At 32.7% G+C, this 1117797-nt stretch overlaps 21 protein-coding genes and 5 long non-coding RNA genes across 50 annotated transcripts; 12 read left to right on the forward strand and 14 right to left on the reverse strand.

Annotated features, from left to right (window-relative positions):
* Positions 1 to 47750: 47750 nt before the first annotated feature.
* Positions 47751 to 49138, reverse strand: LOC135128461 (trypsin-1-like). The gene is made up of 4 exons (XM_064055369.1): positions 48859 to 49138; positions 48560 to 48740; positions 48027 to 48486; positions 47751 to 47972 (listed from the first exon to the last, which is right to left on the reverse strand). Exons 1-4 carry the CDS (start codon positions 48917 to 48919, stop codon positions 47808 to 47810), a joined length of 867 nt encoding a protein of 288 aa, XP_063911439.1. The 5' UTR covers positions 48920 to 49138; the 3' UTR covers positions 47751 to 47807.
* Positions 49139 to 68028: 18890 nt separating this feature from the next.
* LOC135128246 (pro-resilin) lies at positions 68029 to 70122 on the forward strand. The gene is made up of 7 exons (XM_064055145.1): positions 68029 to 68114; positions 68256 to 68337; positions 68461 to 68574; positions 68644 to 69009; positions 69067 to 69224; positions 69281 to 69470; positions 69794 to 70122. The coding sequence occupies exons 1-7, from the start codon at positions 68106 to 68108 to the stop codon at positions 70120 to 70122; spliced, it is 1248 nt and encodes a 415-aa protein (XP_063911215.1). The 5' UTR covers positions 68029 to 68105.
* Positions 70123 to 78058: 7936 nt separating this feature from the next.
* Positions 78059 to 81253, reverse strand: LOC135128247 (uncharacterized). The gene is made up of 3 exons (XM_064055146.1): positions 80808 to 81253; positions 80654 to 80763; positions 78059 to 78186 (listed from the first exon to the last, which is right to left on the reverse strand). Exons 1-3 carry the CDS (start codon positions 81251 to 81253, stop codon positions 78059 to 78061), a joined length of 684 nt encoding a protein of 227 aa, XP_063911216.1.
* Positions 81254 to 85812: 4559 nt separating this feature from the next.
* On the reverse strand, positions 85813 to 89516 carry LOC135128123 (odorant receptor 42a-like). Of its 2 annotated transcripts, XM_064054990.1 has the most exons (6): positions 89455 to 89516; positions 89081 to 89384; positions 88827 to 89031; positions 88613 to 88768; positions 88451 to 88555; positions 85813 to 85867 (listed from the first exon to the last, which is right to left on the reverse strand). In XM_064054990.1, the coding sequence occupies exons 2-5, from the start codon at positions 89269 to 89271 to the stop codon at positions 88490 to 88492; spliced, it is 618 nt and encodes a 205-aa protein (XP_063911060.1). In that variant the 5' UTR covers positions 89272 to 89384; positions 89455 to 89516; the 3' UTR covers positions 85813 to 85867; positions 88451 to 88489. The 2 variants fall into 2 exon arrangements, with proteins under 2 accessions (XP_063911060.1, XP_063911059.1); XM_064054989.1 differs by having other exon boundaries at positions 89081 to 89498.
* Positions 89517 to 127288: 37772 nt separating this feature from the next.
* Positions 127289 to 130490, forward strand: LOC135128124 (pro-resilin). Its single transcript, XM_064054991.1, has 3 exons — positions 127289 to 127367; positions 127503 to 127784; positions 129888 to 130490. The coding sequence occupies exons 1-3, from the start codon at positions 127362 to 127364 to the stop codon at positions 130206 to 130208; spliced, it is 609 nt and encodes a 202-aa protein (XP_063911061.1). The 5' UTR covers positions 127289 to 127361; the 3' UTR covers positions 130209 to 130490.
* Positions 130491 to 136686: 6196 nt separating this feature from the next.
* On the reverse strand, positions 136687 to 159042 carry LOC135128125 (EH domain-binding protein 1). 4 transcript variants are annotated; one of them, XM_064054993.1, is made up of 16 exons: positions 158898 to 159042; positions 158371 to 158487; positions 157751 to 157958; positions 144642 to 144823; positions 144379 to 144587; positions 144015 to 144323; positions 143833 to 143965; positions 143566 to 143684; positions 143309 to 143517; positions 142760 to 143257; positions 138648 to 138743; positions 138321 to 138516; positions 138127 to 138260; positions 137852 to 138075; positions 137604 to 137792; positions 136687 to 137552 (listed from the first exon to the last, which is right to left on the reverse strand). In XM_064054993.1, the coding sequence occupies exons 2-16, from the start codon at positions 158472 to 158474 to the stop codon at positions 137474 to 137476; spliced, it is 2889 nt and encodes a 962-aa protein (XP_063911063.1). In that variant the 5' UTR covers positions 158475 to 158487; positions 158898 to 159042; the 3' UTR covers positions 136687 to 137473. The 4 variants fall into 4 exon arrangements, with proteins under 4 accessions (XP_063911063.1, XP_063911064.1, XP_063911062.1 ...); XM_064054994.1 differs by lacking the exon at positions 158898 to 159042 and adding an exon at positions 158708 to 158818; XM_064054992.1 differs by lacking the exon at positions 158898 to 159042 and having other exon boundaries at positions 158371 to 158601.
* A 26771-nt stretch (positions 159043 to 185813) lies between these two features.
* LOC135128126 (uncharacterized protein) lies at positions 185814 to 699706 on the forward strand. 4 transcript variants are annotated; one of them, XM_064054998.1, is made up of 14 exons: positions 185814 to 185995; positions 186058 to 186132; positions 404629 to 404756; positions 479684 to 479870; positions 594567 to 594710; positions 602903 to 603097; positions 626719 to 626979; positions 651966 to 652253; positions 669659 to 669814; positions 675813 to 675974; positions 676727 to 676840; positions 682440 to 682473; positions 690593 to 690698; positions 697798 to 699706. In XM_064054998.1, the coding sequence occupies exons 2-14, from the start codon at positions 186075 to 186077 to the stop codon at positions 698248 to 698250; spliced, it is 2286 nt and encodes a 761-aa protein (XP_063911068.1). In that variant the 5' UTR covers positions 185814 to 185995; positions 186058 to 186074; the 3' UTR covers positions 698251 to 699706. The 4 variants fall into 4 exon arrangements, with proteins under 4 accessions (XP_063911068.1, XP_063911067.1, XP_063911070.1 ...); XM_064054997.1 differs by having other exon boundaries at positions 185814 to 186132; XM_064055000.1 differs by having other exon boundaries at positions 185814 to 186132; positions 697461 to 697890.
* LOC135128462 (uncharacterized) lies at positions 515753 to 518116 on the reverse strand. The gene is made up of 3 exons (XR_010280410.1): positions 517968 to 518116; positions 517708 to 517911; positions 515753 to 515801 (listed from the first exon to the last, which is right to left on the reverse strand). It is a non-coding gene; the product is annotated as an uncharacterized LOC135128462 (long non-coding RNA).
* Positions 518719 to 542140, reverse strand: LOC135127759 (uncharacterized). The gene is made up of 12 exons (XM_064054351.1): positions 542039 to 542140; positions 537436 to 537538; positions 536929 to 537164; positions 536298 to 536442; positions 531494 to 531624; positions 530705 to 531007; positions 522428 to 522695; positions 522209 to 522373; positions 522066 to 522149; positions 521940 to 522005; positions 521330 to 521398; positions 518719 to 521267 (listed from the first exon to the last, which is right to left on the reverse strand). The coding sequence occupies exons 1-12, from the start codon at positions 542138 to 542140 to the stop codon at positions 518992 to 518994; spliced, it is 3948 nt and encodes a 1315-aa protein (XP_063910421.1). The 3' UTR covers positions 518719 to 518991.
* Positions 699707 to 706775: 7069 nt separating the features above from the next.
* LOC135128138 (uncharacterized) lies at positions 706776 to 709114 on the reverse strand. 3 transcript variants are annotated; one of them, XR_010280342.1, is made up of 6 exons: positions 708814 to 709114; positions 708417 to 708704; positions 708159 to 708361; positions 707677 to 708103; positions 707178 to 707596; positions 706776 to 707119 (listed from the first exon to the last, which is right to left on the reverse strand). It is a non-coding gene; the product is annotated as an uncharacterized LOC135128138 (long non-coding RNA). The 3 variants fall into 3 exon arrangements; XR_010280341.1 differs by having other exon boundaries at positions 708417 to 709114; XR_010280343.1 differs by having other exon boundaries at positions 707677 to 708114; positions 708417 to 709114.
* Positions 709115 to 709535: 421 nt separating this feature from the next.
* LOC135128135 (mitochondrial import inner membrane translocase subunit Tim10) lies at positions 709536 to 709972 on the forward strand. Its single transcript, XM_064055020.1, has one exon. The coding sequence runs from the start codon at positions 709629 to 709631 to the stop codon at positions 709881 to 709883; it is 255 nt and encodes an 84-aa protein (XP_063911090.1). The 5' UTR covers positions 709536 to 709628; the 3' UTR covers positions 709884 to 709972.
* Positions 709957 to 713319, reverse strand: LOC135128134 (probable RNA-binding protein 19). The gene is made up of 14 exons (XM_064055019.1): positions 713203 to 713319; positions 712946 to 713150; positions 712719 to 712882; positions 712389 to 712664; positions 712172 to 712340; positions 711917 to 712123; positions 711671 to 711862; positions 711361 to 711623; positions 711168 to 711303; positions 710796 to 711100; positions 710543 to 710745; positions 710376 to 710492; positions 710218 to 710326; positions 709957 to 710162 (listed from the first exon to the last, which is right to left on the reverse strand). The coding sequence occupies exons 1-14, from the start codon at positions 713236 to 713238 to the stop codon at positions 709992 to 709994; spliced, it is 2553 nt and encodes an 850-aa protein (XP_063911089.1). The 5' UTR covers positions 713239 to 713319; the 3' UTR covers positions 709957 to 709991.
* A 556-nt stretch (positions 713320 to 713875) lies between these two features.
* Positions 713876 to 716149, reverse strand: LOC135128127 (uncharacterized). The gene is made up of 5 exons (XM_064055001.1): positions 715654 to 716149; positions 715254 to 715597; positions 714325 to 715199; positions 714176 to 714278; positions 713876 to 714095 (listed from the first exon to the last, which is right to left on the reverse strand). Exons 1-5 carry the CDS (start codon positions 715860 to 715862, stop codon positions 713965 to 713967), a joined length of 1662 nt encoding a protein of 553 aa, XP_063911071.1. The 5' UTR covers positions 715863 to 716149; the 3' UTR covers positions 713876 to 713964.
* Positions 716150 to 716584: 435 nt separating this feature from the next.
* LOC135128136 (uncharacterized) lies at positions 716585 to 718083 on the forward strand. Of its 3 annotated transcripts, none has more exons than XR_010280339.1 (3): positions 716961 to 717238; positions 717296 to 717416; positions 717465 to 718083. It is a non-coding gene; the product is annotated as an uncharacterized LOC135128136 (long non-coding RNA). The 3 variants fall into 3 exon arrangements; XR_010280338.1 differs by having other exon boundaries at positions 716972 to 717416; positions 717465 to 717854; positions 717901 to 718083; XR_010280337.1 differs by having other exon boundaries at positions 716585 to 717416.
* LOC135128137 (uncharacterized) lies at positions 717680 to 718717 on the reverse strand. Its single transcript, XR_010280340.1, has 2 exons — positions 718435 to 718717; positions 717680 to 718372 (listed from the first exon to the last, which is right to left on the reverse strand). It is a non-coding gene; the product is annotated as an uncharacterized LOC135128137 (long non-coding RNA).
* Positions 718718 to 725132: 6415 nt separating this feature from the next.
* On the forward strand, positions 725133 to 733565 carry LOC135128128 (cleavage and polyadenylation specificity factor subunit 1). The gene is made up of 19 exons (XM_064055002.1): positions 725133 to 725765; positions 725813 to 726027; positions 726078 to 726394; positions 726449 to 726699; positions 726749 to 726930; positions 726983 to 727267; positions 727324 to 727602; positions 727663 to 727801; positions 730612 to 730784; positions 730837 to 731536; positions 731588 to 731751; positions 731806 to 732020; positions 732078 to 732297; positions 732347 to 732499; positions 732547 to 732723; positions 732781 to 732913; positions 732964 to 733104; positions 733155 to 733390; positions 733439 to 733565. Exons 1-19 carry the CDS (start codon positions 725594 to 725596, stop codon positions 733517 to 733519), a joined length of 4233 nt encoding a protein of 1410 aa, XP_063911072.1. The 5' UTR covers positions 725133 to 725593; the 3' UTR covers positions 733520 to 733565.
* On the reverse strand, positions 733562 to 737276 carry LOC135128129 (serine/threonine-protein kinase VRK1-like). Its single transcript, XM_064055003.1, has 7 exons — positions 737190 to 737276; positions 736581 to 736927; positions 736066 to 736530; positions 735627 to 736012; positions 735031 to 735482; positions 734089 to 734303; positions 733562 to 734036 (listed from the first exon to the last, which is right to left on the reverse strand). The coding sequence occupies exons 2-7, from the start codon at positions 736885 to 736887 to the stop codon at positions 733960 to 733962; spliced, it is 1902 nt and encodes a 633-aa protein (XP_063911073.1). The 5' UTR covers positions 736888 to 736927; positions 737190 to 737276; the 3' UTR covers positions 733562 to 733959.
* Positions 737277 to 737620: 344 nt separating this feature from the next.
* LOC135128463 (B9 domain-containing protein 2) lies at positions 737621 to 743595 on the forward strand. Of its 2 annotated transcripts, none has more exons than XM_064055370.1 (4): positions 737621 to 737812; positions 741307 to 741432; positions 743178 to 743460; positions 743512 to 743595. In XM_064055370.1, the coding sequence occupies exons 1-4, from the start codon at positions 737725 to 737727 to the stop codon at positions 743543 to 743545; spliced, it is 531 nt and encodes a 176-aa protein (XP_063911440.1). In that variant the 5' UTR covers positions 737621 to 737724; the 3' UTR covers positions 743546 to 743595. The 2 variants fall into 2 exon arrangements, with proteins under 2 accessions (XP_063911440.1, XP_063911441.1); XM_064055371.1 differs by lacking the exon at positions 737621 to 737812 and adding an exon at positions 741129 to 741211.
* On the forward strand, positions 743543 to 746792 carry Tctn (tectonic). The gene is made up of 5 exons (XM_064055147.1): positions 743543 to 743915; positions 744026 to 744256; positions 744570 to 744732; positions 745222 to 745427; positions 745575 to 746792. Exons 1-5 carry the CDS (start codon positions 743547 to 743549, stop codon positions 746790 to 746792), a joined length of 2187 nt encoding a protein of 728 aa, XP_063911217.1. The 5' UTR covers positions 743543 to 743546.
* Positions 746793 to 747298: 506 nt separating this feature from the next.
* Positions 747299 to 756121, forward strand: LOC135128130 (uncharacterized). The gene is made up of 2 exons (XR_010280336.1): positions 747299 to 747500; positions 755896 to 756121. It is a non-coding gene; the product is annotated as an uncharacterized LOC135128130 (long non-coding RNA).
* Positions 756122 to 756776: 655 nt separating this feature from the next.
* Positions 756777 to 821411, forward strand: LOC135128132 (rho guanine nucleotide exchange factor 11). Of its 5 annotated transcripts, XM_064055005.1 has the most exons (30): positions 756778 to 757076; positions 762078 to 762111; positions 762704 to 762897; positions 763786 to 763835; positions 763892 to 763949; positions 764989 to 765113; positions 765171 to 765365; positions 767887 to 768366; positions 769141 to 769377; positions 769599 to 769757; positions 769806 to 770018; positions 770070 to 770356; positions 770409 to 770589; positions 770650 to 770761; positions 770817 to 770969; positions 771024 to 771083; positions 804312 to 804462; positions 804772 to 804859; positions 804916 to 804962; positions 808401 to 808478; positions 810377 to 810570; positions 810621 to 811282; positions 811340 to 811574; positions 811633 to 811720; positions 814901 to 815157; positions 818905 to 819021; positions 819185 to 819367; positions 820025 to 820215; positions 820273 to 820434; positions 820493 to 821411. In XM_064055005.1, the coding sequence occupies exons 2-30, from the start codon at positions 762080 to 762082 to the stop codon at positions 820517 to 820519; spliced, it is 5016 nt and encodes a 1671-aa protein (XP_063911075.1). In that variant the 5' UTR covers positions 756778 to 757076; positions 762078 to 762079; the 3' UTR covers positions 820520 to 821411. The 5 variants fall into 5 exon arrangements, with proteins under 5 accessions (XP_063911077.1, XP_063911076.1, XP_063911075.1 ...); XM_064055004.1 differs by lacking the exon at positions 762078 to 762111; XM_064055007.1 differs by lacking the exons at positions 762078 to 762111; positions 818905 to 819021 and having other exon boundaries at positions 756777 to 757076.
* Positions 821412 to 838641: 17230 nt separating this feature from the next.
* On the forward strand, positions 838642 to 997331 carry LOC135128133 (3',5'-cyclic-AMP phosphodiesterase 4A-like). Of its 8 annotated transcripts, none has more exons than XM_064055014.1 (17): positions 889772 to 890027; positions 904340 to 904432; positions 908373 to 908737; positions 941527 to 941587; positions 968537 to 968736; positions 980258 to 980417; positions 980477 to 980577; positions 980636 to 980767; positions 980826 to 980996; positions 981049 to 981289; positions 981349 to 981604; positions 981659 to 981936; positions 986948 to 987208; positions 987265 to 987548; positions 987600 to 987747; positions 987830 to 988198; positions 995864 to 995985. In XM_064055014.1, exons 4-17 carry the CDS (start codon positions 941581 to 941583, stop codon positions 995878 to 995880), a joined length of 2625 nt encoding a protein of 874 aa, XP_063911084.1. In that variant the 5' UTR covers positions 889772 to 890027; positions 904340 to 904432; positions 908373 to 908737; positions 941527 to 941580; the 3' UTR covers positions 995881 to 995985. The 8 variants fall into 8 exon arrangements, with proteins under 8 accessions (XP_063911086.1, XP_063911081.1, XP_063911080.1 ...); XM_064055015.1 differs by having other exon boundaries at positions 904340 to 904428; XM_064055016.1 differs by lacking the exons at positions 889772 to 890027; positions 904340 to 904432 and adding an exon at positions 838642 to 838826.
* LOC135127760 (cytochrome P450 4c3-like) lies at positions 951472 to 968606 on the reverse strand. Its single transcript, XM_064054352.1, has 14 exons — positions 968516 to 968606; positions 959863 to 960058; positions 959275 to 959472; positions 959012 to 959197; positions 958354 to 958956; positions 958122 to 958301; positions 957815 to 957973; positions 953387 to 953554; positions 952873 to 953070; positions 952624 to 952818; positions 952201 to 952571; positions 951911 to 952151; positions 951680 to 951859; positions 951472 to 951632 (listed from the first exon to the last, which is right to left on the reverse strand). The coding sequence occupies exons 2-14, from the start codon at positions 960011 to 960013 to the stop codon at positions 951472 to 951474; spliced, it is 2991 nt and encodes a 996-aa protein (XP_063910422.1). The 5' UTR covers positions 960014 to 960058; positions 968516 to 968606.
* Positions 997332 to 1056170: 58839 nt separating the features above from the next.
* On the reverse strand, positions 1056171 to 1057919 carry LOC135128139 (small ribosomal subunit protein uS7). Of its 2 annotated transcripts, none has more exons than XM_064055021.1 (5): positions 1057811 to 1057919; positions 1057360 to 1057496; positions 1056965 to 1057186; positions 1056535 to 1056750; positions 1056171 to 1056300 (listed from the first exon to the last, which is right to left on the reverse strand). In XM_064055021.1, the coding sequence occupies exons 2-5, from the start codon at positions 1057486 to 1057488 to the stop codon at positions 1056232 to 1056234; spliced, it is 636 nt and encodes a 211-aa protein (XP_063911091.1). In that variant the 5' UTR covers positions 1057489 to 1057496; positions 1057811 to 1057919; the 3' UTR covers positions 1056171 to 1056231. The 2 variants fall into 2 exon arrangements, with proteins under 2 accessions (XP_063911091.1, XP_063911093.1); XM_064055023.1 differs by having other exon boundaries at positions 1057801 to 1057906.
* Positions 1057920 to 1058293: 374 nt separating this feature from the next.
* LOC135128140 (syntaxin-6) lies at positions 1058294 to 1063108 on the forward strand. The gene is made up of 7 exons (XM_064055024.1): positions 1058294 to 1058503; positions 1058712 to 1058881; positions 1060061 to 1060155; positions 1061945 to 1062004; positions 1062060 to 1062292; positions 1062525 to 1062619; positions 1062670 to 1063108. The coding sequence occupies exons 1-7, from the start codon at positions 1058469 to 1058471 to the stop codon at positions 1062744 to 1062746; spliced, it is 765 nt and encodes a 254-aa protein (XP_063911094.1). The 5' UTR covers positions 1058294 to 1058468; the 3' UTR covers positions 1062747 to 1063108.
* A 6796-nt stretch (positions 1063109 to 1069904) lies between these two features.
* Positions 1069905 to 1070564, reverse strand: LOC135128249 (zinc finger BED domain-containing protein 5-like). The gene has a single exon (XM_064055148.1). The coding sequence runs from the start codon at positions 1070562 to 1070564 to the stop codon at positions 1069905 to 1069907; it is 660 nt and encodes a 219-aa protein (XP_063911218.1).
* Between the last annotated feature and the right edge of the window lie 47233 nt (positions 1070565 to 1117797).

A 1117797-nucleotide genomic window follows, 5' to 3' on the forward strand; every position in this document is an offset into this window, starting at 1 on the left:
AAAGGCACCCGCGAATTGGAAAACGAACAAACGCAAAATTCTATAATACATCTGTTTGGAATGAACGTAAATATTTGAATATCACAAATTTAATAAAACAAAGCAAAATCTGAATTAAAGTAACTGGATACATATACACAAGTTATTACGGGCGTGTGGCTTCAGATTTTAGAGTTACGGCAGTTAACAGGAGCACAACAAAAGTACCCCTGGGGCGTTCTAGCACAAGCGGAGTTTGGGGCCCCCGGTCCGGGCTGGTCTCCCCCGCGACGGTGATTCGATCTATCGGCAAGCCTACCGCCCAGCACCCCTTTATCTAACGAAGAGACGTACCGCGCTACCCAGGCCGTTTCGGTCGAAAACTGTTGGTTGGAATGTCAAAGGCTCTAAATAAGCTGACAGCTTCACGGCGTCCAGACCGTTCCCACTGACTTTATACAAAGTCTGCACCCCTTGTGCAGGTGGTACGACAAATCCCGCTAGGAGCCGCGCCCTAAGTTCTGCTAGCTAGTTTACATTTTGTCAAATTATATCATGATCTAAGTGATTGGTTGCTTCAAAAAAACACATAATAAACAATCACAAAAATATCCAATCATCGTTGCGAGGGAAAAAGCGTCTCGGTGATATAAATTTTTATCGTTGCAAGGAAATAGCCTCTGGGTGATGTAAATTTTTATCGTTGCAAGGAAATACCTCGGTGGTGTTATTAATCCCTAGCGTTGCTAGGAATAAGCCTCGTTGATGTTATCAATCTCTAGCGTCGCGAAGACCAGCCTCGATGAAGTAATCAATCTGCAGCGTTGTGAGGACAAGCCCCGATGAAGTAATCAATCTGTAGCGTTGTGAGGACAAGCCTCGATGAATTAATCATGATAACGACGATAATAACGATGATAACCGCCTAAAGGCAGAAATTATTTTAACCCTCCGCCAGTTCGCAGTATAATGAACTTGTTTAACTGCCGTAAATTAACTATTAGCAATCTTGTGTGAAGAATTAAGAAGTGTTATAATGTAACACATACGTATATGCATCCAGAAACTATATATTAAGGTAATTTCCTGACTAAGTGAATTTCATGGAATCTTCTAGCAAGTGGTTTATTTAAATAATCCTGATTGTTAAATTGTGTTAGCACTAGCTGACGATTAAGAAAAACTAATTTGATTGGTGATGTTGCAAACAATAAAACAAATTTACAGCACGTGTTCCGCGTTAAACAAAGGCTTCCTCCCTTTTATTAACTACCAAAACAACTAATTTAAACTAGCTGTTACCACGTGTTTACACTCACAAAAACACATTCAGACTGACGCTCCGCCATGCAGTGTTCTGTCTCTACCAACCCTCTAACTAAAATCGCCTAGCGCTACCAATTGTCCGATTATCCAGCAAGCGTTACCGTGCACGTGGTTGCCTATGTTTAACGATTTTTGATTGATTTTTTTTTGCTCTTTCAAATTCAAATTAATCAAATATGATTTCGCGCCACTGTTAATTAATTTAAGCGCGAAAATTTTGATTTAAATTCGGTCACCACAACCATACGAATAAAATAATACGGAAGTGGTGGGAACGGGAATTATTATTTGACCGTGAAGAGAATGCGCCGCTTATAATCGACATTAACGAAGAGTGAAGATGCTAATACTGCAGAGGGCATTCAGTCACTGTAATATGAAGGTTATTTTCCACCTATTCCTAAGCGTATTTCTCTAACTTGAAGCCTGTTACAACTATTCAATGCTGTTTGTTTGAGACGCATGTTGACATTCTCGTTGGTAGCTTTAAGTACAGTATGAAGCTTTGTACCACCCTCCAAGTATGTGTTTAACATACAATTGTCAATTTTTACCAGCAGTCGATGCAAAAATGAACGTTCTTCAGTGACTAGTAACACGTGAAAGGGGTTACAGTCGTGATCTTTCCTGTGCCTGAGTTTGTAATTCACAGCATCTATGCAGCCCACTGCATGCCCTTGTGTGCTCAAACTCAAACACTGCAAGTGTAGTAATCTCATGTAAATTTTGTTACCTTTGCAAATTTTCACCCCATACAATATTTCTCTATCTCACAATTTTAACTTCAGTAATTTTCTTTGTTGTATAATTTTGATTGAACGTAAATTTCATGCTCTACAGTTTTAACCTCACATAGGTACGATGGAAACCAAGAGCTACAGTTTCATGTTCATTTCATTCGGGTTTTATAGGAAGGAATTCTTGGGGTGAACAGATTTATGATTTTGGGGCAGACGATTTTGCAATATATACAAAAGTTATGCCCTTAGCTTGACATTGACGTCGCGTTTTTAGTATAAGACGAATTGCGTGTAATAGTTCTTGTTAAAATCCAGTTTAAATGAAAGAAACTTTATTATTTTTCTCTAAACTTTTCCAGTCTTACTGGTATGTTTTATAGGAAGGATTTCAAATTATGTTATTGCTACAGCACCTATACCTATTCAAGGACTGATTTCATTTACTTGATAATTACTATTCTATTATTAAAGTTACTGCAGTCTGTTTTTTAACAAAACTACAACTTTATTTACTTACAATATTGTAAACGTGCGCGTGGAAATTGAAAAAGGTCCAAAACTGTGTCGGTTTTCAACAGTGTATTGCTATTGATATGATATGGTATATTAATTGGTTCACTGCTGTTTGTAGACGAAATGGCTTTACATTTATTAGGATTCATGGAATTTTCACAACATTTCCGAAAGAAATAGATGTCACTTTTCATATATTTACTTAACAATTTTTACTGATCCACGAAAAGAAGATAGTTGCAGTGAGAGAAGCAACTTGTAATGGCGTTAATGACGATTAAGAATATCACAGGACCAAGCTACACAAGGTGACTGTCCAGTGGTACTCCGTTAATAATTTTCGATTAATGACAATTTATACTGACCACCTGTGTTCTGGTCATCCAGGATAGGACACTTCAGAACACGCCATGCATGGCTTTTTAATTCGTTTAAAATAAATTTTGTGTCAACTCGATCAAAAGCCTTATTAGAGAAGTCAGTATAAATGGCATCCAGTTGTTCCATTGAATTATTTATATAGTTGATATATTCAAGTAGGTTGCTGTACTGAGATTGGGTAGAAAGCTATAGTCATGGACGAAAATGCTATTTTTAAATATTGAGACAAAAAGGTTAGAACAGCTGGAATTAAGAATTTGTTTATTTCTTAAATAACGTCGGAATAAGATAAAAAAAAAATACTAATGAACACGTAACATTACATTATGAATCACTATCAGTTTAATTTTTTCAAATTAATTTGAACTTTCTTAGTTTATTACTTACCAGTAGGTACCCACCAAAGTTATTCATTTAAATAAGTATTCAATACAATGAAATTTAACTCTTACTTCAAACTAATTAGGGATATGTTTCAGTTCAGTATACTTAATGTCTGTCAAAGAGCAAATATACAAAAACTAACAACGAATAAGATGCTCAAATAGATCCGTTGATTGCCGAAAAAAATGTTTTCTTGTTCGAGTTAATGGTTGACAGAGATCTATGATTATAACCATTCTCAACTCTTCCAAATGTCTGTGTGTTCTACCCAAGTACAGAAGGTGATGTAAAAAAGAAAAAACCCCAGCAGGGAATATACCAAATCCGACGACCTTGCGGGCAATGAATTAATCACCACGACCTATCCAATGATTTGGGAATAGCGACTTCCACGGTAAAACGCGAAGGACGAACATTATGTAGGTATCAAATTTCATTTTCATTTCGGCGATTTGCTCTTCTGCTGGTCTAACTATTTCGACTAGTAAGTTTAAATATGTAGATGGCAGTTTAATATTCCAGGTCACAGGTTGAAGACAGTTCTTCACCGGATACATTCTTATAAGACCAAATGTTGATTTTTTCGGTATCCTATAGTATAGATAATTTTTTCTGTTGCTTTGAACACTTAGTGAAAATTTACATTCTGCGACTAAAATATGAAAAATAAAATTTGTATCCTTTACATGCTCCATCTTCATTTCTTTTTAACAGTTTGATTTCCCATTTGCCTTTGATTTTTTTGGTTTTTACTAGAGGATTTTCTTCTTTTTAGGGTCAAGTATTTGTTGCCGTATAGGGTAAATGCTAATAGTGATTTTTTTAAGCTTCATTTGTTCTTGCGCTATTTAAGGATAAAAAAATTACAAGCGTTAGATATTGTTAGACATTAAAACCTGTCATGTGAAGTTGACAAAGCTACTAAATGTGTGAAAACCCAATACAGAGAGGAATTACAGTTTACAATAAAAAAAGGCGCAAGTATAGTAAACTCAGCTCACTTGTAACAATTGTCCACTATTGTCCGTTAATGAGGCTGTAAAGTTTAACTGGGTACAAGTCAACTGAGTTTACTATAGTGAATATATTAACAACTCAGCAAGCAAAAGTAAACCCGCGTGTAGGTAACAACCCTGTTAAAAATGCCCAATCAAATCCAATCTAAATTATTTTGGGATCGCCCAATATAAATTAAATTGGGTACGCCCAATCAAATCCAATCTGCGAGTAGTCCGCACGCCAATCGCACAAAGAAGGTAACAAAAGGCCACCACAATGGTCACGTGGTACGCAAGCAAACATTATCACTATTATAGCGAACAATAAAACTTTTTTAAAAAACAACCCTTTTACGCGGGTTTAAGTGTTAATATTATCCGAGAGGAGTATATTTTTGGGAAAAAATTCTGTGTTCGACACGATAAGATTTATGACGATAAGCGTAATCAAAAAAATGGCATAAATATTTTCCTGCGTATTAGCAACCCCCATAAGGAGGTCGACGAAGAACGTAACCACCCACTTCGATCAGAAGTCGTAAAGAAACACATTACGCAACCATTATGCATCCTACGGCAACGATACGGACCGTAGGTGCCTCAATATTACGTTTAAACGACGGTCACAGTGTCGCCCAATCTGGCCCAATCAAATCCAATCCCAAATTGGGGGCGCCCAATCTCGCCCAATCTGCGAATAATTCGCACGCCAATCGCACAAAGAAGATAAAAAATGACCACCACAATGGTCACGTGGTGCGCAAGCAAACATATTATCACTATTATAGCGAACAATAAACCTTTTTTAAAAAACAACCCTTTTACGCGGGTGTAAGTGTTAATATTATCCGAGAGAAGTATATTTTTGGGAAAAAATTCTGTGTTCGACACGATAACGTTTACAGCGATAAGCATAATCAAAAAAATTGCATAAATATTTTCCTGCGTATTAGCAACCCCCATAAGGGAGTCGACGGAGAACGTAACCACCCACTTCGATGAGAAGTCGTAAAGAAACACATTACGCAACCATTTTGCATCCTACGGCAACGATACGGACCGTAGGTGCCTCAATTTCACGTTTAAACGACGGTCACAGTGTCGCCCAATCTGGCCCAATCAAATCCAATCCCAAATTGGGGGCGCCCAATCAAATCCAATCTGCGAATAATTCGCACGCCAATCGCACAAAGAAGGTAAAAAATGACCATCACAATGGTCACGTGGTACGCAAGCAAACATATTATCACCATTATAGCGAACAATAAACCTTTTTTAAAAAACAACCCTTTTACACGGGTTTAAGTGTTAATACTATCCGACCGGAGTACATTTTTGGGCAAAAATTCTGTGTTCGACACGATAACGTTTACATCGATAAGCATACCAAAAAATAGGCATAAATATTGTCTGCGTATTAGCAACCCCCATAAGGGTGTCGACGGAGAACGTAACCACCCACTTCGATGAGAAGTCGTAAAGAAACACATTACGCAACCATTTTGCATCCTACGGCAACGATACGGACCGCACGTGCCTCAATATTACGTTTGAACGACGTTCACAGTGTCGCCCAATCTCGCCCAATCTGCGAATAATTCGCTCGCCAATCGCACAAAGCAGGTAAAAAATGACCACCACAATGGTCACGTGGTACGCAAGCAAACATATTATCACTATTATAGCGAAAAATAATTTGTTTTTAATAAACAACCCTTTTACGCGGGTTTAAGTGTTAATATTATCCGACAGGAGTATATTTTTGGGAAAAAATTCTGTGTTCGACACGATAGGATTTATGACGATAACTATACTCAAAAAAATGGCATAAATATTTTCTGCGTATTAGCAACCCTCATAAGGAGGTCGACGGAGAACGTAACCACCCACTTCGATGAGAAGTCGTAAAGAAACACATTACGCAACCATTTTGCATCCTACGGCAACGATACGGACCGTGGGTGCCTCAATATTACGTTTAAACGACGGTCACAGTGTCGCCCAATCTGGCCCAATCAAATCCAATCCCAAATTGGGGGCGCCCAATCAAATCCAATCTGCGAATAATTCGCACGCCAATCGCACAAAGAAGGTAAAAAATGACCACCACAATGGTCACGTGGTACGCAAGCAAACATATTATCACTATTATAGCGAAAAATAAAACTTTTTTAAAAAACAACCCTTTTACGCGGGTTTAAGTGTTAATACTGTCCGACCAGAGTATATTTTTGGGAAAAAATTCTGTGTTCGACACGATAACGTTTACAGCGATAAGCATACCAAAAAAAATGCATAAATATTGTCTGCGTATTAGCAACCCCCATAAGGGGGTCGACGGAGAACGTCACCACCCACTTCGATGAGAAGTCGTAAAGAAACACATTTCGCAACCATTTTGCATCCTACGGCAACGATACGGACCGTAGGTGCCTCAATTTCACGTTTAAACGACGGTCACAGTGTCCCCCAATCTGGCCCAATCAAATCCAATCCCAAATTGGGGGCGCCCAATCAAATCCAATCTGCGAATAATTCGCACGCCAATCGCACAAAGAAGGTAAAAAATGACCACCACAATGGTCACGTGGTACGCAAGCAAACATATTATCACCATTATAGCGAACAATAAAACTTTTTTAAAAAACAACCCTTTTACGCGGGTTTAAGTGTTAATACTATCCGACCGGAGTACATTTTTGGGCAAAAATTCTGTGTTCGACACGATAACGTTTACATCGATAAGCATACCAAAAAAAATGCATAAATATTGTCTGCGTATTAGCAACCCCCATAAGGGTGTCGACGGAGAACGTAACCACCCACTTCGATGAGAAGTCGTAAAGAAACACATTACGCAACCATTTTGCATCGTACGGCAACGATAATGACCGTAGGTGCCTCAATATTACGTTTAAACGACGGTCACAGTGTCGCCCAATCTGGCCCAATCAAATCCAATCCCAAATTGGGGGCGCCCAATCAAATCCAATCTGCGAATAATTCGCACGCCAATCGTACAAAGAAGGTAAAAAATGACCACCACAATGGTCACGTGGTACGCAAGCAAACATATTATCACTATTATAGCGAACAATAAAACTTTTTTAAAAAACAACCCTTTTACGCGGGTTTAAGTGTTAATACTGTCCGACCGGAGTATATTTTTGGGAAAAAATTCTGTGTTCGACACGGTAAGATTTATGACGATAAGCATAATCAAAAAAATTGCATAAATATTTTCCTGCGTATTAGCAACCCCCATAAGGGAGTCGACGGAGAACGTAACCACCCACTTCGATGAGAAGTCGTAAAGAAACACATTACGCAACCATTTTGCATCCTACGGCAACGATACGGACCGTAGGTGCCTCAATTTCACGTTTAAACGACGGTCACAGTGTCGCCCAATCTGGCCCAATCAAATCCAATCCCAAATTGGGGGCGCCCAATCAAATCCAATCTGCGAATAATTCGCACGCCAATCGCACAAAGAAGGTAAAAAATGACCATCACAATGGTCACGTGGTACGCAAGCAAACATATTATCACCATTATAGCGAACAATAAACCTTTTTTAAAAAACAACCCTTTTACACGGGTTTAAGTGTTAATACTATCCGACCGGAGTACATTTTTGGGCAAAAATTCTGTGTTCGACACGATAACGTTTACATCGATAAGCATACCAAAAAATAGGCATAAATATTGTCTGCGTATTAGCAACCCCCATAAGGGTGTCGACGGAGAACGTAACCACCCACTTCGATGAGAAGTCGTAAAGAAACACATTACGCAACCATTTTGCATCCTACGGCAACGATACGGACCGCACGTGCCTCAATATTACGTTTGAACGACGTTCACAGTGTCGCCCAATCTCGCCCAATCTGCGAATAATTCGCTCGCCAATCGCACAAAGCAGGTAAAAAATGACCACCACAATGGTCACGTGGTACGCAAGCAAACATATTATCACTATTATAGCGAAAAATAATTTGTTTTTAATAAACAACCCTTTTACGCGGGTTTAAGTGTTAATATTATCCGACAGGAGTATATTTTTGGGAAAAAATTCTGTGTTCGACACGATAGGATTTATGACGATAACTATACTCAAAAAAATGGCATAAATATTTTCTGCGTATTAGCAACCCTCATAAGGAGGTCGACGGAGAACGTAACCACCCACTTCGATGAGAAGTCGTAAAGAAACACATTACGCAACCATTTTGCATCCTACGGCAACGATACGGACCGTGGGTGCCTCAATATTACGTTTAAACGACGGTCACAGTGTCGCCCAATCTGGCCCAATCAAATCCAATCCCAAATTGGGGGCGCCCAATCAAATCCAATCTGCGAATAATTCGCACGCCAATCGCACAAAGAAGGTAAAAAATGACCACCACAATGGTCACGTGGTACGCAAGCAAACATATTATCACTATTATAGCGAAAAATAAAACTTTTTTAAAAAACAACCCTTTTACGCGGGTTTAAGTGTTAATACTGTCCGACCAGAGTATATTTTTGGGAAAAAATTCTGTGTTCGACACGATAACGTTTACAGCGATAAGCATACCAAAAAAAATGCATAAATATTGTCTGCGTATTAGCAACCCCCATAAGGGGGTCGACGGAGAACGTCACCACCCACTTCGATGAGAAGTCGTAAAGAAACACATTTCGCAACCATTTTGCATCCTACGGCAACGATACGGACCGTAGGTGCCTCAATTTCACGTTTAAACGACGGTCACAGTGTCCCCCAATCTGGCCCAATCAAATCCAATCCCAAATTGGGGGCGCCCAATCAAATCCAATCTGCGAATAATTCGCACGCCAATCGCACAAAGAAGGTAAAAAATGACCACCACAATGGTCACGTGGTACGCAAGCAAACATATTATCACCATTATAGCGAACAATAAAACTTTTTTAAAAAACAACCCTTTTACGCGGGTTTAAGTGTTAATACTATCCGACCGGAGTACATTTTTGGGCAAAAATTCTGTGTTCGACACGATAACGTTTACATCGATAAGCATACCAAAAAAAATGCATAAATATTGTCTGCGTATTAGCAACCCCCATAAGGGTGTCGACGGAGAACGTAACCACCCACTTCGATGAGAAGTCGTAAAGAAACACATTACGCAACCATTTTGCATCGTACGGCAACGATAATGACCGTAGGTGCCTCAATATTACGTTTAAACGACGGTCACAGTGTCGCCCAATCTGGCCCAATCAAATCCAATCCCAAATTGGGGGCGCCCAATCAAATCCAATCTGCGAATAATTCGCACGCCAATCGTACAAAGAAGGTAAAAAATGACCACCACAATGGTCACGTGGTACGCAAGCAAACATATTATCACTATTATAGCGAACAATAAAACTTTTTTAAAAAACAACCCTTTTACGCGGGTTTAAGTGTTAATACTGTCCGACCGGAGTATATTTTTGGGAAAAAATTCTGTGTTCGACACGGTAAGATTTATGACGATAAGCATAATCAAAAAAATTGCATAAATATTTTCCTGCGTATTAGCAACCCCCATAAGGGAGTCGACGGAGAACGTAACCACCCACTTCGATGAGAAGTCGTAAAGAAACACATTACGCAACCATTTTGCATCCTACGGCAACGATACGGACCGTAGGTGCCTCAATTTCACGTTTAAACGACGGTCACAGTGTCGCCCAATCTGGCCCAATCAAATCCAATCCCAAATTGGGGGCGCCCAATCAAATCCAATCTGCGAATAATTCGCACGCCAATCGCACAAAGAAGGTAAAAAATGACCATCACAATGGTCACGTGGTACGCAAGCAAACATATTATCACCATTATAGCGAACAATAAACCTTTTTTAAAAAACAACCCTTTTACGCGGGTTTAAGTGTTAATACTATCCGACCGGAGTACATTTTTGGGCAAAAATTCTGTGTTCGACACGATAACGTTTACATCGATAAGCATACCAAAAAATATGCATAAATATTGTCTGCGTATTAGCAACCCCCATAAGGGTGTCGACGGAGAACGTAACCACCCACTTCGATGAGAAGTCGTAAAGAAACACATTACGCAACCATTTTGCATCCTACGGCAACGATACGGACCGCACGTGCCTCAATATTACGTTTGAACGACGTTCACAGTGTCGCCCAATCTCGCCCAATCTGCGAATAATTCGCTCGCCAATCGCACAAAGCAGGTAAAAAATGACCACCACAATGGTCACGTGGTACGCAAGCAAACATATTATCACTATTATAGCGAAAAATAATTTGTTTTTAATAAACAACCCTTTTACGCGGGTTTAAGTGTTAATATTATCCGACAGGAGTATATTTTTGGGAAAAAATTCTGTGTTCGACACGATAGGATTTATGACGATAACTATACTCAAAAAAATGGCATAAATATTTTCTGCGTATTAGCAACCCTCATAAGGAGGTCGACGGAGAACGTAACCACCCACTTCGATGAGAAGTCGTAAAGAAACACATTACGCAACCATTTTGCATCCTACGGCAACGATACGGACCGTGGGTGCCTCAATATTACGTTTAAACGACGGTCACAGTGTCGCCCAATCTGGCCCAATCAAATCCAATCCCAAATTGGGGGCGCCCAATCAAATCCAATCTGCGAATAATTCGCACGCCAATCGCACAAAGAAGGTAAAAAATGACCACCACAATGGTCACGTGGTGCGCAAGCAAACATATTATCACTATTATAGCGAACAATCAAACTTTTTTAAAAAACAACCCTTTTACGCGGGTTTAAGTGTTAATACTGTCCGACCAGAGTATATTTTTGGGAAAAAATTCTGTGTTCGACACGATAACGTTTACAGCGATAAGCATACCAAAAAAAATGCATAAATATTGTCTGCGTATTAGCAACCCCCATAAGGGTGTCGACGGAGAACGTCACCACCCACTTCGATGAGAAGTCGTAAAGAAACACATTTCGCAACCATTTTGGGCACCCACGGCAACGATACGGACCGTAGGTGCCTCAATTTCACGTTTAAACGACGGTCACAGTGTCGCCCAATCTGGCCCAATCAAATCCAATCCCAAATTGGGGGCGCCCAATCAAATCCAATCTGCGAATAATTCGCACGCCAATCGCACAAAGAAGGTAAAAAATGACCACCACAATGGTCACGTGGTACGCAAGCAAACATATTATCACTATTATAGCGAAAAATAAAACTTTTTTAAAAAACAACCCTTTTACGCGGGTTTAAGTGTTAATACTGTCCGACCAGAGTATATTTTTGGGAAAAAATTCTGTGTTCGACACGATAACGTTTACAGCGATAAGCATACCAAAAAAAATGCATAAATATTTTCCTGCGTATTAGCAACCCCCATAAGGGAGTCGACGGAGAACGTAACCACCCACTTCGATGAGAAGTCGTAAAGAAACACATTACGCAACCATTTTGCATCCTACGGCAACGATACGGACCGTAGGTGCCTCAATATTACGTTTAAACGACGGTCACAGTGTCGCCCAATCTGGCCCAATCAAATCCAATCCCAAATTGGGGGCGCCCAATCAAATCCAATCTGCGAATAATTCGCACGCCAATCGCACAAAGAAGGTAAAAAATGACCACCACAATGGTCACGTGGTACGCAAGCAAACATATTATCACCATTATAGCGAACAATAAAACTTTTTTAAAAAACAACCCTTTTACGCGGGTTTAAGTGTTAATACTATCCGACCGGAGTACATTTTTGGGCAAAAATTCTGTGTTCGACACGATAACGTTTACATCGATAAGCATACCAAAAAATATGCATAAATATTGTCTGCGTATTAGCAACCCCCATAAGGGTGTCGACGGAGAACGTAACCACCCACTTCGATGAGAAGTCGTAAAGAAACACATAACGTAACCATTTTGCCTCCTACGGCAATGCCACTGACATAATGTGCGAACGACGCTTTTCAATAAATGTGTGGGCCGATGTCGCTTGGATGAAACATATATTTTATGAAAATCAACCGTGTCCAGTAGAAACTATCAAAGAGCTTCCACGACGAGTGGAAGTGGCAGCCGCCAAAGTTGATGGAATTCCCGGTGTTTTTTTTAGGTCGTTTATGTTGCGACGTTCTGAAGCGTTTATTGCTAGTTATGGGCAACATTTTCGACATGTATTGTAAAGAGGTAGTAGCACTGTAAGTTGCTCTTATTTGTATTCTAATAAACAAAGTGGAATCGTTGTGACAAGGACCAAACTTCCGTCAGAATAAAAAGTCGATCACGATGAAGCATTATCAAAAATCGGTCCTTTTCAGGTCAACCATTTATTTCTATAACAAATAACCTTCCGCATTGACCTCTAACGATGAATGAATGAATGATAACCAGCAAAAAGTTGGTTTTACTTTTAATTGAAACTGAAAGTGTTTACATCGTTTTTATTGGAACGTTTTCCCACTTACTCTTTAAAAGGTGGATCAATGGCATCGCATCGAGGGTGGTTCATGGCGGTTTTGCCCATTCGATTTTTAATTTGTGTTTTAGTTCCCGAGCGTAAGCTAAGGAAGTGTAGTAATCGAGTCCATCAGACGATGGGTCACTTTCATGTTTTTTCGTATTTCCAACAAGGGTTGTATGTATGTACGTCTCCTAAGCGCAGTGGGTGGGTATCAGAGAGAACGGCGACCTGTGGGACTGTGATTGTGGGTTCGTTGCCGAACTTGGCCGCTTACTTTTTATTTACTTTCATTGGTATAACCAGAGTATAACGCTGTGACTACTTCTCTTTTGTGCTGCGATTAGAATTATGCATGTTGATGACGTCATCACAAATTCTGTTATTGAAAACATCATGAACGAGTCACCTCATTTTCTCGAAAATGTAAAGACCACGCACATCTTTTTATAATAATACCTAATAAAATAAGCATTATAATATAATAATAATTTTAGTCTTTTGTTTTGAGGAGACAACTTATTCAATTAAATTAAACAAATTTCTACGTAACATTTGTTCGATGTATAAACAGAAAAATGATTTTAATGTTATATAAAAATATACTCCTATACTTGTAGTGTACGAATTCGCTGTCAGTTTTTCCCTAAACGTTCACATTTTTGCAAAAAACATTACCCAACGCAATACGGTTATATTACTAACACCGGACAGGAGTCGCGGTGGCGCTGCGGCAAAGGCGGAACACCGAGACGTTCAACGCAGCCGTGCGACAGGCGGAAAGTGGTTCGATGCTGAATGTGGCCGTCTTTTGTCTTATATTGGTAATACGCTGTGACTATTTTTCTTTCGTGCTGTGACTAGTATTATCTACTAGTATATTGATGACGTCATAACAGATTTTGTATTGGTCAAATGAAGAACGAGTCACCCCATTTCCTCGAAAATGTGAAAAACACGTCTTTATAATAACGATGATAAAATAAGACTTATAATTTTCAGAGAATTTTGTTCAATTGTGGTTTAATTCAAATCAAACTAATTTCTACGTGACATTCGCCCGATGTTTAAACATAAATAAACACGCGAGAATCCCGGATATGTTTCATTGTTACTTCAGGAGCGAGGCAATTTCTGTCGACACAACGTTCGACCAATTTTTATTAAGGTGCTGAACCGATAAATCGACTTCAGATATAGTGTCAAATATTTTGAAAAAGAAACAAAAGGAGCATTTCAAAGTTTGGGAGATTTGTCGCCAAACGTGACAGATTCATATCACATTCACACAAGGTGGGGCATTGTGGGGCTCTTTGTATAAGTCACCGTAAACATACACAAGTATTTCCAACTTAAGAAAATGTACGACACTAAAAAATGTTTTATTCAATGTAAGGTACAAGTAATAACTACAATATAATTAATGTGTGAAAAAGTACTTACCTTGAAGGGTATTGAGGTACAATTTCAATAATATATATATATATATATATATGTTTAATACAAACCTGAAGACACGCTGTTAAAATAACATGATCACCAGTGTTGGGGACACATACTTTTAAAATTATCTAGATACAGATTTTTACGTTTTTCGAAATGTATCTCGATAATAATAGATACAAACAACGGATACTCTTTTAAACTTTGGTCAATACAACATCTGATAACAAGTTTTTACTTATTTTTTAAAGAAGCTTTTAAAATTAATAATATTTCAAATGTGGCATCGCCTAAAAAATTTTTTCTCGGTGTAAGAAGTTGTCTTCCGTAAACACCCGCTCTGACAAACTGGATAAGTCTTTCACTTAAGTGTTTCGTCAATACGTTTTTATAAAAAACACTAAGATTAATCTGCATTATATCGCATTGAATGAACTGCTACCGTAAACTTGACCTTTGTTTTTATATGTATTTCGGTTTTTGTATTAAAGTGTACGTAAATATGCGTGCTGTCAGCTTCCACATATAAATTAAGTTGTAGTACTTCAAGAGGCAAAATATCTGCATCGTATTTCCACCAGCAGCTCTTTACGTATGTGGTTCACAATACATAAATAATTCCAAATGTCATCGTCTATCTATTTGACATAGACCCAGTGGCGGCTCGTGGTGATTTTTGATGGGTGGCCAAAGCATTATAGGTAGATTATAACATGTATTAAAAAAAAATATATATATACATATGTATATAATCATCTTTGTGAGAAAGTGTTTTTATTTTGGTGTTGCATGTCAGTCAATATAACATAACAAATATGTTATGTATACTACATATATATTATTTTATAAATATTACTTACAATGTCGTTGCAAGAACCAACGAGAACGTCGAAGATTCTTGGCAAATGAGGAAAGGGGTGTAAAAAAAAGTTCAGCACATAAAGATGTGGAAATAACAACGAGAAAACGTTAAATTTTAAATCTTTGAGATAATCTACACTTAGAAAAAGTAATAATTTCAAAAACTATTATAAAAGCAAAATTCAAAATGTCAAATGAAACAAAGAATAAATGCTCAAAATACTAACAAAATTAACACTAACAAATAAAATAAAAATAATTCCAAAATAATCGCTCTGATTGGTTTTAGAAAGATCACTAAATATTAAAGACTTTTACAAAAACTTTAAAATTTATCATCGAATGTTGTTAACAAATGTGTTAATGCTTTGAAATTACTTTCATTTAGAGAAATTTGCGATTAATCTGTTCCTTGAAATATTTATTTGTGCGTAGCCAAGAAAATTAGTACATTGAATAAAAGTTTAATATTGAATCTATCTTTTTTTACCTGTTTCATTATGTTGTATATGTTTTCACAACAAATTCGGCTATTAAGAGAATTTTCTATAGTTTCACTTCGTTTTCCAAGTCATTTTCATTTTTTCAGATTGATCATGTTCGTAATTTTTCGTTAAATAACAGACAATTCCAACAGTATAGTTTGTTGTTTCACTACCGATCAGCCAATAATATTAATTGTTCTAATTTTGATTAAAGCCTTTATTACTGCCAAGAGAGTTTGTGATGCCTGATTGTTGCATTTCAGGACATGGTCTTAATGTATAAACAAATAGTTCATAAACATCAAGTTCCATGCTACTGAATTTATTTATAAAAACAAAAAACATTTCGACAACAAATAAAAGTAAATTAATTATCACTTAACTATACCTGAATAGTGAATATTACTAATATTTAAATATTGGTTATAATTAAATAGAAAAAAAACAATAAATTATAATTAAAAAATATTACAAAATAAAGAAATAAATCATTCTTCTAGCATCAAGACATTAATATGGCCTTCAGTTTGCTTTTGATTCTGCATTTGTTACTAAATAAATTTAAATTATAAGTGTCGACAAGAAAATTTGATAAAGCCATCATACGTAAAATAGGATGATTCTGTGCCAACAGCGTCGAAGAAGTTGAAACTCTAAACGTTGTCCCAACATTATGGGAAACCTTTGCTGTAAATGTTACATATTGGCTACTATAACAATATACTGATAGTATATATATATATATATATATATATATACCTTAGTACTTAATATTACGCACTTGGGTATGTAAATATAAATCTATAAGATTTATTGCGAAAAAAATACCCTAACATATGCACGAAACACATGTAAGTTACGAAAGTTAACAAAAATCTCATTATTCTTAATAATATCGAGAGTGTCGATGCACAAGTGCCGTTAAAAAAAGGCCAAAGGGCGTTCATTTACTTTTATCGCATAGTGTTTCTTTATCTACTATCACTAACGTTTTTGCAAAAAACAATCAGGTTGACCTATATACCATTACATTAAATGAGACACTATACCGTGAACTTGAATTCTGTTTTTATACTTCGGTTTTTCTTGTTGATGCGCTTGCTACGAGTATATTTGCCTGTTTTTACTTGCAAACTACAATTTAATTTATACAATGCTATACTACAAATTAAGGTGCAGTGTCTAGTCCTTTAGAAGATACGATATAAAAAGCCAAAAGTGGCGTTATGTGAACGGCACTTTTATTGAATATCGTTATAAAGCATTACGGTACCACTTGTTTTCTTAGTATGGTAGCAAAGTAACACTGTGGTTTTTATGGAATCTGCATGATTTGTTCTCCAACAACAAAAAAAGAGATTCCAACCTGTTCAGTCTATCTGAACAAGGGTTTGGGCGGATACAAATTGTCCACCTTAGTCCCACCCGTATTAGGGTACCTATAACCGTTTTAAAAATTATTCACGTTTAACCCGTCGACGAGGCCGCCTCGACACCGGTACGCCTCCGAAGCCGGCATTTTTATATTTGTGTGAAATCAAATAAATTACTGTGCAATCTCCGATCGCGATTTGATTTCGCGCTCCACAACCTCATAACCACTTACATAGATAACCAAGTATTATTTGTCTTTACTAAGTGGGTAGGTTTGGTAAATAAATACATTAATTGTTTAATGTTAACTTTATTTTACTATATATTTTATCACCTTCGGCAACCACCCTACTCTGTCTGAAAATAGAAATGGCATCGATCGTTAAAAAAAAAACATTACTGGGAAAGGTAATTGTCCAGAATTATATGAATTTTATGGACTCCCAAAGTTAACTTGTTTTACAGCCCTGTTGTCAATTTTATTGTACAGCTGAAGAGCGGGGTGAACTCAGGTACAGAAAACATCGGCTTTCCCCTGACAGGCTCTTTACCTGTACAATAGAATTGACGCCTGGGCTGTAAAATGAATTAACGTTGGGAGTCCATAAAATTCAGATAATTCTGGACAATCTTTACATTCTACATGATATGCATACAAATGCCCCGTACATACATAGTCAGACTCTCAATATAAGTAAAAATGCCATTCGTGTCTATTACTATAAGATAACCACGAACAATATAATAAATAACTACTAACAATTCTGAGAATATACAGTCAAAAGCAACTCAGTCCCTTAAACAGTCCCTTCTACCATAGAGTCATAACATTATTAATTTTTTTTAAATCTGGAAAGGCTCAACAGCGAACAGAAATATATTCTTCAAGCAGTTTATCTGCTTATCCAAAATGGCAAAACCATATATTATATTTACATGCAATAACCGGCTGCGATACTACATCAGCAATGTTCAGAAGGGGTAAAACTTCAGCACAGAAATTGTTTGAGAAAAAGGACTTAACTTATTGCGCTAAAGTATTTGAAGAAATTGACGCGTCTCCTCAAACGATAATCACAAAAAGAATTCGCTTCCTCCTTGCTGTTTATGGAGCTCCAAAAAAATTTGTTTCTACAAGTATAGATATGTATTTAACTTTTGGAAAAAAAAACGAAACAAGAAACAAGTACGACTATCTTGTCTTCCTCCAACATGGTTTCTGATCATCAACACTTGTACCGAGTATAGTATCAAGTTTAGACATGGCTAGTCTATCAACTGAACCCCGACGACTGGGGTTGGAAGCTAATACTTTGGAACCGATTCAAACTAGTTCCACCTGCTCCGAAAAAACTCCTAAACACAATAATTTGCAATTACACAAAAGGTTATTGTACATACTAAATGTGGCTGTATAAGGGTAGGGTGGTTATGTGTAGCGTGCACTAATTGCCAAGGCCATTCTTGCTGGAATGTTCAACTGAATCCAACAGAGTAAGATTCATGTGATATCGATAAAGAGACAGCTGATTCATCTTCAGTTGAACAATTTATGAACATCCGGCAAGAAAAACAGGAAAAAGAAAAAGAAATTGAAGAAGACATGACTGTTGAAGTACGGAAGCGTAGAATGGTCAGATGGAATTTTATTTTGAAAAAAACTCGACATGTCGGGATTAAAACTCAACATGTTGAGAAAAAACTCGACATGTAGAGTTTAATCTCGACATGTAGACTTTTTACTTCCCGAGCGTAAGTGAAGGAAGTATTGACCTTCAACAACCCTACAGAACGAAGAAATGGGTCTCCCGTTTCCGTCTGTCTATCTGTCCGTCCGTCTGTCTGACGTCCCGTATTTTTATTAGACAGATAAACTTCGAAAGTACTGGGCCAATTGTTGTCAAATTTTTTATTTATATTAGGAATATCATAGATGGTAAAACCTTAAGCAAAATTTATCTAATCATCCCCACCAATAATGTGATGACGTCACTTCAAAAATTGTAAGTAGTAAATGGGTTCTAAATTGTGAAAAATAACATAGTCCTACACATGTAGTTTATGGCTCCGAATTGAGTTTTTGCCCAAAACTTCCAGAGTTTTTGAAAAAAAAACAAAATTATGAAACAAGATATTACAATTTATTTTGGAATCTGCAAAACTGTGTGCTTTGAAATTTTGCAGATGGTTTACAGTTATGATAAGCATGATACATTTTTGATCAAAATATATTTACTTTTCCCGTCCAAAAAATTGATGACGTCAGCTCAAAAATTTGCCGAATAAATCTTATCTAAAATGTACAAAATATGATGAGTCTCTGCTTGTGATTTATCATCCCATTGATATGTTTTGGATTTGCATATACAGGGTACCTCAAAAAAATTAATGAATGCCTGAATTTATTTTATTGTTTAACTGAGGAACTACAAAACCGATTGCTTTCCAATCTTGGAGATGTTTTAAACTTATCATAGGCACGGTAAATTTTTTCTCAAAATGTATTTGCCAATCCCCCCTAAAAACTTGATGTCGTCACCCTAAAATTTTGCTGAATAAATCCTATCTAAAATGTACAAAATATGATGACTAATGAGGCTATACTTGTGATTTATCACTAGATTCATATTTTTTAGATTTGCTTATACATGGTGTTTGAAAACAATTAATGACTCAATCAACTAATTTTATTGATTAAATCAAGAATTACAAAACTGAATACTTTGAAGTCTTAACATTTTGTCACTAATGTCACTAATTTGGAACGTATCATCCGTAAATTTTTGAAGTATTTGTCTTATCGGGAAGACGGAGTGTATCCTCCAATTGGTATGCCTCAGCAGGATTTATTAAATAGATATAATTTTACCAGCTTTTTGAATACGTGTAAAAGATTTTACATGGTTTTTCTATTTAAACTTCTTAATAATGGTGTAGATTGCCCCATCATATTATCACAAATTACATTTAATGTGAGTTCGCGCAGTGTCCTGTCCCGTTATTATGATCTGTTTTATTTGCCAGTCCCAAGAACGGATATTGCTAAGTTTTCACCGATGTTTACCATGTGCAGAATCGGTAATGTGTTCCATCGTGAAGTAGATCTCTTTTCATCATCGCTTAGAGAAGTACGTGGTTTTGATTACAGTAAACTTTAGGATACTTTGGTTAGACTATAAAATATTCTATAATTGGGGTCTCACCCTGTAGAGTATTCACTTAATAATAATATTATTAATAATAATAATAATAATAATAATAATTTGGATTTGTGTTTGCTATTCAAGACCAAGTAATCAATACCAAGAATTATAGAAAATACATCATCAAAGATCCGAACATAAAAAACGACTGCTGTCGCCTCTGCAAAGCAAAACCTGAAACGATCCAGCACATAATCTCTTCTTGCAGCATCCTAGCACAAACTGATTACAAAGCTAGACACGACAACGCAGCCAAAATCATTCACAAAGAATTAGCAACACTTATGAACTTAATCGAAGATACGACACCCTATTACACTTACATTCCATCTCCATTCCTTGAAAATAACAAATACAAATTATACTGGGATCGCACAATACTTACAGACTTAAACATTACAGCTAACAGACCAGACATCATACTTATCAAAAAACACACGAACGAAGCCATTCTCATTGACATTGCTATTCCTAACACAAACAACATTATTCAAACATACGACACCAAGATTTCAAAATATCTACAATTATCGATAGAAATGAAATCCATGTTGAATCTTAAAAAAATTTCAATTCTACCCCTAGTTATCTCTAATGTAGGTGTAGTTCCAAATAGCTTAGTTGAGAATTTAAAGTCTTTGCATTTGAATGATTCAATAATTGTCAAAATTCAAAAAGCTGTTTTGTTAGGAACATGTCATATTGTTCGTAAGTTTCTTGAACAGTCTGATCATGTCAGTCAGATTAGATTAGCACCAGTAGGTCAGAATAGTGTAGGTCACTTTTCATGTGATGCGCGGATAAATGGTCGGTAGTTAGGCTAGACTTTTGGTGATGGGGTGAGATTAGAGAATAATAGCAGACTAATTTGTATGCTGTAATTCTAGAATCTCGAAAGTTGTTCTGTTAATCTAATCAATGCATATCATTACTTGGTCTTAGTACCCGTAATGATAGAAGTCTTGCCTGAATGCCGGTCATTTCCGGGTCAGTGGTGAGTCTTAATAATAATTTTGAAGTTATTGTAAGCATGGTAACTTTTTAATCAAAATGTATCTGCTTATCAACCCCAAAAAATTGATTACGTCATCTCAAAATTTCGCCAAATAAATTCTTTCGAAAACGTGCAAAATATGATGAGACTGTACTTGTAACTTATTATTGCATTCATATTGTTTTAAATTTGCTTATACAAGGTAGCTCAAAAAAATTAATGAATCAGTCAATTTATTATTGATCAGTTTAAGAACGTGCCACCCCATTTTCTCGAAAATGTGAGAATATGCTCGTCTTTATAACAATAACATAATGATAAGGTGAGAATTATACCTAATAAACATCCAGATTTTTTTTTCAATTGAGGCTTATGGATAATATTAGTCATGTGTTTTGAGGCGATAAACTCATTCAAATCAAATAAATGTTTACGTGACATCCTTCCGACGTATAAACATTAACATTTTTAATTCTACGCATATTGCGGAGATAGCTTTATTCCCGTTGATAATATGCTGTAAATATATTTTTTGCACTTATGACCTTTTTTGATGCCTTCGGGGCATTCAACAGCATGCGGGAGGTCCAACTTTCCGCACACGTGCTTTGTTCTTTCCGTCGCCATGGTAACCTTAAAATAGCCCGGAAACAGCAAACTGCTAAGTGTTGACGCCGCTGTCAACATCGTTGTTTATAAATAACTCACAGTTAATCTTTTTGGTTTAAAAGTTTATTCGTTGCAAAAAATATTGTACACAAACAATGTCATTAAAAAGTCTACTAGTTTTTTCTCAACATGTCGCGTTTTTTCTCGACATGTTGTGTTTTTTCTCAACATATCGAGTTTAATCTCGACATGTTGAGTTTTTTCCAAAAAAAAAAAATTCACCTGACCATTCTACGCTTCCGCAGTTGAAGTCGAATTTGAAGATTAAAATGTTAACAGAAATTAGAACTACAGGGTGTTATTGAAAGGTACGTACAACAAAATTGACAGTTCTTCGCGAAGTCTAAAAAGTCTGAAAAACTTAGTTTCTGTTATCAAAATTATAAGGGGAAAATTAACCCTTATCCAACCTTTTTAGACGCTACTGAAGGATAAATAGGTAAAATTAATTTATTTTAATAAATCCTAGCAACTGTAACAATAAAACTTTTGTCAAGACTAAATGTTGCTATAGAAACGAAAGATGTTCTTTTTATCAGAGGCGTAGAACGAATTTGGACATAAATTTTAATAATTTTTATCTCTAAAAGAAGAACACTTTTTCCTGAACTTTTTTTTTACTTTTAGCCCCCATATTCGAGACCAATTGCCGATTTTATTTTGTACGTACCTTTCAATAACACGCTGTATAGTTTAAATCAATCAACTATATCAATATCAAAATCAATAATCATCATGCAGTAAAAACAGTATTTTTCCGTAAAACTCCGTCATAACAGATCGTAGGCCTACTGGGACAACCACGTAAGCGCGTCAAGTACACTACCTCAGAGGTGGTGTGGAAATGTATGTATATCATATAGAATGTAACTCCTTCAACTTTTAGAACGGCAATGTCTTAGGAATGGTGATTCTTAAGAAACAAAGTATAAGGACCATTTTTGTAGATAATTTTATGCTCTATAACGTTTGTCTGAACTATATTTTTGATAACACTTACCTACCGTTCGAGAAAAATTCAAAAAACAAAAATTTTGACTTTTGACATTTTTGAAGCACACATGGGATCTTCTGGAACTTTTGGCACTTTATCTCTACGGGTGTACCCAAGGTGTCTCCCAAAATTCAGCTCTGTCCGAGTTTTTGTGATTTGAACACTATTTGTATATCTATTTTGACCGAATTTAGTGCATTGCAGTAGAAAAATGGATTCGACCCCCATCTAATTGAAACCATTGAAGGTCCGGTCAAAATAGGCATAAAAATAGTGATCCAATAACAAAAACTCCGACAGAGCTGAATTTTGGTAGAGACCTTGGATACCCTAGTAGAAATAAAGTCCCAAACGTCCTCATAGATCCCATGTGTGCTAAAAAAGTTATTCAAGGTCAAAGGTAAAATTTTTGGTTTTTTGGATTTTTCTCGAAAACGGTAAGCTTTATACAAAAATTATAGAGCATAAAATTATCTACAAAAATGGTCCTTATACTTTTTTCACAAAAAATCACCATTCCTAAGTTATCGCCGTTCTAAAAGTTGAAGGAGTTACATTCTACATGATATGCACACATTTCCACATCACCTGTGGGGTAGTGTACTGGCGTGGTTTTTTTTAACGTGGTTTCCCCAGTAGGCCTACGATCTGTTATGACGGAGTTTTATGGGAAAATACTGTATTTACTGCATAATGATTATTGATTTTGATATTGATATAGTTGATTTAAATCAATCAACTATAGTTCTAATTTCCGTTAACATTTTAATCTGATTCATGCTCTTCAAATTCGACCTCAACAGTCATGTCTTCTTCAGTTTCTTCTTCTTCTTCCTCTTTTTCTTGCTGGATGTCCATAAATTGTTCAACTGAAGATAAATCAGTTGTCTTCATCGATATCACATGAATCTTCGTCTGTTGAATTCTGTTGGACATTCGAGCAAGAGTGGCCTTGGCAATTAGTGCACGCTGGTGAACACAACAACCCTACTCTTCTACAGCCACATCTAGTACAACAACCTTTTTTGCAATTGCAAAAAATAGTGTTTAGGAGTTTTTTCGGAGTATAGTTTGAATCCAAAGTATTATCTGTTAGTTTCCAACCCCAGTCTTCGAGGTTCAGTTGTTAGCCTAGCCATGTCTAGACTTGATACTATACTCGGTACAAGTGTTGATGAGCAGAAGCCGATGTTGAAGGAAGACACAATAGTTGTACTTGTTTCTTATTTGTTTTTTTTTTACAAACGTTAAATATCTACGTGTCGATACAATTAATTTTTTTGGAGCTCCACAAACAGCAAGGAGAAAGCGAATTCCTTTTGTGATCATCGTTTGGGGAGACGAGTCAATTTCTTCAAATCCTTTAGCGCAATCACGTTCTTTTTTTCAAATAATTGCTGATGTTTAACCTCTTCTGAACACTATCGCAGCCGGTTATTGCATGTAACAATAAAACGTGGTTTTGGCATTTTGGATAAGCAGATAAACTTCTTCAAGAATATATTTCTGTTCGCTGTTGACCCTTTCCAGGTTTTTAACAGTAAATAATTTTATCAATTTATGGTAGAAGGGACTGTTTAAGGACTGAGTTTCTGTTGAGTGTATATTCTCAGAATTAGTTAGTAGTTATTTATTATATTGTTCGTAGTTACGTATTTTGTACATTTAAGAGACACGAATGGCATTTACATTTATTTAATACAACCCGTGTAACTTTTTTATTCTGAAATATAAACCTGTAGGTTTTTTTTGAGGAAATCTGTATCATTTTAAAAGATCTATGTGGTGGCAACCTCACATTTTTATTATCACTTCCGGTAGAACCAGAAATGTAGTAAAATATTTAAAAAAATTTCCATTTAATTCAAAATCTAGTTGTTTGAAAAACGATAGTAGTTTAATCTGTCAGTTCGGCGTTTCTAACAATAATTTGATCATAATTTTTGAAGTTTGATGAGTGTTATTTTAGTGGCTCATAACGATAACATTATAGAAATTGTAGAAAATTTTAATAACGAAGACTATTTTCGTATGATCGTACTCTATGGGAAATGCGAAGAAAGTTTAAACGGCACTTGCCGAAAGTTCAACGAATTATATCCCAACAGGAGAAAGTTGTATCGAACAAAACTGAAACAAATAATTGAAAATTTAAAAAACCAAGGTCAGTTTAATGTGAAAACGAAAAGACCTGCAAATATCACCGAAGATTATGAGACGGTACTCAATGTTTTGCTAGCCGTTATTGAAAGTAAAGACATTTCTATTCGAGAGATTAGATCAACGTTTGGAATTGCTCAGTCGGCGTCCTTTTAAATACGCAAAGCATCAACATCTTGAAGCAGGTGCTTTCTTAAGGCGACAAAAGTTTGCAGAGTGGCTGCTAATAAGAGACCAAGAAGAACCACTATTCCTTCAAAATATCATTTTCAGCGACGAAGCATCGTTTACTAATAAAGGCATTTTTAACAGACGGAATACCTATTATTGGTCTACTGAAAATTAGCATTTATTTAAACCAAGAGGCAATCAGAGGGCGGGGAAATTCATTGCATGGATTGGTATTATCAACAACACGATAATTGAACCATACTTTTTTGACAACAACTTAAATGCCGAGCAGTATCTACGTATTCTTCGGCAGATGGAAGACGATTATTTAGATAACTTACCTCTCAAGCAAGTTCAAAACTTGTATTTCCAGCAGGATGAGGCACCAACTCACAACGTGAGGAACGTGGATAATTTCTTAACAGAAACATTTCAAGACCGTTGGATGGAGAACACGGGTCCAATAAGATGGCCTGCAAGATCGCCAGATATGAAACCCCTAGATTATTTTCTTAGGGGTTTCGTAAAAGACAATGTTTACTTTGAAGAATGGAGAGATAAAGAGCCCTTGAAAGAACGCGTCAGAGAAATTTGCATATCATTAAACCCACAGTTTATAACAAATGCCACACAAGGCATTCGTAGACGTGCTGAAATGTACATCCAACAAAACGGAGATATTTTTGAAAATTTATTGTGATAAAAACGTATACAATTGTTATTAGTTAGTTATTCAAAAATTACATTCTTGGTTGTTGTTAAAATTTTCATTGAAATGCAGTGAACCTACGTAAATAAATGACATGAGTGTCAATTTTTCAAGCTACTAGATTGTCATCAATAAATATGAATTTTTCGTCAATTTTATTGAATGACTTTTAAAGTATTGATTTTAGACTATTAATTGCTTTTCATTTTTTGTAGTACACTACAAAAAATCAATCTTTCCATTTATGACAAAATATACCTAGTGTTCCATTAAAAAAAAATAAGTTGACGTCATTTCCGTTTCTACCGGAAATGATAATAAAAATGTGAGGTTGCCACCACATAGATCTTTTAACATGAGACAAATTTTCTCAAAGAACTACATGTTTATCTTTAAGAATAAAAAAATTACAGACGTTGTATCAAATAAAAGAGACACCTGTATACATGGCATTTGTGTGCATCATGTAGAATGAAACTCCTTCAGCTGTTATAACGGCGATATCTTGGGAATGGTGATTCTTAGGAAAAAAGTATAAGGATCATTTTTGTAGACAATTTTAGGATCTACAATTTTTGTCTGTGCTATGTTTTTGATAAAACTTACTGTTTCCGAGAAAAATCCAAACCAAAAATGTTGACCTTTGACCTTGAATAACTTTTTAGCACACATGGGATCTATGGGGACTTTTGTCCCTTTATTTCTACGGGTGAACCCAAGGTTTGTACCAAAATTCAGCTCTGTAGGAGTGTTTGTTATTTAAAATGTCTATTATGACCGGACTATATGTTAAATCTCGCTATTAAAACCATAGTTTAATCGAAAGGATGAATAAAATGTTCATAGCAACACTTTATTCACACGAATAAAGTAAAAAAAACTACAAATTTGCACTACCACTGAAATTTTCGTTGCTATGGATGTGTAAACATATTCAACTAAAATTTGCAACGCTTGATGGTCCACCTTCTGTAAAACAATCCTAATGAAAGGCCAGGAACATCCTTTGAATTTGACCGTGACGAAAGTATAGGCAACTTAGGCAATTTACCTTCTTTAAATGCTCATCATATTAGTAGGAGTACAATTAATATTTTTTTCACTAGCAGCCATGACGCATGCAAATGTCGACTCATTTAGAGGTAGCAAATTCAACTTTTGCGACCACCGGTTCAAAAAGAAAAATTGAGGTTATGTACGCAATGTTTGATGTGATTATTTCTTAAAAAATGAACAAATGTGTGCTACAAACATTACTTGAGTATACCCATGGTAGTTGGTAGACGGTAGAAGATAAAATGATTAATTCAGCGACAAGTATAAACGGTTTTCTTTGTGTTGAAGATTTAGATTAAGTTTGATTAGAAATCAAAACAAAATCATGTTGCGTCAAAAAATTGAACATTTATTTTTTCAGTTTGTTGTCTTATGGTTTCTACTAATGAAAAAAATAGTATATTAACCACGGTTGCAAAGCCACTTCTAGACCTCGCGCTTCAGAGCCCTCGACGCTGCGCGTCTCGGGTTCTAATTTGCGCTCGGTCTAGAATGCTTGGCTCTGCAACCTTGGCTAATAATATACTATATGTAAATACTGTACCTAAAGATTTTAATTTTTTAATTTTGCGAAATTGGAAACAATCTTCTATGAAACACGTGAATAAACGAATAATATCCACTATAAAACATTATCACACGCGGCTTCGCCTCGTGTGCTAAACTGTTTTTTCGTTAGACAAAGTTCGTTTTTAGTCATTTATACCATAAATAGCTATTTTACTATTTCCAAACTCACCAGTTGATTGTTAAGAGCGTAGCAGAGAGTTAATCTACCATTTTCCGACACCCGGTATAACGGTGCTTTTCGACACAATTAATTGCCCACATATCTGTATGTATTGCTTACAAGTAAGTTAAAGATGACAATAGAATACCCCAACATGCAGATAAGAAAAGAGAGATAGTTAAACAATATGATTAATTGATTATATTCATTAACAAACATCGGAACTATGCGACTGAATCCTAGAGCGCCAAAGCATTAGTCAACGTAAATAAGCGAGGTCATTCCCATGATTTACCTGGCAGACTGGATACGTCTTATCACTTAAGTTTTTCATCAATACGTTTTTATAAAAAAAACACTCAGATTAATCTTGCATAATGCCGCAATGAATGAGCTACTATCGTGAACTTGAACTTTGTTTTATAGTTCGGTTTTTGTATTAGTACACACACTTCTTAAATATGCGTAATTTGTAGTACCTGAAGAGACAAAATATCTGCATCGTATTTCCAGCAGCAGCTCTTCACAATAAATAACTAATTCATAATGTCATATCTATCTAGTTTACGTAGACCGTTGAAATAAAAAGAAAAGGTTAGCAGCAGTAGGTCAGAGTAGTGTAGGTCACTTTTCAAGTGATGCGTGGATAAATAACCGGTAGTTACGCTAGGCTCTTAGGGATGGGGGGGCGTGTCTAATTTGCAGACCACAGTTTATCTTGCAGACTGGGGGTTAAAAATGCTGCAATCAAGTCAAAACTCGACATTTGCTTATTGCTCAATACGAAAATTGTTGATACAAAATTTCAAACCGTTCGGAGAAACCCTTACAAACCACCCCCAAAACAACCTTGCAGACTGAGGCTTAAAAATACTCCAATCAAGTCAAAATTTGATATTTGCTAGTTTCTCGATACGAGCATTATCGATACAAAATTTCAGCCTATTCGAAGGAACCCTCAAAAATCACCCCCAAAACAACCTTGCAGACTGGGGGTTAAAAATATTCCAATCAAGTCAAAACTCGACAGACGCTTATTTCTCAATACGAAGATTGTTCATACAAAAGTTCAAGCCATTCGGAGAAACCTTTAAAAATCACCCCCAAAACAACCTTGCAGACTGGAGGTCAAAAATGCTCCAATCAAGTCAAAACTCGATATTTCTTAATTTTTTAATACGAAGATTCTTGATACAAAATTTCAACTCGTTCGGAGAAATCGTTAAAAACTACCCCCACAAAAAGCTTGCAGACTGGGGCTTAAAAATACTCTAATCAAGTTAAAATTTGACATTCGCTAGTTTTTCAATACGAGGATTATCGATACAAAATTTCAGCCTATTCGAAGAAACCCTCAAAAATCACCCCCAAAACAACCTTGCAGAGTGGGGGTTTAAAATGGTTCAATCAAGTCAAAACTTGATATTTCATAATTTTTCAATACGAAGATTCTTGATACAAAATTTCAACCCGTTCGGAGAAATCGTTAAAGACTACCCCCACAACAAGCTTGCAGACTGGGGCTTAAAAATACTCTAATCAAGTCAAAATTTGACATTTGCTAGTTTCTCAATACGGGGATTATCGTAAGTAACAAAATATCGAGTTTTGACTTGATAAGAGTATTGCAACAAAATATTTTTTCAAAACCAACAGAATATGAAACCCATTTTCTGTTAATTTTCTCTACCAAAATAAAACTCCTAAATATACTTTTTCTGGAGTCTAATGGTAATTTTTATTTCCAAAATTGGTGGGTAGATAATTTAGTATTCAAGGGTACATTAGGACTTAGCTTTATAAATAAGGTATGTAGTGCCATTGGATTGGAAAGATTAAAATCATGTATATTTTCAAATTCTACTTTTTTTTTTCTTGAATTTTCACATCTATATCGTTATTTCAATACAACTAAAATGTTCCTAAATACATGCACTCAACTAGATTAGCCGTCTTTACTTTTACTAAGATTTTCCAATTTTAAGTCACTTTCACCGCTAGTACGTAAAAAAAGAGAGAAAAACTACTAAATTTTTTTTTAAACCAAGCAACCTTTCTTGTTTCCCATTTTATACAATTTATGTCATATGTCAATTAACGCTTAAACAATGTCATACAAAATAGAATTGCAAAAAGCCATATATCAGTTAATTACCGAAGTACCTAAAAGTGAAATTGTGAATATATTTTGGACCAAATATGTTATAGGTACTCGCAACTAAGTATGCACACAACAATTAAAGACTGCGAGGTAGCAATACCACCTGGTATTAATTTGCCAAAAAGTGATAGGCCACGAATTTTCAGTGAAATAAGTTTAGAAAGATTAAGAAGAAATAGTAAAGACAAGAATCTGGAACATCAACAAGAAGATTGATTAGCTCGATTGTTTAGAGTTCCCATATAACAGTTTCTAAAGAAATAGACAAAAACAACTTAAAATACAGCAAAAAAGCTAAATGTTAAACATACAGCATCGCAGTTAGAGAGAATTTTCAGCTGTTCCCGGCTATTGAGAATTCATCATTTTCTGGATAATCGTGTGGTTATGCTATGCGATGAAAAATAGTTTACGTTTGCCTATTCCGAGATGGAAGGTAACGATGGATTTTATACAAACAATATAGAAGAAATTTCAAATAAAATTTAAGTCGAAAGCAAAATTTGAAGATAAAATTTTGGTTTGATGGGCTATATCTCCGGCTGGCGCTTCAGCACCATTCATTGGTCGTATTAGTGGTGACGCGGTCAATACATAACAATATATGACAACACGATAATAACAACGATGTAATATTTTGGCCAGATTTTGCAAGCTGCCATTATAATAGAATGTCCAGGGATTGGTTAGAAAGAAATAATATAAATTTTGTACCTAAGAAAAGATAATCCCCCCCATAATGCCCCCAGTGCGAACAATCGAAAACAACATTTGGGCAATACTAGGTAGAAAGGTTTACAACAACGGCTGGGAAGCCAATTTAGAAGAACAATTAATAAGCACAATCTACCAGAAAGTTAGAAAAATGGACGTGGACACTATCCAAAGGCTGTAAGATCTATGAAGACAATTTTGCGTCGTATTGAATATAATGGATTTTTATCTGTTTTCCTATTAATAATAATTAATTAAGAAATTAGCACTTTTCTGGGTTCTTTATGAAATTCAAATAAAATTAAGTTTGAGCTTCCTATTATTACTTTAAACTTTCTCTCAAAACGTTTTCTTTACGTTAGGTTTCTCAAAAATTAAAAATGTCTAATGTGCTTTAAAATAATGTCTTTAAGATTTTGTTTCCTCTGAATTTTAAATTTTCTCTTCTGGACACCACTTTGTATTTTTTGACTGATGATGAAAGTTTAATAATAGATACCCCAAAGAACTTAAAACCAGCATATAGTATGTACTGAATGAACCAAGTTAACAGCAAAAATGACGTGTAAAAACACACCCCAAATTGAGAGAATGAACGAAAAAATGCCGAACTTATGCATCCTTACATAGTAGCAACTGATTATTATCTAACAGCGATAAACATAAACTCAAATTATCGCAATTCACGTATCTATAACAAATACTCCTATATTCGTAATTTACATATTTTGTAAATTTAAATTTAAATATTAATAAATTAATTAATAATTAACAATAAAATAATAAAAAAATAAATTAAAAAAACTAAATTAAATTTAAATAATAAAATAATTTTTTGGAGTGATTCGTTTAGGGAGCTTTTAAGGCGATCGCTGGGTAGCCGGGCTGTTTTAATCCCTAGTCTGTTTCTTTTAAGGATTTCTACGAATGTACTGAAATTTTGTATCAACAATCTTCGTATTGAGAAATAAGCAAATATAGTTTTGATTGGAGCATTTTTCAACCCCCAGTCTGCAAGGTTGTTTTGGGGGTGGTTTTTGAGGGTTGCTCCAAATGGGCTGAAATTTTGCACCAAAAATCGTCGTATTGAAAAACTAGCGATTGTGAAATTTTGACTTGATTAAAATAGTTTTAACCCCCAGTATGCAAGGTTGTTTTAGGGGTAGTTTTTAACCGTTTCTCCGAACGGGTTGAATTTTTGTATTAACAATCTTCGTATTGAGAAATAAGCAAATATCGAGTTTTGACTTGATTGGAGCATTTTTAACCCCCAGTCTGCAAGGTTGTTTTGGGGGTGATTGTTGAGGGTTTCTCCGGAATAGGCTGAAATTTTGCATCAGTAATCCTCGTATTGAAAAAATAGCGAATGTCAAATTTTAACTTGATTAGAGTATTTTTAAGTCTCAGTCTGCAAAGTTGTTTTAGGGGTGGTTTTTAACTGTTTCTCCGAACGGATTGAAATCTTGTATTAACAATCTTCGTATTAGTAAATAAGCAAATGTCGAGTTTTGACTTGATTGGAGTATTTTTAACACCCAGTCTGCAAATCTGTTTTAAGGGTGGTTTTTAAAAGTTTTTCCGAACGGCTTGAAATTTTGTATCAAGAATCTTCGCATTGAGAAATAAGCAAATGTCGAGTTTTGACTTGATTGGAGGATTTTTAACCCCCAGTCTGCAAGATAAACTGCAAATTAGAAACGCCTGGGATGGGGTGAAATTAGAGAATAATAGCTGACGAATGTGTATTTTGTAAGTCTGGGATTGCCAAATTTTTTTATTCATCTAATCAATGCATAACATTAATAGGTTTTAGTATCCGTAAATGCCGGTCATATCCGGGTCAGTGATGAGTCCTACCATAATATTAATAAGATGTATTGTCAAATAGGAAATACATTTCCAAATTCGACAATATCCCAATGACTGAGGTTATGAAAGTAAGCAAAGCATTTAGCGACAATTACAATAGAGAGGAATGAGGAACATCAATATTGATGATATAATAGTAAAAGACTTAACTACATTAGGAATAACTGAACATTGAATATCGTAATTCGTTTTGCTTTAACGTACGTTACAAGCATACAAAAATACCTAATCGGTTAATTCTCGATGTTTTTATAATAAGCACCACGCCTGAATGTTGAAACTTCTAGCCGACACAATTAAACGATTGTACTTTTTGCGGCAAAGATTCCTGATAAATTTTTGTAACACCGACACTAATACATATTCGATCAATGAGAGTGAATCTGTTGTTAGTGCTATATTTCATTTAATACATTGACAACCTCATTCATGGACAAGGGAAGATAAATACTAATACAATATTCGCATTGATGTCCGTAATACCCGCTTAACATTATTATTATTTTTATTATTGTTACGAAATAAACTCATACGCCGCCTCGGTACGACGCCTTGGGTTTTCTCGAGAGCTTTCTAGTAAGTATGTACGTATGAAAGCCACCTTTTAAGCAAATAAATAAAATTATAATCATTTCAATGCCTTGTGATAACCCAAACATGTCGCCCTAAATTCACACATGGATGAAACGTTACACTTGGTTGCCAAGATTTAACGATTTTCTTAATTTCTTTTATTCAAATTATTCAAATGCGATTTCGTCCCGTTGTTTTTTTTTTTCGCCAAATTTGAATCCACATTTGGACACCACAGCGTTTTATATGTAGAAACGTGTTACAGCCCATAATAGAAGTTTGAACTTTAGACCTATAATAGGTGCCGATCGGAAGTGAAGAACCCAAACCAATAAATGACGACGGTTTTTCAAATTGGTTACCTAAACGAGCGTCCTCAATTGTTTCATCAATCATGCGAACACATGTTTATTCACACATGCTGTTTCACATGGAAAGGCCGACATTAAAATCGCACCTATCATCGTGAGCAAAAAATTCTAGTCGTCAATGTCATTTTTGTGCACCGAATTAAATGGCACACGCTGATACTGACGACCAGAATTTTTTGCTCGCGACGGTATCTCGTTTTTAAAAGTACCTACACAGGTAGTCAGTAATATCACTGATGAATACTGATGATATTTTGGTTAAGCTGACAACAAATTATACCATTTGTATCACTATCCTGTTAGTAATGATACGAAGGCTGACGGCAAGAATCGTCTATATAGTTAATGGTCCTTTTTCGCATTTCATATGGTACGTCGAAGACGATAGATTAAAAGACGTTTGATGGGCGACCAGCTCTAGCTTGTATCCTCGTCTTTTTCGCACACCAAGAGATAGGTAATATGATTCCACGTATAGAGACTGATTTCTGTTAATAGGACCTGCACTCTGATATTCAAATAAAGAATAAGCCTAGTGTTAGTTTGGTGTTTTCGGATTTGGTAGAAACACTGGATAGGAACTTTAAACACTGCTACGATGGGGAAGACCGGATCATAAATTTGAAAAGACAATGGTGTATGTAATACAAACATACGTTAATGAAACCATTCAACGTAGATTTCACGGAATTGTTTTTCTTCGTTAGTGCCATGCCAACGCCATTTACGATATTGTTTTATCATGATTCCTAAAAAACGTTTTTTTCGAACCATGCAACTTACTAGTTCAATAGCGACAACACTCATTTTTTGTCCGATGAGACTCCACATGCTCGTCAACAAGTACGAGTTCAAGAGACCGTTTTCGATAAACGTGTATCGGTTGGATGCAACAGTTAGTTTGTGGAAATCAACAGTGTCCAGACAATATCGTAGAGCTTCAAGAACAAGTGATATTTATCAACAAACATCTTGCGACGCTCTGACGCCTGTATTGCTACTCAGGGACAACATTTTCAACACTTCTTGTAGCATTCTAAGTTACTCTTATTTTTGTTCCAATAAACAATGTAAAATCGTTGTGGCAAGGACCAAACATCCGTTGAAATCAAAAGTCGATCGTCATGAAGCATTACCAAAAAAACTTTAGCACTGACCATTAACGATGAATGAATCCATGAATGAGTGATAAGCAGCAAAAAGTCGGTTTTACTTTTAATTGAAACTGAAAGTGTTTACGTCGTTTTTATTCGAACGTTTTTCCAACTCTGTTTACGAGGTGGCTGAGCGTCTTCGTATCGAAGGTGGTTCACGGAGGTTTTGCCCCATTCGATTTTCAATTTGTTTTTTCTATATTTCGATACTACCAGGGTGGGGAATACCGTGTTTAAAATTATTGCATATACAGGGTTATTCAGCTAAGATGATCCATTTATGTTTTTAAAATAGGCAACCCAAAATACCGATTCCACCTGAACCTGGATTACAAACAATGTTTCAAAATTGAATTGACTAATGACATTGTGAACGTCGTTTAAACGTAATTTTGACCCACGTCTGGTCAGGATCATTGCCGTAGAATACAAAACAGTTGTGTTATGCGTCTCTTCACGAGTTCTCATCTCATTTATGGGCATATATTAATCAAAAGAAAAATGTCTCGAGTATCCCAGGCCATGTGTTCAATAATGGTATTGAACTAACTGATCCACAAGAAATTGTCAATCATTTCGCGATTCATTTCAGTGACGTCTTTAGTAGTGATAATATCTGTGATAGTTTCCCAGTCTGTGATAGAGAAAGTGATATAGTGAGCGTCTTACACAATTTCGTAATAAATACCTGTGATATTTTGGATGCCGTCAAAAAAGTCAATTCTAATTTTACTATGGGTCCTGACAATGTGCCTGCTTTCCTTGTAAAAGACTGTATTTCTTGTTTATGTGAACCCCTTTGCTACTTGTTTAATTTAATTATTGCTGAGGCTGCATATCCTAATAAGTGGAAGTCTACTAAAGTTATCCCGGTCTTCAAATCTGGCGTACGTAATAACATCGAGAATTATAGGCCCATTGCAATAGTTTCAAATTTTAGTAAGATCTTTGAAAGAATTGTAGCTAATAATTTATATAGTCATGTATCTAATCAACTTAGCCCCAGTCAACATGGCTTTATAAAAGGAAAGTCAACTTCAACAAATCTGTGTGAATACATCCAATACATATCTGATTCTCTTGAAAGTAAAAAACAAGTTGATGTTATTTACACAGATTTATCTAAAGCTTTCGATGTGGTTAATCACTCGATTTTGCTTGATAAGTTGAGCAAATTTGGCCTGTGTAGTAATTTAATAAAGTTATTTCAATCCTTTTTGTGTAATCGCATTCAGTATGTTGAGTACCGTGGTTTTCGCTCTCAAACTTATGTAACTACGAGTGGTGTAACGCAAGGGTCAAACCTTGGACCTATTTTATTTATTATATACTTCAATGACGCACTTTTAGAATTTAAGTGTCCTATCTTTGTGTACGCTGATGACATGAAGGTGGCTAAAACTATTACCACGCTTGATGATTGTTACTCGCTTCAAAATGATCTTAATAATTTTATTATATGGTGTCACAATAATAAACAAAATATTAATGTAGCCAAATGTAAAGTAATAACCTTTTCTAGATCACCTGATACTACACAATTTAAGTATGAATTAAACGATACAGAAATAGATAGAATATTCCAAATTAAAGACCTTGGTGTTGTGGTTGATTCAAAATTGTCATTTATACCCCATTTTCAACATATTTGTGATCATGCTAATAGAATGTTAGGGTTTATTATAAGAAATACTGTCGGTTTTACCAATGTTGATTCTTTGCTTGTATTATATTATTCATTTATTCGTTCTAAACTGGAATATTCATCCGTCGTATGCGATCCATACTACAAAATTCATATATCTTCAATAGAGCGTATTCAAAGAAAATTTTGTAAACATTTATTTTATGTTAAATTCGGCAGATATCCCGTAAGAACTTGTTCGAGCGTAGTTCTTTTCAATGAATTTAATCTATACTCGTTGAAGGATAGAAGAACGGTGGCAAATATTATATTTTTACATCAGCTGATTCACGGGAAAATTTTTTCACAAAATCTGCTTGGTAATCTTAGTTTTCACATACCGCGCTTAAATTGTAGATATGCTGGAACATTTGCAATAGATTGGTGTAGAACTAATCAACATTTCTATTCGCCGTTATATAATATGTGCAGAAGTTACAATAATATTGCTCCTCTTGCTGACATCTTTTTACAGAATATCAAACATTTCACTTATCTGTGTAAAAATGCAGTTCTTACGCCACTGTAGTTGACATTCCTGCATGTTGAGTTATATAATTTTTTAGTGATTAGTGTTTAGTTATATAATTGTTTTGTATTGATTTCTTTCTTTTTTTGTTATATGTATTTGTGTATACTTATCCGGAGTTATGTACAAGTATCCACATAGATCTTTGTCTGTTGGATAATAAATTACGATTATTATTATTATTATTATTAAGTGAGTCAGTACGTTCTGCGTCAACCCTCATACAGGGGTTGCTAATTTATACAAAATATCTAACTTCTCATGTTTATAGTTATACATTTTATTGTGTCGAACACAGAATTTTTTTCCAATAGTATACTCCGGTGGTGCAGTATTAACCCTTAAAACCCCGTAACAGGGTTGTTTTCTAAAAAAGTTTTATTATTCGTTAAAATGGTGATAATATGCTTGCTTGCGTACCAGATTACCACCCTGGTGGTTATTCTGTACCTTCTGTGTGAGATGGGTGTGCGGATTATTCGCAGATTGTATTTGATTGGGCGACACTATGAATGTCGTTTAAACGCAATATTGAGCCAAGTCTGGTCAGGACCATTCCCGTAGAATAAAAAATAATTGTTATGTGTCCCTTTACGTTTTCTTATCAAAGTGGGTCGTTACGTTCAGCGTCAACCCCCTTACAGGGGTTGCTAATTTATACAAAATATTTATATAACTTTTTTAATCATGATTACAGTTATACATTTCATTGTGTCGAACACAGAATTTTTTCCCAAAAATATACTTCTCTCGGATAATATTAACACTTAAACCCGCGTAAAAGGGTTGTTTTTTAAAAAAGTTTTATTGTTCGCTATAATAGTGATAATATGTTTGCTCGCGTACCACGTGACCATTGTGGAGGTCATTTTTTACCTGCTTTGTGCGATTGGCGTGCGAATTATTCGCAGATTGGGCCAGATTGGGCGACACTGTGACCGTCGTTTAAACGTAATATTGAGGCACCTACGGTCATTATCGTTGCCGTACGATGCAAAATGGTTGCGTAATGTGTTTCTTTACGTCTTCTCATCGAAGTGGGTGGTTACGTTCTCCGTCGACTCCCTTATGGGGGTTGCTAATACGCAGGAAAATATTTATGCAATTTTTTTGATTATGCTTATCGTCATAAATCTTACCGTGTCGAACACAGAATTTTTTCCCAAAAATATACTCCGGTCGGACAGTATTAACACTTAAACCCGCGTAAAAGGGTTGTTTTTTAAAAAAGTTTTATTGTTCGCTATAATAGTGATAATATGTTTGCTTGCGTACCACGTGACCATTGTGGTGGTCATTTTTTACCTTCTTTGTGCGATTGGCGTGCGAATTATTCGCAGATTGGATTTGATTGGGCGCCCCCAATTTGGGATTGGATTTGATTGGGCCAGATTGGGCGACACTGTGACCGTCGTTTAAACGTGAAATTGAGGCACCTACGGTCCGTATCGTTGCCGTAGGTGCCCAAAATGGTTGCGAAATGTGTTTCTTTACGACTTCTCATCGAAGTGGGTGGTGACGTTCTCCGTCGACCCCCTTATGGGGGTTGCTAATACGCAGACAATATTTATGCATTTTTTTTGGTATGCTTATCGCTGTAAACGTTATCGTGTCGAACACAGAATTTTTTCCCAAAAATATACTCCGGTCGGACAGTATTAACACTTAAACCCGCGTAAAAGGGTTGTTTTTTAAAAAAGTTTTATTTTTCGCTATAATAGTGATAATATGTTTGCTTGCGTACCACGTGACCATTGTGGTGGTCATTTTTTACCTTCTTTGTGCGATTGGCGTGCGAATTATTCGCAGATTGGATTTGATTGGGCGCCCCCAATTTGGGATTGGATTTGATTGGGCCAGATTGGGCGACACTGTGACCGTCGTTTAAACGTAATATTGAGGCACCTACGGTCATTATCGTTGCCGTACGATGCAAAATGGTTGCGTAATGTGTTTCTTTACGACTTCTCATCGAAGTGGGTGGTTACGTTCTCCGTCGACTCCCTTATGGGGGTTGCTAATACGCAGGAAAATATTTATGCAATTTTTTTGATTATGCTTATCGTCATAAATCTTACCGTGTCGAACACAGAATTTTTTCCCAAAAATATACTCCGGTCGGACAGTATTAACACTTAAACCCGCGTAAAAGGGTTGTTTTTTAAAAAAGTTTTATTGTTCGCTATAATAGTGATAATATGTTTGCTTGCGTACCACGTGACCATTGTGGTGGTCATTTTTTACCTTCTTTGTGCGATTGGCGTGCGAATTATTCGCAGATTGGATTTGATTGGGCGCCCCCAATTTGGGATTGGATTTGATTGGGCCAGATTGGGCGACACTGTGACCGTCGTTTAAACGTGAAATTGAGGCACCTACGGTCCGTATCGTTGCCGTAGGTGCCCAAAATGGTTGCGAAATGTGTTTCTTTACGACTTCTCATCGAAGTGGGTGGTGACGTTCTCCGTCGACCCCCTTATGGGGGTTGCTAATACGCAGACAATATTTATGCATTTTTTTTGGTATGCTTATCGCTGTAAACGTTATCGTGTCGAACACAGAATTTTTTCCCAAAAATATACTCTGGTCGGACAGTATTAACACTTAAACCCGCGTAAAAGGGTTGTTTTTTAAAAAAGTTTTATTGTTCGCTATAATAGTGATAATATGTTTGCTCGCGTACCACGTGACCATTGTGGAGGTCATTTTTTACCTGCTTTGTGCGATTGGCGTGCGAATTATTCGCAGATTGGGCCAGATTGGGCGACACTGTGACCGTCGTTTAAACGTAATATTGAGGCACCTACGGTCATTATCGTTGCCGTACGATGCAAAATGGTTGCGTAATGTGTTTCTTTACGTCTTCTCATCGAAGTGGGTGGTTACGTTCTCCGTCGACTCCCTTATGGGGGTTGCTAATACGCAGGAAAATATTTATGCAATTTTTTTGATTATGCTTATCGTCATAAATCTTACCGTGTCGAACACAGAATTTTTTCCCAAAAATATACTCCGGTCGGACAGTATTAACACTTAAACCCGCGTAAAAGGGTTGTTTTTTAAAAAAGTTTTATTGTTCGCTATAATAGTGATAATATGTTTGCTTGCGTACCACGTGACCATTGTGGTGGTCATTTTTTACCTTCTTTGTGCGATTGGCGTGCGAATTATTCGCAGATTGGATTTGATTGGGCGCCCCCAATTTGGGATTGGATTTGATTGGGCCAGATTGGGCGACACTGTGACCGTCGTTTAAACGTGAAATTGAGGCACCTACGGTCCGTATCGTTGCCGTAGGTGCCCAAAATGGTTGCGAAATGTGTTTCTTTACGACTTCTCATCGAAGTGGGTGGTGACGTTCTCCGTCGACCCCCTTATGGGGGTTGCTAATACGCAGACAATATTTATGCATTTTTTTTGGTATGCTTATCGCTGTAAACGTTATCGTGTCGAACACAGAATTTTTTCCCAAAAATATACTCTGGTCGGACAGTATTAACACTTAAACCCGCGTAAAAGGGTTGTTTTTTAAAAAAGTTTGATTGTTCGCTATAATAGTGATAATATGTTTGCTTGCGCACCACGTGACCATTGTGGTGGTCATTTTTTATCTTCTTTGTGCGATTGGCGTGCGAATTATTCGCAGATTGGATTTGATTGGGCGCCCCCAATTTGGGATTGGATTTGATTGGGCCAGATTGGGCGACACTGTGAACGTCGTTTAAACGTAATATTGAGGCACGTGCGGTCCGTATCGTTGCCGTGGGATGCAAAATGGTTGCGTAATGTGTTTCTTTACGTCTTCTCATCGAAGTGGGTGGTTACGTTCTCCGTCGACCCCCTTATTGGGGTTGGTAATTTGTAGAAAATATTATGCAATTTTTTTTTGGTATGCTTATCGCTGTAAACGTTATCGTGTCGAACACAGAATTTTTTCCCAAAAATATACTTCTCTCGGATAATATTAACACTTAAACCCGCGTAAAAGGGTTGTTTTTTAAAAAAGGTTTATTGTTCGCTATAATAGTGATAATATGTTTGCTTGCGCACCACGTGACCATTGTGGTGGTCATTTTTTATCTTCTTTGTGCGATTGGCGTGCGAATTATTCGCAGATTGGATTTGATTGGGCGCCCCCAATTTGGGATTGGATTTGATTGGGCCAGATTGGGCGACACTGTGACCGTCGTTTAAACGTAATATTGAGGCACCTACGGTCCGTATCGTTGCCGTAGGATGCAAAATGGTTGCGTAATGTGTTTCTTTACGACTTCTCATCGAAGTGGGTGGTTACGTTCTCCGTCGACTCCCTTATGGGGGTTGCTAATACGCAGGAAAATATTTATGCAATTTTTTTGATTATGCTTATCGTCATAAATCTTACCGTGTCGAACACAGAATTTTTTCCCAAAAATATACTCCGGTCGGACAGTATTAACACTTAAACCCGCGTAAAAGGGTTGTTTTTTAAAAAAGTTTTATTGTTCGCTATAATAGTGATAATATGTTTGCTTGCGTACCACGTGACCATTGTGGTGGTCATTTTTTACCTTCTTTGTGCGATTGGCGTGCGAATTATTCGCAGATTGGATTTGATTGGGCGCCCCCAATTTGGGATTGGATTTGATTGGGTCAGATTGGGCGACACTGTGACCGTCGTTTAAACGTAATATTGAGGCACCTACGGTCCGTATCGTTGCCGTAGGATGCAAAATGGTTGCGAAATGTGTTTCTTTACGACTTCTCATCGAAGTGGGTGGTGACGTTCTCCGTCGACCCCCTTATGGGGGTTGCTAATACGCAGACAATATTTATGCATTTTTTTTGGTATGCTTATCGCTGTAAACGTTATCGTGTCGAACACAGAATTTTTTCCCAAAAATATACTCTGGTCGGACAGTATTAACACTTAAACCCGCGTAAAAGGGTTGTTTTTTAAAAACGTTTTATTTTTCGCTATAATAGTGATAATATGTTTGCTTGCGTACCACGTGACCATTGTGGTGGTAATTTTTTACCTTCTTTGTGCGATTGGCGTGCGAATTATTCGCAGATTGGATTTGATTGGGCGCCCCCAATTTGGGATTGGATTTGATTGGGCCAGATTGGGCGACACTGTGACCGTCGTTTAAACGTAATATTGAGGCACCTACGGTCATTATCGTTGCCGTACGATGCAAAATGGTTGCGTAATGTGTTTCTTTACGACTTCTCATCGAAGTGGGTGGTTACGTTCTCCGTCGACTCCCTTATGGGGGTTGCTAATACGCAGGAAAATATTTATGCAATTTTTTTGATTATGCTTATCGTCATAAATCTTACCGTGTCGAACACAGAATTTTTTCCCAAAAATATACTCCGGTCGGACAGTATTAACACTTAAACCCGCGTAAAAGGGTTGTTTTTTAAAAAAGTTTTATTGTTCGCTATAATAGTGATAATATGTTTGCTTGCGTACCACGTGACCATTGTGGTGGTCATTTTTTACCTTCTTTGTGCGATTGGCGTGCGAATTATTCGCAGATTGGATTTGATTGGGCGCCCCCAATTTGGGATTGGATTTGATTGGGCCAGATTGGGCGACACTGTGACCGTCGTTTAAACGTAATATTGAGGCACCTACGGTCCGTATCGTTGCCGTAGGATGCAAAATGGTTGCGAAATGTGTTTCTTTACGACTTCTCATCGAAGTGGGTGGTGACGTTCTCCGTCGACCCCCTTATGGGGGTTGCTAATACGCAGACAATATTTATGCATTTTTTTTGGTATGCTTATCGCTGTAAACGTTATCGTGTCGAACACAGAATTTTTTCCCAAAAATATACTCTGGTCGGACAGTATTAAACACTTAAACCCGCGTAAAAGGGTTGTTTTTTAAAAAAGTTTTATTTTTCGCTATAATAGTGATAATATGTTTGCTTGCGTACCACGTGACCATTGTGGTGGTCATTTTTTACCTTCTTTGTGCGATTGGCGTGCGAATTATTCGCAGATTGGATTTGATTGGGCGCCCCCAATTTGGGATTGGATTTGATTGGGCCAGATTGGGCGACACTGTGACCGTCGTTTAAACGTAATATTGAGGCACCTACGGTCCGTATCGTTGCCGTAGGATGCAAAATGGTTGCGAAATGTGTTTCTTTACGACTTCTCATCGAAGTGGGTGGTGACGTTCTCCGTCGACCCCCTTATGGGGGTTGCTAATACGCAGACAATATTTATGCATTTTTTTTGGTATGCTTATCGCTGTAAACGTTATCGTGTCGAACACAGAATTTTTTCCCAAAAATATACTCTGGTCGGACAGTATTAACACTTAAACCCGCGTAAAAGGGTTATTTTTTAAAAAAGTTTTATTGTTCGCTATAATAGTGATAATATGTTTGCTTGCGTACCATGTGACCATTGTGGTGGTCATTTTTTACCTTCTTTGTGCGATTGGCGTGCGAATTATTCGCAGATTGGATTTGATTGGGCGCCCCCAATTTGGGATTGGATTTGATTGGGCCAGATTGGGCGACACTGTGACCGTCGTTTAAACGTAATATTGAGGCACCCACGGTCCGTATCGTTGCCGTAGGATGCAAAATGGTTGCGTAATGTGTTTCTTTACGACTTCTCATCGAAGTGGGTGGTTACGTTCTCCGTCGACCTCCTTATGGGGGTTGCTAATACGCAGAAAATATTTATGCCATTTTTTTGAGTATAGTTATCGTCATAAATCCTATCGTGTCGAACACAGAATTTTTTCCCAAAAATATACTCCTGTCGGATAATATTAACACTTAAACCCGCGTAAAAGGGTTGTTTATTAAAAACAAATTATTTTTCGCTATAATAGTGATAATATGTTTGCTTGCGTACCACGTGACCCTTGTGGTGGTCATTTTTTACCTGCTTTGTGCGATTGGCGAGCGAATTATTCGCAGATTGGGCGAGATTGGGCGACACTGTGAACGTCGTTCAAACGTAATATTGAGGCACGTGCGGTCCGTATCGTTGCCGTAGGATGCAAAATGGTTGCGTAATGTGTTTCTTTACGACTTCTCATCGAAGTGGGTGGTTACGTTCTCCGTCGACACCCTTATGGGGGTTGCTAATACGCAGACAATATTTATGCATATTTTTTGGTATGCTTATCGATGTAAACGTTATCGTGTCGAACACAGAATTTTTGCCCAAAAATGTACTCCGGTCGGATAGTATTAACACTTAAACCCGCGTAAAAGGGTTGTTTTTTAAAAAAGGTTTATTGTTCGCTATAATGGTGATAATATGTTTGCTTGCGTACCACGTGACCATTGTGATGGTCATTTTTTACCTTCTTTGTGCGATTGGCGTGCGAATTATTCGCAGATTGGATTTGATTGGGCGCCCCCAATTTGGGATTGGATTTGATTGGGCCAGATTGGGCGACACTGTGACCGTCGTTTAAACGTGAAATTGAGGCACCTACGGTCCGTATCGTTGCCGTAGGATGCAAAATGGTTGCGTAATGTGTTTCTTTACGACTTCTCATCGAAGTGGGTGGTTACGTTCCCCGTCGACCCCCCTATGGGGGTTGCTAATACGCAGAACATATTTATGCAATTTTTTTGAATATGCATATAGATGTATATTCTTGTGATCGATTCAGAATTCTTTCGAGCCTTGTTCTCGGGTAATAAAATGTTAACAACTTATTCTATTCGTGAAGGGGGTGCTTTTTTCAAATAATTGTATTTTTCGTTATAATCGTTTCAATAAGCGTTTTATTTCCATAATAAATAATTATCTTTTACGGCATTTTATTGTAAATGATAACTCAAAGCCATTTTGGGAATCTAAACGAAAGCAACAAAATTATTTATATTAGGGACATCAATGTTAGTGATAAAATAAAATAAAACGTTCCATTTGCACGTTCTAGCACACTCCAAACCTAAATTGTATTTATTACATCACATTTTGCTTTTTAGATGTTTTTATTGGTAATACACAATTATTTCCAATTTTCACAATCAAATCCAATCAAATCCAATCAAAGCCCTTAATTGTGTTTGCCCAATCAAATCCAATATAAGTTCAAATTGAATCCCAATTAACCCAATCAAACACAATCTGGTCCAATCTAACTTAGATTGGGTTATATTGGATTTGATTGGGCATTTTTAACAGGGAATGTAAGACACTCAGTTCCTTATAATTTTTTAACTTCTGTAAGAGTGCATACTATAAATTTCTATAAAATCCATCTCATTATCATTAACCGCTGTAAAAGTTCTTCTTGTGTGAGTTTTGGTGTTGGGAATTTTGATTATTATTAAAGTCGACTTTTTCTTCAAAATTATTTTCTTTAGCTTATAAAGTTCATTCCGACGACAAGTCCCAGAAATGACGAACAAAAACAACCTAGAATTTCAACGTTTAAAGTAAACTATTTAAACTATAACTAACTGATTACCTTTATCACAGAAATTGATCAGCCGGTATAATATAACTTGATTTATTGACAAAGTTTTCGACTGTTTTTATTTATAGGTACTTATCAAATGGTTCCTTGCTTAAAAAATCCAGTTGATTTAGCATATGTGGAAATATCGGTGCTTTACTTTACGAAGTGTTGTTTGCAACATACTATAGACAGACGAAAGGCTTCTGGCCTTCATAATTTTTAATTTTTCATTGAAAAAGTTCATATCGAAAGTATCATTGATTTTGTAGTGATTTGCAAAAGATATGTGATCTTGCGAAATAATAATATTAATAATAATAATAATATATGCTTGTTTGTCAATTATAGGAATAATAAATTTACAACATATCCTGTTGGTAAAAACACCTTCGCTGATATGCTCAAGAAAATAGCCTCCTTTCTTACGCTCCGTGACCAAACAACCTACACTGGTCATTGTTTTCACCGATCAACTGCTTCATTGTTACTTGACATTGGTATGGATATTAGCGTTCTGAAAAGGCATGGGACTGGATATACATGTGCTACAATTTGGACCGGTAGTTTAATAATAATTACTTATTTCTTTAAATACTAGTGGTTCAAATGATTATTATAATATAAATATTAATGTAAATAAATAGTTCTCCTTGTTCATATGAGTATTTTTTGAAGGCGTTCAAAAAATATTGTGATATTTTATGGCATTTTACAAATGCAAAGGTAAATAAAAACATTCATGTTTTATTTAATCTGACATAGAACGCGTTATTGTAGGAGGAAATATTTTCATGTGGTAGCAACTAACCTAAGTTGGATATTCATTTACATATGAATGAATCAAATGTATCGCACAAACAAAGCCCGCACCAGAACAAAGACTATTAAAATGCTATCAAAATGTTACGCCAAACTTGAGCAGATCGCACTTACCGAATTCATTTTAAGAATATTATTTTTGTTAAGAAATCATGCTCAACTAGTCAAAATGATTAACATGAATGTTTATATTTATTTCATCACTTCTATATTGTGTCAACATTTTTAAATCGCGGTGACCAAATTAAAGACGTTTCGATGTGGAGGGTAATTTATAATTTCACTAATAAATTGAACGTCAGTGACGTTGTATCGCGAAAATTATGTATAAAATATACAAATTAATGTTTCCATTTTTTGTTGGCAGCTGTGAAAAATCAATAGATACATTCTATTATAAACTTAATTCCTTTCTACAGAAAATTATGATGATTAATTGTTATAGATTACATTTTAGGAAACATAACAACTACTTACATAGTTTTGCTCACACAAGTTGTTTTTTTAAGAGAGCGTGCGAAAACTATAAAAATTAATTTGTTGCTGAGTTGTTAATTGTTTGATTTTATAACGAATGATTTATTATATTAATATAATGCTGCAGGTGGGAAAAATAAGCGTGGATGTTGTAGGAGCGCATACCTACTTGGTTTCAGGCAGTTAATCTTCACGGTGAATTATAGAAACGCAATCTAGTCGTAACACTCTTACAAAAGATGCTCATGAAATTACTAGATCAAGGTCTACATTTGTTTTATCGCTTTAGGTTGTTGTACGAGCATTACTTTCCTTACGTGGGATCAGATATCTGCATAATTTCAGATGAGTAATAACACCACCTTTGTTGCCTAACTATAACTAAAACTGTCAGTTAACTATGATTTGTTGCATTTTAAAATCGTTAAATCTTTCATCTCTAGGTTTCGTTCTTCCCAAGACATTTAGAAAAAATTAATTGTTACTCTGCTACGATTTCCAAATATGTTTATGCCGGCAAGAACTAAAGAGAATACAATTTTTAGGATTTATCAAGATTTATCAAGATTTGAATCGGTTACTTTACCTATTAATAAAGTAAAACGGGATAAGTTTGCCATGTAAGCAACGTGCGAGTATGGAAAATTTTCCCATGAGTAATCAGCAGTCACTATCTAACCATAGTTCATAGTTTTTAAATTGTCATAAAGCAATAGGACGCTGATGGACAAATATTTATTAACAATTTACTATTAAGTAAAACATAACGCAACTCGTGAACAATAAATCGCATTATTAAAAAAGATTTAAAATTAACGAATTTTTCTTAGTCAGAGGGTGCGGCTGAATGTATTTATCGAGGAAGCTTTCTAATACTTTTAAAACCCATAACCCCATATTATCACCTATAAACTTCATTAAATAATGCCCGTTACGTTTATTATTAATAAAATCCTTTCAAATCTGGTAATAAACTAGACACATTTTTATACTTCAGTAATGGCGCATTGGGATGCATTACTTACACGTGTTAAGATGTTCTATTTGTAGTACTACAAGACTACTTTTTTGGAATTCATGACATCGTGTTTTCCATAATATTTGATAATTTGCGGTTTAAATGTATGTGGTTATGTGTAAGGAAAACAAAAGTGGCTGTCAAGTGAGCTATATTATTATTGTATATTTAAATGCAAGTATACACAGTATACAATAAATAAATAAATAAATAAACAAACATGCAACTTAACATAAGTTTGAAGTCAAAAGTAATTACCTATTATACAATTATATAAATAAATAATTTTTGGCAAGGGATATGGCAGCATAGTATATATAAGTTTACAGTACCTATTAAATTACTTTGAAAATAAATTATTTGTTCACAATTTCTCTAACCCAAGGAATGTATTCGGATATTCGAGTGTATAATCCTGGCAGAAACGGTCTAGCACAACCAATCCCAGTGGATACAATTCCCACAACCATCATTTGGTCAACTTTTCCAGTGGCAATCATAAGAGGGCCGCCACTATCAGCCTGCCAAAAACAGAAAATACTGCCACACAATCTGATCTGATGAGACTAACTTACCCAACAAGAGTCGACACCACCTTGCTCATGACCAGCACAAATTTGTGTGTCCTGAATTTTGGTTTTCTTTCCTTGGGACTTGTACCACTGTCTGCACTTTTCAGTACCGATGACATTTACGTGTGCTTTTTGAAGAACATTGGCACGTTTACCCTTCGAACTATCTTCATGTGTCCAACCCCAACCGGCGACAACAGCAGGAAGATCGTCTATTGGTGTGTAATCGTCTTCTGATGAAGAAGCTACTAGACAAGCAGGAGAGACAAATTCGGACCACACAAGTCTGTTGTCCATTTCCAAAATGGCAATATCATTTTTAACGTTCCCACAGGTGTACTCTGGATGTACAGTTACAGCTTTCAGGGTAACCTCATAAGCGTCGCTGGATTTATTTGTTAAGTCGTGCTGAGCAATCGTTACTTTTATGTGATTTGGTTTAAGAGTGTCGGTACCAATTCCGCTGAAACATACAGTACATTATATAATATATTAATTAATAATAATATGTAATTATAATTTTTCAGATTACTTACGTGCACAAACAGTGCCCCGCAGTAAGAATAAATCTATTACTAATAACGGTTCCTCCGCAGAAATGTCCACCTCTTCTTGTTATCGACACTAACCAAGGAAATTCTCCTCTATCTGCAGTATCACCACCAACAATTTTCCCTTCTCTTCCTTTAGATTTATGACCACAATTAATATCCGCAACTATAAATGACAACAAATGATGTTATGTTTTATTCTGCTTTGGAAAAGATTATGTATGGACCTTCACACAGTTTTAACTAGAAAACCAGGGCAAATATTATAAAATACTCATACTTACAGTTATTAAATGCGTTTATCCCACATATTAACATAATTATCAGCGAGCACTCAATTTGCATTTTGAATTGCGTCGAAAAGTCAAAATTACAAATTTTTTAATAAACACAACACAAATTTGTCACTACAGATTAGGGTCTTTGATTTATTAGTATTATTTTTATGATGATTTAAATGTTTTATTTGAATGTAGATACAAGTTGTTATTTAAGTACTTAATTGACTTATGATAAATGTTGGCTAAAACGTTTTTTATATATGAGGTGTGTGTATGTTATTAGCTAGTAGGGATTCTCCCCCTCCTGAGGTGGTGAACTTCAAGGGTAGCTCTCATTAAAATTCAATGGCAGTACTGATAACCTTGTCTAGCTTTGAAGGCTGCCATTGTTTTCAAACAGATAATAAAAGGTAAATAATGAAATGCAGTGTAGGTGTGTGTGTCAAAATGCAAGGTTTGTCGAATGTCGGCGGCGTCATTTTGTACCGTCTGTAGATAATTGCAGTGTAATTTAACAGGAAACAATTAGTTTGTCGGTTAGTTCAATGAATGAATTGCGCCATCATGTAATATACCACCTACCTTTATACGGTGCTACGAACTTGGCTCATATTACTTCATGGCTTTTATAAAGTAAGGTCTGTTGCTTATTGCCGATAATAATTTTTGATAAAGGACGTGACATATTTTCCTTTTTCCGTCCTATACGGAAAACTATTCTATTATTACATCCGCAAAACGATAAACCTTTGCTAAGGTTTTACATACAAAATCGAGAAGACGAAAGATTCAGTTGACTTTAAAGTGACTGAAGATTTTATACTCAAGAAGATATGAAGCTGTGGACTGGGCAGAGTAAAAGGATAGTAGGACGAAAGGAGGGATAGAAGAATGAAGTATTAACTGAGAGAATAATATCATACAATTATACAGTGGGAGCAGTATGTGGAGAGCAGAAGTGCATCACTTCTGGAGGGAAAAAACATATGAAGATATAACCTAGAACGCTAGAGATACACGAATATTTGTATGTTGTCTGTAGAACATAATTCTGAAAGGGAGGCAATACGGATTTTAGAACATTTGAACTTTCGTTAACTGTCGATAGTTTTAATAAGCGGTTAAAAACATTCCAGTTTTATACTAATTAAAATTCCATATGTGTGTGCAGGTTTTCTGGTTAAAATTTTAAGTCTATGGTTGGACAAGTCACCAAACCGAATAAGAAGGTACATATTTAATTAAATTCTGAACAACAGTAAATGTGAACATTCACACTGAAGTCTGATGTCGGATCTACGTGCCCCAAGACAAAATATTGCCTGAATAAAGCGTAAATGACGTTGTACACACCAGTAGCAGCCAAAATTTAGTTCCAGAGACGTACTTTTAAAATTTCATTAATAAACACTTAAAACAAAACATAATGCAAAGGGCGTAGGGACATATGTACATATTACAAAAAAAGAATGTGTTCATCAGTAGCTCCTCATAAACATGTTACAAAATTTTAGTAGTTATAAAAACGAGCTTCTGAAGAATGAGAAGTGCAAAATGAGGCTCAGACAAGTTCTGTTAACGGCAGAATGCAGAAGTATGCTAAAAAAGAGAATCAGAACTGAGGTAAAAAGAATACGATACAGCATAGGAGATTTAAATAACTTGGAAATAGCATGAAGGTATGTAGCGAAACTAGGAAAATCAGGACGTACATAGTGAGGATCAATGGAGTTGGATACTTACTGTAAAAAAAACGGAGAAACGTGCTTTAATGAAGACTATAAAACTTACAGAAAATAAGAGGAACATAAGGAAGCAACACTAACGAACCATAGCGAAAAAATAACCCATAAATATAGAGAAATAAGAAAATAACTGAAAAAATATTCCGGGCAAAGAAAAGACAATACAAGGAACACAAGACACACAGAACAAATTCCTAAAGAACTTGATCAAAACAGACCAAGGAGAATTGATACGTGAACCTATAAAAATCATTCAAAGATGGTTTGGAATACTTTAGAGAAATATTTTCGAGCAAAATTGAAGATAAATGGAAAACCAAGCTAATAAAAAAGATGGAGAGATGATAGTACCTCCAAGTAAAAATTAATAAAAATTGTAATTAAAAGAATGAAGAATGATTTTAGAACCAAAATATCAGATCTTTTCAATATTGGAAATACAGACCACTTGTTACGAATTCAAAGCTACAAGTCTACAATAGAATAGATAAAATTATTATCATTAAATAATTTAAAAAAGTCTTAAATCCGAAGAGTTTCAAGTAGACACAGGGAGATCCTCTCTTTACGGTGCTTTTTGATCTAATACTGGAAGTGGTAAGTTATAAGAAATATCAGTATAAAACATACAGTACTATTTTCAATAATGAACATCTGCTATCAGTATTTGCGGGCGACCTAGCAATACTTAATAGCAACATCAAAAACGGAACTACAAATTATTGCATCGAAAGTAGAAAAGAAAGCTGGAAAAGAAAGCCAACTACGAGTAATATATTAAACAGGAAATGAGTAGAAATTCGAAAGAGTTAAAAATTTATGTACGTACCTAAATTTTTAGGGTAATAATAGAGGACGATGGAAATGGATTCAAAAATCTGATCCCATTCTACTGAAGCCAACATATCTACTTATCAAGAAAAACAAAATGAGAATATACTAGACAATTATTAGACTTACAATAACTTACGTACGCGAGATTTGGAAGGTGGAAAATTTGTCTGAAGAAATCAGAGGAAGCAATTTTAGAGAGGTGGTAAACGAAAGTACTAAGAGGCATACATGGAGAACTAAAATCTGATGAGGGATATATGGATAAGAAGAATAAACAGCGGAAATAAAAACTTTATACAAGGAACTAAGCATAACCACGTTCTCTAAACTACAGAGACTGAGATGGTTAGGGCAGATAGAGAAGATGAGTAGAGAAAGAAATGTCTGGGACATGATGGATTTTAAGACTGCGTCGTTTGCCTCATCTTCTCTATACGTTAGGCAATGACGTGCACAATTGTAGAAAGCTTAGGGCACTTTGTCTCGAGATGCAATCGATTGTCTTATTTCCAGCATGCCTCGGAGGGTTGCCAAGTACATTAGAGTGTGCAGGGATGCAACATATATGATTAATTTTTTTGTAAATAATTACTGTTAGTTTTTGTTCCAAAACTTAATCAATTGTTTGATTTTATGCCTTACTTATTTCTATAAAATTTCAGCATTCTACTCCTTCAAAGTGTTACGTTTTTTTGAAACGCTGTGAACATTAACAGTTTTCATTAAGTATACAATTTACAAAAGGTTCTAAAAACATCAAAATTCACATTCAATGTCAGCAGTGTCTGAAGAATTTATAATACCTACTACAGCTATGGTTTCAATATATGTACTTAAGAATTAACACCAAAACAGAAATATTAGACCAAGTCACTTGCTATAAAATATAGATGAGATAGAAATAAATGCAAGTCCGAAAAATCAGGTGACAAATCTAATAATTCTAACAGAACAGTTTTCCGGTGGTAATGGAATGAGCTTTGGTATTGAGTAATGTAAGTCCCAAGCAATCAGAAGAGGCGTTGAAGTACCATATATAACCTGGAATAACGAAATAATAGCAGCCCAAGAACGAAGTAATACATACAAATGGAAAGAATTTAATGAAAGTAGAAAATACATTATGTGCTCCACTGCTATTCTCTTTTGGAATAATTAAATGGTCAAAAACTAATTGCCATACATATTCATTTCGAATACCGGTAACAGTTTTGACGAATTTTCAGTTACTTAGTTATTATGTAGGCATTTTTTGTTTAGCGTCCAGTGTTATTTTATAGTGTTACAATTAATATGGACAATTTTGAATAAAATCTGTTAAAATTTAAAGGTTATTGTTAAAAAATAAACAGCTAATTAGATTTACGAATTTAACTCGTTAGTAAAGAAATTTGCAATTTAATACCCTTAAATTTAGCAAGTGTTTACAGAATTGCCGCTACTATCTGTTTTAAAATTTCGACTTCTTATGATTATTTTCGTGTGAATTTTGCTCTTTCAGATTGTTTATTGTCATTGTTATCAAAACATGCATTATCATCGTAAAATACCAGATAATACCACCTTCTGATATGGAACTTTAAGTTCCAAAGAATATTTCTCTGAAAACAGGAAGGCAAAAAATGGATTAAAAAAAACATGAAAGCACAGCTTCCTAAAAATTTTATCTCTAAAATATGCAAGGTAGAAATACAGGGATGGAGATGTGAAAATTCTGTAAACACTGTTGTTTTTAGCTTGAATAGGAAAGATTAATTTATCCATTATAAAAATGACGTACATATGGCGTGAGCAGCGCATACCTATATTTTTGCAAATTGCAACATATATATTTTTCAACGGATTTTAATAGTCCGTCAAATTGATGATGAAAGTGATATATACAACACTTAGATATTTCACTTAGATATTTATTATATTATATTATTAAAATGAAAATTGAGTGAAACCAACAACCATCATTTTACGACAGTTTGAACATACTTTTTTATGTTAATGAATTATTTATTGTTTATCAACTGAAAATCAATTAAATATGTGAGTGTTGTATATCTTTGTAATCGCAATTTAAAAATACACTATTTTTTCTTCAAACGTCTCCAATTAAATTATAAAAGTAATTACAAAAATTGGAATTTTTAATTGTTGAAAATGTCTGGATCTATCACTACGGTTTCCCTGTCAAGAAGAAAATTTCAAAAAACAGTTTGCGCCTAAATATCGCTTAATTTTTTTATTATTTCCCGTTAAAAGAGACATATTTGCGACATAATTATTTAGTATGAGTGAGTAGGATTTACAATGCAAAAAGTCTGGAACAGTCTACGAAGTTGCTTATAAACGATTTTACTTCGAATTCTACGTATGTATCTTTTAAAGTTATCAAACTTCAGTGTGCTTTCGATACTTTGCTATAGTTCACTTTTTCTGACGGTTGTAACGGCAGAAAAAGGCTTTGTCTGCCGTCGTTAAGGAGCGGCTGAAATGTCAAAGTCATTTGTTGAGTTACAAAATGTCATGTTTTTTTGACGTTTGAACAATAAAAACATGTTCATTCAGAATGAACAGTTTTACTATATTTTAGCGAAATATCAGTGACCTATGCGTCTGATTGATTTTTCTTAATCGCTGATGTTTTGTTAGTTCAAAAGGTACAAGAATACCTGACGCGCTCCACAGTGATATTTATTGTTGTCGCAAGTCGAGATACTTTTATGAAAATTTAATTTTTTGGAGGTACCTAAAATTCAAACTTTACTTATCAATATAAATGCAAGTATTTGGTGTAACGCATCAAAATTAAAAAAATATATATTTATTTATTTCAATAGTTAACAGAACCGATAAATAGACAATGAAAAATTAGCACAATACTTTAGACCTTAGGTCGAAGTAATATTTTTCCAGCTTTTCCCACAACCCTGTAGGTATGAATACTTTAAGTCACATATTCTTCTTTATTTTTTTCCCACTGTATCTTCAATTTTCGAAAGTCTGTACTTGGCCCAGTTGAAAAGGTTTTAATAGTGTTTCTTTATTATTTTTTAACTAGTTTAAATAAGTCTAACTATTTTGACTTGTTCAGCGAATAGAGATCAGAATTTGAAAAATTTGTAGCGGTTTTTTTTTATGCTACGTATTTTTATTTAAGCAATTAACATTAATATAACTTATTTCTCAATTTTCTAAACAGTTTGGATATAGTATACTCGTAACACAGATAACTCATTTCTCAGTCTGCTCTATGTTGAAGTAAAAATACTTACAAGTTTATTTTTATTTCACAACTGCTCTCCAGGGGATATTAAAACGCGTGTAACAAATTTTTACTGATTTGATCGTTTTTGTAAGTTAAATTTAGGAAGAGAGTGTAAATATTAACAACATTTATTAAGTAATAATATTAATAATAACAACGCATAAACGTGGCTTCAGATCTCTTAATATGTTCTAAAACAAAAACTTCTTAACTTGCTGGATAATATTAATCACACATAAATTGAAACTGTTTTTTAAAGATTTCTTTAATAGAAAGCAAAATCTTTAAGTACATAAGTAGCTCAAACTTAGTACAGACAAAAGTTTGGTTTGTGTTATAATATACTGGTAATTTTATAAACAACAGAACACGAGCTTTTTCACATACTTCATAGTTATCATCTAGTTTCCGAACTTGAAAATGAAAAATGATTTTTAAGTATAGCATAACACATAATAAATGCATTTTTATAATAATAGGTCCTTTCTGGTAAAACTGTCTCAAATAGAAATGTATGAATATAAAATTACATGAAAGTGTACCATTCCTATCGCATTGTTCTAAATAATTCTAGTTCGTGGAATTGTTGATTCATAAATAATTATAATCTTTCCGGGCATTTTACCTTGTCACTGTCATGAAAGACCATCATTATTGTTGTTACTATGACCATTATCACAAACTTTCCGTTTATACTTACGTATAGAGTCATATCAAATTAACCTTTTATGCAACGAACTGTGGTTGAAGAAGCATGTCATTGTGCTGTTACATTATGATATTAGTAGATCTTTTTAAAGTAAACAGTAGCCGGCAGTTACAATAACAAAACAGAACCTTTCCTTTACTACGCAATTTAGTACGTTTAACTATAATTTAAATCTTTTAAGCTGCACGACTTCTTCAATTGCGGCGATCTTTGATGAGTGTTTATGGTAAAATGGCTCACGACTCCAAATCGTTTGTATTAATTCCAAAATTATAGGTTTAGACGAATAACAACTTATCGAAGCATAAAACTGTAATCAAGATAACATGATAAGAAACGAGAAGAGTAACGATTAACACAAATCACTACAGCGCACCCACTTGCTTATTACTCATATGGATCTAAGCCAAAGTCAAACACAAATATTTTGTTATTTTTATTGTTTGAACATATGCACTTAATCCAGAAACCTTTTATGGTGTTAGCATCCTGATTGCACATAAAGGCTTGTTTTAACTTATTACACATCAAGGGCAAGACTCAAGTAACAAATTACTTGACTCTGTTCGTATATAACAATGGATCATTTCCTACCTTTTCTGTTATAGTTTATAGATGTTTTTTCTTCGGAATGGCTAGCAGATGTTACATTAGGTACGTCAGAATTTACGACAAGAACTAACTTCAGCTTTAATAAAGAAGAAATAAAAATATTTACATTTTACAAATAGTGACTAAGGATTAAACTGATAGATGTAACCTTGCAAGTTACGTATTTTATACCTTTGGTTGGATATTACAATTTATTAGTTTATTTTAACTGCATTTCCAACATATCTGTATAAATATATTCTAGAAGTGTGGTACAAAAAAAAATTGCTAACGATAAACAAAAGTTTACCGAAAATTTTGAGTTATTTTAAAAGTATGTCACGTACGATTTATGCGATTTATTGATGATGATTTCACTGAATTTATTTCATATTCATATAGCAGAGAACACACTGTGTGCTTACGAAAGCTCATCATCAAATTATTTTATTGATTTAAATGAACAAAATGAAACACACGTGTTGAACTATTTTAAAGTAATCTTGGTATTATTTTTATTTGAATTTATTACTGTGGGTTTGTTAATTTTTGAAATCCGCTTCATGTGAACTGATAAAAACCAAGCGCCTAAATATTGAAGGTTATTTTTAAGCTTACTCATCTTTGTCTAAACACGAAAACAGTGATACGTAGGTGAGTCGAGTTATCAGTGACCATAACATTATCTTACGCAATTAACTAATTAACATTGTCACCTGCTGTAAAATTCCTACAACCTGAAAACACATTTTATTTTCGCCAGAAAATAGGTACACCATAATATTATAACACTAACATAGTAATAATTACTTCAATTTATTGGAAACGAATTACGCAAATTAAAAGTTCTGCACAACCGCTGCTTTAGAACGTACCAACCCATATATGCATGCGTATATTTATTATTCATTGCACGTTACTAAAGAGTCTTGTGTAAATTAAACAATTTTTAAATGTCGCATTCATAAACCTTTCTCATCTGGAAGACCAGCCACTGAGTTAATTAATAATTGTTGTAATTAACGGCGATTCAGTAACCGTATAAAGAAATTAATTAGGCGAATCATAATTGAACGTAATCAATGTTACAACATAGGTTGGAAGACAATCGGATATGGACAAAAGTAAAAACTGGTGAAATATAGATCTGTTATCAACAGGACTCTCGCTCTCAAGCACGACTGCTACACTAACCGAGAAGCTCAGTGATGAGAGAGATTCTATCTCGAAGTTTACGTAAATGATCTAAATGCATACTGTAATTCAGTAGCTTAAGCATTTCCTGATTTAAACTAAAACGGTGTTAGGTTGATGCGGAAAACTTTTTTACGAAATGCCAATTTTAAATTGAAGGGAGATTATTATTGTGTTTAAATCTAAACCAGAAGAAAGTTTTTTAAACAAATTTATTTACTAGGGAAATTGTATTCAGCGCTACTATACAGAGTGATTTTAATTGATAGACAAACGTTGTCTGTTTGAGAAGTAAATAAGCAAAAATATATTTTTCCCTACTTCATATTATGAATATAAACCGGGAATCCAGCATCTGAAAATGATTACGAATAAGGGAACAGAATTGAGGAATATTTTTCTTTCCGTAATAAATCATTTTAAAACAACTTAAAATATTATATGGTCTGTAAATGGTAAACGGGTATGTTGTGACATGCTCCTTTATCTTCAATGTTATGCATACAAATTATTGTAAGAAGAAATGCATTTTGTAGAATAAAATTTTACAATCAACTTAAAACCTGCATAACAAGGGTTTTTTGAAATTTTAGTGATTCAGTGATTTGTTGATTACAGAATATGGATTAAAATCTATTTATCCATTTTACTCTACAAGCTGAGGGCGTTATCTCCAAAATTTGTCAAATAAATAAATGTTTGTTGAAAAATCGGCCTCGCGATGCAATGTTGTATATACATACTTTAGCTATATAATCATTTTGTATCTTTTATTTATTAGAACTGTTTTTTTGACAATTAAATCAAAAAGGGCTTATTTCATTTTTCGAAAGTTCTGAGAAAATACTAGTGTTTTTATTAGTGTTACATTGTACTCATCAAAATTGACCTATTTTTTCTGCTAAAATCTGATGACGTCATGATAATACGTGATTATGGAAATCTTACTGAAAACATGCAGCACAACAAATTAGTTTACTCTACTTTTATTTTAAAATATAAGGGTTCTTATTTAAAATTTTTAATAAAACACTGGTCCGTATTCTTTTCCTTTCATTAATATTTAGAGACGTTCGTTACATTTTTTCTCTTTGTCTGATAGAAGCTTTTATTGCATTAGGTATGTCATTCATTCTAATCAAACTTTTAGATAATGAATGACTTAAAGAAAGGAAAAGGATACGGCCCATTAACATTAATCTAAGCATATCGTTATCTTAAAATTTCTAAAATTTCAAAATTGATTTGAAATGTGTAGAATGGCTCCTTTACTTGTAGTAATGCAACTTTATTTTTAAATGAAGCTGGTATTGTAAAAAAAATTGGTCCAAAATTATTGAGACAGAACTTCCCTCACCCCCGAAGAACATTCGAACAGCTTATTGAAAAATTAAAAAAATACATTTTGCGACTTTTTTCATTATAAATCCTATAAATTAAAATAAAGATATATGTGGGCTGTTAAAAAAGCTATGTACTGGCGTAAAGTAACACTCCGGAGCACCAACCTGCGGCGGAGGAAGCAGTCCGCACTGGATCGACTATATCAAATTTATTTTAAAGTAGATAACCAAAGGGAAAAATTATATTGTAAGTACATGCCTAATTTGGATTGTTTATCTTTATACATCGAGAGAATTCCACCATTAAGCACGCAGAAAGCTGCCCGAATTAAAATTAAGCTAAAATGGAGCAAAACGTTGAAAATTATTTTATACATAAATAGCCGTTATTAACAGATAATGCGACATTACTGCATTTCTGAAAAATGGGTTGAATCGTTCTTGATTTGATCAATAAAATAAATAGGCCTAAAAACGAATCTCGTTTAGTAATCAACACCTTAGCCGCACGACCACTTAGTTCTGGATGCGTCAGTGCCTTTATACTGGTATAAAATGTGCTGATGCCCTTTAAAGGATAAAAAATGAAGGCGAATTCATAAACCACAAATATAGGAGTATGTTATGTCATCTTACTACAAAAATTTTGAGAGGACGTTATCAAATTGTTGGTGGGAATAATAGCCAAATTTTGGTTAGTGGTTTAGCATCTACACGATATTTATAACATATATAAATAAAATTTGACAACAAAGACATTTATTACTTAATGAAAAAAAAAAGCGTCATAAATACACAAGATAGGTATGTTAAAAGTGTGGTACCAATCGAATATTTCAAAAACCATTTCTTGTATTTTAATTTCAGATTACATTAATAGACGTAAACTTATATTATTTCTACTCAATACACATTCGATTATAACCTCCCTTTATCAAATTACCTTAACATTTTGGAAAGAAGAAATGAAAATATTCACAATGTAAACTTTAAAAATAACAGAAGCTGTTTTCATTTAAAATGAAACAAAAAGTACTGTAATTAATAAATTTCTAAATACAAGTTGGTTAGTAGCCATTTGCATCGAACATTAGTCACGAAAGTCTTCATATTACTTTAATTAACTTCCGAAATGTTACTAGCAGATTCCTTGGTCAAAAAGGGTGCAAGAAGTATAACGAAAGAAACCCATACACCGGCCCGGTACGAAAGCTATGGGTTCTACTATGTACGATGATGCTGACTCATTGTCGCTGACGGCAACCGGACAAAAGCCTGGAAGCGGAAGTCGCGATTGGCAATCCAGAAAGACCTCGACTGCGGAACTTCTAGAAGAAAAATATGGCTGTAAATGCAGGCCACCTTCGGGAACTATGAGGATTCAGTCAATTCAGTCCACGAGAGTACAGTCAAGTTGCGCCGGAATTATTTTGTACATAATCGCTGTGTAATCAGACGTGTAAAATTGAGTTACTAAGAAATAAATTGCTGAGTTTAACCCACGCCGATTTTAAATACCCGTCCAACGTAACAATATTATCATTATTACATGGAAATAGACGATCAGGCAGAGACCAAGCCTGTAATCAGCGCGTCAGTTATCACATTATTATGTTATTAAAATCATGGGCCATATAACATAAAAACCGCAGTTCTTGGTTGGTTTTAAACCCTACAAATGTCCTACAAGAGACTATTTCATCGGGTAGATTATTCCGGTGGTTGACGCCACGTTTGGGAAGAAACTATTGTCGAACAACGGTGTGCAAGCTTTTTTTCTCAATTTGAAGATATGGCCCCTTGTTTTTGATTCCGAGTTTAAAGCAAATAAAGATCTAAGAGGAGAAACAGAATCGACTCCTGACAAAGCCATTTAAACGTTTTAATCAGGTCCACTCTCACACTCTTATGTATTTCAAGCTAGGAAGTTGCATTGTATGAGAATAAAAATTAACGTAGAAAAATATAGGGTAATAATTTTTTCGATATTAACTATCGATGTTATTTTTAAGTATGAACTAGATGACACTGAACACTTAACGGGTTAGTGAAATAAAAAATCTAGGTGTCATTGTGGATTCCCGGTTAAATTTCATTCCTAGGATATACATATATGTGTACACACCTCAAAGATCCTTGGTTTATTTTGAGAAACACAGTAGGATTTACGGGTGTTGACTTTGTTAGTTCTCTACCATACTTACTCTAGATCTAAATTGGAATATCGTTCTATAGTTTGGGACCTTATACGATTCATATTAATGTCATTCAACGTATTCAATGTAGATTCTGTAAATATTTACATTTCATAATATATGGTTATTATCCGTCACCAAGATCTTACCTAAATGAGAACCTGTTCAAGCAGTTTAAGTTGTATTCACTTCACGATAGAAGAACATTTGCCAACATTATGTTGCTGTTTAAATTGATATATTCAGTGTAGCAGCTTACTTAGCAAGATAGATATCCATGTACAACGACTGAACTGTCGTCACCTTAATACTTTTTTAATCATAGCCTTCAGAACCAATCAGCATTATTTTATTACTCGTCTCTAAATAATATGTACCGGTGTTATGATGGTATCATATCAAAGGTGGATATTTTTATGGGTAAGATAAACTACTTGCAATAATCCCATTTTCTAGATTTCTAGTTGTAGCCCTTCATATTAGTTATTAGATTAATAGGTCATCTTTAGTTGTTCTTGTATTATGGATGATTTTATAATGTTATACACGTAATCCTTAGTCTGCTGAGTTAATAAACATTTATTTATTTATTTATTTATTTATTTATTTATTTATTTATTTATTTATTTATTTATTTATTTATTTATTTATTTATTTATTTATTTATTTATTTATTTATTTATTTATTTATTTATTTATTTATTTATTTATTTATTTATTTATTTATTTACTTTTTGCCTCAAGACGTTGCTCATACTTCAGGTTTTAAATTCCGAACGGAATCCTAGTTGAACTGATTCTAAGAGGTTTTTATCATGAATAAGTACAGGCTACCAGAGTTGGAGTTCTCAAGTATGGGGCGAATGTAATCTTTATATATTTATAAACTATAACGGTTAACGATACTTGTTATTATAGGTAGACCAGGATAGGTCAACTAGTTATTCAAACTCCTAGATAGGAACGTGAGTGAAATGTTGTGAAAAAGTAAGATTTGCATTAAATATTACACTAAAATCTTGTATGTTACCAACAAGGGTTACATTCATATTCTAATATAATAACATTTACTAATAAATCTTTAAACTATTTTGTATATATATTCCAAATTCTTGATTTTATAATTGATATTTAGATCATCAGTAAGATGAAGTGCACTGCAAATAAGAAAAGAAACCAGAACATCTATGTATAAACAAACAGCAGAGGATCGCAGTTTAATCCCTGCGGAAGCCCGTACGTGGAAAGGTATTCACTAGATCTAAAACCACTGTAAAAGCATACTTTATTGTATTAGAAATATACGATTCCGAGACAGAAAACACTGAATTTGTTTAATAATAAACTGTAGTCCACCGCATCAAATGCATTACTAAAATCAGTGTAAATATTACAACTGTTTGTCGTCGCTTGTTCATTTTTTCAGTGATATTCAAATAATTTTGAAGAGTTAAAAAAAATGGCAATTGGTTGATTGTTTCTTTAATTGCGTCTTATCATCTTTCTTGTACACAGGAGTTATTCGAGCTCGTTTCCATATGGTGATGATATAGCTAATGTCTATAAAGAGTGGTCTTACAAGTGCAAACCTTACATCATGTACAATGATGTTAAAAAAAAATTGGTCTAAAGTCATTTAGACAGAACTTCCGTCGCACCTGAAGACAAATTCTTTAATAAATTCACACGTTCGTTATGCATGTAACCCAAATATCAGCTATGCCTCCAAAAATGTTTGTAAAGTAATTGTGATAAAAATCAAGGCAGACTCATAAACCACAAATATAGAAGTATGTTATGTTGTAAAGTGTAAATATGAGTTACTATGAAAAAAAAAAGACAAAAGGTCAGTTTTAAAGAATCAATATCTGACGAGATATTAACGTTTGAGTTCTTGTTGAAACAAACACATTTATTCAGTCGTTAAGTAACGATTTGTACAATACAACTACTTCTCCATTAACATCCGTATTTTTGTCTCAATTTAGAATAACAGAAATTATCTTTAAATCCTGATTTCCTTTTCTTCCGCATCGACCCTTGCAAACTCCTTCCTCGTGGGCACATCACAACATTCACTTTTCACGTTAATCCCAAAACCAAATTATTTTTAACAAAAATAAACCACTTAAACAAACTAATTTACACACCGCAGACGCTCCCCACGAAACTAAAACCGACCTACAGAACTCCTTTGTGTAACACGAGAAATGAACAGAAGTTTCTCGCCGATACCATATTAGCTATTTTTCGCAGTTTCAGTTTTTATTCATCGATGCATCTTAGTAAAATATTGCAACATTATTCGTTAGCAAAACATAATTTTCCCGCTATGTGGATGAATAAGAAATTACGAATTTTACATACAATTCCCCAAAAACAAATTAGAAAACTCGAATTAAATACGTCTTTCGAAAATATTTTATTTTTCGACATACACAACACAGAATTCAAATTTTTTCACAATTTCTGCTAAAATACTCATTAATTAAAGAATAGATTCATACGGGATGTTCCACCAGTCAAAGGGCGGAAAATGAAACCTTCGAAGGTAGAAACTGTCAAACCGATTGTACTGAAATTCCGCACTCGCTTTAGGCTTATTATGAGCGTTAATGAGAATTAATCTATCATCGCTTCCAAGAACTAGAAATTTTCTTAAGTAAATCTTTCATCAAGATAATGTATCCATATAATAATTTTATTATTTTATGGATTAAATACAAAATGAATTACCTAATTTTCCCGAAATTTTGAATACACAGTACCTGTTGATAGTATTAATTTCACATTATACGCATCAAAATTGATATATTTGTTCCCTGTATGTATCTATGAGGCGGTTACTTGTTTAAATTTCATATTAATCTTAATATTAAAGTAAAAAACTTTAAAGATATTTGTTCCCCCCTAAAAAGTAGATGACGTCACCCCAAAATATATAAAAAAAATCTTACTTGATGCATACAGCTTACCAGTAGATTTTTACCATGTAGAGAGATTATTGCAAAAAATAAAATTTGGAAAATCAAATTTTATCATTTGTCTACGAAACTGGATTCGTGTAATGGATTGTTCTTCTGGCGAGAGTAAGATTCTATGCAAATAATTTTGGACTAACGTCTTCAAATCTATATTAATAAATAAATTTAACTAATTTGTTATAGTTATTTAATAAAGATACTTTTCAGAATAGAATCATCAATATCAATAATCAATAGCAATCAATACATATGTTACGGTTAAAGTGAATACTCGGCTAGTTTCCAAACTATCTGGTTGTATGCAAACTAACCAAGTCGCTAGTTATTATAGACGAAAAACTATTTTCTCTTACATTAGCAGGGTTTCTTGGTTAATTTGTAAACTGCCCAGCTAGTTTATAAACTACCGTACAAGTTTGGATAATTTACATACTTTTTTTAAAGTACATAAATTAACCGAAATAATTGGTTAGTTTACAAACCAGCCACTTTGTTCTGGTTAAAATAAGAACTTTTTGTCTAGTACGATAAAATAACCAATGAATTGTATCATATTTTAGGTAGTTAGTATGCAAACAGACAGTTGTCTTAGTGTTCAATGCAGGCAATGATACAATTCATTGGTTATTTTATCGTACTAGAGAAAAAGTTCTTATTTTAACCGGAACAAAGTGGCTGGTTTGTAAACTAACCAATTATTTCGGTTAATTTATGTACTTTAAAAAAAGTATGTAAATCATCCAAACTTGTACGGTAGTTTATAAACTAGCTGGGCAGTTTACAAATTAACCAAGAAACCCTGCTAATGTAAGAGAAAATAGTTTTTCGTCTATAATAACTAGCGACTTGGTTAGTTTGCATAACAACCAGTTAGTTTGGAAACTAGCCGAGTATTCACTTTAACCGTAACACATACAGTGCATCTTTTTTAAAAATGGCCATAGGGATTCCCATGTTAAATTTTATACCCCATGTTAACTTATGTTTGAGTAAAGCTTCAGAGTTGAAATTTTTACTGAATGTAATTTGGGTCATCTTTTTTCGATTTTATTAAAAATTGTGCTTTAACTTAAAGCATATTTCTTTAAAAAAATTAAAATATTTGGATATTTTTGTCGGTAATATATTGTAGAGAGCCATGTAAAAACATACGTTTACTTGACGTTTCTAAAACTTGATTACTCGTTCGATTTCTGGTTTTCAATGACCAAAATTCGTCAAGATTCCACAGTGCACAATTAAAGAAAAGGTGGGAATGGTCACTGATGGATACTTTAAAGGCTTATCGACAACAGTGAAATTGGGCAAAATTTTGCTGCAACATTCCTACATCGTCCCATACCCGGCAAGAGCACAATTTAAACATTTTATGACAGATTTATAAACATGTTTTCTAGATCGTGGACATCAAAAACGCAATTTTAGTGAAATTATCTTTTATTTTCTTCATTTATGTTTGAATTCCAGCATTCTATTTCTCTTCTAAAACTGTAATAAAGGTATTTAATGATAAAATTTTAAATTATGCTGTCAAAAATGACAAGTTAACATGAAAAGTCAAAACCTTCTATGATGTACCAAACTTTTTTAATCAAAATGATTTAAATTTTTTAAAGCGCAAATTAACAAGTTACTGCAAAAAGTGGTAGTGAAAATTAAAGTAGAACCCTAAATCAATTTTCACCGCAAAAATCGTCTCCGGGTTTCCACCCTAACAAAAGTTAACATGGGGTCTAAAATTTAACATGGGAATCCCTATGGCCACTTTTAAAAAATATGCACTGTATATTAACAGCTCAGTTTGAAATCAGTGTATAGTTTATGTATTTTTGGTCAGTTAACCGGAAAAATAATATTTTGCGAATTTAATTTTGTATACAATCAATCTCTTATACGTCATATATTCCCAAATATACACATCGATAAAATTATTATTTATTCCAAAATTTTATTCAATTGTAGTTTGCATTAAATCATGTAGTTCCCAAAGATGAACCTTCACGCCGCGCAGGTCTTGCGAAGGTGTCTATTACACCATTGCGACAATAAATATAATAATATAGATATGTTTTGTTGTATGCTGTTAAAGTTCGAAGTTTCATAATTCGAAATTTTGGACAGTAATTTTAAAATACTCTCTAAAACTTGGTGTCTTCAAATTGATGTCACTAAGTTAAAATAACACTGTTACCTAAATAACTAATACTTATAGGTGGCATTATTAGTTGCTTAAAAGGATTGTTATAATGTGACTTGTTTAACGAGTCCCAGGCGAGCTCTGTATTTACACGACGACGGCCGCGGCCGACTGTTTTATAAATTATTAAAAATTGGAGACTTCCACAGAAACGAAGGTATCAATTTGAACAGATTTGGGATTAAATTCTAATGGACCGATTATGTTAAAATTCATTACAGGAAAAGAATCAAAATTCCATAGAATATACCGGCTGTCCCACGTAACCCTTTCGGGCGCAATAACTCAGGTATTTTTTAAGGGATTTTTATAAAATTTAAAACAGGTGTAATACATATAATAGGTAAAGATTAGGCTTCTAACAAAAAAAAACTATTTTATCGTACAAAAAACGAATTTTAACACAGCTTCCTGTTGTTAAAAATTATTGAAAATTGCGTTATAACTTTAAGCAACTAAAATAACGCCTGTGCGCGAAAAATTAATTAAAAATAAATTCAGTTCAATTTTGTACACCCCTGAGATTTTTGTCAAAATCTGACAAGTTATTGAAAATGGTTCTCTTTTCTTTAATTATTAAAACTAACCTACGGAGAATGCCGTACAGACCTAGATGAAACAATCAGGACCCTTATACAAGACCTAAAACGAGTGAAAAAAAACAAGATGTTAAATACACCTAGCAAAATTATTTCCAGTGAAGTTAGAACTAATTCCTGAACCTAAAGCAATTTTGCACCTTCGAAAAGGTTGTAGCCGAGCAACTGGAAATTAGTATTTTCTTAAAATTCATAAAATAATGCTTGGCAAACAGGCATCAAATTCCCGCAAGGGTGTCCAAAATGCGAGGATTGCAGTTTTTTGTTTCATAGCTACCTATCCTTTAATACTTTTTGGAATTATTTGCGCAATAATTTATCGTTTTTTGTCTAACCAAACGTATTTCGGAGATGAATTTTTGCATACAGTAGTTATTTTTCATGTTTAATCAAGTGATGCAAAACTTAATTAATTCAAAATTAAATTAAGGCATGGAAAATTTACTTTTTCAAGATAATGATTATTCTCACCGGTTCATATTAATCCTCATCTATCAAAATATCAAATTTCATAACAATCCGTTCAAAAATACCTGAGTTATTGCGCCCGAAAGTGTTACGTGGGACACCCGGTATATTGTTAAAAAATATGGCCGGTAGAAACTTTTCAAAACTTACCAATAAAGAAAGAATTGCTTTTTTCGATAAACCACATAATTTTGAACATTATTTTATGGATGTAGTCCCAAAGTGTCTTTTACATATTTGGAAAAATCAAAGTATCTGTAATTTATGTTCAACTAATATAATGTATCTCGATGTTTAAATTACCAGAAATATTATTGAGTACTTTAAAATAAACCATTTTGTTCTCGTTTCGACACTATTGTGAATCTCAAACACCGGTTTCGCAGTACTGCCCCAAAATTAAACTTTTTTTTCTGAATTTTTAAGCAAATAAATAATATATTTATTACATTGTTTCAAAGTTTTCAGAATTTAATAATGTTATTATTCCCTTTCCAATATTTTTATCTTTGTTATTAGGTAATATGTGGGCACATACTAAAGTATTTCATTAAAGTTCTTGTGACCAAAAATTCATAAAAAATACGAATTAAATTGTCAACCTTGCTCTGGATCCAAATTCCGACAATCGCATCATTTTCGCAAATGCATTTCTCAACGCAAATTACACGACTATAAAGCATACCACGACAACTTTATGGCCATCTTCACGGACGGGGACACACGCTTCTAATACGTATTCGCATGCCGTATATTGCAACTTGCAGCTGAAAGAAGATACACTTTTAAAAACAACTGAATAAATAGTGGATTTACACACGTGGATTCCAGTATTGAGCATTTCAGATTTCACCATTACCCGTAACGTGACACTTTCTCGGTGCTAAAGTTAATTCCGATGCAAAAATGCGACAAGAGACTAAAAATTGCAAAAATGGATCCGTTACGATGATGCACTAAATACATGTCTGTGAATCACGATCTAATAGGTATATAAACGCGAGAATCTTCAGTATTTTCATTCAATACTTCAGACACCTTTGTCTCTAGTCGAAGTTAGCTCCTTAGGTTGATGTTCGAATAACTTTTTCGAGTGTTACGGTTATATTCTAAAGAAGATACAACACTAAACATGCAAAAAGTAAGTTAATTTCTTAATTTTAAGTTTTCTTTAATTCTCATCTAATGAAATTTTAAATACGTAATATATATTTAAAACATTAAAATAAAACTGCATAAGATATATGTTTTAAATTGAAGATATTAAATAAACATATTTCAGTCCTTCGTTATACTTCTTTTGACGTGGAGCACCTTCACTAGAGCTGAACCACCAGTAAACTCTTATCTGCCTCCTTCACAAAGTAAGTTGTTTTTTAATTTACCAACTAGAAGATGGAGTAGTTTTTGCGAACTGTTAGTTTTTTTAATTAATTTCTACCCTCGTATGTAATTGTGGTTAATTTTTCACCTCATTGTTTCCCTAGATGGTGGTCCTGGAACTACCTACGGCCCACCAGGTTTTCAGCCTGGACCAACCTTAAACAATGGTGGTAATGGAGGTTACACTCCAGAATCATCTTACGGGCCACCCCCATCAGGTAATGGCAATCTTGCGGGAAGACATCCAGACAGTGATCAAAGACCTGGTACGAGCTATTTGCCCCCAGGTCAAAATGGAAATGGCGCTACCAATGGTGGAGCCAATGGTGGAACCAACGGAAGACCACCAAGCACAACCTATGGTGTTCCTGGCCAAGGTGTTAATGGATTTGGCAACGGAGTAAATGGAAATGGTGGAAACGGCGGCGTTCCAAGTACAACGTACGGAGTTCCTGGACAAGGATTAAATGGAAATGGAGGTAGAAATGGCGGCAGCAATGGTGGCAGAAATGGGGGTAGTAATGGTGGTAGAAATGGTGGCGGTAATGGTGGTAGAAATGGTGGCAGACCAAGTTCTACATATGGTGTCCCTGGACAAGGAGGTAATGGTGCCAAACCTGGTGTAACGTATGGTCCTCCAGGAGCTGGCAATGGTAAAATTGCTTCATTTCAATTTTCTTGTTGTAACGTCATGTTAATGATTTTTATAGGTGGTGCTAATGGTGGAAATGGAGGGCAGCCAGGACAGTCTTATCTTCCACCTAGTCAGGGAGTGAATGGTTATTCTAATGGCAACGGTGCAAATGGATATTCTAATGGTAGACCCAGCAATGGTAATGGAGGCTATGGTGGTGAAGAAGAAAGCACTGTAAATTTCCGGACGAGGTGAAAATTTGTCTGAAAATAATGCTCTTTTGATTTTAGGAACCAGCAAAGTATGAATTCCAGTACGAAGTAAACGACGACGAATTTGGCACACACTTTGGTCATCAGGAGTCAAGAGACGGAGATGTGGCAACAGGCGAGTACAACGTTCTGCTGCCAGATGGCAGGAAGCAAGTTGTGCAATATGAGGCGGACTCTGACGGCTATAAACCAGTAATCAGTTATGAAGGTACAAGCTTTAATGATTTCGCTATCACATTGCACATTAACATGAGCATTCAATAAACTAATTAATCCATTAACTTACTAAAATTACACATTTTAAAACAAAAGGAAATTATGGCAGTTTACTTATTGACGACAACAACTTACAAGTTCCAGAATTCGGTGGAAGCTACAACTATTGTTGGTAGTAGGTTTCTTATTAACCATTTCTAGTAACACACAGTTAAAGAGATATTCCTTAATTTTAATTACAAGTATTTTTTTCTGGGTGGTGCTTTTTGATATTTCACTCTATGATTCGGTGTTAAATCTGGTGTCTGTCAATAGAAGGAAATGGGGGAGGCTATCCATCTGGGCGACCAGGTGGAAATGGTAATGGAGGATATCCCTCTGGCCGTCCAGGAGGAAATGGAAATGGAGGTTATCACAATGGGGGCAATGGAGCAAATGGGGGCAATGGGGCGAATGGAGGTTATCACAATGGGGGCAATGGAGCAAATGGGGGCAATGGGGCGAATGGAGGTTATCACAATGGGGGCAATGGAGCAAATGGGGGCAATGGGGCGAATGGAGGTTATCACAATGGGGGCAATGGAGCAAATGGGGGCAATGGGGCGAATGGAGGCAATGGAGGCAATGGAGGCTATTCGTATTAGATGTTTAGATTTTGTGCTGTTTTCTAATTTGGTGTTAAGACTCATACATGCATCACATATTTGCAAGTAATGTAAGATTTATTAATTTATTTTTTTTGTCAACAACGTCATCTTTCAAAGCGTGTATGAATTGTCTTTAATAGCACGACGACTGCTGTGTATTAAGGAAAATGATTCATTATTTGTAAAATCAGTTATTTATAATTTATTACTCATTTTCATATCATATTAGGTATTAATAACATTTTATTATATTGTACATATTATAAAAGATATTAATAAATAATTTTTAAAACCAAAAAAGTTGTTTTTGATTAATGAAATACTATTTATATCTTGTATGAGGGATGAACGAAATGTAGGTCATTCTAGACGAAAAATTTTGTTTTTGAGAATATACTTTATTTCGAAAAAGTTGTAAATCTCTTGGAGGGGTCCTTTACATGGGGCTAATTATCCATAAGAAATTCTTAACTTTTCTAGTATAACAAATTGCAGCGACAGTGTATACTTGATCCTTGTTGAAGTTAATGTTGATTAACATTGCTAAGAGTATTTTACATATCTTCAAATAGTTATAAGTTATAAAATATGATAGTACTTCATCATGTTATTATGTTGTTAAATTTGTAACTATAAGGTCAAAATAGTGTTGTTTGATGATATTCAACATATATTTAAATTAACTTCGTATGCATTATGATACAGTGCTGCTGGAATATGTCGTTTTCTGTGATTGCACCACAGACATGTGATAATAAGTGTTTTTCCAAAGTGGAAAATCTCGACTAACTGTAATACCAGTTCTTAAATATTATAAATTAATATATTACACAAAATAATTTAGTGCTAAAAATCTTTTGCAATGTGTTGAATCAGTTACTAATAAACAATTTAAAGATCGTAGTGTATGCATAACTGTTTTGCAAACAACGTAGTGTGACTCTCTTATGGGACAACAATTACTTGTTATATCATATGTACTTTGTTAAATCCTTTTAGATATTTCAAAAACGGATAATTTCTAATATGTCATATTAACAGTTTAAACCTTACCAGTGTATAATGTTAGGGATGCTGTATTGAATGGTGCAGAGCATCGTCAACAGATGTATAGCGTAAACTTTTCAGTATGGTCAGTTTTGGAGTCTCATGTAAGTATTTGATATTACGCCTATCGGTTTTCTCGAGGGCTTTCTACAGTATCGGTGACGGCGGCCGGGCGGGGTTCGCATAGAGAAAAGCCTGGAGCGGGTTTTCGGAAGTTTCGATTGGGGGGTCCGGAAAGACCTCTAAGCGGCATTCACGAACCATCCAGAGGAACGTATGGGTTTAAATAAAGACCACCTTCTGATACAAGGATTTAGTCAAGCTAGTCAACGAATGGAGTCCAGTAAAGAAGTTGAGTCTAGTCAAATCCATTCCAGTCGGAATTATTGTGTACATATCGCTCTATAGTTAGTCGTGTAGTTTTGAATTACTGTGAAATAAATTATTGAGTTTTACCCACACCGATTTTAAATATCCGTAAAACGTAACAATATATTATTACGTTTTACGGGTAATTAATAGCTGATTATCAGGGGCGGCTGGTCAGGGGCGGCAGGGTCGGCCACGCCGTACCAGTCATTTTAAAATACTTATTAGTAAGCGTTGAAATTAGAAAATAAAAAAAGAAATAAAGTTTGAATGTACGTTAGGATAGATCATATATATTAAAAATATATTTTATTATATTGTAGGTACAAAATAAAGCATTTGTTGCTAATTTTAAATGCTGATAAACACGCTTTGCCGGCGAGATTTCGGCACGCCGTATCCAGGAATGCATTATGCTCGATGTTTCGACTTCGTAGCAGCTTACGGTTTCATCGTTCTCTTTGTCTAGTACACTGTAGTAGACAAAGACCTGGCGGAACGTATGTTGTGCCAGGTCCGGCGAAATCCTCCTTCGCCGTACCCAGCAACGCGAATTTAGTTTTTAAAACGCTTAATATTTAAGATGGCTAACCAAATTACAAAACAATAACGGCTTCGATGTTCTTCAGTGCATACTATTTTTTTTTAATAATAATTGTCGATTTAATACATTTTCCTGTGTATGAATAATAAACGAAAAAAATTACATTAAATTATCTAAAATTTTATTTTTCGTACATAACTTAGCTACAACATAAATGCGCTTTTTCTGTATTTTTAGCATCTAAGCGTTTTCAGATATTTCAGAAACGAATTTAAAGTTTTAAATCATTTTAATTTTTCAATTATTCAATTAATTTATTTGACAATTTGTCATATACATTAAAAAAAAAATGTAAATGAAGATAGTTAACAGTTGGTACTTTTATTATTACTTTTTTTTATATTTTTTAACTGCATGTCATTATTTAATTATTATTATTTAATTGTGGATGTACGGGGTCGGCAAGCCGTATAGCCGCCGGTCGACGCGGAACTCAGTAAAAATAACGTTTTCGGTGGTTCTCAATTAATGATAAAGCAGAACAAGTAGAATTAAGGATTAATAGTATTTGGAATCAAACTGACATTGTCAATTTCCTATAAAAAATTATTTTAACAGGTCGAAACATTTGAGATGTTTTGTACATCCTGGCACGTAAAATGTCAGTGGTTAATGAGTAGCAGCCATACATTACGAAAATATATAACACCAAGGTGTAGACTCAAAATATTTGGCCGACCCGAAATTTTGACCCACCAGCCGCCACTGCTGATTATTATCAAATCGTTACCAAGTTTTGTAACATTTCCTAGTAAGTAAATGACTTTCAGATCTAATTAAGTTCTACTCTATAGAGTAACAACCAATTATAAAGAAGAGGAAATAACCCCTGACAGCCACCAATTAAATTTAAATCTATAGGCTGTCCAAAGTATTGCGAGTACTTGTAAGGATAGATTGTCGAGGGATGTTGACAAATACGAAAACATTAGTCTAAAGTTGTTAGACAGAACTTCCCTCGCTCTTGACGTACAATGAAACATATCGAGCATTTTCGAGTGGAGTTTTTTTTTACACAATTTTGTGAAAACGTCATCAACATTTTTGCAAGGACACGTATATCAACTTGGATTTTTTTGGGATGGCGTCATTAATTTTTTAGGGGGGACGAGCAAATATATTTTGATCAAAAATTTACCATGCCTATGATAACTTTCAAACATCTCCAAAATTTCAAAGCATTCGATTTTGTAGTTCCTGATTAAATCAATAAAATAAATTCACGCATTCATTATTTTTTTTTGACATGGAAATTCAAAAAATATGACTGGAATCATAAATCACAAGTACAGACTCATCATATTTTGTACATTTTAGGTAGGATTTATTCGGCACACTTTTGAGCTGAGATCATCAATATTTTGGAGGGGATAAGTAAATATATTTTGATTAAAAATTTATTATGCTTATCATAACTGTAAACCATCTCCAAGATTTCAATGCAGTTGTTTTTGCAGATTCAAAATTAAAATGTTGTTTTATAATTTCGATTTTTTTTCAAAAAATTTGGACGTTTCGGGTAAAAACTCTATTCGGAGTCATAAACTACATGTTTAGGACTATGTTATTTTATACAATTTAAAACCCATTTGCTACGTACAATTTTGAAGTGACGTCATCACATCAGTGATGGGGATGATTAGACAAATTTTGGTTAGCGTCTTACCATCTACATGTTATTCCTAATATAAATACAAAATTTGACAACAGTCGGCCTAGTACTTTCGGAGATTACCTATCTAATAAAAATCCCGCACGGCAGACAGACAGACAGACGGACAGACAGACGGGCAGACAGATGGACAGATAGACGGAAACGGGAGACCTATTTCTTCGTAGTCTAGGGGTCATGAAATGTCGAGAAAACGTAAAAGTAGATAGTCGGCCGACGGACTCGATTACAATACTTCCTTTGCTTACGCTCAGGAAGTAAGAAATTATAAAAAATAGTTTTCATTATATACATATATTACAAGAAAATATAATATTTTTATAAAAGTAAATTTGGCAACGCTGAACACACCTAATGTTTGAAAATCTTTTACTTTTTAAGACGATAGCCATAGCAATTTAGCAACTCTTATGTTTTTAATTGAATTAGTTAAACCTTGTTGTCAAATTGAATTTTATTATTTTTTTATAAAAATAAGACATTTATAACTTGGTCTATTATATATAAGAAAAATAATTAATAGTTACGATAACCTATTGAGAAAAGAAATATAGATTCAACGTTTCATTATTTTATTGTGATAAGCGAAGTGTTATTTTGTTGTTAAACATCGCAAAAGCATCCAAACTTAAAATCATATATCTACGTCAAAATACGAGGAATTTTTTCAATATATTTCTCGTACTTCACGACATCCCCCCATACTACTAAGCTTGTGTTAACACATTTTGACATCTAAGTTTATTATAAAAGAGGACTTAAAACCCCAGATGGAAAGTCGTATATTTCAGATTAAATATTATTATTGAGTTTTCTTGTTGGGTTCTTTATCTCAGATAATCTCTGCACCAATTTAGTAAGAGATCTTGATCCCCATACCTTCTAATTTTTTCAGTAAAAAATTGTGATTTATTGTGTTGAGTTAGTGTAGACACCATAGATAATCGTGTCCTTACAATTCAGTCGAATTAACAAAACAGAACAAACTGGTTTCGGCAGAACGTTAACGAATCCATGTTTTTGACCAATTATAGTTTGTTTGCTTTTTTTAAATAACTAAAAGAGAGTGAACAATGTACTGATTCGGATCTAGAGCCCGAGCCCTGTTTGAATATAGTGCTTTGATAAGGATAAAAAAGTTCAGATCTTCTGAAACCTTATGTATAGAAAAGTTAAAATATCCCAGATCTACCGAATTGATGGATGTAAATGAAGAGTAGTTATCAGGGTGCAGATAATATACAGGCTTGAAGTAAATAATTGGCAAAATCTACATCGCTTGGAAATTCGTAGTTTGTAAATATATGTAGAGGCCCAATTGATGCTATTAAAATAAAAATTTACTAGATGATAAACAACAAATTTGACATCATAACTAATCATAGCCACTTTGTCACAGATTGAGATCACTTACACCCTGCTTGGCTTACATAAACTCTAATGGCACAATGTTTTCAGATGTTTTTAATAAAATGTTGTTAATTTTATTTGCAAAAGAGAAGACAAATTTTAGTTAACGTTTTATAATGTTTGTGATAATCTTGCAGTAGATCTCAATTTTTAAATAATAATGGGTTTGGTAGTTTCCAAAAGAGTTCTTGAAGTTGATTTCTGCTCTGGAAGTATCAGGTATCCCGAACAAGAATGTTGTTCTATGACATAATTTTTAAAGTTTAAAAGTTAGAAATATTAAATAAAATTGTAAGATGATGCGTTTATACCATCAGATACAAGTTTCGTGCTTTAAATAAAGCAGACTACAGAATATTATTTAATATTCGACAATGCGACATAGATTTCAATTTTATTTAAATTATGCTGGAATTAATCTTTAATGAAGCTTCAAGATTATTACCTAATTATTAAGTATATATTGTTATAAAAATAGACGAAGTATTATATCTGACCTTTAAAAAGAAAGAAGGTTACAGTTGCAATTAAAAACCTCTTATAAGGAGAATTTAATGATTTTTGGACAACAATAAAGTAAATTGCTTTACTTAATATGTATTTGAAATAGTAAAAAATAAAAGACCGGTAATTTATATTTTAATAAAATTGCGACTGCAGGTTTTGCTACTTTTACAGTTTCTATCTAATTTTAGGGTATTTTTGTCATTTTTTGAAATTTTTACTTTATCCACAACTGTTTTATTTGACAGCTCTTAATGGTTTTACTATAATTTGTGTTGCTTAACTACTCGTTAACTGTTATCAAACGTGCACTTTAGAATAATTGTTTAGAAGACTTAAAAACAAAATTATCGCGAATACACACTTTTTTTATGACAAAATTTAAAATATTACTTGTAGTACAGATAGATAAAGACAATAGTCATAAATAACATTTGCAGTTAATATCTATATTTTAACAATAAATTTAAAAGGAATACCACACCAGAAATGAAACAACTACATACTACAATTAATTTTAGAATAGCAGAAATAATTTGTTCTATTAAGTCATCTTCAGCATTATCCACAGATTGGCAAAATAAGAGGTAGACCCCCGAAAATTTCGACACAGAGTGTAGAACAGGGTCAGTCAAGAATTTTCATGTTTATGTGGGTCAGATCTAATTGAGTATAATTAATTGGAGATGTTATAAAAACTCTAGTTGAAATAAAACTTTCAATCACCGTCTGTCTACGGCGATAAAATTACACTGAGCCATTAAATTACCACTTTTAGTACCAATTAATGGCTTGAGTACCATTTAATTAACATTTTTTAGTCATGATCGATTAGTGGTTTAAATATCAGACAATCACATTATTGAATTACGCTTTAAATACTCAACTTGGAAGAAGGAACCTATCTGAACTATTTAACTCTACGTAACTAATGAAGGTGTGTTATCTAAAATGACGACTTTTTAAAATTTCTATAGCATATTTTTTAAATAAATAAAAGCATTTTTAAACATTTGTCGTGCGTATATACTTCATTAGTGAAAATGTATTTTTTGTAAAGGAACTTATGGACCACAGAGCGTCAATTCTTTACGGCACAACTGACTTACTCTTTATAAACGACCTTAAATAAATTTGTGTTATAAATAATGGTTATTCAGACAATATCATGTTGCAATAATGTGTTCTGTCAATTTAACCTTTATTCCACACTATCTTGCAGTAATAATTACAAACGATAGAGGAAGCCGCTATAAAAATTCTTAATAAATACACCCCATCAGCAGTTCCTCCTAATGATGAGATAATGCAACGAACGATTACATAAAATGAATGGATTCGTTGGACTATATGGTATTATCTTTATTATTATAGATTACCACTCGGTATGTGATAGTCTCTTCTTGGGTAACAGAGATCTGATGCAACAATTTTAGTTTAAAGTGTTTTACTCATGCATTAATAATAATAATGGTGTTGGACGGGTCTTAAACTAATAAAGTTAAATGAAGAAACTAAAGTTAATTAAAATGAATATATTAATACAACTTTACTTAGGCAGTAATTTCTTAATTAAAAAATACTTAAATGGAAAAGTAGATTGCGTTGAACTGATATCTTATTAGTCGATATGTCCATAACTCCATTATTATGTGGTAAATTTCTGTCACAACCTTTTAAATAAAACACGGTGGTAAACAGTAATTTTGTAGGAATTTTATTACACTTGTCGAATGAAATAAATAACATTAAAACTGAAGTAGGTATAACAATAATTTATATATGAGTTTTATCGTGTATTATCGTGTATTTAATAATAATAGGAGTAATAAATATTAATTATTCCTGTAGATTTACTCTACGCAGAACTGCATAAACTGAATAAGAATTTTTGATTATCTACAATTGTACAGCGTATATATAAAAGTGACTTATCATTTCAAATTTATTACTTACAAGAACAAAGCTGCTCAAAGATATCTTAAAAAAATCTACTGCGTATAAAGCCATGTCCTTTTGTGTGCGAAGAATAAAAAATGATAAATTTTTCCTAAAGATTGTGGATCCATTTACCCAATCGCATTCGAATGCTGCCTGAGGTAATACCTGACTCTAAAAAAGAGAATTGTTAATTACATTTTATCCTTTTGCTATACGTTCTGTGTTCATAATAATTAAAATTAAAATTTAAAGTGGGGACATTTATTTACACATATTTTTATGATTTCTAATGAGTTAACTAAACTCATCATTATTTTCACAAAATTTAAGATGAGTCTTCATATTTAACTTTAGTAAGGACCTAATTCATTTGTGATTCCTTAAGTCTACCAGGACTTCTTAACTGATTGTGCATTGTTCATCACTAACTTCGTAATCAGCTCTTCATTTTGATTTTCAACTTGACTTTTAGTCATCTGCGTCCTCTCTTTCTGATATTCTATCTTCTTCCTGTCTAAGATAAATCTTCTCAAAAGTCAGAACCAACGGAAGTATTTGCTGATTTTTATTTGTCATGCCACATATATTTGATCTTCATTTGATAAATGTTGAGAAAGGCATTTCTTTGCTGCTATCGATTCTTCCTATCGCTGAAAATATATCTTCTTCGTTTTCATTCTCGGATTTTTTTTACACTTGCACAATAACGTGATGACTTCAATGAATTTATTCTTTAGTATCTTCCTATTCTATTTGTCATAATTAATTTTATTGTCTGTTTTCAATTAGAAATCTAGTTGATTATTATCAATATTCAGAAACCATGCCTTAGAAATAATGGCGGCGAGGTTATCTGTAGGTTTTATTTGCTGTTTTTACTAATGCTTTAATAAAGTTTTCTTTAGATTTTATATCTTAGTAAAGTGTTATTCATCTTTCGTTAATTCACTACATAATAAAAAAATAATATAAACTTTTTATGCGTTTTTATATACTCTACTGCTTTAACAACTTTATTTTATAATTAAACAAATTATTTCCTTTTTAAACCATAAACTCTGCTAGACGCGTAAAGTTCCAAAAACTTTGGGTTAATCATGTATTTAGCATACTTTGTTCCTCGTCTTGTCACTATATACCAATAGAACATTTTAGATCTTTATGAAAGCTTCTTTTCACTTCTCTGGCAGAATATTCTAGCAACTTGTATACTTTCCTTATAATGCCTTCTAAATATTCTAGACTGTGACACCAAATTTACCAAATCTAGATCTATTCATATTTTTTCTAACGAGAGTGTTTAAAATTCTTCTTCTTCATGATTTGATCCTAGAATATGCTAGTACTATGTTAGCTTAAGAGATAGCGACCGACGTTGTATATTTCAGTAATCACGAAAATCAAGATGAAGTTTCCTATACCTACTGAATAAAAAACGCCCATTCTGCCAACTACTACCAACCGAAATACGCTACCCCTAATTCAGAATGGAGGTTAAAATACTTACCTAGTTATTATTTATACATATAAAGTAACAGCTCTGTTATTCGAAGATGAGTATTTCTTGTGAAAAAAGTGTACAGCCAACACATTTTCCCCTCCAAATCAATAACTGAATAATAAAAAGCTGAATATTTTTTTTTATATATTTTGCTGATAAATAAGTTTAAATGCCAGAACAAAATTCCACAACCAAACCCCGGCAGAAGTGCAATAAATCTTTGGTTGTGTGTAATTAGTTCTACCTTAAATTAGTTTCGTAATTATTTGCACAATCGAAAACAGGTTTGTCGTATAAACCCGGCCAAAGGTCAAGACATTTCCTCCATTCCTGCTATTAAAAGAGGTATCCCACAATGCTCTACTTTCGGTCCTTTTTTGTATTTATAATGTTTTATATCCGATATTCATTTTGTGCCTAAATACTGAAGTTTGCATCTATACACAGACGATACTCAAATGTCTTTACGTTTTTAGCCCCAAGATACAACAGCTCACATTAAAATAAAAAAAAAAGTCAAATGGACTACTTACAAATTTTTTTATTTGAATGGTATGTTTTAGAATCGTATCAGTAATAAACTGCATTCTGACTTTTTGTATTTACACTTTTATTACTTCTGCAAAGTTATTCTATTTTATTCCAAGTCTAAAACTGGGGGTTATTTTTCTTTTATTTACAAATGATCATATTTTTATGAAATTTTAATCTTACGTTTTCTTAGTGTTCCTAGAAGTGCTATGTTTGGCGTATCCAACAATTTCTGTATAAAACTTGCTGCTATTATTATTAGCGGTATTAATACTATGAGGGGTTTTAAAGGGAATAACTACAACTTTTGATACACTCAATAAAATTGTAGATTAAACTTTTTTCAAAAAAAATATCTTAGCGATATTAAGAAATAACAATGGAAACCCGAAGTATTTTAGTATTATTTTTTAAATTATAACGGTGCATTATTACGGGAAACCTGTACGTGACATAATACTGATATCCAATCGATGTAGGTTGTCAGACGCAGGAATGAATAAAATAGCCACGCTTACCATTTACGAGATACTTGAGTGGAAATTATTGTACTGAACACACTTCGTGCATATCAGAATATGTAAAAAAAACAACCAAAACTTTTTACGGAAGAACAATTCTTAAAATAAAGTCTTTAAATTTAAAAGACACACTTGGAAATTTTTAAAACTATAGGAACGTAAATATCATCATCCAAAAAATAAATATCTGAATTTATAACTGTACAAGCTTAATGCAGGGCAAATATTTTTTCAGAGAGTATCAAAACAAAGTGTAAAAATAAACTATTACTACTTAGTTACTACCACTACAATATAGTTTAAAAATTTATGATATAACTGACAATAACTTACTTTAACTATTAGTAGATTACCCCACCAGCAGAATAGTAAGAGTTCTGTCATGAGGGCTATTATATATATTGCAAGGGCAGCAAAATGTGTACTACCTGGACTAATTTCAGACAACGCAAGTAGGGACAAACACAGCGAAGTGGTAGTCATAATAAATTGTCCAAACATAATAAGATTTAAAATCTTATAAACGTCGTAAAAACAACTAAAAAAAAACATAAGCGAGGTACTTTACTATGCAATACTTACGTCAAAATCTCCGTATGATGTTTTATGCAATCAAACAAATGTGAATCCATACTTTTTTCTCTTTCATTCTCTTCATTTTTTGCAGAAATATTTCTTACATTGTCTGCTAAAATATCCACTTGAACGGTAAGCATTGCGATCATATAAATAGCTAAACAGTCTATATTGACCTGAGTCTGAGCGGCTATGAAAGAACCCACCAGCTGATGAAAATAGGTTAATTCAAAAAACGGCGATATTTTATAATCAAACGGGTACCAGCCGTTGAAGGGTAAAGTCTTGTTTTTAGTTTGTTTCATTTCTGCAAGAGGATACACGGCGAAAAATATTACACAAATCGTAGGTCCTATCATGTGAGTTAAATACATGATATCAAATATTTTAAATGTTGACATGGCTATTTTTTCCTGAGAAGAGTTCTTCGGTTGGAACAACTTGTCCTGCATTTTGTTATTAAGTTTTAAAATTTTATTTTTGTTTATCGCAATGCAATAGACTTTAAGATTGGTAAATATCTCAACAAGGGTAAGCAGTCCAGATGATGCCAATATACTCACGTCGTTGTAATGCTCAAATAAATGAATAGCTTGTGCTAAATTATGACAATTGTAAAACACAAAAATGAAAAGAGAATACACATGATATAAACTAAAGTCACCAAAGTCTTTTTTATACCAAACTCCTAATAATCTTAAACGGCCCAAAATTGTGCTAGTTCTTTTCTGAAAATCAAAACCCATTTTAAGTGACAGTTATTTCTTAAACTGGGCAAAACTGTGTTAACGAATCGTATAAGTATTATAGAGATTTAATATTAAGGGTAATGACGTAAAAACTCTGAATAAACTATGGGAACACAGAGAACGGATCTATTAAAGTAGTCTTTTACAATTTACGAAAATATAACTTCTTACATATTTTATGAAATGTATTACGTTTCAACGATTTATTTATTCGAACTAAAATTTGTCACAAAATTTTTAAAGTTATCGGTTGTTTATGGCTGAGTAAATTTGTGTATTATTATAGTAATTCAGAGACCTTCACAACCCATTATTGAATTAATTTTTAAAAGAGCAGCGTTCTGATTTTCTATGTTTCTGAATTATAAATTGTTTCTAAATAAAATAAAACCTTCCTGACGAATCCGTTAGAGATATTTTATTGACCAAAAAAAGGGGATCAAGGTTTGTGATTCGTCCTATAGACTGTATGTACAACATACTAGAAGGTTTGTTTACTAGTCAGTAATTAAATTACCAGAACTAACTTTTAAGGAGAAAATAGGACGCCATCATTATAAACTGTTTAAATAAAGCAATTTTTTCTGCATTTGCCCTCTGGCAATGTTTTGATTTGATTTAATTAATAAGGAAAGTTAGCTTTAATTGGACATGCCTCTTTTAAACTTTGAACACTAAAACCTCTGCAAGTCATTGTTAATTATTCCTGGTCAAAATAAAACGCCGTATAGGAGATCCAAAATTAGTTTAATAATATTAATTCAGCCCTAATTAAGGAGGTGAAACCAACATTGAAAACGTAGTAGGTGTTCTTTATAAACTACAAAATTTAGCAGTCATGATTTTATTTTAGTATGCGCATCTATTCAACCACATGGAGGTTCTCTCTCAATATTTTATTATTTATTACTGTTCTTTTTGCTGTTGTTACTCTGTTGTAAATTATTCAACATAAACTAGCAGCTAGAAATTACTAATTTTGCTGAGCTATGAATGTTTTAATTGCCAAGTTAGTTGCTGAATTAAAAGAAACTACCTATACCACTGATTTTTTATATTGACAATGGAATGGGTACTGAAGGTGAAGCATGCATTTGCCGGTACTGGTCAGATAAAATGCATTTTTTGCTCGGGAAGTATTGTAATAGGGTCCATTATACGAAAGGTTTCTTTCATGTTTTCTTTACATTTTATGATCTCTGAAGTATGAAAAAATAGATATGCCATTTCCGTCTACATCTATTGTCTGTCGTCTCTCTCTGTGTGTGGTTTGTTGGCGATTTGATTAGGCAGACAATCTTGGAAACTACTGGACGCAGTGTTGTGAAATCTTATATGTATTTTAATAATATTATTAGATGGTTAATTGCTAACAAAAATTTATTTGATTATTCTCACGAACAATTTTTATGCCTGTGGTTTATGAATCTGTCTTAATTTTTTGCTCTAAGGGTCCAAATTCACACATATCTTTGTTTTAACTTATAAGGGTTAATCAATAATACTTTGAGAAAATCCCAGTTTTGAATATCACTCTCATTAGAATCTTAAGTTACACCTAAAATTCGAAAGTAACCGTTTCATTTATTTCGGAGAAACTACTGCTGAAAAATAAAGTTTAACAACGTCAACTTAATTTCAAGCAGATTCAAGGTACGAGTGGATGGTCCAATTCGGACCATTAATCTTACAACTAGTACCCCACATATGACGGTTGTGGGGCGTGAAACAAGGAATGTCACTAAATTTTTTAAAATGTCTTAACTATGGCATCTCTTACATTTTGTCGTGCGTTTTTTTATCTACATTAAACAAAAAGTACAAAAACGTTTATATTTCACCAAAAATATCAATAGCTCGTACAGGATACAAGTTTCGTAGTTTTTTTTAATCAAGAATGAAAATTTGTACCAAAGATTTTTTACATTTTATGTTGATTACTATATTGAATAAGATATTTACTTACTACAAGAAACTGCTTATTTTTATACAGTGGTACTAAGCATAATAATGGAGCTAACTAAAGCTAATTCTAAAACGGATGGTAGCTTTTGAACGATTGATGTAAATTAATCGAAATCTAAACCAGAGATACTGAATAGATTCCGAAGTCAATTTAGGTAAACATTTCGATTGAATCTCGGCTCGGCCTGTAACTGAACTGGGTTCCATTATATGCAACTGATGTATTCGGGCTTGCCTGTTCGAGTGGAGCTTTTCTTATGACTAGAATAATGAACACGCGGGGACGTTTATTTAACGTAATAGGTGCGTATTTAGAAAGTCGCAAATTACTATACTGAAATTGGTAAACAGTTTAACAGTTTTAAATGTAATAATACAATGCGAAATATATGAGAAGTAGAATTCATTTAATTTTGGTGAGATGTTGTAAAACGGTATGTTTATGTTTTTGTTTTCGATCGACACACTGTATTTACGCAGATATCGTTTCTACCCCTAAAATGCTAAGAGACGTAGGCATTCTTCACCCGTGTAAATACAGTGTATCGGACGAAAATAGAAATCAAAGCATACCATCAGATGTTGTAATTAATAAAGTTTTATAACATCTTGCCAAAATTAAACGAATTCTACTGCAGGAAAGCAACGAAGTTCCGATTATGTGAAGTACAACATTTGGGGATAAAATTAAGATATTAATACTGTTACAAGTTAAACTCATGATTCATCAATGGGCAGCCTGCGGCGTTCCGGGATGTTCGAGACAAGAAAAGCCTAGAAGACAAGAAAATTATTCGCTGTACATTATCGCTGCATAACTTCGTATTACCAATAAATAGTTTCTTGAGTTTTGACCCACTTTGGTTTAATTCCCATAAATCGTAATAGTACAGTGTAATACGTGCAAACCACCGCATCGTCGGATAGACTCTTTTGGCGTTTATTAGAGACAACCGTCACATTTTCTGATGGGAATTTTTCCAGAAAACGGAGATGGCATATCTGATGAATAATGGTTTATTACGCCGTCCCATCTTATTACCCAGAAGTCCTAAATTACCCCGCAATATCTATCAGTACCATAAAAAGTTCCCTAAGACGCCCATGAACCGGGCACGTTTTCGGTTTGATGCACTTTTATACAATGAGCCCCAGCAATAACGTGGAATCCCGTCGTCTAGAGGTACAAAATTGAAACGTTCTTCATCGAAAGCTATTAAGCACCAGATATGTCAGTCTTTGACGCGTATTCGTAGAGATAGATGTTTTTCCTTGATTGTAGGTTTGATAATTATTGTACATAGCAGATAAGTTTTTGAGAAAAGAGCTTTAGTTTCGGCCGGATTTGTAGAGGTGTGTTTTGTATTGCCGCCTCGAGTCCGGACTAAAGAACTTGGTTAGCAAGTTCCGAAGTGGGATAATTGTTATTAGGGTTCAAGCATAGAAAATTCTCACCGTTGTCAATGGTCGTCGAGTACCCCTCTAAAATATGGATATTTTTGTCAGTCCCTGTGAGAAACCACCCCTGAAAGGAGGTGATTGACCAAGAAGTACGCCCTCTAATCAGGAAGGTACGACTTAGCTGCAAAATTTGTCACAAAGTTTAGTTACTGCTACTGCTTACTGCTTCGGGAAATTCTCCCGCGGATTGTTTTTTACTTTCAATAATCTGCTTGAACTTTTAGTGTAGAGTCTAGAGTTGTGTTAACTTCTCTCTTTTAATTTTATTCAAAATTCTTAGTTTTCATTTGGTTTAAGGTTGTCTTGTTTTTGTTTGTTAATGTAAGATTTCGTAACGTGTGTGAAAAATAAAGGAGGCTGGTCGACTACTCGGTAGTTTCCATCCTCTTTCTTGACAACTCCTCTTTGCGGTTCGCGGACTCAAAAGTAGTGAATTCTGTGACTTGGTGTCGCCAAAAATTAGATTTCTTCAAAAAAGGTAAGAGCAATCTGTTGTTTTGTTTATACACACATCAATATTGTTGGGACCCACACCGGTCTGGGTATACCGAGTGACAACAGTATTAATCAGCTAAAAGCGTAGTCTATAGTTTTATAAAAATTTTAATACTACAAAATTCAGAAATTCGTGATTATCACACTGAAAAAAATCAAAATAAAGGTATGGACATACATCATTACAAAACTTGATTCATATTTTTATTGTTCTTCTGCAGGATCCAGTTCGACCATGCCGCTTCTTCCTGTACAGTGAAGCAAGATCTAGTTCGGAACTAAGTTTGCAGAATTTATTACTAGGCCCTGTCAAGTTAACGAATCCTAAATTTGACACTACTTTGCAAAGACTCATGAAAAAGTACCAGTATCTTATCATATAAATATGTGAGGCATCTGCAAGAGAAAGAAAACTCTTCTCGTTACTGAGTTTACTCTCATTTTTATTTTTACCAGAAAAACATGAACTACAGTTGTAAACAAGGGAAGAGAGAAAACTAAGCAACCATGCTCGACTGCTATCAAGACCATGTTTGGTCTCTAAGTCTAGCTATTTAGCTAAACTCAGAGACCAAACATTTTCCACAAGTGTAGCACAGTGCCTAAAAGTTTGAGGTTACATAACTTTCCCAGATTATTGCGCAGGAACGGTATTAGTTACACTTCGTTCGAAATATCCCTCGTAATCTTTGTACACCAGTAGCATTATTCATTTCGTATGTTGCATTTGAAAATTATTATTACCTGGCGAACTATTTTTTTTCTTTATTAAATTAATGTGTCTGTTATTAAGTCATGCTACATTGTTTCATGGAAATTATGACAAAACTTATTGAAAAAAATCTTGAGATACAGTACTAGGAAAATTATTTGGGTTATCATAGACAAGATGAGAAAATCAGGTTCAAGCAATGAGAATAGGTTGTTCGTGTCACTGTCATTTGTCCAGTTTTTTTTTTAATAAAATAGTACCTTTTGAAATTATGGGCACGGTAATTAATTTCTTTTGTAAGTGTTACAGTATTACACTTTAGGCAGAAGCAAAGAGAGGAAGAAACAGAATAAAAGAGATTAGAACAGAGCAAGAAGCGTGGACCTACACTAATACAGAAAGAAAGAAGAAGACGCAATTGCAGGAGAAATCAAGACTGAATAATGGAGGAAATATTTTTAGGAATTTCTAGAATGAGAAAACGGTCAAAGATGGTAGCCCAAAATCCCCAACCCAGGGGAAAAGAAATCAGTAGACAAGAAGTAACAAGACAGATATAGCATGGATGTATAGAAAGGATGAGGTGTGAAGGAAAATGTCTGAAGGCAAAGAATTTCCCCGAAAATGGAGAGAGGGCATAATATTTTTCATATTTAAAAAATAAATGACGTTAAAACTATCAAGGAATTATCTTGATGAATACTGTAAATAAACTATAGGTATGCAATATTATTGGAAGAGGGGTTGAGGATTGAGATGAAGGAAAATACCATTTTACCAGATAGACAGGCGAGTTTTAGAAGAGGCAGGGGTAAAACAAACATTAATGTATTTCCATCATGTTAGAAAATAAGAAATAAAAAAAGTGGTAGGATCTATTCAATGTTCGTAGACCTTACGGCAGCGTTCAATGCGGTAGCTACAGAGAGAATACGGAGACAATTTAAGGGAAAGGAATAAATGAACAATTAGTATATGTAAGATAGAAGAAATCTATGCAAGAACGAAATGCAAGGTAAGAGTAAATGGAACTGAGAGTGAAGTTTTTTTATACATGTAAGGGAATAAGGCAAGGATGTCCACTAAGCACCAACCTGTTTGAAACTTTTATAGATTGCGGAAATGTTCAGAAAAATGTAGCCACGGGGTTGTCATGGGACGAGATTACAACCTGGTAATAATCGCAAAGGACGAAAAAGAAATGAAAGAAATGATGATTAGCTTGGGAAGATACATAGAAAGGAAAAATTTTGAAGCGAGTGTAGAGAAAAGGAAATTAATGATACTTATTTGGTACAAAGGTACGAATGAGGAAAACAAAATGGGCTTGGGAAGAAAAAGAGATAGTGGTGATAAAAGAATTGAAATATTTATGATATAGCAGTACATTCACCACTAATAACTCTAACAGAAGACATCCAGTATTGTTTGGAGTATAGGTGCGAGGAAGTTTGGATATGACACAAAGAGAAGGATGATCATGATGTTTGATAGCATGGTAAAGAGTACATTGATGTATAGATCAGAGGTGTGGGGATGGGGGAATATGATTAATTAAAGAATGCAAGAAAAGTATCTGAATAAGTATTAGAACTAAATAGAAAATAGAAAAAGGACAAACAGCAGTAAAATATTAAGAAAAAATGAGTTAGAAAACAAAGTGTAAGATGCTGAGAGAATATAGAAGAGAGGTAGAAAAGACTATAGAAAAAGGAATGTGCATGAAAAGGAAGACAAATACTATTACTATTAGATAAATCGATATGCATGTATGGAAATCGAAAGACTGTACCAGGAGACGAGAATTATGACAGACAAGAACGGAGAGGGAGGATAAAAGAATAAGGTACTACTCGGGGTACAAAGAACTTATAACCGATCAATGACCACAATAACTTGACAAGACGAATAGGAAAGCAATAATGATGATCGCGAGGATTAGACGCAGGAACGAAGAAAGAGAAAACAAGTTTTGGTTGGAAGCAGAATAGTGAGTATTCAGAATATGTTGTAGTATGAGAGAAACAATTGAGCATATGCTGTGTGAGTATATAAGGGATGAGAGAAATAGAGATGCCATAGGAGCAGGTTTTAAAAAGGAAAAAGTAGAGAAGATAACGAGAAATAAAAATAAATAAATACAAGGTTATATGTATATAGTTATAGACATATATTTTGTGTAAACAAGCATCCATTCAAACCCGAAGGGCAGAAAAAGGTACTTTATCTATCACCATGACACTTTAGTGGTAAAGGAAAATACATACCAAACAGCTTCTAAATAAACTTCAGCTTTTTAGTGAAAATCAGTTTGTAGCAGCATTGTTTGCTCGGCGCAGAACGGCGTAAAACGAATATGAATTTTTAAGAATCTGTAAATCGTCAAATATTAGTGCAAATGTGACCAAATACCTGCAATTATAAGTCACCAGAACAAAACTTCCTAGAGAAATTTTAAAGAAATCCACCGCATATAGTGCCATCTCTTTTTGTGCTCGAAAAATAAAGAAAGATAAATTTTTTCTAAAAGTTATAGACCCTGCTAGCCAATCACATTCAAATGCTGCTTGAGGTAATAGCTGACTCTGAAAAACGATGATCACGCATAAATCTACATAGTTAAAACAATTACAAAATTTGTACCTTTACTATAAGTAAATTGCCCCACCAACAGAATAACAGCAATTCCACCATAAGAGCTGACATATAAATAATTAGGGCAGCAAAATGCGTACTTGCGGGACTAAGTACAGATAGCTCCAACAGCGTTAAACAGAGCGATATGGTACTTATTAAAAACTGTGCAAACATAGTAATATTTAAGAACTGATAAACATCTCCAAAACATCTAAAAAGCAAAAAGTACACATAAAAAATATCATCTGAAAACTACTTACGACAAAATTTCCTTATGGTGTTGTATACAGTCAAGTAGTTCCGTCTCCATCATTTCGGAAGCTTTATCCGATTGCTGATACTTTGTTCTAGAAATATTCTTTACATTGTCAGCTAGAATATCAAGCTGCGCAATAAGAATTGCAATCAGGTTAATTGACAAACAATCTGTGTGAACTTGAATTTGAGCCATTGTAAAAGGAGCAGTCAATTGATGAAAATAAGTTAATTCATAAATCGGCGATATTTTATAATCATAGGGATACCAGGCGTTAAACGGTAGCTTTCTATTACCTCTTAACAGTTCTGCAATCGGATACAACCCAAAAAATAACACTGTTGCTGTGGGTCCACAGAAATGAGTTATGTACATTACGTCAAATATTTTAAGGGTAGATAATGCTTCCTTCTCTTGATAGGAATTCCTTGGCTGAAAAGATTTCTTTTGTACTGTTTCGTTGATTCGCAGTATCTTGTCCCTATTTCTTATAACACAATACGCCTTAACCCTTAACTTGGCAAAACCAAAAGAGGTCACAAAAAAATTATCTTTCTACATTTTTGTACATATATGGAAGTTACAAAGTAAAAAAATCGTTCAGAATAATTTTCAACACAATCGTTCTTTGTTTACAACTATGTATCTCAGAAGATACACCGCCCGGTTTAGGGGGTACTGGAATGTATCTGTGTAGATACATTGCCAGATTTTAGGAACACAGCATAAATTCATCGAAAAGCTGGCAGTGTGAACTGTGGGATACAACCATGATTTTAAGCAATATTGGCAATGTATCTCCTAAGATACAACCTGATTTTTATGTTGGTCTGATATAAATGTACTAAAATTGTATCAAAATCTCAGTAAATATAGATAATTATTAATCAAACTCGGTCCAGAACACCAGATTGAGACAACTCATGATTTTTTTACAAATATAATTATATTCATTATTTTACACAATTAAAACAGTATAAAATATAATATAATAAATTAATCCTTTTACATAATTATTGCGTACTATTGTGAAAATTAAAAACAACAACGTTAAGAATAAAATAAATCTTGCCGCCAGATTCGTTTGTGAACATTTGCTCAAAGAGAACGGTCCCATAATTTACAACACATTTTCCCGCGGAATTCAACTAACCAGATGGTCCGATTGTTAGTATAGGGACAGGGTCTTGTAAATTCTATTCTGACCATGGTAAAAAAACTTTAAAATGAAAGATGTAAAGAGCGAAACGAATATTTGAGTTTGCACTTGTATTTTAACGTACAAATTGCGACTCATCAGTGGCTTGACGTATTCATACCTACATATATTAATTGAAACATTGGCAAATTTTCTGTTAGCACTTGCATTAAATTAAACAGTCTAAATATCAAGAATATTATAAATTTAAATAGGTAACAGCAAAAAATAAACTTTTTCTGTTAAGAAAACAATCTACTGAAAATTAAAATATTAATTTACAGTTCATTCAAAATTCATACCACTATTATAGAAAACATAATTTAAAAAATATATACAAGTAACTCTATATGTGCTCTATATATACATGATTTTTTTTTTTTTAGAAATTTGTTTTAAACTTTCTGTTTATTATTTTTATTTTTTTTTAACATAAGAAGCCTAAATTTATGTTTAAGAATAAATTGCAAAAGGCAAATCAGTTTGCTAAATATTGCAACCTTACAAAAATCTAATGTGGGAGGTAAAATTAAATAACTTTAGTTGCTCTTAAGTAGAAATAATTTATTGTAGTTATGCTGTATGATTCATTACTTATTCAATAAATGTTTTAGTAAATTAATTAAAAAATGCTTGCACATGGGAATTTTGTTAGTATTACTAATGCTTTTGCATGAATATTTTGATAATAAATAATACAACCTATGTAACATTAGTGCACATTATAACACTAAACATATAAGAAAATTTATAATGTGCAAAGGTATGTTTTTTAATGGAAAATCTAAACATAGTTCACAAAAACATGCAGTTATAAAGAAGAATATAAATTTTGTCGACAGATTCGTTTATGAATAACATTTGCTCAAAGAAAACGGACCCATAATTTACAATACTCTTTCCCGCGTAAATCGTTCGACTACCTACCCAGATGGACGTTTAGATTGTTTGTATAGGGGTTTGTAAATCCCGTTCTGACCATGGTAATAAAAATTAAAGTGAAAGATGTAAACAGCGAAGGACACTTGAGTGTTGCAAGTGCATGTGCGAATTACGATGGGCACTCTGTGGCTTGGCCTGATCGAACGGAAATTAACGAAATTGTACTGTATTTATTCATTGAAATCTGATTAATTTTCCGCTGCCGTTTGCATTAAATTAAGTAGTGCAAAATAAAAGGAAATTCAAATGACAATAAAAAAAACTTTGTATTAAGGAAATTATCTAATGAAAATCAAAATACTAATTAACAGTTCATCCAAAATTTGTTCACTATTAGTACTAAAAATATAATTTACAAAAATACAAGTGTCGGTGTGTGTATAGTATTTAATTTATTCAAACAAATTTGCTTTGGATTTTCTGTTTTTTTTTTTTATTTTTTTAACACAATATGTCTAAATTTGTCTTATGAATTTAAAATGAGAACAATTTAAATGCGCACTAGTGTTAATGAAATGTGAAATAAGTAACAGCATTATTAAAAACATTTAACCACAGAAGAAACTATTTCAGCATTTGTAAAACTAAAAGGACAATAAATAAAATAATGGCAGATTATTTTTTCTATGTGCGCAATAAATAATGCAATTTATAATTATTTAATTAAATTTGTTCATTCGTTAAAATAACTGGTTCTTTAATAAATCAATTTGTATTTGAGAAAAATTAAACGAGCATTTCAAATGTTCCGTAAATTACTAAAATGTGCATTAGTTCACAGTAAAGTGGGCATTACATTTCCACTCTTTAAAAGACGTGTCATGTGCTTCATTTCGCGTCAGTTCGGCAGGGAAGAAATCCCCCCTTCCAAAGCCAAGAAAGCATTAATAATTATTATTATTCAATAAATTAATAATGCTTAGTAATTGAGTTTTTTGATGAAAGAATGTTTATTTTAAGTTTCTTTGTTAATTTTTTTTAAACTTTTAATCTGTTTAGCTACTTTTTTGCTATGAATATCTTTTTTTTTTTTGTTAATTTTGTATGTATTCATAAAATACATTAATACAGTAGGTCTATCTTTGTTTGTTATTTTCTATAGTTTCAATAATGCACGCAGTACAGAAAATCATTGCCCAAAACAATAATTTTATTATTCCAATTTGCACTTAATACATATAATGCACAAAATACAAAAACTTATTGCGCAACATAGTAAATTTAATGCACAAATGTTATTGCGCATAGTATAAAATTTAATGCACAAAGTATTAAAAATAATGCACACTTAATTACGACCCATTTAAAATTAGAACCAAAATTTCAAATTTGTTCAATATTTTCGTTCAACACAACTTTCTGAAATATCTATACCTAAATAAACTGCAAAATTTATAACAATTTGTTAAATTATATTCCAACTATCTAGAAATTTAATGTGGAACGGTAAATTAATTTCATTTGCTCTTAACTGGAAATAATAATCAGAGTGCAAGGACAGAGCTGGATACATCATAAACATTGCCGTAATTAGGTTATTTTGTATATGTTTCATCCAACAACAGAATAGAACCAAAATTTATGGTACGGTTTCCCGCTCAAATGTCAGGAAGTAAAGATACCTGACCAGATGTTGGGATTCTGAGAATTGCTTGGGTTACAACCTGTCCAGGGCTTTTAGTTAACGCAAAAACTAACAGTATTATCCTCGAAGTTTTTAAACTTAAAATTCAAGGAAGTAAGCAGACATTAATAAACAAGGTTTTGTGATCGACACGTTGATTACTTGCCTTCATTTTATTAATAAGCAGACTTGTGTACATATGCATATTATAAAATTGTTGTTATATAAATATAATTTTGATATAGTCTTCTCAAATGAACGTTACATTAACTGATAAATGTATATACACGTTGCTTGTAACCTTGACTATAATCAATAAATTATGTTATTCACGTTTGAATAACTAGAAATTTTATTTTTCTATATATGGATATCAATTGGCAATGTATCCTAGAAGATACAACAATGATTTATTTACATCTTGGCGGTGTATCTCTACAGATACACCTATCGATGCTTGGAAACGAGGCAGTGTGTACCACAGGATACAACCATGATTCTGCCTAAACTTGGCAGTGTATCCCGTGAGATACACACAGTTTAAATCTTAATTAAATGCTATGTATAAAGTATTTTCAACAATGAGTTAACTATATGTTATTTATGATGCTTTTAGAAGGTTCCAAAATAAAAAACAAGCTTTGTTGGCCCAAAATACCAGTATAATTAACAATTTTGTAAGAGCATGTACTGAAATTTTCGGAAAGTTGAATAAGAACCATGCGCGCTGCAACAAAAACGTTGTTAATTTGCTTTAAACATTAAGTAAAATTCATAAAAAAAATACATGTTTTAAATGAAACATACAGCACAACATTGGTATGATTTTGAAAACGAAATGGTACAAATTACGAGCAAAAAAAATTTTCGATTTTATGTATCTCACAAGATACATTGCCAAGTTAAGGGTTAAGGTTAGTAAATAATTTCACAAGCGTTAATAAACCAGATGATGCCACTTCTTCCAAATCGTCATAGTGTTGGATAAGATTAACTACTTGTGACATATTATGAAAGTTACAATAAATAAAAATTGTAATAAAATATAAAAAATATAAATCACAACGGAAAAGTCCATGTTTAGACCACACTCCCATGATTCTTAAACGTCGTAACATTTTATTAGTTCTTTCCTGAAAGTCGAAACCCATTTTTGCTTCAAACTATTATTCTGACGGCGTTGAAAATAGTGGCAGTAATTTTTATACTCTACATGGAGTTAAGTATTTAAAATTTATAAAGCATGAAGAGATTCAGTTTGTAAGTATAGTTTACTACTAAAGAGTGACTTGTTTAAGAAAAACAGCATTGAATTTAGTATTAAATATTTAAACTATCAGTGGTCTACATTTATATAATTTAGAGTTCTTACACAGAATTTTTTATGTAATCGTTTATTCTTCAGACTGGACTGTAATCAAATAAATCCATCATGCGTAAATAATGATTCAAACACTCCACTGGATTCCAGATGTAAGAATTTTCTTGATTATTATTTACAGGTATACATTTTTAATGACTTAGTGCTTAATGTCTTTAAATTATTGGTTTCCGTTTTTTTTTCAGTCGTTTCTTATTATTATTATTCTTCGGAAAGGGTTTCATAGAAAAATATTGATTTCTAAATACGCTTCTGGGTCAATATTCCTCGGTTAATGCTCGCGGCGTTAATATGGTTAAATTTCATAAAGAGAAGTAACCTTGTATGCAACGTTATTACTAAAATACCTACCTTATAGAATCGCCAATCATTATTGAAGCATTCATTAAATGAGACCTACTCGAACTATTGATCTCATTTCACGAAGATTTCAACGTTACGGCGGATATATCTCACATGAAAAAAATTAATAGATCACGATTTCTACGGCAACAAGTCATAAAAACACTGTTTCACTGCTTAGGAAACAATAATTTTATAATTACTTGATTACGGTTTTGATACATATGTCTTGTTTCTGTATTAGTCATGCTAAATTAATTTGAATGCCGTTAAGAAGAAATTCTACCAAAACGTGTTTACATAATGGATACGTTTTATGCAATAATTCTGATTGTAACTAATAAATTGTGTATATGTTAACTAAATCTTCTAAGAAACACATTAATTACAAAACCATTAATACACATTAACAAATTTTTGTACCGATTTGTAAACGAATATTGCATAACTGAAGTAAGTTATGCACCAAACAGAAGTCGGATTCTCACATTATTTTACTTTAAAATGTATTCAATAAGGAAGCATAACATTAACCTCGCATACGACCTAGCTACTTTCGTTGATATATTTTGTGAACACTAAAATAGTTTCACGTATATCCGAAAATCAATAAAATTCGAAATGAGATATTTATTTGTAATAGCTTGCGTAAAGTTACACGATTACCGTCGTTCTTGTCAAAATATTATTTTATTTTGTATTTATACACTAGTATTAATGCATACTAATAACAATAAATTATTTAATTTCTCTGTAGCAGATATCTCTTCCTTCCTTTACGGAAAATTCGAATTTCTTCAGAAAAAGTCCTTGCGTTTTCATTGTTCATAATCAAAAGGCTGCAACATAAACAAAAATGAGTACTGAAACATTTACGTCGTAACACTAATCATCACAAATCACAAATTACGGTAATACGAATATTTTTCAATAGTTCAAATGATTATTATTATGAGTACACTCATTTCAAATATACTTTTTGCATAATAAAAACGATTATTACCGCATTACGTTTTAAAAGGTTATAAAACAGATAAATTCAAAAGTGAGTTAACAGTTCTTAACACAACAGAGATGCTAAAAAACCACCTGCAGTTAGATTAATGCTTTCGGTGAAATAAAAAAAAGCGTTTAATCAAAATGAAGTTAATAATGTTGCATAGGATTTAGTGCTCGTTTACAACAATCAAGTACCGACTATTCGAAGCAGTTGGTGTTCATTGTTGGAAAGTCGGACTCAAAGTGAAATAATAAGTAACAGATGACCTCGTTGTTATATATTCCTTAACGTAATATGTAGCATCACTTGAGAATTACGAGTGAAAGTACTTTATCTTATTTTTTGCGAATCAATCGTGCTTCATACGGTTATTAAGTTTTTAAAAATATAAAGCAATAAATTAAATGAAATCTTTACTGCGCCAGTTACAGTTCAGAGCTCATTATTAACGTTATTATTAAAACTCGTAACATATTCAAAAGCTACAGATGCTGGCTTACATTGTAGGTACCTACTTATCTTATATAAAACTTAATATGGCAGAACATTTAATTGTTTGTTTTCTTAAAACAGTTGATGATATCGTATCCAAATTTTGTCAAGTATATCAACGTCACTTATATAATATATAATATACAGGGTTGCTAAAAGTAAGGGAGCAATGGAATATCTCGGGAACGGCTCTTGAAATTTAGAATATACTTAAAAATACTCAAGCTCTCTTTTCGCTACCTTTTTAAACTCTAAACTTTATTTGTTTTCAAAATGGAAGGCTAACTTGATTTTTTTTAATAGCACCACCAGTCAAATCGTCAATTTTTGAATGGAAGATTTTTTTTCTTAATTCAGAACTGTACCACATGCATACATTTTTTAAATAAAACGGCAAATAAACTGATAAATTATTTATTATGAATAAATTCAAAAATAGAAAATTGTAGTTGGCTTTGAAAATACTGTCATGGATTTGTCAGTGTGTACTGAAAAGCAAACTTCTAGATAGCACCTCTTTTTAATGAAACTCATCCCAATACAGGAAAAGTCTCTAGGTCGACGGTTTCAAACACATTGCCTAGATTTAACGAAAGTGACAATGTTAGAAATCGTCAAAGAACCGGAAGACCAAAAAATGTTACAAATGACGAGAACTCCTTTAATATCATGTTAGATGAAACTGAAAATCCAAAAACTTCAGTGCACCAATTGGCATAACTGAACTGAAAACATGTTTAACTTTCCTGTTGTTGAAAGAAAATTCTGTATATTAAAAAAAACAAAAATTAAGCCCCATCTACCCGCCCCCATCTCAATTGTGATGAGTTTTTCATTCCTAATCAGACCGAAGGGCGGAGTTTAATTGCAAAAACCTCATTTCTCTACAAGAAATTATCATATGACATATGTTTTTACATTAATATTTCTCTAAAAAATTCTACCCTTTTAAAGACATATTTCATATGGCAATTTCTTGTAGAGAAATGAGGATGTTGCAAATTAAGCTTTGCCCTTCAGCTCATGATGAATAAAACATTCATTACAATTGAGAACGGGTGGGCGGGCGGGGCTCATATTTTGTCCATTTTTTCTTAATATACGAAGTCTTTTTTCACAACAAGAAACTGAAAACATGTTTAACTTTTCTGTGGTTGAAAGAAAATCTATATATTAAAAAAAAAAACACAAATTAAGCCCCATCCACCAGCCCCGATCTCAATTGTGATGAGTTTTTCATTCCTAATCAGACCGAAGGGCGGAGTTTAACTGCAAAAACCTCATTTTTCTACAAGAAATTATCATATGAGTAGAGGCTCAGTTTAAAAAATACTCAAACAGGAAAAATATCATCAACACAAAATTAATTTACTACAAGATTCAGTGAGGATGACTTTAATGGCAGACAGACTAGCTCAGGATGGCAACTGTATAAATCAATTATTTCTTTCAGATAAGTCTACTTTTTGTTTGAATGGGCCTGAATGGAGGAGGTTCATATACCAAAAAATTAATATTTGGCTGCATTATTGGTCGCCACATTGTAGGATCCTTCTTCATTAACGGAAATTTAGTCCGACAAATACCTCCAACTTTTGCAACAAAGTATTATTCCTCGACTTAAACAATATTTTCCAACTATAAAAACTCAAATTTACCTGTAGAGTTCATCTGGTTCCAACAAGATGGAGCACTACCTTACTTCAGACGTCAAGTACGGGATTACATGAATGAAACTTTTCCTTGAAGGTGGATAGGACACTTGACCTTTTTCTGTGGGGTTATATAAAAAATGGAGTTTATGTTAATAGATCACAAAGCATATAATTGAAGAACTCGAAGAAAGATTATTGATTGTGATTACTTATATTCCCCCTAATATTCTAACAAATTCATTTGAAAACTTTGTGCAACGTATTTATTATTGCCAGAAAATAAATGGAAAATTGGAACATTTGTTGTAAAATTATTGCTTTTTAAGTGTTAATTTGACAACATTTATATCAATCTGTTACGTTGGTACGTTTATTTCAGTTTATGTACCTTCAGTTCTATCATTTTTACAATGATTGGGCGCTAGTATAATTTTTGAATAAAGTGTCATACGGCAGGACTATGGCAGGTGATAGTGTTGTCAAGACTAGCTCGTCACCTTAGAACTGGTTTGCCGCATATCCAGATCGCGTCCGAGGGATTTTCGCCTCTACTGTTTGGTGCAGATTTGCCGCATGTCGCACTTGGGCGAAGCGAAACATAGTTTAGATTCAGTGCTGATTTGCCGCATGTCCAAGCAGAAATCGATACAGTACCGTTATCCGTTTTTACGTACTTCCTTGCTGTTTTGCTTTTCAGCGTTAGGTTTGGGGTTGGGAAAGAAATCGTATTCAACTTCACGCGCAGAACAATAAGGATAATGTGAAATAAATAAAAAAGAGACTTAACAATTTTGATGAATCTGAAATTAAAAAAAAGCAACTGTAATTTGTGCAACTCTTTTTCTGTTGTTATAGATGTTACAAATATTTTCAAATTATTAGATTCGAAATTTTACAAATTTAAATTTCAAATAGATTTGTTGTTCGATAAACAAATAATTTAATTTTTTACTAAACAGTAACATTTTTCTTTAATTTTTTCTCGGGAATGATTGAACTTATTTTCTCTAAAGTTTTAGTGAACAAGATTTATAACGCTGCATACCAGTAAAAGAGTTCACAATTTTTTGTAGTATTCTTATTTGTAGAAACAATATTTCTACATCAATAATCACAAATAATAGATACATTTTTAATTTTTTAAATTAAATAATAATAAATATATTAAATTAATAAAAGTAATATGAAAATTAAAATTTCGAAACAAAATCTGTTTAGGTGGATTTTGCTTCGAAATTTATTACTGGAACGTTTACAAAAATCAGCTTTTGACATAAAATGCTTGCAAATTTGAAACAGAATTGGAATGTTTCTTGACAATCATGCCTAATACATTTTTGACTTGTATCTTTTAAAAAGAATTATTTCCGAATTTATAGCTATTTACAATTTACGACTTACTTCAAGAACAAATTCCGTATTAGAATTTTACCTATAATAACTAAATAGATGTATGTTGTTAACTTATATAAGGTACCTTACATCGAAACGAGTAATTTGTTTTTTAATATGACATTGCCTTTCTTTATCATTCTGTTTGTCTAACAATTATTGTTGTGCAATTATAAGCGTGTAAATAAAAATAGCTTTACAATAACTTATTTATGGGTAAATTTTTTTACCAATTAATTTAAGTGGATGGTTATATGTAATGGTAATAATAGCCCCATAAAATTCAATCACTGTTTAGGTATACCAGATATCAAAAGCTATTAAATCCAAATGTTATTGTTTATTTTTTTTATGTCTCGAGCGCAAGCTAAGGAAGTATTGTAATCAGGTTCATCGGGCGACTGACTACTTTTATGGCTTCTCAACGTTTCATGACTCCTATAATACGAAAACATAGGTCTCTCGTTTCCGGTTGATAAAACACTGACCAACATTTGTAATCATCCTCCCCATCATATAACGTCATCTCCAACTTTTACAGCAATAAATGTTATATAAATTTTAAAAAATAACATACTTTTTCATTTGTTGTTTATTGAGATTTTACCCTAAGCATCCAGATTGAATTGAATTACCATAACCCTAATTTCTTGAGATTTTGGAAACAGGATATACTACATACATAAAGAAAGTTAAAAGAATTTGAAGTAATGTAATGATACTCTTTTTACATCAACATACTATTATTTATCAATTAATTGGGCATCGTCCAAAATACTGTTCATAAATTATAAGTGCAGGAAGTTTATGCAAAAACATGCAAATACATTTTTTGCGTATAATAATATGTATTGCTTTATTACTAAATATCTACTCATTTATAAGAATTATTAAAATTAGTAAAAAAAAGTATTCAAGTCTCTGTCTAGTTTAATACCTTACCTTATTAAAATAATAAGTTTAATCAATTATGTAGTTAGCAAACAATGACGTTTAATTTATACTTAGTAGGGTTCACGGCATTAACTTTTCACATTGCATGTTTAATTCGGAGTTATAATTTGAGAATATAATTTACCCGTTTATTTATTTTTGTAGTTTAGTAGTACTTCAGCAAATTTAGAAAACTGTATGCTATTTAAAAATACGTGACAAATCACGAGGCCAGGCAATCTAAAGATCTGACTGTTGGTTTGCGCGGGAAATACTGTATACTTTTTAGATAAAAGGAGTCTATGATAAGCGCACGTAGAAGATGATAGACAGAGAGCTAATATTTAGAGCTAATGTATTGGAAAGAAATAGGACAAGTTTACGTGCGCACACCACAGCCTCCCTTTCTTCTCTAAACAGTTTGGGATCATACCATAGTATCATAAATAATAATTGACAAAGAGTTCGCAAAGGAATCCAACGGAAATATTTATACAATTGTTTACAACTACCAGTACAAATAATTCTTTCATTTTCAACTGAAAAGCGTATAACTATATTAAGTACTAGATATTATGGAGTTAGGGGTAATCAAATAGATTTGGGTTGCAGTCAACATAATTGTCACTGATACATAAGACATGGAAACGAATGATTTATTTCCAAATCCAAATATACTGCATTTACAGTTTTAAACAGTATCACTGCTAATTTTCTCTGGTTGCCCGACAATAGCTACTTGTAGTCAATATCCACGTAATGTAATAAAATACTGGAATCTAATTGTTTGAGACAACAACCTATTTTTACCCGAGTGTTCTTTATCAGTTTGAATATTTTATATAAAAAAATTACATATTAAGCTGCAATTTTAGTAGGACTGCAGCGAGTCAACGAGCCGCCTTTACTCCGCCAATGCAAAGAAAATATAATTTTATTATCCTTTGTAAAAATAATTCCTTTCTGTAAAACACATTTAAATTTGGTACTCCGTATTTCGTTCACAATTCACCATTTAACAATGGAAATTAACAATGCAATATTTGGATTCTACAGTTTTTAGGATAAATGAATGACTGCAATGAGTTTTATCAAATGTAGATTTTATATAAAAATAAAGAAAAATAAGTCTCTTTATTTTAAAAATATTTAGAAAAAATCGAATCAAAACATTAATAACTTAACAGTCATTGTTCGTTATACTCAGTTAACTACTTCACCACGAGATTTCTAATATCGTTTCAATTTTTCATTTATTTCACATTATGAGTCCTTGCCGTATTACTTGTTCTTAATCTTAATCTTAATTATCTCTGAAAAATGTATCTATTATTATCTGTAATTATTGATGTGGAAATATCATTTCCACAAATACGAATACAGGTATGCAGCATTATGAATTTTGTTGACTAAAATTTTAGAGAAAATAAGTTCAATCATTTCCGAGAAATCATTAAATAAAAATGTTACTGTTAAGTAAAAAATTAAATTATTTGTTTAACGAGCAACAAATCTATTTGAAATTTAAATTTGTAAAATTTCGAATCTAATAATTTGAAACTCAATCTTTCTTAAAAAAAAAATCGAAAATATTTGTAACATCTATAACAACAGAAAAAGAGTTGCACAAATTACAGTTGTTTTTTTTTAATTTCAGATTCATAAAAATTGTTAAGTCTCTTTTTTATTTATTTCACATTATTCTTATTGTTCTGCGCGTGAAGTTGAATACGATTTCTTTCCCAACCCCAAACCTAACGCTGAAAAGCAAAACAGCAAGGAAGTACGTAAAAACGGATAACGGTACTGTATCGATTTCTGCTTGGACATGCGGCAAATCAGCACTGAATCTAAACTATGTTTCGCTTCGCCCAAGTGCGACATGCGGCAAATCTGCACTAAACAGTAGAGGCGAAAATCCCTCGGACGCGATCTGGATATGCGGCAAACCAGTTCTAAGGTGACGACTGCTACGATTTTGTAATTCGCAGTATTTATATTTTGACAACCTATTTTACCATGCTGGAAAAAAATAAAATAATGCATGACTTACATTTTTAAATTCAGAAAAAAATGCACTATTTAAAAACGGAACATTTGACTACTAGTGTTATTTAAAAAAAATCAAAAACAAATTTCAAAAAAATTCAACAAACCGTTCTCCCGATATTCAATTGCTTCCATACTTTTTAGCGACACACAATCGAAAGGTAGAACTTTTTATACATTTAACAGTTCACTGAAGAAATGTATTCTCAGATGTACAAAACACTTTTCCGCTTCTACAGTCAAGATGTTTTGTCGATGATGTCAAGTCTTTGCAAAAACTTGGACGTAGTGGAAACATGAGTGCAATTTATTGACGATCTCAGATACTGCAAATGTATGTAATAGGAATCATAGTTTGGCTATCATGATGTTACGGTAAATTGCAAATCAGTTCTATTTGTCCCAAAATAGTTTATTAAAAGAGTGAGTACTACTGTGTGTTGCTCTCCAAAACATTACATTTCCATTAATTAGCCATTTCTGAACTCTTGTGTATACGAAGAAATTTGTGACACTGTTCCATAAAAATATTTCTTTATTGTATCGTGTTTCAGCTGTTGATATTAGCGAAGAAAGTGTTAATATCATGAATATTCATTCAGAGACGAAAACATTGAAACTGTAGCTGCTATAAGAATTTTGCATGAAGATTATAATGATTTAATCATTTTTTTTTATTTTCTGGCTGGCCTTAATTGTAAATAAGGGTACAACTTCATGATCTATGATTTCTATACAAGACCTTTGAACACCTTTGACACTTTGAATGAAAATGAAGTTTTTTGATGAGCTGGTGTGTAGAATATAAATAAACATTATAATGACGCACAAAAAATATGCCATGATTTGTAACCAACTTAGTGAGCACAGCAAAACACAATTTCCCGTCAGAAATAAAATTTTAGTGGAAGTTTCAAAGCATTCAGGCGAAATACATCTACATGTTTGGCTCATTTCTGAAAAAAATATCAAAATAGTAATTATAAATAAATTTTCACAATTTTTTGAAAAATTTTTAACATTTGAATAAACAAATTTTTGTTAGCACTTAACCATGAGCACGACACTCTTAAAGTACATCCGAAATTCCACCGCAATCTATTTAATAATTTTGGAGATTCGAGAAACAGACAAATAGACACACAAACGGTCGGAAACAGGGACCGATATTTTCGTAATGTCCAAGCCATTAATGTACTACATTGTATGTAGGTACTCTTAGTTTACACTTTTGAAGTAAAAAATAGCTACAATTGCTAAGATGTAGCTGAACATGTAATCAACATCTAACCTTGCCCAAAAACAAAAAAAATAAACAAGCTCAACTTCACGTCAAACGTTCTCTAATAAATATGACGAATAAAACAATATAAGTATTAATTAACTTTAGATGACATTTATGCCTTAACAGGATATACATTGTGTAATAAAGAAAGATTATAACTATTATAACTACAAACAGAACAGACCCCTGAATCCCTCGGTGAATGCCATCGGTTGAGAACAAAAGGATAAACCCTCACTCTAATCAATTAATATTCACCAATATTATTAACAATGGCTCTTGTTGTTAGCACAGACCAAATGTATAGAATAAACTAACCAAGCGAATCTTCAATAAACTCTTGTGAATAGTAATTTGATATGGACTGAAGAACACAGGGAATACGACAGATGTCTTGACGGCTAAGTGAATGAAACCGATCTGTATGGCAGCCAACTGGTGGTCAGTATTTGTTTTATTGTATACTCTGTACATTTAAATCACAAAACCCACATGAGGATCTGCAAGCGTTTTCTTAAACTTTTGTTTATTGCAACTTTCAATTCAACATAATAAATGCGCAAACATTTTTGTAGAATAATTCCGTTTATTTTGAATAGTGTCTCAGAAATTTTTCTGAATATAACGTTTAATACAACTTTTTGTGATTTTTCAGAGTCTATGGGGTAATAAACATTATAACGTTACCTGCGCCGAGTGATTAACAAAGATTAAAAAAATGTGTTTAGTTATTAAACAAAGTGAAATATATTGATATAGTTTTAGACATCTTGCTGACAGAACTCCATCGTGATTTTTTGGCATGTTTAGAAACATATAAAAATTAAAGATTTTATTTAGGATGTAATACACAATACTCGCACATGAATGCAGCAATACTCAAAAACTGTACTCTAAATAAATAATCAAATGGAAAATTTGTGTTGGATTTTTGTAACGCATATTTTCTTGTTAGCACATTCTTTTAGTTGTTACCGCTAATACAGTGGCGGCCAAAATAAAGTAGAAGACTTTTCGTTCCCCAGTGTAACTTTCAAATTTTTATTGACGTTTAAATCCACTTTCACTTTAACTAATAACTAATTAAATAGAAACGTCCTTGGTAAAACACAGTCAACAAAAATCGTGTTCTGGTTATAGCTTACAAAGTTGAAAACGTAGTTATAGTTAAAAAAATTGATCGAAGGTTCATTAAGTACGTACAGTTCAACAAAGCAAGCTTTTCTGAAAATTTAAAATATTTATTTTGCAAAATGGGTATTATTTGTGATAACCTCTACGAAAGGACCGGGCAAAATGAGATACCTAATGTTCTAGAGCTTCTACAGCGGAAACACTAAACTTTTTATCAAATAAGTTGTTTAATATTAGCTCAGAGTATATGTATTGTAAAAACATACATCGCTCATTAAACACACATTAACAAAAAAATACTCCCCTATATATTTACAAAAACTCAAAATACCCGGTTTTGCCCATCAGATAGGGCAAAATGGGGTACATTAGCAAAAGTAAGGAAAAAGCCTATTTACACAATTCGCACACGAACACCAGTTCATCTTCTTATTCTTCCACACTAGCGTATGATTATATGCCCATTGGTGGCAAATTAAGCAAGCAATCCATCTTTCACAAGATGTAGAATACAACTCATCACAGTACAGACAATCTGCTTCGCTGGCTGTCTTTGCTGTAACTTGAAGTGTTATGCTTTAGGGTTTTCGTTTTTTTACGGTCACTTTCTTAGATTTTTTGGAACACTTGAAAACTCTTTTTTTACAGCTTTCTCCTTAGATGTTTTATCCATAATGTATTCTTCGAGTTCTGCCTTCGAGTTGAAGTTAAATAGCAGAGTTTCCCTTCTTTAGTGAATTTCTTTTACAAGTTTTGTCGCATTGTGGACTGGGAATGTGAACCGTTGGACTTGTAACTGGAAGTGCAGACAGAAGTGCATGGTTGGGGACTAGTGGTGGAAGTGGATTGATTTGCTTCTGGACTGATGGAAGTGGACTGACGTTTTTCTGAACTTTTTCAGCAATAGGGTTCATTCAGCTGGTTGTCATTAGGACGGTTACCAACATTCCCTTCAGGTGTTCTTGCTCTTTCTGAAATTTCGCTAACTGCGGATGGTAAAAAATCATGCTTTCATCTACGGGCCACACTCCAGTTTTCCTGAAACCATTTATTGCAGTTAGCATTGTAGCTGCCCTTATGTATGCAGTACTAAATAACGATGAAAGTTGGTGGAAACTAACCACACGTCCAGGGTTGGTTCTAAACTATTTTCGCACTTCATCGTCGTAATGCTACGAATCTTTTGAACCATTTGAAAAATAGCTCCATGGTAATCCAACTTTTTTCATTTAATTCAATTCTAGGCGCTAACCCCTTTAAAAGTTTTTCTAGGGAAAATTAGCATAGGGAGCATGTAAGAACCGGTCGCGGAGAAACATATTTCTGCCGTAACTAACTCTCCACGTACTCCTGATTCTAGAGCCCCTATTTGTCGTTTACGTTTTGAACGAATTTCCTACTATAGGCTTTATTTACCGTTGTCACATTTTCATGTTGATTATCCTGTTTTTTAGAATTCTGTTTTTACGCTTTTTGTGCGTTACGAGAACATAATCATTGTCGTCTGGGTTGTTTTTAACAAACGTTGTCTTTTCGTTGCGTTCCGTTTCAAAATTAGTGAGATTTATCAATTTATTCATCATCATCACATTCTCTTGTTTATCGCGAATCAATTGATAATAATTATTTGCCTTGTTTGAATTTGGTTTGTTTCTTGTAGTATTTACGATGGATGTTTTTGTCGTATTAGTTTTTGCGTTTATAAACTGATGGATCCTCTCGTTTCAACGACCGGCAATACTCCTACAATATTCTTACTCAGATTTATTAGATTTAGAATCACTTGGGTAGCTACATTATCTGCAGCAGTTGAAAGACTTGTTTCTTTAGTTAAATAGAACAAATTTGTTTGCATAAAAACCTAACGGGGCCGAGTAAAATGAATTTCTTATTCGTATTCATAACGTTAAGACCCTTTAGAATGACCTTGGCTTGTCTCTTCAACCAAAGAAATATAGTGCTTGAAGGCAAAACTAGATATGATAGAAAGATTCTGCGAGCACCAACAATCTTGTAAAACAACAAATAATTCATATCACCTACAGGTATTGAGGGTACCAAAATCTTGTAACGCAGTAATCAGTCCGGAGATTATCAGTCTAATTCTAATGAAAACGACACAGATGCGGACAGACAGAAGATGTCAGATGGTAGACAGACAGACGAAAACCAAAGACCTATTTGTTTACAAGACCCGAAAAATTAAAAATATCATTATTTAATGGCATGAGCTTTAATTATAACGACAATACAAATAAATAAACATGCATCAATGAAGTGACGATCCAGCCGAGTGTAAACTTGAAATTTATGATGAACTTGACCCAAGTCGCTTTTGCATAACATGATTTAATCTAAAACAATAATGGGGAAGCAGCGCTGGTGTCTGGTTCTCATTTTATCTCGGTTATCTAACCTGAAGATGGTGATGATTTACACAAATGAAATGGAAAGTTTACGTAAGGTAGTTATAATGAAACAAGTCTAGTTAAACGACTACACAACTGGCTGAAAATACTCTCACTGTTCACGTTCCGTCCGCTACTTTAATCCCACCCCAGAATATTCCGAGTTCGATTATTATTTATTATTTATTAGTGTAACTGTGCTCAAGGTTATTGTAGATAAAGATGATCTAATATTGTTGGTTAATCGGTAATCTCGGGTAATCCATTTAATTTTATCGTATACTTCGGGTATAATTTTTGCCTGGTATCTGATTATACCTATAATTTGCATGCAATTTAGTTTTGAAATCCCGTAAATATTATTGAAATATCTCGGACACAATGAGAAATGTATAAAAGGCATCGTTCTTATCAAATTTTGCAATAGTAAGATCAAATTACAGCTTGTTGATATTCTTTTTGTTAAAATAATTGTTATAAAGATTTATAGCGAAGATACTGTCGAAGATTAATTTGTTATATCAGTGCAAAACACCGGTAGTAGTAATGAAAGTTCAAAACAGGTTACGCTTTGAATCTCCCGACAAAATTTCGTGACTTAATTTTTTGTAAGCCATTAAATTATATAATAATTTCACTAATTTAAGAGTAAGTAGAAGTTAATAAGATTTTTTTAATCAGATCTTTGTCTAGTTGTATACAGTAATTACACCTTTTGTTTTTAAAATTATATATAATGGTAATAACCAATTAAATTTAATTTGGTATTTTAGATTTTTCAAACAAAATTTTGATCAACATAGTTCTTTTTAAATTGGTGCAATTATTAAAAAATGTACATCTCCTGTCGTCGTTGCTATAATTACATGGAAAAAATACGCCAATAATAGGTGCATGTCGCAAAGTTAAAAAGAATGATTTTATCTGCGTTTTTGCTTCCAGAGCATAAGGTAGGTAAGGGTTTAAATAAGGTTCATTTGACGAATGGATAATTTCATGTTTTCTATTCTATTGTCTAAGAAACTGGACTTGCTTCAGGAGCTCTGAAGATTTTGTCTCGACGACTAGATTTTTTTCAACTTAAACCTTCGTTCGTAATAAAATCTGAAAGTTTTAATTTAAGTGTGAGCAAATAAACTAATCGATGAATAATAAAATGGGACACGCAGGAATTTAGGATACTTACTGGGTGGATCACCGATGATACCGTAATTATTATCATTACCGTCCATTGTTACACGCAGAAAAATTGAGGGCAAGCATAAATATGCACACACTTTTGTGTGACATTTGTCTGTGATACAAATAAAAGGTACAATTGTAAAGATCAAGGTAAAAAACGTGAACAAAGTATTTGTAGTAATTTGTGAATGATGAGTTAATAAAATCAAATAAACAGTTGCAACAATTGTATAAAACGTCAACCAAGATCGGGTCACGATTGTTGTACCTACCTACAATTGCGTACATCACTGATACAAAGAACCCACTTAGCTCTACCGAACTGCAAGTAATGACATATCTTGAAGCAAATTACAACAATGAAAGCGTCATATTATCGTCAAAAAATACGCATAACATCATTAGAGAAAATGGAGCAAAAGGTGTTCGGTTGATGATATTCTGACAAGGACATTCCAGTGAAATCAGTCCAACTCTCTTGCATCCCGGAGACATTCCAAGGAGAAACACGATTGGGAAAGATTTAACAGACGTTCAAGATGTCGTTGCTCACTTATTTCAAATGTATCGGGAAATTGCTCAATTCTAACTAATTATATTCATTTCATTAACTAAAAAAATACACCTCCTCACATTGACAGAAAATATGCAAACAAATACCCACTCTAAATGAATCCACGCATGAAACCTGGATTCTGACTGCTAAATAATGGTGGCATTATAATAATCCTTAATTAAACTGATTTATTTGCTTTTCGAATTCATGACTTAGCAGTAATAATAACCTCATTATTGTGGAAGCTTTAAAAATTACAAAGGCATAAAACCACAAGGTCTGAGTGGTTTAAGTAATTTCCATCTCCTAGAAGTAAATGACTAGAATTTAATCCTTCGCCCCTTTGTTTGTAAACTTCTTGATAAATTGCCGCAATTTCATAAGCAGATCAAGGTATGACTTGTACAAAGAAACATCGACAATTCCGGAAAACAACTAGGTCAGGCTATTCCCCATCTTTAAGCTTTATGGTCTATCCATGCACATGTCTGTGCAGATCCAGGAGAAATGAAACTAGTATTTTTACACTCCATATTTGTTATAATGAAAGTACCATCACGACTGTGCAAAGAAATTTACCACCCACTTCTCAAGGTTGGTATACATTAAGAATCTTTTGTAACAAATTTAAACGGTTTGCGATCAAGTGATTTCGAGAGAGCATCGTATTCACGTAATCTACTACATTTTTAATAATATGTGTTTAAATAACAGAAAAAAGTTCAAGCTTCTTGAAAAATAGTAACCAATAGTTTTATGAAAAATATTGCCAAATTTGCTAGCAATGGTTGTTTAAAATATAAAATGTCTACAATAATTTATTATATAACTGCTTTTTCACAAAAAAAAATAGTGCAGATCATTGTGGAATCAACTTCCGCAAAATTTAATTTCCTCAAATCTTATGTTCAGATACCTGCCTCCAGTGATTTAAAAGTGTGATTCATTTAAATCGACCGATATAGGCATCTCTGACGCAACAAATCATTATTTATATATATCTACTCCAAACTTGAAGACGACTTTCATTTGAAGCAATTTTACATTACTTATTATTATTAATCGTACCTGACTATTAATTTATTCCGACTTAGTTATCTTCAGTAAGGTTGCTTTAGTCATTATCGATTCCTGATGTATTATAACGAGAGGTTGAATAAGATTCTTAATAATTGCAAAAGCAATCTAAATCACCTTGTTTGTTAATTGATTCATTTTGATTAAATGAGAGACACAATCCATTTAGATATATTGTAATTTAATTTAATGTATTGGATATAATTCTATGTCTATTCTAATCTAAGAATTTAGATTTGATACATTCAAACAAGTGCACATACTGTTATAATTTTAAGTTAAGTTTTGAAAAGTTGAAAATTTAAAATTAAGGTCTTCAGAATCACAAAAACAATTTTACAGTGTAGCTCCTAGAACACATGAATCTTCATAACTGATAATAATCAAATTGGTAGAAGTTTTTGTGTAAGTAACCGATTCGGTAGTTTAGAGGACTAATTATTTATTTTCAATAAATTTCCAACGTACTAAAACAGACATACGAAACTCAGGAATCACACACAATATCGTGAAAATAAGAACGGTGCTTTACATTGAGGAAAACTTAACCAAACACTACCAAAGCTAACAAAATACACACCAGTTGCTATACGGAAATTAGTCATTGCGTGTAAGTTTTGTGATGACAGCGTCATCAAACATTTATAAAAAATATATTTATCTCCTGTTTATCTTAACTGCTTATTAGTTGTATGGTAAAATAAATTTAATATTTGTTTTACCACAGAACTAATAAGCAGTTACCAATTTTAGAAGTCAATAAAACGGATGTTAAGTTTATTAACACTGTGCTTTTAGAAGAGAACATAATTTTCACATGAGCAATGTTTCGTAGAATACAATTAAAGTAACTACGAACAGCTTGTAATATTATTACAATTATAAGAAGTAGTTCAAATTACGTGCAGGTATTTATTGAGTAACCGTAGGTTAGATAAAAAGAGACATTATTAAAAATGTAGTTACCATTTTTAGGACGAGATTAAATTAATTAATAAAAATGTTGCCACACGATCATGATCAGTGAAAATGTTTCATAACTTTTTTATCACGCTTTTATTAGCTTGGGTTGTATGTATGTATGTAACGGAATCTTTGAGCTTAATTTTCATCGGTTTCTAAAAGTCTGATCATCTTGAAACTTTGCACACGTCTCAAGGATCGATGACAATGCAATAATTTGATAACAGTTTCCCATTATCCTTATTAGGACCGCCAGGATTTATAAATTCTTTTATGGATCCTGTGTAGTGGAGTAAAAGAGATAAAGCTAGCGCGCGATCTGCGCATGCCTGTAGTATCTGGTTTACTCTTCGTTGTAATAATTATAGTCTTGATTAAAATACAAATAACGGATATTAAATGAAAAAAACAAGAACGGACTTTTAATTAACTAAACGTGTGCAAATAAAATGGCTGATCGCATCTTAATTGTGTCAGTATATACCACGGTTATCTCTCTCCGTGTCGATTATACCGATCTATACCGATTATTTCTGTTTCAAGGACAATTTCTGCATAGCTTTGGTTTTACAGTCGGTAAAGAAGGAATTAATTATAATTAAAACATATCTAATCATGAATTCTCACCAACTTAAATAAAGATAACAAATTTTGATTCAGAAATACAAACATGGAGGAAAATTAACTATTTGGGGGGTAAAACTAACCACGATGATGAATTGTGTCCCGTTGGTCCGTGAGGGCGATTGATTTCGAACTAATTCCCGTTGATCGATCATACGGAGACCACTGAGTGGTTCTTTCTAGAAAAATCTAAATAAGTAATTAATTCCCCAATTTATGAATTTGTCGCAGACTAAAAAATGAAAAATAAATAATAGTTTAAAAAACTAAAAAAACACGCTTTTATTGCTAATCGAACTAAAAACTAGAAAATAATTTTTAATGACAGAGTTTAATATTACAGTAGTAGAAGATCAAACAATCAATCATAATAAATCACCTCAAATTAAAATTATAATAAAATTTAAGTTATTAACAGAATAATTCAATTCAGAGTAAAAAGCGTGGGGTGCTTGATATTTTAAATATTACAATCATTCTATTGGCAACTATCTATGAGAGGATAGTTATGAACCGCAGTAAAATGCACCCCACGCTTTTTACTCTGAATTGAATTATTCTGTTAATAACTTAAATTTTATTATAATTTTAATTTGAGGTGATTTATTATGATTGATTGTTTGATCTTCTACTACTGTAATATTAAACTCTGTCATTAAAAATTATTTTCTAGTTTTTAGTTCGATTAGCAATAAAAGCGTGTTTTTTTAGTTTTTTAAACTATTATTTATTTTAACATGTACCTACTAATTACTAAATACATGCAGATATAAAGATTAATTGTTTTTCTAGACTGTTTAGTTAACAGTTAACAATTTTGATATATGCACATTTAATTTTAAACGTAATTACAGATTATCACTGCAATACATAAATCGAATTTATTGATGTCAAATCGCCGAAGCAAATAATGATTTGTAGTTCTCGAGACGATTATTTCACTCCCATTAATCACTTTTTCAAATTTTTTCGTTAATGTAAATCAATTATTACTTCACATCGTAATTATAAATAATAGGATCCTTACTAATAGAGGAACGTAATTTATTGCCATCAATGCTTGTTAATCTAACACAGTTTCATCAGTTACATTATTAAAAAAATATATTTGCAACCCAACATTATTTTCATGCCAATGACAACAAAATGTTCAAATATTAAATAACTTTAAAGTAATTGTTGCGGAATCGTTCATGAAGATTAGTTATGAAGACGTCACTAATTGATGAAGGATATGGTTACGAATTCCTTTCAGAGATGCAATGAATAAAATATGTTTTTAATTCGTTACTCAACTTAGATACGAATTATATGCTTCACAAATTATTGTACCTAAGCGCAGGTCTTTCACACATGTAATTAATTACTACTTTACAGCTTAACTCGAGTGGCGTATCATTTATGATAAGTTATGGCATATTAAAGCTCTACTATTAACAAAGTTGTTTGAGTCATAAGTTATGTTTGATATAAAGCATAACCTTGTAAGTTATTCGCGTGGTTAAATATTCACTGTAAGAATTTCCATACTTCAAGACACAATGACCGTTTAGACAAATTAAATCATATTTATAACACCGTAAAATGGAATTCGTAGATATATGATTTTATTTGCAAAATTAATGCCGACTTACTGTTTCCTTTGTTAATAAAAACATTAGCAGAATAAATCTGTTCTTTCACACTTTAATCAAACTGTCTCACTATCGTGTGATAATTTTATTCATCAGCAACTCACAGTTAATTGACAATTTTGTTATATGAGTGTTCACACCAGTAAGTATTAAGATTCACAGTGTAATACGGAAGACTATAGAGTATTTTCAGTCGCAACCCTTTGTGTACAACGATGTAACAATTTACACAAAATAAAACAATTATGCAACTTATTAGACACCTACAAAGATCTTTAATTAAAGTAACTTATTTCTAAACATTAATTGTAACGCAAGCATGAATTAATGAACAATTCACTATTCTGACTAAATTTGCATGTCACACTATTGTTATAGAATACGTATACAGTGTTTTATTGTTATTATGGGACACTGTTCTCTCTGATCAAGTCTACTAAAATCTAAAACCTACCAATTGTGTTTTGTTCTTATACAGTTATACAAATGTTAAATTAACTAAACCATAATAAAAATTCGAGATGAATATTCTAAGATAGAGAAATAAAATACAGATTTACAGATCATCAGCGAATAGAATTTCTTTTTGATTTTTTATTGACTTAAAACAAAATTAACCTTCGTCGGATGGATGAGGTACATTTTGTGCCCAAAAATGGAATTTTTATTACACCGTTTTTAAAAATTGCCTGATTCAATTTAAATTCATTTTATAACATCCTAGAAAAAGGCGGATTTTCATTTTGCAAAGTTTTCAAAATATTTGATAAAATGCAGCTGGGCTACAGTTTGTACCCCATTCCGTCAAAAGTCTAGTCAAGTTTATTAACCCGAACTTATAGGTAGATGCCCATTTAGGGTCTATATGAAATCGGAACCGGTTAAATACCTACGTAACAAACGCATGGGCGCTGGTGGATGTAAAAACTACTTAGGTATGCCAAGCATTTTTAAATATATACCAGGAAAGAGGGAAATAAATAAAAAAAATAAAAGAAAGCACAAAGTTTTTGACTTAGTTTCTTGCTTGAAACCGGGATATGCCATTACAATGAATAATTTCTCCACAGCGTCAATGAATTGTACCAATGTGGACTCAACTTATGCGGAAACCTTCGCCAAAATAAACAGGATTATTGGTCATTTTGTTTCATCCTCTGCAAGGAAAAAGACCACATCAACCAAATGCCCTAAAAAAAAAATGTTTATCCCAAACCGTTTGGTACAGAACTTTCGATTTTGTCGTCGGATGAAGGTTTCAAATGCAATAATTATTTGACACTGTCGTTAGTTATTTTTTCAGTTTAGATATTTATTTTATTAGGAGTTTACATGATACTTTAGGTGATGGAGTATGGACCATTAAACGCCGAGCAGTAGCAACAAGAATACTAACATTACCCTCAGTTTATATTCTCTTTTGGTCTACACATTTTAAAACTGTAATAAATTTATCTTAAATAAAAACATCCATGAACACAATACTAGAAATACCTACTAGAAGTTATTTAGCTAAACCTAATTTAGAATTATATAGACGCTCTCCCAACTATCTTGGCCCTAAGCTTTTTAATGCTTTACCGGATGATGTTAAATCTATCAATAATGTTAAGAAGTTTTGTAGGACTAAAAACTTTATTACTTGAAAAAGCATGTTACAGCGTAGAAGATTTTCTATTATAAATGTTATTGTAATTGCCATGATCATGTCAATATACATGTATGAATGTATTTTATATACTTGTTTATGGTTTATTAATTCTGACATGTCATATACAAAAATGTATTTTTTGTCTTTTGGCTAAATAAGCTTATACTTAATTAAGTCCATACGAGTCATATAAAGTTAGATAAACTCCGAATGGCATACAGTGTTTTATTTTAAAACTATCAGTATTCTTTTAAAACGGTTATATTTTATTTTCAAACGATCAGTATTCTTTTGAAACTATGGTTGCTGTGGTTGACAATCACGATGATTTTCACATAATAGTAAAAGGGAGGCAGTTTTTAAAAAATCTCATGGAACTATGGAAGTATCTTCTTTTACTAAGTTGGATTAAAGGTTAAAAATAATAATCTGTTTGAAGTAATGTGCGCCCTTTTTTCTATTAATTTACGATATAACCTGAAATAAAAAATTGCATTGACTCTATAATTAAACAAATTAATTAATACATACCTCACTGGCTGTAAGGCCTTCCCGAAGGGACAACCACCATCCAGAAGCTTTTCTCGACCTCTTGGAGTTCAACACCAATTCGGGTTAACACGAAAGGCCAGCACCACTCCGATGGGGGTTGAAAACCCCAAGGTTCTAGGGTTTGTTTGCTGAAGGGACACCTCTGATAAATAGGTACTGGTAAACCTTCGACACAGGTTCTTTGAACCAGCAGCTAAGAGGCTGCCCCTCGCCCTATACACTTTAAACTCTAGCAGACCACCCGGGCCTACGTAGTCCCGGGGTAACTTTACACTTGATACCCAGATTATACCATCGTAGGTGAAGTTGGTTAGCTTGTTAGATGCGAAATAATGCGAAAACAAGCGTTGAGACGTTTTCACATTTGAGTTCACATATCAGTGTACTCTTTAGAAATTCAACTGTCCCCTTGTTTCCCATACGAGTAAAGTTAACTCAAAACCTCCAAAGCATAAATCTATCCAGAGGGAAGGACCGGACCTTTCAGGACATCCATCGAGCTGATGATCAGTCGTGATGAACACACCTGGTTCGGGCTATTTAAGAAGGACTCCATGGCCCAGATACCGGCGGGGCTGGCTTGATAGTTGGCGGAGTACCCATACAGTAAACGTAAAAGTACCCGGTCCCAAATTCTTAACCATTTAACAAAGAACTACAGCTCACGTTTGTGAAAACAGCCTGTACCACGAGAAGGTGGGAGTTGACATAGAGCAAGAAAGGCATGTTTTCGCTTCCTTGTTCCATAAAGTGTGTTCTACTGATAGCTGTATCTGCAGGATCAGACTGATAATCTCACGCCCTCTATACAAAAGTAAAGCTTACCAGTTTCGGCTTCCCGCCGTCTCTCCACCCTAAGCAATATTATGGTAATAATTTCGGAGGCTTCCACGGTCGGAATGAATACATGATCGTTTTCCGGATTGGAACCGTGTAAATTGAGTTTTTGGGCTCAACGTTTCGCACACTTTCGTAAGTGGCATCTTCAGGAGCAGGATTAAGAACAAGGCAAAAGAGCACGGTAACTCAGTATGTCTACCATACCAACTCTTTTTGTTTCGCCTCTGGTATGGTTGACATACTGAGTTACCGTGCTCTTTTGCCTTATTCTTAACCCTGCTCATGAAGATGCCACTTACGAGAGTGTGCGAAACGTTGAGCCCAAAAACTCAATTTACACGGTTCCAACCCAGAAAACGATTATTATGGTAAAAATTTCTCTGCAAACTCCCAGGAAAATCTTCGCCCCACAAGTTGATAATTTTATCTAATTCTTCCATTCTTAAACTCCAAGAAGAAATTTTTCTTTTTCCAGTTTCAGCTGCAATTCTTGTCTTTAAGCGTCATGGGTTTTCTAGTACTCCCATAAATTGTATCTTGGAGCGAGTTAAACGTTTATACTTTTTTTCGTATTTTTCTTCCAAAATTTACGCCATTGTGTACTAAATAGTGTTTACAACACCTTCTTTGTAATCCTTTCCATTTTTCTTTTTCGTGTTAACACCAAAATCGTACATAATGGACGCCGGTTCAAGTACAGACGTATTTTACTCCAACACAAACACTTTTTCTTGTGAAAAATGCTGAAAGATACTTCCTTGAACCAACTCTAAACAATCTTGGCCGAAACGCTTATTTAGAACACATTTCTATAGTAATTTTAAGGTTATTTCAATAGAACGTTCCTCGCCCCTGAAATACTGTAGATTGAATTCAGTTTTTTTTGATTTTACGAATTTTATTTATTTATTTATTTATTTATTTATTTATTTATTTTTGATAACCCTTATAATATTATTATCTATTACAAAATTTTGTGATGACGTCATCAACATTTTTGCAAGAACACGTTTATCAGTTTGGATAGGTACAGTGTTATAATACTAATAATAACATTATTGTATTGCCAAATTTTCGGGAAAATGGAGTAAGTCGTTCTTGATTTTATCAGTACAATAAACTGCCTCTTCATTAATTTTTTGAGTCACCCTGTATAAGTAATTCTAAAAACTGTGAGTGCATTGATAAATCACAAGTTAGAGTCATAATATTTTGCAGATTTCAGGTAGCATTTATTCGGCAAAATTTTGAGATCACGTTATCAATTTTTTAGAAACGGATAAACGAATAAATTTTGATTTACCCGTTTGTAAGATTTCAGGGCATTCAATTTAGCAGTTTCGAACTTAAATGCAAAGTTTTATAATTTTTTTTTCCCCAAAAATCTGGATGTCTACGATAAAAACTCAACACATTCATAAACCCCATATACAGGAGTATCTTGTGTCATAAAGTTTAAATAAAATTTACGAATGTAAAAAAAAATTGTTGGTAGAGATGATTAGCCAAAATTTTGTTAGAGTTTTACCATCTACACAATATTCGTAACACGCACTTAAAATTTGGGAACAATCGATCCAGTAGTTTCGAAGATTATTATCTGTCTAATAAAAATCCAGATAGACGGCCGGTGGACGGACGGACAGACTTAGGTACAAACAGGCGGAAACGGGAAACCTATTTTTTCGTACTCTAGAGATCATGAAAACACAATAGTCGTCCAATGGACTCGATTACAATACCTACTTCCTTAGCTTACGCTTGGAAAGTAATAATATTGGAGAAAAAAGAAAATATTCATTCAGTGTATTTAAATATCAGTAACAATACAGTTAATTTTCATGTTCAATAAGGCGAAAGCAATTGTCATATTAATTATTGTATTTGAATATAATTATTGAGATAATTATTTAAAATAGAATTGTGTTTAGTAGAGAAAGATGGTTCTTTTTCACAGGAGCTCAAAGAAAGATTTTATCCACCCTCGTGGTTAAAGTGTTGCTTTATTAGCGAAATTTAAACAGGTAAGTACTGGAAAAATGTTATTTTACAACAGAATCTACACAACGTAAAGTTCCTTAATCAGACATGAATCAATATGTAGCAGGTGCTTAAGTTCCTCCCCTTCTTTTATTAATTCGAACATTAGAAATGGTATTTCAGTAGTTTTAGGGAAAAAAAACAAATTATTCACTTCAGTGACTCTTTAAAAACCCATAATTTGTAAAAACTTAAACATCTCGTTTTGCAAAAATTTTTACCGACCAATATCTACTTACTGCCATATTTCTCGACGTTTCAGGACGCCTGTAGTACGATAAAGTAGGAAATAGGTCTCGTGTTTCCGTCTGTCTGTCGTCTGTCTGTGTCGATTTTTATTAAACAAATAATATCCGAAACTACCAGACCAATAATTGTAAAATTTTATGTGTTAGGAATATCGTATAGATAGTAAATCGCTAACCAAAATTTATGTAACCTTCCCCACCAATAATGGGAAAGCGTCATCTCCAAAAATTTATATTAATAGCAAAGGTTATTTTATGAATCCGTATTGAGTTTTTACTGTAGGCATCCACATTTTTATGCTTCTATGTTTTGAAGAGACAAAATCAATCAAATTACACTAATTAACGTACTAATTGTCGAATTCCTTCGAAGTACAAACGTAAACAATCGAAGTTAACCGTGTTCTGACAATACATTTTTTTTTCCTTGGTCATTTGCTTAAATATATTTCATATAAAATAAAATATAATAATATTTCATACATTATCTTAACATTTTAGGTATTCTATACATTGCCTAGGTATTGTATTGAATACCTAATTATACAGATTGTCGGTAACATGTACAACTAATACTGTATGTTTGTCAATCCGTATTTTTCAAAAAAGAAAGTTTTTTGTAATGATTTTAACGTTCATGTACAGTTTCAAGAAATTAGGTATGCCATTGGCCAAATAGATGTGGTAGAAGCATCATGATAAGGCTAATAAAAAATTTTAAATGGTTACTTTTAATGAATTTAGATAACCTATTTTTCAGTTAACAGTTAATTAAATCCGTTCATACATTGAATATTTTTACACAGATACATTTTCACTAATGTTCTGTAATACCAGATTCATTACCAAATATGTAAGTCAAAACTTTAAAAAAGTCTTACGTAGTTTCTGAAAAGAACTGCAAAATTTATTAGGGCAAAATTTGCTTTTAGTAGTAAGAGTGAAATAAAAGCTTTGCTTTGCTTATTAAAACAGAGATTTCTGGATAATGCTTTAAAATTAGGTTATCAATTTTTTGTAGTGGATGAATAAAGAAATTTTGTTAGCGTTTTATAACTTTCAATTTTCACGTAAAATATAAATCGGAGATTAAATACTCATTCAATACAGGGTTATTCACGAGAAGTTCCGCGCCTAAAAAATTCAAAACGCAACCAGAAATACAATTTCAAAATCATTTTTAATATTTTACAATATTAAAAAAAAAATAAAACATAAATAGTTATCTGTTTTGTGTAACAACATTGACGTAGGATCAGATACTGTCATGCTAAAACTGATATTTCGTCAGAATTGATGCAGAGGGTATTCAAAAGACGAAAAAACTGATATGCTTTGACATATGGTGGTATATTGTGTAGAGGACATTGTCCGTATAGAAGATGCCTTGATGAGCTCTTTTTGGAATTTGTTTGTTTTTGGTTTTAACCAAAGAATTGATAATCTTGTACTTATAGTTAACAGACGACAAAATCATAGAAACAAAACGTACATTTTTGTATTTTGTGTGCTGTGAAATGCAACGAGTACATGCGTATAATTCATATGTTACGATACTTTTGTCTGTTACTGTATGGGATAGAAAATCTTACTTAAAATTATATTTAATAACGAACTGTAATTAATAAATCCTTCATCATCAATACGTTACCTTAAATTTTATTCGATTTGTCGTTATTTCAGTACTTTACGGATTCATGTTTCAGGTCATCGTTTTAGAGGTGTGGTGTAATGCCACTGTGTAAATCGCCATGATAAATTTTCTAATCTGTAGGTATTTGACAAATGGGTGCTTTAACATGTTACAACAAACGTAACATTTTTATTATAAATAAGTAAGCCACTGTAAGGCGACAATTTTTCAGTTTCAGAATCGATTACTGTAGAAAACACTTACGTAATATGCCGTTTATTCGCATAAATAATGAAAACGAATTTAGAAATTATAATTATGTTATCCTCGAGTAATTACCAAAGACGATTTAAAAGCTGCTTTAACAGTTTGTTTGCATTATTAATTTTTCGTTATAACCAGTTGTTTTAGATAACAATAACTGTTCCATTGAAATTAATTAAGTTAGACTTAAATGGAAAGTAAATACTTACTTAATGTTGAAAAGGAGATGGGTATGCAGTAACTTCTTAGGAAATCTTGACACACTGATCTATTAACAAGAATAAAATGTTTTGTCAGTTCTCTGAAACGCGAATAAAGATGCAACAGAGTGAAAAAACAAGAAATTAATCATGGTGGCATTTCTTACGTTAGAGTTACCTAAGCCAGTTTGTTATAGTTACTTATCCAGTTTGTTGGTTGAAATACCTGTACCTGCTTTAGCTTTACAGAAAAAGAAATTAAACGCACGAATGTCGTTTGTACGATTCTTAAAAATATATCTTAAGGAAGTGAAAATGGTGTAGCATTCCCAGTTTTTGTTTTCTAATTATACCACAAAGTAGAGTATGACTGATCTATTTTTAAACTTTTTTTTTAAGAATAATTAGAATAAGTATTAACGTGGCGACACCATTAGACAATTTGGGAATTTATTATTATTATTGAAAGTTATTATTCTACAAAATACCATTTTTTTGTTTGTAGACAATATCATATATACCAAGTGTCTCTTGTTTCATAGACAATCAATATAGGAAAAATAACAAAAAACACTTTATTATCGAAAGTGGTTAATGCTGTCTCCGATCTGTTTTTCTTTATATTCATCTGTTTTGTAGAGTGACTTCTTGGATAGCCAACACATTGGTGCGGAACTAAACAAGGTCATTCGGGTTATTTACCTGCCAAAAGCGTTATCACTTTAGTTTTTCCGGTATTAAAATACAAATAGTACAGGTTCGCTTTAGGTACTTCTTCTGTTATTTAGTAATTTGATGGTTTGCCGGCGAACGTTGGTTTTCCCATACTTGCAAAGATGGAGGTAAGCTTAAAGGCCGATAATCGTCAACGTAAATTCCCGACCTTGCTGTTTGCATGCTTACAGATTTCTCTGCGGTGTCTGCGTCCTGAATTAATGACTTTTCTACGTTTTAAATTTTGTTACATACTATTAAACCTCTACTGCCTGTCATTTCGTTTAGTCTTAGTAACATGCGATACTGTTTGATTAGCTTTGTGATAATATTAGAGTCAAACTTAATTTTGCGAAAAACGTACAACACAATTTTAACAATATTATGAATTTGACATTTGACATTACATACTGCAAGTACACAACATCTTTATAAAATCACTTCTTTTTACCGTGGCGGTAATTTGTAAAAAAATTACAAATTCTCGAATTTTAATAAGACCATATAGTGTGTTATCTTTTGAAAATTGTATCGTTGGTAAAAAAATGTTACACAGGGAGAGCATTGTATTAAGAAACAATTCTTAAATGAATACGTACTTTCCCAGTGTTATTTGTAATAATAATTAGTGAATGCAATCAGTGACTACACGATACCGATAACTAATATTCAGTTAATTAAATAAATGTGTAAACATTAGCTAAATCTAAAAATGAAAACGCAAACAAGGTGACATTAATATAATAGGAAATCGAATTGCAACGTAATTAATTTACTGTGTTTCTTAATACCTATGTAATCGATAAAGATATAAGTTACACTGTCTGCACTACTCGCTCATGCAATAAGTCTCTTCACCATATATGTAGGTCTGGTAGTCTGAGATCAGAATGCCAACAGTTTTAAGCAGTTGGTAAAATTTCAAGTGACATTTTTTCAACAATAGTGAAATAACATCATCAATTTTTGGAAAAGTGAAAGAGATAAATTTTGATTTGAGTTTTATTCTCTTCACTATAGTACCTGTCAAAAGCTCGTCTAAAAGTTTAAATCTACAAGTCACCAACAAATAGACGAAGCGCAGATGAATGAAAGACAATAGAAAAGCGGAAAAGCAAAGAGGAATACAACGTGAAACTAGATATTTATGAAATTAGATATTGTGAATACTGTGAAAGTAAAATATTCATAAAATTGAATGACAAATGAATAACATTTAAATTATTTATTCATACTTGGCGAGACGTCACCTTCATTTGCTACAATGCTTTATTTATAAACTGCGATGATTCAAAGGAGTGATCTATATGACGTAGTTTATGATTTTTGAAGTTTCTAATAATTTGATGCAAAAATAGTGATGAATTTTATGTGTGACGCAGTAATCACACTAATAAAGAAGCATAATCAAAACATAATGATGTTATCAATAAATTCAGGTCCGTTTAGATGTAGTAGACTATTTAAATCAAGTCTAAATTTAAGGTATTAACACAGCACTGCCCTCACTGGAGGTTTCTAAATTAGACCCTTTTCGTTTATCAGTTGACCTGTTACACTGTTATATCTCAGTTTAATGGTAAATTAACACAAAAAAAGGTATACAGTTTTAGCTTTAGTATTATATCTCCTTGGTATTTTCCGGAAATGACATCAATATCTTATTTGGAACCGAATGTGGGTGTATTTTCAATGCAACAGTTTTTTATCTTTTAATAATAATACCTATTAGAAAAAAAAATTTTGATAAAATGTTTTAAACATGTTTAAACTGTAGCATCCCAGTTTATTATTTCACTGTGATTTTCAATTATTTGAAAAAAAAGATTAACTTGATATTTACTGTCCGTCACCGCAAAAAATTCTACAAAGCGGGTGTACTACAAAATTACATCGAACCTGAATTTTCGAAAATGATGTCCATAATTTTTATTGTAAGTAATACCACAACTGGTCCTGTAATTGTTGACAATTTTTCGAGCTGTCAGAACGAATGGTTTTTGAATGAACAATAACGACAAGTGCTTGCACGAAAAACCTAAAAACCATGAGTGAAGAATAGGGAGGTATTTGGCATGAAAATTCAAACGAACGTGCAACGAAATCCAGTGCAAAACCAAAGTAGTTACTTTCATATTGCCACATTAACCGCGCATTAATTAAAATCACGGGACATCGTTCGGTTGTCTCCATTAAACCGTATTTGCAGATGGACAAAGAATATCATTCCAAAATAATATTGTTTACGAAATGAACTAGAAGGAGCATCAGTTCAGGTTCCTGCATCTAGTGGAAATAATAATACCTATTATAATTGCATTTTTTACAATGTTGAAGATTAATTTTCTTAATAAAAATGATTTTAACAGTTGACCTGTCAAAAAAAATTCCCGCTGTAATTTTCACTAGTGGATTTTACCACCAAAATAATGAGTTCATTGGTTGTTGTGAAGAAAATGATTCTTTTTGATTGGATTTAAAAAAAAATAGTGAGTGGAATTTTCACAATAATAAAATATTATTAACAATGCATGAAGCTGAAGACAATCCTAGGCTTCCCGAAATATAGGAAATTGCCCAAAATAGCACCCGATATGTTTGGGCCCAGCAGTGTCTAAATCTAAACTTGACCAGATGCTCCAGAGCTCCACAGGTGCTCCGCCGAGTATAAGAATGACGGCTATGGAAAAAAACTATTTTGAATTGACATTAATTTGTAATATCATATTAGACATTCGTAAAAATAAATTTGGGAGGTGCAGAAGAAGTTTTACAATGTACAACGCTAGAAATAAGGATTTTAGCTACAACTACAATGAACAGTATGCTTCCTGTAAAAGCACGCTAAATTTATGAAAAAAATATAAAAGTGGCCATTCGTCCGATGGACCCGATTACTATAATTCCTTAGCTTACGCTCGGGAAGTAAAAAGTATGGAGTTTGAACGTTAGCGTAAGGAAAAGAACATGTCTACAATCTCCGAAAACGTATGTAAGTATTATAATTTGTAATAATAATAATAACACTAGTTTACAAGGTTTTACCCTCAGGGAAACAACTATACTTTTCGAGGTAAAATTTTCATCCTAAATTTAAAACTGTTTTTAGAAAAAATCTGTCACGTCTAGAAAACAAAGAATTATAATTAAACTCCGTCAGATTTGGTATTATACTAGTGTCCCAGTTAAATTTTCGAGGCTTTATATCTTAAGAATGGATAGAGATGGAAACTCTGTAAACGTCATTGTTTTTAGCTTAAAGGAACAAGCACATTGAAAATATAAGTCGTATATGCCGTCGGCCGTCGGCCGTTAATTTGCAATTACAACCCTATATACAACACTTAGATATTTATTTCCTTTTCAGTTTACAAAAAAATGACATCTTTAAACAAAAAAATGAAAATTGAGTGAAATAAAGGAATAGCATATTTTACGACAGTTCGAACATATTGTTATAAAATAAACCGACACGCCGCACCTGATATGACGCCTATGGGTTTTCTAAGATGTACGGCGATGAGCGTTGTCGGAAGTCTGGATGGTGGACTCCAGAACAACCTCGAAGACGGCGTTCGTGAATCCTCTCGAAGAACGCATCGCGGTTTAAACAGGGACCAGCGTCGCGAACGGGCAGTGTAATTTTTTATTACAGTGAAATAAAGTGTTGAGTTTTACGCCCATTTTAAGCAGTCAAAAAACGGAACAATATGTTAAAATAACTGCTTCTGAAACATATCTTGTGGAATACTTATTATTTTATATAAGTGTGAGCACCTAGTTTATTTCACTCAACTTTAATTTTTTTATGTTTATAATTCCTTTTATCAACTGAAAATGAAATAATTAGCCCAGTGTTGTATATCGTTACAGTCGCAATTTAATTGTCTTTAAAAATTTTTTTATCAGCGTCTTAATCAAGATGCTAACTTTACTCTTTATTGATGGACTCTTAAATTAAAACAAATCTGTATAAATAGGCAAGTAGGTATGTTATTTTATAAAATCTAAAAAAATAATAAATAATACTTAGTATGACATGTTCTAAGGTGACGTCAGTATATGGTTAGTGGGGATGAATACACACACTTTGGCTAGTGTTTTACCTTCTACACTAACTTGAGAGGCGCTTAAGTTCAGCGAAATACAAATAAATCAACACGGCCATAGAGAGCTCGTTATGTGCGTAACCTAAATAGTGTCAAATATTGCCAAAAAAATTTTGTAAAATTATTATTTTAAAAAAGCATGTTATTTTATAACATTTAAAACGTGTTTACTATGAACATTTTTGAGGGGACGAGTAGACAAATTTTGGTTAGCGTTGTACCATCTACACAATATTTCTAATGTACTATATAAAATTTGACAACAATCGCTTCAGTAGTTTGGAACATTATCTGCGTAATAAAATTCCACACAGACAGCGATGTAAGGTGGGCGGATGAACCAACGAAAATAGGAAATCTATGTTTTTGTAGTCTATGAATCCCGAAACGCCGACAAAAATGAAAGTAACTCAAATGTTGTATTTAACGGGCTTAAAAAATATCTTATTATAAGTAGTTGAAAAAATAGTTTATGAAATTTTTATAGTTTCGAACAAATCAAAAATTAAAGTGAAGCAGCTAAACTGAGACACCCTGTACATTATTTTCTTCAAATATTTTCTGTAAACGATTTAATAAATAAAATCATATTGAATTACCGGCCACATCAGACTTAAAAACATGTTTGAAGACAGGACTACGAGTATTTAGCCAAATTTCGAAAACTTCTGTTATATACCTACTTATTATAATCTGAGAGAACTGAAAAAATTGCTAAGTAAATTTTTCAGGGAAACTATTACTCAATCACAGGAAAAGAAGTATTGAAGTATAAAGTATATCATTTTAATTTCGGTGATTTGACTAAATTTCCAACACAGGGGAGACCTACCAAAGTAAGGAACGAACAGATGATAGGCGACAAGCTTTATTAAGAGATGGCAAACAGGAAACTTGCATTTTTATTTTCTAGGAGCTGTGAAAATTTAAACAACTTATTACTTATTACATTGTCTTGCAAGTATTACATTCTTTTACATTTCAAAACATAAATTCCGAATATGTAAATGTGAAAATTCAAAGATATTTTTGTAGCGACAAGAAAAGAAAAATTTCCGAATAATAGCGATAAAAAAAATTCAGAACTAAAAACATGTTCGTGCATTATTCGAAAAGTTGCCACATTATGTTGAATTAATTAAATAAGTATGTTATATAAACGATAAACTTTAAAGCTTTTATAAAAATTAAGAATGGCACAGCTAAGATTAAAAATCTAAAGAAAGTTTGGTATGCTTAATTAAAAAAAAAATTAAAACAATTAATTCGTTAATAACATATATATAAAGAGTACACCAACATGATACGTACCTTAGTATACATGTACATTTTGTTAACATTTAAACAAATGTTGCAAAAAAATTTAAACTGAAATTTATTTCACCTGATTAACAATTTCAAATTTAAAAATATCAAAACTTCCATTAAGTTATTGTTATTAACATAAACTCATTCATTGTTTGAAAAAAAAGTAATTCAGACACACATACTCAGCAACTGTTGTATGGTTAGGGATATCAAAAATTATTTCGGCTGCCGCACAATTAAAAAATCACACAAATTCATAACTCAATTAACAATTTTTCAAAGAAGTTCGTTTCCTGCAATCCAAATTTCGGGCATCAAATCACAGCAATAAAAAAAAACAAAAGATTTAGAAACAAACCCCTTCGCAACTTAACCGGAATTGCATAAGAAGGCAATAAATAAATCGGTACAATATGATCAGATTAATTGCAAACAATTCGCTATTGATGAAGATCAAAGTGAATTTAAAACATTGCACTGAGAAGATTCAGTGAACCACTTCTTTTTTCCTACGCAACAGTCTGTGGTACGTAAGAGATGACTTATCGCACCGAATTGTAAAAGAATTGGCGCATCACGTGTCGTTCATCTCTGTTTGTTTTTACACCGAAAGGCGTCTAGAGGGGAAGAGAATTAGACCGATGGTAGGGTGTATTTTTGTGGTGATGGTACTGTAGCAAGGTTTTGGGATGAAAGTAAAATATTTTGTTAGAATACACCCACTATTTGCGGTTTAGAGTATATAAGCTAATCCGAAGATTCGCACAGCCAGATCATCCCAAATCATCTTCAGACAAGCATTAAAACACTTGCTCTGTTTTAAAACACCAGTGTCGTTATATTTATTAGTGCGAAATGAAGGTAGGCAAAATGTGCGCCAGTGCCGGCTTCAAGCTAAATTCATTCAACAAAAGTTACATCTAGTTATTTAAATACAAACTATTAGATTTATTTTGCATTATTTAATTTAAATAAATGCATTTTCGTTGTGTTTAGATTGCTCTTGCTGTTCTTGCCACTGTGGCTCTTGTGTTTGCTGAACCTCCAGTGCCCAGTAGTCAGTATCTGCCCAGCAACCAGTACGGACCTCCAAGACCATTTTCTCCCCCTTCGAACCAATATGGGGCTCCTGCACAAACTGCTGCATTTGTGAGACCTAGTAATCAGTACGGTGCCCCTCGTCCAGGTGGTAATTATCTACCACCTAACAATGGAGGAAATGGTGGCTTTGGAGGAAATGGTGGTTATGGAGGAAATGGTGGATACGATGATCAGTCCGTAAGAATTTTTTACTATTAATATTCTTTAGTAAAAATGGTAGAATATTTTAATTGCGCCCTAAAGATGTGTTCAAATACACTGTCACAAACAAATGAACAATCTTGAAGTATTTAGGTACTTTTTATATTTTTAAATTTTTGGAAATGGAAGTCAAAATTCTTGTTTTTCCTTTTGAAAACATTAATACAATAATCCTAACAAAATTTCAGGGTTTAAAAATTTTTATAATTCTTACTTTTTAGTTGTGCTATGTAGTAACAGTTGCACACAAAGTAACTATTAAAAATTCCTACGGATTTTACTCATCTAATAAAACTGGACAATGCTACATTGATTTGAAATTAAGTAATATAATAATACTACAAAATATTTGTGCATATATTTTATCACACTAGTTCAAAAAATACACCTCCCTTTAAATTTAAAATCATAGTTTTCATCTCTATAAAGGCAAAAAAAAGAACAGTTAGAATCAACAAAAACGTGGAAATGCAAAATACTACTACGAATCTCTAGAACATCTATTGCAGAAGTTGTCATTCCTAATAAATAATAGTTTAAAAAACTAAAAAAACACGCTTTTATTGCTAATCGAACTAAAAACTAGAAAATAATTTTTAATGACAGAGTTTAATATTACAGTAGTAGAAGATCAAATAATCAATCATAATAAATCACCTCAAATTAAAATTATAATAAAATTTAAGTTATTAACAGAATAATTCAATTCAGAGTAAAAAGCGTGGGGTGCTTGATATTTTAAATATTACAATCATTCTATTGGCAACTATCTATGAGAGGATAGTTATGAACCGCAGTAAAATGCACCCCACGCTTTTTACTCTGAATTGAATTATTCTGTTAATAACTTAAATTTTATTATAATTTTAATTTGAGGTGATTTATTATGATTGATTATTTGATCTTCTACTACTGTAATATTAAACTCTGTCATTAAAAATTATTTTCTAGTTTTTAGTTCGATTAGCAATAAAAGCGTGTTTTTTTAGTTTTTTAAACTATTATTTATTTTTCATTTTTTAGTCTGCGACAAATTCATAAATTGGGGAATTAATTACTTATTTAGATTTTTCTAGAAAGAACCACTCAGTGGTCTCCGTAGGATCGAGGATCCTGGCGGTCGTAATAAGGATAATGGGAAACTGTTATCAAATTATTGCATTGTCATCGATCCTTGAGACGTGTGCAAAGTTTCAAGATGATCAGACTTTTAGAAACCGATGAAAATTAAGCTCAAAGATTCCGTTACATACATACATACAACCCAAGCTAATAAAAGCGTGATAAAAACTAGACTCATTATTGTAAAAATTTATGTTGATAACTGACATTCTTTTAGAAATAATTACATTTTTTCTTGCGATGAATGATATATATTTTTTAATCAAATTTAAATAGAAATCGTTTGATATAATAAAAAGTGAACCTCTTCAAATTTTGTACAAAAAACTTAAAAATATGTACTGTTCTAAAGTCCAAGATAAATTTTGTCCACCCTTTATCACATTTTACGAGAATTTATATTATGTTAGTTTGTATCATTTTTATTTATTTATGCCGTAACTAATGTTAAGGCTTAAGAAAAATGCAATTAACATACGTGTGCGTTCCACCAAAATCGAAGTGAATGCGTGAACATTCAGCAAATCGATTACCATGCATAACATGTACCTCATTTATGCCTGTAATATAGTACCTTTCGAACATATTTTATAAACTGTTGAATTTCGCAATTCCACTTCTTTCCAGCAATTTACAATCAGGAAACTTATCCCATCGAATAAATAATTCCCTAGAACAATTTATGGCGAAAATGCGCATTCCAAATGTTGCGTAATTCTTCTTTTGGCAACAATTTAATCCACGTAATTATTAAAATTCAAATCTTTGAATTCTTATAACACCCGAAGCTACATTCTTGCGCCATAATGATATGATGAACGATCCGCATCATTTTACCTCGTTTATATAGCGGTAACGATTTAGTCATGGAAGTGCCGCCCTCTCACCGTATTACTCAACTTTCCTGTTCTCTTCTTTCTCTGGTTGTTGTAACAATTTTTTCGTCGTTCGTTTAAGGAACCCGCAAACTACAACTTCGAGTACCACGTTCAAGACGCTCCTTCTGGCAACGATTTCGGTCACCAGGAATCTCGTCAAGGCGATGTTGCTCAGGGAAAGTACTACGTCTTGCTTCCTGATGGCAGACGTCAAACTGTGGAATACGTAGCCGATAACGGAGGATACAAGCCTAAGATTTCTTACGAGCAGGTCAGCAACGGTTTCGGTGGAGGTTTCGGAAGCGGCGGTTATCCGGGTGGCGCCAACGGAGGTTACCCAAGCGGCGGAGGTAATGGAGGTTACCCAAGCGGCGGAGGTAATGGAGGATATCAATATTAAGAAACAGTAGATAGAATAGAAAATTACAATCATTCTTGATGCAGATGTTAACGTCATTATATCGTCTTTTCTTTTGTGATATCATGTTTTGACATTCATAATTTTTCAAATATCATTCTTTCATCTGTAATTTTGACATCTTATCAAGTATTACAAGTACCTTAATAGTCCCTGGTTTCGACCGGACTATATCAATGTAGTTAATGTATTAAATATTCATGACTTTATGTGGATAACCAAAACGCGAATATGGACAACGATTAACATAAAATGAATGAAATATTCTACTTGCATTATTTTTCACTCATTTTATTTTGGATATTTATTAAATGCCATATTTAAGTATGTAGATTAGTTTGAAAATATTGCGTAATTATTGTATACTTTTATAATAAAATAAAAAAAGTTTGCATATTTATAATGTTGTTGTTAATTTTAAAATAAGGATTTCCGCATGAAAGACTTACATAAATACCAGATATTAACTGAGATGTACGCGACAACGTAAAATCAAGTATTCTAAAAAAACAAAATAAGATTTAATAACAGTAATTTGTACGAGACAGCAGCTAAGTGAACATCTGTGCAATGTTCAGGCTGTTATAGAAAAAAAAACATTTTTTATTTACAAAATGAATACAAACGTGAAACTAAGCTAAAACTAATTGGTACCATGAGTGTAATAAAAGATAAATTTAAAGGAAAATAAAAAATGCAACTAGTCGTAAGACATTGCAAAAAAAAATGTATAAGAAATTAAACGATACAAATGATCAAACATTAAAATAGATCATTAAATTTAATACTCTATTCAGTTTATAATAGCTAGTGCAATGAACGGTCATATAAATTAGGAATTATATTATTATGATCATACTTATTTATTTTCATTAATAATTTAAAATTGTTACAGTTAATTATAATTCTGCAACTAGAAAAAAATATTCATTCAATTTAATTACCTCCAACGTGTAACGTGTAAAATTAGTTCAGCTATGAACTCTTAATTAATTTGTAATATTTTTTACAAGGAACAGAAAAAAAGCAATATCGTACCATCTACAAAAATTGTTGATGCAACCAAAAAATTGGTTTAAATTTTTAAGACAAATTTTTGATCTTTAATCAGTAAAATTTATTGACACCCGGTACACATTTGTATACAGATATTACTGAGACTATTTTTTAAAAATAATATTTTAATGCGTTTTTGCGTAGACACCATTCACTTTCTAGAAACGATAAATATGCAGGGACATTTTTTTAACTCTGAACATGTACTATAAAGTCCCTATGTTCAGTTTGAAGAAAAAAAAACACACCATGTATTGGAAGTACTATGTGACCAATGTTACGTAAAGAAATACAGATCTGATTTTACAGAACAAAAAATGCCAAAGTAGTTGGAATGAAGTTAATAAACTCGTGTTTTCTTCTGCGACAGTATACAGGGTGTTCATTTTATCTGTTTACGCGTGATAATTTTTGCATAGGCAACATATTATATACTCCAGAGACGACTTCGTCCAATTTAATGTTTTTTTTTAATAAGGAATCATAGCAATACAGAAAAAAAATGACAAAGATGTCAATGCCAAATAATGACAAAATTGAAAAAATGAATACTCAATTTATTAATGGATCTGCAGATTACAACGAAAACGAATTTGTAATAAATGTTCAAAATGCCTGTCTCCGCTATCTTCACAAAGTCCTATCTTACGGTCAAAATTTCTACGACCTCTATCTAACATGTCGGGAGTTATAGATCTGCATGACGCTATTATCCTTTCACGTAAGTGGTTTTCATTTTCGATTGGGACGCTATAAACGTCATTTTTCACTTTCCTCCAAAAAATCTAATGGGGTTAGATCAGGACTCCGTGCAGGTCTAGCGTACTCTTCTTCTCTAACAATAAGTCTTGGTTCAAACGTTCTGTGTAAACAGTTCCTAACGTCTCTATGATAATGAGCGGGAGCGCCATCATTTTGAAATAATAGTATATTAAGTATTAAGAACGGTAAGGGGTGTTTACTGGTCAAAGGCAAAAGTTTGGAGACGGAGCGAAGCGACGTCTCCCCCCCTTAACGTTCGTGATGCTTATACTATTTTTTGTACGACCATCAAAAGATTTGCGTCTTTTTATCAAATTCATAAATTGAAAGAATTTATATCAAACATCAACAAAGTCGTTTTTTAATTTAAAATTTGTTACTATGGTTTCGATTAATGTAAACAACAATTTTAAAAATCACTTTCCATTTTGACCGCTGTCGATTTAGATTTGATCTGGCTTGATTTCGAGTTAATTTTCTTTCCGCGACTATTAGTGAGTCATTTATTTGCTTAAAATATCAATCATGAGTGATTCTGAAAGCGAAAATGTCGAAGTCGAACACGCATGGATTTTAAAATAAAAAAAATCTTGAATGCATGATTACTTACCGTTCAGCTGAACAGTAAGTAATTTACTTACCGTTCGCCTCTTAGTTGTTAGTCGTAGCAACCCGTAAACTGAACTTACTGCTATGGAAACCTATACGGTAAATGATCGAAAAAGCAATGGTCGTACAAAAAATTATTTTTCGTATGTCTAGTTCTACGTTTTCCAACAGTTCAAGTAAAATATTCTTTAAAATTTAGATATATAGGTCCGTTTAAATTTCCTTCAAAAAAATGTGGACCAATGACGTGGTTACCAACAATTCCACACCAAGCATTAACTTTGAAAACTTCTTGGAAGTGCTTTTCCTGATACCAATGAATATTTTGCTGGGCATAGTAATTTTAGTTGTGTCTGTTTAGACACCCGTTATTGGTAAATGTGGCTTCATCCGTAAACAAAACGTTAAATAAAAAATCTTGATTGTCTCGTAATTGAGCCCTCACGAATTCGCAAAACAGTAACCGTCGGATAAAATCGCGTTCTGTAAAATGTTGGACAATTGTCACATGGTATGGATGAAATCCATTTGCCTTTAAGATGTTGAAAACCGAACCCAAACTAATCTCCATTTGTCTTGCAATCTGCCTTTCACTCACGTGGGGATTTTCTGCTACAATTTCAATTAGAGCACCTCCATTATCCGGCGTTGTTATAGTTCGATTTATAACATTTTTTTTTTTAATTGCCCAAATTCTCGTAATTTTTTTTCAAGTTTTCTAAACACTTGATTTGGAAAATCAAATTTGTCACACTTAGCCAATATTAATAGCATGCCTGTTTTTTCAAAATTCGAAAACATTTTAAAGCAAACGAAAATTGAAAATATTTGGCTGACAGAAATAATTTGTCCTAATATTGGTTCTGATCATTGTTATCTTTGCGTTCACTATTATTTAAAAACAAAAATTAATCAAAGCTGTTTATGAAATGTAAAATGGGTTGCCTGTGCAGAAATATTCAGGCATGAACAGATAAAATAAACATCCTGTATATCTGTCCTTGCAAAAATGTTGATGACATCATCACAAACTTTTGTAATGGAAAAATTCACTTAAAACATATACAGGGTGATTATTTTAACCTGAAACTTTCAAATATCTCAGAAAATAAGTAATCTACCAAAAATGTCTAGAATCGAAATTTAATCATATCGTGGGGGAAATACACTGGTGCTAAAATTAACCCTCTCCCCTTCACCTTGTAGGTGAGGCAGTGGTGAACTTCGAAACCTTAAATGGGAAATGCTATTTTTTATTGCAGATTGGGTGTCTAAGGCTAAAGGTACGTATGATTTGTCTGGAACATTTTTTTCGATTTGTGATAGATGGCGCTGAATGGACGAAATTCAAATTTTTCTGATTTGTTCTACTGTGAACGTATGCATACGATTGTGCGATTCGTTGGCAATAAAAAATACCACGTTTTATGTAAATACTCAATAACTTGAAAATTGTTACCTGTAGAAATGTATAAATGGCTGGCGAATAAACTACTTTTATTAGCGTAACCCAGGAACAACGCTGTGGACGAAATAGTTTTCTATTCCCTTCGGAATGCTTAATTACGTGATTCCCTTTGCCCCTCACGTACCAGAGTGTTTGATTTAGGTGAGTCCTCTCGACTCTCAAGGTGTTTTCTTTAGGTGAGAGACAAGGGACCAGGCTGCTTCATTTATGTGTGTCTCTTTGCCTCTCACTTATCCGGGTACTTAATTTACATTAGTCCCATCGCCTCATCAAAGTAAGAACTCTAAATGGATGGCCTCCGAATTCAATTTAGTTCTTGTAGTTGTAGTTAAGTATGTCCCAAATACAAAAGTGTTTTCAAAACAATTTTGAAATTAAAAAAAAAACACTAACGATAATAATAAAATTGCAATGAATAATATTATTAATTGCAGTTATGTCTAAAACGTGAAGGCGGTCCGTAATGAGCTAAAAATCAAAATTGGATTTAATTTTTAAATAATAATTAATACTGATAAAAACCTACCAGATATTCCAAATTATTTCAACCGAAAAGACCAGTTTTAAAGAATAACTATCTGACAAGATATTAACGTTTGAGTTCTTGTTACAACAAACATATTTCTCAAGTCACTAAGTAACGACGATTTGTGCAATACAGCTACTTCTCCCTTAACATCCGTATTTTGTATTTTTATACCAACTTAGAACAACAGAACTAGAAGAAATAAGGCCCAATACATTGGATAATACAAGGATACATAAAGCGTAATAGCAACACTCTTACCCTTTAAATCCTGATTTCCTTTCCTTCGGCTCGCATCGTTGCAGACTCCTTCCTCATGGGCACATCACAACACTCATCTTTCACTTTAAGTCCGAAACAAAATTATTTTTAACAAAAATAAACCACTTAAACAAACTAGTTTACACAGCGCATACGCCTTCAATAAAGTTAAAACCGACTGCGACTGAACTCCTTTGCGTAACACTAAAAATGAACAAAAAATTCTGGCCGATACCATATCAGACTTTTTTTGCAGAGTTTTTATTCATCGATGCATATCACTAAATGAATCTTAATTAAAATACTGCAACATTATTCATTAACAGAACATAATTTTGGCGCTATGTGGATGAACAAGAAATTACAAATGTTACTAAAAACAAATTATTACGGGGTGTTTCAACGGACAAAAGGTCGTAAAATTAAACATCGTCGCTGTATGACTGTGGAAAAATTCTTCAACGCAATCTAATTTAAAAGTATTTTCAAACATATAGAGTGTTCCGTTTAACTTACAGAGTAAAGCTGTATGTTTACTTTCTTAAGTTAGAAAAGTATTGAAATTTGGCTACTTTCACATTTTATCGACGTTTCATAATCATAACCCTCAGAATATAAAAACAATTGGTCGAAGATTATTTCGGCAGAACTTATTTCGCCCCTAAAACAAGTCCCGGCTCTTTTTTCATAGGACCATTGTTTACTGTTTAATTTTTTTTTGTAAAAAATTAAATGTACATATATTAGCGTTTTTTAATAACGTTGAATTTTACAACCATTTACAGCCATCATGAAAAAGAAATTAATGAAACGTAAAATCGAAATCAGAGAAGCGGGCCACATCTAAATTTCAACACGGCATCTCTGTTATAGGGCGCTTAATTAATTATTTATTATAATAGATTGTGTGGTTTCTAAGATCAACTAGTTACAAAATGTTATTGTTATAACACTATTTTTAAGTCTTTTCCAAAAATTCATTTGCACAAAATGTAGTAAATTGTGTACACGAATCAATTTTAAAGTGAAGCGCCATGTCGCCATCCTTTTTAAATTGGATGGCGACATCTAGAAATATTTTGGGCAACGACCACCGATGACGGCTTAAAATTCGGATCAGAAAGATCAAAGGCGCCGACACGAGTTGTCTCTACTGATTGATCTCTATACTGTGACATCACGTTGTTGGTGAGATGATTAGACAAATTATGCTCAGCGTTTAATCATTTACATGACATTTCTGATTTCCCCAAATTAATTTTTTTGTGCAACGCTAAAGACGGAGTTTGAATGACAAAAATACACACTTTAAAAAATATATTTGCACCAGAAAAAATGCTTTTTGTTATTTAAAGAATGTATTATTGTGCTAGAGACTCAAAGAAGTGAGTATGAGTTGAACTATCAGCCACAATACATATTGAAATGACGAGAACAAAGTGCAGACCAAAATAGGAATTAAAACTGAAAACACTATGAAAATAATGTATGAAACATTAAAAACTGAATGAAGAACTATAGCAAGGAAGTAATGATATGATAAAAATTCCTAGTTGTGATGATGATGAAAAACGTTGGAAAGATCAGAGATAATGGTAACGTTCCCCTTTATCTTTCCATCATCACCTCGTCACACATTTTGTTATTTATTTAATACTTCATTGCGGGAATGTTATATTTTTGATTTTTTATGTTCATTTAAAATATAATTTACAAAAGGTTCATTTCAGGTGAGAAGACATCTTGCTGCTTATTAGACCATGAAGGAAAGCAAAAAATAATTATCTTCGATTTATTTACATTAACTTAACTGGTTACCTTACAAACAAATATACAGACAATAAAAAAGTTATTTTACAACTGCTAAAGCTAATATTAAGCTAATGGTAGGACGATGGGTAAACACAAATCACGTAGTTACGTACAAATTCATGTCTAACAATTCTATTCATATACAACAATTGTTACAACCCAAATTGCGAATGGATTTTTTTTTCAGTTGACATAAATGAAATATGACCACCAAAAATATTTTTAAACTGAAGCCATTTCACTTACGGTATCTACCTAAAATTGCAAGTTTTTTGCAGAACTTGCCAACTACGTTTTGTCCTTCATATTGCACTAACAAGTGGATGGCTTAGTTTACAGCCAATTTTAGTCAATTAATTCGGATAATATAATAATGATGAATTATTACAAATGATTTAAAATGTAAATAAATAATATTTAAATAAATACAGAATTTGAGTCATCTCAAAATACAATATTGTCTTTTTATTAAAAAAAGATGATTCATTAAAATAATGAAATAAAAATTTACAATAAATAAAAGACTGAGTTACTTTGGCAAGTAAACAAATTATATTGTAAATTCGTGAAATTAGAAAGCTCGCGCGAATATTCTATTGCTTATTTATAAAATCTAACGAAAATATCACACAAAAGCACCATTGTATAATATCATAATGAATTTGAAGCGATTTTGACGAATTTCACAAGACAATTTGTTTACATACGGTAAAAGTTAATTCAAGTTAACTTATAACTGAAAGATGAAAGGCATTATTGTATTACACATTTTTCCTTCGGCTGTAAGTCTATTTGTGACAAATCTTGCTCGATTAAATCATCTTCCTCAATTCTAAAATATGAGTGTCAAAATTCAGCTTCAGTCGAGTTACTTTACACTTACGCTTTTTCTTGATTGTCCAAATGATGAACGAGTTCGTCACGTTTATTAACGATTTGAACGAGTTCATCTAACAACATCTGCTCTCTTTTTCTCTGCTCTTCCGTCTTTCTCCACTCTTCGATAGAGGCAATTTTTTGTAATTCTAAGTTAAGGAGTTTGTATTTGGTTTCTAAGTCGGCTTCTTTTTCTCTGCAAAAATAACGTAATCAGCAAATGGAGAACAATTATTAAGAATTAAGTGTACTTACAAAATATTAAGTTGCATTTGCCTCCTAAGTAAAGCATTTTTCTTATTGACAAACATGAACCATTTGGCCATAAGAGCTTCTTCCTCCTCGCCGTTACTATTTTGAGATTCCATCACCACCCTCAGCTGTTTTTCTAAAACAGCGGCTTGTTCATCTATGGCACTTTGCTCTCGTTCGAGATCTTCCATTTCCTTGTCAATATAATTATGTACATCGATACCCATCTGAAGATATTCTATGTATTACACAATCTATAGTCACGCTTCATAAATTACCTGTTTTAACCCTAACTCATCTGGTAACTTATCTGGTGTAATTCTTTCTCTATTACTAGGACTAGATTTGGTTGAATTTTCTTCTGAAATATCTACAGATTTTAGGGAAACGACATTACCGTTCTTTTCAGAACCTGAAATTTTAGGCACGGTTATAGTGATATCTGATTGAATGTTCTTATTCAATGTCTAACCTGTACTATTCTGTCGTTCTAAACTCGCTTTCTCCTCTTCCACTCTCTGCAGATTCTTTTCTTCGTTTTCTATAAACGTTTTAAGCGAATCAGGACTGACCCTAATAATCTCAGTCTGGGGAGCCGAACCTCTTCTAGCTTCTGCCAAAAGTTTTCTCGCCCTTTCCCGTAACAGAGCCTGTCTTTCGTCCTCGCACTGTTCAAAATTGAATGCACACAGAATTCAATGAGAAAGAATTCAACCTTCATTAAAGTGAGATTTATGCAAAACAAAATCAAAATACCATGAAAGAGCAAGATGAGAAGGGCAAAAAAAAAGCTACATACCCTGGTAGGGGAAGTGGTGATGGAAGCGTCTTTTCTGGTCTGTTCGATCAACTGCCTCGCACGTTCTCTTTGCTCTGAATGTCGCATAAGTATTTGCTGCACACGCGTCAAAAACATTTTAATGGCAAGCCAAACCTTCACACCAAAATGTTAATTTGTATACAAGTAGTTAGAAAAGTTAATGCTCCCACTGAATCTGTGGCTAAATATATTTTTTGCGAATTTTTGATGGTTATGAGTAATTTTTTGACCAAAAACGTTCCAATCTTGACATCAAATAATGGTGACAGGAACACTGTGCCATGTTACAGTCAAGGTATTTAACTAGGAGGAGCAATGACATACTGGTTCAAAAATTTGAGAAGCCTAATTTCAATCTATTGGGCAGATTTTAACATCTGCGTTTTCAAAAAAAATCTGGGTATTTGGACCAGATCGATTTAGAAAACGTTTTCTGTAAGGCACATGCGTTTTAGTGTTGCTAAGATTTAACGTGTGCGAAGAGAAAGTTGATGGATGATAGTGCGCTGATTGTACGATGCAAGCAATATTTTAAAAATTATTATAAAACAAAATTTATCAATTAACTAACGCCATGATAAATACTAAAATAACAAGACTTTTGTATTATATTCAATTCTAGCAATCCATAAACCCACTGTTATTTTTAAGATCTAAATATTTTTTTAATTTGATTCACGAAACTGAAAAAAATATACATATACAGTTATTCAGCTAAGATGACCCATTTGTTTTTAAAATAGGCAACCCAAAATACCGATTCCACCTGAACCTGGATTACAAAAAATGTTTCAAAATTGAATTGTATCAAAGTTTGCTTATAAGTGTATAGAAACGTCAGTGTCAAAAAAATGCCAATGCATTCTTACGATAATAACAAGAAAACTGACCATTCTTGTGGTTGGTTTGTAGGTCGAAGTGCATGCTCCAGGATGAAACTTATTTATTTGTCTAGCAATAGCAATTTGTCCCATAACTCCCGTATGAGGATTCTCATTAACTTGTGCAAGAAGTTATACTTCATTTGCCAAGCTAGTCGCAGTCTGGTTCCGTTTCCTCTTGTTAGCAGGCCACAGTGCTGCCGCGTCGATAGTTTGATTACAAATATATTTTTCTTTTAGACTATATCAACATAATAGAGACAGAATTCCGCGCACTGCTAATAACAGTAATGTGGTGAATTAAAATTTCACTTTGGCTTCACTCAGGCAACCAACTCGAAAAATGGGAGGACTATAATACTTTCTTAGGTTAAATTGTTTATTTCAGGTCTAATTATTTTCTTGCAGGTTTAATAATTTTCTTGCCGCTTGAATTTGAACATTTATTCTCGAAGTATCTCGAGCGATTCCCCGCGTTCTCGAGTGAGCCAAGCCTTTCCGAGACCAGTTTATTGTGATTTTGATCGTATTGAATGTGTTTGTTTTGTTTGTATGTGATCAGGGGAGTTCAATCCACGAGGTAATTTTGAATGTGATTTGATATATACTAAGCGACATGGAAATCAGAACACCCAGTAATAATAAAAATATTTTAATAATTTTTTGTATACATGTGCATTAGTGTAAGATAAGTAAACGATCAGTTTTTCTGCCATATCCGTAGTAGTACTTGCCAAGATAAGACTGACTTTGGCAAATGATATACTCGCTACAAAAATAACGGGTGGGTGGGCGGGGCTAGCAGCTATTTGCTAACATAAGACTGATTTTGGCTAATGACACATCCTCTAAGAAAAAAAGTGGTGAGCGGAGCTAGTACCTGCTACAATAATTAAGATCATCTCCGAAACTACCGAAAAAATAATTAAAAAACAACTGTTTTTTTGTCCTCCGAACGCTTTGAAAATTAGCCAAGGGCCTTTTTTATGAATTTAGATTTGTAAAAGTTATTTTCGGTTCCATTTCTTCGAAAATTCCAACAATTCTACCAGAATTGATCAAATGAAAAAAATGTCAATTTCCGAAACAAAAAAACTCAGTATTGAACAAAATTTTTTGAAAATTTTAGTCCGGGGGCATTAATACTTTCTATTTTTTAAATATTTTTGAGTATTTTCAACCAATTTTTCAAAAATCTCATATTTTCAATACCCACCTCCGCCGTATACATTTTTTCAGCGTTTTTCGACCATGCATCGCAAAAATTTTCTTGTAGATTTTAACTGGTTCTTGAAGATTACAACTTTGGGATTCATATCTTCAACAATTCCAATAATTTTTCCAAAACTGATAAAATAAAAAATGACAATTTTCAAGATGTTTTTTTTTTCACTGAATTTTTCGAACATTTTACTCCGGGACCACTAACACTTGAAATAACACATTATTTAACATCCTATAACTTCTGTATTGTTTCACATTGCTAATAGTGTGGTGTAATTAATTTAAATAAGTAATTTTAATACTCATTCAGTCATCGCTATATATTCGAGAGAGACAGAATTTGAACTTAATTGAAATAAAAGGGCATAAGTTCGCATGATGAAAGCGAAAAACACGGTTTCTAGTTAAAGTTAGCGGTTTTGTCACTGTATTGAAACTTGCAGCTTGCTAGTTTGGAAATACCGGGTAAAGAGTATAATATGCGGCAGGTTGTTTAGTATATAAATGTGGAGGGTGTGTTATACCTGTCTATCGAATAGAATCACCGAAGGTGGGTAACAGACTACAACGTGAAACTTAAATCCTCGTTGCATCGTCAGCTATAGTCTGTAGTTAACTTGATTTTTTGACTGCCATAATATTTAAATTTGCAGCTACGCTATCACAATAACTTGCGTATTTGCATCTAGTTACTTAAATTCTCTTTTTCTAAGTGTGTTTAAATCTCTGTATTCAAATATTTGCATACAATTTGATTTCATTTTGAAAGCTGGCTAAAAAATTTTCGCAGGTTTTTAAAGTGTGTTCACATGTCTAATTATGGCGGAATGTTTGGATACGGTATTTCCCGAATTTAGAGAAATAAGATAAGACATTTTTTATTTAATCAAGCGTAAGCAATTAAAAAAAAAAACAAGTGTATAAAAAAAGACTTGAATGTTCTTTTCATTTCAAATGTGCTTTACTTCGCAAAATTTTAATATGACGCCACAAAATTTTTCGAAATGACGTGAAGTATAGATAAACTCTGATTAACGAATTACAAGGTCCATGATAATCTTAAAGCGTGTGCGAAATTTCAGCGCAATGTGTTATAGGTAGAGCGTAATTTTTAATTTTGATTTTTTTTTCAAAAAATTAACAAGAATGCTGCGTTAACAAACGACAGATATGTGAGCGTATTACTTATCACAGTTTAAACCGGATTTAAATTGGGAAAATTCTGAGATAATGTCACCACATTTTCGGTGGAGATAAACAAATTTTGGCGAGGTTCTACCTTTTATACAATGTACGCAATATTCTTGAAACAAATCTAAAATATCACAACAATACCTTCCACAGTTTCGGAAATTACTGTTTAAGAGTGACGGAAAGGGAAGACCTACTTGTTCATATTTTATGTTTAGGAGCTATGAAACGTTAAGAAAACAAAATTAGTCATTACATTATTTTCCTATTTTTCACTCGTCAACTAAAAAATGTGCTACTTGTTCATGAAACGACATTAGCAGTTTCAAAAAAACTCGGAAAAGTCAAATTAAGAACTTACAACACATTGCTTTAAAATCTACTTTTTTAATCGCGCCGTAATTGTGGAGGAAAAAGAATACATTTTTCATTCCGACGATCATATATTGTTGCAGTCTACATTAAATACGGTACTTTTGTATTTCAATTACACACAGTATTTTAAGGTTAAAGCAAAAGCGTAAATCATACGAAAAGAAAACATTAAGTGCAAACTCTGTTGAATCTGAGTAAAGCTTGCGCAAGTATTATCATATTGCTAGTATTTTAATTTGTAGAGATTTTCCGGAAAAAAACTCTCTGATAAGAAAAATCTTCCTGTCGCTCAATCCGTACTTTGAAATTAGGCAACTCAAACTAATAAGAGTGCTTTGATGGTTTAAAGTCAATGAATAAACAAAAACAAACTTGCACAAAGTAACAAAAAAATAAATTGAAAAACATGTGCATACTCACCACATTTGGTTTAGGCAAATCTGAGAAGACATCACTTGACACTTCCTTGTCCTTTTCTTTGACAATTGCATGATCACCAGACCCATTCATTTCTACATTAGCTTCAGGTACCTTGTTATTGATAATTTTATTATCTGTAACTTCTTCCTCGTCGTCAGAGCCAAAAGGATCAGTCAGTTCTCTTCTAGTCATCAAAATTGGTTTCTTAACCTCCTGCTTTTTCTCTTCCTGCTTCTTAGTTTGAATTTTATCTTTAGAGGGTGAAGACATAACTTTACTCATTATACTCTTTGAGCCAAATAAAATGATATCTTTTACATCTTTAACAACCGTGGGTGATTTTTCTTTAGGTTCCTTAATAACTTCTGACGGTTCGTTAGTAATTTTCAACGGAAGCTGTAATTTTGAGGCGGCAATTTTCGCGTCTGTGTTCTGCGTAATTTCCTTATTTGTTTGATTTAATTCCTTCTCTTTTTTACCTTCCTGAGATTTATTTAACTACAACAACGTTTCCTAGAAATGAGGATTAAAACTTCAGATATAGAATACCTGTTGATTTTGTTTAGCTTTTCGTAAGTTAATTATCTCCTGTCCAAAAACTTGTTTTGTGATATCGGTATCCTTATCAGTATTAAACTTTCCGATGACGTAATTGCTCTCTTCCGACGTTTTTCCAATTTGCTGTACTTCTAACTGATGTCCAGTGAAGTGCGCTCTTAGCTGATGCAAATAAGTCATAACTGCTAACTTGTCAGGCACTAAAATCAATATTTTAAAAAGAATCCTTAATTCATTAACTAACTGACCAGCCAACATATGCATGTCTGTAGGCTCTATCACTCGAGGAATACCCAATTTGTCACCAGCGTCAAACGCTATCTTGCAATTTCCTTTCACATCATGTGGTGAAAGAGAATTGAAGTCTCTGGACAAACACAAAATGCAACAACTTAAAATTAATAACACTGAAAAACACCTCAAAAACACCAAATGCCAGTACTTTGGTGTTTTTGAAGGTTTTTTTGTTATTGAGTGGTCGAAAGTATATAACTATATTAAAAAAAAAGACTTACATTAAAGCTGGTTCGAAATGATGTATAAGCGCACAGAACGCCATACCGTTTCTCCAACTAGTTGTTAAATTTGTGACTTTAACCCCTGGATAGTTCTTTGTCATTTCTTTGCACCATTCCAACAAATCTTGACCTAGAATATAACGTGTCAAAATAAATCTAATTTATTACGAGATTAATACCCGGTGTTGTTAATTTTTGTTGTTGGTTTTTTGGTATGTCAATATGTTCTTTCAACTCTAGGGGTTTAAGTTTCAAATTTACGCTTTTGGGTTTCGGAATATTCTCGCTTTCGCCATCTTCCTCTAGCGCATCCAGCCTATCTAACAATTCAGTGCATTCTTCTGAGTACGGATCAACCTCGTTTTCGGCAAAATCGCTAAACCTAGGTGGAGGAATTGCTGCGGGAATTTTGGGCTTTTCAGAAATCGGAGAGAAAGTTTCGGCCGTTGGTGTTTTGTCATCCCGAGAGAACGACTGTATGCTCGTAACTAAATTATTAGAAAATGAGAAAAAAAAAACACAGTTATGTCAATGTCAACAAACCACTAATTGGAGTACTTGCGAAATCTGACCCAGATAGGCTGTTCGTCATTTGCTGCAAATGCTGTGTTACTTCGTTAATACTACTTTTAATCGAGTTATCATTTTGACTTAGAGAGAAATCGTCGTCTTCTACATCTTCTAACGCGGCTATATCATCACTATTATTATTTACGGACATTAGCGAAGCCATAGACTGCATGTCTTCATCTCTGCAAGTACGACAATGCGGGTAACGGTAAAGTGTCCCCTACACAAGAACTTACGTTGCTTTTCCTTCTCGTAAAAGGACGCACGACAAAGTACAGTCAAGCTTAGCGGAAGTAATTTTCTTTGTTGTAGTCTTAAAAGAGATTTGTAATTCTGAGTGGGTAGATTCGACACTGGCATACTTTCGCATATTGACATGTGCAATGGCAAGTTGTCTTCTTTTTCCAGTTGTTGGAACCTTAAAGTTCACAATATCTATTATATTCATATACCTACGTCCGTGCGCAATTTCAATTGTGATTCAAAACAACATTTCTATTTTTAGCCGTGATTTCAATAAGTGTTTATTAATGATAACTAGGTATTAATTAAAACTCAATAAAGTGTGAAGTTGCAGTTTTGTCTCAGACTTAAACTGTATGAGTAAGGAAGAACGTTAGTGTAACCAAGGTGTATTCTTCGCGTTTAAATCATCATAGACAAAACTTTGGGAATTATTATCTAATAAATCAACTTACTATCGCAAGGCATAATAAAAAACGAGTGTTTTATAACACACAAGAACACTAAATAAACACTGATATAAAACATTTCACGTTATTCGTCGTGTTTTAGTCTTTATAGAGGCCAACATACTAGTAATTTAAAAGTGCACTAAAAATTTGGTTGTAATTCTGAGGGTCACGTATCACATTAGCGTTGTTTTTGCTAAACTAAATTAGCATCACTAACTGCGGGTTTTACGTCGTAACCGCTAAATAATAATTACTAAGCAGGAAAAAATGGAAACTCAACAAACGAACATTTGTACAGTTAATATTACCTTAAAAAAATATTCTGTGCACAATGTACACTAAATAATGCATCGCACACAATGAAATCATGAAAAACCAAAACCAGCGCTACAGAATATGTTAGAAGCTTCATTTTCTAATGATGAAACTACTTATATCCATTGCTATAGAGACGATATGATGTCAAGCATTTTCATAGAAAGGTAAAATGACTGAATCATAATAATAATCATCATCAGTATACCGTGGGTTCTACAACGAAGAAAGATTTCTTAGCTATTTTGCTTTTAACTATAAAGATTTTTTTGTGTTCAGTTTGTTATCACCACACTCTATCATAAAGAACCCAACATTAACGCTTATTTCATCAAGGATAATTAAAAAAAAATGTCGAAAGTTATTTCGACAAAACAACTTCCCTCGCTTCTGAAGTACAGTACAATTCATCCAACTTTTTCGAAGATGTTCATTAATTTTTTGAGTAACTAATTAAGGTATCACTCTCAACAGCTATACACATCGAAACATTAAAGAAAACAGTGGATTGTTAGCGGTTTCTTTGTTATCGACGACTCAATTTTGCCTTGAGACAAACGCATTATTCTAAGAAACCGTAAACTCAAAACAGGAAGCGGCGACGGCCATGGATTGACTGGCATTATATATTTAAAAACCGGCTTTACTACGGGAAGTAAGTACAGGAGCATGGTATTTAATAAAATTTATATGGCAGTAAGCAAAATTTTGAGATAACGTTATCAAATCCAGTGATGATTATTAAAATTTCGCAACAAAAAGGAGATGGCAGACAGACGGAAGCGGGAATCCTACTTTTTCATATTTAAGGAACTATAAAACGTCTAGAAAATATTGAGTGTTTCGTCAAATGAGCCGTATTACGCCATTGCCTTTGATTACGCTCGGAAATAAAAATACATAAATTTTCCTATTTTCAAATCGATTACGTTCTGTTAAATATTTATTTCTTTGTGTAATCAAACGTATGGCCGAAAATAAGCTAGAAAAATCTAAATATATTGTAATAAATTTATGACCGTACGAAAGTATAGTGTCTAAATCGCATACAGTATTGATTTCTCTTTCATATAACAAACGGTAGTCATATATTCAAAATGTTCGACGTATTGCGCAAAAATTTTGTACCAAACAGTAAGTATGTCACAATTTTGTGAGATAATTTGGAAGCTGAAATTACGCTTATCAGCTTCATTACATCTTATCTGTAAATACACTTTTTTGATAATTTTATAAAAAAAAAAAAAAAAATACAAGTTACAAACTTCTGCAACAAATTGTTGATCAAACAATAAGTTTTAAATAGCCGCAAAAATTTTAATTAATCATATCAAAAGATTTGGAAACTATATCTTTCAAAACTTCAAAACAACTAAATTATTAAGTAACTAGCTGACCCCGTGAACTTCGTTTCACCTACAATTTAATTTTGAATCTGCAAAACCGAATGCTTTGAAATCTTGCAGATGTTTTAAACATATGATAAGCATAATAAATTTTTATTCAAAATATATTTACTTATCCCCTCCAAAAAATTGATGACGTCAGACCAAAATTTTGACAAATGAATCCTATCTAAAATGTCCAAAATAGGATAAGACTATACTTGTGATTTATCATTCCATTCATATTTTTTAGTTTTGCTTATAGGGGGTGTCTCAAAAAAATTAATCACTGAGTCAATTTATTTTATTGATTGAATCAAGAATTATAAAACTGAATTTTGAAATATTGTAGACGTTTTGAAGTTACTGTTTGACATGGTACGTTTTTAATCAAAATATATCTGTTTATCAAGCCCAAAAACTTGATGACGTCATCTCAAGATTTTGCCGAATAAATCCTATCTAAAATGTGCAAAATATCATCAGTATATTTTCGTAATTTATCATTGCATTCAGATTTTTTAGATTTGCTTTTACAGTGACTCAAAAAAATGTATGGATCAGTCAATTTATTTTATTGAATAACTCAAGAGTTGCAGAAATGAATAGTTTGAGATCTTGCAGACGTTTTAAAGTTATTGTAAGCATGGTAAATTGTTAAGAATATTTATTTATTCCCCCCAAAAAATTGATGGAACGGCTCACTCGATTTTCGCAGATAATTTTGGGAATACAATACAGTTATTTTTAGTATTACACTGCACCAATCCAAGGTAGTATACGTGTTGATCGTAAATGTTGATTCCGTCATTACAAAATTGTGTGAAGAAAAGGCTCAACTCGAAAGTGCTGATTTATGTTTCATTATACTTTTGGTGCGAAGCAAGTTCTGTCGAAACAACGTTCGATCAATTTTTTGACAATGGTTGATATAAATAAAACTTACTAGATGCTCATACTCGAAATACGAAGTATCTACTCTAATATCAAATCAAAATATTTCGAGTTTTTCTAGATGATGCTAATACTCCAGTAGGTAACAGTTGATGCTCAAGTAGCATCTCGATACAACAAAAAAGGAAAACAGTGACAGTGTTCAACCATCAAGGCAAAAATCGAGTCACCAAAATATAAGTTAAAATGGGGTAGAGACACCTTGAGATGGGAATCTCTATGGCTAGTCTTAGAAAAAACGCACTGCACAATTTATGCATAAATAAAAGTTAATTACCTGAAAAGTTTTCGATATTCCCAATCCTAATGTGTTTTTCAAACTGAATGGAACTTTTGACGACGTTCCACCTTCATGAAAGTCGCCATGTTTAGTCAAAATTCACTCTTACAACGATCCTACTCGTTTTCTAAGCTGCGTTACAGACAGCTCAGTCATTTGCCACGCCGATGCTCATTTTTAGATTAAATGGTCACAAAACGCGCAGATGTTCAATTTGTGTCCGGAGAGATGTTTCCAAGTAGGTAGTCAGTACATACAGTAGATGCTCAGGTATATAAGAGTAATAATGAAGTAGGTACTTCGTATTTCGAATATGAGTATCTACTCAGTTTTATTCATACTACCCAATGTCTCGCTTCAATGTTTGATTATGTTGATTATGAGCACAACGCTGATCAACTTCCGTATCCGAATTACCCATGAAATAAATCATTGCGGTTTGCACCAGAGGTAGTTCGTCGCACGTTTGATTGACTTCGTGGTCCTATGTCAGCTTGTCGTCTTCTCGGCATTGTAATGAACTTCATAAAACGACACTGAATCATTTTCACAGTCGGTCAACCCATTTCGGAGGAGTTCGGTTACAAACACTGACGCGAGAATTTTATACATAATGCATTATTATTTTAAACAAATTTCATTACCATAAAAAAGTTTATAGTGAGTCGACCTTAAAAGATAGACATATTCTGTCGCGAACTTTTCTTTAGAACTTTTAGAGGGCCACAATTTCGTTATACATGATTTTTACGTAACCGTTTAAGCAGCGTAAGCAACGGAAGCTGTCAAAGGAGGAATAATTTTCCCGTTTTTCCGAATTTTTCATTGCTACTTCACTCCTATTGATCGTAGCGTGATGTTATATAGCCTATATGTAGATACGATAAATAGACTATTCAACACAAAAAGATTTTTTGAATTCGAACCAGTAGTTTCTGAGATTAGCGCGTTCAATTAAACAAACACTTCAGCTTTATAATATAAGTATAGAAGTATAGATTAAAGTCCACTGAAAAAAATATCGATCCTCTTAAAAAACACAAACTATTTTAAATTTGCATGCATACAATTCAACTATCTACCAATTTGAACGGTCATTGTCAAAGATAAGTAATAAAATATTCGTTATAAACAGATACACAAGTGGTTGTACAACAACAACAAAAAATACATTTGGAATAGCAACAATTATTTCGTAATTCGTTACTTTTTATCCCTCTTTAAATTGGTAAATTTACTGTGAAAAATAATAATGCTGCTGAAACGAAACGAAAACGATCGATTAAATGACGGTGAAAAAATTAATCTGAATGATTTCATGTGTATAGAGGGTGGCGAATTTTTCATTGTTCACCCGGGGAAAAGTCGGTCATACGAAGTAGACTACAGCAGAATAACGACTATTGGTACAATAAATCTCAGTAAGAGCGGATGCTCTTTTGTAGCGTCTTTTGCGACAAAAACAGCATCAGTGGTGAACAATTTCAAAATCAATATAATGGCCTATCACTTTGTTTCATTTTTATTTCGATCCGTGAATAAATTGAAAATAATTTAAAATAGTTACTTTTTATTTGTAATAACGAGTCACGCAAAATAATACAATTTAATTATCAGTTTAAGCAAACGTAAGTACTAGATTGTTGACCTATACAATAAAACACCAATCACACGTTATTGTGCTGCCAGAAGTCCAGATAGCCGCACACAGGATTCGAAGCGCGCTCAAGGTTTAGCGCTCGCTCGAGCTTTTCCTCTCTAAAACGTGTTATTTTGGGGGTTAATAAGTCTTTCAATTTAGAACATGAACGATCCACGTCACAACTGGTTATGGGACCGTAATTAAAAAATTGGAGAAAATTTTCATATGTATTTTGTTCTAATGTTTGGCTCTGACATGCCGTCGCAAAACTGATGCAAAGTGTTTAAACCGGGAGTGCTACTAAAAACAGATTCTACTTTCATTTTTAACTTCTTCCCAAATTCACCTGGAAGCCTTTTAAATTGGGTCACAATACTTTTTTTTGATAAAGCATCATGCAACTTTAAAGTTTCAGAGTGCAAATAAATTATAGTTTTCGATGACTCTAGACAATTTTGTGCAATGTTAGATATTATAAAAAAATAATATAAAATGCTGCTTCTATTAAAAATGGAATAAAAAAATCAAAACAAGATTCGTAAAGATGAAAAGTATACTGAAAAATCTCCACACAGATATACAAGGTGATTGCGAAATACATGCAAAAAAAAATGAGGAATAGCTCACAATATGATTATGTCACTGGGTAAAATTCACGGTTGTAAGTGGTAGCAGTGTATAGAAAAAATTATTTTAAATTAAATGTAAATTGTTATACGCGCCGCTGGTAACGTTTCGTGACGTACATAATTACTACAATGAATGAGACCGGGCGACTCGGATTAAGAACCAAAAAAGTGACTTTATCAGGCACTTTTTTAATCGCAACGTGAAAAATACGAAAAGGGCCAGTCATCATCGAGTGGTCGGTGAAATCGGTTTATGATGCAGTTTTCCCATGCAGAGTGTGTCGATATGGTAATTGGTGTGCGCGAACATTTGCATCAGTGGAACAGCATCTCCGAGATCATGGTACCTTCAACCTAAAACTCACGATCGTGGCCGTGATAGGACAGAAAGAAGTTGGATTTTCACCGCTTGTAGTGCATCCTACATTAAAAGAACACGGCCACATCCATACCATGTTGACAAAGTGCAGGGTTTGGAGCCCACTGATTGTCCACGCTGGGTAACTCACTTTTTGTGAGCGAGTTTTTTTAAAGAAATCGTACTTGTTGACAAGCATATCAACCCTTAAAAGAGACGGTTTTCGATAAATGTGTATCGGTTGGATGAAACAGTTAGTTTGTGGAAATCAACAGTGTCCTGAAATTATCGAAGAGCTTCAACAAGTGAAAGTGGCAGCCGCTACTCCGGTGTTTTTTTACCTGTATGGCTAGTCAAGGACAACATTTTCAACATTTCTTGTAAAAAGGTAGTAGCATTCAAAGTTGCTCTTATTTCTGTTCCAATAAACAATGTAAAATCGTTGTGGCAAGGACCAAACATCCGTCAGAATCAAAAGCTGATCATCGTAAATCGTTACCAAATATATATTGCAATAAATATACACAAATTACAATTCACAAGACTAATATTATTAGACTTGTAAGTATTGTGCACCAGACAGACCCCTGGTAGGAGTAGCTAACTTGTCGAGAGAGGTATTGAGATCAGTTATTAGATCATTCTGATAGAAATAAACATAAGAATGATATCGCGAACGGCAGTCCGCTGATTTACGGCACAACATACGGACGATACGCGGGTTTTAGCCATTCTATTTGGCTATTTTGTACAAATCAATTGCGTTTCATTCGTTATTTCGAAGTGTTTGTGTCATAAATAGTGTTTCTTGATAAAGACGATCGATTTTTTAAAATTTTATTCTTCAATCGTGGATTTACCACGTTATTTTTCGTGGATTAGTGACTGATGAACAGTGTTGGACAGTGTTTTTTGTAGTTTGTAGTGTTACTACCCAGTAAACACAGTTGTGTCATTGACGTGACAGGTACGTACTCACAAAAGAATAATGAGTACATCGCATGATTATGTCTTAACGATATACGTGGAACGTAAGCTATATAACATCACAATGAAATACTCATGCTATGTAACCAACACGTTATATTGATTCCATTTACTAGATATCTCACTATTACGTCGCAGCGATATAGCTTGCATATAAGCGTTTAAACATTACACTGTGGCACTCCTGTTATGTAACTAACACCTAATGTTAACAGCATTTACTAGATATCTCATCTCGTAGCGATATAGTTGGCAGGTAAGCCTTGTAAACATCCAATGGAGTATTACGGTTATGTAACCAATAAGTAAAACTGTAAAACTGTGAGGCCTTTTACCCAGGTAGGGAAATTGAAACTTTTCCACTCCTTATATGGCTTCGACTGGAGCTTTATTGCTGACAACAGCCTAAACATTGACACTAAGTTTTATAAATTTATCGAAATAATAAAATATCACATTAACCATAGCCTACCAGAAAAAGTTATAAAGTGTAATAAAAAAAAAATAATCATGAATCAGTTAAGTGGTTCGACTCCGATTTAAGATTAATGCGGAATAAGTTACATACTCTTAATTTTATTTATAATACACTAGCTTTTGTCCGCGGCTTCGCACGCGTTAAATTCGGAGTAAGTGACAAAAAATTGTTATTGTGGGTTATCCATAAGAAATAGACATATACCATCCTGGAGTTTTCTGAAGACCTTTTCAAGGACAGACAGCGGAAAGCGACTTTGTTTTATACTATGTAGTGATTAAAAACGGAGGAATCAAAAAAAGTACGTAACGAATTCGGATCATGTTATGGCCAAAAAATTCAAGTTTCCAAATTGTCATACAATAAAAAACTTATTGATTCTTCCAACAATAAACCCAAAGCAATGTGGAAAATCGTAAATCCATACCGTAACAAATTCAGTACTCTTAATAAAGAAGCGCAATGTGATATCTCTTGTGATAGTTTTAATATATGTTATGTCCTACCCCGTTATCAAACGTGATAACAAGTGTTCAACCACCACTTGTATCCAGGGAGCAACGACTTACACCCCGCAATGACCTTCAGACTTATTACGTCATCAACCCAGCAGTGCTAGACTGATCCCCACTTCATCCCCGGAACTGGAATTTCATCAGCTTCCTTTCTTTTTACCATCTAAGGAAGCGGAACTACCGATTGGTCTACGTATCTTCACATTTCATTACCATATAAGGGCATACGGTACCACACAAGAAACACGGGTCTATTCTTGTCCAAAACGAAGTTATATAAGGGAGAATTTCCACCAGGAGCGTCATTCGAGTCGTGTACACCAGAAAAAAGTCTCAAGTCGTACCGTACGCTGTTCCCGTCATTATTTTATAAAAAAATTTATTTAGTGGACTTAGAAAACTTTTGGATTTTATTTTATATTTGTTCGGACTCAGAAAAGTTTCACTTTGTATCTTATACTCGTCCGGACTTAGAATAGTTTTATTCGATTCTTATGTAGACATCTTATAAGAGTTCGTGAAGTCTTGTTATCATATAGTAAATAAAATAGAATAAAAATATTAATTTTTTATTCCAATGGTCCATCCGGATCATTAAATATATATTTTACTCAGATAGCTGCTCAACTAGTTTCTAAAAATGTTAATATAACATGTAAAGATCCACTTAACGTTCTAAAAAAAATTGTGATAGTGTGTCTAGTCGTCTTAATGATAATTTTGTATTTAATGCAGTGTCAAGTACCAAAGTGAGAAATGTTATTCGAAATCTTACAAATAGTAACTCTTGTGATATTTATGGTATACACTCAAGACTATTCAAATATATAATAAATGTAATTATCTCTCCTGTCACTAAATTAATTAATTTATGTATCAGTAAGTGTACATTTCCTGATTGTCTAAAACAAGCTGTTGTGATCCCGCTATATAAAAAGGGCAACATGAATGACCCGTCTAATTTCAGGCCCATTGCACTTCTACCGATATTTTCTAGAGTATTAGAAAAAATACTTTTCGATCAACTGAACCAATACTTTGAGAATAATAATCTCTTCTCCAACTCACAATTTGGCTTCAGGAAAAATCGTGGTACTGTGGATGCAGTACTTGAATTCACCGATTTTATGCACACATGTTTTGAAGAAGACAAGATGGGAGTGGCATCATTTCTGGACCTCTCCAAGGGATTCGACTGTGTCAATCATGAAATACTGCTAAAAAAATTGCAGTTTTACAAACTACATTATAATAGTTGCAGTTTATTGGAAAATTACTTAAAAAATAGAACGCAATTGGTCAAATTTAAAAGACTTCCAGTAAATTTAGGAGTCCCCCAAGGATCAATACTAGGTCCGATTCTGTTTTTAATCTACGTGAATGATTGTCTTCTGCCTTAACAACGCATTCAATTTTATACGCAGATGATACCACCATGGTAAATAAAGCACCATCGGCACAAACTGCTTACACAGTCAATGCAACCGCACAGTCCACTGCCTTGAAATGGTTTACTGCCAACAATTTAACTCTAAACATCAATAAAACTGTCAACATGTTATTCTCACACAAAAATGATACTGCTCCTCCAATCTTTGACCAAACAGTCAAATTTTTGGGCATGCATCTAGACTCCAAATTAAGATGGAATATCCATGGCGAAAATGTAGCAAAAAAAATTAGCAAAATATATTTCTTTTAAGTAGCCTTAAGAATCAGTTATTAATACATGATCTCCGTACTTGTTATTTTTATTATTTTTATTGTTTAATTATGTAAAGTGCGTTTCAGTTCATTTTACAAAATGGCATGCCAAATCGAAAATTAACGTTTCTGACAGGGTAACACCAAAAAACATTTAAAAACATATACTCCTATTATATAAATAGTCAGTAGTTACTAGTGTTCTCTTCTTGTTTTACTAGTTCTTGATTAAGAAGACTTATACTTTAATAAAATGGTGATCTCTTGTTCAGCATATGGTTATATAAGTCGACAAAAGAAATGTGTCGACATATCCTTTCATAGGTACTTCAATATTTTTTTAACAAATATACATCCTTAAAAACGTTTTTTCCACATTTTAGGTAGGATGTATTTGGTAAAATTTTCAGATGCCGTCATCAATTTTTTGGGAGGGGATAAACTAATAAATTTGGATTAACAATTAATGAATTACCATGCTTACGATAATATTAAAACATTTGCAAGATTTCAGAGCATTCGGTTTCATAGTTTCAAAGTTCCGTTGCAAAATGTTGCTATACATATATGTATACATATAAAAATCTGCACGTTTCGGGTAAAAACTTAATACGGATTTATAAATTATCAACAATAGTTTCGGAAATTATCTGTCTAATAAAAATCTGGACAGACAACAGACAGACAGACGAACAGCAGACCTAGTTATTCGTAGTCTAGGGGTCATGAAATGTCAAAAAAACAAAAGTAAGGAGTCGTCCGGTGGACTCGATTACGACACTTCCTTAGCTTACGCTCGGGAAGTAAAAAAATATAAGATTTGTACCACTACTCGACCTGGTTACACTTCGGCTTCGAGCGCAGTGTCCATGTCTCGACAGTAATATCACTTTTACTCACTTGATACACAAATAATTCGTATTGTTTTCTTAATGAAGATAATGAAGATTTTTTTGTTGTTCTGATTTTTCATTTCAAAGAGTTGGTCACCTTATTTATAACGTAAATAAATTGTAATGTTCAATTATAAAAAATAAATATATTTATTTTACTCTGTTTACTTAACTGTTTTACTTAGAAAAAAATATTTAGAACTCAAATTTCCAATAACTTTCATAAGAAATCATTTAAAGCTTGGCGTAACCCACGAGGAAAAAAAGTCATTTAGCGGAAATTCACTCGACTAAAAAATGCATGAATTTCATGTGAATCGTAAAATTTTACTGGTACATATACAAAAATCATTTGCTTTTAATGTTTTATTATCTTAGCAGAACTCTGTTATGTGATTTCGACTATTGTAAAATTTAATGATAAAAATTTCATTTATTGTCACAATAGGGGTAAACCTCCAATATAATAACATTTTAACATTTTCGATAAATACAGAATTTTGGTTTGTGTTTTACAAATGTATAGTTATTTTATAGTACATATAACTTATTTAAATTTTAGCTTAGTTGGAACGGTAGTTTCAGAGAATCAATTCACCATTTTCATATTCTATGAGTTATGAAACGTTTAAAGACTAAAAATAATAATAATAATAATAATAACAGGGTTACTTATTTACAAAATCACTAAAAAGTCATGTTCAGTGTCTCAGACTTTATTTCTCAGGCAACTTTGTTAGCTCAAATATCGGTGTGCGATAAAAGATATGTTAATGACCAATTAAGTAATAAATGAAAATACAATCACAAATATTATGGCGGTTATCGCCCAGATTATGTCACTTTTCCTTTTTGTATATCAAACAGAATAATACGAACTTTTTATAACAAATAAAACTATTTTCACTTGTAAGTAATATGGTTAATGCCGCGAACCGTTAATTTCAGGTTTTACTAGCCAAAATTTGTCTGCTCATCTGTATCAAAATTTTGCCAAGCAAATTCTGTGTAAAATTGTACGATAAAATTTAACAGTTTAACTTTGAAATTACATATTCATTACGCTGAAATTTTTCAATATTTTTGGATCGTGATGAATATGGAAAATTGCCAATCAGAATTGCCATCCCTTACTAAAATATAACATCGTCACTTCCAAATTTTGCGATCTTAACTTTATTTAAAATGTGCAAAACATTATCTGCCTATACGTGTGATTTATTAATCCATTATTAAAAATCAACATTTTATACAAAATTTTACAATTTCATTTAGAAATCATAAAATCGACCAAGCTGAAATTTTGCAAGCTTTTTAAGCTTGTCGCGAACATAGTAAATCGCTAATCAAAATGCAACTGTTCATATCTTTCAAAATTTATTGCGTCAATGCTGCTTGAAATTTATAGGCCGATATGATCTTTTATATGTAATTTAATAATGTATAAATATTTTTAATCAGTTACATACTGTACTAAAAACTAATTTTAGTGTCTTTAAATCTACGAAAAGAACTATTTTACAAATTCGACAACTTATTAACATTGAGTTCATGATTATACTACAGCGATTAAAATTTATTTATTGATCCTCAGTAGAAAATTAGTTATGCCATCGCATCATAAAGATTTATTAAATAAATGTTTGTTGAAAAATGTGCTTCGAGATGCAACATTATTTGTATCAGTAATAATGATAACTTTTTGTTTTTTAGAACTGTTTGCACGGTATGTTTAAAAGGTAATAAACGGCTCGATTAACTTTATTGATGAAACACATTAGTATTTTTTATTTTAATATGTATATAAGCGTTGTTACAGAAAAAATAATATTTGTAGAATAACCTATGAAACTGAACTTGTTTGGTTGTGTTACAAGGGTGGGAAAAGTTTTTTAAATAATTTTGGACCAATTTTTACATATTTAAATACATATTTTCTTCTTAAAAAAAAATGTATACCACGTGATACAGCTGCTACAAATTAAAAGAAAAAACCATGCAAGTTCTAATTTTTTTGAAGTACAGCTTTACATACAAAAAACGAGTAGTAGTTAGAAAAAGACGTTTAATTGAGACAGTGTTAGGTTGGCCTCTACTTTGACATATTTCACGATCTTTACATATTGATATCTGAATTAATAAAGAAAATATTGCCTGGAATATTAATTCAGTATAAATAACGAAATACTTAAATTTTATAGAGAGAAATAAAAAAAAATCTTACAAATATTGAACAGAAAAAAACTGAAAATTTATATTTGTAATAAAAAAAAAACTGGTTTTACGCTAATAATTATTTTGTAAAGCGTTGACAACACTAAAAAAAAGTAAATTACACTTAACTAATAACAAGTACATAATTTCCCTCAATTATAAAATTATGAGTTATATAACAGAAAAGCAATATAAATTAACCGAGTAACGTGACCTATTTTTTCCCGTTTTGCGAAACAGCAATAATTATCTAATTTTTAATTAAAACAAGTAACATTAAAATAGAAAAAACTTACATCTTCTAGAATAAATGACCATTCTTTGTCTTCCAACTCAGTGGTTCTGGGATCTTTAAATAACGTTATAGCAACTTGATGATTTTCTGGGACCGGCCAAACAACTAAACCTTTATATGGGTTTTGTAACGTTGGCTCCCATGCCATAGGCGCGGAAGCCACCCTTCGAGATCTACGTGACCATACCAACGATAATTTGTGTGGTTCCCTGAAATATAAAATTAAATGAAAACAAAAGTGCAGTTATTTTACCAAATCATAAAATTTATATGCAGTGCTTGTCATCCACTAGATAATAAAACAGGAAATATGCGTGACTACACTAAAAAATTTTAAGTAGTGAAAGGAAGCATCATATACAGGCATAGCCTTTTAAATATAAATATAAACAACTAAAGAGCATTAGCCCTATAAGCAACTGCTCTGGAAAGCATTAATTATGTAAGCATGGAAACCTTTACGTATTATTGATTTTTTTCCCTCGATAATACTACTATTGAACTGAATGTGATATAAAAATTACGAATCTTGTTGTTATCTATTAGACGTAAATTACTCAAGCTGATAAGCTGAATAAAAATAAATATTGCAATCGAAAAAGCAAATAAGCATCAACTTACCATTTCGAGGTAAATTCGACTGCAAGCTGATGATATGATACAGTAAACTGAAACTTGGCTGCACGTTTATTCACCCTTTGAAGCCGTTTCCAGACAGATCCCATAGTGGAATCCACACTAACACAAGACATCATTGTGAATAAAATTAAAACACACAAACTGAACTTAAAACTTTGTCAGGGGAAAAAACAATGCACAGACATTATCAGAAAAGTGATAAGCACTAAGTGATAGTACGAGGAGCAAAATGAAACTGGGGATTTATCAAAAACTGTAGATAAAGAGTGCATGACATTCCTCAAACAAAGTTATAAACAGTGTAGGTAAATGTTTATACCTAGTGATAAATTAGATAGCAATAGAGCAATTTGCGTTAACGAAATTAATGATTTGCATCATTTCAGAGAACTTTGACATTAATAGTATTAACCTTGTATGAATCACTTGACACTTGGGTCACTATTTGGACATTGACAAATTTCCAACTCAATTTGCGCACCAATTTTTATCGAAGCTGTAAGCCATACCTTCAAATTTATTTGCACTAATAGTTCATTGTGATTTATTGTGTTCGGACCCCAAAACTAATAAAATTATCTCCTTATTGTCTTAACATACATGTAGAGCAGAATGATGTAAATTATCAATTATTTTCTTGTCATTTCACTATTGACAGTTTGTTTATCCACCGATAAAAAAGATTCCTGCATGAAGACGACACCCTTTTACTAAGAACGCCCACAGATGGCACCATGGGTGTTTAAGTTTTCATTCAGAACCGTACCCTGCAATTTATACCATAACAGCTTGACGTTGACTGCCGTGTGAGACCGATATGGCTTCACGATCGTACTAGCAGTACATGCCGTGTGAGTCCAATGTAGACTCACACCGCTGAACGACATATTTTGCTGTGTGAAGCAACACTGGTCTCTGCAACTGCATTAACTTATACATATGGCACTGTAAAGTGCTCGGCACGGTGAACCACATGCATTATTTCTATTTGGCTTGTGTGTACGTGAGACCAAGGTGGATTCATGCGGCTAGATACATCTTGGCATGTGCGTCAAAAAAAATGCATAATGTAGTGGTTGATGTAAGTTCTACATCTTGAAATGGAAAATAATACATGTCTACATTCGTGTAAATGCAAGTGGACACAGAAAACAGCGCATCTGTGTACGTTGGGACGGGAAAATCCGTGGTGACACATTGGTTTCACAAGGCAAAATTGGCTTTGACGGTTGCTAAGGTGCCGCGTGAGTCCAATGTGTCACCACATCAAAAAAATTATATTTTAGTAAAAACAAGCAAAGGTAAATTTCGCAATATAATGAAAATACGTTTATTCATTGATTTTTTATATTTGAAGTAAAAAAATTGAAGTGGCGTGTGGGACCTGATTTAATTTTGTATAAGGTGGCAGTCAAGGTGTTGGGTCCCCAGTCGTCGCCCGCAAAATCGGTTTCAGTCAGAAGAATTATTTTTTGTAACTATGCAACCCAAAGTACACATCCACCGCAGGTACCGACCCAAAAACACGAGAGATTATGGTCACTGCAGGGAGTCCGTCATAAAATGCAAATCGGTAAACAACACCAAATAAGGCTCCCCCACACAGTCATTAAAAGATGCCAAAATAAGGCAAAACGCCAACCCATTTTGCGCCTTCATTTTAACAGTTGAAGAGAAGGGCGATACATGTGCGTGCTCATGACATAAAAATCTTTAAGGAAGAGTCTTCTATTTTTTAAAAAACGTAGCAGTTTTTAAAATAAAAAATAAAGTGCGTAAAACCCGAGCGGATTTTTAGCAAAAACTATAACTCGGTATGCTTTTAAAAAATATCGAGGTGATAGAGAACTTTTTTCTACTATAGGCGCCATTTTTCGTTTTCTGTTAAAATTTTACTTCTTTTAGTTATTGTAAAAAAACTGCAAAGCATTTTGGGCAAATTTTGGTAAGTTAGGCAACCCAAAATATTAGCTGAGGCGGTAAACTGTAATTTATGGCCCACACAAGAGAGCACCTTTTAAATACCTTAAGCTTATTTCACCACCCTTTGAAGTACCTGACAGTAGCATTAAGAAGGATAAAGGCGAGTAAAATTTTTACAGACATATGATGCCATTTCTACGTTGTTGTTTTGATTTGGTTCCCCCTTTTAATTAAATGAATGATATTAATTAAATGGAATTTTATTATTGGAATACATTTATTCAAGCTATATTAGGGATGTAGGATATATCTATGACAATATGTGCAGTTAAGCAAATAAAATTGCAGCTATAAAGTACTACAATTCCTGAGAGGAGTACTTATACTGCACAAATGGAAACGGGTACATACAAACTGGCTGACGCGGTCGCTTTTTTAATCCGGCGCCGAATATTGAGTATAGGTACGTTGGCTCCGACAGTACGAAAGGGAGAGATAGATTTTATGATACCAAAGAATTTTCAAGCAGAAATTTACAGATAGCAAAAAGGTGTAATCGCTTGCGTTTTGTGAGTTTGGTAAACAGAGTGCTGACATCCTTGCCTCTATACACTGCATTTAAATATTAAACAATCACAGAAAAATATCATCATCAATAAAATCATATTAATAAAATAAAAATAATAACAAAAAAGCAAAGATCCCTTCAAAGCATAAAATTCAACATTTTACACTTATTGCCAAAAAAAACTTAACATTTGTCTATAAATCTTTTTTCAATATATGTATATATTTCGGAGTTGCTAATTTCGACTTCACCACGAGTCAACAATTTCTGGTAGCATGGCATTTAAATAAAAATTTTCTAATGCATTTACCATATGTTTATTCCAGAAGTCATCATCTCTTTAAATCAAAAAATATTCTAAATCTACGTTAGTGTAGATGATAAAATAACACCATTTTCTTTTAGTTATATGCAGTGGACCCTGTTATACCTGATACATATAGTTGTGGTTCGTCGGGTTCAAACTAATTGTATTATCTGCATTTATTGAACAATATAATTAATGATTTTATTTTTAATAGCTCTTTAATATTTTTACTGCAAGCCGCATATGAACATTTAATCTCTGCAATTGAATTAGAATTTATTAACCCATCTGGAGAAGCTCCTAAAATTTTTTTTCAAATTTGTTAGAGCTTCAAATTTTTCTTTGGCCTTTTCTTCATTGTCGATGCCAAACTGTATAGACTTGGGCAATTTTTTCATAAAGTTTTATCGGAATACACAATACTTTTAACGGTATTTGCGGTTTAATTCCGTCTCTCATTTTGTCCTTTCTTTACTCCATTCCCTACACATTCGCTGACCACAAGTACCTTTTTCAATAGCGTTTACGTTACTCTGTGCCACCTTTATTAATAAATCGGATTTTTTTTTTCACACACTTCAGGTAATATATCTGCAGTTTTCGTTTGTTCATCGTCGACGATATTATTTTTGCCGGAATCCGCACTTCGGATATGCAATTTTTTAATAGAAATTTTAGTTTTATTAATCGTTTTTATTTTTTTCAATTTTTTTCCGCAAACGCCTTCGTATACTAACATTGGCCTCCCCAAATTTTTTTTTTTTGAATAACGGAACTAATTCCGTTATTCAAAAAAAAATATAATAATAAGGGTACGTTCCTAAGAACGTACCCTTATTATTATAACTTATTGCCGCAGCAAAACATCGCCCTTGATACAATCCTCGTGCAGAAAAACTTAAAAACTCATTCTTTTTCTTCCCACAAATTTATTAACAACAGAATTGTAGCATTCCGCAGCATTGTTCTCAATATCAAAAAGTAAACTAGACGACAAAGTTGCAACTCTATTTAAAACTTGTTTGTAAGGTTCGTATAAAACACCATTTGCGAAAGTAGAAAATAAAATATCATTTGACTGTCCACTTTTATAACAAAAATAGCTTGCACATTGTTCGTGCTTGCCAAATATATGCTCAAAAAAAAGGAAGAGGCTCATTTTTGCTAAGTTTAATAGCACTTATAATAGCTGTTCTAAATTTTAGAATACTATTTTTACAAACATTTTTAATAGTGATATCTGCTTTCGTTGTTTTAACTATTTCTCTAATTTTGGAACAATAATTACGAAGTATGTGATTTCTACATTCAATTTTTTCTATAAAATAATATGCACCATTTGGTTTTGCAGCCCAAACTTTTTTTAATACGCTACTATCCTCGTCGCCTATAATTCTCCTATAAAGTATCTAAAGTAAATCCCTCTAAGATAATTGAAGTTTCCATGGACATAGATGTTAGCTCCCAGTTTTTAAAACAGTTATGTGTTGGAATTTCTTTTTTCTGTTTCATATAGATTTCACAGAAACTACAAAGTTTGTTTTTGACTCCAAGATAAAGTATTTTTTTAGTTCTGGCACCAATTATGCGTCCTACCCCAGACAGTGCATTGTAATTGGATTTGTTCCAAGCTCCATCGAAAATAACGGTAATATATGGGACGCAATCATTATCTACCTCCCTCGCCTTCACAGCTAATCGGTACTCTTCATTACCTGCGTTTTGGTTTGTTCTTCGAAAAGTGCTTCGATGCTCTTTAGAACTCTAACCTCGGCTTTACGATATGTCGCCTGGGGTATTTGAGGGATATCTAGAGCTGAACAAAATTCTGAAATTTGAGAATAACCCAGCCTCGTAGCTACGGGGGGGGGGGGAGATGGGGCTGAGCCCCCCTTTGCAGTTGTGGTTGCCCCCCCTGGAACACCTACACATTATAAATTTCAAATTAGTAATAAAATTTCAATATAATGCCGATTGCTGAAGCATATTTAGTAGCCCCACCCGCCCACCCTTTATTTTCTTACAGGGTATGCTATTTGGCAATAGGTATATACGAATTTTTAGATGCAGTACAGCTGTTTGTAAATCTACATTCTCTGAATAGATCGCAATGACGCATCAAAGATTGACAAACTTGGTTTTTCTGGCTTTTGAAAAGTACCGTACCAATTCTTTGGACTTGGACAGGTTTTTACGAAAATTTAATGAAGCCCCCTCTGTCGACAAACTTGCCCCCCCTGAATAAGTTTTCTAGCTACGGGGCTGGAATAATCTACGCCCGTTGATCTAACTCCACAAATAGCTGCATAATTGACTTTGTATATATGATTTTCAGGTTCTGTACAAAAATTACCGAATATTCCGTACATATTACATTTGTAGTACATAGAAAACACTTTTTAAACCATAACAATTTTCATGAGTTATTTCAATATTATCTAAAGTACAGCCCAACATATTATGACTGATTGATTTCAATGTTGTTAATAAGTGGTCTATGTCAACAATTCTACGTCCAGTACTAATTTCTCGACGTGTCATGACCTCTAGAGTACGAAAAAAGTGGTCCCCCGTTTTCCGTATGTCCGTCTGTCTGTCTGTCTATCTGTCTGTCTGGAGTCTGTATCCATTTTTTATTAGACAAGTGTTCTCCGAAACTACTGGATTTGCTATATTTTATATGTATATTAGAAATATCATGTAGATGGTTAAACGCTAACTAAAACTTAGCAAATCATCTCCACCATCAATGGGATGACAATACAAAGTTTTTTAAATTTTATAAAATTAGACACTCCTGCACTTGTGGTCTGTAAATCCGTGTAGAATTTTCACCCTAGACATCTAGAATTTTTGAAAAAATTTTTAACTTATCCGGGTTCTCATAAAAAAATTAAATTCGCATAATCAAATTTTATAATTTTTCGAAAAAGCTGGGTTTGTTTTATTGTATTTCAGAGACGAGAGAAGTTCTGTCGAAATACCCTTCGGCCAATTTGCTTCATTCAAAATACATTCCGAGAGGTAACTAGGTATGTACCTACCTAAATTTCTAAGATTTTGGGTTGAAAAATTCCAAGATTACTGACCTGACCTGACCTGACCTGACCTGACCTGACCTGAAAGGGTCGGTCGGCAAGGCTCCCTGCTGTGTAAAACTCAGCCATTTATTGAAACGGAAAACTTTGTAAATAGGGTTGCCTAGTTTCACTTTATTTTCATTATTTAGTATTTTTTTAAAAAGTAAATATTTTGATAAATATAAATTTTAAATAAAAATGACCGAGTCTTCCCCATTGAGCTCAATGTTGTATTTGCCCTGATATAAAAGTTGAAGCGAAAAATGCTCTTTCCTCGTCTAAAAATGCAATTTCCTTCGAAGAATGAACGATTAATTAAACACTAAACAATCACTTATTTTAAAAAATATTGTGTCTTCCCCAGAAATTTAGACATAATCTATCAATTGAAATGTCGATCTTTTTTTCAAAGTTGAAATTACGCCCGTAAAATGAAATTCTATTTAGCTCATTTTTCTGTCTGCTACTGAGCATCCTTAAATATTGCGACTTTTTAGCGAACTTTGCAATCTTAAAAATTATCAAGACCAATTGATGAACGTCACGTCGAATTTAAAAAACAAAATATATGTGTTTCACTTAAAAAAACTAAGTATTGTGTTGCTCTTTAAATACAAAATACTCTATTTATATTGGACCTATCTACTGAATAGTCGTAAAAGATACACCCTAACATAGCATGCGCAGTCACCATGTATAAAGTTACCGCGTAATTCAAAAGCCTGACAATGAACGAGACAGGCAGCGGTCTCGGATATAACATGGCAGATGGCGTAGGTGTGCTGTAGTTTTTTGTTTACGTTCATCATGTCAAAAAAGTGCAAGACAAACGGATATGACTCAGTTGCCTCTCGAGGATGCCGAGCACCACCGAGCGTTTTAAATTGCACGATGTAGATTCGCTGTTTTAAAAATTGCGGTAAAGATGTTGGCTGTATACCCAAGATGTTATGCGCAAACCTCTTACCTCTTACTAACATGCAGTATCCTCGGTCTGTTCGTGTTCACGACTATTCAGTAGATAGGTCCAATTAAGTTAATAAAATCTCCAGGAACGCGCTTATTGGCTCACTTTATACGCAAAAGTATCCAAGTTTGATTTTTTTGGCGTTTCTCAGCTTTTATAATACAAAATTTCAGGTTTATAATATCTGTTAGTTTGCAGTTTGTCAACATTAATAAAAAATAGTTATTGACGGTTTCCCATAATTCAGAAAGTTGATCACAAATTTAATTGAGAAATATTCCGATATACATATGTACATGTATATTAGGGGCGGCTCATGACTTGAAAAGTTGATGAGGCAAAGCACAATACGCTCCAAAATATAAATAAATCAAGATTACTTAAATATTTTCTACTTAGTCAAATAAACAAATTTGTAAACTCATTTAACTGTCCACCAAGAACCAACGTGAAGGTGTAAGGAACTCTTGTAAGGAAAGGATGGGAAGGACAAAAGGAAAGGGAAACGTGGTCAGAAAAAACTAATATAACTTAAAAAAAAAACAAAATTAAAATAAACTTTAAAGAAAACGTATCGAAAAAAATCAAATACAACATAAAATAAACCTATTTGATTTATAACAAAAAACAAAACGAAAAACATATAAAACATAAATACTCTGGATTTAATTTAATCTTTTTTATAGATCAATAATTAACGATTTACTCAAATAAGGAACCGGCCGTTTTAATTCCTTAACTACATACAATTTATCATCATACGTGAAAGTAGAAAAAACAGAACTGCTATTGTCATTTAACGTTAGTAGAGAAAAATTCCGATTTACTATAATCTTAAATAACGATTACCGAAATCAAATTATGACAAGCACAAAGCACTAACGCGACACACACAAACGTAGGCACTCTTAAGACAAAATTCTGTTACCGAAATTTTGAATCAATTTATACACACACAGATTTGTGGCAAAACAATCAACGGCCTAATTTTGAATACTTCTGCAAATGCAGACTGCATTGGAATCGCACGATCTCCGCGCGCAAATATTGTTGTCCATCTCTTTTGCAAGCACGGAAATGAGGCTAGCCTCAATTTTGTCTTTTTTCAACTCATACCGCTTATGAGTGTATTGCAGGTTGCTTGCCTATTAACGATATGATTTCTATATCCGCTGTAGAGGCAAGCTCCGAGTTTGCCTCATTCGCGTCACAAAATACATGTTGTGTCGAGTGTTTCAGCGCGCTGTTTAATTAAGGGAGCAACGAGTACCTACTGAGATAAAAATAAGAATATAATTTTCCATATTTATTTTTAAAATTTTAGAAAAAAGACACAAATTATTGGCCGAAATGTGTCGTTAAAAATAGTAAAAATCCTAATAAGGCGTAAAATTCATTGGTGAGGCACTGCCTCACCTGCCTCATAGGACAAGCCGCCCCTGATGTATATACGTATAGTTCTAGTCGTGCATAAAAAGCGGAAAAAGGTCTGTGTAAACAAGTTTACAGATAAGGAGTTTGTAGTGAATATTTTTTATATTTTGATATTTCTGCATCAGTCTTTTAAAAAATGTTGAAAGAAACAGTCAAATTTGATGTCTGAATTGTTTTTGTTTTAGACAACCCCTACAAGCGAAATTAAAAAAGTAAATGAAAAATGAATAATTAACCTTACAGTAATATTCATGTCTTTCTAAAATTTCTGTTATCCTTTAGTTATTGTTTAAGTGCCGAAGAAAAAAATTTAAAGATGCAGTTATTTTCTGGGGCAGATAGTATAAGTAAAGTTAAAAATAACAATAAATTATTAAATTACGGATAAAAAGTATACATATCAAGTAGGAATAACAATTTTTCCAAAAGACAATTAATTATTATTTAAGTTATTAGGTTATCACATATCTTAAAATCAAAACTTTAAACAAAATTCATGTCTTATAGAAAACGTATTCAACAAATAAACAGACTCAGACAACTCTTCCATTTAATTTTGAATTTATCAGGATACTCAACATGTTACGCTAACGGATTCTTGTTAAAAAAAACGTCTTTTAACAAACCATAATGATTCTGTATTTATTACAAATTTGTTGTCCAAACAGAATCGATCGTTTCAATTATTTACAGGACAACATTATGTATATACGATAAAATATTTTACATAGGTTATAAAAATAGCCTGATTGTGATTTTTTTTATGAGCCCTTGCAATGTTAAAGGAATTCAAGAAAAATGAAGTAACGTGAAAACTTTGCATCCGAATTTTAAAAATAAACTATGGCTATAAATGTAGCTAAAACTGTGATAAAGTTTAAGATTTTTTTGTTATGCATATTTCTTATTTGTAGAGTGAATCTGATAAGGGCTTAAAAACTCGAAAATAGTAACCCAGATTTATGTTTAATTAAAGTTGGAGAGAAAAAGTGCATTTTTATGCATATTTTGAAGTCCAGTACTTATACAGGGTGTCTCAGAAATAAGTACATTAATTTTAACCAGTAGCAGAACCCGTGAAACGGAACAACTTTTTTATCTAGCATTTTTTCGAAAACTCAAGTCGAATTTCGAATTTTCCCACCCATATATTCACGAGCCGTCTATGTTCACCTTAAATAATAACTTAAATAATAGCAACACTACAACAATGAAGAAGGTACCGTAGCAACCGTTTTGACACTGACAATCATTTTTATGTCAATGTTTTTATTAAACGTTGTCTCTTTAAAGTTTGTTTGGCACAGACTTCTAATTTATAGACGAAATGTGTTGAAATGGCTTTGTTTTCAAATCTGAAATGCACCGATATCGTTTTAACGTACGGTGAAGCTCGGGGAAACGGCACTCGCGCCCAGGGAATTTTTTCAGAAACCCTCCCAAATCGTCTGCCAAATGTGCGCAGTTTTAAGAACGTTGCAGCATTTTCGAGAGTACGGATCTTTTAAACCTGCACCTCAGGATCGGGGTAAGTTACGTAGTAATAGAATTGCTAATATTGAAGAGGCTGTTTTGAACAGTGTCGAAGCTCGACCGGGCACTAGCACGTATCACTGTCTAGTGTGATGTATCGGAGAGTAGTATTTGGAGGATACTCAGAGAACAAATGTACCCCTTTCAGGACCAGAAAGTTCAGTTATTGAAACTAACAGACTTACCACGTAGGCAAAACTTTTGTGAGTGGGTTAATAGAAAAATAAACGAACAAGCAAATTTTGTATCTCTTATACCATCAACTGATGAGGTCGGTTACCCGGGGGAAGGTGTTCAACACCCACATTTGGGCCGTTGAAATTCCGTACGCCATTAGGGAGCAGGATTTTCAATTTCTCTCTAAATGTTTGTCACATTGACAAGATTAGGAAAATACGTATCCTAGTAACTGTTTTTGACCATAAATTATTAATTATAATAATTATTAGTGTCCATGGGTAACTGAGGATGCATGGGCGGATAACCTTAATTGGGGTATAACTTTAACAATTTTTAACTTGATAATTAAAAGGTTCTTGACAAAACTCTACTAAGAAAAGTTGTTGAGTTCAATGAGCTCTATAACTGATTAAAATTAATGTACTTATTTCTGAGACACCCTGTATAATAATTCTATGAAAAAGTAATTTAAAACATTAAATCGGAGTATCAGTTTTTTTGTCTGTTTATTAAGAGTTGCAGATTACTTCACTACAAAGTGAATTCGCAACAATAGCCTAGACTTGATTTGTCAAAATTATTTAACCACAACATTTAAATGTCAAAACAAGGTCAAAACAGTATGACACAAGTGGCAGATATAGAGTGGATTTGAATATTTACTTGAGGTATAAGTGAAAACATGGTATCAACTTAATTTTTTTGCCCTAGCGTAAGCAAAGGAAGTATTGTACTTTCATAGTTTCTCGACGTTTCATGATCACTAGAGTACGAAAAAATAGGTCTTCTGTTTTTGTCTGTCTGTCTACCATCTGTTCGGATTTTTATTAGATAGATAATCACCGAAACTACTCAGTCGATCGTTGTCAAATTCTGTACACATTAAGAATATCATGTAGAAGGCAAGACGCTAACCAAAATTTACCTATTCATCCCTACCAAGGACGTGATGCCAACCGCCAAAATTTTTAAAAATAAATATTTTTTAAATTTTATAAAATAAAAAAATATATATAAAATAATACACTCCTACACCTGTAGTTTGCAAATCCGGATTAAGTTTTAATCACAATTATTTTACAAAAATGTTTCTGCAATACTGACTGTGTGCTCATGTGCTGTATGTAACCGATATCTCGCGCACTTGTAAACTAAACGTGTTGTGGCTGTTGGTGTTACGGTGTCAGATATATGAGTAGTTTCAGATTTCCGAGAGTTCGAGTAAGGTGTGCACGAATGAGTTCCAATCTCATCCTCGTTGATATTTTTTTTTTAATCAAATCAAGAACAGTTCATCCCATTTTCTCTAAAACCACACTAATGTCGCACCTACCTATATGTAATAATAATAAAATAATTATTATTACAATAACAACTCTTCACACAAAATAATACACTCCCCACAAAAATTATCACATCACCTCCACTTCTAGTGAACCAGACGACATGTAGGTACCATGTACACATTAGGGATAAATGTATGCAAGACAATGCCAAATAATGGCAATATCGAATGCGATTTCGACCGCTACCTATGTTCCTTCTACATATATTCAAATTGAAAATACACAAAATTTTAAGGGTGGTGCGATAATTTTTGTGGGGAGTATATTATTATGGCCGTTTTTCTGCATTGTAGCTTAATTAAATAATCTGCCGTCTTCTCTGTTTTGAGGAGACAAAAGGTCCAATTCTGTAAACACTCATTAAATAAATCTAAAGGATGTTAAATTGCAAATTTCCATAGTAATGAGTTAAATCTGTAAATCTGATTGGATGTTTATTTTTAATAACCTTTAGGTTGTTACAGAATTGAGCCTGAAATCAATCAAATTTAATACAAACGCATGTAGTCGCTGATGGCTGTAATGTGAACGTGCTTATAGTTTAATTCTTTCGAAGCATAAACATAAACACTCGAAGTTAAGCATTTAATTACTAAGAGTACATTTTCCCGTTGGTTATCTGCGATGAGTGGATTCTAGGACCAATGCCTTTTCATTTTAGTTGTAAGCAAATGCATGAAAGTTGTATATAAATGTGTATCTGAGAAAATATTTTCATTTGAGCCCAATTTGTTTTTGCCTATTTGCCTATTTTTGCATTTTTTTTGACATATTTTACTTTTTTCTGCCTATTTTAATTTTTCTGCCTACATTGTTCTAAAATCTGAGTTTTCCATACTCCTAAGCACATGTTTTTTGCGAAGGTCACATTTAATGTTTCCGGTACTATAAAGAAAAATAATCCAACAGGAGTAAAAGTGTCGGAGGAATTCCTTTAGTTAAATGCCGACAATTCAATAACCCAATTCAATTTTTCTACGTAAATCATCAAAGAAAGAAATTGTTTATCATCTAATGTATTTTATGCTATTTTTAAAAATGCCCGAAGTCAAATCGTCTTTAAAGGACAAGTCAAGGGATTAGACGAAAAACAAAGACGTTTTTCGAATAGAAAATGACGAATTGTTGTGTAAAATATGTGGAAAATTATAAGTATAAATTATGAGTATTAATGTTGTACAATTCAAATGGGAAAACTAATTGTGAAATGAATTCCATAATTTCGCATAATAATGTATGAATTTTTGAAAAATGAATAAATAAATAAAATGTTATTGCAAATTTCATGTCAAAAGAAGTGCCATGTTCTTCAACATGAACATACTCTTATACGAAATAAACACATACGCAGCCCCGGTACGACACCTATGGACCGTGGAGAGCTTTCTAGTATGTGCGGCGATGATGAGTGACTCAGCATCGGTGCCGGCGGTCTGGCGGCGTCCTTTTGAAGACAAGTCTGGAGCGGCTTACCGGAAGTCTCGATTGCGGGGTCTTGAAAAACCTCGAAGCCGCGTTCCCGATCAATCTAAAGAAACGTATAGGTTTAAATAGAGGCCACCGTCGGGAACGATTGTGGTTCAGTCAATTCAGTCCATCAGAGTACAGTCAAATTGCACTGGAATTATTTTGTACATAATCGCTCTGTAATAAGTCGTGTAAATTCGAGTTACTAAGAAATAAATTGTTGAGTTTAACCCATGCCGATTTTAAATACCTGTCCAACGTAACAATACTGATATGGACAAAACAAATCTTACTAAAGATACCAGGCAAACTTTAATTTTCGCATTTCATGGTGAAGACCATAAGAAAAATGTTTACTATGAATTATGCAGTGTATTTGTTGCGGCAAATATACCGTTGAAAAAACTTGACAACAAAACATTGCGCTTATTTTTGGAGAGAAACTGCAAAAATAATATTTCTGAGGAATCAACTTTAAGAAAGAATTATTTGTCCCAAGTTTAGGATGGCGTATGTATTGTGCGATGGCATAGAAACTTAAGATTCGGAACATCCTAATTTTTACTATTTTATTTATTTAGTTCTTTTACATTGTACTTTTGTACGTGATTAATAGAATTATAACAGATATTGGGGTTCACCATATTTGAATAGCAATAGATGAAACTACAAATTTTAATGGGCAATACGTTGCAAATATTGTATTGGGAAAAACTCATTTTACTATCTTAAAACCAAATATAACTAGATTAGAGACCATTGGGCAGACCTTAAATCAGTCTGTGGATATATTTAATAGAGCAATTGTATAAACGATTGGAGAGTAGGTGAAATGGTTTTTAAAAATCTGGAAGATACTGTAAAAAAAATACGGGGTACCACGAGCTTAAACTTGTCAGCAAAGTATGACAAGGCGAAAATGTAGAAAAAGATTTAAAAATGAAACCCATTAAAATTTCTAATTTTAAATATTCTCCTTTAACATCGTGTGATGTTGCGAGATCCTTCTCTAGGTGTAAAAAATCCTAATAGACAAAAGGAAAATTTTTTCTGCTGAAAATGTAGAAACATCTAATTTGTTACACAAATTTTAATGAAGATTTGGATTGGTGATTATGTAAAATATTAAAATAAACGTAGATCTTAAAAAAACTAGACGTTGCGTAAAATTTATTTTTTCTAAAATTTGCCTGAAGCGCCTATTTTGCAATTTTGGCTTTTTTTTTAAGTCTAAAATCCGCTTTTAAATCATCTGGTTGAACTGTCGTTTGTACGGACTACGCCTCCATGCAATTTGCGTCTCCGCAGAGCGGGGGCTGAGGGTGGTGTTATTTACGCCACTGGTTTGTATTTTATAGAGGTTATCACAAAACAAAAATCGCAAAATCAAATTTTCAATTTTTCAAAGAAGCGCAGGATTTGTTGGACTGTACTTCACAGGCGAGGGAGGTTCTGTTTGATTATTATTACCGTTAAAATTTAGATATCCATATTTTAGATGTTCATGGACAGTGTAGATCATTTGAATGCCATATTTTGATAGAACCTAAAATTTTAATTTTCTTACCCCTGATTAATCACACTAGGTATGTGTATATATATATAAATTTTAATTTTCTTACCCCTGATTAATCACACATAATAATTGTAGGTATGTGTATATCCAGTGAATAAATATAAGCTTTAAGATAAACTAAAAACGTACTAAAAAGCCATTGTGAATTTATTATTAAGTTTGCAGTAACACACAAAAGGCCAAATGAACTCTTTAATGGTGGTGATTGTGCCGCTAAACTAACAAGATGTTGTGTCGTTGTGTCTAATATTTGGTGAAATGTTAAAAGCCATTTCTGCAAATCAGCTTCATTAACGTCTACTGTTCCTTAGTATATATCGAGTAACATGGTCCTTAAAATAGTTCTAATAAACTGCGCTTCTCGTGAACTACTTACTAGGTCAGAGGTAAATTGCAAAGAAGGGTTTCAGTTTTCATGAAAGGCTTGAGGATGAACCACCAAAGTGAATTGTTGGTTTGCGGCGTAGATTCCACACAAATTTATCTTACTTAAATTGTGCTTTCGCTTTTACTTATTCAGCATTCTAATTTAGCAAATCGGCTGAAACTTTGAAACTTCTATTGAGCAACGTATGTTTTACACGTCCTAGGAGCGAGTGAAATGTTAATTCGCAAGTTAATTTTCTCAAATGTCTCAAATAAAAACAAAAATTGTTATAGCAGTTACGATGACTCTCGCAGATACAGTGCTAGCTGAGGTCCTCAGAGAGCTCTATCAGTTTCAGTTCTCGGATATCGCCCACCCGCTGCAGGATTAATTTTACCTCAGAATGAAATATCTGTGCGGGGCAACACGTTTCTTCCGGCTAGCGATTCCAGCAGCATTCCGAATATTAAGGATTCAGAGTGGCTCTGTAAAAGACCTTTTCATCTATCAAGATCAGACTTATGTCATTGCGTCTTTACTTGACGTTTAGGAGTTTTTGTCTATGTGATTATACATTATGTAACGTCTCAAAGAAACAGATCCTAGATAACAAATGATTGTGGGTTTCCGGATTTTATAGGAAACTTTAAATGTCTTGGAAAGAAGCGAACATCTTACATTTATAATAATAAGGTCGAGAAATCTGTTACAGAAACAGAAATTTATAGCCATGTGTGATTGATAGCCAATTCAAGTTAGTCTAACAAAAGTTGATAATTATTTTTAATATAAACAGCTAAAATAAGCGTACTACAACATTTTTAACTAGATTCTTACGATGTTAAGATCATTAGGATTTTATGGGGAATGTTGAAAACAAAAAATGGGTACAAAGTTATAAAAATTTTATACTTACTGAAATATAATGAATAATATAATAGTTCCTAGTTCATTCAGGGAAAATTCGAGCTTAATTTTCCTCTGCGACGTCTATAGTTATTTGCACAAACTTTCACACTCTTCTGAAGTATCGTATAACATAATTATACTTAAGCTTTTTCTAAATATTACAACATTTGATTTTGCCAATGTTATTTATTTTTATAAAACCCGTATAAATTAAAAGATTTCAGGACACTCGATTTTGCAGTTTCAAAGTTAAGTTGCAAAAAAACAAAACGCACTCATAAACCACAAGTATTAGAGGATGCTATTTTATAAAATTAAAATAACATTTACTATACAAAATTTTGAGGTGACGTCATCACATTGTTGATGGGGAGGAGTTGACAAATTTTGGTTAGCATTTACGATCTACATAATAGTCCTAAAATACATATACATTTTACAAAAATTGCTTTCATAGATTAACTGTCTAATAATAATTGTCTAGATAGACGACAGAAACAGACAGAGAGACGGAAATGGACCTATTTTTTCATACTTTAGGGGTCTTGAAACGTCCAGAAAACATATACGTACCTGTTCGACGAATGGACTCAGTTAACATACTTCCTTAGCTTATATTGAGGAGATGAAAATTGATTGTGCAAATTTGACTTTTACTTTCCGAGCGTATGCGAACTAAGTACATGTTGTAATCGAGTCCGTCGGCCGACCCTCTTCTTTTACGTTTTCTCGACCTTTCATGACCCCTAAAGTACGAAGAAATAGGTCGCCCATTTCCGTCTGTCTGTCCGTCTGTCTATCTGGCCGTCTGTTCGTCTGTCCACCGTCCCGACTTTTATTAGACAGATATAATTTCCGAAAGTACGAGGCCGATTGTTGTCAAATTTTGGATTTATATTAGGAATATCACGTAGATGGTAAAGCGCTAACTAAAATTTGTCTAATAATCCCCACTAATAATGCGAAGACGTCATTTCAAAATTGTAGATAGTAAATGGGTTTGAAATTGTATAAAATGGCATAGTCCTACACATGTAATTTATGACTCTGTTTTATTTTTACCCGAAACGTCCAAATGTTTGGAAAAAAAATCAAAATTATAAAATATTTTGCAATGTAATTTTGAATCTGCAAAATCAAATGCTTTGAAATCTTGCAGATGTTTAAAGTTATGATAAGCATAATCAATTTTTAATCATCCCATCAAGAACGGTCCAGCTCATTTTCCCGAAAATTTGAGTATACATTACTTTTATTGTTATCATCTTCGCTAAAATATTGATGACGTCTTCACAAAATTTTTTAGAGAAAAACTCACTTGAAGCAGAAGCATAACATACTTTTTTACCTGCGCTTCGACAGTCAACACATATCATTATTTTAATTTATAGAGGCTATCTTAAAAAAATATATAATTCGAAAAATTAAATTTTATAATTTTTCCGGTAATCTACGAGTATCTTTGTTAGATCAGTTTTTTAAAGAGTATTTATTTCGTTTTTGTAGACATTTTGTAAACAACTCATTGTTATGTTTAAACTTTTAACGTGTATTTAACGAGATCTAATTACAGTTCCCCTTTTGATCAAAATTTTTAAGCAACGGCACGCGGCAAATAATTATCGTAAAACGTAAACTCTTATTCGTTCGCACAGCAAGAGAGTATTCAGCTTTTTCGTTCAAGTTTATAAAAATTACCACCTATCTTCAAATGAATTTGTTATGACAGCCCCTTCCATTTAAAAATTGCGACCGCTCAAATTTCCCTTTGAATGAAATTATTATATTTAATATTTTTACTTTACTTTTCAAAACATAAAGGTAACAACAACCTTCACATATTAACTGTCAGCGTATGCTACAGTTGAAAGATAAATAAGTTAGTTAACGATATTGGATCCCTTTGTTTTTTAAAACCCTTTTTTGTCTCGTTTTAATTTAATTACCTTTGAAACTGCTCATTAATTTCACAGAACCACTTCGGGCTTTAATATTTTATTACATATCAGCCCTCAACCTGTTAAAAAAATATATACCTCAAAATAATTACGAAATAAATCAATTTACAGGATGTAGAGTACGTATGGAGAATTGCCGAGTTGCAGCTTGAACTATCAAGTTAACTACTGGAAGTACTATTTATTGTGAAAACTGCGGTACTAATTAATTAAATACGGTTGCAAAATAACAGTCTAGGCAGAGAGAACACAATTGCTTCAAACTTGTACAAAGATTGAAATCATTGTTTCTTACAGTTAATAATAGTAAACCTGCACCGAGTAGCTATCTGATAGGGTAGTCAACGAATTAATAATTGTAACTAGTGTGAAATTAATGTTAAAACACAGATATGACAAATTTAGAAACGACCTGTTTTCAAAAAAGTCATCAGTTTGTGAAGTTTGGATGTTTTATTATATTTTATACACCTATGTAATATAATAATCATATTTTATAAACAGTCTGACTTTTCAAACTGACGGTACTCTGATAAGACGAAATTTTGTCAAAGATAAATCTTAAAAAATTCTTTGATCATATTTTTTATTACAAAGTTTGTGTTGTGTGGCGTTGCTACTTTGGTATTTTAGAGAAACCCTTCATTTGTACAAGATTAAGCTTCGATTTAAAAAATAGTGTTATCACTTTTTCATTTTCATATAAAACTTAATGACATATTATACCACAGCACTTAGAAAAGTTCTCCAATAAAGTCACCTGTAACTCAAACTTTCGCACAGTGTATGCGCTATTTTCTGTAGTTGATGGCTTACATTAATTATTATTATTATTAGCCATCGGCTATTTGTTTATCTTTTGGTATTAATGTTGAGAAAATGTGTGAATTCAAAAGTAGCTTTCAGATTAGGCTAAATACGTCTGTTTTGTGAAAATCTGTTATATACTTAAATAATCCTAAAAAAATGGCATACAATCAAAATGGGCGCAATATGTAACGATTCAACCCACAAGCTAAGGATTATGTAAACAAATGACCATACAAAATGTGATGTTTATTTGTATTGTTTTGAGACCATCGTGGATTGTTTACACTAATTCGATGGTTTCTTGATCCAGCACGTTCGAACAAAAACAACATTATAATTAGTATCTTGTTTGGGTATTGTTTTAAAACATAGTGGGTTACAGGGTTCCTGATATTAATAGTATATTTATGTAGGTATGTACATTTCCACAACTAATTGTCTTTTCACCTTTCATTGTTCAAAACATTGAACATCTGAACGGCATGTACAAAGACAGATAAATAAAAACGTTGTCGGGCTGCTCGGATAATACACACTTCAGGGCGCTTCTGTCCTATTTCCTATATTTATATTAGAAATATTTTAATAATTATGTTAAGAACAAAACAACGTTCACATAATATACACACACCTACTGTCAGCATTTTCCGTCGAGTGAGCTCGGCAGCCGGAGGCGGCGGGTCGCCAACGGTCGAGACTGTCCGAGCAACACCGACGCGGTGACGGCAGGGACAGGAATGGACTTGTGTTCGGATGCTGATACACGATTGTTGCGTTTAAAAGAATAAACTGCTAGATTTTGCGTTTGGTTTCTTTTTCATAAAACTGTGCTGACATCAGGAGTGGGATTCTTTAAACCCTTGCGTGCACTTGTACGACAATGCCGAAAGAGCAGCGACGCCATAAAAAAAGACAAACGGCGACGTTCGCGTCGGAGTGAATCTAGTGATGGTGCAAGTGGGTCTCGTTCACGGCATGAGCAGCGGCGACAAAAGCACAAGAAGTTGCGGGAACCGACTCCAGAACAACAACTTGCGAGACGGCACCGCTTGCGATCTCACTCGAGGACGAGGAGTGGCGACAGTCCTGGTCGCAGCAGTCCTGGTCCTGCTTCTGTTTCGCAAATCAGTGAGGCTATAGCAGCTGGGTTTGGTAAGCTGGCAGAGCAGGTGGAGGTGCGTGAGACTCGCCAGCAGGTAAGTGGGATCCCCCTTTCTACGGCCGGCAGCATTATTGCCGAATTCGATCCTTTAGAAAACGATGTTGACGAATGGTTAGAGTCGATTGGTGAGTACGCTCAAATTTATAATTGGGACGATAGGACAACGTGTCATTTGGCGTTGAGCAAACTAAGAGGCCCAGCGCAAACGTGGTATCGGACACTGCCTAGTAGAGTGTTTACGTGGCCCGAATGGCATGACACACTGTTGCGAAATTTTCCACCAAAGCGCGATCTCCATAAGGCGATTCAAATGATGATGGCGTACACACCAGAGCAGTGTAAAACACTCTACGAATATACGTTTAATAAACTTGCGCTAATTAATAAGCTAAAATTAAATATTAACCCAGCTGATCGCGTAAATTTAATAACGGGTGGAATTTGTGACGAGAAAATTAAATTCTCGGTCCAAGCTGCAGGTATTACGGACCCAATTGTTTTGGCGGGACATTTAAAAACCATCGATGATCGAGTACTTGCAACGCAATCCGCAACCCGACACGTTTCTCACATTCCAGCGACGCGGGCTCCAGTTTCATCTATTTATAGAACTCCAAAACAAACGTCATCTCTTCCGCGAAATGATACGGGTAACAAGCCGGTCCTCGGCCCAACTTGTTTTAACTGCGGAAAATCCGGTCACTTCCGTCGATTTTGCCCTGGTAAAAACCAACAAACGTCCTCACAATGAAAGTTTTGATTTCTGTTTAGTTTTTGTGTTTCTCGATGTTGTTTATGTTGCTGTGTGTTGGCGTGCTTCTTATTTTCTTTTTTTTCGAGCCGGAAGAACCACCATCGTTGACGTCCCTGACATTCGAAACCAAATAACTGCGCGTACGACCAAGGACCAAGCTGCTCAAAAGGCTCGTTTCGACCGTGTTCGAACTGCTGGTCAACCATATCAGGAGGGAGACCTGGTGCTGATCCGTCTAACCAGCGGCCCTGCAACCGGAACTAGCCGAAAGTAACTGCCCAAATGGCGTGGCCCATTCCGAGTTACCAAGGTTCTCGGAAATGATCGGTATGAAGTCGCAGACATACCGGGAGCAACCAGGTCCAAGTTGCAGTACCGTGGAGCGGCCGGCATCGACAATATGAGGTCGTGGGTCGTGTATGGGTAAGGTAGTACGGTTCAAATAGGGAGTAGTCCATGGTGATTGGCGCTACTCGCATTTGGCCGGCTTGTGGATTGTTGATGCTCGCTGATTCAGGCTTGACCAGAGGTTTCTGTGTTTGATAGTCTGGTGGGTGGCAGAGCTGGGTGACGATCACACAAGGTGTAGTTTTAGTTTTGTTTTGCGTTATTATTAAGTATTATGTTCATTTAAAAATTAAGCTTACTTCTATGCGTTACATTTAATATTCGCCCTCATTTATTTTGTATTGTATTCTTGCATTATGTAAGTTTGGCCAAATTTACCCTGTTTTCTTCCAGTTACCGTCCCCGGCAGACAGGCAGCTTGCTCTCTGATTTATATCTTTAATGTAGGAGAAGTGACGATCAAAGTCTAAAGCCTGTATGTATGAGTTTCAGTCCGAGGACCTGGACTGAGGTGCCCATGTCCGTCGAGTGAGGACACTCTCCATGTCAGGAAAGGCCGTGTCAGCATTTTCCGTCGAGTGAGCTCGGCAGCCGGAGGCGGCGGGTCGCCAACGGTCGAGACTGTCCGAGCAACACCGACGCGGTGACGGCAGGGACAGGAATGGACTTGTGTTCGGATGCTGATACACGATTGTTGCGTTTAAAAGAATAAACTGCTAGATTTTGCGTTTGGTTTCTTTTTCATAAAACTGTGCTGACACTACAGTTAAAAATATTTAGTTACACAAGGTGGTACAAGTGCATTGGTAACTTTTTTTTACCACAAAACTATTGAAACCAAGATTGGTTTTTCTAAATAAAGATCATGATTTTGTCACAATAGCAATAATACGCCAGCAATTAGTTCAGTGGAATAATCAAATATTTTTGTCCAAATTTAGTTTCAGACATTAAAAAAAAAGAAGAACAAAGACAAAAAAAATTGTCACCATGACATAAAATACAAAAATTAACGAGTTATGTGATCTGTTCAAAATTAAGTAGAATTTATGTTCAAAATCTGAATAATGAATTAAATCTCAATAGCCAAAATGTCGAAGTAACGAATTTTATTTTACCGTACCGTAAGATGTTGCAATATAAATCAAAAAGGATTTAGATGCAGTTTTTTATTCTTTACAATTTTTATATTTTAACGTTTTACTCTAAAATAAATTAGGGGATATAATATTTTCAGGTTTCTGTTTTTACATGTAAAATTCTTATTTTCAGAAAACGATTATACACCCTGTGTATATTTCATGTATTAAATGATGTCACGATGTCAGTATGTTCTGCTTTTTAAAATTTTGACAAAACTATCCATATACATATCTTTGACTTAGTAGTTTTGGGGTTTTAAAGCCTGGAAGGGCAGTATTGGGTTCTTTCTTGCCTTTTTTGCTTCACGACGTCATCGAAAGGTGCAAAAACATTGACATTTTTTCTACGGCGGACAAGTCATCAAAACTAACTGAAAATTGGTGAATCTTTGCTTCAAATCGGAATTGTCAAAAATCTAGAGGAAAAAACAACAGTAGAGAAAACATGGGAAAGGGTACCCGGGTACCCTGCTAGGCGCATAAAGGTTAAATGGGAACCACCGTCGAGTCGCAAATATTCTGTACACAATCGCTGTATAGTTAGTCGTGTAAATTTGAGTTATTAAGAAATAAAATTGTTGAGTTTTACCCACGCCGATTTTAATACCCGTTCAACGTAACACTGGTGTCGGAAGTGAGATCTGAAATTAATAACTGGTTTTACGACGATTTCCTGGCAGTTTGGAAAATAATTCGGAATATTAATGCCTATTGAGACTAGGGCTAAAACTGCAGCAGCAATGGAGTATCAAGTAAAACACATGATGAAAGAAATGGATGCAAGAAACAAAGAAATGGGCGAAAAAATTGAAGCAAAATTGGAGAAAATGAACGAAAAGATGGACGCAAGAGACGAAAGAATGAACGAAAAAATGGAAATGTTGGATGTGAAAATAAATAAGCAAAACAGCCTAATCGAAAAATTCCAAAGGGAAGTGGAAGCAAACAGGAATGAAATAGAAGAAATTAGAGAACAAAATGCAGAAATTCGAAAAGATAATGAGAAATGCAGCAACAGCTCGCCCATGTAATGTGATGACGCCCCACAGAATAATTCAACCATCGACCTATGATGGTCAGACACCTTGGTCATCAGACAAGAAGCAGCAGCGACGGCAAATCTCTGGGAAGAAGAACAAAAAGATACAGCTTTGGTGATAGCTTTGCGAGGTGCAGCGCTGGAGATACTGCAAACTCTATCCGACGAAGTTATAAGCAAATATAATGCCTTAACCACTGCTCTGATTTGGGGATGAACATCTACGCAAGTTTTTGCAGCCCAATTAAAGACAAGAACACAGAAAGTTTGAGAATCTTTACAAGAATTTGCGGCAGATGTCACAAAAATGGTACGTCCACAATACTCCGAAGCGCCACCGACTATTCAAGAGAGGCTTGCGACAGAAACCTTTGTAAATGGCATTCGTTACAAGTATTTAGATGTCAGAACTCAGCTGATGCTTTCATACGCGCTCTGGAAGTAGAGACTGCTTTCAGTAGCACAAGAACATGCTACAAAGCCAGCGTAGCAGAACAAGAAAAAGAAGAAAACAACCACAGAGGAGCTGTTAGAAAAATTGTTCCAGCAAATAGATGGCCTTTTTCGAAAAAGATGGAAAAATGATGTATCTCCTAAGCAAAGCATGGAATGCTATAGGGATGGGCACCAGGGATATCTCAAATGTGATTGTCGTGCGAGGTAGTGGCTCCACTATACCGGGGAAAATTAATGAAACTCCAGCAGCAATTATCATCGATACTGGTGCTGAGGTATCAATTGTTGGTAGAGGACTCGTTAGAGCTGAAGATGTAGAAACTATACCCGAAATGGTCAGATTGAAAACTATAACTGGAGAGTCGACGCCGATTATGGGCGAAGCATGGGTAGAAATCTGTATTGGTCAGCTGAGAATAAGACATCGAGCTCTCGTGGCTAGCACGGAAGATGACTTCATTGTTGAAATGGATTTAATTAGCCGCCGTAAACTGACAATTGATCAAATGAGGGAAGTCCTACGTCTTGGAAATGAAGAGTTTAAGCTGAATCAACGTTGTAGGTATTGAAGCAAAGTCTTCAAGATTGATCGTTTAAGAAGTCGTAGAAGATGATAAATGGACTACAGCTCGATATAGAAAGCACCAGGAGGAAGACGAGTCACCTTCTCTCAAGGCATTATGGGCTCAATGGGACTCCTTGCATGTCGAGAACGGATTCCCTAAGCGAGCCTGGGAAAGTCCAAACGGAAGGCACGTTACTATAGAGTTGGTGGTTCCGGCCATTAGAACCAAGAAAGCACTTCAAGAAATGCACAACCGGAACGCCGGTGCTCATTTTGGAATTAACAAGACGCTTTCCAAAGTCATGGAGATATTCCACTGGGTCCGTGATCGGGAAGACGTCGAGAACTGGTGCAAGAAGTGTACGATCGGTGCAGTGGATGACCGAAGATTAGGGAGAGAGGGCCTATGCAACCCCACAACGTTGGCTCGCCTTTTGGAATAGCTGTAGGAGAACGGTGCGCCACAAGACCCGGGCGGCGAGTGACAAAATGAAAACACGCTACCACCTTAAGGGTTTCTCAGAAGGATTCCAGGCAGGAGATTTGGTACGGCTTCACAACCCCTAAAGAAGGAATGTTCCTTGCCCGAAGTTGTTACTAGACTGGGAAGGTCCATATACGGTCGTGACGAGGATCAACGATGCCATTTACATGAAAACGAAGATTATTCACTTTGGCCGCCTCATGGCGTACAACAGCAGCGCCGTTGACGATCGGAACTAAGGAGGGGGCAGTGTTACAAAATAAACCCCTACGCCGCCCCGGTACGACGCCTATGGGTTCTAGTATGTACGGCGATGATGACTAATTGTCGGTGACGCCGGCTGGAGAAGAGCCTGGAAGCGGATGTCGCGACGGGTGACAAGATGAAAACACGCTACCACCTTAAGGGTTTCTCAGAAGGATTTCAGGCAGGAGATTTGGTACGGCTTCATAACCCCTAAAGAAGGAATGTTTCTTGCCCGAAGTTGTTACTAGACTGGGAAGGTCCATATACGGTCGTGACGAGGATCAACGATGTCATTTACATGAAAACGAAGATTATTCACTTTGGCCGCCTCATGAAATACAACAGCAGCGCCGTTGACGATCAGAAATAAGGAGGGGGCAGTGTTACAAAATAAACCCCTACGCCGCCCCGGTACGACGCCTATGGGTTCTAGTATGTACGGCGATGATGACTAATTGTCGGTGACGCCGGCTGGAGAAGAGCCTGGAAGCGGATGTCACGACGGGTGTTCGAGAACAAGCCTAGAAGCGGTGACGGGGACCTTCGAGAAGATGAGAAATGTCTAGTCAAATCCATTCAAAAATCGATATTTTGATGGGTATCCCTTTTGTGTTATCATTTCACGACATCTTACTGGTCAAAGTCAATCAACTTTGTAATGTTTCTTGACCAATGCTATTCCAAATGTTTTCTACACCTTTAAATAATTTTTCTCATGTAGAAAATGTTTTAACTACAAGTTGTCTCTTTACCTCGTCCTACATTTTTGTTCCATAAAACAATATTAAGTCTTTTTATTTAGTTATAAACAATTTTTACCTTTTATTGAACAATAAAATAAAATAATAATAATAATAAAGAAATTTTCATTTGTTCCCTGCCTTGAGTAATTTAATATTTTTTAAAATGAATTTTATGTTCTCGTTAAAATTGTTTTAGAATTTGGGTTATTTTTTATATCTTATGTTTTTATTTAAAATACTTCAATCATTATTTTTTTCATTATTCGTACTATTATCATGATTTTTCCAAATATTACCACTAACAAGAGTAGGAACACAACGGATGACATTATAAAGAACACTGCAGTTATTAAACTTTATAAAATAAAATATGCAGCCCTAGTTTGTTAGGTTAGGTTAAAAACACGAATGTATCGTGATAAAACATGAAAAGGGTTACGATATGGTACAGCAGCACATTTGTATTGCCTTTACATAGTATAAAATAATGACTTTAAGTTCCTGAGAATTTTTACAAGTAATTAATTCTATCGTGTCATTAATATATTTTAGCAGTAAATGATTGTTAAGTATGTCACTAATATTTGGCCGTTATAAAGACAACTTATATCGATATAATGTTCCAATTACTTACAATTTAAGCGACTTTTTATTTCTTACAGTATTAGGAACATGGAAGCATATGGCTCAAGTTCAGGTATACCTACTTTATATTGCGTTACTGTCCTGATATTCTTGATGGTAGATTTTTCAGTTAAAAGCCACGCCGATACAAGAGAGATACCAAGATGGGTATTAAGATATACTGAATATGTATATCTAAATATTTTTGCAAAGTTATTTAATATGGCAATTAGTCGATTGTTAATTGAGACTTGTTTTTCTTCTTATAAACTGGAACGACTCTTGCACGGTCCTACAAAATGAGAAAACAATAGCAAGAAATAGCTGAAGTAATAATTCTAAATAAACGTTTAGCTAAAGCGTATCACGAATTAAAAGTTGGGTATATCATCACCTGGTTCTTTCCTGAAATGTGTAAATTTAACATATGTTATGCTTTTTTTGTATAACGATCATGTATTGGCTAGTAGAATTATTAACGCTTGGTGTCTGCGTCAGATTTTAAAATTTGGAGCGTGATTTTAGCAATTTGTCAATTGGTATATACAACGTATTTGTTCGACTATTTGAAAATTTACAAAACTTACTGCATTAAGATGAAATATGATTACCCTTTACAGTTATTTAAATGTACTAATTGAGCTTGGCCTTAAACATAAAAATTGGCAAAGTCCTTGGTCTGATAATGCATGTTGCGCATAATAATTCTTTTAAATACGTGAGTGATAAAAAAAATTAATTGCGCAAAGTGTCTTTTAAAATGAACAAAATTGACGACAATCACTTAACTAGGAGAATTTTCGCTGAATAAATTATTAGCTCTTTGTTTGCAATTTCACCATGTAGTTTATAAAATTTATAAGGGAAAACAACTGTAAAAATCTTTGTGGTTAAATTATTATAAGAAAAATCTGTGATTACTTCTCCAGTTGAAGACATCTATTAATACCCATCGTAATCTCGACCTTTTCTTGATAAATATTCGGAATATTCGTAGCAGCTCAAAAACCTATGACTTATTTCCACAGTCGGTGGACCGTCTGTTTGATCAAAGCATGTTTTACGTTTAGAAAATACGAAAATACGATATATCTTTATTGTATGCGGTTTTTCATAGATAACAAAAAGAAAATCTGCGTATGCAAGAAAATAACTAAGACATATGTGGGGTCAGGTACATCTTAGCTTCTGGATTACCCTCGTATAATAAAAACGTATATAGGACAATACAACCAGTATCGTTTCCAGTTATGAATCTACCGCTACATAGATACATAAATTTCATTTCATGCAAAATTGTTGAAAAAGAATATATAATATTCTCCTGCGCGATAGCGCACGAGATCCACCGAGCGCAACCTACTGGAACACGTTGAAAAGTATTATCACTGGAATGTTTGGAATACGCCGTGTTTCAGTAGCAGCGCGTCGGCGGCGTCGAAGACACAACCGAAGCAGCGTCGAGGTGAGCGTCGAAATATACGCGACTTCTCCAACTCTCAGAACTTTTAAAAACTGTTTAAAAGTGCGTCCGTAATTTTGATGGCCTTATCTTGACTATCTGCCGACTTACAAACTGCCATTAAAGAAACTTTTTATGTGTGTCGTGGATAATAACAGTTCAGTATAGTTATTTATAGTGGCAAATTAATTTTGTGAAATGTAATTTTCTGCCGAACAGACAGTGAGATTTAAGAAATGGAGGGCATATTTACCGCCAGCTTTGGAGTGTTCGTTTATTTTATGATCTTTCAAGGTAGGTTCTCGAAATTTTCGTTTCAGATTTATCACCGCAAACTTTTTTTTATTAATACAATCATTTTAAATTACGTCATAAAAACTCATTTTTCTCTGCGTCGAGTGAGGTAATAAAATATCAACGGGAATTACTACGAAATTACAGTAATTTTTATGGCCCACTTTTCTGATAAATAAATAATTCACTAGGAAGTTCACAAAGCACAAAAAACTCGTGGAAAAGATCTACATTTATCGGGTGCTTGAGAAAATTGGTTCTGCAATTTCTAAAAATAAATTTGCACAAAAATCTGACTTTGACCATCGGGCGACGCTCTCAGTTAAGTTCATGGTGAAGACACCTCCCCATATGGTTTCTATTTTAGGCACTCTAACTTTGTCCGCTGTCTATAAATAAAGTTATACGTGGAGACCGTAGATCTATATATAAATTACTTTTACACTAATATATTCGATTATCATTAATACCGACTATTTTTTATGTACACAGTTTTTGTATAAAATTCGAACATTCATCATATCTAGAAAATAGGTTGGATATATGCAAAATTTTTCGAATTATTACTTTTCTATGTGAAAAATACTTTGGTAAAAATTGTACAATGAGCATGAAAAAGGACTAATTTTTCACTCGTATGAAGTTTCATGAACAATTCAGAGATACCAGTAAGGAATTAAAACCATATAATATGTTTGTAATTATACTTATTTTTAATCAGTTTAATAGATTTTTGTATTCATTTTTCAATTTTTGCAGTTATTATCGAAACAAAATTATAGTTTGAAAACAGTTTTTCTTTTGAGTGTAAAAAGGCAATGTTAGTTCCATTTTGAACGGCATTTTCGCTTAAAGGAAGTAAGTATTTTTTTTTACTGCAAAATCTCCCACAATAGGGGACTAAAATAGCGCCCAATAAGCACTTAATTTTAATTTTCAGGTAACGACCTGTTATTTTTGTGAAAGCTAAACCACATATGAAATTAAGGAACAAAGGTACGGAATCACGTGAACAAATCCTTGATGACGCATTGTTGCCATAGCAAAGGGTACAGGCGGTCTAATTAGTGAAAAGTTAGGACATACGAGTATCTAATATCAACTCGTAAAGTTATTTTTGTTTTTACTATTATTTTTACAAACAAAAATTTATTGTCTATGGTGCAATACTTTCATCATAATTCTGTAAATGACAGTATATACGGCATATTGCATAAAACATTTTAATTTGATAAAATTAAAACTGAAAATGAATGGCGCTATATCTTTGCTGGAGCAACTCATAATCATAATGATATTAGTGTAATATGAAGCTTCTAATTTGTTAAATGTTGCTATTCTCATTATCACTAGACATTTTATTTTTTATATGTAACTAAACACTACTCAAACACTAAAGTCTTTCATGATCAAAATCGTCTGCAATGTATATTTTGAGATAATGTTGACGTGTCCGTGGTTATGTTGTAAAGTAAATATAAAAATTTTGTTTTTGATAATTTAGTGTTATTTTGTCGGCTATTCACTTATTTTTAAGATTTAATTAATCACAGATTTTAAGTAAAACATAATTTTTTTTAATTATATTTTTATATTTTTTGCATGAAAAGCATAAACGACGTCATTAATCTGTCACAACATTTAAGTAAAATATACATTATTTGTATTGTTACAATTATCACAGCTTTACGTACAAAAAATCGGTGTTTTCATTATGAATGCTTACTTCATCACATGGTCATAATATAGCGAATTTATTCTTAACAATGTGCAAAAATTTACCATTTTTAAACAGTAAATTATGATACTTATGTGACATTTCTTCCAATTGTATTGATTTATTAGCGTTAATAAGTTAAAAAAATATGATGTGTCAGTTAGACCCGTTAGAAAAATGACAGATAAAAAGTTACAAATATTTTTAGTTTAGCTAGAAAAACAGTACGTAACAATACTACTTAGTTGTTAATGTAACGTTTAATACATTTAGATATACTTATCCTCATTTCAGTTAATAAGGAAGTGGAACAAAATTTGGAACACCGGTTATTTTGTATTAAAAATTTGTTCATAAATATTTGCGGATACTCGGAAGTTGATATAGATACTAAAACTGTTCTATTTGATATAATAAATGAAAAAGAAATGTGTAAGGTTTGTTTATTTTACCAGATTTAGCCGGAGTTTAATAAACGTTGGATAAACATACGGTCCAAATTGGCGTAGAAAGAAAATATTACGTAGGTGAATTATCTAAAATTTTGAAATTTGTCTGCAAGTCAGTGAAAGTTTCCAGACAGGTGATGCACGGTTCTAACTTTGTTTATTAAATATTTTTTTGTAATAATGTGTTATTAAAGTATAAATGCGATCTTTTATAACGCCTGCCAAATAACGTAAGCATATGCGAATTTCGTATCGGCTTTCCTTATGCTTCGTGCGGAGGCCCAGAACCCTTGAGTAATATTTAAGGTGCATTTAAAATGAATTAAGCAAAATAAAAGTGATTTATATCCCTTTATATTATTATTTTATGATATTCTTACAAAAAGAAAACTTGCATCGTTTCTAAAAAGACTATAAAAGAATTCCAGCGTTTCGTAAATCGTTTGATATTTTAAATTTATGAATATCTTACATTCACATTGAAATGCATATTTCTTAATAAATCTCGAGTTTATCTCAGCTTCGTTCTCGTATGTTCGACTTCCCCTCTCACCTTCTGCAGTTACGAATTCCACCCATTTTTAAACGTACCAGAACGAATTAGGACAAGTTAATGGTTATTGACGTGGGATGGAGGATTTATAAAATGGCACATTTCCATTCCAAATAGGACTCTACCTTCCTTGGACTCTTCTAGAGAGGAAAAACAGACCGATCGTTCTGTGACGCACAATTAAATACCGAGAGCCCTCCAACTAAACATTTGTCTTATTAACTCTTTCGGTTAAAATGTTTTAGATGGTGTTTTGAATTGTAATACGCGTTGATGTTTGCATTCACTCCATTAGATGGTTGTGAAAAGCTAAGACCACAGAGCTGCGCTGCAGCGGGATGAGCAGGTTTTATTAATGACGATACCAGCTGAAGAGCCGACGTTACCCTGCCGAAAGTAAATGAATGATCGTGGTAAATCGATTAAATCTAAATGAGGGTAAATCTTCAAACATGTTCTTTGCTCTCAAAGAGATTAAATTTTCGGGAGTTATGATGAAACTCGTTCTAGCCTTGAAATTTAGGCTGAATTTTGTAGCACACAAAACTTTGAAAAAACATTCTCGTTATACATTGAGCAATCTCATTTCCAAAAGGGTTACCCTAATTGCGTGTATATTTATTCTTTGATGTTTGTGCGCAGAGCTGAGCTAAACGAAATTTTAAATACAAGCAAGTGTCTTAGAAAGTTTGCGGTAAGCCGAATGGGATACGTTATTTTGCGCAAACATAAATTATATTGAAAATATTAAAAGCATAAAAAATGAACGTAAATAATTTAAAATTAGCGCAGAAAATATATCGGATGGAAAATTTTCGTCGTAAATTAGACTTTCCTTTAGACACAACTTAATTTTCTCCAGATGTGGGAAGTATAGTGTGATTGAATAAACAATGCAATATGGATTTTTTCTTTGCGGTTTAAGGATTAGCAACACACAAATTCAATTGTGCACAAACTACCAGGGACCACAATCGGGGTGTCGATAACTCTTCTGGAAATTTAACTGTACATTTTTGATTTAATAAATAATTAAAACTACAAGATACTAGAAGAAATAATCGGTAAAATAAAAATAATAAAAAAATGAAATTTTGTCACTAACCTTTAATCAGTTTTTTAAATAAAGTAATAAATAAAAAAATGCAGATAATCTAAAAAATAGCTCTCAAATATTCACCGTCATTATCGTCCTATTAAAAAAAAAAAAACAAGGCGACTAGGATTAAGAACCAAAAAAGCGGTGCACTGATAAGCAACATGGAAAAACACGATAAGGGCCACTCATGTATCAGTTGGTTGCCGTCGTGTGTTCAATTAACGTCTTTGATCATGGTACCTTCAAGCCTCAAACTCATGATCGTGGACGTGATAGTGCCGAAAGAAGACTGTAAGCTGAAGAACAAATTTTGGAATGTGTCGAAGAAGAGCCCAACACTTGCCGACTTGCAGCTGAAGTTGGAGTTTCACAGTTTTAACGCCTATATCCATATCACGTTCAGAAAGTGCAAGCTTTGGAGCCCGCTGATTTTCTACGTAGCGTAATTAACTGCGAATGGTTATTACAGCAATGTCGTGAATGTTCTAACTTTTTAAATTGGATTCTGTTTACGGATGAAGCAGGATTCACTAGCAATGCTGTTTTCAACAGCCACAACACTCACGTTTGGTTCGATGAAAATCCGCACGCTCGTCAAGAAGTACAATTTCAACGACACTTTCCATAAATGTGTGGACCGGCACCACATTTTGCTAGGTTAAATAGCCATTTTCATTACCAGTGGATCGATAGAAACCGCCCTGTAGCTTAGCCTCCGCGTTCACCAGATCTCAATCCGTGTGATTTTTATCTGTGGGTTTGGATGAAACAGTTAGTTTATGGAAATCAACAGTGTCCATAAACTATCGAAGAGCTTCAACAACGAGCGGAAGTGGTAGCCGCTAAAGTTCGTGGAACTCCTGGAGTTTTTCTGTGTATCCGTGCAAACATGTTGCGACGTGCTGAATCCTGTATTACTAGCCAACGACAACATTTTCAACATTTATTTAAATAGGTAGCATCATTCTACATTGCTCTTATGTTTGTTCTAATAAACAATGTGGAATCCTTGTGGCAAGGACCAAACATGTGTCAGAATAAAAAGACGATCACTATGAAGCATTACCAAAAATTGTTCCTTCTCAGGACCACCATTTGTTTTTACAACTAATAATCATTTGAACTAACCTTTAACGATGAATGAATACATCAATGAACGAATGATGATAATCAGCAAAAAGTCGGCATACTTTTAATTGAAACTTGAAGTAATTACATCGTTTTTATTCGAACGTTTTTCCACCTACAGTTTTAAAAGATGGATCAGTGGCATGGCATCGAAATGGTTCATGGGGGTTTTGCCCCATTGGTCTTTTAATTTGTTTTTTCTATATTTCCACGTTACTACGGTGTGTGATGGCGTGGTTACATTTATTGCATATATTTCGAAATCACCCTGTAGATGGATCCTTTCGGCGGAATCTGGTCTAAAAAAAATTAAAATTAACTGAGATCGTCAACAAATTAGAGAGTTACGTTGTGCTAGAAAATATAAGGCAGAGAACCCCAAAAGTTTGCAACCTCACAGAAATAAAATAAATATTTTCTTGAAAGTGGGTGTTTCATTTATTTGTAAGAAATTAATACACTTTCCAAAAGCATTTTCTGTAAGCAACGCCTCGGCAAAATCTTTTTCATCGTTTTTTCCTAGTTAATGTTCTAATTACTTTACAGTACAACAGAGAGTACTGAGAGTAGTGTTTTTTCTTGGGAGGCGTTCCAGTCACATACTGTTTCGAGATTACATTAAAAAATGAAATTAAAAAAAAGGAAGTGAATTACAAAAGGTTTAAATTGTTGTAGATTCTATGTAATTTATTTGATTATTACTCATTTCGTACATTTGCATGAGTGACAATATTTTTTGCGGTATTGTGAAATAGTTAATAAAAATTAAAAGAAAATTGCTCTAAATTTGATATACAAAAACTGTGTCTAGCTTCTCCAACAACTAACTAAAAGGAACTGAAGATATACTTTTATTAAAGGACGCACCCTATAGATCCACCCTAATCCTAAAGATTTATTAGTGCATCTCAACTTCTCGTGCAAGGCGATTAGTCCCAAACATTCCGTAACAGAAAATAGTTAATGATACGAAATATTGTACGAGATTAACTACCGCACACGCAACGGAAATGTGCCTACCTAAACCTCCCGTGTACGAGCTAGTTATCTGACGATGGACGCCTCATATACCTGATTCCGTGAAAATATATACCTATATTCACGTTACAAATAAAAGAATTTAGTCATGCGTCGCATTAATTTAAAAATTCAACCACTTACTGTATAATATAACTGCTTAGCCTAGTTGATTTCAATTTTTTTTACATAAAAAGAGCTTCATGGCATTAGTTTGTGTATTCAGTTATTACTAATCATGAAAGGCAGGTAAAATATGCATTTGGTTGCTCTTAATAAAAATTTATATTTGAATTAGAACAAATTACTCCGCAACTGAAATTAATTTCTGCAATTAAATGAAATGGCTGCATTAAGTTTGCCAAGTTTATTTATAATGAAACCCTTGATATTTGAATTTATCTTGGGTGTTTAATATTGAATTTGATGGCATTTACATTAAAATTAAACGAATTGACGAATTTCACGATTACAGTTGGGTACCTAGATATTTACACCAATTGGGCACGTGTATAAATATACAAGAGTAATTTGTCAATAGCAAAAATTTTAACTTAGACGAATAGTGAAAAAATAATGTGCGTTAATTGACTGCTCACGCTCTGAATATTTCAATTGTATGTAAAACAAATTATAAAAAAGCGGATTTGTGAAAAATCTATTTAGGAAAGCCTTAAAATTAGCCGCAGCTCTTACTTTCCCGGAAATTAATGCGACTTTGTTTTTTATGCGATAATATTAATTTCTTTCATATTTTCTGGAAAGATTATCATTTTGGAAATACGTCATAAAAAAGCTGTCATATAATTGGTATTGCTAAGCCGAAGCAAAATAATTCAAAATAAGTTTTAAGGGGTGGAAGATAATAATTTTATAACATCAACTTTTTAATAAGGTTAATTATATCTAATAGAATTGTGTTTTCAAAACAATCAAGTGAGTAATGAACAGTTTCTTTCATATCAAAAGTCGGAAGTAGTTGCTACTTAGTGCTAATATAAGTAGTCACCGTTTTGTGCATAATTTATTGACGAACTTCCAATTCCTACGAGAGGAACGAACGACAAAGATCCAATACACTTGTTACTTGAATTCTTAAAAAAGTGTGAGGGAAATCGTAATTCTCACAATCACAGACGCGTCATCCATTCATAATACTTTTTATAACTATATGTGTGACGATTTAAATTTAATAGTGGTGACAGCAGCACATGCTGAACAACAACCGTTAGTGGTTATCAATTAATATCACTCTAAATCTAAATACCAGAACTACTAAGTCGCATTAATTAAAGCTTCACTACTAATATACTGAGTGACAAAAGCAAAAGAATACCACGAAGGAGTAATAATTTTGTAATGCAATTTTACATATATGTTAAGGGTAATTAAAATAAGAATTGATTAGAATTTGAATGGTATCGGTCCAGTAGTTTTAAGAAAAAAAATGGTTTTCTTGTACGCTGAAGAAAAACTTATCGTGGTATGAACGATAAGTTCATTTGATCATTGTCCGCACGTTCTTGTGTTTGACGTGCTTGTCACAAGGCCTAGAGTATTCAATACAAATTTACCATGCTGGCGATAACTTTAAAACGTCTACAAGATTTCAAAGTAGGTATTTGGTTTTGTGGATTCAAAATTAGATTGCAAAATGTTGTTATAAAATTTTGACTTTTTTCCAAAAATCTGGATGTCTTCGGTAAAAATTCAACACGGATTTATAAACTACACTGTTATTTTATACAATTTGAAACCCATTTGCTGTGTACAATTTCTAGGTGAGGTCATCACATTATTGGTTAGATAAAGTTTGGTAGCGTTTTACCATTTATATGATATTTATAAAATACATATAGAATTTGACAACAATCGGTTCCGTAGTTTAGGAGATTATCTGTTTAATAAAAATCGACAGAGATGGCGTACAGACGGGTGGAAACGGGATACCTATTTTTTAGTACTCTAGGGGTGATGACCCATCCAGAAAATATGAAATTATCCAGTCACCAGATGGACTCGATTACATAACTTCCTTTGCTTACGCTCGGGAGGTGAAAAGGTGAAAAATTAGTCTCTGTTCTGTTGTCAGATTTTTTCTGAACAATTTTTAAGTTTTTCATGATATTATGAAATGAAGAAAACTGTGGATAAAGACACGATTCTTCCGAATTATTTTGAATAATGAAAGTACGATCGATTTCATATCCCTAAATCTGAATTTGAATCTAAAAGAAAAATTAAACTTTACTATGTCTTCTATCTTTGGTCGCATGAATTTTTAAAATATTTTTTTTCTCAATAAACAGTCCTTAACAACGCTACATTTTTTAATCACACTGTATATTTTGATATGATACAAGGATTCTGTACTCTTTTAGTACATGTATGTAGGCATATAAAAAAAATCATTCAAGTCATTTTTGAATAGGCTGTATTTCTCTTAAGAATTAGTGGTACTAACTGAGTGTTTTATTATTTTCTTAGCTTACTCCTAAAATTATTAGATAGCGATGAGAATATTTAAATTTGTTCAACATAATGATCTTTGTTAAATGATGTCACAAGTAAATACATCATAATTTTTTAACGGATCAACTTTTGATGCAAACAGAAAAGTGCGATGTATTTGTTTTTTTCATTTTGATATGAAAAGTGACATTTTTTTAACTAGCAATGAAATACTAACAAAGAAATTAACGTTGGCAAGTTAGATCATATCTCTTTTTAGATTTTTAGGGTATTAATAAAGATAATGTTGCAGTAACTGCTTCCTCAATATCCGAAAAATGTTTAAAATCGGAGATGTCGTGTGGTACTTCTTGTTTATTCATATTGACAAAATTATTATAGAAGCCGATTTAAACTTGTACCTCGACTGATGACAGCAAACAGTAAGTGCTTATATTGATGGCTTTTTATGTGCAGTCTTCCTTGTCTGTTATTAATTTTACTGTTTCTTACGACTTCCTCTAATACTAGATTGAACAGTAATGTCCCTGTAATTATATGTAAACAACTTACATAATTTTTGACAATATACTATCTCCACAACAAGAGGTGATCGATTTTAAGAGTTCATAAAAAATGGAATCAATCTGTAACAAAAATTAGAAATAATCTTGCACGTAAACGTGTTATGAAACGTCCTTTTGTGTAATTCGCTTTGCTCCTTTCATAAAATTTGTATTCCTTACACAAAATGAAGCTGTTGATAACTGGTTACGTAAATAGCTAGTGTTATACAGTGCTGTTTTAAAGTTCAGTCCCCCCCTCCCCCCTTATTATTTTGGACTAAATGGAGGATGGAGTGACCTCTTTGTAGTGAGAGCTTATTTCATTCAATTGAAAAAAATGTTGGATATCTTGACAGGAGTAAAAACTGTTATCGGCATAGTATTTCCATTCTAACTCTAGACAGCTCATCTAGATTGTTTAAATTATTTACTAAAATAAAAGATCTATGGTAAATATTTTTTGATAAACGTCTTTAAGTCGGATAGTTCCTTAAAACAGACACTTTTTAATGAACTATTTTTGTTCGCTGCAAAGAAATTGAACTGTAATTATTTTCGAATAAAGATTTCGTCTGTCTTAAAAGCTCCACTAATCGCAACAAATCCTAGGAAAGTGGTTGTTAAAAAATTGAATTTACGATTTTCGTAAAAAAAAAATCTAATAATAAGTCGGTTATTTTCCTATGTATATAATTTAATAGGGGTGATTCTGATTTTCTGAAATCTCGACTAGACAGCCGCGTTTTGTTAGTTACGGAAATTGATGCCAATTTTAAGCTGACAAAGATATTCTAAAAATTTTAGTGGTCGTAAGTAGGATATAAGAAAAGTGAAATCATAGGTACAATACATTTATTTCAGTTATTGTATCATTTTAAATTTTTTTTCATCTTATTTTTTCGTTTTAGATTCTTTTCAATCTGCTCTTACATGTTTTAATGTAAATTATACGATTTTTCCATTGCTTCAGTTTTTGTGCGCTTTTTTAATATTACCAGTAGTTTATTATCAGGTTAATGTGCTTGTTTTAAAAGCAGTTATACTTAGTTATTTTGGAATCAAGCAAAATGTATGTGGATTGTAAATTGCTTTGCTTTTTGTGTCGTTTTATCTGCTATTAGAAAAGTTTTCCAATACCATTTCATTTGTTTCATTTAATTTAAATTTTAATAACATATAATAACAAACTTTGAATTGTACTATTTCCCTCTGTTGCCGTTTATTGCAATCTTTTGAAAAAAGTGATCTGTAAATGTTTCCATACACTAGCAACATATATATTAGAAGTAGGGGTTTGTTTATCACATGTACAACGAAATTCCAGGATGAATTCAAATGAAAGAGAACCAAATTTATGTCGACGCTTTGGCTTTTTAAATTTCACATGTAAACCTTTTCACGTGATATCTACTTAGAAATTTATAATGAGGCAGATTTAAAGAATGTTTACAACATTTTTGTGTAGGTCCTGTAGATAGGTACACTAAGCAGCAAAATTGTTTTTCGTGTTACAAGAAATGTTAATAATTTACAATTTTTCAAATTCATGGCACGCTTTGTTTTAAAAGAAATTTGATTGGATTGCAACAGTCAAAGGGATTTAAAGTTATTTCACGCAACATAAATATGTATGTAATCTCCTTTCAGCATAAACCTGGAGAGTGTTTGATGTTCATAAGTACTCATCATTTTATTTTATTTTGTTCCCTTTATCAAACAATTCGTTTTTGATTTGAAATCAATATCTCGACGCTTTCGAGATATTCCAATTAACAGTGACGCTTGATTCTTTTTCCCGGATCATACCTGCGAAATTGAACTGATGTTAATTTATCATTTCGACACCTTTTAATAAGCTGCACTTTTTATCGCAAAAAGTCAGTCTTTCAGCAGAACCTACTGCTAATTATTTGTAAATATCGGCTAACTGAACTTTGCACGTGAGTGCTTTCAACTGGAGTTGCAAATTTCGTTTCCGGTAATTTTTAATAGAGTTAGTTTTCTGGTGCTTGCGCTCTGCGTTTCTTGTGATTGGCGATGTTATTTCTGGTTGAAATTGTGAACATTGCCATAACTTTCGGTTAATTTAACAATAAACACCATCCAGATTATGCAGTTAGCAGTTATTAGAATAGTTGTTAGTTTGTTCTGAGATGTTTCCTGGTATTGTACTTCACCCATCTGGCGAAGACAACCGCCCCTCTGCCGCTGTCTAATTATAAACGCACATCCGCTCTCCGGCTTTCAAAAACAGACATCCTCGCACTGCACGCTGTGAAGTTTCAATTTTCAAGACGTTAGTTAGCTACAGACAACAGTCAACCAAACTTCACATGTTACTTTTCAGCGATGATACTGCATAGACCTCGCGAGTTTGAATTGATCCCTCGTTATGCTCATAGAGTGAAACAGAGTCTCAGATGCGAGATAACAATCCCCTCATCTTAGTTAATTCACTTTAGGCTTTAATTTATACTTAACAAAACACATACAAATGTGGTAATTAACCTCAAGAGCGAAAATTCTCAACACACAAATAAATAAAAAAATATATAAAATTGGTCTCTTTATGTTCTATATACTAGTTTTTACACTAGGTGGTGGCAGGTAAGTCTACAAATACTATTAAAGTTTTGACCTTTGTTTTTTTATGATTTTCTTAATGAATCTTTGTATTAGATATGGTATTTGTATTAAATTATTTGTTTATTTTGGGAAATTGAAACAGTGTCTACCTTCCTCATCCTTTTAGATTATTATAAAATAACGAGAAACGTTATGAATCGAGTAGGTACACATATCGTTGACTCAGTGCTTATTTGTTACATGTACATTTTACAACATTGGAGTTAAACACTTTTGCAATTTGAAACAAAAATTATAAAAAAATTATTTGTTAACAGTAATATTTTTTGACCCAACACTGCTTACCTTCTAAGCGCCATTTGATTCCGAACTATGTAGAAATTTTCGCCACTAAATAGCCTTAAAGTGTCGCTTTTGCTGCGTGTATATGGAACAAAGTTCTTAATTGGATATTCCAGTGGATAGTTTGTTCTATATACAAATCAAAATTCCAATTCCCTTAAATCAATAACAACGATGCTGCTAGTTAAAATCATTAGTTTTTCACTGTGTGTATAAAACTGTTTTATGTAAAAGCACCAGTCTTATTAAAAAATAAAAAAAAATTAACACTTGCTTGATATTTTTTAAATGTTGACAGAAAAAATTACCCTTTATTTGAAAATTTATTATTTTTCTCAAAATCAAAAATGACAGAATATTGTTAAATATTGTTAAATTAAAGAAATTTGCATACTTTTGTTAATATATCTTATCTGTGGATTGTCGTTAATTTGTTTTAGAGCTTCGTGGTGCAAAATTCCGACAGAGTCTGACACACACGAAAGGTTCGTCATCGTTGAAATTATGTTTTTATTCCAAATCAATTGGTTTGTCTCTTTGGTACTTTAAATATTTTACTTCGGTAGAATAACTTTAATTTTTCTTTTATAGCTTGAAAATTTTAAGAATATTCACTGGTTCATAATGTTGAATATCGTAAAACAGTTGCATAAACTGTCTCTAAACCTATACCTGTAAGAAGAGAAAAATTATAAAACGCACATATTTTTATTGAAATGATATTTATTCTTAATGTTTTTGTGTCAAAATTTAAGAAATCACTGTTGCCTTATGTAAATGGAACAAATAAAAACTATGAATGATATAAATGGTGTATATGGAACAATCTAAAAATACTATATTTTAAATATTATCAAAAAAATACTTAGTTGCATGTATTAAAACCAAAAAATCTTAAAATCCATTAAACTGTTATATGGAACAAATTACCACTGAGCCAACGATATACATGTACAGTACATAGTTATAAAAGAAAACAACAATATAATGTTCTATGTATATAAAATAGGAGTTCATTTTGTATTTCTATAGAAGTTGCAAATACACCCATAAATTAAAATACCACTACACTTAGAAACTTGTCATTTATATGTCAGGAAATTAGACTCATTTTTTTCCTTTTTCCTCCACTTCGATAAGTTAGGGACGTATTCTTGTTTGGTTCATTAGACGAATGGCTAATTTAATGTCCTTTTTACATTATACGATTTTTTCAACATGATATGTCAGATAATTCAATTTGTCTGATTTTTCTGACCAATAATAATAATTACATGACATGGTCTCAAGGTAGAAATGTATATCAGTTTAGATGAGTACAGTCAGGCATCCTGCTGTTTAGGGATACAGGATGCCTGACTGTAACCATCTAAACTGATATACATATCTATCCCGACGAAAAGTTGATGACGTCAACCCAAAATTTAGTTTAGAAAAAGTCACTTGGAATATAGGGGTATGCTTTTTTACCAACCCAATTTATATATTAATTGGTGAGTTATCAAAAAAAATAAAATTCCCAGAATCAAATTTTATAATTTATTTTTAAGAATTTGTTTGATTGCGTTTCGGAGGTCAGGGAAGTTCTGCCTAAAAAAATTTCACATAATTTTTACTTTTTATGCGAAAGATAGGGACAGGGTAATTTTAGGGAGTATCTAATTTATTAACTCATTTTTTTTGAGTCACCCTCTATAAGTGTTTCTAAAAAATATGAATGCATTAATTTTTCGATTTATCCCCGTAGAAATTTGATAACGTCTTGCCCAAAAAGTAGGAAATAAATGCTTCTAAATTTAATGATGCGACCTCAAAATGTGGCAAATAATTTTGTATTTATATAACGAGAGTCAAAAATGCCAACATGTCTCCAAAAACATTATTATTACCTGTTGCTTTGTTTGCCGCAGCTCATCAAACAATAATCCGAATTTTTCGATGTAACTTCAACACAATTTTTAATCTACTTATTTTGACTTGACTAATATCAGGTCGCTGAAGATAAAATAGTTATTTTCCAAAAATGTTCGACACTGATATCATATAATTCGACGAGAGGAAACGGAACTCAATTGGGATTCATAAATCACAAATGCAGGAATATGTTATTTCATAAAATTAAAAAAAAATTTATTCGGCTAATTTGTAAAATGGCGTCATTATTTGGGGACCCAGCATAAACGGATAAATATTTTGATTAACCATTACTAGTTTCTGATTACTTTAAAACGTTTCTAAAATTCTACAGCGCTCGGTTTTGCAATTTCAAAATTAAATTGTGAAATGTTGATATACAGTTTTTCATTTTTTTTCCAAAAATGTGGAGTTCTAGGGAAAAATTTAACACGGATTCATAAACTACCACTAAATTACTACTAAAACTAATGACTGTAAAAACTGTAAATTGTCCATGTCAAAATTTTAACCATTAAATTTTGTACTAATTCTCGTTATAAGTAATTAATTTTCGGACTAGGTGTAACGTGTAAAACGGTTATTACACATGGCTAAAAAAATTGTGAATAAAATAGTTTATTATTTCTTTATTGATTAAGTTCGAAAGGGCTTCGTTAATCAGATTACTAGTTGTCTATACAATAACCTCATAATATGTTCTCAACAATTTAAATAGATGTTGATAATTATCTCGTCTGTTATGCGGATGATACGGATATTTTAGACTGAAATATGCTTCATTAGCACTGGGCGGAAAAATATCTTACGGATGCAATTCCCCAGTTGAAGCAAGGTGTGTTTTACGGCGAGCAGCGGGGACGCTTTGATCTGGTCCACAAGGTCGTAGCCAGTGCGTCGCTTGGAGTGTTTACAGCTTGTTAAAAAACTACTTCTATATTACTATATTACTTCAAATAAATACTCGATGCCCTTTTTAATTTTTCAAACACATGACCACAGATTTGTGATCTTGAAATGTTATATTATGTTGATATAGTCCAAAAGAAAAATATATTTGTAATCAAACTATGGCCGCGACAGCACTGGATCGAGCGTATGAAACACAATTCCGCTAGTTGTTCATTAGAAACTAAAAGCCGTGCCAGAGAAATTTATAAAAGCCTGTGTGAATAGTCGACAAATAACAGGTTAATTATAAATGTTGAAAAAACAGTATGCTTCTTATTTAGAACCAACTAATCACATTTACTCTACAGAAAGATTAAATTGAAATATTCTGATAAAAGAAGATTACTAGGGTTTAGAAATGATAGAACTGATCAAAGATTAAAATGTATTCGTTAGATATTTAAATGAACGGGCTGGAAAACTTTGCTATGCTCTTTCGATTTTATCTAATCAGTGTAGCTTTCATAAAGTACGTAGCTATATTATGGATGCCTTGACTTGAGGATTAAATATGGCAGAGTGAATTGGGGAAGTTATTCGAAAGCAAATAGAATATCTGTGTTACTTAAACGTGACATTGGAAATATTTTACAATTAAAAAGATATGATAGTTGTTGTAGAGATGAGTGTAGGACTAAGTATTTTGACAGTACCTGCATTGTATATCCATGAATTGATTTGTTGTGCATAAAAAATATACTTTAAATAAACAGGGTAGATCACAATTATACCACTAGAAAGAGGGACTCATGAACAAAAAAACAGTTTTGCCAACTTTGCACAAGAATTGCTAGCTCAATTAAATCTTCGAAATCTTTTTTATGGATAACAACCTTAGATATTTGAAACGATCAACGTCCATTGTGTATGCATTTGATGCTTTATAAACTTTAGTGATCTAAATCTTCTCTCATTTATGACGACTGAAAAATAAAATCTGCAGCATTGAAATATAACTACCATAGTCATTATGTCTTTCAATCTTTCAATGACTTTCGTATGTAGGAGTTGTCATACAGTATTTCCAATTCTCACTGCAGTATGCCACCACCATCATATCTTTCTGTAGAGTTAGAATAAAGATTAAAAGAAAAGTTTAAAAATATTTTAAAAAGGGAAAACGTGGATTCTAGAGTTTGAAAGCACTGTAAAACCAGCGACAAACTGCATTCACAACAAAAATTGTCAAAATTTTGTGTACATTTAAGTGTTGAAACACAAGTGACGGTTTTGATACAATATTTCGCCTTAAGGAATTATTTTTAAAACTTCTGGGCTGTCTATCGAGTCGATCAGCTTTTCCAGTCAGTCGTTGACAGTAAAGCAGGTATTTTGTAATTCATAACATGAAAGTGTGTAATATACCTAGTTGAGACTAGAAAAGTTTCAGAAACTAAATATTGATGCTAAAGAAGAGGAAACGGATGACCAAACTGAAGCTGTTAAGAGATTTTGTATTAACTTAAACGTAAACGAACCTAAAACGTCTTAACTGTAAATATAAAACCTAAGTGAAGTTAAATTACGAGAGAGTGTTACAAATTTTAACATTTCTAATTGAATCAGTTATTTGGATAAGGTTACCTGTGCGCGAAGTAAAATTTTACAGTAGAAACAAGAAACTGTTTTAATTTTAAATGGAAATGCACATGTAATGTGGATTTTTTATATAATTTCTCACAGCTACAAAAATCTAATAATTGTATTTTCCAACCGGTAATGAATAATAAAAAAAGAGTTTTTTAATTATATATGTATCCTTTCCGAAACTTATCATAAAAATAACAGTTTTAAACCATATTTTTTATTATTAACATATCGCAACGCCTTGCTCTTAGCTTTCTTTATTAAAGTTAATTTATAAAAATCAAAATTTGAAATGTGTTTTTACGTTTAGTTTGTAACACATTTTTTTGTCGTCACTGCTATTTGTACCAATCATTGCTCAAAAAATTTATAACTAATATCTATGCACACGAATTAAAACGCGAGCGCTTATTCATAATTTTTTGGAAAACGTCACATTTGCATCCCATGTGCCCTTTTCGACCTAAATAAAATAGTCATCCTCCCATATAAATTATTTGTAACATCGTATTTTGTGCCCTTTTCTTACCAAACTTTGCGCATTTGATAGAATATACAAAAAATAAAATAAAACTATTTTTCTCAAAATTATCACACGCGACCTTTTCCAAATAACCGGTTCAATTGTTGTTCAGTTAACAACTTGATTTTATACTTTATACAACATGATCAAGAATTATTGTTTCAGTTGGTATCAACAAATTTTGCTTGAAATTGGTAGAACCCTGACACCACCTTACTTCCTGATGTCAAAGTTGATATGGTTGTTAGAGATACAAACTTGAATGAATTTGTTAGGGCTTAATTTTACAATTTGACACTACCGTACTTTCTTGAACATTTAAATTAAAAGAAACATAGCGCCCAGGGTTAGTTAATAGAGAATAGGTTACCACAGAAACGAGCATGTTGGCAAAATCGCTTACGGGGGGGAGAGGTGTCTGCCCCATCTGACGTCAAAATAAGGTTAGTGCCTATTACTTGGGAATTTTTGGTAACTTGTGGCTTTGGGTTGGTGTGATCGATCAGCTGGGACTGTGGCTGGGACCTTTAAATATGTCGTGTGTGATATTAGTCGTGTAGTGCTTTTTTAAAACAATATGAACTTAGAATAAAATATTTAAACAATAAATCTGAAAGCAAAAGAAATTATAACAAATTTAAAAACTTAAAACTGTTTGATGATTGTAAATAAAAATTATTATAAAATTTGGTGTATTTTTACTTACTACTTTTACTTACTAATGTTCTCGTAAGTTTAAGTGTTTAAATCAAAATGAAATATATGTTTGATATATTACCTACTAACTACACAGAGAAATGTAAACCTATAAATACAGATTATTTTTGTTTTAAAAATTTAAACTATTACTTAATGGTGTCGTATTTATTTTTTTCAAGTGCTAAACTAATAAAATTAAAATATCAGTTCCGTGTAAAGACAACTTTTTTAGATAAAAGAAATTTTTTTAAACGACATTGAAATTTGCGAATTAGAATGGTCACGATGATTAAAAGTTTCAGTCCCTGGTTTTCAGTGCGTTACTCGAGTATTTAAAACGGATAATTTTCGCGCCATTTGAAAGCCCCATATGACGTCGACAATATCGCCTCTCAATGTGGTAACCTTATCTATTAAATGACTTTAGTACTGACCATTTGAAGCAGGTTAGCCAATAGCAACGTAACAATTGGTTAATTCCTCTGTCAACTCAAAGAGTATTTATTGATCATGCTCTATATATGTATCTTGACAAAAAAATTTCACCATTACTGTTCTTTCCGTACAAGTAAATTTTTTAATGTATAAAATCGGATGATTTACTATTTATCATTTTGACAACTTTTGATAACTGTATTTTCTAACTGACAAATAAATACTGGTGCGAATTAATTTTATATAATTTTTGTCTTTTTCAGTGTTTTATTAAAATATATTAATTTGACGTATTAAACTATACTTGTTCAAAATCAAATTTCCAGTTGTTGCATTACTGCGTTGGTGTACTGTGTTAAATTCAGGCAACAAAGTTAACTTGAAATTGAGTCGTAAGTCGACAAATTTAGTTCAAATAACTAAAATCAAACAAAAGACGTTGAAGCAAAAACAACTTCTGTTTTACAGCAGGTGCTCAACGGATTCGCCGTTTACGTCGTGGCTGTAATTACTACTTTAAGTAAATAGGTTGTTAGGGAGCTCAGATTCTGGGACGCAGTAACGTTTTGATTAGTAAGTGTTATATTTATATTATAAACATCGAAAATAATTTAAGATTTCCGAAAAAGTCAATTAGTTGAATAACAAAAGACGTTATGACGAAATTGATCTTTAGCGCATCTTTATGAAAAAAATAGGCTTTAACGTGAACAGCGTACAGGTTACGCTTCATCAAGGAACGTAAAGTTCATCATGAATACCCCAAAATATTTAGAAAAAATATTGTTAGTCTTTTTTTACAAACGGTAGATGACGTTTTTCATTACGTAATGACCAGGTTTGCTGAATTTCAGTAGTTTGTATTTACAAAAAGATTAGCAGCAGGAACTACGTCTTAGACGAAGCACCTCGCTTAAGTGCTCGATTCTATTAGATAATAATAGCAATTCACGAGAACATTATACTTCTCTGTACTTCACGTAAAACCCTGTGAACAACAAAGCGCTTTAATTTCTGACAGGGCTGAGGAGAAACGAGAAACCTCATCGGAACAAAGCCAGTGGGCAGAGACTCGCATGTTGTGTGCGATTCGCGATTGCATTCGATGCCGACTCCGACGGGTTAAAAAACCCTATAACACTTACAACAACAGCGCCAACAGAGGCAGCAAACAGCAGTGCTTTGTTTATTTGGACGACTAGCGGGGTGTTTCAAACCGTGAAAGTTACTGTACCATAGATCCTACGCCAAGCAGGCCACGAGGACTAGATAGTATTAATGTTATGTGTAGTGATGTGGCGAAGCAAAGCAACTTGCCAATAATGAAATGAGTTCGGCACATGACTCTGAATAGATTGTTTCTGCTGTCCATTGTGTGGGAAGCGTCATTCAAACGAACTGTTATTAAAACGGTGGACCAACACTGAAAAATGGATTTCTGGGGTAAAAACCAGCATTGCGAATGTGTACAGTCGGACCTCCAACTCCCGTTTGCCGCAAAAAAGTGATTGCGAGTTATAGGTCTTAAAGATGTAAAGGTTTACGTCAAAACTGGATTAAGGTGTTGACAACATCTTTTTATTCACAGAAAAATGATACATGAAGTGGTTTATACAGTTTTAGAGTTTTAGAGCTTAGCTAAAATCTTCTCAGTCATGAGAGCTTTCAAGTTTTATTATACCTACGCATTTTAGGAATGTCGTCGAGATGGTAAAACGCTAAACAAAACTTGTCTGATCATCCCCACAAACAATTTGATCTCTACATTTTGGAGAATAAATACTATATAAATTTTATAAAATAATGTACTTCTGTACCTGTGGTTCATGAATATGCTTTGATTTTCTACCCTAGATTTATAAATTTCTGAAGAAAAATAACATTTTATATCAATATTTTTACCGTTTAATTTGGAAACTACAAACCCGAATGACCTGAAACTTTGCCAATGTTTTAAAGTTAACATAATCAAGCATGAAGGTAACTCACGAATCAAAAGTCATCTGTTTATCGACCAAAAAACTTGCTGACATCATCTCAAAATATGAGGATGATTAAAAAAAAAATGATGAATTAGCTAATGTATCTATTTTATTGTTCAAATCATGAACATTTCATCGTATTTTCCCAAAAATTTGGGAATACAGTACTGTTATGTAAGCACAGATATGTTTATTTTAGCTTGTAGCGGTTATCATAAAAAATAAAATTCACAAAAAGAATTCTTGCAGTTACTTATCTAAGAAACTGTATATAAAAACACTCCCACTAAGAGTTGAGCCAGAAAAGTTTTCAGGTATCAAATTTCACATTTCGAGGTTCGACTGTATTGCGACTGGTTTAAAAACACTATTTGAACAGTGCAGATTATTCTAAAAGTCAAATAATGACAATTTCACTAATATTTGTAACGCTATACCATATTTTGTGATTGGAGTAACTGATATTTTTATGAATAGGAGTATTATTTACTGTAATGAAATTGTTTGTTCTCATCTGAGATTTTATTTTGTCATTCTGGTATAAAATTCTTTCAGTGAAATAGAACCAAATTTAGGACTAAATAAAAATATTTAAATATTAAAACTTAGAGACCAATTATTTATTATAATTAGCATAATATGTATTCTGTGTAAGAAATGATAAAAATGAAAATTGAAGCTGGGTTGCGTTCAAAAGATCTTTTATTAATTTTTTTGTATTTTGAATCATATAGTCATGCTGTTACCGGTTTTTGATTAAAAATTAAAAATTAGAATTACTTGTGTGTTTGAATGTGCTCATTCTTTGTTGTTTTCCCCAGCAGATAGTAACTTGAAAATCAACAATTGTCGTTTATCAGCCACTAATAGATTATTGAAGTGTACATTTTGTTAGCAAATAATTTCTACCATCCCTGCCGCTGTAAACGTTGAGTATTTTGATATTCTATTTTTTATATTTCCGGATAGAAAACACACTAGTGGTGACACAATATTCCAACACAATTGCCTTCATTTTTTCCACTGTTTAAAGGGTATCGGTGCTGGCTGTCACTGAGGGCTTAACACGGTCGAATCGGTCAAACATCAGTACCATTTACGGCTTAACCACAACCACCTGGGGAATAGACTGTAAATTTAATATAAACGCCATCTACTCATGACAATTAATCTTAATCTAAAAGCATGATGCAATATTCAGAAATCAGAACTGTCATTACCACCACACCTTTAAAGTACAACTAAATCTAGCGCCATTTGTTTCTTATTTCTCAGTGTTGATAATTGTTGAAATAAGTAAATACTTTAATTCTGTTATTTTGGGATATGTATTTACCTGCAAAGGTTTCGAAGTTTGGTGAGCTTGTGCTTGTAAATTCACACCAGTGTGCGTCTCGTTCTTGGCATTAAAATTTTATAAAGTAGGTATACGTGAGTGGAAAGGACACTTTGGATGAAATAAAGACTTGTTTTAACCTGCCTCTATTGAAATGAAAGTTACATTCCGATTTACAGAAACTGCCGCAAGTACAGAAGGCTTTCACATTTTTTTTATTCAGGTAAGATAATATTGTGTATATGGTAAGACACCGACTAAAATTTAGCTAATTTACACCAACAATTTGATGATACTCGTATCAATTTCCATTTTTTCGAAACATTAAAACTGTATGGCGAAATACTAATCAAACATTTTTTATCTCTTCAAAAGCTTGATGACGTCATCTCAAAATTTGATTTTGTCATTTGTCATTATTGCACCTAAACTATGTTAGAGAGTTACTTCATAATTTATTTTATTGATTAAATCAAAGACAGCTTATGTTATCTTCTTGAAATCTTAGAAACATAGTACTATCGAAGGACCTGAATTTGTTTAATTGTGCTTCAGGAGTAAGGAGGGTTCCGTCTAAATAACTTTAGTGCTTTTAAAAGCACCCACAACGAAAAAACTGGTGAAGATGGAGCCGTTAAATATGGCTTTACTGGAAAATTGGACATACTCACTATTCATAAATGTAAAAGAGAATATTATTCCACCTATAAAGTTCTTATAACGTCATAAATCAAAGAGAACTGAGACTGATGCCATTACGCTGCATCTATACTCGTGTGTGATGTTTAGCTGTGGAGGTAAGTTAAGTCGCTTGGATCGTTCCCTCACGTCTACAAAGTCTGCGTTTTCAGAATTAAAAGAGAGAGTTTTCCGAATAGAAGTTTGTCATTTTGTGAACACAGGCTAAACAAATTTTTCTGGTAATAGAGAAGAATCTGAAAAATTTGTAGGATATAGTAACTTGCCACTAGTCTTGAAATCAGGAGATGAAAATAAATATATCCTTTTACACCTGGTTCCAAGTAGATGGGAAATTTCAAGACAACCCACTTCCGTATAATTGCTAATATTTTAACTCAGTTTGAACCGAGTAAATATATTGAGTGTGTTAATTTAACTATTGTTTTACATTGCTGTGTGTCTTACTCCAAATTAAATACGTATTTAAATGATCTCATTTTTAAAGAGGAACTGACTGTAAAAATTTTAAATGTGCGGAAACGAATGCATCTCTTTAATTTACTGCAATCATACGATAAGCTCTAAACAAATGAAATTCTTGTTGAAATACACATCACTTGCTTCATAATAACAAGCTATTACGAACTAATGAACAAGTAAAAGAAAAAAAAATTAAAAGTTATATTGCCTACGGGAATTGTTACGCCCAAGTCTTCGCTTGTAATCTAGGAAACATATGTTTCAAATTTTGAAATACTAGACATTTGGTACGAGAGTTGACTGTGAGTTAAACTGTTGTTGTTTGCAGCCGTTTTGTTATTTCAAATATGAGTTCTATGATTCCCAAATTTCTGTAATTTGTTGCCTTAAAATAAAGTTCATCGACAGTAAAACTTGCAAACTGATTTAAAATATGTAAAAGAGTTGTCAAAAATTCCAAACTTCCATCTTTGAAAATTGTAGTGCTGTCAAAAGTTTTTGTATCTGACACTTTTTTATAAGAGTTTTAGACCTGGCTTACAGCTCAGTTAAACATTTGATTGAGACTTGAGACTAAATTTTTAACACGGCATTAAAGTAGCACGTCACCGACTCTATGCCAATCAGACGTCGCTAACCGCCTCGTTAAGTGCGTGATTAACTTAATCTCAGTTAAAATATTGAAAAAACCTTTAAAAATATGTAGCATTTGCTATATAGGTTTAGTGCGTTTTCAAACGGAATTCCTTGCATATTTAAAAATAAATGAGTTCTATTAGAGTGTGTTTCCGCAATAAATGATTCATCTCGCACCACCAGGCTGTATCAATATCACGTGAGTATGCAGTTGGTCAATTGTTGTAATATTAACGATTTAAGAGAGCGTTTTTCGCAAATGTGTCAAATGTGATAACACATTTTATTAATTTTAGAATTATTAAGAACCAGGAATTTAACTTAATATTGTTTTAGAAAATTGTTGCCTGAATTACTCAAAATTTGCTAAGGCTACCAACATACATATCAAAGAAATAACAATCAAAAGTACTATTCAGTAAAATTTTTCGAAATATTTTCATGAAGAAAACGATTAGGTACTTATTACCACAACACATCGCAAACTAAATGGTGTGAAACACTGGTACTGCCAGTTGAACAATATTGTTGCTATAACTTACTGGGACTACAAAGTCATTGCTGATTGTAAAGATAACACGTATGGTATTATATAAGTAAAGAGTGAGAGGGTATTTTTATTAAATTTTTGGATTACTCGAATCATATTTATTACTCCCCTATTTATTAAAAAAGACTTGGTCCAAGATTACTTCGACAGAACTTCCCTCGCCTTTGAAGTATAGTCCAACAAATAACGCTGCTTTCAAAAATTATAAAAAAAAATTGTTTGTTTTTAGAGGATTAAAATTATTAATTAAACCACAATCGAACAAAACGTTCTGAATCTTATAATTGTTATTTTATCATTATTATATAAAGACGTGTGTATCCTTCACATTTTCGAGAAAAGGGGGTGACTCGTTCTTAATTTGACCAATAAAAAATTTGTGATGACATCATCAACATGGATAATACTAGTGACACCACAAAAGAAAAGTAGTCACACCACATTGCCAATGCAAAAAAATAGTAAAGGCTCAAGTTCGGCATCGAACCCTCGACCGCAGGTCGCTGTTTCCCGAGAAAGCCACTACGCCACAAAGACTTATATCCTGTGTTGGTAATATAACATTATTATACCTTGCAAATGTTGAATTGAAATAACGTCATCAAATTGTTGGTGGAGATAATTAGCCAAATTTTGGTTAGCATTTAACCGTCTACATGATATTTCTACTATATGTACATACAAAATTTGACAATAATCGGTTCAGCAGTTTCTGAGATTACGGTCTAACAAAAATGGATTCAGACAGACGGAAACGAGAGACTACTTTCTTCGTACCTTAGCTTACGCTCAGGAAGTAAAAAATAAATGTATTGACGGATAACAGAGCATTTCTTATGATTACATCATCACCCAAGCGCTATTTCTACTTCTAAGGCCATTCAAACATACAGTATGAAAAAAAAAATATATCGGGAGCAGTCTACTGTTGATAAATTTTGTTTTACACAGACTGTAGCTTGTGGTTATTTATAAGGCCTTCCAGAATCCTACTCGGAAATAATAAAGATGCTAAAGCTTTACCGAACAAATTGCATTTAAATTCAAGAAGACAGCCTTTTATTATCACGCCGGCATTTCTTAAACTTGCACTTCTAGTATACCTAGACACTCTTTGATTACTGACGAGAAATGGAGTATAAAGGAGACACTATGTGAGTCGTAATCACTAAAAGGTAAGTTTTTTTGTTTATTTGGAACCTGAATACTTAGTAATAGCAACTTACTGATCGTTACAAAAAATAAACTATAAATTATAACTAAAAAAAAAGTCATCGTTGCATGAAACTAGCAACTATTTATAATAAACTCTGATGAAAAATATAATCACTAGGTATAAAATCTAAAGGTTAATAAATTACTAAAAATTTTGCTTGACCGCCTTACATTTGATTCCCAACTACTTTGTGGTTCTTGCGTATGTGTTTATTATTTGTTGAAAATCTACAAACTAGAGAACTTATGCTTTTCTTTCCAAATATTGTAGTTACAGGCAACTTTTCTCTTAAATCGATAGAGAAATATTTAAAGGGCGAGCTACTTTTCGGATCAGCATATTTGTTTACTTCATCGCACAGTTCAATCTGTCTTCTACAAATCAAAGACGTGGTAAACACCGGTGTTCATTTGCATTTTATTGAAGAAATTACTCGGTGGGTTTCGTTGGCCTACTTTGTTGCTGAAGTCAAAAGACAACGCATGTGAGAGGAGTATGTACGACAAACAGCATTCCAACTTGATGTCAATACATATTTTCAAATACTTGAGATTTTTTTTTGTCTTGTAGAAGAAAGCTGTTTGTAATTATAAACAACTTCTAAATTATTTTGTAGTAAATTTGAACCTCATATAAACAAGACGAATAGTGTAATCACGAGGAACACCAGTGATGCGTATTCTTACTATTACAGCTAGACAATGGCGGAGAACTACATGCATATTTTATATGGGTACCATTAGCTCCCGAATCAGTTTAAAGTAAATATTTACCTCCTTACTTGGATCAATTGGTTTTGGAACAAAGCGAGATCAAACTATACCTGCGGCTATAGACTACTATTATATTAGTAATCTGTTAGATTATGTAGCTAGTAAAGTAAAGGGTAATTGTCGCTTACTATAATAGGTAGGAGTATATATTATGTATTAAATTGCAGTCAATCTAATAATTTGTTTCGTATTTTCACCATATTACCGAGACGCTTACCAAAGGAGAGGAGCAAAAATAACTCGGCGTTTCTTCGCAGCAAAATTTGTGCCATCTTTCGGGTATCATTTAGCAAATAAATCAGTATTCACTTTTTATAAAATCCTTTTGAACAAATAACCTCGTTTTTGTAAAAACTGACACTAACAGAAATTGGATTGTTTTAAAATATATTTGTTTCATATCAGACGGCCAACATATGAGGAATAAATAAAAGTATTTTTTCAACCACAATTCCGAGCTTTCTTGTTTGTCTTTTATATTATTTCGTTCTGCAACACAAGCTTGTTAAGTTTTCATCGATTCCTTGTATTCTGTTCCTTTGTATTAATTTTCCCAACAAAGGAATATTTTTTGTGATTTCCTTTTGTAATGACAAAATATTTTGTACTATTGTTAACTTTGTGTAATATGATACCTATTATATTGTGCAAATTTTCTCACAACTTTGAAGATTTATCTCTGAGCAACTTATTGAAGTCGGTTTCAGTTTGAATAAAACTCCGCTTTTTTTAACATCTTGTTTAACTGGTACTTTTGGTTTTCTGAAGTATTTTTTAATACACATTGTTGCATATAATTTAAATATAATTGCCAAGGCATTGTAAGGTATGTAGCAGCAGAAGTTACGAAAACTATGCACCTGTACTTTCGTGTCAGTTTTAAAATAACTGAATCACGCATTGTTACTTTTGTATTACTTAATAAAAATATAAACAAAATGTACAATCAAATAATAAAATATTGGCTTATGCGAAAATGGATTTTACCAACATCCTTGGGGAAATATATTTCTCTTGCGCTTCTCTTGCAAAGCGAACAGCTATTATTTACTTAACTCTGGAAGATTTTTTAAACTTGAAAACTGAAACACGATGCTTCTAAACTAAATTCAATAATTTCTAATCGAAAATCCAGTCAACACAAGCATACATTTCATAAGCATCGTATCTTTCCTGAATTCTTCTTGAAACCGCTGTGGAAACGATCAACCGTATTCTTTTCCTGTGGCGAAACATATTTATTTTACTTATACTAAATCAGAGGAGTAATAAATGAAACAAATAGTTTTGTTTCCAAAATTATTGAAAAGATAAACTGAAAACTTAATACGTTTGCAGTGTTCGACTTCCTAACATTAAAAATGATCTTGATTGTTCTTTTGCTTATGCTTTATATGAACTATATATTGGGATGTAAAAAAGCTTAAAAAATGTTGGGTTTTAAAATACGAAACATGAACGAATTCGTTAATATTGATCACTATTATTTTTGGAATATTGTACTGTGGAATTCCTATTATATGTAATATTTATTTATGCTTCAATGTTATTGGTACAAATATGTATTACACACAGAAATCTGAAAAATAGCTGTGTTTTAAACAAATAAAGCAAATTTTTCCACTCGTGTATGTCGAGTAGATTTCAGTTGTGGATTTGTCAAATTCACCACTGATCGAGTTGCAATTTTTTTTAATCTACTAAAACCATTAAAAAACAACTCCAATGATTTTACCTTTGGTAGATGTAAATTGATGATTGCCAGGACTAAAGCTAGAGCAGGTGAAGGTGGGCATTGCTCGTTACAAAAAATAAACGTAAGTCAAAAAAAAGTTTAATCGTTGCGAGAATCATAGTACAGCAGATGGAAAGAAAATTTTATGGATTTTATCTAGGATAAGAATATACAGTCGCAAATGAAATGTTCTTTTCAGTGTAAACTTTGTAGAAATTTATGAAACGGACCAATGATCTCTGACATTTAATTAAAAACATTGTCATACATTGTCATTTGTTGGTCGATTTGTGAAAACAAGTAATAAAGCAGAAAGCCGGATTTATGTGCTTTAATAACTCAAATAATGATAAACTGATTGCTTAAAAATCAACATCACAAACGCTGAAAATGTTCCTCATCATTTGTTTGGTAACAAGCTATTCTATTTATAAAATATCGTCGCACTCGTCCGAGAATTTCTGTTGTAGCAGTTCGACATACTACCGAAATCTTTTCTTTTAGATCTTCCACATCTAGAATAGGTTCCTTATACACTTTATCCTTTATTATTTTCCATAACAAAAAATCCAGTGGATAACATGTTTCATGTACTTAGATGGTAAAACCTAACCAAAATCTGGCTGATGATCCTCACCAATAATTTGATGACATCCACTCATTATATTGCATAATTAACATTACCAAAATTGTATATTGCTGTACATTTTGCCTTTCTTTTCTTAATATGTGTAGACTTATTTCGACAAGAAGAAACTTAAAACATGTCTAAAATGGTAAATTTATATAGGGAAATATCAATTTTGCAATTACTCTCCGCCTGTCGGCATTACAACGAATGAAAAATTCATCACGACTGAGATCAAGACGGATGGGTGGGGCTTCTCTTTTGGTTGTCTTTTTTAATTAATACATTTAGTTTTCTGCATATAACACGATTACTTAAAAACATATGTATTCATTTGCTAATTTCTCGTCTAATGATGAATAAAAAAATTATCTGAATTGAGATAGGGCGGGTGTCCGGGGCTTATATGTTCCTTTTTTGTTTTAATATACATAGCCATCTTTTTAGAACAAGAAACTTAAAACATGGTTAAAATTGTACATTTTTGCAAGGAAATATGGATTTTGCAATTATGGGACGGAGCCTAATTGCAAAATCGATATTTCTTTATACAAATTTTCCATTTTAAACATATCTTAGGTTTCATGTTGTGAAAAGAAGTCTGCAAATATTAAAACAAAAAGGCAAAATGTAAGCCCGCCCACCCACCCGATCTCCATTGTGATGATTTTTTTTTATTCGCTGTGTACAAAGGGGGCGTAGTTTAACTGCAAAATACTTAGTTTTTTACAATAATTTAAAAATATGTTTTTGACTATCGTGTTGTTCAAAGAATAGTATGTATATTACGAAAAAAGTATAAACCCCGCCCACCCACTCCATCTCAACTGTGATGTTTTTTTATTTTTAAAAACTTTAAACACATTTAAAATGGTACATTTTTGTAAGGAAATACGGATTTTGCAATTAGGCTCCGCCCTTAGATCTGTCAACGAATGAAATTTTTATTACTGTTGAGATCAGGGCAGGAATGGGTGGAGCTTAATCTTAAGCTTTAATTTTTTCTCGATACTAAAAACCATGTCTTACATAATAATTTCTTATAGAGAAATCATAAGGATTTTGCAATTAAATTCCGCTCTTTTGGCTTTCGACGATTAAAAAAAATTACCACAATTGAGATATGGCAGGTGGGCGGGACTAATATTTAGCCTTTTTTCTTAATATACGTAGTCGTCTTTTCAGAACAAGAAACTTAAAAGATGTTTAAAATGGTAAATTCTTGTAGACAAATATAGATTTTGCCCCGCCCTTCGATCTATCAACGAATGAAAAATTCCTCACAATTGAGAAATGAGATCGGGGCGGCTATGGGTGGAGCCTAATCTTTGGCCTTATTTTTTCTTAATATACATAGTATTCATTGAACGACACGATACTCAAAAACATGTTTTTAATTTCTGGTAGAGACATAAGGTTTTTGCCGGTAAGCTCCGCCCTCTTGGCGCACGACGAATGAAAAAAATCATCACAATTGCGATAGGCCGGGTGGGCAGGGCTACATTTTGCCCTTTTTTTCTTAATATGTGTAGACTTATTTCGATAACAAATTAAAACATGTCTAAAATGGTAAATTTCTGTAGTAATCAACTTAAATCTTCCACTTTTCTTTATGGAGTTTATAAATGACAATTTTCAGCTGTAAAAGCAACGTCAGAGGGAAATAATAAAAAAATATAACAATAATAAAGAAGTTAAAGGTAGATTTATAAACCACAAGTACAGGAGTATATTATTTCTTAGAATTTGGATTATATTAATTAACTAATATCATGAGCGACGCCATCAAATTGTTAAAAAACACACAGGTTTTTAGTTTTCGTTCTGAATTCTATACATTTTGAAGTCGAATCACTCGTGATAAATTTATAAATAACAATTGTTGGTTTACGAATCTATCTTAAATTTGTTTATTATTCTTATATTTGTTTATTGTTTAATCCGTCTTGTTTTTTTTACGCACGCAACCGAGTTACAGCAGCTGTGGTGCAATAGTCTTAGTCCTCTGTTTTGAGGTGACAAACTCATTACTACGTGACATTCTTCCGATAAATAAAATAAGCATTTGAAGTTAAGTGTGTTATTACTCCTGAGGGGAAATTTTTTCCCGCTAGCTCTCTACTATTTTACATTGCCTGTACTTGTATAATTTTTTGAGGAGTCGGAATTTGTTGGGTTTGTAACTCAGGCGCGAGGAACGTTCTGTCGACATAAATTTCGACAAACTTTTTTTTTTATTTTCGTCTTTATTAAACTGAGGTAACAGGTAAAAGTACAAAATTCTAATATTTCTGCAAAATTGGTTTCCCTTATTTTTTGCATTAACTTTATGTAGGGATGGAATTTGTTAGCAGAAGTAATCCTCGAAATTGAACACTGGCTAATTCCAATTTGACGGGCAAGAAAGTTTCGGTATCATGAGGATTATTCGTTATAACTTCAGGAATTGCAATCTGAATTTTCCATACATGTGTTTGTTCTAATTCTAACCTGTGTCTGACGCGGCCAATTTTTTCTTAAGTGCCTTTATAATTTTCTGAAATTTGTAGCAGTGAGATATCTAGCACTACAGCGTTTTTCCGGTATTCACCAGAAATTAATACATAACATAACGGTTTCCTCATATATTTTAGACAAGACAGCCATTTATTATTGAAAATAACGAATTGACAAATCGTTATGTCGAAAGTAACAAGTATTGCTGAATTAGTTGATTAGCCTTGTATTAATGAATTTAATCAAATGGGTAAAATTATATTCAATTTTATTTAAAATGTAACATTAGTGAGTTCCTGTAGTCGTCGAAGAGTTCGCGATCGATTTACTTTGTATATTTCAATAGTCATGAAAATCTGTGTACCATGACGTCTCGTAAAGCAGAGTCCGGGAAATAGTGAACAGTCACTTCCTGTTTTTAAAAGTGTTTATTGGAAGTCTTCAATAAACTACTCAGGATTATAATAGCGATAATTTATAACGCTAACCTACTTTTGGTTTACTTGTTCGAAAGTATCAAGGGTTTTGCGAATTGGACGTTTTTCATTAGTATATGATAATGACAATATTGGGACTAACAGTGTTTATGCACAAATATCTATAGAAAAATTCCAGCTACTGTTTCTAAATATCAAGTACATTTAGAAATCCTGGACAAACAGTTTCAAAGAATAAAAAAAACCCTAAACTATTTACAAGTTGCACGTTTCGGGTGAAACTTATTTGGTAAGATTTTATGAAAACATCATTAATTTCTAAAGTACTTGAATGGACAAATTTTTGCTAGTGTTTTTTGTTAGTTTTTCTGTTAGTTAAAATCTCTTCGATATCGCTAAAGAAATTAGTTAGAAATGCTTAAATTAAATGTGACCAAAAAAAGGTTTTCTTCATCAAGGCATCGAGTTGGTTATAGGCATCTTGACAGCAGTTATTACTATCTAGGAAATTAGAAAACAAATAAAAAATTAATATAGAGATTGGCAGCTAATACCGACGTCGATGGTGGCAAGAGGTATTGGACAGTTAAATGGGCAACCCCTTGCCGCAGCCAAGCCAGACGTAATTAGAAGTGATTGCGCTCTTGGGTTCAACAACTTCCGTGGTTTAAAGAGAGACACTCGCGTCCACCTTGAGCATTTACAACTACTCTTTACATCAGCACAAGTAATTTAAATTATCAGTTAGTTCTAAACATTAGTAAATAAGGTAAATATTTCCGATAAGACAAATCTGTATACCTAGTACAAAGACCAGGCGGAACTTGTTATTCCACTGAGAATTCTATAAAACCTGTTAAACTTGCAAATGTGTGCACATAAAGTTATTACCTGACGGTAGGAACAAATGCAGGAGAACATATAATAAGATAAATTCAATCGAACTTTCCGTGGAAAATGACTTATGGGCACACTTTCCCCAAGAAGCTTTAGGGAGTCTCAGGTAACTACCTAATAAAGTTGAATTTTAGCCCAACTTTACAGTTAGACAAAATGAGTCTCATTTCTATTTACACTCCTGAGAAATTGTATTGTAATAAAATTTTATATTCCACCTTATGCCTTGCAAAGAAAATGAGGAAATCTATTTAAAACCAAATTTGCAAAACTTTATGAGCCCTGAACTAAATTTGTGCCTTCGTGCAATTTACACAGCGTTTATATAGACCGCCGCTCTTTCCGAAACCGCTTCACCTAATTTTGTTTTGCTTCGGCGAAATTAACGACCATCAATCAAAACAGTAACATAACTAAATCACGCCGAATTTCAACTTTCCTGCCATTTTCTCTTCCTAGATAGCTGCGGTTTTCCTACCCTTTCATGTAAATCCAAGTTTTATTTAAGACCTAGCCGTGGGTATTAATAAGATAATAAGGTTGTAAATTCTCATTTTCCGTTACGGTCGATGCAGAAAGCTAAACCCTGACACTAAATTTATCACTTATTTGCATAAAATGGTCTTAATAATCGAATATCTAATGTTTACATCTTGATTGTTTGAAAGAGTGCTTAGCTGTCAACTTCCAACTTGAATAGTGAATCCTTGGTGATTTACATTGACTTTGACTGAGTTTTAGTAGTTGATATTTCCATTTTCTGTCTAATAAATAAGATCATTTTTACGGTTCTTTTGTTTTATATTCTTACCTCCTGGGGGTAAAACAAGGAAGTATTGTAATCGAGTCCATTGGACGACTGGATACTTTTGTGTTCTCGACGTTTTGTGACACCCCTACAGTTCGAAAAAATAGGTTTCCCGTTTCGGTCCGTCTGTCGGTCTGTCTGTCTGTCTGCTGTCTGTTCGAATTTTTGTTAGACAGATAATCGCCGAAACTACTGGACCGACTGTTGTCAAATTTTATATGTGAATTAGGAATATCCTGTAGATGTTAAACTGCCAATCAAAATTTGCATTAAACTGCCCACCAGCAATACGATGACATCAACTGCAAAATTTACATTAGTAAATGTTATTTCAAGTTTATAAAATAAAATAACCCTCCACATATGGTTTATGAATCTGTGTTCAGTTTTTACCCTAGACATCCAGATTTTTGAAAAAAAAAGTTAAAATTGTGTAGCAACATTTAGCAATTTAACTTTAAAACTACAAAACCGAATGCTCTGAAATTTTGCAAGCTTTTTAAGGTTATTGTAATCATGGTAAATCGTTAATCAAACTTTATTTGTTTATCCCCTTCTAAAAAATGTATGACGTCATCCCAATTTTTTTTTTCAATAAATCCTCTCTGAAATATGCAAAATATAACTATAATTGTGATTTATCAATGCACTCATGATTTCAGAAATACTTATACAGGGTGACTCAATAAAATCATGAATGGGGAAATTTATTGTATTGATTAAAATCAAGAACGATTCACCCCATTTTTCCGAAAATTTGGGAATACAATACTGATAGTATTAGTATTACACTGGATCTATCCAAATTGATATACGTGTCCTTGCAAAAATATTGATTACATCATCACAAAATTTTTAATAGAAAAACTCACTTGAAACCAACGCGTAGCACGGCTCTTTCACTACCTTTAACATTACTTACACATCTTAATTTTAACTTATAAGGGTTATAAAAAAAAATCGCAAAATCAAACCTTTTTATTTTTCGAAAAGTCTGTATTTTTTTATCTTCGAGAAATTTTGTTTTACCACAATTTTTCGTTTTTCTTTTTTCTTCGATTTTATAATTTTTCAATATCGCAATTTTTCACTTTTTCAGCTTTAATTTTTTCAATTTTTCAATTTCTCAACATCCAAATTTTTTAATTCTTTAAATTCTTGGTTTTTTTATTTTCCCGATTTTTTAATTTCTATTTTCTCGACTTTATATCACAGTTTTCCGTCTTTTTTTTATTTCCTTTATTTTGTCAATGTTTCTTTCGTTTTCATAATTTTTCGTTTTTTCAAGTTTTCAAATTTTTGAATTTAATTTTTTAATTCCAGAATTTTCCAATTTTTCAAGTTTTTATTTCGATTTCTTTAATTTTAAATATTTTGATTTCATAATACATATTTTGTTTTTTCAATTTTACAATTTTGCAATTTTTTTCTTTTTTGATTCGAAAAGTTGAAAAATCGAAATATTAAGAAATCGAAAAGAATCTAAAAAATCGGGAAAAATTTAAAAATCACAGCACTGAAAAGACTAAAACTGCAAAATCGAAAAAGTGAAAAACCGAAAAATTGCAAATCGAAGAACTGAAGAAACCAAAAATTGAAACATTGAAAAACTAAAAATAGAAAAATTTAAAAAAACTTAATGCATTGAGAAATTGGAACCAAAAAACCTGATTAAATTGAAAAATTGAAAACCCAAAAATTGAAAATCGAAAAATTATAGAATCAGGGGTTGGATTTTTTTTCTCGATCGAAAAAAAATCGATAGCGATAAAATCTCGTTTGCTGATTGGTTGAGAGGCTGAGTTGGTGAGACATTTCTGTCACATTTCTCGATTCTCTCACGAAATCAAGTCTTCATGGAGTGATATTTTCTCGATAGCTCTGAATGAAGGGATACATTTTGGAGACGTAACCTCGAAATTTATGTCAAAATAGAAGTTCAAAATCGTAATTCTGAGTTATAAGTTCTTAAAATTAAGGTAATTGTAAACTTTTGAGCATTTAATAAGCTTATATGCAAAAATTAAATGCAAACTTTGCATTTAAAAGCTACGCAATTACATTTATCGCAATTGATAATTTATCACTTCGATCAAGAAACAAAATCCCACTCCTGAATTGAGAAGTCAAAAAATTGCAAATAATCAAAAAATGGAATAATTATAAAATTGAAAAATTTAAAAACAATAATTATTATTACATACTTAAAATGTAAACCAGAAAAATTGCAAATCAAAAACTGAAAATCTAACATTGAGAAAACGAAAAATTAAAAAATGGAAAAGTTAAAAAACCGAAAAATTGCAAATCGAAAAACTGAAAAATATAAATATTGAGAAATCGCACATTGACAACAGAGAAAATTATGAAATAGGACCACTGAAAAACCGAAAAGTTGAAAAAAAAGAAAATAAAAAACGAAAAATCTGAAAGCTAAAATATCCAGAAGTCGAAATAACCAAAAACTGAAAAATTTTAATGTGAAAACTTGAAGAGTTACTTATCGTAAAATTGAAGAAACAGAAAAAATGAAAAACTGAAACATTGCAATTCGAGAAGTTGAGGAAATGAAAAATTGAAAAAATTGAAATTGACAAAATAAAAAATTACAAAATCGGTTTATAGAAAAATCGAAATACTGAAAATAAAAAACGAAACGAAAAAAATTAAATAATCGAAAAATTGAAAAATTAAAAACTGAAAACTCAAGAAATTTTAAATGGAAAAATTGTAAAATCTAAAAATTGAAAAATTCAGAAGTTGGATAATTGAAAAACTGAAAACTTTTAATTTGAAAACTCGAAAACTACAAATCGAAAAGCTTAAGAAACAAAAAAAAAATGGAAAATTGAAGAACTGAAAAATTCAAGTCAATAAAGCTGTGGGAGTGTTATTTACGCCACTGGTTTTAATTTTATAGAGGTTATCAGACAACAAAAGTCGCAAAAAAATAATTTTTAGAAGAAGTGGGATCGTTGGGCGAGGAAAGTTTTATTGGAACAACATTCGACCATTTTTTTAAGCATCAGATTAAATTGATTAGACTTATTGCAAACAGTACAGAAAACTTGTGAATCAAGTGGGTAACAGACATTAAGAACTCACATGTGATTTTAATATTTTTAAATAAACTACAAACATGTCATTTACAGTTGCATTAATCAAGTTGCCTAGTGTCTTTCAAAATAAAATGAATTAGAGTAAGTTATTAATTGTTGTTAGCAAGACATCACGCAATAATACGAGATCGAAGTGTTTTTCTTTGACATACCCTCCACCTGTCCTCTTCATATTGTTAAAAATGCATTCCATAGAAAGTGATGACCCAAGTTTTATTATATATTATTTAATGTTCATGATTGGTGTTCTTGTATTTTCGATTTCCTGATACATATATTAAATACAAACTGCTACTTTTAAACGTGAATTTACTATTTAATTACACTGTAGCTATCCAAACTAATATACAGCTTTGCTAAAATATTGTTGACGTCATAACAAAATTTTGTTGTAGAAAAGCGACTTGAAATCTTAACAGTTCACGAATGTCTTTATTTTAATTTATAGGGGTTATCAAAAAAAAAAAATCGCAAAATAAAATTTTATCATTTTTCGAAGATTCGGGATGACTGCACTTCAGGGCAGGAGAAGTTGTGTCTAAATAACTTTTTCATTACATTCTCAAACCTTTGACGACGTCCTAGAAGTTTATTTATTTAAAAATATCGATCACATTTTTCAACGGTTCAAATTATTACGCCCCGTAGATCAAAGAGATGACAGAATATATTACTGTGATAGTTAAAACATATATTCTACCTGTACATTTGATAGACCTGTTATGTTGAAAAAATAACCAATGTACATAGTTGCGATTAAAATGATGACAACATTTCTAGAGTTGTGAATTGCTTTGATTATTATTCGTATTATTAAAATTAACTGTCATAGGATAAAGAATTTGTACTGCTGTTTTAATAATTGAAAAACAGTGACTGGCAGAAGTTTTATTTCAAAGGATTAGACGATACTCGTAGTTTCTTGAGTAATACTAATAAGGTTGACGAAGTAGCAGAGCATAGGCCTGGCCATGCATCAAAATAGCAATTGTGGAGGTTTTAACACTGTTAAGCCATATATTTAATAACAATGGGGTGACATTTATAATTCCTAATGCATTAATTCTGGATTTACATAGCGCTAACAACATGAAGCATACGTCTCAAATAAGTACCTAAATTACAAGTAAATGTTGACAAATACTCATGTGTATTTTACATTAAAAAAACCTAATTAGTTTGACAGCTAGTTCGTTAGTTACAGTCACAACCTAAATGAATGACCTCACGTGATTTAGTTACACTTATTACTTTCTAATTATCAATTACTACATTTCAGCTGCCTCCAAACTGTTAAAAATTTATAGAATTAATTAAAGCGATCGATCTGATTACTGTTTTGTGAAACAAACAAAAGGACTTAATTTGAGTTTAATAACGCTCCTGTAGAACGGTCACCCTAAGATTAATTATTTTAAGTGCCTAAGTGGATATGTATTTCCTTTGTCGGCGAAACTATTAATGATTTTTTTCCAAGGTACTTAAAGAAATCAATGTAGCTATTATTCATGTGTGATTTATGGAGCACGAGCAAAAGCCCTAAAAAAGTGTTTCAAATTTGTGAAAACGAAGGAACACCTATTACACGACTTTAAAAAAGGTCATAAAATATTTTATAACAAGCGTGATATTGTACATATACAGAGCATACACATGTGGTCCTCACATCAAATTATCAATGAAATTTTAAATGTTGGAAAATTGGCCGCTTACCTTGACAACAGTTACTGTTATAAACTAGCTTTAACGTTAGTTTGACAACTTAGTAATTCATATTGTTTGGATAAGATGCCAAATAAAAGTCGACGTTTATTTTGATGTGGTAATTATTTGTAAACGCTTAGTGTTATAGCTGTATATTATATTTAGCTTATTATAGCTAATTACGTACTAACTGGCAAGGAAATTTACAATTCATGAAAGCAATTTATTCATAATTAAAAATACTCATTAGTCAAGTAGTCATTTTTTAATGAAATTAACTAACTTTTTTTGTGATAAATTAAAATAAGAATAGTGGTAGATTAAACTAGAGGTAAGAAACAAATCTTATCACATTGGATAGGTACACTATGTCATTAATAGCAATAGCAGTGAATTTTCGAAAGTTAAATAAATAGTTTCATTAATTCACAAAATTTTGAGATGCTGTCATCAAGTTTTTCGAAGGGATGAATAGAAAAATCCTAATTAGCGATTTATCATGTCCATGATAACATTAAAATACGGTTTTGTAATTTCTAAAAGAAATTGTAAAATTTCGTTGTTAACATTTGGTTTATACCACATCCATAAAGTTAAAAATAATAATCGAGTCCATCGGACGAATGGCCATTTTTATATTTTCTCGACGTTTCATGACCCCTACAATACGAAAAATGTTCAAATTTTCGCAAAAACAATTGCAAGGTATAATAACGTTACATTACCAATAGGAGATTTATTTTTAAAATAAATCAAAATTTCATCGACCAGTAGTTCTGACGATTAATTGTTCCATAAAATCTCCAACAAATATACACCAGATACTTAGACGGAAACCGGGACCTACTTTTCATATTTTAGAAGTTACGAAACATTGAAAATATGAAATTAGCCATTTGTTAAATGTATTTATTCACATTACTCTCTTGGCAAATAAAAACACTGACACTCAAACTTTTTATCGGTGATAGATAGTCATCAATCAAGTAAGTAAACAAGAGTATTTACTCGTTTAATGTTTTTATTAGCTGTATATTGAGTATTTAGTAGTGTCAATATTACAAATAAAAAAAGTGATTGTTTCGTTTCAATAATAATTTACAACGGTCAGACAATAACCCCCAAAACAATATTTATTCTGATCACTTCTACCACTTTATTTCTTCAATTTATGGAAAAATGCATGGAATAAATTAATCTGTGACATAATTTAAATGCTAAGTAAATGATGGGCACTTGTAAATATTTATAACGATTGTCATTTTATATCACTGCTTTCAATTGTTCTCACTGGTGAAGCCTGGAACTGAATGATTTGACCATACAGAGTCTGTCCGTAAAGTATCAAACAAATGTAAAAAACAAGATACAGCAGCGTACGGTTTTGGATGTTCAAATAAATCAGGTGTAAATAAATGTTAACCTTTGGAGACAATTTGACACAAATAAATTCACACATTTTACTACATTTTAAGTGTCAACGAATCTATTTTTTCATAACTGTTTTAAAAATGTTTATGATCTATTTTTTTTGTAATTTTTGCTATTTTAAAAATTATTCCTAAGCTACAATCCAGTAAAATGCAGTAGAATTTTAACTGGTGGTATCACATCTTTAGTATTTGGAGTCATAGTATTCTCTTGTTGATTTTCGCCAACATGGCGTACTTTGGCGAAACAACCCAAAACAACTTTCAGGTTATTGTTCAGCCAGTTTACCAACTACGTAATTTATTTTGTTGGTAACAATAATTAAATTATCGATTGTAATAACAGTTTAGACTTGCTTTTGTTATTTTTTAGATAACGAAATACCAGCATAAGAAATTGGGTATACGTCTGCAAAATGTGCTTAGTTTAAGTAAAATAGACTTTTAGCATCAACAGTTTTACCAATTAAAATAAGCGTAATTATAGTAATTAAAGTTAAGTCCGGTGTTAGTAACGACAATTAGCTGTGTGATGCGAAAATAATCGTTACAATTCGTATTGTAATAGATATTCATTTCTTCACTCATGTTAATGGTTGTTGATGAAATTGGTCATTTTCGCTTGGTTTGTATTACTGGTTAAATTCTTCCAGATACCGGCAAAGAATTGCACATTATTTCTAGCACATTTTGTACAAAATTTCTACGTATTGAGGAGCTTATTGGATTAAGAACGATTAGTTAATATATACTCAGTGCTCTTTATCGGGAAATTGTAATGTTGCAAACAAACAGACTATCAACAATTTCGAATGGAACGGAATTTATGCAGGATCTAAATGTTATCGCACATTGTTCTGTATAATAATAAAATAAAAAAGAGAACATTGCGATATGCACATTTGCCTTATAATTACAATTAACACATGAAGAAAAACAATATTATCTTTGGTGCTACGTTCCCAACTGTTATCAGTAATATCCAAATGAATTATTACCATGCTTTATTCCTTTTCGAATAATGAAGGAAGGGTTAGCAGCCGTTCTTTATCCCTCGGGATCGTCCCTTAAAGGCATATTCATTGTCCCTTTTGATTTGTACCTGGGGCGCTATTGATCCTTTATTTGAGGAATAAATTTAAATATTGCCATTTCTAGCTTTGCATTGTTTGTCATAACAATAAATTGGCGTTGTTCTTGTGTAAATAAAACTGAACTTTAGCTACGTGATAATTTACACGTACTTGGTGTAAAAACAAATTTTACCTGGTATACATGTGTTTTATTACACAAATTATAATTAATCAAGAGGAAGTTCATGTTACACTCGGTAATTTTTAGTCATGCTTCTTCTGTCCCTACCCCAAAGTTATAGCATGACTGGTACACCTAATGGAATTCATTACGTTACGACCGGAAGTATCGAAGGATTGTTTCTGACACCGCCTTGTCTTTAAAACACACTTTGTCGCGTTCAGTGACTGAGCATTCACAAAAAGAAGATGATTTTATTCTTAAACACTTTTTCTTTTGAGATTCCAACAATTAAAATAAGACTTAACTCAATGTTTTTTTAATTTTGTACACACATGGAGACTTTTTGTAGAGCTAAAATGTAAAAATGTAGCCACAATCTGTAGAGTTGCTTGTTTGTACTTGGTTAACGAAAACCATTAACTGCTTTCCTATTAAGTCGGCGCATAACTATAAAGTTACTTAAAAATGTATAAGAATGTACCACTTTACATAGTCTTTTTACGTACGGCTCTTTGTTTCGCCCAGTCTCGTGATGCGGTTTGTAAATTTCATTGTGTGTAAACGAAAATTCTCCATCCTCTATAACAAAAAGCAATTTAGAGAGCTCTACACCTTGTTATTTCGGAGTATAGCGTTACTTTTGTATTTTCGTTTTATATACAGCATTGCAGAATGGCATTTCGAGGCAATTTAACGTAAATGTTAAAATACCAAACAACCACCGTGGTGGTTGTTAGTAGCATTCAAGGAGATTTCATATAAACTTTACGAAAATTGATACGAATTTTCAATAATTGTTTGCTTAATTTTATTTTCAACGTGACTTTTACATTGCTGTAGTTGTTAGGAGTTAGGAAAAATGGATACTTGTGCGCATTTCAGTAATTACTTTATGAAGTAAAATGTGTGATCATATTAACCTGAAACAAACAAAGACAAAGTTTTCTATACATAATTAAATGACGTTACGTGCTACAGTAGTGACAATGGAAAGATTAACAAGTTTGTTTTTCAAACACGGAATAATTATTTGTTAGCGCTAATTTGAATCTTCCCTGTGGGAATTTTATAAATCTGTTTGAAAGACATTATAAAAGAGAATTTGGGACGCATATTTTTACGATATTTAATTAATCTCAGTAGATTAATAAATTCCTTGGATATTGATCGCTCCATTTAAATGGTGACACTGCCATTGTATAGGTTAATCAAAATATAATACATAATATTAATAAATTAATAAGGGTTATTGGTTTTTCCATAAAAAATTTGTGAAATTTCTCCATTATTACCTTACTTTTAAGGAACGTAATTACACAGAAATATTTTTTTTTATTAAGTCAACTTGTCTTTGTTAAAAAAAACTACAAAGTTTCTATTTTTTAAAACTTTTAGAATTTGTATAAATGTTTATACCTAAAACAAGACTAACTAAATTTAGTAAGATAAAACCATTTAAACAAGACACAACGTTACTATTGAGTAAAAATTTAGAAAGATTTAGAAAGATAAAATATAACGTTAGTTTAAAGTATGTAGTAACGGCTACGTATTTTGTGAACGTAAACGTATAACGAAGATGATAATTTACTAAAACTGATGCAACTTGATGATCATTGTTCAAATAATAATTTACGGTTTACTCATTGTCAGCTTCCACTTTCACTTGCCATAAAAATGGTGTATTTAATGTTCCATGACACAATTAAAGCAAGTGTTTGTAATTTCACGTGGCACATATTTGAGACACACACTGTAGACAATAAATAAGAAGAAGAGATAACACACACAATACAAATGAAACATTTATAAGTCTAACAAATCCAGGTAATTTGTCACTTGTTTTAAATGTTTCCGTAGGGTACAATAATTTATCCTTATTCCTGAAATTGGCCAGGAAAGTGAACAGGAAATTCGAAAATTTATGAATTACTGTTTACGACTATAACAAGCACAAAAATAAGGACGGTTTGAAATGTTCCAATAGTTCCTCTCAATCTCTCATCCCGTTATCGCCATTGTGCTTTATGCATCAAAGCCCTTTAATAACATTGATACACGCTTTTCTGACGTTAAGTAACGAATTTTGTGGCACAAACAACTGTTGTGTTGTAAATGTTATCAAATTTCAGAATGCACATGCCATCACTATTCCGCATCAGTGCTCTGCGTCAATTTTTTGTTATGTCCTGAAATTCTAGCGAGAGATTTCTAATGTCTAGTTGTACGTGCTCAGAAATCCGAAGCGGACGTTACAAATACTTTCAGCTTGTTCATTTTTAGCAAATATCCGCTAACTACAAAACGAGAGTCTTTACAAGAACATCAAATCTAAGTTTTCAAATTAGGATTTGTGTTTTTCATGTTTTCTTCGAAGGATCCTTTCAAGGAGGAATAGTCGAGGTAGTTGCTGTTTTGTGAGGTTAATTATCTGCGAAGCCGTAAACATTTACGAAGGTGGTGTTTCTCCGCCGAGAGAACTCTATGCCTGTGTGAACAGCACCAATTTCCCCAATTCCCAAATGTCCGGAGTGTTTCCGGTCCTCCCATTTCTATTAGCGCTTCAAGGCTTCGATAATACGCTTGGACTTCGTGTATCTTACTATTAAACGAGTATTGGAGAATTTCGCCGATTCAGGGTTCAAAGTTGACCTTTATGCCCATAATATTAATTAATTACTTATTATCTATAGCAGTTTTCGAACTTTCAGATCTGTGGTTAATAGCCATTTTATATTCGACAAAGTACCGACAAATATGACGTTTTTTCTACCTCAGAGGGAGCTAAAGAAAACAATAGCCCAGTATAGATGTATATACATACTATATCTATATTGCGGTAATAAAATATTAATGGAAGAATGCTCTAATATTTTAAGAGTACTTGAAGATTGTCATGACTCATGAAAGTGACTTAACTTAGGTAAATAACAATAATCGGCCATAATACGAACAACAAAAGTAACACAGTGAATATCAACATAATCTTGAAGATGTACAGGTAAATAGTTTCAACAACCCCCAACAACGAAACTTTCAGTATAAATACACTTCTGTTATCTAAATCTAGTACTAAATGTAAGCTGATGCTAAGTTACACTATACTAAAAAACTAAGTTAATTATTTATTAATTAATTAGATGAGTAATTAGGATACATTTTTCAGTAGTGGCTCCAGCGGCGACACATAAAAATTGAGTTATTCCCCAAAGCTATTACCAATTTTTGACAGTTTAATTGGAACATTATAAAGAAGATTTGAAAGGGCTCTGGAGTAACTAAAGGTACAGTCAAAGCGACTATGTGAGCGGCCTATAAAATGATTGTATTTCAGACATTTTGTGGCGACATTCTAAGGTATTTAGTGACCACAAGTTTAAGAATCCTTTATTGTCAAATTTTCTGGATGGGGGGGGGCTAGCTGTGTTATACCTCTAATAAATCTTTCGCCAATTTTCGCAGAACATTCTCAATATTTTGGTTTCCATAGTAGGAAAATCACATTAGAGAACAGTATCCTAATTTGGAATGTACTTATAAGTGCTATATATTACTTACTTATCCGCAGCCTCTTTTACCCTTTGTGTCGATGTGATAAATGTCCTCCAGCATTCTCTGTTCTTTGCCATATTCTTCGCTTCCTTCCAGTTGAGGCCTCGTTTTCCTAGATTATCGACGATTTGGTTATTCCATGTTATTTGGTCTTCCCCGTTTCTTCTTTGCATCTACTTGGGTTTCCCAAATCACTATCCTCACTCATTCTTACTACGTGACTGGACCATTGTAACTGCTGAGTTTCTATCCTATCCACTACACTCTTATCTTTCAGTCTATCACTATCCATTTTTGTCACCACCTCTATCTGTCTTAACACTCTTGTTTCACTATTTTCTGTTTTAAGGCTTCTGTAAGTACCCACGATTTACTTCCATATGTTGGCATTGGGACCAGTACCAATTTGTATATTTTAACGTTTCTTTTCCTGCTGATTTCTTTTTTGTTGAAAAAGATGTTGAATAATAATCTGAACGTCTTTGTGAGTCTGCTGACCCTGCTGTTCATTTCCGTTTCTAAATATTTTATTTCCTTCGTTTATGATTGTGGTTAAGTTTGTGTTATGGACAAAATTTCAGTTTTTGTTCTGTTTATCTTTGGATCGTGCTATTTAGTTTTTATTTCCCATTTTTCTATTCTTTGTTTTAGTTTTTCTTTACTACTCCCAAAAGGAGGAGGTCATCTGCGTATACTCATTAATGTAGACCGGTCTCAATTTTCTGTCTCCTAGATGAAGTGCTATATAAAAAATCTTAGAGGCTATTGCTCAAGCATCTACAAGTTCTGTCAATAAAGTACATATTCTGTCAAATATTCCATTTAAATTCCGAATTTTCATCTTTTAAACGATAGTCAAAATGAACTTTGTTATTTACGTGTAGATATTAAAACTCTATTGTTCTTCTTGTTCACTACAAAATGATTTATAGTGCACTATTCATATATAGCATCTACATCCGCCTACAGCGATAACACGTAACTCTATTGCGTATTACTAACTATAACTTGTTAATGTAAATTAGGAATATTAATGGTCTTAAAGTTGAGCCTTGAGGTACGCCCGAAATTTGAGAAAGGCAGTACGATTTAAATCCTTTGTGGACAACTGTCTGCATACAGTTAAAGAGATACGAATCAAAGAACTGATGAGTTTGCTAGTAAAATCAAAACTTTCCAACCGTCTAAGATCAATGGAATCAAACGCACTAGACATGTTGAAATATATACAGTCAACCTGATGCTTCTGTGTGATAGTACTTGCTAAGATAAGACTGATTTTGGCAAATCATATACTCACTAAGAAAATAGAGGGCGGGTGGGCGGGGCTTGTATTTACTAAGATGAGACTGATTTTGGCAAATGATATACCTTTTGAGAAAATAGAGGGCGGGTGGGTGGGGCTAGTATTTCCTAAGGTACGACTGATTTTGGCAAATGATATACCCTTTCAGAAAATAGCGGTGGGCAGAGCTTGTATTTGCTAAGACAAGACTGATTTTGGCAAATGACATACTTTCTAAGAAAATAGAGGGCGGGTGAGCGGGGCTAGTATTTACTAATATGAGACTGATTTTGGCAAATGATATACCCTCCAAGAAAATAAAGGGCGGGTGGGTGGGGCTAGTACTTGCTAAGATAAGTCTGATTGTGGCAAATCATATACCCTCTAATATAGGGCGGGTTAAGATAAGACTGATTTTGGCAAATGATATATCATTTAAGGAAATAGAGGGCGGCTAGGCGGGGCTTGTGTTTGTCACCTACCTTTCTTTTCTTATTTTCCTCTATTTATCTCGTTTATGCGTATTCCTCTTCTGTGACTCCTTCGTCAATCTATCTTCTCCTTTCTCTATGTGTTTTTCTGCTCTTTGCTTTTCCCCTGTGCATTTCTCTTCTCTGTCTTGCCCCCCTGTCTCTCTCTTACTTTTATCTTTCCTTTGTCTATCTTTTGTCTGTTTGCGTGTGTTTTCTGTCGGTATTTTTTCTTCTAGCTTTCTGTTCTCTGTCTCAATTGATCGATTCCTCTTTAACTCTTGTATTCCTCCTGTTTATTTCTCGTCCCCATATATTTCTTCGGTCAGTTCATCATCTTTTCGTCTATTCACTCTATCTTTATCTTCTCTGTGTCTCCTCCCTGTATGTCTCTCTTTTGTCTATCTCTTCTTTGTTAGTGTGTCGTCATTTCTGTCTGAATTTTTGTGTCTCTTTCCCGTCTTTCCTACGTCTAACTTTACTCTGTCAACTGTATTTCCTCTCTGTGTCTCCTCCCTGTATGTCTATCTTTTGTCTATCTCTTCTTTGTTAGTCTATCGTAATTTCTGTCTTCACTTCTGTATCTCTTTCTCGTCTTTCCCCTGTCTAACTTCACTCTCTCTCTCTTTCTAGTATTTGTAAGACAAGTCTGATTTTGGCAGATGATATACCTTTCCAGAAAATAGAGGGCGGATGGGCGGGGCTATTACTTGCTAAGATAAGACTGATTTTGGCAAATGATATACCCCTTAAGAAAATAGAAGGTGGGCGGGGCTTGTACTTGCCAAGATAAGACTGATTTTGGCAAATGATATACCCTCTAAGAAAATAGAGGGTGGGTGGGCGGATGGGCGGGTCTTGTATTTGCTAAAATTAGACTGATTTGGGCAGATGACATACCCTCTAAGAAAATAAAGGGCGGGTGGGTGGGGCTAGTGCTTGGTAAGATAAGACTGATTTTGGCAAATGATATAGCCACTTTTACACTTTTAAACTTTACGAAAACCCAACACGAACTAATTGCTACATGAAGAGAACTTGAAAAAAAAGTTGTAGGAGGGCTTATATGTTCTCTGTGTGCCCCTTATCTGCATTTCTCTTCCTATTTTCCTCTATTTATCTCTTGTATGCGTATTTATCTTGTGTGAGTGCTTCGTCAATCTATCTTTTTCTTTCTCTGCCTTTCATCTGTGCGTTTCTCATCTCTGTCTTGCCCCTCTGTCTCGCTCTTACATTTATCTTTCCTTTGTGTATCTCTTGTCTGTTTGCGAGTCTTTTCTGTCGGTATTTTCTATCTGTTTCTTCTTTTTGTGTGTATTTCATTTATCTCTCCTACCTATGTATATCTTCTATCTATCCCTCCCTTGTTTACTGCTTTGTTTATCTTTCTTCAGTCTCTCTCCCTCAACTTTTCTCTTTTCTTCTCGCTATTACTACCCATTTGTTGTTATTTTCAAAAAACTGTGTGATGCTTCTTATCAAGGTATATAAGATTTGATAGGTTCGAACGCCCACGGAAAAAAAAACATGTATAATGAGAAATCTTATAAATCATAACCGTTCCAAATATCTTAAAAAGACCTGGAAGCCTTAATTTTCGATATTGCTAGGAAAAGTTTGTTTCTTCAGTAATAGGGTACGTATATAAATTAAGGGTTCAGCTAAACCGGAATGAGAATTCTTGACTACGTGATATGGGATTGGATCTATATAGGTCAAAAGTGTGTTTCGGGTTTGGCATGTCCAGTTTCTTCAACGTCCAACTGGTCTATAGATATTGCCTCCGTGACAGAAGAGATAGGAGAATCCCTGGACGAAGTGTTATGTATCCTGTGGAAATATTTTGCAAAACCGCAGCCAATATGTATCTGAAGGTTTCGAATGAGAATATTGGGTGTTCCAGTTTTGCCACTTTTAGGACAAAATTACGTCAGACCCCTGACTTAATACTACTTAGATAATTATTTTAATTGTGATTAAAAGTTAGCAATTTTACTACATTTCATAATCTAATAAATTCAGTTTTATAATAGATAGCTTTATATTTTTTGTATTTTGGCCTAATATTATTCTTAAACTTAAGAGTGTCGTATATTTATCATAAAATGATAAATATTTATAATATTATTTATAATTTATCATTTTATGATAAATATACGACACTCTTAAGTTTAAGAATAACATAACATAAAATAGTCTTATACTGGTGGTTTATGAATCCGTTTTGATATTTTAGCGTTGGCATTAAAATTTTCACAAACAAATGCAAAATATATAACAAACTTTTATAAGCAACGGTGACTTGTAATTCGAAAACTGTCGCGGTTTCGATTCCACCTCATGGGCCTTTCTGTTATTGTTACTGCTATTATCCATGTGATAATAAGATATCGTAAAATCAAATTGTATAATTTTTCAAAGAAGCGGGATTTGTTGGATGCTACTTCAGGGGGAAGGAAGTTCTGTCGAAATAACCTTCGACTAATTTTTTTACACAGTTTGCAAAAAAATATAGTTACCATGGTTCAATGGATCAGTTCAAAAAAACCTATGCTAGTAGGGAGGGAAATAGATGGAATGAAGAAAAGGGAATACAAGAGTACATTGCAGAAGTTAGTTGTGAATCTGCTCAAAGTCCAAAACATTAAATATATTCCTATAGCCAGACGTAAAACAAGATTTTTAAAATACTTACTTTCAGTTCAGAGAACAATACAACATTAAGAATCAACTTATTTATCAAAAACACTGCAAATTTAACAAAAACTCTTTACAGATTAGTGTTGGGAATCATAAGTTTTAGAATTCGACTAAAAAAATCAGAAACGATGAAGGTGTTTAAAAAAAACAAAAAATATGAGCACGCTTACTTAGTGTGGACGATTATTATCTATGATTGTTTTAAAACAAACTGTAAATCTGTATTAAAAGAAATTCATTTAAAATAATAATTAAAATGACAGGAATTTTAAGTTTTCTGGGGAAACTTCGCGAAAATTTGTATTAATCACTGGGTTCAGCCAAAAAACACTGGGCTTTACTAGATAAAGAAGATTTTTAAAAGAGTCACGTAGATTGAGGGAGTGGCGCTATAATCTACGAGTATTTACGACACATTCAAAAATTTTGGGCTGTGCACAGACCAGTCATATGTGAAAATGTGTAAATGAAACATAATCGATACCCATGGTGTGGTTAAAAATGGTGGGTGGATAATACAAGAAACAACACTTTAAGTGACTAGATCCATTATTGCTTTTAAAAACTATGATAAATTACTTGTGTCCTGAACTAGCAAGAGAGGAACTCAACCTATATGATAGACAAAGATAGTACGAGAATAGTAATTTGTTTAACGTATGCTTAGTACCAGTGTCGTAACCGTCAACAAAATTTGTAGCCTGATGACGAGTACGTATACAGGATTACCATAATGACAACAAAAAATACTTCCTGTTAAAAACCCGGAAAGGACGAAAGACAGAGATATATTTCTGTTTCAAAAATTCATTAGTTGTTGAAAAAATATTGAAAGATGTGCTCAATTTGAAGACAATGATATCAGTTATAATGATCAGAGTTAGGCACAGCTGAAATGATGGAGAATCAATCATACAGACCGATTGTGCAGTCTCAACCTCAGTGGTTTTGATGCCATTCAGGGTTTATCTGATCAAGATCATCACGAAAATTGTGATGTTGAACAGTCATTTTTAAAGCATTTTAACACATAGGAGAACTCGTATAACTGAGGAAAACCTAGAAAAAGTAGTAATTGTTATTAAGAATTCCCGAAGTTGTAGGCCACGACTGCAATATCTCTGGCGATTGGACGGCAATGAGGATCACTTCTGCGATGCCGAGGTCTGATAATGATAGTTTTTGCTGCAAAAATTGTAATTATGGTTTTAATCGTGTAAATTTTCTATAGTCGTAAAATAACCAAGGCATATTGTTAATAGACACCCTGCCGTCAGTTGTATATAATTACAAAAAAGAAATTATTTAAATGTGCTTAAACAAGTTTACATAGTTTTCAAGTCCGGCACTGATTTCTTCGCAGGCAAAGAAGCTTGTCCGTATATAAACTTTTATAGGGGTTTGCGGTTGGTCGCGCTGTGAAGGGACTTAAAAGTTAATACAGAATATTGCAGTCATATTACTGTTGCTGAGATTGGTCTTTCAATTCACGTTTCAGTAGGCTTAAATAAATATAATAGTAATGAATGTTTGCAAAACAGTTGTACACAAAATTGCAATAAACTAGAAATTACACACAACGGTACATTTAATATTTTATTACCAAGAAGGAATGTATTTTAATATGGAATTTCGATCGCCAAGACCAAAACCTAAAAGTCAGTACTGCGTAGTATACGTAATACAGTTAGTGGAAAATGAAATTTCAAATTTTCTTTTTATGAATGACTTGTCGCGTACACTCTTTATAGATTTTCTATTTTACTTTAACACCATTTTGTTTGCACGTGTAGTCTTTTTATTGATTGGGGAAGTGGATGCCAATTCAATTTCCAACGAAAAGATTCTTCAAAATAGTATTTTATTATTTTTTATGAGTAAATATGATAAAGTGCATTCACTAAAGTTGTGGTGATGAAACTAACAACAGAGGTCTGAACTCTAAACAAACGAATGAGGTCATGAAACATTCGTGGCAGGACGATACATTTTTTTCGAAAACCGAAGGTATTTATTTACCTGGTAAACTGTAACTGTTCAAACATTGCTGACGTTTGACATCGAGAATTCGCACAGCCTTGGCAAATGAGGTTTATGTCGAGCGAGATGTACGAATTTGTTACTTTAGACGGATTTTAAATTTCTGATTCTAACTATTTAAGCGAGAAAAATAGTAGTTAAATTATATAATTATAAACGCATCCATTACTTAGTACATAGTTATTGCATCACTATTGTGTATTATATACATAGTATTACATAATAAATGACAGTTATTTTGTCAAAGAGATTTTTATTTTTTTTCACAGGAATTGGTTTTGGAGAGGTAAGTTTATTAAATATTATTAGTAAATTATGTACACTACCATACATAGTAAATGAGACAAATACATTTTCTTTAATACCTAACTTTTGAATAATTTTTATCCGGAATTAACAATTCTGTAACTAGTCGCTACATTTTATCGAACATTTCTTACACTGGCAACAGTACATCAGGTTTGTCAATTAGTGGACGTTATATTTAACCACAACATTCATTTTGAACGAAAATTGATTTCAATTTGCGATCGTGTTATACATGAATAAACCAAAATTCTCATTAAAGATAATTGGAAATCGCTTTTTTATCATTTTTGACTGCTGGTTTAAGCATTCGTTCATATTTATATAACTAATTGAATCGCTTCATATTCAGAGCCCTAGTTTAATTATATTCCATTTGTGCGTTAACGATCATCACAGCAAAGTCATTTATGCATACTGTAATTTAGTAAAGCCATAACGCGTCGTGTACCTAGATTAGAGTAAAATTTTATATGAATTGATAGTTTACTAAATAAATAAAACAATTACGGTTCAGCGTTAATTCGATAATTTTTATGAATTAAGAAGAATGTTATACATTTTACTTAATAAATTAATCGTGAATTTTGGACTCCCTCATATTTTGCTCATGTGAAACATTTCATTAAGTACCTGGCTTCTACTTTACACGACTTTAATATTATATGTCTTCATTTAACATTCATTAGAGCAAAGTGAACATTTAGGGAAAATAGGGAATGTTTGTTTGGTTGGGTTAATGAAATAGTTAACAAGAAACTGGGAACAGTGTGGTTCAGCGAATTGCAGAAAGAAGCGCTTTCCTACAAAAAGCAGCCGCTGTTTTAATTAAAAGTTTAGAATAGGTGCGACTGGTGTCTATGACTTGATTTATAGTCGATATTCTTGCTAACGTGTAATTAAAATTGGGAAAATCGTACATCTGGGACGTGCTGCAAAATCACAATTCAAGTGTCCACGTAACGGTATTAAATTCAATGGGGGATTCTAGACCGATTTTGCTGTTGTGTTACAGGATAATTAATTAACGAAAAATATAAGGCGTGAACATTTTTTGTTAGAGTGTATTATGGAAATGTTTTTCTGTTTGAGATTCATGTTGTTATTGTTTACTGAATTAACCCTTGTTGGTAGCACACGTGGGAAAAATTTTTAATCAATATCATGAACACCACTGCACTTCTGCTTACATAACATACATTTATAATCTTTCACCTCGCTAAAAAAAAATTACGGTCGTTGTAGGCGTCAAGGCCTCAAGCGTTTTGCCATTTCCGTGTCTGTGGATTAAAAAAATTATTAATATGTAGATTGTTCAATTGACAGTAGATTCAAAATTAGCACGCACTAATATGTCAAATAATGTAATTGAATTATTACTCTCTTCAAATTTAACATGCGATCTTTGCATGTAACGCACTCCAGGTCAACAGAGTTATAATAATGGGTTAAAATATAAGCAGGATCGCCAGCTAAAGTATTTAACTTTGGTTATTTTAATATATGAACCTGGCTTATATAAAATAATAATAATAATAATTAATTAAGTGTTTGGAATGATTAGATTCGCAAAAAAAAATAAACAACAGGATCGAACGAGAAATTCAAAATTTGATAAATCATACAAAGAATCGAAAGGAATATCTGCACAAAAGAAGTAACGAAAGCTCAAAAAAATGCTGTGTGCAGAATATTGAATGGTCCAAAAAAAAATTAAGATAACAAAGAAGGGTTCCTTTTGGTCAAGGATAAGAGTAGTAGTAGTACTTCAGTGATTTCCCGCATGGGTAGGAGAGGTTAAATGGGAACAGCAACATCAATTTATGCAGAGCAAACAGCAATCTAGAAGAACATCCTTTTTGGCAAGGACACGTATATGAACTTGGATTGGTGCAGTGTAGTACTTGCTAAGATAAGACTGATTGTGGCAAATTACATACCCCCTAAGAAAATATAGGACGGGTGGGCAACTATGACTAAACAATATTAAGAGTAACCACTAGAATGAAGAGGGGGTGGGTGGGTGGGGCTATTGCTTGCTTATAAAAGCTTCTCTAGGAAAAAGTTGAACTTAGCCCTGTCCACCCACCCGTTTTCTCATTTTTTTCTTCAGAAATAAGAAATAAATGTTATAGCAAATAAGTACTTAGTATAACAAAAAATTACGATTCCTAACGCTTTTTAACTTCTCGAGCGTAAGTGAAGGAAGGATTGTAATCGAGTCCGTCAGCCGACTCTCTACTTTTACGTTTTCTCGACCTTTCATGATCCCTACAGGACGAAGAAATACGTCTCCCGTTTCCGTCTGTCCGTCTGTCTGCCGGCACGGATTCTTATTAGACAGATAATCTCCGAAAGTACTGGGCCGATTGCTGTCAAATTTTGTATTTATATTAGAAATATCATGTAGATGGTAAAACGCTAACCAAAATTTCTCTAATCATCCCCACCACTAATGCGATGAGGTCACTTCACAATTGTACATAGTAAGTAAATGGGTTTTAAATTGTATAAACTAACATAGCCCTACACATGTAGTTTATGATTCCGTATTGAGTTCGTACCCAAAAAAAAAATCAAAATTATAAAACAACATTTTGCAATTTAATTTTGAATCTGCTAAACCGAATGCTTTGAAATCTTGCTAATGTTTTAAGGTTATAAAGAGTATAATAAAAGTTTAGTCTAAATAGGTATATTTGCTTATCCTCCCCCAAAAATTGATGACGTTAGCTCAAAAGTTTGCCGAATAAATTCCATCTAAAATTTACAAAATGTGATGAGTCTATACTTATAATTTATCATTCCATTCATATTTTTTGGATTTGCATATACAGGGTGACTCAAAAAAATTAATAAATGCGCAAATTTATTTTATTGATTATATCAGGAACTACAAAACCGAATGCTTTGAAATCTTGGAGATGTTTTAAAGTTATCATAGGTATGGTAAAGTTTTGATCAAAATGTATTTACTCATCCCCCCTAAAAAATTGATGACGTTACCCCAAAATTTTGCTGAATAGATCCTATCTAAAATGTACAAAATCTGATGAGTTTGTACATGTGACTTATCATTCCATTCATATTTTTTGGATTTGCGTATACCGGGTGACTCAAAAAAATTATCATTTTATTTCAGGAACGAGGGAAGTTCTATAGAAATAACTTTAGACCAATTTTTTTAATAGCCTACGTTCTATTAGTTCCCATTCTCATTTTACAAAAGAATATATAATTCACCACGCCCACCCACCCCGCCTCCATTTCAGTGATTCATTTTGTCCAGTCCGAATGAAAGGTGAATCTCAAATGAAGAGAGATAGAATCGTTAGAATGAGAACAGCGTGTGTGGGAGGGGGCTAGTATCTGCTAAGATAAGATTTATTTTGGTAAATGACATATCTTCTAAGAAAATATAAATAAATTGACGCATTCATTAATCTTTTTGAGCCACCTATTTGAGCAAAAACTCATCATATTTTGTACATTTTGGGTAGAATTTATTCGGAAAAATTTTGAGATAACGTAATAAATTTTCGGGGTAGATATATTTTGATTAAAAAGTGACCATGCTTACAATAACTTTAAAACGTGTGTCAGATTTCAAAGATTGCTGTTTTGCAATTTTTCATTTATTCAATAAAATAAACTGATTGATTCATGATTTTTTTTGAGTCAGATTTATCATATGTTGGACATTCTAGACAGGATTTTTCAGCAAAATTTTGAGCTGACGTCATCAATTTTTTTGAGAGGATAAGCAAATAAATTTTGATTACAAATTTATTATTCTTATCATAACCTTAAAACACCTGCAAGAGTACAAAGCATTCGGTTTTGCAAATTAAAAATTAATTTGTAATATGTTGTTTTATAATTTTGATTTTTTTCCAAAACACTGAACTTTTCGGGTAAAAACTCAACACGGAGTCTTAAATTATATGTATATCAGTAGAAAGTAAATATGTTGATAATTTCTGAAAGTAGTTTCTTATTATGCATTGGAAAATATAAAAAATCTGGGGGTAGGCGGCCTTGTCTGTCAAACCCTAAGCGATAAAAAAAGAACAAATATTGTAATCAAGTCGCCATGTCTAACTACATATCATAAAGTTATTCAACCGGACTTTATACTAACCCCATATATTTATAAAATCAAAATTTTCACTTCGTATCTCACAATAATTTAGTAATGACATTAACATATACTAACTAAAATTTATTCCTTTAAGTTCTCCAAAAGTTGATGACGTTAACTCAATAGTTTTCGATTTGGCTTTTAATTATTATTTTTTATTTTATGCTTTTTTTTATATGCATATTTACTTTGACTTGCAATGTCACTTTTAATTATATCATACTTGCTATGCTTACGCATCGTAAACCTCGGAAGCATGAATCACCCACTTTTGTAATAGTTGCTCTGTGTGCTAACTCGGAATATCTCACAAATTAATTTATAATCACTAATCAGGGTTAATTTATATCGGTTGTCTTAAAAACGGTTCGTGCAGTTTCGATGAAAATGCATACAAGAACGTTATGATTAGTGTTACATTGTAACCATGAGAATTAATATACTTATCCCCATACAAAGCAAAGTGTCAAAAAAATGGTCGAAGGTTATTTCGAGAGAAATCCCCTCACCCCTGAAGTACAATAAAACATCTCTATCTTTTTCGAAAAATCATAAAAAAATAAAGACGTGTGTGGATTATTAAAGTGCAAGCATAGAAGCGTGCTACGCGCATATTTAAAATGAGTTTTTCCATTTCGGTAAACACAAGTATATATCAGTTTGAATAGGTGCAGGTGATACTAATAATAATACTATTGTATTCCCAAAGTTTTGGGAAAATGGGGTTAGTCGTTCCTGATTTAAGCAATAAAATAAATTAACACATTCTCTAATTTTCTGGAGCAAGCTCTATAAGCAGTTCTAAAAAAATATGGAAGCAATGATAAATCACAAGTACATATTTGTACATTTTCGATAGGATGTACTAAGCAAAATTTTGTTTGACGTGTTTGGCGTCATCCATTTTTGTAGGGGGATAAACAGATCTATTTTGATTAAAAATTGACCGTGTTTATGATAATTAACTTTAAAATGACTGCAAAATTTCAAAACATTCGATTTTGCAGATTCAAAATTAAATTGAAAAATCTTTTGGATAAAAAACCAACAGGTATTCATAAACTACACGTGTAGGAGTATGTTATTTTATACAATTTAAAACTCATCTACTATTATGTTCATTTTTGAGATGACGTCATCACACTATTGGTGGAGATGATTAGATAAAGTTTAGTTAGCGTTTTGCCATCTACATGACACTCATAATACACAAAATTTGACAACAACCGGTCCTCTAGATCTACTTTTTGGTATTCTGGAGATCAGAAAATATGAAAGAAATAAGTCGCCCAATGGACTCTATTACAAGCTTACCTTAGTAAAAAGAAACTCAAGCCGTTGAAATTTCTTCAGGCACGAGTTGCAAATACTATTTTTGTATATTTTCTAAAATATTTTGAAATAGCTAACATAAAATTATTCTTTTTTTATTTTTTGCAAACATTAATTGTAATCGCACTAGTTCATCTAATATTGAGTCCAGAGTGTTGATGGGTTTTTTATTTTGCTAATTTCCAAAATCTGCCTCTAAGACCTCTTCTGAAAATTAGGAATTAAATTTGATTGATCATCCTCATTTTTTTTTGTGAAATGATACTTGTTTGACAATTCACAATTGTTGGATGTCGTCAAATTCAAATAGTAGTAAACCAAGGATTTTCACTCTAGTGATTGAAGTGAGATTTCAACCACGGCAGTTAATGCCAAAATGACACATTTACTACAAAAATACGAGGCTGCAGTGGTTGTGTTTGAGGGGCGAGGAAGGTTTAGTAAAGATAACACAGTAGCTTTGAAATTTTGCTTTTTATATTTCCAATTTTGCATAGATTTTATTTGTTAACGCTTTTTTTTCCTTTTATATTTGCATACTTTTGTTACATTTATAACTTAAAATATCACATAAACCACCTATAATATGAAAAATTAAATGTTCTGTTTGCTTGCGAAAAGTAACATCTTGAATTTAAAATTACAATTAAAATATGAAACACATGTGCGAAATGATTTTTAAAATAGAATGAATTTAATGCAGGCAACACATCGTGCAACTTTGTTTCCGTACTGCATAACATCTGAGTGCTTTTTATTTGCTTCGGAATTGTGGAGTGTAATATTCTTAGCACTAAGTTTGCGCCAACAAAAAACTCGTCCTTTTTCTACAAGATTTGCGTGAAGCTATCACTATATTTATTTAGAACTGGTTGACATTCTTGACATTACGAGAAACGAAATTATAACGAATTTCTACCATGAGTGAATGCGTCGTCGGTGAGCCGTAAGACTGACGTGCAATTCTTAAACAAAGAATCATTTTATTTAATTTTTATTTAAATAACCAATTTTTTATTTTCTCAATAAATGATCAATGTAAACGTTTTAACAGATTTTTTTATGTTCAATGTATTTATATAGTTTTATTAAATACTTACGTATTTATTTTAAACAACAAATAATAAATCTATCATCCAATCAGTGTGCCTGTTTTCGTACTTTAAATCTTTGTATTATTTATTATTATTTACGTTTTCCATAGCTTTTTGTTCTCCGGTATATTAGGATATGCACGGATTGTTTCCATAATTTATTACCCTTTGTTCCTTGCTAAAATTCAATTTTGTTTTAAATACAACAAATGCTGCCAGGTCGACGTCAAATATGTATAATCACTTAATAATCCTAATTTTGTATGTGAAATAAACACGACGAGAAGCAAATAAACGATTGAAATGACTACTTCGCAACAGATTTGATGCACACATTAAATAAACATGAAAACCATGCAGCTTATCCACGAACTTTTTTAATGAGTGAGTAGTGCATTTGAGCCGGATGCAACATGTGGCATTCTTAAAAAAAAAAAAAACAGTTGATGGAATAGTTGTTTTTCACGAAGTAGCTTTGTCATCATTATTAACATTATACCCAATTTGTTAATGCGTTCCCTCAAATTTTAATTCTAATTTTAATTTTGTTAAAACAAGAGCGTTTTTGTGAAAAATGGGTGCTCTACATTAACAAAACAAAAAAAAAATATATCAGCAGTTTGTAAGCTTTTTTTTATAAGATTAAAAAAGGTTTGTCATTTTGGCATTCTTAAGCAGTGACAACATGCCTTGATTATGTTGCAAATCTTCGGCAAAATGATGTGGAAGTAGTGTATGCGTAGCACCCAGTTGTAATAATCAAACAAAAACAAAATTAAGTAACTTTGTTCATTTTCCCAGTGAATTGTCTGCTTATTAGTAAAGACTAGACACGACACAGTATTCACTTCTAATGGCACGTTGTAAAATCTAATAAGATTTCCTGAAAATATTAGATTAGTCGGAAAGTTCGCTGCGACTCTTGGTAAAAGCAAACAAAAAGAAACTAACTCAAGTAGCAGATTACGTTGAAAATCTTTTTCACCACTCAAGACGAATATTATGCACATACTTTGGTGTGTAGAAACTAGAAATAAGCCGTTTAAGAGTCCTACAGACGAATTCATTTTATACCAAGATAGAACGCAGAATTTACTTTGAAAATACGTCTAAACTTGTAGCAAATAAATTCAGAGGGTGGTAAACAAAGACAAGATTGCGAAATCCCAGAGGAGTAGGCAAAGGCCCCACTGTATGTGTTAGCATTTTTATCCCCGGTTGCAAACTTCAAACTCCTAATTCCCTAAACTAAACTTTATTTATGTATCTATAGTATTTATGAAGTTATACATAAATCCCGCGAGAAATTTAAATTAACGTTTAGAAAAGCGTTAGGTTGCAGAGATTACTTTGTTATTTCAATAAAGAAATGAAATTTTGCAATCCTAAATTGACTGTCGAAGAACCCGAAACGGAAATTATATTTGAAGGACTACAAACGGATTTATTTGAAAAACGCGTTTTGGTTTAATGAAGTTTTTCTCGTTGAAGATATTCGAGAACTTCATATTGTGATTCATGCACTACAAAATATTTTGTTACTTGACGTATTAGTACACTGAAGCATACACATGTCGAATAGCAAATCGTTTCTGTTCAATTTACACAGGTAACCGTTATATTTGCCTAGTTTGAGGAACGTTTTAAAAGTACAAATCCTTGCATTTCTTTGTGTCAGATCAGTAAGGATTTCGTGGGACGTTGCTAGCCCGAATACAAAAACACGCTTTGCATTTACGAGTATTTGATAAAAGGATTATGAACAAAATTTTGCTCGGTTGCTGTAAACTTTTTCCGGAGCAAAAAAATGCATTCTGATAATCCTTATTCAATGATTCAAATGGTTATTAAATTTGTTCAGTAGGGGAGAAGCGAACATCTTTCAAAAGTGTGCATCCTTTATTTTCTTGTTTACTTAAGACGACGATAACGGAAAAGAGAGTTAAATTTTCGTGCTTTTTTATTATTCGTACTTTTAAAATAGGGGGATAGAACTACCTACCGTTTTACTTCCCGAGTGCAAGCTGCATAGATGAAAATGAATTTAAATTTGTTGTCGGGTTATGATTATGATAAACAGGTTCAGTACTTAATAAAACTAGTTAAATATACGTATATGAGTTTTTCATTTCAAGAGGTTTTTGCAAAAGTTTCACTTGTAATAATAATAAGAATAACTTTTGTTTTTGAAATGGAATTGCCGTTTTGTCTAACCTTTTGAAAACATTATTGTTATGTCAATACGTAACATACACTCGTAACTTGCAGTAAAAAGAACATAAAAATTATTTGATATACAGTATTTTTTTCAGATTAATAATAATAACAATAATAATTTTATTTTTCGAAAACCGTAATACAATATAGAATATCTTCAAACAAGCATGTTACTTACATATTACTTCTGATTTTAAAACAAAATCTTCATCAAATGTATAAGCTGGTGTTTTTAAGGGGAATTTGTTCGTTTCTTTGTAAAAAGTTCTTGCACCAAGTATTTTCATTTCAGGTGGTAGTTCATTATAAAATTTGATAGACCAGTATTGGAGACTTTGTTGTGTGCATTTTTCTGTGAGGTGTTATGGTGTAGTCTTCCCGCATTCTAGTTCTATAATCGTGACACCATCCATTCGTGTTTTATTTATGTTTATTTACATGGAAGTACTTCAAACAGTTCCATATGTACAGACTTGGAACCGCAAGTATCTGCAGTTCTTTAAAGCTTTTGTGACAGCTTTTATTATATCATAGGGAATATATTGACTTAATTGCATTTTTTTTTGCAATACGAAGATGGAGGGCATACCAGACGAGCTTCCCCATAGCAGTATTCCATACGAGACTGTATTTTGAAAGGTTGCAAAATACGTCATCCAGGCCGCCTCCAGTGAACAGTACATTTAGATTTTTCTAATGCAGAAAATGGTAGAAGACAATTTCTCGACCAAATGTACAGGATCAATATTCCACTTTAGCTCATTATCCAAGTGTACTCCCAGTAATTTTATGGATTTCTTTTTATGCAACTGTTGTACTAAATTGAATTTTTTCTGTTTCCTCCGGGTTAGTAATTAAATTGTTTTGCCTAAATCATTCTTCTGCTATTCATTGAGCATTTTGAAACCATATCTAGAACAGACGGAAGATCATTTATAAATATTGTGAAGCGAAGGGGCCCTAAGATAGAACCTTGCGGAACCCCCTTATGTAATTGCTTTCTTCTCGATGATGTGTTATTCCATCGCATTTATTGTAATTTGTTGCCAAGAACGATTGTAATATTTCTAGTTGCTTCCCACGAAAACCGTAAAGTTATAACTTTTCCAAGAGGATTTCAATGTTTACTAAATCGAAGGCTTTGAATAAATCTAGTGTAGTTGGCGCTGTGCATTCTTTTGTATCTATCATTGCTGTCATTGTAGATTTGCTTTCCATGTACCCACGTTGGCTAGCATTTCAAAGCTCTTTACTTCTTCCTTTCAAAAGGCCTTCGAATATTTTGGAAAAAACTGGGAGAATAGAAATATGTCTACAGCTCGACGGGTCCTCCAGTTCCCCTTTTTTATAGATCGGGACTATCTTAGATATTTTTAGTTGTTCCGGAAATAGTCCTTCCTCTAAACATTTGTTAACGACGTCAGTCAAAGGTGTGATAATGTACATCCTATTTATACTCATGATCAGGCGTTATTATTATCAATACTAAACCTTAACCTCATCGTAGTTGGAACTTTTTGGAACGACTTTTAACAAAGTAAAACCTGTTGCATGTGTTTTATTTTATTGTTATGTTATACATGCGCTAGGGTTTTTGTTTGCGCTTATTGCAGGTGACAGATATTTAAAATCTAATTATATTTGTTAACAAAAAAAAAAGAATTTACAAACGTTGTCCGTAGTAATTTGTGCAAAATAAACGGGGTATTTGGACATACATTTAAAAGCGCACGAGTATCCCTATAGTCACAGAATATTTGTTTTTATTTAATTTTCTAATGTAGATGCCAAGAGCGTACGTGCGAAAAACAAATAAAGGTAGTTTGAACACAGACCTGTTGAATATGTACAAGCTGGGGATCTTTTAGGAAAGCTTGGAGAATATATAGAATTGATGAGTACACTATTAGAAAAAAAAAACAGTATTTTGTCGAGTAAGTACAACGTATTTAACAAAGAAGAAGATTCACACGATGGAAAATATTTGACTAATGAGTAACCTAATTTTCGAATTCACTAGCACAGCATTTAGGATATTAGCTTTAGATTATGCAACAAAACAAAAGTGTGTAATTTTTCTGTGTCATAAAACCTAATTTATATTTGATTTATTATAATAATTAGGAATTTCGGAAAACATTTCACTTCCTTTAAACGTTTCGACGGTAATATCAATATCAAGTTTTCCATAAATTTTGTTAAAAAGCGGTTACTGCGTCTAAACTCGCGTAATTTACTTAAGTTGTTTGCAACAAATTTCTGGCTCCCAGAATATCTATGAACGAACTTACTTTGCAAAACATGAAAAACACTGTCAGTGTGTAAATTAATGCGAAAGTTTCTAGAAAAAAATTCAATTTGTCATTTTACTGATTTAAGCTGCAGTAGACAAAAACTCCAATTTGCGATAAATTACTCGTAGGTTTTTCTGATTACCGAAATCAAATTATGATGACCACCAAAGCACTAATTTGACACACCCAAATGCACACACAGATTTAGCACAAAAAAATCAAAGGCCTAATTTTGAATATTTTGCTTTTTAATACTAATGCAATAGTGCAAAACGCATCAAAATCGCCCGTGCTGAGCGTTGAAATATCATTGTTTGTCACTGTTGCAAGTACGGAAAATGATGCTAGCGTCAATTTTATCTATTTTCAACACGTACCGCTTATGGGTGTATTACGGACAGCCTGCATATTAAACGCCATCAGTTTTTTTGTGTACACTATAGAGACAAGATTCGAATCTGGGTGGTGTGTTGACGCGCACTGTTTAATTGTGGGAACAGCGGATACCCATTTACCAAGGTAAGAATATAATAATTTTTCACATTTATTTTTGAAATATGGAAATAAAAACATTTTATTGGCCAGAGGTGTATTGGTCAGAAATAATAAACATAATAATACAGCGCAAATTCATTGTCTCACCTGTCTCACAGGACAACTCGCCTCTGAAAACAGAGGTGATTGCATTAATAGAGTGTAAAGATACATATGCCTGCATTTCTAGCGAGTTTTCCCACTCGAAAAGATTTTGGTTAACATTATTTCAGCAAGGACAATTATGTCAATTCCAACTAGTGCACTGTTTTACTAATAATAACAGCATTGCATTCCCAAATTTTCGGGAACATAAAGTGAGTCGTCCCTGGTTTAATCAATGAAATAAATTGCCTCATTCATTAATTTTTTTGAGTCACACTGTTTATATTTGTATTTCGAAAGAATTCTCTAGTTGTGCGTTTCGATGACAAACATCTGCTTGAAAAGGAAATTTGATTGTTTTTATTTCCTCAAAGGAGAGGAGAGGACAAATTTCATTAATTAAGCTGCAATGGTGCAAAACGACCTCAAAAAGGAGTATGCCATGCGTATGTTTCAAATGAGTTTTTCCATAATAAAAATTTGTGATGACTTTTTTTTTTTTTTTATTAATTACGTCCCCCAACAGGCACTGAGGCCCAATTACAGGGGAACGGGACATACACGTTACACCCAGAGCCATGGCGGGAATCGAACCCACGACCCAAGGTGTAGCGGGCAAGCATGATGCTAACTAGCCCACCCCGGGTCCTCATCAACATAGATAATAATAGTTACAGTGCAAGAAAAAACAAAAAAAAAACGGCTAAGTTTGGCATCGAACGTGCAACTGCTAGGTCCGCGTGCTGCTACATACCCACAACTCCACACGGTAGTTTAGATCCTATGTTAGCGGTAAAATTTTATCATACTGTGTTACTTTTTTGAGAAAATTTGGAAGAATTCAAACACAGGGTATTTGTTCACCACAAGTGTAGGAGTGTAGTATGGTATAACATTAAAATCATTTTAATTTAAAATCCTCTGAGATGACGCCAGTGGTGGTGAAGACGATTACCAAATTTTGGTTAGTGTTTTATCGTCTACATGATATTCTTAATATACATACAATATGTTTGGCAACAATCGGTTTAATAGATTCGGAGATTATCTGTCTAACAAAAATTGATACAGACGACAGGCAGCCCGATCGACGAAAATGAGGGACCACTTTTTTCGTACTCTAGGGGTCATGAAACGTCGAAAAACTTGAAAAACATGAAAGTAGCAAGTCGCACGATGGACTCGCTTACGCTCGGGAAGTGAAAATGGTTCTAGAGGGTATGTCTATCTATCATTGCTCGTCTGCAATCTGGGGCAGTGAAAATCTATTTTATATACAACATTATCATTTCCTGCATTAACAAATTAACAAATTCCCTATTAGATATAACATATTTTGGTTCCTTAAAACGGGCTTTTAACAGAGAATGTAATCAATATTTAAAATATTTTCTTAAAACAATGTCGTATGAGTTAAAAAGAACCATACTTAAACGTGGCAACCATAGAAAATGCTGTCTTGAGTGAGCTCTGATGAAGAAGGTATTTTCCCTTTCCAGCAGAATACATTTAACGAAGATGATTTTCTTTCGGCTGATCATTTTGCTATACAGATTATAGAGGATCAAGGAGAAAATAGTGATATTGCTTCTCATTTATTATAAGTAATTGATACTGCTGAAGAAACAGGCGATTTAATGGTTTTTGACTCAGGTATCAGCTTAAGAGAGTCGCCAGAATTTTTGTAAGACATGTGATTTGAGTTACATCTTATATAACTGTAATTCCACCTGCCTGGGCTACCTGACTGTTGAAGACCTCGTCCCTTTACCTGATCGATTCTGAATTAATCAAGTAAAAGTTTGAAAAATACAAACATTCGGAGTTCTTTTACATTCAATTCTAGAAAGAAAAACTTGTTGCACCCGAAGTAAAAAGAAATCAAGAGTGAACAAAAAATAAAGGGAATCCAGAGAAGTGACTGCTGTACCAACGAAGGAAAGGGTTAGAAGAACTGAGAGGATACGTCAAATATGAATGCGAAAACAATTAGCTAGATCGATTATTGTCAAATTTTATATGATGTATGTTAGAAAATTGATTTAGGCATCCAAATTTTCCCAAAAGAATCCAAACTATAAACTTAAATTGTATAACAATATACGCGCAATTCGACCGTAACAGTCAAATGTCGAATTTGTGATCGTGTCGAATTAATAACGCGAACCATGCGAGGTCGCCGGTTCGATGTCCCCAGGGGCCACTTTTTTTCGTTACATTGTGACTGGTATTACATATATAGACTTTTTGTAACTTATAGGAGTTATAATAAAGTTAATACAATTTTGAAAAATTAAATTTTATAATTTTTCAAAGAAACTAGATTTGTTGGACTGTATTTCAAGGTCGAGGAAAGCAAAGCATACTATGAAAAGAAATTAGCTCTAAAATTTTGCACCTTTCACGCTTGAAGTTTAATGATCAGACTGAAGAAAATTTCAGATGTTCAACAAATTTACGCACGTGCGTGTCATCAGTTAACTCCCTCCCACACCTAATACATTCGTACTCTTTGATGATTTTCACACTTTGGGTAAGAATTTTTAAAGCGGAACCAAAAGTTTCTAAATTTGTCTTTGAAATACGAGTACAACCAGGACAAGTCGTTTGAAATATTTTTTAATGTACTATTTGATGTATATTGATTTATTTTGTTTCTAAACTCATAAAAGTGTACAAAAATATTGAGTTTTATTTGTAAAATCTAGTTTCTTCAAAAGGTAATAAAATATAAAATAGCTTTACAAAGTTTTGAATTATTCAATTACTTACACGCGCACAATGGTTTCAGAACTAGTTACTCCTATTTAGTGTTGATTTTTGATTGAATAATTATAAAGACCTACCCTTTGATTTGGTGTTGTCGCCATGGATTTTAGAATTGGTGATGGTAAATATAATGCTGCAGTCACTGTGCTGTGAGGTTAAAATTTATTGTCACGGTGAAATGTGTTGCACATCAGTTAGCATCATGTTAAAACATACTAAAATCATTAGCATTGTTCATGCTTAATTTTTTGTATAAAATGAAGGCAAATCATGAAAATTTCATAGCACTTTTTATTTATCGAGAAGCAATAGCGCGGTATACAATTTTTGCGATTACTTAGTTTCGGTTGCGTTCACTTTAATATTAGAATAGAGTTTGTTCGAGATCGTTACTGGTAATCCGAACGTGTTAAATTATAGGCATAGAGTCGCGGAGACTTTTATGTTTGCTTTCAATTTGCCATGTTGTTTCGGCGATGGAGAGTTGATGAATTCGGTGGCCGCTGAATAGGAAAACATCAGGGATCGCAACAGAAAGGAATTGGACGTCACCGTAAAAGTTCTCGATCAGTGACCATCGCTAGGACCTGAAATACGACGCCTTTAAAAGGAACCCGCGGCGAAATCGAGAACATCACGAACCTATTAAATTTTAAACAATGATTGAGTAACCTCTTGGGCTTCCGATACACCCGAACTCCATTTCCGCTACAATTTTGCCCACTGTTTGAGGACTCACGGTCCACGTACATGTCCAATTAAAGTAACACAGAGAGAGTCTTTTTGTTACCACGACCCTACAAAGCCTCAAATTTATAGGAAAACTGTGCTTTGTGTGCGTATGTGAGCGTTCGGACGGTCAGCTCGTCCTGGTAACTTCATTATCTATACACAAAAGAAATAGACGGACAACGTGGGTTAAAGTTGCGGTCTTTCTAGTTCTCAAAAGGACTAGAAAACGGAAAATTACTGCACATTAAGCGTATCAGAGATTTTTGCACGCCTTAAATCGAGGAACAGGGGTCTGAAAGTCACAGTATACTCTCGAAATCACTTTAAGCTAAACTTTTTCCTTCATCGTATTAGACTAACAAAAACGTAGAGAACGACACTTTTTAAAACAAAAGGAGGGCATTGCGCGTAATAATCATTTTAAGGATTTTTGTGAGTGGCAACAGAAAATCTAGAACTTTTTTGATAATCTGATGCCGCAGTTGTCTGTGTGATTGTAAATTACAATAAGCTTTTAAAATATTTTGCTTGAGATATTTTTCGGACGAATACACCCAGAAATTTAAATTACGAGAGGAAGTGGATAAAATGAAACAAGGATTAATGTTTTATGGAATAATTTTTAGAACAACGTAAATGCATTTTTCCACATGTGACAGACTGAACGTTTATGTATTAACTTTTCACAAGTTATAATCCATTCGTGCGACCTAAACGAAAGAAAACATTGGGCTGCAAATAGAATTTTTTTCAATTTAATATAATTTTATTCTTGTTTATCTTTCGGATGTAAACGCATTTCATTAGAGTAAATAACTTAGACTACATTAAAATGCATTTTATATCTGTTCATTCCACGCAATCCCCGTATTTCCTTGTTGTTTTATGCACCCTGTCCTCCGTGCTCATGCAGTATTTCGGCTGTTCTTTTCTACATTTCTTTCACGTTCAGTATTTGTAGCGATACTTACTTTCTGGTGCATTTTCCTTGCATTTCGTTCTATACACATGCCTACACGTATATTCACTTTTGTCATTATACTTATTTAATTTTTTTTTTGCTCACAAATACAAAACAGATTTTTAACATTATTTTTGACGAAGCCTGGTTTCAGTTCACGAGTTCTAAATTCTGAAAATTTTTGGATTCTGTACACCGTCTTCTACCATTTTTATTAAAAATGCCGAAGTAAATAAAATAGTTTCGGAAGGAGTTTCCTTTAACTTTCATTGGAAAATGTATAATTAAATTAACTTGGAGACGACTGTTTTTCCGTTATTTAATTTGTTTAAAAGGACAGGCACTGACGTCGCATTTAGCCTGAAGGAGATATAAAACCCTATTTTTGATTAATGTTATAAAAACTCCCACTCGTTACCTATTTGCAGTTTTTTCCTTTAATTTACAGTGCCAGAAAGTGCACAATGATTAAGAGAATCCTCGAACACACCTTCTAATTAAAATTGTCTTTAGATCTGGCCACAACCTTTCAGCTCATTTGGTCCGCAACAAAGGCAAAATTTCCCTTCTTGATAATTCTGGCTTTTACAAAGTGGTAGAAAAATACACGATTAATATTAACGTACTTTCTCCTTTCGCTAGACACATCATTGTCATTCTTTTCACAAACAGTAACATTTTGCAGAATACTAAAAACATAATTAAATTAGAGGAATTTTAAAACCCAAAACAGCAAAAATTGTTTCAAAAAGCAAAATTGTGAAGTGGCATCATAAAAATTTTGGTTAGCGACTTATAAGGCTGATAATAAGCTCAAGATATGTATCTAGTAAATTTGAGAGCAACAGGTTTAGTAGTAATCCTTAGAAGATTTAACAATACTGGCAACACTAATATTTTTTCAGTCAGGACAGTGAGGTATTATATGAAGGGGATATTTTGTACGAGTTTAAGAAAAAGCCGATTTCGCGAGGCGCCCAGTCAAGTATTACTTCATATTCCTGATCCATCATACTTTTTTTCTAACCCCGTAAATATTTGTAATTAATAATAGTATTAAAAATATATTTGTTTACATTTAGATCATATTATAATTACTAACATTTGCAATAATTATATTACGTAAAGCATTTTTTTTCATTCCGTTTTATGTATTAATTTTAGCTTAAGTGGTAACTGAGCAAGAGTACACAAAAAAGCTTTTGATGCTTAATCCACAATGAACATATGCTTTCATTATTTATGGTGGCCATCTTTAATTTAGATTAGGGTAACGTCCTATGTTCTACCATAACGCTTAAACAGGATTAAGGGTTCTAAATTAAATGTAAATTATAATGTATCGACTTTCTGGATCCGTAGTATCTTAGGTTCATTACCGTGCAGATACTTGAAAAGGCTGCAAAGCAAGCAAAAGTTTCGCTGGACTGTGAATATACATCGTATTCAAAGTACCAGTGCGAACTTCGAAGTGCATATTTCATAGTTTTAATTAGAGAAATTCTTTAAACACAGGGGTTTGAAAATAAGAAAAGACTATATACGATCTAAATATAGAATTTTGTATTCAACAAACTGACTTAACTTTCACTTAGTTATTCACATTTTGTTACGAGTTAAACTAAACGAAAATTAAAATTTTAATTAACTGGTGTACGCTTAAAGTTAGTAGTAAATATTAACAACTTCTACACCAGTAACAATGATAAATATTAATGCTCTGACCCGGTGGAGTTAATAGAACAGTGTAGAAACATGGGCTTTTTGTCTGTAATAACTGGACCTAGAATTCGATTATTTAATTTTGAATTTTTGTTGCCAGTTGTCAATGTTATTTTTTCAGTTTTCTATAATATCCAGTGGCGGTTCGTGACCTTTTGAAATGGGAGGACAGAATTTGATTGATGAGTTAAATATGAAGATATAAAACAGGTTGTTATTACCAGTTAATAGACGAAATTGTGTGACGGAAATAAATACAAAAATACATTCCACAAAAGTAAAAAAGGATTTCTCCACATACCTTTTTGCCTTCGGTTAAAATTTTACGTTCATGTCATCTAAAAGTTTATTTTGAACAGTTTTAGGCGTTTCTTTTAAAAATGTTGCTTTTTTCAAATGATTTGATAAAGCAGAGTCCAATTCAGCCGTAAAATCAATCAGACCTCGAAATATACCTGGATTTTGTGATTTCCTACTTTAGTCATGTCCACACGTAATAATAAGTTCAAACACTCCACAAAATTTTATGCACATTATCAATCGGCGTAATATATGGCGATTTTTGTCGACCCTTGCGTTATGTGTCCGAATATTATTAATATAGGCGGTGTGTAGTTGTTTCCGAATGTCTGTATTACCGAAAAGATTATGCAAGAATATTTATCATACGTGTTCGCGCAGAATGAAAATTAAAACTCGGATAGTAACTCAAACCTGCCGAGCACAGTCGGAGGAGAACCGCAGTCCAGTTGCATCAGGCGGTTACGACGTGTGGTTTCCATAGCAACGGTGTAAACAAAACATCTAAATCAGCCATGATTCTCGGTCTCTGTGCCTGGCTTTTATCAGCATTTTATCAGAAATAACATATTATATATCTAAGACACGTCTTTAGATGTATGTGGATGAAAGTTTTGATACATTTTATACAAAAATAGTTCTGATAATTATGACACAAATTTCCGGATAATTTTTTAAATACTGAAAATTACTATTTTACCATGTCCAGTGTGTTTGTAGACGTTCCAATTTTGGGGGTGCACGTGCCCTTGTGCCCCCCGGCACCGACCGCCCTTGATAATATCTATGTGTATGTAAAAATTACGTATGTATATGTCTGTGTACAGGGTGAATCAATAAGTGAGCGCTGTGTCCGTAGAGTAAATGGGATAATGATTAAATGTATTTTTTTATTGTGGTTTTATTATTTCCTGTAATCATGAAATCAATGTTAGTGTATTACCAAAATTACAAGTTGGTTGTGTAAGTTTTAGGACAAATTTTAAAGTTTTTTTTAAATATATATTTTTGATTGATAATCTGTATACATGGGGTTAAAAATGTCGACTTATTATTAAAACACATGTAAAGGAACCTGTTAAAATATAAATTTGAAATCAGATTTCGTTGGCACAATTTTGAGATGACGCCATCAAATTTTCGGTGGGGATGAATATAAAGTAATATCGTGCAACAGTAGTTGTAAGTACTTAGTTATAGTAATAATTAATAATTAAACAGTAATTTGTTTATTGTACAGTCAGCATTAAACAATGCGTAATTTTTATGAAAAAAGAAAGTTTTAGTGAAGTGTGAAAATAAGGAGTAAAGAAGTATGGAATGAGTTTGTTAAAAGAATACAATCACAAGTAGCTACAAAGCAACCACAGAAGTCTAAGAAATTATTAAATCGGATCAGCAAAAAGTGTCTTGAGTGAAATAAAATAGTCGATATCATTTCATTGCTTTTCACGGCCACGTGTTGCTAAGAAGTATTCGGAGTGAACTTGCCAGACCATAAAATTTCGAGACGTAGTTCAAGCGAAGTTAGATTCTGGCAAATTTACCACAAGTACTGCGTTTTAGCCACATCTTTGGGTGAAATACATGAAAATATTATCTGGTGTTTTGCCTATTTCGTAAATGAACTTCAAAACTTCCACACTATTAAAGGATTATGATTTAAAACCAAAAAGCTAATAATAAAAGCAGATGTTATTTTTTTATTTGACATTACTATGGTAACATTAGGTGTAAAATATGATAATGTTACGAGCTTGAGGACAAATAATAATCGTAATTAATTAAAATTTTTTGTTGTTGTTTGTCCCAATTTGAGAGCGTGAATAAATAAAAATAATAACAACAACGTATTTTCAAATTTTATTAAAGCATCAACATTTGAAAATAGTCATTTATACACCTAGGTCCGAAAATGGTCATTTTAGAATCTGTTTCCTTTTTTTAGCACGACATTGAGAGTTTGTTTGTTAATAGCAACTCCCAACTCATTTTTTTTTTAATAATAATATATATTCCATGTTTTCTTTGGGTAAGCGTTTTAATACAAATGTGTTTAATGTTATCATAATTTAAGTAACCTGTCATTTGTTCAGGTCTGATGAATGATGATGGTACTAGTGGTTACCGAAACATGTTAGCCCGATTTCCATAATAAAATTTCAGTTTTCTGTGGCATCTAGTTGACTTGTCTAGCATTTTTATACAATCAGATAACAGTGTTTTGGTACACCGACAATCTACACTTTGTAAAATGAAATTAATGTCCCTGGTCATGGTATGTTTGATCGCATTTTACGGACTTTAACCAAAAAGGAGTTTTATTTATAGAAATACTTTCATAAAGTGTGGTAACTATATCACGATTTGCGAAGTGGTGCGTGACAAGGTAGCTGTTATCGCAATACTTTACACTAAATTAGAGTATTTCGGTTTTGTTGTAGGCTGCTATGCTTGTGTCGATTATATATAAAAGTGAGAATAACAAAATTAATAAAAAAAACTTAATTCTATGTTGTTTTATGTTTTCGTTGTTCAAGAGTAAGGTAACGGAAGTTTGGGTGAACAGTCATTTTCATGAATGTCCAATTTCATATTTTCACCAAATTTCAAAGTTTGAAGTAACAACGATATCGCTTTCTCGTTTCCGTCAATTTATTATGGTAAAACAAAAAGTTTGTTAAGAACAGCTGAATTTATTTAGTCAATTTCTTCCAAAACATTCAGTAAATTTATGCCAAGATAACAACTTATAGTGTTTAGCATTAAATTATGTTAATATGTTTAGGGGCGGTTTATTTCAGATGAATTACATCAGATAAATGAAATAAAGTGCGTCTGTAAGTTGTGTCTTAATTCACTAAAATTGTGACTTAATATCCCTGTCCCGTTTTTAATAAACCATCTTTCAGAAAAATATACATACATATATAGAAAAAAAGTAGATTATCACAAAAAGTGGATACTAGATTCAACAGAGTGAGGAATTAAGTAGGTAAACATGAAATAGAATACCTATATCTTGGATCATGTGTATTCTGTCTTAAGCAGATATTTTTATAACACCTATTTGCTACAATGCGCCTAGAAAAGGAAAACGAATACACGTAGATTTATTGTGGACGCTCTTGAGTACGAGTCAATGTGGTGTTTTTAGTGCCATTGAGGCGAGGGAAGTTCGACGCAGATAACTTTGTATATTATTTTTGATTTATGTCTGGAGTGCTCTTACTGTAAATATCAAAAATTAATAAGTAGAGTTAGCTGTAAAGGTAGATAGTTCTTAGGTCATCGCTGGTGAATAACAGCAATAATGTAACATGTGGAAAAGTTATTTCTTTGTGTAATGGGAAATTTATGCTTAACTGAACTTAAATTAATGCAACAGGTATAAAATCAAATTTAATAGCTGAGAACGCTCATTGGATAAATATTGAAATTTCAGGTAATAAATACTTAATAAGATTGGTGGGATTTCGGGGTTTCAGTTATGTTACCGTTCGTTAGTAGAATTGTAGGTTACAGCACGCCAGTAAAGTGAAACAACAGTGAATTTTTGCATAAGAAATTAAAAATATGTCTATCATAGAACCGAAAATTAACCTAGAAATATTACGATTAGTAACTCCTCTCTTCTCTCCAATAGAAATATTTAACGCTGACTCGACACAGAGAACAGAAAATGGTGTTTTAACATCGCAAAAAACCAACACGAAATAAATTTATTTACAAAAAAAGTGTTGATAATAACACTGGTCAACAAAATTTAATTTTTTCTCTCTAACTTTGACATAATTGTAATGTTTTCGTTTAATTTGTCTCTGTGTTTGTAACAAAGAGCATAAATCTTATAACTTAGCTCAATTAAAAAAAATATGCATATTTGATGTTTGAAACACAAAATCAGGTAAAACAATTTAATTTTTGTATCTTTAACGGCAAAAAGTGTAGTATTAACAAAAGAACAACCTTAAATGAGAAAAAAACAACGAATGTAGTTTAAAAAACGAAAAAAACAAAAGAAACAGCGAAGATCGACGTTTTTTCGGTTGCCTCCTATAGATTTTATTGGAGATCTCTCGCTCTTGGTCCTGCAGTATTCTGCGAGCATTTAGGTGTCATTTAGGTGTTCCATCGATCTTGGTAACGTTTTTCTATCGACAAAATGCCCAGATGGATGCGTTCTCTATGATGGTCACTCACGTCGTCACAATTTTTGGGGAAAAAATCAAGGTGCGAGTGTATAAAATGCACTTTTAAGAATATGTTAATTTTAAATTTTTTATATGATGATAACATGTCTTCTACTTACTAAACGTAGTTTTCTTATTGTTTCCCAAGAAGTTTGTAGCAATTTGATTACAAAAAAATACACCTTATAGAAAGTTTCCTATTACTTAATAGTACGATTTTTGTATTTTTCAAAGGATAATATTTTAAGATTACTTTTAAATGAGAGCTAAGTTTTGGTTTAGCCCTTTATAATATCATTTAAAATTGCTAATTAAATAATAATTGACTGCTATAGTAAAAGTTAGAGCTTAGCTGTTGACCAGTGTAATCATTATCCTTTATCAGAGGTCAGTTATTTGCTCGCTTCAAGTGGATTACAATGTGTGGTGCGTGAATTCGGCGTCATAACTGCCAAAATCGTTACATTTGTTAAAAATGTTTCGTTTCATGGAACAGATGTAGAGCTGTGTGGGTGAGAAAAAGGATCGCGTTAGTTCTATACTTTATTATAGGATTGACACAATATTTTGAAGTAACTGCAGAGAGTGTAATGTGTAGGAGGGCATTTTATAGTGTTATAAATAAATTAGTGATGCACTCACTGACACTCGCCCAGAAGTTTCAGGACATCGGAGCTCTATAAATCATAAAGCGACAGGTAAAAATATTACTGTGATAAACATAAATCTTTGCTTTGATTTGAACTTAAAAAAAAATCGGGAAATATTTTTTTGCACTCATGATCTTTTTTGATGGCTTTCGTGCATTCACCAGGGTGCGGGAGTTCGAACTTCCCGCACACGTGCATTTTAACTTCCCGTTGCCATGGTAACCTTAAAATACTCGCGTAGTGTCAACATTGTGATGTGTTGACGGCGCCATTGTTTATAAATAACTCACAGTTAATTTCTTCAGTTTAAAGGTTTATTCGTTGCAAAAAATATTGTACACAACACGTTCGTGAGCCTGCTTCCCGCATTCACGCAAATGCGGCACTCCCTTCGGTCGTGCCGCAAACAAGCGTTCATGCGGGAAGCAGGCTATCCCGAACTAGTTGTGTAAATTACTATTGTCGTATTTTACAGTTCGTGAAATATGCAAATGTAAGTTGTCCATTTGTTATTTTTATTTAACTGTCACTCGTCTGTTTAACTCTCATCTATAGCAACACATTAACCGGGAAGATACTAAGACGAGGTATTAAAATATCATCCATTTTTAACTTTAGATGTACGAATTTGCTTAAAGAAATTGTTTGTTGAGTAAATTTTTCAATTTATCAAAGGATCTACTTAGATGAATGGTTGCAGGAAGTATGTTTCATTTTTTAAACTATGTCCAGAAAATATGGTAAAAAATGGGGTTAGAAACTGATTATTTTAGCGATTGTTGGTAATACGAAAGATACTGTTCTAATTATCACGCAAATTATCTTAACACTATCAACGATAACTATTTCTGGAAAGATTTAATGAGACATCTGTAATAATAATACAACAGAATATACGGAATAATCGAGCCTTACATTGTATAAATTAATAAAAAGAATAGAATAATTTAATAGAAAGGACTGTAAATTTACGTAGTACGCTAGGGAGTTAGAAGTGGAGTTGTTGAAGAAGAGAACAGCTTACCCTGGGAAGTGTTAGTTGAACTCAAGGCGTCATAGTTGAGTTTACGAACCTAGAGGGAAGTGAGGAACCACAGAAGTAGTATATGTTAGTGTTAACTGTAGAAACGTTAACGTAATTAGTGTTAAATTTGGATCTGGATCGCTATTGTAGATACGTACATAATATATTCGTTTTAAGTTTGTTGTAAGAGTTACATTCGGTAAAATATGAAACTATTTATATGTAATAACATAATTATCAATGAAATAGAGGAAGATTATCGCTTATCATTATGAAGAATTGATGCAAATAAATCCAATTAGCGAAAATTTAGACCGAAATCTGAACACTTAGGATTTGTCTTATAGGATTTAGCTAGGAGCTTGTCAAATTGAATGTAATCAATAGTATTTGCATAGCTCTCGTGGTCCACTCTAGTTAGCGTCGGTTTAGGTTTTGTCTGCAGATTCATCGGAACTGGAAGCTGCCCCGTGAATACATTCTCTCCAATTTCAGATTCTGTTATGCACATACATTTACATTATCACACTGAGTTAAGTTTCTACTGCCTACTTGATAAATATTTACCACAATGTAGAAGGGTTGCAGTTACCTTTATCCCAAGACAACTTGTATGGCTCTCGATTTTAATGTTGCATAACATCATTAATTTGCAATTTGCAAGAAACTTGTATAGGCATAATAAACTAGGGCGCCTTTCAAAATTTATCAATAATTAATGGATACGTGAAGGGTATAACAAAATGTTAGCCTTTGGTGCTGGAGCGGAAGTGACGTGAGATGAGTGATGGAGAATATTTAAGATTGGAGAACAGTAAATGTGCTTCTTAAGACATCAGCAACCTTATTGAATAAATAACAATAAAATAAAAGAAAATAGAAAAAGACGTTGGTACAGCCTGCTTATTTCACGCACTAGGTAAAAGCTTTCCTACTTTCACTTTTACCAATGACCCATTATTACTACAAAAGTGCTACACTTTAACATTAGTGTTATGTAATTTGACAAAGTTTAGCATCACATAGTTATTCATTTAAACGAAAATAACTACGTTCATCCTCCAAAACTCAAAGAATGTGTGTCTTCATGCAAATATTATATACTTCTCTTTCAATTCAAAATGTTTTTTCCACGAATATTTGGAAAAACTAAATATTGTGATAGTAAATTTGATTTATTTTTAATACATTTTTTTTTTAAATGAATTATTTATTCCTATTTTGATTTTAATATTAGCAGTAACTTTTTGGCAGTAATTAAATAAACACCAGGGCAGGATTTAGATATTGAATTTGCAGCTGAAGTTGATTTTGAACTACATATAATTAAACAGGTCAAACGATTTTATGATATTCCACCTTAAATGTGCAAATCTTCTCATCTGAACATTTCTTTATCTAACTAGGTAGTACTCCACCGGTACTACTTCCACGCACAAATGTTTAAACTAAACACGTCTCCTGAATAACCGCGATCTTGCCTCCTATTTATGACTCTAGTTGGCGCTCTGCTTCATTAAGTTTAAAGTGAGCGTGCAACAATATTTGGAAGGATTGTTCTTGCACGTTAGGGTGGGTGGAACCGAATGTTCAGATGAGAAGACTAGCACAATTAAGGTCAAACATCATAAAATCGTCTGACCTCTTTAATTGTGCAAACGTTGTCTCATCTGAACATTTGTTTATCTAACTAGGTAATCATTTAAAGAAATATTGTTGCGTAACTGAAAAATATGTATGTGTATACCTTAAGTAGCTCTCTAGTAGTACTTACGTGTAAACATTTCAATGCTATCTGCGAATCCTGCAGACAGTAAAACAGTGGCCTATGTAACTTGTAAGGATTTGGCAGATTCAAATATTCAACTATCTTTCGTGGTATGTTACCAATAGAATTCATGCAAACGCTTTGTCTAGTATATTTTCCACTTGTGTATCCACGAAAAACCATGGAGATTCAATTGGGAAAGGACTAAAAGATACATATTTTCGAAATAATTCAACAAGATTTACACCTTTGATATTTCCACTAGAAACTGTACACTCTCTTTGTATATTAGGTTTTGTATTTGGAATTTTAATCAGAATAAACGACCCCGTTTCTTTAATATTTGCGAATTGAAGGAAAACGACTTCTTCTCGCAACACGCACCACTAAGTCCAACAATGAATATGACTTAGAACAATAAAAATGTATAATATTTGTATAACCCAAATATACTTATTTACCTTAAATAGGAGACCTCATCGTTCGTCCTTTTTAGAAAACTTTCTAGGTCTGAATTTTAGGAAAACATTTGATTTATTACACTGTCCTCCTAACTTTCGCTTAATAGAAGCTATGAAGCTTGCAAATCGTTGTATATGAATACTTTTCTTCACTGGTACGGTTGTTCTTAACATAGTGTAGACCTAGACCTCTTAATTTTTATTTGAATTACGCTAGTAAAATTTCATCGTTAACCGTCTTCACCAATTAAGCTGACGATAAACGTTTTCATACTTTTCTTTTGATGTATTTGGCAGCAAACACTGAATAGTTAAATTAGCTGACGCTTCCACAGCCCAAGATTCACTTACATTGACATTTTTCTTTAGGACATTTTGATAACTCACTTAAGCGGCAAAAGTTATTGTATATAATTTACCGGAGTCATAGAACCATCGATTAATGAACGGAAGGATGGTGATCAAATGAGATGCCTTAATATACTAAAGAAAAAAAAAGTGCCTCGGGTAACAGGATGAATGTAACAGATTAGGTAGAGCTAGTGAACAAAGGGAAATCTCTTGAAAGACCTTCACTATCTGACGAAGTTGTTGATGATCTGAGACGACTCGAACAGAATCCGCAAACATCTTTGACAAGATTGTCTCGACAGTCAGGAGTTCCTGTTGCAAAAAGAATAATGGGCCCAAAGCATTGACCAAAGGATGTTACAAAAACATTTTTGAAAGTAAAAAGAGATGAACATATGCCTTGAACAAAATGGTGAACCTTTACTGTGATGTCTAACCACAATAAATTTGTTTTTATTGTAATGAATTAGTTATTTATTTATACAGATACGTGTAATATTTGTCGTGAGTCCTTGGTCATTTAGTAAAATTTGCATAAAGTGATCCTGAGTCCTATTTCGATTTTATAATCATTTATAGAAACCTTGTACAATGTATATAATAATAACTACCTACCAAAATATGTTTACCTCTATGAAGGTTAGAAGCTGCAATTGACATTTGGTAACTTGAGTTTACAGGTAGCTATAATTACTCGTTGATGGCCAATTTCTATGTCGTAGGAAAGCTTTTGATTATTATTAATTAGTCAAGAATCTTTATAGTCTGTGTCCTCAGACAGTCTTTAGTTTTTTTTTATATAAATTTATATATAAACAAAAGTAGCTCATCGTATCTTGAGCTACAGTGAAGGAAGTTTTTGAGCTGCAGTGAAGGAAGTTTCTGAGTGCAATTACATTCCCGTGTTTATTTGTCGTTTGATCTTTTACCAGTAACTTGTTAAGAAGAAATATACGACTATCAGTTTATTTGTATCGTTTTCAGTTTGTTTTTCGAACCATTAATTGATTATATAAATTAAAAAGATTAGTTAATATAAAAAAAGACATAGAAAATAACAAAATTAGCATAAGGTGGCGACACCTAGACAGGCGATTCGAATTTTAGGGTGTTTTCTCAGTGTTTTTGTAGTAATTACGAGTGTTTTAGTTGTAAATTAACGCATACTTAACGAAATGGGTGACGTTATTGGGGTATGTTCACAGCAAAAATTTTGCAAGTATTTATTAATAAATATACATCACTGGCAAAGAAACAGACTAAATTCAATTTTAAATGATTTTAGAAAATGCTATAATTGTGGCACCGCTATAGTTCAAACTTAATTGCAATATAGTGTGTGTAGATCAAAAGTCTTGTTATTGTGTAGAACTCTTGACTTCTGCAATTTATTCAGATTATGAAAAACCGCTCATACCTTCCCAAGCCATTCACATTACTTCTAGGATATAAGCATGTGGTTTAAGAATATTAATATCGGTACAATCTTGGCGTTAGTTTTGTTTAATACGTAATTCGTTATTAGTGAATAATTTGCTGCTATAAATTCGGAAGTCAATTTAATGTAGTAAAAAAATACAACTGTGTATCGTGGAAACATGCAACTAAATATATTATGTCAAGTAATGGCACTTATGGTTATTTTAATTTTAATATTCTTATTAAGTACTTAGATATTTTTATGCGAAAACTAAATGAATCACAATCACCTATAAATGTACTTCATGGATACAGGTTATAAATAATAAAACCAATTTTATTCACTTTGCTTATTTTACAGTAACATAACATCTGCGATCTAATAAATTCCAACGTTTATTACGTGAAAATTGTAAGGTCGGCACTTTAACGGATATGCTTTGAAAAGCGTCATCCAATTTATAAATGAACGGTCGAAGGGTTATTATAACCCACTTATCACTCGTAAAATTTACAACCTACTGCAATTTTAAATAAGAGATAGAACACGGATTGAACACTACTGCCACTTCTAGAAATCGGCGAGTTTCCATTTAAATGTTAATAAGTCACTAGAATTAAAAGCAAAATTATGTTCTGCCTTTGATTTTAATTTCAACTGTCCGGCTTCGGATGGGAATAATAATGTCAATCGTTTTATTTTATGAATGATAAATGAGAAAATCAAAAATTTTAACAAGATCACAACAAAAGATAAAGTTATTTTCAATTCGTTCTTTTAACAAAGGGTAAAATAATCTCATTAAAATGCATTGAATATATTTTGCAGTTATTTTAATGGGAGTAACGGGCGGAAAATAAAAAAGTATTGGGTTTTAATTAGCTTCATGACTGTCTAAAGATGGCGCATGATGGTGTAAAGTAACTGTGATTATTTGCATAATACAATTTTGTCTCGTGCATTTACTTAAGCGATAATTGCATTGCTGCACAACGCTCTAGGGTTTACTTAAGTAATTATTCTTGGAATAAACAATGTTGAAATAGTACCATCTAATTGCTGTGTTTGTATATTTATTAATATAGCTATAAAATTAAAGCTTTTCCATGAGATCCCGGCGCATCCACCAATTTTTACATTTTGTTGCGCTTCAATTCCACTATCAATATTTTATATGATTTAGGCAGATCATATATTTTAATATGTTACGTGGATGGTTTTTTTATTTTTCAGTCAGATAACATTATTCGCACATAGTTACCGTGTTTCATTTTTGTAAAAATAAAAAGCTATATTGCAAATTTCAAATTTTTATTTAATATGTTTCCGCCCCAAATCTACGTTTGTATGCTTACGTTATTGTTCTCAAAAAAGTGTTTCAAGAGCAAATACTTATTTAAATTTAAGTCTTTGTTATTGTTTGTTATGTGCGATCTGAATAATAATGTCTGCCTGAAGTCTTCTAAGCAGAGGTCTCCCTTCTTACACTTTCACACAAACAAGTTATTGCAAGTTGGTGAGGATTCTCGAAGCCATGTCATGTCGACGAGAAAAGCTGAAGTCTTTCGATTCATTTTTTACGTTGTTCTGACAGTAGTTTCTAACTTCCGTTAAGAATAAAGCTGACGTTGTGTATTCCTTCCGGAATACCGCACCCTGATGAAATTGCGCACAAATATTGGACAAAATAATGTTTTATCAAAACTTATTATCGAGCACAAAATTGAACTGCGTATTTGTATTGGCAATATTCCTTAAAATAATCGAGTAAAACTGACAAATAAATCGAAACTTTTCAAATATACTTCTTGTAATGGAAGATTGCACTTAATTTACTACTTGATAATAAACTGTGTATTGTTTTGATCGCTGCTTTTATATCAAGTTATTTTGCAATATGTGTTGTGTAAAGATTGATATCTGATGAACTGGAACTGGAACGTGCGATTATTATCGTCCTGTCTCCCTGATTTTCCTGAAGATATACTAGGGGAAATATAAAATACTTGAATTCTTTTACAGATGGGTGGTTCAAAGTATTATTTCATATTCAATGAGAATATTACTGTTAAACTACTTGTATGTGTAATTTTACGCTTATTACTTTTTTTGTAAAAAACCTGCTCAATTTTTACCACCTCTCAGGCACAAAAGATTCTTCACACAGATGCTAAACGAAGTTGACAATAAACTAATTTTATAAAAAAAAAACTGTTATTCCGTTATATAGAAAATATATTTAAAAGTTCAAAATACTTAATACGTCTGTTAATAATGGAGATATTATATTTTGAAGATGTATTGAAAATCGGATGCGCCAGAGGTAGACTCCTCTTAACTTCGAATACGAATAATATGGTGCCGAAGATATTTACTATATATTTAAATATAATGTAAATATATAATATCTATTTGAATATGATATTAATTTAAAATGTATAATATATATTGAAATAAATTTTGGAGCATAATATATACGTGTAGCAATGTTATACAAATAAAATGTTCTGGCAAAATAGAACACAACAACAGATCTCAGAATCTCAACAATCGTACGTCACCCAAGAGAGATTTTTTTTCCAGTTCACAAAAGTATATGACTGTAGAATGCTTTCATGAGTTTTCCACTTCCTTTTGTTGCTTGTTAGTTAGTTGTGTTTGTGTGTTCATTTTGTAGAGTTAAATATGTGCATACAGCAAAATTAACATCTTAGTTTATTGTTCGTGTCGCAGACTTTCATGCGATTAACAATGCTTTTAACTTCTGATTTGATTCAGTTATGCGTCTGACTGTCTCCACAAGTCAGTGCCTCTGGTTCATTCAAGTTTTAATATATTTTTATCACAGGGTATGTAGGATGTTGATCTATGACTGTGTCGCTTTGATTAATGTCTTCAAACTTATTTATTCCTCCAGATATCATCCTTGCGTTTTATTTAACTTGTACTTTTCGCAAATACAGCTTGCGTTAAATTTTTTATGTATTTAAACTTAAAAGAGTGGCAGCTACGAGCACGAAAAAGAGCTCTTTCTTTTATTAGTATTTGGTTTTCAACGAGTGGTTGTACCAAATAACAGCGTAAAAGTTTCAGTAATTTTTTACAATGTTTGTTCTCTTCAGCAAAAATTCTTTCCAAAGTGTATTGAAACGTTCGTTAGTATTACATTTTACTTAAACAATAGTCCGCAAAAGTTTGCCAACATTCTTGTTCGTCTACAAAGTTTTTCTCGTTCATTGTGTTCTATTGTCCACTGTTTGTATCAGTCTTTTTACAGGGTATTTAATTTCTAATCGATTAAAGAGAAGTTGTGGTCTGCAGATAGCAAATGAAGTGAGAGCTTCTGCAGGAATGTATATTGACCAAGAACAACAATCACTGAAAGCTTTACAAGAGAAAGGAATGCCGGAATCTATCACGTGATTATATGCTATAATCTGTTACACCACACAAAACCCAGTATGATGTTGGTAAACAGGATAATTATTTGGCGTGATTTAGATGAAACGTGCACACAATAAGTTGTCTCGTGTGTTGCGCTAACAGTGGTGGATTATTCGAATTTATCCTAATCTAGCCATTTTAGGAAGGAAATTAACTCGCAACAGAGCTAATTAAGGAGCAACGACAAGCCTCCCATAACCGAATGTGGGCTCCAATTAGATGTGTCAATGAAAGGACAAACATACGTGCACCTGTATCCATATATAGAAAGGGTGACTCGGTTTCCACCCTGGTTAACACAAACTGTCTGGAAATGACAATTTGATTATTGGTAATTACATGTAAGTGAAGAGCCGCCCATGTGCGTGTGACGGCGACATGGGAAATTAGGTCTCGCATAGCTGATTACTGATTAGTATTATGTAAAGATATTGTGCAAATTAGAAGTTAGACAGTTGGAATATGAATTGATGAGGGTCTAGGTAGAACATAATTTGAACATTTAACTTAAACACAGATGTGCGTTGATTATTGTTTATTTACGTATTCAACTTTAGGGGAGAGTTTGCTAAGTGTCTACAGGCAGGTACCCTCTTTGGGTCACTGTGGGCATGAATGACTTAATTAATAATTATTGTCCTGTACTACAGAATGTAGGTTTTAAAAAAAATATGTACGTATGTACAATGTATTAAAATAAAAAAATTGCACATAAACTTAAAAGAGAATAAATACAGATAACTGAGTAACAAAAAGAAACTATTTATCACGAAGCATTTTTCTACGTGAAATTTATGTATGCATCGATAGGTGTGAAGCCTAATAATAATTAAAAGCTCGTGATTTGAACATTATTAAAATACCCATACTTAACTTCATTAAAGGTCAGTTTTGAATAATTTATAAGTGTGTGTGTGTGTATTATTAATATTAAATAACTATTTATTCTTCCATGTTGTCTGGGAACTTCCAATGTCGATTTAATTTATATTTTTAAAACTTGATTCAAAATTGTTCTCTAAAAATTTGTAGTTCTTCAGTATTTAGAGAATAATCATACTACACTTTCCCTTAAACTGGAATTGTTGAATTATTTTAAACAGTCCATAACTAAAGTTTAACTGTTTGGTCACAAGTTGTAGATCCTTATTAGTATATTACTTTTGTTTGTCACTATTTTAACTAATTGCAGGCATGTAAGTAGCAGTACATAACCACAGAAGAGACGTAAATTATTTAAAATTAGTTAAGCAATAATTGTAAATTTCTAGACATTCATGAAAGTCTAGAAATATTCAACACAAGTACTGTAATAATATAATGAATTCAGATCGTGGTTTTTATTGTTTATGATATTGTTACGAAATACACCCTTACGCCGCCTCGGTGCGACACCTATGGCCGTCGAGAACTCTCTCGTTCTGGATAAATAAATAAAATGTTGTTGCAAATTTAATTTCAAAAGAAGTGCCATTATATTCAACATGAACATACTCTTATACGAAATAAACACATACGCAGCCCCGGTACGACACCTATGGACCGTGGACAGCTGTCTAGTACGTGCGGCGACGATGAGTGACTCAGCATCGGTGCTGGCGGCCTGGCGGCGTTCGCATGAAGACAAGTCTGGAGCGGGTTACCGGAAGTTTCGATTGAGGGGTCTTGAAAAACCTCGAAGCGACATTCCCGATCAATCTAAAAGAACGTATAGGTTTAAATAGAGGCCACCGTCGGGAACAGAGGCATTCAGTCGAACCACGAGTCTAGCGTATGTTACGAAGATTCAACTAGTGGAGTCAAGAGCGTCCAGTGAAATTGGCCGGAATAATTTCTGTACATAATCGTTGCAATAGTTAGTCGTGTAATTCGAGTTACTAAGAAATAAATTGTTGAGTTTTAACCTAGGTCGATTAATTATTCGCCCGTTACTCGTAACAATATTATGCGAGTTTTGTTCTTAGTAGAGGTGTGAAAGTCGAGCTGATACATTCCTGTTTTATTTCAGTTATTCCAGATTTTTTTAATTGTTTTATTCTAAATAAAGTTTACCTACGTATTCGCTAGAACCAAATACTTTTACCACTGCTGATAAACGTATGACGTTGCCAAAATTAGAAAAAATGGTCGAAGGTTGTTTCGACAGAACTTCCTTCGCCCCTGAAGTACAATGAAAGACATCCAGCATTTGCAAAAAATTATAAAATTTGGTTTTGCGAAAATGTTTTTTACGAAAACGGCTATAAGTTGAAATAAACATATGTATGTAATGTCAAAGTAAATGTAAAGAAGCATGCTATGCGTATGTTTGAAATAAGCTTTTTACTTTACAAAATTTTGTGACGACGTCATCAACATTTTTGCAGGGATGGGTGCAGTGTAACACTAATAATTACAGTATTGTGTTCCCAAATTTTCGGGAAAATGGAGTGAGCCGTTGCTGATTTAATTAATAAAATAAACTGACTCAACATTAATTTTTTTGAGTCACCCTGTATAACTAATTTTAAAAACTATCAGCGTATTGATAAACTATAAGTTAGAGTCATGATATTTTGCATATTTCGCACAAGATTTGTTCGGCAAATATATTTTGGTTAAAACTTTTCCATGCTTATAATAAGTTTAAAATATCTGCAAGTTTTCAAAGCATTCGGGAGTGCAAATTCAAAATTAAACTGCAAAATGTTGTTATATATATAATTTTGATTTTTTTTCCCAAAAATCTGGATGCCTGGTAGAAACTCAACACGTATTCGTAAACTACGTATGTAGGAGTACATTATTTTTTACAATTTAAAACCAATTTACTATGTATAATTTTGAGATTAACTCATCACATTGTTTTGATGGGGATGATTAGACAAAGTTTGGTTAGATTTTTACCATCTATATATATTCATAAAACACTTATAAATTTTGACAACAATTGATCCGATAATTTCGGAGATTAACGTCTGTCTAACGAAAATCAGCACAGATGGTGGACAGACACAGACGGAAACGAGAGGCCTATTTTTAATTAGGTAAATACTGTAGGCATGATGCATCGAAAAAATACGAAAGTAGCCAGTCGCCCGATGGACTCGATTACTTAGCTTACGCTCGAGAACTTAAAAATTTGCCTTGCAGTGTAGGGAAATTTTTTACTTTGTATTGTCAATTTTATCTGACTTGATGCATTCTTGTGTACTATGCGTTTTATATATTTTAACTTTACACATAAGGCTTATTAGGAAATATTTGCAACATTTCTTCCAGAAACTAAATAACGAACTTCTTTAAAACTGTATCTGAAAAAAAAGTGTGTCCTCAAGTTTCATATTAAGAAATTCATATACGGTGAACGTATGAATTATCCATCAAACTTCTACAAAATTTTGGCGAGAGTGTAAGATTATGTATAGTACTACAGCAACATTATTGAGGTTAATATATGAATATATGTATTATATTACTAACTTTTTTGGTAAATAAACATTGTCAGTTTTTGCTGAAATTTTAATTTGACATTGTGCCTTTTTATTTCCCGAGCGTAAGTTAAGGAAATATTATAATCGAGTTTGTCGACGTTTCATGACCCCTAGAATATGAAAACACAGGTCTCTCGTTTCCGTCTGTTTGTCTGCCGTCTGTCCGCGTCTGTGTCGATTTTTGTTATACAGATAATATGCTAAACTACCGGACCAATTGTTGTGAAATTTTGTAAGTATATTAGGCATATCGTGCTATAACGAAGTGAATTTTCGCGGTACGCGTACCGACTTTCGGGGAAAAATCCGCGATCGCCACGCCGCCGTGGCGGAAGATTTGGAGATTCTGTCTCGAAGCTTCGAAGAGGAATAGTGAACTGCGGTGCAGTGAAAGCAGTTTTAGCAGTGTTTGGGTTTTAAATGAGTTTTGGAGAAGCCCTGAAAGAACCGACCACCGTAAGTACTGTTTTGAATCGCCGCCCCCGAGCGAAAAAGCGTACCATCGTCACCGGATGTTTTTTTTTCGTTACCGGCCAAAGTCGAAACTGTCGAGCTTGCATCGTGTTCCACCACCGCGCTCCCCCCACCCACCCCCCTCGTCGCCGTACAGTACTCTCTGCAGGAGGAGCCCGTTTTGAAGGAAGTCGCCGTCCAGGACGGAATGACCGTGCCGTACGTGTTATATTTTTTCTTTTTTTTGTAAAATTTATTGCTGTAGACATTTAAGTTGATTTTAGCCGTAAGAGTTGTTATTTTAGCCGTATAGCTGATGGCAGGGAATAAACCCGATTTATTTTAAACATTTCTTTCCGTTTTATTTTACTGTCTTGTTTTCGCGGGCGCTCACCACCTGGAAATCCGTGTCTCCGTCTTGAGGGCAACCCCGGCGGTCCCTCCCCCGGAGAGGGAGTTGGCGCCTGAGCAACCGCCGCTCCTGACCGAAGGCGCCACCCCCGTAGGCATGAAGGTCGCCGCATAAGCCTAGGTCGGCCAGACGAGTTACTTTATCAGCGGCACCAGTCGGCCCAAGGCTTGGCACCCAGGTACGCTGCCACCATACGTTATCGGCGAAATTCCGGACCGTCCCACCAGAATTTCGTCGCAGTGTAGATGATAAAACGCTGACCAAAATTTTTCTGATCATCCCCACAACCAATGTGATGTCCTTCACAAAATTTACAATTGTAAATGTTGTTTAAATTTTATAAATGACATACTCCTTCCTCCACTTGTAGTTTATGAATCCGTATTGAGTTTCTACTCTAGGCATCCACATTTTTGTAAAAAATTCGAAATTATATAATAATCCTTTACAATTTAACTTTGAAGTTACAAAACCGAATGATCTGAAACCTTGCAAACGTTTTAAGGTTATCTGAAACACGGTAAATCATTACCCAAAATTTATTCGTTTACGACACTCCTTAAAAACTGATGACGTCATCTCAAAATTTTGCCAAATAAATCCTATCTAAAATATCTAAAATATGATGAGGCTATCTATTATTCCTCATTTATCTTTATAATCACATTTTTTAGAATTGCTTATACAGGGTGATTAAAAAAAATAATGAGTCAGTCAGTTTATTTTATTGATTAAATTAGGAACGGCTCACTCCATTGTTCCGAAAATTTGGAAAAAAATTGTTATTTTTAGTAATACACTGCACCTATCCAAATTGATACACGTGGCCAAAAATGTTAATGACGTCATGAAAAATTTTGTAATGGAAAACCTCATTTGAAACGTATGCGCAGGACGCTTTTTTAAATTTACTTTAACATATAGAGGTTCTCTTAAAAAAATTACAGGCACCAAATAAAATTTTGTAATTTTTTGAAAAAACAGAATATGTTTCTTTTACAGGTCCAAGATCTCCATTCTCCACTAATTTTGCGTAAATTACAACAGTACACCTCAACCATAAAGGCTTTTGCTCCAATATGTACATCAGTCTGAATTTTGAAAATAAAGTTATTCGAAATTCAATTTAACAAGGTTAAATTTTGACGTGTAAAGTTTAATTTAAAAAATAGCTTACGCTAATTTGAAAATTTTTGATTATTCATCTTGTCACCAACACTACTTAAAAGCCTAAGAGCTATGAGCTATCCAAAGTGTTAGTCAAAGTTAGTTTTTTAACTTATTAAACAGAGTGGACTATTTTTATATTTTTTACCATATTGGTGTTTCAGACAACTGAATTTGAGGTAATAGTTATCTGCTTGAATTTGTTTCGACCTAACACTTTACTTCTGCCAAGCAGACGTAATAACAGCACAGTCTTAAAAATTACTGATGTAATTTTTATCATTAGTGACAGTGTGTTTGCAACTTTCGAAAATCTACGGGAATTACTAAAATTAATTATTTCGGTCTTAAGTTATTCAAAATATTGATGGGATATAAAAATATAAATATTTAGATTATCAGTCAGCAGTCACTATAAACAAAGCGGAGAAAGTTGTTTCCTACTTTAACTGATATCCAATCTCTTTTTAGTTCTCATCCTATAAGAGTAAATAAGAAGAGTTGCCACATTGACTAAATACCTTTTTTGTTTGCAGTTGGGAAAACAGTTTAAACAAAGTTAAGAAAAGTTTCTATATGTATTTTCGTGCGACACGTTTTAGTAATCGGTTTACTGAAACAAGCACAAATTTGCTGCATATCGCGTTTAAAGTTCAGATGTACTGAAGAACTATTTATCTGTTACTATAACATAAGTACCTCGTTTCAAGAGATCAATACTTGAAAACTATGTTATTAGAAAACGTGTTATAAACTTGTATTGCAATATTCCTATATAAATATAAATTTTAGTCTTGAATGTGTATCTTACAGTTTCGGTGTTAAGAGGTGATTGTTAGAACTTTTTTTTGCGTTGATACGTTAACTCTATATATTTATTTGGTTTTATGTTAAAACCAGTAACCAAACTCGTGCGAGCAGTGTGGCAAACACCCAGTGGAATGATACAGCTGAACCTCACGTCGGAGCGCTTAAATTGAATGTGGCTAGTTGTAGGATACAATCCAGTGGCATTCATACTATTATTACCTATAGAACGCAAAGATCATTGTATTACAAACTTATTTATTTTTATAGACGATAATTTTGAGGGAACAATAATTCCTGTTAACGAACGAAACGTTAATCGGTGATGATCAAAATTAATTTATTATTTATTGGTCTCAAAAAACTGTTGAAAAATCGTAATTGAAAAAGACAGTCGCTTGCACTTTTATTTTTTCGAATTAACAGAGCAGTTATCCTTTATTATAATTATTGTGATTGGTGTTGAGGTAGATATCTTAAAATTTATATTTTCGAGCCTACAGAAAATATTTCACTTTAGTGTTTTACCCTAAAACCCGTGTTAAATTAGACATATTGTTTTAATTACCGGCGTGGTGTTGTTGTTCGTGAAGTACACGGTTAAAGTTCAAGTAGGGGAACCAGGGGCTTGTTGTAACAGGGGTAAGTTGTAACACTAAATTTTTTCCCAGAATTTAAACTCTTTAACGTCAGGTTTTTTACTGAATTTAATTTTTGCACCATAAGACATCATGTCATCACAACCACTGTTCCTTCAGCCAACGCAGTGAGTGGATGTGTGCACGTGCTTCGTTTTGGCCAAGTAATGTAAAATATTGCTTTAGTAAAATTTGGTTTTTCGTATCAGTTATTAATTAATTTAAAACGTTTAGTTTTGCATGTAGCTCAAAAATTACTCAGCTTTAATATTCCTTACACATTTTGACGCTAAGCCACATAATTTTGTCGAAATGTAATTAAATGTAGAAAATTGTACTACGGGGCATGTTGTAACAATACGCTTGGGGCAAGTTGTAGCATGTTACAACTTATCCCAAATTCACTTCGACAAATCTCTTACCTCGCATACGAAAAGCGAGCCAAAATTTTGACCTATGCCATATATTGCTTTCCAGATATATTAAGAAAAAGGAAGACAAAACTCAAATCTTTAATGTTGACTCTTCTTCTAAAAGTTTAGTTCAGTTTTACTGAAAAAAAATTGTATATAATGAAGTGTTGTGTTGATTTTTGAAAAATAAAGTCTAAATATGTATCAACATCAGCTTTATTTTTACTGGTACTACCTGTCTCATGGCTGTTACAACTAGCCCCAACCACGGGGCAAGTTGTAACACTGCACTTTTTTTAAGAAAATGCCTGGTGTGAAGTGAAGATGAAAAATTTTGACCTTTTGCTTGTTCAGTCCAATAGGGGAATAGTTAGACTACCGATAGATACTTTTATAATGGTCAAACAGCTAATAGATACCAAATTATATTCGTTTTCCTAAAAACTGTTACAACAAGCCCCTCGTTCCCCTATATATGCATAAGACTCTCGAGAAGACTATTTGTCTTTATAACGAGTACAAAGAAGTTCTCTCTAAACTCTTCTGTAGAAAGAGATATTGTTTTGTATAATTTGACACTTCGCTTCAAAAAAAGCACATTTGCTGGTGTTCGAAAATCTCCAAGAAAGCTTGTCATATTCAATTTCACGGAGAATGCGTCAAATACGTACACTTGACCGGTCATCTTGAGGGCACCTGCTGCTAGTCCGCATGTGTGAGTTCATGCTCATATCTTTCTGTGTGTTCATCAATCACAATTTTGAGTTATTATGTGACATTTCATAAATCATTTATTTAGTGGAACGGACATACACGATTGAAAAGTTAACCGTATTGATGATGGAGAGCGCAATTAAACGTATCGCTTTGTATTTAGCGGTGGAACTTTGAAAATGCTGCATCCATGCGATTCGTTGATATGTGCAAGATCGAATTACAGACTGTGCAACATGGTGTGAATATCCATTCTTCACTGGCCTGTCAACGCCGTCTGTTTGATGTGCGATCTACAGTGTTGGATCACCGGACTCGACCCGGAAAAATTTATATCCAAATGATATATTAGCAGAAATATTTTATCGGAATTTTATTATAAAGGTTTTCAAAATAAAAGAATGCTGAAAATTTAAACAGAACAGCATCCTACACTGAAAGACTTGTTTCTGTATAAGTTAAGTTTGTAAAAATCGATGAGTGATGCGGGAGATAAAACGTCAACCCTTTGTAACGACATTCATGCCTTGTCATGACCCATTTTCAGATTACAAATCGAAATATTTTTTGTAGTGAAAAGATTCTGACAAGGCAATTTATAAAACCGGACTTGACTAAAAGCTATTTCTAGGTCCTGAAGAAATAAAACGGCAATGTAGCAGAAAATTCGTTGATTTCTTATATTAAAATCTTTTTCAAGTCAATGGGAATTTACGGCTCGCATACAAACAAGCTGTGATTTTTTATTACAATTATCCATTTCACAAGTTATTGATCTTTGACAGTTCACGATCCAGTTCTCGCGATAATAGGCACTTTTCATACAACATACGTTAAAAATACCGTAACGCTAATTGTTTGTTGTCAGTTTTTACCGAAATTTTATAAAGTAAGTTGGCTACATATTTACCGTAACGCTATTTTCAACGCAGCGTTGCTAATGGTCTAACCTTATATTGTACTACCTATATATAAAACAACATAATATAAAAAATGAAGGAAAAAACTTTGGTTTAAATTTTCATCATCAAAAATGTTTGTTCGTGCAATTTACTTAGGAAAAAGCCGTCAAATTGACACAACACATAATACAAATATAACTGTCGTGTAAGACACATGCGAGTTGGATAAATCTAAACATTATGACAAATAGTGAGTGATGAGTTCCTTTATTTTATTACACTTAGCTTATGATGTTGCCTTCATCTACCACGTGATGTGTAGTTTAAGATCTAGTGTTTAAAATATGTATTATTATTATTATTATTATTACAACACGATAATTAGATTTTAAATGTTGTAAATAATTTTATTATTCAGTACAATGTAAAAAATTCTATACGATGATGTTATTAAATTGTCGATTTTGAAAAATATATTTTTTGTAATTGCTGGTGAGAATATCGCGCTCCTTAGCAGAATTTTGACGAAATTGTGTAAACCTTCCTTTGGATCTAATCGGTCGGTATTGGCACATTTTGATTACAGTTTTATACAAGGTTGTTAATAAATGATTTATGTCTAGTGGGCTATGAAATTCACTTATTAATCATTTAACTTTTAGCTAAATTAATTAATCTGTTAACTAGTTGTCAAATAATGAATCAAATTTTAACATTTATCTCTTTAAATTGCAAAAATGAGGATTCTCAAGCAGATAGGTTTATTGTCGAAGCCTATTTTCAGTCTGATTAAGAGATTGATGTAGAATGACAATACTCGATTTCTGCCGGCAAAAGTTGTATTTTTTGGAACGCGGCAAATTTTTTTGTCAACTCATCTTCACGGCTATCTAGGGGTAAATGATTTATTAAGATGGAATATATGTTAATGTTGTTCAATATTAAAAGTATTTATTTTAGTAGCTTCAAAAATATTTGTCTAAAAAATTTTGAAAAATCTACAAGTGTTTCTATTGAAAAGATTGGAGCAATATTGCGTACATATTTTTTTATAATAGAAGAATTAGTACTGATGGTAATGTTGTTTATGCTACAAATCGAAAGGGTAGTTAAAAGTGTTGTGACTGTACTAATAACTAGACACGGAAGGAATCAGTGCAATGAAACTAACACGACCTTCATGTTTCCTTTACAGAACGATCTCGAAAAGTAATTTTCTGTTTTCACATCCTTTCAGAGCTCTCAGAATATGAAGAAATACATCACCGTTTCAGTTTATCTGTTTCTTTGTTGACGAGTTTATTACATAAGTAATTTCGGAAAGTTAACCAAAACTTATGTGTTCCTCCCAACCAAAAATGTGATGACATCATTTAAAAATTTTGCAATAACTTCTATCTAAAATGTACATATTAATCTGCACCGATTTTACACTAATCACACTCGTTGAGGGGGACGGGGGCGTCGAAAGTAAATCATTTTGTTTAAAAAAATTCTATTTTATGAAGTTACAAACTAGATTAGGCGTAACTGTGATTTTAACACGTGTTTTCACGACACTAGCTAAATAAGAAGTGACCATTTTGAAGACGACCTGCGGTACCAACGTTCCTACTGCTATTGGGTAATTGGGTAAACAATTATTCTCAGTATAAATACTGAACGAATACAAAAATGTAACTTATCTGTCGAGGGTAAAATATAAAACATATAAAAGATTTCCAAAAATTTTAAATTTTTTAAAGGAAACAGTAATTACTTACTACGAGACAGTAGGACTTTATTCTGCAAAAACAGTTCTTTAAATGTTTGTTTCATGTTTAAGGCAAATAATAATAATAATAATAGCCTTTATTGCCCAACAGGTTGTTACGCTATTACAGGACAAAATCTAAATTAAATGTTACGCACAAATCTATAATTAACTTAAAATATTATGATAAATACAATAACCAAATGTAAAACCCTAATATAAAAACCAATAAAATAATAAGTACTAATCAATTAAAGAAACTAATAGAGAAGAAATTACATTTTATCATTAAAAATATCATAATAAAATACATCAGCATCATGGCACATAGTTGTCAGCGGTGCTCTCCTAAGTATATTTGTTTTTGGTGTAGGAAAATCAAAAGTTGATGCATATCGAGAGTTCAAGCGTGGCACATGAAATTTTATAAGCGATAATATGTTGCTACAGTCTAAGCGATTGTGAATAAGCTTCCAAATAAAATGAGCATCATATTCTTTTCGACGACTAAAAAGCGACTGAAAATTATGCCGTCGCAGTAAATTGTCATAATCAACATGCCTAGGTGGGTATACTCCATCGATCTTGAAAGATAAATATTTTAGGAATCTTCGTTGAATTTTTTCGATGGTTAACTGATGACACACGTAATATGGGGCCCAGACCACACATGCATATTCTAACTTGCTTAGAACAAACGAAAAATACAACGTCTTAAGGAGAGAGAAATCGTTAAAGAATTTCGATGTACGCATTATAAATCCAAGAGATTTTGATGCCGATGATACTGTGGATTCAATATGGTTAATAAAAGTAAGATTTGAGTCAAAAAGTACTCCGAGATCTTTTGCTGAATCTGCTTTGAGAAGTACATGACCATTAATATTATATGATGAAGAAACTGACTTTATTTTGCGAGTAAACGTAAGAAAATAGCACTTATCCACATTCAAAGTTAAGAAATTAGACACTGAATATTGAGCAATAATATTTATGTTATCCTGTAGAAGATTTACATCCATATCATTGAATACAGAGGAATACATTTTTAAATCGTCTGCATATGCAAATACAGGACATGTAAGAGATCTGAGCAAATCGTTAATAAAAACTATGAAAAACAGTGGTCCCAGATTGGAACCCTGCGGTACACCTGATGTCGAGACATATTCATACGATGTAAACCCGTTATAAAAAACATAGTTTATTCGATTTGAGAGGTATGACTTAATAAGAGCAATAAATGATGGTGCAAGACCAAAAGAACTAAGTTTATTTAGTAGCAAGCCATGATCAACCATATCGAAAGCACTAGAAAAATCAGTGTAGACAACATCCACTTGACCAGCATTATCTAATTGCTCACATATAAACTGAGTAATAAGTAGTTATTAAATTTGTTATTGTTATTTGGGGATATATAGGGCTGAATGTGATTGAATATGGATTTGTAAATTACTTGCTCAAAAACCTTGGCAAAATTAGACAGAATTGCAATCGGTCGATAGTTTTTCAATTGGGTGTAATCATTTTTCTTGTGCACCGGTACAATTCTCGCACGTTTCCAACGAGTCGGAAAAGAAGAACTGGAGATAGCTTTATTGATGATTATTGTCAATGGTGTCGCTAAAGCATATCTTGCGTCGGGAATCAAAAAACTGGAAATTTGATCATCTTCCGCAGTATGTTTAATAGGAAAAGATGCCATAATTTTCACGACTTCCTGGTCAGACACACACATAAGTTTAAAAGATGGAAGATTGCAATTGTCATTGGGAGTCACATTTGAGGCAGGGTAATACTAATGACACTTACCTTGCCTTAATTTTGTTAGAATTTGAAATTTTTTATTAAGGTTGAATAAGTTTTTAAAAGCACGTTAAGAATTAAATATTTTAGAACACTTTATAATTTTTATAGCGATATGAAAGGTGCGTTCAATATTAAAGAATGTTAAAAATGTTCCGGTCTCTACAATTAAAAAATACCTCACAAGCTTCCAATCTTGAATGTGATACAGTTTATAATAAAATGATAATTAAAAATAAATAAAATCGTCGGAAGCTTCGTATATTGGTTTCTCAGTAACATGTATTCCCTACGGCTGTCCCGCATGGTCCTCATCACTGAGACAAAGACTCTTTATCGTTTGCATTTATTTTTGGATCACATATGACGTACCGAAGTTGCGTCTGTCCAAATGTTATTTCGATATAATTATAGAAATTTTAGCGAATATGTTCAGCGTGCTTTGCAATGAACGAGAGACATGCATTTACCATAGCCTGTACTAATTTATGTCAATAAAGCACAGAATGCAAAATTATGAACTAAACTTAACGTGAATATGACTGTAATTAAATGATGACAACTAAATCGGCTTTATGGTACTTTATGGTACACACATGTTTAAACAACACGTGTATAAAAAAGGCCAGCGTGAATGCAATACATGCTTGCTTTGTGGTGTGATAAAAATGTGTGGCGCTTTTGAATTTATATTTTTATGTTATGTTTGACCATCATATCGCTGCTGGGACATCACGCCCGGCCCGCCGGGTATTTTACCACTGACTGTCTTAAAATTCACCTTCGGCAGCTGAGATATGTGTTGTAAGCGAGGGTTGATAAATTACAATTGATTGACTTTGTTGTCTTCAAGACCTGCGCAAAAAATTTGGCTTGGACGATTACTATATTTCTGTGTTAATTCGGATGGAATAAAATATTGTTACCAAAATTGTTCAGCGATTCTATTCTAATTTTACTCTGTCAATTTAAGGTTGAAAAACTCGTTCTGATTTTAGATATTGAGTAAATTAAATTTTATAGCTTCACTAATTTTCCCCTGAATGTAATAATAATAATAATGATAATAACTGTGGTAACATTTGGTATTGAGCTTTATAAAAGTTGAGGTACTTTAAGAAAGGAAACATCGTAACCACATTATTCAAAATACTTCGAAAAAGGGTATTGCTTGAAACCTGGCGTTTTTCAGATTTTTTGAAAGATACATGATGTCCACAACATGAATAATTACTGGCCTGTTTCGATAATACGTATCTTGTTTCTTAAAACTATGAGCACTTTTTGCTCCATCAATTAATTTTTTTTTTCCAAAAATATTGGTAGATGAATATTCAACGACTTAAGTGACGCATGCATTTGATCGAGAAATAGTGGTAAGATACTACTCTTTCCCATTTATCCAAGATCTCGAGTCATATAGGGCTCTGATTTAGGATCATTATTATTTTTTGTTTTTATAAATGATATAGTTGATGTGATATCTTTCGAAAAATTCTTATTTGCAGATAATTCCAGGTTGAATATGAAAATCAATTCAATAGAAGACTGTGAAATCCTTCATTTGAATCAAACCTGTTAAAATTTAAAGGTTAAAAATAAACAGCCAATCATATTTACCAATTTCATTCGTTACTATGGAAATTTGCAATTTAACACCCTTTAAATTTAACAAGCTTTTACAGAATTGCCCCTACAAATCGTATATCTAAGTGGCCTGTACTTAGAAGAATGATGGAGTCTGCAAATTTGTTTGCAAAAAATGAAAAATTTTGATATTTTTAATTCACATTCAGTCGCTTTTAATTAAATTTATTATTACATTAAACTTTCTTATATGATTTATTTAAATTATTTTTATTAGTTATTATTGTTAGTTAAATAGCTTTGTTTTTTTACTCCCATTAATGTACGTACTGGATTATATTTTTAATTTTGTAAGATGGAGATTTTCCGTAATGAATTATTATTATTAATATTATTATAACTACTTTCCTAACCAGTGGGTCGGTAGAAATGGCCCAGTGCCTTGGCCTCCGCGTTCACCCGACCTCATTCCGTGTGATTTCTGTGGGTTTGGGTGAAACAGTTAGTTTATGGAAATCAACAGTGTCCAGAAACCACCGAAGAGCTTCAACAACGAGTGAAAGTGGCACCCGCTATAGCTTCTGTTTGTGGAACTCCTAGAGTTTTTTTACGTATCTTTGCGAACATGTTGCGACATGTTGATGAAGCTTGTATTGTTAGTCAAGGACAACAATACAACGTTTATTGTAAAAAGGTGGTAGCATTCTAAGTTACTTTTATTATTTTTTTTTTAATAAACAATGTTGAATCGTTGTGGCAAGGACCAAATACCCGTCAGAATAAAAAGTCGATCACCATTTGTTTCTAAAACTAATAATCTTTCGTATTACTTTTAACGATGAATGAATACGTAAAATGAACGAATGATAACCAGCAAAAAGTCGATTTTAATTTTAATTGAAACTGAAGGTGTTTACATCGTTTTTATTCGAACTTTTTTAACCTACTGTTGCCTAATCGATCAGTGGTATCGCATCGAGCTGGTGCATGGGGGTTTTGCCCCATTAGACTTTAAATTTGTTTTTTTGTATATTTCCACATTTCTAAGGTACCCGATGCCTTGGTTACAATTATTGCATATATTTCGAAATCACTCTGTATAAGATTGACATAAACTGCATTGAGTCTCTGCATACACGATTTTTAACATTTGTTTATTATTGTAAATACCGTAATTTTGTAGAGACGCATCGTGATTCTAACAATCAAAGTTTTGCTTAGTTCGTTAAAAATTAGTTTTCTTGTGCTAACAATTAATTTCCGTCAGTCGTTTTACATTTCAGTTTGATACTAGTAGAACCAATAATGTATTGCGAAAGTTATCGGTTGCTAATATGTCACATTTGAAGAATAAATGCAAGCCAATGTGCAAAAAAACAGTCCCCTGCATTGTTATTATGTTATATTGAAATAGATTTCACTGTCTTTTTGTTATGAATGAGCAGGTACGTTGACATAAATCGAATGTCGACCGAACGGATGAGATTTAGGATTAAAATATATTTAAAGTTTTCGTAGAAGCTAATACGATCAACAGTCCCAGTAGACAGTTTATTCGAAGCGGAGCAACCCCTAGAGTTCACACTAACAACGTAATTTTTTATCCTGAACAATTTATTCCACACCGTTTGGAACCTTGTGTTTTCCGTAAAGTAAACAGTACATGCCCGTGATCTTTTATTCTTAATATTCTCGTCTAGTATTACTAATACTAGTTTAAGAAACTAATTCTTCTGAAAACATTCCTAAATAGGTTACATTCACACCGAACGGACGAATAACGAAATTTTCTCACTACCTTGCTGACTTCTGATAGAGAATACCAATAAGGAAATCTTGTTGGAGTCAAAGTAAAGTTTAAAATTAATTTGGGGAGCTTAATGATTCGTGAAAATTCTTTAGTTTGACATCTACGAAATGAACCCTGATTTCCACCGAAAATACTTTGCATAATCAATCTTTCCAATTAAATTGCTTGAGCAATTTCAAGGCATTAAACTGCTGCGTAATAATCCAACTAATATCAAATTAATATTACACGTTACACTGATTTTCTGAAGCCTTGTTACAAATGTTCTCGATAATAATTTGCCGCGATACTTTTGTTTATATCTACACATTGTATTTAGCACATTCATTGAAAAAACCTGCAAAATTTATTTAATATATTGGCATTTATTACTGATTTACGAAATCGGGGGAAAACCTATCCTGTAGTGACCGCAACCTAATGTGTATGCTTTTCTTTTTGACTATAAGTTAACTGAACTGCAATTCATGCTAACTAGCCTCAAAGAAAAGTAGGTTGTTTCTGTATGCGTGTATGTTTCACCGTAAATTTAAAGTGCTGACCCAATATATGAGAGCAATCGCTAAAAGCTTGTGTTCGAAATCCCTGCAGACTAGCTAATGCACGCTTCGAAGGGATTTACTCATTCTATCACTTGAGGGACTGATGCAATGTAACATTTCGTTCATTTTAGGGCGATAAAAATATTTTATATTGTGCTCAGTATTCAAGTAACATAGGGGTTTAAACTTGTAGTCAGGAACAGGTAAACTAGGTAGAAATAACTGCTCAACAGCCATGACGTCGTCAGTTAAAAACTTGGCAGTTATTGTCTTTTTGCTTTTTTTTTTTGTTAATTGGCAATTCATAAGTACGTATAATCTAACCTACAAAAGAATTGTTTACCATTATCTGATCTAAAAATTGCGACTAACAGTTTAATCTAACCAAATTACTGGCTGTAATTATTAGTGATACCGTTCTGACTTCTGTGTTAATAACACGAACTGTAATACTTATTACAACGTACCTAAAGAAATGAAGCAGAAATAAACAATCTACTTGTGAATATTTATTAGCAATTGAGGCTTGCAAAAAATACGCCAGACGCTTTTACGTATAACTTAAGGATTTCAGCTTAGAATTTTTTAGTGAGCCCTGTAAAGGGAATCCGCTATTGGTTTTTATTTGTCCGTCTGTCCGCTTCTCGAGAACATGAAGACGGTAAAAGATAGAAATAAACAGCTTTTACCAACACTTTCAACTTCAGTCTGTGGTACAACAATTTTAAAACTTTCAGCTAAGAAGCTAACGGTCAGCTTAGATTTTAGAAAACGTAATAGCAAAATATTTGGTTTCAATTCTTAAAAGTTTTTGAAATATTTATAACATAATAAATTAATTCTAATAACGATCACGTAATTATGGGCTCTTAGTTTTAAATTTAAATTAATTTTGATAAGTGACGAATTCAAAACATGACAGGACAATGCGGAACGCGTCGTTTGACAAAAAAACGTGGCGAGGTTTTAAATATAGTTTAGGCCTGTTAAATTCATATTTTATAGTGCATAATATCACAATTTATCATATTTATAATAATTTATAGTAAATAACAAAATGTAAATGTAAACCACTACGGCAGCAGTGTTATTGACAGGAGGTTTTTAGAATAATCTGTTTTGATTTATTTGTTCATGAATTAAAACTTAAAGATGCTACTATAAAAAGTTTATAGTACATAAAGTAGATGTTGACAATATAATTCTGTTAAATAGCACACGGCTAAACCTTATTAGCTCAATAAAACTAGAAGTAGAGATATATTAAAATTTATTTCTCTCGGTTGCAGTTAGTACTTGAATATAGAGGTAAACTATCTGCTAAACTAAATATTTAAAGTTGTGTCATGTAACTAATACTAATTTTTCTTCTTTCAGGTAAGAGAAATAAGAACATAACCCTAGAAATGGCGGTAAGTGTTTTTTACACAGATTTACAACGAATATACTTATATCTGCAATTGGAAATACTGCAAAGCTATTCCAGGTATGCCAGATTATTATTATATTGTACAGTCGCTTTTAAAAACAATATGTCTGTCTACAGTTGCGGCCTGAAAATCTTGGACGTCAATGTCATTTCACTGTCACAAAGTGTTAAACAGCTTTTTAAGAGGAGTTTCTACGTTTTCAAAAAGTAATATCTCCACTAATAACAAACTTTGTTATCAAATTTTAAATGTAACCCCTGTCCACAGCTTTCTCTACATAATTGAAGCGCCACTTTTTTTTTAATTAGTTTATTTTGTCATCATCTTCCTTTAGCATGTGGGTGAAGTCTTTTCTCATCTACTTTTAAAAATCAATATCCTAGTTATTTATGGAAATTTCGGTATGCGATTTTCACCGCTGTTTTCAGCTAACAAATGTCTATATTTTTTTTTTCTCAGAAATGAGATACAGTGAAATTAGTTTCTTCCACACAAGCTTCCTTTTACTGTATTTCATTTCTGACAAAAAGTGGGCAATTGATTTTTGAAAATACGGGATGAAAAACCTCAGTCCAATGCTCAAAAGAAGGTGGTAATCAACTGATTTTTAAAAAAGTCAGGTAACGTTAGCAAGTTTTTGGGGGTGGAATAAAAAGGAAATTTTATTTTCCATTTGTTATAATTTTTCCAGCATATCGTAAAACTCATTCTCACTTTTTTCCACCACCGATACTTTGCGTTATGCTGTGAGAAACAAGAACAACAAAACGCTATCTCATTTTGACTTAAGCGGATGTGCGAGAGAGAAAACACATAGCTCCGCCTGTCGGAGTGACACCCGAAATTTGATAGAGGTTCTCAAACAGTTATGTTTTACTGCAGGCAAAATGCAAAATCGAGTAAACCGTTTCCACCGTCCACTTGCGCAATCTTGATGCGTCTTCCCATTAGTAAGGAATTAACTTAAAATTTACATTTCATCTGTTTCATTAAACATTTCCTTTTCAAGTTCAACAAAACAGTATTTTTTGTTTGGAAACTTCTGCTTTGTACGCACCTTCCGGTAGATCTTTAGAAATTGTAAGATCTAGGAGAAGTTTTTAAGCCAAAAGTATCTTGAGTGCGAAATTTTTTTTTAGTGTTACGTAGAAGTCCTCTGTCGTATATTTTACTAGAGAAATAACTCCGAAACTGCTACATTGACTATTCTGAAATTTTGGGTATGTTTTAAGATTATCGTGTAGATATATTGTAACCTTACCGAAATTTATTTGCTTATCTTTGAGTGATGACCTAATCTCACAACTGTGTCAAGTTCTAGTAAATTTTGCTTTCAATTTATCAGTCTGTGGTTTCGTAATGTGTACAAATTTTCACTGTACTTATGTAAGACATCGTAAAAAAATGTTCGAAAGTTATTTAGACGGAACTTCCCTCGCCCCTGAAGTACAGTACAACAAATCCCGATTTTTTGAAAAACTGTAAAATTTGACTTTGCGAAATTTTTGTGTGTTTGTGATAAACCTTTATGCGGTAAAAACAACAAATCTAGGTTTTTCGAAAAATTAGATTTGATTTTGCGAATTTTCTTGTTTTTTGAAAACCCTTAAAGTTAAATAATTATTCAAGTACAGGTAAAGAGGCGTGACACATGTTTATTTTAAGTGAGTGTTTTCCCTTTTGTGATGACGTCATCAACATTTTTTGCAAGGACCCGTATATATCCGTTTGGATATATTCAGTGTAAAACTAATAGTAACAGTACTGTTTTCCAAATTCTCGGGAAAATGGAGTGAGTCATTCTTGATTTAATCAATAAAATAAATTGTCCCATTCATTAATTTTCTTGAATCACCCTGTATAAATAATTTTTAAAACTATCAGCGTATTGATATACTACAAGTTTAGAGTCATAATATTTTGCATATTTCACACAAGATTTGTTTTATAAAATTTTCAGATTTTTAGAGTCATAATACACTGACCGGCAAAAAAACCGGCCACCCTGAAAAATTTTGCAAAATCACCTTAAAAATTATTAATTTAACTAGTGATCGTTGTTTTATTAAAGAACGATTCACTATTGACACATAATGTACAAATTAGCAAAAAAAAGAAGACAAATAAACGCAGAATTAAATTCAATTTAACAAAGTAACAGAAACAGACCAAGTATACGATATTTTCTTAATTAAAACAATAAATGAGGCTGTTGTTGTAAACAGTGTTTATCATCATTTGATTAAAAGTTTGGCAGTTAATAAACGTTTTCACACGAAAACAATGCCTTACAGACGTCTCTCAAATTGTCGCTTTGTTTCTGTTATTTTGTTAAATTAAATTTAATTCTGCGTTTATTTGTCTTGTGTTTTTGTTAATTTGTACATCATGTGGCAATAGTGAATTGTTCTTTAATAAAATAACCATCAATAGTTAAATTAATAATTGTTATAGTTTGGTTTTGCGAAATTTTTCAGGGTGGCCGGTTTTTTGCCGGTCAGTGTATTTTGCATATTTCACACAAGATTTGTTGTTTAAAATTTTTAGTTGAAGTCATCATTTTTTTTTTTTTGGTAGGGGTGATGAACGAATAAATTTTGATTAACGATTTAACATGATTACGATAATATTAAAACGTTTGTAAAATTTCAAAGCATACGGTTTTGCAGTTAAATTGTAAAATATTATTAGATCTTTTTGACTTTTTTCCAAAAATCTGGATATCTGGGGTGATAACACAACACGGATTCATAGACCAGAAGTATTATTTTATAAAATAAAAAAAAATGTAAATTTTGTAAATGACGTTATCCCGTTGGTGGAAGGGATGATTAGCCAAATTTTCTTAATATACACATAAAAATTTGACAACAATCGCTCCAGTAATTTCGGGGATTCTCAGACAGACGGAAAAGACCACGTTTTTCTTACTATAGGGGTCATGAAACGTCGAGAAACACGAAACTAGCAAGTCGCCCGATGGACTCGATTACTATACTTTCTTAGCTTACAAAAAACTGACCATGTTGGGCCAAATGTTAGCCAGATTGTTGATATTCCTAATGTACATACCTAATCTGACAACAATGGGTCTAGTGGTTTCGGAGATTTTGTGTTTTAAAAAAATCGACACAGACGACAGAGAAGGAAACAGGCACACATAGCCTTTTTCATACGCTAGGAATCACGAAACGTGAAGAAAACATGAAAGTGGCTAGTCACCCTATGGATTCTATTACAAAGAATACAATATATAGGGTGATACAGGTTTTACATCTTTTTTTAATTTGTAGGTATAAGACACTTTTTTAAGAATGTGCTAATGTTCATTTCGTGTACAAAACTGTTGTCTTTCTAAAAACGTGTTAAATAAATAAATTTGTGAAAGTGTATGACCCAAAATGTATTTCTTAACACGTCTATAGTTATTTCGATTTTTGTCCGATAAAATCATGTGACCCAGCTAACAATTTGACTAATTTAATCTACAGAGTGTTGATAACTTTCCACACAAAATTCATAGTTCCGTAAGTGACGTTTTTTTTTGAAAAATGCTCGGGCAGGTCGATTTCATTTTTTAAAACGACAGTTTGTGATGCAATTTATTTTTTCTACCGCGCACGTTTTTTGGTTTTCTAATAGAGCATTAAAGCACGCAAATGACGTCACAGCATGACGAGAAATGTCAGGTGAATGTCAGTGGCAAATGTCAAATTAAAATTTCCCGTATATCCGGAGGCGTAAGGACTTCACTAACTTCTTCACAAGACATTTTATCCAATTTTAACTTACAAAAACTCCAATTGATTCGAATGTTGTTGAAATGTTGTGAAAATTCGAACCTCAAACATTTCGTGGTCAGTGTCAGACCAACACATCACCGACCACGACAAAATTCCCCAGATTTAAAAAAAATGCAAATTTCAATTAAATTTTGTGAAAAAAGGGGCGCGGTAGAAAAAATAGTATAAATAACTCGTTCATAAGGCCATTGTGGGACTCATACTTTATATAACTCGCGGCTTCGCCGCTTGTTCTATAAACTTGGATTCGTGCCTCAATATTTGCCTTATGAAACTCGTTCTTTAATATATTATTTTGTAACCCGCCGATTTGCACAGTGGCGTCATCAATGATTTGTTTAAATAGAAAGTTTTTCTTTCAGATTTTGATAGATCTTTTTATTACGTAAGTAGTCGAATAAAAAAGTTGGTACATAATACAAAAATTCGATTATCATAGTAAACTATTTCCCGATTTGACGCTCCTCGTTTTTTTGTGGAGTTTTTTTATAATCTAAGATCTACCTGAACAGATCAAACAACATGCACGATCTTAAGAAACGAATTCGAATAGAAATCGGGAATATCACCCCAAATACCATCAACCAGGCAGTATAGAGTGTTTAACACGTGCTGATATGTGCCAAATTGTTGCTAGATGGCAGTTTGAACATTTACTGTTGTTCTGCTGTTTACTGTAGAAATCTATTAGAATCCGAAAGGAAAAATGGGGTCACTCGATAAAAAAAATGTTGATAACGTTACTTTGCAAAAACAGCTGGTCGCAAAATATTTCCATATTAATTTTTACGTTAAACATTAAAACAAAGAAAACTTTTATGTTACAATAGGTGTTCAAAGGGCTCGTTATTTATTTCGTGGCAGCAATGAGGACATTAAATAGGCATTTTCTGAGGACTCCAACCTTTATAATGACGTGACGGTTAGAGTGGCGTTAGATTGTATACAGACAACAAAATTAATTTAAAGTTCATCAAAATGTTGATAAACTGTAAAAGATGATATGTTATGAAAAAATTGATGTTATTTTCTGTAGTAGAAAATCTTCAGGAAAAAAATTGCTCTGCGATGCACAAAATGTTGCTTACACCCCAAAAGAGTAACTATCTAACTTCTCTAGAATAATTTTTAGTAAAGCTTTCGAATTTACGTACCTACACGACAGACTCTCACTTTCTGAAAAATAAGTAAAGAACACCTTCGGCGAACATTTTTTCCTGTTCATATGTTTGTCTCGAGTATAAATTTTTCCCCTCAATTCGTTCGCCGATTCGCGCAAGTTCGATAGTAATATTACGAAGAATAGAACCGAAAGTGTACCTTTCGGTGCAGATGGCAAAACTTTGCCAGTTGATGTGAATATTTTAACCGTTTTTCGTTGTTGAAGTGGCGCATGGATTTGCATCCATATTGTCCGATATGTTTCCCACATCGTTGACAAATCCGGACCAATTTAGAAGTTGTAGTTTCCATTTGTTGCGCCATGTTGGAAGCGACAGAGCGCGGAGACGAGGGGTCTACAAGTAAAAATGATCCAATTCATCCTGGCGTGTAATCTCAACCGGAGATGTATGGCCCGCATTATTGTTCATCTGCCGCCTGATGTGGGCCAAATCCACACCTAAACACTTCACCCACCGGAGGGAAAATATTGCAGATTACAAGATTTGAGATTCGAATTGAATCAAAATGAGAGGAGCACGTCGGGTCCCATTCTATTTTTGGGTGTCCTCTTATTTCGATATTTATTTATGAGGAGATTAGAGTGAAACTGTACCGATAAATCGCATAAAGAAACCGTAAAGTTCCGAGCTTATGTAGACTTTATTCGCGATTCACTGATTTACCAGGTCAAATTTGCGGAAGAGCCATTTCAGAAGTTAATGCAAGAAGATTTCGAACGCTCCTGGAAAGCGAATGCTTTGCTTGTACATACGCATTTGCAAGGTAACAGCTTAGCTCGACAAAATGTCACTGTGCGTGATTTTGAATCTGTGATTTTCGTGTTTTCTTGTTTACGGCCAAGGCATGTTTGTTCAATTTCTGAAATCTATTTGTTTGAAACATAAAAAAAATATATAAAGGAAACTGGTCTAAACGACATCAGGTTCATGACCTTCTTTTCATTTCACCTTAATAAGTTAAAGTGAAACTTTATATCAGTAAACCATTCCAAAATTGCTACATTTACATCATAAGGCGCGTGTCCAGTGTTTTAGTTTCTCCGGAAGTGACATTAGCTTCGAAAATCTAAATCTCTATGATACGTATAATAAACAGACATCCCTTATCCAATTAAATAAATAGTAAATATAGTCGTTAACACAATAATGAGAAAATATGTGTTATTAAAAAAAATAATGGCATTATATTTTAGCAAGATATTATATTATTTATTCAGTTTATCGGAAGAACAAAATATTTTCTTTCGTAGCAATTTTTTCAGCTGAAATAGAAACATCTTAGAAGACAATTGTTTTACTCAATTATGGATAGTTTTAAATAATTTTCTAGTGTAATAAATGTAACAATGTAAGTTTTGGTAACTTAGATCTTCTGATCTAATGTCATATTTATGTGAAGCCTTTAACGTGTGATTCAAATTTTAATACCATAATCATATTCTAGGCATTTATAAATAAATATACAATACAGCAATGTAGTGTGCTAACACTGATAACTGATAACATAACCCAAACATCCCACCAAAATGAAACATGTGCACAAAGTTTTGAAACCCGCAAAAAAATTAAATTTGTTATTGAACTGTCACCGCTAATAAAATGGAACCGTACCTTGCGTTTTTTTAGGGCGGAATGTGTTCAAATACAAAGTGGTGAATCCCAAGTTTAGAAAAGTGACCGTAAATCAAAATGCAAAATATGGATAGCAAGTTGTTTATTCCTCCATTATTAAGAGGGAAAAATTGTGAAATAAGCGGACTTATTTCCCAGGTGCAAAAGCTCTCTTCAGCTTTCAAAAATGAAATGAAATGTTACAAACCAAAACAAATATTTGAATATCACAAATTAAAACACACAAAGAGAAAACAAATGTCATTAAAGTAACCGAATGTAAAATTCAGGTTATTAATGTGGCAAATTTACGAATATTTCATTACGCCACACTCTATCAAGAATTTGAAACAATAAAGAATGTGTTCACAGATTACATTGTCGTGGACCGCATTACATAAAGCAAAGCACATGCGGAAATGTCCACCATAGGCAAATACTTATTAAATACGATCAAAGTAATAAATCGAGAGTAATATATTGATACAAGACAGCATAAACATAAAATACCCCTTCCAATACGAGTCCATGGTGATATTAATTTAACTGTTGATAATTTTCAAGGTTCTTTTCCTCTAAAGGGATCGATGTTTAAGATTAGTAAGTTACTCTCGGGTGAGAAATAAAGTGCAGATAATGTAATGACTTGTTTCTTTTTTATAACATTTATATAATTATGGTAGTTAAGTTTTATAAGAACAATGAACCGTTATAAAATGAACTGTAGATTTACAAACAGTGTTGACGAATAATCAAAGTTTTACACATTTCATATTAGAAAATCATTAATAAACTGGTCTTACACTAATTACACTCGAGAGTGGAGACAGTAGCTCAGATGCAATTCATTTTATTTTCACAATTGCCCTTGTTAGAAACTGCATACTAAATTACACGCTCCTTAAATTAAACATGTGCTTTCACTGCATTCAGTGGACAAGAAGTGACGTTGATGCGCAAAAACAGGACGTGAGACCCTTTTTTAAATTCTACCTGCGCTGTCTTTACATTCCAATCCCCTAACCTAAGCCCGGTGTTTTAAAACCTAAAACACGCATGATTGCCTACGGTATGGAAAGAATTTTTCTTATTTTTAATTTTTAAAACGTGGTTTCGCCGCGTTCTTTTTTGTCTCTCGCCTCGAAATTTAAATTTTAAATTCAGGACACCACACTATGCTTTATGAAGCACTTCTGCCAATTACCCTGCTATTATAAAGTTGAAATGATCCTGGCTGTCCTCTGTAATGTTAATAAAGAATATCTTGAAGAATGACCCCCTAACAATACTTTAAATTTAATTCAATTAATACAAAGTCTTTTGTTTGTATACCCTGTGCGATAACTGTCATACGCAATAAGAAAATATTTTGTAGTTATTTTTTTATTCCCTATATTATAATCTGTAGATATTTCAAGTTGGTTTTGAGTCGACAAATTGTCATACAAATTTTATATGTCTGCTAATATGTACTATTTAAACCTTTTTTAGAGTATACAAGACTGTTTAATAGTTTTAGATGTATTCAGACCAACCATAAATCCAATTTTTTTACAAACTTACTTTTGTATTGTGTCTCTATATAGGGTAGTTTTCGCATTTGTTACATATGTAGTAAAGTAAGTCATTTATGTAAAGAAGAAAAAGCATCAGGCCAAATGCAGTTCCTTGTTGCACATCACATTAATCCCAACTCAACTGCACTTAATGCAATTTCATTTATACGAGTTCTGCGTCATAAATAAATGTGATATAATTATTGTAGTGGCTAAAGGATGAAAATTAAAAGAAAACAGTTTTGCTATTATTTTGGTATGCGATATATAATCAAAGGCCTTATTTCTTGCCCAAAAATTTGCAAGATATAATTCCTTATTTTTAAAACAATTATAAATTCGAGACATTAAAGTTAGAACGTTTTTATCTAACTCATTTTTTGTTAAAATGTAATTTTTTTACTTTGTATGTGGTTGTCCCTCTGTGCTACATCTCTGAATTTATTTTTATTATTTAACTTAATAAATGCATCTCGGATCAACACAAGAAATCTTTTCAAGGATATATACTCTGGCTGTCAATAATTTTTATTACTTACAGGATTAAATTTGGTAAAATTAATGCTTTTTATTGTATTCCGCATTAAGTTCCTTTAACAGATTGTTTAATTTTAGTTTTTGATTATTAATAATAGTACATTCCATAGTCCTTTAGAATTGCTTTTATTCTTTCATATGCATTTGTTATTAGCTTTGATTATAGAGTCTTTGACAAAATTCTAATATTATTTTTTGTAATTAATTAGCAAACTTTTTTGTTCTAAAGATTCGTGTAGATTATAAGCATCATAAATACGACCGCACTTTACTTAGATTGTGAATATTTTTAAAACAAATCTGCCTTAAAGAGAAACGGTTCAAGTATAGTTGAAAGACAAACTCAAGAACTTTATTTACTACATCCCGCAATCTTTATATTTTCGTAAACTAAGATAAAATTCTGAACTTAACTATATAAGTTGCATAAGCTTTTATTAACATTTCATGGCCATGTCCTATGGACTTTTCAAAATAATCCAGAATGCATATTAATTTCACCTATGAAATTCTATTTGAAGGTATTACTAAATAACAAAAGCATGTTATCATGCCTAAATATCTTGTATGTAAAAAAATTTATCTCGTTTGTCTTTTTTAATAAGAAAATCACATTTGAAAACAGCGAATCTGAAGTTGGTTTAATACACACAACTGTAAAAAATCTTGCTTTTTCCACATAATGGTACGAGCTGACACGCGGAGATTTAATCCTTTCCCCAGATAAAAAAAAATAAAAAAAGTATAATTCATCAACATTAAATTAATCTCGTGGAATATCCTCCGGACGAATTTAACTTATTGTGTGAATGTTTTAACACGGTATCTAATTTAACTCGTAACTAAAGAAAAAATGTGTTACAGTTCGGTGTTTGATGTTAACGTTGTGTGTAGTGTGTAGTGTACAATGTACTGATAATTGCAAACCCTATCGTTGTTTCCTCAAAATTTCAAATTTCAATTTTTTTTTAATAGATTCATGTTCTAAAGCTATAATTTACAATTTTGGCACTGTTGTAGGTACAGCTTTGACATTTGAAAGGTTTTTTGAATTTTATAAGTGTAGAATGAAATAAGGTTTCAAAAGAGAGGTCGCTCGACCCCAATGCCATTTAAATTTATTTACCTGTCTTAGTTTTCACATTTCAAGGTCAAAGATTATCGTTATGTTGAAAATAAGCATCATGTAAATACTCACTCATAAATTTTAAATTTCAATGCTATACCTGTAGCGGTTCCAAAGTACAACGAGGGACGCACCAACTAGAGTCTAAAAAGGCGAGATTGCGGTTATTCAGAGGACGTCATCAGTTTAAAAATTTGTGCGTTGAAGTAGTACCGGTGCAGTAGTACCTAGTTAGATAAAGAAATGTTCAGATGAGAAGACGTTTGCACAATTTATATTTTGTAATTTACAATAATTTTGAAATGTAATACTATCCCTACATTTATTTTAAAGATTTCTTTGTGTTAATTAACCATTTTATATTTCAACTTTCCAACTTTTCAAATAACTAAAACATTAATGTAGAAGTGGTAAACTCGTTCATCCGGCATTAAAACCTAAATACATGTGTTCAATGAACGGCGTAATAAATAAATTTACATCCTCAAGTTTTAAAATACTTTGCACCACTTTCATTCTTTAGAAAAATCCATTTTTATAATGTAAACCCTTCATAATCTGAAACCATTTGCTATCATAGAAAGAACAGGCTGCGTTTATTTTTTTAAGCGACGGTATATTAAGCTAAAGGATTACGCGATGAGGAAACCCCGGCGGACACTTGACGGCGTATTCCGCGAAAAAATTACTTAAAAATTTAGTCGGTAAAAACAGTAATCAGAATGTTGTGTTTATAATTATTTTGTCCCAATGCAAAAATTCCGTTTCGTGTAGTCCCGTGTGCGTTGTTGTTTGCAAGTCGTGCAGGCAAGCATTTAATTAAAAACAAAACTATAATTGAAACTGAGATGATTATTTCAGTGAGTGTTAAGCAAACTTTTTACTATAAAAGGCGTTCCAACATTTTCTTAAAAACTGTGACATTTTAATTATCATCAGCGAAATATCCTAAAAGCAACTACTTTGCTTAAATTTAGAAGCTGAGTAATAAAAATCGATAAAATCCCGTGAGCAAGTAACTTTAATATTCGTGTTGCTTTTTTTACCGAATCTGAAGTATTTTCAGTTGATGTAATTTTTTTTAATGTAGTTCACTTATCCGAAAGTTTAAAATTTTTTCTTGCCTGACATTTAAAGGATATAGCAATATAAGCTTCTTTTTACATCATTAATTATTATTAAATAAGTATATGATATGCAAAGAATTTAGAATAAAATCAACTTGTGTTTAAAACACGATATGGTAGTGACATTTTACTCCAAAGCAATTGCACAAACTTGATGTTAAGTATATTTCTAAATTTCTTTTGCAATTAGAATCGATGATTTTCAGTTTTATGTTTGGAATGCATACCTTTTCTGAATACTAGAGAGCGGAAAATATGCAGCAAAATTTTGAGAAATATGATCATATGATATGCATCAATTTATGCAAATATGCAGTAACTTTCTTAATATATGCAGAGATATGCAGTTGCATATGCTCCAAAAATAAAAAAAAATCGGAATAACCGAACTAAATTTATTTACAAATTACAAAAACAGGTTTCCCGGGCATAAGTTTTATTACAAACAATACATAAATCATATTGCAAAGTGTTTAATTAATTCTCACTAACACAAATCACATTTTTAAAGATAATATTGTTATACTAAAAAATAAATATAAACAGAACAAATTGAAAAATAGTAGTAATCGACCATTTAATTACCATTTTGGTAACAGTTTATTTTTAAATATTTTTCGAAATATTCTAACGAAAAGTTTTTCCGGTAATTCTAAAATATGCTTTTGTAAGTAGAAAAAGTGCGTACTACGTCCACAGATGTATAAAAATCCTTACCGGTTTAGAGCAGGCGCGACAAAACAGAATTCCTTCTTGAAGAATAAGTTCAGGAAAAGTAATAATAATAATAAATAATAATAAAGTAATTTATTTATCCAGCAGACTAATATATAGTCCATAGTGGATACAACCACAGGAACAATATTAAATTTACAATAAACACATAATGCTCAAAACATTGGTACACTTACACATAATTCAATTCCAACAATTGTTTCCTTACATTAGCTTTACTAAAATTATGAAAAAATATATCTAGACGACCATCACAAACAGAATTATATAAGCGAAAAGCATATATCAATGGACAGTTATAATGATGAAAAGTATTGGGTATAGCAAAATAAAAAAACTTTGGACATCGGCTAATTTGTCTTGGGATATTGAATTTGATTTCATGGAGAAGCTCCTGACAACATATCTGACCTAAAGTGAGTTTTTGTAGAAAAATTAAACTAGCTGCATTTCTTCTTCTTATTAAAGATTGTTCATTGACGATAGACAATAAGCTAGATTGATCACAATGTCTGCTTGGATACCTATTATACATTTTTAAAAATATATACTTTGCAAATTTGCGCAAGACATTCTCTGACAAGTCAATATATTTTTGGTAATACGGCTTCCATACAATGCAACAATATTCCATTCTTGACCTTACTAAAGCATAAAAAAGTATTTTGATACATTGTATGTTAACAAAATCCATGGTGTTACGACGAATAAATCCTAACTGTTGCATAGCAGTCTTGGTGACATGCAGGATGTGTGGGGCGAATGACAAACTACAGTCCATAACAACACCTAAATCAGATATCTGTTGACAATTCTCAAGTACATAACCATCTAAATTGTAATAATAGGAAATAGGTTCACGTGTACGAAAGAAGGTAATCTTTTTACATTTACTTTTGTTAATTTCTAACTTATTACTATTACACCAATGCAGTAACTTTTCTAAACTGGTTTGTAGCTCATAACAGTCCTCAGCCCTATTGACAACTTTTGCCAGTTTCAAGTCATCAGCGTATACAAATGCCCTACATCCCAAGTCTTTTACGACGTCGTTGTAAAATATAATAAAAAGAAGAGGACCTAAATTTGATCCTTGACCAACTCCACTGTTAACTTTGTATATCAACGATCTAAATCCTTTACACAAAACTCGTTGTTGCCTATCAGTTAACAAAGATTTAAGAACAGATATTAAATTATCGCATAAACCAAAACTTTCCAACTTTTTTAATAAAATACAGTGATTAACTTTGTCAAATGCTTTAGATAAGTCGGTATATATAGCATCAACTTGTGAACTTTTATCTAAAGCATTTGAGACAAACTGCGTGAATTCGCATAAGTTAGTTGTAGTGGAGCGGCCCTTGACAAAACCATGTTGTTCAGTTATAATATCAGATTTCACATGGGCATAGATAGCATCTGTTAATATGCACTCAAACAATTTAGCAAAATTTGGGATGAGAGATATGGGCCTATAGTTCTTAATGTTCGACTTGTCACCCGACTTAAAAATTGGCACAACATTTGACGTTTTCCATACTGTTGGATACTGTGAAGATATTAATATCCGATTAAATATATGACAAAGTGGAGATAGAAAACAACTTATGCAATCCACAATCAAAAATGCCGGTATGTTATCAGCACCACAGATATTATTCGCTTTTATACCCTTTACAGCCTTAAGAATGTCGTTGTCACTTATAGAGAACCTATTTAAAATAACATTTTTTACACAGTCTACTCTAACATCAAAAGATGGACAACAATATTTAAAACAGTTATCACAGATATTTTCACAATTATCACGGCATATTACATCACAGACATGATTCTCGTTATCGCAGTTGTACATACTTTTAAAGCGACTAGCAAATGTGTTGACTATATCTTGTTGAGATGTCAAGGTATGATTCTCAAAGGTCATGAGACCAGGAACATTCGTGGCTTTCTTTTTTTTCATTAACAAACGACCAAAATTTTTTCAGATGGCTTTGTAGAGAAGTTTCAGATTTTCTTATAAACTCATAATATGTGTACCTAATGTCTTTTCTGATTTCACAGCGTAACTTCTTCACTTTATCAAGAAAGGTTTAATCCATAAATTAATTTGAGTTGTCTTGGACATATTGACACATGTATCGCTTTAAATGCTTTCAATGCAAACTCACGATGAAAAATAATAGGACAACGTCCCTTCGTAACGAACAAAAATATTGGGAATGAACGGTATTTCCAAAAGTAATTAGAGCCCGAATTTACCTGGAAGAATGGCTTAACACCCGGTGGTTTCTCCAAACTACCATAAAACCCAAACCTTTACTAGTTATTTGAAGCTCAGGACAATATTTGCAATATGATTCATGAAATTTCGTTTTTCTAGATAAATGCCGATAGAATGACATTTTTTTTTTAAATTAGCCCAAAAATTGATAAAAATGCAAAATATGCACCCGTTACGTGAAATATGCAGCAGAAGGCAAATATATGCAAATATGCAATTTTTTTATAGCTGTATTCATTTTTAATTAGCATGATTCGTTCACATATTAAATATCAAGACTTATATGCAAAAAATAACGGATATGCAAATTTCATAAAATCCGCTCTCTACTGAATACATTGTCCATATCGTTAGAAACTAGATACGTAAGATGTAATTTAATCAATGAAATTAGTAACAATTAAAATTTAAGTTATCTAATAGTCAGTACGGAACAAAATTGTTCGTTGATGACTGATTTCAAAGAGCATGTGTTAAACCCCAAATTTTCATGCCTTGGAGGAGATATAATGCAGTTGTGGTGTCGTATTTGAAGTTTGCGGAAGATTTGCAGTTAAATTCATAATCGACTACTGGCTTATTAAGTTATTAAGTTAGCGTACTAACAGCTTATGTTTCATTGGTCGTTAAGCAAGAAGGTGGTTATTGGCACCTATAAAATGGCTGTATACACCGTAAATACTAGCATACATGCATGACGATTTGATTAATTCTAACAGCAAATGCAAAGCAGATTTTATCCTCGACGAAATATAGTTACAACCAAGCATTCTTTGTATAATGCATTTATTTTATGTTAATTAAAAGTCATTTTACATTTAATGAGTCGGTAAGCACCTTTTACAACATACATAAACGTAAAATTAAGTACTTAGAACAATGTGACGCACAAATTGAAATTCAACCGCCGAACTTATTTATGTTATCTTGAAGGTAACAAACTCCACTTAATAACAGAAGAGGGAACGTTTTGTGTCGTTCGATAATAATACGGTCGTCTACGAAGTTGGGAGTTTACAATCCTTAACGTTTGAGAAGATGCACACTTTAAAAGCTCAGTTTTATGTTGAAGGCACAAAATGGAATGTAAAACGTCTTTATACGTGTGTTTAGAAATCTGTATCTAACAAAAAGTTAACACTTAAAGTGCTGCTCACATCGTAACGAATTCTCGAAACAAACAGTTCGATTAAACGAGTTGAAAAAGCAAACCACCATATAAAACCTACAAAGACAAAATTCGTCAAGAATGTTCCTATCAAATCCAATCTTTTCAAAAATAGCTTTTTCTACGTCCGTAGTAGCAAAGTTATTGGATAAGAAGGACAAGGTGAAGTCGAGAGAAAATAAGGCTTTCAACTACCCTCTCACCTAACAACGGCAGGACGAATCTAGCTAAGTATAATATGCTTTGTGAAGAGAGTAAAATATTTTGAAATTTACTTAGTTGCTCGAACTGGAATTATGATTTTGTTGATTACCCTCCTTATTACCGACAAATTGTAGTTTTTACATGTAATTATCGCATAAGACGCAGCTGTTTTGTCATTTGTACATAGCGTAATAGTAGTTAATTATGTTGACAAAGTGTGGGAAAACGATGAAATTTATTGTTGGTGTAAAATTTCTTTTTATTTCTTGAGCGTAGGCTAAGGAGATATAGTAATCGAGTCCATCGGACGAATGCCGACTTTTATATTTTCTTGACGTTTCCGTCTGTCTGTCTGTCTATCGGTGTGGCGTACGTATCCATTTTCATTAGACACGCAATCTCCGAAACTACTGGACCGATTATTGTCAAATTTTGTATGTATGTTAGGAATATTATGCACATGGTGAATCGCTAACCAAAATTTGGCTAATCATCTTCACCAACAATTTCATAACGTCATTTCAAAAAATTATATTCTAAAATGATTTAAATGTTACACAATAAAATACGCTATACTTGTTACAACGTTAAAAAAAAAATTAACACAGTATGATAACATTTTACCCCTAAGATAGAATATGAACGAAATACTTGAAATTAAAGCTTGGTAGTGCTGAGAGGTCATTTTCCCCAATGGGTATCTGCTTTAAATATTATAATTTTTCAGCGTGATTTGTTGAACTTGTAATTTAGGCGCGAGAAATTAATGCAAATCTTTGCCCTTAATATCATTATTCTCAATCAGTTCTAAGGATTAGATAAAATATTTGCGATTAAAATTTACTAATGATCATCTTTCGTCTGTATTGCCAGGAACATGTTGAATATTGGCGTAGAGCAAAAAATTAAGCTGGTAACGGAGAAAATTTTGATTACATATTTTTCATGATAGTGGAAAATCAAAATATTTCGAGCACATGGGCTCAGTACCTACTCGTAGTTACGGACTATATTAAATACGAAAAAATGTGACTAACTTAGTAGTTTTTTTGAAGCAGAATTCGGAACAATACAGAGCCAATAAATATAATTTTCTAGCAAGTATCCAGTTATTGTGTAATGGTCATTCTTTCAAGAGGTATTCAGCTCCTTTGATATACGTCAATTATTATTCACTCTGGCGGGTACAACTTCAAATGTAACACCTACTTTTAGACAAAACGAATTTGTAGAATACGAGTTGTCGACAATTTCTTCGGTCATCCCTATTTCAAATTACTTTAACAAATTGCACTTTAAATATCAATAGTAAATAAAATTGTTTTCTTTTGCAAATATTATGTAATTGGCATTAATTATGACATTAATAATTACAAGTAAAAAGTTAATATTTTATCTGAAAATTGTAATTGTATTTTCATATATTAATATTTAATTTTTTTTCCTTCGCTTACATCATGTTAACAATGAGCAATATCGCTCATCACTTTTGCCAATTGATTAAATTCGGTTATTTGTAATGTATAAATACATAAAGCACACCCTTTTAGTTGTGTCTATTTGTATAGCACGGTTAATGAAATATTGATGATACACCAATTGGGAAGTTTGCGTGCACCGACCAACATAACTAATTATCTACAATTTCCAACTGATGGGTGTTAGTTATATGAGAGATGAATGAAAGAATAATTTATATTTACCTTAATCAATCCAAGGTATTATTTGTCTTGTGTTTTTTGGGTTTTTGTTCGTGAATCTACACATTATTTGATATTTAACTCAAATATTTTTTTTAATGCTGAATTATTGTGTTTTAGTAAGCCTTACTGAAACATACATGTAGAGATTTGTGTTTGCAATAATAGAAGCGAATTATTTATAATTAATGAACTGTAGATATACAAAAATAAAAAGCCATCATATCGGTGATGTAGCAAACACAACTTGGAAACTACTGTTCTCTACCAATTCTGACTCATTGTTAACTAACAATGAATCCTGCAATGTGTTTAATAAAACAACCATATGCTCTCAGCGTTATTCCATAATGAGTTAGTAAATATTAAAACTTAACTACCGACACCACCAAGCTTAAATTAAAATTATTTTATAATTTTATGTTTTCATTCCCGTCGTCGGAACTTTTGAGTCAGTTTGCTTCACATTTTCATACATACATACGTATAAGTAAAAATTTTTAGCAAGCAAAAATCAAATGAATTATTTAAATAAGTATGTTCGTCTTCAGATTATGTAGATACACGGTTAGGCTGGGTTAAGAATAATAAATATGCCCCTTTATCTGTGATTTAATGCACCCATTTTTAGACTATGACATAGACGTTATCGTAAGAAAAATGTAAAATAAAATTTGACCGATTTTGTTATTTTATTAGGGTCTTTACATAACAAATTCGACGGCTGATATCTTGCCACAAGGAGTAAACTTAATGGTGGGGGAGGAGTAGGGGGAGGAAGTTACTAAACCGTTCAAATATTTCAAAAATCATTTACTGGTTTGTTGCCTGAAATCTGACAGAGATTTTATACACTTTGAAGTTAATAATAATATTTTCATTTCTAACCTTAACTATGTAGTTTTGGGGTTTAACCACAATGTTTTCATTCATAATTTCAGTCATGAAAAAATTTAGCATCACTGAAAACTGTACTTTTCGTTAAATAATAGCGTATGAATTGAGAAAATGAAAACAACTTTTACTAATTACACAACAAGGGGTTTCCATTTTTATTTCGTGGCAATAACAAAAATGCTCAATAATAGTATATTAAGTATTATTATACTATTTTTGTACGACCATCAAAAGATTTGCGTCTTTTTACTTCCCGAGCGTAAGCAAAGGAAGTATTGTAATCGAGTCCGTCGGCCGACTCTCTACTTTTACGTTTTCTCGATCTTTCATGACCCCTAGAATACGAAGAAATAGGTCTCCCATTTCCGTCTGTCTGTCCGTCTGTCCGTCTGTCCGTCTGTCCGTCTGTCCGTCTGTCCGTCTGTCCGTGTGTCCGTCTGTCTGCCGTCCCGGATTTTTATTAGACAGATAATCTCCGAAAGTACTGGACCCATTGTTGTGAAATTTTGTACTTATATTAGCAATATCATGTAGACGGTAAAACGCTAACCAAAATTTGTCTAATCATCCCCACCACTAATGCGATGACGTCACTTCAAAATTGTACATAGTAAATGGGTCTTAAATTGTATAAAATAACATAGTCCTACACATGTAGTTTACGACTCCGAATTCAGTTTTTACCCGAAACGTCCAGATTTTTGGAAAAAAATCAAAATTATAAAATAACATTTTGCAATTTAATTTTAATCTGCTAACCCGAATGTTTTGAAATGTTGCAGATGTTTTAAGGCTATAAAGAGTATCATAAATCTTTAATCAAAATGTATTTGCTCTTCCCCCCTAAAAAATCGATGACGTCACTCCAAAATTTTGCTGAATAAATCCTATCTAAAATGTACAAAATATGATGAGTCTGTACTTGTGATTTATCATTCCAATCATATTTTTTGGATTTGCATATACAGGGTGACTCAAAAAAATTAATGAATGCGTCAATTTATTTTATTGATTTAATCAGGAATTACAGAACCGAATGCTGTAAAATCTCGGAGATATTTTAAAGTTATCATAAGCATGGTAAATTTTTTATCAAAATTTATTTGCTCATCCCCCTCCTAAAAAAATTGATGACGTCATCCTTAAATTTTGCTGAATAAATCCTATCTAAAATGCAAAAAATATGATGAGTTTGTACTTGTGATTTATCATTCCATTCATATTTTTTAGATTTTCTTAAGAGGTGGCTCAAAAAAATTAATGAAGTCAATTTATTTTATTGATTAAATTTAAGGCAACACTTATTATTAGTATTACATTGGACCAACCCAATTTGGTAGACACAACATTTTTTAAAACTCGGTTGAAACATAAAGGGTAGCACGCTTATTTACATCGATTTTAACATTACAGACGTGCATTTGTTTTATGCGCTGACCAGGTTCCGCGAATGTGGAATAGACATCTTTATAATCAACCAATTGTGAATTCCACCGTCAAAAATTAAAATAAAACCCAATGTTTTATATAATAAGCGGAAGTCGAAGCAATAAAACCGATGGTCGTTTTGTTTACAGTTACTCTGTTTGACTCTCACGTACGCTGTTACGCTTGTCATCTTAAATTAAGAATGTTTATACATAAACGATTTTCAGTTGCCTCTCATATTACACACCGGCGCCGTATACGTGAGTAAATTGTTTCGTTATTTTATTGATTATAACAAATCAATATTCAAAACGACCCAATTCATTTTCCCGAAAATTTGGGAATACAATAATTTTATTCTTAGTATTACACTACATCTATCCCAACTGATATACCTGTCCTTGCAAAAATGTTGATGACGTCATCGCATTTTTTTTTAAATTCCCAATACAAAAATGGAATGAGAAAAAAAAACACAATAGGCATGCAGTCGTCAAATTTCCGATAGCGAGGGAAGTACTGTCTAAACTCTTTAGACCAATTTTTATCAAATTCACAAATTGAAAGAATTTATATCAAACATCAACAAGGTCGTTTTTTAACTAATATAAAATTTGTTACTATGGTTTCGATTAATATAAACAACAATTTTAAAAATCAGTTTCCATTTTGACAGCTGTCGATTTAGATTTGATCTGGCTTGATTTCGAGTTAATTTTCTTCCCGCGACTATTAGTGAGTGATTTGTTTGCTTAAAATATCAATCATGAATGATTCTGAAAGCGAAAATGTCGAAGTCGAACACGCATGGAATTTAAAATAAAAAAAATCTTGAATGCATGTTTACTTACCGTTCAGCTGAACAGTAAGTAATTTACTTACCGTTCGCCTCTTAGTTGTTAGTCGTAGCAACTCGTAAACTGAACTTACTGCTATGGAAACCTATACGGTAAATGATCGAAAAAGCGATGGTCGTAAAAAAAAAACATTTTTCGTAATTTCTAATTGTTAAAAATTGCTTTGAGAGAGAACTGTTTGTTACTATGTAAAGAACTTCTTGACGGCGCCGTAAAATAAGAGTTGCCGTAAAGACTAAATCACTATAGCAACATAAATCTCATGACCAATAAAATCTGAAATAAACAACGTCTTTTATGAACAACCGTTAATAATGACTTGTACACTCTTAATCATTAGTTTTTTCAATAGTTTTAGAATAAAAAATTAATTTCAAAATCCACGAACATATTACACTAGTACCTATACTAAAAAACAAGTGTCACAAGACGCTATTTTAGAGTGCGAATCCCAAAATTAGAAACTAGTCGTCTGATAATGTTTACTTTCCGAGCGTAAACGAAGGACATATTGTAATCGAGTTCATCGGGTTACTTGTTACTGTCATGTTTTCTCGACGATTCATGACCCCTAGAGTATAAAAATTGTGGTTTCCTGTTTCCATTTGTCTGTCACATGTAGTATGTGTCGATTTTTATTAGACAGATAATCTCCGAAACTAGTGACCCATTGTTATCAAATTATCTATGTTTATTAGGAACATCATGTAAATAGTAAAACTTCGTTAACCAAAAATTGGCTAATCATCCCCACCAACAATGTGCTGACGACTGCTCATTATGTTGCGTAATTAATATTATCTAAATGAAATAATATGTAAAATAAATATAATCCTGTACTTGTGGTTTACAAACCTACCTTAATTAGATAGATAGATAGATAGATAGATAGATAGATAGTATATTTGTGTTAGAATACAAGTATTTACACACGTCAAAATAAAATTACATTCATCGTTAAAATAAAGAATTAATTTGTCATATATATATAATACATAAATACATAAAACATAAAATAAAATTATCTACTTAAATAGTAAATTAAATTAAATTACACAGCTTCTGCAACTAAATCACTAAAATTATTTCTTAAAAATTCATCACAATTGTAGAAAGTTTTTTCTACGAGATATTTTTTTATTTTATGTAAAAAGATTTTTGGTGGAAGTTTTTTAATTAATGTGGGAATAATATTATAATATTTAATAGCTAAATAATGCGTTCCATCTCTAGTTTTAGTCAACCTTAATGTATTATATGCAACCATCTCCGTTCTTGTATAATATTGATGACTTTCATTGAGTAACGGGAAGGATGTAAGATTAGTGACAATATATTCCAAACATTTATAAATAAATAAAGAGGGTAATGTGATAATATTCAGTTCCCTAAAATACTGCCTGCAGTCGTCTCTATATCCAATGTTAGCTATGACTCTGACAGCTCTTCGTTGTAGTTTAAACACACTTTGAAGTGAGGACGAGTGACCCCAAACCAAGATACCATACTGAAGATGAGAATGTATTAGAGCAAAATATACTGTTCTAAGAAAAGTTTGTGAGAGACTGTTAGACATGAATCTTAAAAAATATATACCTTTGGAAATTTTATTTGAGACTTGTTCTCCATGTTTGTGCCAGTTCAATTGACAATCGATGTGTAAACCAAGAAATTTTGTAAAGGCTGAATAGGTGTTGTCTAAAACAGTATGTTTTAAGGTGAATAACATCTGGACAGTTTTGTCTTTATTTAAGGACAATCTGTTGATTACAAACCATTCTTCAGCTAAGGTATTAAGTTGCTTCTTCTTGGTAGTAAGGTTATCTAAAGATAAATCTGATGTACTTATAGTTGTATCATCAGCATACAAAATTATGTCAGTCTGATTAAGAAGGTTTGGTAGATCATTTATATATAGTAAGAAAAGTACCGGTCCCAATATAGACCCTTGGGGCACACCATATTCAACATTCAATTTGCTTGAAAGTTTTCCATCTATTTTAACACATTGACTTCGGGTACTAAGATAAGACAATAGTAGCTTCGTAGCACTAGGATGAAAATTATAATAAAATAGTTTTCTTATTAGAATGTCATGGGAAACACAATCAAACGCTTTGCTGAGGTCCAGAAAAGATGTGGAGTAAAATTTTTTAGATTCAAAAGATTGAAAAACATTATTAATAAAATCTAAAATTGCTGATATGGTAGAGCGACCTTTGGAAAATCCATATTGGCACTGCGATAAGATATCATTTGCTTGTAAATAATCTAAAATTTGATTAAGCAGTAGTTTCTCTAATATCTTGGACAAAACAGGGAGAAGAGAAATAGGCCGGTAATTGTTTAATTCATCAGAGTCTCCTTTTTTATGTATAGGCACAACTAAGGCCACTTTCAAACAAGAAGGGAAGATATTTTCTTCTATACAATAATTACACAATTTCGTGATCTCAGAAATTAGTAAGTTTTTGACATATTTTATCAATGGGACAGAAAAACCATATACAGGGTTAGTCACGAGAGAATTACTTCTGAAAATTAATTTTACGCAACCCAAAATACGAATACCATGTACCATTTGATACTAACTGAATTTAAAATGAAATGCTTAATCCATGCTTGCTTTGAGTTTGGCAATGTCATTTTGACAATTGTGGAAAAGGAGGTTACGCGAGTGTCCATGGTGGTACCGCAGCCAGTCGGAAATCTCCTCCGGCGCCGCTAATAAATTTGTCAGTGTGCCTCTTGATCTTTTACAACCGATTAATCACGAGAAATTTATTTCTAAAAATTCCTTTTACAGCATTTTATTCAAAGGTTACAACAGAAACTCAAACAAGTAAGTAAATAATTTAACTACTAATCTGTTGAAAATGTTGGGCATTTTGGGGGGATGCTACGGTTTTTTTTGTAAATGGATGGCCGAAGAGGTCCAGAGGTTGCAGATTTGCACTTCGAAGACGCTCTAGGTGACGCAGAGATAGCGAAATAACACATGCACATTAGCGGCGAACAACATTGGTAGAGCACTTACGGCTTCAGTATAGCCCAGATTGATCTGACGGTATGTCGTCGATCCAATGGGGTTCTAGAGGCGAGTCAACGATGAAAAAAAATGTTAAAAATTAATTAACGTCAAAGTGACACTGCCAAAGTCAAAGCAATCATGGATTAGGCATTTCATTTTAAATTTAGATAATATCAAGTGGTACGGGGTATTAGTATTTTGGGTTGCGTAAAAATAATTTTCAGAAGTAATTCTCTCGTGACTAACCCTGTATATCTTTGGCGTTACTATTATGTAAACTATTTATAGCATCTCTTACCTGGACACAAGATACCTTTTTAAATAGAAAGATACAATTATGCATAGTACTGGTGTTTGTCATAATAGATATTGGATCACGACTTGCAGTAGGCAACTTATTGACAATACATTGTGCTATTGTCGAAAAATGTTGATTAAATTGTTCAGGAGTTATGTTACAATTAATTTGTTTTTTCTTAGCTTTGTGATTATTGACAATGGTCCACAATGCTCTTGGCTTATTTTTGTTATCAAAAACAAATTTTTCTGCTGCGTTGATTTTTGCTTTTTTAATAGATAATTTATACCGCTTTTTATACGAATCTAGGAGTGTTTTTAATTCTGTAGTACCGTGTAACTTATATGCATCTTTAATCAATTCTAAGGTTCCTCTCATTTTATATAAGTCACTAGTAAACCATTTACAATTATTAGAATTATGTCTACAAGAAACAACTGTCTTAGATGGAAAGGCTAAGTCAAAGTAATAGCACATTGTATTTAAAAACATGGTAAATTTATTTTCTATATCAATATCCGAATTTATGAAATCCCACCTGGCTTTACTAAGTATAGTGAAGAAGATAAATTTTCCATATTGTGTTATAGGTTTTACAATTTTAATTTCTTGTTTGCCTTCTTTGCATATTTTAAGATCTATTATATTTTGTAACGATATCACTACACCAGTGTGATCGGATACATCATCCTTAAACGGCATAACTTTACAACAATCTGGTGTAATGTTAGTGTAAACATTATCTAAGCGAGATAATCCTCTCATTGGGAAATTTACTAAATGTTTCATGCCGAAACTTGTCATTAAGTCAGTTAAAACTTTAACAGTTTTATCATCCTTTTTCTCAAAATGTAGATTAAAATCACCACCAAGTAATATATTCCTATTTTTAAAGTCTAAACAGTTAAACACTTGTGTTATTTTGTCAATGAAATTTTTAAAGTCTCCGGAAGGTGATCTATAAATGACAACAATATACAGATAAAATGCAGGGAAGTACGTACCTACCATTTCACAATCTTTTTCGACTGATAAATTCGTAACATTAGTTAAAGATCTGAAGTTTTTATTATAATCAACGAGTTGGATAACGCCTCCATGGGAATGTTGTATTCTGGCATAAGCTGCTGCTGTTATAAATTTTTCGAAGAAGACAAATTCTGTTTCAGTGGTGGTGAGCCAGTGTTCACTTAAGCACAAAACGTCAAAATTATAAGTTTGCAACAATGCGTCCATAATATTAACTTTGTTCCTCAAACATTGTACGTTTAGAAAAAGCACCTTAAAGTTTTCTTCTTTATCAGTTGGTTGCTATGCAATGTAGTTAATTTTATTTTTGTTAATTTCCATTTGTCTTTTGTATACCTCACAGTTACAATTAAAACGAGAGTGTTTAATATTTAACTGCAAATTTAATTTCTTGTTGACTTTCACGCAGTTTATACATATGGGTTCCTGTTCACACTCTTTTTCAGAATGATCATCGTTTCCACAATTCAGACATTTCGGATGATTTTCTTTACATTTCTCAGCCATATGGTTAAAGCCACCACATTTGAAACATCTAAGAGTGTTAACATGTTCATACAGGGCGCACTCACTCCATTGTATAAAAACTGTTTTTAAGGCCATAAATTTGGAGAAAGTGTTTGGATCAACTTCAATAATGGCGAAATATTTTTTGATCATTTTCTTGCAAGTTACGAGTTTGAAAATACCCGTTATATCTTTAAGTTCGGCGTTTTGCTTAATGAGACATTCTTTTAAGTCTTCCACATCAAGATTTTGAGCAAGTCCAACAATTTTAATTTTGGGGTTTCGCAATTCTATTTTTTTATGTGGAAATTATCACCCAGGTTAACTTTTGCTACCTCTTCCAGTTTTCTAGTTTCTTCTTGATTGTTGCATGTTACGGCGATTCCGCCGTCTTTTAAAGGTTTAATTTTCGTAATTCCAACTTCAATTTGTTCAGGTTTGATTTTCTGTTTCAGTGTTTCAATTGTAGCTGATGTCTCTTGCGTATTTTTTGGTCTTAATATAACAACATCTTTCTCACGTTTGACTGTTTCGCTGTATGATTTTTTGGGAGGAAGACTCTGCTCCTGGTTGACTTGAATTTCGGGTATTACCATCGAATTTTGAATTTCAATGAACTTCCTATTTATAGTATCATTGATTTCTTTTTTCATAGATAAGAAATAATCAGAGAATTCCGCTTTCACCTGGCTGATAATGTTTTGTGGGTCATTTTTCAATTGAAGTTGTGTTGATTCTAGTTTTTTTTTTAAGTCGTCATTTTCCTTCTTAAGGGTGTTATTTGCAACTTTAAGTGTTTGGATCGCATCTTGAAAAGTTGCTTCAATTGTACTGATGTCACGGCAATGATCTTCGCATAACATGACTTTATCCGTAATTGTTGTAAATTGTTTGCCTCTATTTATGAGTTGCTGCATACAACTTTTATGATAATATTTGTCACACTTTGCACATTTGGTAAACACAACTTGAACTTTTTCTTTGCACTTTCTACACACTTTTTCGACATTTCCACCTGGATCGATGTCTCGAGCATGTTGCGATTGCGACATGGCTACAATGGTTTTGTTTACTATTATTTTTTTTTTAATGTTTAATCCATCTTGTTCTTTACACAAATAATAGGAATTTCTACAATCGGATCGGTGGTTGAGTGCTAGCCTGCTTTGTTGGTAAATGAGAGGTTTGAAGCCGGTAGGTGGTTTCATTAGATGAAACAAATTTACTGAAATTAATTAAGCTCTAATTTTTTATTAATCAAAGTAAGATCAGTTATCATATTTTCTCGTCTAAATTTAATGACAAAAAATAAGAAATATAGTTATAATATTCAGGATAGTTTGCTCCGTTCTAGCTTAATTAATAATTTTAGTCTTCTGTTTTGAAGAGACAAACTCACAAACAGTCGAAGTTAAGCATGTGGACTGATGACAATACACCTTTTTCCGATAGTTATTTGCTTTAAATATGTTTTAAATCATCTGCACGTGTGCGTACTCTCTTGGAATTTGTGTCCTCTCGGCGCAGGAACTGCAATGTGTGTCATTTACGCCACTGGTTTTTATCTTATAGAGGTTATCACAAAACAATAACCGCAAAATCAAATTTTATACTTTTTCAAAGAAGTTCGCGAAATAACCTTGGACCAATTTTATCTATTTCGCATTTTTTCTTCGATTATGTAAAAATATGGCATTTTTAAATTTTGGGGAATTTTGTAGTGGGTCGTGCGACAAATGTGGGTTTGTAAGATTTGAAGTTTGAATTTTCACAACAACAAATTATTATTACTAACAATGTATGAAGCTGAAGACACTATTGCGCCTTACGGGACATTGCTGAAAGTAGCACACGATACGTTTGCTAGCAGTGTCTAAATCTAGACTGTCCGGATGCTCTAGAGCTCCACAGGTACAGTTAGATGAATCACGTGACAGTAAAACGATTGGCCGGGAAAGTATTTTTTAACAAAGTATTATTAAAATCATCTTACCATTTTAAAAAAGCCGTTACTTTCAAAAAGTTTTCAACGTTCACACCTTCATCCACTAATAGTGTTGCCATGAGCTTTGAATATTTCGATGGTGGTTTTAAACCTTTAATTTTTTTCTAGATACATGGTTAAAAAATGTTTAAATACAGTTTTTCAAAATCTGACTATTTTGGAGAATTTTTACAAAAATATTAAGTATATAAGTCGTACCTACGCAAACTGTATTAGGATACTCCACTTAATAAAGATTACTCATTGCCGCCTCCTTCTTAATCATTATTCGTCTCCTAAAACTCTAGTTTTCATATAAGTATTCGTATTTGTAAGTCTAAAGAGCGGATTCTAGGGCAAGTGCCTTTTCATTTTGGTTGTAGGCCAATGAATGAAAGTTGTATCTAAAATTTAAAAATGAAACCCACTGAAATTTCTAGTTTTAAATATTCTACTTTAACATCCTGTGATGTTGAGATATCCTTCTCTAGGTAAAGAAATGTCTTAACAGACAAAAGGAAACATTTTTCTGTCGAAAATTTTGAAAAGTATCTAATTTGTTGTGCAAATTTTAACAAATATTAGGATTGCTGATTATGTAAAGTAATAAATGTAGATCTCAAAGAAAACCAGACGTTGCGTAACATAGATTTTTCCAAAAATTTGCCTGAAGTGCCTATTTGCCATTTTTCAGGCCTAAATCCTCTGTTTTTATCTCTCATTTTAGGGCCTATTTTGGCTTTTTTTAACCTAAAATTCACTCTTTACCGGAGCTATAACATAATATCTATTCTGAGATAGTGTTATTTTATAGACAAAAAAAGCAATTTAAAGTTCACCAAAAACTTTATGCATTCCGTAGAGAAATTTGTTAAGAAAAAACTGGTTTGATTTGTTTGTTATAAAGATTTCTTTAATGTCTATTCTTTGATCTAAAAATACCTACATGAAAAAAAAATCGCCCTCACATGCACGGTGTATTGATTGCGTTTTAAAAGACGAGAACTGTTTAAAACTGTTTATAACTTTTTAGATCAACTTCTTTATAAGCATTGGAAATTTTTATTAATTGAAATAGAAGTGAGTGATCGTGACGAACTAGTGTTAATTTGAGTAAAAATTTGAACAGTTTGAAAGTACACTTGCGAATTTAATTTTAAATGCAACTTGTTTTGAATGAAAATAGGGATATTTAAAGTTTGTGTACTCTTCAATTAATATAGAAATTATGTTCGCTCCAAGGTTAAATAACAATCAAGTGTAATTGCTTCAGCCCTTGCTTTACAAGGAACACAGGTAGACACACATTTATTAAACTATTCACACAGAGCATTTGTGTAATTTGATTACAGTCATCCCGAGCTTATGAGGGATATGTGCCTTTCAAATGTTGACGTATTTCGTCCCCAAATTTGTTATAAGGATAATTTGGCAATACACAAGGACATTCAATCTCATTTAGCTGTGAAATTGGGACAGCGAAGGCGGAATAAAATTTATACAGCCGTCGTCAAAACTTGACATGGGGCTTACGTCCAATTAGGAAGGGAAAGTTAGGGAGCATAGTATGCTTGCGTGTAGCACCATAGAGATATTTCTGATTTAGAACTATCGTGCGTCCCATTTTCTACGCATATTTCTATATGGCCGTTTTAATTGCTGACGGAATGATGACAAGTCTGAAGCGACGTTCTAGGAGGTATTAATTAAGATAATTTGTATAAAACTAGTTGCTGACAAACGCCGTAAAGTTTAAGCGTCTTCCCCACCGTTAGAAACTCATTATCGCTAATGAGACTTGATGGTAATCGTGAAAAATGACATTAACCCTCTGCTTCATTAACTATTCTATTGTGTGTTTGGCTTTAAAATACTCCGCGAAGGATTTCGACATTCGACGTAATAATTTATTCCGGCGTTAATTTTGATTGTGCAGTGTGTTGGCGTTGACGCGGGCTTCTATAAATTATCATAATTAAAAAAGAACCAATTTAGCGGTTACAAGAAAATAAGGGGTTGGAAATACGGTGGGTTTTTCTGTTAGAAGTGGCCCTTATTTTATCAACGAGTCATGTTCAGGTATCACGCATTTCTTATCCAATGAACACGTTGCCCACGTCAAAATATCCTTAGAATTGTATATTACACCTAAACTCAGAACGCTTAGTTCATGTTAAAAAATAATATTTAAATTTTAACTGATTTTTAATATAACGTAAGTACTTTAAACAGGTGTATCATTTACAACACGAAAAAAAAATTTAACACTTATCCTGTATGTACTGACTGTCGACACAGTCATAATACAAATACAAAAATGAAAATACATCCATTAGCAGCAGAAAAAAGAAGGAATATATTTATTTAGTTAAATTTTTGCTGTTATTTTTTCTTGTTTCAGCATACTAGATTTAATCGAAATTTGTGCTGGCTATTTCATGGTCTTTTATCAATAATCACGAAAACACCACTTTATGGCTTATAATCATGACAAAAAAAAATCATTTGGCTACATTAAAGCTTTTTTCTTTCTCTTTTTTTAAACACGAGATATAAAAAATGCGCGTTATTAGTTTCAGATTACTATAAAAAGTTGTTTTACTCATTTAAAAGCAATAGTAGATAATATCAGTGCATAATTTCTCAAGTACATGTAAAGTAGTCGAACATGATAAACTGGAATTTATAAGGTTATTTCTAAAGTTAAAAGTTTTGTTTAGTGTGCTTCAAAACCTTCAAAAATATTCCTTGAAATAATTTAGTCAAATACTAAAAAAACTAAAAAAGAAGGTATGTAATTTAAACAGTTATTTACTGGCAATTTACTAGTATCAAAACCTTTTTACGATTTTTTATTTTAAAATTCACGGGGAAAAATATTGTTGCAAAATAAACCCATACGCCCAGTACGATATCTATGGGTTTTCTAGTATGGGCGGCGTCGGTGACGACGGTCGGACGGCGTTCGCTAAAGAAAAGCCCGGAAGTGGAAGTCGCGATAAATGTTCCAGAACAAGCCTAGAAGCGGTGACGGAGACCTTCGAGAAGGACCGCGTGGTTGTTTAAATGGGAACCACCGTCGGGAGGAGTCAATGAAGTCCAGACAATGGGAGAAGTAGAGTATAGTCAAATCCATTCCAGTCGGAATTATTGGGTACATAATCGTGTAAATTTGAATTACTAAGAAATAAATTGTTGAGTTTTACTCACGTCGATTTTAAAAACCCATAAAACGTAAAAATATCATTGTGCGAAAATCAAGTCAAATATATTTATTTTTGGCAATTACGCATTAAACAGTTCAGCGGTTTGATGATTTGGTTTAAATTTCAACAATAAGTCACAAAAACAACAAGTTTGCTCGGTTTCATTTATTTCGTAACATTATGATAATCCAATACGTTTAAAAACTACTTTATATATATTCATCATATTTAGTGACAAAGTACAAGTTTATCACAGTCACAATCTTACAAAAAGGTATATAATTAACTGCTTAGCCTACCAACTACATTGTTAAGACTTAAACGGACGTGGCATATTGTATAAATAATTTCTGAGGGGTAATCGATTTTTGCAAGTTACCAAAGAAATACGCAATAATGGCATCGCCAGGGCAACACAGCAAGCCATTCGAGTATTTTTTTTGTTAATAAAATTAACGAGGGTGGAAAGTAGTTTTAATAATGTAGCAAATTTAAAAATTCTGTACCTTCTCTATTTTTGAAAAATTGTCAGTGTTCCAAAAATTTTTGACTTATTTTTTGCCATATAATTCATCATTAAAATTCTGCAGTAGTGCACTGAATCACCATGTATATAAACAAAATATATATATGTAGACGTACCTACCCTGGAGAAATAAAATCTATATCATCAATCTATATAAAAAAAGGCTCCAAAAAATTATAAAGTAGACATTTTATGCAATAACTTTTTATTTATAAAATTAGTTATATCATTTGCTTTTATTACGGTCTGGCGAATGGATATTAACGTGTTTTGTCGACGTTCACGAAAAAGTAGGGCTTCCGTTTCCGTCTGTCTGTCACCGTCTGCAATTTATTAGACATAGACTGCACGACCGACTATTGTCAAAATACTCTAAATATATAGGTATGTATGTTAGGAACCAACAATGTGATGGCACTACCTACCTTTAGTGTAGGAGTGTGATATTTTGATTTTTTACTTTGGTGCTCAAGATTTTTGAAAAAAAAAAATCAAAATTGTTTAACAACATCTAAGAATTTAAATTTGGAACTACAAAACCGAATGCTCTGAAATCGTACGAATGTCTGTCTGTCTGTGTCGATTTTTATTTAAGAGATAATCTCCGAAACTACCGGATAGTTAAAGTACGTTGATTGTTTAGTTTGAATAAAAAAAAGGTGTGCACATATTTTTATGTTTCTTTCTCTGACTGACAGTACCATATTTTGAATGTAGTTTGGATGATTGCTAATGACTAATGAGATTTTCTTATCGTAGTATCTACCAACAAACCTACACAATAAATAAATATAAAATATATGCACCTGTGTCAAACCTTTAACGATTTTGGATGGTGAGTATCTATTCATGAAATTAGCATTTGACAGAGTGACCTCGTGAACTAATCAAAATCAGATTTAGGACAACACATTTATAATTAATCCTATTGATTTCCTAATTTATACAATCATTTGTGACAAAGTAGTGTAATATTGATATTTGTCTCCAAATACGGAATTTAAATTTCTAAAATTTATTTGGTTGTGTAATTATTACAGTATTTTTAAAATGACTTCGTGTTTTCGTAGATATTAAATTTCCTTAATTCACCTTTATTCATAATGTCGCTTGTTTCATGTGTCAAATGGCACTTATTTTTTAAAGTGATTGGTTTTTCTTGACTTTTTTTTTGAAGAACATTTTGTGATCACAACAATGCGTACAAATTGGTCGCTGTGAATGTTCCTTTCAGACTTGCCTTTTGTCCGTTTCTTTCACAAACAGGTGATACATTGAGAATTTTTTCAGGCGTTATAAGAAGCTTTTCGCTGCAAATTTAATTATGCAAATATGGCAATGAAACGCATTGAAATATTTGACAAGCGTGGCACACAGCAATCCAACAAACAAAGTGATCTATTCCGCAGGCGTATACTGAAACCACCTAAACATTATTCATGTTTTCTCAAAACCTCTCTTGCTTTTAATCCCCATGAGAGAAAGGGACCCGGATTCAGCTTTTAAATTAACGACGTCGATAAAATTGTTGTTTATGCAAGAAACGAAAGAGTGAATTTTGGTCGGGAAACTAAATGAATCCGGGCTTCATGCATCATAAACTGTCCCTATTTATAATTATTTTAATCCTTAAATCTAAAGGGTTGCGGAAATTGCAAAATTGCATTATTTGCCTCATTTATCTGCCTAATCCTCACTTTGCATAACGTTAAACCTACAAATTTGTCTCTATGATTAATCAGCAATTATCTGTTTATATACCTTCGGATATCCCGCCGTAAATTTTTTAAACGCTTCTATCTTGTAGAGAATTTAATTATTTTTAATTAAAACACATAGCAGTCTATTAAACATTTAGTCAAGCGAGTATTGTTATAATGTAATTTTGCAGATAAGGATCATGAATCGTGGGGTTGTATTAAGGCGTACTTTGAAAGTAAATCTAGAGAGGTGGTGTGCAAATGCGAGGGTATTGTGGTTGGCGGCTGTACCTGCCACATAAATACGTCGGGCAGGATTAGATTCGCGCACTTTTAGCGTACCCGGTATATTTACAGGAGCTTAGTATCCGTCAGGACACGTTAAGGATTACCAACCGGTGTTACCCATCTTCACTTGCTTCCTGTTTATACTGCAACTTTAAAAGTTAATGTACAGAAAAGTCTGAAGGCAATATATATAAAAACAGATTTGTTTCTACAGGGCGTGTTCAAAAGACAATAAAGGGAACACAACGTTTTCGAAATTTAAATAAGTGAATTGCAGGCTGCTGCATAATACATATTTTAGATTGTACTCTTAGGTTGAATAAACAACAAGATTTTTTTAAGGAGGCATCTATCAAAAATTATTAATATGTACTAGAAAGTAATTGATTACTGTTTTTAACTGTTTTTACACTTTTTGCTGGAAATTATTGACAAAATTTGTTGAAAAAGTTAAAAACAAACAAAATTCACTGCGCATTTTTTTAACAAATTCAAAATAAACAAATAAGTAAGTATTCGTTAAACAAATTTTCTTAGTTTATGGGTATCTACGTCATTATTATTATTAGTTATTTTGGAAAAGTAATAATATTTCAGATACTTTTTACTTCCCGAGCGTGAGCTAAGGAAGTACTCAAACCTCATTTGACATACACCTGTTAAAAGTTTTATGACTTAAGCGGCTTAAGCCAAAGCACCCTTATAAGTCAAACTGGCTATTGTAAGCTTTGTGGATTCGAACCGCAAGATTATTACTGTCCATTGTTGGCATAATGTAGCTGTGAACTGAGTTAAGTAATACAATAGCCAGTTTGACTTATAAGGATGGTTTGGCTTAAGCCGCTTCAGTCATTAAAGTTTTAACAGGTGTCTGTCAAATGAGGTTATTTTAAGCCATTTTAATATTTTCTCAACGTTTCATGACCCCTACAGTACGAAAGAAGTAGTCTCCCGTTTCCGTCTGTCTGTCTGTCTGTCTGTCGGTCTGTATCCATTCTTATCAGACACGTAATCTTCGAAACTGCTGGACCGATTGTTGTCAAATTTTGTATGTATATTAGGAATATCATGTAGATGGTTAACTGCTAACCAAAATTTGGCTAATCATCCCCACCAACAACTTGATAACGTCATTTCAATGAATGGTATTTTTAAATGAATTGAATGTTGCACAAAAATATACTTATATATTTGTAGTGTACGAATCCGCTTTCAGTTTTTTCGTTAAATGTTCAAATTTTCGCAAAAAACATGTGCAAGGGATAATAACGTTTTATACCCATCACTGTTTGTACGTCTGCGTGGCGCAGTGGGTTTATCGGAGAGGCGGCGACACTTTGGTAATGGGATTGTGAGTTCGATGCCGAACTTCCTCGTTTCCTTTTTTTTTCTTGCGTTGGTATAAGGCTGTGACTACTTTTCTTTTGTACTGTGACTAAAATTACCCATGTTGATGACAAATTTTTTATTGGTCAAATTAAGAACGAGTTACCCCATTTTCTCGAAAATGGGAAGAATACGCATGTCTTTATATAATAATGATAAAATAAGAATTAGAATATTCGATTGTGGTTTAATTAACAATTTTAGTCCTGTTTTTAGAAGACAAACTCATTCAAGTGAAGGTAATTTCTACGTGACATTCTTTCGATATATATATGTTACGGTTAAAGTGAATACTCGGCTAGTTTTCAAACTAACTGGTTGTTATGCAAACTAACCAAGTCGCTAGTTATTATAGAAGAAAAACTATTTTCTCTTACATTAGCAGGGTTTCTTGGTTAATTTGTTAACTGCCCAGCTAGTTTATAAACTACCGTACAAGTTTGGATAATTTACACACTTTTTTTAAAGTACATAAATTAACCGAAATAATTGGTTAGTTTACAAACCAGCCACTTTGTTCTGGTTAAAATAAGAACTTTTTCTCTAGTAACATAAAATAACCAATGAATTGTATCATTGCCTGCATTGAACACTAAAACAACTGTCTGTTTGCATACTAACTGCCTAAAATGTGATACAATTCATTGGTTATTTTATCGTACTAGAGAAAAAGTTCTTATTTTAACTAGAACAAAGTGGCTGGTTTGTAAACTAACCAATTATTTCGGTTAATTTATGTACTTTAAAAAAAGTATGTAAATGATCCAAACTTGTACGGTAGTTTATAAACTAGCTGGGCAGTTTACAAATGAACCAAGAAACCCTGCTAATGTAAGAGAAAATAGTTTTTCGTCTATAATAACTAGCGACTTGGTTAGTTTGCATAACAACCAGTTAGTTTGGAAACTAGCCGAGTATTCACTTTAACCGTAACATATACAACATAAATAAGCACTTGAGCTTCTGATTGCTATTACGTAGTGCTGAAGGACAAGGGGTGTTATTTATGGCTCTGGTTTTTACTTTACAGCGGTTATCACAAAACGGAGGTCTAAAAATCAAATTTTCTATATTTTTTAAATAGCTCGGTTTTTTTTTAAATAGCTCGGTTTGTTGGATTATACTTATAGCCTTTGACCAATTTTTTATTGATCAAATTAAGAACCTTATTTTTTAGCTTTGTTTATACAGGGTCACTCAAAAAACTTAATGAATCAGTCAAATTATTTTACTGAATAAATCAAGAATTGCAAAACTGAATACTTGGAAATCTTGCAGACGTTTTAAAGTTACCGTAAGTATGGTAAATAGTTAATCAAAATATGTCTGTTTATTCCCTCCAAAAATTGATGACGTCATCTCAAAATTTTTCCGAATAAATTCTACGCAATATGTGCAAAATATGATGAGTTTTTACTTGTGATTTTTCATTGCCTTCATATGTTTTTGATTTGCTTAAACAGGTGGGTCAAAAAATTTAATTTCACTCCATTTTCTCAGAAAATTTTGGGAATACAATACTGTTGATATACGTGTTCTTGGAAAAATGTTGATGACGTCATCGCAAAATTGTGTAAAGAAAAGTCTCAAGTCGAAAATGCTTCGTTTCATTGTACTTCAGGAGCGAGGGAAGTGCTGTCGAAACAACTTCGACCAATTTTTTTGGATTGTTGTATAAAACAATTTGTCGTGAATGTTATTAAAAAATCAAAATTGCCCATATACGAGTATATTTAATATCCAAGAAGTAAAAATATCTAGGACTGATAAACTGTAAAAACCTTGTGTTGTCTTTTAAACAAGAAGTGAAACAGTATAGAGCCAGCTAATAAGTTAAAATAATGTAACTCTACCACCTAACTTCAAATAATAATAGCCTAGAGTTGACATATTACGTACAAGGCGCCGTGTCAACAATTAGGTATTATTAGCGACTATCAAATTCATGCTGACAAGAGCTTTGTTATTTTACACCCACATTTATTTGTACAGCAACTCTAAACATAGTGCTACTGAAATATACAAAACAATTATGGTAAACAATTAGTGACTGAATTTAGACCCAGTATTTTAAAAAGCGACTTGTGTTTGGTATTTACGCAACAAGAGGAGAATAAAATCATTATTCGACTTTATACTTCGTCTTTTCTTCGGTACTCAAAAACATGTTTTTAATTTCGTGTAAAGAAATAAGTATTTTGCAATTAAGCTCCGCCCCTTAGTTCACGGCAAATAAAAAAAATCATCACATTTGAGATAGGGCGGGTAGGCGGGCTAACATTTTTGCTTTTTGTTTTAATATGTGTAGACTTCTTTTCACAACATGACACTTAAAACATGTGTAAAACGGAAAATTTGTATTAGGAAATATCGATTTTGCAATTAGGCTCCGCCCCATAATTGCAAAATTCATATTTCCTTGCAAAAAAATACTATTTTAACAATGTTCTAAGTTTCTTGTTGTCAAAAGATGGCTAAGTTTATTAAGAAAAAAATCGGCAAAATATAAGCCCCGCCCACCCGCCCTCTTTTAATTTTGATGACTTTTTATTATTCGTCGTAAGCCGAGGGGCGGAACTTAATGGTAAAATCCTCATTTTTCTACGAGAAATTACCTTGTAAAAGATGTTCCTGAATAATCGTATTGTACAAAGAAAACTAAATGTATTAATTAAAAAAGAAAACCAAAAGAGAATCTCCACCCATCCGTCTCTATCTCAATTGTGATGATTTTTTTATTCGTCGTGAGCCAAGGAGGTGGAGTTTAATTGCAAAATACTTATTTCTCTACAAGAAATAAAAAACGTGTTTTTGGGTATCGCGTTGTTCAAAGAATACTATGTTTATTAAGAAAGAAACAAGCCAAAAATTAAGCCCCAACTATATCCATTCCAAGCTCAATTGTGATGAATTTTTCATTCGTTGTCAGACTGAGGGGCGGAGCCTAATTGCAAAATCGATACTTTCCTACAAAAATTTACCATTTTCAACATGTTTTACCTTTCTTGTTATGAAAAGAAGGCTACACATATTAAGAAAAAAAGCGCAAAATGTAAGCCCTTGTAGTTATAATACCTTATCTGTTTTTGAGAGGAATAGCAATAAATCTTGTTGATTTAAACGCAAGATATAAAAAGTATTTAACGGAAATGTTCTTTAACTTATTTATGCTATTGTTTAATTTTATCATCAGCTTCGGTTTATAGTAGATTTTGATTTTCTAAATATGTTATAGTATCTGGTAAATTTTAGGAACTACTTTTGAAACACTGCAGTTTTTCTATTAAAAAAACTTTTTGGGGAACATTTTTAAAAACATTGTTCACTCTATAATCGTCTTTTAAAGTAAACACAACATTTTTTATTAGTTTAAAATTGTCCGCATAAAATAAACTGGCTTTTAACCATGTACCCCAACTCGTAATAACAAGTGAGGGAGGGAAGAGAAGATCTAGACATATTTCCTTGTTTGGGTAACTTTTTGTGGTACCTTAAAGAATATTTTTTACTTGTGCGTGCTAATGAATACATTCATATATTTACCCTAATTAAAATATTTTAGAACATTTTTTGACAGCAATGCCATTATTGTAAAAATTGAAGTAAAAAGTTTCTCAAGATTAACAATTAACAATTAAAATAAAAAAAAAAACTAAAAACTCATTGTTCCTCTTAAAAATCATATCCAGATAACAATAAAAACACGATCAAAGACAGCCATGGAGTTTTGAAAGTTTGCCTTTGATCGTTGCATTTTCAACTCCAACTTTCAAATTGACGGTAATCTGACAAAACGAAAATTCTATCAAAGACAAATCTTCAAAAATCCACAGCTATCTTTGATCGTGTTTTTTATTGCTCTCGTGGTATTAACGCAACAGAGACTGATTAAAACTGACCCACGGTCCACACCACTAGTGGCCATAACCCGCTTGGTAGTGGGGGGAAATAAATCCCGACCGCCCAACAGTAGTTTGAAATCGCGGAAAACCTCTACTCCCACATTAAGGTGAAACCGTTGGAGAATCTGAGACAAATTACCAGCAACTGGTAACTTTAAAAACGAATGAGAATAGTTTATACTAATTTTGGACTATTAATTCGCACTTGTTTGCATAAATCGACGTCGGTTATAAACTTTTATTTTTGTGATTCAACTCTAAAATGAGAAAAACTTTAAAAAGCTGAAGAAAGCAGGAAACGTTTCATTTCCTCCTTCACTTCCGTTATTAGTATTAACAATCCTGCTGGTTTATTATTTTTACTAAGCGGAACAGGCGTTTCATGCATGTATGATTGTCCGCTCAACATTTATTACTAGAGACGTACTGTTTGATTGCACCGTAAGCGCTGCAGGTAGATATGTGGAGCAGCTGTCATTAGCAAACTAAGGTCAATTTTTGGGTACCTTAGTGACCCGCAAAGTTGATGCCAGGTTTACCGAATTTGGAAATATTCCAGTTGCAATTACTACATATACTTTTAAATTAAATCGAGAAATGCAGGCAGAACCGTCAAAAGTTTACTTAATACAAATATGTAAAATTATAAAAAATTTAATATTTTAAGAACAATTTTTGATTGTTTTATAAAACGAAAAAAATATTGTATTAGGAAATACAACGAAATTCATTGCATGATGGGACACTAATATTTGATGTTTTAACTAATCTTGTTTGTAATATATTAATTTGTCCACATACTTCGTCAAATCTGGAGGGAATGCTCTAGGCAATAACCTTAATGAAAACAAAACAAAACAAACAAATTAATTAAGTATAAAAACACTTTTTGGATTATTATACGCAGGAAGATATATTGGGAACAACAACTTTTATGAGTTCCCTGTTGACAACTAACTTGTTAAAAGTATATATAAATTCTGAAGACATGCACCAGCCCCGTCACAGATCAGTCAGCCCAGACGCGAAAAATTCTTTATTTAACTTAAGTGAGAGAAATTTGTAAGATCATTCCAGAAACAGGAATGTTTTATTTCTGCCAAAGATTTTCCAACATCTTATGTTATCATAATTTAAACATGATTTAAAAGCATCTAATAAAAAATAAATAGCATAAATTTAATTGTAGTCTTTCTTAATGCAAATTACATTACATAATTTATTCTCTTTCTCCTGTTCAGATTTACAAAGAAAATCACTTATGAGCTTTTGCTTTATTTATATCGGTCAAGTACAACTGTTTTTCATTATACTTAAAAACGATGATATTAACTACGGGGAAAAAAGAAAAAGAAAACGATAACGATGTCTAATGTATTCGACTTAAAGACAATATTTTCACAAAAAAATAGAACATCACAGTAAATTTTTCTTTTAGGACAGCAGTGAATGTATCAAGTGATTTGATTTTCTAAGTAACATTAAATTAAGTACATTAAGTTTTAGTTTTGCAGAAGCTAAGCCCTGCGACACTACGTGTAAAAATAACTTTTGTGAAAAGAAATAAGAAATTAATATTAATTCCGTGTGATTTTTTTAAATTTGTACTCTAGTTGGCCATGACGCGTACGTCAGCAGTGCAGTTGAAACGTTTGACGTAAGCGCGATGGCCAACTAGAACAGAAATTAAAAAATTATTCGATATAATCAAACATCGAATGACCTTTTAGAATATTTCCACTACTAAAATTAATAAATCATAAAAATATTTATGAATATTTCCTAAACGTTTAAAGCTGTCCAAAATTCGTTGTCTAATTAAAAATGACATTATTGATATCTTTTTTGACGACTCACTACGAAAATTGTGGGACTGCAGATAATTCTTTTGACCTTATTATGATTGTTAAATATTACGTAGTATATGATTAACGGTTATCTCCTTGATAAAAAGGATTGTATGAAAGATCTTGGTGTTGTTTTTGATTCAACGTTAACATTTGTTGAGCACCTTAATTGTGTTTGCTCTTCTGCGTCTAAGTCCTTGGGCTTTGTCATGCGCACTTGTCGCAACTTTAGTGACTTAAACTTGATGGTGCTTATCCAGAAAGAGGAACTAGTTCAGTTGAACTGCTTGAACGTCATCATTTGCCATCATTAGGAGAAAGAAGAACTCAACGTGCTGCATTATTTTTGTCTAAACTAGTGCATTATGAAATTGACTACGAATTTCTTTTGAGCAAGGTACCTTTCAATGTTCCTCGTGTTACGTCAAGATCGGCATCCAATTTCCGCTTACCAACTCCACGTACAAATGTTCTGCGCAGAGCACCGATATTTATTATGTGTAAAGCTGCTGATGTTATATTTGATGACTTGTTTGTTTAAATAGATGTTATATTTTTGTTATATGTTTGTCCTATAATAGGTTACTGTTGGACAAATAAAGATTACTATTATTATTATTATTATCAATAATATTATTACGTATTTATTACGTACGGTTTGTAAAATGAAAGTATTTGTTATGAGTTCAAGACGGTTTATTTATGGCAATTAAATATCGAACTTTTTCAAGTAAACTTGCCATTTACGGATATTTTTGATTTTGAATTAGAAGCAATTATTCTAAATAATGTTTTGTCTCTATCTCATTGTAAGAGGCTAAGAGGTAAAGCAAAATATAAATACTTACGTTTGATATTTTGTTCAACTATGAGTACAAGGAGTAGAAGGACCTAAACTGATTTAAAACGTCGGAATGAAGCTCTCAGAGGAATTTATGTTCCATAAGAATTTCAAAACAGCCTTTTGATAAATAAAGAAAATCCGGAAGTAATTTACTAGAAATTGCGACATACTTCGAAACTCCAATAACATAAGTGAAAATCCCAAATTTGTTTCTGTAATATAAACAATTCGTAAATAGTTGTTAGTATTTTACGAAATTTACTGCATACAGTTTCGACAAGTTTACTGTCTTATAGTTTGATATGTGGTTATTAAGTTTAAACTTTTTTAGAATGTTAAACCTTTTGTTTGGGAGGACAAATCAATAAAATAATCGGAACAAATAAATGTTAAAATTAAAATGCACATATTCCATAGTTAAATATTGGGGGAGTTTTTGGGGAACAGAAAAGAGCAAACAAACAAAAATAGTAAACTGTTTGATTTAAATCTCCATCGGTCGTACAACTGTTTTAAATAAAAGTATTAAACGTAAAAAATTCAACAAATATAAAGTCACACGCTCTTGGAAATAAAATATCTGTGAATATGTGACAAACTGGTTGAAATATTTACACTCTGGGACGCGCTCACGTAACAGCAGTATCTACAAAATATTTCTTATGCATAAAAGTTGTTACAATGGGACTACTTTAGATAGTAAACTGAAGTGTTATCTGTCCGAGGGTTTTTCCGAAAATAAGTTTCGTTAGGTATTCGAATTCTCGGGCTAAGGTTAAGAGAATTGGTAATAACGATAATAATTAGTGCGGTAACGTTTAGTTTTATGTTACTTCGTGTTTTCCACCTTTTAGCGTGCGAAAATGCAAGTTTCCATTTGCCTTTTCTGTGACTATGGTCTACCTGTCTGTAGTAAATTAACAGACTTTAATATTATTGCTAAAACGGTAAAATGTTGATTAAATTTTGTTGATTCGTGTTCCACATGACTTTGACGACATCTCATTTTGATAAATACTTACTTAAATATATAATAACGCGACATGTCCTTACATATGATTACGTAGCTACTTTTAACTTGTGTAAAACTAATTTCTTAAAAAGAAAGTACATAAATGGTATGGATTGTCGATATTTCTCTGTGCCTCATTACTGTTTTCTTGAATAATTTAATAAGAATTTACTCTAGTCTTGCTCGATTTTAAAGCAGGTATCATATATATTTTTCATACCACTGTTAATATTATCTTTGTATTACTGGTTATCCTGATTTTTAAAGCGCAGTCTTCAGTTTACGTAAAATATTAGCGTGGAGCAGCAGTCGATGTGTTCTTATGTGTACGCGTAGTATTATTCTTACTTTGTATAAATTTTAGAGTTGCAAACTACTTAAATGTGATTTTCTTGCTATGTTGTTGTCTAGAGTGATTTGAAATTGAAATCCATAATTTGTTATCGCTGTTCATGATTTTACGTTGTAGATAAAAGATACACCTTTGTTATACTTCGTGCTATTTATCGACAAAAGAGTCGATAATAATAATATTATTATTCAACATTATACAACAAAGGTGTTTACAATACTTAAGAAACAACAGTAACGCTAAATAAAGTATATAACAAACATTGAGTTAATTTTAGTTCATCCAGATTAATGGAAGAATTGTTTAACGTCGTATCATCTGCAAAAACTATGGCGCTATGGTTCAGGTAAGGAAGATCCTTTATATCTAAATTAAAAAAAAAACACGGGTTTAAGTAATGCACTCTGCGAGACACCCTACTTTAATTCAGTTTTTGAAGAACTTCCTTTATAATATGATAGTTGGCATTCTCTTATTTAGGTAGTTAGACGTTTTTTCACACAGGTTCTAGTTCATTGTAATTGCTGCAATAGAATAAAGGACGTAACACAATCAAAAGCTTTAGTTAGATCACAGGACACTATGAAAAAGGGAAAAAATAGGTCTCTCGTTTCCGTTTGTTTGTCGTTTGATGACGTCATGTCAAAAGATTATATTTAAAAATATTTAAACGTTCTACAATAATATATTCTTACATTTGTGGAGTATGAATCTGTTTTGAATTTTTAGTATTAGTATTATCTATATTGTTTTTACTGTATAGAGGTTAACATTAAAAAAGAAAAATTTCGCAAAATGTAAAATCAAATTTTCTCATTTTTCAAAGAAGTAGGATTTGTTGGACTGTCCTTGGGGGACGAGGTAAGCTCTGTGAAAATAATCTTCTACCAATTTTTTATGTAGTGGAAAATTTTAGGCAAAATGAAAACTTACTTTCTCATCTCAGAGTAAATTTATTTAGTTAATGGAACGAACATTATGTTAGGAACGTATTTAAAAATATTTATATATTTATTTCATAGACGTCTTTAGTACTATTTACTGTTGAAAAAAGGTTCATCCGACGAATAAATAATCGCTTTCCTGTTAAATCGACGTTTCGTGACTACGTGATTACGAAACAATAAGGATTTCGTTTCCATGTGTCTGTCATTTATCTGTCTGCGTCGATTTTTACTAGAGAAATAATGTCCGAAACTGCTGATCAGTTGTTGTCAAATTTATTCACTCATTGTCACCAACAAATTGATGACGTCATCTAAAAATTTTGCTTGGTAAATGCTCTTTAAATTTTCTAAAATAACGTACTCCTATACTTGTGGTTTATGAATCCGTCCTATGAGCATGGTAAATCGTTAATCAAAATGTATCCGTTTATCTATTATGACACTACGCACATGTCTTTATTTTTATAGTTTAAGAGGTACCGCCCAATTTAGTTTATATATTTCAGTACTCATAAAAATCAGTGGATGTCTAGTGAATCTACTGAATAAGTAATGGCCTTTCTGACAACTGATACCGACTAGAACAATCAACCCCTCTAATTCCCAAAAAAGGTAAAACTATTTACATGACCTAACAGATCCCAGGTCTGGCATTTGAAGAAAAGTATTTGTAGCGAAGAAAAAATACTGTCAAAACATTTCCACCCTTTCAAATTCTTAATAATAAAACCCTGCATATACTTATTTTTTTATTCTTGAGTGTTGAAATTTAAATTGAAATTTAGTTGAGAAGATGACAGGAATTGATCTCATGAGTAGGGCTAAATGCTAGAACAAAATTACACTATCAAAGAAAATCAAAGAACCTTTTTAAATTTGGGGTTGCTTAATAGGGCTGGTAGGAGTTGCCAGAATGGGAATTCCTTATTTTGTAGAAATACACTACTGATTTTGATGAGTATTGAAATATATGTATAAAGTAAATTGGTCGCTAGCTCTTAGACTATTAATAATAATAATAATTTATTTACATGCTTCACTTGCAAACGTCAAAAATAGATACAGTTCTATACATAATGAAAATGACTATCACAATTTCACACATTAAAATAACAAACATTTTACATACCGAAAGAGCTAAAAAATTCCTCAAAAGAGTAGAAGGCTCCATTGCACAGCAAATATTTAGTAATGAATTTAAATTTATTTAAGTCCAGATTTTTATACTTAGTAGGTAACACATTGTAGAAGTGAACTGCATGGTATTTATGTGCCACCTGTGTCCTTGTTAATCGCGCGGCTTCCAAATAAATTTTATCTTTGTTCCTTGTATCATGGTGATGGATATCAGTGTGAGCATTGAACTCTTTGATGTGTTTTTTAATGTACAAAAGACATTGATAAATAAATAAACTAGGCAACGTCATGATTTTGAGTTTTTTAAATGCATCTCTGCAATCATCCCTGAATTTGAGACCAAATATTATTCGAACTACACGTCTCTGGAGCGCAAACACTTGATGACGAATACTCGCGTGCCCCCAAAGTAACAAGCCATACAGCAAGTGCGATTGAAATAATGCCATATAAGCTGAACGTAAAGTTCCCTCGTCCACTGAATTTACCAAATTGCGAATGATAAAAGTATTCTTACATAACTTATTACACAGTTGGGCACCATGTTGTCTCCATAACAGTTGACAGTCAAAGGTGACCCCAGGAAAATTGGTGAATTCGCATATTTTGATGTTCAGCAAGCTTGAATCAGGAACATGTTTGAGAGTAAACATAATTTACACACACTTGCTTTCATTTATAACCAGTCCATTGGTATGAAGCCAATCAAAGGCCAATCTTTCATTTGAAATATTGTTCTGTACCACATCTTTGATGTCATTTCCTCTGTTGGTAATGATCGTATCATCCGCCAATAGTACGTTCCCTTCGTTGTTCAAAGAAGCAGGTGAGTCATTCACAAAAATTACAAATAAGAATGGACCTAGGATAGACCCTTGAGGCACCCCACTATTTATTGGTAAAAAATCAGAATCAGAATTTTCAGTAGTGACTCGTTGGGAACCATTTTTGAGAAAAGATGTTATGCTATTAATGACTGAAGGATGGATATTATAAACATATAATTTACGAATTAGCGTACTGTGGTTAACACAATCTAACGTCTTTGATAAGTCTTGGAAGCTAGCTAGCAAGTATTCGTCATTGTTATAAGCTTCTATGATGTTGTCCAATAAAAATAGCATGGCATCTAACGTGCTTTTTTCTTTCCTAAACCCAGATTGTTGCTTACATAGCAAATTGTGACGCTTGAAATGTTCTATCAATTGAAGAGCTAGTACTTTTTCAAATATTTTTGAAAATATGGGAACCAATGAAATGGGTCTATAGTTATTCGGATCCGAAACGTCCCCTTTTTTAAAAAGAACAATGACCACTGTCTTTTTTAAACATTCAGAAAATGCATTTTGTACTATCCATCTATTGATTAGTTTCATTAGCGGATAAATTAAAATTTCTTTTACGCTCTTTATCAAATCAGCACTCATACCATAAACGTCCCTAGCTCGACTGGATTTCATGTTTCATGTTATTAATGATGTCCCTAACGTGGCACGTAGATACCTCAGCAAAGTGGAAATAGTCAACATTATTTACATAAACATTTAAACAGAAATTAAGTGGATCATGGGATGCAGGTGGCAGCTTATTGATGAGCGCAACTGGGATATTGACAAAAAAAGTCATTTAGATCATTGGCAGCTAGATTGGAATTTAGTCTAGCTTTAGATGTTTTAGATCTTTTTGAATTTATAACATCCCACATCGCCTTCATCTTATTGCTCGCCCCTTTAATATAATCACAGTTAGCTTTTTGCTTCGCTATAAGTAGTTCTTTGCGATATCTGTTCCTGTACATATTCCTATAAATCCTGCATTCATCACGCATGGTACATTTGTAAAAACTATCTAGAAATGTTAAAGTATCTCTCATCTTAATTAAGTCTTTATTGAACCATGTGATTCTAGATTGATTTGGATTCTCACTGTTGGGTTTAATTTTTGGAAAAGAGCTATTGATAAAATGATGGATGGTTTCAATAAAGATTTTAAAGTTATTCTCGATACCTATGTCATTACATTCGACAAAAGACCAGTCAACTGATTCTAATTCCTTAAAAAATATGAATTTACCTGTATTAGTGACCGGTTGTACAAGTCGAATGTTCTTATTATACAGCTGGTTGTTGGCACGTGTTATATTTTTTAAGGTAAAGACTATCCCAGTGTGGTCTGACATACAGAAAATGAATGGAGTTACATCGTATATATCCAAATCTAAGTTTGTGAATACATTATCGATACATCTTTTATGACGCGTGGGATAAGTAACAGTAGAATATAATCCAAAACTTAGCATTATATTACACAAATCAGACCCGTTTTATCTAAAGGGGAGAAAGCAACATTAAAGTCTCCTCCAATAACTACATTAACATCCTTTGATCTAATTTGATTAACTATATTACAGAAAGTGCACAGGAATAGTTGGAAATCACTAGATGGGCTTCTGTAGATTGATACAACAATCACATTCAGCGAAGGTACACTGATGGCTGACACTTCACATACTTTTTCTACAGAAAGCTTGTCAATGTCGGCTACCTTTTGGAAGTCAATATTGTTCCGCGTCAAAAGCATTGAAGCACCATATCCTTTGGCTCTAGAGAAATGAGCACTCACTCTGTAGTTAGCAATGGCTAACTCGTCACTTTCATACGGTAAGAGCCAGTGTTCACTTGGGCCAATAATCCCGTAACTCTCGTTTCCATCATTTAGCATCACTTCTAATTCGTCAATTTTATTCCTGATCGACTGTGCATTAAAGAGCAGTAGTCTTAAATTACTTTTTTATCGTATACTGTAATAAAACTTTACTTTATTTGTAGGAAGAAATTCCTAGAAAAGTTGGACAAAGACAAAAATGATAGCATATTTAAATAAAATTGGGGTTGATTATCCAATAAGGCCATGAAAAACCAAATCTGGGGAATATTGGCTAACAAACAACCCCAAAAACGTTATAATTTAGATTTAGACGTCCAACAGCATGGGAACTGGGTATTGTGGTTGCCACCTTACCACTGTCATCTCAACGCTATTGAAATGGCATGGTTGGAAGTTAAAAGAAATTATAATAAGATCATTCCCAGAACCAGCTCTTCCCCAAATGATGTTTGTGCAACTTGGCAAAATTTGATTGATCAAGTTCCGGCTGAGCATTGGAACAATTACGTTAAACATACTGATAATTGAGAAAATAATAAATTGTGCTTGGGAATATAAAAAAATTTTAGATATTTCAGAACAGGATGAAAGTATTATTAATAATACTAATAATTAATAATTCAGATGATGGTGAGAGTAGAAGTCAGGATGATAACAGTAGCCTTGAAGATTTAGATATCGATATAAAGTTTTTCTTATTAAAGCTTTCGTTTTTTCGTTTTTTAATGAAGTTCAATTAATTGGGTAATTAAATTGTCGAGTTTATAAAAAAGAAAAGTCAAAATTTACCATTTTTTTAGTTGATGGGTTTAACATAATAGCAGAATACAATAGTTTTTGATGGTGTACTGTGTTCATTCAAAATAAAGTTGTATATATACCATATAAGAAATTACCTACGAAAAGTTATTAAAAAAATGTCACATTCTAAGTGTTTTTAACTGTATTTCCACGATTATATTGCAGGTAATGGTATGAACATTGCTAATTTCAACTTGGGTGGAGTTGTATTTATTTTAACAGTTCCAGTTGAACGAATCAACAATTGGCACTGCTAATAAGACGATAGCTTTAGTACCTGAAACTTTAAATGAAGACTCTGTGAAAAGCTTGCTTGGTAGAAACATGTGATCACACATTCACCAACAAAGAATTAGAAATAGGTACTGTATTTGTTTTAAATATCATGGAATAATTTAATCAGGCCGGATTCCTAATAAATAGCAGTCCCTAAATTTATGGTAAAAACGACAAAAGTCATACTCCACCCTTCAAATAAAATCTAGTTGACGAAATATTCAATTAAGATAATGAACAGTGTTGCAACAGGCAATTGTAAAAAGCACAAGGGTCTTAAAAAAAGTATGTGGGTGTTCACTTAGTACTCCAGATTCTAAAGCTCTGCGAATTAATATAACCGCATAAATAGAATTAAGCTTCACCATTAAAGAATATTAAATCCAATATTCTCTCACCAGGTTATTTTGTAAGGAGTTACAGTGCTCAAGGCAACGAGAGATATCTGCAGCTAAAAGTTCATGCATAGTGGTAATCTGGTATGGATGTCTGTGTAACCTCCTCTCACAAATACCTATATTAATTACATTCCGAATGTGATTTGATAAAGAAGCCTCCTGAATTTCAATTTCTCGGAACCTTGCTACGTAGTCATCTCTACAAGCTTGCATTGAGTAGATTCATTCACAATTCTGGACTGTTCATTTACGATAATAAGACATTGCAATAAATGTGAATAGACCACTATTATTGCCAAAACGCAACTAAAATAAGTTGAAATGACTAATTCCAAACAGAAAAATTACTCTTTAAATTAACGTAATGTCACAAGTTTAGTTAAAAAAAGTGGACGTACAAAACATGTATCAAAGCTTTGTACAAAATTTAAATTGTTCTGCATAGTACTTAGAGTTTATGGTTCAAATTTGCTGGATATGAGTTGAAACTGGTTTTATTCATGTCACCACACCAACATTGTTTTGTAGAAATTAAGGCCCTATTTATTTAGTTGCATGTTGCATACTTGCATGTAATGTGTAAAATATATAATAGCGGTCATAGAGACGGTTATTGTCTACTGCGAGTTCGTCCTATTACTTGTCACTGACCACATTTTTACTGTACATCTGTCGCTTTGTTAATATACAGGGTTGCTAAAAAGTGTGGAAGCAGTTGAATATTTCGGGAACGGGTAGTTGAAATTTTATTTTTTTAAACTTTTTTAAACTAAATAGGACCACTAGTGAAATCGTCAATTTTTTGAAAAGAAGAATTTTTTCTGAATTCAGAACTGTGACACATGCATACACTTTTTTAACTAAAACGGCAAATAACATGATAAATTATTTATTATGAATAAATTGTAGCAAATACACCAGACCAGGATGACAATTTCATAAAACACTTATTATTTTTTAATGAGTCTACTTTTTGTTTGAATGGGCATGTTAATCGCCATAATTGTAAACACTGGTCGCATACATATCTACAATGGATGAATCAGGTTCATACACAGTACCCCCAAAAAATTAATGTTTGGTGCCGCGTTATTGGTCACCACATTGTAGATCCCTTCTTCCTTAATGGAAATTTAACATCTGACAACCTCCAACTTTTGCGACAAAATATTATTGTTCGACTTAGACAAATATTTGTCAACTATGAAAACTTAAATTTACCTGCAGAGTCCATCTGGTTCCAACAAGATGGAGCACCACCTCACTTCACGACATTACGTGAATGAAACTAGTATAATTTTTGGATAAAGTGTCTTACGCTAGGACAGGTGATAGAATTGTGAAGGCTAGTTACGATTTTCTGATTTTTAGTGTTTTTATTTTGACAATTAATTGTACCATGTTGGAAAAAAATAAAATAACGCATGCGTTACATTTCTGAATTCAGTAAAAAATGCACTCTTTAAAAACGGAGCATTTGACTACTAGTGCTATTAAAAAAAAAATCAATTTACCTCTGCATCTCAAAAATAAATGAAGCATAAAATTTGAAAAAATTGCAGAAAATAGAACTCGAGTATAACTAGAGACAGCCGAAATTTCAAAAAGATTGAACGAACCCTTCTCGCGATATTCAACTGCTTCCTTACTTTTCAGCGACCCTATTTAATCTTCCCTAATTTATGTGTTCTTGGTAATCGTATATGGACTTAATTCCACAATCGTCAACTCCGCTGATTATAGTAGTTTCACAGTCGCAACACAACCCAGTGTAACTGCTAACATGTATGTAACTCCTTCATGGATACAGCAAAAACCTACTCGAGTTGTAGATATGCGAAGACGATATGTTCAAACGAACTGGTATATTCCTAAGTATATTTTGTTAGGAGTAATCCAGAGGGTACTTATCGTAGAATCTCTCGAAAACATCTCATTTTAACACTCAATGACAGTAACTGTGAGCTTTATTTTACTCCGTGCTTTAAAAACGTGATGTCCCCTTCAATCTACAAACACAAGGAACAAAGTACTCAAGTGTCGAAAGTTAATAAATGACGGTGTACGTGTCACTACATGCCATAATAAGAATCAGATATGCCCTTTTATGCAGTGTTGGCATTTTTAGAAGTTCCACGGGGTTGAACTCCTCTCTTTATCGTAGGTTTTCTCCTCAATTCTGACCGTCTGCGCGTGGACTAAAGGAACACGAAAACGTGCTCAGAATTCGTGCTGCTCGCCTGCGGTGCATTTTTGAATAAACTTGTCATTTTTCTCAAGTGTCGTTTTAAAACTAACACTCACACAAATATTTTATAACCGTACGCATTATTTTTTCCGCGTTGTTTTTGTGCCTTCTACGAAAACAGTCACATTAGCGAAAATAAAACACACACTTTGTAGCTGGATGTAAATTTTATTTTCTGAGGATGCTCTCGGCCAAAGCTTTTATCTCTGATTACAATTTATGATTCTGCCGATAAAGCAATATACACTTAAACATATTAAGAAAAGTAGCGCGGATCGAATTCCGCCACTTTTGTTAATTTCAGATAATACGATGTTGCAAATTTACAAAATTGGATGAGTTTATTTACGACAGTTTTTAGGTATTTTCGAAACTTTTAAAAGCGTAATATACTGAAACTCGGATAATTGTGTTTATTGCCACATCACCGAACATCGATAATTTTCGTCCGATAATTTGTTCTCCCTTGCTGCTTCTAATTTAATAAACTCAATGTTCGGTTGGCAATAAATGTGTACTTTTCAGAGCGAGAACATGTTTTGAATTCTACTGGAACTTTACAATATGGAAAAATTGAGTTAATTGCTGCAATTCATAGGGTTTTTTTTTTTGGTACAAACAATAAGAGACAATCAATAAATCGTTCCAGGCCTCTTCTTCGTAACTGCCAATCATCAAACTTAGTTTAGTCTAACTGTAGGTTTAACTAAGTCGTAAATGTTCGTATTTTTTGCACATTCACACACTTACGCACATTATACCTTATGGCTTCAGGAAATGAAAGAAATTGTTCTGTGACGTTAATTAAAATAGCTGTGTAGTTTTCCTGATCTCTTTTAAATTCGATAATTTTTAAATTTTAACACATCTTTCGAATCGGGTTATTTGTTATCTTAAAAGTTATATAAATACGACCACTATAAACAGGTACTGTATGGCTTGATACATTGAAAAAAGAGGGAGACAAAACTTTCATAATGATGTAAGACTGTGACATACTTTTTACTTCAGTTTCTTGGTGCACTGAAAAATCCGTAAATTTCCACTAAATACTGTAGACACAATATAGCGCCTGTCTGTCATCTGTGTCAATTTTTATTAGGCAAGTTATCTCTGAAACTACTTGCCCAAACGTTGTTAAATTTTTTTTGTACGTAAGGAATATCATGTGGATGATAATCAAAATTTGTCTGATGTCGTCCCTAAAATTTACAACAGAAATGTTATTTAAATCTTATAAAATACCATATTGCTGTACGTTTAAGAATTCGTGCTGAGTTCTTACCTAGACATCCAAATTTTTGAAAAAAACAAAAAAACCAAGATTGAAATCTTGCAAACGTTTTAAGGTCATGGCAGGGGATAGAAATTTTTAATGAACATTTATCCGTTTATTCCCTCCAAAAAAAGTCGTGACGTCATTCCAAAATTTTGCCGAATACATCCTATTCCTCATATTCTTTAGAATTGCTGATACAGGGTGACTCAAAAAAATTAATGAATTAGGATTTCTACTTTATTGATAAAATCAAGGACAGCTCACCTCATTTTTCCGATAATTTGAGTATGCAGTACTATTATTAGTAATATTACACTTGACCTATTCAAGTTCACATACGTGTTCTTACTAAAATATTGATGACGTCATCCAAAATTTTGTTATGAAAAATCATTTGAAGTATACGCATAGCATGTTTCGTACTTGTGCACACCTGTGTGTTTTTAACTTACAGTACATCAGTATGCCTTTTTTTATATTTTTTTAAATTATCAGTATCACCCCTAAAAATTGTCCTTTTATTGTTTTATGTAGGAAGAAAAATTGCTGAAATTTTACCATATCTATGTGCCCTATTCCTTTAAGAAAAACGATGGCTGAAAAAAACGATCTAAGTATATATGTAGAGAACTTTCTTCGCCCTGAAGTTTAAATCAACAACGCCAGTTTTAATCTAATTTTTACTACTAATTTTGGCGCAAATGACATTTTCATTGTCTCCAAATTTTGAACGAAAACGAAATCACCACTGGATAATTTTTTCCATCATATAGGTAGGTACTTACTAACTTTAGTAACTCTCGTTCCTTATTTTCAAGTAATTTTGAACAAATTATACCATTTTTTTTCCATGTATATATAAAATTTGTCAACAGTTAGCTCAGTACTTTTCAACATTAGGTATCTGTCTAATAAAAAGCAACATAGGCAGCAGATGGAAAATGGAGCTCTTTGTTTCATAATCCTGGGGTCATGAAACGTAGAGAAAACATGAAAGAAGCTATTGATACTTTTACTTCCTTACGGAAAGTAAAACTAAGTTGCAACTTCTTGCCTTAAAAACATAATACTGTGTTTCAATTAAAAGTAATTTTAAAGTATTTATCTTGTTTAAGGACTTAGTTGTACAACTTTAGTCAATGGCTTTTTCTATTTTTAATGGTTGATGTGATATTGAAGAGCGCGCTGTAACAAGTAATCGTGAAACTGTCTTACTCTTCAAATTTCAGATAACATACAACTTTTCAAAACGCTTTTCCAAGAAAGTTTTGAACAAGATGTATTTATACTGCATTCAATGATTTGAGTCTGTGCAATCCCAAATAGTTATTTTAAGGAAGATATTATTTGAATCTTAACCATCGAGCATTAATCATTCGAATTTTTGAACACAATTCGTTTGATTTGTTGGAACTCCATTTGGAATTATTTAGATAAATGTAGTAATACAATTTAATTTCCAAAATATTTTGTTTGTAAAATGTGGTTCTACATGTTTCGACTCCCAGCACCGTCATCAGGCAGATTAATTTATAGCTAGTAGAAATATTACTTGTTACTTTCTGAGCCTAAGCTAAGGAAGCATTGTAATAGGATCCATTCAGTGAATGGTCACTTTCATATTCGTGATCCCTGGAATACGAAAAAATATGTCTCCCGTTTCCACCTGTTTAGCTGTCGTTTGTCGTCTGTCGTCTGTGTCAACTCTCATTGGACAGATATTCTCCAAACCTGCTGGACCAATTGTTGTCCATTTTATATGTATTTTAGTAATATCATTTAGATGGTAGACCGCTAACTAAAAATTCTCTAATTATCTCCACCAACCATCTGATGATTTTTTCTCAAAATTTTGCGTAGTAAATGTTATTTAAATTTTATAAAATAACGTACTCTTACAAATGTGGTTTATAAATCCCTACTGACATTCAAATTAAAATTATATGACAAAAAAATTTTCGTAAACATAGTAAATCGTTACCTAAAACTTATTTGTTAATCCTCCTCTCCAAAATTGATGACGTCATCACAAAATTTTGCCAAATAGCTCTAGATTTGTGGTTTATCATATTTTGGAATTGCTTATGCAAGGTAACTCAAAAGAATTAATGAATGAAGCTTTTTTTTATTGATTAAACCAAAGACAACTCACCCCATTTTGCCAAAATTTGGAAACACAGTACTGTTATTATTAGTATTACACTGCACTTCTCCAAACTGATATGGGCGTCCTGTTGAATTGTTGATAACGTCATCACAATCTTTTTGAAATTCACTTGAAACATATGCATGGCATGCTCCTTTACCTTTATTTTGAGGCTACACACATACCTTTATTTTAGCTTATAGAGGTTTCATACAAAAATTAAATCCACAAAATCAAATTTTATAATTCTTACAAAAACCTCGATTTATTGTATTATACTTCAGGGGTGAGGGAAAATCTGTCTAAATAACCTTAACCATTTTTTTTTTTATAAATGCACTGCAGAGTTTTTGTTAGATTTGTTCTATGTGTTATGGTTATGTTGTTATAATGTGGAAAATATAAGTAAAAATAAATAAATATACATAGAAAATAAAAAACAATTTAAGATTTAAACGAGACTGGTAAGTTTTCTTCTGTTCATAAATTTCTATTAAAAGTTATGGCACATTAAATAAAATTTCACAATTTTATTAGTGAAACATTACAGCAAAAAACATTAAAGCAATTATAAGACACCACTAACAGCAAGGTCCTTAAGTTGGCGTTGAATGTGAAAACTGTCTTTTTTATTTCCAGTTGTGGGCAGCTGGCGACGAGAAAAACGGCGTTCTCGTCCAACCTCAATCTGAGGACGTTTTTTGTTCATCGCGCCTTACATTCTCTGAAACCAAAATGTACTTAAAACATTTTTAACTTACATTCTATTAGACAAGGTAACCAAACAAAATTTGCAACACTTATTAAAGTAACAAAACCCAGGGTGCACTTTTTCTTTTTTTGTTGTTTCTATTTGTTTTTCTAACCACCAAAATTCGTTTGAGAATTTTTCCGTTGATAGCAAGATTTTTGTTAAACTTAAGTATAGTTAATAAGGTACACAGTTACCTGCACGAAACTCTTTAAAAAGTAAGCTTCTCCACAGGAACTATGTGTTATTTATTGTTCTTTAATTAAGAAACTAGGATTTATAAAGAAAAAAATACTGTACGTCATTCCCTGATGAAGCGTTTCTTTAGTCCCTAAGCCCTGCAGCTAGTCGTATAAGATTGATTGCCTTAGGAACCAGATGAAAATGCTTTAATTCATGAAATAGGTTTGTTGTAGGGTTACCATAAGCGTACATTGGCCCTCTTCAACAGAAATGTTTTAGGAGCAGACTTTGCATTCCAAATGCTCAGGTTTGAAGTTGACAGTGAGAACAATAATGGCTATTAGCCGTATAATGAAGCGATAATGGACGAAGATATCACACGCAGATATAAAAGATGTACTAAAGAGCTATAGAGAAAATAAATTGCGTTAGTTTATTATTGATCATACACATTTACCTACTTTATTATCGTACAGAAATGCATCTAATTATAATCAATTTAATGAAACTATGATACTTAATTCCTAGCTCTATTGGCTGTTTCATTTTATAGATTAGATGTAAGTATTTAAACATACACGGTGGGAAAGTTAGGAATTTAATTAAGGAAAACGCTGAGCATCAGAACAATCATTATAGTAAAATTTCAGCTTGCTTGAATAAGCAGTTCCTTTTTTATCGCCAAAGTTTCCTTTGAGATTAAGGAAGATATTTATTAAAAAAACTGAGGTATTAAAATCGCTTGAAAGTAAACGGAAGCTTTTCGAAACGTGTCCCTACATACAACAGAGTTCTGCCTTTTTATTTTTGTTGTTACAAATTTCATTACATATTTGGGAGCAAATTTTCATAAACTATCACCATATCTATCAAGGATCGACATATTGAAGAAGAAATTTAATTTTATGTGACCTAAGTGTGATTGTGAAATTTTAACGAGAGCGCTCGTAAGTTTTGAGATTGTCATAGAATTACTAAGTAATCCATTTTAAAAGTTTCTCATCTCATTAATTTATAGCACCGCTTTTTCATTGTATCTAAAATTAAAATGTCAGTAATTTAATATTCTTCCCGTCTCAGTTATTTGTGGAGCATGAATTCCCTGATTAAACACCTAATGTTCACTGTTATAAAAATATCTTGAGGCATGTGATGAAATGGAGACTTCTTGTTCTTTCTTAGCGTCCTGTTTATTTATCGTAGAGTTGAAAGACCACAACAAAAGATAGCTCTCCCTTTCAACTTCGAACTTTGAGCGAGTTCAAAAACCAAGCTCGGAAAGTTTTAATAAATGAAAAAGTCGGTTCTTTTGGTAATATTATTTGTATCTGCTTAGAAAATTCAATGATTAAAAATTTCTGATAAAACAATTCGCGCAAAAATATTTTTTGCTTGGACTTATCATTTTGTTTGAAGTAATATCCTCTTAATAAAAAGTTTGTGTAAAAGTTTAACAATTCTTTACTCAATAGAATTTGAATTTGTGTCATTCACAGAGGAGAATTAGTACTTCATCGGTATTGTTCTTTTATAAATCCCCATTCAACGTAAAAATTTAGAATTTTCCTGGAAAGTCTTTTCAGGTTTAATTTGTCATGCTTTGTTGCGTTCATGTCTCTGAGACGCACGTTATCGCCGCTTTTAAAACTGTCTTATATCTGATTTTTAATGCTTTGGTTAACATTTTATGTTTGAAAGTCAAGATTATCTCATGGAGATGTGAATGAAAATACATAGCAACGTTGACATTTTTACTGTTTTTAACCACGAACAATTATTCAAGAGATTTATGAACATCTCAAGTTGATGAGTCCCGTTGCAAAAACTTCATTATATCGATATAAAGATGTAAACATTATTTTTATGCAGGGTTTAAACGAGAAATGGGAAGTGTTGGAGCGAACGTAGAAAAAAGAACATTATTTAGAAATATCCTACACATACTGCGCCAAAACAAATTAATTTATATTTGAGCTTATAAAATACTGCTAATTGAGTATCTTAAAAGTAGATTAAATGTCTAATAAATTTAGGGGTTATGGTTCTTTAAGGATGTTCTAAAAGCATTAACTTGTTGAATCTCTACAGGCAAGCTTTTAAAAGTAATACGATTATTGATTAGGAACGTTATCAACGTTTTATTATAATTTTCTTCGACCTTTAAATTTACTCTTCTAAAAGTCGCAAGCCTTCTCGGTGTACTTACCTAATCAAATATTTGGAATTCCTCATTTCCTCATCTTCGAGAATTTAATTTTGTCGTCGTAATTTGTTTTATAATTATTATTTTGTGCAAGTGTTTTAGTTCGGCAATTAACATTCTTAAAGGGTTTTGCTGGAGTGTGGAAGACTCTTTTGAACAATATCACCTGCGGCAACGGAATGATCAAATTAGAAGGGTCCGGACATTTATTCCGTTACGACCCGTGCCATGTTTGACATAGCTACAGGCACTTCAGATTTGGGAAACACTACTTGAGAAAAATCTCTCGGCACCAACTTTAACTAAATGATGTGCTTTATTCTAATTTTCTTCATTAATGGGAAAGTATCTTTCCATACAACTTCATAAGGAAATGGCTCTTGTCACACAAATTAGTAGGTGCGAAAGTTTGCGAAAGCTACAGCAACGTTCACGTTAATATACGGTAAACGTAGGTCGCGTGATTGTACCGTATTTGAACTTGACAGTGATGCAGAGTTGAATTAACTACCGGAATAATTACGACGCTTCAGACGAGATATTACATAATTACTATAATTAGTTCATATATTGGCAGTGTGCTTCACAATTCTATCTGAAAATATAAAACCAGATGATCTATTCAACATTGTGGACACCTCAGATGCAATTAAAGAACAAGTTATAAATTAAGAAAATAAAATTGTTCTAACTTTGTCAATGATGTTTAGAAGTAGTTGCACAATTAACGGTAGGGTTTTTCTCGTAGTTTGTAAAAAAATTGTGTACGCAACTGACAGAAAAGTATGTTCGTGCACTCATGGAATTTCCACAACTTCGTACGAGAAATTCCTACTCCTACGAAATGTGTCACTTTCCTTGCTCATTATGTATGTGCTTAAGCACTCACGTTGAATTCGTTACCAGTAATGCTATCAGCACTTTTGGCAATCTGCCCCGGTTTGCCTAATAGTAACAGCATAAGATAACAAAACAGAGTACAAGGTAAAGTTAAGATTAAAACCGTTTCCTGGATTGGACGCCATCAAAATAAAAAATATTTAGATGTTTCGCTTTCTTTCGTGAGGACTTTTTTCAGGAAATAGGGTAAAAGTGATAAACGGAGAAGAATGGCTCTACGGTAACACCATTCTTCGTAATTCAGATTCTTCGTTCAGGCAGCTCTGAAAATGAATATTTCAATGTTTAGTGTAACACCTGAAATTACTTGTAGTTTTTGTCCCGTGGCAATACATTGGTATTTTGTACAGGTATGTCGAATGAAATTCTGTTATGACACACAGAACTCATAGAGATATTAGAAATTTCTCTGTGGAATAGCTTCGCTTCTGTAACAAATATTTTATTAAATTGTGGAGCTGTTAATCTGCTTTGGAAAGTTATGAACTAGCGACAAAAAAACGCCGGCAGTATCTATTGGATATTTCTCGCAATTTACGTTGCACCTTGCACCATATGTCAAACTGAAATTAATTTAGCGATGTGTTGCCTCGTACATAATTGTTCCCAAATCAAGATTTTGCCTAAAAAGCCCAAGTTGTGTATTGAACCTGAATTCATTGAATCTTATTTATGGCAATAATATAGAACATTTGGTCTGGAAAATTATTTTTAACAATTTTATGATAAATAAACGGCACTAGAAAATTCCCAATGCACAGAAAATGTAAATGTCTTAAATATCAAGATTGCGGGAATTATCAACAAGTCTGCAAATTAGCATTAAAGAACAATATTTAAAAATAGGTGGCCGAAGCGTGAACTTGCCTAGCCCCTGGAGTACAATCGAACAAACACAGCTTCTTCGAAAAATAATAAAATTTAGTTTTGCGAAATTTATTTTTTAACCCCCAGCTGAAAAATAAGGGTGATATAACTTTGACCCCTTTGTCTTTGAATGTGTCTGTCTGTGGCACCGTAGCTGCTAAACGGATGAACCGATTTGAATGCGGCTTTTTATGTTCTTAGATATGTTGAAGGTAACTATTTGAGCCGTTTTTAATTTTGAACCGTTTATTTGTCTGTGGAACCGTAGCTGTCAAACGGATGAACCGATTTCGATGCGGTGTTTTTCAATTGAAAGTCGATTCAATGGGTGGTTTGATCAATATCTCAGTTCGCATCGTCTTGGAAAATGGAAGAAGAAAAAGCAGTATGTAGACTTCAAGTAGGCTTCCCATAAATTCCGTTTCTATAATGTCAAGTCATTTTGTCAGTAATTCTTCGTTTAAGAGTCAAAAAATGTTTGTTTTCTGACAACCTTTATACAGGGCCTCTAGAATGTATGAAAATGGTTAAATATCTTGTGAACCAGTTGTACAAATCAAAATTGGGTATAGGGCTACAAGAACATGTTCTCTAATTCGTCGGAACACAAACACATCAAAGAAAATGGTAACAGCTCTGCAGGCAGCACAATTCCAAAGTATATACAATTTTTCGAATTCTTTAAGTGTTATTGTTAAGTACGTGACAAATTGTAAACAGCACATCTGGGGTTTCTTGAGGATCCAACTAGAGGAACAAAGTCATAAAAATTCCTCGATTCTTTTCGGTGAACGTATGAACCGGCGTCAATGGCATCCCCCAGTTCTAGCGCCACGGGAACGAAAATTTCAATTATTATTTTATCATTATTAAATATCGCCGGGAGCATTCTCTATTTTCAAGAAAATGGGGGGACCCATTCTTAATTTGACGTGATTAACATAGATAATAATAGTAACAGGCCTTTACCAATCCAAGACAAAAAATACAAAAGTGGCCATTCGTCCGATGGACTCAATTACTATATTTCCTTAGCTTATGTTCGGGAAGTAAAAATTGTTTTGATTTGAACGAGTTTGTGGCCTCAAAACAGGGTAGTAAAATTATTGATTTTTTAAAATGACGCCATCAAATTGTGACTGGGGATAGTTAGCAAAATTTTAGTTAGTATTTAACCATTTACATGATACTTCTTAAATCTGTACAAAATTTGACAATAATCGGTCAAGCAGTTTCGGAGATTACATGTCTAATAGAAATGGATACAGGTAGACAGACAGACAGACAGACGGAAACGGGAGACTATTTTTTCGTACTGTATGGGTCATGAAACGTCGAGAAAATATAAAGGTGGCCATTCGTCCGATGGACTCGATTACTATCATTCCTTAGCTTATGTTCGGGAAGTAGAAGGATAATATTTTTCCTACATTGCGCTATTCAGATTCATTTTACGAAACCATTCGCCTTTGATATAATGAGTTCCACCACGGGAGAACATATGCGTAAAGACTCACTAAGGTCTGAAGGACCAAAAACTGCCGTCATATCCGAAATCCTTAACAAAGTTCATAATAGTGTTTCATTTTAGTAACCCCCAACACAATGATGGAGGAATTAGTGCTTTTAACTAATTTTAGACTTTTTAAGGTTATTTTTTTTTGTCGGGGGTTTTTAAATATTACACTTGTTTACGGTAAGCTCTATAATAAGTTAAAATAAAGATATACGTGGACTGTTAAAATACTGGTAAGGAAGCATGCTATGCGTTGTATCAAGTGAGTTCTTCCATAACACAATTTCATGATGACGTCATCAACACTTTAGCAAGGACACGTATATCAATTTTAAATCGGTGTCGTGTATTACCAATAATAATAACAATACTGCATTCTCAAATTTTCGGGAGAATGGGGGAACCGTTCTTGATTTGATTAATAAAAAATGAAGGTCGATTAATAAACCACAAGTACAAGAGTATGTTATTTTATAAAATTTAAATAGCATTAACCATACTGAGGCAACTGCTTTGTGCTTTTCCAAGAAATTTTATAATATCTAGTGATTTGCCACTTAAAATTAAAATGATGTTTTCTAGGGCTTCTGGCCACTATTTTTACTAATTATCTCTTTTGATTTTTTATTTACATTTTTTCTGTTTGTAATGTAATGTTTTCTGTTATACAATTTAATGCTTTTCATTTTTTTGTATTTAATGTAGTTAATGTTATGTAACGTACGCGAATTTAATTAGTGGATATGAATTAGCTTTTAGACTTGCGCCAAGTAGAAATTATTAATAAATTTTATTGTCCTCTAATAATGCATTTACGGTGACCTGTAAGAAGTGCTGACTATAATAATAGCAGACCTAACTTCGGATTTTGCGAGTATTTTAGGAAAAGATGTAGTTTGTTTTTTTTTTCAACCCACAAAGTAATGCGTACACAAATATGCATACGTATGCTCAAACGGACAAAATATGCAATGGATCGTCAAACTATGCAACATATGCAATAATAATTAATCTACGTCGATCGATTGAAAAAAGGATATTTCAGGTATACCTATGTTAACGCGTTTATTTGTGATATCAAAAACACGTATAATCATCCCCTCTCTAATGTTGACCACCAATGTTCCCTAGAAGGGTTTACTGTTTAATATTTACTTAAAATCGTTTTCTGTTTTTGAAACAATTATTATTTTATTGCCAGTGGTAATATATTCACATATTAATTCGCAGAGGGCTACTTTCTACAACAAACACAAAATAATTGTAAATTAACACCGGTGGAAAGCGATACTCGAACAAGGTGAACAAAATTCGAGAAAGACAGACGAACTGCTCCCACTTCGACTTCCCCAGCCAGGTTAAAGGGACAAACCGACGCAGTGACCACGTCCTTTTGTACTTGATAAATTCCAGGGGCTTAAACTTCGCGCGCAACTACACACCAATCTGAAGGGTTTTGATCGGTCAAGGCCAGTAATACTATTAGATACACATCAAAGTATCTGGTGTCTAAATTAAAACCTGGTCGAGAGTATTATGTCACCGGTTTTGTTGTTTCCGTATGTCGTTTACGAAATGAATTTTGACAGCTGACAGCCACTTGTCACATTGGCTATTTAAACTGAGTCTGACATCGAAATGACAACACGATGACAAACACTACGATATACGGAAAAAAAAAAGTAAAATAGGAAGTGTCACTTCCTCCAGTGACACTTCAAATCTTAAATTGTACTTATGTTCTGTAATAGAACTTGTTAAAAATTAATAACCGTTTTGTTTCAAAGTTATACTCAATGAAATTTCTTATTTGCTTAAATTCAAAACTAATTATTACAGATTTCTTTATTTTTAGCTTTTAATTAACACCTTTACAAAAAATCGTTTTCAACAGGATGGCTACAATTAACATTTTCATTGTACAGACCTCCGAAAATTTCATCTCACCAAAGAATATTGTATATAAACATCAGCCGTAGATATAAAAATTTCTTAAATAATAATGAAAATTTGTCGAATTTTGATTTCATCGGGAAATAATCAGCAGCATTTGGCGTGTTTCTAACTTTTTTTCGGATTATGTATAATACTTTAGGAATAGATTATTCGTATTAACAACTATAACTCATTGTTAAAATTTTGTTTCTTACTTTTGCAAAACCGAAACAAATTAAAAACTTAATGTTACGGAAAAACTTGTCTTTTCGTTGTTACTTCAAGCGAACGTCATTACAGGTAGTTTAGTTTGTTTGAATATGCTAGTTGCTTATCTTATGATGCAGTTTAAATTAACAGCTATTTATGAGGAATTAGTATCGATTAGTTTAATTACGTGTATCTTAACTGGTGAGACTACGTGCTTATGCAGAGTTTACATTATTTAGCAACATTAGGTACTGACTTACGATGGTTACATGAAATTGCATGTAACATGACGCAGAAATTAATTATAATTGTGACTAATTAACTGTCTCTTGAACACAATAGTTTTTATTAAAACTTAACAGCAGGATAGGACCATAGCGTTTAGATTTTTATCTTCTTTTTCGTACACATCGCTACACATTTGCTGTTACAATTTAACAAAACTAATTCTCTTTAGGAAGTTTAATAAGGACATGAATTATCCTTTCAGAATGATGACTTGATATAGGTTATTAATTTTATTGCGTATGTACATGTAATGACTTTAGGAAAAACCAAACTTTAATTCAGTTCATTTCCAGGGGTACAATCAATTATTTAGCGTGCTGGCATCTTGGCGATTACATTGAGACCAAATTATGTTCGATACGTTGCACAAGAAATTGGATTAAAGTAATTGTTTTATTATTGTTTCTTTTTTCTTTACTATTACCTATTTTTTAATAAGTGCGTTGCGAAAGACGACTTACTAGGAATTTTACAGCACAGTAATCAATAATCATGTATAAAAATTGGCCCCATGTTATTAAACAAAATTTCCCTCGCTTCTGAAGTATAATCAAAGTAATTAATTTTTTGAAAAAAAAAAAGAGGAACTAACCCGCGACCTCTGTGTTAATACCACGCGCCATCCAGTGTTTTTTGAACGGTTTTCTATATTAGCTTAAAATGTTATACAATTTTGAATTTTTTTGCAAAAATCTGGATACCTTGGGTATTCAGATTTTGCAGATAAAAGCTGCATATACCACAAGTACAAGAGTATGTTATTTTATAAAATTTAAATAGCATTTAGTTGTAAAATTTTAAGAAGACGTCATCATATTGTTGGTGGGGATGATTAGACAAATTTTGGTTACCATTTTATCATCCTCACGATATTTATAACATACCTGGAGGTTTTGATAACAATTGGTCTAGTGGTTTCGAAGAATATATGTTTAATAAAAGACAGACTACAGAGAAAGACGACAGGAACAAACAATACAGACAGATAGAAATAGGATATCTATTTGTTATTATTCCAGAAGTTACGAAACGTGGAGAAAACATGAAAGTAGCCATTCGCCGAAAGCCTACTGCGAATATTACCTTACTTTCTTATTTTTCGCCCGTGAAATAAAAATTAATTGAATAACCCTTGCTTCCCTGGATACGCCATTTCTATTGAAATGGATAATGTTGTAATTCTGCATTTTTTCCCTTATTATTTACAATATTGTAAAGTATGCTTAGTTTAGCGAATAAAGGTACTGTAGTAAAAAAAATCACACAAAAATTTTCTACCAATAATTCAATCGTTGTTTGCAACGCATATTGTCGTATACGATATTATTAAAATGTAAAATCACTGGAAAGACTTGCGTGATTTAGCTGCAGGCCATAATGAGAGTCCACTTTAGTGATCTCTCGATTTGAATTAAGAACGCATTAACTAGGATAAATATGGGTGTGATTTGAACTCGGTTCGGCGAAAAATAAATGAGGTAAAATTAAATTAAAGCTCTCATTGGTCACTAATGGTAGTCCATTAGATAGCTGCAGCTAAGTAACGAGCTCGATTAAACCTCAGAGAAATTGCCCAGTTTCGTAACGCCCAATCGTTGTATAAAGGCGACTCAAAAAACCGTAATTTTAATATTTCACACTTCACAGGCACAGGTAAACTATCCGAAGATTCACTGACTGTAAAATACTCACAGGGCATGTGATTTTAATTTCGTTACAAATGAGTAAGTCGGCGCGGGTGTAAACACCCTTAATTGACGATCGTTAATCGGGACTACTCGTCGTCATGACCCTTCATCAAGGGCTCTTGGAAATGATAAAGTCTGCAGACTATTGCGATATGCCTACGCGATGTTGCGCTTAAGAACGTGATTATTGATTGCAGATGACGAATTAAAAGGAATGCGAGTAATCGACTGGTTTTTTCAATTACTGGAAATTAATGGCATTATAAAGAGAGTAATGTAATTATTTTTGCATTAAATGCTTTATGGGCCATGATTGATGTTTTACCAGACGACATGATTATGAACCATGGCACTGTTATTGCGTATAAAAAGAAAGTTTTTAATGCAAGCTTACAGTATTAAAGTTGACTTGAATTTAATTTCACTTCGCCAATTGGATTTTATATTTATGTTTTGAACGTTCCACGATTTTTCCAGTGAGAATATTTTGAATCTATATTTCTGTATAAAATTGCTAATTTAATGTAGGTGAAGCCATAATTAGAAAACTTGTAAGCATACAAAAGTAATTGATTATCTACTTTCACAAGCTATTGCTAATGCCGGAGTTTGCAAACTTCGTTAGTTATTCCAGTAAATTAATCGCTCTTCTTTTTGTTGCATAATTGTAATGTAAAATCTAGTACGGCGTAATTGAAATTTTAATAAACTACATAATTGAATATTAAAACAAACAGGACACAATCACGCTGCATATATTTGTGTCATGTGGAGAAAATTAATTAGACCTTACAATAAACTCTGGAAAACAAAAACTGTAGCGTGCCCGACGGGAAAAATTCAAGTTACTCAATGTTAGTCAGTTACTGCTAGTTGAATCAATATTATACAAGTGCGTGGGGAAAACTTTGATGGGAAAAGTTGAAAAATTAATGCTATAATACAAGGTTGCTTCGAAAACGATATTAAGAAAAAACACATGGAAAGGTGGAGAGGTAAGTAAACTGAAAAATTACACAAAAAGTAGAAATGAGTAGGTAGTAGAACTACTTTGGGGGAAATATAGTTTGTTTTTTTTTTTTCATTAAAGATATAATTAAATCTCACAAATGCAGTGGTTTTTAAATCTTGTTTAAGTATTAGTTAACTCAATATATTATAACGAATAATTTTTTCGTTTATTGTTTTTCCAAATGTTTTCATTCTTTTATTCAAATATAGCAGCTTATAGCGAAAGAAAAATACACAAAGCAAAAACACTGACGTCTGCTAATAATAATTTTTATGTTAATTTGCAAGTTTTCTTGTTGTTTTCAGTTAGTAGTTCAGTTATGAAGAACATTTATTTTGCAATTGTTTTCATAGAATGTGCTAATAAATTTTCGCTTTGCAACGTATGTATACTAATTTGCATGCTTTTTCAAACTTATCTCATCATTTTCGTTTTATTAACTTAAAACACGCATTGTGTTATGATCACAATGTACAACGACACAACAATACAACGACATTTAATCTTTGCTGTAAAAGTATAATAACGTTTATTTTATTGAACAAATTATCTCGATGGGGCAGAAATTGTAAATACCACAACATAATCTGACAACACATAAAATTTGTAATAAGTTAAATACTGCAAGCTTTTGTAAACAAGTAGGGAGACGAATGCTCTAACAAAGTTTAAGAGTACATCTTTGCGAGGCAAGGAATGTTACCATTAAAATTATTCAAATTGAATTCAGTTGTGGTAAAGTGTCTTAAAATAATTTGATCAGAAGTTTTAAGTGAAAATTAAGTTCTAATTTCCCGATAAATTTACATTGTGTTATCCTTTCACTAAATTTGTTAAACCATTTTGCGGGAGGAGACGATTCAGAAAATTTGAGTAATACCACTTAAAGTTCATTACCTATGGATATTAAATGTTTAAATTATCATTTTGTATATAAAGTATACAAACTTTCGAGAACTTCAAACATTTGCTGAGGGAATGTTGATTCCTCCTTGAAAAGCGTGCGTTCAAAAATTTTGCTAACGGGGCAAGAGTTTTCGCATGCAAAATTAACAACAAGTTCTGCTCAATCTGGTAGAAATCAGGACACAAGTTCATTACGGTAACATATTGGGGTGGTAATTTTTTTAGAGATTTTAGATAAAAATCGATATATTGAATACATCAAATTGTGTACCTGCACTTCAATCGTTTTAGCGCTTAATATATTAATTTTATTTTTCCCAAAAAGTTATTTCATGTTCGGCAGTTGTTATGCTTTCAACATAATTAAAAGCTCTTCAACCAGTTACTATTATATGTTAGTAGAAAATACGTTTGCTTTGTGAACGATGTAGTAACTAACGATAATTTAACAGAGATGCTTTGTGGGGTGCTCCAAGGAACCGTGGGTTGTTACGAAGAAATTAAGAAGGTTAAAATTTAAAATTAAAATGTGGTCATTAGGAGATAATGGTTCTGCAGAATCTAACGCAACTTGGTTGAAATTTTGTACACAATTAACTAATGTAGCTCTTATTGTATTCAGACCAAATTTATAATTACGATTTTTCTTGTCATCGACTATTTATTAACGTCGGACTTGCTATATAAATTTCGCCAGTAAGTAGACAGAAACAACTGTTTCTGTGTTACATTTACCAGTTCTATTACTTAGACAAGCTAAAGACTTGATTCGGCAAATTCCATATTTTGTATGTAGTAGCCTTTAGATACTAAAATAAAAATAGGAGTTGTTAGTAAACTGCAGGTAAAGGACTGTGATTTTACTTAAGTATTTATGTTTGAAGTGAGAATTTCTTGATTTTGATATAGGGTCTGCAACATTTTAGCGGGGACAAATATATCAGTTTTTATTCGTATAGTGTAGCAACAGCTTTTCGTTGCCAAAATAGGAACAATTTCTGATGAGCAACATCATAAACATTATTTAAAAATTTCAATGTAACTGGTTTTGCAATTTCTGCATAAAATTGTAAAAACTGCCGTGTGTTAATAAACCACATGTATGTGAATATAAAGAAGGCAACGAGCAAGCAGGCAGGCAGACGAAAACGGAAAACCTACTCTTCCATATTCGAAGAGCTTATGTAACGTATAGGCAGTAAAAATTAACTCATAAGAATATTGAAGAAATGTTTCCAATAGTGCTTCCTAAAAAGTTTTAATGAAACATATTATTTTCTATTATTCCAGATTTTCAAAAAAAAAAAAAAAAAATCGATGCTAGAGGCTCACTTTTCAGGGTTGTAGGTTGTAGGTCGTCATACTATAGATGTAGCAATCAGTTCCCACTTGATAAGACAAATTCAAAATTGGTCTCTGTTTGATAAAATCATAAGCATAATTGTTAATTATCTAGAAACTAATTTTCATATAAAAAACTTTCCAATTGGATTTAAAACTGTGCAAACAAACCTACTGTTATTGCTATATTGCAGGCATTAGATTTGCGTGGTGTTTTTAAAACTTTTATGATTTTATGCATCTCACATTGCCAAGGTTTTTTACATGTTAAGTTCTTAGTTAAACTAGTAACGGTAGCTACATAATAAGATTTATTTAGGGTCAATATTTAATTACTGATTGTACCACTTTTGGTGTTACCAGAAAATAATTGTTTTTTTTTTGCAAGATTATTGTCTCTTTGATAAAATAACTAATACAAGATTACAACAGGCTACACTTATAAGAAAATTTAGATTTAAGTGTAACTGAAAATTGTTCCTTTTTCAGTGGTCGAAAGGATTGACAGCAGTTTCGTTTGGAAACAAATTTACTTAAAAATTGTGTATCCTGTTAATAAGTTTTCGTAATCCTATACTGTTATTTCACTTTAACGGAACTCATCAATAAATAATTGACAAATGAAAAGTGATGTAGGACTTATAACACCCTCCGTCCGTTAAGGATTATAATGGCCGCCAGCCATTAAGGTCTAAACACTTTTAAAACAAGAAAAATGCATTATACCTACGATATAATGTACATACTTATCTATTTATTGTAATGACTCATGAATGTGATAATTGATTTTGCAGTTGCTACTATTGTGTCAAAGATTCCACACATCTTTATTGTTGGTTTGTAACCATCAGACTTTTTTCTCAAAAATGAAAATAATTTACCGAATCTGCAAGATACATAATGTCCATTGTTCGTTCCATTTTGACTTGGCAGCGTGAGTTATCAAAAATCTACCAATTTCTGAAGAAGTTGATACTGGAATCTTAGACAAATCACATAATATCATAAAGTCATAAAGTTTATGTCATTCCACCTCTAATTACAATTTCATTTTTATAAATTAAAATTTCATAGTAAATCAGATTATATCTTGAATTTTCATCTTATAAAATGCATCTTTTGATTCTTTTTTTTTCTTTTGCCGTAGTTTTTTAAATGTAATATAACGAAAAAAGTACAATTTTTCCAGTGAAGAATTATTGACGAGGATGTTTGTTATTGACGTAAAAATTTTTAAACTCGAGTAATGTCTTGGATACGGCACATTAACTGAGATATGTTGCAATTACACATTGTTTGAGACACGACATGGTTTCAAACATATTTACTTAATTCCAAGAAAAATTTGTTATTGATTATCTCCGTTATTCAAAAATAATTTCAGTGTATTAACTACTATTTTGTCGCAAATCAGTTTCAAAAGTTTTAATAAACCTCGTTTAATGAATATTTCGAAACGCGTTCCGTCTACTTTGGTTAATTTTTTTTTTTAAGTACTCTAAAGACACGAATACAATCACAGTTACATTGCTAGAATCAGCAGTGTTATTATAGTTAAAAATCCAAGAGAAAACTTCAAGTAGTTAGCAAATAGCAGAAAAGTGAAATCTAGAAGAATCGACTGACGACATTAAAAAAAATATATAGAAATCGCATTTTAACACTGATGGTTGCGGAATGATAAGAAAGTTTCCAACGTACCGATCCTTGAGTTATGTCGTTAAAATGCAATTTTATTTTTATTAGGATTTTGTTGTATGTCGATGATGTCTTGAAGATTAACATTTTTAAAATTTAATTTTCCTGTAATTTTCATTGCATCATATTTTAAAATCTACTTCAAATTCTGTCATAGTTTTTTTAATGGTATTGCCCATAAACAGTGTTAATTCTAAAAATGCAACTGTATACTAAAATCGCTTTAGATATATACTAATAATACATATTTTACAATTTTAGTCAAAGAACCCAACTCGCAAAACTCTAAAACCATAAATTATACAGGTATGACCGCCAAAGACCGTCTGCTTGGAGAAACACAGGAAATTCTATAGGCACGCGACATGGCTTACGAGTTTACAAGAACCCTAATGCGAAATCGATTGGGTATTGTCAACCAAATAATCCTAATTATGTTATAAAATTTTATTAGTATGCATTTAAAGTAATCTTAGAATAATGCATGCGTTTAAATTTTAAAGCAATCTTTCTTTGTTACTTGCACAAAATGTGTTCCAAAATCTTCAGTATGAGATTTCTTTACTGACAATCTTGAAATTGATCAGCGTCAAAGTAATAGTTAATACATTGAAATTATTTTTAAAAAATGAAGATACATCTTTCCTTCCAGTTAAGTATACATACTCCACAACAAGAAAAACCTCGCATGTTGAAAATTTCATTACAACTTTTGTGTAACTATAATAAAGAAACATTTTTTTTAAGAAATTTAAAGACACTAATTCAATAAGTGTGTATTATTAGAGTTAGTGTTATAAATTGTTTTTGAAAAACACGAAATCTTAAAATATGAACATTCAATAAATATATAATTTGATTTACGATGAAATTTTAATATATAAAAATCGAATTATAACACAAATAGGTGCGAAATGGTAAAAATTTTGTGGTAAATTGTATAAGATTCATGTACCAACTTCTTCAGAAATTGGTAAAAAAAAAATCAATCTTCCATATGTATAAAATACATTGCTTATGAATTATGATGATTAGAATACACTGATACAAGCTAAAATCTATAATATCAACTTTAAAATTTTATTGTTGTCATAAACATTCAAGACAAAATTCAACCGCGTAGGTTGTTTGGTACCTACATATCAGCAAATGTTAATGACTTCAATAGTACTGCTTTCAAAGATGGATAACTATTTATTAAAATTGATTTGAGGTTATTTAGACACAACTTTTCTCGTCTTTAAGGTGCACTAAATAAATCTAGTTTCTTCGAAAATTTATAAAATTTGATTTTACGTACTTATATAATAATAATATATATAATAGATCATAAGTTACAAACATTGGTCTAAAGTTATTTAGACCAAAACTTTGCTCATCCCTTAAATACAATCGAACAAATCCAGTTTTCTCGAAAAATTATTAAATTTGATCTTGTAAAATCTTGTAAAAAAACAATGCAAAAATGATTTCGATAAGGATGAGATTCGAACCCACACAGACACACCAATTTTTTCTTACTGTAGGGGTCAGAAAACGCTAAAGTAGCCATTCACCGAATGGACCGTATTATAGTCTTCCTTTGTTTGCACATATGAAGTAACAAGATAGTATACTTTGCTTCAAAAACCAAAAATTGTATTTTTTTGTAAGCAGAAAAAAATGTCTAAATCATATTTGAATCGATAGTTTTGATTTTATCCAAGCCTTGATTCTCAATTTCACATTTAAAATTCAATCAGGTCGTATGTAAATGCTTTTCTTAAATAACCTTAAATAGTAATAGTAATGATTACATTCACAGTTGCTTAATTTTTTTATTGTTTCAGGTACGTACGTTTTGTTAAGATCAAGGTTACCAGGCTAAAATACCAGGTGAGACTACTTGAACGACTAAAAAAGCTAATAAGACGTGTACATCTTTTTTATAAATCCACTAATTGTTTGTTAATGGTGTCTTCAGAAACGTCATCCTAATGATTATATTTTGTTACCAACACTTGATGAACGAACAATGTAATATGTCACCATAACGTACAAAGATATGCTGTTGGTAAACAACTTTAAAGTCAAGACATAATGTTAAATTCTTATTGTTACAAATTTCATACATATCTGAAAACAACGTTGGGAAATTTTATTCGTTATTACTTTATTAGTAAGCTTATTTTACGGCTCATAACAACATAATGTCTTTCAGTATCTGAAATACATTGCCCACTTGTTACTTGTAATGTGCATGTGTCTAATAAATTTGTCTACATGTTGGTACTATTACTGTGTTGAATACTTATTCTAAACATAGTTCTAGTGAAATATATTAATGTAGGTGGAAACAAATGGTTTGTATGACAGGTATGCACAATTAAATGTACCCTATATGCTAAAGAAATTCGAGGGGAGAACTAGTTTATAATGACTTATTTTTAGTTAATAGACTACTATACATTTATTTATGGCCCTGTTAACCCATGTTAATAACTGTGTCTACATTTATTACATATAACCTACATCAAATTTTGTTTTTCTAATAAAGTGTTGCAACCATTTTGTATGCCTTGTGTTTATAATAATTAATCAATTTTCTCAAAATGAATGTTTGAGTTTTGTTCCGCGAAGAGATTTTATAATTATCGAGTTGAAAATTAACAAGTTATAATTTGCTAAATCAATATTATGTATGTGGGCGTTAGGATTAATAAACAGTAAAGTTTCTAACTGCGGATTTTACATGACTGTTAGGAATCGTATATGTACAACAATGGAGCAATTTTAGTAAAATCCTATTTTTGAGGAATGTTTTCCAATAAAACTTCATTTAATGAAAAAGTACAAAAAGAATAATTACAAAAATCCCTAAACGTAATGACCTAAATAACTATCGACTATACGTTTTTTGTAATCTTTTAAAATTTTCGAACAAAAGAGGTAAATGATCTACTTTAAATATTAGCCTGAACACATAAAGTCCAGATCTAGTGCTACAACTATTTTTGAGTACTTACACTAAATTCTTCATGCTTTCGAAGTTAAAAATTATACTCTAGGATGGTTTGTTGAACTTTTCAAAGCAGTTGATTGTTTAATCATTAGCTTTTTTTCCAAAATTAGAACCATATGGAGTTAAAGGTACAGTGGAGTTTGAATGCCATTAATACAGTTAGACGGAAATACTATATTCAGAAACTAGACAGATGACAGATGACACAAGCTTATTGGTTTGTTAACTGTTAACAAACTTAAATCAGTGATTTCGAAGTAGTCCTTAATTTTAAATGAAAACATAACTAAATTTCTTCTATTTCCAAAAAAAACTTGTGGAATGTCAGCAAATCAAACCGTTATAGTTCAATAACACTTTTATCATCTATGTTGACAAAGATTTGTACTGGATATGCCATATTGAAAATATGTATAGAAGAACAAATCAATAAGAATTCATTTGTAATAAAGAGGTTAAAACATATCTTGAATTGATCCTTTAAAAACTCTTGACTTGGCCATTTTTCAATCAATTTTAAGATATGTAGTAACATTCTAGGGACAAGGAACTTATAAAAGAAATATTTTTAAAGTGCAAAAAATGTAATACGTAGCATGTTATATCAAGTATAGTGAATCGTGCAGAGATGTTTTTAAGTTACATAATAAGTATTGTGACTCCAACAGGAATTTTAGCATATGAAATTTTAATGTTTCTTACTTTGAAAATCATGAAAGTAATATAACTAATTATGTCAATGAAATGCAATATCTCAAACACAGGTTATCAAAACTCGAGAAAATAGGGTTTTAAGATAGTGTCGAAATCTGTTAAATGAATGCTATGTTAAATACGACAGTTCTTTTATGTAAAAATTTAGATACTTATCAGCGTTAAGAGTTTCTAATTTCCTATTCATTATCTTAGTAACAATCAGTGACAAATTAAAAAGCATCAAACGTTTCTATAACTGAAATTGATCAGTAATCAAGTCACAGAATGCATCCTGCTATATATATTAGCCAGTGACATGCAGCAAAATTTATTGACTCACAAAGTAAAATAATTTAAAAACGTTTCGTGAAAGAAGCTTTAAATTTTGGTCAAAAGTATATCTGCTTTCCGTAAAATGAATGCACTCCGAAGTCAGGGTTAACCATTTTTATTGCAAAATAGGGCGTCATTACTTGATTTATATCGAATCTGAACGTCTGGCAACCTCAAATATTTCAAAGCCGCATTTTCTCCACGATAATACAATTCTAAAGCAGGCGACCATAAATCCTCTTCAAGAAGTATTCACGACAGCGCCAGTGTTTTACGTATACTGTTGTAACTTAAATATAAATGGTCGCTGCCCTCTTTCACACCCCAGCGATCATTTCACAGTTTTTTGCCAGTTAACATGGTGCTGGAGGTTGGCAAACTGCAGTTCTTGTTGGGACGAATAACCAAGACTCGACAGGCTAAAGAATATAAACCCGAGGTTGACGGGCGGGCGCAAGGATGATCGTAAATAAGTCTGTAAAGACGGCTAGGGGCGTACCGGTTTGAAATTCATGATGTGCACTACTGGTAAGGATATAGCTTTCAATACTCGTTATTTTGGTGAATATGTGCCTAAAATCCTATCAACAACATTTCGACTGTTGTAAATTGAGGAACGTGTCTTAGGTTGGCGAGGAAGAAAACTTCATAAATCATGGTTTCGTTCGTAGAGAAGTTTTCGTCGCCACCGAAGGAGGGTTTTAAGTTTGTTCAGTCTTGTGTAGCAATTAGCAGATTGGTTCAAATGTTCTCACATGTTAAGATTACGTTAAATACACATATAAAATGGAATATCAAATACTTAAAAATATTTTTTAAGTAATTCCAGTTTTGTAACTAAATTTAACTCACATAGGTATTAAACAAGAGTGGCTTTATATTCGTTTTACAGTAGGGATTTTTGCTTTCGGTCAATTTTATAGAATAATTGTGAAATTAATAAATGCCTTTATGTTCTCTGAGGTATCATATGCTAAAGGGATAGAGACAATTATAAATTAAAAAAGCAGTAATTTATCCGACAGATGTAGATAATATAAATATGTATGTCCTAGAACCTATTGTCCGTGTCTCATCTCCAGCAATATTAATCAGCCTTTGTTTAAAATTTAGTACCTTTCCATATTGTGTAAAAATTACAATTAAAATTTCCATTAAGGTAACACTGGAGAGCCTCATTCTTTCGCCTTTTGGCTGTGTTTTGCATTCAGTTTTATCAAGAAAATTCTGTATGTATAACACCCAAACAGCTCTGGAATATTCTGTTCGTTTCTTACCAATAGGCAATTTGTGGTAAAAACTATTGGTTCGCATCTATTCGTTTTCTCTCGAACATGGGATCCCCCAAGACTCTGTTCTGAGACCCCTGTTCTTCTTAATTATTTTCCATTTTTTATTCTTATAAATTGTTATTGTTTGTTGACGATACCACTTTGTTTATTACTAGTAAAGACTGATCAAGTTAACCTAATTGATCAGGAAGGTCAGTCGAAGATAGTTTACATGTACGTAATATAAATTCAATTAACACTAAATACCGATACATCAAACAAACACTCTGAGTTTAAAAATTTGAAAAGGTTTAGTAAAAACAGAATATTACATAATGTTACGTATTTTTTCCTTTTTCTTTTGTATTTTCTTTGGAATTGTCTTTTACATGTAATCGATTTGCCCTAAAACTTACTGGTCCTAAGCATTTATAAAAATTATTATTATTATTTCTGACTCACCGCTGAACCGGAAATGACTGCCATTTAGGAAAGGTTCCTATCATTACGAGTACTAAGACCGAATAATGATATGCATTGATTAGAAACAACTTTCTAGATACTAAAATTACGGCATATAAATTCGTCTGCTATTTATTCTCTAATCTCACCCCATCCCCAAAAGCCTAGCGTGACTACTGATAATTTATCCACGCATCACTTGAAAAGTGACCCACACTACTTTGACCTATTGTTGCTGACCTACTCTGACTGACATGGTCAGACTGTTTGAGAAACATACGAACAATATTGACATATTTCTAACAAAGCTTTTTGTATTTTAACAATTAAATTGTGATGATTTCAAATTGTGAATTAAACTGTTCGGTACTACACCTGCTTTGGAGATAACTAATGGCACAACTGTAATTTTCTGAAGAGTTAGCATTGTCTTTATTTCCATAAATACTTATTGTAGATACCTATTCCTTGGCCTTCAATGGATCCTTATTTGCACAAAATATATGTTTACAACTTTACAGACATAGGATTATATCTAAATACAACGGTCCTCTATTTTTATTTGCAGTTATATATTTCATACATTTCATTCTTCTTTCATCTATTTTTAAAACCTACTATTGTGACATCTCCATTTCTCTCATCTCATGACACTCACACAGCATATTATGTTCAATCCTTTCTCTTATGCTACTACATATTTTGGATATCACTGTTCCGCTTTTTCTTCGTTCCCACCTCTGAACCTCGCAATCATCATTCTTTCTGTCCTGTTCTCTCTGCCACGGTTCTGTGACCACTGATCAATTATCACTTCTTGGTACGTCGAGTTGTAGCTTGTTTCTTTTATCGTCTCTCTGTATTCTTGTCTATTACAATGCTCGTCTCGTACACGTAACTCCTGAACTCCTGGCACATAGTCCTTCATTCTCTTTGCACTCTTTCGATCTTCATGCTCGCATACCTGTTTCTCTCATAGTACTTATCTCTTTTCCCTCCCATTCCTATTTTTTACATTATTTTCTACCTGTCTTCCACATTCTCGCAGCATCTTACAATCTATTTTCTCACTAATTTTCCAGTCATATTTTACCACTTTTTTTCCTGTTTCTATTCTAAGGTCATGCCTTTTACGTTTTTTCTTTCCTTATGGATCCTAGTGTTTGTCTATTTAACGCTAATTCCCACTTCAGGTACTTTTCTTGCACTCTCTCTAATCCATCATATTCTCTCCATCCCCACACTTTCGATCCATACATCAGTATACTCTTTACCAGGTTATTAAGCATCATCATCATTCTCCTTGTGTCATGTCCAAACTTCCTCGCAACTATAGCCCAAATAATACTGGAGGTCTTATTAGCCTTTTGGGCCAGTTGACTTAAGCGGGTTCTGTTAAGCTTATTAGTTATTACTACTGTAAGTGTATCCCAACTATTAGAATTTTTATCTACCTCTATCTTTTTTACTTGCCCAGCCATCTTGTCTTACTCATTCGTATCCTTTTACCAAATATCATTAATTTCGTTTTCTCTACATTCGCTTCTATTTTTTTCTTTTCATGTATCTTCCCAAAGTACTCATCATTTCTTCCATTCATTTTCTCACTCTCATTCCCGTTTATTCCTACCTTGTATTCCGCTTCGGCATAGATTTCTTCTACATATCTTGCATACTAATTGCTTATTTATCATTTTTGACTCTTAATTGTTTCCACATTCTCTCCATATCTACCGTATCGAACGCTGCCTTGAAGTTCACGAACACTGCACCACATTTTTCTTTATTTCTTGTTCTATAACACGATCAATAAGTATTTATTGTTTATAGTATCCCTCTTCTAAAATCCGCTTGTTCCTCTGATGAAATATTCCTTTCCTCCAACTCAATTCTCAACATCATTGCATATATTTTACACATAGTATTCAGCAAAGTGATACTCTGATATCTTGTAACATCATTTATGTCACCTTTTTTAAATATGTCACATATTATGCCCTCCCTCCACCTTCGGGGAAATCCTTTACCCCTTCATACATCGTTCATTATTTCACACATCTTTTTTCTCACGTCTTCCGTTCCATACATCCATGCTTCATTTGGTATCCCGTCCCCTCTTGGTGCTTTTCTTCTTTTCAGACTCTTTATCTGTCTTGCTACTTCTCCTCTACTGATTTCTTCTTTTCCCTTGGTTGGGCTTATTGAACTTTCATTTATAACCATTTTTGACATTCTATATAATGTTTCCTCCATTGTTCAATCTTAGTTCTTAGGTCCTATTCTACCTTCTTCCTCTTTTTGCTTTTGCCTTTTCCTTTCTTTACAATTTCTTCTGTACTGATTCCCTATTTTCAAATACTTTTCTTCGATTCTGTATTTTCCCTATTCTACTAGTTATTTCTTCTTCCTCCTCCTCTGTAATAACTGTATGTTTCTATTGATTCATTCACGCTTAGACTCAGTTCTTCCTTATATGTTTGTATCATGTTGTGTGTGTTAGGAATACCAAAGTCAATGAAAATGGCTTCATTGGCGTGTTTCTTTGTAACTTTGATATCTGGTCGATTATTCGATGTTTTTAACGAATGGAGATGGAACGAAAATGTAATAGAACGTCGTATCTTGGATTAGCTTCAGATTCGTTGCTAAGTCTTTGTGAATGATTTTGGCTGCGTCGTCATGTCTAACTTTGTAGTCACTTTGTGCCAGGATGCTACAAGATGAAGTATATGTTGAATCATTTCGGGTTTTTTTTTATCGAAACAATTGACAAAAACCGTTTCTTATATTCGGATTTTTGATTATATAAGCATTTTTTTTATTCTAGGCATTAATTACTTGGCCTTGAATAGCAAACAAAAACCCTTCTGTTTCGGAATACAAGCTTGATTTTTTGATTCCAATCAGTGACATTTTCTTGTTGAGTGTATACATAAATTTTGTAAGCTCTGTTTTGGTAATGAGAACCTCTCAATTGATGATGATGTCTTCTGTATTGTGTAAATACTTTTCGTGCTGTGATACTTAAATTTTCTAAATCTGTTTTTAACCGTTTCATTATTTCAAAAGAGTATGTTAGCAGTGGAGCACAGAATGTATTTACTGCTTTCATTTAATCTTCTATCCAAATAATTCAAATACATACAGTACAGTCAAAGCATTTTCTTTTACCAGTTATGATAATTTTTTCTAATTTTGAGCATTTCGTTGGCAAGCTACTCCAAAGAACTACTAAAATTTACTACGTTTCAATTTCGTTTTTTCAGAAGTTTATAAGTCATGGAAGGAAACGAATTAATCAACAAGACTAAGACGTTAACAACGATGGTTTTTTTCATGAGTGTAGCCAATCTGGGCAACATAATCGACAGAATTGATCCTTTTCCGTGCATTTTTAATTAAACGAGAGTAGATCTTTGTTAGTGAGAATGTCATTAAGATACTACTGGTCTGATTTTCACTAATTCTTTATTCTTCTTATTATAGTTGCGTTTTGCTTTCTGAGGATAATCCCTTCAATTCAGTCAACTGTTTCACAACATTAATTTGACTAATTAAAGTTGTGAACGAGAGGGAAATTAATAATCTGTTTGTGCAAATTAGACCATTGACTTTCTCCGTGTATCCGTTTTTGCCACGGAAACTTGAGTTGGGAGTGAAGTTCGATTATTTAAATTCCTGTTTCAAAAGTAATATCTCGTATTTCAACTATTTCTTTTTAAATTCAATTTCTTTTGTTAACCGCGATTATTTACAAGAAGTTATCAGTGGACATTACAAAGGACTTTTTTCTTTTGTCTGAGAATTCTCCATACCTTCTCTAAGAGATAGCTTAATTTCCTATTTTTTCAATACTTTTTTAATATTTGACCAAATAATAAATAAATAACCATCTTTGTTTACTTTCTTAAGTTTTTAAAAATTAAGACCACTCCAGACTTTTCGCAGAGTCATTTCGTTTCACTTTTTACGACAATACAGAATTAACGAATTATTAAGAGCGTTGTTTGTTGGAAAGTGTGTAAGCGACAACCGGAATTCGAAAACGAATTCTTATTTCAACACAAAATGCAATCATTCTTCTCGAATTTATTGTTCCACTGTTTACTTTTCAAGTAGGATCAGTCCACTTGTTTTTATAAATCGTACACAGAATCATAACATAAACTACGTTTTAGACATCTTTTCGTATATTTTCGAACTCAATTGCTATGTATTTAATAAATATAATCATATAATACTTAGTTAAAAATCCATCTAACGTTGTTTAGACAGAACGTTCCTGTCCTCTGAAGTATAATCAAACGCGTCCAGTTGGATAAGCTGTTATGCTTTTCTGAATATTTCAAACTAGTAATGGGTGTTTTAATAGATCTTTTCTATTAATTTAACCGGTGCAATCACATTATTTTAACAATTTATTTTAGGAACACTGTAGTTGATTAACATGTAATTTTATTTGAATTTTTTCGTTATGTTTTTGCCTAACCTAAATAAGAAAAAATAGCTTCAATACGTCTGTACAAAATCTTGGAATGTTTGTTTTGGAAATGTTTTTTTTTTTTACCTACAAATTATAATTCGAGTACTACCTGTCAAGTTATTCAAACCGAAAAGAAACATACAACTCGCACAACACCGTTAAAAAACAATCTTTATCATACTTGTCGTCTTTGGCAGAAATCTCTTAGACAGTTTTATCTGGAACGCCTCATTTATCATAACGACATTATTAATACCTACTCAGAAATAAAGAGAACCTATTTTTTTTTTTTTCACTTCTAATCATCAACTTTTTGTTTAAAACTGCGGTCTGTGAAGGAAGTTCGAGTGAGTAATTTTTATTGCCCTGCAATTTATGCTGAGAAGTGGTATATTTAAATGATGGAAAAGCTTTCAGATATAAAGCAAGAGTAGAAATCACTAGTGCTTAAACGTTTCCAGAGCGACCGTTCGTAAACAAAGTAATTTATACTTTCCGAATGACAAGGATTTCTTTACAGCCATTGCGCATTTTATAACAGAAAATCAGCATGTTTCTGAATGGACTTGCAAAAACTGAATCTTCTAGTAGATTTACATCGAACATTTCTGTCTGCAATTAATTTATTTCAAACATAATAGACATCATTGTCAATAATGAATGTTTTGTTCAGTTAAACTTCGAACAGAGCAGTTTCTTGTTAACAAATAAAACAATTACTAAAGGAAATAAGTATCAGTTTGAGTTCGCTCAGATTTAAAGTATCGAACAATCGATTTTATAACAACATAACATTGGGGAAACACATCGCTAAGTTTTAATGAAAAGAACTTTCGTCGATTCATATGTCTTTATAATGTTAAATTATGATCCGTCTAAAATAAGCATATAAATTAAAGTTTAATATTTGAGGAAAATATGTATGCACAGTGCACACAAAAAAAAAAATTATTATGTTATTGTCAAATATTTACGAATAAATATACTTTAAAATCGAAATATCATCAAAAAGAGAAATTCTCATTCATGACTTTTTACGTAAATGTTTGTTGATGGACATATTTCTATGCTAATTTCCTTGTTTCCAACATTTCATGAATCAAACAGTTCACAGTGCGGCTAACATTTTTGTATTACTAAAGCATTTGTAAAAACTGTTTTGAAAACCTTTCTGTCACAATGCTTGATCCGCTTGCTTTAATATTTATTTTTTTATGCTTGTGTCAAAGTAATAAAGTTTTGGTAATTAAAATTCTGAATGATCCCGGCGCCTCCACCAAAATGCTTACCCATCTGAGAAACAGCAACACAATAACGATGATAATAATGTTAGTAATAATATTTTCAGCCATTGCAATTACAGATGTGTCTGTCAAAAATATGTTATAATAGGCAAAACTCGAACTTGAATCCCAGTAATTACACATAATCTTCAACTGTGTAAAAACATTTTTTTTTAATTTCCATCAATGTTGGTGTAAATTTTTAAAATAACTCAGTAGAGCTAATTTTAGATGGCTATATACATAATTCTGCACCGGTTAGTTCCACCTTCGACACTCATCTTACTGACTGTGACAATAATTTAAAACATATTTGGTAAAAACATATAAACATTAAATATATACAAGTTGGATAACGCACAGTATGCAAACTTTTTACGTTAGAATCCTTAACATTCTTTGTTAAATCATTGCTGAAAACCAGAAGAATTTGCGGGTTTAAAACTGAACCCTTGAGAATTCCCAACGTGCATCATACTTTTCAGTCTTAATAATTAAAGCTTTTTTTAAGCATTAAACCTCACGCAATCACGTAATGTGCCTCTAAAGCCGAAAAAATATAATTCATCTAATACAATGATAAATTGATCGAGCAAAAATTTCTCGTTGTATTAAAAAACAACTTACGCTTTCCAGATTCATTATAAATATATTGCGTTTTCCACATTCGTCTGGATTTTTCAAATTAGCAGAGACAAATTTCTCAAATGTTTGTGATAGGGTAGTTAAACAGAAATTATCAATATCTACCATATTTGTGAAAATCATGTTTTTTGTAACGGTAAATAAAGACGGTTTTGAAAATTATAATTTTAGGAGACTTTATTGATAAGATCATTGAGATCACTGAATACGTCCATAATTTGTTCATAAATAATGTTTCGATGGGTATTAGAAAACCCACCAGTACCTGAAGAGTATTTTTTAGACTTTTTGTAACATCAGGCAGTTATTCTAACAATAATACTTCCTATAACTTAACTTAGCATAAACTGGGCCTTCAGAATTCTAGAATAATAAAATTTCCTTTTTATTGATTTATATACTCTGTTTTAGAGTCAACGAAAGTAACATATTTTGTTCATTAATTTTTGCACTATTTTAGGTGCCATACAGTGTCCACTGTCAGTTTTACGTCAAGCCTTGGCAAAATTCAAGTTTTTCCAGTATGAATTCTGAAGTTGACATGGATTCTAATACATTTCAGACGATTAAATTCTGTCCATTGTTGGACATCATTTTAAATACTCCTATATTTTAGGAATATAGTGAAGATGATAAAACCAAAACCAAAATTTCCAGCTAACAAATTTAATCATGTCATCTCAAGAACTTCCTAAGTATATCCTATTTAAATTTTATAAACTAATGTGTTGCTATATTTCAGTTTATTACTGTGCGTTTATTTTAAACCTTAGACCTCCAGATTTTTGAAAAAAACATCAAATTATATGACAACATTTTAACTTGGAAACAACAAAATCAACTGTTTTGAAATATTACAAATATGTTGAGGTTAAGGTTATCATAAACATGATAAATCGTTAATTAAATCAAAAAAGTAATATTGTACACTACCTATCCAAATTGAGACATTTGCTATACTAAGAACCGACGTTATCACAAAATTTTAGGTAACCAGAACAATAAATCCAGTGTGTGTTTTTTGATAATACTGAAATCCATTTTTCTGCGGAAGTTCAAAAGTGTGAAAAAAATGTATGTATTTTATGACCCGGTGAACTTCGTTTCACCTACAATTTATTTGATATAATTATATTTATATCAAATAAATTATGATTATATCTTTTGATCAGCAATTATCAATCCTAATCAACCTTCCTGGTATCCGATCCAACGCAAATTTGAACATTTTGATTAATTCGTTGCTCTGATGAAGAATGTTCTGTAATTTTTATTTTCCGAGCGTAAGCGAAGGAAGTATTGTAATCAAGTCTGTCGCCCAACTTTCGCCTTTTACGTTTTCTCGACCTTTCATGACCCCTACAGTATGAAGAATTAAGTCTCCCGTTTCCGTCTGTCTGTGCGTCTGTCGATCTGTCTGTGCGTCTGTCGATCTGTCTGTGCGTCTGTCGATCTGTCTGTGCGTCTGTCTGTCTGTCTGTGCGTCTGTCTGTCGATCTGTCTGTGCGTCTGTCTGTGCGTCTGTCTGTCGGTCTGTCTGTGCGTCTGTCTGTCTGTGCGTCTGTCGGTCAGTCTGTCTGTGCGTCTGTCTGTCGGTCTGTCTGTGCGTCTGTCTGTCTGTGCGTCTGTCTGTCTGTCTGTCGATCTGTCTGTCTGTCGATCTGTCTGTGCGTCTGTCTGTCGGTCTGTCTGTGTGTCTGTCTGTGCGTCTGTGCGTCTGTGCGTCTGTGCGTCTGTCTGTGCGTCTGTGCGTCTGTCTGTGCGTCTGTCTGTGCGTCTGTGCGTCTGTCTGTGCGTCTGTGCGTCTGTACGTGCGTCTGTGCGTCCGTCCGTGCGTCTGTCCGTCCGTCCGTGCGTCTGTCCGTCCGTCCGTGCGTCTGTCCGTCCGTCCGTGCGTCTGTCCGTCCGTCCGTGCGTCTGTCCGTCCGTCCGTCCGTCCGTCCGTCTGTCTGTCTGTCTGTCTGTCCCCATTTTTATTAGACATATAATCCTGGAAAGAACTGGGCCGACTGCTGTCAAATTTTGTATTTATATTAGGAATATCGTGTAGATGTAAATTTGTCTAATCATCCGCATCAAAAATAATATGACGTCATTTCAAAATTGTACATAGTAAATGGGTTTTAAATTGTATAAAATAACATAAGTCCTACATATGTAAGTATGACTCCATGTTGAATTTTTTTCCAAAACGTCCAGATTTTTAGAAAAAAAAATCAAACTTATAAAACAACATTTTGCAATTTAATTTTTAATCTGCAAATCCAATGCTTTGAAATCTTGTAGATGTTTTAAAATTGTGATAACCATTATAAATATTTAATCAAAATATATTTGCTTATCCCCTCCAAAAAATTGATGACGTCACCTTAAAATATTGATGAATAAATCCTACCTTAAATGTGCAAAATATGATGAGTCTATACTTGTGATTTGACACTTTATTAATATTTTTTAGATTTGCTTATACAGGGTGTCTCAAAAAATTAATGATTCAGTCACTTTATTCTATTGATTAAATTAAGATTTGCAAAACGGTATACTGTAATTGTTTTAAAGTTATTGTAAGCATGGTAAATTTGGTAAAGTGTTAATAATCTGTTTCTTCCCCCAAAAAATTTTGCCGAATAAATTTTGCCCAAAATGTGCAAAATATGATGAGTTTTTACTTGTGATTTATCGTTACATTTATATTTTTTAGATTTGCTTAAACAGGTGGCTCAAAAAAAATGATTGATTAAATCAGGAACGGCTCCTCTATTTTCCCAGAAAATTTTGGGAATTCAATACTGTTATTTTTAGTGTTACACTGCACCAATCCAAGCTGATATACGTGTCCTTTGCAGAAATGTTGATGACGTCATCACAAAATTGTGTAATGAAAAACTAGATAATGCTGGATTTTTATTATATTGCGTATTGCCTTTAAAATTTTAATTACTTGATTAAATAAAGGAAAGTACAATTTTTCTGGTGCCTGGAAGGTGGCAAACGAACATGCATGAAAGATAGACATCAGAGGTGATTTAAAAAAAATGACGTCAGTCAGTCATGGTAGCCAATAAAAAAAAACATGGTCTACTAACGTCTAAAAAGGTCGCGAATATAATGTACATGCATGCTTAACTTTCAGCTACAGCAATTATAATATAATAAATATAATAGTGGTGTATATTTTACTAACATGAAGTATGTTATCTTAGTGTAGAAAAAAAATTGTGATTTTTTTTCTCAGACGTCATAACAGTAATGGACGTTTAAAAACACAGCAAACTTTCTTTTTTGCATCGTTAATATGCTATCGATTAATGTTGTACCGCATTCGATTGCATGTCGATCTTATCTTAAAGATTGTTTATTTTATTTCTCGATAAAAAAATATAAAGCTTGTTTTATATTTTAGAAAAAAAAATGCATTACTTTATGGCATTTAGTGTGCATCCAACGACACCTTTTTGACGCGGAGCTATGTATTATGCATGTATGTATTATTCCACATAACATCATCTGTGGATGAAAACACATTCACGAAATGTGCTTATCTTTGTTAATCTAGTTAAACATAACATCGCAATAACAACATAGAAAATCGTCCCAGAGGCACCGCTAGCATATAATTAAACGTAATTATGTTAAAACTTACATGCGAATATATCGTTCGTGTCAGGTAAATTTTGGACGATGATGTTAGCAAAAAAGCAAACTAGTTGACATTTAGGTATTACGTTATCAGCTTTTATAATTGACGTCGGCTGTGATGTATTACCAACATTACGCGGTTAATGTATGCCGCGAAAAGCTCTTTATTGATTAGTGCACTGGCCGAAATCTGTATTCGGTTCGCTAGTGTTAAGAAGCTCCAGAGATGGCATCTACAACAGTGGGCTTGTGCGAATACAGCAGTCACTCAGACATAAGACAAATGTTCTTGAGGAGAGAAGCCGGAATAAAGGCACCTCTTCGCGTAAAGCAAAGATGGGGTACTACAGGTGTAACATACGTCACAATGATGGATTCCACGTCTCTCACCTCAACTCTCACACACGTACGAAGGAATCTCTGAGATACCGTCACTGTTACAGTTACGATACGGAATTACCTTACACACGCGGCTTGCAGAATGAATTACCCTCTGACTTTCGAGGAAGGGATTCGGGCCTGACAAAAACCAAAGGTCGGAAAATTTACATGTAGCTATCTCCTCGCATAGACAAGATGGCAACCCGTTGTTAGCTTTGTGCGTTTTGCAGCGTTACAGCCACCGAGTTCAAACTACTTTTGTGGGGAGTTTTTATTGAAGAACCCACATTTTATTTGCATGTTTCTAACTAATTAAGAACTGTGTCTTGTTTTCAAATAGTGAGGTATTTGTTACAGAGAACAAATGATTATTAAATTTAATACTGGATAAGGCTGAAAACCTATCATTATATATTTAGCAAATATAAAGTGTAAATATGTCTAGCATTATTTATATACGGTTTCTTACTTAAGATATAATAATTATAAAATTTGCTCCTGCAAAGTGTAAATATAAACAGCAGTTATAAAGATGTTCTAATATTAAGATCACTTCATTATTAAATATTTAATTAAATTGTTAGACATGTACATGTTTTATGTATAGGTAAGTTGTCGGTATAGGGACATTCCATCTATACATACATGCGTTATATTTGTGAAATTAATGTAATGCATATTTTTTATATCGAGAGGTGGACAAAATTAAATAAAATCTATTTCTGCTTATATTTCCAATTTATGAAATGTGATCGCTGATCGCCTAGTATCAAACAATCAGGTGAGTTGATGACATTTGAATATTCGTGATTCGTTCTTTCATTAATAAAATCATTCCGTTCTCATCTCTGAGATAAACATCATCCAAATCTATGTTGCAATATTTGAAACATTATTTTCATATAACGTTAAATGTTTAATAATATTAGTGGTAAGATAAACTCCAAGGTAAAAAATCTCGAAAGTGGGGAATGATCAACTGAAGAGACAAAGAGAAAAAGGTGAATGGACGAATCTGGAGAAGAAGTCAAACAAGACCCTTTGAAAAGAATCAGAAAAAGGAGTAGATTGCCAAATGATAAGGACAAGAATTATCAAAATATGAATGAGGTCAGAACAATAAGAAACAAAAAATTTTTCAACATGAGTGATGTAACTTAAAAAAAACAATTCGGAACTGAAAGCTAGACTAACTTACTTGGAAAATAGAGTCATGAAAATGGATAGACAAATAAGGAAACATAATATATTCGAAATAACCAAAGGAAAACGTATATGAACGGAGGAAGCTAGAGGTTTATTGCATATAAATTTAACGCACTTAAGTATAAAAATTAAGGAAATTTCGGAACATATTACTAACTCAAGAAAGTTCCCAATGGTTATAAAAGATGATGTGATTGAAGACAAAGAATTGATTATGAAGAATTAAAGGAAACTCAGTGTTTTATGGGACATGATCGTACGCAACCTAAAGCAGGATTACGAAAAGAGCAAAAAGTAGGATGTAAAAATTTTACATAAGTAATGATTCGTGAAAGTGGAACTATAACACAGGACGACTGAAAAAAAAAATAAAAAAAACCTGTATGGAAAAATCTAAAATTTAAAAAATCGAAAAATTGAACAATCAAAAACCTGAAAAATCGAAAAACCGAAGAATTGAAAAGCTGAAAAATCGAAGAAAAATTAAAGAACAGAAAAACTGAAAAATCCCAAAAATTCATAAATTTAAAAATCGAAAGAATGAAAAATCGAAAAATCCACAACTCGAAAGACCAAAAATTGGAAATTAAAAAAATCTATATAAATTGAAAAATAAAGACCGGAAAAATCCAAAAATGGGAAAATCGAGAACCAGAAAAAACGATTAATCGAAGAAAAACTGAAAAATCCCAAAATTGAAACATTCTTGAATTTAAAAATCTAAAAATTGAAAAATTTTAAAATCGGTAACTTGGAAGTTGAATAAGCGGAAATTTTAAAAATCGAAAAATTGAAAAATAAAAACCTGAAAAAATAAAAAATCCAAAAATCGAGGAATTGAAAAACTAAAAAATCGAAGAATCGAAGAGTAGGAAAAACCAAAAAGATAATTGAGAATTTGGAAATCGAAACCTTGAAAAATCGAAGATTTCGAAACGTGAAAAATTGAAAAAGTGAAAAGCTGAAAAACCGAAGAATTGAAAAACTGAAAAATCGAAGAAAAATTGAAGAATAGAAAAACTGAAAAATCCCGGAACCCAAACATTCATAAATTCAAAAATCCAAACAACGAAAAATCGAAAAATTCACAACTCCAAGGACCAAAAATTAGAAATTTAAAAAATCTATAAAAATTGAAAAATAAAGACCGGAAAAATCGAAACATTGAAAAATCGAAAAATTGGAAAATCGAGAAACCATAAAGAAAAACGATTAATCGAAGAAAAATTGAAGAATAGAAAAACTGAAAAATCCCAAAATTGAAACATTCTTGAATTTAAAAATCTAAAAATTGAAAAATTGAAAAATCGGTAACTCGGAAGTTGAATAAGCAGAAATTCAATAAATTGAAAAACTGAAAAATCGAAAAATCGAAGAGTAGGAAAAAGATAATTGAGAATATGGAAATAGAAACATTGAAAAATCGAAGATCTCGAAACGTGAAAAATTGAAAAAGTGAAAAATTGAAATGTCGAAAAATTGAGAAGTTGTAGAATTGAAAATCGGGAGATTGAAAAGTCGAAAAAGTAAAGAATTAAAAAACTGCAAAATCTTAAAGCCGAAATATCGAAAAATTGAGAAATCGAAAGTTGAAAAATCGAGATATTGAAAAATATGAAAAGTGAAAAGTCTAAAAATTGATCGAAATATGGAAAAATCCCAAAAATTAAATATTTAAGAAGCGAAAAATTGCAAAATTCGAAAACTGAAACATCGCTAAATTGAGAAATCGAAAAGTCGAAACTCGAAGCCGAAAAATCGTAAATATAAAAACTCGAAAAATTGAAAAATCCAAAACCTATAAAATCGAAGAATCGAAAAATCGATAAATTGAAAAACCAAAAAAAACGATTAATCAAGGAATTGCGAAATCGAAAAATCAAAAATTTAAAAACGTCAAAAATTGAAAAATTGAAAAATCTATAATTTAAAAATTTAAAATATCGAAAAATCATAAAAACGAAAAGTCGAAATATCGAAAAATTGAAAAATTTAAGAAATGTTGAAGAATAGAAAAATTGAAAATCCCAAAACTGACTAAATTTAAAAATCTAAAAATTGAAATGAAAAATCGAAAAATGGGGAATCGAAAATTTAGAAAAGTGAAAAATTGTTGAAATATCGAAAACTTGAAAAGTCGTAAAACTAAAAATCGGAAATTGAGAATTCTAAAATTTAAAGAATCTAAAAACTGAAAAATCGCGACACTGAAACATCGAAAAATTGGGTAGAAAAATATATCCTGGCATAAAAGAAGGAGGAATCTGGCGGCGAAAAATAAATAGTAAAATTATGAAAGTATATGGACAACCGAAAATAACTACTATAGCCAAAATATAATGACTAAGGTAGCTGGGCCATATGTTCAGAATGAGACACGGGGAAACTTCTTGAATACAAGACTACCATAAAACCCTTGGGTCTCTAAGGCTTGTCGCGATGTTTTATAGAAATATGGCGAAGCTTCACCTTTTTAATTTATATTTGTATAGATTAAATAAAGATAAACTATTATCACTACTATTATTAAACTAAAACAGAAGCCCAGTATTTAGTAAACAAAACACGGGCAAGAGAATTTATTAAAAAAAATCTATAAAATTACGTCGAACTAGAAAAAAATTACAAGGTAAAAAATGTAAAATTACTAACACCCCATAAAATGTATGCAAAATTCTGACCTTTGTGGCTTCTTCTTCTGCTACAGTTTTAGCGAGCCCCCTCCTCTTCACATAAGAACCCACTGTAACAAAAACATTATGAACCTTTAACCGACAAAAAGTTAATTAAAACAATATTTTAAAATATTAAATATGCTTCTCTAGATTTACAGAATTTTCAACAATCAAGTACAGGCGCAAAGTTATTCTTCATCCATCTAAAAGCAAATTCATCAATAAAAGTTTATTTATTGTTAAATCAGTGTTGCTACCATATGTGTAATTTTTGAAATATTTTTTTTGAACATAAAAAATTATATGTAATCATTCTAAGGAAACTGAAAACATGTACTCGATTTACACACTCATTTTTGGGCAATATCTCCAGAAGGGTTAATACCTTTCTGGAGCGAGGGAAGTTCTGTCCAAATAACCTTCGACCAATTTTTGTATTATTTATTATGGTGTTGTCATTAACCTTTTACTAAGGACAAAAACTTTTTATGCAGATAATATAACACTAATAATGGAGTACCGTTGTCCCAAAATTTTGAGAAAAATAACCGCATTATTTCTTATTTAATCAATAAAATTAATCTCTTCATCGACTATTTGTTTGAGATATCCTATAATTAGTATATAAATATGTATGTAATCATAAAAAAACTAAAATCATGTTACAACAGACCTACAAACATGAGATATATTTTATATGTGTGTTATATTTAATAAATAACTATTTATTAGACAAATTTTATGTAATAAAGTCACCAGCAAGGGATAAACATTTTCACATTTTATAAATGTATTTGTAAAAACGTGCGCAATATAGGTTAACATAAATATGTTTATATCCATTTCAATTAAGAAATGAATACCATAAGATAACTGATTAATTAACGAACAAATGATAAATAAGAGCTAATAGCAAAATTTACCCTTTATCCCGATTTCCTTTCCTTCTGCGCTGATCCTCGTAGAGTCCTGTTGTGCAAACACCACACAACACTCACGTTACTTTCAGACAAAAATAAATTATTTTTAAGAAAAATAACACATTTAAACTAGTCAATCTGCGGACCGAACGAACACCCACATATTAACGTCAAAAATGTACTGCACTAGAACCCGTCAAACGTCTGCGTAACTCGAACCAACAAAAAACTTTCAATGCACGTCTTATCAGAGAGTTTTTTTGAGGAACTATTCATCGACGTATCACAAGGTGAAGAAATTCTTTACCAAAATTTTAAAACGTTCTTCTCAAACAAATCAACAGTGAGCGATTTTACAAAGACGAGAATTGTAATTCCTGAGAATCTCAGATGGCGTTAAACGCCCGAATTTTACTTGTTTTAATTATTTTTGCTGTCTTTTCTAGCGCTTTTTGTATTTAAAATTATGCTTTACGCAAAATTCAAATTTTTCCTTGTCTTCTGCAAAATCAGCCATTCATATAAAAAAATATTCATGGACTCATGAAAAATAATTAATAATAATTCTAATAACATGAACAAACGTTCCAGTTTTTACTTTCTGAGGATGAACTAAGAGGTACTCCTTAAAAAGTGTCATGTCAAATTTTATTTTTGTTGACGTCCTCTCGTTATTGGAAAGACAGTTGTGAAATATTGGCTGCACTTTCAAAATAATCGTATTTACGGAAAACACAAGCCAACATTTGTCTGTTTCAAAATTCCATGCTCTTTATCCGTGGTTTATAATATACTAATTCATATTTTCATTTTAAAAAATTAATTTTGTAAATTGTTCTCTGATATTGATTTAGTAAGAATCATTTAAAATTTATTCAATCGTTCCTTGCAGAAAATTGGTCACGTTATTTCAAAAATTTATTTCGTGACGAAAGTGCAGTTTACCTTTAGAGTTAAGTGTTACCTCCACAGGAATTATTTTACCACTTTTGTTTCCATTCACTAATGTATTGATTTTAACATAGAAATTTAATTGAATAGAAAATAACAATTAGGGAGGACATACTTTTGATTTTAACCGGGAATGGTTTTTCTAATTATTTTGCATACTTTTCTAAATTTAATACGTGGAAATTAAATCAGTTGGCGCAACACCATTTTAAAAGTAGTTTTCGACAATGCTCGTAATTTTTTGCCATACAAATCGTTTCCGAATTACAATATGCCTGCGGTCGTATTGTAGTCACAATGGTTTTCACGTTGGTCGAAAAAAAAATCTACATTCGAATTTGTTCAAACATTTTGTAGCGTAAATTGAATAAATTTAATATTACATTGTTAACGAAATAATATTTTTACGGCGCAAACAATAGGCAGTGGAATATTCTAATTTAACCATGTTGCTAATAATTTCCTTTCATGGTTTCTCGACATTTGACAGTACTTTGAATAGGGAAATGCAATTTTCTCGTTTGTCTCCGAAACCACCGGTACTTAAAGTAAACCGGTAAGTAAACCAAAAGTACTTAAACTTTTGGTTTACTTTAAGATTAATCGTGATCCTTCCAGGAAAGTTCTGGCATTATATCAAAATAATATTGTGTCAATCTTACTGTAAATATGCAGAACATGTTCCGCTACCCGTGGTTTAAGAATCGACCCTTATTTTTGCCTTGACGTGTACGTGTTGTCCTAGCAAAGAAGCGAGTTTAAGCTATCAAATTTTATAGTTTATCTGGAATTTGATAATATATTACTGTTTAAGGATTACAGAACGTTTACAATTTAGATAATAAATACATCCTTATTGAAAAATACACTCTGAGATGTAGATTTGCGTCTGCCTCGAAAGTTTTGTAGGTTTTCTGTTGCATTATTTTTATTATTAATTTTCTATTTGATCATTGTGTTAGGACACAGTACAATCATACTTTATGGGTCATACCGGATGTTCAAGTTTTACAGATGCTTCAATAAAAACCCGGATTTATTTTTCACGTATTACATTAAAATCTGGATGAGATGCATAAGTGAAAAGTGCACTCCTAAACTAATATGAAACTTTGTAAACTCAGTCGGTAAATGGACTGTGAATTCGCTAGAAAATTCAACGTGTTTCGCAGAATGCGATTTATGGTGTAACAGATATCATAAACTCAGAACATGATCTTCACGTGTCGCTGGTGCAGTGTTAATTCTTATGGCAATTGTTCCACATTATCGGTTAATTCCACCAAAACTTCGCTCAATAAAAACATCACAAAGCAGTAATCAGGAACCACGTGTTTCTTAAGCACGTCCAACAACGCCGTTGATTATCTCTTTATAATTTAAACACTCAATTACTTTTTCCTTGCCGGTATTTGTTTTACATATTGCTTATTTCACCTCAGTCCAAAGTAGTTTCCCACTCTTTGTTAATCAGTTACTTTCTCGCTTTTATAACTACAGCATTTGATCCACCGTTGATTTTAGTTGGTAGTGCAAAGTTTTGTATTCGAAGTGAACCTACTTAACCTGTAAGAGTAGACTATTATGTTTTACTGTTTTCGACTAATTGCTAGGACAAGTATTGTAATTGGGTTATTTTGAATGAATGTGTTTCTAAAGATAGGCGGAAACAAGTTTTTGATTCCCACTACTAGTCCACATACCAATGTAGTGGGGATTAATTGACGAGTTCTCACTTATTTCGGCCCAACAGTTAGCAGCTAATTTCATATTACTTACTACATCTGTATGCGTTTGAGCTTAAAAAATGTCTAATACCACCAATTAGATACTTGATTTGGTGGAGAGTCAATAATTAAAATTAAGTCAAACATTAACGTGTGAATCTGAGAAGTTGATTAGTTGAATCTGAGTACGTGATCGACTAATTGCATGATTTAATTAAGGTGTGCTTCGATGCTTCTGTAAACCGGATCTTAGTGTTGCAATTCCCGATATGTGGCGATAATGTATATATTCGAACAGTAATTATAAATTAACTGTAGCGACAATGAAACCTTAACCTAAATAGGGATCGAACTGCGTTCGATTAACAAACGACCAACCTAGGAGAAAACAGAAAAACATGACCCCTTATTTCATGACCTCATTTTCTATGCGAGACATACTTGACAGTTGGCGTGCTAAAATTTTCACTTCACGAGCTAAATATTGCCATAGAGTTCATTTGACGAATGGTTCACGACTTTCTTAACTCCTAAAATATGAAAAAGTCAGTCTTCCGTTTCCCTGTGTCTGCCTGCCTTCTGTCATTTGTCTGTTGTCTGTTAACAATTTGCTTAAAAAAAAACTACCGAAAAGGTTGCTGTGAAATCGTTTGCATTAATTAGATGGTAAAGCGCGGAATCAAATTTGACCGTTCATCTTCACCGAACATTTTACTAAATAAATTTTGTTTCAAATATTGAAATCTTCACATACTTTTATAGCTGTAATTATTAATTTATTATGTTTAATATTGTGCATGCAGATTTTTAGATAAAAATTAAGTTGACAATAAATTGCTACAATTTAACGTAGAAACTAGAGCACCAATTACTCTGAATTTTCCATACGTTTCAGGGTGTCCAAAATTTCAAGCTCCAAACATTTTACGTCAGCTCGAAATGTTATTAAGAAAATCTCGTGTTAAATTTAGAGTAGATGACACTATTTGTGGTTTAAAAATGGATCCACATTTATCGTAATAAAAAACTTTTAAAAACAGATTTTACAATATACCATGGAACCTACGAAACGAACTTTTGAAAATTTTGGCAACTATTAAAATTTATTTATACGAGTATATTAGATAACGTCAACGCAAATTTTTTTTAAATACATTTTTGTCAAAAATACCCTTCGAGATATTGTTTCTAAGTGATGTTTAAAAAATTGGTCTAAGATTATTTAGACAGATTTTCCCTCTCTTCGGAAGCTTCCTCAAAAAATTTAATTTTGCATTTTTTAATAACCTCTAAAAGTTAAGCTAAAGCTATATGCGTGGACTATTAAACTACCGGTAAAGAAGTCTGTTACCCGTATGTTTGAAGTGAGTTTTTCACAACAGAATTTTGTTATGAGGGCATCAGCAAGAACACATATGTCAATTTGAAGAGGTGATGTGTAATACTAATAATAACAGTAATGTATTCTCAAATTTTCGGGAAAGTAGAATGAGCCGCTCTTAATTTAACCAAGAAAAAAAGTTGCTGCCCGTTCTGTGAAATAAACGCGACGGATTAAACGACAAAACAATATAATCATAATAAACAACAGTCAAGTAGATTCGTAAAACATATAAACAAAGGAGTATATTATTTTACAAAATTCAGGTAATCTTAATTGCACAATCTAATGATTAGAGGTCATCAAATTGTTGGTGAAGAAGGCAAAATACAGGGTCATTATAAAATATTGTAGTCGAAGAAGGCCATGATTTTGGTGACATTTTGTGCCGCCTTTTTCAGTTTTGTGGAAAGGATTACACTAATATTGGAATTTTTATTTTTAACGCCACATTAGTTGACATTAGCGGCTGCACTGTTTCAACGCTTCATCAAATTCTGTCAGATGTCAATAATTTTTTCGTTTGTACTGGTACGTTTTCCCTCACTTTGTGCGTTAATTGACTTGTCTTGTTTTCATTTTTGCTGTCTTCCCCTTTGTTAGAACTTCAATAAGTGTCTCAAAAAACAGTTTTTATCAAAACTACAGATCATTGTGGAATAATCTCAGGTAATGAACAGAGAGGAATAACTATGGTCAGTGTTACAAATGATTTTTTTAGTTCTTTGGCGCAATCATCATGCCTATTACCGTAATGGGGTGTTAAATGAGGATGGGGATGGAGTGTACTCTGTGGAGGCGTCTAAAAACGAGTATCTAGTGAAATGTTCTGTTGTCATTGATGAAGAATCTTTGAAGACGCTATACGGCGAATTATGGTCAGATTTAACGACACTGGTAGCATTTCTAAGTGAAAACCGACGGGGAGACCTCAAGTTAGTGAAGACGTTGTTGAAGATTTAAGGATGAGAATGGAACAAAGTCCGAATAAAGCTTTGTCAAAAATCTTTACTGTCTGGAGTACCATACAGCCCATGTCAGAAAATCGTAAAAGAGAAGTTACATATGCATCCATACAAGATTTTGTTGGTTCAGGAGCTGCAACCAGCTGATTTTCCTTGCCGCGTTGGGTATTGTAGTTGGTTTCAAGCTGATATGGACGATAACGGGATTCTCGATTTGTCGTTCTTTTCTGATGAAGCCTGGTTTCATCTGTTAGGCTATTATGTCAACTGACAGAACTTTAGAATTTGGTGTATAGAAAATACTCACGCTTTTGAAGAAACACCATCACACGCAATGAAGGTTGGTGTGTGGTTAGCTGTTTCCAGACGACGATTCATAGGCCTGATACTTTTTCAAGTAAATGAATGTGATCAATAAACAAAATTAGATGTAGAAAGTGTATGTAGGGACTGCAATAAAGTTTTTTATTTTCAGTAACTTTGATTTTTCTTTCGGTGTTAGTTGCATTCTCTTAATTTAAAACTTACTTCAACTTGCTGTTTAGTAATAATTGTAATTTTACTATTAGGAAAGTTAAAAATCTTTATTAAACATTCTGTTGTTTCAAGAGATCTCATAATCATCTACAGAACTCTTAACACTATGCTCCTGAAATTTTATTGGTTTTTTCATCTTTTTTGTTATAGAAATTTTGAAAAATCTTGATATTAGGATGGCCATGTGGGCGTGTTTTGGGTAGAACCTCTTTGACATTCCTGTTATGCAGATCTGGCATGTTTCAGATATCTAGAAACTGCAAAGCTGAAGGTAATGTTTGGACATAGCAGTTTTCACCTATTGTAGGGATGAAGATCAAGGCTTTCAGTTGTGTTTTTTCAAGAGAAAAGCACCGGTCACAAACCATGTCTGCACCAATATTTTGACGATTCCTTACAATTTACAAACAGAACTTTCGCGGGATCACAACTTTGGCAAAATTATTTACTGCAAAAACTCATTAGGTACTCATAGTGTTCGTTAACTGTGATAAGACTTGCTCTGCCATTGTCCATTACGTGATTTTTCACAATTTTTACCTTCAGGGTACCTATAAAAATGTAATTTTTTAAATAATTACCGTGTTCATTGGTTTCGACAAACTTAACCTCACTTTTTGGATTTCATTATTTGAAAAATTATTGCTTCTTTGCAAAACAGACCAGATGATTTATTCTGTTCAACTCCAATCGACTTTCCAAGGTGTAATTCATGACAAAGCCCTTAAACGTTTTTCTGACAATTTACAATTTTTGAAACTGAAATGTATTGCAGTGGCGTTCACAAATGCTCGATAACACTGCAACCCTTAATGCTCTGGTCTGGCGTCTTTTCGTGTCTATTTAAAATGAAATTAAATCGCAAACCTGGCATATCAATTTTTGACACATTTGATAGATTTGTTTCGACGTTCGTGACATTTCAAAAGAGTTGAAATCATTTTGGTGATTAGCGGCACGAGAAAAATTTCAATTGTTTTTCATAGGTGAGTTGACTACAGTATTTTATAATGACCCTGAAAAACAAGTATTTTCCAGCATTATATGTATAGTAAAAATCGACACAGGCGACAGACGACAGACGACAGATGACAGACACACAGTAACGGGAGATCAATTTTTTCGTACTTTAGGGATCATAAAATATCGAGAACACATAAAAGAAGTCAGCCACCCGTTGGATGGACTCGATTTATGCTGGGGAAGTAAAAATTCAAAATCGTCATTTCATATTATTGATTAATTATACTTTTATATACTTTCTAGTATTCAGTTTTAATTTATTTATAATAAGGTAAACTTGAATCTGTTACTTTTTGAGCGTAAATGCTAAGTCATCTAGATTTAAGGAAAAAAACCAAAATTGTATATCAACATTTTGCAATTTAACTTTGAAACTGCGAAACCGAATGCTCTAAAATCTTGTAAACGATTTAAGGTTATCGTAAGCATGGCAAGCATTAATATTATCAAAAACTTTAGTTTATGCTTCCCAAAAATTATGACGTTTTTATAATACATGTTCCTTAAATTTTATAGAATTACAAGCTCATGTATGTGTAATTTATGAATCCGCGTTGAGTAGATCCAGATTTTTGGGAAAAAATTCAAAATTCTGTAGAAATTTTTTATAGTTTAACTTTGAAATTGCAAAACTGAATGCTCTGAAATCAGCAAATGTGTTAAAATTATAGACAACATGATAAATCGTTACTCAAAAAGTATTCGTGTATGGCCTCCCTAAAAATAATAATGTCATCTTACAATTCTGCCGAATAAAAATTTATTATATTACATTTTACGTGTGGGGCTAAGTGATGTAATTATAAAGTAAATATTTTATTTGACAACAACATAAGTTGTTTGAACATCAATTTTTACGAAGAAAATATGTGACCGTAATGTTATAGTTGTTTTCAATGCTAAAAAGAAAGTATATGATTCCAATAAAAAGTGTAGGGCACAAGAATGTAGTTCTGTTTAATAATATAAGTAAAACGTTCATCAACGTTATATAATATTCATTTTGTAATTATCGCTTATTCATCTGTATTGTGTCTATTCAATATTTCAACAAGTAAGCGAACTGTTGTATTAATAAAAAAAATTAAGAGATCCGATCAATATGTCACACATTATTATTAACATAAATAAAAATAGTAACAGAATAGTAATGAGTAATGAAGTGTGCTGTTTACATTAACCCCTGTATTTTGGATACAGATATAAAAATAGGTTAGCATAAATGCCTTCATGAATTTTTCATTGCAACGCAGTTACAATCAGTTGCCATACAGTGTAAAACAAACTGCAGTAACTGTTTACCTACATATATTGTTAAATTTAATTAACAGTCTGATATGCCTGTGAAACCAAAATCGATTTAGATAAATATCAAATTCAATCAAGATATGAATACTATAAATTAATAACGATTTTGACGTTACATTATAATGTATATCTGAAGCATTGTCCAGCTAATATTAGTCTATTAAGCTTTCATATTCATGTATGTCATGCGAAAATGGTCACTAAAATGTGCACCTTAACTGACAGTAACAGAAAATTGCTAACAAAAAAAAAAAAAACACAAAAATATATTGTCATAAACTGGTGCTAATAGAACGGCAGCACCTATAATAAATTACACATTTAGTGACATTTATATATTGTTGACAAGGGAGTAAGTTTTTCTGTAATTACTAAAATAAAATTAAGTTTTTTAATAGTTTAACAGAAATTTTTCTTAAAGGACCATCATTTCCAAGTTTTCGAAAAAAAGTCAAATATTTCTCAAAAAAGCAAACATTTTTACACTGGTTTATTGTAAAAAGTAACTACGTTTGCACATAGGGCATTATTAAAAGAGCGTTTATTATTCTCCACTCCTCGTAAAAGTATTAACTTCAAATTAATTCAGAATCCGTTTATTTAGACATTTTATGCAATAACTGTTAAAAATTATTCGTCTCAGCCACATAAAGACGTTCAAAACATAAATTGAAGGATATTCTATAAATGGATTAGTCTAGAGAAGCATATTTGTCTACATATAAGACCTCAGGCTGTTAGATGGACTATGTTATTTTAGAAAATAATGTAACCGCAAATGTCAAAAGCTAGATGTGAATGTAAATAATATATTTAAGGTATCCGATTTCAACCGAACAGAGTAATGTTTCTGAAGAATGTAGATATCCGAGTAACTACCACTGGAACATTTCAAATTCCTAGCAAATCACACAAACTGGAATTTCAAACAAAAGTTGCGAGTAACATTTGTGACGCCTAGAGAATTTTATGACTATTTCAGTTTAATCATTTGTTAAAACCTCGTGTAAGCTTAGAGCGAACAAAGCAATTCCTGCTAGAAGACGGACACAAAGAAAATAATACACCAATTGCGCCAACAATTGTGACAGTATCTGTTATCAAAACATAATAAAAATTAGTCTTACATCAAATACTGATTTAATAACAATTAGTATTAAATGTATTGCTATTTTCAAAGAAACAAAATTTGATAAATTGTATTTAACCTTTCCACACTAATATAGTAATATACTTTATTAAGTTTTTGTTAAATGCAAGAAATCCTTTCTAAATTCCAACCTGTGTAAACGATTTTTGAATAATTCTCTTATCTAGAGAAAAGAAGTGAATTTTATTATTTATAGAACAATTTGCTACGAATCGTTTATGGCAGCGATATTCTTTTTTATGTTTCGCTAGAATGGAATTTACTATGTTCTCACACGTCTGTTTTAATATCACACCAGAATAAGTTATTGTTATTGGGTATTACAACACTTCCATCGTACCCTGTGAATTCTCTACGAAGGTACTGCAATAAATCCTTATATACTCATTTTAGAAGTTTTTCCTTTATCGTACATTTCTCAACTGAAAGCCTATATAAATAACATTATTATGATTGTTTACGAGTTGATGTATGAAAAAAATTAATTCAAAAAATGTGTTTTCTTAAGAACATAGCTATGTTCTCTAAAAATCTTAACCTGACGGATCGTCGGCGAGTTTAATTACTTGTCGGCAGCCACAGTAATGTATCACTGGCCGTCTAGGCCGTCTTGTGGTTGAGGAAGGGACACACTCTTCCTTCTTCCTGACATTTCACTAGTCATTCTACTCCGCAATAACCTTCCTCTTCTAAATTCCGACCATTCCTTACCAATTTCGCTTGAAATGATAGCAATCTAAAGTTGATTTTACAAAAATCGAAGACACTCAGTAACACGATTCCGTAGCAAGTTTAAACAAATTATCCAGACAACTAATTCTAAATCTTTAACGTAAAGGTGATGAGTGATGACAAAGAGCAAAGGGGCTTAATTTACCGTTCATTACATTATTAATACCTACATTCGTTACAATGGTGACATTATATTACGAAAACATTTTTAAATGAAACCAGATGATTTGTATTGTTAATTTTGGAATTTGTGTTCATAAAAAATAACACTTTACCTAGTGTGTTCGTAAACTTTCCGAGAAATTGAACAAAGTTTGATTAGATTGTTTCCAAAAGATGCAATATGTGTGTACAGGGGACTGAGATGAAATAGGTACATCTTAGTTTGATCATATTTTAATAATTTTCGAGTACATTTAACTCTTAAAACGTTAAAATCAAATGCACATTTTTACTCAGCCTTTTTCTTGACGATGTAATTACATAATGTTTATCTCAATCCATAGTGCTTAAACTTTGTCCATTATTGATGGACCAGTGTCTAACTACTTATATCACTTTCATATTAAATTTTTAGATAAATATGTTTTTGTACATGTCCTTTGTGAGCAAAAAATTGGCTGTAGATGTAACAGGTGTGGTATTAGACAGCCGAAATTATTGTATGCTCTGCTGCCTAAACAAAACTTAAATTAATTAATAAATTTTATTAGATAAGTTTTTAGTGGGAAACATTAATTAGAAAAGCCGGTTATTGTTAATTACACTTCAATACTTATACACACAAAGCACTTTATATCAAAAGCACAATTATAACCGGTGGACAAACTTCATAATTTGAAGTTAGTTCTGGGCGTGTTTCCTTGAAAGCAAACATGGCAAGTAACCATTTACTGTCAACTGAAATTTCTGCGTGAATTATAGGAGAGTAGATTAATTTTTGTTTACGAAATTACTAATAATAATAGTTTTGCTCTGTGGAACAATTGTTGTTTGGTTTGTGATACAGAGAAACGCAACTGTGAGGTCATAATTAAATTTTCCTTTTGATTTATTAAGAGTATTTTTCAATTACAAATCTTAAAACCACATTAATGGCATCTGCATTGCAGTACAGTTTTTATGGTACATATTTTTAATTTTGTCTGACTGTGTTATGTTTTATTTAGAAAGAATAGAAAATGCCTTCGTTAAAATTTTAAAGGTCTAAAACTTTATTCCGATTCAGTAATTGTGGAAAACTTTTAATACGTTATTTACAAAATAAATTACGAAACTTTACCACAACTTCTTTTAAGCTTTGCGTGTATTGTCATCCAAAAAACTCACAATATTAAACAAGAAGGCATAGGATCTGATTAGTTGATTGCTTTCAAAGCATGAACGTATTTTTCTAGCTTATTTTCATGGTAGAGATGCAACAACAAATTGTTTGAAGCTATTTACCTAAGCCCCATTCGAATTTACAATCGGGTCACTAAAATCAGTGAAACTTTTATTTTTTTAACACTAAGGAAAATATTGTAGTAGGATCATTCTATCATCCACTTGTGTTATAACTAGAGAGCGGAAAATATGCAGCAAAATTTTGAGAAATATGATCATATGATATGCATCAATTTATGCAAATATGCAGTAACTTTCTTAATATATGCAGAGATATGCAGTTGCATATGCTCCAAAAATAAAAAAAAATCGGAATAACCGAACTAAATTTATTTACAAATTACAAAAACAGGTTTCCCGGGCATAAGTTTTATTACAAACAATACATAAATCATATTGCAAAGTGTTTAATTAATTCTCACTAACACAAATCACATTTTTAAAGATAATATTGTTATACTAAAAAATAAATATAAACAGAACAAATTGAAAAATAGTAGTAATCGACCATTTAATTACCATTTTGGTAACAGTTTATTTTTAAATATTTTTCGAAATATTCTAACGAAAAGTTTTTCCGGTAATTCTAAAATATGCTTTTGTAAGTAGAAAAAGTGCGTACTACGTCCACAGATGTATAAAAATCCTTACCGGTTTAGAGCAGGCGCGACAAAACAGAATTCCTTCTTGAAGAATAAGTTCAGGAAAAGTAATAATAATAATAAATAATAATAAAGTAATTTATTTATCCAGCAGACTAATATATAGTCCATAGTGGATACAACCACAGGAACAATATTAAATTTACAATAAACACATAATGCTCAAAACATTGGTACACTTACACATAATTCAATTCCAACAATTGTTTCCTTACATTAGCTTTACTAAAATTATGAAAAAATATATATCTAGACGACCATCACAAACAGAATTATATAAGCGAAAAGCATATATCAATGGACAGTTATAATGATGAAAAGTATTGGGTATAGCAAAATAAAAAAACTTTGGACATCGGCTAATTTGTCTTGGGATATTGAATTTGATTTCATGGAGAAGCTCCTGACAACATATCTGACCTAAAGTGAGTTTTTGTAGAAAAATTAAACTAGCTGCATTTCTTCTTCTTATTAAAGATTGTTCATTGACGATAGACAATAAGCTAGATTGATCACAATGTCTGCTTGGATACCTATTATACATTTTTAAAAATATATACTTTGCAAATTTGCGCAAGACATTCTCTGACAAGTCAATATATTTTTGGTAATACGGCTTCCATACAATGCAACAATATTCCATTCTTGACCTTACTAAAGCATAAAAAAGTATTTTGATACATTGTATGTTAACAAAATCCATGGTGTTACGACGAATAAATCCTAACTGTTGCATAGCAGTCTTGGTGACATGCAGGATGTGTGGGGCGAATGACAAACTACAGTCCATAACAACACCTAAATCAGATATCTGTTGACAATTCTCAAGTACATAACCATCTAAATTGTAATAATAGGAAATAGGTTCACGTGTACGAAAGAAGGTAATCTTTTTACATTTACTTTTGTTAATTTCTAACTTATTACTATTACACCAATGCAGTAACTTTTCTAAACTGGTTTGTAGCTCATAACAGTTCTCAGCCCTATTGACAACTTTTGCCAGTTTCAAGTCATCAGCGTATACAAATGCCCTACATCCCAAGTCTTTTACGACGTCGTTGTAAAATATAATAAAAAGAAGAGGACCTAAATTTGATCCTTGACCAACTCCACTGTTAACTTTGTATATCAACGATCTAAATCCTTTACACAAAACTCGTTGTTGCCTATCAGTTAACAAAGATTTAAGAACAGATATTAAATTATCGCATAAACCAAAACTTTCCAACTTTTTTAATAAAATACAGTGATTAACTTTGTCAAATGCTTTAGATAAGTCGGTATATATAGCATCAACTTGTGAACTTTTATCTAAAGCATTTGAGACAAACTGCGTGAATTCGCATAAGTTAGTTGTAGTGGAGCGGCCCTTGACAAAACCATGTTGTTCAGTTATAATATCAGATTTCACATGGGCATAGATAGCATCTGTTAATATGCACTCAAACAATTTAGCAAAATTTGGGATGAGAGATATGGGCCTATAGTTCTTAATGTTCGACTTGTCACCCGACTTAAAAATTGGCACAACATTTGACGTTTTCCATACTGTTGGATACTGTGAAGATATTAATATCCGATTAAATATATGACAAAGTGGAGATAGAAAACAACTTATGCAATCCACAATCAAAAATGCCGGTATGTTATCAGCACCACAGATATTATTCGCTTTTATACCCTTTACAGCCTTAAGAATGTCGTTGTCACTTATAGAGAACCTATTTAAAATAACATTTTTTACACAGTCTACTCTAACATCAAAAGATGGACAACAATATTTAAAACAGTTATCACAGATATTTTCACAATTATCACGGCATATTACATCACAGACATGATTCTCGTTATCGCAGTTGTACATACTTTTAAAGCGACTAGCAAATGTGTTGACTATATCTTGTTGAGATGTCAAGGTATGATTCTCAAAGGTCATGAGACCAGGAACATTCGTGGCTTTCTTTTTTTTCATTAACAAACGACCAAAATTTTTTCAGATGGCTTTGTAGAGAAGTTTCAGATTTTCTTATAAATTCATAATATGTGTACCTAATGTCTTTTCTGATTTCACAGCGTAACTTCTTCACTTTATCAAGAAAGGTTTAATCCATAAATTAATTTGAGTTGTCTTGGACATATTGACACATGTATCGCTTTAAATGCTTTCAATGCAAACTCACGATGAAAAATAATAGGACAACGTCCCTTCGTAACGAACAAAAATATTGGGAATGAACGGTATTTCCAAAAGTAATTAGAGCCCGAATTTACCTGGAAGAATGGCTTAACACCCGGTGGTTTCTCCAAACTACCATAAAACCCAAACCTTTACTAGTTATTTGAAGCTCAGGACAATATTTGCAATATGATTCATGAAATTTCGTTTTTCTAGATAAATGCCGATAGAATGACATTTTTTTTTTAAATTAGCCCAAAAATTGATAAAAATGCAAAATATGCACCCGTTACGTGAAATATGCAGCAGAAGGCAAATATATGCAAATATGCAATTTTTTTATAGCTGTATTCATTTTTAATTAGCATGATTCGTTCACATATTAAATATCAAGACTTATATGCAAAAAATAACGGATATGCAAATTTCATAAAATCCGCTCTCTAGTTATAACTTTGAACCCCTTGTCTGTATGTCCCTGTCTATGGCACCGTAGCTCCTAAACGGACGAACCGATTTCAGTGTGTTGTTCTTTATTGAAAGCAGGTTTAATCGAGAGGATTCTCAAATATGTTGCCATTTCACCAGGTCATAATCTTAGACATTTTAAGGAGTAACTTTTTGTGTCGGAGTTTTTTAATTATTATTAACATTTTGTGGAATTCCAAAGTTTCATGGAAGTTAGACTACCTCTCTGAGATTAAATAAGTCGATTTATATACTAATAATGTTAGAACATTCTATGAAGAAATTCTAAAAAATCGAAGTAGATGCACAAGGAATACAGTGTTTCAGGAATGTGTGTTTCAGAAAGTGACTATAGGGGCAATTCTGAATCAAAGTTGTTAAATTTAAAGGGTGTTAAATTGCAAATTTCCATAGTAACGAGTTAAATTCGTAAATCTGATTGGCTGTTTATTTTTTAACAACCTTTAAATTTTAACAGGTTTGAGTCAGAATTGGGCCTAATGTGACTTAAAAATCGCACTATCGGGTAGCAGCAACAAAACCAAGCCTCAAAATTTTCACCTCTTTCTCCTATCAGTTTGTTCTTAATGTCGGATGAGGGCTACGTTTGGCCCACAGACGTTTAACCTTCTCTTTTTTCATGAAATCTATAGTTAACAGGCAACAATAGGACATCATGACAGTAAGCATTTGTTAGAATAACTCTACAAAAATAATCAATTGTATACAATATTTTTTGTATATCTTTTTACCAAACTGATATTATTACATAAGTATTTACCGTTTTCTTTGCAAAAACCAGCAATAGATGAATGTTGTAATACTTTTACCACCGAAACAGAACGGTTCCACAAAACGGATAAAGTGAGCTTAGTTTAGGACGTTTAATATTTGATATTTGTCATAAGCAATAAAAAGGAATTATTACTGTCTACCATTCTGACTTATTTGATAAAATAAAGCCAATATCGTGAAAACAACATCGTTAAATTATTATTTATACTACATTTTCACTTAATGCCTTTCGAAAGCGTCCATTACTGAAATAGTTTTTTACAAAGCCAATAAAATAAGCTATTTGAGAAGAAAAATGTCTTAATTTACACAGTTTTCGTTTTATGACACAATACTAACAACAGAGCTCTACCAATAAGTAAAAAATTTGAAAATAAAATGCAAACGTTTCAAACATTCATTATTTTAAAGCACTTTAAAATAGAAAATTGAATAATTTATAACAATAATGGCAATCTATAAATTGAAACAAAATTATTTATGTATGTTGTACGGGGCACGCAGGTTTGAATATTCAGCTATAATTCATTGTGTGCAAATACTTTCATGGTCTGTTATTTTGCAAATATCTAAAGCTCGTTTTAATTGGAAATTCACTTTATGTTAAAAAACCACAATTGCTATGCTGTTAATCAGCAGATGAAATTTTATTGTTGAAAAATTGTAAAATATTTATTCACAAAATTTTATTTTTGTCCTGAATAAGCCAGTATTCACCACTCGGATTAAATTCAAGCTGACACTGGAACTATGATTTAACTAATCCTTTTCTGAAAAGTGTTTCAATGTCGCTAAAACATTTTACGGCTCAGCCTTTTACAGATGTAAGAAGTCAGTAGACGTTTGCATTTTTGAATCTCATACATTACTCATGAAAATGTTAACCTATGCAACAGCTGTGCTTTCTCTTTCTCTTTGGGAGAAAATAAAACTCCTAGGAACTATGGACTTCACTGTAGGTTGATACAGAATAATAGGATAATAATGTTAATGATTCCTAAAATTTTAAGATTTTAATTTAAGATTAAAAAATTATACCAAGGCTGTATATACTTCCCTTTTTTAAAATAAATGATTAAAATTGAAATCAGGAAAAAGCGGTGGAGAAATGAATTTCAAATAGACATAGCTTATAGATCTAAAACAAAAACAAAAACAATTTCCTTTTCTACCTAATACAAAGTATAGTGTTTAATGTAACAGATTTTGGCGCACTGATTATTGAGATTTAATTTGAATACAACAAGTTACACGCAGCGTGTAATTAAAATTCAGAACTTAGTTTAACGATAATAATTGTATAATGCATTTAAATGAACAGAACTACACTAACAATTGATTGGTAAAGTAAGTCAAATAGAAAATGAGAGACTTCGATTTATTCAGACATGAATAAATTTATGTAGAGTACTTATTTTTATCGTAAAAACTACAAAAGAAATTAATGAAATTTACCTTTACTTTTGCATCTCTCAACAGAGTTCTTTAACATTCAACATTTAACAAATGTAACAAATTAATAGCAAAGGAGTAAGGTAACGATAACGAGAATTACATTTTTTGCTTCACTCTTGTGAGTATCTTCTTGTCCTCTCTGGGTGGCTTATTTTCTAACAAAAACTGGTGGGATATTACATATTTACGAAACTAACTGGATTTTAAACGTTTTACATTCAAAAGAAGATGCACGAGAATGTGTTTTAGGCAAAGGGACAAATAGAGAATTTAAAAATTGATTTAAGGTTATTGAGATTATTAGAACTTCCCTCGTTCATGAACTACACAATTTCGGAAAGTTATAAAATATAATCTTACAAATCGTTTTTTATAAAAACCCCTGTAAGTTAAAATAAGGATATGTGTGTGGAGTGTTAAAGGTAAAGAAGCATGAGTTTTTCCATTACAAAACTTTATGAAGATGTTATCAACATTTTTTTTAGCAAAAACACGTTCGACATCAATTTAGATAAATATAGGTAGTCCTAATTAAAGCAGTACTGTATTTCCACATTTTCTGGAAAATGAGGTAAACCATTTTTTATTTGACCAATAAAATAAATTGTCTCATTCATTAATTTTTTTAGTCACCTGTACAAGCAATTCTAAAAATATGAATGGATTGATACACAATAAATTTGGACTCATTATATTCTGTACATAAACAGATAAATTTTGATTAACGATATACTATGCTTGTAAAACATCTGAGTGTGCGGTTTTTCAGTTTTAAAGTGTTTACATTTTGGTTTCTAAATACGGCACTTAGGCTTTGTCTTTAGAGCTAGTGTGCTTTCTCCGGTCCAAATTAGGGTGTCCTTTCGCTCCTTGTCAAGCTACCCAACTTGTTCAGCTCTTTCCTCTTCCTTATAGCATCTACGACAGTTTGGGTCTGTTGCTACCTCTGCCGTATGTAGATTTTTGTTAATGTCGCATAAGGAACTCTACCAGTTTATTCAATTTGTGTCTTAAAAGTGAGAAATAAAATTTACCCTGGCATCGCTATGCAAGTTCTATTCTGCTGACAACAACTCATCATGTCGTCTATGGGTATATAATGTTACCATACGAGTTACTCCAAGAGGGCGATCGAAGGCATGATTGCTGGTTCGGGTCCACAGAACAGCATACCCGCAGCTCTTTTCGCCATCTCATCTGCCCTCGCGTTTCCCTCATTGACACTGTGCCTTTTGATCCAACCAAGTTCCACACTACTGCTCTGCATTACATACCTACTTCAACGTTTGTCCGCACTCCCATATCAATAGCTTCGACTTGCTGTCAGTAAGTATGTTTGCGTATTCATTTGCCGCCCATTGCACATTCTGCCACTGTCCTAGTTCCCTGAATTATTCCCATCAGTTCTGTTTGTAAGACAGAAATATGGGCCCTGAAAGGCACACCGATCCCGGCCCCTGAACCACTGTCTGTTATGGAGCGATCGACATAGATATCGATGTAAGTTGTTCCTTCTGAATTATCATTAATTGATATTCTATGTCTTCTTAAATACTAATTTTGTGCCCATTTGGTTACAACCTATCCTTAACAGAAGTATTCTATTGAACGATTCTGTCAAGATACGATTGTGCTTCGTAATGGGTAGCTGTTTGTCCCACACTCCCAAGGAATGAAGCCTTAGAGACGTCCTCATTATCGCTTCCTCTATATAAAAGTTAAGAGGTGCTAAGCAGAAAAGTGTCTCCAAAGCATCTATGAGAGTGGTTTTCATTGTTCCAGCGAGCCGAGCTTGCTTTTCCATTTTTTCATCTACATGCTTCTTCCAGTTCAATCGTTAGTCATTTTTGGCATATGTAATGTGCCAATTTTCCTTCTCCTTATAAACAGGACTAGTTTCGTCTTCTCACCGTTAATGGGGAGGGTGTGTTTGGCGCACCAATCTTCGTCTACCGTTATTGCAGCTTGCATTAATTCACATAATGTGTCTGCGTTTTTTCGTGTCAACAAAATCATCATTGAAGCGTCGAATCAGACTGTCGACTGTGTCCCCCGTATAGGAAAAACTGTTCCTCCCTGGAAACAACCCCTGTCCACAACAGCTACGATCTCGGTGCCACCTACATTAATCCGTACCTTCCTATTTCTCACCCACCTACTCAGGGTGAGATCTACGTCGTGCTTCTCCGAAAGCCACACACGCCTGAAACATTGGTACCAGAATAAGGCGTAATCTGCTCATTCTCATGTTCAGGAGGGCAAGAGAGCTACCGTCCACTCCCGGAAATTTATACGGGGAAAAACAGTCAACTATCCATTCCAGTTTTGCCACCGTGACTACCTTTGCAGCCAGTGCCCAGTCTGTCGGAGAAGGTTGAGTTCCGGCTACTTTTGGAATGTGAAGTAGTCCTTGTGCTACCTGGAAACATAGTCTGCAACAGAAGTTCTGCGGACTCTTTTAAGGTGGTTGCAAAAGTAGCATAATCTTTCTGTACGAAATCTGATTGATATGAATAGTCCTTGAAGACTACTTTCTTCAGCCTTGTGGCAGAAACAGTCGACGTTATGTTGTTGCAGAAGGATCTCCACATTTTCCATTTTCTCTGTCTTAATATTATTTCTTAAACTCTTTGTGGTAATTTTCTTAGTGTTTTTTGATCTGTTGAAAAATATTCTTACCTCCCATTGAAGTAAGCTGAGCCTTCGGTTCCATCACGGCGTACCTTTGCGCAGACCTACTTTTTTTAGACGGAAACTTTTCTTAAGCTAACATTAGAGTCATTGATAATGGTCAAGGTCTTCTCTATTTTTTCCGTCGATTTTATATTCTATTGGTATCGACGATCACTAACACAAAATAACCATCGACAGTGCTGCAGATTGTTCTGAATAAGATTTATCTGACCAAAATCCCACTCTTATCTTAGGAGACACGCGATTTATGTCTCATGGGGCCCCGTCCCCACTGGTAGAGGATTCATTCAATAGGGTTTCTGCCTCCTCAATAGGGGACTGTCTTCTTGAGCCGACACCTCGTTCTCCTTAAGTTTAAGACTGAAAGGGGACAGAATATAATTAATCCTGCTCTCTCTCCCTGGTAATTTTGGCCTCGTCCATGCCAAAACCAAATACGAAGAGGTTGATTGGAGAGGCAGTCTCAGGTGTTGTGGTAGAAGAGAAGCCATTTTTCGACACGGGCCCATTGGTTCTGACCTTCCCGTGGAGAAGTACGACCCCTGCGTCCACAGGTGGTCCCGGTATTCACAGGGTCAGCTCCACCAGCCTTGGTAGATTAGCCAAGAGGACCACGTTAAAAAGCGCACTATGTAGTTCAGTCATTCCAAAGACATCTAAATCTAAATAAATAGAAATCCTGAGAATAACCTCACAGGTTATTCTCAGGATTTCCCTGGGGTATTTGATGGCTCCCTTTAAAGGTGGTCTCCTGCCTCCCCATCCTCTTTTGTATTTGTACAACGGGAGGTGTGGAGGTTGAAGACCGCACTCTCTTTTTGATCCTGCGTTGCTCTAAGCCCCCTGTCAGATATATATGGTGAAAAATAAAGACAGATTTAAATTTATGTGGAATTAACTATGCAAGATTTTGAGGTCGCATTATAATATTGTTGGTAGGGAAGACTACACAAATTTTGTTTGGCGTTTTATCATCTAAAAGTGGTCCTAAAGTACATATAAAATTTGACCCCAATCCATCCGGATGGACCCTATTCCCGTATTTCCTTAGCTTACACTTGGGAAGTATTAAATGAGTTAATTTTGTCATGTTGACAGCTTGCTTAAGAAGGTTTACAATTAGGCTATTTAAAAACCGAAATTGAACTTTTCCAGAAACACGTCACATACCTACGTACCTAAACTACAGGGTTGGAAGTTGCCATATTTTCAGTAGTTGTTACAACTGTACCTCAAATATCCAACCATTTACACTTATGAGTACTTATGAAGTGCTATTAACAAACGGCTTCAAGTTGGTATTGGATGAGTAAACTATTTTTCTCATCATTTGTTACTCACAATTAGAAATGAGAAATAGAACTATAAAGGAACTTTTTCTTGTATGTTATTTGTGGACATGCTGAAACTGATAACACGACATTCGTTTATGATTTCACACGAACTATTTCATTGTACATCAGGCAAACTAATTAAACACTTACTGTAACTGGCATAGACAATTATAAATATACCCTAGAACAATTTGTCTTAAGGCTTTGACTAGGTTATATGCGATATAAACATTTGTACTTAACCAGCAGCACCCTGAAGCGTTAAGAAGAAGGAATGAGTTAACATGATTTTACATTACTTGATGCTAATCATTCACTGATAGACTGTCAGACACACCGATAATTTATCAGGTAACCTTTGATGCAGTGTGCACTCATATGTTTGGATTTAACCAGAAGTCGAAGGCGCACACCTCAGCAGAAGATTTAACCAGTGAATCCAAATCTTTCAGCGGGCGATTTTAAACCAGAAACAGTATGCAATCCAGAACACAGTAAAAACTTGCAAAAAATGAAGCTTTTGAAAAATTATTTAAGTGGCATTTATTTACACATAATTTTATTCTCAACTTTTTTTTTCTAACTCAACCCCATGCCACTCCGATTGGGTTATCGCCCGGGGTTGGTAGCCACTGCTTTAACGGAATCGAGTTACTGGATACGCCCATCGTTCAAACTAAATCTAAATGTAAAATCTAGTCTTAAATATTTCAAAAGGTCAACGAAAAGTCTCTACAGGGATACGTAACTACGTGTCTCGTATAAAACAAATTAATAGAGCAGCTAGAGTGATTAAAGGTGCGTTTTTTTTCATTTTGACCAGGTCACATACTACACGCTTTGAGGATACTAATACGTAATCATGTTTGTATGAATCTTTATCAATAGCTCGGACTGCTTCGGTTATGACTTAAATGAAACTAGTGACTACTTGCGGAGTAGTTAAAAAACAAAGTACTAGTCTTCACAGTTGCTAAGGTAATGTAAAAACTAGGTTCGTTGCAGCAAATTTTTCCCTTATATCAGTATATTTCTTCTTATGTACGTTTCCTTTGAGAATTCACATACACGAGCACATCATAACTGAATTTTATGGGTTTTATTCTGAGCTTTAAACTTGATTAAGTTCATCAGGTAGCCTACGAACTGCGAAATTATACAATACTTGCATATCGCTTTTTGAATTTGGAATATTGAACGAACTTCATGACCTAAGTAAAGTGTTAGGTCTGCGGTGAACATATTATAAATGACATCTAATAGTTGACAAATGGCTCCAGCTGTGTTAGGAAGAACGCGAAAACGTAGATATAATAAGTGGTCATCATTGACGTCCGACATTTTCATGTGTCAACCACAAATTCCAGTAGATACATTTTATTCAGAATTTACAAACTCTGCTTCGCGTTGCTCAGATAAATATGCTCTAGGTAACAAAGATATCGACTAAATCGAGGAGTTTATTATAGGGAAATCTCTCAAGTAATTTTTATAAATAAACTTGTCGCATTTTAAGAAAACTCCGTAGAAGTCCGTAGTTCAAAGGTGAATTAAGTTTCATTTTATGTTTTAAAAACATAATTTCTGAAGCACAAATATGTGTCTTTCTATTTTATAACTTTCCTCCACCTTGCCACTAGAGATTTAATTTATAGCAAAGCAGTTCAAACTAGTTCTCCGGTTTTTGCAGAAATGCCGTTGGTGGTTTGGGTACAAATTAAATTATGTAAAGAACTTTAAAACGTTCAGAGACTCTCTCGTATGCGTTGACGCGGTGATATAAAATAGATTATGGTGAATGTAAACAGTGGCATTAGTGAAATTCTCGGCTCACATACATCTTCAGATGATTTATATGTAGACTGTACCGTGAATTTATATTAATATTCAAACCACGGAGCACTTTGGATAAAATGCTATGCTAATGTTGAGAATACATCCAGCGGCCGCGTCTCTGATACAGAAATGGGACTCCTGAAAATATAGTTTAATCTGAACGCACAAGAGATTTAAGGCGGTGGCAAATTTACTGTAATAATATCTAACCGGATAAGAAATCTTCTCTTTCGGACCAAAACTATCACATAAGGGGAGGATCTGTTGCTGCACTTTCAGTTTTATGTTTATCCTAATAAGTGATTTAAATAATCAATGTAAGCAAAATTATGGTTTATGTTATTAAGGCACGCTATACGTATAAAATTAAGAAGATATAGACAATAAAACGTATTTTACTGCAGCTATATTTTTGGTGTAATAAATGCAGATCGCCTACTAGATAGTAAAATATAATGGCCCGTTACAAAGCTTTTCGTATTCTTCAAATATATTATACCGTTTAGCTCTAACAATAAGAAGTCTTGATGTTGGCCAAAAAATTGTCAAAAATTATTAAAATTATACCTGCTTTTTGTCATGTGTTTAACCTAAAAATATATATTTTGTCTGTAGAAATTAAATACGTAAGTTATAACCTTTAAACGAACTTTTTGCAAGCACGTTATTCTAGCCAATATAATGTGATGTTGAGAAAGAACGTTAGTTTCCCTGCATGCAAACAAGTTTAACTCTTTCTGAAATTCAATATTAATTTCATAGGCAAACTTCCATGGTTTCCGGCTATTACACCAGTTATCTAAATTATGCATTATATTTGGGGTGAATGTAAGATTGACTAATTTCCGCATTCAGAATTACCACTCGTATCAAAATATAGATTTTCGTTGCACGTAAAATCTCCTCATAGCCTAATTTCACCGCTATATTCCGGAAGCTTGAAAACTGCTTCGCCAACATTCAGATATGCAAAGAATGAAACGCATTTTTTAATTATGAATTTTTTGCATTCTGTAAGAAATTACATCTGACGTGATTTTTATAAAAGAAATTCCTACGTTGCTAACTACTGTTAACCAGGTATCACATTTTGTTTAATTTATTTTTAACATTTAGTAGTTACAATAAACCAGTACAAAGGAGACACCTTTTTTGTAAGATAAGTTAAAAATAAAACCTTGATCTTTGGAGAGTTGTTTTTTAATATTTTTTCAATCATTTTTATCCTTTTCCTATCTACAGTATTTTGTAGATTATTTGGAAAACTGAATTTCATGTTACATGTAAGTAGTGTTCTGAATAGGAGTAACGTGTGGTTGATGTAATAGGACAAAAAATCTACACTATGGTAATGCATCGACTAAAAAGGACCAAATACTGTGCATAACAGGATTTTGTTTTTGTGTCATGTTATGAAATTTAATTTGTTTTTACGAAGGAAACATGGAATAAACTCTTTATTTTGATAAAAAATAAATCATAATCATAAGGCAAAAATTACCCAATGTCGTTTTATCGAGGTATACTCATGAATCACAATTTCTTCTGGAATAAACTGGGCTCAGAATGCCACTTGAACTTTTCATTAATGTTTTATAAAATGTACATGCTTCAGGCGATAGTACTTTGTGCATTTTCTACGCTACGTATTTTATGCTCGCAGGAAATTTCGTCTCAGTCGTTTCACAAAAAGTTATGAATATCTAGCATTACTAACATTTTATAACAGAAATAGTCACAATTTTTGAATACTTACTTTTTCAGTCACTATACCGGCTGTCCCAATAATACCAGTAATACCTCAGTTATCTGAATAGATGGAACTCTGAAACTTAGAATGGTTAATTATCAGAAATAATTCTATAAAGTGAATATACGAGTAGCATTATGTGGTCTTTAGACGTAAATAAGTTATTAGAAATATTGTGTATATGGTAAAACGCTAACCAAAATTTGTCTGATTATCGTCACAGATTCAGATTTCTGGAAAGAAAAAATCAAAATTGAGTAACAACATTTTACAATTAATTTAACTTTGAAACTGTTAAACTGAATGCCCTGAAATGTTGCAAACGTTGTAAGGTCATCGTAAACATTATAAATAGTTAAACATTAAAAGTGAATCCGTTTATATCGCCCATAAAATTGAAGACGTCGCGTCGTCGCAAAATTTTAGCGAATTAATTCTATCTAAAATATGCAAATAGGCATTTTGTTTCCATCTTGTGGTTTATAAATACATTTATAGTTTTTGTAATTATTTATACCGGGTGTCTTAAAAAAATTAATGAATAAGCCAGTTTATTTTAGTGACCAAAATAAATCGACTCACCCCATTTTCCTAAAAATTGTATAACTTTACATAGATCAATTTTTTTTAATAGAACCTAAACCTGCTCGCTACGCTCGCACTCTAGACGTTCTTTTTTTTTTACGTTTAGTCGCAAAAGTATGCAAAAAACACACCCAACGAGCACTTTCGGGTTTCCAGCATCTCCCCAACAATTGTTTTAAAGATTTTCTAAAAAATAAATACATTTTTTTTTAATAATTTAGTTTCACAGGGACAGCAGTGAATTATTTTTAATAACATCTGCACATGCTCGCTGCTCTCACATTCTAAGTGTTCTTTTCGCAGTTTAGTCTTATAGGGTGATTAAGAAAGAATCTGGGTGAAGCTGTTTAGTTTGTTAATAATAATAATTAATAAACCTCTAGACTTATTACCTTAAAAAAAGAAACCTTTAAAATACGAGCGCAGCGAGTACGTTCAGTTTGCTGGGGTTTTTTCAACTTTAGTATTCATACAAACATTTTCAAGATTCCCTTTTTTTAGACACTAATAAATTCTCTCATTAATAATAATAATTTGGCTTCCCAGGGACACCGACGAATAATTTTAAATAACGAAAATATGCTCGCTGCACGCGTTTTCCGAATGGTCTTTTTAAATTAATTTAGTGTCCTAAAAAGACTTACGAATGGACGATCATCAGGGCTAGTTAGTTTTTATTACAATATTCCTAGAAATGTTTCTGTGAAGTTAAATTACTTTGAAAAAAATTGTATCCAAAATGCGAGCATAGCGAACACGTTTGGGATTTTTCAGTACCAGAGACACAGTGATCACGATCATTACACTCACATTTTTAAATAACAACAATTTTTTTCTTAAAAATTTAGTTTCTCAGGGACACCAACAAATAATTTTTTAAATTACACCTGAACATGCTCGCTGCGCTCGCATTTTAAAACTCTTTGTTTTCAGCTTTATTCTCAGAGAAGTGTGCAGGAAAGAATCTCAACGAAATTGTTTCGGTTATATCGCAAAAATAAATCTCTAGATTAAAAAAAAAACATATCTCCCAACATTTTTAGGATTCACCTTTTTTAGACAATAAAAAATTTTCTTATTAATAATTTAGCTTCTAAGGACACTGATGAGTGATTTTTGATAACACCTAAACGTGTTATATACATATATAAATTGTTTAAAAAAAATTAATGAATCAGTTAACTGGACTGATAAATTTATGAGAAAAACTATCACCAAAGAAATCTGACTTGACCGAATCTGACCTAATCCGCCATGACATGACAAGCCTCAGATCGCCGCTCAGAGTGTGAGGGAAGTAGTAAATAGAATGAGGTATGATTTTTATGTGGGTAAAAGAAAATGCTTTATATTTTTTCAGTAGCAGAAAAATACTTGATATACCAGTTTGTTTTATTGCCTGAGTTAAAAATCCGTGACCTTGCAAACGCTATTGTTTTTAGCTAGGGTAAAGCTAGCACACTGCAAATATGACCTATATTTTTTTAAATTTTGATTTGATTTTGATAGATATTTTAGTAGTCCTTTATTTTACTCAACTTAAGGCCACAAAGTTTTAACTGGGACACTTGTATATTTTTAAATGACGGCATTAGGGTTACTTGTTGCATTGTTATTTTATTTATTTTTTTTAATTTTGATAATACCCTAACATTAGTTTAAATAAAAATAAAACAAAATAAATACTATAATATCAAAGTGGTTACAATTTCCAGAGTTTACGTCAATGGTGGACCGTCTTTTTGCATATATGAAGGACCTCAACACAAATTTTTCTATTATTTTCGAAAAAGTCTGTTCAATTTCTGAGAAATTGTGAGTATAGAATAATAAGCAACATTATTCACATAAAAATTAATAATTTTCCTTTCCGAAATTAAAAAAAAATCTTTAGTAAAAATATACCCTACTTGTTGTAATTTAAGCTAATTTTAAACCAAAATTTAGAACGGTTTCAGATAATGTATTTTAAGGTTACTGGTAAATGGTGAAACGTTATACAGAATTTATCTTCTCATCCCTTTTAAAAAATTGATTACACCATCTTAAAATTTTGTACGGTAAAATTCGTTTAAAATGAGCAGAATCTCTTACCTCGGGTTTGGTAATCGAAAGTGGCCATTTAATTTTCATGTGCTTGGGGCGCGTCAAAGATGAGGGACGTTCTATTTGAAAATTTTAAATCATTATCGGTTAATCACAGAAAAGCAAGAAACACAATTAGCGTATTTTATTTGTTGCAAGACTAAAGATTAAATTTACTAGCACCAGATCTACCTAAAATTTATTAGTTGGTAGTGCTACATTTATACTCCGCAGCTCACACAACGAATGCTTTTTTTTGTTTAGCTGATATATAGCAGTTCATGCTAGTCTCCCTGTTATAAAAAATTCATGTTTTATTAGGCTGGGACAATTACCTGTTTTTGTTAAAAAGTCATGTTACTAATGTGCCACCAAATTACTAACATAGACCACGGAAATGTGGTGAAAATCATTATTATTTTACAGTTGACCTGATTCACAAATAGCATTCCAGGGATTCAATTATTTAAGGGTATATTCAATTCAAGCCATTAATTTCAATAAATATTTCACATTTCCTCATCGGGCATATAATTTCTAATTCCATCATTCCGAGATTAACACGCAAATATTTGTGGACGTCTTTCAGGTGGAAATCTTGATTTAGGGATATTAGTATGCACGATGCAGATAAATTTTAGATTACACTCGAACGTAAAGACAACACGCGATTTCAGTGATTGCGCGTTATTATTCAAGCTCTATGCGCATAGTTTTCCTGATTACGAATTTACTTATTAATGTTGTATTCTTATTTTTCATAACGCTGTAGTCTGCTGCGCTAATTAACTTCCTGAAATGATGCACGGGCATTCGTAAGTCAGGGCTGTTGCCTGTCGTAAATTAAATATGTGTTAATAAGGGTGGAACCGGGGCTCAAATGTGGCGTCAGCTAAATCTCCTGTCATTTGTATGCAGAAGCCTTCTGCAGCAGCATAGTGAGAGTGTAGTTGTTGTATGTTACTCCATTGTTGTTGTTTCGCATATTTTAACCGTCTTGGGTTTATTGCAGGAGCGGGTGGCGTACAAAGGTTCGAGCAACAACCCTCATACACCGAAGTCAATCCTGGTCAGGACGCTCTTCTTGTATGCAAAGTGTTCAACAAACGCGGATCGTGTTCCTGGCAGAAAGATAACAAGGTAAACAATTTCGATTTTAAATTAAACTTAATTAGAATCGACCAGCATGGAAGTTTGGACGAGTTTTTCTGCTAACGCGAACACCTCATCTTTTTGATTAAAAAAACTGATTAGAAGGAAAGCCGTCTTCACATTTTCATTAAAACTAAAATCTCTGTACTCGCTGCCACTTCAGTGCCTGAGATTAATTACGTAATTGCTCCGTAAAACTGTGTGTTTTTATTACAGAGTTAAATATCTTTGCTGAACTTAAATATGACTATTTTTAATTTAAAAATTAATCCACCGCGAACGCTGAGTTGATTCAGTGCGAATCAATATTTGAAGCTTTCATTTAATAAAAATAAAACCAATGTAACCAAAGTTGAAGATTAAGAAGGAAAGGGTAGAATTTTTATTTCAGTTTGTAAATAAAACGATAAAAGTTTCAGTAATGAAGAAGAGAAAGAAAATATTTTGTTGACATTGTCAAAATCAGTGGTGGTTCGTGAGTGCACTACATAGTCAAGTGAAAATTCTAAGCGTATCTGTATGTCAAATCACTTCCTCAATTAATCAAAAGCTTACTTAAACACCTAAAGTGGATATGTACATTTTATGTGCCATACGATCGAGGAAAAAGTTGTCTAGCAACCTTTGAAATTGAATGTGTGAATCAGTTTAACATTAACGGTCAAATAATAGCAAATAAAGTTTCAAATAATTGCTGAACCAACATCATTATTTTAAAAATAAATTTCAGGGCTTACTAGACGATTTTTTTGCGATAGTACAACAATATATGTAAAACCATAGTTGGTAATCAATATTATTAATCTAAAGTTTCTTGACAAAGACTAACGTTCTTTATTTCGAATTGGGTTGTCATTTATTTAACTAACCATTGTTATCAGCTTAACAATCATCAAGAAACATTATTATTACATTAATTAATTAAACATTCAGAACTTTATTGAACATGTGTATAATATATAACACTTAGAAATTAAGACACAAACGGAAACGCGAGACCTACGTTTTCATACTTTAGGGTCATGAAAAGTCATGAAAGTAACCATTCGTCGGATAGAGGGTAACCTTCAAATCGTTTCTAAATTTCTTTGATTTTTCAGGAAATTAATTAATTTTAATATTAAAAAAAATATGTTTTTAATTATTTAATTAGCAATCGTTATTTTATTAAAGAACCATTCACTATTGACACACATGTTGTACAAATGACCAAAAAGAGGAAGACATATAAACCCAAAATTAAATTTAATTTAACAAAATAACAGAAACAGACCAAGCATGATATTTTCTTAATTAAAACAATAAAGGAGGGCGTTGTTGTAAACAGCGTTTTCCATCATTTGATTAAAAGTTTTCACGCGAAAATAATGCCGTTAACTCTTACAGACGTCTCACAAATTGTCGCTCTATTTCTGTTATTTTGTTAAATTAAATTTAATTCTGCGTTTATATGTCTTCTTTTTTGCTAATTTATACATCATGTGTCAACAGTGAATAGTTCTTTAATAAAATAACGATCACAAGTTTGGTTTGGGAAATTTTTCAGGGTCGCCGATTTTTTTTGCCGGTCAGTGTATAATCTTTACATCTAATGTGTGTAGAATGAACGCCGCTGTATATATGTGAATTTAAAGGAAAAACGAGTCCCTTTTTATACCGTACAGTTAGCCACTTGAAAGTTAATCGCACCGACGCGAGGGTCATATGCATCACTGGCGGTTTGCCGCCTTACTCACAAGAGTCGGTTTTCTGATCGACACCATTGTTGCAATGGATATGAACAATGCAAAAAAATAAAACAAATCCAGATTTTTCGAAAAATTACAACTTTTGAAGTAAATATAATATCTCAACAAAATTTTGTGACGACATCATTAATATTTTGCAAGGACACGTACATCTATCAATTTGGATAGGTGGAGTGTAATACTAATGACATTGTATTCCCAAATTTTTAGAAAAATGGGATGAAATAATCTTACAATAATTTGACTCATTAATTAATTTTTGAGTTACCCTGTATACGTGATTCTAAAATTATGAGTGCGTTGATAAACCGCAAGTATAGAATCATCAAAATATTTTGCATATTTCAAAAAAATTTATTCCGCAAAATTTTGAAATGACGTCATCAATTTTTTCGGAGGAGATAAACTAATATATTTTGATTAACAATAATTTACCATGATGAATATAACCTTAAAACGTTTACAGTTTTCAGAGTATTCCGTTTTACAGTTTCAAAGTTAAATTGCAAAATATTGCTATACAGTTTTGAAATTTTTCCACAAATCTGGACGTCTAGCGTGCAAACGCTATACATAAAAAAAGATTGTAAATCATCCCATTGTGGTTGGGGATAATTAGTCAAATTTTAGTTAGCGTTTTACGATCTACATGATATTCGTAATATACTTACATACAAAATTTGACAACAATCAGTCCAGTAGTTTCGGAGATTATCGGTCTAATAAAAATCTGGACAGACGACAGACAGACAGACAAACAAACGGAAACAAGAGACCGATATCTTCGTATTCTAGGGTTCGCGATATGTCGAGAAAACATAAAAGTAAGGAGTCGACCGATCAACTCGATTACAATACTTCATTAGCTTACACTAGGGAAGTGAAAAATATAAACTGGTTAGATTGTCTTTAACGACAAACAAAAATCATCAAATCAATGGACAACAGTGCTGTTCATATATCTTATTAAAAGCTTCATTTTCCACTGATTAGACGCTAATATTGTTAATTATGACAAATATACATAATGTGAAATTACTTAGTAAGCGCTTATGTAATAGGTGGATCGAAATATTCTTAGCTAGTCTTCTAAATAAATTATATAGTGTGACACAAACATGTTTAAACAGCAGTACAAGCGTGGAGGCTTTTATTGAACTTAACAAACTGAGCATGATTTTAATAGGTCTTTGCAGCAGCTATCTGTAACACCTTACAAATGCTACCGCATTACGTGCCGTAAAAATTCAGAGCAAAGTGTTGTAAAGCTCTGCAATAGGGATTTTCAGAGCAGCTGCATTTGCAGAGTAATTAGTGTTATTACGTTTAGAAACAAAAGCGCAAAACATGCTAACAAATTTGAATAATTGAACGGTAAACTGTTTGAGATTCCAGTCACTATAGTTGTTGTTTAACATTTCTGTACGTCATAAAAACAGCATATTTTTCAAACCGGGAAGGGACGCAAGATACTTTTGACAAATACCCATTATTCTCTGGAGTCAGATTCTATTATTAATTAAGTGGTTATCACGTACTGGACTCGACTAAACTGCAACACAAAACAGTGGAAATAAAGAAGTTTTTATTTGCACTGTAACTATCGTGGTAATTACCACCTAGCGTTTCTACTAAACTTGTGTTCGCTCTAGCTTCTTTAATGTGCATCCTGAGAAATACAAATTTATATACACTTTACGAGATTTGTTACTAATGTAAAGTTAAAATAAAAATGCAGTGACTGGTATTTCTAAATTCAAATCAGTGATAAAATTAATTAATGAAAAAAACTTTAAATTATATCATTTTAGTTGCATCTTTTAAATATATTTAAAGCACTTAACTAACGGGATAAAATGTCCTTCAGCACTAGGTCATAGCGTAGCAATCTGAAGCTCAAGTGTTTATTTATGTTTATACATCGAAATAATGTCACGTAGAATTTAGTTTGATTTGGATGAGTTTGTCTTCTTAAAACAGAGAACTAAAATTATTAATTAAACCATAATCGAACAAAATGTTCTGAATATTATAATTTTTATTTTATCAGTATTATATAAAGACGTGCATATTCTCACATTTTCGAGACAATGGGGTGATTCGTTCTTAATTTGACCAATACAAAATTTGTTATCATGTCATAAACATAGATAATACACAATGCCAGAGAAAAAGAGAAAAAAAAAGGTTAAAAATGAAAGACTAAGCTTTCAATCGAACGCGCCGGTCCACATTCCTCAACCTTAACCACTAAACTACGACAGAGATGCCTTACGCTCATGGTAAACTACTATCATACCTTGCCTTATGTTTTTTAAAAAATTTTGGACGGTTAGGGACAAACTCAAAGCGGATTCGTACAACACACATATAGGAATATATTGTTCTATAACATTGAAATCAAATAAACCTACAATTCTTTGAAATGACATCATCAAATTGTTGGTGGAGATGATTAGCAAAATTTTGGTTAGCATTTAACCATCTGCATGATATTTCTAATATACATGCAAAATTTGATAACAATCGCTCCAGCAGTTTCGGAGGTTACGTGTCTAATACAAATGAAAACAGACACCAGACAGATAGACAGACGGAAACGGGGGACTACTCTTTTCGTTATAAAACGTCGAGAAAATATAAAAGTGGGCATTCGTCTAGATTACTATACTACCTTAGCTTACGCTCGGGAAGTAATAATTGCATTAAGTGGTTTGAAAATTTTATTGCTGATTTTCTACGAAGTTACACAATTATTATAACAATAAGTTGATAACATCTTAATTGTTTAGTTGAAACTGATATTTAATAAGTATTAAAATTTCCGTAATAGCTTGCAAAAATACAAAGGCCAGTCATGCACTTTTATTTTTCCAACAGCTTTGACGATCAATACCTGTAGTGCCACAAGAGAACTTAAATATTGTTTGGCTGTAAATAAATGGTTTGTTTAACGATGAAATGATGTTCTTAATTAGGTAAATATGTATTATACATTATTTAAAATAAATTAGAAAATTCCAAAATAATTAAATATATATAAAGTAACAAGTTCATAGTTCATCATCATTGTCGTCCCATTTTTCTTTCGGTTGTAGTATCGATTGCTTTTTCCGCTATTACATTTGTTTATTTGCTAAACGTTTGAAGTTGTCCATATATCTGTCTTTTTGACCCAAAGAAGGCAAAAATTTGGAATATTCGTTCAATATCAGCAATCAAAGCTTTTAATTTCATTCAACAATAGCGATAAGTTGGAACTGCCTGAAAAATACGAACAATGTAATGGTGAGAAACCTCATAGCATGTCATTGTGCACGCAATCCCTCGGCTTAATTTAATCGAAATTTTCACTTTCATCTTATCTATTGTAAATATAATTAATTTTTAATAATGTTTTGTTAGAAGTAGTAAAACGAAGTGTCAAGATTAGAGATCAGAGTCCATAATTGATACAAAATGAATGACCTGTCGATATGTCTACGGAAATACGACGATTTGAATGCGTTTGAAGAAAATAAATGTTATTCTGAAAGTCTAGGTAACTATATTATTTGAGGTTTACCGGTAAAGAAGCTACGTTTTTTTTTTTGTTAACATCGATAACATACCTAAAACACGGTCCTTGCGTAGAGAAAATGTTTAACTCATAAGAGTATTTTAAAGCCACAATAAATCTTCCAAAATAGCATCCATTATGTTTGATGACTATAATCCGCTTAAATTTTGTATGGTGAATTTTTGTGCGGCATCATAAAGTATCTACTACCTACTTTGTCGACAGGCCAAGAACTGATGCATGAATAATGTGGAACAATGCAATTCATATGCTGATTATGTTGACAAAGCGGAAAAGTTGCGTCGTAATATTTTATTACAGCATCGATTAGAAATAAGAAATAAACATGAAAACAAAATAAGAATATATTTCTGGCCTTGTCACTTTTGCATCCGACCACCTAACTTAATTTAAAACTTGGGTCATCGATTTATTCAAGTCACTTAGTTGTCGACAGGCTTTGGATACAGAAAACCAAACAAATGATCTACCCGCTTGATAAAATTTATTGCGTACACAATACACAATATTATACGGACCGTTGAACACAAATTAAGGAAAAGATCTTGACATGAGCTCACTTAGAAAATTATTCAAGTAAAGGAGAGTGGAAAAACAACAATAGCCCTTAATAGAGCACATCGCCTTAAACCCAAAGCCAACAACATATGATCATTGAAGCGGTCGGACAATATCTGATATGGGAAGGGAAGTTTCAGTCTCCGTGGGTCTTTTTTGACGAGTGTACATTTTTCCCGTCAATTTCGCTGATAGTCTCGTGAAACCTGATCGTAAAAATTGCGATCGGGGAATGGAAAAATTTTAGTTTGCAGTCAGCGCGGGTTTTGCGTCCGCACCGTTTTACTTTTTTGCTTTACTAACTAAATTTAAAAAATCCCGAGTTATTTACACAGAACATCTGCCGACGTTACAACATAATATAGTGCTAATATTTTTTTGAAACTTGGATAATTGGCAATATGGCTACACCAACAACCATGAAATAAATTAACAAGAAAGTGACATTTAAGAAAATGTATTTAAATAGAATTCAGTCTACAATCGTTTGAAATAACTATAAATTTTTGGTTCGTTTGGGTATTATGAAATTTACGCCGATATGATATTAAACATAAAATTGATGTTGTTCTCAGAATTTCAGAAAAATTATCTAAGCATTGTTTACAAAAAATATAAAATATACAAGTTATTATGCAAAAGTTTCTATATTATGTGTCATATACTTACAATAATTCTTAAAAAATTGGTCGAAGTTTTAATAGAACTTCCTTCGCGCCTAAAGTAAAAGTCCAACAAATCCCTCTATAAAATAAAAACCACTAGCATAAATCACACCCCCGCAGCCACTGCGCCATAAGGGCCGAATTCCAAGGGGATACAGCAGAAGTACGAATAATGCAAAATACAGGGTGAGTCACTAATAAGCGCGCGATCCTCGATATCTCATTAATTACTAGAAATAGACGAACAAGTCAAATTAATTATACAGAGTGTTGTTCTTAAGGCGTAACACACAATTAACTTAGGCTTTTTTTTTAACGAAACAGCCTATATACCTATGCGTATTATGATTTACCTCTTAGGTTTTGCAACCATAGCTTACTTTTGAAATTCCGACGCAACGTTGCCAGGTTATTCCAATTTTTTTGAATTTTTTCTGCATTGGAAGGGTTCACAAAACAATCGCAATAGGGTTATTTTAAAGTCTGCCGCATAATATTTTACAGGTTTGTTGTGGTATCAACTAAAAAAATTTTAATACACAGACTGTTTATAAAAAAAAAACTAGAATTTTACGATTTTCCAATATCGTTATTTCAGTTTTGTCGAATGGAACACCATGTATTTTATTATTACATCTTGTTCTATTTTTTTGTGCGCATTCTTCTAATATGTTAAGGTGTCTGTTAAAAAAAGTAAAAAAATCGCAGTAACTATGAACTTTAAATATAGAAAATTCTCAACAAAAAAATACAACAAAATGCAGTAATAATATATTTTTTCCAATTTCTACTAATAAAATGCTGATTTTGTATGTTAAATCTTGCTATTAAAACAATCGTTTAATCGTAAAATGAATAAAATGTTTATAGCAACACTTTATTCACACTGTCATTGACAACACGAATAAAGTAAAAAAACTAAAAATTCGCACTACCACTGAAATTTTCGTTGCTAAGAAAAGACTGATATTGGCAAATGACATATCCTCTAAGAAAATTATTCAAGGTATCATGTTATTTGGCAATATCAGCCTTATCTTGCCCAGCACTAACACCGCCCGCCCACCCTTTATTTTTTGTTTCTACCCTCTAAGAAAATGACGGGTAGAAGGTATGTCATTATTACTGAATATTGTTACTAGCCTTATGAATCAACGTGTTTGCTTTATTTTTAGTTCCCTTTTTAATTACTTCATTGGATCATTCGAGCAAAAAAATCATTGAGACACTTTTCCGGTCAAAATGACACTGTTAGTAGAGAAATGTCCAATAAAAAATTCTAACCATTAGAGTACTTTTGTGGACTAGTTTTTTTTTTCACAAAGTGTTTAGTATAACTATAATAAAAAATATGCATAAAATTTTGTTAAGAAAAGAGGACGCTCACCATAACCATTATATCGAATTTAATCTTAGAGTGATGTTATAATGACTTTTTTGTATGTACTGAGTCCTTTGTGGTACAATTTTAACGATTCCCTTCCCTTGCACTAACCGCACTTACAGAAATCTAAATGAACTTATCTACCTCAGAAATAGTAGTTGCTAAGATAAGACTGATTTTGACAAATGAGATACCCTCTAAGAAAAGAGAGGGTGGGTGGGCGGTAGTGGTAGCTGCCATGATAAGACTGATTTTGGCAAATGAGACACCTTCTAAGAGAAGCTACTAGCCCCGCCCACCCAGCCTCTCTTTTCTTAGATAGTATGACACTTGCCAGTATCACTTTTATCTTAGAAGATACTAGCCGCTCCCACCCACCCTCTCTTCTCTTAGAAGGTATGTGATTTGCCAAAGTCAGTTTTATCTTGCCAGATACTAGCCCCGCCCACCCACCCTCTCTTCTCTTCGAAGGTATGTGATTTGCCAAAATCAGAAAAGAGAGGGTGGGTGGGCGGGGGTAGTAGCTGTTAAGATAAAACTGATTTTGACAAATGAGATAGAACACCCAAGTCCCACAAAATTGTTTTAAATAATCTACAAAAAAATATCCCTCAAATGCTCCCAAAATAATACACCATGGATACACAAGAGTCTCCCGAATTAAAAAAAAACACAAGACTTTTTCAAATTCGCAAAAAATAAAAGACTAAAAGCTCAAAAGATTTTTTTCAAGTTCATCGAGCAACAAAACACGAGGCCGAAAATTAACTGCGAACATTTTAAACGTAGGGTTTTGAAAACTTTGAAAAAAACTGAAATATCGATATTTGAAGATTGTTATAATTAAAACATTTTTTAAACACTGTAAACGAAAATTTAATCTCACTTAAACCACAACAAAGCGCGTACCTTTCTTTATATCATCACAAAATATTATAATCCTACTGTGATTTTTTTACGAACCGTATCATTGCTACAAAATTTCAAGAAAACTGAAATTAAGTGACAACGTCGCATCGAAATTTCAAAATAAGAGATTGTAGAGCCTTAAGAAGAAGTTATTAATATGTGAAGGTAAAAGATATATAGGGTGTTTCATTAAAAAAAAACTAAGTTGTGTGCTAGGCCCGAAAACAGTTCTGCATAGTTACAGATAAATGTGGAAAATAGTCCTTAAAGAACTGTACAACTTTAATTTTTGACTTTTTTTACTTCCCGAGTGTAAGCTAAGAAATTATGTAATCGATAGTAAATATTTTAAGTTTATCCTACTCATGGCAAATCGTTAAGCAAAATTTATTCGTCTATCCCCTCCCAAAAAATTGATGACGTTATCTTAAAATTTTGCCGAATAAATCCCCTCTGAAATATGCCACATATCATGACTGTATACTTGTAGTTTATCAACGCACTCATAGTTTTTAGAATTCCTTGTGCAGGGTGACTAAAAAAATCAGTGAAAACGTCAATATATTTTATTGATTAAATCAGGAACTCCACGATCAATTCCTTTGAAATCTTACAGACGTTTTAAACTTATCTTAAGTATGATAAATTTTTAATCAAAATGTATCTCTTTATTCTCCTCAAAAAATGTATGACGTCATCTGAAAATTTTGCCGAATAGATTCTATCCAAAATGTGCAAAATATGATCTGTTCATACTTGTAATTTATCATTGCATTCATATTTTTTAGATTTGTTTATACACGGTGACTGAAAAAAATTAATGAATCAGTCAATTTATTTTGTTCTTGTACTATCTTGCTATTATCAAGGTATACTTTTTCGACAAAAAAACGAGTATGATGACTGATGAGTCTATACTTGTGATTTATCATTGCACTAAAAGTTTTTAAATTTCTTATACAGGCTGACTCATAAAAATTAATGAATGTGTCAATTTATTGTATTGATTAAATCGGGAACGGCTCACTCCATTTTTCCTAAAATTTGGGAATACAATACTGTTATCATTACCATTACGTTGCACTTATCCAAAGTGATATATATGTCTTTGCAAAAATATTGATGACGTCATCGCAAAATTTTGTTAAAGGAAAACTGATTTGTGATGTACGCGCAGCATCCTTCCTTACATTTACTTTAACGTAACAAAAATATCTTTATTTAAACTTATAAGAGTTGTCATAAAAAAATTAAATTCGCATTGTCAACTTTTATAATTTTTCAAAAAAGCTACATTTGTTTTATTGTACTTCAGGGGCGAAAGAAGTTCTGTCGAAATAATTTTCGACCAATTTGTTCCATTTTTTTTTTAATTAATGAGATATCGAGGAAAGCGCGCTTAATTATTCACCTGTATTTTGAAAGCACATAACCAACAGGAAAAATTGCCCCTCAGGAATAATAACCACTTCAAGTGTTTATATTTATACATCAGAAGAATGTCACAGAGGAGTAAAATTATTAATTACTAGATAAACACGTACGTATTCTCACATTCATCGAGAAAATGGAGCGACCTGTTCTTAATTTGAACAATCAAAATTAGAGAGTGATTCATTTTATTAAATTTATTTTATTTATTAATAATATAAATATTAATAATAAATATTTTATTGATTTCATCGGGAAAAATCCAGTTACAGAAACCAAATAAATTTAAAATATAATACAAAAAGAAATACAAAATTTAAGCCTAATACATAATCAAAATATATAAAGTACTCCTACATAAAAGAAATTAAGTATTATTTCCAACAGATATAATTATCCAATGTCTGTAGTTTGACTGTATTAGTATAAATATATGTGAAAAGCACTAAGGGTAATACACACTCTTAAGTGGTGTAATGTTTTAAAAGGATAATTTTTATAAAATTGAAGTTATTAAAGAAGACATCAGAGTTATTCCCTACAGCATTGTAATAATTAGCAATATTAGTAACCTTGATATTTCCGGATTTTAACTTGTTAAATATAGAGTACAAACAAAGGAACGATAATTATAATGTGTCTACACTAAAGAGAAGTGAGATTAAATCTATTTAGTAATAACTAATAATCTAATGAAAAACAAAAAATATGCAGATAGGTAGTTTCAACCGGTCGACCTTGCAACTGTAAAGCAGAAACTTTATCACTGAGCCACGCCAGCTACAACACGATTGCGTAGTATGTTCGTAAAGAACAAGACGGATTAAAGAATAAGCAAATATAGTAATAATAAACAAAATCAAGATAGATTCGTAAAGCACAAGTACAGGATGATATTATTTCATACAATTTCGGTAATGTTAATTATGCAATATAATGAACGAGTGTTATCAAATTTTTGGTGGAGATGATTATCCAAATTTAAGTTAGCGTTTTACCATCTACACGTTATTCCTTACACACATATAAAATTTTACCACAATCAGTTCGGTAGTTTCGGAGATTATCTGTCTAGCAAAGGTCCGAACAGACGGCAGACAGACAGACAGACAGGTGGACAAACAGATAGATAGACAGACTGACGGGCAGACTGTCAGACATACGAAAACGGGAGACCTATTTCTTCGTACTCTAGGAGTCATGAAAGCTCGAGGAAACATAAGAGTATGAAGTCGGCCTGTGAACTCGATTACCATACTCCCTCACCTTACGCTTGGGACGTAAAAATAAAACAAAAACAGAAATGAACGATCTGTTCAAGCTTATTACAGAATTTATTTATTACTACTAACAAAAACAAGTTCAGGAAAAAGTAAAATCTCATACCTTTATTTTATGATAATTATAAATTGGTTTCAAATGTGTTTATTTTTACGTTTATTTGTTTATTGCGGCTATTTAGAAGCGTCCCTAACTATTAATTTTTATTATTTATTCATTATATAAGTATCTAATAATTCATCCGGTTATCAGAAAGTTCACAGAAAGTTAGAAACTGGCGAAAAATTAGAGCGGGTTTCAGGTAACGGTGTAAATTATGGTCATTGTCGCAACACCTGCAGCACCTCTTCAGACTCGATCAAATTTTATCATTTCTTTTGGTATCGACTCCTCCTAATAATTTCCTAAGATGACTCATCATCTTCTAGGAAGGAGTGAGTAATATTCTGCAAACTCTAAATTAATTTTCATACATTAGTAATATCATAAATTACAGAAGCCCTAGTCTAAGCTTACGAGCAATCAGTTCGATGGTTCTGCAGATCCTTAGTTGAATAAATTTTCATATGAAAGAAAGAGACAAATAAACGAACAAGGAAAATCTACATAACGATCGCTTTCAAATTGATATGTCACTGAAATTAACTAAAAATACACACAGCACTTTTCGTTTGATGACATTTATAGTTTAACTTTCTAATAAAAATTGTATTGAATTTCTATTATGGATTACACTGCACCTCGATTAAAAATGCTGACGACTTAGATTAAATCAATAGATTACAATTGCGGAGTTTTTGTTTTTGTTTGTGATTGGCATGCCTTGAATTAGTAAAACACAAATGGTTGGCACATTGACCGGAGCTATTTTCGGACATAAAGCCAATTTTTTGTTACTCAATTAGAACTAAATTACCGGGTCCGTTTTTAAAAATTAACTACCAGGGTCACCTGTTTATATGACATTTGGTTTAAAAGATTCAGTTGCTTTTATGATAAAAAAATGTTCACAACGTGGCATATATTTTTATAATGAACAAGTAGTTTCTGAGATTAGCGCGTTCAATTAAACAAACACTTCAGCTTTATAATATAAGTATAGATGAATGAATTCGTTAATAATCCTCTGTTGATAGGTTTCGAATATAACCAATTTGTTTGGTAACCTGACACCAATTTGCACTACACTAGATACAACACAAATAAATTAATTCACTATGATGTTAACAAACCGAAGAACCTATCAGTAATTCGGTGGGTTTTATTACAGTGTCGCTGTGAGATCGATCAACTATTTTGAACTACAAGTATGGGTTATTCGGTCACGAAAAATATTTTCGCGGTTCAGAATATTCCTGTTCTTGTGTTACAGCGACCACCAATTTCCCGCATTGGTTGCTGGTATTAACCCTTAACTTGGCAATGTATCTTGTGAGATACATAAAATCGAAAATTTTTTTTGCTCGTAATTTGTACCATTTCGTTTTCAAAATCATACCAATGTTGTGCTGTATGTTTCATTTAAAACATGTATTTTTTTTATGAATTTTACTTAATGTTTAAAGCAAATTAACAACGTTTTTGTTGCAGCGCGCATGGTTCTTATTCAACTTTCCGAAAATTTCAGTACATGCTCTTACAAAATTGTTAATTATACTGGTATTTTGGGCCAACAAAGCTTGTTTTTTATTTTGGAACCTTCTAAAAGCATCATAAATAACATATAGTTAACTCATTGTTGAAAATACTTTATACATAGCATTTAATTAAGATTTAAACTGTGTGTATCTCACGGGATACACTGCCAAGTTTAGGCAGAATCATGGTTGTATCCTGTGGTACACACTGCCTCGTTTCCAAGCATCGATAGGTGTATCTGTAGAGATACACCGCCAAGATGTAAATAAATCATTGTTGTATCTTCTAGGATACATTGCCAATTGATATCCATATATAGAAAAATAAAATTTCTAGTTATTCAAACGTGAATAACATAATTTATTGATTATAGTCAAGGTTACAAGCAACGTGTATATACATTTATCAGTTAATGTAACGTTCATTTGAGAAGACTATATCAAAATTATATTTATATAACAACAATTTTATAATATGCATATGTACACAAGTCTGCTTATTAATAAAATGAAGGCAAGTAATCAACGTGTCGATCACAAAACCTTGTTTATTAATGTCTGCTTACTTCCTTGAATTTTAAGTTTAAAAACTTCGAGGATAATACTGTTAGTTTTTGCGTTAACTAAAAGCCCTGGACAGGTTGTAACCCAAGCAATTCTCAGAATCCCAACATCTGGTCAGGTATCTTTACTTCCTGACATTTGAGCGGGAAACCGTACCATAAATTTTGGTTCTATTCTGTTGTTGGATGAAACATATACAAAATAACCTAATTACGGCAATGTTTATGATGTATCCAGCTCTGTCCTTGCACTCTGATTATTATTTCCAGTTAAGAGCAAATGAAATTAATTTACCGTTCCACATTAAATTTCTAGATAGTTGGAATATAATTTAACAAATTGTTATAAATTTTGCAGTTTATTTAGGTATAGATATTTCAGAAAGTTGTGTTGAACGAAAATATTGAACAAATTTGAAATTTTGGTTCTAATTTTAAATGGGTCGTAATTAAGTGTGCATTATTTTTAATACTTTGTGCATTAAATTTTATACTATGCGCAATAACATTTGTGCATTAAATTTACTATGTTGCGCAATAAGTTTTTGTATTTTGTGCATTATATGTATTAAGTGCAAATTGGAATAATAAAATTATTGTTTTGGGCAATGATTTTCTGTACTGCGTGCATTATTGAAACTATAGAAAATAACAAACAAAGATAGACCTACTGTATTAATGTATTTTATGAATACATACAAAATTAACAAAAAAAAAAAAGATATTCATAGCAAAAAAGTAGCTAAACAGATTAAAAGTTTAAAAAAAATTAACAAAGAAACTTAAAATAAACATTCTTTCATCAAAAAACTCAATTACTAAGCATTATTAATTTATTGAATAATAATAATTATTAATGCTTTCTTGGCTTTGGAAGGGGGGATTTCTTCCCTGCCGAACTGACGCGAAATGAAGCACATGACACGTCTTTTAAAGAGTGGAAATGTAATGCCCACTTTACTGTGAACTAATGCACATTTTAGTAATTTACGGAACATTTGAAATGCTCGTTTAATTTTTCTCAAATACAAATTGATTTATTAAAGAACCAGTTATTTTAACGAATGAACAAATTTAATTAAATAATTATAAATTGCATTATTTATTGCGCACATAGAAAAAATAATCTGCCATTATTTTATTTATTGTCCTTTTAGTTTTACAAATGCTGAAATAGTTTCTTCTGTGGTTAAATGTTTTTAATAATGCTGTTACTTATTTCACATTTCATTAACACTAGTGCGCATTTAAATTGTTCTCATTTTAAATTCATAAGACAAATTTAGACATATTGTGTTAAAAAAATAAAAAAAAAAAACAGAAAATCCAAAGCAAATTTGTTTGAATAAATTAAATACTATACACACACCGACACTTGTATTTTTGTAAATTATATTTTTAGTACTAATAGTGAACAAATTTTGGATGAACTGTTAATTAGTATTTTGATTTTCATTAGATAATTTCCTTAATACAAAGTTTTTTTTATTGTCATTTGAATTTCCTTTTATTTTGCACTACTTAATTTAATGCAAACGGCAGCGGAAAATTAATCAGATTTCAATGAATAAATACAGTACAATTTCGTTAATTTCCGTTCGATCAGGCCAAGCCACAGAGTGCCCATCGTAATTCGCACATGCACTTGCAACACTCAAGTGTCCTTCGCTGTTTACATCTTTCACTTTAATTTTTATTACCATGGTCAGAACGGGATTTACAAACCCCTATACAAACAATCTAAACGTCCATCTGGGTAGGTAGTCGAACGATTTACGCGGGAAAGAGTATTGTAAATTATGGGTCCGTTTTCTTTGAGCAAATGTTATTCATAAACGAATCTGTCGACAAAATTTATATTCTTCTTTATAACTGCATGTTTTTGTGAACTATGTTTAGATTTTCCATTAAAAAACATACCTTTGCACATTATAAATTTTCTTATATGTTTAGTGTTATAATGTGCACTAATGTTACATAGGTTGTATTATTTATTATCAAAATATTCATGCAAAAGCATTAGTAATACTAACAAAATTCCCATGTGCAAGCATTTTTTAATTAATTTACTAAAACATTTATTGAATAAGTAATGAATCATACAGCATAACTACAATAAATTATTTCTACTTAAGAGCAACTAAAGTTATTTAATTTTACCTCCCACATTAGATTTTTGTAAGGTTGCAATATTTAGCAAACTGATTTGCCTTTTGCAATTTATTCTTAAACATAAATTTAGGCTTCTTATGTTAAAAAAAAATAAAAATAATAAACAGAAAGTTTAAAACAAATTTCTAAAAAAAAAAAAATCATGTATATATAGAGCACATATAGAGTTACTTGTATATATTTTTTAAATTATGTTTTCTATAATAGTGGTATGAATTTTGAATGAACTGTAAATTAATATTTTAATTTTCAGTAGATTGTTTTCTTAACAGAAAAAGTTTATTTTTTGCTGTTACCTATTTAAATTTATAATATTCTTGATATTTAGACTGTTTAATTTAATGCAAGTGCTAACAGAAAATTTGCCAATGTTTCAATTAATATATGTAGGTATGAATACGTCAAGCCACTGATGAGTCGCAATTTGTACGTTAAAATACAAGTGCAAACTCAAATATTCGTTTCGCTCTTTACATCTTTCATTTTAAAGTTTTTTTACCATGGTCAGAATAGAATTTACAAGACCCTGTCCCTATACTAACAATCGGACCATCTGGTTAGTTGAATTCCGCGGGAAAATGTGTTGTAAATTATGGGACCGTTCTCTTTGAGCAAATGTTCACAAACGAATCTGGCGGCAAGATTTATTTTATTCTTAACGTTGTTGTTTTTAATTTTCACAATAGTACGCAATAATTATGTAAAAGGATTAATTTATTATATTATATTTTATACTGTTTTAATTGTGTAAAATAATGAATATAATTATATTTGTAAAAAAATCATGAGTTGTCTCAATCTGGTGTTCTGGACCGAGTTTGATTAATAATTATCTATATTTACTGAGATTTTGATACAATTTTAGTACATTTATATCAGACCAACATAAAAATCAGGTTGTATCTTAGGAGATACATTGCCAATATTGCTTAAAATCATGGTTGTATCCCACAGTTCACACTGCCAGCTTTTCGATGAATTTATGCTGTGTTCCTAAAATCTGGCAATGTATCTACACAGATACATTCCAGTACCCCCTAAACCGGGCGGTGTATCTTCTGAGATACATAGTTGTAAACAAAGAACGATTGTGTTGAAAATTATTCTGAACGATTTTTTTACTTTGTAACTTCCATATATGTACAAAAATGTAGAAAGATAATTTTTTTGTGACCTCTTTTGGTTTTGCCAAGTTAAGGGTTAATAATGCTGCCCTTCCACTAAAACTAAATGTTCTGGATTATGGCTAGCCCTAAAATCTGCAGTAAAGTGGTTTCTTTCAAGTAACCCTCTTCTCGATCCAACATCAATTCTGCTCTCGGACACATATCGCCTTCACAAAAAAGAACCGAGTGTTACCGGCAGATTAAGCAATTATCCTTCTATTGTTTTGTGAACGGGCGATTAGGTTTTCGCTGTGAAGGAATCTCTTCATAACTCTCGTAATTAAGTCGGATTTTATTAACATTTAATTTGCTTGAGTACCACGTGACCCGAGTACGTGTCGTCGGCGTCATCTGAGGTGATAAATTTTACATCGTTCCTTGAATCACCTTGTCGTAAATTGATCTCTTCAAACAACTAAGCTTTTAATTTTTAATGCATAGACGGTCGCAGAATTGCAAGAATTTAGCTATAATGTAAAGCGAAATAAATGTCTATTTGAGTTATACGAAAGTAGATCGATTGAGCGGTATGACGTTTAATGTAGTGAAGTGATATCAACAATTGTTGATAAACGTAGTTACAGGTGAGTTTTTCTATTACAAAATTTTGTGTTGATGTCATCAATTTTTTAGGGGGGATGAGCAAATACATTTTGATCAAAATTTACCATGCTTATGACAACTTTAAAACATCTCCAAGATTTCAAAGCAGTCTATTTTGCAGATTTACAACTGAATTGCAAAATATTATTTATAATTTTGATTTTTTTTTTCAAAAATCTGGACTTTTCAAGTAAAAATTCAACACGGAATCATAAACTAACAATTTAAATCTTATTTAGTCTGTACATGTTTGAGGTGACGTCATCCATTGTTCGTTGGAAGACAAAGTTTAATTAGCGCTTTACCATGTACATAATATACATGGTACTCATATAAAATTTGACAGCAATGAGTCCAGTAGTTTCGAAGATTATCTGTCGTCACGGACGGCGGACAGATAGACAGACGGACAGACGGAAACGGTCGACCTATTTTTTTGTACTCTGAAAGTCGTAACACATCGAAAAATGTGAAATTAGCCAGTCGTCCTATGGACTCGATTACAATACTTCCTTAACTTACGCTCGGAAAGTAAAAACTAAATATGATATACCAACAACTTGAAACTATTAACTTATTAACACTTATTAAAGTAAAATTAAATAATTTACTTCTTACACAAATACTTATAAAAGATTTATAGATTAAAATTTCATATTCGTGTATAATGTTTTGGACTTGTTTTCGATTCAGGCTTTCAAACAATGCCCTTTTATTTAATAATTTCCATTTTATGTATCATCTACGTCCGAATATAACAAAACAGTATAACAAGAACGATACAACTTGAATTGTGTACACATGTGAATTGTACATGTATACACATGCAAAGAGTGAGACAAAGGAATGAGATTTCTCGGAAGTTGTTTAATTTATTTGCTAAAGAAATATTTAAACAGCTAAGGTGGGAAGCAGAAAGTATTAAAATCTAAAAAAATAGGCGAAGAGTTACGGGTAATCTTTGTTTTTTTAACCTCAGAAATACACAAGAAATATGTTGAAAATTTGTTTCATCTTCATTAAAATTTCAAGATTACTGTAAAGTCACTTTTTGTATAGTAAAAAATTCAGCCAAACAAAACCTGCTTCACAAACATCAAACAATTAATCCTAATAATAATAAATTTCGTTTTTTAGGTGGCTACACTACCAACACGAAGTTTAAAAGGGTTAGATAAGAAATTTTAAATCAGATTTCAAAGTGCTGGCTCAACGGATTATAACTACGGAAACTTGGTTGGAATCATTTTTTGTGCAAAAAAGGTTTTCAAATATATATGTAGTATCCCAGGGAGCACAAACTATGGTAGTTATATTTATGTTACATAACAACATTAAACAATGTTATGATGACGTTATGTTGCAGTTATATAGGTAAAAATGCTATGACAATATTTAAGTTGCATTACCTATACATGTCAAGATCTAGGATTTTTGTGAATTTTTGGGCAGCATTTTTAAAAGTTCCACTATTACGAAATTTTCGACAGCCAGCTTATAAAATTACCTAAACAGATTTTTTGTAGATTTCGGTGTTCAGAAGTTAATTTCGATTTCATTTCTTCGAAAACTCCTGTTATTTTTCTAGAATCGGTCAATGAAATATGGCAATTTTTTTAACTGAAAGAAAAACATTTAATTTCAAATCGAATATTTCTAAAATCTTGCGGTGGGATCATAAATACCCTTTATTTTTCGAATCAGTACGTCTGTACATTTGTTGATGATTTTTACAGTGGCGGCTCGTAACCTTTTGAAATAGGGCACAATTTGAGTTAAATATGAAGATATAAAACAGGTTCTTATTACCAATTAATAGACAAAATTGTGTGACGGAAATAAATACAAAAATACATTCAATAAAAGTAAAAGAAGTATTAATCCAGGGTGATGATTTTAATTCATTACTGAGAAGACGCACACAATAAAACAATTTATTATTTTTTTCACAATCGCATATCCACGAATTTTTATTATAGGTGTTCGTGTCTATTAAAATATGCTATGAAAACTTTTTTCATTATTTTTATTTAAAATCGAACAATTTCACTCGCGTAGAATGAAAATTAAAACCCGCAATTGAGTTAATGCTGGTGAGCACTGTCGGAACAGGATCTGGGGTGCGATTTTGTTTCTCGATCGAAGCGATAAATTAAATGTCATTACGTAGGTTTTAAATGCAAAAGTTTGCATTTATTCTTTGCATATAAGCTTATTAAATGCTCAAAAGTTTACAATTACCTTAATTTTAAGAACTTATAACTCAGAATTACGATTTTGAACTTCTATTTTGACATAAATTTCGAGGTTATGTCTCCAAAATTTATCACTTTACTCAGAGCTATGGAGAAAAGATCGCTCCATGAAGACTTGATTTCGTGACAGAATCGAGAAATGTGACAGAAATGTAGCATCTCAACCAATCAGCAAACGAGATTTTATCGCTAACGGGTTTTTTTCGATCGAGAAACAAAATCGCACCCCTGATTCCATTCAAATATCGCACATGCACGCACGGTTGCCATGACACCGGTGTAAACAAAACGTTTAAATCAGCCATGATTCGGTCTCCGGATTTTAACAGCACTTCATTAGCAGCATACCATATTTCCAAGACACAACATCTTTAGATGTAAGTTTTGATACATTTTATTCAAGTGGAGCGAAATAAAAAAATTAGTTTTGATAATTACGATATGATACAAATTTCCAGATAATTTCTTAAATATTGAAAATTACTATTTTGCTATGTCCAGTGTGTTTATAGAGATTCTAATTTTGGGCACCAGCCGCCCTTAGATTTTTAAGCAAATTTCTCAAAATTTCAATTGTGTAATAAGTCCAGTTATGGAACAGGCCCTGGAAAGATGTCGGAGATTACATAAAACTCTCATGGCAAAATATTATTAAAAGAATTGGAGGAAATTTATTATATTGATCATATATTCTTTTCTAATTTCCAAGAGTTTTCTGTGCAGCAGTTTTCTATTTTTATATAACAAAATAACTAGTTTAACAGTATTGCTGTGGGGCCAATGAAAATCTTTCAAATTAAACCAGTTGTAAATAATAATTAACAATGTAGCGAGAAACATCCTTCAGGGCTCTTCCATCCACCCCCGGATTACTCGCCTACAACCGCTACCTATTTTTATCATTGCCAGGTAGCGCCGCATTTTTACTTCTACCCACGGTATTCGCCCAGCATCCGGAATCTCGATCCACTTATCGACAAGTTCAGCTTGTGTATCAAGAAATATGTCTTGGCTCAGTAGCACCGATACATTTGATATAATTCATTTTGTATTATAAGAAATTTTACTAACTCTGTCATGCAACTATTATTGTATTAATAATAATAATTGTCATGGTGTTATATTATTTTTACAAGTTTATATTTGGCTATTTTATTATTAGATACAGCGAGAATATATCAAAAGTATAAAAGACTTATATTAAGGAATTGTAATACATACATCATGTTGATATCATTTTTGTTACATAACCTATACTATTACAGTATAATTACATTTTAAAAATGTAACAAATATATAACACGTTTATGCGGGAGTTATGTTGCAGCGGCATAGCATTTTCACAACGTCAGAGTATCATAATTAAATAACCGTTATATAAATAACATATACATAAACCTCTTACACCTATTGTAACAATATAATGTAGTCATTATATCACTGTTATTGTTTTGTGTTTGTTGGATATATTTTATGGTATTTTATTTAAAACATATTAAACTGTTTAAAGTATAATAAATAATATTTTGCAATTTTAACTTAAAAACTGTAAAACCAAATGCTGTAAAATTTTCTAAACGTTTTAAGGTTATCGTAAATGTGGTAAATTGTTAATCAAAATTTTTCTGTTTATTCCTTCAAAAGCTTAATGACGTCATTCCAAAATTTGGGTGAACGAATTCTACCAAAAACGTGCAATGTGTTAATCTTAGTTTGTTTTTACTTCCCGAGCGTAAGCAAAGGAAGTATTGTAATCGAGTCCGTCGGCCGACTCTCTACTTTTACGTTTTCTCGATCTTTCATGACCCCTAGAAGACGAAGAAATAGGTCTCCCATTTCCGTCTGTCTGTCCGTCTGTCCGTCTGTCCGTCTGTCCCTCTGTCTGCCGACTCGGATTTTTATTAGACAGATAATCTCCGAAAGTACTGGACCAATTGTTGTGAAATTTTGTAGTTATATTAGGAATATCATGTAGATGGTAAAACGCTAACCAAAATTTGTCTAATCATCCCCACCACTAATGTGATGACGTCACTTCAAAATTGTACATAGTAAATGGGTTTTAAATTGTATAAAATAATATAGTCCTAAACATGTAGTTTACGACTCCGAATTGAGTTTTTACCCGAAACGTCCAGATTTTTGGAAAAAAAATCAAAATTATAAAACAACATTTTGCAATTTAATTTTGAATCTGCTAATCCGAATGTTTTGAAATGTTGCAGATGTTTTAAGGCTATAAAGAGCATCATAAATCTTTACTCAAAATATATTTGGTTATCCCCTCCAAAAACTTGATGACGTCAGCTCAAAAGTTTGCCAAATAAATCCTATGTAAAATGTACAAAATATGATGAGTCTGTGCTTGTGATATATCACTCCATTCATATTTTTTGGATTTGCATATACAGGGTGACTCAAAAAAAATTAATGAATGCGTAAATTTATTTTACTGATTTACTCAGGAACTACAAAACCGAATTCTTTGAAATATTGAAGGTGTTTTAAAGTTATCATAAGCATGGTAAGTTTTTGATCAAAATGTATTTGTTCATCCCCCCTAAAAAATGTATGACGTCACCACAAAATTTTTCCGAGTAAATCCTATCTAAAATGTACAAAATATGGTGAGTCTCTTCTTGTCATTTATCATTCCATTCAAATTTCTTCGATTTCCATATACAGGGTGACCCAAAAAAATTAATAAATGCGTGAATTTATTTTATTGAGTTAATCAGGAACTACAAAACCGAATGCTTTGAAATCTTGCAGATGTATTAAGGTTATAAAGAGCATAATAAATGTTTAGTCAAAATATTTTTGCTTATCCCCTCCAAAAAATTGATGACGTCAGCTCGAAAGTTTGCCGAATAAATCCTATCTAAACTGTACAAAATATGATGAGTCTGTACTTGTAATTTATCACTCCATTCATATGTTTTGGATTTGCATATACTGGGTGACTCAAAAAAATTAATGAATGCGTAAATTTATTTTATTGATTTACTCAGGAACTACAAAACCGAATGCTTTGAAATCTTGAAGGTGTTTTAAAGTTATCATAAGCATGGTAAGTTTTTGATCAAAATGTATTTGCTCACCCCCCCTAAAAAATTTATGACGTCACCACAAAATTTTGCTAAATAAATCCTATCTAAGATGTACAAAATATGATGAGTCTTTTCTTGTGATTTATCATTACATTCATAATTTTTGGATTTGCATATACAGGGTGACCCAAAAAAATTAATGAATGGGTAAATGTATTTTATTGATTTAATCAGGAACTCCAGAACCGAATGTTTTGAAATCTTGCAAATGTTTTAAGGTTATAAAGAGCATAATAAATTTTTAGTCAAAGTATATTTGGTTATCTTCTACAAAAAACTGATGACGTCAGCTCAAAAGTTTGTCGAATAAATCCTATCTAGAATATACAAAATATGATGAGTCTGCACTTGTAATTTATCATTCCATTAATATTTTTTGAATTTGCATATACCGGGTGACTCAAAAAAAAATAATGTAATCTACTGCGAAAAAAAACACAATAGACGTGCAGTCGTCACGTTTCCGAAAGCGAGGGAAGTACTGTCTAAACTCTTAAGACCAATTTTTTATTGTTTAAATCAAAAACCGCTTATTTTAACCGTTTATTTTCCTAAAATTTTGGCAGTACAGCTCTTCTGTTACTAGCATAACGGCTTCTATGGAAATTGCTAAACGTGTCCTTGCCAAAAAGTTTATGACATTATCACCAAATTATGAAAAATTCACTTGAAGCATGCATATAGCCTGCTTCTTTACCTGTTGTTTAACAAAACACATATATCTTTATCTCAGCGTATGGGGTAATAGTAAACCAAATAGAAGCCTCAAAATGAACTTTTTTATAATTTGTAAAAAAAAATATACTAACTCGGTTTATTGTTGAATTATTTTTTTCTCATTGTGATGTTTTTATATTATTTTTAACACCCACTTGTTATTTTATAAATAAAATATTGAACTGGGTTTATATATAGGACACATCCACTTGGTTCCAATCGTGTTAGTAAATCTTTTCGGTATTTGTTTGGTAAACCAAGCTTGTTTATTTTATTTTGTTTGTTTTCCAGATGTAAGTAAAGCCCAATGTCGTAAACATTTCCTCTAGTTGTTTGAAATTTTCTTGAGATTTTACAAATAAGTGTTGTTTTGTTGCAGACTTGAAAGCCCGATTTTGTACAGAAATATTTTCCTGAAGAAGTTTGTTAATAAACGAAATGCAGGAACAATATCGTTTAAATATCCTAAAAGCGGCATTACATTTTGGCAATCTATACTTTTCAGATTTAACGTGTCCAACATATATTAGATCTCCATAACTTCTTATGGTATTTTCAGGATTTGAGGATTATAGTGTTTTGAAGATTTGAGGATTATGGCGTTTTGAGAATTTGAGGATCTTGATAATTTGAGGATTTGAGAATTATGATGTTGTGAGGATTTGAGGATTAGGGTGTTTTGAGCAGATCGTCGATCTTCTCGGGAGGGTAAGTCCCAGAGGACCACCAAATATGCACAGATTTATTGTCAACTCTCACATAAGTAGTATGTCGTTTGGATTTCCTTGTTTCTCTGTTTCAAGGGTGTATCATGTCAGTTTGTTATAACTTTTTTTTTTGACGTACCGTGTGGATGTAAATGCAGAATTTTAGTAAATCTGTTTTTGATCCACAGTAACTGAAATAAATATAAAATTAGCTGCATTTTGTATATTTGATATTTTGCTCAACATTTATTAGCCTTTTGTAATAAGCGTGTTTTGAAAACATTCTAAATTTTAATCGTTTAACCTAAATCCACTGCTCAGATCACTTTAAAACTACCTAGCTTTAAAATATGAATAATTTCATTATAAGTTTTCGCAAAAATTAATTTTCTGTTTATCTTTAAGCAGCTGCAATATGTCGACGACGAAGTTGCAGATCTGTAAGTTTGCGCCTCGCGATGCAGTTAATTTATTTCGCAGATTTTGCTCTAAATTTCAAAGCATCCTTATTTTCGATGCAACTACCTACTTTGCATGCAGATAAACGAAAAACGGCCGTACGTTGAACAACTAAGTAACTTTGATAGTTAAGGAAGCATAGTACGTAGCTTCGCCGCGAATGTTAACATTTATTAATTAAATCATACGGTAAATTTATCCCGATGAACATAAGATCCTACTGGATAGTATTCCACTCGCCGAATAATTACACCAAGTTAAGTGTCTCATTTGCATACGGGAGGAATTTAATTAATCTTTAATCTACAAGCGGAAGCAAGTTGCATGTCTCTTATTAACATATGTTTGAATGAAGGCGTCTTGCGATTATGAATTATATGAACTTTAAAATGTCGTAATTCGCCATTTATGTTCAAGAAGTATTAATAATTTACGAGCAGGTGCCTCCATTTAATTTTCTTCAGGTTATTTACTCGCGCCTGCTGCTTCACATTTCGGACTGATTGAATTAAATGATGTTTGAAGGTAAAACACAACACATTTTTCTTCTTTTTCGCTCTATTTCACGTAAGACACGCTGTCGTGATGATGGTAATTTACAATGAGATTGTCCGTGCTAAAACACTGTGGAAACTACTCTACTTGATCAATGTTGAACCGCCGGCAAAAGCACTAGAATTCGCGTTTTCATTAATGGCAATGCCGGAAACCACTTTTGTGCACACCGAAAAACTGTTTAATTTCAATTAATTTTACAACCGTGCCATAATTTTGTTAATAAATAATACAGCTGCATGTTCAGCTTTTTGTTATTCAATAATTAGTACGTTCATCAGCAACAAATGTACCGTAATTTGGCACATCCAATTAAAACTGTGAGTTAATATTTAAACATCTGAATTATAAGTGACTCGTGTTTTTAGTTTGTTTTAGTTTTGTTTGGTTGGTTATATGCAGCATAGCTCTTTGAAGCGAAGAGTTTCCGATTTAATTAAATTAAAACTTTACATGTTATTGTTGCTGACAGCTCGTTTGACTTTAATATGGATGGTGTATAAATAAATGAAAAAGCTTTTATGTTTATGCGCAATATATAGATAGAAAAATTTATTTTGTGAATGCTTCTTTACTGTATTTAGTAAGTACATATGTACTATATCCAAACTCACGGAATTCACTCAACGTTGATTGAATTTTTCAGACAGAACACCAATTTTGTCAGGTTTATTAATTCAGCAAAGGTTCTGATGCCTGAGAACAACACGCAAAGACGATATCTAATGTTCAACCTTCTAATAATAATAATTTATAATGCTATACTTAATGCTTACTGCAATATAATATTTGAAAATTAACTTACTATATCAGAGCCTAAGATATACTTACTCGTAATTCCGAAACTTCATCACAGTTCTCGAAATGTATGGCGCAAGCAAGAAGCTTCAAATTGATGACTGTTTTGCATAAATAATATGTCTACTATTATTATTGTTACCTTCAAGCAGAAATATTTTCCTTCTCGTATTAAAATAATAACACAATTTCCCCATTAGAAAATTTGAACAGGTCAGTCTAAAGCCTAATTTTTTTTTTTTCGTAGAAGACCAGAAGAAAAATTGTTTGTTAAATGATGGGTGGCAATGATCGGTAATCTTAGAAACCTTGTGTGTGGAGATGAAGCGAGATTAGAGATCAATAACCGACATACAGAATGCCGTAATTCTAGAATTTTCTCAAAATATTTATATGTTTTTTAATTTTATCTGCCTGAGGACGAGCAATCTTTACACTTTAAAAGTCAAAAACTTGCTATATCTCGTTAGTCGAAATCGATCTTCCGTTTTATAACACTTATTTGTATACCTACTTGATTTTTTAATTATTATTTTCCTTTTTGTTGTTTAATCCTTCTAATAGTAAAATTTGTTTTTAGATACATAATACGAAACAATGTGAAAAGTGGGCTGTGGCGCTTGCTTTGCATATGATAAACCCCGGATTCGATTTCCAGCATTTCCAAGTTTTTTATTGATCAACAACGGTTCACCTTACGTTCCCGAAAATTTGGCACTCTAATACTGTTATCACTAATGTTACACTCCAATTATCCAAATTAATATTACGTGCCTTTGCAAAAACGTTAATAATGTCATCACAAAATTTTGTTATGTAGAAACTCACTTAAATTACACCCATAGCATGCTTTTTTATCTCTACTTTAACAGTCCGTACATATCTTGAGTTTAACTTATAGGGATTATCATAAAAAATAAAATTTGCAAAATTAATATTTAAATTTTTTTTGAAGAAGCCGTATTTGTTTGATTGTACTTCAGGGGCGAGGAAATTTCTGTCTAAATAAACTTAGAGCATTTTTTTTTATTTTGGTGTACTGCAGAGTGGAACAGTATCAAAAATATTTGGCGGAAATTTAGGTAGAGCTTGAATTAATAACAAAAATAGTGTAGTAGTAAAATAGTTTGTTAAATTATTAGTGGTACAATAACGGGAATGCTGGAAATCGAGAACAAACCACGATTTTTTGCCAACAAAATCACGACGTGATTCCTAATGTTTTGTGAATGCAAAATTAACTAAAATCAGCTAACTCATTAGAATACACAATATAAAACTTTTAATATTGAAAAGTTGTTAATGTTCAATAATAATATTTACAGGAAACAATCAAAATTAGGAAATAATCAGCCTATTTGAAAGAAGTATATATACATAATTTATCAATTATCATACGGTAAATCTAATTATATAATAGTAGATTACCTAACAAGGTTAGAATGAAAATTCGCTAACGCTCGCATTCGGAATCACTCGTAGATCGAATTTTTATTTTAACCGAGTAACAAACTGTATTTTGTCCACGATCACAAAGTATGAATAAAAACAATTAAATCTGAACAAAACAAGTTATTTATTTAAACAATTTTATTTTTACACTGAATTAATATTAATATTTATAGTGTTTGAACAATTAGTAAAATTAAAAATTGGTGCATTGCAAATATTTTCCGTAATATTTTTCAAAACAGATTGGTTTGTAGACCTAACAGATTCAATAATAGTGAAGCAGGAAGAATTAAAAGTTGTGGGAAAATCTACTGACGAACTAGACCCAGTAATTGAAGAAACTAATTGCTTTGCTACCTTTAGTCGATTTTGCAAAGAATTTCCTATGCAGCCTTCTGCTACTTGAGAAGATTTCCAACCTGCATGCCTTTTTAATGTTGTAATATTCACATCTGAATTTACCAACGTAGTCGCTGACGTACGGCGAAAACAGTGACTTGTATATTCTTGTGGATTTTCTAAATTCAGAAATGTGGCAATTTGTTTAGGCATATTCCCCAATTTGTTAATTCCAATTACTTGTCGTGTACATTCCACATCTGATTCACTCAATTTTTCACTTATTTTTTAAAAATTAATTTAAAACTAGCTCTCGAAACAACTATGACGCCGCATTTAATCTGACAATGACAGTTTTGAAATTCATGGCAATCTATGGTTGAACATAGAATGAATATTCTGTCACTTGTTACAGAATGAAAATACATGCAAAATACATAAGAAGCAAGTGTTTTACAATAAATATTCTGCCTCAAGAATGAGAATTTTTACTTTCTATTATTAAACATAAATAATTTTGGAATTATTAAATTCACTAATAGTTGTGGGGAAAAGATAAATTCAAAACTCCTTCCATTACTTTCTTCATTGAATGAAACTGTCGACTCCGTTTTCTCGATTTCACTTTCTTCCATATAAATTTTCAAAAGTTAGTAAAGGGGTGGGAGCATTTTCTAAATTATTTTGTGTAGACGTTCCTTAAAGGTATTATCAAGGGATCAGATAACAGAAGAAGCTTATTCAAAAATCCTGGTTGCTCTCTTAAAATCTATGAATTAAAATTTCCCATATTCCAGTATTTTCTGCTGCAATTTTGGGATTATAGAACAATGTTGTGGCAGTGTTACCATAATTAAAGAATACAGGGGTTGTTGAACTTAAATATATCTGAAAAACACATTCATTAGTCTAAGCTAAAGCATATATATTTACATAAAATTTCTGTATATGCACTGCAAATATTTTTTTATACAATTGTTGTAAAAATTGATGAAAAACACACGACGAACTTACATATCAAATTTCTCATACAGTCTTGTCAAAGTTGACATTTGATATAAGTGATATAACCAAAATTGTTGACATTATTCATTTGATGAAATAAAAGATGAAATCATTAGTTTCGCTTCGATGCACTGCAGAGAATTGTGATAATAGCGCTTTCTCCAGAGTTATCAACTGAAATTTCTCCCACCTAAGAGGACAATCGCCAGCGCTTTATAAAATCAAAATTATTATATACCAGAATTTTTCTGTAACCAGGCAATGTTTTGTTTATATATTAAAAAATTGGTTAATTTAGAAAACTCTTCCAATTTAACAATAAATTATTAAAAGTGTAAAAAATTAATGAGTGTTTTAAAAGATTTCAATTAATTTATAGATTTCTAAAATATACTAACCGGCAAAAAAACTGATCATCCTGAATTGTTTCGTAAAATCATTTTAAAAATTATTAATTTAACTAGTGATTGTCATTTCCTTTAAAGAACTTTTCACTACTAACACAACATGTACAAATTAGATAAAAATTAAATTATTTTGCTTATAATTTAAGTGTAGAAAAAGTATAGTGTGCAACACGTTTCAAGTTGACTCTTTTCACACTTCTTTGACTTTCAACACCCGCGTAGCCACTCATGCTAATAAATGTCAAACTCGTATGAAAACAATCCTTTTAAAAACTTGTTCCACAGCGTACTATTTTAAGTGTACTTAACCGTTCAAGCAACCTTACTTATTTTGTTAAACATTTCGATCAGAAGCGGCATTTCAATCTTTACAAATATATTTCTTATGATTTCTTAGATGGGGCAACGAAAAAAATGCAGGTCTATAAAGAAATGTAACTACAATAAAATGAGTGTATAAAAAAATACTTCACTTGAGGTATATTTAGGTACAGTTTCAACAAGATCTGTTTAATGCGAAATTGAGGAGGCACTTTTGAAATGGTTCGTTAATTACCAGTCTGTGTTTGTCAAGTACATCTTCCAATAATTTGTCAGATTAACAAATTACTCATTGAGTTAAAAAAATGGGTGGTAAATAAACTAAAAATTTCTACAAAGTGAAAATCATTAGATTAGATCAGAAAAAACAGTAATTTCAGTAATGTACAACCTAGACGATAAAGATTTCAACCTAACGGCAGGGTCATCATCATTTATAAAGCGCATTTGAAACCATAAATTGGAGGTTCTAAAAACTCTTGCTGTGTTTGGATTAACATGAATAAAACGTCATATTCTTTGAAATCATTAACGTGATTTTCGAGATTACTACCCATCTGTGAATTCGAAACTAATCTCGAGTTAATAATGAAATAGTATACACAGGGTGCTTATTAAACTTGTAGCAAAAAGTCAGAGGGTTATTTTAATTTTTTTTTTGGCTTTGGATGGTTGTTTCGGAAATACAGGGTGATAAAAGCTTTTCGAAAAAAAAACAATACTTTATTAATTCATATTACATGTAAATACTCTTAATGTACAAAAACCGCTGAAAATGACCATCACTAGTTAGGATCTAACAATTCAATCTTCTCCTGATAAAGTAGCCTTAATTCACAATTAACTTTTTATTCGTCGGTCATTTACATCCTTTAGTACTACTACATGTCCTTCGATAACAGTGGTTTGCAAGTAAGCTTTTCTTAATTCGAAAAGTTGTAATTAAACGTTTATAGCAGTACTTTCTAATAATCAAACTACAAATAAAAAATTTTGTGAACTTTCTCCACACCATAATTTCATGCTTTTGTTAAAATCAGTGCGTACAATCAGTTTGTTGTAATACTGAAACGTACACCCACAATTTCTAATGTACATACCATTAAAAAACCAGGCAAGAAAGTTGTTATTTCTACTAAAATATTGTATTAATTGAAGTCAAATTTCTTTTATTAAAGCGTAAGAAGAAGATAGGCAGTTTTAATTAACAAATTCTAAAGGTACAACAGGAAAATAACATCTATGGTTTATTAAGAAAAAAAGTTGATAGCGTTGTATCTTCGCCATAACCACGAATACGTAGGCATTCTAATGGAAATGAAGCTCTTGATATGTCTCATAAATAACCTTCGGTTTTTATCACTCACTATCTTTATGCATTAATCTTTTACTATATTTAGTGCATTATTTTATCGCTGTTATGTATGTAAGGGAAGCATTTGTGGTGAAAGTTACGATACAGTGTGCCATCAACACTGTATTCTGTTTTGAAAATATGCGAAACTAAAAGATTATGGAGAAATAGAGAATCGACTATGGCTGTATATTAAAAATATATGGAAGATATGTAAATTATATAAATAAAAATATCAGTCGAGTGATATTTCAAGACAACTAGGTATATTAATGTAAAATTAAGTTTACCGATACCGAACTTCACTGTTTTTTTTTTAATAATTCAATTTTGAATTGTTAGCAAATAATATTTTTACTTCCCGAGCGTAAGTTAAAGAAGTATAGTAATCAAGTCCATCGGACGAATTACGACTTCTAAGTTTTCTTGACGTTTCATGACCTCTAGAGTAGGAAAAAAGTAGTCTCCCGTTTCCGTCTGTCTGTCTATCTATCTGTCTGTGTCAATTTTTATTAGATACGTAATCTGCGAAATTGTTGTCAAATTTTGTATGTATGTTAGAAGTATCATGTAGATTGTAGATGGTTAAATACTGACCAAGATTGGGCTAACCATCCCCACCAACAATTTGATGACATCATCTCAATGAACCGTATTTAAAAATGATTTTAATGCTATACAAAAATATACTCCTATACATGTAGTATATGAATCCGCCTTCAATTTTTTCGCTAATTTTTTTTTTGCACTGGTAATGCGCTGTGACTACTTCTCTTTTGTACTGTGACTAGTGTTATCCATGTTGATGACGTCATCACAAATTTTTTATTGGTCAAACTATGAACGAGTCAGTCACTCTATTTTCTTGAGAATACGAAATAACAAGTATAATATTCAAAACATTTTGTTTGATTGTCGTTTAATTAATAATTTTTTCATTGACCGCTTAGTAGTTATTAACGTCAATTATTAATGAATGATCTTGTCTAAAAATAGATGCATTAATAACAGCTATTTATGGTATAAGTGAATAAAAACGAATTTTATCCAGAGAAAAAACAGTTTAGCACACGAGGCGAAGCCGAGTGTGATAATGTTTTTGAGTGGATAAAATTCGTTTATTCACGTGTATCATACAAGATTTTTTCCAATTTCGCAAAATAAAAAAAATATTGTTTAAGTAATCCATTTACATAAATATTAATCGTACTATTACTATGATGAACATTTAACGAAGGTAAATTGCCTAAGTTGCCTGTACTTTTGTCACAGTCAAATTCAAAGGATGTTCCTGGCCTTTCATTAGGATTGTTTTACAGGAGGTGGACCATCAAGCGTTACAAATTTTAGTTGAATATGTTTATCGGTTTCTATCTGTTAAATGCCTGTTTACATTCGTAAAAGTTGGTTGGTAGAAAAGTCATAACTGTATCCTTACCAAAGTGATTTATACGTGAAAATCGAAATATTTAAAATTGGCCATTTTGTCACCAGAATAAAAAAGTTTGCGATCCTCGAAAGAATGTTGTAATCAACTCGTTTGTGAAAAAGCGATTAATAATCTCCTCTATTAAAGGCACTCACTCGCTTCGCTCGTTTGTGCTATAAACATTATCGATTATGTCGCCTTCGTTAGCAAACTAGTTTATTAAATTACTATTAGTCCTGTGTTTTGAGAAGACAAACTCATTCAAATCGAACTATTTTTTACGTGACATTCTTTCGATGTATAAACCGTTAGTTCTGTGCTTTAAATATATTTTACAATGCTCAGACACAGTTTTACATTCTAAATAACTGATATTAATAATAATTGTGTATAAACTAATCATTCTTGGCAATAAATCTAACTTATCGATTAGCCTAAAATTTTAGGCATAATTTAACATTATTATTAAGTTCGTAAAAGCTTTCAACAATTAAAGTTATTTATCTTCTCCAAAAAATATGACATCATTTAAAAATTGTGTTAGATGCAGCGTGACATGCTCCTTTATCTAAGTTGTAATAATCCACTCCCATTTTTAACTGTACAATGAACCTACCCATACCCGTTATCCGGAAAAAATTAAGGTCTACAAGTATCGATTTACACATCACTTAACGCGAATCAAATAAACTGTACGTATAAAAGTCGTATAAATATTAATATGACGTATTTAAAGATTAAATCACATTAATTTATTAATCTTGAACATGTGAAATATCACATGTGTTGTAAAAATTGTAATTTGTACCATGCGTACACAGTCTACAAAAATCAATAAATGTATGTCAAGTTTGCGAAACCTTAATAGGTTTTTCCACCTTTTTGAATTTAACATATGCAGCAAAGAGTCTTTAGCTCAATAATCTGAAATCTCATTACAAAGAATACAGCTTAAAACTGGATTTATTTGAAAAGAAGAGGAAGAAATAAATGTCAGATTTGACGCATCGGTTTTTCATACGTGAACTGAAATAGTGAAAACCTGCAAGGAAAAAATCTTAGAAACATAAATAACATATTTTAAACTTATTTTGGTTTTTAAAAATGAAAATAACTGTATCCTAAAAATTCTCCATTGAGAGTTTAAATTTAGATCAACATTAATTAATTTTTTCCAGAATTATTTGCTTGAACGTGTGAAATTGTAAATTACTACAACGCATAATTTGTTTACAAGTTAATCCAACAACGTTAGGTATTTGCTTTCCGGGGCACTAAACAGGAAATACTGCTTGAATCTGTCGCAAGAAAATTCCATTCTCGTACCATTTTATTAGAAAAACATTAACTCCGTCTCATGGCATCCTTTTTCCGGTAGTGAATTAAATCTAATTTTATAAAGTTACTTGAAAACTGGATAAACAATTTCGGTTCAACTCTTTTAAGTTTGTGAACGAGATGGAAGTAAAAAAACTAATAGTGGTTTCAAAAACATGTTATAGTTGTTTACAATGTTCTGCTGTACAAATTCTTGCGAATAATTTGAAGAAAAGTATTCTGATTGCTGCAGTTCATCAGTGAATAACCATTTTGTTTTAATTAGTCTCCTTTAATCACACAAAAAAAAGAAACTTGCATCTTAGTATTCTACGAGTTGTGAAACACTTATTAGGAAAAATCAAATGGAAATTAAATATTCCGTACAATGCTTAGTTATCGTTCCCTAAGTAGAAGCGATGCGGGAATTGAAACTTTTGTTCTATTATACATATACATTTTGTACTGTAGGTATGTGGAATGTTTTTTGAACAATGTAATGCCGAACGTAAAGATTTATATTGCAAATACGTCGGATGTAATAATCATTTAATATTGTGACATAGTATATTGGCGTAATAGATTGGATTATACGGTAATTTGGGAGAATGCAAAGTTTTAGCCATCCCAATATTTTGTAATATGATAAATGACCTTTCTCCCTAATTCCGTAATCGTTTGGCAAATAGATTTAACAACGTGTTATGAATGCTTTTATTGCCGTTTCATCAGTTTCGCTACGGTGCGGTGCGCCAGTGTACGTTTTTCTGTATCTGTGTCGAAGAGCAAACCAAAGAACCAAATAAGAAGGCTAGTAATGGCGGAGGCGCCGGGTCGTCGTAAAAGTGAAAACGTCGTCCGGAGGGAAAACGTGGGGAAACGGTGTCGTGGTGGGCGACAAAAGTCATTTATTAAACACTTTCTCCCCGATAATACTCGAGTTTGTCAAGTTTATTAAAAATCCAACAGTAAATGGGGCAATTTGAACTACCTAATTAGCTCGGCTTGATATCGTTTTAGTAAGTTTGTTTCGGATTGGATGGAGAGCGAACTCTGCGGAGAAACGGAATGACGTGATTGAGACAACTTGTGAAAACCATTAAAAAAATTGAAAAATGGATCACGCAAACAAACAAAACGAACATCTGGTATCGGTTCATTGATTTAAAGCAACCGGAACGGCAATAAATTAGGGATTCTTTGAAGTTCAAATATTAAAACGACAAGGATTCAAATATCAAATGGGATTAATCTCGCTTCAAATTCGAAATTTGTTGATCACACAGACGAATGTGCACGAACATTGCGTTCACTTTAAACAAAAGATTGGAACGTTACCGAAAGCGATTTGTAACGTAAAAATTTCTCATATATCAGACAGATGCGGCCATAAGGCCGACGTCCAGAACAAATTTGAAAAAAAGAATGAAGATCGACAACAAAAATATAGGTCCCTTACGTTTTCCTGACCGAGCATTCGATATCCCACGTAAGAAAAGTAATATTTATGCGGCAAGCTGACATACGCAAAGAAATGAAAAGACGGGGATGTATGAGCTTGTCGATGTGTCTGCTATATTTCAGAAGCATCATTCAAATACGTGAAAAATAACGGGCGCCTATTGCCAAAGCGGGATTTATTATGTTTCATGCCCTGCTGATTTATGAATTTCAAATGGTTTATACAACCTTACAGTGTAACTGGATCTATGATTGATGAAACTGTGTGGAGATATCAAGTTTCGGGAAAGAAACTCAATCTATGGTAAGCCGAGTACATGTTACGTAGGTACTCGTATTATATATTTGTGGAAAATACTGTCGTCTGCTAATAATGGCGGCTTTTTGTGAAATCGACGTAACTGCTGAGGCTGACGACACAAAGAAGAATAAATACAGCCGGTATAAAACCCATTCATGTGTTCATTCAGGCGCGGGAAATAACAAATTTGCAGCTTCTTGGTATGTATTCACTGCTTAAGTATCTTAAAGCTTTGTAACTTTATCTCACACTGTTTTTGGGTCAAAGTAAAAAAATATTTGTGACTATAAATTTGAAAATATGATAACAATCAATTTAATAAAACCATTTCATATACAGTTAGGTTAGTAGAATATTAATGTTTATTTAGCAATGTCAATTATTAAAATTTATTAACAAACATTTAGGTAGACAGACTTAAATTAACTTCTTTATTCAGATATCTATTGATGATTATTTCATTTATACAATTTAATATTTTATGCCCTAGTTCCCACAAAATTCCGCGACAGGTTTTTATTTAAAAAAAAAACATTCATAAGAACACTTACAATTTAACGTAGATATTGCGAATAAAATAATACGTAGTCCACATATATGTGGTCAGATTTTATTTGACACCAATTAAATAAAATTTAACTGTTCAACTCATTATAATGTTTTAGTGTAATTATTTGTAGGAAGATAACTGAAACATAATTTTGGATAATCGTATGTGGAAACACACTCGCAAGAGTTATTAGTGGAAGTATACTTAAGGAGTCCAGCAGCACTTGGATCTAGTATGTCGCCCCCACGATCTTCAGATCTTAAAGCTGCGACAATCATTTGTGTGATTACATGAAATCAATGGAGTATAAGATTCCATCAGAGGCAGCGGAAGATTCAAAGGAGAGAATAATAACTGCTGCAAAACGAATCCCTAACAATCCACATGAGTTTGTTAAAATAAACAGCTCTTTGTTAAGACGGGCAGGGACCTATATTTCAAATTTTGAGCATCCTAATTTTCTTGTTTTGTGTTTTTGTGGGCCTTTGCTTCGGTATTGTTCGTTTTTTTATGAAACACAAATCATTACCCCTGAGCAAATGTTTCGATTAACACTTTTTAGTCAGATACAAGAAATACGAAAAAACAAATGCTAATAATATAATTAGTTACTACAGAAAAATTTCTTGCATCGTACGCAAAGTATAGTACCTTAAAAATAATTGGCCTAGAGTTATTTAGAGAGAACTTTCTTCTCCTCTGGAGTACACTAAAACAATTACATTCTTAGAAAAATTAAGTATAAAATTTTTGATTCTGGATATTTTAATTTTTATGATAACTGTCATAATTTAAAAGTAAGGGTATTAAAGAAAGTATTATTAAACTACAGATAACGAAGAATGACATGCGCAAATGTTAATGTGAGTTTTTCAAAGTACAATTTTGTAATGACGTTCGCAACATTTTGGCAGGATAACGATTTCGACAGAATTCACTGTTTTGTGTCACCCTGTATAAGCAATTCTAAAAAATATGAACGCATTCATAAACTCAAGTATATTTTGCATATCATCCAGAAAATCTGGAGATGATGTCTTCAAATTTTTGAAGAGAACAAACAGATAATTTTTGATTAAGATTTACCACGCTTACGACAACTTTAAAACGTTTAGATTTTTCAAACGACAGATGAGATACCTATTTTTTGTTGCCCTAGGGATTTAGGAATTATGAAACATAAAATTAGCCATTCGTTCGATGGACCCTATTACAATAATACTTCCCTAGTATAGATTCGGGAAGTAAAAAGCATCTAAATATCTTTACAAAGGAATCTACTTCCCAATATGATATTTATTGATCTAAAATAATCTTTGTAATGAAGTTAGTATTTGACAACTAACTTTATCTGCAAGGAACACGACTTCATTTCAAAAATACTGAATTGGAAGAAAAGAGTTGTCATTCATTATCTCTATTGCTCAAAAAAATTTTCGGAGTACCTATTAACTACAATCTCGTCCATGAAGCACAAATGAACAAATACAGCTCCTTCGAAAAAGTATAAAATTTAATTTTGCTCATTTTATTTTAATAACCCCTATAAGTTAAAAAAATAAGCACCGTTTACGTTTTTGTGGAACTGTCTTTCGTCCTGAACAGTCATAAAAGCTAATGCAGTAATTTCAGATTTAATTTTTTTCTCGACCAACAGCTAGCATGAAATCAGGCAATTCATTCTGAATTATGTTCAAAGTCGCTTTAAAATCAGCATTTTTCTCTAAATATTTTTTAAAAATAATGTCAAGAAAACTTGGATGTCGAGGAGAAAAACTCGAAGCGGATTCGTACACCATAAGTGTAGAAGCATATTATTTCATAATATTAAAATGATTTTGCCGTCTATATGATATTCCTAATTCCTAGGTATACACACAAAATTGGACAACATTCGGTCCAGTAGTTTCGGAGAATACCTGTATAATAAACAGACGACAGAAAGACAGAAACGGGAGATCTATTTCACGATATGTCGAGAAAATATGAAATTTGAAATTCGCCTGATAGACTTAATGACTTCCCTCGCTTATGATCGAGGAGTAAAAATGACATTTCAAAAATACAACAATTAAAAAATTAATGTGATTTATAACAAAATTTCGTTATCGAAGGTTAACACGAACAGATGCGTAATGACAAAAGCTTTATGATCAAATGTATAAGATTCGTGTATCAACTTCTTCACATATCATATGTTATCATCAAAATATAGGTTGTACTGTCAATTCAAACAGAAATGCAGTAAACATACAATATGAACTCAGTTATTTTAATATTTATAAACCATTAAAACTTAGGAAAAATCGATGTAGGTATGTTGTTAGATAATTTCTCTCAGCAAGTGGACGTTTGACAAATGTTTGGTAGTTTATCGTGAAATACGTAGTACGATATTCAAGCAAGATATCTCACTTTTGTGACAAAAATATGTTTTAAAGAAAATTCTTTAGAGACATGACGTTTCTAAACAGGATATTTATTTCTCAACATTAAAGTATGTTTTCTGGTACTATTACTTGGTGTTACTCTTATTCAAATGTTGCGAGCTTTTATACGAAATATTAAATTGTAAATGTATTACAAAAAAAAACTTTTCAGTGACTATAAATTTTGTACACTTTTGAAAGTTTGCTTGATCTACACCGACACCTAGCTACAAGTATTTCCATTGATGTACCTTTCAATATTATGTATTTACGTGACATTGACTGATAAGCAAATTTTCTATCATGAATTTTGTTTATCATAAGGAATATGTGCCAAAAAAAATAGTCATAATAGTTCGCTTAGGTTTTATGAAATAAAAATTAATTTAACATCGAAGTAATTTAAACAAAATTGAATTCTCTAAAGAAACTGGTTTCCAAAATTCCACGGCCTTATATCTTCTGAACGGATAGAAATAAATCTTGGACTACAACAATATTTCAAGTTTTAAATTCTGAAAGACATTTATTATGAAAACTGAAACGGCAATAGAGAACCTACTACATGGCCAGCTCGCAGTCCTGGTCTAACACCCTTTAGATTTTTTTTTGTGATGATATAAACGATTTGGTTTATTTGTGACCCTAGCACCATTTAGAAAATAAAAAAAATAATCAAAACTCATAATGATACTCTATTAACCGCGACAATTTGTAAACTATTACGAAGTTTTGCAATATAAGCACGACCATTCGAATATATGTTTAAATGACTTGTTTTGGAACGAAGTTGCTTACCTGACGTCTCACAGTGCTTTTTGGCGGAGCAGAGCTAGCCTGAAAATAACGTCAGATGACCTAACAGCCTGTCATTGACATAGTTGCTCTAATATGTCGTACTGCTTCCGAATACTTTTTCTCTCTCTCTTCAGTTATTTTGTGTGTTTACAAGCCGCGCGCACCATAACTCGTTGAATATTTTCTTTTCCTTAGTAATTATTGTTATTAAATTATTACAAATGTTAATAAGCAATGGATTGTGAAAGTGATTCACTTGAAGTTGAGCATAGTAATGATAAACTCAGGTAAGTATCAGTGTTTAAGTAACAATATTGAAAAGTAACAATGATTTTTGAGGTTATTGCAGTTGTTATATTTTGGATAAAATTATAAATTTTTATAGCTTTAATTGAATATTTGGTTGGCATTGAGAAAAGACAATGTTTCGGGACAAAAATTAAAGAAAAAATATTATTCCACTTTTATTACAATCCTTCATTTATTGTATTGTACTATTTCATAAGTTATATACAAGCGTAAGGAACTTAGTTCCATACGGGTGTCCCCTCACACCGCACGTCTTTTTTCATTATTACAAGTACTCAACTTGAAATTTTTTTGTATTTGTAAATTTTGATTTTTTAGCAACTTGTGATTGTAATTTCATAATTTATCAAAATCCGTTAAAACGAATTTACGTTGCCATTTAAAAAAAAATATAAAAGCAATGTCGTTTACAGAATTTCAATATTTCTATCCATTCTCAAGATACAAGGCCACGGAATTTTATCTGGGACACCTGTATACATCCTATACCTATCCATTGGTATTGATGACTTAACAGGATCTGCCCACTACGAGTGCAGGTCATAATGGGAATAGTTTGGACAATTAGAAAAAAAAAAGATTCTATTAGACATTCATATACAAAAATTCAAATCTTTACAATTGAAGTAATGTGAGTCAAGGTACTTGGAGAGATGAGAGCATTAATAATAATTGGCTGTATATATTTTCCACCACGTTGTGAATCAATTAAATATTCTAGTCATGTAAATGCCACTCAAGTGATCTGTGATAATAATCCAAGCTGTCATATTGTAGTACTTGGTGATTTTAACTTAGGGAATATCAAATGGGATAGCACTGAAGATTCCATTGGTTTCATACCTGCGAAGTTATGTGGTAGTGAAATTTGTATATGTGGTAATTATTTAAATTTATGTTTTAACCAATTTAATAATATGATAAATATTTCTGAAAACGTTTTAGATTATTAGTGAGATGTTAGTGTGGCGACCTAAGTGTTCGGTTTGATTAAACACTTTGCAAATGTTTGAGATTTAAACTTTCCTTTACCAATGAAATATGATGATCGTTAATCGATATCGCTGATAATGTTCAAGGTGTATATAACATTTTTAATCTTTATTTTCTCGCTGCGCTTAGTAGTGAATGAAGGTTTGGTTTAAATATAGTTTCAAAACGGATGTATAGTGATGGAAATACCGCAGGTAAAACTTTATCTCTTTCTATCTTATGCACTTTGTGTGAGGCAAAAAAGTACCAAATTTTGAGTATGTCGTAGAAATTTTAAGTCAAATTTTGAAATTTGTCATCAGACTTATTTCTCAAACAGAATCTTTGGTTTATTTAACGTTTTACTACTCTACTTAATTCTGAATAATGAAACGATTTACTGATCAAACAAAACAAGTTACATTCAATGTGTTGGATTATCTGGAAAAAAAATCATGATATTGTGCAATTTAAGAAAAATAGAAAAACAGAACTCTGGACGAAATGTTAAAAATTTCTGAACAATCTTTATATTTTTTTATTATATCAAAAAATTCTGGGTATGATTTTTTCATGTATCCGACGCCAGAAAAAATAATTATTTTTATAATAATTGTCCTCCTATCAAAATTTGAAATTTTTAATTATTACTGTAATATGGTTCATTTCACATTTAATACTAGGCTTAAACGTTTGCTCCAAATGTTGTAACATATGTGACACACGTATGTATAATTATGTAATAAAGCTCTCTATAGCGTTCATAAACTTTATCATTGTATTCACAATTTTACATAGTTAGTATTGCTGTTTTAAGTACTGTAAATTGTGGTTTGATTTTCATAATTTGTTATATTAAACCACAACTTAAAACTGAACCTAAAATACAGACACTATAACATTGAAATCGTTGGAAGTACTGTAAGATAATTTCTCTAAATTTTCTAACAATATGTAAACAATGATAAACAGTTACAGGTAATGTTTTTTTTTCTCAAACATATTGTTAAGTTATATGAGTACACTATCGATCCGTCAGTGACCTTTTTACGTTTGAACAATCGGTCTTAGTTACAGTTATTTTTTGTGTGGTTATAAAATTTGTCCTCGCCGAGAAAGCAAGAAATTGTATCTGAGAAATAGAACGTATAGTAACGCCTTAAAACGGTCTCTTTTATTATTGTTTTTATGGGAGAAGATCGTGTGCACTGATGATTATGTATAGGATCTCGGGTCCTCCCGAACATCGAAAAAATATATGCACCAATTTCTGTAGAAAGCCCTTCATCCCCGAATAAAGCCGCTATCTAAACTAATATATGGCTACAATCGAAACAAAAATTATAGGCGCTCACAATCAGACAGAGTCTGACCCAATATCGAGATTGCTCTCTTGATTCTAAGCTCCAACTCAAACCTAATTTTGTGTTCATTAATAGTTTGATCTTGAGGCTAGCGAGAGTTATAAACAGTTCAGCAATGCCTGCAATATTCAGTTTGTACATTATTGTAACTCAATTATAACTATCGGTTAACGCCTTACATGCCCTTAGGTGGACCAACTCCATCACGGCTGAATGAAGAAAATAGAAATCCCTGCTGGTGTAATATACTGCGGGCGGTATATCATTTTACGTGCCCCTGCTTTTGTCAGCCGTATATTAATTAAAATACCTACCTTGTAAAAGAAAACATCCAAACTTTTTCCCTAAATTCATCTTTAACATTCAAGAGTGCCCATTATAAAGTAATAACGATTAAAGTCTGCAATTTTATAAACTTTTAATTAAAAATACAAATCGGATACTGGCCCAGAATTTAATATTATTTTAAATAAAACGCGGAGATGGGATTAGGCTTCAAGGTAGTACTAAATGATTATTTTTAAAAACGCTTAAAAAAATAACAGTCGTTTACTTTACCCTGGTAGCTGAAAAAAAAAATCGTAACATTTGACAAAATTAATTTCAAAAAGGGGGTAAGTTTTTACATTATACATATATGAACAATGTTATCTTATAACATTTTAATTTTTAGTTATGCTACAAAAGTATTTTATTTGTTGCGACTTAATTTAAGAATAAATTACTTTTACCTGTGAAATCAATATTGATCGAGGTAAATTTAGCTTACGCTCGGGAAGTAAAAACACGATTTTTTTAATAACAAAAACAACCAAAATGTTTTGCGCGAAATAAAATCACCTATTTTACGTTACACTGTTTATTTATAAGGCACAAAAATTATAATTGCCGGTCACTCGGGGCGGCACGTCTTTACCCTCTCGTACTTCTGGACGACTCCCCGAGAGAATGAAATAATAAAAATAGTTAAACTACCCTAAAACGGATGGGAGTAGGGTGGACAAATTGGCTACGCCCAAACCCCTGTTCAGGTAAACTGAACACAAAAAGAAGAAGCACATAAGAGTACACCTGAAGATCTTTTTGTTCCGAAGGATGTGTTAAAAATAAGTCGAAAGGACATGAAACAATTTAGTACCGGAAAAAATGGAATCAATATCAACAATTTGTAACTGGATAATAAGCAGAAGAAACGTTTGAGACATCAGAGAACCAGTTATTTTAACATACTGGTAGTAAAGAAAATTAGTGATTTTCGCAATTTTAATAATTTTGACAGTTGCGGGTTTAAATATTTTTAATCACTAGGAATTAAAAACAGTTGTTAATTTAAAAAAATGAGAGAATAAATTCAACAAAAACATGTTGATATTGGAAAAAAATTAAACAAAAATGCATTTAATTATTCTGTGTTATTACAGTTATGGAGAGCACGTACAATAACACAATGAAAAACACACAGTCATAATATATACAAAATCGGCAACTACAAAGGCACACAACTCTTTATTTCCGGAAAATGGAATTTACAAATTTGTTTAAACAAATAAGAATAATTAGATGTTTTAAAAAATACAATGATATTTTCATTGAAATAAAATACTAGTGGTTGCTATTACTGAATTTAGTTTTTCTATCTTCTCCAAAAAATTAATAAATTGGTCCAAAGTTATTTCGACAGAACTTCCCCAATCCCTGAAATACAATAAAAAAAAAATCCGGTTTTTTCGAAAAATTATAAAATTTGATTATGTGAATTTTATTTTTTTGACGATATTTGCACACATATCTTTATTTTAACGTATAAAATTAATTAATTAAGTAAAGAAGCATGCTAGACGTACGTTCCGAATGAGTTTTCCCTTAACCAAATTTTGTGATAACGTTATTAATATTTTGCAAGGACACATACATCTATCAATTTAGATACGTGGAGTGTAATACTAATGACATTGTATTCCCAAATTTTTAGAAAAATAGGGTGAAATAATCATTAAAATAAATTGACTCATTAATTAATTTTTGAGTTACCCTATATAAGTGATTCTAAAATTATGAGTACGTTGGTAAATCGCAAGTATAGAATCATAATATTTTGCATATTTCAAAAAGATTTGTTCCGCAAAATTTTGAAATGACATCATCAATTTTTTGGGAGGAGATAAACTAATATATTTTGATAAAAAATTTACCATGATTAATATAACCTTAAAACGTTTACAAGTTTTCAGAGTATTCTGTTTTACAGTTTCCAAGTTAAATTGCAAAATATTGCTATACAATTTTGAAATTTTTTCCACAAATCTGGCTGTCTAGCGTGCAAACGTCATCAATATTTTTGCAAAGACACGTATATCACTTTGGATAGGTGTAGTGTAATACTAATGAATGATAACAGTATTGTATTTCCAAATTTTCGGAAAACAGAGTGAGCCGTTCCCGATTTAATCAATAATGCAATGATAAATCACAAGTATAGACTCATCATATATATTTTGCACATTTTGAGTACGATTTATTCGGCAAAATTTTGAGGTGACGCATCAGTTTTTAGCTTAGCTAGTACCTGTTAAGATATAACTGATTTTCGTAATGACATACAGTCCAAGAAAAGAGAGGGTGCACGGGCCTAGTACTTGCCAAAATAAGACTGATTTTTCCAAATCATATACCCTCTACCCTTTATTATATGAGTTTTATCTTAGCAGGTACTAGCTCCGCTCACCCACCCTCTTTTGTCTTAGAGGGTATGTCATTTGCCAAAATCAGTCTTACCTTGACAGCGACTATCACCGCCCACAGACTCTTAGAAGGTATGTCATTGCCAAAATCAGTTTTATCTTAGCAGGCACTAGCCCCGCCCACCCACCCTCTCTTTTCTTAGAGGGTATATTATTTGCCCAAATCGGTCTTATCTTAGCAACTACTAGCTCCGCCCACTCGCACTTTATTTTCTTAGAGGGTATCTCATTTGCCAAAATTAGTCTTATCTTGGAAGCTACTAGCCTCGTCCACCCACCCCCTCTTTTTTTTTGAGAATATATCATTTGCCAAAATCAGTTTTATCTTAGCAACTACTATCCCCGCCTACCCGCTGTTTATTTTCTTAGAGAGTAGGTCATTTATCAAAATCAGTCGTACATTGGCAAGTACTAGCCCCACTCATCCGCCCTTAAATTTCTTAGAGGGCTAGTATCTGCTAAGATAAAACTGACTTTGGCAAATGATATATCCCCTAAGAAAAGAAAGGGCGGATGGGCGAGGCTAGTAGCTGCTAAAATAAATATGATTTTGGCTAATGAGATCTCTCTAACAAAATAGAGGGCGGGTGGGCGGAGCTAGTGCCTGTTAAGATAAGACTGATTTTAGTAAATGATGTATCCTCTAAGAAATTTAATTAAATTATTATAAGAAAAGACACTAGAGGCTCCAAAGCACTTTCAAATTCTTTCCAAACAGGAACACCTAGAACCTTAAAATTGTTTTAAATTAAAAAAAAAACGTGGTCCCAAAATTAACGAATAAATTTCGCTTAATGATTTACCATTATGACGATATGTAACCTTAAAATATTTATAAGATTTCAGAGCAATCGGTTATGCAGTTTCAAAGTTATATTGCAAAATATTGTTACTCAGTTTTAAATTTTTTCCAAAAATTCTGGATGTCTAAGGGGAAAATTCGACATCGATTCACACACCGCAAGTGCAGGAGTATCTTATTTTATAAAATAAAAAAAATATATTATAAATTTTGGAGAAGACGTCATCCTATTGGTGGTGGTGATGATTATCCAAACGTTTAACCATCTACATGATATTGTTAATATGCATACAAAATGTGACAACAATCGGTCCAGTAGGTTCTGAGATTACTTGTCTAATAAAAATGGATACAGACAGACAGACAGACAGACAGACAGACAGACAGACAGACAAACAGACAGATAAACAGACAGGCAGACAGACAGGCGGAAACCGGAGACCCCTTTTTTCGAACTATAGAGGTCGAGAAAATATGAAAGTGGCAATTCGGCTGATGGACCCGATTACTGTACTTCCTTAGCTTACGCTCGGGAAGTAAAAATATGCATCATATGTCATTTAACAAAGTGGTCTAAGGTTATCAAACAATATACATAATACCAGTCATACTGTAAAAAAAACGCCGCTTAAGGTTACCAGCCTACGACCTTCGCGTTGCTGCCGGGTAACGGTAAGCGCACTATTTATATTAGTAGATAAGATTGTTATTTAATTTGAACTTTTTTTGGAAAAATCTGGATGCCTAAGGAAAAACTCAAAACGGATTCGTAAACCACAAGGAGTTACATACTGCTTGTGGTTTACGAATCCGTCAAAAAAAAAATCTTATAAATTATAAAATTTAAATAGTACTTATTATGTAAAATTTTGAGGTGACGTTATCAAAGTATTAGTGGCACCTATTTTTTAGTACTCATGATATGAGAAAATAGAGAAAAACATGAAAGTAGCAATTCTTAGGATCTTATTACTACAACACTTCCTTCGCTTAGGCTCTGTAAGTAAAGGATACCAACTAGATTGTATGTATGTACAATATAAAAATCTATTTGAAAATGATCACAACACAATGAAAACCAAAACAAAAATAAAAATGTGAATATAAAATACGAAGGAAATAGATCAGAAAAAATGATGTAGTGGAGAACAGAATTATCTTTACTAACTCTCCAAAAAATTCATCGAACAAAGTTTAATGACTATAGGTAATAACAATGGTAACATTAATAAAATATTGATGGAATTATTAAAGTTAACGATGTTCGATATTTTCCATCACGAACATTAGTTGAAGATAAAGTTTAATTTAAAACACATAAGCACGACAGGTAGCGGTAATTTCAATTCTCTAGTTGCTTTTCAATATCTTTCAGACTGAAGTTACTGCTTTTGTTTTTTAATGTGTTTTTAAAGTCTTCTCCTGAGAATTCAATTTCTGCTAAGTATTCTCCGAAGAAACAGAGCTGATTTATGCACTCTAATTACAGAGACAATAATCATAATTCGATATTCCTTTCATAGTCATGGTGAGTTACTATTATTATTATTAATGTTAAAAAAAATCCTTTGTATGTTTTTTTTAACGTAGTTGATCTTAGAGTGTCAAAAGTAGATACAAAATTTTAATGATGTGACGGCTCAGTTGACCTCGATTTTGCAAGCTTAGTTTATTCTACACATATTACACTTATATAACAAAATAAAAAAAAAACAATAGATTTTGCTTTATTATTTATTTAGGCTATATTATTTTACAAACTTTATTATAAAAATAAAGTAAATTAAGTTTATATCTCAATCAGTTTGGACCACTTTTGTGTGCAATTATATCATAGAATAGAGTTTATTAAGTTAATTGTTTCCGTGGAGGTTCGATAAGGATAAGCAGCACTCGTAGAGGTCACCAAGAACGAACCATAAACTTCTTTATCTTTTAAAGGATGCATTAGGATAAAAGCCTTCCCCGAGAACAGATTAATCCGATACACCCTCTGACATGTCTCGTTTCGATAGTCCACTGAACTAACGGGAGTGTCCCGAATTGCAGTAACCTACTAATCAGTATCTGGAAAAATTTACTTTTCTCAATGTTACCCTTGGTAGATTGTATATTTCAAAGTTATTGTTCTTGTTAAAACTTTGAAACTGAGTTAAATTCACTTTCTTATCTCTCTTTTACTCTTGGAATTGTTGAAACTGTCCAAATTTCTATTAATTTAAATAAAAATGAGCCGTAACTGTTTTTCCAGCAGATGACCTTCTGTTCAGAGTTGAATAAGTACAGTCGTTTTTCTTTATAAATGTTATATTCAACTTTTAAATGCTTCATTGAATCTTTTCAGAACAATTATTGCAATTCTTCGTGTATCTTAATAAAGAGAATCACTTTCTTAGCTTAATAAAAAAAGTCATCAAAAGCGCTCTCCGTTGAGTATAGCTTTTTATTTTTTATTGCAATTTGCCTCGTTCTCTTTAAGCGCTTCTTCTATGTGTCGTTGTATCATTATTATTGTGAAGGGCTATTCTAAAAATATCGACACTGTTATTGCTTATATTAACTCGCACAAGTAAAATATTTTTATTGTAAGTGTAATAATTATATAAATTTTATAAATTACTACTAAGTACAATTCTTTTGCAACAACGTAAACAAGTTTGAGGCAGTGGAATGCAATTTTTTGTTACAAATATGGGAGGTGAAGCCAAAAAAATAACCACACGTAAAACTATTAAAAGAAACTGACGAGACATAAAAGATCTTCCTTTTTTTTTGAAAACAGCAGAATTTATAAAAGTATGGCTTCGTGGATTGTTAGGATAAATGTCATATTTATACTTGAATGAGGTGTTACATATTGGATTTGGTGTAGGTTACCATAGTAAAAAAAAATAGAGACGAAGGCATATCGTATAATAAAGTACTGTTTTAACACCAGTTTGACCTTGACTATACTGGGTGATACTTATATCTATTTACCTTATGTGACAAGTATTTAGCATTTCTGTGTCGTATATATTATGGATGTTTTTTTTTTTAAATTAATCTATCGAAAATACCGAACTTAAACCGACAAAGCTGACGTTGTGAAATTCTGAAGTTCCGGGAGATAGAATTAAGTGTTTCGGGGGAAGAAAATTAAAGCTAAATATTGTTCTTGTAACACTTTGTGTCAACAATACTGAATAATTTTACGAAACGTACGTATTACACTAAAACTCCTTCTAACAAAAACAGAATTGATTTTTAGGAGTAAGGAAACCTTGGATTCAATTCTCGGCATAAAGCAGCCACCGTTGTTGATACATCTTTGAATTTTAAACGGCGAAGAATGCGTTCCTCATCTGGGCGTGTATTTTAACAGACGCATTGTCAATTCAAGACGATTTAGTCAAAGCGACAATAGTCTGGAACTCGTAAAACTCTTGAAGATTTATGGTCTGTCGATAAATTTTACGTAAAATTGTTCCAAATAAAAGTTTCGGTAATTGAATTCACAACTTTTGTTTGTAGTTTGTTAGTGAAATGCCGAAGGCATCCATTTATATTACGACAAACTTCGGTTTTAACGGAGGTTTTCTTATGAAAAATTTATAGAAGTTTCTATTTCGGCCCATTTCAGACTGTCAAATTTAAAACGCATTTTTATTTTCGACACCTTAAATCTTCGGGAAGAACATAAATGCGTTCGTGGGCTGATAGATATTTCTCGTTCTTGCAGAAATTAAATTAATTGCGTCTGTTAACGTGACAGCTGTGCCAATTTACGGCTACGAATGTCTTTGAATTTGATTGGATTATTTACATTTATTGGATTGTACGAACGTCTGATATTTTTTTACAATAGTTTTTGCCAATAGAAATGAAGCGGTGATGTGTTATGTTAGGTATTAGTGTTTTCTACAAATACTGAAAATAGTACCTATATTTGATTTTTTAGCATTTGAATTTAAGGTTCCTGCAATACTCGTACTTGATCTCTACTAAAAATTACTTTAGTTTTGCGCTTCCATATAGTTTGCTCAAGCCCAACACTCGATGTTGAGAATACTGACATACACATAACACAATATTTCTTTCACAATAAGGAACTGAGAATTCATACTATGATTACATTATGTCAGATTCATGTTTTTATTTTACTTTATTTACTTAATAAAAATGGCATTATCTTGGGAGTTTCGAAATAAATTGAATACCAAACTGAAAAAGATTTGCTCTCATTGAAACATCTAGGTATTTGCTGTTTGTGATGATTGATGTGCGAAAACTGTGAGTGAAATAAATTTCTGTAAATGTTTTCAACAAAGGCAGAAATATCATGCAATAACGTGTAGAGTGAAAATCTAGCAACATTTTTTCAATTTCAATTTCAGTAACAACAAAACAGCAACACAATTGTGAGCCGCTGCTTCCGTAATACGCTTACCACACTGAATGAAACTGAACCAACCGTAACATTTTCAAATAAAACGGTCAGATCTTTCCTACAAGAAATATATACTTTCAGCTAATATTCTACATAGCTTTAATTTCACAGTAATTAAAAATAATTTTCTGTAGCGATTTTGTTTAATTATTTGTAGTAATTCACCTCAAATTACTTCGCTTAATAAAATTACGTATCCTGTAGTCATAGAAAACTGAGACATTTTTTGTATTCAAAATTGGACTGGAAAGATTCTTAAACATACATTTTTATACAGATTATTATTATAAGAGAAAATATTAAAATTGGTTTGAAATTATCTTTTGGCATCATCCAAGTCCAAGATTCTACTTTTTTAACGACGGGATCTGTATATTTTAATAAAAGTATGGGCAGGTTAATAAACCACATATATAGACTCATATTAATATTTTACATATTCTAAATATTACTTACCTAGTAACATATGGGATAACGTCGTCAAAATTTTGGTGGAGATATTTTGCGAAACTTTGAATCATCATTATAGAAACATATTTTACAAAATTTAAACATAACTTACTATCTACACATCTTAAACAAGATTCCACAACAATCGCTCCAGTAGTTATCAAAATTGTGTGTTTAGAAAAATCGCCAACAGACAAACAGATGAGAGACGGCAGACCAGAACCCGGAAACGAAGACAGACGTTTTTCTACTGAATAAGCGGTAAAATGTAGAGAAAACATGAAATAGCTATTAGCTTAAGCTCTGGAAGTTAAAATGGATATTCGCGTAATAAAAGGAATGTCTCTTAATGCAATGTCTTATATTTTCTATCTCGTAAAAAACAACGTCCTCGAGAATATAATTTATTTATTGTAGTGATCGTGACTTGAATATAAATTCAAGACATTCACTGTATTTGATGTTTAGCGACCCATCCCACAGGATTTATATGGATACGTTTTTTATATAGGCATTTGAACTTTTGTAAATATTTGATCCTAGAACTCCTTTTCAAAGTACTTTTTCATGATTTGGTTTTTTATTCACAGTTAACTTTTGCAGAATGACGTTTTTGGATCATAGTTTAAATTTCTCAAAAAAATTATGGAAGTACCTAATCCAAATATGGCGCATCAACTCTATGATGCGTTGTTAAAAACTGTGTATTGAGCAAAAAAAAATAATTTAAAAAATTCTTAAACCCAAGTGTAGAAGATATAGGCTTAATCACTTTTTAATGATTTTTCTCCTATTTAGACTTGTGAACGTAGCGTTGTTATTTAGTACACCATTTATTAATCACCCTGTATATAATTTTTCAAATAATGTATGTTTTACGTGCCTATAACTATATAAGTGTAACAAGTCAATCCCTATTCATTAAATTCTGAAATGGCCTCTAGATTTTCCTACTCTTCACTTTTTTTGTGTACATCCGAACATGAAAACTGACGTCTGACATCGGGGGAATAAAAAGGGAGCTGATCATCGAGCGCCGACTAGAGGACGATATTTGTTTATGGCACATCATAAAAGACTCAGACGTGCTTTTACCTACAAAACAATATGTTCAAATATTGAAAGCTCTATTGTCCTGACTGTACAAAATCTGTTTTCCAGTTCCCTTGAAACCTGACACCGGCTGAACTTAAAGTCGAGCTTGACCTGTGCCTGAAATGCGCTAAGTTTATAAGGGAAAGCAAAAAACTTCATTAAGGAGACTTTTTATTATGAAACTACGTTTTAGGCTATATTGGGCTCTTCTTCAAGTTTATAATAACATTAGTTTCAAAAATGAGATTTTTGGTACTATTCTATAATATTTTTCAGTCGATTTATAAAAGTAGCAAAATGAAAGTGGTGAAAAGTTGTTTTTTTTAAGAAAGTTGATACTAATTCTTTAAAGAAAAAATTATAGTTGTATTGTAAAATTTTACAGTATATTAATGACACTCATTTTGTAGCACATTGATATGTGATATGTAAACCTCATTCAATTTAAAGTTTTGATGCAATTTATCCAGACACAAGTAGTGTGATATTTGTCAACAGTAGATAGATACGAGTAGATAAATCAAGCTTATTACGTTAAATGAAAACCGATTGCCCAATTGCGCCGTAAGTTTTTTTAATCTGGGTTTGAAATTAACTTCTAATTATGATTAAATTCAATCTGGTTTAGTTAAACAGTGGTTAAGTGAGAAGTTGTCATCAAACTTATAAATTAAATTAGTGCCACTGATGACGTAGTGAGAAGTTTAGTAATATCTTGTCTTGTGGTAGGTGTAATTTGAATTTAATAAACTGTCAGTAGAGAAATAGACTAGGATGACAACTTCTTGAGAAAGTATGAATAAATTTTAAAATAAATAAGCAACATATCACAAACTAAAATATTGTTGAGGAGCATTATAATATGACCACGATACTTAGAATAATATAGAACGCAAACTATCTATATTTTTTTTTCTTTTCAAACGCTAGCACCATCAGTCGATTTATGAAGGGTGTAAAATACCATAGCTTGCTAGGTCTTACTGCGCATTCTTTTTAGTCCACTAAATTTGTAATATTGAACAAATCTGGAACATTACCTTCTTCACAGTTCGTACCTATTGATTTTAATCCAAAAAATTCTCGTAATTTTGTATATTATGTGTTTTTTAAGAACCAGCAACCCTGCACATTTTTCAAAAATACAAGTGGCAACATGACTAAGGATTTTCTATCATGACAACAAAATAATGGAGATTATGCTCATAACGTCATGTATCATGTTGGTTTTTCAAGTTTTCAGTGCTTGAAAAATAACTTCAATGGATGGTGTAAATAAAAGTATAGCAAACAATTTCAGTCTTGATTTTAAACTTTATCAATTTACCGAGAATAATACTGAGTGGTTGGCGAAATATATTTTAGGAGATAGGAACGAGATGAGATCTGGTGTACTAAGCTCTGAACAGATATTAAACTATTTTTACGTTTTCTACGTGATCCAGGATTTCAACAAAGAAGTGGAAATGAAGAAGAGATTCTTTGAACAGTGGCATCTGAAACATTAACAGAGGTTTTACCAAAAATAATGTGGATTACATTTACCAAAGCAAAATAACATCGAAACTATCCGTTTTCCTAATGCTATTGGAGCTTTAAGTGTTGACTGCACTCACGTAAAAATTTAAAAACCAGAGTGGAATACGTTAACCGAAAAGGTTTTTGTAGGTTAAGGGTGCAGGCTATTAGTACTTTAGAGAATTGCCGTGTTGCCACTTGTATTTCGGAACAATGGGCAAAGTTGCTGGTTCTCTAATAAAAACTGTAATATACTGTTATTATTGGTATAATCAAATGAATAGGAATATTGAGTTATAAGATAAGTATCACATGATTCGTCTCAAAATTTGATGTATTTACCTCTTTTAAAAACCTTTGCTACCTGAATAATACACACCTTTTTATTTTATCGAATCATAAAAGAAATAAAATTTATGTATCCGAATTTTAATCTAAGGAAATAGTTGAACTGCTTTAGAGCCGCGGAAGTTCTGTCTAAATAGCTTAAAGCCATTTTTACTTCCCGAGCTTAAGCAAAGGAAGTATTGTAATCGAGTCCGTCGGCCGACTCTCTACTTTTACGTTTTCTCGATCTTTCATTACCTCTAGAAGACGAAGAAATAGGTCTCCCATTTCCGTCTGTCCGTCTGTCCGTCTGTCTGCCGTCCGGCATTTTTATTAGACAGATAATCTCCGAAAGTACTGCACCGATTGTTGTGAAATTTTGTACTTATATCAGGAATATCATGTAGATGGTAAAACGCTAACCAAAATTTGTCTGACCATCCCCACTACTAATGCGATGACATCACTTCAAAATTATACATAGTAAATGGATTTTAAATTGTATAAAATAACATAGTCCTACACATGTTGTCTACGACTCCGAATTGAGTTTTTACCCGAAACGTCCAGATTTTTGTAAAAAACATCAAAATTATAAAACAACATTTTGCAATTTAATTTTGAATCTGCTAACTCGAATGTTTTGAAATGTTACAGATGTTTTAAGGCTATAAAGAGCATCATCAATCTTTAGTCAAAATATATTTGGTTATCCCCTCCAAAAACTTGATGACGTCAGCTCAAAAGTTTGCCGAATAAATTCTATCTAAAATGTACAAAATATGCTGAGTCGCTTCTTGTGATTTATCATTCCTTTCAAATTTTTTCGATTTGCATACCTATACAGGATGACTCAAAAAAATTAATGAATGCGTGAATTTATTTTATTGATTTAATCAGCAACTACAAAATCGAATGCTTTGAAATCTTGCAGATATTTTAAGGTTATGAAGAGCATAATAAATGCTTAGTCAAAATATATTTGCTTATCTCCTTCAAAAAAGTGATGACGTCAGCTCGAAAGTTTGCCGAATAAATCCTATCTAAACTGTACAAAATATGATAAGTCTCTACTTGTGATTAATCACTCCATTCATATTTTTTGGATTTGCATATACCGGGTGACTCAAAAAAATTAATGAATGCGTAAATTTATTTTATTGATTTACTCAGGAACTACAAAACCGAATGCTTTGAAATCTTGAAGATGTTTTAAAGTTATCATAAGCATGGTAAGTTTTTGATCAAAATGTATTTACTCATCCCCCCTAAAAAATTTATGACGTCACCACAAAATTTTGCTGAATAAATCCTATCTAAACTGTACAAAATATGATGAGTCTGTACCTGTAATTTATCATTCCATTCATATTTTTTGAATTTGCATATACCGGGTGACTCAAAAAAAATAAGGAATGCCTAAATTTATTTTATTGGTTTATTCAGGAACTACTAAAACGACTGCTTTGAAATAAATCTACTGCAAGAAAAAACACAATAGGCATGCCGTCGTCATGTCTCCGACAGCGAGGGAAGTACTGTCTAAACTCTTTAGACCAATTTTTTTGTTTTTTTTTTATATTTTTAATTTAATTTTCCGTTATTTAACAATGAATTTCGATTAAGGAGACAAGCGGTTCAGAGCCCAAACCAATAAATATTCATTGACCTATTGCGTGGAATTCGTTATCATGCTTTAACTGCATCATACGTGTAAGCTTGTTAAAGTAAATCCTCTATATATCGAGACACATATGCAGTTGTAATTCCACTGACAAAATGAAATACGTTATTAATTATTATTATTACGGAATTAGGTTACGAAATAACTTCTTGGTTAATTAATGCTAGTAATAACAGTAATTCGTCTAACGTTATTTAGACAGAATTTGTCTGAAGCACAAAGAGTTCAACAAATCTAATTTCTTAGGTAATTTTTAAGTCAATTCTGCAAATTATTATTATCGTACGCACCTACAGTATAACAAAAAGTAAGGAAGCTATTTTTTTATTTAATTAATAAGATATATTGTTTCACTGATTTTTTTGAGATACCCTTACGGAAATTCTAAATCTAGAAGTAGCTTATATTAAATTTTGTTTTAAAATTGAATTTTTTTTTGCAAAATTTAAGATATTTTTCCAAAATACGTGCATGAAGTTATTACGAATAAGGTAGACTATTATTTTTAGTAATAGATTTACTGGAAACACTTTGAGACAGCTTTAATTATGAACATACACATTTTTGGTCGGTACTTTAATGTATACACCATACAAAGTAATATTATGCGGGGTTTACATCAAAATACCAGCCGGTCTGAACTCGCCTCGCATTCGACACAAACTGTCTAGAACTCGCTTCCAGCTGTTCTAAACTTCTGTGTAGATACAGGGCTTTAAACTTATACCTACAGTTTCACAGTTTAGTAGTTTCGAGAATTAGTTCTACTCACTAATCGTCAACAGACAGACACGACAGACAGTTAGACGACAGGCAGACCTACTTTTTCAAGATCTATGTTAAGCTAAGGTCAAGAAAACGTCATTAGCTACCAGTCAAGTAGAATCTGTTATACTTGAAAAGTAAACATATTGTACATAACAATATTGCTACATAAATAAAGTTTTCATATAAAATACCGAAATTGATATACATAAAGTGATGTGAAGTTTTTTTCGCAGTTTGCAATCTATGAAAGGATTTTTTTAGGAAAATTAGTTTTCATTAGTACCTCCGAATTCACTGATAAAACCTTTTAGTCTTATTGTTGCAAAATAAGATATTTTAAATGAAACTTGTATTTTCACACAACTGTAAAATTTAGTTTTGCGTTTATAAATCATCTATAAATCTTGTACAAATATTTTTCAACATTAACTTAATTGGGGACACCACTGTTAATATATCTGTAGGACGAACAAGAAAAAAAAACGATGTATCAAAGGCACCAGATTAATTAGTTTAATACATGAATATGTATTAAAAACTAGAAAGACCTGCGCTTGGTTGGAAACAGTTCTGTTAATTTTGCATTTGTGAAAAGCTATTTAGTAAATTGTAGTTTGACAAGAGAAACCTAGGCATCGTACTTATCCCAAGTCAATTTGTTGAGCTATTTTGACGTTTCTTGTCTTAAGTTTCTATCAACTGAAGAAACATTTTATGTATATGGCCCTTTTTAGGAATCAAATACAGCAAAGAAGCATCCAGGGCCCACAAATTCAAGACATTATACTTAGAAAGATGTAAAGATGAAATACAACAATCAAAGAAGCCGCTAGATAACTGAGTATTTCGCTTTTATTGACCTATTAACCTTTGTACACTCCACTATTGGACATTTATATTTTGCATTTTATGTTGAAAGGTTGCTGAAGAAAATTGTAACACTTGTCTGTGTGAAAAATTTAAACTAACCTGACTTCCAGTTCGCTGAGTTTTATGCAAACTACAATTTGTTTCAAGTGGGCAGGTGTAAATGCGATTTATTTGTTTTTTTTACATTTCTTAACACTGAAAACATTTGTTTGAAAGAATAGTCTGACTTGAATATTAGAATAATTTTTACTTCCCGAGAGTAAACTAAGGAAATAGCATTTGGTCGAAAAAAAGTTCTCTGGTAGGCCATGAAATTTATTTTTAAAGTAATGACGTTAGCAACATAAGGGCGTTCTTTGTTTAGTTCGACTATTACGGTTAGATAACCGTCAAATAAAGTGTCAAATAGCATCAATGCCAATAATATGATTTTAAAAATTAATTTTATGGCCCACTAGAGGAGTTTCTTATTTTCTAGATCTTTAATGACTCCTAAAATGTGTATGAAAAAATGTATTTGTTTCCGTCTGTCTATCTGTCGTCTGTAATGATATTTATTAGACATAAACTACTGGACGATGATTTTATATGTATTTTAGTTATATCGTATAGGCGATAAAATGGTAACCTAAATTTTGGTTAGTACCCAAGCAGCAGACTGTCGTCTAATTCACATCAATTTTTGGTCATAACCAACGGCGTTCGTAATTCCGTTTTGTGATTCCTTCGTGATTTAACCTGAGTGGTTCCTTTCATCTTTTCATGGTTTATGAACGTTGCAATTAATGTATTTAATCATGCATATTAATTGTGTCTAATATATGAATATACGAAATTATATGAAAATATATTTTTTAGACCGCAGGTAATACGCCACTGGTCAAAGTGACAGACTGTGATTATTCAGCATATTCTCATAGTATTTCCAGTCGAATTATTCTCCGCATCAACGTAAGCGTATATTTTCAAATCATTAATTTGGTGTAGAGAGATCACATTTGTGTTGGTATTTCCAGAGATAAATGGGTACGAATACCAAACTAAATCACCCGATACTGTATCATTTTGTTTCTTTTGCTACAACGAATCTGATGCAGATATAGAACTTCATTAAAAAAAACAAACTTAAATTGTGTGTGTAACCAAATACAATCTAGTAAAAATAGTTATGGATCGTGCATCTAACGGAAACATCAAAATACGTTTTTAATATTTAAGCCACCAAAAACGGGTAACCTTTCTCCAGCAAACTGTTGGGATGATCATGACTTCCCGAATTTACGCTAACAATTTTACTTTTACAACGTAGTTAGGAACCTTTGTTGTGGTCGTTGTCGTAAGCGGATTTAGATTATAAGCTTAAGGTATACATATGTCTAATTTAGTAATTCAACAATATCTCGAACACGTTAAATATTTAATGTAGCTAATACTACGAAGGGAGTAATTGTGATCGAACACACACGTAATACATTTATAATCGGGATGAGGGAAGTGCACATCCTTTACTCGGCAGGTTTTTGTCAAACAAGTTGATTGGAAATGCTTTGATCCAAGTAATAACTATCCGTAAAGCCATTGTTGAAAGCCGTTTCCGTTGGTATTAAACAAGCAGCATCACATTCTGTCCGACAAATTCTCATTTTAAATCTAGCGGTCTTAAAAGCACAGGATGTAACGAAGACAGACACGCAAAAAATACGTGCAGAGAGAGAAAGGAAATTTTAATTAACATTAAAATGGGTAGGAATTAAAGTTATAAGACGCTATTGTTCAAACACAAAACTGTTACGGCCGATTTGGGAAGTTGCTAGGTACTTTGGTGCTTATGTTAATGTGCTTCCGATGGAGTTGTGTCTTATGTCGTCTTTCCAGCTTTTGCAGGACCCAATTTCTCCACTTAAGTGGTAACGTAAACATTGTTGGATCGGCGCGTTTTTATGCCTTAGAAACACTAAATTGCTTTAGATTTTCTAACAATATATTTATTTTACACTTGTTTTATACCGCCGGTTGGAACGATAAAGCACAAAATACAGCTAAGAGAATTTTATTTCGCATTTAAAATGGTACTTCAGAAGTAGATAATCTTTTATTTTTAATAAGATATCATAGCCTCTTTCAAGCAGACGACAGCCATCTACGCCTTATTTTCGTGCCACTATAAAACAAACCTCCATCATATGAAATCAGATTACAGTTTTTATTCGCAATTTAAAAGAGTGGCAGGGTCTACAAAAGCATTGCGTCGATTTATACAGGTTAATCGAGATAAGGTGAGACGATAGGTTACATTCAACATGTTACCGTTTGTCCTACCCTTCACAGTCCACATGAATAATTCAGCCCGTTGAATTTCAGCAATGTAATTTTTTAAACGCTATTATTTATTGGCAGTTTAAGTTATCCCGATTCCGTTCAGTAATTTATTTCCCCAATATTTTATACAGTGTAAACGCGGATGCCATGAAAAGCAATATTTCTCTGGTACATATTGAAATTTCCTTTAATGCTGCAATAATTCTTTTATATTTTAATCTACTTCCACTGTTTTCAAAGTAAATTCGCATTAACACATGAGCTTCAAAAAGCATATTAATTAACTTTTTTAGAGAACAACACCGCTTAAAAAATGTTTGATGAATATAATTGCACGTTGATTTATTTATAAACAAAATAAACATTGAATTGAAAGGTGCAACAGGCTACTTAATATAAAGACTAGTAACAATTTAAAAATATATTTAATATGTGGTAACGACAAACGCAAAGTGGAGAATAAAACTTTAGTCTGCTGGTTCTACAAAGTGAGACGTGTCAGTTTAATCAACGGGCGCCAGCAAGTTTTTAGGCGACCTCTCATGCTACACTCATTCAAAAGCTACACTATTAATATAATTCATCAGAAGTCGTTTATCGTTATCATTATTGTTGTTTTTACTGATATTATTCTATTAGACAGACAATCTCTGAACCGATTGTTGTAAAATTTTATAAATATGTTAGGAATATCGTGATCCTCCCCACTAGTATCATGATATCACTTCAAAATTTTCCATGGTAGATACTATTTAAATTTTACAAAATATGATCGTCGTGTGGTTTTTGAATCTGCCTTGATTCTTACCTAGCCATCTAAACTTACGTGAAAAAATGTAAATTGTTTAACAACCTTTACCGCCTCAATACCGTCGAGGTCGCAGTGTCGACCCCTTCATGGGCCATTTTTTTTCTTACACTGTTGTTATCTATATGTTTTTAATCTGTAAGAATTATCATAGAAAAAACATTTCGCAAAATCAAATTTTATAATTTTTCGAAAAAGCTGCATTGTTTGATTGTACTTCAGCGGAGAGGGAAATTCTGTTCAAATAACCTTAGGGGGTTATTTCAAGCTGGATTTGCGAAATCGCAAGTGCCGTTGCTATGGGAATTGCGATGAGAGTTGTTGCGATTCGCGATTTGATTCGTTATCGCGACTGCTGTCATCGCATCTTCCATGGCATCGGGGACTTGCGAAATTGTAAATCCAACTGGAAATTGGCCCATTAGACTGTTTTTTATTTATTTTTAAATGCAAGCGCCACCATTTTTACGAAGTCTGCTATTAAAGTAGAACAAAATTTTTTTACCCCCTCTTCAGATTAAGCTGAGCCTTGTGAAAAATTTCATGCAAGCTATGAATCGTGATAGTGAAAGTTTCCAGTATCTTCAAGAAACATTTCCCCGTATTTCGGAGTTAAACTGATAGAAGATTTATTTCTGGGGCTGCAAATGCGAGAACTAATGCGCGACAATGTTTTTAAAGATAAACTAAATTGTCATGAAAACGACCCTTGGATTTCTATGGTAAAAGTATTCATAAACATTCTAGGAAAAATTGGAAAACTATGAATACATACAACTTTCTAGGTGTAATATGTCACTCAAAGTGCACATCCTGCGTACATATTTGGTTTTTTTACCCGACATATGGACATTAAAAGCGATGAATATGGGTGAACGTTTCGACCAAGATATTCACAAGATGGAAATACGAAGTCTGGTCAAATCGAATCGAGCCCTGTTACCCGATTTTTGTTAGAATATCGTATAAAAGAAAAAAAAAGAGTGGGCCGACCCAGGGACGCACGAATTTAGTTTTAACTCTGCGTTGTCAATTTATATAAATTAAACACGTATACAAAGTCATTAATCTTAAAAAATAATAAAAACCAAAAATATGTTGCATTTGTATTTTTTGACAAAATGATGATTAATGACGATGATTGGGTTAATTAAAGTAAATATCCATGTATTGTTAATTGTTCTTTATTAGAATAGTATTGTACAAAAAAATAAAGTGCAAGGTGTAATTTACGAACTTAAGTAACAAGTAAATATTTACAAATGCTAGAGCAGTATTTATAACTTATTTGATATAAAATACAAATTACTGTTCAATCATAGAGTTCGCCTTCGGTATCTTTATCCCTAGCATTTAATACAGTTACTAGTGGCCTATGATGACTAAAATAAGTGATATAAATATCAGTTGTTAAATGAGTAATAAAGCGTGTGAAAACGGCATCGGTGACCTCGACACCAACACCAACACCAACACCGACACCGACACCGAGCGCGTAGCTGGAATTCGACATCCTATTCCGGCGCGTATACGTGTTCTATAATACGACAATAAACGAGTTAAAACTCCAAAAATGGAATGTTTTTATTGTATATAAATCCCTACAAAATAGCTGTGGTTCTTTTCCAAGAAATACTCGAACTTAACAGTTTGTTAGGTTAGTTTTGGAGGGTATATTTGACCTTTATTCCATATTCTATTTTAACACTAAAAAGTTGAAACCTTCTGACAAAAAAGTGGTATAAGGTTATTTAGACAAAACTTTCTTCGCTTCTGAAGTACAATTTAACAATCCAACTTGTGCGACAAATTATAAAATTAGATTTTGAGATTTTTTTTATGATAACTCCTATGAGTGCAATAATAGTATACTATTCAACGAGTGAGAAAATTGGTCATTCCACGAGGATGAGAGTTTCCGGAACGAGCCAAAGGCGAGTGGAGTGAAATGACCAATTTCTCATTAATTTAACACTATACTTTTTCTACTTATATAATCAAGAAAATAAATTTAATTTTTTCATTAATTTTCACAACATTCACAAATTTTTGAAAAAATGATGACGTGTAAACAAAACATAACCAGGGTAACGCATGGACGAGTTCAATTTTTATTAGGGGATAGTCGGGAATTGTGGAGAAAAGGAAATATCGCGTTCTGATTGGACAAAAGCTGTGGAGAAAAGTGCTCATTCTTCAATAGATTTAAAAATGGTCAATTTTCTTCTAATAAAAATTCAACATTTTTTCAATATGAGCAGAAAAACATTTGTCTGTGATAGAATTTTCTTCTTGTCAGAGTACCGTCAATTTGAAAATTTAAGTTGAAAATGCAAAGATCAAAGATACACATTCATAAATCCATCGCTTGTTTTTTATTACTCTCTCGGTACCAGTCACAATGTAAAAAAAGTGGCCCATGAGGATGAATCGACGACCTGCTCCACTCATCCATTACGGCTGCCTTGCTCTTACACTGTTATAAAATTCTAATACATAATTTAATTTTCTGGAGAGAAATCTGGATGCCTAAGATAAAAACTCAAGACGGATTCATAAACCACAAGTACAAAATATGTTGTTTTATAAAATTTAAATAACATTTACCAAGAAAGGTGACGTCGTCAAATTGTCGATGAGGATGAATAGACAAATTTTGGTTAGCGTTTTACCATCTAACATACATATAAAATTTGACAACAATCGGTCCAGTAGAAGAAAACGAAGAGCCATTTTTCCAAACTCTAGGGGTCATGAAACATCGAGAAAACATGAAAGTAGCCATTCGGCTTGATGGATCGTATCACATTATTTCCTTAGCTTACGCTGGGGATCAGATATGTTTCATACTTGCAACGGAGTTTGCTAATAAGTGAGAAAATCAAAAAAATATTTTTTACAGAGTTTCAAGTCCTGTGAACCTATATAAACAATAATTAGAATTTGTGACGTCCCATAAGAAAACCACATCAATAAACCGTATTCATAGGGACGATCACCTATTGTTTAATTCGCAGATGGCATTTAATTTTATGTCAAAAAAGCGTTAACTTTAAAACAAAACTAATTATTAAAGCTAAAAATTCCGAACAAAAAAATGTGTCCTTCCGCGATGATCATTTCACTCCAGAATCACAGTTATAATTGTTTATAAAGACGACATTTCAAGATAATGAGAGCTGCAAGAGCTGAACCTCCCAGCAATATTTAACTTAATGAAAGGCAACAAACTTATTCGTAACCAAAAACTCAAGACAAACAAACTCTTATTTAATATAAAGAACACTGTAGATGAAACAGGACTCTAATTATGTTATAATTAGCATATTCTAACCAAAAATGAAATAAATAATATAACGTAATATTTGTCACAACAGAAAATTTTATTTTTAAAACAGGATTTCCAATATTCATAATCGTACTAAATCTTTACTAAAAAATACCGCCCGAGAAGTAGGACAGTTTGTGGTTCAGTAACACCTTTTCATTTTTCAGAAAGGTCTATATGGGCTACAAATACATTCCAAATAAGTACAGAAAAAATTCACACAATGTCGACTGAATATTTTTCTGCCACAGATTACAAAATCTACGTAATAACTAATATAAAAAGCAAGAAATAAACGTAAATAAATAAATAGATGTTTTTTTATCGCTGACAGAGACTAACGATACAATTTATCTAATTTCTTTAGAATTCGCGCATAAGATTTCATTTTTTTTTTTCTTCAAACATCTCCAAATAAAAAGTGTCCATAGTACAACGACTCACTGATTGCGAAATATGTGTAATAAAAAATAATGCGGAATAGCGCACAATAAGATTATTGCTCTGTCATATTCACGTTCCTAAGTGGTAGCAATATCCAAAAAAAATTAGTTGAAATTATACAGAACGACTCCGATTAAGAACCAAAAAAGTGACTGGTATGCAACGTGCAAAAAAAACTCACAATCGTGGCCGTGGTAGGACCGAAAGAATACTGCAAGCTGAAGAACAAATTTTGGAGCGCGTCGAAGAAGAGCCCGATACCATTACAGTTCGTGGAATTCCCGGAGTTTTTTTTAGTTTCCGTGCAAACACCGCGTTGCGACGTTGTGATGCCTGTATTGCTAGCCAAGGACAACATTCTAAGTTGCTCTTATTTTTGTTCTAATAAAAAATGTGGAATCGTTGTGGCAAGCAGCAAACATCTGTCAGAATAAAAAGTCAAATACCATGAAGCATTACCAAAAATCCGTCCGTCTCAGGATCATCTTTTGTTTCTACAACGAATAATCTTTCGCATTGACCTTTAACGATGAATGAATGCATGAATGAACGAATGATAACCAACAAAAAGTCGGTTTTACTTTTAAATTGAAACTGAAAATGTTTACTTCGTTTTTATTCCTACTGTTTAGAAAGTGGATTAATGGCATCATATCGAGGGTGGTTCATGGAGGGTTTTGCCCCATTAGATTTTTAATTTGTTTTTTCTATATTTCAACTCAACTACGGTATGTGATCCTGTGGTTACAATTATTGCATATATTTCGAAATCACCCTGTATACAGAATGAATCTTATTAATCATTATAGACAGAAAAGCATTGACAACTAAAATTGTACAACTTTTTTAGCAACATAATGTTCTATTTTAAGGAACATCATCAACTGGATTTTTTGTAAATACGCACCCTATAGATTTGCATATGTCCTTAGTACGCGGTATTCAAATAATGCTAAAATGTTAATTGCACGCAGAATTTCAAGTAAATTCGAATAATTTGACAATCAACGGAACTTTAAAGGTAAAATGTGCCGGTAAAGCATCAGAAAAGGTCAGTGTGGTGCTTATAAAATTATATGGGCTTCGCCCTCGTTAATCACACTGGAAATTCGTGAAAAAAAGTATCACTTTCAAAACTAGTTGTATAATAAATAACTATTATACTATTCAAATAAAAATCGTAACTGTATTTTCCTGCAAAATTAAAAAAAAAGAAAAATATTGTGTGTAACTGTTTAGAAAAGCAACAGCATTCATAACGGATGGCACAATATTTTTATAAGATGTTATGAATAAATACAATCTTTTGCCAATATGATGTAATAACCGTATTTATTCTTTCCCTTTCTCGTGATTACAAGTTATTGGTTTTGGAATTTATTCCCGAATTGGGCGTGTTCCGAACGTGACAAACATACCAACGCCTTCTGTTGTATTTAAGTTTTAATTTCTTATTGTTTTACGAGAACCTCTTTGTCGTAAATTAGTGCCCTGCCTTGAAACAAGTAATGCTCCCAATTTCACACAGTAACTGAGAATATTATCACAGTTACCGTGTGGTTGTTGAAAGTTTATGGCATTCTAGTTTTTGCTGAAAAGCTTTTTATTAGACTTGTAAAATTTGTAAAACCATGTCGAGTAGCGAAGATTTAGTTTAACAGACAACAACTCACCGTGGGTATGCAGTAAAACTATGTTTAGTGTCAAGTAAAGCAACATGGAAACTTGGTATTATATCAAAAATATTATCCACTTACGTTTTTAAAAATTATGACCTATCTCTCACAATGTAGAAGATGTAAGTAAAAATGTACATTATGAAATTATAACGCTATATATGAAAACATGTATTAAGTTATTTACACAGTCATAGTTAAACTTGCCTTTGAAACAACACAACAATGACATATGTTTGAAGACTTATTTATTTATTTATTTATTTATTTATTTATTTATTTATTTATTTATTTATTTTTGGAATGACATTTTAAAGGAGTCACAATTTTACAGCTTCCCAGATTAGGCCAGTCTTTTCTGAGAGAAGCAATAAAATAAATAATATTTTGAGACATTTTTTATAAGGAAATCTAAAAAATAAAACATACTCCTACAGTTTAGTGAAACACAAATTCTACTGCATGTAGCAGCTCTATTTATAGTTAATAAAGATTTATTTACGAGACGCATCAGTTTCCTGGAAGAAGTGAATGAACAAAATAGTTAATATGTTATAACCACCAAATTAGTTTTGGTACTTTAAAAGAGATGTCGAATAAGTCCAATGTTTCTTTACGAAAACCCGGGTACATACCTACATATTATGTCTATGAGTAATAGTTAATAAGTAATCTATTTACATACTATATGACAAAAATATGATTCAGGTTGTTGTCTAAAAAATTACGTTCTTTACCCAACGATGAACATTATCTATTTTTCTTAATTAAGGAAGCAGCTTGCCGCATCCAGGAAACTGCATTTATATAACGTAGAAAGTTGCTATCTCTGATAGACACTATGCACACGAATGAGCACTCTAACATAATTTCGAAGCTTCCCCTAAATGAAACTGGAAAGAATTAAGAAAGTCTAAATCGTTTTGTTCATCATTTTTGATACCATAACTTATACAATACTGTACCTTAATAACACAGAAGATGAATGAAATCAAATACATGACGGGCAAAATAATTGTAAAATTTCGTTGTGATTTTTGTTTTGTTTTAATATTAAAAACAGATAAATGGGAGTATTACACTATAAATTTGAAAATTTTAGCACCTAAGCGGCAATTTTGAAGCACTTCTAAAATTTTAATGAAGCCGGTAATATTAAACGCCCTGAAATATGAAGCATTTGTTTTCACTAGCAAATTCGTTTTTAAGATTATCTCAAAAGTGGGCAATTATCGTCGTTTGTTTGAATTATCGTTAGAATGGAAAAATTTACTAATCATATTTTTAATTTTTTTAGATTTCTGATTTAGTTAATACAGTTATTATTCTTTTTTATGAAACACAGTGTATATTTTCTCATTTTTGGATGCAGAATATCGAGGGTTTCGTATCCACAAAAATCTAATAAGAGATATTGCCGAAATAAAGCGACTTACAATAATTAATTAGGCATCCGATAATATGTGGATATGGTGATAAGCTGCGGACCTATGAAGAAGTTCGTATTTTGTTCAGTATTGGATATTCAGGCCGCGACATTAGTAAGCCTGCGATATGTAAGTAAGGTATTTCATAAATATGAAGCAAGTCGTCATATTAAAGATTTTCTGAGAACAGGACGCCCTAAATCAAGTATCGACCAAGAAGTTCAATGTATTATTAGCCATTGACGAAAGGCCTCAAGTTTCCTCACGTCAACAAGCATTAGACGATCCATGAGTGTAGTTTTGTGACACTGTCTTAGAGGTAATTACAACCAATCATAACTTTTTAGCCAGAATAGTATCCAGAGGCACTAAATGGGCACAATAATTTCATTCCCAACACCCTCAAAAAAATAATGTATGGATTGGTATTGTTGGTAATCAAATAATCGGACCGTTTTTCATAAAAGGAAATTTAAATCATCAACGTTGTCGAAATTTATTAAGGTATGAAATTGTGTCAGCTAGGGAGGCACTGGTTCCAAACGCAACTGATTAACACCAGCTGGGTATATCTGGCTCTAACAAGATGGAGTTTCGCCACATTTTGCGCTAGATACCCGCAATTATTTGGATGAAAGGTTTCCAGAAACATGAGTTAGCCGAAAAGATTATTGTTGAATGCTGTCTAACATTTTAATGATCAGTTGTTGTCAACTTATAAATAGAGAGCATTTAGAAAATTTGGTGTAACCTTAATAAAATTATCTACAATTATCAGTACGTGATATTTCACAGGACTGCATTTTTTAACTTTTGAATTTTTTTTCAAATTGATAACCGATTCTTACGTAGGTATTTCGAGTGATGAATTTGAAGCTCATTTTTCTCCAACACCTAAAATTTTTGTACAAAAGGCTTGATTTTTTTTTTTTTTTTCAATCAATAAATACATTATTTATAGGTGAATGGAAAACTAAACTATTCTAAAATACGAATATGTTTAAATCTAATAAAAACGCACAGTAAAATACTAAATATAGTAAGAAGAGTAAATTAAACAAATAAAGTTGTCACAAAATTAATTGCAGAAATTCACGCCATAGTTATAAAGACGGTATACTGAACTAATAGGTTTGTTCAGCACAGATTGTATCAACTTCTTGCATAATTATCACTAAAAAAACAGTACAAGGCCCAATTCAAAACCCTGTGGCAGACCTTGTTTGAAAAGAAGATTTGTTGATTTAGCATCTTCCACAATCAAACGCCTTTTATAAACCTGAGAAAGTTAAAATTCCAAAATCTTTGTTATCGATATTAGTAAGATATTATTTTAAGCGCACCATTGCATCATTCATTGAACAATCACTTCTAGAACCCAACTGGTTGCATGCAAGCAGATTTTTTTCTCTAGTACTTTTTTGACCAAATGTGTAACAAAGATATTGTCTTGTAACTACTAGGATTTCTTTATTAAAAGTGTGATGACATTAGCTATATTCAGGCATCTAGAAAATACTGATTTTTTGATACATAAATTTATAAGTTTTGTCAATGGTGGTACGATCACTTCTTTGATAGATAGATAGATAGATTTATTTATAATATTAGAAGGTGCGTGGGAGTAAGGAATCACAATAAACCATAGAACTACATAGCGAGATAAGTTGTACACGTGGCACCAACTTGGTTTTTGACCGACGTTATTAAAGGAAATAACAGCCAGTCCGGGTTCTTGACATACTGACTCATACGTGGTGAAAAGTTCCTCATGACTCGCACTGTGCTGTGCATTTCCGACACTCTCCCTCAAGTCCCAGGTCACTAACAGCTATAGCTTTTTGTGATATCTCTTTTTAATTCAAAGTATTAAATTGAAATAACAGATAAACGTACACGTTTTATTTGACATACGTATGATTTTAAAATCTCGACCAAGTCATCAAGTGCTGTAACATGAACAAGCTAATTGTCAATAAAAAGAAATGTGTGGCATTGTCATTTGGACTGAAATCTTCGGAAATAGTGTGGAATTATAGAATAAATGAGTATTTACTGAGTAGACCACAGACTGTGACTGACTTGGGCGTTATATTTGATAAGAAATTATCCTTTTCGGAACATGTTGAGATGAAGGTGAACACAGCACTGAAAGTTTATGGATATATAGTTCGCAATGCAAGGGAATTTTCCAATTTATCGACTTTGTTAAATATATTTAATTCGTTTGTCAGGAGTAAACTTGAATATGAGTCCGTTGTTTGGTTTCCTCATTACAAAAATCGTGTTGACATACTGGAAAGAGTTCTCCGTAAATTTCTCAAATTTCTATCATTTAGAGCTGATGGAATATATCCTCCGATTGGATATTCTCAATTCAAACTTTTAGAAAGATTTTCGGTTCTGAGTCTTTCTGGAAGAAGTAAAATAGCTAAGGTAATATTCCTGTTTAAATTATTAAATTCAAATTTTGATTGTCCAAGCTTGCTTTCGCAGATAAAATTCCATATCAAATACAGATCATATGGTCCTAGATATAAATCTTTGCTATATCTGCAGACACCGCGTACGGAAATTTTAAAATACTCACCACTGCAGATGATGTGTAGGATAGGTAATTATGCAAGTCAACATGTAGATCTATTTGACACCACGATCAACGAGCTCAAGAGGCTTAGTTTTTCTGACATATTCTGAAGTTTTATGGAGAGTAGTTTTATATATGTTTTATCTTAATCTTAATTTTCTATATCCATTTGGATAACGGTTGTATGTTCTGTAAATGGAGGTAACTCTGTTGAACATACTGAATAATAATATTAATAATAATAATAATAATAATAATTATAGGGTCGAAGTAGGTCATCGAAGCGTGCCGCTTATCACTTTGTGTGGACTTTACTAAATGCCCAAGGACTCAGGACAAATACCGTACGCATCTGTATATCTGATTCATATCTTATTAAAAAATAAAACTAACTTTACAATAAAAAGAAACAAATTTATTACCGGTAAACATACCCCTTTTGTTCAAAGCACATGTTCCTCTCCTTTTAATTTCAAAAATGCTTTGTAACATCCTTTCGTCAATGGTTTGGACCCATTGATCAATTTCTTGTTAGAACAGGAACTCCTGACTTCTGACACTATATTGTCAAAAATGTTTGCGGAGTCGTCTCAACCCTTTAACAACTTCCTCAGATACTGAAAGTGTTCCAGGAGATTTTCTTTTGTTGACAATAGCAGTTCTAATAAATCTGTTGATTACATCTCTAATGTGAGCCTTTAACGATGTTTCTTCAATTTTCAAATCAGGGTATTGGTGACATATTCTTGCTTACAAGTGATTACAGAATACATCCATCCTCCGCAATAATACATACATAAAAATGAAAGTGTCTTGTTCAACAGAATAAACCATGTTTGCTTCCTAGCACAGAAACAAAATTTTCGTACACAAGCACCAAGAGTTTTGAAAACGACTGTTTCGTTGTTTTGAGCTTCAATCAACCAGGATTACTGTAATTCACCCTTGAAATAGTTAGACCAATCATGATACAACAAGACATGGTATGATATTGCGCATTTTGTGCGACGTCATGTGGATGTCGTGACCGCCAATTTTAAATTCTGGCTTGTTACATGTTCGTTTTATCACATCCATGAACGATACCAAATTTTGAACGCACGTTATTAGCATCTGATTTCAACTCAGAGCGTTTCAAGAACGATTTCAAGGCAATATTACCTCACATGGTTGGCGCACAAAGCAGACGAAAATTCAGCCACCGGAGTAGCATACAATGTCTTCTTGTACCATGAGATAAAATAAAATAAAAGCGATAACTTTAAATGACAGTTTACGAATGACATGAATGACAAGGGAGGCATAATTTCAGCGAAGTGGGATTTTTAAAATAGCCAACTACGCCCACAGAATCACTTGTATAAACCCTGTACAGTCGCAGAGTGTGAATTCCGTCCACACAATTCACGCGAATTCACAAAAATTCACTGTAGTCGGTGCTTTATTGTCAGATGAATTATCATGATGACTGACGTAAGTACTGTCAAATTTAATTTAGCTCCGAACCTACCATCGATTAGTTATTTTAATGAAGGTAAAATTATATCCCTTTTCCAAGACGAGATGTAGCTACACTTTTGGGCTTATCGCGGACTAGTGTTAGTTATCGTATGAAAAAATGGAGAAAAGGTGAGGAACTTAATCCCCCTCCAGGTATGTATCGGCACGTCGTATCACCACGGTTGGTAAAAATCATGTGGTCCTTGAAGCTGTGGAAGACAGTTTACAACCGCAGTTGAAGCTGCAGCGACTATTAATTTTCCCAGACCATCAGCAAGAACTGTCAGATGACGCATTAGGGAACGAGGACTTGGAAACCATAGAGCATAGAGATTGGGTTTGTTTTACAACGTCTCATGTAGGCTAATGGGTTTTGGAGTTATTTTCTCAGACGACAAAATCTTCCAATCTTGTCAAAATGGCAAGTTAAAAGTACCCAGGCCTCGAAACATACAATGTAATCTTCAAACATGTCAACAAAGCTAAACATCTGTCAATATTTGCCAGAAGAATAGAATATTTTGACTGTTGTATTCTGAACACCTAAATTTGCTGCATGTAATAATAATAAAGTTTGGTCTTGGATTGATTTCTAATCTGAGAAGCAGGTATGATAGCAGGCTTAATTATGCAGATAAGAATTAGCTTGGTTGGAGTGCATGTTTGTTAGAAGGAGTTATTTAAAGCGAAAATTTGCAGAGTTTTTATAGAAAATTCCGACATGGTACCTGTTTTAGCTTACTTTTCTACTTCTCAGAAGTGCTATGAAAGACAAATGTAAATTAGTTTGCCTCTTTATGTCAGAATGACAAAAAAAAGGTTGGAAAGATCTAAGAAGAAATTGGGTGGACGAAATTCACTATAGTCGGTACTTTATTGTCATATAGTACCTTCTAGAATAAGACTGATTTTGGCAAATGAGCCCCGCCCCCCACCCACCCTGTCTTTTCTTAGAGGGTATGGCATTTGCCAAAATTGATTTTATTTTAGCCGGTACTAACCCCGCCCATCAACCCTCTCTTTTCTTAGAGGATATGTCATTTGCCAAAATCAGTCTTATCCTAGAAGATACTAGCCCCGCCCACCCACCCTCTTATTTCTTAGTAGGTATCTCATCTGCCAAAATCAGTCTTATCTTAGCAGCCACTCGCTCCACCCACCAACCTACCCTCTCTTTTCTTAGAGGATATATCATTTGCCAAAATCAGTGTTATCTTAGCAGCTACAGTACGCTTTGAACGAAAATAGAGATATTAAATTGTGTTGCAACTTGCAAATAAAATTGTCATGTGATGGAAAAGAAAAAAAAATTAAAATTTAGACAAGAAAAGGTGAAAATAGTCAAGCCACACGTTCTAACTAATGACAATCGAAAGAGTAAAAGTTTAATATGTTAAATAATATTTTTGATATTTATTGATATTTTTTTGCGTAAAAAACCAAGATGAAAACGTAAAGCATTATTATAACTTCTAGGTTAGTTCATTATCAATTGATAGCAATATTACTGAAATAATCATTAAACATATGAAAAGTAATCTTACACATTACATAGTTTAAAGCAAATTGTAACTGTGAAATTGCTCCAAAACAATGTGATAGGTTGAATTATTATTTTTTTCTAACACTGACATTTTAAATCGTTTTCCTAACGGCGTGCGGAAAGTGACTAGTTTCCGCACGCTAACCCGTGCGGAAAGTGATACTTTTCCGCACTAGTGCGGGAAGTAAAATGTAAGTACGTTTCAAAGATTTATTGATTAATGATTACAACTATTTATATTAAATGTAAAAGAACAATTTATATAGTTATTTTTCTCATTGCTTTCATTTCGATCTGTCTCTTCAGTGGTTTTCATCTCAAATACCTTGCTAACATTTGCTGCCTCCTTTGTTCAGATCCAACTTCAGCTTCGTTTTATCGGTGATAGTACAACTGTTACGCCAATACAGCTACTTCTGAAACTTTCTTTACTTGCTTTTCATTGCACCATGCCCAAAATTCCTTATAAGCCTTCTCATATCGGTCCTTACATTTTGTCGGTATTAGGTCTTGAACTGCATTCTCTGCTTCAGCAACTATATCCGAAGGAATAGAATCGCTAGAGGAATCTTTGTTTTCCATCTTCAATTGGACACACAGAACACAACACGATTAGGTATTATTGACAAATATTTTGCGAAAAACTTCTTTGTGTTTAAACAATTGCATTCGCAATACCTTGACTACTCAACGATATGATTTTCGAATGTGCTGCGATTTAAAATTTGACGAAAAACTTAATTGCTGAAAGATTTAACAGACGCTGTTAGGAAAAACATTGTTCCTAACGCGCGTGGGAAGTGCGATTCCGAAACTCGTGCAGGTACCGAAACTCGCTACGCTCGTTTCAGTAACACCTGCACTCGTTTCGGAATCGCTGACTTCCCACACTTGTTAGGAAAATAACTATTCTAAGATTCATTTAAGCTCGACCACAAAGGTATCTATAAATCCACTGTTCTTTATAAAGTACGTCGTCAATGGTAACGTCCTTTATACTATTTAAAGTACGCTGCTTCATTTTTCGTAACATTTATTTATTGAATACAAAACTACAATTATTAAAATATAAATTTCCATTACTCTTGAAGGGTAAATTCTTGTTGTTGATGTTGGTTATCTCTGCTACTTTCGAAGGCGGAATCCAGCTTTGTACATCTAATCTGGTTGCTGACCTCTACATTGGAATCGTCGCTAAACTATTTAAAAAATTTAAAAATGCTAAATGTATAGGTGATATATGATAGAAGAGCATAAACCCAGCCTAAAACTGGTACTTACGCTTGCATCAAGGAAAGTCCGAATAACGTCTTCCGTCACTTCTTTTACACCTTTTTCTGACGTCCACTGATTAAAAGCCACGTACACCTTCTCATAAGCGTTTTTTGATTTTGCGGGTAATAATTTAGTGCGTAATTCATTGGCTTTTTCTAATATTCCGATTGAAATGCGTTCACACATTTTAACGAACAAAATTTTTTTCAAAATTTGTTGATACTATTACCATGACTACTACCCACGGCAGCCTCAAGAAACATTTTGCCTCACTAAAAATCTCCCGATAAAATATTAATAACAGACGATTTCGGATCAAATAAGCTTCAGTGTTAGAAAAAATATTGAAGATAACACGGTGTTTTATAGTTGAAAGGACTCGGTCCCATTAAAACCTCGCTCCCTTCGGTCGCTCGGATTTAAACTGGGACCGCGTCCTTTAAAGCACCTATAAAACACCTAGTTATCTTAATAGCTATAAAACGTTATTAACATTTTAAAATAAGATTTTAAATAAAAACAATTCAGACTTTATACTTAAATGATGTAAGATAGAAATGTCAATGGCATTAATATTATATTTTTATTTGTATTGGTAAAAACATTGTCAATACAATCTTATCGCTTGTTGGAAAATGCATTACTGGATATAAATCAAAACTGTTCATAACATCAAATAATTATTATTTATCTTCTATTGAAGTATTAAGTATTAGGAAACTTACATTAAAATCGGCTCTTATTGTGTTTTAGAGTATCGAGGCTATTTAGCAGTTTATCAATGGCTATTACAATATGTGGATGTCACTGGTCGCTAGTCTGTACACATAGTGAGAATAATTTTACACACTATCATTTAAGTAATACCTGATAGCTTTTAATGATTTGACAATCGATGACATCATTTGAACTGGATTTACGATATTACACTGTCTCAGCAGTTGTTTCATAGGTATGACGTCAAATATATTAATCAGTTAAGCACGTGGTCAGAACTTAAGCTTGTTTTCTACACGAATGAATAAAATCTGCAACATATAGTATATTTAATAACTCTTTACTACTTACGTTCTGAGGTATTCATAAATCATACCCTGTAGGAAACTAACGAGTTTTAAAGTTTCACCATGCTTGTTGTTTTTATTTACTTTAGTGAAATTTCATTCGAATAATAAAGTAGTGTATCAAAATAAGATAACATCGTAACTTCTTTTGCAGCCAATGGGAATGTACCCTCACAAATACGAATGGGCTTCTGGAAATCAAGAGAATGGTGACTGTTCCATATGGATACGCGCAGCTCAGTTAGAATTTGACGATGGCAACTGGGAATGTCAAGTAACTGCAAGCGATTTTCATACGCAAGATGCACTTACCAGTCAACCCGTACATCTCGTCGTTCGAGGTAAGTTTTTTATGTTCGTGAGGGTCTGAGTTTGCATAAACATTATTCGTAACGAATTTAAAGCAGTGTTTCTCGTCCGAAACTATGGTCTTTGTGAAGTTGACATAAAAGCTTTTAATGAGCGTTTCCTCAGCGGTAAAATAAAAAGTAACACTTTGAAAGAAAGGAAAAGAAAGCTCCGCGAACTCAGAACAGAAAGCTAATCAAGAGACGAGCTTTTCATTTTTATTTCTTCTACTAAAGTAGACGAATAAATGTCTAGGACGATAGAATGAATTTCGTCTCTATAACGTCCTATATGAAACATATTTGGAAATAGTAAATAGAAAACTTCTTGACTGAAAAAGTTTGTCGAATCTGAAGAAACAGTTCAAGTGGAAATTCCTAAATAACAAAGAACAGTGAATATGTGACCGGTGCTTTGCTTGAACATCTATTGAATTTATTGTTTTGTATACACGATTTAAGCCATTCTGAGGTCTGGCGTCTCCGCTTCAAAGTTGAAAGTTTTGAGAAAACCCTATTCTGAGCTTTCACTAGCGGTATTTAATGCTCTAAAGGGAAAACTTAACTTGTAGTTGCACGCTTCGCAGATCCATCATGTGACATTTAACTGTTTGGAAAGACAACTACAGCGCATTATCGATTTTAAGAAGCGGCGAATTTACATTAAATTAATTCGCAAATGAATTTTATGAAGTACGAAAGCAGTATTATTAGGCATAAAATAAATCCTTCCCTTTGGGTGCATTAACACTTTCGCGGCCTTAATAAAATAGGACTTTTCAAAGCATCGAAATAAAAGTTTGAAACGACTATGCAAATACACGCTCCATTTACATAATGTCACGCTTCACTGACGCAAGAAGTTAGAAAAATTGACGATGAGTTCCGAGCATATGTTTCCAGGTATGCACATTCCGTTCGAGAAATCGCTGTTATTTTGTTGTAACGATTGCATTCAAAGAGAAAAATTGCCCGCATACTTGCTCCGACTTCATAAGGTTTCCTCAAAAACGCAATTTTATAGTTATTAAAAAAAAACAGAAACAATATGATATAAGAATGCAATATCCATACCTCACTTTCTGGTATTGTATTGTCGTAGATAAGAAATACTATGAGGAGATAGAACGTCGAAATTGTATTGCAAGGCGCCTGGATTAGCACAAACGAAAGAAAAATCGCGAAAAGAAGCCCAAATCTTCCGAGACATTTATCTACTTCCCACACAATGTACTACATAAATTTATTCCCGAAGGGATTTTCAGACAATAAAAAATGAACTAACCAAAATTTGCTGTTCTAAGTACAAAAGAATGTAAACAGAACAAAGTACGTGTTATATCACAAGTAAAGAAGGTACATGAAATTTGCTGCTTTACAATGTCGTCTCAAGAAAAGCATTTTTAATAGGGACATTTTTGTCCGTTTATTATGCGGCATTCTGTAACAATGTTGAACACAAAGGAAAAATTATAGCATTGTTATGAGTCACTCATAAAATAAGATAATTGTGTAATAAAAGTTATAATTACTTGTTCCAGTTAACAGAGTTTTTAAAACAAGAATGCATACTTAATTACAGTAAATTTGGCGATAATTATATCGGTATACAAAAATAGTTGCAATAATAGTAATACATAATTAAACAGATGCACGAAAACGAAGCAAAACAATTTGCCTTAAATATTTATTTATCAATTAATACAGAGTTGCTGATACGAAGAAGGAAATAAATTAAATCCGCAAATGTCTCGTTGTAAAAAATATAAATATAAAAGTACAACAAAATATTTATATTTATTAAATTGAAATTTAATAAACAGTTGCCAGTGTTACTTTGGATCAATTTTTATTATTCATGTCACTGGAAACTAATTTTAGCATACCTTCACAATTGAGTGCTTGTGTTTAAATAAACAAGTTTAGAGCGTTGTCAGTATTTATTAATTAAAACATTAATTATTGGCTTCATACTCGAACAAAAAACAAATTATTTTTCGGTACATATACTCGTACTTGACTCCTCATATCAACATTAAATATTTAAATAAATTGTCACCGAAACTAATATTGAACTTTGTCGATTTATTTTATTGAGTTTGATAATTAAATATTTTTTCCGTCCCTCGGTAAAATCAATACACTCAGTCAAACCAAGTCGATCAGACTATTTGTCATTTGTTTAATAATAAATCTTTAAGACTAGTGAAAATACTACTATGTATTAATATTTTCGCCAATGAAAGCACGTTGTTTGCTAGTAAATAGTAATTTGCAATAGAAAATGTAAATATTTATCAGTACAATAAAAGTAGGATAACTATTAAGAAAGAATTACACGTAAGGGTTTTTAACAGATTAACAGTGCGAAACAGTTGCAACAAAACTTAAAACATTAAATTAAAATTTATTGCCACATTAAACATAGTGCATTTGTAAAATACCAATTGATTTGAAAATAAATTTTACAGCAAGTCATCCAATAAAGTTGCTATAAAGCTATTTAGGCCGAAGTTCCGTGCATGTTAGAGCCTAGGCTTTAATACAGAATTATTTATGAATTTTATGTAAGAATAAACATTTTCATTGTGATACATGAAATGTAAACATTATGATGATACTATCCTATAGTACAATATGTGAATGAAATTAAACTGATAATTTTCGAAATAATAGAAAAATTGAATTTATAGGTAATTATTAAACGACAAAAACAGAAGCATAATATGTAAATGTTTCAGAAGCGATTAATGAGTACTTAATAAAATTTTGTGACACATTCGACAACTTTTTAATAGGAATACATATAATATCAGATTTGATACACGTAATGTAACACTACTAACAGTATAAAGTAAATTGCTTCAGTCATTAATTTTTTGGGATAAATCACTGTGTGTAAACGACTTCCATCTCCAGTCATATTTTTTAACATGTACATATTTAATACATGATGTTTTGATTTCTAAAATCGATAAAGAAATAAATTTCAGCAGGTGATCATCATTTAAACGATACTATTTGAAAAAAGATTTATTTTAATTGAATTACATAAATTATTATTTAGATAAAACATTTATAGTTTTGACTAATTGTTTTCAAGATATTTGAACAAACATGTGAAAAACTGATTATATTCCGCAACTTATTGTTTCACTTTTTTATAAGTATGCAATTTTTAAAGAAGAAGCACATGTCGATGTTTCATTATTTTGCCTAAATATGTACAATATTATTTTCTTGCCGGACTATATCTAAATACGTAATAGACTTTGATAAATTTCTGATTTCTTGTTTTCTCGGTGGCTGTTCGCACATAGAATACGAAAATGAAAATTTCCTGTTTCTACCTATATCTTTAGATGTCCCTCATTAGGAATTTAGTGGACAGATAATTTCCAAGGTTACTAATTTGAGTGACATTTCCTTTAAGCCTATTACATAACTTTAAACACAAACCAAAGTTTGTCCCCCCCCCCCCCCTAAAAGTTATGACTATCACATCATTTAAAACTTTAATGAATCTCATCTTAAGTCTGCAATATCCTACTTTTATTTTCCTGTGATTGTGGTAGACAGTAATACTATTAAAAATTTGCTATTTTTCTCAGAGATTAAGTAAAAATTATTCGTTCCAAAAATCATATTATCTCAGTGTTTTTACTACTCACGGAACTAAAAACTAACTACATATATTAAAGAATTTTACATACTATCAAAAAAATGGTAAAATAGAACATTTACTTCAAACTACTACTTCTGTCTGCCTGTCTGTGTCGATTTTTAGTAGACAGATAATCTCCAAGACCACTGGATCGATTGTTGTCAAATTTTAGATGTATGTTATGAATATCGTATAGTGATAAAACGCTACACCAAAATTTGTGTAATCATAAATTTTATAAAAACTTCTACACTTATGGCTTATGAATCTGCCTTGAGTTTTAATCACTTTATAAAAGTGTATCAACTGTATCATATAGACCTTAATACAAGTCAGTGAATATATCCGCTGAAACTGCATTCGAGTTATTTAATAATAACAACCAATTGCTTCACGTTTTTTACAAAAATTGTCGATTAATTAACGCTATCAAACATGACAATAAAGAGGTTAAGAATACGCGGTTTTCGAACAATTTAGCCAAATTATAATTCACTCTTGAAACTGTTGTAAAAATTATCCAGCTAATACTGCATTTGACTATACCTTTAAAGAAAGAATATAAAAAGATTACTATGTAAAAAGGAGTATATGATTCCTATATATCTTCCAGCAATAATAAAATCCGTATGCAAAGTAATATAGAGCTAGTTAAGTACAAAACACAAAAGCAATCAAAAAAACTCACTCCCCATTTTAATAATTTCTTTGTGAATATTCGTTATAAGCAGAGTTAGGCACAGCCGAAGTGATAGGCAATCAACCAGACAAATATTAAAAACGATAGCGCGACGTCAGGGGATAAATTTGGCTGGCCGACTGTGCAGTCTCAACCTCAGTGGCGTTTGATGCAAATCAGGGTTTATGTAATCAAGATCACGAGAATTGTGATGTTTAACAGTCATTTTTAATTTTTAAAGCATTTTAACATCTAGGAAAACTCGTATAATTGAGAAAAACCGAGAAAAAGTAGTAATTATTATTAAGAATTCTCGAAGTTGTAGGCCACGACTGCAATAGCGCTGGCGATCGTACAGCAATGATCATCACTTTCGCAATGCCGAAGTCTGGTTATAAGTTATTAATGATCTCTTGTAACGGTGTTGATGTTAAAAGTAATACCAATTACTTACGAAAGTTAAAGATTTTTACATCAAACAAATTTCTTAGGCCACCATTACAAATCTAGTCGTTTTACGTCCACAATCACATCCATGAAGTGTCACTTTTGAAATAAAAATTACCAAAATTACTTTTTTCTTCAAATGTCAGAACAACGGATCTTTTTATACCACCATACACATAGTAAAAGATGCATTTCAAAGCCATGTCTATAAAAATACTTTTTCTGCCACCTTTGTTTCTGCTATCAATAATCGAGATTATCACGCGTAGCTGGTAAATACTGACAGTTATGTTAATTAGACGCGTGAAGAAATGTATTTGAATCGTTTATTAAGATATCTAACTATAAAGCCGATTATACTTTTTTAATAATAAGTGAAGTTATGCTGTCAAATTACTTTCCAAGGTTAGCAACGCGTTGAAATGAAATTGCAACGGGTTTCCTTGGATTACCTGAATCCAGATCACTATCATTATTTTCCGATAGAAGTGTGGGTATGTTCTAAGATGAATCCTTATTTCTTTATATTTTTATTATGGACATTGGGATTGGAAAAGTATACACCGGGGTATATAGTGAGAGAAGAAACAAACAGGGAGAAAATGAGAGTGGAAGCGGGTAAAAGGGCGACTGGATTTGAAGAAAAGTTTAGTGAGAGAGGTGATTGCAAACTATTGCAAGAATGTTGGAAAGAAATAAGAAAGGAAGGGGGAAAATATGTTTGAAATGAAAGAGACAAGTATTATGAAGGAAAGGGATATGCATGAGAAGAAATAGAGAGAATGAGAGCAATGGGAAGGAGTATGAAAGAAGGACTGAGTGTATGAGATAAAGATATAGATAAGCGAGAATATCGGAGTCTAGACATATGTAATGCAGAGTACAGAAAAATAGTAAAGGATGAAGTATCAAAGTACAGAGAGAGAGACAGTATAAAGGAGAAAAAAATGATGGCCAGATTTAGGTGTGGAAATGAAGAAAAAGACAATAATTTTTGGATTGATGAAACTGACAGAAGATGTAGGATATGTTGGAGAGAGGGAGAAACAATAGAGCATAAGCTGGAAGGATGTGAAGTATCGAGAGATTTGAGGAAAGTAGGGAAGAAGTGCTAAACGAAGGATGGAAGAGGACTGGACTGGATGAAAGAAGTACGGAAGATAAGGGAACTATGGCAAGGGGTGGGCAAGCAGAAAGAATAGAACAATTATTATATAAAACTCGAATTTTTATTTTATTTCATTTATTTTTATTGATTTATCTGTATTACGCAGATTAAGTTTGTGGGTATTGTTGGTGATTTAAAAGCGACGGTACGGTTTTCAGTTTTTATTTTGTTCTTTACTGTTCGAGAGTGCCAGGGAGAAGAAGGAAGGGTGTTTAAAATGGTACACAGGTAAGCTCGGTTTCGAAGAGGTGGAAGTAGGTAAAAAAAAGGAGTTTAGAAAATTCTAGAAGGGAAAAGAGAAAGTATGTAGGATCTTAGGGCAGGTAGACGAAAGATAGGAAGTATTTACATTTATACAATTACTATGAATGCCTTCAGGTAGAACACCTGATTTTGTGGGAACGGTTGTTCCTACAGTACCCCCCTGCTAGTGTTTTTTTTTTATGAAAAACCGCTTTGCAGGCGCTCAGGGAAGCGCACCCGTCTTCCTGACCTCGTGGTCCTCGTCGTTGTGGAAGCTGGCATCTCGTCGTCGTCGTGGGGTTGATCTGCGAAGGGCGCTGGTTCGTCTGTTGTGGGCGTCGTCCTCGTAGTGTCGCGGCCAAACTCTGACGTGGGCGTGTCGTCACTGAGTATGTACGCGGGTTTGAGCCGATCTATTGAAACGGTGACATCTCGACCTTTGATGTTGACGACGAACGTTTTCGCCGATCGCCTTACGACTCTGTACGGACCGTCGTATGGCTGTTGAAGCGGCTGCTTGGGACCGTCGTGACGTACAAAAACTTGTTCGGACGTGGCGAGATCTTTAAAAATGAAGGTCTTCTTTGCTCCATGTCGTGTTCCCTCACATGGCTTCAAGTTACGCACGTGTTGCCGTAACTCTTTGACGAAGCTTGCGGTGCTGTTGTCTGCGCTGTTTTCGTCGCGTGGGTTGCCTAGGAATTCACCGGGCAGGCGGAGAAGTTGGCCATATACGAGCTCCGCGGAGGAACCCTGGAAGTCTTCTTTCCATGCCGCTCGAATGCCGAGCATGACGGTGGATAGGGCTTCAGTCCAGCGATTATTCTGGTGGCACATGATTGCCGCTTTTAACTGTCGGTGTAGGCGTTCAACCATTCCGTTGGCTGAGGGGTGGTAGGCTGTAGTTCTCAAATGAGTGGTTCCTAATAAACAATTTAGTTGTTTAAATAGGTACGATTCGAATTGTCTACCTTGGTCGGTGGTTATTCGTAGCGGGGTGCCGAATCGTGCGATCCATGTGTCGTAAAAAGCTCGTGCCACGGTTGCTGCTTCCTGGTCGCTAATGGGTACGGCTTCTGGCCAGCGGGTGTACCGATCTACCATGGTAAGGCAGTAACGATAACCCTCTGAGTGTGGCATAATTACTATGTCCAAGTGCACGTGCTCAAACCTCGCTGATGGTGGCGAGAATGTACCGATGGGCGAAGAGACATGGCGTGAGATTTTCGAACGCTGACACTCTACGCAGTTGCGGGCCCATTCTCGACAATCTGATTTGACCGATGGCCAGACGTAACGTTGCGTCACCAGTTTTACGGTGGCTTTAACGCCTGGATGGGATAGACGATGAATCGACTCGAATGCAGCTCGGCGAAATGACTCGGTGACGTAAGGACGCGTTGTTCGCGTGGAGACGTCGCAGAGTACCGATACGTCGCAGCCTGGGATTCGTACCAGTTTGAGCTGCAGGCCTGTATTACCTGTTCGAAATCTCTCGAGTTCCTCATCCTGCTGTTGTGCTGCTGCCAGAGCCTGGAAATCAATCGAGGTTTCCACGGCCTCGATGCGAGAAAGAGTATCTGCGACAACATTTTCGTTCCCTGCTATGTGGCGAATGTCAGTCGTGAATTGACTGATGAAGTCCAGGTGTCGTATTTGGCGGGGCGAGGACTCGGTATTCTTCTTCTGAAAGGCGTACGTGATCGGCTTGTGGTCTGTATAAATGGTGAAAGACCGCGCCTCTACCATATGCCTAAAATGTTTGACTGCGAGATAAATGGCTAGTAGTTCTCGATCATAAGCCCCGTAGTTTGACTCGGTGGGACTCAGTTTTTTGGAAAAGAAGTCCAACGGTTGCCAGTGACCGTCAACCTTCTGCTGGAGGACTGCTCCGACGGCGAAATCTGACGCGTCCGAAAAAATAGCCAATGGTGCGTTTGGCTCGGGATGTGCCAATAATGTGGCTCCGGCGAGGCTCTCCTTGCACGCCTCGAATGCGGCCACCGTTGCTGGTGTCCAGTTGACCGGGGTTTTTCCTTTGACGTTGCCCTGGAGGAGGTCGTTCAAAGGTGCTTGAGCCTCTGCCGCCTTAGGTAAGAATCTTCTGAAAAAATTCAACATACCCAAGAACTGACGCAACTTTTTTACTGTATTTGGCTGCGGGAAGCTGCGGATTGCTTCGACCTTTTCTGGAAGTGGACGTGTACCAGCGCCGGAAACGAGATATCCTAAGAATTTGACCTCTGGCTGGCCGAAGACGCATTTCATGGGATTGATAACGACGCCGTACTCTCTCAAACGCTGAAACACAGTTTCCAAGTGCTGGAGGTGTTCTTGTGGTGATGCGGATGCGACGAGGATGTCGTCGATGTATGCATAGCAAAAATCGAGACCCTGCAACACCTCGTCCATGAATCGCTGGAACGTCTGCGCTGCGTTACGTAAGCCGAACGTCATGAATTGAAATTCAAACAAGCCGAATGGGGTGGTAATGGCAGTCTTCGGAACGTCTTCTTCTGCGACCGGGATCTGGTTGAATGCGCGTACCAGATCGATCGTTGAAAATATGATTTTGCCGTGTAAGGATTGCGCAAAATCTTGGATGTGCCTCACCGGGTACCTGTCGGGGCAGGTTCTCGCGTTGAGGGCACGATAATCTCCGCATGGCCTCCATTCGTCGCCCTTTTTGGGCACCATGTGAAGCGGTGAAGACCATGAACTTTGGGAAGGGCGGGCAATTCCTAGCTGGACCATGGCGTCGAATTCTTTTCTTGCTGCCTGGAGTCGGTCGGGCGCGAGTCTTCGGGGACGTTGCGCAATGGGAGGGCCCGGCGTGGTTACGATGTGGTGGCGGGTGGAATGTTTCACCGCCTTAGGGGTTCCGTCTGGACGTGTGACATCGGGAAACCGTTGGAGGAGTTCGTGGAACGGTGAACTTCCGGCGATGGTTTTTACGGACGGGATCTCACACTCAGTCACCTCTCCGATGGAAGTGAGTTGGGTAATTTGATCGTGTAGTCGCTGGTTTCTTATGTCCACCAGGAGTCCGTAGTGAGCCAGGAAGTCGGCTCCGATAATGGGTTTTACCACGTCCGCGACAACAAATCTCCACGTAAAATCGCGCCGTAAGCCTAAATTCAACGACAACGTGATTGTTCCGTACGTCGCGATGACGGTGCCGTTTGCCGCGGAAAGTTCATATGCGGACTTCGTACGCGGTTTTGGTAGCAGGGCGTGCGGGAACACACACAGATCGGCGCCGGTGTCGATGAGGAATTTTTTTCCTGTTGTCCTCTCGGTGACGAATAAACGGCTCGATGTTGTTGTAGGGGTGGTGGGGCAGGCGTCAATGGCCGTCTTTAACGACTGCCCTCGGCGTTTCCCGCCGGTAGGGAACTGTACCTACACGGCTTGTCGCATCTTCTTGATTTGTCGCCGAAACGCCAGTGGTACCAGCAAATACCGCTGTCGCCTTTTATTCGATCACGGGATCCCGATCGCGAACGCGAACGCGATGATGATGATGTGCCTGGCCGCGAGTCCGGTCGCGAACGGTCTTGAGGCTGCGATATTGGGGAGATCTCAATTGCAGCAAACTTTTGCAAGACGGCCGCCAAGGTGCGTTCCAGTCCGTCTATCCTCGATTGCTCCTGGGTCGATGAAGGGGTTGCGGGTGATACGGTTGTCTCGGCTATTTTACCCAGGTTACCATAAGCTTCCGCAACGGAGTCCGCGATCTCGGCTCTCTTATCCAGCGTGAGGTCCTTGTGCGCGGCCAGCAGCGCTTGCATGTGTGTGGGCAAGCGTCTCATCCACAGCGTCTGTAGGACCTCTTCTGGGAACTCCGTCCCGGCGAGAACTCGTAGGTGGCGGAGGAACTGCGTGGTTTTGCGGTCCCCAAGTGGACCGTCCTCCAGGAGGCGGCGCGTGTTTTCTTCCTTTGATGTCCCCATCCGTTTGATTAATTCGCGTTTTAGCAGTTCGTATGTCCGCTCACTTTTGGGCTTTAGGAGTACATCGCGTATCTCGACCGCGTATTTCGCATCCAGGGCGCCGACCGCGTAACTAAATTTAGTGCTTTCTTGCGTAATGCCCGACGCTTCAAAACCACTTTCAAGTAACAGGAACCATAATTCCGGATCCTGGGGCAAAAACGGTGGAACTTTTACGGCAACGCGATCGACTGACGGGCTATTTGTATCGTTTGGCGCCATTGTTTTTGATTTTTTCTCGAAATTCCGCACAATACTCGTCGCGATCACTGGTAATACTCACGTTTTTTTTCTTCGTTTTATCACGTCGGGGTCACCAGTTGTGGGTATTGTTGGTGATTTAAAAGCGACGGTACGGTTTTCAGTTTTTATTTTGTTCTTTACTGTTCGAGAGTGCCAGGGAGAAGAAGGAAGGGTGTTTAAAATGGTACACAGGTAAGCTCGGTTTCGAAGAGGTGGAAGTAGGTAAAAAAAAGGAGTTTAGAAAATTCTAGAAGGGAAAAGAGAAAGTATGTAGGATCTTAGGGCAGGTAGACGAAAGATAGGAAGTATTTACATTTATACAATTACTATGAATGCCTTCAGGTAGAACACCTGATTTTGTGGGAACGGTTGTTCCTACAAGTTAATTTGTACCCCTACTGGGAATATTATTAATACTACTACTTTATATTAAAAGCAAATACGCCGTATGGTGTGGTGCTAATGGTAGTGAGGTTATGTAAAAAGAAATATGTTACATTTTAACTTGATTGAGACGTTTGAAGAAAAATGACTTTTCGTGGCTCATCTGACGCGCTCGGCCGTAAAACTACAGATTCGCCACGAAAATTCTCATTTTTGCTCCTAATAAAACAATATACTATTTTGGACTCACTTATCACTTTTTTTTACTCAGATGTCAAAAACTTACTTTTGCGTCCTTAGTTTTGTGTTTTTGATCAATCTTTTGTGCAACTGAAAAACCCAAAAGCGCCGTTACTTGAACTCCACCTTTACTGAATATCGTTGCCAAATTTTTTCTTAGTAGAGACGCAGAGTAACACTTTGATTTTTATCAAATCTGCAAGGTTTTCCTCCAACAACGAAAAAAAGATTTTCTAACCTCAAAACCACTTACATAACCGATAATGTTTCTGCATGGTCGACTAAGAAACGTGTACTTATACCTCGGCCAAAGAGAACTTTTTTGACTACACCGCAGCCTCAAACTTCAGATCGGCCGAAAAAGTTCTTCTTCATGGCCTTGATACACAAATAACTATTTTGTTCATTCTACAAGTGAGAATAAAATTGTTCATCATTGGGTCACTAAAAAATTCAGTCAGCAGAGATATTTTTATCGCCTCAAACTTAAGGTAATTCCTAATTAAACATATTTGTCCACTACCAGTGAGACATCTAGCTTTTCTAATCAATAAATGTACAGGGTCATTATAAAATATTGTAGTCGAAGAAGGCCATGATTTTGGTGACATTTTGTGCCGCCTTTTTCAGTTTTGTGGAAAGGATTACACTAATATTGGAATTTTTATTTTTAGCGCCACATTAGTTGACATTAGCGGCTGCACTGTTTCAACGCTTCATCAAATTCTGTCAGATGTCAATAATTTTTTCGTTTGTACTGGTACGTTTTCCCTCACTTTGTGCGTTAATTGACTTGTCTTGTTTTCATTTTTGCTGTCTTCCCCTTTGTTAGAACTTTAATAAGTGTCTCAAAAAACAGTTTTTATCAAAACTACAGATCATTGTGGAATAATCTCAGGTAATGAACAGAGAGGAATAACTATGGTCAGTGTTACAAATGATTTTTTTAGTTCTTTAGCGCAATCATCATGCCTGTTACCGTAATGGGGTGTTAAATGAGGATGGGGATGGAGTGTACTCTGTGGAGGCGTCTAAAAACGAGTATCTAGTGAAATGTTCTGTTGTCATTGATGAAGAATCTTTGAAGACGCTATATGGCGAATTATGGCCAGATTTAACGACACTGGTAGCATTTCTAAGTGAAAACCGACGGGGAGACCTCAAATTAGTGAAGACGTTGTTGAAGATTTAAGGATGAGAATGGAACAAAGTCCGAATAAAGCTTTGTCAAAAATCTTTACTGTCCGGAGTACCATACAGCCCATGTCAGAAAATCGTAAAAGAGAAGTTACATATGCATCCATACAAGATTTTGTTGGTTCAGGAGCTGCAACCAGCTGATTTTCCTTGCCGCGTTGGGTAGTGTAGTTGGTTTCAAGCTGATATGGACGATAACGGGATTCTCGATTTGTCGTTCTTTTCTGATGAAGCCTGGTTTCATCTGTTAGGCTATTATGTCAACTGACAGAACTTCAGAATTTGGTGTATAGAAAATACTCACGCTTTTGAAGAAACACCATCACACGCAATGAAGGTTGGTGCGTGGTTAGCAGACGACGATTCATAGGCCTGATACTTTTTCAAGTAAATGAATGTGATCAATAAACAAAATTAGATGTAGAAAGTGTATGTAGGTACTGCAATAAAGTTTTTTATTTTCAGTAACTTTCATTTTTCTTTCGGTGTTAGTTGCATTCTCTTAATTTAAAACTTACTTCAACTTACTGTTTAGTAATAATTGTAATTTTACTATTAGGAAAGTTAAAAATCTTTATTAAACATTCTGTTGTTTCAAGAGATCTCATAATCAGCTACAGAACTCTTAACACTATGCTCCTGAAATTTTATTGGTTTTTTCATCTTTTTTCTTATAGAAATTTTGAAAAATCTTGATATTAGGATGGCCATGTGGGCGTGTTTTGGGTAGAACCTCTTTGGCATTCCTGTTATGCAGATCTGGCATGTTTCAGATATCTAGAAACTGCAAAGCTGAAGGTAATGTTTGGACATAGCAGTTTTCACCTATTGTAGGGATGAAGATCAAGGATTTCAGTTGTGTTTTTTCAAGAGAAAAGCACCGGTCACAAACCATGTCTGCACCAATATTTTGACGATTCCTTACAATTTACAAACAGAACTTTCGCGGGATCACAACTTTGGCAAGATTATTTACTGCAAAAACTCATTAGGTACTCATAGTGTTCGTTAACTGTGATAAGACTTGCTCTGCCATTGTCCATTACGTGATTTTTCACAATTTTTACCTTCAGGGTCTATAAAAATGTAATTTTTTAAATAATTACCGTGTTCATTGGTTTCGACAAACTTAACCTCACTTTTTGGATTTCATTATTTGAAAAATTATTGCTTCTTTGCAAAACAGACCAGATGATTTATTCTGTTCAACTCCAATCGACTTTCCAAGGTGTAATTCATGACAAAGGCCTTAAACGTTTTTCTGACAATTTACAATTTTTGAAACTGAAATGTATTGCAGTGGCGTTCACAAATGCCCGATAACACTGCAACCCTTAATGCTCTGGCCTGGCGTCTTTTCGTGTCTATTTAAAATGAAATTAAACCGCGAACCGGGCATTTCAATTTTTGACACATCTGACAGATTTGTTTGGACGTTCGTGACATTTCAAAACAGTTCAAATCATTTTGGTGATTAGCGGCACGAGAAAAATTTCATTTGTTTTTCATAGGTGAGTTGACTACAATATTTTATAATGACCCTGTATATGTAATGAACAAATTTCTAAAAATTTTTAAGACTTCAAGAACACAAAAAAGGTGACAACTGTAGCACCTATTAACAATTTCAGATAGATCGCAATCTTATCGACATTTTCAAAAATCCTATTGTGAACTTTTTTAAACAAAATCAACTTTTTCAAAGGAGCGGTTTGGTTTTAGGAAAGATAAATTTAATACTCATGCCGCTCTGACAATAGTGGACAACATTTTACACAATTTTGATCACGGTAAGTTAACCTATATTTTCCAAATTGATCTAACTAAGCCGTTTGATTGCGTAGACTATACATTACAACTAAACTGTAATTCTATGCAATTAGTTAGAAGAACATCTTATAAACTTATTAATTCTTATTTAAATGAAATGTATCAATAGGTTTTTGAAAAGAATTCTCTGCCTGAAATACAACCAGTTAAAACTGGTGTACCGCAGGGTTTAATCCTTGGGTCAATTCAGTTTTTGATAGACACAATTCAACTTAAAGTTTTACCTTTGCCATCTTTATGCATTTTCAATACTCATTACCTGGTGTATACAAATTTCAATTATTGTGGTAAAAACTCAAACTTTCATCTTTATTTACAACAGTAGAAATCATAACAATCTGATAATTCCACACCATCGTTTAAGTAGAACACAGCTATCAGTATATGGCAAAACGTAACAAAATTATTTCTTATATCTCTTCCCTCGCATGTAATATGACTAATATGACTGTCGTTGACAAAAAAAAATCTTTTCTAGAGCATCACTGCTTTTATCATCTAGATGACTATTTTAAACACTTAAGTAATGCTAACGTGATGTAACTTTCATGTCTAATTGATTTTTCTTTTGTTATTTATGGCAATAGATGCCTCTATTCTATTCTATGCCGTACAGAGGTAATAGGGCAGACTTTAATTGAAAGTTCTGCTAATTTAAAAATCAAGAGAGAAGGTAAAAATCAAATTCATTTCCCCGTGTTATGTACCCACAATTATTCTATACGAACACTGTAATTACCAATGTTTGTTCATTAAAGTGGGCTGTGTGTTTTCTGCTTCATTCTGATGATGAACTTGATTAGTTACAAATCGGTAAAATGTCAACCACAGAAATATGATATTTTAACCGTTAAATACACACCATTACTATAATTATTAACTTTATTAGCAGGAATTTAGACCACGCAGGTAAGTTTTGATTCTTTAATATAAAATTATAGGCAAAGTGATGAATAAACGTTTATCACTGCGTGCAAACGCATATTAATTATTATTATTTTCACCCTTCAGTTTATTTGCGGCTATTAGTTTTTTCTACGATCGTTTATAACATGCTTTGGTACTTTAAATACCCTTCTTGTTCGTTTTAAAATGGTTGCAATAAAACTGTTTATGGTGAATAAAGTTGTAATTACAAACAGGCTGTTGGTACGAGTGGTCACAAAATTCAGCACCGTAACAAAATAACATGAATACAAAATGAAGTTGTATTTGTATAGAAAGGACTAAACAAATTGAAGTAGACGATAAATGCAAACCGAAAGGACTGTTGGAAGAGAGCAAAGCCGAATACGGGATTCCGCCCCAACATTTTATGATTTGTTAAACACGCTCTAGCGTAATTACCTCGATGTGCCTGCAGTTCCGGCGCACCTCTCCCGATACCACTATAACGATAGAATTCAATTACCCTCTACAATTATGGCATGAACGTATGTTTTCCTGTTGCTTTATTTCATCGGGATTTCTAATTTGGGAATAACAAGGGAATAAAGCGCCAATTAAGTTAAATCGTTAGTTTCGATGCGGAAAAGAACTAAATATCCTGTACGTGTATGGCCGCAGAACCTTCGTGTGGAACGTTTAAATTTCAATAATTCTTTCTTAATTTAAATTCCCAACGCACCAGGTGGTGTGGAAATTGCCTCAGCACGGAAACCATGAACGTTTACTTCCAAAGCTCAAAAATACGTAGGGGAACGAGGGGCTTGTTGTAACAGTTTTTAGGAAAACGAATATAATTTGGTATCTATTAGCTGTTTGACCATTATAAAAGTATCTATTGGTAGTCTAACTATTCCCCTATTGGACTGAACAGGCAAAAGGTCAAAATTGTTCATCTTCACTTCACGCCAGGCATTTTCTTAAAAAAAGTGCATTGTTACAACTTGCCCCGTGGTTGGGGCTAGTTGTAACAACTATCAGACAGGTAGTAACAGTAAAAATAAAGCTGATGTTGACACATATTTAGACTTTATTTTTCAAAAATCAACACAACACTTCATTATATACAATTTTTTTCAGTAAAACTGAAATAAACTTTTAGAAAAAGAGTCAACACTAAAGATTTGAGTTTTGTCTTCCTTTTTCTTAATATATCTGGAAAGCGATATATGGCATAGGTCAAAATTTTGGCTCGCTTTGTGTATGCTAGGTGCGAGATTTGTAGAAGTGAATTTGGGATAAGTTGTAACATCTTACAACTTGCCCCAAAGATAATGTTACAACATGCCCCGTAGCACAATTTTCTACATTTAATTACATTTCGACAAAATTATGTGGCTTACCGTCAAAATGTGTAAGGAATATGAAAGCTGACTAATTTTTGAGCTACATGCAAAACTAGAAGTTTTAAATTAATTAATAACTGATACGAAAAACCAAATTTTACTAAAGCAATATTTTACATTACTTGGCCAAAACGAAACACGTGCACACATCCACTCACTGCGCTGGCTGAAGGAATAGTGGTTGTGATGACATGATGTCTTATGGTGCAAGAATTAAATTCAGTAAAAAACCTGACGTTAAAGAGTTTAAATTCCGGGTAAAAATTTAGTGTTACAACTTACCCCTGTTACAACAAGCCCCTAGTTCCCCTACTCATGTTATTTTAGAAAATAATGGAACGAAGGTCTTGAATTAATATTAACTGCCAGAATTAGACACATGTACAGATCTAGCTGTATTCTGTGGCAGATATACATGTACATATATTTTGCCATTAAATTTTACGGTTGTGGGTAAAATTGAAGTTCATCTGTGCGTTACATAAGGGCCGTAAAACATATCGCGAATTTACGGCAGTTAACAAATTGTCATAAACAGTTTGGTGAATGTCTGATTTATTTTTGTAGTTACGAGGGAATAAAAAGGGCATTAAATCAGAAAAAAACATAAAATAGTGGAGTAGTATATGAAGATAGTAGATTCAACGATGCATCTAATTTGAGAGGCGTAATTTTTCTGACAGAGACAGGTAGAATTTTAAATTTGCTTCAATAAATAAAAAGTTATACATTTTCAGCGTTCGATCTGTTTTAAGCTTTGGCAGTTCGTATTAGTTGCCATTTCAAAGTTAGTATGTAAGTAAATATATTCCACACGATATTATGCTATTGACTATGAAAAAATATCTAGTTCCCAATTGTAATCTGATTTGTTATAAATTGACTTTTCAAGCACATATTATTTTCAGTACTTCTAATTGTATTTGATATTTTAAAGTAAGTTTTAAAATTACATTCGGGAATTAGAAAGTTACTAAGATGACTGAAATACAAAAAGTGTCTTCACAAATAGTTAGTAAGTTGACACTATTCAAAAATTTTTTTTGTGTGATGCAATGCCTTATGAAGTCTAATTCTGAGATTGTCATAAAAGGTTAAGGAAACAGCAAGATGCGATTATTATATTTCCACAATACGGTAAACTTGATATTACGATAGCTTCCGCCAGTTTCATCAGAACATTGTTTTAACCATCCTATACTAACACCTTAACCTTTGAGTGGGGTATTTCATTCAAAACTAATTTGACACAACAGACATATTGAACAACGATCTGTGTAAAAGTTTTGCAATGTATGTAAACTTGGCAAAACTTTTGTGACACGCTCACAATAACTATTTTAAATACAGTTCAGAAAAAGTATTTCTGAAATTTTAATCTAGCACATGATTTTTAGGTAAGATTAAAGTATCCATTAAAGTAGTGTAACAGCCTAATCCGGTTAAAAAAAAATCGATCACACATTATATTAAAATACAGGTATCAACATCATAAAAATCTTTCTCCCTCTCTCTCACACACGTTGAATTAATAATACAACGTTTGTCTAATCAAATGCAAGCTTTATTTAATAACTGAAATAATTACTGGATAATGGTTTCCGTCTCTCTCCCTCTGTCCGCCGACTGAGACGATTTTTGTTACAAAAATCTCCAAAACTGGACCAATTGTAGTAAAATTTTATATATGTCTTATGAATATCATGTAGATGGTAAAACGTTAACCAAACTTTGTCTAATTATCCCCACCAATAACATGTATACACTGTAGTTTATGAATCCGTGTTGAGTTTTTACCCGAAACGCCCAGATTTTAGGAAAAAAATATCAAAATTGTATAACAATAAGTTGATTTGGAAGCTGCGAAACCGAATCGATGAATATGTCAATTTATTTTATTGATCAAATGAGTAACGGCTCATTCCATTTTCCCGAAAAGTTTGAAATACAAAACTGTTATTATTGGTATTGCACTGCACTAATCCAAGTTGATATACGTGCAAAAATGTTGATGACGTCATCACAAAATTTTGTTAAGAGAAAACTCATTTGGAACGTACGCCTAGCACGCTTCTTTACATTTACTTCAACGTTACATCCATATCTTTAATTTTCCATTAGGTTTCCACACTATATTATGTATCTCAAACACTTGTTTTGGGAGTACCCATTATATATTTATTATTTGACAATGTTGTATAACAAAATAATAATCTATCCAAAAAAGTACGGTCTAAAGCTATTTAGACCGAACTTTACTCGCCCTTGAAGTATAGGCGATACAGATTCTTCGAAAAATGACAAAATTAAATTTCACGAATTTTTTGTGGTAACCCCTACAAGTTAAAATAAAGATAATTGTGGACTATTGAAGTACAGGTAAAGAAGCATGTTGTGCGTCTGTTTCAAGTGAATTTTTCTATCAACATTTTAGCAAGGACACGTGTCAATTTGAATACATACAGTGCAACACTAATAACAACCGTACTCTATACTAATTTTCGTGAATATGGAATGAGCTGTTGTTGATTTGTCCAATAAAACGAATTTCCTCATTCGTCATCTTTTTTAGTTACCCTATATGAATAATTCTAAAAAGGGAGATAATTTGATTAACAATTTACCATGCTTACGATAACCTTAAAACGTTTGCAATATTTTAAAGCTATCGATTTTCCAATTTTAAAGTTAAATTGTAAAATGTTATACAATTTTGATTTTTCTTATAAAAATCTGGATTTCTAGGGTAAAATTCATTAACTGCAAGTGCAGAAATATCTTATTATATAAAATTAAAATAACATTTACTGTTGTAAATACTTTAGATGACGTCATCTCTTTGTTGGTGGGAATGACTACCCAAATTTTTGTTAGGGTTTTACCATCTGCACGATATTCCTAACATGTAAAAATGTAAAAATTTACAACAATCGGCCTGGTAAATTCAGAAATTATTTGTCAACGACACAGACGACAGACAGACGAAAACGGGAGAACTATTTTTGCGTACTCTGGGTGTCATAAAACGTCAAGAAAACATACAAGTGGCCAGTTGCCAGACTCTGGTTATCTTCTTTAAATATATTTCATATTGGATATACTTGGGATTTACGCCCCTACGGAAAAGAGACTGCATAGGTGTTATTTACGTTACTGGTTTTACTCTATACAAAGGTGATATGTATTATGTATCACAAAAAAAAACACAAATCGCAAAATCATATTTTATAATTTTTCAAAGAAACGGGATTTGGTGGAGTCTACTTTAGGGGCGAGGGAAGTTATATATTATACCTAAAATATTTTTACAAAAAATGTGCATGTGCTATAGACAAACGTGTGGTAAAAATTTGGGTTAAGTGTCAGTTATATATCAAGTGAATGTTCAAATCCAAATTATGTGTGTTACGTCTGTCCATCATTCTATTTTGACACTTAAATGAAGTCGCTAACGCTACAAACAAAGTGTCTACTATTGTTGCAAATCCACTTTGTCGCTAAGTTTAATATTATTCTAAAAACATTCTATTTTATCTGTTATAAGAGAAGTCGCTGTTTCTGTTCTAAATATTTTTTACTTCGTTTGAATTTTCGTACATGATGACTTTTGGTATTTTTTGGAAAATTATGTCAAAATACGGTTGTTAGGTAATGTTACCGCCATGCTATGCGATGCTGAAGACAACCGCCACAATTAATTTTTTGGAAGAGTTTTTGGATTTTCGTTAACTGCTTAAAAAGCCCGAAGACTTTGATCAACGTCAAACTGACAGTTATTATGTTATCTGTATATAATATCATTGCTGTAGATGATTAGCAGTTTTGCAAAAGTCGTTTTAAAACCAGCTATGGCAGCATTTATTAATAAAAAAATATACTAAAATGTTAGTCCAAATAGTCGGGTTGTGGCTCAGAGGAGAGGACTGTGTGTTTTGAGACATTTTGAACCCAATTATATTGGTATATAGGAAGGAATCCAGATACGAGGGCTGTCAAAACTGATATTGCACATAGTAAATGAAGAGCCATATTTAAACACTTGTGACAATTATAGTCGTAATGTTGGTACGTCAAGGTGGACTGTTTGGAACCTCTGACATCACGAAAACATTCATTCATATGATTACATTCAGGCTCAACCTTTACGACCAGAAAATTATGAGCACAGAATGAACTTCTCTATACCTATGGCTCTAGCACAGACACGACGAAGGCAGAAATGTCATTGAAAATATCGTTTTTACTGATAAATCAAAATTTTCTCGAAATGAAGTAATAAATCTTCAAAATTTTCACTATTGGGTTCGTAAACAATCTTTTTTTTGACACGACTTAAACATCTGTTTTCAGTAAATTATATGGTCTGAGATTTAAAAAAAATTAATCTGTGGCACCATTTCATTTACCAAATCGCTTACGTGGTAATAGTTAAATATCTTAACTTTATTCGGACGAACGTTGAAGACTTTTGAGACGCTTTATGTTTAACAAGCAAAAATTATTGTGGTTAACTATTTAAACAAAGAACATATTCAGTAATGAATTGGTTGACCAGGTCCCATAAATTGGCCACTCAAATCCCTGATCTGAACCCACTTGATTTTTACGTTTGGTGTCGTATAAATAAAAACTTTGTTATATTCAACACAACAAGAAAATGCAGCTCCATAGGCAACAATTATTATTATTGACGAAACAAATGAAATTAGGGACAGTGGAATATGTTGCGCAGAATAAAAGGATCGTTATAACGGCGTTTACATGTCTATATTGAACAAAATAGTGGTTATTTATTTGTAGATTTGTTTCCTTTTTTTAATAAAATTGCATTATTGTTCCTTCCTCTTACCTACGCCACTGATTTTAAACTTTAGATGTGACAACAAAGTTAAGTATTAATTTAGCCTAAAAACTATTTTGATATTTACAAAACGCAAAACTGAATTGAATAAACTTAATTAGATTTATTATTTTAATACCTTTAAAATAAAAAAAAAAAAATAGATTCTGCGATCTACTTTTCTGATAATCAAGTAGACTGTAGCTGTTATATTACCTACCACATTGTATGTAAAAACATATCAAATAACCACGTTAAAGCATTCTTTATAACCTTAACAAAAAATTGATTAAAAGTTATTTACATAGAACTTCCCTTGCCTCTGAAGTATACAAACGTACAAATACAGCTTTTTCGACAAATTATAAAATTTAATTTTGCGAATTTATTTTTTTTATGATAGCCCAAGATAAAGTAAAAATATGCGCTGAATTCAAACTTTATTCTTATTGTTTCCTACTGTCCTGCATATGTTAAGATGGTGGGCTAAACATTAAAATTTAGCAATTCTCTAAGTACTAAGTATTTATTTAATAATTCACAGACTATTGTCGTCATTACGTTTCATAACACATTTTTCAAGATTTTTTAAGCAAAAAGAGCTCAAAAAAAATTCTTTTATTCTTCATTAAATAATATATAAATGCTTTATATTTTTACGTTTTTTGGAGATTAATTTTCAAACGTGTTTTTACTACTTTCTTCTTTCATTCTTAACATATTCTTTACCTAAAAAATTAAAAAAAAATCTAAAAAAGTTTTCTGGAGTTAATTGTAATGTTTTACTCCATGGATTAATTCTCTGAGTAGATGATTATTTGTAAGGAGATGCAGTTTTAGGCCAGGCGCCTCCCACCACTTTCCGTCAGCAGCGTCCGCTGTTAACTACTGATATGTATGTTAAATCTTGCATTTCGCCGCGTGACACTGGCGTGGCAATGATAATGAGGAGTGGGAGTTATAACCCCGTCCTTGAACTATTTTTGCATCTCTCTAATTATTTGTATCATTTTCCTAAGAAAGAAAACAAAAAAAGTCTTGTGAAAGATATGTGCAGATCTAAGACTTCAAAAGTTTGTAGAAATAAAATAAGTAGTTTATTTTCTTTTCTTTTCCTAGAACACGTTCGCCCTTTCAGAAATGTAACAGTCGTATTTCTCGAATTAAACTTTATTATTTCAGATTTAAATAAATATGATTAAAATATTTACATAATTTAATATATCGTACAATATCGTCTGAAACAAAGGTAGATATAGAAAATCCAAATAATTTGCTTTACTATTCTTGCATCTTTTGTTCATATTTTAGATAACATTGTACCAATTGTGTGACATCCTATCAAAATCTTGAATACTGAATACCATTATCAAGTACTTAATTTAATTTGACAAATATAAATAAGAGATGTTCACATAATTGCATGTGGGTAGGTATGATTTACGTAATGTAAATGTATAGTCTTGCCGTAATAAATACTTTATATTTTAAGAAATTGAAGACATTTCCAAGATATTACGTATTTAGTAAAATGTAAAGAAGTAATAAACTTTTACATAGTTACGTTTACTTTTCATATTTATCTGTTATTTCAAAACCTATAGTGTGATTGTGGTGTTAAAGTGTTAATCCCTTTTTAATTCCGAAAACCAAAAGACGACTTAATTTTCCTTTCCACTCATATATCTTTCTAATTTGTCTCGAACTTCTTACATAACGACATAGTTAAACGATAGAAACCCATACACAGATGTATAATAAAAACACTGCCGTTCACGCAAGACGCAAATAAATTACCAATAATCGCGATTACAATAAATAACATGTCGGTGTTTTTATGTCTATTTACGTTATCGTTTAGAATCGGACTGCTTTCTGTATTTCAGGGAAAATAAATAAAACACTATCTGTATCTGACTGCTTCAAGTGGCGATAAGACCATATTAGAGAAAATGGCTTTGTTGAAAATTTTATAGCTCGGAAAATATCTCACAATGCCAAATACGGAAACTACTTTATCTCCTCCAACTTTTCATGAAGCATTGCAAAGAAATTAGGATTTTAAACAGTCCATATTGGCCACATTATGCGAAAATTTGAAAATGATACTCACCCAAAACTGCTGAAAGCCTTCTTTGTTGTGTTAGGAAAAATGAATCTAAGGCCATTTTTCTTTGGACAAACCGTCATAATTTATTGCATATTACGTTTAGCACTGATGTTAGTGAAATAAGAAAAGAAGTGGAGATAATAAATTTAAAAATTCCGCTGGAATATAAGTACATTTTAATTTATATACACGCTATGTTTAAAACGAACGCTAATAATGGTCGATAACGTTTTCCTTCTGGGTGGCTTGAAAACCTAGTGAATGAACCCTTCACATTCGTTAAACGATAGCAAGGTCTCTGGTTCAGCAATGAATCAGAACCCCAGGAGGGATCGACGCATCCATCTTCAACCACCGTGTCGTCTTTACAGACTTCTTTAGTTTACAAGCCAGTGGGACCATGAAGTTACTTGAATCATTGCTACAATAAGACAGAAAGTGTTTTATATTCTTTGTAATAGACATTTATCATTATCAAGTTACCATTTTATTACAATGCTTAATCACCACCTACAAAAAAAATAGGATCATATAAGTTAATGCACTCATTTCAAGAGTTTGAACAAAAGATGACTGTAATCATTTACCATAAATGGTGAACATTGGATTCGCCATTCATATAAAAAAAATACTTATTATTATTATTTACATGTGTATGCATGCGTGTGTGAGTGCCAGACATAAAAGAAATTTTGATCAAAAAATAAAAAAACAAAATGGGAATGAAAAATTCTTTATACGTTTACACGTTTTGCATTACTATTTCACCCAGAAACTTTTGATACCAAATTTTTTATTCTGTAAATGAATGAACTCGTTTGTTTCTCCAGAATTCTGTTTTATTTATTTTAACATTGTAGTCCAATAAATATTCCAATTTAAGTAGGATTAAATCAAACTACGTCCCTCCCATTTAAAGAAAAATATAGTTATTTTCAAAAGCGTCCTTCGAAATATTTAAATAACTAAGTATATTATTTAAGCAGCCTCCACTAATTTCATAGTTTACACATAATGATCTTGAACTCCTAAAGTAAAAACAACTCAAATTAGAGAGGTAATATACGACATTTATAAAAGTAAAGTTAAATATGTTGTATTTAAAAATTCAGAAAAATGCGATCCACCTCATGATACTGAAACAAATAAAGCTATCAATACAAATCCAATTTACTACTAAATCGATGAATGTGCACCTATACCTTTAATAAGTATCTGACCTAATAATTCATCATCCAATTATTCGAACTATCACTGCGATAATTACTACTTGATAGTTTGAATATAGCATTAACGCTTCACCAATCCCTCAAAATACCCAACAACCCCTTCTTCATCTAATGACAATTTGCCACAACTTTATGATTATATTATGACATACCCTGATTGATGAAGTACATCAGTATTTACAAACTAATTAACTAATTATGCATGTATTAAATGAATAAAAACAATAGGAAACATAGAAACATTTTTAACATTGTAAACTTAATTAGTATTTTAAAAGTCGCCATTCACTGTACTGCAATGTGGACACTTACACTCGAGCATTTTGTACAATATAAAAAAATATTAACTGTTAGTCGCTGTTTATTGAGTTATAATTTTTCTTTAACATGAATATTCGAGTGATTTTATGTGCATCAGAACACACAAACTTACAGCAATACTCTTCGGAGGAAAGCTGGCTAATCAGCATATTATACATTGGCAAACTTAACGAATCTTTCAGTAATGCCTGTACGAAGTTTCCAGTGCAGTTGAAGGATATTTTCCGACACTTAAGAAGATGAAACTAGAAATCTACTTATGATGAGCAAAGTTTAACTACTTTTCAAAAAGAAGGTCATCTATTACGTCAATTAAAGAATTAAAGCAAATAATTCATGAAAAGAAAAGCGGCGTAGTGGTTTATATTCGGTTATTTTAAACTTGTCTAGAGACGATTAAAAATTCTGAATCTGAAAATCCTCCATGATTGTTTATTGTAAATATTATTATGTCAACGTAGGACTATGTAAATCACGTTTTTTGTTAAATTTCTCCCAATAACAAAAGCAGCGCCATGGCTACGAATTTTTATTGGAATTGGACAAAATTAGGTAAAGTTAGTTGATTTGTAACATCTGTTTGCCAGTAGCATCCATCTTTCGAACGGCTAGCTTCTCGATATCTCGACGACTCGTGATTCCTAGATTATAACAAAATAGGTCGCTCGTTTCCGACTGTTCTCTGCATCGATATTTACTGAAATAGTTAATTTTTATCAAATTTTATAAGTATTTTATAAATATCAGATAGATGCGCTGACCGAAATTTTTCTGATCATCTCCATCCACAATATGATCACCTCAAAATTTTACGTGATAAATGCTATTTAAAATTTATAAAATGTTGGAAACTGCAAAACCGAATGCTCTGATATCTTCCAAACGTTATAAGTTTATTGTCAGCCTAGTAAATCGTTAATCAAAATTCATATTTTTATCTTATCCCCCCCCCTTCAACAAAAACTTGATGACGTCATATCAAAATTTGGATAAATTTGAAATACCTAAAATGTGGTGTATCAATAATTATGCATTCACATTTTTTAAAATTGCTTAAACTGGCTGACTCAAAACAATTAATAAATAAACAGTTTATTTCGATCAAATCAAATCAAGAACGACTCGCCCGATTTTTCCGGAATTTTGGGAATACATTACTATTATTATTAGTAAACATTACGCTGCATATATCCAGATTATATACGTGTGCTTGCTAAAAAGTTGATGACGTCATCACACAATGTTGCTATGAGAAACCCACTTGAAATAGACCCATAGCCTGCGTCTTTACCAGCAGTTCAACAATTCACGTCATTGTTTTCACTTAATAAGGGTTATCGTAAAAAATAACATTCGCAAAATTAAATCTTATAATTCATCCCAGAAAGTGGATTTGTTTATTTGTTTTACTTCAATGGTGGGAGAAGTTCTATCTAAATAGCTTTAGACTAATTTTTGTCCATTTCCAATTAAATAATTACTTTTGGTACTGGAAGTTTGTGCTACTTAAATGCATTCAGAAAACTAAAATGATGATGTTTTTTTCACTATGGTATATTTTATAGACTGTAATTTTCAAAATATGCTAATTTTGTACTACTAATCATACAATAGTTTGCAATAAAATTCTATAAAGGAAAGTTCCTAAGTTGCTTGTAATTGGGTGACAAACTCGTTATATTATATTATGTAAAGCGTCTCTAAAAAAACTAATTTACAAGAGCAAATGCCAAACTATTCAATTAAACCGCGTGAAATTTTATTTTAACTTAGTGGATATGGTGGCGTTTCGTAAATTTGCATTTTCTATAGCAAATGCTAAAATAAGCATAAAAAAAATTAGATATTTTTAAACTTTCTCCCCCTTTTCATTACGAAAACCAAAGAAAATGAGTCAAAATATGATAATAATAATTAAAGGTAAGAATCTGAGAAGTGGTCTGTATAGTGCGCAAGTCCTGTAGTAGGAGGGCCACCCCCAACCACTTTTAGAATTCATTTCTAAAAAAGCATTAAGCAGCAGTCTAAAGTATTTACGTTCTTCATATAGAAAATCGATTGGTTTTTTTCTTTTTTTGCAACATCTCTATGCGAATTTAGTCCATTTGAGCCGGATGAGAGAAGACAGTGAAACTCGAAGTGAAATCAATCACTAGTAGTATTAGTACGTTGAAGGGTAATGTGTCGCCAAAAAATCTGGACGAGACCTGGGATGCTAGTAGTTGCCATCGTGGTACAAAACCAGAATTTCATTCCGAACCAAATCCAGAAGTTTAATTTATTCACGTCGGCCAATCCAGAATTTTAGGTTCCATTATCACAGAACATCATCCTCTGTAATCCGAATGAACTGAATTGTGAGTGAGTAGATATAACTATTTCTTCAAGGGAGCATATTTATTTAAACTTATTCAAGAGAACATGTCCAAAAGAAAAAAACATTAATAGAAAAGCGCGAACAAATTCAAAGTTTTATAAAGACCTTCTTTAATGTAACTAAATTGGACGAATTAAGAAATCAAGCTTAGAAACGTGTCTTCAAAAGTTTCATGAAGTTAGCTCATAAAAAAGTTGGCACGGTTTCACCTGATCCGGAAAAAAATTAATCACAATACTTCAATAACTTAAATCAATAGCTTTCTCAATTAACAAGTTGTGATACCAGGACAATCACAAAATCGTAATGTAATGTTCAGTTATCACAATTTATGTAAATTATCGACCTCTGGTGGAATATACACTAAATGGCTTAATTTTTAAGATAGTTTCAATAAATTATTTCAGAAGGAATTTCTGGCGATCTGCAGTAATTCCACTAGTTTAAATCATGCAGTCATGCTTAAGTAATGAAGTTTTAAGAGCGGGGAAATCGTAGACTGCTTTTAGTTCCTGCTGTCAAGCAGCATACAAAATTCTCCAGCATAAGTTTAAAGACAAAGATTTAATTGCGCAAGATCAGATTTACTCCATATTAATTTTTTCGCTTATCATTAGGACATGATTACCATTAAGGCTCTAAAAATTAAATGTACCCGTAGAAAATTGGAAGGGTATTTTGACTGTCGTAATAACTATAAAACTAGACGATTATACCACAAAGGAGGATTGGGAACAAACTTTGTCAAAGAATATTTCAAAATTAGAAGATTTTAACTGAAAAGTGTTGTTAATTTTTAGAAGCAGCGTTAGCTACAAATAAATTTTATCAAAATATTCCATTAACTGGGACAATCATTTCCACAAAAAAAATCACTGTTAAAAATGTCGCATCAATCAGTCTGGATTTTTTTCGAAAGAATGAATGTAGTAAATATTCAAAAAGTGTCATTCATTTGTCATCATACCTTAGATAATTTTAACCCAATCAATGATAAATTGTACTACGTAACGTCCAATAAACAACATGTATGTTGGTCAGCTTCGCCTCGTGTGCTAAACTGTTTTTTCGTTGGATAAAATTCACTTTTATTCATTTGTACCATAAATAGCTATTTGACAAAATAGCCAACACTCCTTACGATTTTAAATGAAAAAAGTTATTAGTTTTATTAAGACTTTACACAAAATTTACACTGTAAGCTTGATCTGAATTATCTTTAATCCATGACAAAACTAGTGTAGTTTTTTCTTTCAGCATTTTTTTCTACACTCGCCCTGTTTATGACACGCTTACATACAGAAGAATGAATAATTTATCTCATCCCTTTTGCCAAATACGTACCTACATTTCAGCCGCTCCCCTTTTACGCAATTTGGAAAAACCATATCATAAAAATATTATAACCCATCTTAAGCGGATTAAACCAAGTTATTAACATGCAGCGGAAATGACCGCAATAAATGCAGATAGGTATAATCTACAGAAAGTATTCCTATATTGTGTTATTGTTTCGATGAAAAACTTGAAAATATGCATATTTTTAAAAGAAATATGCGAAATATTTATGTGCGAAATGTGCGCATTTTTTTCAAAATATGCGAAAAATAAAAAAAAATGGCAAAAACCCGGACTCTATAACTTTCTCCAGTTATATTCTAAATCAAAGTTTTTAAATGTAATAGAGATTTATTGTTTAACCGGCTTTCATTATTCTTGTGTGAATTTGTGAAAATATGTAGCCTTAACTGAAATACAAAGTTTCAAAATATATACAAAATCTAGTGAGTCTTTTTAGAACAGTGCCACGGGTAACATTATCCTTAATATGTTCAGAAAGAGCTTTTTAATGAAGCGGCGCATTTGTATTAATACTAAAAATCCCTACAGTGGAATAACTAAAGTGTTCTCAGATGTCCAATAAACCAAAAAACTAATTACAGTAACGATTCGAAAATCTAAACCGACGGTTGGAGTAAAGGCACGTCGAATCTTTGATACTTTTGCAACTAATTGAGTAACTATATCTTATACCACACAATAAAAGAATAAGTTCCTCCGAGGAGATAAAAACAAGAAATTTCGGTAAACTTTGACGGCAACCATTTGGATTTGTTGAATTCACTAGTCATAAAAAATAAATATCTGATCTAAATTCTGCGTTATTGTTAAATTAAATTAGGGTAGAATACTAAACCGTTTACCGTATTTATAGGCGTAGGTGGGTTGTTTTTACGACTCTTTGGTTTAGCTCTTTATTACGAGGCGATTAACGGAATGAAGAGTCCTCTAGGGATTTTAATCGCGACAGTAATTAATAATATTGTGTAAAATACGACCTAAGCGACCTAATCCCTTCACGGCTCATGCTGCTATGAAATCGACAATAAATCTATCGGAGATAGAGCGTCGATTCGAAACAAATTTGCAACAAGCAAGCAATAACAATGGAGTGAGTGATCCGGCAGACTGTGCACGGATCCGGAACTTGTGATTTATGCGACAATAGGATATATGACGTCACAGGAACTTCCTGTGACCGGCACTAACGTCATCTCCTGAAAATGCAAAAACATGCACGAATGCATCGACGGCACTTAGAGATTGTAGGATGTTCGATTCAGCGCTGATTTATTCTTTTGGCATCGATAACACTCCTATTTTTCTACTTTACCAGCGCATTGTAAAAGGAAAACCAAAATTTAGTGCAGATGGAGTTTATTTTATCGCTAAGCCGTATTTGAAAACAGCATTCTTCTGGAATGGATTAATTGTTATTGCTGTAACGAACAGTCGTGGATAAATTAATCTGATTTGTAAAATTGCCGCCTATCCATTTCCTGATAGTGGTCGGCGTAAACTATATTTCATGAAAATACTCCACTTTTGTAAATTGTAATAAGCTCAAATTTTACAAAGTACTTGAGGTTTTCAAGTTGTTATTAAACTAACGGGATGGTAATTCTCAAATTATTACTATGATGTAATGGCAAATTTGAATATGAACAAAAAACCAAAATCTGTATGGTGAGTCCAAGTCCATCACAGCGCAATCGAGCTCTCCTCAGTTTCAGCGTTACTTGTTATGAGATTCACCTCGCTGGTTAAGGTAGGTGAATATACTTGACCGCATCATCGACTTGCTCGAAAGAGGGAATAGGTACCCTAGAATTTAGAAAAATGGCTGGATGATTGGCGCTAATGGTGCAATTGACCGATGAACTTCAACTCGTTCATTTAATTATTGTTGATTAAAAAAGGTCTGGCACGTGTTAAATTAAGAACAGATCCGAAAACTGTCCACGTCGACATCCCTTTTATTCAGATGACCGCTTTAATCTGGAATTTGTGTTCCTGAAGTTCTGATGATTAAATGAATTACTGAAACTGCAAAGCAAACAAGTCTCCGTCACGCCACACTGTAGCAAGATCTTTAAGTAACAAAGAATATACATGAGGTTAAATTATGCATTCATTCAAGTGAATCGTTAAATAAATGAGTTCATCAAGATTACAAGACTCAGTGAAACCCCATATCACGTAAAACAAAGTACATATGAAATAAACATAACAGGCATAAATTAGGTACGGCTAAAATCAAAATAAGCGTTCAAACGCAAGCTGTAAGACATTATTAAATCTGTAGGAAAATATTAAAACCCTTCCGTTTATCGAGTCCACGATGATGTTCAACATATTGTAAACCGATAGTAGCATTCTCAATTGATCTTATTTTTGTTCCAATAAACAATGTGGAATCGTTGTGGCAAGGACCAAACATCCCTCAGAATAAAAGTCGATATCCATGAAGCATTGCCAAAAATTAGTCCTTCTCAGGACCAGTATTTGTCTAATAATCTTTCGTACTGACCTTTAACGATGAATACATTTTAATTGAAACTGAATGTGTTTACATCGTTTTTATTCGAACGTTTTTCCACCTACTGTTTAAAAGGTGGATCACTGGCATCACATCGAAGATAGTGCATGGGAGTTTTGCCCCATTCGACTTTTAATTTAATTTTTTTTTTCTATATTTCCACATTACTACGGTACGTGATGCCGTGGTTACAATTGTTACATATATTTCGAAATCACCCTGTATATAGATAGGTGCAAACACTGATATGTTTTCCCCACTAAAAAGTTGATCACGTCACAACTAAATTTATTAAGACAGTACTTTAGGTGTAATTTAATCTTCTTCTAGTTCTACATAGGTTTATTTTACCGTAGAGCTCAACAGTAAATATGGTCAAAACAAGTAGAACCACTTGTTTAAAAATGTTATAACGATTTAAAATGACGGGTGTATATGAGGTGCTCTATTTAATTTAGAGTAAATATTTTTAGATTGTTTATAATAACAAGTGAACAAAACTTTTACATAACGGAAACGAGTAATAATAAATAGTAGCTTAAAATATAGTCATTTTTTTTACAAACAGAAAAAAGTGTTGAACAGCTAATTCCATTAAACTTCCAACATTACACATTGTTGTTTAAATTATCTACGTGAACAACTTTTTAATGGCAATTGTAGGCGTACAGCTTGTTGCATGTAATTTTTTCTAAACCAGTAATTTTCATTTTAAACTTCTGGCTTAATTTCAAACTACATTATTCCAACCAAAAACAATAAAATAAAGCTTACAAATATGTCGTTTTCAACAGAGTTCAAAAAGTTCACCACACAGACATTCGTGCGTATTACTGGGATATTTATAACTTCTCTGCTGTGTTATTCAACCGCTATAGGGGTTATGCTCTTAACGACTTTTATGACTCTGTTGTCTAAACCCTTGTGAGTGGTTGATGTTGTCGAATTAACACGAGCTTTTATTAACCACAAAAAAATCCGTATAATCGCTATGCCCAAGCTCATTTTAAGAAATAAAATTAGATTTAAGGTTTTTTGTTGTTTCCAATTCTATAACATCGTGCAGTAGTGTGCTCAAATCCTATTTAAGCACTGTCCCTACAAAGTAACACAGTCTTGGAAACACAGTAGTGGTACATATAATTGCATTAGCAAAACTTTCACTATGTAATCTGCTTAAACTCAGTTTTTTATTAAAGCTGAGTAGTTTTGATTAAAATAAAGTGTTTCCTTAAGTGTCAACATTTATTATATAAATGAAATATCACTGATGTTTCCAAACAAGGATGTGAATATTTGTTACCTATTGAATTGACAATATTAGATAATAATTCGTTTGTTTAACATCTAAATCGAAAATCGTGCGAAAGAATTAATAACTACCGTTTTTTCTATATTTACATTTTTACATAAATCCTAGACCACTTTTCTTGACACCTACATATTTCTATACATTTTCCACATTTACATTCCATTTACGTAATAGCTTATAGCAACCTATCCATTGAGTATACAAACCGATAATGTGTTGTGTTATTATCTCATAAAATAACCGATACGGTACACCGAACTCACAAAACGGTTAACCTAAACTGATATCTAGTAAATCAAAGCAATCGTTAGTCGACCCAGCCATTAACTTTGAGTAAAGGGCCAAGTCCTACATGGGAGTCTTCCCCTAAAAGGTTTGCTTAATCAGCGTGTCGTTTAATTTTACATGATATAAAATTAGTGTAGTATAACACTTAAATTCATGCAAAGTACGTCCCAACTAGAACCAGTAATACTTTACATTTCGTCGTAACAACTTACACAGCTACTAACAGTGTCGCAAATAACGAAGAAGGTTGTGCGTAAAATGTCGTGTTTATTGTTACAAAAGCTCACAGTTGAAGTAGTCGACAATTTCCGCGTCCGTCTACACCGGAACAATTAAATTTGTCGCATGTCTTTGTGCCTCAAATGCCAGAACACTGAACAATTAGATTTGTTGAATTCCTTTGTCTTTCCATTGCGTGCCTTCTTTAACCGCACCTAAGAAAATTCGGGTGTCATCGAAACCGTCTTGTGAAGAAAAACACGCACACTGGGGACTCGAGGCGGAAAACGGTGACATTTGCAATTTTCCGACATTTGAGAAGCACTAGTTCTTCTAACAGAAGAGCACGAAAGTGTGATAAATAATAATGTTGGTATAGGGGAGCAAAAGTGGAATTTAAATTTTTCATAAATTGAAACTTGTGCACGACATAAGAGGATGACGACTATTATTAAGATGAGTAAAACATTTATTGTTCTAGTGCATGTGTAAAATTATCACACTTGTGTGATTTTCTACGAAACGAAATTAAAATCTATTACAGAAGTGATTATAAAACCTTGGGGTGCCTGTGACAAGTTAATCCACATTAAGTAAATAATGTTGTTTTGGATTTAAACCAATAATGTCTATCTGTTGTCCAATCATTGTTCCTGTAAGACATTCTAAATTTACTAATAAAGTGTTAAAAGAAAATATTTTCAGCGATTGTCTGAAAATCTACATCAATTTTTTTGCGATTTATCGCGAATTCGAGTTATTCAATATTTTTAAAATTGGAACAATATAAATAAGTGTTTATTTTGATAGTGTCTACTTGAAAAATACATACTTAAAACGAAAAACAAAATAATTAGTTTTTAGTGCTTGCAGTTTCTTATGGCTTTCCAGTGAAGTCTTTATTGTGTTTAATTCATCATAAAGTTCTTCTGCACTGTCGTTACAGCACATAAAATGCTTCAACGTTTCCAGCACACTTTGTGCCATTAATTTTATTGGAATATCTATAACAGAATTAGCTCAGAACTCTGAATCCGATACACTAAAGTATGTGAAGCAAAACTAATTTTTTCTGTTATATCTTCATGAGTCGGGAAATCCGAGGTACAAAGTTCAAAGCAGACAGTGTAGCCCATTTTTCAAAATTGTATGTTATAAACTCATCAGTCTCTTGAAAATTTATATTTCTAACCTTTAAAAAAATCAGTCAGTGGGAGATTGTCCTTTTCCTCCCACACACGCCTTCGCCAAATCGTGCATTTTTGAAACAATTTATAATTTCCCATGCTCTGGATCTTTAATTAATTTTTTTTGTCTTTGATTACTAAAGTGTATAAAATGGGTTTTGGCAGAAAAACAGGGAACAGCACATGCAACGACGATAAAATACATTTCAAGAAAAATTCGCTTTGTCGAAACGAGACGCCACAAAAATAGTGCGAGGTGTCAAGGAATTCGAGCTTTAGCAATAAACGCTACACAAGTATTCTTCAAGTTATCGAGGTCTATTTGTATGAATGATTTCATATTAAATGAATTCCTTGACTGTTTAACCAATTGCCACAAAATATGAAATTAAATGAATGATCTAGGTAACTAATAACTGATTGTTGTAAATAATTTTGCGTTGTTAACAAAAAAAAACTTCGACAAGTTCAACGTGGCGGTATTTCATTTTTACAGAACGGAAAAAACCGCTGCTGTATTTTAATTTAAAAATGTACTTTTAATAATGGTAAAACAATACAACAAGCTATAGAGTGGTGGGCCTTTGTATTGCTCATTGTTGCGATCTCAGAAACCTCAAGAGTTGAAAAGTGGAGCTAAAGTAGCGTTAAACGAAAGTGCTTCTAATTTCATTTAAATTTAATTACTTGCAGCATTCGACAGACTATTAGATCTAACCTATTACTAACATGTTAACTTCACACTTATACTGACAAATATTTTTGTTCCTACATCATTATAATATATTATAAGTATATGTTGTAAAAACTATGGGGCGAGCAACGTAATTTGTAATCGAATCATCCTCGGATTTGAATCCCTATATTACCCAGTAAACACAGTTACGTTGTAGCGATGTTAATGCCACTTAACTCTGTCTACGATCTTGTTAGCTGTTACATCCCAAACTGCGTACATTTGCTTTCCCTGTGCTATGTAATGTAATCAACAGTGACCCATGCTTGTAACATACTGGTGACATCCACATCGTTTCAGACTAGAGACGTGCTCGCGGTACATCATCATAACGTTGTGTTAGTATGTCGCTAGATTCTCTATATTTTTATGTATCTGTTACGTTTTATTTTAAACGCCAATATAACGTATTAAATGGACATAGACGTTACGTATATATCGCAACATCGTAAACAAATGACTCTCAGTATATTTTATTAACATGATCTATGCGATATGAATAGGCATTTCAGAAAGTCTAGTTACCATTTAGGGATATGGATATGGAGAGTAAAATTTAGAGCTTACAGTAAATTATTATTTTATTCAATGTTTGAAAAAATATAATATGTAATAAGTAATAAAATACAAAAATTAATATAAATTCATAATATAAATAAATATATATATATATATATGATTTCCTAATTCGAAAATAATACAATATAATTTACACTTAAAAAAAGACACAGAAACTATAAACTGTCGTTGTTTTTTCTTTCTTCAGGCGTTGACTAGAATGTCGTAGCCACTCTGAGCAGCGTTGTTCTACTTCTTTTTCTATTGCGGAATGGGTCTTCATTGTAATTTCTTCAAAAATAAAAATTGTAATAATTATATTTATTGCAAAAAAAATACCTTTCATAATATTCATTGTTTCTGTCCCAACTATTTTGGAATTTTCCTACCGAACAAACAAGCTACAGCAAATTCGCTGAATTTTTTTTTTTAATATACGCTCCACATTGTTCTTTTTCCCATTACCACCTATCTGGGACAATAGCAGTTCCTGAAATAAGAAAAGAAGAAAATATTTTTATGTGTATATATCGAGTAACTCTGAAATAAGTTCGGAAAATAAAACCACAAGATCACGAAGTAGAGAAAATTTTAAGTAATTTCTTTTATTTAGTCCTAATTCAGGGGCAAAATATCAAGATCCACACCTCATTCAGTGTCATTTGTTTTCATCTAAGCAACACACAGCAAAAATAAAGAAAAAATTTAGTCACAATGGAAACTGAATAAATCATTGCCGCATCATTTACATTTAACAAGTTGTTCCGTATTTGTTTCTTGAAACTGGAGCAGCAATTTAATTACGTTGAATCCGTGTGACAATTAAAGGATTTTTTTTCCGAATCTATTTGGAAGTCACCGCGTATGTATAACATACAGGGTGCTTCACTATAAGACTTTTCTGCAACCCACTATGTATGTAACGTGTTAAGCGAAATGTGTCATGTTTAGTAGGTTCCTAAAAAGTGTTATAGTATTACAGGCATCTACCTGTATATAATATCCAAAATTATGTTATATGTAAGTACATATAAATATATTTAGTCCAGTCATTTTAGCATAAAAAAGGGATCAACCTCGGAATGAGAGACAATAAGCTGAATTTTTGTATACGCCTTAATTTTGGCGTTCTAAAAGTTGTCTCAATTATTCAAGGTCAAAGGTCAAGAAAAACAGTTTTTTGCAATTATCTCAGTTTCTATTGCTCCAATGATGTTAACAATTATTATCATAATTGTAGAGCACAAAATTTGGGACAAATTTTATTTGAAATATTTTTTCATGCGCTCAATCATTTTGGAGATAGAGGACAGTGAGCGCGCAGCGCTCGTCCATACTTACTGTAATGCAATCAACCGTGAATATCTGTCAATACTACCTTGAATTTTGAATAATTTGTATTATTAATCAATTAATACATTGTATTTAATAACATTTTACATATTTTCAATATATTCATAGAATAATACTTAACTATTTTGTGTAATTAAAAACTCATTTAATGAAATATTTATTGTATATCTCAATTTATTTGTATCTTTAAAATGTGCAAGTTTTTAAATACTTATTTTCTTATCATGATTATAACGGGAAGGTCTGGAAACAACAATTCAGGGCACCGAAGATGACGACGATGAAACAGAAATTCCCGAACGTCCAGAAGATGACGGTGAAGAAGAAGAAAATTGATACTTTTGTTCTTTAAATTATTAAAAATTTATAGATTTTCACTGCAAGATGAATCGTAAGAAATGTCCAGCTGCTGAATAAAGATAAAATTAAAATATATGAACTCGTTTTACTTCCTTAAAATTTACTTTGAAAAAAAAATTAATATAACTTTAAGATATATAATAATCTAACCTAAGATATACCTACAATAAATATGTCATTTAAAGAGTTTTTAATTACACAAAGTAGGTAAGTATCATTAAATAAATGTATTGCAAATATGCAAAATGTTATTAAATGCAATGTATTAACTGATAAATAATACAAATTTTTCAAAATTCAAGGTAGTATTCACAGATATTTTCACGGTTGATTGCATTACAGTATGTATGGATGAACGCTGCGCGCCCACTGCCCGCTATCTCAAAAACGATTAAGTGTATCAAAAAATGTTTCAAATAAAATTTGTTCCAAATTTGTGCTCTACAATTATGATAATAGGTGTTAACATCATTAGAGCAATAGAAACCGAGATAATCGCAAAATAATGTTTTTCTTGACCTTTGACCTTGAATAACTTACGACGCAGACACGAGATTTTATGAGACTTTTGAGACAACTTTTAGAACGCTAAAATGAAGGTATATACGAAAATTCAGCTTATTATCTCTCATTTCGAGGTTGATCGCTAATTTGACTGGACTAATTGTATTTTTTTAACTTACAAAGAAGCCTGCTTGTTGTAGTAGGCAGAGATAATCTTCTAATTCCTCAAAATTTGTTTACCTGTGGTCTTGGCGGCATATCTTCTATTACTGTTTTCTTTTTGATTTGTCACATTTGATGACGTTTTCATATTGGAGATTTGTTCACTCGTTTCCTTTAGAATTTCTTTTGTTTCGCACATATTTTTTGTACTTGTTTCAAGTCTAGAGTAAAATTATGTTCATTAGCACCTAGTTCATAAAAAATTGCAGTAACATACCTTTGCAACATGTTATGGCAAAGCGCCTCACTTTCAAAAACAATCACCGTAAGTTCTTCAAAATCAGCGGGAGTATCTTCAGTGATTAATGGTGGTATTTCCAGCTTGTCTGAAAAAACTGTTGTTGTTATTTACGTACAGTTATCAAAAACAACAGAAGCATGTAAAAATTAAAATGATTACTTCATTAGAATTATATTAACTTACCTAGTGTAAATTTAATCCACACTGAATGGCACAATTTTCACAAAACTGCATTAAAAATGAAGTGATTTACGGATTCACGAGAAAGGTTCGGTGCATAGAATACCCTCCCTTAGAACACGGTCTCTAATACTTGCGTTTTGTTCACTAAGAGCGCCTCTAGCACCAGGCTTAGGAACTAAAAGCGGCGCAAAATTTGAAAGTGAATTTTGCTGGTGAATTTTTTTATAAAGTGAAGGGGAAAACATTGTTTGTGAATTTTTATATGCTAGTTTCAAAACGCCTTAATACGTTTTGAGACTAACATACAAAAACACACAAACAGTTTAAAAAAATGATACATGTAAGATAGAATACATAGTATATTGAAACGTAAAAGTGATTTATAAATGAAAATATTACTATATAACAATAACAGTTCTTACGAAAATATATAGTATAATATATAAATATATATTTATAATATAATATTAGAAAAATAGCAAAAGCCAACGAAAAGCGCATAATACAATAACATTTCAGGTATGAAATGTTTAAAATTGATTTATAAATGAAAATACTGCAATATAACAACAATTTGCTAAAAATGACAGTGTGAATAAAGTGTTCTCTAATAACTTACATTAGTTACAATATATTAAAATAAGAAAAGAAACAGAATATGGACAAGACATTTTTAAAATACAAACAACCAGTAGAAATGCAAACTGCCTTTGCACTTTTCATTCATACCGTCAGAAATATCACAATTAAACCCAGCACACTACTTTCTTCCGATATGAACAAAACTAAGCTGATGTATAGCCTGCGAAATGCAAAATTATACAAACGTTCTCTTTCTTTTTTTAAAACGTAAATATAATTGTTGCATTTGTCTTTCCAGTGAAGTTGATTTGTTAGGCTCTTCCTTACCAAATACGAAATTGCTGAGTTTTTTCATGTATCTAAAGATATACACTCTTATAAATAGATGAAAAAGTTGAGCTTTCAGTTCTTCGGTATGTAAGCACTCCCGAAAATCAAAATCAACTGTAATTCGCAGGTGGCTTATTAACCTTTGAGAAAGAGAAGGATGATAAATTGCAGACGGAACCAAAATGACGAGATGATTATAAATCTTAATTAGAGTTTTAATCATCTCGACATTCGCGTATTGCAACCGTCTTTTTTCACCATCATACTCCTTCTGCACCACCAGACCATGATATTGAATGTTTGGGACGCCATCATGTATCAAGTTAAATCGACAGATTTCACAGTCAAGTGGTTTTGGCATGTGTTTAACTAGAAATCCGCCAATATAACCTATAACATTTTGGTCATAAAAATTATCCTCAGACACAGTATCAGGAACTGGTGGCGGCTTCCACTGATCTTCGATACACTTACGATTTATATCAAGACTAAGAAACTCTCTAATTGAGACCACAAATGACTCGTCATCTTGCTCACAATTAGATCCACGAGAATGATAGGAGCAAAAATTCTTCATCATTAGTGATTTATAAAATGGTACGAATGCTTTGCAAGACGGATTTGTATATCGTACTCCATATTGTCTTAATTGACCAAAAAAATTTTCTAAAGGATCTTGATTAAAAGCTCTTGCTGGGAAAGAGTTATAACCAAGTTTCTTTAGAGTTTCCTTGATAAGCATAAAACCATTTAAAGTACGATACCACCCTTGCAAAACTGGAGGTTTTGCTCGATCTCCAGATTTACGTGGTTCAAATCTCATATTGCTGAACATGCGTTTCCCTTCCAGCCAAAAACTATGATGAAGAGTGTCATCTCCTACCATTTGACGTAATTTCTTACCACCACAGTCTCCAAATCCTCCATTAACGCTGTCAAAGACAGAATCCATGAACAAAAACAAATTGCAAGTGTATCGAGCATCAGGTGGTATGCTTCCCCCTAATGCCCCGGTGGAACAGAGATATATGAACTTAGCAACAGTTGAGCTAAAGACCTGTGAAGCATAACGAACTTTCATTTTTTTGCCTCTTAAGTTAGGCTTCACATGGTCTATGGTGATCTTTGTCATCACTCTCAGGGTGTCACCCTCCGTATGATCCAAATCATATGCCTTTTCAAAAAAACTCCAAGAAGCTCTTCTCTCTACACCTGATTTTTCTACATAAAGCAGATCTTTGGTGAGAAGATTGTTTCGCATACTTTTTAGAAGATGAGGAGGATCAAAGAGAGGGATAACTTCGTGATCACCAATTCTTATCACATTCTCTTCAACTTCCTCTTCATTTCCCAAAATAGCACGTCGTTTGGTTTCTTGTAAAAGCATATTGATTGCGGCACTGTTTGTAGTACCTTGATCACAAACTGAAGCAATGATGTTTAAGCCGACCGCTGTTGCTTCTTTCACAATCTCTTTATAAAAACGGACAATGTTTGCAGCAGACATAGAGTTTTTGCAAAAAGCAAAAGCAACAGGCTGCTTCCACCTTTTGAAAATTCCTCTTAGCATAAATACGCAAACATGGTCTGCAATTTTTTCCGACCTTGTTGTACCGTCATCTTCAAAACCCACAACTCTGTCCTCACAAGGCAAGTAGTCGAGGTGAGGCTGAATGGACATTTCATCAAAGATGAGAGTACATAAATTGTACTTACTGTCCATTCTGCGACATACTTGCTTTCTGAGAACTTCGAAAATGGGTTTGTTGATACCCGGTTCTATTGGAACTTTATTTAGGGTTGCCCTCAGAGTGTCAATAGACGGCAGCGTAAACATTCTTGACAGAAGTTTATACGTTTTTGGGCCATGTTTCCAAATGGCAATGGCATCTACCTTCTCCTCAAACGTAAAACTTCTGCCTTTCGGTTTACGATTTACATTTCTAATCTGGCTGTTAAAAAATCTCTGCTGTAGGGGAGACAACCCTTCCACGAGATGAACCAGTTGTCGATCTCGCAGAAGTTGTTTAACAGAATGAAGTGCGCTTTTGCGCTTTTGTGCCTGCCTCTGCAGTCTCCCCACTTGCCTTTGCAGGCGTTTCGCCTCCACGTACAGCAGGGTTTCATTGCTGCTAAAATTGACGGTGGTCCCTTTGATCCCCAGCCGATCTAATATTTTTCCTGTAATGTACACGAATATGAATTAATTTCATCATTTTTAGTCTGTATATCAAAATACATACGTGGAGTCTTGGTCATGGACTTGGAAGTATCCACCGACTGCCTGGCAGGTACAAAGTTTCCAGCAAAATCTAAAAATGGGCAATATAAATTAATTATAAGTTAACTTAATAGTATACGAGTTGTGAAAAGACTTTTCTATGGAGGCGCGTATAATATATTTTGTTTTAATGAATTTGAGGTTGCTATGCAGTAAAAGAATTATTACTGTACGGTTTGAAGGCGGATGCGAACTAATTTCATCATTTTTACTATAAAAATTAATAAAACACATACCTAAAATGTTTTATTTTATTTTTATTATATTTATTATTGGTAAATTTACCAATGTAAATATAATAAAATATTTTTTTGTCAATACAAAAACATTACAATCTCAAGTCGAAACAAAAAGGTGTTTCACCAGCCGAAGTTACGCCACTGCTTTTTTACCTGCTTTGACAGGTGTTGGCGATTAATGAACATATGACATATACGCACAGAAAAGCGAAGTGACGCCACGCTGCGGTACAAAAATGTTGTTTTATAAACAAATGATGAAGTTTTGCAATCCACCACAGTTTTATATTTTATCATTTGTAAAACATGGGGTCAAACATTACAGTTTCTTACCTATTTTTGGAATATTTTGTAACCCCGAAGGCCCAGCACCAGGGAGCTCATTGATCCCATCCTCTTCTGTAAGGTAAGTAATATTATTTTCTCTCGATTTATTTAATTTTTTTAGCACTACAATACCTGCTCCAAAATTCAGTTGTCGCACTGGAACGCCAGTACTCCATGCACTTCTACCCCCGAGAGTCTCCAGTTTAGTAGCTAAACCTATAAAGTGGAAAATAGTTAGTGCTATACATACTGAAATAGTTGCAATGGTTACTTACTTTGAGAACTTGGAGTTCGTCTCGTACGTGGAGTTAAATTTGCTATTGCATGAAAGTACGGGCATTCTTTTTCTGGAGTGAGGAAAGTGAGATCAATGGTTTGTGGCCCTACATTGGACACGTCGATCTGATCTGCTTCGAGTGATGAACGCAGTTCGTTATCATCTATAAGTAAAGATATCGTAATATTTGTTTTCTAGCAACTTTCAATTTGTTTACCTCGAGGAGGCAAAATGGTTGGTACTGCAGATCGACGCAGCCTTTGTGTTCCTGGTACATAATCCTCGGGTTGAAAATGCTGGAAACAAATGTACCCCCTTCGGTGAATTTGGTCGTGGGTCAAAACCACGAATTTTGGGTTATTCGCGGCTTTAACCCACGCGAGAAACCGATCAAGGCCCCGATTTGGGTGTGGAAACCTAAAGATGGGTTTCAATCTCGCAGCACATTCGTGTACAGAACATGTATGACTGCCTTGCATTTTTTTCTACAAAAATTGATAATAATAATAATATTGTAAAATCAAACTTATGTACTCACATTTGTAAATTAGACACTGAAATTCAATAAAATAAATTCACAAGTCGTTTCAAACACAAATCACGCAGAAAACCGAGAAAAACGTAAATGAACTGAGTGATTGAATGGTGATTCATTTGGGGTGAAAGTGATGACAAAGGGTAGAAGAGGAGGGGGTGTAAACAAATTTTAAAATTTTGAAAATCTGCGCGAATCAGCTTTTACAGATATCTTTTTATTCCGACCTCTGGCGGCGGGCTCTGAACCACGCAGTGAGAGGATAAGGTGAAGGCTATCTCATTTCAGGACCCCTGGTCTGAAGTGCAATAACCATAAATACGGAAAAAAGGGATCGTCCGACTCATAGACAAACCAAACCAACAAAGGTCCGACTGCACCCCCCAAAACATCTGGTGGATAGTAAATGCAGAAGTTGAGCGTTATTTTTTCACTAGATAAAATAAATTTAATAAAATCAAAATTAACCACTCTCTAGTTTTTTTGCTACCCATCATCGCTTTATAAACGTCGTTATAAAATCAAAATTCGACGAATGAACTCTTCAAAACCTTGTCCCGTTTCAGGGACAATGGGCAAAGAATTTTTATGGCTTTTTTTGTGTCGTTGGGTTTTCCCTATATTAACCCCGATTTGATCGGAACTGTACCGATTTCAAATTTCGTCCAATAAATGTTCCGATTAAAACATTCGTTCCGTGAATGTTCCGATTTCTATAAATCTGATAAGAATAAAGATAAATCCTCGGATAAATCACTAATTTTCATGAATAGTAATTTTATTTTGTGAAAAATTGGGAACAAAACTTGTATCGATACGGTTGTCAGCACTGTTTTAAATGTCACCAGATGTCAGTACTGTTAGTATATTACAACTAAAAATTTTCAAAGCAGTTATATATCAGATTACGATGGAAATGGAAACTAATGTTCCGGTTTCGGACTTTTGAAATCTGGTCACCTTACAGATGTTCTATTTATAATTTGCCAAGCAGGTACTTACAAAATAACATTTCAAGTGAACAAGTTTACAGAAATAATTCTTAGAAATTATTACAATGAAAAAACTTGTCTTTGGTATATTTCTAATAAAGCCGTTGTATTTTTCGCTCTGAATATAATTATTAATTAAGCATTACGAACTCACTGACGAAGGTCACTTTTTAAAGAATACGACGACCCACATCTAATTGACCATACAATCTTTAACAATAAATTTCAAATAATACCTTAGTGGTTTTTTTAAATTTTGATAAGGTGTTGTAAAACTATTTCTGTTTCTGTCTTCATTCCAGGTGCTGTATTTACTTGGGCAAAAGATGCCGTACGTCGGATTTTAGGGGCGGAAACGTATACCTGCTTAAATACTGTAAATACAGTGGTGTTGAACGAAGACAACAACAGAAACATACCCGATGTATTGGCAGGGCCTAAATTAAGGTGCACTTCTACACATTTTGTGCCGTTCAAAAATGCATTTGTGCAGCTGGAAATTGCAATTTGTGCAGTAACTTTTTCACATTATTAATATTTTTACTTCCCGAGCGTAAGTTACTATTACTGACGCCGGTTCATCCCTTCACCGAAAAGAATCGAGGAATTTTTATGATTTTATTTGTCAGTTGGAACCTCAAGAAACCCCAGATGTGCTATTTTCGCTCTGTCACGTACCTGCTTAACAATAACACTTGTCTCAGTGATTTCGAAAAATTGCACAACAAAAATTTTATCAGTCGTACTTGCGGAGTCGTACTGCCTTCACAGCTCTTATCACTTTGGTTTTTTCTTGCATTGGAATGCGCTGTTTCTAATTTTCTTTTGTGCTATGACAAGTATTATTTACATTATTATTGGCGTCATCACAAATTTTTTATTGATCCAATTAAGAACGTGTCACCCCATTTTCTTAAAAATATGAGAATACGCAAGTCTTTATTTAAAAATGACAAAATAAGAATTATAATAATAAAATTCAGAACATTTTTTTCGATTGTGGCTTAATTAATTATTTTAGTCTTCTGTTTTGGGAAGACAACACACAAACTTTTGTGATGTACCTTTAAATAGTGATATATGTATGTATTAATCGTGTCGGTATTATGCCTTTTTTAGATTTTTGTTTATATCTTTACAATATATTTATTTTGAATTTGCGTTTTTCTATTATTTATTTATTATTAATGTTGTAGGTATTCTCACAAAATCGACAAAATCATACTGCACTTTAATGGGGGGGAGGGGGGAGAGGTGTAAAAGTACTATTAAGAACACAAGGGGGATTATTGCGATTGTGCAGTTGGAAATTTTCCGTAATTTAGGCGCAGAGGTATTGGTTATTATTAGAGAGCGGATTTTATGAAATTTGCGTATCCGTTATTTTTTGCATATAAGTCTTGATATTTAATATGTGAACGAATCATGCTAATTAAAAATGAATGCAGCTATAAAAGATTGCATATTTGCATATATTTGCCTTCTGCTGCATATTTCACATACCGGGTGCATATTTTGCATTTTTATCAATTTTTGTGCTACTTTGAAAAAAAAAAAATGCCATTCGATCGGCATTTTTCTAGAAAAACGAAACTTCATGAATCGTATTGCAAATATTGTCCTGAGATTCAAATAACTGGGTTTGGGTTTTATGGTAGTTCGGAGGAACCACTGGGTGTTAAGCCATCCTTCCAGGTAAATTCGGGTCCTACTTACTTTTGGAAATACCGTTTTATGGTGGTCGAAGGGACGTTATCCTATTATTTTTCATTGTGAGTTTGCATTTAAGTATTTAAAGCGATAGAGATGTGTGTCAATATGTAGATAACTCAAATTAATTTATGAATTAAACCTTTTCCTGAATATTCTTCAAGAAGGAATTGTGTTTTGTTGTGCCTGCTCTAATCCGATAAGTATTTTTACATCTGTGGACGCAGTACGCAGTTTTTTTATTTACAAATACATACTTTAGAATCACCGGAAAAATTTTTGTTAGAATATTTCGAAAAATATTTAAAAATAAATTGTTACCAAAATAGTAATTAAATAGTCGATTACTACTATTTTTTAATTCGTTCTGTTTACCTATATTTATTTTTGAGTATAAAATGTCATTTATTTGTCAGTGAGATCTAATTAAACACTTTGCAATGTGATTTATGTATTTTTTGTAATAAAAGTTAAGGTGTTTTTGCAATTTGTAAATAAATTTAGTTCGGTTATTACGCTTTTTTTAATTTTTGAGCATGTGCAACTGCATATCTCTGCATATATTAAGAAAGTTATTGCATATTTGCATAAATTTGATGCATGTCATATGATCATATTTCCCAAAATTTTGCTGCATATTTTCCGCCCTCTAGTTATTATACATACACTCTATTACCGACATTAAAAAAAGTCTACACTATTTCGTCATATCTGCTGCTTTATTATCAGTTTTCAGTTAGTTACATATTGGATATCAAATTAAGTGAATTTTTTGAATAAATAATAATTTAAAGATCAACCACAAAAATACTCAATTATAATTATACATTACCAGTTTATTTTAGAGCCCAAGATTACATTGGAAAAATCTAAACTTTTGAAAATTTAATGTTAAACAGATATACCTATAACTGAGTGCGAAAGTCAATACACAAAACTCGATGATCAATTATTGTTTTGTATTCAAATTATTATTTATTTTCCTTACGATCAAAGTGAAGAAATTATTTAATTCATTTTTATTTAAGAACGATATCGCTGACCTTGAAATAGATTGGTTTTTAATTTCGATTTTTTTCTTTTTGTTGCTTTTGTTGCCGATCAACATATTTTGCATTAGAATTAATAAAATAATGAAATATATCATTTTATTTTTCGAGGTCATTTCAAAATTCTGTATATGTATAATTGTTCCTTTTTGGCAGTGACGCATAGGCAGAGGTTAAAAAATAATGTCTCATTACTAGTCTTAATTCGTATTACCTGTTAGATGGGACATTTTTTAATTCTGATCATAAACTATGTGCATTAAGTCTCTTGTTCTGTTTTATAAAGCGCAGGTCGTTATGCACATATAAAAATAAAATTATAAATAAATATAATTACAGGAAATATAATATGAAAAAAAAAATTAAGAGCAACTCACTATTGGCGTCATCTCGCTTGTGCAAGATTTAAGACAGGGAAGAAATTTCTTTTTTTAAGACTCAGCATCTTTTGTTATGAATATACTATTTACTTGCAACACAAACGTAAATAATAAATATAAAATAGAGCTATATAATACTCGATATGTATGTTTTTAAATGTTTTTTGCTGTTGCCCTGTCAGAAACGTTAATTTTCGATTTAACATGCCATTTTGTAAAATCAACTGAAAAACACTTTGCATAATTAACTAATAACATTCCGAAGCATGTATATATATATATTAATCAGATATCTAGTAACTACAGTTAACATTACTTATTGGTTACATAACCGTAGTACTCCATTGTGATGTTACAAGGCTTACCTGCCAACTATATCGCAGCGACACAATAATGAGATATCTAGTAAATGCAGTTAACATTAGGTATTAGTTACATAACAGGAGTACCACAGTGTGATGTTTAAATGCTTATATGCAAGCTATATCGCTGCGACATAATAATGAGATATCTAGTAAATGTAGTCAACATTACGTGTTTGTTACATAGCATGAGTACTCCATTGTGATGTTATATAGCTTACGTTCCAGGTATATCGTTAAGACATAATCATGCGATGTACTTATTGTTCTTTTGTGAGTACGTACCTGACACGTTAACATCACAACTGTGTTTACTGGGTATGTCTTCCCTGGAATCATACATTTAACGCTCTCATAGAAAATTTTTAAATACACAAATTTTAATTGCCGATAATTTTGATTGAAAAAGACAAAAACTAAAATCCTTACGAACTGATTTTTTACTCCAAATATATAATAATACTATGATCTAATTTACATTTAATTATAATATGTATAAAAACCCTCACATGTTACTGGAACTTTCACAATTGCTGCAGATGAAACTACCTTCGTAATGAATGAAGTTTCATCGTCCACAGCAACCGAAATATCAGTCGCAACTGAAAAGAAGCAAAAATTCTTCGTATGAATAGGTACACCAATTACGAAAATAACAAACAGCAACGGTTTGAGATTGTCCCCTTGTGAAGCGACAAAAAGTTCGATAAAGCTCGATAAATATTTACCATTTGCAAACTCACTTCAGTCTATATTGATATTACAAATTGCAAACACTTATCGAGTCGCATCGAACTTCATGAATTTAAGAAAATGACCAAGCTGGTTTCGTACAGTAGGCAGATAATGCAGGAAATTATTGTACTTACTACGGTCTTGATTTTTCATGGGTCACAGAATATAAAAATGCAGACCCCTTTCGATCTGTGTGTTTCTTTACTGGAAGTAAGTATTTTAAAAAGGTCAATTTATTCGAAACGAAATAAAATCTACATCAGAAAAGTTTACAAATTCTGTTAATTTTAAATATGCCGCTTATTTAAATGAGTGTCGCACAGCGTATAAACTAAATTTAACGAACTTAGCTTATCATTTAGTGGCATCTTTGAGTGAGTTGTCGAAAGTTAAGGTAATATATTCAAGGTTCATGAATTATCAATCAAGTATCATCCTAAATTCAAATTTATTTAGTGTACATGAAAACAATAGAGCATTCATAATTTTTGCATTTTATGTATTGTCTAGTTTAGAATTTATCACGTAGAACACCAAATATCAAAATTGTTTTAAGCGGAAACTTACATTTTATTTTTTATTGATATAATAAATAAATTATTTTACACGAGACGGTAGCCATAAATTGTTATAGTGATATATTACTAACATAAATTCAACAAATTTAAAAACTTATTTTTAATCCAGACTTTCTTTACACTTATATTAAAATCATTGAAAAAAAAACTAAATACGTTTTGCTTCATTAAACGCTATAGAAATAATTATTTTTATATGCAACTCTTTTTGAAAACAGAATCTGATCACTTGAAAAGTGTTGTAAGTACTTCAGAGTCCTTCTGTGCTGATAAATTAATAATGAAATTGGCAATCAAAGTATTATTAGATTTAAAGAAAACATGCATTCCTAGTTCTTGTGTGTTTTCACGATCGTTATTGTTTTTATCTATAAATAGACATCATTAAATTGTAAGTATATTTATCAAACCATTTTAGTATTGTGTTGTTTGACTGCTTACGTAGTGGAAAAAATAATGTAAAAAAAATCAATCGATAAATTGCAATGTACTTACGCACATAAGGTGTACACGCACCTGTCGTAGAACAAACATCATTAACTACTCCATAGCTTCGCTTCTTTATTTTCACTCACTGCTTTCTTTTATTGAACACTGTATTGATATTTATGACAACAGTCAGCTGCCATCACCTCAACCAATCAACACGTTTGTAAGGCGTGCTCATCCTAAAATTGACAACTGAGAACAGACATAAGCTACCAATAATTCAGAATTGCCAGCACAAGAATTTGCTTGATACTTGTAATAGTCACCCAGTATATATTTTTTATATTTATCGGAAAATCGTCGGAAAAATTAAGGTATGAAACTTTTTTTTTTTCTTGAAAAATTCATCCATTTTAGATAGTTGGGGTAGTTCATTAGGAAACATTTTAGATAAAATGTTATAGACTTTTTTATTCCACCTGAAATACCTATTTTGTTAGAGTATCACTGTAATAATACTAGGCACTTGTTCTGTTATCTTGAAGAAGAGCGAACATTAGTCACAAACTTTCTCTTGAAAGACACATTGTTTCTGTTGCAGTTTAGTTTCGCCGTTGGAAGATGGGATCAGTCCCACAGTTTGTTGTGAAAAATTAAAACCATCTTGCTTCAGAATTTATGACAGTTCTAGACTTGCTCTTGGTTGTCACACGGCAAAAATTGCGATGCTCGTCTCGCTCAAACTTTACACTTTCCAAGGTAGATTTGAATAATTTATTTAACTTTATCTACACTAATGCCACAAAGTATAAATTTTTTCTGAGTTACTGAGGTTCACTAAAAATAATTTTATAAATTGATTTATTGAAAAAGTCGCAGTTGACTGGTTCATCAAAAGTTTCCTCCAGTTGCTTAAGAACTTAACAATGTTTTCAAACAAACAAAACTACGTAGAATACGCCAATATGGCTTTTCGGGATGCTTAAACAAAGAAATTAATTAGAATTTAGCTCTTTTATCAAATTTTATAAACTGTAAACAAAATTCTTTCTTCTTATCTAATGAAATGTATAATTTTATAATGTTTCAGTTTTTGTAGTTTATCTCTTCTTGTTGGCATTTCGGTTTAATTTCTGCTGCCAAAAACTTATATAACCAATGTAGTCGTAGAAATACCCCTAGTCAAAAACACTTAGAATGTCAGATTTTTTAGTAACTTTGCGTAGGTGATTTCTTATATGTTACGAATATGTTGCTATGGATAAATCTAAATTTCAAATTCGCAATTATTGAAAGGTAGAGTAGGTACTGAATAAGGAAAATCAATAAGAAAAATTTTTTGTAAATTGAATTTTTAAGTTGGGAGACTCATTAATTAGTAGCGTACGTCCTCAACGTTATTTTGAGTGAATACAGTACACCATCAAAAACTATTATATGCTACTATTATGTTAAACCCATCAACTAAAAAAATGGTAAATTTCGACTTTTCTCAATTAATTGAACTTCATTAAAAACACGAAAAACGGAAGCTTTAATAAGAAAAAGTTTCAAGTTGTAACATATCGACATCTAAATCTTCAAGGCTACTGTTGTCATCCTCACTTCCACTCTCACTATCATCCGAATTATTAACATTAATTATAATTTCATTCTGTTCTGAAATATCTTAAAATTTTTTCATTTTCCAAAGCACAATTTATTATTTTATCAGTATGTTTAACGTAATTGTTCCAATGCACAGCCGGAACTTGATCAGTCACATTTTGCCAAGTTGCACAAACATCATTAGGGGAAGAGCTGGTTCTTGGAATGAACCTATCATAATTTCTTTTAACTTCCGACCATGCCACTTCAAGAGCGTTGAAATGACAGTAGTAAAGTGGCAGCCTCAATACCCAACGCCCATTGTTTGTTAGCCAATATTCCATTTGGTCTTTTATGGCCTTGGATGGATAATCAATCCCATTTTTATTTAAATATGCTATGATTTTTGTCTTTGTCCAACTTTTTTGAGGAATATCTTCCTACAAATAAAGTAAAGTTTTATTACAATAAATGAATACCTATGAAGACTAAATTGACACCTCAAGTCTACTATGATAACTTGCATTATCTATCACAATAAGACAAGGTTACTGCAAACTTGGTATCAACTGTTCTTCGAACCATTTTTCAAAATTTTCCTGGTTCATATGATCATGATAGTCTCCAGATTTGCTATTAGCTTTAAAAATTAAAAAAGCTCCTTCAATAAAACCGTTTTTATTTCCACGTGAACCACCCTTCTCCAGTTTTTGCAATAGCAGGATTTACTGAACCGTGCTGCCATGTCTTTTTGCATAATATTACCCTCACTAAATACCCATATTTCATCAAAAAAAAGAGGTTCATATAAATTGTTTCCTTTGTGTTGGTGGTATTCACGTAAAAATTTTGTTCTTTTTAATTTAACCCAAGGCCGTTCCGTCAAAAATAATCTGTTACTATTTTTTTTTTTATTTCCTTATCACGTTGGTTAACGATTTAGGACCAACGTTAATATCGGGAATGTCTTCCATTACATGATCGTGCAGCAACTTAATAGTAATGTATTCTTTAGAAACAACTATTTTATAGATAATCTCCCGTATTGACATTAAATCTGTGAACAGAGTTCACTTTTATCTTTATGTGACTAATTCTAGAAGACATATTTTCCTAGTATTCAAAGTCACTTAAACCTGGACTTTTTTGTAGCCTCTAGACAGATTTTTCCGAAATTTTCAACATTTCTGCGGCCAGTTCTGTCTTCCTTTTTTTCTTAAATTTCAAAACATCTTGGTTTATATCAAGATACTCTAACATATTTAAAATTAAAATTTAAAACAGAAAAAGTTTGACTTGGGGTAATTCCACGACTTCATAACACAAAAGATCAGTATATTCCAGATTTTATATAACAGACAATATCTATTGAAAAAGTGGTAGAAGGTTATTTCGATAGGACTTTCCTCGCCCCTTAAGTACAAATCAACAAATTCCACTTTTTTGAAAAATAAAAAAAAATTGATTTTGCGGACTTTTATTTGTGATAACCTCTGTACATTAAAATAAATATAGATAAGTAATACCAGTAACAGTGTAAGAAACTAAATGATATTCTATAAATAAATGTGTTTTGACTACCTATATTTTTTATTACCACCATATTTTTTAGAATTGTAGAACTTGTTTTCCTGGATTCTTAAAAGTATCATACTTTAATTATCCATACTCCGCCGCTGTCTATGATCCGAAAGTATTTTTTATTACGAAAATACGCTTGTTTATATTTAGTCTAGAGTGTACTTCTTTTTAGGAAACGGTGCCTCATTAGTTGAGAAATTGATGAGGTAAGGCATAAATGCTCCAATATCTAAATATAGAAAAAATTATAAATGAAGTTTGTAATTTTTCTATGGCGCAAAATCTAATTTGTAAGATAAATCCGGATTCGAATACAATTTCCGAAAATTTAGATGTCTAAAGGAAAAATTCCAAGCGGATTGGAACACCACAAATGTAGAAGTATGTTATGCATAACAATTTAATCATTTTAAACTAGAATATTTTGAGATGTCGTCACTAAGTTCTTGGTGAGGCTGATTAGCCAAATTTAGTTCGCGTTTTACCATCCACATTATATTTCTAAATACTTATTTACATACAAAATTCGGCTACAATCGGTTTAGTAGTTCGGAGATTAAATGTCTAATAAAAATTGACACGAGACACCACTTTTTTGATCCCAGGGGTCATGAAACATCGAGATAACGTGAAAGTAGCAAGTCACCCGATGGATTCAATTGCAATGTATTTCCTTCGTTTATTATTTTAAAGAATGCATCATATCTGGACACACAGGTTCGGTAAAAAAAATGTATCGTGTGTTATAATTCTGTCTAATATTTCCTCAGGTGCACTAATAATGGAACTTAAAAGAGAATATGAGTTAAATTGAATGAAGACACATGACATTAAGGACGTCTACGGCGCAGTTATCGTCACAATTCCAAATACTTAGAATTATTAAAATCGGGCAATTTTACAGTTAGTGATGATTTTTATAACATTTACAAAAAATATGCAAACTTTTACAGAATTTCTGTATGGTTCCTATAGTAATATAAAATTTTCCTGGAAATTTTTATTCCCGTACTAACCAATTGAGATTAATTAAGTGAAATCAAGAGCTGCATTTTTTATTGTCCATCATATTACAGAAATATTATTTGTTAAATATTTCTCATGCATTCCACTAATGTAATTAAGCCCTCGTGTTCCACTCGGACTAATTAATACATTATTGAAATGCATTCGAAAAAATTTTCGGAAACAACCATTCCACTTAGAAGATTATAAGTGATAATTTCGTAACTAATCTAAATATTTTGATTAAATTCTATCTAAACTGATATTAACATGAGATGGGTAACTGGCGTTTTGCAACATATGTATTCAATATGCACGCTGTTATTGTGTAACAGCAGCTTTGAAGCACCTACATAAATATTTGCGATGTTTACGTATTCTATATAACCGATGGTAGAAGCAAATATTTGTAAAATAAAGTTAATTACTTTAGATGCCGAAAATATTTACACAACACAATTAGGTATTCAGTGATCTGCATATATCCTACAAAAAAGTCTGCTTAAATTTTTTAAAGTTAAATAAAAATGTGAACAGAATTATCCTACATTTACTAATGGCAGATTTCAAGGCCTTACAAGAGTAAATCCGCAGTGCTTCAAAGCGTCTGTCATTTCGCAAAGGGAGCTTTCATCTCTAGAGTAGAAATACAAATAATGTTGAAAATATAAACTGTTTCATGTTAGTAAAGATTATGATTTTAATTTTATAGAGTACCGAGAAACAACTCTGCAGTGTGCTTTATACACATACTAGCCAAGTTTAAAATGTGCGATTTTATTTGTACACTGCTCCTTTCAAATACGTCGCAGTTAATCTATGCAAGTATCACGAATCATAAAATTTAATCTAAAAATTGTGGAAAATGTGAGTTCTAAATCTCCTAAAACCCCATTAATTACAATGTTTATCTACCATCACGTAACCTACAAAGTTTTTTTTACAGTGACAAGGTTTCCGTGAAATTAAACGGATTGTTATCGTTAAGAAAAAAGTTAATGGAAATTGGTGAGATTAGCCAAGATTACATGGAGCCCATCATGTTATTATTTTGAATGAACAGTCGAACCTTTTTTAATCAATCCATTTATGGAATGAAATTTAAAGAACATGAATTAATTTCCTCCAACTCTGACATTTAATCAATAATCAACAGTCCCTAGTCACAATAATAAATAACAAATTCAGGCATCAATCAAAAAGGTCTGAAGTTTAGAGCCAAAGATATTGATTGAAAGGCCGATTGATAGCCAAAAACCAGACATCAGAATGTTTTGCTTGAAAGTTCACGGTTTGTAAATTACGACAGCAGATGTGATGATTACAATGGGTAATGGAATAATGCAGATCTAAACGAACGCAAAATTCAAGAGCTTTGCTGTAGTAAAACTTGGATTGCATTCGTTGATTCGTGGAATCACCTTACTTAGACCGACCTACATTTCTCGATTCCTCTAAAGAAAATCATCTGGTTGATGTACTTGGTAACGCGGAAAATGTTGAAGAGTACTCAATTCCATTTCTTTGCAAGATACGCTCGTATCAAACCGAAAGCCACATTCTTAGATAGCAAGGTGAATAGCAAGTAACATTGCCTTTTTGTAAATAACAAAGCATACCAAACATTTTAAGGGAATTTAAATTTCCTGAAACCCTATTCCATTTTCTTTAAAATATTTATTTCCAGTGCAGTTTTAAGAAATTTCATTAGGTCAGCTTTTGACAAATTAATTAAATAAGTCACGATTAATTTAAGACTGAAATAAAGTTTCAGGTTTCTTCGCCATAATTTACATTCATGATAACAGCTGTTATCAGGTTGCGTATATTTACGATTTTGGCTGCTTAACGAGGTTAATCTACAAAATAAAAAGTTCGTGTTTCACAAATGTTCTGTATTTAGTTTACAAACCAAATATTGCTAATTAACAGTCGAAATTCTGAATTTTAAAAACAAAATAATTAACGATAGTTGATTTACATCATTATTTTACATTTATACAGAATATTAATATATTTAGAGTATAAACTCTATTAAACCTTATTTTTAATTTCCCTGTTCCACGCTGGACAATCTAGTATTTTCCCTGCTTCAGAAAAACAACGTAAAATTAAGCCCCAGATGCATGCGGAATTGAACATGAAAAATGAGGTGACAAATTAACAAACATTTTCGTCTCTCTGTATGTTGATATAAATTGAATAAACGAAAATCCCTCTTCATAGGTAATAATAACAATGACGCGTAAAACCCAACAATAGGGAGTTTTATTTGCCCAATTAAAAATATAGGTGTTTTCAAGCAAACTCTTCACAAATTCTGTCGAAATCTCAACTCATGCATACTCAAAGTACATGTACAATGCTCGGAGGTGATATTTTGCTACTGCAATAACCAAACATGTTTAAAAGGTATTCTCGTAAATTCCGAATCAATTTTTTTACTTGACTTGGACAATTTTTTTTGTTTTATTTAAAATAAAAATGTTCGCTATTTTTGGTCATAAATATATTTTATTAATTAATTTAATCATAAACTCCATATTATAAACATAAAGTTCACTTTAAGATTAAACGTTCAAAATGACTTTAAACATCTATACGTTTCGAACATACAGGGTTATGATAAAGTAATGCACAAAATTCATAAAAAGCGCAGCATTTATTTTTGAAATACATGCAAAAACATGTCAAGCTTTTTATTTTACTCTCCATCTTTTGACATATCTCAAAAAAAAATTACGTCAAATTTGTAAAAGTTATGACGTCATCAATTATTTTTTTTCAATAGGAACGTATAATTTTGATTGCATTATTTAATAAAACTATTTTTCTGCATATGAAAATGTAGTTCGATGTAGGGGTTGCATAACAAAAAATTGAGAAAATTAATAACAGAACAATACATTGGAGTAAAAATGTATGCTATAGGAATTGTTCAAACTGTTGCCCATTCACTATCTGACACAAACCCAGAAGATGGTAGACCTGATTGATGAAATTTTCAGTACTATGGGGACTTGTACGAGTCATTTCATGAAGAATTCGTGCTTTAAAGGCGTCTGAATTATTGGGTCTGTTCATGTAAACACGACTTCTTAAATATCCCCCTAAAAAAAATCAAGCGCTGTCAGATCCGGAGACCTAGGTGGCCATTATATTGGTCCACGCCTTCCAATCCACCTTCTATCAAATTAATTATCCAAAAAAACCCGTACATTAACGCCACAATGTGCTGGTGCCCCATCCTGTTGGAACCAAATCCTGCGATCAAAATTTTTTGGATTATCTGGATCACGAAACGTCGCAATTAAATCCGGAAGCACTGCGGTTACAAGATGATCTAAATATCGATCTACTAATTGTGCTTGTAGCGCTTGGAGTTCGAGTAAGAATATAAGCAGTTTTCATTATAGGTTCTAGCTAAATCTTTAATCAAGTATGTAGTTCCAAGAAAAGTCAATCCAAATTTCAGTTTTTATTAAACACTGTACAAACGTTTATGAATATTTATGATTATTTATAACAAAATTACTACGGTTAGAAACATGAACATACCATCACACGCAAACTATGGTACTGATATCATTTAAAACTAGTTTTCCATATTCTGAGCTTGAATACTTTTTTCTCCAAAAATTTCTGCGAAACAACATTTTATGTACCCTTCTGCAACACTATTGCTTTTCCAACCCCTGCGTTGTTTAAGTGCTAATAAAGAGATACAAGACCTCCAGTATATTCCTATGAATGAGAAAAGTCTCAAAAAAGTTACCATAGTCTTCGGCATATTTACAGACATATGAATCCTAACCAACTGTTTGGTGCATTTTTTACTATGGAATGAGACGAAAAACAGACCATGGTCAATACTGGTGGGACACAATGCAATATATTTTCGAACAAGTTGTACCATATTTGGTCCAGTAGTACGAGTATTTCCGGATGTGACTTTCGCTTTTGTACTCGGTAACAGTACTCGATAGACTTGGCCTTCGTTAATTACATTTTCTGTAAGTAAACCCTTTAATTTTTTTTTCCTACATACTCCACTTATTCCTATGAGCATCCCCACCTAAAGCCAAAATTGTTGATTTTAAAAAATTATTAAATTTAGCCTTTCTACCTTTATCAACAAAAATTTTTCATGTTCTGCTTCTGATAAAAATTTTGTGATATCTTGCTGATATTAATTGTTTGTTTGTTTTTCAAACGGTACTTTGCTATTTGCTTGCAAAACAATTCCGGAAATTAATTTTCTTCTTTTAAGAAGTCATTTTACTGCAGCAGATAATATTTTCTACGTGATTCGGATCGTAACGCATCATTATGGTACACGTCGTGTTATCAAATTCGGCTAATGCCTCGTCCGATAATAAGCACGACTAGTACCATAATCACTAATGTTACGATCCTTGTGACATGAATAACTATTAATCATTCTTCGATAATCATTAAATCAATATTAGCACCTTCCAGAATTAAAAAGATTGGTCTAAAGTCATTTAGACAGGACACAAATAAACAAATAAAAAATATCGACAAGGATTAGATCGAACTAACGCGAGCAGAGCTGAAGTTCTCTAAGAAATCCACGCTTCGACTGGCAGTCGTTATAGAAGTAACTCAATTACCAGCGCACAAAAATGTTTATATAGTAATTGTGTTCAAAATCAAGGCAGACTCATAAACCACAAATATAGATGTATATTATGTTATAAAATGTAAATATGAGTTACTACGAAAAAAAGAAGTTTACGTCAGTAAATTGTTGGTGGAGATGGTAAGATAAATTTTTGTTAGCTCTATTAAAAAAAATCATAAAATCAAATTTTTTAAGTTTTCGAAAAATCTAGATATTGTACTTCAGGGGCGAGGAACAATAATCAGAGAGAGGAAAAAATAGGTAATAAAATCCCTTCAGTTAACTTATTAACTATTAAAAAGAATTATGTTTTTTTAATAATAATAATAATGCACAAAAAGGTAGTACCACTTTAACCATCTTTAAGTTAATGTAATGTAATGAGTGGATGCTAGTACAATTCTAAGGCCTGTCGAACTGATCACTGTTGTTGAAGAATGTTAGCAAATCATTATTGTAATTGTTGTAATTTTAAAAAAGATAGTATATTATGTAACAAACTTTATAAACGCATCTTTAGTCACGAGTTTATTTAAGCACGAGCGGAACGAAGCGAAGCGTATATTTAAAAATAAGTTGCTAGAGAACTTTATAAATGTGCTGCATACTATGCTTTTTCTACGACTTCAAATTAAGACCACAAGTATCCAAATTTAGAAAGTGCGCAAACAAATCGTTTTCAGAAAATGAAGTAATTTGCCTTAGCTGTTGTTTCTGGTACCTTTTTGATTTCAGGTGGAGTGCTTATGAAAATGCCTTCTTTTTCAGAAATGTTTTTATCCTGCTTCGTTGACACATATTAAACAATGCAGTTTATTCCAGCAATGCCCGATACCGGTTTGAAATGGCAAATAGTGACAAGAATAAATGTTCCTATTCAAAAACCAACTCGATTTCAGACCGTTTTTAGCCAAGCCGTGTTAAATGAACACGAAAATTGCCGAAGACGTGACTAATGAGACCGAACGCATCTTCGGCCCATGCTTAATGACCCCGAAGCCACGGCTTATGAAGCTGTAATTAAAACAGCGCGCAACGCCGTGCCTTTATGTTCACTGAATAAGGTGTTAGGTTTGGGAGTAGAAAAAAAAATGCAGCTAATCGAAGGACAGTTTCATTAATTTTGAGGGTGGTGTTCGCTAAAATCGTTAAATAAGGTTCACAATTTGCCATGATTGTTTTTGGATATTTTTAATTTGAATTTTCTCTTGTTTAACAGTAAATTATTTCCTTTATTGTGTCGGTTATATCAGGTTTAGGTGGCTTCTTAGTACTGATAGTTTCAGTGGAGCATAAATGTCAAAAACACAACATTATAGAAAGACTTATCGTCTATTGTTCGTACACTGCTGATATATCTAATTCCAATTAATGGATTAATATGAAAATATTTAAAGTCTCTGTAACTAATAATATTGGTAGTAGTATAATTTTGAGCTTGTCCCAAAATAGGCATCAATTTAAAAATAAGAATGGATTAACAAATCACATACGCACATTATCTGGTATATTTAACACAGATTTTAGACACTTTAGGGAAATTTTAGGACGACGTCGTTCAAACAAATCTGGCCTGGTTCACTACAATATTTAATAACTGTTAGTAGTTTATTTAAAAAAATTAATCCGACGTTTATATAAATGATTATGATGGTATTAAGAGTGGCTCTGTAATGTTTTTGTTAATTATTTTGCCGCCTTATTATCAGAATGGGTCACACTTTTTGACATTTGAAAGCCGCTTCTTATACGAGAATCATTTATGAGCGCGCTTTATATTCAACAAGATGCATTTGAACTTAATACCAGACAGCTATTCCACATAGCATAACGAAGTTTTCCTTTTTGAACTTTACTCCTACTTCAAATTCAGCAAAAATAGTTTTGTCAACTCGTGTGTGTAATGGAAGACGCGGCACAGATCCTTTGTCTTGCAATCATTACGAGATGGATTCGAGATGATCTCATCTGCCATCTCTGCCATCAACGATCCAAGCTCATGATGCATTTTCCAAGTTAGGGAGGTGAAGGATTTATTGCCAGAACACTATAAATTCTAATTTACACCTAACTCTGCGCTGTTTCGCTGTGAAGGGGCAATTTGTAATTTGCTTTAGATCAGAAGATGGCGGTTTATTTAATTACACGCTGTAGATCATAACCTTTGAGTCACAGTGAATTTTTTAAAACAAGAATACACGCCTACACAATATTTCATTATTCTCTAATTAGGGTAACATATATTCTAAACTTCATGAAATATAAATAAAATCTCTGAAATGTGGAGTACGGTAAATAATTTTCTGTGCTTATATTCCCGAGAGTACACACAAACATGAAATAGTGACGGCTAGGTTAGGAAACTGTTATTTTATTAATCAAGTCAACCACATGGACCTTGTTCAGATTGTTGGAAACTAAATCCACAACACATTTGTGAAAGTTGAGAAGTGCTCAGTTTCATACAAAGTATGACAAGTTGGATGTAGATCAAGTTTTGTTATTTGAATTATTTACGTGCCCTACATTAATAGTGGGATGTCACTGCCAACATAGATAAACCTATTCAACTAATAAGCAGAGCCGCTAGCTTAAGAACTGACACTTTACATAAAAATCAGTTGGTAAAAAAAACAGATTTATAAATTAGACATCACATTAAGCATATTTTGAAGGAGCTGATAGTCTGAACTAAAAAAAATAGTTTAAAGTAGACATTATGTAATTGTTTTTCGAAACACCGACGACTGTCAGTCCAGATGTTGTATTTTGGTATATTTTTTTTTTAATTAATTTTGATTATTAAATTTAAATATGGACGTATATGAAAGGATTACAGTTACAAATCACATATGTTTAAAAAATTGTGGCGTCAAACTGGACTGAAATTTAATTTGCTCCGTTTTTCAGCAAATCTATTATTTTATATTTTTAGGCACCCATCCAACACTGAGTCAGAATAATTTCATTATTATTACGTTTGTATGTATCTATATATTTTTAATAAACCATTAAATTAAATTACTCCAAACGTTCAAAACTATTTTGTATTTTACATTTTGTATGCACGATAAACATAATAAAACTGGCACGTCATATGAACGTATTTATTAATAAACAATTTTTTATATAATTATTAACATGCTATTATGCAATTATAATCTCTGATGGCATCTAAATAATCTTTTATTTTTTATTTTTCTATAAATGTACCTAGAATTTTTCCCAAGTTTTTCATGTGTGGTCCACATTTCAAATGGTAAATAATAATTTGATGACTAAAATAACAAATATTCAAATTAATACTAAATATCAAGAAACAAACATATCAAACTCACTAAAAAGTAATGACAGTAAGTAATTGAGTTTTTCATAACAAAATTTTGTGATGACGGCATCAACATTTGACAATAACGCGTATATTGTTTGGATAGGTGCAATGTCGCCACAACGTTCTCCAAAAATTATAAGATTTAATTTGGCGAATTTTATTTTTTTTATGATAAATTAAAATTAAGTTATGTATGTAATCTTAAAGTAAAGGTAAAATATGACAATATACGGTCAACAGACGACAGATAGACAGACAGACAGACGCAAAGGAGGAAACCTAATTTTTTATACTCTAGGATTCATGAAACGTCGAGAAAACATGAAAATGTCTGCTGGCCGGATGAACCATATTACAATACTCCTTAGCTTACGCTCGGGAAGTAAAAAGTGGGGTTTATAAATAGCACTAAAACACTCAAACACTCAAAATACGTTGCAAATGCACTTTATATGAGGAAGATTATTTTTAAAATCATTTTAGTAACCAAATAACTATAGCGTGGATAACTTGAATTAGAATTCCGGAAAAATATACATTCACGGAATTATTGGAACCTATACAGAGAAAACTCTCTGAATTTCGGTTTTTAAATTTAAAAAATTCTATATTTTTAGATATATATATTTCAAGAATAATATTGGTTTACCTTTTATTTGTGAACCGTTTTTTTTTGTTGTGTGTTTTTTTTACTAATACAGATTTTTGATCACTGGAATTGTATTAATAAATGCTGAGCCTATGAAAATTCAACTACATTTTTTGATAACTTAGTGATGTAAAACCGACAGTTCGTGACACAAGCTGACAAGTGTGACAAGGTATTAGAATTGTGCGGACGTACTTTTAGACGCATTTTTTTCTAGTAGTTTTTTCCTGACAACCCACTATTAAGTTTTTTTAACACACGTTAATATTTCTGTTGAAACTATTTTCGCGTAAGAATAACAAGTAACTGACGTCGTGTATCCACGCGGCAACAATTCCTAATTGAATTTCTACCAACTTCATTATCCAATTACGTTAATTTTCATGAATAATCTGTGCCGTTGATTTGTTCATTAGTTCTCAACTCAATTAACAAACTTTAAAAAAACAACTAATGGAATGCAAATTCTTAGTATGGAACGAATGCCAAGTAGCGCTGTATTGTATGTATGTACCTACTTACTTCCTTCACAACGTGTTGCAGACATGTGTTTCTTGTTCAGATCAAATTGTTTTATTGTCACTTAAATGCTAATAGTTTTATAGCTGAAACCACCGCAAAGTGCTGCAATATAAACAACCTAATATAACCACAACGTGTTGCTGTTACTAACTACACGAAGATATTAAAGTGCAGCTGCATACAAAGGAGAATTTAGGAACTTACCTACAATTGAGTTCATAATACCCGTTTGCTTTGAACTGAAATTTTAAATGAGAGTTTGTATGGCAGAATGGTCGCCAATATCAATTGGTAACAGTGTAGAAAAACTTAATAAAAACTGTTGTAGTATTTCAGACATTGTTCTATAATTAAGTTTAAATTTAATAAGTAATAACGAATAAATAACATATTGAATAACTAACGCTGAAACATTGCTAAAAATTGAAAAAAACACGTATTTCTAGATATCAAAGCTTAGAAGCTTTTTATTTTTCTGAGACCCAAAAATAAGTGTTTCAGGCGAAACAATGATTTCATCGATTAGAAGTTTACTAATGTGTCGATGGTTCCGACATAGTTGGTAAAATGCGTCAATCGTTGTTAAATAAGTTTATTAATTCATATAAATATGTGAAAAAGAAAAAAGTTTTCGTCTGATATCATAGATTTAGAAGTGGCAGTGCGTAAACAAAGTCGGTATGCTGAATAGCGTGAGAATGAAATGAAACACCAGGTATATATTATCTAAAGAAACACGAAACAATGTATGTGAAACTGCACGACTTCCACAAAATCTTAGTCACACTCTACAATTCGGGTGGATTCCATTTATCACTCGTGAAAATCCTTCATACTCAGACGAAATGGATACCGTTCCATGTTTGTACACATTACTGTTCTCGTATTCGTGAAACGTTTTAAATGCTTTTCTGTACTCTATTCAATTTAGAATACACAATTATTGTCTACTAGTGATTTTTTATCGGAATATTTATGTTACAAATGCTTTAAAACTGGAATTCATAACTTTATTACTTCCCGAGCGTAAACTAAGGATGTATTGTATTGTGATCGAGTCCATCGGGCCACTAGCTCTTTTCACATTTTCTCGATGTGTTACGAGTGTTATGACCCCTAAAGTACAAAAGTATAGGTCTCCCGTTTCTGTCTGTCTACCCGCTTTCCGTATGAATTTTTGTTAGACAGATAATCTCCAAAACTACCGGACCGACTGTTGTCAAATTTTATATGCGTATTATGAATATCACGTAGATGGTAAAACGCTAACCAAACTTTGTTTAATCGTCCCTACCAGCAATGTGATGACATCACCTCAAAATTGTATATAGTAAATGGGAATTAATTAAATATCCACAAAAAAAATTTAAATAAATTATTGCATCATTGCATGTAAAATAAAAAGCACATATTTGTATGTGCAATAAATATGTTCAGAGAATTTGACAACGGAAAAATAATGGAAAACTTAGGGAAACGCCAAGAATGGCAAACACGTCACACTAATTCAGATCCTTGACGACTCACTCCCGAATCACTCTAGCACCTGTTGGCAGTATAGTAGCTAGTATTCAGTTCGATAAAAGATAATAAGTAGGCTTCATTTTCAACAATGTTTCTTGAGAACTTTGAACTTCTTTTTCATGTCGTTTTCAACCGAAAAAGCACGGTTCTATTCTGTAACACTTTTACGGTTACATAAAGGGAGTGTTAAACGATAAAATGTGGAATATCATTCATAAACTTGCACAATTTTCATATTTAAGGAAAGAGAAATTTGTGTAAATTTGCGAAGTGAACGAACGCTTTTAAATGAAGTTATACTGGTGGGAGACAAGATATATTTCTCCTATTATAGTGCAAATAAAACTATTTGTGTAAGTAAAGCGAAGCCGAGTTTTGAACGAGCGAGTTAGAGAGTTTTTGCTTGTATTAAATACAACATTTTTCCTACGACTGTGACTGCAATAAAAGAATAGTAATAATAGATACAAAACCGAACAGAGCATTTTATTGCAATATTTATTTATACATACCTATTTATAGTAAAATTGAACAGTTTGCAAAGGAGTATATAGGTAATACTTTACAAAAAATCAAATTCCAGACAAATGATGTACACTAACAAACAAATAACAAACGAAGTTGCAAGAGATTAGGTTGGAAAAAGTCGGTTACGCAACAACAAGCCAAGCATTTCTACTTTAAAAACTAAAAAGGTAGAATTTTAAAAATCATATTTTAGTTTTAGTTTCACTTCAAGCGTTTATTTTTTAATAATTTGTAAAAGCGCTTTGAAATCCCATCTATCTGATCTTAATACTCGTTTCGCTTTAAGTCTGAGAAAGCACAGCTGCTTCATTAGAAAACGAACTTTTATTTAAAGACTGAACATTGTCGATCTTCCACTGTCGCATGTGAATTGTTTGTCGCCTTTTCTTGTTAGATACTTTAGAACTAACCTCGTGCTGTGATTTCTAACTTTTCCAAGTGGAACAATATGCATAAGTTGAAGGGAAACTTCTCAATGACTGATTCCAGTCTACTTCGGTTTCAGTTGTTTTCACCTGTTGTATTTGTCTAATCTTACTCTAATGCGTAGAGGCTGACATAACATTAGTATTTAGCAACGTTGCTGACTTGCTTTAGACATGTTATAAAATAGGGTTGGAATTGAAAGATCTAGATCAAATCGTAATTTTGATACTATGAAAAAAACTGATTATAAAGTTAAACAAATTAAACAGTTTTTAAATAAAGTAAAAAAAAAATATAGACTTATTTTTAAGAACATCTATCCGATGAAATAAAAACTAGGAATAGATTATAAAACTGCCGATAAAGAGATACTTGAATTTGTTTACAACGTAATAGTAATAACGTAATAACATTGCTATGTGTCCAAAATTGCAGGAAAATGGAGCAAAACATTTTTTATTTATTTATAAGGCATTCTGTATAAAAAGTTCTAAAAAACAGGCATATAATATAAAGAACATATTATGTACAGAATCATGCTATTCCACACAATTTAAATGAAATTTACTTCACAAAATTTTGAGATGACGTCCTCAAATTTTTAAATTAAAAGTTCTTTCTGAGATTCTAGTTCTGAAATCTAATAAAATAATGAACAGTCAGGTGGACGATAGACAGGCAGAAACGAGAGACATGTCTTCATATTCTAAGAGCACCAAAACTGTAATATTACACATTTCATGGTTTTTGATATATATATATATATGTGGTAATTTTTTCTGTAACAAAAATAAAAATCTGTATATGAAATTGAAACATAATATTCCAAAAAGTTTGCCCATATTAGGATAAGGTTTTATACAAGGTGATTGCGAAATATATACAAAAAAATGGGGAATAGCTCACAATATGATTATGTCACTGGGTAAAATTCACGGTCCTAAGTGGTAGCAGTGTCTAGAAAAAATGATTTGAAATTAAATGTAAATTGTTATACGAGCCGCTGGTAATGTTTCGTGACCTACTACAATGAATGGGACCGAGCGACTCGGATTAAGAACCAAAAAAGTGACTTTATCATGCACTTTTTTAATCGCAACGTAAAAAACACGAAAAGGGCCAGTCATCATCGAGCGGTCGATGAAATCGGTTTATGGTGCAGTTTTCCCATGCAGAGTGTGTCGATATGGTAATTGGTGTGCGCGAACATTTGCATCAGCGGTACGGCATCTCCGAGATCATGGTACCTTCAACCTCAAACTCACGATCGTGGCCGTGATAGGACAGAAAGAAGAAGTTGGATTTTCACAGCTTGTAGTGCATTCTAGATTAAAAGAACACGGCCACATCCATACCATGTTGACAAAGTGCGGGGTTTGGAGCCCGATGATTGTCTACATGCTCGTCAACAAGTACGATTTCAAGAGACGGTTTTCGATAAATGTGTATCGGTTGGATGAAACAGTTAGTTTGTGGAAATCAACAGTGTACAGAAATTATCGAAGAGCTTCAACAACAAGTGAAAGTGGCAGCCGCTACTCCGTTGTTTTTTTTTTTTTTTTTACCTATAAAGAAACATCTTGCGACTCTCTGACGCCTGTATGGCTAGTCAAGGACAACATTTTCAACATTTCTTGTAAAAAGGTAGTAGCATTCTAAGTTACTCTTATTTTTGTTCCAATAAACAATGTAACATCGTTGTCGCAAAGACCAAACATCTGTCAGAATCAAAAGCTGATCATCATAAAGCATTACCAAAAAATTTTCGCACTGACCTTTAACGATGAATGAATAAATGAATGAACGAATGATAATCAGCAAAAACTCGGTTTTACTTTTAATTGAAACTGAAAGTGTTTACGTCGTTTTTATTCGAACGTTTTTCCAACTCTGTTTACAAGGTGGCTCAGTGCCTTCGTATTGAGGGTGGTTCATGGGGGTTTTGCACCATTCGATTTTTAATTTGTTTTTTCTATATTTCGACTCTACTAGGGTGGGGGATGCCGTGGTTAAAATTATTGCACATATTTTGCAGTCACCCTGTATATTATATATTCATCGTTCTCATCATCAGAAACATGAAAATCAAGGTCGCTCCGTGAATCTGAGTCCTCCAAAAAAATTACAAATGGCGGAATATTTTCTGGGTTTAAAATGCTCATTTCTTTACGTCAATCCGCTTATATAGTGGTGAATGCTATTTTGCCACATTTTTGGCGTAAGATGCTCTAAAACTTCGATGCACAAGTGGGTAACACGATCTCATGGACATGTTTGTTGTAGAATCATTTACAATGTGCCCATGCCAACTCAATTGGGTTGTACTGGTAATGGTAAGGTGGCAATCGCAACACATGAATGCCTTTATGTGCCAGTAATGTATCAATTTCATATTTGATAGGGGCTTTTACAATAGTTGGTTCAACTAAGGCCCATAAGTGTTTCTGCGTCAATTTAGGGTCAAAAACAATATCACATTTTGCCAGGTGATCTTGGAGGCTAGTTTTCTTTGAAGATTTAGTAGGTGGCTTTTCTAGTTTGGCCGAATGGTAACTAACATTATCTACTTGGTACTCGTATGACTACTCTTTTTGAATTATTATTAAATTGGGCAACAAACTTGGTACAATCTGTTCTACTACCCATTGCTTGATTAAAAATGCATTCATAGCCTTATGAAAGTCCCTGTCATTGTTCGCAACCGTTAATGAAGCCTTCTGAACAACCTGCGTTCAACACAGTGAACCGCGGGCCTTCAAATTTGGGAACTTTGTAATTTTTTGTGGGCTTATTGTCATTGGCCCATTTCTTAATTTGTGAACCGTGTTTGTGTATCCATGTTTCATTCAAGAATATGAATTTAACATTGGGGCAATCCTGCTTATAACTGAGATAACTTTTTAGAAACTTTATACGTTGAACAACTACTTTTTTTGTATCTTCAGATTATTTTCAAATTTATACTTAAAATCCATTGATTTTAGAATTTTGCATAAACAACTTCTAAATTATTTTTTGCAAAGGCCAGGATTTTGTCCAGGGTAAAGTATTCTCCGATTTCTTTATAGCGTTGTATTTATTATTATTAAGACCCACCACTGACCCGGAAATGACCGGCATTCAGGCAAGACTTCTATCATTACGGGTACTAAGACCAAGTAATGATATGAATTGATTAGATTAACAGAACAACTTTCGAGATTCTAGAATTACAGCATACAAATTAGTCTGCTATTATTCTCTAATCTCACCCCATCCCCAAAAGTCCAGCGTAACTACCGACCATTTATCCGCGCATCACATGAAAAGTGACCTACACTACTCTGACCTACTGGTGCTAAGCTAATCTGACTGACATGATCAGACTGTTCAAGAAACTTACGAACAATATGACATGTTCCTAACAAAACAGCTTTTTGAATTTTGACAATTATTGAATCATTCAAATGCAAAGACTTTAAATTCTCAACTAAGCTATTTGGAACTACACCTACATTAGAGATAACTAGGGGTAGAATTGAAATTTTTTTAAGATTCAACATGGATTTCATTTCTATCGATAATTGTAGATATTTTGAAATCTTGGTGTCGTATGTTTGAATAATATTGTTTGTGTTAGGAATAGCAATGTCAATAAGAATGGCTTCGTTCGTGTGTTTTTTGATAAGTATGATGTCTGGTCTGTTAGCTGTAATGTTTAAGTCTGTAAGTATTGTGCGATCCCAGTATAATTTGTATTTGTTATTTTCAAGGAATGGAGACGGAATATAAGTGTAATAGGGTGTCGTATCTTCGATTAAGTTCATAAGTGTTGCTAATTCTTTGTGAATGATTTTGGCTGCGTTGTCGTGTCTAGCTTTGTAATCAGTTTGTGCTAGGATGCTGCAAGAAGAGATTATGTGCTGGATCGTTTCAGGTTTTGCTTTGCATAGGCGACAGCAGTCGTTTTTTATTATTATTAATATTATTATTATTATTATTATTATTAATATCTTTCCCAACAGTAAAAAAAACAATTAACAGGGAAGATAGTTAAATTAGATATAAAGAAAATATATTAAATACCTCTTTTCACTAATATTAAATACCATATTCAGATATTATGCAATCAACAATGTTTGAAAATTTATCTGTCACATCACAACTCATCGATATATTATTGAAGAAACGACACATACCAACTATCGGAGACATCATGAGTAAATTACTTCTGCAAGTGGAACAGTAAAACATATTTTGCCGTCGAGTGTTATACCTGGGAACTGAAAAGTTTAATTTACTAAGTAGCCAGATGCCATCGATTTTGTTATTAATTAAGTTTATTAGAAATCGAACGTGTGAAATTGTTCGTCTCGTGTTGAGTGAGACACTATTAAATCTGCTCAATAGAAGTGATTGATAATAACCTCTTATGGGATACACCCTGCCCTCGCGAAATGCTAAATACTTTAGAAACCCCCTTTGGACACTCTTAGTCTTCTTTATGTGGACTTTATACATCGAATTCCAGATAACTGAACCATATTTCAATCTAGTTCTGACAAGTGAGAAAAACAGTATTTTTAAGGTTCTTATTTGCTGGAATTCTCTAGCATTTCTGTTAATAAAACCCAAAACTGTATAAGCCTTAGTTACCATATTATTAATATGCCGAGCCGTCACGTTTAAGATTCACATTGTTAATGACATAGTGAAATAAGTATAATAGGCGAGAGTTTACGGAAATAACTGACATCCAAACATTTATCGATAGTCAAAGATGATTACTCAGACTCCAGTTGTGGATAACATAAAGATCATACTGAAGCACTTTACAATCCTCGATGGAATTTACGATTTTAAAGACAATCGTCAGCATACAGCAAATTGCCACTTTTGATAACATCAGCAAGGTCATTGATATACAATAAAAAGAGCAGCGGCCCTAAATTCGTCCCTTGGGGCACACCCGATGCTGGAAAAAATTTTTTTGACCTATGACAACGATACTGTACGTACTTGGATCTGCTAACTAGATATGATTCAAATAATTTTATCAGAGAATTCGAAGAACCAAAACGATTCAATTTTTTTAGAAGCAAATAATAATCCATCTGGTCGAATGCTTTTTGGAAGTCAAGATAAATAATATCAACTTTACATTTGTCATCAACCGCCTCAAAAGTAAATTGACTAAAACAGGCCAAGTTCGTTACAGTCGAACGTTTCTCCATGAAGCCATGCTGTGAAGGACTGATATATCTTTTAACATCCATATAATGTATTTATACAGAATACTTTCAAACACTTTGGCAAAATTATTCAGCAAAGAAATAGGTCGATAGTTGGAAATATCTGCAATATCCCCTTTTTACTTCCCGAGCGTAAGCAAAGGAAGTATTGTAATCGAGTCCGTCGGTCGACTCTCTACTTTTACGTTTTCTCGATCTTTCATGACCCCTAGAAGACGAAGAAATAGGTCTCCCATTTCCGTCTGTCTGTCCGTCTGTCCGTCTGTCCGTCTGTCCGTCTGTCCGTCCGTCTGTCCGTCCGTCTGTCCGTCTGTTGTCCCGGATTTTTATTAGACAGATAATCTCCGAAAGTACTCGACCGATTGTTGTGAAATTTTGTACTTATATTAAGAATATCATGTAGATGGTAAAACGCTAACCAAAATTTGTCTAATCATCCCCACCACTAATGCGATGACGTCACTTCAAAATTGTACATAGTAAATGGGTTTTCAATTGTATAAAATAACATAGTCCTACACATGTAGTTTACAACTCTGAATCGACTTTTCACCCGAAACGTCCAGATTTTTGGAAAAAAAAATCAAAATTATAAAACAACATTTTGAAATTTAATTTTTAATCTGCTAACCAGAATGCTTTGAAATGTTGCAGATGTTTTAAGGCTATAAAGAGCATAATAAATTTTTAGTCAAAAAATATTTGCTTATCCCCTCCAAAAACTTGATGACGTCAGCTCAAAAGTTTGTGGAATAAATTATATCTAAAATGTACAAAATATGATGAGTCTGTACTTGTGATCTATCACTCCATTCATATTTTTTGGATTTGCATATACAGGGTGACTCAAAAAAATTAATGAATGCGTAAATATATTTTATTGATTTAATCAGGAACTACAAAACCGAATGCTCTGAAATCTTGCAGATGTTTTAAGGTCATAAAGAGCATAATAAATGTTTAGTCAAAATATATTTGCTTATCCCCTTCAAAAACTTGATGACGTCAGCTCGAAAGTTTGCCGAATAAATCATATCTAAAATGTACAAAATATGATGAACCTGTACTTGTCATTTATCACTCCATTCATATTTTTTGGATTTGCATATACAGAGTGACTCAAAAAAATTAATGAATGCGTAAATATATTTTATTGATTTAATCAGGAACTACAAAACGGAATGCTCTGACATCTTGCAGATGTTTTAAGGTTATAAAGAGCATAATAAATGTTTAGTCAAAATATATTTGCTTATCCCCTCCAAAAACTTGATGACGTCAGCTCGAAAATTTGCCGAATAAATCATATCTAAAATGTACAAAATATGATCAGTCTGTACTTGTGATCTATCACTCCATTCATATTTTCTGGATTTGCATATACAGGGTGATTCAAGAAAATAAATGAAAGCGTAAATTTATTTTACTGATTTACTCAGGAACTACAAAACCGAATGTTTCGAAATCTTGAAGATATTTTAAAATTATCATAAGCATGGTAAATTTTTGATCAAAATGTATTTGGTCGTCCCCCCTAAAAAATTTATGACGTCACCACAAAATTTTGCTGAATAAATCCTATCTAAAATGTACAAAATATGGTGAGTCGCTTCTTGTGATTTATCATTCCATTCAAATTTTTTCGATTTGCATATACAGGGTGACTCAAAAAAATTAATGAATGCGTAAATTTATTTTATTGATTTAATCAGGAACTACAAAACCGAATGCTTTGAAATCTTGCAGATGTTTTAAGGTTATAAAGAGCATAATAAATTTTTAGTCCAAATATATTTGGTTATCTTCTACAAAAAACTGATGACGTCAGCTCAAAAGTTTGCCGAATAAATCGTATCTAAAATGTACAAAATATGATGAGTCTGTACTTGTGATTTATCATTCCATTCATATTTTTGGATTTGCATATGCAGGGTGACTCAAAAAAATTAATGAAGGCGTGAATTTATTTTATTTTATCGATTTAATCAGGAATTACAAAACCGAATGCTTTGAAATCTTGGGAATATTTTAAAGTTATTATAAGCATGGTAAACTTTTGTTCAAAATGTATTTGTTCATCCTTCCTAAAAAAATTGATGACGTCACCCTTAAATTTTGCTGAATAAATCCTATCTAAAATGCAAAAAATATGATGAGTTTGTACTTGTGATTTATCATTCCATTCATATTTTTTAGATTTTCTTAAGAGGTGGTTCAAAAAAATTAATGAAGTCAATTTATTTTATTGATTAAATTAAAGGCAACACTTATTATTAGTATTACACCCCAACCCACCCAATTTGGTAGACACAAAATTTGTTAAAGGAAAAACTCGGTTGAAACATAAGGGTAGCACGCTTATTTACATCGACTTTAACATTACAGACCTGCATTTGTTTTATGCGCTCACTTGGTTCCGCGAATGTGAAATAGACATGTTTATAATCAACCAATTGTGAATTTCACCGTCAAGAATTAAAATAAAACCCAATGTTTTATATAATAAGCGGAAGTCGAAGCAATAAAACCGATGGTCGTTTTGTTTACAGTTTCTCTGTTTGACTCTCACGTATGCTGTTACCCCTATCATCTTAAATTAAGAATGTTTATACATACACGATTTTCAGTTGCCTCTGATACGTATACGTGAGTAAATTGTTTCGTTATTTTATTGATTATTACAAAACAATATTCAAAACGACCCAATTCATTTTCCCGAAAATTTGAGAATATAATAATTTTATTCTTAGTATTACACTACATCTATCCCAACTGATATACGTGTCCTTGCAAAAATGTTGATGACGTCATCGCAATTTTTTTTAAATTCCCACTAGAAAAATGTAATGAAAAAAAAACACAATAGGCATGCAGTCGTCAAGTTTCCGACAGCGAGGGAAGTACTGTCTAAACTCTTTAGACCAATTTTTTGAAAATAGGACGGATTATTGCTGTTTTCCAACTTAATGGAAAAGTGGAGGTTTTTATGATTAAATTCAATATAAAAACCAAGGGTTTGGGGAACACACAAGTGCAGTCTTTTAGTAGGAAACTTGGGATTCCATCAGGGCCCATTTTGAAACAATTCCTCGATTTTTTCAATGCTGAAAAAACTTCATCTTCAGTGACAAGTGGCAGAGTGATACATTCACTTGAGTTGGCATAGTGATGAAACTTACAGGTTGTTTAGAGGTACGATATACCGAGTTAAAGTAATCAGCAAATGCATTAACAATACGAACAGGACTATCAAGAATACAATCATTATATTTCATTATGCCTGGAATTCTCGATGAACATTTCCTTCTTTGAGCATACCCCCAGAGTTTCTTAGATTCACTTTGAAGACTACTTTCTATATTTATGTCTTTTTGGCGTCCTGACATGTAAACGTCAAATTAACATTCAAATGACATCTTCGGAAACATCAACTTTACAGTCATCCTGGATGTTTACCACCCGGCGTGCGTAAAAATTGCCCAAATTGTCCACTCTTCCTAGACGTTTATAAATAAAAATCTCTTTACACATCGAAAATATAATTATTAAAACGGCAAATACATAAGATATTTATTGTTGAACAGCAATGTATCATATAATTTCGAATATTTTTTAGTTCAAACGGACCTACGCCATCTTGTGTATTTCTGTGCACCAGTTACAGATCACTGTAATTGACATATTCATTGACAGTTATGTTTGTTTTATTTCTGACTTTATGTAAAATTGAATAAAAAATATAAATAATTTTTAAAAGTTGTCGGCCAAAAAGTTTAATACAAATCTTGTGCGTTAACCATTTTACAGCGCTCAATCATTAAAGCACTCCGGCTTCGCCGTCGTGCTTCAAATTTATTTCGCGCTGTAAAATGTAAGTTACCACACGCGAATGTAAATAACTATTCCCGACCTAACTCTTCCTTAAAAAAGTGATTTTCAAACTCGTCTAATTTTTTCCTTCCTCCAGAACTTCTAGATGAAACCAGTGTTTCTCCGTCATGATGATTTTAAAATGTGCCTTACCTTAGATCGAGATACGTAATTTAAAAAGAAAAACCCTGTCAGTTATTCCACAACACTTCCCATTTTTTTCAGGAAAGACAGAAAAATATATTTGACCTTCAATTTGACGTTTTTAGTACGACAAGAAAGGTCCCTTGTCATTTTGTGGTCACTATGATTTTACAAACGTAAATTAATTATGTTTTTTTTACATCTACTATTATTTTGTTTACCAGCGGTGTAGGAGAAGCAAAGATAGAGTTCAATTTTCCATTGTATAATTTCACTATAAAACCAAGATTTGTTTCAAAGCTTAGAGCTCACAGAACACTCCCAATTTTTTACGAGCATCTTAATAACACGCTGTGTAAAACAATGTCTACGTAAAGTACTAAAAAAATCCATAACGTTGTAATATAGTAGACACAGAAATTAGAAGTAAACAAGTTTGCTCTTGGATGATTCTCTATATGAAACGTATGCATGTCTGTCATATTGTTGGTTTTTACTATATTTTTTAATAAAAATGTCTCATAACGATGAATTTTTCCTCGAGTAAATTACAGCTATTCCCCTTTAACACATACAGAAAACTTTTCTATTTTCAAGAAGTGAATATCGTGCCTCTGGAACAATATAACGGGTGTGTTAATTAGTTTCACGTCTCGAACAGGGCGTGCACCGCCGAACGTATCTTGTGTTTCAGGTTTGCTCTGTCACAATTATTCGACTTTTAACTTGATTGTGAAGAGGCGGCTTGTGGTAACTGACACACTTTCAAGCGTGCAACTAAATGAACACTTTACAATTTAACGAACACTGTTGAATAAAATTCCCCGTAAAAATTAATACTATCCCAACACAAGCCTATGTAATCTTTGAAATATTTAACCTGCAATCCCTAAACAGAGGGAAATACAAGCGAAACTTCTCGGACTCCCACATAAAACCATACAAACACTTACTCCAGACAACTCCAACATAATGTAGCTATTTGTTTTGACATTTCCTGCTTTACAGTATTGTGAGCCGGTTTGTGCAAGCTTTGAAATTATCGAAAACTCCTCAAGAGTACAATCCACTAGCGAAATAATACAGCAACGATCCAGTCCCTACATCGTCTGAGCTTCAGTATTGTTATTGTAGACCCGATAATGGCACAATGTGGCGAGCCTCCTTTATACCTCACTGAGTGGCTGTCTGCTCGTCTTGGCGGTGCCGTGGGCCCGCTTGCAAATGGAAATGTAATGTGATTGCACTCTATTCTATCGATACACAACGCTTTATTGCCCCCTTTGGCACAGTAGTGTTTCAGTTGATGGCTATTCTTGCACGTTAATTGATTCCTGCAGCGAACAGGAACATTCTCAAGCGTTTTGTTTCCAGTTATTATTGATTCTTTACCGGTTGTATAATTCCCATATTTAAAGAAAACAAGAATGAAAGGACACGGTTCATTTCTGCACGTTCAAGGAAAATAAAATTTCTTTACAGAGCAAACATGGGTTTAAATTTACCGTTCCACATCAAACCAAACGCTGACAGTCGTGAAAATATATTTACACATTTTTTTCAGTGAGTTGGTAAACTGCAAGACTTGTTATATCAACTTTGAAACAACTTTTTGATTCTTCGTTGATGATAATTAATATATGTAGTCCCGAAGTGTAGCAGAATATCATACTTAAATTGGATTTTGTTACATTTAAAGAATTCTTTTACACTCGGAAAGTCATCAATTAAATTATACTAGTCATTTCTATTCAATAGTTCTGATTGAAATTAAAATTAATTAGGAGTATTTTATTTCATGTTAGTATCTGTTTCCGTTGTTATTGGTCATCTAATCCCAGCTGACTTCCAGATGCAATAGTTTTTTTACCTATAAAACTCGAAGAGCGTGTACGAAGGTGCATTCCCAAAAGTAAAAACAGCGTTTAAAGTTTAGACGTTTATTGCATCGTGGGTTACAGAGTTTTAAACTATATTATGCTCGTGAAAGCTGACAGGGGTGGTTTGTACTAAGCATGCTGCTCAACTTTGAAACAAATTCGTCAAAAACACTTAAATACGTATAGTTATATAATATAATAAACATCTGTCATTAAAAGTCACTGTTGTCAGGATTGTTTCAATAGCACTGTACACACTTTTTTTACTGATAGTTTAAGCAAGCCATTCGCAACTGAACCTGGGTATGTTCCTTATCATTTGCTACAGGGTGATTTCGACATATATGCAGTAATTGTAACAGCGGCATAAGGTGGAAAAACGGTCCAATAAAAATGATGTAAACACTTTCAGTTTCAATTAAAAATAAAACCGACTTTTTGCTGGTTATCAAAGATTAGTTGTAGCGACAAATAATGATCCTGAGAAAAACGGAACATAAGAACAACTTAAAATGCTACTACCTTTTTACAATAAATATTGAAAATGTTGTCCTTGACTATAATACAGGCTTCAGAACGTCGCTACATGTTTGCACGGATACGAAAAAAAAACGGCGGGAGTTCCACGAACTGTAGAGCCTGCCACTTCCAGTCGTTGGTGAAGCTTTTCAATAGTTACTACACATTGTTGATTTTCATAAACTAACTGTTTCATCTAACCCCACACACAAAAATTACACGGATTGAGATCGGGCGAGTGCGGAGGTCAAGCTACTGGGCAGTTTCTACCGACCCACTGGTTAGGAAAATGGTTATTTAACCATTCATTTACTGGCCTAGCAAAATATAGTGGTTAAGTCGGCGAGTACTGACGTCGGGCTCTTCTTCGACGCGTTCGAAAATTTGTTCTTCAGCTTGCAGTTTTCTTTCGGTTCTATCACGGCCTCGATCGTGAGTTTGAGGCTTGAGGTACCATGATATCGGACATGCTGTACCACTAATGTAAATGTTCGCGTACATGGAATGACGCGATTTAGAAAGCGCTCGATCCACAATTCGCGGGTCAGTCTGGCGTTTCATCAGCCAACTGATACCTGACTGGTCCTTATCGTTCTTTTGCATGTTGCTTATCAGTGAGCTGCTTTTTAGATTCTTAATCCTAGTCGTTCTGTGCCATTCATTGCATAGCAGTTATGGTAGCTGAAGAAACATAACCAGTGGGTGAACTTTAAACAGTGCAATAAATCTTATTGTGAAATATTCTCGATTTTTTTTATTGCACACATTTCGAAATTACCCTGTATATCCCAGGTTGCTTCAACTTTCGTAGTGACTTTGAAAGATTTCACTGTGTGATTGAATATCGTTATATTTCTATAAACTCTCGACATCCCAATGGGTAAAATAGATGACTTAGTTATTTAACTCTGTTCTGTAAATTATGTACAAGGCTGGTTAACCGTGTTTCCAATTTTAAAATACTATCCTCTTTCCTTACGCCTCGTGATTGTCTACTTTATGATACGAAGCTGTTTTCAGATCCCTTAAATTGTTTTCCATGGTAACATTTTTATACGATAACTACAGGCAAAAGTTTTAGCAATTTGCAAACAGCAGAAGCGATTGTATTTACGTATAACAGGCAAATAACGAATTTATAACACCGTAACAAGTAAAACGGCGAAACTCGTTTGAATAAAAAATGTGAAACAAAATCGAAGAGAGAAAAAAGTATAGATCTGACCTTACGACTAATTGGACGAATCTTCTGTATTCTAATTTTCGATGGCTCGGTGACCCTTCAAATGCACTTTAGAACTGAATTGAGTGTTTTAATCGCTGCAACATTGATTATACATATATCATTATATTCGATTTATAAACGCGAATTTTACGAATAAGTGCATTAGTTATTAATATTACTATCCGGTTCGAAGAACCATAAAATGTACAAAGGTAGTTTAGAGATTATTATTATTGTATTATTGGTTACAAACTGTTTAAAGTAGCTTGTGAACCATACTGGGAGTCGAAATAGGATTTGTACCAGTGGTACCAGAATGGAAGATTTGGTAAAATCACTCTAAGCTTTCCAACTGAGATTTATTATAACAATGTTTTAAATATGTAAACTTATACATTCCGATCGTAGCTAAGGAAGTATTGTAAACAAGTCCATCGGGTGACTGGCTACTTTCACATTGTCTAGATATGTCATGACCCCAAGAGTACGAAAAACGATTCCCGTTTCCGTCTGTCTGCGTGTCTGTCGGTCTGCGGTCTGTCTGTAATATTATTAGACAGGTAATCTCCGAAACTATGGGAAAACTCTAACCAAAATTTGTCTAATCATCCCCACCACCAATGTAATGACATCCCCTCAAAATGTTTCATAGTAAGTAGGACTTAAATTTTATAAAATAACATACTTCCATAGTTGTTTATGAATCCGTTTTCAGATTTTCCCTGAAGGCATTGAAAATGTTTGCAAAAAATCGAAATTTTACAGCAAACCTTTATACTAGTATATGCGGAGTTCGTACAAGGTCAGGGTCGCTTTACCGCATAGGCAGACTAGGCAGGTGCCTAGGGCCCGTTGCGGCAGGGGGGCCCGGCAACAGTTATTGCGAAAAAACTAAAAATTCAAGAAAATTTCCGAATTATTAAAGTGTGCAACGCTATTTCGGCTTGCACGTCATAACTAAGTTTTATTAAGATTTATAACGTGCGGACTATGGCCTAGATGTCATTGTAAAATAAATGCACGGGGTTCTCTTCCCACGCTCCGATCCTAACATTAATTTTTATTACACTTAAAGTGTTTGGCCATCCGATTGCGCCCCTAGAGCCTGCAAACGATATAGGTACCGTAAAACACGGCATTTGTTATTTCGCTTTTCTTGTCGAAAGTTGGATTGTGTATCTTCTAGTTTAGTGTGTTTTATTTATTTTTTAATTCATTTTGGATTCAAAATGGCTTCAAAACCTATGTCAGGATCCCAAAAAAGAAAAAGAAAAGCCTTTCAAGAGGAAGAAAACAAGAAGCAGAGAAATTCGCTTGCAAGTTTTTTGAAAAAGGAAACTATGAAGCAAGAAAGTGAACAACAAGCAGTCGGTAGGTGTACCTACATACGAATTAATTATTATTAATTTAATTATCGCTTATTGTGTCATTTAGTGCTAAGTCCGTCATCATTTAAGTAACATATTTTTCTATTATTCTGCAGCTCAAACATCGGATAGCATCTCAGAAAGCATTACGTTAGATGTTCATCTTGCAGACAACAGTCTGGAACCTAGCGCTACTAGCTTATCATCATCTAACACAGAAGACCTAGTAGAAAAAAACGAGGCGGGACCAAACTCATCATCATATGTAGAATATTCTCGAGATCCTGCATTATGGCCTGATGTGATTTCGGATCATTTTAGCAGTTATATTCTCTTAAACAGACCAAATCAGATGTACGGAGATATTTCTGCATCCGAAATACATGGCACTGGGCCCACAGGAACATGGAAAAGATCATTTAAAGAGTCATATTTTTATCGTGTGATGGCGAATGGTGAAACAGTAAAGCGGGAATGGTTAATTTATAGTGGAACTACAGGGTCAGTTTATTGCTATATTTGCAAATTATTCGCCAAAACAAAAACAGCCATTTCTCTCCATGGAATTAAAGACTGGAAAAATATAAACGCAAGATTATCGGAACATGAGAATTCTTCTGGTCACAAAAATGCTATGTGTTGCGCTTTGTTTCGTTCTAAAACAAAGGGCCGTATTGACGAAAAACTTGCCAGTCAAATGAATGCAGAAAGACAATATTGGAGAGATATTTTGAAACGAATTGTGGCAACGGTAAGATTTCTTGCAACTAACGGCTTGGCCTTTCGAGGTCATTCTTCAGATTGTGGAAATTATTACAATTGTTTGGAGTATCTCAGCGAATTTGATCCATTTTTGGCAAATCATTTGAAACAATATGGACATGCTGGAAAAGGTAATGCAAGTTACTTATCCCCATCGATTGCCGAAGAATTTATACAACTGATGGGAAAGCAAGTTAAATCATATATTTTGCAGGAGGTAAAAGAATCAAAATATTTTGCGCTAATTGTTGATTCTACTCCTGACTTTTCGCATGAGGATCAGCTTGCTCTCATTTTGCGCATTGTAAAAGTTGATGGTCAGACCATTGAAAGATTTATAGGTTTCATTTCATTAGATGATCACTCTAGTAAAAACCTCGAAGAAATTGTATTGGAAGCATTAAAAGAGATGGAGATCGATATTAAATATTGCCGGGGTCAAAGCTACGACAATGCATCAAACATGTCTGGTTGTTACAACGGTCTGCAAGCTAGGATTAAACAGCATGCGGAACAAGCTTTGTATACTCCATGCGCGGGCCATTCTTTAAATTTGGTTTTGAATGAAACTGTTGATTGTTGTAGGGATTCGGCAAGTTATTTTGACCTGTTGCAAAAATTATACAACTTTCTGTCTTCATCAACCAAAAGATGGAAAATGCTCCAAGATACTTTCGCTAAAAATAAAAAGCGATTAACTGTTAAGCGTCTGTCTGACACTCGATGGTCTGCTAGGGCAGATGCTGTTGCAGCTGTAAAAAATGGTTACAAAGAAATTATTGCTGTTCTTAGAAACATTGGTTCTGACACTGAGACGAAAGCGTTAACACGTGTTGAAGCTAATGCAATAGCATCTCAACTTGATAATTGGGAAACTGCCCTTCATACTGTTTCATGGAACATTTTGTTAGAAAGATTTAATGCAACGTCAAAATCTTTACAATCATCATCAATTTCTTTGAACACTACTGTAGACTTATACCAGTCCTTATGCAAGTTTCTTCAAAAATTCAGGAAATCTGGTTTTGAAGAAATTGAGAAGGAAGCACAAAAATTGACTGATTTCAGACATTTTGACAGCGAACTTAAAAGAATAAGAAAACAAAAAAAATTTTTTGATGAAATTGGTATTGACTATCATCAATTCAGTCAAGGGAAAAATAAATTTCTTATAGAAACATTTTACCCAATTTGTGACTGCCTAATTGCTGAACTCAAAAGACGGTCAAAAAGGTACCATGAACTCAATGATTATTTTGGTATTCTTTTCAACTACTCCAAGATGAAGACAAATGAAATATATAATGCTGCAGATGAGTTACGGCAGAGATATAAAAATGATCTAGACGAATCATTTGGGAACGAGCTAGTACATTTTATACAGTTCATTTCTGAACAGGAGAACCCAAAAGATCCAAGTAGTATGTACAAGATTATAAAAGAATGTTCTCTCGAATCAACTTTTCCAAATGTTTGTATTTTATTGCGGATATATTTGACACTTCCTTCGACCAACGCAAGCGGAGAAAGATCATTCTCGACTTTAAAGCGAATAAAAAATTATTTGCGCAGTACTATGGGTCAAAACCGCTTAAATGCCTTAACAATATTATCCATTGAAAAAGAAGTAACAAAAAGCCTTAGTTTTGAGGACATAATAACAGAATTTGCCCATAAGAAAGCTAGACGACACCAGCTATAACCTAATTTATTGTTTAAGTTATTATTGTACTGCACAATATAATTCATGTAAAATATATATTTCATACAGTAATGTCCTAAAACAGATTTTTTTTTCATATACCTTATAAGGAGGGGGGCCCGGATTTGCTACTTTGCCTAGGATCAGTCTTACGCAAAAAACGCCGCTGTACAAGGTTATTTGTTAGCATCACAGCGTAGTGTTCCCCTTCGGTTGAAAATATCGCAGTCGTTCGAATGCGGCACGGAGTTTTTTGTTTTTTCCACTTACTGACTGCCACAATTTATTACATTTTTTTATTGATGAAATTTCATGTACGGTACATCCCAGTGTTCCATTATTAGTATGACGTGGTACGTGTCGAAATTGATATACGTTGCTGATATAATGTTGATTGGAACATTTTCAATAATACAGGCTTACTTTATCAATGCATTCATACTTTTCGAGCAATTATTAACCCGTTTCTTATCCTCGGTTGACCACGGGACACTTTAGACCAAATATGTATAAACAAGTGTATTTTCATAACATAATACGTTTGAATTTTTTCATTACAAAATTTGACAGCAGTACTGTATTCGCAAATTTTTGGGAGAATAAGGTGAGCCATTCTTGATTTAATCAATAAAATAAATTGTCACATTAATTTTTTTGAGTCACCATGTATAAATAATTGTGAAAAATATGAATGCATTGATAAACAACAAGTATAGACATTGTGCACATTTTAATATGGCTTATTCGGTAAAATTTTGAAATGATGTCATAAATTTGGGAGTGGGAGAGGGGATATGCGGATAAATTTTGTTAAACGATTTACCATACTTTTACGCGTTTGCAAGATTTCACAGCATTCTGTTATTCCGTTTCAAAATTAAATTGTAGGGTAAAAAATCAAGACGGGTTCATAAACTACCAGTGTAGGAGTATGTCATTTTATAAAATTTAAATAAGATTTACTTAATACAAAAATTTTGAAGTGACATCACGTTGTTAGTGGGGATAATCAGACAAATTTTGGTTAACGTTTTACCGTCTACGTTATATTCCTAAAATATATGTATAAAATTTGACAACAATCGGTCCAGTAGTTTCAGAGATTATCTGTTTTCTTAGTCCATGGACAATGAAACGTTTAAAAACATTAAAGTAGCCATTCGTCGGATAGACCCTATTACAACATACAAACAGCTTATCAAAAATCACCAAAATTGTTATTACAATTATTATTCCTTTACATTTTGAACAAAACTGAAGTCGGTTATATTTTCTTCAGACCTCGTAATAATTCATACATACCTATAATTAACTGCTAAAAAGCATACTACTGTCCCTTTCGTGTTACGGTAAAAACGATCCACCCACAACAACTATAGAACATTATATATTAAAGCTTTTCGACAGGTAGTGAAGGATGGCTAAGGACAACTTTCAAACTATAAAATCAATGAAACAATCTGTTCTCATCACGTTTAGTTAAAAATGTATTTAAATGCAAATCACACCGAACATGTATTTAAGCGTAAAGGAGGATGTTTTTCTGCTTCTGATGCATTTTTAACATCAAGCAACTTTTAATATACGTGATCATTAATCGACATGATGTCTGTCGCTTTCGTGAAATGTCGATATTGCATATAATATTGAATCTTAAGCACAAAAGTAGCGTTGTGACTTACTTCTGACGCAGCTAAAAAATCTCAGTATGAGAATATGTAGGTAAAATATTTACCTCCATGAAATGAAAAAATGTATAATGCGCTGCCACTTTACATTACAAAAAACATCTCCTTTATTTCTTTTAAAAAAGAAGTCTAAACTTGTTAAGTATGAACTTAGTATACGATCTCAAGTTGGACAAATCCAGCACCTTAACTCGCATGGCACGACCCACTTATTTCACATGTGCGCCAGATATCGGTTATATGAAATACACATCGAATATTGCACAACCATTTTATAAAGTAATTGCGATTAAAACTAAAGGCAGATTCATAAACCGCAAGTGTAGGAGTATAATATTTTATAAAATTTAAATAATCCTTAATGTGTGTCATATACTCCAGGTGGCATGAAGCGACAATAAAACACAAAAGTAGTCATTTGCCGGATCGCCCTTATAACAATACTAAATCTAAAGTCTACGGTGCTTTCGATCGAACGCACATATTTTATTCACAGCTCTCAGGTAATCCAAAACTCAATAACGTTTGTAAAATCACAATTAAATACACACTCATAATGAAACACGTGACAATCTTATAATATTTCCTATGTAACCTGTTTTTTATTAATAAGCGCTTAAAATTAAAGTCTGCTTTCATTATAAGGTAATTTAAAAAATCCCCACAAACTCACTTTCATTACACACGAAACAGATTGTATTGTGAAATTCGCTTAATATGAAAATCGAGGTGACTAATTTAGATTTAATTTTGAGAATCGGAATTTAATTCATTTTGGACAACAATTCGAAGACTACGGCAATTAAGATTATATGAATAAAGCATTTTCTGCCAATAATGCTGTTGGGCTGAAGAGACGACACGGTTTGCACGAATTGCAGATTATTTTATAATTTGAAAATAAAGACAAATACACGTTATTTACTTTATCAATTGTCCGTTGTTTAGAGAATTATTTACTAATGAGAAGATTATACGACAGTGTATTAAAAAATCCGCTTCACTCTAAAGATACCTTAATTTGTTTACTGAAAACAGAGAATCCCGTTTGACGAGAAAATTTCAGATGGTAGGATTTGTTAGATTATTCAAAATTTAATAAATCTGTTTTGGAAACTATAATTGAAAACAGACATTGTACAGCTTCTTTGTGTGAAGATCCTTTTTTAACAGAGCTACTAACTAAAAATAAAATAGTTTTCTTTACCAAGCAATGAAAGTAGGTGTTTTATCCCAAGTGTGCAGTTTACGAACACAAAGAACCGAAGGGGCAATATAACCTGTTACATATTCGTTAGTTTCTACATCCGATACAACAAATAACAAAGTAGTTTTCAAATAAGTACATGGAATTCGCAAATTGATGATTATTTAAAATAAAGGACATTTCATTGCATGTCGTTGAATGTTTTGGACAAACAAGTAAAATAAAATTTTAGATTCATTCCACGAATTCTCCAAAAGTTGAAAAATTAAAATTTTTGTTAAAACTGTACGCTGGACTCATACACAATTACCTATTTAAGATGCTAACTTAAAAACCAAAATCTTTGAGGGTGCAGGATGGACTTTGTGAAGCTCAAATAAACTCTGTTCGTACCTTAATAAGTTTAACAAAACTGTGGGGGAAATATTTTTACACTTTAATTTCTTATAAAGTCATTTTTACCCTGCAGAGATACTCTCCAGCCTAAAATACACAAAAATTTAGATTGTCACTGTTACTTCATTTATTATCATGAGTTTTTTGCTTTTGAAATAACTGCAGGGTTTCTAAAGGTAAATATTTGCACTAAAATGCCACAGATTTAATTTTTTCGTGAAGGTAACATGCATTATTATCCAGGATATGTTTATTTTACTTTATCTGTAATTTAATAATTTAATCAGTGTTTTTATTTTAACATACAGGGATTGTCATCCAAAATATAAAACTGGAAGAATCAAACTTTATTATTTATCTGAGAAGCTGGATTTGCTTTACTGTGCTTACGGAACGAGGAAAGTTCGATAGTTATGAACAATTTTGGACAATTTTTTTAAAAACTGCTTCTTGGTAACAATGAAATATCCATTGTATGCAACCACAGAAACAGCAGTTTGTTCGATCACACATTTATTGTGTCAATTTCGGTACGTCGGTACTAAGTACAAACAACAAAATTTATTTTCACATATATTGTGAGAATGTTTGAATAATATGAAAAAACTGAAAGTTTTATAGGAGTAATAATTATGGAATGTTAATAATATAATATTGCTGTTATATTTATTATAATTATTTTTGTTAGAGTTTAGATTTTAATTAATATTAACTGATTGAATTTTAATAAATTTGTGTGTTCTCCGGGAAACAAACTGTTTTCATTCGCTTGATTTTTGATGCTGTTTGTTTGTTATTCCGATAAAATAAACGGGAAAGGTTCAGATTTGAGATAAAATTTACAACTAAAAGAAACCAAACCTCTGACGCCCACACGTTTATTTTGGCTGCGTAAAACTTGCAACATAATCTCCCACACATGTATAACAGAGTTTGTTAAAATTTAATTGGCCTTTGTAAAAAGATATTTATGAATTTATTAAAATGATATTTTATTGGGTAAAAAGCAAACCCAGATTTTAACACTTGTAATAATTAAAATGCAATGTTTTAGAATCATAAAATCTTGTTTTTAAAAAAGGGAGGTATAATTCATCTACTTAAGTAGAATAAATTTGCTGGATTAACATTGATTTATAATGATCCTTGCTACAAATTGGAAAACGTAATTTGGTCAGAACTTTCCTCGCCCCTGAAGCACAATAAAAAAAGTTCAACTTGTTCCAACCACCCAATATCGACGTATCATTTCATCTAAAGTATGTCAATCTGGAATCGTAAATTGTAACATCCTAGTTTTCAGTTTATAAAGGTAAAATGTGTTGTTTTAGTGGATACTAACAGTTAAAAGAAAATTAAAGTCAGTTCAGAATTTTGTTACAAATTGTTTTACACAGCGTGGATTTAATATAAAATATTTACACAGGCAGCTGGTGAAATATAAATTAACAGAGAAAAATAACGAATGAACTCCGAAGAAAATATTAAAGTAGATTTGAAAAAATCACATAATAACTCTTTTGCATAAATAATTTAAAAAGATAAATAAACAAAAAACAACTTTTAAGTATTAAAAGTTCAATATTTCACCACAAACAGCTAAATAATGAAGTTATGCGTGTTCAAATTTTTGATGGATTTTATTGAAATTGTCTGATCTTAAAGTTCTACAGACTTTTAAATATGATTTTAGGTAGTTGAAAGTTTAAATAGCTCTTATAACAAACTCTTAGAACGGTTTAAGTAGTTACTGTAATAGATGTTTTCGACCAGTCCATTGTTCTAGGAATATTTCGTATGAAAGTACTTTTTTCTGCACCCGTATTTAGCGTGCGCTAAACAATGTTTTAGTCACAGTTTCACAGTGACTAAAGTTTTGAGCATGTGTTCATTAAACACGGCTTGGCTAAAACAATCTGAACTCGAGTTACTTTTGCACAGTGACATTTAATCTTGTCACTACTTGTCGTTTCAAACCGGTATTGAACATCGCTTAAATAAAGTGTATTGTTTTAATATGTGTTAACGAAGGTGGAAAATAAAGACATTTTCATAGGCACTCGACTGGAAACTAAAGAGGCAGCATAAAGAGCTGTAAATAAGATAAACGATTCTATTTCGGAAGACGTTTTGAAACTTCGCTCCGCTTATGATTAAATAAACTTGTGTCCAAAAAGGCGTTTGACCGGAGAGAATAAAGCTCCAATTATTTATAAAAACAAGCATACTAAATCGCTGTTTATCAAAATTTTCTTTAAATAACAAAAATCCAAGCATCAAATTTCCGAAGAAGCGGGAGATACTACGAGAATAATTTTCAGATAATGCAAAATAAGTAAAAATTTACGTCAAAACAGTCTGAGAATTGTTTGTTAAGATTATTAATTAATTAAGAAGTGAAATTCATTATAAATACCATGAGTAAGATGAATATTTGCAGAGTTATAGCTAACGAAATTTATGTTGATCCGGAACTCGTGGCATTTCCTTAGAGCAACATAAATTCAGGTTTCTAATAAAAGTGTGAATTATAAAAATGTTCATCCTACGAATTGCATTTCGAAAGGTTTATTATTCCAACCATAAAGTACGAAACTGTACAAACAAAAATTGTATCAATTTTTACAGCTTAAACATGAACAAAAGAAATTGTTTTAAGTAAAATCTCCCTATTTACAACTACTAAAAACAATCTGTTAATTATAATATTGGCACCTCTTTTTGAAACTTATTTTTTATATTCAATAAGATAAGTTCAGGGTGTCCCGAATTTGTAACCTGATTGCCTCGTGCCTCGCTTTTAAGAATTCTTTGGTTTTTTGAAATCACGTGAACGATTTTCATTCACTTTAACCGTGTTGATTGGCACCCTTCGAAGTCTTTTATTTGATAGGTCACTTTAAAAGAGACAACATGTACATATATATGAGTCAATTATATTATGTAGGTACATATTGAAGTATATAATTCTTAATTTCTCGTTAAGGTAGTTTTTAAATTGGGCAGCAGTTTTTAACATGGTACTAATGTTGCGTTATTTATTTTAATGTATTTTGAGAGGTTCTTTTTAGGCTTGTGCTAAAAATTGTAAAAACCGAACCAAATTTGAGGTAAATGTAGAATTTATGTCTAAATCTTTCAGTTTCACAGATTTTGCGAGCATTTAATGATTTTTATTCTTCTGTCGCTTACTCCGTCGATTGTATAAACTGTAAATATGTATGAGGAAAGCAGCTTGAGCCTTCTTAAATATGAGTTTACTGATTGCCTTACAAACATAAAGCGAACAGAAAAATATAAAATGGAGTGTTCTCGTTTTCCTGAAGAAATTTTATCGTAGGCAATCTTGCACTGAAGCGGAGACTCTTTAACAAAAAGCCCGATTTGAGATAATAAAAAATAAAATATTTCCGTAGGGTAAGTAATAACCTACTATAATTTTAAGCTTTTTAAAAGTTGAATATATTAGTATATTTCCGAGTAAGTATATCGTCGGGTCTTATTAAATAAATTTGCCTAATTTTTGAACGATTAACATATAAATGTCTTCCGAGTGTGATGGCCGTCGAATGAATTTGTGGGACAAAAGTAATTTGCCTTCATTATTATATGGACTTTATTCAATTTCTGAATTTCCATAAGTAATATGTCGGCATAATTTTTCCAATTTGCGTCGGCACTCGGAAACGTGAAAAAGTGTATTAAAATTGATATAAACAAAGCACACATTATTTCCTTCAATTTCCCGGCGGCTGCAAGACCGCCTATCAGCTCCAGGAAGCAACTATATTAAATCCACCAGGACAGAATTGACGCTAAATTTTCACCTCGTCCCGTTTACATCTTTATGATTAACCCAGCTATAAATTCTTGCTCTCTGCTGTGTGTTCGTATTTTTCCGTTTATTCTAACGTATAGATTTATTTGGCATCAACAGGGAACCCTTGTCTCTGTTGACATCTGTGACGCAGATTTGTATTTATTTTGATAATGGAAGTTCGAGCGTGAAAGTGATGTAAATTTCGGTAATAAACATTTATTTGCGCTGAACTGTGGAAGTTGCCAAGTGAGAAACGAGCTGATTCCTGGCCCCAAATTTCGACGTAAACCATCCTGCTGTATAATGGGCCGAATCCAATTGCATTTTCCACGTTGTGTATTTTATTTTTAACAGCGCGCTCGTCGTCACTATATCACCTACGTTCACATTATTGTATTCAAAAATGAAATATACCGCGAATACTCTGGATAGCCTGAACAAGATCAAGCGATCTTCTACTAGAATTGGCGAACTTAAAAACTTGCCAAGAAACTTATACATGCAAATAATTCAACCACTTTTTATTCTTTTAAGCTGCTTTTAATTCGTTCGGTGGCGAAAGTCGATGTAAATACTTAAAGTGGCGAACACCACGTCACTGAATAACCATTGCTTATTATGCTTCATTAAAATATAATGAAAAGGAAACTGTTTATTAACCTGAAAATTTTCCTCTTTCCTTGCATAATTTGTCGCCAAGCACGCACGTTTTTATCACGGTAATAAGCGTCGTTATTTTGCCGCCTGGATAAAATATTACTTTGTAATTTTATCCGTTTGGAATACCCAACGAAAATCAATTATTCACATGTCAAGTCATTACTAATAAAAACAAACACGATTTGCTTATCGAATTATAATGAAGCTTACACACATAGCTGATTAATAGGTGTGTCCCGGCGCATCCACCATAATTGTACTTAGTAATTTAAATATTTTATCATTTAAATATGATTAACAAATCAGACAGTGATACGAAATGTTCCATTACAATTTTTCTTACAGATTTTTTTCATGGATTTGATAAAACCCACAGGAATTAAAAATTTTGTTTCATAATTTTTAGCTACAGCGTTTTTACCTTGCCATAAGCAATAAAATATTAAAATAACCTTTAATAAAAGTAAACAAGGTATTTTTAATCAAACGAAAATTGCTTGTCCGAGTATCTTTAATTTAATCTTTTGACTTTGACCACAGCAACCCATACAGCTTATCGTAACGAATGAAGGATACTAAATTGGAAAAATGTAATTTTACGTAAATAACTAAATTAACGTTCTAAGCAGGACAGTTCTTGCATTAAATGGACAAGTATGTATAAAATTTTTAATTACACACGTGCCAATAAAAGAATATTGTATTTAAAAATAGGTTAAGCTTCAATTCTATCGATAAAAAACCATCTCAAGCGTTCTAACATTGCGGGACCAATGGACTGATGTAATTGTCCAATTCGTTCTTGAAACTCAACCATATTTTCAAACGGCGTTGTTGATACTCTCTCTTTTACCTATCACCTTGAAGAAAATGGTCGAAGTTTATTTCGACAGAACTTCCCTGGCGCCTGAGGTATAAGTACTACAAATCTCGCTTTTTTGAAAAATTATAAAATTACATTTTGCGATATTTGTTTTGTGGTGTTTATATGGTAAAAACCAGAGACATAAATAACACCTACGCAGCCTCTGCGCCTTGGGGGCGGAAATTCCAAAGGGATGCCCAGGGGCGAATCTAGATTCTTAGGGACCTAATTCTATTATTTATTTTGGACCCCCTTTTACTTCTCGAGCATAAGCGAAGGAAGTTTTGTAATCGAGTCCGTCGGCCGACTCTCTACTTTTACGTTTTCTCGACCTCTCATGACCCCTAGAGTACGAAGAAATAGGTCTCCCTTTTCCGTCTGTCTGTCTGTCCGTCTGTGTGTCTGTCCATCTGTCTGTCTGCCGTCACGGATTTTTATTAGACAAATAATCTCTGAAAGTACTGGACCGATTGCTGTCAAATTGTGTATTTATATTAGGAATATCAAGTAGATGGTAAAATGCTAACCAAAATTTCTCTAATCATCGCCACCAATAATTGGACGACGTCACTTCAAAATTGTGCATAGTAAATGGGTTTTAAATTGTATAAAATAACATAGTCCTACATACTATTCAAAAATGACAATAATACAGTACTTTTATTATTCGTATTTCAATGCATCTGTCAAAACTGATATATATATGCGTCCTTGCAAAAATGTGAATGATATCAATACAAAATTTTGTAATAGAAAAACTCACTTATAACAAACGGTTAGCGCGTTTCTTTACCTTTCCTCAAACATTAGATGCATATTTTAATTTTAGCATATAATGGTTGCCATAAAAAACAATAAAATTCGCAAAATCAAATCTTTTAATTTTTCGAAGAAGCTGTACTTTATGGGCGAGCGAAAAAAATTGGTCGAAATAATCTTCGACCAATTTTTTCCTAATATGAATAGGAGTTGGTTAGAAAATGTAATTTACATATTGTCAATACTTTAGATAGCAAAAAACAAGAAATATCTAATACTTCTAAAACCTAAAAAAATGAGAAACGATACTGAAAACAAAACATAGCCGTCAGCCGACGGCAGCTTTATGTAGGTGGCTGACTAGCTGCAAGTCATAAATTACTGAAACAGCCGGAAGTGGACAGTTTTGCATTTTGAGAATCTCGAGAACGTATGTGTCGACAAACGGTCAGGCGAAGACGAAACTGTATTTTTGTAATAAGCAAATTAAAAACAAATAAATTTTATTTTTCTTTACATTTAGGCCAGCTTATTTGAAAAACAGAAAGTATTAATGCCCCCGGTCTAAAGTTTTCGAAAAATTTGGTTTGATAATGCATTTTTTTGCCTCGAAAATTGATATTTTTTCATTTGATCAATTCTGGAAAAATTGTTGGAATTTTCGAAGAAATGATACCGAAAATAACTTCTACAAATCTAAATTCATAAAAAAATGCTCCTGGCTAATTTTCGTACTGTTCGAAGAACAAAAAACTGTTGTTATTTTTTCAGTAGTGTCGGAGATTATCTTAATTGTCGTAAAAGGTACTAGCCCCACCCAGCCGCCCTTTTTTTTCTTAGAGTGTCGTTTACCCAAATCAGTCTTATCTTAGCAAATAGCTGTAACGTAAGACTGACTTTGGCAAATGACATACACAAATAAAGGGTTGGTGGTACGTCATTTAACTCATATCTCATTTTCCAAAATAAGTCTTATGTTAGTAGATACTGGCCCCGCCCACCACCCACTCTCTCTTTTCTTAGAGTATATGTCATTTGCCAAAGTTAGTGTTAACTTTGAAGGTACTAGCCCCGCCCACCCACCCGCTCTTTTCTTAGAGAGTTTTCCATTTGCCAAAATCAGTCTTATCTTAGCAGTTACTAGCCCCGCCCACCCACCCTCTCTTTTCTTAGAGACTATGTCATTTGCCAAAATCAGTTTTATCTTAGCAAGTAGTAGCTAACCCCCTCTTTTATGAGAAAGTATCTCATTTGCCAAAATCAGTCTTATCTTAGCAGTTACTAGCCCCGCCCACCCACCCCCACTTTTCTTAGAAACTATGTTATCTGCCAAAATTAGTTTTATCTTAGCTAGTACATGCTAAGATAAGACTGATCGTGGCAAATTACATACCCTCTAAGAAAAGAGGGGGCGGGTGGGCGGGGCTAGTACTTCTTAACGTAAGACTGATTTTGGAAAATGACACACTCTTTAAAAAAAACAACGGGTGGGTGGCACTAGTATTGGCTAAGGTAAGACTAATTGTGGCAAATGATATACTTTCTAAAAAAATAGAGGGTGGGTGGGCGAGGCTGATACTTGATAAGATAAGACTGATTTTGGCAAATCACATATCTTCTAAGAAAATAAAGGGTGGGTGGGCGGGGCTAAAACTTGCTAAGATAGAACTGAACAATATTAAGAGTAGTCACCGGAATGACGAAGGGGCTACTGTTTGCTCATAAAACTAGAAAAAGGCAAAAGTTAGCTTACTTTTACAAAAAATCATCAAAAAAAAAACCGTACATGGCGTACCGAAGAGTTAATTCACCATTTTTCAGACACCCGGTATAAGAGGAATGAGAGTTGGATCAATTTTTAAAATTATGATAAAAACAGCCAATAAAATTACCAAAAGGTTTTAATTAAAAAAAATAATTTTAAGATAAAAAAATATCTTACTGAACATAAACAATATAAACTTCGGGGACCTAATGCTCCAGTATCACAACCATCCACTTCTAGCCAAACACCGCACCATTGCGGACAATGTAAAATATATTTACAAGAAATAACCAACATGAGTAACTTAAAGTGTTTATATTTATACATGGGAAGAATGTCGCGTAGAAACTTATTTAATTTGAATGAGTTTAGCGCCTCAGTTAACAGGACTAAAACTATGAATAATAATATTAAACCTCAATCGAATCAAATGCTAACTCCGGCATTCTCCATTCTCAAAATGTCATTCAACTCTGTTTTGTCAAAAGCTGGCAGTGTCTTTGTCAGTTCAATAATATACGACCTACTTTAGGATGTGCGAGATTAAAATTTTCAAATAATGGACAAAAATTCAGTATGTGTTTTTTTGCAACAACCGTAACTCTACACTCGATGTTCCTCAGGGCTCCAATTTTGGACCTCTATTTATCGTTCATCCAAATGACGAGCTGCTAGCTTCTCAGAACTGTAAAATGATTTAGAATTATACTCAAAAACAACCAACGTCACTAGACATGATAGTAAATTAATGTAAAGAACGTCAGTTATTATTAAAGGGGAATATATAGTGGCACGTCAGAATAGATCTTTTGCTCGACAAGAAATCGCACATAAAATAGTATAAATTCACGACAGAAATAATTTTATTCACGCCAGCGTTCATACGCCAGAAATAGTTAAACAACTATAAATAAAATACGTATTTCAGTTTGTTTTCTAACAAATTTTCAATAAAAAAATTTTTACCACAACGACCACTCATGTTTCAAAATAAGACGCTAAATTAGGTAGGGTTAATATTGTCTTTAATTGTACTTTTCTATATTTTATATCTTGTCGTTACTAAGACTTTTTCAGTGCAACACATATTTTTCTCATGGAAGATATTTTCTTGTCGTTGAATATCACCTTTTGTCTATTTTAACAAAATATGTTCCATGTTTATCTTATTTAAGTTTAAACATCTTTAGATATACATATATGGGTACACTCTGAATACGCTACTACCAGTGACAAAAGAAATGATATTAAATGCATGCCCATATTTGTGCCAACTGTTCGTAACTGTAGAATATACATCTAGCCGTAACTATCGAACAGTTATACGAAGGAAATATAAAATTAAATCGTCTGAAACGTTCTAACTTTCATCATTTAACTTAAAGACATTTTGTAATAAAGATTTCTAGGAACTTACACCTAATTGACGAAATTCAAATTAGAATCAAACCAGTACGAGTGTAAAATTGCTCATTTATTTCTCTCTAGCAATGACACTAATTTGTTTATTCATTCAACATTTGGAAGAAAAATTTTAATTTAGATCAACATAGTAATATAACCACCTGAACATTTTCTTATATTACAGTAGGCAAAACTACTTTTTTTTTAGGTTAGAATTCAGCAAATTACCAATTATTCTTTTTTATATTATTTATTTTTAGTGCTACCGGTTTAGGGCACGTTTAACATGAATACATAAAATTGTGAAAACCAACTTTGTTGACTTCTTGTTACTAATTTACAATAATAAAGAATTCTGAAGAAAAACCATTTTTTTGACGTTATAATACCAAAAATTATTTTCATTCTTTTTATGTATGAAAATATTAATAAGCCTATCATTTCTAAAACACCGTCGTAATTTTGCTCCAGTTAGTGCTAATACTGTAAAGAATCTATTACACCGACAAAGGCGCCTGTTTAATATTAAAATCTCCTTTGTAGGTTTCTTTTCTGACATTTCACCACTAGTTGCAGCAAAACGTAGACCTAAATTTTCTGTAATGCAGACTGAGTCATGTTGATTTATTTCATTTCAACATTCGACAGAATTAAATCTACATTTTCTAATGTACATATTAGATGTTTTTAGGACAATAATATCTTCTCTCTGAAACATAATAAAATATACGATTTATAACGTGACCAGAAATAGTCCGGACTACTTTTATAATAATGTCAAAGGAGATTCCCGGCACGAAATTGTTTTTCTTTCCTTACTTTGATTCTTAATCAAGTGAGTTATGTGCTAGCTACGTTAAAGCTTATATTGCCAAATGAAAATTTGCAGCTGCTTTGAAATCCATCGTTTAAGCTGAGAGGAAAGTGAATAAAGTAATCATAACAACATCACAAACTTTGAAAAGACATAACTTTCATCCCGATTTCTAAGACGTCTGTGTTTTTACACACTTTTTAATTATGTCTTCCATAAATTTTAATTAGTTGTTTGCTTAAATTAATTTTGTGTTTTCACTTTCTGAAGATTGCAAATAAGTATTTGCTAACAACACTCTCTCATCTTAATATAACGAATTCAGTTGTTATACATGCAGCATTCAAAACACAGCAACTAACTGTTAAAAAAATTCCATAAATAATAAAAAGTAAAAAAAAGTCTATTACAAGGAAAAGTATTTTGCTAGCACTCCATTCAACGATATTTGTTTGTTTTTCTGTGAATGATACTGTTTCCGATTCTGAGGCAGATATGGTTATTAATTTTACGTTACGTAGAAATGTCAGAATTGCAGTCGAGGGTGAATATTTTCAGTGAGAGTAAATTAAGGCTAACTTTAATATTAAATGAATCAAAGGATTGAACATCAGTACGCTAATTCATTTATTTGGAATGTTTAATAGTCGACGAAAGCGTTAAGTCATTTTCATTGAAACTGTGTTCAAAAATTTAATTAAGTAAAGTTAAAGAGACGTCTGAACGCCATCCAAGAGGCGTTCAGAAGTGTAAGTCGTGCAAAATAATCAGCATAAATTTATTAAACTACTTAAAAGTTCGGAACAAAATGGCTTTTAAAGAACTTTACGAATAGACAGTGAATTGTTTACTTACAGCGACCGTCATTGTCCACTAGAAACTTGTCGAAACTAATACAAAAGATACTAAATATAAATCACATGTGTATATAAACAACAAAGCGCATCAGCAAAATACATTGCCGGAGGCCCTCAAGCCTTTAGAAACTTTATAACAATGTTGACTTACGAACTTCTCAGCTTCATTCAAAAAATAACTTCGAAGACGAGGAAATTTATTCCCTCGTGTATATGCAGGGGTGACATCTTTTTAATGCGCTCAAATATATTCATGAAATATGCTGAATTTAGGAATTCTAAGGTGTAGCAGGTGTATCTAGCAGGATACAAAGATTTAAGAACTACCATATTAATATTCATGTCATGCACTTTTTAAATCTTTCACCGCTAAGCTTTTTATCTACTTACTCATACTGAACTTATTGACACTATTTGAACGATGAATGAAAAATGATTTCTCTCTGTGCATGTAGAATTCCTACAAAATTCTGATTTAAATTTGCTTTGTTCGTATTCCAGTCGAAAACAGAAAGAAATTCTCGTCAATGTTAACGCGAACTACAATGTTTTAAAAGCTTTTACGAAGCGATATATATTTACGGCGCAACATGTCGATTCTTATTTACGTTACAAGGTATTGTTCAATATTTTTAGGTCACAGGAATGTCGATGCAATAAATACTTGTCACCAACCATGTTTTCCGTAAATACACTAATGTATCTAAAACAGGTTTCAAATAGTGAAATATTATAAAATATGCTATAATGATAGTGTTGATAGTATACATACACGGTTCATGAGAAGATCCACGCCTAAAAAATTCAAGGGGCAACCCGAAATACAACTTCAGAACCATTATTGAAAAAAAGTTATGTACTTTTTCTAACAACACTGATGCAGAAAAAAAAGATTGACATTATTTTGATATATATGGTCAATACTGCACGGTTTAATAGACAACATGGTCCGTACAGGAAATGCCCTTTGTTTTTGATTTTAACCTTTTAACCACCTTTTAGGGAATTTCTCGTGACTAACCTCTATACATAATAATATAATATAAGTATAAAAAAATAGAGAAGCCTTTGAAAATTTATACTTGTGCCTTTCAGTCCCAGCTTACTCATTTAAAGTCATGCTGTGTTTTAGCCCGTTAACTGATAATTATCATGCTCGTAATGTAATTAATAATTATGTACAATACATGTCATTTTTGTGTTATCAGTGTTATCACTACATTTCTTAATGCATTGAACAGGTAGTTCAGTTTTAATGGGATAACTTGGAAATAAATATTATGCTAGTTTAATGATGCAATGTAATTGATTTTACAAATCAACTACAATAATTACAAGCAATATATTATTTTAAATATAATTTAATTTGTTGTCTGTTTATTTCTCGTGTATTTATTTCCAGTAACGTATATGTTTATCTTTTGTATTATAAATATACATATCTATCAAACTAGTAGTACTAGTTTGCAAAAACGTCCGCAGACTAAACACGTAGAAGTATTTAAAATTAAAATTATGTGTAACGGTCAGACCATACCTGTTTTCATCCCAGATGTGTATTAAAACTTTTTGTGTGTATTTGCTCCTTGGTCATTCTTTTGTACTGTAGGTATATGAAGAAATGAAAAAAATGTTTGGCTGTTTTTTTACTCAGTTCGATGACTTCACTGTCATACTCTGGCAAAAGGACGTATTACAATTAAAAAGGTAATTTTCGCCATATGGATGGTTCAAAAAACTTCAGGGAGCTAAAAGTATTTCATGAACAACACATTTACAATAATTTTGTGGATAACAAGTGCCGAAAACGAACCATTATGTAAAAGTATAGAGTTTTCCGTATGAGAGTCATCAACTTTTTCGCAAGCACACATACCAACTTGAATAGGTACAATATCTTCTAATATATAAAATTCTCGTGCCACAATGTTTGTAACCAAACTCCTCCGAAACGGCTTGACCGATTTTTATGAATTTTTTTGTGTAAATTCGGTAGGTCTGAGAATAGGTCGTAAACTATGGCCCACCCAAAAAAATTTCTCTTTATATTTTGGACAAATTTTTTTATTTTTATTTTTTTAAGATGTGGCATCAAAAAATACATAAAACCCTAAATTTTCACCCTTCTACCACCCACCCCCATTTTTTAATGACAATATTAGTATCTTTACTTTCAAGATGGCTGCTGAATATAATCATTGTCGTACGATAAATTTTTATGTATAATTTATAATTTAATTTGATTATAATTTATTTATTTATTTTAATTTAATTTTTTATTAAACTACCAAAATTTTCACTAGAAATAATTTATATGGCAAAACAAAATTTCAGGAAGGGAAGTAACCCATTCTTGCTTTAATCAGCTAAATCTTATTTAATCATATTTTTTTAATCACCTGTACATATTAGACAAAACATTTTGAGAAATGTCATCAAATTTTTGGAGTGTCACTTCGAGCGGTCCTCGATATCTCATTAATTATTAATAGAAATAGAAAAAATCTAATTTTGAAATTCCGATGTCACGTTGCCCCGCTGTTTCAATTGTCTTGAAATTTTTAGCAATGGGAGGTCCACAATAAAAATTGCAGTAGATACAGTTATTTTTAAAACATGTGTGGCAATTTTTTGTGGAAAGACGCGTTTTGTTGTGGTACTTATAAATAAACTCAACCATTTATATTTTGAGTGTTCTTAAAAAAAATTGTTACAATTTTCAAATATCGATATTTTAATTTTTTCAAATAAAACACCTTGTAATTTGGCACTGCATCTTATTCTGGTTTTTGTTCTCCTTTTTTTGTATTTTCTACAATTAAAGTTCATAGTTATTGCTTTTTTACAAAATATGCCAACACACTGGAAAAAAGAGAACAAAAAATAAAATAAGATGGAGCAGTAAAATACCTAAGTATAACATAAGGCATTCTTAATAATAAAAGCTCCCACAAAACTACAAACTATAAATCTTACTACTTACTAATACAAAAAAAGGATTTGATTATAAATGATAGCGAATCGTAATGTATATCGCAGTGAGTACATATTTCATTAAACTTATTACACATAACAACTACTGGAGATTTACGTAATACGTTTGTCTTATATGGTGCACTATAAAAAGTTTGAGATTGGCATGAATTAATACGAGGTACGACCAAGTTAACATTATCCAGAAGGCTCGGACAATCTATTTTGTTGTTAAATAAATTAAAAACGATCCTGGAGAGCTAGAAATTCAAACCTACCCAGAAGTGCAGCATAATCACACCCCCTTTCAGGATAAACTTTATCTACACAATAACATAAAAATTTGAGAAATTTACGCTGAACAGCTTCGATATTCTTCAGATGCACATCATATAAGGGATACCAAATTATAGCACCATATTCCAATCTAGATCTAATAAGCGCAAAATATAAATTACATAAAGTTCTTATATTTGAGAACTCGCTACAATTTCTGTAAACAAAACCATACATCCTAAAAGATTTTGCTATTACATCGTCTATATGTTTCACAAAATTGAATTTAGAATGAAACGTAATGCCTAATAAATCTTTAAAATTGTCACAACGATGTAACTCAGTATTGGCTTTAGTGTAAGGAAATATACTAGGATTAAGTTGCATAGGACACAACGAAACATTTGTCTTGGTTAAGAGATAAACGATTGCGAATACACCATTGCAGAATAATCTGAATATTAGCTTCAAGGGTCACGCTATCGTTAATATTTTTAATCTCCATAAACAACTTGAGGTCATCCGCATATAAAAGTTTCTCGCATGATAGACCATCAACAATATCATTAACAAACAGAAGAAACAATAATGGACCTAAGTTCGACCCTTGCGGCACACCGAAGTAGGAGAAAATGGTTGTGAATAAAAGTTACGATATTTAACGACTTGGACTCTGTTCGTTAGACATGAACGGAAATGTTGATCAGGGGAGTGGAAAATCCAAACTGTTGTAATTTACCAATCAAGATATAATGATCAATTTGGTCAAATGCTTTACGAAAATCCGTGTAAACAGTGTCAACTTGACCCCTATTATCAAGACAAACAGAAACATATTGAGAGAAACACGCCAGCTGGTTTGTAATCGTAGATCTACCCTGAAAAAAACCATGTTGATATTCAGTTGTATGAGATTTGACAGCAGAATAAATGTATTTATACAGAACAGTCTCAAATGTTTTTGCAAAATCAATATCAGAGACATCACCTGCTTTGAATACCGGACAGATACAAGTCTTTTCCAACAATCAGGCATTTTAGATTGCTTCAATATGAGATTAAAGATCTTTAGCAAGGGATGGGCAAAGATACATGCACAGTCACTCAGTAGGAAACTAGGAATGCCATCCAACCCAGCAGTACAAGAATTCTTTGACTTTTTCAAGGCTAGAAAAACATCATTTTCAGTTAGAGAATCAATAGAGACAAATAGTTGACTCGACTTGTCAGAGGCAAAAGACGGACATAGATCATCATTAGAGGCAATGTATACACTATTAAATTACTCACCAAACGCGTTTACAATTTCCTGTGGTGAAGTAAGTTGTGAGTCATTAAAATGCATCACCCCAGGAATCCTAGTACCCCCTTTTTTAGATTGAACAAACGGCCAAAACGATTTAGGGTCCGTTGAGATATTGTTCTCAATTCTGTGAATATATTCTTTGTACGACGCCTTAATAAGATGCTTACACCGAGAACGATACAATTTAAATAAATTCCTGTAATAATCAGTGTTGCGTTTTCTATACAGCTTGTCACAGGCATCCTTTGCCTTAATAGTTGCAATTATTTCCTGATTGAACCAGGGAGGTCAGGAGTGACTATTACTTTTGGGCACCGATTTTGGAACAGTAAGAAGAAAAATTTCACGAAGCTCATCATAGAAAAGTGAGCATGCTTTATCAACATCAATGTTAGCCTCTAAAAAGTCCCAATTGGTTGATCCAAGCAAATCATATAGCAATCGAAAGTCAGCTTTTTTGAAGTTGAAATGATTAGTTATATCATTTAATGGAAATTCACGTAATGGACTCTCTAAAACCGTAAGTATGGATAAAGAAGGGTGATGATCGTCGGTATCAACAAGATCAAAATCTGCACTATCAACCTGGCATTTCAGTTAGACAGAACTAGGTCCAAGATGCGCTGCCGCCTATTTTGTATTGTGTTGAATTGTGACAGAATATTAAATTGTAAAAAGTTGTTAAGAGAAGCCCTGAATTGATTTAAAGTGCCGAGTGAAAACTCAGGCACGTTAAAATCCCCTAATATAAGCAACTTACAGAATTTAAAATCTTCAAAAGTATTTAAAGTGTCAAGAAATAATTAAAACTTCTGGAATGACGTTTGAGGTGGCATGTACACTGAAAGAATAATTAGGCTCTGACCCTTGAGCAGCAGTTTGACACCTACAACATCAACATTGGGAATAATTTCATAATTAGCTAATATTAAGTATTACTTACAATAAGTTTCTTGAATAATATATCTTACCTAAAGCTTGGTTCACAAATCTTGAAATTGTATTGCTATCCGTTCTTTCAAGTTGCTTTCTAGCCAGTAGATGCGGTTTTTCTGGAAAACGGATTCCGGTAAAATAAAAACGTAGGTTCAGGTAAATGAACGCCCAGTTGACCCGACAGCAATAAACGAGGATATTTCTTGAATGGGGTAGCAATATAAATTTTACGGCAGGTAAATTCGAACTTTGTCCCTCACACAATAGACAGGAAAAACCATCGTTGTAGTTTATAACAGTTTAGCCGAAAAACTAAAAATTACATTTGAGAAAACTGCACCTATGTAAAAAGCAAATTTATTTCAAATAAAAAAAAATTGGTCGAAAGTTGTTTCGACAGAACTTCCCTCGCTTCTGAAGTACAATGAAGCAAATCCAGCATTTTCTAGTTGAGTTTTTTCTTTACACAATTTTGTGATGACATCATCAACATTCTTGCAATGACACATATATATCAACTTGGATTGATGCAGTGTAATACTAAAAATAACAGTGCTGTATTCCCAAAATTTTCTGGAAAAACGGAGTCAGTAAAATAAATTGACTCTTTCATTAATTTTTTTGAGTCACCCCGAATAAGCAAATCTAAAAAATATGAATGCAATGATAAATCACAAGCATAGTCCGATCATATTTTACACATTTTCGAAGGAATTTATTCGGCAAAATTTTGAGATGACGTAATCAATTTTTTGGGGCTGATAAACAAATACATTTTGATTAAGTCTGCAAGATTTCAAAGTATTCAATTTTGCAATTCTTGGTTTAATCAATAAAATAAATTGACTCAGCCATTAATTTTTTTGAGACAGCCCGTATAATGCAGTGATATTGACTCATCACACTTTGCACATTTAAGATACGATTTATTCAGTAAAATTTTGAGATCATCATTTTTTTAGGGAGGGATGAGCAATTACATTTTGATCAAAAATTTATCTGCTTTTGATAACTTTGAAATATCTCCAAGATTTCAAAGCATTCGATTTCGCAGTTCCTGATTGAATCAATAAAATAAATTCACACATTCATTAGTTTTTTTGAGTAACCCTGTATATGCAAATCCACAAAATATGAATGGAATGATAAATTACAAGTGCAGACTCATCATATTTTGTACATTTTAGATAGGATTTATCCAGCAAAATTTTGGAGTGACGTCATAAATTTTTTGGAGGGAATAAGTAAATATATTTTGATTAAAACTTTATCATGCCTATAATAACTGTAAACCATCTGTAAGATTTCAAAGCTTGCGGTTTTGCAGATTCAAAATTAAATTGCAAAATGTATCTATAATTTTGATTTTTTTTTTCCAAAAATCTGAAGGTTTCGGGTAAAAACTCGTAAACTACATGTGTAGGACTATGTTATTTCATACAATTTAAAGCCCATTTACTATGTGCAATTTTGAAGTGACGTCATCACATGGAGATGATTAGGCAAGTTTTGGTTAGCGTTTTACCATCTACATGATATTCCTTTTGACAACAATCGGCCCACTACTTTCGGAGATTATCTGTCTAATAAAAATCCGGGACGGCAGACAGACAGACGGAAACGGGAGACCTATTTCTTCGTACTCTAAGGATCATGAAAGGCCGAGAAAACGTAAATGGAGAAAGTCGGCCGACGGACTCGATTACAATACTTCCTTTGCTTATGCTCGGGAAGAAAAAAGCGTTTAGGCCAAATAAATTTTAGAACAAAGTAGGCGAAAAGCACGATTTAGGCCTTTACAAGTCAAAATAGGCAAATAGGCACAATAAAACACACCTAAATCGCTTTGATTTGTCGAGAAACATATAGATTTTTGATTATTTTTAATTTGCTTTGAATCAAAACAAACAGGCATTTTGCCTAAAATTCTGTCTCTAATAGTCACTTATTATGACGGCTATTTGAGTTATGTAAGCCTCAATAGTATTTCACTAGTGGTGTAATGATGTTCATTACACAACTAGTGATTTTACCGTGCTTTTACTCTCAATTTATAGTGATGTATTGTTCATACAAGTAGCACTTACCATAATTTCTCCTAAAATTTTAGTCGCCACTTTTTTTATTTTCTTTAGATCTATCAGTGTACCCCCCTCCACTGTATTAGATTTCCAGCCTCCATGGCGTTTTACAGTTAAGAGGTCTGCTTCATCAAAGCAAGCATCGAAGTGGTCTGAAGCAATGCCCAGTGTACTGTTTAGCATCTGATAAATTTAAAAATGTATCAATGTTTGTTGGCATACTCCCAAACGTATGACTGCCTATAGGTTGCATTGTACAAAAACCTTCCATATATCCAACAAAAAAACTACCATGGTTGGATTGCTGAGGACATAATGCCAAATATTTCTTAATTATTTCCACCATAACAAGTTAAGCACATGGATGCCACGAACCGTTACAAAAAATTCTCTGGAAATTTTGGTTTTGGTGTTAGGGATTTGTGCATGGAGAAGCAACCCCTCATTCTTAACATTATTTAAAAGCAGGTTCGTGAGCTCTTCTTTTCTGCAAGCTGAGTTAAAATAATTTTAGGTACATTTTAGACATATCTTACCTTAGTAAGCAAAAACCACTTATCGTCAGCTTCTTTCAGGAACCTTCCAATCTCATTTTTCGTAAATAAGTATTTTTAATTTTTTGGGTCTGTACCATTCTAACTGCCCTTTTAAAAACGCAGTCAACTGCTTGCAGTTGCTTATGTCAACATTGTTTTTCGTATAAATCGTCGTGCTCAGCATTGAACAGAAAGCCCAAACACTAGAGAATTAGTACTTTTTCGACAGATTGGCAAAGTACGCCAGCAGAAACCTCTTACTGGTTACATTTTGTACTTTTTTCTCGTTACACCATTTCAGATACCGCTCGTAAGTTTTTTCATCCAACTAGTCAATATGGTATCAAAAAATTTAATGCACTTTGATACCAAATTTGAATTTTTTGTAAAATATTTATTTTTACTAGTTTTGTGTCTTATCTAAGTGGTCGCAGATAAAATGTCGTGCATCACTCGTGGACTAGAGCATATTACACTACTCGTGTAGTTACCACGATTCTCCAGACTCGTTATGTAATGCATTAATGATGCTTCTACCCAGCTTGTAATGTAAGTAACAATTAACCAAATCGTTTAAAATTGCAAAATCCAACCAAAAATTATTCGAAAATTTATTGTAAAAGTTTCCATACAAATATTGTTTTTTTTTTAACTTATTTTGTCTTTTAATATATGTATAAATGGATTTTTCGTTCAAAATATGAAGCAGTTCTGATGAATATCAACTGCAAGTCAAATTGCAGCCAGATACTTACGTGCTACGTTATAAACTTTCTCAATTTCCGCATCTCAAGTCAAGTGCATATATTCGATATAACTATTAGCTGATGTAGTTTGCATCGATAAGAACTTACGTGAACTCTGAGAATTTCGTCCTCAATGAGCTATTCAGTGACCCCAGAGGAGCATAGATCGCTGTATGCTAATATTAAAAACATGTGGATTTCGTTATCGCAATTATATTACAGTTTTACGCTTTACACTACTACTTACCCATATGCCACATCCATTAAAACTAAAATTATGCTGAAATGTTAACCATGCGTTAAAATGACAAAGCTAATTTATATATTATTATGCATGTTTTTTGTGTGTTACGTTTGTTAATTTGCAGCTGTCGATAATCGGTTTTAGTTATTAAAATAGTATAATAATTATTATTATATTTTTAGGGTGACTATATTGGTGCGAGAGTGTATCAGTCTGACAAATGTATTCTCCTCCCACACTGACTTTTTTACGTATCATATAACAGCAGCTATTTTGACAAATACCAAGATATCAGTAGAAAAATAACAAGTGTAATTTCACCGGATATATATGGTAAAATCGGTCTTCCTGTCTTCTGTATAAACGTAATAATCGCAATAAGTCAAGGAGATGTTTGTTACCTCTTACGCATTATCGCACAGCCTATCATTACTGCTTCTGTAAGATGGGGGAACTTATGAGCCACATTTAATACATCCTACATTTCTCACTATAATGTGAGCTTACTTTATCAAGTTTCTGCGTTAGCATCAACTGATGTATACTATTATCTCTTTTTTTGCACTGCTGTAGCACATGCTGTCGCGCAGTGATACATTTGTTCGAAACACAACACCGGCATGTTCTTTTAAAGATATTAAATGTAAAATTTTCATGATTAAAGTTTAACATTATAATACATAATTGAACTTTTCGCATATACTTAATGCACACTTTGGCTTTATCATTAATTAACTTCTGGAAATACTTAACACATTTTTGGAACACCTAAGATCTTTGTGTTAATATTAAAAGGCTGAGAAGTTATTAAAGCTTGCATAAAATTTAATATTAATCTTCCGTCAGTTAAAAGCCTCAAAACCTTCTATCTTTGTTCCACTAGCGTGGGCTTATACAAAAAGCAATAAAACGTAGAAATTTTACGCTTCCTTCTGTATGATATCTCTCCTTCACTGAATAACGTTAATTATGATTATATTAAAAATGTACCTATTTTACTTAAAAATTCTTAAAATATTTAATTCGGTTAATAAATTATAACTGAAAAATTTTAGATAAAGGTAGACGTTTTTTGTTTAATTAACACGTTTATTAAGTGGTGGAAACAACATCGCACGTTTTCACTACGCAAGAATTTAGGCAGCGTTATCTTACATGTCGCAGTTAAATTTTAATAGCGCCACAGTAAAAGGAATCAACGATAAGTAAAACGCAGGCGATAAAATACAAGTCTCAATTGATTTTGCAATCAAGCTCTTAACCCTACCCACGATCATCTGGCTGGCCTTAATTAAAACACAAACTTCAAAAAACTCCTCAGAAAGCACTCACACTACAGTATTGTCGTACATAATCCATTATTTATTAAACATGTTAATGTCTTTACTTTCAGTGGGTAAAGTTTGAATTAAAAAATTTATTAATATTTAGACAAAGGAGCTTATAATGAAGGACCACCAAAAAGCCCACGTAGACTAATTAAGCGAATTAAAAAGGATAATGGCGCTGAGTACAAAAACATGGGCGTGATGCGAATAGACTTTGTCTAATGGATCAAGTGGCCTGGCGAAAGTCATAGACAAGTACGAGCTTTCGACCCTTCCTTTGTTTTTCTGACATTTCTTTTGTTACCATTCTAAGAAAACAAACGAAAATTGGCCATTACACAAACTATAAAAAAATTTTGGGTTAAACGAAAGCTCGCCCTCGCTAAGCAATTAAATAATCTCGTTTGTCGTTTATCCTTATTTTATTCCTTCGTGATAAATGTGTTGCACATGACATAAAATATTTTCTTTGTGGTGTGTTTCCATTATTTTATGACTTGTTCTTATGTGATGGTAATAAATTTAAACTAAAACTGGTACGACAGGAACAAATGTAATAAAAAAATTAAAACTGATTAATTTGCACGAAGTTGTATAAATGCACAGTTATGACTTATGTATATACGGGGTAATTCATTTTTCATTTCCTATTACTGGTAGTTCGCAAACAGCAAGAGATGCGAATTCATTTAATTAGAGAAAAGTTGAACGATACATTGGGAAGCAATAGCCCAAGAGAAAAATTACAAATAGCTTCAAATTTAAAATGAATACAGTTTTTCTCTGTAACCGAATCCGTATCTGCTACGGTTTGCGGTTTACTAACAATGGGAAATGAAAAATTATTAATTATATACATATACACTGTCGTTCAAAGGTCTTATAACTTTGAAATTGTTACAGGTAGTGCTCATTCATAATGGGCATAAAGCATAAAGATCGGATGTCATAAGCATTAATGCATAAAAATTTATGTTTAGTACTCTATGACCCGAGGTGGGCTAGTTATCATCATGCTTGCCCGCTACACCTTGGGTCGTGGGTTCGTTTCCCGCCATGGCTCTGGGTGTAACGTGTATGTCCCGTTCCCCTCTAATTGGGCCTCGGTGCCTGTTGGGGGACGTAACTGAATAAAATAAAATAAAAAAAATAAAAAATGCTTGTAATTCGTTCACAATGAGCATACTGCTTAAGACATCCTTGTGCTTTATGTCCATTGTGAATGAGCGCTTATGCTCATTGTGAACGAATACAAGCATAGAGCACTAAACATAAATTTTTATGACATCCTTATGCTTTATGCCCATTGTGAATGACCACGTACAGTTTCTAAATTTAAAATGTATGGATGGGTAATCAAATGATACTGATCGTATTTATAATGGCACGCTGTGACCTTCAAATGTCAAAATTATGACATACAGGTAGAAAAAGTTAAATGGTATGAAACATCAATGATCCGTCTTTTGACACACGATATAATTCATTCATCAACAACTCATTCAACTTAGATTTTTCGGAATAGATTATCTTCATCAATTAGGTGAAATTTTTCCTTGTTAAAGTTTTTTAAGATACTTTCAACAATCAGAGATAAAGAGTACTATTTTATCAGACTTTCATTTAGTTCTCAGGAAGATGCCAATCCCACATATTAAGGATACAATCGGATTAAATTTGGAAAACAATTAGTGAGATATAGAATAATAACAAGCAAAATTTTCTTACTGTGAAAGTAATCCGCCACAATTAATTATGCCTATTTAAACGATAACTGCCTGCCTTTTGCAAATCTTAAGTTTGTTGTTGAGCATTTACATCTGTTAGTTTTTTAAAAATTGAAATGACAAAATTTATCAACTTTGTATATTCTTTTAGAAAATATAAGGAAATATTAATAATTAAAAAAGAAACGTTAAACAACAATGTCAGACAAAAACAGGAAGTTTCTAGACAAACAAATAAAGAATATATGTAAAAAAATCAAAAAAAGAAATAATATTTTTACTAGAATATAAAATATATAAGTGCAAAGAACCGCCCCAACGATAGGTGAGGACTATATAGTGAACCAATACTTTGAACAAATACTGAAAGTTGGAAGAAACGTGATACAAAAAAGGAAACAATAAATAATGAAACTGACAATGCCAGTGAGAAACGAAACCAAAATAATAATAAATTGTATGAAATATAATAAAAGCTCAAGGAAGGATGGTATCGCTAAAAATATTTAAAATATGGAGGAAAAAATTTAAAATATGATATGTCAACTAATAAGACAAAACTAAGAATGTACAAAATGATAATACGACCTATCCTAAGTTATGTATGTATGTGAGACATAGATGACAGAAAGGATAAGATGGTAATTCTAAGAAATGAAAATTGTAAGGAAAATTTTTGAATGAAATAAAATGAACAAAATTAAGAATGGCGAGAAGAAAAAATGCGAAACTCTATGAATAGTTCCACTGTGCATACATAAGGAGCTTTATAAATATATGGTACTAGGAGATTTAGAAAGAATGATGAACCAACAAAAAAATGTAAAATTAATAATTTTGAAAACTCCCGGAAAAAGGCTGAAAAGAAGCAGTAAAGAAGGTCTAACAAGGAAAGAAATTCAGAACTGGAAATTTGGTCTAAAGTTATTTTGGTAGAGCTTCCCTCGCGTTTAAGACAAATTCTAACAAATACAGCTTCACGAAATAAAAAAAAATATATTTTTGCGAAATTTATTTTTTGTAACAACTCTTATAATCTAAAATAAAGATATGCATGTACTGTTAAACTACAGGTATAGAAGCATCCTATGCAGTGGCATAGTAAATGATATATCCCCAGAGCCACCGACAATGTCAAATATATTTAAAAAAGATAACAACGGAAAAAAATTAAAAATATTATCGGTATATGCTTAACTTAGACAGGCAGAGCACAAGTTCGACAATCCGTCAGCTAAACCACTCGACCACAAGGTATTTGATGCAAAAACTAAATATCCCTAGTATGAAACGCGAAAAAAATATTACACAAAAATAATATTTCTAAAGTAAATGTGATACCGATTAAGTCAGATTCATAAACCACGAGTATACAGGGTGATTCACGAGGAATACATTTTTTTATGCAGCCATACTTTGCAGAACTGACGTAGATTCAAAATTCTATTTTTAATAAATATGTAAGCATAGCAGGCATAAAGATTGTCAGTTTTGACATTAACATTTTAAAAACTCAACAGAGTGAAATTCTAACGGAAGAGATGCTTTAATAACGAACGCAACATAAAAACGAAATAAATTAGTTAATATGATGTTCAAAATGCTGTCCACCACTCCTTTCGCATGCTTCGTCTTCTTTGTAGAGCTACCTCATCGAACATTGGTAGAATGTTTCTCAGAAAATTTAAATACACTTGACCATTTAATTTTTCGCAAAAAAAATATGGTCCTATAATTTTGTTCCCCAATATTCCACACCAAGCATTTGTAGAATAAACTCTTTGAAAGTGTCCTTCGCGAATCCAGCGGCGGTTATCCTGAGCATAGCAGTGACAATTATGTTTATTTACAACCCCATTCTTGCTAAAAGATGCCTCATCACCGAAAAGTACGTTTTCCAAAAAAATTTGATCTAAAATGGTTTGTTCCAGAACAAATCGACAAAAATTAAGTCTTTTTGGATAATCTGTCTCTTTAAGCTCTTGAACCAAGGTGATATGATAACGATGAAACTTATTTTCCTTGACAATTCTGCAAATAGAAGACTGGCTAATGCCTACTCTTCTTGCCAATTCGCGTTCACCCACATGGGATTCCTTCTCAAGAATTTGAATGACTTCAAGTTCATGTTCCTCACCGGTGGCATTGCTACCCTTTGCTTTAATAACCTAACGGGAGGTCACTTAAGTAGTTCTCAACAGATCCTCTAGTCCTTTCAAAATCGTGTCAGAAGGCGGTCTTCTATCGGGGTATCGCTGAGCATAAACACGTGCAGCAGGGGATGTATTCTTCAGACATTCTCTAAAATCATATCTGTATTCTCATCATTTGAATAGGTCTACAATTTGGATAAATTGTAATAAATTTGTAGAGTTTGTCAACAGATGACAATATGAGCATCGTGGATTCAAAGTATGACTTTTAAAAGAAATATAACGAAGTAAGCTGTGAATCGCCCTGTATATAGGAGTTTAATATTTTATAACATTTACATAACCCTTACTATGCAAAATGATAACTAGAGAGCGGATTTTATGAAATTTGCATGTGATATAAGTCTTGAAATTTAATATGTGAACGAATCATGCTAATTAAAAACGAATACAGCTATAAAAAAATTGCATATTTGCATATATTTGCCTTCTGCTGCATATTTCACGTAACGGGTGCATATTTTGCATTTTTATCAATTTTTGTGCCAATTTGAAAAAAAAGACGAAATTTCATTAATCATATTGCAAATATTGTCCTGATCTTCAAATAACTAGTAAAGGTTTGGGTTTTATGGTAGTTTGGAGAATCCATTGGGTGTTAAGCCATTCTTGCAGGTAAATTTGGGCCCTGATTACTTTTGGAAATGCCGTTCATTCCCAATATTTTTGTTCGTTACTTAAGTGTATTAATGGTCTGTGTTATGGTGGTTGAAGGGACGTTACCCTATTATTTTTCATCGTGAGTTTGCATTGAAAGCATTTAAAGCGATACATGTGTGTTAATATGTTGAAGATAACTCAAATTAATTTATGGATTAAACCTTTTCCTGAACTTATTCTTCAAGAAGGAACTGTTTTGTCGCGTCTGCTCTAAACCGGTAAGGATTTTTATATCTGTGGAGGTAGTACACAGTTTTTCTATACCAAATATACTTTAGAATCATCGGAAAACTTTTGGTTAGAATATTTCGAAAAATATTTAAAAATAAATTGTTACCAAAATAGTAATTAAATAGTCGATTACTACTAATTTTGTAATTTGTAAATAAATTTAGTTCGGTTATTACGCTTTTTTTTAAGTTTTTGGAGCATATGCAGCTGCATATCTCTGCATATATTAAGAAAGTTACTGCATATTTGCATAAATTTGGTGCATATCATATGATCATATTTCCCTAAATTTTGCTGCATATTTTCCGCTCTCTAATGATAACTGAACAGAAGTGCGGGGCCTATTTTTTCATACTCTAGGGTTCAAAATCCGTCGAAAAAACATGAAAGTAATCAATCGCCCGATGAACCTTACAATAGCTCCTTAGGTTACGGTCGTGAAAAGAAAAAAACAAGAACAAATCCAGTTTTTTCGAAAAATTATAAAATTTGATTTCGCAAAATCTTTTTTATAAAATGACAACCCCAATAAAAAAAAAGTCACAATAACAAAAACACTTCTGTAAGGTTGGGATTCGAACCCACTCGGTGTAATACACAAGTCCCTACCAAGCAGTTAATGTTGTAAAAGCAAGATCATCGGCTACATAAACCACGCGGAAAACATTGTACAGAAAATATGTTTGTAATGTAATAATGACAAAAATCAAGGCGAATTCGCAAACCACGAGTACAGAGGTGTATTATTTCATTACACAATATTCCTAACATACCTACATATAAAATTGAACACCAATCGGTCCAGTACTTTCGGAGATTATCTGTCTAATAAAAATCGACACAAAGTAATCAAAATATTAAAAAAAAAAACAACCTCCAATTTAGAATTAATGCAAAATTCTAACCTTCAGGCTTCTTCTTCTGCTACAATTTAGCGAATCCCCTCATCTTCATTTACGAACCCACTGCAACAAAAAACACATGAAATTTTTTTGTACACAAAAAGAAATACCATAGAAGTTAACATCAACTTTATATCTACATTTTAATAACAGTGCAATTCAACATTACACAGGTTGAATAAGTAATAGATAAGTTTTAAAAAATTCTAATCAGAAAAAGTTTTGAAATCACAATAAATTCTAAGCAAAATTTTCCATTTACGTCACGCGATTCTTGATGAAGATGAACAGAAAAAATCTGTTTAACAGATAGACGGAAACGGAAAATCGATATTTTCACTCCATAAACTGGGGAATGTTCAGAAAACAAGAAATGAGGATTTAATAAAAATAACCCTGCTTCACTACATTTGGAAGTTAGTATAAGTTAATTTAACCGAAACTTCAATAAACACTTCCCGATAAACTCAAACATTGAAGACCACCGTTTTCAATTAAAATGATTGTCTAAAATGATTGCTAATTTAATGAACTTCTTTTAGTTGTAGTTAGTTAAATATGTCCCAAAAACAAAAATGTTTTCAAAACAATTCTGAAATTTAGGAAAACAATAACGACTATTGCAATGAATAGTATTATTAATTGCAGTGATGCGTAAAACGTAAAGACGGTCCGTAATGAGATAAAAATCAAAATTGGATTTAATTTTAATTAATTAACATAGCCAAAAACCTATTAGATATTCCAAATTATGACATCGGAAAAGGCCAGTTTTAAAGAATAAATATCTGACGAGATATTAACGGTTGCGTTCTTGTTGGAACAAACATATTTATTAAGTCGTTAAGTAACAATTTGTACAGTACAACTACTTCTAAAATTTAATAGAAAAGAACTGAAGAAATAAGGCAACAATACATTGATTAATAGACCGATATCTAAAGCCTAATAGCAAGACTTACCCTTTAACTCCAGATTTCCTCTCCTTCCGCGCCGATTCTTGCAGACTGCTTCCTCATGGGCACATCACAACACTCACCTTTCATTTTAAGCCCAAAACTAAATTATTTTTACAAAAATAAACCACTTAAACAAACTAATTTACACACCGCAGATGCGTTGAACAAAATCAGAACCGCAGAACTCTTGTGCGTAACACGAAAAATGAACAAAAAATTCTCGCCGACACCATATCAGACATTTTTTGCAGAGTTTATATTCATGGACGCATCGCACAGTAATTGAATCTTAATTTAAATACTGCAACATTATTAGCAGAACATAATTTTTGTGCTGTGTGGATGAATAAGAAATTACGAGTGTTACATACGATTCACCAAAAACAAATTAAAAAACTCGATTAAATATGTCTGTCGAAAATATTTTATTTTTCGACAATCTTTCAAAAATAAACAATATTTTGACCTAATCCAAGAAAAGTACCTTAGTTACGAACTACCATTAATCCATAAATTTCCACTAAATGTATGGAAACTACTATAAATACAATTTGAAAAATTTGCACAAACTTACCTTTCGCAAAACCGTTGTAATTAAAGTACGAGATTTTCCGTAAATAGACCCATGCCTTTGTTTTTGTTCCATAACTGGAATAACAGAACCGAAGTTCTTTTATGTATTTTACCTTTTTAATTAGTTTTTTATTCTGCCCTCGAAAGCAAACGTCTATTCCGTGTTTTATGTGCTAGTATTTTGTTAGGCTTGAAAAAACCTCACCTCGGGCAACTAAATCGGACGCTGGGCTTTTTCAGCTTTCACTAAATCTAAAAAGCAGATTCCAGCACAATAAAAATGACGAACCAATTTGTTCACGACAACGCTTTAGCACAAGAGTAAATTTTTAATTAAAAACATTAGTCGAATATGAAAGAATAATATGTGAAAATTTGAAATACAATAAGTTAAAAATGCAAATGACAGGTATTTCCTGGCATATGACGGTTTATTATATGTTTCTTCTAACGTAATACGTGTCGCAGGATCTGAACAGGAAATGAACCTGAAGCAAAACAAGAAGTTAAAATATTGATTTTCCGTTGGCGCTTTTTAAAAGTTACGCTAGGTTTTACGTTGTGTACTCACTAGAACAAAATTTAAATAAAGGACCACGAAAATATTTATTATCTGAATAGTAAAACTGTACTTCAGTATTTAAATACTTATATAATTTTGTATATTTTTAATCAATCCAGGTAGTCAAATTACCCATTTAGATATGTAAAAAGTTGTTTCAACATGAAAAATACTTGCATTATTAGTTTTTAAAAGTTGGAGTTTAGACACCTTGTTAAATAACTTCTTATAAAACACCATGTGTTTATTTAAACGCGACAAGCAAAAATAAAAACTTGACGAAATATACCGTTATTTTCTATTAGAGTTGTTGAACATTTTCCATATAAAAATCTCATCTGAATACATCCTCCGTTTTTTGTTTTTCGCTTTTGAATATCAGAGTTTTCATTGCTTCTCTTCCTAACGCTCCCACAACATTAAAAAAAAATGTTTGCTTTCTTGTCGTTCATATTTACGTTACGATAGACCCCACACAGGCAGTTCTTTAATATTTCCAGGGAAACCCATTTTTGCAAGTATTCTCTCCGTGCTTGAGTTACCCTCGTCTATCTACGAAATATATTAGGGATATATTATAACGTTAATGTTTTGTTGCAGTTCCGCCACAACGGCCTCGAATAGAGTACAATGGCACGCAAGTCCTACCAGGTCACAACTTGACCTCCCTTCATGGTGAAGTGGCCGTCATTAAGTGCGTATCGCACTATGGAAACCCACCACCTGTACTTAAGTGGTTTTTAGGTAAGTCTGAAATTACAGTATAGGTAGCATATGAAATGTGGCAGTTTTTGTAGTGTTATATTCGATTTTTATCTAATCTTTCAAGGGACGCATTTTAATTAGAATTTTGTGCAAATTGCCTGTTGTCCACTCCACGTTTACTTGATAGCACCATAAAACCCACGAACAGTGCGTTTTATGTGGAAAATTTCTCAGTGGTTGTGCCGATTCGTTAAATGCCTCTCGATTAACCAAAAACTTGGGAACAAGAATATATCCCACATTTGTTAGTACATATGATCCACATGTTTTTTTAAAGTAAGGTGAGGAAGAGAGCTAATGTTTATTAGAAAAAAATAGAAGAAGTTTAACAATCTTGTGACCATATGATATTAAAGTTTAATTTATATACATATACTAAAATTTATTTGTTTTATTATTATTTATTATTTTGGCACCTATTTTATTTTTTTTATTTATGCAGATAAACATTAACAATTTTAACAATGTACTTCTTACTTCATGATTTAAACTTGTACAAAACTTATTACAAATTTTTTAACAAATCGATTCCACACAATTCGAATGCGTTGTTTGATATACTGCTTGAGTCTAAAAATTCTTAAATGGAAGACACAGATTATTGACGAATATCTCTTCTGTTATAAATAATTTCAAAATTAAAAATTCGAGATATTTTCAACAAATTAACAATATTGCCCTTTTCATGTAGAACGCAGTCTATGGACTTTATACGCTTTATACGTCAATTAAAAGTTTACTGGAAGAGAAATTAAATAATTAAGTCGTTATTGAGAGGTAAATTTATTATTTCTTATGTTTAACCAAGTCTTAAAATATTGATTTTTACTTCCCAATCGTAAACTATTGATGTATTCTAATCGAGTCCATCGAGCGACTGGCTACTTTCATGTTTTTTCGACGAAAAAAATAGGTCTTTCGTTTCCGTCTGTCTGATCGGCCAATTGTTGTCAAATTTTATATGTATATTATCCCCACCTCCACCCCACCAACATCATCTCCAACCTTTTTTACACTAACAAATGCTATTTAAATTTTATAGAAAAAATATACTCCTCCAATTGTAGTTTATGAGTTTTTGGACTAGACATCCAAATTTTTGAAAAGAAAATTCAAAATTGTATAACATTTTACATTTTAACTCTGAAATTGCAAAATCGAATGCTCTGAAACCTAACAAACGTTTTAGGCTATCAGAAGCATGGTAAATCGTTAATCAAAATGTCATCTTATAATTTTGCTAAATAAATATTATTCAAATTTTATAAAACAACGTACTCCTGCATGCGTAATTTACAAATCCATCGTAAGGACCCGAGATAATAAAGGACGATATGGAAAAAGACCAATAAAAGCCGCATGAGCTACATCCTAACATATATTGATTGATACACAAACATAACACGTCTTAACAGTACGGAGGTCGCAAGCAGAGAGAGAGTTCTTCCCGGTAGGCTCGCTCGCGCTATGACAATGAGTCCCGAAGAAAAAAGTCGACGACCTGGTTTTCCGTCGCCACGTAATCCACCTCGATCTTCTTGTCCCTCAGGGTGTCCCGGACGAAGTGGTGGCGGATGTCGGTCTGCTTGATCCTGTTGTGCAGCACGGAGTTTTCGGCCAGTCTCAACGAACTCCGGTTGTCGCAGAGGACAATCAAATCTGCCAACTCGTCAAAACCTAACTCGCGTACGTAACACTGCCAATGAAGCGCTTCTTTGACGCAGTCGGACAGCGCTATGTATTCGGCCTCGGTGATGGATAAGCCGACAGTCCGTTGTTTTCTTGCTTCCCATGGGAGCGGGGCGCCGTTTAGCAAAAATTTGTAGCCCGTATACGACCTCCTATCGTCGACGCAGCTCCCCCAGTCGACGTCCTTTAGGTACCGTAATACCCATTTCGCCGCCGTCCAGTGTTCCCTCCAGAAACAACTGTTAAATTGCCCGAGACTACTGGCCGCGAATGAGATATCTGGTCGCGTAGTAGACGCCAGGTAGGTGAGGGCACCCACGAGTTCGCGGTATGGTAGCTGGAGTTCTTCGTCGACTCGCTCTTTGCGTTTCTTCAGTGTTGTACCTGGGTCGACAGGGGTCGCGACGGGCTTGCAATCTGACATTCCAAATCTCGCGAGCACTTCGTTAACGTAGCCATGCTGATGTAAGGTTACCCTGCCGTTGGTTTCCTCGAACTCTACCCCCAAACGATGTTTCACCGCTCCCAAGTTCTTGATCTCGAAACGATTGGACAACAACTTCGTGTTCTCGGTGATCTTCCTCGTATCGTCCACGTAGATTACTATCAACGTCGCGTTTTCTCCCAAACCCATTCGGAACAAACATGGGTCGGACACCGTCGCTGTCGCGCCAATTTCGTTCAAAACGGCGGCGGCGCAAAAGTTTTGTGTACCACCTTCCGCCGGCCTGACTTGTGTCGTATAACGCCTTCCTCAACAGGCACACCCTGTCCCCTACGTCTAGTTCGCGTAGCATGCTTCGGGCTTTCGTCCTCACGGAACTGTCGTCCTCGGACTCGGCGATGCCCCGCAGAGCCTTGCGAAACCCCTTCGGTGGCTCCATAAATATCTCTTCCTCCGTAGCGAGCCGCCAGGGAAGCGACTAATCAGATGGAACTAAATTGCGCCACAGGCGCGAAGGTTTCTGAGAAATGAACTTTACCTTGTCGGGGACGGTCCACAAGCACAAATATCTCGTTCTTCAGTACGGACGCTGATTCCGCCTAGACAGCGCAACGCCAATCGTCAGCGTCAGCGCTCTTCATCGCCGTCTTCATGGGTATCTCGGACAGGAAATTTGTCCGACGTCATCGACGACCTCGACGCCCGCCGTCTCCTGAGCTGGCACGGTTAGGTAGAAAACGTCGCGCCCGGGCGATGTCTCATCTCGACGGCGCACCTGGGGGACATCATCGACTCGAAGTTGGAGCTTCGTCTCTCCCAGGAACCAAACACGGTATGCTTTCAATTCTCTGGAGTACCCGAGGAAGATCCCCTCTTGTCCTCGAGATTCCAGCTTTCCCTTTCCAGGTAAAACACCCTGCTGCCCAACACCCTCAGGTGGGAGACGCTCGGTACCTTCCCCGTCCACGCCTCGTATGGCGTTCGGCCGGCCAAGCTCACCGTGGGCAATCGATTCCGCAGGTAGTCCAACAACCTCGACTCCGCCAGAAGACATAGGACGGTGTCCAGGAGGGTGCGGTTCTTCTTCTCTGCCGTGTTGTTTTGCTCTGAGTTATGCGGCTCGTGTACTCACGACCGTTGTCGGACTGAATGCACTTCACGGTCCTCGTCTTTTGGTTTTCCACGAGGGCAAGATAATCGGTCGTCGCGTTGAACACCTCTGACTTGCATCTTAGGAACCTAACCTCGCATCATTTCGAGTGATCGTCGATGAACTCGACGAAGTACCTGGCCATCCCGAGGGATTCGATCGGAGTTCTGGTCATCTCAGTTGTTACGGACGGCATGAGAAATGTCTTTCGTGTTCGCGTGCCCCATGCGTCGGTGTAGGAGCTCGAGAGTGACGCGGTTGTTTCGGGAACTCGACAATGCTGCACTCGCGTCGCTCGTCGATTCGCGCACATTGTACATACAAATCGCCGATCCTCTCCGCGCTTAGCCATAGCCTTCCCTTCTTGTCCAGAATCGCGATCGGTCATCTTGCTGACGAACATGAGGTTCGTATGCAAGCTGGGCACGTGTAGTCGCCCATAGTCTCGGTAGTCACGTCGTTCGCGAGACTTAACGTACCGCGATTCGAATCACTGAACTCGCGGAAAAGTTCGATGTTGTTGCATAAATGCGTTGTAGCACCGCTGTCCAAACACCAGTCGCGACTTCGATGCGTTGGCACTTGCGACGAAGCCTGTAGACACATATTGTATTATCCGTCGGGGCCGCTTCTCTACTTACGTTGACACTCGGCCGCCTTGGGCCCCAGTTGCCGGCACTTAGAGCAAAGGATGGCGTCATCTTAAAATTTTGTAAAGTAAATCGCACTATAAATGTGCATAATGACATACTTTTAGATGTGTAGTTTCTTAATCTTGTTTAGAGCCATATTTATACATCATATCTACAAAAAATTGGAATGAAGCAAATTACTTCATTAATTAAATCGAAAATTAGGTACTTAACTAATTTTACTGGAACGACCTACGTACAGTGGACATACAAAACTGTCGCCATCAAAATTTCCTTAAATCTCGTTGAAGCATACTTTTTTACCTATTGTTTTTCCACATCCCAATTTTTAATTATTATTTTAATACTTATATAGAGGTTAACAAAACAAAATCTGGAGTCTCAAGTTTTCTAACATATCTTAAAAACGAAACTTGTTCTTCAGGGACGAGGGAAGTTCTATTTAGACAACTTTGACTCGTTTTTGCAAACAGATTATCATCTACAATACATTTTGTAATAAATATGTAGCATTCAATTCTAATCTAAAAAAGAGACAAAAATTTATTGTTTCATACAATAGCGGTAATGTGACAAAAAATTGCCTGAAGTCCCTAAACTTATTTAGACAGAGCTTCCCTCACCCCTGAAGTAGGGGAACCAGGGACTTGTTATAACAGGGGTAAGTTGTAACACTAAATATTTACCCGGAATTTAAACTCTTTAACGTCAGGTTTTTTACTGAATTTAATTCTTGCACCAAAAGACATCATGTCATCACAACCACTGTTCCTTCAGCCAGCGGAGTGAGTGGATGTGTGCACGTGTTTCGTTTTGGCCAAGTAATGTAAAATATTGCTTTAGTAAAATTTGGTTTTTCGTATTAGTTACTAATTAATTTAAAACGTTTAGTTTTGCATGTAGCTCAAAAATTACTCAGCTTTGATATTCCTTACACATTTTGACGCTAAGCCACATAATTTTGTCGAAATGTAATTAAATGTAGAAAATTGTGCTACGGGGCATGTTGTAACAATATCCTTGGGGCAAGTTGTAACATGTTACAACTTATCCCAAATTCACTTCTACAAATCTCGTACCTAGCATACGAAAAGCGAACCAAAATTTTGACCTATGCCATATATCGCTTTCCAGATATATTAAGAAAAAGGAAGACAAAACTCAAATCTTTAATGTTGACTCTTCTTCTAAAAGTTTATTTCAGTTTTACTGAAAAAAAATTGTATATAATAAAGTTGTGTTGATTTTTGAAAAATAAAGTCTAAATATGTATCAACATCAGCTTTATTTTTACTGTTACTACCTGTCTCATGGCTGTTACAATTAGCCCCAACCACGGGGCAAGTTGTAACAATGCACTTTTTTTAAGAAAATTCCTGGTGTGAAGTGAAGATGAACAATTTTGACCTTTTGCTCAGTCCAATAGGGGAATAGTTAGACTACCGATAGATACTTTTATAATACTTTTTATAATTATATTCGGTTTCCTAAAAACTGTTACAACAAGCCCCTCGTTCCCCTACATTATAAAATACACAGCTTTTTTAAAAATTGTAAAATTTGATTTGCGATTTGTATTTTTTTATCATAATTTCTAAAGTTAAAATAATTAGTAAAAGTAAAGAAGCATGCTCTGCGTTTGTTTCAAAAGAGTGTTTACAAAATTTTGTTATGACGTCATTAACATTTTAGCAAGGACGCGTATATAAATTTGGACAAGTCCAGTATAATAGGAATAATAGCAGTACTGCATTGGAAAATGGGATGTTCCGTTCCTGTTGATCAATGAAATAAATTGCCTTAATCTTTATTTTTTTGAGTCACCCTGTATAAGTTACTAAATAAATAAATAAAAATAAAAATAAATAATAACTTATTGGAGCAATTTTCCTCCGACCATCTGTTATAAAAAATATTAATGCAATGATGAACCACAAGTACAAGCTCATAATATTTTGCATAATTTGCATGGGGGGAGGGGGAGATAAACGAATAACTTTTGATTAACTATTTACCATATTCACTATAAATTAAAACATTTGTGAGATTTCCAAGCATTCGATTTTGCAGTCTCAAAGTAAAATTGCGAAATGTTGTTGCCCAGTTTTGAACTCTTTTGGAAGAATCAGGATATCTAGGGTAACACGTCAAGACAAATTCATGAACCATAAATGTAGGAATATGTTATTTTATAAAATTTAAATAATGTTTATTATGCAAAATTCTGAGATGACGTCATCACATTATTTATGGAGATGAATAGACAAATTCTGGTTAACGTTTTACCATTTACACGATATTCTTAAAATACATATAAAGTTTGACAACAAGCGAATATACAATTATTGTTTCGGAGATTATGTCTTGTCAATAGCGGCACAGAAGACAAACGACAGATAGACAGACGAAAACGGTAGACCTATTTTTAATACTGTATGGGTCATGAAACGTCGAGGAGATATGAAAGTAGTCATTCCTCAGATGAACCCGATTATAACATTTCCGCAGCCTTACCTTCGAGAAATGAAAAATTACAGTGTATGTAAATAACAAATAATCTTATTGGAAATCATACTGAAGCTGTAGCAGAACACAGCCTAGTTAATTTAATGAAAAGAGAAAAACAATATTACATAAATTAAATCTTCGACAACCAAAAAACATTATTCAGAATAATAAGTAGGGGAACTAGGGGCTTGTTGTAACAGGGGTAAGTTGTAACACTAAATTTTTACCCAGAATTTAAACTCTTTAACGTCACGTTTTTTACTGAATTTAATTCTTGCACCATAAGACATCATGTCATCACAACCACTATTCCTTCAGCCAGCGCAGTGAGTGGATGTGTGCACGTGTTTCGTTTTGGTCAAGTAATGTAAAATATTGCTTTAGTAAAATTTGGTTTTTCGTATCAGTTATTAATTAATTTAAAACTTTTAGTTTTGCATGTAGCTCAAAAATTACTCAGCTTTGATATTCCTTACACATTTTGACGCTAAGCCACATAATTTTGTCGAAATGTAATAAAATGTAGAAAATTGTGCTACGGGACATGTTGTAACAATAGCTTTGGGGCAAGTTACAACTTATCCTAAATTCACTTCTACAAATCTCGTACCTACCATACGAAAAGCGAACCAAAATTTTGACCTATGCCATATATCGCTTTCCAGATATATTAAGAAAAAGGAAGACAAAACTCAAATCTTTAATGTTGACTCTTTTTCTAAAAGTTTATTTCAGTTTTAGTGAAAAAAAATTGTATATAATGAAGTGTTGTGTTGATTTTTGAAAAATAAAGTCTAAATATGTATCAACATCAACTTTATTTTTACTGTTAGTACCTGTCTCATGGCTGTTACAACTAGCCCCAATCACGGGGCAAGTTGTAACAATGCACTTTTTTTAAGAAAATGCCTGGTGTGAAGTGAAGATGAACAATTTTGACCTTTTGCCTGTTCAGTCCAATAGGGGAATAGTTAGATTACCGATAGATACTTTTATAATGGTCAAACAGCTAATAGATACCAAATTATATTCGTTTTCCTAAAAACTGTTTCAACAAGCCTCTCATTCCCCTACTTAATAGGAGTAATAAACTTCGTTTTTTAAAAAATGATAACTTTTGTCATATCTTAAGTACTGAATAAGATATTTTTCGTTACTATACGTATAAATCCTACGAATAGAAAAATGTATAAATGTGGTGATAAGCGTAAATAATAATGGAACTAATGTCTACGACTACTAGATAGATCTGTAAATCAGTACACATTATAACATTATAATAATCTTTTTTGGAAATAAAGCGAAATTTAGTAATTTTCAAAAAAAATATATTTTTTCCGTATCAACTCAGTGAACCAGCCTGTCTGTTGAATATTATTTTACTTACTTTATATCATGGCACAATATTTTTAACAGAATTTAATAATAATATGATTTTGAAATAATTTTCTTATGGACTAAAAAACAATTTTTTTAGTTTTTTATAATATAGTTAGATATTTTTTTAAGGAAACGTTTAAAAAAATATATATACCGTCTACACCGATATTAAAAATAGGCAAACCACCTGTTATCTTCATCTGGATAATTTCAAATTATCTATTGCACAACACTGTTGATTAGACACAGCGTGGAGAAGTCAACTTGAAATAATTAAGCAAACCAATTTGCAAACAAATAAGCTCGAGTCTGGAGCCGGTTTATGAAGACAACTGTTTGTTTACAGATCAGCATGAAATTACGCCTACGAAGCAACAGACAAACACCACAGAGCTGGATAATCCCAGAACGTGGTTGGCGTTATCGGTGTTGGAACTTACCATTTCGAAAGAAAATCATGGACGGACTCTTAGCTGCGTCGCTGTACATGAATCATACTCAACGAAATCTAGCAGTATAGAAGTTAGATTAGACGTAATGTGTAAGTATTGCGCAAGTAACACTTCATATTTCAACACAAAACTGAGATTTATGATTAGTTTCTGCAAAAGCTCCCCGGAGCCAAACGTTTGTTGTAATATCAAATTTTTAGTGGGAATAACGTGTAGTGACTGTTTAGTAATTAAACTGTGGAATAAAATTTTACTACGTACATGTCTATTACCCTGCCAAATCGTTGGTTGGTGGTCTCCTGATAGCGCTAATAAACCGCTTGATTTACGGTTTTGAATTATTATAATCATATTTTATTTGCGCCACAAATTACGTTTTATTTTATGTCAGGGACATAAACATGCATGTAAATAATTTTACACAAGAGGATTTTCTACAGATTACTTGGTTTAGTAATTTATCGCTAGTTACAAATATCCGTTTTTTTAATTTGTAAATTCTGTACCAACTATTCGTACGTACAACTACAGTAAAAACAGTGTCATCTAGAGTAGAGAATGGTAATATTCTATATCCACTTTTATTAATACTTTTGAGTTGCATTATGCGTTGGAAATTGTTACTTTCTGAATTGTCATATTTTTTTAGTTAGTATCGGACAACTTAGATCTTTCTTTTATATTCGTAATCCACTGCTGTAAGAATACGTGTCATTCTTTTGGCAAATCTTGTGAAACAATGAAGAAAAGAAAATTATTTCGAACCATAAATTCGTTAATAACGCAACTATTCTTTCGCTTAGCTGACATCTTACTTTACTTAATTTTAGTAAGAGGTTAGCATTGCAACTTACTTAAAAATACTGCAAGCTGTATTTAAGAATCTGACTACATATATTAAACCATTTTGTCCCAAAAATTACGCCTTTATAAGAATATGCTGTGAGAACTCTTTTATTATACTAATCTGCGGTGGCAACCTATATTTAGAACGTTTGATCATTGTAGATTATGATTAATGGCCAACGGTAGGTCTACTCCAATTTAACAATAACATTAACCTAACTAGTAGAGAAAGTACTTGGCGAAAGAAGCTACCTAGATACACATATTTCTGAGTAAATGTTGTCCCCACCCATTTAACCTACCACACTCTTAAATTTTTGACAACAATGAAAGGTTTTATGGAATTTGATATAATTATATATTATATACAGGTTCACCACTAAACTTGAGAACACATAGGGGATATAAAATTCAGCAAACGCCATTCATTGTTTTTAGCTTGAAAGGGAAACATTAATTTAATACATGGCAAGTATTAAATTAATGTTTAATTAGCCATGCGTTGCATTTTTCCACAATATATCAGGGAATCGGTTTGGGGTTATTCCTTCTTCAGTCCTCTACTACAGAAACAAAATTGAACATATTTTAGTGTCAGTATTTTAACAAAATTTTAACGAAAATTACCGTCACATGTTCAATCCTAACCTCACTTCTCATTTTATGTCGCATTTATCGCCTGCCATCACATACATTCCACAAACCAAAGATGTTTTACACTATTACTACATCTAAACAATCTTACCGTCAGCTATTCCTAAATATTATAATACTAAAAATACACAAAAATTACAAATTAGAAGTATCTACTACGTGGGGATTTTTAACATTCCCTCTCATTCGTCCTAGCGACTTTTATTATAAACCATAAAACCCTAAAATAAATTATATTTGGCTTTCAAATTTAAAAATATTAGCCTCAAACAAATTCTTATCTTAAGTAGGTACTTTATTCCATATAGCTGTGCTGTCCAGAACTGTCTGGAATAATTTCAGTTCTACTTGTTCGTTTACACACTTTACTTTTTTTAAACTTCTGCTTCTGATTCCTCTATTTTATCTTTATAATTGAACAGAATTCCTTTAATTTCTCATCACTTATTAGTATAATCTCCATGCCGTTTCGTTTCAACACCCTGTTTATTTTCTCTGATACATTGCCCATATAAGTGATACTGCGTCTAAATTTCATCTCTTTATGATTTTTGTCCTGACTTTCTTTTTTTTCTATCTCTTTAACTCTTCCTTCCCTTAAAATTATTTCTTCCAGTCTGTTTTATGATGTTAATTAAATTTATTCTCCTTCTCTTGTTCATGTAGTTTTAATCTTAATGTCCTATCTATTAGCGCAATAAATGCTGCTTTTTTATAGGTAATTGGATGATTAGTTCATTAATATAATTATATATTCCACGAATACAGAATAGATATAGTTATAAATGAATATCAATTAGACAAAATTTTAATATACAGAGTATTTAAAAACATTTTTACAATTTTCAAGTATTCATATTGCAGTTTTTTTAATCAGAACACAAGATGTAGTAATAATAAAGTACATTTCATTTGAAAAAATTTAAATATCGATATTTTTGAAAATTGTCATGATTTAATTGTTTATAAACTCTGTATATATTAAAATCTAATTTTATTTACACCGCAATAACGCGCGTAACTTTATTTATCTTTCCACAAAATATTATAACCTAAATTTTAAAACCAACCCTATTGCGATTTTTGTGAACACTTCCATTACTAAACAATTTCAAAAAAATTGGAATAACTTGGCAACGTCGCATCATAATTTTCAAAATAAACTACGGTTATAAACCATAAGACAAGGACAATCAGAATACGTAATAGTATATTACATAACGAAAATAGTAAACAACCTATTACGCACGAGTTCAAAAATTGCGCACGAGCCTCGTAGGGGCGAGTGCAGTAATTTAACGAGTGCGGAATAGGCGTTTGCATTCGAGTTATGTACTATACTTTTTCTACGACCACCAAAAAAAGCACATTTTAACAAAAAAATGTATTCCATTTTATCATAATAATTAACATACTACGCACCATTGAATAAATAGCCCATAAGGACGATGCTTTGAACTGTTTCGAAATTTCACCAAAATAAGCGAGAACAACATTCTCAGAAAACGATTTCACTTTGTTCTTTAATCTCCAGTCCATAAAATTTGTAGAGATTATTTCATATCGCTTTTTAGATTTTGCTGCCACAAGGTAATCTGTCGTCTCATTAAGTCATTATCATTAGCTTTGTCGACAATATTTGGTGGTGTACAAACAATCTCGGAATCTGATTCAGGTGACATTATGTTGTTGTAGTAATAGAGAAACTCACAATCCACAAAATACCTTCTTCAGACTTTTCTCTGACATAACTTTTGTATTTTGTCAACAAAAGTCAAACGCGCATGCCTACCACTACGCATATATTAAAGAAAAAAGTTCCTATCTGCAGATAAAAAAAGGATTAATTTAATACAAAAAAGAAGGATGGTATATGTAGAATATAATTCTTAACTAGATTTATCTTGAAAATAAAACACATTTTCATATTATCACTGTAAATGGTACAAGAAGGTGAGATATACTGCCAACATATTTTTAGTAAAACAAATAATTCCCTATTCCTTACACACAGCCATTACACACAACTGTGCGTAAAGAATCATTTACACAGCGACTAGATTGTATAAAATTAGCTATTTACAATAGTGGGAGTAGAAAAAAATATATATAGAGTATTCCATTTGAAAAAACTAAAATATGTGTTATGCTCTAAAAACAGAAGTCTCTGAATAAATGAAAATAATTTTAGGATATAGTGCTTACTGCTTAAGGAACTGTACAATTTTTGTGGTAGGCTTTTTTCTATTTCCAATAAGTAAGAAGATATCGAGGAGCGGGCGTTTATAACTCACGCTGTACATTAACAAGAAAAAATATGAAAACTTAAAATTACTCGTTTTGAGGCTATTATTATTTTAACATTAACCATTAAAATTTTAGATTTCTCAGAAAAATCGTCAGTTTGACGGCGACTGTAAGTCATGAGTTCATAAGACACTTTGCATAAAACTACACATGAATCTGAAGATGTACGTTCTAACTTATGATTTTAAAATAGGTACCATTAATGAAATGTCTACCTGTTTAATCGGCAACGGAATATGAGATTTGTCTAAATAAAGCTTGCAAAATGTATACTGGAAAGTTTATCTAGAGCGAGCGTTATTATTTTAAATTATCTGATATTCAGAAATCTCACTTCATATTTTCTTTTTGACACCTACTCTTAAAGTGCACCTTGTTCGTCAAGTTTTTAAGGCAACGATTTAATTTGGAGAACGGTTAGAGTTTCATGAATCACTTTACTAAAGAAAACTTTATTAAAAATTCAAGCAAATAAAATTGGAATTTTTCGTGTAATAAATTTGAAACTACTACAGTCTTCATAGAAGTTACACTGCGGTAAAAAATCGGAGTTTAAACAATTTCATATAGTGTTACTGAGCGATAGCTGCTAAAAATATTGCAAGAAAATTAGTTCTTTAACTTTGTCAATGGCATACAAAATTGTATTTTCACGAACGGTCTGAAAGACTAGTGTACTTTTTTATGCTGTCTGTTTACTGTAAAATAAAGAAGCCATAATTTGAGCCTTATTTAGTAAAATAGAAACAGCAAGACGCAATAAAGAAACACAATTTTTGTTTTTAATTTACACTTCATTTCCACTCTCCAGAATATCATTTCGCGTACTAATTGCACCAATTGTTCATTTAATAAACCGAACTGGTTTTTATTTTGTCTCAAAAATTAAGTTTTTATTCCCACGCGAACTTATTCAACAATGAATAATGGAATAAGATTATAATCCCTTTTTCCGATTTTTAGTTCCCAAGCGTAAGCTGAGGAAGTATTGTAATAGGATCCATCCGACGAATGGTAACTTCCATGTTCTCTCGACGTTTCATGATCCCTTTAGTACGAAAAAACACTGTTCTGTTGTTAGATTTTTCTTAATCAGAAAACCTTCGAAACTACCAGACCTATTGTTATCAAATTTTATATATAGAATAGGAATATCATGTCTTGATTTTTGACTCCAAACAAACAGATTTTTTAGAAAAAAAAATCAAAACTGCGTAACAACGGTTTACAATTTAACTGCATGACCGAATGCTCTGAAATTTTGCCCACGTTTTAAGGTTATCAAGTTATCATAATTGTGGTAAATCGTTAATCAAAATGTATCTATTTATCTCCGCCGCCCAAAAAAATTGATGACGACACCACCAAATTTTTACTAATAAACCCTATCTAATATGTGCAAAATATTATCAATAAATTCTAGTGGTTTATCAATTCCTTCATGTTTGTTAGAATTATGTACTTAAATCAAGTTTAATAATTGTTCGAAAAAGCTGGATATGTACTGTACTTCAGGGGCGAGGAAAGTTCTGTCTAAATAACCTTAGATCAAGTTTTTTATTCGGTTTATTGATTATTGGCAACGAGTTGTTCATGTCCAGTTTATTACGACTCTAACGCACCATAACTTAATTAACAAATACTTAAATCATCAAATCATTGATAAACATTTCCCCAGTTTTCATGGTGCAAATCGCATTCGCCCTAGATTCAGGTTTAAATTTAGTGACGTGTCAAACGGGCTTAGATATTAATTTTTGCGTTCCTTTGTTATCTTCTAAATTAGGCTGTCGTTTTAGTATTAAAGGGAACCACTTGAAAACGACCCTACACTTATTGCTTTTATTCTTCAGAAAGACGTTTGACGTTTAAATATACCTACTTTTTGTGTTAATTATAACTTAAAAGCTTTGAGAAGTTAGTTCCGTGCTCAGTGAATTTATTTCCAGCTTGAACAGTACTTGATTGAAAGACTAATTGTATGAAGGTTTCAAATAACTCACTGATTACAACTAAAATACCAGACAAATTCTAATTACGCAAAAGAAAATTATGACACAAAACGTTACCTTAATTTAAATATTTGAAATCAAATTGCAGCAAAACGCTGGTAATTTTGCATTACCCTAATTGCGCATACAAAAATCAGTTTTTCAACACACAAGAACGTGATATTAATGGAACGTCACACGTTCTTTATATTCTTGTCATGCTTACACAATGTGATGTGATCATCAATTTGGCTAAGTTTTGATGTAACAATCATAATCAACTTCTCAAGTAGCAAACTTTAGTAATTATGAATAATAGCATACCAACTCTAGGAAAGTGCATTGAATAATTACATTGTTTGCAGCAGAAATTCTCGAACAAGTAAAATATGTAGACATATGTTACTGCTGTATGTATAATTAGTCAAATATTTGAAGTATGCGTACCTACATCCAACTCGGTCCTGCAGCATTTTTGTTTGTTCGACTTGTTTAATCATAATAACGTAGAAGAGGATAAATGTGAAGCTTTTGCTCTAAAATTCGTATAAAGCACGCCGAGCAACAAGAACTCATTCTGTGCCTACATTTGCAAATGAAAACGCATAGAACACGTTGAAGATTGAATTATTCTGAAAATCATAGCATTATAGAAAGCAGGTCATGCATAAAAAACATTTGGATCGATGGTTTCAGATCGTTTACCGAAATAATCCCGACGTGAACACGCAAATATCCCCCATTTCAATATTTCAGATATCTCCGCCACAACAGAAAACACAATCTAGAATATTAGCAGAATCACAACCAAAGCGGCGAAGACGGGGAAACCCGCTGAGGCATTTTACAAGATGTTGATATCTCTATGATATAAAACGCAATATCCTGCATTAAAAACCGACTAATTTTATAGAAAGGTACGCCAACAACACACATAACGATACAAAATTACCGGATAACTGTAAATATAAAACAACGTACATTTATTAAACCCCGGATGACAAAATCGTTTTAATTAAAATTAATGCAGTTTTGCATTTCTCTAATTTATGCAATAAATTTGGACAGAGAGAATTATAGATTATTGTCACTTTCCCACTACAACAATACTGTCGTTTTATTTTTAACGATACAAAATGAACTTATTAAATAACAATAAAGCTAAAGTAACTCAGCTTAACTTTTTTCACTCCACAGTACGGAATCGTAAATGAAAGGCATATCTGGCTATATTTTCACCGCCTTTGTGGTATTAAGCTTTACCTACTATGGGAGCAAAAAAATATATATATTTATACATAAAATATAACCATGGAACTAAACATTATTCGACACCACTGGCTGTCAATCGTTTTTCACTTTTAATTTTAATTTAATATTTTTTTCAAAGTTTACAGCTTGCAGATTTTATTTATAAGTACACTAGTGAGAAGTTAACCACACGTGTGGAAACAATCGTAAGTCACGTCAGCTGGTAAGTGGACGCTGCTGCCGCTGCTATCTCTCGTTCCGACCAATCTCAGAAGAACTTTTAAGTCAGACAAACCTAAAAATAAATGTCTTTTATGTAATTTTATGAATCTTTTTTCAACTGAATCCGACACGACATTGTCACTAAATCGCAAAAATTTGAGACTACCCAGATTTTCGACGAGCTGTGCAATAACAATGGGTTCGAGAAAAAAACAGGAAAAGATTAATTTAATGTGTTGCCACCCCTATTTATTCACAAACAGAGGTTAAAGCAGATTATATTTTTATTTATGTCAATAAAATGTTGATTTTAGGATGGTTCCTTGCCTACATAATGGTCTGTGGATCGATGAAAGGCGTTCTTCTAAACTTGACAAACAAATTACTGAATTATACACTAGTTGAGAAGAATCCCAACATCATTTGCGCTCATATAAAAAACTTTTGGAAACATGCCTATATGAATCCCATATTCAAACCGGGCTCGGATTTCAGATCCGACGTTTACAATTTTACACCTGTTTGGCAACTTTCAATACCGACAAAAGCTTTTTGGAAAACATTGTTCATTCTCCCTTTTCTTTATAGCTTATCCACAACAGGATTTCATTAAGAAACGATCCACTGAATCGAATGTACCTACTCTATTTTATTAATTAAATTATTAGTTTTCGAGGAAGGACACGAACATGCTCTATTTACACTGGAAGCTTATGAAGTTAAAGACAACTAGTTAAATTGGGTTTAACGTCATTTGAAGCATATAACAACCAGTTAGTTTGAATACTAATGCACCATTTATTCTTAAATATACAAGGTTCATGTGAGGTACCCCAGAAAACTGTCTTAGATCCACTTTAATTCATAATACTCATGATATTAAATCTAAATACTTGTTCTTTGCTAACGATTTAAAAATATATTATTTATTGAAATCTAAAGATAATATTTTCAATACTTAGTTTCAATTGCCAAACGACGTTCACTGTCTGTTTAATTGATATGATCATAATTGTATGTCTTTAAGCCATAGTTGTTTCATTAGTTCTACTTTGCACTTTACAGTACTGATAAAAATTATGCTTTATCTGACGCATGCCAACTCCATTCATATCCACTAACGCATATATAAAGCCGTACCAGTTCCGATTTGAAGTGTTTCTCACAAGCAGGCCTTGGTGGTACTCCTCCTAGGCACTCTTTAAACCGATACTCTAATTTCAGAAATTTTAAATTTGTCATTGAAATTTGACGTAACTGCCAATCAATATAGACAAATGTTACTACTTACAGGACTTTTAAATTTTTACCAACATAATTTTTAGAGGTTTATAAAGCTTCACATCGATTGTTTTCTCATGTACATACTACAGGGTTTTTATAAATGATTCTAAGGCCGTAGTTGGCCATTGATTTCAAAAATCCCGCTTCGCTGAAATTATGCCTCATTATGACAGTTTTCACTTGTCATTGATGTCATTTGTTATTTAAAGTCAGCGCTTGGGTACGAAAATTTTTGTTTTTGTGGTAGGCAACGAGGACCGTAAAAATGGTTTATTCTGTTGAACAAGACGCTTTCATTGTTATGTCTTATTATCGCAGTGGGACATTCGTATACGGAGAGTGTGTGTATTCTCTAACCGCTTGTAAGCAAGATTATCTGGTCAAATACCGTGATTTAATAATTCAAGAAACATGTTTAGAGGCGGACATTAGAAATGTAATCAACATATTTGTTTGAACTGGCAGTGTCGACAAAGCGAAATCTCCTGGAAGATCTTCAATATCTGAGGGAGTTGTGGATGATTTAAGACGAATCCGCAAACGTCTTTGACAAGATTTTCTCAGCAGTCAGGGGTTCCTGTAACGAACATTTTCAACATTTACTGTGATGTTTAACCGCAATGAATTTGTTCTATAAATTAGTTTTATTTTTTAATAAGATAACAAGCGGTTTAGTAAAGTCTAAAAGTGAGAGGCGGCACGTTTTCATGACCTACTTCAACCCTATAATCATTTATGGAAACCCTGCATGATCAAATTATATTGATAACAGTGCTAGGTGCTTAGAGTTTCATGCCGTTAATTTCAATCTCAGTTTCACAATAGAAAGACCATGTTAAAAAACATATTTCTTTTTAAATGGTTGAACGAAATTTACGACAACCGCTTAGTAGTTTAATTGCAATAAAGAATTTATTATGTATTTAATTGAACATAGACAGTGTCCATCATTTTAAAACAGGACAAGTGAACACATGTTAATTTCTGTTAACAACGTATTAATAATATAATTAGTACTTTTGTTACTGCCACTCAGAAAAATTACAATTTAATATATATCCATCAGGAACTGTTTATTTCAACGACTTATTGCATTAATTTAAAACAATATATGGATTCTGATATTAATTTTTTAAAAGAACTTCTATTACGTAGATTTCAATAGATTGTTTAAATTTACAACATTACTAACACTGCTTAGACAATGAAATCGCCTTCATGTGTTGACGTACTAAAATTTCTTCTGTTGCTGTGTAAACGCGAATGTGGGATTTATGTCAGTCGGAATTAGTCGGGTTATAAAAGCGTCTACTTTTTCGCTTTGCAAAACTGCTATTGACATGAATGTGACGTTTTTATAACCTTACTAAATCTGACGTAAACCTGAAATTTACATTTAGAGGAATGTGGTTCCACCAACAAAAAATTATCACACAGATGTTCTTGTTTTACTAATCGTTAAGATGTAGAAAATGCAGCCAAGAAATTAACGCTGCATTTTTACGATAGTATAAAGAATGACTTGCTTATTAAACAAACTTCCACACAAAGTATTTTTTTTAGTTACAGAGAATGGAACATTTTATATCTTCATTCTAAATTCAAAAAAACTCTATCACTCTCTATATTTCTCGCATGTCAGTGTATCTTCCGCATTGCCCATCAGTCTTTCATTAATGCAATAATTAACATTCATTGTGTAATGTGTGTAGAACTACAATTGAATTATGACTTCCTGTAAGCTGCATCCTGAAACTCATGTCTTTTTGCATTTAGCGATTTAACTAAAAGCAATAAATTTGATCTACAACATAGTATCCTGGTTATTATTTTATTCACTCATTTGAAGACTTATCAATGCTGTTGTCACAATAACATCAATGACAACACAAAGCATTTGTTAGAAGTTTGTTTCTAACCTTCGTTTCCTGTACATAAGATCTAATGTTTATGATAGCAAGTGTTTATAATTACATAATTTTACTTATTTTGAGTTTTTACATTTAAAATATCTGTAACAGTAACTGTACAGTTTCTAATACATATTTTCATAAATCGTTTCTGATAAGACCAATGTTTGTATGAAACAATTCCAGTTTTGTTCATAATTTGGGATAATTTTTTGCGTAATACTAATGAGATATCCAGTAATATAAAACGTATAACATATCCTGCCTTTTCAGGTCATTACTAATAACAAAAAAAAATGAGGCACACGAAGTTGTAATCACATTTTTATTTATTAATTGTTGACTAATTTGTTAAACTACTGGAAATAAGTTAAATAAATTAATAAAGTTTCTTGAAAATGATTGCAAAGAAAGAGGAGACGTTTGGCAAATTTATTTGTTAATCTTTTGAATAAATTTATTGGAAAAAACAGAGACCCAAAAAACGAATAGAACAGAATTGGCTAAAAATTTGTTTATCGGATAGAGAAACTTGCCAGAAGAATTAATTCAAACACTTTACTTCAACTTCACATTGCTTCAAAGAAATCGCAGTTGGCATGCATTGTCTGAATGACTAAATTTTTCACTAGTATAAAAAAAATAGGTGTCAAGTTACTGAATAAAACAAATAATATTTACATCCATAAGGAGTTGTTGATTTGTATTAATTTTTGTGTAAATAAATAAATAAGTATAAAATTATGAATAAGTAAAATCTATGATCTTTTCTTTTTGTGAATAATTGCTTACAAATTTAATACTTTTTAAAAGGTCTTATACCTAAACAAGATCTGTTCGAGGGATTATTTCAAAAACAGACTGTATCTTTGCAAACGCAAAAGAGATAAGAGGAAGCCATGCAAATAAATCTGTATTTTGTAGCAGAACAATAGGACCAGATTTAGACATGATAAATTAAGAGCTTTTGAGTTGGTGTACGTTGAATATTTGGGGGAATTTCTTTGCCATTTCCCATGACATATTCGACAAAAAAATTTCCGACAAACTTTGATTTATCACCGTAGAATTTATGCAAACCAACTTCATTACTGATATCGGCGGAACTTATTACTTATTCAGTAAATTTCCATGTCGTAAATTAAAAACAAAAAATTACCGAGTGGGTAGCTTTGTCGGGCGGCGTTCCTGTGGTGGCCAAGCCAACAGCGATTGAAAAACAATTTTTGAAAAACGGGCAATCTGAATTCAAAGTAGTTTTTTGATTGATGAAATACTTTTTGCCTCGGAGTCGCCTAATCCGGACAGCACCCTCGTCAACGTGTGGCATATTAATCCAGTTTATTCCGGAGCCTCTCCGCCTTCGTCCTTATTTGTTCAGTGTGTAGGATTCACAGCTCCGGTTTGGCATCAATAAATACAATGCCGAGACATTTGTACCATCAACAGAGACATCTGTTGATGATGTACCGGATTGTTTCGCCGACGTCGTCTTTGTACCAAATCGGTAACCGAAATTCAGCAGCCCTCTAAGCTGTCCCCGACTTTGATTTCCGTTATCGCTGTTTACATCACACTCGCACCCCACAAAAGACGCGATAAAAACAGTGCCGCGAGATACCGGAGCATATTTCTCATACATAAACGGATTTATCAGACATTCTGTCTGGCTCATACAAAGTGTTTGTCACAGAAGCGCGGACGCTAATTCAATAAAAAGCACCGAAACATGTGACGGAACTTTCCAATGCGCAAATTAGGGGTGAAATCAACTTAATTTATTTGCGGCAAACATCAAAAAGAACTCTGCAGATTTTTATGCAGTTATAAAATACGAAAAAAACACGACACATTTGAAACACGGTTTGAAGTCACTAAGTGGCGCTACCGCCGATTTACAGTGCTGAACGCGCGGTAAAACTCTCAAACATCAAAAAATTACATTAATATATATATATATATATACATTATTTTCACTGTGCTCTTCGTAAGCTTTATTACAAAATAGTAAATGGCGTCTGCGGCGTATACTCAAACACAGAACTTTATTTCTAGCAACCGAATTTGAAACCGAAGCTATTGACAAAATAACTTTCACAAAAACTGAATCATATTTTTTTATTCTTACACTATTGTCGGTTTATTTGGAATGCTGTGTCACTAAATAATACGTTCATCTCTAATGGCTACCTGCCCCAGTCTCCAGAAGAAAGATATTCAGGGGGCGTATCTCGCTGTCAAACATTCGGTGGTAAAGAACGGATTTTTTTTCAATTCTAAAGAACGGTATTGCAGATATTGTTAAATAAAATATGAAACGAAGAAAAAGTATGTAATAAATATATAGCTGTATCGAATATAATAAAACTTCCCAAAAAAGGAGACCAATCATATTATTATTATGTTGCAAGTAACGTCATAACGTCAATAATAGTAAATAAAATGAAAACTGCCGTAGATAAGCAGCTAAAGGGAAACCAAGTTGCAGAAATGTGATAGAACATCTACATAGCCATCATTGATTTTTATAAAGCTTTTGACGTAGTGGACAGAGGTAGAATGCGGAATATGTTGAAATAACAAACAAATACGTCAACATGATCAAAGCCTTGTACAATAACTAAATGGCAAGCACTGGACATAATAGAAAACTATCTGAACCAGTGAGTGTTGAGTCTGGCGGGAATGTATGTTATCAGTATTACCGATCTATTCATTCATCTGCCCATTAAGAGCTATCTTCAACGTTTTCCATTGTTTTCTATTACTTGGTACTTTCTTCCAGTTTTCGATAATCCTAACATTTCTTCTGCCCCCAATACTGTATCCGTTCATCTAAGTTTTGACAGACGTCTACTTCTTATACCACAGTCTTCACTCTCCACTACTCTCTTTAGCGCTCTGTTATCTCCCATTCGTCTTACACGACCCGCCCTCGTAACCATTTTACAATTGTCCATTTGTTCTCATGCTATATTCTCCATTTTCGTTAACTGAGACATATATATTTTGCGTAGAGCCTTTTTTTGAAAAATTCTAAATTTTTGGAAATCTCTCGTAACGATAGTCCATGGTGGGTCTAATATTATGTGATATATTATTTTAATTTTATTTGTTGGTTAATAATCCTTGATAACAGTATTTTCGTTACAGCGTACTACTAGGTACTACGACTTTTTTTCATTCAATAATAATTAACTTAAGTAGACAAACTCTCCTCCTCTTTGAAACCTGTAAGTTCGAGATTTTAGTTTTCTTCCATTTTACCTTTCTACTTTCTTAGTTTCAATTTAGGTTAGTCCCAATTCTGTTTGCCTCCTTCTCGAATGCCTCAAAACACTTTAGTTATGTTGTTCTAGTTCTCCTCACTATCACTACATCATCTGCGAGACTTATTAACCCCTAAAAGAACACGTTTTACAGAAGAAAATCTCGAGCGAACACTTGTCCTGTATACCAACGCTAGACCTTGAACACCCTTCGAAAACTGTGCACGCCTATGGATTAAAACGGCTTCGCCGTTCTCTGCTGATTAGGTTTCTTTCTTTGTCTTCGGTGTACATTTTTAATATCTCCTCTAATTTGTGCATAAAATGTTATTGTATTATTTTTTATGTTACTAATCTCCTATATTATTTCTACTTTCTTATTTTAAAATTCTTACTTTTTCTTTCTCAAAAGTTTATCAATGCTTTTTCTAATTTTACTTCTCTGTCTTGATTGTTTCATTATTTTTCTGTAAGCAGCGCCATCTCGCTTTTACTTTAATTTTTTGCATACATTCTTCGTCGACCCATTTCTTATGCACTTGCCATTATTATTCTGTGCCTCTTTTTTCTGCTCTTGGTGTACGTCTTTTAGTTCTTATAGCTTTTCTTTCATTTCTTTCTCTAACCTATTTGAGTTTCTTCTTTCGCCCAATAACTTCTTTAAACTGTTCTTCTTTGTTTATTTTACGTTGAATTCTCAAGCAATATGTTTACATCGCATCTAGGCAGCTGTCGTACACCCGTTTCAATTCATAACAAAATTTTTCGTCAACTTGCCAGCGTGTAGATGTTCCTCTTGACTCTCAATCTCATTGCACAGATTCTTTCACTCATTACCTGAAAATTGAATACTATTACTGCTGTCTATATCATAGTTCTTATCTTGTTATTCTTGTTATTTTCCCCTTTACCAGTTGTTGTACCTTTGTTGAAACATTCCAGGCTTTAAAAGCACTCTGGTCTCGGGGATTTTTTTCCTCTGACGATCTGTTGCCGTCGTCGTTTCCTACCTCATCAGACTACTTATTGTATGTGACATATTTCCTGAATTTGAGGGTTTAGTATTCGATCCAGTAGTATGTTCCACACGGTTGATCTTAATCTCTTAATTTCTATGCTCTTAATTATCCTCCTTATTACTTCCGGAGCGTAACCTAAGCCGAATAGCCACTTTCATATTTTCTCGATGTGCCATGACCTCGAGAGTATGAAGAAAGTGGTCTCTCGTTTCCGTCTGTGTGTCTATCTGTCTGTATCCATTTTTATTAGACAAGCTGGAGCGATTGTTGCAAATTTTGTATACATATCTTAGGAATATCATGTAGATGGTTAAATACTAACTAAAATTTGACTAATCGCCCCCCCCCCCCCAATAGGATGACGTCATCTCCAAAATTTAAAATAAAAAGTTTTTTTTTAATTTTGGTAAAATAAAATACTCCTGCACTTGTGGTGTGTTAGTCTGTGTCCAATTTTCACCCTAGACTACCAAAATTTTTGCAAAAAATTCAAAATTGAGTAACAATATTTTGCAATATAACTTTGAAACTGCAAAATCGAATGCTCTGAAATCTTGTAAATATTTTAAGGTTATCGTAATCATGGTAAATCGTTAAACAAAATTTATTCGTTTATACCCTCCCAAAAAACTGTTGACATCATCTCCAAATTTTGCCGAATAAATCCTATCCAAAATGTGCAAAATATGATGACTCTATACCTGTGATTTATCATTGCATTAAAAGTTTTTAAATTTCTTATGCAGGATGAAAATTTGGGAATACAATACTGTTATCATTAGTATTACACTGCACCTATCCAAAGTGATATACGTGTCTTTGCAAAATTTTGTTAAAGAAAACTCATTTGGAACATACGCCCAGCACGCTTCTTTAGATTTAGTTTAACGTTACATACTTATCTTTATTTTAAGTTATAAGGGCCCTCATAAAAAAAGTTAAATTCGCATAATCAAATTTTATAATTTTTCGAAAAGCTGAATTTTCAGGAGCGAGGGAAGTTCTGTCTGTCGAAATAACCTTCGAGCAATTTTTTTGCTATGTTTTGCGGCTCTACTGGCCTGCTTGCGTACCCCTTCAATATCTCCATAACAGCTTTCTTTTATCTCTAAGTAAATGAATTTTTCCACTTGTTCAATGAAGATCGTCCTTTGTTTCCTTTCTAAGCTTTGGGCTCAATTATTTTACTTTTTTTGTTTATCTATCCACTATGAGGTTTAAATAATAGCAGGCGTAAACTACCCCATTTTCTCATGTCCGATTTGATCGGTATGTCCCTTATGTTCCTTTCCCATTTTTACTTTTGTTGTATTATTTGTATTCATGTGATAACCAAAATATCCCGCCAAAATGAGAATAATATTTTCAAAACCCACGAAAAATTCAAAATTTGACCTTTAACTGTAATCGCCAACAAAATGAAATCCTATGTTGTGATTTGAAAAATGGCGAGGCGCGTTCGTCCATACACATGAACACAGTCGAACAAAACAAAGTTGAGTCAAAAACAAACTATGCAGGTTGGTGACGCATAGCGACAGCGGCGCGAAGGGAGTCTCCTCGTAGAAATCTATTTGCCTACCCACAACTATGTACAACACGCTCTATGGATTTTTAGTAATAATAATACTTTATTACGGGATATGCCCTAAAAACTTCAACAACTTAATCAGTTATACTACTAAACTAGTACTAAATAAAAATTTATCATACAATTCTGAACCACTTCATCACTGATCTTATCACTAATTTCATACAAATTCAAAAATTAAAAATTAACATGTCGTAGCAATCTTCTAAAGTGTTGCGTTGGTACCCCAAATAACTCTATTTCGTTCTTACATAAGTTTGCTTAACGTGCGAATCTTGAAATTGGAGAGAAATGCACAATGACGCAAGAATATATTTTGTACTTTCTCAAGAGAAGAACGGACTAAACTAATATACACCTTAACTACTGTACTAAAATTCCTTCAATGAACGAATAAGTCCTAATGTTTTCATGGATTTGTTTACAGTCAAATTTTCATGACAAATTTAACACCCACATTCCTGAGACTTCCTTTCATCCCCGCAAAAGACGCAGCCAACTAGAAAGCCTGATTCACGAGAGTTAGAAATCGGGTATTACAAATAAACATCCACATGAAAACGGCAATGAGAGGAAGATTTTCAATTTGAATGTGTGCTCCCGTTACCCCCCAAGCAATCCCGGGCGTTTGTTTCAATTAAAATTAAAATCTCCTGAACTTTGATTTTCGACAACAGTAAAATGAGTATTATAATCACAAGAAAGGAAACAAACAATTTTAATTATGCCACACTCTATTAACAACTTTAAACAACAAAGAATTTACATGAAATTGAATTACGCCACTCTGTCAACAAATTTACACAACAAATAATTTACATTATGTTAAATTACGCATGGATTCATATTACTGGTTACTCCAAACTTTACCTCAGCAAATTTACCTCGTGAATAGTATTTTTAATCAGTTTTAAAATTTTCGTACTGAGTTTATTAAACAAAAATACGATGCAGTTATCAAGAAGCTTAAATCAAACAGATACTGAAAATAAGTTCCGACTATATCTTTTTTTAATAATTATAACTGCTTTAGTTAAATTTTATTCATATTTAAAAATCCACCAACATCTCAATTTACTTTTAATTTTTTTTTTTTTTGTTAAATAGCAAGTTATATTAAGCACATTTCATTGCTTTCTCGACACTGCATGGACTTGATCTTGTAACAATAACTAAAACTATCAATTAGTAGTCAACAGAGATATCTGTTCCTTATTTTCCAACATAAAGCAACAGGTAATGGATTTTTAGTAACTAAACAAAATTGTGACACAATAATGAAATTTGATTTACGTAAGTGGCTACTCCGGTAAGACACATTCCATGAAGTTTCATAAAAATTCTGCGAAACAGATAGTTGTTAAACATGCAAGAGCTTTTTTGATGTATGAAGCAGACCGAAGTTAATTATGGCTTTTGCTTGTTGTCCTAAAAGCTACATTTCTCACGTAAAACGATAAAACCTTTTGTTAAGCTTAAGTAAGCAACGAAATTAATTATTGCTCTGTTTGTGTTACAAAAACATAGATAATAGTCTAGCATTAATTGCACGTGTTTTTTTTTAATATGCATACACTATTATTTAAGTACGATTCTAATTTAAGAAATGTTTACTGTGCTGTTGCTTATTAGTTATAACATTTTCATAATAAACTAAACTTCCTGAGATTTTTCAGAAAAATAGCGTTTAATGAAACTTACCTAGGGCACAGTATGTCGTTTATTTAACAAAACTGGTATGAGCTTATTAAAAGTTTTTCGTTGCAGTAGATACTGAATAAATTTCGGAATTTTATTATATGTAGAATACTCCGTATAATTTATGTAGTTGAGAATTTAAACTGACTAAAGCTGACTAAGCGACTTTTGATAGGGGTTGATTTTGAGCATTGTGAGATTTCAGGGTTTATCATGATTCAAACAACACTCAGTATGTCACCTATCTAATTTTACCAAAGGAACTAAAGGTTGTTAGACACATTGCTATAAACTAATCTAATTCGGACACAACCTACTTTACACAATCATATTTTAACCAACTTCTGAGAAAGATCACCCAAGTATAAACAAAGGATAATCGTAAGGATTAAGGACAATACGTCATTTATATACATAAGGCAACATTTGCGGGAATTAGCATTGTACCGGCATTAATACCGTTAGGGGCTTAAAACAGAAAGATAAAAATTTAATAATGTCTCTACATTCTAAATCCATAAAACATAGTTCTTGCCTTCACTACGAATAATATTTATGTAACATTAATTTTTAGCGTTATTGTATCATAAATAACCGTTGATGCTACGCATTATTCCAATAAAATAAGAATTCTCTCTTGCTTTGTTTATAAAACAAAGTAACTACTGTGTTTTTGTCCCACTCAACGACACTGTAAACCCATTTCGAAAAAACAACGACCGGGATATAAAATGATCTTCATCCTCGCAACTTTTACGGTAAACTCCTACGATAAATTTCAGACATCATATAAAATCCCACTTCTTCGTGCAATATTAAATTTGTTGATATTGATAAAACGATTTCCCGATATACAGATAAATCAGTATAAATTTAATTTTAAAGATGGAAGAGGAAATCTCGACATTCATTTTTGTCGATAATTTCGATCAAAGCTAGAAATAAAGTGCGTTAAAGTCGGTGCTTAAAACAGACATGTTAGGAAAGTTTGCAGGAATATTTGCTCATTCATGGTATTTGAAGTCTGCTCGATCAATATCTGTGGTCTCCAACATACATTAAGACAACAATGAGTTCTTTCAAGGAAATTTTTATTCTAACGTAAACTCTATATTATGGTTTTAAAACTGTCGTACAACTAACTAGCAATTTAAAAGCAAAGTCGCAAAGGCAGCGAGCATTCGACATTACGGTTGTTAAAGAGATTTGAGGGATTCTAACCATTAAAATTGTATCCGTAAAGACACAATTTGAATTTTACACAGTCCTACTGATGCTGGTAATACGGGTATTATTCACCTCGTTTCTTATTTAACTCCCCTTTGAATCATTTATTTGGGACCAAATACAGATTGCAAGATTTTTTGTTGCCTACATCAAATATTCACTTATTTGAAGTAGAATTTCAGGAAATAACGTGGAAATTTTTAAAGGTAAACATGAGCTTCGTAATTTCTGATTACACGCCCGAGTCAACAGATTTGGATTCCATCATAAAATAGGACAAAATAAAAAATCTGCAATAAATGAACGCAGCATACGCTTGTGTAAAAATGTTGGCTTTATGGACTTTGACTGTGGTAAAATGACCTTATGCAATCTATGTTTGATGCTAAAAGGGCACGCACTAATAAAAACAAAAAGTAAATGACTAATAATCTGAGCTCTGAAATATATGGTTGCACACATTTACATATATATATATCATGTTTTGCTCTTCTGTTGAAGTACGTTGTTGTAATCTTCAACGTTGCGGGAATAATAACATGCTACAAATTTTACAAAAAGTTTCTAAAGCCTACTTTGTAAGAAGATGTGAAAAATCATTTTTAATAGTACCATAATGTCTCAAAGACTCAATCACTCAATGGTTGACAAAATATAATAACAACTTATGTCAGTCGTATTACGTATTTAAAAGGGTTTAAATTTTAATCAATAATATACAAGTATACCATTTTTAATAAATTATTTAGCTATGCCAGTTGATTTGTGGGTCAACCCAAATGTTTAAATTAATATGTTAATTCCGGTTTTGTTTTTCATGAAAACAACAAAGGTCTTAATAAATAACCAGAGAACAGAACATATTCATTAACATATTTACTGCGTTAAAGGGAAGCGTAAACATTAATTACTTTACTACAATAAATGTTTGCATGTTTGTCTTCCAAGTTTAAAACTAATAACTATATTTGCAACTATTTTCGTAAACAATTTCTAAATTGCCAGAAATAGATGCGAAATGAATTCAAGGTTGTATGCACAATTATAAAATAGGTAATTTCACTCTATTTTGCCTTGCGAAACAAATAAGATGAGAGAATATCATGTCTATTTAAAATTTAATGCTGAGCCTCGACCCTTGTGAAGCAAGTGAAAAATTTGCATTTATGTTACACGACTGGGTATTATATTCCAAATGAAGCTTTAAATACCAGAGGCAACTAACTAAATAAACTGTACGTAGATACTAAAAAGTTTTAATTAAACGACAAGTGTGCCAAAAAGTGTCCAGGATTTCCTCCCTGACGTGATAAGAACATCTCTAAGTCTACTTTGGAACTACCGTGGCGAAACTTTTTATACGCCTAAGTTGAGTTATAGTTTACGAAATATTGTCGCAAAATATTAAATTTTCTAATCCCTTTTCACAAAAATAAAACAGGATGTCGTCTCGTGTCATTCGCAGAAATATATTTTAGCCTCATTTTATGACTACGAGTTCTTTGTTTGGAGAGGTTACTTGTTAAATGTAAAATAAAGGTGCCTTTGATGAATTTTTCTATAGTAAATCGTTTTATTATGATAGTTATTTATGATTATTGCGTGTATTTTATTTCGAATACGGCATTGCGTGTAGAAGTTATCTGTTGTCTACAAATAAATATATTCTGCATTACAGAATAAATATTCTATTTTTAAGTCTTCTTTTTATTTGTTACCCGACTTTTTACGACCGGAGATAATAAATACTAAACTAGATTGAGTTTGCTATTAATAAAACGCAATGTAAAATAGGTAATAAAAAAAGTAAAATTAAAACAGGATTTACGGACTTTTCTGACAATAATAAGCTCCTAGGTACACAGGAATTAAAAAGTTAAACAAAAATAATAACCAAAAAGTCGAGGTTTAGTAAGAAATAATAATAATCTAAACAAAACGAAAGCTGCAAAAAAATCTTCCCAGCTTTCAAAAATGAAACCAAAACCATGTTACAAATCGATTAAAATATTTGAATACTACGGATTTAAACACACAAAGAACAAACTAGATAACGTCATTGACTGGATGGTAACACAACAGTTATTACCATGGTGTGGCGGCAAATTTGAATTTAAATTGTTGTTGGTGGTATCCCTCATGTTAAAGTTAAATGTTGCGGACTCTAGGCAGCGTAATACGCGAAGTGCCATTCCGATTTGCATTCTTGGGGTTTACGTTCATCCTTGCAAGTGAGAAAGCCAGCTAGACGACCTGATTCACGTCCGCGAAAATCCGGTATTGCGGATAAACATTCACATGAACATGAGTGACAACGATAAAAACTCTACTTTGGGTACGAACCCGTCACTCTGCTTTCGTCACGCGATCTCGTGTGGATTATAATTACAAGGAAGGAAACAAAAACAAACAAAATTTAATTATGCCACACTTTGGTAAGAATTTCAAACAACAAAGAATTTACGTTATGTCAAACTATGCATTAATTCCAGTTAAGATTAAATCAAAATTAATTCCAAAATCACAAAAAACAAAGCAGAAAATAACTTTCAAGTCCTTTCCTTCAAAATTAATCAATGTTTATGATAACTATTTTAAATCTCGAGTGAGAAGTTTAGATATAGTTACTAAAGTGTTTTATGTGAAAATGTACATTATTCTTGTTAAATTGTATTAAAACCATGCACCATTAAAAATCTTAGCATGGAGTATGAATTTAGAAACAATAAAATAAAAATTGCATATGTTGGCGAATTCGTTCCACAAAATTTAGGATTAGAAAATCACTTTGGATAATTACGTTGGTCTAATGCGATTTCATTTTGTTTAAAAATTGGTGAAATTACAAAGTTCCAAGTACCATTTTTTACACGTGTTCACACTCACACCACCAAAACAAGAAGTCCGGTCAAGAAACTCTTGTATAAACTAACTGCATTGTCTTACAGAACTCCCTAAAACTAAAAACCCATAGGGGTGGCACTCCGCCAAACAAGCATGGTGGTCCACATTACTGAACGACTTTCTTGTTTTTCAAATGTGGTTTCGTGGCGTTGTTTTTTCTCGGCGCGAAATTTAAATTTTCAAATCGGGACGCCACTCTGAACTAAAAGTCTATCAAATATTCAGAAATCTAACTACAACATTTTAACGTTATTTAAAATTTAGATGATTCCGCAATGGACAATGGATTTTATGTTTTATACACTTGTAGTTTACTGGCACTAGGATATTAACTCTGAGAACACCTTAACGATTATTAAAATATACGAGAAAACATATACGGCACAAGCATATGCACTTATAGAGGATTTCATATTCTTTTTCTGTTTTATAAATATGTCACGATGTACTATAAAAAATATAAGTGATGCAAACGTTTACGATCTTTTTGTAGAAAGATTCACAACCACACGTGCTGTTTGTTTTATACACTGCAAGTTTTTTAATAAATTGTGTGATAATATACAAACTGCTAATAAAGTATGTTATTTTTTTTCTTTCGGTACAATACGAAAACAACCAGGTAAGATTTTATTTTCGTTTTCGTAAATATTTATTATTGTTAGTTTTTATAAATATTTCAGTTCTATAAATACGACACTCGACGTTGCCTCACCACATATAAATTCCCAATTAATCATGGAATTGTACACTCATAAGGTCATAAGTTTTCAGGAATATGGAATAAATTTTGCCCTGTACTGAAATCGTCGTAATAAATAAAAACCCACACCTAAACACATTCCAAAACACAAACGCAATAAAACAATCAACAGTAGTAATGGTGAAAAAACAGACAAACGCCTCAGTTTTGTTTCTCACAAAAAATCTACCAATCAGCGGAAATAAAATGCGCAAGGACGCCCTGGTTGTTAATTTGCATTCTGAAAGCGCTGGGAAGATCGGGGGAATAATTCAGGGCAGATTTGTTAGTGGTTTATTTGTGCGATTACTCAAAACACAGCAGAAAGTTTAACAATCAATTGTGATTTGTGTTTCTTTAATCATGAAGTATTGAACAGCTAGACCTTTTGATTAGGCAACGTAAGACGACTGGTTTTGAAAATAGATTTGAAAATTAGTCATTTTGAATTAACATTTTATGTTAGTAATCACACCTGTGAGGATTTAGCCTGATAGATAAAAGTAGTAAATAACACATCAAGATAAAAAACAAAAACAAAGCCACTTTACTTTAGGACAATATAATTTATTTGTTCTGACATAAATTTAATTTAAGCTCCGCACAGTAACGATAAATACTTACGTAAAACTTTCTTACTTCCGGCGAGAGACCGACAAGAAAATCCAACGTTTTTGACGAAACTAAAAAGCAAACTTCCGAGCAAACTTAATATCGAGAATTCGTCGATAAAGCACCTTGTCCGAACGTGCGTTTAGTTACTTCAGAAGTTTGAAAGATGTCGACTTGTTGCAGATGTTCCAGAAACAAGACTTGAGGGAATACCGAAGACTGACATAGAAGACCTAAAAGATGCCGTAGCTATCAAATGCGTCGTCCATGCGAATCCAAAGGCCGCTGTTGTATGGAGAAGAGAAGGTCAAAATCAGCCAGTAAGTCTGCAAGAACTGCTGCAATTTAGCCCTGCCATTAGACAACATTCAGGCTTGTATACGTGTCAAGCCCGGAATAAGGCAGGAGAATCTCAACCAATTAGGGTTCAAGTCGACGTCAAATGTAAGTTAGCTTATACACATTTAAATTACGACTCTGATGAAACTGGTCAGTGGTATTTACTTGCATTTTATTTCTTTTATGAACAAATAACGTATTTTTTGAGCACAGCTCGTCGTCCACCGAGCTATTTATTAAAGGGTTTTATTTACCGAAATCTCTCCGCCCGCTATATTTCCTTTTTAATGAAACCACTCTCATATGTACGTATTTCTCGCATTTTGTCAATTATTAAAACTGTAATTTATTATTCCTAAACAGAATGCTCTAGCATCGCTAATCCATTTGCAGTAGATATATTAATGCACTAGGTAAGAGTAATAGCTTATTAATTAAGTAACCATGCATTGCCGCAATTACACTAATTTGTATTTCATGAATAATTCTCAATTAGAATTTTTTTTAACTGTAACATAATCCAATAGCATTATATTGCCCTTCGTTTTTCCGAAAATGACTACTTTTTTTTAATAGAATAATATTTTAACGATACAGCACTCGATTTGTATATGCATATAATGCTTTCCAGATAAATCTGCATCATTTAAACGTGTGAACGCATTTTAATATAGTTACCAAATAATTCATTAGACTCTAAAGATGACTATATGATTTTGACAGTTAGTCTGAAACACTTTGCGTTAAAGTTAAGTACCAATACGATGTTATGTGACAAATAGTCAAATGTTAAAGCTCTTTCAAAACGACAGCAAGGTGTACCAACCCTAAATTTGACAGACGAGAAGGGGTATTTCTTTTCATACCAACGTATACTCCAACTTGTCAAGGCCCTCCGCGATGCACATTCATTTGAACTCTGCTACAACTCGTTTAATGTTTAAAAAGTAGTTTAAAAAGTAGTCTCGCAGTTTACCTGTTGACGTATATAGATAGAACATTCATTGCAATATTTTTGTTCACCCCCTCTAGAAAGCTAATGACGTCATCACAAAAATTATTAAGAAAAATGTGGCGTACGCATATTTACGCATATGTGCACATATACTTATTTGTGGAACCCACTCTCCAATCAATGAATTTCCCTTTGGAGTAAGCAATGCATGGACCACTAAATCATGCGCAAAGAGACTCTCTGTCACTGGATGGACGACGTCAGTCAGAATGTCATTTATAGCAATCAAGAAAAGGGTTATATTAAGAACTGATCCCTGAGGAATCCATGTTGCAGCCTTTCCACTTGATAAACTGTTAGCAGTTCGGATAGAAAAAGTACCATTTTTATAAAGTTGGATGTTAAGTGAAGGGTATTTTCGGTGAATTCCGAGGTGCTCAATAGATTAAAGATTTTTTGACACCAGGTCATATCATAAAATGTTTGAATATTAAAAACACAGCTACTATTGTTTGTTTGTTCACAAAAATTTCATGAGTCTTTTTTGATAACACACTATATGTGTAGACTATAGTTTTAATTTTTACGACTTCCAACAAAGGATGTCCAAAAACAGCAACTGCATGAATAGGTTCTCGGAATCCAGCTATTTTCTATTATTTTAAAAACGACTCATTTCATTTTGCCGAGATTCATACAACAGTGTGTGTAAATTAAAGTGAAAATACACAAAATTACCCTAAATAACTCTACACTGAAAAATACGCTTAAACACGTATTGATTGTGCTGAGAGAATATGGAATTTTAGTCCAAATAAATTCAGACTAGATGATTATTTTGTTTTATTTCTTTTCCTGTAAACACGAAATCCAACAAAACTGCAACAACTCTTAAAGTAGAAACTTTTAATTACAACCACTAGTGGAAAAATTGTCTACTCGTTTACCTGCAACACTGAAACTAAAGTAAGCACTAAACCTCCAGAGTAAATTCCTAGCAAATTTTATATCGGATTTCAGAGTAAAACTGTATTGTAATATATGTAATTTTCAGTAATGGAGTGTCATCATGACCCATCACTTGCTGCTATAAAGCGAAATACTTATCGATGAAAATCTCAATGAAGCTGTTGATGGAAAATAGATCCCTCAGCGTTTCAGACGCGTCAATTTTTAAAGCTTTTGTTCTCCGTGTAACAATGGATATCCGCCTGTGTCAATTTTGAAAAATAACTGATTTTGGTAGCAGGTGTCGAACGAAAGGATATGATATGTTGCCCTCTGGATGGTCGGATAACATATCAGCTGACAAATGTGCTCGGGGATGGTATTGCTCTTCGTGTCAGATTATTTGGATGCACGTTTTAAGCCCTGAAAATATCTAAGGGAATTAGAGATTTAAAGTTCGCAAAATTATACTGATACATTAAAATCAGAAATATTAATAAAATTTTACAATAAATATGACAATCAGTCTTACAGTGATTAAAGTAAATCTAAGATATTTGCTTATTTATGCACTTATTAGTAATTAAAGGTATCTGCATTACCAAAATATGTCTAATGGTTGGCCAATCTAACTTAGATATTTTTATGTGCTACACGATGTCAGAACTTTTAACAACTACAATTTCAATGTGACCGCTAAAGAATAGATAAAATCCCTTCAAGTTCCGTGTTTAGAGCATATTGCTTGTTCTACGATCTGTTGACCAGGTAAAGGAATTTCAGTCAGACCGGTGTTGAAACTATGCAAACTTCTGCAAAGTTTTCAATCGCAGAACCTTCAGATAAATATTTTAATGGCAGAGGTATTATGCTGGGTTATAAAAATCTTGTTACCTACTTTTTTTTACTTTGCAAATAATTAGGCGCCATCCGGCGAGTGGCGAATTTTTTCTACTGGTGGTTGCCAATTTTAAAATTTCACGCTTCTCTTTAGACTTTACAGTATTTTTTCAAAAAATATTTAACTATTTTTAAAAATTCCGGCAGCTGAAATTACAGTAGCCGATTTTGCTGCACTTGATTGCATACCGTGTTATTATCGCCTACCTATGGATATAATCCCCTGAATTTGAGCTCGCGCTTCACAATGATACATACAATTTTAACATAATAGACTCCCGTTTCAGTGAAAACTCGTCCTCTATAATCAGATTTCATTTAAACAAGCATTAATTAAATTATTTATAAATAACATTGTAAAACACGCGTAGAGTTATTCTGATAAATTCTAGAATTTTAACCCGCGCATTTTATTTTTTTTATGATAACCTCATAAGTTCAAATGAAAAAACGGAAAAATTAAGCTACAGAAAAACAAACATGCATATGTTTCAAGTAATATTTACGTGATAGAATTTTGTGATAACCTTACCAACTTTTTACTAGGGACAAATATTCAATTTTGTACTTAGTAACTAATCCCAGAATAAGAAAAATAAGATAAGCCTCTTTTGATTTGTTTAATAAGATGTTCATTTTTTTTTTTTTTTGAAACACTGATACAATAAGCAAACAGCACAAGTGTTGAGGGATAATATTATGCACATTGTAGACAGAATTTATCCAGCAAAATTTTGAAATGACATCATCAATCTTTTGGAGGAGATAAACAGATCATTTTTTATTGACACGATTTAAAATGCTTTCAATTTGTTTAAAATGCTTAAGACTTCAGAGGACTCGGTTTTGTAGTATTGAAGTTAAATTGTAAAAAATTTATATATTTCATAAGATTTAAGCAGGATTCGTTCTACCATATACAAAATATTCCTAAAATACACCCAAAATTTCAAAACAACAAGTCCAAAGTGTCTTGTCTGTCTGATAAAATCAACAACAAACTTCACCGGGACTATGGAAACAGGAAACATTAAATTAGCCATTCGCCAAATGGATTCTCGAAAAGTAAAAAATTTAAGAAGATAATGAATACTGGAAGATACTCGCTCTAAGAATCCTTCTAGAACATTATTAATTTCATTCTTATTTCATTTATATTTTGTAATTTGAATTGATTGGGCGTGTACTTGTTGGCACTCCATCACACATTCGTAAATAAGCATTGTAATGCAATTTCGGTTCTAAAGTAACTTATTTTGTTATTATTTTATTAAACTTTAAGGTGAGATAACAAATGTAAATATCTAACATTTAAAACAACATTTCCGTTATACAAATAACGATGTATTATTCTCAAGATATTCAAGAGCATTTAATTTTGTACTTTTATCCGCAGTGTGAAGGATTTTAAAGTTGACATTAAATGACTTTTTCTTGTATTTGATGGTTGGTGTATGTTGAGTTTGTTCTACTGTTGATGTAGCTTTTTTTATCTTTTTAAATTTTTAAGTTCTTCTTCTGATTTAGGTAAGTTAGGTCTATCCAACGAATGACTAGTTTCAGGTTTTCCCGATGTTTCAGGACTTCTAGAGCACGAAAACGTAGACCTCGCGTTTCCGTCTATCTGTCTTTTTTATTAAATTAGTATTTATAATCTTGTACTTGTGGTTCATGAATCCGCCTTGACTTTTTACCATAGGCATCCATATTTTCACACAAAAAATTCCAGATTACATCATCACATTTTGATGGTACGAGTATATCTATCTTTACTTGCCGAACAAAAGCTAAGAAAATATTCTAATGGGGTCCATTGGACGAATGACTAGTTTCATGTTTTCATCAGTTTTTTCAAAAATACAACTGTCCCAGGTAAACGTCAGCAAGAGATTTTGACATTCCAAATGCTATTGTTTATAGCTTGAACAGGTACGCTTGATTTAGTACACTGCAAATATGACACATAGCTATTTTTTTTAAATTGCAACGTAATTATTTTAATGAATTTTGATAGGTCCTTAAATGGCGATTAGAATGACATAAACACCTACATAATTATTTCATTTTCAATTGATAAAAAAAATAAAATTTTAAAGCAAGTGGAAGAATTAATTACCTCGTCTGATTGTACCAAGGTAATGCTGTGGACAAAAATGCCAACATCTAGAATATCTTTTATACCCGGAACTAAAAATAGTTCTCTTTTTTCGCTTGTGCTTTCCGTAACAATTTGTCTGAAGGATTGCTAATATTTTAAAAACTTCTCAATTGAAAACTGTTATTTAGCATTATCTTTTGAAGTTGAGACACAGATAAATAATATAACAGAACTTAATAATAAATACAAAAAATGAAGCGCAAACGAAAATATTTCCTTTTTAGAAAAAAAAAACTCGAAAATTAGCGGTAACTTTAAAAAAATCGGGTATTTGAATAATGTCTGTACTCCACAGATAAAAATTGTTTGAAATGAGTTTCAAACTCAATTCAAACAATCAAGGAGGCTGAAGACGAAGACAGTGGTCTTCGAAACATGTACCTTGTTTATTAAATAGTTTACAGTTTTTATCTGTGGAGTACAGACATTATTCAAATACCCAATTTTATCAACGCTCCACTTTGAGTAAGATCTAGGTACAATACCAATAATTTTTTAAAAAAATCGTTTGGCAAATTGAATAGTACCCTAAAACCAATACATTTTTGTAATTGTAATAATATTTGTAACAAATTTCTTGTTGTTGAATGTAATCTCGGAAACTACCGAACGGATACGGATTGTTATAAAATTTAATATGATTGTGTAGATGGCTAAATGGTAGAACGCTAACCACACTTTTTGTAATCATCCCCCACCAACAATATGATGATGTCACTTAAAAATTTTAATAGTGCGATTGTACATTGTACATTATTGTAAATTATTTAAATTTTATAAAATAAAATACGTTTGTTCATGTTGAGTTTTTATCATAGACATCCAGATTTTCGAAAAAAAATCAAAAATGGACAACAACATTTTGCAATTTAATTTTGAAACGCAACGCAAGTGTTGCAAGCCTTTAACATTGTCGTAAGCATAGTAAATCGTTAATCAAAATTTATCCATGTATCCCCTCCCAAAAATTGATGTCATTTCAAAATTATGCCTAATAAGTCATATTCAAAATACACAAAATATTGTGATTTTATCCTTATGGTTTATCAGTGGATTCACATTTATTGGAATTGCTTATTCAGGGTGACTCAAAAAAATTAATGACAGAGCCAACTTATTTTATTGATTAAAAAATTCACACAATCAAATCTTATAATGTTTCGAAAAAGCTGAATGTGCTGTAATGTACTTCAGAAACGAGGGAAGTTCTGTCTAAATAACTTTAGACCAACTTTTTATTATTAGTACTGCGCATGTACGGCACATGTCGAAATTGACACACCTGTCTTTGCTGAAATGTTGATCAGAACATTTTCCAATCGGAAAACTCACTACAAACAGACACAGCCTTGCCCTTTATCAATGCATTCATGCTCTTGAAACAATTGTTTGACTGTTCACCCGATTTCCGCGCTCTCCGCGCCACACCAAATGTAAACAAACATAATGCTTTCGAATCAAAGGCAGTGACGGAGTATGGGTGATTAAAGTACGATACTTTAATGAATTCAGAATCCTGAAAGAATCTTAAAAAAACATATTTTTACTTCCCAAGCGCAAGCTACTTTTTTTTAATGTATAGTGGTTATCACAGATAAAATTTCGCAAAATCAAAGATCTGAAAATAAAAAATATATAATTTTTCAAAGAAGCAAGCGAGATTTGCAGGATTGTCCTTCAGAGGCGAAAGAAGTGCTCTCCAAATAACCTTCGATCAATTTGTGGATTTTTTTCAAAAATATGGAGATACTGTCTTAACATTGTTAGATATTTGTGCTGAAAGACCGAAAACAGTGAAAACACTCACTGAACCTGAAAACTAGAACGCGTTGTGTTAAGCCTCACAAAAATATATATGAACAACGAGAATAAACAATTTTTTGTGGTTCATGGAAATACCGTCCCACTTAAATCTGAATAATGTGCTTTTAGTCTGCTTGCAGAGGATGTCATAAAAAATTAATGGGTATGAACAGATTTATATTTTTAATGTTCTTAGAAATGTTCCGTCTAATTTCTATAATCTTTCAGCTAGGCAGCGTCATTATAATCTCTATTTTTTTTAAATCGTCACTACAGATTTACTCAAAAAAGTAATGCATGAATCCAAATATTGTCAGTTAACTGCCTCATAAGATTTCAGTCTAGTTTTTCTGAATTTTTGTTATTATGACAATTAATAAAAAAGTTTATATTTGATTTTATTTCACAGATTTTTATGTCAGGTGTTTTTCTTTAATTAGTGCTCTAGTTGGCCATGATGCCTTTCAAGTTTAGTGCTGACGTACGTGTCATGGTTAACTAGAGCACAAATTTTAAAACATCACACAGTATAAGGTATTTATTAGCATTTATAGCTGGAGAAGAAAATTAGTTATTTATACTCACAAAATAAGTTGTTTGTTACTAATCTTGGTTACGCAAAATGTTAATTACTGCAATGATGTAACATTTAAAATACCATATCGTCTAACTGCTTTGATAAAATGAAAAGTTTTAGAACCATGCATAAAAGAGACCCAGTAAATGTAGAGAAAGAAATAAATACAGCCCACACGAAACATTAGCGATTTTGTGCGACAGGTGGATCTCGACTCCCTAAGGTATAGTTAAAACTTGCAGTCCATCCATTTCGTAACAAAAAAACGTATAAAACAGTTATTTATTTGGACCACCTTAGTGCATTTAGTGAACTGTTTCCAAAGTGAAATATATATCATCCGTGTCAATAAACCGAACACTGACAATTTCTTAAAAATTTGACTCTATAATAAAAAAAGTTCTAAAGCTCTCGAAATAAAGTTTGTGAAGTGTGTTACTTTACCTGCTTGCTATAAATCTATTGATTTTATCAAATTTAAAACGAGATTTAAAAGTCAACTTGTTTCCATCTGGGCGTTTCGGTATTTTACAATCCTATTACTTGGTACAGCACTTTAGGGACTTCATCAATTTACTGTAGCGTTTAAAAACCTGACGAATTTAGTCTGTGTAGGCAATGACTTCAATTTTGATTATTTGCGACAAGCACATTCATTATATCATGAATTTTTGATTAAAGGCGTGTCCAATATTGCCTCCACACGAAATGCATGTTCACTGGAAGAATAGAGAAGTTACTGAATGCAAACTAATTAAATGGCAAAGCTATTTTGAATGTGCAATAACAGAGTTGTATCAAATTAAATTTTTAGGACAAGTTTATTTATTACATCAGATCGTAAATGTTAATTTACAATACAGTTAGATGACCGTTGGATTTTAATGTGACCATATTTTACACAATTACACTGCATTCCAGACATTAATGCTTCATTCGATATAGAACATACCAGGGCATAACACACGAGTTGCTTGCAAAGCGTAGGTAATAGTTGGGACTCGCACTAAAAACACCTTCTTGAAATGTGTATAATGAGAATCGTATGTCGTCATTTGCGTTAAGTTGTAAGACACTAAACCATTCGGCCTCCTTATCTCCTTCCCAATTTCTGCTCAATATGGCAGTTCAACAATAATAGTTATAACTGCAATAAACTTTGAAGATTTAATCTTGAGTGCTGCCAACTTTAACAATGTGGGTTGAAGCACATTTCAGTTTAGAGTACGTTATTACTACTGTACCGCATCTAACGATACAGCGCAGGTTACAAAAATAAAACAATAATTAATTCATTACTTTAACAAAATATTATTTTTAACTTGCAGAAATATTTTTTGAAAATTCGTGAATAAGATCTTGAAATGCTGATAAAATACTGATTGTTTCGAGTTTAAAACAACTCGCTATAATGCTTATTTTGTCCTTTGATGGGTCACCAGAGCCGTCCGAAATACCTATTTCAAGTTAAAGATATCGTCGTGAATAAAGTTACTTTAAATGAGACTCAAAATTAATCCCATGGCCCAAATAATACGAAACGGAATTCCCTTCATAGACTCCCTTGCTTTTTCAATATGTCGAAAGCTGCACAGGGGCTTGTTTCGTTGGAATTAAGGGAAGCTCGCTCTAAAAACAGAATTTAGGTTTTTTTCAAGTGGATAATAGTCACAATTTGTACAGGATATTTCATTCTCTCTTCTAAATTTTGTTCACGAAAATAAATTGCTGAAAATTGGAGCACGGCCATACATTATTCACACAAGAATACGAGTGAGAATATCAAATGTTGAAAAATTTATATAAAACGCGATTTTTAATAAAACGTTTTCGATCGATTAATTATTATTATTGCATTGTTGAATGTGATCTAAAACAGACCCAAAACTTTTGAGTTTGAAAGACAACAGTTGAAACAAAGCCTTAATTCTATGTATCCTTTATATCCATTTCATCTTCTTATTTTCAGTACTTGCTCAACTTCGACAGTTTATGTTTATGATTCGAAAAGAATTCGACTCTTAGGACGTTCACAACCAGAATCCGCGGCAGCATCAAAGAATGCATTTATGTTAAAAGAAACTAAAATTGTTTCTTTCTTCTGTCTGCTCAACACAGAGGACAGGACTAATAAATTAATTAATCTCGGTTTTTTCCTTAAAAAACTAGATCTCTAACATAAACACTCGTAAATTTGAAGAGAAGAACCTGTATATATATGTAAGATGACATTATAGTTTTGTGTACTTTTGTGTGTGTGGGGGGGGGGTCGAACAATTTTTGAGTAACCATTTACCACCCTTATGATAATATTTAAACCTCTATAAAATTGGAAATGTCGTTATACAATTTTGATTTTTTTTTCCCAAAACTCTGGATATCTAATGTAAAAATTCGACACGGATTCATAAATCGAAAATGCGGGAGTACATTATTTTGTAAAATTTAATAATATTTACTGTTGTAAATATTGAATATAACGTCTTTCCATTATTTGTGGGGATGATTAGACTATTTTTTTAACGTTTTACCATACACACGATACTCCTAATATACATATAAAATAATATGTACAACAATCGAGCCGGTTGTTTCGAAAATTATTTGTCTAATAAAAATTGACACAGATGACAGACAGACGAAAACGGGTGACCTATTTTTTCGTACTCTAGGGGCATGAACCATAGAGAAAATAGGGAAGTATCCGTCCGATGGCCTCTATTACAATACTTTTTTGGCTTACGCTCGTGAAGTAAAAATATAGTCACAGCGTAGGAAGAAAAAAGTAGCCCATGAGTAGGTCAAAGCGGCGACCTTCACATGCTGTCGTTTATTAGTTTATAATTGATAGATATAAAACCTTGGTATATAATTTTTTGGGAACATTTGGATGCCTAAGTGGCAAAACTCGTGGCGGATTCATAAACCACAAGCACAGGATATGATATGTATTTTATAAAATTTAAATAATTTAAAATTTTGAGGTGATGTCCTCAAATTGTAGTTGGGGATAATTAATTTCGGTTAACGTTTTACCCTCTCCTAACATACATAAAAAAAATTACAACAATTGTAGTTTCGGAGATTTATCTGTCTAATAAAAATCGACACAGACGACAAGCAGATAGACAGATAATATACAAACGGTAACGAGAGGACTGATTTTTGTACTCTAGGTGTCATGAAATGTGAAAAAACATGAAAGTAGCCATTCGTCGGATGAACACTATTACAGTACTTCCTCAACTCGTGTTCGGAAAGGAAAAAACAAGAAAAATTAACAGTGAAAGAAAACTAATACTGTAGGCATTATGATTATGGTGATAGTGTAGTTCTAATCACACCTGATCGCCAATTGGGAGACCCGGGTTCGGATCCCTGTGAACGGACCCTCTTTTTTCTGGTCTTACAATATATTAAAAACAGTGGACAACAAAACAAAACTATAATATAATAAAATAACTCCTGTGTATTTGAAACTTTATGTAGAGAGTAAGCCAATTAATGAATGACTATGCTTCTTCTACCACAACTCCTAAAGTATGAAAGACTAGGTCCCCGTTTTCGTCTGTTTCCTTTGTTTGTTGTTAGTCGTCGTCTGGCCTCTGTTATTAATTTTGTATATTAGACATCTGAACTGATTGTTGAGAAATTTTAGATGATTTTGAACGTTCAACAGTGGCACTTTTTTCTACTCAAATGTTGAAATAGTATATTATTAGCCAAGGTTCTAATTTGCGCACGGTCTAGAAGTGGCTTTACAACCGTGGTTAATATACTATTTTTTTCACTAGTAGAAACCATAAGACAATAAATTGAAAAAATAAACGTTCAATTTTTTGACGCAACATGATTTTGTTTTGATTTCTAATCAAACTTAATCTAAATCTTCAACACAAAGAAAACCGTTTACAGTTGTCGCTAAATTAATCATTTAATCTTCTACCGTCTACAACAACCATGCGTATACTCAAGTAATGTTAGTAGCACACATGGAGCCTGGGCACTAGCTCAACATTATTAATGCAGTTCAAAAGTATCATATTATAACCACGAGGAAATATTCGAATGAGATCAATTATCGTTCGTACCGAAAGAGGAGCCTAGCGGACTGCAAAATGGTACTGGGTACTTCTGACGCATTGGTATTTGGCTGGTGACAGGCCCTGACAAGTTAGGCAGTACTTGGAAACCAGACAGTTATAAGGACGGACCTGCAAGAAGTGTCTTTAACTCCTTGTGGAAAGCAGAAACCTGTTCAGCTCCACCAGTACCCGGGCCAAGAAGCCTGTTTGATTATCCCAAGATAGGATGGAGCAGCACAAACTCCCACTACTGGTTATCGAGGTCCAGTCTTTCGAACTTGACATACGGAAAGCTTGTATGATGGTTTTGCATAGTCTTATAAAGCGCAAATATGGTAACCCACAGCGGGCAAGGCTAAGAGGCAATGGCCAAAGTTTACCAGTACCTGTTTGTTCGAGGCTCCAAGCCCCACCGGACGGATCTCATCCTCCGGTGTTAATGCGTATTGGTGTTGGACTTGAGGTGTAGTGAAAAGCTTCTTGATGTGTGTTGGTAGGGGTGTTAGAGGGAGTGATTAGACAAATTTACTGTCTACATATATATGAAATCGACATAGGCAACAGACAGGCAAACGGAAACGGGAGATTTATTTTTTCCTACTCTAGGAATATGAAACATGAACATAGCCGTTTGCTTGATCGACGCTATTAAAATCCTTCCTTAGCTTACGCTCCGGAAGTAAAAAAAAAAGTTAGGTACAAATGAAAAAACAAGGATGTTCATATAGTATCCTTTTTGTCCAGAAATTGACCACCAATTAATCGAGAACAAAGAGATCTGGTGTAGGACGTGATAAAACATTTGGCTTATAACTAACACCACTATTTTCCCACTAAATTTAAGTTTCTTCAAATGTAGCATATTGTCGTATGATTCAACTATTCATTTGCTAGATAGAATAAGAGCCTGAATAAGGTCCCTAGGCACAGTTGAAGTAGAGTGCCTTAAAAAATAAATCACCAGCACTGGTAGGCCGTAATCAAGAGCTTTAAAATATTCAGAAAAATTACTGAAGCCCGTAAAACATTTAATTACCATTTTCAATCGTACTGAAGGTTGATGAATGTATAAGTTATTTGGAAATTTATACAATTCAACGGAATTTATCTTAGTGTTCGTCTCCATCGAAAGGATTATATGATTGCGAAAATGTTATAAATTCGACGATCTTTTATTTTTTGCCAAAAAATAATAACATACTAAAACTTAACAACACTATAATTCCAGTTAACGGAAAAAATATTTTCCATGCTCTGACTTTACATAGGTACATTTTAATTCTGTATACACTGGACATGTTTAGTTGAATAAATTAGTACTGCGCTTTATTGGCTCGTTACTCACTGGTCACTGGTTTTCAAGCCTATCTTTTGGAACGTGAGGCTGCGGTCCGCCAATGACCTTACCCACACTTTACCCCTAAACAGAGAAGAGCATTATGTAAACGAGCTAATTACAACACTTTCATGTTCACTGAGTGAATGGGTATGTTCACAACAATTTTCACACCGTATTCACTCCTATCAGATATTTCTTGCACTTACGATTCTTTTAAAAACAAAAATTCAGTAACTTAGATATCGCTTTTAACGACATATTGTGTTTAGCCGTCATAATTGAGTACACTTTACTGTTACTATTGTTTCTAATATTTATATCTATTGCAAATGGAAAGTAAGCCGAGTATGAAATTTTAGTATACATCTCGTAGGCTCCAACATTTGCATTTACAAATTCAATTGCTATGTATTCTCCGGCTATAACAAAATTTTCTTCCCGTGAATTCGGCGGAACCCCATATAGATAGACGAGTACATTTAACAATTTAATAGTTTTCGAACAATTTAACTTTCAAATTGACTATAATTTGCTGCATCCACGTCGTCTTGTTATCGGAAATTTGTATGCAAATACGATATTTGCAATTGACATTAGCTGTTTACCTTCGCAGACAAGTAAACATCTTAATTCCGTAAAAGATACTCCCCAACGAGCCAATAATCATCAAAACCCCACAAATGTACTTTCGTATGCTCTAAATATGAAAAATCACATTTTTCCGCCGATTCATTCCGATGCCATTTGCGTTTTCTCTCAAAATAACATCGTCGTTTAATTAGCCCAATTAGGTTAATATAAAAATACGGCACACAATGGCTTCGTGCCCACATTGTATGTGTACGTGGCACCTGCTTGTAGGTTTAATCTTGCTAACAAGAATGTACGGGATCATCCAAACGTGTGTTTAACTAATTAGAAGCAACCCTCGTTCAGGAAGTTTCTGGGTGATTGTACAGGTGACATCTGCTACCTATACTTTCGCGGTTGCCGACGGATTTCATAATGAAACACACAAGTTGGGCCGTTATTGCTTTGTCTCCACGTCCGTGCAGAAATCTATCGACATCTGCCGGCGAAAATGCCTTTGATCCACCCGTTTAAGTTGAACCATCAGGGAAGCTTTAATCGATTAATTGAATTAAGTACAGAGTGACACAAAAGTTTCTGAACATCGAAAATATGACGCCCAGGAAGAGTTAGCAGATGAGTAATTGTTAGCATCCAATAAATCAAAAAATTTAAAGATCTGCTGCAGCTGTGTACTTATTAACACATGGAAAGTCCAAACAGAGGTCTGGTATGATCTAGCTTATCAACGTTAATTTCTTTGTTAATCGCCATTTGTGAAAAATTAGAATTAGAAAATTATGCATTTCTAATTTTCTTGGCATTATTTGTAATGCATGTATAAGTAATTTTCAAAAATATCCAAAAACTTTCCCCATGTCATCGATTAACAAAATGGCTTAATATCACCCTAAGAAAATTTGTTCCATCTCATAATAAATACGCAATCAAACAACTTTTTTTTTCATTTCCTTTAACGTTTCTATCTCTTTCCCTCAATGGTCAGTGGTCTTTTATTTGAATCAGATTTACCTCAATTTAATCATACAAATTAATTAAAACAAATTTTTGTCAAACTCACTAGTTCGTTTTATAAAAAAAAACACTGGCTTAGCAATGGTTTCATCACCGTTTCTAGCGGAAATATTTATGAACAATGTAGAAACAGAAATTGTCTCAAATACCAAATTTTCAAATAGAATCAAATTATGAAGCCTCTACGTAAATGATGTTTATCTCTCTTTCAAGATTCTTTAGAGGATCTCATCTCTTTCGTAGCCTACATTAATCCAGTCAGTCCATCCTTCTATAAACTTTACTTACGAAATTGAACAAAACAGTTCTATCCCTTTCTTAAATCTTCTTATCATTAAAAAGAAGTTAACTAATTCCTTTCCATGTGAAATTTTTAGTAAACCCACCACTACTGATACTATGATACCTCGGTGTTCTTCCAATCGCAGCTCTCACAAATTTGCAGCTTTCAATTCCCTTTTCTATAGATTACTACTACACATCCCGCAATGCCGAGAAACCTTCGGAAAAGAACTTGACATCATCCGACAAATAGGGGTATATAACAATTTCCCTACACGTTTAGTTATGGAAATCTTTACCAAATCCCTCTACAACTACAAACTTACTAATACTTTAATCCTTGGTCCACGTTCCACAACAACTTTTACCCTACCTTCATTATCTTTTATTGGTACTCTGTCCATTCCAAGAATTTTCAAAAAGTTAGATTTCAACATTTCTTTTAAAACTAAAACAAATCTTGCTTCCTTTTTAGTCCGAAACAAAGACTCGATTCCAATTTTTTCGATTATACACCGTCGCTAAAAAAAAAAACCAGTTGAATATCAAAAAACGGTTTGTTGAATCTTTTTGAAATTTGAGCTGTCCCTAGGAAAACTCAAGTTCTATTGGAGTTTTAACTCCTTTTTTGTCGTAATATATGTAGAACACGTATACGCGTCCGAATAAGAATGTCGAGTTCCAGCTACGAGGTTGGGGTCGGTGTCAGTGTCGGTGTCGGTGTCGGTGTCGGTGTCGAGGTCACCGAGACCGGTTTGAACATCGGCATATAACGCCGCACTAGAGAAAGAGAAAGAGAGAGAGGGAAATAAACTATTTAATTTTCTCTGTTTTTTAGCTTGTTTCTGTAGTTCCCTATTAGGGAATTTCAATATATAAAATATACTTAATCGCACAAATAATAAAAAAAGGTAATCGTGGGGGAGATTACTACATTGATGCTTCTATGTTATTAAGGCCAGTTGATTTGTAAGTTGTCTATCAACTTGAAGTAAAAGTGTATTATGTGCAAATGAACTAATGAAAGCATTTTATTTTTTAAGATTCTTCGTATACGTGTTTAATTTATATAAATTGACAGCGCAGAGTTAAAACTCCATTCGTGCGTCCCTGACTCGATGCACTCTCTTTTTTTTTCTGCAATTTTTTTCAAATTTTATACTTCATGTGTTTTTGAAATGCAGGGCTAAGTTGAGTTTTTTTATAGCACTAGTGGTCAAATGTTTGGTTTAAATAGTGTATTTTTTTCTGAATTCAGAAATGTAACGCATGCAATCATCGTTTTTATTGTTTTAACGTTTTACAAGTGTGAATTACAGTAATTCTCGTTGATCTAAGCTCAAAACAACAAAATAGTCGCTTTCAAAACTCTAGGTGCGTACGAAAATTTTTCTTTTTGTGCTAGGAAGCGAAGACCGTGAAAATGGTTTATTCTGTTGAACAAGACACTTTTATTGTTATGTATTATCGCAATGAGACATCCGTAAACTGAGAGCGAGTGTATTCTGTAACCGCTTGTAAGCAAGAATATCTGGCCAAATACCGTGTTTTAATCATCCAAGAAACATCTTTAGAGGCTCACATTAGAGATGAAATCAAGAGATTTGTTCGAACTGGCAGTGTCGATAAAGGGAAATCTCCTGGAAGACCTTCAGTATCTGAGGAAGTTGTTGATCATTTGAGACGGCTTCAGCAGAATCCGCAAACATCTTTGACAAGATTTCCTCAGCAGTCAGGAGTTCCTGTTACAACATAAAATTGATGCTGAAAAGAGACGATGGGTGGGCGGGGTTAGTACTTGCTAGGATAAGACTGATTTGGCAAATGAGATTTCTCTAAGAAAATAGAGGGTGGGTGGACGGGGTTAGTATCTGCTAGTCTAACATCGATTTTGGCAGATGACTACCCTCTAAGAAAATAGTAGACGGGTTGGGCTAATACGTGCTAAAATCAGTTTTATCTTAGCAGCCATTAGCCCCGCCCACCCACCCTTTGTTTTCTTAAAGGGTATGTCATTTGCCAAAAACGACTTACTTTAGCAGGTACTGACCCAGCCCACCCGCCCTCTATTTTCTTAGATAGATCTCATTTGCCAAAATCAGTCTTACCTTGGCAGGTACTAGGCCCGCCCGCCCACCCACCCTCTCTTTTCTTGGAAGATATTTCATTTACCAAAATCAGTTTTATCTTAGCAGCTACTAGCTAGGATGAGACTGATTTTGGCAAATCAAAAACTCTCCAAGAAATGGGCGGGTGGGTGGGCGGGGCTAGTACCTGCTAGGATAAGACTGATTTGGCAAATGAGATTTCTCTAAGAAAATAGAGGGTGGGTGAGCGAGGTTAGTACCTGCTAATCTAACATCGATTTTGGCAGATGACATACCCTCTAAGAAAATAGTGGACGGGTCGGGCTAATACCTGCTAAAATCAGCAAGCATTGATGAAAGGATGTTACAGAATATTTTTTAAATTAAAAAGAGAGTGAACATATGCCTTGAATAAAATGGTGAACATTTTCAATATTTACTGTGATGTTTAAGAGCAATCAATTTGTTTGATGAATTAGTTTCATTTTTTTTTATAAGATATGAAGCATTTAGGCAAGCAGATGTACAGATGCATGTGGTATTTATCGTGAGTCCTTGGGCATTTAGTAAAGTCTAAAACTGAGAGGCGGCACGTTTCCATGACCTACTTCGACCCTATAATCATTTATAGAACCTTGTACTTGTGGCGTCGGCATCTAATTTACACGCTCCAAATTTTCCAAAAATTGTTTTCCACAAGTTACGCTTGTATGCTATCTCGCAATGTGTAAAAACTTCTTTCTTCTTCATATATAGTAAATGATAGAATTATGTTTACATTCTTTTAGCTTCGTACATTCTGTATATAGCATTATTTCCATTTTATCGGAAGCACGTATTTTTTATATCGACAGTTTCCGAAAAAAAATGTATTAACTGCAGTCACTACCGCAGTTTGGACACAGACGGTTAATTAGAAAAGGTGTAAAGCGTACGTACACATAAAACCTTATCCCACCTGAAAAATTTTATGTTCTTTTAACGCCTAGCGATAAAACGCTGCTGCAAATATCTAGACTTCTAACGATAAATTTCCAGAACCTAAACGAAGCATATGTACATTGCTCTTATTACATCCGCAATGTAATATTTAGCAGATATTAAAAATTTTCAATAACCTCCTCTTTTCCGTAATAATTTTCTCATCTCCTCCACCTTTTTACTAAAATTCATAATATCAAATAAAAGGACTATGTCTGCTCGCATGTAATAAAAACTTAATGCTGATTCTAATAGGTTTTTATCTTTGCTACGTTTTGCTGTTATAAAGTGAAAGTTTTTGTGCTACCCTTTTAAGGATATAAAAGGTTTGCATTAAGAATGATTCCTGAGCATCCGAAAAAAGAATTCCAACAGCTTCACGGAAATCTCTTTACATGGAGATCGACTGAATCTATTCCTGCCAGTTAAAATAAATGCAACAGAAAAGAAATATGGACAATGGGTTTTGAAAAAATTGATTAAAGTAGCTTCTAGCGGATATCTCTGCGTCTGAAATGCAGTTCTGCAATCGTGTTAAACCGTATTTTTCAGTGTTCATTTAAAAATTTTTGATTTTAAATACTTCTTAAAAAAATTGACGACAGCATCTCAAAAATGTATTAAATAAATGTTTATTGTAAACTATTTTTTGACGTGGGATATGCTTCAATAATATAGTTTTCATTTTGACGGCTATCTATGGAGGATATCCAAAGTAATGAATGTAATATGAACTGATTTAAATATGTGCTGTTTTCTCAGAAAGGGTCCATATATTTTTTTTATTACTTCGGGAACGACCCACTTAATTTCCGTAAAATTCGTGGAATAAAGTAACGTCATGGCGGTGTTTGCATTACATATATTAAAATTGAAATGTTTATCCTTACGAAAATTGAATAAATAATGAATTTATATCGAAAAATAAGCTCTGACTTGCATGTAAATTTGATAACAATTCAAGGGCCAGGGTAATCCGCTTTCAGTATTCTTATTTATTAAAAAATGTTCTCGACAAAACAGTTTTAACCGTAGCTCACTGAGCTTATCACCTAAATTTAAAATTTCGATTGCTAAAGAAAATCCATATTAAGTTTAGGTGGTCGTTCAACAACGACACATCTGCGGCACAGAAAGGTATATATCATCTCAGGAAATTCTTGAAAAGATATCACAAGATGAGTTAGTATTTTCTCTTTATTCTGGATTCACGTCTTTCACTACGCCTCGACTCATAAAAAAAAATAGTTGATTATTATTATTGCTATTTAAAAAGTTATAAACTGTAGAAAAATATGCAAACTATTAGAATTTACTAAGAGTTGTAGATAATTTTAAAACAATCAAATTGTCACGTGTTAAATTAACAAACCGATTAAATTTTCACATTGAACAAATCATAACAGCATACCACTACAAAACTGTACTCACCGGTAACATTAGTCGTAATGAAATAATCGTAATAATCTCACTGATCAAAGTTTAAATCCGCATTCCATTATTTTACCTGTAATTAATTAAATTGTTACAATAACTACTACAACAGTGATTCGGTCTAAACTTGAAACACCGGCATTCAACACAAACATAATGTTATAGTTTTGGATTTCAATTCATAACATAAACAATTTACACACTAGTTTATTATGCAAACAAAGCAAAAGATGAAATAACACTAAACCGCGAAAAAATGATAATAACTCTAGGAAATGCTGTCAAGTCAAATGTCAATTATCTGTCAACCCGACTGTATTTAAAATAGTATTGATTAAACCATCCATGCACTAAAGTATGTTCGGGTGTCTACTTATAAGTCTCCGAAAATAATTACCCTATTATAAACGAGAAATAATAATTCCGAGGCCTACTCCAAATATATTTTTTATTGTAGATACGCTACAAGACTCCCAGGTAAAACTGCGCGGCCTAATACCTTGGAAACGGATAGAGATATTGAAATTCTTTAAACGTCATTGTTTTTAGCTTGAAGGGAGCAGATTAATTTAGTATATGTCATTCATGTTTTTTAATGGCAACTTATATATTTTTAGATTTTGATAGATGTTTAAATTACAGTTACAACAATATGAAATACGTAGGTGTTTATTTCATTTTCAATCGATAAAAAAATAAAAGTTGAGTGAAATAAAGTACTACTAATTTATTTTACAAGAAAATAGTAAAATGTTTTAAAAACAGTAATTTAAACGTATGTTCAAACTGTTTTCCTTCACAGTGACCACAAAACCTCTTATTAGTTCGGGATTAAATAAAATACCCCGCGTTAAAAAGCCACAAACATTCCCAATTTAGTTATTTTCAGATTCTAAATCAGGCAAGTGTCACAAATACTTCAAATCTTTTATGTATCTCCACAGTAATAAATCTAAGGACCTTAAATCTGGATTGCGATCCAATTTTCATAATAAGTGTTTTTGTGAATAAAAAAAATTGAACCATTTTTGACATGCAGCAAAGAAATATTGCAGTATTCCTAGGTTTCTGACGTTAAAAATTAACAATACTAATTATAATTGTATTAACATTTGTTCAGTATGTCTCTTCATTTAGATAATAATCTTTTATAGTTAAAATTAGTATGACACATATAAGTGTCGTTGTAATCATAATTTAATGATCTATTAAAATCCGTTAAAATTAATATACATTGCAATTTAAACAAAAAGCAGAGGTCGACGCCGACGCCATATATGTGTCATACTTGCGATATACTAGAACCCTTTCAAACTAAAAACAATAATGTTACAGAATTTCAATGTCTCTATCTGCTCCCAAGATACAAGGGCGCGGGGTTCTTAGATGACGTCATCAACTTTCCGAAAGCGATGAATAAATAAATAGCAGTGAATGTTCTATAACCTTTAAATTAGAATGTGTTAATTGTTTCACTAAAATTTACAAAAATGTCCATTATGTGAACAAAAATCATCGAATTTAGTAGTTCAAACTTATTTTTTCAGAATAACTCAAAACCTAACTTAAAAATGAGGTGGATTATTAAGCCATAGGTAAAAGAAGATATTACTGTCCATTGCCAGATTTAAGTATCTAACCATATTTTGAGGTAATATGAAATTTTGGAAAATTTAAATAAACAAATAAGTACAACAAAATAATCTTTTTGGTAGTGTTCGATATTCGATGAGTCACCGACGAGTTTAAGCACCTTTTCTCTGTGCCCGTATCCTGTACGGCACATAATGATCCTTCGAGCCGGATATTAGTGCCACAACAAGTGAAAGTTCGACACTTAATTTACTGAAATATACTTACATAACTAAAATACATATACACTCTTTAATAACCAATAACTATCTATCTCTCCGTGTCCGTACCGCGTACGACATAGGTACATTGTGTAAATACATATATGTATATACATGTATGTACAAGTATATAACAATGGTTGCATTAATCTCATTCTGCCGTCGATGCTTTTTGTGGTTTTTTTTTAGAATTATTTTCATTGCGACTTTGTACGTCTTTGTTTCTGGCCGATCTACACACACCAACTTTGCAACAACTACACAGTAGTTGTCCGAGAAAATAATTTCAACGCAATGTACACAAACTTGAAAGTTTGAAACTATAAATCCTTGACTTGAATCCTATTATCATATTGTACTGTATTACAAAATACAGTTTGTTAAATATCTGTATCACAAAGGTTTCGTTTCAAAAGAATCTTTTGTTATATCAGATGTGCTCAAAGAATCTCGTTAGTTATTTTATTGTTCATTCTTATTATTACTTACATTTGTCCGACCCTGTTTTACATGCTAATAACATCAAGTTGTATTTATTAGTAAATCTTGTCCTCCAATGGAATTAAAATTTGAAAAAAAGTAATGTGTTTGATATAAATTTTGAATATTAAGAAATATTGCTTTGTTTCATACACCAAAATGTTTTCTTCGATAATAGCATAATAGGCCAATAACCCTTGGGGGATCATCATGTTACATTAAACTGTATTTGAATATAGATATGTATTCTTGTGTGTCCTTAGGATTTGTCCTTCATCTTAATTGACTTAGTGACCAACTTTATACATAGGTTTTAAGTCAAATGGAATAGCTGTTTATAATTAATTTATGAAATTTAATTTGCAATATACAGGGTGTTTTCGAAATATAGACAATAAAAAAATGGGGCATGGCTCAGAATAAAATTATTTCACTGTGGAAAATTCACGTTCCTAAGTGGTAACACTGTCTAGAAAAAAATATTTTAAATTAAACATAAATTGTTATACACGCCGCTGGTAGTGTTTCTTGACCTACTTCTTTCCATGAATGTCACAGAACCACTCGGACAGTGACTATGTATTTAAACATATATACTCACTGACGCGGATTAAGAACCAAAAACGTGATAATAAATGTGCATCGAACGGTCAGGAGTTGGTTTATGGTGAATTTTTCCAATTCAGAGTATGTGGATATGGTAATGCTTTATGGTGTGCGCGAACATTTGCATCAATGGCACAGCATTTCCGAGATCATGGTACCTTCAACCTCAAACTCACGACTCGTGGCTATGACAGGACAGAAAGAATACTGCAAGCTGAAGAACAAATTTTGGAACGCGACGAAGAAAACCCCGACATCAGCACTCGTCGACTTGCAGCTGAAGTTGGAGTTTGACAGTTTGTAGTGCAAATGGTTGTTACCGCAGTGTCGTGAACGCCCGAACTTTTTAAAGTACATTCTGTTTACGCATGAAGCAGGATTCACTCGCAATGCTGTTCTCAACAGCCACAACACTCACATTTAGTCCGATGAAAATCCACATGCTCGTCAAGAAGTACGATTTCAACCATTGGTTGGATGAAAAAGTTAGTTAATGGAAATCAACAGTGTCCAGAAACTATCGAAGAGCTTCAATAACACGTGGAAGTGGCAGCCGCTAGAGATCGTGGAACTCCCGATGGTTTTTTACCTATCAACAAACACGTTTTGAAGCCTGTATCAAGGACAACATTTTCAACTTTTCTCGTAGAAATGTAGTAGCATTCGACGTTGCTCTTAATTTTTTTTTTTTTTAATAAACAATGTAAAATCGTTGTGGGAAGGACCAAACATCCGTCAAAATCAAAAGTCGATCACCAGGAAGTATTACCAAAAATCGGTCCTGCTCAGGACCACAAAGTTGCTACAACGAATCGCACTGACCTTTAACGATAAATGAATGCATGAATGAACGAATGGTATGCAGCAAAAAATCGGTTTTACTTTTAATTGAAACTGAAAGTGTTTATACCGTTTTTATTCGAACATTTTTCCACCTACTGTTTACATGGTGGGTCAGTGACTTCGTATCGAGGCTGGTTCATGAGGGTTTTGCCCATTCGATTTTTAATTTGTTTTTTCTGTTTTTCTACACTACTACGGCACGTGGGGCCGTAGTTAAAATTACTGCATATACTTATTTCGAAATCAGCCTGTATTACTGCAACACTAGTTATACATAGATCATTTAATGAAGGAACAACAAGTTCCCATCACTTACTGACTTCAGCTAGGCAAACACGATACATGGTTTAGGAATGTGTATATCTTTCAAGTCATACTTTTTGAAGATTTTTTTCTGAAAATCTACCTGAAAGAATACCTGTGGTTCTCAGAATTCCATCTGATACATAACGAGCTTCTTTTTTAATTAACTGTTAAGAAATTTTTCAACAAAAAAATGAACTGTAACTTTCAACATATTTAAAATATTTTTTTCGTAAAGATAACTCGACCTGAAAAAAATAAAGATATTATTAATTTTGTAAAGGCCAAACTAAATAGATACCGCTTTAAGATTTAATAATATTTTGCAAGTAATTTTCAATGAATATGTCAACTTTTTAAATAAACTCATTTTACAGTTTTTGTGAGTTACGACTTGAATATTGTGCTGCAGTTTAATCTCCGTTTGATAATGTGTACATTAATGCCGAGAAAAAGTACAAAAGAAATTTGTCAGATTCATTTACTTTGAACTTATTATTCTTTATAATAACATCAACATAATAAACTTTTAAGTTGCCTGGAATTAACACCGCTTAAAACCAGAGGAATATTATTTGATACAGTTTTTATCTAAAAAATCTTATCCTGGTGATACTGATTGATTTAAAATGGTTTCAGTTTATTTTCATTAAGTAGTTATCTATATTTCCAGATTACCACCCACAGAATTCACACTTTTTGGTATCACTTTTCATAGTTCGCAATATATTTTTCATTCTCCTTGGTTCTGTATGACGATGAGGTTGACTTGTTCATCCGGTGAGACTGACTTGTTAGAATTCCATATTCCAAATTTAAAAAAATATGTTAAATGCCTTGAATTTGTAATTGTAATTATCTATAATTATACTATTTAGTTCTTTGGTATGTTACGAAGATCAAAATTCAGAAGTCCCATGAACACACCCGTAATTTATTTATATTATTTTTTCTTTAAGATTTTATCTATATCTCATTTCATTCGAAAAGAACCCGTTGAAGGTCCAGCTGAAAAATACCACCCTCCCATAGTAATAATATGCAAATCAAAACAAAAAATTATAGGAGTACTAAGTATATAATATATTAAAAAAAAAACAAAAAAAAATTAGAGTAAAATCCAATGAAGATTACTGTTTGAATGTTGGTTAGTGGAATTACAATTACAATTGTGTCATCACTCATCAGATATAATTTAAACGCTGATAATACTTTTTTTTTATAGAAAACTTGTAATCTTATTGGTATAAAAAATATTTCAGCAGATATGAGATCCATACTACTTTTATGAGTAGTCTTTTGGGAAGCTACTCTTACAAAGGTGCAATAAAATTTCAGTATTAATAAAACAAAAGATTATTATCGGATGTCGTAAAAGTTAGTTTAAGATTATCTCAAGTGTTTAAATTGACAGTTCTTAATCCATTAAGTCACTCAAAGCGATGTTAAGGTGACCATTCAAACACCGAGGGGAAGGTGCCAGATGTAGATCCAGCCGATTTAAACGGAGCTTTCTGTTAGTCCTAAACCAACATGGCGTTTGCACTTATCAAATTAGCTTCCCTAATTAACGAACAAATTACATCCGAACTACAGATTTACTAATCTCCAAACTTCGCCGGATGCTGTCCTAATTCATATAAGATTATGTGCAACCACAACTGAACGCCAAGGAGACGTGTTACCTCTATCTCTCTCCCTTTCACTCAACATAACAAATCGATATTAAATGATTTTGACGTTTCGGTGCAAACGTGATTTTAATCCCCACGCTTTTACTGGCTATTATTAAGCAAGACAGCGAATCTCTGAAAAGTTTTTCATTTGTGTTATTTTTTATTTGATGTTCCAGACCCTCCAAAAATCATCAGCATTGGCCGGGATAGAGTCAAGACTGTAACGTTGTTTTCTCCTACCTCGTTCGAGTGTTTGGGAGAGGGGAATCCCCAGCCCACGTATAAGTGGTTGCAAAAGCTGCCCACACCCTCTAATAAAGAAGAGGAACGAAGCAGAGATTCGAAACTCTACATTGCGAACGTCACTTACGACTACCAAGGAGAGTATAGGTGCATAGTGACCAACATTATTAAAGGGGTGGAAAGGTCTGAAATCAGTGAACCAATTATTTTACAAGTGCACGGTGAGTAAAAAGTTCGATCAATATTGGTTTGTGTCCAGCGGCGTAGCAATTAGTTGAACAGTCTCGAGTAAATCTCGTGCGCAATTCTACATACATTCGCATGTATTTAAGACCCTAATTTAAATTTCCAAGATATTAGACGATCTGATAGTGAATAAGATTTACTGCATATAGTTTCTAATTTACAAAGAATCATAAAGTCTTTACTGTTGCTAAAAAAAAATAATAAAACTAAAATTTTAATTCACTGCATCTAGAAAATAATGTTAACTATAATACAAGAGTTGTATGCATGAAAGATATCTAGGGTACTTTTAAAAATGATGTAGGGTTATTTGCATTTTAGAAATTAGTATTTTTGCTACAACAAAATTTTAGATAAAGCGAGGCTGTGATTAATACACATAAGCTTATGCTATTTCTTTTCAACAAACATTAGCTCTGTCTATTATGATCTATGTGTGCTGATCGCAACCTCGCATACGGTATTAGTACTGTTTCTTTATTCTATAATAATAAGTATAATGATAATAAGTTTTCATAGGAGAAAATTCTTCGTATCAACACGATTAAAAAGACAGTTACGTACGAATTATAGTGGACATTACCTTCATCATTAAATTTTTCCAATCAGATGCTTTAAGAAACAACTGATCAATCTTATCTCTCAAAAACTTTAGCTTTTTCATACCTGATTTTCATCTTACTAAGGCAATCAGTTTTAAAAGCGTAACTGATATAACTGTTTACTTTTACCATTATTACTATAGCTTAAAGTTTGAAAACTGTATTATTTGATATTTCAACTTTTCGTCCAAGTATGCAAGAAGAACATATTCATTAATCAATTTCGTCAAAAGAAACTCTTTCTTGATGGCTTTCGCTGTCGCGATGCTAATCTGAAAACCTTTGACAGAAAACTGAGAAAACAGAGAAAACACATCGAGAATTATACTGGTTATTTGCTTTTTGTCATATTGACGGTAAATACCCAATTTGTGAAAAGAACTGCTGATATTTTAAATAGTTACTTGGGACACAATATCAGAAAATGCATTTTCGCAAGTATCGAAATATGTTTTTGAACTATCATTTTTGAAAATGGTACATTCATTTGAGGCTAGTGAAGCATAATTTTTCTAAAATGATCTAGAACGACAAAATCCAAAATACAATAATTATAAAATACATTAACATGTCAAAATTAGTTATTGATATAAAAAAATTATTCTCCCAATGTTGGACTCGTAGCTCGGTAATTTCAGTTTAAACTGGTACGAATTTTGATTTCAGTGTATAGAGTATTTTTACTTAATGAATTTTGGGTTGGCGCTATTGACAGTCAGCTTGTACTCCTTTCCAAATTTATTCCGCAAGAAATTTACAGCTGCCTCTTCCGTCAAAATCTATAAACTTTTGCGTTCAAATTTGACACCTATTGGTGACAAAACTAACATCAACCTAAGTACCAACATTGCAATGGTAACATTACTAAAATTATTATTTCAGAAAAAGCAATATAATTTTTTATATGTAATTCGCGCTAGTTATGCTATTTGGTACTTTCGGCACTTACAACGTAAATATTTTCTGCTTCCGGTTAGAAACAGGGGTTTTCCGAGTCTCTCTAGCAGTCGAAAACTGACATTTCCCGCTCTTCTATAAAATTATTTAACTCAGCCAGACCCTGTTTTTGCGAATACTCGTTTTATTATACTGGCAAACTTGCTCGTATTTGCAAAAGCTTAGGCTAGTAATGTAATTATTTACTCTTACTTTGTCGTGCACCTTTACATTGCTGTCAATGGGCAGTAAAGGTTGAAAAAACGTAAATTGTGAAAAATTTTTTCATCCGAAGTTCTTTGAAAAATTGGGCGATGTAAAAATTTTAAATGAAACCAGCTGAATTGTGAAGATATCATTTGACAAAATCAGTCTTATCTTGGCAAGTAGTAGCCCCGCCCACCCACCCTTCTTTTTTTAGAGAATATGTCATTTGGCAAAATCAGTCTAATTTTAGCTAGTGCTAGTCCCGACCACTCGTTCTTTATTTTTTTTTAGAGAGTAGGTCATTTGCCATGATCAGTTTTATTTTGGCAAATACTAGATGGCCCACTGTCCCTTTATTTTCTTGGAAAAGTAGGTCATCTGCCAAAATCAGTCTTATCTTGGCAAGTACTAGCCCCGCCCACCCACCCTTTATTTTCTTGGAAGAGCAGGTCATGTGCCAAAATCAGTCTTATTTTGACAAGTACTAGCCCCGCCCACTCAGCCTTTATTGTCCTGGAAGAGCAGGTCATCTGCCAAAGTCAGTCTTATCTTGGCAAGTACTAGCCCCGCCCACCCACCCTTATTTTTTTAGAAGATATGTCATTTGGCAAAATCAGTCTAATCTTAGCTAGTGCTAGTCCCGACCATTCTTTCTTTATTCTCTTAGAGAGTAGGTCATTTGTCAAATCAGTTTTATTTTGGTAAATATTAGCTCCACCCGCCCTTTATTTTCTTGGAAAAGCGGGTCATCTGCCAACATCAGTCCTATCTTGGCAAGTACTAGCCCCGCCCACCCACCCTTATTTTTTTTAGAGAATATGTCATTTGGAAAAATCAGTCTAATTTTAACTAGTGCTAATCCCGACCACTCGTTCTTTATTTTTTTAGAGAGTATGTCATTTGCCAAGATCAGCTTTATTCTGGCAAATACTAGCTGGCCCACCCGCCCTTTATTTTCTTGGAAGAGCAAGTCATCTGCTAAAGTCAGTCTTATCTTAGCAAATACTAGCCCCGCCCACCCACCCTTTATTTTCTTGGAAGAACAGGTCATCTACCACAATCAGTCTTATCTTGGCAAGTACTAGCCTCGCCCACCCACCCACCCTTATTTTGTTAGAGAAATTGTCATTTGGCAAAATCAGTCTAATCTTACCTAGTGCTAGCCCCGACCACTCGTCCTTAAAAATAAATAAGATCAGTTTTATTTTGGCCAACACTAGCTCCACCGCCCTTTATTTTCATTAGAGGATGTCATTTGGCAAAATCAGTCTTATCTTAGCAAGTAGAAGCCCAATTTTTACTTCCTGAGCATAAGCTAAGAAAGTATTGTAATCGTCTGGCAAACGGCTACTTTCATGTTTTCTTGACGTTTCGTGACACCTAGAGTACGAAAAAATAGGTTGCCCGTTTCCGTCTGTCATTTGTCGTTTGCCTGTTGTATCTGTGGAATACACAGGCCTGTAAAATTTTAATGTCAAAAAACTGTGTCTGTTTTAACAACTGTTTTACATATTTGATGTATTGTTAATTACGAATGTGAACTTCATTTGTTGCTGTGACATAGTTTATTTGGAAAAAAATACGAAAAACTAAAATTTAAGTAAGACACAATTTTAAAGAAAAATTATGATTTAATTTTTATGGACATGCATTTTTGGAAAATATTATCAAAAATGGTTTTATCCATTTTAGAAATCTTTGTGAAATTGTCGTGTCTTAAAAATTCAATTTAGCCTTTTACTCATGAAACTTGTGTGGTGCTCTTCTTGTTGGAGTGTGCAGCAATAATCCTGGATCATACTCATATTGAAAACTAGTCGAAGGTTGTTTCGACAGAACTTCCCTCGCAGCTGAAGTACAATGAAACATATCCAGCATTTTCGAAAAACTATAAAATTTGATTTTGCGAATTTTATTTTTTTAAGAGAACCCCTACACGTTAAAGTAATAAATATAATGTTAAAGTAAGTGTAAAGAAACATGCTAGACGTATGCGTCAAAAGTCTCAAAGGTGGTTCCCATTTTTAAGAAAGATGATAAATAATATATATTTTGCCTTTTTTTTTCTTAATATACATAGTCACCTTTTCACAACAAGAACCTTATGGGGCGGAGCCTAATTGCAAAATCGATATTTCCTTCTACAAATTTTCCATTGTAAACATGTTTTAAGTTTCTTGTTGTGAAAAGAAGCCTACACATATTAAAACAACCTGCCCTATCTAAATTGTGATGATTTTTTTATTCGTCTAGAACCAAGGGGGCGGAGCTTAACTGCAAAATACTTATTTCTTTACAAGAATTTAAAAACATGTGTTTGAGTATCGTGTTGTTCAAAGAATATTACGTATATTAAGAAAAAAAGCAAAATATTAACCCCGTAAGCTAAGGAAGTATAGTAATCGAGTCCATCGGACCATCGGCCACTTTTATGTTTTCTCGACGTTTCATGATCTCTAGACTATGAAAAAAGTAGTCTTTCGTTTCCGTCTGTCTGTCAAATTTTGTATGTACATTAGGAATATCATGTAGATGGTTAAACGCTAACCAAAATTTGTCTAGTCATCCTCACCAAAAACGTGATGCCATCTCCTCAAAATTTTTAACAGTAAATATTTTTAAATTTTATAAAATCATATACTCCTACACTTGTAATTTACGAATCCGCGTTTAGTTTTAATCACAATTGTTTCTGCAATATTCGCTACGCGCTTTGATTAACCGATATCTCGCGCGCCTCCGAACAACTGCGTTGTAGCAGCTTGGTCTGAGGCGCCAACCAAGTGTTCGAATAAGGTCGGCGCTAGTGAGGTTCGAATCTCATTCGCATCCTCGTTACATCTTTTTTTTCAATGATTCAAATTTTTGTTAAGATATTCAGAACATTGTTAAAAACAAATAATGTTTTAACATCTTTTGAGAAAAAGCTTCATACATTAACAACTTGTTATGGTTTATTAAAAGGATTTGATTTTGTAGCTGTCAATCAGTTACATTCATCATATTTTCCTATAAATTATGGTGCATCCTAGGGATCGGTGTTGAGTCCCCTATTATTTATTATTTATATTAATGACCCACATTTGACAATTTTTAATACTTGATAAATCCAGTCATTTCACCAGAAATATTTGCAATCTGATTCACCGAAAGCCATAAAAAAATGCTTCTTTAACCCACTTCATACATATTGTTACGAAATAAACCCATACGCCGCCCAGGTACGACGTCTATGGGTTTCCGAGCTTTCTAATACGCACGGTGTTGATGGGTGAGTCATCATCGCTGACGGTGTCGAAGCGGCTTACCGGAAGTCTCGATTGCGAGCCCAGAAAATCCTCGATGTGGCGTTCTCGATCCAGGTTTAAAATAGAAGCCACCCTCGAGAACGATTATTCAGTCAGCAAGTCGAGTCCAGTGAGCGAATTCATTCAAGTTGCGCCGGAATTATACATAATCGCTGTGTAGTCAGTCGTCTAAATTTCAGTTATTAAGATATAAATTGTTGAGTTTTACCCACGCCGATTTTTAAACACCCGTACATCGAAACAATACACACATATTTTATAATGTTCATGGTTACAAAATTTACATGCACGAGTATTTCCTGATCTGAGTGGAAAATGATTTTTCCCAGGTTAATTTTACTTAACGACAATCGCGATAAAATCTCCATACTGAATTCGGACACATCTGTAGAAAATTCACAAAATAATTAATTGTAATAGGAGTACTTATTTTCCTGAATTTCTAAACCACTTTCGCTTCTTAAATTAGACTAAACCTTATTTAGGAGTATTTTCAAAAGTTTATTATTTTCTAAATATAATAGGATACAACTTGAACAACAAAATTTCTTTTTAAATGTGCTCACATCTACATTATCATGAAAATCGAACAGTACTGAACGAAAAAACTTTATTCTCCGAAACATCTTACAGACAATACGTCGTTAATATTACATGGAACGACACTTTGTGGGAAACTTTCAGAGACAATTTTTTCTCCAAGAATATGTATTTTAAAAAAAATTCATAACGTCGTAGTAAAAAAGTTACGAATGGATGGAGCGGGATGATTGCCTCTACAAAGAGTTAATTTCCTATTGTACAAATTCCAGCAGATTCCGAGCGTCTGGACATTTATTATTATCGGAAGTTCAGGACTGTAATTTTTTTAAGTTGTAAAATTTTATTTGACAGACTAAAACGTTTTTGTTATCACGCTTTTATTAGCTTGGGTTGTATCTATGTATGTATGTAACGGAATCTTTGAGCTTAATTTTCATCGGTTTCTAAAAGTCTGATCATCTTGAAACTTTGCACACGTCTCAAGGATCGATGACAATGCAATAATTTGATAACAGTTTCCCATTATCCTTATTAGGACCGCCAGGATCCTCGATCCTACGGAGACCACTGAGTGGTTCTTTCTAGAAAAATCTAAATAAGTAATTAATTCCCCAATTTATGAATTTGTCGCAGACTAAAAAATGAAAAATAAATAATAGTTTAAAAAACTAAAAAAACACGCTTTTATTGCTAATCGAACTAAAAACTAGAAAATAATTTTTAATGACAGAGTTTAATATTACAGTAGTAGAAGATCAAACAATCAATCATAATAAATCACCTCAAATTAAAATTATAATAAAATTTAAGTTATTAACAGAATAATTCAATTCAGAGTAAAAAGCGTGGGGTGCATTTTACTGCGGTTCATAACTATCCTCTCATAGATAGTTGCCAATAGAATGATTGTAATATTTAAAATATCAAGCACCCCACGCTTTTTACTCTGAATTGAATTATTCTGTTAATAACTTAAATTTGATTATAATTTTAATTTGAGGTGATTTATTATGATTGATTGTTTGATCTTCTACTACTGTAATATTAAACTCTGTCATTAAAAATTATTTTCTAGTTTTTAGTTCGATTAGCAATAAAAGCGTGTTTTTTTAGTTTTTTAAACTATTATTTATTATACAAACAGCTTAACTTACCGATTGTCAGATATTGTAATGCGATAACAACTAAGTTTATTAAACTTATTAGAGTTGGAGATGATGTATAGTCAATCATCCTAAAAGATCGCTTCCAACTTTGTGTTTTCATCCTCATAACTTTACAGTTATTAACTAAGTTTAACTTTGGAAAAGTAAGCAATGATTTCATTACTACCTACTTATCTTTCTTTAAATAATTGTTCAGAAGCTTTATCAGAAAATAATCGAATTTAAAAGTAGACGCTGCAGTTTTTTTATACTGCCTACGTACTTCTTGCATTATTAAAAAAAATGTCTAATGTACTGTAATAAAGACTACTAACTACTATTCATATGATAAGACCCACGAATCGGTGGCTGAAAATACTTGCCGTTATAAGCCAATACGATAGAAATAACATAATGTAAATATACTGTTACGTTGAACGGGTGATTAAAATCGGCGTGGGTTAAACTCAACAATTTATTTCTTAGTGACTCAAATTTACACGAGTAATTACACAGCGGCTATGTACAAAATAATTCCGGCGCAACTTGACTGGCTCTTCGCTGGACTCGACTCGACTGAATTCATCTCTCGTTATCTGGACTACACTGACTGCTCCCGGTAGTGGTTCCCACTTAAACAGCCGCGTGGTGCTTCCAGACAATGAGTCATGGGCGACGTACCTACTAGAACCCATAGGCGTCGTACCGGGGCAGTCATGGGGTTATTACAATACCTACTATACAAACTGAACTGCAAAAAAATGCATTCAAAAAGTTGGGACAAAATAGTAAAGTCATTGTTACTCTTATTTTATATGTAGATGACTTTACAAATTCTTTTTTTTTTTCTTTAAAATTATAAAGTCACCAAAATATATATCAGACAATTTTTGTTCGTATAATTCAGAATTTTGATCTCCGTATAAAAATAAAAATAACACGAACAACAACAAAAAATATATCAAAACACCAAACTAACATGAAACAAAAATATATATACGTATAGATATTCCAATATTTGAAGAATTTCAAAATAATAAAATTATCTGGACCAATAAAAAAGGAAAGATTTTGCACACAGAACGATGGTTAAACTAAAAGTTATTCAGGGTAAACCACGGTTTATGACCTGTTATTGACGGCCTAGGAATAACAAAAAGTATAAATATTTTGATCTTTTAAGAATTTGTTAAACTTGTTGCCAGATCTGTTTATAATGTTAACGTAATTTGTTTTTTCCGTTCACAAACTGTGTTGTTGAAACTGTTTGTTTGTTTTTACGCAAAAGAGCCTATCAGTCCGCAACACCTACGGCGAGCAAAACAGTCGGTTCGAAGTAACTTCCTGCTACAACGCCTACGCCACTGTTTTTGTTTGACTCTTCGTAGTCTTTCCGCTCGAACAAATTAAATGGTGTCTAAGACTTGGGTAAAGACTAGACAAATTAAACTCAATTACCGAAGTGACAGCTGTTAGTGTTGACGTCCAATAAAGCATACTCTTACAAACTAAGAGTGCGAGAAACTGTTTGAAACCATCCAATCAATTTTAACTAGATTGTGTCCGTTGCTTGAGCCGAAGCTTGCTTTAAGATTGAAACACATCCTGTGCAGCCACATGTTTATTTGGTTGTAATTACCGGCAAGTACTTACCCTAAACCGAACTCTGTAGGATTACAAACATCGAGTTTACTCGTCTCTCGAATTCTCCACGATGAGTTCCAATTATACCGCAACCAATTTCTTTTTCCGTCAGGATTTTGACAAGAAAGGCAAATACTCAGATAATTAAAATCTAAGCCAGTTAAATCTCCAACGGAAATTTTTTGTCAGTTGCATATATTTCATAAAACATGTACTGCACTGACCGAAGCACCGGCTCAGCTTTAACAGCTATTACACATACGAATGTTTGAAGAATAACAATGTTACGTACGTTGCAGCTACGTGTAAACACAGGTTGAAATATGTAATCTCGTTATAAATGGTACATTTCAGTCACTGTCGACTAAATAGTGGATCGTATGGTATAATGCAAAGCAAATATTAAGTATTTGCTAGTTGAATAATGACAGCAGACGCCATATTCAATGTAAAGGAAATTCAATAAGTCGTCAAATTAAAGGTCCTCAATGTAAAATAAACTTTATTGTCAAATTAATATGGAAGATAACCTACATACAGAGACACGTAGTCACTTAAAGACGTAAATCTCATTAACACTACTGACATCATATTTTTAATATCTTTACACTCATAAACTTAAAAAGCAGATTTTAGGCTAAAAAAAAACAAAATAGACCATAAAACGGGGGATTTAGGTCCCAAAAATGGCAAAATAGCTGCTTTAAGCAAGTTTTAAGAAAAATAAAAAAAGATAAATTTTACGCAACGTCTGATTTTCTTTGAGATCTGTATTTATTTTATTACTTTGCATAATCAGCGATCCTTCTTCGTTAAAATTTGCATAACAAATTAGATATTTTTCTAAATTTTCGGCAGAAAAATGTTTCCTTTTGTCTCGTCGGACATTTTTATACCTAGATCTCTTTTATACATTTTCGCCTTGTAATACTTTGCTGACAAATTTAAGCTCTTGGTGCCCGGTATTTTTTTGTAAAGATCTTGCAGCTTTTTAAATGCCATTTCATCTACTCTCCCCGGGGTAGCTTCCAGTCGTTTATACAATTGCTCTACTATATCCACAGACTCACTTAAGGTCACCCCAATAGTCTCTGATCTATGTAGTTATACTTGTTTTTAAGATGGTAAAATGGATTTTTATGTAAGTCCAATTATGTCCGAGATGCTATTATTGTAAATAGTACTGAGCATCGGCGATGCATTTTGACACTGTGAAGTCAAACTCCATAATAACCCAAAATGTTTTTTCAATTTAGAAGCACACAACAAAATTATAAGTAGCAATCAACGAACCTTTTTTTATTTCGTCAAAAATCTCGTAATAATATATTGCCGCTTCAATCCATTAACCCCATCTTGTTAGAACAGGTTCTAGAGGCAATGGACAATCCGGTAAAGCTTCCCGGAAAGCTTGGATCCTCAAATGAGCTTTAAGAAATACTTTCTTTACGTTGGAAATTAAACCACTTCATATAGTCCGGATAAATTAAGTTGGGATAAGATATTATTGTTAAAGAACGTGACACTTCTTTTGGCATGAAATCTACAACAACGCATTTTATTTATTTATTTATTTTTCAAAAATTGATATATTATGCGAATTTATGGAATTAGTTTCACAACTAGTTTTCCCATTTGAATTGTGCAATATTAATACTGTAGCGGTACTTACAATTTTCCCACAGGCTTTACAGAACAATTCGCCGTTTTCTATTTGAAAAACATCTTTGTCTTTTGTCCATTTCCTTAACTTGGTCTTTAAAGACGATTTAACTTTGGGCATTTTTAAAAGTGAGACAAAATACTAGATGATAAACAATTTTTAAAACACTTTGACATTTTTGAACTTCAGTTTATGAAAACCCAACACAAACTAATTGACACAGGAAGACAACTCCAAAAGAAAGTTGTAGGAGGGCTTAGTGTATTTAACACATCAAAGCTCTTCCTAGAAAAGCATGAAACAACTTGTGTCGGAGTCTGTAAACGGGTGTTTTAATTATATTTTAAAACCCACCTACATATGTACTTACTGGTGCAATGAAATTTGCTCTATGCCCTAGATTCCGCTTTTTACTTATAAACGTTGAAAAGTAACGCACTAAAGATTCTTCTATTAATACCTCTAGCTGTATTCCCCCAAATTTAAAACATAGTTTTTACTTGAAAGTGAGGTCATGAAAATGTAACACTTTTGTCAATCAATGTCAATGCATTCATAATATTTAAGAATTTTTGAGAATTTTATTTTTTAATATATTCTGTATTCTGATACTTTCCTGTTTATTAATTATAAAATTTTTAATATATTTATTTATCTGCATGATGGGCAACTTATCCTAGAGCACAAAAAATTAGGCATAATTTTGTTTTTTTTTTATTTATTTTAAATTTTCATATCTATAGTGATTTATTTACTTATTAGATACTAAAAGTCAAGAATCGATTTAAATATAAAATTATGACGTCTGCATTGAAATAAATTGAAAACTGTATCGAGTGTGTGCTCGCTCACCCGTTGCCCCACAAAAACTTGCAATGCATGTGCGCTGAGCACAAAATGTGACTTTCAATAGCTAGTTTTAGCGCCAGGGTTGGTGCGATATTTTTGTGCCCCTCATTGTCTTAGTCGGTACAGAAGTTCAACTAAATGACGATAAATTAATGTGAAATATACATACTTCCTTCGCATAGAAGCAAACGACTGAAATATGTCAATATTTATTAGACAGATTGTATACGTTGGGAATGTCGTATAGATGGTAAAACGCTAACCTAAATTTGTCTCATCGTCCCTACCATCACTTTAAAATTTTATTTAGTAAATGCCATTTAAATTTTCTAAAATAGCGTACCCCTATACTTGTGGTTTATGAATCTGCCTTGATGTTGTTTATTGTTATTCTATTTTTTGTTGATTAATATATGTACCAGTGAAACTGTTCTGAAAGTACATAATACGAAACATCGGAAACGTGAGCCATAAATCAGTGGTAAGAGCGTTCGCTTTGCATTTGAAGGGCTCGGAGTTCCATTTCCAACATCTCAAATTTGTTTTTCTGACACAGTGACTGGTTTATCTGCATTTTGGGAGTCCACACATATCTTTGCTTTAGATGATAGAGGTTCTCATAATAAAAGTAAAATTCGCAAAATCAAATTTTATCATTTTTCGAAGAAGCTGTATTTGATGGATTGTACTTCAGGGGGTCTAACGAAATTTGCACTAACTTTCTTACATTAACATCTTTTACATTCAAAGAAATAGACGATTATATCAAATAAACACAAACAATCGGTAACAGTGACCGTTCGCCGTCTCCGCTTCCTGTGTTCTGAAACCTCGAGTCGGTCCGAGTTTTGATAGCAGAGGAGCCATCCTATTTACTCTTTTAAGATTGCTTTTACAGGTGACTCGCAGAAATTAATAAATGAGGCAATTTATTCTAAAATTTAGGAAAATTGACATACGCGTCCCTGCTAAAATGTTGATAACATCATCACTTTTTTTTTTACCGAAAAACTCACTTGAAACATACACATGGCATGCTCTTTACCTTTACTTTAACACTACAAACAGATCTTTTTAAACTTAAAGGGGTTATCCTAAAAAAAAAATTCACAAAATGAAATTTTTTCATTTTTCAAAAAAGCTGTAGTTCTGTACTTCAAGGAAGGAGGAAGTACTGGCTAAATAAGTTTACATTATCGTTTTCTTTATGGCCTCCAGCAATTTTAGGATTAGCTTATATGAATTCCAAAAAACTGTTGTTAAATTTCTACTCGCAGAACATTGGACACGAAATTTTCAAGGAAGCGATGAACAGCTATAACACATTTCCATATTTTGGCGTTTTAACACAGGGTCTAAATGATGAATCCAAGTTTCATCTATTGTGACAATTTTTTTTTAATTCGTCTGGGTCTTCGTTGACCAAATTGGTTCGAGCATGCGTTTGTGATCAGTAATCAACATTTTTGGCACTCAACAACTTGCAGCGACTTTTTGAGCCCCTATATTGCATGCAAAATATTTTCTACCATTCAAAAACATTTTTTTGATCTAAACTGACCAAATTGATATTTTCTGTCGAAACGATAGTTTTCGGTGCTCCAGCGAAACTAGTTTTTAATGACTTGATAAGAAAAATAAGTTTATAGTCAAAAATCACAAACAAACCTAAGGTTACATATTCATGTCAATAAATGATAAGTACAAATACATACAAGTATCACAATCTCTTCTACATTGATTAAGAAAACTTTAAAAAGTCTGCAAGATTTCAAAGCATTTAGTTTTGCAGATTCAAAATTAAATTGCAAAATGATGTTACGCAATTTTGATTTTTTCCCAAAAATGTGGATGTCTTGGGTAAAAACTCAACACATAGGTATTCATAAACTACACGTACTAGTATATTATTTTATACAATTTAAAACCCATTTACTATGTACAATTTTGAGACGACACCATCACAGTATTGGTAGGGACTTGGACAAAGTTTGGTTAGCGTTGTACCATGTACATGATATTCATAATACACATATAAAATTTGACATCAATCGAACCCATAGTTTCGAAGATTATCTGTCTAACAAAAATCCACACGGACGGCGAACAGACAGGCAGATAAACGGAAACCGGGAACCTATTTTTTCGTAATCTAGAGATCATGACCCATTGAGAAAATATGAAAGTAACCACTCGCCCGGCAATAGACTCGATTACAAAACGCAACCTTAGCTAGTGGCCGTTTTTTATCTACACCCATGTTTTCTAAAGCCCAGTTTTCATCAGGAACAGAGCATATGAAAACAACGATTTAGCTGTATAAATAGTGTAAATTCTATATTTCCCGTAACGTTTATTTTGTATATTTAACATTTGATTTATTAATAGTGAGAAACTCTAAAATACATGTTCTGGACAAAAGTACTTCGTTTATTTTATACATAAAACTACCCATTGTTCGTAATACATTGACTTAAACTAAAAAACTTCAATCTCGGAGCACCACAATTGAATTGCAAAGACGAGCGCATGCTATTAGTATAAGATAATAAATAATAAACGTCAAGTAAACGACAACTGTTTGCGAACAATTTGAACAGTAATCACAAAAACGTCCACCGCTACCTCCGAACGAACGAGAAACTAGATGTTAAATTATCTGTCCATCTCAACTAGATGTGACTGCGATCAAAGGCATGAATTACAGTCGTTTCTAAAGCTTGTTTCAGGGAAGCTGAAAACTAGGACACATTTTCTATGCATCACAAAGTAACCGTCGAGACATGATTCCATTTTTATTCGATTTGTCTATTTTCTCCTCTCTCTATTAGTAGACGTACATCTCTACAATCCTCCAGGAATATTCTACGCCTTTACTGCCGCAATGAGGCGGAGGCGCAACCAGACGCTCTGTATATGTGTAGCGGTGGGTAATTTATTCAGGCAATACGTGGTTTTCTGTGCGATACCTTTATTCCTAAATTGGATATCGATGTGCAAATGTGTAAATTCGCGGTGAATCCCCTGTTCGCTAACTTCCATATTTTATCAGTTTATTACTAAACTGATACTATTGTATTCCCGCCCCGAATCGATTTTCGTGCCAACAATAAGGCGTCGTAATGTTTATATATTTACGTTTAGTGCTTTTATGAAAAATGACTATAGATACGAGTGTTTAAGTTATTGTCACGTTGTCACTGTATTACATTTCTTCTGACAAGCAGCGTCAACGGTAGAAATACCTAATGGAATACAAACAGTTTCACTTACTGGTTGGTTATCAGTATTCTTGGTAATCATGACTTGCACCTAAATTGAATGTAAACACATCTACCGACGTGTAAATCGATTGTCGACTACATTATTTACATTACTGAGGTTATTTCAGCTTTTCTTACTAAGTTAGATATGTGTTCGTTATTCTACAAATAGTTATTAACTTCCGTAGCCAAAGACAGCTCATTTCACCACCACCTATCGTTTACTTTAATTAATGAGTATTATTGCAGAAACGAATGTTTCGACCCAAGATGTGGCAAATTACCAGTATGCACGAATAAGAAAAAGGAACATAGTCAATATGTTAGACAAAGTAAGAGTATCAGCACTAACATTTGCATTTTTAGTGCGATGCATACAACAAAACGAAGGAGAAATACCATCATAGTGACAAAGAACAATTTGTGTCAAAAAATGTACCACATTTCGACATCGTATACCGTGAGTTAGAAATAAAGATGTAGAAATATCATTCTTTCTTTATTCAAAATCAATTTTTTGACTAAGGTAACTCTTCATCGACGTGGTGGTGATGCCACTTACATGTTCAGAATGTAATATCTCCGTTATTAACAGACTTAAGGCCGGTTTATAGAACAGCGAGTAAAATATTTAATCCTCGATTAGTTTAACAGAGAATTAAAATGTGGAATATGAGCCCGTGATTGGTTGAAACATGCACGTTTCCTAGCAGCGGACCTCAGTTAAAAGTTAATCGCGAATTAACTTTAACTTCGCTTTCTATAAATCGGGTCTTATTGTTTTAAATATAAATTGTCCACAACTTACTCTAAATAACACAGCAACAGTTTTTTAACGGTTTACCATCATAATACTTTTTAATTCATTTCATTACGTATTTTTAAAATTCAATATCTCAATTATTTATGGAAATTTCAGAACACGGTTTTCACCACTGTTTTCAGCTTACAGAACTCTATACGTTACTCGGAAAACATTATCGTTTGCTTTTGTTGAAAATGAGATATGGCAAAAGCAGCTTCATCAACACAAACTTCTTTTTAGTGTATCTCATTTTCGACAAATATTTCCCGGTAATGTATAGAATCCTGTAAGCTGAAAACAGTGGTGAAAATTACGATACGAAATTTCCATAAATACTAGAGATATGAATTTTTAAATATACACAATGAAAAATTTCTCCAAAATGCTAAAAAGAAGACAACAATAAACTGTTTAAAAATAAACTCCTTTTTTGTTATATAGCCAAAGGTGTGTACAGATTATATTTCAAGTTCCATAACAATACATCTGTTATAATTGAGAAATTACGTTCTGAAAATATATTGAAAATCCCATTTTAAATGTCACTTTACAGTTTTCTAAAAGTACAAACTAACCTTCTATGAACATACAACATAAGGGCCGATTTTTTGTTCTGTGTATATTCTTATTTATTTCACTGACTTAAGTCATTTCCTCCTAAAATCAGCCTTAGACTGACAGTTAGTTTGCATAAACTATAACTGATTTATAACATCTATAATTTATCCCAAAATCAAAAAACCACCTGTTGAATTCAATTTAAAAAATTGGTACAGTCGGACACACTTATTTTATAAAATTTAAATAACATTTACTATGTACATTGGTGGTGGGGGATGACCATGTCGGTTAGTGATTTACCATCTGCACGATATTCCTAATATATCTATATTATATACACCAAGTTTTACAACAATCGGTCCAGTAGTTTCGGAGATTATTTGTCTAATTAAAATCGACACAGACACGGATAGGTGGCAGACGACAGAAAGTAGACAGATAGACAGAAACGAAACAGACCTAATTTTTCGTGTTCTAGGAGTCATGAAACGTCAAAAAAACATAAAAGTAACCAGTCGCCCTATGGGCTCGATTATATGTATAGTTTAATTATTGTAAGACTGGCATTACTGAGCTTTTTGTAAGGATTGTCTATAATAATCAAATGAAACATAACCTTAAATTACTTTACACTAGAATAAATAATAAAAAGTGACACTGGTCGTTGTACTTTCGAATAAATTGCGGTGTTGGTAGATTTTTGATTTCGGAACAACATATAGTAACTTTATACTTTGATTTTGCAATACAAACACGACTTGACTATTTTGTACATTTACTGGGAGAAGTTATTTAAAATTATAAGGACGTTAATTTTAAATATCTTCTCCCAAAAGATCATTAGAGTTTGTCCTTTCTGTCTTAAAAAATTAAGGTTTTTTGTAAGTAGTTTTACGTTTCGCAATTTCATAGATTCCCCGCTATAATATTAAGGAAAAGTGGAAGAGTACCGCCATAAGAAATAATTTCGCCACCCAGTAACCATTTCCAAATAAGATCCTGTAAACTAATTGATGCTATAATATTTTAGCTAATACTACGTTAGCTTTGTATGCAATATATATTCCGAAGTTTATTGTGCTTGCACCTTTGGCAACACAGACTCCTTGACTAAATGTTTATTATGGAGTGGTTTATTGTTAGTAAGTTTTATTTCCTATGCGACTAAATGTTGGCTTACAGTGCAATTTAAACACTTGATTTTCTAAAATTCAGGCTGTTTGCTATATTGTAGAATTAATGTATCACCTTGTCACTGTAGATTTATACTTTATTTTATCATGGACAGGCGATATTTAAAATTTCATAACAATAAATCTGTTAATAATGGAGATATTACATTCTGAAAATGTACTGAAAATCCCATGAACCAAAAGTAGCGACTCCACTTAATTTAAAAACACGTTCATTTATGTAAAACCGAAGATATAAATTAAGCTAGTAGTATGTCTAAATAACATTTTAATTACTTGTGTTTTAATTTTTGTACAAGCATATGGCTTCGGTTCATATAATAAAATATTTAAAGTGAAATCTTTACTGTAAAATTTGTTTTGCATTTTTAAAACTTTAAGTTTCTCTGTATGATTAACTTATAACTAATTCGATAAGAGAACAAAGTTCCTCGACGAACATAAACTTCACATAAACCTGCAAAATTAAGTTTCATTTTCTTCTCAGGAAAAACGGAGAAATATAAGTTTCCGCATATCTTTGTGTACTTTATTATTTATTTGTTAAACGTACGACAAATTCTTTAAGTTTAGACTATACCGTCCAGAGATAATTTTGTACATAATATGTATACGCAACACCCAAAAATGTAAACCGTCATTTTAATGGAAATATTTATAGGTGCTCCTCAAGTGTTGAGACATTCCGCAACGCCAGAAGTAGTCGTGGACAAAGGCGACCTAGCTGATTTAAGCATGGTAGTTTGTGCTGATCCAAGACCCAGATTTGTAGCTTGGGAATGGGGTTCTCAAAGGCTTGAAGCAGGATCTGAAATGGGTAAGAAAATACGGATAACAAAATGGTTTAGTCCAAGTTCTTATGTACTTGCATTTCCTTAATTCACTTTATTAGAACAACGTTTCAGATATATTCTAGAGTATCATTTAAAATGTAGATTTTACTACAAACTCGCAGTACCTAATAGAGTTAGGGCGTATCATCAAAAGCTTGTACACGCCACTCTTTAGATTAATGTTTACAGAGATTAGCTTCAAATATTTGCTTAAGCTTACATCGACTCAAGCTTTACTCATTTTGTTTTTAAACTCAACATTATTAAAATTAAGCTGGGATGAATGAAATACATTGCAAATAAAGGCAATGTTTGAATTATTACATAACGAAGTTGTCGTAGTTGAACTAAAATAAGAGAGACGATCAGCGGCAGATAAAGTTATAGAAGGTCGTTTAGATCCTAAGAAGTGGGAAATACACTGTAATCCCACACATGCTTTTATAACTTTGCCACTAAACCACCGACAAAGTTGAAAGCGTCATATTTATGAAGAGGACGAATCTCTGGAATCAGATAACACCGGATTTGGCCTGTTTAGATATCAGCCGTACAATTCCGAACACACAATTCCAATAGAGGCGAGAAATGACTGTAGTAAAACGTCGAATTAGAAAACTTTGTCCAAACAGAACTTCAAAATATTTTGCTCTTCCCATAACCATAACGTTTACCATAACTTAGAGAAAAGCATAATTTAAATTGTTTCAAATTTATTTTTATTAACAAATCAATAAATTTCTATTTTTGTCAGATCATTTTTGAGGTTTAGAGGGGACACGAGGACACTATTTATTCTTGAAAATTTATGGTAAGAACAAAAATAGTAAAACTGAAACTGAAACTTAGCTTGCATAACGAGAATTTAAATAATAATCTATTAATCGAAACCTATTCATCAAATTTGGAACTCTGAAATTTTTTTTTCCTAAGTCACACTTGTTATTTGTCGTTCATTTATTCACAGTAGTAACAATACTTTTAATCAAGTGATATGACTTTTCAAGTTCAAAAACCAATAGACATTATTCACAAGTTAAACTCATTAGCAAAACAGGTAATTCTAGACCTTCAAATTTTTCACGTCGAGTCTGCGGCTAGGCGTAGTTATTAAACAAACACTAATGTAAATTCATTAATTCTAGATGTAGGTGTAGCAAAATTTTAATTTAAAGTTAGAAAATGAAATATTACAATTTCATTCGCTCCATTGGTTAGCACGGAATGTAAGTTGATACGAAACTAGATACCTGCAATATAATTTGTCTTTAGCACAACCCATCTCTCTTATCAAGAACACGAGAGCTTCATCAGCTTCGTACATATTAAATAAAGCTTGTATATGGAGACCTCCTGCGTTAAATAATTACATTTTAAGTTTAATAACTGCATCGTTAGGTAGGTATCACAGTAACTCGTCTAAAATTAGTTTAAAATAAATAATAGCTTTTTGTCACATAAAGTTACAAGCTTCATGCAAAATGACGGTATTCATTTTCAAACCTTTGTTATTATTTTCGATTCTTTTTATTATCTGTAACAAAACGTTGTTAAATCTACAGATCTTAACAAAGGTCTTTAGAACTGTGTGCACAAATTCTATGTAACACCTGCACCGGAAAATCGTAAACCTCCCTGTCCTAACCACACACAATATATCGAACGTCGTGGGAAATTTTGTCTAATAAATCACACAACATTGTGCAGAAGTTGGCACAAATATTGATACTATATCAGCGAAAGCCAGTCGAATATTTTACTCATTATTTTGTTTCAACATGAATTAATTCAAACTAAATATTTTATTTAAACAAATTTTTTAAATAACAGTCAATTCCAGTTAAATCAATTATTGTAACTAAATTTAATATTGTGACCAAACTTTATTGACGAACAATTGAAGTCTTTTTATGCGGTATATTTAATATTTTAACTTGCATTGCACATGAATAATTATTACGCTATAAAGTTTTGTTAAACAGTGTTGTACACAATTACCATATTGCATAATGTACATACGTGCTATTATTACAAAATATATTTATTTATTTAGCACTGTTGGTAATTAACAGCCCAGTCCACTCGATTAACTATACTCACATTTTGAGGAATCTCAAATATTTGGAGCTGTAACTTTTTGTAAAGTATTACGGCAACGCAGTAGTGCAATGCGGAATTTCTAGTGCATAATAAAAAATCGACATCCAACATTAGACAATCAAACTGGTTTTATCCTCGTTTGCTAGACACATCAAGGGATGGTAAAGACAGATGACGGCGAATGTTATGATTTTTTGTCATCAATTCTTATCAGTCAGTCTGCTTATGTAAATATTTATTTATGTATTTATTTATTTATTTACATATTTAAAAATTAGATTAATTAATGAATTGTCATAAAATTTAAATCAAAGTTAAAAGAAGTTTTCTAGGACGTAACATTAAACGCTGCATTAAACATATCATTTCAGATAAGACATGCGATTGAGTTCCAAAGATGACTCTATTACAATTTATATTGATCGGCCGATATTTCGATAACATGTCAAACGCTACTTTGACTGATAGTTCTCATAAGAAAAATTGTTCTATTATTCAGTGTGGACAGACAGTACGTCGAGAATTAAACAAATATAATAAGACCATGCCGAATATGATAAAAATTATCTACCAACAAAGAAACACTTGCGAGTGGTTGTACTATATTTTATGCAATAAAAATCATTGCTTTAAATTATTATTACGGTTATTTCTGCACTTAATTTTTACATTATTGAAGATATTTGATCACTTTTTTTTTTCGCACAGGGACAAATCAGTACTACTGAGAGCGTACTGCGCCGTAGATACATTATTTCATTATTCTTTATGAATTAAATCTTTTGACAAGTAAAGTGGAAACAATTCAAAAATTAGATGGAGTTTTATTACACAAGTGCAACTAAAAAATGTGCTCCCTGAAATTAAAAACGCAATTTAACAAAATCCAAAAAGAAAAGAACGCTTCGTAAATAGGTCTCATAAAGCAATTTTATGTAAACATTTTATAAAGTAATATTTTACAAGCCATGTCACAGAGAGCTTTAATTAAGGGATTAATTTCACGTATAGCTGCTGTTTAAGAAAACGGCTTTAGAAAAAACAATCTTGCCAATATGGTTTCACAAAAAAGTAATGTGATACAAAACAAAGTTCAAGAACCAACGAATAAATATGAAGTGTTGGAACTCCTTACCAAAGTCTTTACGTCAGAAAATCAACTAACAAATATGGGTCCGAACCGATTTTTCTTATCAACTTGTGGCACTTTTTCTGTATAAGAATAATAATTTATGCAAAATTTATTACTATTTCCAAACCGTTCGCTGCAACGATTTTCTAGCTACCTACGATATTCAAAACTAAAAAAAGCAATTCACAGTTTATACAGTAATTCTGTTGACTACAACAAAATTATTGGTGAGCAAGCAAAGCAAGCATTAAATTACTAAATGATCTGTACACTTGGTAATTTATTCAGGAATTAATTTTGTGCAAACAATTTAGCTAAATTTGCATGATCTACAATTTACTTCATTTCAAATGAAACATCTCAAATAATTGCACCAGAAATTTATCGTTCTGGTTTTACATGCACATGGAATAGGATTCATTTGACGAATAGTTAATTTCACGTTTCCTCGACGTGTCGTAGCTTCTGGAATATGAAAAAGTAGGTTGCCCATTTTCGCCCGCCCGTTGAGTGTGCGTTGGTAATTTTATTAATAATAAAATTATTACGCAAAATTGTTATAAATTATTACACAAAGAGTATCCGAAATTATTAAACAGACTACCATAAAATTTTAGATGTATTTTAGAATTACAGTGTTAAGATACTAGAAACTGTATAACCAAATTTTCAAGTTTATCTATATTTTCGTTCTTCACTATGTCAGATATTATAATACAAATAATAATAATACTAATTATCAAATCAAATCTTAATTAAGGTATTTAAAATGTACATGAAAATCGAACATTTCTAAAACCCAGGCTTTTGAAAAAACGTTGCAAAATCAAATCATCGCTTACCTTCTCAGCTTGTTCGAACGCTGTACAAAAATTATTAAAATATGGAAAATTTTAAAGAATAATTACCTAGATTCGTTTGTAATGATGTGAATGAAATGTTTCTTTTTTCAAAATTATAACATTTGTGCTGTTCACTCAGTCTTACGGATACTAATGCTGGGAGTTTGTTCAGCTCGTTCAAAAACACATCCTCCGCTGTTTGGATTTCTTCTACATTAAATTTTATCTCGCTGAAATATTGACCAGGTCTTTGAACATAATGTATGAGCATACTGTCTGTTGAAATATCCTTTTTTGGTACAACCGTGCTGCTCCGCTTTAATAACATTTAGAATTTTTACTTTAGGTATCATCGTTGGTAAAATTTACATTAATACTAAACAGTTTTAAAAATAAAATCAATAAAATAAAAATCAAACATCAGCTTATGAGGTAAATGTCTTAATAGAACCATAAGTTTCAACACATTTTCAATAAATATTTTTTAACTAAAATTAGTTGTTAGTACAGTTATTACATCAATTAATTTTGTGCTGTTAATGTGTTCGAAATTGTACTAAATGTCATCACAGGAATACTGAACCGTCAAACCTTAAAATATCTATCTTACCCTTAGTAATATTCCTTAATCCAGTTCATTAAATTCCTCTTTTTTTGTGCACACTGTATCGATTTTTTTTTTTTTTTTGTCAAATGTCAGGCGTCACAAATTTTCGTAGGTGTAAAGTATTTCCTTCCTATTAAATTTATCACAAAATCTAATTTTTAATTAAATTTAAAACGAAATACCTTAGGTTATGGAGCTGCATTGTTATTAGTTGACTTCATGTAAAAAATTAATTTCCTCTTTACCGTAAAGGTGGTATGCTAAACTTTTTTAATATTCTTGAAACTTTAATACCACCTACAAACAAGGATGAATTTAATTATAACTAAATTACTTTATCAAAAAGAAAGATTATCTTATAAATCTGGCAAATTAATAAAAGACTAAAACTGTACAGTCAACAACACCGTTTAGTAGGATTATACCAATTAATTAAAAATTTCGCCTTTTATTTCATTAAATCTCAACATAATACAAAATTTGTCACGTTTTCTCCGTTAAAATGGCACCGTTTTCCATTATCTAATTATTTTGTGTACACGATTTTACACTATTATTGAACATAGTAATTAAATTTTTCGTCAAACTAAAACGTTACAATATTTCACTTATTTATCAATATTTATTATTTATTTGGAACAAATATAGGCGTGCTAATCTTTAACAAATATGTATGTACTAGTTTATTTAAAACGTTGCAGTATTGGATTTCACCCGGCGCATCCACCAAAACATCTATTACACATTTTAAAATAAAATTGAATTCTTACAATACAAACCAAAAATGAGACTAAGTATTACTTAATGGGTGGTTTGCTACTACTCACACAATTTGCTTTTGAAAACGAAACCAATATCGTTATTATTTAAACAATTTTGGCATCGTCTTTACACAGCTACAAAACAACATTTTTAAAAATGATTCGAACTGTAGTAACTGGTTGTAACAAAGCGAAAGTAGTATAATATTTGTTGTATCATTATTTGTACTTGTACTTTCTACTGATTAAGTAGACTTAACGATGACTTAAAATTTACAGCGAAGACGGGAATAGTAATTATATTAACAGCGATATTCCAACCATAATATTTCACTTACGACATTAAGTTTACATTTTCTCAAAGTAAGAACTTCCACAACATTTTGTCAGTTTTGTTAGTTTACTTAGACATCAAAGGTTTAAACGCACTTCTATATTATAACTTACGTGTTTGCTTTCAAAATAGTCTCATTTCAGTAAATATCAGCGTAGTAAATGTTACGTACCTGTCAACTAATAATACGTTCGATTGCGTCTTAGGTCGCTACAAAGTAGATGAAGTCACTCAAGAAGATAGAGAAGATTGCTATCTAGCCACACTGCATATCAAAGATGCCTCAGCGACCGATTCCAGAACATATATTCTGGCAGTAGAAAACGATAGAGGAACTGACCGACATGCTGTTCAACTCTACGTAAAAGGTAAGGTACAAAGCTAAAAATGGCTGATTTTATGCTATTGATTTTTATCCTAATTAAATTGTTGAATTTGACGCTTCGATTATATGAAAATATCACGCCATTAAATCAGTCTCATAAATCAGTCTAAATAGAATGTATTAAATCCATTCAATTAGCCGACGCTGCAAAATGCTGGAAACCCCTAAGGCATAAGTTTAATTATGAGTGGTGCCGTACAAAATTTATTCGAAATTGCGAGTATTGAAGTTAAGAACTGGCTTTAATTAAATGTCTCCAGAAGGTATACGTATTATTATTATCTTAAAAAGTCTCCATTGCCATATTTGAATAATGAAAGTCGCGCTGCAAATTGAAATTAAGGCAGGACCTATCAGAAAAAGTCGTGCGTATCGTTAAATATGTAAAAATTTTAAAAAGTCGTAACTCTAGAGAACTTAATAACTTCATTTAAAAGTTTCTATTCTGAAAGATAAAGTAATCCGTTCGTTTATATTTTAGCGCATTAGCTCTGCAAATTTAACTAGAACGATCGTTCTCAAAATTGTAAAAACAGTTGAATCTATCCCGTTCTTTGCTCTTGTTAAAAAAGCGTAATTGAGGAAAATTCAAAAAGTCGCTTTCAAAACACTTAGTTCCGCACTAATAAGTCTGGTGTGTATTAAAGATTTTTCGCCTCCTCGCGAATGGGTAATATATTTCGCTTAATTAATCCTTTATCCTTCCAACAAAATTTATGTCTCTTTCTGTTTCAGAACCCTTGCAAATGAGTACACTTGTCAGTTTGACAGGAGGGCTACTCGTAACTTTCCTTCTGCTCGTATGTGGGTGTGTTTACGCCGTCCGCACAGAAAAATGTTGTTTCGCCCGTAAGTTTGTCACCTTTTAAAACAGTACCTTTTCCAGACAACAATCTTATCTCTGCTCATAAAAAAGACGTATTTACCTATTTTTTTTATGAAAAACGTCCTTTATATAGGACCTACAGAGCAGAGATAACGCTTATGAGCCGAACCGCCCCGCAAGTTTATATTGTTTCTTTTATATGTCTTTTGTTCTTAAGAACACTGACGGTTTAACTGGTTTATTGATTCCCTGTAAAATAAATCGTAAAGATATAAGATACAGATGTTTTCTACAGTGCCGCTGCAGTATGACTTATTTTATGGTTGCACATAACTTATAATTTAGAACCTTGCACGACGGTATCGCATGCACATTATTTGAAAAAACATTGCGTTTTAAAAATTCTCGCACATAAAGTGTACGTACTTAGAATGATAAATTGCGACGTCTTAGCTGCGCAAGGATACTTTGCAGTATATTGTGTTAGTTTTAATCCGTGGGTTCGTCGATAAGATTTTTTTTTAATCAGATATTAATAGTATTAAAATTTCTGGACGCTAGATATTTGTGTAATAACTACATATGTGATTCCATTTTTACAGAAAAAAAGATATGAATAACTCAACACATTTACAAATATAAATTTTTCTAATGCTCAAGAGGAATGAACACTTCAAAACTCATTCCAAATATTCTAAATTACTTTTACATATCTAACATGTAGATTAACATTTTCAATAGTTGAAGTTCCACATTCGAAAAATATTTTAGCAAATACTGAGCAATGTATACAGATTGTCAAACCATTTTCAACATTTGAAATAAAGAAAATCACAAAATAAACAAAATCTTGATAATCAAATTAGTTATATGTATCCGGAAAACCAGATTTGACAAGAATTTTAACATACAATCCGTTACACAAAAATTTGTGTTAATTTTTTTTAGTATAACATTATTTATAGATAATAATGCAAAACTACTATCTTACACAAACATTCGAACATTCAATATTTTGAAATATTCCTTCATGCAACTACAGATTACGTTTGAAAATGCTCATAATTTACATAGACAATTGAGTAAAGAAATCCAAAAATTAACTGACTATACAGGGTGAGTTACTAAGCCCGGTGCTCGATATTTCATTAAATAATTACAGACATGAAAAAAGTCACAGACCAAAGTTGTGTGATTCGTTGAGTGGCATACATTAAAATTATTTTCAACTAAGTATATATTTTATTTTTTGAAATAGAACACCCTATATATTTTTACATATTCTCATTAGCCTCTTCCTAGGCTGTATAACGATAGTTTATTTTTTAATTTCCTATAGGGCGTTGCCACGTTATTCCAATTTCCTTGAATACTTGTACTTCCCGAACGTAAGCTAGGAAGTATTGTAATTGAGTCGATCAAGCGATTCGCTACTTTTATGTTTTCTTGATATTTCATGATGCCTAGAATACAAAAACATTTTATTGTCTTTCGTCTATCATCTGCTATCTGTCCGCGTCTGTGTCCATTTTTATTAAAGAGCTAATATTCTAAACTACTTATTTAAGTATATATAAAATAACATACTCCAACTTGTAGTTAATGAACCCGTCTTGAATTTTTACCCTTGGCACCAATATTTCTGTAAAAATATCAAAATTATATAACAACAATTTACAATTTAACTTGGAAATTGCAAAACCGAATGCTCTGAAACCTTGCAAACGTTACATTTTCCTGATAATTTGCGTATACGATAGTATTATTAGTACTGCAAAGTGATATATGTGTCCATGCAAAAATGATGATGACGTATCAAAAATTTGTTATATGGAAAAACTCACCAGAAACATATGCGTACGATGCTTCTTCACCTGTACTTTAGGAACGAGGGAAGTTCTGTTGAAATAACCTTCAACCAATTTTTTTCAATGCAAGATTTCTCAAAAAATTACAGTATTTTATTATTGGATCTTACTCTATTTGTTATTCTCTTTTTTCAATATGGCGGTATGTTGCACAAAAAAGTAAAAAATCGCAATAACTATAAACTTTACATAATATAGTACAATAGTACATATTTCTATTGAAACACCACTTGTTAATAGTAAATTTGGTAACGTTCATATTCAGATAATAATTTTCTAGCTAAATCAATTCACAATCAACCGAAAGCTGTTACCAATTGCTAAATTTTAAGCAAAATAAGCAGGTATTTTGTCAATATAAATAGCAAAGACAATTTAAAATATGAGGATTTTTCAAACGATACCCAAAATCAGAATAAAAAATACTTACCAAAAATCCTAAAAAATTTGAAGAAAATCGGACTAACGTTTCAAAAGTAAACTGTGCTTATGAAACCTAAAAAAAGTTGAATTAGAATATGTAAAAATATATATAGGATGTTCCATTTGAAATTTGGTAACGTTCATATTCAAAAACTGTTACCAATTGTTAGCCGGTGGTGTGTCAATAGCAAAGACAATAAAAAATACTTATCAAAAATGAAAGGGAACGAAAAACAGAACAAGATGCAGTAATAAATAAAATATAGAACGTTCGATTTGAAAAAGTGAAGTAAAAGTTAAATTGTGTGTCGCCTTTTAAAAACAAAATGCTCTGTATAGTTAAAAAATAATTTAAGTGTATGCTCCTCAAACACGTTTATTGGTATATTTTTTGTATTTTCTGTACTGTACTACTACTGTATTCTCTTTTTACGATTGTTTAAACCTCATATTTCCTATACAAATAATATCATAAAAAATTAATTTGGGTCATCATTTTACAAAATCTCAAAAATAAGGTAACAAACATCTCTAATTAGATCATTTAGAGTGGAAAAACATTAACAGAAATGTATTTATCCCTATTACTTTAACAACATGAATTCAAAAAGATATTAAATAAATATTTAATAAATAATATTCCCTGAAATCCTAAAAAGTTTCTACTTCAATAATATACCAAAATTTTAATTACATGCATAAGCAGATTTTTCAAATTTACACCTCTAGGGCAAGCTGAGACGTAATGTAATAGGGTCTACTTTTTCGTAATTTTTCTCGTTTCATAGCTCCTAAAATATGAAACAGTAGGTTCCCCTTTCCATATGTCTGTCCTGTTGACGATTTTATTAGACACATACTTTTGGAAATTACTGGACTGAGTATTACGAAATTTTAGATGTATTTTAGAAATATCGTGTATATGGTAAAAAGGTAATCGAAATTTTTTGTTCGATTATTATTCAAACTAATTTGATGATGTCATCTCAAACTTTGTTGGGTTTATAAAATAATCTGCTTCTATACTTGTTGTTTATTAGACGTTCAGAATTTTTAAACAGTATTTTACAGCTTGACTTAGAAGCTACAAAATTGATTGCTTTGAATTTTTAAAGTCCTCGCAAATCTCTAAACAAAATTTATGTGTTTACCCCCTCTAAAAGCTTGATGATGTCATCTCAAAATTTTGTTAGATAAATCCTGTCTAAAATGCCCAAAATACTATATACTTATACTTGTAGTTTTTGAAACATCCGTCCAGAATATGTTCAAAAGATTAATGAGTAAAGCAATTTATTTATTGATTAAAGCAAAAAATGCTTATTTCATTTTCTTGAAAATCTGTACTATTGTATTACAGTGAATATATCCAAACTAAGGTAATTATTGTCCTTGGAATTGTAATTTCATTAAAAAAAACTCACTTGAAATATACGCAAATAATGCTTGAAATTGAATTTGTGTAATTGTTCTTCAAAGATGAGGAAAGTTCTGTCTAAATAACTTTAAATCTTTTTTATTATCTGCGTCAGAAAAGAAAAGACTCCATAGCATAAGTAATGTTTTATGCTTCGGAAACAAAGAAAGTTCGGTGTAAATAACTTTATATATTTTATTACCCTGTGCCTGTCGAGATATGAACGAAATTCGTACGTTTTTAAACAACGATCTAATCTAAAGTCAAAGGCATCAAAGTTAAGCGATCTGGCAATTACGTTTCCATTGCCAGACAACTCTGCTCTAGTTTCCTTGATACTCCTATTACTTACCCTTTTCCATTTAGTATTCAAACTCAAATCGCTTACACAACTTTTCTCTAATTTTAATCACGAAATCGACGAAAATTAGCAGAATTAGCTGTATTGATAAAAACTAATTTTGTTAATGGAATTATCACAAAGTAATGTAGTTAAAAAAAGTTTGTTTATGTAAGATAGCTGTCACAACAACAATATAAATCGTCTAATTAATAAAAAAGTGATCAGCAAGTATTTATACTTGTTTTTAAAATACGTTCATTACTCTATACATGTTAATTTGTAATTTGGTGTCATTAAAATCTAAAATACGAGGGTAATCTGTGAATTAAATCCTAGTTAAACATATCTGTCTCTTTATCCGCAGAGAAATCACATCATTTGATTGAATTTAAAATTATACTGACATTAAATACTTATGTCAGACGCCTCAACTACTGCAGCAGACTAGCAGACCGATAAAAATATACGACTGAGTAAGAACCATTACCACAGCGTCGAGTTTACGACGAACATACAATAACTAACATCTCATAGTTAAGAGACGGGTTCATTTGTTTTATGAAAAACGAGAATACGTGCACGATAAAACTCGAAATAGACAAATGGTGACCGATATTTTGTGAACAGTATGGACCAAAAAGTTCCTGCATAGACAACTTCTCAGTTGTTACTCTTGTTTCAATTTCCCCCGGTTTTACCTATTTTGCGTGAGTGTGTTTATTCAAATATTACGGAGACAAGTGGCTGATTCATCGCTAGAAAAGCGCCGTAAATGAATCGAATACGACAAGAAAAATACCGATTTAATTAAAGAATCTCGTAAATTAATAACTCGTATTCATAAACTTGTCCGACAGAACTTACTTTTCAAATTACCCTCGTAAAATACAAAAAATTAAAGTAAAAATTTACTTGGTGGTTTTCCTTGACGCATAAATAAAACAAAATTGAAACTGAACGAATATTTTAGAAGGGTATCACTTTCATCTTTACTTTTTATTAAGAAAAAGCATCTCTTCGAAGTTATTTAATAATGAATATTCACTTTATACTGAAAATAAATCATTTTGACACTTTAAATGAGAAAAACGTGTTTTCCATTGTTTTTGTTAGCAGAAAAGTGGCACGAGACAGCGTAATGAACACCGCTAGTATTGCCACCATTAGTGCTTAAAAAACCTTTGATGTATTGTAACGCCAGCATCAAGAGATGAGTAATTATGCATTTTCATAATCTTTTGATACTATTCCTTGATGACTGAAAGGAATTATTACCGATTTTCTTCCCTGTTTATATATTCTGACGAGCCCTAACCGACGCAAAATATCTTAATGACGAAAAATGTAAGCCATCTCGTAATTAAAAATCAATTTTCGTGCTAATTTAGTCTATGAGGTAGCGATAACAAGGAAATTCCAGGGGGAACAGAATTTTAATTTTCACAAAGTTGCGTTTTCTGTACGTAGGTGCTGTTTATCTGCTAATTTAGCTGTCACAGGACGTTTTATTTTTGTTATAAACTACTCTACATTCTCTTAATTTTAAAATATTAATACGATCTATGTTTTAGGTAAAGGCGATTTTAAACCTTCAGATATCGATGGGTGAGTATCTAAAGCTTTATTTAATTCTGATTCGTGGAAAATATAATTTTCTTGTTGGTCGTTTTTCTGAAAGAAAATAAGAACATTCAAAATGGCTATATGTCACGATAACAATCTATAACGGTAACAACCATTGGCACAAAGTTGGCAAAATCAATACTGAAATTGCAAGTAATTAGTCCCGATATTACGATGATTTACTAATTACTTCCTCCAATTCAGGATTATTTATGGCTTGCTATCATGCTTGCCGACAATCAAATGATCCACGACTTGCACTTGAATGTAATTTCCAAGGAATTATTATCTTTTATTCTGGAAAGCAATTTCTCGTGAAAAATGTAACTTTTAATAACTTTTATTTAAAATTACGTGGTCGGCGAGTTGGTGCACCATACAATTTACTCCCAATATAGATCCCTTTGTCTTGTATCACGCAACGTTGTACTTGGAAGTAAATACTAATCAGAAGTTCATTCAAATTTCTAATTGAGTAATTCAAAGCCAACATTTTAAAAGACATCAACCGGTGTGTATTAAATTTCTCGAGGAGAAAACTCCGTGATTGCTCTCGAAGTTGAGCATTGAAGGCTACAACATCCTAGACGCGACAAGCATAAATATGAATGTTTTCGTACAACAGATGGACTAGTTACTTTACATATTGCCAACTGAAAGCTTTCAGCTTGAGATAAACGGAGTAATCAAGTGAAGACATGCCTTCATTACTCTCTCCCAAGGGCGCGTACTGTTCTGTTTAATTGTTATTACAACATAAAGACAAATTGTCAACGGTTTACGTCGCTACACCTTCCGATAATGTCTCAGCACTTCAGATAACTTAGGAGGAATTACCACGGATTACCATTTAACATTTATACTTAGTTTTACGCTTAATTCTGACAGCAGAGAATTTACCGACTGCCCCTAGGACGATGAAAGTTTTCAAACAGAATGCACTAAATTGCAGCCAGACGATGAAAGTACGAAATCTGTTTGTGCGGTATTTGTCTGAAACAGCAGGAAATGTAGTGCTTCTCTTATGAAGATTAGAGAATCCTTTATCGTTTGGCAATCAGTGTCGGGCGTGTTATTTGTGGCTGATATCGCATATTTATAAGGAAGAAAACCCGAAAAGCTCGGCTTGTTTATATTGGCAACGCAACCTTATCAACGCCCTTTCGATAAAGATATGAAAGAGCTCTGTTCTAGCATCCAATAAATTACTTTTTTCAAAAATCAATTCCGTGCTAATAACTTTTGCAGCGTTTTGCACAAAAGCGTCACCACCGGCTCAATCTGATTGATGTTTTTTTATATACAAAAGCAATAAATTGCATCAAAATTTGCAGTCGGATGCATTTGATTTGTTAAATCAACTCATGTGTCCCCGCTGTCTGCCTAATTGATGTGTGGGGAAATTCATTTTATTTCCGTCTACGTTACATGGTTATCATGAAGGTTTAGTTTTATGATCCAATCTGTTAAAACGTTGTCTTTATTCTTCGTTTTACGACAGGACGGAACTCCCTACTCCTTGCCTTGCATTACTGAATATCTAAATTATGCTTTCCAAAATGAGGATGCTTCCCTTCCCAGGAATGTCGAGTAATTTTGCATATAATACATTATTGTCTAACACGCTTTATCGCGACACAAACCTCTTATTTATCATTTTATTATTATGTAACAAAATCATTTTTGTGGGTTTAAAATAAACAATAGATCAACTTAAAACCGTGCATGTAATTTTGATGATCATTAGTTATATTTTTTTAAACGTACATACCTACATACTTCGTAATTCAAATTAGTAGATGGCTTTTTTATCTCACAAAAATTGCTAATGAAACTAAAATCTTTTATAACAATAATCATTGTTTACAAAGCTGAAACAGACAATAAGTACGCAAAATTTATAATCCACTTACATACTTACTATCCAAAAGTCGTCTTAAAATGTTTCTCTGTCAAACCATCCGAAACTTTATTCATTGAAATTGCAACATTTCCTCTTCTCCAAATATGTAACTAAGTTATATTATAAAACATCATTTTTCTATTCACTTGTACTAATTAATACAGTACGTGGTGTATCGAATTTTGTAACATAGCCTTACGCACAATGTCGACTGATATTTTTTCAAAAGAAGATTACTATGAGCATTATTCATTTAAGGTATATTGACTTTTGAACCTCAAAAACGACTTAAATATTTTGTCAAACGTATTTTTAAATCAGACTTTAAACATAAGGACATGGTACTCACAAGATAAGATAAATATTTTTATAAAAGTTTCGATGCCTCAAAAAGAAGAATTTTGTCATCAACAAAAGTTTCATTAAAAATGTTTTCATTTACAAGGCGTTTTCCACTGATTTACGAAGTTATTTCAAAATTGCTACTTGTGTCTAAACCAAATTATGCAATAAAACAAAGTATGTATTACATTAGAATTTTCGAAATATTTTTTTAGAGAAACAAAGGTATGTTTTTTTTATTTCAAGATATTTAATAATAATTTTGATAATAAAATAACACTCGATGAATTAATCAAGGTTACCAATAAAACGCAAACCTGGAAATAGCCAAGACAAAACAAAATCTATAGTTTTTGGATCAAGAGGTTCACTTGTTTTCATATTCATCTTAAGAGACTTAAACCAAGTCCTCCTAAACCCATCTACGTTTTCAAAATTTTTGCATCATCACATATTTAAAACCAAAAGATAATGCCACAACAAATACATAAAAATACAGACATGTGTATCAACTATTCATAAAGTACCAAGCTAATACATATACAGGGTTTCTGTAAATGATTATAGGGTCGCAGTAGGTCATGTAAACGTGTCGCCTCTCAGGTTTAACTGTACTTACAAAGTGCCTAAGGACGCATGACAAAGACCACACGCATCTGTATAACTGGTTGCCTATATGCTTCACATCTTTTTTAAAAATTAAACTAATTCATTACAATAAAAAGAAACTAATTTATTGCAATTAAACATCACAGTAAATGTTGAAAATGTTCATCATTTTGTTCAAGGCACATATTCACTCTCTTTTTAATTTCAAAAATCTTCTGTAGCATCCTTTCGTCAAAACTTTGGACCCGTTGTTCAATTGTTCAATTCTACTCAAGTCTTTCACGAGATTTCGCTTTATTGACACTGCTAGTTCGAATAAATCCGTTGATTACATCTCTAATGTGACCCTCTGACGATGTTTCTTGAATTATTAAATCACGGTATTTGGCCAGATATTCTTGCTTACAAGCGGTTACAGAATACAGAAACTCTTCGTTTCTGAAGTCCCATTACGATAACAAGACATAACGATGAAAGAAGTGTCTTGTTCAACAGAATAAACCATTTTTACAGTCTTCGATTTTCTAGCACAAAAACATAATTTTCATACGCAACCACCAAGAGTTTTGAAAACGACTGTTTTGTTGTTTTGAGCTCGAATCAATGAGAATTACTGTAATTCGCACTCGAAAAACGTCAATTTCAGCGAAACGGGATTTTTGAAATCCATGGTCAACTACGCCCTTAGAATCATTTATAAAAGCCCTGTATAACACAAAAAAAAATTATCAACACTATTCTAACTCCGACATCATTAACAAAAAACAAAAGGAATTTATTGCAGGATTTAGTTGTGCACAACAATTTGTCATAGATCGCATCATCTACGAACAAGCCAAAAAAGAAAACAGAATTATAAACGCAGGTACAAAATTAACGCACCACTACAATAAAAAATCATTGTGTTAACAAACTTGATGTAAATACCCATACCTTTGGGTAAGCTGTATATTTAATAATAAATAATTTAACAAGTAATTACGCGTAGTAGGTGCTCAATGAAATTTAAATCGGGAGTGTTAGCTGACCAGTCCACAACAGGAATATCTAGAGCATTCAGATACTCCATAACTATTCTCACTATGTGAGGACGAGCAATATCTTGCATGAACAGAAAATGGGGGTTCACAAAGGGAGCAAACATAACATGTTTAATTATGATGTTTTCTAGACACAAATTTGTATTCATGGTACTCCCACGAATGAGAACTAACTCTGTGCAATCATTCAACGATATGCCCCCTCCCTCCAAACATTACAGAACCACCACTAAATGGGATTTTTGGAGATGTAAAACTACTTTCAAGTCTTTTTCGTGGTCTTGCCAGGCACGTCCGTGTCCACCTAGAGATCTTAGACTTCCTTTCGTCTCGTCTAAGAACAAAACTTTCTTCCTTTTCTCAATAGTCCAGTCTCCATGGTCTCTAGTAAAACGTATTCTTGCAACTTTTTGCTCCCTGGTGATTGTTTTAAACTGTTCGGAACAATATTACGATATCGCCAACAGTTGAGAGCTCATTTTCGATTTGAAGGTGATTGTATAATAAAACGCCCGTCTCTAGAATTAATACATCGTTTTCGCCCTTTCCTTGGTCTTCGAGAATAAAAACCTGTATGATTTCTTCGCCTTACATTTGCAAAATAGAGCATCAAGTATCCCTCACCCAGTAAAGTTGATGACCTTATTGCCTACAAAGCCTATGGTATTTTTTTAGTTCTTGGACGTAAGCAAAGGAAGTATTGTAATCGAGTCCGTCGGGCGAGCTTTCGAGTTAAAAAAAAAACATAGGTCCCCGTTTCCGTCTTGGAATCAGTGTTATTAAAGACGGGCAAAATTAGTTGTTGCGCTCAAAAAGTTCTCCCACTACTCATTCTCATTGCCAGGCCAGGGTCGCGCGACCGAACATGCAACGATGAGCGAAGCGAAACAAGAACATCCCGCGCTACTGAAGGAAAGTGGTAGGAGTCGCATGTACTAACTTTGCCTGTCTCTAGTTATGATACACTAATGAATCTAAACAAGCAAGGTCTACAAGAATCTTTAAAAAAATATGTAGTGTCTTTAAAAAAAGGGGGGTGTCGTAGACAAACAAAAAAAATTATATTGTATCAAAACATATTTATAGGATGTTATTTAGTTCTAAAAATCATGGTTTTTATTTTTCAAAAAAGCGAGATTTGCTGGACTATAATTTCGGGGTGGGGGAAGTCCTGTCGAAATAACGTTCGACCAATTTTTTTTTTTTTTGGTTTCTAAACGGCTTTTGATTGCATTTTTGATAATATGAAATTTGCTAGAGATGTCAAAAGGGATGGAAAGTTTGCTTGTACTTACAACAGTTACGAAATTATAAACATTTATAATATTGTGAATTTTCAAATTTGTGTGCGTTAATTTTGTCCAAATGTGTACACATACATATACTACTTTTATCGATCATAAAAAACGCTTCTGCTTTAGTCCAGGATTTTTGGAAAAAATTCAAAACTGAATAACAATAATTTGCAATACATATATTCGTATACTGACTGACATGAGAAGTGCAAAACCAAAAAATAATAATTTTTTCAACTCATTTTTATACCACGTGTTGGCCTTCAAGAGGTAAAGAAATGACCAAAATGTTGGCCTGTATCTCTTAGGTTTTGTGAGATTATCAACACATTATTGACCGTATTTTTGTTAATTGTTAGAATATATTTCTGAATTTTGGACTATTTCTTTACATGTTGTACACCTGGTATAAAGATCAATGAGTCTATACTCGTGATTTATCGTTGCATTAAAAGTTTTTAAATTTCTTTTACAGGGTGACTTAAAAATTAATGAATAAGTCAATTTATTTCATTGATTAAATCGGGAACTTCTCACTTCGTTTTCCCGAAAATTTGGGAATACAATACTGCTATTATTAGTATTACACTGCACCTATCCAAATTGAGATACGTGTCTTTGCAAAAATGTTGATGACGTCATCACAAAATTTTGTTAAGGGAAAACGCATTTGGAATGTACGCCCAGCACGCTTCTTTACATTTACTTTAACGTTACATATATATCTTTATTTTAACTTACGAGGGTTCTCATAAGAAAATAAAATTCGCATAATCAAATTTTATAATTTTTCGAAAAAACTAGATTTGTTTTACTGTATTTCAGGGGTAATTCTGTCAAAATAACTTTTTGTAAACATAAATGAGCTTTTCATTTAAGTCCATCGATCGCATGCCTCAATATCTCTGTATTATTTGTTTATGTCGTTAATTTTTTCTATCATTCTCAATCTTAATTCCTCAAAATTGTTGACAGGTATTCGATAAATAATATTCCCTAAATAGGAGGTTCTTGGGACCCAGATATTCTCTGTATTTCGACTAAATATTATATGTTAAAAAATTCCCGTAACATTGCTACTGTAGTTCTAGCTGAATGCGCTGTAGGCCCGTCTTGTTGAAAATAACCTGGTTTTCTCCAACAGCCGGTCATCAAGTATGACCAAAAACTACTGAGAATTGTCAACCCTAACTGAAAAATCGTCTTCATATAATTCTTAAACACAAATTACTCGATACGGAAACAGAACTAAATCTTTTCGCAAGATTGCTTGGCAAGTTCCAGTGAATGTTGTAGGGGTGTGCTCCATTATCTGTCTAATATTTCCAATATTTTATAGAGTTCCCTTATGTTGCGACCTGCCACTTCCTTCCGTTCTTTTTAGAGACAAGGTTTCTCGGAACTTTGTCGCACCTCGTAATGTATTGTAAAAATGAGCATAATTGCCGATGTTGTTTGGAAATTCTTCCCGGAATTCATCCCAATCCGCTTGAATCGAGTACTCCCACACACCGTTTGTCTACTACCCATTTCAAAATACGACTCAATCATAAACGCTTTCTACTCCAATAGATATACTATTTTTGAATGAAAACGCAAATACGCACAAATATAGTTTTGAAAAGAACTATAAAGAATATTTCTCCAGGAAACAATAACAAAAGTAACGTTAGAAGGAATGTTTCATGTGACAGTTGTTAAAGTCACAGCGAGATTGATTAATAAATTAACGTAAAATTTAAATCAAAGTTAAAAATCAGTTTATAAGGATTTTAGTTTTTGCCTTTTTTTTGCAAGGATGGCTCGATTACAAGTTATGTTCCTCGCCCGATGATAATGACAATAATTGCATTATTAGAATCAGTACTGTTCATATTAGACGAACGTTAAAAAACTAAGACAAAACTTCAAATAGATTATTATGGAATAAATGTGACAACCAGCATTTATTATGATTTACTATGAAATTTTTATAAATAAAGGAATGATGCAAAACGACAAAGACTTAATGTCATATTATTTAAGATTCATCTATCGACTTCTTTAATGCGTTTTTAACAACTGACAACAATGCCGCGAAGTCTCTCATATAAAATGCATGACTAATGGGTTTTAGACGCTGTCAGCTCAAGCTAGAATATAATCTATAGTTTGGCTATGGAAATAGAATTAATGACACAAGATGGCCAAAGAATATTTTAAAACAGATATCGTCAGCGAAATTAGAAAAGAATTACCTAGGCAAAAGTGATCAAACGACGTTAACGACGCCACAAAATTACGAAGTTTAAAAAAAAGTCCAGACAAAAGTAGTTGAAAACTGAACGATAAAACGTCAGTTTAAAGAAATTCGAATTATAAAAAAAAAGAATAACAAAAATTCAGTGGAGATGGATATCATCTGAGGTATTTCCATAATTTTCACTCTTTATAGGGCAAAGGATTTCTTGGTCTTTTCGTAGAGTTCCCCACTTAGGCATCGACTGTAATGGCCTTTCACCACTCGTTCTTTTGCATTTAGAATCGACAACCCATATATGAACGGTTTTAAATGAAAATCAGCACTCACCGAGAAATGAATGTTAATTTGTCAAAACTTATAACTCCAACATTCACAATTATGAAAATAATGTACTTATATTATGGTTTGTTAAATGTTGGAAGTATTTTCGGAAGTATTCTTGAATTAGAAAGAAATTAGAAGTTAGAAAGAACGAACACGTTATTAAGTAGAGTATAAAGACAAAGGGAGTTAGTTACGTAAAGAACTTGATAAAAAAATATGTATAATTAAAGTATTATAAATAATAAAATTTGTTAAATTTAGGATTTCGACAATGTTTGAAAAAGTAGGTGCAAATCCCGCCGATCGTACCAGTACCTAAATAAACAAAATTTTATCTATGTTGTAGGCAAAAAGTAGACATAGAAAAAACCGCCACTGGTCCAGGGGGCATTCCTGCAGATGCCATATACACAACAAATTCTCGAGGTCACGGAAGTCCAGAGGCCATGAAGGTACGTCTCGCCGCCATGGTGCTGCAACCCCCCACTAGAGTGTAGCACTGCACCCTCGGGCTGGGGCGGAACAACGGCTTTAAGCACGGCCGACCCGCCACAGTCATCGAGTACAAGTGTTAACTGTTTTGAAAATACAAATCTGCCTAAAACCACCGGTGCTAAAACTGAAAAGTTGTTATCCGGTTCACCCTTCATTCGTACCCATTTTTACATTCCTCACGGACACATTGATTACGACTGAACGTTATGATAGATTGGTAAAGTAGCGGACTAAAAAAATTGTGTAGCTTTTATTTTGTGGCAAATTTTCCTGGTGGAATTCGACAGAAAATTGTCCTCAGTGCACTTAATTTTAAATATATAACCTCCGAGCACCAAATTTATTCAAATGGAGTTTAGCCATTATCAAAATTCGAAACGATGCAATCGAATTATTTTCATCGGCCATAATGTCGATGGTTTTATCTTAGCTCAGGCTGTCTAAATTGGATTACTTCCTATCTATCGGAGTAATGTATTACGAATAAATTTTGCATCGGCTAAATGCGGAGCACAACATAACAAATCATCTACTTCCCAGACTAATCAAATTCTCCTTATTGGATTTAAGACCAAAATGTTTTGAGCGGTTCATAAATTGTAATTCTGTCAGGACCTTAAAAAGGAAGCGCAGCGTTCTCTAAACTAACCAATTGAATTTCACTCGGTGCTATTCGATGGCAGCTGAGAGCCGTGATATTTTTATCAAACAATGTGGCGACAGGTTCCATTCAATTTTCAAAACAGTTTACACTGCTATTTGGAACTGTTTTGATCACAGTCGCACCCAGTAAACTTTACCTACGACTCAAAGTTTTTTATTCAATAGGAATAGACCTGCAAGTTTGTCTGCTGATTTGTAATTTGTATGCCTTGTTCATGCTTGTAGCTAATAACGTCATTAGACATGACATGATTTATTTTAGCGTTTCCAGATAATGTTGTTATTAGTTTACAAGTTTCATTTATCTCAACGATAGTTATAAGTTAACAACGTTTTATTTTATTAGTGTTCATTTAATTAAAACTGCGAAAAATAGAGAATCCTTAAGTTTTATGTCTACAGTTTAAACACACTCCTAATAATAATCGACAATAATGATTCTTGTGAAATAAAACAGGGTGGGAAGTCTCTATTTTTTTGCTTTTATTATTTCTACGGCAAACTTAAACCTAATCCACTAAACTACCAGATTGGAAGTAGAATTTGTACATAGAGAATGTCTTGTAATTATCATACACTAACGCACTTTGCACTTTGTAAATATTTGCACATGCACCAACTAACACCGTAGTGTTGCGAGTTTCGACTGGTTTTTGCCTATTCACAGTAACAGTAATTTGCCTCAGAATATTAGGATATGGAAAAATTGACACTTCTGCATTATCCTATATATTGCTGTCTGGCACGCACACACTTAACTTTTCTATATGTTGTACAACAGCATCCAAAATATTTTTCCACGAAACACTGCACACAGGATCCCAGAACTGCAACATTTTCTTTAAAAATATTTGTTGTTATGCACTCAAAATAACGAGATACTTGAAACAAACGAAATATAGTCGCGTGAGCCAGTTTGCGATAGATTTATACCAAACAAAAATGGAGATACTTTGAACAGTATTGTCACAGTGAGAATTTGATTTGTTAAGAATGACGAAATTATGAAAACGATAATTTTTCAGATTTATAAAATCTGGATCAAGCTTCTGGTGTAAAACTTCTTAATGCTCGTTATACTAAATGCAGCATAGATCGTTTATTTTTTGTAACCTGATGTAAACAATAGAATTCACTTTTAGCAGTTTACGTTTTTATAAAATTTAACGCACGTAGTTTTTGAACACCAAAGCAATTATAACCCACACAATTTTAATTTTGACATTAGATTTTTTCGCTCCGTTACAAAACAACTTTGATAAATATAAGAGCAACACGTCTTATAGTTTTTTCATTGAGTACTCTTTTAATACTCGAAATTATAATTTATGTAATTATTAAATACGTAGACATCTCACAATTATTCAAATTAAATAAGGCAAAAACGCTCCTAACATTTTTATTTTTTTTTTTTAATCTGACAAAAAATTAAATACATGGCTAAGTTTATTTCAACCCAGACATTTTTACTAATTAATTCTGTTATTTATTGTGAAAAAATATGGAAATTTAATACAACGTTAGAACAAACTTTCCGTGCAAAAACATGATGATAAATTAAATCCACATATAGTTTTAAGTGCCTTGGATGAACAACTTGTTAAAATTTTAATTTACCTTATTAATTTTTTAGTAAGGTAAATGAATAAACATGCTAGTATCGTAAAAACAAACTTTATAAAAAATGCTGCAAGAAAAATTGATAAAGCACTCCAGTGTCTGGTAGGGATAAATTTACAGCTTTCAGCTAGATGCTATTTAAATAGACATTTAAATGTCTGAAATGATCTATAATTATTATTATTAAATAACATACTGCTGTTCGTTTATTCATTGTTTTAAAGAGGACATAGTAATTCCCAATTTTAAGGAATTCAAACCCTGTGCATTAAAAAAAAAGAACTGAAAAAAAAAGCATGTGGCAATATCAAAGTTGTGACGTCATCGGATTTTTTTAACAGCATCCATAATTTCTGTATTTACTTGTTGTTAAAAAGATTTCAGCTTTTACTTGTTTAATATAGTTTTCGCGTTTTTTTTAATGGTTTGTTTCTAAAATATAACACTTCTAAAAAAGTTTAAGCTTCTTGTTACTGGATTTGTTATACAATTTACTCCATAGATGTTTTTTTGTATTTTTTATAAGTATGGAGCGGTAGTCTCTGGTAGAAATTCCATTTTTATTAAGTAACAATACCCTATTGTTCATCACTTTTACTAAATCACACTATTCAAATAAAATGTATGTAAAAACATTAAACATTTGGTGTCGGAATGTTAAATAGGTCAAGCAATACATTTTAAGTTATACCTAAAGTAACATTATACCACCTACTTATTAAAGAAAATGTCATGCATTATTACTAGGGGAGCGCAGGGTAATTGCAGCTATGGACGGAAAAGTTAAAAAATTTATTGTTGTAATCATAAAGGTAGCATTAATTTAACCATTAATTAAAAATTGACAGAAATTCTTCAAAAATAATCTTAGTCTGGGCAAAATTTTCCTATATGTGTAACAGGAGCTATTATTCTAAACTTAACAAACTCAAATAACATTTTGCCGCAGCTAGCTAATACTAATTATAAACTTCTTAACGAGTACACATTTGGTAAAATAATTACCACATAATCAACACAAATTGGTAAAGGGGTAATGAGAGCACCCTGGGTCCCATTATCCAACAAATAAACAATTCGGATTAATAAAAATAACAAAAATAAATTTTATTTTTAATATAATTTAATTTAATTTAATAAAATTAACTATAGAACAAACACACAACGCAATTCAATGAGAAATGTTTAGCTGTTTACTTTGAATTCGAGAATTTTATGTTTTTAAGAGGAAAACCCAAAAACAACTTGAGTTCAAAGCCGCCACATTTGTTGGACTGAAGTGACTGGCGGCGATCACATGATTGAACCCAGATCGCCGAAGTCGTTCAAATTATTTCCAAGCCGGGAGCCTTCCTAAGTATAGTCTCCGAAATACTACAAGGTTATATGGCTGTTGTAAAATTAGGATATTGTGAAGACGACAATGGAGCAGTTAATAATAAACCCACAGTTGTAAAAGACAAATTGTATTTGTAAATGTACCAAAAAGATATTGAAACAAATCCTTGATTTACGACGCTAGGCTTGAGTCGGTAACCAGCCGCACAAAAGGAATTATAACACCCCATTATTAAGTTTTGTGGGACCATATAACCTTGTAGTATTTCAGAGACTATACGTCTATTATAATAGTTCCCATAACCCGCTAGCTTCCATTACCCCAAGCGCCCCTACTACAAATGTTAATTACTGCAATTTTTGATTTATGAAAACTAACAGCATCAAAAGCGTTTCCACTTGGCAAGTTAAATGACATTAACATAACCCGTTTTGCAAATATTATTACTATTAATTGTAAAATAATAATGCACAAATGCAACATATTCACGTTTTGTAGAGTCACCAACATGCATTTGGTCGTATCCGAATTGCGGTGTAAATTTTCCTCAAATCTCAGGTAGTTAGCTACATGTATACTTCTGACCGAATTGCGGTCCATTCTCGAATCGTAGTAGTTCACTTTACTATTACTGAATTTTTAAAGTTCTTGATTCAGAATTTTGAGGATTAAATAACAGTGTCGATCACACTGATCAAAACGAGACAACTTAACCCCAAATTAAGAATTTTACCACAGTGCGGTTACGCATTAAAAATGCACCGCAGTTCGGATAAGCTGCTGCATTTAACGTTGAAAACACGCCACAACGCTGTAATATTCAATTTACTTTAAGTGTTGCTGTCAAACACCTGTCAAAATTGGATTTTCAATCTGCACTCTCACTTTCAAATAATCAAAATTCTCACTGTTTTTCAAATGCGAGTTGAGTTCGTTTTTTCATTAATGTGTTAAGTTCGATACTATTTTTAATGGACTGACAATACTGTGAGAAAATATTGAGTCATCACAAACTATAACTTATTCTTTGACTTGTGGTATCATTAGCTTAAGCGCGGTCCTCGATGTCTCAGTAATTATTAGAGAAAAGTCAGAATTTAAAGTTCGTACGGTTCTTTGAGTACCATACATCAAAATTATTTTCGATTATGTGTGGTCGGTTTTCGATTTTTTTTAAATAGAACACTCTCTACATTTTTAAACATTTTCACTGCCCTCTTCATGGGCTTCATAATTGTAGTTTATTTTTGAAATGTTGTTGTTTATTTTTCTTGAATTTTTTAGTAATGCAAATGTTCATAAAATTTTAATACCTATTAGAGATGTACCGACTGTAGGTCTGGCCGACTAACCGACTAGCCGATTGTTCGGCCAATAAAAACCGACTGGTCGGCCGACTGTTCGGCTTTGCTAAAACCGGTTCATAAATGCGACAGACAGTGTGTTTTTTTTTCTGTTTCTCTGATTACCTTAAAAAATTGTTTATTTTAATAAAAGGAATAACTAAAGTTCCTTTGTTTTCCAAAAAATGTGTTAAATTTGTTTAGATAATTTTAACATTTAATTTTTTTTAGTAACTCAGTACAAAAATAAAGAATAACACAATTTAGGGCCAGTTTATCCAATATTTTAACTGAGCTTAAGTTGATCGCGCATTTAACAAGGCCATTAGCGACGTCTGATTGGCGTAGAGTCGGTCACATGGTACTTTAACGCGGAGTTAAAAATTAAATCGCAATTAAATATTTAATTGAGGTTCTGTAAATCAGGTTTAATTGTTTTATATACTATTTTAATTTTAATAAAAAAAACCGACCGATCGGCTGTTTAGCCGACCAGTCGCCGACTGCAGCCGACGATGAAAAACGGCCGAATAGTCGGCTTATCCGACCGGTCGGCCACTAGTCGGTACATCCCTAATACCTATACAACGTGTTCATAAAAAATTCTAAAACGCTACAATTTTCAAACGTCGCTATTTCAATATTTTATTATTGCATCTTACTCTATTTTTTATTATCTTTTTTTCAACAGAAATGTTGTAACACAGATTTTAAAAATAAGCCCATTGTCCATTTTTTTATTAATCCTTCCATCGCCAAAAAAATTCAAGAAAACTGAAATAGCGTAGCAACGTCGTATCGCACTTTCAAAAATAAAATGTGATTATAAATCCTAAGAACAAGTCAATCAGAATATGTAAACAAATACAGGATATTTTATTCGAAAAAAGCAAGTTGTGTTACGCCTTAAAAACACACACAAATGACAATCTCTGCACCTAAATTCACAAATGAAACCGCGACACTCTCAAAGTATTTCCACTGTAGCATGTACCAAACGATAACATTGAAACTATCAGTCAAAATGGATAATTATTTCGGCACAGAATATAATGTGAAAAATCGCATTTAATAAATTTAAACGAATCAGATCAAAATATTTCTAACATACCGTCCACCTATACCTACACTATTTTTTTTTAGAAATCGACACCACATTAAAAATATGTCGATAGAACCGTGGACGTAACCAATAACAAATGTATAAATCTCTACACAACACGTAAAATTACAAAACAGATTTTCAACTATTAAAAAAACAAAAATTAATTGTTATCCCAAATTTTGTTGCCTTATTAACTAGGTAAGTGTTACTGTTGCATGTGATTTGAGAAAAGTTAAAGACACCAGTTTTCAGTGGAACAAACAAGTAAAATACCGAATGAAGGTTGTTATATGTTTTGTTTATGCTAAAACTTTATAAGCAACATCTTAGAAAATTTTTGTTATGTATTTTTCCTTTTTTCTATTGACATTTAAAGAATTCATTTTATTCAAGTCCAGGAAATGGACTTCATATTTGAAGTTATGTACATTACTGACTGTGAACATTTTTCTAATTTAGAATCATATACAAATTTGTTTAACTATAAATTAGGTTTCTAACGAATAAAACAACACTTATTGTGGTGGGTTCTAGCATTTCTCTAGATGTTTAGAATTTGTAGGAAATCTTAACAGTGTCATGTAACAAGGCTGTTGTACAACATGATTTACACTGTACATAATTACACTTACACTGATTTTCCACACAGACTCCTGTCCTGAGCACATTCTCAAACCACCTCACATGATTCTAATCCTGCCCGTTGTCGCTGGTCGATGTGGTACCTCAGTCGGCTAGAAGATCATCGCACTACACTTAATTATTATTACTTCATTCATTGTAAATTGTAGAACCTCGAAAAACGAACTATTTAAATCAGTTACAGGTGAAATTCACTAATAATTTCAATACTCATATTGTTTACATAAGTATTTATAATTATACATTTGTTATTCTCTGCTCAATTTACACAGTGGGTGAATTTTAATCGTTCGTTTTTCTAACAGTACAGACTAACACAATCTAACATACTGCTGTAAATATAGCATACCACACTCACATTCAATGGTAGAAATAGTGTAGAAGAAAAACCAAAAGAAAACGTCTACTCTGGCCTAGAACCCAATACTCTACACTTGCGAAATCGCGAATTATCACTCAATTTCTTCGAATCAGATGATAACGATACTGAAAAAAGTTTCCAGGATAGAAGCAAGTATTATAGTTTTAACAGATATTCGAACCAAAAACCTTTCGATAATTGGTCGTATAACACATTAGCAATGGGTTCACATCGAGCGTCTTTGCCTGTCGATAATAAGTACGTTCGCCGATCTCTTAAAAAATATAATAAAAATAAAGATAACAGGCCTAGACCTAAACCATTGCAAATTGAAAACGAAAAGTATTATGACCACGTATTTCCGAAACGGGAACTGCGGTCTAACAGTACTGACTTATTTTATCAACCAAATAGTTTAGATCATGCGGAATTGTAAATATATTGTAAGTCGTCGTCAAATACATTGTTGTACATTTTAATATTAAATTTGTAAATATTTCGCTGGTAGGCGTTCATATCGTTTTCATTTTTTCCATTTATTGTCACGTTCATTTTCTAAAGACTAGTCCAATTTTTAAATGATCGTGAACTTATAATTTGACGTCTTTTGATTTATGGAAAAAAATGAAAACAGATAAGTACTAACATACTCCTTATAACGTGTCCAGCTGATTTCTTTAACGGTTCGTGAGTACTTAAAATAATATCTTTATCAATACCAAAATTATATATTATCTTTATGTTACACGGGTGCATTAGGTAGGTTGTCATATTTTACCAACACATTTAATTTTTACTATAATCAAGTGGTACAAAAAATACTTGCAAATAAACCTACCTTATGCGTACCAACTGCCGAAAGTAATTTTAAATTATTACTGTATAATTATTTATTCCATTCGTTTTGTTGATCCGTCACTTTATTATGTAATAGTGTAGAAAATGGGACAAAAATCGCAATAATTAAAATAATTTATGCACAGAACTAGCTAACAACCTTTAAAAAAATGACTTTTCAAGATATATACCCCACTATAATCCACAAAAAGCTAAAATTATCTCAAAGATCATGGTAATTTCCATCACTTTGTAATTTCTACACGCACTGTCAAAGTTTAAAAAAGCGGTGTATAGGGCATCCACGAATTTAATGGTTTGACGACTTTGACTCCACATCCCTTGTCAACGAATAATGCAGGTTTATTGAATGCAAATTTATGGCACCATCCCAAATTTCAGTAGCCGCTCTTTGTTACATTGGGCTGGCACGCTTCCCTTCATTCATGTATTCGTCTTGCTTGCCTGTTTTTACGATGGTCAAGCTTATCTGGTTGAGGGTATTATTTAAAGAGATTAAAAGCCAAAAGTCGCAGAACTACTAAATTTCTGGATGGCTTATATACTATATTTCAGACAAAAATATATTGCTCTCCTATGCAAATTTTTTAAAGACGCTGTGCAAGTGAATCTATATCAATAAAAATGTAACAATTGTGAACACAATGTCATAACAAAAATTAACAATCATTTTCAAAAACTTCGCAAGAGATGACTTAAAGGAAGTATATTATAAAAACTTATTCACTGTTATGAACTCCTTGAATTTAGTAATATTACTTTAAAGAATGTTTGTGCTCAAATGCTGTTATAAAAAGTTAAGTTTGAAACTGTTGAAGAATATTTTTCTAAAAACAATAATTATGCTTGAGAGATTTTTTTTAATGTTCATTCTAATGTATTATTTTAATTATTGCACGGTTTCACCCAATATGTACGTTTAATATTTTTCTTGTTTTTACCAAAGATAAAACAAAACCAAATCTCATAATATTAATAGATAGATAAATCTTCTGAATATATGTGATGTTACAATAACGATAATAAAATGACTTAAATCAAACGTGTTATTATTCTTAGGCTTTAAGTGTAAAATATAATTATTAATCATATAATCTGTTAAAAGTAACGAGAACTATGAATTTGTGTCATATTGTTTATTTTTGTCTTATTTTATTAAAATTTTATCATCAAATTCGTGTAACTAATTATTTATTTAGTAGTAACAAATCTATTTCTAATGATGATGTATTAGGGAATATTATTTTTTAATGTAAAAATAAATTATAGCATTATTACATGTTATAAAATAAATTAATTAATAAAACATGTCCAGTCACTTTATTCTGTGCCCATTCATCGACAAAAAAAAAATCGATTTTTTTGCTATTTCAAAAAGGTAAGTAAACAACGGTCATCACCAAATTTGATTAACTTGCTCTACTATTTATTCCAAAATACATGTATCCCCAAACACAGCTAATTTACATTCACAAAGTGAAACGCTGTAGCCTTTCCAATTGACATCGTACCCCGACAAAGAACACTGATTCCTCTTTCGATATGATCGTTTACACTTCTGCCAGTACGGAATGCACTTTGTGTTTCTTCTAAGCCCGATTCTACATAGTACACTTATATAAATAGTTTGTTTTTTAATATTCTTTCATATCTTTGAGTGTTGTGTTATTATTACTATTTCTTGTGTCCCCTGATTTAAATATGGGGGTTAAGATTGCAATCTTTTGGTCTTCTTTCCGTGCCTTAATACATATCGTCCGGAATAACTCTTCTCCCTCTACTGCCATATATTTCAACACTTCTGTAGTTATCCTATCATTTCCGGAGCTTTCCCATTTTTTAAAAATTCAATTATTTCTTTCAATTCTTCGTATGTTACTAATGGCTCTCTATGTCTTCCTGACTTATCTTCATTATCCGTTTGTTCATTTATGTCTGTGTCTTCGTCTTCATTTTCATCTGTTGTTTCGTCCACCGTTTCATTATTACAGTGTCACTGGTTAATATTTTCCTTTTTTGTTCTTTACATGAGTATATTGCTGCTTTATATTTCTTATTCTTATACATTTTTTTCTTTACTGTTACGAGTAATTCCCATCTTCTTTCCAAACTTTTTGCAGCTGTTGTGTTTCTTCTTTCACCATGTTTCTAACTTTTATTCTTTGTTTTGTATTCTTCATAATTTGTCGTTATTCGGCCCTTCAAATATTTTTTCCATTTTTCTTACAATACGCTGTTTGTTTTTATTTGTTGTTTGTCTTTAGTATACCAAAACAATAAAATAATCACAGAACCAGCCGAGAAAGGATATAATATACTTATGTTTGCGTTCCACGGGACACAGGTCTCAATTTCCAGCATCTATTTGACCAGTAACTAAAGCGCAACCTTTAACTAGGAAACCTTGTCCGCTTTCATCAAGCGAAAAATTCTATCTCTCTCGAATTTAAAATGATACCTGAAAAAGTTTAAAATTACTTACTTAAAGGAATTACCTACGCCACACTCGATCAAGAATTTCAACCAACTCGAAATTTACAGGGTGTTAAATTAAGTGACACTTTATCAACAATTTTAAACAAGAAAGAATTTATACCAGGTTAAAGTCATTAATTAACAAAAAAAGTACATATTACATACGAACAGTTCACAGTTAGCTGGTCTCGGAAACGCACGACGTACTTCGAGAATAAATGATCAAATTCAAGCCGCAAGAAAATTATTAAACCTGCGAGAGAATAATTAGACTTGAAGCAAGCTTGACTGTTGGAGATTTCTAGGTCTTTTGTCTCCAAATGGATCAACGTTTAGATCAGATTAAATGCCTTAAAAGAACTGTTATTATCAGTCTCGAGTAAGAAGCTAAGAAATGTATTTTATAACGCATTACAATATTGTAAAATACTTAAGTAAAAACATCCAAAAACTTTCATAAAACGTATAAACAAAAGAGTGAAGCCTGAATAAGTAACTTTTCCAATTTGTGCTTTATATGAACAATTTCATGACTGTTAAATTGTGTTAAAACCAGGAACAGTCAATTGAATCGATTTCTATTGTAAGTATCCTTCCTGTATGTCCTTCCCATTTTCTAATAATTTTCCGTGTTTGCTGCTGCTCGTTCTTCCTGTTTAACTCCACTATATTATACAAGTGGATGACCATCTTCCCGTATTTTTTCTCCGTGTCTTTTTTTTTAGTTTCATAGCATGATTCTTGTTCTTTGTTATTGATTCCTCTTACATTCCAAGTCACTAATTTCCAAGTTTCCGTTCTACTGTTGTTCTTCCTTAGTTTTTATGGAGTTTTTTGTACCGCTTTTGGACTTTTTTCTTCTTCCAGTTCTTGCCTTTCTTTGTTCCTAATCCATTTATCAATTTACTGTAAATGTCTAGTATCCAATTTTCACGACGTTATTTTTTTGTCTTTCCTTCATAACGTTTTTTTTAATATCTCCTGTATGTTTTGTTATTTTTTATTAGATCATTGTTGATGTATAGTAGTCCAAGAGCTAAACGTTATCCCATTGTATCGAAGTTAACTTGTTCACAATAGAAAAGTTTTTAGGGTCGTAAATAGCGTCTCCATTGCAGCTCGACCGGCTGTTGTCGTTTCGTTTAGGAGCGACTTTCACTAAATATCTAAATCTCAGCAAGAAATGTTTAGAAGATGATTTATTGCCAACCGGTAAGCTTAGTGCGAACCACACAAAGGGGGTATTTATTTGCGGTCAACTACTTTTACAATGGTCACATAACCTTATAGCTCTTGGACTACTTTATATCTTATTGTATCACTCATTTCACCATTTCTTAATTTAAGTTTATTACTTCCTAAAGAAGTATAGTAATCGAGCCTATCGGACAAATGGCCACTTTGATGTTTTCTCGACGCTTCATTTTTTTTTTTTTATTTAAAGCTCTTTACCAGTGAATAGCGTAGTCATTTTCAGATTGCTGCAACCCACATTTCTTACCTCGAAACTTATCAGTTTCGAGAATTATAAGGGATTATTATCCCTTATACATATAATCCTCACAGCATGGTACCACGTTGAGATACGTATTGTGAAACAAAATTTAAAGAAATTGGGTCATTCAATGAGTAGGTCGAGAATTTTGCTCGGTGCTCAATGTTGAACAAGTAAAAATAAGTGCAGAAAAGTTATTAAAAATTAATTATGCACAATTTAAAATAATAACAATACATTACAGTAGGTACCATAAAACAAGGCATTTGTTGTTTCGCTTTTCTTGTCGAAAATTGGATTGTGTATCGTCTAGTTTAGTGTTTTGTTTATTTTTTAATTAATTTTGGTTTCAAAAGGGCTTCAAAACCTATGTCAGGAACCCAAAAAAGAAAAAGAAAAACCTTTCAAGAGGAAGAAAACAAGACGCAGAGAAATTCACTTGCAAGTTTTCTGAAAAAGGAAACTATGAAGCAAGAAAGTAAACAACAAGTAGTCGGTAGGTGTACCTACATACGAATTAATTATTATTAATTTAATTATCGCTTATTGTGTCATTTAGTGCTAAGTCCGTCATCATTTAGGTAACATATTTTTAATTCTGCAGTTCAAACATCGGATAGCATCTCAGAAAGCATTACGTTAGATGTTCATCTTTCAGAGAACAATCTGGAACCTAGCACTGCTAGCTTATCATCATCTAACACTGAAGACCTAGTAGAAAAAAACGAGGCGGGACCAAACTCATCATCATATGCAGAATATTCTCGAGATCCTGCATTATGGCCCGATGTGATTTCGGATAATTTTCGTAGTTATATTCTCTTAAACAGACCAAATCAGATGAACGGAGATATTTTTGCATCCGAAATCCATGGCACTGGGCCCACAGGAACATGGAAAAGATCATTTAAAAAGTCATATTTTTATCGTGTGATGGCGAATGGTGAAACAGTAAAGCGGGAATGGTTAATTTATGGTGGAACTACAGGGTCAGTTTATTACTATATTTGCAAATTATTCAAAACAAAAACAGCCATTTCTCTCCATGGAATTAAAGACTGGAAAAACATAAACGCAAGATTATTAGAACATGAGAATTCTTCTGGCCACAAAAATGCTTTGTGTTGCGCTTTGTTTCGTTCTAAAACAGAGGGTCGTATTGACGAAAAACTTGCCAGTCAAACGAATTGTGGCAACGGTAACATTTTTTTCAACTAACGGCTTGGCCTTTCGAAGTCATTCTTCAAATCGTGGAAATTTTTACAATTGTTTGGAGTATCTCAGCGAATTGCCATTTTTGGCAAACCATTTGAAACAATATGGACATGCTAGAAAAGGTACTGCACATTACTTATCCTCATCGATTGCCGCAGAATTTATACAACTGATGGGAAAGCAAGTTAAATCATATATTTTACAGGAGATTCTACTCCTGACTTTTCGCATGAGGATCAGCTTGCTCTCATTTTGCGCATTGTAAAAGTTGATGGTCAGACCATTGAAAGATTTATAGGTTTCATTTCATTAGATGATCACTCTAGTAAAAACCTTGAAGAAATTGTATTGGAAGCATTAAAAGAGATGGATATCGATATTAAATATTGCCGGGGTCAAAGCTACGACAATGCATCAAACATGCCTGGTTGTTACAATGGTCTGCAAGCTAGGATTAAACAGCATGCTGAAGAAGCCTTGTATACTCCATGCGCAGGCCATTCTTTAAACTTAGTTTTGAATGAAACTGTTGACTGTTGTAGGGATTCGGCAAGTTATTTTGAACTGTTGCAAAAATTGTACAACTTTCTGTCTTCATCAACCAAAAGACGGAAAACGCTCCAAGATACTTTCGCTAAAAATATAAAGCGATTAACTGTTAAGCGTCTATCTGACACTCGATGGTCTGCTAGCGCAGATGCTGTTGCAGCTGTAAAAAATGGTTACAAAGAAATTATTGCTGTTCTTAGAAACATTGGTTCTGACACTGAAACGAAAGCTTTAACACGTGTTGAAGCTAATGCAATAGCATCTCAACTTGATAATTGGGTAACTGCCCTTCGTACTGTTACATAGAACATTTTGTTAGGAAGATTTAATGCAACTTCAAAATCTTTACAACCATCATCGATTTCTTTGAACACTACTCTAGACTTATGCCAGTCCTTATGCAAGTTTCTTCAAGAATTCAGGAAATCTTGTTTTGAAGAAATTGAGAAGGAAGCACAAAAATTGACTGATTTCAGACATTTTGACAGCGAACTTAAAAGAATATGAAAACAAAAAAAATTGTTTGATGAAATTGGTGTTGACTATCATCAATTCAGTCAAGGGAAAAGTAAATTTCCTATAAAAACATTTTACCCAATTCGTGACTGCCTAATTGCTGCACTCAAAAGACGGTCAAAAAGGTACCATGAACTCAATGGTTACTTTGGTATTCTTTTCAACTACTCCAAGATGAATACAAATGAAATACATAATGCTGCAGATGAGTTACGGCAGAGATATAAAAATGATCTAGACGAATCATTTGGGAGTGAACTAGTAGATTTTATTCAGTTCATTTCTGAACAGGAAAACGCAAAAGATCCAAGTAGTATGTACGAGATTATAAAAGAATGTTCTCTCGAATCACCTTTTCCAAATGTTTGTATTCCATTGCAGATATGTTTGACACTTCCTTCGACCAATGCAAGCGGAGAAAGATCATTCTCGACTATAAAACGAATAAAAAATTATTTGCGCAGTAGGTACTACGGGTCAAAACCGCTTAAATGCCTTAACAATATTATCCATTGAAAAAGAGGTAAGAGAAAGCCTTAGTTTTGAGGACATAATAACAGAATTTACCCATAAGAAAGCTGGACGACACCAGCTATAACCTAATTTATAGTTGTAAGTTATTATTGTACTGCACAATATAATACATGTAAAATATACATATATTTCATACAGTAATGTCCTAAAACAATTTTTTTTTCATATACCTTATAAGGAGGGGGGCCCGGATTTGCTACTTTGCCTAGGATCCGTCTTAGGCAAAAAATGCCGCTGGTTGAACATCAGTTTCATGTTTAGAATACGTATCAGAAGATATATATACTTGGTACATTCAAAGACGCTGACATTTGTAAAAACTGACTACGTCCAATCCCTGCAGCATACGCCATAGATATAGTCTTTGCCATTTCTATTGAAACACCACTTGTTAATCGCAAATTTGGCAACGTTCATATTCAGACAATTTTCTAACTACCTAAAAGCCGTTGTCAATCAACCGAAAGCTGTTACCAATTGCTAAATTTTAAGCAAAATCAACAGGTGGTGTTTCAATAGAAATGGCAAAGACTATTATATACTTATGGACAAAGACAATACGTGCCGATAACGGCCGCTTTGTTTACATCAGGTCCGTCACTACTATTCGTGGTAAAATTTCCTTCCAAATTACACACACTGTATTTCGTAAAAAATTTGCTGTTCACTCCAAATCGCTTTTCCTTAATAATTTTTATGTCATAAAAATCGGAACCAAAACCATCATGCTTTAGTACTGTAATGAAGCCCATAAATGTTGAATGTCTACTAGTCGCCTCCCTTCACAAATTATATTGTCATCATTTTTTGATGGACTCTCTTTTTCTATTTCTAAATATGGTTCTTCATCGGGCGAAACAAATCCAGCTTCCTCGATAACTTGAGGGTCAGTGGTACTCCTGCAACTTTTAATTAAACATAACTTTTTAAAATCTATCCAAGCTTCAAAAAAGTATATAATTATTGTCCTTGCCTCGTAGGTAATTCAAAAAAGATTGGGCAACAATTCTATAACGCACGCTACGCTAACAACAGTAATGTAGCATTGCTTACGCCTGTGGCTTATACGCATTCGTAGCAGAGATATGGAGAAGGAGAATGAGCTTCCCCATGCGCAGACGAAATCCTTGGTCTAAAATTGAAAGCAGCCATTTTATCAGTTGACTGTTGCCAACATAATCACAAATCACTAACAGAACTTGATATCCCTAGACAATTGCTTCATTATTGGGCGGGAAGTTTAAAATCATTAATTACAATGACCTAATAATAAATCACAACTAAAATATATTTCACCTTAAACGAATAAATAAACATAATTATACTTCAATATATTTATTGATGCGAAAACAGTACTAATTATGTGTACACATGTCTAACAGAAGTGCCTTGAGCAAGACATGAAAGTCTTTTGCTCAAATGAAACATTCTTATTCGCATGTAGGCATTAATTATTTGTTTAATAAGAATATATAAATGGCCTTCATCGATGGCCACCGTCTCGAGTGCGTGGGTCTTCTAAATTAGGAAAAAGAATGCTGGCATGCCGAAAGTTTTAAAAAATTGTTCATCGCTTGGAAGTTTATCGGTGAGTTGCAAAATTTTTCGTATTAACAGTAACAACAAGTCTTCACAACCCCAGCAAAAGGTTTAATAAGCCCACCTAAAATCAAAATTTTGTTAAGACTTAAAAAATAACTATTGTAAGTATTTGATTTTACCCATGTTTTTTTTGTCCAATAATCTGTAAAAGTGTAAGTCACTTCTTCTTGTTTCAATACAAGAAGAAATGCAGTCTGCGCACTTAAACGTCTTCACCACCATTTTGACAACATAGCTACCAATATATGCCACGTTTTCTGCCACTTCACTCAGCCCAATAAACTTAGACGGTCATAGTCATGATCTGCAAGTGCTTCAGTCAAAATATCGAGATCATATTTTTTCAAGACAAACACGTCAACTGATTGTTGAACATTTGTGCTCTTTTGCTTTGGGCCAATGTTAACAGAGAGCAGACAGGTGGTGCAAAGCACTTTACAATTTCCTCCTTCCCTCGTTATGTTTGTAAATAGAAGCAATCTTCTAAGTTTTACAAAATCGTAGAGGAGTAGGGTTATTGTTTCACCCATTTCTCGATCTGAAAACAGAAAAATAAATACAGATTTGTGTAATTCCAGTGCATAAAAAAGTAATACAATTGTTTTTTTAAAAGCTTACCGCACTGAGCAGAAGAAAATTTCTAGATGATCTTGACTACATTTATGTTAGCAAGTCATTCAACCTCTTACTACTAACAAATTCATCAAAAATTCCCATGAACGACGTAGCGGAAATAACAAAGCCCAGAATTGACGTTTTTCGGGGCGTGCACCACAAAGGGCCGCCAGTGACATCCTTCAAATTCAGAAGATACTCACTGGTGTCGATGAGAAATGGACGCCACATTTCTTCATTGTTTTCTCTCAAAGGTGCCTTAAAATTCTTAGCACGTACACTTTGGGAATTGAGAATATCAAATAAAGAATCTATCCTTCTGATGAATTCTATTGTTGTTTCACAACCTTGAAAGTCACTAATACCAAGATCTTTTAAAAATTCAAGTGCATCCGCAACTCTTGCTAAGAGTTTGTGCTGCTAAACTCACCTATAATAGAACTTAATTATTGTCAATAAGGAATATTGTCAGGAAAACAACTTACTTTCATTTTATGTTTCCATCACTCCAAATGTGCCTTTTTCAACTTGTTTGCAACATTTAGGAATTCATCATTTTGTAATTCATGTAGTTTCTTTATGTAACGCCAGCTTATCACCTTCCCTCCTGTCAGAACTACTTTTTGAGTTCTTGCTTTTACTTCCACTTGTACTGCTACTGCTTTTTCCATGGTATCTCTGCGCAGCACTAAATAATAATTATTAACAGTAGTAAAAAATTCAATATAATAAAATATTCAAACCTTAATGTCCTCTTTACACCTTGAGGTATAATCGATGGAGACTCTTCTCAAATATCAGCTGAAGTAGCACTCACAGTACTCATTGAAGTTGAAGAAGCTTCTAGACTTTCATCTAAATTCACACTGGGAATTGCGTTCGATTTCAATCGTTTTCACTCATTTACAACAATGAAATCAGTTGTTGTGAAATGATCTGAGCACACCAGCTTATACTTGGTCAGTTTGAAGCTGTCATCTTTTTTCACAACAATCAGCCACTTTTTTAAAAGTTTTCGATCTTTCGGAAACCTAAAATCAGATATAATAAATATTGATCACATAGTATTGCAATAACCAATTGTTATTAATTATAAATATCTACGTATTCGATTTTAATAAGATAATGAAGAAAACTTACTGATGAAAAGATACACCTTCTGAACGAAATCGTTGACAATTTTTACAGTGAGAAACTGTACAAGACATGTTTGTTGTCAATAATAATGTCCTTTAACACTAACAAGCACGTTCACACGTACACTAACGGTAAAACAAATTAAGTAATAATTTTAACTCCAAATTACAACTGGTTCAACAACGTCGTAACCTCGTAGGTAAACAAAACTTTAAGGTTAACTGATAAAATGGCGGCCCCCATAGTGTACCGATGCGCAGAAGTCGAAGCTCATTCTCCTTCTCCATATCTCTGATTCGTAGAACACTTTTCCCTTACGGGTGCAGTTATGTATTATGTTTAACGATAAGTGTCATCTATGGATATTGGATAAGTGTGAACGTGCGCGTTAACCTATAGCAAGATAAAATTGATCACGTTGTTGTAATTCAAATAATTTTGAAAAAGAGTATGTATTAAGATTCATTAAAGCATGCCATTGGGTAAACATGCAAAAATAGCAATTGGATGGTAAGATATCTTCAATAAGTACAGCGTTATTAAGGCTGAAAAAAACCGACACTAACATTATAACCTCACTTTTCCATCACTACACTTGGTAACGATTTTAAGTTTTTAGGACTGCATGTACAACATTGGGAATATACTTGTTTTACCTGTCGAAGACAAGTGTTGATAAAAGGCGTTATGAGAATATGAAAATACGAGAACGCATGCGACTGGCCAACGTTGGTGATTACGACTTGGGCCCCCGTCACACACGACAAAATTAATTACAAAGGAGTTTGATATTACGTAGTACTTTACATATTGTTGCGATGGCAGAAGGCGACGCTCAAAAATTACAACTGATGCAAGAATTGGAAATAGAAATGATGGCCGATATGTACAATCGTTTGACAACTGCGTGTCACAAAAAGTGCATTCCGCCCGTTTATAATGACGCAGAAATTGCCAAAGGTGAAGCAGTTTGCATCGACAGATGTGTAGCCAAATTTCTTGACATTCATGAACGCATAGGGAAGAAACTTGGGCAATTGTCGATGCAAGATGAGCAACTGCTCAAAAAGTAGTAGCAGTAAAGTTGTGTTAGTACGATTTAGGATATTTGTTTTCGTTTGTTTCACATGTTAATAAATGGTGGAATTTCTTAAAAAAAAAACTTTATTTGTTGTGTGAAATCATTCAATGGTTAAGACGCCCTTTTTTGACTTTTGTGTAGGTTCAGAAGTTATAAGATGTGCAGCAGTTCTTTTTCTGATCTCTTCAACACCTTCTTCTGTGCTGGCCCATTCTAGTACCAATCTTCGGCCATACAAATGAGTACTTTGTGATAAAGCTTCAAAAGCATTCTGTAAAAAAAAACAGTGTCAAATTATGGATTTCTAAACAAATTCAACATTTTACCTTTGCATCTGAAGCTGTAACATAATCAACAAAAGCAAAACCTCTGTGTGAGCCACTATCTAATGTCATTTTCTTTGGGAGTCTAATAGCTTTAATTTCTCCAAAAACGCTAAAAATATTGTTTTAAAAATGTAACATGGAAATGTACAATACATTACCTAAATAACTCTCTGACTTCCTTTATGTTGGCTTGGAATGGAATATTCCTGACTAAAATCTTTGTACCAGTTTGTTTTGTTAACTTTGTGTTCTTTTTTACAGTATAAACTTCATTGCTAAAATTAACACAAAATTACAACAAGTAAATAAATAAAGTATAATATACTTCAGTGTTCTTTCTGATCTTTTTAACTCTAAAGATTTTCCATCTAAAACACTCTGTTGCAACGTTTTTAACGCCTTGTCGGCGGCACTTTTGTGCATAAACCTCACAAAACCATATCCCATTGATAAACGTTTAGCTGGATCTGATTTATCTTTTTTAGTAGCTACTGTTGCATAAGCAATTTTGCCACAGCTTTCGAAATGCTAAAATTTAAAAAATTATTGTATATGAAAAAAATGGATGTTATTTAAACCTTTCGCAAAATTTCATCAGTAGTTTGAAAGTTTAAATTTTTAACAAAAAGTGTTGTGTCTGGTTCTGCTTCTTCAACAGTTTCATTAGACTCGTTTTGTTCTTCACTAACATCTACATTTTTCAATTCAGTTTCTGAAGTTCCCTCAATTTTGTTATCCCTATTTTCAGAAACTGGTGCGTTTGGCGCACCCAAAGAATTTTCTGGCGCCCACTCCAAATATAATGGAACATTCTTAAATTTTGTGTATGCTAAATTAGTAAATGCTTTCCTAGCTTCAGATGGCTCCATAAATTCTATTAATCCTTTAAAAACATTTTTTTTAGAAATGTATTTACCAACGCATGTATTACTCTATTTCTACAAATTTACCTGTTATACCACTAGGTGGTAAAATTATTCTTCCAATGAGACCATACTTCTCAAACAACTGTCTCAATTCTTTTCCTTCTGTTTTATTGGGTAAATTTTTAACAATTATAACTGTTTTAGATCTTTTTGTTACAGTCTAAAAATTTAGTACCAACGCTATTTATGCAAGCAAACACTTTTTTTAACAACTTACCCCATTAAAAGTATCAAGTTTAACACCCTCCTGTTCGAGATATTTTCTTGTTTGTGCTACTATTTGAGTTTCACCTAAAGCAAGTCTTACAGCTGCACTCCCTTTTGCATTTGAATCCAACACTTTTTCTTTTGAGGTACTATAAGTATCTGCCATAACTTCAGCAACTGCATCATGGCCCAAAAACAGTGAATTCCAATTGTGGGAAGACCCTGCTTGTGCTTTTTGTTTGGCTTGCTTCTTTTTCTTATAATTTGTTGTTTCTGTAAATAGCACATTTAAAATAAGCAAATCTTAGAGAAAAATATACCTTCATCTAGTTCATTTGATGCATCTTTGCTTTTTCCTGGCAATAAATGCAACATGCGACCATGAAAAATAGTACCATCCAGTTCTCCATATGCTTTCACAGCATGTTCAGGCATTACAAAGGTTATTGTACCAAATCCTTTTATCTTTTTAGATGTAGGATCTACTGGTAGACTTACTTCCGCCAGTGGACCTTTAATTTAATATTATTAAGCACAGAAGTTTTTTTTTTTTTTCTTATAAGTACCAAATTTTTTAAACAATATTTCAATGTCATCCTCTGTTGTAGTGTACGCTAAATTCCTAAGAAAAATTCTCCCAGATTCAGCAATGTCCTCTTCATTTTTAAGCTGTTCCTCTTGAGTTACCCATTTACTTTTCTTTGTGTCTGAACTAATTGAGTCATCTGCTTTGTTTTTACCTGAATACTGCATAACTGTTATTCTTTTACCATCTACAATAAAAAATATTTTACTGAAGAATAATTAGGTAAACTATTTACCAATGAAACTCCGGTCTTTCAACAAGGCTTTTTTAAAAGCTTTCTCAGTTTTAAAACCTACATATGCAATTCCATGTATTTTGGCTGGCTTTCTAATTGAAAATGGAGTTACAGGCTTGAAAAAATGCTTGATGTCTTTCTTTTTACAATTATATGGAAGACCTTTAAGCTAAAATGTCAGATTAATGATTATCCGACAATTTTAATATTAACATACCTTCAGTGTAAACAATTCAAGATTCTTAGGTTCCTTTTTAGGTTTTTCAGGTTTCTTCACCAATCTTTTCATATATTCAAGATCACTAATAGTTTCATCTGCTGCTTTATTCTGTGATTCTTCTTCACTTTCAGCAGAAGTGTCAGATTCTTCTGATTTATCTTCCTCTGGTCTATCATCACTTTTTTCTTCTTCACCTATAAGTTTGCTAAACTTCTTGTGTTGTTCAGGAGCATGTAATTCTAAAAATTCTTCAAACACAGGATCATCTTTATACTGAAATATTCGTGTTATCCAGTTAGAAATATTTATTATTTGTGCTGAACTTACCTTCTTCAATAGTTCTTCTGCTTCATTGATCTTTTTTTCTGTCTTTTCTTTCTTTTTTGTTTTTGATTTACTTACTTCTTCCTCTTTTACGTCCAAATGGCTTTTCTTATAAGAAGTACTGTCTGAAGCATATTTGCTCCAGGCTTTCGGTTTTGTTGCATCTCCTAAAACAATTTACAAATAGTTTTTTTTTTTTTTTTTTGTTAAGATCGCTAAATTGCACATACCTAATGATGCACAAAGCTCAACTGTTATTTTCCTAGTATTAAGGAACATATTATTAAAATATTTAACTGCATCTTCAGCTTCATTCTCAAGCTGGTAGCCAATGAATGCAAATTGTCGAAATTTGCCTTCAGGAGTATATTTTAACTGCACATCGGTAACAGTCCCTTTCTGCTGGAATAAATCTCTTAATTTCTCTTCGGTTGTCTACAAAGGTAATTAAATGAGGAAAGTTTGCTACTAAAATAATGACACCAACATTTTTTGGTAAATTCTTAACAATTAAGCGTGACATGATTATCACATGTAGGCTTTAATATACATGTAAACACATCTACCATAACCTAAACAAGTCAACACGTGAAGTTGACATCATAGGTTGACAATTGACATTTGACTAGTTTTTAAACAACTTAACATGTTTGTTTCCCCCAAATTTTCCCCTAGGTTAAACGTCAAATGTCAAACAAATTTCAAATTCAAAATGAACCCCAGCTTCGAAGCTTTGGTCACACGTCCACACTTTGGCCGTTGTACTAGTAATTTGGTGGTCAAAAACGTTATGCATACTTTGAATACCTAAATACGACGCAAATTACGGAAAAGCTGCACTGCTTTTTAAATCCGCGTTCTATATTTTTTGTGAAACACGTTTTACTTTAACTACATTGATGGTGATGTCCTGATGTCACTTTAACTAGGAGAAATAAACGAAATATTTTTTTGCTGCAATTGTAGGGGGTGTCAAAACACTAGTACATATATTAAACAAACTTTGATTTTTCTTTTTTGTATTGAAAGAATTAATAAAATAGATAATAGCGTATCAAAACTTCTGAAAATTAATCAAAATTATATTCTAACTGCCACTAGTATATGAAGCAAATAGAAGTATACAGTTTCTCTTCTGTGAGTATAAAAATATTAAGTAGTTTATAATGTAGGAACAATTAACTTTATTAAAGAATATTATTAGTTACAAAATTATAAATTAATGAAAAATTGACAAACAATAACAATTTCATGGATAAACCAACCTGGGTTCCAACAAAGTGGACCACAAACACTGGAAGTGGGAATTTTCATTTAATTCATGTTCTTCCTCATCTAGAGAAAATTTTCCTTTAGGTGGCAAACATTGTTCATGACCATCTAAAATCAACATTTAAGTAATGAAAGTGAATGTTTACTTTACCCCCAATCAACTAAGTTAAAGTGCTTAAAACACTTACACACAATGTTGAAGGTAATTTCCTTATTTTCATTATAGCTAAGCACCTTCCCTACTATAGGCTTAGAAACTTCAGGAGTATAGTTTTCGGACATTCTGAGAATCTATGAAAAAATTACACAAAGTTTAAAATCATGTAATTTACCTTACTTTAAAAGCTAGAACATCTCCCATTCTTGGTTCTGAATGTTGAGTAATTGGTTGTTTTAAAATACATTCTTCTAATTCTTTGTCACTATATATGGTTTTTGTTTTGTCTTTTTTCTCGGATAATTCATTTAAAACCACAACTTCATCTAACGAATCCTTTATGGTGACTTTTTCTTTAGTATTCTCACCAATTGCATCACTGGCCGGCACTGACTGCTTTGCTTGTGGTTCATTTAAGACAATAACTTCACCTAATGAATCATTTGTTGAGGTTATTACTTTATCAACTCTTGATTCAGCTGGGAAAAGCACATCTTTTTTCATAGATGGTTGTACATCAGTAAATCTTAGATGTGTAGGAATGCGAGTTTGTACAATCACGGGCTTATGATTGAAATTATAAACAGGTTGCTCATATGTTGTGGAAATTTCACTTGTATTTTCGACCCGTGATTTCCTTTTTCGAGTCCTTCTTCGTTTTCTCTTATTAACATTTGCATCAAAATCAGTCACATTATCAATACAGACACTTGACGTTTCTGCATTACTTGAACTTTCACCTGCCTGAAGCTCATCATTTTTATTTAAATTTTCCACGTGTAGCGACACATTATTACATGTGTCGTTTTTTTCTTCTTCACAAGCTTCGGTTTGTTTAACATCAGGAAGTGAACATAGAGTTGGTTTATTTGAAATTATAATTGTTTTAACAATATTGATTTTCCTTTCTAGTTCAGTTGGAGTTTCAGTCAAACTATTTTTACTTTTTTCAAATTGATTCACCAAACGCTTTACACTATTATTCACACTTTCAGGAGATTTAGCACTTTTTGAACTATCTAAAGAATCACGACCTGAATCTTTCTGAATTAGACCTATAAGGACAAAATTTTACAAGGCTCCATTAAACTTTTGCTATCTATTTTTACCTGGATTACCATCAATTTCATGTAAGTCTTCGTTTTCTTGAACTGAATCGTTAGAAACTTCTATATTTTTATATACTCCGTGTTTCTTCTTTTTTTTCTTCTTCTTTTTCTTGTTGTTCTCCTCAGTTACAGAAACATCTACTTCCATTACATTCTCAGAACTTTCCTGTGATTTCATCTTTTTGGGTATATTTTCGTAACTACAATTTTCTTCTTTTGTATCAACACAAAGCCTATTTTTCTTTTTTTTCTTCTTTGGGATGACGATGTTGAATTCCTCCAGAATTTCGTGATTTTGAGGTATGATATCCACATTCGATGAACCATGTTCTGATGGTATTACCCTAAAATAACAGCCATAGATTCTAAACATAAGATATCACAAAAAATATGTAGGTACCATACAACATCATCATAATTAAGTATCTGAACATCCTCTGTTGGCGGAAGATACACATTTTCACATTTTAAATAGAAATTTTCTATATTAAAAACGGCACTAATGCGTTCTTCAACGTTTCTGATGCATTTCATCTTTTTATTAACGAAAATTTTAGCCAAACACCGATGATCGTGAAAAAATAAGCTCAAATTTACAGTGATTCTCATTTTTGCTTTGTTTTTTTTTTATATATATTCAAAATGAGAATTTCAACACAAGAAGGACACACACTTGGACACAACTGTTGAAGCTTTAAGAATACTACTAGAAAAAATCGCTACAAAAAACAAGCAAAAACCACAGAACAGGCATAAACTTTGAACAATTGCTGACTTTACTCGATTGGCGTCCTATTATTGAGTTCTGATGATTCAGGAATCTGAAATTACCGGTATTAAATCCTAACCTAAAAAACGTCAATGACAGCCAGGGACGACAGAGATTTTGTTATTTGGGGTTTTTGGGGTTTATATTGGTGATACTGAAAAACAAGGACTTGCTCGTATAGTAACCGTATTCGAGATACACCCACATAAATTTTTATGGGATCAATCACTGAAAAAGCGGTGCTCCTGAAACCGCAACCATAAATTATGAAAAGGGCTTATACAGAGCCGTATTCGGGTTGAGTTGAAAGTTTTACCTGTTTTCGGTAATGAAATTGTTTACTGAAATTCCCAAAAGGTACTTCGGGTAGATCTAAATTGGTCTTCATTTCAATAACTGATTTCACGTCTTACTTGTCGGTCGTTATTTTTGAGTGTTTGTTCCAGTGTTTCTTTGCTTTAAAAAAACAGTAGTTTTCAATACTTTATATTTTACTGGATTTGATTTTGGCGGTGAGTTATTGACAACTTTTTTGTGACTTAAAAAGAAATATTAGAAAATATAATAATCATCCAGAAAGTTCTCCCGCTGTAGTAAATCTCATTAGACAACAATCAGAACTCATATCTTCTGAAAAATGGCAGAATTGTATTCGGCATGTTATAAAAGTTGAATCAACATTTGTAAATACACGGCCTAAAGAAATTATAATTTCAATAAATAACGACTCATCTGAGTCTGAAAGTGACTTATAATCCTATTATTTAACTAATACAATTTGTCTATTATTTCACCTTATTTTTTTTAACAGAGTACGGCCCTGAAAAATTCTGGTCGCATAGGGTGTTAAAAGCAATAAATTACTGTTGCCATTGTGCAGGGGTTTCACTCATTATCTCTCATAAAGTTTATGTGGATGTATCTCGAATGAAATTTGTATAAACTCAAATCCATAAGGTTGTAACCACTCCCTAGTGTAAATTTTTAAAAATTATTCAGTGTAAATCTGTCTTTTAATAACCTGGTGACATATTTGGTGACCTGTCAATATAATGTCAGTTCATTCATGTATTCGCGACACATGATTACGTTCGACTTCACTGCAATTCTTGCACTCCTGCACAGGTTATTTCATAATTATCATTGTAACTTGTCGCAATATTGTAAAAACTGATAAACAATTTTCAATAAAAACAGGATAACCTGAGTCTTCATGGTAATTATAATACAAGAGCAACGATAAATAGAAACGTGTTTTATCTTTCATCTGTAGAAAGAATGCCACCTGCTGTAATTTAGACTTGCAGTCGATACGTTTACGAATTACGATAAAATGAACCCAAAAATATTGTGGTCACGAATGAAATCAAATATTGGGCTGGTAAAAAAACAAGGTGAATTGATTTATTTATTGTTGCTGCTTCATAAAAATTACTTTACAGATGGGGAATAACTGAGATATTCAGAATTTGTTTAAATTATTGTACATGAGTATACGTGATAATTATATGTGTGGCTAACTATGACTCGAAGGATCAGCTCTCTCGACTGAAATGATCAATCTCGCGAGCAACACCAAAATTGTCTATAATGGGTAGATCACCTTAATTAGTTGCAATGGATGACCAATTTTTCATCAAAAAAATGGGACACCAACAAGTCTTTAATGTTATGTTTAATAACTCTAATATTTGGTACTACTTATTATTTACAAAATGTACAAGGGATTTGGTTGAAGGCGATAGGTCTGGCTATGCTCCTCCGTCCTGACGATTTTAGTGGTAATAATGAACAAAATGTAACTTCACAAAATTCAGAGGCTAAAATAATAGGTATGTTGAAAATAATTTGACGGCTTATTTAAACTTACTGTTACAGGAGTGGTTAGAAACATTGGGAACACATAGACCAAATAACCAAAAAGCAATTATTTTTCTGTTGTTAACTTTCTTAAATCTGAATCCCATGGATTTTAATACTCAACGTAAAGTATTTAAACTTGCTGTATATTCTGGATGTTCTTTCGCAAAAATAAACAAATCCTGAAGAGTAAAAAACTCATTTTTTTTGTTTTTGTCAAATATACGGTAGGTTAGATCTTCTTTAAATTCCAAATTTGAATACCACTGCGATTTTTGTTTTGGTTTCCACTTTGCTTCTTGTAACGGTTCTCCAGATTGGTGTTGGGTTATAATTTTGTGGGCTTGACATCGAGAACACTATGGAAAGGATAGGAATTAATGATAAGTTTACAGGGAAAGTATGCAGTGCTTGAATTTAATGAGGGACATTTAGTTGTATTGTGTAGGATATAAAGAGTGGGTATAAAACTTGAAAAGACAATGTTGTACTAAAAAGCGAGATATACACTTTCAACTTGAGATAGTTAAAACTAAAAGTCCTTCGACATACCACCATGTTGTAATAACATGAAAAAAGTTCCGAATGTCGATACGTTACTCTCATAGTATAGTACTCTCTTTCCATGGTATAAGAATAACTACATACTGAAAAGATTTTTACAAGCTTGAATTCAAGTTCTCGGGAGGATGCTTGGGGATAAGCAAGTTTCAATTCATTGTGGCAGTTGGCAAGTGCCATTTTCATCTGCTTATTTACCACAATATGCCGTGTCGGTACCATTTTTCAATGGTATGGTTTAATAACAAACTGTGAGATATTTAAATAAAACTCTCTCGTGGGTAATTGTATTGTCAAATTTTGACATATGCGCCGCTACCAATCTGTTCATGTGAAAAACACCATTGGCTGTAATGCCAACCTTACAATTTAACGAGTGGTTACAACCTTATGGATTTAACTGTACTATTCTCTTATCTGAATAAATTACCTCTCTGGTTGTTGCAGATCGAGTATGTTTATTTTCTACTAGCTTTTTGCCCGCGGCTTCGCTCGCGTAGACGATTCCAGGGCCGGCTCAACACGGTAAGCGAAAGATGCACCGCATCGGGGCGCCCGTGACAAGGGGAGCCGGGCGGCGGGCGCCGCCTATGCTTTTATATTAATAACTCTATAAAAATAAATTAATGTTAGATTTCCATTGAATCACCACCAACAAAATATTATAGCAGTAACAGACCAAGGTGCCCATCGAAAACTTTTCAGAAAAACCTACATTTTAACATTCCACTATGACCACCAAAACAGATCCCAAGAAGTCAATTCCTGGCACTATCAAACTGTAATAATTGAAAAAGAGTGCGCCTTTGGGTTGGGTGATGGGACCTTTAGATCAATACAGACAAAAAATAACCAGATTTATGATGCATTATCTTGGTAACAATTTGACGAGACAGCGGTATGATCACAACCAGATGTTTTTCTTAACATTTGTCACGTTTGTTTTTACCATAAAAGTCCATGTCGGCATACTTAAAAAATTTATTTTCCAAGTCTAGTCGGTTGGTTTTGGTTGTGGTGATTGTTCAACAGTTTTGTTATATTTTTCACTGTTCCTGTTTGTAGCCGAATTTGGTTCTGTGTATCATTTCGTGGCTTCTTGTCATCATTAATTTTAAATTTAAATTTCGATTAACATTGAGGTAGTCTAAATTAAAAATAACTTGGAAATCGTATCAATTTTACAATAATAAAAATTGAAAAACGTTTGCAATATAAATATTTTTATACTTATACTACGTATAGTTTAGGAAATATCGTTGTGCCCTATAAAATTTTATTGACAATAACGAAGCGGACAGTAGTACAATGGTAAGAAATATTTATAGCTCCCATCAGTCCCCCCGAATTTGTCGGAGAACATTTAGCAGGTAATTGTACGCAAATTTAAGGTCTGCGGATTACCGCCACGCGATAACTTTAAGTTGTAAATATCTCTTGCTATTGTACCACTGTCCGTCTCGTTATTGTCAATAAAATTTTATAGGGTACAACGATATTTCCTAAACTATAGAAAAGTTTTTGCTCGCAGCTCCTTTTGCGTGGAATTCGCAATTAGGACTCATCATTTTTCATACATGATCGTTTTCCGGGTTGTAACCGTGTAAATTGAGTTTTTGGGCTCAATGTTTCGCACACTTTCGTAAGTGGCATCTTCAGGAGCAGGATTAAGAATAAGGCAAAAGAGCACGGTAACTCAGTATGTCAACCATACCAGAGGCGAAATTTTTTTGAGAAATAACACAGTTCCAACCCGGAAAACGATCATGTATTGATTCCGACCGTGGAAATCTCCGAAATTATCATTTTTCATCTCGTTCACTCCTCCAGGGCCCCAGCGAACCCGTCTGACTTAAAAACCCACGGGATTTCTGCACAAAGTTTCATCCCCTATTTTGTCCCCGTAGGGACATCTTTTCTTAATGGGTGCTTATGACAGAAAAGGAACCTACTGTCCAAATTTCATGTTTGTAGCTTCAGTAGTTTAGGCTTTGCGTTGATGAATCAGTCAGTCTGTCAGTTAAGAGGTTAAGACAAACACTTTTATATATTAAGATTGATTCATCATAATTTTATGAATGTTTGTTAATAAAAAGTATCTCTCTACAAAAATATGTGATTACAAAACTTTATTTGTTTTTTTTTACAAAAATTTTTTTAAGGGCGTTGAACAGTAAGTTGCATCGGGGCGCTTGGTCCCTTAGAGCCGGCCCTGGACGATTCGTTGTGTTGAAGAGCATTATTATCAACCTTCAAGTAAAAAATGTGTTGAAGACATTAATATAATTTCCAGTAAAAATCGACATAAAAAATGTTTGCTCATAAAAACTTTGTCACCCCCTTTCATCTTCTTAAGGGTGGAATCTCGAAACAATCTGAAATACGTGTTTCATTATTTGTGTTGAAGAATATTAATATCAAGTTCCCCGTAAAAATTTAAATTTACAGTAGAAATATGTTTCCCATACAAACTTCGCCACCACTTTTCACCTCCTTAGAGTTTGAATCTCGGAAAATAATTAAATACGTGCTTCATTATTTGTATTGAAAACCATTCATACCAAGTTTCACGTAAAAATTTAAATTTACAAATATTTTTCCCATACAATTTTAGCCACCACTTTTCACCCCCTTAGGGGTTGAATTTCTGAAAATGCTTAAATACGGGTTTCATTATTTGTGTTGGAGACAATTAATGCCAAGTTTCACGTAGAAATTTAAATTTACAATAGAAATATTCCCACATAAATCTACCCACCATATTTCACCCCCTTAGGGATGGAATCTGGAAAAATGCTTAAATACGTGTTTTATTATTTGTGCTGAAGAGCATTCATACCAAGTTTTAAGTAAACATCACCATAAAAATATTTTTCTCTTACAAACTTAGCCACACCCTTTTTTACCCCCTTAGGGGTTGAATCTCAGAAAATATTTAAATACGTGTTTCATTATTTGTGTTGAAGAGCATTAATTTAAAATCAAGTTTCACGCAAAAATCTAAATTTACAATAGAAATACTTTTCCTATACAAACTTAACCAGTACTTTTCACCCCCTTAGGGGTTGAATCTCGGAAAATGCTTAATTACGTGTTCCACTATGCATTAATACTAAATTCCATGTCAAAAATTTACAATAGAAATAATTTTCCTATATAAAGTTAGCCACCACTTTTCACTCCCTTAGGGGTTGAATCTCGGAAAATGTTCAAATACGTGTTTCATTACTTGTGTTGAAGAGCATTATTACCAAGTTTCATGTGAAAATGTAAATATACGTACAATAGAAATATTTTCCCATACAAACTTAGCCTCCACATTTCACCCCCTTTGGGGTTGAATTTTAGAAAATGCTTAAACACCGGTTTCATTATTTGTGTTGAAGAATATTAATACCAAGCTTCACGTAAAAAATTCAATTTATAGTAGAAATATTGTTCCTATACAAACTTAGCCGCCCAAACTTAGACACCACTTTTCACCCCCTTTGGGGTCGAATCTCCGAAAATGCTTAACTACGTATTTCCTTATTTGTATTGAAGAGAATTAAAATGTACCAGGTTTCACGTAACGATCTAAATTTACAGTAGATATGTTGGTCCTATACAAAATTTATCACCTCTTTTTAAGCCCCTTAGAGGATGAATTTCGAGAAATCCCTTCTTAAACGATGCCTCCAGTATAAAATGAACATTGTCTCCAAATTTCAACTTTCTATCATTAGCGGTTTGATCTGGGCGTTGATAGGCCAGTCGGGACATTACCTTTTATATATAAAGATTATTGAGATTTTTCGGCTTTTCGGTTTTTCGATTTTTCAACTTTTGATGTTTCAATTTTTCAATATTTCAATTTTTGACATTTCCAATTTTTCCATTCTTCAAATTTTCGATTTCTCCATTTTTTTATTTTTCGATTTCTCAATTGTCCGATGTTTCAATGATACGATATCGCAATTTTTCAACTTTTCTATATTTTAATATTTCAATTTTTAAAATTCTAGATTTTTCGATTTCTCGAGTTTTCAGTTCTTCTATGCATATTTCAGTTTTTCAATTTTCGGAATTTATTAAATTTCTGATTTTCCATTTTTTTTAATTTTTCGATTTTCCAGTTTTTCGATGTTTCGATTTTTCAATTATACGATTGTTCAATTTTTCGATTTCTAAATTTTAGATTTTCCAATTTATTTTTTTTTATTTTTTCATGTTTGGACTATTTATTATTGCTAAAAATAAAAGTAAAAAATAACTACCAAAATTGTGACTAAAAATATGTAAAAATTAATAGAAAATAGAACACATTGCTGCTAAAACATAAAAATAACTGTACTTTCCCAAAAAAATCTATTGCATGATTACTGTTCCACTAGTATTGCTAATTTAGGACGTTAGTATCAAACGCAATGCAATAATTAATTCTTAGTTAAATAAAAAAATAGTTGCATGTCAAAATCGAGTGAAACATGTGAGATGTGTGTAAACAAAAGCATCTAAATAATAACTATTTCCCGCAGAATTTCTGGAGGCTTATAGAGTCGACATTGGCCTGAGCGCGCTCCGGTCTGTGGATCATACAAGTTCTCGGGCGACAATGTATCTATCTAACGAGGTAGTTGAAATACCTGATACCTGTCACAGCGCAAAAAGTATTTCTCAAAAAACTTTCAAACGTCGATATCTTTTTAATCAAACAAAACACAATTGGCGAACGCAATAATACAGAATGGTGCGCAGAAAAATCCTTTAGACTAACCGAACGTTATTTTGGTAAAATTTGCAAAATGAGAGAATAAGTAACACGGCTAGTCCTACTGTACTGTGAAAAACATTTTACATCCCTGCAAATCTAGTTCATCATGTACTCTCCCAAAATCTTTGCATAGAAAATGAAGCAAGGGCAAGTGAAGCATTTTGCAGTAACACCAAACTGACAATAAGACAATGCGGTTCGTACATTTTTAGCGGCATCGCCAGACGGGTTAATAAACAAAAACGCTATCGTAGAAATATATAAAATGTCCAATTTAAATAATGCTTAATTCAACGAAATGATAAATTTTGGGAAAATAATATGATAGAGCCCTAAAAATTTTTTATTTATATGCCTTACTTCCGGAGAGAGTAGATTCTCGTTATTAAACAAGTCAACCCATTAGACAAATTGTAAAGAAAAAATTATACAATTAAATTTTTTTATTTGCATTCGCGTCATCTGTAGTTCATATAAATCTTTCGACCTTCTTGTATAAACACACACAGGAATAAATAGTAATAGTGGAATAGGTTTACTGGAGATACCACGTAAAAAACGTACCTATAATACTCTACCTCATAGGTGGTGAGGAAAAGAGTATCAAAAAATTAAATTTAAATAAATATGATTGTTCAGGTAAATAAGTGGTTAGTGAAGTGATGAGAATCTAAATCTTGTCAGTTTTGTGTATTGATTAATATATTATAAAATGACAGATTAATAAAAAATATTTGAATCATTTTTTGAAAGAAAATATTTTAGTAGAATGTATAAAATTATAAAAATTTTGCACACTTTTAAATCAAATTATGTCACAATGAAAGAAATCGACTTGTAAAAGAGTTTCAACAATGTTGGTCAGCTAAGAGTATTTATGAGTTTTATGACTTAAAGTACCTGAACTGATTACCTGAAAGGGTCGGTCGGCTGTGTAAAACTCAACCATTTATTGCAACGGATCTTTGTAAATAGGGTTGCCTAGTTTTACTTTATTTCCATTATTCAGTATTTTTTTAAAAAGCAAATATTTTGATAAATATAAATTTTAAACAAAAATGACCGGGTCTTCCCCATAGAGCTCAATGTTGTCTTTGCACTGATATAAAAGTTGAAGCGAAAAATGCTCTCTCCTTGTCTAAAAATGCAATTTCCTTCGAAGAATGAACGATTAATTAAACACTAAACAATCACTTATTTTAAAAAATATTGTGTCTTCCCCAGAGATTTAGACGTAATCTATCAATTGAAGTGTCGATCTTTTTTTCAAAGTTAAAATTACGCCCGTAAAATGAAATTATATTTATCTCATTTTTCGGTCTGCTACTGGGCACGACTTAATAAAAGTCTTAGCTAAAACGAAATATATGGCTCATAAGAAATTCAGCAATAAAATAAATAATATGAAACTGTTGACAAATTAAACACTGGTATCAGTTAATTAATCCTGTATTATACACTGTGTCTTTCATTTTAATTTTTTTATTAAATTAAAGAAAACATTATTAATTAATATTATTACTATTAATGATATTATTATTAAAATCGGTGCTAAAGTTAGTGAAAACTTCTGTTAAAGTGTCGGTTTGACAAACGTTTTCACTAAGTTGTGAGATGTTTGTTAATTTATTCTATGATAATTGCTACAATTATGTAAGGTAAAAAAAATGTTTTTAATAAATGTGGTAAACATTTCATGCATCTTGCGTTTTACTTTACGAACTCTTCGCATGTAGTATTAATATGCAGAGATGATGATGATGATGATGATGATGATGATGATGATGATGATGATGATGGTTATTATTATTATTATTAATATTATTTATTTCTGCAAAATAAAATTTTAGCAATGTTTAAATGCACCGCCAAAATTCATAGTTCTCACTCAAGTCCCTTGAGGGCGATGTGATCGTCATTTACACGTGATTCAAGGTATACAAGCGGCAAGCCTATGCGGCAAGCACAGATTACAGAATACAGACCTGTGTTACAGACAGTCAGTCTGTTTTGGTCTGTTTGCGGTCAGTTTTCAGGTTATATTCAGTCGGTTCAGTCCAGAGAACATAGTTCAGTCCGTTCAGTCGCTTCCTGTGGTCGCTTCAGTATCGTGGGTGATTGTGGGTGATTATAAGTGTTCTGTGATTGTAGCTAATATTTCTCTAGTATAAGACATTAACCTAAAATCAAAAAACCTTGTTGTGGATACGGCATTTGCATACATACGATATATCGTGTATAAAGGTGTATAAGTACTATGAGCAAAAGCTTTTATGGAAAATACACCAAAATCAAATCAAGAATGTGTATTAAATAAATAACCATTCTTGATAAACAAGGTTAATGTGAATGAACAAGAGCGCAATTTGCCCCCCAAAGTAGAGAACCCAACTGAAAATGTTTTCAATTTGCAAACAAACACACCCCGCTACAGGGGTAGAGCATGCACTCGCTTGTCATTTCTTCAGTAAATCTGAAAAAAGTTTAGTCACAGCAGGAGCAAATATTATAAAAGTGTTTCGGTTAATACCTGATGTGGATGGCAAAGCTCGCATCGATAAATATACAGGTGAGTACTTCAGCTTCACTTGAAACGTGTTTAGTTTCTTTTTGTAGAAATGAATCCACCCAAGTCCAAACTAGAATGCGTCGCACAATATGTTCTTTTTGGAAATATTATGTCTATGCAAACTGTAAATTTGGCAAATTCACCGCGTGATGCGTTATTGTTAGCTTTTAAAGACGCGAAATTGTCCGTGGTTGAGTATGATCCAGAAACGCATGACTTAAGAACACTAAGTTTGCATTATTTTGAAGAAGAAGATATGAAGGTTTGTAGTTTTCCTCTTTATATTGAGTGATATTTATTTAATTTTGGCAGGATGGGTGGACGCACCATTATCATGTACCTATTGTGAGAGCTGATCCAGAAAATAGGTGTGCTGTTATGACTGTTTTTGGGCGAAAATTGGTAGTGCTACCATTTAGGCGTGAAAATTCTATAGATGATACAGATGCTGATATTAAACCAATGAGCAGCAGCTCATATGGATCCAAGGCGCCAATTTTAGCATCTTATATGATTGTTTTGAAAGACTTCATTGATAAAATTGATAACATTATAGATATCCAGTTTTTACATGGTTATTATGAGCCAACTTTGTTGATTTTGTTTGAACCACTGAAAACATTTGCTGGGTATATTTATTTCCTTTTTTAAATAAGAAAAAATCTATTGATTGATATTTACAGACGTGTGGCAGTAAGGACTGATACCTGTGCAATGGCAGCAATTTCCTTAAATTTACAACAAAAAGTCCACCCTATAATTTGGAGTGTTTCAAATTTACCCTTTGATTGTGTAAAAGCAGTTCCAATAAAGAAACCATTAGGAGGTACATTAATATTTGCAGTAAACGCTTTGATTTATTTAAATCAAAGCATTCCACCATATGGAGTTTCCCTAAACAGTATAGCAGATAATTCAACAAATTTTCCACTAAGTAAGACATTTTATTTGTGTTTGTAAAAAGTACTTACATATTTTTGCAGAACAACAGGAAGATTTGAACGTTAGTTTAGACTGTGCTCAAGCAGCTTTTCTGGAAGATGACACCTTAGTTCTGTCTTTAAAAGGAGGAGAGTTATATGTATTAACATTATTAGCAGATAGCATGCGCTATGTTCGAAGTTTTCATTTTGAAAAAGCAGCTGCCAGTGTTCTCACTACTTGTGTATGTTATAATAAGCATTGTTTAAATGAGTTTGTAAATGTGTTTGTTTCAGATATCAGTTTGTGAAAATAATTTTTTGTTTTTGGGTTCAAGATTAGGAAATTCTTTACTTTTACGTTTTACAGAGAAAAGTAATGAAGTTATAACATTAGATGAGACTGACGAACCAAATGCCAAACGTTTAAAGACTTCTTCTGAAAATGAAGAAGATCGAGTGATGGACAGTTTAAATGACTGTATGGCCAGCGATGTTTTGGATATTCGAGATCCGGAAGAACTAGAGGTATATGGAAACCAAAAACAAGCTAGTCTTCAAATTACAAGCTACATCTTTGAGGTATATTTTGTCTACATAAATGGGGAAAAACACGCTTTATTATATTATTTCATTAGGTCTGTGACAGTTTGTTGAACATTGGACCATGTGGTAACATCTCTCTTGGAGAACCCGCTTTCTTAAGTGAAGAGTTCTCAGATGGAGTAGATTTAGATTTGGAACTTGTGACCACAGCAGGCTACGGCAAAAATGGGGCACTATGTGTTCTACAAAGATCTATACGACCTCAAATTGTGACCACTTTTACACTACCAGGTTGTTCTAACATGTGGACAGTACACGCTGGTGAGGACAAACATGCATTTTTAATACTTAGTCAGGAAGATGGTTCTATGGTGAGTGTACTCAGTAAAAGTGTATTTAACATTTTTTATTTTCGATTTTTTTTTTCTAAGATTTTGCAAACTGGGGACGAAATTAATGAAATCGACAATACGGGCTTTGCTACCCACATTCCCACAGTGTACGCTGGGAACCTGGGTAATCTGAAGTACATCGTTCAAGTCACTAGCAACGCGGTACGCCTTCTTCAAGGTAAGAATTGCATGAAACATTGATTTCGGAATGTCCCGTCTATTCTCAAAACGAACTCAATTAAGCAGATTGCCAAACATCGCTAGATGTAGAAGTTCTTTCCTTTTTACTTCCCGAGAGTAAGCTAAGGAAGTATAGTAATCGACTCCATCGGGCGACTAGCCAGTTTCATGTTTTGTCGACGTTTCATGACCCCTAGAGTACGAAAAACATGGTCTCCGCTTTCAGTTTATCTGTCCGTCCGTACGTCCGTTCGTCAAAAAACTCGTGTCTTGCTTTTCCAATATCACCTTCTACCTTTGATAGATGTCAACGAACAATTAACCTAAATTTTATTTATTCTGCCCCTCCAAACAAGGAATGAACCCATTTTAATGGTTAAATAAAATAAAGATCCCATATAACCGAAAAAAACTCCTTTGCAGCTATTGGACCCTTTATTTGACCATAACTGTCAAACTGAACAAGGAATGCGTTATTTTAAAGTAAATTGGTCGGCTCACTACAAAAGTTTTTTTTATCATATGGTGTTCCTAGAAATGTGGTTTTGTGCTTCAATGATATACTATACCGTGTGTGTGTCATTTTTTCGAGCATATTTTTTGATACGGCCAATTAGATCGTTCTAAATATACTGTTACGAAATAAATCCATACGTCGCCTATGGGTATTCTAGTATGTAAGTAAGAAATAAATTGTTGAGTTTACTCACGCCGATTTTAATCACCGGTTCAACGTAACAATACTACAATCTGATTCGAAAACTTAATATTTCACTTTTGTTTTTGTCCACGAAATTCAACTTTTTTAATGACATCCTATATATTTTTTTAGAGATACTTGTAGATTTTTTTCAGAATTCATGATGTCATATTTGTTAAAAAGTTGTGGTTGTGGTAAAAAATAATTTTATTTTTATCTCAAGACTGTTCTGGTGAATTTATTAGCATAATTATTTACATATACAAATCTAGTTACTTCATATCAATATTTATATTAGCAATATGGACAGCTTTTGTAACTTTTGACTAATTTGGTTTGAAAATTGAATTTCTTCTACACCAAAATAATTCAATAAAAAATGGTTGGAAATATATATTATATATTAAATTATTCATGTTTGAAAGTATTACAGTATGATACATCAATGAATTAAGGAAAAAATATCTATAAGAATTATAAAAAATAAATTAATGTTGTACACAAAAAAATAAATTATGCATATATTACTTCCCGAGAGAAGCCAAGGAAGTATAGTAATCGAGCCCATTAGACGACTTGCCAGTTTAATGTTTTCTCGATGTTTCATGACCCCAACAGTACGAAAAAGTGATCTCCTGTTTCCGTCGGTTTGTCTGGGGTCTGTGTCGATTTTTATTGGTCTCATAATCTCTGAAACTACTGGACCGATTGTTGTCAAATTTTGTGTGTATACTAGGAATATCATGTAGATGGTAAAATGATAACCAAATTTGGCTAATTATCTCACCCAAACAATTTGGAGACGTCATCTCAATGAATTATATTTTAAATCGGTCTATTTGTCCCCACAAAAAAAAAGTGTGGCCCTGTCATTTTTTTTTTTTAATTATTATTATTGTTATTATTAAACATACGACATAACCTGGTCCTTTCTTTAATAACTCACCTCTATTTAATTTTAAGATATGGGTGTTACCCCTAATAAGTAAAATGAATAAAAAATTAAAATTTGTGATTTACAAGTCTTAGTTTGAAAAGATTTTGGAGGCTCCTGATAATTTTGGGTTCTCCTAGTGGTTTATTAATGTCAAACATCTTGTACTAGCCCCGCCCATCTACCCTCTATTTAATCAGTCTTATCTTAACAAGTACCAGCCTCGCCTATCCGCCTTTTTATTTTCTTAGAGGATATGTCATTTGCCAAAATCAGCCGTACTTCAGGAAGTACTAGCCCCACCCACTCGCCCTCTACTTTCTTAAAGAATATATCATTTGCCAAAATCAGTCTTATCTTAACAAATACTATGTATATTTTGTCTAGTAGACAAAGAACTTATTTACAATTTTTAGTAAAACATATAGTAACTACAGGGATCAAGAAAACTCGATTTATTATTTTCTTAAAGAAACCGATTGCGTTATTTAAAAAAATTGGTCGAAGGTTGTTCCCTCTCCCCTGAAGAACAATGAAACATATCCAGCATTTTCAAAATATTACAAAATTTGATTTTGCGAATTTTGTTTTTTTATGAGAATCCTTCTAAGTTGAAATAAACATATGTATGTAATGTTAAAGTAAAAATGTAAAGAAGCCTGCTAGCCGTATGTCTCAAATGAATTTTTATTTTACGAATTTTTTTTATGGCGTCTTCAACATTTTTGCAAGGACAGGTAACTATATCAACATTATCAACTTGCATTGGTGCAGTATGATACTAATTAATAGTAATTATAACAGTAATCTATTCCCAAATTTTTGGAAAAATAAATTGACTCATTCATTCATAAAGACCTTGGTAACTCATTGGTCATATAATGCAATAATGTAATTAATGTTAAAGAAAACTCTTAAATGTGAATGTAACTGTTTAATAGATTAAAATAAATAATTAAAAGGAAACCGTCGATATCGGAACAAAAAACAATGTTTGTGATAGTAGTTTTAAAACATACACTAATAATAAAGGTGCTGATTAAACAAATTTTCTCTGTCCAAATTTTTCATTTGAAATTTCAGCACAATGTACTTTACTGAGCTTATCACATTTTTATACTAAATTCAGATGTAATAGAACTGAAAATGATTGTATTGTTATGATTCTTTTCAGGAACCAATCAGTTGCAGCATATTCCTTTGGAGTTAGGATCACCAATTGTCCACGTGAGCAGTGTCGATCCTTATCTTTCGATTTTAACAGTAGACGGCCAAGTGCTCACACTTATGCTTAGAGAAACCAGAGGCGTTGCTAAACTAGTGATTAGTAAATCAACTCTTTCAAATGTAAATACTTACTTTCCTGTTACCAAAGTTACTCATACTTACACTGTTACAGTCTCCACCAGTCACCACAATATGCATGTACCGAGACGTTTCTGGACTATTTACGTACAAAATCCCCGAAGATTTCACTCACGTTCCAGAACATTTCGTAAGCGAACATGACACCAAGACGGAAGTAGAAAATGAAGATGACCTTTTGTATGGTGACGATAGCGATTTTAAAATGCCGACTCTTAATCCACCACCACCAAAACCAAAAATATATTATAACTGGTGGAAAAAGTATCTCTTAGATGTACGTCCATCGTACTGGCTTTTTGTTGTACGGGATAATTCCAACTTGGAAATATATTCAGTACCAGATTTCAAACTGTGTTACTATATAACAAACTTGTGTTTTGGACACAAAGTTCTGGTTGATAGTTTGGAATCCGTAACCTTGATGAACTCAAGCGGGGCATCAGCAGCCCACGAAGCAAACATTCAAAGACAGTATGAAGTTAAGGAAATTCTAATGGTGGCACTCGGCAATCACGGGACCAGACCCTTGCTTATGGTCAGGCTTGATCACGATCTTTACATTTATGAAGTGTTTCGGTTTCCGAGAGGAAATCTGAAAATGCGTTTTAGAAAACTCAAGCATTCCTTGATTTATTCACCAAACGTAGCTGGTAAGATTGATACTGAAGATTCAGATTTCTTCGCCATTCAAGAAAGGATTATTAAGATGAGGTACTTCACCAACATTGCCGGTAAGTCATTTGAAATTTCGGTTTTTGTTGTTGCTACAGTATGTGTTGCAGGATATAATGGAGTATTTGTGTGCGGATCCAATCCTCACTGGATCTTTATGACAGCAAGAGGCGAGTTGCGAACTCACCCAATGACAATAGATGGAGAGGTTCTAAGTTTTGCACCCTTCAATAATGTTAACTGCCCCCAGGGATTTTTATATTTCAACAAAAAAGTAAGATTTGACTATATTTTCAAAATACATATTAACATAATGTTTAAATTTTAGTCAGAACTGCGAATTGGAGTTTTGCCGACTCACTTAAGTTATGATGCGTCTTGGCCTGTAAGAAAAGTTCCTCTTAGGTGTACACCCCACTTTGTGACGTATCACCTAGAATCAAAAACTTATTGTTTAGTTACGAGTATCGCTGAACCTTCAAATAAGTATTATAAGTTTAATGGTGAAGATAAGGAACTCTCTGTTGAAGATAAAGGTGACAGGTATTTGAAAAGTTGGTGTTGTTGAAAAGTATCATAAGATTTAGTTTTTTTTATAAGATTCCCATACCCTCTTCAAGAAAAATTCAGCTTGATGCTATTTTCACCAGTCTCATGGGATGTAATTCCAAACACAAGAATAGATTTAGATGAATGGGAGCACGTAAACTGTTTAAAAAATGTAGCGTTGGCTTATGAAGGCACGAGGTCGGGGTTAAAAGGATATATCGCTGTGGGGACGAATTACAATTATGGTGAAGATGTTACATCTAGGGGTCGAGTAAGTTTAATTTATTTGTAATGTACATTTAATGCAAACTTTTTTCTAGATTTTGATCTATGACATTATAGAAGTGGTTCCTGAACCAGGACAGCCCCTTACTAAAAACAGGTTCAAAGAAATATATGCCAAAGACCAAAAAGGTCCAGTTACGGCACTGAGTCAAGTGAAAGGGTTCTTAGTGTCAGCTGTAGGACAAAAAGTAAGAATTGAATTGTACATGACGTTTTGCTTAAATTTTGTTTTCAGATTTACATTTGGCAACTGAAAGACAACGATTTAGTCGGCGTTGCTTTCATAGATACTCAAATATACACCCACCAAATTTTAACTATTAAAAGTATGATACTGGTAGCAGATGTTTACAAGTCAATTTCACTCTTGCGTTTTCAAGAAGAATACAGAACTTTATCTCTTGTATCCAGAGTAAGTCCTTTAGTAGTTTATTAGTAGTCCAATTATATCTCAATAATCATTAAACAGGATTTTCGACCTTGTGAAGTATTCGCGGTGGAATATATGATAGACAACACTACAATGGGTTTTCTTGTTTCCGATAGCGAAAAAAATTTGGTGCTGTATATGTATCAGCCAGAGTCGAGAGAATCACTGGGAGGTTTGTAATTGATGTTTATTTGGAAAAAAATACGTTTTGTGTAATTTTAGGCCAAAGATTGTTGCGTAAAGCAGATTTTCACTTAGGGCAAACCATCAACACGTTCTTCAGAATTCGTTGCAAACTAGGCGAGTTGGGTGAGGACAAGAAGCACTTAACAGGAGCTGATAAACGTCATATCACAATGTTTGGTAATAGATTAATATTGACAATATATTTGATTCCTAGAAAAATATTTCAGCTACTTTGGATGGTGGTCTTGGATATATAATGCCCGTTCCCGAAAAAACGTACCGTAGATTACTTATGCTACAAAACGTTTTAGTTTCTCAAGGGGCACACATAGCAGGACTAAACCCTAAGGCTTTTAGGACATACAAAAGCTGGAGAAAAGTTCAAACCAATCCTGCTAGATCTGTTATAGATGGCGAATTAGTTTATAATTACTTGCATCTATCAATTCCTGAAAAGATGGAGGTATGTACTGTGTAATATATTTTTCAGAACATAAAACCTTTGTTTTAGGTTTCAAAGAAGATTGGAACTAAAATTGAAGAATTACTTGATGATTTGTCTGATATTCAGAAAATTACAAACCACTTTTAATTTCGAATGAAATGTATAAATTATGTTATTAAAAAAATAATGTTTATTATTTAGTTTTATTTACATGTAAAAAAATCACAGAACATTTGCTGTTTAAAACATCAACTGAACAATATTTTGGATATGGAGGGTTAAACTATTAAATATTGCCACAATTATATTCCATTAATAATCAAAAACTTTAGCACCTTACTTACCCACCAAGTTTTTGTCATATGCCGAACGAAAACATCCCTGCAGAACATAGGCATGTGAGGTACTAAAATTTTTAATGCTCAGTGTGAACTAACTTAAAATAGTCGACATTTATTATTCCAACCACATACACAAATTTATCATTTTTCGTACAAAAATAAAGCGACCAACCGAATTATAGTCACAATAACGCAGTCTTAATTAAAAGTAATACATTATTAACAAAAGTTCTATCTAAAGCCTATCTATCCTCTTAAACTATAGGACCTCCTCAATACCGCACTCTTTACTTTGCGTCCGTGAATAACTTGCTTTTTCAAAACTTAAAATACATGATTGTTGCAAACATACAGGAATCGGTTTCTAGTACTTACCAACGGCAGACTTTGAAGGTTTTGCATGAGAAATTTGTTTTAGGGGAGACTTGTATTGTTTTTTGCGACTATTAATGCATTTTCTTAAGATTTTACCACTTCTGGTGTCACTGAGATTCACAGCCATTTCCTCATATTCAAGTTCTTTTCTTTGTTTCATTTTTTGGAAAACTGACATCATGGCTGAGGTGTAACCATCTATATTTTCCAAAGAACTGAAAATAAAGCACTTCTTGCATACAGTGATGCGGGTATATGTATATCTCGCGGAGGGATTTAGTAAATAAAAGTCGTAAAAATAAATTTCTGCATATGATGAAATATCAAAAAGTATAAAATCAAGTATTATTATTGTTACGAAATAAACCCATACGCCGTCGAGAACTTTCTGGTCTGTACGCCGATGATGACTCATCGTCAATGACAGCGACCGAGCGCTAAAGAAACGCTTGGAAGCGGAAGTCGCGAACGGCATTCCAGAAAGATTCCGATCGCCGCACATCTAGAAGAACATGGGTTTTAAACAGAAGCCACCTTCGGGGAGGATTATTATTATGTCCAACGTGTGTCGAGAAAACACAGTCAAGTTGCGCCGGATTTATTGTGTACATAATCGCTGTGTACTCAGCCGTGTAAATTTGAGTTATTGAGAAATAAATTTTTGAGTTTAACTCACGCCGATTTTAATCACCCGTTCAACGTAACATTATAATTTCTACTAGAATTTTAAAACCCATAGCTACTTCTTTTCTTTTCAGCTAAAAACAATGACGATTACATAACAAATTTCATGTTGAACAATAACAGCAAAACTTATTTATAAAATGATTCATTGGTGCTTTTTTAAACGTGGTAAGACAAATTAATGTATCAGAAATCTATTTTTTTTGTACTAACAATCATAATGGTCATGTGTAAATAAACATTCACCAAGTAACTAACCTGTCACCCTTATACGACGGCGAAGCATCTATTCGTTCCTTACATTTATTGTAAACTTCCAGCATTGCATATGTTGGATTCAATCTTTCAATATTCAATTCTGCAATGTTAACAACGAAATTTGAATCTTGATTATCTACATTTCTTTTCTCTCTGGCTTGTTTCATGATGTTTTCTGGGTCAGCTATATCTTCAAACCAATTAGTTTTCTTCTTTTTATTTTTGACTTTTTTTCTCAATAATGGTTTCACAGGAATGTTAGATTGGAGTGGAAGCCGAGAGATCGTATGTATAAATTTTCTTACTTTAACATTCTCACTAACTCTTTTTTTTATTGGTTTTACTTTCCCTTTTTGGGAATTGTCAAAATCAAAACTTGAATCATTCTTGTATCCATTATCTTTTATACTCTGTCTGAACAAACTCTTCAAGTAATTGTAGTCGGGGTTCTCCTAAAGCATAAAAATATTGTATTAGTTTAAATCATTGAATACAAGTTAATTAAGGGTTATTTTAATTATGTGTGGATGTCAACTTAAGAAATGAAATAACCATATTGTGGAACAGTACTCATATATACAAAAAATTAAAATTACCTGAAACTGTAGATTCTGGAGATATTTAAAATAGTCCTTCAGAAACCTAGGATATTCAGTAAAACAACTATTCAGGAAGTATTCTATGTTAGACATTGCTCGTAACTTCTTCTTTGCTACAATTTCTGGATTATCTACATCACGAGACCAAGGAAGATTTCCAGTAATCCAATGTATTATATTATAGCCCAAAGATTCTAAATCCGAACGTCTTGATGGAACACCTTTATGTGCATCTCTTGAACAAAATAAAATTGTTCCAGCATGTGCTTTACGTTCATCAGTACAGAAAGGTTTGTGCACTCCTTCGGACGATACATATTTAGACGCTAAACCATAATCCAGAAGGTACACTTGATCTTTTTTAGACTGAGGACTTCTTAGTCCTACAACACATTCAGTTATAAATGTGATGAGTACATACAGAATTATGACTTACTGTTATTATGATGATTAACTGCCATAATCTCATCAAAATGAGGAATATCGTCTACATAATTAATTTGTGCCTGTGGCCTTAAATTTCTAACAGTTCTTGTCATTTTCTGCAAGCGACAGGCCCGTGTCGGATTACTAATACTAAATTTAATAGGTGGTGTTCTAATAGATACAGATTTCTTCAAAATTTTTGCATTACTTAAAAGAATGTTAGAAGCTTTTATATCTGAATGGACATATCCTTTACTGTGAATATACTCCAGAACATCTAGTATTTGTAAAGATATTGTCAGAACTGTTTTTAAATTTAACAACTTTTTTTCTTGCAAAATTCTTTCCAAATCTTTGTCAAATTTGGGTAAGATTAAAAATCTGTATTTTTCGCCTTGATGAAGGTGGGATCCTGAAGCTACATAATGTGGCATTCCCAAAGAATTTAGTTTTTGATCTCTCTTCCACCTTTCAACTGTAAAGAAAATATTAATTTTAAACAGCACAGGAATTGGTTACACTTACTCATGTCCTGTTTAGCTATTCGCAAATAGCAGTTCATTTCCACGAACAATGGTCCATTTGTATGATTTTCTATTTTAGCCACATAGTTACAATCAGTCTTAACGTCGCTCAAGAAGTTGTCAGAGACTTGGTAAATTTCACCAAAGCCCCCAACTCCAACCACTTTTCCTAGTTTCCACTGTTTACCAGTTATATCTGTTAAAATTTCTCCATATTTTAGGTTAATGGAAGACATTACTGGATTGTTACAATTTCTTTTCTTCGGTGGATCCTCTTCTGATGAGCTGCCATAACATCGTCTCGGCATTTTAACAGTTTCAATATATAAATATTTTCAGATTCAACAACTGCAAGAAAATTATTAGTACAATGTGAACTAAACGTAAATGATTCTTAGCTGCATTGATAGTATAAATAATAAAGTTTCGATTACTGTTAAAACATTCAAAGTACCTGTAGTAATACATGCGCTAGTGGAATTATTAAATATTAGGACAGGTCTTTTTCAAAAAGTAAACGAACTTTAGAAAGGAAAGCCCGCATTCAAACTACTGATAACAAGAACAACGTATTTCACCACACACTAATAAAAATTTAACAAGTACTTACTTTTTTACCAAACAATTTTAAAACTTTCAACGGTTTTTTAATTATCAAATAGCGTTAGAAATGTCACAAGCAATTTTCACGGCCATCTTACATATTTTACCTAATCGAAATCCTTGATTAAGCGCATGCGCTTTATGTACTTGTTAGAAATCTTGCGCACACGAAAATTAAAAAGATAGGGATTGTAGGACAACTATTTTCTTTGTTGCTTTTACTATTTTTTTGCATTTTTTTAAATTTAGTAAAGCTTTTAATCCATTATTAAACATAGAAAGACTATATTACAGACTAAAATAACACTCTCAGATGCAGGTGCATCCGCCTTCTAGTGTTTTGTCATTCTTTTATTTAAACCAAATACCCCCGCCCCTAGATTATTTTGACAACCGTTACCTAGCAACCAATAAAGCTACCATAAACAAAAAAGTTGTTTGGTTTATGTTCTGTAGAGTTGTACAATATCTCAAAATATTTTTTGGTGTTATTCGTAAGTTGTAATTAAACTCTGCTGGTATTAATGTAATTGTTTAGCCCTATGGCAGAAGTTCATATTGTTGGCCAAATAATTGAAGCAAAAGATTTTCCAAAGCAAAATTTGTTCTGCAAGTGGTTTCTTCAAATTGGTGAGTATAATTACACTTTGTTGAATTACATCAGTCGGAAGCCCGCTTACAAAAATATAAACAACCAAAAAATATTTGGTATAATTACAAGTTTTTATAACTATTTTGTAGTCCTCCAGTTGTATTTACAACACAAAAAATATGCGTCACACCCGTATATGCATAATATCCGTAAAATTTTGAATAAATTCAATAAAATAAGAAGAAACGAACATAAATTCAAAGAATTTAAGAACATAATTAGTTTTTGCAATTGTTTTAATGAGACGTCAGAGCCACGTCAACGATATTTTTTTACAGAATTTTTTTATTACATATGCAAAAGGGGGAAAATTATATCAAAGTTGTAACAATTTCGGTACTTTGACAACTCATTATTTCGTAAGAAAAACATGAACATAGAAAAAATCGTTGAAAAAGAAAAATGATTTTTGGACTTACGTAATGATTGTTAACACGATGTACAGACAAAACTCCACGGCCTTATACAGCGTGATCAACAAATACTGTAGAAGTTGGCATTGGCAACACCAAGCAATTCTAAGCAATTTTTCATGCGCTGCCGTTGCCGACCCTGATCCAAATACTTGGCGCCATATCACTTTTAAATACTTGGGAAAATTCGGTTAAAAATCAATAACAAATGTTGATTTAAATTAAATGTAACTGTCAACTATGTCAATTTTAACAACAGAAAGTCAAATGGAGGTGACAGTTCCACCCATTTGAACGAAAATTTGTGATACCATGAATAATGTACAATTCTACCTCCATTACTGATACCAACTGAAATAGTAATTGTTGATCTTAACAACGCATAGAAATTTTGAAATGCTGTACACGCCATTGTTTTTAGTTTGAAGGGGGAAGTTTAACGTATGGAGTCGGCGCCAGCGTCGGGACGTAAACCTGTATTTATAAAATTGTATAAACGTATAATCTTTAACGGATTTTAATAGATCATTAAATTACGATTTTAAATTATAAAACACTTCTGTGTGTTGCATTAGTTTTAACTGTAAATAATATAAATTATCTGAATGAAGAAATACATCTAGTTGCCAAATATTGTCATAAGAATAATTATACAAACTCAATTACACTACTATGCTGTTAAATGTTAACGTCAGAAATCTTGGACAAATACATACGCACAACACTTGTTTTCGCTGCATATACACATTAGAAACTGGTTTAATTTTTTAATTCTGCAAAACATTTATTATTATGTATTATGAAAATTGGGTCGGCATGAGGTAGTCGATGATCGCTCAGAGCCCAAATTTAATGCCCTTAGGTTTATTTTTGTGTTGACCCATAAAAGATGTGTCATATTTGCAACCTTTGTCTGATTTAGAAGAATAAAAAAAATGAATTAGGAATGTTTCGGTTTTTTTAACACGTGATACTAATATGAAGTTTTGTATTCAATACGTGTAAAATTGCTGTTTTTGAAATATGTAGATCCAAAATAAAGTGGTACTTTATTTCATTCAACTTCAAATTTTATATTCAAATATTTTTTTTATCGACTGAAAATGAAATAAACACCTAAATATTTCATATCATTGTAATCGTAATTTAACGGTCACTTAAAAAACACATATAGGTACGTTGCCATTTAAAAAAATATAAGTTTGCGTCGCGACGCCGACACCATATACAGAGTGATCAAAAAATACCAGACAAGCTCGATGGTACGTTGTGAAGAAGGCACTGAATAAAAAAAGAAAAACATCTTTAAACAAATCCCTGCACCATTATTTTAAAAATACATATTAAACTTCAAAGTTGAAGAATTAACTTCGTAATCCTGATTTATTTTATTGAACTTAATGTCTAATACAGGGTGTTATTGAAAGGTACGTACAACAAAATTGACAGTTATTCGCGAAGTCTAAGAAGTCTGAAAAACTTATTTTGTGTTATCGAAATTATAAGGAGAAAATGAACCCTTATCCAACCTTTTTAGACGCCACTGAAGGATAAATAGGTAAAATTATTTTATTTTAGTAAATCCTAGCAACTCTAACAATAAAACTTATCAAATCTAAATGTTTCTATAGAAACGAAAGATGATCTTTTTATCAAAGGCGTACAACGAATTTCAACATACATTTTAATAATTTTTATCTCTAAAATGAGAGCACTTTTACCCTTAGATCATATAATAAATATGATTATATATTATTATATGATCTAAGCTTTTACCTGAACTTTTTTTTTACTTTTAGCACCCATATTATTTTGTATGTACCTACCTTTCAATAACATACTGCAGGCATTTAAATAATTAGTTATTAGTAATTTTCTACAATACAATCCACAACGTCATTTTTTACTGTTGACAGATGTGATTTTTGACAATTGGAGTTTTAGACTGTCAATTAAATTCACATTTAAACGTATCAGAATTACGAAATTGAAGAATTCATTTTTGAAGTTTAATAATTTCAAAAATTTTGTTCAGGGATTTTTTTAAACCATTTTAGTTCCTCGGAGCTTTCTTAACAATTTATCCGTTATTTTTTCATCACAATTTCAATCTCTCTAATCGTTTTGAAGGTATAAGGTCGCGAAATTTTATCTGGCATACCTACCCGTATAGATGTTAGAATAAGAATCGAAAATATATGAGGCATTTTATTTAGTTTCTAATTTAATTCATTCATTCATGAAAGACATCACTGTATTTTTAAGTTTATTCCCTCTAGAGTTGATGACATTTCAAAAAATGATTTAATAAGGTTTTTTTTTTGTGAAATATGTACTTAGGTATACGTTTTCAGATGCCTAATGCTGTGTTTAAGGATCTTTTACAATCACCGTTTAAACTTTGGTTGCCATACTTTAACTATGCCTCTATGTGTACGTCTATTTTTCATATCAGTATCGAAACAAGTATCAATTTTATTGGTGAAATCGCCACCATTCTAGAGAAAAATATCATAAGTCATTAGTGATAGTTTTAAAGAAAAGTTGGAATATTCATTTCTCACTTATATGAATTGACGCACATTTATTTGCCATATATGTATAATATATACATAGAGTGTTTTTAAAGATATTTGGAAACAGAGTTAAATACTTTTATTGCACTCTAAACGGGATATAAATGCCGCTACCATAAATGTTCAAAGCCCCGCGCCGCAGGTCAGAATTTTGCACTTCGTTGCATGCGGACCGGATTGAACTCGGGTACTTTTATGGGGATTAAGCTCAATACCAGGCAGTTGAAGGTTAACCAGGGATTAATGACACTCATAAAGTGATTAAATCTCTTTCCAAATATCTTTAGAACTACTGTACTTCATGTTTGTTGTACAGTGTAGGTACACTATCACATTATGGACAAATGTTCACGATTAAAGTAAATGCAACGTCACAGTCGTGAGACAAGTAAGTACGTACTTGCCCTTGTATTGTGACATGAACTGAAAGGCATATTGTCGTATTAAGTTTATGTAAATATTAATATTTTCTATTATTTTAAGGGAATAACTGGAAAATAATTTCTGGAAAGAAAGAAGGTCAGACTCAAGTTACTTCCTCTCAACTAGGAAATGGTTGTAAATGGTCCTTTCCTATAGATATTCACTTGGCCACCGCAGGACTTCAAGGTTGTTTTTTATGCTATTATTAAAAAAAGCAGAGCTTTTAATAATAATAATGACTTCTTTTTTTGTCACATTTTAAAAATGATAATTATATGAGATCTTTCACGCTCCGTGAAATATGTCATTTTTATGACATAGTGACAAAATGTAACTTCTGGGGTTTCACAAGTGCCTATCATTTTTCAAACGTAATGAAAAAAATGTGTGTTTGGCTTCCTTTAGAAAACTTACTTTTAGTGTTGTCGGACTTGCCTACAACTCATCTACTAATTTCTGTACAGGCTGGTCTGTAAAAGTTATCTTTTTGGATATTGGTCACCTGCGCGCGGCGGTCAATTTATCCCTGTTTTTCAAACATCGTTGAACCACCTGGGCCTGGTAAAACTCTAGTATAACTGAGGCAGCTTGAAGGCTCCTGGATCTTTTACAATTACAAAGATCGGACCGAAGGGTCCTCTATCAATAGCGAACAACGAACACCAGTAACACTATGGTGTCGATATTTTTCGATATGTCGACCCATAGGGGGTGGCCTATGTATGGATACGGCTTAAAGGGGGTAGCGGTGGTGAAAGTAGGCATTAGGAGCAGGAAGGTATTGCTGATGCCAATGAAGATATAGTACGCAACATACCGCCCACCCTTAAAGTACCGAATGCAAGAGCTATGAGGAATGGTTTAATTAAAACACAACATAAGAACTTCTGTTGGCCACAAATACCTTCCAATGACAATCTGAGGAACGAATCCACGGCATCACTATAAACTAGTCCGACCAAGCAAATATACGTTGATATAAGTTGATGGTACTTTTCAGTGTGTTTCAGTGACAATATTAATCAATAATCGGAAACGGATTAGTTGATAACGTTGATGTTCAGGAGCAATCAAAGTCTGTCTAGAAATCTAACCGATGTAATACCAATGCGACACAAAATATTAGGAATTCGCGTCGATGCAAAGAAAAAATTCAAAATATCGAACGTTTACCACGTGTTTTGAAAGTTTCTGTGGCGGCACAATAACACGTCGGTGAGCGGAGAAAGATAAGTGGCCTCGTGGTCTAGTGGTCAGAATACCTGCCCGGAAAGCGGGATGCGTGGGGTCCGATTCCCACCAAGGCAACAATATTTTTCTTCGCTTACCTACAGTTTCCGTTGGGCCCTTGTTCAAATCTAAGCAATAATACCAATGGGATTAAAAAAAGAAATGGCTGCAAACAGGCGCACGTAGGTAGGCTCGTATACTATACGATAAATAAGCAACTATAAACCATGGACTAATTAAACAATCCGGCTCGAAAGACCATATGTTTACGACACATAAGTTGTATAAGCAAGCAACAATTGTAGGAAGATGAATAAAGGACTTACCCTGTTATGCCGATCTTCCTCCACAATTACAAAGACCAGATCGAAGGGCCCAGGTCTGTTACCAATGGCGAACGATGAACAACAAGTCTCTATGGTGCCGATATTTTTTGAGCGGTGGTGAAGATAAGCATTAGGAATAAGAAAGATTTGCTGCTTACCTAACTCCCGGCACCAATAAACATATAGTACGCAACAAAGTTGATGATAACATTTTGAAAATTAGTCAATAAGTCTTTATTGGAAAAGATCTCTAATAAATGGGGCATGCATTTATTTATTCGGCTTTAGAGCTAAAGAAACTCGAATTTTTTCAATTTTCAAAATAATATTTGTGAGAAAAAATTGAAGTATCACCCTGTACATTCTTTTTTCTAGGATGGCCTAAAATTTATCTACAAGTATATCACCTTGACTGGTTAGGACGAAGTCACATTTTTGGTTACGGATTTATTACAGTTCCCGCTTCTCCTGGCACACATATTGTAGACTGTTACACGTGGAGACCTTTTGGTACCATAAAAGATCGTTTTGTACAATATTTTTTGGGAGGCGGATTTCAAATTAAAAACCCAGATTTGGTTTTTTCTTCCGGAGAACGATATAAACTGTCTACAGAGGCTATGGGAGTTGTTTCGTTTGAACTTTGCGTAATACTTAGGTAAATTTAATTGATTAAAAAAATTTACACTGACATTTTTGCATTTTGTAGAAATTTTACAAATTACGGAGTTGAATATGAGTAGAATGGGCTTCGAGATGCTTTTTAAATTGGTGCTGTTTAGCTTGTATATAAAATATTCATATTTAGAACAAAACTTAACTAAGACAAAAACAAATATCAGTTTATTGAATGTATCGGTAGCCGAAAACACAACTATGCCGACTATATTATCAACACAGAGCCTGCTCACTACTACCTGTGATGTAAATAATTCTTGTGTTATTAATTCAACATTGACTGCAAATGTAACCACCACGGATTTACCTAAAACAACTGAACAAACCATTTCCAATTCTACAACTGGAATTACGGAAAGCCCCATGAAGACCTTTAAATTTATGACACATGTGCCTACTCGCTCTAAAAAGAATATATGTATTTGTGATTTAAAAGTACGTAAGTATTTGAAAAGCCGTATAACAGAAATATTGAAATACACCATATATTTTTATTATTCTACTTATAACTACAACAATCTTCGAAACGCAACAATTTTTTTTAGATTCAGTATTGCGACATAAACTGCTGTTGTGACAAAGACTGTTCTTCGGAAGATCGAATGGTATTTAGTCATTGCGAAGAAGACTTTCACGAATACGATACACGATTCTGCCATTACACAAAACATATTTACGTTAATCACACACCCCATGAACTCCAAGTCAGCCAAAATGGATTATTTTGTGTTGTGGCTAATAATGCACCACCAAGTTATTTGGTGCAACGAACAAATGTAAGTAATTTTAGCATATGCAAAATAATTGAACAGATTTGTATGAGTGGTTCCTTCTATTTTCAAAAATGTTGGTAATTTATACTCAAGAATTTGCATCTTTTGTTTTATATTGAATATCCGCTTATTTTTCTCTTTGAACTTTTCTTATTCTTATTCTCCGTTGGCATTTCGAAGTTTAGCTAAAAACAAATAAATCGGCAGAGGAACTGCATTTTTAAATGTTTAAATTTTTTATTCAATACATATTTAACAAACTTGTCTATATGTTTGTCGTGTCTGGTAGTTCCAATAGTTTTATACATTTTTTTAGCCTTTAGAGTCATTTCAAGAAGCTGAATTTGAGAAAGCAGGTAAATACTCTTGGCCTGATTATGTGTCAAAAAACATTCCAGAAATAGCAGAAATAAATTATGTTAATTATACTTATGGGAAACCATTGTGGATTATTCGAAACCATCATCTGGAACATTTACGTAAGTGTAGCGTTTCTAATATGATAATATTATACAGAGTGTCCCAGTTAAAATTCCGCAGCCTTATATCTTGAAAACACTTTGAAATTCTGTAAACTCCATTGGTTGTAGCTTGAAAGAGAAAGTTTAATTTAGTACATATTTTAAATTGCAATGTACCTATATATATATATATATATATATTTTAACGCCTTTTGATAGATAGATATTTATTTCATTTTCAGTTGAAATAAATACGTATATAAACTTAAAAAGATGAAAGTTGAGTGAAATAAACCATCATTTCAGATTCAACATAAGCTAAAATAATTCGTTTTGAAGCAGATTTTGTTAGTTATAAAATAAAGTGTGAGTGCTTTATTTCAGATTTTTTTCATACTCCAGGGGTCATGAAACATCGAGAAAACATAGAAATTCGTCATATGGACTATTACAATACCTCCTAAATCTACGCTCGGGAAGTAAAAATAATGCATTTGTTTGTTACAGAGTTTTCCAAAAGCTTCGTTGTTGCAAAGTGTGTGGTAACAGAATATGTAAAATATTTAATTGATGTTAGGAGTACCTGTACCCACACCGATGTATCTAAAGATAATTATCTGCTTCGTGCTAATACGTATTTTGAAAATATATCGATAATTTCCAGCCCTGGATCATTGAACTTATCACTATATAAAAAGAATAATTTTTTAGAGGTAATTGACAACAGCAGTTTGCATAAATAATTTTTTCAATTTTACTTAGTAATGTTATAATTTCTTAAACATATTAATTATGCACTCAACTATTTTTTTAACTGTTATTTCTGTTACGTAAATTATGCTAATATCTTTTTTTTTCAGAATTGTCCCAGAAATGTCTGCCTTACTATAGTTCCGGAAATTTGTGGCAAACATTTCGAACACTGTATTGAAATTAAACAAAATTTTACAAATAACCTTAAGACAAATTGTTATCTAAGCATTGCAAACAATGAACTGTCTTGTATTAATTTAGTTCGACATATCAAATATGAGTTTTATCATAATGGCACTGAAGGAATGATAAAGGCAAAACTTTTTTTAAACTTGGTGAATGTTACTTATTCTCTAAATATGAATATTGATTTTTCCCAAACTTTCGAAGTTGGCTTCAGGTGGTGGAATCACTCTTTGAATCATTCTTCATATCTTAGTGGCAACCCTGGATATCTAGTGGGTAAACCAGTTTTAATTGCAAGTATTATTTCTGTAAATATTACTAACAATAATACAGTTATTACAAATTCATCGGTAACTAATAACACAGTCTATACATTTGAAAAGAAATTATTTCGCAATCCAGTTGATTTTACCAGTAATTTTATGGTTTTGCCTTCCGTTAATGAAGATGGTATATGCGTGTTGAACAAACACGAATACACACCTGTTGAATTTGGTTTCAATTATTATTTCAAATGCACAATTAAAGAAATGATACAGCAGAAAAATATGTCCGCGAGAGCTCTATGCATGGAAGTGCAGACGCTAATTTTCAAATACTGGTCGCTAAATAATTTAACAAACAGTACTTTGGATAATAAATTAATTGGTCAGTGGGGTAACGCAAACACCTATAATGTTGAAGAATGGGTGAAAACAATGTATGAAGTTGATCTTAAAGATATTCTAAACAAGACATGGGGAAAATTTGAAAATGACAAGAAAACACTTACTTGTGGCAATATAACAACTTTACTGGTAATCGAAATATATCATGCTCGAGTTGACTTTGAAGATGTTCTTAATCAGGAGAAAATTTTAGCTACAACACTTCGCTTTAAAAGCTACAAAAACATAACTTTCCCTGTTTTTGTAAACAAATTGAATTTTATATTTAGTGTTAAGATGGCTACGCAAATTGCATTTTTTGACATTACTACGAAGAAAATTAGAAAAATTGTTGATCCACCTAGTTTAAATATTCGTTTACCTCACGATTTCTTCTACCCATTTGTTAAATTAAATAATAAAGCGTCTATAAAAATAGCTTGTCAGTATTTAGTTTTGGTTTATATTACAGTTCTGAACATTGTAAAATAAATTATTGAAAATATATCCTGTGGTATTATTTGTAATTTCACACGTATTATTTATATTTGCGACAGGTAAGTACATGCATATACAGGAGTACCAATTATTATTATTTTTTGTGAATGGAGGGAGAATAAGAAAATTTAATTTAGTACAAAATTCTACTTCTAAATTTTCAAAAGGCGACAGACCGAAACAAAAAACCCACAGTTTCGTATACTATGGCTTATGAGAGGGTAAAAAATATAACCAGAACTTTAATCAAAATGAAATTACTATTTAGTGTAATGCTTCTCTCAGCTAGCGCTTGTTTTCTCTTCATCCAAATCTGAAACAAATATTTCCAAACGGTTTACGAAATGAAAATGATTTTTATTTAGTTAATTACTGGAATGCTATACACGTATAAAATCGTACATGCCTGCGTATACGTTACTTAAATTTCTTACATAATTTTTGACGAAGAGAATATTAAGCAGATGTTTTTACTTCACGCGACATACCCACCGATTCAGTTCAAACAGATTAATGCAGTTAGCACTATTACAATTTGTTGTACCATATTTTAACACATCGTTATGTTTAAGCTGTGGTTTTTATTGGCTTGTAGTTTAAGTTTGGTGATTTCCCAAGACAACAGTGTTGAAATGATTTGCAAAAGTTGTGGAGATGCTGTAAATGAGTATTGTTGCAAATACTACAAAAGCTGTTGTGAGTGTAAGTAGGTGCATAATACCCTTTGTTGTTTTTTTGAGTCAGTGAAACTGGAAAAAGAAACTTACTACATATTATTAAATGTTTTACAAAAGGTAGAGTATGTAGAAAAAACAGCTTTGCTTTTATTAGAGTTGGTTGTGTATGTAAGCGTTTTTGGAATTATTTATGCCACCTTATCTTTTCTTCTTTTAAATTTATTGCGTTGTAACACTTTTAAAATATGACTTGTTCCACCTTTCTTTTTCTTTATAGCATGTTTGTTCGCTTTCTTGAAAATAGATTATCATTTTTTTCTGTTTTTGTTTCTTACTAGCTAGACTTATCGAACAGCACGTTATCTAACCTTTATTAATTTTTGCGATCTCATTAATAATCTGCATATTTTTTTTTTTATCAAAGTCAATATAAACGTAATGGCCTACTTGACTGTCGGCGCTTTAATGAAAAATAGTTTTTTGGTAGCTCGTATGCATCCGTATACTTAAAAATATAGATGAGTATATTATTAAATCACAACTAAAGAAACGTATCACACTATAAATTGAAAGCAATTTATTTCTTTAACAAAATTTTGACATGATAAGTATGCCACCAAGTTTTACAAGGGATGAACAGATGAATTATTCTGATTATCGATTTAGTTTTTCAGTTTGTAAATTACACTGTAATAAGGTTTTGTTGTGCAATTTCGAACTTTTTTCGAAAAACTTACATGTATGATTATACATAAACACGGGTATATTAATAGATCACATGTCAACCTAGAAATATACAGTTTTGGTCCATTTAAATAAGATATATTTAGCAAAATTTTTGGTGGAGATGATTAGATGTTTGTTTTACCATCCACGCTTAAAATGGAATTTTACAACGATCAGTGCAGTTCTTTCAGAGGTTATCTGTTTAATCAAATCTTCATAGAGCCATATCTGTGGCGAACTCTCAGCCTTGCCTCGGATAAAAATTACATTCTCCAGAAGAGTTTACTTAAAATACACAAACTTTGTTTCTTTCGAATTTTTATCTAAAAACATTTTTAAAAAAATTTCGATTTGTGGACGAGCCGAGGTCTGAAAATTTTAGGAAACAAAGTTTCCTTTTCATCGAATATCATTTTTTTTTTTTTATTTTTACTTCCCGAGCGTAAGTGGAGAAAGTATTGTAATGGAGTCCGTCGGCCGACTCTCTACTTTTACGTTTTTTCGACCTTTTCCGCACCAATAATGTTAAATTGTATAAAATAACATAGTCCTATACATGTAGTTTATGACTCTGTGTTGAGCTTTTACCCGAAACGTCAAGATTTTTGGAAAAAAATCAAAATTATAAAACAAAATTTTTTATCAAAATATATTTACTTAGCCCTTCCAAAAAATTAATGACGTCATCTCAAAATTTTGCTGAATAAATTCTATTTAAAATGTCCAACATATGATGAGTCTCTACTTGTAATTTAACATTGCATTCATATTTTTTAGATTTTCTTATGCAAAAGGTGACTCAAAAAAAATTTTTATTGATTAAATCAAGAATTACAAAAGTAAATAATTCGAAATCTTGTAGACATTTTAAAGTTATTATAAGCATTGTAAGTTGTTAATCAAAATATATCTGTTTATTCCCCCCCAAAAAATTGATGATGTCATCTCAAAATTTTGCCTAATAAATTCTACCCAAAATGTGCAGAATATGATGAGTTTTTACTTGTGATTTATCATTGCATCCACATTTTTTAAATTTGTTTAAACAGGTGGCTTAAAAAAATTAATGAATGCGTCAAATTTATTTTATTGATTAAATCAAGAACGGCTCACTCTATTTTCCCACAAAATTTTGGGAATATAATACTGTTATTTTTCAATTTCCATTTTACACTAAATAAAATAAGTCAGTGAAATGGAGAAAGGACCTGGGCGGGGCTAAATTTAGCTTTTTGCTAGTTTTATGAGCAAGCAGTAGTATCGCCCACCCACCCTTTCTTGATTCCAGTGACTACTCTAAATATTGTTCAGTCCTATCTCAGCAAGTTTTAGCCCCGCCCACCCACCCTTTTTTTTTCTTAGATTAGAAGATATGTCATTTACCAATCTTATCTTAGCAGATACTAGCCCCGCCCACACACGCTGTTCTCATTCTATCGATTTTATCTCTTTTCAATTGAGATCCACCTTCCATTCGGACTAAATAAAATGTAATTTGCCACAATCAGTCTTATCTTAGCAAGTACTACACTGCACCAATCCAAGTTCATGTTACGTGTCCTCGCAAAAATGTTGATGAGATCATCACAAAATTGTGTAAAGTAAAAATGCTGGATATGCTTCACTGTACTTGCGGTGCGAGAGAAGTTCTGTTGAAACAACTTTCAACCAATTTTTTTTTTTTAAGCAACTCGAAACAGTCGGATATATTTTTACTCATTTCAAGATTTTTCGATTCTTTATGATCAAAAATGTTATTCTGAAACGTTATAAGATAATAATTTGCTAGATTTACAAGCAAATAAACCAGCCCTACTTTTGGTAGGAGGCGGATAATAAAAAATTTTATTCTGAAACGTAATAAGATAATCATTTACCAGCAGACGAATCCTGCTTTTGGTTTTTTAGTGAAGAAAATACAGTAATAGGGATTCGCTTTGAATAAAAAAAATGGTCTAAAGTCATTTAGACAGGACTTCTCTCGCATCTGAAGACAGATATTCAAACAAATTCAATGTGCTAGAAAAAAAAAATAAATGTCGGCAAGGATGGGATCGAACTAACGTGAGCGGAGCTCAAGTTCTCTAAGAAATCCACACGCTCACTAGCAGTCGTTATGCACGTAATCTATAAATATAATGTATGCGCACAATTTTTTTTTACGTAATTGTGATAAAATTAAAGGCAGACTCATAAACCGCAAATATAGGAGTATGTTATGTTATAAAATGTAAATATGAGTTTCTACGAAAAAAAAAGAGTTTATGTCATTTAATTGTTGTTGATGGAGACGATTAGATAAATTTTGTTTAACACGATATTTTTAACTAAATGAAGAATTTATTTTATTGATTAAATCAAGAACGTCTCACTGCATTTTCTCAAAATTTTGCATTGCATCTATCCAAATTGATATATGCCCTTGCAAAAATGTTGATGACCTCATCACAAACTTTTGTAATGGAAAAACTCACTTAAAACATATACGTAGCACATTTTTTACATGTACTTTATCACTGCATACATATCTTTATTTTAACTTATAGAGATTTTTAGAAAAAAAAAACGAAAATTCGCAAAATCAAATTTTATAACTTTTCGAAAAACAATATATGTATTTTATTGTACTACAAGGGCAGGGGATTGTTTTTTATATTTTATTTTTATTTAATTAGGTTAACTAATAAAGTGAACAAAATTAAACACTAATAAATAAAACGATTTATAAACAATTGATAATATAATATATAATTTAATATAATAAATATTCTTGGAAAAAAAAATTAAAAAAACGTCATTTTTTTTCTCCTGCACGAAAAATCGGAAGGAGAAAATTGTCTGAACATACGCACATAAGGAAAAGAGTGCATAAAAATTAAATAAAATAGTTACAAAATATATGTACTAAAAAAACGTGAAAAAATTACCGATCAAAATGGTCTTCATAAAAAATAAAAAAAAAAACAACACCCAATTTAATAAAATCAATGCAAAATTCTAACCTTTAGGCTTCTTCTTCTGCTACAATTTAGCGAATCCCCTCATCTTCATTTACGAACCCACTGCAACAAACAACACATGAAATTTTTGTGTACACAAATAAAAATACCATAGCAGTTAACATCAATTTTATAGATACCCAATTTTTAATAACGGTGCAATTCAACACTACACAGGTTAATAAGTACATAAGATTAAAAAAAGTACTAATCAGAAAAAGTTTTGAATTCACAATATAAACTCTAAGGAAAATTTTACATTTACATCACATGATTCTTAGTGAAGATGAACAAAAAACCATCTATATAACAGACTCAAAATACACCAAAAAAAGAGTTTCGGAGAATATTTGCCTAAAAATTCGCTAACAAATAGATAGACGGAAACGGTAAATCGATATTTTCACTCCATAAACTGGGGAATGTCCAGAAAACAAAAAGTGAAAGTTTAATAAAAATAACCCTAGTACTCTACGTTAAGAACATTCTAAAATTAATTTAACCGAAACTTCAATGAACACTTCCCAAAAAACATTGAAGACCACTATTTTCAATTAAAATGGTTATTTGAAACGTTTTGCTGATTTAGTGAACTCCTTTTAATTGTACTTCGTTAAGTATATGTCCTAAATACAAAAATGTTTTCAAAACAACTCAGAAATTTAAATGTTTCATAGAACAATAAGGATAATTGTAATGAATAATATTATTAATTGCAGTGATGCGTAAAATGTAAAGATTGTCCTTAATGAGATAAAAATCAAAATTTGATTGAATTTTTAAATAATTAACATTGATAAAAACCTATTATTCCAAATTATTTCAGCCGAAAAGGCCAATTTTACAACACTTACCCTTTGAATCCTGATTTCCTTTCCCTCCGCGCTGATCCTTGCAGACTCTTTCCTCATGGGCACATCACAACACTCACCTTTCACTTTAAGCCCGAAATCAAATTAATTTTAACAAAAATAAACGACTTAAACTAATTTACAGACCTCAGACGCCGTCAACAAAGTCAAACCTACTGCGACTGAACCCCTTTGCGTAACACGAAAAATGAACAAAACATTCTCGGCGCATCATATCAGACATTTTTTGTAGAGTTTTTATTTATCACAAGACAGAATTCAAAAATTTTTCAACGCAAACTAATAGACCTATAAATAATTTAAAAGTATTTTCAAATACATATATACAGTGTTCCGTTTAACTTATACAATAAAGCTGCGTATATACTTTTGGAGCATAAGAAAAGTAGATATTGTAATAGAATCCATTTGGCTACTTTCATGTTTTATCGTCGTTTCATAATCGTAATCCCAAGCATATAAAAAAACTGGTGGTTGATTATTTCGGCAGACACAGAACTTACCTCGCCCCTGCAACAAATCCCACCTTTTTGAAAAATTATGAAATTAGATTTTGAGATTTTTGTTTTGTGATAATCTCGATAAAGTAAAAACCAATGCGTAAATAACATCCCCGCAGGCCTTGCGTGGCGGGGACATAAATTGCAAGGTACCGTGGTCCGCACAAGTGCGATCAATAGAAAACAGTAGCGTAACAATTAAACTGCGGGCCTGTGTTCTACAACACTGTGGGGCCCCTAATGAACAGCGAAATAAAAATATTTAAAAATACGAGTATAATGAATAAAGAATGAGTAGATTGCAATTAGGGCTAACGTTTTATTAAAATCATTCTACCTGAAACATTGAATTAAAAAAATAAAATACAATAATTACCTGAAGACATATAATTAAAATATATACAATATTAGAAACTAGCCGACCCGGCAAACGTTGTTTTGGCATTTCTAGTGAATATTTTGGTACATAGTTAAATAAAAAATTAAATTAAAATAAATACATAAAAATTTATCGTACGACAATGAATATTTATATTCAATGACCATCTTGCAACCCTATTGCGCATCTGTGGATGAAAGCAAAGATACTCATATCGTTATTAAAAAATGGGGGTTGGTGGTAGAAGGGTCAAAATTTAGGGTTATATGTATTTGTTGATGCCAAATCTTAAAAAAATAAAAATAAAAAATGTTGTCTAAAAAATAAAAAAAAGCTTGGTGGGTCACCCTTATCACTTAGGGGTTTAAAAAATAGTTTAGTAGACCTACCGAATATACACAAAAAATTTAATAAAAATCGGAGGAGATTGGTTACAAACACTGTGACACCAGAATTTTATATTAAACTATTTTAGAAAAAAATTCATTACCATAAAAAAGGTTATACTGAGTCGACCTTAAAAGATTGACGTATGCTGTCGCGGACTTTTTTTTAGAACTTTTAGAAGGGAACAATTCCATCATACATGATTTTTATGTAACTTTAACCGTTTAATAAGCAGCGTAAGCAACGGAAGCTGTCAAAGGAAGAATAATTTTCCCGTTTTTCCGATACATATTTTTCATTGCTGCTCCGCTCCTATTAATCATAGGGTGATGTTATATAGCCTATAACCTTCCTCGATAAACGGACTTTCCAACACAAAAAGATTTTTTTAATACAAGTTTCTGAGATTGGCGCGTTCAACCAAACAAACTCTTCAACTTTATAATATAAGTAATTATAGAAGTATAGATAAAATGCCCATTTTTTCAAAATTGTTTTCTTCTTGCTTTTCAATGGGCACAAGTTGATACAAAATTTGACACATCAAAGCTTCTAGCAATTTGATTTCCATTTGAGAGATTCAATGAAGGTAATCTGCATTGGCTCATTGTTTCTAAAAAAATTTTTAGTCATTTTTAATTTCGAAAAAGATCTTTCCGCTGAAACCACCGAAAGAGGTATTGTAAGAAAAGTGAAACATGCTGTGATAATTTCAGTGACACTAGTACAGGTAGGTCATTCTGTAATAATTTCCCAGTCCAGTTTTTTTTCTACTTAAAAAATTAGTTGTAACATACGTCAGATATATTTTATTATTCCAAAAAAGCACCACAAGAACAAAATTAAAATAGTTTTGAAAATACGAAAATTTTCATAAAACACAACTGAAACTGATTTTTTTTTCACGTTTTATTACAGCATGAAGTTTCACTGTAGAACTGAGGACAAAATTTAAGTATTTTGTTGTCTTGCATCATAAATTACCTAGTCATACTTTTGTCGGATAAAGATTGGTAATTTACTACATGGGGTGTTAGATTTGCTACAATGGGATTGCGCACTGCGACAGGTTTATTACAAACAGATGCTGCTGCATTTTCGACCGCCGGTGCCGGTCGCTAAAACCCGAGTTTATTGAGTCTATGATATTGAGATGCCGCCCTTTGCAGCAAAAAATTCGTAAATAGCAATCGACCATCGATCCTGGGATTACCGCACATTTTCGAATTTTTTATTTCAGAATGTAATTTGGGCAATAATATAAAAAAAATCTAATAAAAAAAATGTTCGTGTGACCGGACCGGGCCCCTTGAAGCAGCGGGCCCGTGTTCCGCCGAACACGCGGAACACCGGTAGTTACGCCACTGATAGAAAATATATTTAAACCTGATAACTAATTGATAACCAACGAGAAAATGAAGTCACTGTAAGTAATTCCATGGTTAACTTCGAGTATTTATGTTTATATATACTTCGAAAGAATTCGCCTATAATCACGTACAAGCATCAGCGGTCGCATAAAAGAAAATGAAATTTGACTGATTTTGTCTCCTTTAACCAGGGAGTGGACTGATTAATATCCAGCAAAACGGTCTGAAAATTATTTTGGGCGAGGAGCATTACTGTAATTTTTGAAGATGTAACGATTATGAAAATGAGATTCGAACTCACTAGTGCAAACCTTACTCGAACGCGTGGACCGCAGAAAATAGTCACCTCTTGACGCCGCAACCCAAATAGCTACAGCGCAGTTGTTCGGGGGTCATGAAACATCGAGAAAACATAAAAGTAGCGAGTCGCCCAATAAACTCGAATAAAAAATAGTGTACACTTTCGACTTAGGCAGAGCAGAGTTTCGAAGACTTCGTAAAACTTTGCTTTCTTTTACAATAACACTTGAGCTAAACTTAATAAATTAAATATAAATTTTGATATTTTAAGCAATAAATTTGGGACAATCAAATACAAAATTTAATTCTGAAACGTACTAAAATATACCTAATAAAGTACTTTATATAATACAATAATAAATAATAGAAAAAATTATTACATATTTACAATACATGGGTTTATTTTTTGGTGGTGAAAATACACTAACAGGGATTAATTTTTTTAGTACCACATCTCCGGCTTTGCCTCGCATAAAAATTGCATTCCAAAAACTTACATGTAAATACTCGTATACAGCTATAAGACGGGTGAATTCTGAATTAGTCGACATAGAAGTATACAATTTTGGTGGATTTAAAAATTTTCGGATGACATCATTAAATTTTGGAGGGGATGATTAAATATTTTTTTAGCGTTTTATCATCCAGGCTAAAAATGTATCTAAAATTTCTCATTTCTCAACCATCAGTGGAGATTATTTGTTTAATAAAATCACCTGCTTACGCTCCCAGAGTAAAACTTCTTGCTAGTTTTTCATAGTAACTAACATTGTTCCTAATTTGTATGTATGTATTATCGAAATGCTATCTTTGTAAAAATAAATCTGTTTTGTCGTTTTTAGTATTTATTCGACTTTTCGCTTTTATTGTTAAAATATCTTTTTCAGATGTAAATCCTTCTGGATGTCCAACGCCATCTAGTCCAGAGGCCCGAAAGAGTTGCCGTGGGTTTGCAGCGACCTGCCGGTCGAACGCAGATTGCCCACGCTACAAGCAGTGTTGTGATACCTTTATCTGTGGCGCCATTTGTATGAATAAACCAAACGCATTTCCTGGATACAGATACTGATATAACATAAATAAAATGTGAAAATGAACTGATAAACCATGAATCGTTTGTTTGTCTTTTTACGAATCAACAATGGTCGATATAATTATTTTCACAAAACAATGAATGTAAAAAATCGAAAACAATACAAGTTTGTAAGTTTAAAAATCGATCGTTAAAACCAATAGCATAATTTTCAGCTATCAGATCAGGAAAAGCAACGGATTCGGTTGCTATGTCTACATAGATATTATAATATCGCCGGTTTATTTACTCACGTTATACCTTCCCATTCTTATTAATGTTATAATGACAGAGGAATACCTTGGTTTTGATTATGTCATAGTCGCAACAAACTTGACAAATATAACTGTGATAACATGTGTGAATCATTATTTACGTGGTATTTCAATTTTATTTATTTATAACAAACATTTAATGTATCCTCAGTTTAATGTTTTTGTAATCGATTAAAAATAGAAACAATTTCGATTTTCACGATAAATTTATCTTTATTTGTATATTGAATTTTACTTTATTTCGATCCTGTTTTATGTCGAACATCCGCAACGGCCGCTCAATCGCGCCGACCGATGCTGTATTCACGACCAACTGCCTGAGATTTTCCAGCCTGTCATTGTTCGCTTTTCTCGCATTTTCACCAAAGCTTACAAAAAAGTCGCGGAAAATGTAGCGATTACACCTCTTCCTGTGCGCAGAATCCCGAAAGGGAATTACCCAAGATGGCTGACACTTGTTGGTCGACAGAGTTGTGATTGAGTTTTCGATCGAAATAAGTGCCTTAATCGAATTGATTTCGAAAATTTTTGGCGCGAAGGCGAATGTGGCACGTGTTGGTGATATGTTGAGTGTGCAGAATTTGTGTTAGTGATGTTAGCCTTCGAGAACAGTCGATATGTGTTCTGTTGTCTGCGACAGTTCTTGTTATTTACTTGCAATAAAACTCTATTTCCAATTGTGAGGAAAAATGGATAACACAGCACTCACACTAACAGATAGGTATGTAGCGTGCTCCATCGAATATTCTTCTTAGTCGAATTGTTAAATTATGGTTAATTGTTATTGGCAGTTGCAATGGCCTAGTGTTAGTTACTTACGTCACCGATGCTCTTGTATATACATACCTGTTACCTAAAGAAATGCGCGCACCAATAGTAAGTTTTTCGGTAATTTTACTTGTTACATGTTTATTTTCGAGCCCTGTTTTATGTCTTTGGATCGCTTTTCGCGATTTTTCGGTTTGCTGTTCCGTTATAGCTGCGTCAGAGAAAATATGTGGAGATATTTTTTCTTATGCTGCCCTAATTACTTAATATTCCTTCATTGTTTCCTGTGAACTGCTATGTAAAGTAAAACTGTTAACAGTTATCTCCATCTAAAGATTCGGAAATAATGAAAGCTGTTATCGTTATTCATTATATTAATTCTTTTAAGAGGATGGGCTAGTAATTGTTTTTATTTTGCATTCATTACGTACGGTGAATTTGTTTTTGCTACTTTACAACAACAAACTGACAGTTAAGTGTTAAATTCGGAATCTGCACGTGTTCAAATGTAACAACAAGGAGCATTGTTATTAATTGTTTTTATTTTAATTATTATTCGACAGTTTTGTTCGATTAATCACGCAACAATTCAAATACGTAACAACTTCACACTGACTAATATTTAGTCCTTAATTTTTTTAATTAGTTATGTGTTAATGTGTGAACAGTGTATTTTAAAAATTCCGAATCACTAAATGAATACAGTATTTTTAAAAATTAGATAAGCGAATCATTTTTCAAATAAATTACGTAGCAAAAAAATCCTGTATTGTTGTTTTCGCTACAGGTGAATAACAAAGTATATATGTCATGGATGTATTGTTAAGGACTTTGTTTTAAGAATAATATATCCTTTTTTAAACAAGCCGAAAGCCCAGGAAACTAAAGTGATTTCATACTTTTGTTTATAATAATATAAGTTGTTTAACTCCAAGTGGTATACACTGAACCTTTAAATAATTATTATTTGTATATGTACAAACCAATTAAATTTTTGAATGGTATTGTTCCAAACTCGTTTTATTATGTATCGTTATGTGACTGATCATTAATATTATTTGTGTGGCCGTATGCATGATCACATTAAAGCCACTTGTGTGTCAAAATACTTAGGGGAAATAAAAATGAATTCTTTTATCGCATATTAAATTATTATTAATAAATGTTGTAACAACGTATTTAGATTTTTCAGTGGGTAGCTTTGTATGATTGGAACACTTTTAACAGTTATTAACGTGAATCTTGTTTTGATCTTTTTGTCAATGCCCATATCAAGTCTACACAGAGTTTCCGCAAATTCAGTTTCTATGCTAAAGATTTGTAGTCAGATAATATAATAATTCTACAATTTGTACAAGTTATATGTATATAATCCATAACGCAATATTTAATTATTATTGGTATAACATAAATATATAGTTAGCATTTATCGCTAATCTTAATTTTAAATATTGCGTAGGTGCATAAATAGAGAAAAAATAGTATATTCTACGAGTACAGAGGTAATCGTTATTTTTGGCAAGTATGAATGTTTGGAGAATGAACGACTATTACAACTTGTACTAACAAGAAATAAATACTTTATGTGAATTGTGTACTATACTTGTAAAATTTCTTAATTCTGGAGATTGTAAGAACCAAAATAAATAAAATTGTAGAATTGAAGCAAACAGTACTTTTACTTGACTAAAATTAATAACTACAATTAACTAGTAAGCATTCTAGTTTAGAAGTGGTCTCTACACGAACGTTTTGATGACTTACATAGTTTCACGTAGTCGGCACATCGTAGGACTTGCTTTTTTACAACCAGCGAACGTTGGTTTATTATAGTAGTCGTGTTTATAATTGCTAGAAAACAATGTTCAATATTAATCAGTGAAATCTTCAGATCATCTATTGTCCTATTACTGGAATGTATTTTCTGTTGGGCAATTAAACATTTAAATAAAATTAAAATTTAAAATACCCTTTATTTGTAATATCTGTTCTACCAAGCAACACTTTAATGACTAGGATGTGTTGTTTCATTAATCATGTTTCTAACGGAAACGTGAGTAAAATAACAACTGATCTGGATTTTTTTTGATAATAAACATTATTATAAGCCCTTCCGCTGCTTCGTCCAAAATATAGTGCCACAAGGATCAGTTTGATCACCTAATAGCAAATTCAAAATTTGTTTCATGTTGATATTGTATAAAGTTGAATAAAATTTAAACCACATTTAAAAAGATGCAAATCAAGATTAAGTATGGACTCTGCAGCTGAGTACACGAATACTAGCGATAAGTACCCCCATCAAAGAAACAGTTTTTGCATTGTTTGGCATCTTCGTGTCACAAATTTATTTTTCTATGTGGCGATATTGCTGGTGTTGAAGATGTACGTAACGATTTCTGAATAAGTTGAAATATGCAAAAGCTTGTCAAAAATTAGTCAATCTAACAGCGCCCATCTTTTTTTTTTTCTTCGCGAAACAAAATAAGTTTTGATAAATTTTCATAGCTTCAGATATACCGATTTAAATTTAAACTTGAATTCATTGAATGTAACAAAAACCGATTGAAGTTGTGTAACATATATAATTTTGAGTAACCTAGTTTAACGTAGTAAAGTAGGAGTGTTCTTTTAAACATAACGAAACTATTGACGTAACACAAATAAATTTTTTGTATGTATATATGCATTATGCATTTTTATTTCTGTATAAAATTTTACAAATTTTTGCTCATCCATTTATTTTTATAAATGTAACAAGAGTGTGAAAGTATCTATCTACTTTACAGCGTTTATTTATTTTTCTAGCGTAAATATTATTCTCAATTAATCGTTTTGTAACATCTTTTTTGTATTTTGTTTAAAATAAATTTAATGAAAGTGCGAAAAGATATATGTGGATAAATTCAAATTTTAAAAATTAATGCAGGAGTTTGCGAAGAGTTTATATTGAAAAAATTCAAACGGGATGGTTATTTTTGAGTTTTTATGATGCCGTAGGGTCACAGATGGTGGATATTCAAAATTGTTAAGCTACGAGTATTTTCCAAAATATGGCACCACAATAGAAGGTCACAGATTTGAAATAAAATATTTCAGATCTGTTTTTAGATACAAAATTAATGAATCAGTACTGACGTTTGTCCATATCTCTGATAAGGAAAAGCCATATCCGTAAACATACAGATGTACCACAAACTGTAACGATTTCATATTTTTATACAGAAATTACACAAGTTTCATTTCATTGTTAAACTTACATTTCCTTTATTTATGTCGGCAGTTTGAAAACTATGAAGAAATACAAAGTCTAAAGCTGAAAATAATAACAACAAGAATAATAATAAAATTTGTATTTTTGTGGTACAATTTTGAGAAAAATTGTAAATTTTCGATATCTCTGTCTATGATATGAAGTCAAGTTTTGTTCTTTTTATACAGGATGTTTAAAAATTGGAAAGGAAATAGTTTTTTTTTATATCGGTTGTCTCATTTTTAAAATACAAAGGTTCTAATGGAAACATTTTGTATGAGCTCAGAGAATCATCAACAAATAAAATATGTAATGCTGAACATACATTGTTTCCATAGTAATTAATCTTTGTCTTTATTAATTAATTAAATACAATCTACTAAAAAGTAAACAAACAGTGCAGGTATCTGTATTAAAACTAGTGTCAAACTTCGGTTAGGGAAATTAAATACATACTATAAGTGTCAATAGGCAACACAAAACCACGGCTAACTAGAGCAGAAATTAAAAAAATCACCCATCAAAATTTGTTTGTTCCCCTAAAAAATATATTCTGTATTTCAAAATTTTGTAAAGAAAGTTTCACTGGAAATGTACAGCGTAACATAATCCACTTCTATTTTTAACTGTAATGATTCCTATTTTCTTGAAAAAGATTGTACGTTTAAATTTTGTAATTATTGTATAAAATTACATAGTAAACATAACATTGATTTAGTAATGACAAAGTTCCATCAAAATTTTATTTTTGTGTTCGCTCCAGAAAGTTTAACATTTCAGACGAACATACTCTGAGATGTGCTAGCACATTTATTTCATTCATATATTTTGGAGTTGATTCATTTAAGTTTGGTAAAAAAATTCCTACTTAGATTCATGTTATAAGTGTTAATTGTACATCATATCAAAATGATATATGTATTTATTTTCATTCAACAGTTCAACAGGTTTTTGTGTTATAAAAATATGAATGACTTCATTAGTGATAGCAGCAACAAATAATACTTAATAAAGTCACCAAGTATCTGTTATAAGGATGCTAACAGAATTATTTCGGAGATACTTTTTAATTTAGATACGTTTTTTTTCCAGTAAATTACATTGTTGTTTTGCTGATGTATAATGTCCGATTTCATGTTTCGTCGTTTCAAAGTTTGTAGAATACAAAAATATCTGTTTCTTGTAGTCAAGTATGTGTCGTCTGTCTTGTCTGTCTGAAAGTACTGGACTGATTACTATGTATGTACAACCTTTTGGAGTAATGTTAGTTTATTGTGTAGGTGGTAGAACGCTAACTAAATTTTATCTCTTTATCCTCATCAAAAATTGAATAACGTCATCTTAAAATTTTGCTAAGCTCATATCGTTGAAAAGTATATTCTTTTTTATTTATGGCTTAATAATGTGTTAGTGCTTTTTGATTTTACACGTTTTATGATTATAGTAAAAAATCAGATGTTTAAAAAGAAATTTTACAATTTGACTTAAAACTTGCACAATGAAGTTTTTCGAAAATTTTGATAACGCATTAACAATCTATGACGTACAAAATATCGTTTAAAATTTATTTTTTATTATTGTTGTGTAAATTCCACATATTAGCTTCCTTATTATGTAATATATAGACTAGTGGTAGCGCTTTGATAATAATGAAACGCCCCGGGTTTGCTCCCCATCATTTCATTGTTTTTTCTGTTTCAGAAATGGTCCGTTTAATTTTTTCGAAATCCTTAAGGTAGCGTTGATGGTGTTACATTATATATATATATTAAAATTAATACCTATATTTATCCTTACCAAGTAAATAAATCTTTATTCAAAAGTATGCTCTAACATGCATTAGTTGTGCTTCAGAGGCGAGGGAAGTTCTAAATAACTTTTTTTTAAAGGTTTCGAGTTGTCACTGTCAAAATTCCCAATTACTCAATAATTCTCTACGTTCGTTTGGGAATTTAAAAGTTTAATATGGTGCTACTTAAGTCTTATTGTGTCGTTGTTCTATAAATTTCGTATAAAATATTTTACACATTTCGACATCCCATCACCTCGATTATTCTCTTTATTCAATAACACACAAATACTTTCACATTTTATTTAAATTAGTATCTACTATAAACTAATTCGTAATGTTCAACATTATTAGCACACAAGAACCACGTCGATCGTATGTACAAGCTAAGAACGGTCCTGCGCGAGTAGCAACTATGTATAGTTGACATGGTGTGCGAAGAAAATAACGATTTCATAAAGTCTTGGTATTCTTTTAATGAAATTTGTTATAAAAATCTAGTAAAATGAACGTTCGAGTAAACAAATTTTTCTTGCAGACTTTCGGCAAATGGATCTACGCGGAGAACTTCTCCAATACCCACCATGTCTCCCACTGGCAGACCTGCCTCTCTCATGGATACTCACAATCAGTCTGTTTATGTTGTACAGGTAGTGGTTAATCGTGATGAGCGAGGATATGGCATGATGGTTTCGGGTGACAACCCAGTATACGTACAAAGCGTTAAAGAGGGTAATAACTTTTTGACAAAAATAATTTCAACAGTTGTGTTGAGTTGAAAATAGGTTGTTTCAAATGTGATTATTATCGTTGTGCGTTTTCTTGTAATTTATTGTAGCTAGCTAGAAAATGCAAATGCGTTTATTATAGCAATAAATAGGACCTAAATATTTTAATCAATATACGTAGAGAAAATAAATATATAATTTAGGTTTTCTGCGCTTATGTTGAATTATTGTTCAATAAGCCTCTATCAAAGATAGAATAGCTTAGATTTTGACTGAGTAATGTTGAATACCATAAATAATTTGATGCTGAGAATTATTCATTGCATCTTTATTTTTATCTATGTATAATTACAGTATTTGAACAAATTTATGAATAGTTTTCTGACACTAAAAATATATGGATTACGCATACCTATATTATTTTTTTACACCACGTGGAAGCACTCATGAAATCAATTCATTCACGAAGAATTAATTGTGACGTCATGGATACGTTTCCGTTGTTACTGTAAATTTACATTTAGTAGTCTTATATCTTGAGTAATATCCCAGACATGCACATCAAGTTTTTTTATTTGTAATTAATTAATTAACAAAGATATTAGATATATATTTCATATGGTTTTATAACATGAAGTAGGTATATAACGGTTTTCATTTTTTGTACTATTTTAATTCTTATAAACATATAAAAATGCAAATAACGGAAAAAAAAATTAAACAAGTATATTATATTTGAATATTTAAAAGTTCTTTTCAAGATATAACAAAAAAGTATAGCTCAACACAGTCGAAAAATCAGAAGAAAATCACATTAAAGGAATTTTTAAATGAATTTAGTTAATAGTGAAATGCTTTGTTTTTTAATTACGTTTCTTACTTTAATTTTCAGGGGGAGCTGCTGAAAAAGCTGGATTACATGCGGGAGATAAAATAATAAAGGTATTCAGCTTAAAACAGTTAATGAGCCGTTTATAATAATCTTTTTCGTTTGTCAGGTTAACGACGTTAACGTTATATCCTCTACGCATACGGAGGTGGTGGATCTCATAAGATGTAAGTACATTAAAAACAAATTGTATAATTTTTCACCGTAAACTTTCGACAAAACGCCTACAACGCTAAACGTAAACGTAATGTCAATAGAAAGCGTTTCTTCGTACTTGAACATTGAGGGTCGCTGTTCACCGCAGCTAATTCTATACAAATAGACGAAGTGTGTCGAATTTAAACGAATGTATTATATTTTGTGACAGATGTTAAGCTCTGAAGTCCCAATAATCATTTTGGAAGCTGCTCGCTTACCTGCGTGGTAAAATTGTCTAGTCCGCAATAAAAGTTGTAAGAGTGACTTTGTAAGGTAGTCTTTGGGTTGTGTTATTGTGTTACGCCGTTAAGTAATTCTTTTATTGACGGAGAGTATTTTTGGAAACATTAAGTATTTTTATTTAGAATAAGACTACACTTAACACGACCTTTCGCGAATGTTCGGGTGTAGAACGTAAAATAATTTCCGTCTAAATTGGCTAAAATTGATTCAGTGATTGATGGTCAGTAGTAAAATTTACGTGACAAATTTGCAATCCTGATCGAGTCATAATTAACTGAATATATTAAAATTGTGTTAAATGGTACTGATACGGAAAGGCTATGAAATCATCTCTAATTTTGTTGGATTTAACCCACCATTTCTGCGCACGGTAGCCAATTGTGAGCATATGCATGTTTAAGTTTGTTTTAGAAAATCAAGGTGCGGTGTGTTTTGTACGCAAGCAGGTGGGCTTATACATGCATTTACTCCTCAAACGTCACATTCAATATCGTCAGGCCAATTAATTTTCTCGCTAATCTTTTGTTTACATACTTAACGAGGTATAATCGTACATTGCTCATACGGATACACATAAACGTCGAAGCAGAAAGTGTTATTAAACTTACATTATAATTAAGTTTATCATATTTATAAAATCACACTGATTAGCTACTACGATGGTAATAGTCTTTTAATATGCCGTATTTCATAGTAATAGTGGGTTAATTACTCCAAGAACTGATATAAATTCATAAGATGTTAATCAAGTTTTTCGTTTGTTAGCTTCTTCGCAAGTTGTACTAACAGTTCAGCAGAGAAGCGGAAACCAAAAAGTTATGGGTTCTCCCAGTGTACATAATAGACCTCTTACCACTCCGTCCAGGATCACAGGGCCACAACCAGTTGACGTGAGTGTACTCGTGTGGCGATGTGTGAACTTTACATAATTAAAGGTTATTCAACAGCACGAGAAGCAGTATCAGCTCCAATTGGAAAAGGAGCAGCATTATAGACTGATGATAGAAAAAGAACAACGCTACATCGATGTGCTAAGAAGTCAGATAGCTTCCTCTCCAGACGAGAAAAAGTATTCGGAACTTTCAAAGACCGAAAAAAATTTGCAAACACTGCAAGCTATGCTTCTTCGCAGCCAAAACGAGGTATACCTCTTTTTGTACATAATTATAATGTATAAATGTAAATACATAATTCTTTTGGCGTTTTGTGGTTGGCTTAATCTGTTGGTGGGCGTCGTGGGCTCTCCAACGTTTGTTTAATATATTTAATTGTGTTGTAAAGGCTCTTTAGATGTCGCCTTTTCTTTTAGATGCGAGAGACAAGGAGCTGCTAGTCGCACTGGTGATTGTCTAATTTTCATGATGGACAAGTTACTCACGTTTCTTATACTATGATCTTCACTAATTCGACAGGCGATTATTGCCCTAAACCGATTATTCAAGCGGAAATTTCTTTAAATTGACAATTATTTGAAAATAATTTATTTTACACGTAGAACATGAGCATTATCTGAAGGTGTCGCTTAAATTCTTAAAACTAAGTATAACTGTGGGGTTACCAAATGACGTGTCTACTTATGTTTCACAAAAGTGATAGATAACATTTATAACAGTGTGATTTAGTTTTCTTAATTCTGTTTTTTCGTTGTTTATTTTTTGTGTCACCACGTTTTATTGACTTGTAAACAGGGTTTTACACTCAAATTCTGTCATTCTTTATCCGTTTAAATGTACTGTTGAAGGAAGCGCTGGCGAAGAATGTCGCCATCATACACGTAAAGGCGGGTTTATTTCCATCCGTCACCAGTCTTTTGCATTATAATGTAAATAAACCTTCAGCAACTTAACTAAATATCTCCAACACCGACAACAAATTTACAGAGATAAAAATGAAGCAATTTAAAATTGTTAAATTACGTTATGTCTAAGGCTTGAAGTGATTTCTTGCATCTTGATGTCGGTTGGTAGATTTTGAGAGAATGTCATGATACATTCTTTTAAATTTGTTAAATATCTGTGTCCTAAATTTTTCAACTTTAATATAAATTTCCAGGTCTAAGACGAAAATGGGTTTTTATGTTTGAGGAGTAGGTAATACAAACTTGGCGAGGCAAAAGATCCCTGCCGGATTATATTATTAAAATTTAAACAAAATCTCGACGTCTCAAGGCGAACCCAATATTCACAAATTCTTGACCAGACGTATTTGGCTCATAATATACAGTTCATAAAATAGGATAGCAAATATGTAGCAGTCATTTTGATTTTTTTTTTCGCTAGTAGATAATTATCATTAATTAATAAATAATAAATTATAATTTATTATTTATTAATTTTTGGTACTTGAATTTGATTCTCCTTTATAAATAATTGAAAATTCCAGCTGTATTATCTGTTGATGGTTTTTTAGGTATGAAACAACCGAAGGGATTATTTTGAAATTTTTGATGTATTTAAAAATTATAGTAAGTACCAAAATTTATCTTTAAAAAATTCACTCAAAAAAATTGGTGACGTATTTCAGATTTTTTTTAATACATATTTATGTATGCAATTGGTTTATCAAAAAAAAAATCAAATTAACAAAAGTAATATTTAAGATGCGATATTGCTTGATACAGTTTTGTATGGAAATGTCTGAAGACTTAAGAACGAAGTTATTACTGAAATTTAATGAAACATTGTTTTGAAACTAGTACTTATATTAAATGTATTATTCGTTTTTCGTGACTTGACTTACGTTGGAAAAAAAATGCCCACTACATTTATTTCTGTATTCTGTATTATTATTACACTTATCAAATAAAAAAAAGAATTTTGGACAAATGAAATTTTTTTCAGAAAATTCGTCGACCAGTGTAATGAAATTAATGTTCAAGCACTCCCGGGCTAGCTTGTGTGTAGTTCTGAAGATGTTTTAGATTATTTTATGAACTTTGCGTAGTTGGTTGTGTAGAAAAACAAACATTCCAAAGCTTTGACAGCGGGTGGGACATGGGTGGGATTATACTTGACATTTTGCGTGTTGTTGAAACAATTTTATTAAAAAAAGTAAATAAATAAAATCTAAAATTAATTAAAAGCAAGAATGTAGCTGATTCTGGAAATGTGGCTTGTATGTTTGATTGGCACTTAAAAAGTTTTCATTGATTTAAACGTTATTTGAATTTACCTAATTGGAAAACTAATGTTTTCTTTAGACACTTTTATCTTTTCTGGTAGCTACTTCAAAAAAGCTCATTTTAATATAAACAACTTCAAATAATCGCTTTGATAATTTGAAATGTCTTCCATTGTTGAAACAATTAATTTTTATGAAGAAAATAAATAAAAACACTGAAGCCTAGACAGCGTGTACACAATCACGAAATTATTTTAGTCATGCTGGAACTGTTTTCGTGATATTCAACAGCCTGTTAATGCTTTTATTTTAACCTATTTTTTACAGTTCAATAGAATGATTTCAAGCATCTTGCTGGGGGTTCGTTGTCGCCAAACACAAGTTGACACTTTTTGCAACGCCTTCGTTAATAGATTTTTTTTTGTGAATTTATTTCGAACATTATGATTCTTCAAGGAAGCACATAGGATGAGAAACATGAGTACTTGTCATAACCTGCCTTGGACACTGGACTAACAATGCTTTACTGTTTCTCTCTTACAGCAATCTCCACCCTTAAACACTTCCACTAATTCCTTGTCAACTTCCTTACCTCGCAAGATTCGAGCTTCGACTGTCGTTTCACCAAACGGCAACTCGGAGCTACAGTCTCCACCACCGTTGCCGAAGAGAAATCAGCGACCGTCCCACGTGGACACTTTAAACAATCGTCATCTTCCATACGTGAATGGCAAAATTGTCGCTGATACTAACGCTTTATTTCTTAACAATGAAATAAATGCCAATATGCGACAGGTTGAAAGCGAAGATGTTACTGGTCGACGTCCCCCAAGAATGAGCAAGTTCCACTCGAACTCGGAAGAAGCACATCTAGTTGACAATCCTCTTTATTCCGACCAACCTCCTCCCTTGCCTCCCAGAGTTCCTCTTTCTGCACCCATTATTGGTAATGAACCGAACTCCATTAATAAACAAATGGCATATCCTTTAGTGGCCACCTGTGCGACGTTAGTTAATGATTATGTAAGTAACATGCCTTTTTAATCAATCATTTTTAAAAACCTAATTCCAGTTCCACATTCAAACGCTTCATGCTTTTTGCAATGTTTTCTAACCATCAGATGGTCTAAAACCCTTAATTAGTTGTGTGTACATATGTTTTTGTATATTTTACTCCCATTTTGTGTAGCATTTAAAGTAATTATGCTCCTATTTCTCTTTGCACTGGCGTTTTTTTCATTCACATCTCAGTCGATAACATTTTTGCTAATGACATCAGAATTTTATTTTTCACTTTTTCTAATTTATTTTAAATTTTTACACTTTACGTATGTGGGTGAAATTGGAATATGTAGAAATATTTTAATACTAAGAATTTGTAATGACTTCAACATTTGGAAGTCACTCATTTTTTACAGGTACACAACTACTAAATGTATTTTAGTAGACTCAAATGTGAGGTTACGGTATTTACATATTTTAATAACACCCTATATTTTACATTCGAAATATACATTATTCTTCTATATCTAAGCTTGCGTTCTAAGTGCAATTTAAAGTAAACTTGGAGTTAATTCTGAATTATACGATTGATCAGTTGTATTGTGATAATTATTGTCATATTTTTTTTTATACAAAAATTTTGCTATATTCAGAGTACAAGTTAGATTGAGTTAAAACCACAAAATAAATCGTAGAAATAAAAACTTAATTTTTTTTAAACCTTTGAACTTTTTCTTTGTAAAGAACTGCTTACTTTGCAGATAGTTTACCATATAGTTTGGTTTGATATTTCAGTCACCGAATCCAACTCATCATCGTACCAAATCTAGTCCTGAATCTCTGTTAGCGTTGTCGGCGGCAGATGCTTCAAAGAAGTTAACAGCTTCAGAAAGTATGAACGATCTGAGACAAGACGGATGGGATCCTGCTGATACTCCTCCTGGAACCCCGCCACCTCCGTATCCAAGTCCTCCTTCATCGCGAAGAAGGCCGTATGGCACCAACGAAAGCGGGGACCATACTTTCGATGAGGTGAATAGTTTTTTGTATAAACTTTGAAGTTTAAAAAGAGTCTTATGCACTCTATAATGTACAAATTTTCTACTACCGACGTCAATGATCAATGTTGGCATCGTGGCGTAAGTGGACGCTCACTTTTGTTTCTCTTGTCACTTACGCGTTTGAAACAACTGAGGGAAAGTTGGTAGTAGGAAAGTGAAACTATTTCATACACTTTACCCTTTTTTTTATAGACTGTAGCAGACTGTTCTTCCCCGGATATGTCACCGTTCCGAGGGAGCAGCTCGAATCGTATTTTAGCCAATAGTTCACCTATTCATGCTGCCACACCACAGACAACGCAACAACCCATTATAAGCATGGAGGATGATGAAATCTCGGATCAAGAATCTGTAAGTTAGAAATATAACAACGAGACGAAAATAACTGTGTTTTTAAAGGGTCAGCTAGAGGACCATGGGCACTTTAAATCTCTATCTAGGTTATGGGAACGTTTACCACATCTGGCTGTGTTCATGAATTACATTTTGTCGAATTCAGACCCGAATAGTCTGCTTTTTTATTTGCTCACAGATCTATACAAAGAGGGAAATGCCAAGGAGATGAGAAAATGGGCATTCGAAATACATTCATGTTTTCTTGTCCCTGGAGCGGTTCGTAAAAGATACGTTTACATCCCGCCATTTCTAAACTTAAATTTGTAGCCTCTTCGATTAGGAAATGTAGACGAAAATATAGCTCGTGAAATAGACGACGTTTTGACACGGGAATTTGACAAAGAAGAAATTCTTAGGAAAATTTTCTGGAAAGCGCGCTCCAGAGCTAAGGAAGAGTTAACCAAGCAATTAGTTGACTTCCAACAAAAACGTACCGCTGGACTTGGTACAATTTTTGGGCCCACGGATCAAGTGCTTTCTGAAATATACAACGATAAGGCGAAGGAAGCGAAGTTGTACGAAAGTTTATTTTTGGAGAAGTTGGAGCCGTTTTTGTAAGTATAATAAGTTGAAACCGAAACGAATTTGAATCTGAATGTGTTTCAGGGAGGAAATTGAAAAAGAAAATTACGATCCGAAGCGGTATTACACAGCTGCTGCTCTTACGACGGTCCTAACCCGAATTTTTGCCATCCGGCCTACCTCGCATGCGATCGATCGATGTCCAACTTTCGTAAACAAAGAAAAATCTTTTCGCACAAAATTTATAGGAAGGTATTCGCGAAAGGTTAGTGGCATTCTATATTGTGGGCGCAAATATTTTTGTTTTTTTTTTTTTTTTATACAGTTAAATGTACAAGGACATCAGTATGTAGCACAACATTATTACACTATCATAGTATGTAATAATTGCCATCAAATTATTTATGGCATAGGACCTCAAGGCTATCAGTGTTCTGGTAAAACAATATTGATATCTTAATCGAAACAAATGCATTAACAAACTCTTTTCAGTCTGTTTAATTAATCTTCATCGTTTGTGTGTGAAATTGTACGACGATACCTGTCCAGGACCAATTAATAAGAAAGATCGAGGACTGGGAAAATTTATACGTATTCGGCATGAAAACGACAATAGACGCAAACACAGTTCGCATTTTATTTTAAGTAAGTTTTCATCACGAGTGTAACACTGTTTATTAAACGTTGTCATCCTTGTAGTGGAGAGGGAGAGGAGACAAGCAGAGGAGAAGGAGAATAGTTTTGAACTCAACGAAAGTGGTAAGTTTCTTTTTATTATAATTGACTTACTATCGTTTTATTATTTTTTGTGTGCTTTTGAAGCGTTTGGTTTAGATTAATGTCCTGAAACGTTAACTTAGTTACTTTTGTACATAATTGGCTCGCCACCAAAACATTGTTAGTCATCGTTTACACATTACGTGTCCGGTAACCGCCAAAAATGGTGTACACTCATACTGTTTCCGAAATAGAATTCTGTCTAAAATAGTATAGCGAACGATGAACATGGACTGCTATTCATTTTCTACGGCCAAAAATTTACGTTAATTGATTCATGAGATTTCATGCGAGATGTATGGCATGTGAGGGTTTCAGACAATAAAAGCATTTTCTACAGCTGCCGTTACAACGTATGAGAAGTATAGCGGCTAATTAAAAAAAAATGGATTTAGGACGCAATTTGGTTTTATAATTTTTCTTTTATTTCTGTGAAAAACATTAACATCGACAAGATATTACACTAATTGTAACTAATTGAAAAATATAGAAGTGCCTCGGGAGGAATTGAACTCCGATCTCCGGTATGACAGACAGAATTTCAAAGTGGTGAATGTGTAGTAGAAGATAAAATTACTATTTTGTGGTAGAATTAATTTTTTTTTTTCTATCGTAATTATGGTAAATATAAATCAGAATTTAATGTTGAAAATATATTGCATATTCCATGTTTGTATTACAAAAAAAAAGAACAAAAAACGGTTACCTAAACTTGCTAAATAAATTTTTACAACATGCAAGTTCCCTCTAAATAACTCAGGCCAGTTTTGGTTATATTTAGTTTCAGTAGGTACATACTACAAAAAAAATCCTAATTTTTTTCTCAATAGAATTTTCATAATTTTTTGCTTACCTTGTTTAAAGAAACTTAGAATCAACCTCACACAGATACAAAATTTTAAATTTGTAATTCGTGTATTCATGTTGTTTTTCTCATCAATATTTAAAAATATGTCACTATTATTTATTACGAATAATGTGTATATTATTAACACTTCATTTCCTTGAAGTTACCGTAACAATTTATAGGAAATGAATTCATTTCCTACGATAGAATGAAATGTTTGTTTGTCTCTCAAAGAGCGATGACTCGAAAGTTGATCTAATGAATATTAAAATAGCAAAAAGTAATTAAAATTAAGGTTGGAATATATTAAGCAATTGTTAAAAATTTTATTAATATTCAAAAATTTTAACACCAAACGAAATTTGCGAAAATGGTGGGACAAGATGTTAATAGTCTTCTTTTGTATATAAAATATCAGTAAACTGTTTTGCACGTTATGATAGCTATTTACACAGTGGCCCAAATTCCCCGATTTATGATTAAATAATAATCTCTACTAGAAACGTACATAATTAAATAATTCAAATTATAACATCGCCACAATATCACCAATAATCATATAAGTGAATATTTACATAACTATATTAAGCAAGTGACCTTTTCATGACTCCAGAAGTAATTGAATCCATATAAAAGAGTTGATCATAATCGATCCATATGCCCAACAAATATATGTATGTATAGACATATCAAAGATTTAAATTGTTATTTTGTCATGTAATAGGTGGGTCTCTCTGTCCATGGAGACCACGGTGTATTTTACATATGACAAAAAACAAATAGTAGCAAAATACTTATATCCATTATTTTAGATGTAGGCTGAACTGGACGGAATAATGTCAGGGCTACCAAGCTTTATTTGATTAAGTCTTTTTTGTGGGAGACATTAATTGCTTATGACAATCTGGAGTCATTTGAATTATTGTAGTAAAAATCTATTAAGGTTGCATACGAATATTACTGTTAAATATATATTTTTCCCCTGAAAATTTATTTCAGCGTTAAAAATTATGGTAATTTTTGAATATAGCTATAAATTTAAGCAATTCAGGTCATTCAGCATTTGAAGTATAACGTTTTGCTGCAACTGTTACATAAACAATGAAACTGGTACAAATATGAATAGTTATGGTTTGTAAAAAATAGAGTTTTAAACAGTTATTGAATATTTGCATTTTCGTTAATGTTAAATTTTTTCCGATGTACGATAAAATTCTTCATGTGTTCACTTTGGTCATTTACTTATATATATGTGTGTGTAACTTGACCGTTTAGACACAATAATGGAGTGTCGATTTCAAAAAAAGAAAAGAAAGAATGCGTATCCGTTCACAACATGAGAAGCTTAATTTTGCTGATTTTACAATTTAACCTTATTTCTTATTCACATTGTAATGTAAGACAATATGTATGTCGATATTATACATATTAATACAATTATAAATATGTGCAAAATGCTGGAATTAAGTTAAAGCAAAAAAAATATACTGCCATTTTTGTTTCCAAAATTGGAGTGTTTTATTTAAATTGTAGACTTAAAATTTTATGATTTATTATGGAACCATCTGTAATTTTATTTTTGTAATTGATAAATATGCAAACGTATATTGTTTTTTACTTGGTGATGTCTTGGTGCTATTACTCAGTTACAAAGGAGGTTGTCGTTGTCATTAAATCTTTTTTTTTATTATTATTATTAAAAGATTTCACACGGATAGGGTTGAAATGCCTTTTTATTTTAAAAGGAAATTAGCAGTAAAACGTATTAGGTATATTTTCTCGGAATATTGTTCATTCACAAAAAGAAATACATATGTATGTACTAAAAAATACGTGTGAGATTGCTTGTTTGTGCACCAGTAATTTTCTTTTATTTATTAAAATTTCTTACGTAGAATATCTGAAAGAACTCGTGTATTTTGTGGATTATTTCACGGTTTATTTGATTTCTCAGGAATACCGTTAACTTTATGTTCAGTGTTATATTATACCCATTAAAATTTATGAATCCATTTTAAAGAAGTTATTAAATAAATTTTTATGGAAAAATACACACCAAGATGCATGCAATATTCATGTCTCATAGACGCAGTGTAAACGACATTTATGAACTTTTTTAGTAATACATAGTAATAACTTGATTTCAGTGGTTTTTTTTTGTCTGTAGATTGTGCATACATAATTAAAATTTGAATATCAAGAGATCGAGAGTTGCTTCCAGTATAACCCAACAGGGTTTTATAGTTTCTAATCAGTCATTATTTAATGTCACAAAGTTTTAGGTGCAATTTTTCAACATTATAGTATGTAAACAAAAATAGTAATTGTAGTTGCTTATTGTTGTTATTGTTATAGCGTATCGGAAATGAATACTTTGAGTAACGTAATTACAGTATGTATTTTCTTCTAATCAAAGAGCTGTGGGGATTCTCATTAACGTGAATACGTATGATCATTTGTTTCGTAGTTTTGCATCGTGGAAATCAAATAACTTATAAAAATTAAAACTAATGATTTAGTAAGAGAAAAATTCTCGGAAATTGAAATCGTTATCAAATACACATTGCATTGTCAATTTAGCAAATCTTGCAATTGTATCGCGAAACTGATAAAGTTATTAATTAATCTTAGATTTATGATAACTGGTATAACTAACTACTATCTGTACTTAAAATCAACCAAAATATCAAAAAAAAAAAAAACAATATTCAACTGCAGGACGCTCAATATTAATATTAAACAAATGTTTGACTAGTTCGTTGGTACATTTCTGAATGTAATAATAGCCACAAATATGTAAATTTTTTAAAAATAGCATCCCAAATAAAAACTAAATAGTGTAGTATTCCTAATAGATAGACAGGTTTTTAAAAAATGGTCTGTATATTTATTATTTTTGACGTTGAAGTCGAATTTATTGGAAATTTTGCAACGACTTACAAAATATTTCATTGCTCTAAAAAAAAAAAAAAATGAAAAGTCATCGAACTAGTGAAGATAAGTTTGTGATTTATGTGCCACATTTTTACGTTGTTCTTATTCTTACGGATATCAGTTTTTAGTTCTTGAACTATACGCTAAGAAAGTATTGTAAAAGGGTGCATTAACGGATGCCTTTGAGATGTTTTCTGGATGTTTCTAGAATATGAAAACTTTGGTCTCCCGTTTCTGTCTTCTGTTAGCAATTTTATTAAACAGATAATCTCCGAAACGCTAGCCAAATTTGTTTGGTCATCCCCACCAAATATATTGTCATCTCAAAATTTTGCTAAGTAAATCTTAGTTAAAATGTGCAAAAGAATATTTTCCTGAACTGTGATTTATTAACTCGCCCTTATTTTCAACCTCATGAAATGTAGCTTTTTGAAAAAAAATCAAAAACAAATTTTACAATTTGTCGTAGAATCTACGAAAAGTAATTTTTTTTCGTTCATGTTAAAAAATGCGTTTCGTGACGTAACTTTTATAATTTAGCTAAGAAGTTGTATTTGATTATGGTTCAGGGACAAAGGAAGTTCTATCTGATCAACTTCAATTTAATTTAAAATTTACATTTTTGTTCAATTAACGCTACACAAATTTAAAAGTAATACGGGAGTTGTTTGAAAAATTTGTGATCTCAGTTTCTACAAAATAGTAATAGTAATAATAAACACCAAGCTCAGTTTTGTTTTTCAAAGTAAGTCTAGTTCATTGCGGAGAAACAAATGCCGATGCGTAGCATTTAATCCAAATTTACCTTACGCTTTCTTATTTATCTAGCGTTTCCAATGTTTATATTAAGTTTCCTATTAGTAAGTTTTTTCAGTCTAGAAGTAAAGAAGTTCGGGATTGTCGTAGACGATATATGCAAATTTTTTATGCGGAAGTTGCAATAAAAGCGAGCCATACAAAATAAATGTATGCAAAATTTTGCTTTTGAACTTACGTAAAAAGAAGTTAAAATATTGCATTTTATTGCTAAGAGTGAGATTGGTTATTGAGACATTGCCGTATCTCCTAGCTTGTATACATTTTTTTTATAATACAGATTAAAATTTTGCATCTAAGACACAAAGAAAATTATAACCAAGGATTTTGATAATTCAATTGAAATACATATTTTAATAATAAAATGAAAATTGAAAAAAATACACTTTCGTTCAAATAAAAATTAGAAAGAAGTGTAACATTACTAACGTACTTTAAAAGTGCAAAATGGAGCACCCGGTCCAGAAGGAATGTTTTACTTAAAAAAAAACTAATTTAAATTAATTGTGATAAAATATTAGTTAAAAAATGTTATTTATGAAACGTTTTTGGGATTTTGGAACTCGCGATTTTTTTATTAACCTAGCTAGCTCCGTGTAAAAAACTTAATTTTCCGCACTAGTTACAAAGGTAATTGTTTTGTTATAATTTTTTAAAATAATTTGCCGTGAATTTTAAATAAACTTATTACGGATGCCAGTATCAAGTTTTTTGTGGTTGCTCCACAATTTTACTTTTTAATTGAGAGTAAGTTTACTAAATTCTGATGATGATTTATTTACAAGAATAAATTTGCAAACAAGATTGTTCATCGACTGGTTAAAAATAAAGATTGGTAATAACAGTAATTTAAGCAAAACTCGTTTTTAATAATGTGTATGCGGTCTGTATTGATTCTTGCAAGACACAAATTAATAAATCACATTTTAATATTTAATTTATTTAATGTCACAGATGTTCCAAAGTCCAAATCATCTTAATGTATAGAACGTCTGCTCCTCTTATTATGAATAACATCAAGATTGTTTTCCTTTCCAATTATTTTTGTGCAAAGAGGATGCATTTCGACAAAAATGTCGCATTCTATCAGACCGGAACAACATAAATTCAAGGTTAAATAAAAGAAAATCAAGATAAAAATAGTCTTCAATATTTGAAACTCACCAGATGTGACCTTTTATCGATTCTTGTTGGCAGTTCGTAGTTACGCGTTACTTTGAAATGACAAAACTTGGTTATTTTTGCTGAATGTAAATCGGTTTAATTCTGGCAGTAAAGATAAGAGCTTTTCGCAGAAGTTTGTTAGTAATTAGATTTGCGTAAATTAGGGCTACCGCAAAAACGGAGGCTACCGTTGACGAGCACTTCGGCCCCTGTCCGTACGGGAATTACATGGGGTAGCCCAGGTAGTCGCCCTTTCATCTGTGCCCTTTGTCAACAGGCCCTTCATTGGGCTTTTTATGCAATTCACGAAAATTAGAGATCGGCGCACAGTCTGCGGCAGCCCTGCGCGTCTCGTTCGCAGTCAGATTACACGCGGACAGAACGAAAACGAAACGGTGTTATTTGAGTGTCTGCTTAGGTTAGGTTAGTGTGGTGAAATACGCGCACTTCTGGTTCAAATTCTAATTCCAAGTTGAACGGTGACTGAACGGTAGTGCTTTTATTATAAATTATTTTTTTCGCAAAAAGTATGTTTGAGTTGGTTTATGATTCGCAACGTTTCCTGCTTGATACGAGCATATTGAGATAATTGCAACTGCTCAGTGGCGGTGCACTCTTCCTGCATGTACCAAAACAACTGGTCGTCGGCTCTTCAATAATGCCAATTTGACATGTTGCAACTGCCGCTCTTAATTAACGTAGGCCTAATTGCTGCACGGAACGATAACAAGAACTGCACAGTCGACCGACCTGACTTGGGCCTAATTGAATTGTGATCTCTGGAATTTATCGATTATATCGATTCTATTATAATTGGATAATTTCGAAGTTACCTTTATTGAATTAACTGCCTGTGTTTAAAATAATGGTGTTAAAGCTACATTGTTTAAAAAATACCGACTCGTAAAATCTTTGTGCAATAAGGCTCGTAATTGGATACGAATGTAACAAGAAAACACGGTCGTGTTGCTTTTTATGACAAATTTGCACATTTTATGGAGTAGACACTACTCCGTAATGAAGTCTCTTGTCCAGATGAGATGCAGCGGAGGGTCGTCCTCTTCCTTTTCCACTCACACTCGATGTGCCAATACGCATTTTTCAAACTTTTCAACAGTCTTGCTAACCATGTTAAATTAGCGATTGTATCACCTCCGCATTTCCTGTGGGTTTCACTATAAATAGATCATTTATAATATTTAGGCAATCGGCAAGACTTCCAGTTTCGTTGTTTCCTCACTTTTATCTAATCACCATGGATTACCGATTTCTTCCCACTCGCCGTAGATCTTTGTTTTAAAAAAATCAATTCACGCATCGTGATGTATGAACTTGTAATTTTGAGTGCAAAGTGCGTGGGGTGCTCGAAAATCTGATTTTATGGAGGCTCAGGATTACACCACTAGGTCCGGTAGCTTGAAAAGATCCAGTAGCTTCAAGAAGTTGCTGAAATTGCCAAATTGGGGTTCTGGTTCGTCCAGCTCAGGTAAACAAGGTGACATTTTTTGATGAATTGACGGTCCGCATTAGAATAGTAGACGTGCGTTTTCTTCGGATTAAATTCTAAATTCGACTGATTTCCATACAATCGATTCAGCGTGTCGAGAGGGTGCTCCTAGATGCGCTATTTTTAAATTCTTTTATGTAATTGACCAGAATGTATGGATTGGACCAAACGTACCAAAATAACTCATGTCCCATGTGCGTAGTGCATATAATGTTCGTTTAACAATAAATAGCACGTACGCCATGAAATGAATGTTGGAAGCCGCGAAAGGCGCCTCGGAAATCTTACATTTTAGAGATAATTTTAATGCAAAAGCCTACTCTCAGAATTTATGACGGATCTTTTTGTTGGAAGCAAATCGCCGTAAATAAATTCGAAACGAAAATATCTGCAACACTCATCAATGTTGTTGTTAGCACGCGTTTAGTAGGTGGCATTATTATCTGGAAAAAAGCTTATTACGGTTACTTTGGTAAAAAAATTAAAATAAGCCCATATTCTTGTTGAAACAAATAAAACGAATGGTTGTTTTACTAAAACAAACATACGTTTAATCAAAGTTATTAAAAAATATTTCTGAAATCATAACGTTTGTTATTGTTTATGTTTATGAAGTATTTATGTACACTCATATTATTCAATACGTTATTTGTTAAATAATGATAAAAAACGTCATTAAATTTAACTAGCAGTTAAAATGTCTATGTACATTTCAATGCTTAAAAACGCGGAATTAATAGATAACTATCAGCAAAAACTCCGCGTTTATTGATCATCTATAGGTAGTACTTAGAAGTGTATTGTGACCCCATAATCAGTGTTTACACAAAAGTTATCAGTTTAACCCATATCCGTTATTACAACAACCTTATTTTTTCGCAGGACGTTTCAGGCTTGGCCCGATTTAAATTGTTTGATATTAATCATCCTTTTTTTAATTTTCTTTTAAAATTACGAAACTAATTCATATTAAGGTCTTTTTAAATGCAGTTTAAATAAATTGAACATTGACTAGGAAAAAACGTTTTCAAGAAAGTAAAACGCTTTTTTTTATTTTGTACTTTCCTAGCGTAAGCTATGGCTCCTGGGTTATGGAAATATAGGTTTCCCGTTTCCGTCAGTCTGTCTTTCGTCTATGTCGATTTTATTAAGTAGCGGATCTTCGAAACTGTTAGACTGATTATTGCCAAGTATTATTTGTAGTTTAGGAATATCGTGTATATTTGTCGATCATCCCCACCAATAATTTGATGACGTCACCTACAAATTTTGAATAGTAAATGCTATTTAAATTTTATAATTAAACACAGTTTTAAATTTGTGGTTTATAATGCACCTTGATTTTTTAATTTGTAGGGGTATTTGTTGGACTTACTTTAGATGCAAGGAAAGTTCCATGTAACATCTTAGGTCATTTTTTTTTAAGAACAGGTACAATAAAACATTAATTAAAAATATCCGAGTAAACATTGTCAACGTAAATAACACTATTACTATTTAGTAGTGTAAATAAAAATAAATTCTCTTTGTTGCTCAAAACTCGTAGAAACCAACATTGCGTCAATGATGTTCTTGTACCGTTTGGGTTCAGGATGGTCTAAATATCGATTGGTAAATGAACAAGATTTAAAATTAAAACTACGTTTATTCCTTTCTACTAATTCGTATTTTATTTTTGATAACAGAACCCAAAATTGTGTGCTAAACATTTTAAGGGGCGCGTCTGGTGCGGTGTCGTCTTGTCTTAAATACATGGAGAACATCATCCAGGTTTCAGGAGTTGCATTAAAAAAAATGTTTCCAGTGAACAAACTTGAATATTTATATCCAAGTCTGGTCTCCAAATTTTAAGGAAAAAAGCGATATATGTATCTCGTATTTTGTAATTGCTACTTTTGTTCCCTTTGCATTTAAGATAGGACAAAGCATGAACAGACGTGCACGATAAATTTGTACTAAAGCAGGAATATTATAAGCCAGTAAAATTTCGCTAAAAATATTGTGCGTTTAATAAGTCTATCACTTCATAAGCATTTTATAGAGGATCCCTCGTAAAAATTCAATTAATACAAGTATGCTATACGTTACAGAGATATTTGGTAGGCCACAGGCCGTACTGAATTTTTGTTTGTTACTTTTACAATAGGAAAAAGTTCAACTAGGCAGACAGATTTATTTCAGCCTACTTTGACAAAGTCGTGAAAGTTATCCCAACTTGAATAGTAATTAAGCCATAACCGCACTAGATTTTCCGTCATACTTTACAGAAGTTTAGTTGTTCGTACTCGAGTGTAAGTAGTTCAAGTTTTTCTAGAAATATGAGTGTCATAAGTCTTTGGTGGCATGCTTGCTATCTTATATAATCCTCTTAAAAGTAAAGTTTGTCTAGAATTATAAGAATTTTATGGACTCCCAAAGTTAATTCGTTTTACAGCCCTGTTGTCAATTTTATTGTACAGCTGAAGAGCGGGACGAACTCGGGTACAGTAAGTATCGGCTTTCCCCTGACAGGCTCTTTACCTGTACAATAGAATTGATGCCTGGGAGTCCATAAAATTCTTATAATTCTGGACAAACTTTACGACCAATCCGTTCAAGTTGGTCGTGGAAAAGAAAATATTTAATTTGTAATGGTTTTTTTAATGTTTATCGTATAATAATAATAATATAAATATATTTTCAAGAAGCTTTAAAATGTTTTTGTTTATTACTCCCTGAGCGTAAGCAAAGGAAGTATAGTAATCGAGTCCATCTGACCATTAGCTAATTTTTTCTTTTCTCGACGTTTCAGACCTCTAGAGTACGAAAAAAGTAGTCTCCCGTTTCCATCTGTCTGTCTGGTATCTGTATCCATTTTTATTAGACACATAATCTCGGAAACTACCGGACCGATTTTTTATGCATATTAGGAATATCATATAGATTGTTAAACGCTAACCAAAATTTGTCTACTCATCCCCACCAAAACCGTGAAATTTTTAACAATAAATACTACCTACATTTGTAGTTTACGAATTCGCATTCAGTTTTAATCACAATTATTTTAAAAAATGATTCTGCAATATTGGCTGCGTGTTCTGTAATCTATATAACCAAGCGTTCAAATAAGGGTTGCTCTAGTGAAGTTCAAATCTCGTTCGCATCCTCGTTACATCTTTTTTTTTAACAAATCAAGAACGGTTCACCGCACTTACTCGAAAATTACTGTCACACCGCAAATAATTTTTATTACAATAATAGCTCCCTACCCAAAATAATTTTCGGACCGTTTTGCTGTAGTAATCAGTGCGTCCACTCCTCTGTTTTAAGGAGACAAAAATCAATCGAACTTCATTTTCTTTAATGCGCCCGCTGATGCTAATTGTGAAGAGAAGCGGGATTTATTTCAGGAGCGAGGGAAGCTCTGTCGAAATAAATTTTGACCAATTTTTTAAAATCTGATGGTATTGTCTGTGAAATATGTCCTAAATAATTTCCATAGTCCGCCCGGTATGCAGTGAAGTTAGTACATAATGAATCCTGTTTTTGTTTATTATTATTATCATTTTTTTTAATCAAATCAATTCTCGAAATATAAGAATACAGTAATGTCGCGTCCGCCTATAATTAATAATAAAATTATTATTATTATGATAACAACTCCTCACCCAAAATAATACTGGAATCGTTTTGTGATCAGTTCTCTCATCTATTTTAAGGAGACAAAATCAATCAAATTTGATTTTCTCTAACACAAATGCATGGAGTCGCTGATACTTGTTATCTAAACGTGCTAATCGTCGATTTTTTTCCAAATATGCATAAACACTTGAAGTTAAGCATGTTACTGATACTACATTTTTCCCGTTGGTTATCTGCTTTAAATATATTTGATATTGCCTTACACCACTAGTTTTATTATAGAGCTTATAACATAACAAAAATTGCAAAATCATATTTTATGGGGATTTGTTGAACCGTAGTTCAGCGGCGAGGAAAGTTCTGTCGAAATTAACTAATAAACCAATTTTTTTTTCTAAAAGCATTACGTTGTACATTTTGTACTAATTACAAAAGCTTTTGTTAGAGCTTCAACAGTAGCTATAATTTTTTTGTATTGCATATTGCTTCTGCAGCAGTTTTCCTTTTAAAATAATGAAAAATAATTGGGAGTTGATTTTAATTTAATTTTATTTTATTTTACTCTAAAATCAAGGTAAAGAACCTTACTTTAGAGCTTAAGGTGCAATTACATCCGTCTGTTCTACAACAGTAGAAAATAGTCCAATTAATTTGTCATCTGCCTGATGTGAAATTAAAATAAGATTTCCTGTTATTTATTATGTCTGGTATATAATATTCGAACAAATCAAATATCGATACGTATGATCTACACTCGGTGTATTGCGACATTCTATAAATTATTTTATTTTTCGAGTATCAATTTGTGTATTCACAGTTTCATTTCTTTGTGTTATAAGAAGTCATATACGCATTTTTTTTTACTGAATTCCGTTTTATAGTCTATTAGCAGTAGTAGCTGACTTAAAAATAAATATAACAAAATATTAAATTTGCAAAAAATAAATAGGCAACACATTTATTTATAGTCAAAAGATGGGTCTTTAAAGACGAGTGTGAGAACTCGAAATAAAGAATCATGAATTTTTGACAAATTGATGTGTGATTAGATTAAACAAAAAATCCTTGTGAATACAATTATAATTTTTACTTGTCCTTCCAGTTGATCCAAATTTCGCAAACTAAAATACATCAAATATTTTCAATAGAGATAAATGCACCCAGTTGCAGAAAATAAAGTTAAAAATAACTCAAGCATGAGTTATGACCACGAGTATGTAAAATTTATATAAATAAAATACTGGACTACACGTGTCTAATTATAAAAAATAAAAAATGAATTAATTATAATTTGAATTTAATATATTAATGATGATTATTATTATTATTATTAGTAATACCGTGCATTATATTTCGTGGAAATTTACGTAATAAATTACTCCTGCAATTATCGCAGTAAAATGTGATGGACTGTCTTGAATTTAATCTGGGTACAGTATAATTAACCCTATTTACCAACCACGTAAAGTCTACTTTGTTAACGAGTAAATTGTGTAAAAAGAAACGTTTATATAAGCAGACGCCTGATTCCTTTTAAAATGTTTTACAAACGGCTCTACGCTGCCACCAAAGTGGCATAATTAAGTTATTATGTCAAGAGTTGGTTTATGAAATGGAGAGTCTCATAAGTAAATAATGTTATAAATAGACGAGTAAATTGGAAAAAAAGAGCAACGAAACTTGTTTCTGGATTACCCTCGTACACGTTCTCTGTTAAAATTGCGAATTAAAAAAAAGTACTGTTCGAAATTTGCATATTGCCGTGCAACGCTATAATCAATCTGAATTATAATATAACACTCGAGCATTGTCACCTCTCGTAGTGGTATGATTGATGAGAAGTTACAATAAGCTCCGTGTGCATTTGTTTCATTATTGCTTATTATATCTACGTTTATTAAATTCACACCTTGTTGTATCTATTAATTTTCACTTTGGAGATATTTTATTGGTAGACTATGTTCGGAATGCTCAGTTGTTACGGTAGTTACGGTGTGATTGAATGTATTGTTTTGTCTAAGCAATAAACACAGTTTAACATTATATGTGCAAAAATGAAAGATATTCCCTTTATGTGTCATGGTAAGTCATGAGTTAATAAACCTTTTATATTGAGCAATTTTTCATGAAATAAATAACGACCGCCAAGTTGTTGCACAGGTCAAAGACGTGTTTAGAGGCAGACATTTGGTATTTAGACTAGGTGTAACTTGGATTATCTATTCATAGACTAAATTCTACCAAGCGTTCGTGATTATCTCGAACCAAGTTTAACATAAGAATTTATTTTTATAAGAAAACTAAATTATGTTTATTTTAAGTCCAGAAAACATTAAAATATACACAAAAATCTTTTCTTTGTGTTCGTCGTCACTTACTGACTGCTGTTTGTATTTTGAAACTTGGCAATCTCTACGAAAGCTGTGATGCTACCAGGTGTGGCGACATTGCCGACGTTCGTCTTTGACGTCAGCTAATGTGGATTGAACGGTTCATTCATAAGGAAGGAAACCATGTTGATATGTTTGTCATGATATGGATAAGATTAAAATATCCTGTCCCCTGAAAACGTTTATTAATTGACCGTCTAACTGCCATATTTTTCTTTTGAATGTGACGGACTAAAGTAAACAGTCTTTGGTTCGATAGGTGAATATATATTTTTAGTGATTACGTATGTTCAGGTTACAGTTTACGTAAAGAGGAATAGGTAACAGAACATACATAATAATAAACCGCCACCCGATCCATCCCTCGTACCGCACCGGCGTCTCTTGCATCGATTTAAAGCAGTCATGTTCTTCCTAGCATCCAAAAATAGCCCCAACTACAACATCCACATCCGGTTATAGTGTTTTGTGGGCGGTAGTCTATGTTTATTCTTTTTTTTTTTTGTTAAAGTATTGGGACATTAATTAGACAATCTTGATTCAGTTAATATACAGAGTTTATGATTCCATTCATTTTTATACCTATTTAAAAATTGCTCAGCTTTGCCTGTGCGTTTTAGTTCCCTGCGGTAATAAGTGTGGTATTCAACACTTTTCCACTCAGACATTAAAATGGTTTGAAAATTTAATTTTCCTTTCAATTAAGTGAGGTTTGTTATAGAGAAGCGATTCTAAATTAGTGAAAGGTTGCTTTTAGCAATATGGTATAATAATTTAATGACCATAGCTACACCCTGTGTCGTAAAATTAAACGTAAGTGATGCAAAGTGATGTGATAATTATTGTGCAAATTTACTTAGCATACGTGCTTTTCTTGTTTATGCATAATGATATCAATCACTTGTCTCTTCGTAAATTCGTTACTGCTGCGGCACAAATGAATCAATCATTGCAAAAATCCCCTTTGAAAAATTATTTTGGTAGCATTTTATATACTTTTGGGTCAAGTCTGACGCCTGATATATTATAATGAGGGTTTCAGTGTTCTAATTACACCACGACTGTTGAAACATTAGTTCCAGGCTTAAATTCGAACATACAGGATTAAAAAGTGCATTTTAACCGAAGATATATTGACTATGTGGATAAATATGTATGTATAACAATAAAATAATATTTCATGCTATTAAGGGGACGTCTAGTAGGCCAACCAGGTGCCAAATGCCTCATGAGAAGTGTTTTCATACTACTACAGCTGTTTTATAAATTTAAATTTACAAGCTTTTGGTTGACAAGTGTAATTTATATTTGCCACATTATTGTAAAACGCGTACTACAGTTCCTTAGGAATGTAATGAATTGACAATTACATGAAAGTTTGGAATTTTGTGATGATTGACCTAAGTAAAAATGTATGAAAATTACGTTTTTCAGGTAAAATTAAACTTTATTATCAAAGAATGTGATTTGTTGCTACAAAAACTTCATCTTCAATGCAGAAAAACAGTTATTCTGCGTTCGTATGTACGGCATTGAGAGATGGTAATTGTTTAATTATATCAATTCATACAATCCGCATCGAATTTGACATAATCGGTTTTTTTTTTTTTTAAACAAATAATGTGGTAGTACAAAAAATCTTATATTAAGTTGGCTTTGAAATTTCGTGAATTTTGCCGCTTCGTTGTTAAGACTGATGACTGTCATCTGTCACAAGTGTCAATCATAACCCAATCATAACCTGACTTTCCTAAGTGAGAATTGTGCTTGCAGCAAAATGGGAGCCGCTTTGAACATTTCGCGTAGAAAAACTTGATCGAATGCATGCATAGATTCTAGTAAATTGTTTGGTGAAATAAGGAAGCGGCAAATTCTGATTAAGAACGCAGTGACAAATTTTTCAAAACCAACTTGATTAATGGTTTTTATAATCAGCCTGTGTTTGTACATGTGTATTAACTTACGAGCTTTGTTCCGCTTGATTTTAGCACAGTGTGTTTCATAATGATTTTGAGACATCTAAGAAATGGTGCCAAATTTCAAAATATTTGACATCATAATTAATAAAACAATAGGTTTTGTCTGTGTACTTTACAATAATTTTCACTTGATTACTCAGTTTACATAACGCGGTTGCGAATGTTAAAAAGAAACTAATTTTTTTTATGTAACCTAATACAAGTAAGTTGACTACATATTAGAAATGGAAAAAAAGTCAAAGGCCAAAATTGTACAGATCTTTGAAAATTATTTTGACTATACAGAGTGTTCTGTTTTAAAGGTGTAACATACAACTTAGTTTTTTGAAATGAAACATATTTTTACATATTTTCATTGACCTCTTCTTAAGCTTTACACGTTTATTTTTGAAACTGATTCTATGTTGCCACGTTATTCTAGTTTTCTTGAAATTTTTTAGCATTGGAAGGGCTCACAAAAAATCGAATAGGGTTATTTTTAAAATCTGTGAGAGGTAAACAGGTATAAATAAAATTCAATTTTCATATAGTATCCATTAAAAAAATAGTTCATACAATTTTCAATATCGGTATTTCAGTTTTTCAAATAAAACACTCTGTATTTTTCATTGCATCGTATTCCATTTTTACTTCCCGAGCGTAGGCAAAGGAAGTATTGTAATCGAGTCCGTAGGCCGACTCTCTATTTTTGCATTTTCTCGACCTATCACCTAGAGGACGAAGAAATAGGTTTCTCGTTTCCGTCTGTCTGCCGTCCCGGATTTTTATTAGACAGATAATCTCCGAAAGTACTGGGCCGATTGCTGTTTGTATTTATATGTATTTTAAGAGTATCGTGTATATCGTAAAACGCTAACCAAAATTCGTCTAATCATCCCCACCACTAATGTGATGACTTCGCTTTAAAATTGTACATAGTAATTGGGTTTTAAATTGTATCAAATAACATAGTCTTACACATGTAGTTCATGACTCATTGAGATTTTACCAGAAACGTCCAAATTTTTGGAAAAAAAAACAAAATTACTCGTAGGAAACAACATTTTGACATTTAATTTGGAAAATTTTGCTGAGTAAATCCTATCTAAAATGTACAAAATATGATGAGTCTGTACTTGTGATTTATCATTCCATTAATATTTTTTGAATTTGCGTATACACGTGACTCAAAAAAAATATAATTGTATTTCAGGAGCGAGGGAAGTTCTTTCGAAACAACTTTCGACCAATTTTTTGTTCTGTTTCTCTTTTTTGTCAAGTATTTTTGATATTTAAAGGTGATACAGTGGTGTCGCGATAATTCGGATCAATTAAAACCGACCCGATCCGAATTATTAAATAATCCGAATTACTAAGTATAAAAAAACACGGTAATAATGTGAAAAAAAAAGATTTATTTATTACAGTGTACGTAGTAACTTATTATGTTGCATAACATTTAAAAAAAATTGTAATTTTTGTTTGGTGAACAGCATGTCGCTGGTTTGTATAAGCTTCTTCTTTTAAATTTTGAAGAGTAATTTTAGCGTCCAACGATACATTATTTTCTGCTGCCCATTGTTGGCCAGATTAAGAGCTTTAATGGCAGCTTCGTTTTTGATTTTTACCGATTTTGTCGCCGTCGAGCCAGTCAATAACTTCGCTGACATTTACTTCGAGATTTCCAATATCACTTACTTGTTAATTTTATTCTTATTTTTTTTAATGTCACTTATCGTGGAAGTTCCCACACCATACTTTAGTGCCAAGTCTTTCTTGTGGTTTCGTTTGCGAGGTGCCATTTCTAATGCTAAAAGACGAAATGACTGCACCTTGGACGTTATTAAATGCGTACACAGCAAAAAAATTGTTTTGTCTGGAGCCACTTACATGTAATTCTGTGAATTCGGATTACTAAATTCAAATAAATCCGAATTATAAAATACACTGTGAGAAAATAATTTGATCCGGATTATGGGAACATTCGGATTAACGTTGATTCGGATTATCGCGACACCACTGTAGTACTGCGATTTTTTATTTTATTAAGAGATACATCGGCATATTGAAAGAATGAGAACAAAAAATAGAATAAAATACTATTATTCTATTTAAAAAATTGAAATTTTTAAATTGTAAAGTTTTATACTTTTTATAAACACTCTGTGTGCTTAGTGACTCACCCTGTATACGACAAATGAATCAAAAACAACATAATAGTCGTGTAAATATATACAGGCTGTCCCAGATGAAACTCGGCAATTTAACATCCAGAGAACGAATAGATATTGAAAATACGCAAAGCCATTGTTTTTAATTCTATTTTAAATCAGTAGTACATATAAAGAAGTAATATATTTGATACACGTCAATATAAGATTATAACATAAAATAAAAGTATTGAGAACTAATACTAGGTATTACTAATCTACGTATACATTAACTTGACTTGAAGGGGAAATCTTAATTTAGTACTTTACAAATGTGACGCATACATGGTATATAAGCACTGATAAAGTAGTTGGTGATGTATACCCAGTTTACTTAATTTTGCGATTGTTTTTGATAATCCAAATAAGTTAAAATAAAGATATTTTTTATAGATTGTTCAACTATGGGCGAAAAAGCATGCTTTGCGAATGTTTCAAGTGAGTGATTCACTCTTGAATTAATCAATAAAATAAATAGCTTCATTCGTTAATTTTCTTTGAGTCGCCCTGTATAAGCATTTAAAAAATATATTAGTGCATTGAAAAATCACAAGTGTGTAGACTATAAGTTTTTGTAACATCTGTTGAGCAAAATTTTGAGATGAAGTTATCAAGTCTTTAGAATGGATAAACAGATAAATTTCGAATAACGGTTTATCATGCTTACTAAAACTTTATTTATTATTTCAGAGCATTCGATCGGTTTTTAAATTAAATTGTAAAAAATCAAAGCGAATTAATAAACATAAAATACATAAAAAAATTCATAGAAATTAGTCCTGTGGTTTAGGAGAATCTCAGCCTAATAAAATAGCAACAGATTAACATAAAATGGGAAACCGACGTTTTCGTATACTGTAAGATGTGAAATGTCGAGAAAAGACAGAAACTAGATATTCATCAATCACCAATACATTCTAGTTCCATACAGAGAAAGTACGAGTAAAGATTATATTTTAATAAATGTGTAAACCAAGGTGCAGTTTAAGCGACTTAAAATACTTACTATTTCTTCGTAACAGTTGATATTTTGGTTTAAATTTTATTTACCAAAGTTCTAAACTGGCCATAGAGTGATTGTAAGAAAAAATTGTTTCGAAGTCATTCTTGGTTAATAAAAAATTGTCTCATTCAACATTTTTTTAGTCACCCTGTATAAGTAATTCTAAAAACTACGAGTACACTGATAAACCACAAGTATAGAGTCATAATATTTTACATATTTCAGAGAGGATTTATCAGGCAAAGTTTTAAGATGACATCATCATTTTTGGGGAGGAGATAAACGAATAAATTTTGATTAACGATTATGATAACCGTAAAACGTTTGCAAGATTTCAGAGCATTCGGTTTTGCGGTTTCAAAGTTAAATTGCAAAATATGGGTATACAATTCTGATTTTTTCCCCAAAAGTATTGATGTCTCGGGTCAAAAATTCAACATGAATTCATACATCACAAGTATCTTATTTTATATTATTGTAAATTTTGGAGATGACGTTTTCCCATTGGTGGTGGAGATCTTTATCCAAATTTTTGTTAGCGTTTTACCATCTACACGATATTCCTAAAATAAGTATAAAATTTGACAACAATCGGTCCAGTAGTGTCGGAGATTGTGTCTAAAAAAAATTGAAATTTAAACAGACGGACGGACGGATGGAAACGGGAGACCATTTTTTTCTTAGGTCATGAAAGTGGAAAGTCACCCGTTGGACTCGATTAATATATTTCTTTAGCTTACGCCTAGGAAGACAAAATAGTGATAAAGAATTCTGAACTTTCCCCATGTCAGCGGACCTGATAGCTAAATTAAGTTAAGAGTTACGAAAGATTTGGAAAGCCATCTTGGCGAGATTTGCTAAATATAAAAGGAAAGATGAAACATCTTGGTTTATGAGGGTTTTAAGGTTCAGATTCACGGTAGTTCCAAGCTTAAATTGGTCTGCTTTCGAGCTACCACTTGTAAATTTGTTTCCGAATTCTGTTTTGGGGGCTTCCCAATGGAATCTCGTTTCTCCCTTTCTGCGCTTCTTTTCCATGATTTGTTAACGTGTGCGGGATAGAACCAGATTTTCAGTATAATTCATATAAATAAATTGGCGCCTTTCTCTGTATACGGTGCTTTTACAAATTAAATTTACTAGTGTTGATTTTATGAAACTCGTCAGCCACATGTAGAATGACGTCGACGCATTGAATGCATGCAATGTGCAAAAATAAACGTGTTCGTATTCCAATAAAATTTAAATAATTATTAGTTTGTACATAATTAACTGCTGCCAAAACAGCCATTTATAATCAATTATTTTGCATGTAATTTATTAATTATTCAAATGACTTAACCGAAAAAACTGTGAAATCGAATGTGCTCTTCATAGCTTGGAGCTACACAGATTTATTGGTGTGCCAGATGTGTCACTGCGCCTCTAGATACAACGAAATCGACGAAATTTAAATAAAAAAAAATAAATTTCCATAATTATTTGATGTTTGCAGGCACGTTGGAACAGTAAAATGGAACATTTCTCAAGCTTGGATAAAATACTGTTTTACTCTTCATAAAAAATATGGATAACTTATTTGCATGAAAAGGGTAATGAGTGTTTAAATTTTAATAAGATCACGAATCTTTTAAATTATACATATCCAGATTGTGTTGTATTTCTAACTCTCGGCAAATACAAAAAATACCATAAATGGGAAATGTTATCATCCTAACGTAACTAATTCTCTTTTTAATTCAAAAACATTTTTGATAAAAATTATGATGTCATTGTTTTCGGAAATTAAAAACACAATACGGTGCTTCAGTGTGACAGGTACAATCTTCAGTTATTATTAATCTTTTTATCGATTTTCATCCTGTTGTACAAGTATGATAAACAGTTGATTAAAGAAATGATTTTTGTTAAACTTATTATTATAAGGTTGTAATAATAATAAATAAAACTTTAAACTAGTGCTGGAATTTAGTTGAAGATAAGATTACATGTTAAACTATAATTAATCAAATTTACAATTTAAAATGAAAAAAATAACGGAGCTGCCTTCTAATAAATAAAGATATGTAATAAATATGAATAATAAGAACATTAAATAAAATAAAAATTTGGTGATATTAGGAACAGGAAAGTTTTTGAAGTTCTTTTTCTCCGCATATTTATATAACTGCAAGAATTTTCTTTTTCTTTTAATCGCCATATCGACAGATTTGTAGATCCGCTGCTAATTTCCGGATTTCCGTAGAAGAAAGGCCTGTTTTAATATAACTGGATTATAACATGCAAAGTTAGTGTTTATGATATCTGAACTAAAAATAAAAAGTTCCAGTATCAGTCACCATAGAAGTTCTATGCCATTGTATTTGGTTTTTTTTTTAGAAATGTTGTTTGAATGAGGGCCTTTTGTGTAGTTAGTTGTGGATAGTTTACATGTATCTATTAATAACAGTTCGGTAACGGAAGATTGGAAACGTCCAGGTGCCAACAACAAAACTGATACCATTTTGTAGGTGAAGTGAATGTAGGTATCTGTAGGTATCTGTTGTTATTCTGTCAACTCTGGTAAAAAAGCGATCGATAAGTAAATATAGAAACAAATAATTATTAATTTGTGTCGTATACTTAATTCGGTATGTTGTCAACAATATTGGACGTAAGCTTCATAATAAATGAGTTGTTCAATAATAAATTGTAGACAAATACAATATCATGCTTGTTTATGAAGTCAATAAATAGTTAGATAATGATTTCACAACAGAAGTTTCAATAAAAGCAAAAACTGTTTAATTTACTCAGTTTACAGAAAGTTTAATAAAACACGTGTTTTAAACTCAAAATATTCGGACGTTTAGTCGCACCAAATAGCTACGTATTGTATGACAATAATATTTTCATGGCTAATTTTGTTTGCAAACCGATTTGACCACATTATATAATTCCTTCGGTGGAACTAATTCCATTTCCAACTTTCTGTAGTGAGATGATTTTGTAGTTTCTACAGCTGATGTTGCACTAATAGTTTTTTTTTTTTGTTTAATAATACTTTTGAGGTTTTCACAATTCGCCATCTCATGGAGAATCAAGTGTTGTTTTTGGCTTTAGATAGACAGTTTTTTATAATACTGTGAATTATTGCGATTTTACTGCGTTTTCCAGATCGTTGCAGTTAATTTTTCAAAAAAAAAAATTATATATATAGGGCTAATTTAACGATGAATTGTTAAAAATATATTATTATAAAACTCTAAACCTTTTCGACATAATCAGTTCTATGTTTTGTTTACATGTTGACTAAAGTAGTACTACAGATTATGTAACATCATTATTCACTTACGTTATTAGGTTTTATTTAACTTTAATAATTGCAAGTTGTTCTGTGTCAACTGAGCTACGAAATTATCTATGTAACGTAAAAGCAAACGAAGGGTTTACTTTGAAGCATTATTGATTGTTACAGAAATTGAGCAAAAAAAACCTAATGTAAATATTTATGTGTGTTTAAAAAGAACAAACAATGATTGTAGAAAGATTTCTAGTACAGATTTGCTAATTAAATAATGTAGTGTATGGATAGATAAATCACTTTTTACCCTTATTTAAAAAAAAAAATCGCTGTTAATTTTTTTTTCTATTCATTTAAATTTATAGTGGTATACAGTGGGTATTTGAAGAAACAGACAAAATATATACTAAAGAAATAATTTGTTTTAAAGGGAAGCAAGTCAGCTAGGGCCCATTTGACAAATTTTGTTTTCTCCATATTTTATAGGTATAAGAATATGAAAATCTAGGTCGTCGTTTACGTGTGTTTATCGTCTGTTGGTCATTTTATTACAGACAAGTACAACTACGGGACAAATTTTTGGAAAATTTTATATAGACTTACGAATATCGTCTAGGTGGTAAAACGCTAACCAAAGTTTGTAGTTTATTAATCGTGCTTCATTTTTCACTTAGATTTCACAATAAAAAAAATTATACATTTTATAATTTAACTAAGATAAAACTTTCTTGATAACGTCATCTCAAAATTTTGCTGAGTAAATCCTGTTAAAACGTGATAAACTGTGTCTGCATTTGTGGTTTATCACGGCATCTATATTTTTAGAATAGCTTAAGTTTATATAGAATGTGTCAAAAAAAGTTAATCAATTTCTTTTATTAATTAATTCAGAATCGAGTTATATGATTTTCCTAAATTGTATTAATATATTACTGTTAAGAGTACATATTATTACAGTGTACCTATCCGCGTTGATACATTTGTTCACTTTACACATTTACTCCTACATGGTATGTTTCTTTATCTGTAGGTTAATAATCCACACCTACCTTTATTATAAATTACAGTTTATCATTAAAAAAATTAAGTTCCCAGAACCAATTTTATAACTTATCTATGAAACTGGATTTGCTTGTGCTTAGGGGGGAGCCAAGTTCGATCTAAAAATAAAGTTATCTGTAACATGCACTTTGGATATAACGTCAATTAAATTCAAAATTTTCAAAGAATACATGGAATTGTTCCTGTCAACTTCAGTTTACCAGAAAACGAAGACAACTTTGTACTTGTGCTGAAAGTGCTGCTATTAGAGACGATTAGCTAAGGTAGATTGAACTCGAACGAAAAATTGTCCCTTGTTTATAGCCTGTTAAATTTGAAAAATAATTAATGGTTTCATCAGAATATCTTTTGTACTAGTATCATAAGAAATTTATTTACTACATTTTCTTGCAATTTATGTTAATCTTGTAAGTTATATCTGCATATGTTTTGGGTCAACCGTTCGTTTGTGAATGTAAACATGGCGGAAGAGACATTGTACAACCAGAATTAATATTAAAAGAACGTTTTCTGGAACCGCCCTTTTCCGTAGTAATAAGAGACATTTTCAGGCATTTGTTAAAAATGATGAAAAGAGCATTAAACAGTAACACCAGAAATATTGTTTACCATCATTGGTACCGTTCTGTTTTCTGTTATTGATTTATTGTCAATAATGACTTTTTGTATTTCTAGTAATCGAAGAACTGTAGACAAGTAACACTAATTGATCATTTATCATTTATAATACGATAGATACAATAATCATTTATAGGGGCGTTTAATATTAGTTTGATTCAAGGGAAAACTTGTATTGATTTTTGAATGCGTGCAGCGCAGTTAATTAAATGTGTGTATTGTATGTATCATGCAGTTAATCGGTGCTTTTGAAAGAATAGTAAAATTTATCTATTGTAAAAAACACACTGGACAATAATTAAATATCACAGAACATGACAGTAACACTGATTCTCTTTATAAAAATTAGAACATTATTTTGATACTTCAGTTGATTCACAGTTCTCGGGGTATCTGTCTGTTGGAAAATTGGAACCGTTAAAAATACTATTCTAATAAGAATTGTTGACACGTGAGCTACAATGTAATATTTTGGGTTGTATTTGCATAATGTATGTTACGAAAACGTCGTTACCTCATGAAAGAAAACGTTGAAGACGTTACTCCGAGGTCAGGCCGGTTTTATTCAGACGCAAATGCGCCATGGGGCAACCTGTCCGGATATCCCATTTATCTACAGCTAGGTATACGGCTTAAAATCAAAAGCAGGTGCAAAACGAACCTTGGCTGGTTCCTTCGTCTCGAGATAAAAACTTAGTGCCGAACAAAATTTCACCATGGAAATTGAGACCGCTGTCCGTATGGTCCCGAACAACAAAGCAACCCATTTTCAGTGATGTTCTACAATATCTGTCTCGTTCCTTCTAACGAGCCATAACGTTTTTGTTTTATTTTTGTTTATGTGGCTATTGTCGTAAAAAAGCAACAATCGGCTACATATATTGGCTGAGGTTATTTATTACGTTTATTTATGTTTTTAGGAGTATATTTTTGTGCGGAAACTTGTCGTAGGAAACTGATTAAATATAAGTACCGTTTTACGAGTGCGACACAATAGAAATTAATGGTGTTGTGAGAGATTTTCATGTTACACGATTGTTTAATTAAACCAGAATGATCGGAAAACTCCTGGAGATTTTACGAGCCTGTTTGAAGTGGCGTGTTGAGAGATGTTTGTTTCTGTAAGAAAATACATGGTCAAGCTACCAGCAATCGAGTGGAATCGATTGTAGTCTGCGGTTGCCGTTCCATTGGGAATGACACCACAGTTTTGTTTAACAATTGCAGGAAAGTACTGCAATGGTTTTCCGTTCGTCATGAGTTCGCAAAATAAATAATGGTGTATCGTTATCAAGTGTAGTCGGCAATTGTAAGCTTGATAAGCAAAGAAACGTAGCGCAGTGGGGATTGAGCCTTGTGCGGCAAAATGTCTGGAAACGGAACGCGGGGCGAACGTTTTAGTGCTTGCTGGTGATGTTTTTAGTCCGCCAGTTGTTGTCTGGCCAACGTGAACTCTCAGACAAAGGAGTCGGGCACGGTTCTGCACTTTATCGAATAGTTTAATGGTAGTTTCGCGACCAATGGGCGGAGGACTGACCGCTGAGGTAACTCACGAACGTATCGATAACGCCCTGTATATTGAATCATGTGTTTGGAATTCGTGTGATCGTTGCAAGTGACATTCTTGGGCGGTGGAAGTGAGGTTAGGTGCCGCCATGACAACACACGGGGCACAACAACAAATAGTGTGAAAAAAGTGTATTATCGCACGCAATTCGGACACTTTACCCGAGCCGTATCCGAGGCGCCCAGTGCGATTAGTGCTCCGTTATCCATTATTTATTACACGTACGTTATTTTGCAATCGGCGTTCGTCATCGAAGCGTTTAATTAACAGTGGCTTGAATTGTATCATTCCATTTAATTGTTTTAATCAGTGAATTCTGCTCGCATAAACTTTTGGATTTATCTAGAATTCTGTGTTGGCGGATGCCGATTTTAAACTTATTGTAGTACTTACGCACTCATTGTAATGTGCTTTTGCCCGCAATAAAAGCAGGCGTTCTGCTTGGTCGTGTACCAATTCATTGTCCGAGAAAAATCATTTTAATAAGACATTAAAAATTCCAATCCGATCGCCGGATGTGGGTGCCCCCTGACTGTAATAATACGGCGATCGTTTGCAAAAGCAAAAGCTTAAAATCGCAACGTGGAACTATTGTGCAACGAAACATGGTGTCCGGAAAATGAAATAAATCATTACAAAATTATAACAAATTGTGCACTAAATATAAATTATGTGGTCAAAGCAAGCGGATATGCGTAACGCAAATATGACATCATTCAAAAATAAGATAACCAACCGGAAGCAGAAAAACTCGAAGACTGTAAATGGTCAGTTAGTAGGCAACGCGAGCCCTGACACCGAAAGTGTTCCGACCGGAAAAAAACAACAAAAGTCCGGAAAACATCGGAATCGCGGAAGTAAAAAGACTGCAGAAAAAGCGAATGCAGTGGTCGATGCAGAGAATACCACCTCGAGTGTTGCACCATCTGATTGTGTCGATACGAATGACATCATCCAAACAGACGACCTCGACTTAGCAGATGTTACTTTGAGGACAAGTGTTCCGAACGAAGTCGTCGAACAGAACCTCAAAAATACCCACCAGAAGAGATTCAGCGATGGGTACGTCATCGAAAATGGGGCCAACAATGTCCTGCTGACCAGAGCCGTAAGTGGAATCCTCGGTCCCGAGGAACTGTACACGGGCGATAAAACTTCCAAAAAAGGCAGACGACTGAGTGATTTATTCAGGCACGGAACACTTAAAACCACAAACAGCCTGGAAAATCTAACCATGAGGCATTCAGAGTACACTCCACTCAAGACCGTCAAAGAGTCTTCCAAAGCTTCCAGTGACAAAGCCAGTGCAGATTCCAAAAACAAACGACACAAAAAAAGCTCCAGTAACCCGACCACTAAAACCGATGCTTCTCCAAAGGAGGCGAAAAACGCAAAGAATTCCGAACAGGTACAGGCCGCAAAGCAAACATCCGAAAACAATTCGTACTTAAAGCGAGTAAAATCAAAAATATACAAAACGAAAACCGAAGCTAACGGAATCTTGCCTTCCAAAACAAACGTTTCCAAAAAAAGCACCAACTGCGAAAGGATACCTGAAGACGTGGAGTTAAGAAAGCCTATAAATTCCGATTTTCGTTTGATTCGACAGTCCTCGAACTTGGAACAGTTTCGAAGTAAAACGTTCGGTTTAATGAAATCTTCGTCCAACACAGGCATTGCCGACATAGACGACGGTCTAACGAAAAAACCTCTGTTAGCTAAAGCGAAGTCGAGTAGTGCCATAAACATTAGTCTTTTGAGAATGCGTCGTAGTCGTATTTTCGAACAGTTGAAAGAAGGTCGGTGCAAAGAAGCTTTCGATGAATTCGATTTCATCGCGTTCGGCGGATTTCGCGATAAATTTGGTGGATCGCAAAAAATTACGACGGTGACGGAAGACCCACACGTTAAAAGTCAAGAAAATAGGATTGAAGCGGATATAGGTATTTTAGACGTATTTGTTATTGTTATTAAAACGAGAATATTTTCAAACGTGCCAGTCGGTTGAGTTTTAAAAGGTTGAAACTGGTTCTGGGAATTTAGAAAAAAAATGCTTCTGAAATGTAATCTGCATACTTAACTCACTTTCTCTAGTAGAAATATTGCATTACTGAGCTGACTTTTTTATTTAAGGAAGTTACGGGCTGATTATAGTATATGCATGCAACTTATCATAAAAATAGTTTTATGTAAGAGGATTTTCAGTAATTTAATGGTTCATTAATTTTTCACGACCCAATTAATGAACGATTTGTTATGCATACCTACTTATTTTTTGCTTTGTTGTAAACTTTGTGAGTACAAAATATTTCACTACCTATAATTACCCTATTTTGGTTACGTCACAGTATTGAGGAGAAAACCTTTTAACTTTATTTATTTGTACTAAATACTTCAGTACAATGAAGTATTCTCAATGTCGAAGTTTTTTCATTTATAAGTGGACAAATCAGGCCAAGATTTTATATACATAGATATGTAGCGCACATAACTCTGGCTGTGAACGTATGAATTTGTTCATTTTACTTTTTTCAACACTCTTCACATAGATAATTGCCACAATCCACAAGAAATTGTTTTCTACCTTGCCTTGTTTTGAGATGGTTAGAGAAGGTATTTACTAAAAATTTGTACCATCGTGAAAAAAAGAAATGAGAAAATTTCCGAAAATTAAAAAACCAAATTTCAGTATTTAACTGCGAAAAAAATATATAGTGATTGTATCGGGTGATTTTTAAAAATTTTTACTCTAGTTGTGACGCACGCATCATGACCAACTAGAGCAGAAATTTATAAAGTATAAGTAGCAGCTTTAGTAGAAATTAAAAAATAAAGGGTGTTAGCAAATTAAATTTATATTAAATTTGAAATCATCTTAAGATGATTTAATTCAGAACACTGAAAAGACAAATCTTTATTAACACAATACAAAAAGACCAACAATAACTACAGTAGACAAATTGTAAGCTCTATCTTATAGCCTCGACAGGAGCTATATCACGCAGCCACCTAAACATGAACTAAAGTATACATCATACAGTACAGTTGACTACATCTATTATATTCTAATACAATTGATATGTTATCTACTACATATTGGTGGAAAACTCTAACCCTAGATTTAAAAACAATTACTTAGGAATTATGGTCGATTACTTTGGATAAAACTTGTTCATAACATGATCGGTATTTTCATGAGTGTGTTACCATTATTTATTTTTTTACTCATCGTTTCAGAGTAATATTTTTAGATGTACACACCTAGCTTGAAATATATATTTCAAAATTAAAATATTTTTGTATATTTAATGCGGCAAGAAACGCGAGACTGAAGTGGGGTTTGTAGCTCCTTTGGGAAACATCTTTTTCCTCAAAAATACAGCGTTCTTATGCGCCAAAGTGCTGCTGGGTCACAGTTACACAAATATCGATTTAAATGCGACAGAATTAGAAGCAGTGGAAAAATAAAATTATTGATTGACTTTCAAAATTCAATCCTTAAATTTTGTTACTGCAATGTAAAATGTTAGAACCGTGAGAGTTAAAATATTAGATAAGTTTATAAAAATCAATGTAACTTTTATCAGAATTAACCTACTGAGTATCTTGTAGTTTTCCTTGAAATTCGTACCAGCACAAACTAAAATTTATATTTGTTGTTTTAACGTGTTTGCATTTTTTTTCTACTTTGCAACGTTTCTGATTTTATTGGAAGCTATTGTTTTTTATTTTTCATAAGCCCAAAGTTCTTACATTGGTAAGTTCGGCATGACCACTCCCGCCGGTCGCTATTTTAAAGATTGCTAACCCTACTGTGACGTCATCAGATTTGCGGGTAATATAAAATACCATTTTCAGATTCAGTCAGGTTAATAATAATGAATTAATAATAATTAACACACAATAGTCAATCAACTTTTGCATTCAGATTGAAACCTAGTAATTTTCTAATTTTAGAACCATAAATACTAGGAAATTTTGTGGTTGTTTTTGTTTTATTTGTGGCATTTTATGAATATAAAAACATTTGCAGGTTAAAAGAGTCAGAAAATAATAAACAAACACACGTCATGGCGAACTCTACTCTGACGTCTCAATCTTCCTTTCCCCTGTAAGACATGGTATCACCGGTTCACTACCATGCGCAGACCGTACTAATAATAATTATATGTCTAGAGACTTTGGACACAAGTCGTCCTGTAAAAATATTTGTAGATTTTACCGCTCAAATCTCAGTAAGAACTGTTTTGTTATTGGAAGAGTTCTGTCAAACTATGGATGAAATAAGATTTGGTAAGTTCGTCGGAAACAATCGTTATGTGTCACAAAGTTTTCTATTTTTCGATAAATTGGTCAATAAGTAATGTATGAAAAGTCTCCAGATAACATATTGCAAATCAGACATTATCATAATCTATTAGAAAGGAGGGCGTGGATGTTAAATATAAGTAGATGCGGGTTAAGTTACTCGGGCAATGTTGGTAGGTTTTACAGTGTTAAAATTTCATCTTCGTAGGTTTTTATTACTTTTTCAGGACCTATAAATTTTAGAAAATGAGGAAGAAGGTTTACAGTACTGGAATTATGCTGCATAAGGGTTAATAACACTATTATCTCAAACAATTTCGTTGCAAACAATAATTTCATAAGAGCAGTCTTTACTTCGATAATGAATATTAATATTTAGAATTCTGAATCTTATTTCGTGTATATGAAAAAACTTGCCTCTAATGCGAAAGTAAATTCTTTGTTTTAGAATTTTTGTCGTTTATATTGAAGAAGAGTGTCGTTAATAAATTAAGAAATTCTAGTTTTCATTCTATGCATTTTTGAAAAATTATAAGATTAGATTTTTAAATGTTTGTTTTGTGATAACTTCTATCATGTAAAAATCAGCGGCACAAATAACACCTCCGCAGCCACTGCTCTGTGAGGGCGCCAATTGCAAGGGATTGTGCAAAATGGAAAATGTAAAATATATTTAAACCAGATAACCAACGGGAAAAATGGCCTCTCAGCAATAAAAACAAGCTTTAATTAACTTCAAGTGTTTTTTTATACTTCGGAAAAATGTTACGTTTCTACGTAACATTTTGTTTGAGTTTATCGCCTCAAAACAGAGGACTAAAATTATTAATTAAGCCACATTTGGATAAAATATTCGGAAAATGTATTATTATAATGCTACGTGATAGGGTGATACGTTCTTAATTTGATCAATAAAAAATTGTTATGACGTCATAAACATTGATAATACACAGCGTGAGAGAAAAAGAAAAACAGAAACGAACAAGTTTGGCTTCGAACGCGCAACCGCCTGTCCGCGTGTGGAAGCGAACCCACAGCCACGGTCGATATATCCTTCATTAGTGGTAGACTGTTACCATACTGTGATATTATTATATTATTAGTATTTTGTGAACATTTTGACGATTAGGGAAAAAACTCAAAGCAGATTCGTACACCAAAAGTATAGGAATACATTATTGTATAACATTTACATTATTTTATTATACAATTCTTTGAGATGACGTCAGATTGTTGCTGGGGATGATTCAATGAACCAAGTTCTTTGAGCCTTTTGCCACTTTCATGTTTTCTCTACGTTTCACAACTTCTAGAGTACCAAAAAGTGATCCTCGTTTCCTCATGTCTATCGTCTGTATGGTACGACAGAAAATTTTATTAGACACATAATTTCCGAAACTACTCTGGACCGATAGCTTACAAATTTTGTATGTCTATTAGGAATATCATCTAAACGCTGACCAAAATTTGGCTAATCATCGCCACCGCCAGTGGGAGGATATTATCTCCAGAATTCACTTTTTTTTTTGTTTGAATTTTAAAAAATAAGATACTCCTGCACTTGCGATACATGAATCCGTGTTGGGTTTTCACTCTAGATATCCAGATTAAGTTATCGTAATTATCGTAAATCGTTAATCAAAATTTATTCATTTATACCCTTCCAGAAAATTGATGACGTCATCTCAAAATTTTGCCTAATAAATCCTCTTTAAATATGCAAAATATTATGACTCTTTACTTGCGGTTTATTAATACATCATATTTTTTAAAATTGCTTATAAAGGGTGACTCGAAATTAATGAACGAGGCAAGAATGATTACTCCATTTTCCCGAAAATTTGGAAATGCAGGACTGTTATTATTAGTATTACGCTGCATTCTAAATCCAAATTAATATACTTGACCTTGCAAAAATGTTTATGACGTCATCACAAAATTTTGTACGGAAAAATCGACCTCAAATAAACGCGTCGGCCACTTCTTCGCATTTACTTTAATATAATTTTAATTTTTTGAAAAAGCTCAATTTGTTGTACTGTAATTCAGAAGCGAGGGAAGTTCTTTCGAAATAACCTTTGACCAATTTTTTTCCTGTTGCTATTACCGTTTTATGACGATATCAAACATTTTTCGTAGTTTGTTTTTAAAAATGTTTGTCTTAATTTTGTGTTTGTGTTACCCTCAGACTCGTTCTATTTCAATATTAACAGTAAAACACAAGTTTTGATACGTTTTTTAATCAAATGAGAAATTGATATTCTTGTGTTCACATTGTCTATAAATCAATAAACTTCGGGCACTAGTAGTATCATTTCACCTTATTTTTTATACATTAATAGTTGTCATTTTTACTACAGTTCATTTTTTAAGGGCGTGGAAATATTCGCTGAAACCAAAATAGACATTTCACAGTTAACCCGACAATTTTTCATACGTGTTAAACAATTTTGAAATTTTAAATCAATGCATGTTTTGCAAAAAAAAAAAATGCCAACATTCACATTTTGCCCAAAATGTTTTCTTAAAATGTCACATTATTGTTAACTACAAAATTTGTGTTCCATTTGTTTTAACATGTAATCTTAGATTACACATTTAACTCTAATCGAAAATATAATCAACCTCACCATTAGTTTGTGTATATTATGTTGCATAATTTTGTGAACACCCGTAAAAAATTAAGTATAAATACGCATTTTTCAAAGATTGATTTTTAAGTGTAATATTGACATGCGTCCTAATTAATGACTACAAAGCCGTAACTACATAAAAAATTTTGACGTGGCATTGTACAAATTTTAGTCTCGTAATTGTCACGTTTTTGAGTAGTTGTCGATTTTGGCGTCACAACCATAAAATCCGATAAGTAGTCAAGATATGGGTTATTAAACAATTTAAAAAAGAATCTGATATGCACGTCGCATATGAAACCTTTCGTTGGTAAAAAAAAAGCCCGTAGTTTTTCCAATATATGTTATGTCTTTGTTGTATTACTTGCGGATGTGGTTAAGATTTATAAAAAAGTGGGGTTAATTTAATGTTCTTTCGATATTTCATAACTCTTAGGCCATGAAAAATAAACCCCCCGTTTCTGTATGCCTATCGTTTATTGGTGATTTTTTTTAAGACAAACTGTTGGAAACTACTGGACTGATTGTTGTGAAACCTCATAACTGCTTTAAAGTTTTCGCGGACTTGATAAATCGCTAATCAGAATCCATCTGCTTATCTCCTCCACAAACTTGATGAGGTCATATCGACATTCTGTATAGCTAAACTTCCTTGAAATTGATGTGTTTTATACAACAACAAAATAAATATGGGGAAACAAATTTTACAATTTTCTGTTAAGAACGTACCAAAAGTTTTAGGAAATTCTAGCAACATTCTAACAAAAATTTCACAACAACGATTTAAATTTATGCAGTCATCCCCTCTAGATGCAAGAGTTAATTAATTTTATTGATTCATACAAAAATAGTATATTTAATGCACCAAAAATGTTGAAAAGCGATGTTATTTCTTAGACATTGTCACAAAAATAAAATTTGCATACTCAATTTTATAGTCTAAATTTAAGAAACTGTGCTTGTTTGAATGCTTCAGTGCCGAGTAAAATTTTGTCCAAATAACTTTTTTAGATATGTGCTAACTACATAAACTTCCTTTATAAGTAAGCAGGTTTTATCAGGACATGTTAGTTTCACTTTGAAAGCAGATGTCTAAATAAAATTTCTGCAAAAGATAAACATTAAATCGACTTGATGATGATAATAATAATAATAATAATAATGAGTGTTATTTAAAATTTTGGAACTCCCTAACCAGGACCCAACTGTTAAGGCTCACTTGATTATCTACGAAATTTATACTTTCGTAAAAATGTAGACATCTATATGAAGTTATCGTTTTGTTCCAGGAGAAACCAAACCAAGTCAACCTGTCTCCCGCAGCGGCTCAGATCGACGTCCAGACATCGTACGAGAAGAAACCCCTAAAAATGCCGAAGGCACGACTAGTATAGATCATGGTCAAAATAAACAAGAGAACGACACTTCCACTCCTGACAAGTAAGTTGATAGAAATTAGATAAGAGGTGTATAAAATATGTTGTACTTGAGTTGACACGCATATAATTTTGATAAAGATAAATACCGATATCGTCAAGTTTAGTGTTGGTTATCACTTGGGGTACAGTGCAAATCGTAGTCGAAGTGATACAGTGCGCCATTGTCTAGACTTTACAACACCATGTCAAGTTTAGATGATTTCGAAAAACTGCGTTTTGTGCTGCGTCGTGCCACCCGGTAACTTATAAGCGAAAACATATTTTTTTCGGAGAATTCGAAAAGCAGGAAGTTACAACGTGTCTTTTTCAGCAACGCTAGTTTTCCCGCGACGTCGAACAAGAAACGGTCCAGCAGCAACATAAACCGATCGGAAAGCGTGAAAGAGCAGTCGGAGAAGGTGAGTTTTAACGTCAATAAGGTGATGCAGTATGCAAAGTCGGGTCTTGATTGCAGCGGAAACAGAGACGGAACATCAGCGATCCCTCGCATAACACCACAAGGTGAGTTCATTCCGTCTTTCGCTAATCCTTGCAGTTTCGCATCCCCGTTTTCCCTTATGGTAGCAGTGCCGGTCGCCGCCCCTCAGCGCGCATGCGGACGATCCGGTGCCTATAGATCGTGCCCGGCCAACATTGGAATTCAGTGACAGTTTTTTCGTGGATCGCGACTAGCTGCACCGAATATAACGTGAAAAACGGTCTTGAGGATAACGACAAAATTCCAAAAAATTACTCCAGCGCGCATTTTTGATCCGAAAGAAAACACAATACTTTGGCCACCTAAATCTTAAATATACATTTTTACCGTTGTTTGATTTGATAGTGAGGTGACCTTCCGCTAGATGGGCACTAATAATTTGCAATGACCAATCCCGACTTCAGTTTCGTGATAGTTTCGGAAAGGTCTGAGACACCTACATTTATCGAATAACTGCGCTTTCACGTCTAGTTTTCCGGAGGGAGCACGAATGCAACCTGCAATTAATTCTGGACTATTTATTTAGAATGCTTTTGAAATCGTTTCTCCTCCGACCAAATATGCCAGGCATTCGAGTTCTCTTTGAAAATGCGAATAGTCTACCTTAATTTTCAGTTTTGTAAATATTTATTACAGGCTGCAAGGATTATTTTTGTTATCTATGTTTAGCAACTTGGGAAATGTAGGTACCTTTTGTATTAGGTTATTGTCCAACTTTAGGTATTCGCTTCAATAATTTATCGATTGCGTTAATTACGAATCGCATTTAATTTAGTTGATCGCAGCTACGCATACGATGACATTTGAAAGTGTGCTGGCAAGACCAGAAGTAAACTTGAAAACACTTTTAAAACTTGCATTTCGACCAAATTTATTGTGTGATCAGTGTCATTTATATTTAGAAGTATTCAAAATACGTTTAGGCTAAGATTTTTGCATGATGTTTGTTCAAACGAAGATTTTAAATTAAGGAGGACGTTTATAACAGTATTAAAGTCACATTTGGTTTGATCTAGAGCAGTGTAACGAGCGTTTTTATTTTGTTCACGTTTCGGCGTAATTTGTAACTATTTTCCCTCGTATGTGATGCACATTTTGGACTGACGTGGGAAAATTTATGGAAGATTTTTACCCTCAATTAACTTTCTTTTTCAATTGTGAATAACAATGCTTTTAAGCTAGTTATTTCATGCTTCATTGCATTGTCATGCTATATCGCGTGTAATGGATTTTAAACCACCTTAAAATCAATTTAGAACAATAGAATTATGTAATTGTGTATAATGTCACATATGTGATTTTATAAATTTTCTGATTTTTAGGTAAAAGTGTACACTTCAAAGTGGGATGTATACTGTCCAGATTTTCTAGTTACTAAAGCTGTCAACTCCAAACTTGATGAAAGTTTGTTACACTTCAGTGCGTCATTGTGACGTGATTATAAGTTGTTTTTAAAGCAAAATGTGGAAGTTTTCATATGCACGGTTTTTCAGTTAGTGTTTGCGCTTAGAACAACATCATAAAAAATCCACATTTTCAGCGAATGCTATACAGAATTGTGATGAAGTAGTGCAAAAATAAGCCTGACTGACAAAAGTTGCACTTTCTGCCGGTTATATGTATAGTGTACCAAATCCTGTAGTGATTTTATAATTTTGACTCTTCCATACCCGTGTCAACGAATAATGCAGCTTATTAAATATGTTAAATATAATTTAGCTAGTCTCTGTTGTCGTGTTTGAGCTAACCAACTTCTCGGTTTAATGGTATTAGTTTAAGATGCTCTTTGTTCGCAAACGAGTCAAAGTCATACATCCACTATATTCCTTGTGGCACTATACATGATGTTTCTGCCCATTATTACGGCTCTAGTTCATATAATAGCTGTAATTTGAGAAACAAACATTACTGTCATCGTTACTGTCTTATTTGCGCTAACTAATAATTCACTGTTTACAATTACCCATTTAATAATATTCGATAAAAGCACAGCTGAATTGAAACTTATTTCAGTAAAAATATTAATACATACAATATATATATAGATTGAAAGTATAGAAATTTGATCAATGCGTTGTAATCTGTACTACACAGTGACGGTGAAGTCTCATGAGTTTTCAAAAATACAGTTTAAAAATATGTCAGAATAATTCGCAGTGATAAAAAATTAATCGTATATTATTTTTGTCATTAACAATTTAAAGAATTATTTCAATTCTCTTTGAAGGAATATTCACTACAATTTTTCGAGTTACAATAGTTTAGAATGACGCAAGATCCGTGTGATGTCATAGTGAAAATCAACCAATTTAAGACGTAATTCGTATAAATATAAATGCTGCATTGTGTGTATCACGTGGATGTTAACCTGAAAACTGTTTTTTTTTCTGTTCTATCAAAATATATAACAAGAAGTGATTATGAATGGGAAACACCTCGTTGGTCATAATTTTACAATTCGAGTCGAGAAATCCTCGTCAACCACACCAGTAAACGTCTATCACAAAAGCGAGACATTTTTTAATTGAATTTTACAATTACAATTTTATAATTCAATAAAATTACTTTTTATCCTATATTGCTGAATTATATTCTGTTCACACATCCCGAATTTGTCGGATGTTGTTGTGACGTCACACATAGATCTTATGTTATTTTAAGGTGTGCTAACTTGAAATCTATTTACTATTTCTATTCAGTTTGCAATTTTAAATAATTTTATTTTAATTAATTCTCGGTAGGATGTACTTTTTTAATTTTTTCAATTGAGATTGTGTATTTATGTAAGATGTGATGCCAGTTTTCAAGAGAGGCTTCTAAACTATTGATGCAACAGAGTCAGATATAAGTAAATAAGAAAGTAAAACAAGATATTTATATTATTTTAAGGTTTCAATAATATTGAAAAACTAAAAATCGTTACATTTCACGTTTACTTCTGGTTTTCGTGCGCGGTGTGAAGCTCGAGCTGCCGTGTAAATGCACTAATCGATATTTGATTCGGACGCCATTGTCGAGATTACTCGTAACAAGGATGATAAGTTAAAAGCAACTTTGATATTAATGGAGATAAAGCTAAAATACAATGCACAGAAAATATGAGTCTGGAAACCGTCATCTTATTACTGCTTTATTTGTTGTTACTAACAATGTGCTGTTTACGCAATTCGCTAGAGTGAGATTTACTCAGAAATATAATGTGACTTGCCACTTTCCTTTCCTAAACCGGTAAAGGATAACCTAATACAAAAGACGGTGGGCTAATTTGATAGTTGATGTCAAAGTCATTGTTGACAATGAGTCACTCTTATTTTTACAACATACCTGGCCATCGAGGACAACCGAAGTGATCATTAATTGTCTTACTGGCTTATTTTGTTTAGTAACACGCTAGTTAATGATAAATTGTAGGTATTTGTATAGAAATGTTGGTAGTAATGGCTGTTTAAATGTTTGTGTAGTGGCGATGTGGAGTTGGATCAGCCAGGCTTGTCAAATACAGATTCCGGTAGTTCATCCAATTCTAGCATATCGTACAAGTAAGTAGACGGAAAGAAAAATTGCTTTTCGCTGATCCTGACGTGTGTTTGTGTGTGTACATGAACATTTAATGAATCGAAACGTGAATAGCTGATGCGTGCGCGTATCAGAAGTATATTGAATGAATGCGTACGCTTTTATTTATTTACGAGTATACTCGTTTTAATTACATATCTAATAACTGTCACGCGAACAGCAGCAACACTCTTCAACGGATTATTATAATTAGACTAATAACAAAGACCAATATGTTCGTAGGACATTGCAACAATATGGATTTATTTCAACCACATAATTAATGCAAGTGAATTTTGATTACTACTACACTCGTGCTGCGTCGATTACTAAGCAAAAACATTGCGTAGCCAAATTATACTCACTAGTCTGTAAATCTGCTACATATTTTCAATTTCTAACATCTTCGTAAATATATAAATAAAGTTTTCAAAGAAAAAATTAAAAATTTATTTTTTTTAATGGTAAAGATCTTTCACTTGCACTATTTGAGTACTTAACCTCGACCTGCCTTCAATTTTTATGCGGTGAATATAAACCCACACGTTTTCTTTACCATAAATTAAGGTTATTGCTTATGATTCATACGTAATATCTTTGAACTGTGACGTTTGTTGACCATTCGCATTAACTAGTGTCCAGGGACTTCCGTGGTGGTTTTGCTGTATACAGAATCAGCTCGTTTTGATGAAACGAATCGAAAATATATATTTCCATCATTTTTTAACACCACATTCGATTTAGTCAATGCAAAAGAGGGAGAATTAGCAGGAGAAAACTCTATAGGAAATTGGTCATATAAAGTCTGTGGTTATTTTTAGTTAAGTTACTGAGTTATTTAAATACGTGCTCTATTTTGTGTTCATTGTTTTGTTGGATCTAGAAGTTAACAAGACGTATATGAAAATATCACGTCATGTTGAAATAGCAATATGCAGTGTTTTCATTAGATCGGTCGGTACAACTATGTACTATCTTTTGGATGACAATTTTTTCAAAAAGAGCTCATTTACTATAAACCGTTTTTCCACAAAATTTGTATATAAGGTCGTTTTTCTTTTAGTGCCTAATGAACCAGTTTTAGGAAAAGAACAAAATTATAGAAAAAATTATTTAAACACTTGACATGATCAAATTTTTCGTTTCACTTTTAAAAGATTATGGCATGCAGACTTTTCAATAACAATATTTGGAAAATTCTGCAAGTCTTAGAAGCGTGGATTCGATCTACATAATTTTTACATACAGTTCACTGGTGGTCTAAATGTTTAAATAATAGTACATTTCTTTATCATCTGTTGTACTAAAAAATATCGAGGTTATCAAAAAAATATTGATAACAGCATTTCATTTTGGTGGGTTTTTTAACACTTCAAAACTTGTTAAGCAATCGGAAATCGCGGCCTTATTTTTTTTTTTTCTGAGTAAAAGGAACAACTCGTACGAGAATTTGGTTTTATGGTAATATTATTAAGGGTCACGGTTATAAATTTTTCATTGAATTTAGTTTATCATGTGACCACAGATTCTTTTCATTCTAAGTAGATTTGTAATTTTGAATTCATTGTTTACGCAGATCGAAATATTTCAGACAAAATCTCTTTTTCACAGGCGCCACATACACGGCTTTAAAAATGTTAGATTATGTTATTATGGTTAGTTTGTGAGTTATTGTTTATAATAGTGTTCATCAGTGTGGGGGACACGTGTATTAATAACACAAAACAAAAAAGCTTTGTGAGACTACTACTTGCTGAGAACTAGTTCCTGCAAAAAAACTGTACTAAATATACTTGGGAGGTCATACTTTGATTATAAGAGAGTGTTGTAGCTGTCGGAACGTTTTACGAACTTCAAATAACACGTTATTTTTCCTTCTTAGTGGCCGGCTGTCGGAGAGCCCAAGTAACAGTGTGGATGTCGTCACCACTGATGGGGGTGGAGGCGACAGAAAGCACAGTTCTGACTGGGAAAGTGATTCAGAAATGGAGCCATCGAATTGGCAGAAACTCTTCCCTGAAGAAGAATTACGTAACTTACAGCCTCACGAAAAGAAAAGGCAAGACGTAATTAACGGTAAGAACTCGGTGTTTTTTCTAGTCGTGACGTAATGTTTGTGAATTTAGAATTGTTCCACACGGAGAATTCACACGTGCGGAATCTCAGAGTGTTATGTGACATTTTTTACAAGACACTAAAAGAAAGTGCGCTTTTGAAATCCGAAGAAATAGCTTTAATTTTTCCCAACATCAAAGAGATGCTAAACGTTCATATGCAATTTAACAAAGACATGAAGAAAAGGCGGCGTGAAGATCCTTTGGTGACCAATCTCGGTGACATGGTAGTGAATATGTTTGGTGGCGTGACGGGCGAGAGTCTTCAGAAAGCCGCTGCCACATTTTGCGAACGCCAACAGTTAGCGCTCGAATTTATTAAAGAAAAACGTAAAAGAGATGCCAAATTTGAAGCCTTACTAGTGGAATGTGAGAAAAAACGGCAGTGTAGGCGGTTACCTTTGCAAGGAATAATTCCAACAGAAATGCAGCGTCTGTCTAAATATCCGTTGTTGTTAGAGCGACTTATTAGTAGCATAGAAGGTGACACCCCGCATGCGCAAGAAGAGTTGGCGAAGTTAAAACGTGCACACAATCTTTCCAAAGAAATTTTAAATTATGTCAACGAAGCGGCAAAGGTGGCTTTCAATAAAGCACGCCTGGAAGATATACAGCGGCATTTAGATACAACGAATTTTGAGCGATCGGACCATCCGATCACTCAGGAATTCAGAGTGAGTAACGTTGCTTAGTAAACTGTTTGAAGTTACAGTTGTACGTTTATTTTTCAGACTTTGGATCTTACGAGGTACAAATTAATCAGGGAAGGTAATATGCAGTTACGACGGGGAAATAAGGCAATAGTGCCTGTTCACGTGCTACTGCTTGAAGAAGCCGTTGTTATTCTACACAAGGAAGGCGATAGGTTCCTGTTAAAGTTCTTCCAGTCGGGTTCTTCTGCCCAGCCACAACCTCTTTCGCCAATTATTAAGATGTCTACGTTATTAGTTAGAAATAATGCAGCCTGTGAGTATTCGCGTTACAACTTTTTTAATTTACTGTTTTTTATGGTTTTTCTTTTCAGGTAAAAAAGCTCTCTTCCTAGTCAACACTTCCACAAACGGCACTCAAATGTATGATCTGTTGGCAGATGACGACATCAATAGAGATGCGTAAGTTATTTGTTTTATTTGTTTTTCTGTAGTCCCTAGCTCCGCTAAAGCTATTTTTGAAATTATAGCGTTAAATAATGGATAAATATTAATTAAATTAGACGCATTTTGTATCTTCTTTTCCAAAATAACGATATTATCTAAATTATATGTAGCAGTGAGGAATAAAAAGGTTTATCAAAAACAAATATTTTTACAATGAAATACCAAATCATATCTTTTAACTAATCTCAAATTAGTGCACTATAGGAACATCGTTGCCACACAATCTAGTAATTACTAGGTGCGCGCGCAGCTATCAGAGTGAAACGATAAAAATTAACAAATTTCTGACATGCGTTTAAAAAAAGAGAGATTCTGCGGGTATTATCACTGGGTTTTTTTTGCATGCATTAATTGTGTATTTTGACTTAAAAGTCAAATTCACGGTAGAAGATAAGAGAGATGTAGTCACATAATACGATATCCTTGTAACAGATTTTGCAACCCTGACACCTTTAGTATTATATCCTTTTCTCCCACAGTATAAAGTACATTCGTATGACGTATTTTTTATTTTTTTGTTGCATGACAAAGAATGCGTGCCTTCTCATATAAGCAGAACTATTTTCCACGCGCTTTCAAGTTGACACCGTTATACGATCCTTCGTTCCATCGTTGTGAAAGTTCTCCAAGTTCAAAATGTATTGATTGAACATTGATTTTGGTCGCGTATTATCCTTCAGTATGGGCGTTGGGACTTGACGTGATGACAACAGCGTTTAATATAAATAAGGGACTGGAACCGAGAGAAGTATTATTTAAAGGTGGTTATTTTTATTAAAAGTCGATTATTATTTACGAAATTACGTAAATAATAGCTACTGAACAATTAATTTAATTTTTTCGATATGGGCATCACCGAATGTTATACGATGTTAAATATTAAAAAAAAAAGAAAGGAAGAACTGTTCACTGTGAGGTAAGAAAGGTAATAAATCGCTATCAAAAATGCGAAATAATGACGAACTATTCAGGTATTTATATGCTGTCAATACAGATTATTTCCTCGTATGTTTGAAACACATTTCCCAAGTATTTTTGTTTCTTATTGATATTAAGTATGGCTACTGTGCACAATAAATTTACATTTAACATGTAGTTTAGTTTAAATAACTTCAACCAAGAACGACTATCAATCAATATCTATATCTTTTATTTAAAATCATCTACAAAATCGTAAACATAAGTTGTATTTATTAAAAGCATATTTTAAACTCGTTTTTGATTTTGGGCTAAAAATAGAAATAAGTAATTACATCGGTGGTCCACTAATTACTAAAATTTCTGTTTTTTCACATAACCAGCATATTTTTAAAGAGTATTGTAAGAGTGAGTGTCTACTTCCTACAATTGTTTGGAAAATAATAGTAAATTTAGAGGTACCCAAAAATTGCTATATGACTAATTCATTGTTGTTTCTTGAGCAAGTGCATAAGTGCAAAAAGAACACTTTGCTCTTTTCCAACTGTCTTTTTTTCTGACGAAAAACAGAATTCTCTAGTTCCTTTGTTTATAATATAGGATTTAAAGAATGCTGAAAAAAAACAACTAAATTATTGATACATTTTTCCCCAAGTGTCACTTTGAAGGTGAGACACAGCAACTACAACTTGTCTCTATCGTACCACGTAGTAGATGGGCTAAAGTGGTCACAATTTCGTAGGTTACTTTACACAACCGTAATTAAAACAACGTCTTGTCTATGAAGAAAATCCGTTTTATACATTGTGCAAATAAATAATCCTGTACGTTATAAAAACAGTGTCAATGTTGTATATAAAAATGTTATTTTCAAACATATATCTCTCGTTTGTTAATTAATTCAATTTAAAATTAACTCAAGATTTCATTTTTATAAGAATTGGGAAAGTAGTGTTGCACATTTGGTTTGTACATATTTGCATTGACGTTGTTTTACAACAGGCCAAGTTTAATTAATTTATATTACATATTTAATGTCTTTTAAAAAGCCTGGAGGGAAACTGCTAAAAGAATACTAAAAATGCAAAAATATACACATTTTTTTAATTTAATACACACAGATACAAAACTATAAACTTCATTAATGAAGACACTTGTTAGCAATTTTCCGCATCCGGTAATTGCATGTGCACTTTCAGGTTCTCTTCAAACGTTTTATTACCTATTAGTAAAAACCAAAAATAAATTGATCGTAATGTTTACTCGAATTTTAAATCATGACTTATTTTAATGTAAACCTCATCAGCGCTTCATTTAACATTTCAAACGCTTAATGTTGTTTTTTAATAATTTTCTCTGTTGCCTGAAGTAAATGTTATGATATGATGACAGATTGTAAACAGGTTCTCCTTTTGCATCGAGAAGTTAAAAAACATTCATTACACATATCTCTCAACTTCACAGCCAAATGATACGCCGCCTAGTTAACCACTTTGTTACTTTATCTCTTTGCCTTTCAATGCGAGCAACTACCAGAACAAGATTCACGTCGTGACGTTGCGCAGCCGATAATAGTTTTTCCGTAAAATCCGCGTTGTATTTGTTTTTAAAATAAAGTCAGTATTTTAACGAAAGTTTATCACTTTTTCCCTGCTTGTTCTTGCGGGGTGTTGTATTTTTAGCGAACGGTGCGTGTTTTATCCTGGACCGTTTAAATATTTACTTATGTAAGTACGGAAAAGTGTGCACTGGGCAGTGTAACATGTGGCCGCCGCCACTACCGATGGTGCCGGTTCGGCGGCAGTCCCTCACATCAGAAGACGAGTCCGCCGCCTCACAGTCTGAGCGTAGAAGCAGCTTAAATCTTAGTCCTTCCGGCGAAAAGCGACGCGGCAGCCTTATAGCCAGGTATGCGTCCATCCCGATCGATTCGCGAAGAACATGCTGTATCGTCGATTTATTTTGATCAGTTCAGGTATTGGCTAAAATATGCAAATAACTGAGTGCTGACAGCCAATGACCAGAGTTTGTACAAACCTACACGTGTTTCACGTATATTATAATAAACTTTGGCTATTTTAGCGCAGGTATGTTTCTAATTGTGATTACGTATTTGATTTCGAAGAATTAGCTTAAGCGGAGTTATGATTCACTCGCTGTCGGGGTTCTTAATTCGTTATTCAACGCGTCAATTAATCGCATGTTCCTGTTTTCTAGGTGGTTTAAGCACTTCTCGGACGCCGCGGATGCGCACAACAGGAGAGAAGGAAAGACGAAAAGGCCGGAACCACAGCCTGATTCGGACGAATCGGAAGCCGTACAGGAAATACCTAGTACGCGAGATGTGGCGGAAAGGGCAGAGGCTGTCGGTGGAACAGATCATCAGCCTGAAGATGAGGAGGAAGATGAACCGGTGTTTAGTGATGCTCAGGAGGAAGGATCTGCTGAATCGAAGGAAGCTGCGAGTTCTTCAGGTTAGTATCGTAGGTTGCACAACACAGCACGCCTGTATATTCATAGTTCTGTAAAAATTAGTAGATTATAAAAGGGTACAACGTTGTTACAGATTAAGTAGATTAAATAGTAGGCTTCAAACAAAAAATAAAAGCTCTCGATATCTAGACTGTAAAGCAAGACCCATAGTTGTAAATAACTGGAGCTACAGTGAATTGAAATGGTTGCACAAAAGGGCTTATTTATTGTTCGCCAGGTTTGAATGGTACCATTATAATATAATACAGCTTTTGCCTTGCCACACTTCTAGTTCACGAGAGCCGGAGGTGTGTTTCGTAGAAACAGTGAAATTTTGCAAAAAATATTTTTACTAAAATTATTGATGAGCCCATAATCTATCGAATAAATTCAACAAAATGTACAAGATTGCAGAATGACATGATAAAACACTCGAAACAGGTTATTGATTTTTTAAATTGTGAAATAATTTTTTTGTTGCCGTTGCCAAAGTTACGACAAAAAGTGGGGTTGTTATTTAAAAATACATTGATGACGTCAACTTTGCTATTCACCGAGCGAAAATTACGAAGTAAACTATGGATCATAAATACACCAACAATTTGTTAGTTAAATTCGGCCATAAAATTAAAAGATTTCCATTTTTATGTCTTATAAATTGGTATGCAATTTTGCTTTTCTTTCAAACACACTTAATTTACACGTTAATTAACCTTGTCATTAAATTCCAATTTTATGTCATTTATTGTTTAGTTTATTAATGAGGTTTGTGTTAGGTTAGTGGTTTCTGACTCACTATATACAAATTTTTAAATTGCGGTAATTCAGTAACAAATGCCTCTTATTAATAAATAAAAAATACTAACAAAACTAACCAGTGACATTTTTTTAAGTTTAAAAAAGTAAAAAAATATGGAAAAAAAAAACCGTTAAATTGTTGGCAGAGCACATAAATTTAGTTTCTTTTTAAAAATACAGGTTTCTAATTTAACTTGTCGGTCGCCATTTATAATACAAAATAAATTTCACTATTACAACAGTCGATACCTACTTTAAAGAAGTAAATGACTTAAGTAAAATACGAATCTTTCAGTGTGATCAGATGACGTCTTACGCATTTTTTAAATGTTATTGTAGATTTTTGTTATTTACAGTATTTACCTAGTAATGTTTTTACACATTTTTTTTTTTTTGTACGTAAAAGACAAAGGTATGAAATAAGCAACAAAGTTTTATTTTACAAAAATACGTCAAACAATTGTTGCTGACTGATATTAATTCATCAAAAGCTCAGAAGTGATTTTGTTTATCAACATGAGCATCAGAAAAGATAATCGATTATGTAATGTAGTTCATTTTCATTAAGAGAGATTCTAATTGGGATTTTTTTTTAATGTTTGATTCATGTTGGCAAAATTTTGTAAAATACCCAATGGAAGCACAGTTTTCATGAATGATACAGGGTTATCGAAATTGATTGAGATAATTGGTACTCCTTGTTTTTGCCGTCAAGTTTCTCAACCTCACGACAGATTTATGTAAGGTTATGTCGAAATCGATCTTTTCATGACTAAGATGGCGTCGATTCAATGGTAACAATTAAGCAAAAAAATTGTAATATTTACAGGTGCTTTTTTATATTAATTAATTTTAATTACAGGTATATTTTTGTTATTTTTTTTAATAATTTATTGATTGTTACATTTTTCAAAGTATATTTATGTTAAAAATTAACTATGACCACCAATTTTAAGTGCAATGACTGCAGTCTTAAGATTATTGTCAACTAAACTACAAAACCCATCTATCTAGACAGTACCAAATTAATAAAATATTTAAAAAATTAATGAAAACTAAAATTGATAATTAAAAAGCTACTAGAGTATCTGGCACAATAAAAATTGATTTTCTTACATTTTAAATTTGTTGCCACGAAATTCATTAATCGAATGTGGTGCTTGATTTGCAAGATTCATGTTACCAGCTTAAATTTGAGTGCCAACAAATATAACAATTTTTTGTTCACTTGATTGGTACCAGTGAAGTGTGTTATAGATCTATTAATTAATCCAGGGGGCGACAAGACAACTCTTACAACAATTTATAGTTACGCTTAAATTTAGGAAAATGTTCGTCTCTACGAATAAGAGCATATTAAGAAATGTGGAAAAGTGACAAATCTAAAGTCGAAACTTCAGATCTTCCGACTAATTTTTTTTTGTCAAACAAAAGACTTAAAAAAAGACGCCATTGCATTTTGAAATTTGAAATCTAAAAACTTCAAATTTAGTAGCTAATATTTTTTCGTCAACGTAATAAACCAAATTATTCTAGTTCAGGTTTAACAATTGTCGCAATCAATTTTGATGACCTGTATTAAAATTTTTTTAGGTAATTTTTTACGACTGGCCCAACTGTAGTACCATGTAATCGAAAATAAAACGAATTAGATTAGGCTGTGAGACCAACTCTGTATAGGTGTGTGGCACAACTTAAACGAGTCTATCAGTTGTCATCTATTAATGTCAAAAATTAATTACATGCAGTGGAATTGAATAAATACATTGACCGGCAAAAAAAACCGGCCACACTGAAAAATTTCGTAAAACCACCAAGTACGATATTTTCTAAAAAAAAAAAAAGGAGGCTGTTGTTGTAAACAGTGTTTTTCAAATTGTTGCTCTGTTTCTATTATTTTGTTAAATTAAATTTAATTCTGCGTTTATTTGTCTTCTTTTCTTTAATAAAATATTGATCACTAGTTAAATTAATAATTTTTAAAGTTTGGTTTTGCGGTGGCCGGTTTTTTCGCCGGTCAGTGTATTTTCTAAAAAAAATTTTTTTTTTTTTTCGAGAAATTGAAGACAATGTCCACATACAGCAATAAAAAGTGATTAAAGATGACGTTGACATTGATTTACGTCAAATTAAAAGCAGCGGTACTCCCAAAACCTGACAGGCAATTTAAATATTATTAATAAAAATTATTAGCAATAATAATTCTACTTCATTTTATTTTTTATGGCACGGTATACAGTTTCTGTAAAAAAAGATGAAAAATAAACATATAAATTGAAAAGTAACGATTTTATGCATTTATATTTAGATAGAACCGTATTTTTTCTTAGTTAATTACGCTTGAAGTATTCCGGTTTTTACAAGATAAAAAAAGCTACAAGGATAAAGTTGCATTGATTTGACAGCTAAGCCTGGGGTGTTGACTACAGAAAACAGGGAGAGAGATGAAGACAGTAATATAAAGAAAGTAGTATGTAGAATTTTCCCTATTTTTTAATAATAGCTCATCTGGTACCTAAAAAAATACCTTATAGATTTATTAAGTATATATTTAAAAACTAGATTATAAAATGTTTGCATTCAGCGATATTTTTATGATACACTGCGTTGGGTTTTAAACTTTCATTAATTTTTTGGTAACTCTGCACGGCAGTAAACGCGCACATTGAGTTATCTTGGTGTGATAGCATATAAAAACCATTTTGATTCAACAGCTCATTACATGAAGTAAACTAATTCACCTGTTTCATTTATTATCGCCAGAGCTGTAATTATCGCTGCTGAAATGCGAAATCAAATTTTATTGCGATGATGTAAAATGGTTAAAATATCTGAAGTATGTTTGGCCTTAAATAAAGTATTGACGTTTAGTATTCATAAAATGAAATAGCATAGCAGTACTTACCGATGCTTGATTTAAACAAGTTCAAATTTGACGGTAATGGTTTTAGAGGGTGGCGGTGTTCACACGAAAGTAACAGCGGATGAGTGGCCTCTCATCCAGCCTTCACAGGTCCACGTAGAAGTACCACCAGTGCACACTGCAGAATCAAGGTTAACTCCACTAGGTATGCTTTTTGGGTATTCACAGTTTACTTAGCGCTTTATTTACCTATTTATATTAAACTCTGCATGAATTAATAGTAAATAGTTGCTTTTAAATGCACACTGGCAACTAGTGAAGATGTGTGACCTTAGATTTATGCGATGACTAATTATTATTTTATTTAGAACAAATTCGTCGGAAAGATGAAGAAGTGCGACGAGCACTGGAAGACAAAGAGGGCCTGGTTGCCGACTTTTTAAGTATTCCTAGAGAGCACTTCCATCTTATTGCTGATATGGCCAGTGATATGCAGGAAACGAAGCCTTCCAAAGATTTAGCGGAACGTGTGTTAGCTGCTGTTTACCAAGGTAAGTATTTTGGCGTGTTTTCTTTGGATAGACGGCCAGACTCTTTAATTAAATTTATTTGGACTAATTTAATTAAACACGCGGAAATTTTTTTTCTCGCTTAAGTCAAGTGATTATTTAATCACTTGATAACCTCTATAGCCCATAAAAAAAAACTATAAACTTTGATGGTGTTTTTTTTTTCGAATAAGGAATTTGAAATTTACAACTAATTGATGAGTAATGAATTGTTTTTTGATATAGTGAATAATTTACACAAAGCTGATGTGAATTTATGTTAGGATTATCTTTATTTAGTACCGTTATTTTAGGGACTAAATTAGTGATATTAGTGAGAAAAGCCAACTCGGAATGATTTTTTTTTATCGCAACTATCTAATACTCAACTCAAACTAAGCTACTATTAGTTCAATAAATTAATAATTCAATCACTTCTTCTTCAGATGGTAGTTCAAAAGTAACACAATAGAATTCCAGAAACAATTCTATAATATTTCTACTAATTTCAAAATTATTGTTAAAATCCAAATAATTCCGACGAATTTAATAAAAAGTCAAACTTTGATTTTACGCTATGAACAGCTCGGACTGGCTCACCACCTTTAATATTGCATACAATATAATTTCCAATTCCATTTTAAAATAACATAATTGCAGTGGACCAGCTGCACCTTGCCGTCAATGAAGCTTTAAATGTGACGGAGGCAACAGCTATATCAGCTACAGGAGGCAAACACCTCGCTTGCCAAAGCCAGGAAGTAGTGCCAAACGTATTACCGCCTTCCATTCCCGCCAGTCGTGTTAGAGACGTTGCCAATACACTAAGTACTCAACTGACTACCCTTCTTGTAAGTAGTAAATTTAACTTAAGTCGGTAGTGTATACTAAGTATTTTTTTACATCAGAGTGACGTAAAACAAGCACAAGAAGAACACGATAGGCTAAGAAAAGAATTGTTCCGTATGAGGGAACGGCTTCACGAACAGCAGATGCTTCATGGGCCTAACGAAGACAACGTATCTCATTCGCCTATTTTAGAAACACAATCAGACTTGGACAGTATTAAGGTAAGGAACTGATCTGTTATATCGAAGAATAGCGACCCATGCATCGGGAACGTTTCAGGAAAGTCCAGCAGAGCCAGAGAGCTAACGTGATATCAGAACACCCATTGTAGGGCCTTGAATATCAGTAAACCAGACAATTTGTATAAAGAAAAAATTATATTTGTTATATGCTAATTTTATTATTATTATCTTATAGGTAATCTTGTGAAAGAGCCTAGGTATATTTCTTATTCATGTTATTTTTTTATAAAAAACTGAAGGGCACGGGTTTCTTACGAACCGTTTCCTTCTGAGTTAATGGTCAACATGATATACGTTTTTCTCTCCCTTCATTTTAATGGGTGCAATAATGCTTTTACTGTTATTCATTATTATAAGTCGCTAGTACTCAAGTTTGACAAGGCCTAGGACGGTCTAAAGTTTATTTAAATGATGTATATTAGCATTATTAAGTATTACGCTGTTCCACGAGATCAATTTGTTTGTAGCTATTATGAGCTCTTTTTAATTAATTGCATGTAATTTTAGAGTGGGTTCATTGTGAGTTTACATTTGTATGTATTTAGAGAACGCTGGTTAACGTTAATTTATTATAATTTAGTAATTCTGATAGTTATAAACAATTTGATTGTGCAGATCTATAGATTTTCATGTAAGAGTTTATGATGTATGATGTTTTGTTTTATATATATGTTGTCTACTTTGTTACCTCATTTTACAATGTTATCTAATGAGATAATCACAACTTGTTAAATGTTGTCTAGCTTTTGTATAACCGCTTCTTTAAAATGCATTTTTGTTATAAGATCGCATTTATAGATGTAAAGTGTATCATTTTTTACTTTATTGTATTTACTACCTACATATTTATAGCGAATTATATAATAATGAATGACATCGCAGTTAATAAACAACTTGTTAAGTACACATATTTATATAAAAAATAATAATGCTACATAATAAACTATTTAAAGTAATCTATTTTGTTTTATTATTGTACACATGAGTTTGGATATATAAAGAAAAACAATTATTTTGTCATCTAAATCTGGCAAAAAGTCCTAGATTTAAGATGCCTCATGGAGCTTTGTGGGGCTGATTTGGTAAAAATTTTCCAGGAACAGGAATTTTTAATTCGTCGTTATTTTATTGTCATGCATTAATTTGAGTATTCTACATTGAATGATACGGTAAAACCGTCTGAAATTTCAATATTACGAAGAATGTCAAAAGTCAAAACTAACTAGCCAGACCTATACAAAACTGTTCAAACAGTAGTGAAGCAAAAAACCGAAAGTTGCTAAGGTAAAATTCCATATTACGATTATAAATCGAGACTCCAAGCAGAACAAGTACAACGCAAAATGTTGTTTCAAGAAGTTTTGTTGCCGTTAACATTTTCCTGATACAAATTAGCTTGACTGTATAGAAATAAGCGTGCGTCTAGGAACTGCACGACAGTATAGCAATAAAACTATTACAAAATTATTGGGCCACGTATTGATTCAGGTATTTTCTATGCAAATATATAATTGCAAACAAAAAATGGAAAATAAGAGCACCAGATTTAACGTCAGTGTTTCTATCTATTTAACAATTACATTGAATTACAAAAAAATATATGCCTTGTTTTTGTAAACCATTTTTCGGTTGACGTAAAATAGCGTGACTGTGATAATTAAGCCGAGATAGGCTGTGTAACTCTCAAGACGACAGCGGTTGAACTGCCCAAATATATGATTTTTATCATGATCTTCTTTGAGGCCAGTGTTAAATGTTCACATGATATTTACAACAAACATGAAGACGACGAAAAGTTCTACTGAAATTCAGTTTGTAGGAACTACATTGTATCAAAGTTAAACATGCAATTAAGAAAACAATTGAGACATTATGGTCTACTTGTCATGGATTAGCTGATGAATTTATTTTCTTTAAACCCAAGCAAAAATACTTTGGAACGTATTTGTAATTTCGTTAATATTAAAGTATAACAAATCAATATTTACCTGTTTTAATAAATCAGAATATGATAAACTCTGGAGGTAACTGCAAACTACAAGGCAGGAATTGTTGAACCAAATGTGATTTGACTTTTCAACCATTTCAATACCTCTTTTATTCATTGTAATACGTTCTTTGCCAATGCCAACTATTGTAAATTTGTATTATCGAAAATTACAAATAGGTAGTTATGCATTTATGGTTATTTACATCTGGTGAGAGAATAATCGACAATTAGGTAGGTAGCGTAGACATTTTTTTCTTTTTCGAAGTTTATTGAAAAGTAGATATATAATTCATATCTACGTATTATGTACACTCAAGACAACATTTGTCCCAAAATATTTCACCTGTAGAATTTTGTATGTATTCTATTATAATAGTCTTCTAAGCAGTGTTGCCGGAGTTAAATGGTAAAATTCCGCTACAGGCTGCGTTTAGAGCTGAAAATTGTCATTTTATAAACTCCGTTGCCAAGTTGCCGTCGATAGTAACTTTGATGTTCAACTTCTCCCGTATTTAAAGGTGTTGTACGAGTAGAAGAAAAGTGGCGGATTTAATTTGATTACTACAAAAATTTACCATTTTAGACTTGTTGTCGAAATAGGTGTACATATATTAAGAAAAAAAGGCAAAATGTAGCCCCGCCCACCCACCCTATCTTAATTGTGATGATTTTTTTTATTCTTCGTGAGCCAAGAAGAAATTAAAAGCCCACCCATACCTGCCCTGATCTAAATATGTAGTGATGAAATTTTCATTGGTTGCCAGACCTAGGGGCGGAGCCTAATTGAAAAATCCATATTTCCCTACAAAAATTTACCATTTTAAACGTGTTTTAAGTAGAAACTTAAGATGGTAAGAATAAAAAAAATCATCACAATTGAGATGGAGTGGGTGCCTTTTTTTCTTAATATACATAGTATATTTTGAACAACACGATACTCAAAAACATGTTTTTAGTTTCTTGTAAATAAATAAGAATTTTGCAGTTAAGCTCCGCCCCCTTGGTTCACGGCGAATAAAAAAAATTATCACAGTTGAGAAAGGGCGGATAGGCGGGCCTGCATTATGCCTTTTTGTTTTAATATGTGTAGATTTCTTTTCACAACATGAAACTTAAAACATTTTTAAAATTGAAAATTTGTATAGGGAAATTTCGATTTTGTATTTTGGCTGCGCCCCATCATTGCAAAATCCATATTTCCTTGCAAAAATATACTATTTTAACCATGTTTTAAGTTACTTATTGTGAAAACATGTATCTTAAGAAGAAACAGGCAAAGTATAAGCCCCGCTCACACACCCTATCTCAATTCTGATGATTTTTTTATTCGTCGTAAGCCGAAGGGTTTCTACGAGAAATTATCATGTGAAATATGTTCTTAAGTAATCGTATTATACAAAGAAAACTAAATGTATTAATTAAAAAAGAAAACCAAAAGATAAGCCCTACCTATCTATCGTCTCGATCTCAATCGTGATGAATTTTTCATTCGTTGTCAGACCGAGAGGCGGAGCGTAATTGCAAAATCGATATTTCCCTATACAAATTTACCATTTTAATCATGTTACATTAAGTTTCTTGTTGTGAAAAGATGACTACACAACGGCTCACTCCATTTTCCCAGAAAAATTTGGGAACACAATACTGCTATTTTTAGCTATTAGGTTATTACACTGCACCAATTCATGTTGATATACGTGTCCTTGCAAAAATATTGATGCCGTCATCACAAAATTGTGTAAAGAAAAAACTTGTTTTTTATTTGTACTTTAGGTGCGAGGGAAGTTCTGTCGAAACAACTTTCGATCAATTTTTTAGTTCTGGAAAACAAAAATTATGAAAAGTGGATCGGCAATAGATGTCCTATTCGATGACCAGCTCGTAACCCAGATTGAATGCCTTTAGATTTATTGTTGTGTCGACACATAAAAGATTTGGTGTATTTACGACACTTCCCTGATTTACTAGAAGACTGGAAAAACCATATTGGGAATGTTTGAGTTTTTTTAACGCGTGATAATAAATATAAATTTTAATAAACAGCTTTATATCCTTCAGAGATGGCAGTTCGAACTTATACTAAAATGATGCAGGGACGGTTGGTGCCAGGCGGCACAAGAGCACGTGCCCCCCAAGATTACAACGTATGCATCTACAAACACATTGGACGTAGCAAATTAGTAATTTTCAATATTTAAAAAATTATCCGGAAGTTTGTGGCATAATTATCAAAACTAATTTTTTAATCGCTCCATTATTTCTATCAAATGTATCGAAACTTACATGTAAAGATACTGTATCGTTGGTAAGGTCTCAATAAAGTTGGACACCTAAGCGTGACTCATTTAGACTTTTTTTACACCGTTGCCACGGAATCCGCGCCTCTAGTCGCCGTATTTGGTTGGAATCGGGTCACATTTGAAACAGTGACTCTAGCAGTAGTTCAACTACGGGAGTTACTTTTCATGCTGCGTGAGTGAAATTGTTTGATTCTAAATAACAATAATGAATTCAGTTGAACATTTAATAAAAAATCGTCCTTTGTCTTACGACGATAAAATTGTAGTGAAAAATTTAGGAAGAGCCACCACCGATTTGCTAATAAAAAAAAGTGTTCATGGAAAAACGAGAGACTTTCATATATATTTTAATAGACAGAACACGTATGATAAATTTTTGTGGATGTGTGGCTTTGAAAAAAATAATTTGTTTTGTTTTCTCTGTCCCCTCAATAATGAGTTAAAACTAAAGGTATGGGTTTACTTTTATTGAATGTATTTTTGTATTTATTTCCGTCACACAATTTCGTCTGGTAATAACAGCCTAGATGTTCATATTTAACTCATCAATCAAATTGTGTCCCCCCAGTTCAAAAGGTTACGGGCCACCACTGAAATGATGGTAGTCTGTTTTTCACGAAACTTCATTTTCGTAAATATTTGTAATTTTTATATGACTGAAAACAAAATAAACATCAAAGTGTGTGTAATTTACTGAGTTAAAATATAAATATGTATGTACGAATTTAAAAAACATGGGTTTGCATCGCGACGTCGACGTTATCACATTTCCCCTTTCTAGCTAAAAGTAATGGTGTTTACAGAATTTCAATTTTTCTATCCGTTCCCAAAACGTCACGGAGTTTTATCTGGGACACTGTATATACTTTAAAGCATATTAAGCCAGGCAAATTGAAACACTCCACAAAATTTTATGCACATTATCAATCGGCAGAATATATGGCGATTTTTGTCGACCCTTGCGTTATGTGGCCGAATATTATTAATATAAGCGGTGTGTAGTTGTTTCCGAATGTCTGTATTACCGAGAAGATTATCCAAGAATATTTATCATACGTGTTCGCGGAGAATGAAAATTAAAACGCGCGATAGTAAGTCAATCCTCCAGAGCACGGTCGCAACGGCCTCACAATCCAGTTGTATCATGCGCATATCAGGCGGCTACGACGTGTAGTTTCCATGGCAACGGTGTAAACAAAACATCTAAATCAGCCATGATTCGGTCCATTCGGTCTCTGTGCCGGGTTTTTATCAGCATTTCATCAGAAATAACATATCATATATCCAAGACACATCTTTAGTGGAAGTAAGTTTTGATACATTTTATACAAGTGTAGCGAGATAAAAAAATTAGTTTTGATAATTATGACACAAATTTCCGGATAAATTTTTAAATATTGAAAATTACTATTTTGCTATGTCCAGTGTGTTTGTAGACGTTTAAATTTTGGGGGGGCACGTGCCCTTGTGCCCCCCGGCATCAGCCGCCCCTGCTATTTTTGACAGTCGATTGGTAAGAAAATCAATATTTTCGTGATCATTTAACACAAAAGGAAGCAAATAGATGGAAATATTTAATTTGGCTAGTTATTATTAACAATGTTCACTGACATTTAGTTTCAACTTTCGACCACGTTTCGACTGCCTGTATTTGCCAACACAATCAAGGAAAACGTTACTGTTTTGCGTGCTATAATAAAAATAATTGTCATTATTGTGAAACGCATATACATATATGAGTATTATTGACGCAAAGTACAAACATTAAAATTACAAAGACATTGAAAATTTTACTCTTGAGTGATCTTGGTACACATAAAGACAATAATAACTATGCTTTGCACAAAAAAGTTGAATTATAACACATTTTAAAACGGTTTTTGTCCATCAAATTATTTGTGATTTATTATATGACCCTTGTTGCTACATCGCACTTTCCATACAAGCACAATAGATTTGCCGTGTGCAGAGAGCAACAACTTTTGCTTGATTTCACTTTTATGCGTTCCAAAAATGGTTGCGGCGGCATTTAGGTCTTTAAAAAAAGTATGACTACACACAAATCATTAAATATTCGTCCGCTTTGATTTTTTTTAGGTAAATTGTTTTAAGAGTCTTGAAACTTTATTCAGCAAGAAGTTCTGGAGTTCCACATTACGAGTATGAAACTCTTGTTTCCCAAAGCCTGAATTTATGATACTAACCAAGCGAATGGTTAATATTTAACAACAGCAGTACAGGCTTGTAGGCGCTTTTTAAACACCAATTTTTAAAAACTCACTTTAGCTGAAGTTGTGCCATCTGGTGTCTTCAGTACAGCGAGTGGCGATAAAGTAACACATTACTAAACTAGTGAACAAAACATTGCAGAAGATGTAAATAGTTTTACTTTTTGTTATTTAAACTATGAAGACTTGCTGCTGTGACGATAAGTATAATAATGTTTCCACATCAAGCTTTTTTTGGCATTGGTTTTTATGTTTCATAAAGCGTTTTTTAGTTGGAGTTTCAGACTATATAGATATTCATGTTGTAAGTATGCAAAGTAAAGTTTTAGAAGACGAATCGTTATTAAGGACAAAGCGACGACGGAGCCAAATCCTTATTAAGAAGAAAGCAATGATTTTTTTTAAAGCTCTCCAAAATAATAAAAAAATCAAACGGCAGCACAAAATGTAAAATGTTAAGCTAGAAACTTGAAAAATCGTTGAGTAATACTAATTATAACTAAGATAGCGAAGATACCCATAATCTTTAAATAGAATAAGATTTTAATGTAGGTATATTTAGTTTAAGAAGATACGTTGCATGAATTTATTTTAAAAAATTTAAATTATATAATGATGTGGATCAACGTTAATTATAAAGATATGCATGAAATCAATGTCTGTAACTTCATTTATATAATTAACACACAAGGTCGTCACTTTTTCAATGAGTAGTAAGCAGCAAGCGAAACGGGGGCCTGTAAAATATTCATTTTTAGAAAATACAAATGAACTGAAAACAATAAGTTGGCTGGTTTTGTATACTCAAAGTAATAATACAACGGTATATAAAGAACAAAAAATGTGAACAGAAAAAAATTAGAATACGTAGGGCGGGTTTGTGAATTTTACATTTAATTCTAAAAAGAAATGCGATTAATCCCAGAATCTGAACAGCGGATTGGTTAAATTTGACCACGTGATTAATTGCGTCAGTTCAGACTTCATTGGTTACAATTCTAAGTGTAGTTTTTGTTTTAATGTATTTGGAAAAATATTAATCGAACAGTTGTGATGAATTAAAAGAGCTTGCTGGTCTTCACCAAATAGTGCTGAGACAGGAAAACTATATCATTGCTAGCTTTGTTATCACTACACCAATTTTTATTAGCGATAGTAATACCTATGTATTTTTGTAAGAGAATATTCGACTTTCTATTTTGTTCAGTTTGAAACATGATTGTGTTTTATACTAACATAGCACAGTGGTGGCTCTGAAGTCACGGGTGTGGGGCAGTAAACGTACATAAAGTAAAGAAATATTCTACTGACAAGAATAAACCCTTGAACGCAACGTAAAATTAAGTGAAATATACGAAGAAAAAGTACGAGTAAAAGTTGTAAAATGTGTTTTTTAGCTCAGTCAGAATGCATTAAAAATTCATGTAAACGAAGAATGATACGCCACTGAATAGGCGCGTGTAAGGTAATATATCTCTCTTACCTTCGACTAACTTTGATTCCGTCGGCAGTATACAGAAGATGTGTTGTTAAATTTTTGATTAAAAAAATATGGAGACAAGAATAATTTTAAAACATTTTAAAATCTGGAAACTGTTCACGTTCGTTACACACTATTGCAGTTATAAATTGTGGACTTTTGTCAGCTTCGTTATTAAACCCACTATGACAGAGTGATATAGTAAAAAGAACTATTTTTATTTGAAGAAGATGCTGTGCTGTTCTTTTAAAAACTACTTATCCTGCAGTATTTGTTACAGTTTTTACTTGCACAATTGAAGTATGCGCTGAAGATAAAAAAGATTTTGTTTCGAACTGAAAGAAAATGAAATGAATACACATGAAAATTGCATACTAGGAAATTAAATTTTAAATATGCCGTGTTTAAAGGACTATAATAATAAGTAAGGACGACTTTTTACACTTTGATGTGTATTCAAGTGACTGGTGTTAATTAACATTTTTTAATTTCAATACTTATTAACAATGTTAAAATGACAGTTCACTTCCATTTCCACGAATTGTTTTGACATTTTTGTTGAAACGTAAGTTTCTTCATATTTAATAACGAAAGATTTAGAATTCTGTTATGGACAAAACTTGACGAACCTGGTTCAAACTTGGGTAACACTATGACACGAATGAGAACTACCGAACACTCTGTTAGCTATTCCATCGCCGATTCGTCAGTGTAGCTTTTTGTGACCATTAAGGCCTTCCTTTCATTATGTTTTTTCAATGTTAATAAATCACTTCCAGATTCAATAAAAATAGTAGAGGACGATGTTTGAAAGGCTTGTCCTGTTTACTATTTAAGATTTTTTAGGGTGAGAACAATGGTTCAGTGGTTAAAGGATTTTATAAAATTGATTTTTCTAGGCAACTACAGAATAATTAAGGGATAAATATTCTCGTTTATTCAAATTCACATTTAAAAGTACTGTGAATTAGATCGATTCACCACCCAGTGGATAAAATAATCTGTGTAATAAATATTTTGAAGCAAATGCTTGTACTTTATGAAAGAAAATACATTTTTGTGATTCCAATTTCAGATTCCGTTATAACTGAATTTCTTGAATCATAATTGACACAATGCTTGTTAAATGAAATCTGAGATATTCAGTATAAGTATTTAATGTTTAATGATCAAAATTGGCGGAGGCGCCGGGAATAGTCCACGTTACGACTGATTTAAAGAAACAAATAATTGTACGAGTATAAGATGATATATAGCTGGACAATCAGCTTATTCGCATCCCCTGTTTTGTGTTTTCGCCCAACACCAACCAAATGAACGTTTGTTCTTCTATTTTGGTAGCAAAAACTTACCTTCATATGTAATAGACCAAACTTACCGATTTACTGAGAATATTTTTTAATGAAGCAATAAACTCTAAACAATTGTCAGACAAAAATTATTAATGTTGGCATAACTTTGCAAAAAGTAGAATACTAATCACTGTTTCAATAAAAATTATACTTTGAAAACTGTATTACTGGTTTTATAAATGTTTTAGTATTGTCATTTGTAATAATAATAATAAAAATAGTAACATTCTAAACAACAATTTTGATAACATATTGTGACAAAATTTGGTCGCGTATTAAAAATGAATGCAAATAGTACATGTGCAATTTTTATTTTGGTTGAAATGAAAATTTGGATCAGTTTTTGCAAAATTTAAATTAATCGTAAGTTATTGTTGGTTCACTTCGCAACGTAAATTTTAGAAAATTGTAGGGCGTAGATTTACTGTTAAAAAAAAGTCCAAAAGGTGGTCGTATCAAAAAAAACATCATCTCCAACCAAATTTGAAGTGCTGTATACCAGCATACTTGTTTCTCTCAAATATCTCAATTATTTTGAAACATACAATTGAACTTAGGCATGTTCTATAAATGTAATACAATCTATCAAATGAGAGACAACAACCAAGTCTTTCGCAAGATTACCAAAAAATTTAGAACAACCTGGGTCTTTCAAAAAGAAACGTACAGTCTTTTACGAAAAACGGCAACAGATGAAGAACATACCTACCGTAAGTGTCTTGGGGAGGATTAATGTGGATCCTCAATATTTCAAAATCCTCTATACACAGAATTTTAAAAACGGCCACGTAATGATTACAAAATTCATTTACATCAAGCTTTAGTACCACCTTATTCTGAAAGAAGATTGGCTTTTATTGCTTGGCTAACGGGGGCACGTGAAGAGGGTATCATAAGTAATATTTTATGGTCAGATGAAACTCGTTTTAATAATAATGGAATTGTGAATCGCGATAATTGCCGTTATTGGGCTTCAGAAAATCCCCACTGGCTAAGAGAAATTAATTTTCAATACATTTGGGGTATCAACATTTGGTCTGGAATAATCAGTAGTAAAATTATCGGAACTAAATTTTACGAAAGAAATCTAAATTCGCAAATTTATTTGGAATTTCTTCTAAACGAATTTCTTGTGTTATTAGATGTTGTGACGGAAAGAATGCTTTCCAGCAAGATGGTGCAGTACCACATAACGGGCGAATAATCATTATTTCATTTCCTCATAGATGGATTGGCAAAAATGGAGCAATTACAAGTAGGAAGTAGAATAAGGTCGTCAATTTGAACATTTAATTTAAAGTTATTGTTTTTGTATCGTTTTATTTTGCTCTAAACTTTGATTTTATTAAAATACTTAGTTGCCTATGACCGTTTTAAATTTCTTTTTTTTTGTATTTTAAGGATGTTTTAAAACATTGAAGTAAATAATATCGTATCATGTGATATATCGTTGAAAAGACAAAAAAGGGCACTATTTAATGTACCGAAAAATTATACCGTTTTGTTAAAAAAAAAGAAAATTGATGTCAATTATCTACCCATTTAATAGACTGCGTTATAATAATAATGAAATTGTGAATCGACATAATTGCCATTACTGGGCTTCAGAAAATCCTCGCTGGAAACATGAAAAAAAAAATTGAGCACGCCACATTTCAAAACAGGTACGCTGGGACACTCGGTATATGTTTAATTTTCAATTGTAGGCTGTTTGCTGTATAGCTTATTTCTTTTGTCCAAGAAATAGTTTTTAAATAATTTTGACGAATCAGTTGTAATAAAACAGTAAACAATAAAAAAAAGAATATAAAAATTTTCAAGATCAAGTGACATAAATGCGAAACAAACTTAAAGAAAAAAATGTCACATATGCTGTTGAACATTTGAAACACAACATTTTAAACGCTTATGAGAAAACTGTTTCTCCTTTATTACCTTTTAAAGTAGACTTAGAAACCGTGTTTTCATTGCAAAAATATCGACAACTTCGTAATTGTCAGTTTATAGTGATCTCCGTAAAAAGAAGCACCCACATCCCGCAAATGATAAAATGTACAAACCTGCAGATTTTTATTCTTATTAAAAATTCCTGTTAAATTAGGAGTAGGCCAAAAAATGGAAAACAGGAACACGCTTTAGGTGGAAGGTCGAAGAATCTAATGAATAAATAATAGTTCTTGGCTAAATAGTCTTTAATAATCAAGAGTAATTAATTTAAAAGATAGCAAAGAGAAATAATAGTGAAACTGCTAAAATTTTATTAAAATTCAATTTTAACTTGTAGAAGCATCAATTATTATGTTGTTGTTATTGTTACGAAATACACCCTTACGCCGCCCCAGTACGACGCCTATGGCGGTCGAGAGCCTTCTGGACGTACGCACGGCGCTGATGGGTGAATCATCGCTGTTGTCGACGGCCGAGAGGCGGGCGCATAAAGACAGGTCTGGAGCGTCTCGAAGCGGCGTCCAGGGGAGTCTCGAAGCGGAGTCGCGATGGATGTTCGTGAAGGATCTCGATCAGAGACTATGGGTTTAAATAGAGGCGACCGTAGGTAATGGATTCATTCATCCAGTGAAGACAGTCGAGAGCGCCGGAATAATTTCTGTACATATTCGTCGCAATAGATAGTGTTGTAATTCGACCTGAAGAAATAAATTTTTTGAGTTTTACCAACACCCGATTTATTCGTCCGTCAATCGTAACACTGGTGTCAGGAGTGGGATTAATTGTGAAATAAATCGGGATTCGAATTTGGTTGGTGCTACTAGGGGAGACCGGAACAAAGTGAACTTTCGAGAAAATTCTCTCCCGCGGTAAGAGTGGAATAACGGAATTAGACTTTCATCACCTGACATTGGCTTCGAGAATTGACATCTGTCAAGGCTCTAGAAGTTTCTAGAAGAAAATTTTATGCCGACTACCACAAGAGCGCAAACAGCCAACATGGAGGAACAACTGACAAAAATGATGAAAATGTTGAGCGAAAATCAAAGAATAATGGAAGAAAGTAGAAAAGAAGATCGAAGAATAATGGAAGAAAATAGAAAAGAAGATCGCAGAATAATGGAAGAAAATCAAAGAATAATGGAAGAAAATTTAAAAGCTATGCAAACTACACTTTTGAACAGCCGAAGCGAAATCCTCCAAGTCGTGCGAAATGAAGTGGACGAGGTGAGAAATGAAATGGAAAACAAGATCAAGGAGCTCGAAGAAAGGTTGCAAACACCACGACCTACAATTGCGACCCCTGCAGAATTCAGTCCGGTGAGAGTTCAACCCCCTATTTTCGATGGGCAGACGTCGTGGACTACTTATAAGAAGCAATTTGAAGCTGCGGCCTTGTCGAATAGCTGGAATGACCAACAGAAAGCGACCGTTTTGGTAGTAGCACTACGAGGTGCGGCCCTGGAGATTCTACAGACATTATCAGAAGAGAACCAGAAGGACTATACCGCTTTGACGACCGCCCTCGAACTCAGATTTGGAGATGAACACCTCCGGCAAGTTTTCGTAGCGCAGCTTAAATCTAGGATTCAGAAGAGTAGTGAATCTCTTCAGGAGTTTGCGGTTGATGTTAAACGTTTGGTACACCTCGCCTATCCTGAAGCTCCGCAAGACTTCCAAGACAGACTGGCAGCAGAAACCTTCGTAAACGGCGTAAGAGATAGTGAGGTAAGAAGAGTCCTGCAAATCTCCGGGTTCAAGAAACCATCCGAGGCGCTGATTCGAGCGTTAGAAGTGGACGCCGCATACAACAGCTCACCTCGTTCCAACGTTAAGATACGAGGCATTGGGGTTGAGGGCGAAGTAAACCCTATTCAAGAGAGTCTCGACAAAATGAGCGAGAACTTTGAGAAACTCGCCCGCGAAATAATTGCCGAAATCAAGACGGGCAGTTCTAGACAACATGGAGGGCGCCTAGAATGTTACAGGTGTGGGCGTCAAGGGCATGTTAGGAGGGATTGCCGTGTTAGATCGCCAGGGCCGATGAGGAGATCGCAGCCGCGACCTCGTCTATATCAGGAGCAGGAAAACTAAAGGCAGTCGGTATCTCGGGGCGCGTACTGGCTGCTAAAAGAGAAGCCCCAACAACTGTAATGGTTAGAAGTATCGCGGGGAGCGTCGACAGTCCGACAATCAGCGGAAAAATCAATGGACGGGAATCGAAGATCATCATCGACACAGGAGCCGAAGTGTCCCTTGCACGCAGATCCAGGTTACAAAATTGCCAAATTAAATCAGTACGTACCGCCACGAATGTGAAGACGGTCACGGGAGAAACAACACCGGTTCTGGGTACAGCGGTGGTGAATGTAGAGCTCGGTCGACTCCGAATAAAGCATGAAGTTCTGGTGGCGGAAATCGCTGACGATTTCATTCTGGGTATGGACCTAATCAGCCGGTATGGTTTAATGATCGACCCAGAACAGAAAATTCTGCGTTTCGGAGCCGAAGAATTGTGTTGGGACGTCCGAATGTGGAAGCTGCAACAGTCAGACTAGTGGTCTGTCAGACAACGAAGGTAGATGGTAATGCAGAAGTCATCGTCCCCGCCAGAGTAGAGACGAACCCCGGATACAGTTTGGGGATGGTGCAGCCGGCACATGACTCGACCCACAAGCTCCTGATCGCGAGCACCCTAGTCAAAACCGATCGTGACATACCCTTACGTGTGGCAAACGTGTTTCCCAATGCAGTCAATATTAGAAAAGGGGAGATTATCGGAATGTGTGAGCCAGTCGCCCGAGTATTGAACTGCGAGGAAGAAGACGTTGAGAATGAGTCTAAGGAAGGGGATACCAAAGGCTTGGAGGTCAACTGGGACCAGCTGTCTGCTCGTGAGAGAAAACTGGCCAAAGGACTCATTCGTAGGCACCGTAATGTCTTCGCCTCAGAGGAGGAACCATTCGGGAAGACCAACATCGTAGAACACCGAATAAACACTGGTGACACGCAACCGATCCGTCAGGCTCCTCGAAGACTACCCCTAGCCAAACAAGAAGAAGCTACAAGACTCGTGGACAACATGTTGAGAGATGGGGTAATTGAAGAATCCAACAGCGCGTGGTCATCTCCAGTAGTCTTGGTTACCAAGAAGGACGGGACTACCCGATTTTGCGTCGATTACAGGAAACTGAACGACGTCACGAAGAAAGACAGTTACCCCCTTCCTCGAATAGACGATACCTTGACGACCTTATCCGGCTCGGCGTGGTTTTCGACCTTGGACTTGAAGAGTGGCTACTGGCAAGTAGGCTTGCACCCGGACGACAAAGAAAAGACTGCGTTCTCCACCGGAAGTGGCCTCTATCACTTCACCGTTATGCCCTTCGGGTTATGTAATGCGCCAGCAACATTCGAGCGGCTGATGGAGATGGTGCTAAAAGGACTGACATGGAAGACCTGTCTGGTATACCTCGACGACGTCATGATTATGGGCAAAACGTTTGACGACCATCTGAAGAATCTCGAGGAGGTGCTAGAACGAATGGAAAAGGCTCGTTTGAAACTAAATCCCAAGAAATGCTCGCTCTTCCAGAAAAGAGTCGAATTCCTGGGCCATATCGTGTCGGAGAAAGGAATAGAAACCAACCCGACGAAAGTTCTTGCTATCCGGGATTGGCCCATACCAAGAGACAAGCATGAACTACGAAGCTTCTTGGGACTCTGCACATATTACCGACGATTTGTAGAAGGGTATGCCGACATCGCAGCACCGTTACACCAACTGACGGAGCAGAAGGCGACTTTCAAGTGGAGCAGTACATGTGAGATGGCCTTTAAGAGACTGAAGACGGCTTTGTGCACCAGCCCCATTTTGGCTTACCCCAGGGACAAAGGAATGTTCGTCCTCGATACCGATGCGAGTAACTCGGGAGTTGGGGCCGTATTGTCGCAGATACAAGATGGGGAGGAAAGGGTTATCGAATATTTTAGTAAATTACATTCCAAACCAGAGAGAAATTACTGTGCCACAAGGAAGGAACTGCTAGCCATTGTCAAAGCCGTCAACCACTTCCACAAGTATCTATACGGACAGGAGTTTCTGATCAGGACCGACCACGCTGCCCTCTCGTGGCTACTGCGTATAAAGAATCCCGAGGGCCAAGTAGGGCGTTGGCTGGAAAGACTACAGCAGTACCACTTTAGGATCAAACACCGAGCGGGTCGACTTCACAACAACGCTGACGCTTTGTCAAGACGTCCGTGTGGAGAGTGCAAGCACTGCGACAGGATCGACGCGGAAGAAGGGAACCTGCCCGTTCGTCGGACGATTTTTGAGCAAGATGAAGAATGGACAACGGCGCGGTTAAAGCGTGAGCAAGAAGCAGACGACATAATCGGACCAATACTAAGTGGAAGGAGGAAGGAGTCGAACGACCCGGCTGGGCAGAATTGTCCGACCAATCCCCCAGTTTGAAGGCGTTATGGGCCCAATGGGATTCCTTGGTCATGGAAAATGGGCTCTTGAAGCGAAAGTGGGAGAGTCCTGATGGGCGTACCTCTAAGACGATGCTGGTCCTCCCCAAGGTAAAGGTTTCCAAGGTCTTAGAGGAAGTTCATGCCGGAACATCTGGAGCCCACTTCGGAGTGAACAAAACTTTGTCGAAAATCCGGGAGAGGTTTTATTGGGTAGGTCATCGTGACGATGTCGAAAGTTGGTGTCGCAAGTGTACGACGTGTGCGGCCAGCCAAGGTCCTCATACCAGGGCGAGGGGAAAGATGAAGAAATATAATGTTGGGGCACCTTTCGAAAGAATCGCCATCGATGTGGCCGGTCCGTTCCCTGTAACAAACGACGGCAACAAGTTTATCCTGGTGGCTAGCGACTACTTCAGCAAGTGGCCAGATGCCTATGCCATTCCAAATCAGGAAGCCGTCACGGTCGCGAAAGTACTGGTTGACAATTGGATCAGTAGGTTTGGCGTCCCCTTGGAACTTCACTCAGACCAGGGACGCAATTTCGAATCCAACGTCTTCCAAAGAGTGATGCAGCTACTGGGAATACGTAAGACAAGGACAACGCCACTGCACCCACAGTCCGACGGCATGGTGGAAAGGTTCAATCGGACTATGGAGCAACACCTTTCGAAAGTGGTAGAAGAGCACCAAAGGGATTGGGACCAGCACCTTCCACTATTCCTGCTGGCCTACCGCGCAGCTATCCACGACACCACGGGCCAAACACCTGCTCACGTTGTATTTGGGAAGGAACTGCGGCTGCCCTGTGACCTAGTCTTTGGATTGCCATCCGAAGAACCAATGGAAGTACGTGACTACGTGGACGAACTGAAAGAGAAGTTGGTCAACGTGCATGAACTAGTGAGGGGCCGGATCAAGATTGCCAGTGACCGAATGAAGACCCGTTATGATGTGAAGGCCAACTGTGGCGGATTCCAGGAAGATGACTTAGTGTGGCTGTATAACCCCCGACGGAAGAAGGGACGTTGCCCAAAACTGGCTCCTGACTGGGAAGGTCCATACACTATCGTCACTAGAATAAATGACGTAGTTTATCGGATCCAACGTGGACCAAAGACGAAGATGAAGATCGTTCATCTCGATCGACTAAAACGGTACGAAGGAAACAACGAAGACGCTTCCGATCGGGACGATCGGATTTGAAGAGGGGGGCAGTGTTACGAAATACACCCTTACGCCGCCCCAGTACGACGCCTATGGCGGTCGAGAGCCTTCTGGACGTACGCACGGCGCTGATGGGTGAATCATCGCTGTTGTCGACGGCCGAGAGGCGGGCGCATAAAGACAGGTCTGGAGCGTCTCGAAGCGGCGTCCAGGGGAGTCTCGAAGCGGAGTCGCGATGGATGTTCGTGAAGGATCTCGATCAGAGACTATGGGTTTAAATAGAGGCGACCGTAGGTAATGGATTCATTCATCCAGTGAAGACAGTCGAGAGCGCCGGAATAATTTCTGTACATATTCGTCGCAATAGATAGTGTTGTAATTCGACCTGAAGAAATAAATTTTTTGAGTTTTACCAACACCCGATTTATTCGTCCGTCAATCGTAACATTATGTATTAAAATTTTTCTGTTGTAATGTTTATTCCTTTATAGATATTTAGTAATAGCTTTTCATTGTCAATTAACTAATGCTGCTTAATTGGTTTAGCAGAATTTGATTTATTGATTTAGCTATTTTAGAAATATGTTTCAATAAATAACTTGTAAAAATATAATGTCAGACAAAAATAGAAAATCATTACAATTGACGTAACTGTATTAAGTGCCTACATTCTAATATTTACTTTCTTCAGACGATAAAAATGCACACAAAATGGAAAATTGACTGTATGTAATGATAACACAAAAGATATTATGGAGATTAAAGGAAAGCTATTAATTTATTGCGTGTAGGTGTTCTGAAATGTAAATTGCATTATAATGTTGCTATGCGAATGTAGAAAAGATTTAGAAGTAGGTTAATTGATCTTGAAAATGCAATAGAACGCCATGTCAAAGAACAGTTCGTCGACCTCTGACCACGTGCGTCAGATTTTAATGTTCACAAAACACTGTCAGAAAATAAAATTCAATATGGATTAAAACAGTAAATATTTTCTTTTCTCATTTATTGTTCGAGATTAAATTTTTCCCGGAAAGATGGACTTCAATCATTTATCATCACGAAATTAATTGTTTGCACAATCAAGCGCATAAAAGTTAAGCTCTGCAAATCCTTTGGCTTTTCAAAGGAATACCCCATTTATCGATCCTGCGATTCTTGGAAGGGATATCACGCTGTTGCTCTGTATTTGTGGCGCCCCCATACAGCTAGAACAACGTGACTATCGTGACAACAAAAGGATATGACGTGAATTTCATCTGCCGGTTGAACATCGTACGACTTGTTTAAATTATTTGACAGTTTCTATTGTTTTGTGTTTAGTTTGGTGTTCGTAAACTAATGATGTTTCCCTTTTCTACCTGCATGTGCTTTCGACAAGATCAAATTTGGACGGTTATTCCTCAACAAATTGAAGATACTCCAAACAAGGTTTGTTTACCTGTTTTATAGGTTACTCAAAAATTTTAATTAGTAGGAGGTTTGGCGATGTTTCATTTTTTCGCACCAGTGGATCTTGTCAAAAGGCTACCTGTTGAAACACGTCGGTAGTCGTGTCAATATACTATTTATTTATGAGTATATCCGAAACGAGTGTTTTTTAACAGACTCACTCAGTTTTTTCACCACTTTGTTCTGATTGCGAGAACATTGCTTATATATTTTGAAAACAAAATATTTGAAGAATGTAATCGCACTTATCCGCAAAAACACGTGCCTAATTGTAATTACATTTTAATTAATAATGTAAATTGCGATTACGTCAAACAATTTTTTTTAACTGTGTTTTTGTTAGATTTTTCTAAATTATACAGTCATTTGGCAAGTTTAATAAAAAAATCAGGATAAAACAACTGAACTGGTAAAATTTTTTTATGTGAGTTATGTTTTAGATAGAAACTTGAAAACTTTTAGATGACATTGGTAATTTAAATTTAATTGTTTTAAACAGTCATTGAAAATTTTCATTGCATGTTTTACACAGAGATAAAAAACCTTTCATACTGTAACGATATTTTTAAGGAAACTTAGAATTGAAATTTGACTAAATCGCATTTATAGCTGGAGACAGTTTTTCTTAAGCCCAATGCTTTAGGGTATCGCTTTTAAATTTTCAGTAGACCAATTGAGCAAAATTTCTTGTTAATTTTCTTATTAATCCTCCCTTAGAAAACTGCACGATTTTTGTTTCAGTAGGCTTTGTTTTATTGTGAATCGCACAGTAGCCAGTTTATTGATTTTGTTATGATTCATATACTTATTGTATGTAATCTTCTATACTACTTAAGACACATTACTTCCTTGATTAGTGGAAACGGTGAAAACTATATTTAACAAAATGTTGACTAGTACAAACTGGCCACCATATTTGAAATAATGGCCGAATATTTTTTTGTTAAAAACTAAAAGAAATCAAATTTAATGCTATTACGTATGTGTCAACATGTCGTTGAATCTGTGTTTTATCCGGTTTTATAGTATACTTACATCTTAATTAATAAAATTAACCCGAAAACTTTTATTATATCCTCGGGTGATGTTTGCTTTTGAAATTGTAGCTCAACATTTTGTAAGTTTTATGATCTAAAGAACTGCCTGAATTTAAAATTAACGAAAATTGTTAACACTGCACCGATCTTGATATTTAATTACGGACGGTTATTAGGTTTGAAAAATAACTAAGCATAGTACTTCATTAAGCATTAGTTATATGTAAACATAAGTAATTCTTAGTAAAGTCTGACAAGAAAAGACATTTGCGTAATTTAAGTATGATATAATAATTCACAGTATATGTAAAACGTTATACGAATTCAGACACGCTACTTTTCTAATACTTAGAAGACACGAAACATGAAAGTTTGCATGAACGTTACGTGGGGAACAATTTCTTGTTTTGAGGAATTAAAAATTAAATTATATTAATATTAATTTAGAATTTTATAATGAATTTGTGGCGTATAGGATGTATTAAACAGAACTTATACGCTATTAGATTAAATTTTAATCTCATAATATATACAATGTGTCTCACTTCAAGTGCCAGCACTACCTTAATTTCACTATTCATTCACCGCGATAAATTTTTAATGATTTATAGATTTCTGCCAAGTGCGAGTCCGTCGGCCCACTCTCTGCTTTTACCTTTCCTCGACCTTTCATGACCCCTTGAGTATGAAGAAGTAGGTCTCCCGTTTCTGTCTGTCTGTCTGTAGATGGTAAAACGCTAACCAAAATTTGTCTAATAATCCCCACCAATAATGTGATAACGTTACTTCAGGAACTGCAAAACCGATTGTTTTGAAATCTTGGAGATGTGTTAAAGTTGTCATAAGCATGGTCAATTTTTGATGAAAATGTATTTGCTCATCCGCCCTAAAAAATTGATGACATCACCTTAAAATTTTGCTGAACAAATCCTATCTTAAATGTGCAAAATATGATGCATCTATAGTTCTTGTAATTGATCATTGCATTAATATTTTTATATTTGCTTATACGGGATGTCTCAAAAAATTAATGACTACGTCAATTTATTTTACTGAATAAATCAAGAATTGCAAAACTGAATACTTTGACATTTTGATGACGTTTTAAAGTTATTGAAAACATGGTTTAAATTGTTAATCAAAATCTATCTGTAATTGATGACGTCATATCAAAATTTTTCCGAATAAATTCTACCCAAAATGTGCAAATTTTGATGAGTTTTTACTTGTGATTTATCACTGCATTCATATTTTTTAGATCTGGTTATATAGGTGGCTCAAAAAAATTAATGAATGAGTCATTTTATTTTATTCATTAAATCAGGAACAGCTCACTTCATTTTCTCAGAAAATTTTGGCAATACAATACTGTTATTTTTAGTATTACACTGCACCAAACCAAGTTGATATACGTGTCCTTGCAAAAATGTTGATGACATCATCGCAAAATTGTGTAAAGAAAAAACTCAACAGGATAATGCTAGAGTAGTTTCATTGTACTTTAGGTGCGAGGGGAGTTCTGTCAAAACAACTTTCGACTTTTTAGGTACTTGATATTGACAGCTGTATGCTGTATGCACCGAGCATGCACATACGTTTCTTAACTGCTAGCCTCCCTAAATTAGAAATATAAAGAATCGCACGTTATTTTTATTCGTGCTTGATATAGGACGAAATTTTATTGTGAAAATTCGTTTAGAATAAAAAATTATGTCCAGCTGCTGAGTTATATTAAGCACTATTATTCATTTTGGATGATGGAAGAGTATGTCAAATGACACAGATGTACATACTTCTCTTTTGTTTTCGTAAGTATATAAGTATATTTTGGTAAATTTTGACAAATGTTTAGAGCATTATGAAGGCACTTCTGATATATCTTATTCTATATATATCTGCGTTGTTACTATTAGTGCCACATTAAGCACATAAAACTTACTGCCGTCTTCTTACATTATCTGAAACATTACTAGATACGGACAATGTTGTTTGATACTTTGGCAATTTTTGTGTATGAGTGGCGCATTTGACTTTGACGGGTTATACAACGGTTGGGGTTGGGGTTGGAATCCAATAAATTGGGATACGAATCTAGACAGGCCTGAGTTGTTAATCATGTCGCAGATATCAGGACCGAACTCGAGAACGGATTTTAATAACGCCGCGAATTTTTGTTTTCACTGTGGTGGACAAAAACTGCTAAAAATTTATTACTTGTGTGTTCACATGTAGTACAGGGCTTTCATAAATATTCCTCACATCCAGTGACCTGTGAAATAAAAAAACATGTTTTGCCACTTCTTAATAATAGTAGACATATTTAACGCGTTAATAATTATCATGTTTAATATTGTCATCTGTCAGAATAATTATGATATCTAAATTTCCGTTGTTGACATTATACTTAGTTACACACTCTGAAAGAGGCGGAACAAATCAGTGCCCACTTGGATGTCAAAATTATTTAGGAAAGCTCTGTATAAATCTGAAATAAGAATCCTAATAAATAGGCATTTCTTAAAAGGTCCCTACAAGCAAAGAACATTTTGAAAGCAGTGGAATCGTAGTTAGTATCATTTAAAGAAATAATTAGTTTTTGCGCTTTATTTTGCTGTATTTTTATTTTAGTTTTATGAAGCGTGCAACTCACTTTTCCCAACTAGAAACACTTATCTTTTTTACACTTGCTTCGCAATTAATGCTGTTTCTTTTCTGAATGTGTAGTTTCAATTTGCCTAAATCACTTCAATTACATTAAATACGCAATAATATGGTAGTAGCCTAAATATTAAGTTTTTCCGTAATTTGTTCTGTGTAATACACATTGCCATATACCGTGAGGTTTTTTTTCTCTGAACATAGGATAACTAATGTTAAGTTGGTTGCATACCTGCTTGTAATGGATTGACTTGGACTTTTAAAAACTGAACATAAAATCTGATCGAGTTTTAGGTCATGTCAAATATATTGCCATTGACATTTGGCACTGTCTTCATGTTAAGGTATGGTAATAAGTTGTAACAAGTTTAAAGAACAGAAAATTTACGTTATTGACCTTTTTAAAACAATTTCGTCAAAAATTGTAATGCAAATGTCATTGTTGACATGGCCTACTCCTCAATTATTACGAATCTTATGTTCAATTTTTAAAAGTCCAAATCAATCCATTGGAGTATGAATATGCAACCGAACATACATGAATTATCCTATGTTCAGAGAAAAAAAAAAACATCACGGTATATGAGTTCTAAGAACCTCAAGCATTCACTTTTCTTGCATGTAGAGGTCATTGTCATATAAGAATTCCATTATTTCATCTTTCCAACTTGAGCCATTTGTTTTTTTTTTATCTGTGCTTGAATAATAGGTTTATATTTTTTATGATATATTTTATATGCCTTTATGACTAGTACCACAATGTATATATCGATTTAAGGTGTTTACCTCCACCATCCTATCATTAACCACACCTTTACTAAAAAACATGTGCTTTAAAGGTGAGGAAAGTTGTACTTAAATAACTTTATGAATTTTTGTCATTGATACTTTGTGTATAATAATGATTTTAAAGTGAAGACTTCCTAAGTTTTGTTCAAATTCAAACTCAGTTTTAATTGTTGTAACTTCTGATTCACCCACACAAGATGAAAATACAAATCGACCCCTCCTTCAAGTATAAAATAGGTTTTTGGAATACAGAACGCTAAGCCTACGTTTCCGCATCATTAGCTTCAGAAGATGTGATAAGGACGGGAAAAAGAAATTTACCAATATAAAATTATTGACGTTTTATTGTTGAGATACTTGGACCTCCTATCGATTTGACCTTTAATACGACATAACAGTTTCATTTGTGTATATTTTACTGTTTCAGCATTAATTATTTATTGTCATAATTATTGACTTATCAAGATTAAGATCAGTAAATAATAAAGGCACTAGTATCGGGAATATGTGATATGTGGTTGAGATTGTGTATTTCAGAAGAACGAAGCCATTTTTCAAATTTGAAAATTTGAAAGTCATGAATACCACGTTTGGAAACAGCATAGCAGTATGTAGGAAAAATGTTATCACCTTTCCTTGGGAAAATAAAAATTGATACAGACAGATAGACGGAAACAGGAGACCATTTTTTCGTACTAGGGGTCGTGAAACGTCTAAAAAACATAAAGTAGCAAGTCGCCCAATGGACTCGTTTAAAATACTCCCTTCGCTTACGCTCGGGAAGTAAAAAGTAAAGCACTCCACCAAATTTCGAGATTTATTTTTTGCATTAATTTAGTGTTGTTACAAAAACATGAGCGATAAGAAAACCCATCTTTTTTTGCTTGCAAATAATATATGCGAAATTTTTTTAATATTAAAAAATTAGTTTATAAACCATAACTCTAGTCATTGATTTTCTGTAATATAAGAGGAACGCTGAATAACGGCGTATAAACTTGTTGGTTAGAGCAAAAGTCCCAGTCGATCCCCTCATACTTTTTTACTTACACTGTGACTGTTATTATCTATATTTTTATCACTGGATGGTATGGCTGTTTTACTGAGTGAATAAAAAAATAGTAACCCACTACATATATTAATAAAAAAAGCCGGCAAAACTATTACAAGTTGTTATTCCTTAACATTTTATGTTGTTGAGGACGTTTAATACACTTCACAGGATTTGATTTGATTATTCTGGTTAACCTGAATTCTTATCAACTAAATTGTGGCAAAACCCACGCCCCTGAGTGCAGTTTATTTTATAATACACAAATATCTGAAAATCTTGACGTGTTTATTGACATTTGGTTATCACTAAATTTTGGCTGTGACTTTATGTTAGCTTTAAAATATCTTGCTCCAAAGGTTAACGACAAATATTCGTACACTTTTGTCTTTATTATTGTAGTTTATTATTGTTTTGTGTATTTCTACAAAATAGCATCCAGTCACGCAAAATTTTAAAGTTATTTATTTATACTTACGATCGAAGGAGCGAGTGGGCCAAAGTTGGCATATACCAAATTTATGTTTATACATTATTAATTGAAAATTGTAATTTATACTAGCATAACGTAGCAAAATGGCTATAAAAAAGATTGTGGTATAAAATTCTGGTCTTAAACATCTCAAGTGGCTTAATGAATTGTCAACTTACACAAAATAGATGACTGGAATTTTGTTGAAGAGGTAGTTTTAATAAAATTGCGTAAGGTAGGTATATGCTTCGTATAAAAAGATAAACATGTCCTGGACGCTATCCCCAATATAACAGGGCAAGTGTCTTAAATGCATGTAATATTTAAATATCTATCGGTAAAATGATTTCTAATTTTAGAAAACTACTCAAAATTGGGCCGCTGCTTTATGATACATATATCATTAACAAATTGAATTGAAAAATGAATTGTGGGCCAAAAAGGTTTGGTTATTTCATCAGTATTCCATGCTTTTAGGCTTGGTCGACTTCTGTAGAAGTCTCATTCTACAATTTATTAGAAAAAAATGCTTGTTTTGACTGTTTTGTCAAAAGTAAGGCACTTTAGGATATTAATTGAGCACTGAACATCCGCCTTGAATCCCCAGGAGTATCTATGGCTCTTATTGTTACATTTATTTTTTGTATTAGGTACAGAAGTCATCATTTCATCGTATCAAAGTCGAAAATAATAAGCAAAGAAATTCCGATAAATATCATTTTTTGCGGATATAACTTTCAGATAAAATCTATGTGTAGGCGGTCAGGCGTTCTTGAATTTTCTTAAGGTAGGTATTATTTATTCCAGATAGGAGGAAATATGTATGTATTTTAGCGTTTTCATTTCAAATAAATCGCTTAGCGAATTATTTGGAATATCAATCTAGAGAGTGATGATAAATTAGTGTAGCAAATTAACCAATAAATTAAATGAATTGTGAATTATATTACATTAATCAATATAATAATAATAATAATTAATCGATAATGTTGCATTGATAACGTTATTAACTCATCGACAATGTGTTTAAAAGTAAAATAACTATCAAGTTTTAATATGATAATGTCAACTTAGAGTATCCTATAACACGACTTGTTTTATCATGCTTCAGATGCAAGGGAAGTTTAAATAATTTTATAACAAGTTTTTCATTGAAACCATCGACAAGACTTACAATGGTCAACAAAACTATTGCAATAGGGTACGTCGTTCTGACAAACCATATAATTTTGTGATTTTGACTTTTCATAGTTTGTGGGATACCAAAAAAGTAGGCTTCCCGTTTTCGCCTGTTGGATTGGTTGGAAACTTATTTTAGACAGACAATATCTGAATTTTAAGTGTACTTACGTACCTTAGGATAAAATTTGTCTAAACACCCCTCCTAGAAAAGTTGATATTCCTACATTAAATATCCAGAAACAAATTTAAGTTATAGTTTAATAATAATTCATTTCTATTTTTAACTTAATTAATGTGTACTGGTTTATTTTAAAAATAAAGTTTGTACAAACAATCAAATATCTTCGGCAGAACTGATAAAGCCAAGTCAAAACATTATTAGTACATGTTTATTATAAATATATACACTCTAAGATGTAGTACTACATGTTTTTGTTTTTTATTCCATTTTAACAATTTAAATTGACTTACTGAATACGCCGCGTGAATTTTAACGTATTTATTCACTCAAAGAAATGATCTCATTGCACTGCGTGCTATGTGATCTTAAAAATCCTCTCGTGAATAAACTTGTTTAATTCACTTGTTGTATAATATTGATTATGACATTGCATGCTTAAAACATTGACTAAAATAGTAACTACAAAATGGTCCTGTGATTTTACAAATGTGTTTTCATTTTATTCGCTAGGAAAATTGATAATAGGGCGGTAACTATTGTCGTGCATCAGAAAAATAGCGGTGTTTATAAATTAAAGTAAGTTTTGTGTTTGTTTTGTTGCCAACTAAATCTTTCATTTAATATAAATGATGAGGAACAGGCCAGAAAAATTCAATTTTTTGTTGCTTCTATAAAAATTTTAAAATTGTCAGAGAAAATAAAATAACGGTTTTATTAATTGTGTGTTTCTCTTGTAATATAATACAATATGAGCACTAATTAATATTTATGCTAACAGTTAACATATAAATTATTGTCGACACGAGGCGTGCATTAATTCTAAAATTAATAAATATCCGAAAAAGTATTAACGGCTTAGGCAAACAACATGTGTTTATTAAATCACAGGACGCAAAATATTATCAGATTTCCATCAGTTAGCGACATTTTTTTCTTTGCTCTTATAGTTTTATTTCATTTAATCATTTTCATTGAAATTAGCGTACGATCAATCACCTGCTGAGCTTGTCATTGTAATGAAATTGATAACGAATAGTCCACAGTAGTTATTTATACAGAGTGTCTATAAATGATTCGTATATTCTGCACTCGTTCGAAAATTTTATTGTTTTTAAATTAAAGAGTTTTGTCGCTTGAAAAAAAAAATGTTTACACATACAGTTTTATAATTGTGACAAATTTAAATAAGTCACAAAAAATATTAAAAGGGCGTTGCTATAAATGCAACCTATCAGTTTTACAGAGGTGTAACTTTGCTGTTTAACAGTCAAAGCCATGTACTTTCAATTGTCTTAACATATATATATTAAATATAGTCACTGTTTTACAAATTAAAATTCAAATAACTTAATGTAAGCAAAAGGATAAATAGATGTCTACATTGGCTGGTACAGATTTTGCTGTAGAGTCAATACTCGCTTATGAGTCAAGTACTTATCTAAATGCCAAAAGATGCAAATTAACAGTAGCAGTTACCACTATAAGGCGTCTGTCTCACTTAAAACAATCGTCAGATTTGTTCATATAAATTCTATCGTTTCCTTTTTCCTTTTCTTATTTTTTATTTTTGTGTTTCTTTTATTATATTACATATACAATTATTTGAACTTGACCCACTAAAATACTTTTAAATAGTTAATTTAACAATATTAGCAGTAAATTAAAAATAGTTTCTTTGATATTTATAATCGTCTTAATTGTAAAGTCGATAACCAAAATAACACGAGAAAATTATTTTTTTTAATTTGAATATACTCATATATAAGGTATTGAGTTTTAACTATCTAAAACATGTATTAGTGAAATAATAATAAATTTAGAAAGATGGGAGTATTTAAAATCATAAAACCTCGAACAAACATAAGAAGGAGGAACAGGAAAACAAAATGGATACATTGACAAACACTGTAATGTAGTTGATGAAGGATGTAATAGAAATAACGCAAGACCAGAAAATGTATTATAAGGCAATCATGAAATTGAGAAATGAAAATAAGCAATTAAAAGAAGAGAATAAAGGCACGCAGAACGACACAATAAATATGAGGGAGAGAATTGGGAACTTGAAAAAAAGACAGAATAACACAGTAATTTTAACTAGATTTTTTTATAAAAAAAAAAACGGGTAAAAGTAGAGGTCTAAAATAAAAAATAAAAAATGCAAAAGAAACGCTAGATAATGGCAATTAATAATGAATTAACAAACAAGGAATTAGAAATTTAACAAAAGAAATAAGACAAGTAGCGGCACAGGAAAAGAGTAAGGAAAGAGAAGTCAAAATTAAGTACCAAAAATTGGTCGATAGTTGTTTCGGCAGAACTTCTCTCACACCTAAAGTGTATCTACTAGGATTTATTCGGCAAAATTTTGAGCTGATGTTTGTAGGCTGAGATAAGCAAATATATTTTGATTAAAAGTTTATTATGATAATATTATCAAAATTTTAAAACATCTGCAAGATTTCAAAGCATTCGGTTTTGCAGATTGAAAATTAAATTGCAAAATATTGTTTTATAATTTTGATTTTTTTCCAAAAATCTGGACGTCTCGGGTAAAAACTCAATACGGAGTCATACACTACATATGTAGGGTACTATGTTATTTCATACAATTTAAAACCCCTATACTATATGCAATTTTGAAGTGACGTCATCATATTATTGGTGGGGATGATTACACAAATTTTGGTTAGCGTTTTACCGTCTACATGGCATTCCTAATATAAATACAAAATTTGACAACAATCGGACCAGTACTTTCGCAGATTATTTGTCTAATAAAAATCCGGACAGACGACAGACAGACGAACAGTCAGACGGACAGACGGACAGACGGACAGATGGACAGACGGACAGACGGACAGAGGGACAGACGGACAGACGGATAGACCGACAGACGGACAGCTATACGGAAACTGGAGGCCTATTTCTTCGCTTGCGCTCGGGAAGTAAAAATGGAATGGATAAGGGGAAAAGGGAGGTAACCTAAAAGAAAACGACAAAAGAGCCCAAATACAACCAAAAAACGTAGAAGCAATAGCAAGGTAAGTAGAAATAGGACGAATCAAGATAACAAAGTGTATACGAATAAAGAATAAAATGAATAAAAAAACACTTAACAATAATAAGAATAATAATGTGATACAAACGCAAAGGACGAACAAAGGAAATACATTGAGTATCGGAACTTTTTTAATTCATTAATTATTAATTATTATTAAGTAGAGTATAAAATGTTACTTCTGGACCAGGGTATTTGGCGTGTTAAAAATCAGGGTTGAATCTTACAAATTTAGCTGTTTGCCCAAAAGCAAACAACCGAATAAGGCCTAAAACCTCTCAAAAAACATTCATTTTTATCCACCCCAAAAGTACCCAAATATGTGTAGACTACCAAAAATCGGGCACACGAAAAAACTCTTAAAATCTCCCAAAATAATGCAAAATTATATCAAGAACGCCCTAAAAAACTAACAAAATACCTTGTTTTTACACACCCCAAAATGGCTTTTTACTTCTGGACCAAGGCATTTGGCGTGTTCAAAAAACAAGACAGAATCCTACAAATTTAACTGTTTTCCCAAAAGTCAACAACCAAGACAAGGCTAAAACTCTTCAAAAAGCATTAATTTTTATGCACCCCAAAAGTACCCAAATATCTGTAGACCTCCAAAAATTGGGCACATGAAAAAACAGAGTAGAATTCTACAAATTTAGTGTTTTCCCAAAAGTAAACAACCGAAAAAGATCTAAAAAACTTACAAAATACCTTGTTTTTAAACACCCCAAAATGGCTTTCTATTTCTGGACCAAGTATTTTGTTAATATTAGTTTAGTGTTCCTATATTTATAGTTAGATTGCAGAGCAGAGCAAAAACTTGAAATAAACGAAGTGTAGAAGGAAAAGAAGAACTGGTAAAGGAAATGATCAAACATAAAGTGAAGATACTAGTAATTACGGAAACAAGAAGGAAGGAAGGAGTATGACCAGAATACACAAACGATATTGGCAAATCTGGTCAAAAAGAAGGAGCAGGATTAATAACAATGCCCGAGAGGTTAAAGGACGCAGTTAAAAAAAACTGTGTAAATGAAAGAATATTAAAGATATAAAAAAGAAATTATTTGACGAGCAGCAGTGGACAATAGCTTATGGAAAAAAATTGACAACAATCGGCTCAGTACTGGTCTAATAAAAATCAGGGAACAGCAGACCGACGGACAGACGGACAGGCAGACGAAAACGGGGACCTATTTTTTCGTACTCTAGGGGTCATGAAAGGTCGAGAAAATTCTTACGCTCGGGAAGTAAAAACGAAAATGAAAGAAAATAAACAAAGGATACCTTCAGCAGACAAGTGAAAAAAAAACAATAGATGACGGAGAAGAAAATTAAAAATAATTGGAGACTTTAATGGCAGAGTAGGAAACCATAGTACAGGGATTGAAGAATTTTTGGCAAGAGAAGGAAAAGAAACGAGAACACGAAGAAAGAATTATTGAAATTGGTATAGAAAATATAAACATACAAGAGAAGTAACTAGTAAAAATGAAAAATCAAAAACAGTAAAAATGTAAAAGTCACATTGAGAAGCTGAAATAGGAAGAAACCGTCACAACTAACGCGAAGATAAAGAAAAAATGAAAAAAAAACAGAATGAAACAAAGAAAAAACTGTGAAAATACAAAAACAGCAAATGATAAGAGAAAAAGAACTGGACCGCAGTAATAAAACAAGTGATCAAAGAGGAAAAAGATAGTTGTAAAAGATATCTAAATATAGACCAGAGTCTTGTGACGCATACAAAACGCAAAAAAGGTGAAGAAGACAATAAAAAATGCAAAACAAGAATAATGGTTAAAATTCGGAGAGATGCTCTACAGAGAAAACCAAAAAGTATTTTAAACTAAAACAAACGATGGAATATGACTAACATAAGAGACAAGAGGAGCAGAATGAATCATATGAAGTAGAAACAAAACAGCAAGAAAAATTATTGAAAGAAAGAAAGCACCTGGAAGCCCAATGATAAACTATATATATGGGAGAAAAACGAAGGGAACAGTTGCTAAACAAGCGAATGGATGAGAATAATACAGGAAATAAAGATACCAAAAGAACGGAAGTCAGGGATAATATCACTGACATATAAAAAAGAGGACAAGAGAAATTGCAATAATTTTACGGGAAAAAACTATAAGAGAAATGATTGAAAGCAGTATAGAAGAGACTAAATGTGTCTTTAGAAGGGGAAAAAGCACATAACACCTAATATTTCCAATCAGGTAAACCAGCGATAAATGTATAAGCAAGAAAGAAACTAAAAAATTAAAAATTATAACAAAAATGTACAAGAAAAACACAAACATACTCACAACTAACAAAGAAGAATAAAAAAAAAAATTAAAACAAAGATGGGAAATTCAATGAAAAAACTAAAAATGGAATACTGACAGATGCAACCAGTCTACCTCAGTGAACCAATGTTTGCAGGTGACATGATCTACAAAGTAATTTAAAAATTTTGGACAAGGTGATATCAAAAATAAATATGAAGATATACCTCGAAAAACCAAAACTAAATATGATAATCTCAGGGGAAAAGAAAATGCATAACATCAAACTCCAAGGTAAAGTAATACATAGAACAAGTGCAAAGGTACAAATATTTGGAAACAATAATACAAAGCAGCGGAAAAAATTAGAAAATAAATGGAAGAGTGGAGAAAACAGAAAAAATGTTTAACAAGGTGAGAACGACATTCTTAGGAAAAAAGGAAATATCGAAACAAAGAAAATTAGAAATCGTATAAAAAAAGTAAAACCAGCTTTAATGTGTGAACAACGATAGAAAAAACTGAGCTCTGTTAATGCAATTAACATGACATTTTTAAGAAAAATAAAACTGATAAATAATCCATAGGACAGTTAAGGTGGTTCGGGCATGTATGCCGTATAACAAATGAACCAATAACTAAAAAAGTTTATGAGTCGCGTATAACAGGGAAGAACAAGAAAGAAATATCGATGGAAAGATTGCGTTAAGAAATTTACGGAATAAAAGGGTATAGAGTATGGCATGGAGAGAAATTAAAAACAATATACAGGATAGTTAAAGGAAAGATGCAGAAACTCTTAAACTAAAACCTGCTTTACCTTAATGTTAAAAAGCATATGATTAAGAAAAAGAAGGATCTTTCCACATAATAAATTGTGATAAGACGCTAGCTAACGTTGATTTAAGGGTTATAAAACATTATTGACTCTCTCTAGAAAGTTGGTGACAATTTCAGGAAAAAATAATGCATATACAAATGGAAATTTTTGTGGCTACTCTCAGAAAATTAATATATTATTTTCTCCCTCTCTCCTTCGCAAATGGTGACGATGTCATCTCAAAAAAACTGTGCTGGAAAAAACTCCGTGATGGATGCAATATTTACAGTACAGAATTTTTTATTTTTATGGAATTGATGCTACCATTAATGTAATTAATCATCTCTTTTTAGGCTTATCAACTTGAAGCTATATAATGCTCTAACAATTTGGTTTGTGTAAGTTATTGAAAAGTTTAGAAGGTAGAAGCTGATGAGAGATTACAACTCACGAATAATTTTATTTACATAAATTTTAATAGGACTTTATCTAAAGTTGCAAACTATAATTAAGACCAGACTAACTTTAACCCAACTTACATTGGGAAGTGTTTAAGTAATTTAAGAGAATTTGCAAATTACACCCAGGATGGAATAGAATAAAATTAGCGAATAAATTGAAAACATCGACGTTGAGGAAAAATAAACGTAATATCTGTTTCGTGATGAATGTGCGGTGCTGAAAATGAAAAATAAAATGTATGCTTTTAGCGTTGTCGTTTGTTAGGTTTTCTCTTTTACGGTTGTTAAAGAAGATTCAGTTTAATAATGAATAACGAAGGATATATTTTTCAAGCAAACATGTATGGCATCCAATTTTGCTTTCATCTTAAAGGCATCATTTGACAAGAAGAAAGTATAAGTAAATAGATTATTACGTCTTGTTTTTGTTATAAACAGGCTTGTTTCTGTTTTAGCAGTATAAGGGTGTGTTCTTAGTTTTATTTGAATTATTAAATAAGGTGAAACTATATGATTATATGCTGGTTTTTTGCTTTGAAGTTAAGTGAATCATTCATATTTAGTCTAGAGTAAATCTGAAATTACCCTACGACGATGCAGAATTACTTCAGGGTTATTTGAGTATTCTCTTGTTGATTGTGCTTTGCTGTCACGCTGACATTATTACGTTAAATGTGTTGTTAGAGCGCGTTAAAGTTATAATTTTCATTAAACTTTCGCGGAATATTTGCTAATATGAGCTAAATTATTGTGATTAGGTTTGCTTTTCAAAGGTAAAATATTTTCGAATGAAAAGTGTGAGCCATTTTGTAATAGTTCTCAAACAATGGTGAATTAGTCCCTTTCATAATTACTGAGGCTCATTTGCAATTCAGATTTACCAACTAAATAGTACAAATTTAACAGCCTTACTATTTATTACAGGACGATTCAAGGGTACGTTCGAGCCTGACTACATACTAACTGACAGGAACGAACCGAGTTTAATTATGATATGAAGTGTCCTCGGATAAATATGGTTTTCACTTTTGTTTTTAATTAAAATACTTTACAATGTGCCAAATGTTTACGAGGAAGATTTAAAAGATAAAAATAAGAAAGAGACCAATTTTTAATATGCCGTTAGCATTACAAATACGCGAAGCAGTCGTGGCGATGAAAGGGCGTTATTTATTATACGGAAAAATATAACAAATGTATTTGCTCAGAATTTCTAGATTTTGGCAACAACACAACCATAAAATAAGCTTTTGTCAGTGATCTCTGTTGCTTAGCTTTTTGTTATGGATCAGTGCTTGCTGACGTCAGTTCCAAGTTAATTCGCAGTTAATTTTATTTTACCCGTTTTAATAACAATACAAATTTGAATTTCACGTTCTAAAACTTAAGCACGTTGATCGCTGTAAATTAATTAACTTTTCCGAGCATATCATTCAGAAATTGTACACGGTTTAACAATTTTTAAAACAGCTACATTTTTTTGTAGCGAAAACTGGGCATAATTTCATTACTAGCGTAAAGTTCAATACTTCAATGAATATTTAGGTGATATTCAGGTGGTACTGTCTATAGTTCAAAAAATTTTGAATGAGTTATAGTTATTTTTCAATTATTTGTATTTTTATATTTTGCAATAAGTCCACATAAAACTTTTTTTGGATAAACCATATTACAGTGTATTTTTTACAGACCAGCTTGCGGAATTTGTATTTAATGAACACAGCTCGCTCTGCTCGCAAGGGCGTATTCACTACAGTTGTTAGCCTTCTGAATTGTCAGTAATTTTTCTATATTTATATGCACATACATATGATAAATAGAAGTTATCTTTATAAGTTCAGTTTATTTAATAAGGAGAAAACTTATAAATGAAAAAATCTGTAGGAGCGTTTTTCAAAGATATTTATTTTTATTCGTCTGCTTTGAGCTTCTGCTGTTACAATTTTTTTGTGAAGTTTGTAGTTTAATAACGTAAAAGTAAATATGCCGCAGCACTCTTACTCATTTTTACACGCTTTTTTAGTTTTATTTGTTCGAGGTCTTAATCGCCAGGCCTAAATATTTTGTAGGCTATTCTCATTTTAGGATGAATTGGTCCTTGTAGAAAAAGAAACTTGCAGCGGAAATTTTAACTTGTAACGAAATATACATGTGTATATTTATAATACTAACAAATGCATACGAGAAGTGAGAGTTTAATGATAAGATTATTATCCCCACTGGTGCGTTTATTTTAGAGTCTAGTGTGTTTTTGTTGCATGACGAACTTAATTAAAATGAGTTCGCTGACGTCATATTAAGGTCGCTTCATCATGTTTAGATTTAATGCTGTTATGTAGATATACCGGGTGTCCCAGTTGACCTGTTTCACTGAAATACCTTAATTACCTGAAAAAGTAGAAGTGTGAAATTACCACCTTTAGATTTTTCGGAAATGACATCAACTTTTCCTTCCCAAATCGAACAGAATATGTTACACAGCTGCGTTAAACACTCTATTGTTTAATGATTTTAGTTGTGTGACACTTGACATTTAAAAAAAAAGAACCAATATGAGTAATATGACTTTAGATTGATATCACCTTTCGTTTTTCCGAAAACATTAACTTCTTGTTTCCAATGACATGTAGGATGTTTTAGGTGGGTTCGATAGTTCTTTTTCAGTAGTATAATAATTTAATGGTGTATATGTTACAGCTAATATCCGAAATCCGTTGTTATGCATAATAACTAGACATTTTAGGAATTACGCGTAATAACTAAACTTGTCAGTTATTATGCATAACAACCGGAAAGATTAGGAATTATGCGTAATAACTGAAATTTTCAGTTATTATGCATAATAACGGAAACATTTAGGTAATATTGATTATAACTAACAGAGAAACAGGAATTATGCATAATATTTTCAAAAAAGCTACCCACCCTGCCTCGCTTTCCCCTACATATCACATGTACAGTTGATTTAAAAAAAAAAAAAAAACGGGACAAATGACAGTAACATAAACGTCATATTCCCATTGCCTTTCATTGATCTATGAGAACCTGATTTGCCCATTTTTTGTGAAATCAGCTGGGCATGTTAGGCAATATGCTCAATGACTAATGTTTCAGGTATTATCCATAATTCCTGTTCCTCTGTTAGTTATTATCAATATTACCTAAACGTTTCCGTTATTATGCATAATAACTGAAAATTCCAGTTATTATGCATAATTCCTAACCTTTCCGGTTATTATGCATAATAACTGACCAGTTTAGTTATTACGCATAATTCCTAAAATGTCTAGTTATTATGCATAATAACGTATTTCGGATATTAGCTGTAACATATATACCATTGAAATATTATGTAAAAATATATAAGTAACTTACAAAAATTGTGATTATAATCACAGCCTTTCGAAATTGTATACATGTTTTAACACTGAAATGGAGTACATTTCTTTAACGGTTCTCCCTATAGTCTTTAAATCAATTTCATCCTTACCGTAGCACTTGAAGGCTTATACGACATATGTACCTGTTGGCAACACAAAAATCTTTACTGGAAAAATTTGTATATTGTCGCAATTTTGTACTTGGATCTACAAAGTAAATAAAAAAGGATTTAGATACAGTTTTTTATTCTCTACAATTTGTGCTTCCCGAGCGTAAGCGAAGGAAGTATTGTAATCGAGTCCGTCAACCGACTCTCTGAATCTGCTAAATCGACTGCGTTGAAATCTTGCATATGTTTTAAGGTTATAAAGAGCATAATAAATTTTTGGTCAAAACATATTTGCTTATTCCCTCCAAAAAATTGATGAAGTTAGCTCAAAAGTTTGCCGAAGAAATCCAATCCAAAATATACAAAATATGATGAGTCTGTACTTGTAATTTATCATTCCATTAATATTTTTTGGGTTTGCATGTATAGGGGGACTCAAAAAAATTAATGAATGCGTAAGTTTATTTTATTGATTTAATCAGGAACTACAAAACCGAATGCTTTGAAATCTTGGAGATGTATTAAAGTTATCATAAGCAAAATCTTGCTGAATAAATTCTATCTAAAATGAACAAAATATGATGAGTCTGTACATGTGATTTATCATTCCTTTAATATTTTTTCGATTTGCGTGACTCAAAAAAAATGTCATTGTATTTCAGGAGCGAGGGAAGTTCTGTCGAAACAACTTTCGACCAATTTTTGTATTTAACGATTTGCTCTAAAATAATAGGGGAGCCAATATTATCAAGTTTCAGTTTTTACATCTAAAATCCCTATGTTCCAACAACGATTCTACATCCGTTATATTATTAATGAACTTAAAACAATAATGCGGTGATAGTGGTCACTTGACGCTTGTTAATTATCCCCACTAACAATTTATGGACGTCACTTCAATGAATTCTATTTTAAAATGATTTAAATGTTATACAATAATATACGCTTTTGTTTTTTCCCTACATGGTCAAATGTTCACAAAAAAAGTAACAAATTATAATAAATATTTTACTACTAACTCAGAATAATAATATTCAGAACATTCTCTTCGACTGTGGCTTAATTAATAATTTTAGTCCCCTATTTTGATCTGACAAACTCATTAAAATCAAACAAATTTCTGCGTGATATTCTTCCAATGTATAAAAAAACACTTGAAGTTAAAGCTTGTTATTATTGCTGAGAGCCCATTTTTTCCGTTGCTTATCTGCTTTAAATATATTTTACACTGTTCGTACTTGTGCAATTTGCACAAATCCTTGCAATTTGCGCCCCCACGGCGCAGGGGCTGCGGGAGTGTTATTTATGCCGCTAATTTTCACTTACAAAAACCAACCTTTCAAATTAGCGGGATGTTCTACCGAAATAAACTTCGACCAATTTTTTGGTAAAAAAAGATGTAGCGGAAACCACATGTTTTATTAATACATTCTGTTATGTATAAATAACATTTAACAGAGTTGTTGAAAAGAGTTGGTTTTATTCAAATATATTGGGAATATCTAGTAAATAAAAAATTGGTTTTATTATACGAAAAAATGAGGTGGTTGTACGATTCAGCGTTGTCAGCTGTCATGGATTAAATTTTAGGTTTATTGCATACACACTTCATAATGTTTACGATATTTTATATGTTTAGCAAAATTTTAATTCACATGGAAGGTCGAGTGGCCTCTTCTTTTGAATGCTTACTTCATTCTAAATAATAAAGTTAATCAACAATCAAATTTTGGAATTGAACTGCATAACCGATTGCTTAAATTTTTTGTAGAACGCTATTGAATTTGAAGTTTTCGAACCAATACATATGTATTAAAAAGATAGGTAATTGTCTGTATACGGGTGTTTAAAAGTAATGAATGAATAGAAAAGCTTCCTGTACAAATTATCTTAAAATTTATGATTGATGAGGTTGTACATTACACTCACCATAATTAATTTATTTTTTTATTTAAAATTTGTCATTACCAAAACGTTGATGACGTCACCACGAGAAAAGTAATTAAATTATAACACGTTCTTGTACATACACGAAACTGGTAACGTTTCTCTTATTGTTTATGTAATCAGTTCGCTTAAAACAGTTCCCCAATTTGAGCTTTTTGGTCTAATATACCATATACCGAGTTGAAAGTTTGTCTTTGATTGTTGTATTTTTAAGTCAACCTATCAAATTGGTGGACGAAAATTCTATCAAAAACAAATCTATAAAAATGCATGACTGTGTTTAATTGTTTTTTATTGCTTTTTCGGTACCCTGTTATAGTACGGTATTCATTAAATACCATGTTTGGGTACGTACCGGTGGTTCTAAGCTCTTATAAAAACCCTAAATCGGTGATAATTTACCAAATTTAATCTTTTCTACGACCTTGTGATCAGTAATGGTGAAATGTTAAACAATGTTTATTCATTTTTTAAGAGACCGTCCTGAATTTGGGTTACTAAGTCAAACCGACGTGATGTTTAGTGGAGAAATAGCATTGGAGTAAAAATTCTGCAATTTTAGGAAACTAGATACATTGTGATTTATATTCATCCAGTGTGTTCTCGGAATGGTGGATGAAAAACTATTTCAATAAAAAGATTGTGTTTATAGAGACACTGTAAAAAGATTTATGTTAAATATAAAGTAACAACTTCATAGAAAGGGAAATTAGGTGTTATTACCGTTATTAGTAATTTATTTCATTAAAATAATTCGATGTGCTTATAAACAAAATCACAACGACCACATAATAAAAAAAAAAATAAGCAGCGAAATTTATAATACCTACAGTTGCTTCCAAACTTAATGGTTACTGAATTGCTGGATTTCACATAAAGTAAGACCTTTGTTCTACGTCTCTACACATAATAGACTGCAGTTAATTAAATTCCGCTTTGAACACATATTGGTATACTCACTTCATATTTTAGAACACGAAGTTCAACCATTGTTTGCATAAACCCTAACATAAACCACATTATGGACATTAAAGATAATTAACAACTTGAACAGATATTACTTGACAAATCGTTCCATTACCGAAAATCAATAACTTGATTTATGCAACATTGCAGGTTAATTAAATTTCGAGGATCACTATAACTAAAATACAAGTATAGGTAACATTATGTTTTATTAAATTATGTGTAATGATAAGCATGAATAAAGTGTTATTAGTAATTGCGTCATCTCTGCCTAATTTAAAATTTCGTAAATTAGGTTGAAATTAACAGCGGGTATAGTAAATAGCTTGCCAAGAGATATTTCATAACTTTTTAAAATTTAAATACTAAATTCGACTTTTTACTAATAAAAAAGACATTTATTTTCGTTTAAAAGTAAAATTTAGCGATGTTGACTTTCTAAAAGAGTTATTAATAAATGAATTAAAGCGGTAATACAGATTCAAATTGTGTTGACGTTTAAGAGATCTCGTGTCAACGATGATTTAAAACTTAAATATGTTAAATAATACGTTGTTTTACTCTTTTTTTAGATCATGCCATATCTGTTGTTTAATATTTATTTGTAACACCTGCTCTGCTTTATAATAGTGTTGACGTAGTTGCCAGTATTATATGATTATTTTTATCATTTTGTTATAAATGGTTAGAGTTTGAAAATTGGCGCATTTGCATGCTATAAATATATCTCAGTCATATTTCATCGAGATGATTCACCCAATATTGCATAAGTTATGGGGCTGCAGAAATTTAGAGTCTGTGATACCGATAATTCAATTGCGTAGTTTCTAATATTGTTACAAGAGTGACATGAGAATTGTGACACATTCCTTGCATTTTGATCAGAAAGTTATATTTCAATTGATATTCTCGAACGTAGACGCCAATTTTGGATTTTTTATAAATAATGATTATTCCATTGTTAATCTTGAATAGAGAGATAATCATACACCCTCAGAGGTTAAAATAATCAAATAAGTGACCCCAACAGGTTCTGAATACTATAATAAAATCATACTAGTCATAACTATTTGAATTGATAAATCAAACTAATCACAAGACAATTTCCTCCAAAAATCACAAAAACACAAACTTATCGGTAAACGTTATCACCACGGTTTTTACAATTTACAATTTTTGCTATGAATCCCCCTGCAGCATTATTGCTCTTCCAATCTCCAGGGCGCTTAACAGCAAGAAGACCTTCTGAAACATTATCCAGTATATTCTTCTGGATAAGCAAGTTTAAAAAAAGTAGTTTTTGGATTAGGTAATAAAACTTAAATCCTCATTTTTTTTCCTCCTACGTGCTACGTACATTTTACAATAAATTGTGACAGATAAATCACCTAATTTCAATTCTGAATTTTAAAAAACCAACAAAAATGTTGAACATTATTTTTTTAAACCTGTGTTGAACTTATATTTCCTTACAGTATCGACTGATTTTTCTAACAGTAAATGTAACATGCTTGTGTATCGTTACGTCTAACGTTTGTCTTGAAATCGACACACACCACATGTTATCTTTATCAATTTATCTCGCACTGTAGTCATTAACAGCCGTCATTTAGTAAAAGCTACGTTAGTATTCAATTCAACACCTCTTTCCGTTAAACAGACTTCATTAAACGCTGTAAATTTGGCGAGAAATGTTAGCATCGAGTAAGACGTGTATACCGCTGTCGTCACTATTATGAATGTTCTTGCGTATTTGCGTATAACATGTAGTATTTAAGTACAGGTTACACAGTGTTGCCAATGTAAACCAAGATGATGAATACGTCAGCCGTAAATACTGTCTATAATATTAACATAATTGGAGGCCACATTATCCCGAATTATCTAAGTACTGACAAATAAATCACATGTCAAAAGAGTTTTTAAAATCGTAAATACAAAACAAATATAACTTGTGTAATTTGGAAAAAAATTAGATGATTCTTGTGCCAAGTCACTGAGAATAATTTCGAGTTATTGTGAATACCAGAAAAAAGGAAAAATGGTGTTTACTTTTCAAATTTACATCGTTTTACTTAACGCAGTGATTGGTTTAATTTTCCGATTCATTAAATTAGGGGAACTGCTGTAATAGGATAATTCTAAGATACATCAAAATTGATGTTTTTTTAACATTTAACATCTTATACAATACGAAAATGTGGAGTTCCAGTCTTTCTGTTATCTCTTGGTGAGTTTGTTAATTACTTAATATCACAAATTACGCACCGATTGTTTTAAGATTAAAAGTGTGTTCTGAGAATATTATTACTTTTAATATCTACTTGTTTTTAGCTTTATGTATATACAGGTTATCTTGAAAATACTTGCACAACGATATTTCTTTATATGTATCGAGTTGACAGTTGCTTCCTTTCAAATTTTGGGAAGATATTAACGTTGACTTAAGGATGATTGAACCACAATTTATTTTTGTTGTTCTCTCCAGGAAATCATTAAATTATTGCGTGCATCCAAATTGAAAAAATACATTGAAATGTGATATGATTTGTGCCATGTATTTAAATATGAATATATAGATAACTGAATTAATTTATCGATTTTATTACAAATTTTCGTCTAATTTTCTTACATCATGAGAACACAGAGCGTTACGATCGACGTTAAATTGTATATAACTGTTAATTCATTTGCTCCTATTGAAAAATACGCTCCAACATGCTTGTAATATTTTTGTGGTTGTGTGATTGACGAGGAAATTTCTCCGTAAATATTTGTAAAAATTTCTTATCAAATAACAGTTCGTTCAAGCCTAAAATTAAATTGTAGATTCAGCGAATAAATCACTGCCCAGATGGTAAACATTTGCGATGAATGTGATTCGAACGTGTTTGTGACTACATAATGAGATTCCTTAAAACGACTGATTCAGCTGATCCTTAAAACGACTGATTCACTTGAAACCAAGAAGGTAAATTGTAAAAGCGGTCACAAAAATTTAACGAAACAGGGAGTTTCTGCTAATATTGATTCGTTTTGCATACAAAGAGATAGATGGAATGGATCACAAGCTCCGATGTAAAATTTCCACTGTAGGATATTATGTTTCTCGTTCCATAAACTCTTTTGCGCTTTCAAAGCAAGCCCACTATTTTTTTTTTCATTTTCAAGAGGTTCAACTTAGAAAAACGCACAGTCGATAACGAACAAGTGGCCAGAGGACATGCTTATTTTATCCACGAGCTTAGTCCAGGAACTAATTTCCGTTTAGCTGTAACTCCCGTGTACTGTTCCTTCTTTATCTATTGAGAAGCCTCATACACGATTACATTAAATTCAAATTGTGTTTTTATTTTATGGCGAGCGCTACAGATGTTTACCTAATATAACTATCAAAGACAAGTTACTATAATTACTAATTTTAAAGATCAACTTTTCGCCCCGTAATTACAACTAAAAGAAAACGTAATTTATACACTACTTAACTTAACGAGCTGTTTAGCAACGTTTGATTGGCGTAGAGTCGGTCACGTGGTACTTTAACGCCATGTTGAAAAATTGAGCTTCTGTAAACCGCGTTTTGTATGTTACTTTATAAACAGCGAGAGGTAATGGAAGATTATTTAAACATAATTATAACTAATTACAATTAGTTATAATTATGCTAATACAACCAAGAGTAAACTAGAACTAATTTTTTTGTTATTTCTTATACTTAGTTGCCATTATTTGTAGTCAATTATCTTAAAATTGACACAGTTATTAATTATGAGTAATGAAATTTAATTGCAATTGCCGGTGGTCAGCTGTGTATAATTTTCTGAATTTGTAAGTAGTTTTTTTTGCATTTAATTGTGAGTATTTGTACTTAATATTTTTTTTTATTAATTTATTAGAAGAAAAAAGGTGAAAATCAACGCAAACAAGTGAGTCGTACTGATTCTCAGGTAATATAAAAGTAGACCTTATTTAGGATACCGTCAACTTGATGGCCTAAAATACACTTTACAAATTTTGAAATTCTCATAGGGTACGTTCAAAAAATGTGTACGAGTTTAACAGGGCCGCGAGGGTACATAGTTATAATAAATGAAATGGGACGATTGGGCGCGGCCGACTTAGCGCGGCCAATTTGGGGCGAGACATTTTGGTCTAGAGCCAGCTTGGTACAGGAACATTTTAGCTCGAGCTGTCTTGGCGCGATTACGTGGCCGCAGGAAAAATATAATCTAAAATGAATACTACAAATCGCTATTTATTTAGTCTGTGATATACAATAATAATAATAATCATTCATTCAGAACCATGACGATAATGTATTGAAGTTAAAAAAAACTTGGTAAAAAATTTTTTAATTGGGTTAAATTAAAAAATTAAGACAGAGTTGTAGCTTTTTCTTAAAAAATAAGTTATAAAATATGAAAATATTTATTATTTATACTTACATAAATTTTTATAAAAAGATTTGAGTGTTGATAAGAAGAACTAACTACACTATGCATATTTTCATTTTATATAGAGTATCTTTTTTATTGGATACAACCGCTGTAAGTTTTTTATTTTTGAAGATAGGTCCTTTGTTTTTTAGAAAAATTTGATGGTACTCAGAAACGATATTCTAAAATTAATAATCAAAAAGCTATTCAGTAAAATAGATGAAAAATTAATATTTCTCTATAAAAATTTAATAGCTGGAAAAATTAACAACCACGAGAACTTAATTTTTGAATATTCCGAATGTTTTTTTTGTAAATGTCAAAAATGGCAGAGCAGGCTAAGAATTAAATCTGAATTAAAACAACAAGAGTACGTTTTCCTCACAATAAGTTTTCAAAAATATCTGCATTTTGTTCGATACACATTTCCACACGTCTATGAGAATCTTGTGTGGAATTCGCTATAAACAGTGGGTTTAATATCGTGCTAATCCCTCTGACGTGTTGTTTTCAAGAGATCTTTGTCTCTCCGTTCATCAAAGTACATATTTTATCTTATGAAATCCCAAAAGAAATAATTAATGGGGTTCAAATTAGGCGATCTTGGAGGCCATCTTATTTTCCAGCACTTCTACAATATTCTTGTTCTGAGCAATTACAACAATAACAAAGCCCCAGAAATACGAACAACCTTTCTGTTACAAATGTCGAACTAACAGATCAAACACTTAATTTTCAAGCAACTAAATTTGAAGTAAATACCCGCCCTATCTCAAGTGTGATGATTTTTTTATTCGCCGTGAACCAAGAGAGCGGAGCTTAACTGTAAAATACTTATTTCTTTACATGAAATTGAAAAAATGTTTTTAAGTATTGTGTTGTTCAAAGAATACCATATAAGCCGAGGGGCGGAGCTTAATTGTAAAATCCTTATTTTTCGACGAGACATTACATGGTTATTTCTTGTAAACAAATAATAAGGATTTTGCAATTAAATTCCGCTCCTTTGGCTCTCGATGATTAAAAAAAAATCATCAGAAATGAGACAGGGCGGGTGGGCGGGGCTTATATTTTTGCCTTTTTTCTTAATATGTTTTAAGTTTCATGTTGTGAAAAAAGTCTACACATATTAAAACAAAAAGGCAAAATGTAAGCCCGCCCACCCGCCCTATCTCAAGTGTGATGATTTCTTTTTATTCGCCGTGAACCAAGAGGACGGAGCTTAACCATAAAATACTTATTTCTTTACAAAAAATTGAAAAGATGTTTTTAATTATCGTGTTGTTCAAAGAATACTATGTATGTTAAGAAAAAAAGGCAAAACATATGATCCGCCCACCCGCCCTATCTCAATTCTGATGATTTTTTTAATTCGTCGTAAGCCAAGGGGCGGAGCTTATTTGTAAAAACGTTATTTTCCGACGAGAAATTACATGGTAGTTTCTTGTCGAGAAATGAAAAGGATTTTGCAATTAAATTCCGCTCCTTTGGATTTCGACGGTTAAAAAAAAATAATCAGAATTGAGATAGGGCGGTTGGGCGGGGCATATATTTTGCCTTTTTTCTTAATATGTTTTAAGTTTCATGTTGTGAAAAGACGTCTACACATATTAAAACAAAAATGCAAAATGTAAGCCCGCCCACCCGGTCTGTCTCAAGTGTGATGATTTTTTTTATTCGCCGTGAACCAAGAGGGCGGAGCTTAACTGTAAAATACTTATTTCTCTACAAGAAATTGAAAAGATGTTTTTAAGTATTGTGTTGGTCAAAGAATACTATGTATGTTAAGAAAAAAAGGCTAAATATAATTTTTGACTTATTTTACTAAATAAAAATAACTTATAATAATAATAATTAATGATTTTAGAATATTGAATCTATTTGATTTTTTATATTAAAAAAAGCAAACTTTCCGTTTATAAAAAATATACCCAGTGTTCCATTGAAAAAAAATATGTTTGTGTCATTTTCAGTTCTATGGGAAGTGATAATAAGAGGGTGTGCTTACCATCAGAAAAATATATTAAAATGATACAAATCTGCTGAAAGAACTATGATTTATCTTTAAAAATATAAAAGTTACAGGGGTTATGCAAATAGAAAGACGCCAGGATGTATTATTATAACATTACAAGAATGACATGATTGTTTACAATTACATTACAATCATTCATACATTAAAAAAATTGGTCTAAAGTTATCAAACAGTATGTCAAACTTCATAATAACAAAGAGATTTAAAAGTACATAATGTTCCTCAAGCTAAAAATAATTTTTCTTGTCTTTTTAAAGTATCGTTCCATCATTGGTGTGGCTTTAAACTATAATAGTTAAATTTACTGGACAGTCACAACTAATCAAGTATCGGGTAAATAATAGAAAACAATAAGGACCCACTCACTGAGACATACCCTGGTTTGTCATGGTCTTCATCTACTCTAGCTTTAAATCATTACCTGACATTTATTTCCACCAGAAAATCAATAATGCCAAAAGTGATTAAACAAAATAATATTAAAAACGAGGGCAGTTTTGTACAAATAACTTTACATTTTTTTCGATAATTATTGTATTAGATATTATACAATAAATAATTGCTGTTATTCTGACTTGCGAATGAATTTCCTGGACAATATTTACCAAACGAATTCCAATTAATTCCGAAACAAACAAATCTAGTGAATTTTAAATGATTCCCGATACAAGCCACTATTGTATTTGAAAACACTTCCCGGTAATTCGAAAAGGTCAGTTCAGTAATGATATAATTGCGAACGTAATTTCACAAAGCATACCTCGAAATTACGTGTGATTAGCCTCTCAGGTGGTGCGGAAATCGTTGATAAACTGCGTAAAGTGTAGGAGAAATAGATTTTGCATGTTATTGCCGACCAAAATTTAATAAAATCGTTATTAGCTCATAGCGAGCGCCTATCGTTGTCAATTTTCCTCTATTAGGCGTTTGACCAAGATTCGTTTGCTTCAAGATGACTAATTAAGGAATTCTCTATGGCAACCGGTTGAGAGGTTTTGGAGGAACAACGCCACACCTCCCGGAGCAGCGAACCAGGCAGGTACAGCTAGCTGGCTGCTGGCTGGCTGTAGCAAAGTAATCCAGCAGCGGCCCGGAGCTCTTCGTTCCTGAGGGCAAACACCCCGGATCAATACCCCGGACTCCCCGAACTGGCCGCGTTCCCTAACAACGCTATTAAATGATTCGACTTGCCACCAAGCATTCTTTTTTCTCTTGTCTTCTGTCACAACAAAACTTTTCACTTCCGACTATCATCCATCACTATAAAGTGGAGGCAATAAAAATGTTAATTTTTTTCTGATACAAATCTCGCCAAGTTTTAGACCGAGAGTGATAAAAATGGTGGATGCGCCAGGTCATTTTCAGATATATAGAGATCTGCCAAACTTTGAAATTTGGCGAATTGTTTTTCTAAAGCGATCAGAAGAAACTTATTTTGGTAGGTTGCAGCTTTGCGTTTGCATGTTTGAAGTTTTCAAGGAAGTTGGGCGTTATTATTGCTGAATTATCGAGGAGATCAACACGGATGAAAATAAAACAGTGATTTAATAAATTCACAATCTTAAAAGCCTCAATTGTTTATTTATTTATTGAAAGTTTTGAAGACTGCTTTCTCCTTTTTTGAACATGAAAACAATTACTTTTACTTTGTTCGTCATATTCTTGCGAATAAATAATGCAGTTTATGTTAACGCACATGAAAGATTGCTGACGCATTATACAGTGTTCCAAATAACGAACAGTTTTGTACAAATCAAATATTATAATTTTGACACACTTTACACTTATCTACTTTTACTGTGATATACTTTCGTTAACGACGCAATTTTTCTTTGCTTGTGTTTATTAAAAGTCATGACTATGACAAGGCTAGCGATTATTCTTCATGCGTTATATGTGATCATTGTAATTTGAGTGCAATCATCTAAAGCTAATGCTGAATTATAAAATAGGTCCAAGTATTAAAAAAATCTCATTCTGTTCCCAATAACAGCCTGTCAACAATGGAAACTGAACAATTTTATATGAGTTCAAGGAACCCAATTATATCGATCATATCCCGTTATAATCTGACAATATATACTACATGACAAAAAAAACTTCGAACACTTACAAAAAGAGCAGCTTTTTTGAGTGCTGTAATTGCGTTTCAATTGTTATAAATTACCGCATAACCTAATGTCAATGTACCGCATTTCATTATTTATTTTTTTTGTATTCAATTAGGTAGAGTTCGGATAAAGTCTGTCTTTGTATGAAACTAAAATTCACCAAAAATATAACCTATGCTTTAAATGGCAACTCGTAGCAAAATATAGAATTTTATTCGCCTGAAAATCATTTAGAATACGATTAAAGTGAAATAATTATTCAAATATGGTCTTCACTTTAAATTCTGAGCGTTTTTTTTTTCATTTTTCTATATTTTTGTTAACTTGTTATCTTGGATAATTGACAACTGTAATTTAAATTTGGGTAGTTTAATCAAATTTTTTTCAAACAAAAGGTATTAAATCACATGTAAAGTATTTATTTTAACTTTGTATTATCCCTTAAGTGGGTATCAATCCGCTGAACAAATAAATTATTATTAAGATTGTAATAGGGAAAAATGGATTTGTCAATAACGATAAAGACAATACATGTTCTGATTGATTTTATTCGGTTTACGTTTGGTTCAGAATAATTTGTATGAGAGATTTCGAGGTGATGTTGCCAACTCGTCCGCACCTCCTATTCCAAAAATAGTCTCTACATGAATCCCGCACAATTTATCACAGAATATCTATCATTGTGGACTAATTACAATTACATTTTTTTAAATAAAGTGTTATTTTTATTGTTAATTATTTAAATAAAATTACCTGCATAAAAAAAGTTCTGAAATTTTGGATATGACGAATAATATTTTTTATAAATCTGCAACTCTGCCGCAGGTCAAAAACGCTCGCATGCTGAAAATTGTAATAAATTTGCAATACAAAACACATTGCTAGAATTGAAAATGTTCAGTTTTACTATAAAAAATAAAAACAAAATTTCGAACAGATTCCAAAATGCATATCTATAATTTGACGAATAACTGAACAAATCATTTTAAAAATTCGAAAATACAAGGGCAACATAATTTACTAGTTTGTTAATAATAATTCTTAAATAAAAATCATATTTTGCCAACAACAGAGGGATAATGACAAAAATTGCAATATTCATATCTCGATTTCTTCGGAAACCAAGGGTGGTAAAAATTGGCAATACGGTCGCGAAGTCATATAAAATGCGGCCTTCAGATGCTGCCAACTAAACCTGACCAGAATAACAAAATGTGAAAATTTTCACATTTTTACGTTATATTTTAAATAATACAGACTGCACCGTTTGTGGTGCAACAATCTCTTTCGTGTAAATGTAAATATAAATATTAGTATATTGTATAGTTGCCTATTTACATTTGACTTCTATAAAGGAGTGCCTCTTTGACTTGAAATTCTAAATTATTTAGCATATGTTCAAATTGTTTAACCTATAAAATCACTTTCAAGATAAGCTATATACTTTTTGCGACAAAGCTTCATAGATTTCCAAGTACAATCCAATAATAAAGTCGCGAAAATGTTCTACACTTGATTTGTCAAAATTGTGAAGTTATAGCCATTACATTTAAATGTCAAGACAGAATGACACAAGTGACAGATATAAAGCGGCTTTGAACATTCATTTGACATATAAGTGACACTAGGGCATTAGTTTACTATTCTGAATTGTGGCTAAAGCCTCTGTCTATAGCTTATAACATACGAATCTCCTGAAAATTTTGATGCAAATTTTCAAATTGTTGATGGAGCAGATCAGATAAATTTATGTAGACAATATTGTTAAAATATATCTCAATAGGAAATTGTCGGTCTAATAACATCACCAGTAGACCACAGACAACCGGGAGACGAAAACGGGAAACCTATTTTTTCATATTTTAAACGAAAAATGAATTTAGCCAATCGCTACATGAATAGGAACTAAAAGTAAAAATGCTGTTATGTAATTCAACATATTTAATTTACAATTACATTTTGTTACTACAGTGCTATTAATTAGTTCATAATTTAGAAATAATATATATACGTGTAGAAATTTTCTCATCATTCAATGTAAAGCTAACTAAATCGATTTGGCTTGCTACTGGGGATCAGGTAAACTCATTTTATTTGACTAACGAAGAATTAAATACATCTCCGCTTTCATTGGAGTTTGCAAGCATCGAGTTATTGAATATATTTTTATGATTTGAGCTATTGAAGTTGTCGTTTGAAAACGGAACTATAGTTATCTACATATTTAAAATAAAGCTGCTTGAAGTCAGAACGTGTAAATAGATTATAAATTAAAACTTTAAATTTTTTACAGTGAATGTAAACTGTATATTATCATTGGCAGTTACTCATTAAATATGTCAATCAGAATTTCTTTTTAAATGACAGATTTTCATGTTGATTTCGGTTACGTAATGTATTGCTACAAAAAGCAAATGTTGTTATACACGTTAATTAAGAAAACCGTTTTATATTATCAAGTGGCATGTCTCTATTTTATTAGACATTTTTGAAGTATAATAAAATAATAATCCCATTATGCTGTACCCGAGTGACAAGTAAGTGACATCAAAAAGAGTAGAGATAATTTAATTACTTAACGTGTGTGTATATATTATACTGTTATATTGTGATATTGATTATGTTTCCTTTTGTATATTCTACAGTTTTGTATCACATAATACAAATAATTGTTTTACTAAAAATGTATCCATATAATGTGTCAAAGTGAAACAATGCTTGGATTAGTTACAAAAAGAGCTATGCTATTTCAAAAGTACAAAGTGGCAGCTCAGGTTGGTAATCGTCATTAGCACGTTGGACTCTACTTTCTACGCTACTAATCTTGTAACTTTTAGCGTATATCGATCGTTTAACTAATAAGGAAGGTGTAAGCCAAAATCTGAAAGAACCCCTATATATATAACTTGCAAATTTATTTATTGTCTGATCAATACATTGTCAATTTAATGCGTGAAAATGTTCCTTATTTGTCAAATAAATTAAGACAGGACAAGTAGATTTTGTTAAATTCGCCTTTATAGCCTTTAATCTGACGTTTTTAAACAGTTTTAATGGATGTTAGTAATCTTGTTTTAAGTAACGTCTTAATTAACACCTTGAAATTTACGAACTTGATGACAAGATTAAGTGTGAAGATTAGTTTTGCACTATTCAATTTTGTGAGCGAGTGTTGATTAATTTTCAGTCTGTTTAGACAGTTGATTTAAAAAAAGAACAAACTAAGCGAATAATACTATGCTTGCTAAACAAGAACTTAGACTTAAATTATTAGTTATACCATTTTGAGCTTTAAGTTCTTAAATAAGATATGTATGTTTGAGCCACTATTTGAAATTTGTATTTAATATATAACTAAAAGTTTGTTTTCCCGTAGAATATCTTTAATTAATTATTATAAATTAGTTTTAATCGTTATATGACTGTTGCTTAATTTAGATCTCCGCCGCATATTCAGAAACTGCGAATAGTAGAAAATAACGTCGACAAAGTTTGCTCATCCCTCAAATCATTTAGCATATTTTTTTAAACTTGTCAAGGTTGAAAAACAGGTCTAATTGAATCCACTGGCTCATTTATTAAACGCTAAAATTGAAAAAAAAATACATCTAGGTCGTGAAACAATGTTGTGAAAAGTATTGTATGTAAATTTAGACCAAGATTTCGAAACTATTCAGCTGCCTAATGTCACAAATTTAAATTTTATGCCAATATTTTACACTGATGTCTTTTTCAAGTTGAACGCGAGAATATAAACCGCATTTATTCAAAGGACATGCAACATTTATGCAAATTGCGTACAATATAAAAATTTAAAACAATAATCTAGTTTTGTTAAACTTCCAATTGGTAGAATTTGTTAAATATTTCTAAAAAAATATTATACTATGTATTTGAATATTAAATAGTAAACATTACGTGTCTGCTATACATTATTCAACAGAACACTTGTATGAACGTGTTTGTGGCTTTTGTAAATATCTTTAAAACAATGTTACAATCTATAGGATGAAATAATTAAATGAGTCGTGAAGAATAGTGGCTGCATAAAATACGTGAGGACCGGTTGTAATGAAAGATTTATTGCGCAACTCCTGAAGAGACTTTCCAACTCTTAGATTTATTGTAGCATGCAACATCTATAGACATAACGACTTATAGCTCTTTATCTAAGTATATATTTATAGGCTGCATTGCTGCAGAATGTCGTCAAACAGTATTACATATTTCATAAAAAAATACACAATAAGATATTGTTATTCGTTTTTTATCTGTATCTGTTGCTGCTTTGCTAAAATGCGTACCATTTTTGTATTTGCTTGTAAAAACATTTTCTTTGGGAAACAATTCAGAAAATGTTATCAAAGAGACATTGTAAATACTGTTCATTATTATTTTTGAACATTTGTTAGTTCACACTAACCCTATAATATGATTTTTTTTCAGAACTAAATTGGGATATATTATAAAAGAAGGGATTAAAGCATGTTGCCTATTCGTACCTATCCAGGCGTGAACAAATAAAATAATCACCCTGTATTAATGATAATGGTTAATTTACAAAGGACAGCCATTCGCTTATTAAACAAATTGGCCTAAGGATATTTAAACATTACATATTTAAGGTAAAATTAAAAAATCATGTGTTTTAAGTGAGTTTTTCCACTTAATGTTTTTTTTAGTCACCCTGTATAAGCAATTTTAAAATATATGGATTCATTGAAACGCTCATAATATTTTGCACATTTTAGATAAGATAGATTCAGTAAAATTTTGAGATAAATTTTGGTTTGTGACTTAACATGTATACGACGATTTTAAAACGTTTGCAAAATTTCGGTTTTGCACTTTTAAAGATAAAAAGATAAAAACGTTGTTTTGTCAAAAATCTGGATGTCTAGCGTAAAAAATCAAATGGATTTATAAATCACAAGTGTAGGAGTATGTTATTCTATACAATTAAACTAACATTTACTACGCAAAAGTTTTAGGTGACGCCATCACATTGTTTATGGGAATGATTATATATACAAAATGTGGTTAGAGTTTGACCATCTACATGTTCCAATAGCTTAGGAGATTATCTATCTAATAAAAGTCGACACAGATGACACAACAGATGGAAAGGCCAAAAAGATCGCCAGCTGTGTCTTTGTAAAAAAAAAAAATGTGGAATTGTTCAATAACTAGGAATCTTTCTTTTGGTAGAATTACATTTTGTAAATTCTTACCTTATGATGTCAGTCTCAATGCTGAACTGTATAAACAATACAACAGGTATACTTATAGTTTTGGAAATTCCATTCTACCCTATAAAATTTTATTGGTAATAACGAGACGGACAGTAGTACAATAGCAAGAGATATTTACAACTTAAGTTGTCACGTACCGGTATTCCACAGATGTTAGAAAGCAGAATAATCAAGGTCCGGACAGGGACCAACGTGCATTCGTATTTTTGTCGATTTTTATTAAATCTGAGCTATATTTCAATATTTTTTGATGATTTTGATCGACGAAACACACTTAGCGCATGCAGAATCGTCTCAGATTACGAAAAGGAGACGTTTGGGTCAATTTTATGCATTCTGGCGTTCGTAGATACATGAAAATTGTTAAAATTCTTCAGAAACTTCACCTTTGAAGCGTTTTCTTGTATTTTTAAGCCAATCAGACACCCTATGGTCTCGGAAAGAGCAACGAAACCATCAAGTTTTAGCTAGAAATAATATTTTTGTCGATTTTTTTAAATATGAGCTATGTTTCAACATTTTTCGATGATTCTGATCGACGAAACACATATATTTTTTAAAACTACATTTTTCTACGGTGTGGCAACAAAATTCTAGATCAAGAGAGGCTGTGATCAACGCAGGTCGAATAAGCTGACATGGTTTAATCTTTGTTGTTCGTAAGGTATTGTTTTTGGGTAACTAGTGCCCGAAATTATACTTCGGAGCACAATTGAAGTTTACTTAACCAAAAAAAATATTCTAAGGCACATAAGATCTTTTGGTGACGAGTTACCTTAAAAAGTTTATATCTAGTTTCAATTAAAAAAATATATTCTTTTTTTAAATCAGTAAAACATAAATATTACTTCTTTCTTTTATTCCTTTTCAAGTTTTGAAGTAATGAATGTAGCCAAAAAAATAGGTATAAATGAATGAGATAACGAAAACTTGCAGTGATAGCAAAAAATATAATCACTACTTACTTTATTAATTAACTTAAAAATACTTCATTTTGAGTTTTTACTAAAAATATTTTTAGAACAATTAAGTTACATAGAACATACTTGTAACAACATTTGATTAGTTATTGTATACACAGCTATTACAGCACATATACTTCTCCAGAAATCACTAAAGGAAGTGTTGCAATATGACCTTTTTGATAAACTCTGTTCGTGCTTTCTCGGCGTTTCATAATTCACAGTTCACAGGATAATAAAATGGTTCCTCGTTTCCGTGTGTATACTCTCTGTTTGTTGGAAGTTATGACAGATGATTTCCGAAACTATAGAATCAATTTGTTTGAAATTTTAAGGGTGCTTTACGATTATAAAGGATATGTCAACACGTTGACTTATCGATGCTGTTACGAGTCGTTTTTAAAAAAATCATAATGTCAGCAGGAAATATTTTTAACTAAATTGCATGTGTGATGTGCAGCATCACTCCTTAACTTATGGTGTTAAACAAAATAGTATTTCTTCAAACAAATTTTACAATTCGTGTTAAAAACTCATCCATTTTGAAAGGTTGGCCACTTCAACTCAAAATACGGTACATTATTAACATTACTCGCAGCGACGCGGTATTATTTCATATACTTTAATAATATTTCTTTTGTGAATGTCTAGCTAAGGCGGGTTAAAATGTTAATATGTGAACCAATTTGTTGATGTTGTGTTTGAGTTTAATTAGATGTATATATTATACAAATATTTTTCGTTTATTATAATTATAATAAAATTAAAATAATAACAATAACTTCTATAATCCAAACAAATCTGTAATGCGAATTAATTCGAATTGTGGAGATCGTACTGTACTTATTCTCAGTGACTTGCTTTATTCAAAATAGGTACTTAATTACATGTGCTGGTATTTACACTTGCCCATATCATATAAAATAATTATTTTTTTCAAAAAGTGAAAATAATAAAATAATATTATGTAAAATGTGTATTAGTAATTACGAATCCCGACTAATACCAGATAGAGTAAAGTGTGAGCAAACATTCCTTCATGTAGTTAGAACACAGTTATTTGCTTTGTTGCATTTCTCTGGGGAAATATCCGTTGCATGTTCTACCTCATAATTTCGTCCATCCTATTGGATAAAAATGAGTCTTAGTTTAATAACTACAAGCATACCTCATACCTCGTTGGCTTGATTTATTTGATTAGAGCCTTTTTCAGAACGTTCATGTATTAATTTTTTGCCTCAGCAGTTTTGCTAAAGTCTATCTAAAAATATTCATTTGCGGAAGTGACCACAGTTAGACTTATATGTTAGTGATGTGGCTTAATAGATTTTCATTTTTACTTCTCGAGCGAAAGCTAGTAATCGAATCCATCGGGCGACTGGGTAGTTTTATATTTTCTCGATGTGTCATGACTCCTAGAGAATGAAAAAATAGGAGTCCCGTTTCCGTCTGTCTGTCTGTTCGCCGTCTGTGTCGATTTTTGTTAGACTGATAATCTCCGAAACTATCGGACCGATTGTTGTCAAATTTTATATGCATGCTATGACTATCGTCTAGACGGTGAAACGCTAACTCAACTTTGTCTAATCGTCCCCATCAACAATGTGACGACGTCACCTTAAAATTGTACATGGTACATGCATTTTAAATTTTATAAAATAACATACTTCTAGACGTGTACTTTATGAATCCGTATTGAGTTTTACGCGAGACATCTAGATTTTTGGAAAAAAATTAAAACCAACATTAAGCTTAATTAAAACCAACATTTTGCAATTTAATTTTGAAACTAAATTAATATTATTTAGAATTCCTTATACAGGGTCACTCAAAAAAACTAATGAATGAGTCATTTAGTTTATTGATTAAATCAATCCCGAAAATTTGGGAATACAATACTGTTATTAATAGTATATTAGTCTGCAACTATCCAAATTGATATTCCTATCCTTGTAAAAATGATGAGGTCGTCATAAAATTTTGTAATGGAAACACTCATCTGAAACATGGATATATCATGCTTCTCTACCTTTACTTTAAGGTTACATACATAAATAAACTTTATTTTAACTTATAGGGGTTATCATAAAAAAATAAAATTCGCAAAATACGAGTACAATTTTATAATTTTTCAAAAAAACTGATTTTGTTGTATTGTGCTTGAGAGGCGAGGGATTCGATTAACAATATCCTCGGTTTAAAAGTTAAATTGATAGAGAGATTTAGAAAATTAAATTCTGTTTCAATTTGTTGGGATAAGTAATGCTGCACAGTTTTTAATTTAAATTTTTTGTCATCCTTGTTAAGTTTTAAATATGTAGTTTCAAATAATATTTACGTTTTTAAGATATTTGTAAATATATCTATTGTTTGTTTTGAAAACGTCTCCAAATTGCTCTGAACTCGGCTTCCAAATTTTTCCTCTGCAAACCGAAAGATAAAGCCAGTTGGTTGGTCACTTGTAAAAATACATTATACTTTCTGTTCCCAAATACTCATTGTTCATAACATATTTGATATTGCTAAGAGCTCTGACTTCTGCCATTGTAATATGTGAAAGTTCAAAAGTTATGACGAAGATTAATTAAAAAAAAGCACAAAATTTAACATTTGATGTATGATGTACATTTACGGTCTGCAATAGTACAGTTTCACTGTTTTTAAAATTCACTATTCGTGTATTAAAGCATTCTGTAAAATATTAATACTTAATTATAAATAGCTATTAAAACGCAAATGTTTCTTACAGTTTTGGTCTGAACTTTTATAGTTAATATAAGTTAATCAAATAAGAAATACAACAAATAATTTTTTAAAAGAACAATGTATTTTATTATTTCTAAATATAAAGCTAAAAATAAATAAATCTGAGATGTTCTAAGAAAAATGCTACCAACATGTATTGCGTGAAACAAATTTTGCTTATTCAGTGAAATACTTCTTCTCCTCGAAAAGACGAAGGTAAACACTAAAAACTCTCCACTGTACTGCAATATAAAGATGAAGATAAATATTTTAAGTCGATTACATCGAAAGGGAAAATGGAGTGTTTTCTCTACAAACAAGGTATAGCCAAATTACTCTCAACCTTTAAACTTGAAATAATTTGACATAAATGTTATTTATATTACTAATTCTTTAAAGCTTAAAATTAAAAGTCTACTAAACCGAAAACGTTTTGTGAAACCTGTGTTTTAATAAATAAGTTTTAAACTTCCATACTAAGCACAATTAACACTTTATTACTATTAAACTTAACTGCTCAAGTAAATTACAACTGTCTATAGTGATATTGTTACGTTGATCGGTGAATAAAGTAAGCATGGGTAAAATTCAACAATTTATTTCTTATTAACTCCAATTCACACGACTAATTACACAGCAATTATGTACAAAATAATTCACTGAATGGATTTGAGTAGACTCTACTACCGTTGCCTGGACTTCACTAACTGCTCTCGACGCTGGTTCCTATTTAAGCAGCCGCGCGGTCCTTCTCCAAGGTTTCCGTCACCGCTTCCAGGCTTTTCTCCGGCCCCCGTCCCCGATAATGAGTCATCATCGCCGTACATTCTAGATAGAACCCATAGGCGTCGTACCGGGGCGGAGTATTTAAAATTACGTACTCTCCTGTGAAAATTTTAAGTTTCTTCGGTCGACTAATAATGCAAATTGGAAGGCACGGCTAATAAAAGAAATATGCTTTATTAGAAAATAGATCAAGTGTACGTTACAACTTTTGTAATATTCCTGCCAAACAAACTATTTTCATATAAAAGTAAATTTTACCGTAACAAAATAAATAATTTTGAATAATTGAACTCTAGTAATAAATCTGATGCATAAATAATTCCGCAAATAAATTTAGTTACTTTCAATAAATCCTATTATGTTCAAAACAATTATCGACATTTAAAAATTATATTAATCCTACATTGGAACTGTACAGTGATCAGCCCCTTTGACAAATATTCCTCACCATAATTTGAAAATACCCACATCAAAATTTTAACACAAACAAAAATTAGTGAGAAGCGATCCTTTAGAAAGTGTAGATTTCTTTTGAAGGATTTTTCTTGTACATACGTGTGATAAACCTACCCAATCTAACTAACTTTGCGCTTCTGGACTACCTGTAGAGAAACTTTTGATCCAATTTACGAGATTCATAATTTTATAAACCAAATTCATAAAGCAGCTCTCGTTTTTCACAGTTCTCGCAAGTTCAAATTTAGTAAATTTATGGGGTAGATCGTGTATCGCATCACAAAACTTTGGAGATTAACTCCATCAACCGGATTTTAAAATTAGAACGTTCAAAGATGAACATGTGTTTTTAAGTTTTTAATGATGTAAAAAGGGAGTAGACAAAATTGTACTTTGTAGACAGGTTTGAGAAGCAAAATGCGGTGGGATTCCGTTAATCCATTAGGACTCGGGATTAAGAGGTCGACGGTCGCCAGAAGAGACGGTTTAGCGAAACTTGGGAAGAATACGTGTTGAAAACTTGCTATTTAACACTTAGAGTTACATGATACGTAAGGTATATCTACTATTTACTAAAATGACAATGATAAAGTAAAACAGATTATTATTGTTACTATTATTGTGTTGTGGACATGATAGATTAACAAGATTTCGCTTTGATTCGATGAAAGATAGAGGATATGTATTGACAGGCGGCAAGTTCTCAAAACATTGGACCTAAAATCTTTTTTTTATCCTGTTTGTATTGAGAGAAACGTGTACCTCATTTTTTATTCAAGTAGCCTCAAATCCGATTACGGAAGGGTCCGTGTTTAGAAACTATCTAAGATATTTATATTATGGAAATAGATACAGGTGCAGCAGTAACATATTCAGAATATTTGTGTAATGAATAGTGTATAATGAACCGGTGACTTATACTCATATCTTCATTTTTCACATGAATATAAAGAATTCATAATTATTGTTCTAATTATTATTCAGTAGTAGATTCTCCTAAAACTAGTTTCAGAGTTAAGTTAAAACGATTCAAGTGTACCATATAAAATTCTGTAACGAGCATGTTACATAAATGCAAAGGCCATTTCTCTTGCGACTATGTATATGAACTCTTCAGCGACAAAAAAATCCTTATATGTCCCCACTGTGTAACATAATATATGGTTTAGAGTTTTAAAGTTGTAAAATTTATTTTATTATTCCGGGTCGTGCGTCGTTTTTGATACATAAGAAATTTACACGTAAATTTAAGTAAACGGCAATATTTGATAATTTTGCAACTAAATCGTAAAACGAAAGTTGTAGAGAATACTGAATGCTTTTCTCTATTACTATTTAGTTTGTAATCAAGCAAAATGATATTTAAATCATTTCTAGTTGCATTTCATAGGCCCCATTTTCTCTCTGTGTGTCGAAAAATATTTGAAATAGAGATTATTACATCAAAATAAGAAAAAATTGTTTTGTGATGGGAATCCTTGACGATAAATTGAAGCCACGTTTCTTGTCTTCGACCCCGAAAGAAAGATGTTTAGCTTAGCAACAATTCCACGAGATGTTAAATATATTCACAGTCGTGGTGCTTCTAACAAATTATGTAAATAATGCCAAAGAATTTTATATAAATATAAAAACATCAGCAAACAGGAGTGTAACTACAGAAAAAAAGACAGATGTTTGTGAAATAAAGATGGAGCTTGCAATTGATAGAAACCAACAGACAAAATTATTGATTCTGGAAAATCAAAAATCAACATTTTACCTTGCAAGAACTTATGCAGTTCGGAAATTCCCAACATGTGGGCTCACCGGATTATTGAAATATTTCCTATACGAGTTGTCTTAACTGGTGACATTTATTTAAATTCATTGGAAAAATAATTCCAAGAAATGTTGTACCAATATGATGGTTGTCTTGCGTATCTGATTAGATAAGTGGAAGAATATTTACAAATTATTAGGTGGTCCTGGTTTTTTCTACCGAGTTCATTTGCATGACTTTCTGTGCTCGGATGGAAGCTACAGAAATTTAGAAGAGTGAACATTTGTTGTAATTTAAACATCAGGACCAGATAAGCTACCAACAATGAGCCCAAACAAGAAGAAATTTCTACGACAGGACAGATTTCTGTTCGATGGTCAACGGATATTGATTGGAACACCATCTCATCTGAGGCTTTTTTCTATTTTTGTAAATGATATCACCACCAAATTGAAAAATCTTTCTAGTTTGTCTTAGGTGGTTAAATTTCGTTCTAATTTAATTTGCAATGAATAGCTTTTTTATGCAATGAGAAGTAGAATAAGTCTAAAATAATTTCGTCAAGTCAATGATTTAAACGTAATTTTACGTGAATAATGATCGACAATGCGGTTTTAAGTCAAACAGTTATCCTTACTGTTATGTATCATAAATACCAAAATGTGTTGATGCTTGTCTATCCTTTGACTGACTTTAAAGCTGTCAAGAAACCTCTGTGCTTTCACTTTATTGATTAGCTCTGTGGATGTCACTCTAAAATTTTAAGTTCTCTGGCATAGTGATGACATTTAATCCAGTAGAGAATTTTCATCAAACGAGTTGTTTGAAGTTTGAAGGTCGAATTATCCTATAAAAAAATGGTGTTTGCATTCCTAAAATAATTATTCGTTCTATGAACCGTTGTAAATGAACCACTAGGGTCTGATCTTTGCCGTCGATTCTGTCTGACTTTTGGTGGTCCCTTGTCGGGTCCCAGTTAGGACGGTAGGCTAATGGAAATTGCGCTGCCATAAATTTCGAAACTAACGCTTCGAACCACCAGCAACAATGATAGCAGTTCAACCTCATATTACAATTAATACAATAGTTAGATTGAACATAAATACACATATAAGAATTTGTTAAGCCGACTGAGTGGTCCGGTTAAGTTTTTCCGATTTGTTCCTTGTGCACAGTACTACTGAATTTCCGTAAAACATTTATCAAAAGTATAATTAAAATATTAAGTTCAGCAATACTTGGTGAATAGTAATGAACGAATAAATCAGTCAAACGTCGAAGAGCTCTCTATATTAATTTAGCGGCTGAAGATAATAATTGCGTCTTATTTATAACCGCAAGATATATTGATTTAAACGTTGGCATTGTCATCTGATCGGAACTTTCAGATCCCACTTGAGACTACAAAGTTATTCGTTCTAGTAAGATACGCTGTACATGCAAACTTAATAATAATGACAGAACTTCCCTCGCTTCTGAAACACAGTCGAACAAATACAGGTTTTTTAGCTTGTACATAAGGTATATGTGGACTGTGTGGACTGTTCAAGTACAGGTGAAGAAGCATGCAGTGGAGTTAATAACACCCTCACAGCTCGTGCCTATATTTAAAACGTAACCAACGAGAAAATGTATATTATCAGTACATGTTTAACTTCGATTGTGTATATTTATAGATCTAAAGACTGCGACGACGCACCAAGCTGGTTGATCAGAATATGCGGAAATTTTAATGACTTTTTCTCTCCTCAGTTTGTCCAAATTTTAGTTAGCGTTTTACTATATACATGATATTCTAAAATACATATAAAAATTGACAACAATTGGTTTGGTAGTTTCGGAGATTATCTTTCTAATAAAAAATTTACCTACATAAGTCTTTACATCGTTGAATTCTTCTTAAAGTAGATTATAAAACGAGATATGATCTAGAGATATGATCTAGAGTGCTAAAATTTGTAGCTTAGACTTAGGCCCAAATGTTAGTCTATCAATTTACTAGTGACTTCTAGTTGACTAAATCATGCTCTGGAGGTTCATTTAAAATTTCGATAATTTGTTTTGGTAGTTTCAAAGAATAAATTCTTAAATGAATTTCAAACAGACAGACGACGGCTAAACACGAAAACGTGACATTCACTGAAATAATCTAATTTCAATACTGCCCTTAGCTATCATCTGGGAATAAAAAATAAACTAATACCAGTGAAGGTCAGATACTGCTTCCTCTGAAGGTGTAATTTTCATTTAACGTTCATTTAATAAAAATAATAATTAATTCTTTGAGGTGACGCTAGTCGGGTTTTAGCATTTGTTAAAAATCTAAAATACCACTGCTGTAGTAAATTATTATTGGATAACGCATTTTTTTTTGAACAATACAATGCGTTAAGTTCACTGAACCGAATCGACAAATTTTATTTAAGCTTTTTATCATCTTTATGATAATATTAATATATAGGTAGATTTGGGTATTAAACATAATAAATGTCCAACAGTACGTCCATGGATAAATGGAAACGCACTTTCGTATTGTAAACCGTGAAATAACCAAAAAAAAATAATTTATTTATTTGTTAAAATCCCCCTGTACTTCCTATGGTTCTCGTACGGAAAGTAAGTATATTTAAAAATAAATAAAATAAATGTTATACACTAAACAGTGATAGGAAAATCGAATTATTAATAAATTGGGTACAGACAAATTTTAGTAACACGGTAATCAACTACTTTTAGAAATCCATAATGTCGCTGCTACAACAAATTGGACGAAGCATTTTTTTGTACGTTAAGTTAAGTGAGCTAAATCGGCAAATTTTGTTTAGCGTTTTATCATCTTTGTGATAATATTAATATATTCGTACATTCGGGGATTAAACATCATAAATATTCGCCAGTAGGGCCACAGACAGATAGAAACGTATTTTCGTATTGTACGAGTTGGGAAATATCAAGAAAAAAATAAAATTATTCATTTCCTATGCAACTGCAACGATATCAAGGAAAAATTATGCAGTATTATTCCAGTCATTGATTTTGTAAGTTTTAGTTTATTGTAGCTGTATTTGTCTGATGGCCTGGTGGAATAATTATGGAAACTATTTAACAATCGGGGTGATTTATGATATATATATATTTCTGGAAATTTCCTTTGGAACTTGATTGCTCCTTCCAGTTTAGCTCAGAGTCAATATTTATACCCAAATATTCCACGTGGTTTATAGTTTGATCAGTTGTTTGTAATTCTTTTAATATAAACAATATTACAAAAGTTTTATGTTTATTTAGATTTAATTTATTGGCATTAAAACACTCTTCTGTGTTAGTCAGTAATTCTACTTTTGCGTTGTTTAATTTACCTGAAGATGTTTGATTACTTATAGCTGCGTGATCGGCATATTCCGTTATGATGACAATATTCAACAGATAGGAAGAGAAATCGTTAATGTAAGTTAGAAACGAACAGGACCGAGGAGTGAACCTTGTGACACCCTATAATTGACCTGGTTTTCCTCAGATAAATGTGTCTATATTCTAATACAGTTGCGTATATTTAAATGAAGAAATTAGCTTAAGGCTGGAAATTACAATAAGTACTACAGTTTTAGTTATAGTGCTTAATTCTCTGGTATGACAAACTCGAATGTTGCCTCTACGGTGCACTACATAGATGTAAAACGTAATAAGGTGTCCGCAGATGATATGCGTTGAAAGAAGATAAAATTTAGACTAGCCTCATTGTCCATGCTTACAACAGTGACAATATTCACACGAATTCAAATCTCGGATAACGTTTAGGAGCTGAAATGATGTTGGAAACTTTTTAATAAATAAATGTCTTTTTTACAGTCTCACGTATTACGACAAATTAAATGTATTTACGGAATTGAAACGGCCATTTCCAGATTTGAGTAAATTGTTAATTGACGTTTGCGTAGGAAGTAAATCAAATCGGGACTTTAATAACGCTTGGTACGAAAAGAACGACTAGCTTGCCGAAAGTGTAGGATTAGCAAATAATAGCGAGAAAATGAAGTGATTGTGATTACAATGGATTTATGTATGCAAGAGTTACCATTTAGGGATCAAAATGAATATAAAAGCGTGGAAATTTTAAGGAATTCGCCGCTTTAAATTATAAATTTAATTCTCATTTGGAAAAATGATAATGATGTTAGATATGTGTTTTTTTTTTTTGGGACATAGGAAACAATTCAAAATGAATTCATAGATTTAATTGCACTTATTTTAAATAAGAAAATAGAAAATGAAATTTGAAAATCTTTTTTTGAACCAGATATGTGAACTGCTATTCGCAATTATGTGTTTTTGTTCGTTATGTATTATGAGATCCAACTTTTTGTGCGGTTTGTGGGATTTCTTGATCTTAGTTGCCAACGATCTACGGAAGTACATACCATTCCAATTTTTAGTAACTAAACTAAAACTCAGGCATTGTTAAATATATATGTACATGGTTTGAATTTGCTTTGAAGTGAAGCCTGAAGTTCGATATACTCGCTAGAGTCTTCTTTGGAACTTTGTCCGGACTTTTATTAAACTTTTCAAAATCTTTTAAGCTTATACATCTCTTTTTTTTAACTTTTAAGTTTTAACTGTTCGTAATAATGACGAATTGTTGAGGGTTTTTGGTTTATTAAAAATAGTGTTACGATTTTCGGGTATTTAAAATTGGCGTGGGTAGAACATTTTATTTCTCAGCAGTACTAATTTACATACATGACAGATGATTATGTACAGAATAATTCTGACTTGACTGCAATGGATTTGACTAGACCCAAGTTCTCTCAACATTGACTGGAATTGACTAGCTTGCTTCCGACAGTGATCCTTTATTTAAATAATCTTGTGTTTCTCTGGGTGGTTTGCGAACGCTGTTTCGAGATTTTTCTAGAGCCCGCTATCGAGATTTTCGGCAACCCGCTCTCGGCCCCTGGCCGCTGTCACCGATAATGAGTCACCCATAATCGCCGTACATACTAGAACAATAGCTATGAATTTAACGGCGTTTCTATAAGTGGACAGCTGGGTTTAACAGGTAAATTAAGAGAATTTAGAAGCAATGAGGATTTTTAAAACAAATTTTCTGAGAGAGAACTAGTTACCCCCGAAACATGGTAAAGGAAGAAAGACAAATAAAAACAATTAAAATCTTCAGAATGAAACATGCCAATTTTTGCGATATTCTAAAGATTTGTCAGTCTTCGCATCAACTTTGGATTATTTCCCGTAATAAACTTATCATTCCTACGTGAGTATCATTTTTTGCATAATTTCAGTTGTTTTGGAATCGCGCTAACTACGTCCTTAAAACAGAAAAGTCGGCGAAAGCTGGTATATCCCAGAATTTTTAGACACGATTTTTGGTTAATTTCATTTAAATGTATTATTAATACATTAATTATTTAGTTTTGGGTCACCAGTTATAAACAATTTTGTAAAATGTAAATGATAAACAACAAGCGTACACTCAGAATATTAGTCATATTTTAGATAGGATTTATTAAGTAAACTTTTTAGATGACGTCATCAAGTTTTTAGGGGCCTAAACAAATAAATTCATTTCAGAACATTCGGTTTTGGAATTTCTGACTGAAATTGTAAAATCTTATTATTAAATTTTCATTTTTCTTTTTAAATCTGTACGCTAAAAAATCGAGACGGATTCATAAACACAAGTACTGAAAAATGTTATTTTGTAAAATTTAAACAGCAATTATTATGCAAAATTTTGAGATGATACCATCAAACTGTTGGTACAGATGATCAGAAAATTTTAACCATCAGCAGACTACAGAAAGACGGCAAATAGACGGACACGGGAAAGCTATTTTTATATACACTAGATTCGTTCTTCCCATTAAAATGCTTCTCCAACTTTACGTTTGGGAAATAATAGGGAATTAGATGTTATACACAGTCTCGTAGAAAATTGTCATCCCCAACTGAAATGCGAGCTTTATTCCACATGAATAATCTTGACTCCTGTATGCCACAATTTTTAAAATATTTTACTGCCAGTTACAGGTGCTTCCTCCAATAATAACAATAAGAATGAACAACATCAAGGTGGATTCATAAGCCACAACTATATTAATATATAGAATTTAAGTGACATTTACTACGTAAAATGTTGAGGTGACTTCATCAAATTGTTGTTGGTAGAGATGATTAAACACATTTTGGTTAGCCTTAGCTACAAGGCATTCCTAACATACCTACACATAAAATTTGACAACAGTAGTTTTGGAGATTATCTCTCTACTAAAAATTGACACAGTCAGAGGACCGACAGACAGATAGCGTGACAGATGGAAACCGGAGACCAATTTTTACACTGTATTATACTGTGTTACAATACACCCTTAACTTACGTCCAGGAAGTAAAAATAAAATTCGCAAAATAAAATATTTCGAACTAGATGTTTGGCTGTAAAGTCTTTTAAATTCTCTAAAGTTACATGACTCTTGCAAAATTAGGGTGTTGTGAAGTCGACAATGGTGAGGTTAATAAGGCAAACCCACGATTGTAAATTTTTACTTCCCGAGCCTAAGCAAACGAAGTATTGTAATCGAATCCGTCGGCCGACTTTCTACTTTTACGTTTTCTCGACCTTTCATGACTTCCAGAGTACGAAGAAATAGGTCTCCCTTTTCCGTCTGTCTATCTGTCCGTCTGTCTATCTGTCTATCCGTCTGCCGTCCCGATTTTAAAAATTAATGAATGCGTGAATTTATTTTATTGATTTAATCAGGAACAAAATCGGATGCTTTGAAATCTTGGAGATGTTTTGAAGTTATCATAAGCATGGTAAATTTTTGAAAAAATGTATTTGCTCATCCCCCCTAAAAAATGGATGACGTCACCTTAAAATTTTGCCGAACAGATCCTGTCTTAAATGGGCAAAGTATGATCAGTCTCTACTTGTAATTTATCATTGCATTCATATTTTTTAGATCTGCTTATACAGGGTGACTAAAAAAAAATCAGTCAATTTATTTTACTGAATAAATCAAGAACTCCAAAACTGAATGCTTTAAAATCTTGCAGACGTTTTAAAGTCATTGTATACATGGCAAATTGTTAATCAAAATAAATTTGTTTATTCCTCCCAAAAAATTTATGACGTTACCTCAAAATTTTGCCGAATAAATTCTACCCAAAATGTACAAAATATGATGAATTTTTGCTTCTGATTCATCATTGCATTCATATTTTTTATTAATCAAACTAAGAACGAGTCACCCCATTTTCCCGAAAATGTGAAAATACAAACGTCTTTGTTTAATAAGAATTATAGTAATGATATTTAGAACACTTTGTTGATTGTAGCTTACTACTTAATAGTTTTGATCCTGTGTTTTGAGGGGACGAACTCATTCAAATCAAACTAATTTTGTGACATTCTTCCGATGTATAAACATAAACACTTTCAAGTTGTACAGTAATGAAGTCCGTCGGGCAATTTGGTACTTTCATATTTTATCGACATTTCATAACCCTTAGACAAGGCCGTAGTTAGGGGGAGGCTAGGGGATGCTGAGCCTCCCCTAGATCTAGACAAGTAATAATTAAACAAATGTGAATTACAACATCGAAAATCAAAATAAATTGTAGTGTTTTATTCAATAAGCGGAAGTCAGAGAAATAAAAAAAGTCTGGACCGTCGGCATTGTGATCCGGTTTTTGCAATTCGTAGAAAACATCTTTTAGTTTAGTTTCTGTTTCACTCTCACGTCTACAGGTTGATAAGTGGTATCGTTATTTGTCTTAAATTACAAGTAGCATAAATGATTTTCAGTTCAGTCTTCAGTCCCACCTCTGTTATGACATACGGCAGACGTGATTAAATTGTGTAATCTTTGACCAATTTTTTCGTATGTACCTGCTCCCGTCCGTCATCCATTTCAGAGGCGGATTCAAGAGAATGCGTTAGCCTTAGTGTATTATCATTTTACACTATTTCGTTTTTGAAACTGTCCTGGAAAAATGGTTGATGTTTTTTTTTAAGTTACTTGAAGGCTCGTTGCATAAATTTCAGATAAATAAGTGAACTCTTTTCTATTTTAAATTTACAAAAAAAAGTCTAGTAGTATAGTAATAGTGCTTGCTATACTTCAACGGCGACATATCTCATACTCAAGGGGAAGTAACGGGTGTTCACTTGAAAAATCACTTAGGGAAGGCGTTGGAATTTCATTTGACACAAACGGCATGTCTGTTCTTATAACATTCATTTAGCAGAAACATAACCTGTTACATGCTATATGTTATAAGAACAGACATGCCGTTTGTGTCAAATGACATTCCAACGCCTAGTCTGAGTGATTTTTCAATTGAACACCCGTTATTTTTAGAAACATGAACGCAAAAATAGTATTTATAAACAAATAAGTAGTATGAGCGATCATGAACCCCTGCCCAAGGTCATACCTCGTTATACTGGTTTTTGGAGTACCTTAATCCCTCGCCTCAACTCCGGTCCTAAGTAATAAGAACACCTGTTGTAAATTTTGTACAAATTTTAGCCGTGATCCTTTTAACTTCCAATTTTAAAATCCATGCAAATAGAAACAAATGTGTAAGTAAATGAGTCAGAAAGTGGACGTGCCATATGTGAAGAATTATTATGAAAACAGCATTTCTAATAGATACGATTTTGTAAAAAGTATTTCATATAACACTATTATGTTATGATTTATAATATCACCCGATCTGGACCGGAGTTAAGGTTACTGGGACAAATCCTTAACTCCCTTAGTGGGGCCATATTACCTTAGAGAATTTGGAAGACTATACTTCAAAAGCGAAAGAAGTTTTGAGAAGTAATTTTACACCAAGTTTTTGGTTTTGTCTTTTGTTTAGAAATGATATTCAATTTATTTTATAGTAGATATTTATTTCTTAATATGTTTTACACAGTTTATTTTCATTTTGTTTTTTCAACATTTATATTCAGTTTTCCTGATTGTGTTTTCCTTTTCCTTGCATCACGAAACTCTTTTTCTGACGTAAGACACCTACACATTGATTCTTGCCAGACAGTTGAATAATTTTACAAATTTGCTTAACTGACCAAGATCAAATTTTTAAGCAAACTTACATTATTTAGAAATTAGAGCTTCCTGTGGTTTGCCTCTGTTTTACATTTTACCTAATTCATGAGTAAACCACGTAACTAACGGGTGGTTAAAAAGTTTTCAGATTAGGATATGCTATGGAAATAATTTATCAGTTCCTTGATTAGACTGCTAAACTTTACAAATGTCAGTAAACAAATCGAAGATTTCATTCTACAGAAATTTTGGGTGAATTACCTAATAACAATAAGGATGTTTTGCTCAAAGTGTAGATTGATTATTCTGAATTTTGAAAATAAAGTTATGCGAAATTTAATTTGACATGTCTGAATTTTGACACGTAAGGTTTAATCAAAGAGATGAAATATATTTCCACAGTTTAGCCAAACCCGAAAAATTTTTGATCACTGGTCATACATAAATACATTTAAAAATAGTATTTATTAGAGGTAAAATAAATAAAAAATATTTTAAAAATCAATTTTGAAAATCAAATAACTCTTACGGGAAAATCGCATCTAATTTTTTAGAATCCGAGTTCGGTCATTGGTAGTTGTTCTGTCACTGGCTTAGTTTTCAGTGAACAATAATTTTCATAAAGTTGACTTTTACCTGGGTTCATCGTGCCGTCCTTGTATCACGCGTATTTGTGAGAAAATTGTTCCACGTTATCGCCTACTGGACAAAATGTCATGTTCACGTCAGTAGCACACAAATATCACCTTCAAGAGTAGGTGCGTAGTCAGCGTAGTTGATTGTAGTTCATAGTACATAGTAGCCAGGTAGGTAGTAAAATTTTTTGTGTGTAATTCATTATGCATGATGTCTAAAAATCGTGTTAATCGTGCATGTTCGTGGGAAATCGTGAGCGGGCGTGCGTTGTTGAATAGCCATCGTGACAAGCGTAGCAGGGCTCAGAGCCCGGGCTTGGCTGTTGCCTGCTTAGTTTCGTCGTAGTGTGCTGTGCTCGCATTGTGTTTTGTGTGAACAAGTGACAGACGTCCTGTCAATAATCGAGTAAACGTCGTCTCCCGACCGGCATGTGTTAAAAAGTAAACAATCGAGTGATAAATAGCGATTGTGATTTGTGGCCAGTGTTTGTGTATCAATGAAGAAAGTTTCGTACATGTGAAATTGTTTAGGTTAGTTTTTTGGGGCTTTATTTATAGTGTCACCTGTTCACCACTTAATTTACGTTCCCTTGTGAATTGGTTATTTAAATGTTTCTTAATAGAACTGGTTATTTACTGCATCCATGACCTACAGAAATCTTACGTAGTGTAAACAAAACGTTGACATGAATTTATTCGTTATACCTAACACATTACTTTCATTCTTACATTTATTTTGTTTCGTGCCTTTTTAACATTTTATTGTCCATACAATATTATCTTTTTTTTCTTACTGATACCAAGGTAATGACCTAGTATTTCAGCGGATGCGTTACTGCAATAAAATAAATTTATTATAAACATTATTAAATGATAGCACCAAGAATTTATAATTTCTTTTTTCACCACAGTTTTATTCCTTGAAATATTTTCTCAAATTTTGTTCCTATGAGTGAAATTCTTGTCCCACTTATACGTCTAAAAGAAAACTGTCCTCAATTACCTATCGTTTGCTGGCAACATAAAAATAATTATAAAACCTAATGTGCGATGCAACCAACAAACGAAATCGATTTTTCAAAAATTCACGTGCAGTCATTTCCTAGCATGAAATTTTCGTGCAACACATGTCCATTTCCCCGCTCTCACTTCAGTATGCACAAATCGTTGGGGTTGTACTTTATTGGTATTTCTAATTTAGATTCTTTTCGGGGTAATTTTCAATTGATGTCGTCACGTCTGAGTTACATAACAGAAATAATTGTTTAAAGTAATTTACATGTAAATGAACATACTTTACATAAAGCTCGAGAATTGCTTCTTGCTTTTAAAAGCTGGATCTGCGTTTGCTTAATTAATACCTTCGGTTGAGAGGTTTGCGATTTTTTAGACTTCACTTACATAATAATGATCAACTCTTTTTTTAAAGTAAATTAATACGTGAAATGTCGGTGAAACTTTTAAGGTATTTATTGTCCTTTGTTTTTGTCAACTGAAAGGCAGGACTGACAGTTGTGTATCATTCGTTGTACGAGGGCTGTTCTGTAAGTTTGTAGTAACAAGAAAACTACGAACACTGTACAAAAAATATCTACATAGTTATTTATAAAATATATGGAATAGTTGTGTATAGACAGAAGTCTTCTCAAGCAAGTGGATTTATTTCACCCCACTGTGATGATATTGTAAAAATTATCACAAGTTGAGTGGCAATTAAGCCATAACCGCACTAAAGCTTTCGGCGGACTCTAAAATACAAGCCAAACCAACACAAGACGGCTGTAGGGGCCATAAAACCCCACTCCATACGAGCCTGTACCTCTTGGGGGTGATTGATTAATGCACCAATTCAGCAACTGCAGCATTTGCATCAGATTTTTTTATTAGGAGGCAACAAAAAGAAATCGCAGGGGGCAAGATCTGGACCGTATTGAGGATGAGTTGCTACCTGCACCTCAGATTCGTATAGAAATTAGGGATGTACCGACTAGTGGCCGACCGGTCGGATAAGCCGACTATTCGGCCGTTTTTCATCGTCGGCTGGCAGTCGGCGACTGGTCGGCTAAACAGCCGATCGGTCGGCTTTTTTTATTAAAATTAAAATAGTATATAAAACAATTAAACCCGCTTTACAGAACCTCAATTAAATATTTAATTGCGATTTAATTTTTAACCCCGCGTTAAAGTACCATGTGACCGACTCTACGCCAATCAGACGTCGCTAATGGCCTTGTTGAATGCGCGATCAACTTAATCTCAGTTAAAATATTGCATCTGTAGGAACAAGAGTTCTCACAAAATCAGGTGTTCTACCTGAGGGCATTCATAGTACATAATTGTAAAAATGTAAATACTTCCGGTCTTTCGTCTACCTGCCCTACGCTCCTACACACTTTCTCTTCTCGCTTCTACACTTTTCTATACTCCTTCTTTACCTACTTCCACCTCTTCGAAACCGAGCTTACCTGTGTACCATTTTAAAACACCCTTCCTTCTTCTCCCTGGCACTCTCGAACAGTAAAGAACGAAATAAAATCTGAAAACCGTACCGTCGCTTTTAAATCACCAACAATACCCACACATCAACTGGCCCAAAATGGTGTTATTCTTTATTTTTGTAGTGAGCTACTAAAAAAATTAATTATCCAAACAAATTTAACACATTTTTTGGAAAACAAAGGAACTTTAGTTATTCCTTTTATTAAAATAACACAAAATTTTAAGGTAGTCAGAGAAATAGAAAAAAAAACACACTGTCTGTCGCATTTATAAACCGGTTTTAGCAAAGCCGAACAGTCGGCCGACTAGTCGGTTTTTACTGGCCGAACAATCGGCTAGTCGGTTAGTCGGCCAGACCTACAGTCGGTACATCTCTAATAAAAATCTAATGTTTTTGCGAACGTATGTAGTGTTGCATTGTCGTGGTGCAAGAGAATGCCACGCAAAGCAGACGAGCGCTTACCAAGCAATTTCTTAAAGACTCGAGGAAAACAAACTTTTGTCCATCAGTCTACAATAAACATAGTAGTAAGGAACTACCGCAAGTGGCAATCACTTTTAGGCCCCCCCTTATATTCGTTTTCGAACACTGGAGCTGAGTTTAGTTTCGGGGTCAGAATTATAGAGCCAATATGCAACGATTTTGAACACTTTCTTTGAAGATCCTGCACCGAACTTTTCCAACATAAACGTGCGCTAGTCCACCTTTCTTAGATGCAACAACCGCTGATTTACTACGGATACGCAATGCCTAATTTTTGATGAATTTTCCTTTGGGTTACATCCCGAATGTACTTAGGCAGCATTTCGCAACACTAACATTTTCAGGACAGTTAGTAGAAATGGTCCAGGTCTCGGTTCATCTTCTAATGTACATCGTCCAGTTGAAATTCACCAATAGTTAACCGTGGATAACAAAACATTATTATCACCAAAAACTGCCATTAAAATTTGGTGGCTCTGGTCGTGTGCTAAACCACTGTAATCGCAAAAAATCAGTACTTCTCTAAAAATTAAAAAAAATCTCTCCGCACACTTTAGTCAGGTACAATAACGTAAACTGTAAAAAGATTGGGCTTCAATTCTGTTGTTATTAGCAGAAATGACGTTTTACCATCATAGAACTCGACAAATACAAATCGCGGCGAAAGGAGAGATTGTTTTAATCCCTAAATGTAAACTGCGGTGGATCTTTCTCAGGGCCCAAGAAATGTCTGTGTAAACAGCAGCGGTGTTCAGTTATTGGATTCGATATGTTAAGTATACCAAAGTCTTTAAAGATTTACACAGGATTCGTCTTTTTTAATTCCCGAGCGTAAGCTAAGGAAGTGTAGTAGAGTATATCCGACGAATGGTTCCTTTCATGTTTTCTCGACGTTTCGTGGCCCCACGGGTACGAAAAATTAGGTCTCGCGTTTCCATCACTCTGTCGTGTGACTGTAGATTTTGATTAGACAAAGAATTTGCGAAACTATCGGAACGATTGTTATCAAATTTATATGTATGTCAGAAATATCATGTAGAACTGTAAATGATAAAACACTAATAAAAGTTGTCTGATCATCAGATCATCTCCACCAACGATTGGATAACGTTCTCTCAATATTTTTTTTTAGTAAATTCCATTTAAATTTTATGAAATAACATACTCTGGTACTTGTGGTTTATGAATCAGCCTGTTTTTACCCGGAGTATCCAAATTTTGGCAAAAAAATAATGAAGCGGGATTTGTTGGATAGCATTTCAAGAGGAGAGAAATATAAATAATGTATTAAAACGATTTGTGATAATATTGGCACTAACTTGTAGTGCACTGTGGAAAAATACAATTCTACTATACGTGGGTATGAAACATATCTACTTACATTAAAACAAGAACTTTATCTCGACAAACAGTAAGTGCTCATTCGCAATGGGCAAAAACCATAAGGATGACATAAAATGTACCTAAACCAAAAAGTTGAGACAATGATAAACGTATTACCTACACTGTTCACAATGGTCTTGCTTAATTCTTATGCTTATGACTGCCTTAATGTACATACAACAATAAAGAACTGAAATTTAATTTTACATATTTTGCCCTAAAAGTAATATAAAGTGCACCTAGGTTATTCTTTTGCACTCAGATGGTGAAATTATGTATTTTACTTCCCGAGCGTAAGCGAAGGTAGTAATGTAATCGAGTCCGTCGGCTGACTGTCTACTTTTACATTTTCTCGACCTTTTATGGCCCCTAGAAGACGAAGAAATATGTCTCCCGTTTCCGTCTGTCTGTCCGTCTGTCTGCCGTCCCGATTTTTATTAGATAGATAATCTCCGAAAGTACTGGGTTGATTGTTGTCAAATTTTTTGTTTATATTAGGAATATCATGTAGATGGAAAAAACGCTAACCAAAATTTTTGTAATCATCTCCATCAATAATGTGATGACGTCACTTCAAAATTGTACATACTAAATGGGTTCTAACAACTTTCGATCAATTTTTTTTCATTGTTAAAAGTTTATTGATTTTGTGTCTGGGGTTTTTAAGTAGGAAAAACTAAAAGTTAGGTGTGTAAGATAACTCAGATCGTTCATGCAACATATGGGTATACATATATGAAAAATAACAGTTGTTAATATAATAAAAAGCCATTTTATTTAGAAAAATGTTCACTGTAATAGTAATTTATTCGCTCTGTAAGGTTTCTAGTAATTTCTAATAATTACACGTAATCGAAAATTTACATGATGGGCTGAGGAAGATTAGCAGCTTACATGTGCCCCATCGAATAGATATATATTTTTTTTAAGTACAAAAATCTACCAAGTAATAAGCATTCACGTTCGGTAGAAGTAACTGACAGAAACTTTTCTGTGGTTAAGTTGCAATCTTAAGATCACTAGAAATTTAAGATTGGCATCAACTGTCTAATTTTCTAATTCAAATGTTAAATCTGAATTGTGTGGAAAAAAAACGAAGTTTTTCTAATTTTAACACGCTTCGTTTCAAGAAAATCCTTAAATACAGCATGGAAACAATTTCCATAAAAGTAGTCACGAGAAAGCCCACTTTAAAGGAAAAGAAACAAGAAATATTTCGTGGTTTTCAAAAAATTGGGTAAAACGGAAACAGTTAAACTGGTGGCAGAAATATTCTCCGTAAAGTTCGCTAGTGTTGTCGAGTGTTTTTCGTATTTTAAAATAATACAGATACAGCGGCGCTTGTGCCGTTAATATTATGATCAGAATCAGAAAGACGACTGCGCAGATTTATATACCTACATGCTTTGTTGGTTCCGTTCTACAATTGGTTTTTAAGTTTTATATAATCGTTATTGTTTTGTAAGAGGGAAAACACTCGGCTTTGAAAATAATTGTACGTAATACACATATAAATTTAGGTTTCCGAGGGCGAAGTTTTTCACATTTTAAACACGTTATAGCTGCCAGAATCAAATTTCTAAGGTGGTACCTATCTCCAATTGCGTGATTGTGGTGAAGATTTACTTTTCATTTTCTTGGATGAGACATGGATATACCAGAACGGATCCATGGTGAAATTGTGGATCCATGATGATGACATCAAAGCTTGTCCTCCTAAAAAAACTAGTGATGGGAAAAGATTCAAAATTTTACATGCGGGTTGCTCTTTGGGCTTTTAGAGGGATGCGATTTTCTCCTTGGTTCAAAAATAGATTCACCAGATTACCACAAAACCATCACATTTTCGATATTTGACCTTTACTTACTTACATGTCACATTTTTGATACCTACTTTCTGACATTCCAGTAATACATTATACACTAGAACAATTATGTCCGCAGTTACACAGCTTAAAAAAAAAGTTACCAAATCTAGTTACATCTACCGAACGTGAAAATTCCTTATAATTCTTCAAAGCCGTAAGTTACTAAGACGCAACCGACAGTACCATCAGCGATATTTTTGCGCTGCACAAAACAATGTTCATAATCAAGTACGAATAATCGACGACGAAAATTATAAATACCATTTATTTTGTTTATAATTGTTTTTAACGATTAAAAGCTATAATAACAACATACAACAAAATAATTATCAATATACATAACATATATGGAATGCTTGATCAAGAAAAATTATCTCCTTGTTGGTGGGTTTGTCGTTTTCCGTTCGGAGTAAATAGCCGACAAAGAGAAAAAACAACGTGCTTATCCAACGTCAACTAGAGGACGTTCGCACCTTATACTCTTTGCATTTTTGTTGTACATGATTTAAATATACATATTATATTAAAATACTAGTGTCACAATGAGGCATTGTAATACATGTATTTTATACATTTTTTCTATTTCGCCTTTTTAAATTAAATAAATAAAAGTTAATAAACGCTTAGTTGTGTCAGTTTCTTTAAATTTGCAACGCTGTCTAGGTTTGTGGCATTCGGTGACAGATTTAACAATTCAAACACTTCAATTACATTTTAATCACATTTACTAATTTAAGTTTGTAATTTTCATTTAAAATGAATAACTCAGCTATCATGGAAAGGAATATATTAAAATTTTAATAATAATTGGTGTGAACAGAACCATGTTTAAACTATTACCGAAAATATTGTATTGGCGTATTTTGACGCTACGGGTAAAAAAAAAACATGCCGTCCACCATATGGTCCGCTTAGTCAATGCTTGAAACTTACCTTTTAATATACAAAGATATTGGCATTGCAAAACTGGAAATCTGAAAATTATCAACCTAAAAAGTCAAATATCTTAGAACCAGAGAATATATAAAAAAAAAAATACCTGAGTGCTATTTTGTAAATTTATTAATGGTATATTATTTTAATAACTGTATATTGGGATGCACGCAGGCGCGATGAATTAACAAATATGTCGCTAAAGGACATTTAATTTAAATTAGAGTCAATAATAATCTCAGCCCCTAAAACAAAAACCAATGTTTTACGTTTATTTGTTGTAAGTGAAAAACTCTGAATTGACCGTATTAAAAAATAGGCTCAAAGGAGACCATCACATACTAAACATGATCGATTTTTCCTGACATATAGCGGAGGCAGATGCACAGTATTGTCAATTGGTATTAATAAAGTGCCAAACTTTGAGCAATATGCAGCGCATTGTTTCAGGCGTTCCTCGCCCACGCAACTTGCCGTCAAGGAGATCTCCTGACAATAAAAAAAACATAGAAGGTGGAAATCGTCAATTGACGTCGAGGGACATGTCGATAATTCACTTTCTAGACAAATAAAAGTAGCACATATGTTCTCTAAAAATATTGATGCTACAGTGGCAGGCTTATCAGTTTCTTCTGGTAACTATGGAACGGCAATTGCAACCCAAGAAGTTAATTTTTCTTCAAATCAAAATCAAAACATTTTGTCTAATATATTAGAATCGAAGGTACTACGGTGTTTTGTTATGGTAGATTTTGCGATGGGAACTCTACTACCAACCACACCATACCAAAAGTTAGCACCTTCCGTTATACAAAGTCATTGTTGTAAATCAAAAAAATGATTGCACAAAACTGTCATTGTATTATCGAAATAAATAAAGATTAAACTTCCATAAAGAATGCTACTGATCCTCGGTGAGTACGGTTGAAAGCTTAAGAATTAGCTGTTAGGTTTGTGTACGGTTATTTTTCGTTACATTTAAGAAACGTGAGTTTATGGGAAATGCCGAGTTGTAACAATTATACCCGACCTACGTATTTTTTGTAATCCAGATTCATGTGGAATCGGTATTTTGGGTTGCCTAGTTTAAAAACATAAAGGTCATCTTAGCTGAATAACCCTGTAAAAATTTTTAGCGTACCTTTGTCAAGTTGATCACATTTTTTTTTAATCATGTCCAAAGAGTATTTTACCCAAATGGAGAAAATAACACAGTTTCGATCTTGTGAACAATGATCTTGATGCAAATGCCACACGTGCTGTTAATTACATTACTTCAAATGTGCTTTTAATGGTCGATAATCATCAGAGAAGAACAAAACCTCACATTAGAACGTCTCTGTTTTATACGTCAAAAATAGAACCAGTGTGAACTTCTATAGAAAATTCACTTATACTGAGAAATAATTACAGTAACGTTGCCGCAATCGAAAAAGCTTTTCTGGCTCTGTCGTCTAAATTTAGAAATTTCTTTCTTTCTGTTTATCTTTTTTAAAAACTTGTTGTTTTATATTGCGAAGATATAGTTAATTAGTAACTATTTACAAAGCAATAAACGATTGTGATGAGTGTCTGTTTACATACATACATAAATCTTCATTGTTGTACTTTGATATTCAGCGTGTAGGAATACTTTTGTTCCCCAGTGGATTTCATGGTGTTTGACAATTACGCCTGATTATCGTAGTGAAGTCAATTTTTTTTGACAATTCTTGCGTTTGTGGAATTTAATATCTATAAATACATAAAATTGGCTTAATGTGGATACAGAATTTTAGAATGACGAAATATTGATTGTTTCTAATTCGAGTTTATAAGAAAATGATAATTCTATATATTTGTTTTTTAGTTGTAGTTTTTTAATAAGGCAGTATGCTTCTATTTAGTAATTTTTACTGTGTGAAGGAAGGTGGTGAAACACATCGTAGTAAGCATAATTTTACCATAGATTAATATAGATGCGACATAGAGACTGATTTTGCAAAACCACCCTTATTGACATTGGAGTCCTCAACCGCCAAAGACGAGCGCCAAATTTAAATAGTCGATGCCAATAAAAACCTTGCTTTAATTGTAATTCGTGTGACTTGAATGAAAGTGAAGGAAACAGTAAGCAGCTTGTAATATTCTGGTAAATCTAGTGTCAATTTGTCGAAAATAAAACGAGTCGTTAAAAATATTATGACATTTCTTCTAGTTACTTTTATTCGTAGTTAGAAACAAACACTGCTACCAACATAAATGAGGAGTCCGAACCCGTCATTTAATTTAAACTATGACGCTTCTCTATGTTCTCTGATTTTACCTTCGCTTGTTAAACGACGTTCATTTAACTGTGTCGGTTGCGCGCGCACTTGCAGTCAACGGTTCTACGCCGTTTACGACACTAAAATTTATCAGTAGTTTTTTTACGGCTACAATAAATCAGATTTAACTTGAACCACGTTCTTACGATTTCTACTCATTGTACTCCACTCCTTGCTTTTTTGTATCAAATAATTCCGAATTTCTATTCCGAGTAGTTGTAAAACACAACCACAACCAACGAAACTATTATCAAAATTTTTAACAGAAAGTTCGTAGAATCAGTTTTACTTAACAGGCATAAAATTGCTTTGTCTGTATGAAGAACTTATTCAACTCTAGCAAATAGTAGATATAGTTTTTTGCGTTTGATGCTTTAAAAATTAGAAACAGATTTGGACACTGGTCAGTCTTTATCCATTCTGATGGCTCTGAAAAAAGTTTGAGGTTTTATTTTTTAAGTATAAAGCGAAGTTCTATTTTTGAAAAGTCAAGTTTATCCTCTAATTTAAGAAGTAAAGTTGAGAAATTCTTTGAATAAAAGAAATATTTTACTGCATTTCCGTCGTACCAAAAGAGACAACTACAATTTTGCAGACAGAAAATGAGGCACAGGAAATCACGTTCCATGTCGGCTGCGTTTTAGATAGCAGAAATAGCACAAAATATTTAGACGAAAATTTAAATGTAAATAAAAGTCTGTTTGACAAATTATGATAGCGGTTGGTCGATTAGTAAAGTGTATGTATAATAATCAAATCTAATTGTGAACGCTTTTTATAATATTAGGTCCCAGTTTTACCAATTTCCGTTAAAGTTAAGCAAATAATGTCTCATAATAAACACTGGGACAAGAATTAATTCCTTGGCAAATAACGAAAACGAACGTAAGTTTTTCAACGAATGAAATCAAAAGAACACTTAAAAAAACGAGTATACCAGAATTGAGGGTGCGATATTTCCAAAAAGCAAAACCTCATTTTTTTCAGAATTTGTAATTTTTGCATTTTTTTACATATAACGTATTATTAAGTCTTCGACTATAGGTATGATATTTTTATAAAATTTATTTGAAGTTTTAATATAAATTATTACTTAACAACGAATAATAAACAAATTCAAAGTGGCAAACGATTTCACCATTCTGTTGTTTATGTATAAATATTGTTATAATGTACTTCAAACTTGTTAGTGATCGCAAACAATTATTGCTTTGTTATGTTTAGACAAAGTACGAGTGAGACAGCAACATGATTCTACGAATTATGTAATAGTGGACAAGTAGAGCTTAGATTTTTCAATAAATTAGGAGTGGATTCTTTTTTATTTTATATAGTAGGGTATGTTTGATCTTCTAAGTATTAACTACCATACAGTGTTAACGAGTAACTAAAAGCCTTAAAATTACAAGAATGAAAGAAAACACCGCCATAAACTAATTTTCTAAAATAATCATGATATTTTCGAAATAAATTTCTCGAGTAATTAACATTTAATGACTTTTCCAGTGACAACATAGTACTACTCCATAGTTAATAATAATTTTACAGCAATGAGGAATGGTAGTTACTTGCGAAAAATAATTTCACAAATGTTGATGCCAAAATTTTTGAGTTACAAATGATTATTTTTAATGTAGACACAAAAAATCTGTGACTTACTCAGTTTTAAAAATATACCTTAAATTTAAGTGAAGAGAAAAATATAAATTTCATATAGCTATGGGTAACCGTCCTTGAAGTGGCAACTGTCGAAATAAATGTGAAGCGGTAGTTTTACACAACCATTGTTACTGTGTTCACTGCAAAATTTTTAACTAAAACTACGACGTCCAAAGACTAATCATAATAAAAAAATTAGTTACTCCAATGTGTTCAAAATCATGTAAATGCAAAATTTTTGTTTCTTGCATAACATGGCATTCAATTAACGGTAATTATCGTGAATATTTTCTTTTTCTTGTCTATTTACTCGCAAACTCGGTATTTTACTTGGAATTTCGTAATGGAGTTTCTGGATCTGTTTGTAATTCCTTTAGCTTTAGCCGTTCTTCAGAAATATTAAACCCTCAAAATTTTAACAAACTGAAACGTTTACGAGTTTTTGTTAACATTTTAAATTCGGGTTTTAAATTAACAAGTACATATCTTTTTACAGCGGTGAATTCACAAAGAATTAGATTATTGTAACCCCTCAATGTCGCGTTTAAAATATCAAGAATAAAAGAGTTATTTACATTATATTATGTGGAAATTATGATGAAGACGCTCAGATCTATCGCATCCAGCCCAAAAATATATGCAGAAACTCGCATCTTGATTTTGTAACTATAAATCTAAAATGTAATAAATTACATAAGCCTCTTTGTGTTTATCTTTTGGTGTAAGATTTGAAATATGTTCCAGTTTAAGCACCTTCTTCGTTGTACACTAAATGCCATCAAAAATGTTATACATTATCCTTTGATATTGTCGGGAAGTTACTTAAAAATATTTTTTCACAGCCAGTCATAATTGTTCACAGGTGATTTTCTTGACACAATTTTAAAATAACGAGTACGGTTATTTTATTGTCATACAGAAATGACAAACATCGTTTTTAAATCTGGATTATATTAATTTATCGCGGCAATGTGTTTGTTGTTGTACTAACTTTCGAATGTGGCTGACATCGCTTCTTCACCGTCGTGGGGTAATCGTGAATCTAACATCTGGGAAACATGTGTGCACATATGACGGTCCTTTTCTATGAAACTAGTTCGTTTCTATGTGCTCCGTCTAGATATTTTCTAGTTAAAAAATGTTCCACACGATACCGTCATTCATTTAGTGTTGGTTTAATGAAGTAAAGTTTTCACACTTGTAAGAAAATTATGGGTTTGTTTTTATTGACGGACTTTCGAAAAGAGGCATCACGAATATGTGTTTTATTAATATATTTACATGGGGTTTATGCAAGATTTTTTATGCCGTAGAAATTTTCACTATGAATTTATGCTTTCCAAATGCAAATTTCTATGTTGTTTTATTGCAAACTCGTTTGTTAGAGTTTTTTTACTTCCCGAGCGTAAGCTAAGGATGGATTGTAATAGGGTCTCTCCGCTCTCGGCATTTCATGATCCCTAAAGAATGAAAAAGTAGGTCCTTCGTTTCCGACTATCTATCGTCTGTTTGTTTGTCATTTGTGTCGAGATTTATTGAGTAAAATTGGCCCCATCACCAATTTCATGATGTCATCTCAAAATTTGCATGGTAAATGCTGTTTAAATTTTATAATATATCCTATTCCTTGCTGCCCATGCCAAGTAACACTACGTATTTTCAAAAAGGTTTGCATTCCAATGCTTGTAGATTTTTTAATAATTTGCCCAAAGAAATTAATATCTATTTATATATAATTTTATTTTAATTATGAGATTTATGTCATTATTCGTGATATTTATTTGTATTTGTTTATTGACCCTTTTCCTGTAAGATCGTAAAACTTCCATAGTGACTTTCCGTGCGCACGCATGTTCAAAACCACGTATCCGGCACTCCGGCAGCAGAGCAAAGGCCTGTGACAACAAACCGCTTTGACAGAATGCAACCAGCTACACATGCGTAATCTATCGCTCATTGGTTAATTTTAACTTGGCGCTCCAAAAATCTGACTTCGCCTGCGCGATGTTGTCTCACTCTGTATCATTGGAATTTATATAATGTCTACTCACTTTGCTTACAGGAAAAGGGTCAATTGTGATTTGACGTAACTTTGTGCCATTTGTGGAATATTACCAAAGAAATAAATTATTGTTATTATTGCCATTATTATTATATATCAACCTTGATTTTTCACTGTAATTCATTAGTGAGGAAAAATACACGTCGGATTTGAGTAGCAATATTCTGCAATTTCTTTTGAATGAAATAATGGCCTGTTTATTCTTAAATTAAAATTTATTTTTTAAATCCTGACGTTCTCGAGTGAATATTGAGTATACATATACAATATTTTTATTGTGAGGAAAACCTGGTAGAATGTAAAATAACTTTTAAAATAATAAAATAACAATCAAATGAATTTAAACGTTGGTAAAATATTATACTTTCTAGATAAATATAGTAACAGGATGCCCGATTTCTAAAAATGGAGCTAGAAATAGTTGCATCTTACACGTTTGGAAGGTTCACTTATGAAAATATTTTAAAGTGATACATAATTTAAAAGAAGGTTTTAGGAGTTATCGTAATAATGACCAAGTAATGTTGTGGACGATATGTCGACTAAGCCGTGAACTCGACTCTTGAATCTATTGACAGTATTCAAATCAAATTATTAAAATCCACAAAAATGTTAGATCAGTGTACATATTTGAGTTGAATTTTGTTTTGGTAAATTACATTTTTTCATTTGAATCTTGTCCTGTGATTGCGAAATTCTGTCAAAATGTAGGCAAATATTTAATTAAGCTAATGTATTAACTGTAAATTGGATAAAAAAGCCTATTGTGCCGAACAGCGTTACTTGAGTTATAGTAGGATGAAGTACATGAAGTGGTTAAAATACATACACGTTGTAAATGTTACCGTAATTTGGTAGTGGTTCATTTGGCTAGTAACAAGTTTCAACATGTAAATACTAAAGAATCTTCGAAGTTTACGGAACTTTAGGTGAACCGACATTGTCGAAATATCTATTCACGTAATCCATGTTCCAACTCGTCCTTTTTTTAACTTTATTTTTGTAAGACAGTATTTATACATAAGAGTTATGGATAAATGAAGACTACCCCGGTGTACTTTTAATATTGATTGGATAATAGTTTCTAAAAATAAAGTTATTCTATAGTATATTGTATTGTATCTATTTATACTATTTGGCATTAAAATGATATGGAATATTTTATGTAAAAACATGTTCGACGAATTTTATTTGTTAAACTTTGTCTGCAATAATTGTCTCCATTATGTTTGTAAGATAGTATAAGGTAATGAGTTTTTATTGCTTTTATTTAGTTAATTTTGGTTATTAACGAGTATAGTTCATGTCACATTTACAATGAAAAAAGTTTACACTCGCTCATAGAACGCGATGTCTCGTAAAACGATATAATGCATGATGAACACGTCCTTATAAACGTTGTGTTTGAATTTAATAGATTTGTTTATGAAATGTAGTCCAATTCTGTACTGTAGAAATAAGACATATTAATTATTTAAAATGGGTTTTTGAATGATGATGTAATTTGCTATTACATTAGTTTATTTTGAGAACAAAATTCATCGTTACTATTATATTTTTTAATTATTATCACTTTCTACTAAACTTTACCGCATCCGAAATGAAATATTGTTTTATTGAAAAAATCATGTCATTTTAATTTTTTTCAGTGCAACTCTTGTGGCTCGTTACCATTAAATTTAGAAAAATCATCCTAATATACCTGGTGTCCGACAACAGCTCCTATATTTGTCGAGATGTAGGTAAGCGGTAAAAGCTAAGTTTAATGACAAAGCACAAAAGTAGTTCCAAAGTATAGTGGCGGTTACGATTTCCTTCGCTGAATTTAGCGAGTATTTATACTGTATGGGAGTCTATTTTTATTTCTTAAAAAAAATTACCGTGTATCACAGGTGTTATAAAATAACCTAATACTTACAGATATTGTTTACATAATTTTTTGGATTCCTATGTATATATTTTTGTTACATGAGAAAAACTTAATGTTAAACTTCAAAAAAATATCAAAAATTTCGTTTTTTTGTAAACTGTGCGTGCGTAAAAAACGGTTTGCAGTTGTACTCGTAAAAATAGAAAGTAGGTAGTGCCAGTGCAGTAGAGGGTAACCGCCATTCCATACTGTTCAACTTATTATTAAACTTAGACTTTCTTTCATTTCGATATCTCAACTAATTTGGGAGCTAGTACTATATTAGATATACAAGTACTGACAGCTGAAAAAGTTTATTTGTTACCATTAGCTCGAAGTTATTACATTATGTATTTCTTAAAAATGATGTTTTTCTCGTGCAGTCTGTTTTAAAACGTTGTTCTAAAATAAATATACATATGTGAATGCTTGTCATTTATAATTTATGACACATTTTTGCCCACTAATCTGTTTTTAATAAATAAAGTAAACTACGTCTAGAATTTACGTACGTTAAATAACCTCCTGTAACAATCGGAGTTAAACGCAGTAAATTTAATTAATAGTATTTATAAGATGTACTTAATTTACAATATTTACAAATTACACCACATGTTGCCTTACGCTGCCAAAATAAAACAGTTGGCGTGCTTTTCATAATCGCTTCATTGAAAAAAGCATCAAATAATGTCCAGTTGAAACTGATTAACAAAATTGTAAGCCTAGATCGAGTTATCTAATAGAATACCGACAAAGACCATGGAGCTTGCGGTGAAATTTCCGGACAATGTGGTTAGTTATTTAATTTAAAAAACAATTTATATTTTATAACTTATTTAATGCATTGTCTTTTTTATTTTGTCATGCTTATATTTTTTATTTGTAGTTATGTTTATGTGGCGCCTTCTATTAAATGTACATTTTTTGGGTGTTTATTTATAGTGATGGTAATATACTAATGCCGACTATAAAAGAACGTTGTTAAGAAAATTGACCGAGAGATTCAATGGGTTAGTATACAAGCTGTGATACTAACCAAATTGAAACTCAGAGGTTGGCCCTAAGGGAAATAAATTATTAATCGCACTTTTGCCAACAAGTGTTGCTTGTAACGGTAGAGCAGTTTCAATTCTCGGCCTATTGAATTTAATATTGAAATTTTATTTTCGTTTACAAAAGCCTTCATGTCTCATTACATTTTTGCATTTTTCATTTTGGCTGTAATGGATTTGTTTTCAAATACGAACAACGATAATTTTGAGGTGATTTTTATACAGGTGCTTAATGTTTGTAAATTCCAGTAAATTATAAATTGAATACATAACCAAGAAAGTAAATTGATTGCTTTTTAGGCACACATGTAGCGTAAATATGAAATATGGCCAACATATGTAATTTGAAAAAAATGTCTTTAAAATTAATATTCACTATGCGTTTTATTTTATTGGTGTGTCTAATTAGGAATTATAGTTACGTGGAAAAGCGTAATAGATGAACAACTGTTGTTTAATAGAATGGACTTGACTTTGTTGATTATGTTTCCTGCCATGTCACAGGTAAATTTTATTTTCGCACCGACTTATTGTCGCTGGAAAAACCCTATATCGTTTTCATGTGTAAACTACTAAGATGTCACCTTTGTCGTTATTATTTTTATTCTTTATTTTAATAATAAACTGATTGGCCCCAGGCAAAAATTAAATACAAGAATGGAATTTTATTCATCATTGTTCAGTGTTTAAAGTGAGAGGGCAGTCACATTCATCTAGAACTAGGTAGAATCACTTATGTGGTACAAGTTCTTTGTAATTAACTTAATTATTGGTGTTTTTTGGACGCAATCAAAGATAGTCACGACTTCAGAAAATTGCAGATACGGATTTAGTCTTAATTCACAGAGAGTGTTTTTTTTTGTAGTTTAAATACTAAAATTAGGCTAATTTTGGTATTACAAGGTAACACTAAGGATAAGGTAACTGTTTTCGTAATTTTATGAAGATAAAAAATAAAACAGATACTTTAATAATTTTCAGACGTTAGGTGTAGCACGTAAAAAACGGATTGCTTCTCTATTGTACAACATTTGTTTGTGATATTAAAGGATTTGTGTAGTTTTGTATAGGAGAAAATAAATTCTGAATTAAGATAATTTAGTAATTTAGTGTGAAATTTTAGACAAATATTCTGACCAATTTATTTAGTGTTATTACGAAAAATAACACGATACGAACAAAGTTAGATCATTGCTATTTTAAAACCATGAAAAACTGTCAACAAACAAAATAAAATAAAACAGCAATTAGTTTTTTCCGTAAGCGCTTCATTCTTATGGGGAGCCATCCGATTTTGACGTAGCAACAGCCTTAAGAAAATTTTGAGCTTACATTATCAGCCTTTTGAAAAGAACATCAAAAAACTTTATATATCTAGAATTTCAAAATAATCGGTACGGTGGTTTACAGTGCTTTGTTAAGCGTTTATTAGGAAAATGAAATAAAGCTAAAATGTTATTGCAGTGGCCTTCTCCACACTGCCTGTATTAACTTTTCATTAACAAATAAAATCGTGTATCATCTTTATAACATATTTAGTTTTTTCCATGCTTTATTTTGTATTATACTCATATGTATAATTGCTTTAGCTTAAACCTTCTTTGTTGAAATGAGGACTATGCGTCATTATTTGCTGCTAAAAAGTATTATTATGTTGCTTTTGAATTTATGCATTTATCTTAATCCAAGATAAATTTCTCTGCTTGTTCCGTGGTATCTTTAAGATTCAAACTTTACAGATACCAAAGTAAATATAAGTAATATTGATGACTTTACATGTACCTACCAATTTAAAATTTTGCGTGATTATATAATAATCTTTTGTTTTGGAACGATTTATTGTTTAAACTCAATGGTGGCTTTAAAATTAAATAATGGTACAAAAATTTGAAATAAATAAAAGAAGAAATAATTATGTGTTTACAGTTTCTAACAGACAATTATTATTTATTTTTGTGAAATTGTATTCAGTTAGATGTACACTTTTAAAAGTACTTGTGTCAGTTTAGAATAAAACTTTGGATGGCACTTTAAAATTACCCTAAACGGTAACGTAATTCAACAGGTGATGAATATTAAAAAACAAATCTGAATGATAGCTCTAGTCCGGTCATTTGCACACTGATTCAGGGTCTAGCTCTAGGGTAACAAACAGTAGGTAAGAAATAATATTCCAAGTATACCCATACTAATATAAAAGATTTATTATTAGACTAATGATAACTTAGTGTAGCTTTAAAATAGTAGATACCATTGTTTTCTGGTACATACACGAGTTGTTTAAAAAATAAAGTTTTTATGTTAAAATTTTATAATACTACTCTTTTAATTACATTTTATAGTTTATAGCAGAGATTAATGGAATGGAATGTTTTAATTTTTTTAAAATGGTAGTCTGCGTCGTGAAAAATTGTTGTACAGATCGTTTAGTCTATCGATTATCTCAAAAGACTTTATTTTCCTTAAATTGTGAGAGCATACTACCTTCATAAATCGTGTTACACTGTACTATCAAAATAAATATATTTACCTAACCAAAAAGTTTATTAAGTTAGCTGATTTTTTTATACATTCAAAAAAATTGCTTGGAACAAAATATTTTTTCTTTTTGATACCTGTATTTTTAGTTACCGTTACTGTTTAAACTTCTCTTGTTAAAAGTTATCATCAAAAACCCATAAATTGGAAAAGGACGTAAGTTGTAAGTGGGACTAATTTCAGGTGTCTAGTACCAATCAGCCGAGGAAATGACAGTTTCAATGTCGGTAGAAGACGAGTACCGACTGCCGGTCCACCATAAGTATTCACTTAGACGACGGAAATATTAGCACTTGGACACTAGATCAGTGTTCCTAAATTGTAGTGCAGTGTAACGCGGCATAATAAAGGCAGTGGCGTGCTGTAGGGATGGCAGCGGGAGGGAGCTAACGGTGGAGGATGCTGGGAGGCGCAGGGGCGGCCGGCAGTGCGGTCTTTGCTCGCTGGTCGCCCGCGCCTTCCGCAGAGCCGTATGTGGAGCACCTAGCCGACGTGGCAGTGGAGAATCTTACCAAGAACTTACTGCGCCACTGGCTGAAGACGAAAAAGTGAGTATACATTTGGAATAACATGTGAATTATGTGTTATAGATTGGTTAATATTTGCTGATTATTTTACTGAGTGTGATGGTGACTCACTGTGTTCGATTCATAGGTAAATGCACGTGGTGTGTTAATAAACAGAACAATGACTTTAGAGTACAGAAATGCACAATTGAAGGCAATGAGACTTACATTTTTATTCCCGAGCGAAGTGAACTAACGTTACATAACCCTAAAGTATGAAAAAGTAGGTCTCTCGTTTAAGACGGTCTGTCGTCAGCTGCCGATTTTATTAGACATAATCTTGGACATTATTGACGTGGAAATTTTAGATATATCTTAGGAATATCGTGTAAATGGGATAGTCACTAGTCAAAATTTGTTTAATCATCCCCGGCAACAAATTTGGTGACGTCATCTCAACATTTAGAGCAAAGTACTGTAATTCTTATAATATATTATATGCAGTTTTGTACATGTTGACTATGAATCTGTCCTTATTTTTGACCTTAGACATCCAGATTTTGGTACGCAGTATCATAAGGATGCTAGATCAAAATTTGTTTATTTATCCCGTCCAAAAATTTGATGACGCCATCTAACTTGGGGCTGGATAAATCTTGTCTAGAATGTGTAAAATATTCTTCTACCTTTACGGTTTGTCACTGCATATTATTTTTATAATTACTTACAAGGAATGACTCAAAAAATTATTGAATGAAGCAATTTATTTTATTGATTAAATCAAACACGCCTTACTTCATTTTCCGAAAATTTTGGTAACACAATGCTGTTACGGTTTTCCTGACGTCACCACAAAATTTTATTGTAAAAAACTCACTTCAACTTATTACTAGATTCAATCCGAAATACAAAGTAGAAACTTAAATTCAAGTAAATTAAAAATTCCTTAAATGTGTAAAAGGATGCCTAAAAAGTAAATCCCTAGTGGTTTTCTTAAAATATGCTGCAGGTAATTACGCGTGTTTCTGTAGGTAGGCAGTTGCAGAATTTTGCTGCGAAATAATTCAAGCTGAACCCAGATTTATGAATGCGTTGAAAGTACACGGCGTAAGTTATGTTTATGCCGAAGTGAATAAATTTCATGCAATTCCCACACGTGGATGATGTAAATCTATCTGTATCTGTCTTTATTTTTAACTTATAGGACTGATGATAAAAAGTAAAATAAAATCCGTGACACCAAATTTATAAGTAATTTATCTAAAAACATTAGATTTTGTTTGATTGTACATCAGGGGCGTCTAACTTTGGACCAATTTTTTACATCCCAAGCGTAAATTAAGGAAGTATGTATTGCAATAGGGTCCTTCCAGCGAGTATATACTTTCGTGTTTGGTCGACGATCATGACCCCTAGAGTATGAAAAAATAGGTCTCCCATTTTCGTCCGTCTGTCGTTTTTCATCAATCGTCTGGTCGATTTTTTATTAAACAGATAATCTCCGAAACTACTGGACTGACTGTTGTAAAAAATGTTAGAACTATTGTGTGTAAATGGTAAAACGGTAACCAAAATTTGTTCGATCATCCCCACTAAGAATTTAATCACCTCAAAATTTTGCGTAATAAATGCTACTTAAATTTTATAAAATATCTATTCCTGTATTTGTGCTTGATGGATGAACTTCGATTTTTTAAAATTACTTTTATTGTTTAATGATCCTAATACTAAAGCTGTTTTTTGTATGATACATTAAAGGAATCTCAAACTTGTTTACTGATCAATCAAGAGCAGTTCACCCCATTTTCTTGAAAATTTGAGAGTAGAATACTATTATTATTAGTATTATACTAGACCTATATATTTAAATTGATATGTGGTCTTGCTAAAATATTGATGACGGCATCACAAAATTTTGTTAGGGAAAAACTCTCTTGAAACACACGCATAGCATACCTCTTATCTGTACGTTAACAGTAAACACACATTGTCTTTATTTTGATTTATAGGTAGCTGTTCGACTGTACTTTAGGGGCGAGGGAAGTTCTATCTAAATAACCCAAATTGTCAGACCAAAACACGATGTAAAACGATTAATATTCGTTTAAAATCACTGCCAAATGGTATCAGAAATTGTCAGAATTTGTGGCCAAAAATAATTAAACTTATCTAAAAGTAAGTATATTAAATCTGTTTGCCCAACTTGAAAGTAGAACATTTGATTCTGTGTTAGTGGTTTATGTTGATTACACATTATTATCATCAAACTGCCATACATTGGATGTTCGTTCCATTTTTGCCTCATTTGGGGTAGTGTTTCCTCAATCTGCTTGTTATCTGATCATGCGAATCGTTGGCTTTAAAACTACCTTTTCGGGACATTCATTTAGCAAACCAAATATTGGATCTTTGTATTTATCAAAAAGTGACCAAATGCACTAAATAAAAGTAATTACATGTCATTAGCACAAACAAAGGAGATACGAAAATATAAAAAATTACATACATTTAATTGTTCGGAGATAAATCGTTGGTGTTTTACTCTAGTAATAAACAACTGCGTGATCCACCGAAGAGCAAGTGTGTTCGCATTGCTATTACGCAATTTCCGCGAAATATAGGGTGTTTGCAGGTCAGCGAGCGTGATAAAAACAAAAAAGTAATTCACATATTCATAAAAACCCACTGATAAGCTACATAAAATTTAAATTCTATACTCTGACAGTAATTAAAAAATGAAAATGTAAAAAGGTGTGTGACTTTTGTTGCGCTAAATAAAATTCTGATTTGTTTATGTTAAACGTGGAAATAGAAATTGTTTAAATTTTAAGCTTTTTAAATAATGACTGTAGCAAACTTACCGGCAAAATGAGCGGATATTGTTGTGATTTTAGATTTAGACTGCTAAAGAATCCCTCATTCAAAAGCCTAGACAACGCAATGAAAAGCTATAGGCTACAGTTTTGAGCCCCTTTGATGTCATCTGCACATTTCAGTGGTTGTCTAGCATTCGAAAGTATTTATTTACGTTAGATGCGTACTAAAATTGTAAATGCACTTTAACCCCTAAGAAAAATTTGCACCAAAATATATATATTTTTTTATTTACCTACTATATTTTAAATTAGAAAAAGTTTATCTTATTTTTTTTTAATTCTTACAGTAATGTAATGGTAAGAAAACAAAATTAATATACTGTCTCCACCAAAGAGTTGATGACTATATAAAAAGAAATTACATACTTGCATCTTTTTTTAGCAAATGTGTTGTGTCGAAATAGGTAAGTATATCTATTTATGATTGTTGAAATGTTGATAACGTTAACTTAACGAATATTACATCGTTTCTGTTAAAATCTGCTCTGAAATGCATGCGGCGAGAAAAGTTACGTTTTATTTAGTAGCTTTTAAAATGCTTTTGTAAGGTAGAACAATAGCAAGTAAATGTAACCGTTAGAGATAACAAAGGAAACCTCAAGTGTACATTAAGACCTACAGTGTATTATTAAGTGTATTAAGAGGCACTATTTACAGTCAATATATTTGGCTGTACATATGCATACTAATGTATGGATTCATATTATTATTTTAAGATCTTGATCATATTTGGTCCCATAGTCAACTTGTATTGTGTTATTATCGTATATGAGGAGTGTTGTACTTTTGAAAATAGACATTTTTTTTTATGTCTTTTTTTTTAGATATAAGTTCGTAATTTCGAAAACTCTGTATTCCACATGACTTTGTCACAATACCTCTTTTATTTAGATTTTTTGGACAAAATGTGCTATCATATTCATAAAAAATCCAACTTCTCCGAAAATTTCTAAAATTTGATTTTGCTATATTTTATTTATTTGGTGATGACTCTTTTAAGGTAAAATGAAAGTGGCATGTCGCCCGGTGGACTTGATTGCTATGCTTCCTTAGATTACGTTTAGGAAGTAAAAATATAGATAATGTCACTCACAGTGTAAGAAAAAAGTGAGGAATTAAAAATACTATTTGACTCAATAAGTTGCGAGTATCTATATAACCATGACCTAGTCCATGAAGAAAATGTTACCTAGTTTCCATTGATCCTCTAATGACAATATTTTAAAATTGTGTATAATCTACGTATAATCTCATTTTTTGATTTTCTCTTCAAAAGATCGAATATCTTTCTATTACCTTATAGGACAACAATATTGAAGATTTGACCACACCAAAGAAAATACATAAAATAAAAATTTTGGTGGGGCCAAATCTTCAATATTGTTGTACTTATTTGTCTCTGCTCTTAAAACCTTAACCTGACTGTCTAGGATAAGAACTCAAGGCGGATTTATAAACTAAACCTATAGCAGTAGGTTATTTTATAAAATTTATATAGCGTTTACCATTCAAGTTTTTGACCTGACGTGGTCCAATTATTGGTAGCGACCATTAGACAAATTTTGGTTAGAGTTTTGCCATGGTATTCCTTGCCACTTGCCATGAATTAGATGTTTATTGTCTTGTATGGGGACGTTTTGGGACTTCAGTTTTTAGAGATTTTTAGCAACTAACAAAAAGACTTCCTATGTAAACAATAAGAACGTGTTTTCCCATAAAATATTAAACGGAGTTGAGCCAAAGTGGTTTTTTCCTATCGACACTTCTACGGTTTTTGATAACGTTAAGTTCTGTCTAAAAGCGAGGTATTTCAAATATGTTTACAGCTTTCAGGTAAAAATAAGGTGATACTGGAGGAACGTGGTATATCTAATGCTCTTTTTTTTAGTAAAAACTGTGTTACAATATTTGCAACATACCAGGATTGTTTTGGTGGTGTCTTACAATCAGTCACATCGTAGCGTAGTTTCTTATCTGAAAAATACTTAAGTACTTTATAAATGGCTAAAATAAAATTGCATGCCTTGATTTTTTCATCGCCTTTAAATTCTTATGCGAAGCACCTTTTAATATCACAAAATTTGTGTTGCTTATTTCCTAAACAAACGTTGTATTATACCTCTCTGTTTTGATTTTGTTAATGTTAACTTCCGAGACGTGGAAACGAAATTACCACTTTGATTCACTACCATAGCTGAATCAATATTAATTAGTTCCATATATAAGTAAAATTTTGTACAGATATGGAACATCACTTATCTAGTAATTTTAAGCTCTCACAGATCGCAATCTGCTGGCACAATATCGTAATAGTATCTATTTTAATATTTCCTGTATTTTCTCATAATAACGCTTCTCAAAAAGGAAACAAACACACATTTTGACGGAATTGTAATCTTGCACATGTAGCGATTTTTATAGTTGTTGCCATGGCAGCACAGGTGGTTTATTTTTTTGAACAGATAAACAAAAAATTAATGTAAGTATAAATTATTTATGGATACCGTCTATTTGCATTTTAAAACCAAAGAATAAAATTACATATATCACTAATTAGTGGTATGTAATTACCTGGACTCATAAATTTGAACTTGTTTTTGTTGTAGTCTTTTATTCTATCACCGGTGCAGAAACTGGTAAATTTAAAACGATAAAATTTGTAATCACTTACGAAGTTTAATTTTCTCAGATGCACCACTAACTCGAAATTATCCTAGAATTGTGTTTATGTGTTTATGGGATTGTGGGCCTTTCATATTTCGGGACTAATAATAACCTTTTGTTTTATAATAGCTGTTTAACCGTGTTTCCATAGTTTATACCCACAATAATGTACAACACAGCTTACATTCATTTTAAGCTAATACTGTGTAATTTATTGTTAGTGTTAGTACATATATTTTCTATGTATCAAATCAACATTGGTGCTTTAAAACATTAACTTTTTTTAAGGACTTCACTGATAGAGAATCAGCTCACATCACCCCACTACTTCCAAGTAGTTCAAGTGACAATTGTAACTTTGAGAGCATTTTTTAATTTAAACTGAATTTCTCAAGTATGTATATAACATTGAAAATACGTTTTTGCTTTGTTATTTTTTTTTCACAGTAACTGATTTGGGAGGTTAACTGTTTCAGATTTGAAACTTTTGTGTTATATGTTACATAAGGTATTGTAGGGTAAACAGTTGCAACTATAATAATAATAATAATAATAATAATACATCACACTGCTGTCATTTTCATTCTTTCTGATTTTTGTAATAATTGAAAAAGTAAGGTCATGTTTTTGTCGAATATCCAAAACAGATGTTTTAAGTTTATAAATAAATATATAGAATAGAGGTTTGTTATTTTTACATGTTGGTGTTTACATGTTTGTATGAACAGATAAATTTACAACGGCATTTATTATTGCGTACAAAACGACATAAATAATGAGACACAAATCCTTAGTTTCTGATACAACATACGTCTAAGTAGTGCTATCTATTATTAAATTTGAATTGTGCCAAGAAATCGATTCAATAAATTTGTTACGTTCATTATTCATCATTTCACATAAATATATTGTATGTTGAAAAAAGTAACTTTAAAGTAGTCAAAAATGTCTTAACATTTTTGCAGTTTGTTTACTATTAATCATAAATGTCAATAACTTCTAACCGTAGGTTCGATTACATTTATAATAATTCTCTTGTGTGAACTAAATGGATTTTCTTGAAAAAGTGTAGAAAACACGGAGTGTGTCTTACATACATCGTATTCATTAGGAGAACAAATCATTAATCATTTTTGATAGTGTGCCAAAATAAAGTTCCATTATTTACCACATTGTCGACGAATTTTTTTATAGTTTATAGTCTCTGAGTAAACAGTAAAGTTGGCAGTAGAATCAGAATTTAAAGTTTCGTAAATCTGAAAAAGCGCATTGGGCTATCTTCCACTCTACATGCTGCACTAGGATGCCTTTCATAACTAACTACATATTACACGAAGTTTATGATCTGAAGTTGTTTGTCGATCCATTGCAATTTCCATCAAAATCTAATATTTTACTTGGACACAACTTCAAGTATAAAGTTTCTATATTCTGCTGCCAGGTTCTTCAGTGATGTAAGTTAGGAGACACGAAAACGGTTTTCGCCAATTTTAGAATTTTATTGAAAAAGTCAAATTTAACTACCCGTGCGATTTTAATTATCGATAGAAAAGCAATCAATCACATTAAAATGTCTAAAAATTCTATTGTGATCAATATTTAATAACTTCCTCTTTATACTTATGAAAAACACTTGGACTAAAACAGCTTTATTTTGCTTTATTTTAACTTTTCGAATTTTCTTGTATCTACCCAAGAACTAGGAAAAGTAACCTTAGTCTTTTTACAAATCATATTCGCTTCTGTGTAACAATATGAATAAATTACTTATATTGTTAAAAATATTTACTTATTTGTTTTACGGTTCATCAACTTATACATTAAGTGTGATTTTCCAGTAACTGCATCTCGTGTCCACCGTTAAAGATACTTTATTCTCAAGACGTTAACAAAAGTCACACTTATCTAACGTGCTATATACCGGTTATTGACGTATTTGCCTTCATCTAACTCCTGTTAATAATAAAGAGTATAGCAATGAAGAACCCATACCATTTAAACGAGAGGTGAGATTGATTAAGTTCATTTTCGGTCACACCGTATTACTTGTGTGCAAGAACATTGGCTTTACATAACTGAAGTTACCTTAGTATTTAAAGTTTTGTTTGGAGAGTTTACAATAGTTAAATCTATGTCTATTCATGTAGTGTTTTCTGAGAAACTTGATGAACGTGTTATCATTACAAGCAAATAGGCTACTGTACAATCAATGCCAGCGAAAACGGTTCGCTTGGTTTGCTGAAGAACAAATCTAGATTAATAGTTTCCCTACTCTACACGGATTCACATTTAAATGTAAGTACACACTACTGATGACTTATAAGTTATTTACCTAAATCTCCAAAATTATCAGACAATAAAAATCAATCGCTGTTCTACTGAATTTTAGTATCTCAAACAGTTACCGAGGCGGTAATCATAATTAGTTTTGTATTTATAACTCATTGTCATTACTGTTTATACTGTTTATGTTTTATTATCATTACTATTTATACTGTTTATGCTTTATATAGCGGAAGTTCCATAAACATGGCTTACAGCTTTTTTGCATTTATGAATCCATTAAAACGAAATTCATGTATGTTAATATTTTTAAAATTTGAGAAATTGTTGAGGTTTAGATCTTGATGCACTTTTATTTTAAACAGAACAGCCTACGTATTTACACGCACATATATTCGTAATAAAAACTTTAAGCTTTCGGTACGTCAGTTTTACTTTTAGTAACCACTTTTTTAAATTTGTTTTCTATGATCAGAAGTAAAAAAAAATGTCAAATTTTGTACTGGATCAGCTCGAAAATCTATTCCTCAGGTGTGAAATGTAGATAAGATAACGAGACACGTTCATTCAGCTCGTATATCGTATATGACAATAGAATATTGAATGTGTGCTTATAATATTAAAAAAATATGTTCACATTTATGTCAAATTAAACAGTAAATGTTGGCAGAACTACCTATTCACTTTTTCAGTTATGTAGGGGCTTAATCAAATAAACGTCCGCTGTGTAATCCTCCATTCTTATGTGTATATTTAGCTGGTAATGCTAACATAAAGCCACTATTGAACATCAAACATTACCCTGAATGGTCAAGTATATCTTCGTCCGCCTTCTGCTTGAGCGGTTGACATAGCAACTTCGGCCCGGGCAGTTAGTGTCTGCTACCCCGGGACATGGATAAACTGTTGATCACAACAAAGTTCAATCGAACGATTTGCCAGCTAATTTGAGGCAAAACTTTTTTATTTCTTTTTGTTGATAAAGTCATCGATCTTTGACTTCTTGTGTGTGGTTTTATACTTCTTTGCACATCCTACTTTTGTACACTTTTGCCGGAAGTGGTGTCTCCGTGAGGATAAATCTTTTCTAATGCAGTTACGTGATAAATAGATTACAAAGGCATAACTAGGTATCATATTGTAAGTTGAATAGATCCATGACTGCTTTAAATATTATTGAAAAAGATTGCTGTTAAAAAAATGTTTTTTCATGTTGAAGGATACATGTGACATTATTATACTCGCATCAAGCCTAAGCCTTTTTTGATTTAAAAATTTAGTTCGTCAGTGAAGTTATTTTGTGTTACCGGTTTTACCTCAACAGCTATTTCTGATGAAGAATAGTCGATTTTTTCGGTTTTTCTAAGGTTAGATTTCCGTGTAATGTAAATTGTACAAACAAATTGCTTCTCATATTACTCGTTCTATTCTATTCTCCGTTCCCATTTTATTTTGAAAACATATTTTTCTTGGCGTGCTTTAACACTGGATGAACCAGCAACCTACTGCTATTGTATTTTCAAAACTAATGATGTATTTCTCAATAAATAAAGCATTTTTCCTTTCGGAAGCTTTTCATTGCTTTCAAAGCAAGGAGATTATTTAATGTACGCATTTGATATGTTTCGTATCATCTTATTAGTTATTTTGAAAATTGGATAATATTTTTGTCCTCTTAATAATGCAATATAATAAATGGATTATTATCCCATATGATAAAAAAAGAGTCCTCTAGTGGACCATATTTTTATTTTTGAAATAGTTATTTTGGCATTGCACTTTACTTGACAGTTATTTGACCGTGGTCATTATTTTAAAAGCAAATTTCATGGCTTACTAGCGGACATTTTTTTCAGTCATTAGAAAGATTATGCTGCTTATCGTACCTGTGGTATGTACCAGTCTCTCCTTCTTGTAACTAAATATAATAAAATCGAAATGTAAAAGTGTTTCTGTACAGGACACCGTAAACCTTGTTTTTATCTTCGTTATTGAATCAACGGTCGTATATGAATTGCGGTGCAAATTTTGCTCAAATATCAGGTACACAGGTAAATATAGGGATAATTTTGCCCGAATTGCCCTAAAAATTTTGCTCAATTATCAGGTAGTCAGGTCGGGTTTTGACCGAACTGCGGTACATTTCTGTACGGGGTTAGGGGACTAGGCACAATTGCGCCAGTAGTATCTGTATAATCCTAATAATAATTATAAATAATTATAAATATAAAAATAAATTCTGTGCATAGAAACGAAAAACGATATTGGGTAAATGTGTACAAGAGTGCGAATATGTATAAGAGTACGCAGTGATGATTTCTGCTTATTAGTGCCATCTGGGTAAGATCAAGTTATACCATTCAGAATTTAATGCTAAACCTGAGATAAAGGTGCAAAAGTGACCTGAATATAGTTTATAGTTTGGTCGTACTGACGATTTTATGTTCACACGTTGTGTGGATGTAATTTTTACCGCTCATAGTTTTAGTTTTTTGTAAGGTACGTACCAGTTCTTTTATTTTACAGTAATAATTTTCATTAGTTGTAACTTTTAAGGTGTCGTTATACACTAACAGTTTTACACTTTCTGTCCATCAAAAGCTTTTAACTTTGAAAACATTAGGTTATGTACAAATGTACAAGAGTGCGCAGCGAGGTATTGTATAAGAGTGCGCATTGCTTGCAATACGTAGTCTAATAGTCTTGGAGATACATATCATACGATAATGAATTATTTAACTATACTATTTTGTACTGCTTCTCAAGTTGTGTGGTGGTGGTTATGGTGATTTTTTTTTTATGTCTACTTCCCGAGCGTGTTGTAAACGAGTCCGTCGACCGACTCTCTATTTTTACGTTTTCTCGACTTTTCAAGACCCCTAGAGTACGAAGAAATAGGTCTCCCGTTTTATGTGTAGTCTGTAGTCACTTATTCCCATTTATTTTCACCTTAGAAACAAATATTTTTTTCTATAAAATGTAATGCGCACTCTTGTGCAATGAACTGTCTAAGAGTGCGCATTTACACATCTTGACAAAAATTGAAATTACTCTTAAAATATAGTGGTCTTGAGACGTACAATTAAATATATCTGATCTCTAAACATGTATATAACGAATCCATATCATAAAATTTGTCTATCCAAAAAAATTAAAAAGTTATTGACAGTTTTACACTAAGTGCGTACTCTTGTACACATTTACCCTACTGCAGAAGATGTACTTCGTAGACATATAGAATCTAAAATTGTTCAATTCGCAAAAAAATGAAATTTCAAGGTATAATTTTGTGAAATCGGTCAGCTACAAGTTTGCTAATATCATGTCATAATTGTAGATAATAAGATAATATGTACATGGTTATATTTTAGCTTGGTTTACGGTGATTTTATTTAACAATTTCAGAAATTATATCATTTGGAACAGCTTAGATCAATAGCAGATAAAACTACAATCGCTTTAATTTACTTACTAACTAATAGGTAAGTATGTGATCCACGGGTCGTTTTTCAATAAATATTTTAAAAGAACGAAAAGTAAAGAAAATGAGGTTACTTGAAAATTGATATAAATAGTATGTCCATGTTAGTTATTTACTAAATTTGTATTCAATTCTTGGTACCCCCATTTACCGCAGTTCGGTCAGTGTCTATAAGATACCAGGTAGTCAAAAATTTTGGAACCGCAATTCGGTGCAGGATTAAAAATCCACCCCAGTTCGGACACGTCGGAACCAACCACTACCCAAATTTCAATGTTTGATTCTAATTCGCAAATAAAATGCTATTAGAACTTTTCTAGGTTCGTGTTAGTAATTAATTACACTCTTGGCCTAAAGTCACATTTTTTGTTCCTTTTCTAATCTGCAACTCAATTTTTTTCCTACTCTAACTTTTCTTAATCTCGCTAATTCTTTTTATATCATTCCTCAGACCGCTATTGCACCTAGCGTAGTTTGCGTGGGTTCTGCATTGTTTGCGTGGGTTTTTCAGTGACGGCCAAAATCCCAATTTAACTGTGTACTACTTTGCAAGATCATTACTTTTCGATTATCAACTCCCGGCTTCTTTCTCTTCTCGAGCTCACTACTACTGTCTCATCCTCCCGTCGTACAACCTTCAATACCCGTCAGTTTTTCTAGAATATATCGAAAACTGTTTGGTAATTGGTGAACATCCAAACGTTACGGGTTAGGGAACAGTGCCGGCTCATACTATTTTCCAACTAGAAAGTCTCATTACGTATTATATATGGAGAATGTGACACGTCTGGTTACCTTTATCAAATTTGAAAGCAAACTTTGTGCACACGATTATTAAAAAACGTGTCTGATTTTTAAAGATGCTGTAAACCAACTTTTTTTTATTTTCTCGTTGTTAAATGCGTTGGAGTTTCATAGTTATTACGCATCAAAATTTGTATTTTTATTTTCGAACGCAGTTGGGTGATAATTTATCAAAAATCTTTGTAGTTCAGTATAAACGCAACCAATGTTTCAGTTGATGTGGTTGTGTATTAATAAAATGTCAGATTAGTTAAAAAGTTACATAAAATGATTAAATAAATATAGTAAAAATTAATTTGAAAATAAAGCTTTTCATGAGAAAAAGTAGAAAACAAGACATTTGTTAGAGATTCTTGTAGGACTTCCTTTTAATGACGGATACTTTAATTACGAAAACGCACTCTTGAAATTGTCCCCTGTGTTACTTATTTATCTTTGGTGCTTTCCACGAACATGTGCGTTGCACGAGTTACAAATCGATTATATTGGTATAAAAAATTGGTATATAATTTCAATTTTTTTGCGAAAATTCCAAGGCAAATTCATAAACCACAAGTACAAAAATATGTTATTTATTAAAATTTACATCCTACTTACTATATACAATTTTGAGATAGCGTCGTCACATTATTGGTAAGGATCATTAGCCACATTTTAGTTTTCTAATATACATATAAAATTAAAAAAATTGATACAGACAGCGGATACAGGGCAAGCGATAGACAAACAAACAAAAATAGCAGATATAATATTTGTACTCTAGGACTCTAGCGGGTCATGAAACTTCATGAAAACATTCCTTAGATTACGCTCGAGAAGTAAAAATTGTTAAAAACCACATACGTTCCAGTTGTAGGAGTATTAAACAAGTATTAAGAAACTGATTTACGACACCAGATTTCTCGAGAAAAAGTAACTGCAATTCACGTGGATGTAAAATGTCAGTTCCTGAAAGAATTAATTATCACTAGTTTATGTAGGGGAAATACCCAATGGTAAAAGCAAGGTGTTGCGATTAGAAAATAGGTGAAGAATCGTATGATGGAGATGGAACATCTTTTGTGATATAACTTTGTAAAGATCAATACTTTCTAAGAAAAATCTGTTTTCCGTCTATACCAAAGCTTTTCAATGTTGTTTGCTTTTCTAAACTTCTCCGTTGCATCCAGTCGTATAGCGCTTTTATATATCTCAAGATTGCAGAAGCATTACGTTATCACTAAATGTAACATTTGAACCAGATCTTACAAACCTATTGCATTTGAGTATGCATTGCGACAAAAAGTTAAATGACTTAAATGCATTTCAGGTTATAGTGAGTTGAAAGTTGAAAGGGCGCGAATCATTAAACTAAAGCTAAGAAAGCTGTCCTCGTTGGGGGAATGCTCTCGACATCTGTTCTCTCAAATCTAACACTTATGGGAGCAACTCTTGAGTTCGGCTAATTTCGCGAAGAGCGAGCCGTCGGGCCTATCATCAAGTAGATAAGCCAAACTGCGTCTACCTGAGAGCAACTCCCACAATACGAACAAGTTTCAGAGTGCGACAGTGCTCTCCGAGAGTAAAGAGTTTATTGCAAAACTTAGATTAAACTGCGGAGCTAATTGTATAGGTATACGTTACGAAGAAAATTCCGTCCTTTGCAATTATAGCAGACATTCAGTAAAGCAGTTTTTCGCAGCATTAATATTTCTGTCGTATTTCTTGAAAGAGGAATTAACAAAAGCTCATAAAATTATAAATTCTTTCTTGAGTAAAGGCAACTTGTTTCACACGTTAATGATACTATGCAAATCGTCGGGAAATGGACCAACCAGGTGGCTATGTTTTGACCATTTGCCTGACTTCACTACTTATTCTAACACATATTTATTGAAATTGCTGAATACTTCAAAAATGCAAAAAGAATACCAATGACTAAATTATGTTCTCAAATTACAATTGTAATATAACAACTAAAGTAATGTGAAAGTAAGATAACGTTCACTCTGTTAAATATAACTAAACATCCTAAGTGATTAATTACTATTACAACGTAATTAAATTATGCACAAAGCAGTAAATTTTATTTTTATCATTTTTAATCACATGTGAAGTACGTATTATATGCAAAAAATGTATTGCATACTTTTGTATTCAAAAATTAATTGTTATATTTTATTTTAGTGTTTTCCCACAAATACTTTAAGAGTTTATGCCGGCCGCGATTGTTGTTTTATAATTATTTTTATACACTCCAGCGTTTCGTAGAAATTTTGATAAACCTGATATTTCAATGGTCTTTCTTGAAAAAAGAATTAACAAAGGACTCGTAAAATAATAATTCTTCTGTCGGTCGAGCAAAGACGGCTCGAATCTCTGGCAAGTGCACCTGTGTAATGGAAATGGTTCTGAGAGCAGTGTCTGCTAGAAAGCTCTCGAAAGCTCTTTAAAAACTAGGAGAATGAAGTTTGTCTACATATCAAATGGGCAAGCGCTTAAGAGTGAATATCGAGAATTCTCGCAAGTTACTCTCAAGTGGACACGTAGCATACTATACAGTTAATGTGAGGGCAGTCCCCATTTTTTATTCTATTACACATCTGCAAAATTAAAAATGAGGAGTATAAAATCGATTATCTTTTGAAAATGCCAAAAAGCAAAGTTCCCACACGTGTATCTATACCCACATAGCTAAAGTAAGTTAAAACTTCAATTGCACATAATTACTATTTGTTATGCCTGAAATATTCATATGCTTAAATTTGATTTATCTCCAATCTGGTTTAGTAATAAATATGCTGTATTGAAATTTTGCAAACAGCTGGAAAACCATATTAACTTCATTGATTATTATTATGATCATTCTAATTTAAATTCAAAAAGTGATTATTTCGTTGCGTTTCTAAAAAATTCGGTGTCCTACAAGTAAAACGTAACTTCAAATAATAATCAGATACGTCCACTTTTTATCTACATTTTTTCAGGTGAAATAAATAATTACTAATTTTATCAACTGACAAAATATAATTTAGGGGACAAGTTCGACGTTGGCAAATATTCACTTAGTGCTTGTTTTCTACCACCACTGCCCAACTCGAACCGCGGACTTTAACTGGTGGTTAGTTACTAAGGAAACCATGTGTCCGCTCATTTAATTTGTAAATAACCATTATTTTTCATTAACCAACTATCAAAGAACTGTCTTTGGGCAGTTATTTCCGTTTGTGTTATTTTTACGAGTCCGAAATATATTTAATTTAATTTAGTTTTATCACAGCCAATGCAATCGATATGTGGTTTAATATATTATTCAACAGGCTCTGCCTTTGAATATTCACATATATTTGATTTCGATTTTACATATGCTGGCGTAGGCTCAAACTGTAACTAAATTGATTCGTCTCAAAAATGCTCTATTTGTTTGGTAGGTAATTATTTGTTTACATGAACTACACTTCAAGGATAAATTTGAGATTTCTTCATCGGACAGTATGAAAGTTTTGATATTATCGGTAGTTGTCTTTTCAATTAACAATCCTATTTTTGCATGTATATTTTAAGAAATCAAAAAACTAATTGTGATAATTTAAAATTTCAACTGTCTAAATACCAAATGACATTTGACAAAACTTCTTTTTTGGGAACTGAGTGTCTAAAATTTAATGTCTCTTGTTCTAATATTTGCTCTCACCACATTTGAAATTTCTAACGATTTGTCCATTACTGACAATCAAACGAACTGAAAAGAATTTGCTATGTTGCGGCTTCTCTGTGTTGTTGCATAGACTACAAAATATTTACAATCTTATGTTATGAATAAAACATATTTATAAAAATAGCAAACAAGGGTTACAACAATTTGTGTTTTGTTTCAAATAGGAGACGTTGTTTTTTTATTTAATCTAGTGGATTGATCGAACAATTCGAAAATATTTGTGTTATACTACAATTCCCACTTACCCCTTATCAGAGCAGGAACTAGTGGATAAACTGAAAGGTTGGTTCCGGTTGAGTATTTTATTATTAACCGCATACATCCGCCAGCATCACTTAAATGTTATAATGGCAGGTTAAATTTATCGCCAGAGAGTTTTTATTAATACTTACCTAATTAATAATAGAGTTTGTCCGGTTATATGTGTTATTTTTATTAAAGTAACTGTTAATTGTATATTGAGGCAGTGTTCTTTATGAGATACCTGGTACAGTGGAATATGAAATTTTCCAAATTTTTCTAATTTGTAACTTGGATCAAAATTTTTCTGTTTCGAAGTTAGCTTCGCGTAGCGTTTGACATTTGGTATCCCTGATTGAGTCACAAAGCAACGACAAAAAAGCAACAATAATGACCTTGACGGTTAATCGGATCCTTGCCTGGCGTTGATTAATAAATATTTAACGTTTACCGAGTTTTTGTTTTTATCCTGTGATTTTATCCTGCTCTTTTGAAAAATTGTTTTGAATTATTTAGGCATTTAAAAATCGCTAGGAAAAAAATCATTGATAAATATATAAGTATATTGTATATCGTACACTGCTCGTGTTTTGTCATGCTTAGAAGAGAAAAGAAGTTAGGGGTAGGGTAATTGCTCTATCAAAATGAAAAAAATGAGAATTTTGAAATCTAAGATCTAAATGTTGAAATTTTGAAGATTTTGTAACACATATTAAAAAAAAACTTCGTAGTTTGTAACTTTAGAAAAGTAATGGATTAATCTACATCTATTTATATTTAGTTTGTTTTCAAATAGAAATCCATTCTGCATACTTCTTATAACCTAAACGCATCATAAATTTTATTGCCGAAGTATTGCCTCTAAACGGTTAATATCCAAGCATCGTTTTTATTTGAAGGTTCTATCAAAATCTTGGGCCTTCACAGTTTAAAAAAATGTGTAATCTATAATCGATAGAAACTACAATGCTTTCAACCAATTTATACATTTAATTTGCCGAGTCCATACCGTACAAATTAAGAATTATGACATAATAACAGAGCCATCAAATGGATATCCAATACTTTTTTTACATTGCAATTCTATTATTAGTAACTTTATTGTCGACCACCCACGAAATATTCATTTAGTAATTGCAATTTGTAATTAATTTTATAACAGCAGTCAATTCGATTATACTTGGATATTGCTTTACTAATGGATGAATGTATTTTAAGCAGTTGAAGCATTTTCACTTTTTATTAAACAATTTAAATAAACTCGTTTACATGAGTTTAGTGCGTACATATGGTGTAAAGAAAAATATTGTTGAGCTGAAGATCAAATATTTGTTCATGAATATAGCTCGTAACTCGATACTAATTTTCAAGAGGCATCAAGGGAAAAAAGGGAATGTTTTTTAAAAGCTACTTTCTGCGAAATCGTCGTTTTATCGTATTTTATCCAAAATAACATTTTTTAAACAAAACTTGTTTTATTTTTTTATGAGATGTTTGTTATGTAATTCAATTTTTCACATCCCGAACTAGAGAAGTATTGTAAAAGGGTCGATTCGTCCGACGAATGGCTACTTTCATGTTCTCTCATCTCTCTGTCCTCTATCTGTCTGTCTGTTTGTCTGTGAGCTGTTAGTGATTTTATTAGACATATATTATCCGAAACTACTAGTCTGATTATGTACATCATGTAAATAATAACTATAACAGTATTTTAGCACTATCATGTAGATGGTTAAACACTAACTGAAATTCGTTTGACCGTTACCACTAACAGTTTTTTAACGTCACTTCAAAATTTTGCATAGAAAATGCTATTTAAATTTTGTTAAATGACATACCCTTATATTTGTGGTTTCTGAATCTGTCTTGATTTTTATCTTAGACAACTAGATGTAAAAAAAAATGTATGACAACATTTTACGATTTAAGTTAGAACCTGCAAAACCAAATGCTCTCAAATCTTGCAAACGTTTTACATGTATGTGTTTACCCCTTCAAAAATTTGATGACTTTATATTATTTGTAGCATTTTAAACTAAACTTTATTTTAGAGTTTTTGTGCCAGCCCCATGTGTTCCATGTGATTTTCTTTTTATTTAATTTTAATGTCTGATAAATCTTAACGAGTACATTTATGTTAATTACAAAGAGTGTAATCTTTCTATACTATGGCAAATTCTTAGAATTCATATTTCCCAGGTCATAGCCCGTCTTTCATAACAGGAAAACGCGTTGTAAAGGTGCTTGTTGAAATGAGCGTGTTAGTTACGTGTTCTATTTCTGGACACCTTCAATTTGAACCTATCACATTAGAAATACCAAAGCAAGTTCGGCAAGCACCTCTGTAGCCGCGACGTAGGTATTATTGCTAACGATACTGTAATATAATTAAACGTCTGCTCTTTTGAACTACGTAGTTGAATTAGATATTGAACTATTTTTGTTTTTTTAATCAAAATAAGATGTATTCAACTGACTAATGCGATCGTTTTTTTTTTAACAATAGGAATAAATTTTGATGTCAGTAAAATACGAGCATGCTAGAAAAACACATCCTTTTTTTATATAATTATTAAAAATAGAAGGAATCTGCAAGCGATTATCAAGTTTTACCAAACTTTTTCACAGCAAATTTTTGATTTTTTTTTTTGTGTTGCATGCCAGACGAACATAAATGGACTCGCACTTGTTCGATTCCTGCGATGGGTGAATAATTTTGTTGACATTATTTCTCTATAATAATGCCAGAACTACCAAAATAATGTAGGCTATCTTCCAAACTATTATAAGGAAATATTGTAATGGGGTCCATCCGACGAATGGCCGCTTTCATGTTTTCTCGTCATTTCATGACCTCCTAGAGTATGGAACAATAGGCCTTCCGTTTCAGTCTGTCTTCTTGTCTGTCAATCGTCCATGTCGATTTTTATTAGATAGGTATTTTCCGAAATTACTAGACTGGTTGTTGTCAAATTTTGTGTGTGTTAGGAGTATCCTCTAGATGGTAAAACGCTAACCAAACTTTGTCTAATTTTCCCCGCCAACAATGTGATGACGTCACATCAAACTGTTTCATGATAAATACTGTTTAAGTTTAAAATAACAGACTTCTGTACTTGTGGGTTATGAATCCGCCTTAATTTTTATCACAATTACTTTGCAAACATTTTTGTGCGACATTTGCAGCGAGTGTCACGTAATTGATATTCGGCTTACGCGCGTAACGACCGTATGGATTTTTTCACCCCTCAGTATTGAACTGGAGCTCTACTCTTCGAATCCCATCTTCGTCTATTTTTTTTTATCACAATGAATTTGTTTGAATGTTTGTTTTCAGGTGCTAGGAAAATCCTTTCTAAATAACTCTAGACCATTTTTTGGGGGGAGGGGGATGACTTTAAATGAAGATATTAAAACGCTGTATTAAACAAAACTGATTACAGAGCCCTTCAAAAAAATTGATTAAGTCAGCTCGAATGTTGTTTATAAGTAAAATGCTTCTTACATTTTCTTAATACAAGTTATTAGAAAAATAACTTTAGACTACCAGATTTTACACATTATTATCGTATAATTTGCATAGCTAACACATTCTATGAAGTGTGAAATACTAACATTGTATTTAGAAAATTGACGACGCCATGTAAAAAATGTATTAATCAAGTTGTTCTGTAAACTGGACTCAATTGAATTCATGAGATTTAAACGTCAATAAAAATTTCAAAGTTCTACTGGAGAAAGAAAAGTGTCCTACTTTATTTTGAACGCCACTGTATTTCTATGATGTTGATGACGTTATTTCAGAAATTATTAAATGTAATATAAATAATATACCCTGACGTGTTACGTTATTTAGTATGCTCCATGAGCCAGAAAAATAAGTACAGCAGTGTTGCAATTTAAAGCGGAGCGACACCAACGTGCGACGTCATACCGATTAATCTCGGACATAAACTCGAAATTCCAGTCAAAAATTCGTGGTTTCTAGAACCTACACGTCTTCTTACAGGGGATCTACGAATTGGTGCTGGGAATGTATGTTTAAATTTTTTGGAACCCGATATAGACACAAAAATCAAAAATGGTTATGTTGTTACAGCACGAACTCATGCAACTATCATACCCATCTAGAAAAGAGAAAAATGTGTTCTTTTGTTGGTTTTTCTTTATTTTTACTCAATGTCAAACTAAATTTATTTGCTAACAAAATATTTTCCAAAATTTTCAGCTCACATTGGATAAAATCGAATACACTTTATACAAAAAATAAACCGTTGGTGCAAAAAAAAGTATACGGCTACTTATTTATGGTCGTTTGATCATGATTACAGTGATTATTACCGTATTTATGGTAGGTATAAAACACAAACTTCTGTATCTTCACACTTTATTGCAGTTGAACAATAAATACCGTACAAACGATTTGTATCATTGCCAAACCAGAATTAAAAACCCTGGCTGGGCTTCAGTGACCACTATAAGCAACATGAAATTGAATTTGGAAAAATTGGAAAAGAAAATTGAATTAATCGTTACTTTGCGTTACAAACTCGCTAGGGGAGTAGCGACAATAATGATATTTGTAGATTTGGCCAATAAATTGTGTAATTTATTTCAAAATTTTGTTCTATATGAAAATCGTTTTTTTGTAACCTAATTTTTTTCAAGACCGTAAATTGTTTTAACTTTTCTTAAAAATGAATACTAAGATAAAATCACTTACATGTTTTACAACAGTTTGCGACAGTCTAGCCTAACAGTAGTTTTAATGACCAGAGAACACAACAAAAGTTAGTGTATGTGTATAATTTTGAGCTCTATAGGCCCTAAATGAGTTAGTGGAATCTTCTGTAAGCATTCTGGATGAACATTTGAATTTAACCTTCTCGGTTTGTTTAAGCATCTAACCCTTTTGTGTACCCAGCGAGAAATGCAGCATATTCAACAGAACGCGGTTTACATTAATACTTCTAAATAAATTAAATACTGAAATACGCAGTCGTTGCAGTTACCGTAACTTATTCATTTTTGATATTAGGCAGAATTTTGTTAACTGTATAAATGCACTTTAATTGCGTTGTACCTCAGTTTGATGGGGTTAAAATTGGAAACAAGCTTTTTATAGTTTTGTTTGCCTTTAAACTTCATTGTTTGCTCGTAAAAAAAGGTTGTGGTCATTATCAGGGCTCGGACCCATGCGAGTAAATTCTTGGAGCGCCAGCACATTAGTGTCCGAGAGCTGGTGATCATATACTTTTAAAAACGTTAAAAAAATTTCAGCTTTGGGCTAATATTAAAATTGTCTTATCGAATTGTTAGAATCACGTCCTTTATTTTTCACTTATATAAAATGTGAAGATCTCTGTTATATGTGACTACATCAGTTAACGTTTCTTGGAATAATGTTAATTTGCACTTATATGTCGTATTTATTAATTATAGGATCTCTGTCCAGAGAAATCGTGTAATCCATAAATATAACTATATTTTTTTACATTTCTCGGTTTTCACAATTATTGTATTGTTGTTGACGTAAAAGTCTTGTGTCACTAATTCAGCAGTAGCGCTGTCTTCAGCTTTTCCGTATTTTTATACGCATCTTTAGTTACTTAAATTCACAAATATTTGAAAACAGTCTATTACTTACTATCACTGTTGAACAAAATATAGTTACAGCTACTTTATTCATAATGTAGTTGCAGCTACTCTTTCAACTAGTAGTTAATAGTTGAATTTATTGCAAGTAGGTACTGACTACTAGTTGCAACTTGCAACAAATCCAGATGTATAGTTAACTACAAAATTAGTTGGTAATTGTCGTTAACAACTAACAACTACTTTTTTTGTCTTCGTTAACAGCCCACATAAATGGTCGTATGGACTTCAAATTTGGAAGGTCCTATAGTACACCTGCCGGATATACTATACACCGGGTAATAGCGGAGCCTTATACTCAATAATTGGGTGAATAATATTTGAAGTATCTTGTCAAAATATTTCAAATCTTCAAGAAAATTTATTTTTTTCACTAGCAGCCAGGACGCATGCAAATGTCGACTCATTTAGTGGTAGCAAATTCAACTTTTGCTACCACAGGTTCAAAAAGTAAAATTGAGGTTATGTACGCAATGTTTGATGTGATTATTTCTTAAAAAATGAACAAATGTGTGCTACAAACATTACTTGAGTATACGCATGGTAGTTGGTAGACGGTAGAAGATAAAATGATTAACTCAGCGACAAGTATAAACGGTTTTCTTTGTGTTGAAGATTTAGATTAAGTCTGATTAGAAATCAAAACAAAATCATGTTGCGTCAAAAAATTGAACGTTCATTTTTTCAATTTATTGTCTTATGGTTTCTACTAGTGAAAAAAATAGTATATTAACCACGGTTGCAAAGCCACTTCTAGACCTCGCGCTTCAGAGCCCTCGACGCTGCGCGTCTCGGGTTCTAATTTGCGCTCGGTCTAGAATGCTTGGCCTTGCAACCTTGGCTAATAATATACTATTTTTCACTAGCAGCCTGGACGCATGCAAATGTCGACTCATTTAGTGGTAGCAAATTCAACTTTTGCTACCACGGGTTCAAAAAGAAAAATTGAGGTTATGTACGCAATGTTTGATGTGATTATTTCTTAAAAAATGAACAAATATGTGCTACAAACATTACTTGAGTATACGCATGGTAGTTGGTAGACGGTAGAAGATAAAATGATTAACTCAGCGACAAGTGTAAACGGTTTTCTTTGTGTTGAAGATTTAGATCAAGTTTGATTAGAAATCGAAACAAAATCATGTTGCGTCAAAAAATTGAACGTTTATTTTTCAGTTTATTGTCTTATTGTTTCTACTAGTGAAAAAAATAGTATATTAACCACGGTTGCAAAGCCACTTCTAGACCTCGCACTTAGAGCCCTCGACGCTGCGCGTCTCGGGTTCTAATTTGCGCTCGGTCTAGAATGCTTGGCTCTGCAACCTTGGCTAATAATATACTATTTTCTACTCATTAAGGTTGAAGTTTGTCATTTTCCCATCGCTGGCAGTGGATGAAATTTCATTTCACCCTCTAGTGGAAAAATACTCGGCCGTCTACGATTTTAACGGGTCGTCCAGCCTGAGCGTTTCGCAGCTAGCGAAACGTGTCGCGTATCGCCTGCACCGACCGCACCGTCCGCTTCGCGCGCTTCGAAAATCATGACGCCTAGGCTGGACGACCCGTTAGTGTTTGACGTTTAATACTGCTAGTTTACACAAGTGAAAACAATGAACATGAGTGAGACTGACGAAGTTTCTGAAGAAATTTTGAATGCTGCCAATGCGGCATTTTCGAATCTGATACAAGTGCAGTTATTGATACAGGAAGCAGCCAACTAAGTTTAAACAAAGATACAAGTTCAAATAATACTTACGATAAAAGTGTAAATATTATTGGTGATAATTGCACAAATTGTTCTATTACAGTTAATGTATTTCAAAAATAAAATACCTACCATAAACAAACATTTATTTCCTAATTTCTTAGAAAAAATAGTATATGCAACTCGCGGATGAAGAAATTTCAACGGCTCGAGTTTCTTTTTCGCACTCGCTCGTTGCACTCGCTCGTGTGAAAAAATCACTCTCGCCGTTGAAATTCAACTTCATCCACTAGTTCCATAATGTACTATTATCCTTGACTGGCATTTGTCAAAAGATTTTTTTCACTAGTAGCCATGGAGTATGCAATTCTAGACTAGAGGTAGTAAAGTTCAACTTTTACTACCATGGTTAAAAAAGAAGATTGAGGTTATGTATGAAATACTTGATGTAATTATTTCTTAAAAAATGAATAAATGTGTGCTACTAATATTACTTGAGTATACGTAATAATACGCATGTTAGTTGGTAGACGGTAGAAGATAAAATGATTAATTCAGCGACAAGTGTAAACAGTTTTCCTTGTGTTGAAGATTATGGTCAAGTTTGATTAGAAATCAAAATAAAATCTGTAGCTTTCTGTTAGTACTTATCCATTGTTAAAGATAGTTCTTGACGTTTAAATTAACAAGATTTATTGTTATTCGTCTCAAAAACCGCTTAGGTATTATAACTACAAGGACTTACATTTTGCCCTTTTTCTTAATATGTGTAGTGTAGTCTTCTTTTCACAAGAAAGGTAAAACATGTTTAAAATGGTACATTTTTGTAGGAAAGGATCCATTTTGCAATTAAGCTCCGCCCCTCGGTCTGACAGCGAATGAAAAATTATTCACAATTAAGCTTGGGATATGGGTGGGGCTTAATTTGTCGTTTGTTGTTTCTTAATATACGTAGTATTTTTTGAACAACACGATACTCTAAAACATGTTTTTTATTTCTTGTCGAGAAATAAGGATTGTGGAATTAAACTCCGCCCCTTGGCTCACGACGAAAAAAAATCATCACAATTTAAATAGGGCGGGTGGGCGAGGCTTACATTTGCTTCTTTTCTTAATACGTGTAGCCATCTTTTTACAAAAAGAAACTTAAAACATGTCTAAAATGTTAAATTTGTATATGGAAATATCGATTTTGCAACTACGCTCCGCCCTTCGGTCTGACAACGAATGAAAAATTCATCATGATTGAGATCGAGATGTGTGGGGCTTCTCCTTTGGTTTTCTTTTTTTAATTAATACACTTACCTAGTTTTATTTGTATAACACGATTAATTAAGAACATATTTCACATGATAATTTCTCGTAGTTAAATAAGTACTTTACAATTAAGCCCCGCCCCTTAGCTTACGACGAATAACAAAAAATCATCAGAATTGCGATAAGGTGGGTGGGCGGGGCTTATATATATATATTGCCTTTTTTTTTTCTTAATATACATAGCCATCATTTCAGAACAAGAAATTTAAACATGGTTAGAATGGTACATTTTTGCAAGGAAATATCGTTTTTTGCAATTATGGGCCAAAGCCTAATTGCAAAGTAATATTTCCTTATATACATTTTTCATTTTGAACATGTTTTAAGTTTCATGTTGTGAAAAGAAGTCTACACATATTAAAACAAAAAGTCAAAATGTAAGAACGCCCACCCGCCCCACCTCCATTGTGATGATTTTTTTTTATTCGTCGTGAACCAAGAGCTTAACTGCAAAATACTTTTTTTTTACAAGAAATTAAAAGTATGTGTTGAGTATCGTGTTGTTCAAAGAATACTATGTATTATATTAAGAAAAAAGGCAAAATATAATTAATTAATTAAATTATTAATTTGGAAAGATATCTAATTGTTATGAAATATCGAAGACTGGGCGCTTAGTGGAGGTCGACAAAATTTGTACATGTATATATAATATACAGGGTGTTAATAAATGCTTTACTTCCGGTGGTCTATGCAATTTATTAATGTGCCGCTTCATTTGACTTTTTGCAAAATTATTTTATTTCTTTAAATCACAAAGAATGTGTGTGTGAATTAGAGCAGAAAAATTATGGGGTAAGTTTGATGGGATCCCGTAAACTCTTGATATTTGCGAAACAAGCTAATTGAAATTTACAAACTGTAAATATTTACTTTTTCCGCTTCATTGGCCTTCCTGAAACAACCACGTACTTAATAATGAGAGTGTGTGTACAAAATTTGACGAATGTTGCGAACACCGACTACTTTTTGTTAAGATTTATCTTGTCAGAAAATACTAATAAGATCGTTCCATTAAAAAATCAAACGGTGTGCTTATTTCCAAAAGCATAAACAAAATTTTTTGCAAATTTTGTATCCTATGTGGCTCCCTTGGTAGTAGTTTTAAAGTAAGCAATGGATCACTTGTAAGGAAATACACTGCAATATAATGTGAATATTTTTGTTGTTGTTTGATTTTACTTCCATCAGTTATAATAAAACAAATAAGATCTATGACCTACAGTATAGATTAATGCTTTTCGAATAACGCTGAAATAATCTCTTTTACGTTATACAACGCAGACTGCAGTAACGATTTTCTGTTATCGTATGACTCTTCCATAATTCTTCATGTTGTACGATAGCATGAATTAGTTTATAGTTTTCTCCGCCATTTTTTTCAGATGTTATCCTGTTTTGGATAGATTCCAGGAGAATTTTACGTCCGAAAGAAGTTTTATTAGGGCAAAAGGATTTGTTTTTCTTGGCAACGGTATGAGTATTTTTGTATTTTTTCTTTTATATTCATAGCACTTATTTATTTCTTCTTGTTAATGCTAATGTAGTGAACAAATCCGTTACGGCTTTTAAATACATTGTAAAGTTTGATCTGAGATCGCATAAATACATTTTTGGTATGTAATTTTATATGTTTGTAGAATTATATACTAAACTGGCTCATTAGAGGATAATCTCCTACGTCCTGCGTATCTATCTTTAAGAAAACATACAAAGGTGTTACGCATTCGTAATATATTGCTCAAGTAAGTGTATTTTTGTTTTATTTAAAACTAGGAACTGCAGATACCAGTTTAATATTTAAACGAATTTTGAACCGGGGAATATTCTTAGATACATCGTTAGAAAAACAACAGTAGATGAAACAAATGGAGGTCATCCCTGACCTCTTCGGCAGTTTGCCAAACTTCTAATCAGGTGTGCGTGGCTATTTTATTACATCACGATACGTCACATTCGCCAAGTGATTAAGCAAAAAGGTGAACCGTATATTAATATCCGTGTATCATTATCAAAATACGTGGATTTGTTCTTTATTTTTGTGAAATATTAACATAAACTTCGTGTGAGAAAGTTTGCTTCTGTTATTGTACATAGCAGTTCTTTACGTTTTTTAAAAAATTCAAACACGTCAAATATGTAGAAATATCTACAATTTTTTCTCATATTTGTAAGCTAGTATGACAAAGAAGACAACAAATGTAATTTTATTTATTTATTTGTAATTCATAGATGACCTTTATTGTTTTTTTGTAAAAATATCAAGCTTTTTTAATAAACAGGGAATTTGTTCAATAGCTTTTCATAGCTCGTCATTTATTTTCTGAAGTGTAGGAGTTCTCTTTTCATGTCAATTTAATGCAAGAGAATTAAACTAGCGTCATTGGTCTCTAGCGTATAATTTTGAGAGAATTAAATTACGGACTTAACGGACCTTTAGAGCTAACCTTATTCCACACAACGAGGCAGAGTTCGAGTAGATCCTATGCTGAAAATGGAACATTAACGAAATCCTGGTATTCATTAGAAAGAAAAATGTATTCACCCTTATAAAGTAATTGCATTTTAACTTTAATAAAGTGTTAAATTTTAGTATTTATAAACGAGGCTTTTTTAAATATCGTTGAAGATTTAGTGGAATCGCTATATACATCTATGACAAATATACTGTAAGATGATTCGTGGCCAGATAACGCCTTTTAGGCCTAATTATCAATATGTAAAACTTTAAAACCTGCACTAAAAATTCCACCTACATTAATAACAGTTATTACCATTTGCACGACACTACGGTGCTTATGTTTATAAGAACAAGATGGAAAAAAATAATCAGAACTACTGTTGGTTTGATTCCGAGAACAGACGTTCGAAACACTTTAATTTTGTTGTGTCCGACAAAATCGTATTACGAACGTTGGACCGTGAACAGCTCTCTTAAAGTATCTTTTTTACAATATCGATCTGTGTACACTATTCAAGCAACTATTCCAAAAAATTCTAATGTTGACAGTTTTTTTAAGTGCAAATCTTGACTGGAATCATGGCACCCAAATTTTATTTATCTATGTAATTGCATGTGTACAACTCAATTGATAAAATTTTTAATATAGAAAAAATATTATATTAATAATATTTCGAGTATTATTAAGATCGATGATTAGGTATTACAATATACCTATATACAGTAACAGATGTACCTTGTATCAACCATATTGATTGCTGGATAACACGTGTTATGTATATCATACTAAAAAAGAACTCTGTTGAATGCAGGAAATTGACAGGATCGGGCAACATGCAACAGAATGACATAAAATATCCAATTTTTTTAAGGCATTAGATTCACTATTTTGCAGTGATAAATCCCTTCAAGTTTGGGGACATTCTAATACAGTATCTGAGGAAAATATTAAAAGTACATAAGCAGATTTTTTAAGTGTCCATAACAAATTTATTGGTTATACAAACACTGTCCGGTTTGCAAGCGATTTTCTGCGAAAAATTATAAAGCGAAAAAACAAAACTTCTGAGGGTTTGATTCGGAATTTTCCACATATCGTCAGTACTTTGCTAGATCCATTAGACGTTATTTCGTAAGTATTCACTATTTAAAAACCGGAAGTATACATCGTTAATACTGAAACGATGATCGATCTTTACGACCAGTGGACACAGTTTAGTGGCTAATAGTCTCGGGAAACACAGTGACACCGCTATTTAAGTCGCACCTATTCTAAACCTCAGCGCTGAGTAGCATGGTGTGCTTCCAAGTCAAAATTTCCAGGTGCCAAGTGGAGGTTGATCATTACCTAGATTCTCTACAAAATGAGTAGAGAGACATAGATGCATTCCTAGAGACTGTTAACGTTCTGCGCAGTCGAGACCTGGAGCATCTGACCGTCAAGACGCCTCTGGCCTGGAGAAATCCCGGAGCCGTCAGCGTCGGATCAGTGACCGTTACTTTTGTTTTATTTTGCTTCCCTTTGGAACAGAGTTTGTTCCTTTATAGAACTCAATTTTTGTTTCAAACCGGAAGCCATGGCACACATTGGGACTTATGGTTTCACTATGAGTAAATTTTAATAGCGGAATTGAGTATACGAATGAACATGACTTTCTGTCAGCTTTAAAGATTAAATAACTTCAAAAAGTTGTTTTATTATATCTAAGATTTTTTGCCTACCATCACTATAGATGTTTCAATAAATTAATAAATTTACTCAAAATAAATACTTCACTCATCTTTTTACTTACACATTACGTTTTGGGAAAGTGGAAGACGAATGGATTTATTTATATAAAGTATATACAAAACCAACAAATGGGTTTATATATTTTCCATTTATCATTATTGGTTTGTGAGGTTAATTTAGAAGCTATAAGGGTTACATTACGTGTTAAAAAATCAGTCATTGAAGCTGCAGTTGTAGTAATTTGATATATTAAATTATCATTTAGTAATCTCCTGAATTCCCTAAGTGACAGCTCTAATAGATTATGAAAAGATTTCGAGAAAATGTGTTATTTGATTGAAACCCGAGTAAGGTTCGGAATTAATTATGATGTCGCAACAGTTAATTCCATTTCTGAGCTTCATTGCACACGATAGAAGTGGAGATTAAATCATTTCATGTATGTGTGTTCTTTTACAACGAATTAAAATTGGAGTCAATGCGAACATGTGAGATTATAAAGGTTAAAAGATTTCTGTTAAAAAAATGAATGAACTAGCTGAACGCGTTGGACCCTGTCCAATTCAGCAAAAATATTTAAATTATGGTTTTGTTTGTAGTGAATGATAAACTTTAATTTTATAAGTTAGGACTAAATAAAGCCAAGTTAGATTTTATACGTACCAGAAGTCACACGGAGCGTTTTCTTGTATTAGTTTTTATTTCGCGAGCTAAAGTTAAAGGGGGTCGAAAGGCTACTTTTATATTTTTCTCGACGTTTCATGACTCCCAGAGAATGATAAATGGAGCTCCCGTTTCCGTCTGTCTGTCGTCTGTGTTGATATTTTATTAGACAGACTATCTAATATTGGACCGATTCTTTGAAGTTTTATGTGTGTTAGAAAATTCGTTTATGTAAAACGTATACCAAAATTTGTCGGATCATCCACGTCAACAATTTCATGTCATATATTTTTTATTTTTATCAAATCAAGTACGGCTTACCCCATTTTTCCGAATTTTTGGGAATTCCGTACTGTTATTATTTTTATTACACTGTATCTGTTTAAATGGCTGTGCCCCTGCGAAAATGTAGTTGACATTTTTACGTGTACGTTAACATTTTAACATATAGGGATAATAAAAAATAAAATTCCCAAAATTATATTTTATAATTTTGCCAAGAAGATTTTTTTATTGGATTGTGCTTCAAAGGCGAGGGAGGTTTAGTTTAAATAACCTTAGACTAATCTTCGGTTCGGCTTGTTACGTTGTTTTAAATACCGGGTGATTTTTTTTATTATGATCTAGTTACCTTGACAGAACAATTTCGGCCGAAAAGTAGGTCATAACTTGACACAGTTTTTAATTAAAAACAATGATAAAAGTTTAATGAATTTAGCACGTTTTTCACTTTGTTCTTAAAAATGTGTATTATTGTGATGAATTTGCAATTTCACAATTTAAGCCGAATATGGGTTGTCTGTGGCTGAGGTCAGAAAGTTAGTTGTGTTATATCAACAAGAATTAAAACCTCATTGGATTTGAAATGATTTATTTATCATAAATAAAATTTTTCATTGAATTTGGAACAGTTGTTGGAAGTATTGCCCCCCAGCTTTGATACCTAAATTGACTCGGCATTGCATATTCTCAAATACTCGAGAGTAAGAACTACCGACGAAACACTTTCACACTCTTGTATGATTCTCACTTTTGGGTCTTTAATAATTGTATCCACTGATTGTTTAAAAATTGTATTTTTCAAAATCCGCATGGATAAGAAATAAGCTGTTAGAGTACATAAGAAGTAATAACAGAACAGATATAGTTCCTAGCATAGAATATTAACAGATGTAGGATGTGATAAAGTGATTGTAGTTCCAATAGTGACAAGCGCAAGCAAGATTAATATCGAAAAATCTACCGCAACATCTGAAAGCCATAATCACAGCACAGAAAAAAAATTATCCTCGAGACATGCAGACTAAGACGTATTCTGCAACAATGAAAGAAACAACAATAATAATAATAACAATCATGATTTATTGCCTAACAAGGAATGACAGATGTATGTAAATCACATTAAACCATCAAAAAGATTATTATATTGGTATGATTATCGGAAGCACATTATGTCAAATGATGTAATAATATATGTAAAAAAATAATACAAAGATAGAATTACAAATTAAAATTAGCACATGGTGACAATTTTCACAAAACGAAAGCACTAAATTTAGAAAGTTTGTTGTAAAAATGTAGTTATATTGTATAAATTTTTGTGTGTAACTCTGTGCAGCATTCTGGAATGATTTTATAAGCTTAAAGTACAGATCGTGACACTTTGATTGCTAATATGCTGTAACAACACACGATTGTGCTATAACATTTGTTTCACATGATTTCATTTTCAGATAATATAAAATATCACTTGGAAAATACATTTTCTTTATGCTCATTTGCCTGGACCTTAACTAGATAACTGATTTCCGAAACAGTGCAATATACCGCTTTTTGTTAAATATCTCACAGATTTTGTTAGAGTAGCGCTCACTTCACTCTTCTATTACGTAATTAAGATTGATTGAATAACAAATCATAATATATTAAGCGCTCAATTAATTTATGGGTGGACAAATTAGACGATGACCTTAGTTAACAGTTTTTTGTAACTAACAGGTCACATTCTTTTACAATTAAACTGAATAAAATGCGCGTAATAGAAATTCTTGTTGTCTTGTTTTTAATTATGTTTACATGTTATATTGTTGTTGAAAAATGCGTAGATGAAGAAAATCTGACATTTAAGTGCAAATTAAACTGCGGCGCTCAAATTGAGTTAGAGTAGGGTTGTTTTTGTTTTATTTTTAATAATATGTTTGAGATTATTATTTCTGTAGTAAAAATTAAAAGTAATTACATTGACCGTGTTATTGCATCCGTAGATTAAAAGTCAAATGTAGATTGTAGGTACTAAAATATTGTAAAAAGTAATTTTACACATTTCGCACTGGTGCTCTAAATCTCTCTTGTACTGACAAGTACCATATATTCCAAAAAAAATCCTCTAGTGGGCTAATAAATTTATTTTTAAAATAACGATTTTCGCATCGTAGCTGTTTGACACTTTATTTGGCACTTATTTGACCGTAACTGTCAAACTAAAAAAGGAACGCCTTGGTGTTGCCAACACCATTATTTTAAAAATAAATTTAATGGCATACTAAAGGACTTTTTTTCGATCACATGGTACCTATCTGTATATTAATTTCCAGTATACCTCCTAATAACTTATCGGCAATAATGCTAATACATACGTATGTATATAGGATGTTTCAACGGATCTGATATGTCAACGATGATACACTAATACAAACTCTTTTGGAGTGTTCTTAATAAAATTTTCAAGAATATTTGAATGTTAAGGTGTTTTCAGCAGTGTCTGAAACAGTTGCATCTACATGTACGAGAGTTAATTGACTATTTTTAGCTTTGAAGTAAAGAGTCACTGACGTCACAGTCTTAACTTTGTGGACAAATATGTATATTCTAAAAATATATATGTAGTTAGATTAAAATCTTTAAACTTTTTATACGTGTCACATTTAACGAAAAAAAAAAAATTGTGCGTTAGCATACTTATTCTTAGTTTCTTGTAAAATATGCATTAAAAAATAGTGCTACCGCCAAAAAATGCCTGATGTTATAACTTTAAAGACTTCAACCATGCAATTTCTAATTTGTTGTAGTAACTATACATTTTGAAATGTGTTTTTTTCACATTTCAATTAACGCATCGTAGGAGAAAGTGCGTAATATATCTTTACAATAATTACACTAAATGTCGACAAAGAATGTAGGTTAAATTTTAAAACACATTAATAAGATAATAAAATAGAGAAACTTTATTTAAGTACGGTTTTTTCTTTTTCAGAAAACAGAAGGTGTTTCAATCAATATCACTGAACAAAACGCCGTATACATCAAAATGGTCGGTAAGTACTAGTTTGTTTATATATTTTTTATACCTGGTAATAAAGTAGGCCAAACAAAATGGTATGGCGCAGTTTAGATGCTTAGAAGTTCGTTGGTGTTTCTTGATTTTGGAATTGTAATTTAGTGATTTCAAAAACGTTAGTAAGGTTACGATTTATTTTTACAAAAGTTGATTGAAAAAAGAGTATTTTCTGTAAAAAAATGGTGCATTTATTGTTCTATTCCAATAAAATTAAAAGGTTAACGTAATTTACACAAAAATTATGAAAAACAAAATATTTTTTGAATCTGTGGGTTATCTATGCAAATTTTGGCATGACAAACTAAACAGTGAAAAGAAAAATGCATTCCGGCCGGTTTGACGAAAGCTTCTCGAGCAAAACCGATGTGGAAATAGTTTGACTCCAGTTAACAGTAAAAGCAATTAGAAGATGTTTGTGTGGCAAGAGGATATATTTTTGAAATAAATACAACTGCATCGAAACTCGCTCTGATATTAAAAGATTTCGCCTTCAATATGAGGCGTAATCAAGACTATGGAACACTATCGTAAAAGGTCTGCAGTTTAATGTAATAATTGTACCTTTCAAAAATGAAACCCACCTTTTGTAAATAAAAATTTGAAATTAGTCTTATTATTTATCATTTTCAACGAAATGACAAATCTGATAATTTTGCATTGGTGAAGAAGTATCGCTGAAACTCAGTTCTTGTTGATAGTCATGCAGAAATATAAATGATTTAAATTTTATCTTCAAATATGACATTTGTGTAAAGACTGTGTTACAAATTTAGTAGTGTTAAATTATAGCTATACAGGGTTTTCATAAATGATTCTAAGGGCGTAGTTGGTCATGGATTTCCAAAATCCCGCTTGCCTCATTATAACAGTTCTCACTTGTTGTTAATGTCGTTTGTTACCTGTGATTTAAGGTTATCATTTTTATTGTTCTAATGTTTTTCAATCGTGAATTACAGTAATTCTCGTTGATCCAAGCACGAAAGGACGTCTTTATCGCAGTGGGAGATTCGTAAATGGAGGGTGTGTGTATTTTGTAACCCCCTGTAAGCAAGAATATCTGGTCAAATACCCTGATTTACAAATGTAAGAAACTAGAGTGTGACATTAGAGATGTATCAACAGATTTGTTCGAACTGGCAGTGTCAACAAAGGAAATCTTCTGGAAGACCTTCAACATCTGCGGAAGTTTTTGATGATTTGAGACGACTTGAGCAAAATCCGCAAACATATTTGATAATATAGTCTCAGCAATCAGGAGTTCCTGTTGCAACATGAAATTGAACAATGGGTCCAAAGCATTAACGAAAGGATGTTACAGAACATTTTTGTAAATAAGAAAACGAGAGTGAACATGTGCCTTGAACATGGTATTTCTCATGAGTCCTTGGGCATTTAGTAAAGTCATATAAAGTGAGAGGCGGCACGCTTCCAGGACCTACTTCGACCCTATAATCATGTATAGAAACGCTGTAGAAACATAAAAAGCGGCCCTATCAACTGAAAATGTATTATTAATGAACATTATTGTTATTATGCATAAATATTGTATTAGAAGTAGTGTATTTTTTTGTTGCTTATAAAATAATTTTAAAAGTTCGGAATGACATTATGAACTTGATAATTACCATAGCACATTTCACAATAATTAAACGACAAATAGAAATTTCCCACGACTTGAACATAAAACCTGTATGTTAGACCTGACACTTTGAAAATTTTGATGTTGTCTGTACTTTATTGTCACTTTACCATTTGAAATTTAAAAGATTTGTACCGTCGCATCCATTGTCAGCATGTCCACAGTGTCAAAAAAGAGGCCCAAGATTTTTTGGCCGCGACTATATTTGACGTGTTGACATAAGTTTTGTTGACATTTTCGTAATTACTGTAAATTTTTCCCTGTAATTGGGTGTACAAATACCTGACTAAAGTATTATTATTATTATTGTTATTGTTTTTAATCATTACTGTGGTTTTGATGAACTTGAATATCTTTAATAGATGTATCTGTGATATTGCTCGAATAACTTTTGAGCATCTACTGTTTGTATCTGCATTGTTGCATAATTGTTACCATGTTGAAACCTTTTAATAAACTATGATTAGTTATAACTTATAACTTGTGTTCAGTGTATCGTAAATTATATTAAAAATGTGTTAATACTAACAGCTTAGTCAATTTTAAGACCGAGAGTGCATAAATTAAAAGTTCCATAAAATTACATACTACGAAAGAGACGTAACAAATAATTGTCCCTTCACAGACTCATTTATGAAAGCTTTGTATTGCGGCATTTTCTACATGTTATTTTTAGTAGTGACTGGAGACACAATCAAAGGAAGCAAGACGGAGTAGTATTTCGTGATTCAAGCATATCAGTGATAATAACTGAGTGATTTTAATTAAAAAATATAGTTTTTTAAGTTGACTATTTTCGTTAACATTTGAAATCTATTATTATGTCAATATTTGTGTATACCGTCTTGTCTTTTTCTTCTCCAAGACAGAAAACTGTGATGCATTTCAGAATTTCAGTTTCATATTACTTATCGATTAGTTTGGAAGATTTTTCTAATTTTTTTTTCAACACTTTCCAAATTAGTGACGTGAAAAAATTACCAACATGTACTGCATATAATAATAATCATTGTGAGTCGGTATTAGTAGCTGCTATATTAAAAAAAAATACTTTAATACTACTAATAAGCGCACAATTAGCTACAGTTCACTTCATAAATGTTTCAATCACAATGAATATTTCGAGTGAGAAAAGGTATCCTCTCTTCTTCTTGGGACATTGAAATATTTTCTCTTGCAAAATATCATCTGCAATTTAGAAATAGCTACTGTTAAAAACAGGTCAACAGAGAAAAATTCAGCTGAACATCACACTCAAATGAAACTAATTTATTTTTGTTAAATCGAGCTTATCCGTCGTTGTAAAATTTCTCGTTTTGACATATTGAGGTTGCACATAAAATATGGTGCGCGCAACACGTTTAGCGTTTTCGCTTTTCATTTCGAAAAGCTTTTTCCCTGAAGGCGGTGTGAACCGAATCCCCAAATTGCGTCTTGGGCCCTCCGTGCCTCGATCGGGCGTTATAGTGATTGCCTTGTTTGCAAGACGCAAAAGACAAGGCGCCGAAATGTAGGATAAAAGAGGAACCTAACAACTTTCGGTTTGTTGGATCGATAGCTTTATTACTGTCACTCGGCAAAGTGTTTATGGTTAAGTTCATTTCCCTCTCGAGACGATTCTTGTGTAATGACTTCGTGTATCGAATCCAAGCGTTTCCTCTAATCTAAACTTGTTCCACGCACAGTTCCGGCCCATAGATTCGACTGAACTTGGAAGTTGCTAGTTTGTTTTTTTCTTCTTTGCGGAAATTTATCCTGCTTTAAAGTATTACGGAAAATTGAATCCTAAGAACTTTCAATCTAGATTTGTAATTACGAAATGCGGCGAGTATTGAATTTCTTTAGGTTAGGGAATGTCGCAGCGTCGTTGCGGCTTGCAGTTGTACTTCTGGGATGTCCATTCGGACATCAAAAAGCTTGGCTCAAGTAGATTGCTGCTTTCTGATCGAACTTACTCATTTTACTTCCGATTGGTTTTATTTTGTTTTTTAATGGATATTGTTCACAAGTTTTAAAAGCTACAGCCCATTGCAGTCTACCCCTATTAGTACACAAATGCGGGTCACATCATACCATAATTATGCTTCCCAGGCATGACTTACTATGAGAATATAACCACCTGAACTATCATCAGTGATAATGCAGTCTACCAACTGCCTTGGTCAACAAACTTTTCGATATATTTTGTTTCTACTGCATACCATTGATTGGTTACAAAGCAGAGCTTATTTACAACTTTCCACACTGAAGTTGTGGTACGAGCACTGGCTCTGCGTCTGAAAGGTTCCGGGTTCGATTTCAAATCAAGAACGATTCACCACATTGTCCCGAAAATTTTAATTACTTATTTTTACTGATTATACTTAGTATTAATAAGGTAATAATTATTATAGTAACAGCTACTTACGCAATCATGTTTTATCCCAATGCAGTTTAATTAATAATAATTTTATAATTTTTCGAAGAAGTTATATTTGTTCAACTGTACATTAGGAGCAAGAGACATTCTGTATAAATAACCTTAGGCCAATTTATGAGAGGCAAGACAATTTTGGAAGATTTTTAAATTTTCAACTTTCTGTTTACAGCCATTAGAGTAAATCGGTGTATTTTAAATCATTAAACAAAACTAAGAACCATCCCGATTAACAACAACAACAAAAAATGCAATGAAATTGTTTCATCCGTTTGAGAGCTACGATGCCACAGATAGATAGACAAAGCTGTCAAACTTCACTACGTATCTAACAAAAGTTATAATGAAAGTTTTGTGAAATTTCAGGAATTGAGTGGAATGATCTTATAAAGTTAAGAACAGTAAATTTTAACTTAAAAAGTAACTTAAAATTTTTAGCTCAGATAAATAAGCAACTCTAAAACTAGCAATAAAAATTAAAAGTTGTTAGGTTTTAACTAAGTTTTTATTTTGTTGGAAATAGTTTATTGTAGTCTGTGTTCAATTTATTTTGATTTAAACTGCATTTGAGAAAGTCGTAATATGCAACATATTTTCATTTAAAAAGAACATTAAAAAATAAGAATGATTTGAATCATGATTTAAAACGCATTGATTTAAATCGGGCTAACCCTGATAAAAAGACATGGGACTGGCAAAATGTACAGTCTATGAACAGAAGTTGGTAATGTTCATCGTGTAAAGCATTAGTTATTAATTTGGCTACTTTTTTTGTTTAAATACTATTCGAGTGGGCTAGGGGAATGTTTCCTATAAGAAAACGGGTGGATTTTTAATTTTGCCGTGTTATTTACTATCTTCACGAGAAGTTTACGTGTAGAAAAATAAAGACCATACCTGAAGTACAGTCCAACAAATTTCGCGTCTTTGAAAAATTAAACAAAATGATCTTGCGACAGGCGCGGATAGAGGATTTGTTTAGGGGGGGGGGGGGGGGGGGGCAATTTTTGTGCGATTTTACCTATCTCCCAGAAATTCGTTCTAAACAAAAAAAATTACTCCTATAAAATAAAATTTTACCTAGTATACTCTTTTTCACATAACGTGGGTGACATTTGGTTGTTTTCATTACACGTATAGTGTACAGTAGAACCTCAATAATCCGAATTAATTGGGAAAAAGGTGTGTTCGGATAAACGATTTGTTCGGATCAGCGATTTTCCCAAAAATCTGAAAGGGAATTGAATAACAACTTTATACACAGTTGAAAACAAACTTCAAGAAATAACCCTTAATTTTATTAAACAAAGTTAAAGAATTCTTAAGCAACAATGGATAATAGATACATTTTAAAAAAATATTACTCCGTGACCATAAACACGCTATCTTTTTAGAATCAACACGTCGGGATCTATACCCTGAATTTTTTCAGAATTTTTAGATGAATTTTTCAAAAATGAAATTTTCCATTATGTATTACCTCCATTATGCAAATTTCGACCCATTCTCGATGATTTTCGAAATTTAACTAAATACATTTTCTTGTAGATTTTGGGCCTCAAAAGTCACTTCTGGCTTCATTTCTTCGGTAACTTAAACCATTTTTCCAGATTCGTCCAGTTGAAATATCGTAATTGTAAAAATTTCGAAAAATTCGAATTTCACACCGAATTTTCCGAAAATATTGCTCGGTTGCCATTAAATGCTATATTTTTGGAATCAGCACGTCGGGATGTACATATATCCCTGAATTTTTTCAGAATGTTTAGACAACCTTTTTAAAAATGAAATTTTACTCATGCAAATTTTTATCCATTTTCGATGAAATTTAACTAAATACTTTTTCTTGTAGATTTCGGGCCTCATTTCTTCGATAACTTCAACTTTTTTTCCAGAATTAGTTAATTAATTCAGTGCATTGAAATATCGCAATTTTTAAAAATTTCAAAATATTCAATACAACACGTACAGAAAGATCTTGCGTCATTTTTGCAAGTAGGTGCATGTTTTCAAGTTCAGTTCGGATTGCAGAGTTTTTGTTCGGATTAAAAAGATATCGACTTCAAATAGCCTGTGTTCGGATTACTGGATGTTCGGATAATCGTGAATTCGGATTATAGAGGTTGTACTGTGTTTACAAAATGAAATGCGATTTCAAAATTTTGAAATTTGTCAAAATAAAGTACCTCGGTCGTGTGTCAGGGGGGGGGGGGGGGCAATTGCACCCATTGCCCCCCTCTGGATCCGCGCCTGTCTTGCGAACTTTTATGTGGGTATAAAAAGCTAAATGACATCCTATAAATCTATTTTGACACCCTATAACTTGTTTTGTTTGTCTAGGACTTACAACTTTTTTTTAATGACGCTGTATTTTTTAGAGATACTTAATTGTAGAATTTGTCTTTAATGTACCATACTTTAATCACCCATATCCCACCACTGTCTATGATTCAAACGCGTTATGTTATGAAAACATACTTGTTTATATTTGGACTGGACTGTCCTCGTCCTCCACCCATGATAAGAAACGGATTAACAATTACTCCAAAAATATGAATACATTGATAAAGGGCAAGGCTATGCCTGTATTAGTACATTATTTATGTTATTTATGTTATTTGTTATTTTATCAGACGTATATAATTTTATCAAATGTTATGCCCAGGGAGTAAAAATATAAAAGAATGTGAAATCTACCTTCGTAAATGTAAATACTAAATTGCGTTTTTGCATAAATTGTTCTTTAATTTAGACATTTTGTGATTTTAATTATTTACTATTCCCGGGAGAAGAAATGCAAGAAAGTAATGTCAGAATTTCTTGTTGCTCGAGGATTGATAATACAATTTCTTGTGTATGTATTGTTAAATGTTGTGGCACGTTATGGTCTTAGAACCATATGTATTTTTTTTTTTTTTGTTGAGGTTTGGAAACATTGCGAAAAACCTAGATAAAACTATCCAATCAAATTTCTGTAAAAAATATAACTCGATAATATTCCAATCCACTTGGATTGTTATTAAAATTTGCCTCATATCAGTTTGTAATTTCTTTTGTATCGATTTTTTTATTAATGCGAAACGTCATTTACTCCATATCCAGCTTGCAGAGTTTTTTGTTACTGAATAATTCCAAACAACGATAGTGTAATGCTAGAATTTTGATTATTAATTAAATTATTTAGATTAAACTATGCTGAACGAACTCACGAAGCATTCACTTATTTTTAATTATTTGAAGTCATTGTACCTACTTACGAAAAAGCACATCTTGCAATTAGTACCACTTGTGAAAGAGAACATGAACATTAGGTTAAACATCAGTTTCATGACAACAAAATATTTGTGCTTAAAACTGGAGGTATGGCCATTTTATACAATGTTTAAAAATTTCGGGAAATTCCTGAACATTTTGCCATTTTCTCGGTTTGCTTAAAGATTAGCTGACTGGGATTGGAACACGGCCGAAACTTCAACTTTTTTTAAAGTAAATTTAATAACTGTAATAATAATTAATTCTGTATAAATATAAAGCAAGCTGTTTTTTATAAATCTACTTACTTTAAAAATAAAATTCGGTATCCGTGCGATGTATGGCTCATATAATTAGAACGGAAAAATGGAATGGAAAATTTTGCAGATGCGAGTGCCCACTCCTATGGCGATGTTGTGTTCAGAATGGTGACTTGAAGAACATACAGCTAATATTTAAAATTAAAAAATTGTGAAGTTCTGTGATACCGGGTGACTATTAATGATTGAAACAAATTTTTGTGTTGGCAGTTCTGAATTATTGGCAGCAATGTTAATATCAGCTCATAGTTGTCAACTTTGACAGGAACGCGCCCAACACACTTTAAACGTGATAAGAAGATGACTTGCCATCATAAAATTTTAAATATGTAGTCAACATGACAAAAGAATCACGAACTCATGTCTGTAATAGTTTGAAGGTGTATCAGATTTTAACGTTGCTTTGGGCAAAATATACTAGTCTTTACTTTTAATTGTTCAATTAATTCAGTAATTATTGATTGTTTGATTTTTTAACTGATAACTGTAAAGAACATCCACTAGTAGAATCCAACAAATGTTCAAAAACGTGAGCAAATAGCGCTCTATAAGCTTGCACGTGTTAAAAAAGTTCAATACAATTTTCTGCGAATAGTAAGCGTTATTTTTATTGTATTCGCTATAACAGAAACGCTATCAGTCGTTTACGCTTTGACATATATTTAAATGTAGGAAAAGTGGTACACAAATGTCACTCGAAACGAGCAATAAAGCCAGATTCTGTGAAGTAGATATTCATTTAAAGTTCGTGCAGGGAAGTTGATGTATGAGTTCTTCGTTTTTATTTACCACGAAATAAAGTGTTTTCTTTGTGTACGGGTAAATGTGCTACGCCACTGGCTTGAAATGTTTTAAGAATGAAAATTCGCATACTGCATTAATAATTTCTACCAAAGGATCGGCATTTGCTTGCACACCTCTGTAATCATTCTAATAAACCGCCATAATTCAATTATCGAAGCTTTCCTTATTAATTTTTCAGGCTGACACAGAAAATGTAGTAATGAGAAAAGATAAGGGTTATCAGCAGGATAACTGAAGTTGTAACTAGGGTTGATAATTGACGCGTTATCTTATAACAGGGATTATTACTAGACAAATACACACATGTGCAGATAATGAAGTGCAGATAATAGGAATTTTGCGGCAATAGAGAAAGATGTAAATTGCGAAGTTTTTTCACTTTTCTGGAAAGATGTCAAGACTTTCATCTATGAGTTGAAATAGTATGGCCAATATTTGTGATATTCCACCGCATTACCGCCGTGATTTTAGACACACCGAATTAAAAGGTATGTACACATCCTTATGAATTTTACATCATGTACCAATAATAATTGTGTCCATAAGAGTATAAAAAATGTTTTTATATTATTAACAACGTGTATAAAACTAATTATCTTTAAATCTGTTACAATTGGCATTATGAATGTTATTAACAATATTACCGGTAACGCCAACATCATATTGTATTCGAACTTGGTGAAATGTTGGTTGCCTACATTCGCACGAAATTTTCCATTTTTCTGTTTCCGACCCAGAAAATCGAGCCATGTGGAAGGCATATAATTATAACCTATATTTAATCATCTACCACACGCACGTGATAAAAGATTTATCCGAATAAGAGCAAAATTTAAGCTTATCAGCGTGAATGATACAGTTACTGAACACTGTAACTTCATATAAAATTCATGCATTTCCAGCATGTTTCGTGTTTTACATAAAATGTAACCACCCGCATCACACTGTAAGCCAGTGATGATAATATCTAAATCATTCACCTGAACACGGTCATCTGAATAACAGAAAATGAAAAAGATAGGCAATAATAAAATCCTTTTTGGCGTGTTACAACTGTAACACTTCACAATCTGTAGCCAGTGCGACCGGGTGAAATTGTTGCGTGGCATGTTAATAAGCAATTATTTAAAGTTTTGGGGTTTTTATACAATACATTTCAGAATTTCGCGGATTATATCTACCAAAAGTAAGTAAAAGTTCTATTGATATTTTACGTTTCGTTAAAGTAGTCCTTCCACAACTAGCGCTTGCGTTAACATATTTGGTAAAATCGTTCATTAATTCCACGAAAAACCAACAACATAAACAAGGACTATCGGTGATTATAGAAAATACTTTAATAATTTGTTGTGGACAATATGTACTCGTAATTAATTTACGTACAAATAATAGTATAACTAATTTACTAACTAGTTCAGTTTTTTTCTATATTAATTATTTCTGGCTTTGAGGTACATGTGTATCCCATTCCTTGACTTTAGAACTGAACACATTCCAACTTCTGGGGGCTTGCTAGGGTCAGGTGAAATTTCAAAACATCTCAGGATCTTCGCAACGGTGGTTTTTAACTCCAGCAGGGCGAACTTTTGACCTGACTCATAAATTAGTAATTTACTTCATAAGTATGCTGCAACTTACCGATACAGTTTCTGGGGCCGGCACTAAAAGGCACATACGCGAAATTATGTCTTATTCCTTGATTTTCAGGCAGGAATCGTTCAGGGTCAAAGATATGTGGTTGCGGATAAACTTCCTCTGAATAATTCATCCCGTATAAAAATATTGAAATGTTGGTATCTTTCGGAATTTTGATTCCGTCTAAAACTCAAGACTTGAGAAACATCTAAAACAGCGACACTGCAATCTCACCGACTGTGCAATCCTCTTCGAGACTTCGCTCAATGAGAGGTACGGGAGGGTAAATTCTAATTGCTTCTTTAATAACGATGTCCAGGTATTTCAGTTCTTGAATTTGATTAAATTTAATTTCGTCCTTGTAATCTGTACCTAAGACTGATATCAATTCGTCGTAAACCTTTTTCTGGATTTCGGGATTTTGTCCGATTGCATACAAAACAAAGCATATAGCAGTGGTTGATGTATCGTGTCCCTGGTAAATGTATTAAATTTAACAAGGTTTTTTTTTCATGCAAACTTACCTCAAACATGAACGTATCGACTTCTGCTCGTATGTCTTCATCAGTCAAATTTTTCCCGTTGTCTGAAACTTCTAATAACATGTCTAGAAGTGCCGCTCTTCGCTTTATTCCCTCTTCGCTAACTTTTGGATTACTCTGTAATAGTTTGAATTCTTCTTTTCGTTTTTTAATAATATTTGTAGTGAAGTCGTGCAATATTTCTAAGTATTCGACATATTTGTGATACTTATCGGAGAACCTAAATATTAAGGGATATCTCAACCATGCCGAAAAAAATCGTAAAGTGAAGATTTCCAGAAATCCTGTCACAGCTTCTACATATTTTGGATTACATTTAGCCTGAGCGTTTAACTCAGTTCCGAAGGCGGTTTCTGCAAGAAACAATATGTTAATGTTACTCACTATACATTTTTTCACTTTTACCGCAAATGATATCCAAAGAACATAAATTAATTATGGAATGGATTTCGACAGATCCGTCCGTTTTGGCAACTTCTTTTAGCAACTCATCTAAAAGTATATTGATTTGTTTGTTAAACGATGTTTCTAAAAAATTCTCTAGTATTTTAAAATGGAACGTTGGAGTTATCATTTTTCTTCGAAGTTTCCATTTCGAACCTACAAATATATTAACATAAAGAGAAAATTTTTCGATTTTTGGTTTTTAGTTACCTGTGCTTACTAATAAACCATCTCCAAGCCATGGTTTAAAAAGGTCGTATCCGTTAGATTTACTCAAATGGATGTTGGAATTCAGGAAAAATTCAACTACTTCCGGTTTAGTAATCATCAAGTGTAATCTCGGACCTAGCCAAATTTTCATCACTGAACCATATTTTTTGTTTAAATTCATAAACGACTGCAGGAGATCTGAAAATGTACGTATAATAATTTTCTTTATTTTTGCATATCATCAAATAAGTTCTATTTTTGTTATACTGCCAAGGTTCCAACAAGAATATATGTCACTTAGTTTCCCTATTTGAGTGTTAAACAATTTGAACCGAAGGTCATGACAACATATTAATTTGTATTTATAAGATAAACAAAATTCTTAATATAGATTTTGGTACATTTCATTGAACTTACATTATTGTCGTGCTAGTGTAAACTAGAAAAATATTATAATAGGATCGATTTTTTTAAATGCTTTTTTCTTGATTGAACTTTTACTAAAGTTACTCACCAACCGTAGTTTTTCCAACATCTTTGCTGTTTCCAATGAATGGTAATGGTGGAGGTCCAGGTATTTTTTTCAAACTAGTAAATTTCGCCAACGTGAAGTACCACCAAACCAAAGGTGTACATAAAATCACGATTGTAGTTACCAAGAAAGTTAACACGTACATCGTTTTGGATGTTCACGACCACACTGTTTGATGCTTATGATGTCTACTTAATATTATTTACTTCGTGCGCGGCTGCAGCAAGAGATAACATCTTCTCAATTGGACGCAGAAATACATTAAAGGCAATCTCAAATTGTGTCTTCGACTCTGACGAAACTATGTTTACTATTTCATAAGACGTCTTCATTTTGACTGGAGATTATTTTGTGGCGATACGCAATTTGTCGCGAAATTTGATACAGATTCGATTGAAAATAAATAAAAGACATTCAGTATATATCTTGTATTCGGTAGGAACAAACTGTAAATTTTTGAGTAGTGTCAAAGTTCAACGTCATCAGTAATGATGAACATTTTATATCATCCTCTCAAATTTCGGTTAATCGTTGGTATTTGTAGTGGATTTAAGACAGTTTTGACTGAAATCTAATCTGTCCTAAAGCCGATACAAATAATACACCGATTAAACCGATCATTGATCATTTTTTAAGTGACAATCCAATTTTTTTTGGCAGATTTTGACAGATAGTTAAAAATTTTGGATTGTTGAATGAAACACACAAAATACGGAATATATTGGTTAACGCTGGTAAATTTATGACGTCATCGGTATTGTTTATAAATACTCACGAAACACGAAAAATGTTCGTCGACGCGTTTCGCCAACCATGACATTGACCTCCCATTGCTGCCCTTAACAGAAGATGGCAAGCCTCAATTGTTTGGTCAAGCGACTCCTTATACCTCTCCTTTGGATAAGGAAAGGTCAACAAGGAGGTCAAAATCATTAAAAATGCAGCTAGATGTAACGGTTTCGAAACTGGACTAGTTGATAAAGTAATTAATAATAATAATAAGTTTAAATTTAAGAAAATGGCCTCTGAATCATCTATTTTTCAATCAGAAATTCCAGAGGAAACGTGTTATTAAAATATCGTTTGTTTAAAAAACTGAAATTTTTGTAGAAGCAACTTTGTCATATAGTAATCAAAGCGTGTGAACATTTTTTTAACCCATTTTAAACATGTTTACTTCCGGAGCGTAAACTAAGGAAGTATTGTATATTTACAATAACTTTCATGTTTTGTAGAAGTTTCATGACCCCTCGAGAATGAAAAAACAGATCTCCGTTTCTGTCTGCCGTCTGTGTCGATATTTATTAGATAATCTCTGAAACTATTTGAACTGATTGCTATCAAATTTTATAGGTATTTGAGTAATATCGTGTAAACGCTAATCAAAATTTGTCTGATATTTCCACGAACAAAATTTTTCATTGTAAATACCATATCCTGTACTTGTGTTTTATTAATCGGTTTTGATTTTTTAGCCTGGGCATCTAGATTTTTGCAAAAAAATCGAAACTCTATTACAAAATGTTACAATAATATAAGAGAACCGCTCAACAACCGCCGATTAGTTGAGTTGCTTAGAGCGTCGTCTTTTAAAACTGGAGTGCTGATATTTTGTGTGTGTTTAAGGTGCCGTTACAAAAGTGAAAAGTCAGTCACAAGAGTTTGTTAATAAAATTTGGTTTCTCTAAAACTGCAGACTCCTTAACTAAAGTTCACCCACATTAAAGCAGTATTTTTCATTAATAAGAACAAAAACTTCAATACAGATCCTATTGAAATCTGTTCCATGTGTGATCCCATGTTAATAGGAATATGTCGGATGTCCATTGCACAATTTAATTAGAACCAGTGTTTTTCTGGTGTCAAAAAAGTTGTTGTTGTTATTATTAATTGGACTGCAGCCAGATCTATAATTAAATTTTTGTTTATTAAAACTTGCCGAAGTTGTTGTGGAGTATATTTCAACTGATTTCGAAAGATTTTCCCACACATAATATATAATTTTCATTTAAATTGCCATCAAAAAATGAGGGCTAAATCCCACACTTTTCATTTCTGTTTTATTTTACTAAGATAATTATTTCGGATTGCTCTTAAACTCTGAAAGAGTTTGCAGTTCTGGATGAGTAGGCGGGATTATTTGTTAGTTTTAAACACCTTTTTTGTTTCTCTTAACTTCATATATTGTTTTCTTCTATACTTCCTGTATAACATAACATAACATAATCTAAATACTCAAATTATACCACGCTAAAAGTATTTTGGAAAATTAAACACCTTTGTGTAAATAATTTTAGCCCCCATGGTTTCAAAACAATTCCGAGGCATCCAAATTACATGTTGAATTTTTATTTCCTACTATTGCTATTAACGGTGCCATTGTAAAAGGGTTATTCATTGTACACTTTCTTGTGCTTATTATGAAGACTTTAAAATGCTACCCATAATGTGTCTGTTTTTCCCGGAAAAAAATATCGTGGATTTTTGTTGGGTGAATGTCACAAAGTACGTGTATTTTAATAATATGTACGTAATCTTATTTTTAACTTAAAACATTCGAACTGATGTAAAAAAAATTTGGACATGACAGCAAGACACTAACATTAATCCAGGGATTACATTTACATGAAAACTTGTATTCTTATTTTGTTAAACATGTTTTTCGAATCCTATAAGATTTTAGTCACGGGTAATGTTATGGTCAATGAATTAATTCTACATTGTACATAGTAAAATTAATATATATTTTTTTAATATGTATATAGTTATCTCGTCTACGATATTAATTATATCATCACGTATTGGTTGCACGTCGGAGACAAAGGAAGTTCCACAGTAGTGTACAATAGAGGATTTAAAAATTTATAATTAAATGTGTTAGTAGTATAGTTGAAAGTGAATAGCCATTTATCAAAATATAACTTTTTTTAATGATGACCCCTTGTTAACGTTGCCTGTTGGCATAGCAATTAAAAATTCTATGGTAATTACAATATTAATGTACTTTTCTCTTTGTTCAAGCCAAAGTGCGAAACGAAACAGTTTATTACGAAATAATGATCGGTGCTTTATGTAAATAACGAACAAAGACAAGATACAGTAAAAAACACAGACTGTAGGCGATCAATAGAAATAATGCTACAAATTTATTTCACCGTTAAAGTGCACTTGTACAAAAAATTTTGCGCCTATATAGCTTTCGAATGATATTCCAGTTCGGTTTACTTCATTTTCATGCGCTAGAGTATTATTTCGAACGCTAATTACACAAATAATTATTTCGTGCTGAGGTTATTGATAAAAGCCACAATATTTCATATATTTTTTGGGTCTAAATTTTACGATATTGTACGATTTGTATTAAACACCAATTAAAAAAATGTTCTCAACCCCACATACCTACTTGTTACTAATATTAACAATTTTTGTAAGCCGTCTGTATTACACAGCTTTATGATAATAAATTCGAAGTAATATATATTTCAATTCAGAAACGACAATTGAAAATCAGCTTTTACGACTTCTGCTCCCCAATTTCCGACATAAGTTATTTTTAAAAGATCAGTAGTTGTATGTATGTGTTAAAACTAATAATAATCAAGTTAATAATCCTAAAATATAGTGTTAAAATAATTAAAGTATATTTTTCAACAACTTGGGATTTTGGTGACAGAGATGCCGTTTATACGTTTATTTATCAAGGGGTAATTTAACTTTAACTACAATAATATTCCTTTATGATTCATTTGTAAATTCTTTGTAAAATCACTAGTCGTCTTTGATAGAACCTGTAGATTTACAATTTGGGCATGTGTTAACGGCGAGAATTTGTTGGAGGAGTTTTAAAGTTGCGGAGAGGGGGAGGTAATTGACTCTAAAACAGCAAACAGCACTGTATATTTTCCTAAAAAATACAGTACATAGTTCTAGTCAACGAAATTCACCTAATTTTTAAAACTCAATAAGTGACCTGAGAAGAGATGTATTCAGAATGCTCAAACCAGACATTACCGCTTGCATTTATTTTACAGAAACCTTTAAGAATTTAAACAGAGTTTAATAAAATTTTAATTGTCTCAAAAAAAACGGTTCTAAAATCGATAGAATGTGAGACACAGTGCCGAGATTTCAAATTATTTTACGTATTCGTATTTATTTCCCAAACACATGTGTATTGTGGGTTGCCTATCGTAGCAAGTGGAGTTTTATCCAAACATCGTCGAAAAATGACGTTACAATAATCATATTACAAAGAATACAAAATTTAATTTACATATTTCACATATAAACACTTTATGAGCTAATAAAATAACAGTTGTGTTACTAAATTTACTAAAGATAACAAATAAAAATCAACGTTGCTACAGCTTCCCTCAATGGGAAGTCGGAAATTTAAATAAAAATTTTAAATTTGTTCTCTCGGTTGCAGTCGAACACAAACTCCATTGTAAGATTTCAAAATAGCGGCTAATCCTAGTTGTGGTTTGTAATTAGGAACTGGTAGAATACGATATTTCTTGACAACTTTCACAATGGTGGCTTTCATTTCGAGCATGGCAAATTTTTGACCTGAAAATAAACTTGAAATTATTTCTGAGAAGTTATTTCATTTTTAACTTTACAATCTATGTACTAAAGAGAACATTCTGTTGTGTTAGAGTAACTGTTTTTTAGATTATTTAAAACTTTGTTGTGTGTTACAATATGAGATTCTTACCAATACAATTCCTAGCTCCTGCACTGAATGGTACATAAGCATAGTTATGCCTTTCCGATTGATTTTCTGGTAAAAATCTGTTCGGGTCAAACTTTTCTGGATCCGGAAAATATTTTTCATCATGATGCATGGCGTAAATGAACAAACTGATAAAAATATCTTTTGGTAAAAGATAATCGCCTAAAATAAAACTTTAGTTATATTCCACTAATTGATCACTTTAATGCTAAACCTATCTGCCAGTCTTCTTCTAAACGACGCTCAAATATAGGTACCGACGGATAAAGCCTCTGAACTTCTTTCAACGTCATCTCCAAGTACTTTGTTTCTTGCATATGTTGCATTGTAACGTTTTGCTCATCTCCCACTATGGAAATAACTTCTTCGTACACCTTTTCTTGAACTTCTGGATTGTCCGCTAATGCCAACATTGCAAAGGCAATTCCAGAGGTAGTTGTGTCGTGTCCTTCAAACATAAATGTATCAATTTCTTCTCTGATGTCTTCATTTGACAGAGTAACGTTATCTTCAGACTCTAATAACATATCTAATAGAGCGATTTTACGCTTTGTACCGTCATCAGAATAGAGCGGTCGTGACTTTTCTTTTGATTTTTCTTCGCGTCGTCTTCTAATAACATCGTTTGAAAATCCGTGCATGATTTTTAAATACTTTTTGAAAGTTTGATACATTTCTGTCATTCTGAAAAATAAGTCGAATCTTTTCCACGTAGAGAAATTTCGAGTGATGAAAATATCCAAAAAACCTCGAACGGCTTCTACGTATTCCGTGTTTTCTCCTTGCTGTACTGAAACTTTCACACCCATCGACGTTTCTGCAATTATTATTTTTGAGGGTTTATCTACATTATGTACTTTAGATAGTCGCACCACATATTACGTCTAAAGAATACAGATTTATGTACGGATATACATCGACGGAGGTTTTTCCTACTTCTTTCGATAATTTTTCAACTAGTGTGTTGCCACATGCATTAAAAATTTCCAAAAACTGATCCAATATTTTGAAATGAAAAGTAGGTGTTATCATTTTTCGACGGGACTTCCATTTCCGTCCTGTAAAGTTAATTGTGGACAGTGTTATCACTTGGGCTCAAATTTTGCATCTAATGTAGACAAGATAGTGATTTTACCTGTACTGATAAGAAGCCCTGTACCTAACCAGTCTTTTAGCAGATCGTAGGCGTTTGATTTTGTTATATGTACATTTGAGCTCAACACGGATTCCATCAACTCAGGGTTACTGACGAGAATTCTCAAATCGTTTGCTATGTATAATTTAAAGACGGTACCATATTGCTGTCGAAACTTCAAAAGGTTACATAAAAATTCTGAAAAATAAAAGTTCTTCAGTAAGCAGCGCATTGTGTGTACCATAAACAAATATATTTTACTATAACGCTTAATTAAAAAGAAAAGTGTGGACAATTAATATGTATAAATAAAATTTATTTATATTTAAATGAAAAATACTTAATTATGTAAATTGCGTGCAGCATTTAGTGTGTATGAAAGTCCGATGTTATCAGCAATTAATACGTGATAAATTTATAAAGGACGTGAAAAGGGTGACAAGAAGCTTCCAAAACATTTGCGGTTTTTATATTTATTACCAATTAAATTAATAAAACATAAGCGATAACAACGTAAAAAGTGTGCACGTTTTTACATAATTATAATTCATTACACCCTTAATAGCTATTTAAAAAACTATGACTTACGTTGAGGGGTATCTCCAACAGCTATGGCACTTCCGATAACTGGTAAAGGTTTGGGACCAGGAATCTTATTTACAGATCTGTATTTATATAAAACGTAATACCACCACACAAATGGAGCACAAAGCAAACCCACAATAATTAATACCAGCATCTTACACTTTTGAATTTCGGTTCAGCGCTCATCGACCTCACGCACCTGGAACAAAATGCTATGTGAATTGTTAATCTCCCTGGCCTATCTATAGGTACGTTTTAAGTGGACGAACGAAGTGCAGTACCGATGTGCAATGTGGAAGGTACACTGTCGATACAGAAGGTCCGCCAGACGTCATTGTTTATTATTACTTACACTCCGAATTTTTTGAACGACCGAAAAGAGTCATTAAACACAAAAATATAAGTAGACTAAAGGCAGTCCGAAAACAATTATCTGAGAGCGAAATGCGCTTCTGTCTCGCTTGCCTATTGTAAACTCGGCTTTCCCAGGAATTCGTAAAGCTTAGTTCAATTTTTTTTTTAGTAATTCTTGATGTTGTTTTGTAAGTTGAAAAATTTAATTATTTTATTTGTATTTTTCGGAGACCTACATTTACGGGTGGCAACAAAGAACTGGGGAATATCCAAATGATTTAGCAACTTTTTTCATTATTTAATTGCTTGTGTTTTTTACTTCCTAAACAATGACTAAGGCAAATGTTGTAATATGGTTATTTTCACGTTATGTAATGACGTCATTATATATAGAGTTGACAATTAAACACAATGAGAGTTCACATTGTGGATAACTCTAGCTTGAATAATTTCGATTTTTGGTTTGATATAAAATAAATATTTACATAATTTTCTCTGGACTTTTTCGAAAGTGTTTATAAGAATCGTATAGTGAGGTTGCCATTCTGCACATCAATATTCCAGTTTAATACTCATATACATGTTCTAAGAAGAATTAACAAACAGTCAGTGTTATGAATCTTTTGTGTTACACACTACGAGTTTAAACATTTTCTGTCTAAAACACGAATCACAATTCCGCTTCATTTGATTTTTTTTCTAAACACTTTATTTTTAAATAAATGAAAATTGGAAGATAAAACGGACGCATTCATATGAGTCTTCTTCTCATGAAAAACGTGTATTTAGTTGATTAGCGTACAGTGAATTAACAAATCTAAACCTCCAAAATTTAATTTGAATATACACAAAATTTTCATAATTTTTTGGAATCAGTTTGCAGATTTGTGTAAGCCCAGGACAGCTGAATTTATAGAACACTAGTACATTAACTTTAGTAACTCTAGTTTATTATTTTCAAGTAATTGTGATAGTAAAAAATATTCCATATTTTTCGGATTTGGTAAATCTTTCATACGAAATAGCTCGCATCATATTTATAAAGTTAAAAATAATAACAGACTACTAAACAAAAAAAATAAGTACATATACCTAGTTTACAATATTTTGAAATGCCATACATCGGTATGAAGTTTCAAATTAATAATTGGTAGTTTCGAGGATTATCTGTACAAGTGTACATAATAAAACTGCTAAGACAAAATCGACAGACGAAACGACATACGAACGAAAAAAAACATGACATTAGATATCAATTATAGATCTTGAGAAGTATGTAAAATTACAGCTTCTAAAAATTTTTTTTTTTTTCGATTTGGCTTTATGTCCACTGTAATAGAATATCTGATCTGATCTCCTTCGACAAAATTGATGATTCAATGTTCTAGTAGTTAATTGTCATAAATAAAATCAGCCCAACAACAGCAAGGACGAAAATCTATTTAAATGGCGCACTTCACCCAAAAGAAAAAAAGCTGAAAGAGGCATTTGTAAGTATCAATTAAAAAGGTTATTACCTTTTTAATTGATACTTACAATTGCAAATTATTTGATACACATAACATTAACAAAGCAAATAATTACCTGGTAATTGAAACTAATTAAATGTTGCTTAGCATCCTTCGCATGTCAAACCTGAATAGAGACAAAAACGTGTCGTGTTAGTGATATTTAGTTGCAAGTATTCTTCAACAAAGTGTAAATTTTCAGAAAAATGTAGTAAGCAAATTCCACAAACTCAAAGATACTTTTATTTGTTTAATATGAAAAAGATAACATCTAAAGTCTACTTTCAATAGAAATAAAAAATAACCGAACGGATGTGTTTACAAACGGATTCGGACGTTGACACAGAACGTGTATATATTGTGGAGTGGAGTTATGCTAAAATTAATTTTTTGTCTGTTCGTCTGTGCACACGTACAGGCGAAAAGCCGAAATATAAAAACAACGCACAATGAAATCCGAAATGGTATATCATGTAATAGAAAGGATATTCATTCTGGGATTATTTTTCATGGTTTGCTTTTTAATGTTGTTAAAGAATAATCAGTTCAACGTCCCTGGCAACTGCATAAACTAGACTACAGATTAGTTGTTAAGATTTCTGAAGTTCCACAAGGACAATGTTCCATCAGGGTAATATGATATAAATTCACATTTAAAAAAAAAAATGTTTTTCTTACTTTACATACTAGTTTATTGCAGCTCTTCAAATCTCGTCATAACATACTTAACAAAATGAATTATAAAATAATGGTAAATTAATTATTATTAATTACTGTTCATTAAACTCTAATATGAAGGGTTTCCCAACGGTCTAATGATTTTGAATGGTTACGTCTACTGTGCCAGTGTGCAAAATACTCTCTCACATTCTGATAATGCAAAAATTTTATATTTTTTAATTAAATTAATTTCAGTGCATTATCATAAATTGTTTTAATGTTGTGAAGATGGAATTAAAAAAGAATTTAGAAACACAGCATTTATTGTTCTTTCAAATATTTTTTCATTTTTTGTAACTTAAAAAAAAATAGTCTAATTACATACATGGTCAGGAAAAAATCTTGTGGGAAGTTTCGCTTACGATAGTTTGAAATACAAAAAATATAGCAAGGTGTAAACAAGTTTTTCCGTCCATGAAAAAGGGACAAAAAGTATGTCACGTTAGCCCAAGACTTACTGAATTTATGAAAAAATAGATAGCGGTAAAATAAAAGAGGATAAAGAAAACTAGGTTATCTATAAAATATTATTTTATTAGTGTATGAATTACTGCATTTGTTTGTTATGAGAAAAAAGTTTCTTCTTCGTAGTTTAAATTCATAACATCACCTAATGGTGTATTAATTTAGCTATAAAAATTAATAATATCAAATCCATTTGAAGTGATAATATGATAGTCCTATTATCGTATTATATATGTAATTAACATTACATTCTGCATATCAGTTAGGTCTAAATCCGAATGAATATTGTACATTTTTGGCTGCGTGAAAACAACTTGAAAGAAGTACAACAAATAATAAAACCTAACACACAGAAGAAATTAATTTATATTTACGGTTTGCAAAAAATATTTACCAAATATTAAGCAGATCAGTAAACAAATACTTCAATGAGTGTTTATTTTATTTATTTATTTATTTGGTATTACATAACATAAAAATTCTGTTTAAAAAAATGTACTTATGTTTTATTGATAGATAGATAATGATATTTGTCTTCAAATGCGTTTTCACTGATTTGTTATCTAATCATTTAGTTCAGTTTAAAAAAATATAATAAAAGAAGTTATCTCAAATTAAAAAGTTATTAATTACATTGTGCACCTACCTTGGTTTCTATAAATTGCAATTTGTGCCAATTGTAACTAGTTCTAATCTAAATCTTCCAAAATAACACTTCAATTACATATTATTATTATTATGTAGGAGTATCTTAAAGGTTTCTGATAATTCTAGAAACAACTTTGATATTTATGATAACGGGACAAATAGTCTTTTGTCAAGAATCATCAACTTGAGTAATTATTTTTGTATTTTGTGTTTGTGTTGTTGCTATATTTAATAAAACAATTGGAAAGCTAAATGATCATAGAACTGAATAATACGCTTATTATACCTATGTAATAACAGATAAGACATAAAGTACAAAATTTGGAACACATTATTCACAAGATAATATGGTAACAGCGACAACAAATAATATGTGTCAATTTTAATAAACCAATTTTTGCATACGAATACGATAAAAAGGACTATAAATTTCGAATGCGTCAGTTTGATGGTTTTACTTTATCGACGCATGGAAATTAATAAAAGAAAATTTGTTGTAAAAAAAGGACATATCGAGTGTTTTTTTGAGTCTAGATGTAGATGCCACAAAAAAAAACAATCAGTAAAATACAACTACTACGATAAAATGTTGATACTAAAGACGAAGACAATAAGGAGAATGGTGAAGACTTCAGCGACGATTAAGACAACGAAACAACGACAACGAAGAAATACATAAATCAAAAAGTCCGAGGGTACAAGAAAACATTGTTTAATAAAAACATGCAAAAATTTTAGGCAAAGCATGAAATTGCGAGAAAGGTTTAACAAAGCTTTTCGTGCGCTTCAAAAATTAATTAATATTAGGGAAAAAACACTAGCAGAGGAATTTTCAAAGAAAACGAATGGCAGTGGTTAGCATACAATGTTACCTACAAAAAAAGGAAAAACGAAAGAACAAGCACTAGTAAAGTACATTCTTATTTTGTTGGTTCAAAAATAAATGTGCCAGAGAGTACTAACGACAAATGTGGAAAAGCTGAACTTACTTAAAGTAAAACGGCGTGAGCCAAATAATCTGCAACAATAGTTGACGTAACAGTAACAGCATTCACCGAAAACGACGATAAAAATCTCAAGAATTAGCTACTTAATTAACACAAATTAATTCCCGGCAAAAGTAGCTTGGTAGGCTTTTCTGCTAGAAGAATTTTATTATGTTGTCGAGAATTACTGCATCTAATGAGGGTTAGGCATGTAAATGATGTAAGTAGGACCCTGGGAAATTAAACTGTTTTGTCCAAAAAATTGACATCATATCTATTGAAACGGTTGGACAGTGAATTGATATTTTCGGTATTTAGGGATAATAACATGTTCGAGTCAGGGTCAGGTAGGACGTGGTCATTCAAATGATGCAAAACTATTCCCACCAACAATTTGATGACGTCCGTTCATTATAATGCATAGTTAAGGTTACGTAAATTTTAAGAAATAATATACCCCTGTACTTGTGGTTTATGAATCTACCTTGATTTTGTTTATTGTTATTATATTCTTTATTGTTTAATCCTTCTTGTTCTTAAGACACGTAGTACGATCTTCCATTACTACTGCGGTAGTCAACTTCACAGACTACAGATCCTAGGATTTTTATTAACCAAATCAAGAGTGATTCATCCTATTTTCCAGAAAATTTGAGAACACAGTATTGTTACTATTCAGATTAATATAATTGCACCTATTGAAATTAATATAAGTAAGTGTTTTTCTTAAAATGTTGATCATGTCATAACAAAATTTTGTTATGGAAAACTCACTTGAAACAAATTTCGGTTAATCCCTTTTAAGTTTTCTCAATTTTTTCGTTAGTTTTTAGTAGATATTTATGTTGTAAAGCCTTCAAAGCAAAATCACCATCTAATTTATTCAGTCGTTAAATAGATTTACAAAACATTCTTTATTTATTTACAACCAATGTTTTGAGTGTTACATGAACAATACGTAAATCAGGATTGTAGACTATATATTTATTTCATTATTGCCGCCGACCTACAAAAGTGCAATAAAACTTGATTATAAATGACAAGACACAGAAGCCTCAAATAACGAAAAATGGAACAGTATAGTTTTACTAAATTTAAATGTGGAGTGAGTTGTTACCAACAGCTACGTTTCTACACGAGATAGCGTGATGTTGAACTGGAGGTGCACTGATCTGAATTATTGTGGTTGTGGTTGTTCTGTTAATCTCCGGTTCTTCAGTCTGTTAATTAGTTATAACCTTGAATTATTGGCTGATAATGAAGAGATATTTATATAGGTTAACGTGAAATAATGTGCCCCATTTTATTAACGCTCGTTACACATTTAGTGAGCAATGTTTTTTGTTCAAGTATTTGCATAATTAATTTAAAATTCTGTGCTTATACGTAAGGCAAGGGAACAATTTTTTGCTTTATTTTTCAAATATTGACTGTAATAGTTGAAAAGTGTTAAGAATGAGTCCACGTGTGGGAGGGTAAGTTAAACAGTTTAATTTGATAAAAATACTAAAGAATTCCACATTTCCGGTAACATCTACAATATTGTTCCTGTTTGTAAATCCTAATGTACATTTATGCCGTAGGTAATAATTTTACAGTAGTTCGAAGTGATCAATTACGGGATCTGAATAATGTGAATTTATCCTTGAATTTATTGACAAGTATAACTAATAAATTCTGAACTTCTTGTTTGTCGACAGTATCTAAAGTAATTCTGATATTAAATTTTAACTGTCGAGATTGTAGACGTGTATTCACCGCAGTTATGACCGTCGAGTCAACATCTGTAATTGGAAGAATTAATGATGTATGGGATCGTACTGAATAATGCAACTTTTAATTTGTTTGAAATGATTATGATACTTTAATTTTATATTAAAATATTAAATATGTGTTATAAAATTGCGGTAATTTAATAAATTATAAACCCCTATTATAGATTAAAAAAGTTTTGATTTAATCAATAAAATTAATTGATCTGTTCATTTTAAAGAAACGCGAACAATAAAGAGGGATTTTTAATAATTGTTCTGTAATCGTTAAATCAATTAGAGTAGTTGTCCAAAATTTCAGAGTACATAGATTCCAAGGCAAAATGTAAAATTAGCCTTTGTATTTTTTTTGCGATAATAGCTATATACGTGCCATTAAAAATACGAGTACACTATTAAATCACAAATAAAAGATCGTTTCACCGTATAAATTTCAAACAAGATTTACATAAAAAAAATTGAGATAAATATAAAATTATTCATTCGCCAAATTGATCCTCTACTTCCTTAGCTTACACTGGAGAAGTAAAAATGAGCAAAAGGCAAATACCTTTGATTTATTAATAAAGTGAGAGTCTACATTTCCTGCAAAGAGGTAACAAAAGAAAATCTAAGACCATTCATTCTATTCGTTTCACTCACAACTGCTTATGTTTAGATTTCCAAAGGGGAACCGCTAGATTTGGCTCAATACATTTTCAGAATTAAATATCTCCAGTATTAACAGACTTATTGTTATGGAATCTTAAGTATGACCTGTCTACAACTTTCTCTATACAATGCAAGGTCAGTTTATTATCACCTTGTTTTTAAAATTTTGGTGAAAATTTTCACCACGCAACCAAGATTTATAGGAATTTCGGAACACGATTTCTGCCACTGTGTTCAACTTACGAAACTATAAACTGTTGGAAAAACATTTTTGTCGAAAATTTGTTACAGTAAAAGCAGCTTGCGCCGAAGAATCTACTTTTACGACGTCATCATTTGCGATATAAAGATATTGCGCTATCTATAATCAAATAGTACCTAGTTCAAGGGCTCTGCTATCAGAATAATTTGTATTCAGGTCCACAAGCTTTCAAAGAATAAACCGATGCGTAAGCATTTACGGTAATGGCATTGTCAAAAATACTGTAAATAATACTTACGTAAATCAAAAATATAAACTTATTTCTATGACACACTCAATCAAAGAACTATCGATTCGCACCTTACACTTTCATTCCAACGTAGACAGTAAGAAATTTTGGCAACTTCGGTGGGCGATACCATGTGTACGGGAACGTGGAAACGGAATTCGTAATTACTCGTAATCACTTGAATATTCACGAAAAAGTTTAAATTCTTCCTTGTGGCCAGTAAGAATTTAGCTTAGTTGATTGCTAAATCCAATTGCGTGCTTGGTGTCTAAAACTGCATTCCAGCGGTACGTGTTTCGGTTCGACCATTCTCAGAACAATGCCAGACGTCATCTAACATCGTGACACTGTTGTCCTTCAGGGCTGTTCGTATATGGATCGTGGAAATTTAGTCTCTCCATTCCGTAAAAGAGGACATTGGTGTATGCGTAAAAACAAGAGCGAAAAGTACTTGTCATTTAGGTCTTTGTTTTCGGCCACTCAAACGATAGTTTTATCTGCTTATCATATTATTATAAAGTTCAAATGTATCTTTTTAAAGAAAAACCACCTGTTTTGAAACTTCATTTATTTAAATTATAACAGTAATAGTAATAATAATAAAAATTCCTCTACATCACAAATATCTTGTTGGAAAACTTAATCTTAATACGTACTATAATTTTACGTATCGATATTGATAGTCTTCAAATAAGAGTACAGGCGCCACAGTCATAAATAATGTAATTATTTAAATTTTGTTTATTTTGAGTTTAGCATAGGAGTGTTATTTACAAATTACACGTAAAATATATCTACTTTTTTGCGGTTAAAATTATAAAAACGAAGCAACGAATTTAATAATTGTTAGTATTTTTTATATTTTTATATATCACTCTCCATCACTAACTTTTTTTCACATAATTTTAGTCATAATTACTGCAAAAAATTCAGAATAATTATTTTATCTCCTTGTTACCAAATTTTTTAAAACTTTCGAATAGAACGATTGCACTTTTATAACAAAAGAATTATGTCTAAGTGTAATATTTCTGAAGGTATTGAAACTGTACAATACATACTGTATGTTTTTATTTTTGCAGGACCCGTAGAAGTTCCAGTTTTAACCAAGTGTTTTTCCAAAGAAGATTGGGTCTTGTTGGATGCAATGGGTTCTAGTCCTTCCCTCGGCTGCTCCGGACGATTCCTCACAATGCACAAAAGACGTCGCAAAAAGCTTACTACTCGATCTTTATCACAAGATCATGCAATACTTGATGACATTCATCACGGACAAGTTCAGGTTGGTAAAATAAATGGATAGATATTTCCCCACTACTGTGCAAAATTTAAACTTATCTAACACGAACTAAAATGTACAGTCGAGGTCAGATGGCTTGTATACTACGGTAGTAAATAAAAACACAGCAAAACTTTTGCGATGTATCTACGTATTGTAGATTATTTTCAATTGGTGTTTTTCGTACAAAAGCAAGGGATATGCGTATTTTATTTTTACGTATGTTACTTAGGCAAAGTTAAGTATTCCACAGCGAAGACATACAAAGTATTTTCTCATCTAATGATAACTTCCATTGCATGTCATTAATTTCCATTACTTACAGGAGGCATTGATTAAATACATATAGATAGACCCATGCTATTGTTTGGAGCGAACAGGCCAACGGCCGGCGAACAAGAGATGGCGCACCAACAGTCGGCCGTCAAACGCCGGCGAAAAGCTTGGACACCAATCGCGCGCGTAGATAACCCAAATCGCAGCAACAATACATTTAATAAAGCTACCACTCGACAGAGGGCGACGAAAACAATGTAAAAATCTCATAGTAACCATTTATATAATTTGCAACGTTGCCAGATGAGCCTAGCACAACTTTGCCGTTATTTCTAGTCGATTAGATTTTATTTCGTTTAAAAGTTTCTGGTGAATAAATGGAATTATTATAATGAATAAACAATACAAACAAATTATTACTTGTTATTTTAAATATTTGTTAGTGTTGATGAAAACATAAATGGTAATTAAAGTTATTCTAAATACGGTCCGGTCCGGTAGCTCAAATTTTACAGTACGAGTAATATGTTTCAGGACGAGTACGTAGCCGAGTCTTTAATTTCGAAACGAGTACTGCGAAAAGAGTTACCGGACGTATGTTGTTATGTATTTTATTTCATACTGTCAACATACTTTTTTATTCGATAATATTATTATTATTTTGAGAAAAAATCCAAATCGAGTCACTTTTTCTGACATCGTTAGCAACCGCTCTTTGGTAAATGTTTTAATTTGTTTATTCGTGCAAATCAGCATCATATGTTTAAACACATAGTACTTATAACACTTTACAGGACTTTATTGTTTTGTATAATCCGACTCGATGGACGAATGTTTTGTGCAATCCGTCTCGAAGGACCAATGTTTGTGCAACTCGGCTCGTCTTACCAGTATTTTTTGTAATCTGGTTGATACGACAATGTGATACCGAATTGTACTTTGATATTGCTCCAAGGACCTTTGTTTTCTTGCGTGCGAGATAATAGACAGCGTTCGGTTTCGATGTTTAATACAGGACGGTTACAGAAATACTAAATTTACATTTGTATTTACAATAACAGGTAAAGCAAAAGAGACCCAAAAGGGTCAGTGGCCGCTTCCGGAAATGGAACACTTGTCCTTTTTGGCTCAATTTTATCGGACTTGTCCGTTTTTTTGATTTTACCGGAATCGTTCGATCCAGTAAAACGTCAAACTTGACATAGTATAAAGTAAAATAAATAAATTTTATTCAATTTTGACATGTAAACAAACGTTTATTTTGCCGTCAGTAGGCCACTAAAGCTTTGGTTTATCCGGTAGCACCATAAAATGTTTAAACCGCTAGCGAAATAAAATTTTTATTTTGCTGTTTTAAAACCATGGTTACCATTTCTGTAATTTCTCCAATGCCTTGCTGCTCTTTCCATCTAAGGAACTTTTGATACACTTTCTGATTTGCTCTTTTTTGGGAGCAAGTTTTGCCGTTGGAATCTTGCATGATTTTGCAATTTTTCGATAATTTTAGTTTGCTTAAAATAAACAAACACCGTCGCCAGAGTCACATACTACACACACACACCTGATATTGTAACCTAAATTCTACGCATATAAAACTTTTATTTGGTCGCTGTCAATTCTGACGTTTCTCGAATGTGAACTTTGAATCACCAATTTTTTCACAATTTGGGACTTGGGGTTGTCAAAATTGAATAAAAGTTTGTATTACACTCGCGGTTAAAATGAATGTGTAACTCGTGGTCTTAAGGCGCTCGCGGCATACGCCGCTCTCGCCTTAAACTGGCCGCTCATTAAACATTCACTTTAATCGCTTGTATAATAAATAACTATTATGATGTAAATACAATTGAGTATATCGATAATTCGCTACTGAAAATTTATTGAAATATAATTTGTGTTAAAAAAAGATTTTTGTGGTTTTATGGTTTATTAACATAATTTACTTATTTGAAATTAAATATTTTTAATACATAGCACAAGTTCTTGATATTCTTTATTTTTATTCCAAGTAATAATTGTGTTTCCTTTAGTTTTAATCAAGAAAATTTTTCGGTTATTATCTAACATACTTTTGTACATTAAGAAACTCCATTCCACGTCACAGGACGTTACAGGACAATATTTAAATAAATAAAGAAGTCGTTTTATGTGTTTTAAAATTCACTCTGATTTCCGGACTTTAGACTTTTTGGTGTTTCACTTCGGCACAAGAACTAGTCGTATCTCAAAGAAAACAAGCACTGGAATATAGCGTATTGTACCTATATTTCATAGTAAAAATGTCTAAATTTTTTTATGAAGAGACAGACTGTTCTAGGAAACTTTACTAAATCTTTTCATTTACGAGCTATTGAAAGTCCGCCGGTCTCACTGATACTTCTTACTTGGCTCCTACGAATGAAGCGAAAAATGCACAGATTGAAAATATAGTAAATGGGGTAGTATGTATGCGTGATATGTCGTTGGACATTAAGTATTTTGCAAATAAAATTTATTTCATTGAAAACAGAAACAATAAAAAACATATCTGTACAAGTTTGGAATCGATATGGCCAGTTGTTTAGAATATGCAAATATGCTTTTGTTCGTATTTACAATTATTACGAAACAGGTTATCAAATAATCTATTTTCACATGGCGAGACTTTCAAGCGGCCGAAGAATTAAAAACCATAAATTTTCATTGAAGAAACAAACTCTTCCAAGAAAATTACCAAATCTTTTAGTTTACGCACTATTGGACGAGCACTCCTTAAAACGGTCAGTATACCTAATCGCATTATTCCATTGATACCTACCTACCGAAAACGTTGCCAGATGAGCCTAACACAAATTTGCGGATATTTCTCGTCAACCAGATATTATTTCATTTAGAAGTTTCTGGTAAATAAATGGGATTATTGTAATGAACACATAAAACAAATAAATTGTGATTATTATTTGTTGTTTTAACCCATTAGACGCTTATAGGCTTATAAGCATACTTTTCTTGAAAAATCGGTAATAAATTCAGTGAAACATCTTTGTGCCTTAATTCCTATTGGTAAACTGGGATTTTGAATAGAGGTCGCAGAAAAATTTTGTATGGTTTTATGGTTTATTTACATAATTTTCTTATTTACAATGAATGTTTTTGATATATAATACAAGTTCTTGATATTATTTATTTTAATTACATTTAATAAACCATAAAACCACAAAAATCTTTTTTTAACACAAATTATATTTCAATAAATTTTCAGTAGCGAATTATTATCGATACACTTAATTGTATTTACATCATAAAATTTATTTATTTTACTTCATACTATGTCAAGTTTGACGTTTTACTGGATCGAACTATTCCGGTAAAATCAAAAAAACAGACAAGTCCGATAAAATTGAGCCAAAAACACGGAGGTAGAAGAGACACTCTTCTACCTCCGTGGCCAAAAAGGACAAGTCTTCCATTTCCGGAAGCGGCCACTGACCCTTTTGGGTCTCTTTTGCTTTACCTGTTATTGTAAATACAAATGTAAATTTAGTACTTCTGTAACCGTCCTGTATTAAACATCGAAACCGAACGCTGTCTATTATCTCGCACGCAAGAAAACAAAGGTCCTTGGAGCAATATCAAAGTACAATTCGGTATCACATTGTCGTATCAACCAGATTACAAAAAATTCTGGTAGGACGAGCCGAGTTGCACAAACATTGGTCCTTCGAGACGGATTGCACAAAACATTCGTCCATCGAGTCGGATTATACAAAACAATAAGTCCTGTAAAGTGTTATAAGTACTATGTGTTTAAACATATGATGCTGATTTGCACGAATAAACAAATTAAAACATTTACCAAAGAGCGGTTGCTAACGATGTCAGAAAAAGTGACTCGATTTGGATTTTTTCTCAAAATAATAATAATTTTATCGAATAAAAAAGTATGTTGACAGTATGAAATAAAATACATAACAACATACGTCCGGTAACTCTTTTCGCAGTACTCGTTTCGAAATTAAAGACTCGGCTACCTACTCGTCCTGAAACATATCACTCGTACTGTAAAATTTGAACTACCGGACCGGACCGTATTTAGAATAACTTTAATTACCATTTATGTTTTCATCAACACTAACAAGTATTTAAAATAACAAGTAATAATTTGTTTGTATTGTTTATTCATTATAATAATTCCATTTATTCACCAGAAACTTTTAAACGAAATAAAATCTAATCGACTAGAAATAACGGCAAAGTTGTGCTAGGCTCATCTGGCAACGTTGCAAATTATATAAATGGTTACTATGAGATTTTTACACATTGTTTTCGTCGCCCTCTGTCGAGTGGTAGCTTTATTAAATGTATTGTTGCTGCGATTTGGGTTATCTACGCGCGCGATTGGTGTCCAAGCTTTTCGCCGGCGTTTGACGGCCGACTGTTAGTGCGCCATCTCTTGTTCGCCGGCCGTTGGCCTGTTCGCTCCAAACAATAGCATGGGTCTATCTATATGTATTTAATCAATGCAGGAGGCAAAAAGAGACATCATAGTGAACAAAAAATGTCTTCATTAACATTACAAAAGATTGTGTGTAAACATAATATACATGATGATTTTCTGTAATTTACTTGTTTTTTCTCTAGTAATGTTATTGTTAAATTTTTACCTATTCATTTTCATAATTAAAAAGATAAATTTATGCAGATTTAAAATTACTAATTCTTTTAATTTAAAGGCGGTGATAAATTGGACAAGGACATCTTCAATCACTGCCGAAGCTAATGTTCAAAGAGGTCATTTCATTAATCTCAAATGAAACATTTAATATTGCAATTTTTCATGACGTTTTAATTGGAAATGTAAGCAAAATATTAGAATCACAACTATTTCGAAAAGAGGTTTGTTTTGTGCAGAAAAAATATATTTAAGATTGCTGAATTGTCAGATATAGTATCTCAAATGTTTTTCATAATTTTATTAAAAAAAGGAAGAATATGAGTTTATTTGGGACACCTCAATATAAGAAACTGTGTAAAATAAAGAACCTCAGTCAGTCAGTTCTATTTTTTGCCTATTTCAGCGTAACAACAGCTTTAATTTTTGAATCATATATACCTTGATGTATAAAATAGGTAATTGTAAAATAGAATTACATTATTCGACAATTCATTTGTTTTTATGGATTGCTTGCGCCACTACACGTCATCAGTTTTTTTATGAAAATTTTTTTTGGGGAATATTTTGTAATAATTTGCTAATGAAAATTTCACGTTATATTACGCCATCAGAACTAATAAACTATTTGAACTAGTTTTATGATTTCTATTTAATATTGCAAAAAACCTTTTACTATCCAAAACATTAAGCTAGAATTTTTAATTTCATCACACAATACACCAATGTAACATAGTAATTAAACACATCTCCAAAAAAAAAAACTTATTAGATTTTGTAAAAATTGTTCAAAGCACATATTTTGCGATCACCTCATACACAGTTGACGGTTTTCTGTGGTATGGAAAACTACCATTAAATTTCCAACTATTCCGATACCTTTAATTTTCTCTGTTTTACACCTAATTTATTCAGCCACAGTATTACTCGTAAATCGTTAACATAAAAATGTTCGTGCCTCACTAATTGAATTTCTAAATTAATTTTGATGTTGCAAGTAAAATTCTAGAAAATGATTGTGCTACAGAGATATGATGATTTTAATTTGCTTCATATAAGAAAAATATTTCGTGCTTTATTAGAGTAATTAGCATAAACTAAAGCTTATACTTTCTATCATAGGTTTGTTTTCACCTTTCCTATTATGTTTGCGAACAAAGATTGATTAGTTTTAATTTACTACACATTAATTTGCAATTTAGCACTTGTGCATGGAAACTTATAACGTGTAACTTAAAATTTCCTGCCTAGAAATTTTGTTCCACTTCTCGATTTTTACACGCATGAATAATGCAATAAAAAATACATGAATATGTAGTTAAATTAAAGTATTAACTTACTTTCCGCGTAGATTTTCCCAAATTCTCTTTCCAAATGTCATGGACTTATCAGTACATATGTTTAAGAAATGATCTATTTAAATTGTTGTTAATTTAATGTTTCTAAACAAGTACGCAGAAATGCCAGAAATGAGAAGTTGATTATTGAAATTTGAATACCATGATGAATCAAATACAAAAAATGAATTTTAACCGGTTTCTTCAACATGATAGTACACAATTAGTGATGTGTACTACGTAATAAGTTAATTAACACAACAATACTTTATTTATAGCAAAATCCTTGTACAATAAAAAAAATGTTTGTCAGAAAAATACAACGATTAATATTTAAGTTCAACTAATACGGACTTAACAACTTTCTGGTCAAAACTTTGGTCTCGAGAATTTGAATTTAACTATCCACAGTTATACCAATGAACGATAATCAAATAAGACTTGACGAATTGATGAATGGCATCAATAAAACACAAAACTGAAAATCATCAGGACCAAACAAAATACATATATGTATTCAGAATTGTTTGATAAAAAAATCAATTGTATGCACATTCCTTTACTAAAACACTTAAACCAGTTCCTTCTTAACCCATCCACATTTTCCACATTTTTATGTCATGGTGTAACATATCTAAAACTTAAAGATGATGACACAACAAATCCATCAAAATACATACCTACCACGTGTTTACCTATAATTTACAAGATAATAATCTCATGCATAACACAAAAAATCTAGCAACATTGCTTTAAATTCAACATCATCAACGAAGAACAAAAGTGGTAAAGTGATTAAAGGCCAGCAATTAATCATAGACTTCATCATTTGTAAACAAGCTAGGAAAGAAAACAGAAATATATATACTGATTTTATTGATTGATAAGAAACCGTATGATTAATTATTATTTGTCCCGCATTCCTGGCTATGTAAAATTATGGGAGAGTTGATCCTAAAATATATGCTCAGATGTTCAATGGAATTTTGGAAAAGCACCTTTCAAATAACCTTAAATGATCAAACAATTCAATCAAATCCAAAATGATCAGAAGAGCAATCTTTCAAAGCGACTCAATCCGCTATGGTTTTGTATGGCAATAAATCCTCTTTCGGCCGTCTTGAACAGCTTCAAACTATGGTTTCAATACATACAAGAATTAACACAAAAACAGAAAATAAACTGTCGTTTGCTATATCGGGAATTCCAAAAAAAAAAAAAATAAAAAAAATTATGATGTATTGTCTTTGCCATTTCTATTGAAACACCATCTGTTGATTTTTCTTAAAATTTAGCAATTGGTAACAGCTTTCGGTTGATTGACAACGGCTTTTAGTTAGAAAATTATCTGAATATGAACGTTGCCAAATTTACGATTAACAAGTGGTGTTTCAATAGAAGTGGCAAAGACTAGTGTACCTATATAATATATAAATAAGGGTAGAGCAAACGATGACATATGACAACAATTTTTGATCCAAAATTCCGTCAAAAAAGATCATTTTTTGTAAAAGTTAGTCATCAGTACTTACTAAGATAAAACTGATTTTGGCCAATAGCATACCCTCTAAGAAAAGAGAGGGTGGGTGGGCGGGGCTTGTACCTGCTAAGATAAGACTGATAATGGCAAGTGACGTATCCTCTAAGAAATTTAATTAAACTATTATAAGAAAAGACACTAGAGGCTCCAAAGCACTTTCAAATTCTTTCAAAGCAGGAATACCTACAACCTCAAGATTGTTTTAAATTGTCCAAAAAAAAACGGGGTCCCAAAGTTAACTCAAAAACAGGTCTGGTCAGAATTTTTCAAAAATAGAACACCAAAGTCCCTCAAAATTGTTTTAAATAATTTACAAAAAAAATCTCCAATGGTTCTCCAAAATAATACACTATGGGTACTAGGGTGATTAAAAAAAAAAAAAAATTTTTTTTTTGTGCAAAGAGGTTCAAAAGTTTCTTTTCAACGTAAAAAAATACCAGTTAAAATTTGAGCTCTTAATATTAATATTAAGACCGTCCGCATCGCGTTTTTCTATTTCCCATAAGAATAACATGGGAAAATTTTTGTTTGCACCTTCTGATTTTTATTGCTAGCCCGTCGTGTGTCGTGAAAAAAATTCAATCACATATTTTTATAGAGAATTGAACGCTCTACAAAAAGTGTCTCCTATGATTGTGCGAGAAACCTGATAGTTGAAGAGTTATTTTAGGCTAAAGTTAAATTTATCCAAATTTTGACGTTTTTGATGCATTACAATAAATTTGATGGTCTTATTGGAATAAATCACCACAAAAATTTATACACATTTTAAATTTAGTTTTTTAAACAGTAATTGTTTATAATTTTATGCTATAATAAGGCCAGTAAAACTCTTTCCGAACATTTTCAGCATCAGTGGGTTAAAAAATCATAGTCAGGTTTCTCGCAAAATCATAGGAGACACTTTTTGTAGAGCGTTCAATTCTCTATAAAAATATGTGATTGAATTTTTTTCACGACACACGACGGGCTAGCAATAAAAATCAGAAGGTGCAAACAAAAATTTTCCCATGTTATTCTTATGGGAAATAGAAAAACGCGATGCGGACGGTCTTAATATTAATATTAAGAGCTCAACTTTTAACTGGTATTTTTTTACGTTGAAAAGAAACTTTTGAACCTCTTTGACACGAAAAAAAAAATTATTTTTTTTTTTGAATCACCCTAATGGGTACTCAAGAGTCTCCCGAATTAAAAAAACAAAAACACTACGACACTCAAGACTTTTTCAAATTCATAAAAAATAAAACACTAAAAGCTCTAAAGATTTTGTCAATTTCATCGAGCAACAAAACACCAAATTCCTTTAAATTTATCCGAAAATAAAACATTTTAAACGTGGGGTTTTGAAAACTTTGACAATTTTTGATACGTCAAACATTTTTAACTGCTTACTCGATTTTTGCTGATTTATACCTTTGCTTTATATCAGGCAAACATTGTTGTCAAATGAAATTTTATCAAATTATTACAAAAACAACATACCCATATCTTTGTACATTCTAAATGAAATGGTAATTAAACATGGTCATGGGCGAGAGAAATATTAACTAAAAGTTTGATTACTAGTTGTTGTGATAATGAATGTGTTCCACCAAAATGTGAGAAGAAATTTTTTTATTATTTTTCCTAGGCTCACCAGTTGATTGTTAAGAGCGTATCAGAGAGTTAATCCGCCATTTTTCAGACACCCGGTATATGGATCTGCAACTCGAAAACAAATGAAGCAAAAAAAAAATTATTTTTTTTTGACAAAAAATTGCAACACAACTTCTTGTGCCCCTATACCTAATTTCATTTGACCGTTTCCATACATTCTAGCGACCCTGTATATGCAGGTATAAAAAATCAGTTGACAAATCTAATAAACCTAACAGAGCTGTAATGATAGAAGTCTGATGCCGATCATTTCCGGATCAGTGGTGGGTCTAAAAATATAACGTAATAAATTAAATACCAGTTACGCCTGCTGTCCACACGACTGTCTAATTCTTATTAATTCTCCATAAATTAAATTAACTAGTTCTCTCTCCATGAAGCTTCTAGAGATATGAAGTTAACGTATGAGTTCCTCCAGCATTCGGTGTTCAGTGAAGGAAAATGTGCTAAAATCTACAATCTACATTTCCTATACTTGTACATTTGTTTCTAATTTACGTCGTCGGCATTAGAAAGTCTTGCTATAACAGATTTAAATAATGTGTACCCATTGCAGTGCAAATTGCGATCACCTTAGAGATTTGTCGAAGAAAAGGAACAGAAAAGACTAAAAATAGATAAAAATGAATGAACTTTTGAAAGAGAAAACTGGTAAAATGAAAAATACAAAGGAAGAAAATGACTCGATATTGAATTTCACAAGGAATGAATGACATTTTAGAACATTGAAAAAGCAACTAACGGAGAACGAAGCGGTGAAAAAGATCAAACGTATAAATGTTCTACGTAGAAACCCTGTACCGATGAACATTAATACAGAAGACTTAAAAGAAAGTAGCATTAAAAAAAGTATAAATGAAATTTTTATAAACACTGTCAACTTGGTGCAAATATGTTTGATGAATGTAAGACCAGAAGAAATTTAGTGATGGATTTTAAAAAATAGCGTGATGTGCAGTACACATAAAAAAGATAATTTCGCAGTTAAGAATCTGAAGATCTTCTAAACAAAAGTTTTACACTCCAAAAATGAACAAACAAAACAAATGTGTATTTCATTGTGTTTCTCTTGCATTTTGGCTAAGCGTAAAATAAATCTGTCCTTGAAATATATAAAATAGATACAATAAAATGTTTTGAAAATCAAATAAACAATAGAAGAAATTATAACTTATTTCAAAAACATAACGATATTAAGGAAATATACTAAGCAGCAAATTACAAATACCGCAGTAGTAAAACAAGAGAATGTATAATTTTCGAAGACCATTAGCTATACGTAATAAAATGTAGGCAGTCATGTAGGTCTACAAAGATCTCGACATGTGCCCAGTGGGTGTCATCCGGGTTGAATGACACTTCAAAAGCGCGGAATTGTGGAGAAGAAAGTTTTTGTCAAAAATTGTCACATTCATTCTTTTTTTTGTCGTTATATTTTTGCTTTATTCAGTAAGAATCCTACAGTTTTTATTTTTCCGGAGATAAACCTGGAAACAGTTAACTTTCTTGCTATCAGTTACCAGTTTATAACCATTTTGTATTCATGGGCCTTTGCATAATACATATAAAACTAAAGTAGTGTGTAACTAGCGTGCGAAATTGTGCTATAGGCTACAAGAACGAGGTGTTAGTTATCATTTGAAATCTGTCAAGGCGTTAACGAACGAGCTGAGAGCAAGTTTTTTTAGGCATCTACATTACAATAAAATTAATTAGGAGAATTGATTTGTTGTTTTACTAATGACTTTTTTCGTCATTGTGTGTTGTGTTTGTTTTATGTAACGTATTTTGTGTTCATTCAATAGTGTAGGAATAGAGTGTGACCAATTTTTGAAGTATGAAAAGTGCTCCTCCTACGTCAACTTGATGACATTTTCTGTTAATCATACGTTATAATTTTCAGATAATGCCGATGTGTGGTTCACAATTAATTGCATTTAAAGATTACTGAAATTCAAGTCTCAGATAAATAATTGTCTAATTAATTAATGATTTATGTCGTCGAATAGTACCAAACTTAACTACTGATATTGAATTGGATACGTATTGTTTAAATTTCAGCGAATTTTGGACCGTTGTGGCCTGTGGGGCTTCAATGCGTTTACGTTAGAAACCGTAGCCGGTGGCCGAGCACTGCCTGTTCTCTGTGTCCATCTATTCCATTGGTACGGACTGTTGGATTACTTCCAATTAGATGTAGTGCGTGTATGGAAGCTTTTTAGTAAGTACTAATAAATGTTGGTGTTAGATTCCTTTTCTTAAAAGATTTATAACGTACAGCTCTCATAGAAGAAGGTTACCACAGTACGAATCCATACCACAATTCTATTCATGCGACTGATGTAACTCAAGCAATGCATTGTTTTCTACAAGAAGAAAAAGTAGGTTTTTGTATTTTATTTCACTGTATTTATTTCAAAAGAAAATTTCATTCGACAGATACGAAAGCATCTCTCACAACTCGAAATAATGGCAGCTTTAATAGGTGCAGTTGCTCATGACTTGGACCATCCAGGTGTTAATCAACATTTTCTTATTTCTACGTCGAATCATCTTGCCATTCTGTACCAAGTACGTTGTACAATAAAATGTGTCTTAAAGATGTGTGTTTACGTTCTAAACATTACAGAACACGTCTGTATTAGAAAATCATCACTGGAGATCTGCTATTGGCTGTTTACTTGAAAGCGGGGTGGCAGAACAATTGTTGCCACATCGCAATAAACTTGAATTGCAAATTCGTGATCTCATATTAGCAACTGATATTAATAGACAACAAGAATTTTTAACCAAATTTAAGGTAAAGTAGAGTTTCGTTGCGTAAATTTTGCTTTGAAATAGTAGATTTTTAGGCATATTTAGATGAAGGTAGTTTAGATTTGACTAAAGCCGCAGACCGACATTTCATTCTGCAAATTGCTTTGAAATGTGCAGACATTTCAAATCCGACGAGACCCTGGGACATTTCTCACAAATGGAGTTTAAAGGTCTGCGATGAATTTTTTAGGCAAGGTGAATTTGAAAGAAAACTAAATCTTCCAGTTACTTCCATTTGCGATCAACAATCTACTTCAGTTGCCAAAATACAAGTTGGTACGATACATCTCGTCACGATCTTTAGATACCAGCTTTTGTGTTATTATCTTTTACAGGTTTCTTCAAATTTGTTGTTACCCCATTGTTCTCTGAATGGCATAGGTTTCTCAAAAGTACGCTTTCTACTCGAATGATGGACATCCTAGAAGCCAATAGGAAACGATGGGAGAAACAAGAAAACGCAGAACAAGCAGAGGAGACGCAAACAGAACTGTCAGATGCTGAACCAGAAGTTAGTGACGACGAAGAAGCGACCAAGCAATCGTCCGAAACTCCAAGTATTATGGATTTCATTCCGCCTCCACCACAAAGGTGCCAGATTTTTGACTAGTAAACTTGATCAGTTTTTCATTTGATGCGTTACAGAGAAATTAGAAGACAATCATTAGCTGTTCCCTCATTAGAAAGTACGTTAGGAGTAAGGCGGCACTCTGTTCCGGTTAATATGGAGCCATCACTGCCACGAACAATTTACCGACGAGAAAGCTTACCAACCGGGAGAGCCGCTTCATCCGGACGTTCACCAATTAGTCCTGTCCAAAATGAATCTAGAACTTCCAGCGGGCTTCGAGAGGAAGATGAACTGATGAGATTCGGCTCTCAGTCATCCATAATGTCTTCGAATAGTCCGCATCTTTCGTCAGGTATGTGTATACTAAATTCAGTTCTTTGTCCATAAATCATCAAAAAGTTGTAATTTTAATGTGTATAGCGCATACACTATTACACAAAAATTATTTTGAAATGAACATTTATAAAATCATTTGATGAAAACGGATAAAATTTAATCAATGGTTTATAATAATAATTAAAGTAATGTTAGTGTCTCATCAAAATTTTAAACAAATCCCGTTTCAAGGATAAATATTTTTGAGATGACGTCATCAACTGTGTAAAGAGGATACATCATTCAATTTTTACCTATTTTCTCTATCACTAACTATCACAAACTTTTTTTTTGCCATGCGTAAGACAAGGTATATTCTTAAACCACACATTAATTAACCCAATAACAATACTTCCCTAAAAATTTAAAATTTTGATTTGTTAACTCTTTAAAGGACGCACCAGCTTTAATAAATGTATTTGATATTAAGGAAAAAGTCATTATAAGACAAACATTGATAAGTATTCCTAGTATATAATCTTAAGTCAATATTACGTTATTTAATTATTTTGTTAATCAAACTGTTATAATTATAAAAACGTTATCATTTGATAAAAGTGGCAAAATAAAAACGTTTTGATTTGATTTCATCCTTCTTGATTTTTGTCTTCACACTCAAGTATGTATTGAGCAATGTAAAAACAAGCTTTGCTAATAATGTGATATTGTTATGTAAGTATATTAATTAAATCGTTGAATGTTTGTATTTATAATGCTTGCCGCTATTATTAATTATTATAAATCGGTAAATAAAGTGGGAAAAACAGACTTTTTATAACGCGGACCTAATGATAAAATTTTGTCGAAATGACGTTAGAATGACCGGTTATTTTGATTATTTAGTAAGCACACAAAATGCTCAAATTACCGGAAATAAATAATACGCTACAAAATACAAAGGGAATAATTCGTTATTTTGAACTTTAGTCAGTAAGATCCGACAACCGTTTACAATATGCATTATCAAGGTTATCGAAACCTAGATTGCAAACTACAAATATTTACCCGGCCTTATCGACTTTTGTGAGTCAATCTCTGAATTTTTAAAAATCGGTAAATTTCGTAGATTTGCCAGAGGTGTTGTAATATGTATTCGAATTTGAACACTTGCCCGCAGTGACATTTTCGTTGAATATAATTATGTAAATATATTATTCATCTCGTTTTTGTTACTTTGAATACTGAATTGATGTATTAATTATGGTGTAGGATTTATTCGCACAAAAAGATTTTTTGCACACCAAATGAAAAGGCACTTACGACGAAATAAATCCATCTCTTTTGCCTAATAAATTAAATAAGATAACGATATAATAAAATACATAATGCAAACAGTTGTCTCTAAAATATGGAAAACCTGTGATATCTTCTTTTCATGAATTCGTGAAGCTTAAATTTATCAGAATGGCCGATCTTTTTTAACTGATATATGATTGAGCAAAGTAAGTACATGCTACAAATACCCTAACAGATTTAACTTACATAGTTGTATATCATCTATTATATCCTGAATTACATTTTCTGAATTTATTCGAAATGTATAGCTTATTTACATATTTCCTCTAATTAAGTATCAGAACGATATTAAAATCTACAATTTTTTCAGTTTATAATAGCAGAGTAAATCGAGCTTGCAAAAATAATAGATCAGTTTACTATTAAAATTTATTATTCAGATGAACTTTAATATTAGTATGGTAATAATTAATTAATTTTGAAACTTTTTTTGTTACTATTACTCCTGTTAAGTATAAGTTCAGACCAGCTATAATATAAAGTACGAGTATATCAGAGCATGAGCGCTTCCTTCTTAGCGGTTATCAGTTTCAACATGCGTTTACGGGTCTAGGTCAATAATAACACGTCGCAAACATCAAAAGTGTTTTTAAATGTGTCTAACATTTGCATTAAGATTTATTTAATTTTTAACGCAACTGAGGAGAAATTATTGCACCAATCTTCGACTCTGTAATGCTGGGCGCACTGCTCATTTCTCCCGTGGTCATTTTTTTCACCGTGGAAGAGTGCAGTAGATCATAAAGTAATTTAGCACATCTAAATATATAGTTAAATATATCTGTAATATATTTAGTCCAAATATAACAATGTCTACACAAATTATTTTTATAAGTGTATAATCAGTAGTTAAAAAATATATACTTAACAACACCAAGGAACTGATCTGACTAAATACTGCAGAACATTTAAATAAACAGAATTTAAGACGTCACCTTCATAATATTCACCGCTTTAAATATAAAACAAATTTTGATGAATTCTGGTGGAGTCTTCAGTAGACCAAAGCAATGTAAATCTTTAAAGTTTTTTATTGCAATCGTACATTGTGGGGAATCCTCAAGTCTAGGAAATTTAGAATGTAACAAATTTATCCTACACAGCTTCGATTCGACCAAATTATGCACCCATTTTCCAAAGGTAGAATGAACAAAACAGTCAAAGCGCGAATATTTTTGAAGTCACTATAATCTCTTGACACATCCTAGAACTTCATAAGCGCGTAGGACTATATAATTGAGCTACAAACGTCAATCCGCTATCTATAAATATTCCAAGATCTTTAACATAGGCCACACCAATTAATTGGCGGCTGTACATTTCTATATACCATCATCAGATTATCATTTATTTAAGGACCACATTTAAATCATGCGGAAGTGCTTTTAAATCACTAGAACTTCTAATGATTGAAATATCTTCAGATAATCTGCAAAAGAGTGAAGTCACAAGAAAAATGTTTACTCACGTCAGTAATAAATATAGAAAATAGCAATGGTCCGAGGATAGATACTTGCGGAACGCCTGAAGGTACGCACTATGCATTAGAAAGGCAGTTATTAACCTTTACTAACTGATATCCAGAAATGCTATACGCTGATAATTATTTTAATAAAATGATTAATAACCTGATTATGTCCTATCAGTGTCTTTCAGACGGTATGAGTTTTTTTTAAACTCTTCCTTTAATTTTTCATCCATTTGTTCGTCTTTTTCTTCCTTTCCGTAATCAGGGCTTCTATCTTTTCAAGCATATCCATTAGCTGCGTTCGTTGTTCGTTTATGGCTGCACTCTGAGTTCGAGTTTCGACAGGCATCAGTCTTCAGAACCAATTATTAATCTTGAATCCCACTTCTGACATCAGTGCTGCGTTTCACGGGAATTAAATCGGCGTGGGTAAAACTCAACGATTTATTTATTGAATACCCCAAAGTGCACGACTAACACCGAATAATTCTTCTGTCTTATAACGTGTTCATCGTACTCAGGGTCTCACTGGGCTTTGAATTCTCTCATTGAATGGACTGCTTTGCTTCCGATGGTGGTTTCTTTTTAAATCACCTCGCTGTTCTGCGAGAAAGTTCCAGAATATCGCTTCTAGACTTGTCTTTGTATCATCGTGGCAATGTACATGGGTTTATTTCGTAACAGTATATTACAAGTACAAGATGGTATAAAGATTTGATGATACAAACTTCCTCAAAAGTTACAACAAGTCAATAACTACACATTATCTTCAAGTTGTATCACCAAAAGGAACCACCTAAAAAATTAGATATCGAATCTTGTCAGTTTTAGCTTGCAGATGAAAAGTAACTAAAATAACTAACAATATTGTGTCAGATTAAAGGTGCGTAATTTAAGCAGCACCGCAAATTTATTATTACACGTGAAAACATTTTACAAATCATAGATTAGAAGCTTTATATCTACTAATTAAAATTTTGCACTTGATCCAATGGCGACTATATGATGTGAATACTTTTTTGAAACTGTGTGATTTTCTTTTCTTAGTTCTTTTAAAAGAAATTCATAAAAGCACAAACAGCTAACGTCTGTTATTCAGATTGAACTTCCCTCACCTCTGAAATACGATCAAACAAATCCACTTTCTTAGAAAAATTATAATAATTAATTTTGCAAATTTTATTTTTTTATGGTAACCTTAGAGTGAAGATATTGTGGACTGTCTACAGGTTACATTACAGATAAACAAGTATGATGTGCGTGTGTTTCAAGTGAATGGGTACAATGTAATACTAATAATTACAGTACTGTATTCTCGAATTTTCAGGAACATGAATGCATTGATGAACCACAAGTTTAGACTCATAATACTTTACACATTTTAGAATTTATTTAGCAAAATTTAGAGATGACGTCATCAAGTTTTTGAGAGGAATATAACAGATAAATTTTGATTAGCGATGAAATAACCTTAAAGCCTTAAATTATTGTAAAGTGTTATTATGCAATTTTCTTCTTTTTTCCAAAAATCTGATTGTTAAGAGAAGAAAATTAAATAAGCCATAAGGATAAAAGCATGTTATTTTATAAAATTTAACTAGCATTTTCTATGCAAAGGAAAAAATAGACAGACAGGAATTATTTCCTCACCAACACTTCGGATGAATCATAATTGCTGATAATAATTTTAAGTGAGGATTGAACAATATTGTTGCGTTCTTGAAAACAGTCGTAACAACGCTAACCTCAACGTGATTTGATAGTTACATATTCTACATATTTATCAAGGTTAAATGTCACATGGTTTTTTTTCTTTATGCGTCGCGGCTTTACATAATTTCACAACAATCAGTCCAGTAATTTTGGAGATTGTCCGTCTAATAACAGACAACAGACAGATGAAAACAGGGGACCTATTTTTTCCTACTTTAGGCCGTTCGCCTGATGGACCCGATTACAACAGTAATTAAGATACAAGGCTTCAAATTTTCACATAGGTTATTGTTAAAAATGTCGGTCAAAGATCTACATTGATCAAGTAATAATGACAACAACCGTATGTCGGCAGTCGACAAAGATTGTAATTCCGAGTGAATATTCTGTTGAAGCGAAAGTAAATTTTAATTAGGAAAAGAAAACGATATGGTTTCTAAAAAAAGCATTTTATAGTTGTTATACCTTACTGTCCGTTACCTAGTAGGACAGTAAGTGACTTTAAAATTAGTTTTTATTTTTCAAGGAGCTGAAGATCAACCTGAGAGGCCTTTAAGTGCTGAGAATTTGTTACCTGAACCAAGCATAGCCTCAATGACAAGTAGTGCAGCCGCTAGCAGACTCTCTTCAGTTTTACAAGGTAACAACGTTGCGCCTCCATCCAAATGTTTAACCAGGCAGCAAACGTTCCCACCGCCACAGCCTTACGTGCGAATGAGATACATGTCCGCCACTGTTGAAATGTCAACGTGTACTGAAACAGTACACGAAGGTAACAGATTCGGTATTATCGTTACTTTCCGCTCGTTCAACGTAAACATGCTTTAGGTGAGAGTCGGTCCAACTCATCACATGGCTCACAAGAAAACATATCAATTAGTACGCCACATTATACGATACCATCTATTGCAGTATTAAGTCCAAATAATAGTCGATCGCCTGATTTCCTCATCCCAGAAGAACCGCAATCATTACCTAAACCGTCTCTGGTAGGCAACAAAAGAGAGACGGAGAGTAATGATAAGGAAAAAGTGTGTAAGATGGTTAAGTTATCTGATCCCGGACAAAGATATGAAAAGGAAAATGTGGATCCGAGAAGACTTGCGACTGCGGTAATTTCTTAAATAAATTTTAATGAAGGATTCATAAATTTTTATGTTTAGTCGTTAGCGAGAAGAAGAGGTTCAGCTCCAGTTTCTCTACCACTCACTGGACCAGATGACAATGTCTCCTCTGCGGGCGGAGGGGTGTGTATATCTGAATCACAGTCGTTGCGTAGGGGATCAGTGCCAATTGAAATTGCTCACTATCGTAAGTACAATTCTAATAAAATAATTAGGATTAATAGACAATAATTATTGATACGTGAAACTCTATAGCTATTTTTTTTCAGTGTACACCACATCCGATTCTTATGCAGAAGACAATGTAGAACAAGTAATAAACATAACTCCAGTAGAAACAAACCGGACGTTTTGGCAATATCAGCGGCGAGGTTCAGCCCCTATAGATTTGCCACCCGCGGGTGCAGAGAGGCGCGAACAGTTACTCACCCGCCACACTAGTCTCAACGGCAAGTCGGGTCGACGGAAGAAGCAATTGCGCAGGCGCAGTTCCGGAGGACCTGAAACCGTCTGCTTGCCGGAATCACATTCGGAAGGGTGGACACGATTGCTACTGCGTAGACCTGAAAATCCTGATGCGCTGCTGGCTCGGCGAAGAGGATCACTGCCTATTGAAGTTCTGACTGTTGGACACTCCGGTAAGAACTGCTTATCTGCTATTTTATTGAAGGCGATCGCTCTTTGTTTTCATTTTGTGTTGCGATATTTACTCACAACGCCGTTTCTTTTGAGACAAGCTGAAATCGGTGTGCTTTGCAATAACTTCATTTTTATATTGAATTGATTGCGCCTTTTATGGAGTTCTGACGTCTGGTCACAAATCGCTTCTTCATGTACTCAGAATAGAATCACAAGATTTAAGCTGCTGAAGTCGCATGCATGATTTTACGATGGGCTTTATATTGCGAATATTTCAATGGACTAGTGTTCATAAAACATCAGCAACATTTCTTAAACGGACGTATGATGAAGTAAATTGCTACTAAATCATGTAACTCATTTATCTGTATAAGCTGACGTCTCGTTAATTCAAGCAGAATGGTTGCATTTTTTAAAGTTGCGTTTCAAATTTATTACAATCGTAAATCTACTATGATTACATTTTATAGCTACTTCATGTTTACAACATAACCTCGGTATCAGATCGTCTCATAAATGAAAGTTGGTTCAATACCGGCAATAGTTACAAAGACTACCGTAGAATCGAAACTAAAATTTTAACTTTTTACGAAGCGTGATATACTTATTATTAGCCAAGAAAAATTAAACGTAAATTTGAGAAATATATATGTACCAAAAGTCTCCAAAACCGTTTGGCTGTTTGGTGAAGATATATAAAAATACTTATAAATGTTCAAAAAATTGAGCACAAACTCTATAGCACGTTGTTCAGCACGGTTTATGGAGCTGAGAGAAAAAACAATTTTAAAATTTCTTTTGTCCAACTGTAGAAGATACAGCCCTTCAAACTTTAATTTTTCTTCTCGAAAATTCAGTGTATTTTAATTTACTATTTTGTCTTGGGTCGAACTTTCATTATTCAAAGTAATTTTTGAGGTATCTTGTCTTTATCCATTGTATTCTTCATTGTATAATGTAACAAGAACTTAAAACTTGTTTAGGATGAATCTAACAACAGTGGCTAATTTTTCACGTTTTTTGATCGGTCTATCTAAATCAATGTAGTTACGAAATAAACCCAGTATGATAAGCGGTGGTGACTCATCATCACCGACGGCGGCGTTCGGCTAAAGAAAAGCCTGGAAGCGGAAGTCGCGATGGGCGCTCCAGAACAAGCGGTGGCTATTTAAATAGGAACCACCGTCTCGGGAACGGTCAGTCTAATCCAGTCAATGGGAGAATTAAACTCTAGCCAAATTCATTCCATTCGATGGTACGAGTTAAGCTGAATCGGAATTATATTGTACATAATCGCTATATTGCTTGCAAACAGATTGTAGAGTTTTACTCACGTCCATTTTAATTATTATTACCGATCAACGTAACAATATTTTGTTTTTGTAAGTGAACGTCAAATTGACGTTGGATTTTTGTAATGATTTTTCTCGAACTTAGACTGGTGATCTTAATAATGCTCTGTTGGGTTGGTACGTAATTTTTTGAACGCCCTGTATGAAGCTTAAAAGTTTCCTCTAAAAATAAGTTTCATTATTAGAGAACTCCGTATACTTTAAAATGTCAGAAAAAATCTGATTAAACATTTCGATTGTTAATCGATCGACGTTTTGATTTTCCCATTTTTTGACTTTCGACTGTTTCCATTTTCCAATTCTTCAATTGTTCAATTTTTAGATTTTTTAGGTTTTTGTTTTTTCAATTTTCGGTATTTCACTTTTGGGTTTTTTCAGTTTATTTGTTAGTAAATTTTTGGATTTTACAATTTCTCAGTTTTCCGATGTTTCAATTTTACGTTTTTCCAATTTTTCTCCTCTTCAATTTTCGATTTTTACATATTTGCCTTTTGCAGTTTTTTAAATTTGACTTTTATAATGTCTCAGCGTCCCGATTTTTTATTTCTTCAATTATTCGATTTTTAAAGATTTGAGTTTTCGACATCACTTTTGTGCCTTTTTGATTTTCTAGTTTTTCCATTTTTTAATTTCTCAATTTCTGGATATTTCAGTTTTGAGATTTTTCAAGTTATTTATTATTCAATTTTTCGATTTCCCAATTTTCCGATGTTCCAGTTTTACGTTTTTTAAATTTTACTATTTTTGAATATTTCGATTTTTCAATTATTAATCGATCGATGTTTTGATTTTCCCATTTCTTGACTTCCAAATGTTTCGATTTTCCAGTTCTTCAGTTGTTCAATTTTTCGATTTTTTAGGTTTTTGATTTCTCAGTTTTTTAGATTCCCAGTTGTTCTATAATTCACTTTTGGTATCTTTCATTTTTCAATTTTTCGATTTTACAATTTTTCAATTTTTTAGGTTTTTGATTTCTCAGTTTTTCAATCTTTTAATGTTTTGATTTTTCGACTTCACTTTTTTGACTTTTTGATTTCCCATTTTTTCAGTTTTTTAATTTCGCAGTTTTTGATTTTAGTTTTGAATTTTTTCAGTTTTTCCATTCTTCAGTTTTTCTTTCATTTTTCAATTTTTCGCTATTTCAGTTTTGGGATTTTTCAATATTTCGATTCTTCGACTTTTCAATTTTTGGCTTCCAGATTTTTGGATGTGTCGATTTTTTTACTTTTTTGATTTGTTAATTTTTCCGTTTGTAAAATTTTGGATTTTTCAGTTTCTCGATTTTTCATTTCAGTTCTTCGATGTTTCAGTTTTTCAAGTTTTCGAATTTCTTAAATGTTTCGATTTCTTAATCTTTCGAATTTTCTGTTTTTCAATTTTTCATCTTTTCAAATTTTCGATTTTTTAATTTTTCATTTTTAAAATTTTTCGAGTTTTCACTGATTTGATTTCCCGATTTATCGAGGTTTGGATGTTTCGATATTTTAATTGTTCAGTTTCTCGATTTATCAGTTTTTCAATTTATAACTTTTCGATTTTTTTTTGGCCTATTTCAGTTTCTCAGTTTTTCCGTTTTTTCGTTTTTTTTATTTTTCCGCTTTTAGATTTTCCGAATTTCCAATTGTCAACTTTAACATTTCGTTTATTCGATTTTGGTCTGTTTCGATTTCTCAATTTTTCGACTTCATGTCTTTTCGATTCCTCGATATTTTGATCTTTCGATTTATCAATATTTCAATTTTTTTATTTTATTGAGATTTGAATTTTCGTGTTTTGATTGTTCAGTTTCTCGGATTTTTCAGTTTTTCGATTTTTTAAATTCTTGAATTTTTAATTTTTTCGATTTTTTGATGTTTCGATTTTTCGATTTTCAGTTCCTCGATATTTCTATTTTTCATTTTTTTAAATTTTACGTTTTTCGATTTCTTTACATCGTGGTTTATTAATTTTTTAATTTTTATAATTTTTCAATTTTTAGATTTCTCGGTTTTTCAAGTTTTCGATTTTTCAAATTTTCAATTATTTTAATTTTTCTCAGTGTTAATATCATATAATGTATCGAAAATAACCATAAAAATTGTTACTAAAAACATTTAGAAATTCATACAAAGTAGAACACAATGTTTCCAAAGCATAAAAAAACCCATTGGGTTATTACGATTTTAACAATATTGTTAATTTAAGACGTTTTGCTGGTATAAAACACAATTAAAGAATTAATTCTTAGGTAAATAAAAAAATAGTTGCATGTCAAAAACGAGTGAAACATATGACAGGTGATATTTGTAAATAAAAGCATCTAAATATGTATCAAAAATGTTCACTTATTCGTTATAAACAACTATTTGCCGCAGAAATTATAGTCCAAACCAACCAACAAATTGCTTCTTAACGCTTAGAGTCGACACTGGCTTGAGCGGGCTCTGGTCTGTAGATCAAACAAGTTCTCAGGAGACGAATTTTGATTCACTCTCAAATAAAGATGTAGACTTAAAAAAACTGATTTTTCTCGAAGATTGCTAAAACAATAAGCGAAATGAATTTGCGAAAAAACAAAGCAAGTTGTATGTTCTAAGCAACGACCTACGTAATTTGATGACATAATGGGCAGCGAAAACTAAATCACAATTCAAAAAATCACAGAGATATTAAAGTTCTGTAAACGCCATTGTTTTTAGCTTGAAGGGGAAAGCTTAGTTTAGTATATTGCAAATACGACGTATATATGGCGTCGGCGCCGCAACGCATATCTATATTTTTTTAAATAGCAACATATATATCTTTAATTGATTTTGATAGACCGGTGGACTACGATTACTATGTTAAATAAATATATCAAATAAATTTATAAACCTATAAAAATAAAAATTGAGTGAAATAAAGTTTTTGAAACAGATTTTGCTGATTATAAAACCACTGTGAGTGGTTTATTTCAGTCAACTTTAATTTTTTCATGTTTATAAGTGTTATATTTTTTTATATCAAAGTGCTATTGTAATTGCAATGTATCAAAATCCCTAAAGAAATATACGTCGCATTTTAAAAAAGTATCGCCGTGTATGCGTCATATTTGGAATGTACTAAGTTAAGCTTTTCTCTGCAAACTAAAAACAATGACGTTTACAGAATCTCACACGTACAAAATGTAACTATCTTATTCTATGACGCTTCTTTAACTTAATATATGTGAAGTACGGTTTTTTAAATTTACGTATACTTAGTTACGTCAGCTTATCAAAATAAATGAGGTTTATTCACATTACCCGCATAATTATACAAAAATGCAGTCCATTTTTTTCATAAGTTAAATAAATTCTTTGAATTTCAGTAAAAGAGGTACTATTCCATTGAACTTGTTCAAGTCGGAGGCATTCTAGAGTGAAACTAAGCACAATAGTGCGTTGATCAAAATATGTGCATAAATGATAAATAAGTCAGTATTTGTTATTATAGTGGAAAACTGTATTGCATTTTACAAATAGTTTCCAAGAACAATCACTGTTTTGATTAAAAGCGCCAATGGAAACTTTGCCAACTTTTCAATTTACTTTTTGACATAAAGAATAAGTTTTGACATTTTTAACAAATAGCGAGCACATTGGAAAGTGTTAGTGTCGATTTATGAACGACATAAATTTTACCTTCTTTATAAATTAGCAACAAGATAAATAGGTATAGTCGTTTTACGGTCGTTTCAGCCAGTTATGTCATTCACTGAAGTTAAATAATAACTTTTATTACAGCACTAAAGCGATAATCGCATTTAATTCAAAACATTGCGAACCTATGGTCATTAAATTGTATCATAATTTATGGAGGAATTTCATACCGTAAAATCTATTTACAATAATCGAAATCACTGACAACTAGAGATGTACCGACTACAGTCGGCCGACTGTTTATAAATGCAACAGACAGTGGGTTTTTTTTTCTATTTCTCTGACTACCTTAAAAACTTGTTTTATTTTAATAAAAGGAATAACTGAAGTTTCTTTTTTTTTCAAAAAAATGTGTTAAATTTTTTTGGATAATTTTAACATTTAATTTTTTGTAGTAACTCAGTACAAAAATAAAGAATAACACAATTTAGGGCAGTTTATACAATACTTAACCAATTTTAACCACTTTTTTGGAAAATTTTTGGAAATTTTGAATTCGCTTTGCGTGTTTATTGGACCATATATCGTGACGGCGATTTCAGAATCGTAACTAGCGGAAGATTATCTACACTTTGACATCAATTTTCGGTCGATTAAACTAATTTTAACCGGTTTTGACAAAGCCGACTAGTCTCTACTGACAACATAATTGTTACAATTTTTACAAATAGTTCCCCTTCCAGACATTTAATGACGCAATCTTAAAAGGTATTAAATGAATATTTATTAAAAAATAAACCCCAAGACACAGTTTTGTTTATGCTTTGGTAAAATACTTTGTTATTGTTATGTTTATATATATATTCAAAAAATTAAGTTTCAGAAGTCTCTTGAGTTAATTTCACTCGAAATATGAGAACCACCCACGTACTACTGTATATCTTTTTTTTAGCTTTTTTATAAAAAGAATTAAATTTATACAGTAAAATTTACAGCTTTTCTTATTAGAAAGCAGGTAGGTACATAACGAAATTTTTCGAAATCTTTACTCACTGGATGGCATGCATAAACTGCAAGAAATATTTTTACTTCATTTAAAAGAGACAGAAATTAATATAAACTGGCTCGGATATGAAACCGTTTAAACATAGCTGACGTGCACGATGTATTGATCATGAACGAACAAATTTCATTCTGTATTATAAATCTGAAGATATCAACATTAATATACGGATCAGTTACAAAAGTAACCTTTCTGTTTCAGTAAAACACAAGATAATATGATCAGTTTTAGAAGAGAATTAACATATTTTGCAAACAATAAGTTCTAGCAAGTTTGCGTTATTTTAGGCGTTAGTCTTTAATTTAACGTCTTGTATCTGAACTTGGACAAAGTTTCCCCTCTACTTTATTGTTTTCCTAAGCAAATGAGATAATTCCTTACGCCTGAAAATTCCAGCAGTTTCTATAATAGTGGCCAGCTTTAGCTACAGTATCCGAAAATTTTCGAAATAATAATAATTGTGATACAATACGTGTAGTGTCTTGTTTCTGATTATAAAATTTTACAGTAATTACATATTTTAATCGAATAAATACTTAAACCTATTGGAACCAGAAACTATAACAAGTGACCCAAAAATCTGTAAAAAACGGCATTTCGTCATCATTTGTTTTTATTATTGTTATTGTTAATTTATTTATTTATGCTTAATTTAATGCTAGCAGCTATCTTTATGCACATATTTTGTTTAAAAATTTTAGATACAAATCAATTATATTAACATGATCCACTCTCTTCACTTCACATGTAATAATTCAGTTAACTCAATTTGTGAATACGTTGTTTTTCCGTAAAAAATACTGCCATTTTTTCTTGTTATAAATATTCCTGAACTGTACATTTTCACACCTACCGTCGTTTTTAAGGTCCAAAATACTATAATTATTGAAACCCTAAATTTGATGTGCGAAAAAAGGATTTATAGAACATACGTGGTTTCGTTGGTCTATACATCCCATAGGACAGAGTGAAAAATAATCTCATATCTTTGTTTTCTAGAAAACGTATAAATTCTTAGATACTGTTGTTTTTTCAAATATGTTGTGATAAAAGTTTTTGTTTTTTGTTTCACAGAAAAACAGATATAGTCCGATCTGCTTCTACCAGAAATACAAATTGATACTCATGAATACGCAAAATATCGGAAAATTTTTGAGAAAAAAAAGAATAGGGATTTCCGTCGCTCCGGAAACAGTTTTTTTTTAGACTAACTTTTTTTTGTTTTTGTGATTTCAGCGAGCCTGTTGGTATTAAACAGTACTTGCTAAAACAAACGCAATGATGATCTTATACTCAAAATTGAAAACACTGCTTCTGAATTTGGGAAAAAAGTAATTATGAAAATCTTCAATGAAAACTTTTTTTATCAAGAGATCAACATTTCATGGTTAATTTATAATGGCTAATTATGAAAAATAGAAAAGTGTATGATAGAGAGAGAGTGGATATAATGAAGTATGATACACTCATGAGTTCACATTAGTTCATATGTAAACATGCTTTTTAATTAGACGTGCTGAATTAATTACTAAAACGTATGGATTTTTTCAAAACTTGTTTGATTTAGTGTAAGTTAGAGTATCAGATTTGAACATTTTGAAAAGGTCCATTTTGAATACATGTTTTTGCGATCCAATTTTAAACTTGCAGGTAACCTCAGATTGTGACTACTACACACATAGATGATGAAATGAGGAGCGATTTGCGCCTGCAATCCTCCGCGAACATTAGTATTTAATGAGCGGCGAAACTAAAACTAACTGTGATTTTATTTTCAAGTGTTTTGACGGTTGCCTCTATCGCCAATAGGGCTCTGGACATCACCGTCCAATGTGCAATAAGGACCAACATTCACTGACTGACATCCATCTTCACTAGTTAGCTCATTATTTATAATCATCAAACAAGCCAAATAATCATAAATGTTCTAGTTGTCACTATGATTGTTAGAATTTTTATGTTTTACATGCGCAGTGTATGTGACGATAGTTAATTCTTCCTGATAGTAGAAATTAGCTGTAGATAGTAATTTATTTTACACTACGGTTGCGCATATTCATCTATTTAATACTTAGTTCACAATGTACAATTTCTAGGTACCTTATAAAAAAGTATTTTAGTTTTAGTGTTGTTAAGTTTGTTACTGATTTCGAATGTGGTGCAATCTTAGTGATTATTTGATATATAAACTTTAAACTAAAATCAACTTTCTTGATATATATTATATTTGTAATGAAACGACTGTTGCAAACCCCGACAGGATGTTTACTCTGTGTTTTCTTTTTTATATAGCATATAATATAGTGTATTCAATAGACCTTTGCAAAGATCGGGAAGCGTTACTAATTATTGACAATATGTTTTTGTACATTTCTTTCTTCGCTTAAATTATTTTTATTTGACGACAATATTCGATGATTGATCTTTGCAAACGTTGCATTTTTAGTATACCATACCCTATTGCAACATTACTCTGTAATAACTGTTGAATGTGGTTCATTTTATAATGTGCTGTATACTGTATGTATCGTAGTAGGTTGTTGCAGACGTAATAATCAAAATTCCATGACTTGATAAGGGATTTACGTTGACTCTGCAAATATTCGTAGGTGCATAGGTTCTTTATGAGGTAACGGAGTGTACTTTAGTACATAGAAAAATCATAATTAAGTTTCTTTAGCGAACAATAGTCTGTTTCTCCTTCAAACGTACTACATTAACACATCCACTTTTCTGGTGTCATTGGGATCAATATTAAATGACCATTAAAAGACCACGGACTCATAGACATTTTAAACTATATTTACCTATTTACTGGATTTCACATAAGTGTATGTGTTAAAATGTACCCTAAACGCAACATCCGTCAAACAAACTTCAAGATACTGAAAGATGTACATCTCGGTGTAACTAACAATATTATTTCAAACTAGGACCATACAGTTGAACTAACAGGGTTAATATATGATGTGTTTCAATAAGACTGCTTAGAGAATGACATTAGGGAGGTATACAGACAAAGGGTGACGATCGCCCTATTGTTACGCTTAATATCTGAGTTCAACATGAGTACTCATCGTTTGTGAAATGGTTGATAAATAAATTCATGTTTTTAAAATGTTCCTTTATTTCTCCCACCAATACTTGAATAATTCAATTATAAGTTTATGTAGAGTCTCAACGCAGCCTGAAGTTATTTACAAACTACAAACACCTACTGCGCTGTGATAATTTTCGCCAACTTTTCCGTCATCTTTTAAACACAAGGATCATTTAAACTTACCTCTACGTACGACATTTTAGCGGTTTTGTAATACTACCTACAATCTGGATACAGTCCTATCAAGTTTGTCTACCGCAGTGTATCAATTCAAATTTTTTACGATAAAATATTTTTTTATAATACCAATATGTATAATTGTATGTCTCAGATAAAACTCCACAAATTTATAGATTGAGGGCGGATAGAAATATTAAAATTTTGTAAACGACATTATTTTTAGTTTGAAGGACCAAGCTTAATTTATTACATGAACGTACAAAATTTTACTCTATGTGGTGCCCGAATTTGAATCAAATTGTCGCGCCGAAATTAATTAACACAACGTAGGTTCCATTTTAATAATAATAATAATAATAATAATAATAATAGCGTTTATTGCTCAACAGTTTTTACCAAACGAATTACAGAGCAACAAAATTAATACAAAAGAACAAAATGATTAGCATTTTAAACCGAACAAAATTATACTTATATAAATGTAATAAAAAGGACAAAATTATTATTAGCAGTCGCAGCAATTACAGTTCAACGATATTAATACAAAAGAACAAAATAATTAGCATTCTAAACCAAACAAAATTTACTCATATAAATGTAATAAAAGCAAGGACAAAAAAAGATAACAAACCATTGTAATGTTAAAAAACAAGGTGAGAAAACAGTGCTAAACATTTAATTTTGCATAACAATGATGAATGATTAATTTTTTAAATTTTAAATTATTAAACTGAAATATATCAATAATACAAAATTCCTTATTATAAAGTTTGCACATTGTGTATATGGGAGATTTAATGTAGGTATTAGAACGTGGTGTAGAGGTATAGGCGATCACAGCCAAGGCCAAATTTTGAATTTTTTAATTTTTCGCGGGCCTTTCAAACTTTTTTTTCAAGTGTCAATTTAAGGCGGGAAGTTTGGGTTATCGCAACTACTACAATATTTCTTTGCTATCAATCGAAAATGGTTGAATATTAATTCTGAAAACCATTTTAATATGAAAACATTGTAATCGTAATTTAACGGAGCTGTCAAAATCATTTGACAATTATATACTTTGCAATTTAAAAAATATAAGTTTGCCATGTGTATATAGGTCATAAACTAAAAATAATGGCATTTAGAGTATTTCAATATCTCTGTCCGTTTTCAGGACATGGAGCCACGGAGTTTTATCAGAGAGGTGTAACAACTGATGTATTTTTTTTTACAAAATTCATTATTCAAATAATTGAATGGAATTTTGAAAACGAGTATAATTTTATACGAATCACAAATTTTGTAGAAACAAATTAAAACATATATGTATACTATTACATACTACTACCAGTCTACTACAAAAAAGCTGTTTAATCGAAATAGAAATTTATTACAGATATCTGTAGCATTTGAAATACATATTTCTCTTAGATGTTTCTCCGAACGCATTTCGTCAACTATGTCAGTTTAAATTGAACAAACAAAAACAGAAACGATAACATTTTCAACACTTACTCTATTTTTAACAGCACCAGCACTATGGCACAACTAGTTAAAGGGACTCTGAACTCTGTTTACCCCTTTACCTCCCCCCAAAGTAATTTACTTATTTTGATTTGTTTTCGAGCCGCTAATCTATTTATATAGTACTAAACCGTGCCGTTTAGGTTGTAAAATTGTTTGTTTCCACTTTTGTTTGCTTTTCAATTATATATTAAAGTGTTTATTGATTAAACATGTTTTTGTTTTGCTGAAATTATTTAGGAACTATTTGAAATGGCATAGCTGAACCATTCTTAGGCATCAAGCACCACAATTAAATTGTAAAGTTAAAGTTTTCATTCTGAAAAATTGATAATAGTCTCAAGATATTGTTAAAAAAATCTCACTTGAAAGCAGGATTGTGTAAAGTGGGTCATAATCGAACTTGTTTTAAAACCGTAAGAGGTTCAAGCAAAACTAAATTTAAACCTGCCTGATACAGCTACCTTTAAATGTGCCACTCACACACCCATTCTTTACCTCTGACTTGTACAGTTTGTCTTAAACATTATTACATAAGAATTTAAAATTTATTAAAATTATAACATTCGCTTAGAAACTGCATAACATTACCTCCTGAAAATTTTATGAATCTCATGTTACCCTAAAAATCCCGCCAAAATTAGACATATGAACAAGTTTTAAAGCCGCGAAAAATTCAAAATGAACCCTTAACTATGATCATCAACAAAATGAAAACCTACGTTTTATGTTGGGATGCATTCATATGCAAAGTGGTGTGACGAGCCGTCAGTAAATTCGTTCACGAGAAAATTGTAACAAAAAGACGAATAACAAATTTCCAAAACATAACCCAAAAATTTGCAAATCTTAATTACTTAACACGCATGTCCTAATCTGCATATAGTGCCATTCAAATAGATAATCAAACTCAACCACCAATGCCCCAACGTAGGAACAAAATTCGCATATTCGCAAATTGCAAATATCATTGCGCTTGTCAGACATTGCAAACAACATGTACAGAACCGTACACCATAAAAATCCCAATCGAAGTTACTTTCATCCGAAATTGTATCCAAACTAAAACAACTGCAAACGAAACGCAGACACATGGGAACCATGACGCAAGTTGAAAAAAACCCGATCATATACGACACAGTAATTGCATAAAAACGACAGAAACGAAACCATAATCAAATGAAATTAAACCCAAAAGTCGCGTTCCGAGTAACAGATAAATCACGAAGAAATATGATTTCCTAACGTCGCAGGAGACAAGTAGCGTCGGAAGTGATATTCATTCAAGTTACGAGTTGCGGTCGAAGACTATGTCCATTTTCGTACCGTTTTTTTTTTTACTATTTTTGCTGAATTTTGAAGAAATCCGAACTTAGAAAAGTTTGCTGAACCCGAGAAGAAGATAGAAAATTTTCGATGCTGCGTCTGTGTAAGTGTGCCTTTAGTCATTCTTAATTTATCTTGCTTTCATTTTTTCCACAATGTGTTCTCGAGTTCGGTCGTACGTATGAAGCGTTTAATTTATGCGTTTTAGTCGGAGGGGGGGTCTTCGATACGTTTGGTGTGCACAGATAGCGCCGGGGCGAAAGGAATTTTTAGCGTTGGTCGTCGGGAAGGATTTTTCGATAATTTAACCGATCGTTTTTTTATGATAATAATTCCAACGTTTCCTTAATTTGCGGATTCAACCCCTTCGTTCGCAACACGGATATTTTAGATGAGTTTTTGGGAGGTTTCCGCATTGAAACCATTTTAATTTGATTTTCTTGCAGTCGATAATTTAATTTTGAATTTATTGCCATTTAAATATTATTCCGTTCTCTGATTATTTTGCCATAGTGTTTGGAAACCTCGCCTTTCATTTTAATAATCTCACTGTATTTTAGCGGATTTATGGTACTAATTTCCCAACGTTTAGCTGTACTTAAAGACTGACTATTCATTTTTGCATTTATTTAACTGTCCCGTGGTTTTCTCGTGAACAAGTGTCGCGCTCGGCATATTTAGTTAAATCAAAGAAAGTAAAATTTATTTATCTCTCTCTTTACATGTTTAAATTCACAAGTTAGCGTAGATTTAATAGTCCAGTCAAAATAGGTATTTAACTTAGCCAAAATTCGCATAGAGCTGAAAATTGGTATAGACGTTAAATAAACCATTACAAATGAAATGTCAAAAATCCCCTTCGATCCTACTTCTGCAAACAATTTTATCCAAGGTCAAAGGTCAAAAATTCAGGTTTTTCCCATTTTTTTCTGAAACCGTAAGTTTTATCGTAAAAATAGGTCAGACAAAAATTGTAGATCATACAATTCTCTACAAAAATTGTTTCAATACTTTTCTTCGTACGAATCACCATTCATGAGATATTGCGATTTTAAGAGTTGAAAAAGTCATTTTCTTCAAAATATGCACACATTTCCGCACCACCTATGAGGTAAGGTACTTGGCGCATTTTTTTAACGTGGCTTCCCCAGTAGGCATACTCCACGATCTAGTGTGATAAAGAAATAAAAATTTGATCAGTATACAGATCGCATCCTATTCATTGAAAGAATCGTACTATTGCTAATGTTCAAAGTGGAACAGGTTGATTTCTTCTAAGTTTTATTATTTACTTCAACAATTATTTCTTCATCTTCACTTTCTTCTTCTTCTCCTTGCAGAATTTCTGTACGCCGTTCTAAGAAAAGAGATGGATCAGTTGTCTCTTCATTGATATCATAAGTATTATCATCTGTTGGATTTGATTCAATATTAGAGCAAGTCTGACCCTGACAATTGATACATACTGGCGAACAAAATAATCCCACTTTTTGACAGCCACAATTCTTACTACAATCCGTCTTGCAGGTTCAAAAAATAGTATTAAGCAGTTTTTTTTTGGAGCAGGCGGGAGTAGGGTTTGAATTGGTTCCAAAAAATTATCTCTTAATTTCCAACCTCATTCTTCTGGGTCCAGCTCATTGCCTAGCCACATTTGAACTTGATAATACACACGATACAAGTGTTTTGAAATGCAGAAGCAGATGTTGGAGGCAGACAAAACAACTGCACTGTTTTATTGTTCCATACAGATGTTACAAACCTTAAATATCTATACTTGTCTATGGAATCAATTTTTTTTGGAGCACCATTATGTAATGTATGATACATTACAAGAAGAAAACGAATTCCATTTTTGACGATGTCATGTGGAGAAGAGTCAATCTTTGTAAATATTTCTGCGCAATCAATTAAATCATTACGTTTTTCTAACAATTTAAAAACTGCTGTTTTACCTCTCTTAAAAATGGCTGATGTAGTATCGCAACAATTTATTGCATGCAAAAGTAAAATATGAGTTTTACATTTTGGATATACAGTCAAACTTTGTGATGAATATATTGTTGATTGCACTTAAGCTTTCCCAGGATTCAAAAAGTAAATAATTTTATCAACTGGAGTCCGTGCAGTCAGTAATATCAACAGATCAACATCTTCACCAACGACGACAGTTGTATTTGGTCTTTTGAATTGTTCTATTGCTGTTTCAATTATAAGGACATTAGCATCATTATCAGCTTGTTTTATTGAAATACCAGCAGCTGTAAATTCTTCACATAGCATTGAAATGAAGTGAGACGTATACAGGCTGTATATTATGTAGAATATGAATTTTTCAACTTTTAAAATCGCGATATCTCACGAATGGTGATTTGTACGAAAAAAAGTATTGGAACAATTTTTGTAGAGAATTGTATGATCTACAACTTTTGTCTAGCCTATTTTTACGATAAAACTTACGGTGTCAGAGAAAAATGGGAAAAACCTGAATTTTTAACCTTTGACCTTGGATAAAATTTTTTGCAGAAGTAGGATCGAAGGGGATTTTTGACATTTTATTGGTAATGGTTTGTTTAACGTCTATACCAATTTTCAGCTCTATGCGAATTTTGGCTAAGTTATGATTTTTTTTTGTCTATTTTGACTGGACTATAAGTGCATGATTTTAATTCGTTAATTTTAGTTGTTCTCCTTATTCTCAGTGGGAAATTTCTTTGAATTCCACTGAATTGTTAGTTTAATTGTTTTTAGTTATTTTAATAGTACTTATCTAGCGGATAAATGCCCAATCGCAGTTTATTAAATACTTAAGTGTTTTGCTCAAATTTGTATTTAGCAGTTTTCGAAGTTATAGTTTTGCATGTTTTATTTCGCCATTCTCTAATTACATACATATTTACTCATTTATTCTTTTAATATGCTTGTAAATGTTTCTTTCAATATATGTATTAAAATGTTAGGAAAGTTTAATTATTACCTCTTCTTCTGCATGCAGTTTAGCTCTTCCATTTCCAAGGAAATGAGCCTACACCCAAATAAATAATTTTGTTAGTGTCCAAATGCTCGGCCGCGGTCAAAAACAATTTGGGCAAATGCATCCCACGAAGAAGTATATAGGTACTCCAGAAATTTAGAAAAAAAAAAGGGTTTGCAAGAAAACTTGCTTTAAAATATTATTGTGGTTGACTGATGAACTTCAACTTGGTCATTTTGTTACTGTTGAACAAATCAGAAAACTGTTCGCTATACAAGAAAAAACAAATTAAAAATCGAATGGGGCAAAACCCCCATGAACCACTCTCGATACGAAGTCACTGATCCACCTTGTAAACAGTGGGTGGAAAAACATTCGAAGCAACATATTTTTGGTTTTTATTATTTTTAAAAGAAAATTAATGATTTCGCCGCGTATACGTGTTTAATTCATATAAATTTGTCCATTTAACAACGCGTTAAAAGTCCATCCGTGCGTCCCTGGGTCGACGCACTCTTTTTTTTTTACTGCATATACATATTTCGAAATCACCGTGTATAGTTCACTTTGTTGATTTTTGATTAAAGGTGCTGAGTTGAAAACAAATCTGAAATTGTTCGCGTTGACATATTTTTACTTCTCGAGCGTAAGCTAAGGAAGTCTTGTAATCAAGTACCATCGGCAGATTCCCTACTTATGTTTTCTTGACCTTTAATCACCCCTAGAGTACGAAGAAATAGGTCACCCGCTTCTGTCTGTTGTCTGTCGGCCGTCTGTCCGGATTTTTATTAGACAGATAATCTCCACAACTATTGGACCGATTGTTGTCAAATTTTGTAGGTTTATTGGGAATATCATATAGATATGGTAAAACCCTAGCAAAAATTGCTTTTGTCGCCAAAGAAATAAAAAATGCAGTATACGATTTGATTGATTTTGTAGTCCGTGAAAAAACATTTCTGTTAAAAATGGGACCTGCATAGTCTACCGCGCTATTAATAAATGGCTTAATTGTTTGTTGTACTCGAACTCTAATCAAATTACTCGTTAATTGTTTAAAAGAACTAGGTTTTAGTTTAAAACACGGGACACATTCCCTTAAAAACACTCCTTATAGCGTTACGCCTGCTCAACGGCCAAAACTGTTGTCGTATACAGTGGCTAGGGTGCATTGACTTCCTGCATGTTTAAGTTGCCTATGTATATCTGTTATTATTATTTTGGTAATGTGACGCTTTTTTGGGATATCATAAAGATGTTTTTGTATTTCTTGTAAATCAAAATTAACTAATCTGCCGCCCACGCACATTAGACCATGGTTATCCAGAAATGGGTTTAATGGAAGTACACAAACCCCATTTGACATACACCTGTTAAAACTTTTATGACTTAAGCGGCTTAAGCTAAAGCAGCCTTATAAGTCAAACAAGTTATTGTAGGCTTTCTGGACCCGAACCGCAAGATTATTACTGTCCATTGTTGGCATAATGTGGCTGTGAACTCAGTTAAGTATAGTAGCTGTCACAATAAGCTGAACGCCTCAAGCGCTCAATAAACCCCTAACCACAGCTTATAGATGCCATAAATTTGGGCCGAACGCCGCGAAGCAATCAGTTAGTACTTAAATAAGAGATATACTGTACCCAAACAGTGGAGAGTAATAAAAATTACAACCATCCCCATCACTTCAATGAGTGACAGCACGACCGCGCCTCAGGCAGCATTCGGTCTAAATTGACGGCCACAATAAGGAAAAAGTCTATTACAGTCACTTTATTATCGCTATTAATAGCTCTCAGGTAGACACAACAACCATAGGCAAATTGAGATCCGTCACAAAATCCATAAATTTCTACCTGTACCCAGGGATTATCCGAAACTACTTTTCGGGGTGCACTAAAGTGATTCAAATGCAAAAACCGTTTGTATATAATTCAAGCAACTTTGTTTGAATTTCGGATCGGACTGGCTCATCCCAAGACAATGACAATGCCCATAAATGTTGTATAATTAGTTTTGCAATAACTAATGTAGGATTAATTACATCAAACATATCAAATATACCTGAAATTTGTGATATGAAATCCCGTTTGGTTAACGACTTGATTTTAGATTTATACCAGTTAACAGTAAATTTAAAAAGATCTGCTTTACTATCCCATTTGAACCTAAGGTTCTGGTCTATTCTTCTCTATTTAAATTTAATGATGTATTACTGTTATAGTTATTGTCTAGTACTGGTAGAAATTAATTTTTCTTGGAAGCCCATTTGTATAATTTGAATCCTCCTGAATGTAGGACAGATGTTAATTGCTCTCTCAATATAATGGCTGCTTTCACACTTGGCGCACCACTTACTAAATCGTCCATGTAAAAAACTTCCTTGAGGAAAGATGATGCAATTGAAAATTTATCTGCATTCTCAATAGCTAGTTGGTGCAAACATCTTACAGCACGGCATGGTGCGCAAGCAGTACCATATGTGAGAGTACATAGTGTTTTAACTCTAATGCGGGGTGTTCCGGTCATAAAATGGTTATAAAACGGCGATCTAATGGTTCAATTAAGATTTGCCTCAACATTTTGTCAATATCCGCAGCCTAACCATTTGGCGAGTTCTAAATCGGATCAGTATGGAAAACAATTCTAATTGGGTTGTTGGGCCAGTCATTAATAATTGATTTAAATTAATCCCATTGGATGTATTTGCAGACCTGTTGAAAACCATTTGCACCTTTGTGCCAACACTTGTTTCTTTTTCTTCACTGTATGGTGATTAAGATAATGCGATTTTCTTTCAGAGGGACTGGGGTACTTATTGCCTCCATGTGTCCCAATTCAATGTATTCAGTCATAAATTTACTGTAATCATTGTGAACCTTAGGAGCTTCCACAAACCACCTTTCTAATGAGTAATATTTTGAAAGAGTTTCGTTGAAAGAATTACCTGGCTCTAGATGTGTAAACTGCACTGATGGCCTGAGTTTAATCCTGGCAGGTAGCCAGGTCCCTTTAATCTCACAGGTAAATTGCACTGGGTACTCAGCCGATCATCAAGTGGACATCCTGCGGAGTTGCTAATGACCGCTGCCTTATAATGAAATTGAATTTAAGAAAAAACATGTTTATTTTACAAATAACTATTATGTACAAAGACAATTACAGTGACAGTGCGTTATAATGTGAAATTAATTGAATATATCTTAACATAACTATTGTCTTATCTGTATAAGCGCTTTAACAAATTTTGCCGTATGGTGGTTTTTTATTTTGAAATTGGCGAATTGATGCTATACTCTGCATTTTAATGTACACATCACCCTCAATTTTTTGGATGGCGTTCACGAAAACATCTATACAAGGATGTGATGAATAGAAAAAACCATTAAGTTAATTATGAAAAGATTCACACGGATTGGTTGCACGATACATTTCCGCAGATGGTTCTGCCCAAAGATTAAGTTCAAAAAGTGCGCCTTAAGGGGATGTTTGCTAAAAGAAAACTGTCGGATTTTTAATTTTGCCGTGTTATTGTCTTCACAAGAAGTTTGCGTGTAGAAAAATAAAGACGAGAATTAGTGGTAAGGTGGTTGAAACGCAGGAAAGCTGGGGTGTAATTTATGACACCCATAATCTCTGGTAACAGTTTGGCACCCGCTTGTCGTGTATTATTGTTGGATTTTCGTTCGTCAACAGTTCAATTTTCATATACGAATTTATAAAAATGACCACAAGAAATTAATAAGAAATAAAAATCTGAATGTGTACAAAAATGAACTTCGAAAAATTTAGACAACAAATAGTAAGTCCAAGCAATTATAATCTAATTGGGAAACTGATTGATTTACAACAAACAAAGCACTCAGCTCAAAAATTATAAATGCAGTTATTTTTCGGACACAAAATAATCACTTTCGCAACATTTAAAAAGATTTGTGGCAAGTAAAACAAAATCAATTTTAAGTGTCCAAATGGTTCTACTGAGTGTGTCCCTATACTGAAATGCAACGAGAAAATCACCAATTTCTGCATCAGTACGTACCTATATGTCATGATGTAATGCAAATTATAAAATAAACTAGAGACCAATAATTTGTTTCGTTTTTATTTATGCGTATTTATAAATATACCCAATTATTTTACTTAAAACTAAGTACTTCAATTATTTGGTTTACATATTTCAATTATAACTGGTTCCCTAGCTGGTTAGTATCGGCTAAGTTCAAACTAAAGAGGTATAGAAACTACCTGTGTATACTGAATGGTTATCCGGCTAATTATAAGGTTTATGGTAATCTTTTATTCAAGAAAATAAAATTCTTTCAGGTAATACACTTTGATCTTTGACAAAAAGCCGAGAAGCAATAGGATTGGTGATTATATAAAGTAACAATAATAAAATTGCTATTAGTAACATTGACTTACACTTTATGTAAGTGTATAAAAACAGCGGCGGGTCTAAAAAACAATAATATTTATATGTACAAAAATTAGGAAATAAAAGCATAATAATAGTAAAACTAATCAAATGATGATTAAACTGCATTTTTTGTCTGTAGTTTTAGTAGGTTTTTGACATAATAATTCTGATAAAAGTTTTTTCGACTTTTTCGTGGCTTTGAAAGTGGAATCTTCGACTTTCGTCCCATTTCAAAATTTACTCTTTATATATTTCAATGGTCACAACGAGTTCACTAACTACACTGAAGTAAATTTATGCAAAGATTAAATTTGTCACCGAAAAGATGTCGGAAGTAATAAATTATCCCATCGGTCCAAGAACGTTCGGTGGGTGTTATACCCCAATCCGAGAGAGACCGCAGTAAGAGACAGCAAATGGAACGGATAAAATAAAGCTTCAAACATGATCAGTTTTAAATCAAAATTAGGAAGTTTTATAAATCGAGCTTTTTTTTTCTTTTTGAAATATCATAGTAAACACTTCAAAGAATGTCCATGACTTACTTTAATGTGAATTTTATAACTATGGTCGGTACAGTCGGACCTAATATTTGTGTGATTTTGAGCATATTTGCGATTTTATTAAAGCAAAACAGGTCATTTTTTCTCCAATTTTATAAGTTCCGGACACTAATAGCATATCAAAGATATTGTAAAAAAAAAAATGGGTTCAGATTCCAACTAGTTGTCTAGCGTTTGTGAAACAAAATCTACTGTAAATTCACTGAAAACTATACCGATAACATCACCTTAAGTTCTTGTCATCCTGACAGTATTACCTTTTCGAAATATTAAAGAAATTTATCTTTATGTAAAAATTTGATTTTCTTTAATGAAGAAAAACACTATACCTAGAAATTAAGAAAAAAAGCTCCAACAAAATTTTACTTCCTTCATGGAGAATTAAACGGGGTAGGTGTGATAATATTTCCAGGTTGCGGGCGCAACTCGGAACATTTACCTGCAGTAAAATGTGCGCAATTCGGACTTTTTGAGCAAGAAAGCCCTGGTAGCGGACGCAATTCGCATACATCCGATAAGAAGGTACACATTTTTTAAAACTATCTAATTCATATTGGCCCACAACTCCTCAATATAATCTATCTCATGTCCCAGAAAGAAAAACTACACTGATTACCGCTGAAACGCACAGTGTTTTCCGCGTTTTTGCGCCCGACACTCAGAGACTCTGCAGATGCCTCTAATACCACAAAAGTGATACACATAAACTACCTGAGAGGCAATGACCACTAGGGCGTGCCGTAGTCACTCAAAGAAATTAATGTATTAAAATATATCATTTATTTAATAAAATTTATTAAAAATATATAAAAAATAACAATGCACAATTATTAACAGTTATATTAAAAACATGATTTAGATACACCTTACATACACCTTAATTTTTTTCCCCCATTTGACATAAATATTATAACAATGACCCTCAAACACAACGTGACGCCACCAATAGAAATGGGAGGTAATCTTCCTGTGGGGTTTCAACAACGTGATTTCTACCCGCTGGCGTTCGTAGATATTCAGCTGACGCATATCGTCACCGAGCCCTTCCAAAACTTGGAGTCTGATTCCAATTGGTACTGCTTCCCTGAAAAAAAACATTGATATTAAACAATAAGCAATTAGATATATATAGGTATATATGTGTTAATACATATTAACCGAAATTTTTCTACTTACATCTCTGTGATTTCTCGGTTTTCTGCTCGAATCGTTCTATGGGTTTCAGAAACATTCGTGTGACTGTGACACCGAAGTGCAATGTAAAGCTTAATATACCCCCCCAATTTTTTGAAACACCCCCACCGCTAACCCACATTAGGGCTACCAGCATCCTGATTGGTTGGATGAACCCTTCCCTTCCAATCTGAAGGTGGTATCAGGCGCGGATACAGGATGTCGTTTAGGGGGGGCAATTTTTGTGCGATTTTACTTTCAAAAATGAAGTTTTCCATTATGTAATACCTCCATTATGCAAATTTCGACCCATTCTCGACGATTTTCTAGATTTAACTAAATACATTTTCTTGTGGATTTTGGGCCTCAGAAGTCAGTTCTGGCTTCATTTCTTCGATAACTTAAACCATTTTTCCAGATTTGTCCAGTTGATACATCTCAATTTTTAAAAAAATCGAAAAAATACAATTTCACACCGAATTTTCCGAAAATATTGCTCGGTTACCATTAATATGCTATATGTATTTTTTGAATCAGTACGTCAGGATATACATATATCCCCGAATTTTTTTAGAATTTTTAGGAAACTTTTTCAAATTTAGATGTTTCAGATTAAAAAGTAAAAAAATCGGTCTAAAGAGTTTAGACAGTACTTCCCTCGCTTTCGGAAACGTTACGACTGCATGCCTATTATGTTTTTTTTTTCGCAGTAGATTTCAAAGCATTCGGTTTTATAGTTCCTGAGTAAATCAATAAAATAAATTTACGCATTAATTTTTTTTTTAAGTCACCCGGTATATGCAAATTCAAATAATGTGAATGGAATGATAAATTACAAGTACAGACTCATCATATTTTGTACATTCTAGATAGGATTTATTCGGCAAACTTTTGAGCTGACGTCATCAAGTTTTTGGAGGGGATAAGCAAATATATTTTGACTAAACATTTATTATGCTCTTTATAACCTTAAAACATCTGCAAGATTTCAAAACATTCGGTTTTGTAGTTCCTGATTAACTTAATAAAATAAATTCAGGCCTTCATTCATTTTTTTGGGTCACCCTGTATATGCAAATCGAAAAAATTTGAATGGAATGATAAATCACAAGAAGAGACTCACCATATTTTGTACATTTTAGATAGGATTTATTAAGCAAAATTTTGTTGTGACGTCATAAATTTTTTAGGGGGGACGACCAAATGCATTTTGGTCAAAAATTTATCATCCTTGTTATAATTTTAAAACATCTTCAAGATTTTGAAGCATTCGGTTTTGTAGTTCCTGAGTAAATCAGTAAAATAAATTTACGTATTCATTAATTTTTTTGAGTCACCTGTATATGCAAATTCAAAAAATATGAATGGAGTGATAGATCACAAGTACAGACTCATCATATTTTGTACATTTTAGATAGGATTTATTCGGCAAAATTTTGAGCTGACGTCATCAAGTTTTTGGAGGGGATAACCAAATACATTTTGACTAAAGATTTTTGATGCTCTTTATAGCCTTAAAACATCTGCAACATCTCAAAGCATTCGGGTCAGCAGATTCAAAATTAAATTGCAAAATGTTGTTTTATAATTTTGATTTTTTTTCCAAAAATCTGGACGTTTCGGGTAAAAACTCAATTCGTAGTCTTAAACTACATGTGTACGACTATGTTATTTTATACAATTTAAAACCCATTTACTATGTACAATTTTGAAGTGACGTCATCGCATTAGTGGTGGGGATGATTAGACAAATTTTGGTTAGCGTTTTACCATCTACATGATATTCCTAATATAAGTACAAAATTTCACAACAATCGGTCCAGTATTGTCGGAGATTATCTGTCTAATAAAAATCCGGGACGGCAGACAGACGGACAGACGGACATACGGACAGACGGACAGACGGACAGACGGACAGACAGACGGAAATGGCAGACCTATTTCTTCGTCTTCTAGGGGTCATGAAAGATCGAGAAAACGTAAAAGTAGAGAGTCGGCCGACGGACTCGATTACAATACTTCCTTTGCTTACGCTCGGGAAGTAAAAAAATTGTCTTCTAGAAAATGTATTTGGATTTGCCTTTATTAAAAACTCTAAAACTATCCTTCTATGCTCTAAATTTGTATTTTGCTTTAAATCCGAGATCTGGTTATGAGTTGAAGTTCTTATTTCCTGAACGTAAACTAAGGAAGTATAATAATCCAGTGTCGGTTCCCAAGTAAAAGATATTAAGGTATTTTTATCAACTGTATTGTGGCCGTCAAATTAGACGGAATGCTGGGGCACGACCGCGCCCTAGGCAGCATTCGGTCTGCCACTCATTGAAGTGATTAGGATGGTTGTAATTTTTATTACTCTTCACTGTTTGGGCACAGCATATCTTTTATTTAAGTACTAACTGAATGGTACGCGGCATTGGGCCCAAATTTATGGCATCTATAAGCTGTGGTTAGGGGTTTATTGGGGGCTTGAGGCGTTCAGCTTATTGTGACAGCTGCTATACTTAGATATAGTTTCCTCACACCTATAAGGCGTTTATGGCTTTGACGTTTAAAGTACTTTACAGACGATCCTTCATAAAGCTTAGTAAATGTAAACCATGCCACGTGACAGGGACGGCCGAGACGCAAAGGACAGTAATTTTGTTTTTAACGTTTCTTCCGTATAAATTATTTAATCATTATTCTGCACATTTGAAAATATTATTAAGATACTGAAAGCAAAAAACATAAAATCTTTAATAAGTACGATCGCAAGCATAGAAAACTGGTCCACTAAGTTTTTTGATAAATCAAATAATTTTGACGATGTCACCATCCTTTGTTTCAAATCCAGAGGGTACATTCATATTGCTGTTATATTAAAAATAATACATGACTAGAGAGCGAAAAGTATGCAGCAAAATTTTGAAAAATATGATCATGTAATATGCATGAAATTTATGCAAATTATATGCTGTAACTTTATTAATATATGCAGAGAAATGCAGTTGCATATCCACCAAAAATTGAAAAGAAGTGTAATAACACAACTAAATTTATTTACATATTATAAAAACAGGTTTATCAAGCTTAATTTTTTTAATAAAAAATACATAGATAAATAAAATTTTTAAAAATTATATTGTTTTACACTAAATAGTGACAAATAAATAAAAATTAATAATAATAAGCCATTTAATTAGTATTTTTGTAGCAATTTATTTTTAAATACTTTTCGAAATATTGTAGCAAAAAATTTTGCCGATGATCCGAAAACATATATTTGTAAATAGAAATGCGGTTTGTAGCAGAAGCTACAAAACACAGTGCCTTCTTGAAGAATAAATTCAGGAAAAGACCAGTACAGGGCACGGTTGATAAAACCGTTAATTTCGAGAGTCGAGTGATGATGACAGTGACTATTTCGATCAATAAATAAGCGGTAGTAGTTAATAAGTAAATAGTTGTGTATGTCAAAATTCTAACTACCTTAATTTGCTGTAATAAAAAATGATTAAGTAAAAACTTACTTTGTTTTTACTTAAAATAAAAAAATCGAAAGGAGCAGTTGTCGGTAAATGCAAAACTCAGTCCTGCCCTGTGCTTTTACCAGAAAAGGTCTTTTCAGGTAGGTTTCGGTGAGCGGGTTTAAGACATCCGGTTGTGACGGCCTATTGAATTATAATGGGAGTCAAATTGGTATGAAGTCATAAACGTCTTATATGTTTGAGGGAACCCAACATGAAAGATATCTTCGTGTCTTGTTAGATGGAGAATTTGAATAACATTTTATTACAAAATCTTTAGCTGATAGACTTGCTTTAAAAACCTCACCAACTAATGTGCAAAATTTCAGAAATTAACCCTCAGAATTCACCTCCTACAGTTATTAACAATAGTGTAACCGTTACAATCAAATCAAGAGTTAGTTCATTTGCTACACGGCTGAATTGTTTAATTTTACAGCAGATCACAAGAAACACTCTGGCATTCAATTTTTCGCATAAGTTATTAAAAATTCCAAATAACGGATGACAACTAAAAATCTGGACAAAAATAAAATGTTTTCAAGTTGTACTAATTTGCGTAATGACGCCGCTTCATTACATCACCAAGTAGTCTATGATTGAAATAATGATGCTACGTTGTTTTGCTTGACAATTGTCAATTTAGTTGTCCCAAAATGTCATCAAAAGAGAAGCTTCTCCGAGAGCGTATTGTACAGTTTTATGAACGCCATAAAATCATTGGCAAAATGTTTACTGTAGAACATTTTTTGAAAGAGGGCATATCAAGAAGTACAATTTACGACATTTTAAAACGTGGTATTATTGAAAGAAAGCAAGGATCCGGACGAAAGCCCACAATAATGACTCAGAAAAATTTGAAAAAACTGAAAACTCGGTTTAATAACAAGGATGGTGTTTGTCAGCGAGATGCTGCCAGAATATTTGGTTGTTCTCAGCAGTATATCTGTAAGTCACTCAAAAAGCTCCAAGTTAAAGCCAGGAAAAAGCAAAAGTCGCCAGCCTACACGGAGAGTCAAATTTCCAAGCTCAAAAAAGACTGTAGATATCTTGTAAGAAATTTTGGAGACAAAAATTTCATTTTGGATGATGAAAGTTATTTTACGTTAAGCAAGCCCCAAATGCCTGGCAACAGTTTTTATTACACAGACGACTCTTCTGTTACACCACCTGAAGTTAAATTCAAAATGAGAAGCAAATTCGAGAAAAAAGTAATGCTATATATTGTTGTTTCCAACAGGGGAGTTTCTGAGCCATTTTTCAAGGAAAGTGGTCTAGCCGTCAACCAAGAAGTTTACAAAAACCAGTGTTTAGCTAAAATTTTAGTTCCATCAAATATCATTCAGATGATAATTACATCTTTTGGCCGGACAAAGCGTCGTCACACTATGCAAAAAGTGTTACTGCGTTTCTCGAAAGCAAAAACATTCCTTTTGTTCCGAAAAATGTTAACCCCACCAATCTTCCCCAGTGCAGACCCATTGAAGATTTTTTTGGGGAGCTGAGTTCTTTAGTGTATAAGGGTGGTTGGAAAGCTCAAAACATTTCACAACTCAAGCGTAGAATTAGGAAATACTTGAAAGAAATGGACACAACTGGTGTTCAGACGGCTTGCGCGCACATTAAACAGAAGTTACGCAGAGTATCGGATAACTGCCCATTCACAATGGACATAAGACATAAGAACGAGCGCATAACATAATTTACGTTTTTGGTCTGTGTCTGGCTTATGCTTATCTACGTTCACAGTGGACAGAGTGAACACTGTAAGAATTGTTAAACTGCGCAAACGCAGAAAGGAATAACTCCTGGCTAAACATAGAAACGGCTAACCTCAAACTGAGTCAATCAAAATATCTAACCTACAATTTCATACGATATTCGAACTTGACAACTCGCAGTACAGAACAGACTCGCAGTGTGAAGCTTTGATTATAATTTATATAATACAATCAAAGGTGTGAAGTGCCAAGTGCCAACTGTCAAAGGGAATTCAATAGCAGCATTCAAAAGTCCCTAAATTTTAACATAATTTTGACATAATTCGTGCACAAAGTTGAACTTGTTTCAACTTTGTGTACGCACACAAGGATTACATAAAACGTTCATAAGCATAAGAATTACGTTCGTCCACTGTGAACAGGGGTACACATTTTCCATCGTTTCAACTTTATGTATTTATGTAAGCTTTATGTACTTGTTATGCCTTATGTCCATTGTGAATGGGCAGTAATGGACCTTTTGTTGAAAACCATTGATTTTGTCATATTTTTCACGTTGTCATAAATTAAGTGCCAACCTTATAAAACTGTTTTGAATAAATTATTTACTCTAAATTAAAATTTATTGACAATCCGGATTTTTAGTTGTCACCCGTTACTATCCAGGAAGCTGATTCTAAATTTCATAAATCTAGACCTGTCGATTTACTAATTAGTAATTAGCAATGATGTACGTGTTAAAAGTGATTTTATTTTGTAAGTTTGGCTTGGTCCCACATTTGGAGTCTCATTTTTAAGAGAGGAAGAAGTTAGCGATGCCTTTGTGGAAGATTTGATGGCATATAAACCAAAAGATGACAGTAGAGTTGAAAAGTATTGTAACTACCTTGTCGGAACTTACATTAAAGAAGACGCACTTTTTGAACTTAATCTTTGGGCAGAACCATCTGCGGAAATGTATCGTGCAACCAATGCGTGTGAATCTTTTCAAAATTAACTTAATGGTTTTTTCTATTCATCACATCCTTCTATATATGTTTTCGTGGACGCTATCCCAAAAATTGAGGGTGATGTGTACATTAAAATGCAGAGTATAGGATCAATTCGCCACGTTCAAAATAAAAAAACAAGCATACGGCAAAATTTGTTAAAACGCTTATACAGAGAAGACAATAGTTAGGTTAAGATATATTCAATCCATTTCACATTATAACGCACCGTTACTGTAATTGTCTTTGTACATAATATATGTAAAATAAAGATGTTTTTTTCTTAAATTTAATTTCATTATAATGCAGCGGTCATTAGCAACTCCTCAGGATGTCTACTTTATGATCGGCTGAGTACACAGTGCAATTTACCTGTGAGATTAAAGGGACCTGGCTACCTGCCCGGATTAAACTCAGGCCATCAGTGCAGTTTACACATCTAGAGAGAGGTAATTCTTTCAACGAAACTCTTTCAAAATATTACTCATTAGAAAGGCGGTTTGTGGAAGCTCCTAAGGTTCACAATGATTACAATAAATCCATGACCGAATAATAATAATATTAATAATAATAATAATAATAATAAATTTATTGCTCATATGTAACAGAAGTACATTAAAGCTCGTCAAAAAAAAAAGTTATATAATTGTATAACATATAAGATTGTACACAAAACATATATACATATATAGATTCACAAACACTTAAAAAATGACTATATTAAATTTCCGTTAGCACAAAAGTCTATAAACTCGCTAATACAGTAAAAACTATGTGATTGCAGCATTGTTTTGATTCTACTTTTAAAGCAATTTCTTGGAAGACATTTGACAGTGTATGGTACAGCATTAAACAATTTTACAGAGATGAAGTTTACCGACTGTTGTGTCTTTTGCAAACGGCAATAAGGAATAGTTAATTGACTGCGATTTCTTGTATTGTAGCAATGATTGTCAGAGTTTAAAAAAAATTTGGATTGATTATCAAAAGTATAGATTAAAGTGTAGTAGATAAACAAACAAGGCAGTGTTAATATATTTAGAGATTGAAAAAAATGTTTACAAGAAGTTCTTGAACTAATTTTACAAATTATCCTTAAGGTTTTTTCTGAATTTTAAATATTCGTATGGCACTAGAAGAATTACCCCATAAAAGAATACCGTATGATAATAGTGATTTGAAGTTGCTATGATAATAAGTCAAGACAGTTTCTAATGAACAGAACAGAACTAATTTTCGCAGTTGGAAGAGAATGGAGTTTAATTTTTTAGCCAGATGATCAACATGGCTTTCCCATGTAATTTTTTTATCCAGATGTAGGCCGAGGAACTTGACTGTTTCAGATTCTATAACTTCTTCCGGTCTCAATGAAAACACTATTGATTGATTTTTTTCTTTGTTCATAGCTAGGCCATTATGTGATAACCAAATCAAAGTGTTGTTTAATGCAATATTTTCTTTGGTTTTAACTTCATCCACCGTGGTTGCACTATTAATTAGAGTGGTGTCATCCGCAAATAGGATGGTATTCATAGGACAGGAGTTTACAGGAAAATCATTGATAAATACAAGAAAAAAAATTGGCCCAAGGATTGATCCTTGTGGCACGCCAATATTAACCGTCTTAAGCTCTGAATATTTATTTTTTTCGTAAACTGTTTGGACTCTATTTTTTAAATAGGACGATAACAGTTGGTGTATTAAACCTCTAATGCCGTAAAATTTCAGCTTTTGCAGCAATAATTCGTGACTTACACAGTCAAAGGCCTTGCTCAAGTCGATTAGTGTGGCGCAAGTAATTTTTCGATCTTCAAAGTTAAGCAAAACATTTTCAATTAATTCAAGTGTAGCCAAAGTTGTTGATACATTGAATTGGGACACATGGAGGCAATAAATACCCCAGACCCTCTGAAAGAAAATCGCATGATCTTAATCACCATCCAGTGAAGAAAAAGAAACAAGAATTAGCACCAAGATGCAAGTGGTTTTCAAGAGGTCTGCAAATTCATCCAATGGGGTTAAATTAAATCAATTATTAATGACTGGCCCAACAATCTAATTAGAATTGTTTTCCATACTGATCCGATTTAGAATCACCAAGTGGTTTTGGCTGCGGATATTGACAAATTGTTCAGACAAATCTTAATTAAACCATTAGATCGGCGTTTTCTAACCATTTTATGACCGGAACACCCCGCATTAGAGTTAAAACACTATGTAGTGTCTGCGGTCACATATGGTACTGCTTGCGCACCATTCCTTGCGGTAAGATGTTTGCACCAACTAGCTATTGAGAATGCAGATAAATTTCCAATTGCATCATCTTGCATCAAGGAAGTTTTTTATATGGACGATTTAGTAAGTGGTACACCAATTGTGAAAGCAGCCCTTATATTGAGAGAGCAATTGACATCTGTCCTACAATCAGGAGGATTCAAATTAGACAAATGGGCTTCCAAGAAAAATGAATTACTACTAGTACTAGACAATAACTATAACAGTAATACATCATTAAATTTAAATAGAGAAGAAGGGACCAGAACTTTAGGTCTCAAATGGAATAGTAAAGCAGATCTTTTCAAATTTACGGTTAACTTGTATAAATCTAAAATCAAGTCGTTAATCAAACGGGATTTATTATCACAAATTTCAGGTATATTTGATTTGTTAGGTGTAATGAATCACACATTAGTTTTCAAAACTAATTATACAACATTTATGGGCATTGTCATTGTCTTGGGATGGGCCAGTCCCATCAGAAATTCAAACAAAGTTGCTTGAATTGTATACAAACGGTTTTTGCGACGCATCTCAATTTGCCTACCTGAGAACAATTAATAGCCATAACAAAGTGACAGTAATAGACTTTTTCCAGCCAAATCGCGCGTGGCGATTACCTTAAAGTTAATAACAGTACCTAGACTGGAACTATGTGGCGCCCATCTTTTGTCCAATTAATCCATAAAATTAAATCTATCTTCAACTTTCCCAGGGAATTAAAGACCTTTGTTGCAAATGGGTGTCGGAGATCCAAAATTTAACGGATTTTGCACAGTTGTCACATGTTCTTGTAGATATTGTTAATCCACTCACAATTCTGATAAGAAGGTCCACATTTTTTAAAACTATCTAATTCATATTGGCCCACAACTCCTCAATACTCTCATGTCCCAGAAAGAAAAACTACACTGATCACCGCACAAGTGCACGGTGCAACAGTCTTCAATTTTACATAGGTTTTCTTCATTTAAGAAACTACTCGGTATTGTAGCATGGATTTTCAGGTTCAAACACAATGCTCTGAGAAAACAAGCCCAATTTAACCAACCTAAATACAATGCAACATTATTTATGCAAAATCCGAAATCACTTACATTTGAGGAGATTGAAAATGCTAAGCGGTGTATACTTAAACTGCTTCAGACACAAATATTTTCTAGCGAAATTACACAATTAACTAGTAACGGACAGGTTAATAAAACGAATTAGTTACTTCCATTAAACGCATTTCTGGATAACCATGGTCCAATCTGCGTGGGCGGCAGATTAGTCGATTTTGATTTACAAGAAATAGAAAAACATCTTTATGATATTCCAAAAAACCATCACATTACCAAAATAATAATAACAGCTATACATAGGCAACTTAAACATGCAGGAAGTCAATTCACCCTAGCCACTGTACGACAACAATTTTTGCCGTTGAGCGAGCGTAACGCTGTAAGGAGTATTTTAAGACATTAATGTGTCCCGTGTTTTAAACTAAAACCTACTTCTTTTAATCAATTAACGAGTAATTTGACTAGAGTTCGAGTACAACACACAACTAAGCCATTTCTTAATAGCGTGGTAGACTATGCAGGTCCCATTTTTATCAAAAATATTTTTTTACGGACTACAAAATCAATCAAATCGTATATTGCTCTTTTTATTTCTTTGGCCTATTTCAATCACAAGCTTTCAGTGAACTGACCAATAAATTAGAAATAGAAAATTTTCACTGACATTTAATTTCAAGTAGACCCCCCCATATGGACGACTTATCAGAAGCAGGTATTAAGTCAGCAAAATACCATATTAGTCGAGTTACGAAAAATGCCTTGCTGAACTACGATCAGTTTTACACATTATTAGTCGAAATCGAAGCTTGTTTAAAAATTCTCGTCGTTTGACACCCCTATCAAATGACCCCAACGACTTATCTCCTCTAGCTCCTGGTCAATTCTTAATCTGGAGGCTACTAATTGCGTGGGTCAAGAAAACTTGATCGACGTTCCAACCAATCGACTGACTCATTGACAGCGTATTCAGCAGATCAAAAATAACATTTTTTGCGACCCCGGTCCTTAGAGTATTACTGAATGAGTTACAACAACGCACGAAGTGGAAGGCGGCGTCTAAGGAAGAACTCTAACTCGAACCACTCGTTCCCCCGCTTGCCTGGATGATAAACCGAATCCAAGATCTCCATCCGGGCAGTGACGGGCATCTGCGGGTGATTTTTATGAAAACAATCGGTGGTGAAGTGAAATGTGCGTTTAGCCAATTGACAGACCGTCTTGATATTACATTTAACTAACTTCATTTAGGGAAGTATAATAATAATCGAGTCCCTCAAATGACTTGTCACTTTCAAGTTTTCTCGAGGTTTCATGACACCTAGAGTAAGAAAAATGTGGTCTCCCTTTTCCAACTGTCTGTCCGTCTGTCTACGTGTGTCGATTTTTATTACACTAATAATCTTCGAAACTACTGGTCCGATTGTTATCAAATTGTTATCAAATCATTTAGATGGTAAAACGCTACTCAAAATTTGGCAAATCATCCGCACCATCAAAAAAATGAGATGAATAAGTTACTCCTGTCGACAAACAGAAGTGGCAGAGCCTACCTCTACAACCGTAATAGGATTACCACAAATGTAGTTACTTCCGTCGAGAAATATTTATTACCTTTCTATTTATGAATAAACTTCTGCACAGGGGCGAGTTGAAAGTGAGTCAAGTGGAAAAGACAGTGAAAATAGAAACAAATCAGGTAGAAAAAGCAATAGAAGGGTAATAAACACTATTTAATAGAAGGTCATACTTTTATGGAACTCCTATTGGGGCCTTAATAGGTCTGCCACTTCTATTTGCCAACACTACAAGGTTATTTAGCCTTTTTACTGTCCAACGGATTAATACATTAATATTAATAATAAATTTAACTAAATAATTTAATATAGATTTAAATTCTGCAACAAACACGTTAATTGCCAAACGAGCTTGAAGAAAATTATCCCCCAACCCACAATCCAATTTAAAATTATTGTTATAAAACTTGCATTATAATTTATTGAAGTGTTATACAATTTGTTTTTTTTTCCAAAAATCTGGATGTCTAGGATGAAAATTCAAGAATGGGAAATACGTAAAATCGCACAAAAATTGCCCCCCCTAAACGACATCCTGTATCCGCGCCTGATACCACCTTCAGATTGGAAGGGAAGGGTTCATCCAACCAATCAGGATGCTGGTAGCCCTAATGTGGGTTAGCGGTGGGGGTGTTTCAAAAAATTGGGGGGGTATATTAAGCTTTACATTGCACTTCGGTGTCACAGTCACACGAATGTTTCTGAAACCCATAGAACGATTCGAGCAGAAAACCGAGAAATCACAGAGATGTAAGTAGAAAAATTTCGGTTAATATGTATTAACACATATATACCTATATATATCTAATTGCTTATTGTTTAATATCAATGTTTTTTTTCAGGGAAGCAGTACCAATTGGAATCAGACTCCAAGTTTTGGAAGGGCTCGGTGACGATATGCGTCAGCTGAATATCTACGAACGCCAGCGGGTAGAAATCACGTTGTTGAAACCCCACGGGAAGATTACCTCCCATTTCTATTGGTGGCGTCACGTTGTGTTTGAGGGTCATTGTTATAATATTTATGTCAAATGGGGGAAAAAAATTAAGGTGTATGTAAGGTGTATCTAAATCATGTTTTTAATATAACTGTTAATAATTGTGCATTGTTATTTTTTATATATTTTTAATAAATTTTATTAAATAAATGATATATTTTAATACATTAATTTCTTTGAGTGACTACGGCACGCCCTAGTGGTCATTGCCTCTCAGGTAGTTTATGTGTATCACTTTTGTGGTATTAGAGGCATCTGCAGAGTCTCTGAGTGTCGGGCGCAAAAACGCGGAAAACACTGTGCGTTTCAGCGGTAATCAGTGTAGTTTTTCTTTCTGGGACATGAGATAGATTATATTGAGGAGTTGTGGGCCAATATGAATTAGATAGTTTTAAAAAATGTGTACCTTCTTATCGGATGTATGCGAATTGCGCCCGCTACCTGGGCTTTCTTGCTCAAAAAGTCCGAATTGCGCACATTTTACTATAGGTAAATGTTCCGAGTTGCGCCCGCTACCTGGAAATATTATCACACCTACCCCGTTTACTCCTCCATGAAGTAAGTAAAATTTTGTTGGAGCTTTTTTTCTTAATTTCTAGGTATGGTGTTTTTCTTCATTAAAGTAAATCAAATTTTTACATAAAGATAAATTTCTTTAATATTTCGAAAAGGTAATACTGTTAGGATGACAAGAACTAAATGAGTTATTATATTTCGCGTGAAACGATTTGTAAGCATTTGTTGTTGGTCCCCAAATTTTTTCATTGTGGGCCCACATGATACCAGGACACAACAGCCCATTAGCATCTGTGTCGATTATATACAAATAGGTGCATGAATTTACAATCAGATTGAGGAAAATTTGATTCTATAAAGCATAGCAGGTTAACACAATTTATCTACTAATTAAACTGAATATACATTTTAGGTAGGTACAGAGTAAATATTGCTGTAAGAATGGCACCTTATTAAATCTATGCATTCGTCACTACATAGTTCCACTCTAGGTAATGTTATTACCTTTAAGATACTACACGCACGATTTGGCTGAAAGAAGTCTTACTGTCGCCTTGTTATCGCTATTAATTGTTCTCAGGTAGACACAACAACTATACAAATTGAGATGCGTCGTAAAATCCATGAATTTCTACCTGTATTGTACGACGAAAGATATTTGCAAATGACTCCAATTATGGGAATTGCAGCTGTAAAATTTCCGACCTCTTCGGCAAGTGCACCCAGCATAAAACTGTCAATCAATATTACTCGGCACTCTTACCTTTCCAGGACCGTATTTGTTTCAATACGTTAACAGGTAGATTGTTAAACGGACCGCTTTCAAGGAATTTAATCTTAAAATTTAAGGACACATGAAAGTGTGGTTCTTAAAACTTTTAAAATTTTTGCAAATACATATTTCCTCCAAAATTTGAAGTCCGGCTCTGGCTGAAGTCGTACCTCCGTTACCAAGGGTTCGTAATTGTTTTACCGCAGGTTGCGGTCCAAAGTACTAAAGACCCCTCATAAAGTAATTGACGGCGTTTGCAATTATCTTTCGTCGTACTTTACCGAGGAATTATCTGAAACTACTTTTCGGGGTGCACTAAAGTGAATCAACTGCAAAAACCGTTTGTATAAAATTCAAGCAACTTTCTTGGAATTTCGGATGGTACCGGCTCATCCCAAGACAATGACAATGCCCATAAATGTTGTATAATTAGTTTTGCAATAACTAATGTAGGATTAATTACACCTAACAGATCAAATGTACCTGAAATTTGTGATAATAAATCCCGTTTGATTAACGACTTGATTTTATATTTATACCAGTTAACAGTAAATTTAAAAAGATCTGCTTTACTTATTCTATTTAAACCTAAAGTTCTGGTCCCTTCTTCTCTTTTTAAATTTAATGATGTATTACTGTTATAGTTATTGTCTAGTACTGGTAGAAATTCATTTTTATTGGAAGCCCATTTACATAATTTGAATCCTCCTGATTGTAGGACAGAAGTCAATTGCTCTCTCAATATGAGGGCTGCTTGCATACTTGGCGCACCACTTACTAAATCGTCCATGTAAAAATCGTCCTTGATGCAATTGGAAATTTATCTGCATTCTCAATAGCTAGTTGGTGGAGCCTTAAGGCTCCGCCACACAGTCATTAAAAGATGCCAAAATAAGGTAAAACGCCAACCCATTTTGCGCCTTCATTTCAACAATTGAAGAGAAGGGCGACACATGTGCGTGCTCATGACATAAAAATCTTTAAGGAAGAGTCTTGTATTTTTTAAAACCTATATCTATGTTTCTATGCTGAACAAGTATTTTGCCTTAAATCCGAGTTCTAGTTATGACTTAAGGTTTTTGCTTCCTGGATGTAAGCGAAGAAAGTGTAGTAATGGATTTCGTTTTTTATTAGACAGATAATCTCCGAAACTACGAGTACCTTACCGATTGTCATCAAATTTTGTATGTATATTAGGACTATCATTTAGATGGTAAAACGGCAACCAAAATTATACAACAAATACAAATACAACATTAAATTTCTTTTTAATTTTATAAGATAAGTTACATCTATACATCTACTTGCTATGTGTGAAAGCGTGTTGAATTTTCATCCTAGACATCCAGATTTTTGGAAAAAAAAACAAAATTGTATAACACTTTAATAAATTATAATGCTAGTTTTATAACAATAATTTAGTATTGTATTGAGGATTGGGGGATAATTTTCTTCAAGTTGGTTTGGCAATTAACGTGTTTGTTGCAGGATTTAAATCTATATTAAATTATTTAGTTAAATTTATTATTAATATCAATGTATTAATCCGTTGGACAGTAAAAAGCTAAATAACGATGTAGTGTTGGCAAATAGAAGTGGCAGACCTATTAAGGCCCCAATAGGACTTCCATAAAAGTATGAGCTTCTATTAAGGTGATGTTATCGGTATAGTTTTCAGTGAATTTACAGTAGATTTTGTTTCACAAACGCTAGACAACTAGTTGGAATCTGAACCCATTTTTTTTTTACAATATCTTTGATATGCTATTAGTGTCCGGAACTTATAAAATTGGAGAAAAAATGACCTGTTTTGCTTTAATAAAATCGCAAATATGCTCAAAATCACACTAATATTAGGTCCGACTGTACCGACCATAGTTATAAAATTCACATTAAAGTAAGTCATGGACATTCTTTGAAGTGTTTACTATGATATTTCAAAAAGAAAAAAAAAAGCTCGATTTATAAAACTTCCTAATTTTGATTTAAAACTGATCATGTTTGAAGCTTTATTTTATCCGTTCCATTTGCTGTCTCTTACTGCGGTCTCTCTCGGATTGGGGTATAACACCCACCGAACGTTCTTGGACCGATGGGATAATTTATTACTTCCGACATCTTTTCGGTGACAAATTTAATCTTTGCATAAATTTACTTCAGTGTAGTTAGTGAACTCGTTGTGACCATTGAAATATATAAAGAGTAAATTTTGAAATGGGACGAAAGTCGAAGATTCCACTTTCAAAGCCACGAAAAAGTCGAAAAAACTTTTATCAGAATTATTATGTCAAAAACCTACTAAAACTACAGACAAAAAATGCAGTTTAATCATCATTTGATTAGTTTTACTATTATTATGCTTTTATTTCCTAATTTCTGTACATATAAATATTATTGTTTTTTAGACCCGCCGCTGTTTTTATACACTTACATAAAGTGTAAGTCAATGTTACTAATAGAAATTTTATTATTGTTACTTTATATAATCACCAATCCTATTGCTTCTCGGCTTTTTGTCAAAGATCAAAGTGTATTACCTGAAAGAATTTTATTTTCTTGAATAAAAGATTACCATAAACCTTATAATTAGCCGGATAACCATTCAGTATACACAGGTAGTTTCTATACCTCTTTAGTTTGAACTTAGCCGATACTAACCAGCTAGGGAACCAGTTATAATTGAAATATGTAAACCAAATAATTGAAGTACTTAGTTTTAAGTAAAATAATTGGGTATATTTATAAATACGCATAAATAAAAACGAAACAAATTATTGATCTCTAGTTTATTTTATAATTTGCATTACATCATGACATATAGGTACGTACTGATGCAGAAATTGGTGATTTTCTCGTTGCATTTCAGTATAGGGACACACTCAGTAGAACCATTTGGACACTTAAAATTGATTTTGTTTTACTTGCCACAAATCTTTTTAAATGTTGCGAAAGTGATTATTTTGTGTCCGAAAAATAACTGCATTTATAATTTTTGAGCTGAGTGCTTTGTTTGTTGTAAATCAATCAGTTTCCCCATTAGATTATAATTGCTTGGACTTACTATTTGTTGTCTTAATTTTTCGAAGTTCATTTTTGTACACATTCAGATTTTTATTTCTTATTAATTTCTTGTGGTCATTTTTATAAATTCGTATATGAAAATTGAACTGTTGACGAACGAAAATCCAACAATAATACACGACAAGCGGGTGCCAAACTGTTACCAGAGATTATGGGTGTCATAAATTACACCCCAGCTTTCCTGCGTTTCAACCACCTTACCACTAATTCTCGTCTTTATTTTTCTACACGCAAACTTCTTGTGAAGACAATAACACGGCAAAATTAAAAATCCGACAGTTTTCTTTTAGCAAACATCCCCTTAAATAGTGTTTATTACCCTTCTATTGCTTTTTCTACCTGATCTGTTTCTATTTTCACTGTCTCATCCACTTGACTCACCTTCAACTCGCCCCTGTGCAGAAGTTTATTCATAAATAGAAAGGTAATAAATATTTCTCGACAGAAGTAATTACATTTGTGGTAATCCTATTACGGCCTTAAAAGTTGGGTCTGCCACTTCTATTTGTCGACAGGAGTAACTTATTCATCTCATTCTTTTGATGGTGCGGATGATTTGCCAAATTTTGAGTAGCGTTTTACCATCTAAATGATTTGATAACAAATTGATAACAATCGGTCCAGTAGTTTCGAAAATTATTAGTGTAATAAAAATCGACACACGTAGACAGACGGACAGACAGTTGGAAAAGGGAGACCACATTTTTCTTACTCTATAGTGTCATGAAACCTCGAGAAAACCTGACAGTGACAATTCATTGGATGGACTCGATTATTACACTGCCTTAATTGAAGTTAATTAAATGTAATATCAAGACGGTCTGTCAATTGGCTAAACGCACATTTCACTTCACCACCGATTGTTTTCATAAAATTCACCCGCAGATGCCCGTCACTGCCCAGATGGAGATCTTGGATTCGGTTTATCTTCCATGCAAGCGTGGGAAGGTTGTCTTCCTTGAGCACAACGAGTGCTCCGTGTTGGAGATCTTCCTTAGACGCCGCCTTCCACTTCGTGCGTTGTTGTAGCTCATTCAGGTCTCTAAGGACCGGCGTCGCCAAAAATGTTGTTTTTGATCTGCTGAATACGCTGTCAATTAGTCAGTCGATTGGCTGGAATGTCGATCAAGTTTTCTTGACGCAACGCAATTAGTGGACTCCCGATTAAGAAATGACCGGGACTTAGAGGTGACAAGTCGTTGGGATCATTTGAGAGGGGTGTCAAAGGACAAAAATTTAAACAAGCTTCGATTTTGATTAATAATGGGTAAAACTGATAGTAGTTCAGCAAGGCATTTTTCGTAACCCGACTAATATGGTATTTTGCAGACTTAATAACTTCTACTCATAAATCGCCCATATGGGTGGACCTAATTGGAATAAAATGTCAGTGAAAATTTTTCATTTCTAATTTATTGGTCAGTTCACCGAAAGCTTGTGATTGACATAGTTTACTTAATTCGGTACCACTGCCTACAAAATTAGTTACAATGTCCAAATGTATGATAAGAACCTTACCACAACGGGCTACCATGCGATTAAGTACATTTAGAAATAAATGTTTGACTTGAACAATCGTAAACTAATTCAATGTAAATTGCTTTTGTGGCCAAAGAAATAAAAAGAGCAATATACGATTTGATTGATTTTGTAGTCTGTAAAAAAATATTTTTGATAAAAATGGGACCTGCATAGTCTACCGCGCTATTAAGAAATGGCTTAGTTGTGTGTTGTACTCGAACTCTAGTCAAATTACTCGTTAATTGATTAAAGGAAGTAGGTTTTAGTTTAAAACACGGGACACATTAATGTCTTAAAACACTCCTTACAGCGTTACGCTTGCTCAACGGCCAAAATTGTTGTCGTACAGTGGCTAGGGTGCATTGACTTCCTGCATGTTTAAGTTGTCTATGTATATCTGTTATTATTATTTTGGTAATGTTTTTTTGGGATATCATAAAAGTGTTTTTCTATTTCTTGTAAATCAAAATAAACTAATCTGCCGCCCACGCAGATTGGACCATGGTTATCCAGAAATGCGAACTAACTCGTTTTATTAACCTGTCCGCTACTGGTTAATTGTATAATTTCGCTAGAAAATATTTGTGTCTGAAGCAGTTTAAGTATACACCGCTTAGCATTTTCAATCTCCTCAAATGTAAGTGATTTCGGATTTTGCATAAATAATGTGGCATTGTATTTAGGTTGGTTAAATTGGGCTTGTTTTCTCAGAGCATTGTGTTTGAACCTGAAAATCCATGCTACAATAGCGAGTAGTTTCTTAAATGAAGAAAACCTATATTTGTAAAATTGAAGACTTTATTGCACTATGCATTTGTGCGGCAATCAGTGTAGTTTTTCTTTCTGGGACATGAGAGTATTGAGGTGTTGTGGGCCAATATGAATTAGATAGTTTTAAAAAATGTGGACCTTCTTATCAGAATTGTGAGTGGATTAACAATATCTACAAGAACATGTGACAATTGTGCAAAATCCGTTAAATTTTGGATCTCCGACACCCATTTGCAACAAAGGTCTTTAATTCCCTGGGAAAGTTGAAGATAGATTTAATTTTATGGATTAATTTGGACAAAAGATGGGCGCCACATAGTTCCAGTCTAGGTACTGTTATTAACTTTAAGGTAATCGCCACGCGCGATTTGGCTGGAAAAAGTCTATTACTGTCACTTTGTTATCGCTATTAATTGTTCTCAGGTATGCAAATTGAGATGCATCGCAAAAACCGTTTGTATACAATTCAAACAACTTTGTTTGAATTTCTGATGGGACTGGCTCATCCCAAGACAATGACAATGCCCATAAATGTTGTATAATTAGTTTTGCAAAACTAATGTGTGATTAATTACACCTAACAGATCAAATATACCTGAAATTTGTGATAATAAATCCCGTTTGATTAACGACTTGATTTTAGATTTTTACCAGTTAACCGAAAATTTGAAAAGATCTGCTTTACTATTCCATTTGAGGCCTAAATTTCTGGTCCCTTCTTCTCCATTTAAATTTAATGATGTATTACTATTATAGTTATTGTCTAGTACTGGTAGGAATTCATTTTTCTTGGAAGCCCATTTATATCATTTGAATGCTCCTGATTGTAGGACAGATGTCAATTGCTCTCTCAATATGAGGGCTGCTTTCACACTTAGCGCACCACTTACTAAATCGTCCATGTAAAAAACTTCCTTGATACAAGATGATGCAATTGGAAATTTATCTGCATTCTCTATAGCTAGTTGGTGCAAACATCTTACCGCAAGGAATGGTGCGCAAGCAGTACCATATGTGACCGTAAACAGTACATAGTGTTTTAACTCTAATGCGGGGTGTTCCGGTCTTAAAATGGTTACAAAACGGCGATCTAATGGTTCAATTAAGATTTGCCTCAACATTTTGTCAATATCCGCGGCCTAAAACCACTTGGTGAGTTCTAAATCGGATCAGTATGGAAAACAATTCTAATTGGGTTGTTGGGCCAGTCATTAATAATTCATTTAAATAAACCCCATTGGATGTATTTGCAGACCTGTTGAAAACCATTTGCACCTTGTGCTAACACTTGTTTCTTTTTCTTCACTGTATGGTGATTAAGATAATGCGATTTTCTTTCAGAGGGTCTGGGGTATTTATTGCCTCCATGTGTCCCAATTCAATGTATTCGGTCATAAATTTACTGTAATCATTGTGAACCTTAGGAGCTTCCATAAACCACCTTTCTAATGAGTCATGTTTTGAAAGAGTTTCGTTGAAAGAATTACCTGGCTCTAGATGGGGATGTATAAACTGCACTGATGCCCTGAGTTTAATCCGGACAGGTAGCCAGGTCCCTTTAATCTCACAGGTAAATTCCACTGGGTACCCAGCCGATCATCAAGTGGACATCCTGCGGAGTTGCTAATGACCGCTCCCTTATAATGAAATTGAATTTAAGAAAAAACATGTTTATTTTACAAATGTTATGTACAAAGAGAATTACAGTGACGGTGCGTTATATTGTGAAATGGATTAAATATATCTTAAGCTAACTATTGTCTTATCTGTATAAGCGTTTTAACAAATTTTGCCGTATGGTCGTTTTTTTATTTTGAAATTGACGAATTGATCCTATACTCTGCATTTTAATGTACATATCACCCTCAATTTTTGGGATGGCGTCCACGAAAATATATAGTATAGAAGGATGTGATGAATAGAAAAAACCATTAAGTTGATTTTGAAAAGATTCACACCATTGGTTGTACGATTCATTTCCGCAGATGGCTCTGCCCAAAGATTAAGTTCAAAAAGTGCGTCTTCTTTAATGTAAGTTCCGACAAGGTTGTTACAATACTTTTCAACACTACTGTCACCTTTTGGTTTATATGCCATCAAATCTTCCACAAAGGCATCGCTAACTTCTTCCGCTGTTAAAAATGAGATTCCAAATGTGTGACCTAGCCAAACTCACAAAATAAAATCACTTTTAACACGTACATCATTGCTAATTAGTAAATTGACAGGTCTAGATTTATGAAATTTGGAATCGGCTTCCAGGATATTATTTGGAATTTTGAACAACGTAGGTATACGAAAAATTAAATGCCAGAGTGTTTCTTGTGATCTGCCGTAAAATCAAACAATTTAGCCGTGCAGCAAATGAACTAACTCTTGATTTGATTGTAACGGTTACACTATTGTTAATAACTGTAGGAGCTGAGGATTAATTCCTGAAATTTTGCACATTAGTTGGTGAGGTTTTTAAAGCAAGTCTATCAGCTAAAGATTTTGTAATAAAATGTAATTCAAATTCTCCATCTAATAAGACAAGACAGAAATGTATGTAAGTACAGTTGATAACAATACCTTAATATCTTTTACTTGCGAACCGAAACTCGATTATTATACTTCCCTAGTTTACGTTCAGGAAATAAGAACTTCAACTCATAACTAGAGCTCGGATTTAATGCAAAATAAAAATTTAGAGCATAGAAGCATAGTTTTAGAGTTTTTAATAAACGCAAATCCAAATAAATTTTCTAGAAGACAATTTTTTTTTACCTTTTAATCTGAAACATCTAAATTGAAGATAATTTTTCTGAAAAAAACTAATATACATAAATGATGACTTCCTCCAAGACGACTAAAATTAAGGTAGACTATTAATTGTCGATTAGCATTGTTGATAAGAATCCATGTTCTTGCTTGAATGCAACCATACCACCCAGGCGCGGATCCAGGGGGTGCAATTGCCCCCTCCCCCCTTGACACACGACTGAGGTACTTTATTTTGACCAATTTGTAAATACAGTACAACCTCTATAATCCGAATTCACGATTATCCGAACATCCAGTAATCCGAACAGAGGCTATTTGAAGTCGATGCTTCTTTAATCCGAACAAAAACTCTGCAATTCGAACTGAACTTGGAAACAGGCACCTACTTGCAAAAATGACGCAAAATCTTTCTGCATATATTGTATGGAATATTTTGAAACTTTTAAAAATTGCAATATTTCAGTGCATTGAATTAATTAACTAATTCTGGAAAAAAGGTTGAAGTTATTGAAGAAATGAGGCCCGAAATCTACAGGAAAAAGTATTTAGTTAAATTTCGAAAATCGTCGAAAATGGGTCGAAATTTGCATGAGGAAAATTTCATTTCTGAAAAAGTTTCCTAAAAATTCTGAAAAAATTCGGGGATATATGTATATCCTGACGTACTGATTCAAAAAATATAGCATGTTAATGGTAACCGAGCAAAATTTTCGGAAAATTCGGTGTGAAATTGGATTTTTTCGATTTTTTTTTTAAATTGCGATGTTTCAACTGGACAAATCTGGAAAAATGGTTTAAGTTATCGAAGAAATGAAGCCAGAACTGACTTCTGAGGCCCAAAATCTACAAGAAAATGTATTTAGTTAAATCTCGAAAATCGTCAAGAATGGGTCGAAATTTGCATAATGGAGGTATTACATAATGGAAAACTTCATTTTTGAAAAATTCATCTAAAAATTCTGAAAAAATTCAGGGTATAGATCTCGGCGTGTTGATTCCAAAAAGACGTGTTTATGGTCACGGAGTAATATTTTTTTAGAATGGGAAATAAGTAAAATCGCACAAAAATTGCCCCCCCTAAACGACATCCTGTATCCGCGCCTGATACCACCTTCGGATTGGAAGGGAAGGGTTCATCCAACCAATCAGGATGCTGGTAGCCCTAATGTGGGTTAGCGGTGGGGGTGTTTCAAAAAATTGGAGGGGTATATTAAGCTTTACATTGCACTTCGGTGTCACAGTCACACGAATGTTTCTGAAACCCATAGAACGATTCGAGCAGAAAACCGAGAAATCACAGAGATGTAAGTAGAAAAATTTTGGTTAATATGTATTCATACTAGGGATGGGCAGATTCGTTCATCACTACGAACGGATCGTTCATCGTTCGGTCCTTAGGAAGACCCGGTCGTCAAATGTCGTTCATTTCGTTCATTTCGTTCGCTTCGTTCACCGTTCACTTCGTTCTTAATCATTCAAGGCTCAGGGATCTATTGATGAATCATTCGGTCTTTCGGCCGTTCGGTCAATGGTCTTAGTTTCCCTTTTGCTTGAATCCGATCACTTTATAGGGAAGGTCATGCTCAGAACTATCGCATAGGTATTCGAAGAAAAAAAACCCCTCGGCCCATTGCTGTTTTTTTTTTCGAATACTGCATTGTGTGATACGTCAAATTAAATCGTTTGAAATATACTATGATCTAATTCGAAAAATTAATGATTTAACGTTTATTTGGTTTTGTCTACATTTAATTTTTTTTAATGCCTCCCATTTTTTTAGAGATTCATGTAACGATTTTTTTCTGAATTCTGTGATGTATAAATAATAATTTAATATTTAAAAAAAGTAACTTGAATTTGTGGACGCAAATAATTGTGTTAATAAATACATCAATAGCACTTTTGACACAAAAATTAAATTCGTTTTTATCACAGCTTCCAAGCAACTTTTGAGTAAAATATGGCATATGCTAAATCAAAAAATAAAAAAAAAAAAAACTAGAAGAATCTCTAAACAATGTATACGGTGTATTTAAAAAAAAGTTGAATGTCATAGACAAAAACAAATGAACGTTAAATGTTAAATATTCGTAATTAATCAGGTCGTAGCATATTTAAAACGATTTAATCTGACGCTGACGTCACACAATCTTGTATTCTAAAAAAATAACACGGATTTTTTTTTTTATTAATAATCATTACAATAGTAATAATAATTCTTAATTTACATTTATTTTTTTAGTTTCTAATGTTCAGACGTTTATGAACATTGTATATTAGTTATCGTTATAAATTGTCATTTTTGTTCCCGGTTCCTAATTTAAATTCATACTACTGGAATTAATCTGTCTGGAAAACTTACGTTCTTAGTTAATTCTATAAATAGCATAGCATGTGCTCCTAGTATTGGATACAGAACATAGAACTGTGCTGGAGCCATGATTCAAAGATCCAACGGAACCAAGATCCAGTCGAGACAATGTGAACGGTGAACGAGTGAACGAGTGAACGAAATGAACGAAAGAACGACTAGTTTGCGTTGGGAACGATTTCGGTCACTCGTTCATTCGAACGACCCGTTCAATTTGATTCGTTCGTTCGCGAACGACACATCTCTAGATATATATGCCTATACATATATCTAATTGCTTATTGTTTAACATCTATGTTTTTTTCAGGGAAGCAGTACCAATTGGAATCAGACTCCAAGTTTTGGAAGGGCTCGGTGACGATATGCGTCAGCTGAATATCTACCAACGCCAGCGGGTGGAAATCACGTTGATAAAACCCCACGGGAAGATTACCTCCCATTTCTATTGGTGGCGTCACCTTGTGTTTGAGGGTCATTGTTATAATGTTTATGTCAAATGGGGGAAAAAAATTAAGGTGTATGTAAGGTGTATTTAAATCATGTTTTTAATATAACTGTTAGTAATTGTGCATTGTTATTTTTTATATATTTTTAATAAATTTTATTAAATAAATGATATATTTTAATACATTAATTTCTTTGAGTGACTACGGCACGCCCTAGTGGTCATTGCCTCTCAGGTAGTTTATGTGTATCACTTTTGTGGTATTAGAGGCATCTGCGGAGTTTCTGAGTGTCGGGCGCCCCCCTCTACTTTTAAGTTTTTTCGATATTTCATGACCCCTAGAAGACGAAGAAGTAGGTCTCCCTTTTCCGTCTGTCTGTCCGTCTGTTCGTCTGTCCGTCTGTCCGTCCGTCTGTCCGTCTGTCTGCCGTCCCGGATTTTTATTAGACAGATAATCTCCGAAAGTACTGGACCGATTGTTGTGAAATTTTGTAGTTATATTAGGAATATCATGTAGATGGTAAAACGCTAACCAAAATTTGTCTAATCATCCCCACCACGAATACGATGACGTCACCTCAAAATTGTACATAAAGTCGCGATCTTTTCTATGGAACCACTCCCTAGTGTAAATTTTCAAAATTTGTTTAGTGTAAGTGACCTTGACGGGTTTCTGGGGGAAAACATATGTGTCAAAAATTTGACAGGTTAGATGGCCCCATTGTCAATGTAGATATTTTATTTTAATAAATAGATGAACAGAACATACAGTCTGCACGGGATACAGTGCGGCATAAATGAGGGCAACCGAAACATTCGTGTTGTGCTAGTTTCGATTGCCATATCAACTACCGCTACCAACCGCGTTCGACGTAAAGTACTAGATGACAGGGCTACCAACTTGACTTTTTATCGAGTGGTTCCGTAGAAATGACCGCTACTGTAGTACTCGTAAATGGGTTTTAAATTGTATAAAATAATATAGTCCTAAACATGTAGTTTACGACTCCGAATTGAGTTTTTACCCGAAATGTCCAGATTTTTGGAAAAAAAATCAAAATTATAAAACAACATTTTGCAATTTAATTTTGAATCTGCTAATCCGAATGTTTTGAAAAGTCGCAGATGTTTTACGGCTATAAAGAGCACCATAAATTTTTAGTCAAAATATTTTATGTTATCCCCTCCAAAAACTTGATGACGTCAGCTCAAAAGTTTGCCAAATAAATCCTATGTAAAATGTAAAAAATATGATGAGTCTGTGCTTGTGATATATCACTCCATTCATATTTTTTGGATTTGCATATACAGGGTGTATGCAAATGTATTTTATTGATTTAATCAGGAACTACAGAACCGAATGTTTTGAAATCTTGCAAATGTTTTAAGGTTATAAAGAGCATAATCAATTTTTAGTCAAAATATATTTGGTTATCTTCTCCAAAAAACTGATGACGTCAGCTCAAAAGTTTACCGAATAAATCCTATCTAGAAGATACAAAATATGATGAGTCTGTACTTGTAATTTATCATTCTGTTCATATTTTTTGAATTTGCATATACCGGGTGACTTAAAAAAAATAATGAATGCGTAAATTTATTTTATTGGTTCACTCAGGAACTACAAAGCCGAATGCTTTGAAATCTACTGCGAATAATAACATAATAGACATACAGTCGTCACGTTTCCGACAGCGAGGGAAGTACTGTCTAAACTCTTTAGACCAATTTTTTGAATTTGCATATACCGGGTAACTCAAAAAAAAAAATGAATGCGTAAATTTATTTTATTGATTTACGCAGGAACTACAAAACCGAATTATTTGAAATCCACTGCGAAAAAAAAACATAATAGGCATGCAGTGGTCACGTTTCCGACAACGAGGGAAGTACTGTCTAAACTCTTTAGACCAATTTTTTTTTTACTTTCCGAGCGTAAGCAAAGGAAGTATTGTAACCGAGTCCGTCGGCTCTACTTTTGCATTTTCTCGACCTATCATGACCCCTAGAGGACGAAGAAATAGATCTCCCGTTTCCGTCTGTCTCTCCATCTGTCCGTCTGTCTGCCGTACCGGATTTTTATTAGAGATAATCTCCGCAAGTACTGGGCCGATTGTTGTCAAATTTTGTATTTATATTAGGTATATTATGTAGATGGTAAAACGCTAACCAAAATTTGTCTAATCATCCCCACCACTAATGTGATGCCGTCACTTTAAAATTGTACATAGTAAATGGGTTTTAAATTGTATCAAATAACAGAGTCTTACACACGTAGTTTATGACTAAGAATTGAGATTTTACCCGAAACGTTCAGATTTTTGGAAAAAAAGTCAAAATTAGGAAACAACATTTTGACATTTAATTTGGAATCTGCTAATCCGAATGTTTTGAAATGTTGCAGATGTTTTAAGGCTATAAAGAGCATCATAAATCTTTACTCAAAATATATTTGGTTAACCCCTCCAAAAACTTGATGACGTCAGCTCAAAAGTTTGCCGAATAAATCCTATCTAGAATATACAAAATATGATGAGTCTGTACTTGTAATTTATCATTCCATTCATATTTTTTGAATTTGCATATACCGGGTGACTCAAAAAAATAATGAAACCTACTGCGGAAAAAAAACATGATATTTTTTTTTTATAGACATGCAGTCGTCACGTTTCCGACAGCGAGGGAAGTACTGTCTAAACTCTTTAGACCAATTTTTTCTTCTTTCCATCGTAGGAATATTTGATATTCCTTTTCGTACATTTGCCGAGACTTCGCTGGACGTAAATCCAGTACGATTTCTTTTGCTTTTTCCGTAATATGTGCGGGATTCTGCATTTTGTGCAAAAAAATGTCAGGTTTTTTCGTGTTTACAAAACACTGTAGTTACTATGGTGGCAGCCCACTAGCCCACGTTTCAATAAATATTTGCTTCGTTTGTCAAAATTAGTCGTTTTTATAAATGGTTTTTAAGGTGTTTTGGGAGCTTGAACAAAAAAATATTGTTTGTAACACGTACCTAAAACTATAGTAGTCCAAAAGCTATAAGGTTATATGGCCATCATAAAATTATACCATTGTGTCGAAGTTAAGTTGTTTACAATAGCAAAGGTTTTAGGGTTGTAAATAACGTTCTAAAATAAAAAAAAAATAAAAAAATAATTTCCGTATTTTGTTAGTCACAAGAAGTAAAACCATCTACTCTCTGGTCAAAATATTCAATGATTAAAGCTGTTTTGTCTGTCAAAGAAAATATTGAAATAAACAAGTTTTCCAGAGTCATTGCGTTTTTAAAGAGAAATTCAATAGGATACGAGCCCACGAAGTCAAAAGTTTTGACACGTCAAGAAATTGACACATTTTTGACAAATGCAGACGATATGAAATATTTATTAATAAAGGTAAGTTTAAAAAATATTCTATGTATCAGATAGATTTATTTTTCATTTTGTAGGTTGCCCTTCTTTTTGGTGTGTGTGGTGCATGTAGGCGTGAGGAGCTACATTCACTAAAAATTCAAGATATTGTCCAAAAAGACGAAGAATGTCTAATTATAACAATTCCTGATACTAAGAGCAACATTAAGAGAGTCTTTCCAGTGATAGCTAAAGGCAAAGCTGTCAATGGCCTGGAATTATACCAGAAGTTTTTACGGTTACGGCCCGAGACAGTTCAACACGATTATTTTTTCATTTGTTATCGTAATGGAAAATGCACTGTCCAACGTGTAGGAATTCATTCTTTTGCGAAAATGCCCTCGGTTGTTGCTGAATTTCTTAACCTGCCCAATCCCAAGGAATATACAGGGCATTGCTTCCGACGAAGTTCTGCATCTCTGGCGGCTGATAGTGATGTTGATTTAATCTCCCTGAAACGGCTAGGAGGATGGAAGTAATTTTTTTGCAATATAATTATTGTTTTCTTCTAAATAGTAACAAACTTTAGGTCGTCTTTAAGACTGCATTTAAATGCACTTCCTGGTTTACATTTGCCTAAAAGTAAGACACTGAGGAAGTATAATGATAAATTTTTAAATTTTATGATTATTTGATACGAATTTTAGAAGATAACCTTCCTCAAGTCGGTCAGGGCAACGTTATTGAAAACTTAGTGGAAAACTGTTTAATTCCAACTGCTACATGTAATAAGTGCATACTTATACCATTATTTGTCGATACATCACTATTTATGTTCTAGCATCAACTGTGTTATCTTGGATGCAAGACTCTGTAATATCGTATGATATAGACATCACCCCTAGAACTATGACAAATTGTACAGAAATGAGAGAAATTAACATTGATGACAGTTCAGTTCACAAAAAATGTAAGTGCAACGTTCTATAATTACTTTTTTTTTTTAGGAAAGTTGAAAATTCCTCCTGAAATGTAGGTGAATATTGGAATCAATATTCGAAAAGCTATGACACCGAGTAAAAATTGACTGTAAAAAAATCGGTTGTCTGTAAAGTCGGTTTACTGACGATAGTTGAACGTGACAACGTCTTAAGAAAATACTGATGGAATGGTAGCATTTTTCAAAAGAAAATTTTAATTTCATTTGTTTAATAGATTTGTATGTATATAGAGAAGGAGGTAATTAGAAATCACAATGAAATTGATCAAGTTAGATTTATTTATACGCATAAATACAATTAAGTCAATTTTTTTTTACAATTTAATAGTTTTTACAAGTATAAATGTGCGTTGAGCAATTGTTTTGCAACTGTTAAACATGTGTAATATTTAATTTCTTACAATCTGTGTTATTCTGTTGAGAATAGGACGATGATACGAAAAGTATGAAATGAAAGGGAGTGTTTCGCGTTTAATGTGTCTTGAAAAAATTGACACTACATTCACTTTTCACTGCACTTGATACTCGACCAAAACATGTAAATGTACTATAATATAGCAGCTGTCCACGCAGACGCATCGCTCACTCAAGTAGGAGAGAGACGGATGGCGAACGCTGACGAACGCGAAGGCCGATTGTGCCTCTTTGTCGCTCGTTCCGCGTTCTCGCTTGCACTTCAAGCCTTACATGGAACGCCTCAGAGCGAGGTAACGCCGCATGAGTCATGTTTTTTCGTGCGTGCAGCCGGCTCAATCGAATTATAAGACGTTGTCACGTCAAAAAATGTATGAGAAAAGTTAAGCAAATTGGTTCAACCAGAGATAATTTTCGCAAACGGTTATCTGAGGCAGAAAAATTTTCATATGAAAGAGGTTTGGAAGAAAATCTTTCAAATTTAAATAAAATAGATGGACGATTTATTAAACGTCAGTTACGTGAAGCTAATAAATCAAGTAAACACCGTCGTTTTAATATGGAGGACAAAATTTTGGCTTTGACACTTTATAAACAAAGTCCAAAATCATATCGTTTTCTCTCAAAGATACACTGACCCGCAAAAAAAAACCGGCCACCCTGAAAAATTTCGCAAAACCAAACTTTAAAAATTGGTCTAAAGAGTTTAGACAGTACTTCCCTCGCTGTCGGAAACTTGACGACTGCATGCCTATTGTGTTTTTTTTTCTCTTACATTTTTGTAGTGGGAATTTAAAAAAAATTGCGATGACGTTATCAACACTTTTGCAAGGACACGTATATCAGTTGGAATAGATGTAGTGTAATACTAAGAATAAAATTATTGTATTCCCAAATTTTCGGGAAAATGAATTGGGTCGTTTTGAATATTGATTTGTTATAATCAATAAAATAACGAAACAATTTACTCACGTATACGGCGCCGGCGTGGAATATGACAGGGAACTGAAAATCGTGTATGTATAAGCATTCTTAATTTAAAATGACAAGCGTAACAGCATACGTGAGAGTCAAACAGAGAAACTGTAAACAAAACGACCATCGGTTTTATTGCTTCGACTTCCGCTTATTATATAAAACATTGGGTTTTATTTTAATTTTTGACGGTGGAATTCACAATTGGTTGATTATAAACATGTCTTGTCGTGTCCATCCGTGTTATTATCGGTGGCCAAGCATGGACACTAACAAAATTATTTATTTGGGTGTAGGCCCATTTCCTTGGAAATGGATAGCTAAATTGCAATCAGGGAGAGGTAATAAGTAAGAGGTGGTCTTTATTTAAAAAGTGTATTAAGTATAAATTTAACAGAATTAATTGTTAAAATTGTAAGTCCCAGACAAAGATTAAATATAAATACATTCTTAAGGCTACCATTCCAAAAATCGTAATTTGACGCGTCCGCTAAATAATCCCTACCTACTTGATAAAACAAAACTAAAAGAGTTACTATTCACTTCAATTAAATATATTGTAATCAACCGTTACTACAAAAGGCCAAATATCAATGTCCCCTTAAAGCTAATTAAAACGAAAACGTTATTTGAAATATCTGTTAAATATTGTTTCCCTATCCCTGATTAATAAAATATTAGCATAACACTTAAATTAATTGGCAGTAAATATTACAAATATAACGTTAAATTGACATGGACGTATGAGGTCCAATTTGCAAATGGTACTTTTCACAAGGATCATTCCCTATTACCCTAAGTCGCAGTAATAAAATTTGGAATGATTAGCATATCCATAAATAAATTAAAAAGAATAAAAGAAACTGTCCAAAAATCATGGAAGGAAGTTTCCGGACCTTAGAGCAAAAATAACAAATGACAATACTAGGTATATATTTTCATATATGCGCGATTAATCATTAACTACGGGAAGTCTTAAAGCTTTTATTAAGGTACACGGGTTATCCGGAAATCCCCCCAAGATTCGTCAAAATTCCGAGATTCACATTAAAACAGGGACTGCAGAGTGCAGTGACCGCTTTCGTTATCTTCATCATTTTGTTAATGGCGTTTGCATTTAAGCGACAAAATAGTAACCAATTTCTCAGATAATTCCTCAGTTCTTAATTGATAAACGTTCGCCCTCTTGATGACAGTAATGGACCATTCGGAGGTTCGGGTTAATCACACATCAGTCGAGTATTATCGAAGAAGGCACAAAAGCAAGATAAGACATGCATGACGGTTTAAATTTGGAATCTTAACTTACTGAAAACCATGGAACTTTTCTAAGTCTTCGTTCGCAATTTCGGACAAAGAAACTATCAGCTGGACAAGGCTTCAGCACGGCTCTACTTGGGTATCGATCGTTGTAGGTACTTGTCGTCTTCGTGGCACACTGGATTCGACTTCTTCGACTTCTTCGATTTCCTCTCGATTTTGCGCCCTTTTATACTGCGTTGTTCTCATTAATTATGTCTTTGGTGGCATCTTTATGAGTGCACGTGTTGCATCGTGGTATTCGTATTTTGGGTTAGTTGATAAGAATGCAATCCTTTTGGGCTTTATTTAGAGGTTTTATAAGTCTTAGTTTCGTTGTTCCGAGAATTTCGTCAGACTGATAAGTCGCAAAATAGATTGATGGTAATGCGTGAGATTTGGTTTGTTTTATGCTTCTTTTATCTTGCGTTGCGTTATTGTGTAACGCCTTTGGTAGTTAATTTGATGTGATTTATTTGGTGTTGGTTCCTCTGTGCTTTTAATTGAATGTCGTTAGAATCACGTGCCAACGTTGTGGATTCTTCTTTGTCTTGTTATCATGTTAACGTCACATGCTGTCGCCATCTTGGAACTTTTGCTTGGGTGTGGTATTTAGCTAGGGTTGACTGAGTACTTCTCAATGGTGTGCGAATATGGGTTTTGCAATTATTTGGTGGTTGGAATACATACGCGATTGGACATGAGCAATTTGCTTGCTTTTTGCGAATATGCGAATTTAGTCTTTGAGTTAGAGAATTATGTTCTGAAGTTTCTTATTGCGGTATTTTGCGGTTTCTCCTCAAGGGTGGACCGTCACAGTCTATACCACATTCGCGGAACCTAGTCAGCGCACAAAACAAATGCACGTCTGTAATGTTAAAGTAGATGTAAATAAGCGTGTTATCCTTATGTTTCAACCGAGTTTTTACTTTAAGGGGGGGGATGAGCAAATAAATTTTGATAAAAAATTTACCATGCTTATGATAACTTTAAAATATCTCCAAGATTTCACAGCATTCGGTTCTGTAATTCCAGATTAAATCAGTAAAATAAATTGACGCATTCATTAATTTTTTTGAGTCACCCTGTATATGCAAATCCAAAAAATATGATTGGAATGATAAATCACAAGTACCTACAGACTCATCATATTTTGTACATTTTAGATAGGATTTATTCAGCAAAATTTTAGAGTGACGTCATCAATTTTTTAGGGGGGAAGAGCAAATACATTTTGATAAAAAATTTACCATGCTTGTGGTAACTTTAAAACATATCCAAGATTTCACAGCATTCGATTCTGTAATTCCTGATTAAATCAATAAAATAAATTGACGCATTCATTAATTTTTTTCAGTCACCCTGTATATGCAAATCGAAAAAATTTGAATGGAATGATAAATCACAAGAAGAGACTCATCATATTTTGTACATTTTACATAGGATTTATTCAGCAAAATTTTGTGGTGACGTCATACATTTTTTAGGAGGGACGACCAAATACATTTTGATCAAAAATTTACCATGCTTATGATAATTTTAAAACATCTTCAAGATTTCAAAGCATTCAGTTTTGTAGTTCCTGAGTAAATCAGTAAAATAAATTTTGCGCATTCATTAATTTTTTGAGTCACCCTGTATATGCAAATCCAAAAAATATGAATGGAGTGATATATCACAAGTACAGACGCATCATATTTTGTACATTTTAGATAGGATTTATTCGGCAAACTTTTGAGCTGACGTCATCAAGTTTTTGGAGGGGATAACCAAATATATTTTGACTAAAGATTTATGATACTCTTTAGAGCCTTAAAACATCTGCAATATTTCAAAAGATTCGGGTTAGCAGATTCAAAATTAAATTGCAAAATGTTGTTTTATAATTTTGATTTTTTTTTCCAAAAATCTGGACGTTTCGGGTAAAAACTCAATTCGGGGTCGTAAACTACATGTGTAGGACTATGTTATTTTATACAATTTAAGACCCATTTACTATGTACAATTTTGAAGTGACGTCATCGCATTGGTGGTGGGGATGATTTGACAAATTTTGGTTAGCGTTTTACCATCTACATGATATTCCTAATATAAGTACAAAATTTCACAACAATTGGTCCAGTACTTTCGGAGATTATCTGTCTAATAAAAATCCGGGACGGCAGACAGACGGACAGACGGACAGACGGACAGACGGACAGACGGACGGACAGACGGACAGACGGACAGACAGACGGAAATGGGAGACCTATTTCTTCGTCTTCTAGGGGTCATGAAAGATCGAGAAAACGTAAAAGTAGAGAGTCGGCCGACGGACTCGATTACAATACTTCCTTTGCTTACGCTCGGGAAGTAAAAATTATTAATTTAACTAGTGATCGTTATTTTATTAAAAACCATTCACTATTGACACATGATGTATAAATTAGCAAAGAAAAGAAGGCAAATAAACGCAGAATTAAATTTAATTTAACAAAATAACAGAAATAGAGCGACAATTTGAGAGACGTCTGTAAGAGTTAATAGAATTGTTTTCGCGTGAAAACGTTTATTAATTGCCAAACTTATAATCAAATGATGAAAAACACTGTTTACAACAACAGCATACTTTATTGTTTTTTTAAGAAAATATCGTACTTGGTCTGTTTCTGTTATTTTGTTAAATTACCGGCGATACTATTACTTGAATTCATGAAAGTTAGAAGAATTTAAAAATTCTAAAGCTAAACCTCCTAGTTGAAAAAATTGGGTATTTACCATAAAAAATTTCATTAAAATTTGGGGCATTTTGGTGATTATATGTTGGTATATTGATTCCGACATTTTAATCAAGATCCCTTGGAGATTTTTTTTGGTCGGGTACGCAGTTATGGTGTTTTGCAGAACAATCCAACTGCTGTAAGTTTTAGTCAATTTTTAAAATAATTCTAGTAAATTCTTTGTTTAAAAATTATGATCACACCTTCAACTGCGAAGACGATGAGTGTGATTTACTGGTTGATGATGGTCAAGTATTTTTTAAACAGGAATTGAAACTGCCTGAAGTAGGTGCGAAATTTGAATTAAATATAGAAAACGAGCAAACTCCAAAAGTGGAACGCTCTACTTTGGGCGAGCAATTTATTCAAACTGATTTAAATGATTTATCTACCAACTATGTAACTGGTTTCATTTTGAAAAAATTAAAAAAACAAGTACTTAGTTGCCCCACATGTACTGAAGTGATGTTTGGTTCGGCAGAACAAAATTCCAATTTGTTAATTGCCAAAAGACAATACACACCCACCAGCAGTAAAAATGTTACTGCAACATTTTTGCAAAAATGTTGCAAATTATGAAAATATATGGGACGAAAAAATCTTTATTACAGGAAAATTTTATAAATATAATAAATAACACAAATTTTTCTTATTTATGTGAACAACACAAATCGGAACTTGTTTCAAAATAATAAAAATAATTAGTCGGACAATCATACATCACTAGTGTAAATGTGTGAATCGAATTTTGACAGGTAAAGACACCCGGTCCGTTACAACAACGGATGCTACCAAGCAAAAAGCAAAACAAATTTATTTACAACGTAAGAAAAGAATAGTGAAGGGGCGAACATTTTTTTAACTTTTATTATTTTATTGTTGTTATTGTTGATGTTTTTATTATTTTTGTTATTAACATTATTAAAGTGTTCTATATAACGAATTTATTATTTATATTCCCGTATTTTTGCGAATCCTGTAAACAAACTTTTAAAAATCTGCAAACAGACTTTCATAAGTCTGTTTGTGTAAACAAATATTGTAAAGTACGACGAAAGATAATTGCAAACGCGGTCAATTACTTTATGAGGGGTCTTTAGTACTTTGGACCGCAACCTGCAATAAAACCATTGCGAACCCTTCGCAACGGAGGTACGGCTTCAGCCAGAGCCGGACTTCAAATTTTGGAGCGTTCATATATGAATTATGGTAGAGTTAATTTTTATTGGGATACTTAATATGGTTAAGAAATAACAATATGTCGTTTTTGGATCACATAGCAACTAAGAAAGGTTTAATTATTTATTTACGCTATAATTAATCTTTTTATATACGATAATCATATGAGTTCCTCTTCATCATCGTTACCATCTTCTCCGTCCAAACTAATAATTAGTTCTGGTACTTGCTTAGCTTTATAATCTTGGTCAACTTTCATTACGTGATTGATGGAATTCATCTTTTGCGATTGTGTCGGCTTGGCCCCTAATTACGTTGATCATACCCGGGCTGTGTTTGGAGTTGATATTATTTCTCCTAATTCTTTCCTTTAGTATTCCCCATATCATTTCTATCGGATTAAATTCACAGTGATATGAAACCCTTAAAAATAACCCCCAAAACAGACTTGCAGACTGGAAATTAAAAATACTCTAACCAAGTCAAGATTTGACATTCGCTAGTTCTTCAGTACGAGGATTAGCGATGGAAAATTTCAGCCCCTTTGGAGAAATTCTCAAAAATCACCCCCAAAACAACCTTGCAGACTGGGGGTTAAAAATGCTCCAATCAAGTCAAAACTCTACATTTGTAAATTTCTTAAGGGTGCCCAGTAGCAGACCGAAAAATGAGCTAAATAGATTTTTATTTTACGGGCGTAATTTCAACTTTGAAAAAAAGATCGACATTTCAATTGATAGATTATGTCTAAATCTCTGGGGAAGACACAATATTTTTTAAAATAAGTGATTGTTTAGTGTTTAATTAATCGTTCATTCGTCGAAGGAATTTGCATTTTTAGACGAGGAGAGAGAATTTTTCGCTTCAACTTTTATATCAGTGCAAAGACAACATTGAGCTCTATGGGGAAGACCCGGTCATGTTTGTTTAAAATTTATATTTATCAAAATATTTGCGTTTTAAAAAAATACTGAATAATGAAATTAAATTGAAACTAGGCAACTCTATTTACAAAGGATTCGTTTCCATAAATGGTTGAGTTTGACACAGCAGGGAGCCTTGCCGACCGACCCGTGTTCAGGTAATCCGTCCAGGTACTTAGGTCGTAAAACTCATAAATTCTTTTAGCTTACGAACATTGTTGAAACTCTTTTACAAGTCGACTTCTTTCATTGCTAACATAATTTGAATTAAAAGTATGCAAATTTTTATAATTTTATACATTCTACTAAAACATTTTCTTACAAAAAATTATTCCAGTATTTTTTACTAATCTGTCATTCTATATATAAATCAATACACAAAACTGACAAGATTTAGATTCTCATCACTTCACTAACCACTTATTTACCTGAACAATCATATTTATTTAAATTTAATTTGTTGATACTGTTACGAAATACACCCTTACGCCGCCCCAGTACGACGCCTATGGCGGTCGAGAGCCTTCTGGACGTACGCACGGCGCTGATGGGTGAATCATCGCTGTTGACGGCCGAGAGGCGGGCGCATAAAGACAGGTCTGGAGCGTCTCGAAGCGGCGTCCAGGGGAGTCTCGAAGCGGAGTCGCGATGGATGTTCGTGAAGGATCTCGATCAGAGACTATGGGTTTAAATAGAGGCGACCGTAGGTAATGGATTCATTCATCCAGTGAAGACAGTCGAGAGCGCCGGAATAATTTCTGTACATATTCGTCGCAATAGATAGTGTTGTAATTCGACCTGAAGAAATAAATTTTTTGAGTTTTACCAACACCCGATTTATTATTCGTCCGTCAATCGTAACACTGGTGTCAGAAGTGGGATTAATTGTGAAATAAATCGGGATTCAAATTTGGTTGGTGCTACTAGGGGAGACCGGAACAAAGTGAACTTTCGAGAAAATTCTCTCCCGCGGTAAGAGTGGAATAACGGAATTAGACTTCCATCACCTGACATTGGCTTCGAGAATTGACATCTGTCAAGGCTCTAGAAGTTTCTAGAAGAAAATTTTATGCCGACTACCACAAGAGCGCAAACAGCCAACATGGAGGAACAACTGACAAAAATGATGAAAATGTTGAGCGAAAATCAAAGAATAATGGAAGAAAGTAGAAAAGAAGATCGAAGAATAATGGAAGAAAATAGAAAAGAAGATCGCAGAATAATGGAAGAAAATCAAAGAATAATGGAAGAAAATTTAAAAGCTATGCAAACTACACTTTTGAACAGCCGAAGCGAAATCCTCCAAGTCGTGCGAAATGAAGTGGACGAGGTGAGAAATGAAATGGAAAACAAGATCAAGGAGCTCGAAGAAAGGTTGCAAACACCACGACCTACAATTGCGACCCCTGCAGAATTCAGTCCGGTGAGAGTTCAACCCCCTATTTTCGATGGGCAGACGTCGTGGACTACTTATAAGAAGCAATTTGAAGCTGCGGCCTTGTCGAATAGCTGGAATGACCAACAGAAAGCGACCGCTTTGGTAGTAGCACTACGAGGTGCGGCCCTGGAGATTCTACAGACATTATCAGAAGAGAACCAGAAGGACTATACCGCTTTGACGACCGCCCTCGAACTCAGATTTGGAGATGAACACCTCCGGCAAGTTTTCGTAGCGCAGCTTAAATCTAGGATTCAGAAGAGTAGTGAATCTCTTCAGGAGTTTGCGGCTGATGTTAAACGTTTGGTACACCTCGCCTATCCTGAAGCTCCGCAAGACTTCCAAGACAGACTGGCAGCAGAAACCTTCGTAAACGGCGTAAGAGATAGTGAGGTAAGAAGAGTCCTGCAAATCTCCGGGTTCAAGAAACCATCCGAGGCGCTGATTCGAGCGTTAGAAGTGGACGCCGCATACAACAGCTCACCTCGTTCCAACGTTAAGATACGAGGCATCGGGGTTGAGGGCGAAGTAAACCCTATTCAAGAGAGTCTCGACAAAATGAGCGAGAACTTTGAGAAACTCGCCCGCGAAATAATTGCCGAAATCAAGACGGGCAGTTCTAGACAACATGGAGGGCGCCTAGAATGTTACAGGTGTGGGCGTCAAGGGCATGTTAGGAGGGATTGCCGTGTTAGATCGCCAGCGCCGATGAGGAGATCGCAGCCGCGACCTCCTCTACATCAGGAGCAGGAAAACTAAAGGCAGTCGGTATCTCGGGGCGCGTACTGGCTGCTAAAAGAGAAGCCCCAACAACTGTAATGGTTAGAAGTATCGCGGGGAGCGTCGACAGTCCGACAATCAGCGGAAAAATCAATGGACGGGAATCGAAGATCATCATCGACACAGGAGCCGAAGTGTCCCTTGCACGCAGATCCAGGTTACAAAATTGTCAGATTAAATCAGTATGTACCGCCACGAATGTGAAGACGGTCACGGGAGAAACAACACCGGTTCTGGGTACAGCGGTGGTGAATGTAGAACTCGGTCGACTCCGAATAAGGCATGAAGTTCTGGTGGCGGAAATCGCTGACGATTTCATTCTGGGAATGGACCTAATCAGCCGGTATGGTTTAATGATCGATCCAGAACAGAAAATTCTGCGTTTTGGAGCCGAAGAATTTGTGCTGGGACGTCCGAATGTGGAAGCTGCAACGGTCAGACTAGTGGTCTGTCAGACAACGAAGGTAGATGGTAATGCAGAAGTCATCGTTCCCGCCAGAGTAGAGACAAACCCCGGATACAGTTTGGGGATGGTGCAACCGGCAAGTGACTCGACCCACAAGCTCCTGATCGCGAGCACCCTAATCAAAACCGATCGTGACATACCCTTACGTGTGGCAAACGTGTTTCCCAATGCAGTCAATATTAGAAAAGGGGAGATTATCGGAATGTGTGAGCCAGTCGCCCGAGTATTGAACTGCGAGGAAGAAGACGTTGAGAATGAGTCTAAGGAAGGGGATACCAAAGGCTTGGAGGTCAACTGGGACCAGCTGTCTGCTCGTGAGAGAAAACTGGCCAAAGGACTCATTCGTAGGCACCGTAATGTCTTCGCCTCAGAGGAGGAACCATTCGGGAAGACCAACATCGTAGAACACCGAATAAACACTGGTGACACGCAACCGATCCGTCAGGCTCCTCGAAGACTACCCCTAGCCAAACAAGAAGAAGCTACAAGACTCGTGGACAACATGTTGAGAGATGGGGTAATTGAAGAATCCAACAGCGCGTGGTCATCTCCAGTAGTCTTGGTTACCAAGAAGGACGGGACTACCCGATTTTGCGTCGATTACAGGAAACTGAACGACGTCACGAAGAAAGACAGTTACCCCCTTCCTCGAATAGACGATACCTTGACGACCTTATCCGGCTCGGCGTGGTTTTCGACCTTGGACTTGAAGAGTGGCTACTGGCAAGTAGGCTTGCACCCGGACGACAAAGAAAAGACTGCGTTCTCCACCGGAAGTGGCCTCTATCACTTCACCGTTATGCCCTTCGGATTATGTAATGCGCCAGCAACATTCGAGCGGCTGATGGAGATGGTGCTGAAAGGATTGACATGGAAGACCTGTCTGGTATACCTCGACGACGTCATGATTATGGGCAAAACGTTTGACGACCATCTGAAGAATCTCGAGGAGGTGCTAGAACGAATGGAGAAGGCTCGTTTGAAACTAAATCCCAAGAAATGCTCGCTCTTCCAGAAAAGAGTCGAATTCCTGGGCCATATCGTGTCGGAGAAAGGAATAGAAACCAACCCGACGAAAGTTCTTGCTATCCGGGATTGGCCCATACCAAGAGACAAGCATGAACTACGAAGCTTCTTGGGACTCTGCACATATTACCGACGATTTGTGGAAGGGTATGCCGACATCGCAGCACCGTTACACCAACTGACGGAGCAGAAGGCGACTTTCAAGTGGAGCAGTACATGTGAGATGGCCTTTAAGAGACTGAAGACGGCTTTGTGCACCAGCCCCATTTTGGCTTACCCCAGGGACAAAGGAATGTTCGTCCTCGATACCGATGCGAGTAACTCGGGAATTGGGGCCGTATTGTCGCAGATACAAGATGGGGAGGAAAGGGTTATCGAATATTTTAGCAAATTACATTCCAAACCAGAGAGAAATTACTGTGCCACAAGGAAGGAACTGCTAGCCATTGTCAAAGCCGTCAACCACTTCCACAAGTATCTATACGGACAGGAGTTTCTGATTAGAACCGACCACGCTGCCCTCTCGTGGCTACTGCGGATAAAGAATCCCGAGGGCCAAGTAGCGCGTTGGCTGGAAAGACTACAGCAGTACCACTTTAGGATCAAACACCGAGCGGGTCGACTTCACAACAACGCTGACGCTTTGTCAAGGCGTCCGTGTGGAGAGTGCAAGCACTGCGACAGGATCGACGCGGAAGAAGGGAACCTGCCCGTTCGTCGGACGATTTTTGAGCAAGATGAAGAATGGACAACGGCGCGGTTAAAGCGTGAGCAAGAAGCAGACGACATAATCGGACCAATACTAAAGTGGAAGGAGGAAGGAGTCGAACGACCCGGCTGGGCAGAATTGTCCGACCAATCCCCCAGTTTGAAGGCATTATGGGCCCAATGGGATTCCTTGGTCATGGAAAATGGGCTCTTGAAGCGAAAGTGGGAGAGTCCTGATGGGCGTACCTCTAAGACGATGCTGGTCCTCCCCAAGGTAAAGGTTTCCAAGGTCTTAGAGGAAGTTCATGCCGGAACATCTGGAGCCCACTTCGGAGTGAACAAAACTTTGTCGAAAATCCGGGAGAGGTTTTATTGGGTAGGTCATCGTGACGATGTCGAAAGTTGGTGTCGCAAGTGTACGACATGTGCGGCCAGCCAAGGTCCTCATACCAGGGCGAGGGGAAAGATGAAGAAATATAATGTTGGGGCACCTTTCGAAAGAATCGCCATCGATGTGGCCGGTCCGTTCCCTGTAACAAACGACGGCAACAAGTTTATCCTGGTGGCTAGCGACTACTTCAGCAAGTGGCCAGATGCCTATGCCATTCCAAATCAGGAAGCCGTCACGGTCGCGAAAGTACTGGTTGACAATTGGATCAGTAGGTTTGGCGTCCCCTTGGAACTTCACTCAGACCAGGGACGCAATTTCGAATCCAACGTCTTCCAAAGAGTGATGCAGCTACTGGGAATACGTAAGACAAGGACAACGCCACTACACCCACAGTCCGACGGCATGGTGGAAAGGTTCAATCGGACTATGGAGCAACACCTTTCGAAAGTGGTAGAAGAGCACCAAAGGGATTGGGACCAGCACCTTCCACTATTCCTGCTGGCCTACCGCGCAGCTATCCACGACACCACGGGCCAAACACCTGCTCACGTTGTATTTGGGAAGGAACTGCGGCTGCCCTGTGACCTAGTCTTTGGATTGCCATCCGAAGAACCAATGGAAGTACGTGACTACGTGGACGAACTGAAAGAGAAGTTGGTCAACGTGCATGAACTAGTGAGGGGCCGGATCAAGATTGCCAGTGACCGAATGAAGACCCGTTATGATGTGAAGGCCAACTGTGGCGGATTCCAGGAAGATGACTTAGTGTGGCTGTATAACCCCCGACGGAAGAAGGGACGTTGCCCAAAACTGGCTCCTGACTGGGAAGGTCCATACACTATCGTCACTAGAATAAATGACGTAGTTTATCGGATCCAACGTGGACCAAAGACGAAGATGAAGATCGTTCATCTCGATCGACTAAAACGGTACGAAGGAAACAACGAAGACGCTTCCGATCGGGACGATCGGATTTGAAGAGGGGGGCAGTGTTACGAAATACACCCTTACGCCGCCCCAGTACGACGCCTATGGCGGTCGAGAGCCTTCTGGACGTACGCACGGCGCTGATGGGTGAATCATCGCTGTTGACGGCCGAGAGGCGGGCGCATAAAGACAGGTCTGGAGCGTCTCGAAGCGGCGTCCAGGGGAGTCTCGAAGCGGAGTCGCGATGGATGTTCGTGAAGGATCTCGATCAGAGACTATGGGTTTAAATAGAGGCGACCGTAGGTAATGGATTCATTCATCCAGTGAAGACAGTCGAGAGCGCCGGAATAATTTCTGTACATATTCGTCGCAATAGATAGTGTTGTAATTCGACCTGAAGAAATAAATTTTTTGAGTTTTACCAACACCCGATTTATTATTCGTCCGTCAATCGTAACAATACTCTTTTCCGCACCACCTATGAGGTACAGTATTATAGGCACGTTTTTTACGTGATATCTCCAGTAAACCTATTCCAATATTACTATTTATTCCTGTGTGTGTTTATACTAGAAGGGGAAAAGATTTATATGAACTACACATGACGCGAATGCAAATAAAAAATTTTAATTGTACAATCTTTTCTTTCCAATTTGTCTAATGGGTTGATTTGTTTAATAACGAGAATCTACTCTCTCCGGAAGTAAGGCATAAAATAAAATTTTTCTCTCTATCTATTTCGCTCTATCATATTATTTTCCCAAAATTTATCATCTCGTTGAATTAAGCATTATTTAAATTGGACATTTTATATATTTCTAAGATAGCGTTTTTGTTTATTAAGCCCTCTGGCGATGCCGCTAAAAATGTACAAACCGCATTGTCTTATTGTCAGTTTGGTCTTACTGCAAAATGCTTCAGTTGCCCTTGTTTCATTTTCTATGCAAAGATTTTGGGCGAATACATGCTGAACTAGATTTGCAGGGATGTAAAATGTTTTTCACAGTACAGTAGGATTAGCCGTGTTACTTGTTCTCTCATTTTGTAAATTTTACCAAAATAACGTTCGGTTAGTCTAAAGGACTTTTCTGCGCACCATTCTGGATTATTGCGTTCGCCAATTGTGTTTTGTTCGATTAAAAAGACATCAAGGTTTGAAAGTTTTTTGAGAAATACTTTTTGCGCTGTGACATATCAGGTATTTCAACTGCCTCGTTATTAGATACATCATCGCCCGAGAACTTGTATGATCCACAGACCGGAGCGCGCTCAGGCCAATGTCGACTCTATAAGCCTCCAGAAATTCTGCGGGAAATAGTTATTATTTAGATGCTTTTGTTTACACACGTCTCACATGTTTCACTCGACTTTGACACTCAACTATTTTTTTATTTATATTGATTTACGTGTCCTTGCAAAATGTTGATGATTTCATCACAAAATTGTGTACCTAAAGTAAAAATTTAACTCGAAAATGCTGGATATGTTTCATTGTATTTTACGTGCGAGGGAAGTTCTGTCGAAACAACTTTCCACCAATTTTTCTTGCTGTTATATTTGAACATAAACAGTTTATTTTATGTATTTTTAAAACATTATAAAGAAAATAAAAAGTTGTGTTAGACTGAACCTTGTGGGTTTCTCAATCTATTTTCCGCAGCATTTTAAACTTTCAACTCAATTTCTTTCAAAATAGATAGAAATGGATTTCGATGGGTTATTTCCCTGTACCCTTCATTTCAAAATAAATAAGCTTATCTGGTGTTGTTTACCGATTTGCATTTTATGACGGACTCCCTACAGTGACCATAATCTCTCCTCTCTTGGGTCGCTACCTGGCGTGCATCCGTACTTTGGGTTGCATAGTTACAAAAAATAATTCTTCTCACTGAAACCGATTTTGCGGGCGACGACTGGGTACCCTTAATACGAGGATTATTGATGCAAAAATTTGGCCCTTTCGGAAAAACATTTAAAACCACCCCCAAAACAGACTTGCAGACTGGGGGTCAAAAATACTACAATCAAGTCAAAACTCGACATTTGCTTATTTATCGATATGAAGATTGTTGACCTTGCAGACTGGGCCTTAAAATATTATTACTAAATCGAAACTTAGTCTTTAGGTTTTTATCTATACGAGAAGTGATAATGCAAAAAAACAGCCTTTTTTAAGCTGCTCTTAACAAGTACCCCAACAGCAATTTTTCATACTGAAGCTTAAAAATACTCCAATTCCAATTGAGTCGAAAGTTAGTACTTGCTGAATTCTTTACACAAAAAATATCATTTTAAATATCAGTCACCTTGAAGCAACTTATAAAAATGATTGACAGTTCACGTCCATTTAAAGTACAAGTAACAAATTTCAAACTTACATAAAGAGGCAATATTTCTTAAGTAGGTGGGCACCATGGAGGTAGAATGGGAGGAGGGAAGATAGTTTGAAAAAATGCGGTACCGCGCTTTCCACTAGGGTCGTAAATGGCTCTTCCAGATCTTCCGAGAAACTAGTTGTTCCAGTGGCGTGCTCGAAAGCGTTCGCCGGGTACTGGGCATAAAACAAAAATAATTTGGTAAGATTGAATATAAAAGCAAGTTGATAGCAATATTTTTGTTTTTACATCATAATTATGCAAATAATAAGATGCTTTTACTACCTATGAACCCATTCTAAACCAAACGGCGTCACCCCTGATTATTTGTTTTTGACCGAACGCTACCGATGTACTACGGCAAGGGTCATAGATGGCTATTCCGTGAAGCTCTTTTGCCGACGTTCCTTTAGCACTGGTTCAATAAAGCAGGCTCCCTCCTGTCATTCTACCTCCGTATCGTATTTTTAACTCTCAGTCTGCAAGGTTGTTTCGGGAGTAGTTTTAAAAGGTTCGTCCGAATGGGCTAAAATTTTGCATCACTAATCCTCGTATTAAAAAATAAGAAAATACCCCCCAGTCTGCAAGTCTGTTTTGAGAGTAATTTTTAAGGGTTTCTGCGACCGGGTTAAAATTTTGTGTCAACAAATCTCGTATTGACCCTTTTCCTGTAAGCAAAGTGAGTAGAAATTATATAAATTCCAGTGATACAGAGTGAGACAACATCGCGCAGGCGAAGTCAGATTTTTGGAGCGCCAAGTTAAAATTAACCCACGGCTGTTTAACCAATGAGCGACAGGTTACGCATGTGTTTCCGGTTGCATTCTGTCAAAGCGGTTTGTTGTCACAGATGTCACAGGCATTTGCTCTGCTGCCGGAGTGCCGAATACTATTTCCAACGTGGTTTTGAAGATGCGTGCGCACGGAAAGTCACTACGAAAGTTTTACGATCTTACAGGAAAAGGGTCAATTGAGAAATAAGCAAGTGTCGAGTTTTGAATTGAAGTATATATTTTCAACACCCAGAAGTTTCGCCGAACGGACTGAAATTTTGTATCAACAATCTTCGTATTGAAAAATAACCAAATGTCGAGTTTTGACTTGATTCGAGCATTTTTAACCCCCAGCCTGCAAGATAAACAGTGGTCTGCAAATTAAACGGGCCTATTTATTCGGAAAAATTTTGAGACGACGTCATTAATTAATATACCCTGTATAAGCAAATCTAAAAAATATGAATGCAATGATAAATTATAGACTGATCATATTTTGCACATTTTAGATGGGATTTATTCGGCAAAATTTTGAAGTGACGCCATCAATTTTTTAGGGGGGATGAGCAAATATATTTTGATCAAAAATTTACTATGCTTATGATAACTTTAAAACATCTTCAAGAATTCAAAGCATGCAGATTAAATTAATAAAATAAATTCACGCATTTCATTAATTTTTTTCAGTCATATCCTTTGTAAGCAAATGCAAAAAATATGGATTGAATGATAAATCACAAGTATAGACCCCAACATATTTTAGACATTTTAAATAGGACCATAACTTTAAACATCTCCCAGATTTCAAAACAGTCGGTTTTGCAGATTCAAAATCAAATTGCAAAATATTGTTTTACACTTTTAATTTTTTTTTACAAAAATTTGGACGTTTCTGGTAAAAACTCAATATGGAGTCATAAACTACATGTGTAGGACCAACAATGTAGGACTATGTTATTTTATACAATTTAAATTTACTGTGTACAATTTTGAAGCGACGTCATCACATTATTGGTGGGGATAATTAGACAAATGTTAGTTAACGTTTTGTCATCTGCATGATATTCCTAATACATATAAATACAAAATTTGACAACAATCGGTCCGGTACTTCCAAAATCCGGAACGGCAGACATCCGGAAACGGGAGACCTATTTCTTCGTAATCCAGGGGTCATGAAAGGTCGACGGACTCGATTACAATACTTTCTTCACTTACGCTCGGGTAGTAAAAAAATCGTTGCGTACTCGAAATGCACGGTTGTTCTTTTAACACCGAATTTTCTGGACTATTACACGTGTTTATGGAATAATCAAAGTTTCACACATCTCATATTAGAAAATCGTTAAAAAACTGATATTGCACAAATTACACTCGCTGGGGCATCGAATACGATTCATTTTGTTAAAAAATTACCCCTTTCATGAAATTACAAACTTACAAAATTAGACGCACCCCTAATTTTATTATTGTGTTAAACTTAAATCGTGCGGACTTAGGGGACTAAAAGCGACAACTTGGGTTTCTATAGTCTACTGGACTGTAAAGATCATACACTTAAGAAAAGTTTTCTTTATTTGTCCTAAGATTATACAAGGACATTAACATCTTAATAAAACTAGCGATTAGATTTCGCTACACGTTCCAATTCATCCTTCTTCTTAATAGCATATGAGTTAGAAGAACCCTAAAACAAAAGAGAAATCAATTAAACAAAAAAAAATGGATCCCAGATGTATGAACTCTTATTAAATCAACTAAATAAATTGGTGTAGCAAATTCATGTTAGGAACTTTATTTAACTACAAGACCGTATGATGAACGTGCTTTTCTATAGTCCTTAGCGAAACGGCAGAACTAGTAGTGGTTGCTCTGTCGCATTAGAAAGGACAACTTAAATATGGTTGAATTTTCAACATACCTTCGCCGCATTTATTAATTCGTCGGCTAGACATTCAGCGATCGTCTTGATGTTACGGAAAGAGGCTTCTCTTGCGCCTGTACACAACAACCAAATAGCTTGGTTCACCCTACGCAGTGGAGATACATCAACTGCCTGTCTTCTCACAGTACCTGCTCGTCCAATACGAGTTGAATCTTCACGAGGGCCAGAATTGATAATTGCAGTAACCAACACCTACACAAAAAAAAAATGTAGTTAGATGATTAACACAAAAACATATTGTATTGTACTAAATTATCAAATACAATCAGAATATTCATAAAATTCAACAAATTATTTTCTGAAGAGGTGTCAGAAAAAAAAAATGAAATCATCATTAAGAGCTGTCAACATGAATAAAAATTTCAATATCATGTTACCAGAAAAGAAAAAACAATACTGCACTAACCTGAAGTGGGTTTTCACCAGTCAGCAGATGGATAATTTCAAAAGCATGCTTGACAATACGGACTGCCATCAACTTTTTGCCATTGTTTCTGCCGTGCATCATTAAAGAATTTGTCAATCTTTCTACGATAGGGCACTGTGCTTTACGGAATCTCTTTGCAGCATATCGACCAGCTGAATGTGGTAAATACTTAGCATTCTTTTCTTTAACGGCGATGTAATCCTACAATTTAAAACAACCATAAAACAACTGGAACAAATTTATGAACTAGAATAATTATGTTAATAAACATCAGATAACTATACACCACGGTTTTGTCTGAAGAGGTGTCAGAATATTATAGTCATTTCATCATTTTTATGGTTGTAGACAGTTAAAATCAAACAATTAAGTACCTGTAAAGACATGTCGGAGACTTGTACGTCATCACAGCTCCACCGTGTGAACAATTTAATTTCAGGAAGTTCTGCCATTTGGGGGACAGGAATTGCCCCCGCTTGGATTTCATCATAGTCGTCTACCATTCTTCACCCTACAATACACGCCATTATTTTCATATCCTCCTAACAAACATAACCTAAATATTTAAGAAAAAAAAATCAGTTCTGCAACGTTCAACAAAAACAATTCTGTCAAGAGGTGTCAGAAAGTATATACAATTCATCATTAAATAGAACATTATCATCCACTTTTACTATTTATATGGCAGGCATTCTGCTGACTAAAACACGTGTTGGTGAAAATTTTCAATTTCCTCAAAAATGATGCATTCAGTTACAAATTTAATACACTAAGGATATATATGGACCGTTTTTAGAAAAATTTTAAGTACATACCACTACTTACTTGCCAGTATTTATTAAATTATTAATAAAAACTGTTGTTCGTGTTCACTGTACAAATGCGTGAACCGGAAAGAGAGTACGCCGCCAAGATGGCGTTCTCTACATGAACTGTCAAAATTATAGTCCTCTTTTTCTAATAGTTAAAACAGGTGTGCTTCTATCTCTTTTTAACTTACGTGGATGAGTTTATGAAAATTTAACCTTCTTGTTGAATCGGTATAGAAATGTAGTAATTTTTACATGCTACTATTGCTTACCGGAGACCTTTCAAGTTCTTTTAAGCGGGCATTTTAAATATATATTGTTTCATTAAATCTTTGTGTATTTAGTGATTAGCAAATAGCACAGATGACTCCTGCCAACATGATGTAATATGAACACAGTAATTTTGTGTTTTCTGAAAAAGTATTCCTTCCTTGATTTACAATTTTGACTAAGGGCTCAATTGCTAGGGTTTTTGTGCTGGGTAAGTTTATCGATGTCATTGACGTAGCTTTGGTTGTTAAAGTGACATTGTTGTTGAAATTATGAGGTGCAATTTTACTTGAAATATGAAGTTAAATCATTCTGTGTTTTCGATAAAACGTTTTTCCACATGTTTATGAGCGACTTGTCGCTAAGTTTGCAAGTGCACAACTTGCGTTCCTATACGTATTGACATGACGTTGGAGGACCCTTTTTTTGTAGTGAAAGAGTAAGATTTTGTGAACAATAAACTTAAGACTTTGCGGTTTATAATTTGGTTGTGATTATTTTTATAATTTGCACGGATTTGGTGTTTGTATTTGCATGAGCTTTTGTGAACCATATATGTTGTAAATCTTTTTATTTATATTGATTTTGAGTTCATCAATGTAAACAAATTATTATAATGAATTATAAATACGATAATTAAATTTTAGTGAGGTATTTAAAGCTTTGAATAAAACAAGAGGACTGTATCTTCGATGGACTGAATTACAAGATGATTCTATTTGCATCACCAAAGATGAAGTAGAATGGACCAATACAGAGTTAAAAAACTCACTTCGTAGCATAGAATGGGACCTAGAAGATTTGGAAGATACAATTGATATCCTTTTTTTTTTCTTTCATAATGCCTAAATCACTGTTGATGTTATAATCTGATTAAATTAGTAAAGTTGGTGTTGCTTAAAATCATTTGCTTGAGCAAGTTGTGGTGTAGCTTTTATGGTCATTGTTAGTCCAAGTGTGGCCATGCTTGTGGTGTTATAAATAATTATTACACTATCGATTATTCCTCAATTGCATGTTGATGTATCTTCACAGATTTTTAAAAAGATTTTCAGTACTTGATTTTTCACTCGTGATTCAAAAACTATAAAAAAGTAAATGGATTTGTCCAACAATTTTTTGATTAGTTGGTAGATAGTATAGTTAGTTTTTTAGCGTTAATTTGTTAGGTTTCCCTTTGCTTATGCATTGTTTTTCGTTACATAAAACTGTCCAAAGTATGTGTTTACATTATGAGTAACATCAACATAAATTTTTAGTCTAGGTTAACATAACAGATAAAGTGCAGATTGTAGGCAAACAAGTAAATTTTGATTGTTTGTAGATGCATCTCATTATTTCATGGTAAAATTGTCATATAAATAATTGATAGTAATTTTGAAAGAAATTCCACAATTTTAATGTAGTGTCACATTTCATGGCTGTGTTGTAATCAATGAAGATACAGTTTCAGTTCTGAAAAAATACTCTAAAACTTTAGATTTCACCTCATAAAAATAATTCCAGTATAATTTAAGATTTCAAAAAGAAAGATACTTTTTATTTAATTAAATTTTACAAAATTCGTTTGTGTGGAAATTGCCCATACACATTAAAAGGGATTTGGCATGTTGTAGCACTAGCAAACTATCTGTTTTAATGAACATTTAAATTATTATGCAAATACATTATACTTATTTTTTGTTCTATTTCCTATAATTTTCACAAAACTATCACTGCACAATGATTGCTGATGTTTTCTAATTTAAAAAACGTTTATTATTATTATTATTAATATTTTACCAAAGTGTTTTGCTTTTTCTATTTTTATAATAAATAAAAACTGCAGGGACGTAAATCCAATTTATTAACAATATAACAAAACATTATATTCCCAAAAATTTAGTAAGAAATTAATTGTGTGTTGGTGCATGCAACATAACTGACTTTCACAAACAAATGGACTTACGGCTTTGGAAAAACGTTATTATCTACGGTTTCCTTAACATGTCTGTACATATTGTAGAAAAAAATCCTTCAAAGTTTAAAATCGACAACAAGGAACTTACGATCCGAAAAAATTTTATCGATACTACACGTGAAGAAGTAAAGGTAATTGAAAACTCATTTTTAGTAGAAACACAACGAACTGTAGTAGGTAATAATTAATAATAGCTCACTTCTTGTCCTGAAATTTCGTTTTGTATATTAACACAGTTGGGCACATTGTTTGTCTCAGCTTAATTTTGATACTTTCAAATGTAGGTTTTACAAAACCGAGATTTTAATTATGTGAAAAGGGTTAGGTGAAAAAAATGCCATGTTTTCCCTTTATTTTCACAACCTGGGTATTTCACTAATTAAGAATTAACCTATATGCAAACTGCATTAAGTTACGGATTTATCATGCTCAATTATTATGTCATCAGATCTTTATGATTAGTAATATAATATTTTTTTTTATACTACAAATTTGAAGTTTACGACCTTCAGCTTAGTAGAACACATTAAGGTTGGCATGAACCATAAAAAAATTAAACCTAAATTTTCCATATACCTAAGTCATATCTAGATATGTCCACACAATCTCAGCTTGTCACATTTCTTAATTCTCTGTAACAACCGTCGGTTTCTGCAATTGTAAGTTATCGTACAAAATTCATTTCTTGCTTATACAATTGCATTTCCTAAAAAGTGTAGTGGCATCACAAATACAACGCTTTCTTTTCAGATTGCAGAGGTCACTTGAAGGTTATATATTTTTCTGTCTTTCACTGTGGTCTTTTGAGGATCGGTTGCTGTCTTTCAATATTTGAATAAGAGGTTTTGCGTTTTCGCAATTGAATTTCACTAATAGAAAGTAATATTTGCTGCAGAGTTAATTTGAAGTTGGTTGTACTAACATTCGCTGCATGGTTTTTTTAAAACGGACAAAATTTGCACATAAATTGTCGAAAATGGTATGAATGAATGTTGCAGATTCGACCTGTAGCCACAAAACCAGGATCCAACGTTGGCTGAATGAATGAAGCGAGACAAAGAATTGGTTTTTCGCATTCCCCAAAAAAGGAAACAGATTTGCTACAATTTTCTATATATTTCTATAATTTTAAGCGGTTTTCTTCTGGAGATCATACAAGATACAACTTAAAACCATTTAATAATAGGTTATTAAATCAGAATTATGAACATCGATAGAAATAACGATACAATCACTGTACTAATTTGAAGAAAATGAAATATGTTATATAAATTTTGATATGCTATGAAGATCATGGACCAGTTTTTTAATCCATAATATTGATAACATTTTTATTTTTATTGTTATTTTAATATTCTGGAAAAAAAAGCTTTGTTCTTAATGGTTTTATGTCGCCTAAATATACAGTAGTATATTTTACAATTTTTATCACTCACATAATAAATTTATTTAGGTTTTTCAAAAATATTTTATAAACGTTTTTGCGTAACATACTTTTTATTACACAACTAAAAAAAATAATGGATGTAACTGTTAGACCTTTCTCTTTACAACGTAAAATCCAAAGACAGTAACTTTTCCATAAAGATCACACATGGAATTTGAAGACTATTAGTAAAGATGGAAAAATATTTGGTTATGAGCAAGTTGAACAAGAAAAAGTATTACGTGTTCAATGTAAGTCATTTTTTGATTCATCAATCAGAAGACAACTAACAGATAACTAAACAAAATCTTTAGAATTCATTAAAATTGCAAAACCGATTTTTGTTGACAGCGAATTAATAAGTACGCTAAATTGAAGTAATATACTGACCCCATAAGTATTTAGTGAAACATTATACTATAAATAACAAAATGACATTTTGCTGCAAACTTCTATAAAACAGTATACCTACATATATTATTTTCATATTGCAGTGTATGAAAGATAAAATCAACATGAATCGAAATCGTGACCGTGACCGTACGGCACGACAGGTAATTCTAACAGTTTTCTAGATATTTTATCGCAAATTAATAAATATTATTCTAGCCCTTATTAGACAATAGTCCCGTCAGGGTTACCAATAGTCATGGCACTACAAAATACTCTAAGTTAGAAAACGATCTAGACAGTCCCCAGCGGCAATTTTTAAACGAAACGCTTACGCAGCAGCAATATATGACCAGGCAGCAAGAAGAACATTTGGAAGCCATAGGAGATTCGTTAGGGTCTTTAAAAACCGTTTCAAGACATATTGGAATCGAACTTGATGAACAAGCGGGGTAAGAGCGTGTTGAATACAGTCGTACTCTCTATAGATTTTACATACTGCAAACACTCATATCGACGGTAATGGATGAAAGGAAATTGACACTTAGCTAACAAAAACATATTTGCTTTGGAATGTGATACTAACTTTGCGTCACCTAAGGCATTTCTGTTTGTGCGTTAGAATAATTAATTTTTCGGTTAGAACGAAAATCGTAGTAAGAGCATTTGTTTTGTCGATTTTAGTATGTTGGACGAATTTGGGACGGAACTCGAAAACACCGATTCGAAGTTGGATTCAACGCTTAAAAAAGTGGCGAAAGTGCTGCATATGTCTAATGGTAAGATTGTGTTATAAAATAAAGTCTGATCTGAAATATTTTCGTTTTAGATCGGAGGCAGTGGACGGCTATTATAGTACTATCCATCATTCTTCTCATTGTGATAATTTTATTTTCCATACTGTGATTTCGTTTTTAAAGGTTGCCAGATTTCAAGCCAATTTAATGAAATATTCTGAGTACAAATGATTAGTTTTATAAGTATATTTTTTCCTTGGTCTACACAGTTTTTTTAAGCACAAAAATCTTTTTGGTTATCTATTCTTAAGTAGGTTTAGTAACTCGGCGTGCCATTTTGTACAGCACAACTGTACGATTTTTAAATTCAGTATAGTGGTATGGTAGAAGTATCCTTATGGTATTTGTAGCATTTGGGAGTAATCATATATCTGAATAGTTGAAGTATATTTTTTAGTTATTGTGAGTTGTTTATTTATTATAACTGTATTGTACTAGTGACAAAAATAATAAAATACCTACAAATAATTACTTTTTTGTTAAAGTTTTTATGTGATCTTGTGGGTACGACTAATAACGAAAGAAGGTAGACATAATTACGGAATCATATTGTTTAACGTTGCAAAATCAGCAGCGTTTGTGGAGTAAAAAAAGTGAATATATATTTTTGCTCTCTGGTTATACATATGATAAAACATTGCACAGATTTTGGTAGCTATGCAGGGTAAAATTGGTTGCCTATGTAAATGCACCATGCTCAAAATTTATTCACATTGTTGGATCCTAGGGAACAATTTATTATTAGTAGCTATTTTTTAGGTGCAGTTTATTTTAATTGGAATTCTTATTTAAATTGTATTCAAATAATTTGCCATTATTATTCGAAATTGTTAATTAGGAAATAGAACAAAATTTACGGTTGCTCCTGTGCATTATCACAGAAGGGTGCGGGATTATTTTGATGTGACCTTTCCTAACATATGGATTGGGAAGGGATCTCTTAACTTTTCGTCCAGATATGAAACCTTTAGATTTTTTCGTGGGGCACAGTTAAAGGAATAGCTTACCCAACTCCTCTTAATAGCGTGGAATATTTGGAAAATGAAATAAAACAAATTTTTTATATTGATGATTTTTTTTAACAGAATTTCTGCCCTTACATCCGTGAATAAATTAATTGAGTATTGAAAATTAAATAGTTCTTTTTTGCATTAATGAAAAAAAAAATTGCACGCATAGAAGATAATGTTTATTGCTTCTATAACACCTAAAATAAAAAATAAAAATAAACAATATTAACCTAATGTGGAATTACAACCATAATAAGCATTCACGTTCGGTAGAAGTAACTGACAGAAACTTTTCTGTGGTTAAGTTGCAATCTTAAGATCACTAGAAATTTAAGATTGGCATCAACTGTCTAATTTTCTAATTCAAATGTCAAATCTGAATTGTGTGGAAAAAAAACGAAGTTTTTCTAATTTCAACACGCTTCGTTTCAAGAAAATCCTTAAATACAGCATGGAAACAATTTCCATAAAAGTAATCACGAGAAAGCTCATTTTAAAGGAAAAGAAACAAGAAATATTTCGTGGTTTTCAAAAAATTGGGTAAAACGGAAACAGTTAAACTGGTGGCAGAAATATTCTCCGTAAAGTTCGCTAGTGTTGTCGAGTGTTTTTTGAATTTTAAAATAATACAGATACAGCGGCGCTTGTGCCGTTAATATTATAATCAGAATCAGAAAGACGACTGCGCAGATTTATATACCTACATGCTTTGTTGGTTCCGTTCTACAATTGGTTTTTAAGTTTTATATAATCGTTATTGTTTTGTAAGAGGTAAAACACTCGGCTTTGAAAATAATTGTACGTAATACACGTATAAATTTAGGTTTCCGAAGGCGAAGTTTTTCACATTTTAAACACGTTATAGCTGCCAGAATCAAATTTCTAAGGCGGTACCTATCTCCAATTGCGTGATTGTGGTGAAGATTTACTTTTCATTTTCTTGGATGAGACATGGATATACCAGAACGGATCCATGGTGAAATTGTGGATCCATGATGATGACATCAAAGCTTGTCCTCCTAAAAAAACTAGTGACGGGAAAAGATTCAAAAATTTTCATGCGGGTTGCTCTTTGGGCTTTTAGAGGGATGCGATTTTCTCCTTGGTTCAAAAATAGATTCACCAGATTACCACAAAACCATCACATTTTCGATATTTGACCTTTACTTACTTACATGTCACATTTTTGATACCTACTTTCTGACATTCCAGTAATACATTATACACTAGAACAATTATGTCCGCAGTTACACAGCTTAAAAAAAAAAGTTACCAAATCTAGTTACATCTACCGAACGTGAATTCCTTATACATGCTTATACCGTATGATCCAAAACTTTTCAGATAAAGGTAGGCTGAGATAATAAATAGAGAGCGAAAATTTGAGGGAAAGAAATAGGACAAGCTTCGTGCGCGCATCACTACAAGCTCCCTTTACCTCAAAATCAAAAGTTTTGGGTCAAACTGTATTCCATCTGTCATATTCCTCCCACTCTCTCTCTCCATCTAAGTTTTTGATGGACCCGCGATTTGTATTCATTGCATAATTTTTGTTTTTAAATATTTCTAGACTCTCGTGAATGTGTAGAAATTTACAATGGTTAACAGATTACAGATTTATTGTCTTTGTCATTTTTATTGGAATACCACCTTTGGTTAAAATTTAGCAGCTGGTAACAGCTTTTGGTTCATTGAGAACGGTGTTTTAACAGAAATGGAATTGATTATAACTAATCTTAAACAGTTTGCGACTATTCTGTGGTCATTCTCACAAAATATGTTGAGCAACACTTGATTTTTTAAACGTTCCGAATTTGAAGTGAGGCGTGTGTTCTTTGAATCGCCTGATGATTGACCTTTTTGTTCAGAGGAGACTGAACACTCGTTTCGGCTGAATCTTCTGTATAATCCTTATACCTCCTCTGAAAATATTTCCTTGCCCTGATTTTTCTGAAGGGATTGTGGCCCAAAACGGTCTTCTTTGGATTTTCTGTTGGAAAAATAGATTTTTTCAACGACCACTATTCTAAATTAAAGTTTATTTTTAATTAATTTATCAACTAAATACGCCAGTATTATTTTAAATAGTTTTCGTGTGGACAATTTTACAACTGTTACATAATTTTTTTTTCTTACACTGTTACTGGTATTATTTCTATAGTTTTATGTATAGAGATTACTAGAAACAAAATGTAAGAACAACATCTTTCAAAGACGAGGGATTTATTGTTTCGGAGGCGAGAGAAGTTCGATTGAAATAACCTTCTTTCCTTTTTAATTTTATTTAAGGAAGCATATTAATTTCAGAATTCTTTTTACACTGTCCACTTCTGGCCATGTGATCTGACAATTTACCTACATTAGCGATTCCAAAGTTATGGTGCAAACTGCAAAATAAATAACAACTAGGGAAAAACCATCTACAAAATTTAGGCGTATCGTTGCTAAAATAAGCTCACCCTAACTAAAAAATTTAGGCATAACATCGTTTCTAAAATAAGCTAACCATCAATAATGTTATCAAATTTTACGAATCAAGGCATATAACCGTATGTTTAGGTTTCGCCAGTAATGTTGTGTTTTTATTTCAATAAAAATTTGAACTCTAGCATTCTCGAGTTTATAACGCTAACTGAATGAGTATTTTAGAATCATAAAATATGAAACAAGCAACATTTAATTACGTCAAACTCTATCAAGTGATTGAATTAATTCAAGTTTGTGATTAAATAAAAATGAAATTTATCGAGTTTTCGTTATGAACTATTTACATTGAAGTCAAAACACATGTGAAATAAACAGAACAGATAAATATCAAATGAAGTAGAAATCAAAATAAGGAGGTTCTGGGACGCATTTCTGCAATAACATCTCCAATATTCAGCTTGTCGAACGGTGATATACAAACAAAAACAAAAAGAAGCACAAATTTAATCGCACGTTTTCCCAGTTCACGATATTATTTTCAACAGATGAAAATTTGCAGTCTTTTTTCTCAGAACGGATCAGCGTTTAAGATTAGTTTAACTACCATAAATGAACTATTATAAATTTCGACTGAGAAGTTATGGAGTAAGGGTAAGGTAATAACTTAAGTAAATCATCCAGAAACTTTAGATATAACATGATGAACAACAGAATGAAGTTTGCATAAGTGAATTCCCTGACACGTGGTTTATTTGAACATTTACCCACATGGTTTTTAAATTATATTAGGAACATGGACAGTTAGAAGTCTTAACATGAATTGTGAATTTACAGTCAATAAAACAACATTAACTATTAACAATTGCTCAGCGCGAAATAAAAATTTCAAAAATCACGACACCACAACACTATTATAAATTTTTGTCTCAACGATTGCTGCACATTTTATATTTGAATTTTAATTCCGATAAAACATAACTAGAAATGGCAAGCTGCAATGTCACTGAACATGAACTCAGTCTGATAAATATTATAAAATCAGTGCAATTTTCTATAAGGTGAAACAAAGCAAACACAAATCACAGGTATGGTACATACACAATATGCAAAATTCTGATTCCATTTTTCACACATGAGATTGAAAAATTATTAACACAGTGATTTCAAAGTAATTACACTTGGGAGTGGCGGTGGTGTGAATGTAATTTGCGGAGATGCCCTCTGGTAAAATTTAACAAACAAAATTTAATATACCGTTTTCAAGGTATTGTCAGTCTAGTGTCAGGAAAACGAAAGAGGACGAGTTTCAACCGCACAGTTCTGTTACACCCTTATGCCATATGCCCTTCTTGTTGTGGGTAACGTCCCAATTTGAATTCGACCATCAATAATAATTGATGTGAACGCATGGAGGTGTGGTTGGTTGACTATATTATTGATGTGATATTTGTTAAATGAGATTTCATGACGCTTTTCTCGAACAAAATTTAACTTCGAATAGGGACACTACAATATTAATTTCTTACTTATTATGTTACTGAAAAACTTAATTTCAACGATGTTATTGCTTTGCCTATTAAAGTTTTCAATATTTTTTTTCTGATTATTTTAAATTTTTCGAATACCTTTTCCATAGTGATGGGGTACTTACGTGGTTAAAAACGTGTGACTTTTATTTTACTTAAATATGTTAACAATTAGAACACTTTGTATTTTTAATAAATGATGATAACTGCAGCAATACATAGTGTAAACAAACAGTTGTAAAAGTTGATATACAAAACGATTTGAACTTTACTCATGAAAATTTGAAACATTTATCAAAAATTGTTGTTTACTGGAAAGTGAAACTTTTAAGTTAGACGGAGAGTCAGGAAAAATTAAAATTACGGTTAATCGATCGAAAATTATTCCAGGGAACTTTGTAAATTGTTTAGCAACAAACAAAACTCCGATTTGAACCCTGATTTGAACGTTTTATATTAATTTTGTGAAGGAACCGATCCTGGTACCATTTTTAATTATGCCCTGGTAACTTGGTGCGATGTAAAATGCTCTCTATCTACATTTAAAGACTTTTTGACAGTTATAAGAAATTAGTTGTCACATGAAAATCTCGAACGTTTAATTATTTTAATGTAAACGCTCGACCTTGAAGACCGGTGCTCTATGTACGTTGGGACGTTTATGGATCAATTCCGCGAATCCAATCGCTGGTCATTACATCAAATAATTTTTTAAATATTTTTATTATTGATATGAATTTGTGTTGTTATAATTTATCAATTTGTTGCATTCGGAAATTTTCAGGGTGCCAAAGAAAACGATAGAAACCGCTGGGTAGTCAGTACGAGAAATGTTATTAAGAAAAAAAAACAAGGATTCAGCAAAATTCCGGCATTACAATAGAATTCTTTAAAGACAGGATCTAATGTGATTTACGTATGCACCAAAACTAAGACGACCAAGTGTGTTTAATTATAACAGTAAACAGGTAGGTAGTTGCACTGATATGAGGGTCATACACTTAAGATCTAAATTATTTTTTGGAAATACATATACATATACATATGTATATTATACTTCATTATCTATACTCTGGGTAGCAGCGCGCAACAACGATTATTGATTGTTGAATCCTTTTATTTTTCTAAATGTTTATAAATCACATTGTTAGGATAGTAAGATCTGAGTTCATGTAATTAATTTTGTTTTGACAATTAAATAGATGTTGGTTTGTAATAACGTAATTTTAATGATGCATAGGTACATTTAAATTTAACGATAATGTTAAATTCTAAAGCAATTTAATAGTAGGTATTAATGTTATTATACTCTAACTATATATCCAGTTATTAAATGTAGTATGAGTTAATTGAGTTTTATTCTTATGGGACAGAATTTATTACTGTCATATTATGAATAGTAATTTTTAGTTCATCTAGTACAGCGGTCTTCAAACTTTCTTGAGTAGTGGAACCCTTTGGGTTGTGTTATTATTTTTGGGAACCCATAGGTTAATATAGAAAAAAAAGGGTTTTTTTAATGTCCGCAACTCCTTTTACATTTAGTTACAGTTGATATTGTAATGAACACACATATTTTATTAATTTTATATTGATTAATATTAATACATCTTTTACGTAAATTTTTGGAAAAAAATCAGTGATAATTTAAATTGAAAAACATTGAGATTTAACAAAGATTTCTTTATTTTACTATAAATCACCTCCAATTCAATGGCTTGGGTGTGCTTGTGTATTTTCACATAAGACTCTGAAATCGGTTTCTGTTGTTAACTGTAAACGCACTTCATTTTCTGCATTTAATCGATTTCTGTACTTAGTTTTCGTTGCAACATACGTCGAAAACGATTTTTCGCACAAATACGTAGTGGAAAATGGCATTAAAATTGTTGCAGCCATTTTGGAAATTTCTGGATATTCTGTTGCAATGTTAAGCCAAAAATTAAGTAGATCTTCTCCACGTTTTGACAGCAAAGTAGAATCGGTAGCAATACGTTTGTATTAACTGTTCTTTTTCTTTAATTGCTAAATCATCAGATTTGTTATATTTTTAAGTGGGTCTTTACTCCAGTCATGATAAGCATTTTTTTCGCCTGGAAAATATTCTTTTGAAGTCGCTTTTAAATGTTCCAAAATACATAGTTTCACATCGTAGTCTAATTGTAGTTCATTTTCAATTAGAAAATTATTGAGTTGTACAATACATTCTACATTATTCTTTCTTACAATTGATTCCGACAGATCTAATTTTAATAGTAATGTATTAATTTTGTCCGAAACCTTGATAATATGTACCGTGAGTCCTTAAAGGGATATATTAATTTCATTCAGTATTGCAAAAATGTCTGCCAGGTAGGCTGCCAATTGTAACCAGTTTTGATCATTTAATTTTTGGGCATACTCAGATTTTCGTTCACTCAAATAAATCCTTACTTCATCTTTTAATTCAAAAAATCGGCTCAAGATTTTCCCTCGCGATAACCAACGCACCTCTGCATGTAGAAGCAAGGGTTTATGATTACTAGATAATTCCTCACATAGCAAGGTAAATAATCTTGAGTTTAATTCCTTAGATTTAATGAAATTAATAATTTTCACAACTTCATCCAAAACATCTTTTAATAGTTTTGGTATTCGTTTTGCCACGAGTGCATAATAACGATGAAGGCAGCAATGAGAATGTTGCATGTGTGGAGCCATTGCTTTTATTCGTGAGACTACCCCTTTGTTTGAGGCCAATAATGCTTTTGCTCCATCTGTACAAATATGTGAACATAGATCCCAAGTTAATCTATGGTCTTCCATATATTTATTTAATAGTTCGAAAATTTTTTCACCAGTAGATCTCTCGGTTAGAGGTTTGCAAAAAAGCATATCTTCTTCAATGGTAGAATTCCAAACATAACGGACCAAAACTATCAAAATCGCCAATCCAGCAACATCTGTTGTTTCATCCAATTGCATCGTAAATTGATGAGGAGAAGATTTTAAACGAGAAATTAATTCATCTTCACAAAATGATGACATTGTCTTGTGATTGTAGTATCAGAAAGAGGTATGGTGTCAATTTCCTTAACATATTTTGTAGCTTACATGTTATTATGTCTTTAACACAGGGTTTAATTAATTTTTCAGCAATAGTGTATGCCTGGCCTTCTTTAGCAATTCTGTAACTAATTCTAAAAGAAGCTTCAAGGGATGCCATGTTATCAGAGTATAATATATTTAGCAAAGGCAGTTTTTTTCTTTTTCAATTCATCACGCTTACGTTAACAATATTCTATGTTTTTACCACGCAAGCTAGAATGGTGGGAGTCCATATGTCTTTTTAATTTAGCAGGATTTAAACTAATATTACTAACAATTTTTTCACATTCAACACACCATCCATTCGGTTCATCTTCATTTCCTGTCCAAGTGAATCCAAAGTTAAATATGTTTCATCATATTTTCGTTTTTTCCTTGGGATGGATGAATCCTGAGATGCCGGAACAGATGTAGAAGTACTGGCTTCATTTGGCCTTCATGGGCCTTATCGTTGGATCACTTTCTGATCGCTTGAAAGTTCCAGTTTTCAGCCATTTATCCATTCTAAGATTAATTAAAGTACAACGTTATTGTAAAATGTATAAAGAATGATGAAAATCCAATAATTTTTCAAACGACAGTACTTACTTTGTATAATGATAATTAATAATCAAATCAATACTCCAGACAATATTTAGAATCCGCACTCACAAGTAATTCACACACGGCAAATACACACGAAGTGCAGAAGTGCAGAACTAACCGATAATTGCTGCACATGTGCAAATCTGGCGAATAATTCTCAGAAATCTCATTTGTTTTGTTTTCTTTGAAACTGCATTTCTGCGAAATTCCGCGGAAGGTTTTATAAACGGAAGTAGTAGTGTTTTTTCTTATACATTAAAAACTATTTCGTTGTAGAAACATTAATTTATTTTTACATTTTACTGAAAAAATATTTTTAATTTTTTTTATTTCCCTTTACATTTTTCTTGGAATTTTGGAATTTAAATTTTTTAGTAGCTGGAACCTTAGGCGGAACCCCAGAAACAGGGGCGCTGAACCCCAGGGTTCCGCGGAACACAGTTTGAAGACCGCTGATCTAGTATATGCATATCTGGGCCATCGTTTGATAAGGCATCAACTGAACTCTCATTTATGTGTTAATGTGACATATGTAGGTTTATCAACCTACTGGTGCATATCACATTCACATTTTTTTTTAATTTACCCAATTTAGCATTATCACTGTCAATTTAGTTTATATTGAAATCACCTACTTAAGTTATCTCATTATCGAAGATATTTAATTATTTATAGTATTTCACAAATTTCATCCAAGTGTTCTATATATAATCAGTTTATTTTGTCCTACGGGCTTAAATGATTCTTGATTAGAAATAAATATACAATTTCTATGATAAAAACAAAGAACATATTTAATTTTTTAATTAATAATAATAATAATAACAGCTCTTCTCCTTTATCCCATCCTCCCTTGTTTCAGCTTTACTTTGGTCCTTTCCATTTTTTTCATCCACCCTACTCTTCTTCCATCTTCATTCAATATTTCTATTACACTATTGTTTCTGTAATTTCTCCGCAATCATGTACAACGTGTTCTAATGTCTTTTGTGCTTCTCTACACACCCTACAAATTATTTTTTCTCTTTCATGCCTTCTCTATGTAGGTACTTTGGCACTGTCTCTGTTATCATCCTTATATATAACCTCCATTGTACCTAGATTCCTATATACTTGTCCTTATCTCTTGCTAATCTGCGTCTCTATCACGCATACACAACTTTTCTTTCATACTCATACCCATTTCTCTTTTTGTTTCTATTTCCATCCATGCGTCTCCCAGTCTGTTATTTTATAATAGTCTTGCCTGTTGTTGTAATGTCCTTTCCACTTCTTTTTTTTTTTCTCCAGCATTCGTATAGGATCATACATTCCTCTCTGTTTCAATATTTTGTCATACCTTACTACTCTCTTCCCGGTGTATACTCTTAATTTCTGTCCCTTACTTTCGTCTCCTATCCTGGGGTCTATTCTATCTCCTAATCTCTAACATCCTCCTGAAATATTTTTCCTGTACTGCCTCAATCTCTGCAGATTCCTTCCATCCCCATGTCTCTAGACCATACATTAACACACTCCTAATTAAGCATTTTCATCCTTCTTGATACGACATGAGTGTCATTTTCTCACCTATACCTCACACCTTTCTCATTATCTGCCCCCCAAAATCGCTGCCTACCCAAAATGCACGGCCTCATGCCGAATTGTCTACTATCTTATATCTCTGATTTTCCTCAATTTACGCTCGGAAAGTATTCTAATCGAAGACATCAGGCGATTCGCTACTTTTATGTCTGCTGTCTGTATGCCATCTGTCGTCTGTTATCTATCCTCATCTATGTCGATTTTTATTGGACAGACAATCTTCTAAACTATCGGACCGATTATTGTCAAATTTTATATGTATGTTAGGAATGTCGTGTAGATATTAAAACGCTAACCAAAATTTGCTTAATCATCCCCACCAACAACGGGCAGACGTCAGCTCCAAAAGTACATAAATGTTATTTAAATTTTAGAAAATAATAAACTCCTCCGCTTGTAGTTTATGAATCCCTGTTGAGTTTTTACTCTAGGTTTCCAGATTTTTGTAAAAGAAATTAAATCAACTTTGAAATTGCAAAACCAAATGCTCTGAAACCTCACATACGTTTTAAGGTTACAGGAAACATGGTAAATCGTTAATGAAAATTTATCCGTTTACGACCCCCTGCAAAATCGAATGCTTTGAAATCTTGTAGACGTTTTAAAGTTATCGTAAAATTGGTAAAATTGTAATCAAAATATATTTGGTTATCCCCTCCAAAAAATGATGACGTGATCTCATAATTTTGCCGAATAAATCCTATCTGTGCAAAATATGCTGAGTCTGTAATTGTGATATATCATTACATTCATACCTTTTAGAATTTGCTTACACAAGGTGACTCAAAAAAATTAATCAACGAGTCAGTTTATTTTATTGATTAAATCAGAAATGATTCCATCCGTTTTCCCGAAAATTTGGGAATATAATACTGTTATTACTAGTATTACATTGCACCCATCCAAACTGAATACGTGTCCTTGCAAAAATGTTGATTACGTCATAACAAAATGTTGTAAAGAAAAAACTCATTTGAAACATACGCGTAGTAAGCCTCTTTACATTTACTTTAAACATTAGATAGATATCTTTATTTTAAGTTATAGAGGTCCTCATTAAAAAAAAATAAAATTCGCAAAATTAAGTTTTGGAATTTTTCGAAAAAGTTGCAATGCCGAAGTCTGATCATAAGATAATTTTTTATTGTCAGTTTAGCAAAGGACAACGAAAGAGGGCCTTTAAAATGGGCCAAAGATTTGTGGATAAAATAAAAGTCGAAAAATTTCTGTTTATTAACTATCAACGGATACTTTATAAAAATCTTGATGTAATTTTATTTCTAAAAAGTCATAATATTTACAATCTCAGCTTATCACCATGTAGTTAAACACACAAACTGAACGAAAAAGTTGTTAAGTTTCCCCTAAGAACATACTTGACTTGATAAGTTTTAGATTTTCTAAAATTTGTCGAAGGGAAGTTGTAAAATGGTTGCCCAATTCAATATTTTTTATGCCATTAGTTGAATTTTGAAGCATCTCTCTTTTCTAAACTATCAACTACTGATTTTGTATTTATGTTTATTTATATGTACAAAGCCTGTAGAGCTATTTTAAGCCGGCTCTTGACAGTAACCGGCGGACATACTGGAAAGCACACTTTTTGTAACGCAAATCAGTGATTTATTGTTTGAAAAAAAAAAAAATTCAAATGTAGTGAAATTTTATTTAATTTCAAAATCTAAAAGAAAAAGTAACATGTTTGCGTAAGAAAAAAAACAATCGAAGGAAATAAAAAAAAGTCAGCGAAATATGTCAAGAAAACTTTAGTGTATAGTAGAAAACGAAAAAAACGGAATGCATCATTTCCATTTATGAGGAGAAGAGATAATTTTGATAAAAAATAGATTCAGTGTTGTGTTTCTAGTAGCGGGTTTAAGGAAATCGTGCCAACTTTATAAGGGATGCCTTCAGTTATGAATGCGATATTTGCTGGTGGCATCAGAACAACACGTATAAATAAATTAATAACGTATGTTTTTTGCGAGCAATTGTTGCTGTACGATATTATTCCCCAGTTTGTGCAATAACAACACAAAAGTAATGTCTTGAAAAAAAATTCTGATTTTTTTATTGTTTCTAGTTTCTGATAAATATCGTTCAGCACGTGTTATTTATGTAACTATGACTAACTTATTTGTCACAAACTGTTTCTTTTAAATATAAGTTCTGTTCATCAATTTTAAATAAATAAATAGTAAAGTTATGATTTCGCAAATGTCAATTATATTCAAAAACGCCTAATATATCTACGATTTCTTCAGTTTCATCAATTTATAGACACATTTTTTTGAATGATCTGTGTGCCCACGCTCGTAAGCGATTCGCTGGAAAGATGTCAGAGAAGATTTCTAAAGGTACCTGTCCGGTAAAGAGCTGAATTGTAAAACATGAACTAATCAAGTTATTTGTGCTTTCCACGTGTCGCAACTGATAGCCAAGTGGATGATTTTAATACATTATTCATGAATTCAGAACGTCAACGACATGGGGGCATTGGTGAATATCAGAAAATCTTTGGTGGGGTAGCAACACAACTGAAGGTTATTCCATAGAAAATAGCATTGCAAGTTCTATTTTATCCGTCTTACAGATATTGCTTTTTTTAAACCAGCCCGTCTACTATTCAGATTATCGCGTAACAAACTTGCCACAACTCGATATCTGGTCTAATAAAATATTTACGAGGTATATCTAATAATACCTGATCAAAGATAATAACCGAAAAGCGACATAAAGCGTAATCCTTGTCAAGTGAAGGGTTTGGAGGTTATTTATAATGCAGGCAGGGTGTTGCCGAAGCGTAAGTTTCACAGATATTTTTTTTATTGTGAAGTCTGAAAATGTATTTGTATTGATTAGCGTGGCTTAAGTTTACATATTCTTAAAGAAAATGTCACCTTAGTGTTTAGTTATTTATATGTATAACAATTTATTCTAAACATTCTGTTAATGAGAATAGTTTAGTAATAAGTAGTCCCTATTTAGTGATACAACAGTACTTTACTTCGTTTTTTGGTTGACAGCGAAAATTGTCACTACAATTAGTCGTAATGATTTACTAGAGAGGCAATTAATTATTACTCACAATTACTCACACTACAATCATAATTTTCGACGGCTAATCGATTTCTACGTGCTGTGACGAACGCTTAATCTATGTAAGACGGATACTCTATATACAATAATTTTATAACATCTATTTTCATGAATTTTTTAAAATATTTTCAACTACAAACCTGTCCCATATTTGCTTTACCCCGAAGTCTTGCCAAAAGAGCCGTCTCATATGAACCTTTGAGTTTTAAGTTTACGCAGATTAATTACTCTTTGCTTTTGAAATAAATTAAAACTGTCAGTGCAGAAAATAGTTTTCGAGATTGAGAGATTAACAGAAATAGCTGTTACAGAGTTCTTAGAAATCTAGAGGATTAAATAAAAATGACGACCTTCGAGTCAGAGTAAAGCTGAACAGATAAAACAGAGAATTTAATCTTTGTCTGCTCTTTAAAACGAATTTGGGTTAATTATTTCAAAAGAAATACGATTATTTTTTAATCAGACTGCATTGTCAAATGAGGTGACGCTTCGAAATAGGAGCAGCTTTTAGGTTCAGACCTGGAAGATTGCTTAAATGTTTTAAAATCGCTTTTAAAATAATTAAAATAAAAAAATGTGTGTTTATTGTGTGTCGTAAATTATAAACGTTTATTAAAAATTGTTTCAGGAAGTAGTGATGAAAATAAATATGTGAAAAATGTTACAAAAAATTTTTAATAGGTATTTCCATTCGTTGGCTACCCCAGCAACATTAACAGACTCGAAAATAGGTAATCTGTGAAAACTCTTTTACTTGTATTACTTGTGTTACTGACAGCAGGTTTAATAGACACAAGAAAGGGCCATGCGGAGTAAAAATAAAGTATTAAAATTATGCAATGCGTCGTGAAGAAGAAGAAGAAAAAGAAGAAAGCAAAAAACCAACAGTAACTAAATGAGTAGATCAAAGTTCTTCTTACACTCATTTATTCTAAATGTTTAACTAAGTTAAATAAAAAAAAATGGTCTAAAGAGTTTAGACAGTACTTCCCTCGCTGTCGGAAACTTGACGACTGCATGCCTATTGTGTTTTTTTCTCATTACATTTTTGTAGTGGGAATTTAAAAAAAAAAATTGCGATGACGTCATCAACATTTTTGCAAGGACAAGTATATCAGTTGGGATAGATGTAGTGTAATACTAAGAATAAAATTATTGTAATCCCAAATTTTCGGGAAAAGTAATTGGGTCGTTTTGAATATTGATTTGTTATAATCAATAAAATAACGAAACAATTTACTCACGTATACGACGCCTGTGTGTAATATCATTATGAGAGGCAACTGAAAATCGTTTATGTATAAACATTCTTAATTTAAGATGACAAGCGTAACAGCATACGTGAGAGTCAAACAGAGAAACTGTAAACAAAACGACCATCGGTGTTATTGCTTCGACTTCCGCTTATTATATAAAACATTGAGTTTTATTTTAATTTTTGACGGTGGAATTCACAATTGGTTGATTATAAACATGTCTATTCCACATTCGCGGAACCTAGACAGCGCACACGTCTGTAATGTTAAAGTCGATGTAAATAAGCGTGCTACCCTTATGTTTCAACCGAGTTTTTACTTTAAAAAATTTTGTGTCTACCAAATTGGGTTGGTCTAATGTAATACTAATAATAAGTGTTGCCTTTAATTTAATCAATAAAATAAATTGACTTCATTAATTTTTTTGAGCCACCTCTTAAGAAAATCTAAAAAATATGAATGAAGTGATAAATCACATTTACAGACTCATCATATTTTTACGCTTTAGATAGGATTTATTCGGCAAACTTTCGAGCTGACGTCATCAAATTTTTTGAGGGGGGATTGGCAAATACATTTTGATAAAAAAGTTAACGTGCTTATGATAACTTTAATACATCTCCTATGTTTCAAAGCATTCGGTTTTGTAGTTCCTGATTAACTCAATAAAATAAATTCACGCATTCATTAATTTTTTGAGTCACTCTGTATATGCAAATCGAAAAAATTTTAATGGAATGATAAATCACAAGTACAGACTCATCATATTTTGTACATTTTAGATAGGATTTATTCAGCAAAATTTTGGGGTGACGTCATCAATTTTTTAGGGGGGATGAGCAAATACATTTTGATAAAAAATTTACCATGCTTATGATAACTTTAAAACATCTCCAAGATTTCAAAGCATTCGGTTCTGTAGTTCCTGATTAAATCAATAAAATAAATTGACGCATTCATTAATTTTTTTGAGTCACCCTGTATATGCAAATCGAAAAAATTTGAATGGAATGATAAATCACAACAAGCGACTCACCATATTTTGTACATTTTAGATAGGATTTATTCAGCAAAATTTTGTGGTGACGTCATAAATTTTTTAGGAGGGGACGACCAAATAAATACATTTTGATCAAAAATTTACCATGCTTATGATATTTTTAAAACATCTTCAAGATTTCAAAGCATTCGGTTTTGTAGTTCCTGAGTAAATCAGTAAAATAAATTTTGCGCATTCATTAATTTTTTTGAGTCACCCTGTATATGCAAATCCAATAAATATGAATGGAGTGATATATCACAAGTACAGACGCATCATATTTTGTACATTTTAGATAGGATTTATTCGGCAAACTTTTGAGCTGACGTCATCAAGTTTTTGGAGGGGATAACCAAATATATTTTGACTAAAGATTTATGATGCTCTTTAGAGCCTTAAAACATCTGCAACATTTTAAAAGATTCGGGTTAGCAGATTCAAAATTAAATTGCAAAATGTTGTTTTATGATTTTGATTTTTTTTCCAAAAATCTGGACGTTTCGGGTAAAAACTGAATTCGGAGTCGTAAACTACATGTGTAGGACTATGTTATTTTATACAATTTAAGACCCATTTACTATGTACAATTTTGAAGTGACGTCATCGCAGTAGTGGTGGGGATGATTAGACAAATTTTGGTTAGCGTTTTACCATCTACATGATATTCCTAATATAAGTACAAAATTTCACAACAATCGGTCCAGTACTTTCGGAGATTATCTGTCTAATAAAAATCCGGGACGGCAGACGGACAAATGGACAGACGGACAGACGGACAGACGGACAGACAGACGGACAGACAGACGGAAATGGGAGACCTATTTCTTCGTATTCTAGGAGTCATGAAAGATCGAGAAAACGTAAAAGTAGAGAGTCAACCGACGGACTCGATTACAATACTTCCTTTGCTTACGCTCGGGAAGTAAAAATGGTCGAACATTACCTCGACAGAATTTCCCTCGCCCATAAAGTACAGCGTGTCAAAACCAGTTCTTTCGAAAAACTAAAAGATTTGATTTTGCGAATTTTATTGCTTTTTATGGCAAATATTATAAGCTAAAATGAAAATAAGTATGTAATGTTTGTGTTGGTGTCATCCACATCTTTGCAAGGATGCATTTATCAGTTTGGATAGATGCATTGTAAAGCTGATAATAAAAGTATTGTATTATTGATTTTCTTGAATAATAATTTATAATCAATAAAATAACGAAATAATTTAATCACGTCTGCCGTATGTAATAACAGAGGTACAACTGAAGACCGAAGTGAAAGTCATTTATGGTATATACTTGTAATTTTTGTAATTTAAGACAAATAGCGATAACACTTATCAACTTGTAGACGTGACAATGAAACAGAAACTAAACTAAAAGATGTTTTCTACGAATTGTAATAACCCGATCACAATGCCGACGGTCCAGACTTTTTATTGCTCTGACTTCCGCTTATTGAATAAAACACTACATTTTATTTTGATTTTCGATGTTGTAATTCACATTTGGTTAATTATAACTTATCCAGATCTAGGGGAGGCTCAGCATCTCCTAGCCTCCCTTTAGCTACGGCCTTGTCTAAGGGTTATGAAATATCGAGAAAATATGAAAGTACCATATTGGCCGAGGGACTCCATTACTGTACGTCCTTAGGTTATCCTCTATAAGAAAAAGAACTTGAAAGTGTTCATGTTTATACATCGGAAGAATGTCACGCAGAAATTAGTTTGATTTGAATGAGTTCGTTCCCTCGTTTGTATTTTCACACTTTCGGGAAAATGGGGTGACTCGTTTTTAATTTGATCAATAAAAATATAAAAGCAATGATGAATCACAAGCAAAACCTCATCAAATTTTGCACATTTTGGGTAGAATTTATTAGACAAAATTTAAAGATAACGTCATCAATTTTTTGCGAGGAATAAGCATATTTATTTTGATTAACAATTCATCATGCTTGCAATGACTTTAAAACGTCTGCAAGATTTCAAAGCATTCAGTTTTGCAATTCTTGATTTATTCAATAAAATAAATTGACTGATTTCTAAAAAATATGAATGTAGTGATAAATTACAAGTATAAAGTGATCATATTTTGTACATTTTAGATAGGACTTATTCGGCAAAATTTTGAGAATTTTTTGGGGTTGATGTTCAGATATATTTTGATTAAAAAGTTACCATGCTTACAACAACTTCAATAGGATTTATTCGACAAAATTTTGAGCTGACGTCATCAATTTTTTGGAGGGGATAAGTACATATAGTTATTTTGATTAAAAATTTATTATGCTTATCATAACTTTAAAACATCTGCAAGATTTCAAAGCATTCGGTTTTACAAATTCAAAATTAAATTGCAAAATGTTCCACAATTTTGATTTTTTTTCCAAACATCTGGACGTTTCGGGTAAAAACTCAACACGGCGTCATAAACTACATGTGTAGGACTATGTTATTTTATACAATTTAAAACCCATTTCCTATGCAGAATTTTGAAGTGACGTCATCACAGTATTGGTGGGGACGACTAAACAAATTTTGGTTAGCGTTTTACCATCTACATGATATTCCTAATATACCATAAGTACAAAATTTGCCTATAATTTGCCCAGTATTTTTGGAGATTATCTGTCTGATAAAAATCCGGGACGGCAGATAGACGTACAGACAGACGGAAACTTATTTCTTCGTATTGTAGGGGTCATGAAAGATCGAGAAAACGTAAAAGTAGGAGGTCGGCCGACGGACTAGATTATAATACTTAATTCGCTTACGCTTGATATAATACCGATAAAACAGACTCAATAAAATTTTGATCAGATGAAATGGGTTGAAAGAATTCGTAAAGGTTTAAAGAAAACAAGTGTGTGTGAAATTTAACCTTTAAAATTTTTGGGGGTAGGAATTTAGGTTCTAAAAATATATTATAATGATTTGATATTTGGGGAAATTTTTTGCAAGCTTGACATTTTAAAACGTGGCATTTGTAAAATTTCTGTCGAACTTGTTCTATAACTACCTACATTAAAGTGCCTACAGGCACTCCTATGTACTTCTAAAATAGACACTAATTATAATATAAACAGCTGATAATGTAAGAATATTTACATTTATATATATAATACTGATTTCTTATGTAACCGGAACATTTTTTGTAAATAGAACGAATTAGCTCACGGCAAAATGCCATACGTTAAATGCATAATGTGCACTTATTTAAGAGATAGACACTATTCTTTTCAAGGCTTTACCCACGCATACTTCCTCAAATGGTTTGAATTGGATTCCTTAAATTGTAGACACATAACCTCTTCAGTTAAACTCTTACATGAACTGCTCGATAATCATATAGACTGTCCAGAACTTCTCAACAAAATTGACATACCGGTTCCTCGTATCAGCATTTGTACGCGTATCTCATTTTATCCACCAAAAGTGTGTACAAAAATTGTTAAGAAAAGTCCTACAGTCATTTCCAAAAAATTTCGGGCAGGATGAGCAAATCAGAAGCAATGGGAATATGTCTTTCATGTCAATGTCATTTGTCCGAAATTTTTTGGAAACGACGGTATGTATGTAATTAGCACAAACTTTAACAGATTCGCCAATGGATGTCATATACATATTCTTTGACAATGTAAAATGCATAAATGATAGGGCTAAACGTGCTTTCAAGGTATGCTTTTTATATGATTAATAAGTTTTTAATAAGTATAATTAATAAATTTCAATGTCAATTAATTTATTGTTAAGTTACATTATTTAAGGACATAGTTTTTTAACTTATATTACTGTGTATTTAGTGTTTTTTGTATATGAAGTATTAGCTTGTAGGAAATAAAGATATATTATTTATTGGCGTATTTGCTTATTCACACAAAAATAGCAGCAGAAAGCGTTTATCATTGAGCTGCATTTTCGAAAGGGACAAGAGGCAAGGAAAAATGGGATTCAAGAGGCTTGGAATGAATTTCGAGATGAATTTCCAACAACATCGTCGACTATGCCCGTTTTTGCAAATGACTGTAACGATGTGTGACGAAGGAGAAGTGCCAGGTTGAAAGATAAGAGAATCCAGAAAATATTGAAAAGTTTAGATAGATAATGAACAAACCCCTACAACAACCATTCGACATTTAGCGCAACACATGGAATTATCATATGAAACTTTAACACTATTTCTTTATTAAGTAATTTTTTTGTAAATATTAGCAAAAAAGTTTGGCAGATTTTATACCACAACTTATGTTATTTTCAACAAGACGGTGCTACAGATGTTTGGCTAGTAACAGAAGTCTAACTGGACTTTTTTGACAAGCAAAGATGACTCGATTACAATATTATGTTGCTTGCCCGATTGAATTGGGTAAATCCGTAACAATACTATTCAAATCAGTTCTATTATTACCAATATCCGTAAAAGATGAGTCGCCTGTTCTCATAGGATCTTTATTATAAACCATTCATCCAAACGTGGCGGTTATAGAAACAAGATCGGACATAAAGTTGCCTAGAGTATTAAAATCGATATTATTACTTATAGTATAATACAATGCTTTTGTGCTCAAGATAAACTTGATTTAAGAGAACTTATAATTTCTCAAGAAAGGAATAGATTTTGAATTTAACAGAAAAATACCCTAACCTATCTATCAGTTCCGTAAGTCGAGTAATTAGAACACTAAAGTTTAGGGTAGGAAATTCTCTGCGAAAGAGAATTCGCATCACACTCGTGTGCAAGCCCTGCAGTTTGGGAGTGATGGACGTTGCTAACTTATCTTATTTCAGTCAACTTCTAGAGTGGTTTAATAAATTTTGTAAAAGCCAAATTCTCTCTCTCAAAAAAAAAATAAAGCAACAGTTTTGTTAGATTGCGTATCTAAATACATGTGGGTGGCATATTCAGTGTTCTACAACAAAAATATTTGGTTAACATATTTAAACAGTTTTCCAACAAAAATGATAAAACAATTTGCATGTCAGGAACTTTCTGCTACGCATTATCAATAAATTTTAATAAGTTTCTTCGATTCTGTTAACCACCCCTTTCGCAACACTGGTGTGTTAATTGTCTTCTGAATTATGAAAATGCACTTTAAGTACATAAATTTGAGTATCCATTTTACAGTTTGGAACTATACTGTAACCGTTCTTAAAAGAAAAGGCTACATTTATGCTAAAGGGTTGTGTTCCTACGGTGTGTGTAGGAATTGTATTGATATACAAAAAAGTCCACCGAATATTATTTTAACAATACTAGCCATTTCTTTTATTTTTACTAATAGCAGGTAGTCCCTGTGTAGGAAAATCCTCAATAACTGAAAGTATGTGAAAAAACAATATAATCATCATGAATATTTCAAAAGCATCGAAGGATAAATTTTACAAACCGTATTAATTAGCATTGAGGTACACAAACTTGTTAAATCTCAAATTAAACAACATTGATGAAAATGGACAAATAATTTTACGTCAAATTAAGGTTCCAACACCGTGAGGGTGGTGCTTGGCTTGTTCACACCGCTTTACCTCTGATGAGGATTTAGGCTTGAAAAATTTATTCCGTTTCCTCCGTTTGTGAATAAATTAAAACTTATATTGTACACTACACCGGAGTGTTGAATCTTTAATAACGCTGCATGACATTTTTCCAAGACGGTGAAAGTTAAGAGCGTCTGAGTGTTTTTCAAGTGAAGTTATACAATTTGATGCTCATCATGAATTATTTGATTTTACAAGAACGAGTTGAATATCAAACCTTTGCGTGTAAACGTAAACGTAGTACTAACTCTTGTGCATAGGAAATGCATTTTTTGTATAATTTCATTACAATACTTTCGTTCGATATAATCAATACATTTTTTAATGCCCTTGCCTTTTTTCCAAATTATAAGGGGAAAATATTATATATTTTTTTTTAACACAAAAGCACGAAACATGAACAATATGGCATACATTTTAGGAAGAAGTTCTTTTTGAACAATGTCGGCAACTAGATTGTTATGTAAAACGAGTATTCTTTTGTAGTTAATACTTTTGTGGCGATTATTATGAAAGAATATTCATTGTAGCTGAATCCAAATCATCATCAAAAAAATCGGCACTAAACAATTTCCTTTTCATTAAATAAATGTTAAAAACACATTGATTGATTTTGTGTGATTTTTATTTATTTTTTTTCTAAAGTTTGTTTCAGCTTTTAACTGCTTGGTTGATTATGGACAAAAAACGTAAGTTATGGATAAGTGTAAATAAATTCAAATAATTTTTGTTTGTGTTGGAACATGAGTAGAATAATCTAATTTCTACTGCATTACAGCTATAATAACTCATTACTTAACCCCATGAGTGGTATAAGTTAAATTGAACAAATTAAAACTGTCCGTTAGCAATTAGTTTTGGCAACAATGCACGTAGCACAAACATAAGTAAATAAACATCAAAACAACTAATATTTAGTCAAAAATTTTCCATTTATCTGAAGATAATTCAAGCAGCGCAATTTCTGAATTATTCGTCTAAGTCTAAGTGAGGATGTCAAGCTTTAATAACATTACTACTAGTAGTGCGCTGTTAGTATAAAATTTTAGATTTTATTCAGTATTCATTATCTTCAAGCTATTTTAAGCGATAACTTGACAGATACTGGAGAGTACGTACGTTTACTTGACGGAAAATTCACTGAACTCATAATTTACTCCTTGATTAAAGTGAAATTTCCACCCTGCCTCGTTCTGGCTAAAGCTCATTTCGAACACACACGAAAATCTCATTTACTGTCGCTGTACAGATATTGTATGCAAGCATTAATGAATAGGGTTTTCTTTAATTACTAAATACATTTTTTTCTCTCGATTGTATATCTCTGGATCGGCACGTTTATTGTAAGCTATCATAAAATATCTGTGTCTTTTTACTCTCATTGTTGGCTGATTTTTGTGGAGTGTAGTGTTATTATGTTTTATCATGTTATGTACTTGATTGTGAGTTTGCTAAGTTTATTTACGCATTATCTTCTACAAGCGGAAAGCTCAAAGGCTTAAATGTACTGTACTTTGTACATATAATGCTAAAATGTTGCTTGTTTACTCTTTTATGTAAGTAATCGCTTTTACCTGATGGTATTTCTACATTAAAGTTGTATTGCCGCACTTTAAGATTATCTTCAAATATGAAATCAAAGTTTCTTTGATGAAAAATGTTAACGTAATTATTGTTTAACATTACAAATTAGTAATAATTTATTGAACAATTAATGAATCAATAAACTTTATGTATCCTGCACTTCAACACTTTGTAACGTAGCCACTGCATCTGTGCAAACATATTTATTATGTTCAATATTTCATTTATTTACTAAAAATGATCATGTCAGATTGAGGTTACTACTAAACGTACCTCACCTTGAACGTCCTTATAAAATTTAAGACAGCTGAACTGTAGTTAAATAATAAGTAGGATAAATCCAGTGTTATGTTGTATATATTTCACTAATGTAACTTTTGAAATAAAAATTTACGTTAAATCATCTGTCAATGAAACACTGCCTTTTTAACCGTACTAGACGTTTTCCAAGTTTGATTGCCCGCTTCTTGAAAACTCTAGATCGGTTACGATATTACTTATTCAATTTCTCTAAAACATTTGAATGGATTTTATATCTTCAGATCACGGTTTCATGCAAAATAGATCAACAGCAGTCATCTTAACAAACTTTATTCAGTTCGTCTATGAAAGTTTACATTCGTATGTGCAAGTAGATGTTGTCTACATAGATTTTTGCAAAACCTTCGATAGTGTAGACGGATCTTTGTTCTATTTCATTGGGTTAAGACACTGATGTAAGCGACAATTTAATTCGGTTAATACCAAAAATTTATCTCCAAATGTATTACACTAAAATAAGGAGTGCCACAGAGCTCTCTCCAATCTGGAGTCCTCATTGTTTCTTATATTTTAAATATAACCTGTCTACCATTTTCACTATATATAAATTGAGAGTAATTTTTTAATAGCTTTTTTATCATTTTTGGATCACGTATTTTTAAAAATCAATATCTCAGTGAAATATTTAAGGAAATTTCGAATTTTAGCAGCTTCTACGACACAAGCTTCTTTTTACTGTATAAAAATAAAAAAAATTGACGAGTCTAATACGATGTCTATAGTTTTGTAAGCTGAAAACAGTGGTGGACACCGCTTTCCGAAATACGTAATAAATAAGTGAAATATTGACTTTTAACATACATGATGCAAACAAAACATCGCTTGAGGGAAAGTTCAAGTTATATTCAAAATTTCACAAACAATAAGTCTGTTAAAAATTGAGGTATTACATTTCGAAAGTGTATTGAAAATCCCATGCGGAAAACATAGGGACTGGCTTTAATGACTTGCTAGCTTCCCTCAATTCTAATAAACTTATGTTTACTGACGATCTTAAAATGTTCCGTAAGATTCTTAGATTCAATGATTACCTTACTTTGGAAGCCGATCTAATAAGTAATAAAATAACTAATAACCCTCAGCAACAAACTGGTGCAGAACTAATTCACTAAATTTAAGTATATATAAATATATAATCATGACGCTTACCAGGAAAAATATATTTATATTATACAACTATAAAATCAGTTAAATATATTCTCTGGTGATATCACGTAAAGGATTTGGGTGTACTCTTCGACAACATGTTCATGTCATGGATTTTGCCATCCTGTTCTGTAATAATTTCATAACTGATCGACGAATAATTTCTGCTGTGAAATTTCTATATGATTTATTGCGTAACTACATTGACTGTACCGATAGACATTACTGTTCCCAGAATGAGTTCATGTAACACATTACCATTTTATAGAAATAAATCCTGGACTAAGATATAACGAAAATCATCACTTTATACTATCTGTAAAAATAATAATTTACACTGTAGTAATAATTTGATAATTTTGATGTTATAAAAAACATAAACTAGGTTAATCCCTTTTTCTCTCGTCTCTTCCTTTACTAGTTAATTCTTTCTGTCTCTCTTTTTATCTTTTTCTTCTTCTCATTTTAGTTTAGTTATATTATTTTAGTACTTCTATTACTATTCTATATTATGTTATATCTACGTTAACTCGCTAGATTAGTTATTGAGTTTTTTTTTTTTAATTTATTGTTGGTATATTCCTATCTTTATAATTGATTTTGTATTTTGATTTTCTGTATTTGGGTTAATCCTGGTGTATATAAAGTACTATTATTATTATTATTGTGATCATTATTTATTTTAGGGTTTATTTTTCCGTCAATAAGTGGCGATGTTAAGAGATAGGTGAAAATAGCTATTTATGTACGAAGGACGAAAAAGTGCCTACTATAGATGAGCTTGCAGTTGGATGGCCGAGGCGTATCCGAGTCCAGCAAGGAAGCGATACTATAATATGCAGTTTTTTTGTCGAGGTGCATATTATATTTTTTCGTCGACCTTCCTGATTCTCGAAAATTAAAAATCGATGTACACTCTTCTACCTATATAAATTAAATTGCTTATGTTAATCATATGAAAACATGTCACTAAATTAATACAACATCGACCTCGCACTAGAGTGGACGAAAAATGTTTGCGGACGAAAACGGTTAGCGTCAGCGGACGAAAAGATTTGTAGGGGAAAAATCTTAAGTGTGATTTTTCGTCTGAAAATAACTACTTACGTAAAATGTCATTTTTGGCAGAAGTCGACGGAAAAATATTTTTCAATTGAGGATTCACGTTTTTATACATATATGAGGTTACTTTTGAGTATAGTAAATAATTATTTTCGAACTACATACCTAAAGGTGTCCCAGATAAAATTCTTATATCTTGAGTACGGATATAGGTATTAGAATTCTGTAAACGCCATCGTTTTTAGCTTGCAGAGGGGGCTTAATTTAGTACACTGCAAATGTGATGCACATATAAAGTCGTATAATACTGTTACGAAATAAAACCATACGCCACCTCTGTACGACGGCTATGGGTTTTCTAGTATGCGCGGCGATGATGGGTGAATCATTGTCGTTGACAGCGGCCGGACGGCGGCCGGACGGCGTTCGCAAGTCTAGAAGGCGTTTCGAGAAGGACCGCGGGACTGTTTAAATGGGAACCATCGTCGGGAGCAGTCAGTGAAGTCCGGACAATGGGAGAAGTAAAATCTAGTCAAATCCATTCCAGTCAACTCGAAATTATTCTGTACATAATCGCTGTGCCATTAGTAGTGAAATTGAGTTATTAAGAAATAAATTGTTGCGTTTTACCCACGCCGATTTTAAACACCAATAAACGTAACAATACCTCTGTAATTCTGATACGTTTTAGTGTGAATTTAAGTGACAATCTAAATAGTCAAAAATGACATTTGTCCACAGTAAAAAATTGCGTTACGAAGTTAATTCTTCAACTTTGAAGTTTAATATTTTGAAAAGTTTTTTTCAAGGATTTTTTTAACTATTTTCTTGAGTTCTTCAGAGTCTGTATATTTTTCATAGACCACTAAATTACCACTACAATGATGTAAAAAACAAAAGTGTTGTTTTAGTTTGAACTGTGAAAAGTATAAATTATTATCTAAACGACATAAACACTTCAGTGGTTTGCATTATTATATTCGTGATTTAATAATCTACTAAAATTCGTTAAAAATATGTATGTCGCAATTTAAAGAAACTTGAGCTTGCGTCACGACGCGGACGCCATATATATGTCATATTTTTAATGTACTAAATTAAGCTTCCCCTTTTGAGCTAAAGACAATGACGTTTACAAAATTCCAATATCCCTGTTAATATTGGCAGTATCACAGACAACTTTCGAGTTAAAAGCAGCTAAATTTAATAGTTATATACTATAATTTTCACGTGTAAAATGATTAAAACATTTAAACTGGAGGAGCAAACAAATTTGTAAGTAAAAGGTAATTAAATCTGAAATTGTCTGGTTGATGACCATGACAAAATTCTACTCAGGATCTTTTATTACTGTCAGCAATTAATTGGCTTAAAACTATTCTCAAACGGTTAATTCCACATTACTTATTTATTAAAAGTTTTATATCATACAAATCACTAAAATTTAAGAACAGAAAAGCTCAAATAATCTTGTGTGCAACACCATATCGTTAATTTAAAGAAAATTATAGAAAAAAATAGTACAGCGAGATCGAAAAAGAAATTAGTCAAAGTTGACTATGCACGAAAAGCCGTTTGTTTTAGTTTAAAATAATTTTTTATTAAACATCATGTTCACAAAAGTAATTTGCAATGTTATCAAACGAAATTAAAGCTTTTTTGTTAGAATCTTACTTCAGAAATGGGACAAAATTGGGACAAAATTGGAAAACGGTGATTCATTTTTATGTGTTTTAAAAGTAGATAATTCTAATTTTAAACTGTCAATTTGACATTTAATAAAAATTTTAAATTACGGCAAACGGCTTGCCGTGCATGGCTAACTTTGACTAATTTCTTTTTCGATCTCACGGTAGATAATACATCGAGGGAGAGAAATGCGTATTTTTTTCTGAGGCGGCGGTTGTAGCCAGAGGGCCAAGCCCGAGGGAAAAATGGCATTTCGCTCCTTAGGCGTATATACAATTTTTTGCAGTCGCAGAGTCTCTTACACAGTCTGTCAACTGATAAAAGATGATATGATTAATAAAATAGTAATTATAATAGCCTTTAGATCTTATGTCATAAAAACAAAAAAAAAACAACGTAAACAACTGATTTTTTTTCAATCAAAATGTAAAACGAAAATCCGCAAGAAATTCGTTATGCTGCTGAAGCTGCTGTACTGAATTTGTTGCCTGCTAAATTAAATTTGTTTATGTATTTGTCTCCCTAGGGAACAAATATTCTATTTCTCTCCCTAGAGAGCAAATGTTCTATTTCTCTCCTGATTTTGTGGTCATAGAAACCGATTTTTACTCAAATTATTTTATATATTTTGAGTTGTTAAAAAGAATATTTACGAGTATATTTTTTTAATATTTAGGATTTAAAAAACCATAATTTTTCTGAGTTTAGATTTTATGTAATTGCTAAAATAATTCACCAGAATTCTCAGTATTGTTCAGTGTCTAATCGCTTAATAATTGTTAACTAATATGTGGTGTCATGGTTGAGCAAATGTATTTTTATTTTTGCTATTTTTTTTGTTATATAAAATCTTAAACGGAACCTCATGTTTCGGAAAAAGGGCGACCTAAAGTGACTATGTGCAGAAATATATCTTTCTGTCAGTATACAGAGCAGGGCACATTAAGTAGTCACATCCAATAAAGAAGATACGCACTTTCGGAGCAGCGTTCCTCTGTTTTTAATCCGATCTACCATATTAAAAGCTCCACTTAATGCTAGATTATTCTTATTCTGATTCTTGTATTTTTAAACATCATCGTTAGTACTGCATTAAAAGTTGTATATAGTTTTAATATAATTTAATCAGTTATATATTTTACTTAATTATTCAGCACTTAAAATGCAGTTATTTGATCCCGGCGCATCCACCATTATGCATTAATGGCGGTAATAGCTAATGCAGCAAACATCTCGCTTTCTTGACAAATATCTTTCAAAACAACAATCAACATCTTCGAAATAAAAAATACAAACCCGGAATACAAAATTTTAGATTTATTTAAGCAAAATTCCATGAATAAGATAGCAAACGGAAGCACAAAAATGTCATTTATATTGTCGAGCGCTCGTAAATATTCGCGATTTTCTTGTCTTCTGTAATGAAATGATTGTAAGAATGCAACAAATTCGTATTTCATTCTCAAAAACCATTTAGCTTTCATTCATATTGTCATAAATTTTCATTTCTCTGGACGGATTAATGCTTATTTAATAGAGCTTACTCAACAATTTAATTAAATCCAGTAAATCTCATCGTAAACCCATTATCTGTTCGGTGCGAAAAGAGAGAAAAATTCGCTCAAGGATTAAGTGACGGCACGTAATTTAAATAGTTTTTTAGTATTAAAATGTTTTAGCTTTGAGTGATTTCCGAAGAGCGTGGATGCGTTGGACAGGGAGTGGGAAGATCACCGTCAGGACGCTGCATGGAGGCAGTTGCGTCGGGTCGTTTGGCGTCGACTAATCGCTTGCTGAATATTACATGTGCTGAGATAACTTTTCAACAATTATATATTATATTTTGTGGGGATACGCTTGCTAGTGAAATCTTTATCAAGCGGGAATTATTTCATAAATAGTGTGGTGCTTTAGTGAAAATTTTGTTTGGCGGAGCGGATGAAAAATACTTTTTAAGGTATGTGATTGAAGAATTCGACAAGTATCAGGCAATGCAAACAGCTCTTGTGACAAATACTGTGCACTAAACGTCAGGAAAAAATACGTCTGCACAAGAGTGTTATAAGTAAGATTAAAATAGTCTAAAGATAAAGTTAAAAATAAAGTTAAAAACATCTGTACAAATGTTCTGTAAAAGTCCGTAACGCGGTTATTTTTGTTTCTCTCACAATAACAACCATAAAACCCTTATTAAGCGAATTTGTTTGTTCGAAACTTTTTATCTGAAAACTTTCATGTAACGGGACTGTCGTAGGTTTGGTTATAATTTTAAAACGAAAGCGCTGACTTGTAAGCACTTGTCGATGTACTGTACAAACAGTTCAGATTTTCGACACAGTAGATCAGTGTTTTTATCTTTTTGGTCGAATTTCTTTTTATCGAAAATCTTTATCTCTGAACAAAATCCTGATGTATAGCATCCAATGTTCAAGATAAGGACCAAACCTTGAATCCCGGTGAATATAAATTTCGTGTCAATTGTCGCTTTGATAAGCAAATACGTGAAATGAAGTGGGAATTTAGCGAAAGATATTTTTCTATATTTTGCTGATTTTGTACATTTCTGTTTATGTATGCGAATTCTAAACAACCGTGTTGTATTCTCTCTCATTTAATGTGTTTCACATACTGGCGTTTTTGCCAATTAGTATTCATCGTCGGATTTTCACTCGTTTTGAGTTTCAACAGATTAACGAGTAAAATTGAAAATATAGCGACAATGCTGACTCTCTTTCGAAAAGTTTTCAACTTCTGATAATTTCATAAGACGGAATTGTCCAGAACAGTAACGAAGTTAGTTAATGTTTAAACGTCTGGTAAAGTTCTGCCGACTCAGATTCGTATTACCTCTTATTAGAATTTTAGGCGACAAGAAATACTGCCAAAGATTGAATATGTATTTCGTAGAAAAATAACACATAACACCGTGTCGTAATATTAGTTATCGTGAGTTCATGACTGACATCGGTTGTAGACAATTCGTTATCAGTGGCAGGCACATTAGCTATACCAATTAAACTGGTAGTTAAGTGTAAATTGATATCATTATTAAATATGAACGTCGATCGTTAAAACGTCTGGCTTGACTAATAATAAATGAACACAATTCGGTAGAAGTTTTAAATTATCTTTATTAAAATGAATTATACTTTGTGAAATCAAACTCAGTTGTTTGGGTGTATCTTAATTAACCACATTTAGACGATTTAAACGTTCCCAAATGAACAAGACTTAATTCGTTTATTTCGGTCTTCAAAGGAAAGTTATTTTATTTAATTGAAAAGGCACGAGAAATTTAATAAAAACTTGTCGTTTTAGAAATACGGCATTTTAAGTAGAACGTATTGTCGCTTTTGATTAAATTATAAATGATACTACGCCTTCACAGCAGTTTAGTTCAATAAAAAAACGCATCAATCATTAATTTGTTCAAGCCATAACATGATCTGTTTTATATGCCGATTTTTGAAGCAATTCTTGCCGTACCCAATTTAAAATACCCACAGATTTAGAATCGATACAAGGTTTACGCAGACAGTAGCCAATAGCTCTGCAAATAATTAAATTTTGCTTACACCTTTTGTTTAATTAGAACCATTTCATTCATCTGGGAGGGTGAACGACTCGTAGTAAATATTTTAATTGGTTCTTTTCTTCATTATTAATTAAAAAGAAGTTAATTAAACGTAAGAGAAAATTAGACATTTCTGCCGGTTTGTTTAAATTGTTTTTGTCTGAAAATTTCCAATATTGACAAGCAATTTGGGGAATGAATTGGATATTTTGTATTTTTGTTTTTACATCATTAATATCGGAAGAGCCGTCAGTTTTTATTGCGTCACTTTGCTGTAGGAAACTTTATAGCTATGGGTTGTGACAGATTGGATTCTGGAATAACCGATTCTGATAAAGTAATCAGCTAACAATGTTTTAAATCTTTTGTGTCCGGTTTGAGAATTTTTGCTTGTTCAATTTTAAAAAAGTTTGTTAAAACAATTAATAATTTCTCTCCTCGTATTTATATTGATTGAATACGTAATTAGACCCATTCAAACGTTTTATTTATATGAACAACTCTGACTTAATGATTGATGCTACAGCAACAAATTTACATTTTTTGTTGCTTTATTCAAAAGATTCTGCATAGGAAAATCAAACTTTGTGAGTTAATTTATATTAGTTTAATATTATCACTCTCAATTGAAACTCTTGAATCGTAAAGTACCACTACATCTATTGTTAAGAAATAAGTATATCAAGTGTATTCAACACTAGTTACATTATTGTTTCTGAATCCTTTTAATTATTTTAGCGGTCAGGATAAAGCTGTGGACATAATGAGTTTCCAATGTGTGTACACGCCGGCGAGATGCAATAAACTCTATCAGCTTTCGAATTTGTTGTTAATGTCTTCTATTTCTGGAATTTCTAATCAAATATCTGACCTTTGCTGTATTAGATCGTTCACATTGTTTAGTAGAAAACTTCCGTTTTTGTTAATATGTTTTATTTTGTTATTTTTCTTAATAGAAAAACGTGCTACAGTATACTAGTGGAGACGTAATTTCGATCTCCTGTTTTTCATCTGTCTAAAGTCTGTCTCTGTTGAGAACTACCGACGTTATGAAGGTGAATCATACTTGAATGAGATGAATACTATCGGGTGATTTTTAAAATTTTTGCTCTAGTTGATCATGACGCTCATGTCAGTCGTTTTAGTTGCACTATTGACTTACGTGTCATGTCCAACTAAAGCCAAAATTTTAAAAATTACACGTTATAATGATTTTCTAAGTCGCTAAGTAGCAACATATTTAAATCTCCGCATTCGGACTATCGTAAAAGTATAAATTCTTAAGACATAAATGAACAAACACCGACATTAACTTATTGATTACTTTCCTTCTTGTTGACGTCATATGTGTTCGTAAGTAGTTTGGCAACACATCCTTATTTTTTCGAATTGCTGATACAAGATGCCACAAAAACTGTCCATAGTCAAATTTTTTTCGCTCACTTCGCTTGAAATATGTAGCACACCATGTTCTTTAAGCTGAAGTTAATAACTCATCCTTTTATGTTTAAATTGTTTGTAGACGATGTCTCAGATATTATGTTTAATTAAATGAATGGTTTTGTTTTGCTGAAATTATTGATTCACGATAGGTTTTATGAATCTTGTTATATATTGCACCCATCAGAATTAAAAAGTCGGTTATGTCATCTTTTTATCGAAAACTGCGTCTTGACAGATGCAAAAATAGTTAGAATCGCACAGTGAAGACAGTTTTGTTTAAATTCAAGAAAAGTCATAGACTGTTTTAATTGTGCTTTAGATGGTACGTGGATTTATTTTGGATAATTATAAAAAAAAACAAAATCATTTTCGAAGGGTAATAATGTCTTTTAAGAAGAGGGATTTTCGATATATTTTAAGAAGTAATATTCTCATTAACAGATGTATTGTCGTGAAATTTTAAACATAACTGTCCACAAACTTTCTCACGTGATCATCACGAGTTAAGAGAAAATCGTTGATGATCACGTTGATGATATTTATTCTATTTTAAAATCATAATCTTGTTTATAAGCACACAAATGCGAGCATAAATTGGCCTTTATGGCACAAGTTAGGAAAATAATATTCCATTTCATCAAATGGTCGATTTCAAATTCTTCTAAAATTTCTTTTGAATAAACGTTTTCCGTTTCTTCAGTTTGTATTTTGAAAAAAGAATTATTTAACAAATAAACAACATGGAATCCATAATAACATCAAAACAATATTTCGTTAAAAATATTTTAGAAACTAAAATAAAATAAAACGTTGTATGTACCTCGGGCATAAATGTCGATTGTGGCCCTCGAGAAATTAAAAACCCTCCTTCCTTTTTTAATTTATTGTTACTAAATTTTAAATATAACATCTCCTCAACTTTCTCTATTTAGTGAAAGGACAGTTTTTTAAACATGATTTATCATCATTATCTTTTTAAAATTTTCGTGAAATTTTCATCACGTAGTTTAGGAACTGTTACCAAGTCTTTACAATAAGAATTCTTTTATAATAAATTACGGTGAAGAGTAATTTTGATCATTCACGAAATTTTAAGATTCTCTATATTTTAAAGTGTTGACTATGCTCTTATTGGCCATATAATTTGCCATTAAAATAAGGCAGTAATGATTTGAATCACACTATATCTATGTATCTTTTTTTGATCGAAATCACGAAATTTTTTTTACACAAAACAGTTCTAAACCAAGACATATTTATCAATTTATTGTCAGTATCATTATTGAAACTATATTAATCATAAGTAATGAGAGTTCAATTGAAAATGTCAACAAGTTGCCCTTGCTTTCTGAAAACGTAGCAAGAAACGTATGTGTTTTATTAATCCGTACTGTTGTGTATGATGGACATTTCCGCGTTGTCAATGTCATCGATTAAATTTTAGCGTTATTATAGAAATATTTCACAACTTTTGCAATAAATCAACCCCAACTTGACGAATTGTTCAACTGACACCCGATATCAAATACATACTCGATTTTTTTTATTCTTTATTAAACATTTTATGATTTCCAACTAAACTTTTTGACGTTATTCCTTAAAAAATAAATGAAACGTCGTAAAAGACTTCAGCAAAACTTTCTAAAATATTAAAATCATTTAAAAACGTGCTGAGCAGCTGCGAAGGGTAATGCGACGAAAAGCGCTTTTTCTTATCTTTTTATCCCTTTTTTAAATAAAGGGCTCATGTAGGACTTAATTTTCAATATTTCTATAAAGAAATAAATAGTTTTACCATCAAGAAAAGTTTTTCCTGTTAGAGACTAACTTTAGAGGGTCAAACAAAAAGTGTGAATATAGTCAGTCAAGAGAGTTGGCTTCCGCTGTATGGAAATTCGATAACATCTAATCTAATCTTTTCTTAACTGTGTTAAATTTATTAAAAATTGAACTACAACATTTTTCGAATTTATCTAATAGAAGAATAGAAGAATAGAATGCCAATGTCCTCAAATTCATATAAAGATTCTGATAAGTGATACCCTAGTGATATTTTGCTGCAACAAGTAATCGATCATAGTTATCAGTAAAATGAACCTTTACAAATGACAGGTACGAGTTGTTATTTTAACAATAGTTATTTGCATTACATGATCAGATACTAAGCTCTTGTGAATACGGACGAGTTTGCCAGGCCGAGCGTTAGCGAATCCTCAAAAAGTGAGTATTCATAAAAGCAGGTAGAGTGATGCATACTATTTTTGGGCCGCGTAAATGTATTATTTAAAATTAAATAATTTCATATTTCGTGACATAACAGTGTCAGTAAGAATAGGGAGTAACAATCAGTGCGGACTTTCCTTTGCATACAAATCTATGAAATTGTCATTTTCTACGGTCTAGGCCGGACGATTTAGGCTAGTCGGAAACAAGTATTTGGAGAGTGGTGGGCCAAAACACATTTTTTATTGGAAATGATTATTTGTGATTTAAAGAAAAATATATTGTAAGGTTTAGTTATACAAAAAATTGACAAATTTATAAATACTACATTTTTACGTACCAAAGAACCCGAAACAAGATTTTCTCCGAATCTTGTAGAATCCTGATTAAGCGAATCCAAGTAGTAGGTTGTAGGTTAAATGTAGCATTATCTATATACTTCCTTAGGTTAATTTTTTTTTTATTTTAAAAAGTTTTGTGGCAAATTTGATTTAAATACCGGTAATAACAATATGCTATATCTAAGAAAAAAGTTACTGGACACAACGATGGCAGAAAAGAAACGCAAGTAACTCGTTTGTTGTGAACACAGGATTATTATAAATGTTCCTTGCATCGCAGGTGGTTAAAAGAAGTTTCGGTCTATCTATTTGCTGGTTTCCGCTTTTCCACCTACGATAAAGAAACATATATGATAACCCGTATTTGCTCTGCAAAATAGTATAAGATTAAACAATTTTGTTTCTATAAAATTACACATGACAAAACATTCAAAATTTATAAATTTTAATCGTTATGTTTCCTGAAAATTTTTCTACAGTTTTGTAGTACTGAGGAACTTAATCAATAAGTTCATAAAAAAGCATTTATAAGACGAATTTTATAACGTCCTATAAAATCATAACTGACAGTAAGAGTAGATATAAAAATTTCTTCGTGCGTAATAAGTTATTGATTCTGATAGATGTATGAGGAATTTAGCTGTATCTTATTTAGTAGGGAACTAACTATGTTTTTCGCTATAACATAATGGTTAACACAAGATTAGCATAAGTCGTTAGAAACATATAAAATGAAATAATTATTTCGATAGCAATAGTTTTTCTAATACAAACTTGAATTTAACTCTTTTTAACAAGAATGTGGTTGTATATTTATTTGTATGTATTGAATCCTTCGGTATCTTCTTAACGTAATGTGCTGATATTAGTCATTATATTACGTTAATAGGAATGAAACCACCTGACTGTGTAAAATTTGCTCATGGTGAGGCGTTACTCGAGCTGTATGATCACACGAGTATGGTAATAATGTGTTAGCTCACGTGTAATGTCCAAAATTCTATCTACAATTTATCGATTTGTGTTAAAAATGCCTGAGGTGATCTAACTTATCCAACTCATTTGATGGAATAAGCTCAATGAATGGCGGAATCTCATGTTAAAGCGGTAATGCAGCTCATTAACTAGTGGGACAAGTTAAATTTATCCTGCAGTCATAGCTGGGTAAACTTAATTTGACCTCCTAAATTAGGCTTATGGCAGTGGCAATTGGTTCAGTTAAGTTGAGTTTAAACTTTGACTGAACGAGTCATAATATATTGCTAACAAAGTTTCTGAGAAGATGTACTGATAATGTATTTGCAGGATTTTATTTTAATTAACCATTTTTTTATGTTTTGATTTTCTTTATTTACGTCGTGTATAACACAAAGGTAAGAGCGATATCCAGTACACAGTTTGAATTATTTATATCTACGAAAAGTAGCTGCCCTGAGAATTTAATATTTTCTGTAAATAATTTGTGTGCAATGTGCATTGCACTCACGCAAGAAAAAAGATCGGGAAGTGATGCGTTACTGATAGAGATTTGTTGAAGTAGCTACTAAGAGAGCATAAAGCACCATTTTCTTATTTATATTTCTCTTGAAGGTAATTCCCCGTACTTAATAAAGATACAGAAAATATACCTGATATTAAGCAAAAACACAAAATGCAACTAGAGTAATATTAGTTAGTCGGCTTCAACTATTTTTTTTTATATGTAATATTTTCCGTAGGTAACAAATTATAAATTTTTTCAGTGTCTTGTGGCCAATCCTACGTTCAACTCTTATGCGGTGATCAATGCATTTTTAGTATGTAATATTTCCATTACTAGCAGACTTATTGTTATGAGATTTTAAATATAATATATGCACAACTTTCTTTATATAACCTATCAAAAGTTTGTTTAAAAAGAGGTTATCATTATCTTTAAATAATACTCATTTGTGCTAAAGAAACTGCTATTTCATTTCCGACGAAAAAAATTCGGCAATATTTCTGCTAGGATTAATAGGAATTTATAAGCTGAAAACATTGGTGATAACTGCGATCCGAAATTTTCATAAATAATTGAGATATTGATTTTAAAAACACGTCCTGAAAAATTTACCAACAAATTTAACATTTATAATAATTATCCTCGGATTATAATAAAATATACAGGGTCGCATTGTACAAATCACCTGAAATTAGGTATAAGAAGTTGTGCTCTAATTATTTGTCAAAAACATTTTTTTTTTTGCTTTAAAAGAGTTTTCCCACTTGAAAACGTTGTGATGACGCCATCAATATTTTGACACCTATATCAGTTTGGATAGAGTCAATGTAATACTAATAATAACATTACCATATTTCTAAAATTTTAGAAAAATAGGATGAACCGTTTTTGATCTGATCAACGAATAAACTGCTTCAGGTATGAATCGTTCTGCCTCACAGTGTATAAGCAATTCCAGCTAAAATATCACTTACAACAACAATATACATCGCAATATCAAAGAAGACAGGATTTTATTCTAAAAAACTATAAACTCAGAACAGGATGTGGAGAAAACGGACTCGTAAATTATAATTTACGATTGTTTGTGATTGCTTGATAATTTCCTTAATTCTTTGAATGCAAAAACATATATATTTCTTAGAACTTTGCAATTAAACTAAAAACTAAATTTTCTTAATACAAAAAAAAATGTATATGTTTTAAGCATGAAGGTAATATGACAGGAGAGAGCATCCCTCATTTAACCAATGTTAAAGAAACGCCGTCAAAAGAGCTCCACGCAAGAGCCATTTATAACCCTTTCCCTCCTACATCAGAAGCGGTCGGTTGTCAACAGATGATCAGAGGCGGTGCACTTTGGTTACGAATGGGTTCACAGCTAGCAAAGAGTAAAAGAATTTGACCCTTACCCATTCACGACCCTTACCATTAACATACATGTACTTAATCGATTCCATTAACTTGCTACATGTTAATTTTTGTATCATATATCCAGCCTCTCGACAAGCGCTTTCGAGCACACCACTGGAACAACTAGTTTCATTTATGATCCCAGTCGAAAGCGCGGTTTCAGGCGCTTTTTCAAACTATCTTCGCTTTTCTTATTCTACCTCCATTGTTTTAAGTAAGTTTTCCACATCAAAATTTTAAAAAAGACATTTATATTAATTTGAATAGGTGCAGTGTAATACTAATAATAAGTAACTGTACTGTACACACTTTAGACGTTAATATTGTAACGTGATTGAATTTCCAAAACTATACGAGTATGCGTATGAAATGAATAAGTAAATGACTTCTTAGTTTTTTTTTAAATACAGCAACAAAAATAAATCTTCTGATGTAAGATCCGAGATCTACAAAATCTTACAGCCCTTGACTTCTTTCTATGGCATTAAAGGTGTATTTTGTCCGATTTATATGTGTAAAATTTGAAAAAAAAATTGTTAAAAAGTTATTCGTTACAATAAATACGAATTTATGTTTAGAATTCAATAGAGATATTTTCGAATATTTAAAATTTATCATTACACCCTGTTGAATCTCATATATTTTATTAAAATAATTTTTGATAATGTTGGCTAATTTTTTCTTTGATAAATACGGAATTTTGAAAACGGATACAAATACTGAAATTCTGTACACCCCTTTGTTTTTGCAATGAATGGGAAAGCTTAATTTCGCATATTTTAAATATGGCACATGTAAGACGTCAACGTCGGAACGTAGGTATACCTATATATTTTTTAATGTAACGTATTCTCTTTTTAAAGGGTGACGTTATATTAGTTTTAACTGTAAGTAATATAAATGATCTAAATGAAGAGATCTATCTAGTTGCCATATACTACTGTTATGGAAACAAATGTGCAAACACGATTATACTACAATGATATTTCTTTGTTGCTTTTTGAAAACGATAGAATTTTTTAATTCTGAAAAATATTTATTATGATAATTCGATCGACAATACAGGCTCTACGCAATAGCCAGCTCGCAGACCAGATTTAATGCCCTTAGATTTATTTTTATGATGACACATAAAAAAGGCGTATTTGCCATCCTTGCGTGATTTAGAAAATTAAAAAAATTGAAGTAGGGATGTTTGTGCCACTTTATCATGTGATACTCTATTAACCGCGACAAGTCGCGAACTAATAAGAAGTTTTGTGTTGAGTGTGAACTTCATTTCTTTATTTTAATAAATTTTATTTTTTATAAACTGAAAATGAAACGAATAAGTGTTTTATGCTTATTGTATTTTAATTTAATGATCCATCAAAATCGATTCAAAACATATACGTTGAAATTCAAAAAATGTAGGTTTCCATTTACAATCTACTAAACTAAACTTCTGTATTCAAGCTAAAGCCAACGGCGTTTATAGAATTTCAATATCTTTATCCGTTCTCAAGATATTAGATCGCGGCATTGTATTTGGGACACCTATATGCGAATAAAATGGAGTAGATAACGACAGATATTTTTTTAGTGTGCTTCTACTGAGGGATATTTTCGATCGAAATGTCCAAAACAAATTTATAAATGCAAATAAATGAGAAAGCTATATTTTTACGTCATAGAAGTTCCCTCTGTTCAGTTCCCCATTCGGATAAGTGTATTCAGTTGTTCCAATGCTAGAAATGTTTCATAATTTTTTGTAACATACCAACTTTGGAAACACATTTGCGATTTAGCACAGTTGAATATTATATGCTGCACACCGAGGAAGTTTTCCGAGAATATTTAAGGACCCGTTGACCGGAAATACAAAGAAATAATGAGAGAAATACATGCCAGTCAACGATCCCTCGCGGCAAAAGTTTTCGTGGAAATTTGTTGAACGCCCATGAATATGTTTATGTGACATACTGCTAAAAATTGTCAGGATGAATAAACGTTGCTACATCTAATCCTATCTGTGTAGTTTATTTTAATAAAAATTTAACATTTATCTTAATGTCTTCAATATTTTTTATTTTTATTGGGAAAATTTCAAATTTACGCCAGTCTTGATGTATACAGTATCAAGAGTAATCACGTGGTTGAGATAGTGATTTTATTGAAACTTACAATAATTCAATTTCATTTCGAAAGAGTGGTGCATACTTTATTCCAGTAACAACTGTTAGTAATTTCACTAACCACATGAAGATATTAAACTTGAGAAAGTGTCAAAAATATCAAGGTTTACTTAATTAATTAGTTTGCATAAAGCTTATAGACGATGAAACTACGAAGATAGTTGGATATTCGTCTACAATTTCTTTGTGTTCACTACTGAATTATTTGAATACTGTGTTGATGTATACACACTTCATATAAAACACTTATTTCGAACAACTCACTCTCTTGTAAAAAGAATTGCAATTCTTATATATGGTACATTATTTATTTGCTTACCTAGTTCATTAATTTGCTTTATTTAATTTGGGCTGAAAGTATTATGAAGTTACAGTAGAGCATATTTACAAACTTCATTATCAACCGCCATTAATTGCAGTTATCGATAAAAACGAATAATAATTCGATAAGATATAACGTTATTTTATTATATCAAAGCTTTCTGTGAACTTTGTAGTTATAATAATTTATTAGTAATCTAAATATTTGTTAAATACGGTTTATATCAACATAATTAAATCATTTTTAACCAGCTTTGTTCTACTCCGAAATTAAATTGACAAGCATTAAAAAAAAACAAGAATATAGAATATTCATTATCTCTTTGATGGCACGTACTGCTATAATGGTAGGTAATGAAAAGGTAATCACGTAAAAAATTAAAACATTGTGTGCAAAAAAAAGTGGTGCAGTTAAAAGAATTTATTATTTAGCTTAAAGCAGTGTATATTTAAACATTCACAGATGTATGAGACAATCAATGAGACTAGCATAAAATATAAAACCTTCAAAACTTTCCTTCGGGGTTCGTTGCCTCCGGTCATAAACCCTTTCCACCCAATAACAGCTCTAATTTATAACTGTGAAATTCAAACTTCCGAAGGTTAAAGATTGCTACCGATGGGCTATAAATTTTTTTAACGATTATTATATAAATCTGAAGGGAGTCCGTATTTTATAATTGGCTTACAATTGCAGAATCAAGTAGTGTTTAGTTGACGAGCGAAAAAACAACTATGTAATATTTTACGACAACCTAAAAAGTTTTTATTACAATTTCTAAGCTTGAAAAAAATATAAATCTTTTCTGTGGCAATGCTTTTATTTCCTTTGTATATACAGCCCAAATTTATTTTGCTATAAATTTTCCTTTCTTGGGTAAGTCTTTTGATTGCCTTTAGTTCATAGTTATTTTCGACCCCGCGCTTTCCATTGGGGAAAACTCTTTGATATTCAGTGCAAGCTCTAATTCAGTAATACCTCAAGAAACGTAGGAATTAAATTTCTTAAATGTCGGGAACTAAACAAAAGTTCTTTTGTGGGGTTCTCCGATAACAGTGTTTGGATAACGAATTTTGTAAGTTGCGATTTATGCTTTCTGTGGGAGATTTTTAATGGATAGAAGATTTCGCGTATAAACCTGGACTATAATGTTTGGTAACATTTGATACAATAAACAAAACGGTTAAATATAAAAAAAAGGGTATCTTTATTGTTATGCTTCATTCGCATTATTTCTATATAATTATTAAACTTTTTAGTATTATTCATATTATTTTCAGTAATTAAAGTTTGTTATTAAAAAAGTGGTAAGTGAGAACTCGTTTTATTTTTTTCAAAAAGCTGAACTAGTGTTGTAGAAATATTGCAGTTAGAAGTTTTTGCTGAAACCTTTGATATTTAAATATTGTAAAGTTGAGGTGACGCTAGGACACAGCGAATAAGCTAATTAGGGATGAAATACATATTCAAACTCTTGCGGGGACCTTTTGTTTTCACTAATCAATACTTATAAATATGGACAAGTACATATGGATAAACCACACTTCTCCATAATCCGGTTGTTTGTCGCTTTTTTTAACTAATTTAGTCCTATTGAACGATTGACTGCATAAAAGAAAATGAAAGAGCTGATTTTATTTACCGAAGTGGGTATGTTCCATAGTCGTATTATTAATCCCAATTCAACTTCTTTTAATCTGGTCCGATTTTGTGTGAGTAGAGAAATAAACGAAGTGTATAATCTTCACGGTCCTTCAGAACAACGTTAAGCTTCGGTTCTATCAGGTCAGTGACTACAAGTTTTATCCTGATTTAGTTTGTGGTTTTATCTAACCGACAGGTAGTGATTTACAATTATAAATAACTTTATAAATGTCAACTTTTAAACAAATTAGTTAAAGTGCGCAGGTGTCCAGTAAGCCATTTATTTATAAAGTTCAGGTACCGTAACTGAATGCTTTAATCTTTAAACCAAAATTTCAGAAGATCAAACTGCCCACTTCTACGTTATTAGTTCGATGCTCGAGTTGTCTTACATTGGGATAAAATAAACTAAAAACTTAAGGCAGATTCATAAACCACAAGTGCAGGAGTATGTTGTTCAACAAAATTTAAATGTTACTAAGCTAAATTTTGAGGGGCGGCATAAAATTTGTGTTTGGAATGTTTAGATAAATTTTGGTTAGCGTTTTATTTTCGGAAATGTGACTGAAGATGTGGCACAGAAAACTTATTTTCTATTAACATTTACAATAGTGCGAGACATGTACACGCTTTTAGAATTTTCATGACTGGTGTGGATATAATTTTATAAGGAAAGAGAACAAAAGAAACGAATAAAGAGGAAAGTGATTTCAAAGATATCCCGGTAGTTATATTTCAGATAACAAAATTAAAAGGGGTAGCTTTACTAAAAATTAGATCTTGTAACGAAGTATTGATTGTACCATTAACGTAAATACTTAACCTTGGCTTTCCGCAATGTCAAAATTAATGTCCTCGTAAACGATGAAGCTTTGATTTAAGAGAAATATGTATCCATATTTTAACCTTACGAATATGTGGAAACTGAGTAACGAATGACTTGAAAATTTCACTGATTTAATGATTAGAGAAAATGTTTTTTTTTTTTTTTATAAATATTGTACTTTGGTAACATGTTTTATCATATCATATCATGTTTTGGGGTAGTTTATACAACAGTTTTGCGAGACAAGAATTCAATATTATTAACAAATGATGTAGTATAACGATTTTTTAGGTTAAATGAGCTTTCGATTTGGATTAATCTTATTCTTACTTTTATGTAAAAGCTATCCTGTGAGATAAAACGTCGGGTATCATAGGTGTGCGAAATGGTATTATAAGCTCGTGAGAGCAGTATCACTCGCTTATAATATAGCATTTCTCTTACTTATAACATAAAATACTATTATATTTTGGACTTGTTTATATACAAGACTTAAAAAAAATATCACTGAGAGCATTCATTTTATTTTTGGGAACACAATATTTTTTTTATTTGTGTAAATTTGTATATACCAAAAGTAGTAAATTTTTTCCCACTAAAAAATTGATACCATCATCACAAATTTTTACTACGGAAAGCTCATTTTGGATGTGCAGCAGAGTGTGCTCTTTCATCTGTGGCTGAATATTCCACTTCTAATTTTATTTTAAGGTCCACAAATTACTTAAGAAGTACTTTGAATTATGCAAGAATTGTGCAAGTTATTGCCTTTCACACAACCATAAAATATTTAAAGTTCATATAAACTATCAAAGGACACATCATACGATATGATCAATTTATTTTACGTCCTTTGTAAAACTAATTTATATATTTTGTTGTTTGTAACATCTGGAAGAAATAAGATATTGTCTTAGAAATTTTCAGTCTGCACCAATCCTAATCTAAAATTTCATACCATACTGAAATCGATTCTAACATTTTAAAATTCTATTTCAATAACTTGTGCATCTATGTTTTAATTATACAAGTTGAAACCAAACAATTTCTGCTGGTAATTCCGGATTTTGGTAAATGGGAAATAATTCTCTAAGTCTAAAATAGAGTTAAGTATCCCTCAGAATTTAAATTCTCATTAATAAAAAAATTGGTCCAAGGTTACTTCGAGAAAACTTCCCTCGCCCTTGAAATACAATCCAACAAATTCCGCTTCTTTGAAAAATCATAGAAAATTTGTGTTTTCTGATAACCTTTATGTAGTAAAAACCAGTGACACCTCGAACCCGCTGCACCGCGAGAGTGCAAATTCCAAGGAGGTGCCGTCACAGTTATGCAGACAATATGAAATATATTTAAAGTAGAGAATCAACGGAAAAGAGTCTATTATTATCAGTGTACTAGCTTAACTTCGATTGTTTATGTTTATACATCGAAAGAATGTCACGTAAAAATTTGTTTGATTTGAATGAGTGAATTAGTAAAATTATTAATTAAGCTACAATGCAACAAAATGTTTTGAATATGATTATTATTAATCTTATTTGATCATAATTAAATAAAGATGTGGGTTTTCTCACATTTTCTATAAAGTGAGGTTCTTAATTTGATCGATAAAAAATTGGTCGGAGACTATAAGTATAATCCGACAAATCCAGCTTTTTAAAAAAATTATGAAATTTGATTATACGATTTTCGTTTTGTGATAAAGTAAGAACCAGAGACGTAAATAACACCCCTTGTCCTTCAGCACCAGGTAATAGCAATCTGAAGCTGAAATGAAGAAAAACATGAATGATCTTTCCACTTTGACAAAAAACATCCATTGTGAATAATTCTAAAAAATAAATGCATGCCATGACCTTTTTTAGTTAATATTTTAAAATATTTAAAGCCTTGTTATAGTGTCTGGCCAAAATATTTTACACATTTGTTTTTGGAATTAAGTACAAAATTTGATACATTGAAATTATCATTAGAGCAGTCCGTATACCTTACCTTTTTATATAATAGCAGTATAACAATATCTTTAAGATTAATTGATGTAGCAGCTTAAGACAATAAATATTAAAAAAAATCAACAGCCAGGTAACTGGACACAAATAGGAAACATAAAAATAAAATATTCGTCGAAATGACACTATTGTGCTACTGCCTTTACTAACATTTGCGAAGTAAAAAATGTCCAGTTTAAAATCTTCATCTATGCGCTAATAGACAATTAATTATTAATCTAATCTAATGCTATTAAGATTATCTACCTGACCATGAGTCCTGTTAGAAAGCTGTCTAGATTTTCATCAAGCTATCAACTACATACATAACCTTTCACACATGAGTTTTCTCATTTCTTGATATTGCGAATATGTTCGTCTGATGGAATACATTACCTTACGGAATACTCAGACCAACTGACAGCGCACAATGCTAGATTTTTCCGGGCAAATTACATCCACAGAAATTTAATTTTCAATTTACGTCTTGCTATCCACCGTTCTTAACTATTTACAAGAAAAATCAATATAACGATGTAGTTTAACCAACCAAGTGAAACTTGAACATTTAGAGATTTTATTCATAAAAATACCAAATTCAGATTTCTAATTTTAAATGCATGTCACAAGTGCCACGTAGTATTATTCTGCCAATTAATCTTGTTGCAAATAAATAGGTGAAGTTAAGATCTACTTTGAAGGAAAAGACAATAATTAAGCATTGCAATTTAGCCTTCTTGAATTTCAAAAATGTGGTGTTTAATTGATCGTTGTAAACTTTAATAAAATAGCAGCTATTTACTTTACAAATGAGATAAAAACACTGTTACCATACCAGTGCGACCTTTGCTCACCTCAAAGCATCAGTTATATAATCAGTTAATCATACGAGTTGATAAAAAGCGTTGACCAACGTATAACATAAAATTTTGTCAGAGAATTAAAAATTTGCTTAATAATATTAAATTAAATAAATTAAAACGGGATCAAAACATGAATGAAGTAATCTAATATTACGACTGACAGCAATGTGGTATATAACGCATTACTTAAATAAGTCGAATAAGTCAAATTTATCTTGCCGCAAATTAAATCCTTTTAACGCTTTATTAAATACGTGATCATCTTTTATACAAAGAATGATTTACATGAAAATATAATTAGACACTTAATCACTCAACATTTAATAACACTATGTAATCAGAACATTTAATATAATTAATCTAACATTAATATTTTCTGGTCTTTTAGAAGCACTCATATTGTTTCCTTTTGCTAGTCGAACTGCAAACCACAAGAGAACGTCCAGATTCAAAGAAATAACATCCGACTGTTTGTTTACATCTTCACATAAAGAGTAATCGCTTTAACGTTAAGTTAAAAGTTATGTTTCAGTATTTGAAGAGATTTTTTTTGTTCAATTAAAATGTGAATTTCCATGGTCTGCTTAATGAACCTGTGTACAAATAATAACACAGTCGCATACAACCGGAACCGCCCGGTATGGCATGCAAATGTTACTAAGTGATTATATTTTTATTTATGTTGTACTGTAAGTTATTCTTTACTGATGAAATAACTTATAGACAAAGAATAACGATTATATTATTTTTCAGATCAATCAGTATCTACTACTGTAGGGCGTGGAAATTTTGTTTAAGAGAATAATTATTATGAAGCCGTTGTTCTCGTTGTTATCAGATGTAATATAAAAGTCTGGAAAATATCGAGTGTTCCGGTGAAGGACAAATGCGTTACCTAGAAACACAACGGGACCTCTGGTTTCTGTGATACTGGTTGATAATGATAACACATCAAATTCCTAATATAGTTAGCTGATTTTCGAAGCTCAAGTTGCATTTCGTGCGATTATAGATCGAATTTATTACTAATTGTATTAAAATGAATGTATAAATATTATTTCTGTTATTATTGGATAAAACTCAACAATTTATTCCACAGTAATACAAAACTGACTAACTATACAGAGATTATGTACAGAATAATTCCGGCGCAACTTGACTGGACTCTCTCGTTGACTGAATGAATCGTTCCCGAAGGTGGCCTCTAGATATTCCGCAACTAGGATTTGCTGGAGTATCCACCGCGATTCCCGCTTCCAGGTTTTCTTTAGCGAACGGCATCCGGCCGTCGTCACCAACGATGAGTGACCTATCATCGCCGTACATACTAGAACGCCCTCTAGAAAACCCATAGGCGTCGTGCCGAGGCGGCGTATGGGTTTATTGCGTAACATTATGTATGGTATGGAAGTACAATGTTACGACAAGAAATATGGTTAAATACTTAAAACAAACATTTTCAATCTTCTCCGCTTAGATTTGTTGTGAAATTTTTGACAAGATTTTTAATGACCATTTGCATTTTAAATGAAGAAGACTTGTAGTTTCTTCAGACTAACGTCTAACTCGAAATTAGTTCACTGTTGCCTTGTTGGTTCTGACGCGTTCGTAGTTTTCGTCCCGTCTATTTTCGAATTTTGTTTTTTCCGTGTTTATTCTCAGTGAGTACACACAGTTCCCTCTATAACTTCTTGAACATCAAATATCCGTCAATATTAAAAAATCAATGTAGTTCAAGCTTAACTGTAACTGATTGACGTTTCTTCTTATAGTAATCTTATTTGAAATGTCATGTCTAATTTATAAAGTCAGAATAATAACACTTAGTAGTGACGGACTGTCAGATCAAAACGAAAAATAAGGTTAGTAAGTACTAGAGGGCTGTTCATAGTTGACAACTATATAAACATAAAATTGGTCGAAGGTTATTTCGGCAGAACTTCTTTCGCCTCTGAAGTATTTCAACTTGGATTGTGTAATGTAATACTAATAATAACAGTATTGCACTCCCAAATTTTCGGGAAAATGGAGTAAGCTGTTCCTGATTTAATTAATAAAGCGAATTGACTCATTTATTAATTTTTTCACGTTGTATAAGCAAATCTAAAAAATATTAATGCATTGATAAATCACAAGTACAGACGCATCATGTTTTGCACGTTTTAGGTAGGATTTATTCGGCAAAATTTTGAGATAAATTCAATAATTTTGGGAGGGGTGGGGAGGAGTAAACAGATATATTCTGATTAAAAAATTTACCATGCTTATAAGAACTTTAAAACGTCTGCAAGATTTCAAAGCATTCGGTTTTGCACACTTCCTGATTCAATCAATAAAATAAACTGAGTCATTCATTAATTTTTTTGAACCACACTGTAGAAGCAAATCTACAAATCTAGAAAATGTGAATGCCAGGATAAATCACATGTATAGACTCATCATACTTTGCACATTTAAGATAAGATTTATTCGTCAAGATTTTGACGTCATCAATTTTTTTTTGGGGGGGGGGGGGATAAGCAAAGATATTTTGAATAAAAATTTACAATGCTTATGATAACTTTAAAACATCTGGAAGATTTCAAAGCATTCGGTTTTGCAGATTCAAAATTAAATTGCAAATTTTGTTTTTTTTTCCAAAAATCTGGACGTTTCGGGTAAAAACTGAACATGGATTCATAAACTACAGGTCTGCGACTATGTTATTTTATATTATTTAAAACCCATTTACTATGTACAATTTTGAGGTGACATCATCACATTGTTGGTGGGGATGATTAGATAAAGTTTGGCTATCTACATGATATTCAATATCATAATACACAAGTAAAATTTCACAACAATTGGTCCGATAACTGACAAGACAGACAGACAGGCGGAAACGGGACACCCATTCTTTCGTATCCTGGGCGTCATACTCAGATTTGAAATACGAAAGATTATATCTAGTAGTTCCGGTCTTTTTCTCAAACTGGCCATGTTTAACATTATATGGAAACAGTAGACAAATTATATCGACACGACAGTAAATTCAGGTCTTTGTTACGAAAATTATGCTGATATGTTGCAGTACCATCAACAGAACCGAATTTCCCTGTTTTTCGTCGGATAGGATAGTAGTACCAGTGGGTACCGAAAGATATTCGTCTACTTTTGACAATAAAAGGCTTCAATTTATTACGGCGTCGATTGTTTCCATATAATAAAAGGAAAAATTGTGTTAGGTATATCAACGAACAGGTTGTTTCTAAGATTTCTGTTATAATTCTATTAAATTTATAGAATTATCTGTATCATCTGGATAAAAAGTACTACACAACTAAATATCGTCAGCACACATGGTGCAATTTGGACTAAGTCAGTTATGTATACAATGTGTTTTTTTTACGAATGCATCATAGGGATTTACATGGTGTACATTTTAAGGTTTTTCTACTGTGAATTTACACGCTTAGTGCACATTACTTTTTACAAATTCTGATTTTTAAGAACCTAAGAAGTAAATCAAAGATTTTTATCGTTTTACCCGATTTTTAATAGTTCAAATGGTTACGGCCTATAATCAAGGCCTGGCAAATAGGGAAGTTAGTGATAGTTTTGCACCAGTATTATACCCCCATTGTAAAAAACTTATCAATTATGACAATTTTTGGTGACAATTAAGTATTTCTTCTAACGAAGATATTTGACTAGCTTCAACAAATGCATTAAATTTTTTCTAGAAAACTTTTACACCTTGGGCTTAAAAAACTATCAGAATCTGTAAAAAATTATGTAAACTAAACCTATATCAAAAGAATTTGGGAATTCGCAGTAGAAAAACCATTAACACGACTTAAAGTTTACACTATATAAATTCCTACGATGCATTCGTAAATAAACACGTATTGTATGGAAAATTAAAGTGGGATTAAGACCAGAAAGAAAATGTAATGTAATTACGAAGAAAATTTAATGAAGTACTAGTTGTACTGTAATAATTAAGTTTAGTGAAAAGTAATTCGACATTTAAACTACAAAATGCTTTTGACATATGAAGTAAAGTTAAAGCTGTAATTTTGTCATTACAAAATCAATTAAAGAAGACATAAGACAGGCAGAGCTAAAATTGTTGCGAAAGTCTGACCGTGTACACGGTGGAAGTACAATATTATGGTCATTTAAGTAATCTTTAAGCCGTTCAGCAATTTTTAAGGTAGTGCAGATTAAACTAATCGGCTAAGATTCAATAGACTTTTTACCTTAGGAATAGGTCTCACGATCGAAATATTCCACTGTTTGGGTACAAAGCGAGTTTCGAAGGAGTAGTTAATAATGTGCGCCAATGGTTCTAATATCTAAGGAAGTGCTGAGTGTAACTTCCTTTCAGAAATACCATCTATGTCTGTTGAGTTAGGCTTTAATTTAATGACAAATTTAGAAATTACCTTGGTAGTAGCAGGACAATATATGGACTTTAATTTTAGGAAAAGATCTAGGAGTAAACCCTTCGTTATTGTTAGTACAATTTCGAGATAGAGCCTATAAAATATCTATTAATAAAATTGTATCCAGATCATACAATTCAATAAATGAAAATGAGCTGTCAAGCGATGTATAAAACACTTAACGGTTTTATTTATGCCAGTTAGATTGCTGATTTAGTCCAGAAGAACAGAAACAACATTGAAAGAATTCAGATTTTCTATTAAACCGCTCTAAATTAGAAAAACTTCTTACTTGACACCTTGACAGAAATGTTGACGGTTTTTAAAGCGGCGTGAAAATCGTACGAATAATTATTAAAACGTTCCACTTTCTCGTGCAGAGTAAGTGATACATCATTCCCCAATTTATTTTGTCAGCACTTTTACCCAATTGTTCCAACCTGAAGTTTTTAAAAGAATTAAGAGTGAATCTACGTAATTTGTGATCTGAGAAGCAAATATCTATTACGCCAGAATTTACCTTATTACATTAAGATTTCGTGCTACAAAATCTTAGATCTAATGGAACTCACTGTTACCCTTATTCGAGTCCATAACTCGCGATATAAAAATTTAGAAACGGTATTTGTTGTGAAGAAGTCATAATTAAAATCTCCAAGAAATATTATAACAATTTGACATTTTAGACCAGGAGGAAAAATGCAGTTAGATTAAATCATCATCAATAGAAGTATGAAGCCTCGTCTCAGTTAAGGCAATTACCTACGTAAAATCATATTTGGATATACAATCCCTGAATCTACTGAAATTACTTAAAATCGATCCAATATTTTCATGTATGGACATGGCAAAGCATGCAGATAAAATTTTCGTTTAAACTATTTTAACTCAGCAGCTCAGACGTACTTGGAAGGAAAATAGATCAGAAAGTCGTGTTTTGAAAGTGCTTCTTACATTAATATAAAATGTTGTTACACAAGTTTGCTTTTTTTGTGAAAATTTGGATGTCTAGGATAAAAACTCAGGGCAGATTCATAAGCCACAAGTACAGGAACATGTTATGTTATGTTATGAAATTTAAATAACATTGACATGCAAAATTTGGAACTAGTTTCATTAAATTGTTGGTGAGAATAATTAAATAACGTTTTACCATCTACACAATATTCCTACCATATACATCTGATATTTGACTTTTTAGTTGTTGAAATGTGGTTGAAATGAAAGAAGGAAAGTGAGAAATTGCGCAGAATGTTCTTCACTTTCAAACAGTTTTGTATTAATTTAAAATTGTAATTATTTATTAAACAATACTTACGATCAACAAAATTTGATCCTATATCTACGGGTTTTTCTTTACTAATCACAGGATAAGTAAGTGAAATTTTCCTTCCATTGAATTTTTTTTGAAAAAATATGCAAATGCTGTTACTTTACGATTACTTTGCATATACATAACACTTTGTTGAGGGTTATCCAACTAATTTAACTTAAGGCAGCAAAATGCATACAGCGTTTAAATGCATAACACGCTACGCCATGATTAAGAGTCTGTACATCCGTGAAATGTAGCGCAAACCCGGCTTATTCGTGGGTCAGTTTTGTAATGAGTTACATCGTAGTTTTAATAAAATGGTCATTTTGGATGTGCAGCAGAGTGTGCTCTTTCATCTGTGGCTGAATATTCCACTTCTAATTTTATTTTAAGGTCCACAAATTACTTAAGAAGTACTTTGAATTATGCAAGAATTGTGCAAGTTATTGCCTTTCACACAACCATAAAATATTTAAAGTTCATATAAACTATCAAAGGACACATCATACGATATGATCAATTTATTTTACGTCCTTTGTAAAACTAATTTATATATTTTGTTGTTTGTAACATCTGGAAGAAATAAGATATTGTCTTAGAAATTTTCAGTCTGCACCAATCCTAATCTAAAATTTCATACCATACTGAAATCGATTCTAACATTTTAAAATTCTATTTCAATAACTTGTGCATCTATGTTTTAATTATACAAGTTGAAACCAAACAATTTCTGCTGGTAATTCCGGATTTTGGTAAATGGGAAATAATTCTCTAAGTCTAAAATAGAGTTAAGTATCCCTCAGAATTTAAATTCTCATTAATAAAAAAATTGGTCCAAGGTTACTTCGAGAAAACTTCCCTCGCCCTTGAAATACAATCCAACAAATTCCGCTTCTTTGAAAAATCATAGAAAATTTGTGTTTTCTGATAACCTTTATGTAGTAAAAACCAGTGACACCTCGAACCCGCTGCACCGCGAGAGTGCAAATTCCAAGGAGGTGCCGTCACAGTTATGCAGACAATATGAAATATATTTAAAGTAGAGAATCAACGGAAAAGAGTCTATTATTATCAGTGTACTAGCTTAACTTCGATTGTTTATGTTTATACATCGAAAGAATGTCACGTAAAAATTTGTTTGATTTGAATGAGTGAATTAGTAAAATTATTAATTAAGCTACAATGCAACAAAATGTTTTGAATATGATTATTATTAATCTTATTTGATCATAATTAAATAAAGATGTGGGTTTTCTCACATTTTCTATAAAGTGAGGTTCTTAATTTGATCGATAAAAAATTGGTCGGAGACTATAAGTATAATCCGACAAATCCAGCTTTTTAAAAAAATTATGAAATTTGATTATACGATTTTCGTTTTGTGATAAAGTAAGAACCAGAGACGTAAATAACACCCCTTGTCCTTCAGCACCAGGTAATAGCAATCTGAAGCTGAAATGAAGAAAAACATGAATGATCTTTCCACTTTGACAAAAAACATCCATTGTGAATAATTCTAAAAAATAAATGCATGCCATGACCTTTTTTAGTTAATATTTTAAAATATTTAAAGCCTTGTTATAGTGTCTGGCCAAAATATTTTACACATTTGTTTTTGGAATTAAGTACAAAATTTGATACATTGAAATTATCATTAGAGCAGTCCGTATACCTTACCTTTTTATATAATAGCAGTATAACAATATCTTTAAGATTAATTGATGTAGCAGCTTAAGACAATAAATATTAAAAAAAATCAACAGCCAGGTAACTGGACACAAATAGGAAACATAAAAATAAAATATTCGTCGAAATGACACTATTGTGCTACTGCCTTTACTAACATTTGCGAAGTAAAAAATGTCCAGTTTAAAATCTTCATCTATGCGCTAATAGACAATTAATTATTAATCTAATCTAATGCTATTAAGATTATCTACCTGACCATGAGTCCTGTTAGAAAGCTGTCTAGATTTTCATCAAGCTATCAACTACATACATAACCTTTCACACATGAGTTTTCTCATTTCTTGATATTGCGAATATGTTCGTCTGATGGAATACATTACCTTACGGAATACTCAGACCAACTGACAGCGCACAATGCTAGATTTTTCCGGGCAAATTACATCCACAGAAATTTAATTTTCAATTTACGTCTTGCTATCCACCGTTCTTAACTATTTACAAGAAAAATCAATATAACGATGTAGTTTAACCAACCAAGTGAAACTTGAACATTTAGAGATTTTATTCATAAAAATACCAAATTCAGATTTCTAATTTTAAATGCATGTCACAAGTGCCACGTAGTATTATTCTGCCAATTAATCTTGTTGCAAATAAATAGGTGAAGTTAAGATCTACTTTGAAGGAAAAGACAATAATTAAGCATTGCAATTTAGCCTTCTTGAATTTCAAAAATGTGGTGTTTAATTGATCGTTGTAAACTTTAATAAAATAGCAGCTATTTACTTTACAAATGAGATAAAAACACTGTTACCATACCAGTGCGACCTTTGCTCACCTCAAAGCATCAGTTATATAATCAGTTAATCATACGAGTTGATAAAAAGCGTTGACCAACGTATAACATAAAATTTTGTCAGAGAATTAAAAATTTGCTTAATAATATTAAATTAAATAAATTAAAACGGGATCAAAACATGAATGAAGTAATCTAATATTACGACTGACAGCAATGTGGTATATAACGCATTACTTAAATAAGTCGAATAAGTCAAATTTATCTTGCCGCAAATTAAATCCTTTTAACGCTTTATTAAATACGTGATCATCTTTTATACAAAGAATGATTTACATGAAAATATAATTAGACACTTAATCACTCAACATTTAATAACACTATGTAATCAGAACATTTAATATAATTAATCTAACATTAATATTTTCTGGTCTTTTAGAAGCACTCATATTGTTTCCTTTTGCTAGTCGAACTGCAAACCACAAGAGAACGTCCAGATTCAAAGAAATAACATCCGACTGTTTGTTTACATCTTCACATAAAGAGTAATCGCTTTAACGTTAAGTTAAAAGTTATGTTTCAGTATTTGAAGAGATTTTTTTTGTTCAATTAAAATGTGAATTTCCATGGTCTGCTTAATGAACCTGTGTACAAATAATAACACAGTCGCATACAACCGGAACCGCCCGGTATGGCATGCAAATGTTACTAAGTGATTATATTTTTATTTATGTTGTACTGTAAGTTATTCTTTACTGATGAAATAACTTATAGACAAAGAATAACGATTATATTATTTTTCAGATCAATCAGTATCTACTACTGTAGGGCGTGGAAATTTTGTTTAAGAGAATAATTATTATGAAGCCGTTGTTCTCGTTGTTATCAGATGTAATATAAAAGTCTGGAAAATATCGAGTGTTCCGGTGAAGGACAAATGCGTTACCTAGAAACACAACGGGACCTCTGGTTTCTGTGATACTGGTTGATAATGATAACACATCAAATTCCTAATATAGTTAGCTGATTTTCGAAGCTCAAGTTGCATTTCGTGCGATTATAGATCGAATTTATTACTAATTGTATTAAAATGAATGTATAAATATTATTTCTGTTATTATTGGATAAAACTCAACAATTTATTCCACAGTAATACAAAACTGACTAACTATACAGAGATTATGTACAGAATAATTCCGGCGCAACTTGACTGGACTCTCTCGTTGACTGAATGAATCGTTCCCGAAGGTGGCCTCTAGATATTCCGCAACTAGGATTTGCTGGAGTATCCACCGCGATTCCCGCTTCCAGGTTTTCTTTAGCGAACGGCATCCGGCCGTCGTCACCAACGATGAGTGACCTATCATCGCCGTACATACTAGAACGCCCTCTAGAAAACCCATAGGCGTCGTGCCGAGGCGGCGTATGGGTTTATTGCGTAACATTATGTATGGTATGGAAGTACAATGTTACGACAAGAAATATGGTTAAATACTTAAAACAAACATTTTCAATCTTCTCCGCTTAGATTTGTTGTGAAATTTTTGACAAGATTTTTAATGACCATTTGCATTTTAAATGAAGAAGACTTGTAGTTTCTTCAGACTAACGTCTAACTCGAAATTAGTTCACTGTTGCCTTGTTGGTTCTGACGCGTTCGTAGTTTTCGTCCCGTCTATTTT

The sequence above is a fragment of the Zophobas morio genome, unplaced genomic scaffold (assembly GCF_036711695.1).
Source record: "Zophobas morio isolate AGI-343-1 ecotype UQ-CSIRO unplaced genomic scaffold, CSIRO_AGI_Zmor_V1 ptg000012l, whole genome shotgun sequence".
NCBI lineage: Eukaryota > Metazoa > Arthropoda > Insecta > Coleoptera > Tenebrionidae > Zophobas > Zophobas morio.

Bases quoted from the DNA above. Each gene is read 5' to 3' on its own strand.
- LOC135128124 (XM_064054991.1), top strand. The intron at 127,785-129,887 runs GTAAGAATTTTT...CGTTCGTTTAAG, and splicing joins GTGGATACGATGATCAGTCC to GAACCCGCAAACTACAACTT.
- LOC135128135 (XM_064055020.1), top strand. From the start codon at position 709,629: ATGGCAGAAGGCGACGCTCAAAAATTACAACTGATGCAAGAATTGGAA.
- LOC135128246 (XM_064055145.1), top strand. The intron at 69,225-69,280 runs GTAAATTTCCGG...TTTTGATTTTAG, and splicing joins GTGGTGAAGAAGAAAGCACT to GAACCAGCAAAGTATGAATT. The intron at 69,471-69,793 runs GTACAAGCTTTA...GTCTGTCAATAG, and splicing joins ACCAGTAATCAGTTATGAAG to AAGGAAATGGGGGAGGCTAT.
- LOC135128125 (XM_064054992.1), bottom strand. From the start codon at position 158,504: ATGATGTCTTGTGTTAGTGTGGATTCCACTATGGGATCTGTCTGGAAA. The intron at 157,959-158,370 runs GTAAGTTGATGC...TTTATATTTCAG, and splicing joins GTCGAATTTACCTCGAAATG to GGAACCACACAAATTATCGT. The intron at 138,261-138,320 runs GTTAGACATTGA...CTAAAATTTCAG, and splicing joins AGAACGACAGAATAGTACAG to GTTCTGAAAAGAACGGTAAT.
- LOC135128463 (XM_064055370.1), top strand. From the start codon at position 737,725: ATGGCAGAAGTTCATATTGTTGGCCAAATAATTGAAGCAAAAGATTTT. The intron at 741,433-743,177 runs GTTGTTTTTTAT...TCTTTTTTCTAG, and splicing joins GGCCACCGCAGGACTTCAAG to GATGGCCTAAAATTTATCTA. The intron at 743,461-743,511 runs GTAAATTTAATT...TGCATTTTGTAG, and splicing joins GAACTTTGCGTAATACTTAG to AAATTTTACAAATTACGGAG.
- LOC135128134 (XM_064055019.1), bottom strand. From the start codon at position 713,238: ATGTCACGCTTAATTGTTAAGAATTTACCAAAAAAT. The intron at 712,883-712,945 runs GTATGTGCAATT...AAATTGTTTTAG, and splicing joins TGAGCTTTGTGCATCATTAG to GAGATGCAACAAAACCGAAA. The intron at 712,665-712,718 runs GTAAGTTCAGCA...CGAATATTTCAG, and splicing joins CAGAAGAACTATTGAAGAAG to TATAAAGATGATCCTGTGTT.
- LOC135128461 (XM_064055369.1), bottom strand. From the start codon at position 48,919: ATGCAAATTGAGTGCTCGCTGATAATTATGTTAATATGTGGGATAAAC. The intron at 48,741-48,858 runs GTAAGTATGAGT...TGTCATTTATAG, and splicing joins GATAAACGCATTTAATAACT to TTGCGGATATTAATTGTGGT. The intron at 47,973-48,026 runs GTAAGTTAGTCT...TGTTTTTGGCAG, and splicing joins GTGGTGTCGACTCTTGTTGG to GCTGATAGTGGCGGCCCTCT.
- LOC135127760 (XM_064054352.1), bottom strand. From the start codon at position 960,013: ATGCTGGTATTAATTATTGTGGGTTTGCTTTGTGCTCCATTTGTGTGG. The intron at 959,198-959,274 runs GTAAAATCACTA...TTAACTTTACAG, and splicing joins AGGGCTTCTTATCAGTACAG to GACGGAAATGGAAGTCCCGT. The intron at 958,957-959,011 runs GTGCGACTATCT...TAATAATTGCAG, and splicing joins TTCTTTAGACGTAATATGTG to AAACGTCGATGGGTGTGAAA.
- LOC135128247 (XM_064055146.1), bottom strand. From the start codon at position 81,253: ATGCAGGACAAGTTGTTCCAACCGAAGAACTCTTCTCAGGAAAAAATA. The intron at 80,764-80,807 runs GTAAGTATTGCA...GTTTTTTTTTAG, and splicing joins CATCATACGGAGATTTTGAC to TTGTTTTTACGACGTTTATA. The intron at 78,187-80,653 runs GTAGTACACATT...GATTTATCTTAG, and splicing joins GTTGTCTGAAATTAGTCCAG to ACAGGAAGAAGATAGAATAT.
- Tctn (XM_064055147.1), top strand. From the start codon at position 743,547: ATGGGCTTCGAGATGCTTTTTAAATTGGTGCTGTTTAGCTTGTATATA. The intron at 743,916-744,025 runs GTACGTAAGTAT...AATTTTTTTTAG, and splicing joins TATGTATTTGTGATTTAAAA to ATTCAGTATTGCGACATAAA. The intron at 744,257-744,569 runs GTAAGTAATTTT...ACATTTTTTTAG, and splicing joins ATTTGGTGCAACGAACAAAT to CCTTTAGAGTCATTTCAAGA.
- LOC135128249 (XM_064055148.1), bottom strand. From the start codon at position 1,070,564: ATGCAATTGGATGAAACAACAGATGTTGCTGGATTGGCGATTTTGATA.
- LOC135128139 (XM_064055021.1), bottom strand. From the start codon at position 1,057,488: ATGGTAGACGACTATGATGAAATCCAAGCGGGGGCAATTCCTGTCCCC. The intron at 1,057,187-1,057,359 runs GTACTTAATTGT...TTTAAATTGTAG, and splicing joins TCTCCGACATGTCTTTACAG to GATTACATCGCCGTTAAAGA. The intron at 1,056,301-1,056,534 runs GTATGTTGAAAA...CTTTTGTTTTAG, and splicing joins AATTAATAAATGCGGCGAAG to GGTTCTTCTAACTCATATGC.
- LOC135128133 (XM_064055010.1), top strand. From the start codon at position 838,737: ATGATGTTTCCCTTTTCTACCTGCATGTGCTTTCGACAAGATCAAATT. The intron at 980,997-981,048 runs GTAAAGTAGAGT...GTAGATTTTTAG, and splicing joins AATTTTTAACCAAATTTAAG to GCATATTTAGATGAAGGTAG. The intron at 987,549-987,599 runs GTAATTTCTTAA...TTTTATGTTTAG, and splicing joins CGAGAAGACTTGCGACTGCG to TCGTTAGCGAGAAGAAGAGG.
- LOC135128140 (XM_064055024.1), top strand. From the start codon at position 1,058,469: ATGACGTTGGAGGACCCTTTTTTTGTAGTGAAAGA. The intron at 1,058,882-1,060,060 runs ATATCCTTTTTT...ACATGTCTGTAC, and splicing joins AGATTTGGAAGATACAATTG to ATATTGTAGAAAAAAATCCT. The intron at 1,062,293-1,062,524 runs GTAAGAGCGTGT...TGTCGATTTTAG, and splicing joins GAACTTGATGAACAAGCGGG to TATGTTGGACGAATTTGGGA.
- LOC135128132 (XM_064055005.1), top strand. From the start codon at position 762,080: ATGGTCCGTTTAATTTTTTCGAAATCCTTAAG. The intron at 808,479-810,376 runs GTAAGTAGACGG...TTTCCTTCTTAG, and splicing joins AATTCTAGCATATCGTACAA to TGGCCGGCTGTCGGAGAGCC. The intron at 820,216-820,272 runs GTAAGTAGTAAA...TTTTTACATCAG, and splicing joins CTCAACTGACTACCCTTCTT to AGTGACGTAAAACAAGCACA.
- LOC135128128 (XM_064055002.1), top strand. From the start codon at position 725,594: ATGTTTTCAATTTGCAAACAAACACACCCCGCTACAGGGGTAGAGCAT. The intron at 726,700-726,748 runs GTAAGACATTTT...ATATTTTTGCAG, and splicing joins TTCAACAAATTTTCCACTAA to AACAACAGGAAGATTTGAAC. The intron at 727,268-727,323 runs GTATATTTTGTC...TTATTTCATTAG, and splicing joins TTACAAGCTACATCTTTGAG to GTCTGTGACAGTTTGTTGAA.
- LOC135128123 (XM_064054989.1), bottom strand. From the start codon at position 89,451: ATGTACATAACTCATTTCTGTGGACCCACAGCAACAGTGTTATTTTTT. The intron at 89,032-89,080 runs GTAAGTAGTTTT...TTTGCTTTTTAG, and splicing joins CACCATAAGGAAATTTTGTC to ATGTTTTGGAGATGTTTATC. The intron at 88,556-88,612 runs GTGACTTATAAT...GACGATTTACAG, and splicing joins CTCTAGGAAGTTTTGTTCTG to ATTCTTAAAAATTCATATTC.
- LOC135128129 (XM_064055003.1), bottom strand. From the start codon at position 736,887: ATGCCGAGACGATGTTATGGCAGCTCATCAGAAGAGGATCCACCGAAG. The intron at 736,531-736,580 runs GTAAGTGTAACC...TTTTCTTTACAG, and splicing joins AATAGCTAAACAGGACATGA to TTGAAAGGTGGAAGAGAGAT. The intron at 735,483-735,626 runs GTAATTTTAATT...TTTATGCTTTAG, and splicing joins TCCAGAATCTACAGTTTCAG to GAGAACCCCGACTACAATTA.
- LOC135128127 (XM_064055001.1), bottom strand. From the start codon at position 715,862: ATGAGAATCACTGTAAATTTGAGCTTATTTTTTCACGATCATCGGTGT. The intron at 715,598-715,653 runs GTACCTACATAT...CTGTTATTTTAG, and splicing joins AATTATGATGATGTTGTATG to GGTAATACCATCAGAACATG. The intron at 714,096-714,175 runs GTAAGTGTTTTA...TGTTGATTTTAG, and splicing joins AATTACCTTCAACATTGTGT to ATGGTCATGAACAATGTTTG.
- LOC135128126 (XM_064054997.1), top strand. From the start codon at position 186,075: ATGGAGGGCATATTTACCGCCAGCTTTGGAGTGTTCGTTTATTTTATG. The intron at 682,474-690,592 runs GTGAGTATCTAA...TCTATGTTGTAG, and splicing joins AAACCTTCAGATATCGATGG to GCAAAAAGTAGACATAGAAA. The intron at 690,699-697,797 runs GTACGTCTCGCC...CTGTAAATATAG, and splicing joins GAAGTCCAGAGGCCATGAAG to CATACCACACTCACATTCAA.
- LOC135127759 (XM_064054351.1), bottom strand. From the start codon at position 542,140: ATGAAGTTGGTAGAAATTCAATTAGGAATTGTTGCCGCGTGGATACAC. The intron at 537,539-542,038 runs GTGTGTTAAAAA...TTATGGTACTAG, and splicing joins GTTTCAACAGAAATATTAAC to TCGTGCTTATTATCGGACGA. The intron at 521,399-521,939 runs GTAAGAAACTGT...GCCCATTTTTAG, and splicing joins ACAAAATATTCCAAAAATAG to ATTTTGCTGGAAACTTTGTA.